The sequence below is a fragment of the Ischnura elegans genome, chromosome 5, assembly GCF_921293095.1.
Source record: "Ischnura elegans chromosome 5, ioIscEleg1.1, whole genome shotgun sequence".
Taxonomy (NCBI): domain Eukaryota; kingdom Metazoa; phylum Arthropoda; class Insecta; order Odonata; family Coenagrionidae; genus Ischnura; species Ischnura elegans.
In genome coordinates, this window is record NC_060250.1 from 86,708,838 (window position 1) to 87,851,640 (window position 1,142,803).

Below are 1,142,803 nucleotides of genomic sequence, written 5' to 3' on the forward strand. Positions count from 1 at the left end.
GTTAAAGAAAGTTAATACGGTCCATTTAATAATTCCTTGCGTTACCATATGACATGTGTTAAGTATGATATTTTCGGTGATCCGTGAGGGATAAATACCATCAAAAATGTGTTATGTGAGCCTAGTATTCAGAATTTTATATCTCAAAGAAATGCTCCGATGTGAAAGAATTGCATTGATGACATAGAAATTGGGACTTTTGTGCACGTGTGAAGGCATGTAAATAGTATATTTCTGGCCGAAATAAGTAACCACTCGTTTTTAAAACGTATTATTAGTAAACCCCTGCCAACATTTATCTGTTGGTATGTCAAAGTGAAACTTATATTTCCGATAAAATACTGAGATAAAAATTTCGTCATAAGACGCAGGCAAATTTCTAATAAGTGTAACCAGAAATTTTCAAGATAGTGTAAGTTCGTGATAAGTCGCTATAAATGACCTGTCGAGCGAGAGAGATGCGCCCGCCCTAGGTTTTGGATTCGAATCCCTCCTTGCCTGAACTTAAGCGTCATCAGAATTATTGCTTCCTTCTTGTTTTCTGAGCAAATAACCTAAATTTGAGTTCATTTTCCGATGTCCATTACACACGATACTTTACAAGGTCGAGGCTACTCCTCAGCAGAATAATCCTCCAGCCCTCCTGAACGGCAAGCCTCCCATGCCCTCCCCTAAGTGTCAGATAGATGCGACTATACGATGAATCTGTGCTCCATTCACCGGTTGAATGACTCGAGCGACCTTCTGGTAAAAACTCTGCAGGGTTGGCACACAATGCACAAGAAGTTAGGTCCTCACTAGAAGAGGCGTGCGTCGTCGGGAACCGATGAAGAATTCAAACAGCAGAAAAAGGCTCTAGATAGAGCTCAAGTTCTAAATAAAGGATGGGGAGGTTAGGAACATAGTATGTCTAAGCTCGCACCCATTAGAGTAAATCCTTCGGGCTCTCAGTCCTGACAATCTCACTCCCGCTTTAGATTCTAATTTAGTCCTAACATTCATCCGAGATGGCGATTTGACGCCTCGGAGAAATCCATGTCATTGCATGATTTTTTATATATTTTTATTATTTTATATGGTTTTATCCTCGTAATCTTGTATCCCCTATGAAATAATTGTATAAACCTGTATAAAATTTGTATACATTCTCATACAATTGTCTTGACAGTGTAAGAATTTATACAAATTTTATACAGGTTTATACAATTTTTTCATATGGGATGGCTTGAAACCTTCTTGTATGGCTGCTATAATTTTAATCTCTGTCATTAATCTGCTGCACCGGCTTCAGCCTTAGGTTCTGAGCAAACACAAATATCGTACTTGGGAATAATAAGAAAAACTCTCATGTCCAATGGTATCCAGCGTTTTACTCGTCAATATGAATTAACAGCTTCTTTCTAGTTCTTCCACCACACGACACAAATGCAAACAAGGCAGCATAGTTTATTTTTTCATTCCGGCAGTGGCGTAGCCAGTTCGTTCGGGGGGGGATCCAAAACAAGGAGGAACATTTTTGAAAAACCGAGCACTAAGTTAATGGGTTTTAAACTAATTCGAACACTTTTCATAATCGAAAAAACTTAATTTGTCAAAGAAACATTTTGTAAATTCCTAATTTTTCAATATTTTTTTTCTTTTATGAAGGACAATAATTGTGTTTTTATATTTCGGGGGGGGGGGGGGGGGGGGGAGGGGGTTCCGGACCCCCCTTGCTACGCCACTGCATTCCGGGGACTTAAGCATGCATTCGTGTTGGTGAAAGTTTATTCTGTGAAATCAAAATCGTATCATGCTCCATTGCCAAGCCAAAGCGATTTAAAATGATTTGATGGCATTATTTTTTAAAATATAAATTGAGATAAGATTACTGTGCTCTTTCTGTTCGTAACACCCTCTGTTCAGGTAGATAGCATAAAAATAACCTATCGCCATTTCAACCATTTCTTTTGCATTGTCATCCATTCATATTTCACAATGGAAGGTCTGCTCAATAACCTTGACGTGCCTTGTCTTTTGCATCAACGATTGTGTGGGTTAAATTTTAATCAGTACGATAATACCCATTTATAATATTTTTAGAACTAAATTCCAGAAAAGAACGGAACATTGGGTGAGATTTTTTCAGATTCAGATGGTTTTATTCAGTTTTCCCTTTTTATAAATTACCGTAGAATGAGGTGACTTTGTGACAAGTTTTGCACGTTTTCGCTCGTACGCTGATCAATTTTTAACATAAACTGAAATGGATGACATCATCCATATGATATGATAGTTTCAACCTTCCTTTTAAAGATAATGTCCTCAAAATATCTGTATCTTTAATATGAGCAAATATAAAAAGGGATCGGTGGGGTGACTTCGTGACAATTGTTTTGTTACAAAGTACGCTAAAAGAATAATAATGTCACAACTTCGACAAATAAAAAACTATATTTACTTAATTTACAAGTGTTTTATGCTTTGGCAAAGCTATAGAATTTTTGTAAGCGATGAACTGGGTGTTCCCGAATTGATATTTTTCACCTCAAAGGACCCTCGCTTCTTCTTCTCTTGGGGGCACAGGATCCTGTAACCTCTTCTCTATTTTTGTTTAGCTCTTCTATGAAGTTCTTACCAACCAATCCTGGTAATGACGACAGGCTCTCTTCCAAGACTGCCTTCGGAAAAATTCCATTTTTTTGAGCGGAATAATTCCAGTCTTCCTGCATCCTGACAGCAGATATTTTTACTGTTCTCCTGCAGCTTGTCCATAATATTCTTTAACAGACTACTACTCCCATATTGCGGAAGCTACGTTCAATTGAAGTACTTCGGGTTTGTTAGGACAAAGAAACGATGAAATCGTTGAAAATAAATCAATTCATAACCGTGGTAATTATTTAAATTAACGCGATGCAATGTTCATAAGAAATTATTAATAGCGACTAAAATGTGCTCTTCATGCGGTGTTCATTGAGTTTGACGAAACTGTACCCAGGAGGTGCCAAACTCAGCTCAGGGGTCAGTACTCAGTTCGTCGGACGTCGCGTTGAAGGGTTCCAATTGACACTGTAGGCTTTAGCAATATTAATCATGACACAAGAGGAACAACCAGTTCAAGTCTGTACCACTTAAATGTAAATATCTTCAGAGGCTATATCTTGACAGCAGGAGCAAAGACTTTGCCGAGGGTTGGGAGGGGATAGAGGGGAAGTCTCTAGTAATTGGTAACTGCCGTACCTCAGTGCGTGGTAGCGCACCAGAGGGTGGATCGCATTAGGACGGACGGTATCTCATAAACGCTTGGCGATAGGTCAAAACAAACAGAAAATCGGTCTTGAAGGTCATTACTTTTAAATTTTTCATTAATATAGAGCCTAGTGAGCCCCAAAAACTCAATTGAAGGTTCCCAGTACATAGGGTCCTTGGGATACTTATTTTAAAGTAACCAAATTTTAATACGTGAATATAAACCTCATTTGGATCATTTTGAGACAAGGAAAACATAACTTTTCTCAATAGGGTGGTTTCCTATTATTTTTTATTGCCTAAATCGAAAGATTATTACTCCTGGAGTGCACATTTCACGCTCTTAGATTCTCGAATGACGATATCTATTTTTTGCGATTAAACGAAAAGTGAAAAATTTCAAGCGCGCGAAAACGCGACGGCTGACTAGGAATGATGGGAAAAAGTCTGTGTGACCTATTTCTGGTTCCCGCTGCCGCCCTGTGAGGTGACCTTGAGGCGAGGCTTGAGCACTGATACGACGCAGGCTGCTAGCAGGTAGCTGAGTACCCTGCTAGCAGGCAGTCCTTGGCTTAAATATGGATTATTACTACCTTATCAAACGAAGGAACCGACCTTACCTTAGACAATTTTAATAACAAGTGATTATTAAGAGATGTTTCCCTGAGCTCTGTGCCTCATGCATGCATTGGTAATCTCAGACGATGTAAAACTCCTATCCTCTCGTGTAGAAACTAGGTCCCTGTGATGTCACGTGGAGTGGAATCGCATGGGCGCCAATCTGGCCTTTTTTAAATGAGGTTAAAATTGACCACTGCCATTCGTTTAAACTGGTACTTCTAAAAACAAATAATTTGCATATTATGAAAACCCTAATGGTGGGTAACGAATAGCAATCAATGCCTTTCCTTTTCTTTGATGAAGGAAACTACCCTATTCTGAAAAATAAGGGCCGGCCTAAGCAGGAGCACAGGTAGGAATTAAGGCATGGGGGGGTTTAGGTGCAACTAATACCGGGGTGTGTGGAGGTATGGAATACCCACCAGGATAAGCGGTAGGTGCGAGATTAATAAATTGTGGAATTTTAAGAAAATGGTTCAAAATGGTGAGTTTTATGGCTTACCGAGGGATATTTTATTCATCCATACACTATCCTATTAGATATATCAATCTAATTAAGTAAAATGGATTACACTTAAAAATTTCTCAGAGCTCTGGGGGGGGGGGGTTTATCCCCCAAAACCCCTCGCTGCGTTACTGGGCCTAAGGGCCAGTTAAATTTTTATAAATATTGTCTGATTGTTTCTAATCTATATAAATAAATTATTCAGTGACGATCCTTCTAATTTACGACTTGAACCTAAGGACTGGATAGTGGTGCAGAATGACCTAGCCGTAGACACACCCCAACGATCAATACTACTACTACCCTAAGGGCCAGTGCACCCACGACGGACCTTTCCTTCCCACTTAACTAAGCCTCTGCTCTAATGTGATATACAATCAGTGATGCGAAAGTAATTAGTGGAAAATCTATTTGGCGGCATTATAAAAATTATATCAATTATCTCATTTTACTATTGAGGTGGAGCTCAGAGGGCTGTTTCCGTTCCCTAGGGAGCACCAAGGCGAAAGATGTCCAAGATTAATGACCCCGAAAATATAATTAATTTAAAGACCAAGATTGATATTAATACTCTGCTCAAAATTGCGTTCTTACAAATTACTAAAAAATAATTCTCCGCTGCTTATAACTACAGAAAATGTAATATTTCAGTACGTAGACTTTAACACCACAGGGTAGGGAATTTTCTATCCAAAATCCAAGAAAAGTCATTCTTCAAAGCTTTAGCACTTTAAACTGTGTATCATCTATTTTTGACATGGAAAATTTACTTCCAGGAAGAATGATAAAACAAAAAGTCATTAAAAAATTGTTGCCCGAAGAACTAAGAAATCTTTAGTTATCACTTAATCACATGTCACATACTGACTATAGTCATAGTCCCCAGAAGTTCCTTTTCCCATATTTTTTCTGGACCCGCTACAGTGCCACAATGAGTGAAGAGGAGGGCATCCCAGATTAATAAAATTAGACTAATGCAATTTAAATTTAGTAATAGACTAATAAAATTTAATTAAAAAAGCGTAATTTGAGGTAATTTGTGTATTACCTTTCAATAAAATCAACAAATAACAATCGCAAGCTTCTTTATTCTCTTCCTTGGCAAAAATAAGATCCCTTTCATTACCAAATCACTTGTACACCCTTGACAGTATTATGTAGATTTACTAAGATGTCCATCCATGTTTAACAGGAAATAATTATGTACACCATTTGTGTATTTCGACCTCTTTTAATTTATAGAGTCAATACAAAATATTTGTACAGATGATGTGATCTCCGAGGAGCAATTTCATAAAATGAATACAAATTGGACAATAATACAGAGGTGGTTGATTCAATCACCTAACTGTATTTCACTGATATTTATTTTTCACAAGAATCACAGGTATTCATGCAAAAGTTGATTCATCTAGGATGAACCATGATAAACCATAGGGTATATGCAATACTCAACCAAAGTACGGCTCTTAAAGGACATTTAACCCTATGAAAAGCCACAGCACCAAGATTCCATTTGCATTTTTGAGTCTTAAGTAAACAAAAAAATATCTTACACAAGGCTTCAATGGGTACTTCTTATTCCTGAGCTTAGCTTGCTCATTCCCAAGACAGGCAATACCCCAGAAGAAGACCCAGTGGCCACCTGACTGCTTGCACTCCCAGCTAATCCGTAAGTCTGCCTGTTACTGGCACAGCCAGGACAGACATGCATTGTGTCATGAATGAACAAATCACACTCAAGGCAGAATGTTTGAAAGCATGTCTCACAGCGATATCCCTAAAACAAGGAAGGAAATTCAATAAGGATAGTTAACAAGTTGAACAATTACTTATTCAGGTTAGACCAATAATAAAGCTGAAATTAGCCATATTATTACAGGACATCAATACTTTTACTTAAAGAACTTACAACGTGTTTCTACAGTCTTACCAATGCATCTTAAAGATAACAAATATTGTTCCCTAAATACACTATTCTTTCAAAGGAGCGACCTGTACCAAATGAGATGAGGAGAATCAAAAACACAACATAAGTGGTTTCAAACGCAGCTTTCAGTGCACCATTTTGGAAGAAGGGGTGTATGATGTCATAACTACTCCTGGGTTCCGATTTTGTAACTGTTTGCTACTCATTATGAGAGGTACTGGAGGTTTAAGAGTTGACCGAAGTTCCTCCTGTGGATTTGCTTTTTAATTCATCACATTTTCCTTTATTTAGGTATTCACGAAGACTTTTAAGTACGAAAATAATGTTAGTTACTATTACAACAGACTGATTCATCCGCATGGACAAGGTATGAATTCATGTTGAGTTGAAATTCTGCCATAATTTGACCCTCGTGTGACGAAATGGAATACTTTATGAACAGTATAAAGTTAATATCGACCAAAAGAATACATTTAGTTGAATTTTGCTTAGATAATACATATAACTAAACAATGTAAATAGTAGTCATTGCAGTTGTTGACATATGATGTACACATGTTGGACATGTTGAGATATATATCCCAAATACTTGCAGCCCTCAGGGCCCATCCATCCGTCTATCTGTTTAAAATCAAAAGCAATTCTAGTTTGAAACTAATAACTCATTAACCAATGATGAAATGAGAACAAATGTATTCTTAACACAAATCTTGTTTTATTTATTTTATGTTGATTATGTCAATATTTTTAAAATCTTAGTTACTTTTACAGCATAAAGTTTGAAGGAAGAGTAACAATCGGTGACCCTACTACGGACGGTATAACTTTGTTGACATGAAGCTTCATTGTCATCACGTATCATAAAAAATTATTTAAAATAAATCAAACCTGAAGTACTTTAATACATTGACCAAATTTCTAATTCTATATTTGAATACTGAGTTATACCGGTGATTCTGTCTAAACAGAAATAATCAATTGGCAAGAGACGAGTTTTAGCATTTCTATGTTTAAATATTCATCTCAGAAGACATGGGATGATGATGAATAATAGATTTTTTTAAATAAAACCAATCTGCAGAGGCAGCCTCTGGCCTATGGTACAGGTGCTCTTGGCCCACTGCTCAGGCCTTTCTCTGTGTGCCAAGGGCTCTCTGCATGTCACATTTCTACCATTAGGATACTGGTATTAAAAATTCAGTAATGATAATCTTATGACTCATACATATAATCTGCAAATATTGTATCTGTTGACCACATTCATGGCTAAAGATTCTTGATGTGCTCATGACTTTTGTTTTTTCTCTTATTGCAATAGGCGATGAAGTCTGATGAAATGTCTCTGTAAACGATGTAAGGATAGGGACCTTATGTACAAAACCTCCATGTACAGAGAATTTGATGCTGATTACCAAGTATGGCCGTTTTCCAATCCACGTATGCACTCATTCCCTCGTTCCCTTTCTCCCTGCTCCCTTACATATGCTCTACTGGCGCCATAAGGTGTGAACGGAAATTATTCGAATTATTGGCAGTAACGAAACGTGAAGCGCAGGGTCGGATAAGGACATCTTGTGGTTGATTTAAGAATTAATTTCACCCTGCTACTCAGTTTTTTTACGTTTGTAATTTATACTGCTTGGTATTTTGACTTTTCTGGCATCGATTGGACGCTCTCTCTTCACATAGTAAACAAAAAATTACTTACAACTCCAGTTCAAGATTTCTGAGTTTTCCATTGCCGCCATTTTTACGTCCACTTCCTACGAGGGGAAGGTAGTGAGGAAGCATCAGCGCTTCCTTGCTCACTAACCCTTCGTTCCCTTGCGCCCTCGCCGATTGGATCCACCCTTGCTGTCGTCATATCCGTAAGTTGACGATCGAAAAGTGCACGGAGGGTGAATAATTGCAAATTGGAAAACGGCCTATGTATATGCTCATGCATATTTTGTGTGTTGTGACATTTGAATATAGTGATTACATATGTCTAGCTTTTTACCATTATTACCTTTTCACCAAGAAAACTTACCATTTTATCAAGTTGAGTGAAACGGTAGAGGCAGGAGTGGCAAGACACAATACCAGAATCTGGAGTCAATGGTAGCTCTGTGAAAGGGGCCACTGGAAATAAATGATGATAGGAACGTGCCAAGTGTGGAGCTGACACAAGTGCCAATCCACACGCTTTGCATTCTACAGGGAGTTCACAGTATTTACTGCAGCACTGAGGGCAAAAGTAACCACCACTTGAAGTCCTTGAAGCAGCAGCAGCATCATCTTCCTCTTTGGAGTCCAAATGACTGAATTGGAGAAGAAACAAAATTTTCTGAATAAATTTCCAACACCTCGGGCACTCCTGTTCATATCACCATTGAAAAAATATCCAGTGCCACATTTTGACAGAAATATCCAGAATTAAACTATCAAAACTATCTACTATGGAAATAACTACAGCCCATGAATTCAATACACTCTACAACAAAACAAGAAATATGTATATAAGCCCAAACATTTAACACTAAAATATTAATGTAACCATAAGATGAGAAAATTACTACAGTTAAATGTTTTCATAAATAAGCTTTCCCAAGGCCAAAAATGGTTTATAGGAAATTCAATACCCAATACTTATGCTACAAGGACCACATCCTCATACTCCCAAATACCTAGATGGTCCCTTTTAAATCAAATTCAATTAGTCCAAAGACCCTGAGGACCACATCCCCTTGCACTAAGCAAATCATGAGTGCATAAAACTTTTTTGTAATAATCATTTTCTCCCTTCGAGTTCCTCTGATTAGTTTTTCTGGTTGGGAATGTTAGAGGAGGCTAATTCACGGTCAGTTGATTGCCACCCATCCAACACTTTTAGTCCCTTCACTCAAACCTTCCATGACAATTTGCTCTGCCGCAGAGAAAGGACCTGATAATCTGTCAGCCTCCCGTATTATTTCAACTCTTCAGAATATTAAACATGGCATCATAGCTTTAATCATATAGTGATCACTCAGGATTTCTAGATCGATGTACTGATAACAGTAGGCTCTCGTTAATACAAACAATGTTATAACGAAGATCTCGTTTTTATGAAGCAAATCGTTGGTCCTGACTAAAAGGCCAACCCAATCTATAGTAAAAGAAATGCTATCACGAAATTACACACCTCAGTCCTGGTGGTTATAAAATGAACTTTGGTGAAGATCAATGGATAAGCAATGCCGTCGAGGTGGATATACACTATGTTACGTCATAATCATTGTGCTACTTTAAGTTCTCCTCACACACTGAGCCCAAGAGCGTCAAATATGGTTCTTTCTTCAGTAGGAGATACTTCAGTAACCTCACAACATCATATAATAAGCTTCATTCCTGTGAAATGAATGTGACTCACTCATTACCAATCATAATTTGGCCGTATGATAAGTCCTCCTCTGACAAGCATTCCACTTTCCGATATATGAACATTTGAAAAATTCAAACGTGCCTGAAATTTCAAATTTGGCACCTATGTAGTTGGCCAACACGACCTGGTGTGACGTAGAGGAACTCACACATTGGGCACAGTCTGAACTAAGTATCAATTTATCCGTAATGAAATCAGGAACTAATCAGCATTTTGCCTTTTCTTCCTTCCCGCAGAAAACAAATATCATTTCCGCTCTAGTGGCATCGCACATGTAGCTAGATCAGTTCGTCACAATAATTAGTTAATGCAAAAATGTGATGCAGTGTTGCATTCAGCAGGATAACTACACTTTTCGATGCCTTGCATAGGTTAATCAACATACAAAAATGGTGTCTGAACGCATCTTGTTAGTATGTTAAGGACTTACAACAATGTATAATTTAATCGCATATAGCATACACATGATAAGCTATTCGACTGCAGTGCGATTAAAAGTATGATAGATTAAAGAGACTAGGAATTTTGGCAAGGTACGATTTGTTGCGAGGATTTCTAAAAGAAATGCTCTAATGCAGTTCTTATTATGAACCTACGGTTTTCCGGTCCTGTGAACTTCATAATAACGAGAGTTTACTGTAATTTCAACATTGCAATTATTTTGAGAGCCGTATGAAACCATGGCAAGTGAATCACCAAAGGAAGGCAAGAAGGAATACAATAATATCCTCATGCTCTGAGCTAGTCCATCTTGAAAGCCCTGTGAAGGGTCATGTATTGCTCTTGCACAGCAGGTGGACTGGATGCACAGTAGTCACTTCCTCTCAGGCATACCTTTCAGGATAGTTTCCACCATTTTCCACATGAAGATAATTCATTTTTTTTGTCTGGGACAGTACTTCTATCGTGAGGCTATACGTATTTGGTTGAATATGTAAAACTCATTGCTTTTTTTCAGATAAGTTCTTTTTTATTTTAGCAAACTCCTTCAGCAATTATTTTATACGATTTTATATTTATTTTCTCTTCACTCCTTTTAAATTTTGTGTACAGTTAACATTACCACAACCAGATTTTTTTCTTGCTATCTTGGTATTACTGTATTTCTACGAATATAGTCCCCCTCTAAATGTAGTCCTCCCCCTAATTTTGAGGCTTGAGTTTCAGGAAAAAAATTTTAAAAATGGGTTTGAATACAGTCCCCCCTATGATTTTACCATGGGCATTTTTGGAAAAAAAGGGGGGATTATATTCAGACAAATACGGTAATTAAGCAGTTCTTAATTCAGATGCTTGTCAACATTTTGGATTCATTTCATTAGAACATTCATCGGTGTGGTCACATATTGGTTTCATTGGATCCTATTACAGCTAATAAGTTACTATAAAACACAAATTATCCCAAATAAAATAATCATTTTTTCAATATCAGAGGATTACAAATGGAATATAAAAACAATTTCACAGAGCTAACCCAATGATTGAATTGCTCTCTAGTTCTAGAGGAGCATATTGCACAACCCCGGATTTTAAAATCTTATCACCTCAGAATTTTTTTGAGTCCCAACTTTGAGCTGAACTGCTAACCTGCTGAACCTGAACTGAGGCCACTGCAGAGATCAAAAAACACTGACTGGGTGGGAGGCCCTTTTCTTCCATATTGTCAAAAAAGAGTTTGTAGCTAACAGAGTAGTCTAGGCCTCTGAACAAATGTGAATTTATTCATTGAACGCATGTAAATTTTACCTAAACAATTCAAATGTATTGAAATTCAACCCGTCCAATCCCTATCTATTAAACATAACACTACAGTTTCCCACCTCTCTCTCTATTCTGTAGTCACCCAACCAATATCTCATTCTTTGACACCACCTGTTCCCCTGAGACATCCACCGAGTAACCTGAGACAGGAGGCCTGGGTTCAACCAAGTTGAGCCAGAACCCCACATAATGACACGTCACAACATATTCAAGATTTCTACATCCATTTTCCAAACTCTTGGCAGATGGACGTCACTATGGGGGCAGACAAATTCCTATGAAATCAAATTGGTGGTTTCCAGAAGATGACGTTAAACATCAAAACCATGGTCATGATTTAATAAAAATTCTGAGGAAAAACAAAGTTCAATAAATTAAAAAAATATACTACAGAATCTTACAAAGTTACAAAACAAATGCCTAGAGATGATGATTAAAATATATTAACAAGTAAAAACTTTTCAACAGCAACTTAAATGATAAAATTTGTACATCTTTCATAAATCTTTGAAAGCAAAGTTCAGCTGCCAAGACTTAAGAAATTGATATAGAACAAGATAATGTCAATAACTGTATACGCACCACATACACATCGTAAGGGCCACTTGCTGAGGTGGCTGCTTGGTGACACCATCAGTAGATGGAAGACCAGAGACGTGGTGCTGAGGGAATCCCATTTTCACTAATGAAGCCTCTGCAGTTGGAGCAGGGGCTCCATTGGACGACGAGGAAGGATTTGCAGAAGGAGGGGGAAGAACATGTTGCAGCAGAAGTTCCCTGAAGTGGATATCATCGAGGGCGACACCGAAGTCTCCACCAGTGACTCTAGCCAGCAACTTGCATATGTGTACTTCGGCAGCCAGCCCAATCACTGAGCACCTGATTCCCACCTTCCTTAGTTGCTGCCATGTTTAAGCAGTTTTCAAAAACAGATTTGGAGTACTCTATTAGAAATAAATCATAAGCGGAACCAAAATCAATGATAAGCAACTTCAGAAGATGGAGACCACAAGATTCCACCATGGAGACCACAATTCTTTAATAATCGAACACTCATAGAGCAAAGTCAGATTTTTCAAAGATGAGTGCTGATCATGATGAGTTAGTGGATATTCCAGGTAAGTCAAATTGATAGGGTAAGATGCCAATCATTCTCCCAATTCTCCCACTTTAATTCAGTTGATCAGATAATAAAAATGTTTTCTAATTCACCAAGGCCCATAACACTTAAACATGTATTCACTGACATTTTTAAAAGCTGGATGAAATAACTGATAACTTAGATTGCAGATTCGATTAAACCCTGAACAACTATATGTCAACATCATATTCAAACATACACAAACTTGGAATCAGTGGTAAACATAAGTGGTCAGCTTAAGCAATCCAAAAATTCTATGAAATAATTTGATTCATAAACGATTGACATAAATTACAAATGTAATCAAAGACATAAAAATCTGAGGGCACCTTACTAATTGGGATAAAATTTGACAACTAATTTTAAATAAAATAGTCGCAATAGAAATAAATTGTCATCTAGGTGGAGAAGCAACCAAATTCATCCTTGCATGTAAAGAGAGAATCCGATATTTTAACTTCCTCCAACAAATAGAGGCAAAGATTTACGAAGAATAAAATCTTGAAATTTTGGCAAATAAATCTGTCATTTCAGTTGATAACTTCACAATATAAACTCAATTTCATCTTGAAAATACAAGTTTTCTCACATAAAAATGGCTTTAAATACAACTGGCATACCATTTCATGGTAGCAAAGGTTTTCAATGAGTCTTGAAGCATGCATAAAATGAAAAAGTTAGAAATTCACTGACACTTATAAAGTAATAAATCTTCATAGATTTAAATGAACAAATACTTATACCATAGCCATATTATAAACTTTGTAGAAAAATATATGAGCCTTCACGCAAATTAGGGGTTTCCACAATATTCATTTTTTCCTCGAATTCAAAATTTCCATCTAATTTTTTGGCATCTAAAATATTTTTCCCACATCATTCTACACCCACAGAAAACCCCAATGCCTCCAAAATTAGATACAAATTAATGAAAAAACTTCACAATGCATAAGAATAATAAATATAAAAAGAACCAAACTGAGAAATTAAGTTTTACCCTTGGTAGGCAAGGGGCAATTCATCAAGGGGCGAATCCTGTTCCTCTGCGTGCCACTTACTGTTATGGACATGACCACAGTAGCTGAGATGTACTTCTCCCCTTGAAGAACATTGAGACTTTTTCAGCACACACTCAAGACCCCTGGTGAGCCACACTGCGTAACCAAACCCCAACCCATGTGTGTGCTCTCGAGCACAACAGCCGGAACAGAACATGACACCCATTATTATTATTATTAGTATTCTACCGATTAAGGTAGGTTTTCATGGAGTATTCAAGAAGTGAGCTGGGAGCCTCCCTTTCCTTCCAGCACTACCTTCTTTAATTCACTGTAAGGCCTACTCTCTTTCAATCTATCTAAAAATACTATTCTTTTCCTTCCCCTCCCTCGTTTCCCTAACATTCTACCCTCTAACCCCATTTTCAACATCCCTTCACCGCTAAGCACTAACTCCATCGATACCTTCTGTCTCCTCCGTATCTCATCTAAAAGCTGCCTCTCCTTGCCAACCATATCCAGCACTTCGTCATTCCTTTTCCTCTCCGTCCATTTCACCCATAAAAACGGAAAATTATAAACTAGCTCTAAAAATGCCAGTACCACCAACACCTTATTTCACGCAATTACTGGAAAATCCTTTTTTTTTACAGATACTTCTATTTTAATTTTACTGTATTAACTTCATTAAACCAAGTTATCTGAGAGCAATAATGCAAGGATATCAGCAGATTAAAAGCGTCAAATACCATAGCAGTTGGTGAGACATATTTTAATGTATATAGGACGTCCCTTCAGTATCCGCCAGGGGCTTCCCCATAGGTATTTTTACTTTAGTTCTTATCACTTTTCACACTGAACTGATATGATCTCCGCCATGAGGCATTCCATAGCCAGTCATAAAAAATATGTAAATCACGGAAAAACATTATTTACATGAGTATCACAGAATCGTTCTTCTGTGTTTACTTTTGAATGTCAGACAATTGTACTTCTTACAAAACCAACTCAAAACATTCACTCTTAGGGCTTTTATCGGGGTCAGGGCAACGTTTTGAGCATAAATTCACTGTAACATGAATTTCTGCATAATTCCAGATTGTTTTCAGCAAATTTAATATGATTTTAATGCCTGATGATATGCAATATTCACAAATTTTGGGATCTGATGTATCCCATCCGACCATCACTTTAGGTATGTTAAACCAAAGTATCCATTGTCAAGAATTGGGATGGAGATGCCCACATGCAAGGATTCATACATTGGTGTGCAAAATCAAAGTTTTATACAAAGAAAAATTCTGTGACAATTACTCGATAAATTACAAAACTAACCAACAACATCCATCCACAGATTCGTAATATCTAATTTATGGTAATTATGAAGCCCATTAAAGCACACACTTAAGGACAAATGTTCCTTAGCATACCTCAATTGTTACATTAATATCCCCAGGATCACAGGTGGTAAGGCTTCCAAGAAGAATCAGAATTTCTCTACTGGCATGAGACGGCAGAAGCTTCAGAGAGGAGTGGGCCAGTTCTAAGGCATTTTGCAAGGAAGGTTCTCCACCTCCACTCCATGCTTGCGCAGCAAGCTGCTGAATCAACTGCTCAAATTAAAAACATAAATGGTCAAAATAAAGTCAACAATAGAGCACTAACATACCTTAAAAACTAATTTAATTCTACTTCATGAAGCATCTGAACAGAGTCCATAAAAACAGGATTCAAACATCACCTGAGCTTTAAATCAGATAAAAGAGCATAAAAGCTCATGTGGAGAAATGGTGCCAGTAGATTATTGTTTTGATAAATAACTAAAAATGGGCTCAACATCTTGGAAGTGTGCTTACGAAAAAAAGAATAATATTGTAGAGAGAGCCTAGCCTCTTGTCTCCTCAATTAAAATTGGCAATGAAATTCGACGCTAACACAATTCAAAATTTAACCTAGAAAAATTACGATAAGAATATTTGAAATTATGATGGCTGTGTCAGTCATTAATGATTTGTTCTTTCGCCAAATTAAAAACTTCAGCAGAAAATATTCAAATCCTGAATATCTAAATAAATCAAATATAAATAGTCAGTAGAATAACACCAAATAGGAGGGCTTGCTACAAAAAGAAGAATCTAATTACATCCTAAAATACAAGGATAGAAGTGAGGAAACGATTCATCAGATGCTAGATATGGACCATGTTTCTCTATGGCTTGGATGTTGACAGGTGAAGAGAAGTCAAAGCATTCAAAATGTTGTGCTACAAAAAAATTATTGTGGTGGAAAGAATGAAGAAGATAAAATGGATCAACAGAGTAAGTAACGAGGAAGTAATCCTTAGCAAGTGGGAGAAAAGGAAAGTCTTCTAAAAACCTTAAGGAGACAACAGGGCAACTTAGTCGGCCACATGATGAGGCATGATGAAAACAACTGTAGGACTGATGGACTGGAAGAAGGGCAAGAGATAGCATAAATTACATAGGACGGGTTATAAAGGATGTAGAAGAGAAGAAATACATTATCATGAAAAGGCTTGTGGATAGAAGAGCAGAATAATTGAAAGGCATTGAAATAAGTCAGGAAGAAAACTTATAATAGCCACTTCCAGGTAGCAGAAAGACATCAACGGAAAAAGCTAAAATGGCAACTGACTGCCATTTTTGCTTCATAAAAAAGAGCAAATGTGAAAAACTAACAATCAGAGAAGAAAGGAAGGAGAGATGAAAAAAGTAAACACATATTAGAGCCTGCTGGTCTTGGGGATTGAGTTTTGAAAGTGGTGGTACAACAGTACATATTTGCAATTACATCATTTTCCAAATCCCTACCTTCAAACACTTTTGCATAAAAAAATGAGAATATGTAGTACCTTATCTTGTTCAATACATTTGAGAACAGGGGGCTATGTACAATCTTAATCATCCAGGAATATGATTACATTTGAAAATAGCCCCCGATACATTTTGGGGCCAATAGTTCAGAGTAACCACATAGCTAAAGCTATGTATGTACATATTTGGATCTGCATCACAATAAAAGAATTTTAATGCCATACCTTAATGTGCTTCCTTGGGTTCCCAGCTAAGTCACATATCTTTTCAGCCCTCTTGTTACGGGTAATAATTATCCCCATTTGGCTTATTGGATTCTGATCAAAATACTCTTCAACAAATCCTTCTAGCAACTGTAAGATGAAAATGCATACGATGTATTTCCTAGTTTCAAATTCATAATTTATAAAAATAAATTTTTAACAGGATGCTGAGGTATTAACTCTAGTAACAAACACCAACAAAAAAGAATTAAACATTGCGTTTTAACAATAGAAAACATAAATTTTGTAAGTACTAACTACATAAGTGACCTATAATTGACAGCATTTGCAAAAATTAATGACCATTTTTTTATACTTCAATTCCCAATTATGTTCCATCGAAAACTGTCTGCAGCACAATTAACAATGTTTAGAAAAACATTAGCGTCACGTGCGACAAGTTACGGGAACAGAACGAGACGACCGCTCAGCGAGAGGAAGGGGTGGGTAGCACAAGCACGTGAAGGAGAGTTGGAGGGGAAGGAAAGCAATCCCTTCGTCTTTCACGCAATGTCACAATGAATGAGGGAGTCAAGGACGAACATGTTTGATCTTACTATTTTGTGACGTCGTTGCCTTCAAAGCGAAGCCGGGCGACCTTAGATGCGATCTATACAGTTGTCGTTTCTGGGCCAGATCTTCTTGTTTGACGGTACTGATACCACACCCGTTTCTTTGAAAATTGTGCTGCTTGAACAAAGTTGAATAATGGCATGGCCTCATCGTAACAAAAAAAACTTTGTTACAATTGATTTGAGCTTAAAAAAAAACAAAATATGCCAGAAATGCGACGCGCTTCGTTTAATTCTTTCTTGAATCTCGCGCACGTCATTCGATTGCCGAAAACTATCAAGACATATTCGGGTCCAGTTGGTGACTCCCCTAGCGTTTGTTCTCTAGAAACAGAGAATTGATGCAGGTAAGATGAAAAAAGTCAGTTGGTGAGATGGGGTATGCATGAAACACACTTCCTTGTTCTTTTGTAACTTGATATTTTCCTTATAAGATAATGATTTATGGATTGTGTGGTCTCAGAAAGGAAAAACAAATATGTATCAAAGGCTTTGGTGATGATTTGCCGCGGGTGTGACTGACTGCTCTTAACTTTCCTACTGCAATTTTAGGATGAATTAAATACTAAATGCATTTGCGGCAGCTGCAGATGTATTGTTTTTACTTTTTTGCTCTAGTTCTGATACGTATATCTTAATATGAAGGGATGATGGTTAAAAATAGCAGTTATATATATCAAAACCAAGCATGTGTACTAAAATTCATGAAAAAAACAAGCTGGTGGGTTGCATGCCATGGTTCAGTTGAAATGGGGAAACTATGCCATTTTTATTTAAAAAAACATTTTTTTCTGATGTCAGCTGTAACCAGTGCACATTAAATAGAGCAATGTTATAGAATTCATTGGAAGTTTTGATAAAAGACTATGCTTTTATCAACAAAACTGAAAAACTTCAGATTCGCTAAACATCACTTAGGATAATAATTTTTTTTTTTTTTTTAAACAGCCAAAACAACTTTCTTAACAAATGAGTAATATATTCCCGTAAAAAACAAGACTGTAGAAGACTGTCGGCACTCAGCAAACAAGCAAGCTTCACATGAAATTGCATGTCTATTTTATCAGTAAAATAATCTTACTGAGACATATTTAAGAGGATAAAGCCAATCAGTTTTAAACCAATCCCGGAATAGCAATACAATATAATGACATTTAAATACTTCACCATAAGGATGTTCTAACCTTCATTGTACACAAATATCGAGTTGGTTTAAGATCCTGATCAGACATGGCATCAGAAAAATCCACAACGACATACATATGCCGCATCATTCCCAGCCTCACACCACCCCATAATTCATGTTGCCTCTGAGCCAGTAGCCTGCGCTGTTTGGCTCGTTGTGCAGTTATCTCTTCAGCCACAGATGCCTCAAGCAAACCACCTTCATCCTCCTTAATGGCTTCCCTATGATTGTAAAAGCACTTGCATAAGAGAGAATTCATCCTTGATTTTTTTTATAATTTATATTCCGCTACTTAATTGTTTTCTACTTCATATTTACAAATATTTTCGTAGTAAATACATCAACAATTTATTACCATAAAAAAACAAAAGGGTAAAGAAGTGCAATCTTCCAATTTAATGATTAAATGTGTAAGTCCACACCCAACTCACAGCAAAACTCAACCTGAGTTACCAATCACCAAAAATACAGTCTTCGAGTACAAAATAATATCTTTTCTCGGTAAATTTAATTTTTAATTGCTGTTTTCCCTATTAGAATGTAGATCAATAAGTGGAAAAAACAGTATGCTATTGGATAAGAGCAGTAAGGACATAAGGAAGAGATATGCATTAGCAAATGAACAGGAAGGAGCTTATAAGAGGATAAGGTTAGTGAAGAGTCTGATCCGGAGTGTAGTGCTTTATAGGGACACTTTAGAAGGAGAACTAGAAAAGACTGGAGACGTTCAAGATGTGGGTGTGTGAGCTTATGAGAGGGTTGTTTTGTAAGTTTAAAGAAAAGACAAGTGAAGAGTTTGATCTGGAATGTGGCTCTTCACGAGGAATCAAGGAGACAAAGGAAGGATGATGAGAGAATACTGGAGGCATTTGAGATGTAGGCATGGCGAAGAATGGAGAAGGTGGAGTGGACGGAGAGGAAGAAGTGCTGGACATGGTGGGTGAGGAGAGGCAGCTTTAAGATAAGATATCGAGGAGACAGAATGTATAGATGGAGTGAGTACTTAGTGGGGATGTTATGTTGAAAACAGTGTCGGAGGGTAGAATGTTTGGTAAACGAGGGAGAGGAAATAAAATAGTGTAAAAGGATTTTCAGATAGGATAAAAGAGGGTAGGCCTTATTCTGAATTGAACAGGGAAGTCCATGAAGGGAGGGGTGACTGCCAGCATACTCCCTTAAATAATCCATGAAATCCAACCTTCACTGGTGGAATATTTTGATAATAATAATACACAATGTTGCTCATGAAAGGCCTCGCTAACACCATGAGCCAAATACTATCTCTACATTCAAGATTAAATTTCTGTGAATGCCTGGCAGAAATATACATGAAACAGGAATTTAATGTATAGGTTGGTGCAATCCGCATCAGAGCAAGTGTAAATTAACCTGTGGCCATTTACTCCATGAGGTGAATGCCATCCAGATATCTGACACCACGATGATTATTTCACACATCACTGCGAAGTTATCCAAAGAATTTCAGGCAGTAACAACAGAGCATCTCAGACTTAGGTTTTGCAACCGGTAAAATCCACATAAAAATGGGAAAATTAAACACCAAGCAATTTCACACAAGCACTGAGTAAAGCCGCACATGAAAAATAGATGTCAAAGAACAAAAAACCAAATTCATACCAAAGTAGAGAAGAATCAAATACGCATAGCTTTCTTGTAAAACGAATATCGCTATATCACATACACTGCCACAGACTAATTGATTCCCAGAAACGAAGATGATCTCAAGTCGCAGAAAATTTCGCAGTTGTACACTGTCTTCAGAACAACCGTCGGCCTTAATCCATAGTAGTTGTGTTACCTTGGCCCAAACTTTTTCCAACCCAAGGCATTTCCCCTGGTTCTAGGAACGATGAGCATAGAAGAGCTACGATTGATTACGACAGGTACGTGGGTAACATTTCACCACGAATATTTAACAAGGTTTTCAAGATAAAAAGGAAGCATGCACTTTTTCTTAGAGGGATTATACGAAATAACATAAGTAAACAGTACCAACCATGTTTTCTCATAACCTGTTTCCCAACGATATTCTTTTCCGTCTTCCTCATCGGCCATGATCACAGATTCCTAGAACTGTCGATACACTAAACAAAAATGCTCCCTTTACTCAGGACTAATGCCAATGATACTTTTCTTGTCGTGCTTTACTTATCCCAATCATATGTATAGACTTATCCGAAGACACAAGAAGGGCCAGCATCTGTCATCACAGCAGAACAACGCACACACCACACACCGAAGCACGCTCGCTCCTTGAAGTCGAAAAGGGAAACAAATGCTGACGAATTATTTTCGGCTTCGTGATACCAAAGTGACAATATTTATGCAAAAAGATTAAATTCAAAATTTAAAATTCCCAAGAGAAAAATATTCTGTGGAGAAAGATCCCCCTCCACTGAATGAATTCTAAAAGACTAAATATACTATAGAAAAATAGTATATTTATTTACGCAATGGGGAAAACTGGGTGATAAGAAGCAAATGCTTCAGTTCGATGCATTTAAATTAATAAATCAGCTGTACATAGAGTGTGCACTTTATGCGAATAGATGTTAAAAATGCAGTTTCGTATAAATATTGTCCATGAAAGGAAATAACCTGAAAATGGCATTGCTTAAAGGTCGTTTATTTTGATTTCTTGACTGTTGGTAACGTAACGACACATCCACTTGAAGTTCAAAAAACTGCCGCTATTGCATTCAGGAAGTTAATATCCCATTCTGACCTCATTGTTGACTTAATAAAACTCATATTTGTGGATTATTATTTCATTTCTATATCTTAAAACCTAAAAATGTTAACAATCGATAAAATCAGAAGCTTTGGTGGCACACCTCCACAATATTTTCTGTAAAATAATTGGCGTTGCTGTCGCACTGAAGCGTCGGAGAACAAGAAATGTTTTACGACGCATGGTGCTCGGCTTCGTTCATTATCAGAAGTGTAGGCAATAATTATCATGTAACACGAAGGTTTAGTCACAGTTAAAAACGTTTATGTGTTTAGAATCTCTATCCTACCTTCTCTATCGTAAGTAGAAATCTCAATATCGATGGACGCCATCTGTTTGCGGATTAATTTGAAAAGCATCATGAAGTAGAAGAGGGGTGCATTTGAAATTCTTAACTGTTTTGTGCTATGCAATGATGTTGACTGATGATCGTTGTGTTTATATTGTTAGCGTTCACTTTCATACCGTTAACACCACTTAATTCTTGTTATTTTTGTGTATTATTAGGTTCTAAATGGATTTAGGGATTGGTTTCCATGAATTTTAAAACGTAAACCAAAAATGGCGGGCAAAATATCGAGCCCAGCAAACATAAACAAGAATCCGAATATAATCATAGGTAGCCCTTACAATGATGGTTCTGTATTTTTATGATTTTGAATACTGATTATTTTAATTTCGAATGTGTTACTTTACTTTAGCGGCTCAAAAGGAAATGGCTTCTGTGGATGTTTTGGTGTGTGGCATTTGCCATGCAGTGTTCCATATCATTGAAGAGTTTATGGATCATAAGTCGAAGAAACAGTGTAACCAATCAACTAGAATACCTGCCAAAGTTGAATCTACTGCTACAGTGTGGGCTTATCTATTATGGAAAAGCAACTACCTGGAAGAAATGAAAGCTAAAGGTGGGTTATTTTTCCGTTGTTCTTGTTGAAAGTATTATTTTGATTGGGATTTACGATTGATGGACTTACTTCCAGGGACACCGTGTAAATTAACATCATGGGATATATACCAGATTTGGCATAATTCGCCTATTGAATCAAGAAATTCCTGGATCAAAGCTGGTAGAGCCATGCAAGCTAGTCAGGTTATTGGCAGAGGCATTCTTCAAGAGGTTCCCAAAAAGGATGGAGGTTCATCCAATCTAATTGGTGAGACTTAATAATGGTATTGTATGGAAACTTTTATTGGAGTTGCAGGTATTCCTGTCGGGAAAGAGCCCGTGTCATTGGGTTTCTGTGTGAGAAAATGTTATCAGGGATAGTTCCTATTATATTCTCATCACTTTGTTTGAGGCCATTATTTTGTTGATGGGTTCACTGAAACACCCATGAATGAATTTAAACGTTAAATTAATGGTGTTGGCGTATCATTTAACTTGCCAGAAATGTTTATTTTGCCAGGAAAAATGCTTAATCTAGGCATCATCAATGCTTATTTGTTATGAAAACTGCAAGCCGTTCTTATCCACTCTTTCAATTTATAATGCGATAAATTTCTCGCAAAACTTATATCATGCTAAGTAGTTGTAGTTAAGTCAGTGGTACTGCCCTTTCGATACTTCGAACACTTCAGCAATTTTGTTTTCTTTTATTTGATGTAAGAACTTCTTAATTTCTTCCACACATGTATTATTATTACCTTCATAGAATGTTTGAGTGTGTGCTTTAAATTTCAGGAAACAAGACGGACGATTCCAGTGTTCATGTTATTATCAATAGCCAGGGCAAGGCAGGTGAACAGCAAGGAAAGACAGTTCCTAAGAAACGTGACTTTAAAGATGCGGGGGTGAGTGGTGTGACAGATGGATCCTCAAAAACTGGTGCAGGGAAAAAATCCCTTACAGACACAAAAAGTGCCAGTGTAAGGAAAAGTCCAGTGGTTAAAGTTGGGGAGAGAGCAAGGAAAACGATTGTTAACAAGGACAGTGATAAAGGAAAATCTTCACCCTCCTTGGCTGTATCACGCAAGAGAAAGTTGTCTGAGAATGATGATGATGATGATTCATTTAGTGACAAGGGAACTATGGTAGAGAAGAGACAATTAATGATACCAGTGAGAAATGCTGGGAGGCCAAAGGGCGTGGAAATGGCCTCTCCTGAAGGAGAGGAGTATGCCGTCGAAAAAATTCTTGCAAAAAGGTTCAACCATAGGTGGAAGAGACACGAATACTGGATTAAATGGGAAGGCTATTCAATGTAAGTCCATTTCACTAATTATTTTTTTTAGAAACTAGTATTAAATGTTATATATATTGAGAGAAGTGATTATCGACCAACTCTTCAAACCACATTCCAAACAGGGTCATTCCATGTCAGTTCATCCAGGCATGACACCCACCGACTCGGATTTTGATGAAACTTGCCAATTTTCATCCTTCCATGCTGGAATGAAACAGTGTAAAATATTTCTTGGCTATCTCTAATAGTTTTATTTTCACGACCATTTGAAGTTTGGGTGAAACTGCAGTTTTTCAATGAATGCTGTCTCCAGAGGCACTTGCGCCTCCAGAGGGAAATAATTTGTCTCAGCCATAGTTTTCATCCGATTCTTATGAAAATTTGCAGGTTTACTATAGAAGTCATGAGGATTCCAAAATCTTATTGAAAAATATCCTAAGGAATATTGGAAATTCTCTAAACTCGTATGTTTCATAAGATTTTAGAATATTTTGCGTCAAAAACATGGTTCTATAAAACATCAAATTTTGACCTGAGGCAATATCTGAATCAAGCTAAATTATTTTTTCTAATATTCCTTAAGGTATGACCCACCACCTGTAAAAATAAAATTCATGGCTTTTTGCTTGCTTTGTTGTTAAAAAAAATTTTATGCAAAAAAAATCCCTTTTCACGACTCTGGTCGTCAGTGTTGGGTCCTCCTTCAAGTGTGATGAAATGCTTGTGTTAACTGTTTTCTATATCTAAGAAAATATTTACAACATATATCTAGTGCATAATACATCCAAAAATTAAAACATTTTTTTATGTGCAGGTTGTTTTTCTCCCGATAAGAAAAATATATTTTTGAAATAGAATATTTTAAGGAATTCATAGCTCTTACCCATCATTGCTGTGGATAACTTAATTGTTGCTTAATAAAACACATCAAAATACAGGATGCATGTCAATACAAGTCAACTTTCTCCATTTTGTATTGACAAAAAACTTCTCGAATGTGTTTTACTTCAATAATGTTGCACAACTTATGAATGAACAATCACAATATATAGTCACTTTTGTCTGTGCATCAGTTTGTAGTTAAATAGGATAGTATCCAAGGTCTTCACTGAGGCCTATCTCTGAGAAAGCTAATATTTCAGTTACACTAGAGTTACATTTTTTTCCCAGTGGTGGTAATTCCAAGTTTTCCTTTTAAATCCAAGAGCCGTCGGTTCACACGTTCAATGTCTTTCTCCGAGAAGTAATATATTTGTCCTGAGCCTCTTGTGGTAGAAGTTTCCACATAACAAATGACATTATTTACAGGAACATTGCAAATATCTTCTTTCTCTTTTGGCCACTAAAATGATAAAGAATTTCACTTTTATATCTAATGGATCAACATCCTTTGACATAAGTTGCCCAAAAAACCAGTGATTGTCATACAAGCAGGCCACAAAAGAATTAGTACAAGTTTTTGTCAAAATTTCTTCCCAACTTGGCTTTATCAAGAAATTGTGGACAGAACTGTACGTGGTATCAAAGCTAATTTTTTTTGTCGCAATAATGTATAGAAGAATGGTAGCTACGAGTACCTGGGATTGTTTTTACAAGGTACTAGTGAGTTTCTAATTGTTGCTGAATCATTGATAATTGTTCTTTTTTTAAAACGTAAAATGAAATTTTGTCCACCTTGTACTTGCAGAACTGAAACACCTTTTCAATGGAAGTCATTGTATTACCCAGATCCCGCTGAAGGCTTTCTCTTGTAAGAATGCACTTAACTGTTCCACCTATCCCATCACATGGAGATTTCCCATGACTAGTTGAAAAAAAGACCAAGAAGCATGCAAGTCAAAGTCCTGGTGATGATGGCACAGGTTTATAAAGTTTTTACAGTTCTTATATTGGCCAGCACAACCATCACTGAAATATTGCACTTCCTTTACTTCAAGGAACTTTTCCTTTAAAAACTGAGTGACTATTTTTTGCGTTTCAAATACGAAAGCTACATCATGTTCTAGATCGTCACAAAATACACACAAACTTGACACACAGAGATCTTACTTCAGCTGTCCACGAGTATAAATTACCGCTGGATGTAGGGAACAACCATCCTGATTCCAGTGATGACCCTGTACCTCATCTTGTATTACATAATGGTATTTTTCACTGAAATCCAGCAAAACAATGGCTTCATCTGGCTGTAGGTTATTTTTTAGTTCTTTTAGGTATCTCGCCTGGGATTTGTTTATGAAGGAATGTGGGAGAAGTTTTTCCAGATTGTTCACCAGACTATTGATGTATTCATCCAGAGTCACTGTTAACCTAATTTATTGGGTCCGATCTGTTGTCACCCATTGTATGTCACTTCATCTTCAGGGTCCCATTCCTCAAATTTACTTTTCAGATGCTCCTTCAGTCGTTTTTCAGACATACATTCTGAACAGTGCCGTAACATGCAATCCCTGTTATCTTTGGAACATACCAAGTAGTCAAATAGGTCGTTGTAGGTCTCCTCTATAGAGCATCCATGGAGAAGAAGTGATGCATTCTGATGGATAGCACAGATACACACAGAATGGGCTACAGTGAAGCCTGCCAACACGCACCATTTAAGTTGCAACATACAGAATTTTGAAAACCCTATTTTTACATGTGGGAATTCAAATTGAAAAGCTGCATACAGCTCATTTAGGTTAAATAAAAGTAACCACTTTTGCTTGTGGACATTTTTGGACACACTCACCTTATCATTCATTCCTGGCATAAGGCGTGAATACTCGTAATTTTGGTAGAATGACTGAACTAAGTCCACTGCAGTTTGTTCTATGTTTTTCCCCCTCCTTGGATCTGGTATGGCTATGATGCCTTTCATTCTTAGAATTCCCTAGCATGCTGAATTGTATATTCACTAACATTAGTTTCGGTGGCTACTTTTTTCCTACTCCACGAAGTCGGAGCTAGTGTTAGTAGCTGAATTATCTCTCGCTGACTGCCTGCTGTCACCAGTTTTTCTTTTAGTAACCCAACTAGCACATCCATATCACTCGCTTTATCAAGAACTTCTGAATCATGCTCTGGAAGGAAATCTTTATCCAGTACTTTGAAAACCTTTTTGTTCAAAGTAGAACAACATTAATGAGGTAAAAAACATTTGTGAAGTTTTTTGTCAATACAAAATGGAGAAAGGTGACATGCATTGACATGCATCCTGTATTTTGATGTGTTTTATTAAGCAACAATTAAGTTATCCACAGCAATGATGGGTAAGAGCTATGAATTCCTTAAAATATTCTATTTCAAAAATATATTTTTCTTATCGGGAGAAAAACAACCTGCACATAAAAAAATGTTTTAATTTTTGGATGTATTATGCACTAGATATATGTTGTAAATATTTTCTTAGATATAGAAAACAGTTAACACAAGCATTTCATCACACTTGAAGGAGGACCCAACACTGACGACCAGAGTCGTGAAAAGGGATTTTTTTTGCATAAAATTTTTTTTAACAACAAAGCAAGCAAAAAGCCATGAATTTTATTTTTACAGGTGGTGGGTCATACCTTAAGGAATATTAGAAAAAATAATTTAGCTTGATTCAGATATTGCCTCAGGTCAAAATTTGATGTTTTATAGAACCATGTTTTTGACGCAAAATATTCTAAAATCTTATGAAACATACGAGTTTAGAGAATTTCCAATATTCCTTAGGATATTTTTCAATAAGATTTTGGAATCCTCATGACTTCTATAATAAACCTGCAAATTTTCATAAGAATCGGATGAAAACTATGGCTGAGACAAATTATTTCCCTCTGGAGGCGCAAGTGCCTCTGGAGACAGCATTCATTGAAAAACTGCAGTTTCACCCAAACTTCAAATGGTCGTGAAAATAAAACTATTAGAGATAGCCAAGAAATATTTTACACTGTTTCATTCCAGCATGGAAGGATGAAAATTGGCAAGTTTCATCAAAATCCGAGTCGGTGGGTGTCATGCCTGGATGAACTGACATGGAATGACCCAACACTTAATCTCAGTGTGTCATCATGAAGGTAAATTCAATGAAAAGAAAGAACTCTTTTTAACTGCCCAATTGTACTTGCTCATTCAGGAGTTATCAATAGTGATGGCATAAATGACTTTTTTTGTGGAGCTGCCTCACCGCTCTCAACACACTCTAGAGAGCCGCTCGCACAGTGTGACTCAACAAAGTGTTTCTGGGTTGAGGGGAGTGGAAGAAAGGAGAAGAAGGAAAGGTGGTGAACTAACATTTAAAATGCATTATTTTCTAGGTCACAATTTGAAAAATTGATTTCAAATCAACCACGTATTGCATACTTAGTCACAATGTTTTACGGATGATATAACTGAGAAACCATTTCTGCCTATACGCCATATCTTTCATGGAAGATAGAAAATGTATTCAGTCTCCTGTGCTTAGAGATGGCGAGAATTTAAATACTCTGTGGTGACAAAATATTCTCTCTGATACCATATTCGATCATGGTAACAATTCATAATTAATTTCATCAATTAAACTTAGTTTTTTGTTTTAGAAGAAATTTTCATTTTTGTATTATTTTCATAAATTTGCCGTTGCCGAAAACTTATACATGATCATCTTCCAACATGTTTCTTTCATGATGGATGGAACATGCAGAAGAGAGAATTATGATAAGAGTCATATGTGATATTTTTAGAGTTATACCCAGAAAATGAATCAGGAGAATCTTTCAACCGGCGTGAAAAGGTGAGCAGTGGGCTATCCGTGAAAAATGCCGTATGACTTAACAGGCACAGTGTGTGCTGAGGGAGTCATGAGTGCCTGGAGTCTGACTTTGCCTTGCACAATTTCAGCGCACAGTAAGGGAAGGGAGTAGTGTATGGAGGGGAGTGAGTCGGGACTCACTAAATAAGACTTGTCTCACAGCTCTATCTGCTGAGTCACACATTTGAACTGACTCACTCGCACAGTGCTCATCACTAGTTATTTACACCCAGGAAATATGAAAGTGGTATTAACTTTCCTACTTTTATCAACCATGACTTACTGCAAAATTTGCCATCATTGTATTGCATAGAAATATTTCTCAATTGAATGAATTGCTGTTATACAATGGAAAACTTGATCACAGTAGCTTGCTCTTCTTAATAAATCTATGATTTAGGGTGTAAGCTCAAATTGAATACTACTTGATTTTTCTTTGGAAATGATGTGGCTGCATCTGAATTGTTGAATGTCAGAGTAAAAAATCATTGATATTGTTTCTTTGTTGTGAAGAGACGTATTTTATCTCACCATCATTTTCATCCTGAGGTTCTTCTCCCTTGCTCCATTCTATATTTGGAGAATGGGAAATTTCATGAATAACTTCAGGTTCCTTTTCATACTTTCTTGTGATTGCCTAGCCATGTTAACCATTGTTGTAGTGCTTTCCTATTAAATATTACGTATTGTAGTAAATAGATTGAAGTACAGATCCAGATAATAGTGATCCAACCTGTGTCACTTTCCACTCAGTAATCCCCATTGACTTGATTATTAGCCATCTTCCTGTGTCCTGTTCCTCTGATGTTGAAGGGCAGCATTTGTCTCAAACCAATTGGTACATTTACATTACACTCCCGATTATGTGGCTGTGGTTTATCCGGGTTGCGGATTATCCATGCATGATTTTCACTCTCGCTCAATTTTTCCGCAACCTTTATTTAAAAAAAAATCAGGTGCAAAATCATCGAAATTACTGCATTAATGCTAGGATACACTGGGCTTATTATTGCCGTTAGAATCTCCTTTGTAGCTGCATTCATGGGAGCACCGTGTTCCTGTTTTCCAAGCTTCGCAGTGCACGACCACACTCTGTGATCAAGGATGCATGTCGCGCAGCAGTTGCAACCTGGGCAACTTGTGCGAGACGCGACTACGTGGCGTGGTGCCAAACAGTGTAGTTTCCAACGTCAAGCAGTGGTTTTTTAGCATTCGAGCAGACCACTTTTCTGTATCCGTGATCACACAGCCACAGATTTGTGGTTTTCGAAACCAGGCCTTACATGGAGCATTAATAATACGAGTACAACCAAGTTATCGCAGCTAAAAAGATCGCAAACTGGCAAAGAAAGCTCTCAATGAGTTTGGGAAGTACTGTTAAATAGCAGAATATCTGCATAAATAATAATACTACAGTGGAACTTGGATAATTCGAATCTCAAGGGACCAGCTAAAAACTTCGAATTATCCAAAAATTCGAATTAAAGAAGTTCTTATAACCGGGGAAGTAAACAATAATAACACGTTTTAAATGAAAACTATTAACTTTATTGATACTATTTGATCATTAATTTATTGAATAATGCCTATTACAGTAATAGTATACAATAAAAATAACTTTCAATCGCTCAAACGGCAACGAAATTAAGTAAACAATCTTAACTAACCTTAAAATGTCCTCAGCAATAGCTGAACTGCACTGCATGACTGCAGTTTGCAAACTACGCACGATTACCAATAGTCCATAGCGAAATAAAAGCAAAAATCTATACAGAACTGAAATATAAAACATCGATCAAAGAGAACTAAAAGTCTGGACACTATATTAACTGAATAAACAATAAACATAAATTTATAGGCCCTAACCTATTGTTTTACAAAAAAAGAAGAGATTTTGGCCTGTTTCTTTGAATTTAATCTCTCGGCCGTTACAAATGATGCTAAAACATCTAATGATTTAAATTGCACATCACCAACATTATTTCTGCTCTCCACAAATCGCCGAATTTCTCTCAGGTAGTCCATAGCGTCGGCTGCACTCGGTACTGGCGTTTCTTCTTCATCGGCTCGTGACCCCTCTATCTCGTCCCCCGATCCTTCATTATTTTGTGTCTCGGTGTCTAGGACTTCTGCTACGATGTCGGCGTCAGTTAGTTCTCCGCACACAGCGACATTCTCGTCCACATTCAGAAAGTCCTCGTACAAGATGATTGGATTGGGTGCCACATCCTCCCAGCCGTCGATTGGTAGAATTTCATCCAATTCCGTTCTTTCGGCGCTTTCTTCGTCGGTTTTAACAAAACCTGCCTTTTTAAAACAGTTTTTTATTGTTTCCGGTTTCACTTTGTCCCACGCTTGTTTACACATTCGCGATGCTTCTAAAATATCCAGCTTTATTTTGAGAGCGTTTCCTTCCCCGGACAGGATATTCTCGACCAACAAACCCCTGTAAAAGTGTTTTAAATTTTTTATGATCCCTTGATCCATGGGCTGGACAACAGAGGTCATGTTGGCTGCGAAAAAAACCACTTTCACATTTTCCATTACAGGTATGGTGTTGTGTGCCGTGCAATTGTCGATGAAAAGGAGAACCTGTCGATTTTCTTTAACAAACCTTTTGTCCAACTTCATTAGCCACTTCGCAAAAAGGTCACTTGTCATCCAAGCCTTAGAACTGCTGACATATTCTACTGGTTTAGACTTGACATTTTTAAAGCAACGAGGATTGGCCGATTTTCCTATCATTAGCAAAGGCAGCTTTTCCGAACCATCCATATTAGCGCCAACCAATAGCGTGATTCTTTCTTTGCTTAATTTCCCTCCGTGGCACTTTTCGTCTTTAAATGCAAGTGTTTTGTCAGGAGTGCATTTAAAAAAAAGACCGGTTTCGTCAACGTTAAAAATATTTCTCGGGTCTCTGTCCTGGATCATCTCTTCCAGATCTCTCTTCCACTGGTTAGCTTCCTGTAGGTTCACGGCCCCACTTTCACCACAGACTGCCTTAAACAAAATTTTATTGCGCTCTTTAAAACCATCCAGCCACCCAGTGCTAGCTTTAAAATTTTGCTTTCCTAATTCTTTAGCAAACTGCTCAGCCTTGATCCTAATCAGAGGACCACTTACAGGAACTTTCTTGTCTCTTGTCTGCTTGAACCATTTCAGCACACAGTTGTCGACATCTGGATTTCCTGGCTCTCGCGATCGTTTCCTGTCTTTATCAAATTCCTCTGCACTGCTGAGAATTTTATATTTATTTTTTAAGTAAGTCGATAGGGTGTTGGGTGGAATTCCAAAGTCTTTCGCGATTTCAGATTTTTTCTTTACTCCTTTTTCCACTTCTTTAATCACACTGACTTTTTCAGCTAATGTCAAAGTTTTATAAGACCCTGGTTTTTTCGATGACGTTGATGCCATGATCACTACACAGTACACTCACTAAAAGTTAAGATTTGGAGAAACCGACCCTAAGACATCAGCAAACCTACGTTAGGTAACGGCCTTCACACGAAACGATATAAACCACGCACAATGCGACACATGCGACACACAATGTAGGGGGAGTGTCGGGTGTCAGGTACAATGACCTTGGAACGCGCTGCGCCGTCTCAGTTGCAAGCAGGGTTGAGTTATTTTTAGTGTGGCCTTCAACAGGCGGTGGCGGGAGGGGAGGTATGAGTCATCAGACTAAACGCAGGCGCGCGCGGTCCCGCGTTTGTTCTAACGCAAACATTTCGTCAAATGTGGCTTGGAATATGTTTTTTTACTTTTTTATTTATGGATATTTTGGATCGTAATTTAATGATTTGCTACTTAAAAATTCGAATTATCCACGATGTTTTAGCATCGTTTTAATACAAAATGCTAGGGACCACGGGAAAAATTCGAATTAAAGAAGATTTCGAATTAAAGAAGTTCGAATTATCCAGGTTCCACTGTATATTGTTTGTTTTACGTAAATTATGAACATTACAAGACATTCAAGTAAAAGTTTGGGTTATCCGTGTTTTTCGATTATTCGTGCTCTCTCTCCTAATCATTAGCCCGGATAATCAGGAGTGTACTGTAAAAATGCTAAATTTTCTCTTGCTCCTGAACTTCTCTCTTCTCTGATTTTCCATCAGAATGCTATTTGTATTTGGGTTAGAGATTAATACTCTGGTATTGCCAGGTTACTGTTTCACACAAGGAAACGTATTATCGCAACCGATTCTTTATTCAGCCATGACACTGAATATAGTACCACCTGGATTCCCTGCTGGATGACAATTGAGATTCATAGGGCAAACAAGCCAGCTAGATCATTCCCTCTGCAACGAAACTGAAAATATTAATTCTTACCCTAAAATATACATAGTGCCTTTATCTCATTACTTGCCTAAATTATTTTTAAATCTAAAAATTAAATAGGCTGTTTTATCATCTAGGTGTTTTATGTATTATTTTAAAATTGTTTATTTTTGCCTGATATAAGAAAAAACTAATGTGATGCAGGGATTGCTTATGGTATGGCTATGAAATATTTATCATTAAAAAAAAAAGGTATGGTTTACATGCTTCCTGAATCTCTCATGTCACCCGTAACAAAAATGAGAAAGTGAATTTCATTCCTGATTGTCACTTATATAATACTGTATACTAATAACATACCAAAGATAGGACTATCCATTAAGAGTGCTTGAAGAGCTATTGATGTCCATTGACTGCTTTGGAGGCCTTAAAATCACCTATCTCTGTATTTCAAACAAGTTGTGTATAGCTTAAAAAAGTACACGAATATAAGGGAATTATTGGGTGATGTTTCATTTTAAATCAAGGGAGTAAAAATATATAAGGTTCAGCATATGCACTTAACGATTAACAATTAAATCAAATTAATGTCACAAAAACGTAGTTACCTGATAATTTGTGGAAGATTCAAAACTAAATTGAAAATAGTCAAATAATTAGCTATCAATACCTCCTCACTTAATATCATGTTCTTTTCAGAACCGTGTAAAACCCAGTGGTGGTCCATTTACATCTTTGGAAAACCATGTGGATGACTTGTGGAATATTTAAACAAAAAAAACTAATTTTAAAGTAAACCTATGATTTTAAACTAAACTTATGTTGTTGATGGTTTGATCCAGAGATAGCCCTGCAGTGCTGATGTGGGTGGTCATTGTTTTTTGAGTTGCTGTGTCACTAAGGAGGCTACAGAAGGGACCTTAATAAAGCTGTTGAATATTAAAAGAGACATTGAATAATTAACAAAGAAGTTATAGTATCTCAGTTATATTAATACACAAGCATATCATCATCCTAGGACATGTTAGAACAGAGTTATTGGCTCTGTAGTTCCCAGGTGTCAAACCTCCTGTGCTCAGCTTTTAAGTTACTCCATTTGTACGTGGAAAACTGGATTTAATTTCATTATACATATATACTTTCTCTCTCGATAGTGCCTCTTCGTTGCTATGTACCTATGTTTTTTGTTGAATTTATGATAGATGACTGTCTCCCCATCCATAAAACTCTGTGCACTCAATCCAGAGTGATTTTGTTGAATTTAAGTAATTATTCCCATTAAACCAGATACCTTACCTTATTTGAAGTTAGTTTTATTAGAAATAAATATGTATTCTTGTCCAGAAATCATATTGATGAATGTCACATGCTAATGATTTTATGGAGTTGTGAATTCATGGTTTTGTTAACTTTTGACCTAGATATTTAGTCTGGCTATTCAATGCAAGAGTTTGTGAGATGAAATCAGACTTGGTGTGTATGTTTCCCTAATTTTTCAGGAATCAGAACACATGGGAACCAGCCAAGAACCTTGCCACATGCCAAGACTTGTTGGAAGAATTTGAGAGAAAAGAGCTGGAAAGGGAGAAAGCAGAAAGCATGGCACTTAATGCAGAAGGCATCCAAGTGGACATAAAAGTGGAGCCTAGTGATGAAATTGACTTGGATTTTTCTGATTCTGATGTGCCTGAAAAGGTGCAACCTGCTGTCACACGGTCTGAGAAATTTAAAACTATTACTCCTTCCTCCTCTGCTAAATCGACTCCTTCAAGTTCTGCAAGAAAAGAGCCTACACCTGGCCCTGACTCAAGTGATAATGATACTACGCCCATTAAGCCTACTCGTGGGCGGAAATTGGGAAGTAAGAACAAAGTCAAGGAGAAAGAAATTGATACACCTCTCAGTTCCAGTGGGTAGGTATTCCTGCATTCTATACTTAACTTGATAATTGCTGCAGAATCTTCTAATTCCTTAATTAAAACCCACAAATTCACTATTTTCTATAGATTTGATTGCTACCCGACTAGTTATGATGTCTTCATTAGCATTTATTGTCCTGTTGTGTTTTTGGCAGTGGGATTAAGTATAACTATTTGCTCTTTTGGGAGTTGAGAAAAAGAAGTTGTAACTATTTCCAAAAATGTGTGCCAGAACCTAGGAGTGGATTAATTTTAGCAAATAACCTTCAGTGAGCTATTTCATTAGCCTATTGGTAGCTGCAGTAATGTGGTCTACCTTATGTATATGTATTAGAAATAAGTGACTTCAAACTTTCCCCTTCATTGTAAAAATGCAGAATGAGGCACCTTTCTAATTAGAATTTCAGTTTTCAAAAACCTTAATTAACTTGTTTAGGCAGTTGTATAATTGAGATCCAGTTGGTCATTATTGTTTCTTGTATCTATTTTTCATAGACGTCCATCCAGGAACAGCAAGCAGAAAGCATTAAGCCAGGTTAAACTTTGGTGTGGTTTAAAGAAAAAAGTGGAGGCTGAAGAGGTTACCCCTGGAAGTGAGTGCATAAGCTGATTTTTTATGAAAAAGTGGCTAATTTGTATATGTAATGGGGAACTTGCATGGGTCATCGATTGCCATAAAAACCATTTTGAACAGGTAAAAAGGATACATAACTTGAAAAAATACCTGAAGTTTCTCCATTCATCACCAACAGAAATTTAAAAAATGGCTTTAAAGTCAAGTAAAATTTCTCTGAGTCGAGCACTGGGTGAAGACACGCGAGCTCTGCCGAAGCGAAGCGTGACATCATATATGCCTAAACTGCCATTGGTAGTCGGGAAATACATTGAGTGCATGCTGTAAACATTGTTTTGAGGGAGAATTTAGCCGCTCATTGTCATTTGTGTATTTGCTGTTATTATTGGGTAAGTTTTCCTATTGCTATTGTGCCACGACTATTACTTGGGATATTAAAAATGCGACATCAGGATGATGAAGTACAAGCATTTTATCTTGTGTGTTTCAGTTATCAGAAAAATGGGTGATAACATTGCTACTCGTTTGAATAGTACACCTGAACTTGATGCCACGCCCCTTATGGAATTAGGTATGACAAATTATTGCTATACGTCGTGTTGGCGGAAAATCAAGACGTAAAAGAAACTTGTAGTATTGTAGGATAACGATCGTAAGCTAACGGGGCGTGCTGTTGAATTTGGTAATGCCGTGTTTGCAGAGAAGGTAGTCCTATCCATCCTACGAGGGTTCAATTCTCTTCCTGTTGAAAATCCATTACGAATACTTAGCTGGAGAGCCTTAATCACAGATAAAAACACTTAACTCCTTTGAAAAACAAATATTCTGTTGCTCTGCATTCTTTCAAGTAAGTTGCAGGGTTTGGAAAGCTAATGCCAATTCAGAGAGCACAAGAAAAATACATTTGATGGATAAGAATTTTTACATCAGAAAGAAATCCATAACAGCAGTAAAAATGCTGAGTGGAATGCAAAAATGTTTTTAGTAAGGTGGCGTGTCCCTTAAAGAAAATTTGAAAGAGATATTAGTCGAATCAACAATATGACCTAAGTGTTTCGATAAAGTAATAATATTCCTGTAATCAGCTAAAATCTTGTTTGAATCCCTTAATGAATATCATAATTACGCACCAAATTCCAGCGTTTCCTGGGACCTAGCCAGACTTTCCTGCATTGGTCGTTTTTTTCATCCACCCCCCAGAAAAATGATAGATCAAGGTTCCACTGAACCTAGTTTACATTTTGGCCAAAATGTTTCTTAAGGTGAGCTCCCTGTTGATACCCCTCACCCAGGGGCCGAGAGAGGGTATGTAGCTGGTAGATTCAACAAAACCGCTCAGTACTGATTGCAGCTGTTGCTATTCGGACAAGAAAGGCAGTGAAAGAAGCACGAATAACGAAACACAATCCGAAACAAAGAGACTTGAACTCTGGGTGTGTCCGAATGATTTTTTTGCATTGAAGCTAACTGGAGCACAGAATATCCGATGATCCATCTGCTAATAAGTATCAACCCCTCTCCTCTTATTCTTCCCGTTCCTCCCCCCCTTCCCCCAACAGCTAGCGCTTCCATTCCCAGACAGCGGCCGTGTTAAAGTCTAAAAAATTGTTACATTTGGCCCACACTTATGGTTTTCCTGCAACAAGTTATCCTATAACGCTGTCAACTGCGTCTTGGTGAGTCACCGGAATTACTGCTCGGCATTGACGTCTGTTGGACGCTTGAGCTTATGCCGCTGTGAGACAGTATGCCTTTCTGGCGGCCACCGTTCATGCTATGACGCTGTGAAATCCAGAGATTTGTCTCATCTGAAAGCGGATTCAATGTAGCACTGTGCGTATTTAACACCAAAGACTGCGCTCCGCCACGGCGCGCCGGGCCGGATTGAGATGGCACCATGATGACCACGGCGACCTTAGACGGTATCATGCCGTCTATGGAGCGATTCGACTCATTTGAAGACATCCATAGGGACGCATAGTAATTTTAAACCACGGCGCTGTGCCGTTGAAACGTCTAAAAGCTTGTTTCTGCTCTTCTGCGGCCGTGTTAAATTTCTTTCAGCACTTAATTGATTCTGAATATCTAATTGTTCACGAGAGAGAGTGCGTCATTTTAGGTATTTCCAAGAATTTTAAGATTGACAAATGATTATCGAAGTCAGAGGCTGAAATTAATTTAACTGCAAATTCTGGTGGAGACATCACTACAGTGTGCGATATTACGCAAATTCAATATGTGCGAGACAAAACAAGCCAATCGATCTTTGAATATTAATGAGGTAGAGCGAATAAACAATGAGAAGTGTTAAATGATGAAGGCTTAGGCTTTAATATATTATGACACATTGCATGTGATATTTTTGCTAATTCATGTGAAATTCGCAGAAAACGCGAAATTTAATTTTATTGACAAATTTCGTGATATCACGTCTCGTGAATTTCACAGACTTCTACTTATAAAGCTTGCACAAGCAGTCCTAAATGACGAATTTTCTGGTGCCTACAAATAATTGGATGAAGTTACTGTATATAAAAGCATTTGGGAAATTAGGAAAGCATCAACATTGTTTTAATTACATACTTAGATGAACGAGATGCCGCCCATAACTTCAACTTACAATTAACGTATCTCCCTTCCAACAGCCGTGGCTCATACTCCTACAATGATGTTATTTATGTTATGATGGTATTATAAAATTTTTGGTTTAACTGCTCTAGTTTTATATTTTATGCCCTTACTCAGATATTAATATTATAAATAATACAAAATGTGAGGGCTTCTGAGCCTTTATAATTGGATATTTTGGTTTAAATTGGAAATTACCAGCATGCCTCACAAACGAAGCTCTCACAACTGCTGGCAACTATTACAGACAATCACAACAATGGCTTTGTGTGATGTCTCGGATGTCATCAATGCTTCTTCAGCAGTGGCTTGGGGGGTGAGGGAGTTTTTGGTGCGCTTTAAAATTAGTTATATTTATCATTGAATATCTCGCGAAGGAATACTCAGATTTAAATGCGATTTTCTTTGTTGAATTCAGAAAATAATTTGTTGTCTGTGAAATAAAAAAAATTCATGCAAGTTCCCCGTTGTTTGCTTCTTGTGATTTCTAGGTCCAGTAGAAGTCCCTTAAAATGAGGTGAAGATCCCTAGAATATCACTCCTTTTTACGAAAATCCGTTATAGTGAATGTTTATTGATCATTGATTTGTATTACACCACTAAAAGAAGGAAATTTGCATTATTTACATATTTATATTTATCCAGAAAGAGGTGAATCTATATTGCAACATTTAGTTTAAAAACAATTGTTTTAATTATAATTATAGCCTTTACTAAGCAAATATTGTCTCATTACTTTGTTGCAACGGTGTGAAAAGACAAAATTTGAGTTAGTTACACAGTGTTTTGCACCAGTCTATAAATAATTAGTGAATACATTGAAATTTGGATTTTTACTTAGAAAATCAAGAAGTTGCTACTATAGCCAATCTTTAAGTCAGTGGCATAAAATTAAAAGAAGAATGAGTCCAAGCATGACATATTCTGTTCATTATTTTTGTGTATTTCACTTGTGCTGGTAGTACAGTAGACTCTCATTATTACGAAGTTCACGGGACCGAAAAACCTAAGGTTTGTAATAACGAAGTTCGTATGAACATTTCCTATACAAATCGTTGAAAAAACAGCATATTAAGTACGCGATTAAACTAAGTGCAAATATATAAAAACAATAAAATTTGTTTCAGTTTCTCATTAGAAGAATGCGGCATGATGCAATCAAGGGTTGATAACTTCCCGATTGCAGTAAGTCCTCGATAAACGATCTAGTCTTGTCTAGAGAAAACACCTCTTTGTGTTCTATGTCCGGGCCTGCTCTCCGGCTGTGGCGCTGTGCGCACGATTTGGACTGCTTGTGGCATCATATGCTCAGCAGTCCAGCAACATCTTGTCCGGTAGTGTCCGAAAATATCCACAGGGAAGAATGACGCCTCAGTAGCTTAACTGACTAAAGCACTCGACCGGAAATCGGGGGATCTGGGTTCGAATCCCGGTCAAGGCGAATGATTTTTTCTCTGTGGATCTTTCGCACGATTGTGCATTGCGGGTGACTCCCGTAAAAGTAATCGCCGCGGCTAGTCCCAGTATACTTTAAACTAGATGCGTTCCGAGACCTCGTTCATAAGTTGATAAACCTACACTAGGGGAGAGGAAAAACACTCACCTCTCGTGAGCATATTTATTCCGTGAAAATATCCCCAAAGCCAGAATTAGCTGTAACCGCAATCACAGTTAAGAATAAACATACTGTACTATTGCGCATGAGACACCTGCAACCGCTGGCACTGTTCGTACAATTTGCCTTTTTATTATCGCACAAATTTTATGCCATATGATGTTATTGTGAAGCACAGATGATGATTAAAGAATGAAGGCATCAAAAATTTCATGATGTTATCGCGAAATGATGTTAAACAAGGTGATTAGAATGAGGACTCAATGCACATTTTTTGTGGAGTCTAATTACATCAGAACCAACTCCTGATTTCATCTAGCTGTGCAAGTGGTCTTCTTTTTAATCAAGTATACTTTTCTCATCCTAGCTATTTTATTTTAATTTATGTATGTCATTAGTCATTATTCTAATTGGTAATTTCCAACGTTAACAGGGAGAAAACGTGCAGGAAGTAGAACTGATGAAGATGAGAACTCGGATGCTGTTACATCATTGAAAAGGTCCAAGGTAGAATCTCAAGACAGTGACGATGAAAAAACTCCCAAGCAAGTGAACAGTTCTAAGAAAACTGTAAAAGATGAATTAAAGCTAATAAGCCAGTCAAAGATGAGCACTCCAAGTGCGGAGAAGTCAGGACAGGACAGTGCAAGGAAGGGTAAAGATTTGAAAGGAGAGGGGAAGAAAGTAGAAATGCCTCTGATCAAATTAGTGAAAAATGTTAGTACTCCAAAGAATGTGAAGACACCAAAACCAACTCCACCAAAAGTTGAGGAGAAAAATGACAGTGCTGCCAAGGCTGAGGAGGAGAGGAGGCGAAGGGAGAAGGAATTGATGTTGGGTAGTGCTGAGAAAGCCATTGCCCTAATGAGGGAACTCACGGCAGATCGGCCTGACTGGGATGATCTACTGGATGGAAAAGACGATGAAGGCTCGAAAAAGGGTGACGAAGAGGATGATGATGTGATTCATGAAAAGACTATTGAACTCTCCAGGACTGTCACACGTTTGGAGCCAAAAGTCAGAACTTCAGTCCCCAAAGCAAAGCCTGTTGCATCAATGCCCAGTGCATCTAAAGAGGACTTATTTGCACCAGTGGTGACCAAGGTTGAATCACGTGTCGCCATGGAAAGTGACCCTCCTCCTCAGCCAACAAGTCCAGTGAGAGATGTCAAAGAGAGAACTTTTACTCTCTTGCTTGGATCGGATTCTCCCTCCTCGGAATCAAAAGGTGGCTCTGATGACCCGAAATCTCCTAAACAGCTAGACTCATCTCCAAACGGAGGGAAAAAGAAGGATATATTCATTTTGCCCAAAATTAAGGAAGTCCTTAAGGATGTTAAGCCACCTGTTAAAGGTGAAGGGGGTAAAAACTTGGTTGTTGGAAAACAGAGAGGTTCATTGGCAAGGCTTATGATGACTATCAGTGATCCTCCGGTTGAGGCTCCAAGGAAAAAGCCTCCCAACATTCTATCTGCATCTCATTCAACAAAAGTTGTTGCTAAGCCACTGACTCATTTTATTGTTAAATCTCCTCAAACTCGATTACTACCTGTCCTTGTAAATGCTGAACCAACTGCAATGCCTTCAAAACCAGCTACCACAACTCCTGTGACGAAGACATTTATCACACGGAACCCCATACAAGTTACAGGAAAAGACCCTGGCATAAAATTAAATCCTGTGAAGATGGTGTCTACTCCAAAAGGAAAACTGCAAGTGGTTGGACCGATATCTACTGATGGAAGTCAGGTTTCAGTGCTGAGAACCGCACAGGGTGTCAAGGCTAGACCAAAAACTGTGGCTGCCAAGGCCAAGCCTGTGGTTGTTAAGAAATTGGATCCTATCCCTCTTCCCCCTCCAAATTCAACTGAGCCTAAGACACCATCCAAAAAAGGGTCCTCCACAACACCTGCTTCTAGAAAAAAGAGGCGTCCATCTGGTGCTGGGAGCTCTAGTAGTTCAGAGAGTGAGGCAGATCCTTTTGACAACTTGCCCCCAATAGAAGACATGAACACTGCTAAACGTGACAGTCCACCTCCTCCTATTACCCTATGCCCTTTGACAGGAATGCTTTTGGATGATGGTGGAAAGCCTATGTCTTCTCCCTTAGTGGAAAAACATGGGGAAGAGAAAGTTGAATCTGATGGAAAGGACTCATTGGAATGCTCTGTGTCTGATCTTTTGGTTTTAAAAAGCAGTGAGAAATCTGGCAATGTGAATGAGCCATCCCTGCCATCAGAAACTTCTTCAGTCGAAACAGATGGGTCTTCCGTCTTCATGAGAATTGTGAGTGAGTGCACCGGTGAGGGGGAGTTGAGTAGAGAAGGAAATACGATTAAAATTGATGCCAACCAGCTAAATAATGAAGAAAATGCAATCACAATTGATACCAACCAATTAAGCAGAGAAGAAAATACCATAACCATTGATACATGCCAATTAAATAGTGAAGAAAATGCCATCACAATCAACACAAACCAACTAAATACCGAAGGGAATGCTATCACAATCGACACAAGCCAATTGAATACTGAAGGAAATGCCATTACAATTGATACGAGCCAATTAAATGCTGAAGGAAATGCCATCACTATTGATACAAGCCAATTAAATAATGAAGGAAATGCCATCACAATTAATACAAGCCAATTAAGTGGAGAAGAATCTACTACTATCACAATTGATACAGCAGCCTCAGTAGAAGGGTCATCATCAGCTGATAATATTGTGAGCACGATAGAAATACCAGTTTCAGGGTTGGATATACCAGCAGCTTCCATACGGGTTCCTGTAACATCTATAGATATGCCATCAATTGATGTTTCGGAATCCTCTATGGATATGCCTGTGGCAACAATTCAGATGCCTGTGTCTTCAGAGGAGGAGTCTTCTTCAGCTAAGATTGACAGTTTGCTTAAGGAAACTAGTTTGGAAGATGAGCCGTCCATGAAGGTGGAAGTTAGTCGTAGTGTTGAGGGGAAACAAGAAACAAAGACAGAGGAAGTGTTGCAGTTAGGTGTAGCAGAAGGAGAAGTTAGTTTGAATCCCGAAGTTGAGTCCGTGTTACCTGTGGATTGTGAGGTCGGGAATGATGGGGGAGAAATTGTATCTACTGATGCGGAGAGTGCGAGTGAGTCAACTGCCACTGATTTGTTCATGAAAGAGGGGGAGAGTGTTGTGAGTGAAGCTACAATTGTAGGATCCGTTGAAGGTGCCAATGGTAAGTCATACTCTTGTCTTAATTATTCTGTGTTTATTTAGTCTGATATTATTATTCATCATTTATCAAATTATTATATTAGCTCGAAATTTTTAAATTATATAAACTTATAAATAATAATTAAACTATGATGATGCATCCTGGTTTTTCCTGATAACTTTAATGAATAGATCAGGTAGTAAACATATTGATTTCTGTTTCATAATTGGTTATTATTTTTGAAAAATCATGGTTCATATTTTCTTGTCTCATAGTAATTGTGGGGGCACTCATTTGGGTCAAGCAGATAGAGAAATAAAATCCTCAAAGGTGCCAATGCTTCTGTATTTTAACTAACTACAAATTTCTAACATGTCTGCATCTTTAGTTAAATGAAGGAAAATATTTTCTTTTGTGGTGATTTTTCTATTTATGCCTTAACACTTATCTTTAGGATTGCTTCTATTGGAATTTAAAATGGCGTACTCTACTAGAGCTTCAGCATTTCATTTTGTCTTAATTCTCTTGTTAGAGTACCTAAAATTAATTTATATGTATTGAATTTTTTGTGAATCTAGGTCTGAGCATTAATTGAAACATGATTTGTTGAAAATATCTCAATTGGGTAAATGTGTGCCATTTATTCTTTTAAGGATATTAAGGATGAATTACTGAATGTTTATGACCTGGGAAAGGGTTTGGATTACTCTTATTTGTAAATGAACTTAGAAATTCTACTAGATAATACTGGAATTTATTGCTTTCATGATTGGGTTTGTGATTGATTAAAAGCTCTCTTTCCCTTTCCTGTAATTAATTTATGACTGCTCAAGATTAATAATAACATGCTATTTTGTCATCGAGAATTTCATGTTAGATCTATTATATTATTTTTAAGAGTTTGATATATTCAGTGGAATTCTATTATCCTCTGCTCCATCCTCTTATCCTTCCTTCCTGAAGCTCGTAATTTCTGGATTTTGCGGTGGTTATAAGTCTTAATATATGTATGCTCTTAAGAATGCACTTATCACATAGAGAAAGGCATTCAACATGCTTTTGAGTAGTAATTTGGTCTCATCAGTCTTCACCTATGTTAATTGTTGCTTCAAACAATAAAAAAAACCACAGCTTTAACTGATTTCTTCCAAGGGCATTACACAACATTAGTTCCTGCTACTCTGTCACCCCTTGAACATGGAGTTCCAGAAGACTCTTGCCCATAACATAAACATCATTTGATATAAAATAAAGTGTATTGTGCCGGCTAAGTTTCTATGGAATATATATTGTTCCAGCTATTTTCCAATGGAATCTGATTCTCAATTTTTAGTAGTATGGTACATATTTTACTTAATATTCTAATGATTTGATGCAGGTTTTCTGCAGTCACGTAGTATCTCATAATTTATTTAATACCGTACCTATGCCGTAAAAATTCTGTACTCTGCCATTATACTTAACATTTACAGCATATTATTTTCTTCGTTCACTTAATTAAATCTAATAATTGTGTTTACTTGGAATGCAAGTATAACCAGATAATTTAAAAAAGTTAATTCCTTTCAGTTAGTTTTAAGTGCAAATTTTAATGATTCCAGTAATGCTGAATAAAATTTTGATGACCAAAGAAAGAATCTTTTCCGTAATGATTGGATATCAACTCCTAAATTTCAGTTGGAAATTCTCACTCATTTCTCAGTAAATAAAACTTGGATAATCTGAATTTTTAGAGAAAGATCGTAGCCTTATATGCTCTTGTCAACTTTCTCAATGACGTTAATGTCCCCCTTAAATCATTTTTGCCTCTCACTTCTATCTCCATATATTTTGTAAATTCTATTGAATTTGTATGAGAAATGATGCATTATTGTTGAAACTTGTAATATCTTCTTTGTTGTGACGAATATCAGGCCAAGATGTGACTAGGCTTTTTTTTACTTTATTAGTTATTTTTATAATTAAATCGATTGATTTACATTTTGAAACCCTAGTATACCTTCACAATAATCCATTTAAGTTTTATTTTGGTGGTAATGTATGTTTTCAATATTGTTGTTCATATACGCGTACAAAATCCCAATAAATACTGATTTAGGCTAGGGGGACCATTATAGGGAATGAGGATATTCATTGATGTACAAACATGAAGGGATTACATATAGGTGTTAGAAATGTTCTTTCCTAGGACTGAAGAGTTTTAGACCAATGTCACTTTGACTCTTAATTTCAATTTTGCATGTAAGCAGCTAATATGGTGGTTTATGTTAATCCTTGGATTGGCTGGCGGTTGTGTGTGGTTCTTCTATCTTCCTGGTGTGCCTTTTCACTGTTGCCCCCACATTACTTGGTTCAAAGTTATTTTCTAAAAACTACCTAGCACCTATGTTTAGGTATTTTTTTTTTCTTTAAGTAATTCTAGTTACTCTCGCTGAAGAATCATACTCAAGTTCCATAGTTTATTGCATGTTTAATGTTTATATGTATATTCTTTATATCATATTGAATTTTCTCCATTGATGTAATGATAATCTTTATCCTTATTACACGTGAAAAGAGTCTGGTTTTATTATTTTGTCCATCTCAATTTCAGAACAAAATACCATCTCTGTTAAAACTGTATAAAGTGAATGAAATTTGAGCTTTTTTGGCAAATGCACAGTCTTGTTTACTAAACTTCTCAAAAAGATACCTCAAGGTTGGTGTGTCACAGTTTATTATATTAGTGTATAGTTTCCATAAGTCAACAAGAAATAAGCAACAACTTCTTCTGCAGTTTAACTCAGTCTTTCCTGTAATTCACTATCAATGAGAACCCTTTCGTACATCATATATAAGGTACACAGTGTTATGAATCATTTGGCTGAAAGAGAATTTGTTTTGAGAAACCTGAGTGTTCATTTGCTGCTATGATATTTATCTATATTGTACATTTGTTATTTATTCCATAGTTTTTCGATTTTAATTCTATTAGTTTTATTTGTTTAGGAAGTGAAAATAGAAGAGTCGTCCTTCTTTTACCAGATGGACAAGTGGTGCTGACGGAAGTCAATGAGCAGCAGTATGCCTCCCTAGATTTTGGTAAATGAGGAGGCTCGCTTATTTATTTTAACCACCATTCTGCGACATTTTTAATAAGTGATGTCTGGGAGAATATGAGGAAAACTTCAGTGTTTTTTATCAATAATATTGCAGCATCTTTAAAACATCATGACACACTCCTAACCTTGCTGCAATAGGAAAATGTTGCTTGCAAGACTGCTGTAAGTGCTTATCAAATTACTTCAGGATTACGATTGGTGTATGAGGTATTGCAAAAAGAACTACTGTGCCAGGAGTTGATTTTAAATTTGGACTTGATTTCTGCAGATATTCAAATATGTTAAATGGCATAATGGAATTGTGCAATGAAGTGTACAAAGACATTGATGGTGGGAATGCAGTGTATATCATCATTTTAGTCAGATGGAAATGATTCAAAAGCATGAGATTTTAAAGAAAATTAAAGAGAAAAATATCACTCGTACAAAGATTTTTTTGTATAAAAATTCTTGAAAAATTGTAAAATAAACTGTTAAGTCTGTGTGCCAAATTTTCTTTTGAATCTCATGCTCAAATAATATTCCTGCACACACTCAATATATATATATAAAATCATGTTTTAATCATAGATTTTTAAGCTATCATTTGTATAAAGCTGTCAGTGGAACCTTAGGGAACATAATAATGTTGTAGATTAATATTCTTTGTAAGACTTCTACAAAAATTGTAAATTAATGTTTCGTATATGATTTATTCCTTGTGTGAATAAAGAGATATATTAAAGGAATTTCAATACATATTTGGTCATTGAAACAGTATTTGGGACATGAATCACCAATGGTCTTGCTGTGGCCAATAATGTTAATTTCCCAGATGGCCTCCATGATGATTAAATCAAAGAAATAGATGGCTCTTAAGGCCTGTTTACACGATACATTAACACGTACGAGTTAATGTACGTTTGCGTGAATGATTTTTGTGGACCGGAATGGAACATGTACGAATGCATGAACCAAATTAGAACAGGTTCTATTTTCTGTGCATGCATTCACACAAGTTGGGTGGTTACACGGTGCATTTTGGCGTTCATTCTCGCGTTCATACATTTATACATTAACCCGTACGTGTTAATGCACCGTGTAAACAGGCCTTTACATTGGAAGAGAACGTAACCCATTGCACTAAAATGTCGAGTCTAGCTCATAGTGAATTTCTGATACCAAATCTCGCCATGAGGAGTGTGGCTCGTCATCAGATTTTCATAATTAAAGCTCTATTTGGGGGAACAATATTAATTATTAGAAAGTTAAACAATGTTAAAATCCATAATGTACACGAAGAACTTTCATTTCATTAAAATTATGTTGCATTTGAATTAATAAAATGATTTCATATGAGGAGCAATGGCTGTGTTCTCAATGTATTTAACTAGATACTTAACAATATGAAATAATAATAATTTTTTTCTTCACTCTTCTATGTTGATTTCAAATTATAAAATATTTCATATATGTACACCATTCCATTTTAATACACAGAAAAAAAATAAATAGTGGATAGGATCATGATATTCAGGAAATAAATTTAAGTGAAAGGGGGTGAAGCATTAATTTTTAAAGCTTACAATCCCTTGCCTTTCCCTGGGGCTACAACCCTGTCGTGGTGGAAAGGCTTGCATGTTCCTATGACCCAAATCTGCACTGGTGGGATTGATTCTCAATTATTCCCAGTAGGGCCAGATAGGTTGAAGGGTAGGAGCCAGACGAAAGGTCCACATGATGGTGTCACATAAAAAACACTGTTGGAATGGAAATGGGAAACCCTACCAACTGTCTCTTCCCTGAAAACATGGAGTTTGATCGAACGAGCCTTGGATGGAATCGCGGGACCTTGCCCTTGAGGGTGGGTTTCGTAGGTGGGTAAGGTCCTCTGGGTTCTTGTCATGGGAAATTCTTAGTGAGACTTATCACCTTCATCAGCAGCATCAAAGGATGAGGATAAGATGACCAAGAGGATGGAGAAGAAGGCATCGATGAGGACAATGATGAGGGCAAGTAAACTAGAAAATATAAAAAGGGAAATGGAGAGAGGGAGGATAGATATCTTGGGTCTACCCAAAGTGAGGTGGAAAGACAGTGGGGACTACAGGAGTGATGATTACAGGGTTATATAAAGTGGTGGGGTGGAAAGTCAACAAGGGGTAACTTAAGTATTAAACAGGAATATGGGTAAGCATGAGGTTGGCATAGATCAGGTAAACGATAGAATTCTTGTGGTGGAAATTGAAGCATGACCCACCAAGCTTTTAGTGGTTCAAGTTTACATGCCCACTAGGAAGAAGTAGATGAGGTGTATGAATGGCTCGAGGAAATGATTATAGAAACCCCAGGTAAGAAAAATCTAGTAGTGATGGGGGACTGGAAGACTTCAGTCAGGGAAGAGATGGAGGGAAATGAAGTAGGAGAATTTGAATTCGGAATGACAGGGTAGAGAAAGCAGAATTTTGCAGGACAAACAAATTATTCATAACTAGCACTTGGACTATATCAATGTAAGACAGAGGTTTAGGAATAGTGCGAAAAACTCGCGCAGCTTCCCTGCAGTGATTGAGGATACAGGCCACAACCTAGTGCTCATGAAATGCAATTTAAGATTCAAAAGACTGCTGAAAGTTAGGAAGGCAAAGAAATGGAATTTTGAAGCTCTGGAGGGAACCATGAGGAGAGAATAACAGGAACTAGTGAAAAATAGTATACGGGAGATTGAAAATAATGACTGTACCATAAAGGACGGATGATATTAAAACTGGAATAGTCAAAGCAGCTGAGAAGTCAACTGGCTATATTGACAGTAGAAGGATGAGCCTTGGGTTGCGGCAGCAATGGTAAATGAAATGGAAGGAAGTGGAAGAACGTGGACACAGAGCAAAAGAATGTATAGGGAGCTAAATAATCCGTTACAACATGAAACTAAGAGATATTTTCTGAGATAGAGAATCCTGCCATATAATTAAGTTTACGTTGTGCGTAACCAACATTATTCGTGTAAAACATAGGCTACGCAAAGATACTTACCATATTTACAACCCGTCTGAAAAGAAATTATCTTCAAATAAATGTGAATCGCTTAGCGCAATCGCAATGTAGGCAAAGAGACGAGGCGGAAGAAATCATGACGAATAAGAAATGACAATTGGTAATGTGCCGTACATTTGTTTTACCTCATAAATTGTAATAATTATCATCATGGACGTTGAAGAAGTACAGTCTTTGCCTTTATCTGTGCCACTGTATTCATCATTTGCTGTAACGTGGTCGGAAGATGATTGTGTGTCTGTGTTGACACCGAAAGGAACCTACGTTTTGGTAAGTTGTTTTGTGTGGCCGTGGTTGAGTGAAGTTTAAAATCGGTGTAAGACTTCATTCCAAATTTTCGTTCCGAAATATTGATCGCGACGGCTTGCGTTACTGTAATTACGGCCAAAAGACGATTAGACGTTGATCACGATCTTTAAACTTACCAACTTACGTTGCTTTGAAAATTAATGTAGTGTCATTCGAGAAGATTTATGCATATACTATTTATTGGCAGGGTGGACCCTGTAGTCGGAGAAAATCTGGAGCTAAGAGAAACTCTTCGATGGAGAGATTAGCTTATGTTAAAATGTCCGGGGTCACAAGAAATGTTAAGCGACATCAACTTTTCCTTTCCGCACTGGTCATAATTTGTCTCAACATTGTGTGTTGTGATGCAAATGATATCACTAATTTGGTTTTTGGACGTATTGTCGATAGAATGCCTGCGGCATTTGGCGACTTTAATTCTGATAAGTTGACGGACATGTTCGTTATTCAGAAAGATTCTAAGGCAGTTGAAGTGTTCTTAGGTAGTAGTCAAGAGCCACTATTAAGGCCTTCAAATATTAGTTGTGAATTCAAGTCTTTACATTTAACGAGCGTTGTACCTGGTGATTTCGATGGTGATGGAAACATGGATGTGTTAATAACAAGTTTAAACCCTTCATCTCCTGAATTCACCCTCGTCCATATTTTGTGGGGAGGAATGAACCATATCAATTGCACCAAAGAAAAAGAGCCCATAATGAAAATGAAAGGACAACCCTTGGTGCTAGATTTTAACCAAGATATGATTGCTGACTTATTTGGTATGGATGTCAATGGGAATAGAAGCTTTTGGATTTTTAATACGAACAGAACTATGCCTAAAGCAATCAAAATGGAAAATGGAAGGGAGCAATTATCCAGCCTGCGATTTCCTCATTCCCATGCCTTCTTGGATTTAAATGGAGATTTCTCTTCAGATTTATTTGTCACCACTGTGGATAATTTTGAAATATGGCTTGGTAATGAGGATGGTAAACTTGAATTTAACACTACCATTACTTTTCCTCGAGGTGTTACTGGAAAACAAGTTGGGCAGTCACTATTTCTGGATGTTGAACTCAAAGGAAAAATGGACCATGTCTTGCCTGTATGTATCGGCTCTTATTGCAAGAATAGTTCAATCTTAGTTTATTCTGGAAACCAGTGGCATAAATTACCTGTTGACTTCCAAGACAAAGACAAGAATGTGTGGGGCTTCGTTGTTCAACAAGGGCAAAAGTATATTGACACTATAACTATACGAGGTGGAGATTTCAACTTAGATGGTTATCCTGATTTACTTGCAACCTTAATATCTGAAGATATGAATCCAAAAATGCCAAAAACTTTCCTTCTTGAAAATGTCCCATGTGATGGTTGTCCCTTTAGCCGTACCTTTTCAGTGAGGTGGAATGCTTTCCCCCCTTATAATCATAGTGTTTTGGGAACCTTCTTTGATTTTTATCAGAATGGAGTCCTTGATGTGATTATTGTACATCAGCCGTCAGACAGGGGAAATAAAGATCATTTAGAAATGGCTGCCTTTAAAAATGACCTTGATTATGATGCAAACTTTGTGAAGGTTACAGTTTTAGCGGGGGAGTGCCTAGCTGGTAACAAAGAATTCAGTTGTGTGGAAAGAGGTGGTAGTTGGGGTGAACATGGTCCCAAGTCCCGATACGGAGCAAATCTTCCTGGTCCCAGTGTGTCTTATCATACCACCACGCAGGAAGGAGAAGTTCAGGAATCAACTGCAGCACAACTTTCTCAGAGTGCTCACTTTGCTCTTCAACTTCCATACTGCATCTTTGGCCTGGGAAGGACTCCAAACTTTGTTGATGCCCTCACGGTCGGTGTATCCTGGCCACAGGTAGAAGGACGCAAGCGTACTTGGACACAAATAATTCCAAATTCACAAGTGGTGGTTGTTCCCTGGCCAAGAGGCCAACCATCAAAATGGAGAGCGCGCCTGTTTGTTACTCCATCACGCCTAGTACTTCTTACAGCTGCAGCATTGGTGGGAACATGTGCATTAATAGCGGCCCTTATTGCTGCTCTACATTGGAAGGAAAGGAGGGAAGATCGCAAAGAAAAATTACAAGAAGCTCACAGATTTCACTTTGATGCTATGTAGTGGTATTTCTTGTCTATGAACAGTATTTTATTTATTATTAAGCATTGTGTCGATTACCCAAAATCAAAGATTAATTCTGGACTTTCTAGAATGTGATACATGAACTCTGAAAAGCAGAACTTGATTTTAAAATGATTATATTTTGTTTATTATTAAACTGAAACACTAAGGAAATGTGTTTATTGCTTTGATAGTTATGTGGCATCATGCTGATTATTTTAGTCAGCTATTAGCATACTATGCTGTTTGTATGCTTTTATTAATTTATTTTACTCTGAAGGAAGCATATGTTATTTGAACAAACATCTGTGGCAATGCCAAAGCCTTTATAAATCTCAGTTTTTCCTCTATGGTCAACTTATTTAATAATGTTATTCATGTACATACTTAATCATTAAAAGGAAATTAGGCTAGAAATTTGAGTAACTCATTGAAACTATTTTTATCTGGACTTTAAAAAAATGTTTTGGAAATTGATATAAGAAGTGTCGTTGGAAAATCATTTTATTTAAGAGTTGAGTTAGTCATTTTTTATTTATTTACTAGCGCATTCATTCTTAACTCTTTCCTATCTATTCTTCACAAACGTTTGAGAGTACATATCCTCAATCCTTTACATGTTTATATAAATTGGCCCCTCTCCACAGTTGAAAGGTGCTAGGCACCCTCTGCAAAAAGAACCACAATCATAGACATCGGAATTAAAGCTGTCATCATATTACAGCACAAAATCAATATTTATACTTGTAATTGCAGCAGTAAGTACTACTTTCCACTCTTGGACTGCAGATTTTTGCATTGCTTAGTGGCCAAAAATGTCAATTGAATTCTACTCAATTGCTTTGAAATGGCAAGTTATGTGCAGATTGTATCATGTGGTTTTGTTAATCGATTCTTCTGCTCGCAGTTTTCATTGTGCTAGTTGCAATGAAGTGACTGAGTATGTCCATTAAGGATTAAAGCTCTACAGCCTTGAATAGGTATTGTAAGATGAAGTGCTCATTAGATGTACAACTGTTGGAGCACTTCATCTTACAGCTCCATGTCAATTGTTGTTTGAAGATGGAAAATATCCATAGACCTACTCAGAAGTCACAATTTAACAATGATTCATTAATCAAAGTAACATATACAAATATCACTATACATATGTATTAGAATGCAATCCCAAATTATGGTTACAACGTTGTGGTATGGTATGCTTTCATAAAATTTGAGTTATTCTTACTCATTATTCATAATGTCTCCTTGATATAAGTTAATGTGGGCAAAGTTGAATTGTTCAAAATAAATCCAACAGGAAGAAGAAAGTTGGTTCATAATTCTTTTTCAACTGATTAGTGTGATAAAAAATATTCTCATGTTATCCTCAAATGAACCACGTGGGCTTTCATGTAGAATCATGTAGTTTTCAGGTTCTCCTGTTGGCTGTAAGCAATTTTTTATATACTTGTTTCCTCAGTATATTTAAACGAGATGCCCCTTTTTTAACTAATTATTTAGATATTATTGTTTGATGCTGTCTAAATTACTCGTTAGTCGATCTAAGTGCATAATTGGGTTGTGAAAATTATATTAGGCCATGGACATGTAGATTTGATCAATTTTTTAATAAAATATTTAAAAAAAATTATATCCAGAAAAATAAGCTTCCAGGAGTGTTATGATATAATATATATTTTTTTTGTTAAACTTAAATAAATGCTAAGCTATTATATGACTAGGTGATTGTTGCTTATATTTTCAACTCGGCCATAAGTACAACCTTACTGAAGCCGCACAAGATATGGTCGCACAAGTAGAATCATCTTTGTATTGTTGTGAATTGCTGACTTTGTGAAAGTATGAATGCATTTCTATTGGAAATTGTTTATGATGAGGGAAAGTGTATAGTGATGCAATTCTACTCTTAATTATGTTTAGTGAACTTACACTCAGAAAAATTCGAGCTTTTCTTGCTTTTCTATCCATTGGTCCTCAACTGATAAGTTGGTTGCCGTCAACTTGCTGTGTTGTTTCCTCCCTTGCCATTCTTTGGAGGAGAGTCTTAGTAGAATGGTTGGCATCCTTCATGATGTGGTTTTTAAATTGCCAAAAATCCTAAGTATGTTTTCCCCTAGCCACTTTTTCCATAAGGTTAACACTAGAAGGACGGCAGGGGTCATTTGACCCATTTTCAGGATTCTAATTAATTTTTCTCTTATTAAAATATTTTTTTAAATTTTGAAAATTTTTCACTTTCTTCATTTTGGTCTATATTTTGATAAATTAGTGTAAATTCAACTATAATGTTTTGTTTTTAATTTTAATGACAGGTTACACCTAGAAGGACGGCTGGGGGTCATTTGACCCACAGCTTGTTTTCGCTCTATTTTCTACTTTTTTCTAGCCCGTGGGCTCTTTTGTGCTATGTATATTATGTAATCAGCAAGAGGCTAGTGCGGTAGATGATTTTCTTGATTTTGAACCCGTAAGTTCGTTCCCGGTTCAATGCCGGTTTCGTCCCATGGGCTCCCACCTGTACTTCAAAACCTAGGCATAGTGACATGTTGTACTCAATATTTCAATATTTTAGAGGCAGCAATGGGAAATAAAACGTTCTCAATCTTTGTTTTACTTGAAATTCATGCAATTATGATATTTTAATTTTGTATTTCGTTTATTATTTTTGATTGTTGTATTACCCACACCGGAAAATCACACGTATCCCATGAGTGTTGTATCTACATCAGCCAAGATTCAGAGCTCTAAGAGATATGATTTTTCATCAACGCAACATCAGGTTTACGAATAACTTTCATTTTTTTGGCCTGATGGCATTGTCACTCGGCCTTACCCCTTTGCTGGGTGTCCCGCCTAACCCCATCAGGGTTTGGGGCGGGTGGACTGCACGCTGCGTCCCAGGGCAAAATGCTGTCTCCTTTTGAGAGAGCAGAGGAATTGAGTGCAGTCAACTGGAGAAGATTATACCATATTGAGCTTTAGTTTGTAGATTTTTTTCGCATGCATGTCATTAGCGAGTTGAGGAAGAGAGTTAAAGTCGAGAAAGATATCGAGGGGAGAGAACCGTTGACATTCAAATAGCTGTTAGAGAATATCGTGCACAAGAGAGTGTTTTTGCTGTTTTACAGGAGATTGATGAAGAGGAGTCTGGAAGTGAATCGGAAACATTAGTTCAAGGACCATCTGACCATTCCATCATTATCTGCGTGTGATGGAAGCGACGATTCCAGTTCCTAAGTCCAAGATAGTGAATCTGATGGCGACTTTGGCATAACAGCAAATGCACAGCCCTATCCAATCATTTTATGCAGTATATTACACATAAACCAGACAAAGTCGGAATCAAGTACCTTCTGGGTTTTGACAGATGTGAAATGAAAATACAGCCTAAATGAATTTCTATATTGCGGCAAAGATGAAGATTGGCCATCAAATCAAGCTTTGGGGAAATAAATAGTTACTAAAGTGACCGTAACATAAGATAAATCAGGAATAAATGTAACTTGTAACAATTATTTTCCATCCATCTAACTAGCAGAAAATTAGAAAAAAATGGAAAATTTATCTTGTAGAGACAATCAGAAGAAACAGGCGTGACGCACGAATATTGTAATCCATTCCACGCGAGTGTTCAAAAATACCTTAGGCCATACTCTTGCGTAGCATCAGGCAAAATTGAACAAGAATGTACTTTTATTCAGCAACATGATCTCAGGCAACATCCGAAATGAGAATAAAAGAAAACCAGAGGCCATTCTATTTCATAATAAAAACAAAGCACGAGTAGACATGATGGAAAGGATGTATCAATTTATTTTCACATCTTGAAATCTTACAGCCACATCTCCACGGGCACAAAAAAGAAAAAGGTACCAAATATCACCGAATTGCACCAATTTCCTTTTGATTTTCCAAATTCCTTTATATGTGAAAATGACTGGTGTCCTAAGATCCCCTGCCGCACACCTTTTAGGTGTCTTTGCGAGGTAGTATGTAGATGTAGATGAATAAATTGTCCAATGTAGGCATTAAATGCAAAATAATATTTTGTGGAAAGAGCGCTGAAAAAATTACCGTCTGTCTGAGATTTACAACAAAGTAATAATTTTTTAAAATTTTTATTCAAATTTTGTGAACCCAGAGTGTCTATAGTTTAAATATTAAACACAAATTTTGTATTGAGTGCATGTATTTTCATGATTATTTTTGCAATCGACTACTAAATATGGTTTAATTCATGATTTTTTAAAATAATTGTTAATAACTTTTAACATTGGAAATAATATTTAATGATGTCCCCTATAAAAAAATTGTATAAACCTGTATAAAATTTGTATACATTCTTATACACTGTCATGGCAATTGTATAAGAATGTATACAAATTTTATACAGGTTTATACAATTTTTTCATTGGAGGTTAAACAGTGTTTTTGATGAACTAATTTAACAGTTTATATGATAGAAATGAATATTGGATGAAAATGAGGTGTTTTATTCCAAAATACATTTTAGGGGTCAAATAACCCATAGCCATCCTTCTAGGTAGCGCTGAACTCCCATCCTCCTAGTGTTGAGTGACTAGGCTTTTATGCCTGAGTAAAAGGTATGTCCAAACTGCTCTTCTTATTTTTAAAACTTTTAGCAGATCTTCTCATGCTGTCTACTTTTTTTCATTTTATTCCTGTCGACATGAGTTATGCTATGATTATTATCACCCAAATTTCAAACATCCTTTGTAAGTATCAAGATATCACTGCTGGTTATAAATACAGTTCAAATCAGATTTCTTATCGTCACATATAATCTTTGCCTCCATGATGTGGCTAACAGTATCAGCTTTTGCCTTTCAATCATTGGCAACTCTGCTATGAAATTTGTTAAAAGATTGCATCATCTTCAGCGTGGTGCTACTCAGCCTGCTGTCTTCAAACCATAATAATTTTTCTTTAGAAATTATTCGATTTCATATGGTAATACTTTCTGTAGGTGTCATTCACACATGACTCTGCAGTCTCCTTTTATTCCTCATTGTCTCCTTTCTCTCGCAATAATTCTATGAAGAATAGTATGTCAACTCTATCATTGCAAATTTTTACTCCTCCACCTCACCTAGCTTCTCTCTTACTTCAATGTTAGCTCCCTATGAAATACAAAGCAGCCCTGTCTGATCCCTTAAAAGCTTCTAGTTGATGTTTTCCTCATCTCACCATAGGTAATTCTACTTCATCATCATCATTATGCTGTCCATTATAACAACAATCCTATGCCTAAGTTATACTGAAATGTCCTCCAATACTCATGAAATTAAATGTGTTCTTCTCAGTCAAATCTGTTGGAAGCTTTTAACAAATTATCAAAGACAATGAAGGTGTCTATTCCTTTCTATTGTGTCCTACTGCAAGTCTCAAAATATGCACTCAAAAATTCTAATTTGGACCTCAAAGCCATAGTCAGAAAAAAATTTCCATGGGGTTTGCTAGTAAGTTACATAACTGCATTTTGGGTGGAGGTTCACGAGGAGGGTGTACCCAGGGGCGGATCCAGGATTTTTTCTGGGATGTCACAAGGGTCTAACAGGTCTTCTCGAAACCATGCAATGTATATTGCCAGTTCGGTGAATAAAAAATTATTATTATTATTATTATATTTGAGATTAAAAACAAAATACAACATCAGACTTATTGTTGATGAGTTGACTTTGTGGAAGTCCATAGATAGTAATAATTGAGACAACTGTTGTTGTTTAAACTTATATTTGGTGGTGCCCAGACCATAACTAAACACATAGGTTCAAGACAATTGGGAATAGAACAAGCATGTGGCAATAACACGAACGATCTATGGAAACTTCTCAAACCGCCATCTTTATTCGGCGTACCACTTGTACCACCTTAACCAAATTACATATTCATACATAACCAATGACACACCTCCCTCCGAAATCTTTCACACCTTTAGATTTCTTTTTCAACAGTACAATATAATTACAGGATGAACAATTATAGATTAATTCTTTGCACTGGTTTAACCATTCTTCCACTCCTAGTAAGTACAACATTCTTATTAGTTGCTCCACTCTCATGAGCCATACAGTTAACATTTTCATGCATTTTTCCACTAACATTTGGTACATTGACATGTTCAGGAATTATAAAATTTTCCTTTACAGTATCACTCCCCATATGGTTTAAGTTAGAAACATCTTCATACAATGGAAATAGACATCTCTCATCACTTGAGGTTTTTGACTTTTTCAATTGATAACTATTACGTCTAACCACTGATCCAGTTCTATCTACCTTAATCCAATATGATTTTGGTTCATCTGCCTTTTTTGTGATAGTTGCTTTTTCCCAACAATTGTCTTTTGAACTTCTAACCACTACCTTCTCCCCCTTAAAAAATTCCTCCTCCTTCCTATGAGCTTGCTTGTTATACCATCCTTCCATCTTACTTTGTCTTGCACACAGTTTTTCATACACATCCATTTGTATTTCGGGTTCTAACTGGCATAGAGATATTGGCAACCTAGACCTCATAATGCGACTATTTAGTACTTGAGATGGTGAGGCTCCTAAGCTAATGATTGGACTGTTATTATACTCCATTAGAGCTTCATGAAAATTAGAACCATCTTCAAAACACTTTTTTAACAACTTTTTGCCAACACTTACTCCTTGCTCAGCTCTACCATTACTTTGATAATAATGAGGGGTACTTGTTCTAAGAGTAATATCTCTTTCTTGGAAATAACTTTGACACAATTGTGACATGAAAGGTATATTGTCAGCTATAACAGTCTTTGGAAAACCTGTCCATTTGAATATTTGTTGCATAGCATTTATTACTGAATGTGCTGACTTATCTGGGATAATAGATACTTCTAACCATTGTGAAAAATAATCAACAATGACTAAAAAAGACTTGTTCCCAAATTGAAATAAATCTGCTCCTACCTTTTCAAATCTAAATTTAGGCACAGAGTGAGGGGTCAATTTCTCTTTGGTTTTAAATGGCCTAAACTTTTCACAGGGTCTGCATTTCTGAATATACTCAGCAATCTGACTTTACATGCCAGGCCACCAAAATAATTGGTTTGCTTTGGCAATACTTTTATTTACCCCTGTATGTCCCTTGTGTACAATATCCAATACATATTGCCTCATTGATTTAGGAACAATGATTTTATCACCAAGATAGAGCATTCCTGCTTCTACAAATATATCACATTGTTTGTTGTAATAAGGTTTACACTCATTACCAACCTTCTCATTTTTGGGCCAACCCTCCCGGCAATATTTAGAGATCAACATTAACGTTGGATCTTTGGACGTAGCTAGTCGAAATGAACGTTGACGTTCATCTGACATTGGAAGGTGTTTGCTAATTGAATGAACCATTTCAAACATTTCAGGGTCAATTTCAGGTTTGTCATGAGTAGCTCGTGATAACATATCTGCAAAGTGCAAATATTTACCCGGAACATAGGTTAATTCAAGATCATATTTCAGTAACTTCAGCCTGAGTCTTTGTAACCTTACTGAACCGATCTTACAAATTGGTTTTTTCATCACAGATAACAAAGGTTTATGATCTGTTTGAACCGTAACATGTAGACCATAAATGAATTCATGGAATTTCTTTACTCCATAATAAATACTAAGTAATTCCTTTTCACATTGACTGTAATTCACTTCACAGTCACTCATTGTTCTTGAAACACATGCTACTAATTTATTCTCATTTCCACATTTAATAAAGAGACAACATCCTAGTCCATCCTTAGATGCATCACATTGCATAATTATTGGCTTACATGGATCAAAGGGAACTAAGGATGATGCTTGTGAAATTTTATCTTTAAGATTGTCAAGGACCTTATCATGATTAGGCAACCATTTAAATTCAACATTCTCCTTCAATAAATGAAATAATGGTTTCATGACCTGATTCATATCTGGTACATACCGTCTTACATAATTAAATGAGCCTAAAAGTCTTTGCAACTCTTTCTTATTTTTTGGACTCTTAAGTGACTTTAGGGCATCTACTCTTTGAGGATCAATTTGCATCCCTTGTTCAGAAATTATTTGTCCCATAAATTTGACCTTAGATTTCTTAAATTGCATTTTGTCTCCATTAAATTTGGCATTAACCATTTTGGCAGTATTGATCACATTTTGTAGGGCTTGATCATGTTCCTCATCAGACCTTCCCATGATAAGCAAATCATCTCTACACACAATGACATTAGATATGCTACCAAAATATTTTAACACTTTCTCATCAAATAAATCACCTGAGTTACTTAACCCATAAGGTAACACTTTGTAACGATAAACACCAAACGGTGTAGCAAAACAACATAACCAAGATGATTCAACATCTAATAGTAATTGATGAAACCCTTCTGACAGATCAAGGGTTGTAAAAATTTTTTTCCCTCTACATTTCATGCAAATATCCTCCAATTTGTATGGAATCAAAGGTTTTCTAACAATAATTTTATTTAGATCTGACGGATCCAAACATAGTCTCAACTTCTTGTTTGATTTCTCAATCAAGACAATTCTATTAACACATGCATTATCACTCATGTTCTCAACTTTGCATATAGCACCTCTTTTTTCCAATCGATCCAATTCACACTTAAACTGATCCATGAGGGCATGCGGGACTCTGGATGGAGGATACAATATTTCTCCTACCTTGTCTCTGATACTTAGTGAACACTTGTCCGGAAATTGCCCATGACCTTGGAATACTTCTTTGTTCTCTGAAATAAATTTACTTTCAGCACTAAAATTTAACATATCTGGCACTTTTGCTTTCTGAGCTTTGATTTGGTGCACTTTTTCATTAGTTTGAGTAACCCTTTGAACAAGATTTAACGCACAACACCCTGGTAAACCCAATAAAACTTTACATTTCCACTCAACAATCATAAAATCAAGACATGACTGATTGTTAGTTGATTTGCAACATAAATTTACAACACCCAAAGGTTTTTTCTTACTACCATCAAAACCTTCTAACTGGACATTTGTTTTACGTAAGCTTACTGGTTTATCAAGTTTCTCCAAAATACACAAAGGCATTACATTTACTTCCGATCCTGGGTCTAGCTTCATCTTCACTTTCTTACCTTCCACATTTAGTATAGCAAACCACTCGGTAACATTTTGAGTAATACTTTCAACACTTTTCACACTTTGATCACCCTTTGTCACATTATAAACAACATTCACATTTTCACAAAATAATAGAGACGAATCAGATTCATTCTCATCGTCTTTTTCTACACTTTTCACAGCTTTTACCTTACACGAGACGGCAAAGTGATTTTTCAACCCACACTTTCGACATGTCTTCCCGTAAGCTGGACATTGACGAATACCATGTTTTGTTTGACATCGTGTACATTTAAATATTTTCTTCTGAAACACTTTACCTTGGGGTTTTGAATTGCTTTGCCTGTGTCTGGTTTTTACAGCATCCACTACTGTACCTGCTGTGTCGCCTATTTCTTCCATCTTGTTTGCCTGTTGTCTGCTCTGTTCCGTCGCTCGACAATAAGTTTCTGCCTTCCTCAACGTTAAGTTATCAACTCTTAACAGACCTTCACGGATAACTTTATCCCTAATACCATGCACTATTTTATCCCTCAAAATTTTCTCCTCAACGGTTTCTTCATCCGTTGTATCGTTATAATTGCAAGATTTAATTAACTTCCTGCATGCTGTCATAAACTGGCCAAAAGTCTCACCTTCATTTTGCTTCCGATCCATAAACAAGTATCGTTCGTAACACTCATTCGTCCGTGGATTCACATATTCACCAAGTCTTTTGGTCACATTTTCATAAGATTTGCGTTCCTCGCCAGTCATTGGGATCGTTGACAGAACACTGCGGGCTTCCTCCCCCATAATATTTCGCAACAGTGATAGTTTGACTTTATCATGCGATTCATCATGTCCGATGGCAATCAAGTAATCTTCAAATGCATCCAACCACGCAGGAAATTTAGTAGCAGCATTGGCACCCTGGAGGTCGAGATCTGGTGGAAGTTTCACCGACGATGCCAACAACGCGTCCATGATGATATATTTGACTATTACACCAGTTACTAATACTTATTTATTCCTCCCAACTTGTCTAACGACTGCGCCATGTTTAAACTTATATTTGGTGGTGCCCAGACCATAACTAAACACATAGGTTCAAGACAATTGGGAATAGAACAAGCATGTGGCAATAACACGAACGATCTATGGAAACTTCTCAAACCGCCATCTTTATTCGGCGTACCACTTGTACCACCTTAACCAAATTACATATTCATACATAACCAATGACACAGTTGTATTTTTCCACACTTTTTAATCTTACTCGACTGGTTTCTCTCCAAAGACAGCTCTTGAGAATGATGCTTAAACCGGTTGAGTAAGAATAAAAAGTGTGGAAAAATACTCGTTGTCTCAATTATTACCAAAATACGACAATTACAGTAGAGAATATTATCTTTATTTTGATATTAAAGTTATTAATATTAAATTAAATAATTGAGGCTCTGTAATACACAAAATAAAATGATGTGATGATAACCATCATAAAAATCTTGTATATTTTTCAAGCGTCTGGGGGGGGGAGGGCATATGCCCCCCCTAAATCCGCCTATGGGTGAATCCCAGTACAACCTTCCATTCATCTCGGCAGGGTTTGAACCTCTTGATTTCCCAATTGCGATGTAATTGGTGGACATTATATTATTATTGAACATTATAAAGTGTACCAAATTTTTACACCTGCTCTCTTTTATCCAATTTGTGTGTCAATGGTTATAAAATCATTCAGGATTCATCGTTATAGAATTCCTGTGTTTAGAACCATGTTTATTGTTGACAATTAACCTTCTTCACATTTGCAAAATGATGTATAAAACAGAGAGAAACAATTTATGGAATGAGTAATTTTTTAAAATAAATATTTCAGGTCTTGAGACCAACTGCATATGATTTTTTACCCATTTTTGATTACAAGAGATATTGGATTGCGTCACAACAAAAGATTCCAACTGAAAAATTAGGTATGAGTATATTTTAAAAAAATATTTTTCTCTGTTGCAAGACTCAAAAGTTTTTACATCTCATACATTAAATGTATCTTTGAAATTATTTTCTAAGGAATTGACCCCAACAAAATCATCAACAAATTGGAAAAGGATGATTTTTATAACCTTGCAGCTGATATTAACCTCTCCCCTAATCTTGAAGCAACTGATCCCATTACTCCATCTGTTTCACAAGTGGCATGGTCAAGCAGAGGAATGGTCAACTTTGGAAGGTAAACTAATAAGTTATATTTATTTCAATGTGATGCACAGTAACTATTATTTTGTTTTTCACCTACATTAGAACACTGTGAATTGAATGGGACAAGAAGATGAAGTTGGATAAACATGTTTACAGCCTTTTGTATTCCAGTGGTCCACGTGATCATATAAAGAGACTTAGCTATGAATACTTTGAAAAATTCACATTTGTTTTTCAAGCAGGTTTAAATTATTCATATAGATGTTCTTTTATGATGATGTTTTCAAGCCTTCAATTGGTAGCAATTAAGGTACTTTATTATTCTTTTTTGATTGCTGTTATGTCTCAATGAGGAAATAGGTGTGATGGATTATTAATATTGAATGAGCTTCACTGTATTAATTGGGTCTAAATTATCTATGAAAATTACACCTTTCCAGCTCTGCTGTTTTATTGAGTGCTGCTGTAACTGGATGCAGCAGAGGTTCATAAAGAAAAACAAAAGTACAATTAAAATATTAGATCTTGGGTGTGGTCCTTCGAACTCAACCATTACTCAGGAGCACCTTCACTCTAAAGGCTCTGGAGCATTTGGTTATGTTTGCTATTTGTGCAGCGATGTTTTTTAAAATTTTATTCTGGCTATGGGAGTGTTTGTGGGGAAGAGTCACTGCAGCTTGTTTACAGTGAGATGAACACAGTATTAAAAGGAAATAACAGGCATTAATTGATGTTTTCATAATCATATATAATATAATATTTTTTTTGGTTTCTGAAGACAAGTTTTATGCGAGGATGGAACAGGTGATTAAGTGTATTTACAGGTAGCATTAAGGGGGTTCCATGTAACATAGATACTTACAATATTTAACAGTAAAATTTTACAGAACACAAATCAGAAGATAAAATCATAGTTAACAAACATAGTACATATGCAGGGTCCGTTCAATAAGTATCAGGACTGGTTTTGAAAATCAAAAATTATTGCAGCTACTATAACAATTACTTAATAATCTTCTAAATTCATTCCTCCAACATTGATACACTTAGTTTGGCACGTCTGACACTCGTCAAAAGCCCTATGGAGGTTGGTTTCCGGAATACTGTTCAGAGCCTTTGTTGTTGCTGCATGAACCTTTATAATTGAACTGATATCCTTTGAGCTCCCTTTTTATTTGCAGAAATGAGGATAAGTCAGGTGGAGCTAGGTTGGGGCCAAAGGGGTGAGGCAACATTACAACACCGAATTTTGCTGCCGCTGCTGTAGGTGCCTCGCAGCAATCACACTGTGGCACTGTGCATTATTGTCCTCATGAAGTTTCCAATTCTTAGCAATGTCTGATCGCACCCACATTACATGATGTTGCTGGCATGTCAGTACTTGCACGAAAAATGCAGCATTTATGGTCATTCCAATAGGCAGAAAATAATTGTGAACAACGCCACCTCAGTCGAAAAAACAGATCAGCAATGTTTAGATTTTGGATTTTGGCATCTGAGCTTTATTTAGACATGGGGACCTCTACGTATGTCATTCTGAACTTGGACGTTTTGTTTCCGGGCTGTACTGGAACACCTACGTTTCATCGCTGGTAATGTGTGGAGAAAATCTTCATCTTCCTGGATGCTGTCCAAAATTTCTTGCAAAATTTCCATCTGCGACAGTGTTTGTTCCTCATTCAAGACTTTCGGCACCAGCTTTGCACTCACTTTCCTCATTGCAAATGCCTCAGTTATAATGGTGTGGACGGTTCCGACTGAAAGGCCGGTCTCCTCACTGATAAGGGCAATGGTTAAATGCCTGTCACAGTCCAAAACTTATTTCACTTTCCCCACCTGAGCGTTGATTCGAGCGGTCATTGGGCATCCAACGCGGTGCTCATCTTTGACGAGCTCCTGGCCATACTTAAACATTTTGTCTTAAGCTTTGTGGCTTAAGGCATCATCCCCATAAGCCTGTGTAATAGGGCGGATTGGAAAAATCGATTTTTTTCAAATCCATCTGGCCCAATGAAAAAAGTTGTGGGACCGATCAAAAATAAGGCCTGAAAATTTTGACACCTGTACACATGACCCTCACTCTCTACACCTCTTTCTCACCTCTACATATGCCCCTGACCCTTGCTCAAATGCAATTTAGGGGGCAAGGGTCAAAATTCCAAAAATATAAAATATTTTGTGGTCATTCCCTATAGATTTTACCGAGCTACTGTTCTTTTAGGGATTAAGTTTAGTGCATTTTGACGTACCTGTCACAGTTTAGCCACAAAATGCCTGATTTGAGTCCACGCCCGCGAAGAAAATATTCTAATGCTCATGCAGCGTCGCGGATACAAGAGCAGCAACCCGATCCTGTCCCCTCCCTGCTCGCTTCTCCCCCTTCAACACCTCAAATGCAGCAAAATTCATCCCGCGTGTGCTGCTAGGAAGGCGTTTATCTTTGATAATATAAATCGGAAGATGGTAGAAGGTAATAAAGGATGCGTAGTGAGACGACTTGTCCCTTATTTGGCACCTCGCTGGCGTTAAAACCAACTCTAAGCGAAGTGATGAAATATTTTTAGATCCGAGAATGCAGGAAAGGAGATATGAAGTGAAACACTTTGCACTTTCCACATAAAAATTTATTAAACCAGAGTCGACATGTTTCGCTGCACTGCAGCATTATCAAGACTAAACCAAGAAATTAACTATATCAATATGTATACACAAATTGCACATTTGCAAACATTTGAGAAATTAGGGGTGGAAGGTGGGGTGGAAAGGAGGGTTGGGAATTTTAAACTGACCGTTGGTATGGGGTGAGGTAGGGGAGGGAGGGATGGTGACTATTTTCAGGTGCTCGGAGGGTTTTTTTCCCCATTAGCTGAGGGAGGTCAAGGAGCAGAGAATGGAAGGGAAAAACATGGTCATTAGTAATAACATCTTTCCTACTAATGGGAGAAACGATGTACAACTGTTCCCAAATGTCCATTTTTTTCCCTTTATTAACCTGTTGCAGCATTTTTGGGATGAAGTCAGCCCGGTGTCCATCTTCTAAGAGGTGAGCCGTGAACTGGGATTTTCCTTCCCTCTTATGCTCTTCTGCTCTGACCTTCAGACTTCTCCCCGTCTGTCCAATGTATGACGCCATACAATCCCCACACTTTAGCCTATAAATTCCACTTTGGTCACTGATATCAACAGGGTCTTTTACACTGGGAAGCAAATATTTTAGGTTTTTTCTATTGTGGAAGGCTGGTTTGATGCCAAGATGATTCAGAAATTTACCTACTTTTAGGGAAGCACTCCCAATGTAATTTATTTTTCGCCAGCGTTGAGCTTTCTCAGGTTAGGAATTTTCAATTTTTGCATCAAATTCACCTGATTCTTGGGTAATATTTTCCATGAACTCCGTCATGGACACATGGGTACTAGAATCTCGCCCTAAGTGCTCTGTATGGATGATTTATTCCTAATTTTCTCTTAAAACTGTCCTTGACTCAAAAATTAAACTGTCGAGGCCTATTGGTGTAAGTTTTGGGTTAAAATGCAGAGAAATTGCACTCCATTAATAAATTTTAACGGTGTGAGCTAATGACATTTAATTTCTCTAGTGAAATGTGAAGTCACCAATTTATGCTGATTTCATTGAGATAGCTATATAGAGAAATTAACAAAACCTTATAAAAGTATTCTACGGATTTAGATAGGTTTAATGGAGTAATTAAAAAGTATTCAGACAATCTCAGTCTCCCCTTCCTTCTTAGACTTCCCTATTTAATTCACAATATCTATTCCCTTTCATTCGATCTATAAATCCTATTCCCTTCCTTCCTCTCCCTCGTTTACTCAACCATCTTCCCTAACATTGTTTTCAGCATCTCCTCCTTGCTCAGGAAACCTCATGTCTCCTTCCTATCTCATCTAGAAGCTGCCTCTCCTTACCCACCTTGTCCTGCTCTTCGTTAATCCGCCTACTCTCTGTCTATTTCACCTTCTCCTTACTCTCATCTCAAAGGCCTCCAGTTTTCTCTCATCCTTCCTTCTAAGTGTCTACGTTCTACATCTACCACTCTATTACCAAGCTTCCCATTTAATACCAAAACTATCTTACCCTTCATTGACTTTCCTCCTCATTACTATAACTAATTCAGTTACCATCACTCCATTAGTTCCCTCTTTCCTTCCACCTCACTTTGCATAGTTCCAAGACATCAATTCTCAATTTCCCTTTTGATATTTTCTGGCTTACCCTCCCTCATTTTTGTCCTAACATTTCATGTCCCTAGGTTTGTTTCTTTCTCCTTCTTCTCCATCATCTTATTCTTCTTTTTCTCTCTTTTGGATCCTCCTGCTGATGATAAGTCCATGCAAGGTTTTTACATGTTGATGACCTTGAGCATCTTGTCAGCCCCACTGCTGTGAGCGACACCCCCCATTGCGAATGGATTCTATTAGATAAGTTTCCCCTGTGAAAAAATTGTGTAAACCTGTTTCAAATTTTTATACATTCATATACATTACCAAGGTTTATACAATTTTTTCATAGGGGCTCTAATACTGATTTGATTTTACTACATGTTTTTCAAGGAAAGTTAGTTGGTAGGATTTCCCGCTTCCATTCCAACACTTTTTTACGTGACACCATGATATGGACTACCTTTCATCTGGCTCCTAGCCTTCGACTTATCTGGCATGGGTGCTACTTCGGAGAGTTATTGAAAATTATTCTCAACAGTGCAGGTCAAAGGGTTATAAGAATGTGCTTGCCTTTCCACCTCAACAAGGTTATAGCTCTGTGGGAAGGAACCAAACCTTACACAATTAAAAAAAAAATTAATTTTACAATTTCAAACTTTTTTGCTTGCTTCAAGGTGCATGATGGCTGTGCTGACGAATACTGGGTTAGTAACCTTTCATTATCTCAGGAATAGTAAGTGGAATATGTGCTCAGATTTCTCCAAGACATTACGTGCCCACTTTGAAAAATGTTGGGAACAAGATTCCAAAGATGTACGCTTATTGAATGCCTCAAAGCAACTCAATTTTCTCAAAAAAAGAGTAATTCAGATGAAGACAACTGGTAAGTAGACACAAGATACATTTATAATGAGTTATTTTTCTAATGAGTGCATAAAAGATTTAATGTTGTTTATAATTTAGTCGTAGGTTGGAGCCACATGTTCTTTGAAGCTAATTCGAGTGTTTCATATTTCATCACTGGACAAGCAAATGGTGAAATAATGATTTGGAAAATACCTGCTTTGTCTGGAGAGCAAAGCAAAATTGAACCAATCTTTGTTAATTGTTTTGAGTCAAAATTAATGAGAATGACGAGCTTATTATGGCTGTCAATTGAAGGAAGTAAAGGTAATGAAATTTTTATTGTAATTGGTATCAGTAATTTTAATTTGAACAGTAATGAGGTGAACACTATTTCAATGTTGTGGAAATGGTATTTTTATTAACAAATCATTAGTACTTTATTACTATGTTTTTTGTTAACAGTTAGCTTCCTAAGTCACTAATGATACAATCCTTTTTCCTTTCCATTATTGCCCTGCTTGTGGGCAGAACTTCAGAATGGAAAGGGGAGAGGAATAGGATGGCTTTCTATTTTTATTCTGAATGGAATCTATGATTAACTAAGCTTGATTGTTATGTTATCATGAGGTGTTAACACGTTGCGTACCGGGTTATTTAAATTCCTAGGAACGCCGATTCTGGGAAATATGTGCCTATTAGAGCATAATGCCTTTGGTTTAAACATAGTTAAAAAGCTAATGTTTAGAATATAACTTTACCCAATCAAACGTTATGATGCATCAATTCATTATGAACAACGAACAACAACTGAAAACATACAAACGAATACGTATTGTACGCTTTAAAATTGTTTAGGTTGATGCACCTAAATGACAAGAATCTTCGTCATCCATCCAGAACGTTCGGGAAAAAAATGACGAGAATTATCGCCATCCGTACGCAACGTGTTAAGAACAAAAAGGAACATGTGAATGGTGACTAATTTAAGGTGTGTTACAGGGCATAACTATTCAAGACTTAAATGCTGATAGCTTCTGTTCACTTACGGATTATTGGTTTATTTATTGGTTAATCTTGTGGGCCAAAGTAAAGGGAAGCAAAGGGAGTTTTCTGTGCTTAAACTCCCGCCGAAATCATGGTAAATCCAAGCGCCCTGGTAGCGCAACTAGTAGAGCACCTGGCCGGCAACCAGGAGGTTCTGGGTTCGAGTCCCAGTCAGGCCGCATTTTTACCCTCTGATTTCTGGCTTTTTTCCATCTACCACAGCACCGTTTTTCCATCTACCACAGCACTGTTGTCCATGTCCTTTTTTCATTATATGCTCCTATCCCTTTCTTTCCTTACCTGTCAATTTATTTGTATGTTTGCCCTTATATATATATATATTGTGTACCACCGAAAATTTAGTATTGTGAGTGTTTTTTTATCTTTTTGTGTCCTGTGCTTCTGCCCAACCTGGGATATTTTTATGTTATTTACCTCGTCGAGGAACATTTCGAAGTATATATTTATTTATTTATATTTATATATTTATGGATGAATTCTATTTATATAGGGTTTTTGATTGCTGGAGACATTAGTGGAATCATTAAGTTATTTCGCTTGCGGTTGAACCCTGACAATCCTAATGATGTGGAGCTGGTTGGTGATATGGATATTTGGCCAGAATATGATAATATACCTGTCAAAAATATAAAATTACTCTCTGGTGGAGCTAATTTAAGTGATGTACAGATTGTGGCTATAAAAGGAAATTTTGTTGTTGTTGTGTCTTTGGGTGATGATGGTGTCCCTGCCCATCGTGCTTCTCTTCTTGTGGGTAAATTTTGTATTTCAGGTAAGATGCTTAATCATAAAATTCTAATCAGCTAAGTAATTTTGGAAGGAATTTAATTTTTCCTCTTAAAATGTTGATTATTTCATGTGGCATGTAGAGAAGGAATACATGGAGATCACACTATGTATGTGGTAGCCTTATTGAATATAATTTCAAAATGTGAAAAGTTTAAGCTAGTTAAACTTCATCGGTTTCCTGCCCCTAGAGAAGTAGTTCTATGAAAAAGCTTTTTACTGCTTTTGGCATGCTGTTTTTAAAAACTTATTTCTGATAAGTTTTACACTCACTATTACTTTCACAATAATATCTTTTGATTATTTGTAATAATACATTGCTCCTACAATTTTTGGAGCATGGAGTTACATATTTTTCTCAGGCATGTAATTTATTTGCTTTTCATGTACTAGCTTAAATCATAGCAGTAACTGTATTAAATTATGATAACATTACATTTCATTCACTTTGAGTAATATACCAGGTGGAAAAATTGTATTATTTTTTTAAACTTTCTATTCAGCAAGTAAATATTGTTGAAGTCTTGAGCCATAAAAATTATTATAATATGTATGTATTGACCCAGAGTTCAGAAATACAATACTAGAATAGTATGTACAAAGATATAAGACACATAAATATGTACAACATTATTACATATTCATACAAGAATATATTAAGGCGTAGCATAATTCAGAAATTGAGATGAGGCAACATCATTCATGTGCCAGCGGCCATTGCTGTTGGGAAAGGTGGAGTAGATTCAAGATGAGGGTGTTGGCCTTGCCGGGGCAAGGGTATGGCTACTGTTTTGTTTATGACCCATAGATCATTGTTCTATCTGTCTCAACTTTGGGCAGTGGCCCTGACCCTACTTGTAAGGTAAGTAGGTCAGAGAAAGCAGAGAGAGAGAGAGTGTAGGAGGCTGCATGATAAGGGGGAGAGACAATTGAATGTGGAGGGAAGTTTTGGATTTGGTGCCCTGGTCACTACTTTCTTCCAATTTCATTGCATTTTCCCAAGTGCTTGTGGTGGTTTTATTGCGTTTTGGCTGATTTTTACCATTTATTGGATTGCATATGTAAATCTAAATTAACGTTTGTGAGTATGCCAGATAACCGTCTCCACCAAATGGGAAACCTCCTGAATTTCATTATTTACTTTATGCATTTGATTGTATTATCATTACTGTATGCATTTCATGCATAAAGTAAATAATGAAAACTAAATTGAGATTTTTATTAATTTATTATTCTTCAATTATTCATTAATAATTATTGTGTACAGATAACTTTTATGCAATGTTAAAGTAGATTCTATAGACAAAGTAAATTCAAACTATGCATTACCTTAGAAATAGTATGATATGTACTACAAAACAAGGTACTAAAAGGGAAGTTTCTTATGCACAATTGGTTGGAGCATTGTTGATTTAAATAATCTGAGTTTATTTGAAGATAACTCTTAAATGAATGGATGTTTTGTGTATCAAATGATGGAGAGATTTAAAATTGCTGTTTGAATCAACAGCACATAATGCAGCATCTACGGTAGAACCAAGTTTGCCTGTAATTACAAGAGGATAAGCGTAGACTCTGACTCTTAGCTTTTCAACTAGCTGTAGATCATTTTATTGATATTTTTAAAATTAAGTTTCAATTCACGTAACACCTTTTTTACTCACTAAGTCATTATTTAGGGATAGAAATTCCTTAAAATGTATGGTCAGTTTAAGTACCTGCTACGAGGTTCCTGGAAATTAAAATGACCATACATTTTATTGATATTTTTAAAATTAAGTTTCAATTCACGTAACACCTTTTTTACTCACTAAGTCATTATTTAGGGATAGAAATTCCTTAAAATGTATGGTCAGTTTAAGTACCTGCTACGAGGTTCCTGGAAATTAAAATGACTGGAATTATAGTGAGAGGAAAAAGGTTGAGTACATCTTGTAATGAGGGAAAGTAGAAAGGTACTGAATTTGGAAGAAAAGAGTGGGGAGAAAATCTTGTTCTCAGTATTCAAGGGAGGGTTTAATGATGGCCAGTAGCAAAAGAATCACCCATCCTTGTAATTATCATAGATAATTTCTTTGGTCCTGGTGTTGCCAGTTAGAATTTTGGATCATTAGTGAGTGAAATACCTTTCCTGTGGTCTATTATCTAAACTCCACAATTAGTTATGATTGTTTGATTTCTAGTGGATTCCTTGTAGTACTATTCCATACCCGCCATGGTGGCAGTGGGGTAAAGTCCTCGCCTACCAATCCGTAGGTTGCGGGTTCGAATCCGGCGTGGGTAGGTGGTCTCTATCCAGGGCATGGATGTTTATGATGAAATCATGTTTGTTAATGTTGAAACACCCGTTGTGAAGGCCATACTGAGCTGTTTACGGGGAAGTGGGAAATGAATAAAAATGAATATACACAGGAGTGACGCATTCGCTGAAGTAATTACCCCTAACTTAGATTTCATTTCCAAGTGTATGAATGTGAAAATAGTTAATTTTGTGTTCATGATTTGAACCTACAATATTGTTAGTGCTAAAACATGAGTGTAACACTGTTGTTTGCCCAGTATTTTGAAAGCTCAAGGAATTTCTGAAAACAGCTTGTGCTTTTTATAGAATAATGAATAACTTAACACTTCCGTTTCCAACTGGTGGCAGTACATGCTTATCATGCCCAGAATCAGCTGGGGATATCTGTCAGATTTCCTCTGCACAGGATTAAAAATCTATTTTGTATTAATTATTACTGTTATGACCCATGCATTTACCATATCTGCATTGGGGCTCAGCTTTAAATGAGGAGGCAATTCCCGTAAAAAGTTACACTCTCATTCAGCTCAATGTTTAATGTAAAGAAACCCTCATTATAATAATCACCTTCAAATCTAAAATGAGGTTTATGTGCAATCATTGCTTTATATCATAATTAGGAACCATTTTTTAAAGTTTTAATTGTAAAACAAATCCAATAAATATGTGAATTTAAAAAAATTAATTCGTTCTCAGTCATATTAGAACTCATCTGGCTTACCTCTTGGTAATTTCAGTGTACAAATTTATATCCTCATAAAGACTGGATTTATATTTGTCTATACTTTCCTTTAGGTTGTGAAATACTGGGCAATGCTTCTGTCATTCTTGCTTCACAAAGTGGAAGCATGACCAAAGTCAATATCACTAAAGCTGGAGATGGTGGAATAAATCTTGATGCCATAGAGCTGAAAAGCAATATAGACTTATCTGATAAACTCTGTCATGGATTTGGAGCTTCACGGAACAAAATGATTGGCATCATGCTAAATAGGTAAGTTCCCATTTGCTATCATGGAAGATTCCTTTGAAAATTGAATTGTGATTTTACAAAATATCATCAATGGATCAGTGTTTTCAGTAGTTAGTTTTTTTTTCAGCATATACAAACCATTTGATCATCTAGTACTAAGAGATCCTACCACAGCTGTACTTTTTACTATGGAATTTATGCCTAATCCTTTAACTCTCTTGTTAAAAAATCCATCTTTTTCCTTGACCAATCATTGGGACTGTGTTGAAACTTTGAGGTAAGATCTATAATGTGTGATGATGGTCTACTGCACATTGATGCAGCTCTTCTGATTTTTATAATGGTATTACTTCCACAGAGTGCAGGTGGCCAGGGGTAGATATTCGACGACTGTTGTGAACACTGAAAATCTGCTTTCACAAAGCCCCTATCAGCTGAGCTGCAGCCTTTGGATATATCAGATAATCACAAAATATCGTTCTCAAGGAAATGAACTGTCTGACGAAACGGTAATTCTTTCAACTTCATCTTGATAATTTTAATAATCTTAAGCTGGAAAATTTACCCTAGTGACAGCTGAGACATATACCTCTTTTGTTTTGAATTTAAATGTAAATGAATACAATGCAATACTGTATATGCATGCCTCTTTCAACTAAGGATGTGCAATAATGTGGAAAATGGATGCTTGTGTTTTTTTTCCCTTGCCAAGTTATGTGTTATTCTTTGGATCCAATTTTTTTTTACCATACATGTTTCAATGCATTACCCTATTTTTTGCTTTAAAATGTTGACCTTCCCCAGCACCTCTTTCATTCAAGAAGACAGCAGTGGTCTAATCTTAAAATGGGTTGGTCATTTGACCCATTTCTAGATTTCAAATTTATTTTTCTCTATTTAGTGTATTCTAAATTATTTTGAGACTTTTTTAATTCATTGATTTCCACATGAAAGTGTATCTATTAATTTGAAACCTTGTCAAATATTTTTTGCCCTCTTTTAAAAGCGGTATTTCCCAGAAAGACAGATTGGGATCATTTGATCCACTACTCATTTTTGCTCCTTGTCTTTATCAACATCCTACCCGTAAGCTCTTCATTTTTATGAAAGTCATGTAAGATAGCCGTTTATGGTCCTATGGATCTAGTCCTTAGCTGTAAGAGGGTCCCTGTTCAATTGCTGGTAATGCCTCTAGACACCCACATCATTACGTAATTATAGTGCAAACAGCAATTGGCAAGTTAACCACAAATGGGAAAGTAAAATATACCTCTCATCACGTAATGAGAGCTTCGTATGTAAAGGGTCTTGTACTTGGTATTTTTCTTTCTTTGCATTTCAAATTTTAGACTGAAAAATAGCATATACCCCCATTATTATGTGTATTGTGCAACCCTACCATGGCATTTCTCATTTGTGGCTGAAGGTGCAAAAGTTATGAAATATTTATGGATTTCCTCATAACATTCTGGGAATGGAAAGAAAAAAAATATCCCGCAGGATATGCATTCAAAGTTTATAAATTGTGGCTGTTATTGTATCAGTAAGAATTACAACTTTCATCTAAACCCCCGTCTAACGATTCATTATTAATACATTTCCATAAATTATCTAGGCTGTGGTAGGCATGGTTATCATTAATCCTTTGCAACAAAATTAATATAAAAATTTAATAAGCCATAAAAACTGAAGTTGGGAATCCTTCAACATTCATAATAATAATAATAACAACTTTATTTGCCCATGTGATACATTGTAGACTAACTCCAAGTATATAAGGCACGTCAAAAAAAAACATATCAATACTAGCAAGACATACACAATCATTGCTGATGCTTTAAGTAGTCATTTACATTATAAAAACAGTAAAGCCGATGTCCCACGGTCAAATTTGCGTCAAAATATTTTGATCAAAATTTGATGCAACTGACGCGCACCCTGTCCCACGGTCAAAATTTTGTCCAACTGGCTTTTGGTCCTATCGTTTGTACAAATCACCGATTTGTACAAATGGATAGGACAGGTTCTAAATTTTCATCCAATTGGATGAAACCAACCAATCACAGGGCCTGTGACAAAAAAGCATCGCCAAGCGCTGACACACAGGCCAAATATGTTAAACTTATTTATCGTCTGCATGAGTATTTTAATTAATATTTATGTATATTATGGACACAAAAATAAACTTTGTTGTATTCCACACAGTATGCATCAAAAACCCAACCGGTCTCCATCTTTTCAGGTCGTTATCTTAATCGTAAACCTCTAGATAAGGACCTGAAAAGATCGAAACCGGTTGAGTTTTTTCATTAGTATTGTATGGAATACTAAAAGGTTTAGTTTTAAATTTATAATATCACCATACCACGAAGTGAATTCACAAAACATTATTTCAAATATATATATACGTTCGTGATCGTCTATTTCATCGCCTGGTGTGGCCCTAAAGGTAAATATGAGCAAAAATTTGTCTTAGTGATAGGCGATGGAAGCTCTCAACTAGGAAATCCGTAATAATCAGTTGATCTTAAATAGAAAGGAAGCGATCTTTAGAATCGCAATACCAGGAGGGATGTTTTGGAAATAATAAAAGATTTACTTAAGGTATCGAGGCCGAATTTTACGCTTTATGGAAGGCATACAATGCGAGCGAGCAGCTGGAGAAATGACTAATATGAACTGACGATTGTACCTGTGAAACACTACAGCTGCCCGTTTCTATTACTATGATTATAGGATAAGGACCTTATTTTAGAAACTGCTAGATTAGGAGAGAAAAATATGATTTAAATGCACGCTTACAGCACTATTCATAACATCTCCTCAACCACAATGTCCATCATTTATTAATAACATTTTCCTCGCGGGAATAAACTGCCTCACGTTTGTATCCTGGCGTTTTATTCTGCCCTCAACCTTGCTGATAAGGGACATGAAAATATCCTGACTTGTCGTCAATTATTATCGATAATAAACGGGAACATCGGCGACCAACTCCTTCTCCAACATGTTTAGCATGCTTATTCCAACGCTTTCATACCCCTTTTCCAGCCAAGGCCAAGTTCAGCATTCCTTCTGTTTTCTTTTTTTCGCATATTTAATGTTCAAGAGGCCTGTTCAAACAATTTCGCCTGCTTAAAAAGAAAGAATCCTCCACCTCCACAAGTTTCCTAGTTGTTTACATAAATATCGTCTTTCGTTTGTTTTTGATCAAAATGAGATGCATCGTGGGACACCCCCAGTCCAGTTGTATCAAAATATTTGCATCAAAATTTTTGGACAAAAATTTTGATCAAAATATTTTGACGCAAATTTGACCGTGGGACATCGGCTTAACACAATAGATAATTATAGACTAAATTCTTGTATAGAGCCATTGTTTTTTCTTTTTTTATAAATTGTGGTAGGTGGTTGTACAATTTTACACACATATGACGAGGTCCTTTAGAATACATGGCAAGAGTAGATGACAGCACATGCATATCATTACACCTTTTTGTCTCATAGTTATGGAAGTTCTTATTTGAGATAAAATCAGCTTTATGCTTTCTTACATACAGTACAGAATAATAAATAAATAATGAAGGCAGAGTTAAAATTTTTGTGACTGAAAAAGAGAAGACACAATTTAATCTTGTATGTCAGCTTCTTGATACCTGAATTTGTAAGTCCCCGGGCTCTCTTGTCCTCGTCGTCCGTAGGAGTTCATATAAGGAAAGTGACTCGGAAAAAGGGAAAAGTCACATGTCGGAGAAGTCACACTTTATTCTTCCTTCATTTGAATACACACGTCAACTGCCCAGCGCACTATCATCTTCCTCTGGTCAACATTTCAGTTATTTGCTCAGGTGCATAGCAGGAACACGTTCTTAAGCAAGATGTCTTACCTTACGTGGCCATGCAAGCACTTCCTGTAGTCGAAGGGGTTGGGTGGTGGGGGATCGCGGGAACCGAAAGGAAAGGAGTTATCGCTGACTTTGGATGGGAAAGGAAATAAATCAAGGAAGACAGCAGCCGCCTCTTCCAAATGCACATTTTTGTATGAAGAGTACTTTCTCTTCTGAGTAAATTAAGTGTTACATTTAAAATTACCCAAAGTGAAGAAGCAGACTGGTTACCCAAGGGTTGTGCGAACAACGTGATCACAGGGCCCTGATAGGCAAAAAAGAGTGTGAAGCTGTGAAGCATGTGGTGTTGAAATGTGAAAACTAAAGCAAAAAGCGAGCAATTGGGGCCCCCATCCCTGATATATTTTGATAAATCCTGTGTTCAGAGCATTTACATGAGCAAGGAGAAAGATAGATGGATCGAAACCATTGCAGGGTTCTTGTGTGTGCTTTCATTTTAGTTGATGTACAGGCATCCCCCGAGTTACGTATGTCTCGACTTACGTAAATCCGTACTTACGTAAGCGATAACCGTATTTCAAATGATTACGTTAATTTTCGAATGCGAGCGCGAAGAAGTATATATTCGCTTGTACAACCTATGGTAGAAAAAATATCGAATAGTTATAGAGTTTTTTACGTGCTAAAAATAACAAAGTGACCCATTTTTGTCATTCCTCAAAGGAAATTTCATTAATTTCTGTAGAAAAATCGCTTATAAATCCCAAGTCAATAACCAACGTGAAAATTTGCAGTTCTAGCGATGGATGTGGTGGCGTATGTGGTTGCGCTCATTCCTGTACGATACAACTTGTTATACAGCAATCTCTGAAGCGCCAACGCAAAGGTTCGACTTACGTAAATTTCGACTTACGCATAGTCTGCCGGAACGCATCTCTTACGTAACTCGGGGGATGCCTGTACTTGCAGGATCCTGGGAAAATGGAAGGTGTTGAAAGAGCACAGAGCTTCCCAAGGCCGTCTGGGGCCTTCAGCTCTGAGGTCCTGCTGGACCCCAAACATTGATCTCATGATTATTGCGAATGGTTTTATATGTCATTTGATCAATTTCTAATTTTATGAGAAATTGGTACCCTGTGAACCAGGCACCCGCCACATGTGATGACTAAGCATGAACACCATACTTTGCCAATAGTAAAGGGAGACCTCACATCTGAGAGAGAATCAGAATCAACAGAGAGCCCAGTGTTTCCTTCATCACATTCACATTCCATCTTAAAGAGGCAGGCACACCTACGTTCAGATAACGAGCCTTAACATAGTGCATCCAGGGCCAGGCTACGAGGGCGACTGCCTGGGGTGACTTAGCTAGAGAGACACCTACGCCTGCATTAATTGGGTGGTATTCCATACCAAAACCCCCATTAAGAGGCTGAGGAATTAACAGTTGGCCCGGGGAAGTATTTTGCTTTGAGCCGGTCCTGAGTCCATTGCTTGAGGAAAGAACTAGCATCCTTACACAGGGAACAGGTGCAATATCTTCTTGTCACAGGGAAAAGAAAATAGGTGCAGTTAGGAATTTATTCCTGAAGAGTAATAAAACAAATTAGGGTATTTAATCTGTTTTATTATTCATTCCTTGTTAATTTATACAATTTAACTTATCAAGGATTTCAGTTATTCCCAAGTAAAATATTACTTTCCAGTTTATGAGTTTTTGAACACTTCTTATATTTCCCATCAAAAATCTTTAAAAAAATTGCTTCTTTTGATGCTTTTCATTATTCTAACTTCACTTCAGAGCAGCGGGAGATCTAGAGAGGGGCAAGGGGCGACTATTAGCACGGATCGGATTTTTTTTAAATCCATCTGGCCCAATGAAAAAAAAGTTGTGGGACCGATCAAAAATAAGGCTTGAAAAATTTGAGACCTCTAGGTGAACCACTGACCCTCGCTCAAATGCAATTTAGGGGGGGAGGGTCAAAATTCGAAAAATATAATATTTTATGGTCATTCTCAAAGATTTTGCTGAGTTACTGTTCTTTTAGGACAAGAATTTTGTGCATTTTGACGTATCTGCCACTGTTTAGCCACAAAATGCCTAATTTGACTCTGCGTCCACGAAGGAAATATTCCAACACCCACGCAGCGTTGTGGATACAAGAGCAGCAGGTCGCTCCCGTCCCCTCCCTGCTCGCTTCTACCCCTCCCACGCCTTGAATACAGCAAAATTCATCCCGCGTGTGCTGCTAGGAGGGCGTTCATCTTTGATCATATAAATCGGAAGATGGTGGAAGATAAAAAAGGATGCGTAGTGAGATGACTTGTATCTTATTTGGCACCTCATCGGCGTTAAAAAAATCAATGTTACCAACTTTTAGAAAAGTGATGAAATATTTTTGGATCCAAGAATGCAGGAAAGCAGCCTACAGTCTATGAAGAGGCCTCTCGAGTGGCTATAATGGTGTGCGAACTTTGAATATGCACTTCTATTCCGGCATTGTGCGACAGCTGTGACTAAATGGATTTTGGGTGAAGGCCGCCGGCATTCCCTCCCCGCTCCTCTATCGAATGCCCCAGATACACCAAAATTCACACCAAGCGCATCTTTCTTCGTTAGTCTAACTAATATTTGATGTTTCAGCATCGTCTGTGGAGGAACAATCATGAAAGAATTACTCAATTATCTGCTTCCCAGTCTGTATTTCTTATATCAGTGTCATTCCTCGTCTCTCTCTGCGGTCAACAAAGTTTTGGTGAATTCTTTCACGAATCTCTTGTCCGCGTGTTTAATAAAAAGAATATCTAACTTCAAATTTGAATGTTCATCAATAGATTTTTGAATTCCACAGCATATAACTGGAGGTACCGTGGTCTCCTCAAATATATCATCTGTGGGTAGTCAATTACGGCGACATTAAAATCCTGCAATTAAAAAAATCTCGGATTGGTCACCAAATGCATCCTTGAAACAATGCAAATTGGGTCCCTGTATTGCCCTCCCAATGTTTATGTCACAATGATAAAAAGAAGAACACAATGGTAATTTCCACACTTTTAATGTCACAACTTAGCAACCGACCATGGTTTCAACACGTGTCATTTTCAAGGTCAAAAATGACAAATGACACGTGTTGAAACCATGGTCGGTTGCTGAGTTGTGACATTAAAAGTATGGAAATTACCATTGTGTTCTTCTTTTTATCATGGATATAAAGAACTTCCACAAAATCGAGCCGGGTACGATTTTAGACGTTTATGTCACAAATCTAATTGTAAGTCAACTTAGTGCAATTAGCAAATGGATCACTGTGAAGATTGAAATATGATTTGATGCTTTCCCGGCGAATGATGTGGGTAAGCTCTTCTCAGGATTCAACAAAATTTATCCCTGATTATGAGCCCCGAGTCGGAGCTTGATTCATCGGTCATTATGGAAAAATTAACCCGGTGGGAATCCTGAGAAGAGTTTGCCGACACTGCAATGAAAGTTGAAATTATGCTTGTAGCAGAGGGATGATGCCTCCTTTTTGGGCGGTATTCACTTGGTACCATCATAATCAAATACTTTTTAATTTTGTGTATCTACATATCACTGAGAAAGGAATCGAGAATCGCAGATTTTATAACTTTAGCTAATCCTCCGACAGGGGAGGCAAATCCCCAAAAGTGGGACCCTGTTTCTTCCACTAACAACACACATTCCCCTCTAAACTGGGATTGACTAGTCCTCTTGCCTTTTTTCATCAGACAAAAGTATATTCTTTCAATCCATCAAAATGGATCCCTTTGATGACACTCTTTGGTACCTCTCTTTTCGTATTCACAGTAATTAGCATCTTTTTCTGTCGACGTAAGTAGGTAATTCTGGCACACTACCTTGGATGTATCTTAGGAAGTTATGATTTTTTCGTCAGCTTAAGTTGCGGGGACGATCATTGCTGTTGCTTGGTTCTTGCATATACCTCTATTTCAGTTGGCAGATGCATTTTCCCTGAAGAAGTTCCAGTTTGAGTTCAGTCCTTAATGTTTGTTTCATGAGGAACGTAGAGATACAAATTGGCAGATTTCTCGTCATTTTAATTTTCTTCGGATGAATTGATGAAGAATATTTTTGATACTATTTTCCCGTACAACAATTGAGGATTTTGACTCAATGCTCTCTGACGATTCCCATTCTTTTCCTCATTGGTCAAGTTTCTTTAGGATTCAATCCAGCAGCCATCATCTTTGCTTCGTCCACTTGTCTCTCAAAATACTTCTTCATTGGGGGGAACCTTATGCTTCTTCTTGCACTTACATGCAAAAATATCACGTAATTTCAAATGTTCATTTAAAAGTGTTTGGGTTTTGTACTTCAATAACCCTACTTTAGGCCTTTTCGTATTTTCTGCAAGTTTTAGTACTTCCTGTGGTACCGCTAAATCCATTTAGTCACTCACATAATGGAAGAGAAGCACATCACCTTAGTTCGCAAACCTTTATAGCCATTCGAGAGGCCTCTTCATAGACATTAGGCTCCTTTCCTACGTTCTTCAATATAAAAATATTTCATCACTTCCCTAAAAGTTATTAACATCGATTTGTTTAATTCGATCGCTCTTGTATCAGCGATGCCGCGTGGGTGTTGGAATATTTCCTTAGTGGACGCGGACTCAAATTAGGCATTTTATGGCTTAAAAGTCGCAGATACGTCAAAATGCACGAAATTTTTCACTTAAAGGAATGGAACTCAACAAAATCTTGGAAATGGCCATAAAATATTATATGTTTCAAATTTTGACCCTCCCCCCTAAATTGCATTTGAGCGAAGGTCAGGGGTTCACCTAGAGGTCTCAAATTTTTCATGACTTATTTTTGATTGGTCCCATAACTTTTTTTCAGTGGGCCAGATGGATAAGAAAATATCAATTTCCTGATCCGCCCTAGTGACTATCCCCTATTGAATACCCCCAGTGGGGTTTCCAATTTATACTTGATGAAATGGTAATTTTGTTCAGTTGTCAAATATATATTACAGGAGAGGTGAGGCCCCTATCCCTCCTTGTCCATATCCTGGATTCACCACTGCTTCAGAGAGTAACATTTTTGCAAGGACAGAGGTCAAATCAATGTAATTTGGTATTTAAATGTTATAATAATTTTATTATTACATAATTCCTAAGCCTGTTACAGTCCAAGTGAAACTGTAGTGGGCAGTAAAATGGTGGATTGAAATGATATTTTTTCTATTACAACAGTTTCTGCATGCCAATATATGTAATAATAAGCTATTAACATGTAATAATAAGCTATTTATTATCACATTGCATATACACCCATGTCTCGTATAGCGCAATTTCGATTAGCGCAATTTCGATATAGCGCAAAGTCGTTCCTCGGGGAAACATTGCAACGCAGTGTAGCCTAATCAAAAATCTTAAACGCTCTCGTGATAAAACGTGAACATGCGCTAAGTACACACGAAATTTCTATCATTTTACGCACATTAATATTATTGCTTGCCTCAAATCTTCTTTTTTGTTTATATATTAATCGAAATCCATTGCTGTGCAATGGCCAAAAGTATTACTCGTCATTGGGTCCAGATAGCCGGCCTACCGAAGTAATTTATCTCGTCTCCTTAACAGAATGAGTTAATTTAGATCATTAATTAAGCGTGGGGCTAGTGGAAATGAGTTTTTTTTAGCAATACTGGTTGAGACGTAATTTTTGCCGTCATAGGTTATCGGGCGATTGACTTCCAGGTAGAGGGTCAACGCTTAAGCCTTCAAGGTCATCGGTATTCACGGGGGAGAAATGGAGCGGTGGCCGAGTTGCGCATGAATAGCATCAACATATAAGAGGGTCCGCTGTAGAGTCTCAAACACAATAGCTTCGTTCCCCACCCCGCAGTCATAGGCCCTGTGCGTCTCAAGAATACAGTTCAGCAGTAGAAGGTGATGTCGATAGAGCCATGCAGAGTAAAAACCAAGATAAAATGGCAAAAAATAGGAATTCGGGTAGAAAAATCAAGAATTTATCAAGAAAAACCATAAACCCAGAAGAGAAATTGATATAGGTCAATTGCTTTGAAAATGGAGAACATCAAAGCGATATTGCGCGGAAGTTTAAACGCACGATGCCTTATTCTGAATAAAGACGAAGTTAAAACATCTGTGACCTCAGCCGCACCAACTTCAACCAAGCGGTCTACACATACGGAAAGTTCATAGTGAATCTGTGCAAAAAGACGAGAGTGGTAATCGCTCCGAGACATTTAGTGAAAGCTCCGGTTGGTTACAGAATTTAAACGGCAAGCAGGTATTTTCAGTGCGGCGATATCAGGTGAATCTGCAAGTGTTGATAGCGCAGTCACCCCAACATTTTCTGATGAACTCCAAGCTGTGATTGAAAGTGGCTCCTTTCCCCCTCAACTAGTTTTTAGTGTTGACGAGACGATATTCTTTGGGAAAAGAATGCATTCTCGTTCATTCATTTTCAGGGAAGGAAAACCTGGGTCAGGTTTCAAGGCATTTAAAGACTGTTTCACGTAGCTGCTAATGACTCGGAGGACTTCAAATGAAAATGATTTATCATTCTTAAACTCCGCTAGCTATGAAATGGCATTCAAAATAGCATTTGCCTGTCATTTCGATGAGCGACAAAAGGGCCTGGGTGACACAATAGATGTTTTTAGACTGGTTTGAAAAATCGTCAACTGCCGGCAATGCATTACGAACCCCTGAGATAGCAGATGTTAGCCCACCCGCACGACAGGAGGGAATTTCAAAAGCACGTAAGAATTTTTTTTAACGTGAATAAAAGTCTTCAAATGCGTGCATACTATCTTTAAAGATGTTTTAAACTATAAACATTTATATAATTAATGTTTTCTAAGGCTATTTATGGGAATATATATGTTTTAGAGGAAATTCAATACCCAGGACCTATGCTACCAGGAACGCATCCCTATCTTCTCAATGTTAAAACGCTCTCGTATAACGCAAATTCGTATAGCGCAAAGACCCCAAGGAACGCATCCCTTGCGCTATACGAGACATGGGTGTACATACTTCCATACAAGCACATACATATTTGCATTATCTATGATAGCTAAGATATTCTCAAATTTCGTAAACGATTATTTTGGAAAAGAATATCCTGTTTGCTAAAACCAAGAATATGAATTTGGAACATATTTATAAAAAAATATGTACCATCCTATGTACGTAATTCTCATAGCCAAGAGTACATAATTATTTCATATGAGTTGTCCTTCATATTTTCAGAGTAAGACTGTGAGAAGGTTGGAAGATGCAATATTTGCTCACCATGCAATCAAGATACTCCAAAATTTGCCCACAAGTGACATTAAATCCTTCTCTGACTCACAACTTCTTAGCTTCGGACTCTTTTACAAATGGATGAAAATTTATTTATCTCAAAGTGATGAAGATATGCAGCATATTAGATCCTTGCTGCATACCATTTCTGATCTAGAAGATTTTTCACTGCTGCCCATGGAGGAAAAGTGTGACTTATGTGGAGGAAATATCCTTTTAATTAAATAGTCTCTTAGCATTTTTTTGTCTTTTTAAAATCATTTTTTTGTTATTTAGCCATTGATCAATTTCAACTCATCTATTAGACTCAATTAATGATAATCTTACTGCATTGGAATTAGTCATATTTCTGTATTTAAGCCTATTGGACTTAATTTTGTGGAATTTAGCTTTTTTCCTTGTGAACAAGTATAAATGCTGGCAACTTTTCATCACAGAAGATATGTAATAACTTAACGACCATGGTTTCAGCTCCTATCTGCTGCTACTATAAATTTACTAAATGCGAATTTATGATATAGTAGCAGCAGGGTGTGAAATCATGGTCTGTTTGGTTTTAAATTATTTAATGGAAAATCTATTTCTGTTTTTACTTTTGGATTGCTTCATGATTGTAACTTTTGACCAAGCCTTTTATTGGACTAACGTTGCCCTACAAACTGAAACTAGCTACTTAAATGATAATATGTGAGAATATAAACATGGAAGGAAAATAATGGTAACAAGTAATATTCATACTTAGTAATTGTCTTCTTGCTCTCAATTTTGTCAGTATGAATTCACTTATGACAATTACAGAAACATTTACCATGGATATGATGACACAAAAATCACGATAAATAAATAGGAATTTCGTGAGCTGTAAGAAACAAAACGGAGTAATGAAAGTCATAAGATATCAATTAAAAATAAAAATCACAATGGTCAGCTCTGAAAACTTGAAAAAGTATTATTATACAAATATATGTAAGTTCAGCAGACACCCGATTATCCGGCTGTGGTTTATCCGGGTTGTGGATTATCCATGCGTGATTTTCACTCTCGCTTAATTTTTTATGCCGCCATAAAAAAAAATGAAATCGGATGCAAAATCATGGGAATTACTGCATTAATGCTAAGATACACCAGGCTTATTATTTTCATTAAAATCCCCTTCATAAAACAGAAAATATTGCGCGCTTGCTGAATTCAGGGGAGCACCATGTTCCACTTTTCCAAGCCTGCCAAGCATGAGAGCCCTCTGTGATCATGGATACACGTCCTGCAGCAGATGCAACCCGGGCAACTGGTGCGAGATGCGACTACGTGGCGTGGTGCCTGACAGTGTAGTTTCCAACGTCAAGCAGTGGTTTTGAAGCATTCGTGCAAACCACTTTTCTGTATCCGTGATCACACAGCCACCGATATTTGGTTTTCGAAACCAGGCCTTAATTGGAGCTTTAATAATACAAGTACAACCACATTATTGCCGCTCAAAAGATTGCGAACTGGCAAAGAAAGCTCTCATTGAACCCGGGAAGCACTCTAAAATAACAGAATAACTGCATAAATAGTAATATGTATATTGTTTTAGGTAAATTACGATCATTGCAAGACATTTAAGTGAAAGTTTGGGTTATCCGTGTTTTTCGATGATTCGTGCCATCTCTCCCCATCACTAGCCCAGATAATCGGGAATGTACCGTGTAGAAATTTTCTCCATTCTGTGTACCCTAATTTAGCTTTTTAAATTGAAAGGATGCAGTAAGATTTTTAATGTTTTCCAGCAGAAGTTTCCTTGACTACAAAATTGTTCCTTTCAGCACATGTTGAAATGAAGCACTGGAAAAATGCTCAATGTGATACAAATATTTCACGTGCAGATGCTGGTTGCCAAGGAACTGGTCACTGTATACCTCGTTGTTCAATGAGTCTTATACAGTGCTCCTCATTTCCGTACAGAATATGCAGGGTCTGCCACGCATTGGCAAATAAAAACTTGGGTGGGTGTTCTTTCTCATAAGTTTATATGTATTTTGGGGGTGTTTTATCTCGGTCTGCCAAATGTCCCAGTCAGCACAAAAGATAGATTACCCCCTTTTTTTTTATTATTTTGCAAGCCTAGAATTATAGTAAAAGCTGGAAGACCTATGTGTAAACAGGTAACCTATCTATAAATTAAAGCTGTAAAATTTGGGTATTTTGGTGGTAAAATTTGTCATTTTTCCAAGTTACCTCAGGATACAATATCAGAGCTATCTGTGGAGCTTGAATATAAACATGATGCCACCCCCTCTGTCGGTACTAATGTGACCTAAAAGTGCATTGAATTAATGTGTTTTAGGAATTATTATGCAATAATGAACGAAATAAATATTGAAGAATAACTGTTCATTGAATGGCGAAAAGTTACTAAATATACAAATATGACATCTGTATAAGGAAGGTGTTTTAAGAGGAATTGCCGCTTTGATTCCTTTTAATATAGAAGCAATTTTAGACTTTGAAGTAATTTTCTTCTGTTGAACACTCGGTGACAACATCTTCCTGACCAAACTGCTTTTGGCATGATTATGAGGAAACAAGTTCACCCACATGAGTATCCAATGAACAATTTTTCCAAATATTCTTCACCCCCACGGATGCAAATCAATGAACTGTAAATAAAGAATGCTATACTTGAGCAGAGGTTGAGGGAACCATATTACTGCTTTGAAGGTTATTAAAAATTATTGCCTCACCTTGCTGTCACAACAAAAAGTGTTGCAACTCTCTGATTTAATTTTCCACTGAATTAAATTTTACGATTTCCAACATTGTATTAGATAACTTAGTTTAGTTTACTTCATGTTCCAGTAATAATAGTTAGAAATTATAATTGCCAGGCATGTTACTCTGGCACTTGCAGTTGTGCTCATGTTCCTCCTTTTTTATTTATTTGTTCTCTCGTAGCCAGCATTATGGTCCACTATTTGCAAATCCCAATTGAGGATCCAATGTAGCCAACCATCAAGTTGTGTTCTATCTTTCAACTTTCTTATATGTAATTATTTTAGCAAATATAATTATCCAATTAAAATCAGTATGTATTCTTTTTTCATAATTAAGAAAATAATCAGGTAATTTTTAAGTACTGTATTACTATTCATGACCTCAGCCTTTCATCGATAATGTGTATACATTGTGAAATTTTGCGAAATGAAATCGAAAATAATTTGAAAAATACCACAACAGTGTCCCTGTGGATATATTGAACTTTATTTTTCTACTTTAAACTTTTCTCAAGCTCACGCAATTAAGTAAATGCCTAACTACATAATTTTTTAATACTTCACTGTTGGCAATTCTGCATGTGAGTAATTAATGGGTAAAGAAAGGGTAATGACAAAAAGGGTAAATTTTCCCCAAGTTAATCAAATAATTTCTATCTTAACTATCTTTTGTGCTGGCTGGGGTATTATGCATCTTTACCTGAGTGCATGAAGATATTTCGTTGTTGTGAATCATGTTGTAGTTTTGTATGTATCAAGTTTATTTTATCCGTTTAATAATAAGTAAATCTAATTGACTTATTGCTACTGTGATTTTCATGAAATTATATAGTTATCTTATGTAAATATGCTTATTTCATGCATATGCCCTTGTTATGCTAACTCAAGTTCCTTTATTCCCGTACAGTTCATACTGATGAACCAATATGCATTTTTTGCCATGGACTTCTTCAATTGGATGATCGTTTGTAGCAGGAGGAAAATGAAGCCATTGCATACATTATGTGGAAGTGAAGTAAATTCTGGTCCTTTGCTTTTGTTTGCATCAAACCTGAACTGAATTCATCACATTATTATGTACTTAGTATTAGTCTCCAATTTTGTTTTCAGGTGAATTTTGTTGTTTATTATTTTTTGCCTTTTCCCATGAAACAATCATTTATTTTCATTTTCATCACTTTGTTATTGAAATTTCATTAAATCTTCTTTCAAAAGATATTCATACATTTGGTAAATAATTAAGACTACTATCTTGAAAGACAGTTTTTAAGATTAAAGTTTTTGTGCATCAGATATGGACTTGTCAGGACTCATGTTAGGGTCCACAAGTGGTGGTATGATATGCTCTTATTTATTTATTGACAGCTTCTTTAAGGCTGTCCATTTGTCTTTTTTGTTGACTTGGGAGCATATACCTATATAGTTTCAAGGGTAAAAAATCAATGATCTAGGAAAATTGTCATTAATATTACAAAAAATAATAAGCGCGAGAAAGAAAGAGAACCTTCATTCTTCCATTCTTCATTCTTCCGGCTACCTGAATATTATCGAGCAACATATGTAAGCATTGTAAATAATTTCATCAAGTAAATTAAAAATCGTTCCATCTACACCTGATCCCTTTAAAATCAAGTGCATAAAGTGAACATTGAACGCAAAAACCATTGCATCCAATGCTTTCCCTTGCGATATTACTTTGAGTCTTCATCATGGAATGAAATTTACGCTTCAAATTCTAGCCATGCATTATTTATTCAATAAATTTGGCTTGATGAAAGAAGAAGATTTGTGAAGAGTATAAAAAGACAGGCTGACTATGTTTGAATTGAATTTATAACATGAAGGCCAGTTTCTATTTTTAGTGGATTGCTGACTTTTATAAATGTGCAGATTTTGTGATGTGGGGTGAAATAAATCAGGATACATTTGCATAAATAACTGCCCACCTTATCTACTCATTCCCTTTCTGTTGAAAATTAACGGTTCTTCCCACTAGTGTTGCCGAAAAGTCAAATGCTATAAGTCTGTTGTTTCTCCAGACTACTCTGCAATTTTGATCCTATCGAGCTAAAATTTAATGGGTCTTGACTTGAGTAAATAACAATGACAACGTTTTATTCACTACCTGGGGTCCTTAAAGGCCACGAATTTTATTCCCAAGTCAAAGACATGGCATTAAATGCATACTGTTTGGAATTATCTTCTCTTTTCAGAAATTAATTTTTCTTGAAAGGCTACATCAACGCATGTCATTGCTGGGCACAATATTTGAAGCATAAATGAGGACTCAAGACAAAGTCATAATGCTGACGATTTAATGCAAACAGGATATTCATGGTTTTTTAGGTTATTTTCATGTTACTGGCTGCAATATACAAAATTGCTAACACTGTAATGAAGCAAAAAAAACACTGGCATTTCGACATAAAATAACTGACAAAACCTCAAAAATTCATACTGCATAGGAAGATCGACCATTCAAATTTATTCCTTTTCCCCTCCCATTCACTCTTTGACACTTAAGAGAAGGCAGTTGATAACAGAGGGAAGGTCTTAAAATCATAACTTCAGCAGTATAAAACTTACACAGTTGCTCATTGCTTCAAATAACGTAGAAACGTAACCATATTGCCCCATGCAAAAAGATGTTTCATTCAGCTCTAAATTTGGGATGGCACACGCTATCAAAACTTCTATATTCAAAGTTAGCACTCGACTAACTCAGAGTATCTCCTCTGGTGACCGATCAATATTAACTCAATAACAACCTAGGGAGAGGAAAAATTGAGGTTAATTTTGATTTCTTTCTCTAAGTTTGTGTAAAACATTTTCTGTTTATAATTGTTACTCGAAAGCAACCAACTTTTCACTAATGATGATGTGCCAATTATTCTCTCTCTCCGACTGATTAATGTCTTTGAATAAAAAATTGCTCTTAACATACTAATTGCACGAATAGAGCAGAGACCTGATATCAAATTGATGCAAACCAAAAGTGAACTCAAGAGACCTGGAGTCAAAACCTAGCCTTTTGGCATTCAATACTGACAGAATCATGCGATTAGATATATTATAAGCGCTTATTCCTAATGTTTTTGGTACTTACCTAAATATCCCCAGCTAATAATTAGTTATTATGTTTTTCTTTTTACGCTCCGTTTTCCTAACACTCATCACTGCCACAATTTTTATCTTCAGATATTTCCGTGAAAACCACATTGAATTATCCATTCATTTATTTCTGTACTTAAAAAGAGATATTGACGTATTTAGTATTAAATAAATACTAATGTTAAATATGTAGTAATGCTAAACATGTAGTCACAAATTTCTGCTGCCAACCCGACAAATATCAGAGTTGGCAACAATCTATGGTAACCACCTATTTTAATTATTGACGGAATTCCTCATCATCATTTACCAAAACCAATAGGATGGAAAATTTTAGGACTATGGACTTATAAAAAATAAATACATATAAGAAATTATAAAAAAATGTATACATACATAAAAAAATAAAAAGAACAAATCCTTCATATCCTTGTTTAATGAATTACAGTCATAGTGCGTTTGTTGCTGGGTCAGAAAAGAAACAAATATTCGTTAATGATGCCTGAGCCTAAACTTTTGCTGTCTAACGGGAAAAAACAGGAAATTATGCTCATGAAGTGTTAACCGAAAATTTCCTTGTGAATTGGTGAAATGAAACAGATGAACGAAAAATGAATATGCCAAGCCGTTTGCACCATATTTTGGCAAGAAATTATAAGCAATCTCTGATTCGTTTTCCACTCCCTAACCAAAACAGCTAATGAAGATGAAAATCAAATGCCTCAAGACTCGTCGTCAAAGCCTGCATTTTGACTGGACTGTTCGTTAGCCGTAACATGATACAAAAAATGAAGGTGGGAAAAAAAACGACCTTCACTCGATAGAAGGAATTCTGGGGTGAGGGGAATGGCATGCCGCTAGAGCGCGTGTGGAGTGAGAGAGGGTGGGAGTCGGGAAGGGAAGGCTTCCTACGAGAGCAGCGCCAACAGGGAGAGAAGCTATAAAAATAACCACGCTTGAAATTGACGAAAATCTTGCTCCAGGATGAAGGCCTCAGCAAGGTTATTATACAACGTATGACTAAGAAGTTTGGTCTATTGTATAGAAGAAGAATGTAACTTTGAGGTGACTGAAACATTTCTTTTGTGTTTACTTTCTATGTCGTAGGGGTAGGAGGAGAAAATCAGATCATTTTTCGTCACCTCTACGCTAATTACTATTAATATTACGAAATTATCAAGGTACAAAGAAGGGAATTGTTCCACTTGCCTTGTTTATGCATTCTTTTAACGATATATGAAAAATGAGCACTATAAAGGTAATAGTAAATCCACAATTGGCCACGTCAACATAGCCTGCAAAAGCCCCTTTTTCGGGGTATAGTGGAGCCTTAACCTAGAGAATTTGGACTATGCACATGTCCGTAGCCAATAACAAGGTGCAGGATCACAAACAATTGTTACCGGAATAGTTAGTAAAAAACCCACCCAGCATGGATTTGATCTCAGGAACTCAAGGCTGGAACTTAATCTTGCTGTCTCCTCAGCTAGACATCACTAATAAGATGTATATTGTTCTCAGCCAATCTGAATAAAAATGAAATGTATCAACAAGATTATGTTCAAATGAGATGGGCAGCTGCTGACATTCAATCTGTCCTTGGGGTGTATTATAATGTCATGAGGTTAATGTTTTTGCAGCAGAATAATTTTGCTTTTAAATAATTGACTGCAGTTGACAATTTTTCCCTTCAATGTGCGGCTTAATGAATAAAAAATTAAATTCTGCAGCTCAGGTATACTTTAAGTAGCATTCACTTAGTTATGTGAGATTGCAATAGGGTAGTTTCCTTCATCAAAGAAAATGAAAGGCATTGATTGCGATTTGTTACTCACCTCTAGCATATTCATAATATACAAATTATTTGGTTTTCGAAATCCCTGTTTAGATGAATGTTAACCCTTTCACTGCTGTTCAATCTCCAAAAACCTTCTCCTCACATGCCTCGAAAAGGTTAAAATGCATTTCGTGGAGCCATGGAGCAGTTACTTCCAGGATGAGCATGGTACACCCTCTGAAGGGTTGCTAATCCAGGACCCTTTCCTCGACGATCTCACCCTCGCTGGCCTCTCTCTTGGACCTCGAGTGGGGGGCCTCCCTCCCTCTCCAAAAGTGACTGCATTTTGAAAATCTATCAACCAGTCCGATCATCAAAAAATGATTGTTTGCATCGCACTCCTGCCAATCAAGCAATCAAGAACATCTTTGAACCGTGTTCCTGCAATGAAAAATAATGATTTTGTTAACTTCGCTAAAATGGCCATTTTCCGGTGGTCTGCAGCCACGTTTTTAGCAAAGTTAACAAAACGTTATTTTTCATCTCAGAAACAGGGTTCAAAGACATGCTTGATTGGCAGGAGTGCGATGCAAACAGTCATTTTCTAATGATCGGATTGATTGATAGATTTTCAAATTTCAGTTAGAGCAGTCACTAGTCACTTTGGGGAGGGAGGCCCCCTGCTCAGAGGGCCCAAGAGAAAGAGAGGGGCCAGCAAGGGTGAGCTCGTCGAGGAAAAGGTCCTGGATTAGCGACCCTTCGGAGTGCTTCAGCGAAAGTGCTGAACACATAGCAGGGAGGAAGAAAAAGTATGTTCACGGCAGCCTGCCGTGTGAATGTATCAGGTACGTTCACAGCAGTGAAATTAACCATTGATTAAAATTGACCATTAACATTCGTCTAAAGTGGGATTTCTAAAACTAAATAATGTGTATATTATGAACACACTAATGGTGGGTAACGAATCGCAATCAATGTCTTTTGTTTTCTCTGATGAAGGAAACTAACCCTATTGACTGGTCAGTAATTGGTGAGGAGACTGCCTTACACTTATAGGATTCTATAGAGGTAATTTATCTACCAAGAACTAAACTTAAGTTACTACTAATTAGTAAATATTTTGCTCAGTGCTTTAACCATTTTAAGTAACCTACTTTGCTGTAGATTTTTTTGATTTCATAACTGAGATGTGATGTTGTATGTATGCTAAAGTATATGAATTCAAAGTTTTGCCCAATTAGGAAACCAAAGTAATGCAATGTGTAAACTTATTGCAGCCAAATATATACAAGTCTCTCTTTGCCTCTTGGGGTATATACTGCATGAGAAAAAATTTACATGACCCATTTTTGATCACCTCAAGGGTTTTTCCTTGATCAGGAATCTTGGTGGAGAGAATAAAATATATCTTTATGGTGTATTATATTCTATATCATTTTTTGACCATCAAAATGCTGTAGTTATGAGCTCTTTTTGAACAACCAGAAGAGGTTATGGCGGAGGGAAGGAAATAGGTAACATTGACCTGAGATTGAGAGGATTATTTAACCATCAAAATGACGTTTTTTTGACCTTTGTGTTCTCCCTATACTATACTATATTATAATGCACCGTAACGTAGGCAGGTATATATAGGAATGTTGCCTGGCTTCCATTATATACTGATTCATGAATGATAGGCAAGGGTGAATCCAGCATTTTTTTTTCTGGGGGGGGAGGGGAGCACCAGGGTCTTTCCCTACTTATGGGATTAAAAAACTACAATAGCAACAATTATCTACGAAATATACTCTTAATTAATAAATAATTAATTAATTTTAATATAAAATTAATTAATTATTAAAAAAGAAGTATGAAAAACCGCAACGATCAAAGAGGCTACATGAAATTTTCACTAGGAATCCTCATTTCGGCCATAAATATCGCTACCGTTCAATGAAACCATATTAGAGCAACGAAACTTCCGAAGAACAGCGTTCACATACCCACCGAGTGTATAATCATACCCACCAATCTGCACAGATTGGCGCTAACATTACCCCAGTCTCAAAAACGAGTTAATCCTAAATTCATTTTCCCAATTCCCAAAAGATTAATTTGGAATAAATAATAACGAAATTGCCTCCTGTAGCATAGGCACCCACATCTTACTGTCGCGTCTTCGATTCGTATTTCAATTGTTTCTAATTGCGACGATTTTCGAGGTTATTCAAAAGGAGAAAAGAAGATGAGACGAACTGAACATATCGTACCTTTTATCAACCTTATCGCAACCACTTCGTCGTAATCAAAATCCTTCTACGCACGCAAGTGCATTTAGGAAAATCAGAAATATATGGGGTAGGATTTTTTTTCGATTTCCTCGTTGGCTTCACCTGTCAACGCATGTTTGTGTAACCTGGCAACGCCACTTAATTACCAGCGCGACGACGCTCTGTATTTTTTTTCTTACGAAGGTAAGATATACAATAATCTGCTTGTAGATTAATTCGATTTTTGTGTAAGGTAGAATATTTTATTAGATAGTAATATCGCCGTCGTGAATCTGCTTCACGATTATAGTTTTTGCCAGAATAACACCACATTGATGGAAGAAACAATGAATGAACAAGAAGAAGTAGTGTATAAATTGATTCCACCAGAGAAAACGGAGCCTATTAAGTCTCCAAGGTCAGAGAAGGGAATCAAATGTTGGGAATGATTAGATTCTTACTTGGTAAATGATCATATAAATGTTTAAAAAAATATTGTCTTCCAGGTATAAGTCGAAATTGAAGTACCATGTGAGAGATTTCAAAAATAAGGGATCCCACAAAACTATGGGGTACGCTTCTGTTCCCCTTCATCGTCCTTCCTCGTTCTTGCAGAAGCACTCAAGAAAATTACCGCATCCTAAAGTAGGTTAGTGTCATTTTAAACAAGTAGCATCAGTGGCTGTGCTATAAGGATTCGCCCACCCCCCGGGGAAGATTTTTGTGGGGGCCCCGAATAAGCTATGTTTCTATAAATGGAAATGAATAAAAGACTTCCTACTCTATAGAAAAACCTAATTATGATGTTATGATTAAGTGTAGTTTACCACATCATAAAGTTGAACATGCATTCAATTCTATCACATTAATAAAATACTGCCTGTTATGGGGGCTTTGAATTTATTTTGAAAAATTACACAACTTATGTTATGAAAAATAAATGCAAGCAAACTCACCCATTTTCCAAACACCGCTACAGTTAACTGCAGAAGTGTCCTTGCAGTTGGCAGTTTGCTTCACTTTCACTATTTTTCAACACATACTTATAAATTTATTGTCAATAGGGTAGTTTCCTATTATTTTTACTGCCTAAATCGAAAGATTATTACTCCAAGAGTACATATTTCACGCTTTCACATTTGCAAATGATGATCTCTATTTTTCACGATTAAAAGAAAAGTGAAAAGCACGAAAACGCGACGCCTAAGTGTGAATGCTGGGAAAAGCCCGCATGACGTCAGTCTGGTTCCCGCTGTCGCTGTGTGAGGTGACCTTGGGGCAAGGATGAGTGCGCCACGGCAATGCAGGCTGCTGGCAGGTAGCATAGTACCCTGCTAGGAGGTAGCGCTTGGCTTAAATAAGTATTATTAATACCCTATCAAACGAAGGAAACTTCCCAGCCATAGGCAGTCTTAATAGGTGATTATCAAGAGATGTTTCCCTGAACTCTGTGCCTGATGAATGCATTGGTAATCTCAGACGATGTAAAACTCCTATCTACTCGTATAAAAAACTAGGTCCCTGTGACGTCATCTGGAGTGGCATCGCATGGGCGCCAATCTGGCCTTTTTCAAATGCAGTTCAAATTGATCATTGCCATTCGTCTAAACTGGGATTTCTAAAACCAAATAATTTGTGTATTATAAATACAGTAATGGTGAGTAATGAATCGCAATTAATGCCTTTCGTTTTCTTTGATGAAGGAAACTACACTGTTGGCGATGAGTTCGTAAAATATGTTACAAAGTTATCTTACATTACTTAACTTATATATTAAACAAAGTGTATTCTTTGAGTTTGCCTAAGCAAAATCTCATCTTTTTTCACAACTATGAACTTTTCAACCATGTTGTTGATATTGATTTTCATAGTTTCCTCATGTTCAATGCTTAATAAAGCAAAGTCACTCAACCGAGCTCGAGTCATGGTATTCCTCAACTATGACTTAATTAATTTAAGTTTAGAAAAGCTTCTCTCGGTCGTAAATGCTAACGTCACATAAATAGGCAATGGGTCTTGATTTACTGAAACTACATTTCATTTTTTCAATCATTGAGGTCCTCTGAAAAATAACAAACTTATAAACATGTTATTTGAACTGTCTATTATTTTTTCCCTACTCATAATGGGGCCCGCTTAGTCTGGGGCCCCTCACACAGTGGGATCTGCAGGGCCCTTATTGCTGCCACTGGGTAGCATCCAAATTTTTACATGCGATAAAATTTTGCTTTAATTTAACCTTTCTCATAGTGGACTTAAGAAATGTTCATTATGCAACTGTATATATGCACAGTACAAGCCGAGCTGATCCAATGGATCAGTGTCGGCAATAAGGGAAAATGAAGGAGGAGGAGAGGAGATAGGGCCATGCCACAGTCTAAACACATCTCACAGCCCATGTGGACATTCTACATTTAGAGTGGAAATGATTTAGTCCATTGCTCACATTTAAATATGCCAAGAACATTTTCCAAGTTCCTCTCTGCAGCCCCTAAAGGTCATACTTTTAGCAATGGAATTAGGTAACATGAAAATATTAATTCCTACTAATATAATGCCTTGGAGATTTATTAAGGTAATTTTTTAATCACTAACCTTTATATCTTAGTTTTTATGCATAACTTAAGCTAATTAAGTAAAATAATCATCTTGTGATAGCAAGGTCAGCTCAGCCAATCCCATAGTCAGACGGTGGATATTGCTAACATCCCAATAATGTGCACTTACCAATATGATAATTCTATTTACACAGAGGCTCAACATTGCCTATTAAAAGCCCGGAGACCAGATGTTCCTTCACATTATATAAAAGTGAAGAAGGAAAATTTGAATGAGGGGAGTGAGAGCGGAGAAGAAAATCATGATGGAAACAAAGACACAAAGCTAATGGACTTGAATGTAGCAAAGTCTTCCAATTATTTTCGACTTAAAAATATAATTAATGTGATACATGCAAAACCTCCACCAAGAGAATGCAGAATTATAGATACATGCCGAGGAGACAGACAGGTTCTCATGTACTCTGGTCTTGCTCCCCACTACTTGCATAAAAAGGTATGTTTTTTTAAATAACATACGTGCTTAAGTGGTATAAAATTTCATGTTTTTTAATTGTCAATTGTTAAATACTACAAGTTCAAGTAAACTAAAACTAACCTGGCATTTAACTTATACATATATATAATTAATACAATTCTCTTCACAGTGGTGCAACTATGGGAGGGGGGTGAGGGGACAGAACTCCTCCCCTCCAAAGCCTCAGAGAAATAAATAAATATTTAAAACTTTCGCCTAGTTTTGACTCATGATAACTGCTTGAAGTTAAATTTTATTTGCCAAAATGATGCAAAATGTATTTCATCGCATGTCATTTTTCAAAAATTTTCCCCGACCACATTACTTGGGAGGTTGCCCTCCAAAGTCGCCTCATCCCCCTCCAAAGTATATTCCTAGTTACATCACTGTCTCTTCATATAAGGGAGGGAAGGGTCCAGCAAAAATTAATACATAGTTAGTTTTTAGTCGTAACAACCAATCATTCAGAAAAAGGAAAGATAACTAGATCAAGGCCATAGTAAGCAGAGAGGGTCAAGGTGAAACTCCCCAAAATGTTTAAGAGATAGGTATGTCTGACTTTTAAATGTGCCCCCTCAAAATTACCCCCCTTGAAATGTATTCCTGCTTCAATCGTACGCTGCAAAAATTTCTCTGCTCTGGCCTTTTTTAGTTCTGTCCTGCAGTATCTTCACAAGAAATGGATTCCCTTCTAGCAGCTGATGCATGCCTCTGCATCATGAATATGGTTGTAAAAATTTCATCTTTACTTCCATCATGTAAAATATTTTCACTTGTTCCTAATGTCAAGGAAAAAAGACAGAAATATACAATCCGATTATTTCCTAGCAAATAATTTTTAAAAAATATTTTGGATTTCCCAACTGGTCAGGCTCTTCATATGTTCTTCCAATGTTTCAATGCTTGAGTCATACATGTATTGAAATGTTGAAGTGATATCAGAAGAAATCAAAGACATTTTTAATTTAGACAGCAATCTTCCCCATCTTCTGCAGGAAATAATCTATAGGTAGATAAGTAAAAGGTGAGTAATCTTTAGCTCACTACAAGGGAAATATCATACTTTCACTTATTACAGAGGTCTGCAAGCTGATAAATGCTTGCCTGTCATTGAACAATCATCAGTCATTCACATACATACTATCCAAAATCTTCCTACATCATTTCATCAAAGCCAATCTCCCACCATTTCTCCAGTGGCAGATTAAGGTGGAAAACCTGAAAAGATGGTAATATTTAAGGTCTCCAATGAAAGTATTTTTAGCCGGTCAACAAAGTTAAAAAATAATTGATGAATACCTAAAAACCACTTGCTTTTGCATCACAGATCATGGATCCATTATCATCAATAGGTATTTGCAAAGGCACAACGGAAGGGCAATATGAACTGCTCTACTACCATCCACCAAAAACAAAAAAAAACTAATCCACCCCGTCATTTCTTCAGCAGATTAAAAAAATAATCTCTATCTCCCAAAACTCTTCATACACACATCATAAAATTACCTCTCCATCATATATTTTAGTGTCTAATCATTTCTCTTATCTGCATGTATTACCTTAGCAGAGAGCCCTTAATGCCTCTTTTCCCCACGCTGTAACTTCTTCAGATCAATACTCAGCCAATTTCAATAGTCGCAAACAGTGGATCTTGGAAATCATATTTTGGTGTAGCTCAAACTTAAGATATTGTCTACACTTTAAGGGACTGCTAAGGGTTACTTAAGACTAAATATAGATATCCAAGAAGGCTTTAACAAGGTAGTATTTCATATATACTATTGTTACTGTGATTATCCAATTCTCATTGATGAGATATAATACATAAAAGCAGGATTAAAATGAAAGAACAAAGCCTTAGGAGTCATTCATGGGCCATTTTTACTCTAGCAACAGCATATTTTTTTGTTTATCAACAAAAGAATACCAGCTACCTTGATACGGAGACAACCTCAAGGTGGTACAAAAGATAATGTACACCAAATCAGGACATTTGAACTCCAAGGAGTAAAAGGGGAGGCCATAATTTTGAATGTTTCATTGATAAACCTTAACTACATGTCCAACTAAAAATACACTAAGGTTGCATCTTAGGGAAGAAGTAGCATGATACAATTGATTAGGGGAGAGCTCAAAAATAACTTATAATTTGCCGTAGTTGTACATAATCTATTGGCCTATTCATATTGCACTGATTAAAAGAAATTTGAACTAAAAACTTTTAGATTTCCACTGCGCTTATCCTTGAGAATAGCCCGTTTTTCCCACTTTGGGTTATCATCAGGTACTAAGAAATAATAGGTTCGGTTGTGACCATAACATTACATGCAATACACTATTGTATCTGCATTGAGCCATGCTCTATCATAATTTTTTTTAGATATAACTGTATCAGTAGCACTTAGGTATTTAATTATGAAATTACCCCATGTTAAGGCCTACACAGTTACATGGTACATTAACCCATAACAGTCAATGTATGTTTGTGTGAATTATTTTTGTAGATTGGAACGGAAGATGTACGAATGCATGAACCAAATTGGTACTTGTTCTATTTTTTGTTCATGCATTTGCACAAGTTTGGTGGTTGCACGATGAATTTTTGTGTTCATTCACGTGTTCATACATGTAGAAATTAACTTGTATGGTTTAATGCATCATGTAACCAGGCCTTTATGCAAAAAATTTATTCCAATTAAAAATGTAAACTAAGTTACTAAATTTTTTAGGATTATGGGAGACTGCCAAAATACCTTCTCAAAATACGACAGGAAGAAGAAAAGAAGATGGCCATTGAAAAGAAAACAGTGGAACGAAGACAGTCAGTTATGTGCATAGAAGGAGAAACCAGAAAGAAGCTATTAGAGGTAGCTATTTATTGGTTTTGTATCTTATGTATAACATGGAGTCATCAATCAGTAAAATCTTGCATTATTGTCGATCAGTCGGTTGAGAAAAACCTCTCAAAACCTGGTCAAACAAATACCCTATTGGAGGTATTGAATTGTGTTCAATTGAAAAGTGACATCCCAGGTAAAAATATTTGGTCTGTAACTAATCTGGATCTGGTCTGTAACTGGTCTGAAAGGCTAAATTTTGTTCTGTAACTGGTCTGTAACAGAACTGGACTGGTCTGGATTTCAGAGAGGCAAAGGAAAATGGTCTGCAACTAGTCTGGAATTCTGGTCTGTAACTGTACTGTAATTTTCAATGGTCTGCATCTAGTCTGGATCTATTCTGTAACTATGCTGAAATATTCTATGAGTTTCAACTGGTCTGGAACTATTCTGGAAAAATTCCAAGTGAGTCAACTGGTCTGGATTCTGATGTGACATGAGATCTGATATTTTATTTGGTCATCTGCAATTGCTCTTAAATTTATTTGTAACAGTGAAATTACTATAATGTATATCAGGCATTGATACTTAATGGAACTAGGAATCCTGGGCTATGGAGTGGTCAATTTCTAATGTCCATTAATTTTTTTTCAAGAAGGGTTACAGTTTTGCCCATCTGCCCATAATCATGGCTTGTGGAGAGTTGCGTTATTTGGATGGCATTAGAAAGGGCTGCACCATAATATTGAGACTAATATCAGAAGTACTTCTGATATTAGTCTCAATTTATGATACAAACTTTAAGCATTTAAGCAAACTTGGTAAGATAGTAAAAAATGAATATGCGAGGTAAAAATAAATATTACTTCTAAATGATTGCACAAGCAATGAAAGTTGAAATATCAAATAGGGTTTTTCAAAGTAGTTAGCAGTCAAAATAATTTGCAATGGTTCATTCTAATTCCAATGTATTTACCAATTTCAGGCAAAACTTTTTGCCCGCAACTTCCACCCATGGCACTACTTTTCCTTAGATCTCCTTCACTCACCAAACATCTACACTTACATGTTACATACTATCATACCTATATCTTTAAAAAAATTGAATTGCATTTCTGTAGGGAAGGGGTGCAGTTAATGAGCTGATTTTAAGAAAAATTTAATATCTTCCAGCTAGTAGCGCATACACACTTTATTTGGGCTATGGAAGCATAAAATAATATACTTAAGTGCAAAATCTCCCCCTCAAATGCAAATGGATCTCAATTCAGAACACCGTGTATAAAATGGTAATAAGGTGAACGTAATGCATCAATACAGTAACCCATTAAAATTAAAGCATTTGTTGAAGAGGAAAATATCTGGAAAGTCCCCCAGGTACCTCGTGAAGGTACACCTCGCACCTATAAGAAGCAGAGGGAGCTTCTCTTCTTAAATTTCTCTGGAGCAGGCGCACCTGCTCCAGAGAAATTTAGCTCTGTAAAAGAATGTAGTAACTGCGGTAAATACATATTTTGCGAATTAAAAATTTGAGTTACAATTTTTTCCCATTATATAACGTACTTATAACGTATTAAAAATCGTATTTTGAAACTTGCGCCAAAACAACTGGCGGCCATCTTCTACACCACGTGACCTAACAGCCATTGGCACTGGAATTATGTTTACACTCGTAGAATACAGTAGTTTCCGACTTTGTGGATTAATCTGTGCCTTAAAACAGTATTTTACAAGCAACTGTGTGTTTAAGAACGTGTGGATGAGGAAAATATAACGTTTTTCAAAGTGAAAACCTCCAAAAAGGAATCGAAAAAAGTACTGTTTCATGCCAATTGCATACTATCACAATGCAATCAACGCCAGATAAAGTTTTTATTCACCGGGTTTGCGGAAAAAGTGGCTCCTTGCAGCACGTAAAGATTTAAAGAAGATGCCTTGTCAGCATCAACCCATCTCTGCTGCGCTGACTATTTCAATGTAAGTACATGGAAATATATTTTTACAATCGATAGTAAATCAACGAACTTGAGTATCAACAATTTTTAGGACTTCTGCAATTAATGAACTACTGCTTTCAACCCAATAGTTATATAAGATTATTTATTACTACGTTCTCACTGTGATTACAATTTAGGTTGATATTTGGCTTAACTTGTGTATTTAAAATACAATTCATTCAGATCGATTAAGTTGAAATATTTCAAGTTAGTGTTCTCGCGTTAGAAACCACATTGTTAGCAGTTTTTCATGGCATAAAAGTATTAGTCTCACTATAAATTCATTCGTGCATGAAGTTTTTTTCTTGAAATTGAATAACCATATTAGAGAATATGTGGAACAATTTTAAGTTACTTTAAGTACTTATTACTTAGCTGGTTATTAAATGTTACAATTCTCATTTTCCAGGATTGATGGCGATGGACACTAGACGTTTTCTCTACTACAATACATGTTAACTGTGTTACTAATACTAGAGAATGTTTTGAGTACATCAATAAATGTTAAATTGCCTGTATGGATTTATTTTATTGCATGAAAATCATCCACCTCCATACGATTCGAAAATTTCCCGTTGCAGGGGATATGTTATTGATGGTTTGTCAAAAGTCATATGCTAACATGTTTTATCAACTTAGAACTTAGATGGGAGTTCACAGCTGAAATGCAGTTGCCATGTGTGAGTACAATGAATATCTTACGATCGGGTTGACATTTGTTAAATTCTGAATTCCATTTGCACTCATACTGGTATAATCTGGAGATACATCAACTCTGAGCTTTTGATTGTAGTAAGAATTACTTAACTTTCTTGCCCCTTACTGCTGAAGACATCCATAGAGATGTATCGTCGCTTTTCAAAATTTACAATGTATTAAATTGATTATGTAAGAATGCTATTGTAACAATTGAAGATTACTGCTATCCAGTATGCCTTTATCTCTGTCATATTTGGCTGGCTGAGAAATGCCTTCAGTATGCTTCTCAGATTTATTTGTTTAGGCTGTTCCCTTTTCCTTACTAGCTGAACTGAACCAGTCAGATCAATGAGATTGACTGATCTTTTAGTTATCCTGAGTCTCAGGTTAAGTAGTATAAACCAACTAGTCACTAGAACAGATTAGTTCCAGACCACAGTCCCCCATAGAACAGACCAGTTCCAGAGCAGTACAGACCAGTTACAGACCTGGGTCCAGACCAGTTTACCCACCCGTTGTCCAGACCAGTTGCAGACCAAACTGGTCTGGTGCAATGTTTCAATTTCTTCCCAGTTCCAGACCAGCTACAGACCTTTAGCTCCACCCGTGTTCCAGACCTGTTCCAGCTCAGTTACAGACCAAATATTTTTACCTGGGATATTTTAATTGAAAAGAAACAAAATTTCAATTGTATACATGGTAATTCAAAGAGAGAGACATACGGGTGTATGCCGCATGACATGGTGGAGATTGCCCCGACTTTTCATGACCGACTGCTGGTCACTTCTTCAAGGGAATGATGCTGGGATTTGGTTTTTGCTGCCTTTTCATTTCAGGCGGAAGGGGTGGGCGTAGGATCTGAGGAGTGAGGACTGGAGGGGGAAGATGATGAAATGTTGCGTATGACTGGGTTCCATGTACTGCTGATTCTCAATCTGATTGGGATATGTCACGCGGCATACACACGTATGCCTCTCTCTTAAAATCACCATGAGCCACGAAAGCTTCAATCAAGAAATATGGAAATTCAATTGAATAATGCCACATCTATTTGAAATTATCAATTGAGTCGGCAGAGTTTTATCAATAGGGTATACAGTTGTAATTAGCTATGTTGACTATTTATTCGACCAATAATAAAAGAAAAACGATTTTTTAGATTGATAAATACCTTAATACATTCCCTAAAATTATTTTAATTTAATTATAGGGCTTAAAGGAAGATTGGATCCAGCTTCAGACCAGTTTCCAGAAACTACCTATGATGATTGACACCATACCAAAGATTAAGAGAAAGCTGGCGCTAGAGAAAGAACTTACTCGATTAGAAAGGGACATAGCGGTTATCGAAAAGCACCCTGTCATTATATTGTGCGACCCTACGCCTTGAAAATTACTGGTGGTTCAACTGGAATCTACTTAAAAGCGTATCACATTTTTGTACAAGTTATTTTCATGAACTTTTACTTTAACATATTCAAAGGAAAAAAATAAAACCATGTGTCTCTTGTCATTCAATAAAACATACTGAAAATGTTACCTCTTTGGAATCTTGCAGCTTGATAAGCTGGTCTTCTTGATGAACTGTCAAAAACTAATCACTAAATCCCTAGAAAGTGTGTATAGTCAGCTGTGATGAAACTTAAACACAGAATGACTATTAAAGCCGAATGCTATGTGGATGTTTGTAAAGCAAGGAAAATATGCGAATAAATTCCTTTTCTTATCTTTCCGAAAGCCCGAAAGGGTTCAACACCACTTCCATTGCTTGATTGCTTTTCATTATTCAATTATTTTCTAAAATGGAGAGACAGCATCCGGGCTGTTCTTTCCCGTAAAGATGGAAGTAATGCTGAGCCACATGTGTTGATATTGTGTTATTTATTAAAATGAGTGCTAAATAAGGAGCAGGTACTCCTTCGTAACAGATGGCAGATAGAAAATTATGCTATTGAGCTTGTTCACTGGCGCTGTCTCAGATTTTACTGTGCTAATGCTACAGGAATGCGGACAGTTCCTGGACGGTAAGTTATATTTATATATTAATAGGAGAATGCAATGAGTATACCCATGTGTTCTTTCGTGTAGTTTGTTTGATCAAATTTATGCTGCTCATAATGAATTATATGTTCGTTAGGCTATGAGTTAGCATCGGCTTTTAGTCAACAACATTCAGCTGTAGTAGAATCAATTAGACATGTACCCACCCAATAAGTGTAAAATATTCATCAATCATTCCGGAAAGTATGTTTAATGTGTCATGCAGTCACATCCAATGACGATTATTTCTCAAAGGTGTCGTATACTTATATTATATTTTAAGAAGGATTTGGCAATTTAACGAAGTGATCTCTAACGTCAAATGTTTCGTAGGCATTGTGAAATACCTCCAGCAATTCTAAAAATCCTTAGAATATAATATTACGGTGCCGCAATTTAAATTCTTGATGCATTGGTACTAAGCGTGAAATTTATCTTTCTCTATCAAGGTTTTATGCTAGACGTGGGCATTAGTCGTCTCTTCAAACGTCGTCATGGACAGTCTTAGTAGTGTTGGAGGCAGACGCAGAGCAGTCACCAAGCATTACTCTGCTGAGGATCAAGCACTTGACCAAATTGCCAGGGAGGTGAGCCTATTAAATGTTATGAATTTAATTCTAAAATTGAAACTGTGGATTGTGGTTGCTCTACTGTGTGGTCAGTGGATTTGGGTAACGTTGGAAAATTCTATGAAAATACATATTTACCACCCTTTCTTTTCCAACTACTTTCTGCCTACGGTTGTAGTGAAATTTTTTGGCTAAAATTTCTGTAGGTTAACTGTTTTACTTGCCCAGCACTGTAGATCACCAAATCTTAAAAAAAATTCAGCTGCAAGGGCTATGAACCGAAACATGCATAGTTGTTACTATAATTATCAAAGCCATAACCTTTTTATGGTATTCCGCATTTAGCTCCTGCAATTATTGTAAATACATGTAATCATTGCTATGCATAGTGGCAACATAAATGAAGCTTCTTCGACACAGAATCATGCCACTTCAATCGTGGTGTTCTGTATCCTCTTAACACTCAACTTATGCTTTATCCACATCATCATTCTTATCACTCAAGTTATAGTATCCTATCTTCTGCAACTATCTCTAGAACTTCCTCATTCATTTCCTCAAGAAGCATGCCATCTTCACCATTTTCCTCTATGCCTACACCTCAAAAGCCTCCAGTGTAATTTAATCCTTGTCCTTGTGTGTCCATGTCTCTGCCCTGTGAAGTGGTGTGCTCCATATCAGACTTCTGGTAGCCTTTGCTCAGCACTCGTTCACAATGATCATGTCAGTAGCTCTTTTTACACTCATAAATGTCTCCTTTGATGATACTCTTCCATCCTTTATATCCTTACTGCTGCATCTGTATTCCATTGTTGTGCTACCTCTAATTGTTCAAGTTTGTGGCCATCCCCCTTTATGTTTAATTTCAAGTTCCTTGATGCTAAAGTAGTACAAAATACTTGATTTTGATCATTTTGGTGTTAATCTTCATGTGTCATTCCTCACTCACATTACTCAGTGCATTTACTATTTGTAGGCCTGCAAACCAACAGCTTAATCAGTGTATGATTATCTGCAAATGTGATCCCTTCACTCTTCCCACTTTCATTCTAAGGTCCAAATTTAAATGAATTTGAGGGTGGCAAAACCTCATTTTTATGGTTAAATTGATATGAAATAACTGTGTATGTAACTCTTCCCTTACCATTTCTTTGGCTAAGATGCTTAACAGTATGGGCAGCAGTGGACAGCCATATCTTGCACTGCACCTCCCTGATCCTCCGTCAGGTACCCTTCCCTATTGGAAAATTCTCATACGAAAATTTCTTATGAGAAATTGGGCGTTTTTCTTATAAGTGTCAATCACAAAATGTTATTTATAAGAAATTTTCTGATAGAAATATTTATTATAAATATCATATCATCATGCTTGAAGCACTTGGTCAAACTTCTATAAAAAGATACATGAGATTTACATCCCTACTGAGAGTACAAAGTTAGCATTATACCTAATTTAATCCAAATGTAGATGCCTATATCTGGTATACAGCAAACCTAATGATTTCCCATGTACCAAATCCATCATCATTGTGCATCAAGTGAGGACATTCAAGTTCTTTAAAGTCCACTTGACTGGCCAGACCAGGCGAGATACCATAGAGGTCTTTCAGGTCATGGGTTCTAGGTAGGGTTAACGTCCCCACATGCTAAAAGAAACTAAAGGCAATGAAACCAATGGTAGCCTAGATTGGTAATAGAATATGACTTTGGCAATCACTACGCAATGATAGATCAAGGAATTGCAGTATGGAATATAAGTCTACAATTTTTAGTGTGCTCTCAGGGATATACCAACATGTCTCATAGAAAGAAGCCTCTGCTTCTTGGAACCGTTTATTTCAAATACCATGCTGAAAGCGCCAGAAAATTAGCAGAACATTACTTAACAAAGAGTTAAACATAATTTCCAAAAAAATCTTATAAGAATTCCTTAACCCTCATATGGGTTCGCTGTGCCTTAGCGGCGCTCGTGGTTTTAAAAGTGGTGTAAAAATGTTCCTCTCCCATGGATCATTTTGAAATTTTTGTAGTCTATTTTTTCTTCTTTCTTCGTCTACATGTATAATTTTGTTTGCATAGTGTTGATAGTTTACTTTTTATTGGCCCTTAATGAAAAAAGTTACGTTGTTGGATTTACAGCACCGCTGCGGCACAGAGAATTTCCTCATCGCTACATCGGGGACTGCACTCTCAATGTTAATGTCAAAGCAGTTATGTTTCATATGAAATGCTATAATCTATTTACAATCATATTATTTAATTTTTTACACTTTACAAACAAAATGAAATTGTTTAACAAAAGACAAATATTACTATACCAATTTTGCTTTCTCTTTTAGGTAAGAATCATAATGTTTGCCTCATTATAATGTTCATTGACAAAATTTTATCTTTTAACAAGAATTATTCATCGAAACTCATGGCTAGCCAAAGTTATTTTTTCCATTGCCTTCAACTTAATTTTGCTTGGGCCGAGAATTTCCTCGTCTCTACTTCGGGGACTGCACTCTCAGTGCTAATGTCAAAGCAAATATGTTTCGTATGAAGTGCTACAATATATTTATAGTCATATTAATTAATTTTTTAAACCTTATAAACCCAATGAAATTGTTTAAAAAAAGGAACATATTACAATACCAATTTTGCTTTCTTTTTTAGCTAAGAATCGTTATGTTTGTGTCGTTATAACGTTCATTGACAAAACTTCATCTTTTTGCGAGAATTATTCATAGAAACTCATGGCTACCCAAGGTTGTTTTTTCCATGGTTTCTGTCTTAGGGCACCTCTGCTCTGCGTCCACGTACCTGCCAAGGTGATAGTCACATTTGGGTAAATCCCAGGGTTACTATGTTTAGAATTACACCAACCAGCAATTCTTAGAAAATTTTAACACAATGTCCTATCCAAATCCGTAGAATAATGCTTCCTCACCGTCGTGTGAATATTTCTTGTTGAATAAGTAACTGCAACTCGCCAGGAGATTCATAGGTTTCACCAACCACCGTGAAGAACATATCGCATAGTTACTGTTATGTGTCTTGTACCTCTCATTTGATAATTTTCTTTGCCGCTGCAATAGTCTACACAAAATTACTGGCGTTTATATAATTACCGATGATGTTACAGTTTACCATTGGGGTGAAATCAAGATAGCTACCTAACTAATTGTGTGATAGAATATAATTCTTTTTTCCTGACATTTAGTTCAGAATTTACATGGTATAAATCGTTTCATGATGAACAGGAGAATAGACAATTTACCGTGAAGTGAAAATTTGTAAATGTATTTCTTGTTACTTTGTGTACTCAAACACACAGAGATTCTATTCATCGCGGTTTTTACCAACATGAAGGGGTGAGTGAGGAGGAGAAAGGAGAAGGAATACCAGGTAGGGTGTTATGAGGTGAGGTTATTACATGGTAGAGTGTGGACTGCCAAGGATCAATGAATACTCAGATCATTAGGCCAGGAAAGGGGAGAAAACCCTTATCTTGAAAAAGGTTGGGAGTGCAAGGAGGCAATTAGATACAAAAGCCTGCCTCACGCAGTCCCTCACGCAGAGCTGGACAAAAGAAAATAGGTGCCTGTTCCTTCTGCCCTACCACCTATAACCCATACTTCTAAGAAGTTATTTTTTTGGATTTCCCACCAATCCAGGAGTAAAACCTCATCTGGTGCACTCCCATGCATCATATTTACCCGTCCATCTCTACGGAACGTCCTCAGTGAGGGAATGGGGCTCCGCGGTAGGAAAAAAATACCGGCTCTTCTAGCTCCACCTTCAAAGTGGCATTGGGTTCTTTGACACGTCGCTTATTATTCCATATTCATTATATTTCAAAACCCATAAGACTTGCTCATGCTCATTATATTAATCAAGCTGACTACAACATTTCCTTTTCTCCTTAACTTCACAAATCTAGTTAGTATAAATTGCAAACACTTCTTATAAAATCTTCCGGCGAAAACATTGGGGGCGACAATGTGCACACCTGTATGCCAACATTTTTGTTATAACACTCCCGTATTCTTTGTTTCACGTCTTCTACAAGAATTATCATCCATTTTTATTCAACTCCATTGTTTTACTCCCATCATCACAGGTAGATTGTTACATTATTCTATAAAACAATTTGTTCAAATCAAATAAGCAAGTCTGTACTTCCAAATTTTATTCTAAAGGGTTTAGCTATTGCTATCACATCTCAATTTGACTTTCCCTTTTTAAATCAAAACGGATTTCCACATGGCCAAAACGCTCGATTGCCTTTGCATTGCTAGTGACTTGTCAAATATTAGGGAACTTTTGTACCATGTGCATCATTGAACTGTCAGTCCTGTAGTATTTTCATTGTGGAGCTTTCTTCCATTTTAGTAGGTTAATTAAAACTTTGTTTACATAATCATCAGACCTATCACTTGTTTTCTTTCCAACACTCCTGTCTCATATATTTTATTCGGCATCAAGAATCCCCAGCCCTAGATTATCCTCATCCACTGCACTTTCCATTATGTTAAACTTCCCGGTCTATTACTGCTGTCACATAGATTCAGCATACACTCATCCAGCTTTATCTAAACCTCTTTCCATTCAGCTAACATCTTACCTTTTTTACCCTTAGATTTTTGCACTACACGTTCCTTCCTAACTCCAAAAAATGACAGTAATGAGGTTCACAGTACCCCTTCCTCCTTCATCTTTTCCGTTTTATTGCCTTGCCCTATTCTGTGTCATAGTGTATTAATAACTTCCCTGTACCTCATCCTGTTATTTTCATCCCTCTACATGTCTCACTTCTTTCTCTTCTCCATTATTAATATAAATATTCCTGAGGTTATTGGTTTCTTAATCCGAGGTCTCTCCGCATATCCGATAGGGAGATCAAGTAAATGGATTTTTTTGTTGGGGAAACCTGGGCAGTTTGAAAAAGGTTGTGGAACTAATACAGACCATCATGAAGTCAGCAAAAATTTATAAATAATAATAATAAATAAATTTTTTTATTTGTCCAAGGATCTTATGAATACAACATAGATATAAGACACGTCAAAGTAATCAACATAACACTTAAAAATGTAAAAATGGTCAGAGTTCATTTGTCATTTAAAAATTCATTTACACTGTAGTAGCACTTATTAATTAAAAATTTCTTTAAAGAAGATTTAAATTCCCTATTAGAATTAATCAAATTAATACTTTTGGGAAGGAAATTAAATATTTTTGATCCCATTGCAATGGGACTTTTTGCTGTTATACGTTTTTTATGGAGGGTAACATGGATGTGGCGATGAGACCTAGTTAGGTGCTCATGTACATCATTATTAATTGGTAAATCATTAATATTCTCTTTTATCAGTAAACATAGTTGGTATATATATATACAAGGCACTGTTAACAAATTCAGTTCTTTGAATAAGGGTTTACAAGAATAAGTATAAGGCTTACTCATTATACATCTTATAATCTTTTTTTGCATCTTGAAAATTGTATCTAATAGCGTTACAGTTGATCCCCAGAATACAATACCATAAGTCACTCTACTTATAAAGTTGCAATGGTAAACTGACATCATCGCCTTGTGAGGTAAGGATATAGAGGCTTTTGAGATGTAAATTCATAGGGCACAAGTTCCTTATTTTGGGGTCTTGGTTACTTTAAAATACAATATTGAAACTAACAGATGTGAGGGAGATAGATATTTTTATGTTAATGATCCTTGAGACCAAACCTCTCAAGTAGAGATATATATCCTGTCTCAGTTACTTTTAGAAGACTAGTGGTTCACCAAAGCACTGGTCCAGTTGAGAAAAAAGGTTATAAACTTCAGAAACTTATCTTTATTCCCTGGTTGTCCTGAAGTATCTTTAATGAAATTAATTTTATTGCAATAATAAACATATGAAACCCATTTTAAATTCTTAAGTAATCTTTGAAAAATGCCAGGCATGTATGATTGTTAAGCAATAATTTCCTTTAATAAAGTGGCATTTTACCAAGATTAAATTGTGAAGCTATTGATGAGGGATAGTGGGATGCCTAAGAAACTTGAAGAAAGAAGAAAAATCGCAGAACACTGTCAATGAAGAATGCTTAATTTTAACCACTCTCTCTGGTATTCTGATGATGCATCAAGGATTTTTTGTTGAAAAATCAGGGAAGTAAAAATATTAATGAATAAAGAAGACAACTGAAAGCTTCTCAGAGTGTACGGGGGATAAGGAAGTTTTGTTTTTCTATTATTCTTAAAGGAAATTGCAATATTATGGAGATATGGGTATTTTAATGGATACTCATGTATTTAATATCATTCTTATAGATTATTTTTTGCTAAGTATTTTAATCATTTCCTCCAATTTAATTACCTGATTTTTTAGAATATGACTATTTTTGCTAAAAAAATAGTTATTGTAATAATGAAAGTAGCTATTGCCACTTATGGCTCTTATCATTTTTGCAATTAAATTTCAACTAAGTTCTATTGAGGCTATTTGCTCTCTCTCGTTGGGGGGGCTCTGTCTCCCCAGACCCCCCCACAAAAGGCCTGCGTCCTGTAGTTTTCATTTTGCGAGGTCATACAATTTTTGTCTGTCACATTTTTACTGAAGGATCATTTTTTTCAATTGGCTAGATTAAATATAAGCATTATTTCTACTTTGATAGGAAAAAAGAGCATATATCACATAGGCCACGGTACAAAATTTAGTGTTTACAATGGTTTTTGTAAGGGACTAAAAAAAATGAAATTAATTTTCTATGAGCCTGACAGTCTCGATCAATTGCTTCATATACAACAAAAAACATTGAGGGCATGTTCCACAATAACACTAAATATCTTCTTAATAACATAACATGATGAATTTTTGAAATACAATGATCTATAATTGAATTTTAATTGATTTAGCATTACATAAACTGGGTATCAATGAAAAGAGTATGGTTTGAAATACCAATTTCTGATGAAATTTATTGCATTTTTGGGTTAATACATGATGGCCTGATGAAGACAATCGTCGAAGGACAGGTGGAAGGCAAGAATGGAAAAGGAAGACCTCGAACAAAATATATGGAACAAGTAAAGAGAGATGTGAAAGAGAAGAAATACGTAGGAGTGAAAAGATTAGCTGATAGGAGAACTGAGTGGAGAGCTGCGTCAAACCAATCCTAGGATTGTTGACCAGTGATGATGATGATGGATCATTAAATATTTCAGAAACTTTTACGGAGCAAGTTTGTTAAAAGTTGTTTGTGTCAGTATTGCACGCATCAGTTCGATAAAAACTACTATGATCAAATGCATAATAAACGTGTTGCAATGAGTGCAGATGAAAGATTTTCCACCCAGAAAAACATTGTTCTGATTGAATATCCTAAAATTGGGAGTTAAATGTAAGTTTCTGCAAAAGAAAAAAAAAGACGAGAAAAAATATGCTTTCAAGGGTAGTAACAGACTCCTATGCAGTAGCACAGACTCTGCTGACAAGGCTAGTCGGTTGCCATTGTAATTAATGTCAAAAACACGTTTATCAACATTAATTTTCTATGAACTCAAACAAATTCTTGAAATTTGAATAAGGTGTGATTGCAGTATCCTTTCGTAAGCTTAAGAGAGTATGATACACACAATAGCAATACATAGGTATTGAATATGACTATCTGGTGCAAATATGCTGGTACATGTTGGTGGAGACTTCCATGGGGTGGTGCAGCATGCGTAGCAAGGTTTGCGGGTTGACATGCGCATCGTTTCATCTTCATGACGACAGTTTTGCCGGCGTTGCAGCTAGCGTCTTCAGGTACGAAGTGTTTGATGCAGGTTTTTGCCTGTCTTTTATAGGCCTTGGTTTGGGCTAGGTGCGTTCTGATTGGTCCGTTTGGGTAAGAGTCTCTTCCAGGTGTTTGAGAGCAAATAGCTGTCCTCCCTGTTGAAAGTGGATGTTTTCGCTATTTCGATAGCCTCTCGTATGAGTCGGGGAAAGTAATGCTTTTCTCTAGCAATGATTTTTGCACTTTCAAAGTCCACATTGTGTGTTGGTCCTTCCCATACGTGCTCGCCGATGGCAGATAACGGAAACTGTCTATTTTTGGTGGCCCTTAGGTGTTCTTGCATTCTGAATTTCATGGCTCTTGATGTTTGGCCAATGTATGAGTCTCTGCAAGAGCTCTTAACATCGTATGTTCCGCTTTGGGTATTCATGGGCACGCGATCCTTGGCATTGTCTAGGAGGTTGGATGTCTTCGTGACACAGTTAAAACGTGTCACTATATTATGTTTCCCCAGAATTCTTGCTATTTTTTCCGATGTCCCGGCTACATAGGGAATTAAGGCATAATTGGAGATTTTCCTCTCTTCTATATCCCGCTCCGTTTTCACGACGGTCTTTCTCGGACGGTTCTTCTCTTCCTTCGCGACCATGTTGTCAATAGTGTTTACAGAGAAGTCATTTTTCTTGAAGGCATTGATGATGAGGCGTTTCTCGTTCTCAATGGAGTCTCCGTCGCAAATCGAAAAAGCACGTTGGTAAAGAGTGCTTAAGGTGGCTCTCTTCTGCTGAGGGTGGTGGTGGGAGTTGGCACTCAGGTACTGATCTGTGTGCGTTGGCTTATGGTACACTGAGTGGCCAAGCCTTCCGTTCTCTTTTTTGGGGACAAGTACATCCAGGAAGGGTAAAGGGTAGCGAAAACACGACGGTTAAGTAGGAATGATGGGAAAAGTCCGTGTGACGTATTTTTTGTTCTCACTGCCACCCTGTGAGGTGACCTTGAGGCGAGGCTTGGGCGCTGATACGACGCAGGCTGCTAGCAGGTAGCAGAGTACCCTGATAGCAGGTAGTGCTTGGCTTCAATATGGATTATTAATACCTTATCAAACGAAGGAAATTTTCTGACCTTAGACAATTTTAATAAGTGACTATTAAGAGATGTTACCATGAGCTCTGTGACTCATGCATGCATTGGTAATCTCAGACGATGTAAAACTCCTATCCTCTCGTGTAGAAACTAGCTCCCTGTGACGTCACATGGAGTGGAATCGCATGGGCCTTTTTCATCTGGCCTTTTTCAAATGAGGTTAAAATTGACCATTGCCATTGGTTTAAACTGGGGTTTCTAAAACCAAATAATTTGAATATTATGAATACACTAATGGTGGGTAACGAATCGCAATCAATGCCTTTCCTTTTCTTTGATGAAGGAAACTACCCTGTCCGGCAACAAGACCGGAACTATAGTTCACAACTCAAATTATCTTTTAAAAATAATATTAAGTTATGTGCATTAACCATGCAATTAATAACCACCGCACTTTTGATTTTGATAGCACCAAAATCTTATATATTGAATGCAATTAATCAAAAATAATATGTAATTTCCTACCTTATCTTTCTCATCTTTTCGTTTTAATTCTTTTGTCTTCTTTTTTGCCTTTCCGATTTAACCTCTGCTTCTTTTTTATTGCATAAACAAAATTGTTGTCATGATGTTTTGTTTGTAACTTCCATCCAATGATCGCTGGACTGCCAGGGAGATTTAGTGGCCATTTTTTAAACTAATCCCCACACTCAATTTATGAATAGATTGATAAGGAAAGGGAAGTTTAGTGTATTGATAATTTTTCCTGGAGTGTCGAACGATTTTAGAGGGGGTCGGTTATAAGACTTTTTCTCATATCTCATCTCGTTCACCCCAAACATTTGTATGACTGAGTGAGTGGTCAGAAGTGGGCTTTATAATATATGTATAGATAATGAGTTGAAACTCTTTTTCCAAAACCACTTGTCATTTTTGCAATTATCCTTTATTTATTTTTTCCTATATATCAGCTCATATCCTTGAATTTAAAAAAATTGTTGATTGTGGTAGTTTTAAAACTAAAGAGATGCATTTATTTCTGTTTCTCAATTCATTGTCTACTTATTGAGCAATTTTCAGTGATAAATTGTTGGCCATAACCCTTTCGCAGATTAGTTGATGACGCTACAAGCTCCAGCTGAGCATATCACCTCTTCTTCTTTGCACCTCAGCTTTACACATTGGTAGCATGTGGTTCATTGTTAGTTGCATTCTTGTAAGTGATTCCTTCCGTTAATGAGGGGTCTCCTTGAAAGATTTAATGTATATGAGCTCTTGTGATGATGCCAAGTTATGAAAACTGGGCAGTAACTTCCTCTATTATTCATTTTGAAGTTATGAGTGAATGGCTGAATGAGGAAGATAATTTTTCTTATCCTCCCCTTCCAAATATCTAACTACAGGTATAAATGCATTGCAATGCTGGGTCTGAGTGAACTACCCTATCAGCATTAACATCTCGCATTTTATGATCCCAGATGTATGTTGTAGGTTGTGGGAATGAAAAAAAAAATATTTGTTTCCTCATAGCTTGACTTACTGAGAGTGGCTAATTTCAGGTTTAAACAGAATTAAAATCTCAATTTTTACAAATGGAATTTTTTATGGTTGACTGAAGCAACCTTATACTAACACCTTCCCAGCGTAGCTGAATCTCCTTCCGTGGGTCCAGGGGATCATAATGTAGGAGACTATTCCCATCTCTCGCCCCTACACTCCTGTAAGTAGAGTAGAAGTGACGTCACATGCGAAGCTGTTCCCGATCATTGCAACTACGTTAGCATTTCATTTCAAACTTGGAATCAAATTTTTTCTAACCAACCCAAAGGGTTTATAGGTTTGGCAAGTTACCCTCGCTGATTTGCGATTACGCAAACGATTACCCTCGCTGTTTTGGTTAATATAGCTTTTAAATAAAATTAATTTTAAACCTGGCACACTGACAAAATCAGGTGCAGGCTTAGAATTGTTGATGATTTTGCTGCTGGGGATTGCAGCCAAAATTTCTTTCTCGTAAGTCCTATAAAAGTGATTATTTACATTGAGATTGTAGTTTTAAAGAAATTAGTTTATTTTCACCTGTGAAAGGTATTTATGACTATGTATTATTAAAATTTAAATGTCAAAGAGTTGAAATAAGTTTTGGCTGCTATCCTTTTCATGTAAGTTAGTATACTTCATGAGTTATTTGCGTTACTTTGGCTGGGTTTCTGGAGGAAAGTATGAGCTCCTCTACTCAAACATATTATGTTTTGGATGGGAATGTATAGAACTGAACATATGGCATAATTGAATAATTGCGGTAAATATGTAATTCTTATTCAGAAAGATGGCAATTTTCATGTTTCTTTTGTTGCAATTTACTAACAAAAGCTTAACATTCTGAGAAGTGTTTATTCAATAACTTCCGTATTTATGGAGATCAACGAAGAGGACCAATTTGAAGACTGAAAATAGATTTTGAATATCACCATTCACTTGAGACTTAGCTTTGTAAATTTTTAAATATTATGTAGTCTATACTTGGCACCTTTTTATCGTTGTGCATTAAATGTTGCTTCGATTCACTTGTATTTAGGCGAATAAAAAATATAATTTTTGGGTGTGCCATACTCCTACAGTGGGGTCCGGGGAATCAAATTGAAGGTGCGTTGCTGGATGAGAATTGTTGTTACTCATCAAATTGATTTTTACAATTTATTTAACGATTACAATTGTGTTAAGTAAATTCCGCTATATAACTAAGCAATAAAATCAACTGCGTACTATGCCGTTTCGTAAAAAAATCGTGTTGTCAACTGAGTATTCGTATGGTATCACTTAATTTTTTTTTTACATTAAAACTGTTTTTGGCATTATATCGTCACATTTCAATTCAGGGTCTTTATTCATTGTAATAATTATCTTTACCATACTTATTTTTTACAGATTCATAGTATGTTTTTAAGTGTTTGGGAAATGTATTCGAGGATTTTTATCAATTTCGGGCTGCATTAGTTAGTGGTGGTAGACTAATATCGAAAGATTTCCGTTGCCCGAGAGTTATATGTAGAGAAAAAATATGAATGAAATAAGATTTTTTGACTTCCCTAGCATTTATTAACTGTGCAGGCTATATGGGTCTATCGCTGGTTGATCAGATGCATTCCAGTCAAGTTTCGACTACTGGAAATATTGGAAATCATGTATAATGCAGCAATTAACCTGGTAGAAGAACGGCATAATCATAACCGAAAATTTGAATACATGCATTTAACACTAGGAGCAGGTGCCCACTCAAATCCTGAGGGGAGTGAAATGATGGCTTATAAGTGTGTGGCTGTGTGAAGAAATATATTTCACCAAAAATCCTTTCTTTCCATGAAAATACAGAGCATAGGCATTAAATGGTGAATTAAAGTGGGTGTGAATGGTCCTCCCCAATTATGTATCCACCTCCTACTTTTCTGTTGGTAGCAAAGCATGCCCTAAAGTTCCTTTCTCTTTCGTCTAAAGGGGCGTGGAATGTTGTTGTCGTCTTGCAGCTCCCTCCCTGCCAAAATGTGCTTTTCACAGTGTTGAACCCCTCCCTCAATTTCTACTGTTTCAGGTCACGATCTTTTTTGATGTCTTGAATATAAATTTGTGTGTGTGCCAACTTCCATGACATTTTTTAATTCCCCTCTGATATTTAATGGCGTCTGTGGCTTTTCGAGTGAATTATTACTATTCGTGATTTTTAGTTTATAATTATTGGGACTGTTGAGGTGAATGTCTTTTCGCCAAAAACATTTTTCCTATCCAAAAGCAGAAAGAATATAATAGTATATTTCCTTCAAAGTATAAGAGTGCATTGTCTCAGTAATTAGGAAAATATTTTGTTATTGAAAGTGTAATGTTCTCCTTAGTCAGCTGTATGGTGCATGGTGGTTGTTTTTCCAAAATTAACAAGGGACTATAATTAATCAGTTTTATTAGATTTCTAAATTTAGTTAAATTCATTTATAACTCTTAACTACTAGTCCGTATTTTCTGTTTGTGTTTTCCTAATGTGGAATTTAACATTCCACCAACCTGTCTGCCCTCTGTCACTGATCATGTTTTGATCATCTGTAGTATTCCATTGACAACTTTGTTTCCGGTGAAGCCTGCATGGTCCGAATATCCCAATTTATATAATGGTGTGTAAGAAAGGGGGAAGTGACGGGGAAGTAATGTGGGATAAGGTGCATTCTGTCTCACCTTTACTTGAACGAAAACTATTGGCCTTGTAGTTTCTTATATTCCGCGTCCCTTTCATTCAGTTCGGCATTAAATATTTCATGTTTGCCCATCGTAATAGGGTAGTTTCCTTCATCAAAGAAAACGAAAGGTATTGATTGCGATTCGTTACCCACTATTAGTGTATTCATAATATACTAATTATTTGGTTTTAGAAATCCCAGTTCAGACGAATGGCAATGGTCAATTTTAAACGCATTTGAAAAAGGCCAGATTGGCGCCCATGCGATGCCACTCCACGTGACGTCACAGGTGTTTGCCTGAAAGCGTGAAATACGTACTCCAGGATTAATAATTTTTCGATTTAGGCAATAAAAAATAATAGAAAACCACCCTATTCCTGATGCGGCTTGCGCCCCACAGGGATATTAGAAGCAGTGGCGGATACAGAAAAAACTCAAGGGGGGGGGGGGGCGCAACATATCTTGAGTTGTCTTTACTTTTATCGTAATAAAAGATGATCAAGTCACAGGCAAAGTATATGAAAATTTTATTTAAAGTGATTATAAACATGTAAAAGACAATGCCATCTTGTGATATAAAAAAGTTACAATTGTGGTTTTACAATGTTCGGCAATAAAAGCGGACCCGCAAGGGGGGGGGCGCGCGCCCCCTGCGCCCCCCATCTGTATCCGCCACTGATTAGAAGACATATGTGTAGGTGTATATCTCTTAAGATCTAGTTTCCTCTCTCTTACAGATTTTTTTTAGACTATACTAACAATAATAGAACTTTTATTGTTCCCTTTAAAAGTGGATGCATGACACAAACCCTCAGTGCTTGGAATCTTCACCTGTAACTATCGCTGCCTCTTTCATGCCGGACAATGAAATGCAGACGTATAGGAAGTCTATGGTTACTCTTTTTTCGGTCCTGGTAAATGTCATGATAGCATCGATCTTCGGGCAAACAATCATGTATATATATGCGATTTTGGTTAGCTTCATATGTTGCTCGAATGATTAATTCAAGATTTCATCTCATTGTCAGTTTCGAGCCGTTAAGCTACTAAAAAAAGTAGGATTTATACGCTTGTTGGAAATCAGTCATTCATAGTTTGGCTTCGTACATTTTTCAATGTTACGTACACATTTCGATAAAGAGCGTGTCAATTATGTTCCACGCTAGGCAGAGAGAGAGGGAGCGAGAGCATCGTTCATCTTCTAGGATGGTTATGTGGTGGTTTTTGGCAACCTTCCCCATCTCACTCAGTACTGCGACCGATTTCATGAATTTCACTCTCGCTGGAAGCTGTGGCAATTGTTATCGGTCCTATCATTCCTCGGGTTCTTCGCTATTCGTGCCCTCCGGTGAAACCGCTGCGTTTCATCGGTTGACTCGGGTATTTTCTACTTATCCCCCAAATTCCAGATTTTTTTCAAGTTTAATAATGCAGAATTTGGAGGTCTTGGATTGGGAGTTGAACGAGGGATCTTCAGTTTCAGTATTACAGCACAATATCGAAAAGTCCACTGCTACCCCTTGGTGTCCGTTATTAAAGATCATGAGGGCGGAGGATATGATAGGAATAGGGTAGTTTCCTTCATCAAAGAAAAGGAAAGGTATTGATTGCGATTTGAATATACAAATTATTTTGTTTTAGAAATACCGGTTTAGAGGAATGGCAATAGTCAATTTTAACCTCATTTGAAAAAGCCCCATGCGATTCCACTCCACGTGACGTCACAGGGACCTAGTTTCTACACGAGAGGATAGGAGTTTTACATCGTTTGAGATTACCAATGCATGCATGAGTCACAGAGCTCAGGAAACATCTCTTAATAATCACTTATTAAAATTGTCCAAGGTCGGAAAGCTTCCTTCGTTTGATAAGGTATTAATAATCCATATTTAAGTCTAGCGCTACCTGCTAGCAGGGTACTCTGCTACCTGCAAGCAGCCTGCGTCGTATCAGCGCCCAAGCCTCGCCTCAAGGTCACCTCACAGGGGGGCAGCGGGAACCAGAAATACGTCACACGGACTTTTCCCATCATTCCTACTTAGCCGTCGCGTTTTCGCGCGCTTGAAAATTTTCACTTTTCGTGTTATCGCGTAAAATAGATATCGTCATTCGAAAATCTAAGAGCGTGAAATGCGTACTCCAGGAGTAATAATCTTTCGATTTAGGCAGTAAAAAAATAATAGGAAACCACCCTGTTTAGAACGGATATGGGAAGTCTGGGCAAGCCAAGAAGAAGCTACCGAAGAAATCTATTGGTTATTCAAGGTCGTTATACCCAAGTTTTTGGTATACCCAATTAGCCAGGGGCGGATCCAGGATTTCTTTCTGGGAGGGGCACAAGCAAGGCCGTATCCAGGATTTTGTTCAGGGGGGGGCACAAGGATACCTCGTCATACAAAACGAACGAAATGATAATGGGACCGTATTAAAAATCTAGCATATTTTTACGAGTCTGGGGGGGGCACGTGCCCCCGTGCCCCCCCCCCTGGATCCGCCTATGCAATTAGCTGCGAAAGTTACGAGTGTTAGATGTCCTGTGAAGTTCGCCAGCCGTGGGAATATTCTTTTAAATAGATAACCGAATTGAGAAATATCATTTTGATATATCGTTGATAGGTACTGGCGCTTTCCGATTAGAATTTTGTGTACTATTAATTGTAATCACGGCGCGTTTTTGAATTTTTAAGTATGCCAAGCAATGCCAAAAGAAAATTTTGAGCGTAAAATTGATGAATCATTCGCTTGGAAGGTTTCATCTGTTCTCCCCTCCAGTCCTATTCAAGGATACCATGGGGAAATGATCTCATGGGGTATCGTCCTGTAAACATGCGAGTCACCTCCGGTATCGCTAAGTAAATAAATCTTTTAACTGCTGCGGGGATTTTTTTAATAGCCTAAGTTTCAAACATACTCACTCAAACTCTTGGAGGCTTAAGAATTAGGTTTAATTCTGAAATGACAATGTAAGATTCCCAAAATTATTTTATCGTCAAGAAAGTCCCTCAGTAATTCGAGAAGTGTATTTTATCGTTCCGCTCTTTTCTTGAGCTTCTTAATTTGTGGTTGTAGCACATTCCATGATTTATGAATAAGCTCAGTTCAGAGCATCGCGATTCATAGGGTACATTTCTACACGTAATGCCACCACGATCGACGAATTGGAGGTAGCGTCAATTTTTTAGCGATATCACTTCCTTATTGAAAGACTTATTTTTCGTTAAGGTCCGAGATGTGATATCAGCTTGGGCTTTTAACTTCCCCGAAGAAGAAGTAAAGAATACCTGAGTAGTTGAATGTGATATTTCTTTGTTAAATCTTTTCTTAATTGAAAGGGAGGGAAAATTAAAGTTATTGAAAATGATCCTTATGCTGATGGAATGAAATTTTATATCTGGTTAGAGGAATTTTTCCCGCCTCTATTTTTTATTCTTCAGGCTTATATAATAAGAAACAATTGATAGATGTTCTCTCTTTATGTTATTTATTTGAAATAACTGCCCTTTATGCGTGAAATTTGTGGGAGCCCCACCGCGGTTATATTGTTATTTATTTACGTATTTCCTATATAAATTTTTACCGAATTTCGCATTCGTAAGTGCGGCTACGATCGTGTTGCTATTAAGTGTAATCGCGCGTGTAAGTATTGGCTCATGTTGGAGTAGTCATAGTAAGATTGTCATTGCATGCGCGGTAGAATAGAGTGGTTTCCTATTATTTTTTTATACCTAAATCGAAAGATTATTAATCCTGGAGTACGTATTTCTCGCTTTAAGATTTTTAAAAGACGATATCTATTTTTCGTGATTAAATGAAAAGTGAAAATTTTCAAGCGCGCGAAAACGCGACGCTTAAGTATGAATGCCGGGAAGTCTCTCCGCGTGACGTTTTTCTAGTTTCCGTTGACGCCCTGCGAGGTGACCTTGAGGCGAGGCTTAGCGCTGATACGACGCAGGCTGCTAGCGGGTAGCCTAGTACCCTGCTGGCTGGTAGCGCTTGGCTTAAATAAGGATTATTAATAACTTATCAAACGAGGAAAACTTTCCGACCTTAGCCAGTTTTAATAAGTGATTGTTAAGACATGTTTCCCTGAGCTCTGCGCCTCATGCATGCATTGGTAACCTCAGACGAAATCTATCTTCTCCTATAGAAACTAGGTCCCTGTGACGTCACGTGGAGTGGCATCGCATGGGCGCCAATCTGGCCCTTTTCAAATGAGGATAAAAATGGACCATTGCCATTCGTCTTACCCGGTATTTCTAAAACAAAATAATTTGTATATTATGAATACACTAATGGTGGGTAACGAATCGCAATCAATGCCTTTCGTTTTCTTTGATGAAGGAAACCACCCTATTCGGTGTGGAGAAAATGTTCTGACTGTACATGCCGAATGAACCGATTTCGGTCAAGTTGCCGGTTTACTGAAGACTGCCTCATTTGCAGTTTATAATATTGTCATAGCGTCTGTTTTCCGATGTCGATTGGGGAAAAAATGAGCGAAAGGTGATTAATCGCAGACAGGGATAGTCAATTTTGCATCAAACCGTACTAAAATCGTCAGAGGGCTAAATCCTCATGATAAAATAATGCAAGATCGACCTCTTGTAAGGCTGACGGAGCTTCCTTACGCCTTTTTTAAAATTCCTCTTATCGCCTCAAGTTTACCACTGTAATTTTGCGGTGATAATTCTCTTTCCTCCGTCTTTACCCGAATATAAATTATTCTGGTTGAAGATTGTTACGATACACGAAAAGAAAGTCCAGTTAAACCCATCAATGTCTCATTATTTTCCATCTGCTTTTGTTCTTCCAATTATCTGTCCCCGGATTCCGAGTTGTTATTTCATGAATGAGTGCGAGAAGATAGATGCAATTGCTTGAGACCCCATTTTTACTACTGACGCTTATGTGGCATTTAAAGTATATGTATAGACAGTGGTAAATATTAATATTTTCCACCGTCTGAGGTATTGTGTATTTTATGTTGTGCAATGAGCATGATTGGATAACTTAAAATGGCGTTTGCGTACCCTTTCCCCGGAATCAGCATAACTTAGAAGCAATGAGATTTTAGATTGGGCAGCATTTTTGTTTATTTCCAAGTTGGTGGAGAAACGCGTAATGGCTCTTTTTTCGCCGAAATTAAGCTCGACTGTTTTTATATGCATTCGTGGATTAAACAGAGATGTCGGTGCTAAATAGTCGACCCTAATACCATTTTTGAAGGGCTAAGGGATTTCCAAACGCCATCCATATCTGTGCAAACCTTACAAACCCAAACTCGCCTTGTCGGGCGGAATAGTAGTTGTTTGGAGTTGACTGTCGGCCATTTTCCCTGGCCTGGTTGTGTGGATGCACAATAATATTTGACCTCAATTACTTAGTGCAGCAGAGCGACCGCGTTCGATCACCCCGTTTCTCTTTCTGCAATGTTGCTGGGTTAAAGGTTAGATCTAATCGTACGTCCGTAGTAATTATGAAAGAAGAATAAGCACCTGAGTTCTGTTTATGCTGTTTGATTGCTGAGCTTTTATGGCAGATAATCTGCCTGTCCTCTTGGAGTTAGGAAGTTTTAAGCGTTAGCTAAAATGAGAGACAAATAGTTATGGTCATATTGTTGGCCAGGTGCAAATAAATGTTGTAATTTAATTAATATTCCATTTAATGCTTGATCAAAGTGATATTGAAGAACTTTAAGTTAGTTGTTGCTTTATGTTTCGACTTATGATGCCTAAATCAGAGAAAATCAATAGTTATCAATATTTTTTACTATTAGTAAAATTCGCCTGTAAATTTTTCCCTTCGTTGCAGAATAATTAATTATTTTACCTTTTGGCGTATTTTGGAGCTATTTTTCCGCTCTTCTTCTTTGCAGCGGAGGAGGTATTTTTAGTAAATGATAGGAATTTTGCTTACCTTTATTGGCTCTCCTTTGAAATTAACAGCATCCAAATTCTTCGTTACTGGATTGATGTGGATCGTTGTTTTTTGTGTAGTCTATCAAATGAAGGTTGCATTTTTACGCCTAAGCCGTCAGTGTCAATATTGTAATTGATATCCCTAAATTTAATGAGATTGCGGTTTGTCATGGCAGTTAGGAAGTGTAACTCATAATCGAAATTTGGATTGACATCCTTATAGCTAGTTTGATCAGTGAAACTGTAAAATCGTTTCTCTATCATATCATTTGTACTATTTATCTTTTGTGGTGTGGTATTAGTACCGTGTGTAGGATCATGAAAAATGTGATTTTTTTTTAAATTTCAATTTTGGTTGGCATCATTCTTTTCATTTCATTCTTTTACATTGAATTGCATATGTTAGTGACTGCCACCGCACCAAATTTTCATAAGTATGTTGTGTACATAATTCTTCAAGGCTATTGAAGTGAATTATGGAACGCAAGATACGCAGGTGCTAAGTTTTGTAGTGCCCGGTGAAAAATCTTCCTAGAATGCTGAAACAATTCTCCCAATTATAGTCATGGCATTGACCGGACGATTTTCTGATACAATAAGCGTTATCACCGCAAAGGTTTTTACAGCTTCTAAGTAGGTAAATAGCTGCATTATCTTGCGTTTATCGTTATCTATACATCATAAAATGGGACTTCAAGGCGTTCTTGCTTGCAGCGCAAGTTCTTCTTGAAGAGTAAATTTCTTATTCTAAAGATTCTGATTGCAATAAAATAGGCGTTAAGTATCTTCACGCATTGTCGGTATCACTTAGTGTATTTTTGTTTCTTCTATTATTTTTAGGTACATTTCATTGTCCTGGGGTTTTACTCCAGCTGGAGCAGATGTAACTTCATATTTCTATTAATGAAATAATTATAAAAATACAGCATATTTATGTATTTACGTTGAATATTAGCTATGCTTTTTAAAGTTACGTATGCTCTCATATACAAAACCTTTGATTTAGTCAATCACGTAGCACATATGGACGCTATTTCATCTATGGTTAATATGTTCTGGATGTCTACAAGAGCAATGAACGCTTACGAGTGATACTGAATGCTTTCTTTTATAAATAGACTCAGAAGGTGGGTTACATAAGATTTAAAGATAATTGAATTGGAAAATTGTGAATCCGTGGTTATAAATAACGAAATTATACGACGTTTTTTTCGCCCTTGCACCTCTCCTCATTTTTCATTTTGGTGTTACGTGCAGGGGTGTGTGGTAACTAATGTTTTTGTCTGCATGGTTCTGACTAGGTGAGGTTTAATATTTGGAGGTTTCTATTGTAAGAATATTGGTAAATATTAGAAGGGATGGTGTTTTATTTTGCAATTCCTTGGGGGTAGTAAGTTTTTCATTGAAACTGAGGAGACGAGAAAAAAAAGGAATAATGTAGAATTAGAGTGGTTACATGAATTAATGATGAAAGAATGTTTTCTCTATTATAAAAACCTGAGTACATATAAGGAATGATGGCATTGTAAATAATATCGGCATAAAATGAATTAATGATCCGAAAGTTGAATAGGTATAGACTGCTTATCTGTGGACAGATAGTTACTGATGCCGATGGCGAAATGATAATAATAATAATGAAGTTAATGAAACGAGTTGAGCTATGCTGAACTCGCGTTTCCGGGTTCGTTTTTCTTTTTGAGAATTTTAACGTGACACTTTACGGTACAAACATCGCCTCTCTTTCTGGCGGCTCTTGACCCGCGTGGGAAATATTTGGTGAGATTCCTCAGGCCCGCAACAAAATGAAGTCTCTATAACGTATCGCTAGTCTCCATTCCCTTTTTCTTTAATAGCTGTGCTTGGCATTAACTTCCGCTGGCTAAGTCGCTCTTCCTGCTTGCCGAGACCCAACACTTCCGTGGCATTTTGAGGCTCTCATTCCAAACGACACGAGTTATCGCCCGCTTGATAAGACAAATTGTTCCCCTCCGTAAATAAAGCCCAACGGAAAAATGAGCGCACTCTGAAATGCGAAAGGGAGGTCCACTTGGCAATTAGTTAATTTGGGCGACCTAGTTAACCCTTCGATGTCCTTCGTCGTCTCCCTTACCTCCTGCTCTCGCTTATGTCTAATGTGTAAAAGGAGCTTCTCATAAGAAGCTAAAATGAAAAATCTATTATTTCTCTCAAGAATCGGAAACTTTCCCGTTATGATTTAGGTAGACATTGATAATGATAGGAGTACTGCGCCTGAAGTAGATCTTGCGTTTCGCTCGAGAGAAGAGTTTGGTTAACTTATTTTCGTGTTCTATTGAAGTAACGGAAATCTGTTTTAAAAAATTTTATTCGTAGTTCTTGTTCTGTTTCGAGTCATTGTATCTATAATATTTTTGTTGAAACGTATATTCCGCATAAACCGACCATTAATTGTTGCTGGGGTGCTGTCTCGAATAGAGACTATGAGGGTTCTAGGTGAACCCTCTTAAGGGTACAACGCACCGGGGCCGGAAACCAAGCCCGTGGCTTATACGTCCGATCACCCGGGGAGGGGCTGGAGAGGTAGGAAAAAGGATAGAGGCGCCGCCGCGATGGGAGCCCGCCGACGCCTCTGGGAAGGGATAGGAGCGGAAGGGAGGGGACGGGGAAAAACACCTCAACGCTATAGAAGCGAAAAGGGCCCACTAAATAGCGAAACCAAGCATACGCAATTAATTTTCTACCAATCCTAGTGGATTTTCCTATGAGGAAGAAAAATCCATCGATCGAATCGGTAGATAAAGATAGATAGATCGGCTGTCTCGGATAGTTCACTGACGGCTTATCAAGTGGCGAGGAATGATTTTGAATTTGAGGGGAGTTTTATAGCAGTTATTAATTAGCTCTGGAATCGGCCGAATATGTTTTATACTTTCGGGATGCTCAGAAACATATGATGTTGATTGTTGGTGTTAATTTAAAGAGGCAAATAGGACCGTTCGCCTCCTTCTTTAGCGAGTAGAGCGTTGTGGTGCCATCTCTGGCTTATTCCCGGTGAAGCCTGTGAACAAATCGGCTATAATTCTTCGCTATGCGGTTTTATTGACTGTCAGGTCGCTTTGAGGAAGGAACCGGCCCCCACCTTGAATGTGAGCACACTGTGCTTTCCCTGTTGTCCCATACCATTGGTCAGGTTCGGGTGCGAACTCTATACCTCCTGAAAATATTAAATGATTCGGCTTAATCACGTCCAATACAAATCAACGATGAATTTCACGATTCAATTATCAAAATTGAAGACGTGACTCCTCCTTTGAAAAATCTCCCGCATTGTCTTTTTCGATATACTTGTCAGTATTTGTCTTTTAATTTTTGGGTTGTTTTTAATTATAATTTAAGTCATATATTTGTAATAATAATTGTCGCATTGGTATTCATCGTTACTTTGATATTACCGTAGGTATTTATTCATACCGTATTCGTTCAGATTGTTGATTTTGCTTCCTTTCGGTAGCATTTCATCCATGAATATTAAAAATATTGTGTTAAAGAATGGCTCTAACTCTTCGGCATCAAGGATAATTAGACCGTGGTTCAGCTTTGGTGATTTATCTTTTATCCCAAGATGGACTGAAAATTCACATTTTTGAAACCTTTCGTCAAATCTTCGTGTCATAACGTTAAAAATCCTCATGTAAATTTAATATTTTTTTAATATATATAATATTTATCCTCGTATAATATAATATTTTATCCTCGTGTAAATTTAATGAAAGTGTTCTAATTTTTCTTACTGTACTTTATATGCTGTGAATTGAGTTTTCCTTCGATATATTTCTCAATTGTGAGGTTTAGCGATAAACCTATTTTTTGTCCGCCTCTGCTACCATTGATCAAGCTGTTGCCATTATTTTTTGTGTGCTCCCAACACTCATTAAACGCCTCCAGGAATTACTTTAATGACCATCTGTGGTCGGACCTTGCTAGTGATCTTAAGTCGTTCGTTTTATACAGCTTCCTTTTGAAGCTGCATTTGGTTTTCGTGGTGAGGGAGCCTTGCGAGAAACCTGATCCTGTGTGATGTAGTGAAAGTCGTTATGCTTATTTAGAACAATGATGGGTAATTTATGAAATTAATTTTCATCCGTAGGAATAGTTACATTCATGTATTGATTGGGATTGCGTCTCGAAGAATTTTATGTCGCAAGGAACGTTAAACCATGCGCCATGTATCGCTTGTATTTTAGGTTTAGTAATGGTGACTTATTTTTCCTCTTTCATTAACACTGCGGTGATATTGGCTGTTCTATCTCAGTGATTGGTCACCTTATACTGGTATTTACGTGACGATGCATGCAGTAAGCTGATTCTTGATAAGTCATTCTCTTATTGATATTTGGGATATCTAACCGTATAGCTATTTTCACGTTCTATTGATGATAGTTTGATAGATGATTATATAGTCTGCTCCAATTCACTATTTATGGGGTTAGAAGAGGTTCAAGCAGTTAGAGGTTTGCCCAGTTAAAAGTCTTTACAATATTCTGCTGTAGTAGCTCGTCTGCGTCTTTTAAAATGCTCCTCGGCATTTTGGATATTATGATAAGGCGATGTTTCTTTTGCAAGTGATTCTATTATATCATGTCATTCAATGATGTTATTTGTCTACCCTGGTGTTGATAGTTATTTTTATAATAGAGAAGATGAAGTAGTGAGCTCGAGCTATCAATTTTTAACTGACGATAGGAACTTAATCTCTAAATATGTAATCTTAGTCGATATTATACTCGGTCATTAATTCAGTTTGGTTTTAATAATGGTTGACAGAACTCAGCACTCAGTAATGAGCGATGAAAGCGTGAAGCTATAGAGAAAAATAGGAACTTTGAAGCGCTTGAATTGATGGGATTCGCGTTAACTGAATTTCACGGTGATTTTTCTTGCTCCCTCCGCTTTGTGCTACATTGTCAGGTTTATTGCTGGTAAGGATTTGGTTTTTTGATTTTTGTTTGGTTTTGGTTTTTGATTGCATGTATGCAGCATAAAGTTTTCTAAGAGCCTCACCATTTTATCTCCAGATGCGCTTCTTGCGGTGACAATAAGTTCCCATCTGCATGGACAAGCGCAGTCGTCGAAGCGCCGAGAACAACTGGCAAACTACGTAAAGCACGCTGTATCTAAATGCAATTCTTACCTCCCACATCCGTGCCTATGAAAAATACTCTCGTACATTATGGGAAGCGGTTGCAAGGCTTAAGCTTGCTTCACACGGTCCGCGAGATAGCAATCTTGTAGCTTTTACAATTGGGCGAGCAATAATTTTGGAATTGGAGTAGGGACTATTTTGCCACCTTGAGTTCATGCTTTTTCTCATGCGTTCATACAATTTAAGATTTACACTATGCCTTTGGAAATGCATGTTCGTACATGCTTTAGATTGTCCAGTTATGTGCGTCATATAAAATGGTCTTCAGATAATGGCCAAACTTGCATGCTGAGATCCCCTAATCGCACCGATAGCGTTAAGAAAAAGGTCTCATTTTTTGCCTCAAACGTCGACGCATTAAAGAGGCTTGCCCCTTTTGCGTGGGTTGATTCAGTAACACGAGACAGAATAAAGAAAATCAGTCTAAAAGAGGACATGTGAAGATGAATGTTCAATTTTCAGCTTTATCGTCTCGCTCTGTCCGTAGCAGTGGAATCAATCAATCCAGTGAAAAAACTTCGCTCGCTTATCCATACCCATTTCATGCGTGGGCTCTAATTCGAGAAAAACGGTGAAGTTCGTGACCGCTTTATATTCTCCGTCCTCGGCCTCGCGGTTCTTTGTGCTCTGCCCGCGCCGGCCTGCATTCGACCCCTACTCACTTGCACACTCACGAGTCCACCCGTTCCTCGGGATGAGGCGAGGGGGGCGTGGCGACTCAGATGGTGTGGGTGCCTCATGACCGCCTTCTCCCACTCCTCCTCCACCTTCTTTGCATCGCCCTGACCTTCAGGTGCGCCCGGGTTTGGCGTGGGGAGCGAAAGCTGGGGGAGAGCGAAGGGAAAGAAAGAGGGATAGGTCGAGGGGAGGAGTATTTTGTGGTTTCGCGAAGGGGAATCGCATGCAGAAAGTGACGTGGTCTCTTGGATGCGACGCGGGGGGAGGGGAGATCGGTGGGGGGTCTATAGAGGGGACATCTGTGAGATTCCTCGCGAGGTGGGTGTGGCGGAGGAGGGGAAGAGGAGGGGGGAGAGTGGGACGCGTGGACTACAGTGCGTCTTGGTGACGTACCACTTTTTCCGCTCCTCAAACCTCCCTCCCGCTTATTTTTCTGGCGCGCGAACCCTCCCCTCCTTCGGCATGAGTCGTGTAAGAGGAATGGGGATTTTATCTTCGTCTCGGAGATCCCACCTATCGGGCAAGGAAACTTGCCGACTGTTAGGAGTTAGTAAGGGGTGTTGGAATTCCTTGGGATTTTCGGTCGCAGACTCAAGTGCTTGTTAGTCATGTGTGGCTAGAGCGTTGAAATCTCCGACCTCTTGTTCGGCGAGAGTGTGTGTTTGAGAGAGAAGGGGTGTGGCCGTGCCGTCTATCCCCAGCCCGGGTGGGATGTCGCGTGAGGACCCAGAGTCGGAGGTTGCGTCTGCGGGCCAGCGCGGACGCCGGTCCGGGGAGAGGCTCTCGGGTTGCCCGGCTCCCGAGGAAGAAGAGGATGACGATTGTCTCGTTGGATACCTCGGCAAGGGCGTGGACGAAGTGAGTGGTGTGAATACGCCAACTGGTGGTCTGTCGTCGTTTTGCGTGAAAGTGTGATCATGATGATGGAAGGGAATGTGTTGTGCTCGTCAGAACTGGATTTTTCCGCCGTCGCTTCCACCGGTGACGTCGTAATATTGTCATTTCAAGTTGTTCAGCGTGCGGGTGCGACCTCTTTGGAAACGCGGAGACTTTCGCGAGTGCAGAGGATATGTTGGATTCGCTCGTGGTGTCAACGTTCCCGTCGGCTATCGCGGTGGCAGTGTTGTTTACTCGGGAGTATCCCGTGTCGACCGCGCCAACCACCATCCTTACCTATGCTACTGTGTCGCGATGGTAGTTGATGTCGACATTCGTGATACTTTCGTGGTTGGAAATTATGACACCGGGGAGGGGGCGGGGCGTGAATATGGAGATAAGGGAGGAAATCGTAGCGCGGTGATGTGACCATCCTAATCACTGACGACTGGGTATTTCGGATCATTTTTCCGTTTTGGAGGGAGGGTATTCTCTCGCTCAGAATTTCATGCCTGCTGTGTTTATAGTTGTGGCCTGCTTACGTTCAGTTTGCTTCCATATGTGCTGACGGTGGCTTGTATTGGCTCGTGCCCTAGTCATTCTTTGCTGAGCTGGTTGCATACAAAATTTACTTCTTTTGTTATATCTTGTAGTCATTTTTTGTGGCGGCTCATCGCGAAGAATGATGTAAATGAACCTAAGTTCTGCTCTATTTTTTATTGCGTCAAGATAATGCATTTACTTGAGTCCTTTTATTGAGTGGTTATCCCCCAAAAACCAATTTAGTTATGAAGTGGTATACATTCCAACTTAACTCAATTGTAACGAGGGAAATGTTTGAGGAGAGATTTGCTTTTATTCACATCATTTTTTTAAGGTGAGGATCAAACTATTTTTATGAAAAGTTGTAGAATTTTTCTTAGGAAATTTTGACTCAGTGTCTCAGTAACGGACATCAAAGATTCCAAAGTTAATGCAATAAATCGAAAAAAAATACCGAGACCAAATGCAATCAATCATTGCAATAATGACTTTCTGATGTTTTTGTTGTAATAAATTTGCCCATTTTGTTTCATTCAATGATCAAAAGTTGTAAGCTTTTCATGAATGCATCAATAAATACTTGTTATGTGAGATGCCCTTTTAAATTCGTGTGTAGAAATTATAAATTCAGGCAAATTCTTTTAAATTTTATGCTTTTGTGATGATAAAATGCCAAAAGATGAGGTTGGATCTTCTGAAATGGTACTCATTCATATTTTATCTATATTTTTTGGCATCACCTACCTGCATGACTCAAATGTTTTCTTTGGTTATTTCTCCTGCCTCGATTTTTAGCCATTTGTATCAACATAATTATTCATGGAAAAATTAATATATGACTATTATTCCTCATATATTTAAGTAATGTGCATTTTTATTAATATTTTCAATTTTAATCTAAAATATATTTTATCACTTGAATAACAGCTTACAAGAATGTAAGGGGTCCTATTAATTATTTTTTATGAATGCATTTCTCTGGAAAATTTTATTTTTAAGATGCCGTGATTGGGAAAATATTGCTTTAGAGAAGTTTGAATCGAAAATATTTTACATATTTTCAAGTCTTAGGGCAGAAATAAATTCCTTAGTTCAGATTTAAAAAAAATCATTAAAACTTGTACTTATTGCTATTCTACGGCAGCATTAACCATTGTTGATAGTTGGCACCAACTCCTGCAATGTTCTGGTTATTGCCCGAGTATATAACTAATTTATCCATCACCCCAGAAGTGGCCTACTCCCATCCAAAATGAGTTTCATTATTAACATAATCAGTTCAAAGATTTTTATCATTTTACAGAAAAGTGTCACAGGTTCCATATGTTATTGCCTCTGTCTTCTTGATAAATCTTCGTGTTTTAAGAATGATTTGGTGCTTTGATGGCTTATAAATTTGATGAAGTTTTTTATCTACAGTTGTTTTGTTGAAGAGAATTATTTTAACTGACATTTTAAGGTCTGACTCATTCCTGTTTGTCATGGTTTTAATTATCTATCTATACACTGCAAATCCCACTTCCAACCACTGACTCACTGACTGATTCACACAAATGTTTGGGGTGAAGGAGATGAGATGTCACGAAAAGACATAGGCATGGCCCCCTCTGAAATTGTCTGAAACCCCAGGAAAAACTGTCAAAAAACTAAATTTTCTATCAATTACTGTGTTGTCAACTGCCACTATGGTTCTTGGGGAGACATGGGGGTAAAAAAATCGACTTTTCAAAAATGTAATTTTTCGAATTTTGAACACTGGAAGCATTGTGAAACCAATTTTCAGACCGATCAGAGCACTTTTAATTTTGGCCAAATAATCAGTGCAATTTCATGATTTCCTAAAATTAATATCTCAACAACAGAGGGAGGAATGTTATTGGATCATAGGGTTCAACAAAAATTGTAAGAAGTGGCAGAATGAATAGAAAAGGCCTGTGGCCAATTCCGAAGGGATATAGGGGGGTAGAGACTCCATAGCGAGTGGAAGCAAGTATGTTTATATGAATGAGTGAAGGATACTGGAGTTTTATTTTATTCATTTAGTGTGTGTAGTATACCTAATTGCTAAGTTACTTATTGAGGTCAGCATTTTGGTAGCTTACTCCAGTCTTCAGGGGTGAGTCGTGGCAAAGATATGGGTATCATATGTATAGGTGTGCACTCCATTCATCTCTTAAGACTATAGTAACTTAACTAACATGGGTGTAAACCTCGAGACACCTATAACTCATAGTATCCATCAGATAACTCCTAAAATTTTCTGTTTTTTTTTTAAATTTATGAATGGGTTTTCTAGGTGTACAATCCATCTAGGTAGATGCCTGGTGGGGCCCATAGTTAAGAGCATAAGTTTTTTACCTTGAATTTTTTATCAAGTTCATCTCCTTAAAATGCTTGTCTTTTAAGTTTAAGAATGCTATCTAAGAGAATGCTAATCTTCAGGCACCTGTTCATATTGATTCAGAGTTCATTTGCGTTTTGGATACATAATACATTGATTAGTTTAAAACTCAATAATAAGAATTCAGTGTTTGCATGTACATCTTTATCTCATTTTTCATGTAGTAATCCTAAACATTTCCTCTCGTTGAGTTAAAAAGAAAATTTGTTGCACTATTCTTTGTGTTTGTGATTTTTGAGGATATGTTCAAATAATGAAAAACTAATTGAAAAATTCTATTTTCAGGCTGAAGCGAGACTTGCAGCCCGAAGGCAGGCTCGAGCCGAAGCTCGAGAGATTCGTATGCGGGAATTAGAACGTCAGCAAAAAGAGGCTGAAGAAAATGCTGACAGAGTATATGATATGTATTCTGGTAAATATATGATCATTCTTGTTTTCAATAAAATATCAGAGAGCTTGTCCCAGTGCCTAATGACTAAGTGCTTGTATACTGTTGTATTACTGGTGTAAACCTTCTGTTGTTACATGGGAAATGATAAAGCTAATATTTGGCCCTTATTATTTTGTGTGTTGGCCATTGCATAAATGTTTTGAGATGAGCACCCTCAAACTCTTTTGGCATCAATGGTTATTTTTTTAGCAATCTTACTAATATTTATTACTGAAGTGTCTCCAGTTTTTACCTTACATGTACCTCAATCAGTAATTAATTGTTGGATATTATTTACTCATAATTAAAATACTGTTTGACATGTTTTTTTGTAAAGTATGCTTTGTTTGGAGAAATTCAATAGACTGCTTGCAACAGTTTTTTTTTCCGGTAAATTGCCTTTTCTTTACATCTATTTTGACCATGTGACCTTCAGTTAATTTTAATTTCTTTTGCTGTAGACCCTGTGGGTCGCCCTGGACACCGGGTGTCAACTCCTAGTGGTAGGACCTCATCGGTAGGAATTGGTAACAGTTCTGTTGGTGTTACCAGTGTAACAGTTGCTTCGCCATCATATCTTTCAAGCCGAAGAAGTTCAGAAGATTCGGTTGACGAAGGTGGTAGTCTTGGAGCAAATACAAGTTTAAGGGATATGCGGGTAAGTTGGGTGGGAAAATTTCTTAATATGTTAGCTAATATATCTATTTTTGAATAATTATGTTTTGCGTTACTATTCCCTCAGAAATAATGAAAATTTTAAAGTTTTTATTTTATTTTTATCTTCATCCCTCTTAAAACAGTTTTTGTAAAACCTCTTGTAGTCTGTAATAGAGTCAACCTTTTATATAGCATACTGTTTGAAGTTCAAGTTTCTTCCATGTGTGCCTCTTATCGATGTCAATTTTTGCGATGATAGAAATTAAAATTCTAGAATATTGATGATTAATACATCTTCAGTCTACCTCACTATTAGAGGATTTTTGAGTGCTCACTCCATTTGGCCACCACTTTCCCTATTTCTGGTACATGTCTATATATATATATCAAATACATGTGAATGTAGTGCATTGCAAAGGTATGCGGTCTTCCTCGGATAGTCTTCTGGAAAAATTTATTTGTGTGGGTGAAGATTTGATGTGTTGTGGTTGGATGCCATTTTATTTTTTGGCTAAGTGGTATATAATTCAATTTGTCTTTTCAGCATGAACTGAAAGAATTGGAGGAGAAGTTTAGGAAGTCTATGATTCAGAATGCACAGTTAGATAATGAGAAGTCATCCTTAACCTACCAAGTAGAATTGTTAAAAGACCAAATTGAAGAAATAGAAGAAATGCATTGGCAACTGCAGGTGAGAATTGTTATTCATGTTCATTTGCCATAGTCATTGTTTTCTCTGAACTTATTGTTTGGTGTCACATCTGAAGATGAATTGCATATTGGTTGAGATCTTCTATATACATTTTATGATAGCCATTATATGTTTTTAAAATTTCTGGGAAAATGAATTTCATTTTATTTTTAAATCCCAGTTATTAGAATCCTCTCCTGGAATCTATTTTCAATGACTAGTTGGTTTATAGTTGGCAATTTATTTTTGAAATATTGCACTGTATAAAGTTGTTTTTGATAATTTTGGTTTGCATGAATTGTTCATGCTGCAACTAAATGCTAAAGCATCAATAAATTTAAGTGCAAGAATTGAAAAATTTAATTACTGTAAACATTTTCATTGAATCATACAAATTGGTGAATGTATATCAATGCAGTTTTATGATGTAATTCTATTTTTATCTATTTTAGAAAGAGCATAAGGATAAATGTAGGGAATTTGACCAATTGAAAAGGTCATCTGTTAAGCTTAAAGAAGATATGGACTTTTACAAAGCACAATTGGAGGAGAGAGATATGCTCATTCAGGTGAGTTATTTACGATTTTCACCGAAAGTACGAAGATTCTTAAAACTTTCTTATCTAAGCTTATGAACCTTACTCATAAACAAAATTTCTCTTTTCAATTTGTTCTGGCATTTTAAAAATTTGATATGGCTTTGCTTTTTCAATTTTTATTTGTGAGTGAATAAATTAGGTAAAATAGGTTTTGATTTTGACAGAATTTCTTTGAATTGGTAATGTAGGAAAAATTGCCAAATCTCTTTTGAATTTATCAGTAATTGGTCAGTTCATTTGTTTTGGGCTTCATGTGAAATCTCTTTATATTAATACATGGGCCATGTTACAATTCATTGGGTGCACCCTAAGCTCTTGTGCTCTAATCTGCTCTTATGCTTTTTCCTGCTCTGATTGCAAGTTGTGCCACCTCTGTCAAGTGGCAGATTTCGAAACTGAAAAAATGAATAACAAATTTTGAGGGTAATAGAACGGAGCAAATTTTTTGTTATTGTGGTGCAGTTAGTGTTGCAATATTTTATTGCACTAAATGAAATTGCAGAAATGATAACGAATAAGTGGTTGCAATTGTAGGCATTACATGTCACAATAAATTTATCAATTTTGGACTACTGATTTCATATAGTATAAATGTTCAGATAAATTGACGTGGTTTTTAAATCTGCAAACAATTTAGTTAAGATGTTAAAATGCAAAATAATGGTCACTGTGAATAGCTACCCATAGTAATATTTTAAATGCAGTAAATTTTTAGCGCATAAGGCGTCGTGTGAATGGATGAAGTAGTGTATCGGCCATAGTAGTGGCTTATTTCACTTGTGCTTAGCGTGCCCTGAAACTCATGTTCCTGTCTCTTTCCTGCTATCGTGTGGGTGTGTATCTTTCCTTTCATCCTTGTGTCCTCGTCCATTTCCTCTGTTGGTGAGTGGTGAGCTGCCCCAGTGCCATCTATTGGTTACTCTTGTGGGCCAAAGTAAAGGGAAGCAAAGGGAGTTTTCTGTGCTTAAACTCCCGCCGAAATCATGGTAAATCTAAGCATCCTGGTAGCACTACTGGTAAAGCACCCGGCTGGCAACCGAGAGGTTCTGGGTTCAAGTCCCAGTCAGGCAGCATTAAAAAATTAGCAGTGACTGCATTCAGAGAAATACAAATGGATAATTGAGAAATATTTTCCATGTTGTAAAAAAATAGGTTTCTTAGATATTTTATGCTGCTAGTGTTAGTCATATCGTTAAAAGATCACCTGAAAATTAATACGTTGATTGTTTTGGTAGAATCCTGAGCATCATAAGAGAAAGCCTTGTGGGGAACTTCACTGTTAAGGATTAATTTTCAGCTTAGTTTGGTTGTGTAATTCATCAAATCTTGCTTTGTAATCTGGAGGAGAAGTTTAGTTAAGTTTAGTCTATTCTTAATCTTCTGGTAGATAGAAATCTGTTTCACCATTTATATTCTCTTAGTTGTCCATCTCTGTATCATTCCAATTCTAGTGAAATCTTGCTTGAAAATGCATTGAATATTATGTAAAATATTACATTTTCTCATTTTTTACATAACTTTAAATTTGTGCAAATTTACTTGGTAGAAATTGAGTTTGCAAATAATAAATCATAAATAAACTTTTTTAATTAATATTATTTTGTGTTTATAAATTTAAATTTGTGCAAAAGTTTTGACTAGCTTCTACAATTTAAGTTACTTGGCTGTGCAAGAAGTTTTCTGTAATCTAATCCAGTTTAATTGTTATAGTGTGAAATAGCTGTATCATTACTTTTGGCTCATATTTAATTTTTTAACTCTCCATTGCAGCAACATGGTTTAGTCATAGTTGCCGATAATGATGTTGCCAGTGATGATGATGACGAGGATGACTTGGGGGAGAATGAGAACGGAAGGTGTAAAAAGAAGGAAAAGGGGAAACCAAGGAAAGTGTTAGTTTCTGTTGAGTCTGCTCAAATGTTGCAAGATGCTGGTGAAGGATCGCTCGGTGAGTTTTTTTTTGTTGGTGTCAAATCGGCTTCATGAGAAATTTTGATAACGAAATATAAGAAACTACAGATGGAGATAATCTTATGGGTGTGCATTATGTGACTCTACTGAAAATTTGTATCCTTACTCCCTGATTAATTCTGTTCTGATTAGTGCTTTTCTGTGTTCTGTTTATTTGTGAAACCTTGTCCAGTTTACCACACTTGGATTGGATTCCTCAAAGAATACTCATGATAATTCTGTGATGTTCAGGGTTTGCTGCACCCAAAGCATCATTTGTCTCCATGAGAACCATCAGGACTGCATTCTTTTAAAAGAGTTTTTGTCACTATCAATCACTGATTTAGAACTTTAATCATTGAATGTTGTAAATGATACTGGGTGTTAATGAAGAGAAAGATTCATTGCACTTTTGATGATGCTATTGATGATATTTGGTGATGCTTTCTTCAGTACTTGGAATTAATTCATAAATTAACATAGCTTCTAAGTTCTGTACCAATTCATCTTGAGTTATTTTGGAGTGCCCATTCTAAAATACTCGTTGTATATTATCTCTGAAAAATGAAGAGTTTGAGTGAATATTAGCTGCCTGAGGAAAAGAGCTAAATGACAACTTGCAGTCATTTTTTTTTTGTTTTAAATTGCTCCCAATCTTAGAATCCAGCCTGAGGATTTGATATAAAAAAAAATATTTTCTGCCAAGTTATGTCGTGCATCTCGCAAGCTTTCTAGTGTGATATTTGATTTGCAATAATGTATGGGTCATTTTACACTCACATGGGCTGGATTTTGCTTTAACCTATCAGAATTTAATGAAAACTGGTATGCATGTTTGCCTCAGCTAATAAAATATACTATTTGAATCATGTTACTAAGTTGAAATAACTGATTTTCACAATGCCAAATTTTTATTAGTATACAATTTTCAATGTCACATTCTTATGGTAAAGAGTCAGTTATATATAATATTGTTGAAGAATTATTTTTGTACAAAATTATTTTTTGGACGAGTATGATCTCAAGGAGTCGTTGGGATCCTTCAATCGGGGCCATTCAGACTTGAAATTGCAATTCATGAGAAGAATTTGGAGAAAGAAAGGAAAGATAATTTAATGACAAAAAATCTTCCTCATTCAGTCATTCTCTTATAAGTCAAATGTAGAATAAAAATTTGAAAGTTGCTTACCACTTTTGTAGTTTTTCTGGGAACACCACTTATTGAGGTAAGAAAGCGCTTGCAAGAGTGTAAACAACTTCATACAATACCAGAGAGATTTCAGAAGGATATGAGTAGCTAAGAAGCTTTAACCGACTTAGCATTGGAGTGCCCAATTTAAAATACTTATTGTATTTTAGTTTTAAGGTTTTCGCAGCGATTAGATGCACTACTATAATCCATTTTCGGGTGTACGTCTGCGTGCTTAATACTTATACTTATTGTATATTATCTCAGAAAAATGTATGAGTGAATATTAGCTTCTTGAGGAAGAGAGCTAAATTACAACGTGCAGTAATTTCTATTAATTTTCCATGGATTTGTCGCATCAATTTGTCTGTGAAAGGGTTAAGGCTATGATACATAAAATATACTTTTCATTATGAGCTATGAATTTTGAAATTGAATATGCCTATCAAATTATTTGGAAGTTATATTTTTTGACCTTTGAATTGTTATTTAGTGTGGATTGTTTCTTTTGTGAAGATGTTCGGCTCCGTCGGTTTGCAGAAGAAAGGAATGAGTTACAGGATCAGGTGCGGCATCTCAAGCTAGAAATTGAAGAAGTTCAAAGTCGGCATGGTAAAAAATCTGTTGGCAGTATATCAACGAGTGGGCAAGGTGGTGGTTCTGTACATCCAGTTATATCTTCCAGTGGCGCTACTCTCAATGGACCGGAATTAGATGTTCTTGATTTGCAGCGTAAGTCCTTCAATTGTGCAGAAATAAATTTAAGTTTTAAGTATATTTTTTAGATAATTAGGAGTATTTTTTTCGAAATTCTTTTCAAAGTTAATTAAAACCTTGATTGCTGATATTTTCAGATTTTACCATTTTCTGTTTTCATTTATCAAAAAAGGACTCATTCCCTAATTTGCAGCTGTACTGGTCTAGTTGAGGTGCTAAGTTTCATAGAATTCTCATATTTTGCCCAGGATACTATGAATGTGATACTTCGCTCACATTATATGATATTCTGTAATGTGCTCTGTCATCATATTTTTCTGTGTATTCAGTCATTGTTTTCAAGTAAGACAAATTTCAAAGATTCCTTTAAGGATGAAAGGATGACTTACAAGAGTCCCACTCAAAAGCTTATTTTAATTAAAAAATTCACAGAGATATTCAATTTTTTACCTTAAGAGATTCCCTTTATTTTAATTTTTTAAGATGCTATTCTATTTTATGTACTTGTTTATAATTAGATATGTATATTGTTTTCAGGTGAAGCAAATAAACAACTAGCAGATTACAAATTTAAGTTGCAAAAGGCTGAACAAGATGTGTCTACGCTTCAGGCAAATGTAAGTAAAGACCCTCATCAAAGTACATAATTGGAAAAAATTCCATTAATTTGGGGGGGAATTGCACTACTCCATAGATAAATTAAGCATTATAATTTTTTTTCTAATTTAATTGTAGAATTTATTATTTAAAGCTGTGTATGCAAAATAAAAATATCCTCTGTCTGTCTAAAATGTTTTGCTTGGATAGAAAATATAAGAATGTATTAAAAATGTTTACCTGATTGCAAAAAAGTTATATATATTTTTTATATAATATTTAATGCTTAATTTAGTAATACCTGATCAATGTGACGATTCAGACCCACTACTTTGTTTCACCTGCTCAGAACCACCTCTGCTTCAAACCAATTTTTAGTGTCAGAAAAAACTTAATAGCTTTTAGATATTCAGACTTGACCATTTCCTGTATTAATTTATCGAAAGAGGACTTACCTTGCACCAGTTTAGAACTAATACTTCTGTGAAATGGTTCTGCTAAAAACCAGAATGCTGAACCGAGGCCACCATTCATGAATGAAAAATATTAAACATTGTATTATGTATGTTCTAAAAGGACTTGGTTTAAATTGTCTAATTTGCATAAAAGTACTTAAGGCAGCCTATAGGGTATGAATGTTGGATAGAATTTAATAATAATAATTATATATATAAAAAGTCTGGAAAGGCTACATAATGTGATTTGTGATCAATTTCAGGTTGCACGCTTAGAAAGCCAGGTCATTAGGTATAAATCAGCGGCAGAAGCTGCAGAAAAGGTTGAAGGAGAGCTTAAATCAGAGAAACGGAAACTTCAAAGGGAGGTAAGTCAAATCTTTTAATATAGGTCCCTGAAAGAATCAGGGCTGTTACTGATAGACCTTATTTCCCTAAGCTATCTGGTTAGTTATTTTATTGTTTTTGACGCATTGCCCATAATCTTAGATAAAAAGATATTCAATGTCACGTTTATTAGGGAATAAAAGGAATATTGGGAACTCATGAAAGGTACACCGTTAGCTGAGTGAAGCCTTCGATTAAATTATTTGATAGACAAGAGCAACATGCTCTTATGTACCTTTGAGTGAAGCTTAAATCCATTTAGGAACCATTGAATATGTATGAGTTTAATTTTTGCTATTTAAATTAGGTTAATTGTTCACTTTTCTCTAGGAATGAAAGTGCGTGTGGTGTACGGGACAAAACTTAGAAAATAGCATGAAAATGAAAGCAGTGTGGACAAAAATAATTTAGTTAGAATTTGGCTTGTCAAATTAAAATAATGCCTGAAATGATATTATTGAACAATTTTTTTTATCCATATGTTTTTATTTGTACCTCATATTTCTAATGTCATTCTGAAAAATACACTTTTCATAATAATGGAGTAGAATAAATTTCAGGGAAGTATTTTCCTTATGAATTTATGTTAATTAATGTAATTTCTAAAGAACAACAATATTAGTTAGCTCTAATTTTTGTTTTGTAATTATTGTATAAGTTTTCTCTTTAGGCCTAAAATGTGTTCTTATGACAGGGAATGAAAATTTTTCCATCAATGATCCATCTGTTAACCATCATGCCACTGTAAAATTTCCTCTTTAACTATTTATGTATTTGCATCTCAATGCATATCATTATGAAACAGTCATTATCTTTGTATATGAATGCCAAAATACACCGGATTTAAATTTACACCAGATAAAATGAGTTGAGAATGACCTTGAAAAATATTGCACGGCAGTGGAAAAATTGAAAGTGTATTAAATTTGAATAATATTCTATCGAAAAAAAATAGCATATTTGATAAAATGTGATGAAAATGCTAAGAGCAAGAACTTGATGAGATATATTGTTGAATTTTATACATCATGATATTGCATGTAATGTAAAATATGGGAATAATATGTGTTTTAGCACTTCAACTACAGTGTAGTATAATGTTATTGATGACTAGGCTTCTTTGAGATATCCACCACAATATACAGGGAATATTTTTACTATTTTTAGGCAAAAGTATAGTGTTAATTGTACAAGATTCTTAAATAGTTATTAATTTGGAGAGTTATTATTATTACTTTTTAATTTTTATGATAGAATTTCATATCTCACTACTGAAGATGTTTGTTTAGTGACTCTAGTTGGAATGTATTATTTTTATTTTAGTTCTCTTTATCACTGCCGTAAGTTTCAAGTATCTTTATTTGAAGTTATAAGACTATTTTCTGACATAAAAAATTGTTACCACCGTTCTTACCACAAATATTTCTTTGCTGTCTTTGAGGACCTCCCTAAATTGTTTAAAAAAAGTGAATTAGTCAAACATTGAGGAATTTGATGAAGTTAATTATGTGACTAAAATAATATTACGAGATAAACAAGGGACAACTTGGATTGTAAATGACTATATGCATATTATTTATTGGTGGAAAGTGGTTTCATTATGGCCCGCGTGCTTACAAATGGGAGCTCAAATTCTCATTTTTCCTATGTAAAAGAATGAAGTGAGTATTTTATTCCTGATTTTGATTTTAATGGCAAATCAACAAAGGAACTCTAAAAAAAATTTAATACCTTAATATTGTGTTAAGGTTGTCTTTGAGAGTATTTTTTTCAGTTCATCACAAATTGCAAAATATTTTATGAGGTTTTTAATAAATCTTAGATTTAGATAAATTGTTAAAAACTGCTCTAAATTAAGTGACTATCGAGGCTAAGTACAGTTGTGTTAAGGCAAAGAATGGAGATTATAATTTTTTAGATTTTTGTTGGTAGTGTTTTCTTAGCTATTCCAATTAATTATTTCTCCCTTTTGTAGAGTGGTATGTAGTAATAATGTAATTAATAGCAGTTCAAGTATTCTCTATCCTCTGCAAGTAGGTATGTCTGTAGCACATTGGATATGGTATCTCTGTGATGTGGTAGATGAATGTGCCGTCTTAGTATTTGTTTCTGTCCATTGTTGGCATGTAAAGCCCCTTCAATTTTCTGTCTCTAAGATTTTTTCATTTCTACTTCATGTATGACTTTTATACAACTGTGTAAATCCAAAGGTTTATTCCAAATTATTTCATCAAAAGTCTGGCCAAGACATTTGGTGAATGATATGAACTTATACAACCTGTAGACCTAATTATTGGGCTTCCATGGGCCACAATCTTCAGGTGAGAGATATGCAACTGCGGCTGCAACTGGCTGAAGCGGGCACAGCTGCCCTACAGCGCCACTGTGAGCGCATCAGGCAGTCATCGCTGACAGCAAACTTTCTATTGGACTAACAGTTTGGTATGGGACATGAGTGACAGGGCAATCACAGCCTCCTCATTGTTCCATTCCACTGCTGTTAGGAAACACGTAGGGTTCGGTGGCACGAAGCTAGATCCTATTTCTTCTAGAAGTTTCTTTCTTTCTTTGCTTGTTGCTAATAAGCCCCCATTCCTTTACTTGGCTGCCTTTGTACACCCTATTTATCTTACCGTGTATTTCCATGCAACACGTATGTAACTATAGAGGCTGTTAGTCTCTAATGCAACTCATGGGGTTGCATTATTAGGTAATGACATTTTTGTTGAAGAGCTATTCATTATGCATATTATGAATTAATATTACCATTCCAAATTTCATTTGATGAATCTCGTAATGTAATGCAAGCGTTGAGGTATACCTGATGTCTCATCTGTAAACTTCAAGTAGTAGTTGACCTATGTCCATCTATTTGAGCAAACTGAGGAAAGAGTACACTCATGCCTCATACATCACATGTGTTCCTGGTAGCATAGAAGTGAGTGTCATTTCACAGGAACCATATTTATTATGTGTATTACTTGTTGCATGAACGGTGGTGTTGTACAATTACCTTGGGAATTCAGGAACCTGGATAGCATAGTGGTCCGTGCAGTGGCCAGGAAAGTCCAGAGTTGATACTTATGCGACAATGCAGCTCTGCCCCGCCCCCGTCCCTGGGCCATAAATGCTTGCAAGCCTACTACTTTACTAAGGCCCCTTGAAATTAAGGACCCAGGAGGGGCCATTTGGTCTTTCTCTCTAAGAAATTATTTCCAAGTTAGGGGACCGCATTTTTTAAGATCTGAAGCAAAATTAGGATGCAAATTTTGTCTTGCCACAAATGACTTGCAGATATCTCGCTTAAGATACCAGGGAAATAAAACATTTATCCAGGTCTGGGCCAATTTCTCTTTCCATTCAATGTGTATTCAATGGTTTTATATAACCAATGGCCTAAGTAATATGTATTGATGTCTTTGTGTAAAAATATCTTTTTGGAAGTACATATTTATATATCTGTTTCCTTGTATTATTTATTGTTAAAAGTTCCTGCTAAATTACAGCCAATTACTGCAACATATTCGGCATTGGCTGAAATTTATTTTGTCATCAATACTCAAAATCATAGCTAACCACTCTTATTTATCAAATTAATATGCCAGGAATATTATTTTCAATGCTTGAGGGTGTCATTAATGATGGTTGCTACTGTTATCAAAATAGAATACAGAAGTTTTTCAGAAGTGAGCTTTATGCTTTCGTGGCGGAACTCTATGAAGTCAATAGTTGAGAAAAACATGTGAACATTTAGGCAAATGGTGAATCATCTACATTTCTCATTGGCCAAAATATTGTGTTGTTTCCCTTCATTTTTTTAAAGAGAAAAATCTCCTGGATGCAGTGAAAAAGTTAATTTTTATAAATTGTTAATGGTCCAGTCAACACTTATGATAAATGCGATGGTGGTTGGCGTAACATGGTGAAACTCCTTCATGATGCACAAAGGTTAAGAAAAATACTTCGCTATTTCACAAAATAAAATATATTTGCGACCGGTTTCGATACAGTGTATCATCATCAAGTGCAACACTTATGGTGATAATATATTTAGTGATTTTGCTGAATGGCATTTGGATTGTTTCCTTGAGGAAAAAATTTACAACACAGTGAGTTTGCTATAGTTTAAATATACCTTAAATGAGGTGTGAGTGTATGAATACAAATATTGTACCGAGAAAAAGCTTTTTGGTTGCTCTTGGTTAAAAGCAACAGTAATTTTATTTCAGGATGCTATTTTGAAGGTCTTGATTCATTTTATTGTCATTCCATTGCATGGAAATATGCGGTAAAGCTAATAGTATGATTGTCTTAAAACAAGTGTCAAAATGTTTGATTTCCAATGATTTGTTTTCTAATGCCTTTGTAACTTTTAACTGGAAGTTTTTTTTTATAGACCTTTATCTTGCAGTTAATTATAATAACATTTCAAGCCATTAGTTGGTTCATGCATAGTGATGATTATTTGTTTTTATTTATTGAACATGCCTCTCCCTGCCACTCAATTTAAGTTTGCTCTATGAATACACTAGGCCCTCAGGAATTTTTATAGATCGAATATTTATTCAAATTGCAAGATTTTTTAAACATGGCCCACAAATATTCATCATGAAAGGTTTTTGCCTAATTTCAATATACCTTGTTATTCTTCTATAGTATATCCTTCAGTAATTCATAATCAAAGGTGTTAGGTGAGTAAGTGGGAGTTATATTTTAATGCTTGAAGACATATCGTGGATTATTAATTTTGCTGTCAACTTATCCAATGCAGATGTTATTCTATGCTGTACAAAAAATAGGAATCACAAGTTTGTCTATTTTTTAAGCGTCTAATGGGGGTCTTATATACATACCCATATCCCCCCCAAAAATCCTCTTATGTTTAGCACATTATGTGAATTACAACATTGTAAAAATCAAATTCTTCAAATGTGTCATCTTACTATTGAGCCATAAAATGAGTTGATTGGAAATAGGCTAGTAGTATTAGAATTAATGCTGTCTTTCTGACATGGTTGTGGCTACTATTGCTATTTCCCTTAAATACCATTTTTGGAAGCCTGTGGCTTTACCTATTAGATCCATAGTTTGTGGATTTGACTCCAAATTTACAGCGTTAAAAGGTGACTTCCTTGGAATGATTTCCTAGTGTGTATTCATCATATACTGAAAAAATCGTTGTGCATCCAACTGGGGTACCAAACCCCGATATCTGTCATATATAATGTCAGGAATGGATGATGTATATAATCACAGAGGCCAGTTTCTTAAAGATAGAATACAGAAGTTGTCATTTTGACTGCAGTTGATATATGATGGAAATAATTTGTTTTAATGCCTCTGAAACATTATTCAAGTGTATACTAATATTGTAGCTAAGCTTTAAGCTGATCTGTCTCAAATTTGGACCTGTAGCTTTCATTTGAGAAAAATACCCTAGTAAAAGGAATTAGACTTAAGGCAGAGAATATGGAATACGAATTTCTTTCAGTTTTTTTAGAGAGATACAGTGAAAGTCATCAGTCTGGAAGTCATAATTTGAGAGATTTTTGTTCACAATTTCTTTTTTAAAGACCAGGTTGACTTGAGCGTATACTTAGTGGTTTTTACTTGTAAGTGTATCTACTTGTATGTGTCACAGTTATTATAAGTGATAATTATCATATTTAGATTATTTTTATTTTACATTTTAGGTTTTTTACATGTAACATAGTTTTTATATAGAAAAATGTTTTGAGAACTATGTATTGCTTGCTAAGTGGGTGGAGGGTACTTTGGGTATGATATACTCCTAGAATTTTGGAGAAGGGTGTTCTTTAGGGCTTCCGCACACTGGCAACTTTAATCACTGGTAACAAAAAGTTTACTCACTGTAGAGTTGCTTGCCACCACGCATTGGTGATTAAATAGTTGGCTATCAGCTCAGTTTACTATGCATCTCGTGCAGCTACTTGTGTTGTTACGCTCATTTTTAAAAAGCTGATATAACCATTTACCTTTTTCATTATTTTTTTTAATCCCCTACACCCATCCAGTTTTCTAATAACTCCTTGCACACATCCAACCACAATGTTTTTTTTAAATCTCCATGTTCCTTGAGATGCGTATTGTATACCACTTGCCGCTTCTCAATAAGCTAAATAAACTTCTCAACGTCTATCACCATTGCTTAAAAAGCTATGAGACCTTTTCTAAATGCCAACAGCAAAATACTTCCCAAGATGCCCTCCGAACAAGAGCCGTCAAGCAACTGAATAGTTGACTGGGCGTGGGGTTGGGCAAAAACCCACGTTCTATTCCTGCTGGCAACATTTCACTCCCCCTGGCAATAGGTCCGGATGCAATTATTTAGTTTCAGCGACTAAAAAGTCTCCCATGCGTGGGGCAACAGTCTGTTCCGTGTGTTTCATTGGAACTCCTTCAAAGCAACTGCATAGTTGCTTTCCAAGAGTTGTCAGCGTGCGGGGGTCCTTATTTTTTTCCAGAATACTTGGTTGCCTATTGATAATCATTTTTGTTTTTCTTGAATCTGTAATTTTTATCATGAAATATATATTTATTGAATGGTGGCAAAGCATAAGACTGAAGTCATGTAATCGCATGAGTTTGATGAAAGGCAAATTGTTATATCTTTGCCAGAAAATTGCTCTTCAGGCATTGTACTGTTAAGTTTTAATTTTTTCTGCTCTTCTTGGTCAATAAATTTTTTTTAGTCATTAAAGAATCTAGAAATGATCTTATGCCTCACCACTGTTGGTTAGAACTCAAGGAATATGCTGCAAATATTGTTTTAATTTTTTTATATTTATATATAAATTTCCAATGGGCAAGTGCTTTTTATTAATAATTTTAGTGCCAGAGTTCTCAAAAAAATTTGTTTGCTGAAAATGCTATAAACTAGTACATGAAAAGCTATTTTTTTAATGTGATATCTTATTTAATTACCTAGTATTTTCTGGACTGATTACATACTATGTAACTAGTTTCTGTTAAGGTGTGAAGCAATATTCTTTTATCGGCCTCGGCATATTTTTTCAGCATCCTTTTTAATCAAGCTTTTAAATCCTATTCAAAATATCACTGACCTATACTCATTATTTTGAAATGGATTTATGGCATGTATTATATTTACAATTAGCTGGAAATGATTTACCTTACTGTAGTAATTTAGTAAATTTGCCTTACAATATGTGTTTAACCTTGAAATAAGTTCAATATTCATTTGAGAATTTAATTGATTGATTTATTTAGCCTTGACTGATTTATTATGATTTATTTAGCCTTGACTGATTTATTAGAGAGTGACATAATTGATTTCATTTTGATCATTTACTCCATTTGCTGTGGAAATGGAATTTTGCAATAGGAATTGCGTACCAGACACTTCCACTGGTAATCATATTCTGGATACCAAACCTGTGAACAATACAGAACCACATGTATGTAAGTTGCCTGTTTAAAAGAAATGTGTGCTTTCTTCAAAATTTGTTGATTCAATTAAATAAGCCAGGGTTCCAGTGTTTTGTTTTGTTATAACTTTGGCATTTGTTGATATAAAAGTGCATAACAGGTTTCCTAAGAGTTTCTGTTGTGGCTACTATTGTAATAGGACCTTCTGTGTTTTTATCTCTCCATCCTGCATGACTGGTGATTCTTGAATACGTACTCTCATACATTTTAGTTGATATAACCACTGGGTTTACCATTTGTTAAATTTGACATGTTTAATATTTTTCATCCCAAAGAATTAGCCCAGTTTCTGTGAATTAAGGATTCCAACTGTTCACGAAAAAACAATTTATTTGTTGATATCTGTTCGTTTTCTCTTTAATGGAAGTGTCTTTATCTTTATTTTCTCTTTATTTTTCATGTTGGAAATAGATATTGTTCGTACCTATTTGTTTATGTTTTATCCATTAATATCAAGGTTTTTATAATACTTTTTTGGTACTGAGTCTCATTTTGAGCTGCAGAAATTTCTCTGGACAAATTGTCATTGATTCAGGGAAACATACATGCATATTTAGTATAGTGGAGGCTTCCTTCGAATGAGATTTTGCTTTAAGAGATTATTTCAATTTTACCTTTGAGGCAGCAATTGAAAATAAATGCAACCGTCTCAAAAAAGATATGCTTGTACAGTGAGTCCTCGTTCTACGTCACCCCGTTTAACGTCATTTCGCGATAACGTCACGAAAATTTTGAGACCGTCACTCGTTTATCGCACCTACGCTTCGCGATAACGTCAAGTCTTTTAAATTTTGCACGAAAAAAAAGGCGAAGCGGCGGGCGTTGCAGGCTGTTCGTTTTGTGGGCGGTAATACAGTCAGTCTAAACGAAGTGTAAAACGGTGTGTTTATTATTAATTGCGATTATGGTTTTAGCAAAAATTTCTGCAAAATGAATTCTTGCGTAGGTGCGCAAGGTTTTACTTGACATAATGGTTTTCAGGAACGTAAAAAGTGATTTCGAGGCATTTTTCCGTGTAGAACTCGGAGTTTTTGTCGTCACTTTTTTCGCCGTGTTCACAATAATTTTGGTTCCTTTAACTGCGACGATGTTTCAGCGATGATGATGCCCAGGCGACGCTCGCCCGGGCGACAACCATAGTGAAGCTGAAAAGCAAATGCTGGAAGATACAAAAATGGAGAAGGATTTACGTCACTGCTGCTATTGTCGTCGATGAAGGCAGGAACACCTATTTATGCCATAGTTTGGCATTCCTATCGTAAAAAATGCCCCAGATATGATACGCTAACATTTTTTTTCGCGTTGAAATTGTGAGGTCTAGGAGCCGTTATTCACTTTTTACATTGTTTCTTATGGGATATTATGCTTCGATTAACGTCATTTCGTTTATCGTCACATTTTTCAGGAACGGTAAGTGACGTTAAACGAGGACTTACTGTACTAGAGGTAGTCACTGCCAAAACTAAGTCTTCTCTGAAATGAACTGCTTTCAAAATGAACAGTTCTCTAAAACTCCCTGTTCACTGTTTCACTGCACTGCACTCATGGTGTGTATTTGAGCCAGTAGGTATGTTCAGCAAGACATATTTTGAACTGCAGCTCAATCTAGCTTTCTCTAGCAAGTGTGTTGTGGTTACAACAAATGGCGGTCACGATACAGACCATCCAAGGCTGCTGAAGCCTCATCATAGACCACCAAGCTCCTCCCCTATGCCCTCCCCGTACTCCCCTATTTTGCCCTGAGTCAAAACAAACAGCAAATGCACAGATGAAAATGTCAGTTTTCATGTGGGCAGTCAACAGTTTTACTGCTGAATGATTCGTCTGAGCATTCATTTTCATCTGGTTGTTTGTTTCCTCTGATTTTTCTTTTCCTTTTGGTGTTCGTTCTTATCTGTCCGTTCATTTCCTCTCGGCATTCGTTTTCATCTGGGTGTTTGTGTTCATCTTGTAATTTGCACTCATCTTGCCGTTTGCGTGTGTTCATTTGGGCATCTGTTTGAAAAAATTTGGCCCCAGTATTTCTCAAATTACTTGTCAAGTCTGTTTCTGCTGTACCACATTATAGTTTTACAATGGAGAGGAAGATCTTCCAACTCTGCCGGAGAAAGTCGACAAAAGTATATATCCATCATTTTTGGAGTAATGAAAAAATAACTGTGTCAACCAACCCAATTTGATGACACATGTCATTTTACAACATTTTCATGAAATAAAATGGTGGTCACATAACTTAATTCACATAAATAATCCTCAATATTATTTTTCATATTTTACAGTTCAATCAATATGTTACAAGTTTTTCGGTTTCACATTAAATACAGGAAAATATTTTTAATGTTTCATTAAGATTTATTTAACTATAAAAATAATAAGTAGGTAAGGGACTGAAAAGTAGTAATCAATCACACAGAACGTCATTCTGGTGTAAGTTCCCATTATCAATTTGAGAAAAAGTTTGTTTTACTTCTTGGAGAGAATAAAATTAGGCTGAAATTGTTTCAATTAAATATTGGTCTAATGTGATATCAGTAATTACTATTTTACCATATCAAGGTATTTTAAAGGCTCTTTATTGCTAATGTTTAAAATATCTACCAACCTTCACAACACAATTTAAAGGAAATTATGTTGTGTGAGGAGGTACCGCATTTACTCGTGTAAGCCCCGCCCTCTCGTATCCTGTGCACCCCCAATGATGGGCTGGCTCGGAGGAACAAAATTATTTTACTAAAAAATCAATATTTAGCCCTTATTCCTGTATCATCATGTCATAACATGAATTTAAAATCTTTTAATCGAAACAATTCGCCTAAGTTTATCATTGATGTACGTTTTTCACATGAATGAATTGGGTAACATATAATCAATATTGGCACCCTAATATCCAACTAAAAAAATCTCCTGGACTATGTACGATTTCAACCCGTTATTAACGAATATTACAATGGAGGATCTTCTAGTCGGCCTCTAAATGTGTTGTCACCCACCGTGCTTTTAAATGGGTTTGCTGTAGTCACCACTACCATCGCTGACCGACAAATTGATCCGAGTTTAATGGGGAAATAAGGTATAATTAGGGGTGTCAACGGAAATTTACATTCATGATGATGTTATTTATCAAATTCAAAACTCTTCAATGCTATTCCTTGCAATTTTAAACTTTAACTTGAAAAATGTTGGAAAAAAGTAGATTGCGTTGCACTCAACACCGGACTGCGGACATTTTTGAAAGCCAATAAAAATGTGACCAAAGTGGCGACAGCAATCAACCTTCTATGGGATGGAATTGGGCGTCCTTTATGCAGTCCCCTTGCCGTTACTATTCAATACAGATGTCCTTTGGCAAAATAACAAATGAAAGTAGATTGCCGTGCTTACCTTAGAGATGCCTTATAGCTGTGGTTTCGTCTGCTTTCTGCACAGAAGGTGTGAGCTAGGATGATACTGGAATGTCTTAGGAGCACACGGAAAAACTGAACTCAATGTGATAGCATTTATTACACTATGAAAATAACTCGTGGAAATAGAATCTCTAATGAATATTTATATTTTAAGAGTTCTTCTTTTTAGTTTTCGTCACTACCACTAAGGTCGGAGTATATCATGTCCTCACTCATACTATCCCACACCTCACTATCTTCGTTGCCAACCAGTGCATTAGAAATGCAACATTTTTTAAAACTTTTTACCACTAAATACTCTGGAATTTTCTTCCATGATGCTAAAATCCATTCACAAATCTGCATCTGCTCTGGTTTTTTTATTATTCCCAAGGGAGTTTCTTCATGCATTGCACTTGACATCCCATCCCTGTACGGGATTTTAATGTTTGTTCTGAAAAGTCTATTTATGCAAACGTCTAAAGGCTGCAGCATTGAAGTCATGCCACCTGGAATTATCACCTGGTTTGTATTACCTTGTTGCAGCCTTTGTTTCACAGGTTCTGTCAGATGCCCACGAAAACTGTCGAGAACCAGCATGCTTAGCAGCCGTAGTAAGGCACCAGGATGGGATTCCCACACGCATTTAATCCAGTCCATGGCCATGCTATGGTCCATCCAACCATTTTCTTGCGCTCTTACTATTAAACTGACTGGAGTTCACTTTCTTGGGGAGAGTTTTCCACTTAAAAATAACATGGGTGGAAGTTTTTTACTGTCTGCCATCGTTGTCAACATCGCCATGCAATGTTTTTCATAACCACCGCTTCATACTTGAAAGACTTTTGGCCAATTTTATTTACAGTTGTTTCTGACGGCATCTCAAAGTACACTGGAGTTTGGTCAGCATAACCAATTTGTCCCATTAAGTAATCATGTTTTTTCCCAGCTAAAATATGTATCTCTGGAAGTCTTGCAGCTTATCTTTATAAGCATTAGATAAGCGCTGGAAAATCGTCGTTGTTCTCCTAATTGACAGCCTGGTTCTGGTAAAAAAAAATCGTTGCAACCATCCTCTGCTCGCCTTAAAGTGTTCTGAAGCAACACCTAATTCGCTAGCTATTTCTCTTGCTTTTACCTGGCACATTTCTGTTGACACTGCATACCCATACTGTCGTCGATCAAATATGTATGAAGCCAGTCGCCTTTCAAGTTCAGGATATTTTGCACTTTTACCTCTAAAAGCTCTCGTAAACTTTCTTGCGGATAGCAGTTTCTCTATCATCTTCCTCCAGTCTCTGATGCATGATTGAGATACACCATGTGTCCTTCCAGCTGCTCTATTTCCAATTTTTTCGGCATCTCTTATAATACATAGTTTTGTTCTAACATGATACGATCAGAATTTCACTTCAGAATTCATTTTTAGGATCGTAAGTGCACTTTTTGTATAAAATGTTAAATGAATCCAACTCTTTACCTCCTCTCAAGCATGGAGCAGATAGGGTGGAAAGAAAAGCATGTATAACCTCAGAGCATACAAGTCTTGCCACTGCAAAGCTAATACTCTGTCGTCTTTTCAATGTAGCTTGAATGTTTACGCTGGAGTGGCTACCTATTATGAGAGACATGTTTCCACAGATGCCGATGCAAACTGCAATTATGACTTTGAAAAGACTTTAGGTGTCACTCTCCCTTACGGCAGCTTACAGTATACAATGTACAGAGAGATTTGAATATATGTAAGTCCTACAAAATATCATATTTCGCATGATATACACACGGTAAGTGCTTGGTAGCGTGGTGTTTCTAATGTAGCCTTCTCTCAAGTGTCGTTGTACTCCCAGACTTAGGTAGAAGGACGGTTTTTCTTTCAAATATCTTCAAAATGCTTTACAAGTCCACTACTATGGCATACTTACCAATTCACATGTATATGTTCACCAACTCTATACTCTGGAGGAAAACCGATAGTTTTTGAGGAAAAATGGTGTGAGGCTTTCATGGAAATTTGGAGGATTCGTGTTAGCAGCACACCCCCTTTTTTCACTGGCATTTCTGGAAAAAAGGTGTATTGCTTCTACGAGTAAAAATAGTAATTAAAAACAATTTTCTTTCCAAAATTTATTTTTTGTTGAACTGTAATAAACAACATCATGGAATATGTGAGAGACACAGATTTGAACGTGTATTCTTTTTGCTTTCAAATGCACTCATTTATTGATGTCACCTTCCTGGGCTATTTTCACTATTGAAGTAAATCTCATCAAAAACATTCAAGGAAACTTTGATTTTGGGGAACAAATTCTCAAATGCTGCTTGATATCCATTACATTACATTTTAATGATTGATTTAATATCACGTAGGAAATTTATGTTATGTGTTACTGGTTAAGTTCAGAGGTAGCGTGGTGTGAATATAAATGTCTATGAGATGTTTAATATACCTTAAAAGGAAATGTATGGCAAAAGTAAGTAGCCATGCCACTCTGATAATGCTGTGTGTCTTTACTGCATAATTCTTGACAATGTCTAGTAGTTTTTCTACATTTCTGTAAGTTTTTATCTTACCTGATGGCTGTCCTCAATTTCATCTTCTTTACCATAATGTTTACCGCAGTCTTTAGTACTTCTGATCTCCATTTGTGACCTTTTTCTAGGTTGCATGGAGTCTCATCAAATGATTGTATTATTGCTAATGATGTGAGCGATACCTAGATTTTGAAAAATTATTTGCCATGTATGCTTGTAGATAGATTTAACAGATCTTTATTATAGCTGATGAAGAAATTATTTACATTTTCCCTATTTTTTATACTATGTGAAATTTATGAATTTTATAAATTTCACCTTTAAACGATTTTAAAATTTTTGTTATAATTCACTAATTACCTAATTAAGTCTCTTGAGGTATTTACTGTAATTTTGAATTGTTCTTATTTTTTAAATTGTCTTTTATCATTCATTCTTAATGATCTCTTATATATAATTCAAGCTATTACCAGTTATATAATTCAGTGAGAAGATGGTGTATAACTTTCATATGGATATTTTTATAGTTGACCAGTAAATTGTAAGAATTTTAGTTTGGGCTCATTGGATAGGATCCATTATAATTAGCAGAGGCTGAAACACAGGAATTTTGATGGGGGAGAGTCTAATGCTGGATTGATAGTGTAGAAAAGAAGCAATGGAAGAGTGGGCATCACCCAGAAATTCTCGTAAATGTGCATTACTTTGTCTAAGTGGTCAGATGGGAGGGTGGATGAAGGAGAATTTGGGGTGATGTGAAGTTGGAAATAGGATAAATCCATTTAAGGGGATAAGAACTTCATCGAGGTATAATGTAATAGGCCCTACATAATCTTAAACTGAGCCAGTTATTTTTGCAGGCTATAGAGATCTCTTCACTGTTTGTCATATTGTAATTTTTTATCTAAAATAGGTATACTATAATAAAATAATTAGTATTGAAAAATTGAACATAAATGTGTTTTCACTGTGCAAAGCTATGTCCTTATAATCAGAGCATGGATATTATCTCAGGTGCTAAAACCTTTATTCCTTCCTTGATTTTTATACTTTTGAAGGGATGCTTTTTTCAGGGAATCATTATAATTATTTAATGCTTAGTGTGCTGTGGAGGGTAATTGTACTCCTCCAGTCACTTGCCCAAGAATGCTGGGGGCATACTCACGCTCCATTTGTAGTGTCACTATTAGATTGTTGTAATTCAGTTTGCCAACAATGTCATGTAAGTGCAGATCTTTTAAGATGCCAAACTTTTGTATGTAGTTCCAGAATAAACTTCTGGCATTCATCTACACACCTATATTTTTGCATTATGTTGTGATTCATAATTTTTTGCTATAATACTGCAAAATCGGCAAAAATACTATGGAAATTTTTATATAGTTCATGGGAAAGTAGTTGGCACTTGAAGATTAAGTGATTAATTTGCTCCAATTTAATGCTTTTACTTGATTCGACCATTTTGGCATTTTTATTATGTTATTCGTTATCACAGTATCAGGTTATCATTGGATGAAGTCAGCCTGCTCATTATATTAATTCCTTGGGTGCATAGGCTAGTAAAACAGAGAAATTTTTCAAATATTTGTAAAGGAAACCTATTGAGAATACAAAAAAAATGCATATTTTAAGACATAATCTTGATGTAATAGGTGGCTGCTGTAATGAGAAAATGAGTCTGACGCAGTAATAACAAAAAAGTATCAATGCAAAAACTGATTGAGGAAAAGCATTTTAAGTTAGAGTCCACGGTAGCATTCCACTAAATGTGAACCATAGAAACATCTAAAATGAAAAAAGAAAGACTCCTTCCTTGGAGAGAGGTACTTGAAATGTTAATATAGATTCCATAATGAAATAATCCCTAATTTCTCATTGCTTCATTGTTGGGGGAGTTCGTGGTCATTTTCTGAAATTCATGTTAAATATTTCGAGCAAATCGAACCATTTCGAAATGGGGAATTCCGCTTGTAAGTCAAGCTCATGTACTGCAAGGCTACCACTTGATTTTATTTAGTGATTGTTGAAAGGGGAAATATTTGAGTTTAATGCTTCAGAGCCTTTTTTATGGGAACATATTAGTCATTTAATCCCATTTATGGGTTGATTCATGCACCACGTATGACAAACATGATGTCTGCAAAATTTTAATGAGACCTGTCATGGTTTACAGCAGAGAAGAGGAAATGATAGCCAGTTTTATAATTTATTTGGGGAACTTGAAACTATTGTGCTTAAGTTTGAACAATTTCCGAGACCAAGTTAAATGACACTCCCCATGTAAGAGCTTGTTGATGAAATCTTGCTTCATAACCTCTGCAATTGTAAAAATATGTGTTTATAATTTATGTATGTGATAAATGTTTAAACCACATCTTTCCCTTTTAACTTATTGTTTGCCTTACAATAATTGGTGTGCAATTTTTCAATCCCAGTGCATGGTGTTTTGACTTATTACTGGTGTTGGAGAATGTTAGAGGGGCTGATCAAATTGACTTTAAATATGGACTGATCATTTTTAATTTTTCATATAAAATGAAAACAGAGTTCATTTTCTTTAGTATACTTAAATGTCTATAGAAACAAGATGTGGATTATTCATGGGAAATTTTAATTTGATTTTAGTATTTTCATAATTTTTTGGAATGGGGTTAGAAACCATATATGTATTTAATTATTCATTTTGTGTTCATAATTGCAGTGAAAGTACCTACCTATTTACTGAAAGTTAAAGTATAAATTGTTATTTAATTAGAGAATGATTATGGCTTGGTACTATGTCACATACATGGAATGTCATTAACATAACTATTTTAATCTTCTTGATCTTATTATTGATTTTCAGTTAATTGAAAATAATTCCTTTTTTTCAGCTACGAGAAGCCCAGACAAGGTTAGAAGAGCTTGAAACATCTAATACCCATCTACAAAGAAGGCTGGATAAGCTTAAAAGTGCTAAGTCTGCACTTTTGAAAGACCTGTGATGTTCAGCTCATCTAATTTTTTTTTTGAAGAATACTATCGTTGATCACTAGTGTCCAGGACAAGAGTGGGAATTTTTCTATGCAGAATTGCCATGAAGAATATTGTAAATGCTTTCATGAACTTCTAATGTGTTTTTTACTGGTGAAGTTGAGACTGTCCCAAGTGACCATTTTGTTGCTCTAACACAGTTTGTGGCAGACAAAAATGCAATAAATACAGTGCGTGTTTTTATTTGCTACCATTTTACCAGTCTTTGCCCTCATTTTTGTGCATTAGCAGTTCACTATTTTATAAAATGTGAAACTGATGAGTTGAGGGCTCTTGTCTTCTTCACAATCTTGTCTGTTGTTATTAATTCTACTTTCCTCCTTGCCTTTAACTATTTCAAATGCATTAATTTTTTGTAATAACAAATCTTTTGATTTACTGTGTGGTTTGGTTGTGTGCTCAGTGTGCCTGCATTAAAAATATCGTACATTTTTGAGCCAAAATTGTTTTTAAACTGGTAGCAGGATTAAACTTCATGTCAATCATGTGTATTTGTGGTGAAGTAACTGAGCTTTTCTACAATGAAATCTTGGAATATTTTAGAACTTTTTCCACTTTGAACATAATACTGTGAATTCAGTTCATCTGTGGTTGTATGAAAAGGGAGTTGATAGCTCTTGGAAGTGCACAGTTTTATATATGCATTAATCACATTTATGCTTAGATTTATAATTTGGCATGTAGATGTCAAATCTATATCTATTGCAAAGTGCACGCATCTTGCAATAGAGTACCTAATTCAATAGACCATGACTTAACAATGGATTTTGGTTGGTATGGTTATCCTGAAATTATTTTTGTAATACTCCTTCATTAATGCCAATATGACTCCTCTTCAGAAGTGCCTGATCATGAAAACTGTTTCTACATAATTTGTAAAGGGTATCTTATAAGTGCTGCTGATTCATGGTAGTAGCATGTTTGTATTCATTGTCAGGTGGTACCTTAATGCTTCGTGTGGACTTTGAATGAAGCTGTGGTTTTGGTGGAAATTAATTATTGAGAACAGGAATCATGGAGAAGGAAGGAGATTTTAAAAGACTATGGAAACTAATGTGATCTAGTAATGTGTTTCTGAGTGTACAGATTGTTATATAGTTTAAAATGACAGCATCATGGATAATGCTTTTTCTTCAGCCCAATACCCCAGATTTAACCCATGGAAAATATTTATTATGCAGTGATTTCCTTGCATACATTGGAACTGTGAGATGTCATAAAAACTTGACAAAAACAAATTGTTTTTATTCTGTATCCTACCTTGTTTTAGCTTAAGGACATACTTGATTAGATAGTGATGAAGAGGAGTATTTGGAGGAGGCCTACACTTCATTCAATGGTTTGCCAAATGTAAGATTTCACTTTAAGAATTCACCGTTTGCCAAATGGATTAATCTTCATGAAATAGAATGACAGCTTGGTACTTGACTGATATTGTTGAACTCCATTACAATGAGAATAATTTTGGGAGCTCTGCTCAATGGTTGAAATGAAGCCTTCTTTTCTTTTGGTCCCATCCTTTAAGAGAAGGCCCCTCCTCCCCACTACTCTCAACCTACTTCACAACCCACGGGTGTTATTTGTGGCATCATCAAATTCCTTTTTGGCCTCATTTGGGATTAAGATTTTTAAACAAGAGAAAGGAGGTTTCATGTTAGTTGGACAGCTAAATAGCTGTAATGAGGCTGTCAGGTTAGGAGAAAGATGGCATTCGCAAAAACAGCCAGCGTTAACATTAAGTTGGTCAAAAAAATATCACTCGGAAAATAGGTCGCAGCAGGTCAAAAGCAACTACAGAAATAGAAGTATACCTGGATATCGGGTGATGGAGTAAGTATGTAGTGGGTTTCAAATTAAACAGGAAAGCTGAGAATGATAATTTCACAAAAGAAAAGTGTTGACTGATGTGATAAGTGATGTTACTTTAAAGTTGCGATTTAAAAATGACATTTGAAAGCAATACGGTAGTTTCCTTCATCAAAGAAAACGAAAGCCATTGATTGCGATTCATTACCCACCATTAGTCTATACATGATATACAAGTATTTGGTGTTAGAAATTCCAGTTCAGACAAATTTTAATGGTCAATTTTAACTTCATTTGAAAAACGCCAGATTGGCGGCTATGCGATGCCACTCCATGTGACATCTCGGGGACCCAGATGCTATATGAGTAGTCAGAAGTTTTACATGGTCTGAGATTACCAATGTATGCATGTGGTACAGAGCTCAGGGAAATATCTCTTAATAATCACTTATTAAAATTGTCTATGTTTGGAAAGTTTCCTTCGTTTGATAGGGTATAATCCTTATTTAGCTGACCGCTACCTGCTAGCAGGGTACTCTGCTACCTGCCTGCATCATAGTGGTGCACATAGCCTCGTACCAAGGTGGCCTCACCCAGCGGCAGCTGTCACAAGGGCTTTTCCCAGCATTCATACTTAGCTGTCGGGTTTTCACGCGCTTGAAAATTTTCACTTTTATTTAATTGCAAAAAATAGATATCGTTATTTAAAAATTGAAAAGAGTGAAATACATACTCCAGGAGTAATAATCTTTCGATTAAGACAATAAAAAAATAGGAAAACACCCTGTTGGGGAAACGCTTAACAGGGACTGACTGCCCTCAAGTAAGAGTTGGAAATCTGATGCTGTTGCAAGGAAGAAGACCATATTTAATCTTCCAAGCTTGTGGTATAGAATGGATGGCACTATAGTTTTTAACTGAAATTTTCATTCTGACCAAGAACTTCTCCGCACGCATTGTATTACTCTTCAGTTTGAGGGGAATTCTAAATACTTGATACGTGCAGTATGACGGATCAGTACAGAGAAATCACTCCCGTTGTATTCACTCCTATTTTCCAATTTTTAATGTGCTGCAACTCTTCTTCACCTAAGTACCAGCCGCCAATGTATAAATTTCCATTTTTTTCAGATTGTTGGAATATTTTCTGCTCACAGTGGTAAACAACAGGGATACTGAATGAAAATTGTACAAACTGATCCAAAAAAATTAGCATTTATGCATTAAAATTTATATCATTTTTGTGCCTAAACCCAATAGTTCACTTCCACATATAAGTCATTTTGTCCCAGTGTTGACCCGGCAGTTGGAGAACAGAGTTATAAATGTCACTGTTCTCCAATATCATTCTGCCTGATTTTTGTCGCTTCAATTCCTTAAAATGTTCCTTCTCAGCAAACCTGGCCCATCTCAAATAATTTATTTTCTATGCAACTTTTTGAAAATCTGAAAAGGATAAAAAAACTTAGATTATGACAAATATTTTAAATACTGTACGATGAAGTATAAGTTGTTTATTTTGTGCTCTGTTGCTTAAAATAATATTCCTCAATGGGAGATGAGGATGTGACAAATTTCACATTCCCTAATTTTTGTAACAGATATCATGCTTTTTCGCATATCCTTAAATTTTCCATATTTCATTATTTGCGGCTTAAAAGAGGAAGATAAGTTGGCCTTACTCGAATTACTATTTCCACCCCAATTAGTATGTCCTCTGAGTAAATAAAATAAAATGATGTTGTAATTAAGCAGTTGACCAAATGAAGTTCATCTTCAAGAATATGGATATTTTAAGACCCTATATACCCCATTGAATAGTTAAGCGTAGTTTAATCATGATGAGTCGAAGGATTTAAATTTTGAGCACCGAATGAATGATCCTCAGTGGTGAGGATTGCGACACATCTTATGCTTTTTCCTTTTTTAGAAAGTACTAATCCAGTATTTTTTCTATTTATTTACGACAATTTTGCACTTTAAAGGTATTTAATTACGAAAAACTTGTAGTTTCACATTGATATTTTTAAAAATTTCAGTTTATATAGATTGTTAGGACTGATGGAAGATTCAAATTGGCGGTATTTTTCGTCGCTTGCTGTGGCTCGCTTCTCTTCGCGGCCGAGCTGCCGACGTGGTGGTTATTAATTAGCTCACCAGATGGAGCTAGTTGAAAATTTGTCGTGGGGCGTCAAATGTCTAATGTGTATTCCTGAGGCTACGTAAATAATTAAGAAATTGTAGTTAAGTACAGTATGTTATTTTCTGCACGACTTAGTTTACAGATAGCTATTGAGGCCATATGCTGAAGATGTTTTCGAATTTTTTGTGTGAGGTAAGTTCATGCGATGATTACTGTCTGGATTAGAATGACTGCTGGTCGTTTAATATTTCCGATAAATTAAACTTTATTATGGCTTATTATCAGAGTATCATGTACAAGTTGGACTAGTAAAGGTAGCTATTCTACTCTCCATTCCACTTTTTCACTTTAGTTTGATATTTTGAACCTTAATATATGACCGGGATGTTTGAATTTGTTGTTAGTTGAATGTCAGATGAAATGGTCATCAATTCATGCATTTATTATTATTTAACTGTCACGTTTAGGCTAATTTCTTCTCCCTGAAGCTTAAAATTTTATCTGCGGTCATTGTTCGCTGTAAGGCATGCCAATTAAATTCGAGAACGCTAATACATCTACTGAGTCCCCATACATTCAAGTCAATCCAGTCCTCTGCGAATCATTGTACGTATGTATATGTGATGGCACGCAGAGAAAGAATTTAACGCTCATTTGAATTCTTGGATTTGTTGGAATTTTTCAAGTTATTCTTAAAAATTAGTATCTGTTATTTATTAGCCTAACGTCTCTGAGCGTGAGATCTTGAGTATTCTCGTTGATTAAAAAAAATGATTTTTAGACCAAAAAGATTCTTATGTTGCCTTTTGGTGCTGATACGACTGACTCATTGCAGTTATTCTTTGTCCGTACTGCATCTATTAGCATGAATAATGGAGTATGGTTATGGAAGAGCCCTTCAGTTGGCATAATGTAGCCGTCCCGATTTCTTGGAGAATAGAATAGATTTAAAACCCGCTCAGTGTATATCCTGATTACAGATTTTATTGTTATACATTCCTCATTTGTTGATCCTTTATGTGTAGTAATTATCAATTATCAGAAAAACATTTTTTAGATGAAAAAATAATCTCCAAATTTGTTTTTGAATGTGATCAGTATTGATATCCAGCATATTCTATTTATTTGATTTTTTATAGGATGCAACTGACCTTGGTTTCAAATTATCTTTTCAACTATCGCAGAAACATCTGAAATATATCTTTGGCATACAGGTCTGTATATAAGTGCTATTGATACACAAATTCATGCATTCAAAAGCTAAGTTAGTAACGTATGTTTTCATCCATCAGACTTCCACTTAGGATCATAGTCATCATTAGTCAAAAATCCTACGTTTGATTTGATACTGCTCTTCATTTCTCTCTCCTATCAGTTAGCGTTTTCATGATGATGTATTTCTTCCCTATTACTTCATTTATAATCTGTCCTATATAATTAATTTGGGGCTGTCCCCTACCCCTTCATCCCTTCCATTTATCATTCTACAATTGTTTTCTTCAGGCTATCATGCTTTATAATGTGCCCTGCTAAGTTACCCTGTCTTCTCTTTATGGCTTTTAGAAGAGTTCTCTTTTCTTCCACTCTTCTCAGCACTTCCATATTACTTGCTCGGTCAATCCATTTTATCTCTATCATTCTTCGGTAGCACCACATTTCAAATGCTTCCACTCTTGACTTCTCTGATGATGTCAACGTCCAAGCCTCGCTTCCATGGAGAAAAGTGCTTCATATGTAGCACCTGAGGAGTTGTTTCCTTACTTCTATGCTTGTATTATCAGGGTAAAGAAAATTCTTCTTTTTGTAGAAAGCCCTCTTTGCTTGCACTATTGTACTGACTATTTATTTCTTGCTTTGTCAATCCTTGGTATTTTGGCTTCCTAGATTAAAAAACCATTTCACCTCTTCAAGCTTTTGCTTTCCTAGGTTAATGTTTGTCCTAGCTTCCTGTCTTTTGCTGTTGTCTGATACGTTGATCTTTTTTTGTTGATTTTGTACTTATATCTGGCCATTGTCCGTGCCATATTTGTCAGTCTTCTTCAAATCTTTATCTGTCTCGGCTATGAGTACTATGGCGTCAGCAAATCGCAGCATACTAATTTTTTCTCTGTGGATATTGGCACCCAAAACTTTCTCTTTGATTTTATCAGTGGCTTTTTTGATGTAAGAATTAAAAATTACAGGAGACAATGCTAACCCTTGTCTCACTCCTTTTCCTATTCTTGCTTCTGCACAGTTAGGCCTACAGTTTATCTCGGCTACTTGGTTTTGATATGAACTGTGAACAATGGTACTATCATTGTAGAGCACTCTGATTTCCTGCAGAAGTCTTTGCATTGAATTCCATTCTACTGCATTGAATTCCATTCTACACTATCAAACGCATTCTCCTAGTCCAAAATTGCTATGATAGTCGGTTTGTTAAGAATAATGACAAAAAGGAGAAATCATCGAAGGTTTTTTCTGTTGTTTTTCAAAATTATAAATATTTACATCATTTATCTCATCAAAGTGAATTACACTAAAGTATGCAGTGAATTTCTTGGGTTCTGGTGTCTGCATGTCCCCATAAAATCAGGAAAAAACAAGTCTCCTTGTCCGTTGTTTACAGGAGTGTTTTTACTGCTTACTATTTGCTTGAATACCCTCTCGTAAATTTTTGAGTCACCTCATATCACTTGGCATCAGATTGTCATCATGGAAACCCTAAAGGTAAAAGTTGTGATCATCTCATATCCATATCCATCTCATATCATTTTGTGCAGATTTTGTGGGGTCTCTAAGCTTTTGACTTCAGAATATAGTCCATCTCATATCAATTGCCTCTAGCCTTGTCAAAATTCAAATGTCAATCTGACTGTAACCAGCTTGAAATACCAGCGCAAAAGGTCATTTTATCATGAAAATAATACCACTTGTTATTAATCAAATTTTACCATGTATCAGTTTATTTTCGTGGTTGTTTTCTGTAAAATAGAGCACTGTTTTGGTTAACTCTTTTGCGCTGAATGTTGGGTGGAGCCATTGGGCATTTTCATACACAGGAGACCTAATTTTGGGTATAGCTATAGTGGATTTTTCAATGCAAACAACTGGGCATCGGCTCTAGCCAATGCGAGAGGAAGGGAAGTGACCGCTGAGGTAGCAATGGTTGAATGCATTCAGGCCTGGCCTGGGACCCATCTTAGCAAGACCTTAGCCCCACTTCTCGGCAATTAAGCCTTCCCACTCATTTATGATCATCTTCACCACAGGAATCCACTGGGAAGTGGTTATATTGTCAATAGTTATTTCAATGATATATTTTGTTGCATGCTACAATTTTTTTATACTTTTAAATGAATTCATTTTGTTCTGTGGGCAAGCAATTGTCAATAGAAATTTTAGCTTTAAAAATTGTGGAATTGTGGACTTGTGGACTTACTTACTGTTTAAAATTCCACAATGCTTAAAAAATGTTAGTAATTCATTTAGAAGAGTAAATTATTGAAAATGAAATGCAATATTTGGTTGAAAATATACTGGTAACGCAATAAGTTGACTGGATTCTTGCTAAGATAGGGTTAGAGGGTCTAGTCCAGTGGCTGTGGTAAGGGACGGTTGAGTTGGGTTCCAAATACGAGGGATGGAAATTCCAGGGTTACTCCACCCCAAAAAACAACTTGACATGGAGAGATTATAAATATTCTTATGCTTCTCATTGCACAGAAAACGTTTTCTAAATGTAAGCGCTGGCAAGAAAGGGTCAATTTGGTGTCACACATAGTGCTGTCATTGCCATTTGGTTGCAGTTTGGGACCAGCTACCACATTTTGGCATCTTATTTCAAAATATTTTATACTTAAGTTATTGATACTTAATAATTAATCAGGGTTAGTAATTACTATATATGTAGTGCTATGTATATGAGCAAAAAAAATCCCTAGAAAATTCTCTCTTTTACTGTCATTGTGAATGTGTTAATGGAATTATATGGATGGAATGTAAATGGAGCAAATGCTAGACATAAACTGCTCACCTTTAATTTTGAATTAATTATTTCTCTAGTGATTCCCTACCTGCCTGCCAGTTCAACTTCATGTGTATTAATAGTCACAAGGCTATTACCAACACAACATTGACTCCCAACTTTCCCCTATTCTTTCATGACATAGGAGCTTAGTAGACAGTTACTAATCTGAAATTCTAACTGGTTATATTGGCTCAAATTCAACTCTGTGACAAGAGTAGGAATCTGAGAAACAGTAGCTTTAGGAGTTGTAATAATAGGGTGGTTTCCTATAATTTTTTTATTGCCTAAATCGAAAGATTATTACTCATGGAGTATGTATTTCACGCTTTTAGATTTTTAAATGATGACATCTATTTTTTGTGATTAAACGAAAAGTGAAAATTTTCAAGTGCGCGAAAACATGACGGCTAAGTATGAATGCCGGGAAAACTCCATGTGACGTCGTTCTGGTTCCCGCTGCCGCAAGTGAGGTGGCCTTGGGGCGAGGCTCTGAGCACTGATATGAAGCAGGATGCTAGCAGGTAGCAGAGTACCCTGCTAGCTGGTAGCGCTTGGCTTAAATAAGGATTATTAATACCTTATCAAACGAAGAAAACTTTCCGACCTTAGCCAGTTTTAATAGGTGATTATTAAGACATGTTTCCCTGAGCTCTGTGCCTCATGCATTCATTGGTAACCTCAGACGATGTAAAACTCCTATCTACTCGTATAGAAACTAGGTCCCTGTGACGTCACGTGGAGTGGCATCGCATGGGCGCCAATCTGGCCTTTTTCAAATGAGGTTAAAATTGACCCTTGCCATTCGTCTAAACCGGTATTTCTAAAACCAAATAATTTGTATATTATGAATACACTAATGGTAGGTTACGAATCGCAATCAAACCATTCGATGTCTTTGATGAAGGAAACTACCCTATTGTAGAAGATTCGTCTTGGGAGCAATAAATGGTCTTTTTCAACGTGATGGAATTATAAGAAATCAATTTTTATGAATTTTTTGTCGATTGGAAATGAGTGGAAGATTACCTCTTTTATTGATTTTCTTTAAAGATGTTTAGCAATCTTGTAATAATTTATCTAAGTAAAAGGCTAAAAATTACTCATGGAAGTCAACGTTTTACTAATGGAGCTTTTTTAACACATTCAGTGTGGCTTCGGTCATTATGACCGAAGCATGAGCCTTTCTTTTGGCTGCTCATAGCATTCCGTGGGTCACAGATACTTCGGTGCCGCTTATATGACGTGACCGACGAGGGGTGTGTAGTCGAATGCACAGGAAAACTCAAATGGAAAGGATCAAAGTAATAAACGAAAGAAAAAAAGAATACATTGGCACAATCGGTGAATTTGTCTAAAAGTCCACGGCAGGGAACGTGTGGTTCAGATTCCTTCTTCGTGCAACATATCCTCATCTACATATTGCACTGGGTACACTCACTCACTTGGTGTTTATGTTAGTGGCTGGGTAATCTTGGCTTGCTTTGGTAATTCATCGTCATAAGTCAACAATCCTAAGATTGGTAATCCTGTTGATAAAAAAATAATTCTGAAAGTACTGTATGAAAACTGCTATTCCCATAAAAATTTTGACATTTACATTAAATATTAATGGTTAGAGTAGTAAGTGGTTCTCCGTTGGTATGCCATATCTTTCTTTGTTACTCGAGTGAATTATGGAGCATATTTCTGTTGTCTTGTGTTGCCCTAGTAATTTTCATGAGAAGTTACGTCTGAAAAAATGTAAATATCAAAGTGTTGAAGCAATTGTTCATTAGCTCAGATGTTTATGCTACTGATTGGATGCTAAAAATCTAAAAAAATATAGCATGAAAAATGATTAAATTATATCCCTAAAACAAAGACCTTGGGGAAATAAAGTTTGGAGCAAATAACCTATGCAAGGTTTACGCACAGGAACAAGGAAAAATTGAAGGAAAGAAGAATTGTACGGTAAATATATTTTTATTTAAAAAAAGTGGGAAATTCAAGCTCAATGAAATCTCAAGAGTAATTCGTTAGGCTTGAAGATCTACCGCTATGCATTTCATTTACTTATTGAATGCATGTAATATTGTGTGACGTAAGATATTTCACTCACTTAGTACTCTCTTGCAGTGCAACTCTAGGCTAGTTGGTTGGGATTGGTGAGGGTAGTGCTTAATTTCTGTTAGAATCCACCGAAACAGCATTCCGGCACCTCTTGGGGAAAATAGGGTAGTGTCAAAAAATAAATCTTTTGTTGTATTTGGTGAAACATGATTCCTCATTGTAACTTTTAATACAAGGTTAAAAAAATCAGAAGTTTTAGGGGGGCTGGCTTATATTTAAAAATGGTGTGGATCAAATGTTTTGGTATGCATTCCGGTACCTAAAATTTTAGAAATGAAGCACTGGGTGAGGGTGGAGGTCACTCCATAATTAGCCAGAGATGTGTGAATTTCACTTGTTAACTGGAGAAATGTGGTGTGTGAGTGTATTTACGTATAATGTTGGAAGAGTAAGAGAAAAAAGAGCTCGATGAGGAAAGTGAGTTGACTGTCCTAAAAAAAAGTGTTGCACACATCTCTTTTGCATTCTTTTTTCATGATTTTTATTATTGAAGTATTTTGCCGGTAAAGGCAGGTTCACAATAGTTGTACATGAATGTTTTGTGAGTTAGCTGACCCAGCCCAGATTGATCCTCTCTCTTCAGTGAACAATGAGGCATGCACCCTTTCATTCTATCAATAAATCCAATCCTCTTCCCTCACTCCCCTAGCTTACCTAACATTCTTCCCTCTAACATGGATTTTAACCTTCCCTCCCCATTCAGTACTTACTCAAACCTCTTAAGTCCTCTATCTAATCTAGAAGTTTCCTCTTTCCATCCACCTTTTCTATAACTTTTTTGTTCTTTTTTATATCTTTCCAATTGACCTTTTCCATTTTCCTTCACATCCACATCCTGAAGGCTTCCGGTCTTTTCTAGTCCTCCTTCCACAGTGTCCATATTCCACACCGTAAAGCATTAAATGCCAGATCAGATTTTCACTAGCCTGTTTTTCTACTCTTCCTTAACGATCCTCTAATCAGCAGTTTACCATTAATGAATGCCTCGGTACCTATTCCAATTCTCTTCTTGAGGTCCATATATCTGTATCCGTTTTCCTCCAAAGTTCTGCCCAAATATGTCCACTGCTACACCTCATGTTTGTGACCACCTACTTTTTTCTTCAGCCTCATATTCCTAGTTCGAGGTTCTTTTAAAAAACTGCATAACTTTGTGCTCATTGCGATTATTCATCATTGCACTTCATTCACCTTGCACTCTTTTCCTAATGCGTCTATAATTCGTGGGACCCTTACACTGACCTGCTAATCAACGCCTGTATGTGGTTTTTACGTGCGCGAAATGGTTGCGGAATTGACTATCATTTGTCTTGCCCAAAGGTTTCTACTGAATTACTATAAATGCTAATAAGGAAATAATTCCTGGTTAACGTGATAAAGACTAATTGGAAATAGTTATTGACGTAAGCCGATAAGTCTTTTTTTTTCCAAGGACGGAGTTATGATTGGGGGCCTGGCAGCTGTGGGGCATCAATATTTTTTCCAAAATATACGCGCCGGGTCGTAACTCCAAAGTGAGCAATAACTTTCTCTGTAATGAGGACACGATTGCCATTCATGCAATAGATGGAGGCCTCATTTTGTGCTTTAAAAAAATATAATCATCACCTTGGTTAGGTAATGGTGGAGGTGACACTAGTGTGCGTTCACAATCAATAGTTTCGTGGAATTAATGGTGATGATAGGTGGCGGGCGTACGAAAGGATTTCCGCATGAGCGAAACAACCGCTTGTCTACATTTTGACAGTGTGCGTGAGGTATGTAAGAAATTGAGGCGCGCTTTGTAACTCGTACAAACTTTCGCATTGTCTTTCCCACTTTTTATTCTAAACCCTCTATATTTTTTGATGATACTTTTCTTTTTCGATATTTGCGATGTGCGAATATTCCGCTTTGCGTTGGACCGAAGTTAAGGTGAAATGTACGCGGAATATTCGTATAGATGATTATATTTAATTGATTGTAAGGAAATGCGCATTCAGAGTAAATTTTCCGAAAGTGCATTCTCCTCGCGTGGTACATTTATTTGCCCGAGGCTGAGTGAACATTTGCGATAAGGAAATTGTGCTGTGTTTAACGTAACATTATGTGAGTGGATAAGCGCATTTCTGAATGTAAAATATCTGCTTCAATCCCATTCAGTATTTCGGATTCATTCATAAATAATTTTGCATGTTAAATGCTCTTTTGGTGGCGTCGAGGAACCGTTTATTAATTCAGTGAATCTGATATTGTGTATTGAGCGATGTCGTGATTAAGGTTTCATTTCATCAGTGCTTCGTAAAAAAATCGCTGATGGCCCACTTTAAGAAACGGTTTCCCCTATTGTTTGTGTACACGACAATGGCTTGCTCCGGAGTTAGCTGGAGCCAAGTCAATTCATCGCTCAATCAAATTCCGCATTGGAAGTACTTTTCATTTGAACATTACTTCTTTAAATTTGCTTTCTTCATCCGTTCCTTCATTTTTTCGGTCCAACCGCATATCATTTGAGAACTGTTTCTCATGTATATATGTTACATTAATGGTCCAGTTAGTTTTATTGAGAAATTATCAATGAATGCTTAATTTTGTGTTAGACTTGAAGGGATTTTTCATTATTTGATCTCTTATTTTGTGTTTGATGTATTTAAAATTTATTAATTTAGTTCTCATGGGTCCCCTGATAATAATGCCCAGACAGCTGAACGCAAAAAAATAAAATTTGTGTTACGTAGAAGCTGCTTGTACTGTAACCATGACTTCAATGAACACTATAAGGCGAAGAAAAAGGGAAGAGCTTAAAATGAAGCGGCATAAAAAATATTCGACGAAGTTTCGGCATTTCTTTGTCTAAGTAGGCATCTTGTAGTACCTACTATGATTTTACCAGAATTTTACGCTATTTAAAATCATTTCGCTGCGCGCCAATCGTAATTGATTCAGCGTCCGGCTGCATTGGCCTCAGCAAGGCTGGATTACCCAGCTAATGACAAGAAACAAGTTCCGCTGCGGGCTTACGCAATTCAGCTGCGGAACAATTCTATTCGTCATTAATTGCCATGTTTAACCTATGTGCGTGAATCCCCTCAGCTTTCAGTCAGATAGCACCCTAATAAATTACCTTCTTTTGTAATTCATCGACACTAGCGGATATGCTATGCTACAATATGATGCCTGTCGAAAAAAAAACTTCGGTGAGCTAATAACGGGAATTCTTGCGCATTCAAATTACATATTGCGTCAATAGGCTGGGTATTATTATTTGAATGGCTATTGTAGCTGCTGGCACACTGAAAGCGGTGACGTTCTGGCTAAAAATGGGTCGCAATAGCGTGCTCTCAACCGTGATCATTAGTTATTGTATCCATGGTCTGTACAATAGGATGATAGAGGCAGTTGGTCTGCCTTTAAAAAATTCGGCGCTCAGTCATCATATATGTCTAATGATGGATATCAAGGATTGCATCGATATATCCTTTTGCATATCAAATCTTATTATATTAAATATAGTAGAGATTATATCTTCGGAGGGAAAGGGCAAGACCAATGTAGGGCAGCGGTTCCCAAAGGGTAGGATAGCGGGCTGTGTGGAAAGGGATCGCTGGATATGTACAAATAACATGGTGAACTATGTACTTAAACTTAGACAGCCGTCGGGATTTTTTAATGAAATAACTTTGTACATTTACAAAATATCATCACATTTTACAGATTTTGTCAAAACAAAACAGTATCATTTAATAATTTTGATATCTAACTGTTAATACATTTTAAAGGAAAAAGACTTCTTTATTGAGAAACATGGGCCTGCTTTTTGTCTACAACTGTTTTTAAAATTTGGCTTAGTTTTAAATACGCATACAATAAGATCGTCTTCTACGCCCAGTTGATTTATTTCATTGGTTTTAATGTTGACCAATGTAGAAAATCCGATTTCACAGAGCTAAGATGTTGCAGAAGGCATGATGATTCTCTGAGCCGCAGGTGTTAAGCTTGGATACGCAGCTCTTCTTTGTTGCCAGAAATTGTCAACACCTTGGGTGCTGAAGGGCAGTTGCAAAGCCTTGTCACAGGATCGCTCGATGAGTTTGTCATGAATCAGTGGGTTTAAGCCCGCCTTGTTCACAGCCTGCTCGTTGAAGGGGCTAAGTATCCAGTTCCAACCGGTGCACCGGTGTGTTGATCCTAGGAAATGTAGCTAAGGATCTGCTCTCGTAGACCTTGCAAGTGAGCAGTAACCAGTTTGGACAGGTTGTCAATGTCGGGATAATCTTCAACGCTTCGATCAAGGGATGTGATGAGCTCATTTGTCAGTTCAAAGTTTTCAAGTATATTCTTCTCAACCCTGGTTGACCAAGTGGCTAATGTCCTTAAAAACGAATTGACATTTTATTGTGCAGAAAGTATGGTTTTTGTCTCTTCCCTGCAGGGAAACCTTGAGATCGTTCAGATGTTGAAATTTGTCCGCTAAATAAGCAAGTTTTAACAGACATTCATTGTCACTAAAAAAACCGGTGAGGTCTTTGCTTGCAACTTGAAGAAATTTCCTAAGCTCAGAGCGTAAAGCGAACACTCGAGAAAACACCTTCCCTCGTGACACCCACCTTACCTCTGTGTGAAGCAAGAGGCATTTGTGCTGTACCTCCATTTCTTCGCATAACTTTGATAACAGTCGACGCTGTAATGGCCGGCTTTTTACAAAATTAACCACCTTAAAAGTTTTGTTCAACACTGTTTTTAGCTCAGTGGGCATGACCTTGATAGTTTCTGCCTGGCGATGCAGAAAACAATCAACTCAGGTGGCATTAGGCATAGCATTTTACATCCGACTCACGAAACCGCTGTATTTCCCAGTCATTGCTTTAGCACCCTCACTGCAGGTTGAAATACACTTTTTAAAGTCAATTTGAAGCGAATCGGTTGCAGACATGAAAATTTTAAACATTTCCTCACCTGTCGCGTGGTCAGGCAAAGGTTTGCAAAATAAAATGTTTTCTTCAACTCTACCGTCGCTCTCAAAGCGAACAAAGCACATAAACTGCGCCAAACTCGACACGTCCGTAGACTCGTCAACTGGAATGGAAAAGTACTCACTTTTCTTTAACTTTGTTTTCAACAGATCCTTTATGTCTTGAGCCATCTCGCTAATGCGCCTCCCCACCGAATTGTTCGACAGAGGGATGGTGGGAAGCTTCTCAGCTGTATCTGGGCTGATCATTTTTGAAACCATATCCTGAGCAGCAGGTAGAATGAGCTTTTCAGCAATATTTTGTTGTTTACCTTTCTTTGCTTTTCGTATAGCCACTTGATACGATGCTAGCAAAGCACTTACGATCATATTATTTCCACTTAACTGAAGTACTGAATTTTTCTGGTAATCTAAAGCAGTTAACTTACGTTAAAAAAATCAGTTGGCTTATCTTTGAAACTGGGATGTTTACTTTTTGAATGGCAAATCATCTTGGAAGGTTTCATGCTCTCAGTCGATAGCAACTCGCTGCAAATAACACACTGTGCGTTTTCTGAGCACTGTAAATCCACACTTAATATAACTGTCTCTATAATTTCTCACCTTTCCCCTCTTCTGTTCATGATCATCATGAGAAGTCGAAGGCCCTGCACCCCTAACGAACTTATCTATAGTTAAAACAATACGCAAGCGAACAAAACACAAGACACGTACGTTCTCGAGCCACTGCTCAACTCGAACTGAATGCTCCCCACCCCTACGCTTTTGTTTTGGACAACATTCTCATCGCACTCTGGCCATCCCCTATGTAATACATCTGTTGTGCAATTTCAAGTTTAATTTTTTTAAGTGGTGACAGTTAATAGTTGGCTTCTGATTTGGGATACGGAAGGATGAACTAGTAAATCCTGGGTTGGATGTTGCAAAACTAATAGAAATACTGACAGTATTTTTGAGATTTAATTATGATGCATAAAGTCCTGTGTTTTGAGGTGCATGGGATACAAATTTACCGTGATTTATAAATCAGTTTTCAAATCTATTTACGAAGTGCTAAATAGGGTGCTCTAAGTGATTATCCTTAATTTTTGGAATAGGGAAAATCTCCGGATTTTCGTAATCCTATAACCGCCTCGTGGTGAAATCGAGCCTCGTGAGGCTACTGTTGTGTAGTCAGCCAGAGAAGAGAATAGTACATGACATTTTTCTGAATGTTTATCCGGAAGCTTGGAACTTGTAATATAAAAAAAATAGATATTGATTTTCGACCGCGTAAAAATAGCTGGTTCGATGTCGCAAAATTAATAAACCAATATTTTATCTTTTTGGAAAACATCGGGTAGGTATTGGAGGACGGTGTACGTGAATTAATACGGTACGTTGAAAGTGAGCTGGTGCAAAGACGGTCAATGAGAGTGCTGAAGTTTGTGGCGGAGGAAAGGAAGTTGGGCGCCGAGTCTCGGTGAAGGCAGGAATAATGGATGGAGGAAGTAGTGAGGGGGGTTAACTTCTCGGAGAGAAGGGAAGAAAATTGAGAAAGCGCGGAGCAAGTATGGAGGAGGAACTGCGGGAGAGACTATGAATTTTATATAGCGTGGAAGGGAGCACTCCGTATGAGGATTAAAGAAAGAAACCTCTGTCAGAAAATATTAGAAATACATTTATTTGATTGGCACCTTGAACCAAAAAGTCACAAGTTTTTCTCATCGTCATCATTATTCAGAAATCCTAAGATTGGTTTGACGCAGCTCTCCATTGCTCTCCCCTACCCGCTAGCTTTTTCATAGTGACGTATTTATTATCTTTTACATCCCTTATAACCTGTCCTATGTTACTCATTCGGGGCTTTCCCTTGCCCTTCTTCCCCTCCACCTGTCCTTCTACGATTGTTTTATCAGGCCACCATGTCTCATTATGTGCCCAACTAAGTTGTCCCGTCTCAGCGTTTCCTCGTTACTGACACGATCGATTCATTTTATCTTTATCATTCTACGGCAGCACCACATTCGAATGCTTCTACTCTTGACTTCTCTGCTGCTATCAACGTCCAAGCCTCGCTTCCATAGAGAAAAGTGCTTCATATGTAGCACCTGATGAGTTGTTTCCTTACTTCTATGCTTGTATTATCAGGAGTAAGAAAATTCTTCTTTTTGTGGAAAGCTCTCTTTGCTTGCACTATTGTACTAACTATTTATTTCTTGCTTCGTCAATCCTTGGTATTTTGGCTTCCTAGATTAGAAAACCATTTCTCCTTTTCAAGCTTTTGATTTCCTTGGTTAATAATGACTACCAAGTTCCGGGTTCTCCAGCCGCCTCTGTCGTTTATAGTTGACTACAGTTTCGAAAGCCATCCTGCTTTCGGCTTCAGGTCGAAGGTGAGAAGTGTTGACTTTTCGCCGCCTTATATAGCACTCTCCGTCCTCCCCCTGTGCGCTGATTGGTCAGTACTTTCTTCCACACGTTACCGATTGGGTAGCCATTGTCCCTGTAAATATTTGGCGTTTTATTGATTTCTAATGCTTCCCTGATCTGCCTGGGGTAGTAGCGACTCTCTTTTGCCACTATCTTCACTCTATCAAAATCAATTTTATGGCCCGCCCCACTCCAAGCAAGCTCTGCAATGGCTGACAAGTGCAGTAGTTTTTGATTGGTGGCTCTTACATGCTCCTTCATCCTTGTCGCCATTCCTCGGCATATTTCTCCTACATATGATCTTCCACTGGAACTTGGCACTTTGTACACGCCTTCACTTAGTTCCTGCGGGATACGATCTTTTGGCCCAGGTACAATGTTTTGTATTTTGGTCACGCAATCGAACCTTGTGGCCACGTCATGCTTCCTTACTATCCTGGCAATACATTCTGATACTCCTGCGATGTATGGAATTGCAAGTCGTGCCGCAGGCTTAGTCAATTCCCCCTCCCCCATGGCCGAAGCAGAGCGGGAGACAAGAGCCATGATCAAGAGGTCCTCTATTCTGACTGAAGAACAGAGATGGCGAATAAAACACTGTGGAAAATTACTACTGCTGTTTGTATCTTGTTATAATGAATTTCCACAAAGAGAACTCGTCTACCATCGATCGTGCTCACCACGCCGAGGGCGACACATTCCCTAATTCTTCCCCAAAATTCCTGCCCTTTGGGAGTTGCGTGGTGAAAGAGCGAGATCCCAGCCTGAAGTAATGTTTGGCGGGTCTTAACCCTTGCTTGGGGTACATCATATAAAATCTTGAGAAAAGCGCACTACGCGATAACGTATGTATATGGCCGATCGAAGAGAACGAACAAAAATTGACAATTAAAAACACAGAAACACGTTAGAAAGAGACACAAAAACTAGCTGACGTTTCAACGGAATGACCCGCTATCTTCGGTGCCGAAGGTGAACATTGGTAAATAAAACGAAGGGTAACCTTTATATATATAAATGCTGGCGAGTAATATATGTGAATCTCATTTGTGTGAGTGTTAGTCTCGCTTCACTGGAGGATGGGGTACATTTTACAAGATTCATTCGCTGAGATTACACTTATAACTTCATATCCAAAACATTTCGGATTTTGGGGTTGGACCACATAGATGCCCCTCGCGTCGGCATTGTGAATAAGTTCTAAGTTCTGAAGGGTAACCTCGCGAAGTCAAAAGTGTCGATTGTTCTCAAATCCCATTTATTGTTGGTGGTAGGTTTAAATCTCATTTGTGTGTTAGTCTCGCTTCATCAACATTCTCTTTGTTCGCAGGGCGTCCGTGCTTTCGGGGCCTGCAGCTTGGCCCTTGGTCCGCGGCCCCGTGGAGGGCTCGCACATGACCCTCGACGCCTCCTGCTGCTCCGCTAACGGTTGTCCTCCTGTTTCAACCCGCTTGACCCCCACGCCCTTGGCTGGGGTGGACCCAGCAAACGTCCATCCGCCAGTTATCCCTCCCCCATCGTCTCCACGGGATGGGAAACCCCTACGATTCCGGTGAGTATAGCAATCGGATTCAATTGATGACGAGTTCAACGTGGTTACTCGTTCCATAATGTGTGGACGTAGATTCGGTAATTAAATGTGCATTCTTTTGTTAAATGGCGTTAATATTAAAATATTGTATATTAAATTTACTTTCAGCATAATTTTTTTATCCGGATCGAAACTTAAATTTTGTTTTGATCTTGAATTTTTGAATATCAGTCATATGTAGTGATTTATTAAATTCCATTTAATGTTGACTATGTAAATTGAATATTTACATACCCTTTAGGGGAATTAGGGTGATGCTTTTATAATTGCTCTGTTAAAGGTACCAACAACGGAATATTTTACTTGAAACCCATGATAAATGGCACTATTTCTAGCTCAAATCCGTGCTTGAACCAAGGATTAACTAAGTCCCATTCTTACTCATGCAAAGTCATGCTTCTACTTATTCAACAGAGAATTTTCGCTGTGTTGCTATCTTTCATCTCCATGACCAGGATTTCTTATTTTTTGAACTTCCTTATATCCTTCTATCGTTTTTGTTAGGATTTACATAATATTTTGTGTTTTTAGTTAAATAATCCTACGTTTAGTAGATGTATCTGGAATCCCCTGCCAAACACCTTAGAGGTGGCTCGCAGGGTATTATGTAGATGTATTAAAAATATACTACGATGATGTAGGTTATTAAAGCTTAAATTTTATGAGTGTACGCTGGTAGTGATGACGCTTTTGAACCACCTTATGTTTTTTAACATACGCTTTAATTGCTTTTACTTATCCTATGACGTAAGAGTTGACTTGGATAAAATTCCTCTCTTGTGAGCGAAGGAGAAGATAAAGGTATCAGTAAGCTTTTTACTCACGAATAGGTTTTCGGGTATTTGAGAAACTTGGGTCGTTACTGAGTTTGCATAATTTATCCATAATGCCTTTATTATTTTGGTCGTTTCAAAAAGTATTTCCCGTAGAAATTCACCCTATTCGTTTTATATTCCGGGAGTCGAGCAGAAATTCAGGAGAAGTTTGGTCGTTAATGAATTTTAAATTAACTGTTTTCGTAGCTCAGCGAAGGAAAGAACTTATTGTTATGATCATCCTCGTGACGAGTCGTGGTTCCTCCGAATGACATCGTAGATGCACCACAGAAATTGGCAGTCGTGACCCAGGGATATTCTATTTAGGCTTCGGAATTTATTAGGGGAGCTTTATAATTATTAGACACACGATTACTTACTTGTTAATAACGTGCCCTGTTCTTTCTTGCCTACCGGAGATCTCATCGATGAGACGTCGATTTTAGTCGTTCAAAGCTAAAACAAAATATTAAAGTATTTTCAATTCAAGTTTTAACTGGAAATAGAAATTTGCATGTACGTGGCATGGCTTCATATACCTGATCTTCGCCGAAAGAGTTCGCGCGTTTGTTATGTCTGTGACTATCTAACCGTAACTTAAATATTTAAAATAAAGAGAGATATACGGCTGAAAATGAGGAAAAATCACCGGTATTAAATCTCGGCTGCCTTAGCTTTTGGTCAACCTTATATTCCGTTTTGAAATTCTTATTTACCATGAATTATTACTACGTAGGTTAGCGCCGAAGAAAATCATGCTTCAGAACTAAATAATACATACATTCGTCGATCCACCATTACCAGGACTAGTAATATTTCTTTGCGTATATGTATGTCTTAACTTGACCCCTGTACTATATTCAGCGTACCTTCGTCCAGTATTCTCAATCGGGTTGTCCGAATTATAGAGGAACACTACCGCAGCGTTTGTCTTTGTGTTCCGAGTTCCACATAGTCCTTCCCTTTGCCGAGCCCTGCATCCCAATCGACTTGGACGGCGAGATGATTGAATGATTAGCTCTTCCCTACGCCCTCCCCGTTCGGTAGGGTTCATCGTGGTTGCGGCCGTGATCTTTGTTGTCAGTCTCCGGCCGTCAGCTGTTTCACTTGAAAATGCAGCCATTGGATTGCTATGCTTTCTCAATGTTCATAACATTGTACATAACAGCTCTCAGCCTTATATGATTTAAATCAGGCATCGAGCACCCGCAATCATCTATAATTATATTATAGCAATATATGTGACCCGGACAATTATCGGGTATTAATAATTGTGTTGTTTATGACTTGACCAAATGCTGATTTACATCTTTATGACTACTTTTGCAGGTTCGATTAATATTTTTTCTCAGTTCCTTTCATTATCTTTAAAATAAATTTTTGTCTCATCCCAAATTCTCTGGACTGCTCAACTTAATGTAATATCGAAAATGGTTGGAAGTGCTTTGCTGACATGAGGTAAGTTCCTTTCGAGAAATGCTGCGTTAGTAACATTTTCTAATCGACGTTTCACTCCTCCTACTGGGAGCGCTTTCAAAATGAATGAAACTAACTACTTAGGAAAAATAAACAGCGAAAATCTTAAGACAAAAATGTTTTGCTGGTAGTTTTAAATCGTTTCAAGTCATCCGTCTTCGAAGAGAAAGGACTTCCTGGGAGTACTGTGTTTCCCTATTTTTCAACGGTCGAGGTAATCTACTTCTTATTGCAAGCTGGTTTTCTACAGCGTTTCATCTCATGGGAAGTATGAGAATGACACCCCTAACAGATTGAGAAGCAGTGTATCGTTTGTGGTAGAGTGTCCAGATGTGGTGTTGGTTAATCTTATATTTCAATCGAATGATAGTCCTCTATACTAGCCATCTTAATTCTTGAGCTCCCTATTCAATTTTACTGTCTGGATCTCTTTAAAATTTAATTTCCCATCGCATGCATGCAAGATTTTCCGTGAATTTTCTCGAGAATGAAATGAAATGAAATGCGAAGAATGACTTATCCAACTGTGTTGGTAGTTGCGGTGCAACATTGAGTTTCTTGATCTCCTATTTGGTTTTTTTATTCCTATCTCAGCAATGGAAATAGCGTCGTGAATTTTTTCGAACCATAGTTGCTTCAGTGGAGAAAGCATGCTGGACTGAGTCACACATGGGATCATTGCCAGATGTTGAACATATGACGTGATTTGAGGAAGTAGTCTTGTTGTAGGTCAATGTTTCTTCTGATTTCGCTATCAGAGTCAGGCTATTTGGCTAAAATTTTCGTAAAAATTCTTTTTTTTTTTTTTTGCAAAATTTCGAAATCTTTGTTTGTAATTATGAGCTCTCGAATCGTTTATAATTTGTGTTTGTACCTAAGCTCGTTTATATTCAATTTTATTATTGTCATATATAAATCGCGATTTATTAGAAAAAATATTTGTCTATCAATTAGTGTTAAAGTATGTATGCGCTTCAAATTCAAGTGTGGCATAAAATATCATATTAGATCATATTATTCTTAGATCTTATTGTTAGTTTAGTTAGCCTGCCATAACTAGGAATTCCGCCCCAAATTTATTGCACTAATTATTGTATGCATTGCCCTTAATTTGAAAATTAATGACCTGACAGGTCATTTTTAGAGACGGATGTTCATCAAATAGCCTGCGATTAAGTACGTATTCATAGAAACTGTACTAATCCCACTTTAATCCTAACTATTTATTATTTTTTGGTCGAGGTGTAATACTTTGGAATATTCCATAGGATCATTTCCTAATGCAAAGGGGCTTTGATGGGTAAATGGGTTTTGCAAATACTGACAGCTTCCTGTTTCTTGAGGAGATATTGGGTATTTGAGTATTAACCCGGCGAAGTATATATAGGTAGGTAGGGATTACAGGAATTAAAGAGATAAGCAGAGAAAATAGCTTGTTCCACACATAAGACATCACGATTTTGATTCCTCAGGGTGGACTACGTACAATTATACAAGTACCCTTCGCAAAAAAGCAACATCTGGACCTGAATGTGAAACGATAGAAAAGATGATCAAGATGTACCGAAAAGTCTTTCTTAATTTCGACTACCGTTATTTATCATCTGCATTTCTGTTTTGCAAAACATTTAAAACTTGTTTCTGTCTATCGACGTGCGTATTTTAATATCCTTAGTTCTGTTTTGCTAGTTGCTTTGAGAGGAAAATTAGTCCGTCAGGTAGTCATTATGCTACATTAGATTATACTTCAGGCGGTGGAGCAATGGAATAAGTGTTATTTAGCAAAAAGGTGTTGACTGTGTTAGCATTAAGAGCAACTTTCTTAATGGCGTCATTCGTAGAACTCAAGAGTTTAACTTTTTAGGGAGGTAGTTTAATTCGGCTTAGGGGCACGATAAGAACTGTGACGTTTGTATTTTGTCAGACTGGTTTAATCTGGTTCCATTATATCTCGTGCTCTGTTCTCAAATAACATTGAGGGTAGAGGGAGCTTTCGTTGAAACTGACAAGTTAAAATTCGGCAATTTCTTTACCAGAATGTGAATTTATATTGTATGTATTTTATTTATTTATTTTCAACTTCCCCGTAAAGAGCAAATAGAGGCCTTTACAACGGAGGATTTAACAAAGCACGACAAACATCCATACCCTGGATTGGGACCACCTACCCAGGTGGGATTCGAACGCGCGACCTGTGGATTGGCAGGCGGGGACTTTACCCCCCCGCCACCGAGTGGATTTTCTCCAAAAAATATCGAAATTTTGAACCGAAGATGATAGTTCTAATGCTTTGTATTCACTCATTTTTTTGCGATGCATGTAATACAATAACTATCATATTTTCTTCATGTAGAAATTAATGTACCTACAGATGATATGGGGGATAATTAGAGGTATTTTGGTCCTCTAACCTTCTAGTCGCAACTCCTCTGTTACCAAATAATGACTAACTACACAAAGGTTTTGCCTTGATCATTTTGCGTCGATGGTCTATATCATGTCATGAAGTGGTGAAAGAAGCGTTTAATCGATATCAATTATGCTTGAAGTATGCATTGTTCATATTTACAGTGATGTCACTGAAACTTTTGCTAGCTTAATTCTGAAGTAACACCAGCATTTAAAGAAATTTCGACCCGTCATTGGATTCTTTGCGACAGAATTATTATTTTCTAATGTTAGTCATTTGTTTTGTAGTTCCATTGCTTTTTATACGAACTTGGGTTAACGTCGTCTCTCATTATTGATCATAATGCACTCCAGATCCTATCTACGACCAGCCTTTGACCACGTGTGCTCGGGTACGGCAGACGGAATCGTTAGTTTCTCGTGGTGCGTGCGCTGTCCTTGATCCTGTATTCAGCGATCTTCCCGTTCGTCCCATGCAGTTCTGTTCACAGGAACAGTAGTCGTAAATGCTTTCAAAGGGCATGCGGGGAATTGTGTCCTCTTGTTTCGGAAGTTGCTCGTCCGTCTCCTGGCTGCGGGTGTATCTTGTATTCATCCTAGAAATGCTTGTAGAGGAATCTAGCTATTCTCTCGGTAGCTGCCGAGACGCTCTCAGGATATCGTCATAAGCTACTGGTCTTTGTGGAGGAGTTTTATCTCCCGTCTCTTCCTTCCTGGACTTACCCCAAAAGAACTTATTCAGGGCTGCTTCCCTTCCGTATGAAATCCTTTGGTAGCGCTGCCGCTCGTGGCTGCTTTTCTGTTACGAGGTTTGTCTTGTCGGAAACGATGCCATTCTGGTGTATTTATCGACCGCACTAGTCGTGTGTGCTGAGTGATTATGGCGCCGAATATGTAAATACAGGTCTGTATTTGTTGTCCCTTTTGTGCTAGATTTCCATCCTTTTTTGTAGACTTTTATTTCAACTTGGTGGGGTGCATTTGATAAATACGTACCTTGATAGACGTGTACTATGCATTATTTCACTCTATTTCTGAGTCGTTTGTAATTTGGTCCGCCCCTCACCCTCTCCCCCGAAATGAGGAAAAGGAAGAAGAAAGTGTTACCGCTCTCCGGATTAGTTCAATGAATTATGCGCTAGAACATGGCCGCGACATGCAGTGATACTCCATCATACTTTTTTACTATTATTATTATTATTCTCATACATTTAACCATAAACAATGATGTTTACTTATTTAAAATGAGTTTTAGTTGTAATTATGTTGTCCCTATATCTTCTATTAATGTATATCGAGAGGGAAACCCGAAGAGCCGTAGTCGCATAAATGAATTTGACAAATATATTTGAAGTCACCTGTGAGATGCGAACGCTTCTCGTCTCTGAGATTGCACTCTGCTTTGGGGCCAAATCAATGTTTATTGTTGCTAATGGTGTGGATATATAAGAGGATCTAAATACGCAACCAGCTAGTGATAGGTTTCGATAATCTCGTGTTAATTATCAAAGTGCACCCTGCACACTCACTATCTTGTGCCAAAATCGGTCGTGTGCAGAATAATTTCGTGAGAAATTATTCTTAGTGAACTTCTTTCACGAGTATGTTCGATTTAACAATCACATGTATGAAAATTTATCGGGATTGCAACCGTGTAAGAAAACCAAAGGCGGCCTGAAAAAGCATAATCAAGAGGTAATTCTGCCTTTCGTCCACGAAAATGAGTGAAATGAATTGAAGGAATAATTCTCGGGTTTCCTACCGGGTGTGGTTTTGGGTAATTGGTCCCATCGTTTCGGCGGCTGAGTCTGTCATCGTCTTCAGGGGTAGAATGTGGAGCCAAATTCTTATCGGTATTAAAAAATTATATGGTTAAATAATTATTTATACCTGTGGTTAATCCTTGAGGATTTGCAATAGATACGGGAGGTGGTAGAGCTTATTTAATGAAAGGCAGCATTTAATTTTCTTACTCGTATGGGAGCCCGAGAAAAGTTCATTCGTCTTTCCAGAGCACTTCCAGCTTTATTAGCTACTGATGTGTTCCGGTAAATGTTATACTCAGGTATTGAGAATTAAAGGCTCGAGAAATATGTCCTTTCTCCCGATATTAAAAGCACATTCTTATTATTGGTTTTATTTCATGCGGGGAGGGCTTGTGGCTGAGAATATTAACGCTAGTTCTGTAATGGTAGTTTTTTCAGGGAAAGACGTTGAGTTGGGTAAAGGACGAAAAATAAGATAGGGCGGCATAATTATTGTTTTTCGGGTATGCTAAAAAATTTTATTAGTTTATTCCAATTTATTTCTTTTTTCCATTTTAGTTATTGTACTGCGATACTCACATTTATTATTCGTTATTTACATTTTTTTTCAACTTCCCAGTTTTGATCGGGTCGCCGGCTAATCTTCGAGAAGATTGCGCAATTGTTTGCTCTTTTGGTGTTTGATTGCGAGGAAAACCTTTCTTCTCCACTTGTATCTTGACACCGGTTTCTTGATTATTAAAGTTAATGAATTAACGTATCTATTATTAGTTCTATACATACGTAATGAGCTCTAATATTGTTCTAATAAGGTCAGTTGACATTATTTGCACCATGTAAGTTTGCTCATTGTTAATGAGACTGAGATTTTTAAGAAATACATTAATATTTAAAGATTTATATTTAGCCGAAAAATTTTTCTACACCTCATTTATTTATCATCTGCTCTACCCCTTCCCTTATCCTTTCCAAATTCTCTAAAGATTACTCACGGGTATAATTAATTATTTCCCTCAATGTTGTGGAAGAAAGGCTGCATTGCCCATTGATGATTTTTTTATGCCTAAATGTTTTAAGTTTTTTTTTTTAAAGTGGTGAAGCATGTTTTTTTTGCCAAATATTGCTGCTAGATAAGTTTTGCCGCATTAAGTGTATAAGGTGGTTTATCTTCTTTCATTTTACAGGCAAAGCAAATAAATTAGTTCTCCAGTTTTATCTGTTGATTGTGTATCACTTTGGGTGGGTAATAACTGTAGTAACTATCCATTCCCCAAGTATTAAGATATTTTAAGTGACGTCGCGGTTGGCGCGTTTTGATAGTGGTTGACTTGTGTAGTCGTGGCAATCGGCCTTTATCTCCTCGCTAATGAAACAACAAACTTTCTGTGCAGCGAAATTCGTTAGTCAATCGCTCTTCTTCGTTTCGTTCAGCTGGCCAATATCCGAAAGGAGAAAAAGTATTCCCTACATAGTGCAATTTGCTCTCATTTTCTTTCTCCTTTTACACCTTTTGCTATTAATGGGTGTGGGTGTGATAGATAGGTATTCAATGTATATACTTCGATTGGTAATCACGTACAAAATTCAGCATATACCATTCAGCCTTTTTTTCTCGATTCCGCGGTTCACAATGGCTACTTGATGATCAGGCGTGTTCCCATGTAATCTTATTCAAATATGTTTTAAAGGAGTGCATTAAAATTTTCCGTAAAATTTTCATCACTTCTGCCTGTTTTTGATACGGGAGTTGATTTGACATAGCAGAATGAAAGTTTCAGCTCACGTATGCGTGTGGATCATTTTTGTGAATTTTGAATCTATCCTTACGGTATGTAGTTCGTGATGTTCATCTCTTTCCGCGGCATTTGATGGCATTTTTTGCGTAGAGGTGTTTGTTGCGCCTAACGGGATTCATTTACCGTCCTAGTGAATGGCACTCGATGCTTAGCAACGGTAAGTGTAATGGTATCGGACGCATAGGGATGTAAGAACAAAAACAGTTTTATTTACGTGACACCGTGGGTGTTGGACCTCCAACTCGCAAATTAATAATAATCATCATCATTCATGTGGAAAATATATGGTACGTGTGTGCACCGATTGGCTATTTAAACGGGGCCAAACTATTCCTGATATAAAGCTGTACTGATTGGAACTCGTTGAAAGCTTCCTGTGGACTGCACTGTTTTCAAACCAAGGAAAATGCATTCATTGAATTCCAGTTCTACCCGTCAAGTCATCAAGCCATCAGTTTCCTGGAAGCGTAGAGGTAAAAAGAGCCGAAGTGTTGATCAGTCCTTTTTTGGTGGGAATACTTATTTGTGTGGATGTTGTTGCATAGATAATTTACTGTATAGATTGAAATCCTCCGTGTTGACAATTGGGTTGATCAATGTCACGTAGCGTTTGGACTGGTAACTAAAATATTACTTAACGCACGGATCCGGGGGTTCAACATTGTATATATATTTATTTGTGGTTTATTGTTCCTTTCGTATTTCATCTCAATACAAAACGTGTATCCACCTGCTATTGCTGTAAAACATGTATTGCATATACACTGAGCTTTTGCCGGCATTTTCTCGCGGCAGAGGTGCTTGCATTTTGGTAACAGATAATATCCTAGTTAGTGGACACAGGTTTCCTTACTTTATTCACACTGTTGGGGCGCCGTAAGTTGATATTATACGGATTAATACACTATGGTGGTGTTCAGCAGACATGCAAATTTTCTCCTGAACGCTTTGTGATTGCTCACCGACCAGTCAACATATTATAGTTTACACCGTAGGCGAAAGACCGGTAAGTTTAGGGGATGACTGGTCAGTGCGACTAGTCACTCAATCCTTGCACGGTCTAAACTGGTGGAGAGGCAAAACAAGGGACCTATTACGAACGGTTCACCGCATGCGCTGAGACTCCGCCTGCAGTGTCATACCGCCCGGAAGCGCGTTCACCGCCCCCGAGCGATTACGAGTGGCCACCGGTCGGTGTCACACCACGGCTTGGGGGTCGGTGTGATATCACGGCCAGCTACCCCGGCGGTGTGATACCGACCCATAATAGCGGACGTTTGTTATCTTTTTCGGGTCAAGCTGGAGTTTTAAAAACAAAATATCCGACGATAGAGACTCGGTAGCTCTCATATTTTGTGTTATTTATAATATTAATGTCTAAGTACGCGTATAAAATATAAAACTGGAGCAGTTCAACAAAATATTTATAATACCTAAATAATATTAGTATTTTTTTCAACGTAATGACTACCGTTAATCACAGTGCCAGTGGTTGTAATGCACAAAGTTTGACAAGGTTGACAAATATCTGCCAAGAGTTGTAATTATCAGTGTTCCATCGTGATTGGTTTGTAAACAGTGGTATTACGCTATCAAAAAGTGTCTGATAGTAATGTAAAAATTGTCAGTGGCGTTTTTACCTTCGTTATTCACCGTAGAGATTACATTCCACGATCAAGCTATCAAGTTCAAAGCTATGTGTGAAATTTGTTTATACAAGTATATCAATCGTGCCAACGAATTGTAGTGAGAAAAGTCACCTGTGCCACTTGCGTGGGATAATGTGAGGCTTAAAATCAGTGATTAAGTAGTAGTTTTCATCATAGCGAGCTCTTGATTGTAAGGTTTACGTGATGAATATAAGAATGTTAGTGACTTCCAGTTTTTGATGATCGTATTTGCCTATTCCCCATTATTTATAATGGTGTGAGCTTGTATCGATTGTGGATTTTACTCGAATTATTGAAATAAGTTGTAGCTTGTGTGTGTGTTGGCCGCGGAACCGATTCGCGATCTCACATGCTTATTGTGGGCAGACTGTTTTGCTGTGATTGTGTATCCGTGAATAAACCAAAGAAATGATGAAACTCTGTCACATTATCTTGAAATAAAATTCTCTTATAACCAGAAGTGCATATCTTGTGTTTCTTTAATTCTCTATTGCTTTTCATAGATAACAGCCAAAAAGTTATTTTTCATTATTTTAAAAAGTGCCTTTCTTGTTCTCTCTGAATTTGCATTAGGTTTCCAAACCCCGTTTCTTACACGAAAAGAATGCAGAGCAACAAATGTTTTGTCATTCCACAGATGTTGAGTGTTATATTGTCTGTGATTAAAGCTCTCCAGCTGTGTAATCGTGATGGATTTTCATATATTTTTTAAGAATGCGCATTTTAGTCAAAGCTCTGATGGAATTGGTGGTTTACCTTGCCCGTTGGCCCTAAAAATACTTCTATCGCAATTTTTCGATGGTCTGCCATGCAATTTGTTGCTACCTGCGTCTGCTCATACGTGATTTTTTTCTGCAAGTCATTGCTAATTATTGTTTTATTCAACTTTTTATCCTATAAGTACGAATAAAGGAGCAAAATTCGTTCATTTGTTAAATGTTTAAGGAGAATTGACATGCAACACATCCCTATTAATCCATAAATCTATTGTCTTTATCGACTGCCAACAACTGTTGCCGAAATATTCGTCTGCTAGAAATAGTTTCCGCGGAATTGGAACACCGCAAGCCCTTGCCATTGGGTACACCATTTTCGGGTCAAAGGAGCTCAGAATTTTTCATACAAACGTCACTTCCGCCGCATCGCTCCTCTCCGACCCCGAGAGAAGTTCTCTCCGCCTGGCGGTGACTCTCCGACCGTCTCATTCGTAATTCGCAATCTTATTACTTCTTTATTAGAATTATTTAAATGCAGCATGCAAGAGGACCGCCATATGCACACCGCACAGTATACGTTGAACGCAACCATTGTGTCAGAATCGTGACTGTGTTAGGAGAATCGATTGTCGTCCTCTGTGGTGAACTATCGTAAGCAGCAATACCTGTATTAATTACCGTTTATTTGGTAGATCATGACTTAATTTCATACTTTCAGTTATTTATTTTTATAAGCACACAAGTTTTAGAAACCTGCATTCCTTCCCTATTTCGAGTACATAACAACTTTTGATTTACTTGGCAAAGAGTTATTTCACTATAATTTGACTATATTGTGATCTGCAGATCACAATGATCAGATGGCATGCCATTGCTATTTTTGAGTTAATTAATTTAATCAACAGCTCCTTAAAAAAATTATATTTCTGTTATTCTTAATGAGAAATAAGTTTTCGACAACAGGAAGTATTTTCATATTTAATATGGGCTATTGAATACGGTGGTTTTGCAATCATTTGCGGAATTTTATCCATCGATTTCTAATACCTGTATAAGGCAGTGCAGTTCTAAACTTTCCAAGTATCCTTTTAAATGTTTTTCGCTGGTCGGTATCGCTGTATCGATGAAATCTTAAAATCTTGATTGAGTTCAATAAGAGATTCTCAAAAGAAATGCTGAAATTGTGGTCCTGAGGAAATCAGTGCTTAATGTAAAGCACAATGCCGCCGCAAAAACTCACGCGGGAACTCTTTTTCGTTTCGTAAGTGACAGGTACGAATAAGGCCGTAAATATACGTAGGAGAAGGCTAGAGCTGAAGGCTTCTGGTACCTTTTCGAATGGCAGTTCTCGGAACGCCAAGTGATAAGAAAGGGTGTTGAGTAATCGATGTTCTTATTACTTCTTTATTAGAATTATTTCATTGCACATTTCGTAAGCTTTCTGTGATATTCGTTACAGAAGTCACTGTTCAGTAAAAGTGAATCAGACTACTAAAGCGCTGTATCAAGTCGTTTAGAAATATAATGCTTGGAACGAACTTATGGTTGCAGACAGCGAAGTATCCCTTTGGCTTTCCATCCAAAGTTGCTCCCTTCTGAGATTGTGTGGATAGAATTAAATTTTAACTCTTGGTCTTATCCTGGGAGATACGATATGTGCTTACTCACTCATGTACGTGTCTTGTTAACGTCATTATGTTAGTAAGGGATCGGTAATTTCCCTTATAAAAACTATGTTATACAACAATCTCCGGTAAAAATCAATTTTAATACTTATATGGGGCCGATGTTTTTCATGAATATCTAATTAAAACATGAGATAGTTTTTCGTCGCAAATTGATTGATCTCATTTATTCGTTATATTTTTGACATTGCTACAACCGGCGCATTTGCACGAATTTATATAGCTGTGAAAGATATAACTAAGTAGTATTTGTCTATGGTATCACTTTTGTTAAGTGGGTTAATATTTGCTTAACCCGAAAAATCAGCTTAAAATTAAATATTTGAGACTGGATAATTATCTTATACGAGTGATTACTATTAAGTAATATATGTAGTAGTTTAGTTTACTTAACTTAGAAAAACTAAAATATTATAAATATTGTTGCTTTTTCCATGAGGAAAAGGTATCCCACTTATATTTTTCATAGTAAGTTTATGTACGAATTGTAATAATCGGAGTGTCATGTAAATAGTCTCGAACTTACCATCTCATTACCCTCGTGACCGCTGAGCTGTCATTGTTGAATCACTATCCGATGGCCGTGGGGGTAAGATATTGCGTAAATTATTGCAGTGATCCTCGTAATGTGCCTTACTTTTTGGTTGTGCATTTGATTTGTCTGTCGCTTGTATTTGTGCTGAGAAATTTTGGTTTATTGGTTTTTTACTATTTATATATATATATGTGCTATCTCTATAGACTACTCTCTTTTAGCAGGTAAAATTCGCCCGTTTTAATGAAGTTTTTCTTAATCAAGTATATTGATTTTATTTTTGAAACCCCCAATTATGTTTAAATTTCCGATTCTCCCAATTTTATTGGTGCAGTGTGCGTCGTCAACCTCCTCCTCCCGTGCGAACCCTTGCTTTGTGATAGATAAAATGTGACAAATGCGTCTCCAAGTTCACGGCTGATATTTTTGCCGATATCTCGTGCTGATGTGTGCAGGTGGTGGGGAGTAGTAGTCGGGAGTTTGGCTATCGTTAGTTGATTCGAAGACTTGGACGTCGTGAGGTTGATTCTACTTTAAGGGCATATTCCTTGCTGTTTAATCGTCGAGGGAGTTGATCGCAAGCCTCCAGTGAGTAGTTAGTGTGATCTATGCGTTAACGGCATGTGATTTCCCACCCGCCATGGCATTTATCTTGCCTATGAGGACGTTGAATTCATGCGCAGTTTTGCTGTTTTCGTTCCCCTCTACATATTTGTTTTTTGATACAACGGTATCTGTTTGCTCGTCATTCTATGTTTTCAGCAACATAATGTAGTTCTTTTGTCCTTGATCTGTTGTACAATGTGTAGTAGTTGTATGCAGCGCGTTGAACCATAATAGATAACCCCCGAATAATGTTTTTTCCTCGTCGATTTCACTTGAAATCAATGGGTTGTGAGGCTGCTTTGTGTAATCATGGCATGATAGATTAAAAAGTAAACTTTTCTGTATTCCGCAAGTATTTATTAAAACTTAAAAGGCTCGACCGGTTTCAACCTCCTAATGACCTGAAAAGGTTGAAACCGGAAAAGGTGAACACCTCCTGACAATGACATGAAAAGGTTGAAACCTATCGAGTATTTTAATAAATACTTTGTGGATTACTACAAAGTTTACTTTTTGATCTATCGATTTCAATTGTCAGAATATAGGAAGTCATGCCAGCATGAAAGAGACATGATAAAATGACGTAATGAACCCTCACATACATCTAATGTCATGTTGCTACCTGCCTTTGTTTGCTTGATGCCAGTTTTTACTGGGATATGTTGATACAGATTAATCACATTAGCTCGTCTGTGATGCAGATTTTACTGTGGTTCTTATATTCAGAAGATGCGGTGGGTGTGCATATATTTTTGTAGCTCTTCATGCCTTTGAATATAGTCTCTCGAATATGAAAACTGTGTCGGTGGTCGGATCCTTATCTCATGAAAGCCCAAGTTCCACGTGGTCATATTTCCTTTTCGGTGTAGGTGCTGCGCCATGTTGTGTTCACGGAGAATTTATTTCTACTGCGAAAGCATGTTAGAAGATCGTGATTCCAATAGACTGCATTCTGTGCGGAGATAAAATTTTGGCCATGTGGAATGAAGCTGATATTTATGACGGTAGAGTCCGTCATCTATGTCTCCTTATCGGACGTTGATGCGAGGTATCTAAACCGACTCTGATAAGAGAAACATGCAGTCGGGATACTGAATCTCATTTGGTCACGTTCTTCCACCATCGTTCGGAATGTAGATATTAGTGACCGCAGTCTCATATCGTTAGTTTCCAAGTCTTCGTACTACAAATAACTCTCTTGAAACATCATTGGTGGATTCTACGTATTTAATCCTAAAATGTGCCTCTTGTTTGGGAAGCAATTATGATAACATTGTGTGGTTCATGCGGGCCTAATGCGTTTATGACGCTGTTGGATGCTATTCAATTCATAATTCGTTGGATCGTGCACCGAATGCCATTCTTATTTCCGTGCGTTAAATCGCTGATGTGATTGTGGAAAAGTTTTCCCGAGAAAATTCAGTTATCAGCTATTATTTTAATTGCTTTTTGGTGTTTACGTTTTTCTGTAAGAGTTGAAACTTCAACTGCGATACAAATTATCTGGGCATAGTGTGCCTATTTGGGTGATTGTGCTAAGAGATAGTTATTGTTCTTGATAGTGGCGTAACAGCCGAAACCGGTTGTACTTTATAAATAAACTGTGGAAGTAACGAAGTGTCTTTCATAGTTAATATGGATCCCTTCCACCTCGTACAAGCTTCAAGTTTCGATTAAAATTCAAAGAGAAGTGGAAAAATGGGAGTGGTAAAATGGAAAATTCTTGTATCTACTCCGCAAAGTGTGTGTCTAAGAATATGTTATCATCTCTTTGCTGATAACATATTTACGAACGTTGTATTCTCAGTCATTTATGACGCGATATATGTGAACAGGATTCTTTTCAATCATTCGTATAGGTTGCTTGCGTTGATTGAGCGCAAGGATAATTGGTGAAATTGGCTTACTGAAAGTGCTACTACATATATTAATTAATATACCTTTCTCGCTCTGTAGTGTCACTCTGTCCAATTCCTCAGCTCCTGCTCTGTTGAGAATTTGCGATTCGATACCTTTAATGATTTTTTGTGGCGCCTGTTTGATCCAAATGCGTCATGGTGACATTGATCCAATTTCGATTCGATTCAAATTAAGGATTTCGGAGTCACGGAAGAGCATGCTCTGTTTGAATTTCGTGCTTCAAGCGTCAAAAATACTTAGGCGAGAGGTGCGTTCTCATGGGTGAAGGAATGAATTATTATCATAGTTATGTTTTAGAATTTTACCCTCCTTCGGTTGTAGTTGTATCGTATCTCCATTTAGTCTATCTTTGTAAAATAGTAAACAATTAGCTTAATTTATTGCTCACGGGTTTGAATGCCTAACGTTTGTTGTTTACATAAGCAAAATGTCTGTATGTATTCCACTGTTTATTTATCCAAGTATTTATCAGCGGTCAAAACTTTTTTATTTTCATATTAAGTTTGAACTAAAGTGTGAGTGATAAAGGAATTGGAGTTGCATTATTATTGAAATACCCTTTTGCCTAATTTTATCTAATCGTTGACAAATTTCATGTTTTTGTTTGTGTGACTAATTGTTGATATGGTAAAGTACTTAAGATTGGAAATGGGAAATTTTAATTTGTCTTAAAAATGACTATCATCCACTATAAGGTTTAAATAGCCAGTGAGGAGCTAACATGCCGTTCTTGAAATGATATTTTGAATGTTTTCAAAGAAGACATGTGGTTGGAATTAACTATTGATTGTGAGGTAAACTGTCACATACATCACTATTAAACTTTGAATTGACGCACCTGATAAAGCGGAAGTTACGAGTTTAGTGTATTTTCATTGTGTATCATGGAATTCTTGACTTTATAATTTTACTAATTTTTTCCATGTAGTTATTGCTTACGAATGAAGGAATCTGGTTTGATCGTTGGTCATTGTGTTAGTATATTTTTTTGTTGGATTCCAGTTTGAATGTTGGTGATGTAGAGATTTTGAAAGGAAATGCGGGCTAGCTATGGGGGGAATATTTATGGCTAGGGCTCGTTATGTGCTAACATTCAGCTAGTGAAACCGAGTTCGTTCTAGTTGGACTCCATCCCGGTTAACCCTAATTCGAGTTAAGTGTTTTAAACGATTTCAATGCGTAGGAATTTTGAACGGAAACGAATTTATTTATTACGGCTGTTGCCTAAATCATTCAATATGTGTTTCAATCCAAAGGTTGGTATGGGTAGGTAGGTAAGGGTAGAGTACAACCCAGACTAAGTCATCGCCATGTGGGATTCATAGATTCAGATTCACATTTCTTATCCCTTAGCCACCTCGCACATTGAGAATTTTTATGGCGAGTTTCCAAAATTTTTACCCGGGATTTGAACCCAGGACTACTCTACGGTCAAACGTTCTATCTACTGGACCACCACGATCCTTAATTGGTTTAATCGTTTGACACGAATTTGGGTGATCCTTGTTTGTCTCATAGTTAAGATATTATTTTCCTATAGGGCGATTCTTTGCTTGAAAACCTTCGGTATCGTTTACTATATTAGCGTCATTGCACTCAACGACGTACCGGGTATGCGCAATTATCGTCCCAGGCTTTTTTTCATTCCGCTTTTGCTTATTCCAATCGCCAGAATTTTTTGATTACTAGATCATCATCATCATCACTGGTCAAGTTATTATAATCATTAAAAATTGCCATCACTTTTATTTACTTTTCGGAAACTGTTAGCCTGAATTTATGAAAAAACTCAGACGTTATGAAATTTATGGGCACCTATACCTATGTGTAATTTGTAGCTGGATCCACCATGGCTATTTGCCAAAGGGCTACCGAATGAGTCGTTCGAATTTCAGGGTTGACAATGCAAGAGGAGGGCATCATTCTCTCCTCCGACCTTGGTACTCATATTTGTTGTTGCTCATAAAGCGCCTGGAAAGTGTGACAACGCCTACGGGAGATTGCTTTTAAGATTTAATGATGCTTATTGAGCTCTGTCGCTATCCTAAAGCCAAGGGTTTTACCTGGTGAGTTGTTTTCGCTATGACCACTATTTATTACAGTTCGTTGATGATGCAATCTCCGAACTATGAAGTGGTTGCAGAATTTATTTTTTCACTGCAACGTGAAGACTCTTCGTTGTCCAAATAGATGGAATGTACGTCTTCGTTTTGCTCTTCTAACTTACTTTTCCCCCGTTATATTGCTTAAGAGCAAGCTAAAGAATAACTCATTTTATTATTTTTTAATGGTTCCAAGTTTTTTAGGGTATCAAGCAGTAACTTAATTTTCAGTGGAAATTGAAGTTTTTATCAAATTGTGTCTAACACGCCTGGCCCACGATAGAAACTACGTTTAAAGGCGAGACAACGGTAGTTCAACGACCTTTGTGGCTAACACTGTTTTCATTGTCTCGAAAACTGTTTCGTATTTTGACCTGCAGGTCTTGAATTGCTATTGCTCTTTCGCATGAAGTAACGATGGAAATATGAGTGTATGAGCAAAACGAAGGTAATTGTCAAAGTATGGTGATTTTTAGCATAAAGTTGACTCATCTCTACCTTTTTGAATATTTACACCCAAAAATAATTTTTGCAGGTGAATAATAGTGCTAATTGTCATAAATTATTTGATGAAGAATCACAGATGATCGTAATATGGTGTATGAGTAAAAATATAAAGAATTAATTTTAACGGCAAGTGTAATTGTGGTATCCTCTTAGTTTGCTATGGGATAATTTTACCGACTTGCTATGGAGCCAAAAATTTATGTGGTTTTTCGCAAGATTTGCTGTTTCAATTTTATGCTGTATAATTTTTTTTTGCTTTTTTATGGTTGTTATTCCGTCATGAAAGCTACAAATTTTTCCTCTCATTGTCCGTGTGCCATAAGCCCACCATGAGTCCTAGATATTCTTCAACGGATTTACCTTTTTTTAAGATGCCCTTCTCCGAAAATTGCCATTCACGCTGGTCGTATTACGCTTCTCATTCTCATGTTTCAATGGAAATGCATTTCGCAATCCCTGTTGTTCGTCGTTATATCTCGCTGTCACAATGGAAGTTTTCATTGAGTCAGATTCTTGGATTTTTCTATATCAATATTTTCCCCTTAGAAATGCTTGATACTTATGCATTCATTGAGTTGAGAGTGGTCTTGTCTGAGGATACGTTCCTGCCTCAAGAAGAGTTAATCTCCAGTGCAGTCTCTTCTCCTAGTCTCCCCGAAAGCTGAAGCCTAAATAGGGTTGGTAAAGATGAAGGTGTGTAAATATATGTATTTCCATCTTGCCGCGATTACTTCTTTTAATATCCCGAATGACATTTGGGAAAACTTTTGTTATTATTTGAGGTAGTTATTGGCCTGATGCCTGCTATTCGCGATTCCAGCCCGGAAGACGCCAACTACCGGCGAAAAATGTGCGTGAATTGATCTGTAATATCTAACATGAATTTGAGCCTTGAAGTTCTTGTAATAGAGAACTCTTATTATTAATATGTTCAAGGGAATGTCTCAAATGACGTTCCATACGTACTGTTTTGTGTTTTATTCGCTTATACTTAAACTAATAGAAATTTTTTATCTGAAACTATTCTTATAAATTTCTTTAACATATTCAATAGAGTTGGGTATTTGTCTAACATCTATTTTTCATGAGGGTCTATTTCGATTGTCATTTTTAATGAGTTCTCAATACGGCGTGCTAAATGTTTTCGAGGAATAGATTTAAAATTATGGACAGACATCACCTTAATTGATATGGATTTTTCGCCTTTTCATTTTTCATAGCATAAGTTTCTTAAAACTCTTAAAAAAAAGGATCTCTTGTTGCTCTCCATGGATACATTTTGTCTCAGCATGTATACATTATTTATATTCAGGCGCGTAAATAAAAGAAATTGATAAGCAGATTGGCTTACAATATATCCTTATCATCAATCAATATCCCGAATACTCTTTAAGAAAGTTATGTTGTTATTTGAGCTAGTAATCCGATTGATGTCTGCTATACCTGCACCTAGGATAGTACTTCCGTAGGAGTTGTCCTGAGTATAGAACTTAGAAAGACTTATATTTTGATTTTCAAGAAAAATGTACTCGGGTATAGTTGCATTGTTGTAAAACACATTTGCGCAACCTTGTGTCAATCATTCGTTCAAATGGAATGTTTTGCCGCGTGTCATTGTGTCCCATTAACTATGATAATTTTTTCCCTTTGATAAATTACATTTATAAAACTTGAAGCTTACCGTTACTGTCGAATTTGCATTGCAGAATCGTCGGTGTCACTCGTTTATTTTCTCCTTCGGCTGAGAAATTAATTCCACGACTAAAAGCCTCTTGCTTGCCATTCCACGATTTCCAATATCTCCTGGGACTTGAAATTCGTTTGCGTAAACAACTTCAAACTCGTGCCCTAAATAATGTTCGTGCGTGTTGTGTTTTATTTAAAAGACCCTTTTAGTTTTTAAGGCAGCATCGTACTCCAGGGTTGTACATCGTACATGACTTGCGGTTTTGTTTGAAAGCTCTTTCCTCGTTTTTCATGAAATATTTGATCGCAGAAATCCAGGCATTCGCCGGTCGGGTCTGATCAGAGAAGCGGTGAAAGAAACCTCATTCAAGTTGCGTTGAGTTGCTTCATTTTTTAGGGATGGGGCGTCATAAAAGCAAGCGTGGTTGGAGTTAAGTTAATGGGATATTTTTTTTCGTTAGCATTATTTTTCAGCGAGTTTGAAGAGAATATTAATATTTACCCCCTTGGGAAGTACTTCCCTCTTTAAGTGAATGGGTTGAGAAAAGTTTCCGGAATTAATCTTAAGGCTTTTGATTTCAAGACTTTTGAAGAAATGAATCAAAAATTATAGATATTCTTTCAATTGTACACACGCTATTTATCTTGGAAAGTCAAATTGTATAAAATAAGGGACAATGTGATTTACTGTGGTATTGATTGTAATATCGGTTACGTAATTGTATGTCAATATGGACATTGCATAACGAAGGCAATCGTGCCATATTCTCGCATTTTTGTCTGCAATACAGAGCGTATAATATGACTCTGCATGAGGGTTCTCTTGGAGTTAGTACCTTCCCATTTCATTTCCTGGCGAGGGGCGATATATTTATTTTTACATCGTTCACTGTTTGCGTTCTATGATCTTGGCGCTGCAGAAAGTATTTTCAACATTTGGTGGTATATGATGGTTAGCGCTCGTAGAGTTGCAACTTCCCATCGTCTTGGGAAGGTGGACGCTGGTCGTAGAAACTGTTTCGTATGTATTTCCGTTTCTTTTTTTTCCGGTGGCTGCCATCTTTTTTTCTGCGTAAAAATGCAATTAAGTACCGTTCAATTCGTAGTCAAAATGGCATATATTACATTTATGGTCGAAATGTTATAAATTAAGGAAATTCCATTTTTCTAAATTTTTATTTCCGATGATATGTCACTTTGTATTTTACGAGCGTGCTACGCCCGCTCCCAGCGGGCTTCCCCCGCTCTTTGCAATGCAGGTCCACAGAGGAATAGGCGCGTTTCTAATTTTAAAATGTAGAAAAAAAGGCAGGGTCTTATGAACAAATTTAATTGGAATGTTCATGTACAAATTGAGGTCAGAGGACCTCTTTAAACTCAACATTGGAAGTAATCACACTATCCTCTGTTAAACGCACATGATGACTCATACTTACGTATCAACAGGAGACTTGATTGTGGAATCAGCCGCATTTTGATAAAAGTTATTTAAAGAATGCGAGCTATAGTTGCTAATGAACAAATGTATCAGTTTGTGCGCCGTTAACGTCAGGAATATTTACGGGTTTTTGTTTTTTTGTTTTTTTTTTAAATTATTTAAAAACCAATTTTAGGAAACAATAGCAAAATTTAGGAAGTAAGATATGCCGTCGCATGTTCTCTGATAAATTCTGTGCATTTTCGTACCTCATTTGTAGAGTTTGGTTGCGTATAAGTTGAGAAAAAGGTATCCATACAGTAGAAATAATATAGAAGATAGACGATATTGCTTACATGGTTCTGTTTTTTAGTGAAATTGGATGCCTTGTCTTTGATATGTTGAAGTAAAACGCGCACGGGTGTCACCTTTCATGAAGATTATTTGAAGCATCAAGAAGGGGTCAAGATGAATACTGCAAACAATAGTCGAGCCGCTGTCTTTCGAGATACCGTCGATGCGTCGCCAAGGAGTAAAATTTAGGTTTGAAAAGTTATTTGCATTCCCGACGATGTCAAAAGTTCCACGTTGGTGAGGTAATTATTCTCTCACTTCCATGCGGCACTTCTGTTCAGTGGAATTCTTCGAATTGCGCCATCAGACACTTTCATCGACCTAAATATTTTTTCGGTCGAGGAACCCTCAAGGGAACATATTTATGTCAGGGTAACAATTAAAGATGCTTTCAAAGTACAATTTCCCTTATGGTTTTCAGGTTCCATTTTTCACTTGTATAGGGGCATGATTTGTGCTTTGTTTACTTGATTTAGTTTCAATCGATGATAATTAGCGTTGGGCCGGAGCCTTTGTTGCATATGAAATCGAAGAGGAGCATTGATGTCTATAATTATCCATACGCATAGAATCTTAAAATAGTTTGTGTTTAAACGGTATGTACGTTGGTTTACTAGCAGATAATTACATGACATAAAAATGGCTGTCGTAGATTTCCACTTAATTATGCTAGCATTGCTAGTTTCAATGTTTTTTCTGAAGATGACCCAAAAGCGACGAAACCAGTTGTACTAGTAGGATAACCGAAAGTAGACATATGCTATAACCTTTTTCATTATTTCATATAATTATCTAGTGCAAATCACCAATTGTGGATCAATGCTCGTCGCCTTCTTACCAATTTCTTTTGTTGTTTACCTGTTATAATTTTTTTCTTTTGAGAATGTATTGAGTGTCTATTCAAATTATTATACCCAAAAGTAGCTTCAAATCAACAAGAGAAGTGACTGTGTATTAAAACTCAATCGCTACTCATTGATTAAAAAAATCAATGAAATAATTGAGCGGATGTTGGTAACCAAAGGAAAAACGATAAAGAAATTTATGCCCACATTGTTTCCTCGCGTAACTCGAGGTAGAACGCATAGAGTGAGAATACTTCACTTGAACGTTTGCATTGCTTTATTTACTCTATAACTCCACATTTGATAAAACCTCGTTCGATATTTGTTTCCAACTTCAGAGTTATTTGATCCTATAAGTCTTGAGTTAAAGGTAAGTACTTAATGATATCATATCAACTCTTTTCATTGTCAATTTATTGTTATCAACTTTCTTGATTATCAATAATTTATAATCGTTGGCGGGAATAGCTAAAAACACGGATTTTTTGGATAGCGTAACTCATCCTTTCTATATAATGCTGCGATTGCTTGATTTTGTTTTAAATTTTTAAGTGCGTTGAATTCTCAGTTGTGAGCATAAATCTGAACGATAATCAGGAAGAAATATTAATTTTGTCCGGATATGCAATGCTTTACGAAATCAGAGTGTACACTTTGATCCATGTTACTTATTATAAAGAATATTTCAAACAGCTTTTTAAGTGGCAGTTCTGAGGATGTAGTTTTACTATCTCCAAGACTTTTTGAATAGAATGCATCTTATGACCATTTGAGTTTGCGTCTTGTTCGATGATTTGCGTCGATTTTTTTGATTCGAAAAATTCCAGGATCATCAATTTTCACTGTACTTGGCACCAATTCTGAAAGCAGTAACTATCATTGTCTGAACATGGCGCACACTTGAAGTGCTACGGAATTGAGGGCAAACACGGACGGTAACTTGGAAAGGTGGCATTTCGTTCAAGTTCACCAAAGGCTGCATTTTTAAGGCTTTAAATATGTCACAGTGTTGACACAAATGAGCGTAACATTTCTACCAGTTTTTAACCATCATTTGATGAGCGTCCGTTCTAAAGGCAGTGGTACTTATTCTTTTAAAAATTCTTTTTTACACACACATGATTATTGATGCCATTAATATATCTTATATGGATTAATTATATTTCTGAACCATTTATTTTTAATGATGTCATATTCGAGCTAAACTTGTCGAGGAAATGATTCAGATGTTTGATCTTCTTGGCATAGAAATGGAATAATTTTCACTTTTGGAGGTAGAGAAGCAGTGTATAGAGGCTCAGAATGAGGGGGGATTTTTCCCAGCCGATCAATATCGTGTCAGGTGCTATCTAGTAGGTTACGATGGCGTTACCGCTTGTCGGTAATCCGCTTGGGGAATGCTTTGTTCAGTTTCTTTTTCGAGTAATGGTTTATCATTCATGTAAGAACTCGCTTTTTGATTTCATGGAAAACGTGAATGGAAAGCATTTTTATCGCGTAATGGAATCAAATACATGCTGATCTGTGGGCTGACTGAGGGGAGAAATATTTGCACCAACTTTTCCATTGTGTATATCTTGCTATCGTCTTGGAGTTGTTGATAGTAGTTATTTTGTGATACTCATGGTCACTCTGATAATGCTATAATGGATTTGGTATGCTCAAGCGTGTTTTTGCCAAATTATCTTCGAAAGACGAGGAGAAACTACGCAAATAATTGTTGTGATGAAAATAGCGCCGAGTAAAATTACTTTGATACCTGTGAGGATAGATATCACCCTATTGTTGGCTATTAAATATTTACGATACGGATGGAACTATATCACTGTGTTTCCTATTATTTTAAATAAGTAATGATGCATAGGTAATTATATTAATTTTAATAATTAATTATGTTATTAGGATAATTAATAATGAGTAATGGCTTTGATAACTAACTGCTGGGTTGTTCTTCAGATGTTCTCCGAAGGTTTAACTCGGATTTGAACATGGAACGCGCTAGTATTTATAATTTTCTCCAGATATTTTCCTAAAATTGGGGAGAAAGTACCTACTGTTCCCCCTCCTCCACCCTCATGGTGGAACATATTGGATACGTTGATAACAAGGACTGGATTCCTTATGTTCCCAATAGACACGTGCCACTTGCTTCTTTATAGTTTCACCTTCAAAAGAGAATTGTTTTGCAATTATTAATAAACTACTAACGTTGGACTCACTTACTTTTAGGGTATCATCAGTAGCCCAGTGTATAACCCACCTGCCGTACGCGTCCAACGTGCCACTTCGGTACGTATCGAAATGATGGTTCAATGGAAATATTTAGAGCATGCCGGTGGGATAATTGTATTTCTTGGCGTTGAAACCCCGAATAATTGATGTAATTAATTCTTTCTTAGCTTAATCTATGCTAGCGGCAGTTCGAACAGTAACAGCGTCGGTTTGGTGGTAAGAATGTGGGATTCCCATCCCAAGGAGCTGGGCTCAAAATTTGTCAGAAGAGGAGATTTTTCAGGGGAAACCTAAATTCTGTTCTGGAGGGCACTTCCGGTACAGTACAATGTCCGTTGAATGGGTCGTTTTGGTTCTATGGGTACCGTGCTTGACACGGAGAATTTTTTACGATAAAACTGGTTACTATTATAAAGATACCAGTAAATAATTCTGCTACAAATACCTTCTAATGAGTCCATTGTAAAAGCATAATTGACTCTCTGCCTCGGAAGTCAGCGTCGCGAAGCTGATTCGTCGGCTCTTGCGTAAGTTTTGCCACGGTAGAAACAGATCTTAAATATATTTTTACCTATTTTTCCGTTCATTAGGATTACAAAAAGGGAGAAGTATGCTTATTTTTACCTTTACTCTATATCTCAATTCTGCTTCTAGAAAGAGCCTGAGAAAGAATTTCAGGGTTGATACCAAGAGTGATTGTGACGCTGAAAATGGAAGTATTTTTTTCCATCGCCTTTCGAGTATTCGTAATCGTTTAAATATGCACTACCGGTTTTATGTGCTTATGATAAGAAAACTTTCCCCTAGTTTTCCAATACGTCAAAGGCAAAGTGATAGGAAACCTGATACGTCTGTTTTCTTTCCACATTTCATCCCACATATCTCCTCGGATTCTTGTCGCCTCCTCCAAATGCAAGGTGTGGTTCCTGCCTCCGTATCACCATGGTGTTCGGTCTTGTTTTGATTTAACTCAATAGCCAAGTTTTCCTTCAGCGCGTATATATTTCGCGAGAACTAAAGGCGTTTATATGCATAAAATAGAGGGGGTGATCTAGTAGGATGGAAGAGGGAGAATGAAGGAGAAAAAGGAGCAAAAGGCGGGAAGCATGGCATGCAGTTCCTAAGCGAAGAAAAAGATTTCCGAGCCTTATTGACATTTGAGTCGTATTTATGGTGGAGCATCGAGTATTTACCCTACCCTTCTCCGCCACGGTGCGCCATGGTTTGCCCCGTGGAGATCTAAGGTAACTCTAGTCGAGTGAAGGACAATTGAGGCGGTGAGAAGTCAAGGGATACTAGTGATTTTTTTCTTAGCAGAGTTTGGTACAGAAATTAGGTAAAGATATCAACTTTATAATAAGTACTGTTTTTATTTTCAACTTAATATCAGCACAGAACAGAGATTCATGGTATCCTTTGGACACCATGTTTTTGTATACTTCTGCTATCAATTTCTGCACCTAACTTTATTTAGAAAAAAATACTTTAAGCCCTTGGCTTCTCACCTCCTCAATTATCCTCCAAAACCCACTGCGGCGAGTATCTCGCGGCGTTCAGGGAGGCAAACGAAAAATTCAAACCCTGACACAATTGTTGTCTTTTGTCCCACGACAGCCGGCATTAAAAAAGGTAAGACTCTCCCCGCCCCAAAATCATCCTTCTTGCAGTGCCGTCAGCTTTCGCGAGGACTGTATATCTGCTCAGTGATCTCTCTCCTGTCTCTTCTCCGTGAGACGTTCCGAGAGGACGCGCGCGAGTAAACAAGCAGACGCGCGCGCGTTATTGCGGAATCTTTTTATCCCGTTGCGTGCGCGCGGTATCGTGTGAGTCGCACACGTCCTCTCCTGCTCTTGCACGAGTGATTTAACGTTCCTCTCCGCTATAGTAGACTTTATTTTTCTCCCATTGAAAAGGAAGTTGCTCACGTTAGGGTTGTGATCACATCACTCTCGCTCGACCGGACGTACTCTATCGTTTAGGAATTTCAATGCGCATAGAGCAGACTCGTGTCAGCATCCTGTTTCTGAAATTTGATAATTTAACTTTCCTATATTCTCAGATGTTAAATGTTTCTTTTAATTTACTAATTTCTGATCATTTGCTAATAACTCGCATAGTGATACGGTGGCCTACCTATTTTTTATTTTTGTCTTGATTCTAATGGTTTAAAAAACTAAAGGGGAGTTCTTATATGCCCCTCCGGTTTTTTTCGTGATTATACTCTTTTTAAACTTATACTGCCATCAAAAGGCATGGGCATTAAGTTTTCATTTCAAATTCAGCCCGTTTCTCAAATTTGAAAATGGTGCCCAAGTATCTTCTTAGATGATTACGTCATGTATTTGAAGTAAGGGCTTATGTTGAAAAAGGTGTAACCTGTGTACTTTCATTACTAAATTTCAAGATAATATCAATAGTTTCGAACGAGTAATGGGTCACGAAAAAAAGAGAAGAATACGACTAGTCCAGTCATGCGTCCTCTTAATATTGGTTTTTATCACAGAGGGCATTTTTATTCAAGTTAGAAGCAAAAAGTTTTCCCAAAATCACCGTGAGAGCCTATATAAATGTTGTGATTTTCAATTGTGATTTGTATATTGTACAGTATGGAAACACCAAATTTCAATTCGTCGGGGGGATCGGGTTGGTGTGGTGGCTAGAGTGTTGGCTTCCCACCCGGTAGGCCCAGGTTCAAATCAACAGTCAGCGGCAGAGAATTTTCAGAGACTGCCCGATCCCTGCTTGAATGTTGTGTGGAGGACATTTCAAGCGCAACACTCCGTCCGTCGGATGGGACGTTAAGCCGTGGTCCCCTTGGCGCCTTTCGTTAAGAGCAGGCTAATGCCGACGCCAGGTTTCTCTCCACCCTTCCTTGCCTACCCTTCCCTCATGGCGCAAATGACCTCAGCTGTCGGTCGCCTTCTCCAAATACCACACCATCAATTCGTCGGAGACGGCGAAGTACAACTGGAAGGGCTTATGTTGAAATCCTTACGTTATTTCCTCTGGAACCTCCCTTACGAGGACGCATCTCAACCTCTCTTCGGGTCGTATTTTTTGTATTTTACCGACGAATCGATCGCTTAAAACTTACTCTATCACCTTGAAATATTTAGGGAATATATATGGCAGAGCTTTTTCGACATTCACCTATATCTAAAATATTAAAATTTTACTTTAAGAAAATACTGAAGTAAAATCTTTTGGCAAATCTTTCAAATTTACGGTTCTGGAAAATGTTGGCAAGGGTACCCTATATGTACCCTAATAATTTCGAGAGGATGGCGCTGACTTAAAAAGAGTATTACGTGACCAAAAAATGGCCGTTCGAGCGGGAATGTTGCATCCTCTTTTAAATTTCCTCCCCGCGCCTCTTTATTTTATTTCTCTTCCTCGGTAGCGGAAGATGCACACGTAGTGGTTGTGGTCACGTCACCCTCTTAAGGATATGGTGAGGTGTTGCGGGTGGCAATGGAGGTGTTCGGGGAGGGGAAGTACGTGAAGCTGGGTTCTTGCGTCCGTCTGACGGGATTATTGTGGAGGAAAGTAAAAGCGGATTGCCTGGCCTTTTTTCCCCCCCTCGGTCGAGCCCGACTCGAGTGTTTAGTCATCGTCGTCGCCCGCATTCATCGGTCTTCTTCGCTCCCCCACAATGACGGATCTCTCTCTTCCCGCAAGTCTAGCGTCCGTCCTTGAGATAAGTTGGTCCATGAGCCGAGGGATCATCGGATGGATGACCTCACTAATTGATTTGAAAGGTGAGCGCTGTTTTTTTTGTGCTGCATTGTGATGAATCAGGCGCCTTCGATTACGGCTTTCGGTTTCCTTGGCTGGTCAATATGGGTCCTTTATTTCTCTATTAGAGAGGCTGGATTTACGTGTAGGCTGTGGTAGTACTATCACAGGTAAAAAGGTAATGAAACTTGCCCTACGGCGCTCCATAAATAAATCGTTTTCCGAGCGAGGAAATGCCTAAAAATATCTGTTAGGAATCGATGTGCTCTTTGATATATTGCAGTTTTCACGGGAAATATTTTAGTGCTGTATTGAGTTAAGTTGAGGGTCCAATCCTACAGGTTATGAGTGAAATCCCAGTTCTTGTTTTGATCGAGTGAGTGAGTGACTTGGGGTACGTTGAACAGTTCACCGAATTGGACGTTAAATGAGAATCCTTTTGCGTATGTCGTCGAGAATTTTCAAATACCAGGTTCCAGTGACCGGAAACCGTGAATATACACTAATCTACACTAATCGCTTACCAGTGTCGCTGTTCAAAATGAATTCGTTAATCTCTAAGCGGCCAATCTTATTTAATTTTTGGTTGGTATCAGGTTTTGTTTCAAGTGTGTATTTAAATTGATCTTAAACCTTCCTCCGTAGAAAGTCGTGAGAATGGTGCCCTTGGCCAATGATAGCCGTCATCCTATGGAAACCAAGAAGTGTGCAGTTATTTTTTCAATCATCGTCGACCTTAAGAATCCCTCGGTACGGCTCTTTGCCTCACATGTACTTGAGCTATCACTTCTTGCCTGTCATTGATTTCATTCCTTCCTTAAACGCCCTTAATAGAGAAGAGTATGAACACACTTCGGCATTGGGTGAGCGCTCATGGTGGCAGAAAGAATTAATGAATTAGGAGAAAACTGGAGTAAAGGGGAGCCTGCTTATACGATGTATAGTTAATAACTGATTGCTGTGGCTAAATGTATTCGTTTATGGTTTTGATGATTTGGGAATTTAATATTGTTGAAATAAGCCCAATATATTGCTCAATTGATCGTTTTAAATTTTTAGGGTGCGTTGGCTATCAGGGAAGTTTTGTTTGATAACGATTGTTTCTTCGTGAAAGAAGAAATAGAAATTAGGAATTTTAAATTATTATCATTACAAAAGTATCGTAATTTTAAGGAAAGACTGAAAAATAAACCTGTACATAATTAAGAAAAATACAAGAAATAAAGGCAGTTAAGGCCTGTAATTCCATTTTTTCAAAAAAAATGAGAAATTTGCATCATATGATGTCGTACGGGTTATTTACGTAGCTGTTAATATAACTTACTTGTCTCCATTTTATTATGATTATTTTCACACGGTTTCACAGGGTTTAGTCTGGGTTGAGTTCAAACCCTCATCTACCCAAACCAGCGCTCGACTTGAATCACGGAGTGAATGATGACTATTTCGTCTGTTGAAACTCTATTATTCTTGTTAATAGCTTGACATTGTTAGCAAAGTTATCGCTCACAACAGGTGAGTTGAAAAAGACTTTTCGTATCGGATGATCTGAAGAGGGGTGATATCAGTGAAGAGGTATCTCTTAAGATTTTAGCGACCTTTCTCTTATGTGCTAATGACTTTTATATGTAATTTAATCGGTTTTTATATTTTAACTTTTTATAAAATTTAAGATGGTGCATTGAATGTATCCGTCGCGTGATTTTAGTGCCTTTCATTTGAAGGGCACTGCAGCCTACATTAGCTAGCATAATTATTACTCATTACGTTATTTAACTTTATTTGGGGAAAACTGAGATTTTTTCTCTACTTTTTGATAAATGTCATTAGAATTGGTGAATAATTATGGTTCAGATTAAGATTTTCATCAATTTTACTCGAAGTTTAGGTTCATTATCTTATTTTGCGTTTTATTTGTTAAAATTTTTTAGTATTCAGTGTAGGTACTGTCATTGATGCGATCCTCTCCAATGTCAGATTATTGAATTGTCGTGCCTTAGATACCTTACCCTACGTTGGATTTTTTCACTGTCGCGGGCTCATTTTGCCATTGGTAGGATTGAGCGAAACTTAATATTCCAAATACGTTTGAACCCGATTCTGTCCATAAACAAGGAGAACTTGTGCGTGAAGAATAATGCCAGGGGCTTAGCGTTTGGACATCATTTCAGCCAAAATGCTCTTACTGAATATTCATGAGCTTTGTTTTTTCATTAAGTCCTCGAAATTCCTCGTTTTGTGGTTCCGCAGGTATTTCATCCCATTATAGCGACGTGCTTGTTTCTGAACTTCGGGTGAGTTGTGATGTAACGGTGTAGTTCGCATATATTGCTTCCATTAATAAGGATAAATGGTCATTTTAAATTGGGCGACAGCTAGTAGAACGTGCTCTGAAAAATATCACCATAGTAGCTAATGGATACTTCCATCCACTTCGCACCAACGTTTGTGAGACAAGAGTATTCCTAAAGTTTTGCTTGCGTGCCAGTGTATCCGAGGCCATATTTTCCCTCCAATCTCTGTAGATCGTTCCTCTGTAGATCGATGACTGTTGTAATTCTATTTATTTTTATTTATTTCAAAAGCCCACCTACAGACATTATTGCCAATTTACAGTGGCGCAATAAAAAGATGAAGTTCTATGAAAATTTGTTAAAATAGGCAAGCTTACTTCTAGTCAACCCGGCTAATTTAGGTGAGTATTCCTAAATTTCACTATGCACGTATGATTTAAGAACTAAATCGTATCCCATTCCTTCATTGATTCTGACTATATCTTTCATCATCTTACTGGAATGAGCATGTCCACGCTCAGCTATCCTCTGGTACTACTATGAGAACTGAAGAAGCACCCACGTGGGAAGATATTGAACCGGCGTCTTTCTAGTTAGCTGACGAGACGTGAAGGATTTATCTTCGTTTTCATGAATGAAAACTTCCATTCTTCGTCTTTTTTTTTGGATCTCATTAACTCACTGATTTATGTTTTTTCGTCTTCTTGCATAAATTTGAATTTACATTTTTAGAGGACTAGAGCTGCTTACCTTTCTGTCTGATTACATATTGTGATCTGAGTATGAATCCAAATAAGCTTATCTCTACTGTCTGGTTGTTTTCCCTTATCTCTCATTGTCAGCTCAGAACTCCTTTGTCAGAAATGCGGACGCCCTCGCTTTTGGTTTACAATGGGTTTGTGATGGCCTTAAGATCACGTGCTCGTACCTGTACTCTCGAGCCTGTACTTCGATGCCAATGGTTCCTCAAAAGAACATACACATCCCGGCGTAGAATATAAAATGGCTCTTCTACTTTTTTTAATGAAATCGTTCGTTTTTCCTATCAAGTGGCTCCACCGGCTTAGTGACCGTATTGGTGAGTATCATCTGCTACTGATTTTGCATTAAACTTTTTAAATCAATCACGCTCGTAGTGAATTCGTTCTTATATTCCGTATGTACTTTATTGAGCCCCTCCCCATTTACATTTCAGCCTGTTTGTTTCCTTGCAATTTAATTTTTTGTGCATCTTTTCGGCCATTTTATCTTGAGTGCTATGCAGAGAGTAATACTTGGGAAATACCAGCAGAAGGAAATAAAGTTAATTATAACGGGATAGTATAAATATTTGTATTAAATTCTATTCGTTGGATGTTTATATAAATATACTTATATTGATTTGACTTGTTAGGCAGGAGTTATCAATCTAAAGTATTTTTAGAGAACTCTTTTCAGCTGCTGGAGAAGGCACAGATAGAAAAGGACAGGTTATTTTTATCGTGAACACCGTGTTTCCATAGGTGACGTGATTGGATTTACTCCCTTCAATTAAATTTTTTGTTTGTTTATTTCGCAATTTATTCTTGCAAATAATTATCCAATAAAATCCAGAAATGGGAAAAATTTCTTTGAATGGTTGACCATTTCTATTTTCATGTCCCTTCATGCCCCGATGTTATTACATGGGTGTAGGTATACACTGCAATGAAGTTCGATGGACTTTGAAGATTAAATTATATATCAGAATATATTCTGTTTTGGATGCAATAAACTTTTATCATTACCTTTCTCTGACCTAGATTTCGCCTATTATATATAATCCGTATTTGCATTATTTTTTAGTTTGAAAAAATTAAAGTTGTTTTAATTTCTCTCTAACTTCTTATTTTCTTAATTTTCGAATGAACAGCGTTTTAAGATCAGTTGTCATTTTTTTTACTTTGTTTTTGTGGATTTTTTTTTGTTTTGGTCGCTTTTAATTCTGAAAGAATATTTCGGTTGTTAGTTTTATGTTAATCTCCCTGGTTCTTTGTTATTAAGTTACCTAAAAATTGTGAGAACCCAACTAAGGATTATGGCTTTGAATTTTCCCGTCCACGACATCTAACCTCTAGATCGAATCAGGCGTTGAAGTCTATCTGGATTTTGATCTACTCATCTCAGCAATGCCATTGACCTAAAAACATCTCACGATGTGCTTCCTCTCCTACAGTCTCGGAAGCCAAGTTTACACGAGTGAATTTTTCCATGGCTTGAAGATGATCTGAAATCATGATTGCTAGTGGCTCGCTCATCAACAGAATTTGTTCCCATCGTGATGCTCTCATATCTTTTTTGTGATGTGTATATATAACTTATTCGTCGTAAAAAAATAAATTCAAACAGATGTCGTGTAAAACTGGAATTAGTCGCTGTATATTTTAACTTCATTCCCTAATTCTATAAAAGCTAATAGTTTCCCGTACATTCCCGTACGTCCCGTAATTATATTTTTTCTATACTTAGTCTTTTATGATTTAATTATGTTTAAAATATTAAGTTCATTTGAAAGATTGACTCACGACCGTTAATGGAGAAAAATGTTTTGGCTTTTTGCCCACGATTTATTTCAAATAACTTTTGTAATGTTGATACTTTGAAAATTCATCATTTTGCTCCCTGCTTCATCCTCTCAGTATTTTGGTGCGATTTTATGGTACTTCGCTCCCCATATTTGTTCAAACTATATTAGTGCACGTTTAAATCGAGTTCGTTTGTTTCGCCTCACATTTCTCACGCTAGTATGTTGTTCACCTCAGTTTCTCTTTGTTAGTTTGTCGTCTTTGTCCATTTGATGGCCATCTTTCTTCTCGAGACTACACTAGAATTGGGTTACCTAATAAAGCAACGAAATGAGGATCTAAACTGTCTCGATCTTATTCCATTGCCAAAAGGGAAACTTCATTCTGAAGTTAACTAGCATTAAATTAGGGTTGAGGGGATCATGCATAATGCATTAAGAAGCGGTTGCTACTTGTTTAATTACCGCGAAAGTAGAAGGCTTAACGCAATAGCATTCCTCCACATTTCAGTCCCGGAAGTCAGTATCACTGTTTCGACTTCATTCCGGAAAGAGCTGACTCAAACTATTGCTAAGGATACTGGATGTTGCAAGCATCTTTCTAATCCTCATGATGTAGTCTCATGCTATTTAACAAAAAAATCCGAGTAGAATCGTAATTTGAATGTCTATGCTTATTTTTTTCGATGTCTTGCGTACGACTGCTAGTTATCTTCACCCATTTTGCTGGTTATATATATAAGTATTATATTTTCCATTATCCATAGTGTCATCATTGAAAATTTATGTTAAATAATATACATGGAAATTCTACTTGTAGTATTAATGTGCAATACTATAATAATTTTATGATGTGCAAATGGTATTTACGTTTGCTTATCTGGTATTCATTATGAAATAGAGGAAAATGTTTTTATATGGTACCTACATTTGAGTTCGGAACAAATACTGTCTCCTTGACTTTTTCGCTGCTAGGTATCCTTTACATTACTAATTGTAGTTTTCGTTATTAGTAGTGGATTCTCTCTTATTAATTTATAATGTCCTTCCAGCTTTCATTTCTCTTTATATTCTTCAAATGTCAGGTTGGCTGAGCTCTCATACTTATATTTTATGGACAGAGGACGACCTTTTCTTGCTTTTTCTCAATTATTGTATGCTCAATGTTCTGTAACTCAAATGAATTAGGCTGTTTAGAGGAGTGTTACCGTAGGCTCTCATAAATTAAGGCGAGCCCACGTATATTGTCCTCGAAAATAATCCGAACTCACGATCATCAAGTTGCTGATTAATCTTCCAACAAGGCTGCTCCGCGGGCTTAAACAAACTCAAGCTTTTGAAACGGCCTGCTACGTGATTTCGTGTTAATGTGCCAGGATAGGGATTAGAGCTTAGTTCCTCTATGAGTGTTTCCTTTTTTAAAGATGCAGTTATTGATTATATGCTGTTGTTAATATTTTATAGGACCCTATTGCTTAGAATTTTAGTGTTAGAGTTGTTACGTTAATGTTGGTTGTTTTTTATGTTAAGACCTCCATTACAATACCAAACGTATATTTTGTGGGATTAAAATTGATGAAATCCCTCTTTCCTTCATCATTAAATATCTTCCCAGTTCATTATGTTCCTATGGAAGATTATTTCTCGTTATTATTTTACAAAACCCTATCGGGAGGATTCTCTTTGAAGAATTTCTGGGTGATGATGGGTGTTGTTATGTGCCAAAACCTTCGTAACATTATCAAAAGCACATTTTGTGTTAGTGCAATTTTTGGAATCTCTCAGTTTTTCATGCATAGTGTCTTCTCAGTTCATTATTCTTCCATTTATATTCTTCAAATTCCAGTCCGATTGAGCGAAGGTATGACATGCAGAATAGGGAAGTGCACTAGTGTTTCAAATGCACCAAACACATTTTTTAAATTAGAGTTCAGAATAACATAATGTCGTAAAACCACAGTTTAAATCCTAATAGTGAATACTTGATACGAGATGACCGTCTGAAATATGGAAAAATTCAAAGGCCGCTAAAACGGGTGTCCATGTTGAATATTGGCCGTGACGTCACAAGGCAGTAGCAGAAGGCAGCTTCTACACCGTTTAGTTCTACCACTATTATTGCATAGAAAAATTACAGAATTTGAGGGTATCCGTTTTTTGCTGTCATAAAATATCTTCAGAATATATATGAGGCTGCTTCTCTTTAGAGTAAACGACTTCATCATTGCGTAATATATTAATATTCATTTACGTGTCAACTTCAAGTTTGGAAAGAGTAGTACGAATAGCACATTGAATCTTTAATAAATGCATGATGGCATTTATTTTTCGCTGGGTATATTTTGGCACAATGCCGTTTATCATGCCAAAACTTTTTTTGTAAGAACCGAGTCAAACTAATAAACCTATTTCAGACGTTTCCTGCAAGACTTATTCGTTGCGTATGTATTCACGCCGCGCCGGCCGGAACGTTCGCCCTTCGCTACTAGAATCATGGGATGTTAGCCTTATTTCCGAGCTGGCTGGTTGTTGCAATGGTTCGCTGTCCAGAATGGGTTCAAGAAAAGATAATCTTGGTTGGGAGAAGGAAAATTCCAACGATTTATAAATGGTATACCAAACTTTGATGTATTTATTGTAACTGAATTTTTGAATAAGGAGGACAGGGTCAACGCTCCATAGAAATGCGAGACGTTAAGGCTAACAAGGGGAGACCGCGTACCTTGCTGCATCTTTTTCAATTAGGGCGTTAGTTAGACTGTAATTAATTCATTTTCATGCGTTACGTTTTACAAGTTATATATATAAATCCAAAATATCCTAACACTCATAATGGAACGGTTGGGGTAGTGGTAGTGTGCACGATACAAGAAATTATCTCATCCGAAGGATCGTGGTTCAAGACTACGTCATGGCATTATTTTTTGTTGTCTTCATTGTGATCACACGGCATCAAGTTTATCATTAATTATAATTGCAGCAATCATTGACATGAGACAATTTTTTTATCATCATAATGGCGTTTAGGTATTTTAGCAGTGTCATTACAAACGCAGAGATACGATGACTACAAGGGTTGGTGTGCGCTAAAATGTTAATTTTTTCTTTGCTTATACTGACCAACTTCCACATTAAAAATGAAAACCACTCTTGCAAGAGCACATACGATTAAAGGCTCGCGGCAAGCAACAATATGTGTACAGGCATAATTAATAAGAACACAAAGCGAATATAAAATGCCATATATCTCGAACACTTGTCATTCACATTACTCCAAAGGGAGTTTACTTACTCAGTACATACCTCAGTACCTTGTACTCAGTACCTACCAGTTTACCTCAGTAACATTGCTAAAAGAACCATTCTGAAATATAATTTCAACTTACAAATAGGATGAAATAAAAGTTGATAACCCTGGATCGGGCGCGCTGGCGTATAAAATACGTCAATCTTTGAAAACCAAGGATTTCGACATTGTACGTACATTCTGGGCTACAATGGTCTCGTGTATTCTTACAATGTACTTTGACTGCCTATATTGCGAGTTTTCAAAGTTCGAGGTATTGTAGCGAATTTTTTAGATCAGCAAGATGAACCCGTCACCAGTGGAGTACAAATTACGCCGCGCGACCTGCCGTGTACCTTTATATCTGTATCACCTATAAATGTACTAATTTCAACAAATAAAGATTAACTATAACAAAAATAGTTTGTTATCATATATGCACATATCATGGGCAAAGTACGCATTTTGCCCGGTCGTGTAAAAAAACAGTCGCGCCATAATTCTTTGATCAAACTACTCTCAGTTTATAAATTACGTAGGTCTACGCGGAAGATGCTATATTTTGACTCAACACACTTTCTGATGTTACTGAGGTACCTATTAAGTAAATTATTATAATATAAATATCAATTTGATCTTACAATACCTTCAAATGATCTTCAAAACAGAATATCATCGATAGGTAAGAGTCAGGAGCAGCCTTGAACCATTTATTCCGTATAGCTTGTGCTTAAGGCACGGGAATGAATATCTTCTCCAGGCTTTTGTTTCGACGTCGAGATGAAATTTGGAACAAAAAATCATTTATAATTCTATTTTGAATTCATGTTTTCGGTACTAGACGACATTTTTAGGAAGCAAACTCCACCGATTCCCGGAAACTCTCGCCGCGCTAAAGAAGGCGACGGAATACAGCGATACTCCACTTGTGACTACTGCCTTGTGACGTCACATCTCAATCAAGATGGAGGCACTGTGTTTCAGCGCAACATGAAATTTTCCGACTTTCAAAACGTTTTAAAGTGCATACCCCAGATGCAGAAAATAAAAGTGACTATACTAATGTTTCTTTTTTAGGCTAAACTTTCATATTCAGCAATAAAAAAAAATTAGTGCACTTCCCTATTGGCATTGCGGCATTGATTTAGTGTCACTCTTTCGTCACTCGTGACCGCATCCTCGGGACTTGAAGGATATTTATTGCTCGGCCGTTAAGTCGAATGTGCCGCATAGCATCCCATCGGTACTTTGTAATCGCCATCTCTGTAATCGTCATTTGTTATGATCTTAAGAAGGCGGTGTCAAGGATTCCGTATTTTTTTTGTGTGTGAGAGGAGCTGAGCCAACTTTCTCCCGTTTTTGCCGCCGGAGTCTTCTTCCTCTACGTGTCCCGAGGAATTGCATGTTTAGGGAGGAGATTTACTCAAGCATCACTCCCTCCGTTCCCCGAGGGAGAAACTCTTGCTTGCCTCCTAATGGTAGTTCTTTTCGGAGGTGTGAGGACATATCTCCTTAAATCGGGCATGATAATTGAATTCTCGTCGTCTCAAATGACCGTGTCACGCGGTCGCTCGTGCTGGTGTGGTAAGCATTCTCCTATCCTTTCGTCGGTAAATATGTGTACATTGGTAGCCGGGAGATTTTTTTGCGTAAGCCCCATTCGTAATGGCTGTGCGCCGTATTCTTAAAAATAATTATCTTTGTTTTAGTTTGTGGTTACGAATGTATTGACCCTTCTATCTACTGTGGTGTATGCGATTGTTGTAGGCGGGTAGCGATCGCGAAGAAAAATTTGAAAAATCTGTAAATTTCAGTTTTTTTGTTCATATAAATTTAACTGGTTACATGTTTCCGCCAGAAGTAAAGTGGATCAAAAAGGTCCTTTCTTTAACGGTATACTGAGGATGAAAACTAGCGTGAAGGTGAGTAATATGATGACTCTTACTTCGTTGAGATTTTTTAAAGTTCTTACTAATCAGGGTAGGTTTATGAAATTGTAGGTTTTTATATTTTCACATCTATCTGTTTTTTAAATTTTATTAGGTTAAAATTAATGTTGTCAATAAAAGGTAACCTTTAGACGACTTGAAAATTCAAAAGTGTAGACGAGAAATTTAGAAATCTGTATCAGTGGCAACCATACATATCTTTTTGTTCGAAAACAGCTGGATATTATGAAATTTTGTTAAATTAAAACCAATAACGAGAAGATTCAAAGTTTTATTTCTCAATTCGCATTGAAATTTTTAAAATTAATGATTTTTTCTTTAAATATAGCTCTAATTTTATGTTATCATTTAGTACTGTATCGTATCTTCTATTTCTAGTATTCACCCACGGTCTTTAATTTTTTCTCAATCGTGTTATGTTTTAAGCTATTTTTTGTTTAGTATTGAATATCACTATTGGAGAATGTGGATCCATGTAAAATCTCGGGAAATATTTGAATAGGTTTGATGCATTGACAAATATTTGTTATAATTAGGAGATCATTGCTTTTCACTGATTTTACTTCATTGCAGCTGATATGATTGAAGTAGATGGATAAGAGATCAAGAGATCGCTAACGTGACAGCCAAAGTAAAATTTATAAGCTGTTTAACCCTTTTACTGCCAGCTCATTTCAGGTGGGATGTACGAAGATTGCCGGGGCTATTTTCCGGAATTAGCAACATTTCAGATTTAAAAATTTTTCAGCTACTTAATTTTATTTAATGCGTCTAGATTTTTTTTCCCAATTCTTAAGATGTAAATATACCTATCTTATAACCATAGGTAGATTATGGGGGTTTGCATAAATTACAGCCGTTGAAAAGGCCACAATCACGAAAAAAAAGTGTAATAATTGGGGCCGATAAATCGGCCCCTGTCAGTTTTCGCTCAACCAGTAAGGGCCGATATATCGGACCGGTGGCAGTAAACGGGTGGCATCGTTACACATTTAATCACGATAATAATTACAAATCACACCCACGTATTTCAGTTAACTTGAAAAAAGTCGAAGTAAAATAATATCTACTATTTTACGCAGTTAAATAAACTTGAAGACACAGAATCCTTGCCCTTCCCCCAAAATCTACCTCCTTACCTTAAATGTTCATATTTTGGAATTTTTCTCCCCTCTGAACCCTTAGAAGATATGTAAATGCTAAATCCTTTTAATGCCTCTAAATTATCTAAAAGTGATCTTAATAAGAGTGGGGCTCTCCCAAATTTCATTTTTTTGTGGGGAAAAACGCAGGTCATATTCGGGTTCAGGAGGTCATTTTACATAAGAATCATTAGGAATGATGTCAGGGTGGTGAAATCGATTTCCATGCTTCTCCAGTGTCACTGGAGCCGCCAAAGAATTTTATTTGGCGCGCCTAATAGCTTACAGCATTATGCATTCTCTTTTTCGGGTGGCTTACATTTTTATTCCTTGAATGCATGAGTAATGCTGGTGGAAAATTTTCTCTTTATATATGAATTGACATATTAGGGTCACCCTTGCAATATTTATTTGAAAATTTCTTGTAGATGTTTTTGCCGCCGATCATAATCCTCAGCTTTGTGCAATCTGAAACTCTGTTGCTGTTCTGGTCGTAGAAGATACACTTTTGTGAAGAAGGAAGCATGGTATCACCTGTCGTTGTGACTTGAAATGTGTGAACAGACTCGTCCGCCGGTCTTAAAATTCGGCGCGTCGTATTAAGAAAGGTTCCGCTCGCCTCAAGGCTTTGGAGGCTTGATAATCGTGCACTATCAACTTAGTATGAGTCAGTCACGTTCACGTAATTTCTTCCTGTCACGTATACCTTCCTCTTCGGTCTCCCATCTTTGAAAATCGAGTGGGATTCGTTTTGATATCAAATGCAGTAATCGAGATTTTGAACGCAGTCCTTTGAGAACTTTCCTCTCTCGCTCAACTGGTCTTATTTTGTTTCATGTATTACTCTTTTCAAACTTACATTTGGACTTTAACTACTTTTAAATGTGGAAAAACTGGGGTTCTTAATTTTAGACCTGGACAAACGTTGACAGAATCTTTCTCTGTAAACTCATAAAAAATTCTTGATGATAACGTAAGTTTTAAACAGGAAATGAGCCAGGTAAGAAGACGAAATACGACCGGCTAAGAGGGAATAATACGTCGTCGTAAAGACGTTCATTGTGATATTTTTAGTTAGGACAAGAATGGGACATGGCGCAATTATCAGTTTTCTTATCGTGGGGATTTTCGAATTCGTTTTAGAAAAAGGGAGAATATTATAAGAATATTGATCGATTAGTTCAAAATATTTCCCTTCCCGTCAATTACTTCGTAAAAATTTAAAGCCTATGATGAACCAATTGGGCTGATATGCCTTGTATTTAGTTTTGTGTTAATTCATTTTTGTATTATTGTGCGAGCCAGAGCGCTTAGTACTTCTCTCTTGCTCTATTTTATTTCACACTTTACGACTTAAGAAAACCTGATCGTTCTTAAGACAATAATTCTTTCTTCAGAGCTCTGAGACAATTTTCAGTATGAGATTAGGAATATTTTCTTTAACTTTGCTAGTTTCAAAACCTGAGCTCTCAATGGAATTGGATATTAATAACAAAATGGGAGCATCATGTGAAAGCATTTATATTTGTGGTATGTGATGCAAGAAAATCCCTCATGTAATGTCGAAATATCGCTTTTCTTTCGGTGTAGACGTCCTAGTGCAGGTCATTTTGTCTGGAACTAACTTGCGGTAAGTGCGAAGTGACCGTTGCTTTCAAAGTGCGTTTACGTACTACTTCTCTAATTTTTAGGAAGTCATTTTACTTCCGCGTTTTTAGCACGCCTGCTTTGTTGTCATTTCTGTATTAGCACTCTTTTACTGTCCTTGTATGATGTTTTACTCTTGACCGTGACTAATATTTCGTCATTTCTGCATGACCTTCACTACCACCAACTGTCCAGTCTGGCGCATACCTTATTTTTATTTCCAATCGCATGACGCGATTAAGTTTTTTGTATGTAGTTTTTATTTACCTACTATGCATATATAGTTTACTCACTCTTGCTGTCAATAATTTTACCGTCTGAGATTGTTTAGTTCGTCATCGTATTTTTGCGATTTCAATCTAGGATTATAATTTCGAACTGTATGTGGGTCCAAAGTTTTGGTTAAGGATAATATAAAGTTTTTTTTTTCTCGTCGAAATGATTTTTTATTTATTATTTTGACGCTTTCTTCTTTTGAAAAATTTTATGTAATGATGTTCGATTCTAAGTCACATGGGTGGGAAATAGGGTAGTTTCCTTCATCAAAGAAAACGAAAGGCATTGATTGCGATTCGTTACCCACCATTAGTGTATTCATAATACACAAATTATTTGGTTTTTGAAATACCGGTTTAGACGAATGGCAAGGGTCAAATTTTATCCTCATTTGAAAAAGGCCAGATTGGCGCCCATGCGATTCCACTCCACGTGACGTCACAGGGACCTAGTTTCTACACGAGAGGATAGGAGTTATACATCGTCTGAGATTACCAATGCATGCATGAGGCACAGAGCTCAGGGAAATATGTCTTAATAATCACCTATTAAAACTGGCTAAGGTCGGAAAGTTTTCTTCGTTTGATAAGGTATTAATAAACCTTTTTTAAGCCAAGCGCTACCAGCCAGCAAGGTACTCAGCTACCCTCTAGCATCCTGCGTCCTATCAGCGCCCAGAGCCTCGATCAAGGTCACCTCACAAGGCGGGAGGGGGAACCAGAAATGCGTCGCACGGACTTTTTCCCATCATTCCTACTTACGCGTCGCGTTTTCGCGCGCTTGAAATTTTTCACTTTTCATTTAATCGCGAAAAATAGATATCGTCATTTAAAAATCTAAAAGCGTTAAATACGTACTCCAGGAGTAATAATCTTTCGATTTAGGCAATTAAAAAATAATAGGAAACCACCCTATTCATTAAATACCATTATATTTGGCGCATTAGTGGAAACTTGATGACTCACGTTTTCGTGGAACAGTAAATCTTTGGTAACTGCAGCAATTAAATCTCACCTTAACTGGTCCCTTAAAGCCCCTTCAAAATTATTTATTTTCCACCCCGCGATGCAACCAAATTATAATTTACATTATTGACTGTTTCTCTGGGTGCACAATTTTCTACAAAGCTTGGATAAGGAGTATAATAACGAAAAAATGACTGGTCATTATTATAGTTGTTACTAATAGTTTGAAGTCTGCCTTAAAAACTTATGCAACCACTTATTAAAACGTTGGCTGTGAGAACAGCTCCAATACATGTAAAGCTATTTGTAATTTTAGCATAATTTAATGCGTAGCCGTTCTAATAATAAATTATCTCGGGCTGGTAATCATTTGCGTTAAATTCTTGAATTTTAGTTAATTAACATTTTGTATCTTCCTAAGACACCTTATCATCGCTTATTCCTTCATTTTGAAATAAATAAAAACTCCTTGAAGTAGCAGTGTTTGTCTAAAAAAATTGTAGTGTACCATTTATCGTTAGCCGCCATCGGTACATAGCTAGTGATGCCACCTCTAGCCACTTTTATGGTTTTACATGGTTAAATGTTGTAAATCGTTGATGTAAGTTGATTGGCTCTTTAATTGACCAGGTTTTGAAATATTTCAATTTATTCAATTATATAACTTCATATTGTTCAAGGTATTTCTAAAGAAAATTGGTCGTTTAAGTTATAATTTTAAGTAACCATTCTCATTAAAATGGAATTGTTTATGGTTGATTTCATTATTCTAAGGAATGGCATTTAATCATTTGTTGCCTGTATTTCGTGCAAATGTTTCGCTTTTAAAAGCTGTTCGCTAAAAAAATCATTAGTGGACATAAACTACGCCATGCCTAATTTAATTACTACCAATTCTTTTCATTAAGTCGTCCAGGCTTAAGGTCATCCTTGATTCAATATGAAGCCTGGCGAGTGTGGTCCATAACTAAGGTCGTTGTTAAGCATCGGAAACTCACGATGACAGTAAGAAAGCCGAGCAGCAGATATCTATCATGAAGTAATGTCTGGTATTCTCCAGGCGTACGGTACGAAAAAATAGAGTGAAAATTCTATGTTGAGATTCATAGTTTTGAGAGAGATTGACAAAGGATTTTATCGAGATCCAGAACCATGTCTAAGAACTTCAATCATGACGCGGTATACTCTTTCAGTATAGCATTGAAGCCAATCATGTGGGGGATCATATTTGCCAATAAGCGGGAGCCAACCGTCCAATCAGAAAGGATTTGAAGCACCGGACTTATTTGTATGCATGACATAACCTCTGCGTATGAAACTATTTTCGAAACTTCGGCAGCGTATACGAGCCCATGGTACGTATTGGCATATGTGGTTCCTTGCATGTGTTTGTCCGTGAATCGACAGCAGTGTCTCCGTAGGGTATTATCTTGAGCGTAAACACAACCTTTCATTTGTTAGCCTTTCAAAACACCGGTAGAGGATATTAGAGGTGAAATTTTGACAAATATGTGGTTATTCTGCAGAGGAGTCACTTTATTCTGGCTTTTACTTTCTATGTTTTACTTTTACATCGCGTCGTACTTCGTTGTCGATTTTTCATACGGTTTAATGATGGGTGGGGAGCTCTTTCGTTTGCTCTTATAAATAGATCTTAGTGTACATATAGAGCTTGCTGTTTATTATGATTTTTATTTCATGCCGTTTGGATTCCAGGAAACCGTTTAAACAGGATGAATACATTAAAAGTTTAAGTGTTGAAGTTTTATGATGTTGTGATGTCATACATCCGATTTTGTTCAAAATATTACGCGTTAATTTCACATATGCAGGGTAGGGACGACAGGTAATTTCCCTGAGCCATCTCACACCATGAGGATTTTTGTTTAGAATCATTCGTAAGCTTCTCTCTACTTAGGAACCCTGGGATCCTTCGGATCAACACTCTAACCACCGGTCCACTTAGCTCCATAATATAATTTATTTATGAAATATGTTGGGTAATTTCCAGGCCCTCGGCGTAATGTAAATACGTACACCTTTGGCTGCGTAGCCTTCACGGAATGATAAATTGTAAGCTCGCGGTACTCTGGCAGTTGAGTACTTCCCGGTATTTGTCAACCGCCACGAGGATGCGTCTAGTGGAAGCTGAGTTGTAGTTGTCGCACCGAGGTGGTGTCTTCTCTTCCGTGAAGGGTTACGAGTGAGTCGAGGCGAGAGGACATATTCTCCACCTTGCGGCGACTTCCTACCTCCTACTTACCATAACGGAAGGGGAACACTTCGGTGCCGAGGGTGTCTCAGTGTTAACGGATTTCTTACAAAAATTATTTGATTCGCCAAGAATGTTTTTGCCTCTTACGGGCTGTGGTGCGTCATCTTTTCCAATAGAAATAATCAACGTTTTACGTAGTTTTGGGTAGCCTTTGGGATTGAGGTAGTACCGAGGTGTAGTAATACCGATGCGTAGTAGTGCCGATGTGTAAGAGTCTAAGTAGGGAGTTATTGTCACAGTCTCCTTGCGAAACTAGGCCAACCCAAAATCTCGGGTTTCAGTGCCAGCCGATCATTATAAAAAAATCTCTGCCAACAATTCTTCAACTGATTAGGACCTCTTTTGTACTTTCATCATCGGTAGTGCGTACCGATTTCGGTAGGTTTTCATAGAGGTAGGAACAACATTTTCATCAGCATTTAATTTAAGCTTTTACCATTTCTTTCCTCGGCATACACATCCAACTTACATCCATCCCTTCCCCGTCGATAAATCATCTTTTTCTCTCCGTCAAACTGAAATTCTTTCCACTATTACTAAGCTCAGCTTCTCTCCTCCTCAATTCCTGCCTTAATTATTCCAACTGTTGCCCCGTCCAAGAATTTATCTCTTCGCATAACATGTCGACCACTTCCGAATTAGTTTTCGTATTCGTGTACATTATATATTTCGTATTAGTGTATATCCTTGTCATTCTATACCTCACCCACGTTGGAGTCTTTCAAGCGTATTCTCATTGGCAGCATGGACAAAAATTCACGGTTCCGCATCATCACTCCACTCTGTTATTGACTTTTAACAGATTTTCCCAAACGCTCTTTCGTAACGTATCTACCATTATCCCTCTACTACTTTTGAGAGCTCTTGCAAACGCATTCTTATTTATTGTCCTTGCCTCTATGTTCGTCTTACTTCAGTGTACGAGCTATTCGGATACTGTGAATTTCCACTATCTTATAGTTAAGCCTAATGGTCTGTTTAATGCAATACCGTGATTGATTCTCGGAATCGTTTTATTTGTACTTTTTAAGTAGTCGTTCTGAATTTTTCGCGATGCATATGAGTGTCCACTAATGTTGCTAGCCTTTAATACAGTACTTGTGCCTGTTCTTTGGCGAACAATTACATTTTCTTTTTCATCCTTGTACTCTCTTTGATTCCCAGATATTACTCTTCATTTATCTTTGTACGTATCCTATATGGTAAACACTGTCATCTCGGGCAGTCTTGTCTTACTCCACTACCAATAACAGTGCCTCCTCACGACAGTTTTTACGTCAGCCATCCTCATTACAGCAATTTGCTCTGGGTATACGTTACGAATGAGGCTCCTCATCGTCCAGGGTCAAATTTTCATACTTAATTTTTCATAATTTTCATTACTATCAGCCTTGATTTTCGCACAACTTCATACTATTTTCTTTGATACTGATTCACAGCCTGGTATCTCCTTTAAAAGCCACCTTTCATTTTCCGTATTGTATTGCCGAAGTCCAGGAACCCACCTTGGTTATATATCCAATTCTGTATCGGTTGTCTATATCCGACCCACGTTCCGACTATACCGAGTATTATTTTCAGTACGCTAACAAGGAACCCTTGGAAGCAATTAAGGAGGTAATGTGTGATCCCTACTCTGCATAAAGCTATTTTTCTGCGTCGTCGTAGTTATTTAAAGGGAAGTTTATGGGAACCTTATTAATTTCTTTCTTATTTTGATTGCCTCTTGATATAACCTTGCTCGCAATCCGAATATTGCATGGGTACGGCCCGTACAATGTTGCGGTAATGATTTTTTGCCAAATATGTCGTGAGCGGAGATTTTAATTAGTAGTGAAAGAGTAATTTAATAATTTAAGGGCATCGCACGTGTCCCTGGTCACGCAACAGTTTTCAAAGGTTTTCTCCTTGAATGATATTTATGTGGGAGAAGCTCATGTATTTGAAAATACATCTTTTGATGGCAGTTCATTCCTGTAGCTTCAGGGGGCAAAGCAAGGCCGTGTACGCTCAGTCTGATTTCGACTTTTTAATTCAGGTTTGAAAATATGATGATTGATCTTGATACAGCTCTATTGAAGCTGACTCTGCGGTGATGGTTGAGGACCTCATTTTTTGCGAGTTGGTATATTGAAGTTTCCAATTTCACCGACCATGACGATTGTTAGTAAACCAAAAGGCTCATTGGCGGGGTGTTCAAAATCATTATCTTGTATTGAGTAAAGCGCAATTCCCTGAATGAATGGTTCATTCACTTCTCAACCACAAGCTCATTCAACTAATGATAAATCTATGACGTTTTCATAATATATCCATTGAATGATTTATAGGGGCACAAAGGAAGAATTTTTACGAGAAGCCAGGTTTTTTTCAGCATGAACGAAGTACATTTAATATATATGAAAAAGGCCATCTGTTGCTAATAGTGTCATGAAATTTTCGTGATATATCTTGGGAACAAACACGAAATTTTCGATGTAATTTACGGGCTCATTAACGATTTTAATTAGGTTCAATACTCGAGACTTGTTTCATCCCATTAAAGTTATTAAGTACTGCCTCAGGAAAAGCATTAATTTTTGTGTTGGCGTTTCTTCCAATACTCAAGTATTCTGAATCCTATTTGGTGCATTGCTGCATTTTTTAGTTTTTATTTCTTTTGAAATTCAACGGGTCACGACTGCTAGTTAGGAATAAAACTGAGAAAGCATACAAACGTGCATCAAATGGCATTCGTGCCGTAATTAATAAAAAAACTAGGAGTTCAAAATTATGTTTACAAATAGGTGCATTACTTGTTGATCAAAGTCCAGCCTCGTAATTGCTCATCAAACACAGCCTGTATTTAGATTGCTAATTTTAACTGCTGATGTCGCGACAAACGGTTACACCAAGGTATGCCTTTAATATCTTATCCGCCAGCCAATCCAGCCGGCTTTGTGCATTCAAGCCACCGAAAGCAGTAATGATCCGCAGCCGTAGACGAATTTGGTGAATTTGTAATTCGAACAGTAGAAAGGATATACGTTTGACAGTCGAACCGTCATCAATTGAAATTGTCAAGTACTCTGCGAGGATATTTGTGTCAATTATGGAATCCAGATTTATATCTTCTTCCTCCATCTGTAAAGCTTAAAATGCTTTTGCTATTCCGAGTTGTACTTTTTGCATGATAAGGGAATTTTGTCGTTTTCAGAGTAAAATATTGGAACACTTGCCCGAATTTTTGGATGAAGGAATGAGAAATTAGCACGTGTTCTAATGCCATTCATAATAATATTGTATTTTGATGCACTACTTTTTATCGTATATATTACCGTGAAAAATACCCAATTACAGGAGAAAGGTGATTTTAGAAATTTTATGATGGATTAAAAAATAGCGAATCAGAATATTTATTTAGTTAGCGGGGACAACTAATCAAGCTCTTGACGTGCGCCCGCAGCTGCCTGTTTACAATACAAAATCCTCCCTCCACTCGGAACGCAAAATGCTTGATTCCTTCTTAACTACTTTTTTAATATTAGGTTGGTATATTCTATATCTGGTAACGTGCAATGATACAGATAGATTTGCTCCTCCATCGAGATAGATCCCCCCAGGACGTGATCTGTAATTACCACGGTGCTGAACAACCGATAAATTATGTTTTTAAAATTACGTGAACATAATAAATTTTCCTTCAAGTTAATCCCAATTTCATAATATACGTTCCACGGCTACATTTATATGATACCTCGCAAACCGCTTCAATGGGCGCGTATCGGGGGTGTCTGGACACCACCCGTGTGCAGTGGATTTTATGTTGGAGGGAGAACAGTTGTGATATTATGCTTCAAGAAGATGATTCTATCTTAAGAATGGCTTATATATGTTGGGAACCAATCAATCTTTTAAAACTCTTTTAAGTCTTTTATTGTCCGCGAGGAAAACTTATTCCTGTACCTTTCCGTTTGACCGTTCAAATATATTCCTATACCTATCCGTTCAAGTTATCATTGCAGTATTTTATCTTTGCCGTCAGACATGGAAATATGGAGTGGTTCTAAAATGATGGCCCCTGAGCCACTCTGAAAGAAGCCCGTTCTCTATTGTTCAAGCAAGTTACCAGCTGTCATGTCCGTGGACTGCAGAGTTCACGGGCATGATGTCCACGGACGTGACGTCCATGGAAATGATGATTTCCTCTAAATTAATTTATAGCTGGGCTTGACATTAGGTTAGGACACTGTCCTTACTACATCGAGCTTGTATCTTATAGCCGTAATTGTAATTGCAGAGTTACCTCTTTTTACTTGTCCACGGAAATGACTGACGATCTTGGCTCTTTCAACAAACTGAACTAAACTTTCTCTTCCTGCATTAAAACATTCGCTAAACCAAGTATAAACTAATACTACCCAATATAGCTGACAATCTCCTTCTCTACACGCTGGTTGTTCAGGGCTCTCTTGTCCCTAACAACATCCCCTAAATCCATCTCTGCCGAAGACTTGTAAATGGTGTGTATGAGGTTTTCTGTTCTCGCGCAGCAGTGTTTCCCGAATCGCGTCCCTTTTTTTTCGCGCCATGTTAACTGTGTTTCAGTAGAATGTACGTGAATGGAAAGTTCTTACTTCATGTCTCACTACCATTTTTTACTTCCGTTCCGGTGATCAGTATGTGTATTTTTTTTCTGTCGCGAGAGAATACTTTCCGTTTTCACTGCCGTATTTCTTGCGTGTGTTGGTAGTTGGGGATCCTATGGGGGCAGCGGAGGCAAACAGGTGACCTTCGGTAAACTATACCTACCCAGAAATAGTCGACTGAGATATGACGTCCTCGTGGCGTCGTCCGCTTTAAAGCGAATGCTCTCTTTAATGTCGCATGCTCATGTGTTAGAACTAGCGTGAAACTACCTTCACAGTGTCGTCATCTTTGCGAAGAAAGCTTTCCGCGTCCGCGTAGTATCCGCGGTTACTATGGAATTGGAAGTGAATAACTCAAGTCGAGAGGTGTTCGTTTTCTTATCTTCAGAAATGGTCTAATATATATGTAAAAGTTTTTTTCATAGTTGTGGGGAATAATACTTATTTCCTGGGATAATTAGAACATTATCTTAGGGTTACTTCGCCAGGATTCGAATTTGAAAGTGAAAATATTTTATTTTGTGATTACAGTAATTATGTTTCTTCAGTACCCGTTTTACGTGTGCATTTTAATGGTTTCAGAAAGTTGAAAAATATGTTTTTAATAATCATTAAGGGCTTTCCGTGAAGATGGAAGACGCATCAACTTTATTTTCGCAACGATGATCACTGCTGGATGTTAATTCAAATCAAGTTTTGCGACGCGAAATCACTGCCGCTCTATGACGTTAAGTTAATCATCTTTGAAAATTATTCTTTTAGCGTTAAAACGATGAGAGAAGTCTCAAGTTAATTGAATACGAGGTTTAATATATCTCTATGTCGCGACATGCTCTTCGTTTTAATTTGGGTGAGTTTTAATCAATTTATTTCGATAAATATTGCAATTATATGCCTTAAAGGTTGATTAGGATACTTGGTTTTGTGTTGGGGAACGCTGCGTTTTGATTAATGAGGAATAGCTTCCAAGTCACGTCGCACAAATTAATGAGATTAACGATGCCTGCTGTGCATAGAGCTGTAAAGACGGACGTCAGGGGTAATTACTATTTGAAATGAGGGAGTTAACAGTGTTCATATTCACTTGAGGGGGCAGGATGAAGGTCCTTTGAGTATGCTCAGCGATGCTGAGCAGAAGTGAGCCTTGTTGAATTTTTGAAAAAAATTGTCCTCTTGATGCTCCCGAACATAACCTTGTTGGAATAAATTGGTGGTAACAATGTGTTGCTTCTGCTTCCGATTCGCGAACAAAACTTTCGACGTTAATTGGCTTCATTATACACTAAAAAAATATTTGTTTTGGAAATTAGTATTTGTGTTATTTAAATTAGAATTGGTAATGACCGCGCGGTTGCATGGGTCATTTAATGCCGTGAATGCGTCGAATTAAGATGCTTTAACGAATAATACAGCGCTTAGAGAGGTCATTTGAAAGTCCATTGAAAGTCAGAAATGGAAGGCAATTAGGAACGAACAATAGCAAATAAAACAGTTGCAGTGCTATTCACTTTAGTGTTGGTATTATCAATTTCTCTTGCTAAAAATTGATGCCCGCCTGTAACTTATGTTATTCGTTTTACTTGGTTACTTAATGTATGTTTTTCGTTTGAAGCGCACTCGACCGATATGGAATGCTGAGGTACTTATTAAGGTGAAAGACATTGAGCTCTAAAGCAATTATTATATCAGTGAATGAATTTCTTAAAATCTCTGCGATTTCCTTTAACTATGTATCCTCGTTGCAATTGTACCCGTTCCGAGCGTATTTCAGGAAATAGTCGGAGTTTTTATAGTTTTTCGATCAGAACAGCCCTAAGAGCCTTGATTTATCGTCAGTGTACATAAGAAAAGCATGGAGTATCTGAAACCCCACAGTCAACAAATAACTCTTCAGAGTTGACATATATTCATACAGTTACAAAAGAAGTTCGCTTTTTAGCCTAAGAAATGGTGATACTTTAAACTTCAACATTGAATTTTCACGGTTGATTCTAGGATATAGTTGAATTTTCTTCAAATTTTTTATTTTTATAACTGTGCGTTGTTGAATTAAGCGTGTGGTATCTCGTTTGTTAAAAATCATTATTGGCCGGGCAAAATACGTTTGTACGTTAAATTCATTCATGCGTTTAGTGTAGCGGTATGAGAAATCTTTTTGATTTATTTTTTATGTTACAATGAAATCGGCTTATAAATATGTAGACCAGTCAGGTTCTTTACCGTTATCAATGGCATTCCAGCTGGCTGTAGAAGTTCTGTAGAAGGCTTCCTCTTAAAGTTACGGTCTTAATCGTATTACGCTGCACTTTTAATTTGATGTTATTTTTGTATATAATTTGTTAGTTGAGTCAAATGAAGGGCATATCGAAAGCAGAAATTCCTGGTTTTCGTGGTTGACGTTCTTCGGTATATATCAGTCTAGCGTGACGTGAGGCCTCGTGTGTCTTTCGAACGTGCCTATGCGAAGTTTCTGTGCCTTTCCTATCTTTGGTGTTCCTGCTACCAGGATTGGCTGTGGCAAACTACTAAATATTATCGCTGTCTTGGCACTTCTATTCTGTTTTTCATTTTCCATTACTCTTCTCATGACGTCCAATGAAGATGGAAGACACATCAGCTTTATTTTTGCAATGGTGATCACTGTTGGAAGTTAATTTTACTAAAGTTTTGCGACGCGAAATCAATACCTCACCGCGATGTTAGGTTAATCATCTTTAAAAATTATCCTTTAGCCCTAAATCGATAAGGGAAATCTAAAATAACCTCCTCAGGTGCCATTAGTCTGAAAGTGGTGTTCTATCCTGTATCACCTCTCCTCAGTTATCTGGAACACGTGGAATCACTTTTTGAAACATGGCAACTAAGGGTAAGTTATTTGGTATCATAATTAAATCGCACGTCGGAATTTCGCTGTGGGATGAATCATTTAGTTGCAATGGTGCTTCCCATGTTTGGCCAGACTGCCGAGAATCTAGGGGATCTTCTTGTTGAAGATTACTCACTCGGAAAAAAACTTCTCTCATTGGCCTCTCTAAGGGCTATATGCTCTGTAATATAATCATGATATGACCGCACATCCTTCTTACTTGATCGATGTTAATAATCTAATTGCGTCATTAAAAGAAATTAACTGTTAATACTTTTGAAATTATTGAATTCATTTTGTTCCCCATTTATTTTATAACAAAGGCCGTTGCAATTCATTTAATAGTGACTTTTTACCGTGTTAATTCAATTTTGAAGAAAAATACGAAATTTACCTTTTTTACTGTTTATAAGTAACAAAAGGTGTTTGCTTGTATTTAGTTTATCGGATGCATCTGTCGGATTTGAAAAAATCGGTCCAATAACTCGCGGCAAAAATTCTTTCATCCTTCTTTTTCCCTAGAGTGTATCGTATTAAGGTCGTAACGGCTATATTTTCACCATCAAACTTATATTTTACGTCATGAGTTGCATAAAAACGAACATTTGAGGAGTAATTTCTAGACATATGTTATACCTGCTGGTATTACACATGTCTAGCAGGCTCAATAACTGACTGTATGTCTATGCTTTTTATGTTCTTGGTTTTATTCAGAGTGAATTTCAATTTCGCTTGGCCGATAGGCCGCTTTGTCATCTTTTGTCCCATTTATCAATTTTTTATAATATCGTATGACCCAGTTTTATTATTTTGTACTTTTGTTAATACCTGGTATTTATGCTATGATTTTTGATTGTATTTTCTGCACCAGTTCCTGATTTAAATGATATTTTTTTCCATCGTTGCTCCAAACGGGTTATGGAAAAATCGTTTGGAAAGATTATGATCTCGTATTTTGTCTGGTTGGAATTGGTATTTTTATGGCTTTGTTAAACCGTTGTTTCCTATAATTAACGGCGCATTATGGCTCAGGTGACCAATGAATTTGCCCTTTTTGCGGCTTAAAAAATACGAATTGATTTCCAAGCTACTAATAGGGAGATACCTGGTCGCAGCAAACTCAATCGATTATTTTTTTTATTTGTTGCCTCGAAGCTCGTTATCTCATCTGGAAATTGCATCATGGTAAAGACTATTTTTGATATTCTCGCACTAAGAGAGATAACATTATGTTAAATGTGTTGATTTAGGGGTTAGATGGAAGATGGGACTCTCTAGTCCCAATCTCGCTCAATAAAGACGTTTATTATTATTATTATTATTATTATTTCTTCGACTTAGTGTAGCTTCCATGGCAAAATATCATTATGTGAATGCTATTGCGTATTTTGTATGAGAAATTGGTTTAGAACCATATTGACTCGGAAAAAGTTGCTATGCAGAGGGATGGAATGCATTATTTTTTATAATTTAAGTTTTTTTATTATACTACCTGCTGTGTGTTTTTATGGAATCTGACGGGGTATTTGCATTATTGAAATGAAGAGATGGGCAGAAAAAAAATGCATAGAAATTCGTCGATAAATGATGCGTGTTGCACGTAATAGTAATACAATAGTAAGTCACTTTCACTGAAAAAAATACTTAAAAAGAAACACACTCTCGGGAAAAATAGATAAAAATATGTGAGTTATGCTATACATTGTCATTAAGTGAAAAATAGTAGCTCTCAACTTATCTCATGATGATGACTTCCTTGTGTGAAATTTTATAATGAACGTCTTAACGTAAAGAATTCGTATACAGTAAACTCAAGTAAAAATTTCTTTCTGGAGTTATCCTATCACAATGTCGTTTACATTACAAGAAAAATATAAAAAAATAATTCCCAGGTCCTTAAGAATGTTAGAAAACCCCGTGCATGCATGGGTATATTCCGTCACGTGGTTGTAGTTATTTCAAAACTGCCTAAAAGAGTTGTAAAGTTGCGGGTTATTGTTATCTAATGATAGACCTTGAATTTGCTCCTGAGTTTATATGCTTTCACATATTTATACCGGCCAGGGAAATCAACATCGGACAGGAATTCAGGATAATGAGGAGATGTCAGGGAAAAATTACAGAGGCGCAACAAAAAAAATCGTGGTTGAATGCGCGGAGCATTGTTGCGTCAGAGTGGCGGAGTGGGTACTTTTTTGCCGTCCTGGCAGGGCAGCACGGGTTAGCGCCGACATGACGCTACTTGACTTTTTGTCCCTGAATAATTTTTCCTTTCGGTTCAGAATGAATCCGTGAACGTTATTCAATACACAGGAGACCCATGTGATTCGCCAAACACTGATGGGAGATAAGTCCGGGAGCCACTAGAAACTCGGAGGCTACGTGCTAGTCTATCATTTCTTGATCTCTTAAGAATAGATATTTTTCAGAATGGCAAAGAGACATCATATCAGAACGTCGTTATGCTTCTAAATCCGACTGAAACAATAAAATGAGAGAGATTTTTTGCCGAACGGATCGGTATGAGATTTGTTTTCCTCTTGGACAATAAATAACTTTTATAAATGTTAGGTGAGACTCTGTTGTCAAATTGCTCCAAAGCACAATTTCTTTTTTATTTTTTTGTATAGGGCTGACGTCCTAATATCCCCGTCACACGCCTAAGTAGTGAGGCGAATCCCTGGGCAATGTATCTTGCTGCATTTTTAAACGCTGTTTCTTACTTCGTCTGTTTGTCTTTTTCATCGATGGAATATTGTAATTGATTTTTAACCCCCTTCCCATTGTCGTATTGGCTTAAAATTTTGCATATATGTTTGTTTCTGATGACAATACAGTATTCAAAAGTCAGACATTTGAAATTTTGTTCCATTGTGCTTAACTAAATTTTCATATGCAAATATAGTTTACCATTTGTTCAATAGATATCAATAGTTATATTTTTTTGGCAAAGATTTCTTTATCAATTCTGGTTTAATCGATGACATGATTCATCAGTAGAAAGAAGAAAATAAAAATCAAGTAAAAAAGATTTACCGAACCCGCTGTTTACTAAAACAGTTTAAAACGCTCTAAAACGTAAAAAATAGGTTTTTCATCGCTCGGAGATCGAAGTGTGGGTGCTGATTAGGTTTACCTATTTATATATTGCGTGTCAATCCTAACTCACCCATCAGGCTCTTCTACACTCATTGCTAAAAATGTAATTATTGTCCACGCTTTATTCTCCGATGGATGAAAAACTTTTTTCCCCTCTTCAGTGCATTTTTACTATTTTTGAATAAAGCGTGTTTTTTAAATCTTCTTTATTGTATTTTTATTCCTTTTATCGTTATATGCGACTACCATTGGTATAAAGTAAATAAAAAAATGGATTGTAAATGGAGAAAACGTCAGGGAAACTGAAAATGGATATTGGGTATGAATCCTGATGTATTCCTTCATTTGATTAAGCAATACAAATTAATAAACTTGATTGTTTCTGGCTTTACTTTTTGAAAATCCATTCTTAATAATAAAACGTTATTGTACTTTTCCACACGATTTAATTAATACGACCGGTTTCGTCGCAGAGGCGACATCATCAGGTACAGAATCCGTTATAAAGGCCTGGTTACACGGTACATTAGAATGTACAAGAATCTGTACATTTTTCTGAATGGTTTTCTGAACAGATTCTTGTACATTCTCATGGACAAGATCCACGAGTAGGTGGTTACACGGTACATTTTTTCGGACATTTTTTCGTACATTTTTTAATGCGCAACAAATTATTTCAACTTCAAATATAAACCAATGGGGAGCATGCAAACTTTTTTAAAAGTACTAGAATAATAAAACACTTACCTCAAATGTACTTGCCGAAAATTTCGCGGATGAATAATGTTTTATAGCTGAGATATGAGTCTTTAAAAATAATCTTCATCGACTGTTTGAAAACACGTGACGGAGCGTGCGCGCGTTACATCACGGCCTGGAATCCACTGATGACAGACTGAGGAAGTGGATAGAAAAACTGTCTATTTAGGGACTCAAACGCAAATTTGGCGAATATGATTGCTGCTTTAACGTCAAACTTCGGATTGTGAATATATTGGGTTGCCAAGGCGTTGTTGAAATAAATAAAGGCGATTGTTTGGGGGGCTTTGGAAAGATTAAATTAAAATAAGTTGATTGCAGATTGTGATCTACGTTACACACCTACATCATTTGCTTAATGCAGTAAGTATATTGTAGCATGGACCTTCAATAGAAAAACGTGTGAAAACCATATAAATAGTGTATCCCATAAAACCATACAAAGTGCCCCGACGTCTAGTACCTCTATTTACTCGCCGGAGAAGTTTTTTGCTTGTGTTCGAAGGGACAAAAATAAGAGTAATGAGTGGTTGATGACCCACAGAATGGAGTCATATACATTATCTATATTGCCAACGGGTTATCCTCAACGTAAGTACACTATTAAATCAGGGTTACCGCAGGATTTTATCAAGTTACTTATTTCACTTTGTAAACAACTCTATAAATGTATCTATCATTCTACCCATTGTAGGATCAAATTATAAGGAAAGTGGCTGTTTACGAGAATAAATACTGATTACGATTAAACCACGGTGAAAAATAAGGAATGTAATGGGCGGCCGGCCTCTCGTCACAAGGAGCCCCTAACAAGGAATATTCTCAAAGTGTCTTTCGCCGATATCGTTAATATTTTGTTGGATAGTAGTGTTCCATAATAAAAGCACATTTTCAAAATTTCTCGTGCCCTTAAGCCTTGTGATATAATAAACAGGACATAATAAAGGCAGTTGAATTTTAGATTTGAAAGCGAGTGTGTCGTGATTTCTCTCCATCCTTCTCCTGTGAATCGGCGCACGCTACAGGAATATACGAGAAATATGAGGCTTTTGGCAAGGTAAATTCAATATTTATTACTGTGATGCCCATAACGTTCGCTGCATGTCAACGCAACACCTAAAATTTCGACTCGCTTTGCAGTCGGTCTCGATTCAAAAACAGGAACTTGAGTAAATAAAGCGTAAATAGTACTTGAATCTTATTTCTTTGCCTATCACATGATTTTTATGACCTTTTAACGATCATTTGGATCTCAATCTTGAACAATCCTCGCGGTTCATACATTCAGCGCCTTTTTCTGATCCTTCATTTTACCCATCCCCTTTTCTTGTGTTCCATTCTTTCGCTACCTATATCCAATCAGTGAGATATCCAAGTCAAGCAAGATCATATCAAATCGAAATAACTATCGGGGCCGTACGTAAACAAAGAAGTCGCCTATACAAGCCAGATGAAATGAATGTGTCGTTTTCGTATTCTGCCACCAGGTGACTCTGAGTTCAAATTGTATGATTGTCTGAATGAAATTAGAGCAGGCGTTCATAAATTCATACATTCTTACATTTTGCGTGGTTACACGGTGCATTTTCGCGTTCATTCTGAGATTCAGACATTCTCACATTTTCTTGTACATTCTCATGTACCGTGTAACCAGGCCTTTCTTGTTTATCTGGTTGCTATTACGTTGGTAGGGGAGGGTTGCGTTGGAACCCTCCCCTACCAACGTAATAGCAACCAGATAAATAAGAACAAAATAACTGTTATTATAACGGATTCTGTACCTGATGATGTCGCCTCTGCGACGAAACCGGTCGTATTAATTAAATCGTGTGGAAAAGTACAATAACGTTTTATTATTAATACAAATTAAGGTAAGATTTCATAATCGGAAGCTTCATTTTCCTTCCCATGACTGATACTGGAAGGTTCCCCAATACATATTTCTGTTTCGATTGAATCCTTTTGTTAAAGGTCCCAGGCTCTACTGATAATAAGTAAAGAATTTAACTTCTAATGGTTCATTTTTTTATTCCGGGTGCCGCTAGTACCATGACATTTTCGTGTCGAAACGATTATTACCATGAATAAATTGGAAATTTACCTAAACTCTTCGTTTTATTAAAAAAAATGGCATGATCTCCTCATGATACTTCATAAACCAAATTTACGCTTGATAAATGCCATATTTGTATATTTTGGAAAAAATCGTCCGTCATCCTAACATAATTAAAATCTTTAACGTTTGCAAAACTGGTGAATATCCACCCGTTTTCTGATTTCCCTCGAGGCGTTATTTTCTCACTAAAATGGTTGAATTCGATAAACACGAATGGATAAACGGCATGGAGAGAATTGGCAAAACTGCATGTTCGACAACGCCCTCAGTTTTGATCCCATGAGATATTTCAATTTTTGCCAAAAGTAGAACGGCGAGCAATTAGCTCATCTGGTGGTCGTGGAATATTGGATTCTCGATTTCGGAAATTTAACTCGAAAATTTTAATTATTTGCTCGCTCATGGATATAACCTCGAATCGTTCCCAGTGGGACGTAAATGAACTTTGCCGTGCTCAAATGGAATGTTAGCTTTTCATAATAAAGTGACTTCTATTTTGGATTTAGGAAGTCTTTGTTGTGATTAGATGAAATTTTCTCCGTATCACCTCAGGCATGCGGGGTCGAGTTTACCCTGGATCAGTGTTTGACTGTGAGGATTTTTGCCAAATTATGCAGTTTTTAGTACCTTAAAATTTTATCAGGCCATCTCCCGAAAGAGTGATTTTAATAATATTTGTTCAAACTTTCCATGGAATCTTAATTATTACTCTACAGACATCGCTCTCTACTCCATCCACCAAGATTCGGTATATTTCAGTGTAGCTTTATATATTTAGTTATAATGAAGCTGAATTTCATCAATTAATCCTATCCTTAGTGTAGTTATAATTTAATCATCATCGCGGGTCAATAATCCTAAGATAGGCTTGACGCAGCTCTCCATTTAAGATTCCTATCAGCTAATCTTTTCACACCTTCGTATTTCTCATATTTTACATTCTTCTTTACCTGTTCCATATATTTTGTTCGAGGTTATCAGTTTCGAGGTTAATCAGGGTAGATATAATTAAGATTAGGGATGTGCGAGTACTCGAAAATTCGAGTCGAGCCGAGTAGTTTCGGTTGCAGAGCTGTCGAGGCCAGTGAGTTCATAAATCTGCCGATAGGAGGCGCTTTCATGAAACCCATCTAATAATATCGTTGTTAAAGTCAATAAGTCCTTCTAATGCCCTGAAGTTTCAGCTTGCTGTATACGTAGCAGTCAGTAGTCGACGTCGCGTCGGTACCAAAAAACTTTCCGTCAGACGCGGCGGCCGACCGTCTTCCGACCCGGCGGCGTATTCGGAATAATCGGAGTGAACCTCTGCGTCAGTCATAATTTACTATGCGATACTTTTGTACCCTACCCCACTTTCTCTACTCAAACGCTGGGCGAATACGTAAAAATTGTTTAGATTTCTTGGAATAAACACGTAACTTTTTTAATTTTCGTTTATTACTTTGCTGCATTTTGTTTCCTTCTCGAACTAACAAAACAAGAGTTGTTAAGGTTGATTAAACAAAATGAGAACTTAAGAAAAAAAATGTTGGTCCATATGGCTAAAGCTAAGTTCTATAGTTCGTTCGCATCGTCCAATTAAATTCCATGAAGATTCAATATCCTTAAAAATCGGTGGCATAGTTTTTAGTAAAAATTTCTAGTTATCAAGTATAGAAACTTTGTCAAGAAAGTACTTTTCCAGCCACTCGGGTAGCGAAAGACAATTTCCTGCAGTTACTGTAATACTGTAACATGGAGACGTCAAAACCTGCTACCTAATCATGTAGAACATTTGACTTTTCTTATTGAGAATTGGAAAAGATCAGATATTACATGATTCACTTACGTATACAATCTTTATTACTGCGGAGCAAATGCTTTTTTAGGGCTATTTCTAGCAGTTTGGATACATTTATAAATAAAATTGACAACATATTACTAGAGGTTAGTTCATTTCAATTGTACTCACGGAATTGTTTAAGACACGTTAATTTTCATTATCTCCTGGTAATAACACAATCACCATCAAGAGTTCTCATTACCTTTTCCTTTTACATCAAGCTAAGCATTCAGAAGATAAAATTAATGAGGGAATTGGAAAAATGGGAAAAAGTGGATGCATACATCTTCATAAAATGCCAGATTCAGGAATCACCAGACTCGACTCGATACTCGCGAGTAGTTTTCAACTCGACTCGAGATTCGACTCGGGATCAAAAAGCACTTCTCGCACATCCCTAATTATGAGTTTTATTTTTCACCGAAATTTGTGGCAGATTTTTTAGGTAGGTCTTAATGGAATCGTATGCTTACAAAATAATTTTATTAATATAAATACGACTAAGGTACCAAAATGCCTTCAAGTTGAAAAGGGTGAAATATGTTTGCCTCCTCATAAATTTTGTTCATGTGTATTCACCCGTCCCGTTCGTTGACTTATGATTAATCAATGATTTTTGATGGTTGGCGTCACCGTTTATGAAAAATCGATTAGTGTAGAAAGGATTTTGGGCCAGGGGTGAGAAAAATACAAAGAAAGTTCTAAAGTGTTGGCATAAAAGGTATATTTCTGGAAGGGTGAGGAGATAAAGAGAGATGGTGTGATGGTGTGTGTGGAGAAATGGTGTGAGCCATTGTGTTTTTTTTTCAAAGGATGCTCTCGGCGCGGGCCGTGGCCCTTTTGATTGAATTTATGGCTGGCATAAGCGAGGAAGGGAGAGTCATTCAGATTCTTTCATCCCCCGAGAGAAGCCAACCATGAATAAGTTGAAAACCTCATGAAAGATGTTCGCGAGGCGTTACGTTATATCCTATTACGGCTGAAATAGCCCCCGGTGTCAGCTATTACAGGTAGTTTGGGAGTGCAACAGCAATGCAGTGAGCGATCCTTCTTTCCTTTCTTAAGGATGTTTTACAAGGGGAATGTAATTGAACAATCGGGTCCCCTTGTGCGAATGCATGAATGAAATTTGAAAATTAGATGACGGAAAATTAGATGAAAATTAGAAAACTTTTTTGCCATTTTGCCATCTCGATTTCATGCATGCATTCTAGCAGTTTACCGCTTTACACGACGCGATTTGAAATGCTCTCTAGCACGTACGATAGATAGTGTAAGTGCATACCCCGCGTAGATCAGGCTTTATTTTCATAAAGGATGGAGCTTCTCGATGGTCATATAAATTCTTCCTTTCGGTGTTTATGAGCATTCAAAATTTAGGTAGCAATTAGTTGTTTACAGCAAAAATAGGGTGGTTTCCTATTATTTTTTTATTGCCTAAATCGAAAGATTATTACTCTTCGAATACGCATTTCACGATTTTAGATATTTAAATTACTGTATCTATTTTTCGCGATTAAATGAAAAGTGAAAATTTTCAAGCGCGCGAAAACGCGACGGTTAAGTATGAATGCTGGGAAAAGCCCGTCATTCGGGTTACGGCTGCCGACGTGTGAGGCCACCTTGGTGCGAGGCTATGAGCGCCACTACGATGCAGGCTGCTAGCAAGTAGCAGAGTACCCTGCTAGCCGGTAGCGCTTGCTTTAAATAAGGATTATTGATACCTTATCAAACGAGGAAAACTTTCCGACCTTAGCCAGTTTTAATAGGTGATTATTAAGAGACGCTTCCCTGAACTCTGTGCCTCATGCATGCATTGGTAATCCCTAGGATAGGTGATAAGACAATCTAAAACTCCTAACTACTCGTATGGCATCTAGGTCCCTGTGACGTCACGTGGAGTGGCATCGCATGGGCGCCAATCTGACCTTTTTCAAATGCGGTTAAAATTGACCATTAACATTCGTCTAAACTGGGATTTCTAAAACCAAATAATTTGTATTTTATGAATACACTAATAGTGGATAACGAATCGCAATCAATGCATTTCGTTTTCTTTGATGAAGGAAACTAAACTACCCTATTGAAAGGTACGACAAATAAACTATCACCGTTGTGTTATTGGTCATTTCGTACTGTTATAAATTTTATCTTTTTTGGAGTTACTCCATTCAAAGCCAAAATTTCTCTAAGTTTGAGGTAATAGGTTAAAGGTATGAAAGTCGAGAAAAATAAATTATTGCTGTTTTTATGGGATACTTTCACGCTAAGGAATCATCAAGGATTTAAATTAAAAGGTAATGAACGTGTTGGGAAATATAACCGTTAACCCCTTTTCCTTATTTATTTTTCATCTTAATTTCCATACTTATTTTAATGTTCTCTGTTAGTTCTTACGGTGTCCATCATTGATCATGTTTAACGTTGTGATGTCTTTTATAACTTTGATCATGGTATTAATGTGAATTTAGGATAAAATAGCTTTAATTTTTTATTAGGCTCTAATTTTTTATTTATCTAAATTGAATTCCGGAAAGACGGGTTTAAAAATGTTGTACTTTTTAGCGGCGGTACGAAGGAGGTGATAGGTAATTAACGCGGATGTTTTTCATTTGAAATTTTACCCATTTCATCAAATCGTCCCGAAGCAACGCCTGAAATGACTCCCCGCTCGGCCTTCTGAGCTTCGAAGTACTTTTTGGGAAATTATTACATTTGCGTGACGGTTAAGGTTAGATAGACTATTCTCCAGGACTGGCATGCCACCTTCAAGACCCTGCGAGTCGTTCACTAGGGAAATTTAAGTTGAGCCTGGCATAGTATACCTTTTTTCTCACAATGGACACCTTTTTACAGTGTTGTTGTGTCTTATTTTATTTGACCCTCATTCTGAAGTAAGGGGTTTAATGTCAGAGCTACCCGGAGCGTGGATTTTATGGCTTAGTGGCGTCTCTCTTGACGTCACTAGAAGTCTAAATCCTTTCCCCAAGTCACGGAACGTCAGGGCGAATAAAATTCTCATTCATCGTCTGCAAAATATTACGTAATTATGGGGGTACCTTTCTAATGGGATTGTAGTCTTGAGAAATAAAATATTTTTGCTGCTGCTCACAGCGCGGAAAAATCGTTAGCTGGTTTCAAGAAGCTGTTGTTCATTATCTATTTATCTCTCGAATATGCGTGCATAATGTATTTTAATGCTCTCTTCCACAAGATTTCTTGATTTTCTTAATCTGTCCCCATTCACCGTGTAATTAGTTTTGATTTTTGTACACCAATCCCCTTTATATATGGATTTTTCTACTATGGTAGCGTAATTGTCTGTTTTTAGTGTTCGTGCTTTCAGTCGTCTAAAAACTTTTCTTTTCCGCGATTGAGGGTTAGGTTTCTGTTGACCGTCTACCAAACCCAACTTCCCTCAAAGTGCACACAGTATTGCAATTCATGTTAACACCAGCATGCGCTGGCATTCCATTTTTCTCTGCTTTGCTGTTAAATAACTCGTTTCTTCCCGATTAGGAGATGTATACTTTATTTTCGGAAGGTTGGAAAACGTATTTTTGACATTTTTTACCAATATGTTTTTCGTATTTAAATAAGCTAAGAAAGGTGTCGGTGCATTACTGGAAAGTTGACCGTTTTAGTAGGTATTAGATAAACCGAATGGCACTTTTTTTGCAATATGAAAGACTCGTGAAAATAGGGAAAAATAATTAATAAAATGTGGAAGAAATTCAATGATGGATTACATGAAGTGCTTTTTTTCTAGTTTTTACAGTCGGACTAAATGTAGATGAAAGGATTGTGTGAAAATTGAACCGAGCTAAGAGATGCTTTATACCTTGCCTTGACTTAGGGCCGATTACCGACATTGATTTTGGAAAATTGCCGTGCCTAATTTATTTCCTTTGACATTATTTTGTGAAATTTGGCGTAAATACTTCTTTACTAGCTAACTTGTCCTCTTTTTGTAAACGACCGGGAGTTAGTTTGGAAATTTTGCGACATTTTGGTCAAATGTGCGGAATAATCACGGTAGTGGTGAACTTATAGCACAGAAATGGAGATAATTGGGCCTCTTATGGGTTTGCTTTAACTCTCTCAGATACTCCCACTGTTATACCTTCCAGCTTTGTGTCGAGGTTCATGAGCATCGTCATAGATAAGATTGTGACTCATAGTCAGTGGTTGCTTTCTGCTCACATCAGTTACTTTCCGCGGAGAGCGATTTCTAACTAGACTCACAATCTCTAGCTGATGCTATTCCACTCACAGTGCATCGAAGTCGAAACAAAGGACGGTGCATCAGTCTCTCAGATGTCGTCGAGAGCAAAGTATAAACTGAAACGGTCAATTCCTTTAGCCTAGCCAGTTGGCGTCGATTCAGATGCTGCGGGTCCAAAGACATCTTGGTAGTGAACAGCCAAAACGTATTACTCAATGGCTTGCCAGCTGCAAGTGCCCGCATCCCTGAGGTTCCTATCGTGGTCGAAGGACATTGTGAAGTGTATTGGTGTTTGTTTTGGGTTGCTATCGTCTTGACTGGGCGTTTACTTAATGAACTCAATGAAAAGGCATCATGGCGTGATTTTCGGCGTGAGCTTAGCTTCGAGAAAATTGCAGATGCAGTGCATAAAGTAGTAGAATAAAATAGCTTTATTGTCTTAGAGCCGCAGGTCATTTGGAAAATAAAATGTCTAGAAAAATTCTAATGAATATAATAATACCATAATACATAAATAACATATACTATAATAATACATAATTATATAGCAGATGTATTGATAAATTAAAAATAGTACAATAATTCAGTAAATGTATCCCGTTACAAGAAAAGCCTCTATCACTATCAATGTGAATAATGCAATATTTGATTCTAACGGTCATTGTAAAATGACACGATATGAAACGAGATAGACCAATTATAATGAATATTAACGCATACAGTAACTGAATTGTTAGGTGTTACATATAATAACAGTAACTAAGTTGTCACGAAACTTTAATTCTTTGTATAAGTGTAATCATATGATTATTGTTATTTTAGGACTAGATTTTGAGTTTGAAAATTTATAAATTGACCATTTTTCTATGGTCCTGTTTCATCCCCTTTATCATGGCATAATTTCGGCTTACATGCTCAATAGGAGTATTTATGAACCATAAATACTCCCACTGAAGATGTATCTTACTCCGGCATTGTCCAATGTTTGTATCTTTTTGTTATTCCTAAGTTAACTGTATCGGCCTGTACAGGTGAACAATATTACATAAGAGGAATTAATAGGTAATCAGCGAGTTTTTTACGCAACGGTAATGGAACTTCCTTTATGTAAACTCTCAAGTGTATAACTATGTTCAGGAAATAAGTGTTGTAATCGAAACCCGTAGCTGGTGACGATAGATCTGGCAGCCGAAACGTCTTGGAAAACCAGCGCATCCTTACTACACCTTAAATGCGTTTTTTAAGACTCAAAACGCGAGGAAATGGAAAAATGGGCTGAACTTAACTACGACATATTTTTTATTCTTTGTATGATTCTATGAACTAAGACGTGCCCCTTAATTGGCCGTCTTATGGATATAAATTATCTATTTGTATTATGACGGTATGCATAGGTTCCTGTTATTAGAAATGCTGGAATTGAAATGAAAGCTGTCACTTTAAATTTTTCAAAGCATTTTTTATTCATTCTGATGCGCCTCTAGTTTCAACGTGACCTTTATTTCCATTGGTTGCGTTGATTCTATTGCTGACTGGGAATTGAATGTTAGTGATTCTTTTTAACAATATCCGTGTCTTTCGCTGTTGAAAATGAGTCTATAAACTTGTATATTTAGTTGAACTGAGTGGTTTTATCGCCGTCTGTAGGGTTAGATTTTCCCTGAGAGAGAGGAGCTTGGATCTTAAATCAATTTTTGGCTAATGATTTCGTTCGTTTGTCGGCGATGGCGGTGTTCTCTTTCTTCATTTATGGGCTTGCTCTCTGGGTCGCATGGAGAAGGAATGGCAATTGATTTGAATTATTTTTTGAACGTCATTATACCCGTAAATTCTCATTCTTTGTGAAGCAATTTTACATTATAACCATTTGACGAACTATGAATCAGAAAATAAAAAAAAATTAAATGGTTTTGGCTTGTATGATGTTTCTTCTACACTTCTGTACAAAGATCGTGTTCAGATTTAAGTTAAATATTGCTGTATGTTAAAATGTTAGCCTAAAATGGAGATGTTTTTTCATTTGAAAGTATTGTTAGTAGATATTATATCCTTAAAGATGAAATGAATTAATGGAAATAATTCTCACAAGCTTGACGCTCGTCTGTGTGAGACAAATGAGGTTAATTCTGTGAAAACGACTGAGTGATTCACTTCTCTCTGTACGGTGATTGAGTTGACCTCTTAAATGTAGCACACGCGGACTTTCAATGACATGAGGAAATTGGACGAATCATTTCGGAAAGTCAATTCACATAAAAGAAGATCCGGAAATTTTAAAGGTTCACTAATGTTGAAAGTTATAAGGCTTTGAGATTTTTGTTCACATTGTGTGGCTTAAGTTTGTCAAATATCTCTTTTTGGATCTTACGATAACCGCAGGTCTGCGTTCCTCCCGATAAATTCGAAGATTGAAAACGGCGGGGCTGTCGAGGATCAACTGACAGGCGAAGTTAGAAACTGAGAATTCGTAATCTAAGAAAATGGAAGAGAACTTTTCAGAGGAAAGAAAAAACGGAACGGATTTGATGCATGATGAGTTGTATTGAATTGACAGGGAGATGTTGAGGAAAGGTCTCTTCAGGAAGGTTTCGGGACGTATTGAATAAATCAAGGTGGAGTCAAGAGCTATTTTTGCTGAGAAAATCATGTTAGATGCTGGGATATGGCATGATGAAGCTAAAAGTTTTTTTCCTGTGCCTTGTGATTGAGAGATAGAACTTAGAAGATCCCGAGAATATACTTCTTTCATTCCAAGGCTCCTGGGAATTGAACTTGGAGCTCTAAAAAAAAATTCGTTAGTTTCAAAATGCCAGAGAAATGTGTTTCCTCATTACACGAGACGGCGCTAATACCGTTGCCCCATTGGTTTTTAGTTTCATCTCGTTATTGAGTTTTGTTAAAATTCTTCACCTCGCTCGAGGGTATTTTGGAATGGTAGATATATGGTTGGTTTACGAACAGCGATATGGCGTTTTGCGCAACTTTTATAACGAAAGTAGTTTCATTTTATGCGGCCATATTTAACTTAAACGTAAATTACAGGGTTTGCATTTATACGTACAAGAAGGAATGGAGTATTGAATGAAATCAGAAAAATGGCCGCCTCATAATTTTTATTTCTCCGTTGAAGTTTGCCTATTTTGAGTCCCATTGACGACTATTCTGAAAACTTCTTCGTTCGAAATCCCTTTCAGATTTACAAAAAGTCTAGAAAACTTTTCATTTGTTGCGGCTTTAATGGGGGTTTTCTCTGTACATTTGTAGGGATTTCGGATGTTCTCATCCGAAATTTTTTCGCAAGGATGGATTAAGTTAAAAAAAAAGTGGCCTGTTGATCTTTTAAGCTTCAGTTTTATTTATTTCCAATGCGAGAATTCTGAGTGCGAAGTCAACATTTTTCTCACGCTATCGCAGTGTATGGAGAGAGACGAGTATATGCTGCATAAATTTGTCAACATCGCCCTCCCATTTTTTCACAAGGAAAACTTCACCTAAAAAAGTCTAGAAATCTCTTGGCCATGGAATGGAGGCATCGGGCTGAGACCAGACTTGTTTACCTATTGGCTGGGACTTGTCCAATAATCCACATTCAGTTGGAATCCTCGTGGTTATTGGTTTTGTTACGTGGGTCTGTTTGGCCTTGCCACTCGGTGTGGGTCGGCCGTGTTTATGTCGCGGTTGCCAGAATTCCCTTTCAGGCTCGCGAAACGTGGAATAAGTGATTTGTTCGGTCAAGTGACGATGCATTCGCAGTAATCTCATGATGTTCTATAGTGCCATAGAATTGTGAATAACGTATCCCATGCGAACTATTGGAAATACTTCCCAAAGTGCTTGACTATGGATACTAGAAAATGAAGTGAAGCATAGCTGTCGGCATATGATTGAAGATGTATGAGAAAATGAAGTCACGGAACGTGGAAATTTTCATGTAGAGTGGAAAAAATAGCAGTACCGAGAATATGTGATAAAGATAGTGGTTTCAAATGGAATTTTGAGCTAACGCCGTTGGAAAAGAAAAATAATTTACCTAATTTAGCCATTGAATAGTAGGTCAAAATTTTTAGGAAGTTCGGAGAGCATATTATCGAATGAGTGACAATGAATCATTCTAGTATTGGAAGTGTATCTATTTATCAGTGGTATTAACTCTCTATGTACACCCATAATAATCCAAACTCCGTTCGAAAAGATAATTGGGTGTAATATATGTAAGTTTGAGCCGTAGATAGGCAAGTTCGTCTCTGGTCAGCCTTTAATTATCAGTTCTTGTTATTCTATCCTCGGTTCTTCGGTGCAAACACGTTTATTTTTTACTCCAACGACTTTCAATCGAAGAAATTATTCATTAATGTATGCAAGTTTAGCACTTATCAATGTAAAAGCTTTTTGTTGCTATTTAAAAGTGAGCGTGGATTCTACGTTGGATAGCGTCGAGGTTTTACTCTAAAGAGGTTTATTGTATGAGTCAAGTCCTGGAAACCTCAAATATACGAACTTATTTGGCCTAAGTTTTTTGCCCATATTAGGCAGCAACTTTTATATTAGGTTATTTGGTTACAAATACGTACAACGCACAATTCAAATTATAATGATCCATAACATCTGTCTGGAAACCTATCAATATTTTCCCTTTACAATTATATATATCGTACTATATATTACAATTTGAAACTTCATCAGAATGATATTTTCAATTAAAGTGCTTCGTTTCTCACTGAGGTTTTGAAAGTTGTTTGCTTTTTTTCGATGGAAATCGTTTACTTGACCGTAGCTGTTGGTTCACTGCCGTTAATTGGGGGAAAAGGAGAGGAAGCAAAGCTACCCGAACGTGAGGGTAGAATTGATGTTAAAAAATATTAAGTTTTTTATAACTCTGATGTGAAAAAATCTTATTGTATTTATCTGATATTAGTTACTATTGATTGAAAAACTGCAGACTGAAGGGGAAGTTAACTTAAAAATCTATTAAATTTTAGCTAAATTCGCCCGTGTTTATTGCAATTTTACTAAATTCCTATTAACTTTAATATTTAATTGCCATATATGACTTTAAAAAATATCTATTTAAGGATACCATCGAAGTCTGTATAATTGTGAGACTAGTCAAGGAAGTCTATTAAAGTCTTGGAATTTCAGGTTGGTATTTGTTTGGCTACCCTTAATAAACAAAAAAATCTTAGCTTTGATCCTTAAAAGCTTGACTTTGTTTGCTCAATTTTTTTACTTTGCGGATTCTACTCGATGGTAATTGCCGTTTTTGAACGGTTAGGCGGGAATGGGTTGTGTAAGAGGTTATTTCCATCTCAGCTACGTTTACCATGTTTATGTATTTTCCTCGGGTTTATCGGTGTGAAGAGCGAGTCGGGAGGAGTAATAGCGATAGAGATGAAACCTATGCGGTTCTTTTCATGGGTAGCTCCATTCTCTCTCCACGACGACGCGAGAGTTTTGTCACCGACCCGAAGTAGGGCATGTGGTGGGGAGAGCGATGCGCGATACCTGTGCGATGTAGAATCGACAGGGAATGTGAAACCTCTCACTTGGAATTGGTAGTGGCGTGAATTTAGGTAGTGTGGTGTTCCAAATCCAATATTGACCCACGACATGAGACGGCTGGGCGATTTGGATCACGGGTTAGTGCCCGTCGAAATGCTGTCCAGGACACTTTCATCGGCGCACTGCATACGCGATATCACCAAGCTGCATTGTTTGCTTTCCAGATCGATTTTTCGAAAAAAAAAGAACGTCAAATCGCGCAGTCCTAATGAAATTGATTTTTTCGAGGAAAACACTACGTCGCGCATTCACCCACTTCCTGATGGATTTGTGTTACCCATGTACACAATTGTCGTTTACTTTACGGAGTATATCGTTTCTGGGCACACCGTGACGATGAGAAAGGACGCACGTATAAATATAAGGTGTCGCTCTGAGGTGGCGCAGTGTTATAGCTCAGTTGATAAAGCGTGGAGACAATTTAATTTTAAGTTCCTTAAAATCCTTTCTCGAGATTCAGTTTACTGGTATGGTGATGGTTCCCCTACTTCATGAATATTTTCGGAGTTAGCGATTTACTTTTTATCAAAAATTTAGATGACAAGTGTATTCTGCTTGTCAAACAAATCCTATTCAGTAAAATATGCTCGAAATCGACGATTATGTTTTGAATGTACAGAATAGAGAAAGAAAATAAATAATTTCGGAAAAAAGGTGGTCATCATGAATCCGTAAAATCATTTGGTATTAGGAAGTGGACAAGAAACTAATTATTACGAAATTTAAATGGAATTCTGCAAGTTATGGAAGTATCTCCAGTTAAAGATGCATTAAACAATAGATTTCCTGGTTATAATAAAAAAGGTAAGACGATCGGCTAAGTTTCAAGGTTGACCCTGGAAAATACTCTTCCGATAAATCTTAGGGAAAATCTGAGTGGCGAATGCAAAATAATATTCAGTTTTGAAAAGCTGAGGTAGAAGATGAAATTTTGGTTTTATAGGTAATGTGATTGAAGCGTTAAGACATTCATTGATTTAATGAGTAGACGAAGTACATATTTTGGTGGAAAGTGATTATATTAGTCCGCTTACCGCTTGAATTGCTCAAGTGGGTAGTTGATTGAGACAGAGACATTGTTGAGTCAATTGATTTTGCGTATGGTGCCCATAAATAGCCAAAAAGTCATTAAAATATCGTTAATAGCCTAGAAAATATTCACGGAGTACGGTCATTTGCCGTTAACAATGATGTCTGTCAGCAACCACTTTGAGAATTAGTATAAACTTGTCGAAAATTCTTGTTGAATTGAATGATTTTCGGAATGCTGAGCGATAGATAAGAAATGACTGATTAAAATTAGATACTTCACCTATTTTCCCTCGATGGTTCATAGCCGAAGACTAGAGCTCCCTTGTTCCTGTATAAATAAGCAAAAGAATGCTGCCTGACACAGAAAATGTTTCGTTTTCTCTACAGGTTTACAATTTTCGGGTACTTACAGGTCCCCACTTAATTATTGTGAACTTTTCGCCAACTCATTTTGTTTTCAATAAAGACCCTCTGAAAATTTGAATCCTCCTCGGTATAGCCAAGTCCATTAATTATTGTTTCAAGAGGTTAGTCCGCGTTTATTGGCAGTGTTGAATATATCAAAATAATTATAAATTTGATGATTAACAATTAATTCACTTTAAAATAAGTATGTATCTTATTACCATTCTACTTCTCACAAACGTACACGTAACACTCACCTCGTTCCCTTTGTAGATGGCGCTGGTAAATATAAATTGATAACCACATTTGATCGAATATTCTGTTAATATCATTGATCAGCATCCTGTAGGTCGTGGTCGATAAAGCTTGGGAGGCAAAGCTCTACCTCCAGCTTTTACGCAAAGAGACTTAAGTAAATGGTAAAAGTACTCCTAGAAACCTGCTCGACATCAGCTCATCATTGTGTACTCGTATCGTGAGTTGCATCCATTAATCAGCACTCGTTTCTCTTCTAATCCAAGGATTCCCATTTTTCCTTCGCTTTTGAATTACAGTCTCACAGCTATCTATGTTCCTCTCAGGGAATTTGCTCTTCGGTCGTATGTCATCTTTTCGCTCGTGCTACGGAACAGCATCAAAACCGATTTGCAGATATTTTTTTTTTTAATTCTTCCGTATGAATGACCAAAGCCGTGCTTCTTGTGATCCATGGAGAAGTCGTTATATTTGTATCGTTATAATTTAATATACAGCAGTTATTTATGAAACAGAAAAACAGTGTATGCCTCCAAATTGTACATAAACCTTAATGCTAACCCTTCTTCTGGAAAATTCCATGCTTTGCGGTAAAAGCTAGAAAAGTGGAGGTCAAGTCAAGGTAATAAACGACCTTATATCTATAAATATAACGATATGCCTTAGATTTCTATTTGAACTATTTGTATTTTACTTGAATTGAATAAGTTTATGATGATCCTCTAATTATAAATCTTCATAAAATTGTAATTATTTTTAGCTTGATGGGGTTTAGCAGTCATGAAGACCATGTATCGGATAACCGCACCCAGAGTTGCGAAAGGCGATATATTGGTTTGGCGCACCAAAGAGGTTTGCCGTTATTGTTAAGGGGGCGCCCTAGCGTTTGAATATCCCAATTTAACGGCTCACGAAGGTCTCTAGCCGCAGCGCCGGGATATGCAGACGGAAGCCGAAGCGCCTCGAGGGAGAGAAAGGGGGGGGAAGGCAACTCCCCTCCAACTTCACCCGCGACGACTCCGAGGAGAAATTTGATACTCAGGATAAACTTGATACGGGTCATTTGAACAGGGTTCGCAGTCGGAGTTGATATGTGACACCTAAGTGGCGGCGAGCCAATTAAAAATATTAGAAGCCAACTTCTGGTTCCTCGGGTTCCTCTCTCATGCGCTGAAAAAATAGGCCTGTGAATGCGAAGGTCCTTTTGAGCTAACACCTTTTTCGAAATTGTTGGCGATGATATTACGTAAACAGGCATGTCGTCAACATAACACCGCCGACCTCGGTGTCGGCTGGGTTATGTCCTCGCCTGCCAAATAAGAAGTCGCCTGGGTAGGTTTCCCCTATCCAGGGCTTGGTTGTTCGTGTAAATAATTGTTAAACTTTTTGAATACTCGATACAAAATGGCTCAATTTGAGCTATATTCGGTGGTTTAGGAATAAAACAAAATTTAAAAAATTAAATTTCATCATTGAATTGTGGTTTATAATGTTATTTTAACGGAATGTAGAGTCATTTTACGTAATGAAGACATCATCGCACGCAGTTTTCGAAACGGAAGGGAAAAACGGGTGGCAAACGAAAAGTGGAGAGGTTTCTCATTTGATATATACTTACGTGAAATATATTCAACTAACATAATTAATTATTAATAAAATGTAGCAATATATGTCAGCTAGCTTGCTTGAAAATCACACTTGGATGCGAAAAGCAATGGTTACTTAAGTTAGAGCTAGAAATATTTTTTTATTAACACCGATGAAAAGAAGCAATAAAACAGAACATGATGAAAAAAACTCCGTGGGAGAGCCGAAACCTGCATTTCAAGACAAAAGTAGTACTTAATTAATAGTTGAACTTTGAGTCATCATTTTTTCTGATACAGCACTCATCAGAAATCACCTCGCAAACTTTTTATGTTTTGAAAATGCGAAATATAAAAAGTTTGCATATATTTGGAAAACATGAAATTATATATGAACCATTGTAAATTAACAAAAGTATTTAAATCATAAGAAAACATCAAGAATAAGTTCACCAGCTCCACAACTAGTTTTCATTTGCATTCAAGGGAAAAGTTTACCCCGTGATCATCACTGAATTTTGGCATTGATGCTATGATGCGCGAGGCTGTGTGGTTCAGAAGCCCTTGAAGGTCCACTTTAAATTTTTTTCTTCCACTGATGTCCCCCTCTGGGTATGAAGATTTTTTTCGTCGAGCCCTTTCATAACCACGATAAAGCTGATACCCCCGGATCTTGGCAGTCTTACGAATAATTTTGGATAAAAACTTTGTTAAATTGCCATCAGCAATCAGCGAAATAGCTTCTTCTGGCGTCAGTTCATTTTGAATTGTAGGTATTTTCCTCCATTTCTGTAATATCCGTTTCCCTCGGGTGGGGGTGGTCGTGGTCATTTCCGTGATTATCTTCGCTGCCGCATCATTCCCTTGCGAGCGCAGTGTCACAGATGTCGCTAGCGATAGCTCAGCTGCTGTTGCTTTCTCAAACCAGTCACTTTTCTGCTCTTATTGTTAGACCTATCACTAGACCTCTTCAAGTCTTTCTTAGGCCTATCTTTGCTGCTTTACCCAGAAAAACCAGGAATTAGATAGCAATAGTGACATAAAATCGCCTAGTAGGAAAGTAAAGCCAATACGAATACGTTAAAGAATAATAGGTTACAAACTGTGCAAGGAGTTTCAAGGAGATTATTATGCATGTCAGGTGGGTATACCCTTCTCTAACCAACATCGACGTTTTATTTCAAACCTGTCGCTGGTTCTCTTGCTTTCGTCCCATTTCTGGAAATACATATTGAAAAAGTATTTGTTCATGGCATTCTGCATTACTTCCTTCGTCTTTACTTCCTGCTCCCAGTTAAACTTATTGAGAAGATATTGAACGGCAAATTTACGTTTTGAGGACAACGCATTTCCACTTCCATTAACAATAACGTCATGTATTTCTTTTCGTGTTACTTTCATTCGCTCAATTTTTCTTATCCGAAATATCAACAATCTGAATCATCAAAGATGAAAATCAATATTAGAATATAATACCCTGCTTAATACAACACACGAAATCGGTGAGATATTTATCTTGGAAAACATAGGAACCTTTTTATCGTTGCGAGATATCCTCCAGTAGTGGTAGTTCGTCCTCAATGCTGAAATCTCACGCTCTAGGGAAAATAGACCTTGGCTCCTCGCTTCCGTAGCACAAGCACTGACACTTACTAGTAAAAGTTGACTAATTTGCTCGGTAAAATCGTGAAAGGAATGCTTTTCAATCAATTGGAAAGAAGCATTTGTGGAAAACTCCGTGCTAGCCACCTCGTAGAAATCAGCTGTATCGAAGATAAGCGATCCTCAAAATGGCAAAACCCCTTCATATAACGAGGCAATAAAGCAGTTAGCGGCATTTCTACAAACGGACAGCTATTCTTTTAGTAGAAAACTTTTTAAACGCTAGATAAAAATCGTAAGACTGAGGTAGGGTTTACGGTCACAATAGGGGTTACCGCGGTGGGCCCGCCGCCACCCTTGAGCCCTTTCCAATGTTTGAGCTGATGGGAGCTATGAAAGACCTAGGAGAATGTAGTTAGCAAAATGCGGGTGCATTGCGGTAAGATATGGGTTCTCCAAGAATAATAAACTATTTCCTTGCAGCCGCGCGCTTTCCGAGACAAGCTTCTGACTTGCCAGCGCAATCGTCGAGTCCGTAACATATATCTCATGAATAAAATCGTAATTTGTACATTAAAAAATCAAAAAATAACACATATGGAATTTATAATGTATGCAAGTGTAGAAAACTGTAATGTCGCCTCATCTTTAGCGAAATATCCTCAACTATAACTGGTGCTGAACTAATTTCGCATTTAATCATCGCGTCGGGTGGTTGGACACTCAGGCACATAACTTGATAGGAGAGGTGGGGTGGCAGGTTGGTGCAAGATTTCCCTTTTGAGAATCAAAATTGATAATTTTTTTGTTATGCGGTGTAAGATCTTATGCGTAGCAATGTGAATAAACATGAAGTTTTTCTCTCACCATGTTATCAAGACGTGAAAAATAAAACATCTTCATCGTTTCATAAAAATAATAGAAACTATCAATAGTAAAGAAATTTTCACTACTACGGAATGTAACCATATTCATTCTTGCTATGGCATCCTTAAAAATTACTCATTTTAAAACAAAATGCAACTGTTGACATATACTTCTGACAATTTTATCAAAAGATAAGAAAAATTATTGAGATCATTTTATGTTAATTTGACAGTCTCTGTTTGTTGCAAGTCTTCCTTCTCCAAGGCTTCCATTCTTTTCGACGGCGTCGTTTCCCTTGGGGCTTGGTAGACACTTCCATCGCACAACGAATAGAAATACGCAAAACGAAAGAACGACGATGCGACTCCAAAATCAAGCAGCATAAGAAAACGTATCACCGGCCGGCCGGTGTTGCTGTTGAGAGGAGGGCCTGCGCGCCTCGGAAGGGAGGGCCAGGAGGGGAGGCAAAGAAGTGAAGGATGACTCGCGGAAGGAGGAAAGGTGTTTAGGATGACTTGAAACGACTGCGCGTTATCGAGAAACTGGCTGCAAGGTCTCACAATTTCCCAAATTGTAGCTTTGATTTACGACGTGTGGCATACGTGCAGACTTTGCTTGTAGTTGAAGGATTATATTATGCTTTGGGTGGTTGGATTTCCTTTACGTGATTTTGCGCCGTGGTGATAGTCATTGAAAAAAATCGAAATTCGTGAAATTAAGCGTCAAGTATCTCCTGTAGGAAACCTGGTAAAAGACCCTTCTTTGTCTCAAGGCACAGATTTAAGCTTTAAAATATTCTGAGTCAAGAAACCGCTATGTACCTAAAATGAGCGAAGCACAAACTGGTTAATAGAAAGGGTCTGCATCGTCTTCCGCGACCGTGCTAGGGCGCCCCCTTAACGCTCTTCAATAGCTGTGATTATACCGCTAGCCTCATCTTCAATTTTATCATCGAAGATGGCTCGAAATTCACTAATGATTAATGCGGGTTTCGGAATGGTAAGACGTTGGTGTCACGCGAAACTAGCCCAACTAGGACAACTCTGTCCGTATCCTCTCAGTATCGCTTTTTGGCGTAATATTTCATCCATATTTGGATTGTAGGAGACAGAGTATTTCAGTATGATTTCTCAATTCCAGAGGTAAACTATTCTGACCCCTCCTCGTATATACCTATTTTTATTCCGTTGAGAATATGAATTTCGATAGTATATCAATTATAAATGATTTAATTGGCTTCTCGGGGGTTCGGAGACAAGGTCGATATCAAAATTTTAACGTCAGCCTGTGCAAATATTTTAGTTTTTTTTGTTGGAAATTTGAAACGTCAGTATATATTTTCAATTATTGCAGTGGAATTCATTTTTCCTTTTATTGTGGTTCGTATCAATGTCCAGTAATATTAATTATCGGTTAAAAACTACATTGAAATTATTACTATTTAATAAGTATTGTTATCCACTCGAAACCTTCAATGGCCTCCTCTCCTGGAGGTTCTTCCAAGTGGGAAAGTATTTATAATTTTCCATATACTTTCATTTCGCTCACGTTTTTCTCCATCGACCATTGTTCAACATTTGTGAAATTCTGTGTACCAAAGATTCCCATGTCAATCTTTTCCCGTACATACAAGAAATAAAAGTCACATTGTAATGTAGATGTGTTTCTTATAACTGATTAATATAAAGTGTGTCCTACTCCCTCAAGGAGCCCTAGCGTTTTAGCGTTAGCGAAGTTTAAACCCTCCGCGAAACTTTATGGAGATATGGTCGTGGGTCTACACCCTAGAAATAAAAAAAAACCGGAAATGTACCGCTTCGGCGAATGAACTATCCCCCAAAATTTTTTCCTGGCTACGTCAATGCCCTTGCTGTAAAATTATATTGTCTTATTTCAGCCGCCTATGGACATTTGATAGTCCTGTACACGTGGTAGATGTATTGTCTTCAATATTTTATTTAAATAACGCGAGTAGAAATTACTCTCGTTGCAAGATAGGCGAGACTTAGATGTTGGTAAATGGCCTGTGCACTTTACATGGTGGCAGTGTACTGTGTTGACTAATTACTGAGGGTAATGCTTGACGTTTGTAGGGGTTACTAATCATAAAAAAATAAATATCTCGTGTGTCACTTTGACTCAGTTTTGATCCCCGCTTGATGATACGTTGTACTAACAAAATTAACAGCTTGTCACAGACGTGACGAAAACTTACCTTAATGAATTCCGTTCTTTAATACTTCATTTATAATACAAAATCGACCGTAAAGCAAGACCTTTATTGTCATTGCTTAACGAACTACGTCGGAAGTAAAGATTAACGTGGGTATACATTGGGTTAATGTTTCGTCGTGTGTAATGTAGTGACATCGAAGCATTGAAGAAAAATGAGTGATTTTATGAGTGATGAGAAAAATGAGTGATCCCCACCGTACATTCGCCGTGGAAACCCGAGACCGTGCACATGACTGTAGCCTCTACTGCTCCGCGCCTCGTCTGCCGTTTTCAAACGAAGGGAGCGTGTCGCGAGAGGGGAGGACAGGAATGGAAGGGTAATGGAGGGAGGGTCTGGGCGGGAGAGGATGCGGAGGAGGGCCGCGTGCGTCGCGGAGGCCGAGTGAGTTCTTCTTCCGTCCCGGGGGATGGTGGAAGAAGGATGAACGTGGTGACTCCTCCCGGCGCGCCTCGCCTTCCACTCCCGCCCAAAGTGTCGCGGTCGCCGCGTCGCCACTGCCCCCCCGTGCGCTGCCCTCCGTGACATGGTCGCCGCTTCCCGCCGAGGCCCTTTATGAGAGAAGACTCGCCCTCCCGTGTCGGCGGGGTGCTCGGCGAATCCCTTCCTCAAAGGATGCAGAAGGTGGACCACGGTAGGTCGTGTTAATTTTGACTAATCCGTCGGATTGGAGTGCTGAAAGGCAAGGTCCTGCCCTGTCGACGAGAGTATGCAGGGGGACGGATGGACGCGGTGGCGAGGGTAGTGCTTTTCTCACGGTTCCCCATGTCGGCAGAGGCGGAAGTTGGCTTTCCATGCGAGCAGGACTTCAAAGTGTCGTATTGTGCCCCCAAAGATGAGTTTGTTTTATTTTTCCGCAACTTCGTGGCCAAGAATGAAAACTTCGTTATAGCAGATGTTTTAGTGATCACATTGTAATTAGTCTCAGCGTCTCGTTTTCGTTCCGAGGCAATGTCGCGGTGTTGCTCCTTGCTTTTGGAGACGATGTTCATACTTCGTCCGTTTGAATGTTCACTCAGTGGCGATTTCCGTTCTGGCTATGGTTACACTTTTTGCTATATCTTTTTAACTTTGCCCCGGCCTTCAATTGTCCCCCTTGTGCCAACCAGAATCCAGCATGTGCACCCTCTTCCATTCTCGCTGGCAGTGCTGTCCTCAGCTACCCCCCTGATGAGCCGTTCATTGGGAGGTGATAATGACTAGGATTTAACGCCTTCGTTGACTTTTCGTCACCTGTGTTGTTGGTTTTCATCTTCTGGACGAACGAGGATGGCTTGGAAGTGACGATGGTTGGCATTTCCCGCCTCCACTGATAAGTACGGCTAGTATCTTTGAGTAGAAGTCCTCCGGGAACATCCTTTTTATTTACTTTTCGCGCAGTTTTCCGTTCCGGGCGGTATTTTTAAGCTTTAAGCTAGCGCGAATGTGTGCGCTAATTAAGAGTCTGTAGTATACATGCCGCTCGAGGTAGCAGGAAAAGTTTTCTATCGTATCAGACGGAATTATTCCAGAAAAAGTCATTTTTTGCATTTGTTTTCTTTTCACCTTGATGTTGATCGATTGAAAATACATGGGGTATGCATCAGAGTTAATCATTATCTGCACCACTTTTGAATTTGAATGATAGGTTAAGCGACGAGATTGCGGCTCTGAGAAGCTTCTTGTGACCCTCCCTCAGTTGCTTTGTATGCAGTGTTTTGAGGATCACCATGCTGTTGATAGCGCGCGCATGTCATTGCAAAACGAATTTACGTCTATTTTTGTAAGAATTTGAATTATGAATGAAAAATGAAAATTGGATGAAAAAGGCTAGTGAAATGCAAGACATGATTTTCAAGGTGGCTGTGAGGAAAGAGGAGTTACCTTGATTATTGGCTCGTCTTCTTGTGTGGAGAGCGCGGGTTCTAATCCTGCTTTGGTGGGTCTTCCTCATGGGGCTTATCTAAATGTATTCGTTCTAACATTAGCTCCGAAAGAGCCTCGTGCCTGAGCAATGACACCCTTACATATACCGTTTCATTCTCAACAATAGGCTTGAAATTATTTGATAAAATTTGTAGCAAAACACTGTCTCACTTTTGTTTTCTTCACATTATTTTTGTATGGATTTTGCATGGAATCGTGTATAGTATTTCCTAATTTATAAATTGTTCCTCTAGTCTTTCTATGGTTTTTAATAGTGCGGAGTAATTAACCTAGTGTCGTTTCTAAGTACACAAACTATTGCCTTTGCAAGTTCATTACGGAATGGCCCTAAGACACCTCGATCAATTTTCAGATTTTTTTTAGACACTTTTCCGTATCTATCCATAAAAGATGTTAAAATTTGAGTGCAGGTTGAAATTCGTGCATGCATGCTATCTCAATTTCGCATCACATGTTTATTTCTTGTCAAGGATTTTCCCTTTTGTCCTGGAGGAAATTAATGCCATTCGCCAGCCGTCCTCTCTAATTATTCGAATATTCGTAAAAGCGAAAGGGTCAAGCAGTTTGAGGTTATATGGGCGAAATTTGTTGGTAATTCAGCCACGTTATGCGACCGCGTGGAATGAGCGGAATTAAAAATGCAACAAATCTGTGGTGAGATTTCGCTGTTTTTTTTCAGTTGAGCCAAACACTGTTAGTTTAAAGCACAAACAAAGATGAAATATTCGTCGTATATTTTTCTCGCGAACTTGGAAAATTGCCGGGTATTTCAAAATTCTGTGAAAGAAAAATTGAATAACAGGAACGTATGTTGATCGTGTATGTAGCCAGAGCATCTTGTTTTGAATTCAGTGTCTATTATGAAGTTTCTACATCTCTATCGGTCGATTTTGTCTAGATCAGTCCGCTGAAGTCCCATCAACTTCGGCTCAGCTCGAAATTCGGTGTTATATTGGAGAAATGATCTGCATAACAGCTTCTGCGGGAAGCCTCCTACTCCCAATTGCTCGCTATTAGTCAAATGACACTCAGTTAATCCGCGGTTGATCATTTGACCCTGTCCTTCCCGTAGTAACCTGACCTTCTGGTAGTAAGATCCTACGCAGTCTCTCAGTTCCTGCGGCGTTGGATCTTTATTTATTTCCCTTTGAAGCAGTGGCGTAACTATGGGGGGGATAAGGGGATAGATCCCCCCCTCAAAGAATCAGAGAAATTAAGAAGTTATTTAAAAATATTGCCTAGTTTTGAAATATAATAACTCCATCTGCTTAAATTTTCATTTTTAGTGCCAAAATGATGTAAAATGTACATCCAGGAACGTCATTTTTCAAAAATTTTCCCGCACCAGGCCATCCCATCCCCTCCCCCCAAAGCATATTCCTAGTTACACCACTGCTTTGAAGCTTGTATTCCCCTATTATCAACGCCAATTTATTAACTGAAAGACGTTGGGTTATAAAATAGAGACTTTTGACCTCCATTCATCATATAAATAGCGAGCTTTATTTCTTTCACATTCTTTGATCAATTTAAAATTATGATATAACCATATAAGCCAATACATATGCTTTTGTTTTCGTTCTTGGTTTAGAATAATTTTGTAATTTTTGGTACACATTTTCGGTTACACACAAAACTGACTTTTATTAAAAATTTCATAGCCGAAGTAATACTCGAAGTAATACTTCTCGTTTCTCAGTGAAAATTTTTGCGTTACAATAGCCGGATCCCGGAAGTTATGCAACCCAATGAACGTATGAGTGATAAATTGTCTTGCTTCCATCAAATGATATCTAAATTTTGAGATTGTATTTTATCTTTAGGATTGCATATTTTTGTGCCATGAATTTTTTTAAATGACCGATTTTCCCGTTAAAATATTAAATTCCAGAAAACTGATTAAATCCATCTGAAAATATTGTCTCTATATTCTGAGGGAATATTAGTTCTTAGTGTATTTATGTTACAAGCAAGAATGGTGTATAGATTTGGATTACTCTATTTCTCTCTATGTAATAGTTTCATTACAATAAATGCTATAAAGTTGTTTTCTTATTAGTAGAATTTATATTTGATGTGAAAATTTAATTCTTTTTTCTGATGTGGTATTGATTATTGTTTTTCTGATGCCTGAGGGTGAAAATTTACTAAATCGTACAAAAATAAATTGAGTGTGGTCTAAAAATAATGTGAGAGGCTTATTTTTACGAAATACTTTGTATATGATGATTTCTGTGCCCTCTTGTTTGGTGCAGCTAGCATTGTATTACGCCTTGCTTCATGTTCCCTTTTTTAGTTGATGATGTAACATGGTATTTCTCTTTTATTTTCAGTCGGCGGTGGGGGTCTGGGGTTTCTGGTGGGTCCCAGGTTTAGCATGGCTGGAGGTCGCACATTTATGCTTACTCTTGCTGTTGGTATTACATTTGGTTTCAGTTTTGCATATATTCTTCTCAATACCACTCAACGTTTCTACCTACTAAGTTCTCCAAACGGAGTTGTGGACCAGGGGTACCAAGCTCGACTGTCACGGGGAGGTGACAGCCATGGTGCAGCTCATAGGTTTTGGCCTAAAGGGTAAGTGTTTCCCTGAGATTGATCTCTCTCTTTCAAGTAAAATGGAGTCGATATTTATGAGTAATTTAAAGAAAATCTTGAATAATTACTATATAGTTTTCATTATACTGCATTGAAGTGGCTTGGTTTTTGGAAGATAAGCTTATGCGTTCAAGTAAATGTTCTATAAAGAATTTCTCAATGTTTCAGCATCTATCCATGAGAAAAAGAACATTCTCCTTTATTCTTAAGTGTTTACTGATGTCTTCGAAATTTCTTTACACAACAAAATGCAGATTTAATTTTAGAGTAATATGATCTTTTATCTTTAAAAATTTTTATATAGAAAGAAAATTAGAGATAAACAGAAAAGATTTTTCTTGCATATAAGTTTTCAGTTGTTTCAGTTATTTTTATTTTATTTAGAATTATTGTGTTTAAAATGACTCTATTTGGGAAGGGATATGATTTTTATTTGAATGTTTGATATCTGTTGTGATCTTATGTATTCCATTCAAATAAGCAATATAATGGTGCTGCACAAGGCATATTTTGTGTACCCTGACCAACTAAGGGTGCAAACCTGAGCTTTGTTTGTCAGCTTAATAGTTTGTTTGCAAAGATAGACGTATGCAGTGCATGTATTGACACCTCAATGCAAAAGCCAACATGAGGATTCAAACCTACCTCAAAACCTGCTTTATTGAGATCACATCCATGCGCTCTTAGTTGGAGTCTGCCTTATTGTCATGCATGAACAATTTTTTGCTGCTAAAGTTATTCCTTTTCTACAGTTTTTTTAGGAAATGTCATTTTTAGCTATTTGTTTGTAAAATATAAGCAATTCATTGTGAGATTTAGATTGCTCCAGATAAATAAAATAGAAGATTGCTGTACATTTCTCTGGAATTTAAGGACCTGGTTGTTAAAATGCTGGAAATATGAGAAATTTATTTTCCCCATGGCTTGCGTATTTGGTGTGGAGGGGGTAATTAACATTGCGTGCCGGATACAGTGACTGCAGTAGGGAATTACTATCACTGGCATCTTTGTTTTTCAAATGGGATAATAATGAATAAAATCAATCAATGGCTGATTCATTAAGTTGTAGTTCCGTGTTAAAATATTTTCACGAATTTTAGTGGAACTCCGTATTTCTTGGTTACCTACTATATGTCCTTAATTGCTGCATGTCAACATATCATCCGCAAGTGTCACAACTTCTTTTTGAATGAGCACTGTTTGATCTCAGAATTGTTTTGGACTTGATGTGGTAACCTCTTTTTACTTCTCAGATTCTTCCCCATTGGTTCCTATCTTGGTTGAGATTTCCATATTTTGAGTCTATTTAATGACTCTTTTAATTAAATCCCATAATATGTTTGGCTGTACATGAAAATGCACCCTCCATACATTTCCTGGTGTCACCTCTACATGGCTGATGTTAAAACATTACAATTTTTTCCCTAAAAATTTGCAATACTAGGCTTTTATTAACACCTTGACTACGCTTTTATTTATTGACCATAGAAAAAATAATGCAATTCTGAAACTACTTATTTCTCACCTGAATTTGGTGGAGTAGGTAAGAGACTGATGTTTTGTAGGTTTGTTATAGAAATTCCCAAATTTATGTTAACATCCCATTGATGATTCTAGGTAATAGGGTAGTTTCCTTCATCAAAGAAAACAAAAGGCAATAATTGCGATTCGTTACCCACCATTAGTGTATTCATAATATACAAATTATTTCGTTTTATAAATGCCGGTGTAGACGAATGGCAATGGTCCATTTTTATCCTCATTTGAAAAGGGCCAGATTGGCGCCCATGCGATGCCACTCCACGTGACGTCACAGGGACCTAGTTTCTATAGGAGAAGATAGGAGTTATACGTCGTCTGAGGTTACCAATGCATGCATGAGGCGCAGAGCTCAGGGAAACATGTCTTAATAATCACTTATTAAAACTGGCTAAGGTCGGAAAGTTTTCCTCGTTTGATAAGGTATTAATAATCCTTATTTAAGCCAAGCGCTACCAGGCGGCAGGGCACTAGGCTACCCGCTGGCAGCCTGCGACGTATCAGCGCTAAGCCTCGCCTCAAGGTCACCTCACCGGGCGGAGGGGGAACCAGAAATACGACGTACGGAGAGATTTCCCATCATTCCTACTAACGCGTCGCGTTTTCGCGCGCTTGAAAATTTTCACTTTTCATTTAATCGCGAAAAATAGATATTATCATTTAAAAATCTAAAAGCGTGAGATACGTACTCCAGGAGTAATAATCTTTCGATTAAGGCAATAAAAAAATAATAGGAAACCACCCTATTGGTTGAATGAGTAATGGAGAGGAATAGAGTTTTTCGAATGTCAGGCATTTTAGAGTGCAATACAGAATGTAATGTGTATAGTATGCATAAAATATATCATTTTTTTCTTTAGATTATCAAATTAAAAAGAGTAATGTGGTTTATTTTCAATCCTTTCATAAAAATAAATAAATTTTATATGGAAAAAATTTGTTGAGTTCAGTGATATCTTTAGTGTTGGTGTTGTTATTCCACGAGCAGTAACAATGCTATTTTTATTAAAGCTGTTGAAATTTATATTTCCAGAGGCCATGATGCCCATGAGCATGGAGATTTAGAGAATGCAGAAGGCCCTGCACAAGAAGTCTCATTTCATTCCCATGATGAAGAATTTCATCGAGGTATGTCTATGCTTCTAGTCAAATTTTAACACTTTGCGTGCCATGGACATAATATTACGTCCTGCTAATCCCTCTGAGGATTGCCATGGACGTAATATTACGTCTTTCCATTTAATTGGCTTTGTATGCGTGAAGCCGTAATATTTCGCCCATGGTACTTTTCCAGTTTACTGCTTAGGGGTTCTGGTTTTTCAAAAATCAACTGCTTGATGGAAAAAGAGTTCAATTGATGTCTTGAGGACGAAAAGTCCTCTGTAGCTACCGGCATCCTCATCTTAGGCCACTTAGTGTGAAAATTCTTTGGGCAAATGGACCGTTCGTTGAGGGTGCATTGACCCTTTTTGTCATCCAGGATTTATAATGCTTTGGTTGGAACAATCCTTTTTTATGATTTCCATGCTTTAAATAGTTCAAATTGAGCGTATTAAAAAAATTTAGTATGCATGGTATGGTGGTACATCATATGTTGCAACTTTTTTATTTTTCAAAAACAATTGGTTTTAATTGTTAAATTACATATTTAAAAATTAGCAGTAAATGTTATTCAACTCATTCATAAAGAAGAGCAAAGTTCATTTTTATTGAAAAGCACATCGATATAAATATATTTTTGATGCTTATGTTTTAAATAATGTACGAATATAGTAAAAATGGCTGGATTTTTCAGTAGAGCTTTAAATTTAGCAGCCGGCAATCAAAGTGTTAAAGGGGCCTGCCATGCTTTCATTCAGAAAGAATACTGTGAGGAAAATTCTGTAGTTAATATGATTTAGTTTTGCATTCCATTTGTGTTGGTTTTCATTCCTGAATGATGATTGGCAAAATGGATCTGGGTTCATTGTTCGCAGGGATCCATAAATCATTGTGTGATTTCAGACATCTTAATCTTAAACTCCTTGCCACCAGGCATGTCGCACACGTTTCCCATGAGGCAATCACTGAGTGAAGCAGTTCCATTATCATGCTGTCTGATCATACTTTTGCACCCTCCACAATGCTCATCACACTGTCATACTTTGCTCACCATTCAGCCATTGATGCATGGCTCTTGGAAATTGGGCAGTAGTCCACTATTTCTTGTCTCTTGATTACTTTAGGTGCCTGCATATTGTCCTTTGCTGTGTGCATGATTTACATATCAGCTATATCGGCTCTTTCTATGTGTACATTTTGAAAATGATAGTTTTATAAAAGTGTATTTCATTTGCCTAACATTTTTTCAAGGAAGCAAAAATGTATTGCACATTTACATATTAAAGTTAGAAATTCATGAAAAAAATTGGCTCTTGAAAAATTTAATGAGGAATCCTAGAAATACAGAAAATTAGGTGCAAACTTGCTGAGTTGGAAAATCACAAATGCTCTGAGAGTGATTGAGTTAACATCATCTCATATGAACTTGGTTGTTGACATCTTATGGGATGGCATATTTCTCTCTATACCTTCATATCAAAATAAATAATTTTATATTTATTTATTTAAGCATTTATTTACATATTTAAGTAATTTTTCACATACTACCATGATGCCAATTTACAGTGAAAAGTTTTAACAATAACATGAATTAGACACAATAAAGTAAAAATATTAAAACCAACAAAGAATTAACCAGTAAAGAAAGGAAGACATTAAATTGGCAGACAGATGGGACAAAGCTTGTGTGGTGAATTTCTTGCATGACAGACAAAAAGGATCGATGGAAGGAGGGAGCAAATTTAGAAGGGAAAAGAGGCGATGTAAAGGTTTGTACTTGGTCAGGAAGATTCTGGGAAGAGCCAGATGGAGTAGGGAGAGCGAGCAGGTGGAATGAGTCCGTATTCTAAAATTCAACAGAGAGAGGAGTTCAGTGCAGTCAGAAGTCGAGTTTAAGATATCATGTAGAAATTTTAAGTCTGAGATTCTGCAGATTAGACAAGGAAAGTATGACAATACAGCATCAGAGGGCATGCTGCGTAAATGAGGGACTCTATGTCTAACTATTTTGGCAAGAAGTGGGGGATGCAATCAAGGGGTTGTAGGTTAGTTGGGGCTGACATGGACCAAATTCGAGATCAGTATAAACCTATGGGAAGGAAAATTGTTGGGAAATAGGAGTGGAGTGCAATGGGACCTTTAATTTCCGTGAATCTGTAAAGAAGGCCTAACAGAGATGTGGCTTTCTTTTTTACTGCCTGAATGTAGTCGGAGAAATTAGTTTGGGGTCAGTTATACCACTCACGTATTTCATAGACATAATTCTGGTCAATGGAGATGAGTCATGACAGTCTTTTTTACCTCTGATGTATACTTACTTTACTTTGCTGACAATATTAACTCTGAAATGGATTTCCCCAAAAAAAATGCTTCAATATTGAATTAATATTTTTAATGTAATTTTTTTGTGTGTCTTTTATCTTCAGGTGAGGATGAGGTAGCTAAACTAATGGCAAAGAAAATTAGAGTTCTTTGCTGGGTAATGACTGCACCCAAAAACCACGAGAAGAAGGCTCGTCATGTGAAAGCTACATGGGGTAAACGCTGTAACATTCTACTATTCATGAGTACAGCTAATGGTAAGCACCAAATCATTATCAGTTAGCAATACAAACATTTTTTCAATCTTCTCTAAGTATGGGTTTTGTCTAATTAAATGCTGAGGGCAATGCGGGTAAATTGTTTCATTGCCCATTGTAAAAGAGCCTAAGGAGGGTTGTCAATGTTATGCCAACCTATAGTAATTCATCTTAATGCCAAGTGATACATTCCGATTTGGTTTACTGAAGTCATTGAGCCAAACGCATCGCAGATGAGGAGAGCCTGCTGCAAGGAATAAATCACTTGCAAACTACCTTACAACTGAACGGCTATGGGAAAAAAGAAATTATGATAGCCCTTAAGAGGACCTTCCAAGATCAATGTGTAACAGAAGAGTTTTTGGCTCCTGAAGATAAAGACAAAGCCAAGCCCATTGCCAAGGCTGCTCTTCCATATGTTTCCACCACCTCGGGTAAATTGTCTCGCATTCTCAGAAAATGCAACATTGAGACAATTCACAAGCCACCAGAAAAACTACGGAGCCAACTTGTGAAGATTAAAGACACAATGGAACTCAAGACCTCTGTCGTCTACCACATACCCTGTGAATGCGGAGATAGCTACATTGGGGAAACCGGAAGGACAATTGAAACCAGGATATCAGAGCACAAACGGTGCATTAGGCTTGGATACCCAGAGAAATCTGCTGTAGCCAACCTCTGTATTAAATACAATCATACCATCAAGTTCAATGAAACCAAAATCCTCTGCAGACAAAGGGATATTGGGACCGTCTTACAAAAAAAGCCATTGAAATAAGAATCGCAAATAATAAAATGAATAGAGACGCGGGTTTCAACCTCAGCAAATCATGGAATCCCATGATCAAAAGAATGAGTAAGCTAAGAGGAGGAAGGACACCTAAAACTGACTGATCATATACGACTTGACCGCCCCAAATGTGTATATGTATAAGCCCGGCACTAAACAGGTCCATCATTCGCCCTGAAGACGATGGCAGAGAAGGCCATTGAAACGTTGGCAGCAATGTCCATCCTGACCCAGTTGATTTCCCGAGAAGAATTTGTGGATGTATTTCACATCCATAATTCAATTATAAGCTATAGTCACTTGCCACAAAATATATTTTTCTCAGCCACCGTGGTAAAAAAATATATTTTTGTGGGAAGTAACTTTTGGTTATTACTTCTTTATGGAATGAAGTCGTGTCATGACCGAAAAGGAAGACGTACTCAACGTTGTAAGAAAGGAGATAAAACTTTCAGTGATTTCACAGTAGTGCATTTGTTGTATAAGGCATGTGTTTCATGTATATGTTTCTGCATGGAATTGACATAAAGGTGTCAGTTGAAGTAGAAATGCTAGATGTTACTATAACTTCAATCCTATCATGGAGGATTCATAAAAGAATAATTTTTGGCTGAGACATGTTGAAGCTTGATTCATTAGGCATATTATTGCAAGATTTTCAGATGAAAAAGTCATAAAGATTTGCTACTTCGTACTTGTCTGGTTACACCTCAAGTATGTAGCTGTATGAAAATAGGCCCCGTATCACACTCATTCAAAAAGTTAAAGCAATTGCAATTAATCAGATCATCAAATCATACTATAAACAGCATCTTCTAATGCAGAGGTTCCCAACCGGTGGTACGTGTATCCCTTGGGGGCACACGCCGAACCAGTCAGGGGTACACTGAAAATAATTGGTAATGGTGGATGCCAGGAACTATGTATGCATCTCATAACCAGGAAATACGTATAAATATTATAGTATAGGGTATTTAAAAAGTTTGTTTTTACAATTATTTATAACTAAGAGTATCACCTACCCATAGTGAAATTATGAAATAAAATGTGCATGTTACAGTTTTGGGGTATTTGTTATATACATGTAGAGGGGTATGGACAGAAAAAAAGGATGGGAACCACTGTTCTAATAGAATAGCAGTCAGTGTGTGACTTATCTTTCGATATACCTCATCTAATTCATTTGAAGGAGATTGCAGTATGATGATTGATAGTGAAGAGGTGCCCATTTCTCATGCTTATCATTTATCCATCTTTGCTCTCTTTTGTTGTACTGAGTAATTGACCTACCTCTTTTTCAAGGGGTTATGCAATTCATCAGGAATTAATGATGTTTCACTTCCCTTGGTATGAAATTTTAAAAAGAATTTACAAGTTGTGGTGTTGTTGAAAACTTATCCACTTCCTTTCCCTGAGGTCTACCCACTAGGCCACCACTATCTCCATTTTTACAATTGTGATTTTTAATTTCTTCTATTCACTTTGAATAGTTTATAATATCTTACGCATGTTTTTCTTTGGATTGCTTTAACTATTGAATCTTAATGGAAAAATTTTAATACAGTTTTACTTTGTTCTAGACTCTTCATTGCCTTCAATAAAACTTCCTGTGGAGGAGGGTCGAGATTATCTCTGGGCAAAAACAAGGGAAGCATTCAAGTACGTTTATGAACACCATTTAAATGACGCGGATTGGTTCATGAAAGCTGATGATGACACGTGAGTTTCCTTTAATTATTGAAATGATAACTTCCACATGACACTACATAGATATTTATATACATAATTGCATGTTGTACTGTATAAGTTGATTAACATATGAATTTTTCAAGCTATTAAGTGCTGGGAGATTATTTTATCTCCTGATTTGGTCTTGAGCACATGTATGTGTTTTAACAAATTGAAAAAGTAAGGAAAAATATTTAGTTAGAATGTAATTAGAATCTGCCTAATCACCATCATGCAGTCATGTTTGTGTCATTTAGGAAAATGGGCATAATATATTTTAAATTTTGTTGAAATGAGTACATAAGTTGCAGAATGATGAGCATGAAAAAATAAATGTCTGACAAAAGAAAGTCACCCATGTGATGAATGAGATATATATCCGCTATGCGTGAGAATAAATGCAATAGGCACGAATATGGGACTTTTTTGTTATGTTGCAGAAAGTCTGTCTTTTTGATGGTAAAATTCATAAATTTAGTGTCGGGCGCAGTTTAATTGCTCTCCCGATGGTTACCACTAATTGCACACTGGCTAGCTGCCTGCTTGTTGCGACTCAACAAAAGTGGGCTCTGCTGTGCTACAGTGCCTCCAGCAACCCATTTTTTCTCACTGCCACTGAGCTTAGAGAAGGCGTGAAATTGGTGGGTTCACCTGCCTGGGTGGTAGCTGTTGGAACACGGAAATGCTTCTCTCTCTTTCCATTTATTCCTGGGAACGACTTTTTTTTTTCAAATTATGACCTTTAATTTGGTTATTTGATCTTTTGCAATCTATGATAGAAGGGATTACACTACCAAATATTATGTTTGATTTAGAATGTAATGGGTGTAAGAAAGGCTCTCACCAAATTTTATCATTGAGCGCTGAATAATTTCACCCCTAGAGCAGTTTGAAGTTTCAACTTGAATTTCGCGCCAAAAACGTACATATTTCTCGGGCGACGCCATGTTGATGACGTGTGAACCTCATGATGTCTGCATTGCTTGCATAAGGAGTGCATTGTCGTATGTGTTATTTTGAGTATGAATAAATAGTATATAAAACAGAGAGTTTTAAATGAGTTGGAGTAAACCTTATGTATACTGTTGTGTGCCGAGATGTGAATTTACCTCTTGTTAAACACCAGAAAAGTAGTTTTTTGTTGTTCCAAACGACCAAGGCCGAAGAAATTGGTGGTACAACGGGCACGAAGAATGCATATTCCTTCAGAAATAGGCTGTTATTGAAATTGTGGGAGCCATTTTAATGCAAATCACTTCTGCTCCTCAAAGGGATTTAATTTCCAGCTCTCCTTTTGTTGTCTTTAGCCACACATCGAAAAAATTTGGTGTGTGCTTAAATATATATGCACTCAATGGGAAAATTTACTTTATAATTGCAAATATATCATTCTACATCAATTTATGTTGTAATTAATGATTATTTCATGTGCATTTACTGCATATTTTCCCTGGTTTTCACTCTTCATTTCTATCTTGCGCATTAAAAGCCAACCACTGCAACAGAAAGGGTCTTCGATACTAACCTAATGAAATGTCAAATAGTACAAAGTAAAGCATGTTAATCTCAAATTTTTACTCCGGGAAATACAACGGTATTGTATTATTCGCAAAAAGTAGAAATAAGCACAATTGACTCCAGGAGGTACTGCCAGGTTGACAAATAGAAGCACCAATAGTAAATAATAAACGCTGATAACTTTTCAAGTCTTACAACAAAACAGAGAAACAGGAGGCAAGTGCGCACTGAATGAATACTAGCAAATAGTTTGAACTATCATTAATGTAAACAGAATAAATGTCAAACAATCAAATGTAAAATGTGACTCCTTTCGCCTGACTTCAAACTGTATGTTAACGACCATGCCAGGATTTTATTCACCATTTTTTCCCTAATTTAAAAAAGCTGCATTACCATTAATAAAAGTATAATAGCAACGACAGCGAACTTGCAATTATAAAAAAGCCTTTAAATAAGTAATAAAACAAGCTGATAAAAAGTTATGAGAAACAGCCCCGAACTCTTTGGCCACTATACAAGGTGTCCCATTTATCTTGACCACCCGAAATAACTTTTTGTCCAGATGCAAATTCAAAAATGCGTCAAGTAAATGTTCTACTGTATGTAAACATTGTAGTTATGTTATGTACAACATGTTCTGAATGTGGAACACTTATTTTTTTTTATAACTGTTCTGTTGGTGCTTATAAAGCAGAGCAAAACTTTACAAAGAATGTGCAATGACACTGTGGCTGCAGCAATTATATTTGCTTAATGTAGTTTTCTCAGTTTCATGGTCATGTAAACTCCTCTTTATGGAATCACATACATATATGAATATGGATCAATATATAATGAATTATATATTTCTGAAGCCAAACCTCTGATTTTCAGGTATGTGGTAGTTGAGAACCTCAGGTACATGCTATCTCCTTACCAACCATCTGATCCAATCTACTTTGGGTGTAGATTCAAGCCATATGTGAAGCAGGGATACATGAGTGGAGGAGCAGGTAATTTCATATTTTGTACATATTTAAATTAACAGTTAGTTAATTATGTAAAGATTGAATTAAAAGTATAAGTTCAAGTATATAATTTTATAAAATTATAATGAAAATTTTACGTAAATTAATTAATCCATAATAATATCGTGTTTATCAGCGATAATAATTAATACTTATCGAATTGCACAGTGATTAGTGCCTCTTTGTGGGTGCTTATAGCAAAAATTATGTAGAGAGAAACTTCCCTGAATATAGTTTGCCAGAATGCAGATTCTAATTTATTTGTTTTCATAATTGATGCCATGCTTTTCTTTAGAACCTTAGGGAGCTCTAGTTTTCCTTGTTTCCTCTGGCAGACTATGGGAACTTGGGGTGAGGACCAGGTAGGAAAACATCCTATCTTGAATGTACTATTATTTGAAGCAAATCCCTTCGTATTAATAACCATGTGATGAATATTTAAACAAGTAGCAAAGTCTGTCTTTTTTAGACCAGCAGATGCTATAATGACCCATGAAATTATTTCTTTACCTATAAATATAATGTAAATATGTATTTATGTAGCTCTAGTCTGTAGATAAATGGGAAAGTCACACAATAAATTTTTATGTTGCCTTAGTGGTGGAGGGTACTACTATGAGACTTAAGGTGATGGGTATACCCTATGGGTAAAACTCACTAACTTCCATTATACTTATGCAGTAAACTCATGTTATAACAAAGTTCATGGGTCGGAAAAAGCGGAGGTTCATCGTAATGAACTTTGTAAGAGCGTTTCTTTTAGGAACCATCACAAAAGACAGTGGAACCTCGTTAAAGCGAGTACGGGGTATAGCGACACCCCCGCTATTACGAGAGATAGCCGATGCACCGTCAATTGACCCTATAATAAGCGTGTTAAAAAATTCGTTTTTACGAGACCCTTTCGGTGTTGGCTCTCACCATAGCGAGGGTTTCACCGCCGGAAGACTTTCATCAAGACTCCTTAACCTCTGTAATTGCTAGCGATCTGTTAGAAATGAAGTTAATGGAGTGCTCAGTCTCAAATTTATGTGGTATACTGTCGTTCGATAAATATAATGATTGACGAAACAATGCTTTGCATGATTTTTATTCAGTGCGGCGCTTATAAATTGTTTGAATAGTTAGTCGTTATTTGAGTAAGGAAATTTAGTGATGCAAAAAAACATTGCCTTTCGTCTGGATTTATGCTTACGTTTATCGGATAGATGTTTATCTGTCGCCGCACCACTCCTGTTCCTGTATATGTGTTCGCAACAGGTATATTGGCTATTATTTGCTCCACCTCCGGTAAAGCAACAATTCGCTATAGCGAGTGTTTGTTAGTGCACCGTGGGGTGTCGTTATATCGAGGTTTCACTGTAAGTACCTTGCCGAAATTCCATGTCTCTTCAATTTCACATATGTACTTACAGTCGTGCTGTGGAATACCTTCAGAGCCATGTGTATGATATATGCTATTAACCCGTTAACGCCTAGCGGTACCAAATGGTACCAGCTGGTAGTGCAGAGCTAAACGTAACTTTTTTGTCATTCATCTTAATTAATTATGGTTTTTGAGAGTTTCAAATTAATAATAATATTTTCAATAACATTTTTCCGAAAAGTTTGCTATTATAAAGCTGTAATTAACGTATTTAGAGCCGTTTGAAAATTGAGAATTATCAACAAGCCCAAAAAAAACGGAATTTTTGGAGCAAGCATTTCGACTTTCTTTACTTACGCCTTATGTACTGTTAATATAAAAGTTTTATTATGTAATTATGATTGTTATAATATTTTTACATCTTATAAAGTATGGTTATTTGATGTGAGCCTAATATTTGGGATGTTATGATGCAAAACATTTTGGTGGTACCATATGATACCGCTAGGCGTAACTATTACTGCTCAAAGAATAAATTTTCCACCTAATGACTCATAATTTCATTGGCATTTATATGCATGATTATCACAAAAATCGCTGAAACTTTTTAATTCAGGCGTTACCGGGTTAAATTGTGAACAATTACAGTAAGTCCTTGACATACTAACAAGATGCATTGTGAGACCTTATTCGTAAGATGATAAACCTATGCAAGGCAAAGTGTAGTTATCCTGATGAATGCAACACCGCATTACAATTTTGCTTTAACTCATGATGTTAGAATGTAGGTTTCTGCTGCGATGGACTGAACTCTGCCTTTCTTCAGGGTTTTCTTCTGCGTCAGCTTGTTTGTAGACAACAGTTTCGCTGGCTATCCTGCCAGCATCTTCAGGTCGAAGGTGTCTGCTGTTGGTTTCTGCGTCGCTTATGTACCGTACGCTGGATGGGAGCTGCTCAGTGATTGGCCGTCTGACTGGGCACTTCTCTCTGATCAGCTTCTCAAATTTCTTTATCTCAGTTTTCCGTGTCACCATGAGCGTGGCTCGGGACGAGTCATTTTAGTGTTTCTGAAAAATGTGCAAAGAAACAACTTTAAGTGTGTAAATTTTCTGCTCATGCAACACAATTTTCTGCTTATTATACCAATGTAGGATTTATAAATACTAGTGACTACATGGACCGCTCATAAATGTATTATTTGAGAAAAAAAATTTCCTCATATGAAATACATAAGTGACTAGCAGGATGCCCACTTGTGGGGGGCATTGCCAAGATTTGAACATGCGTTCAATATAATCAGGTATATAATTGTGAAAAGTAATCAAGTTAGTAAAAGTGATGTTTGGAGAAGGTTATTGTTCTCATTTTAATGTGTCATCAATTTATGTAGGCAAGTTGATCAGGGTCCAAATTTGTCATAGTTTTTTTCTTTCAGTTAGTGTTGTTAGGGGTACAGATGTAAGTTAGCACTAGAGGCACTCAGAGAATTGTTGGATTTCCATGAGTTATCTCCAGTGCTGTAATTAACGTGCAAAACATTTTTGCTATTTATCATGTATAGTATAATTTGAAAATTCTTTTTTTTTTCTAGGTTATGTTCTCAGTCGTGAAGCAGTGAAACTCTTTGTGGAAAAGGGCTACAATGACTCAAGCATATGTAGGTCAGACCATGGTGGTGCTGAAGATGTAGAAATAGGTTTGTATACAGATTTTTGGCTGTCAAAGTTTTAGGGTTGATAGAATTTAGAATTATTTATTTGCCTTTTCTAGCCCTCTTTTCCTCTTTCACAATTAATAAGTATTAAGTTTTGGTCAATGATTTATTTCTTTTTTTTTCTTAAGACAACATCTCAAAAGATTCATTTTCATTGTCAGGGCTATGAATATTAACTTAACACTCATGCTACTTTTGTATCAATCACCGTAATGGAAAAAATATGTGAACTTTGAGAAAGAAGAATTGAAGAGTAAATTCATTGTTTTAAAACATTAGAATGTTACATTTAGCTGCCTAATTTAAACTTTAATGTTAACTTTATGATTAACCCATGGCAAGTACACCTGTGTGATCACGGGATGTTTATTTTTATTACCTGCACAATAAATTAGACTCATGTGATAAAGTGTATTTAGTACCTGTGATTACATAAGCACTGATTCCTCATTGGGAGATGGCACTACATGTAAGCATGTAGTAAGTCTTCCTTTAACCGATCGGGCATGCACATTTCATTCTATTTTTCTCTCCATTACTTTCAATTATTAATCAAAAGCTTTCCCAGCTTTGAGGGTAATGTCTTCTATTCCCCAGATTTATTAAAATATCTCACCAGTGCGTAGTAACTGTGATAATATCATAGGAATTGGTGCAATTTCTCTAAAGATTGTAAACAAGGTATCGCATTCACTCCAAACACATCACGTAAATGCTGGGGCATTTGGAGCTATCAAACTTGGTAATGTATGCTCACTCCTGAGCCCCACATTCTGAGCTTCAAGGCCCTCGAAAGCATGAAACGGTGAGGTGCTTGAAGTGTGAAAAGGACCACGACCCTGGTCATAGAAAATCCATGGGCATGCAATTTTACATGAAATACATAAAATTAGTGTGCTGTTCAACCTCACTATCTGACGTTACTTCAGAATGGACTTTGATAGCTATAGTTGAAATTAATGGTAATGGCACCACCTAGGTGGGCGGTGCTCTCAGGTGGCTTTGTCTGACACTGACCTCAATCTAGGTAATCCTCAGGCTGAGAAAGCTCTGAAATTAGCAGTACCACTTGTGTTACAATGTTGAAGCACTGTACTGGGAGGGTCTCTCAATTTGTAGCCACTAGCATAGTCACTAGTTGCAGTGGGCCCCAACACTAGCTGCTCCATATTCCTCCACTTTCACTCCACCCTTTCCTATAAGTGAAAGGCCCCCTAATGTGATGCCAACTCTGGGCAGGGGTTCACTTAAACAGACATGCACGATTGCAGGTAATTAATCCATTCCGCTGATGTGGTCTTCTCTGACCCTCCCATCACGTCGACCAGCATAGGGCATAGTGTGAATGTGACGTCAGCCAGGGCAAGAAGGGTGCATAATATTGGATTCGGACATGGACGGAGAGAAGTTCAATTTAGTGGGGTGAAAGAGGCAGGCTGGGGTGATTAGTAAAATATGACCTGTAGATCTGCCCTTAAATGGTAGTTAACTTCAATAACAATAATGTTCAAGTGACCAAACATATTTTAATTAAACATTTTGGAATTTCAGGTAAATGCTTGGAGAAGCTGAATGTGAAGGCTGGTGATTCAAGGGATCCTTTGGGACGTGGGAGGTTTTTTCCATTTGTTCCAGAGCATCACTTGATTCCTGGACATGTAGACAAAGACTTCTGGTATTGGAAGTACATTTATTATCCCAGTGAAGAGGTATGTAACTAATTTCATAAATATGATTGCTGATTGGTTTTTCATGTTATTTTTGCTATCTCCCTATTTACATATTGAATATTAATATAAATAACTACACATAATTTTTGCTTTCATAACTATACTCTTACGGATATTTTAAAAATTAGCGAAAGTGAAATTGTTAGGTGAGAATCAAGTAAATACATCTTTTCCTACTGGGATGGGAATAATCCCCATCCATAATAACGCATCATCCTTAATGCGGATTGAATTAGTATGAATGTGAGTGAATTCCATGTTTCCATTGAAATGACGATGTGGCGTTCGAGGTAGGGTTTTCAAATGGTTGATGAGTGTCTGGACAAAACTTATTGAATGTCACTGTATGAGGAGGGCAGTGTATAACTTGTCCACAGGTACGACCTTAATCATTGAAACATTTATGCCAAAAAGTGGCCACAGATGAAATAATTTTTAGCTATGAAATATTTTTAATCATTCTCTCTTCTATTTATGGCCTGTTGGAGGTAAAAAAAAATGCCCTCTCAGTTATACATGTTATCTTCCATTGATTTTTTTAAAATTATGTTTTACCTAAATTCATTGCCCAAAAATAAGGTTACATCTTACACAAGGTTGTGTGGTACATGAGGAAATATATATCATGAAAAATTAATTAGCCCTCTCTTTTGTGTTTGACCTTTCCTGGTCGTGAAGAAAGATGGCCATAGCTCTGCTCTAATTGTAAAGTTGATAATTAATGAATTGACTGTATTACCTATTTAAACCACAGAGCATATTTTGCTGCTAGGCTGGGCTGGTACATTTTTATGGAAGGGTATAGGCAAAGGCAGATTTAGGGGGAGGGGGGGCGTGCTCCCTCCAGACGCTTACAAAATAGACATTTAACCCATTAATGGCCAAGGCTTATATTCGGTAGAAATTTTAAATTTATCATCATATTCAGTCTTAATAGGTACTAGAAAAGAAATTATGAAAAATTTGAGGCTCTAAAAAATTTATTTATTCCAGAAAAATAATGGTGCGTTTTCGAACCTTAGGCGGAATGTGGGTACATACTTCGGTTAACATAGCGTGAAAAACTAAAATCTTTTTCTTTTCCACTGTTTTATTTATAACCACATAGAAACATATAATCATTTACTTTAATGTTAATAACTTTCACATCAAAATAAAGAATATTTTCTACAGTAATTGTTAATTTCTTTTACATCTCAAATATGAGAAGACCTATAAAATTTGAAGAATCAAGCGAGATGGAGTGGAATTGATTCATTGAAACACTGACTTGCAATTTTCCACAAAAATAAAATTTAATTCGACTCGAGTTTCGATGTTACTACATCATTTTCAAGGTACAACTGAGAGAGGAGAAATGGGATGGAAGGTCCTCAAGGAGGTGGCTGGAATGGGTAGAAGTGCAAGGCGTGGGGGGGGGGGGGGGGGGGGGAGAGTGGAAAAACCAGAGGAGGTAAAAAGGTTGGAAATTGAAGGGTTTTTTCCAGGGTTAACAAACTTTGAACATAGAAATGAAAGCATTTGAATACACGTGGCGGTCTTCTTATCTTTGGGTGTTGTTTCCGAGGGCCATCGGTGAATGGTGTGGAAGGGGGGAGGGGGAAGACGTCTTCTGTGCCCGTAGGCTGCCGTGCGGATTAGTAGGGGGCCTCGAGGATGTGTTCTTCTGAGGGTGGGGAGCGGGGGTTCGGCGGTTAGGATTCACTGTATGGTTCTTGTGGGATCTCATTCACGTCGAGTGGGCGACAGGAGGGGGGGGAGGAGGGATTGTAACACTTCTGGGAAACGCACTATTGGAACTCAATGGAAAGCAAGGGTGATTTTGAAAGGTAGAGCTTGTCGTTGAGAAGGGAAACCTGGGAATGTTTACGTTGGTGGATCAATTAGATGGAGATGGAAATTGCAAGTCAGTGTTTCATTATGAGAAGACCTGTTAGACCCTTGTGCCCCCCCCCCCCCCCAGAAAAATATCCTGGATCTGCCCATAGGGTATAGGGGTCCATTTGGAGGAAGTGCACCTCTCACTTAAATCTCTCTCTCTCTTAAAAATTTTTGTATGAGGAGGTTACCACTTTAAATCCACTCCCTCAGTCCTCCCCAGTGATTATGACTGTAGTGCAAAATATCCACAGAAAAAATCATCCACTTTGACCAGGATTCGAACCCGGATCCCCTGATTTTTAGTCAAGTGCTTTAGCCAGTTAAGCTATCAAGGCACCATTCTTCCCTGTGGAAATTTGAGGACTATACTGGACAAAGTGGTATGGAGTGCTGAGCATATGATGCCACAAGCAGTCAAAATCATGTGCAAGTACCACAGCCAGAGAGCAAAGCCTGAACTTGGACCCCATACAGGCGGTCGCTCTTGACTACTTTAAGTATACCGGGACTAGTGCCACAGTGCTATTATCACAGGGAAGAATGATGCCTCAGTAGCTTAACTGGCTAAACCACTCGACTGGAAAGCTGGTTTGGGATCCTGGTCAAGGTGAACGATTTTTTCTCTGTGGATTTTTCATACAATTTATGCATTGCGGGTGACTCTGTAAAGATGTCACCGTGACTAGTCCCAGTATACTTAAACTATGGCTGTAGTTTGCAGAAACTTCATTTTGGGCGGCTATCCTTCAAAAGTTATTATTTTGATCCTTCAAACTAATACCACTACTGGCAAAAACTTAGGGGTTGCTTGGTGTTACATTCATCTGTACAATGAAAGAAGCAAAATCATTTAACCTTTAAGGTAACTCTTAATAATGATGTAAACATATCATTAACTAACTTGCCAATGTAATTTAAGTTGTTGTTGACTGTTGTTGCTCTTGTATCTTTTTTAATATGTATCGTCTTACCTATATGATTTTACATTAAATAATTTCTCTTTAACAGGGAATGGGATGTTGCTCAGACTCAGCTGTTTCATTCCATTATATGTCCCCAAATCAAATGTATGTGATGGAGTACCTTATATATCATCTGCGACCATATGGAATAACTCATCGCATAATGGACGAATATGGACATGGAGTGTCTTCAAGAACTCTTGAGTCTGTTACACTTTCCAGTCTTGACCACAACATTGATGATGAAAATCATACGACCATTAGATCACCGACTGTGCCATAAAAGATTGGTTGAGTGTGTTCCTGAGTTTAGTGTGTGAGCGTGTGGATGTGTGAAAGAATGTGTGTTGGAAGTGTTTTTTTGCATATCAGAAACTATGGGTTGAACTGCTATTTAATTAGCGGCCTGTGAAGACTCTGAAGAATTGAAATGCTCAAATGTAAATTACATTTAAATGTTCCTGTTAATCATTTAGAAGAGGTCGGAAGTGCCATTCTCCAGTGAACCTGTTTTATGCACTTTTGAGAAAGTGCTTTTCTGCTGCTGCTCTGCGTAGAATTCAAAGCAATAGATGTTAGAGTTCATTCATGTGGCAGCTGTGCACAATTTTCATTAACCTTTCCATAGGAAAGTTTGTATTGGTATTTAATTGCCGTACTGATTTTTATTAGTGAATAATTTTTTGTTCTCTTAGGGACCAGGAGTGCTTTCACCTGAAAGTTATTCCTATTTATTACCAAAGATATTACTATAAGTTTCAGTAATAATAATTTTTTATTTATATCACCTTTGAGCCTACAACATTTTGTACTCTGTGATCAAGCCATTATTTTATTTCATTATGTTGTATGGAATTAGTCCAGGTATTGTGAGACCATATCATTTTCTTGTTTTACATGCAAGTTAGCATGTAACACCTCGTGTGATATTTGCTGCCATACTAGATGTAGTAAAGTACATATTTTACCCTCAAGGAAGGTAACCAGTTTCCAGTGATACAATATGCACGAAGATATCTTTGCAATTTTATCTTAGAATAGGTACCATTAAGGATTATTCAAAATCTAAGGGTTCTTTTTTGTCAGCAGAAATTTGTATCACCTTCCAGGAAGTGCTAGAGTGAACAGGAATCAAGAAACTGGAAGGTCGTGCAGTCCATACTTTATTTTGTTCAGTTTAGACTATGGAAAGAAATGGAAAATTTGATTTTCAATGAATATAAACTACAAACAAAATTAGCAGTATCATTCTCTTTAGAGACTACATTAGTACAGTAAATTAGTACTTCTCATTTGAATGTTACACACCCATTTTCTTTTGGTCTAAGTGGGTGCAATCAAATAATATCTTTATAATTCTAGTATCTTGGACTAATTAAAGGGATTAACTTTTAAAATGCTACTGTTATGGCTCTTTTGAGGATTTGATATCAAAACTGTGCTTTGGACGATCCCACGTCAGCTAAGGCTGTTAGTTTTTTTTAAAACAAGTTTTCAAAGCTACATGTGATGAATAAAATATTTTTCTTCAGCTACTTCAATAGTCCTGCCAATTTGAGCCATTTTAATCATTATATTCCCTCAATGCTAGGCTGCTTTATTTGGCATTGTCCATGAAAAACATAATATACATCACCTGCATCCCTTGAGATATGTGCTAGTCAGTGAAATGCTTAAAGAAAATGGTAAAGACTTTTGTCATTGTTGAATAAGGAAATGGTTTTGTGGATCAAAACTATTTTGTTTTTATATTATGATGAATATTTATGAAGCTGTACTGAATATCAGTACCGATAAACTATGGAAAAATATTTCTAACAAACAATGCACTTCCATCTTCTTGTTGTTAAGTGATTTTTTTCCAAAAACTGACTAGTAATAATACTACTTCTACCGGTTTTGGAACGTAACAAGTTGCATATTTGTGAATTAACATTTGATACTGACATTGAAATAATGTAGATTGCCGTACATAATTGAATAGTTGTAACGATATTTTTTCAATTGTGTCTTTAAAAATAAGTTGGTAATTTGATGTCTGGTTTTATAAAATTCATTTCAGTTTTAATTCAGTAAATGATGATTTATTAGTCAGTAGTTCTTATGGGGACCCATTCATGAAGGCCTTTTTTATGAGTGAAAAAGAAGTTAGAATCAATAATTCAATGAGAAAAATCTAATGCCTTAAGTGGTGCCTGATTCTTCCTTCTCTCCCTGTATTAGAAATTTGCACTGTATATGAGTGGTATTTCTCATTTCAAAACTAGAAGTATTTGGTTTGATTTTTTAAATTCTAATAACATTGTACCCCAGTATTTTGGTATCCCCTGACATAATTTTGCTAATGTGCATATGTCTTTTCTATTTTTATTTAGTGCAAGCGTACTGCTTTTGGTTCCAAAAAAATGATAAATAATGATTGAAGTGCACAAAATTTACTGATTATTAAGGGTGTATAGATTTTTAAATACACGTCTGGTTCACGAGATAAAATATGATGAAGTATTTACTGAATGCAGCGAGTGGTAAATGTAAAGAATTTTGGTAGCTTTGCTTGGGAGCAATTTTATTCAAGTATTTGTACCTTTAGCATAGTATAGGAACATTTATTCCATTCATCAACATATTTAAAGCAGCAATAATTGTTTCTTGTCTATAAAATCCATGAGGATGCTACAAAATCTTTTCAGGAAAGTGAAATCTGGCAAGAACTAAATATGTGCGAAATCTTTCATCCCCTTATTTGAATTTTTGATATTGACAGCGATTCAGAGTAGTAATGATTTAAGGAGAGCATTAAGAATGTAGAAAATGAAAGGGGATGGTGTTCTACCTATTATTATGATGCTACCTATTATTATGGTAGCAGAAATGCATTGTGTGATACAATGCCTGACTTTAGGATACATGGCGAGTTACCTTCCTCTAGGGTACTTATGGTATAATTTGCATGGCATTTGACTATTGTTCATAAGCTCAACGAGTCATTTAATGCGATTCTCTTGTTTGGAACTTAAGGCAATTCTCAAATCATTCTTCATTCCAAATGTGTATTTCATTTTTGATGGCATTCATTCGTCATTTAGCTATTTAGTTTCCTTGAAAATGTTAGTCATTTTTATATTTGCTCATCTTTGAGTCTTAAGCTATATTTTGTGTGTGGCATCATTGAACTGATGGTGAAATTTAATTTTTTTCTTGATTGATATTGATAGTATTAATGGACATCACATAATGTGTTACATGCTTGATTTTGATGGAATACAAATAAATAGAAGCCAACATGAATTATGATATCATTGATATTTATATTCATTATGATGACAACTAATGTTTTAACTAAATAGTGTAATGGTTTTGTCATCACATCTGCATCTGGTGTATATTGAAGAGTTTGGGTGTGGTTATTAAATAGTATTCAAACTTTTAACCATCAAAATTTAAGGGATATCCACGTCATGAATTAGTGGAAGGATTTTTTCTTATCTGTTCACTTTAATTTGACTGAAACGACTTCCATTTTACCATTGCTTTTCTTGTTTGGATAGTATTTTTAAAATTATTGCAATTATTTTTTACTCCACCCTCATCTCCCACCCCTTACTCCTCATTCTTTTCATGCTGAAGTACTGAAGTGAGGAACAGCAGCAGGGCCAAGACACAGGACCATGTCTATAAGTTGCATTTTGTCAGTATTGTCTACTAGTTGTTACGTGGGTGACATTGTGCTCCACACTTTGGATGAGAAGCAAATGATTATCAGTTGAGATGGGACCATTGAAAAGGTATTAAAGGTGATATAAATGGGGTGAATTTCTAAATATTTAACAATACTGCTGATTCTCATTCTCTGACATAACAAAATTCTCATTTTCTGACATACCGTATATGTCTGAATGTAGTCCCCCCTTTTTTTTCCAAAAATGCCCATGGTAAAAGTAAAGGGGGGGACTATATTCAAACGCATTTTTTTTAACTTTTCCTGAAACTGAAGCCTCAAAATTAGGGGGGGGACTATATTCAGAGGGGAACAATATTCGGAGGAATACGGTATGTAGTTTATTGTGATTAATCTGACCTGTATATGATAACTGAATGACCACACTTTCACCATTAAGAAAGAAAATCTACGTATGATCATTGAGAACACATTAATTGGAAAACTTTCATCTCATCCATTACTAGGCCCTCTGATCTCTAGATATTATAATACCGATTTCCCCTTGTGTTTATTTTTATGCATAAGTAGTTTAGTTTGAAGTTAATACTGATCATTCGACAGTAGTTGAATAGTTGTGGAAAGACTAACAATGATATTTAGTGTGTTCTCCACTCGAAGAAGTTAATATTGAGGTACAGATTCTCTTTTTTCATGGGCATTGGTTCTGAGATTACATGTTTCAATATTTTACTTACAGAAGATGAAAGTCTTTCAGTTGTGTTCTAATTACGGGTTGATCAGTGTTGTTTTTAGCTTCTCAGGTGTTAGAAATGAGCTGGTTTTCGAGGTATTAGAACTGAAGAATAAGAAGAAGAAGAAAGAAAAAAAATAATTTGAAGAAAGCAAGTATGAAATCTATGCATTCTAGTTATGTTGATATTTATTGACATCACATGACACTTGCGCAACCTAGTATTTACGCATGTATTCTCAAGTTTAGAAATTCTCTTCATGGTAGATGAGGTCAACAAATATATTGCCTAATAAAATATATTATGCCATTATTTGATATTGAGGGGTGCACTTCAGTCCAAGTGTTTTACCTACTAACCATATGCAAGATATCGTAAAAAAGATCTTTGCAGTGAGGGAACAACACTATCTTCCTAGAAACAGTGTGATGAAAACATTTGTGATCACCAATCCTACATCAAATGCCATCAGTGTAGAGGAATTACGTGCATTTTAACGTGTTCCCTTTGGATATATGTTAAATTTCAAGCACCCTTTAAATATTTATTGCCGAAATTTTAGCATTGACTTTCACCAGGCCAATTTAACCTAATGCCAGCAATAACTTGACAAGCTAAATTCAAAAAAATGCTTTACCTCTTCAGCTATACATGCAAAATTCATTAAATTGTGGCCTATGTTGACATCATACATACATTAGTGGCGTAACTGTGGGGGAGGTATGGGGATGGATCCCCCCCAAAGCTTTAGATAAATAAAAAAGTTATCTAAAAATATTGTCTAGTTTTGAAATTCAATAACTGCATCTGCTTAAAGTTAAATTTTTCGTACCAAAATGATGTAAAATGTATCCAGGCATTTCAAATTCAAAAATTTTCCCAGACCCCCTACTGTGCCTGGTGGGGGGATCGCCACCCCTGGCCATCCCATCCCCCTCAAAGCATATTCCTAGTTGCGCCACTGGGGTGACCGTGAAAAGCAGCCTGTACCTCATCCGTAGCTCAAATCCGACTTAACAATCTGATTACTCAAATTTGCAACCACAAAATGATGTGTGTAACCCCTTTGCACCAGTCATAAGCAACACATTAACAGCGGCACAGGGTTTTTATCCACCCTTTACCACAGGGTTACTCTCTTATGCAAAACCCTAACCTAATTACCTGTGTTTGCAGTATATGTTAATCGGACTGTCGAAATGTAAATGCAGTCATGTGAAGGTGGCAGAAGTATGCAAAGTTGATGTCCTCTGCAGTTAAATGATTGTATCCACAAAATTTAATGAAATCTTACCGCATTCTCAATAAATCAATGGAAAGTTATCAATGTTGATCAAATCACCTGATGTCAACATTAGCTGTCATATTTGTTTTGTATAGGGTATTCAAATTTCGTTCTGGTATCCCCATAGAGCTCCGTAAGCTCTATGGGTATCTCACCCCACTTTATGCTACCCGTCTTTCAATGACTTTCCGGATTGGGAGACCTTTTTACAGCCAAATGATCTAACTGTATGGCAATACTATTGCCAAATTTGTGAGACGACATGAGGTACTCATATTGGTAGTTTGTGTATATGCCTAGTAAAAATAATTGCTTGCATGAAAAATTTAGCTATGAAAAAGAAACATTTGATTAAGAATTGGAACTAAGACTGAGAAGTGATGGAGCCAGGAGTCAGACTGAATGACTGAGGCCAGGAGCTGAGACTGAATCTGAACTGACAAAAAGTAAAACTGACCCATCCCTAGTTCTGATTCACTAGAATGGGGCAATTTTTTGATGAGACTGTGATTGGTTTGGACTTGCAAAATTTGCAAATATGATGATGCAAATTCAGGGGTTTTCCCTCGAATACTCGAATTTCAGAAATTTAATCGTGATTTTCATCATCTTTCATTTTTCTGTTCATGCTGTTGCCACAAAAGCAATTTCAATGAGAATATAAGTCATGTTGTTCTATAGATTTGATCATCTGGACAGTTTTGTTTACAGGCTTTAAATTATATGTGTTGAAAGAACAATAATTTACTGTAGGGCTCTACGGTTGCAGGAAATTCTTTGAGTTTCATTAGCAGTAGCGGATACAGAAAAAACTCAAGGGGGGGAGGGGGGGGGGCAAAATATATCTTGAGCTACCTATACTTTTATCGTAATGAAAAAATAGGCGCGTGCTAATTTTAATTAAGTTTTATTTAAAATGATTATACACTTATACAACACAATGCCATCTTATGATATAAAAAAGTTTAAAATGTGATTTTGCAGTTTTAGCCAATGTAGGCCGCCCTGAAAGGGGGGAGGGTGCCCCCTATATGTATCCGCTGCTGTTCGTCAGCGTCAGCGAGAATTCATTATGTGCTATCATTCCGAACGGCATACAATTATTGACGTGGTTCTAATTTCACGGTGCGTACCTTAAAAAAAACTGCAATTAATGAAAGATTATAACGAGAAAATAAATGGCTTATCTGCATAGAGAACTGGTTGTGTGAGGGTTATTAATGTGTTATTGAAAATTCACAACTCTTTTTAGCTGAATAATTATTAGTGAAGCAAAATTTCCGATTCGCGGTACTACATGTTGATGATGTCGATACCCTGTCTAAACTCGAGCGGATTAGGTCTACAATCGGAAGATGTCATTAATTCGTCAGAACGTTATCTTCAGGTTTACGAATTTTTCAGTATTAATCAATTTGTATCAAAAATATCTCTTCTCTCAAAGAGGTCTACACCGCGATGTCAAGGAAAACAGAAACGTGGATGACGAGTCAATACGGACTTTTCCGACGCGAATTTCAGGGTTATTATACATGAGTGCACGGTTAAAGGTGCTTACTTTACTTTCCAATTCTCCCCTGATTCCTTTTCTTATCGTATCCTCTAATCAAGTTTTGTATCCACCTAACGTTTTCGCATAATCCACTCGAAGAACCTCGACCGCCTCTGCAATTCCTCAGACGACACTATGGGGCCATCGTAATAAAGAAATAAAAGGAAATCGCTTTCCTGCCTCGACGCCTTTGCTTATCACGTCCCCCGACTACCCCGTCCCCACCTCCTACTTTCGACCACCCCTTTTCTCTTCCCCCCGCCCCCCTTTCTCCTCCCCTTCTCCACCGTATCTCTTGCGCGCAGGCGCCATGTTTCTCCCGCCCCGCCTTTCCCTAGTTCCCCATCCGCGGTGCGGGGATAGCGCAGCCGTAGTGGCGCTGGAGGGAAACACGGGCGGCCTCCGCTCATTCTCTCCTTGGTCCTCCTCTGAGCGGGAGAGAGCCCGAGATCTTTCTCCTTCAATTCCGGGCGAGACTTTTGGCAGACAACTACCAAGTCCTTTGCGAATAACCCGCTCTCCTGAGCTTTCCCGACGACCTGCACGAAAGCCCACGACCTCCCCGACGACACCCCTTATTTTGGTGTGCCAACCCGCTCTTCGGCCTATTAGAGGCAGGGCACCGCCCTCTTCCCACGGTTTTTAGGAAGACGGCAGTCTTCTCGACTAATTTTTCGGTACCTCCTCGGGGTGAGGGTTCACGGGAGTGCAAGGGTGGGAGTGGAGGTGAGCCGGGTGGGGAGTCCGGGGAAGGAAAACAAAAGGGGGAGGGTCGGTCGCTGGGAGGGGGAGGGGCGGATCTGGGTGTGGGGGGTGTGGGCGGCATCTCATCTTTCGTGCAGACGACGGGGACAGCACCCGAAGCCGGGAGTCCTCCGATGGCAGGGCCAGAGAACCGAGGGCCGTGCGGCGTGGAGTGAGCGAATTGGGGAATTAAAGAAAGAGGCCACGTAAGTCGGGCTCCTTTTCCCAATCCTCATCTCTATATGTCTCTCATTCTCTCTCTCTCTGTTATCTTTCGCTTTGACGCTTCCTCGCCCGAAACATTATGTTGTGCTTTCCTGCCTGTTGTTGTTCCGCAACGTTCCCTTATGTGTACCGCCCCTGGGCCGCACAACCGCGATGTGACCGCATGTATGTCACTGCACGGGTGTTTGTGAGAGAAGATAAGTGTTGTCTGGCCACCACGCGAATGTATACGCGTAGGAAAGTCGGGTTTGTGTTTCGGATGATGTGTCGGCTGCTTGTCACGGTCACACGAATCAAAATATGTCGTGTGATGATTCGTCCTCAACTCCAACCCCTGCAGCATGCCCTTGAGTGCGGCTCTGCGTCCGATACATGAGGATTTAACGTATTGGAATCTTCTCGGCATTCATCGAGAGTTGTTTGTTGCGACGAATGGTTCATCTCCATTCTTCTTCCATTCCCCGAGCAGCACTGCCAGTGTCAATATGTTATCCTGTTTTTCATTCCGTAAATTACCCTGGCTGTTGACAGTATCCTCTGACAATCCACCACCTTTCGCCGCTCTTTCCTTTTGCCCAACACTCCACGTTCTCCGCGGTCCCACAGAGTCGCCAAACGAGCGGAGGAGCGAACACACGATGCGGGCCAGCGCGATCGATAAGCGAGAAGGAAGGGGTTTGCCTTTTGTGAGTGGAGTTGTAGCGGGGAGGACTTTAAGTTTCTCTCTTGCGTGCGAGGAGGGTGGGGTTCTTCAGGAGGGCATGAGGGTGGTTGCTTGTTGTCCCTCTTCATCATCTTGCTCTCCTTAACCCGTCGATTGGTACTCGTCTTACTTGAAGGTAGGGAAGGGTGCAAAGAGGCCAGGGTAAGAACTGTAAAAAGGCCTATATCTTTTTCTGCTCGTTGAAAACCCACTGTCACGAATGACAAATATTTCAACCGGCCTCTGGAAGTTTTCACCTTGCGAGGGAAAAGCGAGCGATAGTTATTTCGACGCATTTTCACGGGTACCCGCTCCATCGAAAATAAAGCGTAGGGAAAGGTATGGGATCGGTCTCTACTTTCCACGCGAATTTATGTTTGCTTGGAACACCTGCAGTTCGTGCCAAGCGCTCCTCTAGTTTTCTTTTCTTCCTGTCAATCGTGCTCTCGGCTTTAGATGTTTATTTTAGCTCTTTGACTGTCGCGGAGGGTGCGTGACGAATCCACTTCAAGCGTATTTCTGTTTTCGTACTTCATCGATCGTTTATTTCGGTATCCGCCTGTTGACGGAATTTTTTCCGAATTTCCTGCACGCCAAAACATTTCGCATGCGATTGCGCTAGCCCGTGGGATGAATTGAATTTCCTCCGAGACAGCAAATGATGGCCGCAGTGCTCCTTTAATTTGCGCTTAGCGTTGAGCTTCAGGGTGAATCGAGGAGACGTGGAGGGAATCATCATGCCTCATGTGTATGTGTGTGTGTATGACGCGCTTTGCGCGAATAACTCCAACAGCTGTTGTTGCTTCTTCGCTTTGTCCCTCGTTTCATCCCATATATATTCAGACTCAATTCAAGTTTGCGCCTGGGTGATATCAGTAAGATATTTCGATGAGAAACATTCGCAACTCGGTCGCCATATGCATGCGTCCAAGCTTGTGAATGCTTACCGTATTGTCTTTTACTGTAGGATGTTAAAATGTGCCATAATCAAATACAGGTGCGTCAAAATTAATGGAGACGTTCATTATACCACATTGTGTGGATTTTTCCCGCTAAAAATTGGAAAGTTATGATGATTTAAGCGACCATATGGTTGCGTATTGAGCCACGCTCGTTGGTGATAATCATCCTATTTATCTTTTATTTCATAGCGTTTATGTCACTGTAAGTTACATTTCGAATTAGACTTTTCCATTAATTTCGTTGTATTCGTAATCCTAATCTTGGACGTTCAGGACATTTTCGTGGCTCTAAAGCGTTATTAAATCGGCAAACTGGCATTAGAAATATATTTGATTGAAACGACTTACGATGATGCTTCAGTTACTTACTTTTACGAGGCGCAAAGCTATATTTGATGAAACGCAGCGAATTATTTTTTTCATCTTTTTCTTCTCTGCCGCAGGACCTTGTGCGCTATTATTCTGAATTGAAGTTATCATAAACGTTTTATAGTGCTTACACTGTTTGGAAAAACTAGGGAGAATTTACATTTTTGTGCATCAAGAGAGTACATTAAAACATATTACTCTGTTTCTTCCGGGATACAGTGGCATTCCTTAGTTTGTCTTTATAAATGAATTATTTTATTTATTTTATACTCTTCAAAATTAAATATTTTCATTTTCTTAAACGCATATCTGTCATTGGGTGCTGCATAAATGCAATAAAAATTTTCCTCTAAAGAGTGGAAAAATTCTACCGCATTTACTATAACATTTCTATTCAACTACGTCTCTTTCTTTTAAATTTTTCGTGGCTTATCCGAAAAATTAAATCTAAGTAATTTAAAAATGTTCAAGTGAGATAAAAGCATGCGAATTGAACTCAAGGTGTTCAATTACTAACCAGACTTTTCGTAATGCATTGTTGAAGATTATGCTGTTAATGATGCGATGATAAATGAAGAGGTGTACTCTTGAATAATACAGTTCTTGGTGCTTAACTTGAATGGAGGTCGATGGTCTAGAAAATACTGCTATTGAACCAAGATTAGACATGAATTGCAGTTTTTGTATGATAAATGAAGTCGAGTATTAATTAGTTCTTGATGTTGGATGTTGCGTTCTCTAGTAATTTTGTAAAATAATTCGTGTATTTCTCGTTGAGAATTAGTATATTGGATATTGGAGTGATGAGGAGATTATAGTTTTCATCTTTCTCTCTGTTGTTGTACTACTCCTAAATATTCCTTAGGAATAAAATATGTAATCCTTGCTCCTAATAATCCAATGCTTGTTTCATTAGATAAAGATTCTTTATCCCATATATGTAGTGTTGACCAGAGCGGAACGTTATGCTCAATGGTTGTCGAAGAAAATTTTGATGGAGCCTAAAATATACTAACCCGTTGTGTCAGTGAACAAAAATGAATAAAAATATGCTGCATTTTGAAAACCTGTACTAATTCAGGAGTTTTCGGTTGTTTAGTTGAACAAAGTTTTGTGTTGGCATATGTTGTTCGAGATCTCGTGATCCTTCCATCCATTAATGTATTTTAGCAGTGCAGGTTGTAAGTACACCGTTTGATTAAAGGAATAATTTTTGACATCATTAAAAGCTCGTTGTAGCTTGAGTCTAAGTCCTGAATTGTGTTTTTAACTCAATCGGTCTCCAGTTTACTTTTCGAATGGGCCAATTCATCGTTAAACAATAGTAAACACGCCAAGAAAATTCTACACCACATGTACACTTAATGAAGTTTAATAAATAAATAAATAAAAGTCAGTCATACCAGGATAATAACTCTGGAAAATATAATTTTATTTAATAAACTTGTAATCCAACGTTAAATAAACTCAGGAATGAGGACTAAAGAGCCTGTACAGCTGTTTCATGAATGTGATTGGTATTTAAACTTAATTTTTCGCTCAATCAATGAGTTAAATTAATTTCTAAGGAACTTGATTCTTTTATTCATTTAGTAAATTCATCTGAAATTCGTAATTTCCTTATGCGGTACTACAATTCCCTCAGAATGCCATACAATTATCACTTTTTCTAGTTAAGGGGAGTAAAATGGAAATTTTCAAGTCTTCAGGATGTAATGGATAAAGTTACGAAATGCGTCGGGTCGAAGCTGAATGCTTTGTTTAGTAATGAGTTTCTTATATTCCGGTGGATGAGATGGAAAACATTTTATGAACACCCAAACTTTCCTTTGTCGGCGGGAAACCAATTATAGTTAGGTACAATATGCTTTTGATTGGACAAGGTACGGGATGGTGTGCTGCGCTGCGTACGGTGTTTCCCCATCTCCCTTTATGCTGCTGCTTGACGTTTCGCAAAAAAGCCTGTTATTGCGTAGAAAGGCCCCTGTCCACAATTGGGTAAAATTCATGTGCTTCGTCGGACAATGGCACCAATCCACGCGCAAGAAACGCCTCATGGCCCTCATCTACCGAAATGGACCATTTGAGCGACGATAGGTGTGTGGTAACGGGTCGAAATAGCGGTTATCGCGAAGTATGAAGAGGGGGGTAGGAGGAGAAGATTTCGCGTCGGGTCCTTCCGAAAGGACAGCCGATATGGCCAAGGTGATTAATAATCCTCGCGTTCCCTCCTCCTTGCTTTAGAAAAAAGGCGGGTGACGCGATATGAAAATGTATCCATGCTCGCCTTTTCTCCTCGTTGGAGGCAGAGGCTCTTTGCTCATTAGGGAGATTAACGGGGAGTGTGGGAGGTGTCCCGTTTTTTTTGCCTTGCCACCTCGCTCTCCTCCCTCACCCTCTCATCAAAGTCTAGAGAAAGGACGGGGGCGTCGAGGGGTCTTCCCTGCCCTCAACCCCGGAGGCCCCGCGCGCCTCCCCGCACCTCCCCCTCTAGGGGATTTGGGGGAGGGGGGAGTAGAAGGCGGTGGTCTCATCCAGCGTTGGTGCGACGCCACCCACACTTGCTCATCCCGGTCTCGACGCCGCAGGCCGGCGTGTTATGCGCGAGAAGCGCTGGAAGGGATTAGTCCATGTAGCGCATATCCAGAATTCTTCTGTCTCCGTCCGCTCGAAGGAGTTCGAATGTTGGTCATGTCCGCGCAGGTATGAATGGGCCCTCGTCATACGCGCCCGCGCTCATCTCCCATTCGCTCCCGCATTTCACCGAGCCGTTGCCCCATCCAACGTTCTCGCCCCCACGTCCAGGCCCGGGTTTGCTCGTCCCCTGATTTTTTTTTTTCATACTCTCGCCCCACCGAACACCCTTTTCTACCCACCCCTCAACCTGCCCCCCTCCCGACACCAGCGCCACCACTGATCGCGATGGAGCTGTTAGATAATTAGTTTTGGACGGCATGAGGGAATCCTACATCGACGAATAAAAAATATTCACGAGGGCGTCGGCCAACGCCACGTAATTGTGTTTGCGGAATATGGAGCCGTTTTAATGTGGGTTTGGCTTTGAAGTGGATATCATATGCGCTGCCCTAAGCAGGCGTTTTGTTTCCAAAATTTGCAAGCTTTGTTATCCTTGCCTATTCGCTCTACCGACCTTCATGATCCAATTGCTTCGTTCACAGATTTTATGTTGGAACTGAGTGGCGGTTCCTGTGGTTGGAGCTCTTTAAATAAAGGGTAGTCAAATCAGCCGTGTGTGTGGGAATGCTTTTTAGCTGTTGCTTTTTTCATTCCGCATTTTTGATAGGACCTAGCAAAAAATTATTCCTCCTCTAGATACGAATTTTGATCGGTTCAGAAGCCTACAACAACTAAGTTCAACAAAAAAGGTGCTCAATGAAAAATGGTATAGTTTTTCACGTATAATTCTGCCAGTGGCGCAGCGAGGGGGGGTTTTGGGGGATAAATTCCCCCCCAGAGATCAGAGAAATTTTTAAGTTTAATCCATTTTACTAAATTGGATTGATACTACTTGTAGAATAGTGTAAGGATTAATAAAATATCCCTCAGAAAGCCGTAAAACTCACCATTTTGAACCATTTATCTTCAAAGTTCGCAATTTTTTAATCTCGCTCATACCGCTTATTCTGGTGGGTATTCCATGCCCCCACACACACCAGGATTAGTTGCACCTAAACCCCCCCAGCCTTAATTCTAAGCTGCGCCCCTGAATTCTGCTATGGATATAAATATCGAACGTGAAAATAACACTGAAGATATATGCCATATACGAGTTAAGGAACACTTAAAAAAAATATAGTCAGCTTGTATAATGTGACGTGTCTGAGTAGGTTACCTATGGGCTTTGCCTTTCATATATTTATTGACTTCAATCTTTTTGTTTTTATTTGTACTTCAATTAGGGCTTACTCCCTAGTTTTCCCGTTGCTTCATCCAGTTTCTGTGGCCCTTCTCCAAAGCCACATTATTGCATCTTCACAATCATTATTTTTACTCTTTCCTGCTGTATGAATTTGATGCCCGTATGTTAGTATAGAATATTAACATATTTAAGAAATTTCTTCCTTGTCTCAATATCAATACTGTTATTTACCAAGAAGCCTTCATGTGGTTGAAAGGCTTTACTTTAAAGAAGTATATACTTTTTGTTGCGTGTAATCATTAGTTAAATAAGGCATTACAATATAACTATATATTAAACAATTAACTAATACTTAAACTTCTACCACATCGTATCATACATCATACAAGATCATAGAATCATCTTTTTATGAAGACTTCTTCAAATTTTATCTATTCGTTTTTAGCTTGTAAAAATGTTTATATGCGTTTAATAATTCATGAAAATACTTTGTTGGAGGCTTTTCTGGGAAACCAAAAATTAATAAATTTTTATGAAAATAGGATGGTTTCCTTCATCAAAGAAAACGAAAGGCATTGATTGCGATTCGATACCCACCATTAGTGTATTCATAATATGCAAATTATTTTGTTTTAGAAATACCGGGTTAGACGAATGGCAATGGTCCATTTTTATCCTCATTTGAAAAGGGCCAGATTGGCGCCCATGCGATGCCACTCCACGTGACGTCACGGGAACCTAGTTTCTATAGGAGAATATAGGAGTTATACATCGTCTGAGGTTACCAATGCATGCATGAGGCGCAGAGCTCAGGGAAACATGTCTTAACAATCACTTATTAAAACTGGCTAAGGTCGGAAAGTTTTCCTCGTTTGATAAGTTATTTATAATCCTTATTTAAGCCAAGCGCTACCAGCCAGCAGGGTACTAGGCTACCCGCTAGGAGCCTGTGTCGTATCAGCGCTAAGCCTCGCCTCAAAGTCACCTCGCAGGGCGGCAACGGGAACCAGAAATACGTCACGCGGAGAGATTTCCCGACATTCATACTTACGCGTCGCGTTTTCGCGCGATTGAAAATATTCACTTTTCATTTAATCGCGAAAAATAGATATCGTCATTTAAAAATCTAAATATGCGTGAAATACGTACTCCAGGAGTAATAATCTTTCGATTTAGGCAATAAAAAAATAATAGGAAACCACCCTATTATCTAAATTAGCGCTTCAAAGAATCCTGACATTTTAATATTAACATAGTGTAAATATTAGTATATTATAATGGCCAACGTGTGATTATTTAAAAGGAACAGGTAGCGAAGCCTCTCGATGATCATTTAAATCTCTATTTCTATTTTTTATATCCAGCGCCTTAGGAGCATAATCTGTTGATTATATTTAAAGCATACCTTCTTGTGTTAAATACTCTAATCCTGTCCAATTTTTTGAAAGTTTTCAATCAGTCACTATTTTATTGTGTCGAAAATTAATTACTTACTTGTAGATAATATAGGGTTTAGCTTTGTAGTGACATCTTTTCTTGAATTCCAATGTGTGTTTTTGTAAGTTATATAAACAGAATATTTTTCTCTCTCTCATTTATTGGACAATAAGTAGGTACAATATTACGGAATTATTTTCAATGTAGCTGTGGGAGTGGAAGTAGAAAGAATTTCTCAAACAGTTGGATATGTACATGGAACTCATGCTGACACCTGTCTTCGGAGTATCCCGAGTGGAGCATCGGAGCGGAGGAATCCCAATAAAAATGATTATAAAGATTATAGACAATGCTAAACAATTCATAAAGTCTGCGTAGGCCTTGCATTAGCATTATTAAAAATTGAAGGATGTTGAAAAGGGATCTGTTAGAGTAATTCAGTAATTATATTTTATGTTAACTTCATTCCCCCATTGGAGCGGATGTTGCAACTTGAGGCGGTAGAGAATGGAGTTGATAATTTTTAAAGATTATCAGATCTAATATTCTGGAAGGATTTCGAAAGGTAGTAGGATATGTAGCTCTGCCGGAAAATTATCTAGTTTTGGGTCACAGGACTTGGTAAATTGGATAATAGTTTTCAGACTTGGGATAATTATCTCTCCACCTCCCACGTAAAAGCGCTTTTATTTGCTTTTGCCATTTTATTTCTCATCCAAAAAGAAATTTTATGGGAGGTCCATATGCGGTTAACGTTTTACGCATTCATAATTTTGTGCATAAAGATAGAGATTAAAAAAGGTAGCCCTCGGTCTGTACAAGGAAGGCATTTTGCTAATTTCGCTCTCTTTCCTGTAGCTCCACCCGTTTGAACAATGTTGAAGTACCCCGTCTTAAATATTCTGCCCGACTTTATATTTCCGCTAATATTAAATGAGCTCTTTAGAGAATACCGTGGAAGTCCTTCCTTTACCTTCTTTACTTTTGCCTAATGGACTCCTATCCCTTATCTCTACCTAATACTCATTATCTCCATCTCGGACAAGCTATGGGTTTTTCAGTATTTTCTCTCTTTTAGATCAAACGGTTCAAATATTAAAAGGTCAGAAGTGGTGTAGCACTTGATTTTTATTGTTTTTTGTGTATATTCTTCATGGAGGTTTTTGTTTTAACTACATTTTTTTATAATATGTGAAACTGAGGAGAGTTTTAGCCAAAATATATCTTCTTTCAGATTCGTGTGAGAAAAATAATTATAACAATATTTAGCCTTACACTAACAGTCGCTTGACATGCTACCCATAAAAATTTTAGTTTCCCGTAATTTTCAAGGTGCCAATTTAAGGGAATAGGACCAGGAATTTTCTACTTGATTGTGTTAAAATCAGCTCTTACAATGCTATTTTCATGGCTTTAAAATATCATCCTGGATTGAAAAATACATCACCAATGCATTTTATTGCCGATTCGAAGATAGGCACGACGCTGATCACGAACTATGGTACCCCAATGCCTATGATATAAACTCCAATATGTTACATTTATAGGACATGTTTTGAGGATTATGATGAATCTATAATTTTCTCTCACGCTACGATAAGATTCATGGATGTATCGCCTTCTTTTTTTTTCGGTTCTACCGGAAAACGTCGGAGGCAAGAGACTTATAAATGTTGTCCTCTGAAGTGAGCCATGAGATAACCGCGGGAAAGTAACGACCGGTCGTCCGGGGTGCCAAAAATTCCAGATCTCATTTTCGGTGGCACTTTGAAGTTGGTTGGATTCCTCCCTTTAGTCTCCTCCTGATGTGGTCCACCATCTCACCGCCCCCTCTTGCCATGCTCCCTAATATGGAAGCAATTTCGCGCTGGAAGATGGATTTTACGCTTTCCCATCGGGACGGTGGACTGCCATCTCTTTGGCCTGCCCCCTAGTCCCTCCACTCACACCCACACTTGAACCGCCCATTGGTGCTCCCGAGCTCCGAATCTTTCTCGTGCACTTCCCAATTCATCTCCGCCCTCACGTCGTTCCCATGTAGGTACGTGTCCGCTTCACGGACCATGCGGGGTGCATTTTCCGTATCGAGGGACGGCATTTGTATTACCAGCGAAATTTGTGCGTAGCACTCTGTGTGAAACCGTTTATCGCATAGTTTCGCAAGGCGCGCAATTATGCGTGCAGAATTTTGTGGAATTTTATTGCAAAATATTGTTGTTCAAGATTCATTTATCTTTACCCCTTTTTTAAACGTAATAATTTCCTTGAAAAAATTAGCGTAGTGGGTTTTCTTATTATATCCTCATTTGCTCCGCTATTGCGTAAAGAGTGACTCAGAGTTTTATTTATCGTGTATATTTCCATCGTTTAGAAAACAGCTGTATGAAGCCTTTTACGACGTAGGGGGTACTTAGCGATGCTCAATTGTCGCAAACACCCATGCCTTGTTTTAGGGCAATTTACCCGGGCAGTGCTCGAAACCACGATAGGCGAGGTGAGCGAGGAGAGGACGGTATATCCTCACGGCCACTGAGACCAGCGAAGGAAGCGTATGGTTGGAAGAGCACATTATGTATTATGTCACATTATGGTGCATGTTAGTGCATTCAGGATTCATTGTTTTTGATTCTAACTATGCGCAGTTACGGAAGAGGTCAAAAATCGTCGGCCCAAATCGACACCCTGACACGATCCGAGAAAACATCTTGGAACATCGAGAAGTCACTGACAACTGGCAGTATTATGTAATCCATTTCTGCTGATGATCAAAATTATCAATTAATTCCTTTTTTTCGTATAATTAGTGGTCGAGTTCGATTATTCTATCATCAGAGCAAATTATATGAATGGAAGGGGCATCAAGGTAACCTACCACAAGAATGGAAGTTAATGCTTCTACAGAGTAACCCGCCAGAATAAGATTATCAAGGCAAAAAATTGTTCACCTTCATTGGGTCACGAACCCCAGTCTTCCAATTTTGCACCCCATAAAAATCCAAGTCACGGAAGGACTTTCAAGTTGCGTTGTTGGTTGTTACAATAAAATCGTAGAAACTTGGTCTAATTCCCTGCCCATGTGGGTGATTTGCCTTAATACTTTTCTGCAGTGGTTAAGTAAGTGTGAAAATTGGCACACTTATTTAGAAGTTCATTACTTACATACCTATTCCACAATACCTCTCTGCGTTGTTACCCTTTGTATTAATATATTAAGAAAATCGTTCACGATCTGTAGATTTCCACTTAACTTTGGCGGGAGAGGTGCGTAGTCCAACATATTTTACAGTTTATCGTGACAGAATTCCACGAGCGGAAAGGATAGACGCATGTATTCAAAGATAAATAGGTAAATAATGATGCATTTAAGTATTTGAGGTTTTCAGGGAAGGTGAGATTTTACGATGAGGTAACGGAGCCATCATGTATAGCTCCTTGGCTTAAATTCGTAGTGTAATCTAAATATGTATCGAGAAACTGAGTCGTTACACCAAATGTAGCTAACACTTCAAGATCTTTCCCTTCTCGATCTGAGGTGGTCAACCCCCACGCCCCCTCGCCCCCTCGCCTCATCTCCTCCTCGGACTCGCCTCCCCCCCCCCCAGCCCATCCCATCTACCCCATTTGAGACCCAATTCATCCTTCCTTGCGTCAACATTTTCCCCAAACCGCGAAGCCCCCGAGATGGCGTGGGATGGGGCGAAGGATCTTAGACTCCATGAGGAGGCGACGTCTAGGACTCGAGATTCGCTTCAAGTTGAAGGATGCCCGTCCATCCATTTATTTCATTCCCATCATCACACAGAGCTCGTCAAATGCACGGGGCCTGTATTTGTCAGCCAACGTTTTCTTGGAGCGGATCGGAGTCAGCTTTCTTTTTCTCGCCCTGGGTGTGATGAGTGCTGCTTCGAGATCAAGAGCTTGCTTTATGCGGGGTGATCCGCGTAGATTTTGCGGAGGCGGAGTAATTTTTTTCCGCGTGATCGGTGGAATAATTTGTCGAATACATTGGACTGTACATGGTCGCACTCGACTCGTATGTAATTAAAGAGATATTTTTAAAATGATATCAAGGTTGGTTCTGTTTGATTTATCGCTTCTTCATATGCGTAAACGCCAGGAATAATTTGGGTATAAAATATGAGCTATGTATTAAAAAATGATATTACCGAATATCCTGATTATTGCATTATCCTGATCCTACCCATCCAGTTATAAAAAAACGGGGCAATCATTACGCAATATACTATGATCTATGAACTAAGAGTATTTCCAGGAATTACTTAAACGAATTATTCGGGAAACTCAACAAACGTAATCGGAAATTCCCATGGAAAAATTATTCTTTGATAGAGCTGTTTTTTGCCGATTCGAATATGTTAAACTTTTGAAGTCTAAGGAATATAACGAAAACTTGTAGTCGTTATGCATGTGTCTAATGTTTCACCATTTAATTGTTAAAGGAGGAAAAGTCATTTTGTGTAAGTTTTTCTACGATTTGATTGATAAGAAAAACGAATTCTCGAGGAGAATTGAGGATAAGAGTTAATTTTACCACCAAATATGGTCTTTTTCACTTACTATGAAAAGTGGCGTTGGTTCTCATTCTGTCTTCAGACTTTATCCCTTATTCCAAAGGAATAAATACGGTATAGAATTAGTGATTATTCCAATTAAAACATTAAGAATTATTTTTCTAATGATTCGGGAGTGTTAAAATAGATGCTGATATTGCACATTGGACTTTAGTGAAATATCTCTATCGCTGAGTTATGTTAATTAATTGTAGAAAATATTTATCGCCACCCAATTTTTATGTATTTCCAGGAAATTTATTTTATTTTTTTAATATATGCCAGGAAATTTGTGAATACCAGTTGAAAATATTTTCGCATATGGATTGATGAGAACAATCAGAGATTTTGTTTACCATTCTGAAGCACGCACTTTTGGGCGAAAGATCTCGTAAATGGTGGAGAAAAATCTGCTGTACGTGGACGTAATATCGTGATCGTTGGCAAGCGTACAATCAGATTTAACCTCATCCGTCATACTTACCGTTCACTAAGGCTCGGCATGCTCTGCGAATGCATGTTGCATGTTAAAGGTTTTCTTATGTTTCGCAGATAAGATGGTGGCCATGACACGCATACGAAGCCGAGGCGCCGATGATAACTCAGTTATGAGAACTTGGGTGGCGTTACTGAGTGGATATCATGCTGAAATTGCGGGTGGGCTTTTAGTAAATTTCTTATTCAGATTGCCAGCGATGTCCGGCTGACAGAATAGATTTTTTCGAGCGATTTTCTTATTTTTTCTAATTATATGAGTGTGTATTCTTTATTTTTTCCATTGTTCTCTTTCTTCAGTTAGATTGTGCATAGCGTTTAGTATACCCAGCATGGAATCTAGAAGGTTTTCAGTTGAATTTGATTAATGATTGACAGAAAGTGGTAATTGGTCTTTTGTCCATGTCGTCAAATTCTTTCGTGCTTGGTGAGAAAAGTGAAACAATCGTCTGTTTATTTTAAAATAAGCTGAATAAGCCATTTCTTTAGAGCACGTTCTCAGTACCCCACGTTACCGGGTGAAAAATCAAATAATTTCGGAAATAAGTGTACATTTTTATGATGCATAGAAAATTTTATGTGACGTCGAAGAGAATGACAGATTTAAAAATACATAAGACGGAAAAATTTGTGAATTTTGATGTCCTTATATTTTAGTCGCTTAAAAGCACCCTAAAATCACAACTGTATGAAATGTATTGGCATAAAATTCGTGGATTATATTAACCAAACTCATCTTCCCATCGTATCTGCGGGAATTATTCATGCTACATGCAACATCCATTAGCCAATTTATGATGAAAGGGGTACATTTGAAGAAAATAGTCGGGTAGTGGCGTGGAAAAGTGATCGAAGCACCAGAATAATTTGCTGATGATTATGATTTATTTCATAACTGTGGCTCTCGATGACTTTTCAGAACCTGTTGTTACCTCTTTTGTGGAAGATATGAAATATGGTGTGTAATGTGTGTATGCATGGCTCAAGATTAAGCTCATTTCAAAATGGTGGGATAAACATTCAGTTGTGATCCAGGCCGCATATACATTTATATTCTTCGTGAAAGCCTCATCGGATCGCTGAATATATTGGTATGATGTTAAATGCCTGGGATAATGAGTTAATCGTAAATGGATCAATCGCAATGGTAAATAATCATTCCAAGTGGAAATGAATTTTGTGAAAATATTCCCAAAATTCACTAAAGTACTCCAATTTATGGGGAAACCTCGATTTCAAGGTTTTGACGGCTTACTCTTCATCTGGTATCAAAACATGACTGGCTCCAATGAAGGGCTCAAACCTCGGGATGACGATGACATTGACGTGACGGCGTTCCCTTGCGTTAAAATTTCTAATGATCTCGTGCTAGACTGATTTATCCCTGATCCGAGGCACATGCAAATGGATTGAATAGGGACCCACTCCGTTTGATGCGTTGCCTAGGGAAAAATTTTGAGATCGATTCCGAATGGGCTGGGACCAATCTGCTTTGAGGTTCTCCGTGACCATTGTCGAGAAGACCTGTTGCTGGCCGTAAAACCTCGGGGGCAATAAGGGGGGTCCCGCCGCGGGAATGGATGGCTGTCACAGGCAGAAGGGGAGAGCACGGAAAGTACACCACTTAGGTCTGTGTTGAACTACCACCCGGGCTATTAGAATACGACCGCATTACGTTGAGTGGCGTGGCAGGGCTGTGTTTTGCAGCAGTTGATGTGACGAAGGCTCGTAGCTAATCCTTTGCCTCCGCTTTATAGGTTTTACGTAAGCATTAATGGAGCATATTTGGGAATGGTTAATGGTGGTTAGGATTTAAGGCAAAAATATTTTGATATGTTGCATGAAAAAAATTAAAATTTGTTTTTCCATAGAATTAATGTTAAAACACTTCCATGGTTTCGACGATTAACGTCATAAGATGACCAAAAGATACCATCGAAACCATGACAGTTTTTAATACAAATTCTGTAGCAAAAACAGTTTAATTTTTTTCATTCAACCGATCAAAATATTTTGCCGCAAATCCTGCTAATTTGATTTAGAGAGAAAATACGCGAAAATAATTGGTACCTATAAATTACATTACAACTCACAATTACAACTGCTCACTGACCTAACAGTTTTATTTATTGGAAAAGTTGTCTGCATTTTTAGAGGTGATTGTAAACTACAGAGCCATCTTCAAGCTGTCAAAGGCATGTAAATGTGACAACATATTAAGAGAATATTTTCCTATATTTAACCTATAATATTTTCATCCGAAGTTTTCCGTTCGTGTTGACTGATGATTACACTGATTAAAGGTTTCCTGTTTTAGAAATGCTAGTTAGAGGAGTGGGCAGCGGTGATCAATCTCAAAGGTGGCGTTGCTCCCCCACCCTAGGTTAGCAATTTCACTCTGCGAAACTCGAGCTCTACGGAGTTGAGGAACACTGTAAGTGAGCCGTGAAATCAGGTAATTCTTCCTCCCGAGTTGCTCGCGTCTGGGGACGACCAGGGGACCTTGTTTCATTAGCTTGATGCTGCTCAGTAGGGAATATAGTCCGCTACTTAGTGTGCCCTTCTGATGAGACTGTTCAGTAAAAGCTTATTGAGGTGAGCAGGTCACAGGCTCATTTCCAATGACTCTAAAGGCAAGAAATCAAGTTTGTCACTCAAGAACGTCAATTCATATGTCGTGAGAACTTATGTTTTATTTCTAACTATATTCTTTTTCTTGAAGCGAAACCAAACTTTTTGATTTTTCTTAGGTAAATTTGTTGATTTTATTCACACGTTGATTGTCCCTCTTAATTAGTCTCGGTAATCTATTGAATACATAATAATACCTAAATCAATGGACTAAGTAATATTTTTTGCATTTAATTTAAAAGTTAAACGTATGACAAGTGACAGTTTTCTCAAAGGATAAAACGGCACTGTCATGGGAAATGTAATTTTTTACGCTATATATTTTCTTATTGGTAGCATACCTTACCTTACCTAAAAAACAGGAATCATGCGATAGAAAATATTTGTCATGAAACCTTTCTGTAACATTATATTTTTTATGTACTTAATTAATAGATAATTATAGCCACGAGTGAATTTGATAATACTTGTGCGTGCAGCCTAAAATTAAGATGAAAATGATCATTTAGTGCTTTAAATTCTTTGAATACTATTTTCGCCTTTTTTATCTGGAGCATTTCATCAAATCTTTGCCAGTCTAATGCCATGTAATATTCTTCTTTATATTCCTTATCTCTCGGTGAAAAAGCACAAATTGAGAAATGTGGAAAAGTGTTTATCAACCCTTCAACTCACTTTTAACTCTTTGTGAAGCTAAATTTTTAATAACAAGTACCTGCCACCAGAATTTTCCTAATACTCCGTTAGACTATTTTAAATTTGTTTCTTGGAAGGTGTTATTAGTTTAAAGAGCGTTGGAAACTACTTCTTTCATTATCCACGAGTATTACCAGCTGTTGGTATTTCTAAGTGTGTGTGTGAGACTGTGACGCAAAAAATGGCATTATTAAGGATATATTTCTCAAAAATTCGTGAAGTAACCTATCACCCCCTCATTTCCCCAAAGAATCGTATTATTTTTATGTTATTTCTCGTTCGGATCGCGAGTTGCCGAACCTGACCTACACTTTTAATTTCCTTAATCGAAAGCTCTCTTTTAAGTCTCCCATTAGCGGAAGTTTTTTTAAAATTATTTAGTGCTATTTTTTGTTATCCATCCACGGCCTCAGGAGAAGGGAAGAGTGCTGTGCTACGGAACACTTTTTCAACTTAAAGCTGATTAAGTAAAATGTATTGGAGAAATTGGACATAAAAAAATCAAAGTACGGCCGATGGAAAGGGAGTAATTCGTCCTCGGAATAAACATTGTACTCAAGATATAAACAGTTTGTTTAATGATATCATTACATTAAATAAGTGACGAGACATTGGACCCAAAAAAAGGTCGGAATACGATAGACGGAAGGGGAGTAATGCGAACTCAGAATAGATATTGTACTCAAGATCTAAAACATGTCTTTAATTATTTCATAACATTCATTACCTACCTGTTTGTTTCTTTCGGTACCCGCTTGAAACTATTGCCCAGGCCTCGGGTTTCCGATCCGAAGTCTGATACGTTTCACGGTTTCAATCGTATTCCCTGGAGCTGATCGGTGTTTTCTTTTCTTCCGTCTCCCTCTCTTCCTGCATGTCCGGGACTCGCTTGCTTGATTGCGATTGGTCGCGGTACAGCCCATCGCAGACCACCGACCACCGTCTCCGGATGGATCCGGGGGGCGGAGGAGGGGAGCCCGCGACTGGGGCCTCGAGGCAACTCCTCGCGGGGTCCGACAACAGGTGGCGCCGCGCCGCCTCATCCCCCGCCAAGTGGGCAGCTTACTTCCGACTCCTGCTCGCGGCCACCCTCATCGTGGGATGCTGCGCCACCGAGGGGAATGTCGGTGAGTGCCCCAAAGGAACTCTCTCTCTCTCATGCCATAAATTAAGCTGATTCAGGCATTACTTCTGCAGCGGAACGGCATGATTACGTAATATTAACCCTTTCAGTCATGGCGTCCATTAAAATGGACATGATCTTTAGAGGATTTTTGCTTCCTGAGCTGCACATTAGTCAACATGGACATAGATTACATAATTTACTGCGTGAAATGTATCCAAAATCTTTGGTAAAAGTGTTCGAAAGGTTATATAAGGTTAAATTCCGAAAGAAAACAATTTCTAACAACATAAAGAAAAAATGTGGTCATGATAGGGAATGTGTAATTACGTTACTGAAAAAAATGTCCGCTCTACGCTATAAAATTCAATCCACCGACTCGAGATTCTACTCCGTATACATTTCAGGGTGCAAAGCAAGCTTTTATTCCATCATAATGAAAGAGAATTAGCAATTTGTGCTGTTGATCCTTTGCTTGGCAAGATAACGTGACATTGGTTTCTCACCAAAGTCTACTTCTATAGTAACATAAAAGAAGCTGTGAAAAGGGAGAGTCGAAGAAATGAAAATATTCGGTCATTCTGTTACTGACCTTTTCCGCCTTATTATTTCAGTCCCTTATACGACCTTAATATTGGTGATATGTCATTTGTCACATACATTTTTCTATGAAAATTTCCATATCTCTTTCTCTTCTTCGGTATTCCGCTGCTATTAACGTAAACTCATTAATTCCGGATAAAGCATGATTTTAATCCAATTTTCGCCATTATTTAACGAATGAAAAGATATTCAGATGAATGCCCTGATACAATGAGTCTTTGAAATGATGATTTACCATCCCATGGCGTACGTAATACAAAAGTCTTCCTATTTATGTGTAAAGTGTTAGATTCGATCGACGGAGTAGAATATTCATAATTATATCTGGAATTTTGTATTTACGTATATTTAAACCCTTTATTTCAGTGTTCTTTGTTTACAACTCATGGGTACGAGCCATGTATTTTAAATGAAAGATACGGAAATGGGATAGTAATGGATTCATTTTATACATAAAAAATACGGCGACCCATTGTCGAAGGTAATCCTTCCCCATGGCTGCCTTAGAAGTAATTTAAGGATGTATTTGCTTCTCATTTGGGTCTCTTTCGCAGATTTAGGACGTTGGTAAAAGTAAGTTTTGGATTCTTCGCATGTAGCTTAGATCAAAAAGAATATCCCTGAGCTCACGTGACATCCTTGTCCCGCCTGAACTTTCCTCGGTATGAAAGACCTTTGATAGGTTGCTCCTGTCGATAAAATTGTTATTTTCTTCTGTTGTGACACTACGGTTTAGCTTTATTGATTTTTTAACGATGGCTGATCTTACAAATAATCTAGGTAATAATCTTAGAAATATAATCTTTGTAGCGAGACAAGAAGCAATTTTTGTCTTTCAGGTGATCACGTTAATTTTGTGACAATAAAATAAACTATATTCGATTATGGGCTTTATATCCTAGATTTTTAGGAACGAATATATAGCATTTAAATTTGTAGCTCATTGAGAAGGCTCTGAATAGATCCTTTTCATGCACTCTAATCTGTTATCTCGCCGTAAAATCGTTTTAATATCCATAGGAACTCGCCAGTTTTTTGTGAGTCAACCCATTGGCGGTATGAGCTGCTATCGGTGGAACGTGTCAGTTCTGATGAAATGGAATAAATAAAATTCGACAGTGTGGTATTTAATTTGGAACCTAAGGAAAAATCGTAATGCTGAGAATTTAGCTCGATAATGTTTGTTTTCCCTCGCTTGTTACGTTGCTGTTTTTGCTATCGCTTGTGCCTACACTTTTCTGTACACTACTTTTGTTCACCTTAAAATTAACCAAAATCAGATAACTGAATCGTGAGTCATGAACAAATTTAAACTATTATATATTGAGTTCAAATTTCCGCCCGTTTTAACTTGTGGTGTATTTTTATTTTTAGTCTTGTTACAACAGTTTCAATGTTCAATTCGAAATGTTCCGCAAATAGCGTGCGTAGTGCAAGGAAAAAGGTTAACGACTCGATCTATTGGAAACTGAATTATGTATCTCTTCATAAGCCGGGTAAGTTTAATTTTGAAAATTGGTTGTGCCTTTTCAACAGCGGAGTCACAGCAATTGATTCAACATAAGCCGACTCAATACGTCCGACCACCTTCACACCGACTCAAATGGCCATTATACATTCTGCTTTGAAGGCGGTTTATATCGATAGTTTGTGTCACAAACCTTTTCCGGCGTTATATATCAGTCCCTTTCGCTACACTTGAATACTGTTGTGCCACTCGTCCCAATTTTTCTCACAAACCTTGCCTCCATCGCTCTCTTTCGGAATTCCGCTCTTTAAGCATTTAAATCTTTAAGCATTGGTTCAGGAGTTGACGTTACTTTTGTCCAATAGTTGCCGCGCGTGAACGAGTGAAAAGATTTTCAGGTTAATGCACTATTACAATGAGTCTTAAAATTGCTAATTTACTATCATACGTGATGTAAAATTCTCCTTAATGTTGATTTGAGAGCAAAGAGGAAATATCAGTAATACTCTATTTTCATGCAAAATTGTTCATGCTTTTTTGTCTAAAACGCAATGCGAAATTTTGTCCGATCCGTTAAAGAGGTATCAAATTCACTGTTGATTTGGTTAGTAGAATATTTATCAATATTTATTAATATGGGCCTCCTGTTGCCATAAGTTATAAATAAAATTCACTTCAATGGGGTAGTAATGAATTCACTGTTTCATGTATTATCCTCCTTATATCACTTATCATGCATTTACCATAGCTTAGGGTGGTACTATTCGTCTTAATAGTGCTTTAAAAAGGGTTAGAATAGACGCATTAATTTTTGGTAGAAACTTCCACAAGGGAGTACTTTGACAGCGATGATAACAGCGATATGAAAAATTCTTGTTAACTGCTTGGATTAAAACCCTGAGTGAGAGTTGAGACTCCCAATATTTACGTAAAATTAGTCTGTTATTGTGCTTGTCTAGATTTTTATCTTAATTTATGCATAATAAAATGAGCGTTGAACAAAGTTCTGGAGTGGTATTCGGCAAAGCATGCTGTTAAAAGTAAAGCGCAATGGCCGGGTTTAACATCGTTTTCACCGGCGATGGTGAAAACAGGAAGCGGTTCCTCCTGCAAGGGACGCTATTTAATCTTACCCACCGACGGGGCCCGCCATTTTGACCATTCTCTGGATGGGGTCTACAAACACTCTAAAATTTCATTCCTCGAAACGCAAGTGAGGAAAAGTTCTCTCTGAGTGAAACTATCCCTTTGTATAAGCAGGCAGAACTTTGCGAGTGTTTTGCCCAAAATTAGCCTCCGGCGGACTCATACCAAGCGTTTTACTCTGGCATTCACTTTTGGGCACTCCCCGCAATGCGGCGAGTGAGATACGGCATGGCTACAAAACATCCAAATGAGCTAAATGTATATTTAATAAGGTGTGGCTGTAAATGTGTCCCTAGGTCTCCTTTTGTTCATCTTTGGCGAGCCGTCTTCATACGCTATGGCTGTGTCATTCCTCAGGCCGTGCCGTGAAATTCCTCGTGCCCGGGTGCTAACGGTTCTAAATACAATTGTTACGGGACTTTCCTATGCTAAGGGCGCCCACCATCCACGTTGTTCTATCTGCGGGTTATCACACACTGCTGTGATTACTGGTTAAATGTATGCCGGAAAGTCATCAGTGGTGGCTCGTTGGAAACCGTTATAACCAGTGATCACGGCAGGAAAAAATGTTGTCATTTTCTCATCGGAATTTCGACAACTGTTCCTTTGTAGTAAATTAGCGCGCCTTTCATTAGCACTCTATGTTTTTATTTTCATATAATACATTATGGCAAGCAATAACTCCGTTAAGGATAATTAATACGGGTTGGATGCAGTCGAGTTATTTTTCATTTTGCGTATTTGGTGTCACATTATAGGTAGGTAGGAAGAAATTAGGATTGAATTTTTGGGTTCATTTGGAGCGAGTAGAGATAAGACCCCACCTCGGAAATTTTTCGGGGTTTGAGCCCCTTCCAGAATTCGCTACGGCCCGAATGTCACTTAATTTAGTACGAACCAATACTCTTAGAGGACAGATCAATATGACGGTATTGTATTCGAAAAAGATGAATATGGGATCTGTATCGCTTCATTCATTTCATTCGCGGTGAAATTATGTTTTTTTTTTTAGATTCTCAAGTGTCTAAGAGCTCATCGATCTATTTAATTAGGCAAATTAATTGCCTGAATGGAATGAAAACCGAAGGAGCAGTATTTATCGCTTAGATTCAATTGAAATTAGGTTATACGTATGATCTATTCCGAAAAGGGGGAATGACTTTTTGTATCAGATTTTTTTTTTAATTTCCTAGTGGAAACGGAAAAAGATTAATTATGTTGCTGCTGTCCCTTTCGGACGGTCAAAATCCTCTGGTCAGCAGTTTGTGGTAATTTTTTCCATTATAAGGGCAGTTCCGGGAACTTTCGCTCGACCCTTCGTTATCCATTTGATCAAAAATTTTCAAGGCTTTCCCAAAAAAGGAACAAGGATCAATAATTGGGCGTTTTAGGGTTCGGGGAAGCTTAAAAGTGCCTATTCTCCGATAAAAATCACTGAGACTACTTCATTGGCCTATAGGCTATTTTTACTATCGGTCGTGTCATAGAACTGTGAAATATGAACGAGTGAATCTCGCCTCGAGGAGGAAAGAATTGAACACCGCTTTTGTCAACATCTGGTCAGAATATCATGCATTGAAAATATTTGGAATATACTTAGTTTTCGAATTTTGTGAAATACAGTTAAGGCAGTTTTGAAGAAAGTACAAACTTCTATATAAACCACAATCAAAAATATTATCGAAAATAAGTTTTGATTCGAAAATATTCTCTTTTTATAGATTTTCTGCTGAAGATATTTTTACCGGACCCAACGTGATACTTTTTTTGTTGCATGGAGTTTGTTTTTGTTTAGTTGCCACTTCATATAAACTGTATTACAATCTAAAATGATAATTGTTTATACTTCATTTTATTTTTTCACGGTAGTTGATATTTCATTATTTTATGGGCCTGTAAAAATGTTTTAAGAAACACTTTTGCACCAAACGTACGCAATAAATTTCTCGATCGCGTTTGGCCAAGGCAGTCGAGGCTACTCAGGGTCCCTCCTCTATTGGCTTGGATCGTGGTGCGAAGATAGTGTGTAGTACGTAAGCTTCGTAAACTTTCGAGGCTTTTGCGGTAAGGGAGACCACTCTCCGAATTGAAATGCCCAGAGACCTCTGGCCCCTTGGCTCACGGGCTGTGTGACGTTCGTCCCTAAGTTTTCCCCTGCCGTCACAAAAGGAGTGACCGCGGCCTTAAACCGATAAGCTCCTGTCACGCGTCGTCGAGTAAACTTTTGAGGGGACTGCGACTTAATCAGTCAATTGACACTTTCCTCTTAAGCCGGAAGCTCGTAAAAGTTCGGACTCGTTCTGGCGCAGTAGAGGAAGTCGAAATTATTTATCGCTACGAGATACTCCACAACCGCAATTAAAGCAATGTTAAAAATCCTACAGAGGTTAATGATTTTTTTCTTATATTTGTGGTTGTCATAATTTACCATCAATTTCCCTTTATTCATGAAAATATGTTTGGTTCGAAGAGATCTTGTAACTCCGACAAGAAAGAGCTACATAATAACTCGTCGTAGTGCCTCGATTTTTGCCAACTTTTGATAACTTCTATGTAATTATTGTAATGACATGGTTAGCATTCTGTCATCAGTATAATATAATAATATGCCCTAGTTTCAATTCGAAAACATTTTTTACTTTTCAAAATTATATTTTTCAATCGTGGCCGTTTTATTCATTTCTACTCGCGGTGATGAAATATCTAGTTTGGACGTAATTTCGCAATTTCACTAAAGAAATATATATCAAAGGCATTTTTAATTTCATCCGAATCTTTTTTCCAATTATGGATATTTCGTAAGCCTAAAATTATGGAACAATGCCTGAAACGCCCGGGTCGAATGAATAGCGCTGAATGTAAACCGAATATTGGCTACTCGTATAATGGGGCATTAGCGAACAAATCCGGAAATAGGGGAGTTCTTATAATATTTTATTATAGGTACTATATTTAGAGCTCTACGATCAACTGGTGACTAGCAAATGATGACAAATGATTTGGAAGGATCACGCGATCAAGTTAACCTTTGACAGTTGAATGTATAAAAGATTTTAATCCCACCATGTCTGTACGATAAATGATTTTAGGCCATCAAGAAATTTCTAACAGTCAAAAATTTCAAGGTTTGGCGCTGGCTTTCAGTATTGCAATAAACTAGATATTACCGTACACTAATTTTTGAATTCCTTGAATTAGTTTATCAGAAGAAATCTTGGAACTATTGGTGGTTTTTCAATGGTATTCTCAATCCCTGTTTGTGTGAATTTTGGTCAAAATCTTCCCTACTCTCTCAAATTCTGTGTATTTACTGTAAAGTCATGATAATCAAATTTCCGATGATTTTGAAACCTTAAAAGCCAACTAAATGACTACAGAAGAGACATAAGACTGAATAACAAAATAAGATCAGTGTAAGTTCACCAGATCTATATGCATTAGTTGTTAAAAAAAAGAAAACGGAAAGTATTGCAGGGTGAGAGGTAATTTGATGCACTGGAAAGGTACTAAAATATTGAGCATTTAGATAGATACGAAAAAATGTTGTAATTAACATTAATTGATAGCACGCTTGTTTGGGCAGCGTTACGCTGCGTCGGTCGTGACAGGTCTTAAGATGTGTTTAAAAAATTCTTTGAGAACGCCCTGAATTTTGCTTTAATCTTTATTTAAATGGCATTTTGAATTCATTATGGAATAAATTTAAATGAATATAAATTAATTGAATGAAAATTTGGTGTCTTATACCTTAACTTTGACCCACCGAGTTGCAGAGGGACCTTGTTACTAGCTTGACGTAGCACCTCCAATATTTTTTACCATAAAACTTTCCCATTATCCTGAGTTAACATTACTGGACCTGTATTAAGTGATTCTCCATGAAAAACACGTACTCCGCTGATAATAGAACTGAGAAAATAATAATGACTATACCTATTATTCCTGTTTTTTCTCATTCGTTTTTAATGTGCGATTAACATTTAAGACTTCTTTTTATTCAATAGGAGTAAATTATGTACTGTCAGGCAGAAAATCACGAGTTATTATAATACCGGGATAAAATTTAGGGAAGCAATGAAAAAGATGGTTTTCATATTATTTGAGAATAGTAAATACAAATTCGATTCCATAGTCACGTCAAAACAGCTTGTCATTGCAGATTTGGATAGATTGAATTGAAGCATTAAGATGCATTTAACATTGTTTTAGAATAATACATTTAATTGAGAGATAATGCCCAAAAATCTTTGCACAAAGCCCTATGGGATTTATATATTTTCGAGCCTTTTGTATCACTTTTTGTTCAGTATACCACTTTCCTCTTATATTACTAGGGAATTATAAGAGTACGATTCGGTTCCATGCAATCGTGCCTAAAAATCCTATGATAACAGTACTCGATGAAATGAAGTTAAATAATAAGATACATTTCATAATTTTATTGAGATTAATATATTATTTTGGGAGAGCAGAAGACCCACAATCGAGGCAGATAGTACCCCAATTGGAGTTATATATAGTCGAGCCTTTTGTGCCGCTTTTCCGTGTAGTAGTAACCCACTCCGCTCCCCTCCCGGACGAGGGCCTTCATCCGGCCCCGCTCCTAGGTCCTGTCTTCGCACCGTGGCGCAGCGGCGCGCCGGCCCTCTTCCCATCCGACAGCGGCGCAGTTGGCTCAGGAAGGACCTGCTTCGCTAGCGCCAACGAAGCTCCCTTTCCTTCCTCGAGTCGTTCCTCCCTCTCCTCCTCCCCCGCCACCCTCTTTACCTTGAGGCCACGTCCCTGTTATTCCTTAAAAAGATGACGAAGAGAAAAAAAATATAATCCGTTGGCCCTGCTTGCGTCAGACCCCTCCACTGTCATCTGCATGACTCTGCGAGTCCCCTCCGTGACGTTTTCAGATTGTCTCTCTTTCTTCGTCTCCTTTATTCCCAGAGGTTCCTGCTCTCTTCCTCTCTATCCCCTTCCGACTCTCTAGCATTCCGCATTTCGTTTGTTTCAAGGTACGGGTAGCGAAAACGTATTCACTCTTCTCCAAAGCAGGCTGACGACCCCATTATCATTTCCGCTTCTAGTTTCCGAAGTTGTCGTGGGGACGAATGTCGCACTCATCTGCAGAAGAGCGCCGACGATTTTGAGGGCACGCACACAGAGGGGAGAGGCGAACAGGAGCCAAAAGATTATCTTTTTTCGTTTCTCTTAAAGGTTCACATTTATTAAATATATTTAATAACATTAGCGTTATATATTTTAATCAGTGGTATTTTAAGACCCAGTCGTGTTTAACTGATGAAGATATCGTCAGCAGTACTTATTCACTTTGAAGTTAGTCATGAAGTGGAGGCGGATCGTGACATTAATTTTAAAGAGGAATTACCAAAGCGTTTATTCCGTTTTTTTCCCTTTGGGGTTAGCTAAATTTAGGGCTAGCTATAAGAAAATATATTAATGATCAATATAGCAACAATCGAAGCGAGAGTCGCTAATTACTTCGCTGGCATGAGTAATCTGCAATTAGTTTTGATCGATTGTTAATCGACCATATGGTAGCGTAGGAAATGTGTGTAATATAAGTGTATGCTAAATAAATTCCAGTTCTATAGTGTCAATTTTATGCTGAAGTAAAGGACAAAATAGCTTACTTAGGAAGAGGACTTGAGATAAAAATATCGGTCCCGCAATTCACGTCTTCTTTTGGATGGTATAAATGGAGGAGAGGTGTAAAACCTTCTGTTTGGTTGAAAAAGCATTAATGAACTGCCTCAGCCAGAAAATAGATTTATCCAGCCTGATAACATGAAAACGGCCTCTCGGAATGGTATTTTTATTAGGTTTTCGGTCCTATCACCAAAAAATGGTGGTCAACGAATAACCGAAATAGGAGCTATGCATGCAAGGCCACTGAAACCGATTTGTATTTTTACCATGATATAAAATGGCAATGACGGCATGCCGCGGCAGCGGTTGACTCCATTTCTTCATATTGGATTGCTTAAAGTAGCTGCGATTAAACATCAAAGTCCTCGGAAATTGCTAGAAGCGAAGAAAAAGTTTTTCCAAGTATCAGTTAAGATTGATAATTCCGTTGATAAGTGATGTTTTTGATGTTCTACGATAAATTTATTGAATACCCGCAATTCCCCATGGAACTCCTCAAGGAAAAGCCATATTGAAGCTCTTTGAATGCTTAAAATTAAAAACTTTTCAATGAATCACAATGTACTGTGAAGCAGTACTGTGAAGATTGAAATTACGTTTTTATGGTAAAACTACCTCAAAAATTTGCAATAACGTTCACGAAAGTAAAAAAATTGGCATTTGTTTTTGAATATTCATTAGAATTTAAAAAGCAAGTATAATATTCAACTTGTCGGAATTCGGTCCGGCAGTTCAGAAAGGCTCTTCTACCCCGATTGTATGATATTTACCTATTAATAGCGTATCTCGGGTGTGATATTATCCTAGCCCATAAAAACCTTCCAACCACTTGAAGAACTTAATTGGTGAAGAATAATCCATTTCTTCAGTGGTTTAACTATTTGAAACCTCGAATACATTGCTAAATAAATGGATGGTAACTGTAAATTTCAACCAACTTTTTAAAAGTTAAACACCGACCAGTTTCAGCACTCACGGATCACTTTCACGGAGTATCTGTATTTAGCTATGAAGTAGAATGGAGAGAAATCTCGAAAGTCTCGATAGAACAATTTTTGATCAAGTAAATTACTCTGCAGTACCTAATGGTCTCCTATCAGTCGTGTTAAATGAAATCCATATTCGATGCGATGATTGCTTTTCAAATATTTTAATGAGTGAGTTTTTTGTCATTATTATTATGCTTGAATCCGGTCAAATTTTCCTGTCATCAATGGACGCTGAGTCACTCGATGATTTTTTTCGCGGCTCACACTGCTTTTGGTAAAGCAGACTCATTCATTGAGTGCCACAACTAGATCCTAAAGAAACCACCAATCCGTTTTGATTTTCACTAAGGCATTTTGTGTCTCAAATATAGTCACTTAGACCATGTACTCTTCCAACAAAAAAGATGCTACCGTTGTGGCTTTCACATTGATATAAATTAGCAAAACGTGCCAAGTGGTCGAGGAAAGGAATTGTCCCCCCTGCCCTGAATGTGTGAAAATAAACCGCTAATGGCATGGTTTGGGGTGAGATTTTCTCTCAACTGTCAACTTAATCATGGAATTTAACGCTGTATATTTATTTAATGTCATCGAAAGAAAATGGTCACTTATAAAGCAACGAAATTTTTGTATACTTATGTTATTCCACCAGGTTGCGTTTGAAACCTCTCTTTATAGGGGTGATTCCTTCCTTCCACCATGCTGTCTTGAAACGGTTAGCGAATGGTGAACCCGCGAGTAGCGTTCCAGGTAAAACATGAACAAGTGGCTCCGTGTACTTCATAATGGAATTACGATTAGAATAGAAATAAATGCTATTATTAAGCCCTGGGGGCAGTGAAAGGAGATATCAGTGATTTTTTGTTGTCAAACTCAAACAAGTTTTACGAGTTAAAATCCGCATACTCGCTTTTCGTGAATAGCCGATCGTGGTTAGAATTCCAATAGAGAATGTAAGCGCTATCTGCTGTTTCCATTTTATTAACTGACGATAGTTTTGGGCAGTTTGGATAATAGTTACCTATAGGTTTTTTCTATCTCTATCCATGTATACTAGTTTGGAATCTGCGAGTAATTTCATTCAAAACTTTGTTTCATGACCGTAATAACAGGATTTTTGTTCATGAATTTAAAAAAATAAGTGGAATAGTATGAAAAGTAAAATTCATCAATTTAATGTAATTTTGACCACATATGTTTTGTTTTTCTCATCACGAAATAAAACTTGACATCTTGGTAGTATAAGTGTTTACATATTTTTTTCTGATTTACTCAAAGGACCGTGCAAATCTCGAGGTCCAGGATGTGCGGATAGCTGCGGAATTAGGAAATGTGGTTTAATATTTACGTATTTTTACGGTTTTTTTTTGGGGCGACCCTTCGCGAGTTGTGCGCATTGGGAAGAATTCACGAGAACTAAAGAGGGTGTGGTATCCTGCTTAGTAATCTCCTTCCCTTCCACTAGGGCTTTAGGGTACATTACCAGAACAAATTGGGAATTTTGAAAATGCGGCTTAATATTTAGGCTTTTTTTACTCTAGTGTTTGGGCCAACCTTCGCAAGCTTGTGCATTGGGAAGAAGTCACGAGAATCAGTGAGAGTGTGGTAACCTGCTTCGTAATCTCCTTCCCTTCCACTAGGGCTTAAGGGTACATTACCAAAACAAATTCAGCTGGCGCATGCCGCCTTCCCCAATTCCTTGCTCACCTTTTTACCTCCGCATCCACTGCCTCCATTCCGCCGCTGTTGCCACCGCGGCAGCAGCCCTTTGCTCTAGGAGACCTCCCACGCACCCCATGGGGTCACATGCCCCAGACACAAATCGATCTCGACTCACAGCGTAGGGGGCGACCACCGCGCGGGGCCTCTTTCACGTTCTCTGACCCTCCCAGTGGCTGATTCAGGGGCGGAAAAAGGAAATAGTCCCAATCCATGATAAAAAGTTTTTTTATGTAAATCACTTTATACTTAGAAACGGAGCGTCATATTTAGATACACGCCTTCTATACGAAACAAATATAAAGTTATTAAAAAATACAACATTCGTCTATCATATGAACTAAATCCTCAGTTGGCGCTATAATATGTACGGTATATTGACCCTTCTCCCGAGAAATTCTCCCCAAAATTAAAAAAAAACTTTTTAACAATGAATTATTTTACTTTTCGTACCATGGACTTGAGAGTACCGCCTGCTCGTTCTCTACAGCCAAAATCGGCTCAACTCGAATTGGCGTGGATAATTGTTGAGAAAGGCTAAAGTCTACCTCAATTCTTGCCAATAGTAAGGAAAGTAGCGGCGTCTATCTTAATCTTAAAACTATCGAAAGTACTAAAAAATCGACACTTTAAATGACTGATGTGCGATGACAGCTCTGCGTGGGGGTATAATTTAGTAATTGATCAGGGTCATGATGAGCCAAGTTACGCCACCATATGTTGTCGTGAACGAGGCTTAACCTTGTTCGCCTCTGGATCCTCTCTTGCCCCTTTCTCTTCTCTGTTTCCCCCACAGTATGCTGTCTCTCTCGAGAAAAAAAATAATGTGAGGGCCCCACTGCGATCAATGCCCCGTGGAAACCCGGACCTTTCTTTCCGCTTGAGGCCATGAGGGCAACAACATCCAGAGTCCGGGCCGCGTTGTTCTGGAATATCGCGAAGGGGGATATTAATCATCGATCCAGAGAATTGAAGATGTGAAATACAAAATTTGTCTGTCTCTGGGATGAGTCTCGTCGTGTATCGCGTTTGTTGATTCATTGGCTGCCAACATTTTATGTGTATAATGAAGTGTCCATTCGTATACTTCGAGCAACTCATAGCCAAAATTGCGTTAAACACGTTCACAACTCGTTGGCTTGGCTTAGCATAACGCATGTGATTTAAAAAATTATTCAACCAAGGTAATTCAAACAGCGTATCAATCGTGAAATCAGTTGTACATTCAGTATGTAGTATGAAGGACTGTATTCATGTGTTCCTATATTTCTTGCTGTTAAATAAAATTCAGAGAGAGTTGAGAATTGTTTAAATAATGACTACGCCAATGATTCTAGGTACGCCTTAGTAATTTATTGTCAACTAGCACATGATCTTATCAAATTCTTCATTCCTAAGCCGATGCATCAACTAATGTGAACGAGGTTTATGATTGAGATACTTTTGTTTTAATGTTAACATTATGTAATATTATCATTACATTAAATCAGAGGTATCATTTTAGTTTGGTGTCCATATGGCTCCTTATCTTTTTCATGCGCCTTAAGTTTTCTATGTTTCTCAGGACAATTTCTTATCTAGGGGTGTCCTGAACATAGCTCAGGGACGGGAAACTTAACAGAATGAAAGGCTGACATATATAACTGCGATGGAAAAAATTGAATGCTTTTATGAACCCATCATTGGATTAAAAAGTGTTCCTTATATATTAGAGTAGATCTGGAATAATTCTTTGCATTAGATCTTCTGGAGGTAGGGCAGGTTGCGATACTTTGGAAAACGTTTTATCTCGTTTAGTATTAGCACCAGGGAGGAAGGTAGAATATCGGTATGTTTAACAGGTGTGACGCCGTGCTTGGACTCTCAAATATTTGTGCTGAAAATTGAACCCACGGAGACTTTGGTTCGAGACCATGTTTCGCAATTAACTCAATTTTCTGTTCTCAATCAAACAGGATTTTATTGGCAGGACTACGGGATTTTTCCTTCCTCACTGAATTCAATAGAGGCACCAGTCATTGCAGCCGGCTTTAGGGTTTCCTCTTCCTAATTTAATACCATTCATGCTTAAAAGGAACTAGATGTTACGCTCCTCGAAACTTAGTTTACGGAGGGATTTTTTTTTCCTCAAGGGAATCTAATATATTTTCGCGCCACGTAGCAGAGTACGGTCGTCCCGACTCCGTATGGGGGTGGAGAGTTCATGCCGGGACTATCCGAGTACCTGCCATTATTTGCAGAGCATGTTAAGGGATGTACCGGGGAACGTGGATGCCTAAAATTCGTCTCTGAGTTACGGAGGTTTTCGTCTCTGACGACCATCATCGAGTCCAATGCAACATTCTGGGCACGCAGTCTTTAAGGAGGTGGAACGATTCGGAATCAGCCGAACTTATCCAAAAACGTCTCTCATGGGATAAAGTGTAAGTCTTCGTGTGTGACTCAAAAACCATCGAGCGTACGCTATACCTCCCTCTCGTAGCTCCTTCGTATGAACAAATAAAAGAAAATGCGCAGAGCCCCATTGTTTTGTCTCTTACGTGAGCCTGTAGAGGCGCCCTTGTCTCTACCCGCGCGACCTGCTCTCGCATTCCGTGGATATCTTGAGATTCTTGAGTCCCACCGCCAAACGCCATATGGATTTTCTTTCTCTTGGCCTTCTCCCTTCGCTCATTTCTTTTGTTTTAGTCTCTCGCTCTCTGTCTCCCTCTCCGTTCTGATATCACGGCGCGGCGGGAATGCGTGAGCACGTAGAATTCGCTTGAGTAAAGAGAAAGGCCTTACAGTATTGCTCTCAGGTCCGTCTCGACACAGAACCGTTGGAACAATCACGCGGCGGTCGCAATGCGGATGTCAACCCTCCTGCAGTAGCCGCATCTGACATATCTCCGATGCAGCGGGTTGCCTGCACCTTTTCTCTCCGACACTTTCTTATTCTTATTATAAGTCTTCGACTGTGTACCCATGGAATTGGTGCACGAACCATACTTAGTCCCATTTAAAAGTCTGTATTTTAATTTGCTACGATTTCTAAATCTTTTAACTTACTCAGTTGGTGAAGATAGCTATTATGTATTTAGGGCCTTACCATTGCCGTTTGAATAACCGAAAAGTAATTTTAGGACTGGATGAAAACTGTCTAGCTGTATTTTCAATTGCGTATTTATTAAATTGGTATTGTCAAGAAGGTATGACCCTAAAGTTTCAGCGTGCAGCTAAGAGCTTTGATAATTTACAACTTTAAACACTGGTCGTCTGCATTCATCATATCTTGTTGCTTCCATCCTCAAAATTATCACGACTATCTGTCTTTTTGGGCATATCTCCTTACTTGTTTTGCGGCTAAATTACCAAAATTAATGAATATTAAATAGTGTTCGTTATTTTTTTTTGCACGCGGTTCTTCTGGGGTTTTATTTTTCCGGTGGCTACACCACGCGGTTTCTTCCTATTGATTAAATATTATAATAATAATCAATAGGAATATAAAAATAATATTATATCATATCGATTAATGGGTTTTATGCTTCAATTCCATTTTGTTGGTTGATGAATATGCAATCTATTATTAAATTAGAAGAGAATTAGATTTATTCTCTTGAACTGAAAAATAAATAAAAAAAGGAATTAAAGATAAGACGGACATTTAAGCGTAGAAATAACTTTGTTGTTAAGTTAGGAAATATGCCGTTTTCAATATAAACATCCATATAAAAATTCCTATAGTCTAGATCAATGGAAACTGATGAATCGATATCTTTTAAAAATTGTTTGGTAACTGGTATTAAAGGCATTAGGATTTTTCACCATTTGTTATTCAATTACATAGTTTGCACTCATTCTAAGTCTTCTGTATGTCAAGAGCCGTTGCAGTGTAGTAAGTCCTGAAGTAAACTTCAATGTGGACGTTACCATTCAAATTACGACCTTTTAGCGAAATTATTCTCCCTGGAAGAAATTCATTTTTTGTATGCTGGGTGTCTTTTCTTTTAAATATTCTTAGTGTCCTCTAGATAGGTTCGCTCTTCTTATTTTACTCTGAAGAATTTTATTTTGTACCCGAGAAGTAGAATACAGCTAAAAGATAACTTTGACTTCGACGGAGTATTTAGCGAAGTACACGAGAAAAAAAACTTCTCTTTGCTGCCAAGGAGAGAAGAAAGATAATCTTAAAGGCAAATCCATGGATGAATATTCTAAATTATATTTACAGAGGATCACCAGTCCTTTTATTACAGGTCTTGGGAAAGTAATTCAATCATATTGAGTAATTCAAACACCCATTTTATCATGGTTAAATAAAGAAAGCAAAAAATTCCGCTTTTAACAAATCATTCTTACTTAAGTGTTCAAGAGTTAGGGTGTGGCGGGATCATTCAATTGAATCCTTAAAAAGCAAAAAGTTAACAGTCGTAATGGTTGATAACTCTAGAATAAAGTCATTGCAAATACAAAAGTTATTGATTAAAACAGTTTTTTTACAAATTAGATGACTGTGGTGAGTCAAGGTGAAGAATGTCAAAGAGAGGTATTAGAACTGTGATTCTATTTTTGAGTCCTTACTAGGCTCACACCTGCCGGAAAAACTCAGAGAAAAGTGAAAATTTACATTTTGATTTAAAGTATACTAGATGAGTTTTATTTTGAAATATTTATCTACCTCTATCTCTTCAAAAGTTCCTCATCTGGTAGAGAAATAGTTGAACATCTTAAAACGTTTATTAATTATGAGATTTTCGTTATATTATACCTATCAAAATTCAATCATTAGTATCCGTAAATACGAATTTTTGATTTTGATAGTAAAAGGAATACTTATAAATGTATGCGGGTGGCGTGGGCTCCCTCCAACCATACACTGCTCCTTGCAACGCAAGAGTATACACAGATACTCATGCGTAGGTAGCTAAAACTTGTTAACGGCTACCTACTTTAAATAATTCTTTGCATGCAAGGTTAGTATTAAAGAAAGGGTTAACCGCGAATTAATAAAGGTCAAAAAAATGCTCAAAATGGTAAGTTGAAAAAATTGCAGAGCAAATTTCAATAGAACAAAAATAGGGATAGAAAAACATGAAATCAGTCATCTTAGCGAAGCGGATGGTAGCCATCATATACTCTTTCAAAAGGACCGCTGAAATTCATCGTTAGCTTTCTCCCTATTCTCGTGCAAGGATTTTTGGTGGCGTGAGCAAATTACGCAAAGGACTGCGGCGCCTACTCTTTGATCATGTGATCTCACTCAGTCACATCACTTTTCTACCATATGCTGACGGAGCTATTGAGTGGCACTAAATGTATCCGGGTGTCCCGACCGTTTTACTATTGCAAAGATAATCGTCAGCACCAGAGTTCGTCGACTTATATGTTATGCCAGAGGCAGGAAACATGACACTTGATAAACGCCTCTATCTCATTTCCCATGGGTTGGGAGAAGGATAGGAATATTCAGTTGGTTGGAAAGCAAATGTATCAGAATTAGTTATGGGAGGAAAAGAAAAATAATTTGGGGGGAAATTATCTTCAAATGCAAAAACTTGTCTCGAAGAAGCTCTGTGTGGTTGCTGTATGACTTTTGTGATTCACGTTACATGGTTGTTAGGTATTCGTAACATAGTGTTTGTAAGGTGGTTTTTGCGTGACTTATTTCTTTAGCAATTGACTTATTGATGTTTTTGTAGCAATGGAAGCAATATTAACCTATCATGATTTTTGTATGGAAAGTGCTTATGGAATGAATGCTTATGATTTTGAAATAAATAATGAATTTGTTTTACGATGAGAATAGAGGTTAGCAGTTTTGATATGTGATTCGTCTCAACGAGAACGATTGATTCGCTTTCTTTTTTACTGATAATTAGGTGATTTTTTTCATCACTATGTTCTCTCAACAAAATACATCCCACATCACCTTATTAAGATGAAATTTACTCATAATTCCAAAGAAAGAGAGGTTATGAATGGCTAAAGTTGAAATGCAAATAGTTTTTACTGATCCAAGCCCATAAATAATTAAACTTCACACAGCGTAATGCATGCTTACTTCATGTCATTAGTTTGTGTAAAAAAAACTGATACCCAAAGTAAACAAAGTTCAACTCGATGTCAGAATCGTTACAACAGTTTTACTTCTTGAAGTAAACATTTCCCGTGGAAGCGTCACCCGGGACGAGTGTTTTCCTAGGTACTCACTTAGTTCTACGCACCCGTTTTGTATATCATGAGAATATTTCCGCTAACGACGGCCGAAAATAACTCCCATTTTTTGTGCCTTTATTCAAAATCTCCCACGCAAAAAACGGACCAGCTTTTTTCGGCAGACTCCCAATTCAAAAAGTAGCAAACTTTACCACCCCTCATCCCCCCCGAGTCAGACCGGCTGGGGTCCAAACCTCGTCCTTTCCATTGGTTGGCAGGCACACACAGCCGTGGCTTCATCGACCAATGCCGTTCATTCATGAGCGAGGCTGGCATTATGGGACGAAAAGGTCGCACGGGGAAGAGGAGGCGGTGGTCCCTGGGGAAGTTGCGTGGCGGGATGCAGAAGGTAGGGGTGGTTTAAGTAGCATAGACGGCGAAGGGGGATGAGGGTGGTAGTGTGCTGTAAGAGGGGAGGGCGCTAGAAACGTCGGTGAATGGATTTTCGCGTGAGGGGAGGGACCGGTCCAAGTGCAATCCAAAATTCCCCCTCCCCGCTTCCCTCCCCTCCTACGTCATAAGCACCTTTAAAATCTTATTTGCGCATTCGCCATCATGGCTATCATTATTTGCCAAATTTTCATCATTAGTCCACAATCCTAAGATTCATTTGACGCATCTCTCCATTCCTACTATCTCCTATCCGCTAGCCTTTTCATATTGACGTCGAGAAGATAGATATTATAGAGCAAATTATTTAAAAAATGGGTTCGTGTATTTGTGGTTAATTTGATGATTTAGTCGATAGAACAAGATGGCAAGAAAATGCATAATGAAGAACTATGTAACTCATTAGGGGCCGCCCCTTGCCCTCCTTCCTTCATTCCACCTTTCCTTTCACGATCGTTATCATCAGGCCATCATGTCTCATCATGTGGCCAGGTAAGTTTTCCCTTCTTCTCCTTGAGATTCTCAGAAGACTTCTCTTTTCTCCCACTCTTCTTAGCACTTCCTCATCACTTGCTGGGTCGATCCATTTTATCTTCATCATTCTTGGGTAGCATCATATTACTTATCATTCCACTCTTGAATTCAGCTATTTGTCACAGTTGCAAAAAATTATTGGTTCACATTTCGACATGTACGCGAAATTCCTCCTTGCCATTTCGACACCTCTCTAATCGATGAAAATGAAAACAAGGGAGGGGATTTTTTAAATTGCCAATTTGACGATTCTATCCTAGCTCGTTTTGCTCCTGGAATACCAGAGGACATTGTCTGTGTTTAAAGTTTCAAAAAACCGGACCAGCAGACTTAAGTACTGAGTGGTGATGACTCACACGGGTGGCACTCGAATCCAGGCATCCCGCGAAAGCAGGCAAGGACTTTACCCCTCCGTCACCGTGGACAATTTTTGATCAATTTAACTTTGATTAAAATTTAATTTTCAAATCCGTCAATTTTGATATTATTGTAATGAAGAAGCTATTTTCACGGTTGCGAAAATGACTGGGTTATTACTCATTTGGTTGCGTAATTTATATCCTCTTTGCCATTCATGAGATCCTACTTATAGACACTAATAATAAGCATAATTTTGGAGTGGCACTTAACTTTGTGTTATAGTTTTAAAAATCGTCAGCTTTGATTTTATTATGGTCATTAAACTCCAGCTACGGTTGCTAAATTAAATTGTGTAAATTCTCGACTTGTCTTCGTTTTGGTGGAGTGAATACTTTACAATGTCATTAAATCGTCTCACTCTTTTCTGTCTGTGTACGGTTTTCGCTTTAGAGGAAGGACTGTTTGTATTTGCTAAGTACAATCCATAATTCCTCCTCCACGATCTCTGCCTACGCCTCAATTACCGTTTGGATCTAATTTTTCACATTCATTATCATTGTTATCGTTATCTTACTTTTTTCTCGTTGCTGAAATGGCTGCTTTTTTTAACGACTTGTTGGCTAAACCCCTTTTTTCTGTGCAACTCATGAAAAAAGAGCGTTTTATTGCTTTGGTGTTATCCAGTAAAGGACTTCGGATCTTGGCATAAAATAATTAATCAAAGGGCCCTGTTAAAATATATCTGTATCTATTGCGATGGTTGATTTACTTTATAGTGGTATCTTCCGTATTCGTGGGTCCTCAATGCCTTGGCGTAATCCTATGAACCAGGTGTATTGGAGCGACCTCAATCGTTCATAGAATCGCTTCTGTTTTCCCTTCTGCTTGAAAATTTACCATTTCTTGTGCATTACCAACTCCTTGGAAATCACAAATGCGACGGCCAGAGTCAGTGTAAAATTCAATCTGCATACTCTACTTTTACGCTAGGCATTTGTGTAGACGTTTTACTGCTCCCCCGATATATTTTCTCACATTCCTGCTGTTATCAATCTATTATTTTTCAGGTAAACCTTCCCGAACAGGAAGGTATTTGGCAGAGCTCTTTTTATTCATGCGGAAGTTGACTGCACCGCTCAACCCATGATATACTTGGCATTTAATTCTCCACTCCTGATGCATAATTCACATGCATTTTCTTGCCATCCTCTTCCATCTACTAAAGAATCAAATCAACCACAAATAGACGAACCATTTTTTCGTACTTTGCTCTACAATATCTTTCTTATTTTCTCCTATCCAACTGTATGGAATATGTTCTCATCCCATTACAAATTAGAAAATCATGATATAATTAGCGATTCGATTTTCCCTCTTAACGTTATGATTTTCAAAATCATTTTTCATAGAAGAAATGGATAGTTACTCATTTTTCTTAACCTAGGAAAAGGGAGAAGAACAAATTATGCTTTTAATATAATCAATTGGTCCTGCATTTTTGGTATGTGAAATAAAAAATTAACCAAGATTTCACAGTTTGTAGGAAAACAATAACGGTGATTAATACCTAGGTGCCATAAAAGTTATAACAGACGTATACTTGAATTGCAATTACGCGTACCATAAAATTCTGTAATTTTGCGTGTTCAATAGTTTTAGCTTTAATCCTCATACTTTCATTTAGTTAACTATAATTTCTACTTCTTGCAATGCATTTATCTTATCCGCCTTATCCTTTATAGGGAGAGCTGAAGTGGAGAAAAAGATAAGAACAGGTAATAATATATCTCAATTGATAACCTTTATTCTCAATTGATGTTGGTCAAAATACGATATATACGATTTAATATCAACACGTGAATTTTTTCTCCCATAATTAAAATAATTTAAATACTCTAACCCCTAATGTCATCATCAAAATCACCAAATACATCGATTTTTAATTTTGTATTTATTAATGTCGCCATCTAGTTTCTTAAGCTTATTTTCTCTTTATTGGCCTTGAAACTATATTCAGTAGTTTTTCTCCAGACCATTTTCCTTCTTCCATCGGCAGAGAAGTAGATATACTTAGCCTGGATTTTGTGATGAATAGGGCAGAAAATAACGTATGGAAGTTTTAAAATTAAAACTCTTTGGAGTACTTATTTTTTAAAGTAAGAGGTAATGGATGTCCCCGTCTTAGTGAGGAGTGTTGAGTCGGTAGGAAACAATGAAGGCTTGATCGAGGTAATTGATGTTGTATCATATTTGATATTTGATGATATTGCCTTTTCTTTTCACGCTATCGCCTGAGAAGGCCTTTGATTTATAAATTGGAATACTCCACGAATGAAGTAAAATTGATGTTTTGTCTTCCTCCTCCTGCCACAGGTATGGATATCAGAGATGAACCCTGAAAAATCACTTACCTGTGAGATTTATTGACTATGATATGCTTCCATTTACCTTTTTTTTACCAAATCCCCCGAAACATACATTTACAGTTGAAGAGATCTGTTGCTTGTTCATGATTTCCAGTTCATCAAGCCTCACTGTATTTTTGGATTTTAATGTCATTAAATTGTTTTTCAGAAAAAAATTCGCTGTATTTGCCTATCCAATTTTGATGGTTTGGCGTTGTGAGATAATTACGTTAGGCACGTTCTCCCCTCTATTCGTTTCGTGTTTTTTTTCCAGTGAGACGATTCCATTTTCTCGTTTTGTGGGAGGGAGAATAAAGTCAGTGAACATGTGTGGCTCACTTTTCCCATAGTGAATAACCCCATGTTTTATATCCCCCGTACATGTTTTTTTTTCTAATCAATATCGAAGCGCTCGCGCTCTCAATCCGGTCGAACATGTCGGGAACAGGTTTTGTGTTTAGAAATAAACTGATTCAGAATTCTCTTTCCTTCTGGAGTTAATCATCCACATACCTAGGTGATATTTTCTATTTTTGGCATTTGTTTTATTGTTAGTATTCAATTTCCAACGAATGGTTTTGAAAATGCAATGATTTGCTTTCAATAGGTTTTCATTAATAATCTGATCAACACAATGAAAGTATAAAGTGTTATAAACATATTTTTCTTCACAAATTGCCATTTCAGGTAGTGTTGTTATGACGTTTCAATGTAAAATTATTTCATCATTTCTTAATGAATTTTTATTATTCAAGAATTTCCTTCATCTTCCTCGTTTCGTAATGATATTTTCATAATGTTTTCTTCTATCTTTAAAATTTTCCGTCAGATTTTCAGATGTAGTATCAATGCTGCTATCTTTATAGATATTTCGCGACATAGCTCTACATATTGACAAAAAAATAAAGTAGAAACGCATCGGTTATCGAAGCGTAGCCTAAGTGCTCACGGCGGTAAAATAACGAGAATAACGATGATAGATTCTGTGGCTAGTGAAACAATTTTAAGTTCTCGGAATTGTTTCTTAAGCATTTACGGCTTATGATATTATTACTATTACGTGGCGCTGCGATGTTTTCACTCTGAGGAGATTGTTGCTCACATATTTTTTTGGATCGCTGGGTCTTAGAGCATATATACTTGTGATTTTGTCTTAATGAGACTTCTATTTTCTGCACCATTTCTATCAACGCACACATGTTTTGGCTGGTGCTGGGTTACAGAGAAGTTTTATTTACGTTTATGACTTAAATTTTGTGAGTTTAGTTCCTTTGAAAGAAAAAAATTCAGTTTTTCACAGAGATAATTGTAATATTATTCTGTGTTTTTTGTTAATGCTTCAATTTCTTTTAGAGAATGCTACTTCGCACGTGATTTTCAATATATTTTTTCATAATATGTGGTTTTAATATTTTATCAAAGAATGCACAGATGAGATAGACTCTTAATCAAAGGTTTTGACTTGTGGTGCATAATCAATTACAGAGTCTATTAGGCTCTTACGTTTTCGCATAAATGGTATTTAATAATACCTAGTTATTTCTAAGTTAGTTAGGTAAGTTGATATTGATAGTGTGCATGAATGATGAATTGAAAGGCTGATTAGGATTTTTTTGCACTGAGATACTCAATGGCGCTGAGTAACATGAATTTTTTCTCTGCGTGACATGGCATAGTCTGATCTGTTTTTGTATAACTAAGAATATGGATTAAATATCTATCAGAGATTATGAAGAAATTATTTTTAAGGATGTTTGCTCGTAGATGCATGAGTGAATACTAAAATATGGAGAATTCATGGACTGTCAGGAAGAATTCCATTCGCTTTTTTGATTTTTTGCAAGTTACTTAATCTCTTTCTCGTATGGAAAAATACCGGAGAATCACTTGTTTTCTCCTTTATTTTTTTACCATATGAGGCATACTCTCTTAGAAATGCGCGTTTATTCCACTTAATGAAGGAATGGAATTTATTACAGAGGAGTCTGGCCGTCTCCTGCACCGATAATTCATCTCTCAGAGGTTCTCACGTGGTTGTTATATGGGAGACTTGGAACTTTTGTCTTTCCGGTTAGCCTTAGTCTTGAGGAAAGAATCTAGGATTTCCTGCCAAGAAAAGATAAGATCTAGGAATAATTTTCATCATTTTTAAAACGTATGGTTTGATCGCCAAGGAAGGTGTTCCATTTGTACGAATATATCTATAATCAATATAGATTTTATCACCAGCATCTTGATTTAATCTACGAATTGTGTGATTGAAAAAAGGTACCATATAATTTTCTTCAGTTCCTTTATGAGATCATGTCACGTCTAATCCTGACATCGGAACTTCGAAATAGTTATTCAATGTAAATATCGTGATAAGGAGCATATTTTACTATTCCTTAGTATTTTCTTGAATTCTTAAATATCCAGGTCTAAATTATCTTATTACAAACAGAATCATCATTTTTAATAATTTGTGCTAGGATTGATATTTTCCTTTTTCTTCTGAACTTTATTACGCATACGTAAGTAAATGCATTCATGCAGTAAATAGTAATTTTGAGATGTATCAATATTTGGGCTTTTTTGATTCATGCTCCCGAATGGTCGTCACTGAAAATCAAAACCCAATTTGTTAGTTTACTGGGAATAATTTGTGAAAATCTTTTCGCAGGTATTAACTTAAGAATAATAAGCTCTCCGTTTTAGCGCGAAAAAAATATGATTTGATCAAAAACAAAAAGCAAGCACTAGGTTAATTATGTGCTCTGGAAAGGATGCGTGTGAATGCCTATATGTAGAATAACTTTCTGGTACAAACTGCCCGAGGTTAGCAGTGAATTTCAACGGGAACAGCCGCAGGTCTGCGGTGTTTGGAAGGCATAGGGAAACCGCCACAGTGCTCTCCCGAGAAGATTCCTCGGAACGATTTTACCGTCATGATATGTGTATGATAGATGTATTCACATTTCGTAGGTTAAAAAGTTGCCCCTGTCCATCTATTGATGAGGACATCTAGAAAAAGAAAAACATCAATGCACAGAAATTGGATGGCATATGCCATAAATTACGTCACGGTTTGTAAGAATTTTTGATTATGCAGAATTATTTATATAAATGGGCCCCTCTGATTTTTTTTTCTGAATAAATTTGATCTTACAATAAACAAGTATTTGTAGTTATCTCAGTTTATAAAATTTTAGTGTTTTGGGTAATAGATGCCTAAATAATCGTCTGCTATTCATTTACTCTCTCTCTGAACTGTGTTCTTTGGTTTGGATCGCAGCGGAAATTGCGGGGAAAGGAGTAATACACTGGAAGTTGTGCTGTGATGATAGAAAGAGTATGCCAGATATTGATGTTAGGTCCAGAATGAGCTTGTTCAGAAAATTTTTGGAGAGGTTTTGAATCCCGGCCAATACATCTTATGTGATTCCGTGTTATTTTTACTTGCACGAACCGAACACTTTTGACGGAAAAATTCTCTCTCCCTGCTTTCTGGTTCTTCAAATCAATACAAACGTCAAGCATACTGAGTGCTATTGGTATTGGTAAACTCGGATTCCTTCAGGACGCAGCATACAGGTTTGTCATCCTCCCTGATCCATGTTTATCATTAATGTACGTGCGAAAATTCTTCTTTTGAAAATAAAGGACTATTTTATGGAGGTAATACTCTGTGGATATGAATACGCGATACATACTTCCTGAGTCACAACATTTAATGGTCATGAATTTAAACTTATTTCGGTAATTACGACGAAAAATAAGCCTGCTTGATCTTCTACACCCAAAAATCCAAACTTTCTTGAGGATTCCACACGGGAAGTGAAATGAGGGAAATTCCTAGTCAACTGATGTTCTTCCTTTTATATCACTCGTTAGTTATGGCAAGAAGAACGTTTCAGAATTTTTATGGAATGGTATTCGAATTGGCAATTTGGGAAAAAAGATTCTGTATGACTTGTGCATATATCTTTGGTTTCATGTTTACGTAGGATTTAAGGATTTTTCAAATACCTCACCACCTGATAACCTCTAATATATTTTTAATTTTAATTTTAAGCGATGAACGTGTCTATTTAGCCAATGTGGCGAATTTACAATTAATATTTATTGTTTCTCTGGTACATTGAATGCCTTAACGCAGTGATGCTACTACTTCCCTCTTCTGAAGAGGAAATATAATGAGACCGGCCGAAGATTTTGTAGTAATGGTCGATTCTCAAGTTATGCTCAGGAAGTATTTAACACATGAGGGTATAAAAAAAAGAACAGGAATCATAAAAATTCGAGAAGTATGAAAAAAACGCTTCTGTAAAGGATTCTATACTATGACGGTCACGTATTAACTTACATTACCGTATTTTCTTAATATAAAAAGGTTACAGATGATTGATTGCAGAATTTAAAAAATCTTCATATTGGTGCCGGTACAAGATGACATCCTACTGGCTTTAGGATTGCCTGTCTTTCAATCCTACTTGGGATTTTGACTTTGGATAAATATTTTACTAAATTTATATCTAAGTGACCGTTGGCCATGGTAATGCAAACAGGCGTCTCATTAGCAGTGTGAAGAGGTGATGTTACATACGCTGCAGTTTTCACGGAGTATTGATTACATATCTCGCATCGTCCCCTAAATATCGGATGTTGACACAGCGTCGACCCTGTCAGCGTTATCGGGCGACTCAGCTGCCGCCCTTGCGTAGCAGTTGTCGCACCGTCGCCAGCGACCGACCGAACGGCTGGGAAACACGCACAGGCCCACTCCGATGAGTGTCTACGTTATGTTGTTCATATTCAGTTATGAAGTGGATATCATGGCGACAGGGCTCGCGCCCTTGACCCAGAAGGCTCTATCAAAAATGACTTCAAGTCTGTATTTTTATTTGCATCGACACTGGCGTAGCCTCTACGGATCTCATACCCTCCATTGCATCTCGAGGAGCATGTAAAATTTCCAAGGCAGATCTGACGCTACTTCTTTCTTAGGGTAAGACCGTTTGGTTCGAGAAGTTTCGCATTGACATAGCAGCGATTCTACTAAAATACTTGGCGTAAAAATTTGTCAGGTGGAGCTTAGAAATATTTTTCCTCGACCTCCGTTGGTCGCGAAAGTTACTGGAAGATAATATTTCTAGACATGAGAATGTGATTTTGAATTTTAAAGTAGCCTAGTATAGTAAAGAACTTTGGAAGGGAAAGAGTTGACGCATTTTCTTGCAGTGTTTGTTGTAAGTTGCGTGTATAAACTAATTGGTACAGGCAATGCGTGGGTGATTTGTGGTTTGAGTCGGTCATTAGAAATAAAGTTCCTAAGCCGGTACAGATTGCTGACTGGATAAAAGTACCAAGGATATATAATCAGTCACTTTTATAGAATAATTCACCGACGCGACGTGTCCTACAGGTGAACTACCTTCCCGCCTCACTATTTGAAAAAAATGCTCTCGATATAATTAAAAATATTTTGAACGTGGAGAAAAGCGATTGGAAAATGTTCCGTATGATGCCATAGACTCAAGATACACAAGACAGGTGTTTCGGGTGGAGGTAGACTGGTGTCAGAAACTATGGGCGTGGGTAATGCGAGGATAAAAGGAAGTCTAGAAAAGTCAACTTATCTTGTGGAAATGTGATAAAGCCTTCATTAAAGTCACGCCTCTGTGGTTTGCTCTTATCTTGGTGATAGTTCCTGTGTTTCTGGTTTCCTCGCAAAGTTGGATTCGTCCCACAAATCTTACATTGGATTTCCTTCTACCTTCCTGACCTTTTCGTAGACATACGCTCACCTTTGACGAGGAAGAGTACTGGTGCGCAACCTCACCTAATTAGCTCACAACAGTTAGGTATGATTATTATTTTAGTTTTCAGTTACCTATGAAACCTTTTTGGCAATCCATTTGTCGTGCAATTTTCTATATATTATGATTACTTTATTAAAAATCGATTTCTACCGAGGTTGAAGGTTTTTATTAGATGGAAGGCAAGGAAAGAACATTTTGGTAAATCTTCCCTCAGTATAATGGGTAGCGTTTCACTTACACTATTAAAATATATTTCTATTCGTATTTAAATTAGTGCATATAAACCGTCGGGACGTTTTTTATGTTTTCCTATTACATTGTGGTGTATTTGAATCCAATTGACGAGGAATAATTTTCCAGTATTATTATATTTTGGCGCAGTAACAAGAAAAGGTAGTGGATATAATGCTAATGCTAATTATTTGTGAGATTTGATAGCTATTTTCCTGCTCCACCCTTCCTCTTGCATCCTGTTTTACCATTGTTGTCTGGTTATCAAGAACGGTTGATGTGTTTCCGGGTTGGTTAGGGGAGTTCCGCTGCTTTAATCTCGACGATTGAGGGCTTTTATGAGTAACATGTCCTTGAAAACAGGTAAAATGACGATAATATTAATACCTTTCTGCTAATTGCTCAAATAGAATCAATGATATGGTGATGTACGCAGCTTAACTTACCCGCAATTCCAGTTATGTTCAACGGAAGTGCATGAACTCTCACATACAGTGAAATAGAATGGAGAAAAATAATATTTTTTTATTTTCTCTGAAACTAAGTTATATGTATTAAGAACTAATATTTCTACCAAAGGATGCAAGTTTGACTTATATCTTTTGGTGGTTAGCCTTTTTTAGCGGAGATTTGCTCATTACTTGCTCAGAATAAGTTATTCTCCGGAGTTAATTCCAAATAGAAAACTATATTTTTGCTGGGGTAACTTTTATTGGGGTTCGCACCGGGTTAAATTTTCCATTTTAGCCAAAGTTTTGACCTCCGACTCGGGGCTCATTCTCAGGGCTATTTTTGCTGGTTACATATTTAAACCATGATTGGTTTTCTTCCTCTTACATGTATTTCATTTTACAAATATGAAGGATTTAAAGCCTTAACGTGAAGGAAATGGTTGTGGTTGAAGCAATGATTGCTCTTTCTTTTCAAACTAAACAAGCTTGAAGCAAAATCCATGTACCGGAGGCCAAGGTTTTAATAATTTTACTAGTATTGTGAGAGAGTATTATGCGCTATTTTCCGAGAAGGAAACAATTTTAATATCCCCGGAAAAGAATAAATGTTTAATTTGGCACTGTATTTCCAAGTATTTTTCTCACATTGAATTCACTTTTGGAATTCCCTATGATGCTCATGTTTTCAACTTGAATTCTCATGCATAAAAATTTCCTAGTGTTTTCTTTGTCATTTTAATCAGTCCAGCTGAGATTTTTTTCACTTAAGTAAAATATAAATTATAAGTGAATGAAATATTGAAATTAGACGATATTTGTGCATTTCGAGCGGTTTGAATAGATGAGTATACCGTACGTTAGGGGCCCTACACCACCAAACATTGTATTCATCTCCTCTCTCTCTCTCTCGATCGGGGCGAGAGAAAAAATAGCCGTGGAGCATTAGAAAATAAAAAAAAGATGAAGCATCGCATTTAAAATCATTTGCTTCATTGACCTCAAGCCTCGCCCTGAAGAGAGTAACGTTGAGGCCTCTGCACTTCCAATCCCCGCCTTTTGTGATGGAAACTATTGACCACGGAGGGAGGATTGTACCTCACCTGTCGAAGAAGATCCTTGCGCATTGTAATCTCTTACCGTCAATCAGCGTTGAATCCCTGGAGCGCGTGTTTTTCTTCGAGGAATATTAAATGAGGCGGCGCGTTCTTCTAAATCCACACGATGAAAATCTCATCAATAGGTGGTAAAAGACGTTTGCGAGAGAAAATAAGACCAATTGACCTGGCGTTCAAGTCATTTCAAGTGATAAATCAGTCAGGAAACAAACAAACGAATCTGTTTTGTAGATATTGAGGGGAACATTAAAATGTTATTGCTAAAATTATGATATAAATTCTGAAATGTAACTAATCGCTTTTCCCTTGATTCTGTGGTAACCTGTTGGCCAGATACTATATAAAATATACTAAAGCGTCTTGGCTTTTCATTGCATTCCCAACCCGTTGATTCTTGGAAGAACTTCCTTGCGTTTGAACTTTCAACTCTTGACCTTTGCCATAGAAGGAAGGGAACGCTATCCTGTGAGTAGAACACTAATAGAACCTGCCAATCAGCCTACCTACCATCTGACAAGGCCGCGAACATTAATGGATGACTTTGGAACCTAAGTTTAGGAAGATGTAGCCTCTTACGAAATACCATTTGGAAAGCTGGTCACGGATGTTTTTCATATGAAAAAGAAGGCATTTTTCATCTGTTCTCTTGCAATAGAGGTCCACTCCGGTGTGCTAACATAATGGTAGGCTCGACAAGCCACTGGATTTTAAGATATTCAAGTCGTGTTCATTATTCATATGGTTATTTAGCGAATCCAATGCTTAAAGGAATGAAAGCATAGCTGAATGAAAATGAAGCATAACACATCCCATCGAATCTTAAAATTAACGGCGCATTTCTTGTTAGTAGTTAGTATTGAAGACTCTGAATTGGAAATAATGCTGTATGATTCCTCTGATTCCGTAAGTATGCTTGCTTAAATTTACAAACTTTATAGTTCTTTTTAAGTACCGATGAAAATTTAAATGTGGTTAATGGATTAGGTACATCATTGGGTTCCAAAAAATTATTTTTCTTATTTTATAGAGACAGCATTTTATAGGAAACCTAGTGTTTAAAAAAATACAATTTGAAGCGAAAATATCATTCAAGACATGTCTCGTGGCCGTAGAATATAGAGTGGAATGAAATACTAGAGGAAAATTTTAATTTATAAATGAAAATCTTAATTAAAGCCATTTTAGTTCGATGCCTTCATTTTTATTTGCAACTTTCTACCATTTGTTCAATCCTTTCATCCTCAATTTCCATCCTTCATGCCAAACGCCTTTGAATACAGCGAAATAAAATGGAATTGCTACATACATATCATATATTCTGTTTCGCTCTCGGAATCCAAGAGGAGTTTATTTTGTTTTCAAGGAGATGGAGAAAGGAAGATGCCGAGGGCTAAGAGGAAAGGAGGTGGCAGACAGAGGAGAAAGGGCTTTGGCTAATCTAGCCTAACCCCGTGCCTTCTCCTTAAGAAGCGGACAGATTTGCCCACGCAGGTCAGGCACGGAAGAAATTAGGTATCCTCCGCCCGATATCGTGGCAAACCCTTCTTTGGTAGTATCCTCTCGATCTCGGCTCCTTCTCCCGCTCAGCAGTGAACCTTTTGATAGCAATTTACTATCTTATGGTTAGATAATATCCGATAAAATTCACCTATAAAATATGCCTCTAATAATGCTGAAAGACAGTGGCGGAATCCCCCCTTGGGTATTCAATTTACACTAGATAGAATGGTAATTTTTTCCGACCCCCACTACTGCTGGAAGTTTAACCCTCACTTAGCCCCCCTTGTCACTATCCTGGATCCGCCACTGCTGTTAAACAATATTTTCCACGCTAAAAATATACGAAGACCGAGTGGGCTGGACTTATTCCTAAAAAATGCTATGATAAATAGTGGCTATTGTTTACAGAGGCTTATATGGGACGAAATTAGAGTTCAATGATAGCACATATGTAGGTATGAATGTAAGATCATTTCCATCGTGGAAGTTATCTTGGCTCGGTATTCTATATCCTAAGTGGAAAAAACCGTTTGGACAGGTTAGGTCGACAGTTTTGTCTCTCGCAGCGTTATGATAAAAGCGTTGTACAAAAGATACTAAAGTCATGTCGATTTATCACATATTGGATGATTATTACATATTGTATCATGAAATTTTGGGCACCATATTTTAAAATCATATTGTCTTATTACATTAAAATAGGGAGGCAAAAACTGATAGAGGTGGATGAATTCTGTTATTTGGGAAGCAAGATAACTAGTGACGGGAGAAGCATGAAAGAAATTATCAGCAAAATAGCCCAGGCGAAGAGAGCATTCCACCAAAAGAGAGACCTGCTTACAGCGGGAAACTTAAATATGGAAGTAAAGAAACAATTTATAAGAACCTACATCTGGAGTATGCTCCTATATGGAAGTGAGGCATGGACAATGACCGCAGCGGAGAAAGCAAGGATAGAGGCCTTTGAAATGCGGTGCTACAGAAGAATGATGAAAATCAAATGCATCGACCGAGTTAGTAACGAGGAAGTCCTAAGGAGGGTAGGAGGGAAGAGAAGCCTCATGAAAACCTTAATAAGAAGACGGAACAACCTTATAGGCCACATCTTGAGACATGATGGCCTGATGAAGACAATCGTCGAAGGACAAGTGGAAGGCAAGAATGGAAAAGGAAGACCTCGAACAAAATATATGGAACAAGTAAAGAGAGATGTGAAAGAGAAGAAATACGTAGGTGTGAAAAGATTAGCTGATAGGAGAACTGAGTGGAGAGGTGCGTCAAACCAATCCTAGGATTGTTGACCAGTGATGATGAGTGTCTTATTGCGAGGAAACGTAAATTTACCCAAAGCAGCGCTTACGTACGCGTTTGGAGTCCTATAGAAGATCGTTCATGCATCCTAAAACAATTCTCTATCTTTTACTGTAAAATTTAATATGCATTTGAATGTCTATTTTCTCTAACAAAGAGAATAATTTACGTTGGCCTGTTTCACACAGTTGTTTCCCACTCAAACTATTTTGTTTCCCTTTTCGTAGGTAAGTTCTTTGGCAATTAAATCCCCAGCAGCTTGTTTCGAGTAGAATTTCGTCTGATCGTGTCGTCAGAAGCCTTGCGGTTTATTTACGCGTGTCATCACGAGAGCTCCGAGGGGCGGCGTCATTTTACGGGTTTGCGTCGTAGCTCTGCACGCATCTGAGGGCTATCCAAGGGAATGTTAGACATTTTGTTAGCATGCGCTGAAGGCCATACGGTCCATTCGTGGTCAGCGGCAACAAATTATGCAACGTCCCTTTATAAGCTGCCGTCCACTGCGAGACCCGAAATCGAGGCAATTCCCAGTGTTAAAATTCGATCCTGTGAGCTCCATTTGGTGGGCGCGAAAATTGGAGGCGAAATTAACGGCATAATTGCTCGCAATATTGTGGTCTCCGTTTCATACTTGGGAAATGCAAAGCACACTTTTACAACAAGGAAAACAAGGAAAATTGATGAAGCGCGTCTCTGCTGAAGGATGCTACTTGATACGGAATTAAAATTTATTTTTTGAGTGTTTCTGGCTGATTTTATTGTCCATTAGATATCATAAATACCAAGAAAATCAATGAAAATATGCATTAAAGGCGAAGAAGACAGCAAGAGGCCCGTTGGTCTAGGGATATAATTCTCGCTTTGGGTGCGGGAGGTCCTGGGTTCAAATGCCGGACAGGCCCTTTTTTGCCAGCCTCGGAGTAAATTCCTCGCCTGCCAAACCGAAGATCTCGGGTTCGAGTCCCGCCTGGATAGGTTGCCCATATACAAGGCACGGACGGACGTGTAAAACCGCGATGTAAAGGCCAAAAAGCGCTGTTTTCGGTGATGTGGCAATAAATGAGAGAAACCCTTTCTCCGGTTTGACAAGTAAGGCGATGTCAAACCAAGAGTTAGTTGGTATTGTTTGATTTACGCTAATAGCTTGGAAAGACTAGGAACAGAAAGGGGAATTAAAGCACTATAGTAGGACAAGAGAAATTACGCATTTTGGGTGGAAAACTGAGCAAAACACTATTAAAAGATTGCCAAAAATTGCACAGTAATTAATGAAAACAAATTAATACTTTGCCATGAAGTCAGAATAAAATGTAGCTTGGTTTAGGCGGAAAAGAAACTAAGAGGTATATATTATCCAAAAATATATAGTATTTACAGGCTTTCCATGCGTGATACGAGGTTTTATATTTCGTTTTACTATCATTTTCTTGTTCTCATACGGAAAGATGTTTTTTAATATTGTTATCGTGCTTTTCACAGATGAACAAGGTCTTGTGATTCAAATTTTTGTATCACAATCTTGTGCTCTGATTAAAGCCTCTGGATTTAACAATTTTTTTAAATTTAATTTTTAATTACTCATACGGATACTTAACGACAAAATTTTCGGATGAAAAATCTTTTTCTTTTTGTCCATGAAAAAATCATAGGAAGTTTGATCCGCCCGGTATTATTCCGAAAATTTTGTAATTGCAAAAGTATTCATGGCGTTTTCCTCTGAAATTTTTATAAAAAAATTGTGTTATTTTTTTCTAGCTATTCCTTAATTCTATCCTCATAAGATTAGTTGAGATGCGTTCATTGCTTGCTATTCAAAGTGCATTCTCTCAATGTTTACGTAGATGCATCACTATTTCCTATGAATTTTCTTTCGCTATTCTCAGAGGAAATCCAAAATAACAACGCTGCCTCTTTCGGAAGACCGTCTTTTGGAATTGAGCCTCCCAGAGTTACTCGCAATCGTTCCTTCATGTATTCTCTACAACGAAGAATCTTAATAAGGGAAGAATTGTGAATATTTAGGTTTCCTTTGACATTGACGAAATTTGTGGAGTGTCGTCGGCGCCATAGGACACCTGTTGTCTCCTACGCCTTATATTCATGGTTTCGTTTTCGTCTAGAACGAAATGCTTCCAATCTCTTGTTCACCCTTTCAATAGAAATGCTCCCTTTATTCTGTCATACAATGTTATCCTCCAAGCGGATCATGCAGATTAAAAAAAATAACATCTCATATATATTACGAATATTGTCGCATCCCTGTGGCGACCAAGACCCATGTCGGTCGCGATCCCGCTTTGAGGGTCTTGGTCGCCACAGGGATGCGACAATATTTTGCAGCCCGCGGAGAAAATGCAGTATTATCAGCGCTGGTCAAAATTTTATTCTAAGTTTCTTGACCAGGGAATATAGTTTTTCACCCATAAATTCATCTCGAATCTGAAAGGAAGAGTAGTACTATTTAGAAAAATATGATCTGAATAGTGCGATTTTATTGCAATTATCTTTGTACATGCTGATGGATGAAAATTTTGTAAAATCCTATATTTTCATTGTCAATGTCAATTTTGACGCACCCTGACATATTTTAAGGGGAAATATAATGAAGTTAGAGTACGTAAAAATCGATCGGTGGGGATTGAAATGTGTGTAATTGAATGTAATATCATGGGACTTTGAACCTACTATGTGCACTTACGGGTGTTACGGGATTTCTGTGAATGTGCATAGCTGGCTAGTCCGTGGTTTCTTAGTTTAATTAATAAGGAACGTAAAGGTGCCAACAAAAGTTGTTATTACAATCTCCGAATACAGTGTATTGGTTGACTTAGGGAAGAATTCACGGGGAACATGTGTTAATCTAACATGAACCATTTTATGAGGTTTAACCATATTCTCCTCCTCACATGTATTTGATTTAAAGGCTAGAAATCATATATGGAGACGAATTGCTTGAGGATGAATGACATTCAGATGTCCCTACCACGTATTCACGAGTCAGAGAACAGCGCTACTGACTGCAAACGTCAGGCTTTGTAACGAACGCGAACCTACCAACTTGCTATTCGCTAACTGGATTCCACTCCAAGTCAATCAACGCGGGGAGTGCACGAGTCCACGTCAACTCATTACTCCTTGCCGGATTCATCCAATCCCTCCCTTACCCAGCAGATGTTGCGTTAGTTGCAATTCCCCCCGTTTCCATGGTGACGCTTGCGTTAAGTGTTCTTTTCTCAGTTTCGTGAGGGGAATTCAGTAACCTCTAGCACGTGTGGCAATAAAATAGGAGTCAATTACACTCCGGATGTCCGCAGTTGCTTCCGCCTCACATAACTCGCTAAATTTTGAGGGTTTACTTCAGCCGGGTTGAATTTCCCTAGTTCGTTATTCTTGGTAATATACATTTTAATTTCCTTTCAAGTCTATTCCACGTGTCTGGATTTCTTTAGTTTGGAAATGCTGCTTCAAAATGAGGAGGGTCAAAAAGATTGCTACGAATGAAATGTTTTTATTGAGTGAACATTTTTTTGAACGCATTTTATATTTTGTGGGGAGTGTAAGGTGAAAATCCCTCTTAAAGTTTGGGTGCACTAAATAACATTTTGGCCGTGATTACACAAGAGATGTTGACAGGCTAATCTTCTTGATTTTTTGTCTAGATTTTATTGGCCTACGGTACTAGTGTGAGTTGTATGCGAGGATTGAAATGGAAGTTCCATAACTGTTGCTGGGTTGTACTCAATTACTTAATTTTATCTAATCTATCTTTTTATTTAATTATTTATCAATATTTTCTCCCGGTAGTACACATTCTCTCGAATATAAAGCATGTATGTCTTGTCACCATGGATTTCTATTTTGATGAAAACTCAGGTTATATATATTGTTCGCTGTTATTTTTTTCATAAATTATGTTTCATTTGTCTTGATGCAGTACCACGAAATATTTACGTATGACAAATATTTTCCTGGAAATGAATTGTCATTATTTTAAAGTACTTTTTGACCCAGCTTATCGGAAAATTAAATTTCATTTTATAGAGGTTTTTGTAACACATTCAACTAACAATACTGCGTGCATTTATTCACCTAGGAATTGACTACTTATATAAAATAATTTTTATGCTATTGCTGCTGGGCGTCACTCAAGCTTTGGAGCAATAAGGCCTGTAGCGCTGACTTTAGAAGGCCTCGCGGTCTCTATTGGGATTAATAGCATGCATATAGGGTCCCGTTTATTACAAGCCAACGGAGGGCATAATCAAACTCGTGTGTTAAGCGCTGGCTCCCCCATGCTTCAGCCTACTCGCTATTTGACCGGAACGGGCTGAAAGCTAATTACACATACATATTACGCACACTCTTGGCGGTATTTATTGTGCAATCATGGTGAAAAGTTCAATAATGGCACATAGTAAAGTTACGCGTGTAACTTTGAAAACTCTATTTCGCCTAGGCTTCTTTTATTTTACTTTAAATAATTTATATCATCTCAGCTAAGCCTCATAACATCGTCATACTAATAACTGTTTAAGTGTGTTTGATGTTCCATCAATGCTTATTTTGGTTACTCAAATGTTAATATGCAAACTAATTGCGCCAAAGGGCCAGTGATTTTCATTGAGCGATAGCAACAGTTCGTTTTTGTCAATTTATAAATGATGAAGATTCGCACATTATAAATAGTTTTAGAAATATTTTTTCCAGACCCCATGATTTTTGGAAGCATTGCGCGTCTGTATTTTACTAAGGGGGTCCTTTAGTTTCATTCCATTGTGTACCCAAAGTGTTTTTGCCCACAATCATATTATTGTAATGCCATATATTCTAACTCTGTGATTTTCGCTTCGCTTTTTAGGAAGAGAACTAGGCCAATAGTTCGTCTCGATTGATTTTGTATCTTTATGAAAGGATTCCCATTGAGATATAAGCTGCATGGGGATTTTCGGGGAATTAAATTTTTAAATGTGAACTCGTTATATATATCTTAGGTTCACTATTATCCTGAATAATTCCACTGAAAGGAATACCATATCAAAATATGTATGAGATATGAGTGGTTTGTTAAAAGAAGTACCGGACGAAATTCTATTGACCAGATAGCTATGTGAATGCGGTGAATGGATCCGTTAGAGATTTTCGTGGAATTTATCGAGTATCGCCTCTCGCACTTGGCTATGCAGCGCTCTCAAACTCGCAGAGTCACGTCAAAATATGAATACCTCGATTTTATTTCATCCTCTTTCGCTTATTGAAGTCTTAAACTGTGGACGTGAAATGTTTGGAGTGCGGAATTTCGAATTCCAACCAGAGATAAAAGGCCATGAATATTCTTTTTTTTCTTTTCATTTCCTTTAAACTTGAAGGTGCAGAGGTGAACTCCCAAGAGCCAGGCCACTGCGGAGCCCTCGTTTTGCATAATATGAACGCATCACCTCGTCAAAGATTGCCTGGCTACAGGGAATATCTGAACCGTGACGGATAATGAGATTTTCAGGAGAGGAGATGGGTCTGACGCTAGGTAATGGGGGTGTTTTTGGGTGGTGAGCGGTGGCTGGCGATAAGGTGATGTGTACAGTCCGATGTGCGTAAATTTGATAAGGATTTACTGGCAAGGGTGGCCCAATATGTTTCGTAGATGTGATAAAAACTAAGCGAGCCGTATTGAGGAAGAAACTATCACTTTGATTTCGTCTTTTCTGGTAAAAAGGTAATGCCCCGTGAAGTAGAGCGTGACTCATAAAATTTTTGAGGTACGCTGAGCAAGCTCATAAGATAGTTTTTGTTTCTAATATATCTATGCAAAATTGAATGGAATTGCTAATTGGCCAAAATAATATTTATAAGTATAGGCATATCCTTAATCCAATAAAAATTGGAGTTATGTCTCAGAACCGGATTTTCGGTTGGCATGGCAACCACTATTAGGGAGGAGAATGAATTCGAGGACGTGGTAAGGCACATTCTCCCCTCCGATGATGGTTGCCTAGCCAAATGAAAAACCGGTTTCCGAGACCAAAAATATCCTATTTTAATTTGCATTAGAAGATACTCTTCTAAATGAAGTACCTCTGATAGCTATGGATGAAATTATTTTGGCGTTATTTTCCTCATTCATATTAACAAATGAAATAATAAAAAAACAGACTCACGAAAGCAAAATTACTTTTAAAAACTTGGAATTACTTGAAATTTTGGGATCTTAAAAGACTCTTTTTAGTTGCTTAAAATTTGGTAATAAATACTTGAAAAAGATAGGACGTAGACTATCGGACTGTCGCTCTATTAGTTTTTATTCTTACAAGAAAGGCTATGCTGTGTGGCCCCCTGCAGCGCCCACACACGCTAAGGCTTTAACTGTCACATCCATGATGGTTACTTTAAATCATAGGACAAATTCGAGTTGGAAATTACCACTAGATTTACGAGATTATAGACCAATTGTGTATTGGTAAAACGCAGATTTACCTTATCTATTTTTCTATTCACAATCAGTCCCATTTCAATCAATTTTTTTGCGTTATTAGATGCTATAAGTTTGATCTAAAATAAAATAACGCTACGCGATTTTAAATAAAAAACATTGGACTTACGATTCCTTTATTTGAATTCACCCTTAGACTGAATATGAATTATAAAAGTCCTTTCAGTTTAAAACGCGCCACTTCTCCCACGCCATCTAGCATAATAGGCACTTAAAAGATATATAGACATTAATGAGAAGTTGGGGATATTATGTCGGATAAAATTTTCAATTTTAATTTTCATGTGCTGTCCAATGACAATATCTCAGAGAATGGAGATCAATATCCTGAAATCTTTTAAATGAAAAACCTACGAAGTCAAGACATTTTATACGAGAATTTCGTCGAAATTAACGTCAATGTCTTGGTTCTTTTTATTTATTTCTCATGTTCTGATAGTTGAAAATGTGCCTCAAACCCAATGAAATTCCCCCTACTCTCGGTAGAAGTCTGTACCGAATGAACCGCAAGAGTTTAAATGCTATTCGCTGTTATAAATTTTCACTTGTGTAATGTAACTTACACAAAATGAGTAATTTTTGCAAACTTTTCCGACCATCTTATTTTTTATCTCCTTCTCTTGTTGAGGCGATGTAAAAATATCGGCTCTTAAACACAAATGAGTCCTCTTCCATTCTTCTTATAGCCACTTAAATTATATTTTTAAATGAAAATACTGATCGTTCCATCAGTAATGAAGTTTAATGTATTCAGGCGATACTGTAAAATAATCGATGCTCTGAGAGGGGTTCAAACACTCCCGAAGTGATTGTAATATACAATTTTAAGTGTTCCCACTCCAATGACCGCCCCATCCCCATCCATTACCCTCTCTAAAACCCCAGGTAACATTTTTCTCGCAGCGGCATTGTAGGGAATGCAACAGAGTGGTGAAATCGGTTTGGTGCAAAATTCTTCTTAATGTTTAAGACACATCTTTTAAGTCAGTGATATTTCACTTGAATATTTTACTATCAACACTCCACCGTGTCACCGCCGCGGCGGTTTTCCACGCTTGCGCCTCCACCACGCTGTTGGCGGTCTCCTTCTGAGCTCAACTCGCCTCTGAATTTCATTACGGAACCGTAAAAATACTTCCCCGTCGGCAGATTTTCCCAAAAACCTCGACCCCGCGAGGGAGAAGCCAGCGGCTAGCCCGCAAGGAGCCACTCTCGCTCAACAGGCTAAGCTCATGTGGCTTCCGATGGCGTCCTTGTGTGAGGGTTTTCCAAAATGACGACGTCCTTTCAGCGTCCTTCTCCTCCCAAACCCCTTGTTTCTTCCCCTCGGGTGGTGGAATCGGGGGGAGGGTTCGCGTACGCAGAGTTAATATCGGAGAATTTCATTCCTCCGTTAACTTGACGTGTATAAAAAATTTTCATCGCTGATTATTTGTCGGAATGCCTGAAGGTACTGATTTCATATGGCGCGACCATACTTTTATAAATTGTTTTGTTGAAAATTTGTAACCCCTTGTGATGATCATACTCCAAATTTTTAAACGGCTAATGAGGTTAATATCATAAAAACCACCATTTGGAATCACCTTTCAGAAAAAATAGAATGGCGTCACAAATGTGTAAAAACATCGATAGAATCTAAAAGAATTGGTCAAAATTCATGTAGGTATACAACGTTGGGTAGTTATGTGGATATAAGTCAACAAGTATTTATACTTGAGATCGACGGTGTCAACGATTGAGTGCATACAACTAGTATATTATATATCGTTTTGGGAAAATATAACTTGTTTCGTTTTTTTCCGGGATTCAATTTTTCTTCCTCGGAGTTTATTTTTGTATTTACAAATTGCTAAAGTCCCAGCCAATTTTGATGTAGAAAGAAAGCCTGCAGTTTTAGGATGATGGAGTCTGGTAGCTTCAAAATATTCGTGTGAATAGAAAATACGCGTCTGCTATCGCCGCGTCGCAGTTGCCATGGATTTGCATTTGCTGTGACGAAACTTTTTTTTTGGTAAACCAAACAATATTCCTCGTAGTTCACGTCTTTCATGATATACAATCTGAAAATTTTCCTGACGTCATCTACCACAATGCCTACGAACGTATTGCTTGTAATTTGATATGAACAACTCATAGAGAATTATTTGTTCTTGTAATTTTTATAAGTTTATTTCAAGCAATTGTTCTCTCTCACTTGAAGCCTCAGAGATAATTTCATTTTTGAATATTTTTGTTGGTCAGTTTGGCTGTTATTCAGTGAGAAAAACCTCTGTATTCCGATAGAGATTCCCCACCAAGAATTTAAGGAAAAGTGTTCTGAGTTTATTTATTGCTGCATTTTGATATTACTCACCATGAAATGTGGGATTATAACGTACCGTTCAGTCCTATTAGCCCCTTTAAATGACGAGCCCAGCTCGTCATGAACTTCCGATTCCAAATCGCGCAAAGACGAGCCTAGCTCGTCATCAGATTTTCACAATTTTAGCTTAATTTTGGGGAAAATATATTTGGAAAAATTAACAATGTTTAAACATCTATATTGTACACATTGAACTCAAATTTCATGAAATATAATGCATTGGAAGGAATAAATTGATTTTATACGAGTAGCGATGGGTATGTTCTCGATGTCTTTAGAAGAAGAACGTTGGTTCGTGAGCAATATGAAATAATAATCACTTTTTATTTCACTGTTCTAAGTTAATTACAAACTATAAATTACATTTATCCCATACTATACCCCTACCATTCCATTAAAAAATGAATTGAGGATAGGAGCACGATATGCAGAAAATAAATGGAGGTGGAAGGGGTTAATTATCTTAACGCCACACTATCTTTTCTCAGTTTTGGGCTCGCTCCATTGTACCGGCAAATGTTGAAGAAAGTAAAGGAAAGAGTGATCTGGGTATAGAGCCGCGGACGGGAAGCTATGAGGGACAGGCCAATTGCTAGGATGTGTAGGACGGTAGGATTATGACGGAGGTCTTTGAACAGATTCGTGTGGGAGGTAGGCGGATGTGGTTGAACTCGATACTGCCCCGTATCCTTTCTCCCGTCACGTTCAGCAGGGGGATGGGAGATCAAAGAGATTGGTTGACTCAGGCTCGTCCGATAAAGCATCTGATGAATGCGTCCTCCCGTGGTATTGAACGTCCCTTTTCGCTGTATCCCCATATTGGTTGGGCGCGAGCTTCGGAGGCAACTCCGATCAAATTGGCGTGTTGTTATTGCGGGTCCTAAAAGAGAGGAGAGATGCTAGAAATTCCAGAATTGGGTCCAAGGCTCACAGCTTCATTTTCCAATTCTATAAAAGATAATTTTTATATTCATTATTCCGCATCAATTAAGATTCATCGTCTCTCTCTCCGTTTTCCTGCTTTTATCGTTACCTTATTGCAAACGCCTCAAGTTAAGGCGCCCATGGGTTAATATTGAGTTCAATTGTAAGAAAATTATTATTTTGTAACTATTGGAAAAATATTTCATGACTACGAACTCTGTTATCTTTTAATTTTAATTGTGAACATTTTATCTTTGGCACTTCAACATGCAATGAATTTTCACTCTCTTGAGATCTATGGCCATGCGGATACGCTTGGAGCTAATTGAATACTAATTGTGGCTCAACTTATTAACTACCTTCAATAAAAAATTACAATTAAACAAATGATCTTCGGCATGGAAGCTAACGAGAGGCCTTGTAGGTAGCCTGCGTCAACTCTAAGGTAATTACTGAGGTAACTAACGAAATAACTGAACGGCAATAGTTCCTGAAGTCTGGGATTAATTCTGTACAATGCTAATGAGAACGATGGATATTTTTTCTTCAAATGCTGAACTGTAGGAAGTTTTCAGGGATATTATTTGCAAATTGTTTTCCGGAAAATATTGAACGAGGTCATAAAATCGAAGCTCTAGCTTAAGTCATCTGTGTTAAAAGGATCTGCAATACTTGTAAGTTTTATCATTTCTTCGTATATTTTACTGATTTTAATTTTTGATCGATTGCTATATTTTCACTCACTTTTCATGCAACAGTTTCGATAAGTTTTTAAAAATGACTATTTCATGTACATTGTAAAATGGTATCAATTGGAGTGTGAAATAATGTTACAATACTTACAAGCGGTGCACGGGGTTCGTAAACAAAACCCCAGTTTTGCCCCCTTCGGGCAAGGAAGGTAATTTGCCTCTGGGTTATTAGGGGAGAAACATACAACGGGAACGCTCTGAAACACTCGTCTCGTACGGCAGGTTGCTTATAAAATAAAAATCATTTCTGACGATGCTGCACCCACATTTCTCGTAGAGTTAACAGTTTTCAGTGCAGACGGAAGCGCTCCAGGGTAACCGCGAGGGAGAGGTTGGATGATAGTCATCATTGTAGGGTACACAGTGAAAACGATTCAGTCTCACAACAAACGTATAAACTCCTCGGATATTAATCCAATGCCTATCTCTTCTTGTTTTCACCGCGTGTGTGAGGATTGACTCCGTATGTTATATATGATACAATACCGTATGGAGGGATAGTTTCCGCGATGAATTTCTTTATGGAGCCTAAATTCAAGTAGAAATTTTAATTTATTTCAGATATAAATTGCTGAAAAAATGCCCCCCCTTTTTCGATTAGGGATCATCCATCAGTTTGATTTGAATTGTTTTCGACCCCTTAAGGCAACTTCCATATTAATCAAAAGATAAATATTTGAACGCTTTCAATAATTTTGCTTAATTTCAATTGTTATATTCTAAATTTTCATCGATCGTGTTTCATTTAGTCTAGCATTACACATTTAGGTCAATTTGTTTCAGAGGAATAGATTTAGCGTGGTGGCTAGAGTGAAGGCTTCCCATTCCGAATGCTTTTGGTTCATCTGGTTTTATTATTATCGGTGGTTGAGATTTTTAGAGACACCTCTATCAACGGCTGGGTGCCGTGCGGACGGCACTTGGAGTATAACACTCCGCCCGTCACACAGGACGCAAAGCTATATCCTAATAGGTGCTAACTAGCTAACGCTGGTTTTCTTTGCTTTCCTGTTTTCCTCTTTACTTAATCAGTTCCATTTTGCTGTCGGCCGCCGCATTCGAAAACCAAAACCTCCAATTTGATGAGAGTAAAAAAATAAACTTTTAATATTCAACACTAATTTTATCTGTCCGGTGGGTTCCAGCCAACAATACACCATTATTACGGGGTAGGAGTTTCTTTCGAATCACGTCCAATTTCGTTAGTTTCTTTTCTTATAATATATTTTTATCAAATGCGTTTTATTTGAAAGTCTTTGAAATAAAAGTTTGTGTAGAATATTAAAAAGTTTCATTTTTACTATCATGGGGATATTGCATAAGGTAGAGAGCAAGAAACTATTGAATTACCTCCAATTTTTTTGGTTCCTTTAATTTATTTTCATTAAATGTTCGTTCGCAGATTTTCGCTGCGTTGAATGGATGAGAGCACCATTTTCGGGCTGCATCCGCACATGTTGTTGAATAGTCCACAACATTCCATCACATGCGTTTTTTTCGTAAGTCTCTGGAGCACTGATTGGTGCGTTTGGTGGACATTTTGGCTTCCCGTTTATTGGGAATAGCTTTGCGGGTAGCCAGTTGAATCCCATTCTGCACTTGAACCCTCTGTGGAGGGCCCTTGAGAAGAGGGAGGGGCAGCATTCCGTCGTACGGATAGGATGTTCAGCCATTGTCATAGTGGGGCCTTTCGTGAAGAGCAGGCTGCGCCGACAATGGATTTCCCTCCGCTCTTGCTCCATTCCAGACATACCTTACCTTATCAACCCAGCGACCTCTCTTAATTGTATCAGACAATCTCATCTGTCAGTTGTCTTCCCAGAGTAACTAGCGGCCAATTTGTGGGAATTTCTTCTTGAGTGCACTTTGGCGAATGAGTTAATAATATACCGAAAATCATTTTAATCCAACTCATATTCTTAGCATAAATTAGAACCACATGTTATACTGTCCTATAAGTGATTTCTTTAAGACTTCTGCTAATTTCAGTATTTTTATTACTTAGTCGATAGCACGAACACCTGTTGTTAATTTAAGCCAATATTTTTCCTCTATCATGAAATTTAGATGAGTTTATCACTTTATTCAGCGCCGTGATGTTCTGCTTTCTTTTATCCTTGAGATAATACCCTTTGCGCCCCTAACATTATGTAGTAATTTGATATGGTGCTCGCAATTCAAGTTCAGTTCCTTTGTAACTGATGAAATCAAGGGTGAAGAACATATGAGATCAAAATAAACATTCGTTGCAATGATACAAAGAATTATTTTTTCCGACCTCGGTATTACCATTTCATGTCATGGTTTCCAGTGCCTCGAATATAACGTGAAATATCGAAATATAGTTGGGTAAAAATAAATTTTTGCAGAGCATTAAGAAGTGAATTTATTTTCATCTCAAGATATTTTATTCACGTAGTGATTCTTCATATTCAAGTTCGTAAATACCATTTTTTCGAATCGTCGACGGAGATGGATCGTCCGGCGATTAACAAGCTCACATTTTTACGGGGGATAATCGCTTTGGGAGATAGTCTGGAGTTTAAAAAATTGTAATTTTTTCAGACAATCCCCTTAAGCAAAATGGCGTCCAGATAACAGAGTTAAATAGAATAGCAAACTTAATGTTTAAAAATATAGCAATAATATTTTTTGCAATTATCGGTTTCATCCCCAATATTATGAAAAAAATAAATGATGAACAAAACAGTATCTTTTTTTGTTTAGTTGGAGTACGTCAGCTGTTGATCGATTCATTGACCTTGGCCCTTCTCCAATTTCTCCCAAAAATCTAGACAATTATCCATGACGTTTCTCCAATTTAGTTGACGGATTAAAAATTCCCTGACATTCCCATGTTTCCTCCGAATTTCTTCGACTGGAGAAGACGCGGCGGATTCACGTGACCCGCGGCACTAACGAAGCTTTCCAGCCGCCGGGGCCGAAAGCTTTAAGTCAAACGCTTAACCATCCCACCGTGTCCCTCTCAACCACGGGTTCCCCCCACCACCCTCCATTCCCATCCACGTTGGCAACATCGAGAAAGCCACGTCCATTCCGCGGGAGATACGAACGCAATAGAAAAGTCCTCTTTAAGTGCCGTCCTTTGCCGAATATGGGCGCTGTTTCACTATCGATCTCCGAGTGTCGACCCTCCCCCCGCACTCTTCTCATCCCCCTTTTCACTCCCCCTCCGCCATCACCCCTTTCTCGCCCTCTTTTCCCCTCCCTCCCCTTACTCCCCCTCTCACCCTCACCTATATAACCTTTATAACCCCTTTTCCTACCCTCCATATTCAAGACCATTTTCATCCTCCTCCTCCCACCACTCATACTCCACCACACAAGCGACAGGCTCACTTAACGTTCATCTTTTTAAAGCGCAGCAACGAAATTCAGGACGTCGTATAAATATCCATTCATATCCTGTCCAATAACCCTCCTCAAGGTGCTCTTTTTATTATTTTTTAGTTGTTTTGAAGGATTGAGGGCCTCGGATTTTCTTACTGCTGGCTGTTTGTGCAGGACGAGATATCTTGTCGGTTGTGTGCTAGGGTAAACCATTTTTCACAGCAGCAAAACTCCACTTAACTTCACGTAACTATGGAGTTGGAAAATAGAAAAAACTTCTGTTGATTCACAACTAAGGATATTGCATAGGACGACTATGGATCGTCATTAGCAGATAAATTAAAATAAAATGAATTACCCGAGGCCGTACTCTATCAGAGGCATTGAGTATAAAAGGGGCTGGGCGTAAGGAAGTCAAAGAAGTAAATCAATGAACAAAGTTCAACGTGATTAAAATAACAAACAAAAGAAAAAACAAAATAGGCACTCGCTCACTCTCCTAGCAGATTTATTGGGTAGCATCAAGCTTAAATTTCTCTTGAAATTAATTAATAGAAAGAAATAACGTATCGCTTTAGGAAGGCATAAAGAGTCTAGTCTTATAAAATCGATTTTATCATTGATGCGCGGTATTTCCTTTGATTAAAGGAGTGCGCCATAAATTGGTCTGGTTCGTAATGATTAAAGTTACGCCAAGATAAGCTGTTGTGAACAGCACTCAAAGTTTTAGAATTATGGTGCATTATTATTCGTCGGCGAATGCTAAGGAAACTAGAGATCTTGTCTTCTTATTTTTTGTCTCTTTTTTCGTGCTTTTTGATGGTACGGTCGGCAGACGTTCCGTCGGATGAGATTCGCGTCGTGGGGTGGAGGAGTGCTCCATCCTGCGCGGGTGAATTCTTTATTTGTGTGGAAGGGATGTTGCCACCGTTCTTGATGCCGAGTTTGCCTCTCGACGCTCGTCTGAGTGGCGAGCATTTCCGCCGCCAAAGATCGCTTTGTTGTCGGGGAGAGAGCCCAGCACAAAACTTTCTTTCCATGCAATCCTTCAACTCATTTAAATCCTTTGATAGCAGTGTAAGTTATTACTGCCAAAGTAGCGGGGGTAATTACGTTTAAAGTCCTCGTTGGAGGCTTATTAAATTCCTTGTTTTGTGTATTTTGTCATGGAAAATAGTATTTACATGATGTGCTTTTTTTCGGCAGCATTGTAGGTGTAAATATAATAAAAAATGAATACTCATTTCTTGAGAAAACATAATTTGTTTTATCGATACATAGGTATTATGCACCATTGTTGCAAGTGCATGTGAATTTGCATATGCATATATTGTGTGTGAATGGTTTATAACTATTATTTATTCAAAATGTTATCATGAGTGTTATTTGGTGATCTCCTTCTTAAAATTGTCAAATTGATCTCAAGTAACTGTCAAATTGTGTCAAATCCCATGCTGTTGGTCAAACAAATTTTTCGGTGACAACATAATATTTAAATTTTCTTTTCAAGAACGATATGGATGATGTTTCTAGTCACGCAGTGTAACAAGGATATAGTATTGCAATTAAATTGATTCGTTTGTTTTTTATTCATGTGTTATGAGCGCCAATTTATGTCGTAAGTGTTACTCACTCTCTGTGTAACTTAACCTGCATGTTTGCTCTGATAGGTGAGGGTAGTCATCTCCGCAGATTAAGTTGGAGGCCATTCCCAGGGCCATCTCTCTCGTGGATATTATTTAAATCATACCAAAGTTATTTTATTATCACCCTGAACTCTCTTATTCGTTTTACTTATGTGGATGTAATATTGTCTGTCAAATGATCATTCTGCATGCCGCCGGTGTACTTAAATAATTTTAGGCCTTGATGATTTTTTTTAAATTAACAAACCTAATAATTTTGATGCTGTCAAACATGCACAATTATTAGAACAGCACATTGGTTACCCTTCGTTACCCCTTAGATCAAAGACTGAAGTGGGTGAGGGGTAACCGAATTCCATGCATATATTTAGAATAAAAAGAATGAAATATTACAGTGATATACATGGTGCAGATTTTTACAGCAGTAAACATACAGCAGACTTATTTTACAGATTTCCTTTACACATTCATATTGTCAAAAAATCTCATCTACATTTTTAAATAAATTCCGTGTATCATATATTGTAGCTATACTATTCGATGATGAAGCGCGGATAATTATTTTCATAAATATATGTGAGCGTTAATCTTGTACGACGAGTCTGATGAAAATATCATAGCTTTGCATATGAAACTGGACGAAGATTTTTTTTTTCCTTTTTAACCCCCAAGCCTCTCCGCTTCTACTCTTTCTCGCAGGACGGAAAACAAAGGCTGCGCGGCATGTTAATACTTTCGTGTGTGCTGGATATGACGGGAGCACGTGTCATATTCCCTTCCCCAGGCTGGTCTCGTCGGGTCGCCCTCGCGCGCGCTAACTACCAAGGGGAGGAAGCACGAGAGGGCCGTCGCAACACATGCCCCTGATGCCTATACATTCTCGTCCGACGCATTTACGCCTCAGTTCCCCGCTGAAATATTTCCTAAAAATAGGCTGTCATGCTGCGGATTTAGTTTCGTTCGACGCCGATCTTTTCTGCCAAATTCAGTCGATTGGTAACCCCCAGTTGAGAGTTTTCCTTCCATCTAGACAGGGACATGAAATTGGATACCACTACCAGCGTGAAATAAAACGATTTCGCGATTGGTTTTCTATCGAAAAAAAATAAAATAGGGCAAATCCAAGTCAGCACGACTAAGCAGTTGCCGTTGACCTCTCAAGTTTCGTCTACTTTTTCTGGGTGGGTTTCTTTTCACAACATCGTCGATCGTGCCAAACTGTTTTGACAAAAATTAGTCCGTTACCATCTTGTGTGTGTCTGATCGGCATGGAAAAGTGAGCCACTGATTGCTCTATATTTATTATGAATTTAATTGAGTTCCTTCTCGAATAACAATGCTTATCCTGACATGAGAAAGCGCCAAACTTTCCAGAACTTACAGTAATCATATTTCCTACCAACGCATTAATGTCCTTTTTAAAAATCTAAATGGTAATTTTCTAAAATCGATGCTTTCGAGTAAGCTACAAATTATATTTTGTTGCTATACCACCTGAATGTTTGAACTTCTGATACTTCATACCAGAAAAACATTTCCCTTAAACATTGTGTCGACATTATTCTCTTTCCTTCTCATCGATTCGTCGTTTTAACGTTGCAATTGATATTTTTTCACTCGAAATTGCTCTTCATCAAATAGTTGCTAGCACATTTCACCTCAAATATGGCGATGAGGTATAACCTCAGTCGGGCCAACTACTCCATTCAATTTTAATAAGGCCAGCAAAACAAGGCTATGTAGGATAACTTCTTCATTGCTTGCATATTTTTATTTCTTTTGTTGTTTGTAGACATAAGAATCTCCTGTAGTGTGGCAATATATGACACCTATAGTATTGAAATTGACGAGTAGCTTCGCTTAACAGAAAAAGAGAGTGAACTAAGGCTATTCCCTTAGAGGAATTAAACTAAAACTGTTTGAAGGGCGCAGAGAAAATTCTTGGCCAAAATCTTAGTTGTTGGTACTAAATTTGGATTGAAAAACATCATTTTACTTTCTGCTTTTTTAACCATTTTCATGTCAGTTTTTATCCTTATGCAGCACCGTATACGCGTAATTAAATCACTGCTCCCTATTTTACTTCCAGGATAAACCCATACATCATTATTCTCTTTAATTCAGATTCTTTATTTTCACTTTTCACCAAGAAAATCTTTCTGCTGTTTTCTGTCAAGTCTTAAGGCTTTCAGTTATCGTTTCTGCACCAATATCCTTTAGTCTAACAATAAAATATCTCGTGCGGCAGCATTGAGTTTCGGAATTCCTTTAAGGAAGCAAAGAAAAGAGTTTTTCTGGGAAGAAACGTACGGAATTGGTTGGCGACAAGGTCTCTATCCTTGCCTCACCCAGGAGGTCGACTGTTGATACAGGACGGATGATTTTTTAATCCCGCATAAATGAAAGGGTTAGTTCTGTGGCTCGGGCCGCTGGCGGACCCGCATATTAAATCCGTTTCGGGTGTGCATTCGCGAGCGAGGACGTGGCCGGGTAGATGAGGGTCGGTTGGATAACCGCCCTGATTTTCCGGCCGCGCGCTCGCAAGGGGTCCAGTGGTATAAGCTACCCGTTTTTGAGGGAAATTTTCGATTATTCGACTTCGTTGTAATGGTTTGAAGTTTGTGTAAAAATCAAACTTCAATATCATATCATTAAAAACCGAACTCTTTTCTACCTCCTGCCATCGTTTTATAGAAATTCAGGCATAGTGTTCAGCGGGTTGTGCTGTGTAATTCACAAGTTGTTGACTACTTATTCACTCTCAAATTACTATTAGTTCGAATGACTTTAATACCTCATGCGAATAATGGGAAGGGATTTATTTATATAATTTTCTTATATTGTCGTTTTTATAGTCAATATCCAATATTAGTTTTCATTATAGGTTTTCATAACATATCCAGGAGCAATAAAATTCAAAGAAAAAAGGCATTTCAGGGACTTTAAAACCCATCAGGTAAATATCGGAAACGTCAGGGATTGGAGAAGAACTGGAGAAGAGCCAATATCGATGAATCCATCACTAGCTGACGCGCACCAACTGACAAAAAAAAAATACGGTCTTGCTCATCATTAATTTGTTTCATAAGATTGTGAATGAAACTGATCATTAATAATAACATTGCTGTCTTTTAATTGATTTTGTTTGCTATTCAAATTTCATCTGTTATCCGAAATTCATTCTGCTTTAGAGGAATCACTTTCACTCAGTGATTCAAGCCGACGGTTGGTTTGGTTAGGTGAGGGTAGAGCCCACTCCGGACGAGGCGTTAGGCGTAGAATGTCTGAGAAAATAACAATTTTTGTCAGGGAAACGTCAATTATTTATTATTTTTTAATCTTGTAACTACAATGATGATTTAACAGCGTTTCCAAGCATGCATTATTTTCGACGCCTCTGTATGAGTAGTCGAGATCGGAGATCCCTGGCTTCTCCACTGAGATGGTGATGACCCGCCAGGGAGGGATCGAAGGACTGTGGGTCCTTCGAGAGCCACACGGGGCTACATCCACGAGGGTAGGGTCGGAGGGAGAGGGGTCATTGCGAGGGGAAGGCATTATAGCTTCCTTATATAGGGTTTGGCGGTGTGACCACTGGGGTTGGAGCAGAGACCTAGGCTGAGATGGAGATAAAGGTTTTTTTTATGCCTAGCGCATGCGCAGCCGTGTGTTTTTCTCTTTTCGGGAGGCGTGATGATTTCCCGGCCGTGTGGGAATGGTTAATAACGCAGGCGTGAGAAGACGCAAGGTTTTCAACTCTCCTGCCGCTCGATTTATTGCGCTCTGGAAGCATTGCGGATTGAGGACGCGCACGTCTTGACGGCCAATTACTCGCACTGCTCCCCCTCGCTCGTGCTTCCCGTGGCGTGACGCTTCCCTTTTGGAACTCACTAGACCGGAAAAATACCACGTCGACCCAGTCATGCTTTTATGGTCATAATTACATTATTGTCATTTTGTTTATACGACTAAAACCTCCGCAAATAAATTGGTTAGATTTGGATGATTGGTTTAAAAAAACTTGACTTTTAAATTGAAAGGGTTTTTTTATGTAACAATGTACTTGTAAACAAGTGATGCATAACATATACTTCATGACGTATGATTCAATTATCATTACCGTGTTTCCATGAACGTATACATGTAATGGTACGATAGTAAGTATGTAATTATAATAATTATTGCTAATGGAGTGTAAATTCCGATCTAAAGCCATCATTAACAATATTGAAATCAAAGGCTCACTAGAATAATGATTAATAAATCATTGAATATTAAATATGATGTTATATGAGTATCAACCGAATGCGATATCTTGAAAAAGGAGTTTAAGTTCGTTTGATTTGATACTTTCAAGATTGTGAAATAAAACTAATTGCAGTAAATATACTTGAATTGTGGGAGTAGGCAATTTTCCTTCCAATCTAAGGGAGAAAAAATGGTAGCATATATTGCTACTTATGGAACAAGTGGATGATTGTGTGTATCTCTGCATGAATTCAAAAGTGAAAAAATACTGCAAAAACGAGGACTTTGAATGTTGAAAGAGAAATCGAGGGTGACATCTGGAGAACGCCACTGAATTTGTTTTTTTTTACTTTAAGAGAAAACGCAGTGTGCCAAAAGTGAACTTCCCCTCGCGTTTTTATGCATCAATGAAACCTAGGTATATCAGAGTAAGGACTAGAGGAGACTAAGCTAGGTAAAAATGCAATACCTTAAAGTGTTTCCTTAATAGAATCACTGCCTCCTTTGAAATGCGGTTGTTTTACATGTAATAGTCAACATATCTGATTGAGATTGTAGGTTCGAAGACGAATACATCGGAGAGACTTTGCTAATCGATGAAAGTTCCAATGCAGGAGTATCAAAAATCTACGAAGAAAAAGCGGCACCAACTGTCGGCCATATCCGAGCAAGCGAACCTGGACATGACATACTCTTTGAAGACGCCAAAATTAGGACAAACGAGAGCAAATATCAGAGAAGCTATTGCGATAAGGGAATCGCGGGAAACTTCAACAGAGATCAAGGCTACCACCCATGCGATGCATGAAAAGGGGCTCTCCAACCACCGACCAATGAGAAATCAGCAATGAGATATTGACAATCACCGACCAATGAGAGAGCAGCACCTGGATGAAAAGGCCCATATGGTTTTCCATGTTTCATCACCTAGATGAAACACAGATGACCTTGATCTTTCCGAGATGGGTGGTTTATTACCAATTGTTCCATCTGTAATGGATATTGTTGTAGGTATCAGTAATGATACGATATATAGTCGGCCTCGGTGGCGGTGGGGTTAAGTCCTCGCCTGCCAAACCGTAGGTCTAGAATTCAAGAAAATCTTACAAATTTTTTGATTGGCATAAAATTTTATTAGTTTATTGTAAGTATTTCATCTTTTTGGTTACAACATGGTTGGTTTTCATTGCAAAACTATTGGCTTCATTTAGTTATTCGATATTCACAAGTCCGGTATTTGGCAATGATATGGCATAATCATTTGAAATGGCTATAAATCGTAATCATCCTTTTTTCACACATTCTGTCCTGACTGTCAGGATTGGTTTTCAGAGAATTTACGTAATCCGACCTCCGCTTCTAGGCGAGTTTCCGAGTCTTCAAAATTTCAGAACTAATCTGGAAAGTCCCAGTGAACACCGTAATTGGAAGTATCTAGTGATCTTAATTTCCGCTTCAAGCCTCCTTTTATTCAGCTTAGTGAGATCTTTTTTATTTACATCGCAGCTCAGTGAAAATCCCCTGCCTCTATTGCACCTCTTTTAACTCCTGAATGGCCCCAATTTAGAAGTGCGAGGTTGATTTGATTTGCCTTTGTGCGTTTAAGCATGATTTTCATTTCTAAAACTGAAATAATACTTTATTAATTTATCAGAAAAGGGAACCTCTTTTATATTCACGAATGGTGGTTTTTCAAAGGTGTTTGCTTGGATTTGATGAGGTATTATGGGTCGAACGAAATAAAGTATGTTTCCCTTTTAAATAAAACTATTGATTCAGACGCTGAGTTGTCTGAGAGATACAGACATGTTTTGTAAGGGATGAATGAAATTTATGATGAGTTTAGAGAAATGAACACGATTTTTCTCTGTTTTTAACATCTAACGCGATCAAAATTGCGTCTGGTTTGTCCATCTTTCCTTCTTGTACCACTATTTTCTTCCCTGTCGTTATTTTTTCTCCGTTCCTTTTCCTCTGTAATGGCTTAGTTATGTGTGAAATGTTTTGTAAACTTCAGCATGACATTTCATGTCTGCAGCACCTCTCAATTCAACGGTTAAATTGATTTTCCTCAGGGAGCCATCATTCAGAATTTCGAAGTTTCCAAACTCCTTTGTTCTCCGTTCTCTTTCATCTGAAAAAATTCTTTCTCTACTGCTTCATTCTTACTGCCGAGAACACCCTCAGGCCATTGAAATATTTCATTTCAATCCTTTTATCTCTCTTGTTTGTTCTGTCTTGTTTCGAGAGGCCACTCTTGGTGTGCCTCAACGCTTCATTGTGTTACTTTGCCTTTATACACTGCGTCAGATGTGTCAGCGACCATGTTACTTGATATGAAGAGCTACTAGATCTACACATAATGCCTTTTATGTGTCGTAAGTGCGCCTAGCCAAAGAGAGAATGTTTCCGCTGAGCCAGACGAGAGGAGTCAAGGAAACTGGAGAATGTGGTTGTTTCCTTGCGAAGTTAATGAGATCTAACTCAACGCATCTCTTTGCCTTGTTGAAAATTCAAATCACTGCTTTTTGGAAATAATGCCGATATGTTCATATGTGGCTGATGTTCTGAATAGCATAATTAAAATTTTGTGTGTGGAATTTTTCATTGGGTACCTACTTGCCTTGGTAATAAAGTAATTTTTGTTTGGAATATTTAAGAGGAAACAAACCAAATTTAATCATAATTCTCCAAAGTTATCAAAGTAAAATAATTTTTTAATGTATTGCTTCATCTGCGAGAATACAGACTCAGTTTTTATTTGAGTGTGGCATGCGTTTCTATGGTAGTTAAATAAATTAAGGGAAATCACACCCAATAATTTCTAAATACCTTTGGAAAAAGTTTGAGTATTTCGAGAAAAGATGTGTTCTATTTTAACAAATATCTAAGAAATTGTTGATGAATTCTTGCGCGTAGAGAAATTATTACTTTTTGACTATTTTGCCTTCAGCTTATTTACTTAATTTATCCAAACTATTTTTTCGAACCTTTGCCAAAGAGAGCAATGAATCGGTTTAGAACTTGGAACAAATTTGTTCTAGAAAGTTTTAAATGCTATCTAACTATGATGCCATCTAATTTTAATGTCATCCCAAGTGTTTTAAATATTTGTCCTCACTGAATTATCAACCCTAAAGAGGAAAAATATTGTAGTCCTCGCGTAATTTCGTGTTTGTTATTTTTTTCAAAGAGCATGGCGATAAATGAGGTCCCCTGAGAGAAATTTGAATATGTGAAGAACTGTGACCGCTGCTGGCGTGGCGGGCAATTGAATATGCAGATGGAATTGGCAGGTACATACACCATTCGCAGATTTTTCGGTACGAAAGCTTGCACTAAAAAAAATACCGTATCTGCATTTCAAATTCCTTCCCGGGAAACGTTCGCTCGGAAGAAGAAAAAAACGGTTGTACGACCCGCGAGTAAAAAAATAACAGCTTAGAGGAGTTGTAAACCATGTTGGTTGATGCAGTGGGTATGAGTTAGGAAAAAAGTATGAGGAAGTCGACCCGCGCGGAAAAAAGTTACGAAGCGTTTGCGCGGGGAACGACGAAACACAATGTACGAGGTGAACGACGAAAGGATTCAGCCCCGTTCGCAACAGCCTAAGCTAACTTAAGTTTGATGACGTCACCAAGACTTGTAAGGGAAATATACCTTCAATCAAATTTCAGGACGTGTATCAAATACGAATTCAATTTACTAGAGCTTTTGAAAGTTTAAATGAAAAACGATAGACATTACTAACTTCATTGCTACTGATCACTTTCAAGAGAAGCGCTTTTATCAATTATATCTATTTAAAAACCTGCTTTTCTTGTCGAAGTTGTGGCTATTGCAATAAGTAGCTCAAAGCGATTTATCGATACTATCACAATCATTGATCTACACAAATATGCCAATATTCTTCGCGATGACAGAGGATGAAAACCAAATAAATGACAGTGTTGTAGGAGAAACATTATCATCTCCTCTTCTTTGTGAGAAAGTTAAATTTTCGCTTACCATTTATCCCTCATTAGTAATAAAGAATAAAAAGTAAGCTGCAACTCAATTCCTTCCCTGCCTTGTTATATCAACGTTGCCGCTATGGACATATCCGTAATCGTAGTCTCCGAGATGTGCAGTCCGAAACATTCTAATTCCGATTGTCATCTATTTGAAATTAGGTAGACCTGTTGTTGCGTATATCCTAATGATGATACTATGTTTTTTTTTCAATTTAACGTCGGTAGTGTTTGGTTAATACCGTAAATTTCTATGTAATAGTTACCTTAAATATCAAGCAAACTCTATTAATGGCTCATGAAGCGTTTTTTTACCATTTTATCCAATGCATTAGCGCTTCGTTCAAATAAACATGTCGATCGGAATGTTTTTACTTACCATTTTTATGGTTATCTTTTTGGCTCGGGCGTAATAAGGCATCAACGGTTTATATAAAAGAAAATCGGCTATTAAAATAAGATAGTGTTTTAATTGCTTATTTCTCTTGAACTCTGCCATTTGAATACTGCTGGAAGCGACAAAACTTTTTATTGTTTTCTGGTGATAATTTCCAGGAATTCCTTTGTAAATTCTTCCTTTAGTGCATTTTTATTTGAAGTAAAAATTTAATTGCCACATGAAATGAGGCGTGCGACAATATATGGAATGTAAACTTTTTTGAACTCCGTCGTAAGAATACAATTGGATGCACATTTCCTGCACTAAGCTAAGGCCGCCCAAATGAGGTGAGGGAGGTAGTGTTCCGGCCGAAATATCTCGTTCATAACAATCCATTTTTACTGCATTCAAAGTTACACTGCTTCAACTTTGCCAATAGTGCAACTCAAGACGGACTAAGTCCTCAACCCATTCATAATCTCCACAAAGTTCTTCGTCGTCACTGTCCATACTTACGAGTCGTGCGTAGTGGTCGACTTATTTAGTATTCAAATTCGATGTGTAAAACAAGCGTACGTTAAGTTACACCGACTTCGTTGTTAAATCTAACGGCACTATTCTTTAAGTTTTCCTCTCAATTGTTACGCCAAGTGAAGTTGTTGTGAACGATGCTTTCCTAAATGTGGGATGGAAGATGACTGGTGAAGCGGTTTATAGCACTGGAGTCCCCTGCCTCATCCTGCTATCCCTCCTACCTTACGCTTTCTCTCCTTGACAGCTGATTGGAGCCGTGTAAAGGTCAAAGTGAGGAGGGTTGATGGAACGGATGGACGTGTGAAGAATCGGGAGGATGAGTTGAGGAGGGGACGAGTTGGAGAAAGAGGAGGAAGTGCTGAGGCAAGGGTTGACGCTGAAGATACAGGGGATGAGTAAAAGTCACACGCCCTTAATGTCCTCCCTGAAGTATGGCAGTGTGTGTGCGGGGCATATTAGAGGTCGCACTCGAAGCTGGAGGGATAGTTCAGTGGAAGAAAAAGGTGATGTTAATGAGCCTTCATTATGTGGGTTTTTGTGAATATGGATAGGAAATGAAACCGCACAGAAACTCTAAAACAAAAAGTCGACGCATGTACATCTCGTAGGTTTTGACGCAGAATATAATTATTGGGTGGTAAATATTTTGCAATAGTGTGGGCTGCACCTACACTTTATTGTGTATCTATGGAGGTTTTATGTACAACTACACAATAGAGGAGGGGTAATAGAACGGAATAAGGTCGAGAAAGAGGTGATGAAAGTTTTCGGTGACACCATAGATAGCCGAGCACACCTGTGGATGAACCAGAGCGCAAAAATTCTGCCGGGGCAAAATGGCATGCCTTGCCCTAAAATCGCTCGATGATTTTTCAGTGACCGGACTCAAGTATACATTGGATCGTAGATCGAACCAAGGTCAAGGAAATTTCGAAGTGAACAGACAAACTAAGTTCCAAAACAAAATCATAACAGTTTTAGTTAGCGAAATTCATAAATACACAATACTTAATGCAATATAGCTAACAAAAGTCTTAACAAACATTTTGAAAATTACTTGAATTATTTGTACATTCATTAATGGCCATAAAACTGAACTTGGTGACTCCCACAAATTTAATATTAACTACGACTGTTTCCGGCTGTTACTCCATATTATGAACTTCATGAGCAGCCCGAAGACTAGAAGAAGTCCAAACACCTGAATCGTATATAAACTTACTGTCGATGAAGTCACCAATTTTTGTTTCATTACCGATATTACCCCTTCCACCACGTTGAAGTCTCTTATTATAATTTATTTGCATTAATTAACATATCTGAACGCGGCGTACCTTAATTTTTGCGTTTATCATCGAACGATGCTCATCATCAAAACATATTAGTGTTTAAATTTGGATTCAGGCGTCCGTTTTTGTACTGCGTAGCAGTCGCTACGGGACCTCTTTGAAAGGTGAGGGAGAGAGAAAGAAGAGTTGTCAAATCAGGAAATTGGTCGCTGGGTAATGGTTGGTCGGGCATTTGGTTTCGTGGAGAGAGGTGAGTTCAGGTGGGGAGTTTGAGGTAGTGGGAGCGGACGCGAGAGGAGTGGGATGAGACGGAGTCCAGGGGAGGGGAAGCTGGAAGTTTTAGGGTGCTTGCGGTGGGGTGGGTATCCCTGTCGCGCGGGTGGGGTAAAGGACGATTCCGGACGGGAGGAAAGGGGAATATTGGATAAAGGAGCGGCGAAGTGGTGTGGGCGCGGGGAGGGAGGGTAGATGCTGCTACGGGGACGGCGGATTGCGAAGATGATCGATAGAATCGGCTTCACACGGGATTGTGACGGTGGCGCCCACGTGAATCAGAGCCACCTACCGGTTGAGCTGCGAGTGACAGTTTCCTGTGTGGTAAAGAGGGGAAGGAGGGAGGATAGAGGGGGATGGAGGAGGAGGAAAAAGTTTGAAGTCGTCCTTTGTTATTTTTTTTAAAGGGGGGATTTTATTTCCTCTCCGCGAGGTTTTTATTTATAGTTTTTGTTTCCTCCAAAACCTGATAAAGTCCCAGAATTTGTGACGGCACATTTATTCCGCTTCAAGAGATCGCAATGGCGTGTTTAGTCGGATACACGTGCGAGTCAAAGAGGATGGGGTGGTGATCGGCGAACATGGTGGCTGTTAATTTCGTGTCGCTGGAATATATATTTTCCATATTTCGTCTTTGAAACACATCTGGAGTTATATTTATTTTTAAATACTCCGTTCTATTTATAATACACTCTTTTCCTTCTCCTGGAAGGTCTTTGGCCAGACGTTTGCTTTCAGTGATTTATAGGCCTCTTTTGAGACTAATTTTCCATGTGAATTTACTTATAGTTTTTTTCCCTTACAGTTTTACCAAGCAACAGTCCCTTTCAATCACTAGGAAATCATTTCTCGGAAAAGGTTGCTTCATCGTTGTTTAACTCTATTACACTCTCCATTGGCCCAGAATATGCGACTGAAATAGCCATTCTTTGGTCGTATCATAGGCGGAATCAAGCGGAATGATACTTTTATTTTTATAGCGAAATATATATATATACTGCCAAAGCCTCTTAATTTTCATGACGCTGACATAAAAATCGATCTTTTACGATGCTTCATTTTTTGATAGAATTTTTTTTTGCCGGAAGGGTTACCGTAGCAACGTAATCGGGTCGGATCGAGCGCACGCGATTACGGTTTGCGTAAGACTCATGGTATCCGACATTTTGCGAAACGGAACATTTGGGTGCCCAATCGCTACTTCAACATAATTTATTTTTCTCTGTTTATCGACGAAACTAGTACCCGGTTATGACATCGGTTACAAAAGTTGAGGAACGAAGCGTGATGGAGTGGAATTTTTCCATATGGAAATAATTTTGCACGATTGCAATTGCAATTTTCCACGATTTTAAACTTTTATTCAGACCTACATAGGTTTCGATTTTACTACATCATGTTCAAGTCACAACATTTTTTTGTACCTTCAAGATGATTTACTGACATGGAAACCTAGGTCGGAATAAAAGTTTATAATCGTGGAAAATGTCAAGTTCTTATTTCAATAAGTTCTTTTATTCGTATTTTATGGTTATTTTTTTCTTTAAATACAATTAATACCGTAGAAATGTCATAGGTTGGTACTCTTCGAAGGCATCGCAACGTGGATCTTATGTTATGTTAATAAATCATTTAATAATGACGTTAACGGTTGCGTGTGTTGGGCTTGTAATTGCTCCTGACTGATTGAATTCGCCTATTGGAAGTCATTTCACTTAATGCTACTTTTTTTTTACCGAATGAAACATAATTCAGTTCATTTCCTGCAACCGGGGAAATTTAACTTGCTGAATGACTTCATTATTCGCCGATGTGCCTCGAAAAGGCCTCCACGAAGAATTTAAAATTGATTATTTTGCCTTTCTACCATTTTATCTTTCCAATCGACAGATGTTAAAATAAATTTTTAAATTAAAATATCCTTGATATTCTACGACATAACCTATTGACCATGCATAAAATGGTCTTTGATCATTTCTACTTACCATATGCATCATTTACCGAATCGCAATAATTAGGGATGTTAAGAGCATAAAAATAGTAAAGAAAGCTCTCGTACTGTACGCAATTTTTAAGGATAATCGTCTCTCTCTCGAACAGCTTGTAATAATTAAACTGTTCACGGGTTGAGGAAGAAGGACACTTTTTGTTGTAAATTTACCAGTGGTGAGAATTTTTTTACTTTTATTTACCTTAAAACGGAATTACATTTATAATTTTTATGACTTTCGCCGTTATCGTAGTGTTTTGAAGTAATTTTCAGGAACAAATTATATATTTTAATAATGCCAAGGAAATACCATTATATTTTTATTTTAGGCTCATATTGTTTCTGACTATTCACGCGAAATTGAAATTGTACTTCTATGCTTTCCAGACCTCATTGATGGTGGAGTGAAGTAATCCCCTGCTAAAAAAGTGGCGCATTTGCTTCCCATAGCGATGGTTTTCCGCCACTCATGACATAGCTCTGCGTATTTTCTCTTCAAGTTTGAAAATGGTTAGGTGCTTAAAATATCGATCATTTCAGCTTTCTGTATTACGTTATTATGATCATTGAAATCCGTTCTTGAGGATACCGTATTCTCAGCTTAAAATTACGCATCACCTAGCCTCGACCAGTCGTCTATTGTTATTATTGATACCATATTTCTCGTTAAAAACTAAATTTAACGCTTAAAAATGTATAATTTACGTATTAGGGTAGAACCTTGAACCCATCAATTGTTTGTATCTCAAACTTTAAAAATATTAAATTTGAGAAGTTCTTGAAATAAAATTTTCAAATTTGTGATACAGACAAATGTTAACAAAGTTCTAAATATTTTTCCTGAAAATTTCAAGACGACTGCCAAGCGTATGAAATTGTTTCGGGCTTGAAGTGGAGGAAATAAATTATATCCATGATTAAATATAAAAAAAAACAATGGTAAGCTCCACATTTTAATATACAATTCGACCACCGACCACGGTTTTGACATTCTACGTTATTTTAACTTTGAACATGACATGAAGTGTTGGAACCATATTGAGAAGTGGAGTCGTATATTAAAGTGAGGAAATTCCCATCTGTTGCTTATATTTCAACATGGATACGACTGACTAAGCTTTTAATAATGAATACGCAACAAAAATATGTCAGGAGTAACGCATATTCTCATTATGAATGTGTGGGATATGGGAATGGTTGATCACTCTTGTAATATCTTTGCGTTAAACATATGTTATTATAAATTCCATTGCTTTCTCATGGATTTTGATTCGTGCAGCCGCATTATTCGTGATCATCGGTCAGCGTCCAGCATCCGCCCGATGAGGGATTCTGCGAGGGTCGCATTCCGTGTCTATTTGCAGTGCGTCTCTGTCACGAAGGCCAAAATTTTCCCCTCACCCATCTCCCATTGCACCGAAGGGAATCTCTCTTCCACGGTCGTCAGTCCGACGTGGGTCCACTCGCTGACCTTTCCCTTCTTCAATCCCACGAGTGACACCAGGGATCTCATTTAGAATTTTCCGTCCGTCTCCAATTTAAGCCTGGGCCCCAGTAACTTAACTTGACATAACTTCATAGTTAAATGGCAAATGGTTTCAATTCAGACGTATGTATTACGGGCCGATCTGGTGTCAGCATAGCTGTACTGGTGTCGGAGAGCGTGGTGGTTTTATGAGTGGAGTTTGGCCGCCGACCTAGGGTCAAATCCCGGGTGAAGCCTTCGGCCTGTAACAAAACCCTCAACGGGTGAGGTGGACGAGGTAAAGGAACTGATCGTCCTACACTAATGAATAAAATCTACACAACTGTGGCTTAATCTGGTTTGAGCTCTGCCCTCAACCATCAAAACTAACCTTTTTGTTGGTTGAGTGAGTGATGGAGGTGCCTTGAGTAAACACCTAATTTAGTGTTCTAATGAAATCGAATACCTATCGAGGAGAGTTTTTATGCTGACTTAACTTAGCGTAAAAGTGAGTTGAAAACTGGAGAAGAGTAGCTGTCGGTTCATAGCAACTTTAAGTGATGTAACTGGAATAGCCTTTTCATAATGAAGTTTGAAACCTCGAATTTCTCTTATATATCGCCCTTAGCGAGTTATACAGGTATGGCGAGTTATACCCTGTATGGTATTGCTTTTTGGTAGCTAAAACTATCGAGGCATAACTTGAATAGGATCCGACGATACCTTGTAGAATAAATATAGCACCCTGAAATCATTAACAGTGAATTACCCTACGCTCTTTATTGGATAACTGACCGGCTTCGACATACTAGTGTCATTTACCGGGTACCATGATCTCTTGCCATTGTACCGTGAAAATGACACCTTAATATCATTTTGTCGTGTCGCGAGGTGACCGAGATAGACATTGCACTCAAAAAATGACACGGAAATTTGGAAACCGAGTTTCCTGTAAAGTGTGCGAAATATTGCATTGTTAATGATATCAATATGTGTTTCGAAATTTGATGTGCTTGAGGATTAAAGCCCCGTTCACAACGGATTAGCTGGACGTAACTGGACTCAGTATGAACCAGATCATTTAGTGATATGTTCCTTCAATCACAACCCAAACTGCGCATCAATCCCGTAGTTTCAGTCGATAGTTATCTTTTCTCTCGACAGGCAAAATTTTCTTCCCCGGCACTGCTTTATTTAAGAGAAAATTGAGCTTTTCTCGAATAATGACCACATTAAGTAAATTTACGCCATTCAGATTTATTGTGAAACGACAGACTTTCGTTTTGGGTTTCCGATTCTATTTTTGCGCCGAGTTACGCCACGCTGAGTCGATATGAAGGAGGCTTTATTCTGCCCCGAGGCATAGAGTTAGGCGGTCGCATTTTTCTTTCCCCGCCATGGCTCCACCCTCGAAAACCTTCACCGCATAATCCTCATCAAGCAGACCTCGGGAGGTGGTGAATCCTCCTACCCTACCCATACAACTCTCGTCTTTGCCATTTCCCTTGGGATCCAGCGGGAAATATTCCCTCCTTTTCTTTGTGAGATTGCCTACAGCCTTTCAGTTTCCCCAGCGCAGATATGTTCCCCTGATAAAAAAGTAATTCGTTCCGCCAAACCTTGTGTTTATTCTCTCTTCGTCGTGATCGTAGGGAAAGTTGGTCATAACTTTTGCGGTTCGCGTTTTGTGAATGAAATTACTTCGTCCAACAGTCGGTGTTTTTCCATATAATGCCAGAGGCATCTACCAGATTCTTGCGAGCAAACATCCGTGCTCATTCTGTGAATATACAGGGTGAATACATCCAAACTTTGATAAAACACAAGTCATTGGATAAAAAATGTGCGGAGCGGTCATTTTTTTGTGAAGGAGGAGAAAGATGTGTAGTAATAATTATTTATTAGATTTTCGGTTCACTTGAGGAGAAAGATTCTTCGTTTTTTTTATCCCTACTAATAATACCTACTTAAGAAAAAATTCGGTAAAATGCGGCATTTGATATAGACATAAAAAATAATTGCATAATATTTTTACAAAGGCAGTTTTGTTCTTACTTATGAGCTCACTTTCTTAGTAAAGTTATAACAAAATTTAGATGAAGCCTCGGGCCTAAAATTTAATTTTGAATGTTTACAACATTGATTTTTAATGACTCAAAGAAACCCAGGGAATTTCTGAGTAACTTAGTAAAACAGTCGAAAAAATGACGTGCTTTTAATAGTTATGACTGAAGGCGGCTAAGTTACTACTTCAGATATCGGCCTCATTGCTTAAATCTTGTTGTCCATTGACAATCATTGTTAGCTGGCTAGATTCTTTGGTTCGTATCCTAAACGAAGTATATATGTCGTATTTTTCTTTTGGTAAAGGATGAGATAGCATGGTGTACTATGAGGTGAGGCTTGGAACCAATCTAGTCCATTCTAGTAGGTCAATAGTTGCTTGGAACGTAATAATAATATTTTATGCTACTTTTTTTCAATTCTAATTCGCTCTCATTAAAATAAATATTTAGCAATATAGTTACAAAAACTAGGTTTTATTCACACATTGTGATTAATAATAATTAAGTTAATTCGCGAGATAAATTCGATCAGAAGCGTGTTGGTTGTGCTTTCAGTAAAATTTGGGTGTGTTTTCAATTGCGCTTTAAACAACTTTCCTCACGGGAAATGCCGACCGTACTATTTTATTCCTTTTCAAACAATTTCTTTTTCTTCTCAGTAGCATTTCGGGTCAGTTTTTTTTATTTCATACTCTCTGCAAGTGAGAAATATTCAGTATTAATTTACTTAATGCTAGTCAAAGTGTTTTTGATGCTAATTTTCATGAGAATTATAATAATTATCGTCAAGCTTAATCGTATTTGATCTTCTCTGTTTCAGTGGCCCATCTATTGCTCTAAATTTTGCCTGTTTCTAAGGGCCAATTCATATTTTTTCAAAGAATCAGTTTACCGCGACAAACTCACAAGAGCGGAGAAATATTGTAATACAAATATAGCATGTTTTGAATCCAAAACATTCGTGTTCGTGACTCAGTACAATTTTTCTCTCCTCCGAATATAAATGCAAATTAGCCGATACAAAAATCAAGGTATAAATTATAAACCGTGAAAACATTGTAGATAAGATTTATTTTAGTGTATTTATTGGAAATAGATCCTGATACAAAGCTTCATTTGTGTATTTTGTTAGAAACGAGTAATAGATACGTGGAAATAAAATGGCTGCCTAGTAATACCTAGGACGTAAATTTTCGATTTTATATTCAATCTGTCATCAGGAATCAATGCAATTACCTACTTGGAAGACTAGTAATTCTGAATTTAATTCGTTTATGTTACAGGAGGGAGATAATTTTAGTCATACCATACTGCCTAGTAATACCTAGGACGTAAATTTTCGATTTTATATTCAATCTGTCATCAGGAATCAATGCAATTACCTACTTGGAAGACTAGTAATTCTGAATTTAATTCGTTTTTGTTACAGGAGGGAGATAATTTTAGTCATACCAGATTAATTTTTAACTCCATATGAATTTATTCAATTTTATGCGATTTTTAAGTTTCATCTTTTGAGTTACGAGCGCCTTAAATGAATATATGGTCCTTATTTATGGGGTTCTTTCCTATCCCTACCTCCACCTCTTGAAATATCTATTTTGAGCATTCTTTTAATAATGTATGTACCAACGGCCTATAAATAATGCTAAGTTTGCTTAAAATAAAAAAATAACATTTGTCAGAAGAACTTGAAATATCCTCCATAAAAATTCTCCTCGCGGAGATATTTTCATGACCCTATTCACGTATGGGCCGCTTGGACGTGACCGGTCTTTTCTGTGAATTTTCTCGGGGCAGGGGGCGTGACTATTGAGTGAGGGTAAGGGATTAGCTTCAGGAAATGGTTTGATAAGTGGCTTCCAACCAAAAAGGTCAAAGGCAGGAAGATAAACTGGTTGAAACCATGCATGTGACATTGGCAGTGGCAGGAAATCGATATCCTGTGTGATCAAATTCGTTGTTTGTGTTTCTCTGCCTGTATTATTACTGTGTAGCTCATTGGACGGCGGTAGTAAAATCCATTTAATTTATCGCCATTGTTCATTAATAGTGAATAATAACGTTTTCCAAGCGATACTTATTGCTTATTATTCAAGAAAATTACCGCGAAATAACTACAATACCGCTAATAACCACAATTGCGCACCCCGGTGAAAGTTAATTTTTCCATTGAGGAATTTTCACACTTTATTTATAGATTGTGTTTTTTTTGTGTAACCACTATTTGTAAGAGTGCGATATCATGTCAACGATTCCTAGTCCTGAAATTTTCTCTTTTATGCCGAGAGCCTAACTGGAATATCATCATCTCTCGACATTGTTTAAATAATTCCCCAACAATAACCGATATCCTTCACACGCAGGAGTAGGGAATTGTATCGATTGGCTTAAAGCACTGAAATATAAAGATAGTCGATTACTGTGATTATTATAAAGAAACATTTTTGCTACCAACTGCAATTTTGACGATTGGTGACTGCGATATCTTGACGAAGTTTGAAATCCATCACAAGTTTGTTTTTCTCAATGAGTATCACTGCCTGATTAACGCTGTCCCATCGATTTTCTTTCATGGGTCTTAAATAGAACGCTGTTTATTACCAATGTGCGGTTAGCAATCTAGATTTGATTTCATGTTAATGATAATGATAGGGCTAAAGCGCAGCGAGCAGGATTGCACTGTCGCTATTTTGCACTCAATATTTATGGTAGTTAATTTATCTTTTTGTTTTCTCCACTAAAATTTGTTTCTTTTTGGAAAGAGGTACGTAATTATGGGAAAATTAATGCACTCTGCTTGTTATAAGACACGCAGTACAGAGCAGTCTTGGAGTATGGTAATAATGGCATCGTAATATGAAGTTCGCACGTTCGTTCATTTTATGAAGTTCGTGTTCGTTCACTCCCATTTTTGAGCTTCAAATTCATTTCATAATAAGACTTTGGAGAATAGTGAAATATAAGTTGGCTGGTGAATAATGAACTATTTGGGACCTAAAGATGGGCTGAGAGAATTAATGCGAAAGCATTATCGGTTCAAAACTTCTATCGTTTAGTTTCAAAATGTTTCAGTCCTATACAAAGGATGACCCTAACCACTAAATATGACTTTCACGTACTTCTAAGGCATGAAGAGCTGTTTTCTCTAAAAATACTTTTTAAATTCCGTAAAGTAAAAAGTTTATCTTTAAATTCCGTCACTTACAAAATTTTAAATTAGAATCTCAACTTTGCAAGCCAGAGCCGTGCATCATTTCGGTAAAAATGTATCTCGGCGGGGTTATTTCTATTTAAGAATAATTTTCCATTTGGCTGGAACCAATAATTGCTAATTATACGATAAGTAGCCTTAAAAGAGACGTTATACATGTGGCACTCCCTTTCATTTTCTTCATGATATATAGAGTAAATTTCGTGACGACTTCCTGAATCATGACGACTTCCTGAAAATCAATTTTCTTAATTTTTCCCCTTTTTAATTTCGCTCTTTTTTGTCCGAAATACATCAGCTCCCTCAATATTATCCTCCAAATTAGTTTTAAATCTTTCGTATTTTAAATCTCTCAATTCTGATTGCCTTCCATTTATCTCCTCACCATTTATTATATCATGATGGCTTGATATATTTCCGTATTTCAGAAACTTTTTAACACCGTATTCCCTTTTTTAAAGTTAACCCTTGAATTCAACATGGAAATCTTCGATGTTAATTTTCTTAACCTTGCACATTATCCTCTCAACTAATCCCATCAAGTATTATCGTTACCTTCCATGTAATTTCTTTCTGATTTGGTGTATGACTCTGTTTCACCTCCTCATGTGATTGGTGATTGATATTCACCTCTTAATTATTGTCTCCGAGCAACCAGGAGTTTGATGTTCTTATTGCAGCTTCATTTGAAATTTTCCAAAGAGTTCCTTAATGCAACGACTAAAACTCAAACCCTTCTCCAGGGAACTCCATATCTATATCCCATATCTATTTACCCCTTCTCGTTATCTTATCTCTTTCATCTCTCTAATTTTAACTAAGCTTTACAGAAAATGTCTCTTGGAAGTAAGAAATATGGCGCATTTCGGGCCAATAATTGCCTCCTTCATCTTAGGTTGCTTTTCCCGAAAAGGGGATAAGGAATCAAAGGAAGCGGGGAGTGACTTTCTCCCAGAAGGCATTAATTGGGTAGGTTTATAAATAGAAGAGACCGTGAAGGTGAGTAGGAGTTTGGTGGCCTTATTTTTTGTTACCTTTGCTTCGCATGGAAGGCAGTTAAGTCGACTCGACCAGCCCATGCAAAGAGCTCGTAACTTTCCGTTTTCTGTTTGCTTTGAGCATGATATCGCTCTTCCTCCCCCGCGGTCATTACTGCTCGGAAAGGTCAGGGAGACGATTTCTGTGATTGACAGATGAGAGGGTAAAGAAGACAGGAATGGTCAACGAGAATATATTTTTGACTAATTGCTAATTATACGATAAGTAGCCTTAAAAGAGACGTTATACATGTGGCACTCCCTTTCATTTTCTTCATGATATATAGAGTAAATTTCGTGACGACTTCCTGAATCATGACGACTTCCTGAAAATCAATTTTCTTAATTTTTCCCCTTTTTAATTTCGCTCTTTTTTGTCCGAAATTGTAACGAAAATACTAGGCAATGGCGTTGAGTCGCTTATTCTTTCAATTATGCTCACTTGTTTTCAGCCAATTTTATTTCTTTAATGTTTACCGGTTTTCAAATTTCATTAAATTCTAAATTGTGACATTATATAATTAGGATTATTTAAACGGTAAAAATGCCATGGTAAATCGGGAACCTGGATACCGTAGTGGTCTTCGCAGTGGTGCGGAAAGTCAACCGTTGTTCGAATTCCGGTGCAGAAATTCTCGTGGTAATTCATGTAAATTCTTTAAACGCTTGATCGCGTGAGGCCCATAATCTGGACAACATTAATGACTGTCATAACTGTAGTTTAACGTGCATAAGGGTCTTTGAGAAGGATTTTCATTTACCAGATATATTGATAAACCCTTCAGTAGTTTATTTCGATTGAAAATTCTATTTCAATTAAATTCTCTCGAAAAAGAGTAATAACCAGGATTTTGAGAAATAATTTTTATTACTAATTCTCTTGATAACGTTTTCCTTTCCGATTGTAATACTGACGTTGTCCTTGACTTTTGGTCACTACGCATCCACCTTAGACACTGTATGTATCTACTCTGAGAGCCTAACCAGCGTTAGGTGAGAGTATTGGTGATAAACGATGCTGTCCATATAGTTACATTCATTTCGCTCTGCATTATTTTATTTCTCTTTGCCGAAGAACATGTTATTTTACCACTGACACAAATATTGTAATGTTGGCTGTTAAACACTCACTCCACATGTAATTTAACGAGTGATGAATTGTTATAGCTCTTTAATTACTTGAATGACTGTATCACGGGACAGTTAATAGTCTAAGGCGTCTAAGTGTACACTATCGTGTCCATGTCAGAGAGGACCCCTCCAAATTTCCTCGAGGCCTAACGGTCCATTTCCCGTGCGAATTCTCCTTCTTTCCCTCGCACTCCACGTGCTTCGAGTCCTTCAATTCTCACTTTGCCTCCACTCAGACACACACACCCACAACCTTCTGAAGTGCCAACATTTTTAGCCCCTCTCGCCGAGTGGTATTCGTTTACTGTGAGCGTTGGGGTGCGTTCAGTCCTTGGAGAGTGCAGAAAAGCCATTCATGAAAAAAAATAATTATAACGGTCTGGAACGTCTGGGGAAGCCGACACCACAATCACGGAATCTGCCAGAAATTCCACAGGAGTGGATGTCGCCTTCCATTGCCCGTACACTCTTGTTTGTTCAGCTCTCCCCTGGTCTGAATCGGGTCTACCTCTGACGTCAAAGCTCGGCCTATGACGTCGCGTCCCCTTCATTCGGCCAAGGCGTCCGAAAAGGAGAGAAAAAAAGGAAACAAAAGCGTCCAGAAATTTTTGTGGTTTTCGCTTAAGGGAGATGTGAATGGTCTTCTGTTCCGCCGTCTTCTTAATAGACTCGGTTTTTCTAGACGCGAACGTTGGCGGGGTCGTGGAGAATGAACCTGACTAGATAAGGTCATGCTTGGGTGAATGGTTAAAATGGTCGCGGGTCGTGGAAGGGAAAAGGTGAGGTGCCTGAGGGTTTCGCGCCGTGGGTGGGTGATGAAGCGGTTGATACGGGGAGGAGTATCTTTTCAAGGGGTCGGAAAAAAAGAAGAAAATAAAATGTGGCTTGGTTCTTGGCGTCCCCGCTTCATGCTTTGACGTCGCCACCGTCGACCCAAGCGCACCAGAGCATTCAAACATGCCTAATAACGATTCTTTTTTTCTTTGCTCATCTAGGAGGACTACAAAGGGTTTTCGTGGAGTTTTGACGTAGACTCGCGTTTTTATTTTACTGAAGTCATTATCCCGTGGAATGGAGTTGGAACGGTCATCCCTTGCATCGCGTGTGTAAAAATAGACGAGCGGGCCTGGAATATTTAGTTTCAGTTGAATCAGGATCATGGTCAAGGGTCGCTTTTAAAAATAGATTATTGACTCAATAAATCCATAATCATCTTCGACCTCAGGCGCCGGTTTAGTGGAACCATGGCGTGCCGAATATTTTCGGTGACCGACATTATTTCCCTCCATCCACTAGCGACCTCATGTATGTCTCATCTCATGAATTTTTTGGAATTACTAGGCTTTATTTTCACTACCCGTTACTTTGGTTTTTCTTCGTGAATTATAAGTGCAGTGAGAGATTTTTATCTGGTTTCAAATTTTTTGTAGCCGATGTAATCTATTTGAAAAGTTTTATTTTGTACCACCGAATGGGAATACTAGAAGTCTCCAACAATAAATTGAAATAAATAAACTTCTTTCAATATTATTGATACAAATTATGCCATTAGATTACATGTTGAATTTAACTCAATGATATGAACTGAATGGAAAAGTGATTATGGGAGAGAAAACTCTGGAATTAGTTGCTTAAAATATGAGTTTTCGGAATGTGTTTGGTAACTTACGACGATATCTGACCTTATTTGACCATGTGCCACTGGATAAAAGAATCCCTGAAAAATCAAAAGGATTCTTAAATAGGGCTGAAATTTCAGAGAAAATTTTTTATGCTCGAGCACGAACGCTAATGGTAAAGAAAAGAATTATTATTTATTTGGTTCTCATGTGTATTTCAGGAATACAATTTTATTCTTTTCTTGAGCCTGAAATCCGCTATTAATTAAGTCGCTTCTCTTTGAAATGCCGACATTAAATTAGGTTTCATCATAAATTTATTTCAATGTTAATTCTTGGATCATAATAATCGAAATGAAAAGTTGAAGACTTTTCAAGGCTTTTTAAAGTCATATGTATTTGTAATGGCAAAGCTTCGTATCCCGATGAAATTCTTGAACGTTTATAGATTGCGCACATTAAGATGCATAAAAGTGAAATATTTTTCTCGGCGATTGACTAAGTAGCTGTAGCATAGTTCTGAGTACATTGACAGATAGCCGTTTCTCTTCAGACTTTCTATCCAACGGTCGCTCGTTTAATGGTTCCACTTCAGTTCTTGCATCTTCCCAGAGAAAATCGTACGTATAATGACTTCTTCGGTTAGATCAAAATATAAGCAAAATTTCTAACCTTGATATTTTCTCGACCCACATCCAATAGTTACTAGGTTTCTTCACTACATCACTCAAGTTATCAGTGTAAAAAGGAGTGTCGTATGCATGAGTTGAAATTTGCTATTAAGTGAAGAATGAATTTTCTGGTTGACATTTACTGTGAGGATTAATCACTTTCGTTGAAATGCTGAGTCAGACTTCCTAATAGCTCCACGGTTGTCAGTAATGGATCCTTTCGGTTATATTCAAGTTATGTTTGAAAGTGATGAGAGAAAATACAGAAAGCTTCTTATATTTACTGTTAAATTCACCATCGTTATATATTTTCATCGACGGTTAAAATAATCTAAAAAAAGTCGTTTTATTGTTCACTCGTTTCCTTATTTATTAGTCCTAAGTTTAGTGCCTTTGTTTTTTAATACACGAGAATTACTGCGATGGAATTAGAAGAAAGATCCTAAATAAATTTGGTTATTGTGTGTTATCTGTGTTTGCGTATTTTTTTTACAACACATATTACTTATCTTTAATAATCAAGGTTTAAAAAGTACATCGTGAGGAGAATGTAGATGACTAAATTTACCTTTTAGAAGGTTGATAAGATGCGTCACAAACAACGTGCGAAGAACCATTTGCCATTGCTTGGTACGTTTATTACACTTGCTTTCTCTGAAATATTACAAGGGCAAGGGATGAATAGGCTGTGCAGAAGGAACGAAGGGAGATGGAGCAAAGATGAATATAGAAATGAGAGATGTTGGAAGATATTTTTTGCTGGGAATGATATCGGAAGGCCGAAGGCAGAATTTTTCATTTCGCTGCATCAAAAGAACAGGATCATCATCACTGTGGCCCATAGTCTGGTTTAGGAGGCTTTACAATAAGGGAGCTAAAAGTCCCTGTGATGCCGATACCCGATCATATTAATTACTGCCCCTTCAATCGTACCAATTGTTTTGTCATTCATGATTTGGTTGTATAATGCTTATGTGATTACAACGGTACCACATAAATGTAATACGCTGGATGGGGCATCATTTTAGTTAATCATTAATTTAATGTAAATTTGAGGATCAAAAATTTTTAGAATTCCTTGGCAAGGCTCGTAGTTCAGAAATTATTGAAATGATGGATAATTTCTATTTCTGAATGTTGCTTAAAAACTAACGATTGAGAATTACTTTTATGAAATTAATCACTTAATATCTTAATTGATTACTGAGGGAGGTCATTGCGTATATTTTCTTCTCTGCAGTTACTTCAAATATACATATTTAAGTCACTTTGTATTTCTTTTTCCTTTGTGCACTTGGCTTGAGAGGGAATTATTCCAACTCCATAAAAGCACAAGAGATTTTATAGGACGCAATCCTCCAACTCCAACGGTCGTATTTTGTCTTTATTGCGTCCAATTACATTTACGAAGCATTATCCGAGGATTCTTACAGCGCATTACGATGCATTTGACGCATTACTTATTTAAAAAAATATCATATTGATGCTTCTCAACTATAAAAATTTGAAGTATAAGGTAGTAATGATATAACATTTTCAAGCTTGAGAAACAGTGAAATGCCAACAATTGTTTACTTCATATTTAGACTTAGTCTTTAAATGTTCAAGACGATGACTTAAATTATAACAAAGACGTTTCGTTTCGAAGAAAGACCTACCGATCAGGAGTGATCCGTCCTCTTAAATAGTATTCAGTTTAATCACTCACCATCGTGATATTTAATTCTAGCTTAGGCACATTCTAATTTCAGCTTATCATATATTGATATAATTTTTTATGTTCAAAGCGATTGTATAGCATTACAGGCATGTAGATGCGGAGGTGGGATTCCAACCCAACACCACCAACAAAGCCCAACCAACATCTGCTGGATGGGATTTTCCGAGAACTACCGTCAGCTTACACTTATGCGGAAAGAAGGGCCTCGTTAATTCACTCGGAGTCTTCACCCCGAAGATTCCTCCGCGCTTACTCAAGGTTTCGCATCCTTTTCAATGGAATATTCCTCGCTTTTATTATTTCCGTCCCCTTTTTTTCTCTCCCTCGCCCTTGAATTCCAACCTTCGCCGTCCCGGCAGTCATCATGAGTGACCTACATAGCAACCTGTTGTCCTCCATTCCCCCTCTCCCCCCCCCCCTCGTTCGACGTGTCCCTAAAGGGAATGGTGGGATGAGGTAAGGGTTTTGTGTGCTCTCGCGGCTAAAAGGCGCCCCACAACCCCCTCCACCCCTCCGAATGCTCTCCTGCCCCTCTTCAACCCTCCCCATTTTTCTCGCACCGCTCCACTTTGCAAGAAGGGAGGCCTGCGTGCGTCCCCTTCGTCGTCTTCCCTGGTGACACTAGACACACCTCCTCTTGTCTCCTCTTTTGCCCCGCTCAGCATTGGAGCGCCTTTCCCCTTAATACCTTCGCCCTCTGATGCTCCTTTCGCCCCGTGCCTTACGAGACATAGGATCCGCCACGTCAAGAGAACGCCGCCGCCCGCCTCCTAGCTCATGTGTACGTTGTTTATCGCAGGTCCTGCACCCGTGACAAGCACATGTTTGCGGAAGATATCCCGGGATGTTCCTCGCATTATGTCATTCGTAACATTGGTGCAATTCAAGTATTTTGCTTTATACTCGTAATTAATTAAACCTTTGGGCTGAAGGAAATTTGGTGAGGCCGCATTACAGGTGTGTTGGTTGCGTAGCCGGGGTCCTTCCAATAGTGACCCGACCATAATTAAAAGTTATATCTCGGAAGGGTCGGAAGATAAAGCTAGGAATGCCCACGCCCCTCGACTGACCCTCCACGATGCGTTTTCACCATACTCTATTCAAGTAAATATTGTTCATAGTTGATGTTCACCTTGAACTAGTTAGGTCTTGCCCGACTTCCTAAGCGGTCCATTCAAGGTTAATGGTATCCCTGTGGGGACTACTAACGCTGGGATACCAAGAAGGTGATAGGCGGTTGGCGGCCTTCCTCTTGCTTGTGAGAACCAACCCAAGACGCAGTAGGAGGAACCTCCTCCCCTGACCTTCTTGGCGGTTGAACTTCGGTAGACTGAAAATTATCTTCGTAATCATTCTTCCTCTAGGCCTTGTCTATGTTCCTAAGAAATAAAAGTATTGTAAATATCATTGCAGTCATCTTAACTACACCTTATAGGCGCTGTAACGTGGCCAGATTTTCTATAAGCCTCTGTTTACGCGGTAGGGCTGATGAGGTAACAATATTAATTTTGAGTTAATTTCTTATTTTTCGCATTATTTGTTTATTAAATTCTTTTAATAGCGTGATTGTAATTTGGCCACCAATAACACTAAAATCGTTCCCATTTCACATATGTGTCTTGAGAACTTCAAGCAATATTCATCTGTTTTCATTATGCCGATTACATAACAGTCCGCGTACATACATAATGAACAAAGATGGCCGGATATCTACGAGTGTACAACCATTCGGGGATATAAGACGCAAGTATATCATATGACGTCAATTGATTCGGTGGCCTACGAATAAACCTTGTTCGAAGTTGCACCACGATGCTCCGTCTTAATTTATATTAAAGTTTAAGTAGACACGGCTTAACTGAACGGATTGTTAGGTTTTCAATATCTACTCACCCGGCTGTAAAGCTAACGCAGCGAGTTCTAGATTTGAACGCCGCCACTTTATTGCCTCCCTGCAGTTTTTTATATTTTTTCACTGGTCGTCTATAGTTGAGAATCGGAAAGTACAATCCAATTAATCAAGGTCTCTGAACCGTATGGTAATGATGATGAAGATAACGGGCATGACTATAGAGCCATAGATTTCATGTAGATTTAGTTAGTACTGGCAGTGGCGCAGTGAGGGGGGTTTTGGGGCATAAAACCCCCCCAGAGCTCAGAGGAATTTTTAAGTTTAATCTATTTTACTTAATTGGATCACTATTACTCACACAATAGTGTTAGGATTTATCAAATATCCTTTAGAAAGCCGCAAAACCCGCCATTTTGAACCATTATTCTTCAATTTTTTTCTGGAGGAAGGCCCCCTCCACTCCTGCTTACCCTGGTGGGTATGGAATACTCCCACACTCGTAAATATTAGCTGCGCCTGAAACCCCCCTAGCCTTAATTCCTAGCTGCGCCCCTGAGTACTGGCATGCCACCCGGCGTTGCTCGGGAAGGATGGTATCCCGAGAAGTGGGAAACTTATAACTTGGATTTCATTTTAGATTTCATTTGGATCAGGGTTGGGCACGAATCACCTAATATTGATTCGAGTCGCGAATCACGAATCATGGAAGAAATTAGATTCGACGCACGAATCACGATTCACGCCTGGAAATTTGATTCAAATCTCGAATCATGAATCATGTGATTTTTCCTTAAAATATGATTCGTGCGGTTCACGAATCACGAATCATATTTTAAGGAAAATCATTGTGCCATTTCAGATTTACAATAACACTAAGTAATGGTCACATTATGAACATTGGTCCCATAATTGGGAACCTATACCAATTATTTCGCCTGTTAATTAAAACTTGTGCAGATGCAGTGTGAATCAACGGGATATCATAAATTACCAGAATTTCTGTACATAAACATCCTGCAAGCCAAAATAAAGGTGTGTGGTAGGGGGTGAATTCTCACCAAACATGCACTACATATCATGCATGAAAAAGAGTTGGCAATAATGTACTAGTCTAAACCGCACTATTAAAAAAATAAATCTAGCAAAGTAAGAATGCAAAAATATGCCGTTAGTTGGGTTACCTTCACGTCCTTAAACCAACATGGAGCTACCTATGATATACATTGATTCACTCGTATTGGACATATTAACCTCTATTAATATCCCTAATTGTAAGAGGAAAAAAGGAATTTAGAATCATAGGTTGGCGATCAATTAATCTATTTTTTTATTATTAAAAAAAATTACAAACGTTGCTATCAAGGCATTCAGCATACTGCCTCGGGATATGAAATTAAAAACTTCAAATAATTTTAAAAACATGGCCCGGAAATGGTTGTTTCCATTCTCTTCATAGAAACCATTAATTTAAAAAAATAATGGACAGAAGATGACAACAATGCCCCCCGGATTGAACAGCTATATAAGCGCAGAAGGGAAGGCCTGCAGTTCATTTCTGCTCAGAGGACGATGGAAGAGTGTTACATTAAGTAACGAGTACATTACGAAAAACATTAGCCACGAATTTTCTCACTCGGCTGGAAACCCAAGAAAAAACAATATCATATAAAAAAACTTATTAGAGACAGCAATATGGTTGATTGCCTTTCAGAAATATTAACTTCTCAAACACCTTGTCGGGCATTTTTGATCTTTCTGATTTCAAAATAAAGTTACCCCATGAAAATAGTCTCTCCACTGGACCAGAAGAACATATTGGGGTATTGTATTTAATAAAAAGTTTACGAATATTAGGATAGCCCTGAGTAAAACATTTGAAGGTTTTATCTGAATCAGCCATAAAAGAAGCAAACTCTAACTCACTTCGAGATGTCTTGCTTTTACTTGGTGAGGCTTAAACATAAAAATCTGAGTCCTCTTCACTATTACTGTGGATAGATGGTGTGCCATTATTCTTGACTTCTTCCAAACAATTTAGGCACAGGTTAGTAATTCGCTTACTATCAATATCACTCACATTATTTGGCAACCAAAGCATTTTGAACTGAGGGTGGAATGCTGCTGCCAGTATTGCATCATTCACTTCTGGAGATAGATTATAATATTTGCCAAAACGAGTGTTCAGAGCGGTCAACAACTCAGGAATTAAATATAAGGTATAGAGCAGTGGCTTCTCCAGCTGATCCGCAAGTTTCTTGCGTATTGAAAATAATGTGGGTAGAAGTTGTCCATAGAAACAGCTGTTCCCACTTTGAAGCACATCAATGGCTTGTGCAATTGGTCGCAAGCAAGCAATGAATTCTTCCATATAGTCAAATTCTGTATCAGAGAATAATTGCTTCATGTCCAGTTTCCGTAACACATCATTCATTTTTGGCCTCAATTTTACAATTTGAGAAACTGCATCAAACAGTGAATTCCACCGAGTAGGGCAAGGGTATACGAGACTACAATCAAGAATTTCAGTAATAATTTCTGAAGATTTAGGCTTACGTGATGCATTCCAGATATAACTACACTTTGCCATTACAGATTTGTGCAAGCGATTAACCAAAGATTGAGAGTTCTTGAGAATTTTTGTTAAATCTGTTGTTGCAATTAAGGATAATGTATGAGAAAAACACCGCAAATGTTTGGGTAAAAACCTGTCTTCTTCTAGATCTTCACATGCCATATTTATTGAGCCAAAATTCAGATCAATGCAAAGCTCTTCAATGTCGCTATCATCTTCATGCATGGGCAAATCTGCAAACAATACGAAAACTGATTCAGCAAAGACATTGAATTTTTATGCATAAATTGTACTGTAAGAAATTCGTCAATAATAGTATCATATTATTGTCTTAAGTTATTACCATCGCTGTCTATATTTATTATTTCACTGCAGCCAAACTCTTTGAATGCCTTTACGAAGTTAGACCCATTATCCGTAATCATTGTGGCAACTTTCTCATTGTTTAACCCAAAACTGATGAAAATATTGAGTAGAGTGTCTGCTATATTCTTGTAATCATGTGTACCTTTAAATCGAACACATGATAAAACAGCACTTTCACGAGTCAATGTTTCATCATTTATCTGGAAACATAAATCAGTTAGCATATTTGATCAATGGATAAATAACGCTAAGGCCACAAAAGGCTTTATATAATATTATTTTACAATTTACCCAATGAGCTGTGACACCAAGGAAGCTTCTATGTTTCGTGGACCAAATATCTGCAGTAGAAGTCATAAATTGAATTTCTGTAAATTTGCTTGCCAAATTTTGGTTTACATTTTCAAACATGAGGTTTAATTTTCGACCCATTGTTCTCCTTGACATGATCTGAACCGAAGGATCAATATCTATCAAAGGATAAAATACATCAGCACATAAAGTAAAAACAGAGTGTATTAGAAAAAAGTTGATGTAGGACGTCATTAGAAATGTGAGAAATACCATCACAGAGTTCATCGTATTATCAATAAATTCCCTTAACCACTTGCTGGCCTGAGAAAACTTACGTTGAAACATTCGCATAAAATTTTCATCTTCCACAGTGCGGACAGGCTTCATGCTATGAATAATGTAGTGCATTATATCTTTGTTCAGCATTTCATTATTGATTTTCACTCTCATGCATTTGGAAGAAACAAAGTTAGTAATTTTCTTCTGCTGAATTTCACCAGTCCGTTTGGCATTCTTCTGTGATTTATATTTGTTATAACTTTGTAATGCGTTGTGAACCAACTAAAAAGCAATGATGATGCATTATTTTAATAAATTTGGAATCAATCATACTGTTGTCAATAAAAAGTTGATCATTTTTTCGTACTTTAAGATGCCGAGTAAAATTTGAAGTGCTGCCTACCACTCCTTTAACCACTTTGTTTACAGGCAAGCAAAGCTGACATTGGGCAGAAATATATTTCTCAGATTGACTTACAATTTGGAAAAATTTTCCATCAAAAATTAAATTCGATGGGGCACGGTAATTGGTACCACCTTCAGCAACGTTATCACTAAGACCATGATTTACCTCACCTGAAATGACACGAATTCTATTATAAAAATCACTTTGTTGTGTTTACGAATTTGAATTAGTGAAATGATTAATAAAAGTAGAGTAAGAATTATAGGTAAGCATAAACTGCAATAACAACTTACTGGTACTGGCCATTTCTCCAGACTGCCTTCTTGACATTTTCTTTGACTTGTGTCTTGCTATTTTCAAATTTCATTTCTATCTTGTCATCTTGTTCAAAACAATTGAAAGTCACATTTGAACGAATTTACAGTGCAAAATATATTTTTGAATTATCCGAGTGGTTGCACTTCTGACTTGTACGTATACAGCAGTGAAATTAATTCGTGATTCGTCAGTGAATCGTGAGCTGCATCACAAATATTCGACTCACGAATCACCTCAACTAGTAAAAAAAGAGTCGACTCACGGTTCACGAATCACGAAAAAAAAATGATCCGAATCACGAATCACAAATCACAGTTTGTGATTCGCGAATCATGATTCGTGATTCATGAAGACGAATCATGCCCATCCCTGATTTGGATTATTACGTTTACCCTTTGAGCGAGTGAATAGATGTGCCCAACCGGTAGGATGTCCAACCGCAGAAGTTGAATGACGTGACATACCAATCAGTAATGAGAAAACGACGCAACGGAAAGTAGCACTACGGGGTTTGTGAGTACGAGATGCACCTATGAACTAACTTAGGTCGCAATCCGTGCAGCCTTAAGGAAACGCATAGTGGATAAACTAACAGACATTCTCTTTTATAAATATATAATTTAACGTTATATCGAATGGCGTATGAGATGGTGTTAAGCTTCACTCTACGACTCTCCCTCTCTTTCCTCCTTGTCGCACGCGTGGTCTCAAGTGGTGAAGGCGCGCGCCCTCGAGAACCCCTTTGAGCGCTCTCGCCCTCTGAATTTCCTCGTTCACCCCGCCAAGCGCCTTGGATAGGCGTTGCGACGGGCATCGCCGTCGGGCAACTCAAGTTTGATGACGCACATTCCATTGCCTCAAGTTTTATCGAGAGAAAGCAATTTCCTCGCCTTTTACGGTAATATCTTATAATATCGGGAAACGAATGTCAAAAGTGAAGTAAATCGGCAATGTTAGGAGAATTGTTCTTTTCCTTGGGCGGCCGTGGTTGAAATAAAAATGGCTAGTATTGATGTCGTACATTTTAGAACACTTATGGGCTTAAATTTGATCATTTTTAATTTATCAACTTATATGGAGTCCGGATTGCGGTAGTAGCATAATTAGATTATTCAATCATTTGATTAATTGGCATTACCCCGTTATTATTATGTTAAAAAGTGAAGTATAATAGAGTTTTTCACTAATGGTCTCATGTATTTACAAATTTTGATGAACAATACATGAAATTAAATAATCAAAGCATCATAATAAAAACATATGTCTGTATATGAGGCATATGAACCTACCCAGCAAAAATGTACACAGCCTAATCCTCTTAACGCTATAACTAAATAAAAATGCGTGTCCCACGGAAATAAACGAACCCCTCTATCTTAAATATTTGAATTTCAGGCTCTTGCTGCTTATTACAAGATGAGCTTTGCCTTGTTCTCTTGAATGCATCCACCGTGGTGAAAAATTAGTGGAGGAATAAAATAACTGACGTTACAATAAAACTGAGACCGTGTTAAACTTAGCTCATAAACTAAGAGAAGTATTTTGATGCTAGCTTAACATAGGGATTAGATGCCTCTTGTTTCATGAAACCAGGGCCGGTCTAAGGCATAAGCAAGGCACGCGGCCGCGTAGGGCGCCAAGCAAAAGGGAACGCCTATGCACTGGTTTTTAAGCTCTAAAATTATCACATTAAATATTTAATATCAAGCACGTTTTAAGTTCACGCTGATATTTAAGTTATTCCTTAAATATTTGTATTAAATTAAAAACGTATCCAGAGAGAATCCCTACTACCTCTCAGGCTATTTGGGGGGCGGAATATTGTTCGTTCACACGAGAAAAATATCTAGAACCGACCCTGCGTGAAACTGACGCGATCTGGACTGGCTTTGTTGACGCTGTGAGGTTTTCGGTCATTTTCCTCCGCTGCCGAAACTTTCCAATTATTCATGGAGAGCATCTCGTAGGACATCTCAGCTGAATTAATGTTTCATTGCTACTTTATGAACACTTTAACCAAGAAGCATAAAGGATGGAGTGGAAAACAAGATTTCTGGGAGGAGAATTAGTAGCAGCTCCCCTATCCTAAAGAAGAGTCTTGTTGTGTTCAAGAGAAGCGTTGCAAAATGGATTATTATCGTGTAAATTAGGATTTCCCGGGCGTTTTTTTATATTTGGAACTATTGATGTAATAACTTTTAATGGCGTTTTTTACGGTTTTATCTCCTGAATATTAATCGCACAGTTTTCTTTCTTCGTTTGCTTCTGGTACACGTGTTAACTGTCCATCCATTTTGGGTTTAAGGGGAATTATTAAATTTCCATCATTATCAAACCATAACTCTTGTGCATGCTATGATAATGCACCCAGTTAAAGTGCGTTCATAGTCTATTTAGCACAGCGGAATCCAGATTTTCAGAAGGAGCTGCGATTTTTTTCGATTTCGATCTCATCAATTTATAAATTTCTCATTGGGCGATAAAAAATTATAAACGCACTGGAATGCCACAAGGCAATGAAAAATGGTAGTGGTTACATAAAATAAAACTATTTTAATGATACCATGGAAAAATATGGTCCATGGCTAAAATTCACATCCTATCAGAGTTATTAATACATTTTAAGAAACGTCTCTTTTTAGCTGGGCGACCTGTAACCTTAAGCACTTTCTCAAAGTCTTTTGTTTACTGCCTAAAAAATAATTTTTTGCCCATTAATTGGACGATCATTTCCTTGAAGGAACAGTTGGAAAATTATCTTAAATTGCCTTACATCATCCATCGTCTACTCTATAATGGCGTACGTTTGCCGTCCGTCCGTTCTACCTGACCTTCTAATGATGCTTTTCATTAGAACCACGTGTCTCATGATGTGGCCGATGAAATTGTGCCATCTCCTGCCGAGGGTTTTCGCAAGAATTCTCCTATCTCCTACCCTTTTCAGCATTACTCACACGATCAATCCATTTGATCTTAATTATTCTTCCATAACACCTTATTTTGCAAACTTGATTACTCCGCTGATATCATCTTCCATGCCTTAATACCATATGGGAGCATGGTCCAAATAAATGTCTTCCTGACTTCAAAGCCAATAATTTCTGCAGTAAGAAGACTCCTCTTATTGATGAATTCCCTCTTCACTTGGGTGTAGAGAGTCGAGTTTAGAATACCGTGAGCAAAGTGGAGCAGAAGAGTGAGTGAGGTATGGAATTTTTCAAAATGAGCGAAGAACGGTTAGGTTGGTAACGTGAGACCCAAGGGTACGGATAGAAAAAATGGAATATGAAAAGCTGCAAAACTAGGGCGGAAATGATAGAAGTACCAAGAGAGTGTAGAGTTCAGGGGAGAGTTGCGGGAAATTGAAATAGAAAATAAATGGAATTGCTGAAACAGTTGTTTACATTTCATATTCGACACTGTTAAATATTGAAGTTAATTAGAAGTGAATATTCGTGGTTAAAAATGAGTATGATAATAATTATTGATACGCCAGAGAGTACCTCGTATTGTCTCTCCGTTCAATTTCAGATGGTTGAACGGGGTTTTATCTGTGGAAATAGTTGATTTCATTTTCATATGCATTCTGATTAATTGGCTTTTACTCAGTCAAATGGAGGAACTCTTGGAAAATATCATTCTATCGTTTATGAGTAATATTTTCTCTTTAAAGGCAGCTGATGTGATGGCCGCAATGTCTTCCATTTATTTTTGCGGGAATGAAGATATGAATGAACAAAGGATGCGGATGATTAACATTGATGATGATGTCTATTTCTAATATGTGGAGAGCTGTGCAAAGATTCACGATTTTTACTTACCTTGACCTATTTTACTGCATTTCCTGAAATACCATCAATTATAACTTCTTATACGACGTCGTTAATCTCAAAATATCATCTTTTTTCTAAAAATGAATGGAGCCAAGCTATTTGAGCGTGTTGCAAAGAAATCTATCAAAAGTCTCACGAGAAATTCCAAATTTTTGTCTCGCTTTTTGAGTACATCAATGATTTCTTAACCATTGGAAAGAATTTCTCAAATTGAAAGTGATAACAAACTGATTATCTCACCCCCCTAGTAATGGCTTCCAGGATATCAAGTAGATATAAGAAGTGGAAAAAATCATATTCGTTAGCAACTCATTGAAAAACCAAAGTCAACCATATTTTCTTTTCACTCTTTCTATTTCAAATTTTCATACCCAGACATTAAGGGGAAAAAATGAGTTTGTGCACTCTAGTGGTGCGGAATGATAATTTTGTATGTAAACTCGTGTACTCATTATTATCTGTGTTCCGAATCTGGGTCCAGCTTGCTTTTTGGCGCTGTGATATATTCATTAAATTTCCCAGTCCGAATCTCGATGTCATTCGTGGAAACAAAAAGTAGCGGCCGTCCTTTGTAATGACTCCTACATTTCAAGCCGTGCGCTTTTTGCTATGATGTATGTCCCCTCCGTATCCCCACTTCCATTGCCACCTGCTACCTCGCTTCGCCAACATTATTTCGCTCTTCGGGTTTTATTTTTCACCTCGTTCTGCGCACTCTAAGCTTTATCTCCTTCCCACTTCCCGTTTTCCGAGCCTTGCTCTCAGACAGGTAAACGTATTCGACTGCAAACAGAGGATGTCTCCTGCAAAATTCATAGCGCTCAAAATATGTGCGGCGGCTCGACCTTTACTTTCCCTCCCTAACGCAGCTTTTTTCTCGGCTCCTCACTTTGGAACACGAGGCGAGACGAAATCACCCGCTGCAAAATTCATGGATCCTCACCAGCAAGCTCTAAAACACACAATGAGTGGGAGGTCCGAAATGATCTAGTTAGGCTTATTTTCCCCGAGGCGAGAAAAAACCGGAGTTTCTCCGAAATGAAAACGCATCATTGCCGGTTGAGAGTCGGATCCGTGATAAAGTATCGAGGCTCGTTTGTTCTTAAATATCACGGGGAAATAGTGCTACCCTGTGGGTGGAAAATAAAAATTAGTCGCGACCGTAAGAGCCACAGTTGGTTTATTATTTTTGTTATTATTCCTTTTCCGGAAATGATTGCAAACACGTTAGAGAATATTATCGAGTGTTTCATAAATAACGGTTTGTTCTCCTAAAATTTTACGTGAAGGTAGTAAGAGAACACAAAAAAAAATAATTTTTCTTCATACGGACTCTGAATCTGTTCTAATTTTACGCCATTAGTTTCACTTTTATATTTCATGCTATTTGCCTGTACGTTTTAATAAGTTATACCAATAGGTACATTGGATATTCGAACTAAATCTTTTTATAAAGATTGGGGAATGAGTGCTCGAAGAAAAACCTCCGCATCATATCAAAAGAGAACTTTCAATGTCGTCCTTGATTTTTCACTTATATTTATTCAAATTTCATCGATAATGAAGAATGGTTCCGGGAAAATTGACACAATTAATGGATCTCTAAATATTTATAAAAGTGATAGAGCCTTTTCATTACTTTGGATTACTTTGTACTGTGCGCTATGCGCTCCTAACTCCTGCTCCTAGCCGAATGGATTTAGTAATGTAAATGGCGGACTAAGCCACGAAATAAATTGATTAGTAAAGCTTAAATTAGACTGAGTGATCCTTTTGAAGTACCTAGTAATTGCATTTCATGCTGTGCAAAAAAAACTAGTAGTCATGACTCAAATCTCTACCTCACAGGTCAGGGAGCTCTGATTCAGCTACTAGTACACACCTTGCTACTATTCCTGGGTAAGGTGCAATAAAAAATTGTCATGTGTGTAGGTTTATTTTTTTAATGTTTTTTAATGTATTTATTTGATATGTGTATAATTATGTTATTAAATGTATTTTGTAAGCCAAACGTATTTCTTATCGATAAACGTGTGTGTTACATGGGTAAGACATTCGTATCTTGACTTTTCGACATATATCCTATACTTATCGTTTTCGTTGAAAGGTTTGCAAGACGTCCGCGACTGCCGGAGCATTAAATACGACGCAACATATCTAGGCTATTCCGTAGTTCTGTCCCAACGATATCGGTTCGCCTTTCACGGATCAATGCATCAATCCCTTATCGAGACCGTGTTCCAGCTTACGAACTCCCCATTGACGAGAATTCACTTCCCGTGCGCACACACACATCGTGTTATCTCTCCGAGTAGTAGTATTCCCTCTCCGTCCCCGCGCTCAAATTAGTGTCGGTCACCGTTCATTCGTGACGACGCCATCCAGCCGTGTTGCTTTCGGTCGGCTTGACGGCCCAAATCGGACGGGGAGTGAGCGTGGGAGATGTATCAGGGCTTCCCTCGGAATAACGGTGGGACGTATCAGGGATTCCCTCGGTATATAACGGGTCCGATGCACGCGGCCACATCTATGCCCCCGTGGCTTGAGGAGGAATATGATCCGCTCCCACTCCCGTCCCTTGCCTTGCTATCCTTAGGCCCTTCCACTCCTGCTCCATCTCATTTCCGGAACGGCCCAATCGAGTGTCTGTATATCTCATTTCCCGAGACAAGTGAGCCGTTCTTTCCGAAAGGAACCTCCGGGCTATGCGGGTGGACTGGGGATCGGTCTTGGAAATCCCAATGCGAAGGGAATCGAATGCCTTGCAGGGGGAGCTGATATAGATCGACAGCAAGGCATAATTGGATGGGTTTAAGGTTCCAACCGAATGCTCTCGCCGTCCTTACTTTTTGATTTTCTAAGTGGAATACACTTTATAGTAAACGCGATTTAGACTCGCCTATCGATAGTGATTTAGATTTTGATACGCAATATTTATCCGCAAGAAGGTAGCATAAATCCATCAGGAGTCCTCGGAATAGATACAGTGTTCGCAGTGGCATTATAAATACTAGGCCCACTAGGCGATGTCATTCATTGTCCTCCGCGTTCCAGCTCGTTCATTACCTCTGGTTTATCTCGGGAACAATGGAATGGGATAAGGGAGAAAGAATTGAGAGAATGCTGTGACGGAAATTAGAGGATACTGAAAATCATTTCTTGCATCTATTCATGATAGGAGGAATGTGTACTTATGCCATATTAAGGAATATAGATGCTCATATACCTCAGAAAAGGATTTTAGGTATAAACATTAGAAGTGCAGTGAGGTCAGTCGTCGTAGTCGCTCTATGTATACAGCATATATACAATTTATTTAATGCGATAGATGTTTCTCGCGCATTTCTTTCAGATAAATTTTAAATGGACATTCTGAATCATAAATTGTGTGTAGAGGATATTTGGATTAATCTAACGAGGAGGAATGATAAACATTAGTATGGGCGTTTAGCGTTATGTAGCGTGTATTATGCAACGGAATGTTAGGCGACGGAAATAGTTTCCGGTGTATAAATGCAACCACAAATGAACGTCCATCAAGTTTTGCATCTGCAACACACATACCAAATACCTTCATAGCATGCGTTTTATGCTTACTTTTAATTATTCTCTGAGCCTATCTCAATAGATAGGATATCGCACATCCCAATTGCAATTTCTTTTCTGCTGTCGAGGAGTGTACACTGCAGTGTGATATGGAATAAAAAACGTTCGACTTCGACGATGCATCTCCGGGTCTCTCCGATGGAACTATTGGGAATACTTCCTCTCTGCAGAGGCGTGTCTGTTTTCTGTGAGTGTGTGAGTATTGACCCTTTCACATTGGCTGCACTCCTTCCTTCTCTCCCTCGAAGTCTCTCCCCGAGCCAACGCCCCAACATCCAATCCTCCAGACACTGAGACCTTTCCTTTCATCCCTGGCGGTGGAACGCGCGATCCCACTGGCCTCGGGTTTCGATTAACCTAACCTCTTCATCCGGCGAGCCCTGAGGGAAGGCACTCGGGTTAAAAGCAACTGCGTACACATTACAAGCGGTCTGAAAGGATCATCGTGAGGATCTATCAATTCGGAGATTGGTTTGTTGCAGCTCTCCTCCGCTCCTTTCGCCTCCCAACTCACCGCCTCCTTTTGACGTTATTTTTTTTTTTTGTTCCAAACCGTCTTAATTGCTTCGTACGTGTTATACCCCTATTCATCACAGTATTCAGTGTATCCGTTCCAAGATAGTACTCCTCTATTGATCTTTATTTTCAAAAAAGTCTCTATTCTTGCATTGCTGTAATGCGCAGATATTTCGTCTGGTTTGGTGAAAGCGTGTTGTTGTTTCCGTCGACTGTTGTCGTGTTCTGAAGATTTTGGTTATTATTTCAAATGCAATATTTTGTGTTCTAATCTTGTTAACTGCCCTCTCGGGTATGAGGGGGCAAACGGTGTTTATGAGATTTTAGCTGAAACAAGATCATATTTATCTTGTTGATGATGGCTTGAACATGGTTTTGCCAAGACAAATTAGGCATTAATATGACCCCAAGGTTTTTAACGGAGTTTGCATATGACATTTCAGCATCACCAACAATAATCTTCGGCAAAACATCGAAGTCAACATTTTTGAGTAGTTTTGAGGTACCGAGTAACATTGTCTTTGTTTTCTACGGTTAAGCACAAGGTTATTGCCTATAGCCCATGAATTGATGGCTTGAACGTCCTGATTTACTTTAGAAATTGCATCATTCAGCTCATGCAAATGGCAGTGAAGACAAATCTTTAGGTGTCAGCAAATAAAAAGTATTTACAGTTTATAATACACTTGGGCAGATCGAGGACATACAAGGGAAATAGCAGAGGACCAAGAAATGACCCTTGGGGGGCCCCGTAATGTATTCCCATTCGCGTCCTCGACTGCCTGTTGACGATCTTTCAGATAGGAGTAAAACTAGTTAAGAGTGGAACAGGGAAAGTTAAGGTTTTCCAACTTATGGAGAAGTTTGGCGAGATTAACAAGATCAAAAGCATTAGCGAAATCAAAAAGGACCAGGATTGTAACCATCCGTTTATCGATTCCTCGACGTACATAATCCATTAATATGAGTAGCGCAGTTTGCGTGGAGAAGTTTTTCCGAAATCCAGATTGATATGGATCATGCAAGTTGTTTTGGTTCAGATAATTCGTAACCTGCTGAAAAACAATCTTTTCTGAGCATTTAGAGAAAGAGCACAAAATAGAGATTGGCCGGTAATCACTGGGAGAAGATGGTTTTTTAACTTTTTGAATTGGTGTAATAAGTGATGATTTTTACATAATCGGAAATTGAGATGGCATTAAGGAAAAATTAAAGATATCAAGTATTAAAGGTAGAATGCCTTAATGAATTTTAATGAAATTCCTTCGACCCCTATTGAGTTGGATTTAGAAAGAGATAACGTTTTACGAAGGTTGTGTGGGGTTACGTATTGGAAGAAGAAATTACTATCGTTAAAGGGTACGAGTAAATCAAGGTATGAGAGACCGATTATGTCTGCTGCGCTGTTACCCTCAGAGGCAAGTGTTTGTGTAGATCATTGATAGAGAATTCATGCAAGGGCTGCACCGGACCGGATGTTATCCCTCTTGTGAAGGTGTCCAGATCCAATGCCAACAAACGAAGTCAGGACACTCCAATGTATAGAATATTGCTGAAAAATTACATTGAAATGAATTTACGTTCTCTCAATTTTTATTGAATATACCTACATCTTAAAGTTTCTTCATTGGAAATTCAGAGCGTCTTACACTGGGGTGCGTGGTACACGGAGTTACTTTACGGTATGTACCATTTCACCACCAATCGCAAAATTTTCACATTCGAATCGAACTTAAATGCTCATGGGAAACATAACTGAAATGTCGAAGGAGAAGTTTAGTCCTAAGTGTATTATTTTTAGTTAAATTTTTTAATTAAAAAATATTTTGGATTTCCTCTCGAACAATGGGTACAAAGTTCAATTGGTGACATGCCCAGGAAGATAGGATACCTGCTCACCCGGTACATTAGAAAACACGGGTTTATTGCACCGATTGTGTTAAATTAGAGTAGACGGCGATGAGTAACTACAAAGCAAAGTATTTCTTGGTACTTTATCCTGGTGCCATCTTTAGCTCCCAATAGCTTCAACTGCTTGAACAGAATTGAATTATTTTTTCAAATCTGGGTAGTTGGGTGCTCTTTAATGTAAAAGGTACAAGAAGAATTTAAATTCACCTATCCGGGGCTCTACAATTATGCATTAGGATCACCTCCTAGCTGTATTCAGGAAAGCGCTGTATGTTAGGGGTTGTACTAACCGTTCGTGAGATCATTGGGAGAAACCAGAACATAACCTATTACTATTTATAATTGTATGTCACTCTGAAATTTTTGGTATGCACTTTTTCATCTCAGTGTGAAAAATTTGTATTGAAGTATAAAAAGCTCTGTAGGTTATAAACACTCAATCGTGTCATAGTTGCGCTTGTTGCTATCTTCTCTTGCTACTGCACTAGTTTACACCAATCATAGGGAGAGCACTGACTCAGAGTATTGTGTTTCACATGTTTCAACCATTTCATATAGTTAAATTTCATCATATTTATCCCAATATACATGCATTTATTGGTTCATTTTCCGGTAATACAACGACCATTTGACGGAATAAAACACTCAATAACCTGAGTTGTGGTCTTTTCGCATATTGAGCCATAATTGAAATTTGAGACTCCGCCATTTTTACATTCTGGTGAGGCTATCATTTTAGTGTAATTCCTAAGAAAAGACAAATTATTCTCACCAGCTGAAAAATGAAATTATGAATTAAAGTGAATATCGAAAAGAGGTCACTTCTGAAAGCTTAGGGCAGTACCGTCGATGATTTTGAGTATATAGCACTAATTTCTGTAAATAAAGAAGCAAACACCCGAGTTTGAGGTGCTCTTTTGTTCAAAAGAAGCAAACAATTTCAATGCACAAAAAGAGGAACTTTTCATTTTTAAGTTGGACTGCGTATGAAATTGTTTCAGGCTTGGCATGGTGGAAGAACGGTATATCCATGATAAAATGTAAAACACCAATAGAAATTTCCACATTTTAATGCACAACTCCATAATGAATATGGTTTCGACACTTCCAGGTCATTCTCAAATAGAATATAAAACACAAATATAAATTTTCACGCGTTAAACTCCACTACCGACCATGGTTTCGACATTTATTGGTCAATTTCTTAGTCGAAACGTTGGTCGGTAGTGGAATTGTGCATTAACATGTGAAAAATACTATTGGGGTTTTAAATTTAATCATGGACTGCATTCTTTAAAAATACTACGCCCCCATAAGTATTTCTTGTGCTTAATTTTTCCCAAAAAAAAAATTCCTTCACTAGACGAGGGGAGTTACCGCCTCTCTAAGGTGCTGCTCACGTCCCTCGCGCCCGAAGGAGACAAGTTGAGGTGGATGAAGGTGGGAAAGAGCAGGAGAGAGAGGTGTTGGGGTGGATAGAAGGGAAGGAGATAGCCTTTTACGTCCCAGAGAGCGCCAGAGGGGTTTGATCTTCCCCGACGTCGGACGCTGAAAGTGGCGAAGGGACAAGCCCATCACTTCGAATAGCATTTCTCTCGCGCCGATGTCGTCGCAAAGGTCCAACGGGTGCCGACTTGGCCTTGGGCGCCACCCCGCCTCGCGCTCATCCTCACCCCTCGCATGTTCTCTGCAAAGTTGACGTAAATGCTTAAAGCCCTTTGCAAGAGGGCAAAGATTTTGCTACCCCACTCAAGATTACATCTAGTTCCCTTCCCTGCGAGCATGAGGCGAAGCTTTGAAGCATAATTTAGTATGAGTCCAATGGTTTGAATATCTAAACCGTATAACGAGAATACTTACATTTATTTTTTGGTTGACCGATTGAATATTTTGATCTGCTTTTCCTTACTTCCTGGATCAGCTGAGACTTTTAAATTCTTTTCGTTTCGTTAACATGGTTATCCTGGAACCGTCTAAAAGATAAAACTTCAATTAAGCAGGTTTTATTTGTCACCATCAAAAAACTTAACAAAGAAACGTTAGTATTGACAAAGAGAAAGCGCTTGTTCAATTTTTGCCCCCATTAAGTATTCATTTTTATTGATGAAATCTTCTCGGGAAATCAGCCGGGTAATGATGGCCATTGCTGCCAACGTTTCATTCATTCGCCCTGAAGACGATGGCAGAGAAGGCCATCGAAACGTTGGCAGCAATGGCCATCATCACCCGGCTGATTTCCCGAGAAGATTTCATCAACAGCATTCGCCGGGAAAGAACCAAATCCTTCTTTATTCATTTTTAGTATATTTTTTGTAGATCTCCCCATTAGAGTTGTGATTGATAACCGGCTCCGAAAGTATATCAGCATACGTAAAATTACTTTACTTTATAGTTAATTCTGAAATATATATCAGAATGCAGTGTTACATTGCATTAGAGAATGAGGATATATTTAAGTGTCGTAATAAAAAATGGTTCTATGAATGTCACCATTATACCTTCATACCTATCAGCAGCTGATAGATTTTGCAATAGATGCCAAATACTTTAGTAAATTAAATTGTTAAAACAGACTTGAATAAGTGTAAATATAAAATTGAATGCATTGAATTTTACCAATTCTTTGCACCCTAATTTTTCCTGACCGAAGAGCTTGTAATCCGTGAAGCAAATACATTTTAACGAATTTTTACGGAGGCCTCCGCGGAGATTTAGCTGATAATTTGTTTTCAGGTTAATACCGCGTCGACTCATTTTTGGTGTACGACAGTTTCGGGCGCATTCCAACTGAAAAAAATTAGTATTTAATATTTATTAGTATTTATTATTTTTTCAAAAATTTTTAACCCGAATTTGTTTTTTCTTTATTAAACTGTCGCCCGCCAAAAATGAGTCGACGAGGAAATAACCCTAAAAACATTGATCACGTTTTTACTAAGTATAAAATTATTAATTTTGAATTTTGCGGCCACAATGAAACCTACTTAAGATTATTTAGCTGCGTCTGTGTCTCCCTGCTCTCTAAAAAATAACTGTCCTTTTCAGCCTTGGACTGACTCCCACGTCAAATGTATTCGACAGAAACAGCCCCTGGAGTTGCCTCCTTTGGCACCCAACTACTTCCAGCCAGCTCTCCTCAATTGACGAAATTCGCTCGACTCCCCCCTCAACTCCTCCGTGCTCCCATTTCACCGTTCATTTATGTCGCTCTCAGCGCGCGAATTTCCGACCTAATGAGGGTGTCTCACCGTCTTCTATCTTCTTCTGCTCCTGATGCGTTCTCTCAGGGCATATTTCCTGGTCTTTCCGTGCGCGATCTTGCCTTCGTTAGCTATTTTTTTGTAGTCATTAGTAGATGTCTCATTCGTCTATTCATGGTGTCAAATTCTTTATCCCGTTTTCCTTTTAGGTTTTGCTCATTATAGGGTCCGTCCAAATTGACGGCTGAAATATTTTAGGTTTATTTTACAGTCAATACTTCCTCTAAAAAGATTTAACGACAAATTATTTCCTTGTCGTCTAGTTAGATAACTTTTTATGTTTTATCATGATCCATTACATTTCGAAGATTTTGCATTCCCGCTCGATATTGCATCTAGTTCTCTTCGCTGCAAGCATGCGGCGAAGCTTTGAAGCATGTTTTAAAGCGAATGATACTTTAAATTCCGTCTTATTGAATGTCATTGGGTTGAACCTGCATTTTCGGAATTGGAGAACAATCATAAAATTTAAACGGAGCACAAGCATGCTATCACATTCCAATCACGGATTCAACTCAAACTGAAATCTTCTTGGTATTTTAATGGATTATGGGATGTTATATCGGTTAAATTTGACAATTAGATATTATCATCTTTGCAATTTATAACACAAATCCATTTGACTATTCTACCTGAAAAAATTAAACATAACAAACACACAAATTAAAAATATATATTTGTCCTAGTTGACAGATGATATTTCTTAATATCAGACATCGCTGTATGCCATACGGAGATAAAACTTTATTCCTTATCATGGCAGTTCCCCTCTTCAATTTCCTTTTTCCTAATCTCTCTCTTCTTCTTTGGCGTTGTATACCAACCTTACCTAATGCTCTATCAGCAGCCTCTAAGGGAGAAAAAATCTTATAGGTAGCATTCCTCCATCCGACATCGGCAAGCATATTTTCATGCCTCGTCGTTCCGAAATGTACGGTCATACTTCAGCCTCTCATGATTGATCCTACCCGCTTCCACGCAGAATATCCTTCGAATTTTATTTCGCTATCTGCAATTTAACATTTCATCGCCGTTTTGATGGATGTTCCCGGGGCTCTTTCGGGTCATGACCTTCTCGCTCCTCTCCCTGTTAGGCATCTGCTGCATATCGGGGTCATTCTGACCTTCACGTTTAAAGATGTTCCACTTCAATCTGTCCCTCTTCCTTTTTCCCATCCATCTCTGGGTTATATTGGTCATTCCGACTGGTTCCGAAGTGCCGGTCGAGGCGGAGGAGAAATGGGGAGAGAAAGCACGTCGTGCCCCTTACGATTGGGAAATGATATCAAGGCCCCAAAATGTCTTTAACCTTCGCACACCATGAATCATGGGGGTCTACCCTTGTTTTATCTATCTGCTTCTTTAAAAATATGGTCGCGTACATCATTCAACGTTTGGGTCAGAGTTCGGAAACCTCGAATGACCAGGGTAGACAGTTCTTTTCAGGAAATTTGTTCATGTTGACGGCACCGATGGTTTGTAATTGCGATTTTTCTGATAGAAAAAGTTTGCTGCTCATTGCTTCAGTTATTTGTTCAATTTATCTTGCACTCACCTTGAACTAACGAACCAAGTAAACACATAAATACTAACATATTTAGGATGCATTAGTAGTATTTATATCTCAACAACTATATTGATCAACTTATTGCTGTGAAATAACGTTTAATTTTTTATCGAATGGTAATTTGGAAATGATGAGGTGCGTTTGATGAGGATTCCAAATTGGTGGTATCACTGGATATATTTCTATGGTCATTGACTCGCATAGTCCTCATATCTTTGTCAGTTCCTCAAAAAATATCATTAAGGTAAGCCGTCTTTATGGAATGGAACTATGGAATTTTGGATATTGGAACTAATGCATAAAGACGGCATGTAAATAGTTTTTTTACATGGAAACCGATCGTATTTTATGCTGAGTGAAATTATTAAAAGCTGAAGTGAAAATAGATTGTGATTATTAGTTCTTTGGAGTTAATTAATTCTCCTGCATGTCCTAACGGCTACTCTGCTTATTTGAATCAGTCAAAGTAACGAACTTATGGTACCACATTTATAATGGTGTGGGTCACTATTTCTTTCCAAATTATCAACGAAGTAATATTTCGTCAAAAATTCATCTGAGACGTAAACGTTTCGTGGTAAAGATGGTGCAAGGATTATCTGGTCACAAGTGTCACACTATTTTAATGAATATCATTACATGAGTTGTATTGTATCCTACCATCGCACTATCTTCGTATGTGTTCCCCTGTCATTCTCGTAACTCATCCTCTAGGGATTGGAAATACGACATTTCATCCTGAGAGAACACTTACAATAAGGGCTCCCTGGAAATTTCCACCAGTGCGTTCACTCTCACTTCTACATTTCGATAAAACAAATTTTGGATTCTAAACACGTGATTTTCCACGAATTAAAAATATTTTTCCCCCCAAAATCATTCGATTCCTAGCTTTTTTTCCTTTTTTGCTCAGCAGGAAGAACAGCTGCGCTCGGCTCACGCCAGGACGGGATTTATTTTGGTAAACACGGGCCAGAATAACGACCGTCATGATTGATATTTCCTCTTCCTTATACTCGTAGGCGGGCGCGAGGGGGCAAAAGGGTTGGGTGTGTTAACGCAGAGAAGTGAATTTTTCAGATACGAATCTTTCCCTCTTCCTCGCCGCTCACGCTGTCGAATCACCGGCCCAAGACACCTCTTAGCGAACCGTGGTCAAAGTGTGCATGTAAAATTCCTCACCCGTCATCCGAACATGAATGCGTCGTCGAGCTGGAGCTAACTGACAGTAGGTGATTCCAATGATGATTGCCGGTTTTTAAATGTACTTAAGGAAACTATATGTCTTGGTCACACGATACCATACGCGATTGTTTAAGTACGTTTATGATATAATAATAATCTCTGCAGTAAATCATCTAGTTAACAGACTAAGTAAACTGGGCGCTAATTTAGCCCAGAAAGCTTTTCTAAGTCTAACATTTCGTTCAACTCTACGGTCATGTGTCTAAGTGCGCCGGTCAAGCGTGTGAAAATGGAATTAGAGATTGTGTTGGTATATTAAGTTCACACTCCATTCTTCATTTTGATAAACCAAATTTGAAAATCTAAATTCGTGTTTTACTAGTATTAAAAATATATTTCCCCTCAAATCAATCGATTAATTGCTTATTTTTTTAAGTTTTTGATCAGCCGAATAAATAAAATTGCTGCGTTGGATGCATTTCAATCAATTGTATTTAATGCATCATCGTATATACACAGCAAAAATTCCTAAATTGGCCTCTTATATAAGGAGCACCTTTTCCTTATTCTTTTATGAATGCGAAGGCGTTTCGGCTGGAATAAATATTTCCCTTCGGGAAAATATAAGAGAAAATGGAATATGCATCGAAAACAAGTATGATATTTTAGGTGGCGGTCCCAATTTTTTATGCAATTAAATACTCGGAGTTAAAATGAATCATTTTGATGATGAAATATAAATGAAAATGGGTTATGCGCGGAAAACACGAAAGTGTTTTTGGATATTGGAGATAGTCCAAATTAAAATATCACTTCCGTCTTCTCTCTGTTCCAATAACTTCACCCTCTCACCTTCTCAGCTGAAAACTCCGACACCACATGCTGTAAACTCTTTCTTGCATGTGGCCGGAAGATCTAATTCCTACATATTTCTCCCCTTTTGGAGATTTAAAGCTTCTTCTTCCCAAGCCGCATTTCCATTCGAAGGCATAATGGTGAGCTCCATCATTTGAGGACCTTCGAAGAAACGGCCTTCCCCTCTCTCCACGCCACTACTCCCACTCCTAGCGTCTTCCGTCCAATTTCCCTCCGTTTAATTTTCTCGGCCAGGGGAGGAGGGGCTGATCTATTTAGACCCACCCACCCATCCACCTCCCTCTACCCTCACTACTACATCCGTCCAGCGTACCCCTTCCCCCCCTTCACTCTTCGGTAATGAATTTTAACCTGAACCCTCCCACAGTTAGAAATCTCCCTACTTGTCCCATGTACGCGAGAACTCCAATTTATTTCTTATTTTATTTCTCTTCTTACTTCTTTAATTCGCTGCGTCACCGGTTGAAGTACGCAGTGGCTGCGGGTTATATACCTCGGCGTAGTTTTTCTTAGTGCCGTATATTTATTAGTGGGGCTAGGCAATTATTCTCCTTCTCTGCCAGCTGGTTAGGTATTTTCTTTATCTGGTATTCATAAAGGCGCATACAATTAGCAAAAGAAATGCATGTTCTTATTTGAAGAAGATTGGGTTTGGTTTTTGAGCAGCAGAGATTTTTTATTATTTTAAATCTTGGTTGATGAAATAACGTCAAAAATCAAAGTCTTCACTGCCTTAATTAAAAATTGAAAGGATTCGTGAGGACGAGTATAGGTACTTTTTCTCCCCGTTTTCATAAGCCAGTTTATCGAAATATTTCTGCTGGAAATGAACGGCAGAAAACTTTTTAGATCGCACTGCGTGGCTTCTGTGCTTTGTTCAATGCAACTCCAGGAGAACTCATGTTCTCCCTCGCTATAACATTATCGCTATTTTTTCTTAATTCCCACCGGCATTGTCATAGATATGCTGCACGCGTTCAAGGTACTCAAAGCCTTCCTTTATACGTAATTTGATGGACACATATTTTTAAATTCCCTGAAATTAGCTTGAGTGAATTTGAGCCGTCATACCATGTATCTTGAAGTAGAATTGAAATATCTTTTTAAATAATAACTTGATTCCATATCTTAAAATAATTTATATACATTTTATTTTAAAGGTTATATTTCAGGTAATGCCCTTCATGCAACGGTATTTTAATAGAAATTAAATAGCAGTGTAATTTCAATAGATTAGGACCAAATTTTTGGAATATTTTTATGGCCTCGTCGGTCCAAATATTGGCAATTAACGGTTTTGCAATGATGATTTACGTAATATCTATATACTGCCAAAACCATGTCTCTCTAGTCTTCAAATGCATCTTAAAAACATGCTCCTTTTGAGTAAAGTAGAAGGAAATGCTCTGATTACCCGCGAAAGCACTCGTATGGAGCAGTGGGCTGTGGAATTAGATTAATGATATTTATAATTATCGAGTAAAATTGTTCATCTCAGCGGTGTGGCAATTCCCTCTCATTCAAGCCTCATTCTATAAAGTATGGAGTCATGGATAATTTCCCCTACTTTTTTGAATATTCATGGAAAATACTGTTTTAAATTCTGCGATTTGTACTAGTACATCTCATCTCTTTATACAGATTGTTTGATATCGTTAAAAAGTTCAGCATTCCTTTTGTATGTATTCCTTCCTCAAGTTATGGATTAAGTATTAATAGAAGTATCCGTTATTGGTCACATTATTGATGAGAAAGGGTATAAATATATTTATATGTGAATTAAAGCAAAATTTTCGCCATAACTTTCCGTATGCTATACTTCAGATGTTTCAGGGCATTCTACAGAAAAGACTTGAGAATTACCAAGAGAATTTGGAACCGTTGGAAACAAAATAAAGAGAATCACATTTAAAATAATAAAAGTGGTTTATTTTATACAGAGATTCTTCATAGAGAGCGTGACGGCGGTGAATTTTAGGCTTTTAAGTATACACATAAGACATATATCAGATCCTATGAGGTAAAGTCTTTAATTTGTTTAAGTGCATCATATCTTTATTGTAATAGTTTTATGGTCTTCAATCAATTCCCTCTTGAAGACTGGGATTTATTTAACAGCACATTTTATATTTGGGAATGGAAGATACAAGTCCCACCTCAGTCCTAAATGTGTCAGTCCTTTTGTACTATGAACACCGCACTCAATGGTTTCAAATTCTTCGACTCAACGCCATCTCTCGGTCCTGAGTGAGAAATAAGTTCGAAAGAAGGAAAAAAATCGATTATCGATTCTCATTAAAAGGTTATAATAACCCGGGGACGGCGGTACGGGTAACCGGTCGTTAACCGTCTCGCTTATTCTCGGGCTGCCACTCGTGATAAGTAGATAAATCTCATCTATTCGTCTCGGGAAACTTCGAATAAATAAAATTTCTCTAATTGCCTGCTTTAAACGCTAGTAATTGCCTTTTATTCTTAAGGCGTTGTTTGAAGTTCTTCATCAATTCTTCCTATTTGTTATCCCTTACAGACTCCTAGATACAGAAAAAGTCACTGTGAGGATTCTCTTCACTGCACCTTTTCATTATGCTGAAAAATGTAGAAAGAAACCTTTCGATATAATTTGCCTTTTCATCTCGTTTAACTGAATTTCCAGCATTTTTCTTCTACACTATACATAAATCTATAGTGTTTATTTAATGTTTTATTGAACGTACAAATAGGGATGGAAAATATTCATCAAAATTATACCCCTTGCAATAAATTAATGGAAGTTAAAAATGATTAAATGAAATGGAAATGAAAAATGATTAAAAAATGGAAGTTAGAGATATCAATGCCTATAATTATCGAATAAAATTGTTCATCTCAGCGGTGTGGCAATTCCCTCTCATTCAAGCCTCATTCTATAAAGTATGGAGTCATGGATAATTTCCCCTACTTTTTTGAATATTCATGGAAAATGCTGTAGGAATTTTTGTGATTCTTTATTTACCTTAGCATAATTGCAAAAACTTAAAAATGATTGTAGTGCATGATATATTAAACATGATTCGTGATTAAATCTTTCACAAAAATACAGAATTAAAATAATTCTCCAGAGGATTGATATATCATGTTTCGGATTCTCTAGAATTCTATATTTAAAACCATTAACTCATTCAATTGAGCATCTCATTCAAGGTCATAGGCCCAGCTATCGTCATAAGCTAAATTAAAATCTTTTAAATACGGATCGTAGGCGAGGAGTACAATATATGGAAACAATAGATATGAAAATATGGTATTTTGGGCTAACAACTGTATTCTTATGGGATTTTTAATGAGTTGTACACGGAACTTCGGTGGATAATCGGGGCAATAAGCGAAAAAAATCAAGCCACCGCCAATTTCGCGGGAGTAATCTCGCAATTCCCCAGTCACGCGCCGTAATATTTAGTCAAGGCCGCGGAGCGAAAGAAAATCTCGGGAATACTTGCGCCGTGTGACAAAGCCATTAAGTATAAGTCATTTCTCTCCCCCACCACTGCCCCGCGAGATGTCGCGCTGTCTGATTGAATGCGCGGGAGAAAAGGGAAAGGCGTTTGGGGGGGAAATATGGGTTTCTGCCTCAAGAGACTGGTAAGGGTGTTTGAAGGCGGGTGGAGAAGGGACATTTTTTTAGAATGCATAACCTACGTCACCTCTCACGTTCGCCGGGCAATCGACGCTGGAACTCCGCCCTCTTCGTCATCCCCCTCCCACCCTTCTGGTATAACCTTCCCGCTTCTTGTTATTTTAACCCCTTCGCCCTGGGAAACCGAATGGCATCTTTTCATTTCTCAGCCCACCCTCACCCCTTCTGCCTATTCAAACCCCATATTATCCCATCCCACCGCTCCAACTCCCACCTCACGTCCTCAACAACCTCGCGCGGCTACATCGCATTTCCATTCCGCAGGAGTTTTCTCAAGGGATGCCACAAAGACCTTCGCCTCCTCCCCTTCTTTCCCTCTCCCCGATTCCATTTCAACGCTTTCATCCATATTCCCTTCATCCAAATTCTTGTCTCTCGTCCTCCTCACGCTCGACGTTGTTATTGTGGAAACAAGAGCTCCTGCCTTTTGCTTAAGATCTGGGATATGATCCAGTCAGAGGCGGGGATTTATCCAATGTTCTCCTATCACCAATGTAATGTACTATGAAGGGCACTTTCAGAGAGGTACTCGGTCCGAAGCGGCGCGCCGTTTGGCATGTAGCTGTTGAAAGCTGAGAGTGTAGGAGTGGATTTTAAGGCCGAGGGAATGTGCAGTTTTTTTCTTAAATGAGGAACTGTGTTGGCGAATTTTATGTTGATTCTCCTGTGAAGAAGAAAGCTTACTGCATACAAGTCAATCTGAACTAATATTCTATTTTTTCAATAATCTGAGACCTTATGAATACCTCGGTGTTACTAGTAGTCAATTTTACAACGTAATGGAGTAGCGAACGCGAATAAGTTTTTATTAATGACCGTTGTTAATATTTTATTGAGATATATTTTTCATTTTAGCATTTACGTTGAACTATATTGATGGACCAAGGGAAGGTTCATTAATGGAAATTTAAGTTATATCTCATGGATAAATCTAACTATAACTCAAATTTGTCCGAAATGTTTTGCCTACTTTTGCCATGATTGTATATTCTCGTATGCATTTATTGAATTTGCTTGTTTCGAGGAAAATTATTCAGTGAGTTGCACCAGACTAGCATGCATACGAATAAAACTGCTCGAATAAAATAATGGAGATAATTATCAGTTCCACGAGCAACCTGAATAATAGCCTTTTAAGGTACTTTAATGATCATTATTATCACATGGGTAACTTCAAGCTTAAATTATATCATTCTCCTTGTAGAGGAAAACTTATCGGCAGTTTTTTAATTGTGCTTCTGTGATCCAATCACGTGTCTCTCTGTGTTGTTTTCGTCTAATCTCAACTGTGAATTGATTAAATTTCCGTTTCTAAAGCATTCTTATCTACACTAATTTTCGTGTCCATTTCCGAAGGTGGGTTGACAACCTTTTTGCCAATACCAACGTCATCTTTCCTCCTAAGTAGGTCGGCTCGAGGAAACGAAGCATATGTCATTTTCATGAATCATTCCGAGTATGCTCCACTAATGGTATCTCATCGCTACATTTTCTAGAAATTGCATTTGAAAATCTGCATTTTTCATAGGTCCTCTGGTGATAATTTTGTGATAGTTGGAAAAGTGTTGATCAGCGCTAGAATATGTCAATTTGTCAAAATCTGATATGATGTCTGTTACACCTTATAAATCACGATAAAGAATTAAATTTAGGCTCGTCACCGGATTAAGTTTTGAGTTATTGACAAATGAGTGCTGCAATTGAAGTCGCGCTTGTATGAATTGTAAGTATATTTGTGACATAAAATGGGGCCACTATCGCCTCAAAGAGCAGGAAAAATTAAGCATTTAAAACTATAATAACCGGATTCTCCGCATTCTCTGTAGCCTTATTGTGCTTTTTAACCTCATGGGTCTCATAAATGGTCGGATCTATTGTGGAAAAAAATTAAATAATGTAAGCCAAAAATATTTTTTTAATCGCGCATTCGTTAACTTGCCGTCTTTAAGAAGAGCTTATTATTAAGTCTTTCCCTCCCCAATGGACTCATGTTTTGGAATTCACTGAGGCGGAAGGCTTCGTGTGGTTTCCTCTCAGTATTTCCCTCGTTCCTTTACATTCTCCTCTTATATCTCTCCTCCCTTCCTTCCTGCACCCGTTCCTCTTTTGTTTCATTCCGTCTCCTAATCTCTCAGCCTTTTGTTGTTCGCCGTGAATTGGCCGGGGCTGGGAGTGAATAGCTCCCAGGCCTTTCTCAAGCGTCCTCCTCGCATTCTTGTGCGATAGTCCTTCCCCTAATTTCCTCGCCCTTGAAACGTCGTCCTTCACATACATATAATCCGTAGATAATTTGCGTTGCTTTGAAGGCGGGTTTCAGCCAAAGGAGGGAATTAATGCCGACCGCACACTCTGTGGAGCGACCCTAGGAGGAACCACGGCGGAGATCCTTATCCCACTAAGTTTTCGCTGGAGAAAAATGAAGAGATTTTAATTGAATTTCGCTTCTCATAAGGTCGATGCGGGTATCCGTTGCTTTCCTCCCTACGTTCTTTCCCTCTCAAGAGCAGCATTTTATTCTCAATCTCCTTCTTTGACTGGTAGAGGGCAAACCAAGAAGCTTCCTTAATTTGCGAATTTCCTTCAGATATTCGTCGGATAATGGCAAAAATGACATTTTCGTTAATAAATTGGGAGTTTCGACCCAATTTTTTATTGTCCTGTTCATTATTTCCTCTTGTTTTAAAAATCTACTATATTCAACATCAACCCGTTTTTTTACACTGGCGTCATTTTCAATATTTTTGTCACCCAGTGGATCGCGATTTGTCGGAATAAATGCTGAAATTCATTGCTTAATTAAATTTTATTCTTACACTGATTTTTTATTCTATCCCACCAATATTTTATTTCATGTTATTAGCTATGAAGTTTGATTATATTTAGGTAAGGCAAATGACGTAGAAAGGGCTGGACTTCTTTTAAACCATAGTTTACTCCATTTGGTTTATAGTTTTTCAAGTAGGTTAAAAAAAAATTAACCGTGATAAGCATAGCTCAAGTCTGAGCGTCTTTCCCAAGAATTATCATTATTTAACCTATTTCAGTATATGTACGGATGCCGCATTTAACCTATTAAGCATGCAAATTTCTTAGATATTTTTATTTATCTCTTCCTCTTATCCCTAGTACGTCATAAATGTAATTTTTGTTGACATTCTTAGGATAGGCAACTATAAGAAGCTTTTTCATGCTCTCATACTCTATCGTGCTATCATTTTGAGATGATTAAGCCTCTTGCGATTTACTGATATGCATCCTACCATATGGAGTGAATACTTAACGTATGTTACAAGGTGGTTACATGCATAAAATACAAATGGTGGTACATATATCTTCTCAATGTCCAAGTTCAAATGAATTCTTTTTTTTAATCAATTGATGATTAGAGTACCTAGTCCTGAAGTCATTTAAGTTCATTAGCAACATCTGAATGTTAAAAAGCTCAAACAAAATATTACCGCCATTTCTTTAACAGGAAAAATTTGTCTTATTTTTATAGATCTAGCAGAGGTATTTTACAAATTTTATTTATTCCTCATGCCTTTTTATGACCGTCTGTTGGAATTTATTTTACTAATTGCCCCAAATATAGGTTTTCAGAATCATTCTTTGGGGAAAATATCCAACAGACCCTGTTCAACCAAAATTGATGACTCGTATTCATTAAAGTTGGTTTTAAATCCGTCCCTCTTCAGAATTGCCGTAGGAAAATGGTTATAATTGATGAATGGAAACCCTGAGACGTAGTAGGCTTTTCGCTCACCAATTATCGATCTCAGGGCGTGGGGTTGGTGGAAGATAAAATGAATCTCCCCACGACGGAAAGAGCCGCGTGAAGCGGGTAGTTAGCATCCGCGGGAAGAATCCGCCGAGTGACGGCTCCTCCTCGCCCTGGGGCCACGAAAGTGATGCATTGCTCATCCAGAGGCTCCCATGCACGGGAGACGGAGGATGCGGAAACGGGCGGAGAGGATATGCCTCTCTCAGTCAGTGTCCGTGGTATCCCGTGATCGATCTGAAACCCGCCATCAGGCCGCCGAGTGAGAAAGACGTTAAAAGCTCGAGGGGGTAGAGCGACGGAGAGTGATATTAATCACGTAGCGAACCCGGTTATAATCGGCTGCGCGGTCTCCCACGCCTCAGCGCGGTCCCCTCTCCATGTGGGACGTATGGTGAGGATAGGGCGGTGTGTGGGAGAGCCCTACGACATACGTGCCCCTTCCCGCCCACACGCTTTCTCATGTGTCCCATCGCTCAGCCGCCCTCGGAGTCCGCGTCAAACGTCTTCGGCTCGAGATGTTCAAGCTCTTGAGAAAGCACACATCGATAATTCCGTCCCAACTTCGAGTCCAATAGATTTACCCCTAGACGTGTGGTGTTTGACGGCAGTAAAAATTCGATGGCGGTAGGGCCCGGGTATATTTTATGCGATATCGACGCCGTGGGTCTCTATAGCACAAATTGGTCCCTAACGATTATAATTGACTTACTAGGAGTTAGTATCTTGAATACATCGTAGTGCTGGGAATATTCTGGGAGATTGACGATCCCATTTCCGGCAGAATCGGCGTCGTGGAGTAGGAAAGATTTCGGTGTCGACTGCGATCTCATCTATCTAGCCTCTCCTACTCCATTAAAAATAAATATAATAACTTCAGCTTCATCATCATGAAAATTAATTTCCGATCTAAAAATAAAGTTGCCACAAATGTTTGCTAAAATCTTTCCTTACTCCGTGACCGATTTCTTCCAACATGGGACATTGGACATGGGACATCTCTCGAGAAATTGTGCGACCCAAGAGGGCTCGAATGTGAGGCGATGGTAAAAGGTTATTTTTAAATATTACGCCGCTGAAAACTTCGTCAAAATTTTGTACATAGTATCAACCTCTTGAGTAGGCTATTACGTGGGACCTACAAAATATGTTTGAATGTATTTTTTATGATGGTTTCTTTCCATCCGTAACTAATGGTTTTTTGATGTTCGATGATTTAGCATTTCAGCTGACCTTTTAATTACTAAAAGGTGCAAAAAATTCTTGATTTATGGTCCAAATATGTCGGTAACTATTCCAATAGGAGATAAAATCAAGTTTTTAACGATGTGATTTTCATTTTTTAATTAATGTTTTTATTTAATTTTCAATGATACTGAAGATTATAATCAGGAGATTAGGGAAATACATGGATCGTATTTGGACAAGAACTCCATCCTCGACATAATTTTAAAGCTGCATCAAAATCTCTACGAAACACAAATCCACCAAATCACCTCACAGTTGTCCCCCTTCTACTTTTCCTCAAATTCTTTTTTTATTTCATGCTCCCTCCTTTCTTTGTTGGTGGTGTCCCAACAACCCATGCCTTACGACCTAACGGTGTCCTGCCGCGCCATATGAAGATTTCGTTCCCGAAGTGCTCCTCCCCCTACAGCTTAAGGCCCCACTCTCCTCTTCCCTCACACCAACTCAACTTCCCCAGGTTTCCATTCCGCCTCAACTCCTCCAGATGTTTTATTTTGGGAATGAGAGAGATAGAGAGAGGGAGAGAAATTTAAGAGGAACTCTGGTGGTATCGATTGTTAGAATGCTACCACCTCTCTCTTTCCTTTTCTCTCTCTCTCTTTCCTTTTCTCTCTCTCTCTCTCTCTCTTCATTCTCTACCTTCCCATCCCACTCGCCTCACCTGCGACCCACACTCCTCCATCACGTCCCGACTCCCCTCCAGCGCCTTGTGCTACCCCCCTCCTCCTCCCGCCCTCCACCCCCACTCCATGGAAACACTCGCTTGAGTTTCACCTGGTGTTCGGCCCCACCAACACGCGTCACACGTATCGCGCTCTTTCTACACTCAGGCATGGAGCTCAATGGCTCGCCGCCCCCACTGCTCACGAAGTGTCCATCTATCCTTTTTCTATTTCTCTCTTCGTGTTCTGTGTCCGCACAGAGCTCTTTCCCGTTTTTCGGTTTCGATGGACTGTTTGTTTTGTCGTTGCCCTGACAGTAAATATATTGTGGAAGGGGCAATACTTTTCGAATGTTTCCAATGCTCACTCAAACTTCACTTAATTTTTAAATGGTTCGGGTCAGTTGTGGTGACCAAAATGTTGGGTTCCCACCCAGTGGGTTCGGGTTAAACTCCCGACCGTGTCTGAGAATATTCAGTGACCACTGAAATATTCGATCCCTACTTGAATGCTTTGTGGAGGCATTGAAGTACAGCACTCCGTCCGTTGGATGGGAAGTGAAGCCGTTGACCTCTTCAAATGCCTAACTACCGACATAAGTGGTCAACCCTACGGTTAGTTTCGATAAGGAAGAGTAGAGGTCACCCCAGACTAGGTCTCATGCGTTAACAAATCAATGTTACACATTCAGGGTAGTGATCAGCTCCTTCCGGTCATAAGTCAAGTGCTGTATCCACCTCGATGTTCTTTTCTTCATCAGAACATCATTTTCTTACAATTTTTCGGTGTTTCGCAATGTTTGTCTGCCGGTAGATTTATTAAATTCCGCAAAATTAATTAAATAGTTAAAAAATAAGACGGAATTCTTTTTATTTGTGTCCTGAAACCTCCTTCGCTTACATGCATTGAATAATATCTCGGTGGTATTCCCTCCCCTCCCGCTCGCGGGCAGTTGTCATTCAATCCTTTTTCTCCCTCTACCTTGTTTCATCAGCTCGAGTTTTCTTGCCCCTTTTCCTATTTTTCGGTTTCGGTGGAGTGTTATTTCGGTCATTCCCCAAACTTTCAGCGTATTGAGGATCGATAAATACATTTTCAAACTTTTCTAGGCAGTAAATTATCTTTTTTGCAACTTGTGTGATCTATTTATAAGTTTTTCGTGTTCTTAGGATACATATACTACTTGAAAATAGGCTATAATTTATTTTAGCCGAATTTTAATACCCTTATACCTTATTCTCGCACCTAGTTATCATGCTCGGTAACATTCCCCAACTTTTTTTTTTTTACTTTAATCTGCAATACCATACCATAGTGGCATTTTCACTCTCAGAGAATGACTATAAAGAGTTTTGTCCTTACTATGTCTGGTTAGAAAACATTTGAAGGATACCATCTACCCCCCTCGTGTGAGAAGTTCCTGTTTGATACAAATGAAAGGGGCATTAAAATATTCCGGCGTAGGTGATGCTACTTGGTGGGGGAGTTTTCGCCTGTAGACATCGGTCTTATTTAATAAGTTATTAATAAAAGTTCACTTTCCTATTTCTCTCTAGTAGCGTTTTCAGCTCTAACAGTGACCATTTATATTTCTCCGCGCATAGTGGCAACGATAAAGGTCCTCGTACCTCTGATTAAACAAATTACTATTTATATTTTAAAATTTTCGAATGGCATGAATATCCGTGATATTTTAAGATTTTGTAATGATCATATTCTTTTCGTATCCATTCATATCACAGCACATGGCCCACATGTATTACTGTCTCAGTTATATGGATTTATACATATATTATATTTCACTGCTCCCGTTTATATCGCTGCATCTATCACCATATGCCCGGGTAATTTTGAATAAACTATAAAGCACAGCACGTGTGTTAATTTAGAGCCAAATCCCATGAATACTTTCAGAACTTGGTACAACAGAAGGAAATGTTATTAAAACTGTTTCCCCTTTAGTGAAATTGTATTGCTGCGTTGAGAGCATATCATTTTCCGTAACATTATCCAGAAAATTATGCTTGCAAATATTGCTAATGAGTTTCCAGGAACTTCAAGGTTGACATAAATAACCAGGTAAACGTTTTTGCATTCATTAGCATTTTCACATGCAATACGAAACATTTCATATTTACTTTTCAGCCTCAAACATGGATCAGATTCCACACACATGAAGTATCTCTACTTAATGTTCACTTTAATCGTCTAACTAACCTAACTAACGTCTCCCATCATTGTAAGCCAATGAAAATAGGTCCATAACTATAGAAGCAAGAAATTCATATTACATTACGAGGACTGTCACCTCTGAACCTATGGTAAGGTTTCTATGAGCCGAATAGCCCCTGTGCTAATCTCAAACAAAATATACAAGATATCTATGATTAAATTAGCATTTTAAGTACATTTTATTCCTCTCATGGTTTTAGCTTCCTTAAGTTCTTATTTCTCTGGGAAATAGGTTAATATTTGGATGCAAATTATTATTTATTCTTTAAAATACCTTTGGATGGGCTGGAATTTTTAATCCTTAGATTTGAGTTTTTCCTTCTATTGAGTGCAACCAAGGCCACTTGAAGCAGGAGTGGAATTATTTAAGTCAATATTTTTAAGTCTACATAGATTCTATCTGTTTAAGATAAAAATGTCCAGCCCGATATAATTCTGGCATGAATTGAACTGATATCGAAATGATTTCTGAGATAGTGATTCACGCAAGCCATTAATATCAAAAGGCACAAAATGTAATTTTCTCTTTTAAATCAGTATTAGGACTGCCTATCTTCATTCTATATATTTCAAAAAATTAAATCTCTTTTCCGTAACAATATATCCATAACGTAAGTAAAAAGGCTAAAGAACTGAAAATTCCAAGAACATATTCCCCCTTAGCTTAATATAGCATAATTGACTATTTTTATTTATTTTTGTTATTTTTCTCTCCCTGCTATCTGATATTTAAATTTTGGGGAACTAAATGTGTGGCTGCTAATAATGGAATTTCATTGCATTCCTTAACCTCTCCCTCAATTTTTTTCTCGAGTAGCTAAATTTACTTTTTATGGTTTCAATTCAACTATTTGATCATATTTGCAATCGGTCTTATGTTTATCATATTTTTCCCCGAGGTTTTCTCTCCTCAAAATCTGTGATAAATCTGTGTTATAAATGAGAAAATGGTGTTTACATTTGAGTTCCTTGTCATTAGGGAGCAGCTAAACATTCTTATATTGCCGCTGATGGTCGGGGCCCTTCCATTAAAGCCTAATGGAGTTATGTACTGTTTTTGCATGGCTTTAATGCCTATTCTGCATCATCTTCAGTAATTTTGACAGAAGCTTTTAGCTCAACAACTCTTAAGACTCCATCCGTCGACGTTGTTACTCTATACGTCCGAGTAGAGGCGACTACTTCTCGTTAAAATAGTATTTTCCTTTGCAAATTTTTGACCAGTTGGAATCTCAGTCATTTTCATATTCTTTCATCTTTTCAGCGCTCAGCGAAAGCAAAATGAAGGTTAATAGCAATTGGGCTACTTAAGAGATAGTAAATTTTTGTCTATTTTAAGGTTGCTGACCTCAACCATTCATTGAACTAATTCTCTTTACTTTTGAAAAGAATAATTTTTCCTCTCTTAAGAGAACGCCAGAAAACAATGTGATTATATTTCTCTCTCATGGGCGAGGTTCTCGAATGATAAGAAGCTTACGAAAGACCCCTCTCTCTTCGGGTAGGATTACAATGGTCCTTTACGCAACCTAAACAGAGAAAAAGGGGGAAAATTTTTATCTCCCATGCTTCCTAATTATAAACCACTACATTCCACTTTCCCTTTGGTTTGATGAATTTTTTTTATTTTTTGTCCCGATCAACGTATCGCTATTAATAAACTTCACGTTTTTAGGAGATAAAATTAAATACCTCGCGAAAACCATCCTTAGTCATCAAAATTAAGCTATTTGGTACGAGTCGCTTATCGTATGTATTTATAAAATCTCATTGGCATTTTTTGTTGAGACTTTGACTGCGCGGCAAAGAAATTTTGTCAAATAACTTTTTATACTGAATATTTTCGGAGAAAATAATTTTAAATGTATATTTGAAATTCCCCGAAATTTTATATATAGGCCTCATTCATTATTTGCTGTAATCATTGCCTAACTGGGGGAGAAAACGTGCTGTTGCTTTTAGTCACTAGCTATGTGAATCCATCTACCTTTTTTCCAGTATTTTTAAGAGGCATACTCCGTCAGAAGGCACCTATCCTCAGTTCTTCGAGGAATTCTTTTTATATCACGCTATTTTACCGGTATTTAAGACATAAATGGCCTCATTTGCCCTGTGCCCGCCGTTGTTTTCTAACAGTTAACTGCAATCAATTACCGTGCAATTTTAAATACGATACATTTTTAACAGCCATAGATATACTCGCGCATGTATACCTTGTTTCTCCTAATCGTCTTATTGCTCCGAATGCTATCGTATGAATGAATTTGCATATAATTAACTGTATTTTTTATGCCGGGAAGCTTCTAGGCAGGATCAATTCAAGCATGTGTTGGAGCTAACGATAGGATTGCATCTTTGGAGTCGTTCTCCCTGATATTCCACCTCACGCGGTGCGCAGACGCGTGGTAGGTTGCCTAGCAACCACGGATAAATATGGCTGCATGAATTCAGCTCCTAATGGTCTCGCCTTAGGAAGTAACGCTCTCATCAAAACTGTTATCAGATTTTGGAGACATTTCGGTGCCTTTTTTCGGAATATTCGAGATAGGAAAAGGAACTATCAAGGAAAAATGCAAATTCATTTCTGTTTGTACGTTTGAATTTATAGCATTTTCGAGAGCATTTCGTTCTTTGAGACTGGGCCTGAGCGCAACCGCGTGTAGAGTGCTCCAATCACCACATTGAAATCAGTAAAATTCGTCACTATTTTATTTTTAAAAAGAAGAAAACTTAAATCCATTAATATTTATGCATTCCCCGCAAGAAATATATATGTTTCTTCTTTCTTGAAGATTGTACCAACATTGTCTAATCAAATTACTGTGCAGTAATTCATGTGGCTGTGGTAATTTAAAAAAATTTATTGTAGCAAAAATATTTGGTTCTTTGTTGTTAAAATACCGTCAAAGCCTGGAAATGAATCTTTATGGTTATAAAATCGATCTTAAACCCTAGATACAGTAATAATTAACATATGTTTGTTTAGTAAGTGCAGCGACTTTGAACTCTAAACCGGAAAATTTTCTAAAATAAAATATGAAGCATATTTTTGAAACATATTCTTATATTATACCAACTGAAATAAACTTTAGTTATTTTAATTTCACCTTTGATTGACGCATGATTTGGTGAATTTATGTGCACTTTGGCAAGCTATGTACTGGTAATGTTAACTCATGCACGCAGGCAGTTTTCGCATCATCTACAGGATCACTACGCATTATTTTCAATGATATCTTATATTATTTTACTTATCAATATTAATGATATATTTATGGAGATGTGTTTTAAATTGTATTTTAATGCCAATAGTTTGAGTTTTAGCCCAAGTGGCGTATAATACTTCGATATTTTTTTTAAGTTTTCCGTTATTGTATCATTTTGTATTTTCAAATTATGGGTTTTGAAATAAGAAACTGAACCATTCCCATTAACTATTTTAATTGAAAGAATTAATCCTATTTAACTTAATGTAAAGTACTTCAAAAACACATAGGCCGATATTTGCATATGATAGTTTTAGTATAAATCATCTGTTATTTCCGGGAAATTAAATTTCAAAAGGTAATTATTTTGCCTGCATTATTTGTCTGTATATTATCGCATTATTTCAGTGAGCAGTCGTTTATCCTTTGGATACGCTGTATTTGAGCTGGACAAAATTTTTCGACTAGAGCCGTTGTGAACAAGCACAGATGCCCCAAAAGGAGATAGCGATTTTTGTTATCTATCTCCGCCGTTGTTCGTGATCAACACATTTGAGTGACTGGTCGGGCATATGTTACGTGTGTTCAGGTTATCTGCACAAACAGCGTTCGGATGGATATTACTTTGCGTCATGGAAAAAGCACTGATGCTAACTTGGCTAAAAGCCAGTTTAGTGTCACAAAATTCGTTAATTAATTACCATTATTCTTAGAGTTTAAAATTACATATCAACTTCTTCTGCTTCTGCTTTTTATTATTATTATTACTACTATTAATTACTTCTTCTGCTTTATCATTATTATTATCTTCTGCTTTTTGCTAAATGCATAAGTTTCAGTGGGGCTTTATGTTTTCGAGTTTTACACTTCATTCATTCAGTGAAGTGAAATGAAAATGTTTTTCCGATTTATGGACAATTAAGGATATAAATAACTAACTCAGTTTTCAAACTAAATTTATTTTTCGATATGTTTACTCGTTTTTTCAATTTGAAGGTTAGTTTGGGTAGGTGAAGGTGCATATCACTCAAGAGTAACCCACAGATGAGTGAGTATCTCATATTCAAAATGGGAAAGCCAGTTTTTTTCTTAGATTACCTCGCAATTTCAGGGTTTTTGAGGATATCCGAAGACTTGGAATTTGAACTCAAAACCAACGCTACGCTCAGAAGCTAGTGTTTTTACTCCAAAGAATACCTCGCTACGTCTCATTTTTCTTTAATTATCAACCCGCCACTGTCTGTACTTGAAAATTTAGATTTTGTAATTTTTTTACCCTCTGAATATGGATGTACTGTTTCTATAATTACTCAAGCTCTTGCGAATATTATCATTGTTAGAGTACCACTATGGGTTGCTTACAAAACTTTAGGTAAAATGAATTCTGTAAAACTGTGCGTTACACGTGCATTATGGAGTTTCCTCAGAATGATGATGCTGATCTTATTTTTATAATTCACTTGATACACTCATTTCTAGTGCCTCAAACGGCACCCTTGCTTTCAATTTCACTATTTGCACTACATCTAAACCAGCGATCGACAAACTGCGTCCTCCCCCAAAATAAATTATTGCAGTCAGCAAAACTATTGATCATAATTATTTAACTTATTAGACAAGGGAAATGGTAATGAAAATACAATATTTCTTAAATTTTATGCGTTAAATATTCATTCGTAATGCGATATTTGAAATATTTATATTTGCGTCCTCGTATCCAAACCAATTTGATATTTTTGACCGGCGTCATATAAAGGTTTACGACCTCTCCTTTTTAAGTATACTTAACTTTGGATTTCACCAGAATTACTCCTAGTGCAGAAGTGAGTTATATCGGGGGTAATTTTCTCAGACTCTCCTTCAGACAATTGGATGGTATACTCCGTGACCTGCCCTTTTTCCGTTTCCTGAACACGAAAAAAAAACTGGAGATGTTGGTGACCTTTTGACAATCAGTGGCGCGGCCACGGTTTAATGTCCCTTCATTTCTTTCTTTGGTACGATTAGCCAAGAAAAAGGGAGGAACTCGGCGAATTAATTAGCCCCGAAGAAGATCTACCGTCGTGGGAAGGGAGGAGACGCAACTCAGTTTGCCTTTGCCCGAGTTATCCCCGCTGCACCTCGTGATCCCCGCTCACCTCCCACACCTCTTCGTGTGCTGAGGTATTGGTAACTTTTGTCGATTCTGACCCGGGAGGGGATGGAATGGGTGAGAGAGGAGGGATTTCTAAGGGCAAGACGTTGGTGCACTTACCACCGCTCCTTTCTGGAGCTCGAGTCCGAGATCGAAGCATTAATGGAAATGGTTTTTGTTGAATGGAGGCCATGTGGTGTGGAGGGAGACGGAGAAGGGGATTCAATAAAAAATTAAACGTATCGATCCAGTGAAAAGCGATGTAAACTTTATTTTATTCCAATTCAGTTTAACTATTGGCTATGCCAAAAAACTATTACCACGTTATTTTTTAGTACAGACGGAACTTGAATTTTATGGTGTATTGACCTATGATAACTCAATGTTGCTTCTAAGTAACATAAATATGTTCAACTCTATTCAGGAAAGATTTTTATTCCACGTTATTTTGTGCTGTAAAGTCTAATGGCGAAATATGTGGCTGCCATTTTAATTATGATTGAGTAGTAAATTTTTAATGTAAAAAAAATGAGAAGTCTTGAAATTTAATTTCTCCCAGAGGCAGCTCTGGGTTAGAAAGGGTTATTGAAAGATAAAGTCGAAAAAGAGGACAAGTAGTGCGATGTATCATGAAAAGTTCCATGAAGCAGGCATTTATATATCACATGGAAATAGGTGATATAAAAAATGCCAAACTCTATTCAAAATGTTCGGAACTAACTTGTGATTTACCTTTTCCACTGCTCCCAAATATGTTGCTGTGAGAGGAGTGTCTGTAAATTAGGCGTCATTGGAAATGTATATCCATCGGAAAATATACGTATTTTTTCTCTATTTGATTTTCCCATTATTCTAGCCATGAAAGCAGTAGTTTTAAATACCTCAATTTTGGCGGTGAATTCTTCTCGGGTTTCCATCCGAGTGAGCTCCATCTCCATCGCTGCCGACGTTTCGATAGAATCCTTTTCTATCGTCATCGGCCCTGATGACGATAGAAAAGGATTCTATCGAAACGTCGGCAGCGATGGAGATGGAGCTCACCCGGATGGAAACCCGAGAAGAATTCACCGCCATCATACGCCGGGAAAAAGTGAAATCTTACATACCTCAATTTTGATTTTCCGTCGATTCGTATCGCAGTGGAGTTTCTTTCGCATTGATTTTTATCAAAATCGAGTGGAAACTAAGTAAACGCGAAAGCCTTCTGCAATTACTTTTGTGATAGGATCGCTGGGGAGGTTAGTGGATCAGCGAGGACGGGCGCGAGTGCAGAGGTTTGACCTCCAGCAGAGTTCTTGAGAGGCGTTTGGGATGCGAGGGTGGGGGTCAAAATGGGTCGAGACGGAGAGGTTGTCTTTCAAGAAAGTGCAAGGGGTGGAAGCATTGTGCTGCCCAGAGAGCTCTACTCACATTTTCCGAGCATCTAGAAAATTGATGGAGTCGGATTCCATACGTTCATCCCTTGAGTTCTTCGTGGGCACATTTCCTTGATTGCTATTGGGTCTGATCTCACATTTGGTATTCTGACACATTTCGTGTGGAATGAAGTGATAAAATGCTCCCCCACGCCACCTTTTCGAGTTGTTTGTCGTACATTCATCGTTTTGAGTCACGTGATTTGGTTTATTATTTATTATATTCGAAGATTTGATGATTCCATATGTTAACTATTATCTCAGGGTGATAGTCCTACGCTAGCCAAGTTTTGTGTCAAATTTTTGGTGTGTCCGTCATAATTTTGTTAAAATGTTCGCATAATAAATGTCTCGTAGAGTTTGGTTTGGTTTGAGTAAATTTATCGGAGGTAACTCTGACTGCTAGTATTTATTCTAGCTTGGAAGTGAAGCTAGCAAATATTCGAGTTTTGCTCTCGTTAAAAAATTTTTATGCTCGTTTACAAATGAGGATATTATCTCATAACCACGAGTATCATTAATTTGAATTCAGCGTGTCCATATGTTTCACGTATTTTTAAATTATTTTTTCTCACCAAGAGTGATGACCAATGGAACAATTATTGGAAATATCAAATCTTTTCAGCATTATTATTTATATTCGCTGATTTTTAGTTTTGATTTTGGAATTTTGAGTGGAATCCAATTGTTTCAATTTTTTATGTCAAATTTGAAGCGGACCCGGGAAATTTCACACCCCAGAGGCAAAATTATTGTGAAGCCTGCGACAAATTACGAGGCTACATGATCATTATTCATTGCGCATCGAACGATAGGTGCTAATAATTTCACTTGTTATGGATTTGTTAAAATAACCAGCATTCTTTGTGTATCTGAGGCATACCCATATAAATATTGCTATCTTTCGACGACGTAAGGTGTTGAGAAAATCAATGCGCCAAAATTACCTTCCATTGTGACTGGATGAAATCGGTAAAAAATGAAGCACTAAATTTTTAACTTGTGCTCGATTTTCACCGTATGCATGTTGGCTGCTGCCAAAATTCATGCCAAGAATTGCCACTAGAAAGTTCGAAGCCATAAATGAAATTACATTTTTATCGCTTGGTGCGTATATTTTATGAATAGAATTATTTCCATCATTAAGCATCGACGATTGTAGAAAGATTTTAGCAATGATGTTTTCAAATCAATGGGATTTATCTCAATATTTAATATTTTCAGAATTATTCAGTGATTTATTTGTAACTGTAAGCATGATTTCGTCTCTTGGAAAACCCTCTCTGAATTCCAAGTTCCTGTGCACCTTTATCATGCATGCATCTGCACATCACGAGCAACATCTTGAGCACGAATAGCAAAAAGGGATATCGTGTGAGAAGTTCAAATTCTTGACCGTAAAAATCAGGTGGAAGGAAATAAGACTTGCGCCAGAAATTCTATTATTTCAAAATAATCTAGAAAGTAAAGTCGTATAATCCAATCGACTTCCAAGGCACTGAGAGTCAATTTACCGCTTGCCAACCTTGAGGTCGTGGACTCTATCTTCGTTTGGGTGGAATTCCTCCCCTATCATAGATATGTGTGTTCGTCCGAAAAGTCCGTCATGGTAGAGGACCCGTTGGCCCTAACTTCATCTGATGAAACGAAGACGGAAAGAACTGCAATGAATTTACGAAACTCGAAAACCCTAAGACTCCATCATTTTTTCTTCCGCTGAAAGGCTCCTCCTTGTGCAATTTTGACTTACACTGGATGATGTGAAACTTTTACACAAGCAATCGAGCAAAAATGTCTCGATACGCACCGTTGGTTCTGCAAAAAGGACCGGTTTTTACCAAATTACTGGGATGTCGACGTCGAGAGATTTAATGCTGAGGGAGTCCGTGGGTGGATGGAGCGAGCGAAGAGAGAGATTGGTGGTAGGTAGCGGGGGAGTGTCAGGCGCGGGGAGGCCTCTGCTTTTGGGTGCCGGGCGTGGGCGGGCGGACGGCGGGGTGGTGCGGCTGACGACGTGGGAACGCGTGGGTTGCTGCCCCGATGCCCATGCCCGGGCGACTCGAGGGAAGTTGCGTGGGCGACGCTGCCGGGACTAGCACCCCCTCATATCACGTGCATGAGGGAGGTGGGAGATATCAGCGAATAGGAACAGGGTTATGTACCTATATATACACGAATTAGCGTGCGCTTGCAATGCTCCGGCGTGGGAGTATTGGGTGAGATCCCCCCACCTCTTCTCTCTCCAGCACGGAGTGCTGTCTGAGGGCTTGTAGGAGGATGGATTTGCTTTTCTTTCCCATTAAAAATATTCGAACGTTTTCAAAGGTTATTGGAATCCATAAGGATTGGATTTTAGTGGAGTAGATGTTATTGGATTCTGTTATCCCTTTTCTGTTCTCTCTTCCCTGGTACGAGAGAAGGAATGCGTACCTGAGTGTTTGATATTTCGTGGTGTGAGTCATTAAGTTTCGGAATGGGATGGTCCCCTATTTTTTCAAAATTTTATCTCGTGCTATCAATCATTTCGTCCATTTGGGTCAGTTTTAGTTCCACAATTCTTATTTTTACTTCGCTTCTAATTGCTAATAAATTAACTCCGTACGAATACGCATATTCTTCTTTCTCATATTTTATTTTTCTCAGAATATCTCTGTGCGAAATGTTTATCCTCGATTGAATGAAATTGCCCGTATATTTATTATGTGGAGGATTGGAGATCGAATTCCTCCCTCAGAGGCAAACGGCTGAGGCTTAGAAAGGCAATTTCAGCCAAGAAAATTTAGACATATCGGCAATTTTGAATAAATAATCCGATTTCTTCCTTGGATGCAATAAAAGGGTTCATAAATAATATCCCGCCTGGAGCCGTTTCTTATATTTCTTTTGTCTCATTATGTACTATAAAATATATCTGTAATCTACGATTTTATTTTTGCGAGTACCAACTCAGAGCTAAACAAATTATTTACCTTTATTAAGTGATCTAGACTATCTAACAGATTTATTCAGAACGCACAGAAGGTGCGTATGATTTGGGGATAATTCTGTTTGGCGAAATCATTTGATCTTGAATTCTTTTAATTGCGCAGAAAATCTCAGCATTAGTTATTTATCTTTTTAGAACAAAGTAGGCAATTGAATCAAGCACTTTTAAAAGTTAGGTATCAGACTTCTATTTCTATTTCAAGCCATTAATTTAGTTTCACATAGATATATTATGCTCGGTGTTGTTAAAGAAAATATTGGAGATCGAGTTTCTACCTCAGAAGCAAACGGCTGAGGTTTACAAAGGCAATTTTAGATGCTGTTATGTCCAAGAAAACTGCAATAGAGAAATTTCAGTGTTAAAGCAGATAATCTATATTATTGCGCGTATTGCAATATTTCTTTTTCATTGGGGTAATCTAGGAAAAAATGCTGTATAGACTATTAAAAAATAGGATTGTATGTAGAAAGGACAGCGTCCTCTTCTGAAGATCATGTGAAAGTACTCAATTCAATAGTTGGAATAGCATGCTGGAATAAGGAAGTGACTTATGCCTATATGGACATTGTAGTTGCTTACAAGTCAAGGGCCTACGCAGGCGAAATCTTGTAATCGTCATACTGTTGTCCCTTTAAGCATTTCAAAGTTGGTGCACCACTTCAAATAATAATACCTCCTCAGGATATAAAGTTTTTCTTCAAATACCCAAAATAAGTGGAGTTCAATAAAAATCTACGCTATCCATTCTTCAGGGGATAATCCTAGGCATATCCTGATGTCATCTTCTCCATAATAATCCGTAATCCAAAAATTGATGCGAGTGGTATTAAGTTTTCGTAAATTCAAGTGTTAATACTTCCCAAGCAACGTGAACCATGAAGGTATACATAAATGTTGGCCTGAGTAATCGCCTCGGATGTACTACATTGAGCAAATTACCTATAACAATTCGCTTGCATCAAAGCTACTGACTTTCTTGTGGTAATCATCTCATTTACCCATCATATCTTACCAATCTCCCGATATTAACTTGGAAACTTACCTTGAAAAAGCACGGACGCGTCGTCACGAAGTTTCAATGTGTGAAGCTTGAAGCCATGTGTGTGATATCTCAGTTTCCTAGGTCTCTATGGCTTATCTCCATTTACCATATTGCATGTGAGCTGACTTATCTATTTTCTCAATCACCTTGTAATGATCGTTCCAATACTACTTTTAGTTCTTCGATTGATTTTTATTCAATTGTAATGGCAATGCATAATTTTTTTATGATGATTCGATCTTCTACTTCACGTATTGCGGCTGTCTTCGCTAAACTAATTTACTGAGACGAATTATGTGCTATCGGTTCTAAGATTTATAAAAGTACCTCTATGCAAATAGTTTCCTAAAGCGCGAGATTCTCTTTTCACCGGATGAAATATTAAAAATTGCATTCTTTATCAACCAAACTTTTCCGGTGAGTTTACATTTATGTGCTATGGTAATTGTTTCAATTGAAGACTAAATTTGATATCGTTAATATAATCCTTGAAAAGCACAATATGAGTCATTATTTTTGTCCTCGATACCCATGCAATGAAAATGTCAACCTTAAAATTTGAAAGTAATCACTTATAAAAAATATTGGAGCTTAACAGTCTCGTCAAATTATCTCGTCAAAGAAATACCTAGTTGTTAACTTATGGTTTTTTATGGAAATTTTGTCAAATCAGAAAATATCGATCATTTATATATATTACACTAAATTGAATATCCGTCTGGGAAAGATAATTTAAAAGTCGAAGGTTTAATTTTGAACCGCCATACAATTTCACTTCCTAGTTCGATTGGTTAAAACTTGCAAACGACGATATAAAAATTGTTAACTTTTATTTTAACTTTTCTATTTTTATCTTTTCAGGTAAGTGTAATCCATGAGTCCCCACTGGTGGTTGAGAATTTCCTCTGCTGGAATTTAGTAATTTTTGTGAGTAAAATCAATCATCCAGTTATTTTACTCGATTGACTCCAATCAACAACTTTTAGTGGTAAGCAGAGAATATCACGAATTGCACCGATATGGGAAATGTTTAAATTTTCTCTTATCTTAACACTTTTTGTGGAAAAGGGAGGGTGCATGAATTAAGAAATATTTCATAATGTGTAAATGAGTGATGCGATATCTTTGATATTTAGATTAAAGTTGTGTGTAGTGATAATAATTTGTACATCCAAAACTGGCATGATAATTCACCACAGATATAGTTCCATAAAAGACTAAAATTTGCATGGATTTCCTCGATAAAAGGTAATTATATGTTTTTATGATATAATTTGTCAAGGAATGCTTAAAATCATGCTGCTGGAGAACCCTAGTTTTGCTTTCTAGGTCGGAAATAAAACCATTTGTTTTTCATCGGCTTCCATGAAGTCTATTTCTTGCGCAGGTTCTATCTTTAGACAAGAAAGGCTTTGGGAGTTGAATAGGCCAGCTCAAAAAATTTTCCCAGAAATATATTCAGAGAATTTCCTTTCTTTTTCGCACATTTTTGTCCCAACGTTCCTACAGATAAGACTTCAAATTCGTATATTTCCTTGACAAGCTTGTATTGCAGATGGCTCCGTCATGCTTGCGCCACAACGAAGCTACCATGGTCTGATTAAACTTATCAGCCGCTAACATTCCTCCCCTCGGGTCTACTTCAAAAAACCATTGTCCATCCCTGTCCAACACCAATTCAGTAAGTGTTCTCTAGGAATAATTTTTTTTATCTCTTGAAACTCCATTATTACCATCACCTTCGAATTTTGCGTGAAATTGCCTATCTCTGTGGATGATGGAAACGGTTTTCACCATCCACGCAGCGCTGTCTCTTCAAAACAAATCGGAACGATGAGCGCCGAGTATTTGTCAACCTTATAATCGCGTGCTTCTATTCCGTGAAAATTTCCGCGGATCGCGGGCTCTCCCCATGTATCATCACCAGTGCCGGTGACGAAAGTAGGCATTGTTCCTTTCCCCTGGAACGAGCGAGTGGACGTTCGAAAATGATATCCGAATCGGTTCGTTCCTCGCTGCCGATTAATAGCTGTTTTAGATTCGCGAATTGTTCCATTAGCACCAGATCAATGGACGCCCCATAGCCCGGGGCATGTCATACTTTAGCTCCCATTATGACGGCCGACTCCGTTTGATCATTGCAATGGTCCTGTCGTGGCCATCCGCGATTGCTTGCGGGCGAAGTCCGCTTCATCCCACCGACCCATTCAACATCCGACGTCACTCCCGGGAGTCTCTGTATTTACGGCCTCGTGTGGAGACACGTATATCCCAATAAGTGAGGGTTAATTTATCGCACAAGTGTTGTCTGCTCGTTTCCTCGCATCAGTGCGGTCATTAGATGGCGGTGGATGGGATAAAGTAATTTCGACCGCCGATTTTTTTTCAGCGGTGACTCTCTTCTGAAATTTGGAAAATTTTCGTACCAATTTTATGCTGGTATTAAAAGATTAGCCGAGAGTAAAATTGAGCGAAGAGCTGGTCTAACCAATTTCAAGGATTGATAATTTTTCATTATAATAATGAAAATTTGCGAGTGTCTTTTGGTAATATTTTTAAACGCCCGTGATGAATCCTTTCTTTCCTATTGAATTTTCAACTTCAACCCATGGATAATAGGTAGAAGTCGTTATTATGCTCTGATAATTTTTCTACGTGTTAATTGCAATTATTTGTGAATATCGTGTTTCAGTTTGAATACCTAGCTAAAAGAAATAATTGTGATCTTCTACCAATAAAATGAGGAATTTGGTTTTCTTCGTGGATACATGATCACACTTTTGCGTGAGAAATTAATTCTATTGCTAAAATTTTGCAATATGTATAAAGTTTTTTGGTTATTGTCTTATTTGAAAATTTCATTGCCAATTTTTGCTTCTTTTTTTCGCAATTGATATATCATTTGAAGTTATCTCTCGCACTGGGTGCTGTGGGTTTCTTAAATTGTGATTGGATGCCACTTAAGCTTAGAGGATAATGAATTGTAGTATTACATTTTGTGTTAATTTTAGAAATTTCTTATTTAAATTGGTAATAGAATCCTTAGATCCCTGTTATTGCTTGCCGGTTTTATGTTCCAAAGGGATGAGGCCAATATAACAAGTCACTCTCACCCATTTCAGCACTTTCAAAACGCTATTAAAGACCCAAATAAACACCTCTGCGTCCATGATTTTTATTGCTTCACGTCTGAACATCCATAAATCTATACGCCGAAGCTTTCACGCGTAAAGTTAACGTCATACGCAGTAATCGTGGGACGTAAGTGGATCTCTTATTTGAAGTCGGTGGAGCCTTGAAGTGTCAATTCCAATGAGTGGATAATTCCTCATGAAATTGGTTTATCGATTTGCGGTTATTGTTTTGTATACTACGGCTAAACGAGGTATCTCAAATATTCTCCTTATATTTTGAAAAATATTATTGTAAGAGTACTGCTCTTCGTGGTTGATTTTCTCGTTTTATTGAGAACTTAATTATAATCATGCTCGTAATTTTCGTGGAATTAAAATTGATTGACAAAATGCACATTGTGAGTCACAACTATTTTAATGATCGCATTAATTTAAAGTTATTTCAAATACTTAGATTAAAAATTTTCCGGTCATTTGGACCTATTGATCTAAATTATTTTTCCACCAACAGCCTTGATTTCTGGCTGCTACATCCAGCATCATGTCTTAGTGGATGCTTTGAAGTTATCGTTTTCCGTCCGAAGACCTAATTCTCTTTGAGTGCTAAAATTTTTTCCAGCTCGTATTAAAGAGGAAATCACCTTTTTTGATACTCGCACAAAAAAAATTCACCACACCGAGGCATTATGTGACGGGAAAATTACTTTGACATCATCCTGAAACTGGCGTTATCCCTGTCTACGTCCCGTATAAAGCATTGAAATGATCACACTGTTTCCCCATGCACCAGCAGAGAGAGACAACAACATCGAACAACAACGAATCCTCCATCAACGTGTGCAACGAATCCTCTGTCTCGTTATTCCTCCCCTGCTAATTAGCACCCTCACGTAGCAAAAGGTGCCGGGTCACCCACATTTCGAATCGCGTTCCACAAACCCGTCCCGCCCACAAACAGTAAAGGCTCAAGTTCCACTGAAACATCCCCCGAAACACACACAGACAAGGAGCACATATTGATCAAGGAGTTATTTTTAGACGCCTATCCCCCCGCCCCCTCTTTGTACCATCTCCCCAACACTGGGAGTTCTCCTTGTCCCCTTTTTCCGCGAGAAATGGAAATAGCTTTCCGTCCCGGGGAATTTATCTCCTCTCTATATCTCTCTCAGGGCAATCGCAGTGATTGCCGGTGTCGATCGCATTTTTCTCTCTCTCTCTCTGTCTCTGTATCTCAAGTTTCAATTTTTATTCATACCAGGTTCGTCTACTTTATCTTTCTCTCTTTCTCTCTCTCTCTGTCGAGAGATTCGAGAAGCGTTCGTACAAAACATATGGATTCCACTAGATTGAAGAATGAATACATCTAAAAACGGGAAACAGTTTACACATAATATTTTCCGTCATCCCTGCTTAATAATAATTATTTAATTATTAATAATTATAATTATAACATCAATCTCTTAGTGATACAACGCGGAGGTTGATCCTCATATGTTAGGATGGAGCTAACCCCGCATAAACTACAGCCGTGTGAATTTCGCACGCTCAGAGCAAGGGCTTCTTTTTCTGAGCCACCTTGGCCTTTAAAGAACTTTACTTTGTGGTAACTGAGTGCTTCGCCCTTGATTTGAGCCAGGTGTCCTTCGATCAGTGGCTAGCGTTCTAACCACTAACCTAGCATAGAATGACTACATTCATTCATGATTACATAGGTCTGAATTGAACATAAAAATCAGGTGGACAGATGGATGCAAGACAAGGATATTAAATACATAATAGCAGACAAATACGATCTCGATGGTAAGGTGGAAGGTGGGGCAAAGTCGAAATCAGAATGTAGAAGTGACTTCACCGGGACGCAAACCCGGTAATTTCAACTTTCGACACTAATTCTTCTCAAGTTAATCTCCCTACTGGGCGCACGTTATTTCTGAGGGTATTCATTTGACCTTATACCCTTTCTTAGGTATCCCATCCGGGAAAGGTTCCAGGAACTCATCTACGCAGAATCATAGGCTGTCAAAGGTGGGGAAAGAGAGAATACCAGACATTTATTATGTAGTTGAATGGCGTTGCGATCAATTTTTCTATATTTTAAAATTTTGAATAATTTAGAATCTACTCTATAAACAAGAGAAATTACTATCTTTCCAAATAACATATATTTTATATTGTTGAAATTAGAAATTACAGTACTTTATACTAATATGTATTTATTATTCCCGCACGACGTGTATAATTGTGTTAAACACAACATTTTAAGGGCAACGAGTTACGTTCAATTACATCCAGTTCGCACAAGTCACTTCATAATACAATATAACGCGTTATACAGGGAAATGCTAAGTCGTAGATAGTCAATAAGTATCAGTGGAAATATTAGAATGCTACATTTGAACGGTGTTCAGCAATACCGCCTTATCGTGCCTGGAAAAATACTGTAGAGTAGAAAACCGTCACAAACAAATTTTTCTGAAGCTCTTTCGTATGAGATAATATAAAACCTTGCGGTTTGCTAAATTCTTCCCTTCCGTGCCACCAACCTCCGTAATCTCCTATATATTCGACTCCCCATCATCCCCAGAAGAGGAAAGTAAACAGATAAGAGGAGGCGGGACTACCGTTCCTCCCCCCCGTACAACACACAGTTTCGGTACGGGCCTGTTGCCTCTCGCCCATCGAAACGCCATCTCTCGGTCGTTGCGATGGTGCCATCAATCTCGGCCCGAGTTCTCCAATTCCACTTCTCCGCCTCGCCTCCTCGTTTAGCGGTCCGAGGACTTGACGCCCACGCTCCGTGTCCCGGTCTCCGTATCTCTCCTCTGCAACGGTTGCATTATTCGGAATTGAATAGACGATTCGTTGGGGGTGTTTGTGACGACATAGGCTTGAGATTTCTCGATTTTTCCCTCACGAAATCCAGATTTATTTTCTGCGGAAAATTGTCTGCAAAAATATTTTGAGATCTTTGCGTCGCGGTGGTGAAAGGTTTATACTCTTCTGCATCAGAAAAAAATTAAATAAATCAAACATTGTAACCAATGCCACCGAAGTATCGACTTAATCTTAACTAAGGGTATCGGGTTGTGTGTGGTGGCTAGAGAGCTGGCTACCCACTCAATGGATCCGGGTTCAAATTACGGCAGCGGCGAAATTTTTATAGACTACCTAATCCTTGCCTTACAGCTTCGTGGAGGGTACTTCAAGTACAGCACTCCGCCCGTCAGATGGGACGTAAAGCCATGGTACCCTTGACGCTTTTTGTTATAAGCAGCGTAATGCCAACTCTGGGTTTCTCTCCACCCTCCACGCATGGCGCAAATAACTTAGCTGTCGGTCGCCTCCTCCAAATGTCAAACCAAGTCTTTACGAGTTCCCCATCAGGTCAATGGGATGGTGGCTGCCGATTTATCGTCTCTAGGGCGTATCCAGCTAATCAGAGCTACAGAATTATTTTCAATATGTCGTTGGCACTCGCCATTAGGGGGGACCCGGAAACACTACCAGCATGTTCTAAATCAACAGATCCTTCAAATCCCAAATACCATTCACCCAAGGGTAACTCATGATAGATATATCTCCATTTTATCCTAACAATATATGAAAATAATTCCCATTAGGATACTCCATGTCCTCCAATTGGGTAGTTTCCTTCATCAAAGAAAACGAAAGTCATTGATTGCGATTCGTTACCCACCATTACTGTATTCATAATATACAAATTATTTCGTTTTAGAAATACTGGTTTAGACGAATGGCAATGGTCCATTTTTATCCTCATTTGAAAAGGGCCAGATTGGCGCCCATGCGATGCCACTCCACGTGACGTAACAGGGACCTAGTTTCTATACGAGAAGATAGGAGTTATACGTCGTCTGAGGTTACCAATGCATGCATGAGGCGCAGAGCTCAGGGAAACATGTCTTAATAATCACTAAGTATTAAAACTGGCTAAGGTCGGAAAGTTTTCTTCATTTGATAAGGTATTAATTATCCTTATTTAAGCCAAGCGCTACCAGCCAGTAGGGTACTCAGCTACCCGCTGGCAGCCTGCGTCGTATCAGCGCTCAACTCGCCTCAAGGTCACCTCACAAGGCGGCAGCGAGAACCAGAAATACGTCGCACGGAAAGATTTCCCGACATTCATACTTACGCGTCGCGTTTTCGCGCGCTTGAAAATTTTCACTTTTCATTTAATCGCGAAAAATAGATATCGTCATTAAAAAATCTAAAAGCGTGAAATGCGTACTCCAGGAGTAATAATCTTTCGATTTAGGCAATAAAAAAATATTAGGAAACCACCCTATTGTCCCTATTAAGTGCAATTGGAGCAAATATCCCGCCGCCCCCGGTTTTGGTCTTAGATTCGTTAGTGCTTCTACAGCAACCCTGATATTAGTTTTTCAAGTCTTCCTTGATGCCAATATTAGCCTCCAACGTCTAAACTCAGGGAAACTAAGCGTAACTGACTTAGCGTGGGAGTTCAGTTCGTGAAGTTTGGTGAGCAGCTCGAGGGCTTTCATCAAGGTTCGCATGCAATTTTCTATTTCGAGCAACAGGATGCAGAATATGGGCTTACTTCAAATTTTCTTGTCTAACGCTTTAGTAGCTTATCCGTGGACAGAGTGCATATAATAATTCAAAGAAGGAAAATAGGCACTGAATTTGAGATTATTCTCGCTCTAACCCTCGTTCAAAGGTGAGGTTCGTAAAAGTATTTAACACCATTGTGTTTATTCAGAGATTTTTCGATAGATAGGGAATGGATAGAATTAGATCGTGGATAGTTGAAAAATGCACACATGTATAGATGAGGAATGTTTAGTAAGTAATAACCAAGTAGCAGAAGTGACTGTTTCATTATAGTATCAATAAAATTGTATCTATTTATAAAAATATTCTTATTGTTAGTATCCAGATTTTATGCTTAAATTTTGATTGAATTCGTTAAAAACGAAAGTCAAATAATCGGTTGGTAGTTGCCATGCTGTAGCGATATTGGTGACTCACGTTCAATAATGATGATCAAGACAATAGATATTTAACTAAATGAGGATCAGTTGTAATGAAGTTTCTGTGGCTACAATGTATATTACGATTGCACTTCCATCTTCAGTAGTTTATAATTCTCGGTATAAGTATTTGAGATAGGCATAAGTGCAGATGCACTCAATTTATGTTAGCAGTTGCGGTTTTAGCTGAGTAAATGAGTGCCTGAGTAGTCTGAACCCGATCAATTTCACCCTTGTATTAAGATAGAAAAAACTACTCTTTTATCATTCCCTTGGGGCTAATGATGGCTACATTCTTGTTTCTTGTCAACTCGCAGCTATGGATTGGCTCCATTTCCCATTGTGACCGCCAAAACATTCACAATTTACCCGAGAAACGAGAGAGCAGTATTTTCCGCGACCCCAGCCAAGCTGCTATCCAGGAAATGACGTCGAACTGTCACGGAAGTATGAAGAGAATGAAAGAACGAAATCGTGGGCGTCAAGAGCTCTCGGTGGAGAAAAAATGAAATTTCTCGTCAGGGTAAAAAATATTTGGATGCATTTGAAAAAGTCATTCAATGTCTGGGAGAGAGAGAATAGGAGAAAAGAGTTGGTTTACGGTTCCAACGGGTAGTTTGGTGGGAGATTCAATGCAAACGTCGCACACTCTCTTCGAGTGGGAGGAAAGTTCCCACTGCCCATTTGTCCACTTGATGCAACATTTCGTCGCGCTGACCTTCTCCTTGTGTGTCTCTCAAGAAGAGGAAAAGAAACCCCTTTTTCTATTTACGTCTTACCTGGGGTGGCATATGAGCACTTAACGCTTGATTCAGAAAAAAAGCTTCTTTCACAATTGATTTGAGAATAACGAGCACTTGCCACTGCTACAAATTAAAAAAATGGCTAAACTATGAAGCAAACAAATAAATACCTAGACTGAAATTCTAAGAGACCTTAATGTAACACCTATGTTTTGATTAGTAAATTATTTAGATATTTATCAAATTGAATCGCTTGAAATCATGATATGTCAAATTTTTAATGTCCGGCTCAGGTAAGAGTTCCTACACGTTTTAGTGAATGCGAATGCGTGCCAAACGTTATAAAATTTATTATATATCTTTTACGATATAATTTAACTCAACTCTGAAACCGAAAGGGAAATAAAGTGGATTTGATTTTGGAGGTAAAACTTTCTTTCATCCGCCTACATGAGGAAGCTACTTATATAAATAAACACAAAAAAAGATAATTTTATCTGCTATTTTTTCTCATTTTATTATATCCTCTTCCCTTTCACTTATTACGTCTCCCTACTACCTTGGTAGAGTGTGTCTTATCACCCTGCTCCACTACGTCATGCCTTTGCACTCGGGGTAGCATACGTATGGTAATACCTAACCATCAATTCAACCCTTACCGTCCGCAGCCTTTGTATCCCGCTTACTCTTACCCTCCCAACTCTCCCCAATCCCCCTCGACCCTCATTTTACCCAAGTCCCATTCAAGTAGTTCCCGAACCCTCTTTCTCTCCCCCACGCCCCGTTACATACGCGTCACCCACCCCCCGGTCGTTCCAATTGATCCATGGAACGTCGGCCCGGAGACTTCATGGAGGGGTCGGCAGCTCTGACTGGAGGGGCGGTTAAAAGCCTCGCATTGGCGCGTGGGAAGTCCGAAGGGTTGATGACGTAGGAGCGCGGGATGAATGAAGTTCGGGGAGGGGAAGGTTTGAGTTTTGCGGGTGGGGGGGGGTATGGGGAGGTATAACGGCATGCAAAAGGGGGGGTGTGTGGAATGAGATGACAAGGACGGGGAGGATTTGGGTGGAAGGGAGCAGAATTCGACGTTTTCATTTTGTTGTCGCCGTCCTGGATACTCTCCCACGCGGCTCCCAGGCTGCGAACTGAAAGCCTGCCCGCCTCCTTTCTAATGGGAGAAATATACCGACGAATGCATGAATTCTCGGTAGCGATATGCTCTCGAAATGAAGTTTTGATTCAGCCATATTGTCGTGGAAAAATTGATTTAAACGTAGATGACTAAATTTATTTTTCGCATGATGGATTCCACGGCTTGTGGAAACATTTGTATCCGGTGTCTGCATTTGAATGTTAGAAATAATTATTTGATTTTGTGCGCGAAACGTTTGTCCCTCTATATGCACAAGGGACTACTGAAATGAATTGTAATTTATTAAGTAACTGATCTGATTTCAAGACATTAATAATATTATAAATAATACTTTAAGTTCAGTAATATTAAGATAGGGCGGAAAATATTGAAAAATATTATACTATATTGTTCTTGCCTTGAAAATAAAAGTAACTGATCAAAATTATACTTTCCTGATTTTTATCATTTCCTGCCATTTTAACTGCACGATCTCAAGGCAATTTTTTTGGCTCGTCGTCATCTATCTTGGTGTCCTTTTATTTGGCCCCGAAACTACTGACCCTTTGTACGTAATGGGAGAGTTACATCGACACATAATCCATATGCAAGGTCGTATATCTGAAAAGGCGACATTCTCACACTTTGACAAAAGCTTAACATTTACCTGTGCATGCTCGTTCATCTGGATGGATATCCAGGATGAGGAACATGAAAACATCATCCATGGGGACTCGACTAGGTATCAAATGTTACTTTTAGTGTCGTATCATATCCTTTCTCTCTGTGTGTCTCTGAAGAAAAGGAAAAGAAACTTTTTTTTTAATATTACGTATTACGTCTCATCTGAGGTGGCACTGTACTTTGGGCTTGAGAAAGAAAAATAATAATTCTCAATCGATTGAGAAAAACAAGCATTCAAAACTTCTGCAAGTTTTAAAACTGGATAAACTAAAGAGGCAAAGAAATAAATGTCGAAACTGAACAAAAGAGACCTAAAAGAAAAACCTTTTTTAAATTTATTTATATAATTAAAAAAAAACCCTTATATCACTACTTTATTTTTGTTTCGAATTCATCATTCTAAAACATGGTTAGAGTTATGAATTCGACACAAATCTGATATGCACCTTTCCTTCGAAATAAGATTCCTCAGGCTCTTCGATTCCGCTAATATTTTTCTTGATTTTCGTTCAGCAGTATACACCGAATTTGACCGATATTGAAAAGTAGTTCAGCTCTTCCCTTCTCTTAATCTTACCATGCCTTATGATTCTGAGGAGTGATGCCATTTGGAAGTTTCAGACCAGTCCCTGCAAAAATATTCCAAACATTTCCCTTCATTTATTGCAAGTAAATAAGGGGTATACGTACGTGCTACTTGTGAAAATTCGAAGGTGTCTTTCAGTTATTCCGAGGAAACTTATGCCGAGAGGAAGTGTGAATGATATGAGTGGCAGTGATTGTCCCTCGACCTCAACATGTGCGAATTTGTAAGAAGAGATAAATGTTTATCCTTCCTCCCCCAAGATAACGTTTTAGTGGTTTAGTGTTACGAACGCGTCACGGTAACCTCATTTTTCCTGCTTTCTGGTATCTATGCTACATGTTCCGTTTCCCTTTATCCCATCGACACACCTCATTTATCTACTGGGAAAATGAATGGGTTTTTCGCCTGAGAAGCTAAAAGAGACCAAATTTTGCACTGATTAAATTAATGCTAATATGTTGAAAGAATTTCAATGAAATTAGATACCTTTAAAATTGTAGATGCTGTTCACTTATTTTTTCACTCGTATGTGCTAAATATTTAGGAATTGTAAAATACTACTTAGTACTTTATGAATAATTTTCAAAGCTCAAAAATTATACTGAAATCGAATTTTATCAAAAAAATAATGTTTTCAGGATAACTACACGAGATAAATATATGAAATATAAAAAATTAAAATTCAATTTTATAAGATAGTAGGCTCTTAAGAAAATGGTCTTAAGTTCATGACAAGATCATTATTTATAATGATATTTCTTTTGGGCAATAAAAAATTCTTGTTGGACGAATAGTACCAAAATTGAACTAACAGGGAGAGGTTACAAAGTTTGGTAATACGTGAATAGGTTTTTAAAGAGATTTACAGGGAGAAGTGAGTCTGGTAGATGTTTTAGGCTAAGGTATCGTTAAAAAGAGAGAGATTAAAAACTAATGTTGACATACCTCTATCAAGTATTGAATATTGCATTGTATTTAGCATTTCAAACATATGGCATAAATGTTGAGTACTGCTCGTGTACTTATTTTTCCGGGTGATTGTTTACTAATCTTCGCTAACTCTGCACTCTGGCTTTGCAGAAAGTATTTGGATGTGCAAAAAAGCTTTAAGTATCCCTTTATATGTTAAGCTGCTTTTTCAGCAACCGCTAAAGCTACTTGGTAGCTTACGCAGCAGCACTTTGGTCTCACGATACTAAGCCGAGTAAACTGTACCTACTTTCACGAGAGATCCCAAAGCTTAGTTGGTCTCAGATTAGACTGAGAACAACGAGAGCCGGTGAATCCTTGCCTCTGCTTTGCAAAAAACCGCTCTCTCTCTCTCTCTCTCTCTCTCTCTCTCTCTCTGTTGCGGAGGCATTGTTTTGGAATAGCGACTGCATCGAATAATACTAGGATGTTCACTTGATGTGCATTTTGCTGCCCATACCTGGTCCTTCATTTCTGCAGCGAATATACGATTCACTGTGAATTCTGATATATTTATTTAGATGTTGTTTCTATAAAAGTCTTAAACTGTGGCCAATAGCGAGCTTTTGCGAGATTCATGAATAGCATTCTTCATTATACGTTCTTGGTGCTGCCATCAAAACAAATTCAAAGCCAAGCTGAATGGGGCCCTGGATTTTAATTTCCCTTTGATTATATTGCGCAATAGATTTCAATATCTTGGTAATAGTAATGTATTTTCATTTCCAATTAGTTTTCTGATCATGCGTTTTTAGTTTTCGTATTTTTAATTTCTTTGAGTTCGTAATTGTTTAACAGGCTTTAATTGAATCAATTCTTCCATGACATTCGGCGCTGCAAATAACGTGCAGGCGTCGAGAAAGAATTTTTTATCACATTGTGTTTTCAGCAGTATGTGAATTCTGTATTTGTAAACTTGATTTTATTCTATCGAGAATGACTTTTTCGTTAGGAAACATAGGTCGTAGCGATGTTACTTGATAAAATTAAGGCTCTTATATTTGGCTACCATTTTAATCTAACAGCTATGTTGTAATTTTTCCCTATGTAACTACCGCCAATGCGTAGTGAAAACGAAGCTCTATGGAGGTCATCCCTTCCTCCCTGAATCTACGATCCTTCCCGTTCCACGTGGCAGTTAGTAAATCTGAATAAGGCCATGCCAATCTTTTCCGCATCCTCCCCGCTCAGAAAAAGTCCTATAAATGCTCCTATTCGCGGCGAACCTGTGCGTGAGAGGCCATGGGGGTACCGCCGAGGGAGTGGATGGGTACCTGTTGAAGACGTCCGGCCTCGGACAGAGGTGATGCGCGTGGGCGAGGTCGAATGGGAGAGGGGCAGTCGATCGAAATGTGAATGGGGCCCTGGGAAAATGGGGCCGAGAGGCTCGGACGCGCGGCGTCGTTGCGACGAGGTGTTTGTCGATACGCGGCAGGTGTGTCGCAATGCTTAATATTAGTCCCATTATCGGATCAACGTACGTCATATTTTTTCCACATGCATGAATTTATGTAGATACCTCTACGATGAGCTAGGAAGTCGTTGTTATTTAAGGAGGATCGATGGCGATGAAATCGCAGTAAATCGAAAAGGCTTCGATTAGAAGCCAATTTTGAAAGTATAAGAAGCGCTGATTAAAGTAGTTGGTTCACGAGTTCATTGCGAAAGCCGTCTGTGACATCCATTTCGTTGTTATTCAATTTTATTAATGGATTCATAGCGTAGTAGATATGTCTCTATTATGGTTATTGAAAACTTTGAAATATTTAATACTCTTCGGTAGCATCATTGTTATTTATCATTTTTACATTTAGAATGCTCAAGAAACTCACCAATTCAGGCATGAAAACCTGTAATTAAATGAAAAGGGGATTATTTTTACGGACTATACAGTAATAGAGTAATATAACTCAAATTCTAAATTAAGAAAATTTATATTTTCAACTTGGTTTCTGCGGTTGATATTAACGCAACTGAAACTGGAAATTGATCAATGTAAATATGTCGCTTGTAAATGAAAATATAGTTTTAAATTAACTTTATATTTTTATCTAAATTAATAATGCAGTGGTTTCATTGAGGACTTATTTACTTTCTATCTCGCGCATAAAGCATATCACACTTATCTCATGACATATGTTGCGTCCTGTACTTCATCTCTTGATTGTGGTAGATCTGTATTAGAAATTAGTTTTTCTGCTTTTAATTTTTCTTGCGCTATTCTCCCATGAGATAAAGTTTTACGTAGTCAGAAAAATATTGATTGTATTTTGAACTTTTTATAATTGTTATGTGTGTTTATTCTTATTATTACCTATTATGTCTTAGGTTGAATAGAGGCTGATAAAGGTGTCTATCGACAGCATGTAACGGTAAGGGCTAATAAATATCCGCACACTGCAGTCGGCGCAAAGGATTTACTTACTTACAGGCATTATTAATTCAAATAAACTTTAAAATGTATTTTCGACACCATATTTACATTTAGCAAGCGATTTATTTAATCGATTTATTTCCATTTGTAATTGCGTTCACACCAACCGCTGAAACGTTAGTCGAAAATATAAATATTCATAATATTGACTTTGAGTTACATTGATCTATTACTATGTATTCAATATCAATCTTTAGTAAATATTAACGTTTTCATTAAAATACGGATAAGGTTACGCCGCTTCCCTGAGACATTGCCAAGCATTGATACAAAAATGAACTCCTTGATTGATAACCGTGGTATCGATGGTTCCAATCCTATCCGAATTAATTTATCCAGCGGTAGATCAGCACTGATGGCATGCACGTTCTTTTCTTGATGGATAACGGAAAAAATAGGATTTAATTATCCTTAAATAGTTTCTAAAATGGAGACCCTAAAATAAAATACTCAGGCGAACTTCATATTTAATGGCTTTAGCGCAGTGGTAGGAATAAATACAGATGGTTACCGAATTATCTTTGGTTAAAAAAAGATATGAAACCACCAGGTAATTACTAATTTCCCTCACATGAGAATATTCGGGAATACTCGAATTCTAGGGGAAATTCTATTGCGTGCGAAATGTTTTGTGAAATATAGCTGTTATACTTATTAATTGACTTCTATAATGAAAAATCAAATAAATACCCACATGGGTTGAGTTAAATTGCAATCTTAAAACTAAAGTTAAAAACAATTTAAGTCGCCCATGAAATAAATTCTGTAATGATTAAAATCTTAGACGTGTTGCCAAACAGAAAAAAAATATTCTTTATTCATATTTTCTAAAAATATCTACCTGCATCTAAAAAAAGGTTTAAGAAAGATTAGAGGATTCGGATAATAATTATCATACATATTTCTTTCATTTATCGTCATACTGATTGCTTCTTTAATTTTTTCTTAGTATAATATACCTACCTCAACTTTGAGCGAAAATGATTTCAGTCTTAACTGAACCGCATAGTCCATTCAGCCTTATCAGAGGATTGATTATGAATCTGTACTCCAGAATTTACCTTTCTTAAAAATGTAAGGGGTCTTCATTGTGTAAACCTCGATACTTGGATGCAGTCTATCTATATCTAGCCTTCATCTAAGTTCTAGTGCTACCAATAGATAGCTAACTCATTATCAGTCAATTACACACCAACCTAACTACCCAGAATCATATCGAGGTATATAGAGCTTCTGTTTAATCTTTAGAGCTCAATAATCCTTTAACAACAGCATTCAAATCGAGGGTATTACGAGGTCTTCTTATGAGGTATGCATTGTTTAGATAGTGATGTTTTTATTGTTGAATCTGGTAATCCTTGGGAATAAACCTACCCAGTGGCGATTCCAGAGAGGAGTATCCAATTTACTCTAGATAAAATGGTAATTTTGTTCAGTTGTCGAATTTATACAGGAGAGGAGAGTCCTCTAGTTCCCCCTTGTTCCTATCCTGGATCCGCCACTGATCCTATCTCTTTGTTTCTTCCATTCAATGTGAATTTTCGCACATTTAAATGGGCTCCCTTTATTAGCGAAATGATTACTAAATCCTGTTGTTCAAATTCATTGAATCTCTTTTTATGTGGTTATTTACCTATTGAAGGTCTACATTTCTTTTTCATAATGTTTTTAGCAAGGGTTCGAAACAACCCGTTCCCTTTCTTACTACGTTTTCAAAGTTAAGGTAACAGAAATTGGCTATAAATCCTTATTGTAATATTAAATTATAATAATGTTATTCATAATTGTTTCATTTTTAACTAAACCATATAATATGGTTTGATTCTTTGCTAAATTTTCAATCGAACCAGGAGTGTCGCTAATTATACGCTTTCTTGTCGTTCCTCGTCCCTACATCTTTAACCTCGAGAGGAGTGTTTTTTGTGATAGATTTTTTCTTTCTCATGAACTTCATCATTTTTTATACAAAAAGCCAAATCATACTTTGTTATCGTCTTCCACGAGTTCTTTCCCTTACCCTGAATCGCGTCTCCTAATAATACAATCCAACTAGTTTCACCCTAATTTTCCGGACTTTCGTAACCTCTTGCCACCTTTTCGCATTTTAGCCTAGGCATATTACGAAAGTTCCTTCATTTTTTCTGGTAGCCTTCAATTTCCGGGTTTTCTCCGATTATTCGCCTCTTTAAGCTCTGAAATACATTTTTAAACTGAATTGTAGTAAGTTCAGTGCTTAGAGCACTGGCTCTTTCTGTTTGGTGTTCAAGGTATGAACCCCACATTCATTTATAATTTTTATACTTTTACCCTCGGTATTCCTTTTACAGCTGCTTGTTTCCGGTAGCGTGCTCACTCTGCTGAATAGGAGAGAAATTTCTAATCACATAGTTATTGACCCTCAAATGGCATTTTGAAAATGTCAAGTATATTACATTGTCTATTGATCCTCTTCCTGCCAATCTGAAACTTAATCGAACCACATTCGTAGTCAATGAAAAGCATCTACAAATACCTGCTTTGATTATATTTTTGACGAAATAATTTCTGAATTGTAAATTAAATGCGTATTTATTAGTTCACTTCATTAATTTTTAGTGAAAATAAAAAAAAAACTCTAGAGTTCGACTGGACACGTTAAACACGGTACCTAAGTACCTTTTTTTCCTCACTAAGTACTTTTTTCGTATGTCTCTTATAAGTCCAGCAATATGTGGCACGACTTTGTGGGACATGGTAGATGATATTTTGGTAGAATAATAAAAATTTAATCGTAGATGTCCACATTATTTACTTTTTCCAGTATAAATAGTTCCAACATTCCTTGCCTTAAGAGTACGTGAGGATAAAACGTGCTGGTTGTACTAGTAAATTAAAGTAGACAATATATGTGGATAGCCGTATACCAATTTCATACATTTATCTAGTACTCATACCTTAATTTCAAAAACTTAACTTGCCGATCATGGACAGGACACAAATATACGGATAATATTAGTTGCATCAGTGTCGTCTATGAAAGTGGTCTATTTTTATCACTTCATATATCTCCTAGATAGTCTTAGTGCCAAAGGGTTTACCCGCGGACCGTTGAGTTTCAACCTCTTTGTATTTTCAAGTTTCTGATTTTCGAGTCTCAATCAAGGCTTCCTTTCGATGACTCGATGATTGCCGATTAGTGCTTCCCCATAGCTTGCGTTGCCAGCGCTCCTCCGCCCTTGATCTCTCTCGTGAAGCTTTTGCAAGGTTTCGTGGGAGGGTTGATAATTCACCTTTGCATATCCAAACTGCCGTGTAAACTTCAAAGGGCCAAATCGATGAAGATCCCTCGCTATACAGGAGACTATCTCATCCACCACGAGTTGAGGCTTTCCACCGCTCCCCTCGGCCCCAACTGGGTTAGGCGAGAGGAAGCGCTAAAAACGGCGAGAGAAGACCTTTCGGATGTGGGGATTTTAAGTGCAAGCGGCGAGCAGAAATGGATGTCGGGTCGGAGAGAGTATTTCACCTTGGGGGCAATGGAAATGGAGTCGAAGAGAAGTAAAGTTAAGTGGCTGAGCGGTCCACCGACGATAAATTCGCGTGGAGGCATAGCTTTCGTATTAGTCATTAGTCAAAAAATCAACAAAAAAAACGCGAAAAAATTTTAATAATGGATTTATTTTTTCTCGTTTAGCATTTGAGTTAGTAATCCCATCATTTGAGCTCTGTTTATCCATCTAATGGTGAATGAGATACAATTTTCCACTTTTATATTGTTGTTAGTGCATCCAAAAAAATATTTGCATTTCCATAGCTCAGAAACCAAGGAGTTGCGACCCAATTTTATGGATAAAAATGCTTAAAATTGTCCCCCCTACCACCTCCTGAAGTATTGAAGATTCCTCCAAAAACACCTTATTTATGTTTTGGGGCGGAAAAATAATCCAATACATAACTGCTTCTACAGACCCGAAGACGAGACAGTGTATTAGGACTGTTCGTCTCATTTAATTGTCCTATATAATGTGGAAATTGGTATCATTTCACCAATAAATGATGGGGTAGTTCCACCAATTCGAAGCAATCACGTATTTGGATAATAATGTACTTTAAATTTTAACGACTGGAAGGAAATGCTTTATTGCATATTCTCTGAGCTTTTCCTCATTCTTTCAACACATGTATTAAGACAATAATTAAAGTCCACATTATGATCATGATATCATATTCATTATCATCATGACATTATAATTATGATATGTCATGATCACAATATATACATTATGATCATGACATTATACTCATGATATTTGTTTCGGGGGGAATTTTTTTTCGTGTTTAATTTTCTGGAAATGAAATAAAAACGCTGAGACGCCTAAAAAAAAACTACTTGCGAGAATCTAAGTTTTAAGGACTACGAAGACGAATTTCTAGCGCTAAAAATTAAAGTAGGCAAAATCCAAAATAAAGTAATTACTTTTTTATCTTTAATTACAATTAACGATAACAAGTCTAGTGACTAGCTCCATCACTGAAATAACACGCATATGAAGACAAATTATTCTAATAATTATTTTAAAATACTAACTACAAACAATTATTTATAAACTAAAGTAAATTCATGAAAGGTTGAGGCTTGTGAACCACAGCCCACACCTCTGAAATGTACGTCCAACTTGCATTTTGTAAGTCGCTGCAGAAGCAGGGTCCGTCGAGGGGTCATTAGCGAAAGAAATAGTACGCCAACACAAGTTAAGTTAGTTACTCTCAGTTTATTCGTCCATAATGTACAGCATACCACCCAAGGCACTCCCTCAGTTCTCCCTCGAGCACGTTTCCCCCTGCTCGGCGTCACCACGTGACTTCCTCGATGTTCCACTGTTCAGTCGTCACCCCCTGGTCACCTCAAAGGAGACTAGAGTTAAGTTGCTGGCCATGCACTGACAATGTTGGGTGGGTAAGGAAAGGTAAGGATGAGCTGGTAGAGCGGGCAGACGAGGAATGTGGTAGGTGGAAGCGAGACGAAAGGTGCTCAATTCTAGGGTGCGCTTGAAAATTGCCAATAGTCTCTACGTGCCAGCTTGGCTAACGTGTGTTGCATGCAGAATTTATTAAAAAATCATAAAATATAAAAACAAAAATATTGCCCTTTTTCGTTTACATTTCCATAATTTTGACTATTCACGTTATATTTTAGCCGTTTTTGGTAAATTTTTAAAAATGGCTTTTTGATATATTACCTCTCTTGTTAATGAAAAACTTTCATTTTTTTCGTGCTTTGAAGTCCATTTTGATAAAAATAAGCTCTTTTTATTTTTTAACTCTTTCAATGTCGGTAAAAAAATGTCAAAGTTGATGCAATTTTGTAATTTTTAATAATTGTGAATTGTGATTTTTATTCCGATTCCCGTTCAACTTTAAACTTTTTCTCATATATTAGTGACAATTATAAACAATTACTCCAAAATAAAGTAACTTTCTACATTCTGGGCTCTTATTGTCCAGATTATAGACATTTGAAAATTGATTGTTTTCCCAGATCGCCAGAATGGCCATTTTTGGTGTTTTTTTAAATGGCTGTAACTGTATGAAAATAACTCAGAGAATTAAAAGTAGCTAACTTCATAATCATTCATGCAGGTCAAAAACATATGTCTTTTTGAAAAAATGTCCCTTGTATTAGGAGCCTGCATTAATTTGAATGGAATGGCCAAGTAATGTGAAACTCCTCTAATCACGTATTTTATCACGAGTGAAACGGAGTAGGACTAGAAATTTCTTCTTGCTTATACTTCGGATCGATATGAAGTACCCTGTCTTTTGTCTTTTATTTTAATATCAATTTTTGGTGATAAAAATCTTTCTACATATCATAGCAATCGCTCTCTGAAAAGATTTTTGTCCCTTTTGAAACGTGTACATTTCATTCCGTTGTTTCGGGTGAGAAAGGAACAGGCAGTGAGAAAAAAATTGGCACCAAGCTTGGTTAATGTGAAGTAGAGCCAGTAAAACCCTCGTACAAAGAGCCACGATCCATCAACCTTAAACCAACCTGTCCGCTGGAACACCGAAGACATGGTGTAGGTAATACAGGCTCACCGCACGCGAGTCAACGGCGTTAATCCGACTCCAAGGTGTCTCACTAAAGTACGCATCGTCACTGAAGCCTTGCAGCATCGTCGTATCATCACAACCAGTGAAACACACTACTCTTTTATAAAATATATGTCGAATACATTTGGGGCTGTGGAATGTAAGTTTTCCGCGCAACAGATTCTGCCCAATTAAAAAAAAGCCTCATGTTAGACTAAAAATTATTGTTATTGATTTGATGCTCTCGGAATAATATTATAAGTAGTCCATGCAAAAACATCACGAAAATTGACTGTGACTAATTTCCTATGTATTAAATACTATAGTTTATGCAGATTCGAGGGACGGTGAAATAGCCCATTATGGCTAAAAGGACTCAGTAATATTCATTATCGACGGGGGCTCTAATTTGGGATGAATTTTAGTTGCGAGACGACCAAGAGTATGGTCCTTATATGCCAATATTTCGATTTGATCTCACACTCATAAAAATAATCTTCGTGCTAAATGTGGAATACACGGATATTAATTCTGAATCTTCGTCGGGAAAGAGTGCTGCATGTGAGCAGGTAATATCTATCAATCCACCTCTGGCTCCTCATTTGGCACAAGCATTATCATTACCTTTGCCAGGTAAAGAAAGGTTTGAAAGAGAAGAAATACGTTGGTGTGAAAAGATTTGCTGAAAGGAGAATTGAATGGAGAGCTGCGTCAAACCAATCTTAGGATTGTTGACCAGTGATGATGTGCCTCTTTTAGACTTTTCCTAAGTTCTCCCAGTCGAACAAGGGTTTTTTGCCCTCAACGCTATTTCGTGAAACAAACTTCATTTGCATTGTAGATAGGAAAATATGAAGTATGAAGATATTAAGTTTATTAAAGTTAAAAAATGGTAAAGTTTTCAATCCAAAACTAAATCACCGTTTTCAAGTAAGCTTAAGTACCCACGGCCGACGTATTTATTTATTTTCTTGATTGTTGGTCAATTAAAATATGTTTTGGTGCGTAGACTTAGTGCTCAAGAAAGAAACTCATTTATGATAAGTTTTACGACCGTTTTGGCGGAATAGCATTCGCCTAGTTACAAATACAGTGAAAGGGAATTTTTGGGATCACCAGGCGTTGAAGACCCAATGTCCATACTCGTGGCTGATACAGGGACCATTGCTAATATAACGAAATTTCACCTTCCAACATTTACGACACCATGATGGCCCCGAGTTAGAGATAGAAAGGGTCTAGGCTAGTGAGGTAAAGAGTTAGATGCGTACGAAGTGAGTGAGGTGGAGGTTTTGATGAGAGGAAGGGAGCTGGAAGGCGAGGGGGCAGGGAGCAAAGTGAGATAAGTGTGAAGTTGTGTGGAGGGATGGGAGGAGGTCGGCGGGGAGGGAGAAAGGTGAGGATGGGGGGCCACAGGTGAAGGGAGTGAGGCGTGGGAGGGGAGGAAGAGGGAAAGGTTTCGGGGAGGGGAGCAGCAGCCCCCTTAACATCGATCCGCTCACCTGAGGACGACCTCTCCGGCACCCTGCCCCTTCCTCCTCCACTCTCCCCCCATCTCTCTCTCTCCTCTCCAGCTCCTCAACTCTTTCCTCTGCTCTCCGGGAATGCTTCACTCCTCCTCCCTCCTTCTCCGACCCATCCTTTAAAGATCCTAAGAATATAGAAACTGGATTTTCGACGGGTCCAGAGGGGGTGTTCCCAAAACATTCCGCTCGATCACCCACTGGGTAATGGACGCCCCGATCTGAACGCCACCAAGGTGATACTAACAGCTAAAGGCGGTCATTCAAATGAAATTCCGCTCGACCACCTGTAAGGTAACAATCATGTCAATAGTTACGCCATTGAGGTGGAATTGTTTCTATAGTAATAAAAATAAAATATCAACGTCTATAATTACGTGGGACCAAAAGTGAAATGGAAAAATCCGGCATCGCCTGATGTGCTTTATCGGCTAACTACGACTATATCTTTTATTTTATGTGGCTTATATCGATTGGGAATTTTATTTCCATTAAATTTATGCTATCGTATTAGGAGCAGAAATATAATTTTAATAAAATCCTTGTATAATTATTTCATTTAATGAATTTTTCCACTTCTTTTAGTGGCACTAAAGCTTCAGTTCAGTCCGGCCTCGGAGAAAATAACAATGCCCTCCTAAGGCTGCACTTAAGCGTTTAATATCAATCACATTTGTGCCGCTTAGTACCGCATACTTAATTAGCGTCCATAAAAAGATCCAAAATTAGTATTGAAAAAAATTGCAATATGTGTAGGGAGCGATAGTTTTCGATATTAGATCAAGTTTTCGGGAGTAAACCAATATGTACATGACAAGATGATGGAAAATTATTTCGTCGTCATCTCTCTGACTTATTTGTATAGCTAAGTATTTACTACTGCTGTATTCATACCGAAACGCTTTTTTTGATGGAAACTCCAAAGTTGATTGACATATGCAGAAGCCGAAAATCGCTCTAGCCATTCGATTATGATTCAACGACACATGTTGATTCGAGTTATTGTTTTTCATTCAATGTGTTTCCGTGGAGCTCAACAAGACACATTTCAACACACAGAGACTGGTTTGTTTCGTGTGTTACATAAAGCAACGAACGAGTCGCTCAATTCGAAATCACGCGTCATGGCTTTGCATTAATCACGGTTAGGCGGTGGAGCAGAATTTAATTTTTTGTAAATCTCTCTGTAATCCCAGTGAAAATCCAGTTTGTGTATTTGTGCCCACGCCCTGATGCAAATCTCTCGATAAAATAATACAATCTTTCTTCATTAGGTGTAGGTTGGTGAGGATAACGGCGCTGCCACCTTATTTCAAACTCCTATCCAACGGAGAATTTTTGTCTCCGAAGACAGGATCTTTAGGTATTAATCGCGAAAGTGGATGTATCACATTAAGCGGGTAATAACTATCTATGTAGAGCCCTGTGCCACGGGCCATACGGTCCCTGATTCATTTCTGGAAAAGTTTCTCTTCACATAGAGGAACATTTCGAACGGTACTATTCAGCGAAACCTATCTTTTAAGGACAACATTGGTTCAGGTGAATATTTCCCTAATTGAGGCCCGTCGCAAACTTAGGGATTCCAGAATAATACAAATTATTATACTGAGGAACTATGTTCTGTTGTTTTTTCAGATGTATTAAAATTTAGGTTTCACCGTATTTTTCATTTTCGGGCTATTCGGATAATCGCAAGCGGCCCGGAAAAGTATATAAATTCTAACCCTCTTGACTTTGAATGTGTGAATTTCATATGGAGTATGAAGCCTACAAATTTCGATGGGATGACCTCATTTTACGCGCATCTAAATCAACTTAACGCATAAGTAAGAGTAATACATCACGAAAATTAGTCGTCGTCATTCGGTAATCGATATATCTGTCATCATGAAGAATGATCAATTGATGCATTTCTAAGTATATCACAGATGCTATGTCCTGTCGCATCATATTTTTTTCATTTACCTCATCGCAGTATGTTCTCGTACAGCATAATAAAAGGAAATATATGTACATATATGGATTAATTTTGCGTGTAGCGTGTAAGTTAGCTATTCTGTATCTATTATGTTATTTTATCTCTCAAGTTTTCCCTTTAGAAATGAGATTTAGTGCGTTTAATGAGGATTCTCTGTATTCACATATTTTGTAGTAGTTGAGTTTTTATCTGTTGATGGAGCTAATCAGCCTCCTGCTGATGCTCGAGGAAAAGGTAGTTTTTTAAAATTAAAGCGTGAGTTTATCCTGTTATGTATACCGCGCGCTAAACAAATCAGCATATGCGCAGCCTTCATTGCAGGATAGGTGTAGTACTTACATGTAGTAGGACTCGCTAGGATTCAATGTGAATTAGGAACGAGCATGATGAATTTGGCGTAGAGACAAGTTATCTTTGAAAAGTGAAGTAAAGCGGCGAAACTCCTCAAATACTGTTACGGCCGAGATTTGGTGTATTTCATGTTAATTCTCTGTCTTATGTTTTGATTGTAGTTTTGAATTTTTTGCAGTTGATGAAGCCTATAAAAACATAATAAACGTGTTTTTTGCACTGGGAGATACAACATATTTATAAATATAAGGTACAGAAAACTAGTGCATAAATGTAGGATGTTAGTGTATGAAACACTTTGTCACACAGGAGAACAAAGGCCATTCGGGCTTCTGGAAAGAGATAACCCAGCTAGAATTCCTAATAACCTTTTTTAAGAATTTGATCAGTCACTCATAATGCTGTATGAAGGCATACTATATGCCATGCTATGGCAGAGATGAACAAATCATATATGAATTTTCTTACTTATTATATGCCAATCCCTTTTAATTTATACGTTTCGTATCAAAATAAATTTAAATTTTGGTAGTTCTTATTGTAAGTGAAAGCATCCTATGATGAGCGTAGTCTGAATTCGTCCATAACATTTATCATTTCTTGGCTTCGTAAGATTCTTGCTCCCTAAGATATACATCTCTCAGTTACGGACACTGATTCTCATTTCCAGTGACTTTTCCGCAAGCACAACGGTATGCCAAGCGCATAAATATTCAGGCATCGCTACGTAACAAATCGGAATCGCAATATTTTTATAGATTTCCCCATCTGAGTTTATTGCGCGCCCGTTAAGTGACTTGAATAAATTATCGCGGCTACTTTTTATGGTGCTGTTATTTAATCTCATCGCTTGAAACATATTTCCAAACACATTATTTCCACACACATTTTTATCCGCCAAGGATCGATAAATATAAACGACAATAGAATCAACCAGTTACCTGCATTGTTCTCACTAAACACTCAAAACAAAAAATTGCTTTTTATATTTTTAATATCCTTGATAATTTTCTAGTGTCCCTTTAAGCTTGTAAATAATGAGGAATATTTTTGATGGCGCAAGTAATTTTTATACTTGTGAAGCCAACTGGGTCGCTTGGATAATAAATACGTGCTTATTTCCAACAAACATCAGAATGGGAGAGCGAACTGCAAGCTTGTCACTCAAATATTCTTGTACTATTCTATTCCCTGCGTCTTGCGCAACTCCAATGTAAGTTTGCGTAAAATATACATATATATATATACTCCGAAAAAATCCAGGCGATGACGGCGCTCGTTTTATTAAGAATTTATCGGTAGAATGAGATGGTTAAGTTTTCAGCGCCCTCAATGAGGTCGTCTTTCTCGCAATTATGTGAAGCTATTTAGAATAGTTTACTATAAATCACACAAATGCTTTAAGCCAATTTTATGATGAATTACAATTTTCTGCTCCTCCTCTGCTTTCGCACCCATTTTAAATTTTGTGCGGTAAGTGTCGAAGTCAAGACATTGGGTGGTCTTAAAGATTTTTCGGGGCTTATTAAAGAGTTATAAAACTCCAAAAATAACCTTCTTACCCGTCAGACTTTTGAGATGTATGAGCATAAAGGTTTACTAAAAGGCCATAACTAAATCAATGTTGCTTCTCTTTTTGGAAGTATTAATATGGTGGTATAAGTATGGAACATGCCCGCACAGAGCAGCCCTAGAAGAAAAGGGGAACTACACAAAGGCTGAAAAAATTGTGTTTGCGTGGTATTTAAACCACCTGCTTGCAGTTTGTACTCTATAATCGATAAAATACCAGCTCAGGAAATAAATTGTCATTATTTCCAAATTTATATTTGATTATATGAGATTTTGTGTATACCTGAGAGCCCATGAAAAGATCATAAATTATATTATTAATACGTGGGTAACAAAATTTTGTGACATTTAAGTACTATAGAGACTACACTTATCTTATTTATATTTTATGTAAACCAATCGGTTATAAAATATTATCCTCTCATATTTTTACATGAGTGACATACATATACGAATATTCACTCTTTCGGCCATCTCGCGTAATTTTCATCTAAGGCAAATAATTCTTTATAAGGAAAATAATTTTAGGCGTGGTATAAAAATTTTTATGCACCTTCTTTTTTTTTACTAATATTAATTCATAGATGACATTGTTGCTTTTCCTGAAGTATTTTTGTTAATATGAAAAGATAGGTCATAGTTTCAACTAATTGGAACGTTCTACTTCGACGTAACCGTCATGGCATAGGAAGCATGATGGTGGAATATAATAAGTTTTTTTCAGAGTTGTTGAACTTTAGAATATTCCAACTTTATGCATTCTTATCAACCCATACCAGTAATAATTATAGTGTCTTTTATGCAGTTTTGGTCCATAAATAAGGTTTAATTTTCAATAAAAGCAAATATTTGCCATCATCAAGACTTTCTCTGCCCTGTTTATTATGAAATGATTCTCCCCAATCGATTTGATTATTATTTTCATACAACACAGTTCTTCAAAGAAATTCTGGTCGCAATCATTTTATTATTAAATCGTAAAAAGATTGAGGAAGCTTTGATGATTGCAAAAAAATTCGAAACGTTGCTTTTGTTCGTATGTCAAACATTATTCCTACGCTTATACTCCATAAGACGCACAATAATTATTTCAAATTTAAGTAGAAAAAGAAGTAGATAAAATTTCATACGAACGAAATAAAATAGAAGAATGAAGTTGAGGAAATGGAATTAGTCCAAGAGAAAACTTTGAGAGAAAGGCTAAGGGAAGGATTTCTCGTGATACGAAAAGAAATAGGCAGTGTTCGGAGCTTAATGATGAAATACTGCAATGGGATGTGCTTCACCTTGAATCACGGCATCGTGGAGATGTCTTCACGGGCCGAACAAACCCTACATCTTCGCCAGTAATAATCTTTGTGAAAGGCCCAAGAAATTGGAGCTCACTACCTTTGCTCGTTCGGTCTAATATAAAGCCTCTGAGTTGTGGAACCGTAATTGAATTCGATTTTGGTCCTGGAAGGTAATCTTCACGTTGTGGATGTTGGCCCACGGTTTACTCGAGCGATTCGGGATGGTAAAATATGCGTCTCGTTTGGGGCATCCCCATCAATGATTATGGCGGTATTAATGATGGCCATAATTTGGTGCGATTTCATTGAGTTATGAACCGTTTTCCACTTCGCTTGATATCCATGATTACCATTTGAAGGCCAGACTGCTTCAGGTCATAGTTGATAAGTATACAGTTAAGTTCAGTTTTACTGCTGGATACCAGAAGTTAAAACGAGGACACGCCATTTAAAAGAGAACTATTTATGATAATTTTCATAAAGTTTTGTAAAAATGTCAATTCCTACGTACTTTACGAACTTACTTTGCATCCAGTATTCGAACATTAATAATTGTTCATCAGTCTCCAATAATTTACTCCTAAAATTCAGAGATCAATTTTATTTTATTATTTCGGATGAAAAGATGTATTTTATTCATGCAGTCCTTTGTTCTGTTTTGTTATTTATTAATAGCAAAAAAATTATTTAGCTATTAATAACCAATTATTTAAGCCTGAAGCTAGATGGACCATTTGCAAGTGATTAGAATGTGTCTGTCCTTGGCATATCCATGCTCCTCATGGAATTTTTTTCTCTTTGAATGGTAGATACACCCTGATTCTTCTATTCTATTCTTGTTATTTTCTATTCTAATTTTCTTGAGTGATCTCTCGAATCATTTATAGATTTACTTGCATGACTTATACCGTATTGGCTGTTGACTGTATAGATTTACTTGCATGACTTGCTTTCTTATTGACCCAGCTTCATGGGCATCGATCAAATAATATTATGCGCTCTGTCACGATCGTGAATCCGCATAAAGCTCTGCTATGATTTCGGTATACATTTGCTCAACGCCGCCGTATCTGAAAACCCTTTTGCCCCTTTGTTTACTGTTGGAATTGATTGGGTTCCTCTTCTCTCCTTTTCAGGTTGCCTCTTCAGCCAGAGTCTGTGCGACGACCAACTCGAGTGGTGCTTCGATGGTGAGTTTTGGAATCCCCCGCCCACCCTAGTCAGATGGCGCCGTGAATCAATCCCCTCCATCCCTACACAATTCTCTCTCTCTCTCCTTTCCTTTACCATTACGAGGGCCATTTCCGCACAATCCCAAAGCTCCCTCTCTCTGCCTTGTCTCCCACTGCGCCTCCCTTAAAGGGCCCGGCAATAAATCCCGCGCGTAACACCTTCCGCACATCGGAATTCCTTGGTCAGGGACCGCGAAACTGCTCGGCGTCCTCTCCTCTTTGCGAAATTTTTGGTGTTTCCGCGATTTCCCTTTCCTCATTCCACATCTATGTGCGCTAAAGTGGACTTGCTATCCTCATGCTTCTGTTAACGTTCATTAAAAGGCCTCTAAATGAGTGTCCAAGTATGCGGTATTGCGGTTATTATCCTCCCCCAGCATCGTGGGGTATGGAATTCGGAACCCTATTATGAGGTTTGCACTCATTTCAGTTCGGATTTCATCCTGATTTTTTGTGCTACCTCTCCTATTTTGGCTTCGTTTACAGCCTTTTGATAAAACTTGAGTGGGTGAGAAGCCAAAGGGTACAAGTGATTTCTCTTTTCTAAAGAGTTAGGTACAGAAATTAGGTAAAAAACAAACGAGATCAATTAGATGTTTAGAGGTGCATTTGATTTTTCACTGGATGTCAGCACAGAACAGAGACTCACTCGAATCCCTTGGCAACCAAATTTTTGTGTATTTATTCTAACAATTAACTTTACCTAACTCTGTTGAGAAAAAAATCCCTTTTACCGCTTGGCTTCTCAACCCCTCAATTAATGTATTTCGAAGTTGTAAATTGGTCTTATTTTTTCACATATACTTTTAGTACTAAGATGTTTGGATGTAATCGTCTGCTTGAATGCTTCTGCCATTCATTGTCATCACACGATCTCAATGTTGTTATTATTTAATTTTCTTCATTACTTCCAATCGTAGTTTCCACGTTTGTGTCCCATTTCATACTCCTCATACGAAATCCACCACTTACAATTACTTCCTTTCAAGGAGCATAAGAGTAAAACGGAATACTGAATTCCATCACATCTTAGCCTCTTCTTAGATCAAATGTTCCCCAACTTTACAAATTGGAAATTAAGATATCAAAATTGGAATTATAATTTATTTATGAAAATAGAATTATCTTACTAAACTATCCTTATTATTCTTAACTTAATCTTACCCTTAGCTTATTATCCTTATCGGCTGTCCTAACTATCAAACTTTATGGTCATGTGTTCAAATTTTCCCTATCTAAACTTTCAACTGCCTTGCTTTCCTACGGTAGTTCCTATAACACAGCGCGATTTCGATTTTACATATATTAGTCATTCACATAAACTCTTTTTAATTAATATAATTCATTTAGTCACATTAAAGTTTTACCTTCCCTACATCTTTCGTTTCCGTATCGTGGAAAACTATTCTTCTCTCGGTCCAAGGGGAGTATATCCCGTCGCATTGCTACTGCTCTCACTGGTTTGAGCCTCGCTTTAAATGCTTTCAGGTGACGTCATACCTTTCTTCCTTTAATTATTCACGCTTACAAGTGCCTCGAGAACTTTGCAGTCAGGGGTAAATTTCTTTTCAGAGCTGCAGTACGGAAATATCCTCTAAAGATGAAGTACGTCGGAGCTATTCACCACGCGTTAAGTACACTCATACCATTTTTCGCCCTCTTTGTTAACGTTAATGGCAAGGGAATTATTTGCGCTGAGGTTTTAATGGTAATATTTTTCAATATACACTGGAGTTTTGAAGACTCAGCACTGCAGCGTTTATGTCGTAGTTCACCGCCAAAGCAGAGAGCGGAAAGTTGCCTCGTGGTTAAATCTGTATTGGGCGCGCAAGCGTGTCAACCTTTCGAGACTGCTACTGATTTTTTTTTCATACAAGCAACTCATACAGGTATTCAGCATGAAAAAGAATGCAATCATATTGGGTTTTGATATATTTTTTTCTGATTTAGGCATCTCACGTGAAATTCTGTGCTTGAAATTTGATGATGGGAACTAAGGAAAAAGACGCAACAAGAAGAAAGAGAAAGTTAGCTGAAAAAAAATCATTCGACTTGTCTCAAATATGAACCTAAATCTTAGGATTTTCGTTCAGTTGCGCTACCAGTTAAACCACCAACATATAATTCCTTTCAACGAAATTCCGATGGTCTAACAATATCATCGCAAGAAATTCTTCATTTTATGGGAATATATTTTCCTCCGCGCGAGTGTTTGCGTACAGTCTCTTGGTTGTTCACTGCTTTGAAAACTAATACTTTTTAATGCTTAGTTTAACGGGTTTCTTTATGTTGAAGAACAACAAAACGCATTGATTTTGATTATAACTGAGTGGAAAAGGAGGTATATACCCAGTGATTAGGTTTAGATTAACCTTAACACGTTGTAGCTTATTTTTAACCTTAACCGTTAACCGTTAACCCTTAACCTTAACCGTTAACATTAACCTTAACCGTTGTAACCTTATTTTTAATGCTAAAAATAATTAAGCTGCAATTAAGTAAATCTATACAGCTTTTTTCCTCAACCACCTCGCTTTTTAAATAATTAGGTAGTCACTCGTAGAACACTCTTTTCATAATCTGAATGCTCTGAAGGCGTCTGAATGGCTTTTTCGAGCGGCTTCAGAGTTTCATGAGACTCTGAGGCCTAAGCGCGCCTATAGTGGCACTTGACGTTGTGCTAATATGTTCATTTGACAGCCCATCAGACCAGTCAGATTTCATTAGTGTGCCGAGGTGAAGTTTTCAAAGAGGCACCCTGGCATTTATGACCCCAGGCTTCAAAACTTTCCGTAACACAATATTGTCCCCGCCTATCGAGTCGGTTTCCCCATGCTCTCGTAGCACCATCCTCCGCTAGCTATCTCGGCTTTTCAATCATGCAAACTAGATTAAGATATTGGCGTCGTGGACCTAAATATTTTTGCCTCCTGAGGTCTTATGCAATTAGTTCCCATCATGCGAATTGATACAATTTTCATTCCTCCAGTGGCAGCTTATCAATCTGTATCAATTTACTTCATTCGATTGTCAAACCATTCTAGTTAATTGCGGTGGTTTAATAGTGTTTCAAACTTGATTATGCCTACCAAAAACGTTGCGTGACTCACTGCGCTTCCTGCTTTGTTCGTCTCATGAATTCTCCATGCTTTCTAGCTACCTTTCCTATCTTCTGTTTCGAAATTCTCAACCTCTGTATCCTCCTTTTCGAAAGTAGCATCAATGAATTGTTTTCGTGCACTTTCTTTACTTCTCCGCAAGCATTAAACCTTGAGATTCTATTATTATTCAATTATATCATTCGTTCTTATTGGTAACATAGTTCTAAAAAATATTCATCACATCTCGTTTTTTTTATATTCTATGATTGGCGTACCTTTCTAATAGTACGCCGAAGTCCCTTGTGCTGCGTACTGAACTGGTAAATTCTCAGACCTAGGTAATTCTTTTCCCATGTCGGGTTCTTGGAGAATCACTGAATTAAACCTTGCGCGAGACTTTTTTACTCTTTTTTCCGCATGATATCGCCACTCATAAACTCTATTTTTATTTCGTACGACTCAATCTGGTGGAAATATTCTGCTCCTCGATCGCTCTGCCTCTCATATTCCATTGAGTACCTATGAGGAACATTAATTCGGCATCGTTTCTACTTAATATATGCTTTCTCAATTCATTGAACATGATATACTTATTCTGAAAATAAGCGTTTGTCTGTAAATGTGCTGGTGACTTAATTCTAGATGTAATCCATGAGAAAGAGTAAATGCGTCCTGATAGCGCAATTTGTAGAGCACCCGGCCGGCAACCGGGAGGTTCTGGGTTCGATTCCCAGTCAGAATATATATAAATCAACAGGTAAGGAAAGAAAGGGATAGGAATATGCAATAGAAAAGGACGAGGAAGACGGTGCTGTGGTAGATGGAAAAAGCCAGAAATCAGAGGGTAAAAATGCGGCTTGACAGGCACTCGAACTCAGAACCACCCGGTTGCCGACCGAGTGCTCTACCAATTGGCCTTACCCCTTGGAGCAAATTTAACTAAAGAAAATAAGGAACTCGGCTGAGCGAAAACAGCGTAAAACAAGATAACGAAAACGGTTTAATGCATATTAAAACATGAAAAGAGGCCAAACAAAGAAACAATGACGAAAAATATCGTTTTTTATGATTCTGACAATTTAATTTATTTAGTCATGTTTGATCTGCATTAAGTAAAGTCCTGAATTTTTCAATGTATTGTTGTAACTTCAATGCGTTAATTTTTTTGGCAGAAAAATTCCAAAATTTGGAGACAAAACTTAAAAATGGCTGGTCTGTGCACTAAAATGCCGCGAGAAGTTATCCTAACCATTGAATCAATCTCTGCCAACCGATTTGGCACAACTTATTGCTGTCCTCGCCAACTGTTTCACACTTCTTTGGCATCAAGACGTGCTATTCCTCTCTCCGTGTCCGCTTTGTGTTTAACATGACGATCAAAGGACGGCAACTTGTCGAAGTCGCACGCGAAATGCCCTCGATCCCTTCACGTCTCAGTTTATCTCGCCTCTTTATTGCGTCGTATGTCCCCCCTCCCCCCCGTCCTACCTCGCATGCCTCGCAATAATCAATCCTTAAAGTCCCACGTGCCGTTTTCCTGCTCCTCAACCGCTCCCTATCTCTCCCGGTAAGGGCCACTCAGCCCGTATTCCAACCGTCTCCTCCCCGTGTTCCACTCAGTGGACCGCATATTTTCATCTTTTCTTTTCGTACTTGGTCTCTTCCTCGTTCGAAATGAGGCTAGGAAAATTGAGAGGCACGGAGAGAAAACGGTCTAGGGAGAAATTTTTGCGATTCGGAGAAAATTGATCCGAATTCTTGCGCTGGTTCGTTCCCTGAAAGAGATGAAAGCTCGTAGCATATTCTGAGGGGATTCCCCGCCTTCCGCTATCTAAGGGTTTCCATTCGACTTGAGCCGAGGAGCGATCCAAAAGAATTTACTCAGAAAATACGCCTGGAAGGGACCAAAGGCCTTGCGTCCGCTATGCCGAGAAAATTGGAGGAAAAAGCTTAATTCCAGCTTATTACGATCATAGCCATGATTCCATCTGCGAAGGTGAATGTTCGAAAATTTTGCGGCGCCTAATCATCAAAAGATGTACCTTAAGAGGACGCGTCTTACCTGCTCCATCGGTTGTTTTCTTTATAGTATTTTTTGTACGTATTACTCTTTGAAAACTTTGTTCTTATAACCCTTAACCGGTGAGGTGCGGTCTGAGAGACCGCTGCGTTTCTAAAATTATGAATATTTTCAAAATTAAGATTTCAAAATATCTATAATTCTCGTTAGCTTCATATTTTTGCATAACAAGGACATCCCACTCTTAAAATTTAACGTTCCTTTTCTTATTATTTCGGTAAATTTGCAATTGAACTCGATTAGCGGTTTATGAGACTGCGCGTCACTTACTAACAAGAATGCATCAAGAAAAGGAATAAGCGGGGTAAATTTCATGGCTACTTACTACTTAGCCTTCCAACTTTAACATTTAAGGCCTTTTTTGAATCTGGCGAAATATTGATACATAAATATAATAATTATAACTCAAGTGTTTTTGGCATCAGTTTTTTGATCCTGCTTCAAATCACAATTTTATTATGACAAATTGGTTCGTAATGGGAGTGTAAAAAATTTAATATAAGTTTTAAAATAGTTAAGCATTCAAAGAAAAATTAAACAAAACAACAAAAATGGCGTAGCAATATTTTATGAATTTTTGATTTATTGCGGTCTCCCAGACCGCACGTCACTGGTAGTGTAACAAGAATTGCACGTCACTGGTTAAGGGTTAAATTAGTCATATTGAAATTTTTAAGTTCTTGAGTTTAGACCTCTCTTTCCACTCGCCGGTATCTCAGACATATTGAAATTACATCTGAGAGAATAATATGATATTTTTTTTCAAATTTTATGCATAGTAAAATTTTTTAAAGGGTCTACCATGTACTGTAAAAATTTCAATATGACTGCATAGGTTGTAAAAGAGTAATTCTTCTCGAGAAAATGCTGGTCAAGCGTGCGTGAGTGATGCGTCTTCTTAAAACTATTCGTCGGAATTGTGAATGTTTTACGGCTATTTCTGTTTGTTTCCAAAATCATTTAACGTGGCAGATCTGTTGGAGTCTTTTTTTGGAATAATTTGAAATAAAGAAATTTTAGCCGTAATTTGGAGCATTTTACATTATGTTGCAATGATTTATGGTTTCAAAAACAGGAACAGATTTTCTTGATTAAATAATGGTCGTATGTATCTAGACGTGTTCGTCATATTTGATTGATAAAGGAAAATTGAAACATTGAGAATCACTAAGGCGAATTTTTGTGACGAAAGTGTCAATCAATAGAAAATACAAATTCTATATATGCGTATAAATAAACCGATGAGTTATGCTTATCCCCTGTGCAGATGTGTGATCTCTTTGGCTTTAATTTATTAAAATAACAGCGTCCATTTATGCCTAATTATTCGATTCTCATCGGATATTTAAGCTAACTACAATGTCCGTTCGTTCAGAATTTATTTGTAAGAATATTACAGACTTCAATCAACTGTTTCTCACTCTCTATCATAGTTGATCCGATGACATTCACATTGACTCTCTCCGGGGTAAAATAAACTTTCATACCGTAGCTTGTCGTCAACACCCAAACATTTTTCTCACTTTAGAGTGGATTCTGATGCGAGGAAACTGAACAGCTGCAAACGACATGACGGATCCTATCACAAAGAATGTGTGTCGCAGCACGAGAATTATTTTCTTTGCTTTCACTTCATGATTGATTGTGGACAAGAAAACTACATAAATCAAATATCAAAAACTTTTTTTGACTCTTTTTAGATCGAAGTTCGATGTTTTAATCCTATCTGTTTTAATTACTCCTGTATTATCTCAGCTATATGATGGATTAATCTATCTTTAGCCACTAATTCAAGAACATTTTAGCTTTAATTTCATTTCACTTCGTTAAAAGAGATCACGATCATGCTAATTCCACTAGCGTGATAAATAGTTAATGGTTAATTGAGTTGGTAAATGGTATATTGCTCGTTGTAATTTATCGCAATATTTTTTGTTGTTTCAGTTACAAAAAAATTATTCGTTTCGAATTAACTGATTTGATAAGTATGTAAGCACAGTGTACTGTTTAGAGCGTATTAGCTAAAAATTAATTAGAGAGAAAAACGACCATTTGGGGGTCTGAATGGAGTATGGTGAATTTCGACGTCCAATTGAAGCTAGCTTCCGTGAACCCGGGCGAAAGTACATTCGCGCAAAATTTGCGTCTAGGTCTGCGAAACCGCTGGACCCTTCCCATGGCGCTCACTCTCTCTGCCTAAGTTTTTACCATTCCTCTGATGTGTCTGGCTTGGTGGGCGGAAGGCCCGTCAGTGATTTACCAGAGAGTATGATGATTGCAACCACTAAACTCTGTGGTTCCATTTTATTTTGCCACGTTTTGGACGATTTTGTCCGTAAGTATTGTGGCTCAACCTTTTACTCGTTTACGTGTATCGTATGGTCATTGGCGTGTGCTAGAACATACTTAATATATTTTTCTATCACATTTACCCAGCAAAGCATGAAATATATTAAACTTATCCAAATACTTTAATGTGTTATTTTGTACCGTGATTCAAAGTGTTCGTCTAATCCTCCATCTAAACTGGTTGCATTTTGTATGATGTTGCATAGCATTCAGTCCCAAATAATGCAGAGGAAGCACTCTATTAATGGATAAATGAATAATTTTACCGAAAAAGTTTTGCAATAAGTCTTACACCGCCGCCTCAATAATAATTTGTTTACTTAATTTTACCTTTGATTAACCTTTAACTAAACTTTTTCACCCGTAAAATGTAGGGTTAAAACAATTCCAGACAAATATTCCAATCCAGAACCTGGTAAAACTAAGTTCTTTCAGTTTATTACTGCAGTGCACATGTATTCTGACTCATAATTGTTTAGATAGATAGACACAATTTATCAAGCCTAAGTAAAAGTATCGGTGATTTTGTATGCATCGCAAGTGCAAGCATGAATACTGTCGCTCTTGAAATTGTGTCACATGAACACCCCAACTATTGCGACTTCGACCAGCATTTCCAAATACGGAACAATCTATGGTGGAAACACTACTTGAAAGCTCGTACCTGTCGTCTTTTAATTTCGAATACGAGTTCATTGTATCTTTTAACCTACCCCATCCTTTCCTGTCCTTTCCAACTGATGTACGTCAGTACATTCTGCTTTAATTATTGAGGAACTAAGCATTCATATCTTATGGTTTCTCTTTCCCGAAAAGAATAAAGAATGCGTAACTAAAGCCTCAATGTATATTATCCCCTAGGCTTCCATTCCTGCGTGCTAATTCAATTATGTTCCATTGCCAGCCTATCTCTCGCTGTGTTATTTGCCTTGAGATGGTAAAATGAAATGAAATTGAAAGGAGATGGAGAATAAGTGGCCCTTCAGAGCCTGCCCCTTACTATTTTTCGCTCTTTCCATTTCATGGAACATAGAAGCTTCTCTCTTCGCGTGCACTCAACCGTATTCCTTTACTTCTATCTAGCATTTCTCGCCAAAATTGTGCTTAGCGCTTATTTAATGCTCGTACCCTCCCGTTATTGCCTTGTATAAGTTGAGTCAGCATTAATGTTAGTAGGCATCCTTCATGACCAGATGATATTAATAATGAATAATGACATTGGTTTTTTCGTTCTATATTGTCAGATAAACTTAAAGTTCTTGAAATTATTATTTTTCAAAATTTTCCAAATTATTATTTGTATTTAAATTATTTTTCAAAAAATACGTCGGATTATTCGACCTAAAGACTTTTAAAGACTGTTGGAATTCGCTGTAAAAAGAATAAAATTTCGTGAAATATGTGAATAGTATCTTTTCATCCAATAAAATATTGTTTTGTAGCGAACTGTATACTTTAGAAATATACAAACTTTAACGGTCATATTTAGGTCTGAAAAAATCTCGTTCTATCCTCACTCATTTCTCATCCACATTTTCTCTACAACCATACCAAGAAGTCTGGCAGAAGTTCATCCAAAAACTGTACTTTTAATTATTTTTTAAAGAGTTTTTTCCGGACTAAGGACGTCAAGATTTGAGGGATCCAACATTGTACCTTGGATAAAGACAACTTCATGGCCAATATGCGAGGGTTGGCAGAGTAACGTATTTCCCGAGATCGTGCCGTTATGTGTTAACTACAGCGGTGTGCTTCCGGTGGTACCTCCGAGAATCGTAACCTTTGACCCTCGGTCTATCTCGACATGTCCTCGTCGCAAGCTCGAGCGCCACTTCGCTCGCAATTCCTCCCAGGCAACTCTTTTACACGATAGCAAAGCGAGTCTCTCTCTCTCTCTCTATCCGACGCCGACTTCCTCATTATCCAGCTCCTTGTGGGTAGATTGCGACGTAGGATCTGAAGGGAAGGATTGTTCACGCGCCCTTGAACTACGAAGCGAGCACTCAAGGCGTGCAAGGGATGGACTTGGACGAGCGGCAGAAGAAATAAAAATAGACGGTGGTATGAGCCTGTGAAAGAGGTAACCTCAAAGGAAAAAAGCGATCAAAGTGCTCAAATTATGATTTCGTCAAAATCGCAAAGTCCTGTGAGTTGAATAAACGCTCCATGATTTTTTCCTGTTCTGAAATAGCTAAATACACTACTTTGAAATTTATGTTTCTGAATGCTCGGAAATTCTCGGATTTGAAAAGGCTAATGTGGAAATATATAGGTTACTAAATCCCAGTTGCTCTTTTGATGAAGTAAATACTGGCGTAGGATTGTATACGTTCACGCTTTGTAATTTAATTCAGTCATTGAATATCCATTCCATATCTTCATAATCCAATTTCCATAGTCATTTATTATGTTCGTGAAACGACTGATCTCGTTGGTGGTTAAGTATTTATTTGTAAAATGTGTGAAATCATGCAGATATAAATAGGATATTACAATAAAGGTCAACCACGTGGAAGAGCTCGTATAAGTTGTCTTATAAACCTTGCTTTAAATCTATGGCATTTTCCACTTGTATATTATGAATTTTTTGTGTGATCCGTTTGAATATTTTTTTCTTATAACTGAATGATCAATAAAAGTTATTATAGGCAGCAAATTTGTTATTTGAATTTCTCATGGAACGGATTAGTTTGGATTGGCCGTGGGTGAGAGCGTCATTTGAAAAAATTGTTACCTCATGTTCATTTTTCATGCCAACAGTTAAAGTCATGAACAGCGTGTTATTCTCAACAACCATATGTCATCGGTAACCTTTGAGACCACAGGGGGGAGAGATACTGCGCCCAAGTTTAAAGCCATCGCCCGCAGCTTCGCGGGAAACAAAGCGGGAGCAAATAATTCACTACTTAAGCCAGCGTGCATTTCAACACTCCGTAAAATCTACTAAAAATTCAGATTTTGGCCTCAATTAAGATATCCTCTTTGTACCTTTTGAGAGTAGTTATTATTAGCTTGCTCACAGGAAGGAAAATTAACTATTCAGTTAGTTCCCATTCCTAACTATAAATTCAAACTCAGCGGCAATTGTAATTTTCCTTGTCCACGTAATTTTATTGTACTTTTTTATATCTTAAAAGGGTAAACAAACGCTCAGAAATTTATATTGCATATTTTAATTCCAGATTAGTCCCCTTAAATTGAGATTATGAGAACGTGGCATTGACTAGAAGTTCAGGCTTCGGTACCACACTGTTGGTGTTAAAATTTAATCGTGATTAGTGGCTGATTATTTACCTTCAATGTCCTAATCCAGCGTTTTACGGCGTTTATTAAAACTTTAGTGAACTCCAACCATTGGCAGTTGGCATGGTTTATTAAATGCCCTTTTGGCGTAATGGGATTCAAAAGTATTTTACTAAGCATTCTGTTTGAAAATGAGAAAGGAAGCAGCCTCATTTATTTCTATTCTTTTCCTGCGTCTCAACTTAAAGACGGTGGTACCTTGAAGCTGTCGAACTTCTAACACGAAGGTTTTTTGAGGTTGCCAAGCTTTCGAGGGCGCGAATGTGTTACACTAGTTGCGTAACAAACTTTCCGAGTGTGTGGAAACTTCTTAATTTTTTTTTAATTTACGAGTAATTTGATGAATTCTACATAAATTATTTTTGCAGAACATATCTCATCACTACCATCTATCGGATTCATGAATTGTACCCTATTTCAGTTCCATATAATCGCGGATGAAGTAGGAATTAACTTTTATATTCCGAGCTACTATTGGCTGCTTTCTAGTAGATTTAACGTTGGTTTTGCGAAATATGCTCTTCATTTTTAATAGTTTTTTTGTGTTTCAGACTGATCAATTTTTTTTAAGATACTGGTTAGCTTACTCGAAAGGACTTTTCTTTAATCTCAGTGACGTTTTCGCTCGAGTTTCGTGAGCTTCTAAAAAAAATTTGGAGTAAAAGACTCTTGGAGAACCAGGCAAAGTTGCTTCATCACGGTCATTATGCGCTTACTGTTCGTGAATATTTTTTTCAAAATGTCACAGTATTAACCCTTATTCTTCCAACTCATTAGTTTATGTTTAAATTCATTCCTTATGACTTTAAAAGCCTATAAGACTAAATTTTTGAAAGAAAAAATAGTTGTGATTTATTGTGCTTTTACAGTTAATTTAATAAGGTAGCGGATGAAAATTCCGCTAAGAGTATTATCTCCTTTTAAAATTTTAAAAACTATTCCGATGATTTCATTCGTTGAACAAGATATGAATGAGACAGAACTCAAAATCTGTGAATGGCATTGTTGATTAACAGAACGGAAGCTTTCTTTAACTTAGTTGCATTTTTCTTGTCTCCGCTCTTTATGCTTTTGCATCCCTCGTATCGAAATTAACTGTACTTATTAGGTAATTATTTCCTATTAAAAAGTTTTACTGCTATTTTTTTAATCTAAGTGTTTTATGTTTTTCCCTCTGACTCCTTTCCTCAGTGAAAATACATGCATGCGTGAATTATTTTCGCAGAAAAAATTGCTGCCAAGACGCTGCTTCTTCATTAATGCCCTTAGCTAAATTATTTATGTTTTAATATTCAATGAAGTGAGCATTTATCGTTTAAGAAATTATAAATGACACATAATTATCTGGAACTGAAGGGAAAAAGTGTCAAAAAATAAAATATTATTCATTATTCTTCTGTTGTATCGTTATATACTATTATTATGACTGCTAGGAACACGGAGAATGTTCAGAACGCTGCATTTTTTAATCATGTCACTACCAGAGTTAAATATTTAAAAGTAAATTTGAAGTCAATAAGTTGTTTTTTATGACAAGATTCGCAATCTGTGCTACTTTTTCACGAGGTACAGTGTCTGACCTATGCTTATTCTTATATGACTGCAAGAAATAGGTCAAGGTAGAAATATGTATTCTGTGTGAATTTTTCTGCTTCTTTCGAAGAGTAAAATCCGTTCTCATAAGACTCCTTAATTAATTGACCTAAATACATTACGAGGGAATTAATAAACTCTTAGCTTGGTACATGCTAATTTTCAATTTATGTCACCAATTTCTCACTAGGTCTTACCTTGATAAGCCATTTTTTCCAGTCCATACGAGAACCAGCAAATATCGAAACTAGTGGCAGAATTCAAAGTTTGGTAGCTCTTGCAGGGACCCCGCAATGCTCCCATCACGGATTCGTTTAAAATCCACGATTATATGCAACATTTGAATAACGCTTTTGTTTTACTGTGTACTTAGGGTGTTGAAAGTAGCAAAGGAAGCAACTCCCTCGCTACATGTTGCGGTGACTCCCTCCCCTTCATTGCGAGTGACACATGGGAACTCACTCTTTGTCTCAATGCTAAGTAAACTGAAATGCTTTCCCCTTTTATCTTAAAAATTTATTCACAAATATAAATGTTTTTACCGAAAATTTCAAGCATAAAATTACATAAGTAATTTATTCGTTTGTTTTGCATTCTTGAATTTTATTTTTCATATAATGTCTTCTCCTTCTCATGATACATTTTCGGTAGAGCTCATTAGCCCAATAAAACCTATTATAACCCAGGCAACACCTTTTTGAGTAACATCAAAAAAAATTTTCAGCTCTATTCAGGAAATATTTAAACTACTACGTGTTCTTTTGTGCTGTAAAATTTAAAGGCGAAATATGTGGCTGCCACGACAATTAAGATTGAGCAGAAATTTTTCAGATTTTTTAAAATGAGAAGTGTTAAGATTTAATTTCTCCTAGTGGCAGCCTAGGGGTAGAAAAGGTTAAACTTTTCTACTTAGTTTTTTTCTATATGCCATTGAGAAAATTGAAGACTAAGAATTTGATCTCGTTCTTTGATTTCGTATGCCGTTTTTACCCTTTTGCAATCACTTATGACACTTTTTGTCCCATCATCATTGCTGATAGATTCCTTCGCCTGTCGCTCCAGCAATATTCTCCCGGGACAGGCAGACCCCATTGTTCCCGCGCAGCGTATCCTCGAGAAATTCAAGTGTATCAATTTCCTTCTGGCTATAGCCGAGTGGGCACCTTTCCCTCCCTCACCAAAACCCCAATATACCCCGCTAGGAGGAGGCCTTTAGCGTCTCAATCACCCCTTCCCGCTAAACTCCCCATTAACCGCCATGACTCTCCATACGTCCTACTCCCGCGCGCCATTTGTCGCGGTTCAATTAATTGGAAAATCATTTCTCACGCCATCCTTTATGTCCATCCTCTCGTAGATTTTGCCTTTGGACGCTGCGTGGCGCTGTACGGCCCCGTGGAAGAGGAGAACTTCTACCGGTGAGTATGAGTAATGTCTTGCGGACTTATTACACCTCTCACATCCTTATACATACATAGCCGAATACCAAAATACTGTGTATCGTCTTCAAAATCTGCAATTATTTCTTTTAGTTAACTTTTAATTTAAATTAGCATATTTTCTGGCTGAAATTTATCTTTCATTAAGAAAGAAATTTTCTTAGAAATACGTTGTAACGAGACGATTTGATTCTTATTTCATCTTTCGCTTCCATCGCAAAAAGAATGGTAAAATCTGCCAATGTAATACTTTCACAAAAGTATTATCTCAGATAATTTTCTGGACAAAAATTCTACATAGCGCCAGAAACTGAACCGATTTAATCAGAGTACGTGTTTATTTATTTTTACAATCTTTTTAGTAAATTTCCTACTGCACTATTCTATTTGGATAATTCAATTCACGCCATAGATAACAGTAAATGTTAAATTATTTATCTATGTTTATGAGTAATTAATCTTATATTGCTGGAAATTGAATTTTGACGTGTTGCCAATGGATTGTGGACCTTTATTTAAGTCCCTCGCCCCTATGCATAAAGATTATATAAGATTTATTGTCTTAAATAATTTTTTGGATTTCCTCTTCGGTGAACTTTCGCTAGCCTTTAATGTAAGGTTAAATTGCTTAAATTTTTTTATTCACCCCTATCTTTAGATTGGTTTAACTATCATTTACATAAATATATGTCGCCTAAAATCGTTTGTGGGCCATTGGTGTCCATAGCCCCTCGGATTAGTTATATCCTGTTAATTTATTCATTTTATTCTACTTTTATACTTCGAAAAACCCCTCTTTCCTTCGTGAGCCATATTGCTTTCTCTAGTGGAGGATGTATCTGGAACATCTGATAAATTCTAAGTTTAATATTTATTTTTTCTGATATTATTATGTACAATTTTCGGGTAGACTTGCTTAGAATCATGCTACAATTAATTTTAATATTTTAATTGAAATCTTTGTGAGTGATACCATCACTTCGCTTTCAGTTTGTTATAAATTATCTATTGATTTCCTATTCGAAAATATGAAGTATATTCTCACAAATCCAATAAATCGCATGCCCAAAACAAATTCACATCAGGTTATTTTGATTGGAAATTTTGGATCTGATAATGAACATTTTGGAATTAAACACCGGAAGTAATGATACATTTTGGAATTGGGAAAAGGAAATTTGATATTATGCCGTGGTATCTATTTGCGATCATTGTCGTGACCAACCAGTTCACCTAATCTCTGTCATCGGTTCAACTTTGTCAGGCATGATCTCAATCGCAAGGCTCTTCACGGCCTGGAGCGTGAAATGAAGCGGCTCTTCTCCTTGGGATATCGATGGAGCCACGGTTACACCCAGTGCGTTCTCCAGGCCCTTCTACAATCGTACAGATTCACGTAAGTATCCTCTTTAAATAAGCTCATTTCACTGAAAACATCGATCCAAAAGCAAATGCGAATGCTATAATTCATCCTATTTCAACTACTTAGGGTTGAAATTATGCATAGCGCGTAGCATTAAGCAATGATTACATCATATCATCCACTTCCCTCATTATATGTTAGCTTTACTTAGAGAAAAAAAAGTTGATTCAATGAAAATTTTTGTATTTTAATGCGTCTGATGCAGAATTAAAACTTTTATTCCTATTTATTTACTGTCCCTCTAAATATTTTGTGATAGTTAATGGAATAACTTTTGTGGACTAAATTTTATTCCTTATATTTGAAATATTGTTAAATTTGAGTCTCCGGTTCGTTAATATACTCTAAATATAGTTTGAACGTTATAAAAAGATGAATATAAAAAGTACTTTTCACTTACCTTAAATGACCTCATATTTATGATAGGAGGATAAAAATGTTACTTCATAATTTTAACTCAATATTTTTTACCGAGAAATATTGTATAAATCAGAATTAATTCAATTATTGAAGATTAATTTATTCATATCAGCATAATATCTTATTGCAATAATAACTTACTTATCTCTATTTTTCAGCGAGGACTTTGACTCAAGCATGTGCAACTCACTTGCTGATCAAGATCTACAAGGAGCACTAAAAGCCATCGAAGGTGATGAACAGGTAATAGCTTACATTTTTTATTAATATTCTTCTTCGGAATGAACGATATTTCTATATTACTATATGGCTTACATTAAAAATAAGCGGTTGGAGGTGTCACTTGGCAATGCACATAGAACATTATTGTTTCCATGGCGATGATCAGTGTGATTTCACGTTGGCTATACTTCGGCCTATTCATTAAGTTCGCGGCAATTGATAACGTTATCATCAAATTTGTCACAGCAACTTGAGTGAAAATCGATCCAATGAACCAAAGCTCATTCAAGAAAATATTAAAGTAATTACAGTAAATATAGCTTATGAATAAATTGTAGTTGAATTCCTGATTCCATAATAATTCTTAATATTTTAAAATAATGAGCGTTAATACTTATTGCCCTTGTACATTCCAAGTGCATAATTTGACTCTACTTTCAATATCCCAATAAGGTATACCTACAGAGAATTAACAGCGCACATGGCGAAATGATTGAGATATTGAGCTTTCTGGAAATGTAATTTAGTTTGGATCGCTTAAAATCAGGGTACTTAGTTCAGAACACATACCTACAATGTATTATGCGCTATTTACAGCTAAATGAAAAGGAAAAAATCCAGTCGGGAACTATCTATTTTCGTCATCGGTAGGTATTTTTTCATGGTGAAGTTTTATTTTAAATTTACTATGAATACACAAATATTATTGTGGGAATTACGACAGAGATTTTATGTTGGTTTTGTTTTGTTTTTAAAACTTTTAATGGCTTGTTGGAGAGGAAATAAACTTTCGCTGGCGTAAGCGCAAGGAAAAAATTCACTAACTCATTCTTAACTGAGTGGTATTCCATTAAACGCAAGGCTTCAAAATATACATAAAAGTGGTTGCACACTATATCCCTGTTAAACGGAGTGAATATTTTACCCCTAAATTGTCAACCCTTGAGTTCCCATTTGAATTCGAATTTCCACAAAGAAGATAAATTTTCCCATTGTAATTTTGATCGCACGAGCGTAGTCAGGTCAGGCCGCAGGCCTATATTGTCGACATTGGACATCGTATTGTTTCAGCATCGCCAAGCACAACAATAACAAGATTAAAATTTTCATGAAAACAATAATTATTATTTATTGCTGGACGTACTTTTTGTCACCAGATTCTTATTAAGGAATGAAGCGGGTGATATAAACAAAACACTCGCATTAATTTAATTTTCCGATGAGATCGCGGATGGAAGAGAAATGTTTCAAACTGGAAACGATGGTGGACTTTTGTAGGGTTGTAAATGTTTAAAATTTTACTCTTCTTCTTCTTCCTTCCAGGATTAGGCTACTAAGCCTGTTCCGGCTCCACATCACCATCTTTTCCTTGGTCTTCCTATACTTCTCTTGCCAAATGGTTGATATTCCATTGCTTGCTTTGGAATTCTTTCATTTGGCATTCGAAGTAAATGTTCCTTCCATCTATGTTTGTAGTCTTTTAGTTTGTCAGAGACTGCTTGGACGCCCAGTTCATCATACTCATAAGCTTCACAGAAAATTTTACTCATTGAAATGAATATATTCCAACTGCTATTGATGAAGATTTACCTATTTGCATATAATGTGCGAGCATTTTTTAATTGAAGTTATTTATTGATTGATATTTACTGAATTGACATATATTTATTCTTCCTTCGTTGAAATCGTCTTCTCTCACTGTGATGCGTTTATATCCATTGACCATATTTTACCACCCCTTCCTTCTCTTTCATGTGCGAGCAGCGGGTTGACCCTCGGGACATCGCATACGTGCGCTTCACGCCGAGCGCCTCCGACCCTCGGACCGAGTTCGCGGACGAGGTGTACTTCCCGCCGATGCGCGAGGAGGAGGCGGCGGCCGCGGCTCTCGAGGCTATGCTCGAGGAGGAAGCGGCAGCAGCAGCCGTGAGGGCGGCTGCCTCACACGAGCCCCACGAGGGACGCATCGTCGAGGAGGACGACTCAGATGATGGTGGGTGCACATAATAAGACCAGAGGTTGCCTGTAGAACCTCAGATTAACAGTAGATTATACCATTTTTATCCCAATTGAATATTCCAAAAGTTTCAGATGCTGATGGAATTCTCATGTACGGGGGCCGTGTTTTTCGAGTAGGTGAATGATTTAAAAACTACAGTGATAATTCTGGTAGCTTTCTTCGATTTATTTGCTGAAACTTTTTAAACAGTGAATTAGCCATTAATGGAATAATGGAGTTAAAATGACGAAGTACCAGAAAGTATTCAAATTTTAGTAAAATGCAATCGTTATTAATTTTACAATTTCCCTTACTTCATGGACGTTTGTATGAAAACAGTTTGGTCGCACGGTACCTTCGTATTCCTAGTTAAACTACTTTCACGCCCTCTTTTTTTTGTGACCTCGGGCATTACTGAATCTGTTTAGTTTTGGACGCCATAGAGCTCCTCTTTCTCACGTAGAACGGAGATGACTTCGGTTGTTTGTTACGATCCACGTGCCCAGAAAATTTCACAATTATTTCGAGTCAGGTCGATTTCCCGTACATTGCCTTAGGCCATTCTATTACATTTATGTAATATTAGTATAATTATACCACAATCTGCTAAAAAACGAATTCAAAGATTTGTTACTTTGTTTTCGCCATTGTGTGGAACGTTCTCATACTAATTTTAGCATCTTGTCAAGAATTTTCCTTAAAGTTTCGAAATTAGAGGTTCTTCCTGACAATCGAGTGGGTTCCTAAGTGACGAGATAGGTCACAGTGGATATTGTACAGAAGGAGAGATGATTTTTTTTTCATTGTATTTCATTTGATTTTATTTTCTTGAGGTCATCATACTAGACATTTAGGTATTTTCCAGGGCTTTGAAAGTGAGCTTTTCAGTCACTCATCCGTTGGCAATTTTGAATATTGTGCAAAGTATAAATCTAAGAATAATTATTAATTTTGGCTTTCCTTGTTTTGAATTTGCACTATCGAAGTTAATTTTGTGCATACACCTCAAGAATCATTTTTTGATAGTTAATGATAATTACAATCAAAACTCTGTAACATTCGTCTGCTATTTCATTAAATTTAACCATTATTTTTGCTGATTAACGCCGTTAAGTCGGTAAAAATCCTTTCATAAATACATTAAATTTTAACATTAAACCTAAAAATGCAGTAGACAGTTGAAACTAGTTGTACTAGAAAGCCACTTGCATTACGGGAAAAGAGTGCCCATTAAGTTTTCTGTGTCAAAACTTTTTTCCAGCGTGGAGTAAGTCTACATTGAAACTTCCATTGCCTAAGGGCTCCTTTCTTTTAGGAACTTTTTTGTGTCGCATGTAAATCGCATGTTATGTACGCATTCCTCCTGGACGGCCCACCAATGAGAAGATGAAACGCACACCAAAGACCGTTTCGATCCTTTGAAAACGACCAGTGCTCCACAACTTCTTCGATCCCCTCGTCCATTTCGCTGCTGCGTCCTTCAATTGCCTTAATGTGTTGTCGTTGGAGCTGACGATAATGCCCGTGCGTGAGCAAACAAGTATGAAGTCTTGTATCCCTCAGTGTGAAAATTCCCAATCCATAGTGACGGGGCGCAAGTGGTTGGAATTTTCGTCCTCAGTAAAGGTACACCAAATGATATGCAGACAATCTTCCATCGATTTCTACAGACTTGGAATGAATAATTCCTTACCTACTTTATTTATCAGGTATTTCTAGAATTATCACATGTCGAATAAAACAATGCCTAGCAACAGTTAAATGATTGGGTTTGGATCGTATTAATGAACTTGGAAGCAGTTGTATTTGAGGTCTCATCTGTGTCTCTACTATGAATGCAGATGAAAAATGACTTTAAAATAGTATTCATCCTTCTTGTTTATTAAACGCACTCATCGTCTTCATTGATACTTACAACGATATAAATATTCTTCGGAATGCCGTTCATATTTAGGACCTAAAATAAAATTTTTCTACGTTTTAAGTGGTTAATACTCTCTCTCAGTCATTTCAATGACTTGTCATTCAATGACCGTGTCTCACTGTCATTGAACAGAGAGAGAGAGACACACACAGTCATTTCAAGGGACAATTGATGAATATCCATCCATTGTCCATAATATCTATTTTACGATGGATGGATTTAGTGACTTCTATGTTACCATTTCGGAGCGTTTGAATCATGGCAAAAAACTAAATAGCTCAACACAAATCAAAAGCATTAGGTTAACCAGCCATAATTAAGAGCGGAATCTACTTTTGAGTTTATATTTGTAATAAAATAGTTTTATACATTGACCTCACATGTGTAACTTGCTAAAATCGATATTATTTTATTTTATGACATTAATTCATAGTTTGTTCTCAACTCAACATTAATTGTTTCTTTTTAACCGATAATTTGAGGTTAGTTTGAAATATCATATGAAATTAATTATTATCAATTTGAAAACTTGTGTACTATTTCACTTTTTTGTTGAATGCAAACTAACGGAACTTTATATATTTTGTTAAATATTTTCTCCAGAAGCGGAATGATTCCAAATATAATTATTCTCTTTATCATGAAATTGTATTCATATTTTGTAGGGAGGTGAAGGACACTGGCTTAAAATAAGCATAAGATTTTATTCTATGGAAAGCGGGTGGTGTTTTTGAAGGATACAACAGATAATGCCCCTCATAATGCGACAACCCATCGGTTATTTCGATTCATTTGATACAGCATGTTTTTTTACGGCTCAGCGGCTTAGCAAAACTGTGATGAATAGGTAAATATATTTCTGTAGCATGATTTACTCTATGAATCACGTCTAGATAACTAAATTTCAACTTTAAAACTTGGCGATAACACAATAAATTGTTAACAGTACCTAAGTTCTAATGTGAACTCGAACATTTTCAGTGCTGTACTTTCACTTTAAACAGGGTTAGCCTATAATTACGCTCAATCCATAGCTATTGGAATAAATAGATATTTTTTAATTGTGAAAAAAAAACTAAAGTTGAACATCTCCATGGGGTTTTATGCACAAATAATGATGGAAAAGTTCATCTAGTCTGCAACAGCTACCCTGGATCGTTAATTTCACTCAAATCTATCCCGCATTATTTTCGGATTGTGGCCAGCTTTTTGGTTAGATCCATAAACGCCCAGATTTTTGTGAAATCATTATAGAAACCTAGCCTGCGGTTCCTCGGCTTAAAATTCTTTTCTCAGCAAAAATAGCATCTTTCACTTGTTTCGCTTCTCCAACCGCTGCCACAAGCTCAAGATTTACGTCTTCTCAGTTGGGAAAAAAAAACTCGTTCTGCGCCATCATTAGGAAATTCACGCCGCCAGCCTTCCTGACGCCCTCCATCCCACGTAATTGGAATGTCCCTTCTCTCCCCCCTTCTATCTTCAGGGTTTCCTTTTAACCCCTTAATGTTCCCTTCGAGTCCCACCCGCTCCTCTTCCACCCCATCCAAACTATTACCCCACACTACTTGTCGCGGAAACTGACGCACCTGTAGCGGGAAGTTGCTAAACCTCACGCCTCTCGTCTCCCTTCATGATCCTTGTAATTACTTCCGTAGCCTGGATGGAATCTCTTCCTCTGCCGCTAATTATTGCGCTAGCATTTCGTGGTGGAGATGCGCCACGTCATCAGCGGAGGACAAATTCGCACTCCCTTCATTTATTGCGAGATCTTACCGCGAAGATGGCAATGATCCTAGATAATCCTTCGAAAATAACGGAAATATTAAAGTATAAGTTTTCATTTTATTTTTGGGCACAAAAATTATCATAGAGATATTTTTGGAAGTTTAAAGTTGCATGAATAGCAAAATAAAACTTTGAATTTGACATTTTCCTCCAACCTTCTAATCGTTTTTCAAATGAGGTCGGAGAACATCTCGAGTGTTTCTAAGTGGAGGGAGAGGAGGCTAGGTCTTTGAGAAACTTAGGTCTTTTCCGCATGTAGCAATGCTTTACATTTTACTTCATATATCATTTTATGTTAGTAACAATCTTATGGCGGCGTATGCCGTCATTGATGACAGAATTATTTGTCGTTTGGTCATATATATTGTCAAATCGTTTTACTAAGCATTAGTGAAAAATATAGTCGCTGAAATTATTTTTAATTTACTCTTCGCAAATTACTAGGCGTATTGATTCTGTGAGTTTCAGGAAAGTATTGCTTTCATTAATATGTCTTCATTACGAGAGGCATAGAATTAAATAGCGATAAAAGAGAACCACATCAATCTAATTTAAAGCTAAAAGTATCAGTTCATACCCTGCTTTGGGTTACGTGAACCTTCATATTGAAATTTCCTTTAAATCACGTCTATCAGTGAAGAATCCTGCGGTACGAAAGTATGTTCTTCACATCTCTAGCCCTTTTCATCAATTTTTCTTACCTCTAACCTACCAACCTTCTTCTCTTGGTTCGGGCCGGGAATTTACTTTATTTTGAAGTTGATGTTTTCCTTCACCGAAAACTGAGCCAAATTACCGTATATTCAAAAGAATTACACTTTAATTTTATTTTGAAACATTTCATGATAGCAGTCAGGCAAAAACTCCCCAACGTTCGCTCCGAAGTTAACGACAAACTATAAAACCATTATTTCACTCACTATTTTACTGAAATGTTGCTATTTTTCAAGATAATCTGGCGAGTTAACATTTTCAACCTAATAAAAATAACCGAGATTCAACATATTTCCTATAAACTATGAGATTGTGATTACATGTATAAATGTTATTTATTTGAAACTTACTAATGATATTTCTCGTGGAAATACCACTACCATAAATAGCATTTTCCATCTGCAGCACGTTCGATCCTCATGTAAAAGAATATCCTTATTCCGGGGAATGGATACTGTTTCTGTGTCAGAGATGTCATTGGAGGTTTGCTGAAGAGGAAATTTCATGGCGTGTTTTTTTTCTGACCCGGTGACTTGTCCCTCTGTGCAGACATCCCGATGGAGGAGTACCTGATGGGCGCCTATGGTCGCCATGGCACCAGTAACCACATCCCCTCGTCGTCCGCGTCGGCCTCATCAATGTCCTCAGTCTCTTCCTCGGCCGCCTCCTCGGCCGCCTACTCGGGCGCCGCGCTGCAGAACCGCCGGCTCGGCCTCTCCAAGAAGGACAGCGTGCCGCCCACCGCCCTGCACGCCTTCCACACTGGGTACAATACGCCCGACTCGTTCCGCCGCGGAGAGGAGGAGAGGGACAAAATGGCCATGATGGGCGATGGTGACTTGCAGGAGGAGGTGAGTAAGCACAGGAGTAACTATGTACAACATTGCGCTGAATTATTGAGGCCTTTTAGAATTCCATTTTAAGCTAGGAAAAATAAGGCTTAGCTTCCCACGACTAAACTATCAATCGTCGACTAGTTTCGATACACGATCTTTCGATCTTCAAAGAATTTTTAAGACTAGTCTTGAAAATGATACAGTGTATCGAGACTAGTCGACGATTAAAAGTGAAATTGTAGAAAGCTGACTTTGTTATTTTTCCTAGCTTATGTACAATATCGCTCAAAGTGGCTCCGAGGCAATCAAAATCTGAGGCCAACTCTGGCCTCAGCAATTTCTAAGGAAAAACGGAAAAAGTAAAACAGTATCTTTGCATCCATGGATGCAAAGATACTGCAGTATATTCCTATAAATGTATTTTATTAGAATACTAATACTTCTCCTTTTCCTTGGGTGTCAAATTTATTGGAAGTAGAAGTAACAATCGAAATAAACGAACTGAAAACAAATTCTATCGTAGAAGTCAGCAATTCAGACTCCTCAGACACAGGGGTCTCACAGGCCTATCCCTGCCCAATGCTGACGGTGTATGTGCCATCCCATGGTCCCTACGGCACGGATTGGTTGGTCATTGACGACTGATAATTTGTTTTTAATATTTATGAGATGCATTATAAAGACTAAGTAATGAGTATTCATCCTTGACTGAATAAATTTCGGGATATTTACAATATTATTTTAAGCCCACCCGGCTTCCGCGTCTGTACTTAGACTAGTTGTCGACGTTGGCAGTCAACAGTTCTACTACAGATCGATTAAAATTCAGCATATACATGTAAAAGTGAGATTTTACAACCAAAATTCGTATTATTGATTTCTATTTACAGAAAAACACGGAAAATCATTTTTTTTACTTTTTGCCGAAATGTAACTTTACAGCTAAAATTCCGACAGGACAAATGAATTGATTTCGAAATAAAGCATATTCTAATATCAATTCAGGTTAGCTACTTTCTTCGGATATTTAAATTCGCTCCTAGATAAAAATGGCAAAACGATGAGCCATTTAATATAATCTCTTTGCCCTCAGGAGCTGATGATGGACGAAGAGGAGGGCGAGGGCTCTTTCGGTGGGCGGCTGGAGTCGTTCGAGGGCAAGGGCCAGGGCCCGATCCCATCCCGTCTGGGACCATATATCCACCGGATGGCCTCCATGATGGGGCAGGATGGGATGAGGGTCGCCGGCGAGGGAGAAGGGAAGGCGGAGGCGACGGCCGGTGGCAGCAGCGGTCGGGGAGGAGTCTACACCGAGGGCGGCGTCATCTACCTCCCAGACTCCACCAAAGGTATGCGACACCGAATCAGTTTTGCTAGTCATGCAGCTGTGAATTGCGCTTATGGATGGAATTCGCTATAGGAAAATCATTTGACTTGCTACGCTACCAGTACGCAAACAACCATTTCGTAGCGAATTTCCTTTGTGGGTCGAGCAAGCTTTTGTTTCGAATTTCTCCGTGCTCATTGTGCACCTGCACGCAAGACAGTAAACAAAGTCACTTGCTCATGTTGTGCTTTATAATTAGAAAATTTCGCTTGTTTGTCTTTCGCCTGTCGATTGTATGATGCCTTACACCATCACGGTGCTTCTAATTATGAAAGAATAGCGAGATATAACTATAGGTGTCCTCCTCCAAATGTACCCTCTCAAAATGAACCCCCGTGCATATCAACTCAACTACCCCCGCAAAAATTTTCCACCTGCAGCCTTGCGATGTAATGTTTTGGATTGCGTTCCCTTAGGCGCGGGCGTGGTGGTGTCGTCGCCAGGGGGCCGGCCGCTACCCATATCTCCTCCGTCGTCGGCCGCGAGGGAGCAATCGGCGTCGCCCGTGCTGGACGACGACACACTCGACGCCCTGTTGGCCGAATACGCGTGGGGAGGATTCCAGCGGCCAGAACGACTCGACGTCAAGAAGCCCGGCCCACCCTTCGCCATCAACGGGTTCGCCTTCCGGGACAACACTGACAACGAGGTCGAGCCGTCAATTAGGAAAGAGCAGGTACCTACGCACCTATGTAACGATTTCCGTTTCCTTCTTACCTCAACAGGACGCATTGCACCAGCTCAACGGGTCGTATTATGTCTTTTTCCGTGGCGTATCACTTGCTTAATGCTTACGCAATCGTCTTCATCGTCCCAGGTGTGCAGAATAGACCTAATTTTTAATCTTTGGCCGTATCGCAAAAGTATTAAAATTTGGATATGAGAAAATGCTAAAGTCAAGCTGTCAAATTTTAAATGCTGGCAAATTTTGGCACGTGTCTCCTCCATATGCCCTGAAAATTTCAATGTGAAAGCTTAATTTTAAAGGAGTAATCCGTTGCGAAAAAAATGATCGCGCGGCAATGATGAATTCTCTTAATGAGTGTTTTTCATTCGGGGATTCCAATGACCAAATTATCATGGCACATTCATCCCACAAAACTATGGTTCAGTGAAAATTTTTTAATTCATTTTTAAATTTTCCCTCAAAAATGCTCCCAAAATGTATCTCCGTGGCAGTATTTGGACGGCTCTGTTTTCTTGATTTTGGTTAACCATGCCATCATATTGAGGATCCATAAAAATACAGGTTTTCGAAGCATCTCACTTGAATTCCGAGAACTGCTCGCCATATTGGAGCCTAGAGTTTTGTGGGGGTGATCCACACAAGAACGTAATTGTATTTTCATCCATGGCTTTAGTGGAGACTAATCTTGGACAAACCTCTTGAGTCGTAGCAATGATGCATTTAATGACGTCCTATATCATCGGTGTGTGACGTCATTTAACTGGCAAGAAAATTTCTATTTGAAAAGTTCAACTATTAAACTTTGCGTTGACTTATTAGTTTTTCTACTCTATGTATATATAATGTATGTACTACTATGTATATATAATGTGAGACATTAATGCATATTGGATGGGAACATTTGTCATTATTTTTTAAATAAATTGCGGAAATAGTTTTCCGTGGTAATCCCCCATGTGTAGTGATATGCACCATAATTCTCTTGGTAAACTTTCCAGAACCGGATGTGATGAATGTTTTGTAACAGTCTCAATTAGATTCCTTGAGGGTCAGCTTCTTGCGGTAACATATTTTGTAATTATAATCTGCGAATATTTTCTCAACTTTGTCATTTCCACCTCTGGTGATGCTTCAGTCTTCATATTCATGGTGATGAGCAAGTCGTTGATCAAAACATTGCCTAGTGATTCCTTGCCCCGATAATTTCTCGAGAATATTTCATTCATGTATAAATTTATTTTATTAACACAAGGACTTTTTCATTAATATTCTCTTTTATATACTCTTCTATACTTATAGACTTTCTATACTCTTTCTCTTTCAGACTTATGTACTCTTCTATACTTATAGACTTTCCCAATTAGACCGGTATATTCTCTAGTTTCTCAGTGAATAGGTATTGGTCTCAATTTTATTTTTTTCTGTATCAATGCAACTCTCGTATTGTCGCAACGGTGATTTTTTTAAGGTTTATTCTGAGATGGATATTTAGTGCAGTTGGTGTTCTAAATATTTTTTGCCTTCACAGAAGGGAAAATCCTGGGCAGAAGAATCTCAGCAGGAACCATCAAAGAATGATATCCCTGAAGATACGAAGACCAGTTCCTCTGGTGAGTCACTTATTTTGACCTCATTTTGTTATTGCAAGCTTTTTTCCGTGCCAAAAATATTTTTACCTGAAAAACTCGAATATATAGCAATAATAATAAACTTTTGTATAAATCAATTCTATTTTTTCATTCTCCCAGAAGAGGAAATATGTCATTGCCTTGAAAGGGCGGATCCAGGATTTTTTTCTGGGGGGACACTAGGGTCTGACAGACAAACGGTCTTCTCGCATTTGGGATTAAACACAATATACAACAATTACTCTACGAAATATAGTCTTAAATTTAGCATAAAAGTTATTAGTAAGTATATGTTTGTAACTTTTACATTAAAATATAAAATTTAATAATATTTGTATTAAAAATCTCGTCCACCTTTCGAGCGTCTGCTGGGGGTGTGTGCTCCCGTCCCCTCCCCTAAATCCGCTTCTGTTGATTTTCGGATGAGGAAGTAAAAGAAAGGTGCTATCTCGCACTCGTCCGACCGCACCTTGAATATGCAGCGAGCGTATGGGATCCGGTGCAGAAAGACTTAATCCGCGAACTGAATAAAATACAAAGGAAGGCTGCGCGTTCCGTCACAAACTGCTACGGGCGTACAGACAGTGTTACCCAGATGTTCAGCGAATTAGGCTGGAAGCCGTTGGAGACTCGGAGGCTGCGCGCTAGGCTTAGATTGCTTGAACAATTGAGAATGGATATATTTAAGAGCGACACAGAGAACATAATATTAGAGCCACACTATATTTCCAGGTCCGATAGAAGTGATAAATTAAGAGAGATGTTTTTCCGAACGGATAGATATGGGAATTCGTTTTCCCCCGATCCATAAAGGACTTTAATAAACGCTAGTCTCAACCTCGTTAGAGCACTTCATTTTTTTTTGTAAGCGGCTGGTGTCCTAACACCCCCTGCCACACGCCTTTTAGGCGGCTCGCTGGGTATTATGTAGATGTAGATGTTACCTGGCATCTTCATATTCCTCTCGCCACTCGCTTTCATAATGACCAGTGAATGAAAATATAATACTTTTATTCTGGCGGTTAGTTTAATCATTTTTATTTCATTTGCTTATTATTTTTATGCTTTATTTATTTTGTATGTGCTATTTATTGAGGAATTGAAATTAATTTTACCGATTAAGTGTGAAATTTTCCATGCACTTTTAAGGAAGGAAAGGAAGCCCCGAGTTTAATATATTAATTACGGCAATATATTAATCACGTTCCAGAAAGACATCATTAAAAACCAAGAATAGGTTTATATTTTTCTCCTTTTTTCCATTCCTAGGAATTTTACTAATTAAGATCCTCAACATCTCGGTTTTATCCATCTGGTGGAGGTGTTTTTGCTGTCGCCCGCCCACAAAAAGAATAAAATATATCGCCGAAAAATGAGGTTCATTCATCTTACGAAAAATCAATTATGGTGCGATAAAAATTTATTTCCTACGCCATCGTTAAAAACTTATTAGGCTTTTTATCGATGGCAAGCGTTTCGTCTCAATAAATCTTCGTTGAGAGACAAGAGGCGACGAAGCGCTTGTATTTAGCCCTTGGGAAGTGTCCTCGCGTAGCGTAACAAGTGCTCTCGCCCGAAATGGATGTAATTAATGGAAGCTTTCAAGGAATATGTCTTCCGCCACAGTTTGCATCGATCAATTTTCAATGACGTTCGCATTAATGAAGTGATGAATGCAGCTGCGCTCGATATCAATTTCGCGAATATAATTCACTCACGGCCGTGAATGGACTTCCCGTTTTCGGCCATTGCCGTGGGAAGTCATTATAATTACTACTCAACTATAATAACTAGATACCTAACTGCTAAAACTAAATGGAAAGGACTTTGCCCTTGGATAATTTAACACAACGAATAGCGATTATCTCCGAGGCTATCGCGTTCTGAAACGTTTTGCCTTTTCATAACTTTGACTAAATGTCAAACGATTTGTGTAATGTTACCTAAGCACTCATTCTCATAACCACTACGATTTTCATATAAATTAGTTATCATGCGCATATGCGTCTAGCCAGGGGCGCAGTTAAGAATTAAGGCTAGGGTAAGTTTTAGGCGCGACTAATACTTAGTGTTGTGGGGTATTGTATACTCTCCAGGGTAAGCGGGAGTTGCGGGGGCCCTCCTCCAGAAAAAAATTAAGATTAATGGTTCAAAATGGTGAGTTTTACGGCTTTCGAAGGGATATTTCATTAATCCTAACACTATTCTATAAGTAATACTAATCCAATTAAGTAAAACGGATTAAACTTAAAAATTTCTCTGAGCTCTGGAGCTCTGGGTTCATCCTCCAAAACCCCCCCTCGCTGCGCCACTGCGTCTAGCTATAGCTTAATACGATCATAAAAGAGAGGCATGCTGACCGACGATTCTATTCCTCCTAAATTGATTCATCAATGCTTGCGTAGAGCTCTTAGGATGTATATATTATAATTTTACTTTCATAGTTCCAAAATGTTGGGAGTGACTTTTAGTCCATGAAGCAGCGTAGTGACCATGCGTTCACACATGTTAATTGCCAATCTTTTTAACTATATTTATCTTTTGCGTTTAAATTGTTGTCATTGGAATAGTTTGACTTCAATTAACATATATATGCGTAATTTGTGTTAGCATTACAATTAAAGACGCCGCGCCGTGTCGTTTATAATTGACTATTTTCCAATGGCAATGATGTTATGAAAATAATTCGTGCTCCAATTTTAATTTTAATTCTTTTAATATTCCTCATCATATAAGATAGCAATTACATATAATTGAACATGTGTTTCTAATTAGTTATCTTGAGTCTAATTAGTTCTGTTTGTATGCATGACATGCAGAGATATGTTATTTTCACCTGCCTCTCTTCTCTTTCTAGGGGGATCAGGAAGATTCAATACCGATGGGATTGTATCGACTGGAGAGAATATGAAAAATGATATCGAGTCCAAGAAGCCTACTTCTTCCCGCTTCAAGCAGCACAAAGGAGTAAGTCTGATTTTTTTTAGTTTTGAAAAAATGTGATCTTTACCCGCTAAAATTTATGAAATTCTAGTCAAAATATATTCTCACGTTTCTGTTACCGGAAAAACCGGAACCAGAAATCAAACCGCAAAGTTATATCAGTATAGCCTGCTGGTTAGTTTCAATAGTTTATAATCGGTGTATTGGATTTTCTCCGTCGAAATTCTGTTTATTTAGTCCTTGACGATTGAGATCATTTTTTGAGACGTATCAACTCTTTCCCATTTGACGATAAATGGATTTTCTATACCTGAAATCTCTTTAGCTTCGTCCGCAATAATTTTATGGTATCAGATGTAGACTTGTAGCTCATTTAACGTTACACAACTTACGAGCTCCTTTCTGAATGTAGCTACTTACTCAAAGTAACGCATGAAAGTTTAAATTCGGAGCCTTTTCTCTTCATAGAAAATTGAACTGTCAGTCGAATTCCTTATTTTTTCAATGAGTTTCAATATTTTTCCTTCTAAAATAAGAAGAATTGCGTATGCAAGCAATCATCGACATTATGGCTAAATCAGAAATATTTAATCAACCTGTGGGAACCGAAAGTGGTCGTTGGTTGATGACTTAAGCCTGAATTGCACGATCAATTTTTCCATTCCTTCCGAGTGACAACTCCACCGATCGCTCCAATTATGGCGGAGAAATGACCGTTTCACGCGATCGTTTTCCGCAATGGCTCGAGGGATGGAAATCCTATCCCTTTTTCCATAACTCGGCACGTCCCTTATTCCGTCCCTGAAACCATCTCTGGCACCGCCAATCAGCCAATCAGAACGCACGTGGGCTTACAGCGATTGTAACGCCGCGCTTGGCTTTGTAAATACGGAAAGTGACGGATAAAGCGATGGAAAAAGGGGCGATTGGGATGACCGTGTGATTCAGGAAATGATGGGTCGAACAATCACTCTTTTGGTCCCTGAAATCCTATCACTGCTGCTACCATTTTGAAGGACGGAAAAAATGATCGTGTGATTCAACCGTTACGTGGGGAAGTTATCTCTTTCTTGACGAAGTCAGTGGAGGGACGACGGGGAAGTATCGGCTACGTACTTGATTTCTTCGAGACCATGAGTCGAACTTTCTAATGAGGCTCGATTGTGCGATGATACGCTATTTTGGTAAACATGCAGCCAAGGAGGATGAGGGATTGGGAGCTCCAGTCATCGCCTAGTATCCGACCCCTGACAGCGACTGCCCGCGATACATCAGCTCAGGAGGACTCAAAGACCACGGGAACTTCTCGTCTGGCACTCCGTTTTTCTATACTGTAACAAATCATAATATCTGACACCAAATCGCTCCAAAAAACCTATTGATAATTCTAACATAAAACCTGGAAATATTTGTGAAAAATCTTTCGGATTTCGGGAAAAAAACGCGTAGGTATGGAGACCAAACCATAAAACGTCGTCGGTTTTCGTAAAAACAAACAGCGATGACTATAAACTTCAGAGCTGTGCAATCGAAATTGACCGCTTATTTTATAAAATTATGGTTTCAAGTGCGAGTGAATTGACATTAAATTGCCATTGTACGCAGCGCACATACCACGACATCAACCCCCCGGAGCAAATTTTTGGCTTCGTACCCGTATGTTGGCAATTCTGCCTGTCATGTGCTCACTTTCTCTTCCATTCCTTCCATTTACCCTTCAAATTATTTTTCGCGTATCTTAGGGCGTGAGCTTTCGCAAGGACTACAAGTCGGTTGGTTGAATCAGTCTGCCTGAATCTTCTTAATGCCTGCAAGTCCTCACCTCCCGAATGAGCAAGCAAATTGACCAACTCCCTCCATTGTACCGCTTTACAGGGTGCGGATATGACCTTAACCCGGGCGGCAGCTCAGAAAAAGGAAGTCCCGCGGGGCCCGACGCGGCTCGTAGAGGACGGCGAAGGCATGTTCGCCGGGTCATGGGACAGAGCCGGCGGCGGAGGAGGCGGCAGCGAACGAGCGCCCGAGCCGGTGGATCCCAGCTTTGTGTTTGTCACCTACAAGGATGGGTGAGTGCTTGCCCTCACTCGGCTGATTTCCTCCTACCTTCTGTAAATGTATGCAACGTTCACCAGGGCCGGATTTACCGTAAGGCGAAATAGTCGCGTGCCTAGGGGCGTCGCTGTCCACGGGGCGCCTTCTGTTAGGCAACCGGCAATGATCTGTACTGGAGGCGCCTCGATGGGCACCGCCGTCAACTGGCTTATTATGTGGGTTCCGTATGCTTGCAGGTGCACTCTTTGCTGGGGCTTCAAATGTGCTAAGATACATACTATTGCCAATACTTTCTTTCCTTTATTATATAATCAGAGGGATGAAGAAAGACTTTGTTCTCCTCTAGTGTATCTATACAGTTAGGTTCATGGGTTAATGATATCCAGCATTTCAGTATCTGACTCCGGCACCAAAGCCAAAGTGGTGGTCAAACAGAAAATATAGGTCCATTAACCTAGCTGGGCTAGCCCATCCCTAGGGAAATTTTTTGGGGGTTGTTTATGTAGAGGGTAATGACTTTTGGAGAGGTCAAGAGGGAGGGGGAATGTATTTTGGGGTGTTTATTTTGGGGGATACCTCTTACACTGTATCTCCAAAGTGCAACCGCAGGGTTTGAACCCCTTAGCCCTTCTTGCAACGGCCTTGCAACTGGATAGTTGGTAGTCTTTTGCCTCATAAGCTTGAGATGTATAATGTATATCCCTATCAATAAAATACAACCTGAAGGAACTGCTCGCTGAGTGCGTAAATAATTTTCACATTCCTTGAAGTAATTTGATATCATGTTTGTCTCTTCCAATTAATCCCAAAAACAAAGTTGAATATGTGAGGAAAGAAAACTTTGCCCTTCAAAAGACTTTTGCAATTTACCTTCATAGGGTCATTTTATTCATGATGTTTGATTGAAATTATAATTGGTTAAGGGAAAAATGATCTCTGATAAAACTACCTCCCGTGAGGGCACAAAATTATTTTATCTGCACTGACCTGTGCCTATGTTTCTCAAAACAATTCAATGTTTTGTTTAATGATTTGTATATATACCTATTTCAGAGTCCGTACCTGGAAAGAGGGAGCTGACATTGCAAATGCAGTTGCTGATTTCTTACATCTGAGACGGGCTGACCTATACAACATACGGTAAGTGAAATTCAGCAGCAAGATATTTAATTAGGGAATCGGGATGTGGTGGTGGTTAGAGTGTTAGCTTCATACCCTGTGGGCCCAGGTTCAAATCCTGGCAGTGGCAAAGAATTTTCAGAGCTAGGTAACCCAATCCCTATTTGGGTGTTATAAGGAGGGCACTTCAAGGACCACACCCCATCCATCAGATGGGACATTAAGCCATGGTTCGCTTGGTGCCTTTTTTTAAGACCATGTTAATGTCAATTCTGGGTTTTCCTCCTCCCTTTCTTCCTTACCCTTCCTTCACTGCCCAAATGACGTTAGCTTTCGGTTGCCTCCCCCAAATACCACACCATACGAATATATCATTTGAAACATATCAAGGCAAACTTAATTCCATGAACTGTGCAGCTGAGCATTAACAAAGCCAGTTTGGATGGAATTAAAAGTATGTAATAGGCACTGTACATTTCAGTGTGATAGAAATTTCTGGTAATTTTCCCTAATGTGGTTTTCTGCTTGTTAGAATTCAATGCTCTGTCCTTGAATAATCAGAGTAGATTTACCCTCAACAAATCAAACTGACACAGTTGAAAAACATTAGCAAGTGGATATGTAATAAAATGATTGAAGGTTACAGTATAATATCTGCGTGATAAGGATGATTTAAAAATGTGTCCATAAGTAGCTCATGAATAATTTAACTTTCTTTTTTTCATTGGTGGTCTCATAGTTGACAAATTATTTACACAGATGCATGAAGAGGAAAAATCTAAAAATTTTATGTATCTCAAACTAGATGACTCAGTAAACTTCGTATCGCCATTAAATTAATCGAAATACATGGCTTTATCATTGCTGATGGATGGCGTTCGATTCATTACTATTTTGAACATTCTGACAAAATCGTTGTTCTGATGAAGAAACGTTGGCAGTTCTTGGACAATAGTTTGCTTCAATGACTTCCACATCTGGATTGCCCATGAAATAACTTTGTAAGAATGATGATTTTCATATGGAAGTGTTAACAGCTCTCCTCAAGGGTGGATCCAGGATATTTTTGTGGGGGGGAACACGGGTCTGACAGGCAAACAGTCTTCTCATATTTGAGATTAAAAACAACATACATACAACAATTAGTGTGCGATATATTCTCTTTATTTTAACAGGATAGTTATATGTATGAATGTAAATGAATGAATTAGAATCATTTTCCATCCCAGAAACTAATGAGCATATTAGATCTGGTGGTGGCAACAGTTGTGCCAATTTTACTTTTCCACCAGCCCAGCATCTTCCAGTAGACTGACCGCTGTATTTCAACACCTTACAATATTGAAAAATCATTATCATTTACCCAATTTTTATTGATTTTTTTGGCACTGTAATCTACATCCAGATCGTTGTTGAATGCTGCTTGTTCCATGATCACAGGAGCTCTGCATCTGCGGACTCACTCAATTTCATTGAGTCGTGCTCATTGTTTTTGTGTTTAATGTGCACAGTCTCATTCATTTGACCCATCAGATTACATTCTAGAACCATCCGCTTCATTTTCGGTCATTTTAGAATGCAATTCGTCCATACCAATACGACTGTTACTATTTTCTCTCTCTCGCTGGTGATCAGTATGGATGGCACGTTATGTAGCTTGTCACTCATTTCATTGAATTCAACGACCTAAGTTAGGTTGTCATCTCTTTAGCATTGTAAATAACCAAAGAAAAGAAAGTTCTCATGCATATAGTGGTAAATATTGTCACTATGTTAAATTACATAAATGAATGACTGTCTTAACATAAACAATAAATGGTTAGTAACGAAATTAGACTAAAGTGAGTGAAGAATGTTTTTGCGCACTAAATTTGTGAATAATTAATGGCAAATGAACTTTTTAACAACTAAATCAAAGCTTTTATTTTGTGAGTAAAATTAGAAAGATACGTCAAACTACATTAACAATACTGACGGCGTCAAGGGGATAGTAAACCGAAAATGCTAAAATTTCAGCATGAGAACTTTATATGTATTTCTTATGGAAATGAGTCAGGGCCTATTCCAGGGCTTCATGGGCTCTGCAGAATAATATTTTAACCGTTTAAACCTTCCCTGAACTTTCAAAAATATTTTAAAACCAAAATTAGCCAAATCAGTCCAGTAGTTCTCGAGTTTTAGCAGGACTAATGCACAGCAATGCATTTTTATCATATAGATTTATAACCAATTTAACAAAATGCAATGAAACCTTTGATTTCATTTTCACTCAGTCCAGATTTTTATGATAAAAATTATTTTATGGGCGCCATTCAAAATTTCATCAATTACCTAAATTAGTCTGCTTTGGCAGGTTTTTTTCCTTCTCTTTTCAATGTACATACTTACCTCTATAATGTTCTTATATCAAAGTTTGATTTTCTTCGCCGAAAAAGTGTATCTCAAAGGAGTTGATGCGTAGTTTTCCGCGGCGTTGTCTAGATGATGTCTCCATGTTTCTGGGTTTCACCGCGTGGATTTTCTTTGTGACGACAGTTTCTCCGGTATTCCACATTTGACCTGAAGACGCCGGTTGGAATACCAGAGAAGCTGTCGTCACAAAGAAAATCCACGCGGTGAAACCCAGAAACATGGAGACATTATGTCAAAGGAGTTTAAAATTTTCTTTTCATCCTTGTTCCCCATGGAAACAGTGTGGATACGCATGAAGTGAAGTTCCAAGTGAAGGAGAACTCTCTTGGACTCAATGCCTCTGAGGTTGCCCGGAGAATAGGTGAGGTTATTGCTGGTATATAGTCATTTTAAAGATGTTTCAGAAATTTTTGCACCAAGTAAAACTTTCATAGTCTTTCAAAACTCCTATCACCTTGAAAATAAAGTCTATAGTCACTTTTTGAAAAATTTCCATATCATACAATTGCTTTTCTTGTAAAAATGAAGAATTGCATACATCCTTCAAATTAAGGAATGCTTTATTGCTCTTACTTAAAGTATTTAATTCTTTTATAAAAAGTGCAGAGCACTTAACAATTGACAGTGGTGATGGATTAAAGTAATTTTCATTCATTCCTAATAAAGAAATGATCATTGGTATCATGTTTCACATTTGCACAACATTTGAGATTATTTCTTTTAAAACTTGTCATCACATATCTGGTCTTCAAAGTATGATTTTGTTTTGTATGTATGGAAAGCCTCTATTTTGGTATTTACATTTCAGGGAGCATCAAAGGAGCTCTCAAGGAAGAGATTGGTGTTGAAGTAACATCAGCAGGGATTGGCAATAATGTGAGTGACTGTAAAACCTAAATAAAATTTTGCGGAGGTACTAACTGGGTGAAATAAGATTTCGAGGGGTTATTGTCCTAAAGCTGATTAAAATAGGAATTAAAATATCCTAAATTGGTTTTTCGATTGGCTGGACAACCATCATTGATGAAGAGAATGTGTCTTAATCTGCCCAAGGCTCATGTTTGTGTATCCACATTTCAGTAATTATTTTGACATCTGGCATGCAAAGTAAGCTATGTACATATGTGGATACTCAACAAGCAAATCAAAATTATGTCTTAAACTGCAAATGTTTTGATGGATAATTGATATTGCATTTCTATGAAAAATGCAACTGCTAAGAGAATGTAACATCATGAGTCACAAATTACTAATACATATCTTCAAGGCATGCTCAGGTTCATTTTCAGCTTTTCTCATTAGTATTTTTACCTCCTTGTATCAACAAATACTTTTGATGTTTATTTCGCTTTGCTCCATTCAGGACTTTCCTCCTTATGGGACAGATTACTTCCTTGATGTATAGGGGACTGATGTAACCCCCTAGGCATCTTGTTGAAAATTCCCTCTTAATTCTTCTTTTGGTCAAAAAATCATCGACTTTCTCTCAGAGGAGCCCCACATGTATTCCAAAGGGGTCCGCTGTCAGTTATGCACTTTTAATCGGAAGCATCAGTCATTGTCATCCTCACTGATTGTAACCCCCAATTCAGTTCCAATTTTGCAGATCCCCGTTGATATGTTTTCATTTTTTTTGGAAGAATAACCATGAGTTTCCACTGACAAGGAGTTAGAAACCATACACTGCTCAAGGTCATCAGATTGCTTGGTGGCTGGAGGAAGTTATTTCTCCAGATGAGGGTTTTCTCTTCCTAATGACTCGATTTTGGCAGAGCTCTCATCAACTTCTTGCTCTAGGACTTCAACACTGTGGATAGCTCACTAAATCGCTATGGTACAATTTTTCAATTAACTCAAATTAGCATCGATAGATTTTATATCCGCTTAAAATTATTATAAATAATTTATAAATTGTATCAGTCAATATAGCACTCAATGAGCTGATGGACTTGTTTCACCGCTCATGTTTGATCTTTGAATTACACAGAAACTTTACACTGGTTACACCACCAAACTTGTCCACCAGTAGAAATGCCTTCAATTTCCTGCTTAGTTAGATGGTTTTCAAAACAGCTCCCATGAAATTCACAACAACAGTACGTGCATTCCAACTGCACTGTGTTCCGAACAGATTTTTTTTAAATCTTACATGAATTCATGTTCGTACTCACTCACTTGTATTGCATAACTGTCGGTTAAGGAACAGAGCGAGCGACTAGACATTCTTACTCAATGAAAGCCAGAATGAAACTGGATAGATTTATTTATGAATCATTTGGAAACAATTTAAGTTCATCTAATGAATTGTTTTAAATTATGTATAGGATGGGATGAATTTACTGCCAAATGTTACAATGGGTTATATCTGATCGCTCTATTTTACAGAACAAGGTGGTCACCATTGGTGGTGATGGAGTGGTGGTGTCTGTTGTCCCAGCCACACCCCCCTTGCCTGGTCCCCGATCTGCTGCTGTAGAGCTTGCTGGGATGGCTGGGGGTCCCCTGGGGTGGGGTGCCGGGGGAGTTCCTGGGGGCGGCTCTGCTCTCATTGGACCTGGTGCCACAGCCATTGACAATGGTGCCTCAGAGAGGCAGCTACGCATCCTCGTGTTCCTTGCTTGTGGGGTACTGGCCGCAACCTTCATTGGTGTCTTCACCCTCTTCATTGTTAGGAGGCATGCAAAGTCTCGTCAGAAGCTGCGAGGATTGGGTGGGAAGGAAGATGCAGAGGCCAGCAAGGATTATCAGGTAAGTCAGGGTTAGTAATAGTAATAAATAAATATGATGGTATTATAATGGTATTGTTATATGGAGGATTAGAGAATTGCTCTGATCATTTCCTGTCCCCTCATGTATCTCCCTCTTCAGTTTTTTTTTTAAAGGCCCACTCTTTTTCATTCTGTCTATAAATCCTATTCTCTTCTTTCCCCTACTCTGCCTACGAAGCATTCTTCTCTCTAGTATGGTTTTTAATATACTCTCCCCTCATAGTATGCACTTGCTCCATCCAAAGCCTCCAAATCTCATCTATAAGCTTCCTCTCCTTGCCCACCATATCTAACACTTTGTCATTCCTCTTCCTCTCTATCCTCTTCACCATCTCCATCCTCCTTCTCACCCACATTTCCAATACTTCCAGTCTCTTCTTGTCCTCCATCCGAAACATCCACGTTTCCAAATGTTAAGAATCACATCCATAAAGCACTACACTCCAGATTAGATTCTTTTCCAGCCTTTTCTTTAAACTCTTACGTTATGATCCTCTCATCAGCTCTTTCCTGTTCATAAACCCCTCCTTCCCCATGCATTTCTTAGGCTTATGCCGTTACTAATGGGCTTCTCAAATAGCTGAACTCATGCACCTGCTCAAGTTTGTGAACACCTACTTTTTACCCAGTAACTTCATGGCAAAATTAGTGGTGCCAGAACGCACTTTCCTTAAATTTCTTTAGAAGTGAGATATTACTCCGTGTGTTTTTTATTACAAGTCATTTTTTGCATTTTCTAAGGAAACGAACATATAAATTAGAAATTTTGAGGCGGCAAAATTGAAAAATATGTTATTTGACTATTACGTCTTTTGTTAACCGATGCTGGAAAGGCACTGTTGCTGTTGACACAAGTGCTATTACCTTGATCCTCACATTCCTTGCTTATGATGCTTTACAAAACCGCACAACCTTGGACTTCTTAGTTACTATAGTTTTGTTAAAAACATGTCCAATACAGTTGAGAAAAACAGAAATTGTTAGATTTATTTGACTCTCAACCCATCTAGGACCTCTGCCGAGCAAGAATGGCGACCAAAGCAGCACCTTGTGCTCAATCAGCTCATCCATCGGCAGCTGGAGAGAAAACTGAGGGTGGAGGTCATGGTGGATCAAGGGTGGCCAGTTTGTCAAAAGAAGGAGATCCACCCAACAACAGTCCTTCTTCAAGGTCAAGCACATCTTCCTGGTGAGACAATGCATGCTCTACCCCCTCCAACAAGCATGAGCATGGAAATAGCACATTTGGAAATGCTGATGCTACACACTCATCTCAGTATTTCACTCCCACATCCTCTCAAGCGATAAACTAATATCAGCTCAAGATTGTCACCCATTCTTTCACAACATTGCACAAAAGTATTTGCTATTTTAGATAGTCCTCAGGCTGAGATAAGTTTAGATGGTATTACTTACTACCTACCTTTTTTATATTTTATGATGGTTTCTGGTTCTCACATTGTTGGATTTTAATTTCCCCTGATGGAAATTTATAGGTAAAGTCAATATGCTCATCAAATTGACATCTAGATCATCAGTTACGATCATATTTTAAGTAGGCTAATCACATAGGTAATTGTTTCATAGAAACCACTAATCCTCTAAGATCGCAAGGTTGTTGGTCTACTTTCATGACAACTTCCTCGATTTGTTTCTGTTCTACTATTTGGTCTGGATTATATTAGACTGAGGCATATTCATGTCAATCATACTGTATTTCTTTGTTCCATTTTGACAATAATCATGATAATCCTCTCAGAAAAATCTAAATTCTCAAAATATTTTGAGCTATTTCTTTTTCAAAATGCAACAAACCCTGCATTTCCCTCATTATCCCCTGATTACAATATCCTGTATTCCGCATTCCATAAGTCACCATTGTTGGGCCACCTAACTTCGTTTATCCCCGTGATGTCTATATTTTATATCTATTCATTTCTAGTTTCAGGTTTTCCAATTTCCCAATCTTCCTCTATGATTTAACATTCTATGTTGCATTTCTATGCAAAGCATTCTCTTTTGATTAGAGCCTCTTGTTGTCCCCTGATGGATCCCAGAGGCAGATCGCCTGGCAGAGATCCAAATGGCTGACTATTATTCCAGAATCTTTAACCCGAGATTGCTTCATTATTCTTCTAACTCCTGACACGTAGGAAAGGGATATCCAGAAGGATCTTTAATGGATTGATTTCCTGTTTCCTTTTCCATTCTATGCCATTTACCTTGTGGCTCATCTGTCCCTCGGGATGGTTTCCCATTCCAAGAGCAAGAGGGTTCCTTCCTTCTACTTGCTTTTTTGCCCTCCAAAGAGGCCATTGGCACCTGTTAGAAGGTGATCTCCTCATCGTGAGAGATACTCAGTCCTTGTATTCCTTAGCCATTAAACAAATGTGGCCCCTTGTCCATCAGTATGAGATGGAAAATAAGATTTTCCCCTCATTGGATCAAAGGACTTGAGACCACTTCCTTGAATCTCCAGGACTTTTGAGGAAGAAAAATTTGGAGCACCACTCCCAAATGAGCAATCGTAATAAATCTACAAAACACCACTTTATAACAAAAACCTTTGTTCCTACACTTTTTCAGCTACTTCATTTGCTACTTTAATGCTTTGAACCATTTTATCTACCTACTACCATCAGTATCACACCTGCCCATAGAGATAGATCCAGCCCTAATATTTAGTTCATTAATACATTTTTGGAAATAAATTTTTTGTATGTATTGGGATTTATATTATCCTGTAATCAGAAGGTATTTCTTTTAAAACTTAGAGAAGATTTCATTTTTCCTTAGGACTATTCAACTCTCCCTTTGCTCTATTGCTCTAACCCATGCCACGATTACACCAAAGCAGAAAGAGGAACAATTGATAGACAAGTCAATGAATATAAACAATTTGGTTTATTAAGCCCTCATGATTGGGATTTTGAGTAAGGTGAAGAATGTACAGCAAAAATTAACTTAAGCCAGTCAACATTTTGATTAATCTATATTTTTTTATAATCATCCTGATGGATTTCTTACGACTCGCCGCCACTTTATCCATTCATTATTATCCTAGAAAATCGCATGCTAAATTTTCATTTTAGCTCAGACCATTTTGGATAGCAATGGTATTAAAATATGTAATTGTGTATATTGAAAATTTTGCCCAACTTAAAACTATTTTCTATGAAATACAGTGACTCAAAAACCATTCATTCAATTAAGTATCAACCATCCATTAATTTATTACATCTGCAACCACCATTGCATTGATTTTTAGCATAGTGTACAGTTTAATTAATGGAAACCCTTAATGTGAAACCTTAATTTCTGAGAAAAGGTTTAAAAAGGCATTTTGGCTTCTAACTTTATTTTTCTTCCATGATTTGAAAAAAAATATGGGGTCTAATTCTATTCAACCATTTACCTCATTGTAAAATCAATTAAAAGTAATTAGATTGATGATGATTTTACTGCTTGTACTTCTTAGTTTCACAAAATGCACAAACCGGGTGATGATGAACCCTGAAAGAGACAACTCAGCCGCTAGATTTTCACTTTTTTATTTTTTATGTAATTCATAGTACCTAAATAACAAATTTCTGCCTGTTTTTTTACTCCTGCTTTATCACATTCACCAGGTACCATAAGTGCAACACTGCATCACACGTGAAGTATGTTTTGGTCAAATAGCTTTCCTAAAAACTAACCAATGAGATTTTCTTGTGATCTGATGTTAATATTTTTCCATTCTACTTACAGGAGTGAGGAACCAGCTCTCACCAATATGGATATCTCTACAGGCCATATGGTTTTGGTAAGCTAATGATGAGTGCTTAATATTCTCATTTATTACATTCACCCAACCACTCAGTTCAAGCTGATTTGCATCCAAAAGTATATCCTGGAAAAGATGCCCATTGCTTTAAAAGTGCATATTTGTATCAGCATGTGTGATTCAAGTTCATTATGATAATTCTCTCAATTACTTTGGAATTGAAATCATAAAATGCTATTTATCCTCAACTAAGCTTAATGAAGGATGAAAACAATTGTATGCAAAAGAACATTATCATGAGACACCAATTGAGGAAACTAGAAAATTTCTTATACAGAGAAAAAATAAATTATTCTTATTTTTGCCTTATTTTCCACAGTCTTACATGGAAGACCATCTAAAAAATAAAGACAGACTTGAGCAAGAATGGGTGGCCCTGTGTGCATATGAAGCAGAGCCTTGTGCAACAACTGTAGCCTTGTGTGTGAGTATTTAATGGAAATTTAATAATAATAAGAGTCCAAAAACTCGAGGGGGCACATAAGATATCTTGAGCTACATTTACTTTTATCGTAATGAAAAATAATCAGTGACATGCAAAGTTCAAGAAAGTTTTATTTAAAATGATTATACACATGTACAAGACAATGCCATCTTATTATATGAAAAAGCTATAATTATGGTTCTGCAATGGTCGGCAATGCGAGCAGCCCTGCAAGGGGGCCCTGCCATTAAGTGCAACACTGCATCACACGAGGAATAGGTTTTGGTCAGCTGGGGTCAACACTTCAGCATAGCCAAATAACAAAAAATTTGCTCCAGCAAGAATGAAAGGCAAATATTGCCCTGCAGTGAAAGCATTAACACTACTAGAATGATAGGTGGCAATCAATTGACTGTTTGCGACTTTCTTTTGTGTGCCACTTTGTAATGCTTTGATGCATGAAGCTGAGTTCTTTTTTAATTTTAATGTTGTGAAAATCAAGATTTTTTGGGGATGCTTCAGGTCATGAGCAATCCCAGCTTTTACCAATAATGACCTCAAGCGGTCAATCGACCACTCCTGTATTTTATACCATTACTTATGTCTCATGGTGTAAATTAGGTCAAATACTGTAGTGCGTGACTTACCACACATGCACACTGCTCTCTCTGTCATCAAAAAAATTTTTACATATGATTTTACCATTAATGTGAATGAGGAACACATTAGCAACACCGCAGTATATTGCAACTTATAGAAGGAATCACTGATAATTATTTTATGGGCAGTGCTGATAACTCCTTTTGCTAAAATGCACAGTTGTGTTTATGCATTGTTGCTGGCAGCAAAGCCAGATGCTGCCACACCCCCGCTAACCCTGACTGCTTGTAGGGTTGGCCGTGAGCACCCAGGAAATACATACCCTACCATATCAATGATGTGTTATAGCCATTGAGTTAACTTGAATGGAGCCAAACCCAGGGTAAAGCAGATGAACTCGTGGACACAGCAGAAGTGCACACGGTGACTGAACGGCATGCACCGAATCTTTGCCTCCTGCCAAAAAATGGAAAATGTTTTTTTAATTAAACGCAACATTAAACAAGCTAAATTACTGCTCAGCTATTTTTAACCTTGGTTTTTCGTTGTACAGCCATCAGGCGGCAAACTCAGATATCCATATTTTTTTTCAGATGTAGATTATGCAACCCAATTGAAGGCAAGAATTTTGCATTCTATAGTAAGACAAACTCTTTTTTCTGTTCCATTGTTCATGATGAAGTATTCACAAGAGTAAAGAAGTGCTTACATTGGGACCACATCTGTAGCATTTCATTTACATCTGTCATCATGTTTAAATCTAATAAAAATACAAAAATAATTAGTTTTGAAGTGATATGTACTTGTATTTTAAAACACATGATGTACTATTTTTCCCAATGTAAATGAGACACATTTTTATAATACAATTATGACATTGATCAGTGCAATTTATACTGTTTGCAATATGTAGCCATATATTAAGGTCATTGTTTTAAGGTTCATTAGATACTTTCTTCAGCCCCTTGACATTATGCAATATCTCTCTGCAATATTTGCAACTGAGATCTGACATACAAAGGAAAGTGGCTTTTAGGTACTCATTAATTATATTTAAACATTGCTTATTAAGCTATAGTAAAATAACAAATTTCATGAGAGAGCCATATTAAGCATTACAATCTTTTCAATTCCTTCTTTCAGCAATTATGGGAGGGTCACCCTTCTGACCTCCTCCCCCTTATCCACCATTGGCCTATCCATTGTAAAGATTTCTATGAAAAAATATGTAACTTCAAGTTTTAGCGGAAAATGTTGGTTTTTTCCATTCTGTGTTTTTTTGAAGTTTTTTGAATGCACAAGTAGTGCCATCTTTTATCAACTAATAAGGTTACTATGTGTACGTCCCTGGTTAAATGTTTGTTTAATTACTTTATTTGTTGAAGTTATTTTTACTAATGGTTGACTAAAACCGAAGTAAAATAGTGAAGTCCAATTTTATTTTTTCGAACTAAACAGCAGACGGTAGCTTCAAGGCTCTATCTACTTGAATCCTAGGGATTGCCGCCATAATAATTTTATCATCCATAGCATATCACTAGAACACTCCTACACTCATTATTAAATAATTTAGAAGGGAAATATATGAAAGACCACAAGAAAAGAGAGAACGGTAACTGACCACTGATAGTCATAGCAGATATTAAGCAGGTATTATTATAGCAGGTAGGCTAACGTCCTGGTCATTCTAGTGTTAGTGGAGTGGGCTTAGCTCTATTTTTCTTTTTTAGAGTTCTTTCTATTTCCATTGGGTATGTATTTATGCTTAATTTATCAATGATATGAATTGAGTAAAATTTTGCCCAAAATATAAATGACAGTGTCATTGGCAGAAGGTTATTGTGTGTTTCTCTAACTTAATTTCATTTTTTCTATGTACACAGCAAGAAAACCTGAAGAAGAATCGCTACCCTGATATTGTCCCTTACGACCACTCAAGAGTTGTTCTAAATGATCTGGCCAACGTATCTGGATGTGATTACATCAATGCATCTACAATAGTAAGTCAAAATTCAAAAATTTACTTAATTGGATTCGCAGTCACTTTCTCAAAAAATATTTCTGTTGCCTTAAAAAGCCACCTACTGTCCTGTAAAACTTCTAGCAGTGGCATAGCCAGGGAGTCTGGACCCTCCCTGGTAAAGTAAAACCCTCTACTTAGTATCCTGTTTTTCAAAAATTTTTCCCCTGGTTTTGGACCCTCCCCGCACGAAATTCCTGGCTACGCCATCCGACTTCTGACTTTTCATAGTAACTTAAAGTAAAGTTATTTCAATTAATCAAGCTTTAAAGTTTTTTAATGGGTGCAAAATGAAGAATTATTTTTATTTAGGCACCAAAACAAATTATCTTAACCCCCAGTTACTGATATATGTACGTACATATTAAGCAATTAGGAATTGAATATGGCTTGTTTCATATTCAAAGTTCAGCAAATTGCAACATAAAGCAATGCACATATAAGTAACAACAAAATAAGACAATAAAGTTTGAATTAATGAATAACAACTCGCATAGACTAGTTGTTGTTGGCCACCGCTCTACTGAAAAAGAAAAATTCTCATTATATTTTGAGGCCAGAGATCCATCTCTTCTTGAATATCTAAGATAATAATTTAGATTATTGGACTTCACTACAGTTGCCCGACTCATATTTTAATTTACAATTCTGATTTTTAGATTGACTGTTAAGTATTATAAATCCTTTTTCAATGAGATGGGCGATGGTGGTATGGTTTTCAATATGTTGCCATATCATATTCTGTTTACAAACTCTATTTATTAAATATTTGCACTCAATTGGTTGGTTTTCAAATTTTATCGCTAAATTGCCTATCCTAACTGTTCCATTGTTAGGTGCATGCTATTTCCCCTCCTAAAAAACACTAGAATCCAATGGAGAATTGGTCATAAAGATTCCATTGTGTAAACAATTTATTTGGTGATAAAATACTATGGGTTAACAGCTTGCCCCAAAATATCTTTTAAGGGCTCAAATTAAAGCAGAGAATTTTTTTATACCCTCGTAAATGTAATTGGGATGCTGTGTTTCAGTCTCATATTTGTGTCTACATGCTTGTGCCTTTCCAGGATGATATAACTTCATAGCACATTGGTAGATAACACAGCAAATGAAACATTTATAATAATCCCAATTTTTATCAAAATCATAATGGACCAGCCATTAATCATAAAAGTTTTGCTCTTATTTTGGAGGAAAATCCAATATTTTCAACCCTTTTAGTGCGGTGGGCCAATATCGGCTTTTGCCGCTCAGGCGAAAAGTGCGGCAGGCTTATATATCAGCTCTTATGTAGTCCATTATTCAGTTTGCCATAAGTTTTAACATTTAAATTAATATTTCAGTAAACGTAAAAATATATTGTCAATATTAACCAGTTTAACCTCATCAATTTAAAAAAAAACTGCATGCGGACATGTAATAAGACAGTAGCTTTGTATTGTTTTTTTTTTCCTAGTTGCTCCATTTTACTTAAATACCTCCGCATTTCTCGCCAGTATCCCAGGAAGAAGAATAGCCTTAAGATAAGGGTTATAAGAATGATTAATGACTTTTTTCTTCTTGGTCTCACCTTTTTTCAGTTTCCATAAACACTATTGAAAATATTTACATATACATAATTCTCCAGTAGTTCCCCTTCTTTCAGTCGGCTATATAATTTTCAATATTCATATGCTTCCAGACTGATCATGATCCCAGAAATCCAGCATATATCGCTACACAAGGGCCCCTCAGTCACACAGCATCTGACTTCTGGCAAATGGTGTGGGAGCAAGGAAGTGTGGTAATGGTTATGCTGACTCGATTGACAGAGGATGGAGTAGCTATGTCCCACCGTTATTGGCCTGAAGAAGGATCTGAGCTATACCACATCTATGAGGTAATACTCCTGTTGATTAACATTAAAACCATAGTTCCCAGCTGGCACATATCATGAAACCTCTCCATCGCATACGTATGTCCTCCAGATGTAGCAATTAGCCTGCCTCCTTTAACCCCTCAAGCTTGACTTTAAATGCCTGTGGTCCTTCTCTCAACGTGTACGACATAGCTTTTTCTTTGTCTGATTGCCATGCCTCAAGCGTGCGGGACACACCATAGGCGTCCAAATGTTTCATTGGGTATTTATCTCTTAAACTTCCATATATGTACTTTTAGTGCGTATATATGTGAGACACATCTGCCTGCTATCGCTCTGTGCCCCTCGGTGGTCTGTGTTTGCGTTCTCGTATTTTTTAGAATATTTGTTTCTAGCTGATGTCAGGAAAGAAATGCTTCCTCTAGGCTTAGCATCCGGATGCTAATGAAAGATATCCTTCCACTCAAGCTCTGGTTTATGTGCTTTCGTAGCGATTGAGTGAGACGTGTGGGCATACTGAATGCTTTCATCTCTGGTTCATTATCATCTGCTTCTCTGCCTCATCGTTTCCTTTCTCTTTCATCAAGGCAACGATAGTGAAGGCATGGACCGCATTGTCACTCAATGCCTCTCAGAGCCTCAAAGACTGGCCAGCATCCCCACACCTTGGTATCTTATTTACAACGTTTGTGGCTTAAGGTTGGGGTGTTTTCACCCCCGTGCTTGCTTTGGTAATTTTTTTTATTTTTTCGGCCTTGAGTCCACTCCATACCTGTACCCCTCTTTAGTTGACCATGGCTTCTAGCTCGCATGAATTGTGCGATGAGCAAGTGCTTGACGCTTTGGAAGAAGAGAGTGCAGAATGCTCAGATACTACTTCGGAAATTTCAAAATCCAGTTCCGAAGAGAGCAAAGGACCTTCTCATTTTCCTGTGAATTTTCAAGAAAACAATTGGCAAGAGATCGACAGTGCTGACCCTCCTCAAAATTTTGCATGTGAATTAGTGGGAAAACAAATATTTCCTCTTCCGTGTATACATGATCCCTTGGCATATGTTGAGTTATTTTTTGATGATGAAATAATTTCAATTATAGCGACTGAGACAAACCACTAAGCAGCACAGTTTCTTGCTCGTGAGAAAGAGAAAATTATGAAGCAAAAAAATCGTGCTTCCAAAAGTAGGTCCCCGCAACTCTGGGGGAAATAAGGGTGTACTTAGGTTTACTGATGTTGATGGGAATTATTCAGAAACCAAGCCGCAGAATGTATTTTAGCAGAAAGCATTTATTATAGACTCCATTTCTTCCCAGTGTAATGAGTGAGCAAGGATTTTCATTGCTCCGCAAATTTCTCCATTTTGTAGGTAAGACCGATGAGGAAGTGGTAAAAAAGGATCCAAAACTATATAAAATCTTATCAATTAGTGAATATTTGAAAAATAAGTTCCAAAAAGTGTATATACTGGGTACGTAAGGAAATCAGTGTAGATGAGTCTTTGTTATTGTGGAAAGGTAGACTGTCGTGGAAACAGTATATTCCCATGAAAGCTTCCCAGTTTGGGATAAAATTTTGACTTTGTGACTCTGCAGGGTATTTATGGGAAGCCCTGATCTTTTCCAGAGGTTAGTTCAGAGGACAACAGATGCTGTTTGAACCGTGAAAATCACACGTAAAGGTATACCAGTAAACCTCAAGAAGAAGCTAAAGAAAGGAGAAGTTGTTAGTGCAAAGTGTGGGAAATTGGTTGCTTTGAAGTGGAAGGATAAACGTGATGTTGCATTGCGGACTACAAAACATTCAGACCAAATGCAATCCGTAAGTCGAAAGGGTGGGCTAGAACGTGTAAATAAACCTATGTGTGTAAAAGAATGTAATAAATATAGAGTCGTGTAGATTTAAAAGATCAACTTTTAGAATCGTTCATTCTTACTGGAAAGATAAAGGACAAAAGTGTGATTCAAGAAATTATTCAACCACTTTGTTAATACAGCCGTGTTAAATGCATACATTTTATACTGTAAGGCTGGTAATAACAAAGATCACCTAGCATTCAGAATGAGCTTAGTGAACAAAATAATAGCCAAGTATCTTGGACAGAATTTAGAACAGCGCAAAGGACGGCCCTCAGATATGGATACGGAATGTATGCCATTGACCGGGCAACATTTTGTTCAACAAAACCCACAAGCTGAGAAATTTAAGGTTGGAAGAAGAAAGTGTGTTGTATGCACAAAATACGGAAAGAGAAAAGAGACGAGATATAGATGCAAAAACTGCCCAGTTCACAAGAACACTGAATGGGCTTGTGAATATGTTAATGCATACTTAAATATTCTATTCCACACAAGTCAACCCTTTTGTAAGAGTGACTCTGGCGTTTTGTGATCTCCTATGTTTTCCAACAAGCACATAAGTGTTGCTAATAGTATGACAGAACATATGTACTTCTGTACAGAAAATTTTTAATGATTCGCCATCATTTTCTGTTCACCTGCAGCTAGTTTACTACAGACAAGCCCCAGGTCAATTATTGTATTAATTTATGACTGTAATATTCAATGATTATTTTCTGTAAAGGAGCTCATGGGTGGATTATAGAATTTATTTCTTGCTACTATCACACATCGGTAATCATCCTCAAGCATGCTCTCTACATTTTATGAAATAGGTACTTAAAGCTACATCATAAAAGTTAAAGAGGACATTTGGGGAGAAGCATTTGCTTTACATGCATGCACAGTGTAAAAACAGGGTTATGTTGTGATGTTTACTCTCTATATCTCAATCAATGAATCTGAAATTTAACTAAATCCCATTTTTTAATTGATGAAACAATTTTAGTTGACAATCGGAATATAAATATCAAAGGAATGACTTTTTTAATGCCTCACTCTCCTCATCAGAATAAACATGTGTAAACTTGGGAAATGATTGATGATAAAATATTTCCTCCCTATTACATATATAGTATATCACAAGTGAAAAATTTTAGCCACCTCATTTCTTGCCAGCTCAATGAAAAGTAAACACTATGTTTTAGGTTGAAAGAGTCAAATGACAAATTTTGGAAAACTTATTATTTTCCGGGGTGCTCATCATGACGTATGAACTTGTTTTCCTTGAAATTAGTTTCTTTTAATGCATATGCGTATGGTGTGTTGCATATATGCAAGGCTCCGTTGTCCTAGTCCTATTCTAATAATAAGATAGAGATCAGTGCCTACTGTAAAACCCATGTTGCTGCAAGAAAATGGTTCCCAAAAGAGTTCCTCCAAAGAAAAAAATAGATTTGTATAAGAGGCAGGGGTATTATGGTGTATTTGCCCTCAAGGACGATGATTGGTATCCCCCAAAAACCTTGATTGTGCACCTCTTCCAAATATTCACTTTCACTTTCATTCCTGAAGAGGAGATCACGGAAGGAAGAAAATGATCTTCTCTCTAATACGTACACATTCTTTATTTCCCTTATACCATAATAATAATGTAATATCACAATAAATCTCAATAAGCTGATGAAAATTTCAATCCAACCTCATTCTTATAAACACAGACATTCTGATGGATTATAAGCTTTAAGTACATTTTCCATGTAAGAAATGGGAAGATAGTTCCTGCATATGCACTTAACAAATATTGTGCAAAGAAATAGCTGAGTATATGTTAGTGGCATTAGAATTTATATGCTCTTTCTTAGATATGTATCACCCAACAATCATATTTTCTCTTCTTGTTAGTTTTCCTTGCACCCATAATTAAGGATTGAACATCTATTGACATCAATTTTTCCTTCCAGGTTCATTTAGTAAGTGAACACATTTGGTGTGATGATTACTTGGTGCGGAGCTTCTACCTGAAGAACCTGAAGACTGGAGAGACTCGCACTGTTACGCAATTCCATTTCTTGTCTTGGCCTGAAGCTGGGATTCCACTCTCAACCAAAGCCCTGCTTGAATTCCGAAGGTAATTATATTTTAAATGTTTCAAATGAGGTATGTTCAAATGAAACGTCCACGAATTTTGGCTGCAGATGTTAAATGCAAACTTAATATCAGTGCCAACCAATTATTTCATGAGAAATTGATGTTGAATTCCGCATTGTAAGGTGATAAGCCACTCCATGAAAAGCAGTTTTAATTATGAAATTTCTACGGCCCAACAAAGCAATCATCAGTAGTTTTTGTCTTGTTCCATGAACCATAGCAGAATTATACATAAATATGTACTGCCATTTACTCAATACATCAAATTCTCGATCACACATGTCACAATAAGCGAATATCAGGGTTCCCACTCTACCTAAATAATGAAATTCACGGTTTTTTCAGGTTTTCACGGTCTCAATGTCGTCAAATTCACGGTCCGTTAGTAAGCCAACAATAAGACAATCACCGGCCGTATATGAACTAAAAATTAACATATGCAACAGATGCTGTGAATGTAAATGCAGCAATGAAAAGTGATATCTGCTATGACGTCACCTATCGTTTGCAAAATTCAGGGCCGACTAAAGGCCCAACCCAACCGCACTCTTGCCTGGATGCCGAATACCATGGCCTCCTTTAAAATGCGAATGCCCTTAGGACCTTCTTCCGTCTGGACACTGGAAGTCCTTTTTTAATTCCTTGCCGAGAGATTATTTTTTGTGCACGTTGTTATTACTGCACAGTAACCAAATTTCCCATTTCAAAACAATTTCATATAATTATAATGAACTTGGTTCGAAATATATAAAGACAAAATAAATACCTGCTGAAACACATCATTTTCACTTTATTATTCACATAAACTCAAACGAGGTGAGCGCAGTCTGTTGAGAGCTATTGCCATAAATTGAAAGCCTATTCGCCATAGAAATGTTTCCTTAACTGAAATTCCAATGGCAAACTCATATTTCGAAGGTTATGGCATGTGCCCTCATTTTTTGTGGTAACCGTACTTCGAGTTACAAACCAGATAATTTTCATAAATGGTTCATTCTGGGTCTATTAGAAATGCAAGTTATTCATTCCTCCTTTTCCGAATACAAGTTCATCCCAAGCTATCACTGAAATTGAAACGTTTAGACAAAATAACAGACTTCCGCCATTAAAATGGAAAATACTGGTCAATGTGTCGTCATATAGTACGGACCAATGACTACACTTTGAATATTCGTGTGCGGATAAATGCATAGACTAAGAGCCTGCACGTGCCTGACCTTGAAACACAATTAATATATCGAATTTGATCAGTCAATCGTTGTATTATTATCATCATTGAGATATTTTTTAGGTTTCATGGCGATATTCACGGCTTTTTCCAGGTTTTTTCACGGTAGACGAAATTCACGGCTTATTCACGGTTTCAAGGTTTTCACCGTTGAGTAAGAACCCCGGAATATACAAACATAAATACAAATAGAAGGTGAAACAAAGGGGTAGGAACAAAAATTATTATGGTAACACAGAGTGACATATAAGTGACATGGAGATGAAAAATTATATATACGTAAATTTTAAAAATATAAACTTTCATAAGTATAAAACTTTTTCTAGCCCTAAGGTGGGCACACAAAAACACATACACGCATAGTTAAATAGTAAAAATAAGCAAAAAATGAAAAGATGGAGCCTGCATGGAATAGTTTGCTCTAATTTTTGATGGGATGCGGCCCATCTTTCTCAGGAGAGAAGACGAACACCATTAACTGGGGAAACAAATGAGGAAAGAAGGAAGAGTGCAAGGATGAGAGTAAAGATGGAGGGAAGGAAAAGGGTTGTTGGGGATTGGTGACGCTTTAGTGGGCACGCTTGATCCCTGATGCAGAAAACACACGAAAAGGCTAAATGCATTCTTGCTCCAAGTCCTTCAGCTCTTGAGAGTTGCCAAAGGGGGAGGCAGGCCAATGTTCCGACTTTGTAACATTCGTCAAATAAACTCTCTTCCTTTCGCCATACATTCCTCCTCCCACAATTATTTGACGAATGTTACACAGTGGGAATATTGGCCTTCCTCCCTCCCCCCCTAACACTGAAGGACTTGGAACAGGCATGCACCTCTTTTCATTAACTTTCTGCACCAAGGACACAGTGGTGGCAGAAAGATGTCAATTGTCATCTTCCTGCCATCATTTAAAAAAATATATAATTATCAATATTATGCACTAATTACGGAAAAAATATTTAAAGGCTTTTCATTCAAGGAAATTTTGGTACTGTTAACTTTAAATATTTGAGAAGGAGATAATCTCCCAGCAGCAATTTACACTATTGTTTAGAGAAAACAACAATGATGAAACTAATGATTGATTGAATAGCTATCTTTCTAGGTATTTGAGCAATTTTAAGCTCTGACATTAATTATTAATGGCAAAATAGTGGTTTCTTAGCTTTCTCAGGCACATATATTTATATTGGTGATTGTTGGAATTTGAAATCAAATACATTCGCAGTAGGGTATTGTTAACCAATGACATTCTCTAATGCTTTCCAATTTCTTCCGACAGAAAAGTGAACAAATCTTATCGTGGGAGATCTTGTCCTATTGTGGTACACTGCAGGTGAGTTAAAATTATGCTAAGTCTTTTCAATGGGGTTAATCTTAGGCTAACATTGCATGTGTATCCCAACAAATCAACTTTTTTTTTGTATATATATATATATTTTTTATATATATATATTAATAGCATTATCTTCTGTTTACTCCATCCTGCCTTAAATAGCAAAATTCATCCTAACCAAACAATTCACAATGGGGTGTTTGCATAAAAATTTTTTCCGCTTAAATATTTCTTCATCGTATAGAGGAAAGGAAGAAGATGAAGAAAACATAGGTTTCAATGCAGTAAAATGGAGAAATATATTATTAAATGAATAATAAAATCGCTAAAATGCCAAGGAAATCAGCGGGAGAAGATACGGTTGGTGACGTCACTTGCCCGTAGTTACCGGTATGAGGCCTCATTGCGACTGGAAAAATTGTCGAAAACATGGTATTAGAGGTAAATTTTGATAAAGGAAATATAAATAATCTACCAAAAGTAGATGTATTTATGGTGGCGGAGTATTTGAAGGGCAATGACTGCTTCAGCATTCCGGAAGTTAGAGGAACGAAGGCACTTCGGTAAGTTACCTGATGATTTCATCTCCATAGTACATTGAAAGGTATGGGAAGCTGTCTTTTTATAGTCACCCTATAAGGCAATAGATCAGTTCCTTCAATGTTTGTGCCAGGATTGGCACAGTTCTGTTAAAAATTTTACATGCAAGGCCACATGAAATGCAAAATTGATCCGCGAGCCTTTCAAAAGAATCATTTACCTTGATTTTCATGAGAGTAAATACAATGTCTCTCTGGCCAAGTTTAGTGTATTTCATTATCAAAGACATTGCATGAGGAAACCACTCATCTGGCACGCCAATATACATTTTGGATTTCCTATTTACACAAGAGAGAATTGCATCAGGGTCCTGAAATTCATGAGCAGACTCATCACTCTCAGATGAGCATGGCTCATATTCACTCCCACTGCCATTTTCCACACCCTCAGTTGTTGTGACAGACTCCAATTCCTCTTCATCCACAGCCCCACCTATTCTCTTCAGTGGAGATGTCGACACATCCCTCTGTAACTTGATGGGTGATGTCGTAATGTTAAGTACTTCCTTTTTTGTCATATTGCAATTAATACCCTTACTCCTGTGAGAAACAGAAGTTAGGACACTAGCATCACTAAATGTCTTAGTAAGAGTCAATGGCTCATAGTTGGATGCAGCATTTCCACCCTCATGAGCTTCAGAGCAGTCTAGTTCTATGTCCACTGATTCCTCATCCAAATCACGACTGGTTATATGGGGAGGGATATGTTTATCAACCTAAAAGAAAAGCATATATTTTATGAGTTGTATACTTCAGGTAATAATTTGCAAGTAACTGACATACATTTAACGAGACCCTTATCTCTATAGTACCAAGTTGATTTTTTTTAAATTTGAGTACCTGAGCAGCACCAAACTCATCACTTCAAATTTTCAATAATCACTTGAGCTTATATGAAAGTATTCAAACTCCTACTGGGCATATAAGTATAGAATTAAATAAATGATTAACAACATTTTATTTCACTTTCAAGCTTATTATTTTGCCCATCTTATTTCAGATATGATGGGGTTAGAATCCAAGTATAGCCAATAGCTAGAAGCCAAGAGTATGGATGCCACATTTTAATATGAAATATTTTTCAGAAATATTAACTGTTCTGTTGTTATTAGGCTTCAATGTTGCACAGGGGCAGATCCAGGATTTTGTTCACGGGGGGGGGGGGGGGGGGGGGGGGGGCACAAGGATACCTCGTCATACAAAACGAACGAAATGATAATGGGACCGTATTAAAAATCTAGCACATTTTTAAGGGCCTGGGGGGGCACGTGCCCCCCTCCCCCCCCCTGGATCCGCCTATGATGTGGCAGCATATCATATATTAGTCAATCTATACCTGTAGAACACATTTATGTCTCTGTAACTGTTTCTATTTAGTGATTATCATTTATTTTATTCATTAATTAAAATATTAATTTATTTAAAGGGCAAATATAAACAATGCAGTGTACACTTAAAGTAGGTACCTATAAAGAGTTCCCATAATAAGACTGTAATATTCATCAATTCACATTGAGGCTACACATATCTTTAGAACCAGCCTAGGGAGGGCTGCATATGCATAACTTACACACAGTGCGTCTTCTATTAATCTCTGCTGACAATGAGTCCTCTTCATGGGTAATTTTCGGGTGGTTGACGCAAATGCTCTCTGCCGATCTTCCTGGCAGCCAAATACGTGTGGAAAAGCACATTTTTTCAATAGCTTATGCCCTCCTACCATTTTGCACCTCATGAAATTTCCCATGTCGTCCTCCATCTAAGAACAAAAGCATTAGGTATATATTTTTAACTGTACATACCAAAATCATAGCTCAGACTGTTTACTTCTGATCTACTAGATGCTTCTTCCAAGGATTTCTTCGTCAACAACATCCTTTGAATTGCAGTTTTTTGGAAGCATCTATTTTCCATTCCATTACGTTGGCTATTTTGTACGATTAATGGATTCATTCAGCAGATGTTAAAGGCTCTTCATCATGAATAATTTACGTGTCATATACATACATCAGCATCTATTCAATAAGCGTCAGTAATAAATATTAAAATACCTTAAAACGGTCCTCGCAGCAATAAAGGGTTGATTTCAGAGAGACATTGAAGTCCCTTCTTGCAGCTCTAAACCATTTCTTCCTCTTGTTTCTCTTCCTTCGGAACCGCGAAAAACACTTAGCTAGGGTTCCTGCTGCTTATATTTGTACACTCTGGTACAAAACACCATTTATATGCTGACATTGCGCACAGTTTATCTCTGACTTTCGTTCAAGAGAGCGCAAAACCATTAACTACAGCATACCCGTACGGCTAGTACTCGTAGTTACGGGCACGTGACGTCACAGGCGGCCATGTTCATTTTTCTTGTTTTCGCGGACGTTCAAACCGGGTAATTTTTAACGCAGCCAGAAATGGCCAAAATTACCCTAAATTTAAGTTTAAATAGCATTTCCGTAACTAGGATGAAGTGAAGTTTCCGCATATATCGCTAAAAAAATCCATGCAAACACCCCATTGAAATATGTAAAAAGAAAAATGTTTAATTGCAATTGTCACAGGGTTGACTTATGTGACATAGCACTAAACTTTATCATGCTATACTATAGTATCATCTAATACATTGTAAAAGGCTCATTTGTTAGTTATATGTAAATTTATGGCTTAATTAGAGTCGTAATTTGTTAACATATTCAAAATGATCATTTCATGAAGTAATATATACATAATATATATATGTATATTCTTATAATCTCCGCATTTTCTTTGTGTTCTTACTGCATCCGTTGCCTTTGGTTGACAACAGTTTCCCTGACATTACAGTCAGTGTCTTCAGGTCATGAAATGTGGAAATCTGCCACCTTAGTAAGGCTTTCTTATCCTGGTGTTTCTTTTAGTTGGTTGGGGGTGTACATCCCTCATTGCTAGCCTCTGGTCAGTGGTTGGAGAACTCTTTTTCCTTACACTATGGAGGTGGTAACCTTAATCTATGTTGAAGTTTGCCTGTGTTTTCACCATCTCCATAACTTCTCTGATCATGCGAGGGTAGTTTTTGTTCTTGTTTAGAACTATTCTTATTTCCGTATTTCATCACCTTCAATCTCAAGACAGTGACTTCAGTGTCAGCGATACTGTTGTCAACAAAAGCCAACGGACATGGTGAGAACCCAAAGAAAATGCAGGGATCATCTCATCAATGCTAATCTTCAAACCTACAAAATTCTTATGAGTACAAAATATACCTCATTCTTGCAGTGATGGAGTTGGCCGCACTGGAACATATTGCCTCATTGACATGGTCCTTAACCGCATGTCCAAGGGTGCCAAAGAGATTGACATTGCAGCTACACTTGAGCACATCCGAGACCAACGACCTTTCATGGTGAAGAGCAAGCAGCAATTTGAGTTTGTTTTGATGGCTGTAGCAGAAGAGGTGCATGCCATCTTGCGTGCTCTGCCTCAGTGATTGGCTCATTGATTGGAGGGGATGTAGGGTGCATAAGGTTAAGGTTGGAAGGAGGGTGTTGGTAGTAAAAAAATGATAATTTTTGGAAAAACATTCTTCTCCTTACTGGAACGGACGAACCATTTATAGAAAGCAGGGGTGCAGAGGTGTGAAGAATATGGAATGGTTATAATAGACGCTGAAAGAAGGATGCCCAATGCATGACTTTTCTACTGATTCCATACCTAGACTAGTAGGTCTCCTACAACTCAGTCTGACATGCAACGAGTCGGGGAGTTTGATGCAAAGAAAGTGATCCTCAGGTTTGCAGTTAGCAAGGGATATTTTATTTTTATCACAAAGATGATAATTGAAGGTCAAGAAGCAAGGAAATGGAATCAGTCAATTAAATAGTTAATAATGTATAAGAGACATTTGGGTTGAGAAAGGGGTTGAAGACAGTGGTTTTAAGTGACAAACAAAACTTTCAGATTGGCATAATCAAGGGGAGGACATAAAAACCAGGAGGAATGAGGGGAAGGATTGCTAAATGGGAATTTAGGCTCAAATTTGTTTCAGTCATGAGATTTTAACTAACATTAAGACTAGATAAAAAGTCATCTACATTAAAAGAACGGAATAATGTGAAATTGGGTATCATAAAAAAGCATGAGTATGAGAATTAAAAGAACTGCTCAAGAATTATATTCGATGGAGATGCAGGATTATATTTTGGGAAAAGATATTCTAGAAAATATTGGGTACATATAAAAGGAACAACATCGCATTATTAACGATTATGCTATGAAGGAGAGGAAATAGTTAAAGCAAAGAATGCAAAAGCAAATGGGTGCGAGTCTTATGGAGTAGAAACTGGAATCTTGCACCATTATAGAATTTATGAGATCTGGATAAGCATTAAAGAGGCATGAAAAGTATCTCACAGCTACTTGGAACCTGACTAGAGGCTAAGAATAACATTCTTTTGAGTAAGAAGATATTGAATACATTCCCCAATCTATGTCTCATTAAATAACCTCAATAAATGTAAATGCCTGTTTTCTGAAATAATTAAAATACCCATGATCCTAAAACATTCCTGTACCTACCCTCAATCCTTCCCCTCTTTGGTATGATGAAAGGGTGGGGTGTCACTATAGAGGAAGTTGTCTTATTTCATACCTACCTGTATAATTGAAAGTTCTATCAAAAAGTAAAAATCAATCAGCAAAGTAACCCTTCATGTCTCTGAGTTGTAGTTTATCCTTCCATCTGGATGAATATGATTTCATCTGCTTTGATCTCTATATTTTTGTTATTTATCAAAGGAAAGCCAAAGAAAAAATACTAAACCCTTTGTCCATTCTGAGCCTAAAAAATAAAAAAAAACATTGTGAATTAACCTCAAGAACACTTTCAATTATATTGAACCTGTAATTTGTAGTGTAATATTTATATTAATTGTTTTGAGATGTCACTGTGTTTGGCAAGAGAGAAAACGATAAAAAAATAAGATGAATATATATATATCTGTATATGTTATATATCTGTATATGTCCATTATCTTCCGTTACCCACCACGTAATGATGCACATATTCCAGATTAAAATATCTGGAATCATTTTACCTACATGTCTAGTGAACCGGACATTTTGTCCAACCTTTTCTGTGGGTCGAACGGGATATCAGAGCCTTCTTACATGGGTCAATGTGGAAAATCTCAATCAAATATACATATATGTTATTTATTGAGTCAATTCTTTAGGTCTAAGGTTATATATAAAGCAAAATATTTATACAAAATGAAAAATAAATTAGCCTAAATTATTTATTTTAATGGATAAGGAATTTCAATGAATAATTAGAGCATGATTAAGTGTCCACGGTGAAACCACACTTTGGTTCTAGCTCTAAAAGAAAATGATGGTGAAATACAGAAGTGTTTTATTACCTGCCTATTTTCATGTGTGTTTAAAAACTGATGCCATTGGTTCCACTGAAGTGGAATTTCCTCCAATGACAAATGTTACAAAGAGATAATGAAGATTTTTAATTTTCTTCAAAATATGTCGAAGTTCTACATTTTTATCAGATCCATTGGTTTTGAAGTTTACCACCACAGATATTAGATCTGAATGTCCCGTCGTACCATGGGCTGGCTAAATCAGAAAATATGATCATAAATGGCCTCCTTAATAAGCAAAGTATTTTTGGAATGTGTAAATGTCAAGGCAATTCCTATTTGTCAACCTAGAATGATTCTCCATAAAATGATGAAAAATATATGAAACCCTATCTCCATTTGTATATTTTTCCATTGGGAAACTTTCTTGGCTCCAGCCTCCCAAGGATGTTTCCCCATCCTTACTTCATCCATGCCATTTTTACTTTATCACATTATTCCTCATTATGTAATGATATTTGAAAAGTACACATCAATGGATAAGGAAAGTTATTCTCAATAGGGTGCACATGATACAAAATGGAATATTACCTCTACTGACAACGCAAGCTATAACATTCATGACAAACTTCGGCCAAAAGAAATATATGATGTAAAAAAATAACCATAGTATTCACAGAGCAGGTAAATCTTTTACAATCTCATATTCATACGTATTTGATTACATTTGTTCCATTTCCTGCATACTTTAAAAATTATCTCATAGCAGCTTCTTAAGTTCCTTATCATTCTGCAAACTAAGTCACACTGGAATTGGAAAACACTTTGCAACAGAAAATCACCACATTATCGCTTTTGATTTCTGTTACCTTTAGTTCCTTTTTATCAGATAATCTCACGTCAACTTTTCTTATCCATCTTAATAAAAATATCCATTTTTTTAAAGGCATGATCGATGAGCAAGATAAACATTCAGCCACCACAAGTTTGAAATGTTTATGAATAAAAATCTTGGGAGATGATTTTCCTTCAAATCTGTTACCTTGCTCTTCATGGAAACTGAACTTGCCAGTACGTCTATTTCATATTTGGATTGTATTTGTACATCAAGGATGCAGAAGATTGAAAAACATATAAATGAAAGATGAGCATGTTATCATTATTTATTAAATGAGCTTGGTCCCAGTTACATTTGTAGTTATTTAGGAGGAGAAAATGTGTAGCCAAGTTTGCATGGTATACCTTAACCCTATAAATCATCCTCAACTATGTTTACAGCAAGTATTAGAACATTTCTAATGCAAACTCTGTTTGCCAACAAGAGACTTGAATACTTACGAGAATTTATGAGTGATCACATTCAACTGCTGATGAGTGATCTGTGAGAGAACCTTTTTAAATAGTGATCTTATTTATCAGTTTCCATTGATATGTGTATTTCACACTTTTACACAATATACTGAAATGTAGGAATAATTTATGCTGTGTTTCTGTAGGAGAAACCAAGACTGACCAGCACCTTAGAAACTACTCTTTTAAAACTTCCTTGCAACCTAAGCCATTCAGTGTTTCAATTACTACTGCTTGGACTAGTATTACTTTCAGTCAAACCACATTTTTCAGCTCTAATGGGACGTAAATATGTGTTTTCCTGCACTAACTTAGATTTTTTACCATTCTGTGCAGAAATACAGTACCTATCAGATGTTGTGGTTAAATGTTTTAATATACATATATATATATACATTGTATATAATAACCTGTGAAGTATTTACATTGCTTGGAAATATATTTTTATGGATTGGAATTACGCAGCAAAAACTATGTAGCCGCAAAATCAAGTATTTCATGTGATGAAGTTAATAAAAACTGTGGTTTGGTGGAAGAACTTTCTTGGTGCCAATTTCCACATATTTATGTTGAAATTCATGATGGGATTCCACTTATCTACACTACGCTGACTTGAGTTAAGTACCCCATTTTATGACAATAACAGTAATATTTTTAAACATTTACCTGTATTAATCATGCACAATGCTATATAATTCCCAGACAACAATAAAGGATTTCAAGACATCTCTGGATTAAACATAGTGTACTCAGATGATACTATGTCGATGGGCATTGCAATTTTCTGCTAACAGTTACCACCTCAGCCCGCAGCATAGGAACTAGGATGTCTCCATAAATAAAATATATACATGTATATGGGGCTGGTCAGACACGATTGTATGTTCTCTTAGCAGCCCATTTCCTACTCCTTCATCTTTTAGGACAGTAAGTTTTTTCTTGGAGTTCCTGCAGAGCACTGAAAAAGTGGAGCCATGTTGAGCGATCTTATATTTTTCGGGATGAATTTGGGTTAAAGGTGCATAGCCTTTTATCTGAAAAAACTGGAAAAGAGTTCTGACAGCTGAATCGCCTCCTCAAATCACTATAACTTGGATCATTTTGGAAAGTGGAAGAGCAATCATCTTTAGTAAGCATAACATGACATGTGAGAAATGCTGCTTGGGTTTGCCATTAGGTCACATTCTTCTTGGGTGACGTTTTGATGACCATATTGTCCATTGTCTTATGGGTATGCCATGGTGCTTGCTTTAGCTGGCTAAAACATGTTCAACCAAGGGCCAGCTATCATTTAATTAGCTGGCAGTTCCACCTTTTTCAGCCCTGTCCTTATGTCCTTTTATGCTCCTTAGCATTGATTTTCAGGAATAGGGTAGTTTCCTTCATCAAAGAAAACAAAAGGCATTGATGGCGATTCGTTACCCACCATTAGTGTATTCATAATACACAAATTATTTGGTTTTTGAAATACCGGTTTAGACGAATGGCAAGGGTCAAATTTTATCCTCATTTGAAAAAGGCCAGATTGGCGCCCATGCGATTCCACTCCACGTGACGTCACAGGGACCTAGTTTCTACACGAGAGGATAGGAGTTATGCATTGTCAGAGGCTACCAATGCATGCATGAGTCACAGAGCTCAGGGAAACATGTCTTAATAATCACCTATTAAAACTGGCTAAGGTCGGAAAGTTTTCTTCGCTTGATAAGGTATTAATAAACCTTTTTTAAGCCATGCGCTACCATACAGGAAGGTACTCAGCTACCCGTTAGCATCCTGCGTCCTATCAGCGCTCAGAGCCTCGATCAAGGTCACCTACCAGGCGGGAGGGGGAACCAGAAATGCGTCGTACGGACTTTTTCCCTTCATTCCTACTTACGCGTTGCGTTTTCGCGCGCTTGAAATTTTTCACTTTTCATTTGATCGCGAAAAATAGACATCGTCATTTAAAAATCTAAAAGCGTGAAATACGTACTCCAGGAGTAATAATCTTTCGATTTAGGCAATAAAAAAATAATAGGAAACCACCCTATTAGCCTAGGGAATATCTAGCATCATATATTGATTGATGGTGTTGCCTTTCATCCATATTTACAATTCTTCTCAAGTCAATCATTCTCAGAGCTTCTCAATTTGGCAGAGAAATTGGGTGGTCCTAATCGATGCTATGTTCTGCCACAGCTGATTTTTCCAGTTGGCCCGGTTGGTGGTGCCTTTAGAGTTCCTGAACCCCCAAGGAAATAATTCCCCTGTCTCCAATGTGTATACTTGGCCCTTCTTGAAAGGAATCTGGCAGGAGTCATAAGGCCACAAGTACCCATCAGCGTCATGAGTTTTCTTATGTGCTTGGAGATAGGATGGAAATAAGTCTTACTAGTATTTCTCCTCAGGATTCTAGAGATTTTTTCTAGGTACCATGAAGGTATATGGGAGACTGATCCTGGTGAATGATCAGGGACACTCCCCTGCAATACCATTGTTTCATGAGGAAAAGGCCCTATTGAGGGCTGCAGAAATGTCCTTAGGTTATGATTGTTCTAAAAGAAAGTCATCCTCTAAAGTAATAACTCATTGGGAAGACTTTCTGTGAATAATATAGCCCCAGCTTAGTGAATGAGATATCAGGGTGAGGAGATCAGCCACCTTAATTACTTTTGACCAAAGTACACTAAGCTATAAGTTGCTACACGAGGTATTTTTTTTGGTAATTCCATGTGCTTGCTCATAACTTTAGACCAATTACCAGAAGAAAAAAAACCACAACTCTCAGCTCAATATGTGAATGACCGTACGATATAATTCATTGTTACATACTAGCTATTTACTCTATGGCACTAAAGATTCTTGAGCACAACACCAGCAATCGAGAGTTATCTTCGAACTAAAATCTTAGCAAGTATCTCATAATTAAAGTACTGAAAATAGAAACTTACCGATTTCCTCGCATAACAGCATTCAAATTTTCTTACTCTACCTATCTGGATCTGATCATGTCTGTTGAACAGCTGACATTAGTGGAATTGAAATACTAACACCGCTGTAGTTACTAAAATTAAAGAATGTAATTGTCACAATAAAAGATTATGGCAGCAGAAAGATATTTTAGTCTACTAAAAATCTCCACTATTAGATAATTATATGCACCCACTCACAGAAATGTTTTCATCCACACATCAACAGTTTCAGTGAAACGAAACGTATTCTTCAGTTTTGGAATCGAGTCATAAATTTTTCTCAAGAGTGTTAACCGTGTTAACACTCGGTGTTGACACGGTTTCGCGGGCAATAGGTGATTTTGACCTGGCCTAATTGCATTTGTTTCTCTCCAGTAACTTGGAAAAGTGCTTTATGAACTTTTTACTGATAAAGATGCCATATTCCGTAAAGAATTACTTCGATACATACCTAATTAACAGCGTGAACAATACACCGACGTAAACCCACGAATATAATCTGGATAGACTCTATTGTCATTCGATTCTGCCGTAGCCCACGTTATATACCTTTTCGTATATAAGGACCATAGTTATTTGAATAAAGAATTACGCAGGCTATGATTCACTATGAGCAGTAGGTGGTAAATTTGTACCAAAGTTCAAGTGAACCGCTTTCTACACGGCCGACACCATTCTCCACCAACCACCAACTAGTACCAACATAGCGGATGAAAACCATGAAAACACGAGGACCCAAAAGATGTGGAGGATGACTCGAAGACTGCCGAAGACCATGGATAGTTTTTACTATAGGAATGCTGTCTCTTTTTATTATGAGCGAAGTGGTCGCACTCTTTTTAAGTTTAAATTTTTTTCAGTGATGTGCAATGAGTTCTGCGTAACATTGTTTTTCTGTTTCTATGGAAATCGTAAGGCGGTGGCCGACACTTCACACAGAACAAACTTTTCGGGTTCCGAAGAGAGTATTTCTGGTAGCATCGCGTAATTTTGAGTGAAGGTTAAGCCTATCTGATGATAAAATGGAAAACGAATATAGTGACAAGAATTTCATGAGTGGGTCTACCGAGGGCGACGTTGAGTCCGAGAAGAAACGGAAGAAATCTCTGGCTGAAGGACTCGTAATAAAGCCGCCCTTGTCAAGGCTAAGGTATCAACTCGTGTTATAGTTTTCATCTACATGTTCTCTTGCGTCAAGAATATTAATGTGTCATAGCACATGCTTTTATGGGTTGTAAATCTTTCCTTCAGGTCAGCCACAGAAATACCTTTTCATGTACCGCATAAAAGATTGTATGACCATTCAAGGACTGATTATGAAGAGGAGCGCGTCGAACCTTTGGTATATATACATAGTGATTTTCATTCTATTTATTGACCATTCAGAGCCTAAACAACCCAGATTATTAGCCGCAAAGTTCTTGTCGAGGCAGTTGTTTGTGTTGCTCCGCATACTATGTAAATCGTCTATCAAATGGTTTGATATGTTAAATTTTTTTCATTTTGCTAATGGTTACACAATACTTAAGTTTATTTTGTCTTTTAGGCAGGATATTTGAAGAATCAAACCGCTCGGAGGAAAGGGAAGACTAAGACCATTATTATAGAACCAGAAGCCAGTCAGGTGCAAGAATTATGTTAGTAATGAAATATATAATGCTCGTGTGAGTCACTGATTGTGTATATATATATATATAAAGCTGGTAAAGTCTCATGAAGGTACTTAAAGTGGGATCATTAACCATTTAATTATCGCTGGTGGTAGAGTTTGAAAAGTTAAGAGATTGTATTTTTCCTTTTTTCCAACGGTCTCCTAATTTGCAAGCTATTTGTGGCAAAAAAGGAAAAGCCTTAACCCTTTCATCAATAAGTTGATGATGCCATGAGCTCATGTTAGGCATATATGTCTCTGCCTCTCGGCTACTTTGCCTCACTAATACATTTATTATAAATAATATACCCTTAAGGGTAAGGAGATTTTTTTTGTTTTTGTTAACAGTCATGTGAGCGATTCCTTCCCTCTAAACAAGGTTCTTTTGATTGAGTGAAGGAACCAAAATTGTAATTATTTCACCAGCTGATGAAAAGTAGGTAGCTACTTTTGCTTTTTCTAATTTCAAGCTCACCAGAGGAAAGCTGAAGGGGGAATTTTTTTTTGCCGTAATTTACTTACCTTTCCCTTCCATGTACTGATTTATTTTAATTAATTGCAACTTGGGGTATTAAGTGAACGAGCCCATTGAAATTATGTCAGCAATAGTATTTCATTAGTCTGAAATCCACCCTTATTTATTTCCCTACCCTATCTACTTATCATTTTCATTTTCCAAGACTGGGAAGGGTTCCAGAAACTAGTCTCTTGGCACTTAAAAATCCCATTGAGTGGAATATAGTGATCAGTGGCAGATGGGCAGTGGAGCCTATGCTATCCAGTCATTTGGGAGTCACTGACAGCCATTCCCAATAGAGTATTTGCATTTGCCGGGTATTTCCATAAAATTTATTGCAGTAGGTAGTGTATGTATGGTTTCAGGTCTCCTTGAAAATACCAAATCATTTTTAGCCTAGTCAATTGTTATTTTAAAGTTTAATTTGCATTGTTTTTGCATAACTTACATTGATGCCTGAATGCTCATCCATTAGTTCTTTACATCCTGTCATCAAATTGTGTGGAATGTAATTGAATGTGGTAATTGTTAGGGTATCCCCCCCAGAAATGCCTCCAAACACCCTCTGAACATCCTCCGAACTTATCCACAGAACTTCTCCCCTCCAGAACTTTCCGCTCGAAGGATTTTCGCATAAGGGACTTTCGCACGGTGGCATTTGACATAAGGGCTCGGACCCCCTGTCTCCGACACCCAGTCTCCTACACCCTGTCTCCGACATCATGTCTCCAACACCCGTCTCCGGCACATTGAACTCTGCCATCCGAATCTGCCATACCAGGAGTTCAATACTCAATAGTGGTCCTCCAGATGATTACCTGGATTTGGAAATCCAGGGGAAAGTTGGTGCTGAGGCATAGTCTACGGTTTGGAGTGACAAGTTGTCAACTTTTCACCTATCAAAACTGTCTCACCCTCCGAGACCTCATCCTACCATGTCTTTCCCCTCCTTGGCTACCAATTGCCTAAACTGAATGTCCATCACCCCACCTGGGAACTGACACAACCGAGAAGGAGATCTTCCCTGCTGAGTGTGCTGTTCCCCCAACCATGCTTGGATGACAAGCACTGTTCTGTAGTTTCCTGTTATAATGACAGGTGATTGAGAAATTGGACTGTTTGAGCTGACTGGAGTCTAGGGCTGGCTGTTACCTCACCCCCAAAGTTACCTCCCGTGTTGCTGGTGGATTTCCCTTCCTTCCATCGTGGCACATTTGTCTTGATATGTTCGGGACGTCTCTCTTGAATTGGCTATCATCGGAGTAATATCGCCAGACCTTTCATTCTCTACATAGTTTTCCGTGCTGACACACTTACCGTTGTACTTAATTTTTCATTTGGTTAAGGTTCATTTTTGAGAATATTAGTTGTTAACTGCTATTGATGAAATACTTATTACAACTGACAGATCCATTGAATTTCAAATATTTATGCCTCAGATACTAGTTAAATGAAGTTGACATGACTTATGATATAATTGCCCTCTTGTTCATTATTTTTCTTGTATTTGTTGAATTTTTCCCTCACCCGATCAGTGGCAGATGAAAGGAGTTCCTTGTGTCCGGACTAATGTTTACAATTGCCAAGATTTTGAAAACGTAACGCCACATGAAAATTTGAAATACCATGCTTATATTGAAGTGATCCTCACAGCAGCACAAATGTGATGATGAAAATGCTATCCTCTTCAAATCCTTTCTAGTGGCATTTATGTATCTGCTTACCTCTCAATTTGGGGTTGGCAAGAACTTTCACAAAAACCTTTCTCAGGGTATAAATACTGGTATTAGTATGCCGTGGAACAAAGGAGTGCTCAGTCTTCTTATGTGGAATTTCCTTTGATGAAGTACTATCTGCCTTCATAAAGAATTTTTCAAGCTCACTATGCCTTTGCTCGAAGGAGGTTCAATTGAATTGTCTTCATTAACAATTATTTGAGAATTCCACAGAGAACTGAGAATCACTGGTTGCCTAACATCAAATATAAACCGAAGATAAAGAAATGCCGAAGAGCATACTGTTTGTGATGTGTGCAAACTGACGTTGCATATCAAAATACATGAAGGTTGTGTATTTCAGCACAATTGCAATTTCATGCATTTAGATAATTGACTATAAATAAACATCTCCTTTGGGTGAAAGATTTTAAATTTAGCATTTTTGCTGGTACAATTTTTAAAAAATTCAATTTCCCTAGGTTAGCAAGTACTCTATTCTTCAAGCACTTCACCCTCTGCATGGAAAAGTTTATAAGTGGTTTTATTTTCTTTCTTGGGAGCATTGGATGGATCAATAATGTAATATACATCACAAATGTTATATTGACATAAATTTGGGTATTCTCAATCAAAAATATTTATTTCAAGAGAAAAGTCTTCATTAGCTGATTTACAGATTTTCACTTCAACTAACAGACTAACTAATGATGAAGCAACCATGGAATTTTCAGAATATATCCCCTGATTGATGTGTAGGTGTGGTAAGGATTTCTGTGAATGATAAATTTCAAGTATTTTTTTATACCTCCTATATTTCATATTTGTTCACTCTGTGGTGATTTGTATTTTTATGCCAGGTGAAATTCCAAGTTCTCTTTCAGTTTTACCTAATTGCTCTGTGTTGGCTTGATTAATTAATGTAGTGTTAACTGTACATCACTACTTTTAATAAGTAATTCCTAAATATTAAATTGGTATGAATATATCTTGCAAATGTATTTTATTAAATGCGATGGTGGTTGGCGTAACATGGTGAAACTCCTTCATGATGCACAAAGGTTAAGAAAACACTTAGCTGTTTCACAAAATAAAATATATTGCGACCGGTTTCGATACAGCGTATCATCATCTGGCCAGATGATGATACGCTGTATCGAAACCGGTCGCAATATATTTTATTTTGTGAAACAGCTAAGTGTTTTCTTAACCTTTGTGTATTTTATTAATTTTATTTCCTTTCCATATGAATATCACTACTCTTTAGACAAGAAAAAGAGCAGGATAATTCCTCCTGCTACAAAGGATAAAGGAATAAAAGATAATTTGGCTAAAAATGAAGTTGGCATAATTGATCATAAAACTCTGATAGAGCACATCAAGAAGAAAAAAGACCATAGTTTCTTGTATATAAAACATCCCTACCCAAAATGGTCTCCACTATTTAATTTTTATCAGTTCGAGTAAGTGTTGTTTTTGGTTCATCTTTCGTGATGTTTTTCTTATTATATATTTTTATTTGTACATTGCTTTGCTCGGTCTTGCTGCATCTCCATTACTGTGACTTTAGACACTGTCTTAGCTAAATGAAAATATGAAATAGCATTTCAAAAATCCACAAGTACATATGAGTCATTTTCTTAAGGTTCCTCTTTTACCAAATTTAGTATTCAATATCTCTTGAAGTTTCATCGTTAATTTTTTTTTCAGCAATATGGTACTCTGAAGCATTTGGCATGCTGAACAAACGCTGCATCATATATTTTGTATCTCCAAAAATAGTCCATCCCTCGTTTTTTTTGAGTTCTCAGTTATTAAAAAAATGAAGTTGTTTGTGCTGCATTTTAGTCGCCCCATTCTACTTAAAATTTCTGCGACAGATTTTCGGAAAGTGGGGAGGAAATATATTCTGAGCAAAATAGTAATTGGGGACTTAACATCAATGCATCACACTTGTATTATCAGCAAGAATCGTGTGCATCATTTTTTTTTTTTTTTGTTTTTCAGCTATGTATGATTTTCAATTTTCAGTGACTGAGCATGCATTAATTAGCTTGGGTAGTCAAAATTTGACTTTATCTTCTAGCAGTAGAGAATTTTCTTAGGATTTCAAAATCTGTACAATATTTATTTTTACCATCAAAATTTTCCTCATTGTGCTACTCCCATTTCCTTGAAATTATGACTTCTTATTATTTGCAGGGTTGTGCCATATTCTCGTGTCGATAAAACTCATTACTTCACCATAAGCAGCCATGGGGTTACTGAATTTTCTGGAAATAAAATGGAAATGACTCCAATCAATATTTGGGAGAGAGATTATGAATTATATAGCAAGTTTATAAAGGTTGTTTTAAGCATCTCTCACCTTCTATTGTTTAGCACAGAAAATTCCCTATAGTAGTTTTGCCTTCTTGGCTTCTTCATAATTTGTTTCTTAATTGCAGGTCAAAATGTTTGAAAAGTTTCATTTGATCACAACATTCTTCTGGTGGCAAAAAAATATGAGACTTACGAAGTTTTATCTGGCAAGAAAGGAGCTGAGCAAACTATTATTTCCTCTTAATTTGCATTTGAGGGAAGTTAGCCTTAAATATCAAAAAATTTGTCAGCCTTTGATGGCTCTTTCTCTTGTGAAATTTTCTGGAAATGTAACATCAACTCTTGAGAAGTTTCTGGCTATGCAGGTATGCTATGTGGTAGACAAAAATCTTAATGATAATGTCATTCTGATATTCTAAAATACTCTCAATAAAATTCCTGAATCTTCAGGGGATTGTTAAACCGGTTCACTGGCAATCTCTTTAGGTGTTTGCTTGGTTAAATACACTGTTGAGCGTTGCATTATACAATAGTAAATCAACCATTCTTCTAATTATCCATCAAACAGTTCAACAATAAGTCCTTCCACTTTCACCCATACTTTGTCTTCCATTCTTCCTTTCTCTATATTCTTATCTCCCTATCCTCCCTTCCCACTATCATCTCTATTTTATCTCATGGACAGCTGCTTTCAAGCCTACAAGTTTGCCACCATGAAAGTTATGGACTATAAGTTTTTCTTCTACTAGCAATTAGAGATGGCAAGTGAAACGAAATTAAAATGCTTCGTTGTGACCACGAGGGAAATGAAAATATGAGGCATAGGTTTGGTTTCATTACCACATGAAATTAAAATCAGCAAGGAGTTTAGTTTCAACCCGGGACAGAACTTTACTCCCAGGAACGAAATTGAATTAATTAAAACTCCGCTGCTCACAGTTGAGTTTCCATCCCAGAAGTTGAGTGGAGGGGGATAAGAGGAAATAGTTCTGACCCATTATGTTTGACATACATGAAGAGAGGTTAAAACATTGAGCTTAAAACCCGAATGCCTGTTTATTTATTTTAAGCGTAATAACTTACGTAGCAACAGTGCAAAACGAATAAATTACAAGTTAAAACCATAAGATAATAAAACCAAAATGATAAAAACCAGACCATATAAAAATGTAATTAGGACGCCACATATCTATATTTTACTATTTAAATCCACTCTTCTATTGTTGTGGCTAAATTGCACTACTGGTGTGGAAGCATTATTTTGGATGATTAATAGTGGTTTGACTGTAGTGCAATTGGTTCATTTTTGAGAATTATTCTTTGCCTATAAAAACACCAGTTATGATGTTTTTTTAAAGGAGGAAAATATCAAAGATATTGGAGAGACGCTACATTCCTTGCAAGATTATTTGTCAACCATCATCTTGGAAGCTTGCAAGAGTGCTTTATGGAGTAAAGGTTACACAATCAATGACAGCAATTTTGATTTAACTAAGACTGGTAAGATGCTGCAATTAATTTTTAACATTGGATTTATTATAGCTTAACTTTGGCTTTCCAGTTAATGCCTCTACTATCCTGTTACATTTGTAGGACTCTTTACTCAACTTTCCTATTCTGTTAAATTGAAAGAAAAACTTGGCTTAAAGCAGCAGCCAGGAATCTATTTGTCTCTTAAGAATGGCCCCTAAAACAATACGTTCACCTCTCTAGTTGATGACTTATAATTATAATTTTGAGTTGATTGAAATCCAAGCTGCACATTTTTGTGAGGTGTGAAGAAAATCATAGTATCCCTCCAAGAGCCCAGTGCTTATCTAAATTAAGACCGATACATAAGTTGTTGCCTTGATATGGTGTGTTCAGCTTAAACTTTCTGAAGTAATGCATACTTTAAGGACTAAGTTGGCTGGAAATTAAAGTAATCCTTCTCCTTAATCCCTTAGGCTACTTAAAACTTTACTACTATTGTGTGAGTGTGTATTTTTCTTTTATTCATGTGTCTTTGTCCATTTCTTCTGTTGGTGTGTGGTGAGCTGTCCCAATGCCGTCTATCGGTTACTCTTTTGGGCAAAAACAAAATTTTATATGTATAAACCCACGCTGAAATTATGGTAAATCTTAACATATTGGTTGAGCACTCGACCTGCAATCGTTTCTGTGCATGCCTCTGGTTCTGATTATTGTTCTAATTTGATCATAGGATATAGTCATCTAGGTGGTAAACCCATATTTGTGCCTTGAATACCTACAGGCTTCCTTATGTTTTTCCCTTTTCGGAGTTTCGGGTGATTCACTTTTTTCTCTTAATTTATGTTCCCATTTCTTCTCTCTTTTCCTCAATAATTTGGTTAATGTCATGCATTATGTACTACATATTTTACTTCCTTACGGAAAATAGTGAAAAATTCTATTGGTTCTTTACTTGAGTAATCTATCTCCAAAGTCTTACTAATGATGACCACAGGGGTGCACACATTCCACAGCTAGGAATTAAAAGGTGTTTAGGTGCAACTAATATCGGGGTGTGTGGGGGGTATAGTATACCCACCAGGATAAGCGGTAGGTGCGAAATTAATAAATTGCGTAATTTTAAAGATAAATGGTTCAAAATGATGAGTTTTACGACTATCTGAGGGATATTTTATTAAAAATTACACTATTCTATTAGTAATATCAATCCAATTAAGTAAAATGGATTAAACTTAAAAAAGTTTGAGCGTGAGGATCCCATTCCCAAGGGTCCTTTTTTCTTTGATGATGTGAGCTGAAGCCTTGCTCCGAAGCATTTGGATATTTCCTAATTTAGGCTTCTTTCTATTCCATGAGTAATATGTGGTTTAGTCTACTACCATATTAGTAGAGATCTGTGAAATTTGCAAGATGCGATATTGCAAAATAGTGCAAAGTCAGTAAATAAAAACACAATTTTGCATTTTTTGCGATTTTAGGTGAATTAGCAAAAAAAAATCACATCTAATGAGTGGCAATCTATTAAATTCTAAGCCTTCATTGTTTAATGCTCCTGATGTTCATTCGATCTATCTCATTATGATTCCAAGGTCAATTGGCTTGTTTTGTCTCGCACATATTGAATTCGCGTGGTATCGCACACTGTAGTGATGTCTCCGCCGGACTTTGCCATTAAATTAGTAACCCCCTCTTCGTCCTCTTCACATTTATCAATCCTGAAATGTCTAGTTTATCGTAAATGTGTAGAATGATGTGCTTTTTCTCCGGAAGAAATAGATATTCTGAATCAATAAAAACCTGAAAGAAGGCCCTGATCTACGAACTGCAAAACTGACTTGGGCACCCTTTAAAACCCATGGTTCCACACTTTGGCTGTCATGATGGCCCAACTAAAACCTCTATGACCTTTGACCCCTATTATGGCTTTCGGAGGCCAAAAAATTTGTTATACAGATCTGTGAACTGCCTAACTGACTTTGGCACCCTTCAAAACCTATGGTTCAACACGTTGGTTGTTATGATGGCCCGACGTTTAACTCTATGACCTTTGACCCCAATTGAGACCTCAGTGGTCAAGAAATCAACAATACGGATCTATGAACTGAAGAATCGACTTTGGCACCCTTCAAAACCTATGGTTCGACGCCTTGGTTGTCACGATGACCGGACGTTTACCTCTTTGACCTCCGTATTAACCTTGGAGGTCAATTAGTGAATAATACGGGTATTTGGACAATATCAATGACTTGGGCACCCTATTAAACCCATCGATGGACACCTTTGGTATGCTATTCTTTTTGCCATCCTTATGACCTTGACAGTGACCTTACTAAGTCAACGGTTGAATTTTCGTAAATAAAAGTGTTCTTTTCGGGTTTCTCGGGTCCGAAAACCTAAGAATTGACATCTTGGTCAATGAAATTCAGACTTTTTTCTATTTCGATTTTTTTAACATTGAAACCCCATAAGGCAAATTCAAATTTTGTGTTTGGACCCACATTGTGAGGTCAAAAGGTCAAAATTGTTAAATTTTACTTACACTCAACAAAACGTAGGACCTTTCCCCAAAGTTCAAGTGTGCCATTTTCATGAATATTACTGGATGCAAAGTTACTAAAATTACAAGTCAAAAATGACACACGACCCTTGGGACAGTCTGTATTTTGATGGCTGAGGAAAGTTGTTAAAACAATGTAACAAGTCAGAATAAATATATTTCGTGTGTGGTGGAAGTTTTCGGATAATTCTCTGAATACATCTTGCCGATAACATCAGTTTTGTCGAGTATTCGAATGTTTAACCAGTACATCAGTCAGTCGGGAAAATGGCCGAAAGGTTCACTGAAATATGGCATGATTCGGTGGTCGAAGATATTTCTCCCCTTTGGCATTGTAGTCAGCTTTCGTCTTTAACATCGCACCGTTTATGGGCAGTCCTGTAGACCTTTGTTGACAAAACCACTGGAATAGTGCAGATTCCATTTGAGGATGCTTCCCTTGCCGCAAATATTTTTGACTGCTGGGTGTTCCTAGTTCGGTCATTGCAGCATGCTGGAGGAATTTTATCTTTATTCTTTAATATTGTGTATAACGTAGAATGTTCATCGCCGGATAGCATGCAGGTAACACTGCTCCAGCTTCCAAGTGAAAAATCAATGTAAGGGTGCCAATCTCACTACATGAGGGGGTTTTACTGCAATATAAGTTCTTGCGCTTAATACATAGCCTATTAGTGACGAAGCCAGCCAAAGAGAATGGGGGAGGGGAACTAACTCCCTCTCCCACTGTCCTCTATTCCCCTCCCACATCTTCCTCTCATTCCCCTCCCACTGATAACTGGGCCTAACAAAAAAGAATGTAAAATGGGAGCACGCAGATAGTACTCCAGGCCGTAAATCACATAAATTCTTGGACAAAACTGGCTTTAGGTGTTGTAGATCTGACACACATCTAGTATTTTTAGTTTAATAAACAGATAATACAAAACATAATAGTTAATGCTTGCTCAGCGGTGCATCGCCCTCGAGAAATGTCGTAATACCGAGCTTACACTGTGGAAGGAACTTTTGGACCTTGCCATATCCGATTTATTTTACTAGTAAAACATAGGCTGTTTGGCAGTCCAAAGACTATCACTCACTAAAATGCGATTCTCGTAAAATGCTTTACTCGCTAAACCAGGCTTCCACTGTTTTCAGAAACTCCAAATTCTTTTCTGGTGGATGAAGAACTTCATTCAGAATTGTATGCAATACCTTATTAAATGATCTTGGGTTTTCTTTCTGTATTTTGAACTCCATTACCTAATCAGGGAATATTTGGTTTTCTATCAAATTTATGAGGAGCACTCACTATGGATTCTAATTTTAATGAAATACATATCTTCCTTAGGATTTAGGTGATAAAACAGTGGTATGACAAGGGAAGTGAATATTATCCATAAATATTAATTAGCAACGTTTATTTGTTGTTGTCACCTTATCTATTTTTCCAGTGATATCTGCATGAAAAAGGTCATAGGGACTTCTTACTTGATAGCTGTCAGTCACACAACAAGCTGATGTATACATCAAAACCAATAGTTAGACAACTCATGAAAGAGGCATTTCCATACCCATGCTTCCGTTAGTTAATTTGAGACCAAATGGTCACTGCCAACTATCAGGAGTCTAGCTCTTGCCTCTATTAGGCCCAGCTATCCTCCTACCAACTCATCCACCATATAACTTAAATCATTTTTTTTATCGAGGATAGGATCACGTGTGGGCTTCAAAAAATCGTTTTTATTTTTGTTATAGATTCTCCCTTAAAATACAAGCAGGCAAATAAGATGTCCTACATTCATCAAGCTAACAAGCGGTTATGCTGCTCTAGGCTGTCATGGTGAGTAAACAGTAGTGAATTGATGCACTTTTAATTAGCACCGATACAGGCAATTTACATGAAAATGCAGTTATTCAATCCAACCAAATCTTTGCTATCTACTTAATAAAAGAGGATAGGATAGTTTTTTTGCCCATCAATGAAATAATTGTAAAAATTTTAGTTATTGCTTTAATGCATGGGGATGAAATAGTTGTGACATTATTATTTTTTCTTATTATCTACTTCTTTAGAAAATAGAATGGTGGAATTGAATATTTTTGAGGAGTGGGAAAATAATCTTGCATTGCATTTCGGCAGGGTGTTTGGCCAGCTATTTCATCAATGCTTACAATGGAAGGAGAAGTATTCATTGATCATTATTGTGTGATAACAATTAAATGAAAATTTCAACTTAAAATTCAGTGGGTAGAAATAAAAAAAATTCAGTTGTCTTGTTTATGGTGAAAGTGGCCTGGGTAAACACAGGTGGAAAATAGGCAACCTCTGCTTAGAAGGGTTTGGTAGAGGTCAGAAGATACTATGGGATATCATACAATCAACAAGGCCAAATACATATGAGCTTGATAATGGGGAATGCATCTTTCTCTGCTCTCAATTGAAAGATTAGAGATCATTAGATGATTACAATCCAAAAGGTATCTTGTTTAGACTTCTGACAAGTAAAATGTTAAGTAAGACATGCGGTGAAGACAGCCTTCAGTCATTGCTGGAGCTTAAATATGTAAATTGTAAAACAATGAGGAACTTGCATGGGTCGTAGATTGCTCTAAAAACTATTTTGAATAAGTCAAATGGATACATTAGGTCGCAAAAATACCTTCAGTTTCTCCATTCAACATCTAAAGAAATAAAAAAATTGCATTTAAAATCGAGAAAAATTTCTCTGAGCCGACCACTGCGCGAAGACACCCGAGCGTTGCCGAGGCCAGGCGTGACGTCATAGGTGCCTAAACAACCGTAGGGAGTAAGGAAATACGCTGAGCGCATGGTGTAAAATTTGTTTTGAGGGAGTATTTAGCCGCTCATCGTCACTTTATTTTGTTCTGTTATTCTTGGGCAAGTTTTCCTATTGCTATTGTGCCTAGATTATTACTTGGGATATTAATAATGTGGCATCGGGATGATGAAGTACAAGCGTTTCACTTCGTGTGTTTTGGTTATCAGAAAAATGGATGATAACGTTGCCACTCGTTCGAATAGTACACCTGAAATTCATCTACGTCTACATAATACCCCGCAAGCCGCCTAAAAGGCGTGTGGCATGGGGTGTTAGGACACCAGCCTTTTTTTAGGACACCAAAAATTGATGCTACGACCCTCATGGAATTTGTTAAGACAAATTATTGCTATACGTCGGCGGCAAATCGAGTTGTAAAAGAAACTTGTAATACTGGAGGATAACGATCGTAAGCTGTGCTGTTGACATTAGAGTAAGCTGTGCTGTTGAATTTGGCAACGCCGGATTAACGGAGAAGGTAGTCCTATCCCAAGGTGGTAAAGGAGTCTATCTATCACCTTGGTCCTATCCGTCCTACAGTACGAATTCACAGCAAAACAGTCTGCACACAATCCACATGTGAGATCGCGAATCGGTTCCGCTGCCAACACACACACAAGCTACAACCTATTTCAATATAAATCCATAAACAATATACTAGCATATACCATTAAAATATAGTGGGAAATAGGCAAATACTCTTATCAAAAACTGGATGTCACTATCACATTCTTATATTCATCACGTACAACTTACAATAACAGAACTCGTTATGATGAATAGAACTATTTATTCACTGATTTAAACCCTTAAATTAGACCACACAAGTGACATTTCTCACTACTATTCGTTGAAATAATGGAATAACAAACTTCACACCCAGTTTTTATTTCAATAGCGTGATCGTGAAATGTCATATCTACGGTGAACAACGGAGATTAGCACGCCACTGACAATTTTTACACTACTTTTAGACATTTATCGATAGCGTAATAGCACTTTTTACAATTCAATCACAATGGAACACCGATAACTCTTGGCCGATATTTTTCAACCTTGTCAAACTTTGTGCATTACAACCACTGGCACTGTGATTATTAGCAGTAGCTTAACAGGAGATGTTACGTTAAAAATAACACTATTTTGGCACAAAAATGTTCCTAGATGTCTCCAATCAGCGAGCAAAAGTTGCATTGACTGGAATTCACCTCATAATACAAGCACAGACAGTCCTAAACGACGAATTCTCCGGTACCTACGAATAAACCGATGAAGTTATTGTATATAAAAGCTAAGCGGACATTAGTAAACATCAAAATCGTTCTAATTACATACTTAAATGAATGATATACCGTCGATAACATCAACTTACAATTGACGTATCCCCCTTTCAATGGCCGTGGCTCAGACTCCTACAACGATGTTATTTAGGTATTATCAAATTTTTGGTTTAACTGCTCCAGTTTTATATTTTATGCCCTTACTCAGATATTAATATTATAAATAATGCAAAATACGAGGGCTTCCAAGCCTCTATCGTCGGATATTTATCTTTAAATATAAAATAATCAACACGTCTAACAAACGAAGCTCTCACAACTGCTGGCAACTATTACAAACAATCACAACAATTGCTTCGTGTGATGTTTAGGCACCTTTGACGTCATCGAGGCTTCGTCGGCAGTGGCTTGGGGGGTGAGGGAGTTTTTCCCGCGCTTTAAAATTTGTTATATTTATCATTAAATATCTCGCGAAGGAAAACTCAGATTTACAAGCGGTTTTCTTTGTTGTATTCAGAAAATAATTTTCTGTCCGCCTATGAAATAAAAAAAATTCATGCAAGTTCCCTATTCTGTACAAACCATGTTGAGTATTCAAATTACTGTATATGTCTGAATATAGTCCCCCCTTTTTTTCCAAAAATGCCCATGGTAAAAGTAAAGGGGGGGAGACTATTCCAACGCATTTTTTTAACTTTTCCCAAAACTGAAGCCTCAAAATTAAGGGATTAGTCATTATGCAGGTATTCAGGGTCCCTGCTTCTCTTGTCTGAATGTATTTACCATCTTTGTTTAGGTGTGGACTTCTTCTCAGTAAGCAGAATGTTTACTATGTTTTACTGCTAAACTAAGTGGGAATTATTGCTTCTTGCACAGTGAAGCAAATATCCCTCGGAATCAAATTTGCTGATAGTAAAATTGATTTCTGACTTTTTCATTTTCCTCAGTGCCATTGCCGTTGTCCTTTTTCTGTGATGTGTTCCTAACCCTTCCTTTCCCCTTATCTAAATTTATATTAATGCATTCTTTTGCTTATGGCATTGTGTGAATTAATGAAGTAGTACATGGGCCACATTGGCTTGCTTCACTTGGGCTCAGCATGCGTGCTGCAAAATGCATGTTCCTATTTCTTTCCAACGCTCATGTGAGTTTATATCTTTACTTTCACTCTTGTGTCCTCATCAACTTCTTTTGTTGGTGATCCAGTGCCATCTATTGGTTATTCTTGTGGGCAAGCAAAATGGGTGTAAACTCATAAATTCTGTAACATAAACTCCTGACAAAATACCCCTTTTCTTGGTGGCAGTTTAGATTATATTAAGGAGTTTATGTCCCCGTTTTTATGCGTCTAATGCTCCCCAGATATTTATTTATTGTAAATTTTTTGCAGCATATTTGTTGTACATGCAAACGATGAGAATATTCTTTCAGTTACTGTTGATTTACTAGAGTTAGTTGAAAATATTATATTTAGCTCTGGTCGATGTCACAGATTAGGTATTTTATATTGAATTTTTCATTCAGAATAATGTTAAATTTACATAGTGAAGTTGAAAGTGTTCTATACTGTATTAAGTAAATTGTATCACCTCTCATATGTTTGTAAACAATACACCCAAATGATGAAGATGAATTCTTTTTCAGTTTTATCAATCTCACTGATTATTACATGATAAATCTGTTATTTAATATAATGAGAAATTCACTTAATGAAGTTGAAAATACTCTAAAAACACATTCAGAAGCTTTGATGGAAGGTCAGCATGAGGAATTTGATGATAACAGTGGACATCAACGTGGTAGGGATGAACAAGAGGAAGATGTTGAATTTCTTGAAGAGACTAAGAGAGAAAAGTCAAAGGATGCATCAGAGTTGGTACAGAATTATTTTTTCTTTTGTTTCCTTTGGTCTCCAAAAAATATTGTGTTCAACTAAAATTTATTTGTACCATGTGAAGTCTAAATTTATTCATTACTGTTATTGTTGATCCATCATAACATGTGTGTCAAAACAGTTTTGTGTTGCATGTCTTTTTGTTACGTAAGTGTATTTCACATATGTAGTATTCCTCGAGTGTTCACAGTGTGCAATAGTCACTAATATGTGCATAAGTTACAAATATGAGTGTATTCATGAAGATAAATGATGTTATACGTGATAACTTTTCAGGAACCTTTATTTGAAGTGGATGTGTTGTTGGATTCTACATCTGTTTACTTAGTACCATCGGAAGGGGAATTTATGACAAGGATAAATAAAATAATAGATGAGTGGGCTGAAGTGGTCACTGAAATTTCACCATTGTTAAATGAGTCTGTTTCTCAAACATACACACAGTAAGAATTCAATGTGAAAAGTATTACTGAACATAACTGATTCTAAACGATTGCAGTAGATCATTTTAATTAGCATCTTCAAATCTTATTGTGAGTTAACTTATAGTATTTCTTTTTTCAGGCCTATGATTAATGGAAAATTAGAAGAGAGATTGATTGGGCATGGTCCATGTCTGGCCAATATACTAAAAAATGATGCTGGTTTACGAGAATCAAGAATAAGAATTGACTCCCTGCTAAAATCAAATTTTGACCATGCTCATAAGTTGTTAGAAAAGTATGAATTGATTAGAGAATTTTTTGCTGAGAATGAGAAAACTCAATTTGAAGACATTAAACAGCAAAAAGGTATTTCATTGCACTATATATCCCCATTTTATTTATCTTACTTACCAAAGGTGATGAATCCTTCTTGAGCTTAACCATACTCTAACATGACAGTGAGCATATGCAACTGATACACAATTGCATGTAATTTTTTCAAACATTGAACCTTAACATCTAAGTAAGATGAGGAATGACACTTATTGTTTGTGCCATGGGATAAAGGGAAATATAAAAATTGCTGGTTATATTCAAGATGTGATATTCTACGTTCACCTTATCAATTAAAGCCATAATTTTATCATTTACAAATCCAGGACATCAATAGAAAATAGTGTGACCCTCTTTTCCATAGTAAGTGCGTGTTATTTCCACAGCAGAGTTGGAGGACCTCTGTTAAAGATTGTCTGGGGCACATCCTCTAAGAGGTGAAGACTCAGTGATTGCACGATGTTCCGGATGTATCTTTTTTCTTCAGGTGTCATCTCATGTAGTAGCTGCTGACCATTGATACTACCAAAGCTCTATCAATGTCACTTCACTATAGTCCACTTAACTAACTCCCTTTTCTGTCCTCGGGCAAACTTAATTATCTCCCTGCAGCAGCATTTTGTATTATCCCCGTTCGAGGGATTGGGTGCATTTGATCACTATCAATCAATAGGAGAGTAATGAGTGTTTAAATCTAAAATACTTTGGTTTTATTGGGTCATATCAAAATCTACTGTCATGGGTGTCACAGTGAGGGATCTGAAAATTTTTTCTCCCACTAGCAAATCATTGGTGCCCTTTCTTTCATATAAGGCTTCAAATTAAGGAAGTTGTCTGCACCCACAATTGTCTTGTCTTCCTCTCATCTGCCTTGGCACAGGCCCAATCCTTTGGTCAGTTGTTTGCTCTTCTGCGATGTCCACTATTAGGAATTCATTCCCCTTCATGCCTTCTTGCTCCTTGTGAGTTTGAGAATTCTAGCTCAGCCAGTCCAGAATATTGTCTTTTTCCTTGGCAGTACTTGATGTGAAAAACTAATTCCTGCAATATCAGTTCCCAACATTACTACCTCTGCTTTTGCATATGTGCCTTCATGAGGAATTTCAGTGCTTTATTATGCAATCGGATCGTAAATTTCTTCCTGAAGAGTATGGTGGATAATATAGTTACCCCAATGTGATTGCCAAGGTTTCCTTTTCATTTACGCTATTTACAGTAAAACCTCTTTACATCGTAGTGGAGGGGACCAAAATTTGGGCAATTTGATGTATGGAGGTTCACTATAGAGAGGTTTTAGTGGTAGGCACCATTTTTTCATATCCTCATACTCATTACTGCTTGTAATTAGGCCGTGCAGTAAGTCCATTTCTTTAAAAAATTTGATTTACGAACTTTTAGAGGCATGAATTTTTGAAAAATTAAGGGATGCCCAAAATTTCTAATTTGGCACCTTTGGAGTTGGCCAATGCGCGGCAGTGTAGCGTTAAGGAACTCGCACTTTGAGTACAGCCTGTATAAAGTATCATTTAATCCGTTATGAAGTCAGGAACTGTTCAGCATTTCACCTGTTCTTCCTTCCCATGGACAGCGAATTTATTTCGTCTCTAGCCGCATCACTTGCACAGGTAGTTCAGTTCGTCACAATCATGAGTTAACGCATTGCAATGCTGTGTTGGAATCGCCACTTTTCGATGCCTTGCATGGGTTTATCAACCTGCAAACAAGGTTTCGGAATGCATCTTGTTTGTATATCTAGGATTTATTGTATTTGTTCGTAATTTGTGTTTATCATAAACATGTCTCAGAATCTACTCAGCAGCACGACTAGGAGTATGGGAGATTGAAGAGATAAGGAGCACTGGCAACTTTTTTTGCAATGATTCTTGAAAGAAACACTCTTACGAAGTTCGTTATTACAAACCTCCGGTTTTTCAGCCCTGTGAACTTCATAATAACGAGAGTTTGCTGTATTAGCACCAATCCTTTCCATATGTCCTGAACCTCTCTAACATCAATTTCTCTGACGAAGAGCTGTCGCTCTTAAATCTTGGTCTCAACTTCAGTGTCATTCCCAGCAAAGCTTCCCTTAATAACTTAATCGCCAACATTGAATCATCAATCGAATATCTCGGTATGGAGACAGAGAACCACATCCAAAGAGGCTACCATCAAAGAATGAAAGCTAATGTCTCAAAACACAAACATGGGGCATCACAACCCAATAAATAACCTCCATTATTTAAATCTCTCAAATCCAAAGATTGCTTCTACTTGAAATCAGATCAAGGCAACAGCTGTGTGATACAAGAGCACATATCATCAGAAAATAACATCTCTGACATTATGACTGACGCTCGCCGTATCGAGCATTTTCATACACAGCTTAATGGTCAGTGCCCTTCCATAAATTTCATGTGTGAGGTTGAAAGGAAACGCTCTCCTCCCTTCTAGACATTGAAATCTTCCGAAGAAAAGACAACAAAATCTCGTTCAACATATACCGTAAACCCACTCACACCGATAACTATATCACAATTCATCCTGAATGAATTGACTGTGACATGAATTGTGACTGGTTAATGGTTTATATTTCCTCCTGTCAGTGCTCCTGATCCATGATTGTGCTATGGATAATATGGGCAGTGTCATTTGAGTGGATTGTAATTGTGAAATTAACACTTGACACCGAATTACCTAACTCTCCATATGAATCAAGTCCCTTGTTTTTTCCCTGAATAATTCCACATCAACTTTTGGGCATTTGTTCCTTCTTCTCTTCTCATCTCGTATCGTGGGTCTAGTAGTCGAGGTGGAGTCGTTGGCCTATCCAATCTCCCCCATTGTTAGTTTTCTGCAATCTGCTGTTGGTCCAATCGGGCCTCTGTCTTGTGCCACTAGCTATTCATGGGTGGGCACTAATGATGGCGTTAATTCAGTAATGGAGGAGTTAAGTCTTAGTATTTGAGTTTTTGTCTCCTGATTAAATATTCTCCATGCCTCATGAAATGTCATGGAATGCTTCAAATATCTAGTTCTCTGGAAGATAATATCCTGTTGCCAATTGCTTCTGCTGTTGTGTTTATGAAGTATTAATGCATTAAGTTTAAAATAAGTACTCTTTATTTGAATAAACCAAAACTCTTTATTTAAATACATTATAATGTATACTGTTTATGATGTGCATTGCAAAGTGGTATTTTTATTTAGAACTATATGAGTGTGCAAGAGTGTGAATGCTCACTGAAATTAAAATAAAATCCATTCTCTTGATTACCTTCAGAGCCTGAGTTCTTTAGGCAAATGCTTAGTAATATATATGAGCAACAATCGATTTTGAAGGCCGCCGAAGATTACCAGCATGTTGGCATGTTTCTTCTAAAGTTTGAAACCTTCAAGGAGATCACGGTGCCATCCCCACAGAGACTGTTGGAAGCAGTAAATATAGTTTTACAATGGTATAATGATGTATTATATACATTTTTATTTAATTTTTCTGTTCATGGTAGTGTATTCTACTATTATGGATTTGCATCGTGTCATCATCATTGTTTCAGTACCTATTAAACACGGAAATCTTGTTTCTTCCTTTTGCTTGAGAAGGGTCTCTTGATAAATTTACCGTTTAAATTTGGTATGGTGTGTTCTGACCATGGTCCTTATGTTCTGACAATGCCAGAGAAAACACTCATTATGATGGGCTCTTGTTTTTTTCCATTGTTGTTAATTGGCTTCCATTTTTTTTATTAAATTCATCCTCATTCAATTTCTTAGAATTCATAACTCTTGACAAATTAATAATGTATCATGCTGTTTACCATTCCTACTTATTAGCTATGTAAAAATGTACTGGTTTTCTAAAGCCTATTGTGCTTTAGTATGTCTAATGCAAATTTTCTCATTGTAAAATGGGTACCAGGATTGGCAAGAGTAAAATTGATTCTTTGACTTCTGAAGTTATGGATGCTATAGCTTACTTAGATGTTCCCCCCAAAACCACTGCTGATTATGTTGAGTATTTAGAATTTTTGGATAAGGAATCAACTAGGGTAGGTGTATTTTCATCTTTTGTATGAAAGCTTTTACTCCAAGGGACAGAAGGTACCATAGTAACATGCCTTTTTTACTGTAGGTTGATGACATGGAACATGAAATGGAGTATGCAAAAGAGATATATGATTTGATTGAAGATTTTGAGGTCCCCTGTTCTGCAGATGATATTTCTAATTACTCAGTAAGTTTGAATATTTTAAATGATAGACATTTCACAATTTGTATCATATTCTCTGGCGATATAGATTCTAATAATTTTAAAATTCCTAACTTTTTATTTTTACTGTATAAAGAACTAGTGAGTTTCAATTCTCTGATGGTCTAATTGAGTAGCATTGTAGTGTTGGGAAATTTAGGTATTTACTGTACAGGCATCCCCCGAGTTACGCATGTCTCGACTTACGTAAATCCGTACTTACGTAAGCGATAACCGTATTTCAAATGATTACATTAATTTTCGAATGCGACCGCGAAGATGTAGATATTCGCCCGTACAACCTATGGTAGAAAAAATATCGAATAACTATAGAGTTTTTTACGTGCTAAAAATAACAAAGTGACCCATTTTTGTCATTCCTCGAAGGAAATTTCATTAATTTCTGTAGAAAAATCGCTTATAAATCCCAAGTCAGCAATCAACGTGAAAATTTGCAGTTCTAGCGATGGATGTGGTGGCGTATGTGGTTGCGCTCATTCCTGTACGATACAACTTGTTATACAGCAATCTCTGAAGCGCCAACGCAATGGTTCGACTTACGTAAATTTCGACTTACGCATAGTCTGCCGGAACGCATCTCTTACGTAACTCGGGGGATGCCTGTATATTATTTTTTTTGTAAAAGTGAGGCAAACTTGCTTCTAAGATGGCCCCTCATATTTGAAGCTCTCTAAGGGGAAAATGTTATTTGGAGTACATGATATGCTTTGGAAAAAATTCCATACAATGTATGATAGTGAAAACAGTGAAAAAGAACTCAGCATTTCTCTTGGGTTTTCTTTAGTGTCAGTGGGCTTGTGGACAACAGTTTTGCTGGCTATCCTGCCAATGTCTGATACTTCTGGAGGTGCGAATTTCACCTGATGATGCTAGGGGGATAGCCAGCGAAACCGTTGTCCACAAGCCAACTGCCGCAGAAGAAAATCTGCAAAAAAATGAAGAGATCAAAGCATCACTGTGGAAACCTTCATTCTAACATTGAAGTAGACTTTTTAATCAGCTTATTGACATCTATTCTTGAGTTTCCAAAAGGTAAAAAAGGTTGTGAATGGAAATATTGTGAGGAATTCTAATGTTTATTTTAAGTGTTATTTAATGATTGCAAATAGTGTTTTTTGTGTAATGGGAAAAGTTTATTTCCACAGAGTTTTGGTGTGACGTTAGCCAGTTTTCGCAACATGGTTGATGCAAAAATCAGTGACAAAGGAAAAATAATTGTACAGTTCAATGACCAACTTAATAAAGACATTAATAATCTGCTAAGTGAAGTTGTTGATGTAAAAGAAGCGATCATGGTAAGGTAGAATGTCAATCGAAAACTTTTAAAATTATTTCTGAGAACTTTTTTATAATCTATTTCAATTTCATTTGTTAGCAACCAATGCTTATTGATATTAACTCTAATCCTGAAGAAGTGAAATTAATGTTGAATGAGCTGAATGAAAAACTAAAAGAATGCAAAAGGAAAGCAAACGAATATAAGGGCTACCAAAAAACAATAAAGGTAGTGTAGAAATTCCATTGGAGATGTATCCCTGTGACTTTTTTACCTGAAACCATTATGAGCATTTCAAAGAAACAACATTTGGTTGTGACATTTTTCTGTCTCTACAACATTATGTATACTTCTTGTCTTTTATAGGTTGAAGTAACAAAGTATGATGTCTTGGATGAAGCTCTCAATGATGTCTTTTTGCGTCAACTTTTATGGAGAAGTGTTGATGAATGGAATACACGAATGGAACAGTGGAGTTCTCAAAATTTTAATACTTTGGATCCAGAAGAAATGTCTAATATTACATTCAAACACTTGAAATATGTTCAGCAGTTTGAGAAAGGGCTACCAGAAAATTTAATTGTTCCAAAGCTAAAAGCTAATGTTGAACAAATGAAAGACAAGGCATGCAAAACATTTTTTTTAATGGTAAAGGGAGGTATTGAGAATCCTTTTTTTCTCATATCTTAATTTCTTGTAGCTTCCAGTTATATTCAACCTAAGAAATCCAGCTCTGAAGGCCCGTCATTGGATAAAAATTGAAAATGTTTTAGACCACAAGTTTAGACCTGAGGAAACACTTACTTTGCAATTACTTGAAGACCTTGATGCATTTAGCAAGAAATCTGAACTGGAAGAAATTTCTGGTCAAGCTAGTTCTGAGGCCAGTTTAGATGGAATATTGAAGAAGGTATTGAAGTATGAGATTGCTTAAGAAGTTATATTTTAAATCGATGTTGCGTTCTTATCTTTATCTCAGTGGTTATTTAAGTTCTTCAACATATTTTGGGAAATTGGAATATGTATTTCTTTTAAGTTCTTGTTTAGTTGTCTCTCAAAAATATGATTCTTTACTCTTTAATAATAGGTTGAAGATGCATGGAAATCGTTGGAGTTCATTGTTTTACCGTATAAAGATACCAAAGATGTCTATGTATTAGGAGGATTGGAAGACATTCAGACTGTTTTAGATGAAAGTCACATCAATATTAATACCATTGCTAGCTCAAAGCATGTTGGCCCTTTGAAATTCCGTGTGGATGAGTGGATCAATAAGTTGGACTTATTCTCTAAAACACTGGTTAGTTTATGCCATAAATGAATAATGTGTATCAAAATTAATTTCATGGAAATATTCTCTGTAAGCCATTCATTCATTGCAATTTTTTGCCATGCCATCTCAACTTCAACATAACAGGAGGAGTGGCAGACTTGCCAACAGAATTGGATATATCTTGAATCAATATTCTCTGCACCTGATATTCAGCGTCAGCTCCCTGCTGAATCAAAAATGTTCACAACTGTGGATAAATCATGGAAAGAAATCATGCGAAATGTGGCCAAGGTATTTTATTACAAACTATAAATTATAATTGACTTTATCAATGCATCAATCATTATTCAAAATCAGCCATATCTTATTGTAAAATTAGTTTCTTCTTACATGGAGTAAATGTGATATCATGACAGTTATACAGCAGTTGTACATGATATAACGAGTGTTCTTGATAAAAGATACAGTTTCTGGCATAATTTTGTGGACACAAAGCTTTATGGTTATAACAAGGCTTCTAATATTCAGCAAAGTCCAAGGAATACAATTGAGGATGAAACAAGCGTAGCATTAGTGCATTCAAACAAGACAGGTGGACTGGAAACTTCAGGCAACTCAAACTGCGTATAGCACATTGCTGTGCCTTAGCCCCTTCGCTTTGAAGGCAATGACATCACATGCAAGATTGGATGTGTTCTTCCCTTTTCTCCTACGCCCGTAGTCTCGTTGCGTGAAAGATGGAGGGAGCGCGCTCCTTCCCCTCTACCTTTCCTTCAGCGCTCTTCACTTATAACCCATACGGCACAGAACCCTCCGTATCTAATTCGTATGTAGATAGTATCCATTGACTACGGGGATACTGTGCCGCTCCGTCACTTTTTGTCAATGGATAATAACCATTCACGGCCTGTTGATGAAGCGCGCATGAAGCATGTCAATGTCCGCTACGAAGCGCATACGAAAGGGTACGAAGCGCGCAGGAACACAGCACTCAGGCTATTCTCAATCGATTAGGTCGAAAATTAGATATATCGTAACTGGCACGATCGAAAAATGTATCGAACGCAACACAATCGATAGCTACCGACCGTAGCGAGAACGTTATGAATTGTAAGTTCTCAAGAGGTAAATAATATTATATCATGAATTCTAATTACCATGATATAGTATTATTTACCTATTGAGAACTTACAAAACTTACTCGGCCACTTAAATAACTCTGCGAAAAATGAGATTCTCATGGCTAATTCACGCATCCCCAGCATGCAGCATTCATAAGTGGCTCGTACATACTTGGAAACCTTGAGATGTTAATAAGAGTAAATTCTTATTAATTTTGACACTAAATAAGACATCACATAGCCCACTAGCATTAAAAAGCTTACCCTAAAGCCTGACGAAATAAAATTTTTAAATAAAAATTGCCGATGAAACAGGATTGCTGACACATCTGCTATTAGTATGATCGAATTCATCAAAATGCAAGCAAAAATTAACGAATAGTTCAGTCTCAGCTACTAAAACGTACCCGTACCAGGCGCATAAGTATTTGAAAAATTATTTGGGATGAGTAAAAGTCTCTATGTCACTGCAGTAGATGTATCAACCTATTAAAAAATATGAAAGTCCTGCCAAATCACCACCATAAACACTTGTAAAATAAAACATGGTACATATCTCTTAGATCACACCTCCGATTTTACACTTACTTTGCATGAAGTCACCACCACAAGAAATTTTAAAGAGGCAGGAAAGAAAAAAACCACAGAAATACAATACAGATATTATGTATTTTCTATAGTCAACCACAATAATATTTCCAATTTTCTCTTCTAACCCACATCTACGTTGGCGAAACAATTACTCTTATTCTCTTTCGAATAGAAAATTATTTAAAAGAGGACTGGTCAATACATGATAACTATCTTCAATACTTTCTCCAATGAACGTCCACTATCACAGCATCCACTTGCACAAAACAAATCCACATACACTATAAATCTATATGTCACTTCTGCCACAATGTCGGTCTTCTTGACGACAGGTAACAGTGAAGCAATGGTACCTTCCTCCAATCTGGGCACCTTCAATTCAACAAGAATTTTCTCCCAGTCTTCTCGTTCAAGGCCACAGTTTATTTCCTGATATCACAATGGTGTGATGTGAAGCTTACGCACCTAAAATCAGTAAATAATAAAATACCATGTCACTTACTAGGTCACATCATTTCCAATTTTTGGTATTTTTGCATGAGAAATCAAATTACTAGGCTCGTAACTATAGTAAATAATTGTATGCCTGAATATTTTTTATTATAAACTATAGCATAAGATGATTTGAAATGATGAAATCCGACGTATAACACACCATAGGGCAAGCTAAGAAACAATATTCGATTCTATTAACTTGGCTGTTTATTCCTAGTTTCTACTTTAACCACACGTTTACCGAATGAATTAATACAACAAAGACAACTAAAATGCAATAATTTTCGAAAGACTTGCTGCTACAATATTTTGAATCACCATTTTCAGTACTGAATAGTAATGCATCAACACTCCGAAGCCACTTCTAACTTAAAATTAAATCCAAATAATTACAGCTAGAAAGAGTACATACGTTACAGTTTTTCGTAGGGGTGAAATGTTTTCTTTTTATCGCCCAAATGCACTTCTTCTTCAACTCAGGATCTTTTGGAAAGGTAAAAACTTGAACCATGTCCCGGAGTTTCCATAGCATTCCGACAATACACGCACGAAAGGCATTTTTAACAAAAATACCTCACAAACACGTTTCTGAAGCCCAGTGAATGAAATTAAAGAATAAGGGAAACTTCACTATTACCAGACACTCTATTTCTCACCAACTTAACCACTAAAATCCCTGAAAAGTGATGAGACGTAACGTAAACAACGCGATCTCCAAAGGCTTGTGCCAGCTTGTGCAGGCATGTGATCGGGCCTTCTTTCTAGGAGGATATGGCACGATGGCACCACCCGCGAAAGAAAATAGTCCCAGACCGAATACAGTTTTATCGATGAGATACAATTTTATCGATGCATATGAATTTGCCAGCCCTCTTGCATCTTTTTTCGTCATTAAAGGAAATAAAGAAACAAAACCTTTTTAGTAACATCCTAAGCGCGATTTTTGTATCTTGATGGTCTACCCTCGTATTCAGATACGAAAAATTCCTGTGCCGTCTGGGAAGCTTTTCCGATTTCTTTTATCTGCCATTTAGTCCAACAATGTACACACTTGTTTGAATTTTTTGAACACCTTTTGATGCCAAAATAATTTTCAATTGCAATAACCGTTATAATACCGTCTGATGATGATTTTTGAAAAATGAGGCCCATAGCGCAATGGAAATTACTCGGCATGACAGATGTTGATTATTAACCTGGTATTGTCCTTCAGCACTGCCCATTTCTCTTAGTTTGATATGGGATTACTATATGCAATATAAATGTTGCGGATTGCCAACTCATGGCAGTAAATTTAGCGCGCCCTCCGGAGCAAAAACCCCGCACGATCTCTTCCTGTTCACCTCTGAGGTGCCAATGCGATGGCGAGATGCTTATGAATAAGAAACGCAAATAGGAGCATTGCAATATACAGTACTTAGATTCAGTGATGCATATATACAGTACTTGGATCCTAGTTTTAGTGAAAAACATAAAACTATCTTGATAAAATAAAATCACTTTGTACTTTCCACAATAATTTAATATTTTTTGACCGGTTTTGATGTGTCCTATGTCATTTTCAAGCTAGACTGCCATCTCCAAACAAGCCAAAGCTCATTTTTATACTGCAAAGTATAAAAATGACCTTCCTCTTGCAGTAAAAAAAATGAACTTTGGCTTGTTTGGAGATGGCAGTCTAGCTTGAAAATGACATAGGACTCATCAAAACCGGTCGCAAAATATTAAAATTGCATGGAAAGTACAAAGTTATTTTATTTTATTTTATCATGTATAACTTCCACAATGTTAATTCACCAGCCATCAACTTCATTAATACTATCTCCTTTAACTATATTTTAACTCAGCCATTGTTGCAGACAGTGCTAATGAAGTTACTGAGGCAAGATGGCGGCGATGTTGCCTACAAGCTTTGCCACAAATTGCTCATTTCCAGGCCTTCCAGTGGAATAGAATTAAACTGAAAGATGTTGGTAGAATAGGACAGATGGAGAAAAATGTGACAGCAGTCTTGACATTTTTACAGAATATTTTATTCCTCAAATAAAGGAAATCTTTTCCCATGATTATGTTTTACGAAAGAAAAAGTATTAAGCATGAATACAGTGATAAAAAGGATTAAGCTAAAATTGGTAGACTAAAGCCAATTATTTTTACCCTAAACATTATTATCTATTTAACAGATTCCTCTTGCCATGCCTGCTTGTACTAAGCCTGGTCTTGTAGATGCTATTCAAGCAAACAATATGTTACTTGATCAGATAATGAAATGTCTTGAGGCATATTTAGAGTCCAAAAGAGTTGTCTTCCCAAGATTCTACTTTTTGTCTAATGAAGAACTTCTGGAAATTTTGGCTCAGGTGAGAGCTTGTAATTATTTACCATATTGATAGAAATAAGATTAGTTGCTCGCAGCTTGTCTGTTCCCTAAGTCACAAATTGGTTTACAGAATCATTAATCAAATGAAATATTTTGTTGAAGTGAGAGGTAATGCTTACTTCGATTGGTATTGCTGTAGTTCATTAAATTTTTTCCCAAAGAAATTAAAAATACAATTCCATGAAATTTCATGGTTTCTAATGGGCTAATTTAAATTTTATAGTGCTTTATGCTGATAAAAAAATGTGGTTTGCACGTTGCATTTGCTCAAAATTATGTGGCATTATGGGGCTACAAAGGCTGTATCCCCCTGTTTAGGTTTTCATATTGGGCGAATCAGATATAATGACTCCAAAAAATATGCTTATTACATTTTTAAGTATTATTTGAAATTGATTCCAAATCTCATAGGCCCTGACCATTATCATTGATTGCAGTAAACTTTGTGGGGACAGACTTCCGGGAGGTCTGGGGCTAGGGAGTACCTCCCACTGGAAGGGGCTCCGAGGGTCCACCTAATAGTACTTATTAACATAATTACACTAATTCATAATAACCTCATTAAATTCTCTGGAGGACATATCCTAAACATCAAATACATAATGGGGGGGATTGGTCCTCCGCAGGGTCAATGCCTATCCCTGCATTTGGTCCCCCCAGCTTCTGTTGATATGTTCCTAAAACCATCTTTCAATACATTAATTTAAATTCTCATTATTTTCACAAAATTGTACCATTTGCTAATTTTTGAGAGCCTGTATCAACATTAGTTTCCCTTATCTTTGAAACTTAATGTCCAGTATTTATAAAATTCAATGAATTTTATCCAGCGTATGTCAAACAGAATGCTTGTCCTCCTTCACGTAGGTTCAAACACTTGCATTCAAGAGGTTTGTTTCTCATCTCTCGTACCTGTTGCAGTATGTACTGTCAATCTCTATTGTAAAAACTTTCTTTGACTCATTTGATTAATTTATCATTTACAGACAAAGAATCCTCATGCTGTTCAGCCACACCTCAGGAAATGCTTTGATGCAATTGCTAAACTTGAATTTGGGACCCTCACTACTCCTGATGGTAAAGTGGCATTAACCACTGACATCGTGGCTATGATATCACCGGAAGGGGAGAGAGTTGCTCTTGGTTCGGTGCGTATTTTTGGTTATCAGACTTTTCTTTTGTTAAATTTCCTTTGTTAACCTTGGCCCCGATCAAATATGAAAGTATGCATGGGGCATATGGTTTTTTTTTTTATCAAAGAGTAGGATGTTCATATTTGTCTTGTGGTGAGAGTTCCTATTGTGTGGTAAGTCACGTCTTAAAATGAATAATGATTGAGGTTCAGGTTTCAAGTTATGTAATAATGGATGAAAAATACCATGAAATTATTTTTTATCAGCAATAGTTGGTAAATGTCCTTTACCATTCCATTTTCAACATGACCTACTCAAGATGGGTCTCATTTTGCCAATTTCCTCACTCATTAGATTTTATTCTAGATAAAAGAAAGAATACTAATTTTGTGGTCTTTCTTCACAATTTTATGCTAATATTTCTTAGGAGACTACTTTCTCAGTTATTGCTCCAATACTTATGGCCCACTCATGGAAGTAACAGGGCTTAATGTCCTGTTTTCAGAGTGGTGAAGATAAATAAATATGTATGTAATCGTAAACCTCTAAATTTTCAGGGGCTCAAAGCAAGAGGTAATGTGGAGGAGTGGCTACTCAAAGTTGAAGATTCAATGTTTTTAGCCTTGAAGAAAAGAATGAAATTGGCTATTATTGACTTTTCTGGCAAGAGATCTCGTGAAGAATGGATTCAAAGTCATCCATCTCAGGTACTATTACAGCATTTTCATGTGAATTCAGCAAACCAGTTAACCCAACTTTCTATTTTTTTTTAATTGGGTGAATTGAGTGTAGTTTATTTGGTGAGTAATGATGAGCTACCTATTTGTCCACTTATATAGTAATATTTATTTAGGAAGTACATGTGAGGAAAGGATAAATTTGGAAGTTGAGAGTTTCTATCTATTTATTTATTGGTTCTAATTTGGTTCTAAGATGTTCAATGCAACCTCGATAAAACGAGACCCCACCATGCTTAAATAAACACTCACTATAGCGAATTGTTGCTTTGCCAAAGGTGGAGCAAACAATAGCCAATAAATCTATTGTCAACCCTAATATAGGAACAGGATTGGTGTGGCGACGGGGATATTTCTTATCTGATCGACTTAAGCATAAATCCGGGCGAAAGGCAATGTTTTTTTTGCATCACTAAATTTCCTCACTTTTCCCTTGGGCTACAACCTTGTTGTGGTGGAAAGGCTTGCACGTTTCTATGACCCCTAGAGCTGCGTTGGCAGGATTAATTTGCAATTATTCCCGGTAGGGCCACCCATGCCAGATAGGTCAAAGGGTAGGAGCCAGACGAAAGGTAGTCCACGTGATGGTGTCATGTAAAAAACACTGTTGGAATGAAAGTGGGAAACCCTACCAACTATCTCTTCCCTGTAAACATGGAGTTTGATCGAACAAGCCTCAAATGGAATCGTGGGACCCAGCCCTCAAGGGTTTGGTGTCATAGGTGGCAGCTAGGTCAGCAAGGTCCTCGGGATCCTAATCATGCGAAATCCTTGCAGAGACATATCATCATCATCACCTTTTTCAGCATCAGCAGCAGCATCCAAGGAGGAGGATAAGAAGACCAAGAGGATGGAGAAGAAGAAGGGTTCGATGAATGCAGGGACGTGGAATGTTAGGACAATGACGAGGGCGGATAAACTAGAAAATATAAAAAGGGAGGATAGATGTATTGGGTCTATCCAAAGTTAGGTGGAAGGACAGTGGGGACTACTGGAGTGATGGGTACAGGGTTATATATAGTGGTGGGGAGGAAAGTCAGTGAGTGGTAGCTTTAGTATTAAATGAGAAGATGGGTAAGCGTGTGGCAGGCGATAAGTTAATCGATAGAATTCTTGTGGTAGAAATTGAGGCACAACCCACCAACCGTGTGGTGTTTCAAGTTTTCATGCCCACAAGCAATCATAGGGAAGAAGAATTAGATGAAGTGTATGAACAGCTTGAGGAAATAATTAGAGAAACTCCGGGTAAGAAAAATCTGGTAGTGACAGGGGACTGAAATGCTTCAGTCAGGGAAGGGAGGGGTAGAAACGAATTAGGAAAATTTGGATTAGGAACTCGGAACAACAGGGGTGAGAAAGCAGCAGAATTTTGCAGGAGAAACAAGTTATTCATAACAAACACTTGGTTTAATCATCACAAAGGGCGAAGGTACTCATGGAAAAGTCCAGGGGATGTTGGGAGATATAGGATGACTACATCATGGTAAGACAGAGGTTTAGGAATAGTGTGGAAAACTTGTGCAGTTTCCCTGCAGTGGATGCGGATTTAGACCACAACCTAGTACTTGTGAAATGTAATGTAAGAGTCAAAAGGCTTATGAAAGTTAGGAAGGCGAAGAAATGGAATGAAGAAGCTCTGAAGGGGAGTATGAGGAGAGAATATCAGGATCAGGAACTTGTTGAAAATAGCACCCGGGAGATTGATAGTACAAACACTGTTGAGGAAAGATGGGATAATATTAAAACGGGAATAGCCATTGGGGCTGAGAAGTCCATTGGCTACGTTGGCAGTAGAAGGATAAAGAAGCCGTGGATAATGGAGAACATGATAAGAGAAATGGAGGAGAGGAGGAAGTGGAAGAATATGGACACAGAACAGGGCAAAAGAATGTATAGACAAATTAGTAATCGATTACGGCGTGAAACTAAAAGAGCAAGTCTCTATTTTGAAATTTTAACAAAACGTATGTTGTCCCATTTTATATATTAAATAAAATTACAGAACCTACGGTCCATTGTGAGAAATACATAAGTGCACAAAGGTTCACTCCTGTCCCGGACACAAAAAGTTAGTTAGTCCAGAGTGGATGCCAAAGTGACTATGCAGCTGAGCCCTGCCCCCATCCCAGGCTCGCACACCTGCTGGCTAACCAAGGCCCTGCGCGAGAAAGAGCCCATTAGGGGCACAAAGATTTTTGCTTCAAAGGAATTATTTTCAAGTGAATGGAACAGCACTCTTCGAGTTTAGAGAAAGCAAAAATAGAATCACAAATTCTATTGGGTCGAGATTCACCTTCAAGAAATTCAAGAAATCTTACTTCAGATGCTGAGGAAATCTTTTCTAATTTTTATTCTTTTATTGTGTTTCCCCTGTCCCTTGTTGACCACTGTATGAAGTCGGGTGTCTCTTTCCCCAGGAGGGCTATCAATTACTGTGGCGTGGGGTGTACCATTTTGAAGTATAATCATCAATCATATACTAATTAGTTATTGGATCAGTATGCTCAGTTATCAAGTTCAGTAATATTAAAATTGCATTTAACATTGCATATAAAAATAAAGCCTTCCAACTGTAATTATTTATCTGAAAATCATTAGCTAACAACGTTTCAACTCACCCTGCCAAGTGGGGCGAATTTGAAGTTGTAACTGGACTATATTTACTGCTCTTTTTTCTATTAAATCACCGAGGCCCAAATAATTGGTTCAGAAGCTACAATTTTGAGGCATTCATATAGCTTTTCTGGTTGACACATGGCCTCTCTCCTTTTTACTGGAACACTTCTTTCTGTTGAGGTTTATTTTGCTGTGCATAGATTTTCAAACTTCCCTGCAATAGAGGAATAGTCATCACACAACAGGTTCTCATTAAAATTCATTCAAGATATTTGCCCCTCTTCTCACCATTTTTTTGCTTTTGGTGAATTACAGGTGGTGCTTACTGTATCTCAAGTTATGTGGTGCAAAAATGTTCATATGGTTTTGGAATCCAAAAATGCACAAAATGAATTGGTTGCATTTGAAGTTCTAAGTTTTGAGGTGAGGATTATATTGCTTACTTTGGAATTCGCCTTCAAATTATTTTGAGATTTTATTCTGTCAATTTAAAAGGATCCTTGTTCAATACTACACTAGCGTAATCCATTACCAATTTTAGGAGCTGAATGAATTGGCTGCTCTTGTGAGAGGAGATCTACCTAAACTTGCCCGTTCTGTACTGTGTGCCTTAATAACTATTGATGTCCACGCCAGAGACATAATTTCTGGAATGCTTCACAATGAAGTTTTATCTGTGTTAGCTTTTTTTTTCTATTTTCAAGAATTTTTAATATTTTCTTTAATTATTGGTTTTTGGCCTTTATTTTTAAACTTATTGATCTTTTTTTAGCACTAGCTTTGAATGGTTGAAACAGCTAAGATATTATTGGGACGAAGACCTTGAAATAGTCCAGGTCAAGATGTCTAGTTCAAGCATAGAATATGGCTATGAATACCTTGGCGCTTCTCCAAGATTGGTCATCACACCTCTAACTGATCGTTGTTACCTCTGTTTAATGGGAGCATTGCAGTTAGACTTGGGTGAATACATTTTTTCTCCTATTATTGTTTGTTTTTTTCACTGGTATTTAGCTTGCTGAAGATCTCATCCTTTGACCTTCAAAATAGCTCACTATTTTAAGTGATTGCTTCCAATCAAATATTTATTAAGGAGATTATATATATTTAAAAAAACTGAGAGTATGAACTTTTAGCTAAATAAAGTGAGATCAACTTTGTGGAAAGCTAAGATAATTTAGTTATTTATGTTATAAAGTCATTTATGATAAAATGTGGAATTTTTTAGTAGTAGTAATGGGCCACTAAGTCAATTGGCCCAGTTGGTCAATAGGCTTGGAATAGGCTTCTCTGGATGAATGAATATGATCATTATTTCAGGAGGAGCTCCAGCAGGCCCTGCAGGAACTGGGAAAACTGAAACTACTAAAGATTTAGCAAAAGCAATATCTATTTTATGTGTTGTATTCAACTGCTCAGAAGGCTTGGATTTCAGGGTAAGATAGTTACGTGATAAAATCATGATGAATGATAATGGCAAGAATGTGCCCTGCCCTGTTGATGTGTGATTTATCATCCCATATCTGATGTAGCTCTTTATTGCTTACATTAGCATACCTAATATTCCTTACTATCTTCCTTTGATTTGTTAACAGATGATGGGAAGATTTTTCTCAGGCCTTGCTCAATCTGGAGCCTGGTGCTGTTTTGATGAATTCAACAGGATTGACATTGAAGTCCTATCTGTCATTGCTCAGCAGCTCATAACAATTCGGCATGCCAAGGCTCAGAAATTGACCAGGTATAAATTAATATTATATGTATGAAAATGATTGAGTAAAGTTGCTGGTATGAGGCAAAGGATGCCTTTACAAATTGCTATTCAATCATACTCTGCTTTGAAATAGTTTTTTTTTCAGGTGAAATTGAGTGGTTAAGGTGTAACTAAAAATATTTATTGGAAAATGCGCTTACTTTTAGTTGTGTCCATTTTGTGAAGAAAGGTATCATATTGGAGGGGGCTCTTTTTATCCTGATGCCTGGGGAAAACAATTTTTGGTCTTTGTTACCGATCTCAGTAGTGGAGTGCTGCAAGGCCACAGCCAGCATATTATTTTTGTGAGAGTGGGAATTCGCTTACGACTTTGAGAATTTTGGGTCGGCATTTGGAATTCCTCGACCACCCTCCCCCCTCGCCAGCTTACCATAGCTATGCTCTGAGGAAGGATAGCATGATTAACTATCAGTATACATATGCATAACCTTTTTACTTGTTGTTTGCCAATTGTAGGTTTATGTTTGAAGGCCGAGAGATAAGCCTATCTCCTAAATGTGCTGCTTTCATCACAATGAATCCAGGATATGCTGGGCGGACAGAACTGCCAGACAACTTGAAAGCCCTTTTTCGACCTATATCCATGATGGTCCCTGATTATGGTAAATAGCACATTTCAGAATGCATTAGGGTAATTTTATCAGCATTAGTGATGCTAACATCATGTGCTTTCTATTCCAGCTCTGATTGCTGAAGTTATTTTGTATTCAGAAGGATTTGAATCATCAAAGGTGTTGGCCAAAAAAATGGTACAGATGTATAAATTGTGTAGTGAACAGCTGTCCCAGCAGGATCACTATGACTTTGGAATGAGGTATTTGATATAAAAAAAGGATGTTTACAGAATTATTCAGATTAGCAGAAGCTTTGATAAATGATGCCACGGTAAATTCTCATGCCCCACATGCCCTTGTATGACACTTACCCACCTTGTATTTGAACCAGGAATTCAGGGGAAAGAATACTGTATTTACTCGTGTAAGCCACACCCTTTTGTATCCCGCGTAACCCCATTTTTGGGCTGGCTCGTGAGGAAAAAATACTTCCTAGCACTTTTTGGGTGCGGTCTAATATAGGTACTCGTGATTCATTTCTAAATTGATAAATTAAGGTTACCGTGATTAATAAGGTTCAATAATGTTAGAAAAGTAATTCCTGTGAAGGTTTCCAAGTTCAATGCTAAACTCTGAAGAAATAAACAAAACCTAAAGATCAATGTTAAGAGGATACCTAAGATCATACAAACTTATCTCCTGTGGCTGCTCTGGCTTTCCAAAGGGTGGCCATAGTTGCATATGTGTTTTGTTAGCCAGACTATGGCTTGCCAGATGTCACCCACAGTAATAATATGGCAAGCTGTGGCTAGCCATAGCCATAGTTTCCACTGGTAAACCACAATTCAGCCACACTGTGGCCATAATTGTTGTATTGACTGGTTTAATTAAATTTAGGCTTGATAGGTAGAACACTCCATAAAATACAATTCAATTGATTTTTTTTATCTTTGTGAATTTTTACTTACATAGTATGTGAGGCCATCGATAAAAAAGCTTTCAATCCTGAAAATTACAGAAATTTACTCTGTCTGCAGCTCCCATTCTTCATCTGGAGCATGAATGATTTTTAAATTTCTAGTCTTTTATGCTGTCACAACTGTTGAAAAGGTAAAAGATATATATGATATTGATGCATGATATTTAAATGGGAAGGATATATGATATTTAGATTAAAAGATAAGGATTTAAGATTTTTGTGAATATAAGGTAGCTTTTGAAATTTTTTGGAAGCATTATTGTTCTCAAATGGAAATTTCTTTATTTTTCAGAGCTGTTAAGAGCGTTTTAGTCATGGCCGGCTCACTTAAACGAGAGAATCCTGATAAGAATGAAGATGTTGTTTTAATCAGAGCCTTGAGGGATAGCAACCTACCCAAGTTTTTAAAAGATGATGCAGCATTATTCCAGGTATAGTGAGAATCATACATGCTGGCAAGGGCTTCACCACACTGACACTCTGGTTTTCACACAGAAGTGGAGCCATATTGGGCACAGACTAAGTTTCGATGTGTGACCTATAGGCTAACCCTTATTTTTCAGCATTTGAGGACATTATGTTTTCCTAGCCTTGAAACAAGCTAAAAAAAGTTTATGTTGATGTGTTAAAATTTGGTCACCTTAAAAACCCTTGGCCCAAGAGCACTAACTACTGAGTTAATGAAGTTTTTTGGGTCTGAAAAAACTCCTATCATCATTGGAAATACGATAGGAAATCTCTTTTCAGCCAAAATTTTGTTTAATTTGACATAAGAATTTATAAGATATTCATCCAGAGATGACATCAGACTAATTGCTTAACTAGTCCCTGTAATCTGGGTGGAAGAGGATTAGTCATAATGCAATCAAACACAAACTTTTCACTGACAATGGCTAGGGACATGGAAAAGGTGGGGTTAAATTATTGTCAAAAGTGGTGATACATATTTTTTTACAAAATTGGTGTTATTTTGCCTGAAATGAGTGTTAATATAATTAAAAAATAATTGATTTTTCATTGAGTGTCATGCTTTTAGTGGACCCATCCACTTTTTTGATGCTATTGACTAGGGATAATTTAAGCAATGATAGACATTTAGTATTGACTGAATTCAAATACATTTTATTCTTCATATATTCAATTTACATAAAGAGACAAGTTACTGTTACTGTTTCATCATCTTCTAATGTTTGGATTGCCCACTTTCTCAAGCGGAATGTTGACTTTTATGAAGGCCTCTGTTGTCTTTTGCAAATTCATCAGAGGCATCTCTCTTCTTGGTCATTTTTAGCAATTTTGTAATCGATCCATATAGTTCTAGATATCCTCTGGACAAACAAGTCATCATTTTCCCTCAAATGTGTTACTTTGTGGAAGTCATTTGTTTCTTTGAGGTAACTGGGGAGGTACTTTTATTTTAACTGTGTAGTTCCCGAGAAGTTTTTCACCACATTTGAAAGAAAGGCATTTTTCAAAAACTCTTGCAGTTTATCTATTTTCATGATGAATATATCAGATGAGTAACTAGTTTTCTTTTTTTTATAAATTTTTCATCCTCTCCCGGAATATTTTTAATGCAATGAATAGGAGGCGGGTAAAAATTTTATTCAATTGGTGAGTACATTGCGCAGTAATTTCTCGCTCACGACTCACTAACGATTGTTACAGTGTAGTGTTATTCTACCATATATTTTTGAAAAGCAAATAAAGATATCCAAATCATCATAAACATATGCCGAGATAAAACTTTTCTGAGAGAAGCATGAGCAGAAGAAAAATAATGATAATTGCGTTTGAATTGGTGAAATTTGCGTATCCTTGGGATAATCCCAGAATTCACAGTATTGCATTTGAGACTTGTGCATCTCTGTTACAATGGCTTATCTCTGTGGTACAGTAGATTCCGGTTAATTGGGACACATCGGGACAGGCACACTTCGCCCTAATTAAGCGGCTGCCCCAATTAGGCGAACTATCCCCTCTATGGGCTTAAACACATTGCTGTAGTAGGGCCGGTACGGCGCACCCCCTAAAATCCAAACCCGTAATAAGCGTACCGGTTAAAATACCTTCGTGGCCAGATGTATAATACATGTTCAGCTGTTGGAATTTTTGGTAATTACCGATTACATTTTTTTTCCAACTACAGCACTGCTTAAACAAGTGTTGAAATGATAGAAAGAAGACTAAAGAATGTTTATAATCAAATAATGTTTATTAAACTATTAATTTGTTTAATAAACCAGCGAGTTTAGTTAATTTATTAACATTTTTAAGAATTATAGTAATCTTAGTTGAAAATATTTTTCACAGCCTCAGGCAATGCTGGATGAATGTCTTTTACTATATCCTATTGAAGAAAAAATCACAGTTAATTATTTAATTATTTGTGATTCCTAAATATTTCATTTAGTTATAAACATGTGAATTCTTTCTGTTCAAACCGTTTCTCCTCGTCCGAGGAATTTGTCTAATGGTCTCTGCTGCATTCTCGTCATCCTCTTTGCATGAACAAAGTCAGCACAGAAATCCAATGATGACATTGGGCTACCTTCATTGCCTTTTGTATGAAGAAGAGTCGTAACCCCTCAATGAACCTCCTTGTATCCAGAGATATCACTTAGCTACGTTCAGGTGCGATTTCATCTCCATCACTATCCTTACCTTCAGCTTCACCTTGTTGCCTTTGTTTCACAGTTTCCATTGGTCCAAATTGCAGTTGATATTATCAAACTCTTCAGGGATTGTTATTTGGCACAGTTTCGAGTTGAATACATTTTCAGATTCTGCTGTAATGTTGAACATTGCTCTGAAATGTTTGAAATCACAATGAAAAAAACAATTTTGAATTTTTTGACAGTTGATGTCTGGCCAGCTTTCAACCAAAAACAATATCGCTTCCTGAATGTTCACCTTTGATCTTACTTTATTGGCAGTGGATGACGCTGTCACAAAGGTTATCTAGAATATTATATACCAATTTCCCATGGTAAAGTGTTTTCAAATTTTCAATGATCCCCTTATCCATTGGTTGCTCCAAGGATGTTATGTTTGCATACAGAAATTCCAACTGATAATTTTTTAACTCACTTTAGCAATTAGAATGTGCCGCACAATTTTCAAGTACAACAAGAAGCTTTCTTGATTTCCATACTAATTCTATATCCCAACTGGTCAATTATTGCATAAAGAGGCTCACAGTCACCCCTACATTGCTATTGGCTTGTTACTCAAATGGTAAACTACTTATTCTTAACCCTCAAAAGCATTGCCTTTATTCTTAACCCTTTAAAGACTTATCACTTTCCTGAATTGCCAGAAGAGTTTTTTATCAACAATGGAAAACCATTGACTTAAAGCGTCCTCAATATTTGGATCCTTGCCTTTGTTCCTTACGTTTGTGTTTCAGAGACGGTGCTTGCTTTCCTTTGTGGCTCCATTCCTCTCTTAGTTTATCCTGTTGCTTCAATAACTGAGCTATTGTAAATTTCAGCACCTTGGTAATATCAGCCAAACGGCAGTGACTGGATTGGGGATAATCTTTATTTTTGTCGAGTATAGCAATTTTTCAGCGTGTAAAAGGTCTTAACATGGCATTATACTCAAGAAAGGGAGTGTCGTTGAACTCTCGGCATTAAAACAATATCACTTATTCAAGGTTCACTTAGATCATAGAGCACGAGATAAATCCCACCAAATATGCACACCACTGACACTGGTTTTAGACTACTGTTAGTTCACAAATGACTAGGTACGAGTGAAAAGAAAAATGACTTCTGTGCATGTGTAAACTACTGAGATGGGGATGGGAAAAAGAGAAAGGAACGAAGAAACATTGTTATTTTCCAATAGTGGCAGCTCAGTTGTACAATGGAAAAGGAATTAAGAGGATAGACCACATGAGTCAGTTGAATTTTGTTCAAGATGCTGCAAACAAAAAGCTCGTGGTAAGCAAAATTGTTCATCTCGAACAGTCTCCTCTGCTCAAAATCAGCCTGTAATTCCTAGAAATTGGCCCGTAATTGCTCATATACCCTTGTCATGGGTGTCGTCACCTCTTTCTCACTATCCCGGGCTCATTCTATCCCCCATGGCCCGCCATAGGAGTCCTCTCCTCTTTAACACATCACTACGTTGAATGACGTCTCATGGTCGGGAAATGGAATCCGATTCCTCAAACGGAGATTATAAGAACAAGAGCTTTAAGAATAAGGCAAGAATAGGTATACTTGAGAAAAATAAGACTAAATTAAAGAAGGAAAATATAAAAAACCGTATTCTGATGAAAAAAAAATTTAATTTCGTCACGAGTATAGAGTCAATGTCGCCGACTCATGGCTGAATAAAATGGCATACTATCCCAGTTTAGGGGAAAAAACTCTGGGATATTCTTCTATTGGATTCTGTTCTTTAAGATTTGCTCCAATTAAGCAGCTGCCCCAAGTAACCGGTGGACCCATTAACTGGAATCTACTGTATTATAAGATTTGTAATCTATGCAAAATTTTAAGTGGATAGAGTCCAAAAACGACGTATTTCTGACATATTCTGATACATTTCCATCTTATTTGCCTGTTTTGCTTTTCATTCCTTTATAGCATCTTGTATCCATGGGATTTCAGAAGTACCAGCATATGCAAGACTGAAAGGAGAATGAATCCAAATGAGAGTAGGAAGGGGCGAAAGTCTGCAGGGTTAATATGAGTGTGGACATTCATCCGTGCAATACTGCTACTAAGATAGTTGTGAAATTTCCCTCCAATTTTGGCAGGAGTTCAAATCTTGGTGCAAGGAGAATTGGAGTAGTTGCTAAATTATTCAAAAGCTCCACCATAAGCTCTCAAACGACTTTTCCCATCAGGGCCGTTTTAAGGTCATCGTAGGCCCCAGGCGCTTTCAAAGTCGTTGGCCCTCCCCGACTTCATTTTTAATATTTTTCATGAATGCACCTGCTCTTCTTTGCGATTTGAAATCTAAATAAACTTTCTGCATTGTTAATTATTCTATGCAGACTCTATGCAGTGATGATGTAGTAATTCTGGTGTTACATCATGCACTTTGCATTCGTTGTTTATCGTTAATTGTGTGCTTTTTTTTCTTAAAATTTTTTAAAAAGTAAAGAAAGTACTACTAAATAACCATGTCTGATGGATACAAGAGGAAACATGAGAGTGGATGTGAGAAGCAGAAGAAAAAGGAGGAGAAAGGAAAAGCATTGAAAAGAATCGGGGTTTGTTGCTGCAATTTATGAGCAGAGACGCTGATTGCATTACTGGTAAAACTAGTAATACTAATGATAATGACATTTCATTTACTTCTTCGGCCACAATGGACACCAACAATCCCGCAATACCAGAAATAATGTTGCCGGACTGTGCTGAAAAAAGTGAAACAACTGAAACAAATGTTAAAAAGGAAAATGTATTTGCAAATTCTATTATGGGTCATGCTGAAGCTGCTGTTTGATTTGCCTACCGACTCAGACTGTATATTAGGGTCAGTAGGAGATGCCGCATTTGAAGCATGAGCTGCATGACAAAGAATACTGCTATTCAAGTTATCCAGCTGATTGGGAGATAACTGCACATTTAAGAAGTTATTATGCTGAACATCTTCCTTCACAAAATTTGGAGTCAGATTTTACATTAAAGGGTAGATAATTTGGTGGCAAGATCAGATATGCACGCAAAAAATATTTTGCTAGAACGTTAACAAATGGTGACATTGTCACGCGAGACTGGCTTCTCTATTCTCCTTCAATGGGTTAAGTGTTTTGTTATGTGTGCAAGCTGTTTGACTACAACACCAGGTTTGCAAATCAGTTTATCGATGGTTTTGATGACTGGAAAATCTCCATCGCAAGGATTACATCACATGAGAAGTCGAAGGATCACGTTGCTGCTCCGTCAAGGATGTCAGAATATCAACAGACATCTAAAATTGACGAAAAACTGCAAAAGGAGAAGCAAAAATTGTGCAAATACTGGACTGATGTTCTCAAGAGAATAGTTGCTGTGATTATTGCTGAAAGAGGGTTAGCTTTTTGCGGTGACAGCCATTTACATAACTGTTACAATAAATAAACAACAATGGAAATTACCTTGGTTGCATTGACCTTTAAGCTGAATTTGATCCCTTTCTAAAGGAACGCATTGAGAGACATGGAAGAGCCAGTATATGTGATGAATTTATTGAGTTAATGGGATCCAAAGTATTGACCCAGATACTGTCTGAATTTAAGAATGTTAAATAGATGTTATGGAATCATTATCGATTCCACTCCTGACATCAGTCATGTGGATCAGCTGACAGTTGTTGTTCGCTATCTTCTCAAAAGTGGAACTGTTGTAGAGCGTTTTCTTCAGTTCATTCCAATTGAACAACACGATGGTAAATACCTTTTCGAGCTGTTGGTGAGTATGTACTCTCAGACGTCATGGTATAGATATCGGCAATTGCAGATCGCAATCCTATGACAATGCGAGCAATATGAGTGGGATTTACTCTGGAGTACAAGCTAGATTTAGAGAGATTAATAAATTAGCGGAGTGAGTGCCATGCGCTGCCCACAGCTTAAATTTGGTAGGCTCATCTGCTGTGGAGAGCTGTTCAGCTGCAGTCAACTATTTTACTATTGTTCAGTCAGTCTACGCATTTTTTTCACTTTCACCGCAGGGATGGTTAAAATTGACAGAGTTCCTGAATGAAAAAAACTTTATGTTGCAAGGGCTATCAGCAACAAGGAGGTTAGCACGAAGTGACGCTACCAGAGCTTTTTATGCCAATAATAAGGAAATTCGCCAAGAATTGTCTGATTCTGCTGCAAGCGAACGTCAACCACCAGCATCTGTTCATGAAGCCAAATCACTCGTAAAGAATTTGGACTATTTCGAGACAGCGTTAATGTGTGTGATTTGGAAACACTTGCTCCAAAAAATTTATTTTTGGATAAGTATGAAATGTGGCAATAAGCTAAATTTTCTCCTTTTTGTGCCACAAAAACTGAAAAAAAGGGATATTTTAAAATATACATCTGCTGTAATTAGTTCTCACTGTAACAAGTGATTTTCTTGGAATCTGCAGAACTCATAATAAAGGGCTAATACTGTATACAATATATTGCTATGCACTATATTCTTTTTTGCTGTTTTGTTAAGTTGAATCAATTTTATTTCAGGGGATTCTTAGTGATCTATTTCCAAAAGTTGTCATTCCACAACAGGACTATGGGAGTTTACAAACAGTGATTGAAACTATTATAAAAGAAAAAGGATTGAAGGTAGTGCCAGCTATGGTGAAAAAAATTATCCAGCTTTATGAAACAATGATTGTTCGTCATGGTGTTATGTTGGTTGGACCTACAGGAGGAGGAAAAACAACCATCTACAGGGTATTGTATTCTTTATAGATTTTTAAAAATTTTAACTTTAAGCCCCTGTTTATGGTCAATATAGGTTCCTGAAAATACCATAAATTAGGTTTGTATGTGACTTGGATTCTAATAAATTGTTTTCAAGGCCAAAAAAATGGATCATCCCAAGCAGTTAGAGAAAATATTTTCTGCATCAAAGTTTTGCATAGATCTTGTAGCAAATGGAAAGATTTTTTTTAGTAGTTTGAAGTTCTGGTGCTAATTATTGGAATTCTTAAGAATCTCAACTCATGAAGTCAAGCCTCTTCAACAACTTTTTCACTGGTAGACCCCGTGATTTTCTTTTTTAAATGTGTATCTACATGTGTTCCGTGATAATTATTAAATCTGTCATTCTCTCTTTAGAGTTACAGAATAGTAGGGTTTACTAAGGGACATTTGTTTAACTCACTAAAACCAGCTGCAAAGAAGATTCATCCTCACATTGACATTTGACCTTCAAAAGTAAAAAAAATATAAATAGTTCAAACTGATCAGGATCAAATTTTTTTTATTCTCAACTGTGTTATGTGTAAATTTCCCTGGGTGTTCCATCTTTCTGCACTGCACTTATTCAAATGTAGTGTGATACGAGGGTTGCCTTTAAAGTGTCGAGAATAGAACATTCCTTATCACCTAGCAACTATGAATGGTATTTATAAACAACTTTTTGCTTGGCCTGATAGTTTTAAAACAGTGGCTTGTCAAAGTTCCCAAGTCGCTGTACGAGATGGAATTAAATCATCAACAGTACCAGATTATAATTTTTTCTATAACTTTCGACAAAGCCTCATCCAGGAAGAATGCATTGCAGAACTTTTTGTTGTTTTTGGCAAAGAAGCACCATCAAAGACAACTGTTTATTGCTGGTATGCAGAGTTTCAGCGAGGACGCTCTAGCCTCAGTGACGAACCACGTGAAGGGCGACCAAAAACTGCCATCACTCAAGAAAACGTGGATGCTGTATGTTACATGATTATGGAAGATTGTCATGTTACATACCATGAGATTCAGGCATCATTGGACATCTCAGGGACCTCAGTTCGAAAGATCTTACATGAAGAGTTAGGTGTTAAAAAATTGGTTTCCCGCTGGATACCATACCTCCTCACAGAAGAGCAGAAAGCAGGTCGAGTCAATTGGTGTCGAAATACTCTACAACGATTCAATTCAAGAGCATCAAAGCACGTTCACGACATCATTATAGGTGAAGAATCATGGATCTATAGCTACGAGCCTGAATCAAAATGCCTATCTTCAGTATGGGTCTTCTAAAGTGAGCTCTAACCGACAAAAGTTGTTTGCTCTTCCAGCATTTCCAAGAAAATGGTCGCATCGTTCGTAGCCAAATTAGGGCATGTAGCGACGATTGCTCTTGAAAATCAAAGAACAGTTAATGCTCAATGGTATACGACCATTTGCTTGCCGGAAGTGGTCGCCGAGCTTTGGAAAGATAGCCCAAATCGACGCATTACGCTCCATCATGACAATGCAAGCTCAGACACCGCTCGAGTCACAAATTCGTTTCTGGAAAAGCAAAACGTCAAAATTCTTGATCATCCTCCATACAGCGCAGACTTAAGCCCCAATAATTTTTTTCACAATCCCCAGAATCAAGAATATTGTACGAGAAAAGCACTTACTTGAGGTGCAGTTGCTAACATGAGTATATGCACGTGCCGCCAGTGTTATATGATATCATGCAATAATTCCCACAAAAACTGCAGGGCACGCCAAAGAGTGGAGGTATTTTGATGTCACAAACCATATCTCAAAATGTGAAAGGTAAAGGTGAATGATAAGTACAATTTTTTATCCATTGCGATTCAAAAATAAAACAAGTGTATAATTTTAAACAGACTTGGAGAAAGTTCATCCATCCCATCACAGAAACCTCCCTGGACTAGGGTTGGACTACCAAAATGATCATGCAGGCTACTGTGGCAATTCATTGTAACTTCATTTGCCATGTAAAATATTTTGGCAGTTATTTAATTTTTTTTATAAATGAGTGCCCAGTTACCGCATTTATCTTAAAATAGTCCCCTCTTTTTTTTTCAAAAAGTGCCCATGGTAAAAGTACAGAGGGGACGATATTCAATTGCATTTTTTTTCCCAAAACTGAAGCCTCAAAATTAAGGGGGGACTGCATTCAGAGGGGGACTATATTTGGAGAAATATAGTAATTTATTTTTTAATTCATAGGTCTTCATTACTTAGGTCATAATATATGTAGTAAATATATTTTGTAAAAAGTGTTGTAAGATTTGCAGGCCGGAAAAATGTGCAAGGTATGTAAATGCAATTTTATGACAAAAAGAATCGCAGCAATAGAAGGATCAACAACAACAACATGGTCGGTGTTAATAAATTACTATGTGGAAACAGCAAAGTTGTTGATCCTTCTATTCATGCGATTATGGATTTCCACCAAGTTACGCCCGCTACGATTAATTATACAAAGAATCGCGTTGGTCTACTTGGGCATGGTTTAGCAGCAGCAGGTCTATATGCATCATTAATTTGCTTGTATAGAAAATTTTTCATTTTAATATATTGCACTTGGCAAAAGGGTTTAGGATGTTTGAACATTGTCATTTCAGCTGGGTAGCATTAACTCATTTTGCTCACCACATGTCACATTAAAGGTAAATTTTTCCTTTGTTGTCCAAGTTATCTCTTGCTAAAGTTGTTAATTTTATTATATTATTATACACAATCTAAGAAATAGTGAGTTTTCATTGCCACCACTAACGTAGATGTTTGTTGCCTTAGTAGGATGCATCCTCCCTATTCTGAAATAAATAAGTTTACCATTCCTGTTTCATGGCATTAATTTTGGTTCTACCAAAGGTGCTTCAAGATAGTCTTACCAAACTTTTTGATGAAAGAATCTATGGGCATTATTACAAGCCTGTGGAAACATATGTCTTGAATCCCAAGTCAGTCACTCTAGGCGAGCTTTATGGCGATGTCAACCCAGCTACATTAGAGTGGCATGATGGTTTATTGGGAATAGGAGTTCGGCTTGCCGCTCAGGTAAGATGTTTATTTTTAGTGTGCTACATATTTGCGAATTCATTATAATCATCGCTCTCTAGCACTTGATAATTTTCAAGGATATTGGTATGATTTTGTTTGGCTGGTATGTCACTTATGATAATAGGTCCAGGGAATCATCTAATGAAAATTCAAAATTAAGTTCCTTACGGAAAATTAGTGATGTGCCCATTATGCATACTGTTTCTAGCAAGATCAGATTCAATGGGTCATTTCAGTTTCAAAATAACTTGTTGTCTGAAAGTTTGAATTTCTTTCAAGCAATTGGTGGTTTACAAAAATCATTTTTGCTGTGAGTTATGATTTGGGATTGTTCTTTCATAGAAAATCTTTATATTTTAATTAGAATGATAAGCCCTGTATTTTTTGCTTGTTTTTTACCAACACTGATGTTATTTTTCTGCAAATGCTTGTTTTGGCTCTTCAATCTTGCTATTTGGCTGCTATGCATGGTGAATGATCATGCACGTGATCATGCTGAATGATCATACGAATGAAATCATTCACCATGTATAACGGAAAAATTCGTAAATGAACCGTCATGTGCATGATTATTCAGTGAAAATTAGAACATATTCTATTTTGCTCGCATGATCTTGTGAATGATCAGGTGATCATTCAGCATGATCATTCACTGTGTATAGGGGCCTTTAGAGTGGATGGTATGCAAATTAAAGTGGGGCTATTCAAATTACTTGGCACTAGCTTTGTTGCATTTTGATGCTTTCCTGCTTTACTTTGTTGATGGAATTAAATATTAGTCTAATGATTTTTTGATTTTGTGGGTGAAAGTAATAATAAATATTCACTCCACTTTTAATGTTGAGAACATATTCATCCTAAAATCACATTATTTGTCAATAGAAAATCAAACTATTAATTAACAAAGCACACATATATTTAATTTGATTTACTTTTGGGAGCAGTGCGCAGAAGATATTCACCAATGGATCATTTGTGATGGTCCTGTGGATGCAGTTTGGATTGAAAACATGAACACTGTTCTAGATGATAACAAAATGCTTTGCCTAGCTAATTCTGAGAGAATTAAATTGACGCCATGGGTCCACATGCTATTTGAGGTCCAGGATCTGGCTCAAGCATCACCTGCCACTGTCAGCCGGTTGGTATAAGTTTTTATATGTTCGTAGATTGTAATTATTTGAAAGAAACACGAATTTTAATGAATTAGATGAATGCTGTGTTAAATTTTCTGTTCTAAATCAAATGTTGAAATTGCTAGAAAGGTTTTAAATGTTGGAAATTGTTTCGGCCAAGTACCTTTCGAGGGCCTACACTAACTGTAGACGGGAACTCCTTCTCAGTTCTTTTTCTTATCCTCTGCACTGCAAGAAACTCCCCCATCTAGTATATTGTTCAGATGGCTGTAGGCAATTTTCTTTAGGAAAAGCTTACACTTAGGCCTATTTTTCAACCTCTCCATTTTTTTCGAAACACTTTTGAAGGTGGTGCTCCAGCTTTCGTATCTCTAAGTTGAAGAAGTCTCCCACCAACCCGTTGAGGAAGCATGTGACCTCTAATCGGACTTCATCATCGCTCTTGAAGCGTTTGCCACCTAAGTGTTTTATTTTGGGGGTGTAATGGAACACTCACGTTTCATCTCCCATGACGATAGACTCCAGCAACCTCTCCTTATTGTCTCCCCCCTCACATTGTTGAAGAAATTTGCGAACATGGTCAAGGCGTTGCTTCTTGTGTCCGTCAGTCAACATCCGAAGGACCCAGCAAGCACACATCTTGCGATAACCCAACGTTTCTGTTAAAGTTCTTTCAATTGTGCCGTTGGAAGCTTCAGGAATGCATTCGACGAGTTCACAGATAGTGACCCTCTGATCTTTGAGCAGCTCACTGTTGATCTTTTGGACAATCACATCCGAAACTGGCAATCTTCAACTCCGTTCTTCATTGTGAACTTCCGTGCGGCCCTCAGCAAAAGCTCTGCACCATTTGCGGATGTGCTGAATGGACATGCCCTCTTCTCCATAAACTTCAGTCAGTTGCCGATGAATCTCCATGGGCGGTAACCTTCTTGCGTGGAGAAATCAGATTACTGCTTGATCCACACACTCACGCAGGAATGGGGATCAACACTTTCATTGTTGACGGTTGCGAAGCCTGAGTGACACAGTGAATCGGGGACTGGCAGACTTCAGAGTAGGGGAACCACTGAACATGGCACAGTTGTGGGATTTAGCCAAGGACCTTCCCTCAACATTGCACCTCATTGGGAATGTTACTTTTGGTACAACCCACATATATATGCAGTAAATGGATAACCCTACCAGATTTGAATTTGAGAAATTTTGAGATTTTTCTCTTCAATGGTGAAATTTACACACACTATTTGCTTTTGTGTGTTGGAAATATGTACTCTTATCGCTTGATTTGAATTGGATTGTGGTATTCCATCTCATTTTAATTCTTTTTGTTTACAGTTGTGGAATGGTGTATGTGGATGCAGCAGAAATTAAGTGGATGCCATTCTTTGAAAGATGGTTGTCCAAATTACCTGAAAATTCTTTTGTCAGAGGATATCTTTATAATATTGTAAAAACTTATGTTGAAGATGGGTTGATTTTTGTTCACAACAACTGCATATGCTCCATAGAACAGGTATTTTTTTAAATTTCAGCATTCTTTTCCATATTTCACAGCCATTATTGAGAATATTAAATGAATAAATTCATACTTGTAAGATTTGTTGGCCATAGGGTCCATCAGATGGGTATGCTTTTTCATTTCTTTGTTGCCTATATTACCATGTGTGTTATGTTAGTCGCAGTTTCTCGCAGCTCGCTTTTGTTTCACTCAAGTGACACCAGCAAAATATCTGCAGTATATTTTTCATGAAATAATATAAACATACACCAACAGCAGCATTTGAGGCATTAAATAACCGCAATTCAGTTTTATTAGTAATTTTTTGAATTTTCAGTGGTAAATAGCAAAATATCAGAATGATCATGTAAATGAATGAAGTACATAGAAAATTGACTTCGTCGGTTGTGCATTGGGATAGTGATTGACAAAGCAATGCTTTGCATGATTTTTATTCAGTAAGGTGCTTATAAATAGAATGACTAGTTTGTTATTAAGGTAAGGAAATTTCATAATGAAAAAAAACGTCGCCTTTCGTCTGGATTTATGCTTAGGTTTATCAAATAGGTATGTCTCACAATCAGTCGCCAATCCTGCTTATATATAAGTGTTTACAATAGGTTTATTGGCTATTATTTGCTCCACCTCCGGTAAAACGACAAACGACAACACTATAGAGAGTGTTTATTTGAGCACCGTGTGGTCTCGTTTTATCAAGGTTTCACTGTAATAAGTAATGGTTTAGAAGTCCACTTGCACCATTGTTATTTTATTAACATTTAATGTACATAAAGCTGCTTTTTGACAAACCGCTGACCTAGTGATAAAAATTCACAGCCTAAACTGTGAGGGTACGGCTCTGAATTATTTTGTGGTCAAATAAAAAATAGTATATATTCACCGGGAGGAAAAATTACAAAATGCAGAAAAGTTCGTTGGACATATTCATAGTTGCATTTTGACTGACTCATTGATACAAATTCACCGCCCAAACTATAAAACTATGCTGTGCTTTTCGCAGGTGAATGTAAACAGAAATTCCTCAGGAGGAAAAATCTGAAAATTAGAAAAAGTTAATTAGTTTTCAAGATACATCGACTTAAGTAAATATGGGAGCCTTATGGTACTAAAGCATTTTCGTTAATATCAACAATTTTAAAATGACCAAGGAATGTAATATTCCACTGACAGAAACTAGATTCTCTGCTTGATTTTTTTGGGATACTTTTCAATAAATGGTATAAAAGGATTTTTTTATTATATTTGTAAAATATTCAATGCTTTTCTTATGGCTCCAACTTTGGAATTTTTATGACTAACTTGCGATAATCGTAAGATAAATTCCTTGAAATGCAAAACATATTTTTGGCATAATGTTTTGGCTGTTTGGAGTCTCGAATGTTTTTCTTAATTTCCAATAAGATTTAAGTTTCAGGTTTTCACTTTGGCTCCTCTGTTGTCATTATAGCCACAATAAATATGTATATGGTTGACATTTAATATCTATCTAACTTCATCGAATTTAATTTACAGAACAATAAGATAGAGCTTATCTCTAAATTGACAAATGATCTCAGCCAGGCTGCATTCTAACGCTCATTATAATGGAATGAAGCAGCTGCTAATCCTAGGACAAGGACTAAAACACTAACGTGTGCTTGTGTTCCACATGTTCATCAGTCATTTATTTTCTATTGTTCTGCATTAAGTAAATCATTCAATTGAAAAAGATATTTCAATGCTTTTATCGCCGTCTTTGAATTGGTTGCTAACTCAGCGGGAAAGTATTGCTAACGGCGAATAAGCATACTCCCCAACTAAGCATACTCCCCGTCTATTCCTGCTGTTTAAATAACATTGTGAGTGACTTTGTAAACCATATGGAAACAATGCTTAAATAAACATGCATGACACAAACTTGTCTCTTCACCAATTTCATACCTGCTTGAAGAATACAAGAATTAATTGACTTATTTTTAGTATGCAATGCTGTATTACATGTCAAATTCTATCATCTGGGTTATAAGTTAGCAGTTTTTTATAAGATCATTAATGTTGCATTCTGATAATGAATTTGTGTCTGAAAAACTGACTTTAGATTTCTTTATGAATAATTGTTAGTTTCCATCATTATCAAGTCACGAGCGTCTGGTAATGAAACCTCTGCCTATTTTGTGCACCTCTATTTTATGTTTTCCATGTATGTATTTTGCTTTAATTCTATTTGGTCCGAGCAACTTTTCCCTCAAATAAAAATATACTCTTATCTTTGGTCTTCAGGTTGAAATTGGGAAGATATCAATGATGTGCAGCCTATTAGATTGTTTTACTCATTTTTTGTTGGAAGTTGAAGCTGGTATAGATAAGCCAAGACTAAGCAATTTTGTTTGTCAGACCTTTGTGTTTGCATACTTGTGGTCTATTGGTGGTAATTTGAATGATATATATCAAGAGAAGTTTGAAGTATATGTGAGAGATCAGTTTGAAGAGCACCCTGATGCCAGGTATGTAAGACTAACTGGAGCTCATGGAGTCTATATTAAACCTTTAATGATTTGAAAACTTCCTGATATGTATTTCATGCAGGTTGCCATCAAGCAATGACCTGTGGAGTTATTTCATGAATGTAAGCAATAGACGTATGGAACTCTGGCAAAAAATCACACCAACTTTTGATTACAGCAAAAGTATTCCATATTTTGAAATTCTGGTCCCAACTATCGATACAACGAGATTTGCCTTTTTGTCAGAGAAGCTTCTTTCTGTCCAAAAGCCTGTCCTTTTTACTGGTCAAACAGGTATTTAATGATTTTTTTTAAATGCTTGATTGAAATTATTTCTTAAATGTTCTAAGAATTTTTTGTAGGCTGTAATCAAGTCATGGTAATTCATTAGCAATGGGGAACTTGCATGAATTTTTTTTTAAATTTCACAGGCGGACAGAAAATTATTTTCTGGATTCAACAAAGAAAACCAATTGTAAATCTGAGTTTCCCTTCACGAGATATTCAATGATAAATATAACAAATTTTAAAGCGAGCCAAAAACTCCCTCCCCCCAAGCCACTGCCGACGAAGCCTCCATGACGTCATAGGTGCATAAACATCACACAAGTTATTGTTGTGATTGTTTGTAGAAATTGCCACCTGTTGTGAGAGCTTCATTTGTGAGACGTGTTGATTATTTTCAATTTAAAGCAAAATATCCAACAATAGAGGCTCGGAAGCCCTCATATTTTGTATTATTTATAATATTAATATCTGAGTAAGGGCATTAAATATAAAACTGGAGCAGCTAAACCAAAATGTTTATAACACCCAAATAACATCGTTTTTGGAGTCTGAGCCACGGCCATTGGAAGGGGAATATGTTTATTGTGAGTTGATGTTATCGATGGCATATCATTCATTTAAGTATATAATTATAACAATTTTGATGTTTTCTATGTCTGCTACCCTTTTGTACAGGGTGTCCCATTTATCATGACCACCGGAAATAACTTTTTGTCCAGATGCAAATTCAAAAATTTGTCATGCACTGTACTGTACAGTACTGTAGTACAGGAGAGTCCACGTGACTTTTGTGTTATGTTTTGAGTTGGTTGTCATTTGTTTACTGCTAACTCCAGTAAGTGGACGCGGTTGTGGTCCAGGGCTCAAAGTGACTTTTGTGTTATGTTTTGACTTGGTTGTTATTTGTTCACAGCTAACTCCAGTAAGGGGACGAGTTTCTTATGTTTTCCTAACGTTTTGTTTATGGTAATGGTCCACTTTGCTACATTTTTGAACAAGTCTTTAGGAGAGGAAATGAATTGCCGAATAAAAATTACAGGGTGCCATTTAAAAATGACATAGCGCTGTTCATCTTTGTAAATAACATAGGTACAAGGAAGGCAATCATGCTGATTAATGTCCCCCTGACGGCTAATGAACGTTTACTTAACAAAATTTTGAATTTGCATCTGGACCAAAAGTTATTTCGGGTGGTTAAGATAAATGGGACACCCTGTATACAAAAACTTCATCCATTTATTCATAGGTAGCGGAACATTCATCGTTTAGGACTGCCTGTGTTTGTGTAATGAGGTGAATTCCAGTCAATGCAAATTTTCCTTGCTGATTGGAGATTTCTAGGAACATTTTTTGTGCTAAATTAGTGTTATTTTCAACGTGACAACTTCCTTTAAGCTACTGCTAATAATAATAGTGCCAGTGGTTGTAATGCACAAAGCTTGACAAGGTTGAAAAATATCGGCCAAGAGTTGTAATTATCAGTGTTCCATTGTGATTGAATTGTGAAAAGTGCTACATATTACGCTATCGATAAATGTCTAACAGTAGTGTAAAAATTGTCAGTGGCATGTTCACCTCCATTGTTCACCGTAGATATGACTTTTAACGATCAAGCTATTAAAATCAAAATTGTGTTTTAAGTTTGTTTTTCTATTATGTCAACAAATAGTAGTGAGAAAAGTCACTTGGGTAGATTAATTTAAGGCTTTAAGTCAATGAATAAATAGTTGTTTTCATCATAACGAGCTCTGTTATTGTAAGTTGTACGTGATGAATATGAGTATGGTAGTAACTTCCAGTTTTTGATAATTGTATTTGCCTATTTCCCACTATATTTAATGGTATTTGCCAGTGTAGTGTAGCTTAGTAGATAATGGCATCAATTTTGGTGCCTTAAAGAAAGGCTGATGCCCTAACCCATATGCCACATGCCTCTTAGGCGGCTTGCGGGGTATTATGTAGATGTAGATGAATTTCAAGGTGTACTACTCGAATGAGCGGTGACGTTATCATCCATTTTTCTGATAACTGAAACATACGAAGTGAAACGCTTGAACTTCATCATCCCAATGTCACATTTTTAGTATCCCAAGTGATAATCGTAACTATAGCAATAGGAAAACTTACCAAGAATAAAAGCACATACACAAGTGACGATGAGCAGCTAAATCCTCCCTCAAAACAATGTTTCCAGCATGCGTTCAGTGTATTTCCCAACTCCCGACGGCAGTTTTAGGCACCTATGACGTCAAGCTTTGCTTTGGCAGAGCTCGGGTGTCTTCGCACAGTGGTTGGCTCAGAAAATTTTTTCTCAATTTTAAAGTCAATTTTTTTATTTCTTTTGATGGTGAATGGAGAAACTTTACGTAGTTTTGCAAGCTAATGTATCCATTTTACCTGTTCAAAATAGTTTATATAGCGATCGATGACCCATTACAAGTTCCCCATTATAGTGATTCACTGTTTCAATGTCTTTTAATGTTAACAAGTTCATCATCATTATGCCATAAAATCAGCTTATTTTTACTGCCTCTATTTCTTAAGCCTACATTATGACTTTGAATGACTATGCTCCTGAATTAGTTGACTTCAATAAGGGTTGAGCAGAACTCAGACTGTCAAATCACTTACAGTGCACACCTAAGTTTTTTTATTCTTTTTTGAATTCTCTCACTAGTAACTGAACGGTGACAAACACCTCCCACCATACCCCTATGTTGTTTTCTGGGTAATACATAGATACTGAGGTAGCATCAGATTACCCCAGAAAGAAATTACATATGTGGTATGGTTTTTAAAATTTAGCTTAAGAACTTGCTGCAAGTGATTTATGTAAAAATACCAATTACCACAGCTTTTTACAGCAGCTTTTTTCATAAATAATGCAAATATTTTTCAGAAAAATGACTTGTTCCGGTCATTTATAATAAAATGTAACACTTCTGAACCAAAATGAAGAAAAATAAAAATTTGGATTCCATCAAGGTTAAAAAATTTTACCTTAGGGCTGGAGGTGTTAATGTGTTGCTGATCAAGGATTATTGGTTTCAGTGATAGTGAAAATGATAGCTGAAACTATTATTACGCCACTCACATGGCCATACATTATTTACATCATTTTCATAATTTTCTATGGTTATTTTTCCATTTTATGAGTAAAATTTTCATGAAATGCTCATTTTATGAATTTGGATTATTATCAATAAAAGACACTTTGTGACAAAGATTTTGAAGTTGTAATTGTATATGCATTTACATTTAGGGAGTTTTTCCCTCGCTCTAGATTCTTTTAAAAAAATATTGTCAAAAATCTATGAGTCATATTGTTTTCTTCTAGCGGGTGTCACTCAGAAACATCCAATGAACTCATTCAGTGATGCCATCAATCTATAATACATTAATTTGTTTGATGGCATCAGGGCTTTATTGAAAAATAGTTTAGATTAGTCTAGATGAATAGTCTACATTAATGTATTTATCCCTTCGTTGATTATTATTAATGCCCTGAATTTTAATTATAGGAGTAGGCAAATCTGTTATTGCCAAAACAGTCCTAAAAAATATGTATGAATCTGGTGATTATGTTACAATCACATTAAACTTCTCGGCACAAACAAGCAGCGGCAGAACTCAGGAAATGATTGAGCTGAAATTGGAAAAGAAGAGGAAAAATAGGCTCGGTGGTCCTCCTGGTAAACAAGTGGTTCTTTTCATTGATGATATAAATATGCCGAAGTTGGATACGTATGGAGCTCAGCCACCAATAGAATTATTAAGGTAGGTTAAATTTTATATGCTAATAGTAATGATGATTTTTTTATTGGTCTGGCAATCAAACACATGAAATAGGGCAAGTCAAAAAAATTACCATCACAATTTACACATTACAACCACAAAACACATTTTACATGGTTAAATCCTGTCATTAATGAAATCACAGGGTTCCCTCTCAACCGTGAAAACCTTAAAACGTGAATAAGCTGTGAATTTCGTCTACCGTGAAAAAACCTGAAAAAAGCCGTGAATTTCGCCATGAAACCTTAAAAATACCGTATATCTCCGAATATAGTCCCCCCTTTTTTTCCAAAAATGGCCGCGGAAAAGTAAGGGGGGGGACTATAATCGAGTGTAATCCAGTTTAGCATACTAAAGGTGACCATAAAGTAATAAATAACGGCATAATGGCTAATGTTCTCGTAGTCTTTCTATTTGAGTATATTTATGAGGATTATAATCGGAGATATTAGTAAATACTGCCACGTTTTACCGGAAATTAAGACAATTTTTACCACAAATGTTGTACAGATACGATTATTCCGATTCTAATAGCATATCGAATATGCGTTTTCACGGAATCCATCGGGGTAGCCGCTAATTTTTCTTGGAAAAGTATTGTTAGAATAATTCAATCGACACTGATCACTTAATGACGCAAAACAGTAAATAATTAAAATGAAAACTAAACACACACTATCATTACATTAATCGAACACTAGAATTGAATCAATGGTATATGTACCCGTCGCTCATTTAATAACTACACGATTTAAATAATTGCGAAAAATAAACAGATAAAGTTAACCTTTCGTGACGATTTAGCATTTCATTGCGTCCGTAGCTATTATACGTCCATGTGCCCGTGCGGTTCGTGTTTACAACCACTGCCTTTACCGCCTTCGCAGGACAAGAATGCGCAATAGGTGATGCATTTGTTTCTGAAAAGGCGCAATAATCGATGACTGTAAACCAGAAGCGCCGGCATTACTGCATTTGATCGAAATACAGCGACTCAGCATCGAAAGTGTAATCAATTTATTGAGGAATATCTTCAATTCGTCAGGGTAAATAGGATCGATAAATTACGTCGCATAACGTTTCGCAATTATTTCCGCGATATTTTCTTTATTAAAAATAATTTTACGTTCAACAGTGAGGTGATGGATCAAGTAGAAAGATGAGGATCAATCCTGCCGCAGATTAGAGGCCTTCAAAGACGGAGTTTCGATGCCAATTTAAAAATAGCCGTTGCAGAATACGCCGTAAATCATAGTATTTACAGCGCTTGCAAAGCGCTAATACATCGCGGAAGTCATTTCGGGGGTCTCGATGCGGCAGATTCAAAGAATTAGAGGAAAATATCATCGAATTTGTGCGCAAATGCAGAGCAGAAGCTCTTTGTGTAACTTATGCAATGATTCGCGACGAGGCATTGAAAATTGATATAATTTTTTTTTCAGTTTTAATGTTTGTTGGAAAAAGTTTATTTCTTAATTTTATTACTTTGATATTTGTAAATCCTGTAGTTTAATTGTTTTGGACCGTACCTCAGCGGCGCCGCGGTGCGGGGTAGCGCCCTAGAGGGTGGATTACATTACGACGCACAATATCTCGTAAACGATTAAAGATAGGTCAAAACGAACAGAAAATCGGCCCTAAAGGGCTTTACTTTTACGTTTTACATAGGAATAGCACTTTTTCGGCCCCAAAAAACTCAATTGAGGGTCCTTAGTACTTAGGGCCCTTGGGGCACGGGTTCCCGTTATTTTAAAGTAACCAAATTTTAACACACGAATATATACCTCATTTGGATCATTTTGAGACTAGGAAAACATAACTTTTCTTAATTCTGAAAAATAAGGGCCGGCCTACTGTCCAGTCTTCAGCTCTCTCTCACGATGACCGTGGTGGCAGGGTGAATATAATATTTTGCTGATTACTGACTTTCGTATCCTCTCCAAGCTCTAAGCTACATCTTGGTGGTAACAAGGTAGTAAGCATGACTTTCAGGTTATACATAGTAGGGTATTATCATTTCGCTGAGCACGTGAAGCAATCTTGCGTCACCATAGCGTCAAGCAATCTCGGCGACGCGATGGCGATGCATCACGGCAAGCAGTAATGTAATGGTGATGGACTCTAATGGTAGTGCTCGCAACTGTTGGAAACAAGCTGCGTTCCCCTATGTCTATCATTAATATTATTTCCTCAATATTTTGGTGCCAAGATAAATGAAGTAATATAAAAATTTACTATATTTATTGGAGTTGCAACCTCAAAACTCGCGTCGCGGATATTCAAAGCAAACATCAATCAGAAGATAAACAAAAGATAATGAGCATAAGAAACAATGATTACAGTAAACATATATATAAAAATGCAAATAGAATAAATGTATAAGCACCAGTACTCATTTTACAAATTATTTTTCAAAATAATTTTTTTCCCTAGTGGAGTTCCAAAAAGAGGGGGTGGTCTTAGAATCGTGTTCGTCTTAGATTCGTGCAAATACGGTACTCTCTATGTCTATAAAATTTCAGATAAGTGATTTTCATTTATTCCTTTTAGGCAATACTTGGACTTTGGAGGAATGTATGACAGAGAGAAACTTTTCTGGAAGGAGATAGAGGATGTAGTTCTCATGGCTGCTTGTGCTCCTCCTGGTGGTGGACGGAATCCTCTCACTCCACGTTTTGTACGCCACTTTGCCATGCTGAATCTTAAGTCACCTGATGAAGTATCATTGAAGCATATTTTCAAGGTAAGAAATGTTTGGTGAAGTTATCTTTTTATACACACCCATGCCTTGCATAGCGCATTTTTGATTAGCGCAATTTCGATACAGCACAAATATGTTCCTCGGGGAAACATCGTAACGCAGTGTAGCCTAATCAAAAAACTTAAATGGTCTCATGATAAAACATGAACTTGCGCTAAGTACACACTAAGTGCACATAAAATTGCTATCATTTTACGCATATTAATAGCATCACTTGCCTCAAATCTTCTTTTTGTTTATATATTAATCAACATTTATTGCTGTGCAATGGCCAAAAGCATTACTCGTCATGCGGTCCAGATAGCCGGCCTACCAAAGTAATTTATCTTGTCTCCTTAGCAGAATGACAATAGTTAAGTTTGGTCATTAATTAAGCGTGGAGCTTGTGGAAATGGGTTTTTTTTTAAGCAATACGGTTTGAGACGTAATTTTTGCCGTCATAGGTTATCGGGCGATTGACTTCCAGGGAGAGAGTCTACGCTAAAGCCTTCAAGGTCATTGGTATTCATGGGGGAGAAATGGAGTGGTGGCCGAGTTGCGTATGAATAGCATCAACACATAAAAGGGTCACAAAAAAATTAATTGTGATGCAGTGTTGCATTCTGCAGGATAACCATACTCCTTGATTCCTTGCATACCCGGCCGGCCGGCAAGAGTTGTCCGATGACAGCACAATAGGAGGGGCAGAAAACCCTGTGCCAGCACGGTTTGCAGCAAATCGCTGTCCCCCTAACACACCTCACACCATCGCCCAGTCATACAATGTTGTTAAATGCATATGGAGCACCAAAATAAGCCCGATCCACCAAAACAAGCCCTTTCTTCGAATCACCAAAACAAGTGATTCTTCCTTTGGGTCCTTCACGCTTGTCATCCATTCCAGCTCCTTTCATCACGGAACCATTTTGTTTACGAGTGAAGTAGGTGTTTCACTTTCTTACCTGTCAACCTTGCCCTCTACCCTGATCTAGACCATTCTGCCTGTCATTGGACAACCCTCGGCGGCGGGACTGTAGGTTTATCAACTTACGAACAAGGTTTGGAACGCATCTATCTAGTTCGTATACCGTGGACTTACTTTATTCACAAAGATATTAACCCTTGATTGCATTATGCTGCATTTTTCAATTGAGAAACTGAAACGAATTTTCCTGTTTATATGTATTTGCACGTATTTTAATCGTGTTTATTATATACTGTTATTCTTTCGACAATTCCTAAGAGAAACGTTTATACGAACTTCGTTATTACAAGCCTCCGGTTTTTCAGTTCCATGAACTTCATAATAACTAGAGTCTACTGTAACATCTCCACCTTGCCATTTTATTGGAAAGGTGAAACTAGGATATTTTTTTCAAAAAAGAAGGGGAAAAGGAAGGTAAGCTGTTCTTGAAAGTGAAAAGTACAAATCCTCAGGCATAGTTTGACATAGCTGGCCATTCTAAGACGTCATATGACAAAATATTTTGGGAAATGGAAATCTTCCATTTCCAGACCATTACAATCTTTTAGTAGTTGAACATGCATGAAATTTTTAGGAAAACAATGTCCAAAAATGTTTCAGAATGTTTCAAAGAATGCTGCGAAGTGATTATTTCCCCCAGAGCACTCAAGGATACAGTTCTTATCATCTTCCAGCATTAAGATGCCAATACATGAGCTCTAGCTAATTACAATCCAGGAACATGCAGATGTCATGGTCACAGGCACCATCAGACTGAAGATAGCCATGTTGTCACGTATATAATAACTAAGTATTTATTGCACACCATAAATAAACATTTTGTCACCATATGGGATGGATGATGAATTTCATCACATACTGTTACATATGCTAAATGGAAATAAAGCATCAAGAATGTCATGTTTATTCCTCAAAATATCATGCATTAATTTTTAAAATTTGTTGTTTCACATAAAATATTACAGTTACTATATCAATTGTTTGAATTTTGAGATCATTGAAATGGCAACTTTAAACTTATTGTGGCTTTAAGCATCAAAATGACAATTTTTCTACTTCATCTCATGCTCATTATTTTACTAACATAAATTATCTTAGCAATGGGATTTTATTTGGAGGTATCTTCATGTGAAAAAACTTCCCTTAAAATTTTTCTGGTTATTCTGTATTAATCTTTTTATATAGAGTATCCTTGTTGGGTTTTTTGAGGAGTTTACATCAGCAATACAGGACATGGCTGATTCAATAGTGAATGCTGCCGTTGATATTTATGCACGTGTGTGTGAAGATCTGCTGCCAACTCCTGCAAAGTCACACTATGTATACAACCTCAGGGATTTATCAAAATGCTTCCAAGGAGTTCTTCAAGCCAACTCTGGGTCTCTCAGAGAAAAAGATCAAATGCTGAGGTGGATACATTTTAAATGAGTTGAATTGATTAAGTCTGCAATGATATGTAATAAATATTTTTATTATCCTGCATGTCTTAGTAAAATTTTTCTATCCTACATAGGCTTGTACTTGGTATTACATGGCATACTACATTTATGTTTGAGTAGTTTTCTGGATAGATTTTTGATAATACTGTTTTTCCCATCTCTGATCTCAAATCCATCTGAGAGCACATAATTAGATCATGTAGTGCGTATTGTTTACCAACCTTGATTTATCATACTAATGTTTGTAACCACTCAATCAATATCAATATATTAAAGATATCGATCGATATCTTACATAAGCTTCATTGTGTGTTCACAGTAAATGTATTTTTCATTTTTGCAACATCATTCATATTTTCATGGGTGATTAAGGTCTGTGCAAAAGAGACAGAACCAAGATTTCAAAGAATGCTTTAACTCAACTCACATTAGATCTCCTACATAATAAAATAAGTTACCGAGAATTCAAGGATTGATGGATTCAATAAAATAATTGATACCTCATCCTTAGTACTCTCTTATTCCTGCTCCTCTGCTCCATTAAAATAATTGAGATATGAATCTTGTCCAAAACTTGGTAAAAACCTGCAGCCATTAAAGCATCCCTAGTATATTTTTATCTCAATATTTATACCTTATATTTTTGAATTAGTAAATGCATTTTGCTCTTATCAAAGTTCTAAGAAGTATTCAAGTTGCATCTCCTATTATCCTTTTACCCTGGTAAATGCATGAAAATGTAGACTAAGGGCAATGCATGAGATGACACAATGTATATGTGAAATTGAATAGAGGATAACATTGTTTCAATGTTCTCATTTAAATATTTTCTACCTTTAAGGTAAAGTAGCACATCCAATGTTTGAGCTTCTTCTGTACAAAGTGACTCAAATTTACAGACTACAGTGGAACCTCGATCTATCATTTTTCAGGGGGATGGACGAAAAAAACGATGAATGCGGGAATGTTTGGCGAGATTGCCTATGTCCCAAGAAACGCAGGATTTTGGCGCGTAATTATAATATTCATTAAAGGATTCAAACAAGATTTTAGCCAATTACAGGAATACTAGAACATTATCGAGACACTTAGATGATATTGTTGATTCGAATAATATCTCTTTCAAATATCCTAAAGGAACACGCCACCTCGCTAAAATATGTTTGCTCTCCACTCAGCATTTACCCTGCTATTATGGATTTCTCTTTGATGTAAAAATCCATGAAATGCTATTTCCAGTATGCGTTCTCACGAGAGCAATTTGCATGTTATGCCTAAAACAACCACTTTCGCCGGCCCAGGGATTTATTGTGAGCTGGATCATATAGGCCAAAAATAGTCAATTATTTGTAATGTTCCTGTCTAATAAATATATTTTTTTTGTAATTTAGGCAATGCGTAAAGCGTGAGCAATGTTGCGTTAATCATCAGTGGCACGCCCGCCTGAGCCGCGGCTTCATCCCACTTCTTGTTTTCACCAGGTAGCTCGCTCCACCCCACCCCTACCATCATGTGCTAATGGAAAACCCAAGCGTTCTGCAATGTTCACGCGCTTCTAGCCAGGATTATTTTCTTCATCTTCAATTATTTTCAGTCCATCTTTTAAAGTTCTCATTTGTTTCTTCAGAAGGGCCTTGGTCCGAAGACGGATAAAAATAAAACTAATAAAAATGAAACCTTACTTCATTAAACCCACATGGAAAACACTCGCTAGTTTGAAGTCAACCCACCCTGGAAAGTATGGAACCACTGGTGTTAGGTGAAGTTCGGAACTTATGCTATCCCATACGTCTTATGCAAAACATACTGCAGAGGGTGAAGCATAAACATGTGACTGCGCCATGAAATTTTTTGTCCTAAAGAGAAGGCAACTTACACATTCTTTTCTAATTAGCGGAGCACCAGATGAGTAGATGAATTCGGATTGTTAGTAGGGAGAAACAAAATATCCTGAGAAGATATCCCTTCCCCAGTAACTCTTACAAGTCAAACTTATAGTATAACTCGTAAATTGATAACTGATAATAACCTGATATCCTGTTTTCAGAAAAATGCCCCATTAACTGCCAAGAAGCTCAGCTACGAGGATATCACCAGAGTTCCACCAGAAATCACCATTGTATTTTTCCAACTTTTTCCTATATAACCTTATACTATATATTTTCGACCTTTTCCTTGCTTTAAATGCTTAAATAACATCAGAAATACATCGCGTTTGGTCTCATTCCTTAATGAATTACTTGAACATTACAAATATTTCAATCTAATAAAAAGTGTAAATTGCCGAAATTCATTGTAATTCACCTTTTGGGCTAATAGGTGATTCATGAGGCAGTTGACCTCCAGAAACTGGGACTTTGATACAGGTAGGCTGAAAAAGGTCAGTGGATGAGAAAAGGGGTGGGGGCGTGAAACAAGTTTTTATTGTTCTCCCCAAGTGAAAATTCCCCATAGGATTTTTTTTCCTATATTAATTTGACAATGGGAACTCAACCATTTTCCTATAGGAAAAATATTTTTACTAAGTACTGCCGAGGCAAATACAATGACAGGAAGATAAAGCACCGATATTTATAAATGCGAAATGGGGATTTAAGTGTCATCGAGAGCTAACTTTGGTCGATTGATTGGAGAGAAAATAAATATTTTATAATATATATTATGTAGCCATTTCAAGGATAAATTTAATAATTACTTATTGCATTTACTATATACACTTCTCTTATTTTGGTGATTAACTGAGGTTTTGCATTATTACATAGTACATACATCAAGATGCGACGCTAGGAATCGAAAGCCATCCGACTAGAAAGCTACCAGCAAATGCGAGTAGTTTTTACCGGAATACTGCCTCGCATGTACATATAATGAATTCCCTCTCCTCTAGATCTCATGTATATGATCCTCTCTGATCCCATTTCCTATAAACAATGGGCTGAGTCACATTTTCATATCACTTGGCCGTGTGTCCTATATTGCTTGAGTTGAAATGCCAGATGATTTCGCTCCCTATGAGATACATGCGGTGTGCCCATTTGACCTCGAGCGAATCATTTCTTCCGCTCTGGTACATTGTTCATTCGAGTTCTGAACATTGTTCCCACGTGGAAAATAGATATCTATATATTGTCTATTTTCATCTATGAATAGATATACATCTAATAGATACCTATTAGACATCTATTAAATATCTCTCTCTCTGTTAAGGCCGTTTTACACGGGGCACGGAATTGCACAGGTTAGAGCTGAATTAATTTCTAAAATGGTGTGGAATTGTGCAAATGCATGAACAAAATTAGAACCGGGGCTATTTTGCCGTCTCACATTTACGCATTCTCGCATGTGTTCTAGCAATTCACAGCTTTACACGACGCAATTTTGATTGCACCTTCGCACGTACGTCAGATTGCGCAATTCCGTGTATCGTGTAAAACGGCCTTTACACATCTATTAGATGCACAGTTGATGAGGGGCAGTTTTGGATGCATTTCCAAAAGCGTCTTTTAAAATGGGATTCACTAGCTATGGAAGCGATTTAACATTTGATTTAGGGACAATTTTTTTGGTTCCTTACTCGAGCGATGGGGACCTAAAAAATTATGCCATGGGTCGAACGATGCCAACTGCATGACTTCAGCAATCATCTGTTCCCTCTAGCTGCCGTTCCCCCTATTAGAATTAAGGTGATTAGTGCTAATAACCATAATTATTATAATTACATAAGATTGTTCCTCCCCTAACTGACAAGGGGAGACCACGTACCTTGCTCCGCCTTTTTAAATGCCGTATTTTTTTATGGCATTTGGAATGGCAAACGCATCTCTGAACTTATAGTGGTTCCATTGAATGGGCCTTAGTTTGGCTGTAATTAATTAATTTCCAAGCAGTATTTTTAACAAGAGTTATATAGTCTCAAAATAGCGCCATCTCTTCTACAGGATTAATTAGTCTAGTGGTGAGTGCGTCCGGCGATAAAATGGGGGGCCCAGGTTCAATACTACATATATCATGGCAGTACATTTTGTAGTTTTCATTTTGATCATATGGCGACAAGTTTTTCACTTATGTTAATTTTCACTTATGTTAATATGTTATCTATTGGATATCTAATAGATGTTTATTTTCTGTGTGGGTTCCTATAGGAACCATTGTGATTCCTAGTATTTCTTAAAACTCTATAGGAAATTGAATTTCCAATAGAAATCACAATGGTTCTTATGGGAACATTAAGGTTCCTATGGAACCAATATCGTTTCCTATAGGAAACTTAACTGTTCCTATAGGAACCATTGTGATTCCTATAGGAAACTCCATTTCCTATAGAGATTTACATAATTCCTATAGTATTTCTTAAAACCCTTTAGGAAATCAATGGGATATTTTCAATAGGGTCACGTAACTTGATATTTTTTTCGAGCTAAGGTCTTCATAATATGATCCCTGAGTGAGCTGGGACCTTTTTTTTTTATTTTGGAGAAGAGGAAAGCATCACAGTGGGGAAGGCGAATGCTGAATGGAGGGGGAAGGCGGATCATGGGAAATGCGCTAATGTTATTATCCCACGGCACTAAGTTTCTTCCTATGGTGGTTTCATCTCCTGGAGAAGATTCAAACTAAGTGCCTGTTGTTATTAGCCATAAATGATGCATGGTAAACACTTGGTCTCATTTTTGTAAAACAATAATAATAATAATAATAATAATATTTATTTGCCCAAAGGATACTATATGTCATGATACAATCATAAAACAAGTATATAGGGCACGTCAAAATTAACAAATTCACATAAGAAAATGTTACATTTCAGATTGAAGATATTCTTTTATACTATAAAAACACTTCTCTATTAAGTAAGCTAAGACACTCTTTTTAAAAACATCAATATTTTCTATACTTTTAATATATACAGGTAGGTTATTATACAATTTTGTACACATGAGCTCAGGCCCTCTAGATACCAGAGCTAGGTTCGATTGTTTGACATGAACGTCATTGCATCTCCTGGTTTCATAGGAATGTATCCTATTATTCATAGTAAAACAACCTTTATACCTTTTTACATATATGACACTCTGATATATATATACGCAAGGTACAGTGAGTAATTTAAGGCTTTTAAAAAAAGGGCGACAATGAGCTCGACACTTTAGTTTGCACATACTTCTCACAAATTTCTTTTGTATAACAAACACATCATGAAGTTGGGGCGAAGATCCCCATATTATAATTCCATATGAAATTCTTGAGTAGAATAATCCATAGTAGAGGGTTTTCAGAACATACTGGCTTACACTATGCTTTAATACAGATATAAGATAAAACACTGTATTCAGTTTTTTACATAGGTGCTCTATATGTGCATCCCACTTCATATTTCTATCCACATAAATTCCTAGAAACTTTACACATTCCATATCATTAAGATAATTATTTTTACATTGCAGTAGATCATTGTCCTTTGGGCTGTGCCCAGCAGAAAACAATATCACTTGGGTTTTATCATCATTTAGCCTTAGTTCATTGACATCACACCAGGTTTGCATGCATTTTATTATATATTGACTGGAATCAATTAACGCGGTCAGATTTTTTCTTTTTGATACAAAAAATTACATTTCCTTTAAGGAACTTTATTTGGGACCAGGAATGGCAAACGATAAATGCGGGAATGATAGATCGGGGTTCCACTGTAAATGGATGCTATTTACTATTCATGGCTAACTTTAATAAATTAGATTTTAATTGCAGGTTGTTTTACCATGAGTGCTTGCGGGTATTCCATGATCGCCTTATAAATGAAAGTGATCAAAGATACTTCTATGAAAAGATGAGAGAAGTATGCTCTCATAATTTTTTTGGAATAATTCAACCATTGATTGAAGATGAGAAGGGAAATTTCCAAAAACCATGGTTGATGTTTGGAGATTTTATGTTTCCAATGGTTGATCCCTCTGAAAGAGTATATGAAGAAATAACAGACATCACTAAGCTCAAAAGTATTCTCCAAGTAAGATGCATAATTTATTTTAAAATGTAAACCTTAGCTAGAACATGAAAGTGTGAAGTTTGTTGTTTCATCTCTCTATGAACAATCCTTCTTGATGCAGAGCAATATATAGCAAAGCTAAATTTTGATGTAAAACATTATAATTCACAGTAAGATTCTATTCTTACTCATTTTCCCGTAAAATCTGATGACAAATGCCTTTTTTAATTTTAATAACATCTATATCATACATTTAGAATACTTGATTGTATGGATTAATTGTCAACATCCTTGTCCCTTTGCTGACTGAGGATGATTGATTTTTATATTTATGAATCCTCTTGGGTTTGGAATTCATTTTTTTCTTCCTTTCATTTTTTAAAATTTGTTAACCTTCCTAAAATGCCTTTCCCATGCAATTCCTGTAAGATACAGCTGTAAATTGTGTCCAAGATGCATTTACATAGCAATAGCACCATATCCGTAAATATAGTTGAGCATTGTATATAATTGACCCAGATAATGCAAGCCTAACCCAGCCAGCACATTATAAGCCATCGAGATAAGTTGAAAGGAAAAAATAAGGAAGGAGCTTATAAGTAAGCAGGTTGGTGTTTTCTTTTGGGTTTCTTACGGCCAGGCCAACAAACATCCAGAGTAATCAAAAAATGGAGGCCTAACTTTCAGCACTTCCCTAGATGATGTTGTTATTCCATTGTTTTAGCATATTCATGAAGGCATGTATGTATAAGAATTATTTTTCCATTCTTGGCACTTCTATAGTATGAATGGAAATAACATCATTCGGCCATAATTTGAAAATCATTCACATTTATGAAATGATGGCGAAACCATAGTCATGGTCATAAGAAATAAACATATTTCCACATGAATATAGTGACGGAGGGTATAAAAATGCTGGATAGAAAACTTAAGTATCAATAATTTATTCATCATGTTAACTGAACTGAAATTAAAATTCATAAACGTCAAATTGTGTGGACCTAGAATGAATTCAGTTTGTTTCATGCACGTTGCTGCTAAGTTTTTCTATACAATCACATTTTAAATAGGTACCTATGCCACAGTTCTTCATCTGACTCTGTAGTTTAGTGATTAGCATGTGCGGCTGAAGAGTTGTAGGTTATAAGTCTGATTCTCCATGTACCTATTTATTTTTCTTTCTGCCGTGAGGAAAAAGTGTGTATATTATGCTTGGTATCTTCACCAGCTTGCTGTTGTTAAATTTTTTCTATTTACGGGAAAATCTGTTATCAGGTGTTCAACTCCTATAAAGACTTGCTGAATTTCACTGGTAGGCTTTAAATTTTATGTCAGGTAGAGCTCTTAGCAGCTTATCATGTGTAGTACGCTGTTCTGCCGCCTTTGGTGCTCGAACAGAAGTAACTTATGTTAATCCAAGGATATTTGATGGCATTCCTTACCTATTTTTCCCAGAAATTGTATCCATCTCTTACATAAATCTCTTATCTTACGATAAGCTGTTTATCATGTTTTTCCATAAGAAACCCATAAGAAACTGATAACGCTCCAACTTTGTGCTCTCTGGGAAGTCTACGATGCTGAATGGGATTGCGACCATGCCATTTGCTAAGATTGTACTAAAAGTTGTATTCTTGAGAACTGTTATGACTCAGTTGCAATGAGGTGTTCTGGACAGAGTAACCACAGGCTGAAATTCCTCAGAAAGTCTTAATTCTCTAGATTTTTAGCTATGGGGTCAAAATTTGCTATTCTATACAACTATTGGGCAATCCATTGCGACCAGCCAGGTCACAATTACTTGCCCAGTCTCAGAAATTGGCAATCTGTATTGCGACCGGTAAAAATGTGTTCATAGCGACAGTCAATTGTCTTTCAAAATTTGCATTGAATATCTGAAGTATTTGCAAAATTAAGTAATAAGATAAAAATGAAATTAAATCATTGTCATTATAATTATAGTCTTGTAGCAGATATACTGAATGCTTTTCAAGTAGGGCATTTGTTAAACAGCAAAAGATTTGTGCAATTCATTTCTATACTTATAATTTGCTAACTATGAATAATGTTCGAAATGATCATTTTTTTGATATCATGGGTATCACAACTGTGATCTATGGGACCTTATTTTTACAGCTCATCCTGGATGTTACAAATAGGATATCTATGTAACATTGTCACAATATCCATTGTGAAATAACTACGTGTTTTACATATATCAACCTTATATATAGATATCCAATGGATATCATCCACTGCTTGGGAAGCTAAAGCAAATAGTAATGGGCACTGTGCGAGTGAGTCAGTTCAAACGTGCAACTCGGCAGATAGTCTCGGTAGATGTGAGGCGAGAGAGTCTTATTTGGTGAGTCACGACTCCCTCTTCTCCGCAAACGACTCCCTCCGCACTCACTGTGTGTGTTGGAGTCGTGAGCGGTAGAAGTCTGATCCATGCGCACACGACTCCCTTCCTGCACAATGTGCGCTGGGATTGTGCGAGGCAAAGTCAAGACTCCCGGCGCTCACGACTCCCTCAGCGCACACTGTGCATGTTGGAGTAGTGAGCAATGGAAGTCGGACTCCATGTGTACACGACTCCCTCCACAAACATTTTCCGTGTGAGGCTCATGGCACGTTCGGCGGTCAAAGGGACATTTTCCATCATCCATGAAAGATATAACGTATCAGCAGAAATGGTTCTTCTGATTTATATAACCTGTTAAACATTGTGACTATGCAATACATTATTGATTTGAAATCAATTATTCAAATTGTGATCTAGGAAATGTTATATTTTTAATGTTTGTTCAGAAATCCCTCACAATCTTCCCCTTTCTTCCACTCCCCTCTTCCCCCTCCCCTCAACCCAGAAGCACTTTGCTGAGTCGCACTGTGTGAGCGAGCATCTTTCTGGAGTGTGCTGTGAGCGGTGAGGCAGCTCCACATAACGAATTGTTTATGCCATCACTAGTAAACAATGCTTGCCTTTGGCTGACATGGAATATGTGATTTGAGAGTATAGGTAGTCTATTAAATCTCATATATTGATTGTAATCATAGTATTTTAAAAGGTAAATGATGCTGTCCAACATTGGCGGAGAGGAATATTGCATCAAAAGATGAAAGGTCTGCAACAACCTATATCTAAGCTAACTTCTCATTGGCTGCAGGAACTGTTCCTAAAGTGTTTTCACACCAAAAAAGGCCTAACTTCCTAACAGCATGCTCCATTAATTATCTGCTTATTTTCTTCTGCTATTTATTATCCAGCTTCATCCAGAATACGAAACCGTGCAATAATGAGGGGTGGAATTATGCCCACTAAGATCAAGGCCTATTCATTCAAATAGCCTCCTAAATCTGAACAAATTGGAATCATATCTTTTGGTAGATGCCCGAGCAATTTTAAAAGTGTGATGTATACGGAGAATAGAGGAACAATTTATTGATGCTACTTCCTGATTTGTTAGAAATTAAGTGATTACAATTAATGTGAAATGGAAGGACATAAGGAAAGGAAAGCAATAATGCTTTAACTGTAGGCATCGTCATTTACACTTACACTAGACCGTATACTTTGCATACACGTTTCATTTGCAAATGAATTTAGTTTTATTTCCATCTCACTTTTTGATATCCTACTTTTACCTTTGTTATAAGTATGATAGTATTTTAAATAATTCAATTTTTTCTAGGAATACCTGGATGACTATAACGTGTCTTCTTCAGTTGAGATGCATTTAGTATTTTTCTCTGATGCAGTGGAGCACATTGCTAGAGTGGCACGCATACTTCGCTCTGAAAGGGGGAATGCATTGCTGATAGGAGTGGGAGGCATGGGAAAACAGAGTTTAACCAGACTTGGTGCCCAGCTGTGTGGATACAAGTAAATATTTCTCAACATTTTAAATTTTTTTGCATGTGTTCTCCTTTAAATTTCTCTTGGAAATTTCCCACAAACGGAGCTAACAGTGATGACTAACCAATGTGCTGTGAGCATTATACTCACAAGAGAAGTGATAATGGGAAACTTGATGCCAATGATTATTACTTGAATCTTCTTGGTTCTGTGTTGTGCATGAAGACATCTCTTTTGACCGCTATATAATGCTCTCCATTAAGGATGGTCGGATCGGATACCTTTTAAATTATAGCTTCAGTGAATGCAATGCCCAATAAGAGTGGATGGAGTTCCGATTCTCTCTTTGAATGTGCCGTCGGATTGCGATGCTTGTCCTACTGATGAAAAATTTTGTTTAATAGCTCTCGCTTGGGTTACGTAGCAGAATTTCAGGAAAATAAAAAAAGGCAAAATATGACTTACACATAGTGTGACTCTTCTCAAGAGATTGAACAAAAATCGGGGGAATCTCAGCATTATAGGATAATAACCACGTCAAAAGTAACTAAGTTGCAGATTTCAGAAACCACCCATGGCCCTCTATCAGCCTGTGCACCTAATGATTTTTTTTTTCGTTTTCGAGATCACACTGACCATCAATCGTTGTCTTCAAAGGAAAATATCAAGTTACACAAGAACACTAGAAGCATGTTTCATCCTTACCCTGTCTCACCAACTGACCTTTTTGTCCTGCCTGCTTCAATTCTCTGTTTCTGGAGGATAAGTGCTAGGTGAGTGACTTTCTGGGCCTGAAGATGTCTTGATAGCTTCGGCAATTGGATGACATGAACAAAATTTAAAAAAGAATAAGACCAAATGTGATGCATTTCTGATGATATTTTAGTTTTTTCAGCTCTAATTGATTGCCACTAAGTTTTATAGTTACAACTAGACCATACTAATATTCAACATTGTCCAAACAGCACAATTTTCAAAGAAACAAGCGTAGCATTAGCCCCTCAAACAATAAGAGACGGACTGGAAACGCCAACTGCTTCTATCACGTAGCTCGCCCGGCTACGCTTTGAAGGCAACGACGTCACAAAATCTGACATCTTCGTCCTTGACTCCCTCATTTGAGGTCTCGTTGCTTGAAAAACGGAGGATTGGTGATCCTTCCTCTCCACCTCTCCTTCATGCACTTTTGCCACCCACCCCTTCCTCTCGAGATGGCTGTGTGGTGGGCTCGTTCTGTTCCTGCTCCTTGTCGTACGTGTAGTAAATGTTGTTCTAAAGATTGTCAATTATGTCACAGATTGCGCAGTTGCAATTTAATTTAATGATATAATGGTAGAAATGTATTTCATTGAGTAGAAACATTTTTATTGAGATAAAGAGAGCTCAACGTATGCCATGTGTGTGCACTGTGGCATGAAACTAGTGTGAGGAAGTGCAAAATCCACCGTACCACAACTGAAGCATTTGCGGGTGAAAAACAAGTCAGCATGCGATGAGAAATTGACAAAATTCAGGGTGAACGTGTGTGAGGAAAATTTGAATACTGTCAAATAACTTGAAAGCTTAAAACAATTATTTTTAATGAGTTAAAATATTAAAATGTGTATGCAAATCTAAAAAGCATTCCTTTGACCTCATGTACTCAGAAGAAACTTGAATAATTACTTCGTTTTATAGTAGGCAATTAAAAATGCATTTGTATCCTAAAATATATCCGAAGATCTGTCTCCGAAAATCATGGATCCGATCCAGATCCAAAAAAAATCCTGTATCCGTCCATCCCTACTCACCATGTAATATTTTGTAAGTTTTCCTTTTCATGAGGCACAAAAATGACTTCCCAAGTCAAAAAATGCTTGTATTCACTTCAAGGGTCAAACTTCTGTCAGTTTTCTTTGTTATAATTTAAAAACTACTACATACTATGTCATTAGCAAAGCGATGAATGCATTTAATCTTTGTTTTTGTAGTTTTTCATTAGTTAGTGTCAGAAATGAGATTTAAATTGTCTGACTACTCTTTAACCATGCAGGTGCTTTATGATTGAACTCACCAGAGGCTATGACTATGCTGCATTTCATGAGGACCTCCGAAAGTTGTACATGAATGCTGGAGCCAAAAACGAAAACACGGTATTCCTATTTGTTGATACACAGATTGTTATCGAAGAATTTTTGGAAGATATCAATAACATTCTTAATTCCGGTAAATAATGGTGGAGAATTCATGATCATATATTCGTTAGATGCCTGTAAATGATCTTGCTGTTTTGGTCTACAGTTATGAAATTATTTGTTTTTGGAACAACCAGTGTCTCAAACCTGCCAATTAGCACACACAGTTAATCTGAGTCTTAGAGTTGAAAGTTGAATCTTAAAAAAAGACGCATGTCTTTTGCATTATAAGTTTTGGGAAAAAGTTGCTGTTGCTAATGTTTCCATTCTCTTAAAATGTTGATAGTCGTACATGACATGCTTCTCATGTAATTTTTTGGAAATTTTGGATAAGCAATCTCAAAAATATTTTAGGTACTAAATTAATTTTTTTCTTGTCACATTCAGTGACTAATTGAATCTCTAATGCATAGATTCAGTTGAATTTCAAAGCTATAGATTCATCAAATCTTTGATTATGTGCCCCATTTTCTCCCATCAATTGTAGTTTGAAATTGATGCTTATGTTCTCCATATGCTGTGAAAGCTAACATAAATAGTAGTTGTCTGTATTTTTGTCTATTTTTCCTGTACATTTTATTCTCAGGTGAAGTTCCTAACTTATTTGAAGCTGATGAATATGAAATGGCAATTCAAGGAGTTAGACCAGCCGCAAAGAAAGCTGGTATTGCAGAAGGAAATCGAGATGCTATCTTTGATTATTTTATTAAGAGAGTTCGTAATAACCTACATTTAGTGATATGCATGAGTCCTGTTGGAGATTCATTCAGGTATTCATCATAATATTATGTAGTCCTCTTTCTGTGTGTGTTATTTGAGAGAGTATCTTACATTGGTTCATAATTTATGCAATGGAGAAAGTAAATCCAGAATTAAAGAATTTATTAAAAAATAGTTTTAAAAGGGAAAATTAACTTTTCATTTTGTTTTGGAAAGAAAAAAAAGTGTTTTTATCAATACTTGAATTTTTTGTGTTCAATTCAGTTTGATGGCCATGCAAATTAGTTGTATAGAATCAGGTTTGGGTATTTTAGTATAATTGGTGAAAATTCCTATTTTTTTAACTGAATAAGAGTTGAGGCTGAGTGAAGCTAATGGTTGATGACATAAAAACTATAGAACACTTGGATTGGAATGCATCATGGTGGCTCAACGTAAAAGGTTTCCAGCTTAAAAATATTTTCGAATGAATAATTAATGTAACAGGTGTAAGAGTATTCTTTTTTGTAATGATAGTTAGAAGATACCTCTAGATTTTAACATTGAGGACATCATGAAAATGTACCATTAAAAATATTCCTATATCATGTAAGTGGCACCAGCAATGTTGTTTTATAGGTCGAGATGCAGAATGTTCCCTTCCCTGGTGAATTGCTGTACCATAGATTGGTTTTTTGAATGGCCTGAAGAGGCTCTTTTATCCGTTGCATTTTCCTCCCTCAACTTCATTGGAAAGGTAGAAATGCGAGAAAAAATAGCTGCATCATGTGTTTTAATGCACAAGGTCAGTAACATGTGTATTGCACAATTGCTGCAAGGAGCATTATTTTTGAAGTATTATTTTCAGTTGGATCCAATGTCACATTTATATATACTTGTCATATTTATTTTCTTTGCATTGCAGGGCGTTTCTGAAGCAACTACTCTTTTATTCAATGAATTGAAGAGGAAATATTATGTGACACCTGGAAGCTACCTTGAATTCATTCGGTTATATAAACTGATGACAGAAAATAAGACAAATGAAATAAATAGACGAAGGGATAGGGTGAGGAATGGCTTGATGGTAAGTTGTGTTTTGATTTTGATGCAATGCTTTATATTAGGGATAGTCGGATCGGATACAAATACACCCATGTCTCGTATAGCGCAAGGGATGCGTTCCTTGGGGTCTTTGCGCTATACGAATTTGCGTTATACGAGAGCGTTTTAACATAGGGAAGATAGGGATGCGTTCCTGGAAGCATATGTCTTGGGTATTGAATTTCCTCTAAAACATCTATATTCCCATAAAAAGCCTTAGAAAACATTTTTTCTTTAAATATTTATAGTTTAAAACATCTTTAAAGATAGTATTCACGCATTCAAAGACTTTTATTCACGTTAAAAAAAATTCTTACGTGCTTTCGAAATTCCGTCCTGTCGTGCGGGTGGGCTAACATCTGCTATCTCAGGAGATCGTAATGCGTTGCCGGCAGTTGATGATTTTTCAAACTAGTCTAAAAACAACTATTGTGTCACCCAGGCCCTTTTGTCGCTCATCGAAATGACAGGAAAATGCTACTTTAAATGCCATTTCATAGCTAGCGGAGTTTATGAATGATAAATCATTTTAATTTGAAGTCCTCCGAGTCATTAGCAGCTACGTGAAACAGTCTTTAAATGCCTTGAAACCTGACCCAGGTTTTCCTTCCCTGAAAATGAATGAACGAGAATGCATTCTTTTCCAAAAGAATATCGTCTCATCAACACTTAAAACTAGTTGAGGGGGAAAGGAGCCACTTTCAATAACAGCTTGGAGTTCATCAGAAAATGTTGTGGTGGCTGCGCTATCAACACTTGTAGATTCACCTGATATCGCCGCACTGAAAATACCTGCTTGCCGTTTAAATTCTGGAACCAACCGGAGCTTTCACTTAATGTCTCGGAGCGATTACCACTCTCGTCTTTTTGTACTGATTCACCATGAACTTTCCGTATGTGTAGACCGCTTGGTTGAAGTTGGTGCGGCTGAGGTCACTGATATTTTAGCTTCGTCTTTATTCAGAATAAGGCATCGTGAGTTTAAACTTCCGCGCAATATCGCTTTGACGCTCTCCATTTTCAAAGCAATTGACCTCTCTCAAGTCCTCTTCTAGGTTAATGGTTTTTCTTGATAAATTCTTGATTTTTCTACACGCATTCCTATTTTTTGCCATATTCTCTTGGTTTTTACCCTGTATGGCTCTATCTAAATCACCTTCTTCTGCTGAACTGTATTCCTGAGACGCAGAAGGGCTATGACTGCGGGGAGGGAACGAAGCCATTGTGTTTGAGACACTATAGCGGACCCTTTTATGTGTTGATGCTATTCATGCGCAACTCCGTCACCGCTCCATTTCTCCCCCGTGAATACCGATGACCTTGAAGGCTTTAGCGTAGACTCTCTACCTGGAAGGCAATCGCCCGGTAACCTACGACGGCAAAAATACGTCTCAAACCGTATTGCTGAAAAAAAACTCTTTCCCACTAGCCCCACGCTTAATTAACGATCTAAATTATTTATTATCATTCTGTTAAGGAGACGAGATAAATCTTCGGTAAGCCGGCTATCTAGACCCAATGACGAGGAATACTTTTGGCAATTGCGCAGCAATGAATTTCGATTAATATATAAACAAAAAAGAAGATTTGAGGCAAGAAATAATATTAATATGCGTAAATTGATAGAAATTTCGTAGCGCAAGTTCACGTTTTATCACGAGAGCGTTTAAGATTTTTGATTAGGCTACACTGCGTTGCAATGTTTCCCCGAGGAACGAATTTGCGCTATATCGAAATTGCGCTAATCGAAATTGCGCTATACGAGACATGGGTGTATCCAGATTGCCCTTCACCGGATACTTCGGATCCAAATTCGCTGAAGACATTGGATCTGGATCCAAAATTTTTTAATTAATGCTTCAGTGAATGCAGCATCCCATATAAGAGAGAGGAAAGAGTTCTGATCCACTCTTCTCATGTGCCATCGCGGTATGACACTTGTCCTTCTCATGAACCATTTTGTTTATAATCTCTCATAGGGGTTATGCAACAGAATTTCAACTGTGGGAAATTTTAGGGCAAAATACGATTGGGGCATAGTGTGACTCCTCCCAAGAGATTGAACAATAATCTCTGCATCGTAGAATAATAACCACTTCAAAAGTAACTACATCGCAGATCTCAGAAAACCACCCGTGGCCCTACATCAGCCCATGCCTCTGATGCTTTTTTTCATTTCTGAGATCACACAGACCATAAATCATTGCCTTCGAAGGAAAATATCAAATTACACGAGAACAATCGAAGCGTGTTTCATCCCTACCCTGTCTCACCAACTGACCTTTTTTGGCCTACCTGCTCCAGTTCTCCGTTACTGGAGGACCAATGCTAGTTGAGTGACTTTCTAGGCCCGAAGATTAAGGCGGATCGGAAAAATCGATTTTTTTTTCAAATCCATCAGGCCCAATGAAAAAAAGTTGTGGGACTGATCAAAAATAAGGCCTGAAAAATTTGAGGCCTCTGAGTGAACCCATGACCCTCGCTCAAATGCAATATAGGGGGGGAGGGTCGAAATTAAAAAGAATATAATATTTTATGGTCATTTCTTATAGATTTTACCGAGTTACTGTTCTTTTAGGACAAAAATTTCGTGAATTTTGATGTATCTACTACCGTTTAGCCATAAAATGCCTAATTTGAGTCTGCGTCTGCAAAGAAAATATTCCAACCCCCATGCAGTGTCGCGGATACAAGAGTGGCAGGCTGATCCCGTCCCCTCCCCACTCGCTTCTCCCCCTCCCACACCTACAATACAGCAAAATTCATCCCGGGTGTGCTGCTAGGAGGGCGTTTATCTTTCATAGTATAAATCGGAAGATGGTAGAAGGTAATAACGGAAGCGTAGTGAGACGACTTGTCCCTTATTAGGCGCCTCGTCATCGTTAAACAAATCGATGTTACCAACTTTTAGAGAAGTGATGAAATATGTTTAGATCTGAGAACGCAGGAAAGGAGTCTACAGTCTATGAAAAGGCCTCTCGAGTGGCTATAAAGGTGTGAGAACTATGGTGACACTTCCCTTCCATTATGTGAGTGACTAAATGGATTTAGCGGTACCACAGGAAGTACTAAAACTTACAGAAAATGCGAATAGGCCAAAAGTAGGGTTTTTGTTGAAGTACATAACTCAAGCACTTTTGAAGGAACATTTGAAATTATGCGATATTTTTGCATGTAAGTGCAAGAAGGAGCACAAGGTCCCCCTAATGAAGAATTATATTGAGAGACCAGCGGACGAAACTAAAGATGATGGCTGCTGAATTGATTCCTGAAGAAACTCAACAACCGAGGATAAAAAAAGGGAATCGGAGAGCGTTGAGTCGACATCTTCAATTCTTGTATGGGAAAATAGTATCAAAAATTTTCTTCATTAATTCATCCGAGGAAAGTTAAACTGACTAGAAATCATCCGATTTTTATCTCTACGTTCCTCATGAAATAAACATTCAAGACTAAACTCAAACTGGAACTTCTGCGGGGAAAATGCGTCTGCCAAATGTGATAGAGGTATATGCAAGAACCAAGAAACAGCAATGATCGTCCTCGCAACTTTAGCTGACGCAAAAATCATAACTTCGTAAGATACATCCACCTTAGTGTACCAGAATTACTTATGAAGACAGAAAAAGATGCTAATTGTTGTGAATATGAAAAGAGAAGTATCAAAGGTTGTCATCAAAGGACTACATTTTGATGGAGTGAAAGGCTATACTTTTGTCTGATTAAAAAAGGCAATTGAGGACTTATCAATCCAAGTTTAGAGGGGAATGTGTGGTATTAGTTGAAGAAACAGGGTCCCACTTTTGGGGATTTGCCTCCCCCGTCGGAGGAGGGACAAGTCGTCTCACTATGCTTCCTTTATTACCTTCTACCATCTTCCGATTTATGTATATTATGAAAGATAAATGCCATCCTAGCAGCACACGCGGGATGAATTTTGCTGTATTGGAGGCGTGGGAGGGGGAGAAGCGAGCGGGGAGGGGACGGGATCGGCCTGCCACTCTTGTATCCGCGACACTGCGTGGACATTGGAATATTTTCTTCCCGGACTCAAATCAGGCATTTTGTGGCTAAACAGTGGCAGATACATCAAAATGTGCGAAATTTTTGTCCTATAAGACCAGTAACTATTCAAAATCTTTAGGGAATGACCATAAAATATTATATTTTTAGAATTGTGACCCTCCGCCCCTAAATTGCATTTGAGCGAGGGTCAGGGGTTCACCTAGAGGTCTCAAATTTTTCAGGCCTTATTTTTGATCGGTCCCATAACTTTTTTTCATTGGGCTAGATGGATTTGTAGAAAATTGATTTTTCCGATCCGCCCTACGGATGATGTCTCGTTTCATCAATCAAACAGAGCTTCAGCAATTGGATGGCATGTACGAGGTTTAAAAAAAGAATGAGACCAAACACAATGCATTTGAAAATTAACAATACTTTAGTTTTTTCAGCTCTAATTGATTGCCACTAAGTTTTCTAGTTACAACTAAACCATACTTATACTCAACATTGTACAAACAGCACTATTTTCAAAGAAACAAGTGTAGCATTAGCCTCTCAAACAGAAAGAGACGGACTGGAAACGGCAACTGCTTATATCACGTAGTTAGTATGTGTGTGCACTGTGGCATGAAACTAATTTCACAGGGGGACAGAAAATTATTTTCTGAATTCAACAAAGAAAACCGCTTGTAAATCTGAGTTTTCCGTCACGAGATATTCAATGATAAATATAACAAATTTTAAAGCGCGGGCAAAACTCCCTCCCCCCAAGCCACTGCCAACGAAGCCTCGATGACGTCAAAGGTGCCTAAACATCACACAAAGCTATTGTTATGATTGTTTGTAATAGTTGCCAGCAGTTGTGAGAGCTTTGTTTGTGAGACGTGTTAATTGTTTTCTATTTAAAGCAAAGTATCCAACGATAGAGGCTCAGAAGCCCTCATATATTGTATTATTTACAATATTAATATCTGAGTAAGGGCATAAAATATAAAACTGGAGCAGTCAAACCAAAAATTATATAATACCTAAATAACATCGTTGCAGGAGTTTGAGCCACGGCCATTAGAAGGGGAATATGTTACTCGATGTCATATCATTCATTTAAGTATGTAATTAGAACAATTTTGATGTTTACTAACGTCCGCTATGCTTTTATATACAACAACTTCATCCATTCGTTTGTAGGTACCGGAGAATTCGTCGTTTAGGACTGCCTGTGCTTTTATTATTCGGTGATTTCCAGTCAATGCAACTTTTGCTCACTGATTGGAGACATCTAGGAACATTTTTTGTGCCAAAATAGTGTTATTTTCAACGTGACATCTCATGTTAAGCTACTGCCAATAATCACAGTGCTAGTGGTTGTAATGCACAAATTTTGACAAGGTTGAAAAATATCGGCCCTGAGTTATTAGTGTTCCATCCTGATTGAATTGTATAAAGTGCTATTAAGCTATCGATAAATGTCTAACAGTAGTGTAAAAATTGTCAGTGACGTGTTCACTTCCATTATTCACCGTAGATATGACATTTCACGATCAAGCTATCAAGATCAAAACTGTGTGTGAAGTTTGTTATTTTATTACTTCAACAAACAGTAGTGAGAAAAGTCGCCTGTGTTACTTGCATGGGCTAATTTAAGGTTTTAAATCAGTGAATAAATAGTTGTTTTCATCATAACGAGCTCTGTTATTGTAAGTTGCACGTGATGAATATAAGAATGGTAGTGACCTCCAGTTTATGATAATTGTATTTGCCTATTTCCCACTATATTTTTATGTCATATGGTAGTATATTGTTTATGGATTTAACTATATAATTGAAATAGGTTGAGGCTTGTGTGTGTGTTGGCAGCGGAACCGATTCACGATCTCATATGTGGATTGTGTGTAGACTGCTTAGCTGTGAATTCGTACCGTAGGACGGATAGGACTACCTTCCCCGCTAATATGGCAGTGCCATATTCAACAGCACAGCTCGTATGCTTACGATCGTTATCCTCCAGTATTACAAGTTTCTTTTACATCTCAATTCGCCGCCCATGTATAGCAATAATTTGTCATAACAAATTCTATGTGGGTCGTGGCATCAATTTTTTGTGTCCTAAAAAAAGGCTGGTGTCCTAACACCCCCTGCCACATGCCTCTTAGGCGGATTGCGGGGTATTATGTAGATGTAGATGAATTTCAGGTGTACTATTCGAACGAGCGGCAATGTTATCATCCATTTTTTCTGATAACCTAAACATACAAAGTGAAACGCTTGTCCTTCATCATCCCGATGTTGCATTATTAATATCCCAAATAATAATCGAGGCACAATAGCAATAGAAAAACTTGACCAAGAATAACAGAACAAAATAAAGTGACGATGAGCGGCTAAATACTCCCTCAAAACAAATTTTACAGCATGTGCTAAGTGTATTTCCCAACTCCCTATGGTTGTTTAGGCACTTATGATGTCACGCCTGGCCTCGGCAACACTCGGGTGTCTTCACGCAGTGGTCGGCTTAGAGAAATTTTTCTCGATTTTAAAGTCAATTTTTTTATTTCTTTTGATGATGAATGGAGAAACTTTAGGTATTTTTGCGAGCTAATGTATCCATTTTACTTATTCAAAATAGTTTTTAGAGCAATCGACAACCCATGCAAGTTCCCCATTAAAAATGCATTTAGATCTGAAAATATCTGAAGATCTAACACCTGTATCTTATCCGGATAAAAAAAAATCCTGGATCCGTCTATCCCTATCCTTCTCCTTTTTATATTATTGATGGATGGGAAGAGGAAGAATCCTCCAGACCCATTGCACTCTGCTAGAAGAAATTATCATTTGAATACTCTGACGGTGTCTTTCTTCTGTGTATATAGAGTGTAGGCAATGTGCCTTTTTCTCATATTGCTTGATGTCTAAGTACTTGCTGTAGGTTTGCTCTTATCTTGAAACTTTTGTGCCAATTTTGAGGAGGTTTTTAACACATTCAGCACGGAGCACGTCAATTGACGTCCCGTCCAAGCCAAGATATGGAGCATGTCAATTGACGTGCTCTGCCGGTCAGTCCAGGATCCCTTTCTCTGCCTCTGTACGTGATTAATATCCATTTCCGAGTCTTCTGATCGTGTGCATGGGCTTCGGCTACCTTCCCTCTTCTGATCTGTGTGCGCCATTTGTAAATAGCAGTATTTGAATGGAAGTTATAGTGCGATTCTCTCTATTTTTCTTACTTATTTAATCGGCCCATTCTGACCACTTTCGTGAAAATCGGGCCCACATTGAATGTGTTAATGGCCATAATCATAAGTGTAATTTTTGTCCCTGGGGACATAGTGACCTAAAGCTGTTTATTCAAGTACCTTATAGCAGATATTTGCAATTCCTTCTTCTGATTAATTTTTCATTTTAAAATTCATGAGTTGTCATCAATGCACCTTGGTTGAAAGTCTTGAGTGCAAGTTAGAATGTACTAATTCTTGTTCTAAAGTTGAATTGATTCAATTCAGCATATATGTACTTCTGTGTTTTTATAGAAACTTCAGGAAACTAATGAATTGGTGGCAAAAATGAAGAAAGAATTGATTGCTTTGGAACCTGAATTGAATAAGAAGAATGCTGATACAGCAGCATTAATGAAAAACCTAGCTGTGGAACAAGCAGAAGCAGATAAAGTTAGAAAAGTTGTAATGGCAGATGAAGCTGTCGTTAAAGTAAGCTTCTATTCGATTTTATGTAAAATTCACTCCAAAAATCTTCTGAGCCACTGCCTTTCAAGCTGATGATATTTTCTTAATAAGCAAATGTTAAATCATGATATAGGTAAAAGCTGATGAGACACAAGCCATTGCTGAAGATGCACAAAGGGATTTGGATGAGGCACTGCCAGCCTTGGAGGCTGCACAAAAGGCCTTGGGTGCTCTTGATAAAAACGATATAAATGAAATTAGAGTATTCCAGAAGCCACCATCATTAGTGAAGTTTGTCTTAGAAGCAGTTTGTTTGTTGCTTGGTGCTAAGTAAGTTGGTAAAATTAGGGGACTGTGGGACTGCAGTGACAATTCTTTGTTGAATTGAGGTGGAATTACCCACATTGATAATTTCCAAGAGTAGAATCTCAGCCATCATTAATTAATATTCAATGTACAAGGGAATAACTTGATTCCCATTCTCACTTTTTGATTGATCTTTATAAAATTCTAAACTATATTGGATATTTGATATGCTTACTGATATTTGAAGAAAATAATATTCCCCCACTCCTAATCCATCAAAACTGACCATTTACTTTGGAAGGTGGATTTGCAAATTACTGTTCTGCATTATCTGCTAAGTGTATTACCAATGTGCATATATTAAAGCAGGAGTGTTTTCTTAGTAATTTTATGTTAAACTGTGTTTTTAAAATTTTGGACATGCTTTCAGTTTTTATCATTGATTCTGTATTCTAAAAATATCCTTAGGACTGATTGGGCCTCTGCCAAAGTTGTCTTAGGAGATACCAATTTTCTAAAAAGGCTTCAAGAGTATGACAAGAATAAAATAAGTGAGGCACTACTCCGGAAATTAAAAGACTATGTAGACAGTCCAAATTTTGTGCCTGAATTGGTGGAAACCCATTCTAAAGCTTGTAAATCTCTGTGCATGTGGGTGCGAGCAATGGATGGATATGCAAAAATTTTCCGTGTTGTAGAACCAAAGCAAAAAAGGTATGTTTCTTCACACAGTCTCTTGAATGTCATTCTGATAAAGGTATTACTTTCAATATGATTTTAGGGTGTGGAATATTAATATAATGTAATGTTATGATGACATTTGGTGAAGAAGGCTGGATTCTTTGTCGTTGTGAGGATACTCCTCAGAGAAACCTACTTGTATAGATTTTTCCTCACTTTTTTGCTTAAAGATTGCATTGTAATATTTGTAGGGATGTGCAAGCTACTAAAAATTTGAATTGATTAAAAAAAACTCATTTTGGCTCAGGTGAAAAGTCGAGTTGAGTTGGGAGTCCTAGTTGATAAAAGAATTGCACATGGCCAGACAACAGGGATGAGAAATGTCAGTGAGAAAATATGGCTGATAATACTTATAAATTCAATAATTTGTTTTATATTATCCAATTAAATGCCCCCTTTTTGCCAAATTTCTAGAGTAAATGTAGTAGTGATAGCAATATTCAATTGTTGGTAACTTAAGCAAACATGGCCATGAGGATATAAATTATGGCGTGCTGGACTACAGGATGTATTAATTTTGCCTTTACATGACGTTTCAATTTTGATTGGAAATATGAGTTAATTTATATCATGTTCAGCCAGCGATCCATGGATGTCGATGAGATGATTGAATGAATCGGAAGTGTAAACTGATGCTTTTGTTTTTGTTAGAAAATGGTTTTTGCCTGTGATGGATACTTAAAAGCTTTTCCCCTGATTTTGAATCGAAATTATCCTGTCAGGTCCATGTGAATAGGTAAATGTCATTTCTTTTCTCTCCATGTTACGAGTTGTCATTTATGATGACAGTGCAAGCCTTTAATCTTTTGCTTTGGGGAAAATTATGGCACTTCATTCATTATCAATGACTTGCATTCGATCACAGATTGAGAATTTTTTAATTACATGAATGAATGTATGTATGCTCTATGAAATATAAGTCTATAACTATGACTCTCTTTTTGCATACAAAGGGAGTAACCATAATGTTACTTGTGGCAACTATTTGTCAGACCTTGAAAGCAAATTCCACGGCTCATTTGAAAGTGGCCATGCGGCTACGGAAATGTTACAATGTTGGCGAGAGCGACAAACTGACGAACCCTTAAATGTGCATGTTAGCTAGCAGCTATCAATAGAAAAAAACATGGACGCCATGCAATCGGAAAGTAATAAATGCATTTTTAAATCTTTTTTTTTCCACCTTTTGGCCTTGAATATGCTGCAGACCATTTCGGCTTTGGGTGCCAAATTCAAGTCCTCACGACTATTCGGAGTCTGATCCAAGCCTGTTCCAAAGCACTGACTTTACCTGATCAGTTCTCGGTTCAGGTTCCACCGGTCAAGAACTGGCAGAACCGAGAACCGGGTACCAGAACCGACCCATCCCTACTCATGTCTTTAGAATCTTAAATGTGCACTAGCAAAATTTGCAAGGTTTATGCTCCAACAAAAAATGATCTTTTGACCATCCCCTGGGCTCAATCTTCCCCAATGCTCAAACATCACTTCCCAAATGTGCTCTTACCCAAGTGTCATAAAAGCTGTCATTCATTGTATTATTTGTTTATGTCTCTCTCTCTTTTTATCTTCAGATTTGCACAAGCCGAAGAAGACCTTAATAAAATAAAAAATTTATTGAAAGAAAAGCAAAAAAATTTAGCTGAAGTTGAAGCACAAATAGCTGAGTTGGAGGCTGCGTATGATAAAAGTTTATCTGAGAAAATGGAACTTGAAAGGACCATTGACCTCACAGCAACTCGGCTGCAAAGAGCTGGAAGGCTAATAACTGCCCTGGGAGATGAAGAAGTGCGGTGGGAACAGTCTGTTAAAGTAGGTGTAAAATTAATATATTCCCATTAACCAATTTTATTTTTTAGCCTAGGTAGGATTACTTTTGTCAAAAGTGGCTGAAAATGTTCCATAAGTACAATTTTCCTAGCTGACTCCATGATGGAGCTATTGACCTAAAATCAGAGTCACTTCTTCAAGTCTAAACTAAACTTATACTTTACAACCCTGCATTCTACTTCTTCCTTGTGCTTCATCCATCTGGCAGCATGCTGCCACAACTCATCTCAAAAGGATCCAGGCCTCTGAAAATAAAATTTTATGAAAATTATTGAATCTCTTAAGTTGGTCAGCATCAGAAGTAGTAGAAAAGACTAAAGCGAAACTCCTGTCTGTAAGAATCTCAAATATGCACCAGCAAAATTTGCAAGACTGCAAGTTTGTTTTCTTTAACAAACAATTAACTTTTGATTAACCTCTGAGAATGCAGCATACTGGGCATGAAGGCCCTTGATATGTGTGAATGGCTGTTTGATGTCAAGGAAATATTATAATCAAATCATTGTCTTTATTAGAGATGGGTGGAATAGCAGATTTCTCAAACTCGAATATCGAATTCGAATATTAAATCATTGCTCGAATATTCGAATACCTCGAATACTAGAATTGCACAAAGCATATTATTTCTTTAAGCTTCTTATTTCTTACTAAGTTTCTATTTCCCTTGATGAATGTATAAATAAAAAGGTATACAGTGGAACCTCGATCTATCGTTTTTCAGGGGGGACGAAAAAAACGATAAATGCGGGAATGTTTGACTAGGTTGCCTATGCAGCAGGAAACCCAGGATTTTGGCGAGTAATTAAGATTTCCTTTAAAGGATTCAAACCGGAATTTAGCTGATTAATGGAATATTTTAATTTTATGGAAAGAATTTGGGCATATAGTTGATTCAACTAACATCTCTCAAATATCCTAAGGGAACACACCACCTCGTGAAAAAATGACTGCATGCCATCTTGGCTTTTACACTACTACGATGGATTTCTGTCTGATGTATGTATTCTTATCTACCAGACTTCATTTCTGCGGCACGCCTGACACTCGACACCTGACACTGACACTTCATTTCTGACACTCGGCTTCATCCAAGTTCTTATTTTCAACAGGTAGCTCGCTTTACCCCCACTCCTACTGTCAAGTGCTAGAGGACAATCCGAGGCGTTTTGCAAAATACAGGCGCTTCTCCACCGGATTTTTTTCAATTATTTTCAGTCCATCTTTGGAAGTTCTCACAAGATAAGCAGATGAATTCGAATTGCTAGCGGGGAGAAACCAAATATCCTGAGAAAATATCCCTTGGACTGTGACAATAGAGTTTTATAGCATAACTCATAAATTTTAACTTGATATATGTTTTAAAAAAAAAATACCGCATCAACTTCCGAGAAGCTCAGTTGCGAGGATATCGAGTTTCGCCAGAATGCTTAGTCTCCGTAGTATTTTGACATTTATTTCTTTTGTAAAATGCTTAAATAAACTCAGAAATACGTCGTGTTTAGTCTTATTCTTTTTGAAATTACGCGAACATTACTAATATTTCAATCCGATAAAGGTGTAGTATCAACTGACTAAAGTCACTGTTAGACACCTTGTGTGCTAATAGATGACTCATGCAGCGGTTGACCTCCACAGAATTGGGGAACTTCGTAGCTGGTAGGAAAAAAAAGGTCAGTGGGGGAGAAGAGGGAGGGCCGGAAACACGTTTCTTTTGTTGTGTAACTTGGTATTTTTTCAAAGCTAAGTTGGTAACTTGGTTTTTTTTTGTTATATGATCCCTGCGTGAGCTGTGACCTTTTTTTTATTTCGAAGAAGAGGAAAGCTTCAGAGGGGGGGCTAGTGCTGAATGGAGGGGAATACCGGATCTTGGGAAATGCGCTAATGTAAGTATCCCACGGTACTCATGCAGCAGTTGACCTCCAGAAATGGGGAACTTCGAAGCAGGTAGCCAGAAAAAGGTCAGTGGGTGAGAAAAGGGGGGAGAGCGAGAAACACGTTTTTATTATTCTCGTAACTGGATATTTTTTTCGAAGCTAAGGTCTTCGTAATACGAACACTGCGCGAGCGTCTGCGCGAGCAAAATTCTGCATCTGGGACCTTTTGCTTGATTTCTTAGAAGAGGAAAGTGTCAGAGTGGGTGAGGCGAGTGCTGAATGGAGGGGGATAGCGGATCGTGGGAAATGCCCTAAGGTTGCTATCTGACGGCACTGAGGTTCTCCTGGTGGGGGGAATCGGGGATTTCCAGATTTTTTCACCCGACCATTTTCGGTTCCCCTTGTCAAACTTTTCACCGCTCAAATACACGAATTTGATGTAATTCGTCAACTTGCGTAAAACAGCAGTGCTGCGAGCATCAAACGACTACAGTTCTCTACATTTTTCCGAGTCAACTACCAACGTGGTGCGTGCGACAGTGTATGACGCGAAATTCAAAGTATTCGAGGTATTCGAGACGGTATCTTTAGCATAACTATTCGAGACCTCGAATATCGAATACTTTCTAGTATTCGAGGTATTTAAGTATTCGCGGATACTCTTCGCACATCATATTTAGTCACTGAATCCATGCCGTCCCCTGACAAGGAACATTCCTGAAGTGTCCCCCTCCAATTTTTTTTTAATTTGGAACAGGAGTGCTCTATGACAAATGAACAAGTGCAACATTTCCATTCTCCTTTTGCCTTAGTTGATGAGTAATTAGCTTCCAAAATTCTGCATCTGTAACCTATTTTTTGTTTAGGGGCTCCTTGCTCACAGGCACGCAGTGAGGTGTCTTTGGCAGCAAGCCTTGGGAGCATTGTGGTTGAATCGATTACTACTATTATTGATATAAAAGTACATATTTCACATTATGGAAATTTTACTATCATCATTATTAATACCCCTGAAAACCTGTATGAAGTGCCCTGGTAACTATTTATTAATATATTTATACAATATTCCATAGTAATCAGTGCATATTGGTAAAAATTCAAGATTTATCAACCTAAAATTGGCTAATGTGCCTGAAAATAAGATTTTTCTGACGTCATGAGAATAATAATTATGTATATCTCTGTGAAAAGCTAGTGACTTCTCTCATCACAAATTTAATTTCTTTTTATGTATTTCCAAATTAAGTAACATATTTTCTAGTTATTTTCCCCATTTTTTATCTGTTTGGTGTTTGGAAGAAGGGATCAACAGCTTATGTCCTTTATGCCGAGAGGGAAGGTGGAGAGCAATATGGCATTAGCCTGCTCTTCATAAAAAGTGCTACGGGGACCAAGGCTATTTGAATGACATAGTGTTGTGCTTGAAGTTGCACCACACAGCTTTCAATTATGGATCAGGTAATCTTAGAGAAATGGCCAGGATTGGAACCCGAGCTCATGGAGTGTGATGCTGCCACACCAACCTGATCCACCATTTTTTTTATTCTTCATCGCAAGACCTTGTAAGACACCACCATGCACAATTGTTAATTCTTACTTCCCTGTTTGATTCTCTCATAAAGAATCAGAATTCGTTTTCTTGTTTTTCCAGCTGTCTGCAAGCTCCTTAACATGTACAAATTATTTTCTAGGTGATGACTTCAAAGCATTGATGGTAGCTGTCAATGTGCCTTGGTTCTATTCTGATTTTTAGTATTCTGCAGATATATTTTTTTTGCATCTCTTTTTCATGTGAAAATGAAATGAGAGGCATCTTCTCCATGCACATATTACTGCCTTCATTTTGTTCTATTTGTTGCCGCAAAATGCATTAAGGTCGCTAATCTCACAATATCAGGCAATGTATTTACATACACCTGTCCCCCCCCGGGAGATGCTGCCCCCTGAGGGAGTGACCGTGAACCAACAGAGGTGGCTCAAGGGGACGCGTTGGGACGCGTCGAGAAGCCGTAAGGACAGTGGAGTTGAGTGAAGTCAAGTGTGCGAAGGGACACGGAGATTGTCTGGGCTGGAGAGTCCTGTTTGTATAAGTGTGAAGAATAAAGTGTCATAGAGGTAGAAGTGAGCGAGAATCATTTCGAGAGCAACCAAAGGTGACACACACGCTCCCCTTTTAACAGAGCAGCGGTGGGATATTCTCCGAGAAGGCAAGTGATTCCAGTGCGGCGACAACCCAAGATTCCAGTGGTCAGGGCGGGCGTTTTTCCCGGTGAGAAATCCAGTGATAGGATTGTGACGGCGGGTTACACGCGTATTGTGACAAAAAGGGACGTGTGTGGAAGGCTGTGCTGTAAGCTAAGAAATGGCAAGTGGCGAGGCGGGAACTGTGAAGAAAGAGGTGGCGAGTGGCGGGTCCCTTTTTCATGTGACGCCACCATCAGCCATGTGCCCGTGGCGGGAAAGCGAGGGTAGCGGCGTGGGTCACACGGGCGGGGGTTGGGGTGAGGCTAGGACGCTAGGAGAGATGGATGAGGGTCAGCGCGAGACTAGAGCGCTAAGAGATATGACCGGGGGTCGGAGTGAGGCTATGCTAGGTGGAACGAGTGTGGTCTGGAACAAAGCGGCGATTGAAGTTACGCGCGAACGTGAGCTATTGAGAAGGGAACGGGACATTTTGGACCGGGAAAGGAGGCTGTTGGAACGGGAAAGGGAAATGTTGGCGGGAAGAGCTGCGTTAGCGGGGAACACTTCCATTGGGCAGCATGAGATGGCAGAGAGGCTACTACCAGAGTTCGATCCTTCCCTATCGATAGGATTTACGGCTGAGCAATGGATTAGGCGAGTTGAAAGTGTCGCACTCGCATACGCGTGGGAGGACTCGATGGTGTTAACGCAATCTGTGCACAAGTTACGAGGCGCCGCAGCGACGTGGTTGAATAGCGTTGCGGAAGAAGTGTATTCGTGGGAAGCTTTCAAGAGGAAGCTGCGGTATAGTTTCCCCTCATCGGACGATCAAGCGGAGGTGCATATGAGACTCAGTCGAAACAAGAAACAACGAACTGAAACCTACGAAACGTACGTTTACTCGATGAAGGCCTTAGCTAGTCGTGGAGATATTGACAATGCATCCCTGATAAGATATATTTTGAATGGGATTGGAGATCGGGAGTTGGTGAAGTTGTTGGCCCTAAGTGATTTCCAGGGGGTCTATTCTCTAACTCGAAGCTCCCGTTGTGGTAGCTTCGAACTAGCTACCAGAATTGGCTACCAACCCTATTCCCTAACTGGGAGTAGCTAATTCATACCGAGAATTTCTGGTAGCTTTCTCAGACCGGATATGGAGTATGAGAAATATTTCGTGCGAACTCAGTTTATACTTTTAGAACCAATGAAATCACTCGTTTCATTTCGTAACCTGCGGGAAAATCATAATGTAGTCGTTCTCGGCTGACTTTTTCTTCTAGTTGAAATTAATGTGCTTTGTAAATTACGAAATGCTGAGTGCCTTTAGCTTTTATAATAATAGAAATACGAATAATAATAGAAATACATAGAAATAATTATATTTGGCTAAGCGGCTTTTATATCAATTCAATAGTTTCGATCGATGCAGCAGTTTATGTCACGATTGATAATCATGTAGGCCATGTAAATATAATGAAGAGAAAATGTTAGTAAACTACCAACACATTAAACCAATGCTATCACATTGTCGTTCTAATTCCCGAGAACTTTACACTCATCGCTCCTTATGCTTTTGTATGTTTGATACAAAAATTTTGATGACCAACTGTTTCTTTGCAGAGATTGTTCCTTCTTGCACTGCGAGAGAATATCGCAATAACATGTGCATACGATAAGTGTATATTATTTCGGGAATATCTACAACAAAGTTAATGGGAAGGTGGAGAAAATTATGTTTGAAAGTTACGTCATTTCACTCAGATTGGCCTAAGCAATCATTTTAGGCTCACAATATGCTTCAAACGATATTTACACAAAACTCTACTGTCGTGCCGTTCTCACGACGGCTAAATTAATATTTAAATGGTTTTATGAATCAGTATTATATGCCAACCGCCAACCTTGCACTATTGCAAGCGAGGGCGATTCATTAGAACTTGACCATCATTATGAAAAAACAACCTATTAAACGGAGTTCCTTCTCTCAATATTAAAGTCATATTATATTATTGTTTTTGTGATGACTTCCTCCGTGGGCTTCTAGAATATCCATGGCTACATTTTCTCAAAATTCAAAACAAATACACCAACTTAACTACCGGCACTGAAATTAAACGCGTATATATGGCCAAAGACACAAATGAAAGCAGAATGATATCATGAACACATTTATTCATTGGAAGAGCAAAAAATTTATTAATAACTATCATGAAACACCTTACATTGCATTATAACACAATATCCACCTCTCTACGATCTGCATCTATGTAACACTAAACTCTCTTCACACAATCACTTCACAACAAAGATCGTTACTTATAATGCACGGTAAAGTTAATCATAAATGTATAAACACTTGCAAAAATAAGACATCCATCTCTGTGCAGTGGATACATTGGCATTGGTAATGATTTCAACGCATCAATTTGTACCGTCACTACAACAGTCTCTCGCAACATCAATAATAATCACTGTTTTCGGGTTTTTCTTCTCACTAGTAATGACTTCATGCAAAATACGATTTCACGTGAAATAAAATGATTGAAAGCAACATTTTTCTTCTCCAAATAATGAAATCAACTAGTTAACGTGATCGATAGTTCACTCCGAACATATATGTTTAGTCACGAAATTTGTCACTCATGCCCACTACTTAGTTAAGAATACAATAATTGAAGGCTTCAAATAATTTACGCAGCATTCCCGACCTCATTAAAGAAAATAATTACGCAAAACAACAAAAATAGTCAACACTTTCCTTGTTTACCACTCTATCGCTAGCCGTGCCAAGAAAGATAGTGATGGGATAGAACAAAAAATAAGCGACATGCGCTACTTGGTTTACGGCGGTTCGTATGAATTCCCTATGTATTTTGATGGTAGCTAGCTGAAGCGCGGGGTCCCGAGGGTGCGCTTCGCGAAGCTACCGTGGTAGCTAGTTTGAAGCTACGGAAGTAGCTTCACAGCCCATAGAGAATAAGGGTAGGAGCCTAATAAGCTACCGGTAGCTTCTGCAAGCTCCCTTCGCCGGAGCTTCAGCGTTAGAGAATACAAGTGGGAGCAAGTAGCTTAATTAAGCATCTTTCCACCAGAAAGCTACCGCGCTTCGAGTTAGAGAATAGACCCCCAGGATGTAGAGGGACTGTTGAGTAAAATCAAACGGTACGAATGTGTGGTAGAACGTACGTGAGTCGAAGAAAAGCCATTCATTCGGAGTTTAGATTCTACGTCGAGTGAGAAATTAGTAGATCGACCGTGGGAATCGAAAGGAGAAAGGAAGTCAGGGCAGATGAAATGTTTTAACTGTGCCGAGTTTGGTCATATGGCGAAAGATTGCCAAAAACCAGCTCACGTTAGACTTTGCTTCACCTGCAAGAAAAGTGGGCATGTATCAAGGGAGTGCCCTCAGGCAAATAAAAGAAATGGGCAGGCAGTTGAGAGGAGAGGAAACGTTAAGATTATTAGCTGGGCAAATGAGAAGGTGAAAGATGAATATCATAAATGGGTGGAGATTAATAATGACCGCATCCTTGGATTTGTCAATCTAGGAAGCAAGGTAGTGACAATGAGGCAAGGTGTGGCAGAGAAAATTGGATTGAAGTACGAGAAAAGCTTGAAACGTTTGTCCGGATTCGGATGTGGGGGTTGTAGGGTCATTGGTTCAAAACAAATGGCATTAAAAGTGGATGGCGTGGACTTTAACGTTGAGGTGTTAATTGTCCCGGACTATTCGCAGGATGATGCCATAATTATCGGACGAAGTGCACTCGACCAGAGGGACATCCGAGTTGAGAAGGAATACGGAGAGTTGCGAATTATTAAACTTGATCTGGAAAATGGTGAAGAGCCGGAACCAAAGGTTCGGACAGTGAAAGAAAAGGGACTGATCAGGAAGGATGATATTAAAATCAGCGACAATTTAACAGAAAGAGAAAAAGACTCAGTATGTGATCTAGTGAACGAATTCAGAGAATGCTTTGCTATGACTATGAGTGAACTGGGTACAGCAAAGGTGGAGAGTTTCGATATAGAGGTAAACGATGAGCAACCGGTAAATCTGCGTCCGTATCGTCTACCTTATGCACAACGAGCGGAGATGCAGAGGGAAGTCGACGAGTTGCTAAAGTTGGGCATTATAGAGGAATCAACGTCTGATTACTCAAGCCCAGCACTACTTGTTAAGAAAGCCAGCGGTGAGAACCGGCTCTGCATTGACTATAGGGAATTGAACCGGAAGACGAAGAAGGTCAAGTTTCCGATGCCCGCTATCGAGGAACAGCTAGATAGGCTTGCTGGGAACAAGTATTACACTACGCTTGATCTTGCATCAGGGTATTACCAGATCCCCGTGGCGACTAAGTCGAGACCACTGACCGCTTTCGTGACGACCCAGGGAGTGTATCAGTTTAGAAAGGTCCCCTTCGGTCTCGTCAATGCGCCGGCCGCTTTTAATCAGATGATGAACAAAGTGACTAGGATGACAAAACCTGGAGACGTTCTCGTGTATATGGACGACGTCTTGATCCCGAGTAAGACCGTTGAGGAAGGGCTGGAGAAGCTAACCAGGTTCCTCAAGGTGCTGAAGGAAGTGGGTCTGACTTTGAAGCCCTCAAAGTGTGAGTTCTTCAAGGACAAAGTAGACTATTTAGGCTTCAAGATAAGTAACGAAGGAATAAAGCCGGGCGAGAGAAAAATCAAGGCAGTCAACGATTTTCGTAGGCCCGTGAATGTCCACGAAGTTAGGCAATTTTTGGGATTGACCAGCTTCTTGAGAAGATTTATACCAGGTTTCGCGATTCTTAGCAGACCCCTGACGCGACTGACAAAGAAAGATGTAGCCTTTGGGTGGGGCCAACAGCAGCAGAGTGCATTCCAAGAATTAAAAAGGAAATTGGTGGAACGACCAACGTTGGCCTTATTCGACGCGCAGGCGGTGCACGAAGTACACACCGACGCCAGCAAGAGTGGCCTGGCTGGGATCCTGATACAGAGTCGAGAAGGTGAAACTCTAAGGCCCATTGCGTATTATAGTCGACAGACAACAGAGGCAGAAAAGATGTACCATAGCTATGAACTTGAGGCATTGGCAGTAGTAGAAGCGATAGATAAGTTCCGGATGTATCTACTTAACCGAGAATTCAAAGTGGTAACAGATTGTAACGCCTTGAAAGCCACAATGATGAAGAAGGAAATGCTTCCTCGAATCGCAAGATGGTGGTTGCGACTACAAGAGTATGATTTCACCGTAGAGTACAGGCCAGGGAGAAGCATGAGCCATGTTGATGCCCTTAGCCGGAATCCCGTCGAAGAAGCGGAGATACCCGAGACTGCTGATCTAAAGATATTCACTTTGAGGATTGATGAAGCAGATTGGCTTCTGACAATGCAGCTCCAAGACCCAGAGATTAAGAGGATACATGGAATATTGAAGAAACCTGCATGTAGCAATGACGAACGTCAAGTACACACTGACTACATCAAAAGGGACAACCGGGTTTGCCGCAAATCAGACGGAGGAGCCAAGTGGGTGGTTCCTAAAGATGCTATTTGGCGGATCATAAAAGGCAGCCATGACGATTTAGGGCACTACGCAGAGGAGAAAACTCTTGAACAGATCAAGAGGCATTTCTGGTTTCCGAAAATGAGGCGAAGAGTGAAGAAGTACATCGCGGCCTGCATTGAGTGTGCCTACCACAAGAGAACTGGAGGAATGAAGGAGGGGACATTACACACAATTGAGAGGGTAGCCACCCCATTTCATACAGTTCATGTGGACCATCTGGGACCATTTCCACGAAGTAAGAGAGGCCATGAGTACGTACTAGCTTATCAGGATAACTTCACCAAGTTCATAGTGCTGAGAGCAGTAAGGAACACAAAAACGAAGCCAGTTTGTGAAGCGCTGAAGGATATCGTTAGCCTATTTGGGTGCCTCGAGCGTCTGATATCAGACAGAGGGAACCGCCTTCACTGCAAAGGAGTTCGAAGAGTTTTGTGGCAAGAATCAGATCAAACACATAAAGAACGCGACAGCCACCCCAAGAGCAAACGGGCAGGTTGAAAGGTCAAACAGTGTAATTACTAGGGCTATTTCCACGAAATACACATCAGAGGATGGAAGTGACTGGGACGTTGGATTGCGTGAGATTCAGTTTGCGATGAACTCAATGGTGAACAAGACGACGGGGAAGAGCACCCACGAACTCTTGTTTGCGTACAGTCTGCGAAATGCCTTAGGTAATCGGGTAGTATTGTCGTTGCAGGATAGTGACAGTAAGGAGGAAAAGGGATCCGTAGAACAAGTTAGGGCAGAAGCTTTAGCTAGAATAGCAGTGGTCCAAGGGAGGCAAAAGCAAAGGTATGACGCGTGCCATAAAATACCCCGAAAATATCAGCAAGGAGATTTAGTGCTAGTGGAAAGGGAAGCCCAATCGACTGGGACTTCGAGGAAGATAGCACCAAAGTTTAAGGGTCCATATCAGGTAGTCGAAGTGTTGCCAAGGGACAGGTACCTCCTACGTGACATCCCCGGTGCAAAACGCACTCAAAGACCCTTCAACTCTGTGTTTAGCTCCGATCGCATGAGACCCTGGTGTTGCCCCCCCTTGAATGCAGAAGAAGAAGATGACGAACCCCCTTGAATGCAAAAGAAGAAGATGACGACCCCCCCTTGAATGCAGAAGAAGAAGATGACTCCTCCCCCTTGAACGCAGAAGAAGAAGATGACGGCAAGGTGGTCAACCCGAGCACCCTGACTGTCTGGCAGAGGACCGAGGGCGGTCCTGGGGTCAGGAAAGGCCGACTGTTACGCCGCCAGGCGGCGTGTCCCCCCCCCCCGGGAGATGCTGCCCCCTGAGGGAGTGACCGTGAACCAACAGAGGTGGCTCAAGGGGACGCGTTGGGACGCGTCGAGAAGCCGTAAGGACAGTGGAGTTGAGTGAAGTCAAGTGTGCGGAGGGACACGGAGAGTGTCTGGGCTGGAGAGTCCTGTTTGTATAAGTGTGAAGAATAAAGTGTCATAGAGGTAGAAGTGAGCGAGAATCATTTCGAGAGCAACCAAAGGTGACACACACGCTCCCCTTTTAACACACCCATGTATCCTTTGGGGGCCCGGACACCCCGAGCCCCCAAAATATAAAACATAATTATTTTCCTTCATAAAAGAAAACAAAATATTGAAAAATCATGAATTTGCAAAATATTTATTTAACAAATGAAGTTTTTCGATCATGAAAAGTGTTTAGAGTAGTTTAAAACCCATTACTTTTTACCCTGTTTTTAAAACATTTTCCCCCCTGGACCCCCCACCTCACGAACGAAATTCCTGGCTATGCCACTGTTAATGTTCCCTGCAAGTATTGTGTAAAATCTAATGCATATCTAATTTAATTGTTAGGACTTTGGTGTTGAACTGGAAAATGTGACTGGCAACATTCTTATATCATCTGCCTTTGTGGCTTACCTTGGTGCTTTCACTAGTAACTATCGTGTTGATCTCGTGAATGAGTGGACCAAAAGCTGCAGGAATTTGAAGATTCCAGTGTCAGATAACTTCAGGTAAATTTTTTCATACCTAACACGTAATGACTTTACTTCGAGATAAAATTTAGCTTAAAGAATATTCAGTGTTCAAAAATTCATCTTAATTCAATAATTACAGTGTGATTAATGTTCTTGCTGATCCTTTTGAAATCCGTCAATGGAATACATTTGGCTTGCCTCGGGATATGATGTCTGTTGAAAACGGTGTTCTGGTCACACAAACTCGTAAATGGCCACTGATGATAGACCCACAAGATCAGGTTAGTAGTAATGTATGTGCATAACCAATGTTTAAGTGAAAAAATCTATTTTTTTCCTTTCTTGTTCTTGAAAGTAATTGCTGAGAAGAGAGTAATAAAGTTTATACATTGGCTCCTATTTCTCCAATGAAGTCCTTTTATCAGATTGTGTGTTATATTATTGGGTAATCACCTTAATGGTCTTACTTGGCTGTATTGTTGTGGTGAATATTAAGTTCTCTGTCCTCAAAAAATTATTGCAAAGCACATTGTAGATATGCAAAATGGAGGGATTAAAGGAAATACTTGAATTTAGTGAGAGAATAAGCAACGAAAAAAGAGAGTACATTCTCTCATTGCATTAAAAGAATAAGCATGGCAGTCTTAATGCTGAAATGTCCATGGTTTTAATTATACAATTTAGATTGATAAATGTATAGGTTTTGTTGAGTGTAGAATTAGTTATTTACTCGTTTCCTTTAGGCTAATCTGTGGATACGCCAAATGGAGGCAGAAAACAATTTAAGAAGAATCAAAGTCACCACACCGAATTTTTTAAAGATATTAGAAGGATGTGTCAGCATTGGAAAACCTGTTCTTATGGAGCATGTGCATGAAACTTTGGAGCCATCATTAGATACTATACTTCAAAAGAATACATTCAAGCATGTATGAGCAGAGTTGAACTTGATGAGTTTCAAATAGAAATTTATGACTTATGTATAGAATGATCACATATGATGTATTTTTGCAGGGTGGCAGGTTACTCATTCGGTTTGGTGATACAGATATCGAGTATGATCCAAATTTTCGATTTTATATGTCCACAAAACTATCAAATCCTCACTTCTTGCCAGAAGTATGTGTAAAAACTACCGTCATCAACTTCACAGTCACTCAGTCTGGTCTTGATGACCAGCTATTGAGGTAAATTTGTGGATTTTTCAGTGTTTTTAAATTTGTAGTGCTCATAAGTTTATTCAACTATCCATATATATGCTATCGGGAAATAGATGGTTGATATTCTCTATATTTTTAGTTATAAATAATGAAAATTTATATGATTTTTACTTTTACCAAGTAAATAGGTATGTGCTAATGTAACCACCACTTTCTCTGTCCTAAATTTTTATCCTTTGCAACTTTAAGTGATGTGGTAAGGCTTGAACGCCCTGATTTAGAACAGCAAAGAAGTGATCTCATTATTAGAATTAATAGTGACAAGCAGCAACTAAAGGCAATAGAAGAAAAGATTCTTAAACTTTTATTTACAAGTGAAGGAAACATACTTGATGATGAGGAGTTAATAGATACGTTGAATGAAAGCAAGGTAATAATTTTTTACTGTGTCATATCTTGTCATGCTTCCTCTAGTATCATCTTGCTTTTCATCCCTAATAAAAATATTTCTAGGATTATATTTGTGCTCCATATATTTGCATTCTTATTTTAAAACAATTTGTTTTAGGAAACAGCTGCAATTATAGCTTCAAGATTAGAACAGAGTGAAGCAACAGAAAAGAAAATATCTATCGCAAGAGAAAAGTATCGCTCTGTTTCAGTTCGCGGAGCTGTTATGTATTTTGTTGTTGCCAGGCTTGCAGACATTGATCCAATGTATCAGTACTCCCTCAAATATTTTAATCAGGCAAGTATCTGTAGCAGTATTGGATCTTATATTTTTTTGATTGTCCAAAATCTGAATAAATTTAAAGTCAATGTCATGAAGTAGGATTGAGGGTATCTGAGTCAATTACACAATAGGTTGTTACTGAATACACACTCAATTTTACATTTTGATGAGCTATTTAATTCTTTGAATACAGTTTAATTCACAGTTAACCTTCAAAAATTTAATCTTGATGCTTATAATATAAATTTGTGATGGACTGAATACAGCTGTGTCAATACACTAATATCACTTCAATTTTTTATAGTTGTTCAATTTGGTTATAGAAACATCTGAGAAATCCTCAGATCTTGAAGAACGCCTCAATATTTTGCTGGATCAGACTACACTCTCAGTGTATACAAATGTGTCCAGAGGGCTATTTGAAAAACATAAGTTAGTTTTCAGTTTTATGCTGTGCTGTGACATATTAATGAATGCTGGAAAATTAAGTGTTGACTACTGGAACTTTCTGTTGAGAGGTCCTTTGTCCACGAATCCGGTAAGCACTTATCTCCCTTGCCTGTTGAAACTTTTTAATCAAATTTTTAGGGGATTGCAACCTATGAACAAAGTATTTAAATATCCTAGCCTTCCATTGTTGATTCTCAACTAATTCTAGACCCCATCTGCTTGGCATGTACAAGGTACATTTTGTAGTTGGGTAGAGAAAAGTTTTAATTATGGCCATAACATTGCGAGAAACTTTTAATGGGATAGTTATGTATTACTTTATTTTATACTCATTTAAATTTGGCTATTAAATGATTATCTTATGCTAGGTAAAGTTTGATTTATATTACTAACTGTTTTCATTTCTTGGTAATTGTAAAAAAATCATTTTTCCTTGAATGATCAGGATTTTGGTAGAAATTGGTTAACTTTCTGCGATGAAATGTAGCTAACGGTGAATTTTCCAGAATATTATCATTCTCAATATTTACAGGATGCTCCTAAAAAACCTGACATGGCCTTTTTAACTGATGGAATGTGGAATGCTGTCAATTTCCTTGAAGATAATTTTCCATCATTTACGGACCTCAGAAAAAATGTGGGAAGGGAAATAACTGTAACTCTGGGGAACTTTTTTCAGGTTTGTTTTTATTATTGGGAGTTGATCATCATTTGAAAGTATTGCAAATTCATAATTAAGAGAATTTTTTGTTTCAGGTGATACACATATCACAAAGCTTGAGTAAATCGGCTATTCCATGGGATAAAACATTAGGTAGTTTTGAGAAATTATTACTGATAAAGGCACTAAAAGAGGAAAAGGTGAGTTCAAGTAAATGAAACCTTATTTAAGAGAAGAGCCATTGAGCAAGTATCTTTATGCATAATTTTTGTAGTGTGTCACTCAGTCATCCTGTGTCTATATTGTCCTTTTCTCCATAAAGGTTTGAGGAATGTGTTTGAAGTTTCGTGCATTTAATATAAATTATAATTTCACGTTTTGGCTACAATTTTATAATTTTAGCCGTTAATGCAGCTGATGAAAACGCAAAAGATTAAATTTTTGAAATTGAACAAAAGACTATAAATTATACGGCATGGGTTTTTTATCCTTTAATATATACCGTACGCAAAACCTATTGGCTTATTTGCTGCCTACATTGCAGGATAGATATACTGCTCCCACTCCTCATTTAGCACTGCTCCAATTTTAAGTATAGTAGAACTTGTTTAGTACGTTTCTGAAGGGACCACAAAAAATGAACGTACTAACCAGGAAAACGTGCTAACGAGCAAAGTAAATGATAGCAGTCGGGGTAATTGCAATCCGTGGAAAAGTCGTCATAATTACATTTACTATCGGCAGTTCTCGTAGGATTGCCTTCCTGAACTCTTTTTTACATTTAAAATCAAGAAAATGAGCGCTACATTGAAAAACAATACCATGTGAATAAAAATCACAATGTTTCATAGATTTCCCAAGCACAATTATATGAAAACAGCATCCATCTCCCGTGATTTATCCTACATATATTTATAGAAAGAGGACAAGTGAAGCAAAGTCATTTCTTCTTACTCACCGCATACTCGGAGAATATAACGAAAACCCTGAGTCATGAGAAAAAATGTCAACTGGTTGTTTTTAAACACCATAAAAATTGTGCAAAATTTTATTGACCTTAAATTACGGCAACAGCCGTACACATTTGCTTCTGGAATTATACCATATCGATTGTTATATTGATCAATATATCGATTAATGACACGCAAAATTATTAGATTATGACATAAGAAGATTTTTATATTGTACAGTTGAAATTTACTAAAAAAATTTGTCTAATGTTGTCTGCTTTCGTGTAGAGATCAAGTATTTTTACGCTAAGTTTCGCTTGGAGATCCAGAGCATCATCTGCTCCCGCAACAGTAGTCAATGACACACGAACTCTATAGCCTCGACTGCTGTAGATGAAGTGGGAATTGGATAAGACTCATTTCCTTCCTCAGCATCATCTTCATCACTTGCATCTTCGTTTTCTTTCAACTCCTGTTCATGAATTTCATCGATTGATGTGGTTTGGCAAACTGAGATCATCATCACACTCGCAATACTCGTTGAAATTCATCTCTCGAGCAATTTGATGCCTCTCTTCTAGGGGAAAAGGAGTACTTTGTGTTTCTTATATAGTGCGATCCGCTATTTCACACTCTAGAGGAATAAATGGAACCATCGAACGGCACATTCGAACTTCGGGCTTGTTTGCACCATTTAAGAAGAATATCTTCCAATTCTGGAAATTTCCCATCACGAACGCGCTTTCGCTTTTTGTCACACTGACATAGGATTTTTTCGTGGTTTCTTAGAGTCGTGCTTAATGTGGATGCAGGAATGTTTAATCTTCACGCTAACTCCACTGGCTTTACGAGTGGATTTCGGTCCACTTCCTCGTGAATTTCAATCTTTTCTTAAGTTGTAATCTGCTCCACTAATAGTTTTCTCTCCATTTCAATTGTAATTTAACTGCCCTCGCTATTATAACTCGTGCAATAGCAACTACTGCCCACTCGCGAAATTTGTGCACAGTGCACTCCAAAGGCAACAGAAGGTGATGAGCTCGGGATGGGGAAAATTGGGGCTTCTCATTGGCTGCAGTTTTGCATAGTTAGACATTCCCGAAAAATGACCGCATTTTATTATTCATCATGTCACAAGAATTGAGAAATGCAATTGGATAAATCACGGTGGTAGAAAGAGAGATATGGAATGAATGTAAGAATGTCAATGGCTAATAAGAATAAATTAAATCATGAATTTGGAGGCTTACAACCCTTAAGAAGATACTGGAGGACAAATTGCGGGTTGCGTCACGGCAAGCAATTGAGCGTACTCACCAGGAAAGCGCAATTTTTCCAAATGTACTATCCAAATACTTAAACCTGTATTTTGTTCGGATGGTACCGGGGCCGAGAGAAATTGCCGTACTAAGGAGGAAAACTTACGAACGAGGAACGTACTAACCAAGTTCCACTGTATTTCGGGACTAGCCACGGTGATAACTTTTACGGGAGTCACCCGCAATGCAAAAATTGTGCGAAAAATCCACAGAGAAAAAATAATTTGCCTTGACCAAATGTTTTCAAATCAGGGTTGGTCAAGACTTTCTACACTACATAATAAACTTATTTACTGTTTAGTAAAACTTAGGACTAAGTTCTTTACCTTTTTACTGTATGTTATTTGTAGTGTTAAGGTTTTCTAAAAACCATGTATAAAGACCAAGTAGCTGTTGTAAAATGTGGGCCCAACTGTGCAGGAGCAAGATAAGAGAAAGGAGTGAGACAAGGGTGTGCTCTGTCCCTTGTAATTTTATATGTATGTTTACATTGAGAAAGCCATCCATGAAATAAAGGAGAAGGCTTTGAGTGTCAATATCCATGGAGAAAGAATTTGTATGCAGAACATTGCAGTCATTGTTGAGGTAGAGAATGATTTGAAGAAGACTTCAACAAATACAGAAAGGACAGTGGTCAGATATCAGCTGAAAATCAACAGAAAGAAGACTTAGGTATTAGTTAGCTGCAAAAGAGAGGAGGCTTGGCAAGCGTTAATCTAGGAAAGTAAAAGCTTGAAGAGATTAGTTTTCTTACCTAGGAAGCTGAATTACCAATGATGGACAAAGCAAGTAAGAAATAGACAGTAGAATAGTGCTGGCAAAAAGGGCTATCTACAAAAAGAAGAATCTTTCAATTGCCGATAATAATAATATTTTTATTTGCCCAGAAGATCAGATGTTACAGTGTGAACTAAAACATAGATAGAAGACATTCAAGGAAGTTAAGCAAGCAAAATATTTAATGCCAAGCAATGTATATTCTTAACATAATGAACAATTAGTACAACACCAAACAATGAACATAATGAGATAATGAAGAGGGACTTACATACATATTTATGCAAAGTTATGGGCGTAGCGCACTTGATATTTTTGTACCTGATGATGCTGAAAAGCGAAACCGGTAGTATTAATAAATGTAAAATTGTGGAAATTGCTCCTGCTTTTTCATTTTCATTAAGTTATGGGTTGTTGTAGTACTCTTGTAGGCTGTAAAAACATTTACCATTTTAAGGTTGGCTTTAAATCTTTTCACTGAGGTGATACACTTGAGTTTGTGGAGGAGTAGGTTATACCCTTTTGAGCCCATAGCTATGGAGGTCCGTTTCTTTTTGTGGAGGGCTATGTGCACATATGAATGTGACCTAGTTAGGTGATCATGGATATCCTGATTTGCTTTAATGTGAGTGGAGGTTCAGGTTAATTAAGACACACAATTTCAATGTGAAGAGGCATGTTACTGTGAGAAGTTCCAGCTCAACAAACAGTGAGCGACATGTATCTATCTCTTTTTGATTTGCCCATGATTGTCTTGAGTACATTCTTCAATAATACAAGTTTAGAAGTAAGGAAACAATTCATCGGTTGCTACATATAGAGCATGTCTCTCAATGGAAGCGAGGCTTAGATGTTGACAGGAGCAGAGAAGTCAAGAGTGGAAGCATTCAAAATGTAATGCTATCAAAGAATGAATAAGATTGTGGCGGCCAAAATTAGCTGTGCAATCGTTTCCTGAAGTTGCCATTCCAACCGCCAGGAGTCAGTGATGCCATGGCGCACCAGCCAGTCGCTTACGTTCACTTGAAGAAGAAGGTCGTTGAGCAAGCTAGCTGCCGTGTTGTTCGTCATATTGCCCTGCGCCCAGTGCAAGTTGTACTTTGTGATATTACTAATAGGCCTTCTTGTTATTTGCTACATATTCTTTGATTATAAGGAGCGTTCACACTAAAAGATAAAGTGGATCAACCATGTAAGGAATGAGAAAGTGCTAAGAAGAGTGGGAGAAAAGAGAGGTATTTTGAAAACCTTAAGCAGAAGACAGGACAACTTAGCTGGCCGCAATCTGAGGCATGCTGGCCTGATGAAAACAATATTAGAAGGAAAGATGGAAGAGAAGAAGGGTAGGCAAATCATGAACAAGTAATTAGCTTCTCCTTCTCTTGCAAGACACAAAATAAAAGATAACATGTTGCTCAAAGAAAAAGAGATTTTTACATTGTTAGGCTTATTGTTCATGAGTATCATATATGTATGCAATTCAAAAAAATTATCATTCTGCACAAATTACAACTAATATGCACTCAGATCTCCATCATTTAATTATTTAATTATTTTGAAAGCCTTTGAACCATTTTTACAGAGTATAAGATATTCACTTATGTAAGCAACATAAACAATTAATTTTTTTCCCGAATTAAATGTCAATTTATAGAAATCGTGCATGTTCAATAAGGTAGTTTTGCCATGCAATGCCACATAATGCACAATGTCACGTAATTGAAGTATCAGCTTGTTTTTTTAATTGTAAAAAAATTCACCTAGAATTCTCAAGAAAATACAATCTCACATTGTAAAGAGTTGATAATAATGTGTTTTAAATTAAATAATGTGTGTTAAATTTTTCAATCAAATTTCCAGCTGGTCTTCGCTATCACAGAATTCGTCAAGGAAAATCTTGGAAAACCTTTCATTGAAAGCCCTCCAATTATACTGCAATCTGTGTAAGTAGTTGTGTTGAGATTAACTGAATTTAGTCAAGGTAAATATGTATACATTTGGTTTAGTAAAGTATGTAAGTTTTGTAGAATCTGAGTTTTTCCTGGCGTATGCTCTGCAGGAATATTTCTCGGGTTTCCCACCGGGTGTCGTATCGGGTTGTAGTTCCCAACGTTTCCATGACTAAGTCCGTCATCGTCATCAGGGGTTGATGACGATGACGGACTTAGTCATGGAAACGTTGGGAACTACAACCCGATACGACACCCGGTGGGAAACCCGAGAAATATTCCTTCCTATGTAAGTTTTTATAGCTTTATTTACTGTCCTTACTCATCACCAAAATTTCTTCATCAATTTTGTTCTGTGAAATTTATTTTGGATGTTTTTGTGCATAGGTATCAAGACACATCAAATGTGACTCCATTGATATTTGTGCTAACAACAGGGTCTGATCCTTTTGGCTCATTTCAACGTTTTGCTCAGGAAATGGATTTCGAAGATAAAATTCATTCCATATCTCTAGGCCAAGGGCAAGGACCTGTTGCAGAAAAAATGATTAATTTGGGGGTTCAGAGAGGAGAATGGGTATTTTTGCAGGTTAGTATTTTGTTGCTTCTCATAAGTTCAAACTTATCTCTTTTCATGCAGGAATTTCTTATGTTCGTGCTATCATGAAAAGAGATTGGCACATGTTGATAATCTTGCACATCTGATTCTAAATTTTCCATGTTTGACATATGCTCTATTTGCCTACCAAATCCTTTGGATTACTTCATTCTTACCTATGTAGTGCACATTAATGCTATTTCAGCCTTGTAACACATGAGTGTATAAATATTTTTGTTATTTACCATTCGAATGTAAAATGTCTCTTTTTAGAATTGCCATTTAGCTACTTCGTGGATGAATTCTATGGAACAAATAATTCAAAAAATAACAGAAGAGCCAGAAAAAGTAAACACCAATTTTAGGCTTTATTTGAGCTCAATGCCATCGAAAGATTTTCCTGTTTTCGTTCTTCAGAATTCAGTAAAGGTCACAAATGAGCCTCCAAAAGGGTTGAGGGCAAATGTGAAAAGGGCACTTATGGATATGGACCCTGATTTCTTTGAAGACAATGGTAACTGTTATAACTGAAGTAGCTATAACTGAATGATAATTATCTTATCCAATTAATTTTTAGGTGTTATATTCAACTTTTTCAGTGCTGGGGATGGATTGGAGGAGGCTTGTTTTTGGTATATGTTTTTTTCATGCTATCGTTCAGGAGCGGAAAAAATTTGGTCCTCTGGCTTGGAATATTGTTTATGCATTTAGTGACAGTGACAGAGAATGTGCTCTCAATAACTTGAAAATGTTTTGTGCTGATGGAATTATTCCTTGGGATGCATTGGAATACATAACAGGTAACAAACATCTATGACAAGCTTACACATTTTAATTTTCACCATTCAATCCTTCAATACTGTATGAAGTTGGTTAGAAGCTTACTTTTTAATCGGCAGAGTTATGTGTAAGAAACCTCCAAGAAATTATATCTCTTATTAATGTGGCATAAGTTATGAAATCTATACATCTATTTAGAATCAAGTGATGAAAGTGCCTTTTTATTTCATTTCCCTTATTCCTTCTCAATTCTTGAATATCTACTGTAAAGTTTCCGAATAAAATTTCCACAGTAAAATTTGTGGCAGGGATTTGTTTACCTCCTTCAATTACAAATCATAGGTAATCACTAGAGATAGGTCGAATAGCAGATTTATCGAACAATATCGAATTCGAATATTAAATCATTGCTCGAATTTCGAACACCTCGAATACTAGAACTATGCAAAGCATATTAAAAGTACATTTTTTCTTCTATTTCACTTGATGAATGTATAAATAAAAAGGTATACATCAAATACATTTTAAAAATCAATTTTTTTATTTTGAATAAATTCCCCACATTGATTGTTGCTGCTTTACATCAGCTATTTTTGGTTGCACTTTTCCTGAGGTATCTGTTTTTGTTGGGTGACTTTGTTTATACAGACTTGTCATCTCCAAAGCCAATTGATTTTTCATCATCTTTACTTAATTTGAATCTTGGAAATCACTGGTTTTGAATTGTGGCAAAAAATAATAATTGTTCTTTTTCCAGAAATTCATACCAAGTTTTACTGGAAAACTCAAATCATTGATGAAACCTTGTAGATTACTATGTGAATTTCTTACTATTTCTTAGTTTCTAGGATATTAATAATGCTATTCACTAGGGTAACTTAAGAAACTGAGACTGCACTTCCACTAGCAAGAAATGTTGCTCCTTTGAAACATCAATCAATTGCTTGATAGCATCGCACTGTGGTGGAGTTATATCTACATTAAACTCAGGTTAGAGGCAGCTAATGTTATGGCTTGCCTCTGTTCCGGAAGACGCCTCATCATTTGAAAAAGGGAGTTCCATCTTGTGGGTTCATCCTGGATGAGCATAGAATGAGAAGTGGTGGAAATAATTTTTTTAATGTTGGTGTATTGATGCATTCATCCAGTGGCCTGCGCATATGGCATATTCTACTATTATTTTAATGAAAATTTCGATCCTTTATCAGCTTTGACGCATCATTGCACAGCCGTCATTCAGCCAAAAGTAACAAAACTGATGTAAGGGGAAGCCCGCATCCTTGCAGTATTCGAATTCGTGATGATCTTTCCGATGAGTGGAATGGTTCGGGAGCATTAGCTCAATATACGTATAACGGAAGGTCCCCCAAAAGTCGATATTTTTTTCCTGCCAATTTAATTTTTTTTAGGGTTTCATGAGGGAAACCAAGGATTTTCTGTTTTTTCCCCCCCTATCATTTTCAGTTCCTCATGTCGAACGATATCTTTTCACCACTCTAATCCGCGAATTTGATTTAGTTCGTCAACTTGCCTAAAACGGCACTGCATGCACCAAACGACTAGAGTCCACTACGTTTTTCCGAGTCAACTACCACGACGTGTGTGCGAACAGTGTATGGCACGAAATTCAAAGTATTTGAGGTATTCGAGATCGTACTTTGAGCATAATTATTTGAGATCTATCAAATACTTTCTAGTAGTTACATGGAGCATGTTATGTAATATATTGACCATAGTGGAAATATTTATTTAATGAGGGAGGTGAAATGATTGTGCTGCAATAGGATAGGAGTTTAAGGGGAAGTTTCAGAAACCTGAGTGTGTGTGTGATTGAGATCTACGCGGAAATTTGTTCCTCTGAGCAAATCCACGTGGTGCGTAAGTGTGTTTGTCCTAGTTTTATAGTTTTGTCTTTTTCTTTGGTCATCCTTCAAAATACCCCCCCCCCCCCCCACCTTTTTTCCCAGCAAAGAGGTGGGGGAATTTATTTTCTTTCAACTGTTAAACGGCCATAGATCATTCAATTACCTAGGTATATTTCTTGTTTTCTGTTCAGTAATGGAATGTAGGGAAGAATAAATTTCATTTTTATATTCAGCCCTCTTTACTTATCTTTTTATAGATAGTGAGCAACATATTTTTATTATTGTACTCCTTATATACACCAAATAACATTTTTCAAAAAGATGAATACATGAGTAAGTAAGTAATTAAGAATAAGTTCAACAGATTCAGGCTTCAATTGGTGGAAGTTAGACATATTTAAGTAAATGAAAGGTCGTAGCACTTTTCCACAAGAATTTTTAATGCGTACAACGCGAGTGAAAGTTAACTCCTTCTCAGCTAACCCAAAGGGACTCCTCACCCCGCCTTTTTTCCTGCGCCGCTACTTACTCCTCTCACTTTCAAAAGACACGCGGCCTCTTTTTACCCTAAGCCCCCCCCCCTTTTTTTCACTCTTCTCAACACCCCCTCCTCCTGTTTTGCTATGGTCTTCCGCACGTGTCGTCATTTTACAGTTATGACCAGAACCCTCCCTCCAACGTGGGTTCTCCACATCCCGTAGTTGTATCTTTCCCCATTGTCTATACTCTGTACACCCGATCCCACCCCCCCCCCCCCCCCATCCTCAAAGATGTCAAATCCTCTCCTTCTCCAATACTATCCTCTCTCAAGGGTATAAAAGGGATCTTCACATGTGTTCAAGCGTCTTGTACCAGATGATGGCTCAGTGAGCCGAAACGCGTTGTACGCATTAAAAATTCTTGTGGAAAAGTGCTACGACCTTTCATTTACTTAAAGTAATTAAGAGCCTGCTGAGACTTATAAGCTCGCTAACGGATTCCAAATTATTATGTATTCATAGTTTTTATTATATATTTCCAACATTCATTTGCCTTATTGGTTGGAAATGCAGGATCTATTAGGAGGGATGTGGGCAGGAGGATTTCATGAAAACAGTTCTAATTCCACTACCAAAAAGGAAGAAAGCTGTGGAATGCAGAGATCATAGGACTATTAGCCTAATATTACATGTGGCGAAAGTGGAACTCAGGATATTAAACAGACGAATAGAGGTGAGGGCAAACGAGTATTTGGGCAAAGATCAGTTAGGTTTTAGAAAAGGAAAGTCAACTTGAGATGCAATAGCAGTAATTAGATCCTTAGTGGAGAGGAATCTAGAATGTACCCAGGGCATGTATGCCTGCTTCATGGAAATTAAAACAGCATTTGATAGAATGGAGTGAGTAAATATAATGGATATTCTCATGAAAATTGGCATAGATTGGAGGGATTGGCGACTCATTTGTAATCTGCATATGGCCCAGACTGCATATATGTATATAGGTGGCAGACAGATTACCTGGGTGGGCAAGCATTGACCGAGGAGTGAGGTAGGGCCGTCTACTATAACTGTTACTTTTTAACATGTACGCTGAGGAGATGGTAAGAGAAACTTGGGATGAATCGGAAGCTGGAGTAAAAGTGGGAGGAATGATGTATAAATCAGTGAGGTTCGTGGATGGTCTAGCATTGATTGGCATGAGGATTATTCATAAGAAGACCAAGTTTATGAGGTTTTGTAAAGCTTTGCGAGCAAGGAATCCTAGACTCATGATAAAAGTACTCAAGAGTGCTGCTGAGCATGGAGGGGATACATATTGAAAACGAAGTTATAGGCAAGAATATAGAATGGTGGGGAAAAACTTGAGCAGATAGAGCAATTCAACTATTTGGGCACATTAAAGGAAAACAGATCAGTAAGGACAGTCTAAGGAAGTGAATTGCATTAGCAAAGGAGGCGTTCATGAACAGGAAGGAGTTTATGAGGGGATCGTTACGTAGGAGTTCGAAGGAAAGACTAGTGAAGAGCCTGATCTGGAGTTTAGTACTTTATGGTACAGATATGTGGACACTTTGAAAGGAGAACAAGAGACTGGAGACATTCAATATGTGGGTGTGAAGAAAAATGGAAAAGGTGAAGTGGACGGAAAGTAGGAGAAACGATGAAGTCCTGGACATGGTGGGTAAGGAGAGGCAGCTTCTAGATGAGATAAGGAGGAGACAGAAGGTATGGATGGAGTGAATACTGAGCAGGAAGGGGATGTTGAAAATGGTGTTAGAGGGTAGAATTTTAGGTAAACGAGGGAGAGGAAGGAAGTGAAAAGGATTGTTAGACAGAGTGAAAGGGAGTAAGCCATAATATTGATTTGCTCAAGCGGACTGTGTACCCAAATAGATCAAAGAAAGAAAGATCTTCCACCTTTTTTATGACATCTTCTCATTGGCTACAGAAACTGTTATGAAAGATTTCCATATCAGAAAATGGAGAGCTTCCAAATAGCACATGCTATTTATTGACTATCTTTGTTCTGAATAGCAGGCAGATATATTTAACTAGATAACATTTATTTTATTTGATTTATTTATCTCTTTTAGGCGAAATAACATATGGTGGCCGAGTCACAGACAATTGGGATCAACGGTGTTTGTCAACTGTGTTGAAAATATTCTTTTCTCCTGTAATCCTTGAAAAAGGTAAGTTAAGTTATTGTATGTGAAGCTTTCCAGGTTAATATCTAGTGTGGGTACGTGTAGCCAATTTGATAAGATGGTATTGGCTTCAATTAAAAACATTCAAATGCACCATGCTGTGACTATCCAGATGGAGTCCAAGTGTCTGTTAGTTTACACAGGCCTGAAATATTAGATCCAAAATCTACACCACATTGTGGAAGAAGGGAGCTGAATAAAGATCACAGTCATATGGTTGGAACTGAGTCCAGTAAGTTCCTGGGATTATGTTTCAGAGGATGCGAAACACACCAGCAGGAATGAGAGGCATGCCAAAAGTAATCTCTCATTGTTATTCAAATAACTGAATTACTACGTGGAAACTGGAATGATTATTGGAGATACTCACACGAGTACTTGAACGAATACAATAAATATCCAGTTGAATTCTTTAGCAACCAAATTCATCAGTGCATAATATTGATTAAGAACAATACCCACTATCCGTTACCTATGATTTAATTGGTGGGTATCCAAGTAAATGATTGATTTTAGGACCCGGATGATATTGTATTTCTTTGAGCATTTATGTTAATGATTTGATGAGCAATGATTTTTATCATGGGCAATGATTTTTATTCAGTCATAGTTTTTGGCAAATTTTCATTAGTTATCTTCAAATTAATCTAGGTATTATCAAATAGGGTGAAGAATTATATGAAGTTTGGTGATATTGGTGGCACTGGAAATTATCATTTAATCAGTTAATTTCATCATTATCAATTAATCAGTGAAGTTTTTGTGCTATTGATTTATGTACGTTATGCAATAGTGAAAAATTTTTAACTAGATATTATGTATATGGAATGGAAAATAATGATGCAGCATAGAAAAAAAACAGTTCTACACAATGTCACTCCAAGTCCACAATTCAAATTAATTGCCATGAGAAAAATTTCCATTCCACAGTTATAAAAATATTATTTATTCGTGGGTACAACAAACCCATTTTAGAATTTTACATAGCAATGTATACAATGCCAAAGCAATTTATATACAGTGTACCATAACGTATATTAGACATAAAATTTTTAGGATAAAATTAAAAATACATGAAGAATTTCGTCATAGAAATAGGATTCACTGTAATTATTAAGTTTTCACAAAAGTCACTTCAAACTCTAATGTGGAATAACAATATTAATTTCACTAATTAGCATCTGAATTGTGTTTTTGTATCTTATAACACCTTGTTCACAAATATGCTATGCCAGACCTTTCAGAAAACTGATATGCGTACTTGAAGATCTGAATATATCAGCATCACAGCATATAGAATTTGAGTCCCATTTGAGTGAGATAACCTGTGCGAAAATTTCACAACTTCACGCAATCAGGGAATAAGTATGTTTTAAGGAAACTGTGTGATTGGGTTTTACGTAGAGAAGAAGGTGTATCATACAGTACTTTCTTTATGCTTGTTTTCTTGCAAAAATATACAGAACATATGAAAACAATACATGCAAGAGAGTTTGGCACCAGTAGGAACAATCACGATGTCTGTTACTTAATAATATGTTGCTGTTTTTCGCATGCGTTATCTTTTAAGTTCCTTAGACATGATGTTTTTTAGTTCCTTTTAGAGAACGTTTAACATTGTTCATACTTAATAGATTTTATTTTTAATATTTTTGCCTGTTTAAGTTACCTTTCTTTGGTTTGGGGATTTGTAATGGGATTTTGCACTATCCTGTTTGCTCTTATGTCATTTCTAGCTTTATAATAGGCCAAGTGTGGTAGAGTGAAGCCATCCTATATATTTTTGAAATAATTTTTGGTGGTGAAATTTCATTTGTTTCCATGGTTTTCCATTTTTTTTGTTTGTTGCAAATGTTGTGACTAGTAAACAAAGTGGGGCGATGAAGCCGGGATGGGTATATATATGGTGCTGAAATTCAAAGGGTTAGTTTGGTTATAATTATTTATTTGTGGACATAAACTATTGTGATTCAATAGCTTTCTGTCAAAGGCTGTGCCAGGTGCATATTCAGTCATCTTGTTAGGGGGAAGAGAGGGAGGGTATAGTCACACTGCTTGTTGGCTTTCATATTTTTTGTGGAAGCATATCTTAAGGGTTATAGCAAGTATTATCTGCTGCCCATATTCCGAGTTCGTTAATAAAATGTGTACTTACTTCACAGTTCCAACTCATCCTTTTGAAACTGAGAATATCAATGTAAAAGGCTTAACATAAAATTCAATATCCAAAGGTCTGTGCCTGGCCTATGTTTGATATTTTTGCCTGAATTTGACCACAAGACAAATATTAATTACATGAAAGATGAAATTTGCCATGAAAAAATCATTCGATCAAATTGGGATTAATGAATTCTCAGGTTCTCAGCCAGGTTAATTCTGTCATATAAGCTAACAACCTGGCTGAGAACCCATGAAGAATTCATCAACAATATTCACCAGGAGAAATTAAAATCGTATGTTGGGATTGGATTTTGCTATTATGTCAACAAGTTTTTCTTTTCTTGTAGGTTACAAATATTCATCATCAGGAATTTATTACTGTCCAGAATATGAAACTTTGGAAGAATTCAGGAATTTTGTGGAGGATTTCCCAATTCTTGAAGAGCCAGAAATATTTTCTATGCACTCAAATGCCAACTTTATCTATGAAGTAAGAAAGTCTCCTGATTTTATTAGGTTGAAACACTTTATGTTAGTGCATTAACCATCTAAATGCGTAAATTTTAGTCTATATACTCAGAATGATATAAATTATATAAGTATTAAGGGCCCAGCCACAATGGGTTCCACTGCGAAAGGGTGTTGGCAAAAGGCGAGATTTGCAATTTGAGAAAGTGAAAAACAAGGTAGGAAACAGTCGTTTGTGCCAGTGGCGGTTGGTACATTTTTGAATGATCATGGCGTCCCCGAACGAAGACTCCGCGAGCCGTGTACCAAGTTTGAACTCAAATAATCACTTTGCTTGGGTGTTGTGAGTGAAAGCAGATTTTCCAACGTTTCGATGGAAGGAGAAATGGAGGACCTGACCCGGTGTGAAACCCGAGAAAACTTCACTGCAGATATTGAACAACATTTAGCCTTTCGAGCCCAGACTTCTAAACAGAAAGGAAAGACTTTTAACGAAGGCAGGATGGATGGAAGTAATCCGAGGGAAGATTATAAGGACAATTCAGGGAAATCAGCCAACAACCAACGACGATTTTGGTGCTTTGCCTGTGGAAAGGAATATTTCAAAGAATTGCCCTAGGAAGAAGGAACATGAAGGGGAAAGAATTGTAGTAGAGCAGAAGAAGGTGTCAACAGCCATCGTGTCCAGGGAATTCGTGTCGCCCTGCGTGAAGAGGAAAGTACCTGATGGCCAGGGAGTGTGGTTATTAGACTGTGGTGTGTCAGATCACATGTGCCCGCGAAGAGAACTATTTCACCACTTTGAACCAATGGGAGGAGAAGTAGAGGTTTGTGATGGTGCCCCTTTAAGAATTGCAGGCAAGGGAAGTGTGATGCTGAACATATCGGACGAATGCGGAGGTAAAGATGTGGAACTTAAGAAAGTTCTCTATATACCAGCACTACAAGAGAACCTGATTTTGCTAGGGCAAATCGAGGAGAAAAGTTGCAAGATAGAGACCTTCAACGGTGTAGCAAACATCTATCTTAGGGAGAAACTAATTCTCAGGGCAGTAAGAGTCGCTCGACTTTACTATGTGTCGACTGTGGGAGGCATCAGTGCACAGGAGATTAGTGAAGAATTTACAATATGGGGAAGAAGGCTTCCAGAGTTTCTTTTCAAACTTGGCACAGTTGTTTAGGGCACCTGAACGAGCAAAGTATGAAGAAGATTAGTATTCCGCAAGAGATTACAATGGGAGGCTGGAAGAAGGATGATTGCAGCAGTTGCACCATTGGGAAGATAAAACGGTATGCCTTCCCCAAGGGTGAGGGGAGGAAGGCTACCCAGCTGCTACAAAGGGTGCACTTTGATGTTATGAGTCCCATCTTTCCTGAATCACTAGGGAGATGTAAATTTGTTGCCACTTTTATTGACGAATATTCTAGGTTCATCACAGCAGTTCCTATCAAACACAAAGGTGATGTAACTCAAGAATTCATCAAGTATCACGCAAGAGTTGAACTACAGAAGGGAAAACAGATTAAGGAGATCCACAGTGACCAAGGCGGAGATTACACAGGAGCATCTCTTTAACGATTCCTATCCAGCCGGGGTATAGTTCACCGCAAGTCAGCCCCCAGAACACCTCAGCAGAATGGTTTGTCGGAACGATTTAATCAAACACTACAAAATATTGTCAGGTGCATGCTGGAGTACCAACCTCATTCTGGGGAGAGGCAGTTGCTGTAGCCTGCTACATCATTAACAGATGCCCGTCATCTTCATTGGAGTATAAGACCCCATTGGAAGTATGTGAGGGACGAGGATTAAAGAGACAGGATTTCGATCACTTGCACACTTTTGGATGTGAGGCATCGGCATGGACAGCAGAAGACCTAAGGAATGTGTGGTATTGTTTGTATACACGGTTGCGCATTCATTTGTTGTCTGAATAAACGAGCTTCGGCGGCCATGTTGCCTCAGTTGGACTCTGACTGTCGTGCGTATCACTTGTCCTTCAAGATACTACAGGATGGAAAAAACTGGTTGGAGAAAAACAAATGCTGTGCACGACCCAAGGCATCCGTGCAATAACTATGGGATTTCGGGAGTTCATGAGGGACTACTGGTTATGCTCATATCCCTCAGAGGCACCTCAAGCTCTCTGACACCAAAATATAAGTTCAGGTTGGATACCTTTCGGATGCACCTCATACATTGCACGTTGGTTGTAATTCACAGGGGAAGGGAAAATTAACCTCAAATCCTGGAGCAAAAATCTTTGTTGAGGCAAATAATTCAAAGCATTGGAACTGCTGCTATGAATTTTGAGGGCAATTACTCCAAGGTAGAAAATTCTTTCTTGTTGAATTAAAACAACATAATTTTTTTTTATTCTAAGATTGTCTTTCAAAGGATCTAAATGTGAAATTTAGCCCCTTAGTATGTGATTTCTATTGCTCATGCTTCCCATAAGTTCTCTCCCTTACCCCAATATGTCTGGATCTGCCGCTCCTGCTCATTATAGTATATGTATGATAGAAATGCATTACTTTAGTAGCACATGCATGATATTTGCATTAAATTGAAACAAAATGTATAAATTGTGGGATTTTCGTGGAAAATAATGTTCATGGAATGAATACTTAAGCTTACCTTGCATAAACTGTTTAAACTTCCTTGTGATTAATTACCTTCCTTCTTATCTTGCATGCTTCTAGTTCCATATTTGTTAAGTCCAGTAGATACACATTTAAACTACCCCATACATGACTTCAACCAATGCTCATCATCAAGAGTCTTCAATCCAAAGATTGGTTTGACGTTGCTCTCCATTCAGTTCTATCAGTTAATCTCTCTAAATCAGTATAATTCTTCTACTTTAGATTTTTCATCACTGGCTCTATGTATCTCATCTGATGCCTATATGTTTAGCATCAGGGTTTATCCCTTTAAAATTGAGAAGTGCTTCCCTCAAAAGCAAGTTTTAAGCAAATGAATCTATTGGATTTATGCATCATATAATATTAGGTACCAAAGTTTTGTATACTCTTTATATGATATTCTTGGGATGACTTTTCGTTGAACATACATGTTCAGTCGCATTTTTTCAACCTTAATGCATTAAGAAAGAGTCTGAAATAACAGACTAGCTCCGTAATGAAGAAAAGAAGTTTAGATGAATGTTGATCTTGGAGGCCTTAAATGAGCAATAACTGTATAATAAGGGTTAAATGAGTAAAAGGTATTTTAAGGCTATAACAAATAATGTCACCATAAATGAAAAAGTTATGGTATCATAAAATTGGGAGCCAGTAATAAGAAAAAAAGGAAATTTTAGGCAATGTCCTCAGCTTGGTTATTATGCGGAAGGGGGTTTACACAATAAGGGGAAATAGATATGGGTGGTTCCAAATATATAGTCCATCCATACTTCATGTTTCAAGATCATATCCTGTTGAGGAGGATCAACCTCCCAAATGTTCTGGTGGATACAGTCTTAACTAAGCTCATCCCAGTCTTCCTAATGAACCTTCCTCCTCCCCACCTAGAAAAACTTTCTGGCAATGATCATGTTGGGTTAATTAGAAATAATGTCATTCAGCATATAGGTACTTTGAATTGTATGTGATTTTGATTGGTGTGTATATTTGGTTGAAGGCATCATAGATCTCTTGATGAATCATTATCAACTAATGAATTACAGTTACACTCTATGCTTTACTTGTTGAACTTTTTTTTCATTTTATGATGGGAAAAAATATCCCAGTATAGAGGAGTTGGGTTATTATGGAAATAAATTTTTATTTCAAATAGCCCAAAATTACTCAATGGGGTGGTTTCCTATTATTTTTTTATTGCCTAAATCGAAAGATTATTACTCCTGGAGTACGTATTTCACGCTTTTAGATTTTTAAATGACAATAACTACTTTTCGCAATTAAATGAAAAGTGAAAATTTTCAAGTGCACGATAACGCGACGGCTAAGTATGAATTCTGGGAAAAGCCTGAGTGACGTCATTATGGTTCCAGCTGCCGCCGTGTGAGGCCACCTTGGTGCGAGGCTATTAGCGCCGGTACGATGCAGGCTGCTAGCAGGTCGCAGAGTACCCTACTAGCAGATAGTGCTTAGCTTAAATAAGGATTATTAATAATAATAATAATATTTTTATTGGTTCCCAGAGACGTGTCTAAGCCACGTATGGAACAAGTCACAAGAATAGTACATACATGAGGTATTAAAAAATAATATTTAAGGCGAGAAGGATAGGTACAGACATAAACATAAAAGTAATATTTTCAAAAGACAGGTTATAAAGACATAAATTCATCCACTGAATAACAGGGATTGTCACATAAATACACATAAATGAAATTGCAGAGGCTTTTAACAACTATTTTGTGGAAACTCCAGGAGAAATAATTTCAGCAATTAAAAAAAAGAATTACTCTAGCAGAGCTGATGTCACCCAAAGAGTTTTACACTCAATTTTCTTATACCCTGTAACTAATGATGAAATTATTGGCATAGCTCATACCTTAAAAAATAAGTATTCCTCAGGAGTCGATGATATACCGGACAAAATAATCAAATTTGCCATACCTTTTATGAGCAAACCTTTAATATATCTTTGTAACCTATCTTTAACTGATGGAATTTTTCCAAACTGCCTCAAACTAAGTAAAGTCATACCACTTCATAAAAAAGGAAAAGTAAATGATGTAGAAAACTTTAGGCCAATAAGTTTGCTACCAGGAATCTCAAAAGTATTTGAAAGGATAATGTTTAACCGTGTAGTGAAATACTTAGAAACAAACTCTATACTTTCCGAGCATCAACATGGTTTTAGAAGAGGTAGATCAACAACTAAAGCCCTTCACGAATTCGTCACCAAAACACTTACTGCAATTGATACAAACAATTTGCCAATAGGGGTATTCTTTGATCTCACAAAGGCTTTCGATATTGTCAACCATGAAGTCCTTCTGGAAAAACTAAATAAATATGGGATTTCGGGCATAGCTAATAAATGGTTTCATTCGTATCTACAGGAAAGATTTCAGCTGGTTGAAATTTCTCATTTTGATTCATCGGCAAACCTAAAGCTAAATTTTCAGTCTGCCAAAAGAGCAATGAAATCTGGCGTCCCCCAGGGCTCGATACTCGGGCCCCTACTTTTTTTGTTGTATATAAACGACTTACCAAGTTGTGTCCCAGAAGCTGAAACTGTTTTATTTGCAGACGACACTAGTGTATTAATTCAAGGGACTACTCCAGAGTCATTACAATACAAAATAAATTGTACCATGAAATCTTTTCAAAATTGGTTACATGATAATCTGTTGGCCATAAATGTCCAAAAATCTGTGTGCCTAAATTTTAGCAAAGAACAGTGTACATCAGTACAACTTAACGATGTTGACCTCTTATTTGCAGACAATGTAAAATTCCTTGGTGTTGTATTCGAGCCATCCTTAAAATGGTCCTCACACATCAATTCAATAATACCCAAGCTAAGTAAATCTCTGTATCAGCTTAGATATCTTCGCCTTAGCGTAAGCTTTAATATTCTGAAGATGATATATTTTTCTAACTTCCAATCCATACTGGCATATGGCCTCATTTTATGGGGCAGTTCCTGCCACAGTGCAAAAATTTTTAAATTGCAAAAGCAGGCCATAAGGACTCTCTTCAACCTATCTTATAGAGAGTCCTGTAGACCTTATTTTAGTAAGGCCAGTATAATGCCCCTACCCTCCTTGTATATTTTTGAACTCATTCTGTTTGTTAAAAATAACATGAATTTATATGAGTTAAACTGCAACATTCACCAGCATCATACCAGGTCAAACCTAGATATCCACATCAAAACTAGATCTACCACACTAAATACTGAGGGTCCATACCACAAAGGAGCAAAACTCCACAATTCACTCCCACAAAATATTAAAAAAATCAACAATTTTTTTAAATTCAAAACTGAGCTAAAAATTTTTTTAATACAAAAACCTTTATATTCTACTGATGAATTTTATGCTGTATGTAAAGAAAAACTTAAATGAGTTATGTTGTATGTAAGGAAAAACTTAAATGTAAATTAATGTATTAAATATTGTCCTGATGTATCTTTAATTGTCATTTGCATACACACTGTGTTCTATTGCCATTGTTTGTTTGTGTTTTATCCTTTATGTAATGTAACTTGACGAAGCTATGCAATTGTATTGCCTTCAGCGAATAAATTATTATTATTATTATTACTGATAAAGTTGACCTTTGAATTTGGAGAATGAATCTAGCTGTTTAATCTTTAGAGGTAAACATTTAAAATATTTTGACCCAGCATATATGGGGTTTTTGCTGAACATGGTTGATTTATGTACAGTAACTCTTAAATCACTACAACCCCTTGTGTTATAGTTGTGGATATCAGCATTGGTTTTGAGACTGTAAAACTGCTTATTTTGTTGAACAAAGGTAATTGCAGAAAAAATGTATAGGCAAGGTAGCGTAAGAATCCTTAAGGATTTGAAATAGGGCTTGCAGCTGCTTCGCCTAGGAATGTTTTTTATTATTCTAATGGCCCATTTCTGGAGCCTAAAAAGACGAGTAGAATGGTGGGAATGGCCCCATACTGCAATCCCATACATCAATCGACTATGGATATATGCATAATAGACTGAGAGTGCAGTAGCAGTATCAACCAGAGGGACAATTCTTCTAAGTAGGTAACAGCCACTGGACACCTTTGTAGACAGTTTATCAACATGAAATTCCCAAGATAGTGACTCATGAATATATAAACCTAAAAATTTAGTCACAGAAGAGGAAATAAGGGAGGATCCATTTAACCTTAGGACCCAATACCCAATCAATACGACCCTTAGGACCCAATACCCAATCAAACGAAGGAAACTTTCCGACCATAGGCAATTTTAATAAGTGATTATTAAGAGATGTTTCCCTGGGTTCTGTGCCTCATTCATGCATTAGTAATCTCAGACAATGTAAAACTCCTATCTACTCGTATAGAAACTAGGTCCCTGTGACGTCACGTGGAGTGGCATCGCATGGGCGCCAATCTGGCCTTTTTCAAATGAGGTTAAAATTGACCGTTGCCATTCGTCTAAACTGGGACTTGTAAAACCAAATAATTTGTATATTATGAATACACTAATAGTGGGTAAGGAATCGCAATCAATGCATTTCATTTCTTTGATGAAGGAAACTACCCTTTAAAAAACCCTGCATAAAAATGAGTGATTATAATGTAAGTTATGTAGATTATCTTGGAAATATCTATGCTAATCCTAAAATATTGAAAATTGAGAAATGGATATCTATGACATTTCTATTAATTCTTTCATTTACAATGCACAGTTTATTATTAATACAATCAATAATGGGTAAACAGATCATTCAGCTATCAATAGCAATGTGCTTATTCAGTTGCATGCAAAAAGATAAAGTTAATTTAATTATATGTACTATCAGTTTCAACTACAATGATGATGTTATAATTATTGATATGATTTTGAAGAGAGAAAGTGGAAAATGTAATAAAATAGATTAGTTAACCATTATTATTATAAGCACTGAGGAATTGTTGCCCCACTTTCATTTTATTCTATGATTGAAGTTGGCTCTAATTACTTTTACCTTTTAGATTCTGAGTATGATTTGTATTTTTTATTTTTTAGAGCAAGGAAACCGAGAGTATTGTAGGAGCTATTTTAGATATTCAGCCATGTGAAGTGAGCAGCAGTCTTGGTTTATCACCTGATGAGATAGTCTTTGACATGGCTGATGAGATTAGAAAACGATTGGTATTATCTATCAGCAAAGAGAAGGCCCATGAATCAATCATGTTGGTGAGTTTGAAAATTTGAAATTAGCATATGCATGAATGTGAAGTAGAGGATTGATCTTGATACTAATTGAACTTTATTGTCACAGCGTGATCATCGTGGACGCTTGCCATCTTTAACCACTGTGGTGTTGCAAGAAACTGATCGATTTAACAAACTGTTATTCACCATTCATGATTCCTTGGTAGGACTACAAAAAGCTATTAAAGGAATAGTAGTCATGTCTGAGGCATTGGAAGCAATTTATAAATCTTTTATAAATAACCAGGTTGGCAATACTTACAAACCTACTTCATCACCTGAGGTGCCAAAACCAATTTGAAAATTCTTCTACAAACTTTTTACAGGTACCTACATTGTGGAGCAGTGCTGGATATCCTTCAGTAAAAGGTTTAGCAGCGTGGACATCTGATTTGGAGCTGAGGATAAATTTCATCTCTGTAAGACCATTGCTTAAGTACCCAAAATATATTTTTTAAATAACTCTGAATTCTTGATCCATTTCTTTTCTCATTAATATTAGCACATGGCATTTTCTTTTCCAGTTCAATCTGATGTGTTTTCCCTAGCTTATTTTGTTTTTTGTTTATTTTCGACAGACATGGCTGCGGAAAGGTGTGCCAAATTCATTTTGGCTCCCTGGGTTTTTCTTTCCTCAAGGTTTCCTCACTGGGGCTCTACAAACCCATGCTCGTAAATATGACTTGCCTATAGACCAGTTAACCTTCACATTTACTGTGCTGAAGGTATTTTTGGAACAAGAAGAAATAGATCAACAGCTGAGAGAAGATGTACATCAAGTAAAAAATTATACTTTTCCATTTTTTTTATTCAGATCATTATGTAATTATTATACGTATTATATTTATTGTACTGGTTAAGTAAGGTTTGCATGGTACATTGTGACAATCACTCTAGCCTGTCCCCCATTACCTTCTTGAATTCCCTTGATAATGACTATAATGGCTGCATAATAAGACCTATTATTCTTCTCTTCCATGCATTTCTATTCACACCTTCCTCCTCCTCCTAATTTCCCTTGAGAAGTTTTCTTTCCTCCTCAACCGTACGACCAGCTTGCAGGGTCATCACAGAAAATCTGTTCATGTTGGATTTTCACTGCATGGAAGTGTCAATGTGCTGGGGATTTAAAATTGGTGTTTGAACTTTGGAAGCTTGGGTAAACAAATATGCTCAAGTAGCTCAAGTGGGAGTTATGATCACTGTTCAATTCATTTGCTAATTAGAGGAGCAGTCAAAATTTATAAATAGCCTGTAAATTTTATTAGGGATGATGGCTATCACCTGAGCAATGCGTGGTAAAGATACCTTTCCCAAAATATGGGTGTGGCCCTCAACACTTGGCACATTATCCGTTTTCTTTTTTATATTCGATTTAAAAAAATAGGTTTTATTATTTATTTATCCAGAGGTTTTATTATTTCTTTTACTTATCATGGTCAGTATTCCAACATTCTGTCTAGATAAAAATGAATAAATCTCATTCAGTCTTCTGATGATTTCCCAACATCAGGAACAAAACGTTGAGCATTAAAATTTCATTTAACACAGCAGTAATAATAATAATAATACTTTAATTACCAAAAGATCAGAAAGCAATGAGGACATTGATTCAGATAAATGGCACGTCAATAAAAAATATTAGAAGCATCACCAAAATTATGGTATGTTTACAATGGGTACCAATAGAAATGGTCATTTCCGTCATCAGCATTTGAGATGAGGTGAACACAGATGCACCCACAAATACAAATTAAAATCATTAATTTAAATGAAATATTTGGTACAATTTGATGCAACGTTTGGAAAATTCAAAAAGACTGCCAAAAATTTATAAGTTATCCTTGCATAGATATTCATTAATTGATTAATAAATTTCGAGAGGAGAAATGATTTCACTTTACCTTTGAAAATGTTGTCAGTTGTGAAATAATTTACTTGTAAGGGAAGTTTATTGTAAAGTTGGAGCACCACGTGTTTTGGTCCTATACCTGATTTTTGGTGCAAATGGTTGTCAAGATCATTTTGTTTTCTGGTTGAGTGCTGGTGAGCATCTGAATTGAGGTAATTATTATTCATGCAGTAAATTCGAAAATGGATTACACTAGTGAATCTAATCTCTGCAAACATCAAAAAACAATCTTAGGATGTTGACTAGCGATGACGAAAGATAACAAGATCCCATTGGGAAAACATTTTATGAAATACAAGAAAATCTACCTTTTAATTTTGCCAAAAATCCATACTTAAAAGCATATACATACATGTGTACCTATCTCATTTATAAGTGATCAAATATCATGAATAATTGACTAAATGGGATTAAAAATATTTATGGTTTTCATCCAGTGTAAAAAATGATTCAATTTCGTCTCCTTAAAATTAATTTTTTTTTTAATTTAATGCCAACAAAAAATTAAATAATATTTATTTAATCATGGATAGTCGTTTCCTCTCTATATCTTCTTAAAGCACTCATACTCAGTATTCAGTGTGTAAAAAAGGTTTTCATTTGTTTTGCTTGTTGCTCTTATTCATTATGATTTCTAAAGTTGTTCATATAAATACCACTAGTTGTTATAGTTAGCAGCAGTATGTGAGGGTTTTATATAGTTCAAGTCTCTTAGTTGTACACTGCAGCACTGTTGCTGCACAGAGTTAGTGCTTGACTCCATTTGGTGAACTGTTAAACTATTTGAGAGAAATACAGTTGTTTGTACCTCAAGTCATTTATTAAAAACTTTACATGTCCCTTCATCCCAAAAGCTTTTAATAACTCGAAAACTATAAACAGGTCATTGAGCAAAATTCTCCCATAGTCTGAGGCAATGTCTTTTGTGTTTAGCTTAAGCTCAACTCGAGTCCAAATATAGGTGAGATAAGATTGCACTTATCTTATCAGTGAAGTGACGAATAATAGCCGGAAGTATCATATCATTTCTTGGTGATGCAAGATACTACAAATATTTTCAGACAAATTTCTTTACTTAAAACTTATCTATGAAAAAATATGAGCAGTAAAATAAGTATTTTTGCAGTTTAAGAATTTTTCCTCTATATTTCCAAGAACAGTGAATTGGTAAAAAAAACTCATTCAAAAAGAGACCTGCATCATTATCTTCTAGATAATATCTGAAACATATGATTTATTAATACCAACACTGTAAATAGCTCTATTTAAAAATAAGTACATACTACAGGCTCTCTTTAACAACACTGATAGACACAGTCATTTTTCCTCTAGTATTTGATTGGGATACTTATTATCCCACTGTTATCTATTAGTTTCATCACATAAGAAATTAAAACTATTATTGTATGCTAATTTATTACATTTATATTGGCATGATATCTATTCCAGTCATAAATGACATTCATTTGCAATCAAATATTTAAAAAATACTTCAGCATATTTAATATACTTACAGTGGAACCTCGTTAAAGCGAGTACGGCTATAGCGACACTCCCGCTATTACGAGAGATAGCCGATGCACCGTCAATTGACCCTATAATAAGCGTGTTAAAAAATTCGTTTTTACGAGACCCTTTCGGTGTTGGCTCTCGCCATAGCGAGGGTTTCACCGCCGGAAGACTTTCATCAAGACTCCTTAACCTCTGTAATTGCTAGCGATCTGTTAGAAATGAAGTTAATGGAGTGCTCAGTCTCAAATTTATGTGGTAAACTGTCGTTCGATAAATATAATGATTGACGAAACAATGCTTTGCATGATTTTTATTCAGTGCGGCGCTTATAAATTGTTTGATAGTTAGTCGTTATTTGAGTAAGGAAATTTAGTGATGCAAAAAAACATCGCCTTTCGTCTGGATTTATGCTTACGTTTATCGGATAGATGTTTATCTGTCGCCGCACCACTCCTGTTCCTGTATATCTGTTCGCAAGAGGTATATTGGCTATTACTTGCTCCACCTCCGGTAAAGCGACAATTCGCTATAGCGAGTGTTTATTAGTGCACCGTGGGGTGTCGTTATATCGAGGTTGAACTGTATTTTAGCTATCCACGTTTCCCCACATCATCATTTTCATCAAAAGTTTGAATATCTAAATAGTCACCACTGTTTAGATATTCAAACTTTTACATTACTAAAGAAAATATGGTATATTTTACATTATTAAAGAAAATCTATCTGAAGCATTAATTTAATGACTAGTTTGCCTGTTAATTGTGAACTGTTATAAAGCACATTCAGTATATCTTTTTTGCCCATTTCATTGAGAGCTCCAACTACTGTCTGTAAAAAAAGAGCAAGACACCAGAGTTCGAGGAGCTCTATCATCTAAATGAAGAAAGCACTTCTTCAGCAACAAAAAGAACAAGAGAGACCACTTATTTTTACATTGGAAGATATGCTTTCAAAAATATCCTCTTCTCTGTTGTATTTCTTGTACTTGATTTTTTCTCGAAAAAGTACCTTGTGTGAACCCTATTGTCCAAATGCCTGTAATACCTGAAGGGGACTGGCAACCATGTAAAAATTGATGTTTTGTATCATACTATAGACCGCATTTTTATTGGAAACTCAGTAATGTGGATTAATTTTTATTTATTTCAGCCTAAAACCATCTATAAGCAGATTGTTCCACCAGAAGATGGAGTAAATATTCATGGCCTGTTCATAGATGCTGCCAGGTGGGACGTGAACAGTATGCTTCTCACTGACCCATTACCAGGTAAGAATCAGGAAAGAAAACTGGACATCAAGAGATATAGAGAATTTTAGAAAAACATGCAAGTGCATTAGCCTTAAATATTGAAAACCTATGCTTTGCATAACAAGCATATCGAACATAATATGTAAATCAAAGAGCAATATTATTGTTTCTTCACAGCTACTTGATTTTTACATAAATTGTGGACAGTTCTTCTATCATTGTAAAATACTAAAATTTCTTTCAGGATTGCATCGCAATCCACGTTGTCAAAAGCCTTTTCTAAGCCCACAAACATGATGAATTTAGGTGCAAAAAGTAATTTTGGTTTTTTTTTCTTTTTGATGACTGAAGTTTGGATTTACATATTTACTTGAGACTTCTTTTTTTCAGGTGAAATGAATCCTCCATTACCAGCAATGCTGCTTCTCCCTAAAGAGAGCAATAAAATAGTAGACACTCAAAAGCGGTATGTTGCTCCTCTATACAAAACTCCTTTGCGTGCAGGTGTGTTGTCAACTACTGGTCATAGCACTAATTTTATAATGCCAGTACTTCTGCCAACTAGTAATCCTTCAAGTTATTGGATACTTAGAGGTGCTGCTCTAATTACTCAAACTTTAGATGTGTGACATTTAACGTGTATTTGATTTTGTAACAGGAAGTAATAAATTTTAACATTAATCAGAACTGAAAAAGCTCTTCATTCAAGTGTTAATAAATACTATAATATATCACACTGATTATTTCATTACTGATGTGGTATGTATTATTTTTTGCCGTAGAGGAAATTGCTGCCCCTTTTGCTCCCACAAATCCACCACTGCAAAGATAAAAATAAACCATGGATAGAAAGGCTGCGAAAAATGTATCCATAATTTATCCATAAATCTTTTACAAGTGATGCAGGAAATAACATGTCAGGTATTTATCACTTCACAGAGTTGAAAATTTTTCGCTAAGAAAGCTGGCAGAGAATTATTACACCTCATAAATATAGCATGGACATAATCGTAGTGGGGTGGGAGACCAGCTTCTTCCCCCAGAATATGGCTTTTTTATGCATACATTATTACAAATCTTTTAAACAAAGCCAGAATATCATATTTGGTTAATAACCTGCCCATTGTATAGGGAGACCTATCATAAATACGTATGTATTGGCTATGCCCAAGCATAGCATACAACAACATTACATTTGTACAGAATCTATTACTGCATTCAATCAATGCCATACATGAAAACTCAATGGTTCTCTTCTGTAATCTTTCATGAAATCTGATACGGATGTCTTCACTTCTATGGAGACAAGCTTATAATCTGTGTGAGTAAGCTTTTTAATGAGGCAGCCATCCATGTATATAGCATAAATTAAAAATTTTCCCCTTTACAATTACAGGAATTTCTTTCGCATAAGTGTAATATGAGTACATTCAAGAATCACATTTCACCCCTAATTAGGGTCCTTTATTAAGGCAAAAAGTATTTTTTGCAAAAATTCTCCCTTTGTCCCCTTATTTTTTTTTATCATATATAAATTCAAGTATGAAATTTTATCTCAATAAGACCTCAATGACCCTTATCGAATCGAGCAACAAGTTTAAATGATATTTTAATGGAAAATTATGAGGGAATTTTTTTTGCTTGAACCAGGGTTAAAGATAGAAATCAATAATTATTAACATATTTTGAATTAGAATAGGATTAACAGGTGCTTTCATAGTAAATACTATGTATTCTGGATAACAGATACTTTTTTGATTGACTTTTCCTTGGTGCTGAAACATTACTTTTTCCATGACTCCAAGTACTTCCTGATACCAAGAGATCTGATTTTGTCCTTCATTCATAGCAATAAACGATTATTAAAATCCGTAAGTGAAAGCTGTAAGTTTTATGTCCATTCTACTTCACAATATTTCAGATATTGACAATTAGATTGAAAAGTTTTCTAGCTTGGACAAGAAACTACCTGATAGTCTTTCACATGTGGCTCTTGCCAGAGACCAAACCCCTTACAAAATGATCTATGAATAATTTGTTGTCAGGGGCATGACTTCATTGAATGGACTAAACAAAATATAAAGTAAGAAAATGTGGAATTACAAGGTGTTTTACCTTCCAAAATGATCTACATATTTGAATGCCCCATGTGGCAATTTGAAAAAGGGGCCTGAGAAGGGGAAGAGTGTGCTAACAATGAAATATGTACTGTAGTGGGTGCTTTCCATTCATCGATACAAGTCAACTTGCATCACGGTTTTCGTGTTCCATTCTATGTGTGTCGCCGACTGTTGTGACACAAGTCAACAAACGATTACGCGCAGGAATTGGAGAGTTATAAACAGTTACCGTGAGTTGACACTAGTCGACGCGTGAGTCGCATGAATGGAAAGCACCCAGTGGTGTTCTGAAAATTGTCACTCATAAAAACTAGTATCTTCCAAGAGTAAACCCAGGTATTCAATTTATTTCCAAAACATAAGTGGAATTAGATCTAAATTAGCCCTTCCAGAACTATCTTTTGGTGTTTGCAAGTGTGATATCCTTGTACCTACAACTTAGTTGAAACTAATCTTCCAATGGATACAGAGGATTCTGAGCTGGGCTTACAAAATTTTTGCCAGCACAGATTTGACTGGTATCTACAAAGCAGTCTTAAGCATAGTAGTGGCAGAGTCCTCATCGCCATTCATTCTTCAATCCAAAGTTTCCACTTAAAACCACCTTAACTGACTAAAAGTTGGTTTTTGTATTAATTCAGCATGTGATATCACCTATAATCATTAGTGTTGTATACATCCCGCAAATGTGCCTTGTAGTAAGTCTGAAAAGATTGTGTGACACAGCAATTGAGGTAGCTTCTTCAAATCCATCTGTGTCAGACTTCCTCCTTTTAGCTGTTTAACAATTGATGCTTATTAGGCAATTGTATGACAACTAATATAGGTAATTGGCCGGCTAGGAATAAAACGCACCAGTCCTTTCTTTACCTAAAAGGCACTGAACCGCTTTGATGCCATCATTCACTGATAAATAAAATAAATTCATCTGTTTGTATGCACTAGGATAGCTAAGTAACAGAAGGTAAGTAAATGTTAATTGTTGCAATTATTGCTTATCAGTCAAGCATAGAATTCATTTATTACTTCCTAACAAAGATGAATCTGACAATAATCCAGCAAAAGTAAATTATTTCCCATTAAGAGGGGCCTAGGACCATAAAGATTCGCCAGCAACTGTGAAGTGATGGTGGAAGAGGTCAAGTAAAGAGTACCTACCTAGTAAGTACACTATACCACGTACCTAAGTGAATACTGGTCCATCATAATTTAATTTTTGGGAATATATCAACGGTGGAGGTCCAAGCGTGGTCACAATGTGAGTAACAACAAGTATGCAGCTGGGATACTGTTTGGAAAATTTGTTAACAACAGAGATTTACTATGAAGATACCACGACTTACAATAACATAAATTAATAAATGACTCTAATTATCGCATCAATGAAGAATAATTCTTTTGACAATAAAAATTTTCGTTTGTTCTCGAGTCTCAAATCACAATTGCTTCGTTTGAAGGGGTGAATTATACAAGCATGAAATGCTATTGAACATACTCACCGTTAGTTCTTAACCTCCAGCTTCACATTGAATGCAAAACAGCTGATACATCCTCAGACGATCCATCAAACCAGAGCACATTTCCTTAATTGGGACATGCTCACGACTTCCTTAAGGCGTCCCTCACTTCATTTATCTGATACGTGCAAAATTTTTCTGGTCTAGGTTATTTATGTTGAATAAGGAGAAACACCGCAAATCTTATAATAAAGGATAAAATCAGTGAACTAAAACAAAAGTAAGGGGGGTTTCGAGAAACGGGTCAATGCATTTTCTCGAAGGTCATACACATTCCTAGACTTTACAGGCGAAGACCCAGTTTAATACCATCGCCATTAGAGTAGACTCTTAAAAATTTAAAGACTTTCTAAGTTATTATAGATAGCAAACAGACTCTGAGGGTAGCAAAGAGACTTTATGGCCATCGCGAAAAATTATCAACGGGCCCCCGGAGAACCAAACTAGAACTTTGGTAATATTAGTATTACAGCATGATTGCGAGTAAATAGCACTATTAACATTTGGGTATCTTCGGGATATAATTCCAGAGAATCTCAAACGACACGATGCTCGAATTAAGACGTTTCGTCATAAGGCAAGTATTAATTTGATAGGCTAGTCAACTTCTCGTATGAAGGAAATTAACTTGAAATTTTAAAAATCCATCGATTGGAGTTGAATATTCCCTAAATAAATGCAATTACACTAAAAAAACGTAATAAAATTATAACAAAAATTTGGCTGCCATGCCGGTAGCCAGCCTGTCATCATTGCCATGTAACGTGTTAATTTTAGCAATTATCATTCAGCTGACAATTAATTAGAAGATTAATTACAATTATCTCATTACAATGTAAGTACCTTATTCTTCATCGTTCAAGCACTTCAAGGATGTCAAACACTTCGTGCTTACAACAAATGCTGTAGTGCATTCGAAATTTTACTTGATTTGATGGCAAAGAATACCGCTAGATTGATGCCTAATGGAAAATTTTTACTCATAATCACCTGGAATATGAATTTATTCCTGAAAGCTATTGAAATAATGACTAAAATAACATTTTTGGTGGAATATAATTGGATCAATTATTTATGTGTTTTTATTTAAAACTTTTAAATATATTGTTAATGTTATTATTATGTTTCCGTAATGGTGCTAAAATATTAGTTAATATCTTATAAGGATATTTTATTAATCGGATATTCTAGTTATTTCGAATTCAGTAGTCCAGAAATATCTGGAAGATTTATATAGTAGCCAATCACAATTATGGAAAAAACCGCTCTCGTCTGTGATTGGCTGAGATGCCTGCCGAAGGTTCTGGAACTGTGGGGAACTTCGGAGAAAACGTGCTAGATGCATATATAGCAGCGCGCCGCAACTCCGGGGTCAATTTGGAATCTCCGAGGACGGCAAGCAGTTCGCTGAGGAAGACGACTCTCGCTGTGAGCAATTGTGATAAGAGTGCAGTATTATATTCGTCTGGTGAATCTTTCTGAGTATTAGGTGAGTGTTCCCACGTTGCATAGTTAATAATCAAGTTCTCTGTACTAGTCGGTCGGACATTCTTTCTGTAATGGCTACTTCATTGCATCTAAGTTGCTTCGTATTTGAAGTTAGCCTTTTTCGTGTGGCGAAACTGAATTTGTTCTAATTTATTGTAAACAGTAATTTGATAGAATGTAATAGTTATTTGCAATGTGTTCAGCGTCATAAGCGGCCATTTCGGATCCTGTTGTTGGAAGTGGAATGTTACATCTACTAACATGTCGTGTTCTTAAATCCACAGAGATGGCGAAAGCACCAGCAGTTGGTATCGATTTGGGGACTACCTACTCGTGTGTGGGCGTATTCCAGCACGGGAAGGTGGAAATCATTGCCAACGACCAAGGCAACCGCACCACACCCAGTTATGTCGCGTTCACGGACACAGAACGTCTTATTGGAGATGCGGCGAAGAACCAAGTGGCAATGAATCCCAACAACACTGTTTTCGGTAAGCACACATAAGGGGTCTGAATTCAGATCAGGCTATAGCCTCCACCGCCATTTTGATTTGGTTAATCACATCTTAAGGATGTGACGTAGTCATCGTGACGATGTGGCTGGTGAGATCATGGATGTAATTGGGTCACGGTCATTTCCTTAAATGGTCCTCCCTGATAGTTATGTATATACCTTCATTTCCGTCCTACAATGTAAAGAATCTGTAATTGGTACTCGGGGGGCCTACTATCATGAATGATTTTGGAATTGTTTAATTATTTCAGATGCAAAGCGGTTAATTGGTCGCCGATTCGAGGATGCATCGGTGCAGTCTGACATGAAGCATTGGCCATTCACTGTTGTAAGTGATGGCGGCAAGCCAAAGATTCAAATTCAGTACAAAGGAGAAACTAAGACTTTCTTCCCGGAGGAGATTTCGTCGATGGTTCTCACGAAGATGAAGGAAACCGCGGAAGCCTACCTTGGAAAGACTGTTTCTAATGCTGTTGTCACAGTACCTGCCTACTTCAACGATTCTCAGCGCCAGGCCACGAAGGATTCTGGAGCGATCGCTGGACTCAACGTGTTGCGAATTATCAACGAGCCCACAGCAGCCGCCATCGCCTATGGACTTGACAAGAAGGTTTGTACTGCTTCCGAGTAGTGGATGAATTTAACAGTAAAGTTTCCTATTAGTAGCTTACGTTCCTATACTTGAATTAAGTCATGTCAGCTCGTTGCTGCTCATGATTTTAAACATAACCTTATTTGGACTCTGTATTGAAAAGTTCGTTGGTTCATCTAACCAACTTGTCGAGTAGCACAACTTCCTATGTATCAATTGAGTGTAAAGATCCAGCTTAACGCACTGCAGTAATTTTCTTTATTAATTAACTTGGAGATCAAGTTCATCACTTTGAAATTGTTTCAGTGTGCTCGTCATTAGTGTCTTTTAGTATGCATACCATATTCCTTTCTGTTGTATTTACGGGTTGGATATTCTCTTTGTTTTCCAGGGGTCTGGTGAAAGGAATGTCCTTATCTTCGACTTGGGTGGCGGAACCTTCGATGTGTCCATTTTGACTATTGAAGATGGTATTTTTGAAGTGAAGTCTACCGCTGGAGATACGCATCTGGGAGGTGAAGACTTCGACAACAGGATGGTGAACCACTTCGTTCAGGAGTTCAAGAGGAAATACAAGAAAGATTTAACTCCGAACAAGAGGGCTGTTCGGCGACTGAGAACAGCCTGCGAGAGGGCGAAGAGAACTTTGTCATCTTCCACCCAGGCTAGCATTGAAATAGACTCGCTCTTCGAGGGAATTGATTTCTACACTTCCATCACGAGGGCTAGGTTCGAGGAACTCAATGCAGATCTTTTCCGCAGTACTTTGGAGCCGGTGGAGAAGTCTTTAAGGGATGCCAAGATGGATAAGTCGCAGATTCATGACATCGTTCTAGTGGGAGGCTCTACCCGTATTCCCAAGATTCAGAAACTTCTGCAAGATTTCTTCAACGGGAAGGAGTTGAACAAATCCATCAACCCCGACGAAGCTGTTGCCTACGGCGCTGCTGTGCAAGCAGCAATTTTGCATGGCGACAAATCTGAAGCCGTTCAGGACCTTTTGCTGTTGGACGTTACCCCACTATCACTTGGAATCGAGACGGCTGGAGGCGTGATGACCGCATTGATCAAGCGCAACACTACAATTCCCACTAAGCAGACCCAGACCTTCACAACCTATTCGGACAACCAACCGGGTGTGCTGATTCAAGTATACGAAGGAGAGAGGACCATGACGAAGGACAACAACCTCTTGGGTAAATTTGAGCTGACCGGTATTCCCCCTGCACCTCGAGGTGTGCCTCAAATTGAGGTAACCTTTGACATTGATGCTAACGGCATCCTGAATGTAACTGCAGTGGATAAGTCAACTGGGAAGGAGAATAAGATCACTATCACTAACGACAAGGGTCGTCTCAGCAAGGAGGAAATTGAGAGGATGGTCAACGATGCTGAAAGGTACAAGGCGGAAGATGAGAAGCAAAGGCAGCAGGTCCAGGCGAAGAACAGTTTGGAATCTTATTGCTTCAACATGAAGAGTACGGCGGAAGATGAAAAACTGAAAGATAAGTTATCAGAGGCAGACAAGAAGACCATTCTTGATAAGTGCGACGAAATTATTAAGTGGCTCGACGCGAATCAGTTGGCTGAAAAGGAAGAGTATGAGCACAAGCAGAAGGAAGTGGAGCAAGTGTGCAATCCCATTATTACGAAGCTGTATCAAGGTGGTGCCGGTGGAATGCCTGGAGGTATGCCAGGTGGTATGCCTGGTGGAATGCCTCCTGGTGCTGGTGGTGCCGCCCCTGGCTCTGGTCCAACAATCGAAGAGGTTGATTAAACAGCAATCATATTACTGGTATTTTCTCTCATGCATTTGATCATTTCTTAAATTCGTTGTTTTGCTTGCATTCATTCTAACTTAATTGCGTCCAAAGTTTTTAATGTTTATATTTACATAAACTAGTCAATTTTCACAATAAACAAATTAAAAATTATCAGCTTACTTCTCATTTATCCCTTGTCACTTCCTCGATCTGGTTGTTGTACTTAGTTTTTCACCATTCTAGCTTCAATGTCGACCTTTTGTGTTGAGTGTAATTGCTGCTGCAACTAAGGGCACTTTGTGAATAGCAGTTTGATGACCACTACGTCTCTTGGGTTAAGTGAATGAAACTGATACTAAGGCTTCAAACTTTCTTATTCCTGTATTATGTACATCCCTGTAAAGGGCTTGTACTTGGTAAACTATGTGACACTCTTCATCCATATAGGTGACCAATCCTGATATTAGTTATAGATGTGCACCCTTGTTAATTCTTCAGAGTAAATACGAAGTAAAACAGTAAATTATAATGTGCCATTCTTACCTCTGCTGTAACCTCGAGGAAGCTAGTACAACTGAATAGGTTCAACATCTGTTGCAAAGTTTCCTTAGAGGTAAACTTCTATGCCTATTTTGGTATATTGCAAGCTATTCTAAGTCTTATGTGCATATGCTTTTAGAGGAATAATTTGGGGAACTCATCGAAGTGAAAAATAAGGATTTTGATTCCTCATTTTCATTATTTTCGCGAATAGCCGAAGTGATCCCTAAAACGAATGTCTAATCTAGTGAATAAAATAAACCAAGCGTTTTCGAGTGTTCTTAAGCATTAAGGCAGTAGCAAATACTAAGTGCACTCAACATAGTTTCCTCTGTAAGGTTAGACCAAGGCAATATATTCCTTATGTGGCTGATACTGCTATCGCCTCTATGCGGAGTTCAGACTAAATCAACATTGCTCTATGTGATGCAGGTGGAGGGATATTGAGCTATATGGTAATAATACATAGGCATCATTTCTTAGGTTAATTCACGCCATCAAACATATGCCCTATTGCTACTACCAGTGGTGGATTCAGGATGGGCTAGGTAGTTCTCGGGGTAACCTCCCAGCAGGGTTATGTATACAACAAATTTATACATGACTTCGAGAAGGGTAACATTAAGATTGCCTCATTACTAATTCTCCAAAAAACTAAACATTTATGTACATTTTTGGTATTTTCTCTCCTGTACATATTTGTCACCTTGACAAATTACCATTATATATAGTGTAAAGGGTACCCTAGAAGGGATATTCAATAGCCCCTCTCTGAATGTCACCAGGCTGTTAGGCACTTTCAACCCTTTTTATCAATGGAGGATCTGTTGAGAATGGAATAAAATGTGCATTTTTTGTGGGTGCCACTTAGGCTGACAATGAGTGGAATTCCTGTTCCCACCTGCTTACCTTTGAGTTTCAACTCAGCCTCATCTAAATGACCTTACAATTCAGTCCTTACATAGTCAACGTGAGAAGTCTATGGTTCGGCTTATTACCAATAAAAGAGATTGTGGAAGGTGATGTGGAACCCATTGCCAATACCCTATCCTTAAACCTGAGGATACAACCATTTATGGTGTGATGTATTTGAATGACCATGGCAAAAATAGCCAAAGCTGCCTTGAATATGCTTCATTTGGGCATGCCTTAAGCTTTAGTGGAGTTATGATTTCATGACAGACAGGAAGTAAAAGTAAGGGGGTCAAGGGAAGTGGGGGAAGTTGATCACCATATGGGGGTCACAGCTTGACCTTAAGTGTTATCATATGTTGTTGTGGATTCTAATTGGAAAGGAGACTGGCACAAAACTACCATAAACTCCTATTCAGAACGCTCAAGTCCTCAGTATAATTTTCTGTAGATAGACTACCTATTAATAACTTAGTTTTCAATATACATAGTGCATCTGTGATTGCATGTCAGGAATATTTTAATTTATACATATATATGCGTTTGAGTTCGGTTTGCTCTTCCACTGCTTTAGTATAAACAATAGTAGCAGAGTGGCAATGAAAAGGAAGTACCTTGGATTAAAACAATGTAAAACCTAAGTGGTTCTGAACATTTTAAACAAATTAGTGAATGATGCAATATGAATATCAAGCCAGCACCCTTGACTACAAAGTAACAAAATATATTATACAAGTAACTGCATGATGAATTGCTCTAAAGGTTATAACGTTCATCAATAATGTAATTGGGAAATTATCAGTGCAGTAAAGCTATGGCTGATGCACAAGTGATTTCTGTTAACATTGATTATGGAAGCAGAATTGACTTGAACTTCACTTGTATCCCGCCCTAAAATGTCACTATTACTTCACCTGTTTACTTTTTCTTGGTTAATATCACCCATAACTTAATTTATGGGGTTAATATTATAAAAGATGATCTAATAATAGCAACTGTAATAGGTGAAATACATACCACATTAGACACCTTCTGCCTATCACTTAAATGTAATTATACTTCAATTTTTAAAATGTGCTACCATAAAGCCATTTAGCATAAAATTTGATAATTATTGTCTTAGAGGCAAGAGCCTAAATTTCTTGTACCCTGAGGAAAGAATGATAAAAGTTACTGTAGGGGCAAGATCAAAGCAAATGTTTCATGTCATAATCACACACACCATGTATTCAGATTCTTATTGGTCTGCTGCACTGATGTGTGACCCAAAAGAGGTTTTATTGGTTAGTAATGGCTGACCCTCACACAAATACCTTCATGCAAGTGTTGGTGTTTCAATGATAATGGTACTGTATTCACAGGTAATCCACTAAAAGTCTGCTAGAGATTTTTACCTCAAGTTGCAGTGGAAAACTATGATTGAAAAAAACAATATCTCACTTCAGCCCTCATTTTCTTGATGTAACAATGTTATACTGTTGCTTAATTTGGGACAATGCAACTTGATCACAAACTGCTGGCAAGTGTGGAAAGACATAGGTATTTCAATGGGGTATCAATAGAGGCAGTGGCGCCGACTCCATGGGGCCCGAGCCCCCTCAAAAATTTGTGATGGGGATGAGGGAAAAATGCATCAGGCTTGTCAATTTTCCCAGTGTCCAGTTAATCGAGTTTTAAGTTTCTAATATTGATCATATGACATGGGGGAGGGCAGCTGGCCCTTGCTGTGTACGCCCATGAGTTAGTATCAATCTCTCTCTTTGCTTATGTGATGCAGCAGAACTACATATATGGGTCATTATTGAAAGCAAGGCAATGGGCGCTTGAGCCATTAGGTATAAGATCATGGATACTCCCAATTTTCAGTCAAAACTTAACTTTTGAGGTTCATAATGAAATACCGTATTTCTGCTAATATATGTAGTCCCCCCCCCTAATTTTGAGGCTTCAGCTTCGGGAAAAGTTTAAAAAATGTGTTTGAATATAGTCCCCCCCCTTTACTTTTACCACGGGCAATTTTGAAAAAAAAAGGGGGGACTATATTCAGACATATACGGTAAGCTGTAATAATGCACACTTGAAGTAGTATCAACTGGTCCTGACCTGGAATCAAGGGACCGTGGTCTCATCAGCTGTGCCATTTTTGACCAAAAAAATGCATCTGATGAAGTGAAGACACAATGATGAAATAAGTTCTTAAAGAGAAACCAGAAGGTAAAAGATAGGTAGAGAAAGAGAATGCCCTGGAATGACGAAGTAAAGAATATGATGAAGATGGGAGCCCAGATGGAAATGGCAGGCGACCATAGAATGAAGTTTCGACTGGTGCTCCCTCTGAAGTGCATTCTTGTGTCTTTTGACGCTACCAACCTGTTTTCAAGTGTGCCCACCAAAAGAGCTGTTGAGTTAGCAGAAGAGATCAGTGGCGTCGACTCCATGGGGCCTGAGGGGGCCCGAGCCCCCTCAAAAATTCGTTATGGGTGTGAGGAAAAAATGTGTCAGGCTTGTCGATTTTCCCCGGAGTGTCCAGATATCAAGATTCGTGTTATCAGAGTTCTAATGTTGATCATATAACTCTTCTAAAATGCTTAAAAAACTTCAAACTCACTACTTATAAAATTTTCCAGGGCAAGATCCACAGTTTGGGCCCCCCCAATATTTTTTGTAAGTCGGCATCCCTGGAAGAGATCCTCTTAAAGAAATGTGTAGCCGCTCCAATTATACTAGATCTGTGCTCCGCTCTTAAAAAATGTTCATCACAGAACTATTTCAAATTCAAAGAAAAAGTATTTCTCCAACCTGAAGGGTTGGCTATGGGTTCACCCTTATCCCCATTACTTGCGGACATTTATTTGGACATTTTAGAAAAAGAACTTTTTTCATCTATGATCCCATTGTTAAAAAATGTGTGCTTGGTATCCTTATGTAGACGATATTTTGTGTGTATGGTCAGGTTCTGATAGACAACTCAACACTTTCTTTCACCTTTTTAACTCTTTGGACAAGTGTATAACATTTACAATGGAAAAAGAAATGAATGAAGCCATCAATTTCCTCAACCTAACTATTTTGAAAAATTCTGGAAAATTGAATTTGTCCATTTTCACAAAGGACTGCTACACGGACTTGGTAATCCAGGCATCATTACTCGTAGAAACTGTCAGCCTTCCATGCAATGCTCCACCGTCTACTGAAAATTCCTGTCGCCAGTAAATATACAAAAAGAACTCAACGTCATTATACATATAGCCATCAACAACGGTTATAAAACCGACATGATTGATAAGCTTTATTGGAAAAAATACAAAAAATCGCCATGAAATCCATTTACGGAACCCCTCCACTAAGTGACAGTGCAGATAAATGGAGTAAATTTCTATACTTGGAAAATTTGTCCCTACTAGCCACCAAGTCCCTCCCAAAAAATCACATCAGACCTGCCTTCTATTATAATTATAATCTAAGGAGTTTTTTCTCAAAATCCAAAGACGTCATCCCAAGTCTAGAAAAAAGTGGTGTATACAAACTTAAGTGCGAGTGTTCTGTAGTTTGTATTGGACAAACTGGCCGGAAATTCAGAGAAAGACTAAAGAAGCACGTAGCTTGTTTTAAACATAACAATGCCAAGTCCAACTTTGCTAAAAACCGGATAGACAAAAGCCACACCAGCAATTTTTCCTTGGAATTCTTGCATTGTGAAAGTAAAGGCCCCAGGCTAGATGTTCTGGAGCAAGTTGAAATTTTAATATGTGTAAGCTCCAATTGTGATATTGTTACTGACCTTCTGTATACTTCCTGCTCCTCAACATCTCCCTCATCCATCAACCCCATGCCTTCACACATTAGAGGTTTCCCTTTCCCCTTCTCTTTATCCTTCTAAGGTCACCCACCTCCGCTTATGCTCACAAACATGGAAAATTTTGTACTCCGTTAATGTCCCATGGTATTCTTCCCTCTCTCCCCTACCCTTCAATTAGTCAGCTTGAGTGCATCGACCCTACCTACCTCCCCATCCCCTTGGCTTTTACAACCAGGGGAAGACCCAACCTCTCCCCCTCTCAACCTCCCCCACCTCTTGATTTCCCCCCCAACTACTTCTGGTTTATAGGATGACACAGTGCGTCGAAACCATGGTCGTGATTCAATAAATATTTATGTGGAAAAACAAAGTTCAATTTTAATTCATTATGACCATAGAATGTGTAGGCACTTGGTTGGTGCTCACCTTGGAGGTGCTTGGTGTTGGACCTCAAGGTCAGAGACCTTATGGGTTTCCAATGGCCACAAGAGAGTATTGTAAAACACTACTGAGCGGCCAAAACCCAGGTCAGTTGATATTAAATTATGGGTGGAGTATTGTTACAGGTCAAACACATACTGTACTGCATTTTATCCCACCTATAAAATCATTCTCTTCAACGCCAAAGTCATGAAAAATCAATGCTAGATTATAAAATTATAATTCACCATTCCAGCTCCTCTCAACCTTGTGTTGAGTATAATTGCCGCCGCAAATAAGGGTTTATGAATATCAATTTGATGATTACTACATCTCTTGAGTTGAGTTAATAAAACAATGATAAATAGGCTTCAAACTTTATTCTTCCTATTTTATATACATCTCTGTAAAGGGCTTGAACCTGGTAAACTCTGTGACACTCTTCATCCATACTGGTGACCAGTCCTGATATTAGTTAAGGATTGAATCTAAATGATTCCCACCATCATTAATTCATCACAGAGTAATTATGAAGTAAAATAGTAAATTTTAATGTGCAACTCTACCTCCAAAATAATATCTTCTATTTCCAGTGACTTAATTGATGCTTCCAGCCAGTAGTGACACCATGTATTCAAGCAGGCTGTAAGTTTTAAAGAGGAAAAATAATATCCTCCCTAATAAAGGCTACTTGTCAAACCGTCAAGTGGGGGGTTCTGGACCTCCTCCCCCCTGCCGAAATATAAACACAATTATTTTTAAATATTTAAACATCGAATCATGAATTTACAAATTATTTCTTTAACAAATGAAATTTTTTCGATAATGCGAATCATTAAAATTATTTTAAAACCCATCGCTTAGTACCGTTTTTCAAAACTTTTTCCCCATGAACCCCCACCCCAGAACGAAATTCCTGCCATGCCACTGAAACTAATAGTTCTTTCCCAAAATTTTCCCACCAGACTACTAACATAACACAGCAAAACCTGTGATTCACTCCCAGTTAATTTCTGCTGCAAGATTTTTTTGGAGAATATAATAGTTTATTTTTTATAGATTCCAAGATGAAGATGTTTTCAATTTTATATCGCAATTGGGCAACTTTTAATATCTATAAACACATTTTCTACTTGTAAGACAGCTTGAAAATGTCATAAATATCCCTAATTACTCTAAAAACCAATTAAGTTTATTATTTTTCCTAATGTTCATCCTTGAAATCTTGGATGCTACCAAAGTTGAAATGAGGAATTAACTTTAATTTTAAAATTGCTGAATCTCATGTCGAGTTGAAATTTGAAGGGTGAGGTTGTACAAAGTCTTGGGCAAAGGCTAGCATCTACAGCTTATCTCGGTAAATCAAAGGTGATTAATTTATTCACAATTCTTCACCCGACTTTTCAATGTGTGCAGCAGTAGCAATTTCTAAACCTAGATAAACTTATCGTCAAGTGATAAAAAGGATACTGATAGTATGTAATTTCAATTCTTTCTTCCCTCTGAATTCCGAGATTACACCTTGTGCATGAATAGTGTCGCCCAATTTCAGATTAAAGGGACAGTTGTTTTTCCTTCTCAAATGCGTTATAACTGCCTTGCTTCCCTGATGGGTGATACATGATTTAGAAAGATATCGTCAGAAAAACACAAATTACATCATTTCATCGATAGCTTTAAGGAATCAATGCAATATGTATACAGAGAGAAAAATTAAGAAATCAATTTCTCACGAAGACAAGGTACTATACCTCATTTAATTTCGCTTCTGTTACATTAACTACCTCCTCTCCATGAATTCTTAGAATACAGTCGATAACGCCGGTGCCGTCGTCCACTGCAAAAATTAAATTTTAAAAATTTGCTGATCACCAAAACGCAGCGAAAATCAAACTTTCATGAAGATTCCCAAACCTTTGATCACAGTGAAGTTATTGGTCGGTAGCTGGCAGTAATTTCTGATTTCAGTAACGACGCCCAAAACATCCACAGATTTAATGGAATTTTCTTCTAGAACATAATAGCCACTCTGATTCATGCTCCTCACAGCATCATGTATGCTACTAATAAAAAGTTTATACGTCTTACCCATTGCCATATTCATAGAGTTTATATCACTGTGTAGCGTAGAGTATTTATGGCCATACTATTCATCCTTTGTATTGAAAGCGCCAAATGAGCCTACATCCCCAACATGATCAACGTTGCGTAAGACGACAGTCATATTTATGTTACCACATGCAAATTTTGAAATTCACCACTCCCCCCCAACTCTACAGACTCTCGTCTAAATTGGTATTATTTTACCTGTATCGGCTACCAATATATGCCTCCCTTACTAATATTACCAAATATTATTCTAGCATTTCTCCTGATTTCATTGTGAAATAAATATATGTTCTGGGTACGTACTGGCAGTATTGGCAGTACTGATTTGATAACAGTCGAATGCCGTTAAGTGTCATGTGTGTTTTTCTTTTTCATTGAAATCACCTGAACGTTAGTAAATAGATTAGCTGTCATGTAAACTACATTTAATCAGTGTTAATTTAGTGTATTAGCTGCAGATAATTCTGATGCCGTAATTAAGTGCCAATGAAATTATTTGTTTACTTGACGGTGTCTTGTTCCATTGCTTCATACAAAACCAGGAATATACAGCCTGCTAAGTTTTAATCAATTGCCTGTGTATAACATTTATAAAGTAAGTATTGCTCTCTCTTATTACCATTTAAAGCATGAATTTGATAAATTTGAGCTTTAAAATGGCTGTCAGTTCTCTCCCCCAGCCACAGAAATCATAGCACAAGTCATTTGTAGAAATTGGTGACCATTGCATTATGATTCAATCTTCAAGCGGTAGAAATTTCTATGCCATTGCTGCATAGAAAGGTATTTTTTAAAAATCACATATCTGAAGGTATACAAAATCTTAACTCTATCCTAAGATCAATAATTTTGAAATCTGGTTTCTGTCTTTCACGCTTCGTTTCACCTTCCCGTCATTTGTAGTAAACTCATTTTATGTCCGAAATCGCCGAACATTTTGGACAGGATTTATCGGAGTTTAAAGTTTAAATTGGTTAATACTTGTATGATGTCGGCAGTTGACCGTATATAATCGGATGCCCGAAAATTAACATTCGGAATGTATCTTTTAAACTTCCAGGTGTCTTCATGAGCGATAGAAGCGTCACAATCTGTATGATATTGTAATATTCTTGCTTAATCCTTTCTGAATAGCCCCTTGGTAAAACGGAATTGAAGTCAATTGTCCGTTGTTCTTTGGAGATTCATCATGTTATATTTAATGGTGCCTACCATAGATAACTACCGTCCTCGAGGTCTCACTTCGTTGGATGAATCACATATTGTTACCCTTCATTCCCAATTGTATTGTAATAGATTATCATTATTTATTTTTGATCGAACAAAAAACGAACTTTTAAAGAATGTGATGTCATATTTAATCCCACTGCTGCCCTCAGCTCCCAATGCAGTGGCTAACCCATTTATTTGTCCCTATCAATATCTTTTCTGTGCCTTTTTTATCCTAGCCTTAAAAATAGTTTTAAGCATTTGAAGATTTTATGACACTCCTTAATTCCGTTAAACCTAGCCTTTTTTAAAAGATTCTGTGAATGTTGCCATGTCCCTATAATGTCTTCAGCTTTTTTAGCTTCACCTTTAATTTTCTACCTTTATTAATGTAATTAATAATTCTCTCTGTGCAAAATTCTGAGGAGGAAGCTGAAAAATGTTTAATCAATTAAAAATTAATTGATGGAAAACCTCCTTCCTAAAACTATGGATCAAGCAAGGAGACAAAAATAATGAGAAAATGGGGCATATCCTGCAGGAAAGTTTTATTAATAAAATAAAAGCCTGTATGTAAGAGGATGTAAGCTGATTAAAGAACAGCATCTTTGTAGTTTCAAAAAGAACCAATTGGCAATTTGAGAAAAAGCGTGATGTGATATGGGGCAGATCCAGTCTGGTGGGTTAGGTGCCTGCAACCTCCCTCAGGTATTTTTTCATGGAGTCAGGTTCACACTGATGGGTACTCAAATTTTCTGACCCACTGAATTTTGTTCAAAAACTTCCAGTTCGCCCCCAGTTCGAAAGTCCTGCATCAATTTCAGTGAATGAGCCATTTTGGTATCTATATTAATGATAAAGAATAAGGCTAGTGGAAATGCGCTTTGTTAATGAATAATCGCAATAGCGATTTTTATTTGCCCAGTGAATTGAGTTACAAAGTTTGCACAAAATATCATGGCATGTTGGGAATTAACAGAAGCGCATAGGTAACTATGTAGAAAATGGGCAACACTACCAAAAAAGCTAACATTGCGCATCATAGTTGAGCTTTTCTCTCAGAAGAGCTTTCAGTTTCTTTAACTTCATTTCTAATCCACTGGATCAGTGGCAGAAGAAGAGTGGTTTTGGGGGGTTAAACCACCCCCTCCCCCTCCCCCCCAGAGCTTTGAGAAATTTTTAAGGTTAATCAATTTTACTTAATTGGATGGATAGTACTTATAGAGTAGTGTAAAGATTAATAAAATATCCCTCAGAAAGCCGTAAAACTCACTATTTTGAGCCATTTATCCTTTAAAAAATTCTGGGGGAGGTCCCCCATACCTGCTGCTTACCCTGTTGGGTATTCCATACCCCTCAGTATTAGTTTTGCCTTAAGCCCCCCTAACCTCAATTACTAGCTGTGCCCCTGCGCTGGATATTGAGATGCATGATGAGAGAAAATTCAGCATTATTGGACCCTATGTCAATGTGTTGGCCAAATGAAAAAGATGGGCTTAAAATAATTTAGCTGATCTGGAGAGATAGTAATGGACTATGATAGAAAATTTTAAGTATTGAGCTCATGTCATTCATATGATTCTAAATTTTTTTTATGAAGTTGGACTGTCACATGGGCATTTGGCATCTAATTTAATTTCTTGATTTGCCTACTCCAGCTCACAGCTTCGTACTTAAAGAGTTGAACTAACTTCTGTCCAAGACAATCACGTAGGATAAATATTCCTGTACATACTTGATTTTTACTTAATATTGGGAAGTTGAGAAATCTATTTATGAAAACATAGGCTTGGCATACAGTTGTTATTCCCAGTGCTACCAGTTACGCCTCAAACTTATGGATCATTCATAAAAATAACAAGTCCACTGCTTTTCAGTTTGGTACATATTATGCTGTGATATCGTGTGAATAGCATGCTATTCTTTGCTTTCCTTCATGTGTCCTCCTTGTCAAATATTTCTCCTGTTAATGAGTGGTGAGCTCCATAGTGCCATCTATTGGTCACTCTGGTGGGTTCACATGTAAGGGTTTTTCTGATCTACAAACCCCACCAAAATCATGGTAAATCTCAGCATCCTGGTAGAGCATCTGCATCCACCAAGGGAAAGGTTGTGGTTTTGAGTATCAGTCAGGCTGCATTATTAACCTCTGATTTCTAGCTTTTCCCATCCGCCACAGCACAACTGTCTTCTTCCATTTTTTTGTAGTGTTTTCCTACCCCTTTCATACACTTTCTGTGACTTTATATTGTATCTTTATGCTTATACCATTGCACAATAATGGATTAATGGGAGAGGACATTGAAACAGACTTCATGGTGGTAATAAAGGAGGTCGGAAGGGGAGAGAAAATAGGGCAGGATTTTTAATTGGGGTGCTGGCCAAGTGAGGGGGCGACTGGTATATGGCATGGATTTGAGGAGTGGGTGAGTTTTAAAGATGCTGCTTAAATTTGGAGGTATTCTGTCAGTAACTCACAGACATTTGGGGAAGGGGTGAGAAGTGGACTTGGGATTGGAAAGAATGATGAAAGGATCTTTGAGAATTCATAGAGGTTTAGAGCCTGGCTTTTGGTGGTCAATAGAGGGAGGATATGTATTTTTTGGTGCAGGTCTGTCAAAGAATGTGTGGTGGCATGATATGGAAGCAATTTTTGAGAGAGTTGGTATCATGCGAGAGAGAGACCTAGAAAAGATTAGTATAGGAAGGACAGAATCCACTTGCTCATTGCCCATTGCTCGGCTATTTTATTGTTGGTAGTGGGTGTCATTAAAAGAAAAGTGGGAGAGGTCATTTTAAAAATCAGAATAGGAATGAAAAGAAACTGATAGGTTCATTGAAAATATTTTAATTGGCACGACCAAGGTTTTGTAATATGGTTACATCTTCAGGTAAATGATAATGCATACATCTCTTTTTATTCCAAGTCAAGTGCAACAGTAAGGACATCTAACTGTTGGAAAAGAGTGAAATGAGTTGGGAGTTATGTGGTGAGGTGGAAAGGGATAGAGGGGAAGGAGTGGCCTTAGGTTGGGTGGATGGATTTTCCTGTGTTGATTGATCTTCGACCAGCAGGGAGGGGGAAGGGGTGAGGAAATGGGGGGCTAGGGAGGGTTGGAGTTCAGGAGGAGAAAGGAAGGATTTGCGGGAGCGCACCTAGTTTTTCAAGGCACAATAAAGATTGAAAGAAGAAACATTGTGCTTTCACATGGAATATTTATTCACATTTACACAATCATGGTTTCAACGTAGGACGTCATCATCTGATGAACTCTACGGAGGTCTATCACATCAATTTATATACCAGGCTTGGTGGGGGAGGGAGGAAGGTAATTAGGTGGAACAGATTGGTCAACAGAGATGAAGGAAGGGGATAGAACTTGGCCATATGGTAGAAAGAAGTAGGGGGAGGAGGCTCCCTTAGGGAGGGTATGTCAGGTGGAGGAGGGGTTTTGGGTGAGAGAGAGGCTGAAGAGTTCATCATGTCGTTAGTCCAGGAATTTAGGAGTGGGAGGTTTGAAAGAGGGGAGTAGGAGTCACAAAAAAAGTCGTTAACAATTCAATTTTATCACGGCACGATGGTCAATGGTAGTTCAGGGTTCTGCCATTAATGATCTGGCATGGGATAATGTTTTGTTGGAAATGTAATGGCACATAGATCACTGAGGTAATTCTTATGATTGGCAATGAGTGGTACAATTTCCAGGAATACAATAATAGCACACAGGTGGAAGATAACAGAAATATTTATGATTATCACTGTAGAAATTTGTGCATGGGGATGGAAAAGAGAGGAGTCAAGCACTTGCTCATTGGCCAGGGGGGTGTTGTTCTAGAAGGGTTGGATTATCTCCAACAAATCCAGGGTTTCGAGTCACCTCCTGTTTCCCTCTGAGTGAAAGATTTGCGACATAAAATTGCTGTGATGATTGATTTTCTATCAAGTGATTGGCAAAGTTTGCTCTTTTTATTTTTATTACAGTAAAGAAGCTCACTCACTCTAATGTTGACACCACTTTCCCTTCTGCCTATATACTTCATGTCACAATCTTTGCACTTAGTTCTTCATGGACTATGAATTCATGATTTGACTAGTTTAGATGGGGAACAGTCATTGCAATTGAGCAGCATTGTTTTGAGAGTTGAGAGGGTGTAATATGTTACCCTGTATTTTTCTCTAGGGAAGCAGGAGGTAACAGTGGGAAATCTTTCTTAGAAAAGGGATCTTGCACCACATTTTTGGAGAGTTGATAGGGGAGAGGGAAGATACCATTGACAAAGATTGTTTATTTTTCGGCTTTATTGAAAATATTTTCATTGACTTCTGGTTGATAGCCCTTGCAATATGCTGTATGGTTTTCCATTCCTTATCGTAATTGTGTTCACTGAGGGGGATTTTTATGAGTATTGATTAATGAGCTGTTGTCTTGTGTTTAAAGAGGTGGCAAAAGTTCATAGGGGAGATGTTATCATCGTCACAGATGTTACCTCCACACCTGTTCTTGAACCAGGCTCTTTAAAATCTGGCCTGTGTACCGTAAAACCACTGTAAGTCTTGGTAACTTAATTTGTTGAAGCTGTTAGCATGAATTATCATCCTTGTTGGTTTGAGTCCAGATCTCAGTGGGTATAGATTCTATGTTGGCTTAGGTTATTTCTAAAATCTAAAGATCCCCATTAACTTGAGCTCATGCCATGGAAGAATGAAAAGTTACTGGTGCGTGAATGAAATGATTGAGTGTTGAAATCCTTCACTTAGTGGAAATTTTTCTTATTTTCATCAGTCAGTCATGGAATAGTTTGGAGTGTGTAATAGGAGTGTTCCAATTTCATTTGTGTATCTTTCAAATTTTTCAGTTTGACAGTCATGCCTCAGCATAAACCAGTGAAATCTTTGAAAGCAGCTTGCCTGCGTAACATAGCTAAAAACATTGATAAAGTTTGGTGCAAGGATTATCAAGAGAATCTAATGGACCAAGGAAGGTTCATTTATGTTGATGGCCCTTTTGATTGCCTTCGTAAGTAATTTAGCTTAGGTAAAGTAATTATTTTCTTGAGCTGATGTCAGTAAACCATTACTTATAGCTATTGATATTAAACCTTAGTTCTATCAAGAAGACGGTTGAAGTGGATGAAGTTTTCATTGACTTCATACTGGATCATCTCACTTTAGACATGTAACATGTTGGCTCCTGGCTTCTGTAGAACCTCCCTTTTGGAAACCTGATAATACTATCATGTTAATACTCGGAAGGCTCTAAATAATTATAATACATATCTCTTGAATACCCTGTTGTGTGCCTCAGTAAACTTGTCCCAGCAAACTTATTAACAGCTTGTGAGCTACGTACAGGTCTTCGCCCTTTGGAGTGGCTTTTTCAAATTATACCAAATGGGTATAATTAGATGCAATTAATAAACCATCAAACCAGACTCCATTAATGTCATTTTCCTTAGACACAATTTTATACCAGATTTCACTCAGGGTGGTAGTTCTTCTGAGGAAGATGCTCTTTTAGAAGTCACCATCTGTAAGAAAATTCTAATACCAAGCACCCATAGGGGTTTGATAACTGCTGAGTCCGCATTTTAAAGCTGTTAATTAGATTCAGGGTTGAACTGCATTGCTCTTATGTCTAATCTCTATCTTTGATGTATATAAGGCATCTTATTGTGATTTCAACCTTCATTAGGCAAGTGATACCTCATGTGACAAGTTTGTAGTCACTAAGGGTCCAACACGGCAAGTACATGGGATATTTCAGTGGCAAAGTTATTTTGCACTTAAAATGTCTATTTCTTCTCTGCTTCACCTGCTTATTTCTTAATTGAACATTTTTTATCAATATAACTTTTGAACCAAGTTTTCATCATCAACTTCGGAAATAATTTTTTCATCTTTAATGAAATTAACCACACTCAATGAACCATGAATTTCAAATATGTTGTTTTTTGTTTTTATTTTTTTATTTTTTAAGTCCTGCAAATATCTCATGATTGATTAAGGCCTATCGATGATCAATTCTTCAAAAGTATTTTAGGATTACCAAAATTTAAACGTTTACCTCCTACGGTCAAAAGAATGAAGAAGAACATGTGCATAACTGTTTTCGGAGCCGGATCTTTGGATATTTTCGGATCCAAATGCATTCTCAAATTCCTGCTCTAAAACGAAGTAATTCTTCAAGTTTCTTCAGGGTACATACAATCAAAGGAATGCTTTTTAAATGTACATATGCAGTTAAATATTTTTACTGATTAAAATAATTTTTATAACCTTTCAAATTATTTTAAAAAAATGATAAAATCTTTACACACTTATGATCTAAACTTTTACGCTTGTGTTTGGAAATGAAAATAGGCTTCAATCTTCAGATAAACCATTGATTGAATTTTAATATTCCTCACCTAAGTTTCCTCCAAATTTTGTCACTTTCTCATCGCATACTGACTTGTGTTTTACAATGTTTCAGTTGCAGTGAAGGGGATTTTGCATTTGCTCGCAACAGTTTCATGTCACAGTGCACGCTCTGGTTCTCTTTACGTCAATAAAAGCGTTTCTACTCAATGAAAGGCATTTTTATCATTATATTATTAAATTAAATTGCATCTGCACAATCTGCAACACAGTTGACAATGTTTAGAACAACATTAGCACCACATACGATGAGTTGCGGGAACAATGGGACGACGCTCAGTGAGAGGAAGGAATGGGAAGCAGAAGCATGTAAAGGATAGGGGGGGGAATGCTCCCACCCTCTTTCAAGCAATGAGGCTACGAACGAGAAAGCAACATTGCAGTGCAACTGCGCATGCGGAGGTAGGATCGGAACTCTTTCCACTCCCTCGTATGAGACACTGCATTCACTGAAGCATAAATTTAAAATTTCGGATCCATGCCTTCAACGAATTTGGATCCTAAGTATCCGATGAAGGGCATTATCTGCAGATATTTGGATCTGAAGTATCCAATCCGACCATCCCTACTTATTAATTTCAAAATCCCTTTCCTGCATCCGGCATTCATCGTGGGCCTGTAACCTGTTAAAATCTAGCACTTAGCTATGTTTATCTTAATTAAGCTTATTTACCTTAGTTAATTTATTTATCATAATGCGGCATGGGTTGGATGAGGGAAGATTCGGCAGAGATAACTGAGCTGTTACAAATGTGAATGAGAACTATTGCCCAATTAATAACAATTCTACACAATTGCCAAAACCAAAAGACACATGAAATATCAATTTTGGCTCGACAAAAAAGAACATCAAAAAATAAAAACACATTCACCATTATTTATTTAAATGAATGCTTTCCCGTAACAGGCGTTTCATATGGGTGCTTCTCACGAAAGAACGCACATTAAACAATGCTACGTAATAACCTTTTTCTTGTAAACGTGTGTCCCATGGTGGAGAAAGCATGTCAGTCATCTCTTTAGGAACTCCTCCTTGTTACTCTCTCCTCTCCCTGTGCGGTTCTGAAACCCTGTCTGCTCCATCTTTAGTGTCCAGTTCAGTGCAATATTCATTTTTTTCAACCCTAATGATGGAGTGTTACTCTTTCTTTAAATTCTATTGTCATCGAGAAATGAGGTCTTGCTCGGTACTGCAGCAGCTCTCACTAACAGCATATGTGGGAAAATAGGGATTTCTTAAAGAAACAATCCCTATTTTAATAATATAAATCATCCCTTTTTTATTTTTTAGCTGTATCTTTGGTCAATGATATAATTGACTCTCTGAAGAAAGAAAGATTACTGCACCGTCCACATTTACATTTATTAATTACCTCAGGTATGGAGAGGTTGGACCTATCAAATGAGAGTGTTGATGCAACAATCTTAAATTTGATATCATTCCGATGTAAGGTAAGAATTAAAGACAAGCTTTTTATGGTTAATTTATATTTCAAGGCTTTTTCTTAGATTTACAGTGTTTTTTCTTAACATCATAGAGTTTTTAATTTAAGTCGGAGTGTAGTTGTTCTTTTTTCTTTGGTGCCCATTCAATTTGACCCCCGTACATGTGGGGATAGCAGTACAAATACATTTGAAAATTGGAATTATAAGTCATTGCCTATATCTGAATTATTTGGATTTGTTTCCAATTTGTTATATTTCATACATGACATACCCCACTCAATGTTTTCAATCTGGTGTCATTGTAAATCTCATTTGGTGTCATTGCTATGAGATGAGGAGAAGGCATGGTGCATTCAAATTTATTTGACTGTGTTGCATAAAAATCTGGTACTATGTAGTAGCAGATTCAAATGTTATACAGTAAAGTCTCGTTATTACGGAGTTCACGGGACCGATTAACCGGAGGTTTGCAATAAAAAACGTATTAAGAGTGTTACTTTCAGGAATCATTGCAAAAGAAAAATGCCTCGCCAAAATTCCTTATTCAATCTCCTGTACTTATACTAACACTCAGGAATAGCTTTCAGAGTATGGTACACGCGATTAAATTATGTCCAAATGCAGTAAGTCTTCAACATACGAACAAGATGCATTCCGATAGCTTGTTTGTAGGTTGATAAACATATGCAAGGCATCAAAAAGTGTGGATATCCTGCAGAAAGCAACATTGCATTACAATGTTGCGTTAAACCACAATTGTGACGAACTGATCTAGGTGGGCGTGTGACACTAGTCGAGCCAAATAAGAGTACTGTCCATGGGAAGGAAGAACAGGAAAAATGCTGAACAGTTACTAATTTCACAAAGGATTTGATAGACAGTGTTCTGTCTGTGCCCAAAGAGTGGGTTCCGTTAGTGTATAAATGCCGTTGCTTATCCACGGATCTTTGTAATACAGTTTGTTTTTTAATCCCCGGGACTCGAACTGGGGTTCTTAATTTCGTTATAGCAAAAATTTTGTAAAAACGTTTCTTATACTGTAGATTGGATTAGCCTTTTCGTCTGGGCCTACAATTTTCCTTGTAAAAATGAGAACTTTGTAATAACTTTGTTCGTATTAACGAGAGTCTACTGTAAATACTTTTTAGTTGTGTATTTGATACTGCTGAGCACCTGTTTAAAGCTCTTATAATACTCGCTAATCTGAAAATTTAATCACTGGTCATTAAGACGTGATAATATTTGTTATAGGTTAACTAACCCAGAGTAGTTAATTTCATGAGTTCACCAATGCATGTTTCTAATTTTTCATTTTTATTTCTCTGTTAAGTACTCTATGCTTTTTATTCTCGCTGAAAGATACTGCGTAAGGGATAGTACAGATACTCACCAACTAACAGAGATTTTTATTTGAATTGGGGTAATACAAATACAGTGGAAGCCCCTTTAAATGACAGCTCCTGGGGACAGAGAAATCTGTTGCTATAGTGAGTTTTCATTGTTACCGAAGGTAATTACATCACGACAAAAAAATCACTCAACAGGCATCACTACGGCTGTTTCTGCCGAGAGGGGAAAATTGCCACATGATAGCCGTTTAAATCATACTTTTGAAATTTAATTCACTAATGATCATATTCACTTGCAATCTATCATCAAATCATATGTAATTATGCAGGATGCTATAAAAAAACCGCCATGCTGTTTGTTTAAATAAATAAATTAAAATTAGCAATCGTAGTGAGGAGGCAATAATGGTAGTGAGGGACGCGGAAAGAAAAACTAACGTAATCGTGCATGGAGAGAACTAAGAGATAGATGTGTTCTAAAAAGATCGGCAGAAAGAAGAAAAGGACTCAAGTCAGTTCGTATAAATCTTTTGCCTTTTACCAAAGATTTCCGTGGCGGGAGTTCAGTTGTATGTATAGAAAATTTTTGATTGTGCACATTGGAACAGAAAGGGAAATTATGCAATATATTTGTATAATATCAGATTGTAAATTGGGCCCAATTAGTCTTCTTTACGACATTTTGAATATAATTTGTAAAAAGTGATTATGGTGCATGTTATTTCTTAATTAAGTGTATTTCTATACCCCAGGGTAACACAAAATAAGAAGTGGAAGGTGAGTTTCGTTACATTTTGGCGCCGCAATGTGTAGGGCACAACTTCTCGAGAGGATGGAGACCACAGGACACCTGAAAAACGAGTGGCGTCGTAGAAAGCTGGAATTTAAAATGGCGGGAGTGAAAAAATTTTACGAACTGAAAAAGGTGGATTTGTAAAGTTTGTTGAGGGAGCGGGGATCCACGACTCAAGGGGCGAAATTTGAGCTGCAGGAGCGTTTAAAACCGCCTTTAATAAAAGAAGGGATAGATATAGAAACCCATGACTTTGAGATTGAGACGGAGGAGCAAGGATATAGTGACCTATGGGTGCTACTAAGACAGCTGATGGAAAAACAGGAGAGGCAAGATAGTCAGTTGAAGGAAGAACAGGAGAGGCGAAATAGTCAGTTGAAGGCTGAACTGGAGAGGCGAGATAGCAAACAAGAAGAAAGAGACAAAAAGTTAGAGGAGACGATAAAGAATATCAACAAAGGGCTAACGGCGTTCCAGCAAGAAAATGGTGGGAGATTTACTGAGCAAGAGAAGAAAATGGAGGAAATAATCGCTGAAGTAGGGGCAAAGTTTGGCGAGACTGGAGAGAAATTTGAAGAGTTGGATTCAAGCCTAGCAAACCTGAAGGCTGGGATTGAAGAGATTAAGGAGAGGATAGAAGAAACAGAGAAGAGGATGGTGACGAAATTTAATCAGCAGTCCACCAGCAAAGTGATCGATCTGGACGAGGGCGTAATAATGGAAATTACATGGCGTGTTAAGGAGGATTGCACTCGGCTAACCCTAGCACCAACAGCCTTAGGTGTGGTGCAAATGAAGATCCCATCATTCGATGGAAGACACAATGCAAGACCCATGAGATACCTCCAGGAGCTGAAAGAGTGTTGGGAAATGTACCGCTTGACAGAAGATGACGAACTACGTGTAGTGAGACAAAGGATGATCAGGAAAGCTGGAGAATGGTTTGCCACGACGCAGCATTTATATGGAGACTTCGCAACATTCCGGACGATGTTCCAGGAGCAATACTGGGGGGAAGAGCAACAGATGGAAGTAAGGAGAGCCCTCAACATGCGAAAATACCCAGATGATGACAGGCAAACACGGGTCGAATACGCTACCTCTAAAATCAGTGCAGCAAAAGAGTTGAGGCCACCGATAGATGACGAAAGCTTAGTATACCTGCTTAGGCAACATTTTGGTGTGGAGGTGAGTGTAAGGATGGTGTCCCACAACGTAAGCTCGCTACAACAATTCTTAGCTTTGCTGGCGAGATACGACAGGATCCCGGGAGAAGATAGACATCCTGGACAGATGGGGCAAAGAAGATGGTTTGATCAGAACCAAAGAATGCTTTCCTCTTTCCATTTTTTCCCTCTGGCTTCAGCTTTATATATATCATCATTACATTTGTGTCGGTTTATGTTTTGTAATTTTTATGGTTAAAATTTGTTACATATCTCTTTTAAATGAATTTTTGGTTATAAATGTAATCAACATTCATTTCAATGTTTATTTGTTTTTTTTTATTTTCAGGAATCACTGAAGGAATTAAGTTTGGCTAATTGTTCCAAAATGCCGCGATTACCTTTAAAAAATGTATTTTCTGTTCTTAGCCATCTGGAAGTTTTGGACTTAAGTAGGACAGGCATCCATGATGATGAATTGGGAATTCTCGGATCGAATTGTCCCAGGCTGAGGTGAAAATGATTATATGCTTTGATGCTTTAGTCTGTGGAATATATTTCATCCTGAGTAATTAATTATAATTTGTTGATAGGGAGTTGAATGTTTCATTGTCACACTATGTGACAGATAAAGGAATTCAGTATCTCTTCGTTGAGGAATCTTCTGGGGAGAAGGAGCCAAACTTTGGAAGATGCAAAGGACTTACTCATTTGATAATACAGGATACAAGGGTAAGAATAAATTATGATGATATCAATCATTACTTGTAAAATTTTCATCATATGTGTATTTTCTGGTATCTAATTCTATGTACAGCAAACTCCCGATTATCCGGGCTAATGAAGGGGAGAGGTGGCACGAATAATCAGAAAACGTGGATAATACAAACTTTCACTTTAATTTCACGTAATTTTCACAATTTACTTAAATCAAATAATGTATTATTATGTACGCTCATTGTTCGTTATTTTAGATAGCTTTCTTTTCCCAACTGCAATCTTTTTAGTGGCGATAACGTGATTTTACTCTTATTCCTACTTCTCCACATAATACCTAGTGTCGGAAAACCATGCATCTGTGGCTACGAGATTACAGATTGTGAAAAGAGAATTGTACAGTGATTTTGCACTGGTGCTGCAAATCCAGTGCGAGACTTATTTAAGTATACCGGGACTGCGAGACATCAGGAACTACACTGTCATTGTGTAGACCTATGCACGGAGAATCCACAACACGAATAAACCACAGGCGGATAATTGGGAATCGGCTGTAGTAGTTAATGGAAAGAAAATGTGTTTTTTTTCTGCAATGCCTAAATTTCAAGAAGGCTAATGAGTTATTCTTTCATGACTCATCGACTCAATTAAATGATTTCTTCCATGGTTTCATTCACAGTTATATTTTCCTTGTGGAGAGTGGCAATTGGTTATATCCATATCAGACTCCTTTGTTATGTAGATGCAAAAATTAAAGAGGATGTAATTTATGGCCTGTACTCTCCAATGTATTTACGTAGGAATATGGAGAACTATGAATCAAAAATAGGTCTTTCGGATGAGATGTGGTGCAAGCATTCTATCATGAATGAAAACCCGTTGCAGATTCTACTGAGAAACTGTATTTAGCTGAACACGATGCAATTCAATGTTTCACACCATTTTAAAATATGCCCTTAGGTCCTCTGTTCTGTCCATATATTCCAGCAGTATGTGGAGGGGAAGGGGTTGTTTTTAGGTGGTGGTTTGCTGTGGGATGTTGCTCTAGGATTAGGGTGAGGGATAGGGAGTGGTTCAGAGTGGTGACAGCTGAATAATTGAGGAAGATTCCTTAGGTGTGTCAATGAAGTCTCTGTGTTTCCCTTGGTGTACTCAGTCCTCTGGATACAGTGGGGTGTGGTGTGAGGAAATTGGAATGGGTTGATGGATTATGGAGGTGTTGTCTTAATGAAATTGGTTGGAAGGAGAAACCTGCTCAATGATTACCGTATATCTCCGAATATAGTCCCCCCCCGAATATAGTCCCCCCCCCCCCAATTTTGAGACTTCAGTTTTGGGAAAAATTTTAAAATGTAAAGGAAGGCAATTTTTCTGTGGTTAGCAAGTTAAGATTCTAGATTCGATAAAAAACTATTATTTTCTGTGAAGATTAAGAACAAATCTGTTCACATATTTTCCATCACTACAAAATATCTATACCTAAAACATGTTGTGATCCATTGCATGTATCAGTAATTTATAGTTCCTTAACCAGATGTAATGAAGAAATGAGAAATTTTTTTAAGTATCCAAGGCTATTGTATTTTTTAAACCTTCACAAATTATTAATATTTTTGATTTCCAAATGACTACAGACAATGTCAATATATAAGCTTTAACTTAAAGCCCATAAACAGTATTGCATTTGGCCCTGAAACTTCCTTAGATCCAGTGTAACACACCCATCAAGTCATCACAAATCCAAGTGACCTGAAGAATTTAGGAAATCTAAATAAAATTGTGTTAAATAAATTATAAATATTATAAAAATATTGCTATCAAATGCCTGCTAAGCAAAACAATTAAACTACAGGACTTACAAATATCAAAGTAATAAAATTAAGAAATAAACTTTTTCCAACAAACATTAAAACTGAAAAAAAATTATATCAATTTTCAATGCCTCGTCGCGAATCATTGCATAAGTTACACAAAGAGCTTCTGCTCCTCATTTGCGCACAAATTCGACGATATTTTCCTCTAATTCTTTGAATCTGCCGCATCGAGACCCCCGAAATGACTTCCGCGATGTATTAGCGCTTTGCTAGCGCTGTAAATACTATGATTTACGGCGTATTCTGCAACGGCTATTTTTAAATTGGCATCGAAACTCCGTCTTTGAAGGCCTCTAATCTGCGGCAGGATTGATCCTCATCTTTCTACTTGATCCATCACCTCACTGTTGAACGTAAAATTATTTTTAATAAAGAAAATATCGCGGAAATAATTGCGAAACGTTATGCGACTAATTTATCGATCCTATTTACCCTGACGAATTGAAGATATTCCTCAATAAATTGATTACACTTTCGATGCTGAGTCGCTGTATTTCGATCAAATGCAGTAATGCCGGCGCTTTTGGTTTAAAGTCGTCGATTATTGCGCCTTTTCAGAAACAAATGCATCACCTATTGCGCATTCTTGTTCTGTGAAAGCGGTAAAGGCAGTGGTTGTAAACACGAACCGCACGGACGTATAGTAGCTACGGACGCAATGAAATGCTAAATCGTCACGAAAGGTTCACTTTATCTGTTTATTTTTCGCAATTATTTAAATCGTGTAGTTATTAAATGAGCGACGGGTACATATACTATTGATTCAATTCCAGTGTTCGATTGATGTAATGATAGTGTGTGTTTAGTTTTCATTTTAATTATTTACTGTTTTGCGTCATTAAGTGATCAGTGTCGATTGAATTATTCTAACAATACTTTTCCAAGAAAAATTAGCGGCTACCCGATGGATTCCGTGAAAACGCATATTCGATATGCTATTTGAATCGGAATAATCGTATTTGTACAACATTTGTGGTAAAAATTGTCTTAATTTCCGGTAAAACGTGGCAGTATTTACTAATATCTCCGATTATAATCCTCATAAATATACTCAAATTGAAAGACTACGAGAACATTAGCCATTATGCCGTTATTTATTACTTTATGGTCACCTTTAGTATGCTAAATTGGATTACACTCGATTATAGTCCCCCCCCCTTACTTTTCCGCTGCCATTTTTGGAAAAAAAGGGGGGACTATATTCGGAGATATACGGTATTTCATTAGATGAAAACAAAGGGGGGGGGGAAGCATAAAAGGTTACTATCCCTATTATGTGGACTCTTTGATTGCCAGTGTATTTTCCTCCCTCCCTCATCGTCCAATACTCGTCTCTCTCTCAATCTTTGGTGTAGTCAGCATGTGCCTTGTTGAGATGTCCTTTGCTGAGGTGGGGGCATTTTTGGGAAAATTTCTTCTCCCTTCATGAGATGTGGTGGGAGTTGGTGAAAGGGATTCACTCTTTTGAGGAACTTCTTCAAGTAGTATGATCCCAGGGGTGTCTGTTGAATTTTCAATTGGCTGGAAACAGAGTGGGTGGTGTGAAAGAAGGACAAGGGCACATCACAAATCACAATGTGGTGTGAACACTTAGAAGTCTGTCATTGTGGTATACTCTCCTTCCCTCAATAACACTGGACGGCAAAAAATAATTTTTTCTCGAGCCCTGGTACCATTCCTGCTGATTCTTATGTACAATGACCTCCTGAATCCGAATATGACATCTGTTTTCCTCCATCACCCACCATTTTCAGGGGGAAGCCCCCCCTCGAATTTTCATCACTTTTGCAATAATTTGGAGGAATGAAAAGGATTATATCAGCATTTATATTTCTTATTAGGTTTTTGAGAGATGAAAAGTTCTAAAACATGATAATTAATGAAGAAGGATATGGTTCTTTCCCGGCGAATGCTGTTGATGAAATCTTCTCGGGAAATCAGCCGGGTGATGATGGCCATTGCTGCCAACGTTTCGATGGCCTTCTCTGCCATCGTCTTCAGGGCGAATTCCCAGGGGTGTCTGTCCTTTCATTCGCCCTGAAGACGATGGCAGAGAAGGCCATCGAAACGTTGGCAGCAATGGCCATCATCACCCGGCTGATTTCCCGAGAAGATTTCATCAAATGATAATTAATGGTAAGGATGTAGATTTGGGGGGATTAGTTTCCGTCAATGATTAAAAAAACGTATTAAAAATTATCAACCTTCCTTTTTTTCGCAATTTTTTCACTTATTTTCTTCATTTTTCAGCTCCCATTTCATCTTTTCCTACCCAAAATATCCCAGAATGATGGAAAAATATATCTAAAGCTCATATTAGCAATAATAAAAACATTTAAGAACACGGCATAGAAAAAATAATGAAAATTTGTGCTTACAGTTCAGAAGGTACGCTACCAAGCTGGCGCCCCTCAATACCACACGTGCATCAGCAAAGAGAAAAATAACAAATGTGAAGAACGATGAATAACATAAGTAATTTGATATTTGATTTCCCTTTATACATGTGAAAGTTTTCATCTAGCGATTCGATCGATGGATTTTTCCTCCTAATAGGAAAATCCACTAGAATCGCTGGAACATTAATTGCTTATGCTTGGTTTCGCTAATAGTAGGGCCCCCTTCGCATCTATAGCGTTGGGGTGTTTTCCCCTCGTCCCGTCCTTTTCCCAGAGGTGTCGACGGGCTCCTATCGCATATCCGAAGTTAGCACACCTTTATAGCCACTCCAGAGGCCTTTTCATGGACCGTAGGCTCCTTTCCTGCGTTCTCGGATCTAAAACTATTTCATCACTTCTCTAAAAGTTGGTAACATCGATTTGTTTAACCCCGACGAGGCGCCTAATAAGGGAGAAGTCGTCTCACTAAGCTTCCTTTATTACCTTCTACCATCTTCCGATTTATATTATCAAAGATAAACGACCTCCTAGCAGCATACGCGGAATGAATTTTGCTGTATTGGAGGTGTGGGAAGGGTAGAGCCGAGCGGGGAGGGGATCGGCCTGCGGCTCTTGAATCCGCGACGCTGCGTGGGCGTTGGAATATTATCTTCGCGGACTCAAATTAGGCATTTTGTGGCTAAACGGTGGCAGATACGTCAAAATGCATGAAATTTTTGCCCTATAGGGCGGTAACTCGGCAAAATCCATAAGAAATGACCATAAAATACTAAATTTTTCAAATTTCGACCTTCCCCCCCTAAATTGCATTTGAGCGAGGGTCAGGGGTTCACCTAGAGGTCTCAAATTTTTCAGGCCTTATTTTTGATCGGTCCCACAACTTTTTTTCATTGGGCCAGATGGATTTGAAAAAAATCGATTTTTACGATCCGCCCTAATGTACATGTCAAGATTTCTCGTGCCATGACTTCCCCTGAGTAATTACTCCCTCTCAACTACCATGGTGGTCGAGTGGTCAGAGGCCCTCGTCCAGGGACTTTTGCCATGTGCATATGTATGTGCATCCCAGGTTAGAGTCCTGGCATATGCTAATTTTTTTCTCTCTCATAATTTTAGAAATTACTGTTAAATGTCATTCCCATTTGTTAAATTTAATTACTTGGCGATTTTTTTATTTTCATGTTAATTTATGGATTTTAAATGGCACTCCGAATGGTGCCTAACCATGCGAATTTGAGAACGTATGTGAATAGTTACTTATAAATTTAAAGGTAATGTGCTACTCCTCGTCCCAGTCATTACCTCTTCATATATTTATAGCGTCTACTCTTCTCACCAAATAAACACCATTGACTATCATCACATTCAGTTACTGACCCTTGCCAGTTTCCCCTCCTACCCTTTATAGCCTGTCAAGTGAAACGACCTTGCATTCCAGCAGCCTGTTCAAGCCGTTCTGAAGTCTTCTTTGTCTATCTTTCGCACCTGTTTTCATACAGTTGGGCCTCAGTGCCTTATTCAGGCATTAGCAAGAGCCAGCTGTGGAGGGAGAAAATAACATCGGCATCCCGAACATAACTCTCACTATGTCTCCTTGTTAGACAACAAGGTGTAGGTAGACCTTGAACGTCAATCATATGTTGAATTATCACAATCATTTTGTTATGTGTGTGGGCTTAATGTATGACAGCTTGGATGTCAAGTTCAAAGATGTAGCAGTAGGTTATTCTTTGATTCATTTTCATATCTTAATTAAGAGCTGAGTAGAATCAAGCAAGGAAGTGCCATTTTATTTTGCTGTTATTGCTATTTTTCCCTGAATGTGGTTACAAAATATAAAATTTCAAATTTAAAAACACTATAAACTATTATTCATTCCATCAAGTCCCAAATCATGGAATAGATGTTGGTAGATATCTTTATCTTTATCTTTATTCATCCACGGCGAGGATTGGCCCTCGCGGATGCTGTATACAACACATTTATGAAAACATTCAATACAACGAAACATACAAAACATGTACATTGGATTAAAACATTAGAAACAAATACATTACAAAGATTACATTTAAATTTACATTTAAAATAAAAGAGAAGAAAAGTCCAGCTCAAAATACTCATGAATTGAGTACAGTGGATAATTGCACAGCCACTTTTCCAGCACATTTTTCAGTCTAGTGATGCTCACTGATCTGGCTTTGCTGGGTAATTTATTAAATAATTTTACTCCCAAATTGTCAGACTGGTTGTTGGTCTTAAACAGCCTACAGTAATTAGTATTTAGGCTATTTTTAGCCCTAGTGTCATGAGAGTGGATGGTGGATCGAATGGGGTAGGTATCTAAGTTATCTTTAATGTGCATAATGCTGCGAAACACAAAGAGGCTGTAGATGGTGAGGATATGAAAGTTTTTAAAAATTGGCCTGCAGTGGTCACGGGGCCCAGCACCACTCAGAATCCTCAATGCTTTTTTTTGCAGTTTTAGAATTTCTTTGGTTTCTTTTGCATGTCCCCAGAGTCGAACACCATAGGCAAGAATACTATGAAAAAAAGCAAAATAGGCTAATCTCATGTACTTTACATTGATACAGGTTTTAAGTTTCCTCAATAAGTACAAAACCCTAGAGAGTTTTTTGCTGACTAGGAAAACATGTGAATTCCCTGTCAATTTAGCGTCAATATTGAAGCCTAGAAGCCTGACAGGATCATTGTTTAGCTCAGTACTTTTAAGACAGCATGTAAGATGTTGTGTCTTACCATTGTTCAGAAAGAGATTATTGGCTGTAAACCAGAGTTGAGATTCTTCTATTGCCTTTTTTGTAAGAAGTCTGACTTGGCTAGGAGTATTGCATTTCTGCACCAGAGTGGTGTCATCTGCATATATCATGCAGTCCATAGAAAGATTGTAAGGTAGGTCATTGATTAGAATAAGGAACAAGAGAGGACCAAGGACGGACCCCTGAGGAACTCCATGTTTCACTGGAAGAAAATCAGATTGGTTACAATTTACTTGTACCATCTGCTTTCGATCAGTGAGGTAAGAGGTCATGAATTTCAGCTCACTGTTATGAAAGCCGTAGTATTGGAGTTTTTGCAGGAGGGTAGCATGATTGACGCAGTCAAAGGCAGAGGTTAAATCACAAAGTGTGAGTGAGACACATTGCTTGTCTTCAAATGCCCTTGATAAATTTTTTACCACTGACTCAACTGCCAATTCAGTGGATTTCCCCGGGCGAAATCCAAACTGGGAAGGGGTGAAGAGATTGTGTTTCTCAAAGTGTACTAGAATTTGTGTATAGGCAATAGTTTCTATTATTTTAGCGATCACTGATATAATGGTGATGGGCCTATAGCTGTTGGGAAGAGTAGTGTCTCCTTTTTTGAAGACAGGTATGACCTTAGAATATTTTAAGGAGTCTGGGAAGTATCCAGTGGAAAAACAGGCATTAATAATAATAGATAGAGGATGAGCTATAATATGTATTATGGACTTAATCAGATCATTGGAAAGCCCATTGATGTCACGACTGGTGGAGTTTTTAAATTTTTTTACTACATTGAAAATATCCCTCGTACTAATCCATTGCCACTGAAATTTAGGAGGGGATATCAGGTGTTTATTGAGTAGTGCTAAGGCATCACACCTGTTATTTGTGATTTTTGATAATGTGGTGTCCACGGAATTGACAAAGTGATTGTTGAAGGTATCGGGATCAATTGTAATAGGAGATCTGTTTATAGAAGTGCCTTTTTCCCTATTGATCACATTCCAGGCAGCTTTGAATTTATTAGAGGCACTATTAATGAAATCCATGTTCGCATTTTGTTTCGCTTTTATTGCCGCGAAATGATACTCCTTATTCAATCTTTTATACACTTGTTTCAAATCCTCAGTGGGTAGTCGCTTGTACTCATGATAGGCATGTAGTACACTTTCCCTGCGTATTTGGACCTCGGGATTGTTTGAGTGGCCACGTGATTTAAAGAATTTTCGGACTGGGACAGCTTTTCTGGGAAAGGATTCATTAAAAAGGGAGATTAAGGTTTCAAAGAACAAAGAGAAATTTGAATGACTGTCGTTGTGTGAGAGTAAGCTAGTCCAATCCACACCACCAAGCAGGCCTTTAAAGACTTCAAGGCCGTGAATGGTGATTGGACTTATGTACCTAGTGCTGGATTCCCTAGGTGGACTATTGTTAATTGCAATCAACTGAAAGAGTATGGCCATATGGTCTGCAACAAGAGGATCGATGACAGTAAGGTTATATGCATGAACATTAAGAGTGGTTATCACATTATCAATACATGAATTGTTCCTCGTGGGTTCACTGTTTACACAATAGAGGTTGAAAGATCTCAGGAGATTAGACAGTTGCCTGCTACTCTTAGAGGAATATCTCATATCAATGTTTAAATCAGCACCAATTACAATGTTAGCATTAAACTGCATTAAATGACATAGTACCTTTTCAAGCTGTTCAAGAAACTTTTCAGGGTCGCCATTAGGTGACCGATATAGGGAGAGAACAATGAGATTGTATACACACAGAATAACAGCTGTGATTTCGAAGTGCAGTTCAATGCAGTACCTAGTAGTATCGATTACTTTAAATTGAAGGTTCTTTGATAAAAATATGCACACACCACCATGTATATGATGAGAGCGACAGAAAATTGAGGCAAGATTGAAACCGTCCACCTGATAAAGGCTACCTTCATCAACATGAAGCCAATGCTCACTGATACACAGAATATCACAATTTACTGAGTTGAGAAATAGTTCTAATTTAATTATTTTATTTCGGAGACATTGTACATTCAGGACAGCAAGATTAATGAGTTCCCTACCAGATGTTGGTTCAAGAGGAGCACTTCTTGTGATCACCAAGTTGGGATTCCCTAGTCACAAAACACACTTAATTATTTCTGAGCACAGATGATTTTTCCCTTTACTGTTCAAATGAAGACCATGACAAGTGTAGAATGAACGGTCAAGGCTATTTGTATCAATCATTGTTACATGATCGAAGTTGGTACTAAGTTTTAGCAGATCCTCATTTACCTTTTTAGTCTCAACATTGATACATGAGGTAGCAGGAAGGTCATGGCGATGAGGAATGTTGGCAATTATTACGTTGGTATTTGAAAGCTTTGACATCAGATTACTCATGGTGTGAACAACAACTTTACCCTTATTGAGGTACACATCGTTCGTGCCGGCCATGATGATTATGTGGTCATTTTTGGTGAGGTTATGTGAGATCTTTTCACAGGAGTTCGTGATCTCTTTGATCCCGGCGTTCGGCATCACTACACCACAAGTATTGTACACTTTACTAACCTCGGTTGCTGCAATTTTAGCCGAAATACCACGGCCATGGCTGTCCGAATACAGCAGAATAGATTTCAGCTTCACTTTTACGCGATGAAGACACTTGTTTACATTTTTGGGGGGTACAGGAACAGGATGGTCTTCACAATGTTGCACATCACTGTTTTCAGGGAGTTGATTTAACAATTCAAATTTGTTACGCAGCGGCAACAAGGGTGGAGAAGGAGCTGTTTTCCTCGTTGAGTTCACACGCCAGTTGCCCTGTTGAATCCACTCGTCGTCCATCTCCACGGGACTTTTGGCAATATATGATATAGGCAGACTTTTGATATAGGCAGGCCACTATAATGGTGAAAGAAATGGCTGCATTCATGCTATGATATGTTGTTAGTCATGTTAACCCATGTTCCAAGGATTACTTTAGTAAAAGATATTCAATGAATTGAATTTAATCCCCATACCTAATTGGAGCTTACTTTTTATACAATCCTCATAACAGCTTATATGTACTGTTTTACTCATATGGGAAGATTGTAAGTGTAATCATCATGGAGTGATTTTCTTCTGAAGTCTCTTATTTTTAAGACAAATAGAGTATGTAGTTAGGTACCAAAGATTCTGGCATGGTTGGTTTTTTTTAACCGTACTTTTTATTAAAATTTAAAAATATTAGGAGTAGAGTAATTTAATTACTGAAATGGTCCTGCCCACTTTATTGTATGCCTACCTAGTATGCACATTGAATGATGCTCAATTACGTAACCATGTGGAATATGTTCACTCAGATTTTTGAGGCATGATGCTTTCAAGTTAGACTGACCCATACACTTCACTGATATCAAGAGGATAGATCATTTCTCAAAATGGAACCCTGTAAAAGATATATAGCCAACTTTTTGATCTCTCATAAAGTATTATTTAGGGTAAGTTCTCTTGTAATGCTTAGATATGATCCATCTTTTTTATCTATATTTTTGGGCTTCCACCTCCATTATAATGGATTGTTAGCACTCAATTGCTATGAAAATGGTGTTACATATTATTCATATTTTCATTTTGCTAGGTGACTCCTCTGGGACTGGAATCAGCACTGCGCCACCTGCCATATCTTCAACATTTGAATCATCCAAAATTGGTCTCAGTACTGAACAACATGCATCGTAGTGATTGGAAAGCTGGGGCAACAATACCTCAGTATCACCTCCGATCTCTTGTGGCAGATTATCGCTCGGGAAGTAGCTCCCCATCAGGGACTTCAGTGGATGTCTCATTGTCAGTGGCTGCTGACACATGCCCTTGTGTTACAGAAGCTCATTTATTGTCATACAGGTAACTTAATTCCTTCACATGAAAGTACCATATGGTTATTTTATTCTTTACTGAGGTCTTCTTTGGTTTTGAGTGATTGATTCCTATTAAGTTACAATTTTCCATTTGATATATTACAATTTTTACTTGTCATCAGTAATAAGATTTCTGGTAACTAACATTGTGTGAATTACTAATTATGATTTTGGCATTGCTACATCAATGCCAAAATCATAATTAGTACTCATCAATACATTATCAACATTATTGTAAATGATTCATTATTATGAAGCTGAGTTATAGTCCTGACAAGAGGAGAGTCTATTGTATATAATTTCATGATTAAATTATTTACATTGTACAGTAGAAGCCCAGTTTAACGAGTGCTCATAATACCTCCGAAATGACTCACTAAACCAAGCGCTCCCTGTATCCGAAGGTGTTGAAATAACCCACCAAAGTCTCATAAATGTTTGAATTTACAGTTTTTCTTTTGTTTCCGTGGTATTTAACAAAGTTAAACAGGTTAAGAGTTATTATCAGGCGAAATCTAGTTGAGTATCAGCATATTTAAAGAAAGAAACTTTCAATTTCATAAAATACAGTGAACCATATTAAAGTGAGTAATGGGCTATTGTGAGACCCCCACTATTATGAGAGATAGCCAAAGCACCATCAATTGACCCTGTGATTAGCATGTAAAAAAAATTCATTTTCACGAGGCCCTTTTGGTGTTGGCACTCGCCATAGCGAGAGTTTCCATCGCCAGAAAACCTTCACCCTAATCTCTGTAATTGCTGGCAATCTGTTAGAAATGAAGTCAACATGGAGAGCTCAGTCTCAAATTCATTTGGTAATATGTTGTTTGATAAATAAGTAGTTCATTTTGGTGAAAATATTGTGACATTAACATTTGAGAATGCTTCATCTTCTTTTGTTCCTTGGACGGCAGAAAGCAGTCGACAGCATACCCGCAGGTCCGTGAGATGCGTGAATAGGTGCATTTGAACGTAGACACCCTGGCCAAAAAATGCAAAACACGTTTATGCGAAAAAATTAAAATAATGGAGCAATCCAAGAGTGGCATTATTTATTTATCTTCCTATTCGCTCTTCACAATTAAAAAAAAAAAACGCCCCAGGAATGCGGAACATGAAGAGTTAGAAGGATCTTTGTTCGGGTGGTTTTGTCCACTTCAATCTGTTGGAACTACTGAAAAAGGGGCTATGCTCAAGGCTAAAGCAAAATATTTCAGTGATAGATTAAGAATCGATAACTTCAAATGTTCAAAAGGTTGGTTATACTAATTTAAAGCACAAAAGCATTATCTTCCTTCATGTTTGCTAGTGATGCCTGCGATATAAACATGTTATTTGATATAACACAGATGAGGGGGAACTCTTTTGCAACCTACTCCCCGACAAAACCCTTGCAGTATGGGGTGTTTCTTGCAATGATGCTTCTAGAGGCAGATAATGCACTGTTAGCAATGACATATGTGGAAAGCTAGTGCTGCACTTCTCGTTTATTTAATTTAAAAAATTCTGCATTCTTTTTCATTTTTCGCCGTCATTATTGCAAATTTTTAATCAATAGGTTCATATTTGTAAGTTTTGTTGGCTTTTGGGTCCATCAGATACATTTAATTTCTTTGTTGCATTAATATTGTTAATATCATTATTTTTGTTTTTTACCCATGCATATAGTTAGTCGCAGTTTCTTGCAGATTGCTAAAAGTGACATCAGAGTAATATCTGCCTTATATTTTTCATGAAATAATATCAATTGAATATGTTTTCTTATATTACCAAATGCTTAGGAGACTGTTTAGTGTAGATAATGACGATATTACATTGGATGAAAGAATAGGTGTTCCGAGGCAGGATCGTTCCATCACCTTCCACCATTTTCGTCTGCAGAAACAAATGGACGTGTTATTTCACATAACTTTCGTGGAACATACAGGAACAATAAGCATGCACCAAAGGAAGCATTTGAGGCATTTAATAACCATGATACAGTTTTATCAGTAATTGTTTAAATTTCCAGTGGAAAATACAAAAATAATAGAATTATCATGTAAATGCACTTAATACATAGAAAAATGGCTTCATCGGTTGTGCATTGAGATAATGATCGAAAAAGCAATGCTTCGCATTATTTTTATTCCATACATTGCTTAAAAACTGAATGGCCTGTTAGTTATTAAGGTGAAGAAATTTAGTGGCTCATAAAACATCGCCTTTCGTCTGGATTTATGCTTAAGTTTATCTGATAGAAATGTCTCCGTCGCCACACCAATCCTGTTCTTATCTTTGTGTTGACAATAGGTTTATCAGCTATTATTTGCTCCACCTCAGGTACAGCGACAATTTGCAATAATGAGTTTTTATTTGAGCACGGTGAGGTCTCATATTATCGAGGTTGTTCTATATTGATTCCCCCAGTATCGGTAATTTTATTCCGTCTTATATTTTTTGATCGCCGAAGAAAGCTGTAAAAACAGTTTACCTATGTATTCAGAATCCACATGTTTGGTATGTGGGGGAAGTTTTTGGATAATTTTCCAAATACATCATGCCATCAATATTAGTTTTGTCGAGTTTTCGAATGTTTAACCAGTAAATCAGTTAGTTGAGAAAATTGATCGAAATGTTTGCTGAAATACAGAATGATTCAGTGGTCAAAGATATTTCTCCCCATTGGAGATGTAGTCAGCTTTCGTCTTTAATATTGCACCGTTTATGGGCAGTCCTGCAGACCTTTGTTGACAAAACCACTTGAATAGTGCAAATTCCATCTCTGGATGTTCCCCTTGCCACAAATATTTTTGGCTGCTAGGTGTTCCTAGTTTGGTCACTGCTGGACAAATTTTATCTTTGCTCTTTAATATTGTGAACAATGTAAATGGCAAGACACCAAACCGCCTCCCGATATCAGTGTTTGAAGTCCTGCTACTTCTGCATTCGTCTGTAATTTCAATTTTGATTTTAAGGTCCAAAGATTTACGTTTCCCCGGACATAATGCACTCGTGCAAACCACCTGACACCACTACACCCCTGAGACTGAGTAAACTCTGCCGCTCCAAGCGAGTTAACTCCACCCCTTACCCACACCCCAACCATTGCCGTGTGATTGGGCGCATTCAGTCCATGGGATGGTAGAAGTTTTTCGATTTCTCTCCTCTGCTGAATGCTGAGGCCCCGTCAGCCCTCTGCCTTTAATCGTGCTCAAAGAATCGGGTGAATTCAATTCACCTTTGTATAGTCTTAAATTTTTTTGGAGAGTGATTGCAATGATCTAAATATTTTACTTATGCTTATGGTGCTGAGTCGTCACTAGCTAACCTAAGCTTGATTGCTATTTTACTATCTTGGTAATAACTGTGATTTTCCTTCACGGCAATAGCTGATGATGTCTTGATCAAACCGCATTCCTTATCATAAATGAAATATCAAAATATAGATAGCTGGATTGCATACAGCAACAAGTAAAGTTGCTCTAACTTTTGGTCAGTCAAAAGTCAATGTAAGGGCGCTAATCTCACTATGACAGTGATGTGATTTCCACTTCCATACGTAACATGGGAAGAGATGGAGGGGGTTTCACTGCAATATAAGTTCCTGTGCTTAAGACGTAGTGTGTTAGCGACAAAGCCAGCCAAAGAGGATGGGGGAACTAACTCCCTCTCCCAATGTCACCATCCTCCCATTCCCCTCCCTCGGATAACTGTGCCTGACAAAAGAATATAAGCACGTAGAGCGCACTCAAGACCGTAAATTACATAAATGCTTGGACGTAACTGGCTTTAGGTGTTGTAGATCTGACACACATCTTGTATTTTTTTGTTTAATGATAATAGTTGATGGTTGCTCAGGGGTGCATCGCCCTCAAGAAATATCTGTCATAATACAAAGTGGACTCAGGGGAAGGAACTATTCTTGCTAAATCCGAATTATTAACTTGTAAAACATAGGCCGTTTGGTGGTACAAAGACTATCACTCACTAAAATGCAATTCTCGTAAAATGCCGTACTTGCTAAAACGGGCTTCCACTTAACGTGGATCAATCATCTCAATCTCCGAAGTGCCAATAAAGATTTTTGTTTCAATAGTGCTTGTTATGTATTTCAGATATAAAGATAATCCAGATGATCTTCTATCGTTTTCAAAACTCAAGAACTTGAGTGCACTCAATATGACTATAGATGATACAGGAGATGAAAATCACCCTGGAAAAATGGACTATTTCTCCCATGCAGTAGCTCCAGTGTTGCAAGCCTGTGGAAGATCACTAACTGTCATTACCTTTGGTGAATTTCCTCCTGGTGTTGATGTTGGAGTCATTGGCATCTGCTGTCCATCTCTGCGAGAGCTCAACCTAGCTTTTAATAGAGGATACAAAAATATGTCTTCCAGACTGTCTACATTCCATGGAACACCCTTCTCTTCTTTGAAAAAGCTCAACTTAGTATGCATGTGCTCTAACCTTACGACCTTACATGACTTGAGGTAAGTGTGCTAAGTATGTAATGTCATTGATTTCCATTTTACTATGGAATGTAATAGCATAAAAATTCTTTTCTCCTTCAAATCATCAAAAGTAATCTTAGCATAGTAATAACAATAACTTCTTTTGATTTGAGGTCTGAGTGAGCAGTATATAAGCATGATAAAGTGTGGAGTTCAGGAAGTTTAAGTTACTCATTTTTGAAAAAAAAAACTGATAATGGTAGTTATTTTTTGTTCTTCTCGGTTACTGCTCTGCTCTTTCTATGTAAATTTTATAGAGAGTTGATAAATATTTTTTCAGTTTTTGATTCAATAAGACAATAAAGGAAATATGACCCATCCAATAAACTTGTTGTGTCACTGGTAGACATAATATCTAGGGATGTGCGAATAGTATCCGCGAATACTTCGAATACTAGAAATTATTCGATATTTGAGATCTTGAATAATTATGGTAAAAGTACGATCTCGAATACTTCGAATTTCGCGCCATACACTGTCGAACGCACGTCGTTGGTAGTTGACTCGGAAACAACATAGAGGACTCTTATCGTTTAGTGCATGCAGTGCCGTTTTAGGCAAGTTGACGAACAATATCAAAATCGAGGAAAAGAGTGGTGAACAGATATTGTTCGATGTGGGGAACCGAAAATGATCGGGGGAAAATCCGAAAATTTTGGCAGCTCAAGTTGATTTTTAAAATGTATTTGGTTTAAACCTATTTATTTATATATATTATTTATTTGACATTTATCCCTTTTACTGCCAGCCCATTTCAGATGGGATGTACGAAGACTGCCAAGGTTATTTTCCGGAATTAGCCACATTTCAGATTTAAAAATTTTTCAACTACTTGATTTTATTTTATAAGTCTAGATTTTTTCCCAATTCTCAAGATATATATACATCTTATAACCATGGATAGATTATGGGGGTTTACATAAATTACAGCCGTTGAAAAGGCCACAATCACAAAAAAAAGTGAAATAATTCGGGCCGATAAATCAAATGGCAATTTTCACTCAATCAGCGAGGACCGATACATCGGCCTGGTGGCAGTAAAAGGGTTAATATGCTTTGTGCAAGTCTAGTATTCGAGGTATTCGAAAATTGAGATAATTGAGTATTCAAGCTATGATTTTCTATTCGAATTTGATATTAGAGTTCGAGAAATCTGCTATTCGACCCATCTCTAATAATATCCATTTAAATGAGCCAAGAAGCAGAATAAATAAGGCATTAATTGATGCAGCCACATGCTAGACACGAATCACCTGATTGTCAAGGAAATTTAGTTTCCCGTACTCTTTTTGCTGTCCTTGGTAAAGAAGTGTTAGTTGTTTTATCATTGCAAATTTGTCATTCTGTATCATTATGTTGGATTATATGATTTTTTCTTGTGCATTTACTGCGTACTTGTTCTATTTTTCTTTGTTGGTTTTGATGCTACGCTTTATAAGATTTGCATTGCAAGGAGCTATCCGTAAGGGAAAAGGGGAAATTATCTAGTAATTGCACAGAAAATAATCATTTAATGCGACATAAATTGAAATAATGACAAAGTTGTGATTGGATATCGGTATATTCAAGACAAACTATTTGCAGTGGGTAACCAATTACAACAAAATGAGTAGGAGAATCTAAATTTCCTAGAGAAGCAGAAGTGGTGCCATAAACTTTGCCTTAAAACCTTTAAAAGTGAAAGTACCTACATATGTATCTTTTTAAGTACCATTTACTGCATTACATGTTTACAATGTGTGTTGCGTATTTCCAAGGATGTACCCATGTCAATGGATACTTGGTTGTCAATTTTTTATTTGATTCCAATTGATTAACTCATTACATATTTAGTGAATTTAATGGCCGAAGTAGGGACTTTGAAATTTTGAAAATATGTTTTTTTGTGAATTTTATCATAAGACCATTAAAGTTGTTATATTGATACTTGAAGGCTAGATTAGTTTAAACTTGCAATTGATAATGTTGGAAAAATTTTATTAAGTTTTGCTAATAACTTTTTATTTGCAAAATTAAAGAGATTTTAGCTGTTACCACAATATTTTAGCAGAATTTAGAATAATAACTGAATGCAAGATGTAGTGAAGGAAAAACTTTTCACTATCTTCAGTCTGATAGTGCATGTGACCAGATATCTGGGTGTGTTCCTAGATGGTGTTTGTGGGGGGGGGGGGGGGTTGGGGTGTATTGGTCGCACTGGGAATTTGTCTTGCATTGTACAAATTTCATTCTTAGGCCTTCCACGTAATCTATGACTGATGGGTATTAATTGCTCCTTGTGTCTGCAAAAAGAGTTATTTTAGGATAAATTATCGAGTTCAATGACTGATTTCAAGCTGAAGTATTTACGTTGCTATGAGATGACTACAGAGTGATGGCAATTACACTGCAGCATGGTAATTTACACTAATGGCATAGGGATGGTTGGAGCATTGCTGACATTTCAATGAGGTAAAAAGTAATCGCTAATTCTTCATACTGCAGCACGCAATTTGTCCCGGATGAAATTTTGAAAAATAACTTGGGCCAGGCAACTTTGTCATTTCAAACAAGGCTTGGCATTTCCATCATGGTAGGAAGGTTTCTAGGAAAGAGAAGTCTCAGTAAGCAGTTGTTTACAATTGTTATTATTTTTGCATAAAACAGTGTCACCACCCATCTATAGTTCAATGATACGTACTGCTAATCAGAAAACTAGGTGTTAAGGTCCAGAAGAGTCAGTATATTTTATTGCTATAAAGTCATTGCAACTGTTAAATACATTTTTTCTTTTAACTCCTCTTTCATGAAATTTGAGCTCATTTAGAACATTAATCTGCATTTTTACAGCTTTTCCTCAACTACATATTTTTAACACTTTTCAGGGTTCCTACATCATTTTGCTTTGAATTCGCACTATCAAGGGGATATGCCATTGGCAAGCCACACATCTCCATACTTACTTCCTAGGTGGCTATATTTGTTCCACTTTTCAAGAGTCCTTACACATGACACTTCAGATACACAATACCAAGAGAATTTTCCATAGGCAACCCACATATCACCCTACCCACAGGCTGGGTGGCTATCCACTCACCTTTGTAATGGCCTAATTTTGTATATACGTATCTCTTAATATTTTGTTGATATTTATCAATATTGGATAGAATAAGAATTATAAATTACAGTGGAACCTCGTTAAAGCGAGTACGGGATATAGCGACACCCCCGCTATTACGAGAGATAGCCGATGCACCGTCAATTGACCCTATAATAAGCGTGTTAAAAAATTCGTTTTTACGAGACCCTTTCGGTGTTGGCTCTCGCCATAGCGAGAGTTTCACTGCCGGAAGACTTTCATGAAGATTCCTTAACCTCTGTAATTGCTGGCGATCTGTTAGAAATGAAGTTAAAGTAGTGCTCAGTCTAAAATTTATGTGGTAAACTGTCGTTCGATAAATATAATGATTGACGAAACAATGCTTTGCATGATTTTTATTCAGTGCGGCGCTTATAAATTGTTTGAATAGTTAGTCGTTATTTGAGTAAGGAAATTTAGTGATGCAAAAAAACATCGCCTTTCGTCTTGATTTATGCTTACTTGTATCGAATAGATGTTTATCTGTCGCCGCACCACTCCTGTTCCTGTATATCTGTTCGCAACAGGTATATTGGCTATTATTTGCTCCACCTCCGGTAAAGCGACAATTCGCTATAGCGAGTGTTTATTAGTGCACCGTGGGGTGTCGTTATATCGAGGTTTCACTGTATTTCATTACTCTAATATAATTCCTTATGTTTTAAAATTTAGAAATGCCAAAATATGTTTTTCATCCCCATAGCATGAAATTTGTGATTTTTGCTCTGCTTCTCCTCATTTTCATTTACATACCTTGTTTTCAGGGTACAGAAATATACTACATGCTTTAGGTAAATAATGATGAATTCAAACTTCATCCTTGAAAAAATCACAGCACTACGTAAAATCAAGAAAAAAATGTAAAATCGAAGTTTTACCATTGTAATTCCCTAAGTTTCCAGGTTGTACTTAAGTGTCGCTGTCTTAAATCGCATAATCAGTGACGTTGGCAATTTTTTATAAAATGCTGCCAAAATTTTCAAATGTGATAAGGTAGAGTGAAATATTATGCGAACAAGCTGAATTTTTCTGGGGTTCATTTCCAAATGACACTTAACCAAAAAATTCCTCTGTTTTTGCAACTTTGAAAAAAGAAATTTTTCGGACCACTCTAGTGATGCATCCTCAAAAGCAATGGTCTTCAACCCGTGACCTGCCGGCTAATTTCTTGTGGCCCTTTGAGACTAAAGAAAATTTTTGTATTGCACCACACAGCATAAAATATATATCGATGCACTTGTCATAAATAAGCAATGTCAAAAATCGCATTCATTGATTGAGCTTTTAACCAATAAATATTATTGCACTTTGAAATTATATGTTTTTATTTTATTGTGTTGATGTGGCTGTAAAGTGAAACTTAGCAGTGTGCCCCTCTGGACGATGTGAAATTGATTTTTGGCTCTTGCATTTAAAAAGGCGGAAAACCCCTGTTCTAAATCATCCAGCTTTCACATAAAATTACTGCTCTAAATCCATTATTTAACAATATGCTGGTAAGGAAATTCATCACAGCATTCTCAATGCAATGGATGTTCTTTCTCTCATGTTCACGTGAAGCTTCATGGATTGTATTACGTAGCGATTATCCACTATTTCTGATCACTTGGTATTCAAAAATCAATGGTATATTGTTAATCAGCTTAAATTTTGTACTAATACATATTACATAGTTTGTGACAAGTCAAACTTTTAACTTAAAATCTCCACTTACAGATATTCTGTGGGGCAGTCGATAATGTTGATAAACTTCACTGCGTTCCTAACCCTGCAATATCACCTCTTTTTACCTCTATTTATACCTAAGTTTTTATGACTTCTCATGTCGCTTTTCCTCTCTTTTTCCAGGGTAATTTCTTGAGGTTTGGTGATTCTTATTCTGTTTTAGTAGCCATCAGCATGGTATTAAAAATTCATATCTATAGCTATAGCTGTCCTGTTGTCCATTTGCAATGTATTTAAGAAGCATGCATATGAAAGATATATTCAAATATGTTTAAGGACAACATGTGAGGAGAATGAAATTTTGGATATGATTTGGTTAATTAGAATATGCATATATTTTACTGAGTCCTTTTTTTTTCAGCCGGGCAAATTGTGAGATGAACCCACAAGACTTGCCTGCACTGGACCTTCCTCCGGTGCACATGAAGAGTCTATTATCATCGCCAGTTCTAGAGTCTGTTTTTATTCGGGAGTCTTCTGTGCTAACTGATGAACTTTTGGAGGAAGTTTTGAGTGAAGGCCAAAGATTTTTGAATCTCCGAGATATGGAGTTGGAACAGTGCAATAACTTAACCGCTCAATTTTTTCACTCATTGCTCACTCTTCCTGGACCTTTGAGGTCTCTCAAAGTTTGGGAATGCAAGCAAGTTACTCGTTGTGATTTCAATTCCTTCAAATCTATTTCAAGAAGAAACAGGTGGGACTTGCGTATCGATTGGACTTGAAAATTGCAACCAAGTCAATAATTTAAGTACATTAGTACTGCATCCAGTATGACTTATTGTGATTGTCTTTCATTCCACCTGATATTTTGTATTATATTGTTAAATAGCATGGAAATATTATTTTTAAGATGTGGATACATGTATTAATCTAGTCTGGAAACTGTAAAAAATATTTCTTAATAATCTAAGAAAATTTAGCTTATGCTCATTTCATAAATGTGGCATTGTACTTATTTACGGAAATGCTAAAATCAGCTGGGAGATTGTTACTTTAGCCTCATTAAAAGGGAGTTAGATTGCCTTCAGCTCAGATACTGTGTAAGTGAGCTGTCATCTCCTCGAGGCCTATTATGAATATTCATAATTATTTAAAGATACCACATCATTAGCATTATTTTGTAACAATTCTCATAAATGCTGTATATGCTTAAAGGTATTGTGAACCAAAAAATGCTTAATTATTGCTATATCACCCCCAATATCATATTATAAATTGTTTTACATTAACATGAGTGAGAAAATATATTTTTCTATCCATTGACGCATTGATTTTATAATTTTATACCTTGATGTGGATTTAAACAGAGGTCAAAATTTAAAATGGATGAATTGTTTTAATATTTTGTATTTGGTTATCTAATGATATTTACTTAACTGCTTGTATCATTGTAAATGTATGATATTGCTGAAGTTACTTTAAAAAGAAAGGTAGACTAAGAGTAGAATTTTTATTTCAAATTATTCCACCTTTTGTTTCAGATATATTGAATGAAGTTGACTACTGCTTAGTGTACTATGATGAATATTTTTCACTAGGGTTAATGCAAAAAAATTCATTCAGATCATTGGTGTAACTAGGAATATGCATTGAGGTGAGGAGGGAATGGAGGAGTTTAAATTAAAATTTTCCGAGGCTTGGGAGGGGGATCTATACTCTCTTCCCCCACATTATAGTTATGCCACTGATTCAGATAAATATTACGTGGGTAGTACATCTTGCATGGACTTACAACAGTGAACTTGACTAAGTCTGGGAAACAGAATCTAATTTTATTTTGGACTGATTTGAATCAGTTTTTGTACATGCATTACCCATATCTATTCCCGGTATACTTAAATTCGTCATATCTATTGATTTTTGAATTTCATGTTTTGATTTATATCTGTATATACATTTATTACATTAGATGCTGTATAATTTTTGAGATTCATAATGATTCCAGTAGAACTGAGCACCTTCAGAAATTGTCATCGGCAGAGGCCTGGTGTGACGGGTAGAGTGTGCAGAATGTGTCATTACATTCCAATCTAGCTCAACTGGATAGACAATGATGCCCCACAAGAAGGTTATGGGTTATTCCTAGTCACACCATATTTTTACTGTTTGGAGATGTAGCCAGATTAATTGTTGCCCCAGAACTTGTATTAGTTTTTTTTCTTTTTCCCTGAGCCCATCTTCAGTATCTTACTGATATCTTAATCCATTCCTTTTTTTTTGAGTGAGAGGACATTTTTTTTTCTTTTGCTATTCCTTAGACCTATAAACCATGGCTTTAATTTCATTGAATGATGCATTTAGATAAATATCCTTTCTCAGAACAATTTCCACTTAGTATAGTTGTTATCTTAACAAAAGCAGCAATATTTTTTCTCTGTGGAATTGTTCTTATGATTCTGTTCTAAACTTGAAGAATAAGCTTGGTTTTCCACAGGTAAAAAGCTCTGGAGAAATACTGCCCTTTCCAGCGATCTTCCATAGCTTGGAATGGATGTGAAAAACTATACAGTAAACTGTTGGTGAAAACTCTTAATGCCTCAGATAGAAGGGGATTGGGTAAACTGTGGGAAAATAATGGTCAACCTTTGGTGTGAGGGATTCATCAGGGGTGTTGGAATTATTTCCAATAAATTCTTAATGTGAGGGTGCACACAGTAGCCAAGTAAAAATACCATGGGATATCATGAAATTTGGCCAAATATGGTAGTATAGGTTGTGAGTCTCTCTCGTCACTTTAGACAATCCAAGTGATTCTAATGTTAGCTTTGTTGCCTGCCTAGACTAAGTACTTGGTGTCTGAGGCAGGCAGCAAAGCTAAAGTAGCTGACTGAATAGTAAGCCCTGGAACTAGTATTGTGGTAGAGATTAAGAAGCACAATAAGATATCAATTTTAGGGATATTGAGGCTATATTTGTGATAATATTTCAGGGCAGAGGATTGTTCTGTCAAACATTAAGATTTCATATTCTAGCTATTTATCTTGAGCCTTGCTATAATAGTCCTTCTAGAAAGCATGCGTGATCTTTAGTGATCCTTACCTTGTACAAGGAAGCGTGGTGTGAGGATTGGCTCAAATAGATGGTCAATCACTTCCACTGTTAACAACAGTCAATGGATCATTACTCCATAGTTTGTTATTGGAGTGCTGGAACTTAAATATATCTACCTTGATAATATTTCTTTCTTGGACACTTTGCTTAATCCTTACAATATTTGGAACTTTATGATCAGTGAACAAGAACATGAGACAGAATAAGTGTAGTTCGAACTGAGAATGATCATGAGAACGGGAGAAACAGATGCGGCTGTCGTTAACTATCTGTACCACTTTGCCTATGTTTAGCTCCTTCACTTCAGCTGACTAAAATACAGGCTTCTAAATCAAAAGGCAGTAGATACTCCCTATGAAAAAATTGTATAAAACTGTTTCAAATTTTTATACATTGCCATGGCAATGTATAAGAATGTATAAAAATTTGGAACAGTTTTATACAATTTTTTCATAGGGGTAATCTGGCACCCTGGTGAAAATGAACTGTTCCCTTAACTGTTCGTAAGCTGTGCACGTACTGTGCAAACGGTTCACAAATTTTCTGGGCCGTTCATGAAGTGTTTGGGAATTGTTCGCACGCTCTAACCTGGTACCCACGAACGGCCCATGAACGGAAAGCCTTGTGCACGGCTCCTGCACAGTTGGACATGAACGCTTCCTGAACGCTTCATGAACACATATTTTAGTTCTGCACATCTCCTCCACAATTACTAAATGAAATAATTTATCCATGATTCACTATTTTACATAATTGATCATAAGGAAAACAACCATCATTGTGTTCATAATTTTCTATGCAAAATTAGGATCAGATATTGACTTAGAACTTGAAAAATTTCCTGGGCCGTTCATGAGGTGTTTGGGAATTGTTCGCATGCTCTAACCTGGTACCCACGAACGGCCCATGAATGGAACGCCTTGTGCACGGCTCCTGCACAGTTGGACATGAACGCTTCCTTATTTTAGTTCTGCACATCTCCTCCACAGTTACTAAATGAAATAATTTAGCCATGATTCACTATTTTACATAATTGATGATCATTAACATATCACCACGAATTAAGGAAAACGACCATCATTGTGTTCATAATTTTCTAAGCAAAATTAGGATCAGATATTGACTTAGAACTTGACAAATTTCCTAGGCCGTTTATGAAGTGTTTGGAAGTTCACACACTCTAACCTGGTACCCACAAACGGCCCATGAATGGAACGTCTTGTGCACGGCTTCAGCACAGTTGGCCAAGAACGCTTCCTGAACAGATTATTAAATTCAATAGCCCAACCCATTTCTTCCACAGTTACTAAATGTAACATTTAATTAATGCTATATTCATGATTCACTACTTTCCATAAATGATAAGCATGAATTAAAAGAAACATGAATGAGTGCATTATAAGGGAAGACATTTAAAATTAGGGCTAATATGTTCAAAAATTCAAAAGGGCTTTAACTGTGAGTGAATGTTTATGCTGAGTTATTGGTGAAATACGCAAAAATTGCCAAATTGGTATAATGAGGGTAATATATATTTACATTGACAGTTTTAATAAAAGTGTAAATATATAAGTACAAATGTTTTGAGGTTGCTATGCATTTACAACAATAATGTGAGCAAAGTAAATAAAGTGGTGAATGTGTGACTTTCAAATACAATCCTGAGCTTGAACAATAACTGAAAGTACTGCAAATAACCCCAGAAGCTTGAAAATCTTAATTCCCAAAGACTTGAGAGCTCTTCCTGAACAGTTTAGTTTCATTGGTATGCAACACTTCAGTTCAGCCTAGCTACAGTTTGTAAACATATCTACCACAGCTTCCTGATCAAGCACTGGTATTATTAAATGAATTTCTTTTTCTTGACCTCAATTATTTAATGATGATTAATGTCTTGGTGTATAGGTCTGAGAATGATGTACAATTGTTATGAATGATAAAGGTTGCATACCTGGTGAAAATAAATTGTTCAAGAACCATTCCAAAAGTGTGACACAAAATGTTCAGAAACTGTAGCAGAAGTGTTCATGAACTGTTGGGGAACTGTTCTTGGAGTGAATTTTGGCATTGCAAACTGTTCAAATAAGCTATTCATGGGGTATTTTCCTGCTGTTCATGAGGTGTTTTCAGATGTTCATGACGCATTCTTTTAACTTTACAGGAAGTATTTACAATTATACCAATGATGATTAATGTCTTGGATTGTAGGTCACAAAAAATACAGAAAGAATTCAATTGTACACAAATGTAAAAGAAGAGACAAGAATTTTGGCATATTATGTATGTAAAATTGAATTCTATTTACATATATTCTTTTATTGTAACAAAACATTGTAATAACCTTTCATTCCTTTATGCATAGGCTGATTTACGGGGGAGGGGCACATGCCCCCCCCCCCCCCCCAGACGCTTGAAAAATAGACAAGATTTTTAGTATTATTTTTGTTTAATTGGGAGTCTCAATCATTTCCGTAATTTTATATTAATAAGTATCTTGTTAAGATAAAGAAAATATATTGTACAGTAATTTTTCTATGCATATTGTTACCCTTTAAATCTCAAATATGAGAAGACTGTTTGCCTGTCACACCCACCCAGCCGGCACAGCAGAAATTCTTTACATAAATGGAAGAGAAAAAATGGAGAAAATATATCTGTAGAGAAATCACAGGGTAGGAATTTCCCTATCTTTTCTGTTCGCAGAGAGCCCACCAGATTATTTACGGCTCTAGCGCTAATAATGCAGTGAAATTGCTTGTAAATCAGATTCAAAGGGCTGACGCAGATGGAGAGCTAATTAATATTTTTGTTCCACCATTAAAGAAACAATTATAACATACTATTTAGCATTTTAAATTCTCGAAGTGGACCATTGTGCGCGAAAGGTTGTTATTGTGATGAGTGCAAAGGCTTCGATTTTAAGAATAACTTTATTCCCTTAGCCCTAACGATAAATTTTATTTCATGTTGACATTAGTACAACTTTATAATAATTAATCTGCACGTAATAGGCACGTTTTAGGGGACGAGATGTCCTCAATACCCAACTTTGAGATGTTTCTCGTCTGCTAACCGAAAGCCATAAAAGAAGACTATCGATTCATACAATCGATATGATTGAAATCGAAATGCTGCCATTAGTGATGAGCGGAACTGTGATTTTCGGATCACTTCGTTACCTGTGACTGTTACTCATCAGTAACGGTGATTCTTAACTGTGATTGCGATCACCGAGGTGAATCACTCTTTAAAGTCATCGGTGATTTGTGGCGCTGCTATTCCTGCTACTTTGTCCAATTCCAAGGAATGAGCTCTTCTCAATAGGAACAAATAAACTTATAGAAAGTTGTAAAATTAGACAAAATATTTTTTTGAGGCAATAGTTCTGATTCCGAGTATATATTACAACAATAAAGTAAATTTGATGTGGTAGAAGAATTGATAAGGGGCAATCATTTTTTGTACGTATTTATAATCAAACCATCATAATTCAAAGCTTCAGCTGTATATTTCGCACAGAATGTCTTATTTATCATTAAATATGAATAAGACGTCGTTATTTTACTGTTAGTAGCATCATGGTAGCTGCCGAAGCTAACTTCACCGTATTCACAGTCGCAGTGATTTCGAGTATTTGGTGATTTAGTCACCGGCAGTGATTTCAGGCATTCGGTGATTCAATCACCGGCAGTGACGGGCAGTGATTTCGAGCATTCGGTGATTTTGTCACCGGCAGTGATCGGCTACTTCTATTCAATCACAGGTGGCGATATATCGCATATCACTTGTTAGTAGCCAGCGCTATCATCATCGAATCCAGTGATTGAATCACCGATCACGGTGATTTCGAATATTGAATCACCGACAGTGACTGCTACTTTTCAGTAACGGTGATTCAATCACAGTTAGCGATATATCGCTCATCACTAGCTGCCATGCTGCTCGAGTAACAACATCAAAACGGTTAGAAACGGTTGCAATCACGAATGTTTTGAAAGTTGTCTCTATTATTCCTCGTGCTGTATGAGTGAAAGCGGTTGAAAATGAAGTATCTTTTACCAACGGAGTAACGCAGTAGTCTCTGCACTGTCTCACGCCCTGAAATTTACGCAGACGAGTATGTAAACAATTGGATCTGTATTTGAAGCATGGAAGAAGATGTTTGAAGTAAGTATCATTAATTTCTCTTATGTTCTCCATGCTGACTAGCATTTACTAATGGAATGTTGCTGGAATAACGTATTATATAACAGTATTTCTTTCCATGCTCGTTATTAATGTATGAATTGTGCAATTTCAAATTATTTTTTAGCGGAATAACTTGAGTGGAACTCGTTGGTGTTGTTATATCCTAATAGTCCGGCATTTCCATCGTCCTTTGTCGTCTATGATGTTATTGCAGTGCTAAATTTACCCATCTAACGTCAAGATAAGTACCGTATAAGTCATATTTTAATTGTTGTCACCTAGGTTTGATTTGAATGTGAAATAAGTAGTGTATCCTAAGTGTTGTGAGGATATGACGAAAATCATCATTTCGATATGAGTATACTGTTACCTATTCCTCGACATTGGAGGTGAGTTTCATTCTTTTCTCGTCATCACGTTTAACAGCCATACCATACTTCTTTGCAGATATGCTGAAAACAGGGGAACTGTGGGCCCTAAATGGAGCTTACTGTGGGAAAGGCCTTGGGCGAATGAACGGGCAGATGTCTAAAAATTATTTCTAAATTACGGTGTAGATGTGCCTAAATAAAGATAATTTTTTACAGACTTATGATTTTTTGTGTGTAAAAATTTGTGGAAACCTCATCCCGCTTAGAGTTAGCAATAAAGGTAGTAATAAGTGAGCATCGAGTGTTAGTCGCCGTTAGTTCGTTGCATGGCCTCTACGCGGCGCCCTACTCGCCGTTAGAGAAATGATTTCTCTTGTATTTAGGAAATCTTTCTCTTGGATTTCTCTAGTTTTTCTCTAACTTTTCTCCAAGATATACGTATATGATTTCTCTTAACGTATATGATTTCTCCGTTTTATACGGAAATTATACGTATATTTTGGTTCTATTTAAAACGTTGTGCCGGCTGGGCAATTGCCCCTCTCCGAATAATATCCTGGATTCGCCCTTGCCTTTTGCATATTATTCTCACAATTGTTATTTACACAATTATTATTGTCAGACCTACACTTCGAGATGTTAATCATCATTGGTATTATGGTAAACGCTTCCTGTACAGTTAAAAGAATGCTTCACGAACATCTGAAAACACCTCATGAACAACTGGGAAACGCCTGCTGAACAGCTTATTGGAACGGTTCGTCACGGTTCAATTGGGCCAAAATACAGTCCGTGAACGGTTCAATAATAGTACATGAACACTTAGGGAACACGTTCTCAACACTTTGTGCAACGCTTCCTGCACGGTTACAGAACACTCCATGAACAGCTGAACACCTCATGAACAGCTGGGAAACGCCTGCTGAACAGCTTATTGGAACGGTTCGTCACGGTTCAATGGGCCAAAATACAGTCCGTGAACGGTTCCCGAACAGTTCATGAACACTTAGTGAACAGGTTCCGAACACTTCGTTTAATGCTTCTTGAACGGTTCGTGAACAGTTCATTTTCACCAGGGCAATTTCTGCCCAAATGATTGTGAACCATTTCAATCACTTCTGCATGGTAGTACTTATGCTTTAAAAATCATTGCAAGATTGCCATAGTATAACAGGTTAGTGGTATTGACCTACACGAATTTAAGAGAATGGCATGAGTGAGCTCGTAAAAATATTTTGAATTGTGGTGTGATTGTGGTACATATTTTTCGCTATTCTTTTGTTTCCATTAAAGTTGTATGGCGGTACCGCGGTACGGCGTTTCCCGCGGTATCAGCTGTCATGAACTCGTTTATCGAAGATCTAAATATCAGATAATATATTTTTACTTGCATTTTATCTTCTGGAAGTGAATACTTTTTCACTCGCTATGGAGTCAACCTGCCCAAAACCTGTAGCTAAAGTGGAAAATGTGTCATTTTCCTGCAAACGACGGCAGTCTAAAAATGCCCAAGGAATCAGGAGAATTGATATATTAGGATTTTATTCCATGAATAAGGATTTCAATTACAGGAATGACCTATCACAGCTCCGTTACCTCGGATTCCCTCGTAATCCTGAGGTTCATTTCGATTTAAGAAGACGCTCGGACCAAATTATCAGGAAGAAATTACCCACCAATGAAATCAAATTAGATTCGGCTTTAGAATGGATCACTTCCCATCACCAGGAGTGCACGGATGAGAATAATAGGCAATTACTTTTACGAAAATCCCAAAGGCGATTTTATGGCCTTCTATTTACGGTAGTTTTTATTTTCAGGTTTTTAGGTGACTTCGTAACATATAGGGGAGTGTTGACGAGAATAATGTGCTCCCCTTATGAGAAATTTGAAGGTTGGATCATTTGTGCATCTAAATTCAAAGGTAATTTTACTAGCCCTTCAGTTATATTACTTATCCCATAGCATAAGAAAACTCATTGCGCTGGAGACAATCTGAAGACCTATATACTAGCAATAAATGTTATCATTAGATCACAAGATTGAAATGGTACATTAATGAAATTACCTAAATTCCTCTGCCAAACTTTTTCTTCACCAGTGGATGTGGCAGACTTGAATTTAAGAATTGATTTATCGAGCTTTACCGGGCAACCTTGAGAGCTTGACGTCTCATCTTCTGGTATACCGAAATCAGACAAAATATATTTTGTCTGATTTCGAGTGCAAAATTTGAGATAGTTCGTCTGGTACTCTATTTTAGTTATTTGAAGAACGTACATTTGAAATTTAAATGATTGTTTCAGTGGTACTTGTTTCTTGTGGAGTGAGTTCATCTGTGGTCATTAAAAGTTGGAATTAATTTTATCTTCTGTTTAGAACATAGTTGCAAATTCATCATTTTGAACACATTCATCATATTCAAAAGAAATTATACTGAACCGAATGTCAAACTGCAAGCCTGCGCTGTGTGCTAATGAAAAATAAAAGGTGACATTCATTTGACAAATTTACCTGTTCTGCCAGGCTGACAGCGATATTTCTGTTAGAACGTAGGTATCCGTGGTGATGGTTTGATCTCTGCATTTCTACAGGGTTTTCTTCTGCGTCAGCTTGTTTGTAGACAACAGTTTCGCTGGCTATCCTGCCAGCGTCTTCAGGTCGAAGGTGTCGGCTGTTGGTTTCTGCCTCGGTTATATACTGTAGGCTGGATGGGAGCTGCACTGTGATTAGCTGTCTGACTGGGCGCTTCTATCTGATTGGCTCTCTCTTTGATCACTCTTTTTCCAGGTGCTGTGAAGGAAGTATCCATCTTCTCTATTGAAATTCAATGGTGTTTTTTGAATTTCATTGCTTCCCTGATTTGTCTAGGGAAGTATCGGCTCTCCTTAACTAAAAGTTTCTTCTCCTCAAATTTGATGTCGTGGCCAGGTTCTGACCATGCATGTTCGGTGATGGCAGAGAGCTGAAACTGTTTGTTCTTGGTTGCCCTTTGATGTTCTTTAATCCTCACATGCATGGAGCGGCAAGTTTCCCCTATGTAGGATTTTCTGCAGGAGCAAGGCACCTTGTATACCCCCTCGTACAGTTCTTGAGGAATGATGTACTTGGGCCCAGGGAGGAAGTCTCTTATCTTGGTCACAGAGGTATCTGGTGACCACAGCATGCGTTTTTAATATTCTGGCGATCCTCTCAGACATTCCAGCAATGAAAGGGATGGTGACGTATAGCTTCCTTGACGATTCTGCCTCTCCTCCCCTCCTCCTGTGCGACACACATGTTGCTAGGTGGAGGGGATGTGGGGGTGGGAATAGGGTAGTTTCCTTCATCAAAGAAAACGAAAGGCATTGATTGCGATTCGTTACCCACCATTAGTATATTCATAATACACAAATTATTTGGTTTTTGAAATACCGGTTTAGACGAATGGCAAGGGTCAAATGTTATCCTCATTTGAAAAAGGCCAGATTGGCGCCCATGCAATTCCACTCCAGGTGACGTCACAGGGACCTAGTTTCTACACGAGAGGATAGGAGTTATACATCGTCTGAGGTTACCAATGCATGCATGAGGCACAGAGCTCAGGTAAACATGTCTTAATAATCACTTATTAAAACTGGCTAAGGACGGAAAGTTTTCTTCGTTTGATAAGGTATTAATAATCCTTATTTAAGACAAGCGCTACCAGCCAGCAGGGTACTCAGCTACCCGCTAGCAGCCTGCGTCGTATCAGCGCTAAGCCTCGCCTCAAGGTCACCTCACAGGGGGGCAGCGGGAACCAGAAATAAGTCTCACGGAGAGATTTCCCGGCATTCATGCTTACGCGTCGTGTTTTCACGCGCTTGAAAATTTTCACTTTTCATTTAATCGCGAAAAATAGATATCGTCATGTAAAAATCTAAAAGCGTGAAATACGTACTCCAGGTGTAATAATCTTTCGATTTAGGCAATAAAAAAATAATAGGAAACCACCCTATTCAAGTAAGGTGAAATGGGATAGGAAGAGAGCATCATTGAGTAAAATTCCTTTGTTATAATTTACAGTGTTAATGATTTCCATGGATTCTAGTGTGTCTGGTCCCTTCTCCACATTAAGGATCCCAGGTTCAAATATGTTATTTGATATGTGTTTTTAAATTTCCTCCTTTTTTCTGATATAAATCTTAATATTTATTTATGGGTTAACCCATTAATTACAATCTTTCATTAAAGTTCCACCGATATTAGAAAGAAGCAAATGCACAGAATGAACCCATGGAAATTATGTATACACTAGAAAGCACGATCGAGGAATAGGTACATACAATAAGGTAACATTTAAGATATGGACATGCTATCACAGTAGTTGAGCTTAACTTCATCACAAGTAGCTTTTAAATTTAAATTAAGACATAGAGAAATCAAAACTTGCACCTAGTTTATTAAAATTCTATACATTGTAGATAGTGGGAGGTTGAAGGCAAAATTTGTACCATGGTAATTAACAACAAATGGGTGAGGATATCTAGAAGTATGACGGGGTACATTAAAATTAACTGATGAAAGGAGATGGAAACAATCTATATAGGAAATAATAATCCTATAAGGGAATAGGGCAACGCTGGAAGATCATCTGATACATATGGGTGTTAGATTTACTAGAGATGAAAGTTAAAAGTGATGTAATCAGACTGTGAGATTCCTTATTTGTTATTAATAAATTTGAGAAATTTATTTTGGACACGTTCAAGTGGTAATTTGGAGAGTACCAGAGCTATATATATGCAGTACTTTAAGTATGAACATCATTTTTAACAGATTCTCTTGGTGAATCCCAGATTCTTTAAGGCTTCACAGATAGTTAGGTCTTTTCACACATGTCACACTGTTTGTAGACCCTACTCCTTTTCAGGGGGTCAAGACCATCCTTGGCATTGTTGATAAAGTGTTATAATAAGTACTTAAGTATATGTACAACTGTTTTAATATGCTGGTTTGAATTTATCCATTGGAAAGAATTTGGTAGTCTAATTAGAACTACTTCCCAAATACATATTGTAATCTATGCCAAATGGTGACCATTTCTTATGCAAGGAGGTATGGGAAAATATTTTTCATGGCTTTTTTTTTGCAGAGTTGGCTTTTGTGTAGGTTGTGAGTGGTGGGGTATTCATTGTTGCTCTTTGTTTTATTATGTCCAGTTTTGTATTCTGTTTTCTGACATGGGAATGTGTACACTAGAAGGATCTGACCCATCATTTTGGTAGGCAACATCTCCCGAATTTATCATATTGCCTAGAATTTTTTTTCTGTCATCTTAATTTTTTCAATTTTTTTATGGTATGTCTTCTGTTGAAATATAATTTGATTTTTTCTCATAGAAAGGAGTTGTATCTCGGTTTACCTAAAAACAGCAACGTACCCGTCAAAATGACTGGTTAAGCATTTCTATTTTATTTGTGATGCTGACAACGAAAAATGGTACAAGCGAGATTTTTTTGTGAACTTTATTTTTTTTGCAGATGAATTACTTCATGCAGTGATTATTTAATGATAATCGTGGGATCATTATGGACCACTTAGCTTTAGGAAAAAAATCATGGCTTTTCATCTCACAGGAATGGAGTTATGGATGAAAATATAAATCACCATGCGTTGCACGTTGCGGCACTTTAGGGGTCACGCCCAAATTTCAATTGCTCATATTTCATTAACAATTGACAATTGGTGGCTAAAATTTTACACAATATCTATTTATACCAGGATGTATGACCATGGCAAGTTTGATGAAAATCCGAGTCGGTGGGTGCCATTTGGTCAAAATATTGGTTGATTTGACATGGAATGACCTGACAATGATGTGTTTCATTTAAGAAATCACTATGCTATGTTACGTCTGAATATTTTGATGTTTTAGTTAGCACATTTTTGCATTTTACATTCTTAGTTACATTTTGAATGGAAATAATCTCGCATATCTGCCTTACTGAGTGGTGTGTTGTAGGCCAGGTCAGGGGGAGTACACACTAGGGTGCCCCATTTTGCCACTTTTTTTAAAGAGAAAATCATAATACCCGGCAAAAGTTGTGTACCCGAGTGGGTATTACAGATATTTTTTTTTTTCAAAATCGGTTAATATCTTCTGTTCGGCATTTTGTCTTGAAATTTCGAAATCTTTAATGAAAATTGTAAATAATTTAAATTTGGTTTTAGCAAGCACTCATTTTTTTCAAATGGTGTGTAACATTGGTGTTTCCTTGATATTTTAGACCAAATATGTCAGCTCTATTCCTTTTAATTATCTGGAAAATGACCTTTTATCGTGTCCCTGAAAGCAGTTTTGTGGGTAGGCAACCCGCAATACAAACACTTATTCTACTCTCTGCATGTGATAAATGACGCGAAATAGAGATGTTTTTCAGTCAAAATCGTGTAAATCATGTCTGAAGTTGTCAAGGGTAGTCACTAGGATGAGTGTATGCTCTTTTAAGCCATCGCTGACAATATTGACCATATTTTCATCTAAGAAGGTATCGAAGAAGTTTCTGTCTAGGTATTTGCTGTTTGGAAAAAAGCATCTATTTTAGTAGTTACGTAAACCAGAGTACTTCCACTCATCTCACGCTACATGATGAAAACAATATGGCAAATTAAATCCTATAGTAATAAAACGGTATTTCAGAAAACACAGGCTGACTTATTAAAGTCTTTTACCAAGGGGGCGACGAAAGTATTTGATATAGCCTTCTGCAAATGTGCCAACTTTCCCAATTGTGTCCGTCATAAGGAAAAAATGTTTCCATCCTAGAGTACCAGTTCCTTGTGGAACAGCGAGGTCCAAGAATAATCCGAATTGGAACTATTCACATACCTATGTCAAAAAATGCGAGAAAGGGCTGAACGTAATAAATAATAATAATATAAATGATAATAATAATATAAATGAGAGGCTTGAACTCAAATCAACTGAATCAACAGTTGTTGTTTTGGAATTATAGTGAATACTTTGAGGATACTCAAGTTGATGAGGAAACCCGCGACGAGTGGTGCGCTAATGTGGTATTCACCAAACCAAGAGAAAGAAAGTCCATTGTCAAATTAGATTTGACGAAGACTGCCATAATTCCCCAGAGATATAGCGTAAGTGGGGGGGCTGCAGCACACATTACATCCACTGTATCTACTTAACGCAGCTTTTAAAGCTGGAATTATAGTTCAAGAGCAATATAGTGACATGACGTTAAGCAATATAGGTCTTGGCTATGACAGGACGAACACTAGGGCGGATCGCAAAAATCGATTTTTTTCAAATCCATCTGGCCCAATGAAAAAAAGTTGTGGGACCGATCAAAAATAAGGCCTGAAAAATTTGAGACCTGTACGTGAACCCCTGACCCTCGCTCAAATGCAATTTAGGGGGGGAGGGTCAAAATTCGAAAAAGATAATATTTAATGGTCATTCCCTATAGATTTCGCCGAGTTACTGCCCTTCCAGGGCGAAAATTTCGTGAATTTTGACGTATCTGCCACCGTTTAGCCACAAAATGCCTAATTTGAGTCCGCGTCCGTGAAGAAAATATTCCAACGCCCACGCAGCGTCGCGGATACCAGAGCCGCAGGCCGATCCCTTCCCCTCCACGCTCGCTTCTCCCCCTCCCACGCCTCTAATACAGCAAAATTCATCCCGCCCATGCTGCTAGGAGGTCGTTTATCTTTGATAATATAAATCAGAAGATGGTAGAAGGTAAAAGACGATGCGTAGTGAGACGACTTGTCCCTTATTTGGCGCCTCGTCGGCGTTAAACAAATCGATGTTACCAACTTTTAGAGAAGTGATGAAATATTTTTAGATCTGCGCACGCAGGAAAGGAGACTACGGTCATTTTAAATTATGAGATATTTTTGCGTGTAAGTGCATGGAGGAGCATAAGGTTCCCCCGATGAAGAAGTATTTTGAGAGACAATCTGACGAAAAGAAAGAAGATGGCTGCTGGATTGAACCCTAAATAAACTCGACAACTGAGGAAAAAAGGGAATCGTAGGACAGCGTTGAGCCATCATCGTCAATTCTTGTACGGGAAGATAGTATCAAAAATTTTCTTCATCAATTCATCCGAAGAAAATTAAACTGGCGAGAAATTAGCCGATTTGTATCTCTACTTTCATCATGAAATAAACATTAAGGACTATAACCTCAAATTGGAACTTCTTCTGGGAAAATGCGTCTGCCAACTGTGATAGAGGTATATACAAGAACCAAGCAACAGCAATGATCGTTCCCGCAACTTTAGCTGACGCAAAAGTCATAACTTCGTAAGATACATCAGAGCTAGTGTACCAGAATCACTTACGTAGACAGAAAAATATGCTAATTACTGTGGATAAGAAAAGAGAGGTGTCATCAAAGGGCCTTATTTCATTGGAATGGAAGACTATACTCTTGTCTGATGAAAAAAGGGAAGAGGACTTATCAATACAAGTTTAGAGGGGAATGTGTGGTGTTAGTTGAAGAAACAGGGTCCCACTTTTGGAGGTTTTCCTCCCCCATCGGAGGATTAGCAAAAGTTATAAAATCTGCGATTATCGATTCCTTTCCGAGTGAAAATTGGATGCACAGTATTAAAAAGGATTTGAATGCGATGGTACCAAGCGAATACCGCCCAAAAAGGAGGCATCATTTTGCCTTTGCTAAAAGCGTAATTCCAACATCCCTTGCAGTGTGGGTAGACTCTTCTCGGGATTCCCACCGGGTTAATTTTTCCATAATGGCCAACATTTCAAGCTCCGACTGGGGGCTCATCCGAAGGGATAAATTTTGTTGAACCCAGAAAAGAGTTTACCCACATCATTCGCCGGGAAGCATCAAATCGTATTTCATCCCTTACAGTGGTCTGTTTGCAAATTGCACTATGTTGACTTGGATTTGCGACATAAACATTGGGAGGGTAATCTAGGGACCCAATTTGCGTTTCCTGCAAGGATGCGTTTGGCGACGAATCCGAGATTTTTTAAAATGCTGGATTTTAATATCGACTTAAAGGACTACCCGCTGATGATATATTGGAGAGAGACTCCAGTTCCTTCAGCTATATCTGAGCTTAGCGCTGTGGAATTTAAAAATCTATTGATGAAAGTTCAAATTTGAATTTCAATATTCCTTATATTATACATACGGATGAGAGATTCGCGAAAGAATTTACCAAAACTTTGTTGACAGCAGCAAAAGACGAGGAATTACACTAACATAAGAAATACAGTCTGGAAAGCAGGTAATTTAGTAATTCCTTCGTGATTGTTCCTCACTGGACGATGCTGATACATCAAATATTAGTAAACACTAACGAAGAAAGACGCACTTGGTGTGAATTTTGGTGCATCTGGGGCGTTCAAGAGGGGAGCGGGGAGGGTACGCCGGCGGCCTTCACCCTTATTCATCCATTTAGTCACAGCTGTCGGACAATACCGGAATAGAAGTGGATAACCTAAGTTCCCAAACCTTCATAGCCACTGGAGAGGCGTCTTCATAGACCGTAGTCTCCTTTCCTGCGTGCGCAGATCTAAAAATATTTCATCACTTCTCTAAAAGTTGGTAACATCGATTTGTTTAACGCCGACGAGGCGCCAAATAAGGGACAAGTCGTCTCACTACGCATCGTCTTTTACCTTCTACCATCTTCTGATTTATATTATCAAAGATAAACGACCTCCTAGCAGCATGGGCGGGATGAATTTTGCTGTATTAGAGGCGTGGGAGGGGGAGAAGCGAGCGTGGAGGGGAAGGGATCGGCCTGCGGCTCTGGTATCCGCGACGCTGCGTGGGCGTTGGAATATTTTCTTCGCGGACGCGGACTCAAATTAGGCATTTTGTGGCTAAACGGTGGCAGATACGTCAAAATTCACGAAATTTTCGTTCTGGAAGGGCAGTAACTCGGCGAAATCTATAGGGAATGACCATTAAATATTATCTTTTTCGAATTTTGACCCTCCCCCCCTAAATTGCATTTGAGCGAGGGTCAGGGGTTCACGTACAGGTCTCAAATTTTTCAGGCCTTATTTTTGATCGGTCTCACAACTTTTTTTCATTGGGCCAGATGGATTTGAAAAAAATCGATTTTTGCGATCCGCCCTAACGAACACCAATGTGGGTTGGATGGGTAGTTTCCTGCGAAAATTGGAAGGAATGGGCTATTTGCCATATGCATTTCATTGAGTTGCCGTATCAACCTCTCTCCGCCCACATTGACCGTGCTTTTTCCAGCCCGTATTAACACACAGATAAGATAGTTTCAAACTGCCTGAATGTGAAAAGCTCCCTGTGGTGTTATTTCATGGTATAAGTTGTGACTTGCCGAATGACAACCCAGAAGAAATCTGAAACCTTGATAAGGAACTGAAGTACTTAGTCAAGATACCCCAAGTCATTGCGTCTGAAATATGTCCTGAAGGGCTAGTCACTATGATTCCTGGGAGACTAAATAAAGCCTGTTGGTTGACCACAGCTAACGCAATTCTTAGGTTACACATTTAGACTAAGAAACCTACCAAGGAATTCATCGAAATAGTGATATTTATATTAAAATTCTATGTAGTGATGCATTGCAGGATCGTGACTCAATCTTCATTCGCCGATGATGATCGTCACGTCTGTGAGACCATTCATAGATGTAGATACTTGCCAAAGAAGCACCAAGGAGTAGTTTATTCATCCATCCAAACAGAAGTGTTTCCCACACTCCCAGAAAATATTCTTCTTGTAGTGATAAGTGATCGTCGACTGACTGTCCGACAGGAGGCACAAATTAAAATTCTTATAGCTATAGATCATGGAGCAGGTAATTTAAGTCATGGCATCAGATGCAAAATTGTTCCCCATTTGAATTTTAAAACCTTGGATAATAGAGAAATGATTCATTGGGAAAGAACCGATGTTTCTATTAAAGTGCTACCAGTTGTGAGTAATATATCAAATGAAGAAATCTTAGAAAAACTGTCGCTTCCTGATAATACTTCGCCAGAATATTCATTCACCGTATATCTTCACCACACAGTGGCAGTGGAACAGACAGTGAAGCTAGTCTCCAAAGCGGCTTCCTGCGCATGTGGCAATAAAGCCAAGGAAGGCATTATCACATCCACTTTGACTTCACGGCAAGTTCTGACAAAATTTCAATCGAAATATGAATTTTTCACAATATTTCCGGGCGGTGACAATTCAGAACAAATAAACTGGTCTGCATTACATTGGTTGGTTAGTTGGGTAGAGGAGGCAGAGGAGACCAAGGTGCAGCCACCTCCATGTGATGGGCTCTGGGTCACATGGCTAGCGCCTCTGGATAGGTGAGTGAGGAGCTCTACATGTGATAGATCATACTAAAATAAATCCCTTCTCTGACCGCAGGGGAGGTGAATTTGACCCTTGAGGGACATAAAACCGTCATGGTAAATCCCGAATGATAATTTCCATCTTCAGCGATATCTTCTTACACGAAAATGTGGTCAATATAGTCAGCGATGGCATAAAAGAGCATTCACTCATCCTAGTGTGACTACCCTTGACAACTTCAGACATGTGGTGGAGTTTGAAGGCTAGAGTTTCTCATGTTATCAGTGGTCGATTAAAGGGGGTGGCCACCCCTTGTCTCCCATAATTTATGGAAAAATTGAAAATATGATAATCTTTGATAGTGTATCTCAAGTTATTGACGAATATCTTAAACTATAATTTTCAACCTTAATGAGACCTCAGGTGTATTATCGCTAAGGGACATAGCATACCAAGGCATGCTAGAAAGCAATGAACCACCCATCCATATCCCATACAAAAAACATCTATTTCAGCCCCTGCCTGTTGTTGATGTTGAATTTCTCTTTAATGAGACAGTGTGTGATGTTGTGGGTGAGGAAGACTAAGTAGATAAATACGGAAGTTAGGTGAGAAAATAGCTATGGTTCATTGAGGCTGTATATATTTAAATATTTAGGCCTAGTGAAGATAGATTTTTTATTTGGTTCTTGGGAGGTGTATACAATTTTTTATAAAATAATTATTAGTTTTGCACTCAGGGGCATTATTGGATGATTGATCTGTCTTTTGACATTGTCTTTCATTAAAAACTTTTTTTTTGTTTCAAGGAACAATTTACTTATGCAAGTATGATACACCAGAAAAGGTTGCTGAGGAGCAATCCAAGCCAGAGAGGCAAAAGGAAATGGGAGATTGGGGCTACATTTTTGAGCAGCATTTACTTTCTGGTAAGGTCAGTCAATGATAAGCTTTGGGTATTGTTGTAGTATAAATTATGCTCTCTGGTCTATTTGGATTTGATAATTATTTAAATATTTATGTCATTTTAAATAGTTTGACCTAGCTTGTACAATTTTTCACCACCAAAAATTTTTTATCGCGAGAGCAACACTTATGTGGTCATGTCGACTGCAGTTGCTAAATCATAGAAATACAGATTCATTTTGTGTTCATTCAACTATATAAGTCATTCCACCTCAATTCAGCATACAGTTGTCCGACAGGGTCTCCGTTTTTGATGAAAATTTCTTTATGCGTCTATATCAATCTCAAACTAAATAGGTATGTACTCCAAGACTGTTTTGCATAATATTTTCGTGTGCTTTATGCTTATTTTATTTATTTATTTGAATTTTGACCAAAATAAATGTGCCTTGAATCATATAATTCCTTCCATTTCACCACCATATTTTCATTTAGTCATGATTTATGGATTATTTAAAAGTTAAGACTTTGCATAGGACATAACATATGTATAAAAAATTGTCTTAATTAATTAAATATTTTGACGTAATTATGAAATTTACCCATGCCATAATGATCAGGTAAGATATTTATTGTGTAGCTACTGTAGATAATCGAAACAAATTGTCTAAACATTTTCATTAGTGATCCCATTGTAAAAGATACTCGTTTTACCTCTAGATATGTTCCGAATTGTCTGTATGAGAATTTTAACATTTTACCAGCAATAGAAATCCTGCTTTTGTTAACTCTGATTGAGAACAGGCTTTATATCATTAACCATATAACATTGCTGGTTAAATATGCATATTAATACTCATTAACCCTTTCGATACTGTGGAGTTCTTGCCTTAGTATGGACTAGCCTAGCGGGGACTCTGCATTATCTCGTGTAGTTGGGCTCCATCCTTTCCGGGTTTATTACCCTACCAGCGGCATTGGTTCGCGGTCAATCATGCTATGTTTATATGAATTAGCTATATGGATAATTGTTCCTTGAATGTAAATTGCAGACTTCGAATTGAATTTCTCGTTTTATTCTGAATATTGTCAAATTTTGAACGAAGCTCTACCGTCAATATTAACACATTTAATGCAGCAACAATTTCCATGTTGATATTTATACTGAAATCGAGATATAAATTAATATTTATTGTAGAATTTTGTTTAAAAATTGCAAACGCTGCTCAAAAGACAAATTTTTAAAATCTTAGTTTATATTCCTATATGAACAATTGAATGACTGAGGTCCCTTACCGCTAAGAGGGGTATTATAAGACGAGGGGTGCACCTACCTGCACGAACACAGTCAATTGACCCTATGATTAGCATGAAAAAAAATCTGTTTTTACGAGGCCCTTATGGTGTTTGCACTTGCCATAGCGAGTTTTCATTGCCAAAAAACCTTCGCCACGAGTCCCTAATCTCTGTAATTGCTGGTGATCTGTTAGAAATGAAGTTAACAGAGAGAGCTCAGTCTCAAATTCATGAGGTAAACTGTCGTTTGATAAATAGGTACAGCAGACTCCCTATTATCCAGCTGTGGGTTTTATCCGGGTTGCGGATTATCCGTGCATGATTTGCACTCTCGCTAAATTTTTGCTGTGATCTTTATAAAAAAAATAAAATTGGACACAAAATCATGGGAATTACTGCATAAATGCTAGGGTACACCGGTAGCATTTATCATTTCCGTCAGAATTCCCTTCGTAAAATGGAAGCGATCGCGTGCTACCTGCATTCACGGGAGCATCGTGTTCGTGTTTTCCAAGCCTCGCAGTGCGCGTCCGCGCTTCGTGATCACGGGTACACGTCAGGCAGCAGTTGCAACCTGGGCAACTTGTGCGAGGTGCGACTGTGTGGCGTGGTGCCTGACAATATAGTTTCCGACGTCGAGCAGTGGTTTGGAAGCATTGGTGCAAACCACTTTTCTGTATCGATGATCACACAGCCAAGGATGTGTGGTTTTCAAAACTAGGCCTTACTTGGAGCATTAATAATATGAGTACAACCACGTTATCGCTGCTAAAAAGATCGCGAACTGAGGAGGAAAGCTCTCATTGAGTCTGGGAAGCACTCTAAAATAGCAGAATAACGGCAAAAATAATAATATCTTGTTTGTTTTACGTAAATTATGAACATTTCAAAACTTTGAGGTGAAAGTTTGAGTTATCCTTGTTTTGCGGATAACCTCATGGATATTGAAAGTCAGGAGATACGAAAAAAATCATGTTCGGCAGACGTTGTATTTCTCGAACCTTGAAGACGAACTTAAAGCTACACAGTATCGTTATAACCAATAATTACGATTAATCTAAGTGTGATAGGCATTATTTATGTTAATCTTTATTCTTAATCAATAATATTACAAACTGATCAACAATCGTTGCTCTCAACAATCAAATCAAATACCCTCTTGGAATACATAGATTAAAATGGTGCAAAGCAGTTATGTATACGTGTTTTTGACAGTGTTCCACCAATTTTAAAAATCTGAAAAAATTTTGGATTATACTTTGATGTAGGGGTAACAACATATATATTATTTCAGCGTGAAAAAAGAAATATGTTGAAAATTTCAAACTTATGTAAAAGTTTAGTTTTCGGTCAAAAACTTTTGAAAAAAATCATGGTGGTATAAACGTATGATCATATACATTTTAAAACCAAAAAAACGATTTTGCAAAAATAAAACTGGAGATATGGTTAAAAAACTAAAAATCATGCTTCAATTTTTTTTGGCGGTTAACTTCCATTGTTAAGGCCTGTAACTTTGGGGAAACACATAATTTTAGATGCACTTTAAGTGTATTCATTTTATTTTTCAAAAGCTCTGGGTGCACTTTTCACCATCTTAACCTTAGCAAACCCTTTGTTGAATTGAGGTGGAATTACCCATAATAGATGACAAATATTGTCAGGAAGGACTTGAAGTCTCAGGGATCAATTTTTTACAAATTTGGAGAATTAACTGTTATTGAAGAACCATTAAAAAATTAAAATTGCATCAAGATTATTGGAAGTTAATGCAACAAAGGATGACCATTGGATCCTGAGATTTTGGTAAAAAATTGTTGTGAAAAATCGTTGGATCACATGTTTGGAAGTAATTTGAAGAACTTTTATGATAGTGTCTTTGTCACAATCGCATATTTTTTTTCCAGAGCATCCAGGATGCCCTCCTAATATTCATGAACCTAATAACCAGAATGAAGAATTTTCATGTGTTTTTCGTGCAAAAATTGGAACTTACAGTTTGGTGTTTGCTGCGGAAATGGATGGGTTGGAAATCAGGTTCAATTTGATTTTTTAAATTACTGCAGTATCAGCTCCAGTCTTTAAATTACATTTTCCTTCTGTCCATCCTTGACCTGGTAAAGTATTTTATGTCTTAGGGCCGGGACACAATCAACGAGAACATGTGATGACAACTGTAGGCCACAAGTGACCTTTGATAGGATATTCCTTTCACCTTAGACCATATTTATAGTTTAAACCCTCCACAAACACAATTGAAATGGCGGCACACTTCCTGTAATAAGTGACTTGTTAAGTGCAACGTTGAATCCAAGCAACAGCATGTGTAAACAAAGTTTGACGAATGTATTCATAACTTGGAATCCTCTCACCTTGTATCTTTTATGGTCTCTGGAGGGTGTTTACCAATGCCTAAAGGGATCCTGATTGGTCCTCTTTGAATGGGAAACATGAAGAGATGGAAGTTGCCCATCTCTCAAATACCCTTACCGCATTTATATTGACGGTGGTTGTTTCCATATCCTATGCTCTCCCATAAGCCATCTCTTTTGATATTCCCGTTAATGTATCATATCACACATTCATGTTGATTGTATCACAGCCTTTAGTTTCCTTCCTATCCTTTGCAACCCCCTTCCATTCCAGGTCCTGGTTCCATGGATTTCCCTAGCATGCTTCTCCAAGTTGACCTTCCATCTTTTCCTGGGTTGGCTCGTACATCTCTTCTATTCCATTTTACCACAAACTATTTTCCCATCTATCTTGTTCTCATCCATCCTTTTCACATGCTTAAAACGTAGTATTCTCTTGATTGTTACATTTTTCGATTGGATCATTTCATTGAATATATAAATGGTACAGCTTTTTATTGTCTCTTCATCTACAGTGTCTATTCTCTTTAGCCATCTATAATGCGTAGGACCTTTCTTTCCAAATCCTGTTGTGTAATTTTAGGGCTCAACATCAATATCAGTTCTTACATTTTTTATGTAGCCAGTGTGTGGATTATTTCTTATAGCTTTGTTTTTGTTACATAATCTGTATGTCTCTAGATTTAGAAAGATTTTTGAAAGCCTGGAAAGATATTCCTTTTGTAAACAGGAATTTTTAACCAATGAGCTTCCTTTTAACAAACCCTTTGACGTGTTAAGAATATTTGATTGCTTCAATGTAGTGAAGTAGAAATCTACTTTCAATCATTTTCTTGTGTGGTTATTAGTATTTATACTGTTGATTTTTTAAATTATGCTCCAAGTTTGTCGTCATGGTGGCATCAGTCCTCGTTTATATGTATTTATTGGAGATGGGTCGAATAGCAGATTTCTCGAACTCCAATATCGAATTCGAATATTGAATCATTGCTCGAATATTCGAATTTTGAATACCTCGAATACTAGAATTGCATAAACCCTATGAAGACGTTGCAATACTTTTTGACTCCGGTAAATTTGTTTAGCTAATACATTGTAATCAATTTATTCACAAGTCTCATTCAATGAAACCTACGTTTCTTCTTCTATTTCACTTGATAAATGTATAAATAAAAAGGTACTCAGTGGAACCTAGATCTATCGTTTTTCAAAGGGATGGACGAAAAAAACGATGAATGCGGGAATGTTTGACAAGGTTGCCTATGCAGCAGGAAACCCAAGATTTTGGCGAGTAATTGTGATTTCCTTTAAAGGATGCAAACAGGAATTTAGCTGATTAATGGAATATTTTAATTTTATGGAAACAATTTGAGCATATAGTTGATTCAACTAACATCTCTTTCAAATATCCTAATGGGACACACCGCCTCGCAAAAAAATGATTGCATGCCATCTCGGCATTTACACTGCTACGATGGATTTCTGTCTGATTTATACATTATTACCTATCTAACACCATTTCAACGGCACGGCCATCTGATACTCAGCTTCATCCAACTCCTTATTTCAACAGGTAGCTCACATTACCCCCAATCCTACTGTCAAGTGCTAGCGGACAATCCGATGCATTTTGCAAAATACGGGCGCTTCTCCACCAGATTTTCTTCGTCTTCAATTATTTTCATTCCATCTTTGGAAGTTCTCATGAGATAGCAGATGAATTTGAATTGCTAGCAGGGAGAGACCAAATATCCTGAGAAAATATCCCTTCGTCTGTGACTGTCACAATAGAGATTTATAGCATAAGTCATAATTTGTAACTTGATATACATTTTCGGAAAAAGATACTGCATCAACTTCCGAGAAGCTCATCTGCAAGGATATCAAGTTTTGCCAGAATACTAAGTCCCCGTCGTATTTTGACATTTATTTCCTTGCGTAAAATGCTTAAATAAAGTCAGAAATACGTCGTCTTTGGTCTTTTTTTTGTTTCTTTTTTTAATTCCGCGCACATTACCTATATTTCAATCCAATAAAGGTATAATATCAATTGCCGAAAGTCATTGTTAGACACCTTTTGGACCAATACAGCAGCAGTTGACCTCCAGAAATGGGAAACTTCGAAGCAGGTAGGCAGTAAAGGTCAGTGGGGGAGAAAGAGGGAAGGGTGAAACACGATTCTATTATTCTCTTGTAACTTGATATTTTCTTATGAAGCTTTTGATTATAGTCTTCGTAATACGAACCCTGGGCGAGCTGTGGCCTTTTTTTTTATTTCGTAGAGGAGGAAAGCATCGGAGGAGGAGGGGCCGAGGGCTGATGGATGGAGGGGGTAGAAGATTTTGAGAATTATGCTATGTAGTTACTATCACACAGCACAGAGGTTCTCCCGATCATTTTCAGTTCCCCTCGTCGAACTCTTTTCACCGCTCTAATCTGCAAATTTGATGTAGTTCGTCAACTTGCCTAAAACGGCGCTGCATGCACTAAACGACTAGAGTTCTCTACATTTTTTCGAGTCAACTACCAACGACGTGTGTGCAACAGTGTATGGCGTGAAATACAAAGTATTCTAGAGCGTATCTTTAGCATAATTATTCAAGATCTCGAATAACGAATACTTTCTACAGGGTTCCCACTCAACCGTGAAAACCTTAAAACCGTGAGTAAGCCGTGAATTCCGTCTACCGTGAAAAAACCTGGAAAAAGCCGTGAATTTTATCGTAAAACCTTAAAATCCTCTCAAACTTGATTGTAGAACTACAATTGACCGTTCAAAAGATCTCTCAATCATGCTTCAAGGTCAGTAACTCTCAGACGCTGTCCACGCATTTATCTGCACACGTATACTGGAAGCGCAATTATAATTACGCATGGCACACGGACCAATAATTATTGGTCCGTGTGCCATGATGACACACAGACCTTAAGGCCGTGATTGGAATACCGTTAACCAAAGTGATCATTAACCCTGGCGAGAAATCAGACACCTCTTCACTTCCCCGTCACCCTCCATTTTCCTACTCACAACTTTTAGCCGGCCCTAAATTTGGCTAATGGTAGGCGATGTCATAAGAGCAGTTTCATTACTGCGTTTGTATTCCCGGCATTTATCGCGTTTGCTATATTTTTAGGTAACGTGCGGCCAATGATCGTTATGCGATCAATATTTCTTCCTAAAATGGTTTATCAACAGACCGTGAATTTGACGCAATTTAGGCTGTAAAAACCTGGAAAAAACCGTGAATTTTATAATTTAGATTGAGTGGGAACCCTGTTTCTAGTATTCGAGTTATTCGCTGATACTATTCGCACATCTCTTGTATTTATTGCTCATTGCAACGTTGAAAATACATCTGTGTAAGGGTTCAGTATATCGATACCATCAGGGAAGGCAGGATCAGTAAAATCAGATTTTTAAAATTCACACTCACACCTACTATACTGGAATCTCGTCATCGCACATTGTGACTCCATGATGTGAATATTTACTAGTTTTGTAGAATAAGGAGGCAAAAAAAGTGAGATTAATGTAAGTTGGCATGAATGATTTTGGTAGACCGGAATGCAACATGTACGAATGCATGAACCAAATTAGAACAAGTACTATTTTCTGTGCATGCTCACACAAGTTGGGTGTTTACGCAGTGCATTTTGGCATTCATTCTCGCATTACATTAACCCTTTACCGTTGACTCTTTAGACATTAACCTGTATGTGATAATGTATCATGTAACCAGGCCTTAAATGTACAAAACATATGTTGAATCAAATCACTGTCTAAAATGCAGGATTAGGATTTTGACTTGAAACAGGTTGACAGTCAATGCATGAAGGTAAAGAAATTAGCTTTCATTGAGTATGTAGTCAGTCTCAAAACTTTAGAACCACCTCTGAATTACGAGTCAAGCATTGTACCTGCAAGATCAAGGATTTGACTAGGAAAGTGCTCATTTGCTATTTATTGCTCACAAATAGAATGAGGAGGTGAGATTAATCACGATGATAACTAAATAAAATGAAATTTGATCCATTGACAATAATGTAGCAGTGTTGAGACTGATTGAGCTCTAATGAATTAAATCAGAGAAAAATTAGCGAGTAATTTATTTCTTCATGCACCTCAATTTCGAATAGGTAAAATCTTAATACAAATACCAGTGACCAAACATTGATCAATTTAATAAGACAGATCCTCATTGTCGTTTACAACTCTCTTGACTTGTTCTCGGTTGCTTTTGTCCTCGACCTCTTCTATTTTACCAAGGCAGAGTTCTTCATCTGAGTCAAATTCCATATCTGAAATGCTGTCTTCTGCCACAGGATTTACACCAACACACTCCGTAAGAATGCCTGTTTGTGAACAGGAACGTGCAAGTTATCACATAGCCAAGTAAGATCCTTGACTGTGTTCTGCGACAGTGAAATGCTTGAGTCATAGGCTACAGAGGGTACGTAAGTTTTAAGGTTGATTGGATGACCCTTTTTATTAGGGAACAATGTCACATATTGATCACTGTCAAAATCATACATACTTGATCTTTATAAGGTTACTGTCATTACCATTGTTGCTTTGCAAGCTTTGTTGATGTCAACATCCCAATTTTGTTTTGAGACAAGAGATTTTAAAATAAAGATGCAGTTCTTATCCATCTGTTTTACTCTGTACTTTGGAAATGCCTGTTTTGCCTCCTCAATAGCCTCAACCCAACCATTGAAGTCACATATTTCCAATTTTTGTTTCTTTTTCTATTCAAGCATATATAGAGTCAACTTCCATTTGCGTATGGCCAGGCTCCATATATCTGTGGGTAATTTTTATTGAGTATTTTGTAGCAATATACTCGTACATGGCAAATAAAAAACTTTTTAATTTGGCTTGCACAATTATCTGATCAAAGTCTGACATCTCTGTATCCTTTCTTTACTAGGTACTCCAAAAAATTAAGGAGAGAACTTGAAATTTCATTTGGACCCTTTTTGCCAATATCTTCATGCCATAAGTAGCAGTCACTAACTCTCTCAACCATGTTGAAGATGGTAAAATTGAAGATATTTAATATACTCCTGTAGTATATGGCTGAGTTTTCTGACTTAGGACAGGACATGTGCTTCTGTAGATCAAAAGAGCATTCAGCTATTGTTTTTTCTTTCAAACCATCTGCCTTATCTTTTTCTTTCAATTCTCGGGCTCTTCTCTTGTTGTTAGGATGAGTAATCCATTTTGCTCTTCTATCCTCTCCAGCTTGATCACTTATTTATATTCCTCATAATAGAGCCTAAACTGCATTTATCTTTCTTTGGCATGTAAAATCCAATATGTATTGAAATTTTTATTAACAGCATCACGATACTGCCTCTGGCTAGCAATAGATAATTTAGGCAACTCAATTTCTTATGCCCATTGAGCATAAGGTCTTGACAACTTAGTGATGCTTAGCTCCTTTTGAAGGCATTCTCGCTTGGTCCTCTTCCTGCAGTAATGGGGAGGGACCCGAAAAAATTTATTAACATGGTCTCTTACACTATCAATTTTTTCCAGTGTTAAGGTTACCATTCCACCTTTCTTTTGTCCCCCTCTTTTAACTAGAGATAAAGTAAAGCCTTTCTCAGGATTTATATGATTATAGGCCGAATCAATCCAGCTGTCACAAATTCTAGATGTACGCATGAACATTTGCTTGCACACTAAAACATTATTTCCGTTGACATTAAAAAAATAAGTGTGGCAAGCCTTTCTCACCACATTTACTTTGCCAGGCTGATGTTTTGTGGGGGTTCATAGTGAATTCCCACTGCTTAGTATGCACACCCAGCTGCCAAAAGATGTTGTGAATTTGGTTTCTTCCTTCTTCAGTTATTTTATGGACATAATCCATCCTACAAGCACAAGGATCTCGCATCTTAGCCCCCTTTACACTCTTTGCCTTTACATGATCTGTAAGGCTCTCCTAAGCTTTTAAAAGTCTTGTTTACATTTCTCTTCCACAATACTTCATTCCTTGAACGCTTCCTGACAGGACTGGTTGAGACCAAGACCTTTTTCCTGTGTTCCCCATCAGTAAATTGACTATCAATTAAGAGGCCAGGATTGGTCAGAGAATGAGAACCTTGTGGATGTGGTGCTGGCTCAGTGTACAGAATCACTCCTGAAAGAAATGAATATTAATTAATGCTTCAAATTTAATTTGATAGCTTAAGTCAGCATTTTCTTCCACCAGGTCAGGTGGAGCTAAATGAAAATTTTTACACACAGAGCTACTCTCTGTAAGTAAGAAACAAGAACAACATGGTCACCACTGATGTTCCAAATTAAATGCAAATGTAAAGAAAACGTTGTGAGATTAAACATATACCCACTCAACTAGACTTCTTCAAGATTCACTGACACCCTACATGAAAGTCATCAGGTCTCACCTTGCAGTCTTTTTGCAGAAGAGGTGAAAGGTGTTTGGTCGTCTTCATTAACTATACCTTCTGACACTACATGTATGACACTATATGCATATACACCAGGTACCACCACCTCAGCAGAGTCTTCTGGCAAAAGAAATTGTTTACTATCATATGAAGTTTGATTTTACTGAACAAAAATTGTTACATATTTAGTCAAACAGCCAGAACATCTTCTTATCTCCTAATTAAGTTTGATACTGCTACTGCCAGATCATATATTTAATACTTATGTATTATATTATACTTTTACGCATGTATTTTATACGTACAGGCTTGAGAAAGTAAATACAGTAAACAGAGCTCTCGATTCACATGAGAGACTTCATCTTCTGAAGAATCATATTTAGCTGATACAAGTGATGAGGGTATAGATAGGTCCAATGGAAGGGAAGCTGAAATTAAAGCTTATATGCTGAGTCCAAATAATTATGCATGTTGCCTTTAAAAAATGTTAGAAATATATTTATTGTTTGTACCTAGTGAAATTGGTGGCAAAAGATCAATTTCAGAGCCACTATGCTAGATTTCCTCAGCAAGAGGTTGGAAATAATTTTCCTGAAAGAGTTTATGCTTGCTTGGAGGTGGGTAAAGGCTATCAGATTCTTCATTTCCTGATTGTATTGTCCAATTTTTTCCTAAGGAAGGTAAATTCCATTAACATAATCATCATTTATTCATGTGTTGCAGAGTGCTTGGTATATTTGAATACATAAGGACTCCTTAACATAATTTGAAAATTGAGTTTGTTTGGATGAAGGTTTGCCATGTTCCGTGTCATTCGTAATGGGCAACATGGAATCTATGCTTCAGGCATAAGATATTTAACCTTTGCAATTTCTAAGACTTGGTTGCATAAAAACTCATGTAGGCCTTCAACCATATGACATTTTGTATAATTTCACTGAAATCTAAAAAAATAACTGGTAAGAGGAATAAAATAAAGTTGAATACATGACCAATTAAGAGCATATCAGAATGGGATACACGAGAAATCACTGTAATGTTGAAAACATGTGGCTGTATCTTATATTATATGCAATGGAAAGGTCTAAGTAGGCTACAAAGAACTCTTACCAGGGGAAATGTACCTCGCTCCGCCTTTTTCCGAATGCCATATTTTTTATGGCATTCGGAATGGCAAACACATCTCTGAACTGATAGTGATTCCATTCAATGGGCCTTAGTTTGGCTGTAATTAATTAATTTTTTAGCAGTATTTTTAACAAGCGCTATATATACCCAAAATAACGGGAATGGTAATAGTTGTACATACCTATATCCTGTTATACATGCATATTTTTAGTTAAAAAACATCAAAAGTAATGCTCATATTTATGAACAAGTTTGCTTGTATTCAATAATGGTTATCAACCTGAGCACCACGACTATAACTAGCCTTGTAAAGCAATTTACAGTGTATGATTCACAAATAACATGCAAAATATCAAAATTCCAGTAATTGTAATGTTGGAATGATGAAGCAATACATGTTTGATGTAAACAATTGTGACTGAAAGAGCAATGGGTACTTGACTCACTTCGGCTAGTTTACAATTTACAAAGCTCACATCCTAAAATTTACAATGGGTCCTTGATTTAAATTTCTATGGCTTATAATCTAGTGACCTACTGAGAGGTTCAGAAATAGAAAAGCTATATTGACGTAATGGAAGGGTGCTGTGGTCATTACTGGTAATGGCTCTTCTTTCTTCCTTAAAGTCACTTCATGAATTTCAGGGAAATAATTATTAATTTTTAAATGTTGTATTGTTCCTAGGGTTTTCATAAAAGGGTAAAACATTAAAAAAGATGAAAAAATTCAATGGAAGTATTGTTACAGCAATTATGTTAAGTGTTGTTATTTTTATGAAGAAATGGTAATGCTACAATCTGTCAGGGTTATGGCTGGGATCTATTAGATTTGTTTCAAATCTCTTAATATTTTTAGCACTAAATTTACTACTCATCATCAATTATTTGATACTCGTCAATTAATTGATTACATCAATTTATTTGATTCAGGAATCCAGTGAATTTTGAACCTATTGGAAATGATTCAGAAAGATTGAAAAAAATGCTTTATAGCAAGGAAGCAGATTTTGTGGAGTTAAAGACTTCAGCTAATCCTACTGACAATCAAAGGGAATGGCAAAAAATAAAAAGGTAACTTATATAATCATTGGCAAATATTTGGTGTAATTGTTACTGATAGTGTAACCAGCCTGATTATTTTTGTGTTAGAAAATCTTTTTTTATTATTACAGTAAAACCCCTAAAAAAAAAAGTATGTTGTGAACCTCTTTACATCATAAACCTCCGTACTTCATACCACCCCTACAGTCCCATCAGATTTACATGTAAATTTATAGGCAAACCTTTTTGTAGTGAACCTCTTTATGTCGTAAAACCTCCACTTATCATACCAAGGAGACACCCCCGAGATGGCCCAACTACCTCCACAAATCGTACCAAGACTACTAGAGACCATTAATGCAGCTGTGATTACGTACATGGAATGACATTTTCAGCGATAAATGTTACACCCTTTTTTTCTTACACACCTTTAATATGCTGTAATTTTCACATTTATCATTAGTTGTGGCCATTTTGTTCCATATGAGAGCATATCTTACAGTAAATAAGAAAAGGTATCCAACTATCTTAATCATTTTAAGTGACTGTTGAATTAAGAGAGATCACATCGTTTTCCCTTGAATCATGGTAAAAATCATGCGATAGTGCTCGCTTTCTGAAATTATTAAATAATAAATACATATTCTAATGCATGCATGTTTGTTTAAATACATAAATATAATGATTTAAAAGACAGTAGTTCCTTTCATTTCCGAAGGATATGAAAAAATGGTGCCTATTACTAAAACCTCTCTATAGTGAACCTCCATACATCAAATTGCCCAAATTTTGGTCCCCTCCATTAAAATGTAAAGAGGTTTTACTGTAGTATTCTTCAACTCATATTTTTCAGATTAATATATGTATTTTTAAAATTTTTAACTGTTTGCAAGTGACAAATAGATACGGTGGTCAGGTTACAGTAATCAGCTCTCTTAGCTTGATATGATAATATTCCAATCCCTAAAAGAATTTTGAGGAAATTTTTTGGGGTAGTTCTGATTTTTCTGTCTTATATGTATTTTGGACTGCTAAATAGGATTCTTAAGTTCGTTAACAAAATTTTGTGATGCCACATTGCAAAAAGGGACTAGAAAGACTAAATGTTGTTACTTCCCTAACTTTCTTTTTTATAAATCAACTAATAATCAACTTTTAAGGAATGATTTTTCTGTTAAAAATTTAAGTGCTTAAAATTTTGTAAAAGAAAAAAAAGTTTTTTTCTCTTACGAAACGTTCAGCCTCTAGCACCATTTGTTAATTTTATTCATTTTTTGCTCGCCTCTGCAAAAAATTAGTTTGCCTGACAAATTAATTTAACAAGCAGATAGATGATGATTCTATTTTTAGTGTAAAATAATTGATTAATATGTTATGTTTTACTGATGATCTGAATATATGTAACCTTCATTTGCTCTAAACGATTCAAATATGTATGCTGGAATTTTAAAATTTTTAAGTCAATGAACTATGCTACTTATTTAAGTGGTGAAAACATTTTCTTCAGATAATTTATTGGGATATTTCCTTAAAAATACACGTATCCATTTGCTTATTTACACATTTATTTAGTTTCAGTTATGCGAATGTTCCACCGAGAAAAAATGATTCGCCTTGACGGGGATTCGAATCCGGATCCCCGGATTTCCGGTCGAGTGCTTTAGCCAGTTAAGCTACTGAGGCGTCATTCTTCCCTGTGGATATCTTCGGACACTCGGGGGATCCGGGTTCGAATCCCGGTCAAGGCGAATGATTTTTTTCTCTGTGGAACTTTCGCACGATTGTGCATTGCGGGTGACTCCCGTAAAAGTTATCACCGCGGCTAGTCCCGGTATACTTTAAACTAGTTTCAGTTAATTTTGATAATGAATATTATGTCCTTGAAAAAACAGTCACCTTTTTCATTCACCCTTTATAATGAAGAATGTAGATTACTTACAACTTTTTTTTTTGTTTTGAAAGGACCAGACCAATTGGACCACTTGTGCTATGCTTTACACTGTTTCTTCCATCTCTCTGTTTCATGAATTGAATGGATGAGGCAGATACTTTGTGGAGATCCATTATGAGATGTAAAGTGAAACACTTTGCACTTCCCACATAAAAATTTATTAAACTTCAGTCAACATGTCGTGTAAAGTGTTTCACTTCGTATCTTTTCTGCTTCGTATCCATTTTCTTGTAACATCTAATAAGTCATCATCCTTAAGAGAACCCAGGTTTTTATGAAAAAAACGGTGTTGCTTCCGCCCGTGTGGGGGTTACGATCTGCTGCAACATTATTATTTTGAGTGAATCCACTAAGAAGGATGCTTATCCTAATTTGCATTTTTTTCTCCTTGGAACTGCATTAAAGTTAAGCATCATTACATGTTCGGTACATGTACATTACATGTAAAGTAGAACATGGTAGTGCAAAATACACAAATTGAAATATGCCTTTCGTGTAGCTGTGTTAGAGGAAGCATCGTAATCTTAATTTATATGAAGATAGCAACGCTTCCTCGAGCATGGCTAAAAGAAAGGCAGATTTCAATTTGCGTGTTTTGCACTACCATGCTCTACTTTGCCAAATATGGCATGATGCTTACTCTTAAGGCAGTTCAAAGGAGAATAAATGCAAAATGTCAGCAATAGGGCTACAATCATGACTTCCACTATCAACTGTGTTACTGTGGGATGTCATTAAAGTCAGTACGAGTTATTACAAGACCCCCGCCATTACCAGAGAGAGCCGAAGCACCGTCAATTGACCCTTTGATTAGCATGCAAAAAATTTGATTTTACGAGGCCTTTTTGGTGCTGGCACTTGCCATAGCAAGAGTTTCCGTTGCCAGAAAACCTTCAAAAAAATAATAATAATAATTTGGCTGGTATTTGCTCCACCTCCGGTAAAGCGACAATTTGCTGTAGCAAGTGTTTATTTGAGCACGGTGGGGTCTTGTTTCCTCAAAGTTGCACTGTATTTAAATGCAATAGTAAGCTTTTTTTGAATGTGATTCAAAATCTAGCTGTTTGTTCCTTACGTTGCACTGGTAACATTTAGCTTATTTGGAGTAATCTTTGACTGATATGGATGTACTTTTTTGCCAAAAATGTCACTTATAGCACTGATTGGCTTGAAACTTGCAAGAGTTAGCTCTACTTAACTGAAAGTCAACTTGCATTTAGTTGACCTGACTCAAGTGGAAAATTTGGTGTTTTCACAGCTCTATTAAACTTTTCTGTGACTTCAGTTACAGTCTATGATTAACTCCAGTGTTTGTATTTACTCATGGTCTCAAATTATTTTAAGGTTCAAATCTCTCAAGTGGTGGGCACAGTCCTATTTAGTCGGTGTGGATAAAATAATATGTGGCTACAGAGACAATCAAGGGATTGTGAGCCGCCTTGACAGGTATTCTGTTCGTGAATTACCCAATTTAGGGAAGGTAAGTACAGAATTCACATTTAAGTATTTAATTAGCATATATTTAATTTCAAACTGAATGGGCATCCACTAATTTATATTCCTGCTAACTTTATTTCAAGTCAAAAGGACTTATAGTTACCATTAATTTTTTTGGGAACTCACTCTCTTAAATATGTATGTACTGTGAAATAAAATTTCATATTTTTGGGTGAAAAAAATTTAAAGGGAAAGGTCTTGGACACCTTGTGGGCCATTTTGATTTATTTTGATGGATAAGATTTGACGCTTTCCCAGCAAATTTTAGGAGTAAACTTTTCTCAGGATTCCCACCAAGAACAAATAACTTCACAGTAAGAAGGCCAATTTCCTCAAATTGACATTCGGCAGCCCTAAGGACAAACTCCAAGTCGGAGCTCGAAACATAGGCAGAAATGGGGTTTTTAACCCGGTAGGCAAATATTCTGTTATTTTTGCGTCCTTTTTTATTTTTTATGAGGATCGCGGAAAACATGGAACGAGCGCAAACTCATGCACAGATAATCTGCAACACCGATAAGCCACAGTCGGATAATTGGGAGTCTGCTATAAAGTATGGAAGTTGCATGCAAGACCAGTTTGAAATTAGATTATCCACCACTGAGCCATTTAGGCAGTTGATGGTGTCCCCATAAGAAATTTATAATGCAGGGTTAAAGTCAAGTGAACCTTCCCAATATTTTCTCTTAAACAGTTATTCAGGTCCCCAATGTCTGAGCTTTTGTGGTAATGCATTCATTTTTTCAACCAATTTGGTCTTAAGGCATTTCTACACTGATGCCTGAAAATACAGAGGTTATGAAGGAGTAGGCGATACATACATTGGTTACCTGGGATTCTGAGTCACCAGACTTTGTGGCTACTTGCTGATTCTTTCATAGGAAAAACATTCAGTTGATGCCATTTTAATTGTATCTTCAGAGATGGGCAAAATATGAATTTAAAGTAACGAGATGTACTTGTAGTTCTTTTCAAACTTCTATACTTTAACAATTTTAAAAATGAACAAGTTCGTTACTTTTCGGAATACTTTTTATAAATTTTCCTTCAAGGTTGAATGACCTAAATCTGTTGTACCATACTTTTTAAGCTTCAATTTTGATGCATTATGGGTGTTTTTCATTAAAAAATAAGCAAGCCATTTTAATGATAATCCCTTTGTGAGTCAATTGCATAGTTATTACGGATAATCATTTTTGTTCTTATTATGTATTTTGCCGAGGTTTTAAATGTAGATCCTCTTGTATGTGGAAGATAACTTTTACTTTCAGATAGACACAAGCAAATTTTAAGGAATAGTTATGAAAATGTTGCAATTACTAGTAAAAACGGCCTGAAATGTAATCATTGCCATTTATCCAGTCCTCCTATCTGATGATCAAATGTTTGAGCATTTGCATTCATATTTGTATTTTAAATTGTTTCCTTTTTGTGTATTTAGGGCTCTTGGGATCCAGATGTTTGCCTGCAGTATTTGTCTGATTTTTTAAGTTTAGTCTTTAATAAAGTTTCTGCTGGATGTGATGAACTGTTGTGGAAATTCAGTTGGGATCCAAGAAAGGACCCTAATTGCATAGAAGTTGAACTTTGTGAAAACAGTTCGCCTTACTTCTTTTTACACAAGTGGGCCACTGAAAAACTTACCCCTACCAAAAGGAAACGAGATGAATCATCAGAAGATTCGGAAGCATGCAGCTTCAAGAAAAGTGATTGCGGACAATAGCCTTTTACTTATGTAGTGACCTTGTCACAATTTTTTATCAATTATATTTTTTTACACGTGTGATCAATTAAGGTTGCATTTCATAAAAAGCACTTTATTAAATGTACAGTTTTTCGTTTTAGCAAAAAAAATCTTTTGAGTCATATCTTTTCTTACACGCATGCTCCTAAGTCTTAAAGCAATAACTTATGACTTATTTTAAAAATTAGTCTTTGCTAGAGGTAATAGTTTTTGTACAAACTGATTGTATGTGACACATTGTATTTTTATTAAATGTTAATTTTTTTAAAATTGAGGAAGTTCATTGAATACTACCAGAGAGGAGTAGAGAGGGCAGTGACCTGCTCCACTGCCGGTGTTCTCAGGGACGGGCACCCTCCCTTCTTTTCCCTCTAAGAACTGTTTGATGGGGAGAGGGAAGACAATCTTTGCCTCCATCTGAGGGAAGACGAAAGTCTACTCGGACTGTGTGCGAGAGAGAGAGAGAATAGTCCTTCTCCTCCCAGCATGTAGTATTGGGAGAAAAGGGGGCCGCGCACTATAGGAGGGATTTCTTTCTGGCTTGGTGAGCTGCGTCTTCCATGAATCCTTCCCTCTTCCCTTTGGCTTTTCCCGTTATTACTGAAAACAGTTTTAGAATCTGCAGCTGTGAATAAGTGATGAAGAGTCTCACATACTTCAAAGAATGCAGTCCGAAAGCATGATAGAAGAGAGATATAATTTTCAGGGGGGTTCCAGGCCCCCCCAAAATTATGATTGTAAATGAAAAATGAAGTATCCTACTTCATTGTAAACTCAAAATTATGTAATCTAACCTTAAATTAATTATCGCTTCCACAAAAAAGTAATCCATCCGTCTGAAAGAACAGATTCTTAAATTCTGAATGCTTCACCATTCTTCACCATCCTATAGGGAATTTTGTTCTACACTCATACACTAAATAAATAGGCTATCAGTGAGATGGCTATTAGTCAGGGAAGTATCCACTCAACCTCCACAGATTTCGATGGAATTCTGAGAGAAGATATGCTTGAATATCGAATGGACTTTTTGACGGTTTTATATTCAGCAATGTAATGCTATGCGAGATGCAATGATTCCTATGACAAAGTCCTGCGGCCTTCCGCAGTAAAATACTGGTGCATAGGCAAATTTGAAAGATAATATTGCTGATAGTATTTTGCGAAAGAGAGGATACTGAGCCACTTTGTGAAACTTAATGGACTCCATTAAATGAGGCAATGAAATACTATCTGTGAATATTTCCACGCTGATAAATTGATGCAAAGGTGGAGACAAATTTATGAAGGCAGGAATTTTTTGTTCAGAGTTTCTTATTTCACGAGTGAAGAGCATATATAACATAAGTGTTTGCGCACAGCAACATGCAAAGAGAATTATACAAAATAATTCATCTTCTTAATTGAGTTGATTAACTCAAACATTCTCCTGCGAACAGGTGTTTTTGATTTACACTAGAGATGTGCGAATAGTATCCGCAATTACTCGAATACTAGAAAGTATTCGATATTTGAGATCTCAAATAATTATGCTAAAGGTACGCTCTCGAATACTTTGAATTTCGTGGCATATACTGTTGCACACAGGTCGTTGGTAGATGACTCGGAAAAATTTAGAGAACTCTAGTCGTTTAGTGCATGCAGCGCCATTTTAGGCAAGTTGATGAACTACATCTAATTTGCAGATTAGAGCAGTGAAAAGAGTTCGACGTGGGGAACCGAAAATGATCAGGTGAATAAATCTGAAAATCCCCGGTTTCCCCCACCAGGAGAACCTCAGTGCCATGGGAAAGTAACTACGTAGCACAATTCCCAAAATCTGTTACCCCCTCCATCCATCAGCCTTCGGACCCTCCTCTGAAGCTTTCCTCCTCTCCAAAATCAAACAAAAGGTCCCAGCTCTTGCAGGGATTGTATTACAAAGACCTTAGCTTTGAAAGAAAATATCAAGCTACAGGAGAATAATAGAATCGTGTTTCACCCTTCCCTCTTTCTCCCCCACTGACCTTTTTCTGCGTAAATGCTTCGAAGTTCCCCATTTCTGGAGGTCAACTTCTGCATAAGTCATCTATTAGCACAAAAGTTGTCCAACAATGACTTTCGACAATTGATAATACACCTTTATTGGATTGAAATATTAGTAATGTGCGCGTAATTTAAAAAGAATAAGACAAAACGCCACATATTTCTGACTTTATTTAAGCATTTTACGCAAGGAAATAAATGTCAAAATACAACGGAGACTTAGCATTCTGGCGAAACTTGATATCCTTGCAGATGAGCTTCTCGGAAGTTGATGCGGTATTTTTTTCCGAAAACGTATATCAAGTTGCTATTTATGACTTATGCTATAAATCTCTACTGTGACAGTCACAGACGAAGGGATATTTTCTCAGGATATTTGGTCTCTCCCTGCTAGCAATTCGAATTCATCTGCTATCTCATGAGAACTTCCAAAGATGGACTGAAAATAAGTGAAGATGAAGAAAATCCGGTGGAGAAGCGCCCGTATTTTGCAAAATGCCTCGGATTGTCCGCTAGCACTTGGCAGTAGGAGTGGGGGTAAAGTAAACTACCTGTTGTAAATAAGAAGTTGGATGAAGCCGAGTATCAGATGGGCGTGCTGCTGAAATGGCATTTGGTAGATAAGAATGTATACATCAGATAGAAATCCATCGTAGCAGTGTAAATGCCGAGGCGGCATGTAATCATTTTATTGCGAGGTGGTGTGTCCCCTTAGGATATTTGAGAGAGATGTTAGTTGAATCAACTACATGCCCAAATTGTTATCATAAAATTAAATATTCCATTAATCAGCTAAATTCCTGTTTGAATTCTTTTAAGGAAATCACAATTGCTCGTCAAAATGTTTGGTTTCCTGCTGCATAAGCAACCTAGTCAGACACTCCCGCATTCATCGTTTTTTTTTTTCTTCTTTTTGCGTCCATCCCCTTGAAAAACGATACATCGAGGTTCCACCATATGCCTTTTTATTTATACATTCATCAAGTGAAATAGATGAAGAATCATATGTTTAACATGCTATGCGCAATTCTAGTTTTCGAGCAATGATTTAGTATTCTAATTCAATATTCGAGTTCGAGAAATCTGCTATTCAACCCATCTCTAATTTACACCAAAAATTTAAATATTTTCAGGCCACTCCTAAAGTAAACGACCCAATAGACACTCCTACAAAATGTTTTTCCTTTGGTGGAAGTTGTTTTAACTTATCACTAGTTTTCAATCATCGGGAAATAAGTCCCTCATAAAGTGAGGGCTTTGCCTCCGAAAAATTATTGATAGATGACATTTCAGTTATTCAGAGGAAGTATCTCCGGAGAGTCTCATTAAGAGGTAGTTTGCAGTTAGAACTTTTGACTTTATGTTGCACACTTCAAACAAATCCTATACTAATGTTGAAAATTAATATTGTAATAAATAATTTATCATATAAGACAAAGAAACTAGTTTTGGCCTGTTACATTCTTTGCAAAAAGCAATAAATATTTAAGATATAACATCAAATATTTTGTGGCCATTAACGAATGGACTACTCAAAATCCTTCTGTGATGGCGTATTTTAACTCTTGGAAACTGAGCATCATCTATAGATGACAGCCGACTGCTCCCAGCAGTCGTTACCTTGAAATCTCCATTCTTTGCTTTCCCTTTGCTTAGCAATCTCGGATCTTCACTAACGTTGGCAGTAGGTTCTCAGGCATCTATAGTTGGCACCGGTTCTGGTTTCAAGCTTTCCTATGTCACCGATGCCCTCCAAAAGTTTGTGCACTTTTTTATGAGGTTATTTTCACTTAACGGTGTTGTAGATAATTTCTTTATTCTCCTTTAACTAGAGGTAAAGTAAGAGTACAAAGTAAAAATCTTGGAAAAAAGGTTGATCCAATATTCTAATAATATTTTTAATCAAGTATACGGGGTCAATGGAGACTGTGTAATGTGCTTAAAACGACGATTTTAAATAATTAAGTTCCAAGCAATGCGAAATATCCAACGATGTCACTGAGTCTCATATCCCCATATCGCAGAGGCAAGATGTGAAGCGCAAACGAAAAATTGCATTCACTTTTGCATCTGAAAATTTTTTCCAGAACTTTTACTTTGCACTCTTAAACTATTTCTAGTAAATATGTACTCTGATGAAAAAACGGGAGAGCTTATACATCTCCAACTAAAGATAATGTCTTATGATAATCTTATTTGGAAAATATCAAGTTACAAGAGAACAATAGAAGCATGTTTCATCCGTATCCCTTCTCACCGACTGACCTTTTTCAGGTCCCTGCTTCAATTCTCTGATTCTGGAGAACAAATGCCAGGTGAGTCACTTACTGGACCCGAATATGTCTCGACTGTTTTCAGAAATTGGATGATGTGCGCGAGATTCAAGAAAGAATGAGACCAAACGCGTTGCATTTCTGGCATATGTAGTTTTTTTTAAGCTCAAATCGATGATAACAGTTTTTTTTTGTAACAACGAGACCATTCCAATATTCAACGTCGTTCAAGCAGCACAATTTTCAAAGAAACAGGCATGCCATCAGTACCATCAAACAAGAAAATCTGGCCCTGAAACGACAACTGTATAGATCGCCCAGCTGGTCGTACTGGTCGCCTGGCTTCGCTTTGAAGGCAACGACGTCACAAAATAGCAAGATCTAACATGTTCGTCCTGGACTCCCTCATTCATTGTGACATTGCGTGAAAGACGAAGGGATTGCTCTCCTTCCCCTCCACCTCTCCTTCACACGCTTGTGCTCCCCACCCCTTTCTCTCGCTGAGCCGTAGTCTCGTTCTGTTCCCGCAACTTGTCGCACGTGACGCTAATGTTTTTTTAAACATTGTTAATTGTGCTGCAGATTGCGCAGTTGCAACTTGATTGAATGATATACCGATAAAAATGTCTTTCATTGTGTAGAAACATTTTTTTTTATATGAAGGGACATTGACATCATGTGCATGGACTGTGACGTGAAACTATCGTGAGGAAGTGGAAAAGCCACCTCACTGCAACTGAAGCATTCGTGGGTGAAACACTAGTTAGTATGTGATGAGAAAGTGATAAAATTCTGGGGAAACTTATGTGCGGAATATCAAAAATCAGTCAATGGTTTATCCTAAGATTGAAACCTATTTCCATTTACAAACGCAAGCGTAACAGTTTATATCTTGAGCGTGTAAAGATTTATCATTTTAAAAAATAATTTGAAAGCTTAAAATAATAAAAACGATTTTTGATAAGTAAAATATTTAGACGTGTATGTAAATCTAAATAGCACTCCTTTGATTGCATGTACCCTGAAGAAACTTGAGTAATTACAGAAAAACCTCTTCACATCGTAATGGACGGGACCAACATTTGGGCAATTTGACATATGGAGGTTCACTACAGAGAGGTTTTAGTGGTAGGCATAATTTTTTCATATCCTTGGGAAATGAAAGGTGCTACTGTCTTTTAAGCCATTATATTAATATATTTAAACATATAGGTATGCATAAGTGAACATACATTTACAATTTAATGATTACACAAAGGTAAAAGTAAATTGTTCAAGAGGCCTTTTTAGAAAATAAATTAGTTGATGGGTTTGCTTAAAATTTTTTTCAAACTCTTTCGAAATAATGTTTTCAATTCCACGAGCACTTCTTAATGTCATTTTCACTATAAATAAATCACTAGCTGTTTTCGTTAATGCCTTTTGACCTAAGAAATAATTCCCTGGTCTAAGGGTTGTAATTTACTAATAGTGTTCGGAGGAAAGAACAATAGTTTTATATTTGTAAACATAATTTCTTCATCCTTGTATTTAACTGCCTGAGTTTTTTTATTTATGCAGCCTAGATATGTAGTTTCTTCTGTTTTTCCTCGGCTGTTTAAATAGATGTGAGGGTGAATGATGATATTCCAAAGGTCACTGCCTTCTGCCTGTCCTCGTTGATGGCTAGGAAAATTGCTAATTATGTGGTAATGTCAAGCAGTCGCCTTCTTTTATTTCTCGAATCCATCATCAGCCTATGATTAATTGAGTAATTTTCATATTTTATGGCAAATAATTGAAAATACTCCATATTATATCTTTTAGAATTGATTTATCATTCTTATAACATGTGACTTGTTGAAGATTATAAAAAAATAAATAAACACGTGACTACTGCAAAAAATAGACAAAAAATTGAGCGTAATTTTGAAAATTTTGTTGAATTCCCTCTCTCCAAAATACAATGCACATAGCGTTCCAAAGAAAAACTCTGTCGAGGGCACACAGAAACGCTAGATCTGCGAAAGGACGTGATTTCCCGGTGAGAATGCTGGGCGAATGCAGAATGCGGCGGCGACGGTAAAAAATTTCATTGCCCTACCGCGTATCAGCTAATTAACTGTCTCCTTCACCTGACACTGTCGCGCATGGATTGATGTTCGTTCTGTATTGCTAGAAATTGACGTCCCGGACTCCCGATGGAAGAGTCAGATTTCGCGGCATAAATACGCAGGCAGAACATATGACTGTCGCTAAGCGCAATAAATTTTAAACTACGATCGCTCACGAAAGCATCGAAAAAAATACCAAGGCGGTAGTAAGGAAGTGCTACACCGGGAATAAAATATGGGAATAAAATAACTGCGAAACTGTATTTGATTTATTTCAAGTCGTGGAAAATTCATGAAATATTTTCATTTTAGAGGCGGAAGTAGCAATGTGGTCAAGTAATTCTGTCTCCATGGATGGGAGTGAAGTTAGTTGAAATATTTCCGTCAGCAAGTGATTATAGGCTGCGCTGGTCGCCTATTTTATTAACTGAACATAGTATGTAGGCACTTATAAGAAAATAAAGCCATCAGTAAAAGAAAGCGAGTGCTATCGCACGATTTTGACCATGATTCGAGAGAAAACGATGTGTTCTGTCTTCATTTACCATAACTTAATATGATTAGGATAGTTGGATGCCCTAACTAATGGTTAACGTGAAAATTATTAAAGGTGTATAAGAAAAAAATAAACGTGAAACATTTATCGCTGAAAATGTCATTCCATGTAGGTAATCGCGGCTGCATTAATGGTCTCTAGTTGTCTCGGTACGATTTGCGGAGGTGGTTAGGCCGTCTAGGGGCTGTCTTGTTGGTATGATATATGGAGGTTTTACGAGATAAAGAGGTTCACTATATAGAGGTTTGCCTATAAATTTACATGTAAATCTGATGGGACCAGAGGGTTGGTACGAAGTATGGAGGTTTACGATGTAAAGAGGTTCACTAGGTCGAGGTTTTACTGTACTTCGTTTTGTAGCAGACAATTGAAAATGCATTTGGATCCGAAAATATGCGAAGATCCGACTCCGAAAATCAAGGATCCCATTCGGATCCAGGTCCGAAAAAAATCCCGGATCCGTCCATCCCTAGTATTTAGGGAAAAAACTGAAGTAAATTCTCCTTTACACTAATTATGCTATTTTATTCTGTCCATTAAAAAACTCATACTTGATAGTATTACTCTTATTATACTCTCTGAAAATATGTCTTGAATGGTTATGAAATAGTATAGGAGTTTATCGGATTTATTTATACCACAATGGAAAGTAATATCCAATGAATATGTTAACAGCTTGAATGCTTTGAGACAAGTTAGAAGACAAATAACCTTAACATGGTAATTAATTACATTAAATAAATGCCATATTAATGTCATAAATAGTAAATCAAGGTTCTAAAATACTTCGAATCGATCATCAGCTGAAACAGTAACATAAACAGTTCACTTTCTAGGACATTAATCTTCGAATGTGGTAAAAATTCTCTGGCACAGAAAAAATTCAGAAAGTAAGAATTGAGTTCAACTTACTACGTGATAGACGAATAGATTTGGGTTTTGACTTGATATAGCTGTGTTGTAATATGCAAAACACTGCCATGGCTGAGAAAAAGATTTGAATGGTCACTCAGATGAATACCGGCTACAGCGTTCTGAAAATATTATGTACTATCAAAATATCTATGGACTGCCTTGAAACATTTCATGCCTACATTGCACGAAGGAATTCTTTAAAGAATATTTTAAATGAGCTGCATACAAGTGACAAGATACCTAATTCAATGCAATCAAGTAATTTTCATTTTGTTTTGAAAGGATGTAGAAACTAATCTAAAATGATGGGAAGTATAGCTGAGTGTATCTGAGGAGTTTTTAACAGTGAAAATAGAAACCTTGTACCAAAAATTATTTCTTCATTTATGAAATAATAATTTTTTATTTTAGTTGAAGTGAAATATTATTTGATTGCTTTTAAGAATCAAGGCCGAAAAATTACCATTTATTTTTGTTACTAAAAGCTTAGTAACTTTAAACATGCTTGTCTCAATTTTTGTCAGTCATGACTTCTGTTGCAAAAAATTTCAAAGTTCTGAAGGATGATTCTGGAATAAAATTTATTTATTCCTTGCCTTTAAATGCTGTGAAATGCCTTGGTATGATGAAATTGCATTACGAAAAGGCATCATTAATGCTCAAAGAGCTTGCAAATAGCAAAGTTGGGAAAATTTACAAAGCATGTCACACTGATGCTAATCAAGAATTAACAGGATTTAATTACCGCAAGGTGGATACCATATGCTCTTCTCTAGAGATGGGTCGAATAGCAGATTTCTCAAACTCGAATATCGAATTCGAATATTAAATCATAGGGAAGTGCACTAATTTTTTTTATTGCTGAATTTGAAAGTTTAGCTTAAAAAAGAAACATTAGTATAGTCACTTTTATTTTCTGCATCTGGGGTATGCACTTTAAAACGTTTTGAAAGTCGGAAAATTTCATGTTGCGCCGATACACGGTGCCTCCATCTTGATTGAGATGTGACGTCACAAGGCAGTAGTCACCAGTGGAGTATCGCTGTATTCCGTCGCCTTCTTTAGCGCGGCGAGAGTTTCCGGGAATCGGTGGAGTTTGCTTCCTAAAAATGTCGTCTAGTACCGAAAACATGAATTCAAAATAGAATTATAAATGATTTTTTGTTCCAAATTTCATCTCGACGTCGAAACAAAAGCCTGGAGAAGATATTCATTCCCGTGCCTTAAGCACAAGCTATACGGAATAAATGGTTCAAGGCTGCTCCTGACTCTTACCTATCGATGATATTCTGTTTTGAAGATCATTTGAAGGTATTGTAAGATCAAATTGATATTTATATTATAATAATTTACTTAATAGGTACCTCAGTCACATCAGAAAGTGTGTTGAGTCAAAATATAGCATCTTCCGCGTAGACCTACGTAATTTATAAACTGAAAGTAGTTTGGTTAAAGAATTATGCCGCGACTGTTATTTTACACGACCGGGCAAAATGCGTACTTTGCCCATGATATGTGCATATATGATAAAAAACGATTTTTGTTAAAGTTAATCTTTATTTGTTGAAATTAGTACATTTATAGGTGATACAGATATAAAGGTACACGGTAGGTCGCGCGGCGTAATTTGTACTCCACTGGTGACGGGTTCATCTTGCTGATCTAAAAAATTAGCTACAATGCCTCGAACTTTGAAAACTCGCAATATAGGCAGTCAAAGTAACATTGTAGGAATACACGAGACCATTCTAGCCCAGAATGTACGTACAATGTTGAAATCCTTGGTTTTCAAAGATTGACGTATTTTATACACCAGCGCGCCTGGTCCAGGATTATCAACTTTTATTTCATCCTATTTGTTAATTGAAATTATATTTCGGAATGGTTCTTTTAGCACTGCTACTGAGGTAAACTGGTAGGTACTGAGTACAAGGTACTGAGTAAGTAAACTCCCTTTGGAGTAATGTGAATTACAAGTGTTATATGGCATTTAAGTTCGAGATATATGGCATTTTATATTCGCTTTGTGTTCATATTAATTATGTCTGTACGCATATTGTTGCTTGCCGCGAGCCTTTAATGGTATGTGCTCTTGCAAGAGTGGTTTTCATTTTTAATGTGGCAGTTGGTCAGTATAAGCAAAGAAAAAATTGACATTTTAGTGCACACCAACCCTTGTAGTCATCGTATCTTTGCGTTTGTAATGACACTGCAAAAATACCTCAACGCCATTATGATGATAAAAAAATTATCTCATGTCAATGATTGCTGCAATTATAATTAATGATAAACTTGACGCCGTATGATCACAACGAAGACAACAAAAAATTATGCCATGACATAGTCTTGAACCCTGGTTCTTTTGGTGAGAATGCTTCCCTGACAACGTACACGCTACCACTACCCCAACCGAACCATTGAATGATAATGGATATTTTGCATTTATATATATAACTTGTGAAAAGTAACGCATGAAAATTAATTATTTACAGGCTAACTAAGACCCTAATTGAAAAAGATGGAGCAACGTACGAGGTCTCCCCTTGTTAGCCTTAACGTGTCGCATTTCTATGGAGCGTTGAACCTGTCCTCCTTTTTCAAAAATTCAGTGACCATAAATACATCAAAGTTTGGTATACCATTTATAAATCATTGGAATTTTCCTTCTCCCAACCAAGATTATCTTTTCTTGAACCCATCCTGGACAGCGAACCATTGCAACCACCAGCCAGCACGGAAATTAGGCTAACATCCCATGATTCTAGTTGCGAAGGGCGAACGTTCCGGCCAGCGTGAATACATACGCAACGAATAAGTCTTGCAGCAAACGTCTGAAATAGGTTTATTAGTTTGACTCGATTCTTACAAAAAAAGTTTAGTCATGATAAACGGCATTGTGCCAAAATATACCCAGCGAAAAATAAATACCATCATCTATTTATTAAAGATTCAATGTGCTATTCGTACTACTCTTTCCAAACTTGAAGTTGACACGTGAAATGAATATTAATATATTACTCAATGATGAAGTCATTTACTCAAAAGAGAAGCAGCCATATATATTTTGAAGATATTTTATGACAGCAAAAAATGGATACCCTCAAATTCTGTAATTTTTCTATGCAATAATAGTGGTAGAACTAAACGGCGTAGAAGCTGCCTTCTGGTACTGCCTTGTGACGTCACGGCCAATATTCAACATGGACACCCGTTTTTGCGGCCTTTGAATTTTTCCATATTTCGGACGGTCATCTCGAATCAAGTATTCACTATTAGGATTTAAACTGTGTTTTTACGACATTATGTTATTCTGAACTCTAATTAAAAAAATGTGTTTGGTGCATTTGAAACACTATAGTGTACTTCCCTATTGCTGGAATATTCGAATACCTCGAATTTTGAATACCTCGAATACTAGAATTGCACAAAGCATATTATTTCTTTAAGCTTCTTATTTCTTACTAAGTTTCTATTTCCCTTAATGAATGTATAAATACAAAGGTGTACAGTGGAACCTCGATCTATCGTTTTTCAGGGGGGACGAAGAAAACGATAAATGCGGGAATGTTAGACTAGGTTAGGCTATGCAGCAGGAAACCCAGGATTTTGGCGAGTAATTAAGATTTCCTTTAAAGGATTCAAACCGGAATTTAGCTGATTAATGGAATATTTTAATTTTACGGAAACAATTTGGGCTTATAGTTGATTCAACTAACATCTCTTTCAAATATCCTAAGGGGACACACCACCTAGCGAAAAAATGGTTGCATGCCCTCTCGGCTTTTACACTGCTACGATGGATTTCTGTCTGATGTATGTATTCTTATCTACCAAACTTCATTTCTGCGGCACGCTGATCTGATACTCGGCTTCATCCAACTTCTTATTTTCAACAGGTAGCTCGCTTTACCCTCACTCCTACTGTCAAGTGGTAGCGGACAATCCGAGGCGTTTTGCAAAATACAGGCGCTTCTCCACCGGATTTTCTTCATCTTCAATTATTTTCAGTCCATCTTTGGAAGTTCTCACAAGATAAGGAGATGAATTCGAATTTCTAGCGGGGAGAAACCAAATATCCTGAGAAAATATCCCTTCGACTGTGACAATAGAGATTTATAGCATAACTCATAAATTGTAACTTGATATATGTTTTCGAAAAAAAAAATACCGCATCAACTTCCGAGAAGCTCAGTTGCGAGGATATCGAGTTTCGCCAGAATGCTAAGTCTACGTCGTATTTTGACATTTATTTCCATGTGTAAAATGCTTAAATAAAGTCAGAAATACGTGGCGTTTGGTCTTATTCTTTTTTAAATTACCCGCACATTACTAATATTTCCATCCAATAAAGGTGTAGTATCAACTGATGAAAGTCATTGTTAGACACCTTTTGTGCTAAAAGATGACTCATGCAGCGGTTGACCTCCACAACAGAAATGGGGAACTTCGAAGCTGGTAGGAAAAAAAAGGTCAGTGGGGGAGAAAAGTGAGGGCCGGAAACACGTTTCTATTGTTCTCGTGAACGTGGTATTTTTTCGAAGCTAAGGTCTTCGTAATATGATCCCTGCGCGAGCTGTGACCTTTTTTTTATTTCGAAGAAGAGCTAGTGCTGAATGGAGGGGGATACCAGATCTTGGGAAATGCACTAATGTAAGTATCCCACGGTACTCATGCAGCAGTTGACCTCCAGAAATGGGGAACTTCGAAGCAGGTAGCCAGAAAAAGGTCAGTGGGTGAGAAAAGGGGGGAGGGCGTGAAACACGTTTTTATTGTTCTCGTAACTCGATATTTTTTTCGAAGCTAAGGTCTTCGTTATACGATCCCTGCACGAGCTGGGACCTTTTGTTTGATTTAAGAGAAGAGGAAAGCATCAGAGTGGGTGAGGCGAGTGCTAAATGGAGGGGGATACAGGATCGTGAGAAATGCCCTAAGGTTGCTATCCCACGGCACTGAGGTTCTCCTGGTGGGGGAAATCGGGGATTTTCGAATTTTTTCACCCGGATCAATTTAGGTCCCCCTTGTCGAACTCTTTTCATCGCTCGAATCCACGAATTTGATGTAATTCGTCAACTTGCGTAAAACAGCGCTGCGAGCACTAAACGACTACAGTTCTCTACATTTTTCCGAGTCAACTACCAACGACGTGCGTGCGACAGTGTATGACGCGAAATTCAAAGTATTCGAGACGGTATCTTTAGCATAACTATTCGAAACCTCGAATATCGAATACTTTCTAGTATTCGAGGTATTCGCGGATACTATTCGCACACCTCTACTCTTCTCCGTACATAGACAGAAATTCAAGATTCTTGATGCTGTCAATGCAGAAATAAAATGGTACATCATAAATAGAGCCAAGATTCTTGAGCACTGAAAATTGTGTTATAAATTAGGTATGATGCAGCATCTGATGTTTTCTGAGTACATATATACAGGAGCTGACAAGCCCTTCTATAGCAGACCAGGGATTGCTTTCTTCCTACAGCCAAAATTGGTTAACTTTCTCGAAATGAAAAATAAGCCTCAGCCATCCTGTTGAGAAACCCAATACTCATCCTCCAAAAACATTGTCTTAAGTCGGCATCACTCCCCAAACGAGGGCAAAGAAAATTTATGTTGGGTAGCAAGGCCCCAGAATTCAAAGCCACCTCATTATATGGTTTCCCCTATTTTCTCGCAGCCTATCATTCTGCAGCGTGCAGTGGTGTGGAGGGTAGTTGCCCCTACAAAGAGAGTCAAATAGCCCAATGCGATTGCAGCTGTGAGCCCCAGAGCCATCTGAGCCACAGCTCCAGAACTATGTCAAAAATGCATATGCTCTGATGGCATGGGCTCGGTCCTCATCTCCTCAATACTACTTCTCTAACTTTTCCAAAGCTTTTAATTTCCCGTAAATACTTATTCATCCACATTCCATTAATAAAATTCCATTGTTAATATTAAGTATTATCGAGAATATTATGCAATAATCTACACAGCAATATCTAAGTTTAGATTTTCTATTTGGCTTAATTTTAAGTTACCATGCCACATTTCCATTTTGTTCATGGCCCCTGGTGTAGGTGTGGTACAATATACATTTAAGGATACATCTTGCGAAACATATTCAGAGTAAGTGGCATTTATGGATCCTCATTTTAAGGGGCCCGTGTCCCAAGTGCCTCCTTTTGCTGTAAGCCTCTCTTGAGAGACCCAAGTTACACTATAAAAATCCTCTGGTGTGTGCTCTGCATAAATTATGCCAATCTTCCAGTCATAGTGCTACGTGCATTATTAAGTAAGTTGGATGCAATTTACATCTTAATGAGTCCCATCAGATGGAGAAGCAGTTAAGTCTTCAATATTAATGAAAATATGATTGTTTTATCATTTCAAATATATTGTCTAATATCATAATGCAAAGAATAACTTCACAAGTCGAAGTCTCAATGCATCCCAAACTTAACCAAGTGCACAGTTAGAGAGTGTATTTCCTGGAGTCTAGCAGGAGTGCCGCACTTTTTACTCCTCTGTACATATGTCTCCCTGGGTGCCAAGGCCAGACCCCCCTATCCCCCAGCCTTACAATGAATTGAACTTAACTTTCAACATTATATTTATTTCCACTTACCTCATGGTAACCCCTGGGCATGGAGAAGTTTACATCTCTTAGCCCTAGAGAAACCCATGGTGAGTATATTTGGTGTATTCAAGTTTTATGCACCAAACTTCATTGGTAGCAGGAACTGTGCCCAGAGCCATCTCTTGGCCAACACATTGGGCTACATCTGGGGGGAATTGGTCGCATAAACCACCTGCCAAAAACACAGGAGATAAGAACAAATTTTTATTTTCTTTCAAACAAATAAAATTTTTTGAACTTTCATTTTCACCCAATGGCACATTCATAATGATTTTCTGATATGCCCCCTGCACTAATGTCACTTGCTGGCTTAGGGTTGGTGGTTTGTAAGGGAGAATGTTTGCTGCCATCTTCATTCCGACATAAACGTGTGGCTCAGCTTACAATGTGTTATAGAGGGAACATTCTTAGATATTTTCATGCTATTATGTTCAATCAGAAATTTTTATTTACAGTAACCATTTATGCCCAATGTGTAAATATAAATTAAGTACAAAAATAATTACTTTTCGTAAAGAGAATTCATTTTTACAGAGCTCCTGATATACAAAACCTCCCACCAATTGTTGATATGTACTATGAAAACAAGATAGTAGTCAGAGTTGATTGGATATATTCTAATATATAAAAAAAAACTTTCTACATTAATTTAATAATGAAAGGGAATGTAGATGATAGAGGAGAGTATGTAAACGAGTGTGATAAGGCAGAGGAAGCAGAGGATCAAAATTAAAGCATGAAAAAAGTGTTTAAGACTCATAGGTTAAACCATACTTCAACATGACACCACCCCTTCAGTATGGCCTCCTACTTTGCTGTCTTGTGAACTGGTTATTGTAGGGCAAGTAGTGGTGATCAGTGCACACTCTTTCATACCGACCTTTCATATTGAGACCGATCCACAGGAAGTCTTTCACTTTCTCTCAAAAATACCCCTCCATCGTTCACCAGGCCCTGATGGCCTCAGTCCTATCTTAATACGTAACTGCGCCTCCTCCCTTGCGATTCCTATGAGTCTTCTGTTAAATCGCTGCTTCACGCTCGGTGTCTTTCCGCATCAGTGGAAAATGGCGAACATTATACCAATCCATAAAACTGGTCCTAAGTGTGAAGTCGCTAATTACCGCACAATTTCCTTACTTCCTATCCTATCCTCTGTCGCTGAGAGGATTATACTCAACAGATTACATTACTTTACATCCCCTAACCTATCGAACAATCACCATGGTTTCCTTCCTAATCATTCATGTCTTACTAACCTATATGTATTCCATCACCATGCTGTCAACTCAATAGCAAAAAATTCTCAACTTGACAACATATTCCTTGATTTCTCCAGAGCTTTCGATTCACTCGACCATACCCTCCTCTTTCACAAGCTTAGTCAATGATTCAACGTGTATGGAACCTTTCTTGATCTCGTCAATTCCTTTTTAGAATACAAAATAGCCTGTAGACATGTATATATATATATCCAGTCAGGCCGCATTTTTACCCTCTGATTTCTGGCTTTTTTCCACCTACCACAGCACCGTTGTCCTCGTCCTTTTTCTGTTCCATGTTCCTATCCCTTTCTTTCCTTACCTCTGAATTTATATGTATGTTTGCGCTTAAGGCGCCGTGTGAATGAATGAAGTAGTATATATATATATATATATGTGAGAATATTGATCCGTTTTTTCTGCCCTTAAACTCATTTGTCGAACTCGCCATGTCCCATTCCTCGGCTAATAAATAAACCTCCCTCTCCACCTCCCTTTCCTTGTGCCTTCTATTTTGTTCTTTACTATCTTATGCCTGTGCTCTTTGTTCAGATTTTTTATGTTAAAGTTTCATGTTTGTTATTGCATCACTATAAATTGGCAGAAATGCTGTATGTGAGCAACTCCTTAAATAAATACATAAACATGGTCTTACGTGAAAGATATTGATTCTTCCCTGCCACAAGACAAAACAGTCTTTCACACATTTTTTTTACATATTTTCAAGAGTATTTAAACCCATGAGCAAAAAACCTCCATGGAGCAGCACAATGCTTTTTAGTAAGATTTCTCATTTTCTTCACTATGACGAAGGATTTAAATTTAGTTAACCCACGAAAATAGATTTTATTGCATGGGTTAACTAATTTTGCATTCCACTGGTCTCAAGCAGAATGGACTTTCAACATATTGAATGAATGGTACTATAAATTCAAACCTTACGGAAATTTTTTCCCTTAATTATGTATTATCTTCACCAGTTAGCAGAAAAACATACATAGTACTTTTCATGTTTTCATATTTTTTAGTCTTCACAATGAGTAGTGGCCCATCAATTTCAAATGAATACTGGCAATCATAAACCATTGGCCATGAACAATCAGGAAGGTGACGAGATGCAAGGATTTTTCCAGACGAAGAATCCGTGTAAATAATCTGCAAGGAAAAAGAGGATTAGTCAGTCGCTATATATTTTAATCTTTTGAGACAAAAATTGCATATTGGTCATCCAGGTATGAGCATGACATAGTTTAGCAGAGGCATTGTAGTCAAATGTGTCATACTTAACCAGAATTCACAACAGATACCATAGATGCATTATTTTATGTAGTTTTTAAGAATTAAAATATTGATTAAAATTCTGAGCTGTCAACAAGTTCAACTGGTAATCGTGGAGTAAGATTACTCATAGGATTTTTTCAAAATTTTCTAAATGACCGTGAATGAATCCCTTATTTTTTGGTACATTGTTTACTTCATACATTGGTATAAAAAGTAAGCCAGAGAGAAGTGATTTTCCAATGGTAAAAAAAGAAAGAGATTGATGATTATCTTTCTATCGCAGCAGATTCCTGATTATCCAGGTGCTGTTTATCCGTGTTGGGGCTGATCCGTACAGGAGTTTTACACTTCTTTGATGTTTTCCGTGATCTTTAAAATAAAATAAAAATGATGCCAAAGCACCGGGATAATTTTATTTTACTGCAAGGGTACTCCGGACTTATAATTTCTATCAGAGTTCCTTTCGTAAAATGGAATTATTTTATGAACTTGCTGACAAGTAATGTTTCAAGTATACTTCAACATCTACTGTAACAGTGCTGAAGATTGGGGAAAAAAAACTCTTGATTAATCTTTGAAGATTCTTCAATGTTTAACCAATCGTAAATTATGAAAAATGTTATTTATGACCTTAGATTGAATAATTCATATCGCTAATTAGCAATTATTGCCGTGGCCTCGCATGCAGTTGAATACAGCCAATGGGAACCGGAGATTTCATAGCACTCGGGCATGTTTATGCCGCGACGAGTCAAGTAACTGGAGAGGAAGGGAATAGTAGAAGTGAAGGCAGTGAGGGAAGCGGAAGTAGCGATAGCATCAGTCATAGCAGGGCACTCGCCTGCGAAGACAATTTGCCGCAAGTCCTGGCTTCCTATAATTGCTGCTGCGCGATGACGTGAGTGCGCAACTGTTGTCTTCATGGGAGTTCCATGTTCCTGTTCCCCAAGCATCGCGGTGTGTGATCGTGTTCAGTGATCACGGATCCACATCCCGCAGCAATTACATCCCTGACAACTTGTGTGAGATGCCACCATGCGGCTTATTGCCTGACAGTGTATTTTCCGACGTCGCACAGTGTTTAGAAGCATTGGTGCAAACCCTTCTCTGAATCCGTGATCTCACAGCCACAGATGAGTGGTTTTTGGAAACAAGGTATTACGCAGAGCAGTAGGAATGCGACTACAATCATGATTACGCCGCTAAAAAGATCACGATCGGGAAAAGACAGCTCTTACTGATTCCGGAAAGCAATCTAAAATAACACACAATGTGCATTAACAACATTTAATTGTTTGTCTCAGTTGAATTATGAAAATTACATGAAATTAAAGTGAAAGTTTGGATTATTTGTGTTGTCCGATTATTCATGTCGCCTCCCCCTATCATTAGCTGTATTACCAGTTATTAAATAGGTAGCAGGGGACCAATTTAAGCTAAATTGGAATCAAAACTGCGAAATTTCAAAGAAAAGATTTCACCCATAACTATTGCGTTGGATGGAGCATTTTATGATTCCTCCATATCCTACTCTTTTTCATAATTCCACATTTCATAGTCAAGCATCAAAATACACACAGGCTCACAAACAGCAATTATGTTACTTCCCCAAGACCAAATATAGAATAAGGGAATAATGCTGACTTTATTTGTAGTTGTACGATGAAACTCAAAATACTCTCCGAGTAACAAAGACCTCTTGTTGCATACTGATACTATACAAAATTCACTCCCAAAGGCAAAATTAATATTTTGGAAAATCATAATTTTACTGCATATATGTATCAGCACACTGAAAACTTATGTTTTACGGCCATGACACATATTGAAGATACGTACACAGAAAGAGAAATAAAAACCATGAGTTTTGAACTTCACAACCACCATTCAATTAGTCCTAGAATAATACAGCAACAATGGAAAAAATTTGGGAACAGAATAGGGTGGTTTCCTATTATTTTTTTATTGCCTAAATCGAAAGATTATTACTCCTGGAGTACGTATTTCGCGCTTTTAGATTTTTAAATGACGATATCTATTTTTCGCGATTAAATGAAAAGTGAAAAATTTCAAACGCGCAAAAACGCGACGCGTAAGTAGGAAAGTCCGTGCGATGCATTTCTGGTTCCCCCTCTCTCTTTGTGAAGTGACCTTGATCGAGGCTCTGAGAGCTGATAGGACGCAGGATGCTAGCGGATAGCTGAGTACCTTGCTGAATGGTAGCACTTGGCTTAAAAAAGGTTTATTAATACCTTATCAAACGAAGAAAACTTTCCGACCTTAGCCAGTTTTAATAGGTGATTATTAAGACATGTTTCCCTGAGCTCTGTTCCTCATGCGTGCATTGGTAACCTCAGACGATGTATAACTCCTATCCTCTCGTGTAGAAGCTAGGACCCTGTGACGTCACGCGGAGTGGAATCGCATGGGCGCCAATCTGGCCTTTTTCAAATGAGGATAAAATTTGACCCTTGCCATTCGTCTAAACCGGTATTTCAAAAACAAATAATTTGTGTATTATGAATACACTAATGGTGGGTAACGAATCGCAATCAATGCCTATCGTTTTATTTGATGAAGGAAACTACCCTATTCAATCATGGCTAACCTGGCTAGCCTTATTTTCTTCCATGTAATAAAATTATTTAAGAAACACTTAATTTCCCATGATCTGGGGACAATGATTAAGGAGTGCTCAGCTAAATCATGTCTTGGTCATAAAGAATGTAACTCCTGACTTTGCAGGAAGTTCAAATACACTTTCTTTTACTGTATTTGTCAGGAAAAAAGTGTGAGTTAAATTTAAGTCTTCTGTATGAGAAAAGTCTGATTACAGAAAGAAGGGACTTAAAGGGAATTTTAATGGAAGTATAAAAACTTAAGATCAGTTGACCAATATTCATTACTTACATTATATTTCTGATAAGGTTTGAAAAAATTAAAGAGCGTTCAAATACTTTTTGGTCCATTACAGAGATTTAAATCTATACTGCGGAAAAAATACAATACGTGAGAACTTACAGCTCATTGTAGTCGTTAGAATGCACAATAGTACATCTTGGACACAAAATAAATACGTATGTACACAGTTATATGAGATGACTTACAGTAGCAAAAATCAGTCTTACAATGTTAAATGCACAGTGAAGAGCCATAGGGAGTCCGGAACTCTTCTTAGTTTTACTACAAGGTTAACCATTAAAATTTAAAGTAGAAATTTCAATTAAGTTTTCAATTTCCAATACATACATTATGGAATGTTGATTTCTTTACTAATGACGTGTTTAGTAAATCATTTCATGAAGTAAGTGACATTCGAAATTCGAAAAGGAGGCACTCGAATCCTGCGAAAAGAAGCCGAAGTTGTGGCTGAGATATGTGGACGACACGTTCGTCATCTGGCCGCATGGTGTACAGGAATTACAAGGGTTCCTTCAGCACCTGAACTCACAACATCATGGAATCCAATTTACTATGGATATGGAGAAGGAGCAGTCATTAAATTTTCTGGATGTCCTCGTGACCAAAAAAGACAACGGGAGACTCGGCCATGCTGTCTACAGAAAGCTTACGCACACCGACCGATACCTAAATGCAGCATCTCACCATCATCCCAGTCAGAAGGCCTCACTAGTGGCTACATTAATTAACAGAGCGTATAATATCTCCGATGATATCTCCCTCTCCACGGAGATAAAGCACCTCACTACGGCACTGCAGAGAAATGGCTATAGGAGGGAATTGGTCCTTAAAAGGACCACGAAGGAGGAGGAAAAGCGACGCAAGGCCACCATTGAAAACCAGAGTGATGACGTTGGAGAAGAAGAATCGTCAAGGAAGCTATACGTCACCATCCCTTTCATTGCTGGAACGTCAGAGAGGATCGCCAGAATATTAAAAAAGCACGACGTGGTCACCAGATATAACTGTGTGACCAAGATAAGAGACTTCCTCCCCGGGCCCAAGGATATCATTCCTCAAGAACTGCATGAGGGGGTATACAAGGTGCCCTGCTCCTGCGGAAAATCCTACATAGGGGAAACTTGCCGCTCCATGCATGTGAGGATTAAAGAACATCAGAGGGCGACCAAGAACAAGCAATTTCAACTCTCTGCCATCGCCGAACATGCATGGTCGGAACCCGGCCATGACATTAAATTTGACGAGAAGAAACTATTAGTTAAGGAGTGCCGATACTTCCCTAGACAAATCAGGGAAGCAATAGAAATTCAAAAAACACCTTTGAATTTCAATAGAGAAGATGGATACTTCCTTCACAGCGCCTGGAAAAGAGTGATCAAAGAGAGAGCCAACCAGAGAGAAGCACCCAGTCAGACAGCCAATCACAGTGCAGCTCCCATCCAGCCTACAGAATATAAGCGAGGCAGAAACCAACAGCCGACACCTTCGACCTGAAGACGCTGGCAGGATAGCCAGCGAAACTGTTGTCAACCAACAATCTGACGCGGAAGAAAACCCTGGAGAAATGCAGAGATCAAACCATCGCCGCGGAAACCTACGCTCTAACATTAAGTGACACAACTCAAACAGTCTATTTGACCTGTCATTCCAATAACATAATTTGGCCCCAAGGTTGAGGTGAAAGAAGAAGTTTTCCCAGCCCATTCTGCATTTCAAGGGGGCTATTGCCTTGCAATGCAATTTAGAATTGATGTTTACAACAACGATGATTTTTTCAAACTTAAATGCATTTCCCCCACCTTTCATGCACAAAAAATTCCCAGCTTTTCCATAGTGGCTATCTCATACTGTCATGAGTATTTAAAAAAAAATCTTTTGATACATTAAAAGCTGTCTTTTACTTATGTAAAAATTAAAATTATCATGAGCAAGGAAGTAATTTTACCTCTAGTTGGGGTCCTTGAAACAGAACTGGCTGCTTCACTCTCAAAATGGCAAAAATATCAAGCTCATCTTCATAATCGAATAACATCAAGGACATAACATCATTTAGGTAATTACTCTGTGAGAGTTTTCTTCCAAATGAACTTCTTTTGGGTCTTTGAGTGTCTTTTCTACTCCGCTGCTCAAACGCATCAAGAGAGAAGAATACTTCCAGTCTTGGATATAGCCCTTGAATAATTTTATATATCCTGGAAAAAATAAGTCTTGGAGCATTACACATAAAGATGTACATTATGGAGATCACCCAAATAGTGTCTTCAGTGTATCTTTAATCATTCAACATACACAATTTTTGATGATGTGGCATGAACTATTTTAAGCGATTCATCAGGGTGAAATACAACAACATCTGGCTCCACTTCATTAGATTCTTCTATTACTCCCTCAACAGCAATCTTTTTACTTAAACTGAATACCTATAAAAAAAAGGGGAAAAGCTGTGTGTAAAATGATATAAAAACATTTACTCAAAATAAATTAGATATTGGAAAATCCTTGATTGATGAAAAATTTTATGTATTCACCAGAAGACAGATGAATAATTGAGAACAAAAACAATGAGCCATTTAACTGGTATTAACTGACAACTAACATTTGATGGGATATTATGGTTTTAATTTGAAGTTTGGAGATAAGAATGCCAAAAAAATAATGAGCACAGTGCCACAGTGTTTCAAGGTTTCCAAATTCTCACAAATATTTCAAATTTATTGGAATATAGCAAAACTATACATGCTAGTAAAAAGTTTCCTAGCTAACCAAGCAATCATCAAAGAAATTGAACTATAAATGCCCTCAAGCTAGATGAATGAAAAGATTTAATACGTTTTCTTGGATTTTACATACCGTATTTGCACGAATCTAAGACGAGGTTTTTTTCCCTCGCAACTCCTGCGGAAAAGAGGGTTCGTCTTAGAATCGGATGCAAAGTTTTTGACGTCAAGCGGGTTGCATAATTTACGTCGGAAAAATCATGGACACCTGAGGTTGCCACCTGATAGCTATACAACGAAAAATCAACATCAAAAATAGCTTAACAGTAATTTAGCATATTTAATTTTGCGTTCAAGTAAAAAAAAATCCATTTTTGGGCAGCAGGCAAAGATTCGGCGCGTGCCGATCAGTCGCCGGGTGCACTTCTGCCGAGTCCGCGAGATTGCCTGCTTTACCCTGGGTTCGGCTCCATTCAAGTTAAAGCTCGATCAACTCACAAAATTTTCGTGTGATTGGTTACAATTTACCTAAATTGTAACGTTAAAGCCTGAATGCCGTAGTGGGATAAACTGCTACAAAGTCATCGCATTTTTCTCAGAGCAACGGTAAGATGGCAACATGATTTGCCTCTGATTAGAGAAATCGATTTAGTTGTGATTCCGTGCCTTTCAGAGTATTACAATGGCAGAGAAAAGAAAGTATTACACTGCCGCTTTCAAAAGAAAAGTTATTCAGTGGAACTCCGATCTATCGTACCCGTATTGATCATTTTTCCGCATTCATCGTTCGCCGTTTCTGGTCACAAATAAGGTTCCATATAGACGATGTAATTTTTTCCCGCATCTCAAAAGTATCATTTTTACCGCATTGATTGTTTGAAGATGGTGGTCCCGACGTATAATTTTCCCACATCAATCTTTTGACGAAAATGAGACGAAATAAATACAATGTGTCATTTATGGCTAATAACTATAGGCACATAGATTAAATATTCCCCACGAAATGAAATCACCATTGGGAGAAGCTAAAAGCCTTGGGGTAGTAGCATAAGCGCATTTCCCAAGATCCGCTATCCACCTCCATACATCTCTCGCCTCCCCCCTCTGACGCTTTCCTCTTCTCCAAAATCAAACAAATGGTCCCAGCTAGCGCAGGGATCGTATTACGAAGACCTTAGCTTCGAAAAAAATATCAAGTTACACGAGAACAATAGAAACGCGTTTCATGCCCCCCTTTTCTCACCCACTGACCTTTTTCAGCCTACTTGCTTAAAGTTCCCGGTTTCTGGAGGTCAACCGCTGCATCCAATCACCTATTAGCTCATAAGGTGTCTAACAATGAATTTCGGCAATTGGTATTATACTTTTATTAGGCTGGAATATGTGCAAAGTGCTCGTAATTCAAAAAAGAACGAGACCAAACACGACGTATTTCTAACGTTATTTAAGCATTTTTAAGCAAGGAACTAGTTGGAAAAATACGATGGTGATTTTTGGCAAAACTCGATATCCTCGTTGCTGAGCTTCTCAGCAGTTAGTGCGGCATTTTTTCCGAAAACAGGATATCAGGTTATTATCAGTTATCAATTTACGAGTTATACCATAAGTCTCACTTGTCAGAGTTACTGAGGAAGGGATATCTTCTCAGGATATTTTGTTCCTCCCTACTAACAATCCGAATTCATCCGCCCATCTGACGCTACGCTAATTAGAGAAGAATGGGTAAGTTGCCCTATCTTTGGGACAAAAAATTTCATGGCGCAGTCATATGGTCATGCTTCACCCCCTTCAGTATGCTCTGTGTACGCCGAACGCGATAGCATAGCTCGTACGAGTGGTTACATACTTTCCAGGGTGGCTTGCCTTCATACCACGGAGTGTTTTCCGTGTGGGTTTAATAAAGTCAGGTTTCATTTTCACTAGTTTAATTTTATTTGTCTTCGGACCATGGCCCCTCCGAAGAAACTATTAGTCGAATCAACAATAAGACCTAAGTGTCTCGATTAAGTACCACTATTCCTGTCATTACATGCCAAAAATCCTGCATTTCCTGGGACATAGGCAACATAGCCAAACATTCGCGCATTGATTGTTTTCCCCTAGAAAATTTTTTTCCCATGGTGGTGTTCCAAAAAAGGGGGGGTCGTAGCATAGCTCGTACGAGTGGTTACATACTTTCCAGGGTGGCTTGCCTTCATACCACGGAGTGTTTTCCGTGTGGGTTTAATAAAGTCAGGTTTCATTTTCACTAGTTTAATTTTATTTGTCTTCGGACCATGGCCCCTCCGAAGAAACTATTAGTCGAATCAACAATAAGACCTAAGTGTCTCGATTAAGTACCACTATTCCTGTCATTACGTGCCAAAAATCCTGCATTTCCTGGGACATAGGCAACATAGCCAAACATTCGCGCATTGATTGTTTTCCCCTAGAAAATTTTTTTCCCATGGTGGTGTTCCAAAAAAGGGGGGGTCTTAGAATCGTGTTCGTCTTAGATTCGTGCAAATACGGTAATTACTGATACCACTTATTTTTACAGAGTGCGACCTGGGTTTTGATGAATTATCATCATTTTCAGGCGCACATTATGATTTGTTTATCTTATTATTGTTACCTAGGCTGCTATTCTGGATAAGCGTTGCAAAAAATAGCATATGCTATTCCTCGGGTCATTATTGCAACGACCCCGAATTCTGAATGAAGCGTAGTAATAATTTTGTTCGGAATAGCAGCATGCCATTTCTTGCGCGAGCTATTTGGAAGCTCCGCCTCTTCCCATATGAAAAACTTTCTGAACAGTTTTCGCAACCAATGAGGGAGAAAATATTTTATAAAATTTTCTGTATTTTATGGAATATTGACTTGCAATAATAAACAATTGCTTTATTTACATTTAAAAATTATATTAAAATCTTGGATTTTTATAATACGCTTTGAAAATCTCATTTAGGAAATCAGCTGTTTGTTGTGGCTGTGATAGATTTCACAGTGGCTTCAGGCAGGTGGGTTAGATTATAATTTGATTATGATAATGATGATTTATCGGGCATAAATATTGAATCAATTACCTGTATCCGATCGGTTGTTTAACGTGAGATATTTGCTATGCGAGGTAATCATTGAAAGCTAAATATGTTTGATTTTCTTCGTAATTGTCTTAGGCTTCGAAGTCTGTTCGTTGCATGTCAAAATAAATATGTATCAACTTTTATTGCTATGCTCGTGACGATATAGCTTTACTGTATGAACTAGAAGCTTTCGTTTCTAATACTAGCTTTATATTATATGACTCCCTAATTTCAGTATTCATTCTCTGTTTAGGAAATTAAGTAGGTGGCAACGTCACCGCTGTGCTTTCATGTAATATGATGGAATAGTATCGATATTTCAGCTGCAGATTTGGAAGAAGCAAGAGGGAGGTGATGGTGAATTTGAGGATGGATGGAACAGCTGTGAAAAAGTGAATCTAGCAATAGTGAATCGTGTGGAAAGTGCTGTTGTGTCAGTTATTATTGTTTTCGTATCAGCTGATTTTAATGTGCTCACTGACATTTTTGATAGACCCTGAACTGTGCCGATATACTGAAACTTAATTGTGTGAATAACTTACTTGTCTATAGAGGAAACAATTTGTATTGAATTCCACATGATATATATTGCATTAATGATGTACATGGATATTCCATTAAACGTTTGTGGCGAATCATATTTGTTCGGAAACTTTATTGGTTTTCGGAGAAATCCTTTGTTTTCAAGCAAGTAATTCAAGTCGACTGCCCGTGTTATAAGTTTGTAAATTTTAAGTTTTAATTGTAGAAGGTAGCGAATAGTGGGGAAAATAATTTCGACTCGTTGCATGTATTTGTATATACTGTCCAATTGAGGAAATGAACGGCTGATCCAAGTATATGGTATTATTATGGTAATATATGGTTTTCATTGCAAGCTATAACTATTATTAGATTTGGCGAGTTAGTGTGTTAACACAAGCTTGAAATTTTTCAAGAATCGACCTGATAGCCTACATTGAGGATATTTTTAGTAGCAAGTCAAGTGATGAAATAAAATTATGAATAAAACATGTAAACTTTGGGCTAATCGTAGTAATTCTTTGCATTAATTGTTATTGTTTTCGTACTGTCGATGAAGCAAGCTTGTGCTTCATATATTAAGCGCGAATGTTAATTTCTACCCAATTCACTTAACAAGTTAAATATTCATCACTTATGCTACTATTATTTAATTAAAATAAAGCAGATATCATTTAATTTTTGGCTATTATTCCATTTTTCAATGCTTGATTAGGTTACTTTAACCTCAGAAAAACAATTCGACATCGCAATGCGCACGTTTTCTGGGCTGCAATACCGAATAGCTCGGCCTCAAAGACCGCGTAATATTATTACAACCCTACCGAATAGCAGAATACCATCCAGAATAGCAGCCCTAGTTACATCATGAATTTTATAATGGATGCCAGAATAGGGTAAAAGGATGGGTAAAGATATGTATTCATTTATAAGAGTATTTTCCTGACTTTCAATAATTTTTAAAATTTTTAATTGCTCTCTAGAGGCCAATTCACGGCTCGGCACGGTCATAGCCAAATTTTAAAATATTCATTTTAGTCGCTCCTACGGCAGTTGCATATTAAGTGTTTAGCAAAATTACTTTTTTCATCTTTGTTATTTTTGTAAGCACTTAACTATTCTTTCTTCTTGATCACAAAACTTCTTCTTGTCTGCCCCACGTATACACTATTGCAATCGCTGCATTTCAATGAATACTCTCCACATTTATCCAATTGGTCTATCTGATCCTTACAGTTAACAATCAGTGTGCTCAGAGTGGCATAAGGTTTAAAAGAATTTGTCCTTGGGTATATGATGAGCCATTTTCAGAGAAAGTGCATCGAGGTACGACACTGTGCTCCTCCTCTTCTTTTTATCATTGTCTGCCGAAAACATTTGGTCGATAGCCAATCTTCTCTGTCTTTTAAAAATCAGTTTGTCTATTAAATTTTGAGATTAACCGTTGGCTTAAGCAATTTGTTTAATGGTGATGATTTCTTTCTTAAAGTCTTCTTTTGATAGTGGTATGATTAACAGGCGATGAATCTTGGAATGAAAAGCCTTAAGTTTGAGTGAGTAATCGTGTCTTGAACTTGCTGGGATGACATGATCGGTACAACAGGGTTTCCGAAAAATGCAGAAGGAATGCTGGTATTTATCGAGTTTGATTGTAAGATCCAGATAATTTAAGCAATAGTTGGAGTCTCTTTCACAGGTAAAAGAAATTGTAGGATGGATATCATTGAAAAAAACTCAAGAACATATCCTGTTGCCGATCAGTTCCATTCCAAAGCACAATATGTAATATTGTCAACGTACTGGTACCAGTATACCACAGAATTTAGTACGCTGTGTCCTGAGCTAAAAATTTTTCCTTCCAAATAATAAAAAAAAAAACATCTGCCAACAATGGAGAAAGTGGTGAGCCCATAGCGAGGCTACTACTTTGTTTGTAAAATTTACCGTCGAACTTGAAATAATTTTGTGCCACACATATTTTGAGAAGGGTGGAAAATTCGTCCTCCGTTTTTTCTGCAATCTTGGCTGCCCCCAGGAGATAGATTGCTAGGCTGGTTGCTTCCTCTGGTGGCACACAAGTGAAAAGGTTGATGATATCAAAAGATACTAGTCTTGAGTTCTTTGGAGGTATGATGTCTTTAATTTTGTCCACAAGATCAAGTGAATTTTTGATACTGTGCATAGACTTGGATGCAGAGTGCTGCGAGATAAGTTGAGTCAAGGTTTGGGCTAATTTGTGCGCTGGAGCGCTTATACTCGACACCACTGGTTTAATTGGTGTGTCTGGCTTGTGAATTTTAATGAGGCGATAAAGCCTAGGAGAATAGGGTTTTTAGTTAACAAGAAATGCTTATCTTAGGGTTGGAAAAGTTCTTTTGAGCTTCGTATGACATCTCTGATAGCTTTTTTTAGTACTTCTTCATAGGGTCTTTCTCCAACAGTACAAATTTGATTTATGAATAAATTCATAGCACTTCTTAATATAATCCTCCCGCTTTAAAATCACTTTTTTCCTTTATCAGCTTTCTGAATCACCAAACCTTCAGTCAAGAGCTGTTTTGAATTGTTCGAACTGTTTTCAGCAGTTGCAATGCATTTCTATAAGGTTGTGAGTCACATATAGCTGGATAAATCTTGTGGGCAACAACATGTTTGAGGCTTGTATCCGTAAGGGCAACATTGAACTCAATCGCTAACATTTCCAGCTCACTACGGTTATAGGAATCACAGGGGCGTACTTTAGCCCTTTAGAAAGGACATCCATTTCTTCCACATCAAATTTGTGATGAGATAGATTTAATACTCTCTGGTAGAATTTATGACATTGTGGTGTTCCATTGATGTCGTCAATTGCAGCCGCCATCTGTCCCTTCAAACACAGTATTTTACGATTGAGTATCTCACGTTTCTTAAAAGCTGCAACACTGCAGAGTTGATGAACATAATCATCTATAGCTGACCATTCCACAGTGTGCAAGGAATGGGTAAGTTCAACATGCAAAACCAAATTCAAGATTTATTACCATGGAATACCTCTCTTGATAGCAAAATCTTAGAAGTAAACCAGCACTACACTGAAACTTATGAGAACATAAGTGAACCTGTCAATGGTGAGCTATTCACATGAATTAAAAAAGGTAATAATTTTTACTCAATCTCTTTTAATTGTGCATTATCATTTTTCTGAGCTGTCTTTATAAAATAGCAAATACAACCTGAAAATGACCACATTAAATGAAACCCTGGTGGATTGGCACAAATTTTATAGGGTGGATTATACATACTAAGCATATTCATTTCCCTAAATAGTTACTAGTAGGGATAGAATTAGAGAAACGAGTGGACTGAGAAAAATAATGACGTGATGTTGGTTTCTATTTGCAAACTATGATCATTTGCAACAGCTATAACCATAAGTTAGTACAGTGAGTCCTCGTTCTACGTCACCCCGTTTAACGTCATTTCGCGATAACGTCACGAAAATTTTGAGACCGTCATTCGTTTATCACACCTGCGCTTTGCGATAACGTCAAGTCTTTTAAATTTCGTGCGAAAAAAAGGCGAAGCGGCCGGCGTTGCAGGTTGTTCGTTTTGTGGGCGGTAATACAGTCAGTCTAAGCAAATTGTAAAACGGTGTGTTTATTCTTAATTGCGATTACGGTTTTAGCAAAAAATTTTGCCAAATGAATTCTTGCGTAGGTGCGCAAGGTTTTACTTGACATAATGGTTTTCAGGAACCTAAAAAGTGATTTCAAGGCATTTTTCCGTGTAGAACTCGGAGTTTTTGTAGTCACTTTTTTTTAGCCGAGTTCACAATAATTTTGGTTCCTGTAACTGCGACGATGTTTCAGCGATGATGATGCCCAGGCCACGCTCGCCCGGGCGACCACCATAGCAAAGCCGAAAAGCAAATGCTGGAATATACATAAATGGAGAAGGATTTACGTCACTGCTGCTATTGACGTCGATGAAGACAGGAACTCGTATTTATGCGATAGTTTGGCATTCACACCGTAAAAAATGCCCCAGATATGATACGCTAACATTTTTTTCGCGTAGGAATTGTGAGGTCTAGGAGCCGATATTCACTTTACATTGTTTACGATTACATTGTTTCTTATGGGATATTATGCTTCGATTAACGTCATTTTGTTTATCGTCACATTTTCCAGGAATGGTAAGTGACGTTAAACGAGGACTCACTGTACCCTAGTTCTACATTATCACATTGGAACATGTTCAAAGTACTCTTTAATGAAATATCTACTTCCACAATGCCAAACTTCAATTGCTGGATGTGGGTAGACTTGTAGCTCTATTTATTTTAATTTACCTGATACCGTCCAACAGTAGGGCAAATGATATAATGCCAAGGGTGACCTCCAACTTGAAGACTATGTCCAGCACTTTTCACATCAAATAGAACAGGTGGAGCATCGACTATCATCACATTCAAAGGTAAACCGAGGGGATGTTTGCCAACAACACTAGTTACATTGTTTTCAGTGAATGTTTCTCCCAATTTGTATTGGTGCTGTAGGAACTGCGATAAAAGGAAAAATTTATCACATTTAAATTAACAATCAAGATTTAAAAATGAGTAATTTAATGAATATCACTTTCAACATTCTAGTCTCCTTATTGTCCAAAAAATAGACATTTGAAAATAGACTTGAACCTGTCCTCACCAGAATGGCCATTTCTGTTTTTTTTTTCAATTGATGTAACTTCATGAAAAATTAACTAAGAAAATTAAAAGTTACCTATTTGTAAATCTATTACATAGGCCAAAAACATATTTTTTAAGAAATATCCGTGATGGTGACCCCACACTTTCATAAAAGGGCCCACATGAATTTGAATGTAATGGCTCTAAATACATATGTAAGTATACGCCACATGAAAATATACATGATGCATAATTAAGTTACTTACCTTGGACAATATTTCTTTCAGGCTGTATAATTTGATAGACTTGTTGGAGTGTAGCACTAAAAGGGTACCTTGACAAATTTCAGTTTTTAAGGCAGTTTTTCCAAAAACAGATTTCCTTACCTAAAACAAGAATGAGATACATAAAATAGTCTCACTTATCCAATAACAGTTCATATTCTACAAATGAATGCGAGATAAAGTTATGAAATCCTAGTTCTAAAATCATACAGTTTTATGACCAATGATAATACTTTTTTTCAGAGAAAAACTTCAGAATGTGCATAAAAGGGTGAACCAATACTATAAAAGCATTAAAAAAAACATTTCCACTCTACAAAATCAAGGAAACCATTTTATACAGTAGATCAGAGTCTTAGCTGACATTTTAATGCATACAATTAGGAGTATACCAGATAACTATATAGTACTGTCCTAGAGAGAGATTTTTCTAAGGCCTCATCATTGTGTAGCTCAACCTTAACCCCACACAGACAGTAATGCAGAAAGCAAGAAAACCTAAGGCTAAAATGAGGATCATTCCAACTACGTGCTGAACATGCAGGGAAAATCGACCCATTAAAAGACATTTTTGAAGGAGTAGATAAGGACTGGGGCTTATGCGCAAGAGAGCATGATATGCAGTGGCATAGCTTGAGGGTGTGCTGCACGGAGTAGCCCTTAAGTTTGGTGCCTTTGACCCCAAGAGTGCACCCAAGGCAGGCTTTCTCTAGGCCCAGCTATGCAACTGATAAGCTGGGTCCTTGCAGGGGTGGATAAAGGTCATTGTTTTGAGGGGATCATACTTTTTATCCAATTTTAATGGTGCCTTGGTGATATGCATTGCCTCTACATATACCTCACAGCAACAATGTTTCTCAAGTCTGATACACATAGGTAAGTAACTTTTATATATTTAACAATATATAATTTGTAAATATTGCTAGTTAAGCTGGTGAAATAAAAACTTCGATTGGAGAGCCTCATTACATATTACCATCTTTTATTTTTTTTCTAGAAATTATGGGGGGCCCTTCTCATACTCCCTTAATCTGGCAATGGTTCCTTAAGGCTCACTGATGGCTGAGACCAACTGTTCATGCAGACAGTTAGAAAATGTGGAGAGAAGATATGTACCATCAGTCTAAACGTCTTCATTATCATTCCTTTTTTGCAACTACATACACATTGTGGCTGAGGTAATGACTTGGATGAAAGCCTAATAATCTTGATTATATTTTTATCAGAACAAAATGGGCAAATCCACTTCCACTGACTGTCTCACTACATAGTTAGTCACAGGAATGGGAAAGAACCAATGCAATCATGCATAAGTAAAACATATTACTTGGAGCTTTAAGAGCAGTTACAATAAGTTTGAAGTTCGAATTTTTCTTGTGTCTGAAGTTTAAAGCATGATTACCTATATTTTAAAAACTAATCAGATGAAAAGATGGTCACCTGGCAGGAATGCAGGCAAAATATGACACAATATTTTATATAATTGGCATGACAATTCATAAACATAACAACTATGATAATCAGCAATGAATTCTTCAGGGATGGATGTTATTGCATTACTAACCTCCAGAAATGCAGAAAATTCCAAGTGAGGGAAAGAAAAGATTATAATTGCAGACAAAACATCTTCATGTGGTAGTTTTGAATAAATTTTTGACTTAAGATACAAATGTCCCACTTCTCTATCTTCTATTATTTCCATAAATTTGTACCTCGGGGGTAAGTAAATTTCCTCTAAAATGATTCCAGTTCTTAAATCCCTTCTTAACAAGATCCCAGCCTTTTGAAGCATAAACATTGATGCTCTATGACCTGTAAAAGGATTTAAAGGTTAAGTTTAATATTTTATGTCTATTACAAAGTATTCTAGCTGATATCACAAAGAATAGGTGTAATTTTATTTATGCAACTATTAAAAAAATTATTTCATTGCAAATTTCACATAAATTTTTTTTAACACCTTCCCTGCCACTGATTTTAAGACAAATTCACCCACTGTGCCAAAGTGTTTTTCTTTCGCTTTAATATTTAGATAGTTTTCATTTGGGGGAATGTAGAGAATTCCGTTCACCTAAAAATTATGTATTATAGAATAACTCAAGGTTTGCTCATCAAACACCACATTGGTCATTTTTTGGTCGTCATGCTGTGATGCCATGATGTTTTTGCCTAGGACAACTATCAAACTTTTGCAGCTTATTCAGCAATTTCAGGCCCTTCTAATCAGTGGAGTAGGGCTTGAGGTCAATGCGGCTGAATCAGGTGGACTTTTAATGTAAAATAAATGGCTGGATTTCATTACATTGTCTCCCCTATTGGAAAAAATCAGCCGATTCAATTGAAAATTCCAATTGAATCCAATTGAATTTCCTAATATTTAATAGAATATTCGTATTTTCAATTGTATATCCAAAAATTCAATTGAATTTTCAAATTTTTAATTGAAAATATGGATATTCTATTGAATATTAGGAAATTCAATTGAATTCAAAGAAAAGATACAATTGAATTTTCAAATATTCAATTGAATTCTCAAATATTCAATGGAATTCCCGAATATCCAATTGAATTCTCAAATATTCAATTGAATTCTCAAATATTCAATTGAATTCTCAAATATTAAATTGAATTCTCCAATATTCAATTGAATTCAAAAATACCGTTATTCATATGTTTACGTGCACATGGTTGACTGATTGTGGTCAATTGTGGTTAAGTTTTTGCTTGTGGAGAAAAGACTTTTAATATCGGTGTTATTTAACCTGTGCTTGATCCCCACAGCGTTGTGTTAGGTCATTCGCGTGTCTCTTCAGTGATATAGTGAAAGTCTTGATGTGATTGTTGTGCTTTAGTGTGTTCATTTAGTAATGTATCGTTTGCCTTCAGTTTTTTGACCGATTATACTAACGTTTGTGTTTAAAATGTAAGCATATTTATTTAACTTAATCATGCGTACGTGCGTTACGTCGCCGACAAAAAACTACTATAGCATTGTCGGAAAAGTGTGTATCACACAGGTTTGTTTGTGTGATGTGAAATTCCCGTGTTCTTGTATAAACATGAGTGACATGTTTATGTTGTGAAAAACAAGTTATGTTGGCTTAATGCAAAACCAGAAGCCTTTCTTAGATAAAGACGTGTGAAATATTTGTTGGTGAAGTTGTTGTCGCAAATGCAGAAAAACGTTTGCTTTTCGACAACTATTCAACGTTGTTAGAACTGGTAAAAGATGTGGCTCTCATGGTATAGTTGTTGTTCTGATAATCATGGCAAAACTATACAGCTTTTCGATAACTATTCATGTTTGTGAGAAGTGATGGAAGATGTGGAAAAGCCCAATTTAAGTTTTTATTACACTGCTTCTAAAAATATTTCAACTTTAATTTCTGTTCACATATTTTATTTATTCGGGATTCGTGAAATTTAGATGTTAAGTATATCCTACCTAATAATAAGTTTACCATATTGGATGTATTTGTGTACTTGTAATTTTTTTCAATTGAACCGTACAATTGAAAAGTAACAAATTTCAATTGAATATTTTTTAACTGATTTTTTTTCAATTGAAATTTGTCACTTTTCAATTGAACGGTTCAATTGAATATTTTTCACTGGAATATTTCCAATAGGGTCATGGCTAAGCTTTAAGCCACCAATGGTAATTAACCCCTAGATATAAGGGTTAACTGTGATTTAAGCAAGTATACTTGTCGAATAAGCAGTCATGGACAAAAAATGATGGCATTCCGAGGTGGTATGAGTGTATCGCTGAGTAAGATAGACCATCTCTCAATGACACCAATCATGAAGATGCTGTGACTTGACAACAAGAGGCTGCCAACTATTATGCCTTCCATCACCCAGGGGAGAGGGCAGCAGGAGACCACAGTGGCCAGTAGGACTCCCATTTCACTTCAGGCAGGGTAACAATTAATTAATTATTTATTTATTTAATCCAGTTCAAAAACAGCACGAGGCCAATTACAAAGGACTCAAAATAACAGGAAAAACAATTTAATAATATTAAGCAATGTAACCAACAAAAAATATTTAACAGTATTTACAAATAAATAACAAAGAATAGTAATTTTCATTGGGTAGTGTGAGAAATAGGGGGACAATTACGATAGTGATGGTGCAAGATGGATGAGGGATGAAAAAAAGGATCAAAATTTGGAACACACTTGGCATAGGAGTTAATAGAAGAAGGAAGTCTGAATAGAAAAGAACGTTTAGAGACAGAAAGGTGGTGGGTGAAACAATGAAATAGGTCACTCGACCTCGTCGTGCGCGAAGGAACACGAAGCAGAAAAAAAGAGAGAGGGTCAGATGATCTGTATTTGCCATTAATGATATATAGGAAGAGTCTCCGGTCATTGAGGATACGGCAATCAGCTTAAGTTGCAATGCCAAGAGAGGGGGTCTAATCTTATTGAGGGAGCAGTTACGAAAAGGCAAGTGGCGATAGCGGACAATGGAAAGGAAAAAATTCAACGGGCGTTCTAGGAGCTTTAATGAAGAAGGTAGGGCAGTAGACCAGCTTTGGCTGCAGTATTCCAGGACCGCAGAGACACAGGAAAGGAAGAAGGTGCGTACAGCAATTAAATCCAACACCTTACTGTAGCGATACACCATACCCACCATACATTTAACGTTTGTAGTACTGCAATGTGGAAGGCAAGAGGAAATCACCACATTACACTATCTGTTATCAGTACGACATGTTGGTCATGTCACATACGTGACACCGAAATGACCAACAGCATGCCATTAGAGGCCAAAAAAGTGACTCATTCTTCAATCACAATGACTGAAGCAGCATGAAGATGAAGTACTTGTTTAAGTCATTACGACCACAGCGGCAGTGAGGGTGTTAATATGACAGTGAAGCCTAACTACAGTGGAACCCCATTAAAGCGAGTACGGGCTATTGTGAGACCCCCGCCATTACGAGAGATAGCCAAGGCACCGTCAATTGATCCTATGATTAACATGTAAAAAATTCGTTTTTACAACGCCCTTTAGGTGTTGGCACTCGCTGTGTCGAGAGTTCTCATCGCCGGAAAACCTTCACCAAGAGTCCCTAACCTCTGTAATTGCTGGCGATATGTTAGAAATGAAGTTAACATGGAGTGCTCAGTCTCAAATTCATGTATGTAGTAAACTGTCGTTCGATAAATAAGTAGGTCATTTAGGCATTAACATTCACAAATGCTTGATCTTCTTTTGTTTCTCAGGCGGCAGAAAGCAGTCGGCAGCATACCCACACGTCCGTGAGTTGCGTGAATAGAAAGCATTTGATGGTGGGCACCATGGCCAAAAACATCAAACACATTGAAGCAAGAAAATAAAAATAATAAAGTAATATGAGAGTGGCATAGTTAATTTATCTTCCTATTTGCTCTTCAGAATTAAAAAAAACAAAAGCTCCCAAGGAATGCAGACCATGAGGAGTTAGAAGGAGCTTTGTTCGGGTGGTTTTGCCCACTTCAATCAGCGGGAACTACTGAGAAAGGCTTCGCTAATGGCTATGATTAAGGCTAAAGCAGGGTATTTCAGTGATAGATTGAGAATCGAGAACTTCGAGAGTTCGGAAGGTTGGTTATACTAATTCAAAGCATGAAAGCATTATCTCCCTCAATAATTGCTTGTGATGCCTGTGGTGTAAATCCGAAGTCGTGGAAGAAAGGACTCCGATACTAGCGGAATATCTTAAGAAGTATTCCCCGCATTATATCACGCGATTACAAAAGAGTAACATTTAGTACGTGCCCAGACGAAACGTTACGCTTTTGCGTCCTACTCCCGAACAAAACCCTTGCAGTACGAGGTATTTCTTGCAATGATGCTTTTAGAGGCAGGTAAGGCGCCTTAGCGATGGATTATGTGAAGAGCTGATCCTGTGCTTTCAGTTTATTTAATTTAAAAAAATTCTGCATTCCTTTTTCATGTTTTGCAGTCATTATTGAGATCAATAAGTTCATACTCGTAAGTTTTGTTGACCTTCAGGTCCATCAGATGCGTATTCCTTTTCGTTTCTATGTCGCATATATTACTCATGTGTGTTATTTTAGTCGCAGTTTCATTTGTTTTACTTAAGTGACATCAGCAAAATATCTGGATTATATTTTTCGTGAAATAATATCTCGTTAATATCTTTTCTAATATGAACAATTTTAATTCAAATCGTTTTTATTGCAGTGCCATGGATACATTCTGTGTATTGTTTCAATGAATTCATGGACGTAACACTCAAAATGTACCCCTTCTTCGAAACATCGGTAAATTTATTCACAACCAATATGTAAGCTTAGTAGATTTTTTAGTGTAGATAATGAGGATATTACATTGGATGATAGAAAAGGTCTTCCGAGGGACAGGATTGTTCTACAACCATCCACTGTTTTCGTCTGCAGAAACAAATGCGATATGTTATTTCACATAATTGCCGCGTAAACTACAGGAAGAATTACCAATTGAAGCATTTGAGGCATTAAATAACCACAGTAGAGTTTTATCATTAATTGTTTCAATTTTCAGCGGAAAATACTAAAATAATAGAATGATTATGCAAATGCACGAATTAAGTACAAAGAAAAATGGCTTTGTCGGTTATGCATTGACAAAGCAATATTTTGCATGATTTTTATTCAATACAGCACTTATAAATTGTTCAAATAGTTGTTGTTAATGTAAGGAAATTTAGTGATGCAAAAATACATCTCCTTTCGCCTGGATTTAAGCTTGCGTTTACCGGATACAAATTTCTCCGTCACCGCACCAATCCTGTTCCTGTATAAGTGTTCACAATAGGTATATTGGCTATTATTTGCTCCACCTCCGGTAAAGTAACAATTCGCTATAGCGAGTGTTTATTTGAGCACCGTGGAGTCTCGTTTTATGAAGGTTACACTGTACACTAGGCCGGCCCTTATTTTTCAGATTTGCGAAAAGTTATGTTTTCCTGGTCTCAAAATGATCCAAATGATGTTCATATTCACGTGTTTAAATTTGGTTACTTTAAAATAACGGCAACCCGTGCCCCAAGGGCCCTAAGTACTAAGGACCCTCAATTGAGTTTTTTGGGGCCGAAAAAGCACTATTTCTATGTAAAACGTAAAAGTAAAGCCCTTTAGGGCCGATTTTCTGTTTGTTTTAACCTATCTCTAAGCGTTTAGGAGATATCGCCCGTCGTAATGCAATCTCCCCCCTAGGGCGCCACCCCGCACCGCGGCACCGCTGAGGTATGTCCCGCACCACTTACTAGAGACTTCCCCTCAACCCCCTCCCCTCCCTCGGCAAAGACTTTGCTCCTGATGTCAAGATCTAGCCTCTGATGAAATGTGCTTACCTTAGAAAGAATTTAATTGCCATAACAATACTTCCAATCCAAGAGATCAATTTATTTTCACTCTGTCCATGAATTTCGGTACATTAACCAAAATAAAATAGATTTTCATTGTATTTCTAATTTTTCACTGACATCCTACATTTGGAAATGAAAGATCCTTTCCGCACGTAAGGATTGTATTGCGATGAAAAGTCACTCTTAGTAATAAGTTTTGAAAGCTCTCTTCCTTCAACGTGACTGCCCAAAAATCTTGAATTAGTTTCACTCCTCTCGCTGCACAATCATTTCCCACTTGATGACCCCGAATAATTTACAAATCGTTCTTGTATGTTCATCCCATTCTCGTATGTTCACATCAAAGAATGCAATGCATATTTACAATACATTAAATAGCTTTCTCGAATTAGTGGTGAAAAAATTTGGTATAGATACCTTAGTCATGTCTTTACGTTTATATAATGCCTTCTTCGGTGGATCATATTTTCCTACACAAGACCACATACGGCGTATCACGTTTTTTTCACACCTAGAAATGGATCCGTCAAAGAAGGACAGGCCTACCAACTCCTCACTCATGTACCACAAGTAGTTTGAAAACCTCTTTTGTGCTGCTTTCGCTATGTCTAGGTTAACACTTTCGTAATTAACAAGTCTTTGTAGGAACTACGGGTCTCTGATGGGAGCTAATGCAACAAAAGGAGCGGAGAACCACATCTTTTCATTTCTTCTTGAATATATTGAAATCTATTCCACCAATAACTGCATTTCGTTCTCCTCTTTATTTGCGTAAGAACTTTATTTCTTCAGCCCAAGCACATTTATCCGATAGATTAACTGCACTTTCCTCCTCGCGCGTCAAAAATTCAATGGTACCGCTCCTTGTAATGTCAAGCAAATCATCAAGTTTTGTTACGAAAGATTCTCTTCTCTTCATATCCACCGTAGTTCGCGTTCTCTTTATGCCGTTGCACGTTCATCCATTCTTTGCGTCATTTTTCTAACTTTTCGATCGCCTTATTTTCCGTAAAAACAGGAATTCTAGTTTTATACTATGGATGAGACGCATTTCTCACGGTTTTTCTCGCACTAAGTCTTACAAATTTCGAACCCATTAGGAGAAGAGAAAACACATAGTACTTCTCTCACTGTCGGTAAATTTGAGCCGAGTATTTCTTTATTTTCTGTTCCAACCAGTTCAATGCCTGGATTTAGTCTTGATTACATGCCTTTCCTTGTTGGTCTATTCTTAAAATGAACGTCACGTTCATGATAAAGTATTTATTTCACCACTTTTCTCCTTACATCCTAAAAAACTTAGCTCTTCCTATCCTTTGCACACTATACACAAGAGCTATCTCTATCTATCCACAGTGATCTACATCCGTGAACTTACTACCTCCTTTCTTCTCCTTGAATATTTCTATCTACTGTTGGAGCCCTGGAAGCCCTGCTCAATCCCTTCATTCCTTTATTATTCATAGACACATTTCTATCACATTCTTAAAATATTTTGTACATAAAAAGCACTTTGGAACAAAGCCTGCTGGAATGGTTTGCGGCTGTTTGGCGGCAAAAAATCAAGGTTTAAGGGGTCGGTACCCAATACATAGGACGGCGTTGAAGGGTTAAAATTGACATTATAGACTTTAATAACATTAATCATGACACAAGAGGAACATCCTATTCAATACTGTACCACTAGCATGTAAATCTTGTCATCAGGAGCAGTCTTTGCCGAGGGAGAGGAGGGGGTTGAGGGGAAGTCTCTAGTAAGTGGTGCGGGACATACCTCAGCGGTGCCGCGGTGCGGGGTGGCGCCCTAGGGGGGAGATTGCATTACGACGGGCGATATCTCCTAAACTCTTAGAGATAGGTTAAAACAAACAGAAAATCGGCCCTAAAGAGCTTTACTTTTACGTTTTACATAGAAATAGTGCTTTTTCGGCCCCAAAAAACTCAATTGAGGGTCCTTAGTACTTAGGGCCCTTGGGGCACGGGTTGCCGTTATTTTAAAGTAACTAAATTTAAACACGTGAATATGAACACCATTTGGATCATTTTGAGACCAGGAAAACATAACTTTTCGTAATTCTGAAAAATAAGGGCCGGCTTACTGTATACCCATTCTATGTCATTCAGGTTTATTGAACTTTTACTAATCTTTCAAAGTCTTTATCTAAATTCATAGTATTTTTAAGTAAAAGTTAAAAATGCTGGCAACTCATGCATGAGGTACAAATAAATATGTAAACATTCACAATTTGCTCCTGTGCAGTGCTTAGTTTTCTTTTTGCAGCTATTAAAATACTACATCCTCATCTACGTGTGTAACTGTCACTTCTGCTGGAGAAATCCACTGCAAATCTAAGAGTTAATGTGAATGACATTTAAGCAGAAAAGATGCAATCTCCCACATTATTGAGTGAGGGTCTGGGATTTTTATTGGCTGATTTTTTCCTACTAGCTCAAGTGTGGCAACTGCCCCAGGAGAAATTCATGAAGACCAAAATACAGTAAAACCTCTATGTAGTGAACCTCTTTACATCATAAACCTCCATACATCATACCATCCCTACGGTCCCGTCAGATTTACATGTAAATTTATAGGCAAACCTCTTAGTAGTGAACCTCTTTATATCGTAAACCTCCACTTATCATACCAAGGAGATACCCCCGAGACAGCCTAACTACCTCTTCAAATCAAACCGAGACAACTAGACACCATTAATGGAGCCGCGATTACGTACATGGAATGGCATTTTCAGTGATAAATTTTTCAGCCTTATTATTTTTTTCTTATATACCTTTAATATGCTGTAATTTTCACGTTAATCATTAGTTGTGGCCATTTTGTTCCATATGAGAGTGTACCTAACAGTAAATAAGAACAAAGGTATCCAACTATCGTAATCATTTTAAGTGACTGTTGAATTAAGAGAGATCTCATAATTTTCTCTCAAATCGTAGTAAAAATCATGTGATAACACACGCTTTCTGTAATTATTATGTACATAGGTAATAAATATATGTTCACAAATCCATGCATGTTTGTTTAAACATATACATATAATGGTTTTATAGACAGTAGTGCCTTTCATTTCTGAATGATATGAAAAAATGGTGCCTATCACTAAAACCTCTCTATAGTGAACCTCCATACATCATAATGCCCAAATTTTGGTCCCCACCGTTACGATATAAAGAGGTTTTACTGTATATGTATGAGAACTATGCAGAACTTTGTCCTTAAGGACAATCCATGAAATGAGTGCAGCGCATTTGAGCAGTTTTTCTTTAATTTAATCGTTTTAATGTTATTTTTATTTTACTGGTACAAGTGTCGACTCTGCTGTAAGCTGCTAAATTGACGCCTCGGTAGCTTAGCTGGCTAAAGCACTCGACCGGAAATCGGGGGATCCGGGTTCGAATCCCGGTCAAGGCGAATGATTTTTTCCCTGTGGATCTTTTGCACGATTGTGCATTGCGGGTGACTCCCGTAAAAGTTATCACCGCGGCTAGTCCCGGTATACTTTAAGAACTAGTCTAGAGCGAACACCTCTTCGTGTTCTATGTCCGGGCCTGCTCTCCGGCTGTGGCGCTGTGCGCACGATTTGGACTGCTTGTGGCATCATATGCTCAGCAGTCCAGTAACACCTTGTCCGGTAGTGTCCGAAAAATATCCACAGGGAAGAATGAGGCCTCGGTAGCTTAACTGGCTAAAGCACTCGACCGGAAATCGGGGGATCCGGGTTCGAATCTCGGTCAAGGCGAATGATTTTTTCCCTGTGGATCTTTCGCACGATTGGCATACACATACTTACAAAGACATATAAGGAGAATGCATGAGATTTGGCAACACTGCTCCACGAGCAGATTTACGATGTTCACTCAACGGAGGTCTGAGAGCAACTGACTGAGGCCACGCCTGCTATTTGTTGATTGGCAAAGGAAAAGTGACGTGTCGAGAAACTTTCCCTCCCCTCACCCCCACTTGCTTTAGCCACACCAGCTCCACAAAGATAAAATGAACAGAGAATTGTACATCACCTTCTTTCACATACACCTGGTGCGTGCTTTCTTGCCACACTTCAATATCATTGCATTCACTCAACGGAACAGAGTATGCTGATTTGGTATCTGCCCTCCAATCATAGGCATGGAAGCATTTCACTGAAAATAAACAATTTGACTGTTAAATATTACATTAAGGATAGGGACATTTGAGGTCGTTAATTACATTGACATTAATTAATAATCACATTGACAATTTTTCAATGTTTACAAAATCTTGAAATGAAATACACTTAAATACACTCAGTGAATTTTAAATGAGGTTATTAATCTTCCATCAACAGTTTATGCCATGAAGATGTCCGTACAACTATATAAGACAAAACTTATACGTTAACTAAAATACAAAACTGTTCTCTTTCAAATTTTTAAAAACATATGCGTATATTCAATTGCATAAGCAATGGCATAGGATACCATTGTTGATGCTAAATATTTTGTAATTAATTCTTGGTTTAAATTCCTCCTGGAGAAAAAGAGGAGAAAATCAATCTATCCGGGCACTTTGATATTTATGTGCATGCATATGTAAGTAAAAATGTGCAGGAAATAAATTAATAAAAATTAATCATAGTTAGTAAAAAGAAGGGAAAATCTTTCTCCTTTTCTTGACCAAATACATATAGTAAAACCAAAAATTACACAAAATATTAAGCTCCTAGAAAAGAGACCTAATGGTTTACCCACATAAAATATATCTGGATAAAATTTTCTCAGGATGCCAATCAGGCGAGATAGCTACTGTGGAAAATTTCATGTAGGTGAGCAGCTATGAAAATTTCATACATTAAGTGACTCAAGCTCATAGTCTCCGAGCAGCTATTAGTTTAAAATGAAAGTAATACCTATGAAATATTTATACGAGCAGGAGTATAAAAGATCAAGTGCAGAGTTTCACATGAAATTATTATCTTGTGGTTGACTATGACGAGCTAAGTCCATATACTGTTCCTTTATAGTTCACATGCTCATCACAAAAGTTAGATATTAACAGATAAAAATATCTTACAAAACTGTGTGAAGTTGCCATTACAGTTAATAACACAAACAAGTTTCTAAGTGCGTACATAGGCTTCATGTGAATGCCCTCGGAAACATTTTATGTCCTTCGTCCTAGTCACGTAATTTGCAATACCTTCCCAAAAAATTACAACTTAAATACCATTTTCACAAAGTACCAATAGACTTTAAAGTTCAATTTTTCAAGCATTTAGTTCGCGTATTGCTGTGACTTTAAAGGTACTACAAAAGGCAAATTGAACTAGCTCAGCTTGGCTTCAACCTCATACTATGGGGTATTTTATCATTTGATAAAACTCTAATTCACTAACTTTCAAAGAGGAAATGACTTCAAGCACACAAAACAAAAGGCTTAAGCTCCAAATTGTCTTGGTATGTTTGGAAACTAATAAAATTCAGAGAGCACCTTCCATGCATAATTTTCATTAGCTGTCTTAAACGAAATATATTTACTTAAGATCAAATACCAACGAATAATAGCTTTTATAATGGAAAAAACGCCAGAGAAAGGCATAAGAAATGGATCTAATTACTTGTCTTTTTCTTGGGAATAGAATTGAAAATTAGTCCTGTTCCAGCTTCATACAATAACCTTCCTTCTTTCTTGGAGAACGCATTAATTCTCCGATACCTTCTTTGAGGATTCAACAATAGCTTTTTAAGCATACTATGCTTATGCCTATAGACACTCCTCCTTCCGGGTCCGTTTTCCAGTTGATATCTCTCTTGAATAATCGAAAGAGTCTTCATTATGATTTCGAAGAACTTGCCCTCATCCAAAATTTAAATAAACTTGGAATAATGTCCCAGGAATGTAAAGAAGTAACTTGAAGCACGTCTTTGCTTCAAACAATCCACACCAATGGTGATTACTCCAAAATCATTCATTACTTATGAGCAATAAACACAAAATGTCAACAATAGTTATACGGCCGAAATTTATCAGACTGTTCGCTTTCATCCTGATAAATTTTATTCTAAGCTGCACTCAGTAAAAATGCAAAATACACCATGCATAGAGTCTGTTTGACAACAAAACTATGAAAACCTTCATTCCCTTCACTACCTCAGCAACAACCTTCGCGGGGTTTGTTTTCGCATTTTGTAGATAATTTAAGTGACGCCGATACCGATAGATGTCTCACTTTTATATAGAAAAGGTAGATTTGAATCGCGTAGGTCCGTTAAAGAGGTTGTACTAAAGGCTGTGTTTCGGGCAAGTAAACAAATTCTCTTCGTAATATTTAGTACTTTGGTATTTTTTCTTTAGCTTTATACATGTCTAAAACGTGCTCCCGTGTTGTCTTCATTTCTAACAGTGTCTAGTCTGTAACATGGACAGCGTGTATCTGGATTTCTTACACCTAAAGCTATGTGCTGCTGAATTCAATACAAGATAAAATGTAATTGAATTTTAGGTGATGAAGAAACGTTTTAATGGCATTTGTCATTTTAAGTTATTTATATCACCTGCTCATCTCAGCTATTGAAGCTGTTACCGAGCTGGTGCTATGGGTTTTCATGGTTAGCAGCCTCACCGGCTCATATCTTGTGCTCTATTTTAATACTATCCTGAGATGGTTTGTTGTAGGGATTGATTCTTTTATCACTCTCTCAAAAATTGTGTTTGAAGATTTTATGGTATTCCTCTATGATGTTGGATCAATTTTGGCATTAATTGGTGACATTTCATGTGGGATTCTGACTAATGTAATTGATAAGATTATTGAAATTATTGCTGCCGTGAAAGATGCTGTCCTCTGCGCCTTTACATTACCTTATATATTTTACCTTTCTGTAATTTCCTCCGTTGAAAGTTTTATTCAGTTTGTCGTGAACACAGCCTACTTAATTAAAAGAGCTATCACTCTAATCGGCAGTAGCATATGGATGGTGTTAACCTTTGTTCCAAGTTTATTTATTTGTCTTCTTCACACATTAGCCTTAAGTTTCCTTGAATTTGGGACTTCCGTGTACGGCTGTTTCGTTGGCATGATCGCTGACATCCCTTCGCGATTTTGTGATGTGTGTTTCAAAGTGTTTTATTTTTTTGTTGACATTCCTTATGAAGCTTGTGGTGGTTTAGCCCTTGCTGTGGTCCTGTCATGGCTCATTTACAAGGAACAACGTACTTTCAAAATGATTTTTGACCAAGTTTATCGGCTTCAATTGAAAGCTGCAATGGCAAGTATTCAGATGGTGAGGCAGTCTTGCCAGTTTGTAATTCGCCAGGTAAATATACACTGCCGTCAATTGTATTGGAGGAGAGAACGTACCTCTGTATTAAGGGACGAGATGTTTCCCACTCACAGAAATGATTCGGTAGCGTCGTCCTCGTATGTAAGTGATAATTCAAATTATATGCTGAACTTAAAAAGGAAACTGGAAGCAGAAATGGAGGAAAAGTTGTGTTCAGTGTGCCAAGAAAGGAGAAAGACTGTTATAGTTCTTCCGTGTAGACATTTGTGCTTGTGTGTAGAATGCGTAACGCCTGTTGAGAGAATGAGTAAAAAATGTCCCCTTTGTAGGCGGCATATCTCGAAAACAATGGGAGTGTATGTATGACAATGATTATCCTCTTAAGGAAACCGCGAAGACCTTTGTTCCAGTGTTTGAATGATTCTGAGTGTGGAGAATTTGTTATTGATGTAGGTATCGCAGTCGAGGTATTTCTGTGGTACTGTTTTTTTCTGAGAGACACTTAGGGTGCGATTCATAGACGGCACTTTAGGCTAAAGTATACTTTAGCCGGGCTAAAGTCTGCTTTTTCCGTTTCATAAACGCCACTTTAGAGGAAAAATGGCCGAATCGTCACTTTACCGTAAAGTGCCCAACCGGAGCTCACTTTAGGGCTAAAGTGTCCTTTACGGATAAATAAATATGGCGGCACCGGCTGTTATTGAAGTTGAAATATGAAGATATTTGGGTTACGGAAATTAATAGGAACTAATTTTTTTGTGAGAACACAGCAGCAGAATGGCTTGTTTTAAGAAATAACCAGACACGTAATATATTTCTTTTCCCTGAAAATATATCGAGTCGGTATTGATGGACATGACCCATTATTTATATTTTGAAGTTTAACTCTATCGGTCGTGTGATAATTACAACACAGTAAGTGGTTGGAAAGGTTGGCATAATTTATGTTGATTTTTTATACAAGCTAATTGTTCAGTTCTTAGGTTATTTATGCGTTTATGTTCCAGAATTTTCCGAAGATATTTGAATATGATAGCAAAATTCTGTTTACATTGGCGTCAATAGCCTTCGTACGCAAAGACTTGATTTTCATGTCGTTTGGCCAGCCAAATGCTAGCTTCTATACCTTGCATTGCATTTTAAGCGTTTTCATTCAATATTTGCCTAATGCACTCTTGCCGTATGCCTCCATATCGCGTTTAACACGTTTCTGTGATTTTGAAACTATAGAGTCGAGTTTCTGATTCGTTTTTCGTCTATGCATTTGAATGTTTATAATGATGATATAAGATTTCGTCATGAAAGGCAGCAATAAAAAGTAAAACACACTTTCCATCATAACCATATTATCTGCAGCAAAGCAATGTTTTCTCGAGGATGTAGGATTGTTATGAAATTTTATTACAGACTTCATTGAAATTTTTTACTACGAAATTCGTGAATGGATACTCGGGTTAGGTATTCACATGTCGAGGCATCATTTGAAGTAGACAAAGAGATATTTATTGATATAAATCCATTTTCACATTCAAAATGTTTCATTGCGTGGCCATTCATTCATTGGTTTTGATGATGTAGGTATTATTGAAAGTACATTTCTCTAAGGTATAATATAACCCCTAATATATATAACCCCTTAGGTTAACATTCCTAGAATTAAAATATTGGTAAGCTCAAAAGAATTCAACAAACACCCATACCTCATTCATAATATGCGTCCAACTGAGACAACCACTGATCGGTAAATCTTCAAATTAATTGGTACAGTTTCAAGTTAACGCGAGAGAATTTCACTATTTCACCCACCTTCAATGAACCTACACCATCAAACTTCGACTAACATATAGTCCAAACAACCTTTTGCAGTTAATCATAGAAAATGATCATAAAATGTGAAAATATCATCGTTTGAATATTTACTTCGCTGGAAACATCGAAGGGCATTACCAATGCACGAAGCTAATTAAAAGCGAGCTTTTATTCAGCCAACTCAGTCATTAACGTACAAAAAAGCTAGTGGAGAAAAGCTTTCAATGACGCAGTATTCATTTACATTTGCACATAATATGAGAAAACGAGAAAATGCAGCTTAATAAAACCTTAGCAAAATACAACACGAAAACCCAGTCGCTAGAAACATGTAAACAAGTACGCATTTAATATCGTGTGTCATCTTTTTCTTCACTTTTTCGCAGCGTTCATTGCCAACACTAAAAATTTTAATACATGATCGAGACTTTAGGAGCTAAAGTGCCACTTTATAAAGTGAGATCCTTGAAACGACTCTGCAACGAACTTTAGCTAAAGTCTCACTTTACCGTAAAGAGAGACTTTGTAAAGTGAGCAATTTCAGTGTCGTCTATGAATCGCACCCTTAATGAAGTTATTAGCGTTTTTACCTTTGCCATGGTACCATTGAAAAATGTTCCAGAACAACGGAGTTTTAATGCTTGAAATACCAGAAATGTCTTTGGGGTTTTTGTAATTTTATACTGTTATTGTAAATCAGTTGCGAAAATATTTGTAACATTTAATTTTATAAATAAATATCTGGAAATTTAAAATATTTTTTATCAAATTATTTTTTCAGCCTGGAGACTTCTGTATAAGTTCGGAGGTCGGTACTTTAAGCAGGTTGTTTGTTTGACATAATCCTTTTTTCGTGACTTGATTCACTTCATGCGTTTATTCATCAACTTTATTACAGTTTTATTTATTCTAGGCAAGCTGGATGTTCTAATTGCGATTTATTAGAATAAGTTCGTCGTAAGGACCAGAATTTAATTTTTAAAATATTGCTATAAACATAGGCGGATCTAGGGGGGGCAGGTCCCCCCCCCAGACCCTTAAAAAATATGCAAGATTTTTAATACGGTCCCAATATCATCGCGTTCATTTTGTATTACGAGGTATCCTTGTCCCCCCACCCCCCCAGAACAAAATCCTGGATCCGCCCCTGGCTATAAATACAACCAGATATTTTCATTCAACCGTTTAAGGGGTATTTCTATGCACATGTATAATATTGGATTCCATTCTGATTAAAAGATGTTGGTTTATGATAATTTTTTTCCGACATCGGAAATGTTTTCGATTGTAGTGGCGTGAATGTAAACGAATTTGAAACGAAGTTTGGCGCCCTAGAGTGTAAGGACGTTGCGCGCAACGGGTGTGATTAGCGTATAATTCAAATGAAATGCAGAAGTAGTTGCCATTAATTTGGTCTGTATTTTTTCGCAGTGCCCTTTATTATTCAGTTCTTACCCTTCTTTCTGTTTAAATTTATGTTTATTAGCTGTTCATATAGGCGTTTCGCCCAAGTTTAACCTCGTATCTTCGTACTAATTTGTAAGTATAATATATACCACGGGAATTGAGTATTTCTTGTATACTTAAATTATGTTCATATTCATTTATTACGAATTTAATGAATAGATCTACGATGAAATTTCAAGAATCTCCCGTTCGTGAAGTCGATAAGGTGGAATCACCTAGCAGTTTGCCGTCATCGGAATACAACAAGATGACAATTTTTGCTACCCTTCTTCCGGACGAAATTCTCCTGCGCTCTGGTACCCTTGGGAAAGAAAGACGGAGGATTGAATGCGTTCTTCTTATGGGTGACGTTTCAGGTTGTTATTAAAATAATTTCTTTCGTTTAGTGCTCCAGCAGCACCGTGATTTTAATTTGCCGAATGGAAACTTGCCTCTAATGTTTTACTAAGTAATTTTTCCGCCGACATTATGCGGCAAGCAGTGGCGCATTTGAAAGTTTTGAAATTTAATTAAAATTATTCTTCCATTTAAGCGCTGGAACAACCAATTTTATTGTTATTTGTTGGTAGTTAGAAGAGAGAACGACTTTTTCTACCACCAGAAGCACAAAATAATTCTATGTAAAATTACTGTAGTAGAAATTTCACTTTTAATTCACCACATAACCAGGATCCCTCGACTATATAATTCCCTTATTAGCAATATTGATATTTTTAGCGATAAACATTACATATTTAAGAAGAAGTGTATTTTATTATTGTCGAATACAGTCTGACCTCATGTTATTTGAGCTATTAAAATGATTTAATATAATTCATATTTTAGTGCTCCTTTTCTCAAGTAAAACTTTTTATTTTAAGAATATTTTATTAATTATTACGAGTTATATTGAAAGAATTGTACATATTCCATTTGAAATAGGGATATATGCCCGTATTAAACATTATTATGATTACATAGTGAATAAAGGAAGTATCATGATTAGTCGTCGAGAGAGGCAGTGAAGTCAATGAAGTTACTGTTCGTCGTACTCAATAAAATATGTTACATAGTTCTGATTGTCACGAATTGTGTGATTTATTATTGTCAGTTTCTTTCAATCATTCTTTTGTTTTAATTGGTGAAAGTTCTCAATGCTAAAATTAAGAATTACCCTCTACAATCTCACTTAAGGTTTTACCAGTCTCACTGAAAAATATTCATCTACGGGGAGGGGTGGCACGTATCGCATGACAAAAACACTCAATGCTTACATTGGAAAGATTTTAGAAGAGATAATGCATTATGGTGGTGATATCCTGAAATTCTCTGGTAGGTACCTATGTTATATGTTTCATATAAATTTACTCAGCCAATCTCGTTTTTGTTTCCTAAATAGTAATATTTTATAACCTATCTCCTCAGGGGATGCTTTCTTGTGCTGCTGGCATTGTATATCTGATGAGAGCATGGCAAATACTGTTAACAGAGTTGTAAGATGTGCCCTGTTCATCCAGCAAACAATTGGAGAGTATAATACCGATGTGCAAATATCCTTACGGGGTAAGAAGTGTCTGGACCACTTATCATAAATTTTTATTTTACAAATATTCTCTCTTGGAAAAGTAAGTCTGTCTATTTACTTAGAAATAATACTATTTTACTGAATAATAGTATTATAATGCTACTGGATAATGTGAGCACAAGCATGGAGGATAAAGTCAGGGTAGCTTACATACTGAACAAAGATGCATTGCAATATACAGGGTGGTATCCAAAAGTAGTGGGACTGATTTTTTTTTAATTTATGTATTGAACATTTTGATACATCGACTCAATACTCTTCAAAATAGGCCCCTTGGGCATCCACACACTTCTTGTAGCAAGTCTTCCAGGTCGTGAAGGCCTTCCGGAAGTCGTCCTCCGGGATGCTGTTCAGCACCTTCGTCGTCGCTGCTTGGACCGCTTCCACCTCATCAAAACGATGCCCCTTGAGGTGCCTCTTGATCCTGGGGAACAGGAAGAAGTCCTGTGGTGCCACATCAGGGATATAGGGGGTTGAGGCTACGTGGAAACGCCGAATTTGGCCAGGAGATCCCTCACAATCCACGCGACGTGGCACGGTGCATTGTCGTGGTGGAGCTTCCAATTCTCCACCAGGTCTGGTCGCACGCGCATGATCCGATTTCGCAGCCATGTGAGCACTTCCACGTAAAATCTTGCATTTACAGTATGTCCAGGAGGTACAAACTCCTTATGGACAACTCAACGACGGTCAAAAAATGCAATCAACATCGATTTCACTTTCGATTTCGAGATTGACGGATGCCCGGCACGTTGGTCGTCCTCGACGACCTCCTTACCCTCCCGAAACACTTGTGCCACGCAAATGTTGAGGAACGGCTCATGGTATCCTCCGTGTAGGCCTGCATAAGCATTTTCTTGGTTTCAGTTGCCGAGTTTGTAGCAAAACTTGATGACGTACCGCTGCTCTAAATTTTGCCCCATCGCAAGCAATGACGAGGCGTCAAAACAGGAGGTCACGAAAACAGTAGTCCACACTCAACTAATGCACACAGGCGAATGCCACAGATCAAAATCTGTTCCCAAGGCTCCCCTCCACAACATCCGGTCCTGCAGACCCCCCTCAATCTTTCTGCCCGTGCGGAAAAAAAGCAGTCCTACTACTTCTGGATACGACCCTGTATGTCTGCCGGAGGTTGTCACGTTCATATTTGGAGACTGTATTTTAAATCCTAAATAAGCTGTTCTCTTCATTTCAGGAGCACACATTCAACTAGATGTGTGTAGCAAATCACCAAATCATCAGTTCACCCTCTAACGTTAGGTACTTTTGCAAATTTATCAATCCATTCTCATATTCTATTATCCCTTTTTTGTTTTATGAATACCACTATTTCTTTCCTTAGGTTATCATTCATTTATGACCCTCTCATTCTTTATTTTTGCTTCCTACCATTCACTCCTATTTCATATTTTTTTAAATTAGTTACCTTTCAGTGGAATCTGTATGCTTGTTAACTACTGTAAAACTTGCATTGTCTCTTAATTTTATTATCCATATATTCCTCACACTACCATATCTTTTCCTGCCCTCATCAGTGAAATATATATGTGCATTTTACTCTAGGTAATCTGTTAATACTAATTCTTATGCTGGAGATGTTTTTTTTCAGTTTTTGATATGGGAGTATGTCAGTTTAAAAAGCAGTCATTCCATCTATTGGATATCTACTTATTCTTTGATATGATCGAACCATAACTTTCCTCTAAGAATCCTCATGAATTTACTTCTCATGTATTGAAGTATTTAGCCATAGCAAAGGAGACCTTGTGAGAATGACGGAGTATCAATGGCCTCTGGCCTGGTGGTGTTTATTCCCTAGCAGCAGAGAAAATTGTCAAAATGTTGTTGCATTATTACAATGAGGAACCCCAAATGTTGTCATAATGTTTCACAACTTTGCTGCAATGTTGCATAATGTAATATGCATGTTTGACAAGCTGATGAGCTGCAGCACAGTACCCTTAGGGTTTGAATTTCCCTCATGCCTGTGTCTGAGCCACGATGGTGTTTTCGACCTTGCTGTCAGGTGTCGCCTTGCTATTGAGTGACAAGTGTTAAACTCTCTATGTGACTCCGTGCTGTCAAGCGTAGATTCCCTATCCTACTGAGCTGCTGAGCATGACTGAGAGAAGTCAAATGAGCCAGGATTTGCTGGCCCCAGTGATGACTAGTGTACCCAAAAGCCGTAGCTGTCTTCAATGGAGTGGATTGGCAAGGGTAGGTGTGGGGACTGGAATTCTTGCCATAAGAGATTCTCCCAAAGCAGTAAATCAAAGGCTTGTTTTCAATCTTTACATGTAATTTCTTCTGCAACAAACATAGCAATATCCATTGTACCCTTAATTAAATTTTTTTTCTGACCTTTTCTTAAGTCTTCTTAATATTTTCTGTTTTGCTTTAGTCACTGTTAACTTTTTCCCTACTATACACATACATATATACGTGTGGACGTTCCCTGACCCGGGAGACAATGGCCGTATATTTTCGTGTGAGATTATCCTAGCCAGGAAACGAAAGCCGTACATATGCGTTTTCTAGCTCTCCTCCTTTTAGGACGGTCGCGGGTTTACGTCGTCTTTGTCCCGGGACCCAACCCTGCGGGGTTTAGGATTTACCCTCGGAATCCGGGAGCAGGTACCCGGACCCCTCCTCTTTTATAACCCCTCTTAGCGGTGAGGGACAGCAGTCATACAATGGTTTATACAGTCAGGTTTCAAAATAAATATTTGTTCATTTCTCAAGAAAAATAAACTAAGAATTGAATTATTTTTCTTTTGAGCAGCTTTTACAATTTTTAAACGAAATTCTACGATAAATATTAACTTATATCTTGAGTTATGTATAAAAATCAACATAGAAATTGTTGCTGCATTAATATTGGCCTTAGAACTTCGATTAAAATTTGACAATGCTCAGAAAAAAATGAGGAATTCAATTCAAAGTCTGTAATTTATGTGCAAGCAACAATTATCCATTTGCTAAATACATATAAGCAATACATAAGTTGACCGCGAACCAATTCTGCCGGTATGGTCGTAATCCCGGAAAGGAGGGAGCACAACTACTCTCGAAGTCCGAGATAATGCCAAGTCCCAGCATGGAGGGGTCGAAAAAGGTTCAGCGAGACCCTTCTTAACGAATGCCCTCCAAAAATGCTCCGTACCACGAGAAAGAAGAGCCTCTTGGGGCTCAGTACAGCAGTCATGCTAAGACGAAAACTCCGCTGTCTTGAAAGGGTTAAATCAAGATACATATGATCAGACACTTCACCATTGATTTAGCTGTAAATGCTATTTTGCTCCAGTATATGGTATAAGGATTGCTCACAATTGCTGATTGGGCACAATGCACAAGGAGACATTAAACAAAGTGCAAGGATTATGAAGTAGCATGGTGTATGTCCACTACTAAAAATGCCATCAGTGCATTATAAAACGCTGTTAGTCAGTGTGTAAACGCTTTTGCTTATCCGTGGAACTTCGTAATAAAGTATGGTATGGTATGGTATTTGGAGGAGGCGACCGACAGCTGAGGTCATTTGCGCCATGAGGGAAGGGTGTGGAAGGAAGGGTGGAGAGAAACCCGGCGTCGGCGTTAGCCTGCTCTTAACGAAAGGTGCCAAGGGGACCATGGCTTAACGTCCCATCCGACGGACGGAGTGTTGCGCTTGAAATATCCTCCACACAACATTCAAGCAGGGATCGGGCAGTCTCTGAAAATTCTCTGCCACTGCTGGGATTTGAACCCGAGCCCGCCAGGTGGGAAGCCAATAAAATTCACTAACTCTTGGTTAACTATGTGGTATTCCATTATTTCCTGGATATAAACAGTTACTTATACCACTTATTTTATAAGAGCGCGACCCGGGTTTCAATGAGTAATCATCATCATCAGGCGCTAATTAGCGCCTGATGATGATGATTACTCATTGAAACCCGGGTCGCGCTCTTATAAAATAAGTGGTATAAGTAACTGTTTATATCCAGGAAATAAGGGAAGCCAATACTCTAGCGACCACACCAACCCGATTCCCCTTCGTAAGAAAGTTCACTTTATAAACCGTTTAACTGTGGCTCATAATAACGAACATTTCGTAATATCATTTCTTTTACTATGGATTGGATTAGCCTTTTCGTCGGGGCCAACTATGTATTTGATTTGTAAAAACGAGAACTTGTTGTTCATATTAACAAGAGTCTCTTGTACCATCTAATCTCTTTTATTGTGTAAATTACTGCACTGTGGTACCTTTAAGTATTCAATGCAATATTTATATCATTAATACATTTTATTTCTGTCTTTTCAACAGTAAAGCTGGCTATATCTGCTGGCACATGTACCTTCGCTGTGATTGGAACTGAAACAAGCAGGCATTATATAATTGTTGGGGATCCAATTCCTGATATCAGAGTGACTGAAAAAATATGTGTTTCTGGGGATGTAGTCTTATCACCATCAGCGTGGAAGTTTTGTAACCCAGAACATTATATACATGCGAATAAGGGAGATCAGGGACACATAAAGGTTGTACATTCTAAGCTAGGAACTCACTATTTGCCTAGTTTTATGTTTTTTTTTGTTTGCAGGCCGTATATAGGCAGGGCTGGGCAAAGTACAGGCTGAGAAGTGTTTGAAATATAAAATACCACTCCAAATGTATTTGAAATGCAAACTACACAATACCTTTGATTTGGGTATATGAAAAACAAACTACAAATTAGTATTTTAAATACCTTTTAAAATACAAAATACATTGGAATGGAATCCAAGAGATCTTAAAAGCATATATCCTGCCATTAGTACATTAAGGATAGTTGCAAACATGAAGATATATCGAAAGGTTATATCGAAAACAAAGGAATCTCTGAAGCATAATGTTACAGTAGTTTTATCAGAGCTGCTTCCAAAGTATTTCACAAAGGAATTTTTTTATTTTAGAATTGGAAAATACCAAAAATCTCTATCTGAAATATGAGATACATTCAGGGCATGTATAAGAAAAAACAAATACAAATTGAAAATTTATTCCAAATACATATTTTAAGATGTACATATGAGCGTTTCTACGTAACTGTCATACTAGGGTTAAAAAATTCAATTTGAGGTAAATGGACTGTTCAAAGTCCTGACATGATGTAAATATTCCAAGTTTTAATAATCCGTACCTGTTTCTCCCCATACTCCAACCATTTTTTACGAAAATGCCGTGGAATTGAGCTCTCGTATCACATGAGCAAATGATTCCGTTTACGGAGCCATTATATTACTGAAGATTTCGCAACTAAGATAAGATTTTTCTATGAAAATTTAAAGTTAACCATTCTCCCCAATCATGACTGTGTCTTACCAATCCATTTCATCAATACTTGAAAGTCACATGGTCATGCAGAGGAATGTAACGCAACAGTGCGTCGTTTTGGTGTCAGTCAGTGACGATTGACATACATTTTTTTCCGCTGACCAAAATCGAGGGATGCGGGAGATAAATCGTTTCGTATCCAAATCAAGTCCATCCCAAGGATGAAAGATCAGAATAAAAAAATTCCCCAGCATTCACCATTTTTGTTCCTGAGGGCCGTCACTGACTGACATTTTAACCTGTGGTATTGCTCAAGTTTCAAATTTTGGTGCGTGCGCTTCATTGGCCCCGACTGGTACACTAAATTCGTGGCATAATATGTTCCTCGAGTAATAATGTTATATCAGTTTTATTTTTCTTGGTAAATTGTTTGTTTATGCAGCGGAATATTTTATTTTTTTGCCAATTGTTGACTTCGGCATGCCGCGTATCACCGTCACCTTCATTGTCGTCGCGTCGCTTCGGTACGTTTCTTGTGAAAGCGGGACATAGGAGCAGAATGATTGTTGAGATCTGAAATCCTTAATTGTAACATATGTCAGGATTTATTAAGATGGCAAAGACGGGAGCAGAGAGACAGCGCGAGTATCGTGAGAGGAAAAAGTAAAGAGGTGAACGCGAGGAATTAAACAGGAAGAATAGAGAGCGGCAATGAAGTCGTAACAGATCATGGAAAGGGTGGTGTTGATGTAGTTGGGGGCAGAGGCAGAAACATGACCTGGGAAGCTTTTAAGTCGGGTTCTCCTGTAATAAATGCAGTATGAGTGTGTAATTAAAACAACATGAAAATAAAATTTGCAGAGATCCCTGTACACGGCATTTCAGCCTCCAATGAAATGCTGGACTAACAGTGGCATGGCATTTCACCCATTCGGAACACACTCTTTGTTCACCATGTGGAGTTAGTTGCTATAAATATAATTAAGATGTCTCCTTACGCAATAGATCATAGTGCTAGGAGTACTCACCATTTTAAGCGAGAATATAGAAATCGAAGCAAAATTACTGGATAAAATACATACTATGTGCTTATGTTTCAGTGGGGTAGCCAGGAATTTCGTTCAGGGGGGGTCTAACACAGGGGGAAAATGTTTTAAAAACAGGGTACTAGGTAGAGGGTTCTAAACTAATTTTAACACTTTTTTCTGAAGGAAAATAATTGTGTTTTTCTTTTGTGAAAATAATTTCGGGGGGGGGAGGGGGGGGGGGGGGGGAATTCATTTTTGTCAGTCAGTGACGACGACTTTGAAGTTTAAAATCTCTGGTTCTACTGGGGTCACAGGGTGGTACCATAGCCAGTGTATGCTTTCACTAACTTGTTTTTGGTGTAATCCTCCAGAAAGTTCCTAAATTGATTTGTATTAAGTCAAAGGGGAAATACATGGACAAAAACAGGGTGTAACGGTCAGTCAGTGACGCGTAGAAACGCTCATATACAAATACATGTACAAATACATATTGCCCAGCCCGATGCATAGGTTATTCCACTTCACAGCAATAAATGTTTGACTTTCAGAGACACAGATTTTAACAGAAATGTCCAGGTTGGTCTCTATTCAACTCAAATTAAATATGTACTTCACACTGTTACCAAATTGTTGTAGAGCCATGACCAATGTGTTATTTTAAAGCTAAGTCTCTACAAATGACATTGCTATCTATCTCAGATATGTATGTATGTACATAGGTGGATCTAGGGGGGGGGGAGGGATGGGGGCACGTGCCCCCCCAGACCCTTAAAAAGTATGCAAGATTTTTAATACAGTGCCGTTATCATTGCGTTCGTTTTGTACTATGGGGTATCCTTGTGCCCCCTCCACAACAAAATCCTGGCTACGGCCTTGCTTGTGCCCCCCCAGAAAGAAATCCTGGATCCGCCCCTGTGTATGTATACTATGTCTATCAGCAGCAGATCCGGAATTGGGACTAGAGGGGCTAGGGGGCTCTCCTCTCCTGTATATATTTAACAAAATTACCATTTTATCTAGTTTTAATTGGATACCCAAAGGGGGGGGGGGGTCCAGAGATAGGCTAGGAATAGCCTTTGATATCTCTAGCCCACCTCTGGATCCTCCTCGGACTATACTCCTTTATTTCACTCATACAATGCCATAAGCGCAAAATTATAAGAATATAAATTCATAGAGAGGGAAGGAAAGTGATAGGAACACATCACAGAAAATGGACAAGGACAGTGGTGCTTCATTTTTATAATTTACTTTTCATTTTAATTTAGAATAATCTTTTAATCAGCTGAGTTTATATCGTTTCATTTATAACAGGTTATTTCTCTTTCGAAAAGTATGGTGGAATTTAATGAATTTACTGCAATCTGTGAACCTTTAAATCAAGGGGGTAAGCAATTTTTGGAATTAATTTTTGTCCATGGAATTATTGCATGTTGAAATCAGATTATGCCATCCAAAAACTAAATATCTGGTAATTGAGAAAATCCCCACCTACAAAGGAACAAATTTGTACACTAAAGCTTCAATTATAAATGCTAGTCTTACTAAGAGGATGTAATCAAAGCATCAAACATTTGAAGTTTAGTAACCCTTAAACTTTCAGATAACCAGGTGGCAATTAGGTAAAACAATAATTTATCAATTAAACACCCTTTGTGAATTAATTTGCTATATGTACTCCACATAATTTAATATTTAAAGTAAATTCATTAATGTGTGTTTATTTGTGTAAATTGATGTAGCATTAAGTATAACTAGCTAATATTTTTGCTGTCACTGAACTCATATGGTAAATATTTTCAGATTGGCAGGCCACTGTTTACAATGTGGCAAAAAATAAGAATATTTCATTCTTAAGGCCTTTTATCATTTCTCCTGTCCTAAAACAAGTAAGTGTTATATATTTTAAGTCATTGTCTTAAATTATTTGGCTTTTAAATGTGAGTTATCTTATGAAGAATGGGATTTTAAAATCTATAAATATAATTTTAAAGAGAATTGTAGCTCCTTCAATGGTTGGAAAAAAATGAATGATAATCTTCTCAGTTTAGTTAATTGGGTTGTTATTTATTTTTTATTTTACATCTATTTTACACCTATAGGTGGATCATGATCAGCCATTAAAATATCTTACAGAGATGAGGCAGATTGTGGCTGTCTTTGTAAATATTCTTTCCTCTCCTACCTCAGTTGACAATTATATCTCCTTCATTGATGATGCGTACTGCATGATCTGCGAGTAAGGATTTTTGCAGATTTTATTTGGTTTGCTTTTATATATGAATTTCAACAAAATGTTTTTTTAACTATTTAGTTTGTGCCCACATCTGTCTTCTATGAAGTGTCCCCAATCAAATTCCTTTGCATGTAAGTGAAAATGTGAATTTAGATTGCATTTGTGATGTAATGTTTTATGATCCTTAAGTTTAAAGATTTTAGTGGGCTGTGGAATTTTTTTTAACACTTTGACGTGTAATTCCATGTTTTAAGCATTGAGGATAAAAAACATACCATAAATGTTCCGTAAAAGAATGTGGGCCCTCTTGATTATGCATCAGTGGCAGGTAATGGGAATCACTTCATTCTTTTCGTAAAAATGGAGTAAGTAATTTCCAAAATGGAATGTAAACATGAGCCAAATGAAATTAGTGTAATATTTACTGAATTTCAGCCAAATCCTTTTTAATTGGAGTGCATGATGATACATACTCTTGTTGCAGAGATGTTTGGCACAACATTGCATGTGCATTATAATCGAAAAGCCTTAAGTGCATAAAATGAATGATGCATTGGTGCTCTCATGGTTGCATACACCAACACTGAATATGTATGTATGTGAAGTTCCCACAAAGGCAACATGTTACAATGTTATATTGTAACCTCCCAAAACATTTTGTTGTAGTCTTTTAAGATTACCTGCTGTTATATTTATAGTTATAGTTCCGATTTGTTCCATATTTTTTCACCAGGGTTGCTATCTGTGTTCCACATTAGAATAGATACCTACTCTGTGGGGGCAAGGGTAAGAATGTGTGGGGGAGGGTGAGTTACTTTGAGTTCTGATTCACTCCTTGTAAAAGATCTGTGAGCTACCTGTTTTTCCAAGAAAATAAAAACTCCGAAAATCTTCAACCACTCTCCCTCCAAGGGAATATAACTTATGATGCCCAACCGGGCAGCTCTTATTAGTCTCACAATCAGTGGGATGAAGTGAAGGAAAAATTTTGATTTTATGATGTTAGAGTTGGAGGTTGATGAAATGTTGCTGCAAAAAGCAAATTACATACTATGTAACCTAGTAAACATGCATGTAATTTTTGGCAAAAATTTCTGTGACTTGGGTAATAGGAACCACCAGATTTTCTGAGTGGCTATTTTTCAAGGTGATTTCTTCAAGGAGGTCATTACATAATTGTGTTTTTGGTCATAAATTTCACCTTTCATCATAAAAAAATGTGAAGATACTGCCAAAAATTAATACAACTAGCTGACCTGTTGCTTGCTTTGTCGACAGAGTCTCTCTGGTGTTATATCATGGTAAACTTTGTCTTATTTTTTTGCATCACTTATTGAGTGTGAGGAATGGGAAAGTTAGTGGATAAATTTTATGGCTGCATACGTTGTCTCCCAAAAATGAAAATATATTTTAAGAATGAAAAGGAAAGCAAGCTGGAATTTTCTTTATTTTTCCCTACAGACATAGACATCCACTTTCCCTTTTTGACCCATCCTTTGCATGAATCCTTTTCCTGATGCAAGAAGGTGTTAGGAGCTTCATGTTTTGGAATATGGTAAAATCTTGGACTAGTAGAAAAGTGCAAATGACAAAAATGGCCCTTTTCAGCTGTTTCCCAAAGTAATCAAAGGTACATCCAATAACAGACCTTGGTCAGCCAAACAGGAACCGGACTCCCTGCATACATACACATTATTGTAATCCTGAGATTGGTCTACTGCAGCCCTCCATTTCTCCCTATCCCCAACCATTTCTTTTACCTCTCTGAGGTTCTTATTCCCCATGTCCTTCTTGATCAGTCCTAATTTCTTGTCCCATGATCTTTCTCTGTGCACTTTGCCATCAATTTTTGCTTCAATTGTTTCCCACATAACTGCTGTGTCTTATTATGAGGCAAATCCAATTTGTTTCCCTTTGGCTAAAGCAATCCATCTCTTTAATCTATTCTTCTACATTCCTTTCTCACCCTAACCCTCCATTTGATATTCAGCATCCTCCTCCAGTGACATACCTCAAAAGCCTCCTTTATTTTCTGGTCTCTCTTTCCAATGATCCAAGTTTCTGAAGCATTGAGTTCTAATGCCCACTGGAATGTTTTCATGTTCTTTTTCTTGTTTCCCAATCTTATACTATTAGAGCCAAGTATTAGTCTCTTTGCTGTGACTGCTGCCTTATCTTGGGCTAATTGACGCTTGTTGTGTGTCGCACTTTTACTGCACTAGGTAATGGTGTTCCAAAGGTAGGTGAATGACTCTACTTACTCCAATCTTTCTCCTTTGAGGCAAATGTCTGCCACAGTTTTTTCTCTTCTACACATGAGAATCTTGGTTTTCTTTCTATTTATTTTTGTGTTGTATTCCTAATTGCCCGCAATGATTGTACATAATGTCATCAGCGAATCATAGCATGTTTATTTCTTCTCCATTCATTTTCTCCCCTTGACTCCATGTTCTTCAGTGTCTTCCATTGCTTCCTCCATGTACATATTAGAGCACTGGTGATAGTTTAAATTCTTGCCACGCCCCTCTGTTAATTTTTGCCTCTATATTTCCTTCTCCTTGTATGCATATATTGATTGGCCACCTGGTCCCCATACAGCTTGTAGATGATTCGTGTGTCATTGTAGTCTACTCCAAGTTTCTCTATCGTTTGCAACATCTTATTCCATTCAATGTTATCTGATGCCTTTTCCAAGTCCACGAAGGCTATGTACAATGGCTTGCTTACATGGATCATTTTCTCAACCTGCAGTTTTGGTCATAATATTGCTTCTCTTATCACTCAATTCTTCCTAAAACCAAATTTTTTTTTGGGAAGTTTTCAACGATTTTGCCTCCAATCTGTCTTCCTATTACCCGAAAGAGGATTTTGGAGGTGTGTGTGTGGAGCCTTAGTGTTTGGTGGTCCTGACATTTGTCATTCCGCGAATTTTTCACTATGTTCACCATTGTGCTCCTTTTAAAGAGCCTTCTGGCAGCTTCCCAAATTCATAGCAGTCCACACCGTGTGTGTTACAAATTTTCACCCAGTATTTTGATTATTTTACTTCTGATTTCATGGTCTTCTTCACCTTTTCCTTTCTGTAAGTCCCTAACAGCTCTCTCAAAGTCTCTTCTTATACTTCTGTACCATGGTTGTCTTTGTCCTCTGTGTCAGATGGGACTGCTGCTTTGAGGTCTTCTAGGCCTTGGTATAATTCTTCTGTGCACTGTTCCCGTCTATTGCTAATGTCTCTATCTTCCATTAGCATTTTCCCATTAGAACATCTAATGTTTTTGCATCTTGGTTACCTGTCCCCAAATAGTCATGTTTTCATTAATTTTCTTGCAGCATCTTGCATTGCATATCTCTTTGGTCTTTTCCAACTCTCACATGACTTGATTGCACAAGCTCTTGCATAGTCTTTCTTCATATCCATACTTTGTGCTCTTGTATTTCCTCCTATCCTTTATGAGGGCTATAATGTGCTCAGTTATCCATGGTTTCTTGATTTCAACCGCCTCTGTACTCCCAAGTCATTCCTTTGTTTCCCCTGTGATGGAATTCTTATGGTTATTCAATGTCTCTTCTTCACTTTGGTTTGTGTCCATTGCCATTTCCAGCTACATATTATTAACGGAAGCTGTGAATCTTCTGCTTTTGTCTTCTACCTGTTTCTTTAGATTCCATCTACATTTTCATTTCATCCTTCTCACCTTCTTGTATTTAGGCTGACTTTCCATATCCACTAGGTTGTGTTCACTGTTCATATCTGCTCCTGGGTAAGACTTGCATTGCTTCACTTAGTTCCTGCATCTTAGTTCCAGAATCTGGTGTATCTAGTATCTGGCTCTGTCTCCTGGCATCTTGCATATACATAAATTCTTCATTGATGTTGCCTGAAGAGGGTGTTTGCTACCTCCAATTGATTCTCCTTGCAGAACTCAATTAGCCTTTCTCCTCCAGGAATCATATGTTGCTTTTGAAATGATCTTCAACACACTTCTTTGGCAAGGGCTCAGAAAAATATGGTTCACATTGCATGTCTCTGCACTGGCAAGCTAGGATCAGGTTGATTTTGGCAAAACAAAAAAGAAAAACTCTTTCATACAATGTTTCTTTGGCAAACAACAATCAATGATGAAACAGCACAGACTGTGAAGTCATGCTTGGTGTTTTCTAACTAAATTGGACCTCTAATATACATACTGGATTAAACAATCTGACTTTTTTCTGCACTAGTTTGTCAGCAAGTGCCTCAAGACTAAAATATTTCCAGTAATACATGAATGCAATGAATAAGCTCAATTAACCATAATGATGAAAGAGACTGACTGTGTTAATCACTCGTCACTGGCAATTTAATGGCTATGCTTAGACCCTGTGCTGGATTATCCAGCAGACTTCACTCTTAAAACGGAATATCTACTGCCCAACACACAGGAGTGTGTGTGAGCATTGCATATATCCAAGGATAAACCATCAAATGTGAAGGAACCATGTTTATAGTATTTCTCTCTGTTCCATCAAGTGTTAAAATACCAAATATGCAGCCAAAACATGAAGTCAGAGAAAGCACACTAAGTGCATCAAACCTCATTTCCATAGCTTAACCTTTTCGCTATGAATGATGAAAATATGAGTTAGGAAGTTTCTTGACCAGGGAGACAAAAGCAAATTTTTGTCTCCCTGAAAAATCCCTGTCTCGTCTGCATAGAAAAATCTATGACAAAAATTTGTCGGAGATTCTTCTATGCAGACGAATGAATGCCGAAAATATACGTTTCCTTGCTCTCCCCCTTTAATGACGGTCACAGGTGTGCAATGTCTTTATTTCGGGACCCAACACTGCGGGACGTAGGCTTTATCCTCGAAATCCAGGAGCAGGTACCCGGGTTCCTCATGTTATATTACTCCTCTTAGCGGTGAAGAACCTCAGTCATCCAATTGTTCATTCAGTTAGCTTTGGAAATAAATATTTGTTCTTTTCTCAAGAAATATAAACTAAAAATTGAATATTTGTCTTTTGAGCAGCGTTTACAATTTGTAAACGAAATTCTACGGTAAAAATTACCGTATATCTCGATTTCAGTATAAGCATCAACATGGAAATTATTGCTGCATTAAATGCGTTAATATTGACAGTAGATTTTCATTCAAAATTTGAAAATTCTCAGAATAAAACAAGGAATTCAATTCGAAGTCTGCAATTTATGTTCAAGGAACAATTTTATCCGTATAGCTAATTCATATAAACAAAGCATGGTTGACCACGAACCAATGCCGCTGGTAGGGTAATAAACCCAGAAAGAATGGAGCCCAACTACCCAAGATAATGAAGAGTCCCCACTAGGAAGGGTCGAAAAGGGTTGGTGCTAAGAGTGTGTGATTATCCGCGACACCCTTCTTAACGAATGTCCTGCAAAAATGCTCCATACGGAGGGGACAGAAAAATCTCTTTGGGCTCAGTCCAGCAGTCATGCTTAGGAGAGAACTCCACTGTCTCGAAAGGGTTAAAACTTGAGTCTAAAAAAATGGATACATAATGACTGACTGACATGCTACATAGTTAATACAGTATTTAAATAGAGTGTGGCAATAGTTATGTAGCTTAAGGGTCTTCCTAATGTTTAACTTTACACTAGCTTAAATTGGTATAAGATTATCTGATTTTGACAAGATATTTTGCTGAATTTTAGAATTTATATGTATTTAGCTGAATATGGATACAAATTTCACAATAAAGGTGGCCATTTTATTCCATATGTTTTCTTACAGAGTCACCAGAGAGTCATTAGGATGTGTAAATGAAGTATCATTATTTGACAAGGATCTAATGTTTCTTATTTTATTTGGCTTGAGAGGCTTCATGCATGACATGGAGATAAAAAATGCCTTATCTTGTGCCGCAAATATTCAGAAATCTGTTGTTTCCCTAAAAGGAGTAGAATTAGTTTCAATTGGTATCACAACTGGTGAGTATAGAAAAGTATGTATATTTAGGTAAGTTATATTGATGAATTCCATAGTCTATGTTGAAGTCAATTTATAATAATTTCAATTTTCCCAATAGTCATTTTTGATGGTAACTATATTTACTTTAGCTTACTGACTTATTGTTTGTTCAAGGTGTGACAATTAATTTTTATTTCCATCTCTTACAACCATTGTTATCTGTGAGAGTTAACCATAGGAGCAATCGATTTAATTGTGAGTTTATATTACGAGGGTTGTACCAAAATTAAGGTTCCCATATTTTTACAAATAGAAAACTTAGTTTATTGCTATTAATTTTCACATCGTTGAAAAGCTTACACTTTCACCTATTTTTCAACGTTGACTCCATTTTTTAGAGACACTTTTGAAGACAGTGCTCGAGCTTTTCTATCTCTAAGTTGAAGAAGTTTCCTGCCAACCCTTTGAGGAAGCGTGTGACCTCTGTACGGACATCATTGTCGCCCTTGAAGCGTTTGCTGCCTAAGTGTTTTGTTTCGGGGTTGTAATGAAACTCCCACGTTTCATTTCCCGTGACGATAGAGTCCAAAAACTTCTCCTTGTTGTCTCCCCCCTCACATTTTTGAAGAAATTTGCGATCACAGTCAAGGTGTGGCTCCTTGTGCCCTTCAATCAGCATCAGGGGAACCCAGCGAGCACACACTTTGCGATAACGCAATGTTTCTGTTTAAGATCTTTCAATTGTGCCGTGGGAAGTTTCAGGAATGCATTCAACAAGTTCATGAATCCTCCGATCTTTGTGCAGCTCACTGTTGATCATCTGGACAATCGTATCCGAAATCTGCTGTCTTCCACTCCATTCTTCATCGTGAACTTCCGTGCGACCCTCAGCAGAAGTCCTGCACCATTTGCAGGCATGCTGAACGGACATGCACTCTTCATCATAAATTTCAGTCAGTTGCCGATGAATCTCCGCATGCTGTAACTTCCTTGCATAGAGACATCGAATTAATGCTCGAACCTCAGACTTGGCAGTAACGGGGATCAACACTTCCATTGTTGATGGTTGCGAAGCCAATGCTGAGCAACATAGTGAATCATGGACTGAAGGACTTGAGAGTCGGGGAGCCACTGCGAATGGCACAGTAGTGGGATTTAGTCTTGCACTTTCCCACAACATTGTAGCTCATTGGGAACCTTACTTTTGGTACAACCCTCTAACCTTCCTCCTTATTATAATTTTGTATTCTTGGTATGGATGAGCTGTTATTGATACCTACCAAAAGTATTGGCCAATACTTGGGGTGATGGTAGTAACGGTATTGTAGGATGCCAATGGTACCAAATCTGCTACAATCATATTTCATCTTTCATTCTAGAAATTTCACATTTCAATCTAGAAATTCCTATTGCCGCTTTGTCCAATTGAACTAGGCATTGAATTATTCTTCTAGTGATTAAAAAGTCTTATTCCTTAATTTTTGTAATTAGTTGTTTCAGTGATTTAGTCTTTAATTTGTTTGAGCCAGGTCTAATGGCAAAATAATTAGTTTATATTTTATGTAGATTATAGTAGTGCTGGTATCAGTGATTTTATCAGGTTTAGGGGAATAGATATTTGAATTTGTATTGAATCTTGTTTGGTTCTACCCCTAGTTGAGAAGAGCCCATATTGTTGTCATAAGCTCTTTCATTATCATTCCTTTTTTTGTGCTAAATCAAGCTACTTTGGATCTGAATCCTTATAAAATAATTCATACTTGCGTTGTTGACATAATTATTTGATTTTTATGTGTATCCTATGCTATATCTTCTAAAAAAATTAATTCTTGGATTCATCTCTACATTATTTCATTTTCTAATTAGCCTTTATGCTTCATATTGCTAAAGTTGAGATATTCCTTGATCAGGGGTGACTTACTCTGGTGTTGTTGGCCATGACTTGAGGAGAGAATACACAGTTATTGGTTCTTCAGTCAACAAAGCTGCACGCTTGATGGTTGCCTATCCAGGAAAAATTACATGTGATAGGAATACATTCCTCCATTCCAAACTGCCAGCCTCTTTATTTCGTCTGCAAGACTTTAAGTTGCTTAAAGGTCTCTCTGCTGTAGAACCTACTTATGAATACTTGGAGAGATACAAACGGTAAGGAATTTTTTAGTACTACTAATGTGTGGGATACTTATATTCATGGGATTTTTTTGTACTAGACTCATTGCAATATCTTCCATTTCCTTAGGGTAGCAGATGTGAACAGGTTTTTTTTCTTGATCAAATTATTCAGGTTTAGCATTAGTTGGTGGAAAAAATTGGGCAATTATTCCTGTGCTAGTTTACTAGAATATTTCACTGAGGCATGAACCAGGTGTACCCCTTCAATAGGAGAGTGAACTTTGAACTAGTCTATGAGTAGTATCTATCTGTATTCTTCAAGATTTAAGACAAAACAGTAGACCAACTTAATGGGTATTAGAGAGAAGAATGAGTCTAGATGGAAATTAGTTCAAATATCAATCAGTTTTTATCTGAAGCACTGAAAATATTTGAGCTTTTTGGTTATGACTTCCAGTAATTTCTTTTTCATCATGGTGTATGTTTAAATTTTTAAAGTGATGGACATCCACAAGGCTATTTACTGTTCGAAATTAATCATGCTCACCAAACATTACTATGATGTTTTTTCTTGCTCCTTTTGTGAATGGAGTTTGGTAATTTTAATAGTTATCTAGATTTTGTTCAAGTTTGGGGGAGTTAATCGAAAAACTGATAAGTGAATACCTTAATGGAATCACTTTCTTCATGAACAGTTTGGAAAATTTTCCCTCATGATGGAGGAAAGTCAAATATTTACTTTGCCTATCCTGGGTAAAAGGAAAATATTTTATGGATCAAATTTCTTAAAAATGCCTTGTAAAGTTTTAAAAACTGAGCCAACACAATAATTTTTTGCACTTCTAGTGAAAAAGAGACTTACAGTGGAACCAAGTATCCTATCTTAGGAAGGGAGAGAGCCATCCGTATTTTTCTTTCAAAACTGGCTGCCTTGCGGGGAGAACAATGGAGAATAGCCAATGCAAAGAAGACAGGAACATCTGAGCCCCAGAGAATCCATCATTCTGGAATAGCTTTCCATGGTGCGCCTAGGATTGGAAAGACACGTTTGCTGGAGGAATTGTGTGATCAATCTAGAGGCCGTGGGCTTCCAATTCAAGTTATACCCGTGATGTTTGAACATAACGACACTCCTTTTTTGAGTGTGGCTCGCCTATTCCAGCAGATAATTGGCTTTGATGAATATTCTGCTATTCAAGTTAAAGAAAATACCATCATGTCTCGTTTTGGTGCCTATCTGGCTTCCAGTGAGCTTTGCTACTTGAATGATATTTTTCAGGTTGTTTAAAATTGCTCTGTTACCTTAGTCGTATTCATGCATGATTTTTATGGTAGTGCTTTGTCATGATTCTTTTGATGTTCCCTCTTAAATTCCCAGGTAAGCTTTGGGATCACTGATGCCTATGCTAGTGAATCTTCAAGTAAAAGAATGGCCAAAAGGCAAGAAGTCATCAGTAGGGCTTTGATGGCAGTGAGTAGTTTTTGTATGTTACATAACTGATTTCTGATATTTCATCTTGTCAAGCAAGTATTTGTGTACTTTATATTTTACCTTTAACTAATTATGCTGGGAACTTAATTTTTCATAACAGTGCTAATCTTTGTAGTTTCCACATCATAACCTTGTCCTTATCAATATATACTTAAAAAATTCTATTCCCTGTGCTTCACAACAAATAGGATATGAAGTTAATGACCCTTCTGAGGCATGCCCATTTACAAGAATTGAGAAAATGCCTATAGGATAAAAATGAATGTACCGACTGAAATTTTTACCACTACCATTATATTGTTATAGGAGCCAAGTACGAACAAAGTGGGAGCAAAAATATTGATATTTTTTTCTTTACTCAGGATAATAACTATAATTGAGGCAATTGGCATGAGATAGAAAATGAAAATTATGTATTTTTAATGATACAGTGAAGGACACGTATCTTAAAGAGGAACCGTGCATTTTAGACTTCCTTTTAGGGCCCCCGCGCGTTGGCAACTTTTCAAAGCATCTACATATTTAGTTGCTTTTTGGAAGTTCAAATGAAACACACTGCATTGACTGCGGCCCCGTGCACTGGTGACTTTTTAGTTGCCGCAACTAAATAATTGCATCCGGACCTATTCTGAAATGAGTAAACTGTTGCTGGCAGGAATAGATCGTGTGGGTTTTTACCCAATCCCACGCACTGTCAACTTTTTGCTTGACGGCCCTTGTTTGGAGCGCATCTTGGAAAGTGTTTTGCTGGACGCGTTTTACAAAGTTCTCATAGTTATTAAGTTTTGGGGTTACTTACGGTAATTTTTATTGCTGAACATGCTTTGGAATGTATTTGGAAGCCATATATTTACAAATTCACTTACTTGTATGATGTAAATACAAAACAACCTCAGAATAATTTTACTTACATAGTTACACCTTCCCTCCATTCAACACCTCTCATTAAATTTTCTTCATCTTGATTTTCTTACCCCTTAGATTCTTCGAAATTCTTTTCTTCACTTTCCTATACTTCTTCTTTCTACTTGTCCAGCTGCTACTGTTTTACAGTACTTTACATGGTGGACCACGGATCTCTATTGTGGAGACTATATAATGTTGGGCCATGGAATTTCTCGCATTCTATCTATGTTTCTGATCTTGATTCATTTCTTTTTCTTCGTTCAAGTCGTCACCTTCAATTATTTCAATCATTTCTGTTGTTTAAAATAGGATTCCTATTTAAAAACACCACATTGTGTAGGTTGATGTGTCCTTCTGCTCCGGTATGTGCGTTACACCTGCCCTCGATGCCATCATTTCTTTTATTTTTTCCTCCCATTCTTTCTTCCTATTTCTCAATTTTACTGCAAATGTTGCTCTGGCCCCATTACCTTTTGGGATTATTTGTGGTACTTTAATTTATTGAACAAGCTGTGGATTGTATTTGGAAGCCATAAATTCACAACCAAGGGTCATACACCATTACGGAAAGATTCGGCAATCCATGTTAAAAGTCACATCGTAAGTTCGACTGAGGTGGTGCCAATCATTCCTGCAGCGAATTTGGAGCTAATCTGCACAGGTGTGGGTTACTCCACAAAACCAATTTTTTCGTAATTTTTCGTTTAAAATTTAATGCAGAAATATTATCCTAACGTTCTTCTTTATTTTCTGGTTCAGGCTCTTTTCAGGGTCTTATCAATTTCACATTTTTTTAAAATTAGTGAGCATTATAAAATAAAAGTTGTTTGAACGATGCAAATTACAATCAATAAAAGGTGGAAAGCATGTAAAATTCTTTCAAATTTATCATGGATGTAATAGAGGAATCATACTTACATGTCAAAGATAAGTTAGTGATTCTCAACAGACGATTACCAAAAGCAAGAAACCATTATGTATCCCCAAAGATTCAAGCACAGTATTGCACACATGATTTCAATCCACTGATTGCTGTACTGCAGCCAGTGGCGTAACTAGGAGTATGCTTTGGGGCATAGGCGGATCCAGGGGGGGGGGGCACGGGGGCACGTGCCCCCCCCCCCAGACCCTTAAAAATATGCTATATTTTTATTACGGTCCCATTATCATTTCGTTCGTTTTGTATGACGAGGTATCCTTGTGCCCCCCCTTGAACAAAATCCTGGATACGGCCTTGCTTGTGCCCCTCCCAGAAAGAAATCCTGGATCCGCCCCTGCTTTGGGGGGGGATGGGATGACCTGGGGTGGGAAAATTTTTGAAAAATGACATGCCTCGATATACATTTTACATCATTTTGGTGCCAAAAATTTTAATGTAAGCAGATGCAGTTATTATATTTCAATACTAGGAAATATTTTTAAATAAAGTTTTTATTTCTCCAATGGTTTGGGGGGATCTAGCCCCCCCCCCCCCACTTACACCACTGACTGCAGCGCAATCCTTCCTAGCTCGCGTCATATTTTATTTTCTTGAATTTCCTCCTCCTGTGTTTCTTGATCCAATCTAGTCTCTTTTCAATAGTTTAGTCTCCTTTCCATGTATAACTAGATGGATGTATCTCTACCCTGATATCTGGTCCCATATTAAATAGCCACTCCACCATTTTTACAGCTTCTCTGGTGCCCAATTTGCAATTAAAGCTATTAAAGATCATTCCTGGTACCTAAATAAACCAGATTCATTTAATTTGATTAAGATATCTATTATATCTAGGTGCTTGAATTTGTGATCATTTTTAAGTAACTTGATAATTAATTGGAATTAAAGGCAACAACATTTTAGATTAAACGAAAGTTCTGTGAACTTCTCCTACCAATTTTACATACAGTATAGTTCATGTAAATTACTCTAAAAAGGGGATAGCCCACAAGGACAAATACTGTACCAAAAACCTTCTGTTCCTTTGCTTATTTTTTTGCTGTCTTAGAATGAGCGCAATGGTACAATTCCCCATACATAGCTCCCCCCCACTTGTCCCTATCCTGGATCCGCTACTGGCTCAGAGTATTGGTCAGAAGAAGGCTTATACAATGAGGGCGAGAACACCGAACTAGGCATCTTTGTCTTTGAATTGAAAATACCATCACCGTGCTCACGAAACCAATAGAAACAACTTCATAGTCTGTGTCTCCAAAATAGCAATAATACAGGATGATACCCATAAAAATGTACATACGAATTTCTCCGAATATAGTCCCACTCTGAATATAGTCCCCCCCCCCTAATTTTGAGGGTTCAGTTTCGGGAAAAGTAAAAAAAAATGCATTTGAATATATTCCCCCCCTTTACTTTTATCACGGGCATTTTTGGAAAAAAAGGGGGAATTATATTCAGACATATACGGTAGTAATTGCCTCATTGTTTCATTTTTTCCTTTTGAATTTTGTCATTTTTGTCCAATTTTATTGTTACAGTTCTGTTCAGCAGCAGGTCCTATTTATGTGATTGCAGTTGATGATATGCACTTAATGGACCCTCAATCTGCTGTAATTTTCTCATCTTTCCTGGATTGTAGAGGAATAATGCTAATTGTAACTGTATCAGAAGAATTTACACCATCTGAATCTTCCGGCAAGAATGGAGTTGGTCTTGATAGCATCGACTTTTTGGGTGTTGGTGCTGCAGAAGCTGCCCTCAGATATTTTTACCAGCATCCTCGTCTTCTTCACTATCGCATATCTGAATTGCCTCTGGAATACATGGCTCCCCTAGCATGCCAGATCCTGAATGTTCGTGGGATACCGATGGACCTTGAGACGTAATGATGTATCTTATCTATATTTATTGTTAATATTATCATCATGCCTAGATTTGGATCTTAAAATATGACCAATTGTTTTCTTTGGTTAAATGATGTGTGTTAAATTTCACTAATGAAGTGTATTTATTTATTCAAGATATTCTTTGTATCTCCTGCAAATACATTACTTGTTCCTAACTTTAAAAGGTGTTGAAACCTTTTTATAATCAATGAAATTAATTGATGTCAAAATATAGTAAATAATAATGAAATATGTAGCAAGTTCAGTATTTTGTAACAAACTTTGTTCTTGTTTGGTAGGTGATAAGGCTTTAAATTATGTCCCAGATAGCACAAAGTTGGATAGTTATCCATTTCTTATGGTTTCATTACGGAAAAACATGATAAGCAGGTCATTGTAAGATAAGGGACTTATATAAGGCATGGATAAGATTTCAGAGAAGAATAGGTTAGGAATGCCGTCAAATATCCTCAGAAATTAAATCGAAACTTGAAGCATGTACGTGGTGGAAGGGCTCCATATTAATAATGAAAGACACTTTGTTTCTTCCACAATTTTATAAAAATTTATATTTTATTGCCGGTTTCGACTATTACACTATTATCAAATACAGAAAATATGTGGTTGGAGCAGGTTTATATATATGTACTATGGTTGGTTATGTGGGGGTGGGGGAGGAGGAGGTTTGGTTTCAAGCTGGGATAGGTAATAGGGTGGTTTCCTATTATTTTTTTATTGCCTAAATCGAAAGATTATTACACCTGGAGTACGTATTTCACGCTTTTAGATTTTTACATGACGATATCTATTTTTCGCGATTAAATGAAAAGTGAAAATTTTCAAGCACGCGAAAACACGACTCGTAAGTATGAATGCCAGGAAATCTCTCCGTGAGACTTATTTCTGGTTCCCGCTGCCCTCCTGTGAGGTGACCTTGAGGCGAGGCTTAGCGCTGATACGATGCAGGCTGCTAGCGGGTAGCTGAGTACCCTGCTGGCTGGTATAGTGCTTGTCTTAAATAAGGATTATTGATACCTTATCAAATGAAGAAAACTTTCCGACCTTAGCCAGTTTTAATAAGTGATTATTAAGACATGTTTCCCTGAGCTCTACACCTCATGCATGCATTGGTAACCTCAGACGATGTATAACTCCTATCTTCTCGTATAGAAACTAGGTCCCTGTGACGTCACGTGGAGTGGCATCGCATGGGCGCCAATCTGGCCCTTTTCAAATGAGGATAAAAATGGACCATTGCCATTCGTCTAAACCGGTATATCTAAAACGAAATAATTTGAATATTTTGAATACACTAATGGTGGGTAACGAATCGCAATCAATGCTTTTCGTTTTCTTTGATGAAGGAAACTACCCTATTACAGGAGAAGAACGGGGGGGGGGGGGACCAAGGTTAGTCATTCTGGTTGTGGGAGTGGGGGATTTGGGAGGGTGATGAGTAATAAGGGGAATGGGTTGGGAAAGGTCATGTCATCCACCAGGTTTCTTTTTGTAGATATCTCCCGAATTTCTAAGGCATCCATCCTCCTTCCTTTAATGGTAAAATGGAGTATTTCTGGATCGAAACTGCTTCAGTGCCCCAATTCCAAGAGGTGCCGGGCAAAAGCTGACATATCATCCTTGTTCTTCCAACACGCCCAGTGTTCCTTCATCCTTATCTCGAAGTCTCGTCCCGTTTGGCCAATATAGCATGAATCACAGTTATTACACTTTAATTTATGAATGCCAGATTTTAATATGGAGCACCAAAGGCAGCAGAACAACATGCTACACTGCTCATTTCAACATTAATTCAAAGCCTACCTGTGAAATTCAGTGAGTCTTTATGAGAGCTTAACTACTGATGACCGATTTTCCCGTAAATAGAAAAAAATTAACAACTGCAAGCGACTGGCTGGTGAAGATACATACACTTTAGCATAATACAAGCACTTTATCCTCGTGGCGGAAGGAAAAAAAAATAACACCTTGGAGAACCGAACTTGTGACCAATGCATCCCCAGCCCTATACGCTCACAATTTCACCACAGCAACTAATGGGTGTTAGCGGCTTAATTACCACTTTAAAATCCAATTATATAGAAAAACTTAGCTGGTGCATGCATGAAAAACTGAAATTATTCAAGGTCCACACTATCTAACATTTATGAATTTTAATCGATGGTCTGATAACCCAATGAATACACACACAAACATACATACATTAGAGATACCTTCCGGCATTTTTACATTCTACGTAGTTATTCTTGTGAAATTATTTTTTTTTCTTACGACCATCGTTTTGCCATCATTTCATACATATGAATGATTTTCAAAGTATGTTTCATATTTCTACTCATACTATAGAAGTGCCAAGAATGGAGACTTTATTCTTATACGTAAATCCCTAAATGAATGCTCTATAACGATGGAATAAAAATAACATCTACAGAAGTGCTGAAAGTTTGGCATCCATTTTGTCATTTTTCTGGATGTTTGTCGGCCTGGCCATAAGAAACCCATAACAAGCTTACTTTATAAGTGCCTTCCTTATTTCTTCCTTTCACCATATCTCAATGACGTATAATGTGCTACCTTGGGTGGTGGTGATAAAACTTAATGCAGCCATATATTTGCATTATTCAAGGGTAGAATAAACTAGCATTGGTGTGAACTTTATTTTTTGCTTAAAAATTAAATATACATGTTGGCTTTCTTCTCCCAACAAGATACATAATGACTAATGGTGTATATTATTGCATTTTATTGTATACTATTATTGCATTTACAAGAATATATGTATGTAGTTGATGTTTTTATTGTTGCATACTAATATTTGACTCTTTTTTCATCAGTGTTTTACAGAAGGAGAGCCAAGGAAACCCTGGATGGGTTGAAAGTTATCTTCTTAGCCTTGTTCAAAATAAAGCTTTGTTAATTACCAATTTTTCTGGAAGGGAGGCTGTCATTGAAAATCTTACGTTTCCAATGGAAAAACTAGTCACCCTTCAGGAGCCAGAAGATTTATCCTATTTAAATATTAATGACCTTGAGGTGGATGATCCCAAGCAGTTTTCTGATATTGAAGTTCAAATTGCTGCAAAAGAAATGAATAGTTTCTCATACAAGAACCAAATGCAATGGACCATTGTTCGTAGCTTGCTATTTTGTTGATATAAATTATCTTCTATTCCTATAATTTGTTTGAATTGATTATTTTAATTTAATATTTACCAACTTATACTGTGATGCATATGTCATTTTAAGTACCTATCTATTGCTTCTTTAACTTTTAAGCATATTATACATGAGTATTGTAACAAAATTTTTAGCAATATTGTTTTCCTTTTTTATAATTTCCAGGATGAAAAGGATTCAGAGAAGATTGCATCATATGCTAACCAGCGGGTGTGCATACCTGGCCCTAATTACAAAGTTGATGATACCAACATACCGAAGACAAAGTATGGTAGTACATTTCTCTAATTTTTTCCTCTGATACTAATATATGCCTTTCCCTTGGGCTGCAACCTTGTCGTGATGGAAAGGCTTGTGCATTTTTAGAGCTCTACTGGCAGAATTAATTCTAAATTATTCCCGGAAGGGCTACCATGCCTGATAAGTCAAAGGGTAGGAGCTAGGTAGTCCACATGATGATGTCACATTAAAAACCCTGTTGGAATGGAAGTGGGAAACTATACCAACTATCTCTTCCCTGAAAACATGGAGCACAACCAAATGAGCCTCAGACACTCATTGAACAGGACCCGTCGGCGAAGGAAGGGTGTCATTCATGGCAGCGAGGTTGGCAAGGTCCTTGTGGTTTTCCATATGTGAAATCCTTGCAGAAACAAATCATCATCAGCAGGAGCAGCAGAAGCAATCAAGAAAGAAGACAAAGAAGATGGAGAAGAAGGCAGCAATGTAGGGTAGGGATATGAAATGCCATTACAATGATGAGGAAGGGAATCTAGAAAATATCAAAAGGGAAATAGAGAAAAGGAAGAGAGTGAGGTGGAAGGATGGTGGGGACTACTGGAGTGATGGGTTTTGGGTTATATATTATGGTGGGGAGGAAAGTCTACGAGGGGTAGCTTTAGTGTAAAACAGGAGGATGGGTTAGGGTCTGATTGGTATAGATCAGGTTAGCGATAGGATTCTGCCGGTAGAAATAGAGATGCAACCGGACAACCTTGTGGTAGTTCAAGTTTATATGCCCACTAGCAATCTTAGGGAGGAAGAAGTAGATGAGGTGTATGAAGAGCTTGAGGAAGAAGACATGGTAATGGAGGAATAGGTGAAATAAATCGAATAGAGGAGAAAGCGGAGGAACGTGGATACAGAACAGGGTGAAAGGATGTATGTATATGAAATTAAATAATAGGCTCCATCATGAAACTAAGAAGGCAAGAGAGGCTTGGTGGGAAAGATAGTATGAGACAGTGGAAAAGTTTCAAAAGGAAGGAGAGGTGGGCGTGTTGTACGCCAAAGATAAGTTACAATCAGGCAGCAAAAGAGGACAAGCAATGTAAAAAATTAAGGCTAAGGATTGAAGGAAGCTAACTGAGCAAGAAGAGGTACAGAGTAGATGGAAGGAATATGGCGGGGATCTGTATGATGGGAGAACCAGACCAGAGATATTGAGTTAAAAGGAGGAAAATGTAGCGGAGGAGGATAATCTTGGGCTGGGTATAGTAGATGCGGAAATCGAGAGAGCCCTTAGGGATATTAAGATTAGGAAAGCAGTAGGTGTGGACATTATCCTGTGTGAGCTTCTGAAGAATCTAGGAAGGGATGGTAAGAGAAGGTTATTTGAACTAGTACGCAGGATCTACGAGGAGAGATGTTGGCCAGAGGATTTTGCGAAGATGGTTCTAATTCCAAGAAAGAGAAAGCTGTGGAATACAGAGATTATAGGGCCATAAGTGTTATGTTGCATGCAGCGAAAGTGATACTGAGGATATTTAAGAGACGAATGTAGACTAGGGCAAACGTATTTGGGCAAAGATCAGTTTGGTTTTTGAAAAGGAAAGTCAACTCATGATGCAATAGCGATATTGAGGCCTATGCTGGAGAGGAACCTAGAATATGACCAGGACATGTATGCCTACATCGTGGATTTTGAAAAAGCCTTTGATAGAGTGGACTGGGTAAATTTAATGGATATTATGTATTAAGAAAAATTTGAAGGATAGGTGATTTATTTGTAATCTGTATATGGCCCAGATTGCACAAGTGAGGGTAGCGGACGGAGAATCTGGGTGGGCAAGGCTGTCCTCTATCGCCGCTGCTTTTTAACATGCATGCTTAGGAGATGGTAAGAGAAGCGTGGAATGAAGTATAAGTTTGAGTTAAAGTGGGAAGAATGATGTTTAAATAACAGACGTATGCGGATGATCAGGTATTGATTAGCCAGTCAGCAAGGGGGCTTCAGACTCTAGTGGATGCATTAGAAAAGCTGTGAAGCTTTGTGAGTAGTGTGGAATGAGGATTAATTACAAAAAGACCAAGGTTATGCAGTTTTGGTAAAGCATTTCAAGCTAGGAATGTGAGACTCAAGCTAAAAGTAGGTGGGAAAAACTTGAGCATATAGACCAATTCAACTATTTGGGCAGCACATTATAGAAAAACAGATACAATTGTCAGGACATCAGAAAGAGAATTGTGTTAGTAAGGGAGGTGTTCATGAATAGGATGGAGCTTATGAGAGGATCACTATGTAAGACTTAAAAGAAAAGATTTGTGAGGAGTCTAATCTGGAGTGTGGCACTTCCACAGTGCGGAAATGTGGACACTAAGGAAGGTGGACGAGAAAATACTGGAAGTGTTCAAGATGTGGGTGTGGAGAAGAATGGAGAAGGTGAAGTAGACGAAGAGGAGGAGGAACGACAAAGTGCTGGGCATGGTGGGTGAGGAGAGGCAGCTTCTGATGCTTAATCAGCTAGATGAGATATGGAGGAGACAGAAAGTATGGATGGAGGGAGTACGTTGTGGGAAGGGGATTTTGAAAACAGTGCCACATGGTCGAATGTTAGGCAAATGAGGGACAGGAAGGAGGAGAATAGGATTTTTAGATAAAATGAAAGGGATAAGGCCTTACAGTGAACTGAAGAGGGAAGTACTTGAGGGAAGGGGAGGCTCCTAGAAGGCTTAAGAACTCCATGAAAACCTGCCTGAATCGGTAGAATACTTTAATTACAACAATACTAATATATGAGCAATGTACTATAAAACCAACATTTCTAGGCATAATATTACTGAAGTATTCTACCAATTAAGGTAGGTTTCCATAGAATATTTAACCCCTCAAGCGCGGCGGGCATTTAATTAAATCACATCCCAGCGGCCAGATGAGATTTAAATGACTTCGTCTTTTTTGGCATAGTATCATTCAATAATTTATATCTTTCATAATATACGATCAGTATCCTTGAAATTTTTTGTCAACTTGCGTAATATAATGCTCTGCTATATAATAATTTTTCGATCGATTTGAATAAGTATTTATTGTTTTTGTATCTCCTTCTATGAACTAATGATGATGTTATTTGGGGTTGAAAGTTTCATAACAGATTGGATACTTTCGATAGGATTACCCGTTTCGCCTACTTGAAAATTTAATTAATAATCCGAGAATTGTCCTTAGGAAATGTATTTCTGTGAGTCTTGGTAATAAATTGTGTAAGGGGTGACGGCCATATCCAAACAGTTCATATGATGTTGGATATTTCAAAAATATTACCTCGACCAATGGCAAAAGAAATGATAAGTAAAATTTTTATATGTGTTTTTCCTATTAACAACACATAAATTTAGGCCTGCCGCATTCAATAGTCTCCTAAATAACTTAATACACCACTTGTAATGGCATTTTCTTTCCATTAGCTACGATTGCAATAACAGGTCCTTGAAATTCACCCCACCAATAAATATATTATAATGTAACACACAAACAGACTTCCGAGTCTCTGTTTTGCCTTTCAATACTATGTATTCCTATTTCGTAGGATCCCCAATAATAGATAAAAATACCACAAACAGGAAGTACACCAGATGAGAATTTCAACACACTGCCTGAAAGAACACCACACAGCATGAATGACTCTAGTGGACTGAAGCTAGCGTGTGGTTTCAAAGGTCCATCAAGAGATGAGAAAATATCTCGAAGGGGTCCTGGTATACACTGACTGTTTAGAAGGAATCTTATCTTCGTTGATTACTGTCTATAAAAAAAAATAAAAAAATAAATGAAGAGCGAAGCACATGGCCCCTTCGCTTAGGATGCTTAGGACTAACGAGGCGGACCAAACACTCTTGGGGCTCAAGGTGACGACGTACAAGGAGAAGACGGAGAGAAGGCAGTGAGCTTAGACGATACCGTATCTCAAGCTAAAGTAGCTGACTCTTCTAGACGTCTCACAAGCAGAATAGGCGGCAGTTTTCAAGATTGTACAGTTGAAGGAAAGCCTTGAGTTTTTGGACCGAATACAACATCAGGCGGAGAAAAAATATTATATACTGTGACGAAAAGCATCGTCACGGCTTATTCCGCGTTCGTGCTCTGCCCTTTTCCCTGTTCAAGTTGGCGCGCGATCGTAGCAAGTAATGAGCGACCTCTTTTTCTCGTCTGGTATCATTTAGTATGTCTTTTGTTATGTTCAAATGGGTATATAAGGCCCGGTATTGGGTGGACTTGGGGGGATTCCGCAGAAAGCAGGAGACATTCTGCTAAAGAGTGGGAGAATAATCTCCAGCGGAAACGTTGGGCAGAGACTGACCAAGTGTGGGTCAGGTGACGGAGAGCAGAGGTGACACGGTGAACGTGCCGAGGGGGTGCAGAAAGAATGAGGCCGCTGCAGACGGGCATACGGCATCTGGGAGGTCGGGGAATGCGACAACAGAGAAGGCGTGTCAGAGAGGAGAGCGCAGAGTGCAGGCGAGGAAAGGGAAAGTGTCCTCGCCACGTCAAGACATCACGACAACGTCCGAGGATCCACGGGATGCAGTTCCCCGCAGTTGACGGATCATGATGTGGCGATCAGGATTCGGACCCGCCATTTGATACTTAAGTACTCTAAACCCTCTCCCAGGACAGGGAAATAATCCCGATTCTCCCCCGCTCCAGCCAGCCCATATGCCCTCGAAGAAAGTCCCCAGTGTGCATGTGTGTCGTCATAATAACCTAGTGGTCTCACAGATAAACTCACGTCATTCTTTCCTTTCATTCATCCGGTCCGAAGACCGTCTCCATTGTAACACGTTTCTCCCGTTCTCGTCATTCCATTAGGATCGACGTCAGATTCATTTTGATAAAACAGAACGTGGAGCTTGTAATATTTAAAGTAAAGCAACGAACTTTACATATTCACATGTAAAGATTTCACGCACCATGACTTCCCTTGAGTAATCATTCCCTCTCAACTATGGCTGTGGTGGTGCGGTCAAGGATGCTAGTCCTGTGATTGCTATTGTGTGCGTCCTGAGTTCGAGTCCCAGTGACGGCAATATTTTTTTCTCTCTTCTAATTTTTGAAATCACTGTTACAACTCATCCCCATTCGTTTTATTTAGTTACTTCGTGATATTTTTATTTTCATATTAACTTATGGATTTTAAATGGAATTCCAAAATGTTTTCTTCTCATCAAATAAACACCATTGTCTATCCTCACATTCAGTTATTGACCCTAGCCAGTTTCCCCTCCTACCATTCAAGGCCCTTCAAGTACAGTCACTTTCAAAAGTCGGTCCCCATACCTGGCGCAGCCGTCTCCCTTATTCTCCGAAGTCGACCTTCGCGTATTGCTTACACGTTCCTTGTCCACTGGGGATCGATTCGACTTGATCAGGTAGTACAAATGGTGCAACTTGACTACTTTAACCGTCGTCAAGAGCCCCACGCACGATTTCAGAGGTAGGAAGGCCGCGTGAACCTCCCCCCCCCCCCCCCCCCCCCCCCCACACACAGCCAAACAATTCCACCACCGAAGAAAGCGGAGAAGAATATATGGGTTTTGCCGGCAAGTAACCCATCGCACAAGGAAGAGAGGAGACATCTGTGTAGTTTGGTAAACTTATACAAAAAATATTGTGCAAATAAATTTTCGGAGCATTTCGAGCATATTACTCCAATATTTTTTCTTCACATCACCTGGTGAAAAATACGTAAATATATACGCCTATGTAAATATTGTCATTTGCGTCACGGTTACCATCCGTCATCGCGTTCATCCATGCCGGCGGTTAAAGATTTTCAGACATTTTTTCAATGTTTACAAGTTAAATAGCAGTCACTCCCCAAGTAGTAGGTTATTCAGACTACACGTAGTGTCTACATTTTGAATAACGCAACTTATTTCCATACTGTGAATAGAAAATCAGAAGAAGTTTTTAAATTTTTACCGGCCAAAACTACCGGTACGGCAATTTTTTATGGGAGAAGATAATTTAGCATTATTTTCTCGAATAAGCAATTGGATTGTCTTTAAATTTTATTGAATTGCTTTTAAGATAAACATAAATTTTCACTAAAAGAAGCAGCGAGATGTTTATTGGCATCAAGTGAAATGGCAGGCTGTTAGACCATAATGCGTCGTAGGAAGTGTTGTCCTTTTGTTTATGGGAAATACTCTTACATTAATATTGTTCATTTTTTTAAGAAAAACAGTACAAGCAACATGTGCGTGGAGTTATGATAGTGAGTCAATCAGTTATGGTGGTCATAGAAAAACATCATTTACCTGCCCTTCTGAATTGAAGATTTTACGAATCACCGTGCCTGCGCCCCTCCCAACTTGAACTTACCCCTTTTCCTCTGTCGCTGAGAGGATTATACTCAACAGATTACATTACTTTACATCCCCTAACCTCTCGAAAAATCAGCATGGTTTCCTTCCTAATCGTTCCTGTCTTACTAACTTATCTGTATTCCATCACCATGCCGTAAACTCAATAGCAAAAAATTCTCAACTCGACGCCATATTCCTTGATTTCTCCAGAGCCTTCGATTCACTTGACCATACCCTCCTCTTTCACAAGCTTAATCAATGATTCAACGTGCATGGAACCTTTCTCAATCTCGTCCAATCCTTCCTTACTAATAGATTCCAAAGAATTATATTTTCTGGCACCTCGTCCTACTGGTCCCCGGTAACATCAGGTGTTCCCCAAGGTAGTGTCCTGGGGCCATATTTATTTAGCCTTTTCATTGATGACCTAGCCACACTTTTGCCTCCATCCCAGACACATACTCTTTTTTACGCGGACGACTGTAAGCTGTTTAAACAAATTCAAACTCCCTCGGACTGCAAAGTCCTTCAAGATTCTTTAAACCTGACTGCAAAATGGTGCAATACTTGGAACCTAAATTTAAATTTCAGTAAATGCAACTCCCGTTCGATTTCTCTTAAAAAATCCCCTATTATTTTTCAATATTCAATTAATTCCGAGCCTCTTCAACGCGTTTTGGCTGTGAAGGATTTAGGCGTCATTACCGACACCAAACTTAACTTCTCGGAACACATTCATTCAATCAAGAGCAAAGCCATGTCACTTTTAGGTCTCCTCTACCGCTACACAGAAATAGCCGATCCCACAGCTTTAAAATCATATTTCTCGGCATTTATCCTTCCAGTCACCGGATATTGCTCTCCCATATGGTCCATCGCAGCCCCCTCTAACCTCACCTCTCTTGACAGTATAACAAGCTTCTTCGCCAGAATCGTAAGACGCAGAGTTCCCCACTTACGTGACATGTCCACCAGCTCACTCTTATCTTCCCTATTAATGACTGATCTCTCCCAACAAAGGATTAAAACAGACTTAAAACTTATTCACAATATTCTAAATTCACTCGTTGATTGTCCTGATTTGCTTTCATCCATTAATTTCAGAGTGCCTTGCCGACCCACTCGTACACATTCCTTGCTCCATACGCCTATCCCTAGACTATCCCTCGTTAAGTGATCCCTCCAACACCGCCTTTGCTCCTTGCTCAATTCATTACCAGACAATATTGACCCGTTTTTTCTGCCCTTAAACTCATTTATCAAACTCGCCATGTCCCATTCCTCAGCAAGTAAATAAACCTCCCTCTCCACCTCCCTTTCCTCGTGCCTTCTATTTTGTTCTTTACTATCTTAAGCCACTGCTCTCTGTTCAAATTTTTTATGTTAAAATTTTATGTTTGTTACTGCGTCACTATAAATTGGCAGAAATGCTGTATGTGAGCAACTCCTTAAATAAATAAATTATTAAAAGTGACGCCCATTCGCATTAGGCCCTTACTAACCATATCCTTACTTTCATCCTTCCCCTCCCCCCCGTACCAAAAATCTCTCGACCATGGATAGCACTTCTTCTTTTTTTCCTCTCCATCCTTTTCACCTTTTCCTTTCTTTTTTATACTCACATCTCGGATGCCTTCATTCTTTTCTTGTCCCTCTTTTGTCGTCGCCTAAGTTTCCACACCGTCAAACGCTACATCCCAACCAGTATATTTGGCAGCTCATAAGTTTAATTTGTATTAATAATGCAGAAATAGTCATTAGGTACCCAAAACGGTATATTTTTATCGGATGAATATTATGAGTGCGTAGTTTAGTGTCAGTAGGAATATGATCAGTATTTGTTTGCACGTAAGACTGACTAAAGGTATTCATTACATGAGTGTAAGTTCTATTTATGATGTAAAACCACTTATACATAATAATGTGTACGATATTGCCCTGCATGATATCAGAAGGTGCCAATTACGACTGGTTTTAGCAGAAAAAAAAGAAACGAAAAAGGGGGAAGACTTAGGTTAACCTCTCAATGAAGGGGCAAAGATAAAACATATAGTATTAATGTGCCTTTAAATGGTAAGAAATAGGCACACAAGTCATGTAATTAATGCCTCCGTTGGTATTTTCATTATAGAAAATATATTTATGGTAACTATTAAGACATTCGAACTTTCGATGAACATAAAGATGTCGGTTAATTACTTCCTGATACCTCGAATGTATAAAGCATTATTTAAATATTTGTTCATATGGGATATGTTAGTAACGAATGGAATAAATATGATACAGGATTAAACATTACAATTTAGCGCACATTAATATTTTTGATTTCTCGCGTGATGAGACACGTAGAAAAATGTAGTATAAACCATGGTAAACATATGTATCCTAAGAAAATGGTTAGGAATAATGAATGCGCCAAACAGTGTGTTTGAAATACTTAAACATAGAGCAATATATATTGATGGTGTTGGTAATAATGTGTTAAAGGTATAATCTAGAAGGCTATTTTGTAGGAAACTTTTTGAATACTCTATCAGACGTAAATTCCAATTTTCGTTTCTTCCTCATATGTGCGTTGCGACGCAGATACGTCTCGTTATTTTTTAGTGCAAGCCAGACAACTCGGAATATCCATCTCAGAATACTATCAGGGTGGGAATCCCATGACTGAGAACATATGCTTCGCCTTGTGTTGTGGCACTGGGAGTCGGGGAAGTCGCGAAGAATTTAGGAATAGTGAAGAATGCCTCGGGAAGACTTGCGCGGATGGTGAGAGTAAGTCAAACTGGCACGTTCAAGACACAGAAGGCATAGCCAATACCCGAAGTTCGACCTCCGAGAAAAACGTAGTTGCTCGCGCTGGCCGTGGGGACCTACTTTTGAAAGTGACTGTACATTAACCATGCTTTCCAGCACCCTACTCAAGCCGTTTTCGAGGTCTTCTTTGTTTAGCTTTCGCACCCATTTTCACACATTTGGGTCTCGGAGCCTCATTCAGGGATTATTGAGGGTCAGCTGTGGAGGGAGGGTTGTTGGGGTGGAACTCTTTGTGGGACGCTAAAAGGCAGGGCAGGCATAAGGGAGACATGTTTAGTGGAAGGATATTCTGTTGTAAGGATCGAGATTTGTTGGGAAGACAGTGGGTGGGCTGTGAAGAAAATTTAATGGAGGGAAACCCTCGTGGAAAGGATATTTTGAATAAAAGAAGTTGAAGTTGAAAAATACCGGTTTTTCAGAAATAGAAAAAAGACATTGAAATGGAGGCACACGCCTCAAAAAACTGCGAATGATTGATGAATGGATGTACGATCGGTTAACTGATGCGAGGCAGAGGTGTGAATCAGTGCCGATAAGGACTTCACAGGAGTGGGCACTCTTGGTGGTCAATCTGCATATCTCCCCGATTTTTTTGTTCACAGCGAGTTCTATGTGGGTAACCTCATTAAAAAGAAATTTTAAAATTAAATAAAAAATACAATGAATTAAAAAAGGGCGTTGCTCACTATGGAATGTATAAAAATCTGCGGAGATATTTCAATTGCAGAAGAAAAATTTAACGACGAAAGATAATAGCTATTTCATCATCATTGATTGAACTAGGTGCTCATATAGGGTAGACATGAAGAGAACGCTAGCCTCAAAAGGGAAAAATTATGTGCATATGGAAGTTGGGAGCATACAAAAACTCACCCACTCCTACACGGTGCGAGGAATTTCTGTAAAGGTTAAAATTTCTTCAAATTCTTTCCATTTCTTACTTATCTTCCCAATAACTAGTTCTTCTGCTGGAAGATTTCTCAAATTTTCCACTAGGAGGTAATTTTGCCCTTTCTGGCATATGATTCTACCTAGAAGATGTGATGGTGGTTGAGCCCTGGGAATATGGGTATCCTATGAAATAACCACCTGGTTGTAAGCATGAGAAATTTTACTGCAAACCATACACCGAGTGAAACCAAAATTCATTAACTAAAATTCTTTAACTGGGCCATCTTATTTATAGGTGTGGCCATGGCTGCATTTGACCATTTGGATCCTTTTGTGCAGCTTCTAGTGAAAATAGCTGCTGTCCTTGGGAGTACCTGTATGAGAGTAATGCTAGTTGCTGTTATGGACTATCCTGGCAGCAAGATGGTTGCAGAAGGTCAGAAAACATCTTTCTTTTATTTCATGATCCGTATTTCGTTCAAAGCACTTTGATTTTATACTTTTTCACCATGGAAATAATTAATTCATTGCAAGGCGTGTCAAGAAAATGATAATGGCCATGAGAGTGCCTTTGCCAAGTATTTAAGGATTGAAGTATTGTACCACAGGGCATGCTGTTTTCATATGCCCTTTTTGTTTCAAATTTATTTTAGTTTCATTTTCCTTGTATCTCAAGCTGGGAAAATATTTATTTACTGAAATATTTTTCTTCACATATAGCTGTTCGAGATGTCTTTGATGCCCAAATACTTTGTTGTGGAAATGCTCGTGGCAGGGATTCGTCTTATAAACTTATGAATAATACAACTGATTCTGAAATGACTTATAATGCCCCTGAGTGCTACTGTGATGAAGAATACCGGCTGAGTAAGTTCATTTTATCAGAATATTAGGTGAAGCTAAGCAAAATGTGAGTCAAATGCATATGTAATGTTTTGAAATGCGTGACATAATCAGGTAATTTTGGCCATTTGTATACGTATTTTTTCCAGTGTATTGAAAATTAAAGAGCAATACCTGAGTTTTTAATAATAATGATAATTAGAGATAGATGGATCCAGGATTTTTTTGATGTGCCAGTCATACTTTGCCTTTTGTATTTTCCACGGCTGAAATTCTGCTATGTAACCCCTGCGAGAGCTTTTAAACTAAATGGTTCATGAATAGGACAAGCATTGTGGAGCGATGGTGCATTCAAAGAGAGAGTAGGAACTCTTTGCATTCTATTGGTGCCTGCATTCCATGAAGCTATAATTTAAAATTTCGTATCCAGATATGATGTCTTCCGCGACTTTGGATCTGATGTATCCGATGAAAGGCAATATCCACGGATATTTGGATCAGAAGTATCCGATCCAACCATCCCTAATGATAATGATAATAATAATAATAATAAATTATGATTCATTTAATGATTACTGGACCAATTTGTTTAAACAAATTACTTGAGTACATATTTGATTTTTTTTCTTTTTGAATATTTTTTTTGTCCATTACTTTTTCCTTCTTGAGTATCTCATCTTGTGACCACTTTCGTATCAAAATGTTAAGTTTTATTAAAGTTTTCTAGTTTTTCTACTCCTGAATGGGTACTTGGGTTACTGTCAGTTTATCTAGGTGGGCTAATGTCAGAGTATGTATTAACATCTATGATTGGAGAGTAAACCTGTTGATTATTTTAATAACTGATAATGGTAACGTTAAGTGCAGTGCATGGTTTTGTGCTTTGAATTTCCTTTTTTATATCCTATAGATTTTTAAGTACCCTCCTAATTTCACTGTGATTAAATAAATGAAATCATTGAATTTATTAATGTATCAGAAAGGAAAGAGAGCCTTTGATTGCCCTAATTATTATAATTTCTCTTCGTCCACAATGGTAGTTTTGTGTCAAAGAATGATGCAATGATGACTGTTTCATTTATTAAATTTTTCGATAAAAATCTGTAATAAATTCAACAGATTCAGGCTTCAATTGGTGGAAGTTAGATATATTTAAATAAATAAAAGATCGTAGCACTTTTCCACAATTTTTGTTACTGCGTACAATGCATTTCGGCTCACTGAGCCATCATCTATGCAAATCTTGACGTAGCCATGCATTGTATTTTGCCAACGGCGATAAATAAATATCATTATTATTACTATCTGGTACAAGAGTCTTGTGCCAGATGATGGCTCAGTGAGCCGAAACGCGTTGTGCGCAGTAAAAAATTTTGTGGAAAAGTGCTACGATCTTTTATTTATTTAAGTAGATCAAAATCTCTTCGAAATTTGGGGTTATACAATAGAGTATCGATAATCCGGAATGCTTGGAACCAGACACATTCCGGATTATCAATATGTGCGGTGAATAGATCATTTACAGGCATCCCCCGAGTTACGTATGTCTCGACTTACGTAAATCCGTACTTACGTAAGCGATAACCGTATTTCAAATGATTACGTTAATTTTCGAATGCGAGCGCGAAGAAGTAGATATTCGCTCGTACAACCTATGGTAGAAAAAATATCGAATAGTTATAGAGTTTTTTACGTGCTAAAAATAACAAAGTGACCCCTTTTTGTCATTCCTCGAAGGAAATTTCATTAATTTCTGTAGAAAAATCGCTTATAAATCCCGAGTCAGCAATCAACGTGAAAATTTGCAGTTCTAGCGATGGATGTGGTGGCGTATGTGGTTGCGCTCATTCCTGTACGATACAACTTGTTATACAGCAATCTCTGAAGCGCCAACGCAAAGGTTCGACTTACGTAAATTTCGACTTACGCATAGTCTGCCGGAACGCATCTCTTACGTAACTCGGGGGATGCCTGTACTTGGATTTAGGCAACATTGCAACATGGAAAATATTTTCTTTGGAACATGTGTTGGTGTCAGCGGAAATGATCCATTGGTGAGTAAAGAGTCAAATAATGATATAAACCCAAAAATCAAATTAATAAAATTAATGACTAAAGACTTGATGAAGAAAAGATTCAAAATGCTTGAAAAAGCTATCTGACGTAGGTAGATAAGTTGTGAAAATAATCTTGATGATACCACCTGTAAATGGAAGGAAAATTCACCTCATTCTTACAATCCTACAAGGACATCAATATTTTGTCCCTCCATATATTTCAACTAGCACCTATTGCAAATTCTATGTCATTTTCACGGCTAATAACATAAAGTTATCGTTTATGCATTATTAAATCCTCCAATCGGAGGCAAACCCACTTCAAATACGTTACTGTAAATGATAACTAATTTTGAATTTTAACCATTAAATTTAATATTGGTAGTTGCAGATAATCAAGGTGGAGAACATGAGTATTTTGGAAAAACTATTTGGCATTAACTTCATAAACAATCTTTCACTCTGCATGACTCATATGGAGAGAGGCCTTTCAAGATGTGGTGTTTGTGGTGGGGGTCTCCTGCTTAATGACCAACTTGAGAATGTAATCCAGGGTGGCCTTTGGCTCCTCTCATGGAACTGCTTTTCCCAATCTCAGGTTTCAAAAACGCCAGGAAGAGATATATCTATTATAATAACTTTATGAAAACGTCTACGTGTGAAAAGGGATTGACCTATCAGACGTAAAAACTACTGGGAGGCTCATATGCTGAAAGCAACTAACCCAGTCAGCACAAAAGATAAATTACCCCATTATTGCCCTTAGTTTACACAGGTAAAATTGTGGTAAAAGATGGCTAACGTATGTGTTAACGGGTAAAATATCTATAAATTAAAGTGGTAAAATTTGGTGGTAAAACATGGGTAAAATTTGTACTTTTTTCGGATAAAACTTCCCGATGCGACATCAGAGCCATCTGTGAAGCTTTAAAAGAAGCATGACGCCACCTCCTCTTTGGTGCTATTGTGAACTAACAGTACATAGCTTTAATTCGTTACTGACATTCATATATAAACGATAAATGAACAAAATCGACATTGATATTGAAGAATAACTGTTTATTGAATGACGAAAAGGTAATAAATGTACAAATACGACATTTAAATGAGGAAATAACCACTTGGTGAAAGATAAATAGTAACAAAAATAAATCCTACATTCATGAGGACATGCGTACTTGATGAGAGAGAAATGACCGAAATAAATAACAGCTACGCGATTTGATTTCTTTTAAAATAGAAACAATGTTAAACTTGGAACTAATTTTCTTCTGTTGATCTCTCGGTGACAAGAGCTTCCACACACAACTCCTCAGGGTATGACTACGAGGAAACAAATTCACCCAAATGAGGATCCTAAAAACTGCTTTTCTAAACTTTTTTCACCTGAATTTTTCAATGAAATCACTGTTAATAAAGAGCACTATACTTTAGCAGAGGTTGAGGGAACCAAATTACAGTTATAAAGGTTATTATAAAGTACATATTGTCTCACCATGGCATCACAACAAAACTGATGCTACACTCTGGTTAAATTTTCCACTGAATTAAATTTGACTATTTTCAGCATTATATCAGGTAGGTAACTTAGTTTAGTTTACTTCATGCTCCAGTAATAGTTTGAAATTATAATAGCCAGGTATGTTATTTTGTCACTTGCAGTCGTGTTCATGTTCCTCCTTCATTGTTTATTTGTCCACTCGTAGCCAACGTTATGGTCCATAATTAGCGAATCGCAGTTGAGGATCCAATGTAGCCAACCATCAAGATGTGAATTCAATCTTTCATAAAATTATTTTAGCAAAAATAATTATCCGATGAAAATTAGTACTCTTCTCTATGTATTTACAAAAATAATCAGGAATTTTTATAAGCTTCTCTCACTCCTGGAAAAAAGACGTTGTTAGAATTCCTCTTCATGACAGTTGGAGCTCAAGAATGAAGAAGTAGGCATTGGTATTTCAAGGAGGAAAATAATTATCATTCATGTGCCACACATTTTTAATAAAACTGCGAATCTCCTTGGATAGATTTTAAGTAATTTTGGTCGTGTGGCGTACACAGTATAAACTTCAACCGACTTCCTTTTCTCTCCTAATTAAGTCCAGAAAGTTCAAAGAATAGACATCACATGTTGTTGTCGTGAATACTGATATGTGAAATCACCACATCTAGGTATCCCGAGTCAGGTAAGAAAATATTTTGCTAAAGAAAGTGGCAAATTTGTTGAATAAATATCATGGGGTTAGTGTGTGAAGACAGGCAGACTCTGAGATGGCAATTAACCCTTTTAGTGTCAGCCTCTTTTACCTGGTATACGCGAAGAATGCCATGGCTTTTTTGATGAATTTGCACGATTTTACTTAAAATGTTATAAAAATTCTAATATGAATGTGTTGAAGCCAATTTTTATTATTTAAACTTCTAATACTTACGTCATTGATTAAAAAGTTGACCTATGTGGTTATCTCTTCTGTACAACTTGGGAAAATATTTAATTTTTAAATTAATTTAAATACACCCGGCCGATAGATCGGCCCGTGGCATTCTTCGCACATACCCCTCGGGCCGACAGATCGGCCGGCTGGCACTAAGAGGGTTAAACCACTTAGATAGCCATATTATCAGTGATGCAACTTTAAAAGATAGAAATTTGAAAAACTCTGGAAAACCTTCTTCTGTTTAGATCATTCCATTATTTAGAATTCCGGATTATTGATCATCTTATGTACTTTCATTATATGATTAGAATCTCTCTTTTCTTATCACCAATGACCTTACCATCAATAGTACATGCTCTAATTCCACCTTATATGTGTCACTAGTCCTGTTTTTGTTTTATTTCTCCTGTCTTTTTAGACTTAGGAATCGACCTGCCAAAATATGCATTTTGCAGTTTTCTTAAGTTTCGAACTCCACTTCATAGAGACACTGCATATGGACTTTTGACTGATGATCAAAAGAGGGAATTTCATGAGCGAGCAGTCAAATATTTGAAAGGAGAAGCTCACAAATGCAATGTGTGTGGTGGAGGACCATTTTTTGAAATGCCTTCTTTAAGTGCACCTCTGGTTAGTTTCTAACTGCAAACTTTAAGATAGTTGTGGTAAACTTGTCCCTATCTTTTAGTACTCACATTTTTTTGAAAATATTCCCAGCAAATTTTCACATTCAGTTAATTGGTAGAAGTCATTAAATTTGGGAACAATATCCTTTCCAATGTGAATTTTTGGTCCACCCACTCACAATACATATGTATTTTATCAGTGTAATATGTTATTTTCAAATTTTTTATTTCCCTTTTATTAAAATTTGTGCATGTTTTGCACTGAAAAATTCTCTCTAGTTTATTTAAGGGATTTCCTCAAGTCAACCTTTTTTGTTATTGCATGAAAGGGATTGTCAGCCTCCAAAAGGAGTGAAAATACTTAAATTGTGTTGAACAGTTTTTTTTTCTCCTGCTGTATCAAGTTGAATTGTAAATCATGCTGAATGTTCCTTATATTTGCCAATTTTTGTGAAAGACATTGATCAGTCAATTATGCTACAGTGCATTCTGCAAGTAACACAGCAATATGAGGCATAAGAAATGACTGTGCATGATAGAAAACTTGTTGAACACCGATTCAGACTGATTTGATGACTGATGAAAATTCTGGTATAGCAGGTGCCATTTAGTGGCTATGGATGTTAATTGCCATTGATGCTAATACTCTTTTCACTTGGCCATTTCCAAGCTATGCCTCCACCTGGATCTTCCATTTTACGACAAAATTTTAAGAGGTAAAACCATTCAGAATCGGCAAGGAAAATAATGATGTACCGTATAAGCACGTGTAAGAGGAACACCTTTTTTCCCAGAAATTGCAGCCGAAAATGAGGGTGTGCCTCTTACACAAACTTCTTATTTTCCCCCCTCCCCTTTGCCGCGATTTGTTTTCAGCATGAGTCAGTCATCTGAAACCCTAGGTCAAAAACAAGCGGCAGGCAGGGGAGTTTCTCCCTTAGTGACGTATTTTTAAAATGCTCCTGTTTGCTTTTCTTGTAAGCATCGCACCGTCACATCGGTACCCCAGAAGTGAACATGAATAAGATCGCACAGGGTTTTTCGCTCCGGAGGGCACGCTAAATTTACTGCCAAGAGTGGGCATCCCGCGGATTTATACTGCATATAGTAATCACTTATCAAACGTAGAGAAACGCGTAGTTTTGAAGGACATAACTAGTTTATAGTCAACATCTGTCTTGCTGAGCAATTTCCATTACGCTGAGGACCTGATTTTTCAAAAATCATCTTCAGACGCTAATATGAGGATTATTGCAACTGAAAATTATATTGGTGTCAAAACCTGCGCTTTAAAAAAATTCGAACGAGTGTGTTCATTGTTGGACTAAATGGTGGATAGAAGAAATCAGAAATGCTTATAAGTGAAGAGCGCTGAAGGAGAGGTTGAGGGGAAGGAGCGTGCTCCCTCCCCTCCATATATCAAGCAACGAGGCTATGAGTGAAGGATCAAGGGAAGAACATTTCCGATCTTGCATGTGACGTCGTTGCCTTCACAGCAAAGGGGCGAAGGCGCAGCAATGTGATATACGCAGTTGGCGTTGCCTGAAGTTTCCTGTCGGTCTCGTCTTGTTTGAATGTGCTTATGCTACGCCTGTTTTTTCCGAAATTGTGCTGTTTGGACTATGTTGAATATTAATAGCCTTGTTTTAGCTATAAATGTTTTTGTCAATCGATTAGAGCCTGGAAAACTTAAATGCTGTTAGGTCTCATTCTTTTTCAAACCTCGTGCATGTCATACAATTGCGAAAAGGAGATAAGTATTTTCGAGCTCAGTAGGTGACTCACCTAGCATTTGGCCTCCAGAAACTGGGAGAATTGAACCTGGTAGACCGAAAAAGGTCAGTTGGTGGATGGGGCACGTTTCCATTGTTCCCGTGTAAGTTGATATTTTCCTATTTTCCTGTGGGTCTCGGAAAAAAAACGGCAGAGGTATTGGCTGATGGAGGGCCGAGTGTGGTTCCGTTAAATCTACGACGTGGTTATTATCCTACGTCGCTGAGATTGCCCCGATTGTTGTCCAATCTCTTGGGAAGGTTCATGCTATGTGCCTGTCGTGTTTTGCCTTAAAATTTTCCATGGCTGCAATTCTATTGCAATGCTCCTGCGAGAGCTTTTAAACAAAATTGTTCGTGAGTAGGACAAGCATCGTAGAGCAAGAGCGTATGCGAAGAGAGGATCGGAGCTCTTCTTACTCCCTCTTATGCCACTATTACCGCCGCAGTTATCAAAATTCCCTCTTTCAATTAGCATTGTTTACTAGTGTTGATATTGTTAATTAGTATTGAAAGAGGAAATTTCGGTAACTGTCGTAATTCCAGGCATACGTCTGCAAACCGCACGATAGGATAAAAAAATGCCGCAAATTTTTTTTTTCTTAATAGTTTCGATGTTCAAAATATGGGTGCACCTCTTACACCTGTGCGCCTCTTACACGCGCTTATACGGTAGTTACTTTTTTCTATGTCTCTTTCGATTGTGGAATATGCATTTGTTTCCAAACTAGAGAGCTCACAATTTCCGTGCCTTTCGGCTGAGAAAAAAGGTACTGGTGCCTGAATGTGTCAATACTTCCCCCGGTGGTGAATCCTGATATTCAAGATTAGTCATTGCATGGAGGGTGATCCGTTTCCTGGGTTTTCGTTTTTTCATGAAATTTAACCTGTGTGGATATAACAATTCTTAAAAACCATGAGGTCATTGCAAAGGCTGTGGTAACCTAAGGCTGAAGGTCCCGGGTGGCCTGGTGAAGCCCCAGGCTCTTTCAGCACCCTCCGTTTTCCTTTGACCCTGAAAGAATGTGAATTGTAAAAAGAAAGAACATCCAAGACCCCTGCAGTGCTTACAGCATGTATATCTTACCTCTCACACTTACCAATGCTCTCACATTGTAATTATCAAGATACATTAGGGATGTGGGCCCAATCTTTCTACCTTTTCAGTTATGTTTCCACATTTTAACTCTGCACTGTGTTTGCCACTTCATGCTCTTTTTATCCCTTTAGGGCCTTCTGATAATGTTGCTGCCAGGGCCTTTGACCAACTAGTTTGCTCTGGCACTTTGGGTACTTACAAATTTCACACTTGATTTTACAGAAACAAAAGTACTCATGCAAAAATATTCATTCAGTCATCAGGATACTGGTGTAAAAGATTAAATTGTGTTATAAATGGAGTATGATTCCCAACTTTGCCATTCACAAATTTTCAAATTAATTTTGTTGCAATGTTTGGGCCATATCTGCGGAATTGGTTGCCTAAAAACCCTGCCGATAGCACTGGTGATTAAAGTTATCTGGGTAGCTTGGTGGTTTGAGCATCTACCTGGAAAATAGAAGATCCATCATTTGATTCCAGGTTGAAGGTCAAATTTATTCCATGTTTTTTTATGGGCATTATTTATTTCCACGCTACTTCTGTGTTGATGATGTGTAGAGATAAGAAACACATGATGTTGACACAAAGGTTATATATAAACAATTTATTCATGGGAATACTTTGGTCATTTTTTTTGTTCTTGTAAATAAATTAAAATATTTCAACTGGAAGAATCATCCATTATTTTTTAATTTCAGTCGGAGTGGTTACTTTCCTATGAAAGTCACAACATGGTGCCTATGGATGAATTTTCAAGTCGAACTGAGAGACTGAAGTCAACATATGTGAGAAGGATTGTGTTAAAAGAGCATGGTGAAAGGCCTGCAATGGAATTCAATAAGTTTGTGAAACTTTCTGAAACTAAAGGAACATCTAAAGATATAATGGAAGAAATTTCCTATAAAACTCAGGCATATTTTGACATTGGAGATTCATTTATTGATTTCTGTGGGCGAGGGAATAAGACCAACGAAAGTGTTGGTCTGCGAAGGTGTGATTCTGATGTCTCCATGGGAGTTTGCCTCTCTAAAGTTGATTTGCGATACTGTGAATGTCACATTACCTTGTCATCAATATATGTCCAATTGATTTTTCATGCTAGAGCTGCTGGTAATTATTTCCCTTCCTGTAATTTATGCTGCTTGATTCACTGTAATTAATATTTCATCTTTGTTCGTCTAAGGTTTAATCAGTTTCTTTCCTATATTTATTCAGGACTGAAGAAAATACTGGTCCCCCTGTTGATTGAATTTGGAGCTGCTGCTGTTCCTCTTGGAATCAGCACTCAAGCCGCCAAGTACCTTAGTGAGGCTGATCAACTGCTTCAAGTAAATGCTTTCTTAAAATCTCTGTCCCTTGATTGATCATATACATAAAACTGTGTTTAAAATTTTTTATGTCGTACTGTTACTGTCGTGCTGTCGTACTTCCGATTTATATTATCAAAGATGAACCCTCTCCTAGCAGCACACGTGGGATGAATTTTGGTGTATTTGAGGCATGGGAGGGGGAGAAGCGAGCAGGGAGGTGACTGGAGCGGCCTGCCATTCTTGTATCCACGGCTCTGCGTGGGCGTTGGAATATTTTATTTGCAGACACGGACTCAAATTTGGCATTTTGTGGCTAAGCAGTGGCAGATACGTCAAAATGCACGAAATTTCTGTACTAAATGGCCAGTTACTCGGCAAAATCTATAAGGAAGGACCATAAAATATTAAATTTTTCGAATATTAACCCTCCCCCCTAAATTGCATTCAAGCGAGGCTCAGGGGCTCACCTAGAGGTCTCAAATTTTTCATTTCTTATTTTTGATCATTCCCACAGCTTTTTTTCATTGGGCCAGGTGGATTTGAAGAAAATCGATTTTTCTGATCTGCCCTATAGTATGCAGCCCGTGTGATTATGCTACATGTGGTGCTTTTGAGTCGTGCATGAATGCATAAAATCGAGGATAAAACACACACACAATAATAGGAATTTTAATTTCAGGATTCATTTTATCGCTACTTACAATTGGTCTGCAACATTTTCAATCGGAGGTTTTATACTCCCTCATTTTCATTTATTGTCCGTTAGAATTTACGAATCTTAATGCTTATTTTCCTATCATTGTTGCCAAGTTATCAGCAAATGAAGCTTGAATGGCATTTTATTCTTTTTCACTTTTTTTGTTACCTTTACCTTTAATTTTATCTAGGCACTTATTGCACAGTCATTCCTTTCAGGAGTTGAATGAAGAAGAGGGAATATTTGATTGTTATTGGTTTGCTCTTGGAAAAATTAGGGCTCTTCAGAGTCAAGCTCTATGTGACCTTGGCCAAAATCAAGAAGCTCTCAAACTCCTTTTGTCTGCTTTAAAATCCTATGGCAAACCACTTCCAACTCCTGGAATTAAGATGAAATTCATTTTTATGAAAGAATTGTTTAAGAGATGCCTATTTCACTATGCACCCCATTTGTTTCCTGAGATTTCACGTGGCTCCAAAGGATTGTCCACTGCATTAGCGGAATGCCTTTCTTTGATATTTCAAATCAGCAAGGTTAGTTTAAGCTCATATGGTTTCTGTGTAACAGTTTTTAATGATGTTTTCAGTAGCTTTCCTCATCTCACATCAGTATTACTGAAATCTCTCAAGTCTTGCCATTCAGAAATATTTACTGGTAATCTTTGGAATACCTTTGAAAGGTATTGCTGAAAGTTTGTTCATCATCTTGACAAAACTTTAATAAAAAACTTCTAAAAATCTATTAATATAGACAAATTGGATGTTAATTCTTGATAAGTATTATCAGCTTGGATGTAGTAAAAATTAGATGTTTTCTGTGCTAATATATACATACCTCTTTGTTTACGTCGAATCATAATATTATCTTTTAAGTGAATCATAATTTCCATTTCTTGAATGAATGGTAGACTCAGAATAATTGGCATCTTGCCAAGTTGGCTGCAGTGAAGGGTTTCAATGAAGCAGTGAAAACGAAACGAAATTTTTTAGCCCTTGGGAAAGCATATTGCAACTGCATTGAGTTGTCATTGCACTATTGTGATTTGAAGCAATGTAAATATATTGAGTCTTTGGCATTAAAGCTTTGTCGTCGCATAAGTGGCAAGGTTACATATGACAGAAGCCACCTTTATGTATTGGCTCAATTGTATTGCTCAGCATTTAATGCTAGGTAGGTGTTTCATTTTGGGTGTGCAAAATAACTGTCTTTCTTTTCTTGTAATCTTTAATTTTCGATGGCATTAAGTGATATGTTTCATATCTCTTAGATTGATTCGAGGAGAACTAGAGTCTGCAATAAGGATTGGGTTCCGAGCCATAAGAACCAGTAATAAAATGCACTATTCTGCATCTATAAGATTGCAAATCCTGCCTCTGCTAGTTCAGGGTCTTATCTTGCGTTGCCGGCTTACAGAGAGTATTGATTTACTTCATGAGCTGGCTCGCACTGCTGAAGAAGAATCAGATTCCTCAGGCATGACCTGGTATTATGCTCTATGTTTAGATCTGATGCTTAGCACTGGATGCACTGTTGAAAGATTCATAACATGCAAGGTAAATTAATTTTCATTTTTCTTTGATTTTTTTCAGTTGGTGGTATACATTAATTGCTGGTAGGAAGAATCTTGAATACATTGTGCAAATATTTTTTGTGACCAAATCCATCAATGGAAGGGAAAATGGGATGCTCATTTGTCAATTTTACTTTCAAAATCCATTAAATTAGCTTTTAAAATAGTTACTTGGCCATTTAATGTGCTGAAGATGTTCTACTTTAGCTATTTTCACATCTTACACATTCACTATCTTTCACATTCACAAGTTACATAGTACGTCAGCATATTGGGATCCACCCCATCTTATTGGAGAAAACTTTTCATTGTGCAGAAGAGAGGGGAGCATGATGACCTAGTGGCTTAAGTGTTGGGCTACTGATTGGTGGTCCCAGTCTCAAATCCCAGGTGAAGCCTAAAGACACCCCGAACAAAAATCCTCGAAGTATGAGGTGGCCAAAGGAAAGGAACTGTCCCCCTTATCCAGAATGTGTGGAATCCACATGTCTGTAGCCTATTCTGGAGTGAGCTCTACTCTTATTTATCCATACTAATCACGGGGTTAAATCACAAAGTGAGTAATTGATCATCATTGCTGGTCAAGAATCCTAATATTGGTTTGACGCAGCTCTCCACTCAATTCCCCTATCAGCTAATCTTTTCACATCTATGTATTTCTTTTCTTTCACATCTTTCTTTACCTGGTCTTTTTTTATTATATATGATATTGGGATATTCTGCTGATGATTTCTTTCTTACTTCTCCCATCACTAGTTATCCTGCTCTCCAAATAACAGAATTCATCCACCTCCGCCAGTGTTTGCTTCCCTTTTTAAATGTTAGTCTTTTCTTCTTCTCTTCTGCTGCATACTAATATCTTCGTTTTCTTTGTGTTTATTTTCAGTTAATATTTACCCATTACCCTACTCATATTAACCAGAATATTTTTCAAATCCTTCTCTGTTTCTGCTATGATGGCTATGTAACCAGCAATCTTAGCATGCTAATTTTTTCTCCATGGATATTCACTCCCGTTGCCTTTTCTTTGATTTCATTAATTGATACAAAAGATAAATACAAGAGGTTGATGAAGAAGAGGATTTAGAAATTTGAAATTCAAAGGTTCAGGTTGGAGTGATGCATTGTAAATCAGGTGACAGATAAGAATTCAATCGGAAGTGAAAATAATTCAATGAAAAAATAGTATTTAAAGTTATAAACATAGCTGGATGTTAGTGGCAGTTGTGAGAAGTTACAAACTGAGGGAAGGGAGGAAATGGTTCGGGGAAAGAAATGCAAGAAATTCTCTCCAGTGAGTGGTTGATGGTAGCTTGAATGTAGAGGTGTTTGCAGAATACAGGTTTAGAAGTCCAAGCTGTTTTACTTCATTATTTGCACTCCTTGAAGAACCCAAGAAAAAACAAGTTTGCTAGGGACCTTGGTAATAGTGTAGGATTTTTATTCCAGAATGTTTCAAACAAACCTTATTGCATGAAACAAGTCAGTTGTTTTGGCAGATCCTCGCCTTAGCACAACACAAAAATAGAGCTTGTCATAAAAGTTCATTAACAGCCATGGGGGTCATTTTTCCCCACTCAATCGGTGGATAGGCAAGCTCGGTTCCAGGTTGCAATTTCTTCTGAAAAGGGGAGGGACCAAAAGGCTTCAGGCATGAGAATGCCTTGAAACCCGTGGCTTGAATGGAATGTCTATGTATTGAGATTGATCTTGACAAGTCATCAATTCTTGAAAATGATTTGAAAAATCATCAATAGGCATCATTTTAAGAATACCATGACGAGCCATGGTAATAACTTTACACAGTCACCTGCAATGTGCAAATTGTGCAAAAAATCCACATAGAAAAAATAATTCGCCTTGATCGAGATCCGAACCCTGATCTCGTGATTTCCAGTCGAGTGCTAGTTAAGCTACTGAGGCTACTGTGGAAATTTGAGGACTGTACCAGACAAGGTGGTATGGACTGCTGAGCATATGATGCAACAACGAGTCCAAATCGTATGCTAATGTGAAATTACAACAATATATGAATTGATTCATCATCAATTCTTATTTAACAGAATTATTAGTTTAATTTAGCTAAAACTTTTATAATTTGAAAATAACTTATTAAAGTTTTTGGATTTAAACAGAATGATGGTACTCATTTTGGTTTTTTCAGTATTAAAATTCATATTTTAATTGTGCTTTGTATATTGTAAACTTTCTAATGGCCATAATGGTGGATAACTAGAGGTCCGTGAAAGTGATTTTATTTTTTTGCTAAAATTCATTTTAAAACCATGTGATTTTGGTGTTATAGAAAATCTTGGCCGTGTTATTATAATGCTACAATATTTCCATGTTTATAGGCGTTTTATTATTTTATAGTACACGTTTCATGAATACTTAAACTTTTATTAAGCATTTTACATAGCATTTAACATAATTTCGACTGCACAAAATTTCTGATAACACTAAATGAAGGAAATGGTTCAAGTTATATCGGTTCAAGGTATATGAATGGTTCAAGTATGTAGTCTTGGCGAATATGATCAGCAAACTGCAAATCCTCACTACCTTACATGTGTATACTTCGAGAGCCATTCCAGAATTTTTGGATTTTCAAGTTTTTCTGCACTAAATGAAGCCATTAAAAATGCTTCAGTAGTAGCAACAACAAGCTCCTCCTTCGTTTTCTTTGACTGAGTGAATGTGTGTTCAAATGATAGCTGTCATTCTGCGGGTCCTCTTTCTTTTGCACGTTTATGTGTATTGCTACTGATTTGCTTTAAAAAGGAGTCACATCTTTCAAATTCAAATCTTTTATCGCAAACTTTGCACAGTAATACTCTGTCTTTCACATAAAATCCTTCTGAGCTGAATTCACTTGTCCTGGTATGAGCGGTATCTATAGCTTTCAGCATATTAAAATTCCTTCCCTTCGTTCAATATTTAAAGCTGGAACCACGATAAAAAAAACAGTCCAACCGCAAAACACAACCATTCACGATGGTGCTTTCAAACTGAGTGCTGGTTAGCTACAGTATAACCATAATACCGTATTACGTGACACTTGTACAAATTGGCTGAAATGTTTCATGTTGTGGGTTCCCTTTCGATACCCCTCACCCAGGTATTGAGGGAAGGTAGGACAGACGCTAGATACAACAAAATCGCTTAGTTTTGATTACAGCTGTTGCCAATCGGTCAGGAAAGGCACTGAAAAAGGCACACGTAACTAAATAAAATCAGAGTTAAAGAAACTTAAAAAGTATTTCCAATTAATCAATCCTGAAGCTCCTAGAATGAGACGCTTTCTCACCTGAAGAATTAGATATTAGATTTGGCCATTGTCAAAATGATTTTTTAGCATTGACGCTCAGTGGAGAGCCGAATATCCGACGATCCGTCCGCTAATAAGGAGAACCTCCTCTCCTCCTACCCTTTCTGTTCCTTCCTTCCCTTCCCCAAACTGCCAGCACTTCATACTTTCAAATAACCATACGTGTCTATGGATGTCTTTAAACGAATCGAATCGCGCAGTTTACGGCACGGTGCCGTTGACGGCTGCCGTGGTCACTACGGCACCCATTTCAATCCGGCCCAGCGGTGCACCGTCTACGGCATGATATACAGGCAGTGCTACAATGTGGCCGCTTTCTGACTAAAGGACTTCTCGCCGGCCGCCGTTCACGTCACGGCGCTGTGAAATTCAGGCCGCTTTCAGATGAGACGACTCTCTGCCACGCTGTGGGCCGGCCACGAACGGCGGCCCGTTCCCAGCTAGCGGCCGTGTTTAAGTCAACAGAATTGTTACATTAGACCCACACTCAAGGTTTTCTGTAACAAGTTATCCAATAACGCTGTATAATGCATCGCAGTGAGTCACCAAAAAGACTGCTCGGCATTGATGCGTGCCAGGTGCATGAGCTTGTATTTCCGCTCTTCCGCGGCCGCGTTTAATTTCTTAATTCATTATATCTAATTCTTCAGGTGAGAAAGCGCCTCATTCTATATATTTCAGGATTGATACATGGGAATCGAAGAGAGAGGCTGTGATAAATTTAACGGCAAATTCTGGCGGAGAAATCACTACGTTGCACGATATTACGCGGATGCGTTATGAGTGAGACTAAACAAGCCAATTGGCCATGGAATCGTAATGAGATAGAGCAAATGAACGTCAGCAGCGTTAAACAATGAAGGCTTAGGCTTTAATAGATTATTACTCATTAGATGTGATTTTTTTCGCTAATTCACCTAAAATCGCAAGAAATGCAAAATTTCGTTTTTATTTACTGATTTCGCGTTATTTCGCGATATCGCATCTCCCGAATTTCACATTTTTATTTATGAATACAATACATATTATGCGTATTTTTACTTTGGAAATAAGAAAATCTAAGGTTATTCAAGTGTGTTTCATGGCATGGATAAATGGAATGCATAAAATAGTAATATTAAAATAATTGTCAGTATATTTGTGTTTCTAAAATTTAATTGTTCATTATTCTTCGTATTTATATCTAGGCATATGCAGATGAGAGAATAGGTACTATGAACTCTGCTGGTGTTAGAGACTCAGATGCTGACAGATACCTTTTTATATCCTTGTGGCTTTGGTGTGTGCGCTTTGAGCGTTGGGAAGAAGCTCATTCTTTGGAAGATGAAAGAGGTTACTCACATGGAAAGTACTCTGTCTCTGCTGTGGTCACATCTCTTGGTTTGCTTGAAGATTCAATCTGCAAAAATATTGTTTTGTCATCTTTCTCAAATATCTCTATTGCTGCAAAATATTTAGAAGGCCTGCAGCTTATTTTGGTGGATAAACTGGATATGAGGGCTTTCTCTGTGATTCCTGACATTCATCAATGCATAATGCGTGTTACTTCCATCCTTAAAAAAGTATCACGCAATGCACCTGTAATCAAGCCAAGGTAATGCTAACCCTTATATGGTGCTCCTTTACATGTATTGGAGAACATACTTTGAATAGATATTCCACTTAAAAAAAGAAAATTTATGTTTATCTGAAAAGAGCTTTAATAACGTAATTTTCAGGTGTGTGTCATCTTCTCATATCAATGAATATTTTATCATAGATTTTTCACCAAATTAGTTTCATCACAGTTCTCTGTCACTATGTGATTACTGGTTCTTTTTTGAGCCATGTTGTTTTCTTTCTTTATTTTTTTATTAATAGCTAGACTGGGAATTAGATTTTTCCAAAGGTGCATTAAATGTAATAGTCTCCTCCACTGGTGTCATCTTCTAATGTGCATCTTATTGCCTGTCTGGTGACCGCCATGAAGCTAATTCCTGATTGATATGATGAAAACGATATTGCACCTGAATTCTAGTCCATTGTAGTGCAGTTGCTTACCAAATCGCATGACGATTCTGCAGTGATCTTCTCTTCTTGTTCTTCCTTCCAGGATTAGGCTACTAAGCCTGTTCCGGCTCCACATCACCATCTTTTCCTTGGTCTTCCTATACTTCTCTTGCCAAATGGTTGATATTCCATTGCTTACTTTGGAATTCTTTCATTTGGCATTCAAAGTAAATGTTCCTTCCATCTATGTTTGCAGTCTTTTAGTTTGTCAGTGACTGCTTGGACACCCAGTTCATCGTCTTATTTGAGTGTTTCTTATTTTATCCAATATTGTGCAGCCTTTTACTGATCTTAAAAATTTCATTTCAGACGATTCTATCTGCCTTAATTCCTTCTTTTTTGGTTCCCAACATTCTGATCCGTAGAGTACAGTAGGGACTGCCATCACTTTGTAAAATTTTATTTGTGTTTCTTTTCTTGTTTTGTTCTTTAGAGTTCTTCTAATAGTGCCACATATTCTCTGGAAAGTGTTAACCTTATTTATAATATCTTTTCCTCGTCATATATTATGTCGCATCCTAAGTACTGGAAGTGCGACACTTGCTCCAGGACTTGATCCTCAATAACAATTTTTGTTCGTATCGGGTTGCTTCCAAAAAATGCCGTAGTCTTAACTATTTTTGTGCTTATTTAGCTTATCGAATATTTAATTTGAGTGTAGTAAATGAATAACTCTTTTATAGTGAATCTAAGCTATTTTTTTCAGAGTAACGATCATTTATGAATGAAATTTTGCTTTCTATTCTAAGGCTTACCCACTTGATCGCTCACTTTAATATAATTAGAGCAAAAACTGCTGATGCTCTGTGGGTTTTACATGAGGCAGCAATTCAAAGTGGAAAGCTGGGAAACCTATTGGAAGAAGCATGGACTGATCATAGCAGAAATGTGAGATTACATTTAATGTATCATTTTAAATTTTCCTCCCTGAAACATCTTATTATTCTAGCTTATAGTAATGGCTAATCCATACTTGTACTTAAATAAATCATTAGCTATCTATAGATTAGACTAGACTATAGTTATGGTTTACTCTAAGTAGTTATATATACTCTTTATAGTCTAACTCTAGTCTATTTGTTCATTGAATAATATGATAAAAGAAAGGCTTGTAAAATGCAATTTTTTCGAGTTTGTAGTTTACCATCTCCTATGTGATTTATTGCTGAAAGCCTAGGAAGGTGTTGCTTTGAGGCTCATCTCATAAAAATTATATATTATTTCATAAAATCTCATAAAAATATCATTTGTCTCAAAAATGATGTTAAATCCTGTGTCATTTTAATTGATATCACAAAAATTAACCAGTTTGTTGTTTATATTTTTCCTATTTCAAAATTCAATTTTAATGTTACATATTTTATAATGAAATTAGGGAAAATCTACACATTAATCAGTACCCTTGTAAGTTTATTTTAATTTTATATTTGCCCTGGAATTTCTTATACCTGACATCATCCTGAAATAATCCTGTTTTAACTTTAAGTCACATTTTAAAAAATGACTCGTGCTGCTAATGATTAGTGATGTGTAGACATTCAAGTTTGTAACAATTTTTGTTGATGACTCGAAATGAATGAAAAGGGAGTTTAGTCATAAAAAAGTGGCATTCGGTTGTACAAGTGGTCACTTCTGTTGTTTTGCCCTAAGTACTTATTAATTGTGTTGGCAGTTTGTGTGTACATAGTTTGATTTGTAAAGAAAGGTGTGGGTTGTCGCTCCCAATTTTTCTTCAATTTTTCTTCTCCCAATTTTTCTTCACCGATAAAAATACCACGATGTATCATTTCATAAAAAAATCTCCAGCCCGATTAAAATTTTCCTTCAGATAAAATATATCACGTTATATGATTCAATGGAAAAATACCTCCTATTTAATATCGCGATGTACCATACATTAGTAAGTTTTTAACGCTCCAATTTATGGTCTAGCATAAACGAAGGCCAACCCTATACATAGCTGTATTTTCCCAAACTAATTTCCCGATGCCAAAACATGATAATTTGTCACGTGCGATGATGCGATGGGGTGATAAATCACGATTTTTCATCGTGGCTGCGGCTTTTATGAGACGATAAATTGTGATATTTTATTCGAGCAGCAATTTTTATTGGATGATATTTCGTGATATTTTAACAGTGGTGATTTTTTATCGGATTATCAAGCATAGTATTTTATCAGATGGTGATTTTTATCAGGCCCAATATTTGTTATCGGATGATATATCTTTATATTTTATCGAAAGGATATTTCTACCTTGTTATAGTAGTTCCGTAATATTTTATCGGAAGACTATTTTTAACGATTCCGATATTTTTAATGGCTCAGTTAATTTATCGCACTCGATATTTTTATTGGACGATATATCGTGATATTTTATCGGTTTCGATATTCTATCGGTCCCGATACTTTTATCGGGCCATATTTATTGGACAATTATTTATCGATAATGTACTAAACTCAAATTCGTATTTCTGATATAATCAATTATCGCGATATTTCACGATATATATCGCCCAGGGCAAGTGGTGCAGTCATGTCTTGGGGTATCAACAGAGGAAGGGAAGGAGGGGAGAATTTTAAGGGGTGCCGCCTTTTAAATTTAGACCTAAAACCTGGCTATGCCACTGAGTCTCCGAGCACAACGTGCGACATGGTGCTCCAGTACATAAAGGAGCAAATACATGAGATAGACGAATCGGCTGTCGTGATCCAGCATTTAAAAGTGACTCGTGGTGATTATGCCTCCTTCCGTGTCTCAGTCAGCAAAGAACTCGGAGATCAGCTTATTAGTTCCGAATTTTGGCATGAAGATGTGTGTTTCGGGAACTATTTTTTTCCCAAGCTTTGCCAAAAAACGTCGCCGGGATAGTGCAGCATGACTCCAGTGCGAACTCTGGTTTAACGGTTATGCACCTAAATGCACAATGTGTACGAAATAAGATTCCTAAAATGGAAATCCTCCTAGACGAATACAATCCGGATGTGCTGATGTGCTTTGCATCTGTGAGCACTGGCTGTCTGCTGAGGAAGTGATCTTGTTTGGTATTTCTGGTTATTCAGTAACTGTATCCTTCTGCAGATCTGAATTTCAAAGGGGTGGCATCATGATATTACAGAGGGAACCCTTAATGGGAAATGCTCTCTCTATCGGTAAGAATATTTCCCAGGAACAGGAGTTTGAATACTGCATAGCAGAGTGGGATTTGTCTGAAGTTAATGTTGTAGTTGTTGCTATATATCGGTCTCCCATTGGTAGTTTTACTGCTTTTTTGGAATGTTAAGAGTTTCTTCTTGATTCCTTATACAAAATGAAGCCTAATTCAACTTTTATTGTATGTGGAGATTTTAATTGTGACTTGATGGCAGACGGCATTGATCAAAGAGCATTCAGGAATGTTCTTAAAATGTTCAATTTGACCCCTGGTATAAATGAACCAACTCGTATCACAAATACAACTGCTACTCTTCTAGATAATATCATGTCTAATACTGGTGTGGATCTGGTCGATTCTAGGGTAATTGTGTCACACTTTTCGGATCATTATCCAGTTTTATCTCAGTTTTCCCTGAAAGTGATGTGTTGCGGTGACAGAACTCGAACAACATGGTTTTTTTACTGAGGATAGCATTAGCACATTTTTAGGATTCTTGGCAGAGGAGACGTGGGATGATGTGTATTGCTATCAGAATGTGAATAATAGTTTTGAGGCATTCTATAGAAAATTTTTGCATTACTTTGATGAGGCATTCCCAGTCATCACGATAAGGACTGGGAGGAGAAAAATTAAAAACCCATGGATCAATGATGAAATTCCTATGCTTTCTGTCTATTTAAAAAACCTGAATAGGATCTGCAAAGAATCTTCCTCACCAAGGCTGATGCAGGGGTACAAAGCTGCAAAAAGAAATTACAGGCATCTAATCACAAAAGCAAAGAGCACATACAATGATCAGAAGATTTTGGAGGCAAAGTGCAAATCGAAAGTTATTTGGAACATAATAAATAGTCACCGCTCTAATTGTTGTAATTCCTATATTCCAGAACTGGTTGATTCATGTGGTAAGCCAGCAACCGATTACAACCTTGTGGCCAATGTGCTTAATGTTCATTTTTTGACAGATAATGCTTCTCAGCATTTGGTATCAGGGAATGTATTCTGTCATTCATTCTTTCTTCAACCTTACACGAAAATTGAGCTGATTCAGCTTCTCATGAATTTAGGCACCAAAGGTACAGCTGGGCCTGATGAGATACCTAGGTATCTGTTGAAACTTTCTTGCAGTTGGGTCGTTGATCCTTTATTACACCTTGTTAATTTATCATTTAGTCAGGGTGTTTTTCCATCAGCTCTTAAATCTTCTAGAGTAATATCTCTGTATAAGAATGAGGGTGATAAAGATAGTTTTAGCTCATACAGATCTATTGCCATTCAAAATCAGCTAGGCACAGTTTTTGAAAAGGCATTTTATAGTAGACTATTGTCCTACCTCCATAAATTTCAGCTCATTTCAAGGCAACAACATGGTTTTATCAAAGGAAAGTCAACTATGACTGCTTGTCTTCATGCCATTAATAAAATTCTCTGTTCTGAGGATTTAAAGAATGAATGGATTGGTATGTTTTTTGACTTTGCCAATGCATTCACTTCAGTTAACCATCAAGTTTTTTGTCATAAACTGGACAATTTTGGTATAAGGGGCAACCCAAAGAATTGGATATGCTCCTATATTGGACAGAGGTCACAATATGTGAGTATTATCAAAGATGGTGTTACATTTAAGTCTAACTGTAAGACAATCGACATGGGTGTTCCACAGGGTTCAGTCTTGGGGCCTATACTGTTCTTACTTTTTATAAATGATCTGCCAGAATTGTTTACTGTAATGCCTACTATGAAACCGTTAATTTATGCTGATGATACCAACTTCTTTATACATGCTCCAAAATGTGATGAATTATTACATTTAGGGGACCAAGTGATAAAAAACCTATATGAGTGGAGTGTAAAAAATGGTTTATGTGTAAATGTGGACAAATCACAGTTCATCTGTTTCTCAAAAATTAATGCACCGAAGAGCTTATATTTGACTTAAACGGCGAGAAGCTGAAACAAGTTGATACCTTCAGATTTCTAGGTCTCCAATTAGACAAACATCTTTCTTGGGAGCCGCAGGTGAATAATCTAGTTACATAGTAAGTTCAGTTCTCTTTGTTTTTTTGATAAGGACTATTAGAGCTACAGTGTCACTTGAGGTGCTGCTAGCATTGTATTATGGAGAGTTTGACTCCAGAGTGGTGCAGACAATTGCGTTCTGGGGATCATCAGGCCAGGCTCTAAAGATTTTTGTGATACGAAAGAGAATTGTGCGTCTAATTGGTAAAGAACACTATAGGGCTCACTGTCGCCCAATATTCAAAAGACTAATACTTCCTCTTCCATGTGTGTATGTATTAGCCTTAGTTACCTGTGTAAAATGCAATTATTTCACCTTTGTTAAAAACTCAAATATTCATAATCATGGCACTAGAGGCAAGGACAATTTCCATACACCACACGCTAGAACCAAAGGGGTTTCCTAGGGTCCGGAATATATGGGTATAAAATTGTACAACAGATTGCCCTCTGGATTGAAGGAAATTCAAACTATCGATGTTTTTAGAAGAAAAGTAAGGGATTTTCTACTTAAAAACCTATTTTATTCCGTAAATGAGTACATACTTGGGAGTCGAATGAGTGTATTATCTCATTGTATATATAATTAAGGTATTTTTATATTATGTAATCATTGGACATGTGCAATTTTCTTGACGTGCCTTATATCAATGCACATTGATGTAATTGATCTCTTGGTAAATAAAATGAATGAATGAATGAGTGGCCTATTGGATGTAGCCACTGGCTATTCGCAGATGGGTCCCAGGAGTTCAAACCTGGGGTGAAGCTTTGGGCTCCGCAAAATTAATAATTATCTGTAGAACTAGCCCAGAGAAAGGCTCTGGCCCCCCTCCTTAAGGTGTAATATTCGCATTCCCGGTTGTATGAAGTGTCAGGGGTGAGCTATACCCTCACCTTTCCAAACCAACCTTCAAGTTGGAATGTGGGGAGAGTGAGTATCGTAGACAATATTTGACAATTTTTTTTTACAGGTTCTCACTTTTAGTGAAAACTTGTACAAATGAATTCAAAGTCAAAATGACGTCATTTTGACATCAGAATGACCCGCAAAAAGTCACCTTCACAGTCATGACTGAATAGTGACTTTTCGTGGGTCATTTTAAGGTCAAAGTGATGTCATTTTGACTTTCCTTCATCCAATTGGGCTGTGTTTCATTGTGTACCTTTTCAGCATTATTCAAAGAAGTGATACTTTTAATACTCTAGTCATTGATATGTTTCAGGTTTGGCTGGGCCTTATTTCAGGGGATGCAAAAGATCTTTGGAGGGACCGTGGCTATGAAAAACCTTCAGATTTGTCTGAAGATAAACACACACAGTGGTCACATATTATGTTTTCACTGCCTATACCTCATAATTTCTTGTAATTGGTACTTATTAATGTTCAAATCAATAAACTGTAATTTTATTTTTAGTGAACTGTGAGGATGTTATTTTTCATCATTTACCAAATGAGACCTGCTTTCATCAAAATTTTCTGGCTAATTATCATAATAAACCCTTTCCCTGACATTTTAACACATTCAATGCAAGCCCGATTTTTATGAATGTCGTCAGAATTGGCCGATAAAATAAGAAAGAAAAATAGGGAGTGGTTTTCTTGCCATTACTTCCGTTCAAATACTGCTTTTTTCAAACGGCGTACACGGGTCGAAAGAGGGAAGCTTGTTGAAGGCCATGCACATGATCGGAAGACTCAGAAGTGGATATTAGTTACATACGGAGGCGGAGAAAGGCCCCCTGTCCGAATAGCAGAGCATGTCAATTGATGTGCTCCATATCTCTGCTTGGACAGGACCACGTCAATTGACGTGCTCCACGCTGAATGTGTTATCTTGGTATAAATGTAGAAATGTATGCTATGTTAACATGGCCAAGTACACTGAGCATGTATATTTGAGTATGCAACAAATATTTATTCATCTTATTCATTGCTACAAAAAATATTTGTCAAAGCACATACGCCGAGAATGAAGCTGTCAACGTGAGGATGGGTCGAAAGCCCCTTGTATGCATACAAGACCTTGAACACATTATCGCTGAGAGGCATTGTATTATACTGTTGCATACTACCAATGCTAGGTGATGAATCTATACTCTCTGTCCCCTTGAATGATTTTAATCTGCTCCTGAACATACGCATGTCACATTCATTGCTTTACTAACTGAGATCATCGGTATTTTCTCAGGACTGTCAGCATAGTAAGCTTATATGTAGACACTGCCACCCTATTGGAAATATTCAATTGAATTCAATTTAACATGTTGCATACCGGGGTATTTAAATTCCTAGGAATGCCAATTTGGAAATATGTGCCTATTAGGGCGTAATGCCTTTGGTTTAAACATGGTTAAAAAGCTAATGTTTAGAATATAACTTTACCCAATCAAGCGTTATGATGCATTAATTCATTATGAATAACTAACTACAACTGAAAACGTGCTAACGAATACATATTGTACACCTTAAAATTGTTTAGGTTGACGCCCCTAAATGACGAGAATTTTCGTCATCCGTCCGGAACGTTCGGGAAAAAAATGACGAGAATTCTCGCCATCCATACGCAACCTGTTAAAAATTTTCATCCAACATGGTAAATTTATAAGGTAGGATATGCTTAAAATCTAAATTTCACGAATCCCTAATTCTAAATAAATAAAATATGTAAATAGAAATTAAGTTGAAATCTTTTTTGAAGCAGTGTTGTAAAAAATATAACTGTGCTTTTCCACATCTTCCATCACTTCTAACAATCTTGAATAGTTATTGAAAAGCTATACAGTTTTACCATGATTATCAGAACAACTATAACATTTTTTATCAATTCTAACAGTCTTGAATTGTCATCTTAAAGCAAAATCTTTGCTGTATTAACAGAAGCACAACACTAGAACCACAACTTTCATCAGTTACAACAATCTTGAATAGTTATATTGATAAGCAAAATTTCTGCGGTGATTTGCGATAACAGCTACACCAACAAATATCTCGCACGTCTTTGAAAGACTTCTTTAAATTACTAATGAATTCAGGTTTTGCACAACCCTTTCACTGCGGTGAATGTACCTGGTATGTTTGCAGTTGCACGGCGGGCTGCTGTGAATGTATCTTTTCTCCTGCCTGCCCTTCGCTGAGTGCTTTCGCCACGTGTGACAGGTAGGTTTCTGTAGTGTGTGCTGCACTAAAAGGGTTAAGCCAGCATAAAATGTGTGTTTCACAGCATAAGCATGCCACTCATGTTTACACCAGAACATGGGGATATCGCTTCGCACAAACAAACCAGCATGATACACACTATAGTGTAAGGAGTATACTCTGACTACGCTTGTAGTTACTTGTTGGCAACGTAACACACGTATGCATATGCTTATGTATACTTAAATAATAATGAAACAAATATGCTTACATGTTAAATACAAATATTAGTAATAGTTTGAAAAGCTGAAGACAAACGACAAATTACTAAATGTACACACAAAAAAACCAATCTCATCAAGGATTTCACAATATCCCTGAAGACACATGAATGACCTAACTCAATGCTTCAGGGATTTAGAAGAGGTTAAATAATACTGATATTAATAAATGTTTTCTCCCAAAGCAAAAACTTAAACATAATGCACTTAAACATGAATAACAGTATTGGCATTTGTTGTCGTAAGCTATCATCCCCAGGCACTATGCCCATTATCTTTTTATAGGAGAAGTAAGGCTTTAACATACATGCATAAAAGTCGTGATATTAGTTTTAATTTGCGAGATCACTTCATTGGCCATAACAGGTGGTTTGTGATAATATAGTGGTAATAATTTCCACCAGAGACCTTGTAGGTGAATTCAATTGGATGTTGAAATTTTCAATTGAATATTTGAAAATACGATTAAATATTTTCTTCGAATTCAATTGTTTTTTTTCCAAATATCCAATTGAAAATACTAGTTTTCAATGGAATATTTTGTAATTTCATTGATTTTTTGGAAAATCAATTGAATTCAACTGGAATTTTCAATTGAATCGCCAGATATTTTCCAATACGGCAAAGGCGGATTTACGGGTGGGGGGGGGTACGAGGCCCCTCCCAAAAGCGCTTAAAAATAGACCAGATTTTTAATACAAATATTTGTATCATGAATAAATTCTATATTTTAATATAAAAGTTTTTATATATATACACATTAATGACTTTTATGATAAAATTAAGAGTATTTCTGTGGTATAAACATACTATGTTGTTGATCTTAATTTTAATAATTGTATTTGTCGTGGCAACACTTAAGTTGTTTACTTAAACTGTGTTATTCTTGCTGAATAAAACCTTGATTAGGTTTTTACTGAAACTGATATTTTACTACAATTTATTCAGCAAGAATTCTTTAGTAAGATGGAACAGCTTTTAAAGCCAGAAAGATTTGATACTGACCCTTCACATGTGGGTGCTGAATCGAAGTGGAAACACTGGAAAAGAACATTTGCTAATTTCCTGGGCCAAGTGAACAAGGTTTCAGAAGATGGTAAACTGCAATTACTCTGCAATTATGTATCTGCTAACGTCTTTCGGTATATTAGTGACTCAGAAAACTACTCAGATGCCATCAAAATACTAGATTCATTATATATCACAAAACGAAATGAAATATTTGCAAGACACTGCCTAGCATCTAGAACTCAGCAGACGGGTGAATCAGTCGATGAATATCTCCAGGTATTAAAACAAATGAGCAAAGATTGTGAATTTCAAGCAGTAACAGCTGATAAATATAAAGATGAGTACATAAGGGATTCTTTCATACGAGGCCTCAAGAGCTCTCGTATTCGAGAAAGATTACTGGAAAACACCAACGTCACATTAGAAAAGGCCCATGACCAGGCTAGGTCACTTGAGCTGGCTGAGCTACATTCAGCGTCTTATCTGAATACAGCAGATTCAACACCTGTTGCTGCTGCTGACCATAGAGAAGATAGCCCTGAAGATACTACAACAACATCAGCTGCCTTGGTACGATCTGAAAAATGTTTCTTTTGTGGTAACAAACGGCACCCAAGGGACTCTTGCCCAGCAAAGGATATTATCTGTAGAGGTTGCGGAAAAAAAGGACATTACCAAAAAGTATGTAAATCAAGATTTAAACATTCATCTACAAATTCAACAGCTTCTACGTCGTTTTTGGCTTCTGCAGTAACAGCACCTCTATGCCTTCAAAAATCCATGACTAAGGTATTGATCAATGGAGTGGAACTAAATGCACTTATCGATACTGGAAGTTCTCTTAGTTTCTTGAATGAACGTTTTGTGGAGAGATGCGGAATAGTCGTTAAGCCTTACTCCGGTAAGATAACCATGGCTAATTCTTCTTTGAGTTCTGATGTTACTGGATGTGGTACGCTGACCTTGAAGATTCAGACCTATACATATGCAAATATTAAGGTGTTAATCATGAAAAATCTGTGTGCTGACTTCCTGATTGGGCACGATCTTCTGAAGAGTCACTCATCTGTAGAAATAGAATTCCATGGAGAACAAACACCTCTTAAAATCTGTTCACTAGCTACTGCTCGAGTTCCAGCAGCATCGCTATTTGCCAATCTCACACCAGACTGCAAACCCGTCATAACTAAGTCAAGACGTCACACAGAATCCGACAAAATATTCATCGCTGCTGAAGTGGAAAAATTGCTCAAAGAAGGTGTAATAGAACCTAGTAACTCACCATGGCGTGCTCAAGTTTTTGTAGTTAAGGGAGAAAATCATAAACCTAGGATGGTAGTTGACTACTCACAAACTATTAATAAATTTACAATGCTTGATGCCTACCCTCTCCCAAGAATAGAGGAGTTGGTACGGAATGTATCACAATACAAGATATTCAGCACCATTGACCTCAAGAGTGCCTATCACCAAGTACCTATTCTAGAATCAGATAAGCCATATACTGCTTTTGAAGCTGCTGGAAAACTTTACCAGTTCCGCAGAATTCCTTTCGGGGTAACTAACGGTGTCCCAGCTTTCCAGAGAAACATTGACAGAATTATCAAGGAAGAAAAGCTCAAAGGTACTTTTCCTTATCTAGATGATGTAACAGTTTGCGGCCATGACCAACAGGAACATGACCAAAATTTGGAAAGATTTTTAGGTGCAGTAGAAAAGTATAATCTGACATTAAACCAAGATAAATGTAAATATTCAACTAAATCTGTGAAAATATTAGGATATCTGATCGAAGATAGAGTTATAAAGCCTGATCCGGATAGGCTTGCACCTTTGATGAACCTACCTGTCCCAAATGACATGCCAGCCCTTCAGAGAACCTTAGGTATGTTTGCTCACTATTGCCGATGGATTCCCAAATTTTCAGAGAAGATTCGCCCTTTTCTGGTAAAAGGACCATTCCCGCTGTCTGAAGAAGCTGTGACAACATTCAATTCACTCAAGAAAGATGTAGCAGAGGCATCACTCTCTGCAATAGAAGAAAATACACCTTTTCGAGTAGAAACTGACGCTTCAGAGTTTGCCATTGGGGCCACCCTGAGTCAAGCCGAACGTCCCATTGCCTTTTTCTCTAGGACACTTAATGCAGCTGAGCAAAGACATTCCTCTGTTGAGAAGGAAGCTTATGCTATTGTGGAATCACTGAGGAACTGGAGACACTACCTTATCGGAAGACATTTTGAGGTCATCACTGACCAGAGGTCTGTTGCCTTCATGTTTGATCAGTATCACTCAAGTAAAATAAAGAATGAGAAAATTATGAGATGGCGACTTGAATTAGCTAATTACAAATTCGATATCGTTTACCGACCAGGCAACCAAAACACAACTGCAGACACAATGTCGAGGATTACAGCAAGTACCTACTTAGAGGGAAGAATGAACCTCAAAGAACTACATGATGCTTTATGTCATCCGGGTGTAACAAGAATGCACCACTGGGTTAGAGCTAAAAACCTGCCCTACACACTAGAAGAAATTAAAGGAGTGATTAATTCTTGCACCTGCTGCAATGAATTAAAACCTCGATTCTGTAGAAATGAAGGGCAGCTTATAAAGGCAACTTCTCCATTTGAGAGATTAAGCTTAGACTTCAAAGGACCCTTACCTAGCTCATCCAAGAACCGAATTTTCTACTGACTATTGTTGATGAATATTCAAGGTTCCCTTTTGCATTTCCTTGTACAGATATTTCGGCATCTACTGTTGTGAGAGTATTGACTATGGTGTTTTCGCTCTTTGGTACACCAGCTTATATACATTCCGACAGAGGAGCTTCGTTCATGTCACATGAACTGAAATCATTTCTCACCTCCTTAGGCGTTGCTACAAGTAGAACTACTGCCTACAGCCCCCAAGGAAATGGTCAGGTCGAAAGATACAATGGAATAATATGGAAGACTGTACTTTTGACCTTAAAGTCAAAAGGGTTAAAGACAGAACAATGGGAAGAAGTGCTTCAGTCAGCACTTCACTCTATTAGATCACTGTTGTGCACCTCAACAAATGCTACCCCACATGAACGTATGTTCACTCATCCCAGGAGATCTTTCAATGGTCGCTCCTTGCCTACATGGTTAACTAAACCAGGTCAAGTTTTAATGAAAAACCATTTGCGGCACAGCAAGTATGACCCGATTGTTCAGGAAGTTGAATTAATAGAGGCAAATCCAGACTATGCATATGTAAAGCTTCCCAATGGGCAAGAATCAAGTGTTTCCATTAGACATTTGGCTCCAAGAGGGGACTTCCCAGTCAAGCTTGACGGACCTCCCTTGAGCCCATCTATTGACTCCGGAGAACTGACATCACAAAACTCCTCATGCGATGAAGAGACAGGGCAAGATAAGGGCATACCTAATTCGAGTAAGAGTGTCTCTGAACAACCCAAGAGTCCATCTCCACAGAAAGGTTCTCCACGTGGACGGCAGCGAAGGCTACCAGCTTATCTAAATGACTACATCAGATACTAATCGATTTTTAGTGGGGGTGAATGTGGTATAAACATACTATGTTGTTGATCTTAATTTTAATAATTGTATTTGTCGTGGCAACACTTAAGTTGTTTACTTAAACTGTGTTATTCTTGCTGAATAAAACCTTGATTAGGTTTTTACTGAAACTGATATTTTACTACAATTTCATTGAGTAATTGCTGCATGCAGTTTTTAATCCTAAATATGAGAAGACCTTTTGCCAGTCAGACCCGGTGTCCCCCCCAGAAAAAATCCTGGATTCTGCCTTGGACACTATGCCCAATATATATGTACCGAAATTAATCAAATGATCGCAAAATGAACTTTGCCGCAGTGATGTGATGTCTTTGAGATAAAGAAACATGTTTTATGAGTGATTATAATGTTGACGTCGAGGCGACCATGCGGTCTAGTTATCATTTAATTGACTGTTTGGTGATAGCTTAGAAGGCATTAAGCGTGTGGAATCGTGAGTTGCAGAATCAGATATAGCCATATTCTAGATGGTCATTTGGTTGATATCAAGTGAATTTTCTGTATAATTCATTAAATTTGAGTTAAAAAGTTAAATTTATTTATAATTATTCTTCTAAAATTGCGTCCATATTTATCGAAGTTTAAAATACGCGGAAATTATTTGCGGGCGGATGTCTTGTTTGCTTTTAGTTGCTAAATTCTTTCGATAGGCAGCGCGTCATTTGCCTTACGAATTTCAAGTTTTGAAAGCAGAAGAACCCATGTCCATGGGTCTTTTGAGATCAGAGTTGAGAAAGGTTAGCAGGTCAAGGAGGAGATGGAGATAGTAGGCTACCAGATAAGCTTTGTTAGCGGGAAACTTAATCTGGTGTCTCTAGTGAAACGTTGGTTTCAATTTTAGAGGTATTGTTTTCTTCTTCGTTCGCGAATGATGTCGAAAACTTCAGCATCACGGTATTTCGTGGGTGTTGATGTTGGTACAGGAAGTGTTCGTGCTGCTTTGGTTTCCAGCGATGGGAAAGTTGTATCAACCGCAACGAAAGATATAACTACATGGACTCCGAAACCAGGGTATTTCGAGCAGTCATCGGATGACATATGGAATGCATGCTGTCATACCATCAAGGTAATTATCCATCCCAGTATATTGGTGACTGAATTCTTGTTGTTTACTCGTCATATTTTGTTTATATTTATCAATCTATCGTGCCTACGCATTGGGTGCGCTTGTACACAGGCCGTGACGAAGTCGGTACCAGCAGACACTATCAAAGGCCTTGGTTTTGATGCAACTTGTTCTCTTGTGGTGTTAGACGGTAATGGACTTCCTGTGACGGTCAGTCCTACAGGTAATACCTACTTAAAATTCTTTATCGCTTCTTATAATGTCTGTTTCGAAGGATATTACCATTCCTTCTGTGCTGATGTGCCTACTCTGGTAAGAGTACCAGCTAGATGTTCATCCTCCAGCTGGAATACCATTATTCTGCCTGAATAATACCGTCAGGTTCATCTATTCTACCCAACTCTGGTGTTAGCTGGAGGTATCCTATTTCGATATACACTTTTAACCATGAAACCGAACCTGGCAGAAAGATCAATAGACATACTTGCTAGTCTTTAACACTCTTATATAATTAACAGCCTTATAAGAGGTACCTACAATGAGAGGTACCTTTTATCTATTAGTTAGACTGAATCAACTAGGTTAAAATTACTAGTATTACTCTAATTATTTACGTAAGTAATTGAGCTTACAGTTGTTTAAAGAAAAATATGTAATTGAGTTTTTTAACATTAAGCTGTATTAAACATTCTATACCAATTCTAAAAGTTATAGCCTCATGATGAAATGGGGTGCTCATGTGACAGTGTGAATTTCTTAGCTCTACACAGCACTGTACAGCTTTCACTCTTTGAGATGTTCTGTCTTTATTAATGCTGCAGTATGGGTACTTTTACGTAGTAACAGAAGCATATTGCATTGTGGGGTTCTTCCTTATCACTTTTGAATATAATCTCTGTTATTCAAAGTAGAGTTGTTATAACAATATTGAAGTTTGGTCCCTGAACATTAAGTAATAACACCTTTTAAAAGTTATATATGCTCACCATTTATTGTGCATTCATTTATATTACGATTGTTTTGAATATGGACAAAATTGTTGAAAATCATGAAATCCGTGGGTATTACATGAGAAACACTCAGCACATACCTGTTCAACATCACATGTGTTCACTTAGACTGTAGAGTTCTCAAGCAATGGACATTTGCCTTTTGGGATGGGAACATTTAGATACTGAAAATTTAATCACTAGGACAAGACTGAAAACTCACTACATAGTTGGATTCGACATGTTACAGCAGGGGTGGATGCAGGATTTTTTTCTGGAGGGGGGGGCACAAGGGTCTGACAGGTCTTCTCATATTTGAGATTAAAAACAAAATACAACAATTACTGTGGACAATTCCCTCTTTATTTTAATATGAAATTTATTAATATTAAATTAAACGATTGAGGCTCCATAATACACAAAATAAAACGAAGGGAATGATAATCGTATTAAAAATCTTGTCTATTTTTTAAGTGGCTGGGGGGCACATGCCCACGTGCCTCCCCCTAAATCCGCCTATGTGTTACAGTATGAACAGATTTTTGGAAAAATAATAACAAATTAACCTAAATGAATAATGATATGCCGAATATTATTATTATTATATTGCTTTTATTCTTGAGCTCATGTTTTAATTTTTATAAAAATGAAATTTTGAGTTTTCGGTCTTTTATGCAAAAAAAAAACGTGTGCAGACTTTTTCTGTTTTTCAGGCTTTTTACATGAAAATAAGATAATGAAAACACTGATCAAGTGTTAAATATTAATATTAAATGGAAAAATATTTAATAAAACATTTTAATAGATTTTAATTTTTAAAACAAGCCTAGAAAATTTGTGTGATTTGTTAGTTACAATACAAGACTTGTAGTAGGCGTCGGGGTTGTCTGCTAGCAATGAGAAGTCAATGTAGTAGTTTGGGACGATGTTTATTGATCCGTTCCGAATACAAGACTGACCTGCCGGCCGAAAGGCCGCAGTATTTATTCAGTTGGATCACTTCCAGAATATTCCATGTTACCGTTCTCGAACATGAAAGAAAATTCTACAAAAGAATCCTAGAAGGCAAGAAAAATCAATAAATAATTTCACTCTCCGGCACGGGGAATTGAACCCGGGCCGCCCACTTGGGAGGCGACCTCGCTACCGCTGGGCTAGCCGGCCTGTTGAGGGGAAGTGATGAGAGAGCACGCTTTATGTTGCCTCCGGGCAAGCGGTGTGGCGGCGAGGCAGGAGGTGCGGCCGCCACAGACTGTTATAGTATTGTGACTATAACTGTAATTACTATACTATATTTTTATTTATATTAATTTTGAATAATTCAATCATGTATAGTATATTTTGCTTAATCCATCTACTTCGGTTCTTTTATCACAAATTTGTGTGTGTTTACATCCATAAACCATTTATTCTTACAATGTTTTTGATATATCACATTCTGTATCTAAAATTTTAAAAATACTAAATTATTCTTTCAGCTTATCTTTTTATATTTACATAATTCATGTTCTTTACATCCTTAATCACTTGCTTTGTGTATCTCATTTTTGCCCTACCTCTGCCCTTCTTTCCTTACACCTGTCCTTCAACAATAATTTTCATTATTCCAGCCATTGATCCAGCCATTTAATTATCTCTTCTTCTTCCTATGGTTTTCAAAAGACTTCTCTTTTACCCTTCTCTTTTACTCCCACTTCTCACACAATCTATCCATCTCCATCATTCTTCTATAACGTCGCATTTTTAAAGCTTGCACCTTGATTTCTCCGCTGCTCTCTTCATCCATGCCTCACTCTCTCGAAAGAAAATACTCCAATTGTAAATCTTAATGAATTTCTTCTTAACTTCAATGCTTATACTTTCAGCTGTAAGAAAACTTCTTTTTTGTGAAATGTCCTTTATATTGGACTATTCTACTGACTTTTTATTTCTTCCATCATCAGTCCTTGGTCACTCTGCAGCTCAAGTAGCAGAGCTACCTCCTCAAGTTTGTTGTTTCCTAGTTTCAGTTGGTCTTTGCCTCTGTTCGTCTATTACACTCCAAAACTTAATTTTTCTTTGTGCTGATTTTCAGCTTGTATCTAGACATTATGTTTTCCATAGTTGATAGAATATTTTTCGGATCACTCTGTGTCTCTGCTATGTCATCGGCAAATCACAACATGGTAATTTTTTCACTGTGGATTTTCACTCTTACCCAGACCTTTCTCTTTTACTTAGTTGATAGTTTTCTGTATGAGCTCATTGAAAAGTACAGGGGATAGAGCACACCCTTGTCTTACTCCTCACCTTAATCTTACTTCACAGGTGGATCCAGATTTAATCGCAGCTACTTGGTTCTTGTATAAATTGTGGATAATTCTCTGGTCATTATAAAACACCCCGATATCTTCAAGGATTGCGAGCATTGCATTCCAATCCGCGTTATCAAAAGCCTTTTCTAAGTCCACAAGTGCAATGAATGAAGGTTTGTTCTTCCCCATCATATTCTCTATGAACAGCCGAAGAGCCTATATGGCATCCTTTTATCCTTGATTTTCCTAAATCCAAATTATTCTTCATCCAGTAACTCATCTGAATTCCATTCTATTCTTCTGTCAATTATTCTTGTTAATATATTTGTAAAAATGAGTCATTAGGCTGATAGTCCTAGTCTTCACATTTCTCCGCTCTCTTCTTTTTGGGAATAGGAATGATAATGTACCTCTCAAGTCCTTTGGGATGCTTTCTGTTTTGTATTTGTTGCAGATGGTTTTGTAGAACTGAGTCAATGTGTTTTCTCCAGCATTTTTAATTAGCACAGCAGGGATATCATCAATTGCGGATGCTGTATTCATCTGCATTTCTGTAGCTTTTCTTGCATTTCGACTTATTTTCTAAGTTATTTTTTGTGTGTAATCTTTCTTTATTGAGCTCTAAGACTTTATCCATGATCCATGAATTTTTCTTGGCAGCTTTTCTTCTCCCAAGAACTTCTTTTATATTCTCCTGTTTTAGTCCTCTTTAAATGTTTTTCCAGCTATCTCCAAATATTTCTGAGTAAAATCCTCTTTTATTTTACTATCCACTGCTTATTGAAATGCTAACTGATGTTGAGCCTCCTTCAGCTTTTTCTTCCTGCCATATGTTCTTCACAGTTCCTTAAGTTAATTTTTTTGTGTGATTTCATCATCACTAAATGATGGCCACTCTCAATTTCTGCCAGGCTGGGTAGATTTGACAATTTTCCAACTGGTTTCTAAATCTCTGCTTCACCAAGATATATTATATTTGAAATCTTCTCATGACTCCTTGAATTTTCTTTGTGTATCTGGAATGTTCCTTGCCCATATTCCTTGTAAACGTGTAATGATGTTGAAATAAATAGTTGGTAAACACAAGATTTATTTTTTTTGCAGAATTGCAGTAATCTTTCTCCTCATTCATTTCATTTATGTAATCTATATTCCCCAGTTAGGTATTCTTCTTTCCTGGCCTTCTCTGACCATGGCATGTTGATCACCTGGAATAATAAGGATCTATTCTCCTCTTAGCTGTTTGATTATGTTTGCAATATCCTCATATATGTCTTCTATCTCATCATCTTCATAGTCTGTAATTGGCATGTACACCTGTTCCACTGCAGTATCTACCATTTTGGTCTCGATCTAAACCATGGCTAGTCTTCCATTATACTGCAGACAGCTATTTACCCACATTCCAGCATTCCTTTTAACCATTATCCCCTACCCCAGCATTGCCATTTATCGATCTTATGTTTATCATTCTATTGTTTCCACTTCAAAAGTCTCCATCTTCAGGCCACTTTATTTCACTGTTTCCTAATACATCAAGGTTCATTCTCTCATTTCCACTGTCTAGTCAAGTCCTCAAGCCTACCGGAGGTTTGAAGCGATCTCATTTTGCTTGACCTAAAAAGCTGATTCTCCACATTTGGGGCTCAAGAACATTTTCAACATCTTTTGTGAGACATTTCACAAGTTATCATTCATTTATAAATCCTATGTGTTGTAAATGACTTTTTTTCACAGAAAATCAGATAGACGGGACTGAGTCAGAACAAAGCCAATTATTTGATGTAGATACACACTGGACTTTCCTGCAGATGTAAATGGCCTTAGAATTCAGTTACCGCTAGTGTGCAATCGAGAATGAATCACCTTTGTAGTTCTTGACCTTAAATTTCCAGTCATAACTTTCAGATGTGCCAAAATTAATTTCATGGGATACTAATGATTAGATTCCAGCAAATTCAAGTCTACTACATGGATCTCTTAATGTTTGACTGGCTCAAATACTATGTCATGAGGCAACCTTATGGTGGAGGTGACTGATATTGCAAGTAAATGAAGTCCCTTACTGAAGTAGCATTCTTGTATTCTCTCAATTGTATGCCCTATCCAAGGTGAGTGGGCAAGAGGGACGAGTGGCCTAATGCCCATCCCCCACACCGTGATGCTGCACTGCCCATCACCCCCACCCATGCTCTATATCAATTTATAGCTGAAAAAGATACGATAAATTGGACAAAATGCTTGTGTAAAAGGATTGTAACTTATTGTCAGCAAAATTTTTGGAAATGAATATTAAATTATGCGTTTGTAGATTTTCAAGCCCCAGCTCCTTAAAATGTGATGGTGCTAGTAACTAGGATTGTCCTAGAGGTCTAGGAGAGTCATTTCTGCAACTTTTTTTGCATGAGGTAGGTTCCTTGAAAAAAATGGATTTTTTCCAATCCATAGCATACAATTTTAAGCAAGAGATATGTATATCTATGCCTCAATTTATCTGTTTACAGTTCATTTTCAATGGGTCTATGAATGTAAGTATTCTGTTTTTTAATCCTATTATTCATTACTTTTTCTTTCTTAGGTAATAAAGAGCACAATGTGATTTTATGGCTGGACCACCGTGCTGAATTAGAAGCAAAGTTCATTAATAGTCTGAAGCATCCTGTTCTTCATTATGTTGGTGGTACTATTTCTCCGGAAATGGAAACTCCAAAGTTGCTGTGGCTGAAAAAGAATGCTAGAGAGTCATGCTGGAATCAAGCTCAGTATTTTTTTGACCTTCCAGATTTCTTGACTTGGAAAGCTACTGGTGTGCCTATCAGGTGATGTTTTTTTAGGGTTAAGCATATGTGTTTTCTTGGCAACATAGCTGGAATTCTTCTCAGATTGGGAAGATGAAAATTGTTATCAATTATTTGTCCATTTTTTTTCCAGAATGATACTCAGGAAAATTTTATTGATTATTAAAATAATTAATTAGTCTTAATATCAATTACTATCAATGGCAATGTTAAAATGGGCATTTAATTATGTTGAATCATAACTATTTTTCAAATACCTCTTTGATGTAGGTAAATACATAATTACTTGCAATTCATTCCATTAATTTGTTCTGACCATTAAACTTCCACTGTCTCACTTGCTTCAATTTTATGTCTTGCAGAATATTATAACTATTAACATGACTTTTTGTTGTGTAATATTTTTTCAACACATGCTCAAAACTACCACTAAATTTAAAAGAAATTTTCCGTGCTCTGCTGTCAATTAATCAATGTTAAGTCATAGTCAGCTAGGTGAGTACCAAACTAGTGTGACTTGCAATACCGCACAGCCCATTCTCTGTATATAATTACATCTTGCTTAACCTGGATCCGCCCAAAATATTTTTTTTGAGATTAATAATTCATATTCTAGGGGAATGGTAAGGGTCTCATTTTTACTACATTCTGAAAATATTTCGTTGATCGGTTGTGTAGTTTCCGAGATACAGGCTGTGACATAAATGTCACATTGGGCGGATCTGTTGTCTTTTGGTGCAAGGTAATATTTCCCCAGAAAAAGCAAATATTTTTCGCATTTGAGCTGCACTGTTCATTTAAATGATAAAAAACACTAGAAAAACATATTATTAATTACGTACACTATTTTCAAGCTTTTGTTTAAATTTAAAGTAAATTGTTTAAAAATTTAGCAATAATTTTCAGAGTTCCATTGCCCGCGATTCATAAATTTTTCGATGTAAATTGTGATTTTTTAAGATGTAGAAGTGTTTTGGATTTTTTCAATGCTATTTCACAAGTTTGGGGTATATTTAAATTTATAATGTTTATATTATAAACTTGTCAAATACACATCAAGAAAAATTATTTTAAATTTATGTATAAATTTAAGTTTTCGGCAGTAGTGTTATGAAATTACAGAACCTTGAATTGACACAATCAATGGATTTGTTGAAGGTACATTTAAATAATATTTTTACATGTCTAATAAGTAAAATAGTTGAAAATGCATTTCCCAATTTTGGAAAATATGTACATAGAATAAATATACATGTTTGAAAAATATTCTCACAACATATAAGGGCGTAATACCTTATAAAATTGAATTAAATTTGAATCAATTTGTTTCATATAAACTAAAGATTGCTTTAGAGTTCAATGCCGGTGTATACGTACCATTTTGAGTGGTAAGTAGTAAAGCAATATTTGTCCATATTTCATGCATCGCATGCAGTGCATTTGACGGAAGTGCAATGTTCTCCAGCACGGCGACGCAATCTTTTGAGACTAATTGATCATTAGCATCGTAACATATTTCACTGTCTGCCTCTGTTGAAAATGAAGTAGTAAGGCGGCTATACTTGCCTTTGCATCGATGTATGGTCAGTAATGTTTGCATTATTACACGCCTGATCTCTAATTGTGACATGCAATGACCAGATTTCGCTCGTGAACAGATTGTGAACAGCTACATCCAAAAGTCAAGGAAAATATTCCACCATTACCACCAAAACTGATTGTCCTCCGCCGAATGAATTACATGCAAGGATGGATACCAAAATACTCCACAATCATACTGCTGCCAAAAGAGTTTTTTCAGTGGGAAAAATCCCTCTGAAACGTTCTTTCAATTTAGTGATCTACGGCGAAGCTACCACAATTTGTCTATTATGTCGGGCATCGTATTGCCTGCACAGTGAAGGCATCTACTCATCACAAAGAACCTATTCCTTCGCTAGGCTACGGTAACCATTGAGTTGTGAGCACCCCCAGAATCTTCCCAGGAGCATCGCTTGGATGGAAACCAGTTACAACCTCATAACAGTAAAATCCCAATGAAAATTTTCATCTCCTCTTTAATGATGCTAGAAGATGAAAAAACAATAGAAGTAGCATATTTATCTAATTCTGCCATGAGAAAAAAGAATGTCATCCGAAAAAACTATTTAAAAAATTTCTACACCTAATTTTTCCCTCTATTCAGGAAGATCTGTTTCGGGGAATAACCTATTTCTTACAAAATGACCTTCTTGTCGCAAATTGGCAGATTCTCTTTTTACTTTTTTCTATTGGAGAAGTGATGTAAGCTTCATTGACTTCGAATCCTTTTCCTTACATCTAACTGGTACCGAAATACTTCAGGACTTCTCTTGAAATTCATTAGTATTATCATTATCAAGCTGCAAAACAAGCTCCACTCTTGCCCGAAGTTGTCTTCCCGTTAAATTTTCCACAAGTCCACCAGCCTGGTCATCTGCAATATCCTCATCAGTGACAATTGCTGCTTCTAGTAGCTCAAGGTATATTGTACTTCGTCAAAGTCTTCGTTTTCCGGAAGCTATTTGGCTTCACACAGTGTAATATCTCTGAGCTATCGATATCCCTATTATTAAAAAATTTAATTCAAAAGTAATTACCGGAATAAAAGTTAATAAATGCAAATTTATCGACTAATTGATAAATAAGTCTTTTGGCGGGAATACGAAGGATAAAACGTTGAAAATGGAATAAATTCTAACTAGAGCATAAAATTCGAAACTTTGAAAATTTGCATAGGGATCCGCCCAATGTGACATTTATGTCACAGTAACATTTATCAGAGTATATTACAGAAATGGAAAGCAATACCAAAAATATTAATGTATTATTAATAATTTTGTATCATTATGTTGATACATACCAAAAATTGTCGCTGTAGCGCATATAGTTAATGAAAAAATTAAATATTTACACAAAGCGAACGTCCATTTTTAGTGTCTAGGGAAGGCGCATAAGTACCAGGGTACTCAAAGGATAGGTCTTCACTCTCACTTGACAATTCTTACCTTGAATTAAAGCACTTAGCTTCTTCTTTCTTATAAGGTATAAAACACAAATATATACCGTGCCCGAACGATGCAAGAGCCATTACAGTGGAGCGATACAGGGTGTGACATTTATGTTACATTGGGCGGATCCAGGTTAAATGAACTTTTGTTGCACATTTCAAATGACCTAGCATATGAGTTTGCCAGTTATAGTTTTCAGTGATATCATTTGGTAATAGTTCCTTTCTCTGTGCTACAAGGATTTTAATATCAATCTTATATCATATACATGTGGTTTAGGCATGAAATGGTGGCATTTCTTAATATTGATATAATAGGACACTCAACTTCCTTCCCCTTACACTCTCAGCAGTGGTGTAGCCAGGAATTTTGTTCAGGGTGGTGGGGGTCCAAAACCAGGGGGAAAATTTTTTGAAAAACAGGGTACTGAGGGTTTTAAACTAATTTTAGCACTTTTCATAATCGAAAAAACTTCATTTGTTCAAGAAATATTTTGAAAATTCTTGATATTTCAATATTTTGTTTTCTTTTCGAAGAAAAATAATTGTGTTTTTATATTTTGGGGGGGTGTCTGGACCTCCCGAACTCTCCCCCTGGCTACGCCACTGACTCACAATTGGTAAAAGCAGTAAATTCTGGATGAACTTGGTGAAACTTTATGCTCTTCATAATGTTATGGTATACAATGAAACATGTCGTGTACCAATAAGTAAAGTACATAATTGTGTACTGTCTCATTTAATCAAAACGCAATAGTGATGTTCACAAAATCACATTTGTTGTGTAGGAGTTGATTTTTTGTGCATGTACATATATTGCATAAGTTTCCATTCATTCTTAACATGCAAATTAGTTGTGTAATTTTTTGTTTCAATTGATATTGATGATGAAAATTTTGTATGTAAAGTTATTTAGTAGCAGATGAAAAAGGCCTGATTTCAGCAATGTTATTCTATCTCAGGTCCCTATGTTCTGTTGTGTGCAAATGGACGTATCAGGCTGGCCCTGATGGAAATGAAGGATGGAGCGTAGATTACTTTCAGAAAATTGGTTTAGAAGATTTAGTGACCAGCAATTTTGAAAAAATTGGTAAGAATCCTATTTGAAATATGTAGTTTTACGTAATCTGATTTCTTCATTTCTAGTGGTTTGTGGTGACTCAAAGAAATATGGAAATTAAAAGTAGACCAAATAATGTTTGGAAAACTTTCATAATTTTTAATTCTTGAAATTAGATCTTCAAGGTTGAAAAGTTAACTTTTTTTTTATTGATTTACTAGTCAAATTCTGTCAATTCTCTCAAAAATTTCTATTGACCAATTGACATAGTGTAGAGGGAAGCATCTTTGAGAATTTCAGTTATGTTTTCTTTAATCTGTTTCTTGAGCAGAGAAAGGTTTTTTTTTGTGTAGTTGTCATAATATGATTTTCAGACACCCCATTAAATTTTTATGCAGATTGAAGTTCACCTCAGCAATGATGTTTCAACTTAAATTGATTTGATCTCCTCTCTGCTGCCATTGGCTACGCACCATAGGGACTTGGGCAATGCCAATTTTGGTATTTTCCAAATTTCAGGTGCTGTTGTGTTAACCAATGTAATTTGGAAATCTGCAATGTTTTTTAAATTGGGAATTTGATATGTTGTACCAAAATGAGATGAAATTGAAATTAAGTTTGCATAATTTTCGTATGATTTATAATGAATGATAAAGTAATTGTTTCTAAATTTACAAACATAGTCATAATTTTCCATTAGGTAGTACAGCATACTCCGTATTATCCGGGCTAATGATGGGGAAAGGTAGCTCGAATAATCAGAAAAGACAAACAATCAAAACTTTTAAATACTTTAATTTCTTGTAATTTTTTAAATTTACCCAAATCAAACAATCTATTATTATTATTTACGTTCATTGTCTGTTATTTTAGATTGCTTTCCGGAATCATAACGAGCTTTATTTTCCCGATCGTAACCTTTTCAGCGGCGATAATGCGATTGTACCTGTACTTCTACTGCTCCATGTTATACCTAGTTTCGAAAGACCATGCATCCGTGGCTGCGAGATCACGAATTTAGAAAAGTGGTTTGTATGAATGCTTCGAAACCACTCCGCGACATTGGAAACTAGACGTCAGGCACCACGCCACATAGTCGCATCTAGCACAAGTTGCCCGTGATGCAACTGCTGATATGTGATCACTGAGGTAATCGCGCACGACAATCGTTGAAAAAAAGGAGCACGTAACTCCCGTGAAGGTAATGGGCACGCGGTCATGCCATCGCACAGCAGCAATTATAGGAAACCAGGACTTATGACAAATTGTCTACGCTGGTGAGTGCCTGGCTATGACTCATGATATCTCTAATTCCACTTCCCTCGCTGCCTTCAATACTACTATTCCCTTTCTTTACAGTTTGACCTTGACTCATAGCGGCGTAAACATGCCCGAGTGCAACAAAATCTCCGGTTCCCTTGGGCCGTAGTCAACCGCATGCGAGGCCATGGCAATAATTGCGAATTGGCAGAATGAAATATGCAATTGAAGATAGTTAATAACATTTTTCCTAATTTACGATTGGTTAAACATTGAAGAATCTTTAAAAAATAAATAAGAGTTTTTTCCCACGGCTGATTGCCATCGGCAATGCTAGAGTAGTTCCTTGTTATCAAGTAAGTAAAATAATTCCATTTTAAGATGGGGATTCTAATAGAAATAATAACCCGGTGTCGCCTTACATTAAAATGCAAATATCTTGGTGCTTTTGCATCCAATTTTATTTTTTATATGAAGATAGCGGAAAACAACAAATGTGAACTTGTGCACGGATAAACCGCAGCTAGATAATTGGGAGTCTGCTGTATACTTATATCAAATTTGGATTTTTCATTACCATAATAAGTTATTTCTACGTAGCATAGGCACTGATTCACAGATATTTTAAATTTGTATAAGGAAGTATGAACGTCAACAATACAAATGTTGCTTGGATTCATAGCCATATCCATATTCTTTCTGTAACTTGTTCTGTGCAATTTGCTCTGGAAATTTTCAGTAGATCTTAGGTTTCTAGGGGGCACAAAAAAAGAAATCTGCTCCGGCAAGGATGGACCGTCAATTAGGTTATTCGTTAATTTATAAATGAAGATCATGTCAAAGCATTTTCACCTAAATGACAGTGAATTAGGGCCAGCAGATAAAAGGATTTCAAGGTAGTAAGTGGATGAGATGGGTATTCCCCTGTGGGATGAATAAAGTCTGAGGACACTGTGATGGATTTTTTCAATTAAAGAGTTAAGATGAGGAGATCAAATGGATGAACAGTGCTCCAGGAGAGGTCTCACAAGTGCAAATGGGGAATTCCACTGAAAATGGATGATTACAAGATAAAAAAGTATTCTTCATAAAGAAAATTGCAATAAAAGCAGTTCTTTTTTTACCTGCATATTATTCGTAAAATTCCACTTAGAAAATTGCATAATAATCTTGCGCTCCAAAAGACCCATCACCATGTTTGCTGAATATGACATCAGAGTCCAGTAAACAATTTATTTAGGCGGTTCCAGCCAATCTAATAGTAGAATATTATATATATATTTCTGCATGTTTTTGAGGATGGTAGCAAGAGTAATCTTCATATCTCAGTGTCTGTAATGACACTGCTTAAATACCTAATCGCCGTTCTGATGATAAAAAAATTTTGTCACGCCTATATTTGCTGCAATTAAAATAAGTCAAATATTTGTCGCCAAATGATCAAAATGAAGAAATATACTACCATGACGAAGCCTCAAACTCTGGCCCCCTGGATGAGAGCTGGAGATGCTGACCACTAGACCAACCGTCCTATCTGTAGAAAGCGGTGTTATTCTGGAATTATATAGAGCTTGTTAAAAATACCGCTCGAAAATTAAGTAATTACAGCCAAACTAAGGCCCATTCAATGGAACCTCTATCAGTTCATAGATGTGTTCACCATTCCGAATGCCATAAACAATACGGCATTGAAAAAGGTGGAGCAAGGTATGTGGCCCCCCCTTGTTAGTATAGTTTACTTCTTTTCAGAGCAATACATGTAAATTTCATCATCAGTCATGTGACAGATTTATATTGAATAATGGGCAGGGTTCAAGAATGTTTAAGAGAAAACGGGAAGATTCAGCACAGTGTGAAAAAATAGCACTTGTAACTTTTTCATCCTCCTCATCTATGATGATTTCTACTCTATAAGAGTTTGTTCTCACTTCATGCTCTAGTGTGACCTTAGCCCTAACAGTGCAAATGCTCAAATTTCTTTTCATTTGAACATATCCAACTGCTGAATCAGCATATGCTTCTCTTCCAGACCTAAGTAATGCTTAGTAAATCAGTGTCAAATATGTTCCATTGTATTTCTCCAAAGCATTAATTTCACATATACCAATGTTTTACCCAGTAATATTAAAAGCAATGAGTAAACGACAGAACTTAAATGAGATACAAACCAATCTCTAGATTACTAGCCTTTACGAAGTCACAGTCAGCCATTGTGCAGTGTGAACACCATAAAATATTTAAAATTATTTACAACTGTATTTGACACACCCTTCAAGTTCTGAGTCTGTATCACTGTTATTGTTTGTTATTGCCATGGAGCAAATCTGCTTACTTGCATTCTGACACCACGCGTCGTTTTTGCGGTGTGAAAGAATTTTGTCATTTTCGTGAACTTTGAAGCTCTGTACCAACAAGAATATTGAGAATTATAAAGTCATATTTTGCAAACCTTAATAAAGTTAACTTACCTATCAATATAAGTCAAAAAATTACTATTTTATATTTACGAAGCCCCATTTAATAATTTGCGAGAAAAGGGGTATTTAGCTTTGAACTATGTTGAGAAATAAAACCAAACATTCTGAGAGGTTTGCTGCAACTCCTGGAGACATTATAATGGAATGACAGAGCCTGAAAGAGGATGTCGACTCCTAGATAAAATAAAATTTCCCATGTGACCAAAATTTGTGAACAAATTGTAATTCTATTTAGCATGTATGTAGTTCTAAAAAACTTTGGATCATTTCTCCTTTTATAGCCCTGCACTTTCTATGAGTAATGATGTGTGAACATAATTGTGTTCCCCAGCATCCATAATATATGGCATTGAGAATTGTCTTAGGATATTATTTTTGTGATATCTCTCTATGAAGTACATTCTTGTATACTTGCAAATTGTTGGAAAATTATTAGCAATTTTTGCAGTCATTTTTTAATGTTAACACATAATCTTTCTTCCAGGATCAATAGTAGTCCCACCAGGCACACCAGTTGGATCAGGTCTTTCCCAAGATGTTGCAAAATTGTTGAATCTCATGCCAGGAACTGCTGTTGGCTCTTCCATGATAGATGCTCATGCTGGTGCTCTTGCAACGATGGCCTGCTCGCCTCCTCCTTCCATTCCATATGTTAAAATGGAGGATCGCCTAGGTGGTTATAAGTTACCTTTATTCTCAAAAATTAGTAGTTAAGTAGTTTTTTATTCCTCAAGTTTAACTCAATTTAACCCCTGGAATGCATTTCTTCCTGCAATATATGCAGTGAATCCAGAAATTTTGTGATACTCTTAAAATTTAAGTTCTTGGTGTCTAATTCTGTTTGCATTGAGTAAATAATTTTTCATATGAATTTTTGGTCCAAATATTAATAATTATGATAAGGTCATAAATTATATAATACAATAATGGCTCATTCTATTAAGTTGCTCCTAGTTTTCGTTATTGAACAATGTTCTCTCTCATCTACCATGTTGAGGACTATTAATGTCCTGCTTTCCTCTTACTTCCTTCTTAAGCACTTCATAAAGGCCACTGCACACCAAAAAAAGTTGTGTGAGCTGCCCAACCCTAATAAAGAATATCTGAACCAGTGACGTTATGGCAGTGATGTATAGCAGTGCCAGAACGCACTTACCTTAACTATATTTAGAAGTGAAATATCACTGTGTTTTTTTTACTATAAGTTATTATTTATGTTTTATAACATTTTTTTGTTTTGGCAACATATGTACATATTAGAAATTTTGAGGCAACAAAATTGATAAAAAGAGTTATTTGACAATAATGACTTTAGCTAATTAGTGCCGGAACAGCGTTCTGGAACCATGATAACACTGATCTGAACCCCAGAAACCATAAGGCCGAAGTGCAAAAATGAAATTTTCAAGATAACTTAAACTAAAACTCCAAGCCATGAACTTCTTTGCTCAGTTGCTGTAAGAGCACCTTGATAAATGTGAGAACCTATCTGGGTATGTCATTGGATCTCTTGGCCACTCAATAGAATGGTGCATTTTGTTGGAATCTACCAAGTTTCTCAGGCAACAATCACTTCAAAGAATATTAGCTATACGGAATTTACACTTTGGTAGTATGTCTCTCAGGGCTGCTGTTTGCTCTTCTCCATGGAACGGGATCTTGGCATGGCCATTTTGGCGCAGCCATCTTGGCACAATGCCATCTTGGCGTGGGCCACCTCAGTATGGGATATTGGGTGTCTTCCTTTTCACTCTTGCTTGCTTACCTTGCTTCATTATATTGTAATTTTGCTTCAAATATTATTTTGCTCATGAAAGTGAACAGAGGTAAAATATAAATGCCAGCACATTACGATGCCAAATGGCTGTAAATGCAATTTCACTCATCTGTATGTACTATATGGAGTCGAGGACACCATATGGTGTTTTAGGGTTGATTCCTCAAGTTTAACTTAATTTAACTAATCATGTATTTACTTTTTAGTTAATCATTTCAGAAGCATCTAAATGCAGGTAGAAGGCAAAGGGTAGAAAATTTGCCGTTTGCCGATCGTATTCACCAAGACTACATACTTGAACCATTCATGTACCTTGAACCAATATAACTTGAACCATTTCCTTCATTTAGTTTTATCAGAAAATTTGTACAATTGAAATTGTGTTAAATGTTATGTAAAATTCTTAATAAAAGTGTAAGTATTCATGACATGTGTACCATAAAGTAAATGCCTATAAACATGGAAAAATTGTAGCATTATAATAACACCGCCAAGATTTTCTATAACTCCGAAATGACATGGTTTTAAAACGAATTTTAGCGGAAAATAAAATAACTTTCACAGACCTTTACTAATAGGTGACTCATGCAGCAGTTGACCTCTAGAAACAGGGAACTTTGAAGCAGGTAAGTTGAAATAGGTCAGCGGGTGAGAAAGGGGGAAGCATGAAAAAAGGTTTCTTTTGTTCTCGTGTAACTTGATATTTTCTTTCGAAATTAAGGTCTTCGTAATATGATCCATGTGCAAGCTGGAATCTTTTGTTTAATTTTGGAGAAAAGGAAAGCTTAGAGGGGGGAGGCGAGTGCTGGATGGAGGGGAATAGCGGTTCTTGGGAAATGTGCTCATGTTACTATGCTACGGCATTGAGCTTCTCCCTATGGTAGTTTCATCTTGTGGGGAAGATCCAAACTATGTGACTGTCATTATTAGCCATAAATGACACATTGTATATATTTCGTCTCATTTTCGTCAAACGATGGATGCAGGAAAATCATATGTCGGGACCGCTATTATTCAACACTGATATTCGAGCTATGATTTACTATTCCAATTCGAGAAATCTGCTATTTGACCCATCTCTACTTTTTAATGATTCTTCGTTTTAATGATGTTATTTTTAATTACAGTTTTAACAATGTTATTGATGCAAATGATTTCATTAAAATTGAAATAAAAAGTTGATTCAAAAATGTATTTTGTATATACCTATTTATTTATGTATTCATCGAGTGAAATAGATGAATTGCATTTAATATGCTTTGCGCAATTCTATTTTTCAAGGTATTTGAAAATTGAGATATTCGAGTATTTGAGCTATGATTTACTATTCAATTTCAATATTCGAATTCGCGAAATCTGCTATTCGACCCATCTCTAGTTTAAATAAAAACAGATTGTTAGATTTATGTGAACTATGAATATTTAAAGATATTAAAGTGAAAGTTAGGATTATTCGTGTTTTCGGATTATTTTTGCCGCCTCTCCCCATCGTAAGCCCGAATAATTGGGAGTTGAATTCTGAATAATTAAATGAATTTTATTATTTTTATCCTAATTTTGTTTCCTAGAAAATCTTATTCTTTATTTTCATTCCTTTCAGGACTAATATGTGGGACATCAACGTGTCATATGGCTCTAAGTTATGGGGATCCATTGTTTGTGGATGGTGTTTGGGGACCATACTGGAGTGCCTTGTTACCAGGTGTTTGGCTGAATGAAGGGGGCCAAAGTGCTACAGGGAAGTTGATCGATCATTTGGTGTCATCGCATCCTGCCAGCAGCTCTATAATGGCCAAATTACCTCCTAACAAGTGTGTCCATATCTTTCTTACGATTTGAATGTTTTATAAAATGTTACCTGTGTGGAATAAAATTCAAGATTTGGTGTAATTTAAAAAAATCAATTTCATCATTATTTTTGGAATGTCTTAACTTTAAGGTTTGATTGAAGTCCTGAGAGGCGAATACTACAAGTTTTGATTTTTCATCTTACATAGACATGATAAATGTAAACTGAATTTTGTCTCTTATAATGTGTAGTGCAACGAGTAGTGTCTTAGACTTTATTTAGAAAGTAATACTATGATGTGAAGTAATTATTTTGCTTGGCAGTTCTGAAAAATTATATGTATCACAGTGTGAAATGAAATCTGTTAAGTGATTCCACATATCGTCATTTACAACCTTAGATTTTGTTTGTGATATGATTCATACAATGATAGGATGTTGATATCCATACAGCTATTCTGACCACTACATATTTTGCATTCTTGAATAAATTACATTGCATTTAACCCCTGCTCTATAAATTGACATCAGATGTGATATCTTCATACAAATTAGAAATTTAGTGGTCTCAACTGTTCAACTGAGTGTCATTTTGAAGTCAGGCTTAGTGAGGATGTTAGAGAGTGGTCCTGATGACAAGATTTGTTTTTAAGCATTGTTGCACTCCAAATAAATAAATTCTCTTTTCATGAAAGTCATCTATCCTAAAAGGAAGTTAATAGCAAGATAACTTAGAATTTCTGTCGGAGGAAGGATTTGTGTAAGCATAAGTAATAAAGAGATACCAGAGTAATAACTCCTTCTATATAACACAGACATCAATTGGTATTGCAATCGTATTTCCCAAAGATGAGAACTATTTCAATACTCTTAACTTTTAGAAACTAGATAATATGTCCCAGCTGGCAAACCCTGGAAGCCTTTATCTGACTTAAATTAACATTTCTTTTCCCAGGCATATTCAAGGGTATTTAAATGAACTTTTAGCCAGAATGGCTGCTGATAAAGGACTTCCCAGTGAAGCTGAGTTGACTAATGATTTTCATGTTTGGCCTGACTTTCACGGAAATCGTTCACCATTAGCTGACCCATCACTGCTGGGAATGGTAAGCTTCTTCAGGACTTAAATGAAATTTCTTATTGCCTCATTTTCTTTCATACCAGAGGCATTTATTTACCTTTTGTCATTTTTAGATATCAGGCTTGGGGTTGTCCAGTAATGAAGAGAGTTTGGCTTTATTGTATTTGGCAACTGTTCAAGCTCTGGTGGTGAGTACTTGTGATTTATACTGCATTTTTAGAAATAAGGAACAATTTACTCATCATGAATTTTAAGTGTGATATAAGAATGCAATCAGTGGGGTTTTCACTTATTAATGTATTTTTCTACTTTATTGATAATATTATTAAATTGGGTAATTAATATTTAGTTAAACTAGTACACAGTTAAATCATCTAGATCGTACAAAGTGTTTGAATTTAGATATACATATTGTGACGGAACATGAAACGCCACATATTTTATAGGGTGGTGAGGGCATCAATAGTCCCGAGTACGGAATGATCAAACCATTGTTGATTACTTTGAGACACAAAAAAAATATATTTTCCACTTGCATAACATACACACACATTTATCGAAATTAATTACCCTGATGAAGATGAGGTGAACGAAAAATGCACAATATGATATGATTCAATTACCCCCCTCCAAAAACAAAAAGAACAATTCGTGATTTATAGAATATGTGGGCTGAGTTTACAATATGCCCAAATCAAGTCTTTAGGCTGCTTTCGTGATCGCACTGAATCAGATTTCTGACAATGAGTCAACAGTTTGTTGATAGATACGGCGCACCGGGACAGAGAGAGAGAACCAATATTCTGGCTACACAATTTGGGAAGTAATTTGGGTCTGGGCGAACAAGCAGGAGGACGGGTCGCTAACTGCGACGTTCTTACGGTTTCGTCGGAGCCTGAGCAGTAGGAGCCGTCAATGATGCGACGAGTTGGACCCAAGTGTCCGCGGGATCGAGGGCTGTCTTCCTCCCGACCTCTGGGTGTTGGTCCCGTCTGTTGGTCGTCTGCAATCTCGCTCCGCTTCTGGCTATCTCCGTAGAACAATCTCGTCCTCCAACAGCACTCTCTGGTCACCCCCAGAATGACGACCATCAGGCATGTCACCACTATCGTTCTCTCCTCGTCGACCGGGCTAGGATATCTCGCCTTTAGGCTCTCTCTCTCCGCAGATTTATACTCATCTGGAGGGGAATGATGCACAAGGGATGGGGTTTTTTGAGGTAAGAGGGGTTTCACTTGTGCCTCTCCGTCGAGTGGGGCAACCATCGGTCCGTGCTGACCAACACAAAACACTCATGAATCACATATACCTCATGCCCGGGGCATGACAATCTATCCACACACACACAGTCATAAGCACGCTCACCCACACATATGCGATCATCCCCTGCTCGGGTTATTGCTCAGCAAAAGAAATACCGGAAATATGGTCGGTATGTCACAATATAATGAATACTTTCCCATGATGTGTCATTTTGGATAAAGATACAATGGTTAACTATGTAATTAATATACATATTTCTTCACCTCTCAGAAACTTGGGAAGTAAATTTTTAAGGCATTGTTCAGAAATCATTTTTTTTAAACTGACATTTATATATATTTATTTCAAAAGGTACCATTATATCTAGTGGTAAAGGGTAATGAGGTCCTCGTCTCCTACTTCTTGAATTTTGGGTTCAAGGCTAACTTTCTGGAGGGTTTCATTTTACCTGCCAATTTATGAATTTGCAACCATCTAGATATGCACGTAGTTATGAAATACTATATGAAAATACACTCTACATAAAGTATCTGCATGTTATTTATCCTAAGTTATGCAGATGCCCTTGAAAATGAAATTTAAAAATTGAATCAATGAGTGTATCAATTAATTTCTTATGTCTTAGCTAGGGTATTTTACGACTAATTTCTTGTCAATGGCAGGTTTAGGTGGGGGGTTACTACTGTAGTCACTGGAAAAATTGAGATGATATTAATCTTTAAGGTGGCCCTTCACTGAAAGTTTTTATTTTGCCAGCTCAACAAAAATGTTTAAGAATAATTAAGATGCATGTACCTAAAAGCGTTTTGCCTACGCATATAAAACCTCAGTTGCATTGTTGCGGACAGGTATGGCATTCCACCAAGGTACCGCAGAAAGTAAACCCTCCAAAACAATTACCATGATCTGCCCCTGTTAGCTCTGCGTGCATATTTCAATTTTAGACCGAAATTAGAAAGTAATTAGACAGAAATTAGTAAGCAAGAAATTAGAAAGACCAAGAGTAGTGGAAATCCCCTTTCTTTCTCTTTTTTCAGTATGGCACAAGGCATATCATAGAGAAGCTAGAAGAAGGTGGTCACAGTGGAATAAAGGCTTTAGCAATTTGTGGTGGGTTGGCTCAAAACAGTTTAGTTGTCAAAACACATGCTGATGCCCTTAATCTGCCAATAATTTGCCCAATAGAAACTGAGTCAGTTTTAGTAGGGGCAGCTATACTAGGAGCAAATGCTTATGGAGAAAATTCTTCCTTGAATCAAACTGCTCAGTCTATGGGTGGCATGGCCACAGCTGTTCTTCCACGTGGTGATGCATTGAAAAGGTAGGTTTTATACTTTTATCATTTTTTTTATTAATAACTTTTTGTCATGGTGAAGGCTTTGCTAGGATTTACTTCAGAATCATCTGAGAGGATGGAGTGAGCATTGGAAGAGGAGAAATCTCGGCAGCCCACCCTGATCAGCATATTCTGACTAATATGCATTAATTTTTGGGAGGTTAGGTGCCATCCATTAGCAATGCCCATAATTGGTATATTGGTATTCTTGGCCATTGCATATTTTTTCTTTTTATTCCAGAATGTATTAAACACTCTTTTCCCTCATTGTGCAATGTATAAATCTTGTCTCGTTCAGATGGTAGTTTCTCGAGATTATTGTTGTAATATTCTACTGATTAAGGTAGGTCTCCACGGAGTGCTTAAGAAGAATTCTGGGAGCATCCCCTTCCATCAAGCACTTCCCTCTTCAATTCACAATAAGGCCCACTCCCTTTTATTCTATCTAAAAACCCTACTCTTTTCCTTCCTCTCCCTTGTTTACCTAACATTCTACCCTCTAACTCTGTTTTCAACATACCATCCCCACTAAATACTCTCTCCATCCATACCTTCTCTCTCCTCCGTATCTCATCTAAAAGCTGTCTCTCCTCACCCACCATGTCCAGCACGTCCTCGTTCCTCCTCCTCTCCGTCCACTTCACCTTCTCCATTCTTCCCCACACCCACATCTGGAATGCCTCCTATCTTCTGTCGTCCTCCTTCCTAAGTGTCCACTTTTCTGCACCATGAAGCACTACACTCCAGATCAGACTCTTCACTAATCTTTTCTTTAAATTCTTACAGAGCGAACCTCTCATAAGCTCTTTCCTGTTCATTAATGCCTCCTTCACTAATGCAATTCTCTTCCTGTCGCCTTACTGCTGTACCGTTTTCCTCTAACATGCTGCATATACGAGGTCTGTTCAAAAAGTACCCGGAATTTTTAAATTTCGCGGGTCTAGAGAGTCCGATTGTCGAAATTTTTTTATATTGTGTTTGTACATGCCCCTAAAGTATGATAAAATTTTCAGCCATATTCACTGTTTACTTTGTCTGTGGTAGTCGCTAAGGTTCGATGTGTTTTTATGAGCTCGGCGATTTTTGCTTGTTTAAACAATGGAAGAATTGAAGAGTCAAAGAATTTGTATAAAATTTTGCGTAAAAAATTAAATAAAGTGTGACAAAGTGTGTGAAATGTTACAAAAAGCCTATGGTGAGTCTGCTATGAAGAAAACAAGTGTTTAAGAGTGGTATAAGCGTTTCCAACATGGCCGCAAAGACGTTGAAGATGACGAACGCTCCGGTCGATCCAGCACGTCAATAATCGATGAAAATGTGGAAAAAGTGGAAAAAATTGTTATAAATGATCGCCAAATAACAATTAGAGAAGTTGCTGATGAAGTTGGCGTATCAATTGGCTCAATTCATAACATTTTTTCAAAAGTTTTGAGCATGAAACGAGAGGCAGCAAAATTCATCCCAAAACTGCTGAATTTTGACCAAAAAAAACAATCACAGGAACATCGCTCAGGAGCTGTTAAATTACGTCAACGACGATCCAAGTTTGCTTGAATGGGTCATAACTGGTGATGAAACATGGGTGTACGGTTATGATGTCGAAACCAAAGCACAATCGTCCACCTGGAAGCATTCAACGTCACCAAGAGCGAAAAAAGCACGTCAAGTTCGATCAAATATCGAGGTTTTGCTAACTGTTTTCTTCGATTATAATGGCATAGTGCATCAAGAGTTCTTACCACAAGGTCGTACGGTTAATAAGGAGTATTACCTTGAAATTATACGACGCTTGCGTGAAGCAATCCGAAAAAAACGCCCCAATTTATGGAAAAAGAATTCATGACTTTTGCACCACGATAACGCACGTGCTCACTCGTCGTTGCTTGTTCGTAATTTTTTGGCCAAAAACAATACCGTAGTCATGCACCAACCTCCATATTCACCAGATATGGCTCCGTGTGACTTTTTCCTGTTCCCAAAGTTGAAGATACCCATGAAAGGACGGCGTTTTTCCTCAATAGGGTGGTTTCCTATTATTTTTTTATTGCCTTAATCGAAAGATTATTACTCCTGGAGTACGTATTTCACGCTTTTAGATTTTTAAATGATAATATCTATTTTTCGCGATTAAATGAAAAGTGAAAATTTTCAAGCGCGCGAAAACGCGACGCGTTAGTAGGAATGATGGGAAATCTCTCCGTACGTCGTATTTCTGGTTCCCCCTCCGCCCGGTGAGGTGACCTTGAGGCGAGGCTTAGCGCTGATACGTCGCAGGCTGCCAGCGGGTAGCCTAGTGCCCTGCCGCCTGGTAGCGCTTGGCTTAAATAAGGATTATTAATACCTTATCAAACGAGGAAAACTTTCCGACCTTAGCCAGTTTTAATAAGTGATTATTAAGACATGTTTCTCTGAGCTCTGCGCCTCATGCATGCATTGGTAACCTCAGACGACGTATAACTCCTATCTTCTCCTATAGAAACTAGGTCCCTGTGACGTCACGTGGAGTGGCATCGCATGGGCGCCAATCTGGCCCTTTTCAAATGAGGATAAAAATGGACCATTGCCATTCGTCTACACCGGCATTTATAGAACGAAATAATTTGTATATTATGAATACACTAATGGTGGGTAACGAATCGCAATTATTGCCTTTTGTTTTCTTTGATGAAGGAAACTACCCTATTGAAGAAATAAAGGCCGAATCGCTGAGAGTGCTAAAGGACATACCAAAAAGTGAATATCAAAAGTGCTTCGAAGATTGGAAAAATCGCTGGCATAAGTGTATTATATCTGGGAGGGACTACTTTGAAGGGGACCACATTGATGTAGACGAATAAATAAATATTTTTTTGAAGAAACGAAAATTCCGGGTACTTTTTGAACAGACCTCGTATAGTTAAACTGCTCAACTTGCTCAAGTTTTTCACCACCCACCTTTATTTTAAGTCTCACATTCCTCGCTCGTGATGTTTTACAAAACTTCATAAGCTTGGTCATTTTGTTATTAATCCTCATTCCCTTGCTCCAAGCAACACTCGTATAATGCATCCAGTAGAGCCTGATGCCCCCTTGCTGACTGGCTAGTGAACGCCTTATCATCTGCGAACCTCACTAATTTGAACAATAGTCCTTTCAATAGCTTTTCTTCCAAACATTAAATATGGAATTCTACAAAGTGAAGGCCTCAACAATTGAGTTCTTCAATAGTCCTTTCACTTTTACTCCAGCTTCCAACTCATCCCATGTTTCCATTACCACCTCCTCTGCATACATGTTAAAGAGCAGCGGTGATAGAGGACAGTCTTGCCTCACTCCTCGGTCCATGCTTGCCCACCCAGATTCTCCATCCGCTACCCTCACTTGTGCAGTCTGGACCATATATGTACAGATTACGAATCAGTCGCCTATCCCTCCAATCTACACCTATTTTCTTGAGAATGTACATTAACTTTACCCAGTTCATTCTATCAAATACTTTTTCAAAATCCTCAAAGCAGGCATACACGTCCTGGTCATATTCTAGGTTCCTCAGCACCAGGGACCTCATTATTGCTATTGCATCATGAGTAGGGGCATGCAAAAGGTGGGGTTATTTTATAGCCAAAAGTGGTGTTATTTTTTTACGAAGGCGACGTTATTTTACCCTGAAATTGGTGTTATTTTAATGGCAAAATAATTGATGATTATTGAGAGCCATCCTTCCAGTGGCCCACCCATTGCCCTAAATTTAGGATATTATTGACCTGTAATAATTTAAGCAATAATATACATGGAGTATTGACTGAATTCACCTAATTTACATATTTTATCCTTTGTGTATCATTATATCTAGCTTACATAGAGAGAAATTACTTTTAAATGTCTGTAATTTCAAATGAAGTATTGCTATTGTGTTCAAGTTGTCATCTTCTACATTTGCTCTCTTATCTGTTAGAACAGTGCTATAGCAGGAAAGAAATCTTTCTCAGTCCACGTTTGCAGAGGGGATCAAAATTGCTTGAAGGCGCTTAGATGCAAACGATGTCTCAGGCATTTGAGCTCCTGGATTGCTTTAATTATATCCACTGAACCCCGGGAATTTTGCTTTTGTAGTAATTTCTGTAATTCTCCCAACCCCAATGTCAACTTCTCTGTCTCCATTGATTCCAGGCCATGAATTTTTTGTCTTTAAGTCAGGGTTCATGTCTGTAGATGGAACTTCTTGGGGATCAAAAACTGAGATCTTTTCAAATACCTATTTTTCTGCTTAGGTCTTCTACCACAAGAGAAATAAGTTTGGTTGATGCCTTTTCAGCCATATGCATAGGTATTGACTTTACAGCAGCTGCCTTTAGAGGTTTTCATGTTTTGCCGATGTAATAAGTGGTTTTATCAAAAGAAGTACTCCTATGAACATTCTCAAGGCTCTTTTTTTACTTCCTTAACCCTTTCATAACCATGGAGTTCCCTCCTTAGCATTAATGCAGAACTGTGGCCCAAGAGACTCTTCGGTCTTCTCTGTATGGAGCATTTATGTTGGACATTTGTTAAGAAGGGTCTTGCAGATAATCACACACTCTCAACACCAACCTTTTTTTGATCCTTCCTTGTGGGTATTTTGCATTATCTTGGGCTCCGAGGGTAGTTGGTCTCCCTCCTTTAGCAGTTTATAACCCTACCAGCAGCATTGGTTTGCTGTAAACTCATGCTTTTTTATATGAATTAGCTATATGGATGATTGTTGCTTGCATGTAAATTGCAGGCTTCCAACTGAATTCCTCGTTTTATTCTGAGAATATTAAAATTTTGAATGAAGCTCTACTGTCAGCATTAACGACTTTAATTCATTAACAATTTCCATGTTGACTTTATACTGAAATTGAGATATAAGTTAATATTTATGGCAGGATTTCATTTTAAAATTGTAAACGCTGCTCAAAAGACAAAGAATTCAATTCTTAGTTTATATTTTTTGTTAAAGAAGCATATATTTAATTTGCAAACTAACTGAATGAACAATTGTATGACTGCGGCCCCTTTCCACAAAGAGGGGTAATATGAGATGAGGGTTTAGGTTCTTGCTCCCGGATTTTGGAAGTTACGGTCTGTGCTGAGTCTCGAAACTAAGACTTTGTGAACCCACGAATGTCATAAAAGGAGGAGAGCAAGGAAACGTGTATTTTGGGCATTCGTTCTCCTGCGTAGCAAATTCTCAGACGAAAATTTTCGCCTGGGTCAAGAAACGTCCTGCCGCATATTTTCGTCATTAGTAGCAAAAGGGTTAAATCTTTATAGAATGTGGGCATTTGGATAATTTGAACCCTCCATTAATTTTATTAATTCAACCATCAGATTCCCATGGCATTTTGGCTACTTTGTAGACATCGTGTGAATGCGGTTTAGACATCCTCCTGACAAACAAGTCGCCTTATTTCCTCGAATGTTTCTTTGTGGAAATCATGAATTTTCTCCAATTCATCGGAGATTTTCACGAACTCAGACCGGATTTTTATCATTTTTTTCCTTCTGCTCATGCTTCTCCCACGAAATTACTTTTCGAGACGTATATTTAAGCGGTAATTTTTTCACTGCATTGGCCGCTCACCGACGCGACGAATTTCTGCGGGTTGCGTTCACGGCACTGCGAAATCCAGAGAGTCGTCTTGTCGGAAAGTGGCCTGAATTTTACGGCGCTGTGCCGGAAACGGCAGCCGGCGATAATTCGTTTCGGCTTAACACTTTGACTGCGACTATTCAGGTGCCGTATGATCCAAAAATGCGGAAATTTTTTTTCTCGCCAACAGGTCTGAAATTGGATTTAATGAACAGCCAGTATCGCCAAACTAAAATTTTCAATTTTTTTTTCGGTAAAATTAGATAATTTATTTTCCACGTCGATCGACGTGGTCCGCCGTTGACGATGGTCCGTGGTTATGCAACCCGCATCACATGGTGTTGTGAATTCACTAATGCTTAAATGCATCTTATTTAGACGCTATATATGGATTATTTAAACAATTAGATAGTTAATTTGAATTGAATTACTAGCCTCGTACCATTTACTGAATATTTGAACTCGGAATCCCATCTGACGTTCTTTTTTATCGTACATTTTTTACACAAAACATTTTTGGACGTTCACCTTAGCTTGGGGGAATATACATTCTGATGTTGATCTTCTGCACATATTTTAGGTAAATACCGGTATTAGGTACTTTTTATGCCTAGTCTCATTATACTTACCTTGGAAACCAATCTTAGACCTTTAGATCTTTTATACTCCCCACTTGAATGGTTATTCACTCGACGGTTCTTGAAGAGTGGTGGAAAAGAGTAGAGGTATACTACTATTCATGCACTCCTCTATGTTGAAAATACAGTTATAAATTGGTAAAAGTTTAATTTCTAGGATAATATGTATTTATCTCGGATTAAGATTAACAATTTGCATTCTTAACAAATAAAGTAATAAAAATAGGACTATTACAAATCGTTTATCAGATTTTATGACCATTAAAAAAGAGATCGTCAGTAAATATACAGGAATATGATAAAAACACTCACATAAAAAAACAAATCTGAAACATATCCTCCAAGCATGATGCACGTAATTTAATCCATCTTTCCGTGAAACACTTTGAAGCACTTTTCTAGGCAAAGAGGAGGATTTTCTGCGCAATCAGGGCAGTGGTATGTAGTTTGCTGGCGTTTCCCTTTTTTTGTACGCACCCGGCAGTTTTTTGTTTCCTTCTATCCCCTTTAGTTGTCATGGGGTTGAACTTGGGAAAGTGCATCTCTAGTGGTTGGGTATTTATTTGGGAAACTATGACATTTTCCTGAGTCCGGCCAAAACTGACAAGTTTTCCTATAATACTGAGTCTATAACTCTGTAGACTCATTTTCTCTCCCTTTGAATAAATTTTGTACAGCTGAAAGCTGTTTAGTAACATTATTTGCACAATATGGAGAGCAACCTTTTTATACCAACGCAGTGTCTTTTTTGAGGTTATGTGGTAGGACAAGAGTTGATCTAACACCACCCATGAATTTATTATATTCCCTCACCGCTTCTGGAACCCACCTTTCAATTTTTCTTTTGCTGACACAATTCACCAACTTTCCCGAGTGCTGTGTACTAATCATTGCCACCTCCCTTTTGTCCTTCCATTTTAGCACACAAACCCCGTCGTCCGACCACATTTCCACCACTTCTCCATTGTTTATTTTTTTCCCAGTAACTTCTGCGGGATTACATTTCCGATTACTCCTCAACGTGCCAGTGCACAAAATTTTATATGCTGCTGAACTTGCAACAATGTCCACACTGGTGAAGTAGTTGTCCATAAATACAGTGTCCTACTCCTCCATATGCCTGCAAAAGTTTATGAACAACACAGCCCGCGTGCCCAAGTCCTCCCTCGGAGTTTTCCCCGGCTCCAGTGTAAACGAAAATTTTTGTGACTAGGCCAGTGGGTTCAGCCAGCATGTATAGCTTTACACCGAACTTATGTTTTTTTTCCTTTGATGTACTGCCTGAAAGACAGTCGCCCCCTCCATAAAATCATAGACTCGTCAATACTCAATTCTCGGGAAGGGTAATATATTTCATCCATTATGTCATCAAAATGATTTAACAGCGGCCTTATTTTCTGAAGGCGGTCACATAAACGTGGTTTTTGTGTCCCTTCGGCAGGTGCAAAATGTAATATTCTTAAAATTATTTGAAACCTGTCCCGAGACATGTGTGAAGGAAAGAAAGGGATGTTATAAAACTTGTCTTTCCGCCATTTATCCTGAATCTGGGATATTTGGATCAGTCCAATGTGCAGTGGTAGCCCCATAAACACGTAAAACTCATCCTTTGTGACAGGTTTCCAGCATCCTATGCGTACGCAAGGAGATAGCCTCTCTTTCAAGAAACGGTCCGCGTTATTATTTGTTTCTTGAATAATTTTTTCTACTATTTGGTCAGTAAAAAGCAGACGAAAAAAATCCCGTTGGGTGTCTCCATTTGGTTTCACTTTCAAATTTCTCTGTCCAGTGAAAGTCATTTCCGGCAATGCGGGTGTTTCCATAGACCAAGTGCGGTCAGTGCGGCGCGCGTGGATAGGCAAACCCGGAGTCACAGTTGAGCCATGGGTTAGGGAACTTGATGAGCTATCACACATACCTATGGATGAATCTTCGAAAGCGTCATCATCCTCTGGATACACGCAGTCTTCGGATTCGGTGCTACCATCCATAGGCGGATCCAGGGGGGGGGGCATGGGGGCACGTGCCCCCCCCCCAGACACTCAAAAATATGCGAGATTTTTAATACGGTCCCATTATGATTGCGTTCGTTTTGTATTACGAGGAATCGTTATGCCCCACCCAGAACAAAATCCTGGATCCGCCCCTGCTACCATCATCCTCCATATCGTCGCTACTCAGAAGAAAGCTGTCATCACTGTCCTCTGAAATATCATCTTCTAGGATCACTTCAATTTCTTTTTCTGGTAAATTTCTATCTGTGTATACCGAAATTGCAATGGTTGAAGGCATACCTACATTCGTTGACAGAATAAAATATATTATATAAATAAAAAATACACAGGAGGTGCAAATTTTAGCAGGCAGATACTTTGTCATCAATTTTTGAAAAATGTTTCATTTTCTTACCTAGTATTGATAAAGAGGCATTTGAAGGACCAGCTGGAGACTCTTTGTTTATAGAAACAGGATCCAACGACGGATCAGAGCCTAAAACGTTAATGCAAAGAGTGAAAGAACTAATCGTTTGCTAAGTGTTTCCGAGCGATCTCAAACTGACGAAGGAATAAAGCAATAATTACCTGGAGTTGATTGCACTTCAGGAGTGGATGACAATTTGTTTTTGGCAATCCTTATTTTTTTTAATTTTTGTTTCGATGATTCCTCTAAATAGAAAATTCGCTTTTGAGAATAAGCACTGTACACAAACTATTAAAATAGGAAAAAACTTAGCTAGACATTGAGGAGATATTTCTACTTGACGTCTTCTTTTCCCCATTGTGGATACCACTGACCTAATGTACTTGAGCTAAAATTGCACTCCCCGATATCAGAACGTCTCTCCTCCACGTTCACGTCTGTTCTGCGTTATCGAATGTTATATCTTCAGGATAATTTTCAACCGTGCCGTCACTTGGTAGTACATTGCTTCTGAGTTGTTGCTCACCGAGTAGTAGGTCAGAAGCACAGCTAATGTAGCAAAATGTTGAATCTGTCGTGTAGTTTTCTGATTACAACACAGAATGTGACACCATCAAATGTTTCCTTTATGACGTAATGGTATCCAGTTCCAGAAATATCAATTACAGCGTATTTATACCGACGTCCAGTCTCCATATACTCATCTTTCCGTTTCAGGTCTGAATATATTTTCGGCAACATTGCTTCTTCATCACGGTAGAATTATTTCTAACGAAGTTTCCACTGAGTATTCATTGTGTACCGATGGGTTCTTTAGCACTCATAACATAGCAGTCTCAACTACATCTGAGAAAAAACCTCCACTATATACTAATGATGGCAAAAAAAGATGTGCCGTTGTCTCTAAGAGCATCAATGTTTATTATTTATGTATCAGCATACCACACGGTATGAAATGTTCGTTAATATAAATAAAAATTGCATAATATTTCATTTATAAGGTTTATTACGGATTTTAGGGTAAAGAAAATATGCGAAGCGCCAAGTTCCTCGCAAAATGCTTATATTTAATCTGAAAAGAGACCATAGGAAAATGATAAAAGTAACTCTAGATAATGATAAACATAACTTTTAATCTAAGAAAGGCATCTTGAAACGGCTCCGAATATATGATGCCTGGACCATAAAAAAGAAGAAGAATAAAGGACATGTCGGTATATATAGAAATAATACAATTAGAAGCCATATCTTACGAAAATGACTGAGCACGTCGATCGACGTGTTCCGCCGCTGGCAGAAGATCACGACCACGTCGATAGACGTGCTCCGCAGTGAACGTGTTAAAGCTGCCTCAATGTAGCTCCGTGTGTATTTCACGGAATAGACGGCCCACAGCCGCTTTTTGCCGCTTTCAGGCTTTGCTCCGGCAGTCGTCAACGGCATGGCACCGTGCTTTCAAATAACCATTGGTCTCAATGCATGTCTTTAAACGAGTGGAATCGCGCAGTTGACGGCACGGCGTTGTTGACGGTGAGCAAGGCAAGGTTCAGTCCGGCCCGGCGGTGCGCCGTTTATGGCGTGAAATAAACACCGTGCTACCTTGAGGCTACTTTCAGACGCGTAGAATTTTCGCCGGCCGCCGTTCACGGCACGGTGCCGTGAAATTCATGCCTATTTCAAACGAGGCATCTCTATCACTGTCAAACGAGACATCTCACGGCGCTGTGCCGTGAACGGTGGCCCATGGAAATTCGTCGCGTCGGAAAGCGGCCAATGCAGTGAAAAAATTATGGCTTAAATGTACGTAAAAAAATTGTGAAAATCGCGTCTGAGTTGGTGAAAATCGCCCACGCATTGGAGAAAATCGCCCACGCATTGGAGAAAATCGCCCACGCATTGGAGAAAATCGCAATTAACACGAAATTCGCGTATTCGCGGGAAAACCCCGGAATTCGCGTTAAAATTCGCGTTATCTCATTGCAACTTTTGCATATCGCTAATCAGGAGTTGACTTCTCTTTTCTAAAACCAAACTTATCATTGCCCAAATACTCATCTGCCCTCACCTTCATTCGTCTGTCAATATCCTCAGTACCCCTTTCAACACATGCAATATTAGGATATTAGTCCTATAATCTCTGCATTCCACAGCTTTCTCTTTTTCGGAATCAGAACCGTCTTCACTAAATCCTCTGGCCAAAGGACCCTCCTCGTAGATCTTGCGTACTGGTTTGAAAGATCTTCTCTTGCCATCTCTTCCTAGATTCTGCAGAAGCTCACACAGGATAATTTCCACACCTACTTCTTTCCTAATCTTAATATCCCTAAGGGCTCTCTCAATTTCCGCATATACCATCCCCGGCCCAAGATTATCCTCCTCCACTACATTTTCCTCCTTTTACGTCAATATCTCTGGTCTGTTCCTGCCATCATACAGATCCTCGCTGTGTTCCTTCTATCTACTCTGTACCTCTTCTCCCATGGTTAGCTTCCTCCCATCCTTAGCCTTAATTATTGACATTGCTTGTCCTCTTTTGCCGCCTGAGAGTGACTTATCTTTGGCGTACAACAGGCCTACCTCTCCTTCCTTCTGAAACTTTTCGATTATCTCACACTATCTTTCCCACCTAGTCTCCCTTGCCATCTTAGTTTTATGTGGTAATGTATTATTTAATTTCGCATACATACATACATCCTTTTACCCTGTTCTTTATCCACATTCTTCTGAATCCACTTCCTCCTCTATTTGATTTCTTTTATCTATTCCTCAATTACCACATTATCCTTTCTTTATCCTTCTACAGTCAAGATAGCCATTAAGGTGGTTTCCTGTTATTTTTTTATTGCCTAAATCGAAAGATTATTACTCCTGGAGTATGCATTTCACGCTTTTAGATTTTTAATTGACGATATCTAGTTTTTGCAATTAATTGGAAAGTGAAATTTTTCAAGTGCACGGGAACACGACGGCTAAGTCTGAATGCTGGGAAAAGCCCGTGTGACGTCATTCTGGTTCCCACTGCTGCCGTGGGAGGTGACCTTGGGGCGAGGATAAGTGCGCCGCTGCGATGCAGGCTGCTAGCAGGTAGCAGAGTACCCTGCTAGCAGGTAGCGCTTGGCTTAAATAAGGATTATTAATACCCTATCAAACGAAGGAAACTTTCTGACCATAGGCAGTTTTAATAGGTGATTATTAATAGATGTTACCCTGAGCTCTGTGCCTCATGCATGCATTGGTAATGTCAGACGATGTAAAACTCCTATCTATTCATATAGGAACTAGGTCCCTATGACGTCACGTGGAGTGGCATCGCAAAGGCGCCAATCTGGCCGTTTTCAAATGCGGTTAAAATTGACAATAGCCATTCGTCTAAACTGGGATTTCTAAAACCAAATAATTTGTATATTATGAATACACTAATGGTGGGTAACAAATCGCAATCAATGTCTTTCGTTTTTTTTTGATGAAGGAAACTACTCTATTGATTTCTCAGCCGCTTTGACTATTCCAGTTTTAATATTATCCCACCTTTCCTCTACGGTCTGTGTATTTTCAATCTCCAGGGTACTATTTTCCACTAGTTCCTGATATTCTCTCCTCAGAGTCCCCTTCAGAGCTTCTATATTCCATTTTCTCGCCTTCCTTGCTTTCATAAGTCTTTTGAATCTTACATTTCATTTCATAAGTACAAGATTGTGGTTTGCATCCACATCCGCTGTAGGAGTTTTTCACACTATTCCTAAATCTCTGTCTTGCCATGATGCAGTCTATCTGATATCTCCCCATATCCCCTGAACTTTTCCATGTGTACCTTCACCCTTTGTGATGATTTACCAAAGTGTTCGTTATGAATAACTTGTTTCTCCAGCAAAATTCTGCTTCTTTCTCTCCCCTGTCATTCTGAATTCCTAATCCAAATTCTCCTACTTTGTTTCCAGGACTCCATCACTACCAGATTTTTCTTACAATCTCCTCGTTTCATGTGTATTCCCTGTTTCTCTAAAACCTCCTTGTTTCTTCAATTTTTTCCTCAAGCTGTTCGTACACCTCATGTTCTTCTTCTTCCCTATGATTGCTAGTGGGCATGTAAACTTGAACCACTACAATGTTGGTGGGTCGTGCCTCAATTTCTACTGCAATAATTCTATCACTTAACTGATCTATACCTACTACACACTTACCCATCTTCTCATTTTTTAACACTAAAGCTACCCCTCGTTGACTCTCCTCCCCACCACTATATATAACCCTGTACCCATCACTCCAGTGGTCCCCACCAACCTTCCACTTCACTTCTGATATGCCCAAAATATCTATTCTCCCTTTCTGCAGTTCCCTTTTTATATTTTATAGTTTACCTGCCATCATCATCTTCCTCACATTTGGCATCCCTACATTCACCGATGCCTTCTTCCTCTCCATCTGTTGGTCTTCTTATCCTCCTCCTTGTCATCATATGGCTTACAGAACCTTTCATGGACAAATTAAATGAATGATTTGTCCCACTTTTGGATTTTAAAGGTACAAAATGTCGAAGTTTGCTGTTATAAAACTTCAAATTTTGTATGCTTGAATGACTGATGGTTTGATGTGACACTGATTGGTATAGTTTCCTGGCCATCCACTTCCCTAACTCAGGAGTTTGATTTTCCAAATGGAATAACTAAATATAAAGATCCTTCCAAAAATTTAAGCTGGTCATTGTGAGCAAAATATGCTTTTTAAGTACTCTGTCTGCAAGAAAGAAATAGACTGTAATTAAGAGGCTCATAATTTTCTTGTAATAATGAATATTGAATAACATACAATGGTAGAAAAAGTTGACTTTCAAAATTTTTGTGAAACGTTTCTGGCCCATGACACATGCTCAAACTTACATAGTATTTACTGATCCATTCCTTTTATTCTATTCACCCTTTTATCAGTTATTGATTATTTTTGTAGACTACTTTGTGGAGTATAGGGTCTAGCCTTTTGGGTCTTCATTTTTCCATTATCAAGACTTTTATGCTAAGAGTTGTTTGTGATTACCATAAACAGCAGTGATGGCAAATAAATATTTCATTGAAAGTGTTGCCAATGGAAAATAAAGGTTCAAAATGTTTACGTCATATGTTATTTTAATTAATTATAAAGTATTAGATATTTATATTTCAAGAAATGTTATACGAAGAAAACTCATTTGGTGTTAGTTATGTTTTCTTGAAGTCCCTGAGGTTTATAATCTTCCATTAAAAATACCTTATTTTTCTCATTCCTCATAGCATTCTATTACTTTGGAGCTTTCTTTTCTCAAGTTGAGTTTTAGGTTGCTGTGAAATATTCCATGTTGGAAAATTTTAGGATTGATGTCTCCTATTTTTATTTCTCCAATTTTAGGATTCATTTCTCTGAATGCTATATGCCATGCCATTCCTAGAAAATTTCCTGGCTGGACAAATCATTTGCCTTGATTGAGATTTTAACCCAGGTCATAGTCAAGACATGCGATGTGTTCTTTGTAAAATTTTTGCTCATTATATGCGCTAGCAGGTGACTCTAAGAAAGTGTACCGCTGGCTATTGGCAGGGAATCCTCATAAAAGTCAGGGAGAATCTTGGGCAGGAAATTCTCCTTATTTTCCTGTCCATGTATTTATCAGTTAGTCTATCCCTCTCTTAAGAATACCAATTAAACTGATTTTCATTGCATATGACATGGAATATGCTGCATTTATTCCTGGAACATTCAATTGTTGTTAATATTACTTCGACCATAGGAATTACACATGTGGGCATTTAAACCTACGACTAACGAGAAGCCGCTAAGCACTCCATTACTGGGGAGGCATTACAGAATGCAGACCCATTGCAAAGTAGACCAAAGCACTGATTTCCCAGGAACAGCGATTATATGGAGAATGCACAGAAATTATGTACAAATTGTGATGGAGCATGATTGCAACCTGTTGCAACCATTTTGAAATAATACTTTTAATTTTGTAGTTTCAAATGAAAATTTTTTACTGGACGCTATTTTGTCTTTCTTTTTCTTTCTCCCCCCTAAGGATTTAAATTGATAACAATACTTGAAGCTCGATGCTGGTGACGTGATGAGGTCAGGTTAGTCGGTGAGGTTGCGCCAGGAAGTGCTATCGTGCTATTCGATATGTTCCAGTACACATCAGTCCATCAGAAATTGATACATATATTTAATTCGTGCCCCATATACATATCTGATGGTCTTGCCAGAAAATATTCCAAGTTCCGAGTCGATTGTCTTAAGTGGCCCTAAAAGATCTCTGATAACTGTTTATTCAGGAGGAGACCACTTACCCTGGGACATCCATTCTCTGACACTTGATTTTTCGATATACATATGTAGTTATATTTCATAATGACTGCAGATGACTGTAAATTTCCCCCCAACCAAATGTCGGGCTACATTCCTGAATTAAGACTGTGCTGTGAACTTAAGCCTATACCATATGAGCTCAATGCTCTAACTACTGCACCACCTCTCCCCTACCACTACCAGGCGGTCCATTATTTTGGATCAATACTTGGCATATTGAATTCAGTGAATGTATAATAATCAATTACAACCAAACTCTGCTCATTTAATGAAACAACCTCATGTTCTGAGCAGGATTCAGCGTTCTGAACTCCATAAAAATATGGCGCATCGAAAAAGTCATAGCAAGGTAACTCGTTACAAGGCCTCCCTTTGTCACTGATGGTTGCAACTGCATCCACTCGTGTTTCTAATTTAGTGCTCGTTGTTAGTATTAACTCCTCTGTTTGAAGTAATTTTCAGCAACAAGTGGTGCGATTTGGAATCACCACAGAGTGGGCTTGTGTGAAGGTACACCATGAGTATAGTAAACTGATAATTGTCACGCATCATCTATGAGCGACTCTCAGTTTGTTAGCAATAAATTTTTGTCCTCAGGAAAAAATATTCTCTTGGGTTTAGGGAAAATTTCCCCCTCCCTCCCCCACCTCCTCTGGATTTGCCAATGGTGTGCTGTATCCCTCTGGTGTACACTCATTCATACACCTTGTACGTTCATTATATCTTGCCCCATCCACTTCTGGAATCAATGTGTAACTCTCTCTTGTATTTTAATGGTTCAAACTCGATAGTGACTCATGACAAATGTTGAACCTTAGATAATATTAAAATTGTAGTGTTTAAATTCATTGATGTAATATTTTTACTTTTTTGCAGGTACCATGACAAGAAGTACAAAGTATTTTTGAGAATGGTTCAAAACCAGAGAGAGTATAGGTCCATAATGGCTTCTTGATACCACTGTATGCCAAAATATTGATATTGTAATACTATTCCACAAAAAATGTAGATCTGATTTTTTAATGTCTTTATTGGAGGTGAAGCTCATTCACCTGCTTGGGAGCTGTGTTTTGATAGCTTAGAAATAGTGCTAGGGAAATGGTTGTGTGTTGGCTAATTTTGTTAAGCATCATTTTTTATGACTTTTATTGTGAAGATCACATTTTAAAAATGTTATGGCCATTTGTTTTTAATAGAATATTATTTTTATATGGATGAATAAAGTTGTTGGTGATAAGGTTTAATTATGATGCTATTCTTTCTCTAAATTTAGTTGATTACAATTTTCAATCTAGACTTAAGTAATAATTGCTGTCCAAGTTCATAACATGGATAAAATACATAAGTGGTGAAGCCATAGGGGAGAGATTTCCTGGTTACAACCTCCTCAAAAGAGGACCCCTGGATCCCCCTTTGTCGTGGAGTGTTTTATGTACACCCTGGAAGGACACCAAAATCTTCGGTAAACCCCCCCCCATTTCAAAATCCTGGCTATGCTACTGAAATGCACAATGCACATTCCAAAATGGATAATGAAAATTCACAGCATTTTGATGCTTGGAAATTCTGGAATCATCTTTCATTGATGTATTCACTGATTTTGGAATGGATTTTGTAATAAGCTCCTCACACATACAGAAGGTAATTAGCTAGTTGTACATTATGGTGTCCGATGGCGTCTAATGGATAACAATATCCTGACCCACTGATTTCATGGGGTACAAAGTTTTCCATTCATCAAAAAGTTATAATTCACTAATGGAATTGCCTTAACACTTTTATACATCAATTGGAAATCAATTCACTTTCTTTTGAGATAGGTACCTACCTCATAAAATCAGTTATCAGACTAAAAGGCTTCATGACCTCAGGAATTAAACTCTCAAAGATCCATCGACAAGAGATTCCCAGCGTGTTCCCAGAATTGTTCCTTTTTGATTTTTCTTTTTTTGAATAGCTTCTTTTTAATGGTGTACCCTTTTCCATTGTCTGAGCAATCTAACACATGATGATTGTTTTTCCTATGATGATGAACCAAGCCTGGTTCTAATTTAGCAGCGCCAGGGTAAAAGCTAAAGGCCAACTTAATTAAAATTTCATTCACCTGCAATATGTGATGATTTAAGTACATTAAAAAAATTATTTGATACAAATAAAGTTCAAACCCCATTTTAAGCATTTACTGGCTAGCAAGCTCATTTTCCTGGTGCAGCTTTTAAGGATTTTAATTTATTTTGAATTACATAGAGCTATGTCATTAGGAAAATATAATATATATACATATATGCCAGGGAATAAAATATCTAAATCAAATGCTCTGAATTTTTAGCTGCATCATGCTTTTTCATGTTGAATATGGCGATTCATCAAAAATTCATCAAGACTTCAATTTATTTTACTAAAAAATAAGATTTGTAATTAATAGATCCTTTCTTCAGGGATGGGTAATGTGGAAGGGGAATGTAAATGAGGGATTTCTAGAGCTGAATGTTGTAAAATGTGGAATAGGAGGCCTAAGAGTAGTTATGTGGAAAGGGAAAGAGTGTATCAGGAAATTCGGCCAACACTGTTGGGGGACAGATTCTGTTTGTAGACCATTGTATTATGTATTTCTTACTACATATGTGAGGGCATCCAATTCTTTCATATTTTTCTCAAGATAATGGATTTTGAGATTGAGGCTGCATTTATTTTTTCTCTTTAGGATATGTTTTTCAACCACCAGTTGTTCATGGGAAACGAGTAAACTTCCTAGACAGTACTTCCAAGTACTTCCAACTAGTGCAGTACTTCCAACTAGTGCAGTACTTCCAACATCCAAGTAAACTTTCAGACATGACATGAGTGTATGATGGGTTTTCTGTTTTTCCATAAATATTTATTGCAGTTCATCAATTTTATTTTATTATCAATCTTGGTAGAGTTTGGAAAATAAAAACATTATATTTATCCTTTTTTTTAATACGCTGCATAGTTCTATTGCTGTTTGTAATGAAAAATTGACAGCCTCAACTCAAGGGCGTACCCAAGATCAAAACTAGGGGGAGGCAAGCCATGGTTGTTCAAGTTGTAGGTAAGATTTAAGCATGGAAAAGTGAATAAAATTAACATTTTAAGGAAACTGTAATAGCTCTTTATTAGTTTTCAAAATTATTTGCTTGAAAAAGTATTATTTTCCTTTGCGACATTTGCTATTTTTGCTTCTAGGGGGGGGGGGGGGGGGTGCAACTGCCACCTCCTGCCCCTCGCTGGGTGTTCCCATGCCTCAACTCTTTCGCAAATAAGTTGATGACATCACAGACTCCTTCCTTGTGGGCCACCACTTCTGAGCTACTCCTCCTTCCCTTACTTTGGTTTTGTGATCCATTGTTCTTTACAAGCTTCTGAGTTCTTTGAGCAAGCACTTCTACCTGAACATGGTAAAGAAAAAGACATGCGTTGATATCACCACATTCTTGAAATTTGATGGCAGTTTTAGCATTGTTTTAATTCTAAACTAATAAGAGAATAGTTGAGTGAGGGGGAGTTATTTTCCATCGTAACTTATCTTCCCCTTCAACGTTCCAACAGTGCTGCAGTTGGGCCGGTATGGCGTACCCCCTGACATCCAAACTCGTTATAGGCGTACTGGTTAAACTAGCTTTTTAAATCTGTACAAGATAGCCCTACTGTAAATTTCCCAATGGATTTCATAAAGAAAAATCAGAAATGATTATTTACTTGTTCAGAGATATCTTGTGGCACAACTTGGAACTAATATGTAAGAGTTGGAATTTGTCATTTCAATTGTGCTCGGGTGTATAATACATGTTCAGCTGTTGGCAAATTTTGGTGAGTACTGTCTAAATTTTTTCCCAATTACAGCACTGAGTTCCAAGGTATTTCAATGATTTTTTCGTTTTGGTTCTTACTTATATATTGACATCCAAAAGTAATAATGGAGTATTATATCCCTTAATATATTTTATGGTTGAGATTTTACATGAAAATTTCTGCGAGTAGGTACCTTTTGGAGAGACAGAGAGGGACACCATCTTTTTGGTATGTGGTAATTTTTTTATTGAACTGGAAGAAGCTTATTTTGGCACACTTAAGTGTGAGTGAAAATATTTTTCACAATTTTTATTGGCAGATCAGTGTTTATTCTAATTCTTCTTTGTAGTTCTGCAAATGCAAGGAGTGGAATGGAACAAAGTAGACTTAAGACATCAAAGAATATTAATGCTGATCCGACAGGAAGTAAGATGGATGATACTGCTTGCCAAATACGTTTTCAACAGTGCTGTAGTTGGGAAAAAAATTTAGGCGGTACTCACCAAAATTTGCCAACAGCTGAACATGTATTATACATTGAACATTAATTATACAAGCGATTGAAATGTCTAACTCCAACTCTTACATTAGTTCCAAGTTGTGCCATGAGATAACTCTGAACAAGTAAATAATCATTTCCGATTTTTCTTTATGAAATCCATTGGACAATGTATAGTCGGGCTCTTTTTTACATATTTAAAAAGGCAGTTTAACCGGTACGCTTATGACGAGTTTGGATTTTAGGGGGTACGCCATACCGGCCCAACTACAGCACTGATTTTCAATATAGAGGAAATTATATCCTGCCATAAAGTAGCATTGACAATAGTTGCTAAGAATGTATTTCAATTGATTGCTGGCTATCTTTAAATGTTCAAGTATTGGTATGGTCATAGATTTGGCCAAATTGCTTGCTGTATCAGTAAGTTATGATTCTGGAAAAGTACCTCATTCTCACATTTCCCGTTCATAGATAAGATTCATAATCCCCGATGCTAGCTGTTGTGATTTGCATGAAAATGTATTGAAACATATTGGTGATGCCAGAATAAGTTGGTGACAGCATTCCAAAAATGCAAGAGAAAGTGTTACAATTAAAGCAGATAGAGGAAGTAAGGAAGAGTGTTCCCTTTTGACCTATTAGTTTTTATTCTGGCGAGTTAATGCTTAAAATGGATTATGACAGGGTATAATTTTTTAAGTTGGGAGCAAGGCATGTCAAGATGAATCGGCGAATTTTCCAACTAAATTATTTTATCCATTATGGAATATAGTCGATATAGGTATTTGATTCTTCGGATCACCGAAGTAGATGATTTATTGAAAAAAAAGAACAATTTATCGTGATTCAGCGATACGGCTAACGAGAAGCAGAGATTTTCCGCTCAAACTTTGCGTAATGGGAGAATAGTGGGTTTGCGCTCTTTGTAATTGTTTTAAAACAGATCGGAATAGGCGCTTTACGAAAAGAGGAGGGGGTGAATACAGTTAATGCTATTTTTCTGGAAGTTAAAATTTCGAATATTGTTTTATTAGAGCTGAAGGCCAATGGAATGAAAACCAAATAAAAAATAGAGTTTCATTACGCCAATATATGCTTATTATACTCGCTAGTTTATCGAATCCTAGTTTTTTTCCTAAGATATTTCCCCCACTTCGCATCAAGTTCTCTTGTTAGTACAATATTTCCCCGCAGCGTAGCGTTGGAGCTTTGTCTGCTAACTGAGCGTGCTGCTCTTGCGCAGTTACTTGGAGGCAGACGATGCAAAATAAATCGAAGCAGTCTGCAGTCTGAGAGGGCCAGTGTTTGGACTTATATTTTAGTTCCCCGCGGGCTTGTGCTTGAAGGATTGTCGGAGATTCTTGCCTCAAATGCTGACGAAACTTCATACTATCAGCTGCATTCAAGAAACGCCCTTATGGTGGTGAGTAGTCGATTATTTTGCCCCTTTATTATGGCAAGCTTTGTATGTTTTGACAACGGAGAATCAGCCATCTTGGCTGTGTACATGTTATTTAATTATGAACTTAAATTAATTTGTCGTTAATGAATCGCGTATCAGTCCGAGGCATTTGTGCTTATGCAATATTCAAACATGTACTCACTGTCGCTTGATGCCAACTTTCGTTCATATTATCATTTAGTTTGAGGACTTCGACGCAGTGCACCTTACGCGATGAATTTCTTATTTTTGGTGTTTTACTCATTACGTTTACTGCTTTGTTATGTTTTGAATATCAGAAAACCAGATGCAGATGTCAAACAATCGTAGTTGTCGCGTGAAGCTGTATTTTGTGAACTGCGTTTGATAGTCAGTGTTCGCTACTCTCGGAATGGCTTTGTTTTCACTCGTCAGCTGTGGGGCTGGTGCTGCCATGTGTTACTTTAGAGTGTCGCACAACAAAGCTCCAAAGGGGTTCAGCGAGATTGCGCAAACCGTGACTGTTGTCAGCATACGATATCCAGCTGATCAGAGTTTAGGAATCTTTTTTGGGTCGTCAGAAGTAATTATCTCGTAGAACATAGTCATTATATTTACTTGGTTTGGACTGCCAGCTCACGTACGTGTTGACCTTCATGCCTGGATGTATTGATCCATCGTGTATTCATGGAATGGTTACTATTTGGGGTGTAACGTAGTATTTATTTGTTGACGTTGTGTATATAATATATTTGTGATGTTTATCTATTTGTCCTCCTCTTTCATTCGAGGCTGCAATGTTCTAGATAGTTGTTGCGACTTTATACTGCCAATATCCTTGAACCCGGGCCACTGTATTGGTGCATAGACATCCTTAAGCGTGCTGTGATAGATAAAAAAAAGTTTAAGCTTATTAATTCTGCTCCAGATTACGGTGTCCCCGTACTTAAGAGTCTGAATGGAGTAGTTCTTTGACTATTGAAACTAGTAAAATCGGTCGATCTCGAAGAAACATCTGGTATGGCAATCACGATTAGGCTGCTAGTTTTCACAATATTTATTCGCCCTCCCGTCGATTGTACATTATTTTTGTTGTTAAGTATGCAAGACAAATAAATATTTACTTCCTGCCAAATCCCCGGCGGAAACGTCCTCCCATATCATTCTCTGCTAAGGCTCGTCAGCTGTCGTCAACCTGGTTTCCTTCTTGGAAGCTTTTTTTATCCCCTTCTCATTCACATTGCGTGGTTGGTGCTTGCGTTCCTCATTTCCTTCACAATATTTTCGCGTTGGTGCTCTGCTCTCTTTGCCTCCTCGTTCCTTCATATTCCCCCTCCCCCACATTTACTCCTGTCAGAGCAAATGCACGCACTCAAGCACCACGCACTTCCTCGCGAAGCTATCCAGCATCGCACTTCTTCCACCTCTCCATTCCTCTCACAGTCTTCTCTCCCACTCCTCATTCTGTCTCTTTCTCTCACCCTTCCTCTCCCGCACTCACCTTCCTCCTGAGGTGGAAAACCGGATTCGGCGGCCCTCGGGTTTCTGCTGCTGCCGAGAGACTGTTAGCATTCGTAGTGGCCGCTGTCCTCTTCATCTTCTCGGCATTTTACTCGCTAAGTACCCGACCGAATGGAAGACGTGCATCATTGGGAGGATACTCTGTGTATTACTATCATCTGAACATCTTTCTTAACCTAAAATTCATACGTCTTCAATGCGCACAGTTCTTTGATTCTCTGAATTACTTTTACCGGGGAAATTCTGCATTGACATCTACAGGACGCCCTGCGAGGCACATGAGTTTGTGTTCCTGGGAAATGGACATCCTTGCCATAATCACCTCCCGATGGTCTTCAACTTAATGGTTCGCTGTTAGGTTCTTGTTTATGTCGAGGGGTAACTTTTTAAATTAGTATATACCTCTTGGTATTTGATTACTTCCTGTCGCGAAAAACCAGTTCTTTATTTAGTAAGATGTTTATTCCATGCTGTGTATAAAATTTAATTTGATACCACCATATGCATCCTGGGTATAGTTTTTACAAATTATTGGCTCGAAGTGTGAATGTGGCATCCATCCCGATAACCTTGTAATTTGACTTTTCAAAACGCTTATTTACTTACGCTATTATTAAAGATCCTGATCAATACATTTTTCCGAAGTTTTTGAGGTCATCCTCGGTAAGATCTCCGATGATATCAGCGAAAATTTATCTTGGAAATATGTGTATCACAAGATTGAAATTCTGAGTCAACCCTGCCAGTGCACAGCGTTAATATTGTATGCGCCCATCATGAATTCAGAGGAGCTGTTGTGGTTTGTGGGTGACAGTGTCGTCTATTTCTTTGTATTAGTCTTTTCGTTGGGGATAATATCGACGCATTAGACAAAAAATCTCTGCTTCCCCTCCTGCAGTATTGTACACTTATCGTTAGTCTCATATAGGTCATTCCAATCCAATGGAAACTGCGCTACGAGACGGATACTGTGGAGGTCTTTTTCTTCGTTCGAGTGTATTGCTTTACCTAGCAGTCCCCATCCACAATTCTCAATACTCAAGCATCGCAACTTACCAGACGTATGATGAGGCTTATTGTTAATAATTGTGAAAGTTGCTACTTTCTTATTATTACAGACCCCAGACTTGCGCGACCTTGCCCACGATATAGCAGCTGGAACAGCCTTTTCACTGTTCAAAGCCATACTGAAGCTCTTGAACTGTATTAAGGCTGTTTCTTAACGAGATTTTTATATAGATATTCTATTGCATACCCTTACTCGTGAAGTCCAGCGTGGTTGACAAATAGAGCAGGCCAATTATTCAGATCTCATTCATACATTAGGGTACATTCTTCTTAGCAGTTCGTGACTTCGCGATGTACAAGTTACTCTGCTCTGCATCATGTACGCCAATTTTTGCAGTTAAGTGCCTCGTATAAAACGGCCGTGTGCGTGTAAAAGGTGAGTTGCCGTGTTACTATCAACGAATTGAGATACTCCAGATACATCATTTGAGCAAGGTTTTGACAATATAAAGTGGGTGTCCGGGATTTGGAGTTAGTCAGCCTTCAATATATTATTATTGGCTTTGTACATTTGATAGGAAATTTGTTTATTGATCTAGCTACAGATACGGTCAAGTGCCTTTCTTTTAGCAGTTTAAAAATGCTATCCGAGAAAAGTAAAAGCTCTTACGGAGTGCAGTTTGAGATGAAAAGATGTTGTGGGTCTGCACTTAAACCTAGCGGCTGTGTGCTTATCTCTTCCTGCTCTTACCCCGCTTACCCCCTCCGATGTCCTCCTCACCCCCTTCCCTGGCGGTCGCTCAGCTGAGAGCTCTAGTCCACGGGCGTCTTCTTGCATCAACCGATCCATGGGAGATTGTTTACTTTTCGTAAATGTTATCGGAAGTGGAGTAGACGTCCTCGCATAGCAACAATCGACACCGCGGAGAAAAATGGATGTGTTTGACCACGCGGAAAGATACCGTATTTTTTTCGTTACGCAGTCTCGAGAAACTTTTTGGACGGTGTGGTGTGCATGTGGGAGTCCAAATGCATGCTGCATGCTGGTGATTGATCACCCCCTGCCAAACACCCTAGAGGTGGCTCGCAGGGTATTATGTAGATGTAGAAAGATGGATTTTTTTGTCTCTGCTCGCAATCGTTTCTTGAGTAGTGGTGTAGAATAATTTTCCAGATGTCGCGTATTTTACAAGAAATGGGTTCATATATTGGAAAATCTGTATTTGCTGTCTCGCTGGACGACTCATATTTTATGCGATTCGAGTTCTACTGAAAGAGCTCTACGATTATTCTGAGGAGATGGAGTGATCCATTCAATTATTTAATTTCATCTTAAGTAATGTCGGGAATTGGGGAGGTTTCCGCTGTTATTTGGGCTCTGCATACAAAGTAGTTTCCTTCATGTCTACGAATGTGCTTTTTTGTGATTACAGAATTAGGCCAGTTAAAAAGTTCTGCACCTTAAACCTACCATGTTAAAAAAATTGGGTATTGCGATGAAGTTGACGTCTTGCATTTTCCTACTTCCATGAAATGGTACTTCCCTCATTTGGAGTGGTTGAGAGTCATTGCGATACATATTTTGCCATCGCAATTGAAATTGGTATCAACATTGTGGATTCAATTAGTCTCAATAAGCGTTGGAAATGGAAGAAAATTTCGAAGTTACGCTGCGTGTTATTCTGATTAGTTTTCGCGTTGTGTTTTGTTGGATTTTTTCTATGTGCTGCTGTAGTATATACTGATCTTTTCAGAACGCAGAATTCCCTAAATTCACAATTTCCGGTGCTCGATTCCCATAATAGTCTGAAAGAAGACGGAACGATATTTGGTATAACTGCGCCATAACGCCGAGTAATTTTCGATTTGAACTTAGGAAATCGCAGTCCCGGTGAACTCCTAGACATTGTGTTAGTGAATTTCTGGTTACGATCGCAATTTGACTGGTTTGGTTCACATCCGTATGTACTAATCCGAGATTCAAGTGGGTGCAGTATAATTTTGCAATATATTGAATGAACTTATAAAATCTTGTTTCCGGTCAAAATAAATAGTAGTGGGTCTCTTGAATGTTGGCAGGGGGTGAGTATTTCTCCCCTACATGTAGTAATACTACATGATGGGGATACCTCAATTACACGTAAAACTTGAGTTCTCCGTGCTCATGTTTCACTTATTTCACTACAAATCTCATTTTGGCATTCATTCCTTTTTTGCGTCAGTTCGTTGTAGCCTTGCACGGGCACGTTTTTTCCTTGCAGCTTTCTTTCACCGTTCCCAATGACTCCCTCAGCCATCAGCTGCGAGACCATCTCTCCCTTAATCTCCCCCCTTCTCGCCCCACTCTCCCGTCTTCGCGTGTGGCCCCCAGACAGCGTTGTCATCCCAGCAGCCCGTGTTTTGTTTATCGCGTGCTGTTCTTAATTGCCCCGTTGTGGAAGGCAGCGCTGCATGCTCGAGCTCGTTGATTCCGCGATCGTAATGTGTAATCGGAATCCCGTTACCTCTGTCCTCAAACTGTTTTAGAACCCCTTGTTGCTGAGTATTTAAGGGCTGTTTTGCTGTATCACACCAGGTCTTTCAAATTGGAATAATCTCTTTTGTCGTCCTGCTGTGAAAGAATTACTGTAACGTTGACCTTTTCTAGAAGTGCCTACTATTTTGTCTTCATTAGCGTCTAGGCTGAACATTTCGTCAAAATCACATCGTGAGTGACGATTAAAGGACTTAAGTTGATATTGATGGCGTAATGTTCCGTCTATTTACGCTGTGAAGATGGCACTTTAGAAAGCTTTTGATAGGATTTAAGTCGTTTCGTGCCATTTCTACACCACTTGTCAGCCTATGTACTCTATTGGCCGGGGCCATTCTCATCAGCAAGCGCAAAATATGTTGTTGTAATACCACATTATTGGTCGAATATCATTTATTCACGTTGTGCGTATGACGATTTTAGTATTTCAGTTGGTGTGGTAACTGTCATGGATTAGTGAACTATCTAATTATTGAGGGTGTAGATAAAGAGAATCGTTAGACGCAAGAGTGGGCAGGCCTCACTGTCGATGTATGTGTTACTTGTTAGCTTCGCTGTGAGTACCTATGTAAGTGCATCATCCTCTGCTTTAAGATCTAGCGTGAAATTAGTGGAAGGTCGATTTATATGGTTGAGTCAGAATTCCTTTTTTACTCCTTTGATTTCACATTCAACTTTATCAGTGTACAGCAATTTTTTCAATATTCAATTCAATTTATTCAGTCACCATAAGCATACGAATTATGCATGGCTTTGTCAATATATTACACTAGCTGACCCGGCGAACTTCGTACCGCCTAACAATCAATGAACTTACAGTTTACTTACACCATTTATAAATCAAGAGCGGCTGTATCGTTTTTAATCATGTTTAATTTATTATAATAAAATAAGGATACAAATTATATAAAAATACGTAAATGAGTACCAAAATTGCTTGTCAGAAAGACATTTTCTTTATTGAATCTACATAGGGTGAATCGGAGCACGTTTACGCGGATTTTTTTCAACAAATTTTCTTACGTTTTAGCTTAAGAAATTTTGGGCATCGTGGTTTAATAAAGCAGCTCATGAAATAAAAATTATACGCATTCAGTTGTTGGCTATTTGCGTAATTAGCTGTAAAAAAATGTTTTTAGGTCCAAGTCTGTTGCATACACTTGGCCCATTCAGGGGGCAGGTTGACACGACCCCAGACCGACGCTTGACTGATGCTCAAAATCGTGCAAGAAAAGCCCCTATGAAGCAGCATTCGCATTAAATGACTTAAGGCGCGCCAGTTTTAGTATCTCTGTTTGGAAAAAATGTACTGCGTAAACGTACTGCATGCGTAAACGCACCACGGTGAGCCCTACACATTCGGGTTTAATGTCTTGCGTCAAGCACCTTCTGAGAAACAACAGTTTTTGTTCTGTTATCAGGCGCAAGATGAAGCGGATGAAGCTAAATAAATATAGCGAAGCAAAGCAGTGACGCAGCGAGGGGAGGTTTTGGGGGATAAACCCCCCCCCCCCCAAGAGCTTAGAGAATTTTTTTATGAAAGATTTTGTTATTAATATTAGGGGGACGGATGACTAACAAACAAAACATATTTAACTATTCACACAGCCACAAAACCCACTATTTTGAACCATTTATCTTAAAAATTGTCTGGGGGAAGTGCCCCAACACTTCCCGCTTACCTTAGCGAGTTTTCTATACCCTACAGACCCGTGGTATTAGCTGCGCCCAAAACCCCCTATCCTAGCTACGCACTTGAAGCGAATGAAGAAATACAGAGGATGGTTTATCGACTCGTGAACATAGCACGCTAAATTGACCATGAGAAAATCATGGGTTTTCATTAGCACATGAGCACAAACAACACAAAAACTGAAAGAATGACCATGCGATTCTTTAATCGTTATCACGAATGCAACACGAATTGTAAATTGAATACGTTTAAACTCAAAAGGGCATATGAGTTGAGATCATGGAATCTACGGAATGAGGACTTCCTAACCTTTGAATTTCCCTTTGAGTAAAGTTACGTGAATCACATTCATCACCAATTTTTTTAATGATCAAACACGTTCCGTTGGATAGTTATGGTTGGTTTAGGCTTCGAAAGATCATGAGCACAGAAACTACATTTCTCTGTAAATCGTGCCTTGGTAAGCCAGGTACGTCCAAGGACTTAAAATATTCAGATAGATAGTTGGTGATTTCGTCTTCGTTTGTTACACATTTAAAAGATTCGAATCCATGCAGAGTACGAACTATTTGAATTTACCTCGTTTTAGTCATCCACATCTTCGTTCTTACTCGCTAAATCAACCATCTTTGATTATTTTGGTGATCAATCATATTATGGAACTCTTTGTTGATGAGCTCACTGAAACTAATTTGCAATCATTCAAAGGAAATGAGTTAAAACTACTCGATTCCTCGACAGGAACACGGACATTACCGTTTGTCAACAATTGCTTGGAGATTTGTTTACAAACACGGTAGTGAAGCGTCAACTCGAGCTGGGCCACGGCTGAGCTTACAATCAGCTCGAATTGAATTTAAAAAATGTAATTTCAATTTAATTAATATTTTGAATATATTTAGTAATTAAAATGTTATATTGTTACTAAATTCAGTTATTAAAGTGGTAAAAACAAAACAAATTATTTAATTTGTAGTTTTGACCGACTTATCAATTGTTGTGTTACTATAACTCCTAAAAGCATGCCCATAGGAAAGAGATGAATTTTTTTTGTGAAATTATCCTTTTTTTAATGGCCTATATGTTAACCCCGCCTGAGACGAATCCAAAGAACCAAATCTCATTGAAATCGGTGCAGCCGTTCTCGAGTTATAAGTGTTCTAACTAACACCTTTTTCGATTTTCTTTTATATATATAGATGTTTTACACTTCATATAAAAAAACATTACGCACAATATCAAAACAGTATGAAAATTACAATACATACAATTTACATTTTTTTTTGGATTAACACATTTCAATTATACATTTAAATTAATTTGCATTAGAAAATCATTTACTGCGATATTTATTGCGATAAAAGGAATACTAAGGAAAGCAATCAGTGATAACTTATCTTATTAGTCATCATTTCCCTCTCTGCCTATACCTTATACATTGCCTTTCTGGTGCTAGTTTTACCGCCCCCTCCCTGTCTCAAGCAATTTTCGTTGATTTAAGCTTAGATAAGTGTAACTTAATATTCATTAAGGGTAGTTTAGTTTGGGGATATATGTTTGATTAATCGCACTATCGTGATATCGGGTGATATGCTTAAGTTTACAAATCCGGTATTCAACAATCAATTTTATACACCCAAAAGAACTTACTCCTCGTTGAAAAATCGTGTTTTTTGCAAGCGTGTCCTTCTTCCCATTTGAAAGCTGTGGAGAAACAATTTTGCGGTTTAGGAAGCTGGAAGTATGGATATTATAAAACTTGGGTAATGCCAATGAGGTCTCCAGTCTTCTGGGACAATGTTTCGCTTCCAAGTAATGAAATCTTGGGGCTCGGGTGCTGTATCATCCTTTCTTCCCACAATGCTTCCATCCCTTAATTAGCTCTTTCAAGGCCATCTTTACTGCCTTCGTAGGATTTTATTTATGCCCAGCTGTAAACTTATTTCTCAGCTTTGTGGAACTTGACAATAGGTCTCTGGACGAAATTTTAACACCCCTTCAAATATTAGCTAAAATCGTAAACTATAATAAAAGTGTCATTAATGCCTCTTAAACGCACTTATTTCACGTGTTTTCGTAGGAATTTACAAAAGAAATGACCGTGACAGTTCTACAAACACACCCACTTCAAATCGTAATTCCATTGGCCAGCCGGAAAGTGACGTCAGCTCATGCAATCGTGTGGGAAATATCAGTGGCGTTGCGCTTTGTCACCAAATTTATCGGTTTATTAAACGACTTTAAGTAAGGTTTTATTTCTTATAACTGGTATTTATTTCTGATGCATAACTGGAGTATATTCTTCGTGAAAAGAGGGAGGTGGATTCAGATCACCGTAAATGGTAATAATCCGTAATATTGCCGTGACAACAAGTTTAGCAAGATATCTACAAATTTTCGACTGCTCACTTTATCAGAACGTAAATCCTGTATCTTAGTGATGCATAACTGGAGTATATTCTTCGTGAAAAGAGGGAGGTGGATTCAAATCACCGTAAATGGTAATAATCCGTAATATTGCCGTGACAACAAGTTTAGCAAGATATCTACAAATTTTCGACTGCTCGCTTTATCAGAACGTAAATCCTGTATCTTAGTGATGCATGACTGGAGTAGATTCTTCGTGAAAAGAGGAAGGTGAATTCAGGTCACCGTAAATGGTAATAACCCGAAATATTGCCGTGACAACAAGTTTAGCAAGATATCTACAAATTTTCGAGTGCGCGCTTTATCAGAGCGTATGTCTTTTTATGTTTTCACAGCAGTCCGACTGTATCAACTTCGAGAGTGGAGTTTTGTAAACCTCGATTACTTAATTGATAAAATCCGCGTAAAAAACTATCTGTTATACCACGTCCGCGCACCAAGGTGCCACAAGTTTGCCCGTCCTCAACAATGCTCTCTTTTTGTCTTGGCCCACTTGACGCGGAATTAATGCGTTTTTTTATGTATCCTTTCTGAGTAAACGAGAAGGCAGTTCGAAATTCTTTCCTGCTGTGTTGTTTGTGATTTTTTTCCACTTCATTTTGTCGTTTGCGAATGACTGGAGGTTAGTTTTCTTTTTTTCAGGGATACCTTGAGACAGGCGAAAGCTGTGTCAATGTTGGTTGCGGGTTTAGCATGTGTCATTGGAATAGGTTTTTATGTTTTTTCCAAATCCAGGATCTTTTTCGACTCTCTTTAGATTAATTTTAGTTTTATTTAAATTAGTGTGTAATGTTTTTTTCTCGGTGTGTGGCATACGAATCTGATTGATACAGCGGGAAAAATAAAACGCAGCCTTGTTTGTGTTTTTAGTTTAGCTTGCTCTTCTTGAAATAATGTCAGCGAAAAGTAGAAGTTTTACAGATAGCTAAATCCTTACATGATTATAGGCGTGGAATATTTTTGGCATCACGATAATATATTTATTCAACTCCGTTTATGACATAATGCGGACTAATCTTTTATTCGTAAATATCTCATTTGTCTTCCCATTTATCTGATTCTACTGGCATAAGTCTAAATATATCTACAAAAGGCCGAGGGACGGTTGCTTCTGGATCGGATATCTTTCTAGATTTCAAACGATCATAATATTCTCATGGTAGTAATTGTGAAAAGGCTTCCAGTTGCTATCTGGTTAATGGTTGCGTATACCATGAAAACTCTTGGTCTTTGTTGCTATTGGCTGGATGAAGTTAACGTTATTGTACCTCTTGATACGGCAGAGGGGTATTTAATTTAGAGAAGGTGTGCTAAGGGCCGCTCACAAGAGAGATTATGGCGTTATATACGTCTTTGAGTAACTTTGGTATAGCATGAGATTGAACGTTCGACGCCTGTGCTGTTATTGAATAAGTGAATAATTTCAGATAGTATCTCGTTGTGTGGTAAGTTAAGGGTCTGGAATGAAAAGGCAAATTTGATGGTTTTAAGTGTATTTACTTCTTTGCCTTCCTTCTACGCATTTCCTTCCTTCACCCGCTGCATTAAATCTCCAAAATTCATTTTCTTTACCCCTTAATTGAATCATAGTTTTTGAATGTGATGCGCCATCATCGTTGAGGGGGATGTGCACCCCCGGCAGTAAATATTGGCAAAAACATTGGTTGTCTTCATGAAAAAACAGGTTAATACGATGACAGCTAATGTAAAGAGAAAAAGGTAAGATTCATTCCTTACTACACCAAAGTAATCGTTCTAGGACCTCGAGAGCCGCTCGTGTCATCGTTTTTTTACACAATGCGCCATCATCATTAAGAGGGATGAGAGCCTTTGGCAGTAAATATTAGCTAAACATTGAGTCTCTTTATCAAAAAACAGGTTCAACATTGACAGTTGCGGGGGAAGCAAAGATTAAAAAGAACCATTCCTTATTTCTCTAAATAAAACGCTCCAGGACTTCTAGATTCGCTCTCCCACTTCCACGATCCGATGCGTGTATGGGATTAGGTGCAATTCCGTTGCTCACACCCGACTGACGAACGCGGAAGAAAAACTCGCACGACTCGCAAGGCATTCAGCCAGCTTTTCCTAGCGGGGAACATTGCGCCACTCGGTCTGCAATTCTTTGTGGCGGTCCGCGTGTGTGCGGTTTTAGCCCGCGCGCTGAGCCGCGGATGGGTGCGAGCACACTAATGTTTATTGATTCGCTTCGCCCTTCGTTTTAAATCTTCACTCTGACTAACCTTCTCTTGCAACTCTAGTTTCATCAATCCCCCCACCTTGTACTAACAATTAAGATTCTTCATGCGGATGGGTCCTGGACGAAATACTCGAAGAGAGGAGAACATTCTTTCTCCTCAGGTCCTTCATCGAGTTATCGCCAATCAAATATGATCCGACTCATAAATATTTAATCGAAAGTAATTAGAATTCAAAGATAAATTCTTCAAAAATAGCTACGATCGAACAAGGAGCGTTACGCAGTTTAGGCACAGATTAAATTTCATCCTTTACAGAGGTGTTTCAGAGTGACCCAGAGGACATCATTTCAGAACAACACTATCTTTTTCGGATCCGAGAAGATAGACGAGAGATACTTTGCTTTATAAATTTAAGACGGATATTATTTCGGCTAACGTAGATTCACTCGGATCTCTCTGCGAATCACTCCTGGTCTGTTTCATATCTAAAACTGGCATTTCCCCTTCACGTGTTCCCCCCTTCATCATATTCATGAATTCTACAATCTTCCTCCTCTATCCTCGTTTACCTATAGTAATTTCCTCTAACGCGGTTTTTAGCATTCCTTCCCCCCTTAGCGCTCGCCCCATCCACACACTGTCATCTTTGCGTCCCCTGAAGAAGTTTCCTTCCCCAACCTACAGTGTTATTAAATTCCTCATACCTTTTTCTCTCCCTCCCCTGCACATACCTTCTTAATTCTTCCTTCTCTACACTCACAGATCGAAAACATTCAGTGTTTTCTCGTGCACTTACTTCAGCGCCCACGTTTTCGCGTAGTGCAAACAATCCACTGAAGATCAGACTCTCTTAACAGTTTTTCTTTTATCTCCTTCGCTACAATTCACTCATTAACTCCTTCCCGCTCATAATGGTATCCTTTGCTAACGCAAGGCTCTTAGGTCTTGGAATTCTTTTTCGCCAGGGAAGATGAAGGAATTAAATAAAAATTAGGCCATCATTACACTCAAAACCCAAGCCTTAATCATTCTTCCAGGTTTACGATTGCAGTAGAACACCCCCCGCTAAATCCTTAAGAGGAGGATTTTGGGGTGGCATTTAGATGTAGATGAATCCCGTTATTGATTTTCCGTCCCTTTCGGCAATCGCATGTCTCGCGCTGCAACGCCGAGGGGAAGGGAGCACCTTGACCCGCCGAAATGTTTCCTTCCTTCTCGTCGTCCTCTCTGTTTGTCCCTTCCCCCACTTATCCCTCCGCCCCCACGTGTATTCTATTTCTAGGTACACCGTCCCCCCTTATACTCCCCTTTCCCCTCCCGCGTCCTTGCGAGGGGAAATCCTTCCCTCCCTCACTCTCCAATCAGGATCACACGATATGCATATGATGCGTTTTCAATACTTGGTTATATTTCGGCCGTTATTTACAAGGTATTTTAATCTACCATAGGGTGTTATGTTTTGCATGGCGTGCTTTTCGAGACGTTCAGGTTCTCTGGTGAATACATGTGCCAACTAATATTTTCTGACCGTTTGAGACTTGCAGGTTGCGGGAGATCTTCTATAATCTTGAACGGAATCACACGTTTTATATGAGGCACTCGACTGATACATATGCATGCGTTTATTCGCGCATTGGAGCGTGCCTTAACTAAATTTGGACGGCTAATTTTAGCCCTGCCATCGTGCATTCATGCATCAGCTTTTCGAGTTTATCTCACCACAAAATGGAGCTTTCATTACGTCTCCGCTCATACATAGGAGGTGCCATAGTTATTGAAATATTTTGTGTTAAATGTTGCCGGTTTTTTTATTTTTCCTTGAAATATGTATCATGGTCTTGATCAGTAATTCGACGGTGGAACGCCGATAGTATTTAAACTTGCTTTGATTCTTTATAGAAGATTGTCTTGTCAATTTCCACTTTGTTGATGTTACGTGCAAGTGTCAACGCCTCCGCGTCTTCTGTGCTTTTGTTTTAATGGCTGTTTTTATTATGTCTGAAGGTGGCCCTAAGCCATTGAAATTTGCTTTACAGTATTAAATTTTATTCTCATATCCATCGGTAAATGCAACTATACGCGGATGATGCCTCACCAATTTTACTGAACACCTCCGTAGTGCTGGATGAGCGTTAATGTCTACATCTAGACGCAACCCCGCAAGCCGCCACGAGGTGCGACTAGAGGTGTTAGGTCACCCGTCGTTTGTACATGCTTTGATTCGTTTTAGAAGATTACCTTGTCAATATCCGCTTAGTTGATGTTGCGTTCTAGTTTCATCTGTAAGACAAAAAAAGGATAAAAAATTAGGTCGGAAATATAGTGGTACACGATCCTCTATGTATATTCTTGAATGCGTGCTTGGGGAAAGATTTTTTTTGCATGGAACACACAAGCCGTTGCAGGAAGACCAGAAATAATCAGGGCTGGAGCCGGAGGGTGATGCCGCAGCCACCGCCACATTCATCCGCGCATCTCAAGGTTTCCCGACTATCCAGCGCGCGTTCCCGCCGAAAACTCTGGAGCCGTCTCCCTCCACATCCCTCCCGTGATATCCGCCGCGGGACTTCGATCTACCAACCCAGATAGCTTCGCTCACTCCCCCGCTACTTGCCCCTCCCCTCTCCGCCTTTGACCTAGTAAGTGCATCTACCGACAGCGTTGGGAGTGGGGGTTGCAAGACTTCGGCAAGGTGGTGTAAAATTTTGCGTGCGCCGACGCTGTTTTTGAGAAGGGTAGTCCGCTCACCGAATGCTCCACATTCGGAGCACTTCGTTTTGACGACCCTTTTTTCGTTCGGGAAATGGGTCACGCCGATAGGGCAGGTAACCGTGTCAAGTTGGGGAGAGAGAAAGAAAGAGACGATGGCAGATGAACAAAAAGAAATCCGCGCGAAACTGTTCCGGTAAAATAATAGTGGGGAAAGAATTCTGCTTTGAAATCTCGTATCTTTCTTAATCCCTTATCCTTTTTCAAAAATATTATTTTAATAAAAATCAAAGAAAACGTAATCCTTTTTTGGATAATATATCCCTACGTATATTTCTTTTTTAAGGATTGCTAAGGGGAAACTCCTTGTATACAATTTGTATGACGAAACGCTCCCGATAACCTGAGAAGTAAGGCGTGCTTGCTTGAGAAAATCGTTTCCCAAGAACGAAAAAATATCCTACCCTCTCGGCTTAATGGATTGCGTTTTTTTTGCCTCGAAATATTAGGAGCACTTGTATATGAGTTCGTGAGAATTTTAAAAATGGCCGTGTTCTCATTCCAGAGAAGAGTATCTTAGGTGGTACTTTTCTTTATTTTCCAAAACGAAAAAAAAGAGTATACCTCTTCCCTTCAGCTTATTGGTTGCGACATAGTAAACCTTAAGTGTAGAAGTAGTATCAAAGTAAAAGCACTAGAAAAGATACCTATTTAAAAAAAAAATGGGGTCGAGTTTCATTCGTTTCGAATCGAGTATGCTTCCCCGTAATTTATGGCGCCATTTTAAATGAGACGCGGTAGGTTTTGAGCTCGGATGGATTAGCGGGAAAGGAGCACGGAGGAGAGACGCGTCTTCGCAAATAGGTCAGGATCACGGATACGAGAGTCGCGAAACAGGAGGCGTGGGCAAAATAGAACAGTCGCAAAAAGTCAATATTTGAAGGCAGTTCGCGGAAATGGGTTGAGGAGCTTGGAGGGAGTGGAGCCGTGAAATGGGATGCGACCTGTTTGGGTGGAGGGGATCTCGCATTGATGGGCCTGGTGCGCGCGCTACATTCGTCCTTGGCCTGGGAGTGTCACACTAGTTCCTAGACCACACAGGTGCCCTATTTAGGGCCGCGCTTGTATTGGATTCCTTGCGAAGTTCCCAGCCGCGCATTTCCTGTTGTTCCGTCTGTGTCCGTCTCCGGCCGTACTGATCTTTCCGCACTCGACCGCTGCTACAGGTGAGATGTCGCCGATGTCGCGACATGTGCTTTGAGTTTCGGGCCTGTTTCTTGCTTTTTGACATTTTATTAAATTTAGGCTACTAAGCGTCTGTAATGCAATTTGACAGATTATCTATCTATCCAAATACTTCAGTTGACATTTATTCTTAAGCCAAGGCCGTTACTGCTGATGTTGCTGTTCCAACATTTTCGTATCGATAAGTCCTTCTCCGTGAACCTTTTGCGTCCGATACTGCTCTTTCGGTTCGATTTTACAGATAGGTGTTTCATCTATCGCCAAAAATCGCGGTCATTTTATAATTACTTCGTTTCTAGCGTTTTTCCATACCCCCATCGCGATATATTGAGTGGGCTTCTCGTCTTCATCGTTATTTGGAGTGTGGCTATTATGTTACAGTTAGTTTATTTAGCCACTGCAAATAATTTACCTGTATCTACAATTGTTTCAATTGTACTGTTGGCATTTCTATGATCCACGGTTCGCGCTGTTATTGTCATTCCGAATATTCTGTCTGCGTCCCGTCATCGTCCACGCTGAGACTTTCGAATTCGGAGATGAGGTGTTCCTGCTCATTCGATAGATCGTCAAAAACTCGTGATTGTACCATTGCTTTCGTGTTTACATTTTTCTGCAGTTAACTTATTTTATAACTTATTTTTTACAACTTATTTTTGCGCCTCGAATGTTTTATCTGCTTTAGTCACTACTGTTTTTCCATTTATGTTTAAGTAACTATTACGTTCGCCTCTGTGAGAGAATTTCGTGTGGGAAAATGCCCCTTTGTAAATTTTGTGGACGCCTTAAGTCTCTGGCGCGATGTCTGTTCAATGTTTGTGGAAGACATTCGAATTCACTTTTTAAGTTTTATTGGTCGTATGCTGCGGGAAATTGTTTGTAGAGTACTTTAGCCAGTTAAGCTGCCGAGGCGTTATTCCTTTCTTTGGATATTAGTGGACATAACCGGACTCCTAGTCTAGGACTCGGTAGCTTAACTGGCTAAAGCACTTAACCAGAAATCGGGAGATCCGTGTTCAAATCCTGGTCAAGGCGAATGATTTTTCTCTGTGGATTTTTCGCACAATTTGTGCATTGCGGGTGATTCCCGTAAAAGTCATCACCGTGGCTAGTCCCGGTATACTTAAAATTTGGGAAATTAAGGTTTATTCCTCGTTACGTTTAATATGTATTACCGGCTAGAATCTCAGAGATGAATTCGATATAAATTTCTGCCGTCGGATCTAATTGCCAGTATCAAAACTGGCTGATTGGTAATGAAACTCCTAGTTGAGTATTTGGTATATTTTTCTGCAGCAATTATTTCGGGTTGCTGGGTCCTTGAAGTGATCGTGCCTTTAGCCGTAGAAGGTTGTGAAACCCCATTTTGTTCGCTTTTTTCCGTAGACATTCAAAATCCGAGCACGGTGAATCGGTATATTATCTAGATGGTTCTGGTAATGGATATAAGTGCGAAAAATTAAACTTAAAAATTGATTCAAACTTTTATCAGTTCCTGAGATGATAGATTCGAGCCGTATTTGCCATGTCAATCCGTTTTTGTCAAGTCAAAGAATTTTTTTTTTAGAGTGATTTGGGGTTATTTGAGAAAGTATTGACCCATAAATACTAAGAACAATTTCCTCGTGCTATTTTATTTGTCCACAACTAATGTTTATATTAATTATAATCATGTATCAGGGGAATCCCGTTGATTCGAGCATATTTGGATGTATTCCCTGATGTTATCAGTCTAGATTCGTTGAATCCGTGTTTCAGGAAAGAGAGCGGGGAAATTTTAACTCCCCAAAGAGTCATGTTGAAAGAATTGGATTTTGAATGGTGATTGGACATATCTTTTGCCGTTTGGTCCCAATCCGGCTGGCAATCGTGTGTTCATCCTGGCGGTGAAAATAATAGAATCTTCGGCCGACGGATAATTTTTCTCTGTTCTATATTAGTATATTTTTATTAATTGGATTATTAAAACAAATTAATTTTCTCCTGGAATGCGTTTCCATGAAAGTTACGATTTTTCATTGCAAATGAAAATAATACATGCGAATCAGCATTAGTTTCTTACACATCAACGATGGTCATTTGGATCCCCGCGGTTAAGCAGGTTAACCTTATGCTACGGATATTTTAAATATCTATATTTTCAATGGGTCGAAGCTATTTTTCAATTTATTTATCAATCTTCTTATCTGTAGACATGGAAGTCACACACCAGAAGGATCATGATCATGATTAAGATATATGTACCCGGAGCCGCAGCAGTCTCGTGAATGTTTGCCTCTCGTCAAAGCCATAAAATTTTATGTGTAATTTTCCCAGAACTATTTGAGTGAGGCGTGTCGCCAATCCATTGCAGCTTGCGTGATTGGAAGCGGTTTTGTGAATTGTTAATGGGCCACGCGTGCCATGACTTCGCCTTGCAGCGTGCTATGTTATCCGAATGTTTTGTCAACAAAAGGATTTTGGCCTCGCTTTTAATGAAGGGTTGCTGTCAAGGGAAAATATGACTATTTTGTTTACATTGGAATATCAGTGACACACGTGAATTATTCAACGCACCTCTAAAATAGTTGAGACTTTTTACTCCTCGCGATAATTAGGCTGTGCATAAAAATAGCCTTACTTTCCTGTAATGGTTTTGTATCTCATATAAAGTGTGACCGGTTATACATATTGCTTCCTCTTCTGTTCCACGGCTCTAGATATCTTGACCTTCAGTCGTTTCTTCTAGATATTGAGAACTTAGTTTGTCGATCAAATAGAGTGGGGTAGCTTTGATCGAAAATTCTTGTCCCGCGGTTAAAAACAAATTTTTGGCTCATGCTATTTTGTCCGGCTACTATTGACTATATAACTCGCCTATGTCACGTCGATGAAAATACATGAATTGGGAGTGTAATTTGTAAAGACTGTATTTCCATGGTTGAGAGCTGGGGGAAAAAATTGCAGTTGTCAGGGAAGAGGGGCGAGGTGTAAAAAAATCACCGAAAACGGTAGCCTTTTGCTCGGTATTTGTAATAGTTCTCTCGCCTTCAACTCTGCTGCCCTGTTCAGATGATTTATCCTTAGTCATTACATATTTTCCTTCCTTCCCGAGTACTTCCCCTTCATCACATGTACAAATGATCTATTGCGTCTTAGGAAATGTCCTAAAAATTTACATTCCATTTTTCAATGTGGTTAGGTAAGATTCTTATTTCACATTGATGGATGAAATGAGAATGTCTAAGAAAGCTCTTGCACACAGCCTACTTTTTCATCCTGTCCAGCTTATCTTCACCGTCCTCCGAATCCATGTTGGCGCTACTTCTGCTCTTTTTGCCGTTTCCAGAGGTCAGACTCACCCTTCCGTCGGGCAGCCTACGCCTTCCGAAATTTTTATTCCAAACATTTTTAGTCTCCATATTCATATCCTTATCCCCTTCGGTATACCAGCCATTAGCAGTCGGTAATTGGTTCCTCATCTCCACAGTCTACGCACACAATCTTTATTCAGGCATGCTCCAGAACAGCTGCTCGGAAACCGTGCGCCCAGCAGCAGGTTCTCGCTCGCCCGTGGCCTGCGAGGAAATAGCCGTGCGCCGCCCGTGACCTCGGCTCCGAGCGCCGGCCTCCCCTCTCTCTCTCTCCTCCTTCCCGAGTCTCCTCTCAGCTGTTGTTACCAAGGGGTGTGAGGCATGTGGTGGAGCGGGCGGGATCAATTTTTCGGCGACGTATCGCAGTCGTGGCGGTGCGTTCGCGCTCAGGCCGCCTCCCCTCGTTCCCTTTCGGGTTGCTCCTGGATTTCAACCGCGCAGCACACTTCGCGTCGAACGCCCACGCCCCCCACACGTTTTGTTTTGCTCCTCTCACGTGCGTGTTTGTTTTCAACAGCACTCTGGCCTGATCCCTACTGAGCTCCGGTCCCGACCACAAGTCTAGCCAGGCTAAGGGCCATAATATTCCGCTATGGCTATCGGATTCCCAGCGCTTTGGTGCAATGCACATGCTGCATAATCCTCGGCTCCCGCATAATGCATGATTATAGACCTCTGGTCACATAGTACAGTACCTAATTCTTCGAAAAAAATGACCAAAAATTTGCAATGGTAATATATACAGCTTCATTCGTTTTATATGTGTAGGCCTAAATCGAAATAGGATCGACAATCATGTTTTTAGTGCATTAAATTTTGTCATTTTCCCTTTTTTATACGGGTTGTTGTAGCGAACCCTTGGGATCATCATTGCGGCCTTAAGGGGTCAGTGGGCCAAAGAAAGAGAATTGTTGCAATCTTTTACGCTGAATAAAATATCACCGATATAGTCCAATGAAAATTGGATTAATCCAGTACCTAGAGCATTGATAAATGTCTGAGGTGACAGTCTTACGAGGTGTTTTCTATTTAAGTGATTAGTGGAATTAAAACATGTCAAGAAGTCCCTTATTCCGGGAACCACCTTTTGCAAATGGGTTGGGGAGAGATTAATTCTGCAAAATACGACTCGCCATTGGTTACTGCCTCTTCTCACCTTCTCGCGCTTCCTGTCATGGATGCTTTTATAACTCTCCCTGACGTAGCGGTGAATCAGTGATCGGTGTGGTTGTAAATATTTAAGCTGTTTATAGTTTGGAGAAGGAACGAGCCTGTGTGTACGGTGGTAAATTCAAGCCCGTGAATGATTTACGCTTTCGGAATCACGGTAAATCTAGTTTTTGCCGATTTTGGTACTAGGAAATCGCATCTCTGGACTAGAAAATGTAAATTAGTAAACAAACAGGGATTGATTTGTTGAGGATTTCAGTGAAAAATTTGGAAATTAGAGCGAAGAGAAGTAGAAGAACTGTGCTGGTCAGCGGTGAGTTTGTAATCTTTGGTTGGTCATATATGTAGGCTACGTAGAGTTTTCATCAATCCCGCAAAATATTGGTCCTGGGAAAGTGATCTTTGTGGAATTGAGAGAAGACGGAGAAAGTTCTCTGCTCTCCTTGAGCTGTTGTTTATGAAAGGGGACAGCTCAAAAGCTGAATCCTTGTTTTTATTTCTCGACTCTATCGAAACTGGACCCTGGAAAAAGAAAAGCTTTTTTCAACACGCCACCGAGGCAATCAATGCATTCTTATCATTAAAGCTTGGACGGCAGTCGGTGTGGGCTGCGGAGAGGATCAACATCGATGTAACACAAGGTGGAAGGTCTTGCTTCCATGGCTTGAAAGTGCAGTCCCCTAATAATTGGCTTGACCCGGTACCTAGAACGTTGCAATCTCGTGGGTTACCAAGTGCGTTCCTGTGGCACCAAATCTGATCCTGCGTTTGAACTGTGGTATGTTGCACTTCGATCGTAGCAGCAATTACCGATGCTTCGCATGCGTGCGTAGGAGGTTAGCGATCTCTCTTTATCAAATGTTCGATGCCCCCTGTGATGGTCAACCGGAGAGCGTCTGTAGGTATCCGTGCCACCGCCTCTGCTGCCGCTCGAGAAATAAGAGGTGAATTCTCCGAGTCAGCTGTGGTCCGCCAGATACCTGCGGAGGGACGGGGAAGTAGAGCTGGAGGGGAAGGGTATGTTAGGGAGGGAGGGCAAAGGTCGGTCGTGGAGGGGAAGTGAAAGAGGACGAGCATCTGAAGGAATGGGGAGGGGGGATTTCGGATTATTTTGGATACCTCACCTCTCCTCCCACTAATTTGATGTGCATTACGAACTCGGAAGCGAATTAAAATAAATTTCTGCCGCGAGTGGTATGTATAGTTGTCTTTTTATATTTAATTTATTTTTGAAGGCCCTCACAACCGCTGGAATATGCATTCCCCTTAACGCAGTTCTGAGAAGCACTGATCGATGTATGTTATGTGCGGGAGTTGGAGTTTTCTCTTAATGGTTAGTTATATTTTGGGCGTAAAAGCAACCGCGGAATTCTCTAGTAATAAAAGTCCGTTTACTGAAACTCTTTGGCAGCTGTATTCAATTCCATGTTGGTCATGTCTGGTCTATCCTTAGCGGATGCAGTATGCTTACTTTAATCTGTTTATTTTAACGAAATAATCTCAAGATAACATGAAAGTTGTAATCACATATTACTTAAAGTTTGACACAGCTGTTAGTTTAAATCCAGATTTTTCCAAGCGTATCTTCAGGGTATCCTTCCATAAGCATTCCAGTATATTAAAACACAGCCTTGGAGACTAAAAGTTGCCATTCCTGCGAGTAATCAGTTACGTTTGGCAACACTCAGAATTCATAATATTAAATCAATTTCAATTCTTTGCGCGGAGATCTTTTGGCTTTGCTTTATTCCTCGCCAATTTCTAATGACCGTTTTTTTATACTGCAGATTTCAACTAAATCGTGAAGCCACCTGAAACCACTGCCATTTTTCACGTTTTACTTTGCCGTCGTTAGCCTAAAGGAGCCTAGCATAGTAAAGTTTCATTTTCCAGTTTTTTTGCGACTAATATCGTATTTATCTTCGTGCGAATGCTGTCTAGCAGTTATTTTTTCATGTCCACATTTCTATTTAATATAGCTTTCTTTAGTGTTGTACCAGTAAAAGTACGTGAAATGTATATTTTATTCTTCGATTAGATGTAGCGGAGACGAGAGTGCATCTAATCACAAACTTCTCTCGGACCAAGACCAAGGAAAACATTTCTGAGTGGGTCTTGGCTTGGCTCAGCCAATGCGGCTGCGGTCCGTCTAGGTGCTAGGACGGAGAAAAACAAACCCCTCCGAAATGACTGGCTCTTGTGTCCGCATGACACAGTTGCTATCAGGGCCTCCCCTACTTACGACCCTCTCCCTCTCCGCCTGTCCCTTATCCCCCCTCCTTTCTCTCTCCACAGGGATAGCTCGGGTCGATAAATCCTGGGGTATGGGACGGGAGGGAGACGTCGGGAGGGTGGCGGCCGAGTGCGCACCCTGAGAGATCCTTCTCACACCCCCAATCGCATCTACTACCCCTACAGCACTCTCCCCCACACTCCCAGTATTTCCCCCACCACTTCGTACCCTTCTACCCCCTTCTCCAGCGGACTTCTATACAATGCATTCGCCGGACTTCGGCCTCGCTTGTGTGTGTGTGTGTGTGTGAGAGAGAGAGAGAGGCGGGGAGGCGCCGTATTGTTGACGAGCCTGTCGGAAGGAGGGGGGAGGGGTACGACCGCGGTGCGGAGGTGGTGGGCAGGGGGTGTAAATCGCGCAATGAGATAGGTGGATGTGAGTCGGCTGCTGTGTTGCCATAACAAATTAGTCGTGTCTTGGGGGATCACGCGTGAGGATGTTACGCGCTCGCGTGCTTTTTTCGGGGGCGGAAGTATTTCGGGGGAAGCCTGGTTTGGCATCGCGGCGCACGCTCGTCCTTCCTCTCGCGGTTGCCATGGCAACGCGCTAGAATGTTTTGGTGTGACTCGATTCGTGCCGCTGGTGGCGAGCAGGCGTGGAGGAACTCGTCTTCGTGTCGTGCAATAAGTGTAGTCGAGTAAGCAGCACTCGCGGGTTGGGCATCGGAAACAGGTACTGTTTTTTAATACTTCTTTTCTTGCCTCTATGGTGTATCAGAATTTTTATTTCGTGGCCGCATGATAGGTTTTTGGCAGAAGTTGGTATTTATTGTCATCCAAGAGTTGTTCATCCGTTTTTTATATGAAAATTTAATTTCTTGTAAAAACTCCTTCGCCTTGTGTTTTCGGAACTATAAAACACCCTAGTCGATTATGAATATGCTGCGACGGAAGGAAATCATTCGAAAAATATTCTCCGTCTTAGAACATATTTTCTTTTAATTCAATGTGGGAACGTGTTTAAGTTATTCAGTCCCGTGCAATCGGTAATTCTAATTTTGATCAGGTTTGAATTTTTTTCACTCGTGATGCAATTCCAAATGGTTTTTAAGCCTTGGTCGCCAGAGTCAGTGACGTTTTCGGGCCTGTGAGCCGCGTGCTCGTATTAACATTGCTGCTTGGAACACGCATATCTGAATTTTTTGTTTGATATTTTCATGAGTTATTAGTTCGTGCGCTTAAAATATGATATCCTGCGTTCCAATGATACTTCCGTTTAATTTTTTGAAATGATGAGTAGAGAAAAGTATTCTTGTGTCGTTAATTTTTTTTTCTGAGGTCGCATGTTGGCCGTAAATTTCCGACGATCTCTATTTCTTTACAATTTATTTTATTCAATGTGGTTGGGTGTTTCTTGATTTTCGGATACTGTACAAATATCATGATTTGTTTCATGACGTGAACGGAAACGGAGGATGTTCATTATACCGTTCCATCGTGTTTTTACTGGCGATAATATGCCACCTGATGCGCTTTCAATAAGTATTTTATCGTTTGATGTTGTTAAAGTTGTGATATATTTAATGCTTCGTGTGCTATGAACGAAATATGCGTTGGACCATCCGATGGTTCAGGCCAGTGCATGTTACAGTATTTTTAGAAATGACGTTTATTTCGCAAAATTTCTTTAGCATGTATTATTTCGATTCTGAAAACTGCACATTAACTCCGATAATGTATAGAAAGTCGCTGATTTTAACTATTGTCTCAATTCCCGTAACTCAGTACCGCTGAACTTATATTTAATTGCTTCGGGATATTCACTACCGCTTTAGCTGATTATGAGCTTTTTTTGAAATATAGTAGATGGGTTACATTTTCCTTGCCTCAAATGAAGTTTTTACTCTCCCAAAATTTTATTTTTTGTTGCTTAAATGTTAAATATTTTTGTTTGACACTTGGACGTGCGCGGATGACGTTTTGGTATGTAAATTTCGTAATGTTATTAATTTACAGTTGGCCCAAAGTCTAATGGGACGTTGGCGAGGCATTTTTTACACCTGTGGAGGACTCCACACGTTGAGCTCTGCGCTGGGTAGTATATTTATCGAGGACGAGTCGCGTAGGACTCCTCAGAAGCCTTGGCAGGTTATATTATAGCTTAAAGTTGCAGTAATTCCGTATTTCGTCTTTTTATCATTTAATTATTTTCATGGCAATATTTATGTCATTTAGAAGGGTAAGCATTGTCTTTAAATTCCAGTTGTATGAGGTTCAGAACACTTTTTCAGTAGCGTTTTCTTAGCCTTTAAATATTTTAAAAGCGGTATCATTTCTTATCTGCAGCTTTTTTTGTTCAAGCTTGTTCCTTCTCTTATTTACCTTCCCCCGATCCTCACCTATCGAGGTGCCAAGTACTCTTTCTAGGTCCCTTCACTGCGGGCATTTCTTTGGTCGCCTCCAGCTGCGAGGTCATTCTGTGGGAAAATCCTTAGTGTTTTTGTGTTTTCTTAAGACTCTACTTTGAGTGGACGTAAGCTCAATTCAAGCTTGACCTCGCCAGGAAGATCGATGCATTGTAAAATTTTCTGCTCTTTTCTTTTTCCAAAAAAAATTATTTTTCGCTCCAGTACGTTCGGAACCCTCATCAAATATTTTTTAAGGCTTATATTGCTCCTTTAAGGATTAATTCTGTCTTTTTTTGTTATAATATTATAAATAATTGTTACTATTTGCCTAATTTATCCAAATGCAGAGGAAATATTGTAATTTCCGTTGTGTAGTTATGTATTATGGTTTATACAAGATTAATACTCTTTTCAATTGGTGGGCTCAAATTATTGCGAACTTAATCTACCGTCGCATCAAAAGTTTTTCAGTAATTTAAAAAAAGTAGGTTTTGGAAATTTCTATTCTTTTCCCTGCGGTATTTCCCAATTTTTAAGGTATTTAGTTCTCTCTAATATTCTCCCCCCTAAGGTGTTGAAATAGGAGATACCTAACGGGTAATTTTTATTGATCAGGTGTTTTTTGGACTGTAAATGAAAATTTATTTATAGTTATCCCCAACCATATATTTCCTAAAACTTTGCGTCAGCTTAAGGGATGTAATTTTAAATTTTCTCGTTATAATTTAATCTTAAGTGATAATCAGCAAATTTTTATTAGTCGGGTCGTCACTCCATGACATTCTGTATTACTTCAGAGACAAATATTGGAAGAAAAAGGGATGGCGACTCACAGGTGCCCTGTCATAATATGTTCGTTTTTAAGGATAGTCAAAGGCTAGACCAACCGTTTGTTCATCTCTTATTGTTAGATATCGTGTGTTAATACCATTAGTGCTACTAGAATTGCCTTTTAGGAATGTCGCACTCATTCATTGACATTTTTTAAAAATCGTGACCTATGCTACAACTGGATCTTGTTTAAATTAACTTCAGTGTAAAGAGCCACTCATAGCGTTATGCAAAGGGGTATAACATTTTTTACTCTTAAAATGGTCAATCAAAACTTCCGATGACTGCTAGGACCAACTTATGGTCACTGTTGGGGCGTTTCTCCATCACACACTGCCCGTTCCATCGCGCAGAGAATTCCCATCTGATGGACCTGTCGTAATCGGCCCATGAAAAGCCCGACGAAGTCGAGCGGCACTGTTTCATCCTTAGCGACATATAGACGCCGGGAACCGAACGGAATCGCCACCTTGGCAACACTGTCAAGACAAGTGTGCGGAGTCTTAGGGAAAGGGGGGGGGGGGGGGCAGTAGAGGTTTCCCGTGGCTGTTGAGGGAGCGGGAAGAAGAGATTGGTGGGATAACAGTGGCTCTCCTCAATATCGCATCTTATTCCCTTCCCCCCTCGGGCCATACACTCCGGACCATGGCTTCCTCGAACTCTCTCCCAAAACAGACCTCTCTCTCTCTCTGTGCTCCTCTCCGCCCCTCTATTCCAGGATAGATGAGTCGATGGAGACTGAGAGGGAGGGGGGAGGGTTGTGTAGGGGTTTTGAGTAAGGTGGGAGGGGTAGAGAGTGAGGTTGGGTGGGGAAAGTAGGGGTGCATGGTAACACGGCAACAAAAGCGGTCGAAGATCGTTCCTCCCCTCTCTGCCCTCCTCCCGGCAGTCAGCAGCGGAACGGTACAACAGGTGCACCCTCTTCTATCACTACCACCGACCGTATTAATGCCTTCGATGACGAGTTTTTTTTTATGCCTGACCTATCATTTTCTTCATAATAGGGTTCCCGCTCGGTACTTAACCATCCTCCCCTGATCCTCCGTTTTTCTTTAAATATTTTCTTTCCTTTTATTCTTTATATTGAGAAGTGCATTTCCTTAGTCTGTAACCTGAGATTGACCATAGGGATAAGTAGTCGATGTGGTCTCGCCAAATTATTTTGAAATGGATAGGAGGGCGACGATTATTCTCAATAAATGGGAGGTTTATTTTCTCCGCAATTTCTATTCTCCGTAAAACTTCTCGCAATTGAGATTAAAATCGGTTATTTTAGTATTTCATTATTGCAGAAATATTGGTATTATTTCCGTTGATTGTAAAGTTCAATAATAATTATGGGGTGAACCAACCGTTATTCATTTAGCCTAAATCATCATCGTGAAAGCATTAAGTATTTTTATAACGATTGTGTTTTTCTCATTAAATCCGCATTCTGAAGTAAGTGCTAAATATTGGGATGAAGCATATGAATTAAATTAAAAGGAATGCTTTGTATTCCCTAGTTTTTTTTTATGTAGTTAGAAGTTTAGATTTAATATGATGGCAATAGCGTCTGAATTATTGTCGATAGAAATGAGGAAATGTGTGGAGTGCAGTTCTTGAGAGGAATAGCTTGAAAAGCTGATCATGCTTAGTTGATTTTATATTATTTTTGGAAATAAACTTGAAGAGAAAAATAATGGATTTATCATTTGTCCATAGAGGGTCATGGAATTTAAATGAGCAGGAATCATATTAAGTACTTATTGTTTGTGACAGGTTAAGAGTAGGTGGGTGTGAGCAACCCTATATGTGTGGAGCCAAGGGCTCAAGGCGTAGGAGAACCTGCTAATTATAGTGATGAAAAATGAGATACTGTTGTGTGGAAAGATCGTGAGAACAGGAGATAGAAATGACGCGAAAGATATATTAATCGTTGAAAGAATTGGAATTTTGAATTTCCATCTGGCAAAGTTAGCTTTTTATTTTGAATTTATCTATTACTTCTCAGATGATGAATTGGTTTTGTGCATCAATCGTGGACTGCAAAATTTAATCTACTTGCAATTTTCGTTTATTATTACATCAAGCGGTTTTGCGGACTCCACTGATCAGCGGTGTCTGAAGTCAGCCATCTGTAAATGTAGACGATTGAAGGCTTATCATTTCTAATGCTGCACTCCCCGTAGGGTTGAAATAATAGGCACGGCCGCCCTAGTTCCTATCATTAATTTCACGGAATATCCCGTATTATGACGACTCCACCTGCATTCCCTCCCCTACCTCTCCGCCATGAGCACCATTTTCCTCCTCTTGACCCCTTTTTTCCCTCCCCAATGTAATGTAACCTGTTCCATTTTCTGCATTCGCCGCCGCCGGGGTAAATGAGCGCCGGCGTTGGAAATAGGTTATAGGTGCGCGCGCCACCCACTATTCCCCTACTGACCCCTCCCTACTTACCCCGTCTGACTCGGCTAGAACCCACCCTCACCCTATTTCTCCCCCCCCCTTGACTATCATCCCCTCACACCGACCGAATCTTCCCTCGCGATTCGTTTACCTCCGCTCCTTTACCTTCGAATGGGAGAGAGAAAAAAAAGGTACGAGAGACGTTTGAAGACATTTGTCTTCCGAACAAAAGGATCTTTTTCTCTCCCTCTCTCTCTTCAGTTCTGGGGATGTGGATAGTTGAGAAGAGTATTCTTCTCCATTTTCACGAATGGGTGGTGAGGGATGAAATGGATGGAAACTTTTTTTTTCAATTCCCTTCCCAAGGAGTTTCATTCGTTAGAGCGCATATGCTCTGCTCTCTTGTCAGCTGGTCCGAAGGGGAGATGAATGGCAACTTGAGGTCGTTTTCACCTTTGAGGACGTCGGAGAAGTTCCTAGTCTAGTGGCGTATTATCGAGTTCTTGTATGAATTTCAATACGTATGGCTAACGAGATAGAATGTGACATCCATCAGTTAATGCATGCAGATATGTTCACGATATTAATGACAATGCTTCATTTATTTGGTGATAATGCAAATCATCATTCGGATTATGGTTATTGATATTCCTATTTTAATCACAATTTTTAGTGGGCGAGGGATGAAATACATGTAAGAGTTTTTGTATTTTTTCCTACAAGGGTTTCATCCATTTAGGTGTAAATTTTTCTGCTTGTCAGCTAATTTGAAGGGATGATAATTTTTTCTACTTCGAGGATATCGGGGTATTTCTGAGTGAGCTAGAGAATAATTTAAGCACGTTGGAAAGATTGGCTGGAATTTAAAAAGTATGGCACCATTATTTTACACTGTGTGGTTGAAAAGGTATATTAACCTAAAACTTACCATCGCATTAGTTGTGTGAATTTTATTGAAATCAGGATCCAGGGTGCATATTGACATTCTAATTGTACTGACAGTTCTTAAATAGCCGGTGTGCGGTAAGCGTTATTTTGTCATAATATTCATTTCCACTCTTTGGGCTATTTCTTTGGGGAACTCCAATAGTTTCCTTTTTAGGGAAGGCGCCTAAATTTTAAACCCTCTATCTCCCATCGCAAATAATGACAATGAGTCGTTTTGTTATTTAATCCCGTATTTTATATTTTGACCGATTTCTGTGATGTATGTGTCATCATCATCGGATTATAACCGAAAATCATAAAAATTTGTTAATTTAGCATTTTATAGAAAAAACGCGAAGGCTGTTAAGTTTCGGACATGTTTTTAGGGGGAATGAATAAATTTAATTACAGATAAGATCAGGGGTCTGGAGAGAAGGGTATGAACTGGGTAGTGTGTCTGAAAGAAAGAGGTTATTTGTTTGAAAGGGTATAGGCGGTTTGTCGGAAAGAAAAAAAATGGAATGTTGATGGAATGCAGGAAGTATATGATTAATACTTTAGTAGGGCCTTCACTAACCCAGATGCCCGGTTCATTAATTCATGCTTATTATAAGTCAGCTTATAATTGGATTCCAACCCCAATGTATTCGAAGATGATCGTGAAAGATACTACTTTAACGATTTTGCGGATCAACTCCGTAACCCCCCGTTCTCAGAGATAATAATTATCAGTGCTTCTGGCTGGAAGGGTAGATACATCTTAGGGTGAGGGTCGAGGTTTGGGGTGTGGCAGGACTTCCCTAATCCGTGGTCCTCGATAAAAAAATAACACAGTCCATAGGGACTGTGTTCTTTTTTTATCGAAGGGGTCGGCATGCCTCATCAATTCTCCTTTACTATCGGGACTCGAGCAGAGGACTTTGGCTTAAAGGGACATTCGCTTCAATCTGGTATCTGACGTTCCCTCATGCTTTTCTCTCAGATGCGCTGTTTAGTTTCTCTCTCTCTCTCTCTCTCCCCCCCCCCTATCCCTATTCCGCTGTCCCTTCCGTGAGCGGCGAAGTTATTGATTTTGGATCCGATGGACGGTGGTGAATGAAAACAAAAAACAAGCTGTGTCGATGTTTGTCAAGTCGCTTTTTCCCTCATCCTGTTCCTCCCTTTCCCTTCCACTCGCATTTTCGCATCTTCTCCCCCCCGGCCACTCCTCCACCCGCCAACCACTCGTCCATCGCGGATGGATGGTTGACAACTCCTCGCTGTTGGGCTTGGCACACCTTACGTCTAATGTTTGTACCACGTATTAAGTATGGACAAGTATTGTTCATACCCTTTCCTATGTTTTTTTTAGACGGAGAGCAATTTTTTATAACTGCCATCATATGAGGAGAGGGACATCTGATCCGGGTAAATCCGGGTAATCCTGTTAATAATTTTTCTTTCGCCCCGCGATCGATTCGAGAAATATTCGGATTATAAAGTGTTCATCTAAGTATGGACCTAAGCAGGGTATGGAAAGGAAATTTCACTTACGAATATATGGTAAATGTCCGCTAAAATATTTTTTATAAAATTACTTAAACCGAAATGGTCAGTTTTCCAACTGAATTACATTAATGAAATTAATATTCTTCTGTCCCCTGGCGACATCTTAGGGAACAGTCTTTTGCATGATTTTACGTCTCTTGTTTTTACGTTATTTAAGTTAATGATACCTCTTGCAGAGGCCCACCTATTCCTCTTATCATCTCTCCGAGAAGCTGCTTCAGGTTGCATTTTCATGCGTACCTACTTTGAGGGATGAGGAAATTTGCGCTCATTTTTTTTACTTTACAGCATCCAGGTAAGCATTCTATTTAGTTAATGAAGCATGTTAGGATGATCAGTGTCAAAGGTGGTTGGAAAGGTTAGAGACTTTGTATCCCCATGGGGAACTCGCATTGCTTAAATTTGTATGCTTTTATTTATCTAATCAGGTGTGACTTTATGCGAGTGATTAGCACCTTCCGGGTTCGGCGGATGCTTCAATACCGTTATATAATGAATAGTTTCTCCTTTTTGAAAATTATATTGTGCTTAGTGTTCCATCTCAACGAACATAATAAGTTTAGTGAACGGATCAAGTCATAACAATTTCGCTCATGAGCGAAGAATTGAGGAAATGATAGCACCGATCGGAAAATCGTAAAATAATACCATTCTTCGATCGTTATTATTGTTAAGGACTGCAGGAACAAGTGACGGTGTTGAAAGCCGGCGTATTTTTTTCGAGTCGACGTTATTTTCGTATTTGGAAGCTCATATAAATGAACATATGCTTCCAGAAGGATTCATTGTCAATCAAATTTCATTAAATTTTTTTCAGTTAACATATCGATCAAAAAGACGGAGGACCGTGCTTTCAAAGTCGTGAATAGATCCAGTCTTAATTGAGCAAATAGATGTTGTTTAAGTTACGTTTCCCTAAATAGTAGCAAAGATCATTTGTCATAATCGTTGTGTTAGCCATGAGTATGCATAGCGCATGACTCTTATATATTGTGAAATCTCTGTAAAATCAACCGTATTTACGCGAATATCTTTGAATTACTTGTGGATTAAAATTTTACGTAGGTTTAAAATCTTGATTTTTTTGTAAACCACGGAGTTATGCGTATTTTGATTAAAACTGTCACATTTTTTACCCTTACGCTCTCCAAGTACCACCATCACCGCTTCGAAAACGCAAGCAAGCGGCGGAACCTTATCAGGCTTGGTGATATCCATCACAAAGACACCCTGGAAGTATGGAATATTCCACCCTTTAGAGGCTCCTTCCATGCGGATGAAACTACGGACCCTTCTTGGGAAACGCCCGCGGAACACGGAAGGCGTCCGACCACCAAAAAGAACTCATTTTTTAGTCTTTCTCGCACGTGCTCCGACCCCTTTCCGAGTTTAAGGGTATTTGCTATGTATTTATTTTATTTTTTCAACTTGAGGCGACGCTTACGCGCTTGGTTGGTTCGCAAAATTCGTGCCGAGTGCTCATTATCGATTGCGTAGAGACGTAAATATGCTTAGAAACTGGGTTAAGCTCTGGCGCCCCTCTCTCCCTCTATACATATATCTCGCTCTTTGTCCCTGTGTCTCTCATCTGTTTCCCTGGGCTCCAGCGGAACGGTTCTCCGCGGCGCCGCCCGCCCACACACTCTCCCGATGGGGGGCAGTTTGCCCCGCGTCGCCGTGAATGCGGGCGGCGTGATGGCTCGTGTATGCTAATGTGTGGGCAGTGCTGCTCGTGTGAGTGTGTGGCTCGCGCTTGTGTTTTGGTTTAGACTTCGCGACCGCCTCACATCTTTCCTTTGAGCTATTATTTTTTTTTTCAAAATTTCTCTCCCTCACTTTTCATTCTTTTTATCAGCGTCGTGTCGATCGTGAAAGGATATGTTTTTTTTATTCGGTTCTCCAGTCTTCTCTTCGCCAACTTCCGCATTAGCGGCTTTCCCGAATGCGGCCGTGTATTAAGGGTTCACATAAAAAAACACCTCAGAGGAAGTGGGTAGCGTTATCAGTTTCTGAGATAAGTTAAGGGTTTTATAACAATGGAGTCGGGTTTTAAGACGGTCGGAGATTTTTGATGCGGGACGCTAGTTAATTTTCCTGTGATTTTAAAATATGTATCTCTCTGTCCTATGGTTGCGTGTTTTAAGGTATGTTATTTGGTGAGTGTAGGAAAAAGGAATTTTGGAAGTGGAGAGAAAAAGATTTTTATTTGCTTGCATTTTACGTATTGGCAGTAGTGCCCTCAAGGTGGAGATAGGGAATAGTGTTGAATTTGAAGGTAATTTCCCGTAGAATTCGAAATCATATCAACTCCAATACATACCTTCATACCGAGAGGTCATATTTGTTGAATATGGATGCGGTTTTTATCTCTGTCCTCCTTCAATTTCTTTATCACTATTTTTACAGACGCTGTTTTAAGTATTTCAATTGGATGTTAAATATCCTTCCATTCTCTTGCATAATTTAGCATCGCATTTTATTCTTATATTGGTTTGTTACCCACTGTTTGCCATCCTTAAGCATTCTGGTACCTTGGGTTTAGTCAGCCCTTGCTGTAGAGCCCCTGGTTGGCTACCTAGGTATTTCGTAGGGATCCGGATGCATATCCGTTTTTTGTCAAGCCCCCTCTGTATGCCTCCAAGACAGTAGTTTCTTTGTTGTTCGCGGCTTTCCCTGCCGACCACGCTTTCCTGAAAATTCTCCAACATCTTGTTTTTTAAATGCGTTATCGCTCTTGGGTAACTCTGGCATACTCCGTCTTTATATACATTAGAAAGCTTAAAAAAAGGGAAAAACACGACTTCTAATGATTCTGATTGGTGCTGAGGACAAGAATGTCTATATTACCACCTAATGCTGTAGAGTAGAAACATGGCGGAAGGATTTGTTACTCTCAACGTCACTGCTAAATAATTCGGAAATCTAACAAAATCCGATCTAACAAAACAGTATGAAAATAAACATTCTCAATTACAGCCGTACTAAATTTTCCCCTTTCCAACTGCATCTTTATAATGTTTTATTTAGTGTGTATGAAGAGCAATTAATTAGTGTCATGCTTCTACAGATCTTTTCGTACGTTGTTAATTAATAATATCAGTTCACCAACTTTCATGTTATGTTCAAAATTCTGAGAATATTGCATCCAAATTCCTATATCCTGAACTGCTACCAGAAAAGATTACAAAGTAAAAAAATGCCGTGGTTTATATGGACACGGATCACCTTGAGGGCCTATCAAGAAGTTGCACCAGGTTCTCCTTTACTCCTTAGCGTCGTTCTTACTGTCATACTGTCATACTGTGCCACTGATGGGCTCCTAGGGCGACGGAAATTCTGTGGAATCTTTGATACCTTTGTGACCTCTTGACCTCATTTTTTTACATATGTGGTGCGGATTTAATATTCGAGTACGTTTGACCACCAGTTTTTATTTAAATATCTTACGAAACAACTACGAAAAGTACGTAGATATTTTTGAAGAATGACCTCTTTATCGCCTTCTTTCTATGCCGTAACCTAATGACCGTAATGGACCAAACAGATAATGGATGTTGGTGTCGTTTGACGTCACATTATTATCTTTTCGTGATGGGCTAATGAATTATATTCTGGCTTTTATTACATTTCATTGTCATTATTCACATGGAGTGATTGCTACTATGATCACCACATGTTCTGTATGAGCTTTTATGCTGCTATTCTCTCTCCGGTGGTTAGAAAATTGTCTTATAACCCTGCTGTCGTTGATGATGTTATTCATATCGCTCTGGGTGGGCTGCTATTGTTCGTTGTTATTACGTACTCGGTAGATCATCATAGCCTTTTCTTCAATTTGAATTATCAACTAGGAAGTGTTTTCAGATTAAATAATAGCATACAATAATCCGTCATTCGGGTTTACGGTCGAAGAGTGGTCGAGTGTAAACTATCAAAGGGAGACGACGGAAGTTTACTCAGGGATTTTGAACGCCGTATTTTTTGGTGCTTTAGGCAAATAAAAGTTATTTAGTAGTTATTCGTTCCAAATTTTCCTCATTTCTTTTCAATTTATTATTTTAAATCTTAAACTCAACCTAACAATTGTCGTTTCCCCAGCTCCATTATCCAGGTGATCATACTTGTGGTTAGCGTTCTGAACCCCGAATGCAAAAGTTCGAGGTCCAGTGAATGAATGATTTGAGTACCAGGGAAGCTAAGTTTTTCATGAAATTTTCAAAATATATTTTAACTGTTATGCTTGTTATGTGTATTTGATTCATTTAAACTATCTCATACTGAAGATCTTTTAACTCTTATTATTCCGGTAGAGTTTTGGATAATAAATGACATCACCGTATAACGCGGTTTAACAAATAACAGTTTTATTAGGGTTTCTAAGTCAGCTGTTTGAGAAAAATACTTTAGATGTGTCAGAGGAAATAAAAAAAACATTATAGTTGAAAAATGTTTTGAAATATACGTGGTTAGTGCGAGAAAAAATATTAGTTTCAATTTTTATTCGCACGTTTGTATTCGTACTTGACTTTTTATTACACGCTAACCATTAGTCTGATCGTCTAGCAATGGCGCGGGGGCAATGATAATGAGTAGGCTGATTTTAATATTCTAAATTATCTATCAAAAAGAGAACGAGTGTTTTGTGTAACTACTGAATAACTATTTCTGTTCGCCTTTTGCACCGAAAAAAATAAGGTGTTCAAATCGCAGTGTCGATTTTAGCCTCCCTTTGTAAGTGCGAATATTCCACCTAGGAAAAATTGGATGTGTGTGGGTGTGGATTCTGGCAGAATCGAATTCCTGGGGGATCTGGGAGCGAATTCCGGGCTAGGGAAATGATTTTCCCCGTGTGGAATTTTCGCCGGGCACAGTGCACTTCCACTTTTGACGGTACACTTGCGATTAAAAGATGCGCCGCTAGCAATTCCGCGGTTATTTCTTGGATAACTCACTCATTCAGTGATTTAATCCGGAGTTTGGTTTGAATAGGAGAGAGTAGAGCTCGCCCCAGACTTAGCTCTTGATGTTGACGCTGTCAGGGCAAATGAGGCAGCTACTTTCGCTGGGCTACCTCGCACTTAGAGGATATTGGAATGGAATGTACACAGGCTTCACTCGGTATTTTGACTGCAACCCTTTGGCAAGCAGGAAAGTCCTCTACCCACCCATAACACGCTTCGCCTCGTAGGATTAGTAATGGCTAGTTAAATTAGAAAATTTTTCATCTTTCGGCAGCATTTCCGTTCTAGGCGTCTGCTCTCTCAGCCCATATATGCTCGCAAAAATTTACTGAGGCTGCTTTTTTTCGTCGAGCAGCGTGAGAATATGTGGTAGGTACTGAGCTAGGGGTTCAGGCCCCCACGAAATAAGAATGCATGGTCGAGGCGAGGTGCTGTTGGCGTATGCGCGAATACCTGTACTCCAAATAAGTTGGTTATGCTTACCTTGGTCTGATACCCCAACCCCCATGAAATGTTATGACCCATGTTAGTCACAGCCGCAGACTAAAATTGAAAGATATGCAATTCATCTGCCATGGAGAATAATAAAACAAATCGCTTGACGCAGTGTTCTATGGATCACAATAGCGAGAGGCGCATGCGCGGTAGATTTAGTTCTTAGTCGGTTGTTTTTATTGGTCTGATTCCCCTTCCCTCAAAATTTAATACATGTGTTCGTCATCACTGTTGATTGATATTCCAAAACATATATGAAGTCCGCCATAAGGTTAAAAAATTCGCGTGACACAGTATTTGCATTGAATCTCGGGCGTTCGCTCGCCGTCGTCCGATATCATGGCAGGGATTTGGTGAATCCGTTTTGACGGTTTTGGGAGAGGCAACGGATCGGTGGCTGTGTCTTTTGCAGGTGGAGTCCCTGGATGCCGTATGAACGTCCGTCCGAATATCGATCGCCCGCTTAACTAGGGTAGTCGGGTACGTGACCTGTGAAGTGACCCAATTTTTCACACAAGGGTGCGCATGTTTTAATTGTGTTGTCCGCGCTTAAACAGCCGCATGCTCCGCGCTTGCTCTGCATCTGCTCGTGGCGTTTTGTTTTCCCCGAGCATCGCCGAGTGAGTGATCTCTGTAGCGGAGCAATCACGGCTTGAAAAACGGCGACCTACTTTCTGCAGCGCATGCACTTTGCGTGCGCGCGCCTTAAAGCGTGGTGATCACACAAATTATTCCAGCCGAGAAGCAAATTGAAGTGCATTTGCAGCGTTTGGAGATGGCGGAAGGGTTTGCGTACCAGATGAGGTGTGACACTTTGCATTTGCATTTCGATTGATACCTATTGTATGATATTGAGGTTTGAACTCATCCCTCGCCTGTGTGCTGGTGGCTTCTCAAGGCTGCGAATTTATGCTTTCTGTGAATTTCTGAATGCAAATAAGAGAACGTCGTTTCAGGTATCCATCTTTCTTAATTATACCATTTATAACCAATGTCCAGTTGATAATCCATCCAAAGAAAGCGCCGGTTGAAGTCTTTGTGTAGTTGATAGCCTTACGGCGTGCTTCAGCTTGGATGTCATATGTTGGTTGGATTGGAAACCAAAGAGTCACGAACTACCCATTAGATGTGATGATGAATGCAATTCATTTTGTCGTTATTGCGCTCTGCATTGTCGTGATAAATGCGTCTCCATCCTCTCTTAAGCGTTCAAGTGCTTGCTGGCACGGGCTGATGGATGAAGCATCATGCGATATTCCTTCTGCCACCTCTTTGATTTGCCATTCCCGAGGAGAACGTTGAATCACCGTCGTGCCACCGAGGCGTTAGGTAAATCTCATTCGCGTGGGTCGTGGGTATCAGAAGCTCGATGGAGTGTGCTAGTAAAGACGCTCGTTTCAAAACGCTATGCAAATCCTGACTCATGGATATCTGCCTCGAGCGAGGCTATTCGTCGTTTTTGCCAGCTGTTCCAGTCGACATTCTCGCTCGGGATTGTTACACTCCCCGCGCCAAAGCTGCGCCTTTTGCGTCGGTTCATGGATACACGCACTCGCTGCGAGCATATCAACTTGACCTTTTGAGTTTGTTTACCAGCTGGGGAAGTGAGTTTCTGCCTTTCGCTCTCCCGCCCTCCTCATCTTCCATCGAAGATCTGAGGGGCGCCTCCAGTCTTGATGTTTAGCGTCGTGCTGCGTTTCGGTGGGTTAAGCCTCGAAATCAAGTTTCATAATTACTCCGCCTGTTTCAGCCCACCATCGTTAGCAGTTGTATAACCGATGATTGCTTCGCTGCTGCTCCCACGCATTTTTCCGCCGCTGCCTATCATGTGTGAATGTTACAGTACGTATGTTAATCAGTCACTTTACATCTTAATGTGACTTCATTGATGATGATGTATTATTGATGCGTGCTGAAAAAATATGTAATCGATGAGCGTGGGTATGTATGGTAATACGTTGTAAGCGATCATAAATTTTATGGTTGTTTTACTGTAAGTCACTATTTATTCCCTCTTTTATCCATTAAAATTCTTTGTTGTGTACAAATATTAGCTTACTCAAGTTATTTTCCGTGTTTTCATAAGTTCAAATCCCTACTCATTTATACTTTGAAGATACTTAGCATCGAAAATTTCTGAAAGAGCTACCTTTGATTGACACCCACTATTGTCGTTTCACATTTTTCTATTTCTTTTGCCTTTCCTTGTTTTGCACTCCTAGCGCCAGTTTCTGCCAATGGATTGTTACTTTGAAAGAATACTTTCCTATTTTGGGGCATGATGCTAGCGATGAATCCATCTCACCTTCTTAAATGAAGTATACCTCGCAATTATTGATGGCAGTCAATGTATAATACTAATTTTCAAGGTACTGCATTTTAAAAGCAATGTTTCACATAACTGATGACTTAATAAACTCGACGTTCGTGCTGAATATTTGATAGAAATTGTCGTTGTATTATGTGTGAACATTTGCTCAAAATGTGACTAAGGTTTTGTCGATTCCGAGTGAATCACAGAAAATGGAGTGTTAGACCATCAATTTTCACCATTTGTATTTGTTAGTCGAAAATACCACTACTTCAATTTTTTGTGGTACTTAAAGCATGCTTTATAACGAGTTGAAAGAGGAAGGCCGCCGGAGGCTGGATTAAAATGCCGATGGCTCATTCATCCCCAAAAGCAACAACTTCTCCCCCGCTGATTTATAGTTGGCGTTTTATGAATCCCCTCAAAATGTTTAATCCTCCTTCCCAATATGATGCAACTTGTGCCATACTTCCTCATATCATAATACTGGGAAACTAGCTATAATTAGCGATTTTACCCAAAATTGTTATGCATGATGATTTATGGAATTCATAAAAGCTCTACCTATGGTATTCCTAGGAATTACAAACATTTTACTGCAAAATATTGGAAAAACGTGGATTGCATTGCACTCATCGCAGCGCCGAGGGCATTTTTGAAAACCAATTAAAATGCAACCGAAATGGCAACAGAAACTTCCCTTCTATAAGATGGAATTGGGCCTCCTGTATGCAGTCCCCTTGCTTCTTATCATCTTCTGCTTGCCCTGAGTTCCTCCTCGTGACTTTCATCCTTTTCCTTCCCATCCACCCCCAGCACTTCCTCATTTGACTTTATTTCCGTCCATCTTATTCCCTCCAGTCCTATTCACACTCACATCTCGGAAAGCTTCCGTTCTATTTCCATCCTCCCTGCTTAAGGCTTAGGTTTGTGAGTTGAACTTCTCTCTCACTTCTTACCAAACTCTACTGTCTCCTCGCAGTTTCTTAGCTCTAAGACTTCTTGTGTGCATTCCCATATCTGGGTTCACTCTCTCAGGCAGTTTAACTTCCAAAAGATGTTTGCACTGTGTTTGTACTCCATCGGTAAAAGTTCGCGCATCAGAAATTGTTTTTACATCAGTGCTTGTCTATGCTTTTTTTATCGGCTCCCTTACTGCATTATGTAAATACTCGTAATACTACTATCAGTAAATAGATTGTGCCATACTTAGATAGATGTTGGATTCATATAGCGAAGGGACGTATACTGTAAGCGGGTATCTGCGAAATTCTTGTGCTCCTCGATTGTCTTTTAGAAATAAGTTTTAAGTTGAGTATATTATGTTTTCAGGAGTGCAGTATTCGACCGCTAAAAGCCACTATAATTCAGAAATAGTCGTACCTTGTAGATACGTAAAATTCCTTTTCAAGAATAAGTCATGATTCCACGGTGATTATTTCTAGATTACATTGAGCTTATCCTTTTTATCATCTAATGCAAGTAATATCCTACGCTTGGTTGGATAAGTGTAGTGGTGTAATTTTTATCTGTGGATTTTAATAGAGCGAGATAGTGCTTGAATTTGGCTGCCAGATAAGGGAAATATCTTTAAGTAGCCATGCTTTTAAGCCTTTTATATTTGTTTCTTAAGTTGATCCTCTGTTGTATAGTCCTATGAAGAGGACGGAGAAGACGGTTTATCTGCACCGTGTGGCGGGCCCTGAGGACATTAAAAGATGAGACTTCCAAATAAGATAGAGAAAGGACATATAAATGCTGCTTTTTTCATCACATATGTTTTATCCTGTTCCCATGGTTTCTATAGGTTATGTTTTTCCGTTTGACGTCAACAGTTGTCATCGCACGGCCAGTGGCGTAGCGAGGACGAGGGATTCGGGGGATCATCTTAAAAGAGAACAAAATATTGAAAAGTCATATATTTACGAAATATTTCTTTGAACGATTAAGTTTTTTCGATTATGAAAAGTGTTTAAATTATTTTAAATCCACCCCATAGTACCCTGTTAGTTTTAAAAACTCCTCCTGGTTGTGGATCCCCCGAACGAAATTCTTGGCTACGCCACTACGCACGGCACATGTTGATTTTGTTCCTTTACCACAGCGTCAGCAGATTAGCGCATAGCTCCTCTGTGTGTTCTTATTATGGGCTGATGGCATGTGCCAACGCCATTTACCCGTACGTGTTGTTATTACGTGCGTAGCAATTATCTTCCGTATGTGTACAGTGATTTGCTACCGGAAGGTCCTATCTCTTATCCACCCCAACGTTTTCCAACCGAGTCGATTCGATCTTTTAATTTACTCTGTCGTTTGTGACTTTTTGTTCCCTTTCATCAGCGGAACGGTGATTGAACGGCGTCCTCAGTGAGTGAGGGAGCGGGAGGGATAGCGCCTGGGTGGCGTGACGCACAACGTGACGCGGGGAAGGCTGGCAGAGCGCTGAAAATTTTCTTTCTCCTCCTTTATAAACTCCCTTCCCTAATGAATAACGCGAGGGCTGACCGCTGCCACGCGTGGGTTGCTCTCCTCAACTTAATTAACCTGCATTGGTTGGTTGTTTGGGCGGCGTGAGGGGGCAGACGACTGTTGCAGGCATTAGTTCTATACAGGCTAGGGCACCCCCTGTTTGCATCATAAGCCTTTGAATGTGGCAAAATAAAATTTTCCTGTATTATGACGCGATACCTTTTAAGAATAAATCATGTTTTTGACTTTCTAAATGTCATCAATATTTATACCGGCTAAAACATTTTCCTCTAAACGATACAGATTAGTTATCGATATTAAATCTGGTTTGTAAAGATTGATTAGAAAATTATTGGGGAGTACGTGGAATGAAATGTAGGGGTAATTTATTGAGGAATAAATAGTGATTTTTCTGATGTGTACACGTCAAAATGTCTTTCCCTGATGCTGGCGTTTGGTGCATGAAAACTCATTGTTCAATGTTTAATAAGAATAGGTTACCCCTGAAATACCTCACCTGAGTTAAAGAGCTTCTTGCTGTAGATCTCCGTGGCGCTTACCAATAGCCATTCTATTGCCTTCAGCGGCACCGCTCGTTTCTCAAGTTTTTTAAGTCGAGGTCACATCCATCCATCGCTTCCTATTTCTCTGACTTCTCGATTTTTTACCATGACGTGTCTTTTTTAGCAATGGGGAGCTTTCTTCACAGGGTGACAAAACTATCGCAGATTTCAGAAACATTTCAGCGCAATCGTCTGAGGTAAAAGGCGAGAGTTTGAAGTTTGGCTTGTGTTAGCATCAGTTAAGTTTTCGATGCATTACACTAGTTTCCTCATGATCACCATGCTTAGATGTTTTTCCTTCACAATATCTAATGCATGTGGAAATATCTAAAGGAAATTCTATCGCAAATATCTATGGAAATATCGAATGGAGATGTATAATGAAAATACTGCGTTAAATCGAGTAGATGCTTCTATTGTTTGTTTTTTCTTTCAAGGTTGAATATATTCTTGCTTGCCGGAAATGTTATCCTCTTTGTATCTGCTATCAATTAGATTCTATTTTTAGTTAAAAAGCCTTTAATATTAATTGTTCACTTTATTCCGATTTCTTTGATAGTTATTGGCGATAGTTCATGTTTTTGTACATTGCGTTCCTTACAGTTTTTTATAATAATTTATCACCCAATTTTAACGAAAAGCGTAGGGGTGGAATAGTTCCTCTGTAGAAATCTCCGATAGTATTTTCGGCGTAAGCAATAAACATTTTCCTAGTGTATGCGTGAAACTTGACCGGTCAATTGTGAATTCCACGAAGAACGCATTGATTCGAAAATTTAATTTTCACCGTTTCCATGGATCCCTTAGCTTATATAATGTCAACTCACTCTAATGGCATATTTAAAATAACCCTTGCATTATTTATGCATTCTAGATAACTATTTCTCTCCCCGTCTTGTTCTGATTTTTTAAAGGTTTCTTTTCTCAGTAACCAAGTCTAAAATATGTTTAACGAACATTATTTCTATCACATTCTTTGAAACGACCATGCAATGCAAGTATATGCATTGAACGTAGGTTTTCGAAGCGAGAGGCATCGTTGCTAACGGCTTCCGGGTGCAGCTGCGTGTTTGCGCTGCACCCGGAAGCCGTTAGCAACAAGTATATGCAATTTTGTGTACTTTGAATGTTTTGTACATCCTTAATTCCTCCGATTTGTCTATTGAACTTGTTTCCCAATGTTTTTGATCATTCATTTTGCATGAATGCATTTTCATTCAGGGTGAAAAATTCTAATTTCAATTCCTTTCGAACCAATATTACTTCTCTGCACTTCGTTACTTCCGTAAGATCTCTGTCCCAGCGCCTTCTGCTACCATCAATTGCCGCTACCTGTTGGGCATGTAGAGAGGTAGATAAAAACTATGAAGAGATCAAGTATCCTCGGTTCCGCGATAGATCGTGGCCTTCGTGCGGTTGATAGGCCATCAGAAATCCGATATCGTGCCTATTGAAATCGTTGCGATTCTTAGTTCGGTAACGGGAATTGCCCACAAGTCAGTTCTACTCCTAGCGACAGCTGTGGGCAACCGATTCTTCCGATTGATTGCCTGCGGCCAATATTCCATTGGTGCGGGGGCTTCTTGACGTATCAATCCTCTCTCTCGGTCTCTGTCCACGATCCAGTGTCAACGGTCACAGTTTGTGTGCGCGTTCCTTTTTGAGCGATGTCAACATCGTATCGTCCGCGCTCATCTCTTCTTGTCTTTTTCCGTCAGTGGCAGTAGTGCCGAGGTGGATGCGCGGCACAGTTCGACGGGCGGTTGACTATAGATGTACGAATTTACTTCATCAACGCCTCCCTGGCTGCAATCCGCATCTTAAATCTGCATTTTTTTCGTCCCATCCACCTGAAGTCATATTAGTCGGGAAACAGCTGAAGCCAGCTTCCGCGGATAAATATTGTCTTCGTGAATGCGAGAGTCGGGCGTTTCGTAATAACAATTTACCCGCGTGATTATTCAAGACGGAGTGGTACAATTTACGCTTTCATTTTTCTCATTTCTTTGGCAACACCTTTAACGTTTTGAATTTATTTCCCTGTTTCCTGTTACACTAATGAACTCATTCCCTCGTGTATAATTAATATAATTTGGAAGCACTTATATATTTCTGTCCCTGTTTTGGGTGAGTTGTGTCAATTGGTAGAGCGTTCTCATCTTGTGAGCCCATGAATGACGAATAACAGTGAAATTTAGTGGTCGATTTCGTTTCGAGTAAATGAAAAACGGCCCTCCAAGCAATTAATGCACGACTCTAGTCGTAAAGAAAAAATACAATTACAGAGAATTGTGAAAAATATAAAGAGCCGTTACCATATGATTTTCGGGCAACAATCCAACCACGATTTAAAAAAAATGGACTGTCACCCTTACTACGACGTTGAACTGGCTTCTGGGTGATCTCATTTCTCTCGCAGTGTATTCATCGGAGTGAAAGAGGGACGGAGGTCACGAGGCTGTTAACGAATGCAGTTCTTGTTGGCAGTCAACCCTTGATCGATTCCCAGGGACACCGAGGCGTTGTGTGAAGGGGTAAACCTCGGCAGATCCGCAGCGAAGGCCGAGTGGACGCTAGTTTTAGAATTCCGACCCAAACGGAGGAGATTGCGCTTGGCGCTTTTCAGCTGTCGCTATGTGACCGGTGGCGTGTTCCATTCCGACGCGCGAACGTTCGTCGCATCGCTGGAAGCTATGGGGCAATCCTCCCTCCGTGCGCTTGATGTCTTCTCCTTTTGGGCTGGTGGACACACCCACCCATGTCATTTGTGTGCAGGTGTTTCGCGAGTACGAGAAATGGACGCATGGATCCGAGATTTGCATCAGAAACACTGCTATGTACTCGGTTAGCGCAGGATTAGTGGCTTTCCCAGGGACGGACTGTGGTGATTTCTTATCGGTTTTCGCACCACCGGATTTGTGTGTTAGTGATGGACGATGTTTTGTGCGAATGCGCTTGCAAAATCCTCTGGGCTGATAATTTCCAAAATCATCAGCTCTGGGGATGTGTGGAAAACATTCGCACGAAACTTACGCCATCATTGAGACATAAACCAGTATTAAAGCTCGAGAAGGAATCTCGTCCGCTCCATCTATCTTCTCAGCGTTTGCATTATGCTCCATAATTAAGCCGATTTCTTTGGCCCAGTCAAAAAATATCGTAACATCTGACGGTTTGGAAACAGTCTCGTTCGTTGACATAAGGAAATAAGTGAGGAGTAATGTATGGAATTTTGAGTTGTGATGCATTATTCTGTTGTGATTAGAACCCATTACCTGGTATAAGAGCCTTAAGTACGTCAGTATATTTCAAATATTAATTACAATTCTCTATTATGAGTATATTCAGATACCTATGTGTAATCATTGTAATGAATATTATGCTCTCTTGCATGTTGTTCTGAAATAATCCCAGCTTCATCATCCCGTTAACTTTTTAATCGTGGTACATTTGGCATACCGTTCAACATATTTTTAAAAGTCTGAGGTGAGGAATGAATACCTTTATGTAGGCTTCTTATTGGAGTCCAGTCACTTCACCGTGTCCGTTTTCTATTCGGAATATTGTTTTTGTTGCTCTGTACTAATTTTTCTGTCGAGAATAAAATTGTGTTCCAAAAAGTTAGCTTACTGATTGATACGTACGTGAAATTTCGGTGTTGCAAAATTTATGATGAACGGAAAACGATTGATATATACTTGGTTGGCTAGGGAGCACGAGGGTGGTGGGAGAAGATTAAGAGACGGCAAGAGAAGTTCCTGAAGTAATTAATCAAATCTATAAGATATTGAAGACGGTTATTGTTGATAGATGTTTGGGAAACGGGGAAAAGCAAGGACATTTTTTCATTATAGAACATTTTTTTTCGGTTGGTTTTTGAGAAATTGAGATAATATAAGAATGAAGACTTGCTTGTGTGGGAAATGATGCGCATGTAGAAACTTAACCTTAGTATTAAACTTTTTTAATACCCTTTTTGACGTGAGAATGGCCCTGCTAATGTGTCCCCTTTGTTATGTTTTGTGCGAATTGTAACACCAGGCACTGAACCAACTGTCATTGCTTGTGCATCCTTAGTGTTGGCTTGGAATTCTAAATTTCAATTTATCAAATGCTGAGCATAAACTTATGCCATTATGGTGAATACAACTTGTTTTTGTCGCTTCATTCGTTGTGTGGGGGATAGTTCATATGTTTTCATAGCAATTTTGTGTTGAATTCCTAAGGTAAATCCCTTTGGTTTTCATCAATAAATTCTCGACCAGAAAATCAACAGTCCTATTGGAAAGTGCATACTTATTAAGGCATTTTGTATGGAATGCCAACTGCGCATCGTCGTGTCCAAAAAAAGTCTTTGATTGGTTTGACTTAGCTCTCCGCACTAAATTCTCCTGTGAACGAACCTCACATATTTACGAATTCCTCTCCTTTTGCATCCTTATACGTTTGTCCTACACACGTATTGCAAGCGAGGCTCCGCATTCTGCTTAAATTGGAAATAGCTTTCCGCCACTAGTCGTTCTGCTATTCGTCAAAAGTTTTTGAGAGCACAATTTGACGAAAAGGCGGGAACTGGCTGTATCTCGACCCACAGGCGAATGAAAAGAGACGTTTGATCTATTCTTTCCCTATCGGGCGCCCTCCTTTTAGGCGCCACTCGTCGGGGAGGGACTGGGTGAATGGTTTGTGTGATGGGAAACCGTGGATCTGGAAAGAGAGGAGGAACTCTTTCGAGTGAGAGGTTGTTGTTGTTGCACTTTCAAGGAAATCTGCCGCTCCTCCAATCCCCCTCCCATCCTCCGCTGCCTGCCTATCCGCCCTGCCGCCCCAACCCACTCATTTCCCAACCTCCTCCCGTCCAGCCCACTTCCCCACCCTCTCTCCTCTTATACGAACGGCTCGGAGCAAAGCACCAGGAAGTGAATCTCTCCTCTCTCGGGGCGGGCGGGCGCGCGCGCGTGTATTTTCTATGCATGTAGTCCGAGGGAGGAGGGGGTGCTTGCATGTCAGCGTAGGAGGGAGAGCTGAGGGGAGGTAGATTGCTAATGGAGGAGGAGGTGAGACTTGGTCGGCCAGATGGGATAGGAGTTGAGAAAAAAATGAGGGAGAGTCCCCGTTTTCTTCACCAACCATCGTGCGTGTGTTACGTAGAGTAGTTGAGAACGTGGCGGAATCGTACGATCGAACCATTGCGTCGCAATTTTTTATTCGTGGACCTTGGTGCTACCCTGTTTTTTTAAATTTTGCTGTAACGACACTTGGCAAAGATGAAAAATGGTTATCAAATATTTGTATCAATGAATTACTTTAATGTATTTACCCTGCTCGGAAATTAGATTTCAAAAATATAACTGCTTGTATTTATCATATTATTATGTGTCGAGGACGTTATTGAAAACAGTGTACAATTTATGAAAGTTTTCAATCTTCGGCCTCCGCTCATCACAGTTTTCATGGTATACTGTATTGTTGTCGTCACTGGAAGCGCTTGCAAGTATTAGAGCCTAGGAAATACAGAATTTGGGGGGGCTTGAGTTTTGTTTTTAACTACTATAAGTTATGTTTACTGCGCAGCCATTTTGAATGGCCTTATATGTATTATCTCTTGAGGTCTAGGTTACAATTCCTCGTGGTGTGAGGCCCGAATTTATTGTGGCGAGCCGAGAGAGAAGTATTGTGGGAGTGCACGTCGCGACGTTAATGCCCTACGTACACTCACTCAACGAAAGCGGAGGAAGACAACTAGTCGGCCCGTGGAGTGAGGGGGAAGCTGGCTGGAAAAATGCTCCTTCGCTTGTCCGTTTCGGGCGGCGGCAGGCCGAGATGCCCAAGGACGTTTTGCATCAGTCACCCTCAAGGTTGAAAGCCCTCAGTTCAGTTTTCTTTTCTTTTTCTCCTCCTCTCTTCTTTTCATGCTTTGTGGTGTATGTGACACGGTTTGATTTGTGGCCTCTTGAAGTTGAGCGATCCAACTACGAAGTCTTATCAGTCGGGTAACAGCTGAAGCCAGCTTCCGCGGATAAATATTGTCGTCGTCGATGCGCGAGTCGGCCGTTTCGTAATATGTAATAATAATTTACACTCGTGCTTCTTATGAGGGAGTATCTTGTTTTTTTCCCTTCCTGCACTGTCGTCAATCCATATACGATTATATTGCGTCGCAAGGATGTTTTCACGTGAGCGACAGATTTATTCGTTATAGAACAGCGCAAAAACTTAATGCGCGCCTTTTTTGTGAATTATTCCGTGTATGATCGTTCGTCGCAGTGGCGTGCGGATCAATATTAGTTTTAATGCGTCTGATGGAAATTCGTCTTTATGTTCTCATTCTGCTTGTTTTCTTTGCCTGTGTTTTGCTTGAATCTTAAATTATGAGCTTTAATACCGTACAAAGTTCATTCTCTAACAATGGCCGTAACAACCGAACTTTCGCCGTTGCGGCGTTTCTCTACTCGCCCCCCGCGGATTATTTAAGTGGTACCTTTTAACCATTGTCATCAGGTTAACAGTCATGAGATTCGTCTTGCTTAGCTTTTCTATCTGTTCTCCCAGTGGCTAGCCTTTGTATAATTAATGTATTTTTTACGTGAATAATGTCGTATTTTTTTATTAATCAATCAACTTTTTGTGATAATTGTACTAGTTTTCTCAATTTCCTAGAGTGACGATTGAGTTGTTTTATAAACCGTTAGGCGATTGAATGGTTGTTTGCGATCAAGGAAAATATGGGGTGCCTATTCCGTTGTCTCTTAACGGTTCTCTCCTCACGCAATGACTTCATTCTTCCTGTTGACGCTTGGTGAGCGTGATGCGGTGATTGTTGGATTAGCCACCCTCTACGGGGAACTGGATGCAACAAGACTCCGGGGGTCTATGGGGAGAGAAAAAAAATAACACTAGGTAATCACTCGGCTCCTCTTTCGCAACTTCTGAGAATCATCCAAGTGAACGAGGCCTTCCGCGACTGAAGGGGTTGATGCACTGTCCTCATCATTCGGTTCTACGCCCTTACACTCGATGAGCCAAGGACAGAGTGCTTGATGTCGTTTCATCGCCTAATTCTTAACTCCCAAGCCCTCCCATCTCACACATCCACATGTCCGTCCGTCCATTTGCGCTAATAACCTTAACCGTTCGCACGCTCCCCAGAAACAATGCAGTTCTTCCCTTCCCTATGCCCTGGATCTACGTTTCTCTTTTTTTCGCACTTCTTCAAGGAGAGAGAGAGAGTGTTGGGAAGGGAGAGGGAGATGGGCGAGTAACAGGATTCATCGGTTTTTACGCCGGAGGAGTGAGCGTATAGCGAGTGCGACGTTGGCTTTTGTGAGTTATTGAGCGCCAAGCACGCGTATATTACAAAGAGGTTTCTAAAGTCACCTGCTGCAAGTGTTGTCAACCACCGCGCATTAAAATGGATTTACTAAGTCGCCACTCGTAACGCTGAGGTTATAGCGATCCGCTCTTATTTATCGGGGAATTAGGGTGTATTTCGCACTGCAAACCGAATATTGTATTGTCCACAAATTTTATTGTAACAGTTTTTATAAAAAATATTTTCATTGATCATTATATTTCAATGGGGCTATTATCTGTCGAATTAATAACCTTTCAATGCTATTCCTCGTGAGTGAATAGCCTATATTGCAAATATGTATTAAGTAAAAATGAATCGCTATGTGTTCATCGTTGCGCTGCAGACATTTCTGAAAAACGGTTAAAATGTGCCCCAAATGGCAATATAAATCAAGCTACTACGGATCGGACTGGGGACTCCCATATGTAAGTCCTCTTTGATACAGCGACCGCGATGCTGGCTTTTGTGTGCTGTTGAGCGCCATATCAGTCAACTGTCTCGCGGGGCAATGTGGAACTGCAATCTCACCCATAAGGAAACGGCGAAGTTGCGTAGGAGAATGAATAAATAGGTCCCGGTGTGAGACGACGTCGGTTCCCAGCTGTTTGTAAACCTGCATCTCTCCGCATGGTTCTCGCTCGTTTTTGTATCGCCTCGGCGAGAATGGGATTCTCTTATCGCCCCATTTGTAGCATATTTGAAGCGTTATCTCCTTCTGAGAAGCGCACTGTGTCTTTTTACTACTAGGCACACTGTGGTGGGAGGAGGTCTAGACGGCTCCTCTAGCTCGAATGCTCACTTTGTGTGGTGGGCGATCGTGTTAGAAGGGGCCTTCATTTTTATTGGACTGCAAATCGTCTCATTTCGCGTCTTCTACTAGTTGGAATTGGTCTGAAAATTCAGCCATTGTCAACCTTTGAGGTTGTAACCCAGTGCGAATTGAAGGTGTTGTAATAGGCCAAGGAATATTTTAGTCTTAAGATGTCTGGCATTCAAGTTGTCTATCTTCTGCATAATCGCCTCCGGAAGCTAAGGCTCGTAAAAAAGCTTCCGATTGTCAGTCATGTTAATTATTAGCGTAAAGTCTCTCGCTTTACGGTGAGAAGTAGAGCAGGATTTCCGAAATAAATGGATGTTGAGTATAAAAGCCGTGTGTTAAAATCAGAATTTCCAGTTCTTTGGTGATGTCTTTTAGCAACGATATTTTTTATGCTCCAAACCCTGCGTTTCCTATTAGTTTTCCGTTTACACGCTCTTCCTAAGATAGCTATTGCTTCGAGTTCTCTTTTGGTATTCTCAATCTGCATACCCACGTCATATTAATGAGATAGTGCCATTACTCTGGTGGTAGGAATATTGTTCTTATTGGGTAACTTATAATCTATCGGTCGTGTTTCGTATCTCTGATGTATTCTAGCCAATCACAAATTTTTATAGTTCTCTGGTCTTCTTCGTTAACCGATCTTCCAAATTACTGGCACGAGAAATCGTGGTTGTGAGCTTATATTATTTACTCAAGAATTTGACAATTGTTTTGACGGAATTTAACTCTTCATTATTCTTTGAGTACACGGAATTGAAATGTGCTAGTGAGGATGGTATCCCCGTGAAATAAGTTATAACTATTTACATCTACATGGCACTCCGTTTGGCACATTGTGCTGACAGAAGTTCATTTGTTCTCGGATGCACAGCATTTTAAATTGTTTTAGGTATGCGGTTGACGTTAGCGATATTGATTTTGATTCAACATCGTTAAAACCTTAACCACTGCTTACATTTTGAAACCATGGATATGCAGTCATTTTGAGCGCATCGATGTGATAGTTCTTCTGACAGGCTGAATACCTACTAGCTTTCAAATCGTGACCGTATCCATTTATAGTCTTCTGACGTTCTTGAAAATTGGAGAAGTGAATATCAAAGTGGCAAACTGTTGGATCTCGACCTGAGAACCAGTCCCTACTGCCTGGACTTGAACCCACTCGTACCCACTAAATGGTATGTCATTAATCTAGCCACGAAACCAACCCGTTACCTGGGATATTCACAAGCTGGCCAGCGGGCGGCGGTCGGAATTGATAAGCGTTTCGTTCGCCGTCGAGTGTAGCGCGCATCGTGGAGAGCCGAGTCCATGGTCACGGCCTTGTCGCTTTGGCTTCTCTCGCACATCTCGTTGTTAGTCGCGAGGCGTCGTCTTTGGACGTGAGTGGATGGATTGGGTGGGGGTGCAAAGTATGATGGGAAGGGGGAATGGAGGAAAGAGTCGGGAAGAAGAGTTAGCAGCTCGGGCACCACCTCGCCCTGTCTCTCTGTGTGCATAGATATTTCCATTCTACTCTCCCCCCTTGTTTCACATTTATATGCCACAAATTACCTACATTGGAGGCTGTATGATGCACCAATTGCATGCGGGGAGGGAAAGATATTGTCCACCAGCCTGACCTCCCGATTTGGCAACAACTGAATCGCAAATGACAGTAATTGGCCTGCGCACCAATACATTGCATTTCTCATGAAGATCTGTAAAAGAGCCGTGGCCCCGGGGAAGAGGGGGCCGTATTGTTGCCTAGGTTGGGCCAGGTAAAATAAGATTCATAAGTCCAGAACGCGATTCTCTCGGGCGTCGTATCCGCGAGGGATGCTATGCCACGACGACTGTCGGATTGAGGCCATTTTCCGGTTTACAGAAAGCGTTTTTGTATTTCTATCTACATTTACATAATACCCTGCGAGCCTCCTTTGGGGTGTTTGGTGGAGGGTGATCAAAACCAGCATGCAAGAGGATTCCCACGTGCACACCAATCGGACATAAAAAAAGTTACCCATTCTAACAAATTATACTTTCACATTCATGCGAAGGTAAAACTTGCCAACTACTCATGAAGGTAATCTGCCAATAGAGCTAGAAAACACAAAACATTCTGTTAGAAATACTAAGAAAATTCACAAACATGTATTAAGGCATACATGAGTTAGTAGGCTAAACCACAAGTCTTTTCACCTATTTGTGAGTTATAACGCTGCCGTTGTAGCCTCTCATTGACCGCGGAAAAACGACATTATGAAGCTATCTGTTCTACAATCTATCTCTATTATTTTATTTATATGATCTGATCTGCCGTAGTGTTTTGGCGCTCGTAATATATGGCTAACTTCGTCGGAAAGTATACTGCTCTTGAATTATATAGATATTTACATGCTCCTACCCCTCTCTTGCCCGTTCCTGCAACATGCAGGGGCAAGAACGCGACGCGCTCGGTTATCGTGTCCGCAAGGGATGCTAGCCACGACGACTGTCGGATTGACGTCATTTTTCCGGTTTACGGAAAGCGTGTGTATATTTGTGGTGGTTGCGTTTTTTTCGCGAAGGACCGTGCCGGAGATCGTTGCGACGTCAGCAACGCGTAGTTTCGTCACTTTGTTTATATTGCGTCTGCATACGGAATTCCGCTAATGGACATCTTGTTTGAAGGAATCTGAGTAGGCAAAATCGTACATTTACCCAGAAATGAATTTTATGTTTATTTTTGTGTATCTTTTGGTGAGTTAGGAAAAATGTTCAGTGTACTGCGAAGGGCTTCACGAAATTGTGCGGCGTTCTAGTTCAAATTTTAAACCTTGGCAAGGATTCATTTGATGCCTGATTTTTGGAATTAAAATTTTTTAGTATCTGATTAGTTTTGGCTGTATAAAATAATGTATTTAATAGTTACGTGTCGAATTTAAGTATCTGTGATATTTTTAAGTATACCGGGACTAGCCACGGTGATAACTTTACAGGAGTCACCCGCATGATTTTTCGCACTATCTGTGATATGACTGGCTATTGACGTTTTGCATGATGCTCTTTTGTGTTGCAGGGATGGACTACGGATATTCCTTTTCAATGGTGCATTCACCGTAGCTTATTTTCTTGGATCGACCTTCGATCGATCCTGGTCGTAAACAAACACTCAACCTTTATGGGCTGTTGGTTTCCAAATTTCCGGGAACACTGACGGCGCACGTTTTATATTTTCTCAATAGGATAACATGACAAATATTTAGGATATTGTTTCGGATTGCGGATGCACGGCACGATTGATGAGACGTGTTACGCTAGTGGTCCAGATCAAGCTCCTAATGGCTCAGGATGCAAAAATTTTGATTTTGCGGTCAAAATGGGGTTATACTCATGGACCCAAAATTGCATTTTATCATGTGATCATTTATCATTGTATCATATTTGGTTGATGGATGGGTAGGAAATGTTACGACGAAAAGCAGCAACTTCGACATTCAGCCATTTTTCTCATGTGTTAAAATAAAAAAATGAATCACCAATGTTTCATCCAAATCTTCATGATTTGGTGACGTCATTATATTTCCAGTTCATAATCTCATTCAAGGAGAATCACTCGCAATGTAAATAACTAAGAACCACGTGTGGTCGATGAGAAATTGAGAAGCGTTGTCCCGCTTGGCTCGAGAGATCGACATCATCAACTTCTCTTCGAAAGGGCTAAGAACGTCATTTTTGAACAGCTCTGTAAGTCTCGGACCGTTAAACGGAAGGCGACGGATCGTAAAACGGTAAAATAGGAGTCTCTTAATGTTTCAGTCTATCCAAATCGACTGCTTTTTAAAAAATTGAGCGATATGTTGTAGCCACGCATCTATTATTTGCATGAACGAAGATATTCTAGAGAGAGGCAACCTCCGTCAAGTGAAAGAGGTTTGCAGCGTTGCAAGTCGTCTGGGGGCCACTCACTCCCCCGCTAGCGCCGTGGTGTCCCCAACGAAGACTCCCTTCTCTCCCGGTTATAGGGCGTACCACGCCCCTCGTTTGCTTCTGCTCTTCGGATATGGCGCGAGTGTTGTGGCATTGGGGCTAGGAAGAGAAAGGTGCAGTCTAGTGCGTAAATGCACTGCGGACTTATTCCTTCGCTCCACGGCGTTTCGCAACGTGGGTGGCGATAAAGGGCTTCTAACCGCTACGAAAGCGGTTTGATGCGTGAGATTTTTCACGCCATGTCGTCTTGGGTTGTGCTATCAAGGCTATGTAAAGTAGTAACGAGAAGCACGTTGCCTCTGTTGTTTCTTTAGAATTGAAAGCCATGTTGAGTGAGGAGACCCATTTCATGTGATAGAGTGAGGAGCTATCCAAATGGAAAATGTGAGTTTAAATTTAATCTAAACTATTTTCCAGTTGAGCTGAGAAAAGTTCAGGTATATCAGTGCATTTCTTCCACTTAATCCATCATAAATTTGTTAAAATCAAACTCGGGAAAATTTAATATTATGCCCACGAAAGTCCTGTCCGAGACATATTACCTGTCTGTTTGGGAAGGTTTTTGGGTGTTGGTTTCAGATAAGACCTAGCGGCAACACCCTCGTCGTCCGTTCCGCTTGGTTGATTATCAGGGAAGATTGATTGGTAGCTAAGGTAATTCTCGCCGTGAAGGAGTGGTGGGTAGAGTGGGGATTGTTGAAGAATATAGGTCGGAGAGAAACCTGGCGTTAGCGTTCGCCTTCTGTAAACAGAAAGAGCCGATGGCAACCCGGCTCCCCTCTGATGGACTGACTTAGTGTTCGAAATGATTATGTCCATGATTTCTCAATTCACTCGCTGCATTCAGAACGCCGTGCTTGTGGTAATTGAGCATGTTTGGGAAATATACACGCCGGTAAATGAAAATATAGGTGCCTATCCAGTTTTCATGACTGTATTGTGGACATGCATTGTGTACGGGATTTAGAGTGCAGTACAATTACAAATGGAGAGTGTGATAGCGGCTTTTTTGTGCAAAATGCTATTTGTTTATATCCGTTGTTCTGATGCGCACACAATTTGTCGTGAATTTAATGCATTGGTTTCGTATTTATAATTGGTACTTTTTTGCGGCAAACAAGAAATCCGTAAAAAATTTGATGCAAAAAGTTTTTCGGCTTTTCGAGATACATCGTTGTGATTCTAAGAAAACCTTCAACAACTACCGCGTGCGATGGCGAATAACTTCGGCTTGCTGGAATAATGCAATCTTTTTAATTTCCATACTTCTAATGTTTCTGGCTGGTGTCCATTCCTCAAACACATCAGTTGAAAATGACGAAGTTATGTTATACAAATGTATCAAGATTCAACAAGGTGGATCGTGTTCATGGAGTAGTCTACCCACCAAACCAACCTATTGTAGTCTCTTCTCCTCTCAATGGGACTGTCAAGCATACGCAGTGAATCCATAGCATAATATTTTTGGCGTTTCGGATGTGACTTTACGTTGGCGTTTCAGAGAGGACTTCTTTATCTTTTAATAAAAACAACATTTTTACTCTTTATTTTTCTCTTAGATCATTTTGATTAAAGTTTCCTGTTTCCTTATTTCATTTATCATTTTTCACTGTAAAGCCGCCAACGTTTTTACGCAGGGAACGCTACACAAGCCCTTCCGTTGTCGATGTAGGCCGCATTGTGACGTCAATTCAAAGAGCGAAACCAAACCAGAATCCTGAACCTGAAGGTCGGTTTGATCGGTGAATGTAGTGCACACACCCATAGGGACCAGTTGCCTTCTCTATTTTTGATTTTATGTAGCAACTAATACGGAATCGAATGAATTATAATAAAATATTGATTCAGTAAGCTACGTTGAAAGCATCTCGCGTGGCATTTTGTTACATATATCGCCTAAATTTATCTGTGCAAAAAATCCACACAGAAAAAAATCACTCGCCTCGACCAGGATTCGAACCCGGATATCCCGATATCGATTTTTTTCTCTGCGGATTTGTCGCACAATTTGTGCATTGCGGGTGACTCCCTAAAGATATCACCGTGGCTAGTCCCGGTATTCTTAAATTAAATTTATCTCCTTATTTCGCTCATTCATTTTCTTAAGTCATTGAATCGAATCACAGAATTTGACCAATTCTCGCAGTCTCTTCTTTCGAGGTAAAAAAATGTTTCTTATTAGGTTTTAACGAGCGGTAAAATGCGGTTCCTTTGGAGAGTATCCGTAGTATGTAGCATATTTTTTTTTATTTTGCAGCCGATGAATATGAATAGAGCATTCACATACATTGTTTTTTTGTTCTTTGGCATTGGTGATTTTCAGCTCTCATTTACAGTTTTTCTGGGTTATTGGAAAAGTATCCATTACCTGCATCCGTAATTCAAGTAAATACTTGCCTTGAGGCCCGGTCAATACAATATTTCAAGTAGTGTCCATAGAAATGAACTCCCTATGGCTGTGTTAATAATAAAGGTAATAGCAGTAGAGTGGATTTTAATGCCTCAAGGGTTGGCTGGAAACATCTAATCTTAATTCCGGGGGAGTAACTAACTTCGGTGAGTAAATCACGAGTATAGCCTAATGTGCTCAAGGCAAATGTATATCTGTGGGATCTAAGATTTTACAATTGAGTTTGAACTTATACAAAATCATAAGGACGTAAGGAAATGTCTATAAACGTACATAATCTTTTAGATGAATTTGTTTTAGTTACCGGAAACTTTGTAAATGCAAGCGAACCATTCACTAGTGTTGGAATAAAAATGCCTCTTCTAAGGTTATTATCGACGCCAAACTTGATGTTGAAGCTTGATAACTGTGAAACAAATTGTTTTACAATGCGAAATTCTCGTTGAAAAGAACTCATTGCTGTGCTGCAACATCTTCTCAGAATTGTACGTCTTATAGTAGCGTGTCCTGAACCCTAATTCACGAGCGTAAGTCTTGAGTTTAACTTCAAACCTGGTGATAGGACTACCGGGTTTTTCGGGTTTGGTTGGTAAGGGATCTGTTCGGGTGAATGGGAACGGAAGAGAGTAAGTAATGGGTTTTGCGGTCGGCGGAGAACGTGTGGAAGTGGTAAGAGGGGGAATGAGCTGGATTGATTGGTCGGCCGTGGACTTCATTAATGTGGGCGAAGACTCGAGGTCTTCTCCCTCTCATTTACCCACACCCTCTTTCTTTCCACCCTCGGATCGACTGTGCGGGTTCTTCCAGGGTAGGAGTGTATGGCGAGGCCGCGTGGGCGGACTGGTCCGAGGTGGTGGTGCTTACTAGGGTCCACAGGATCGGATTGGAACGGGGAGAAGGGTTTTGGGCGATGGATTGTGAGACAACAGACGGAATCCTCTCTCGGGGAGTGGTGCGTGCCGATCAACCCCGTCGTAGCCCACTCCTCGTATCGGGGATGATGTTATTCAGGGATCGAGTGTGGGATTTCTCTCGGAAGAGTTGCGTGAGCAAATTGGATTTTAACTGGCATGGGTTTTTCGTCGCAGTTTTACCGGGCGTGTTCCTTTTCTTGCTTTCCAGGCGGGTCGAGGGAAAAGATTTGTAGCCTCGCTGTTGAATTGTATGTAGGTGAATGCATTACCTTCATTTTCATTATCACTCAATTTAGGGGTGTTAACAAATGTACTGGAAAACAGGTATTAAAGTACCTAGAGTTAGATATAGGTACTTTTCGAGTACTTAAATTGATAATCGAGTACCGAGAAGAGTTAACGAGTGCCCGGACAGGTTCGCCAGTAATGGCAAACGCCTACTTTTACGTTATAAGCCGCGAGCCACTTCTAGTGAGTTTCACGGGGAGATTAATCTTCAGAATGCAATAGGTACGCCACATGTGTACTTGCATACCAAGAAATAAGATTCGTTGAGACCTTTATTCGTTTAGGTAATAGAGTACCGTGGCAACTCGAGAATAGTATTTGCGCTCAAATACTTGTAAGATAATGCATTTGGCACTCTTCTAATTCAAAGACGAGAATTATCAGCTTCGCAGAATGAAGCTGGGGCACTTGACATTTTTGAACATAAACATTTTTGCAGTTGCTCAAACGATCTTATCATAAGAATGAAATGTTAGGGTTCTGAATACGTGAATTTGAAATACTGGAATCTGTGTTTTAGACGTAATTATTGATACATTAACATGCGTTTTGACGTCTTCCGTGTAGTTTTTATGATATTAGAGGGAGACTTGAATTGCCTGAGCAAAACATTGCCATGGCTTAAAGCAGTCATTAACTTAATCAGTAGAACATTATTAATTTTTTGTCTTAATACAAGGATATCAATTAGCAATTCACTCATATTGCTTGCGGAAAGGAAGATAGATGCTGTTCTATGTTTTAGTTTAGGGCTTATTTTGCGTTGTCCATGAAAACAAAGATGATCTGGCTGTGTTTTTCATGTTCTACCGCGGTTTGTCTGGCGCAAGTTCAAGCGGGGATTTCGTGGAAGGGGGTTTTGAAGTGGGGCTTCGTTGCTTCGAGGATAAGCTCAATTTATTGAGTTGTTGTTCCGCACCTGGATCCGAGGTTCATGAATGGATGGACGATTTCGGTGAAAAGGAAAATCTAACAAATTAAACCCGAATGTTTGCGTTTTAATGCCAAATGCTCTTTGATGGTGTGAAAGATTACCTGTTATAATTATTTCTTATTTGTGAGGGTTTAGCTTTTCGTTATGCCGTAAAATGGTAGCGGGAATTGATTTCGACTGACAAGGGTTACGTTGTACTCATTGGATTAGCTCCAATCTCCCTCAGTATATCTAAAGCATGTCGTGTATATAGCTTTAATGTTATACTACCCTTTTCTCGTTTGTTATTGACCTCAAGGGAAATCCCTCAGGATTTAGATTGATTGAAACCCCGTGGGGAAATTCGTAATAGATTTCGATTAATCCTGTTCGTAAAGGAAGCCCACTATGCTCTCTCCTCATTGGGGTGAGTAAATCATGGGATGCAGAGACTGGGCGAGCTTAAAAGATACCTCATGGAGTTTTATATGATGAGTTTCACAGGCTTTTTTGCGGTTTTTCACCATTTTCATAATAATTTTAGTAATAAACGTTAAAACAAGTTTTACTTACCCATTTAAAAATGACATTCAGTTGCCCATATTTACAAAGTGTCACAAAACATGGTAATGCGTACTTTAAGGCAGATCATACTCGGTATAATACACACTTTACAAAATTAAATTACAGCCTTATCTATAATTTAATTTTTTGAATGGATTAAATCAACGTTTTTCTCCCAGGATTTTTTTTATTGATGCCTGCATTTAAATATAGTGAAATTTACCACGTTACATATGTGCATCGTGCTGTCCAGGGGGATATTCCTCTCGTTATTCGTTCTAAGTGTATTTTTGTATTTAAATTTTTTTTATACCTTTGTTTACATTTGGGTGTAAAAGAAATAATTTTAACAGCTTTCGCCTCGATGAAAAAGAATATAAGGGATGTCATAAGCAGATGCAAAATTACTCCCATGTAAAATTGGAGAATGTAAGTTGGTTATTTACCTATCAATTTATCAATAGATTGTATGTGACAATTCATCCATGTTCGTTAATTACCTTTTTAATTATTCTTTGTGAAGTAAAGTTTCTCATTTTGTAAAATCCATTTGTCCTCATTGTTATGTTTTTATTTATCGTGTTTGTGTCAGCTTTTCCCAGTTATGTATATCCCTCGCATATGAAGTGGATGGTATATTGTATTTATTTTCTCATATCAAAAGTTAGTTGTGGCCCTAATCTTCTAATGACCTTCATACACCGGTGATTGGTTAAAATTATAATCAGTTGTCTAAGGTTTACGATATTTCACATTTAATCTATAAACATAACCGACGACCATGTGATATTTAAAAAATTCAAATGTTGATGCAGGAGAGGAAATCGTGGACAGATCCATTCGTTGCGTAACGTACCTGATATCCGAGAAGGGATGAAACTAATTAGGTCGTTAAATTGTACCGTGATGATTTTGAGCCAATTACCCGGGTGGAATGCCAATTCGAGTTGATTATCACTGAAAATCAAGTCAGAATCTGGAATTGAGAGAGAATTTGGCTTGGCGCTGTTAAAAATCCCTCTGAATTTTCGCCCCTGGGCGTTGAAGGTGATATTTACGGAGAACGGTCGGGTGCGTCCGGCGAGTCTGCATCGCTCTATCGTCATCGTCGTTTCCCAGAAATCGTTTGCCCTCTGGGGAAAATTTTAAGCTAAGGATACCACCGGGGTCATATGCACCACTGAAATAGTATGTAAAGGGTTAAAGTAGTAGACTATAGGGGTTAAGATAAGAATAGATTAGTGCGTTTGTGAGTTGGTATTTATTTATCTCAGATTTAGCAGTTTTTATTCTTCCGCCAGTATACTTTCTAGAACTCGCAGTTTACATGCATCCATCAGAATATATTCCATATACACTCATTATACTTGGTACATTATTTTTTATGTTAATGTTCTGCGTATTCAATTAATTTCTATCATCCTTGTACTGTAGGATGGAGGTGATATCGTAATTTATATCGATAATCGATAGCTATATTTGTTTTAATGCATTTTTCACCACTGGTTGGTTAATTCCAAATGTGTCGTATTCGGAGTAATGTTGATTCGATCCGGGCACTAGCGTTCATGCCTCTTCGTCCGTCGCCGTCTTTCTGTGGTGTTATCCAATTTCCTATGACACAACTCCTGCTAGGCTTCATATAAGGTATTCGACCTGTTACTCTCCGCCGTCGTCTTTTCTCTTGTCGCTGCGGAGAGAGAGGTAGGGTAGTTCGTATTTATTACTTATATCGCCTTCAATTTACGCCAATACATTCGAATCTTCGCAGCTATCTTCTAGTGTATATTCATCGAAATGGAGGTGCTGGTTTGGCAGTGGAAGAGGTCTACGGAATACCTAGAAAGTTTATGATATTAGAAATCCCATTATTTTTTATTTAAAATTAATTGTGCTTAAAATTTTTCTACAAATATTTCTAAATATTCTTCCAAAGAACGATGGTATTGTTTTATTGCACTTAACATAGCGTCGTCATCAAATGGTGTAACGTCCGTCGTCCAGTCAGCTCACGTCTTTTCGTCTTTCTTTGCATCTTCTGGAATATTTTGTGCAGCCCCCTTTTTATATTTATTTGTGTTCTTTCACAAACTTGAAACTAATTTCTTTCCTTCGTGATAAGAAGGTATATATGTAGATAGTTGCTATATATGTTTGAATAGCCAACGTATAGGGTGGAATTATTGGTGTACGTATTTCCTTTAATTTTATTTATTATTTCGGTCCATTTATAATTGTTGGATATTTTATTTCTCATTATCTTATTTATGCCTAGTGATTTGTAGCCTTTGAAACAGACAAAGGTCTTCACTCTCGTAGCAATAAGTCATCTGATTCCCTTTTTCACCTTTTGTGATGGTTTAAGCATAATTCGTAATTAATTGTGATCGCATGCGAAACTCGAAATTTAGTTGTCCGCTATCCGTAGTCTTTACAAGTCTCTTATACCGTTCTCGGAAAATTTCCCTTGCCTTAAAACGCAATGCTTCGCCACGCTCTTGTTGATCGCGAAGTGTGGGGCTGTAAATCCTTTGGCCGTCGCATTTCCTTGCCTTCTCCGTTTTCCAACGTTCCCCCCTCGTTGCTGCCTCCTCTTCGGCTCTGTGAGAAAAACACGCTGAGGGAGTGGTGCTGGTGGGTTCGACTTTACACGCTCCGACGGACGGCAAAGCCTTCGAACGCGCCATCTTAGCAGAATAGGGAGTCCCAAGGACAGACACAGCATGAGTGCCTGCAGGAAAGTTTGAACTGGAGACATAATCCCGGTCTAGTGACGATTTTCCATAGCAAACTTCATTGATATTGCCCGATAAGTTTCAAAGATACCCATTTGTATTTCTTTGCCTACCGTGGCTTTTTCCCTTCCATGTTACTCATTGAAGTAGGTACTCTTTGAAGTCCATCCCTTGAATTATTTTGTTGCCTGATCTCTTGCTACTTCTTGAGATATTTTAATTATTCAGGAATTAAAAGTTTCATAATTGTGTGCCCATTATTTTAGAGCAACTGCCTATCTTTTTTCCTTGTCCTAATGTCTTTATCCATAGCTTTTTTCCTTGTAGTGATGCTCTATTAGGTTCGCTTTCTTTGTATTTAACCAAAAGGTTTCTTTGTATTTAACCAAAGGGTTTCTTTGTATGATACCGGAAGTAATTCTCTTTGAGTCATTGGATCGTTAAATACTCTTCTGAAGTTCCAGCTGCATTCAAGGTTATTCATTTGTCATGCATTTGTTGCTAGTCAACCATTATGAAACGTACTTATAGTGAATTGTGAAGTGGGAATAATGTGCATCAATGATGTTACACACTATCTTTGTTGCTACTCAGCCTTCTATTATGTATAAAAAAATACGCGGTGTTAAATTTATGCCAGAGCATGATTATTTCAATTGCATGTGATGACCATTTGGAAAAAAACCCGTAGTCTAAGAAAAGCTCGCTTATCCGCACGATATTTCTATTCGCATTACATCGAACGACTAAATTTACGTTTTTTTGTGATTTCTTTTTACTGTCACTTATTTTTCGAGTCAAAGCCTGAAAAAATATAATTAGACCTGTATCTTGAAGGTGTTTCTTTACCTCTTTACTCTATAGGATTTTTAAATGTACTTTGTTGATTACTCAATGGAAGAAAATTTAGTTTTTCCCTACGTTTCGACTCTTATGCTGTCATCCTCAAGGCAATTGCAACTAACCGTTGGAGTAACATTATCAAATCAGATTAAGGGGTCATAATTGTGTTAACGTATTTAAATTATTCATTTAACATTGTGCAGTTTACTTGTTGGTCCTCTTTGTTATTTCTCCTTTCTATGGTTCTCGGGCAGTCGTGGTTCATCGTTGCGCTGTTGATGAGCCTTCGTGTGTAGGCGGGGAGTGGAGGCGCTCGCTAGAGAGGTCTGCTGCCGCTTTTATGTAATATTCATTCGCCGAGCTTGTCCCCTCCACCGTCTGTATTTAATCGTTCCACGTGCGTCCCCGTGGCTGGTATCGATTGCCATTCGCGCGTTTCGCCGAGGAAGTGATAGTTGTTGATTAGCCAATCCATTTGAAGTCTTCATCTTATGGCGTCTCGACTATCCCCATCGGTGCGGTTTATCTTGTTGCTTGTAGAGTTACAACTAAGGTTATGTTAGGAGATACTCTCACAATTCATATTGTCTTTTCATGTTTGTTGACTGGCTCGTGAATTTTTGTGCTGAGGTTTCTCTCACAACAAAACCTGTCCAGTACTATTTTTTCTCCTGCCTGTTTTATATTGAACTATGCATTTAAAAAATGTTTGCGTGTAGATGTGCTATGTGTATTCGTGCATCTCCAATTACCGTATTAATTTCCTCGTAAATTTTACTAATTCACGATTTTTGTGTGAAAAAGTAATAGGTTATCCATTGTAACCTTAATGAAATGGGTATCGCTAGTCTTTTTCTCTTCCTTTTTTAGCCTATCCATCACGTCCTATGTGATTCCCATCTACATATTATTTTAGTATTTTTTGTGACCAATGAGAGTCATGGAACCAATTTACTTTGATTTTTATGATTTGGGAATTACTATCCAGTTGTTCATGCAGCTATTTATAAGTTAGTTACTTTCATTCTTTTCATCCTATGTAATGAGTTGTGTATTATATCTACTCCTGAATCATAATTAATGATTCGAACTCATATGATACGCTACCGAATCAATGTGCTATCAACGTATGCGAAGAAATTATTCAAATTCTTTTCACAGAATTGACTTCGTGTTGAGACTTTCTTTCCTATGATAGTTCCCTTCTAATACACATCAGATTATATGCTTTAACTCGAGAGGAAATTTGAAGGTCTTCTTTGTACTCAAACCCCTCCTTTTCTTAATCAACCCTTGCTCTAATTATGTGAAGCCGTTTATGCGATGATAGACACCTCTCTCTCTGGCATTTAATTATATTGGTTGGAATTTCCCTGTCTCTGACGAGGGGATTTCATCCAATGTCAGAGGATACCCCCTAGGATACTTCGTAGAAGCCCTGCTCTACATTCTTGTGGTGCGTGACCCATCGCACGAATACCGCAAACTTCCAGATTGGGATTTGGACGAGAGTGCACCGAGGGGATGTATTCGTCGGGTTGTCCTTCCCCCTCATTATTGGGATCCAACCGTTTATTTATTTTTTTAAACACTTTAGGGTTCAGATTCCGTGAACTTGTCGTTGATCACGACCGAGCTCATCGCCGGAGGGCCGGATGTTAGAAGGGGTGCGCGATCATGGCTAATGAGATGAAGATTTTATCCTGCCGTGCTTCAAAGCCTCCCCTTTCCCTTGCTCGAGGGGTTTTTGGAAACCCTTTCTCCCGCCCCCCTGGTGCTGGTTTTTGGGGAAGATATTGGGGAAGCGTGGGTGTTGTCACGGGGGGAACTTCGGCTAAGGATTGAGGGAACGTTCTATTTTTTTTAGGACGAAGGGTGACCCGAGGACGGAATCATAGGCATTTTCTTGATGGAAAGGCACGTATGAAAACTAAGCGTAATATGGAGCTGCAATGCCCACTTAGTTCCAGCTTAATTATTACGCAACTACTACAGTGAGGCTCCGCTTAGGGCTAGATAGTGATAACTATTTTTCTCTGAGTGATTATTGCTTTAATCGAGATTTTATTGGTTACCCGACTATTTTCAAACTTTTTAATTTGCGTCAGTTGTTAAATGAATATTCTTTGATGTGGTAGAATTCAAATTCTGCCTTTAGCTCTACAAAGATCATTACTTAAGTCTTTAAACCTGTGATTCGTAATATATTTAACTTAGTTGGTAAATTATTTCATTATAGTCTAATATTTAATTCCATCGTAAATAAACATTCCTATGTATTTGTATGCGAAGCTTTGATTTAGACAGTGATTTTAGATAGAAAGGCTCTTTTTATTCCGTTTTTTAAGTGTGGATGTATTCTTGCGATCTCGTATTAGGTGTTCAATGGAGATGAAATATTATTGTCTGCTTTCTAATTTATTCGAGCGCAAGATCACCAATTTATACTTGCGTTGAAAATCACGGGGAAATACGTTCCTGTTAGCATCCCTCAAGTGTGGCTGTTGACTGAGGAAAATATGAACTCGTGGTTGCTTGACATGTAGCATCTATTTGTTTTCCAGCCACACATTAGAAAATATTTTTTGTTTACTCGGCCACCGTTGTTGTTAATTAGCTGTTGTAATCCATGTCGTAAAAGAAATGCGGTAAATCGAGGTATGGCCTGGAATATTACCGGATTCTAATGGATTTTCCAAGTACAAGATATTGGTAAGTAATGTTCAAGAAATGATAGCGTTATCCCTCTGGATTTTTTTAGCCTCGGTGGCGGCGGTGTAAAGGCCTCGCCTATCATACTGAAGGTCGTGGGCTCGAGTCCCGCCTGTCCATTTCACCCCGTATCATGGGTGTTTGTGATCGTCAGTTGTTGTCAACCCCCGAAGATTTATAGGCCTCATTGTGATGTTTTCTGGATATTCAGTTTAAAAAATAAATGTGTTAAGTTAGCTGGGCCGATGTTTATTAAGTGAATTTGAACCGTGGAAAAATATATTTATTACAGAATCATTACCCATGTGATTATATTTATTTGCTTTTCTGACCTCGTTTTTGATATTTTTGTTATGCTGATGTATTTCTTCAGGAATAACCGTGTAAAAGTATGCAATCTTATTAATTGTGTTATCTTAGATCTTCTACTAATTTCTTATTTTTTTTCAGGTAAGTGTCTTCCATGTGGTTCATTTCCATTGGGAAGCCTGTTGGTGAGTTATTAAATATATCTTGAACCATAAAGAGCAATTCTATCATTGTCTCGAGTTGAAAGCACAGGGATATCCTTGCTCAGTGCTCATATGATTATAATACGAGCAATAATGACCAACTTCGGGATTTTTACCCTTATTTCGTCCATGACTTCGTATTTCTTTGTTACAGAAGGTAGCGGTAGTTAATCTTGAGAGGAAAAGGAGCAAGAGTTATGGATTGATTCAGATAAATCCTCTTGGAGGGTATTGCTACCAAATCACATGGTTGATTTTTGAAATGGCTAAAATATTTTACCAGGACTCGATTGTGTAGGACGTGAAATCCTTGTAATTCGTTGCACTAGGCCTAAAATGGGTAAATATTGTTAATTTGCCAATTTAAATCTTTAGCCATTTATGAGAAGCATGTAATTAACAAACCGTGGATTAATTTTACCTGTTTAGAATGTTATGACGCATTACAAAGTTGTATGTACGTTTGGAAAAATTATACCTATTTTGTTGTCAAATAAAGAATTATTCATACCAGCACTCAGCAAGAATAGGAAGCCTATGCATATATTAGAACTTTTATAGGTGTACTGATGGGATGTAAAGATGATTAAAGTACTTCAATTCTTACGGCCAGCTTAGAGTTTTCGTACGTGTTTGAAATATTATGTAATGGATATTTTTATTTTCGCTAGCAATGTGTCGCATTTTTATGAATTGCATTACAAGTGCTTATACTAGGAGCGGATAGAATTAAAAATGTTAATTTATGTCAATAAAAACGTCATTAATTTGTTTTAGGATCTACATATCAGCTACAGATTATTCAAAAAGCTATTTTATATCAATGCCTTCTTAGGAAGAAGGTTGTTGAGACTAATGTCTTCAATTTTCGTGCGTGTGGATTTAATGCATGATCATAGATTTGAGCACACCCGCATATATTCACAGTGGGTGATGGGGACGGTGTTCAAGAATGGCGTCGCGGTGCCCTGAACGTGGGTGGGGATTGGTGGGGGGGGGGGGGGAGGGGCGGGAGCAGGGCAGAGAGAAGGGGAATGTAGTCGTCGCGGCGGAGACTTGTGTAAGGTTTCCCCGCCAGACTTCATGTCGAGGCGTTTTGTTTTTGCGTTCCCATGCGCTTGAAGTTTGTTACGTATTCCACGGGAAGTCGATTCTTCTCTTTCCCCAACTACTGTAGCAATTCTTTTTTTTTTTTCATAATACCATGATAATTAGTATACCCTCTTGACTTTCGTAATTTCGGAGTTCTTTTTCCATGCGCCGCTTTTGTTATTTCATTGAAGTACTTTCGCGCAATATGCTTCTCATTTTTTTAAATCTCTTCCTCTCGGTTTTCTGTATCTCGTTTATTTACTCCCACGCATCGTAATTTCGTAACTACTCGCCCATCTCTGAATTTTGGCTTATTTTGCTTGTACTTGTTTTCTCAATATCAAAATTGATCGGTCCAAATGCTCTAAAATTTAATTAGCGTACTTAATTTTGGGCCATGAGTCATTTGGGGTCAATTTAGGAAATATCAACACAAAAAAAATTGCCGTATGTTTTGAAGAATTCGCAAAAATTCATTTTTAGCCGGTGAATTTATTATTATTTTCATTTGGGAAAGGATAGCCTTGTTTGTAAATTGTTACATAATACCAAAAGCAAATATTCACCGGTATTCTCTTCCCTGCGCTGTCACTTTGATGGATCTGATATGCAACTACGTGGTGGTATTCCATGCTGTTGGGATTCGATGGAATATTTATTATTCTTGTCTTATAGAAACTGTTTATTCACTGCGTTTGGAGTTTCCATTGGGAGTGGCAAGCGGTAGGTGTTCACACTCATCGATTTTCTGGCATGTTATAAAGATTTCACGATAGTCTAAAGAAGGAAAAATGTAGTTATCATTCGAATCGATCCGTTTAAATCATATTTGTTGAAGAGCAATCATTTTTTCTTGTACTTAGATTATCGATGGCTTCAATCAGGTTCGAGCTGAAGCAAATTGGTCTTTTCTCGGTCGTGTCATGAAAATATTTCGCTCTTTTCACGTTGGCTAGAACCTATAATGATTCCACGATTATTTACGATGCAAACCGTTCCAGGTTCGGCTTCTTTGGATACCGGGTTTTTATTTTAATGAAGGATGCGCCGCTGTAGTGAGTTTTCGGGGTAGAACTGGGGCAAAATGTGCAGGATTTGGGGTTGCAAGCCTCTCACCGTCAAGTTGTTCTTGCAAAATAGAAGTTCTTTTCGAAAGGATTTGTGTAAAATAATGCTATAAGCTTGTATTTAACCTTATATATTTATTACTTATTACTTTTAACATACTAGTTTTCATAAATAGGCTCCATTTTAAGTTCAATGTGGCAACGTGGTGACAATTGGAAACGTTTACATTAACATAATTGGACACTCTTTCGATAAATATTTGGGGGACCTATTGTGAGTATTCCCCCGGGGTTGGAGAAAACCTCTATGATAGCGAGGTAGTTCAGTCAGTGGGAAGGATAATCCATGGTAAATACGCAAATGGTAATTTCCATACTTAAATTAAAAACTCAACACCGACCATGGTTTCAACATATTATGTCATTTTCAAGGTCATTGTAGCTCTCTATGGTGCCGAAACATGGACACTGAGGAAAGAAGACGAGAGAAGATTGGAGGCATTCGAGATGTGGGTATGGAGAAGAATGGAGAGGGTAAAATGGACGGAGAGGAAAAGGAACGACGAAGTGCTGGATATGGTGGGTGAGGAGAGGCAGCTTTTGGGTGAGATACGGAGGAGACAGAAGGTATGGATGGAGGGAGTACTCAGCGGGGAGGGGATGTCGAAAAAGGTGTTAATAGGGTAGAATGTTAGGGAAACGAGGGAGGGGAAGGAAGGGAGTAAGATTTTTGGATAGATTGAAGGGGAGTAGGCCTTTTAGTGAATTGAAGAAGGCGGTAATGGAAGGTAAGGAAGGCTCCCAGATCACTTCTTTAGTACTCCATGCAAACCTACCTTAATCGGTAGAATACTCTAATAATAATAATAATAATATGTAGTATAATATGTTGAAACCATGGTGCGTTCTGATTTTTGAATCAAAGTGTGGAAATTACCATTTGTATATTACTCATGGATATATCGAACTTCCACCTTGTCAAGCCCGAAGCGATTTTATGAGTGGGAAGTATAATGTTGGAGAATGCAAAGGAATTCTGTCTTTTTTCCTCCTGGGTCTATGGTGTGTGGGGAATCGATCGTATTCAGCGGTCGTCCCGTGCGAGTCCGTCTCCCTTTGCCCTCTATCGTGGCGTATCGATCGACTCGTAAATAAAACGATCCCTATCTGATATCGAAAAGTCCGCTAATGGCGGCGAAATGAGGCTTTATCTTGGTCATAAAGACTTTCGATCCGACTTCTTTTGTTTCGCATTTTGTTGCGGTCTAATAATGCCGTCCCCGTGAAGTAACCGGCGCTTGTTAGCAGACACAACGCGCGTCTGTGGACTGCATTTTTATGTCCCGAGTTTCTGATGGGAGGTCGTGGAAAAAAAAGTTGCTCCTTCCTGTGCTGTTGTGTCTTCGCTTATGTCGGAAATGAATAAATCAGTCTGGTTTCCAACTGGTTTAAAAAGAGTGAGTTTAGTTTTGCCGTGAAGGATTGCTGCCCTTTCATTTGAAGGATTGAGTTCCTTTGATAGACGATAGTGTTTTATCTTTTTCGTGCCATGTTACCGAATCGTAATCCTCTATCTTGCTATACTTGAATTATTATGAAATCTCCTCCGCATTGTAAAGAAATGAATCAGTTCGTTAGATATCACTGATGATCGTTATCGTAGGCGTGCTACGAGTTTCTCGATTTTAATCTTTTTGCATGCAGCAAAACTGTATGAATTGCCTTAAAACATTATTTTTGTTCTTGGGAATTGCTCTTGTGCTTGCTAAATTTCTTATATTTTTCACTGATGTTACCTTCTTAGCTTCCTCCCCGACTCTAGCGGTGTATGTTTCCTCAAGAAACCATGTGCCTGGACTTTATTATGCCTGGGGTTTAGCCACTAAGGGAACGTGTGAAATCCAAAATGGTTTTATATCACTATCGTGTCTTCATTCCACCGAGTGAACTTGTCGGCTATTGATTTCACTAGCTTGGTGCTTAGGTAGTAATTTTTGTTTCGATCTACCAGAAATTCTTGTCATTTTATATTATATGCCCAGTATTAGTCTTGGACTAAGATGTAATAATATTCTTTGGCTTATGTGTAATAATATTCTTTTACTGAGATGTAATAAAATTCTTTGGCTTACATACAATAATTTTCCTTGACTTAGATGTAAAAATAACTTCTGATTTAATTAATTTTTTTTGGAATTTTTTGTCGAGGCGTCATTTATTTAAATTCGCTCGGTCATGCCCTAATGCATGGGACCTCAGCTGCCTCCCAAGCGTTCTACCGGACAAAATATGCGACTTTTCGCGCTTTTTGATCGTAACTTTCGGGCGGCCGAGAATTTCCAGATTCTTTCGAGGTACTTTTCGCCTTCCTGTAAGGACAAAGGATCCCTCTCTTTATGCTATCTCTCACCACTCCCTCTCCTATCCCCACCCACTCGTATCCGCTGCCTTATTACCTAAGTATCCTCACCCTCTTCATCTCGAATCAGCTATTCTTTTGATGCCACTGTTCATCTCTTGGATTGAACGTCGGTACTTCGTAACAACTTCCCCGTGAAAGTTCGTCTAAGAATTCGGTGCTCAAGTCGGTGCCTCTCCGATTGCCCGCTTTCCTCACTCTAAAATATAGCCAAGGTACGCAAAGGGTCGTCCACCAAGAAGTTTGTTTCAGTACTATTTTGAGACTGGATGAGTCCATATTTTAAGACCAAGACATTGGTTGAGTGTGGTTGGTGATTGTATCTAAAGTAGGGTAGATAGTCACTCTTGCAGCTAAATTCTTAGTCGTAATTTACTTATAACTATCAGTTTCTATTTGCTTCTACAGTTTCGCGTGACTGGTTACTAGATTTGCATGCCCCTCTTCTTCTTTATTCGTCGCTTTTAAGTCTCCTTCTCTTTGGATTTCCGTTAGTTGTTATGGTTTCCATTATGTGGAAGCGACTTAAAAACTCTCTCCGTCAGCATAAAATTTCGTAAATGAATTCATGATGCAAAGTACGTTAAAAATGTTTTTCCCTTTTCTATCATCTATGCGTTATTACAGCATTAAGATTAGAATTCTCTATCTAAGTATTTGATTTGATATAACTTATATTCGTGTTTATCAACGCTGCTGTTGAAAGGTAGACGACCTTCCACTTTCATTGGGTATGAAATCTTTTTAGCGCTGCGTCGTTGATTTTATCTGCCTAGTGTACAATCATTATCGATTGCACTTCAAAGTGTGGTAGATGTATACTTTAGGCCTCCGCAATCTCATATTTTATTATCTGATTTCTTCGGTGGAACGACGTAATATCGGTAAGTAAACGTTCGCGCTCAATTCTGTGGCTGCGTGATAGCGTTGATTATTTTTTGTGCCGAGTCTCGCTTTACTTTCTTTCCCTTCTCCCATGTACCCTCGGTGTAATTTTGCAAATCGAAGACTACCTTGTTTTCGTCTTAAAGGTCCCGTAGGCGTAAGGTGGGAGGGCGACGTTTATGGCCTCTTATGTGGACGTGTCGATCCATATTTGAGCGAAAAATCGCTAATTGGCCTCTCGGTTTCGGCTCCTCCGACCGCAATTAATGCGTGATTGCATCCTCTTTTTGTCGAGTGGACCGATAATTTAGTTTGCTGTCGAAAGCTGAAGATTTTCTTGGACCATATGATATGAGTCGCAATCGTGTGTGCATTGAGTTTTCAATTAGCTTCGAAAATGCTAGAATCTGTAGTCAGGGTTGAAACGATCTTGATATAGGATGGAGTATTTAGATATTTCTTTTTTCCTTCATTAGTTGCGCGAGCAATTCATTCTATTCCGTGAAAGCGGTCTGATGTTCTGTGTAAGGTATTTATGACCGATCGCAAGGGTTATATAAATGATATTGATCATCAGAAATAACGATCTATGAGAAAGTGTTTGATCATTGCAAAAATACTTTTTCACGATTCGAGAAAATATATTATATATTAGATATAGTATGGATATAAGGTGGTATAAGATATTTTGTGTTGCATAGTTGCTGAATAATTATGTAAAGCCTATCCTAATAGTGTAGAATTGAACACGTGTAAGCAGTGATGGATCCATAGGGGAGGTCTAAGGGGGCTACAGCCCCCCCCTTGGGTATCCAATTTACCTTAGATAGAATGATAATTTTTTTCCGAACCCCACTAACCCCCCCTTGTTCCTATCCTGGATCCGCCACTGCGTGTAAGAATCCTAGGAAGCTGCTTGGAGCGCATTACAGGCGTGTGATTCACAATCCTAAGTACTTTGTTGCATGGGAAATGCATTAATGTACATTTGAAATCCCTATAATTTACAATTAGGTATACTTTTTGGTTGGAACACCTTCAGTGAGAGCATCCGTGAGAGCTCACTCCGCCTGCCGGAGTGTGCTCAGGTGAAGGCATATTTTCCGATGATTAGAAAGACGTAAAATATTGCATGCTGCATGTTGGTGTATACTCATCCCCTGCCAAACACCAATGCGGAGGCTCTCAGGTTATTTTGCATATGCGGAAGTTGAGAGGGAGAGAGGGATATTTTTTAATCACGGGCGTTTATGAGCGTCTATTTTCGTGGCGAGATTCCTCTGGAGATTCCACACTGGAGGTAACGTATGTTTTTCGAGCGCGTGTTTTTTTTTCAATTCCACGCCACCCACACCTACACGTTCAAAAATATCGCGCGAGAGATTCTTTTGGGGTTCGGGCTGCGCGACTCGTTATTGCGACGCGCGAGCCTCGTGCTCTGGGTGTCGTCGACATCGAAAGTCATCAATAATGGCCTCGTTTCGTTGGGACTCCCACGTCGATTCTTTTGAATGGCGATCTAATCTCCCCTAAGTAAAAGTTCAACGAACTACATTTTTACGACATCTCCTCTTCCTCGTTTACCTCCAAAGGTCCTCTTCTGTTTTGTTTCCCGTTCACAATGACTTCCGCCGTTGTCCTTGGCTAGCCGCAGTGGATTGTTGTGATTGATGATTATGATATTGTTTTCCTTTCTCCATTTTTCCGTTTCTTGGTTATCGCCAAGATAGTAGATGCTTTCGTTGCTGTTGGGAAATGCTGTCTTCACAAATTCTTGTTGTATTCAATAGCCACGTATCTTTTCTATTGTTGCGTCGCGTCGGTCTTGGCGTAATTTTGATTTTCACGTCACTGTCTTCCATCGGGATTGAATCCGCTAGTGACCCAAAATGACCTATGTTCAGTGTTATTATTAGTATGCATTGTGAAATATCCCTAAGAAGTTTCCTGAAGGGGGATTTATTTTAACGTATTTCTCCTGATTATGTTTACGTGGGGGTGGCCTAAGTAGTCGGTTCCGTCTTCCTGTAAGTGTTTTATTAGACTTGGGCTGGCAAATTTTATTCTCCCGTCTCAAAGTTAAAATTTCGTTACCAGGAAGTGATGAGACTATCCGTCAATTCATTCCTTCCATCACCGTTGATGGTAGTCCACTCTTGGCTACCGTCTCTTTCCGTGAGTCTTGAGCCAAAACACTTGGAGAATTTATTAGAAAATCCGCAAAGAAGTATACAGTTGAATTTTTGTTTCTTCACAATTTCTTTAAGGGTTTGTGGCATTGCATTATCAATTTTTTTTTATGTACTAATGAAAGGCCACTATCTGCGGTGAACGATATTGTGCTCCTTCACCTATTTTATTTTTCGTATCGATAGCGTTTTAAAATTGAGAGATACATATTATTTAGATTTTCTTGTAGTTTTCGAGCTATTGGAGGGTATAACTTTGGAGTTTAATCCTCGAAGCAGTTAAGTTGACGTTACAGGCTCCTGCTGAGTGGTTCCGCGATACTCCACGGGCTCGCGTTCTTTGTTCCTGTTTACACTCTTGTGAGCGATTTTTTGGGTCAATGATTGGTTATCGCTGAACGAGTCATTGAGCCGAAACGTTTATGATGTCACCAACTCGTGAACAGTGAGCTACCACTTTCACATTTTTTTTTTAATTTTAATATTGTGACTGATGGAGTGGAAACGTAAGGATTTAGGCCCTTAGAGGAAGAGAACAGAAATCCAGCAAAAAATATTTTATGACATGGATTTAAATTACCTGTGTATTCTTACTTAAATAAATTCTCTAAACCTTTGCATAACACCAAATGTACATGTTTGACACATGTACCTACAAAATTGAATGTAGAGTAATTTATATCTTTGCTATCAGTTAATCGCGTTAATCGTTGGCGATTACATAAAGTCGATCAATAAAATCTGTTTTAACTAGCTTGCTTCTATCGTGGTTTCCTCTCGTCTCTCCAGCCGCTTAGTATCCATGAAGTCTGTATAAGGTCAGAGGGAAAGTGAAAGTTGAACGGTTTTCCTCGAGTTTGAGGAAATCGAGTATCGCTACTACTTGGTTTCTTGTTTTTTTTTCACTCAGTCTTGGGAAGAACATTGTGTTGCTAATTTATCCATGGATATCAGTTTTAACGTGTTTGTAGTCTCTGTCAGTTAGTTTTTAATGACGCCTTTTATGATAATATGCATGGCGTCTATCTATGGTCTTTGGGTAATTTTCTATGCGCAAAATCTTCTTTTGGACGTTTATGATTGACGTGATATGATGATGACGAATGAGCAATGAGAATTTCCTTAGATTATGAAAATATTATCTCTAAATACGAAATAATGAAAGAATTATATTTCGTGACTCTAATGATTTAGATCGTAAATTTATAGTGATGGCGTGCGATGAAATTTATCTTGGAAACATCTGTAAAATTCAAAAACTCAAATTTATCTCATTACCAAATCATTAAAAGGCGATGCTTGGAAGTTCAAAGGACCAAATGGCATTCGAATTAATGAAGGTCAAATGGAGAATTTTTACCGACCGACATTGGTGACACAGTAAACGATAATTTAAGGAGAATATCGAGGAAGCGTAAGGATTAGAGGAAGATTGCCCTTAGCATTAGAATTACAGATAGAATATTCTTGAAGGCCCGTCGGCGTTGATTAATTATACCTCGTTTTTTACTCGTTTATTTAATTATTCCTCATAATCACCAATATTGATCTCGTTTTCTCTCGGAATTGATATCCCTTTTTCGTCTAGTCAGTGTTCCAGCGTTGCCAACTTTCTCTCGTACCTCTCGTTTTCCCATCACGCACCCTCAAAGCGGCATGAAATTCTAAATTTGGCATTGAGGCTCTCTCAATGCGCTCCCGTGTCGTCGGAAGAAGAAGAGAGCCATGTCTTGTGATAAAAAAATCATGACGTCCCTCTCGACTAGTGGAGTCTTTCTTCCCTTCCCTTATGAAGCTCCGGGATTGGGTACAGCGCATAGCATTCGCCTTTCTTCTCCTTTTCTTCGCGAACCCTTCGCTTACCCATTCCTTCGACGTGTCCCTCGTTGTTGATCGTTCGGTCTTGCCCCGTGTGAGAGATGAGGAAGGGAATCTTCGCCTGCATTTGCGGTGAGCGGTATTTAAAACAAGTCTTTGTGCGTGGAGTCGTTCTCGTGAACACGTGCTTCTGATCCTTCCCCACTCCCTCTTTCCCCCCTCCATGACTTTTCCCTCGTAACCTCCTCATTCCCCTCTATTGCCTCCTCTCCCTCGTTTAATAGCATGACTCCCCCTACCGTCTCCCTCCAAACCACCTCTCACCTAATCAACCTTTGTGGTGGTTGCTGCTCTGCACGGAGGCTTACTCATGTGTGTCTGGAAATATAGCCTATTAAAGTATCCTAAGTATTTAATCTAAGATTGGCGCTTTAATAGTTGATTCCATGTTCCACGCGAACTAATGAAATAAAAATAACTTGCTGCTGAATTGAGGAACTTTGAATGAATTAGCTTTCTATCCAGCTGCTTCCGTTTTATTTCGCTGCATCCTCGACCAGGCAGAATGAGTATGAAAATTGCTAAGTTCGATTCGTGAACTAAATAATAGTTAAAGTTAGTTTTTTCTCAAATCAATCTTTTCTTGAGCTATAACATCTTAATAGTATCTTCTTTTTTGCTTTGAAAGATAAGACTTCAACTTTAGATACCTTACAAGCGTAATTGCTTTAGTTTATCACAATAGTAATATAACAAATGTAAAAGACAGTTCTCGATAATATATTATGCTTACGAAGCAAAGTTAGCTGCCTCCAGAGTGAAACATGTGCCATCAGCGAAAGGAGAGTGAAATAGTTTAAAAAATAATATTTGAATGTTTCCTTTTTTGCGCATCATGATTGTGTGAACTATCACACTAGGAAGCGGAAAGAAAATCGTAACCCGCAAATGTAGCTTACTGTAATAGCGTGGGATTGGAATCAATCTAGTTTGTTCAGTAATGCTCGGTAACCATTTCCTTGGAAGAACTCGAGGAAAGGAAGAAATGGTATTCCCCATGTAGTAGGAGGAGGCTGGTAATTCTCCTCACTCATGATTTCTTGGAGAAGATGGTACGGCTAAGTTTTCTCCCACTCACTAAGCACCATTTATATTCCACTCTTGCAGTTTGAACGGAGTTCAGTCGGGAGGCATTACTTCATTACGTACTTCTTTCTTATTCAGTTGTTGAACAGCGTCGCATAGATGAATGTGTCCATCGCTAAAAATGATTTGGAGGTTTAAAAATCATTATCAAGCTCTTCATTTGAGTTCATATTTTTTGTGAAGTCAGCAAAGCCCGTGACTCCTTTCCCCGCTCCTCATTTTCGTCAGCCGTCTTTTGCTTTTTCTGAACCATTACGTTTCAACTACTGTGGAAACTGTATTTTAAACCTCATAGAGCAGAATGTTACTCATGATCATAAGAATATAAATTTTTCGTTGATGTATTATTTCGACAAAATTTCAGGCCGCGCTGCCTTTACTTTCTAAAATGTACGACAAACGGAAGTGTTCGTTGAATTCTCCCACATAACTTGAGCGAAAATGCACTTTTTGACTTCATGTAAAAGGATGAATGAAAACAAAACATGAAATGTGTAGATATTATTTACTTTCAAGTAGCTACAATCAGTGTCAATATGTTGTAAGAGGAGAGAAAACCATATTAATAAGCAATAATTATATTCTGACTTAGAGTGATGTCGATGGTCCATCCTTGATTTACGTTCTTGTACCCATTGTACGAGCCGGCCTGACTTCCTCCGGTTCTTCCTCCTCTGCGACCGGTGGTGAGGTTAGCAGTGGGACGGGTGTTGGGGGTAAAAGTTTTTTATTTTTCTTTTTTTTTTGTTCTGTTGGAGGGGAGCAGAGGGGGGAAGGGAGTGAGATGGATGTCGGGCGTTGAGGTGAGTCGACGGGGCGAGGACCTCTTGTCCTCTCTCCTTCTTGCCCCCTCCCCTGTATCCTTGCCTGCATCTTTCCCCTCCGCCCCCCCATGTTCATTAAACCCGTTCCCCATCCGCCGAACCACGGCCTGTTGGTAGCGGTGGGGGCGGGTGTAGTGTTTCGGTGTATTCTATTCTGTTCTACTTCCACGCCGTCGCCTCATAGACCAATCGCTCCACTAGGTGTGCGGCATTGGGAGTGAGAAAGGATTTTTCATCATTCTACCACTACATTTAACTTAACAAGCCACTACAAGGGTGAATGGTGGGGGGTGAATTATAACCTACCATTTCAGAACGCTTTATGCGTACTTGTTGTTTATTGAAATGAAATCCGTTACACACATGAATGCTGGCTATTGCCAAGCATTCATAATAAGGAATACAGTGAAAGGACAATTTTTGATGAGTTAATATACTCTTTGAACATAAGGAGTAAAAGTAAAGTTTATTCATGCGAGGTTAGTATCAAACAAAAGGAATAATCCGGAGAAATATAGGAAAATCAATACTCGATAACTTGAAAGTAATAAAAATGCTTTAAGTCGTCCTGGTTAGAGGATCCATTATTTACATGAATTACGCAACTATTATCCGTCTTACTCCGATGAAAAAACGACGTATTGAATATCTCGACTCTGCTGTCGATTTCCTTCAACTTTCTCCCGTGTTCCTTTCTAGAGGGTATATCCCGTATATCCCTTCTTATTCTTGATTTTCTAATCCATGTGGCCAGCGGACTGTGTCGAATGATAGAAACTTTGACCGAGTAAGAAACAGAAAATACGTGAGCTGAGCTCCTTCCCTTGCTTCCAATTCTACGATTCCTCTTGCCCTTCCACTCATCTAGGAAGTATTTCAGGTTTGAAAAGGGAGTAGGATTTTACGTCCCAGATTAAGCTATTGCTTGGCATTTGCCTTTGAAAGAGTTTTCGTTCAAATTATTTTTCATTGCAATTTTTTTGAATGTTTTCCTTTGTCATGCACTAGAGGTTTCTCACAGTGTAGATGTAAATGGATATACTATGTGTACGGTAATAAGCCGGCCCAATGTTGATGAGTGTTAAAGTTTTGAAGGCGACAGATCCCAGGTTTCTTTGCGAATGGGTATTCGTCGTATATTGAATTTAATTTGCTAAAATATTTAACAATATATTTTTTCCCATCCATTTCCTTAGATTTTATTGCGTGTTCGATTACGATTTTTAAATGTGTGAAAAGCTGTTATACTGATCAACTTACAAATATGGTGAAATATTTTCATCTTCCGAGAAATCGTATTTTAACCCATATTTGCCTTGGCAATGTTTATTTGCGTTATCATTGCCGTAAATAATAAAATATTAGAACCACAAGTAGACCTGTCTCTCTATAGTAATTTGCTATTGCTCTATATTTGATCTTATGCATTTAGTCAGGAAAGTTATGGGTAATACCAGAATAAGGATTTTTGATTTTCTTTTCGAATAAAATTTTATTTCTCAATGTTTTACGATGATTAAATTGATGTTGTCATCATATCAGTTGAGTGCGTTCAACATTCATCCCTGGTATGGGATTTGAAGTCCATAATGGGAAAACAGGTATCCGTTCTGCCCTCCAAACAGTCGAAGCCGGTTTTGTTGGGAAAAAAATCCTGTAATCATATGGTATTGTAATACTCGGGGTCCTTGAATCGAGCAAGCGCGCCACGGCTTCTTTTTTTTGCGACATGTTCGTAAATGGTCTTTAAAGATTTTCTTTAATACGAATTCTTGCTTTTTTAGACCACGCTCCAGTTTTAGTTTGTCTTATTTTATTCGATCTGTTGAAAGTGCCCCTCATAAAGTTTGACTCACACCGTGACAGATAAAATTCAAGCGTTAACAATGATGCGATGTCAAGCATATTGCCGTTGATATCTTCAGTGTTAGTTTCGGCGAGACCGAGCGAGGCAAAAAGAAACAGCTCAGCATCTAATTGATGATAAAAAGAGGCGCTCATATATTCACTCTGGCTTTCCAACTTTTGATTTCGTGAAATACAGTTTCCACAGCTAAATGGGCTCTATTTCCTAAATAGTCTTGATCCGAAGACTGCGGTAGCTGTTTAATTTTGGCCTGCAATGAAGGAATCATGTGCAATACTGGAAAAGGATCCATCGCTGAAATTTTTCCCTTGTAGGTACGTAAAAAAGAAAGATTTTGTTGCGGTGCGAAGATGTACCAGAAAGTAAAATAACTTTTTACACGCATTAAAACTGACTCAAATGGCTCGCATCATACAGAAATCTGTCTGAATGAGAACCCAAATCGCGGCATCAGCATTTTTGGGACATATTTGGCTATTTCCCCCTCTTGGTGAAAAAAATCACTTTAGTATGTTACCTCATGCTCCACGTTGCGAGAAATTTAAATATGAAGATTGAGGATGGCTTGAGAAGAATGTTGCCGCTGTCTTGAAGTAAATTTATACTAAAAGGTTGAAAGTTACTTTGAAATGCGTAAGCCAACCGAAACGCCAAATTAAATAGTATAATATGAAATTGAATAAAGTTAGCGAATGAAACACTCCACAATAGGTACATTTTATAATATTCCTTATGCATCTCATTCTTCTTGATTCTTATATTTAATGGAGATAAATTTTAAAATCGAAATGCACTAGTGGAATCAGCCACATGAAGTTATATTGTATTTCTACGTTTGAATATTTGTCCTATGCACAGAAGTAGGAAATTTCTCTTGTACACGGGTGCCGACTTACAAAAAAATATTGGGGGGGCCCAAACCGGGGACCTTGCCCCGGTAAATTTTATAAGTAGTGAATTTTAAGTTTTAAAGCATTTTAGAAGAGTCACATTATCAACATTAGAACCCTGTTCACTCGAATCTCGATATCTGGACACTCCGGGGAAAATCGACAAGCCTTATACATTTTTTCCTCACATCTGTAACGAATTTTTGGGGGGGCTCGGGCCCCCTCAGGCCCCATGGAGTCGGCGCCACTGCTCTTGTATATGTTTATTCTGAATTCGCTATTGAAATCAATCCATAAACTTTGGTCATCCTCTCCGTTAACTTCATTCGAATCACGACCCGCCAATACCGGAACTAGGCTGAACCTTTTTCGAGTGTAGCTGGCGAATCCCTAGAGTGTCATTCTGTGTTGGTGACTGCGAGAATAACGACGCCCGCAGCTCGGGAGTGTTCCTCTTGTTTTCATAGTCCCTCACGGTGACCGATTTGTTGGGGGAGTTGGAGAAAACATAGTGCAAAGAGTCCATTTTTTTCAGGCCGATTTTCGCTTTTACGAGCGAAAGGGACACGCACTATGTACTTTATTGTGATAGACGCAGCTTCGTCCTCGGATTGCGACGTATTCACCCCCCCCCCCCCCGCGAGGGTGTGGAAAGGAAATCGTATCGCTTCGAACTGTCACATGGTGTCAGCGAGTTGGTGAAAAATTATCTGGTGGTGGTCGTTTTGCAATAGAGAACGCTCGTGTCCTTCGACGTTCCTGGCAATACATTAGAGCATTCCGTAATTACATTGCGTAAGTCCTTCATTTTAATACGCCATTATCATAAAGAGGTGTTAACGGATATGTCCGTTCAACTGGCATGGAAAACCAATTACCAATTTAATTAACGATTCTATTTTCTGTTGGTTCTTTTGGCGTGAGCTACCTCTCTCCAGTAAATTTTCGGCCATGATTTCTCAGACGTTCAAATAAGCTTCCTTTTGTCCCTCATTGACTGCTCTGTTTCGTGGGTACTTTTGTTATTTCTTTATATTCACTTTTCTAGTGTGCCTTTCTAGCAATGATTAAGTTATTATGGGAAATGGAAAACCCGACACTATTCCGATGATGGATTTTAAAATTTGACTTTGAGAATATGCACGTCTTGTAGTGCTTGCATTTATGAATTGCTCTTGCCTTTCTTGGGTAATTTTGAAGCATACCTTAATATGAGGCTTTCAATGAATATAACTCAAGAGAATTTAGGGCGTAAAAAATTGTCTAAGCCTCGCCTGTTTGATGCGATAGAGCGAAAGTGAATCTCAAAGATAAGTCTATCAAAGCCCTCACTTTCCCGTCGTCAGAGAAGTAGTGAGCTCTAGAGGAGTATTAAAATTTAAGACGACAAAGATGTAGGAGATGGAATTTATTTTTACAAATGTTATGACTCCCTTTATCTTGTGAGAATATTCATGCCATCCGTAGTTGCATTATTAATCTGGGCGTTGTTCTTCAGTTTTTCTCAAGGTTTTGCGTGATCTACTTTAGCTTATACTATCCAGCTGAAATTTAGGTAAAATAGAAGTTAAATTACGTTGTTTTCCCTTTACATGAAAGGCAATCGTCTCTGTCTGTCGTGAGGGCGTTGGTCTTTGATTTATTTTCATTTCTCCTCGCAGTCATGTTTATGACTGGAGAGGGATCAAATTCTCCTGTCCCTAATGACCCTTTTGTTTGTTGTTTGTCGAGTCGCGGATGGATAGGAGATCCTTAACAAGCGCGTAATCCGAATAGGCCCGCGTGAACTCCTCTGCCTCGGGTCCGTCCCGAGGAGGAAATCAAGCGAATCCTCTTCGCTCGCCCACACTTTACGTTTGGGGAGAGTTCGCTCGAATCCCGAGAATTTTGGTTCTTGTTTGTCGACTGAAATTGCCGCCTGAAGATTTACGGAGACCGGATGTCTTGTAAGAGGGGATGAGAGGAGAATTGGGTCGTAAAAACGGAAGACCTCTCAACTCCTCCTCCTCCTCCTTTTCCCCCTTCCTTCTCCGGTGTGGTGACCACCCTAATTGTCTCTCCCTCCCCCACCCACTAACCGTCGCCGCCAAAAACCGGGCTTTTTCCGTAATTCATCCCTAATTTTGCGAGTTCTCAAATTACTTCTCGGCAGTGGTATTTACCGTCAAGAAGAAGGGGAGTTAAAACGGCTCCTTTCTCTCTCTCATCTCCTGCCTCCCTCCCCCTTGTTTTTCTCCTTTTCCACCAGAGTTCTCCCGAAGTTGTTCGATCCTGGGGTTTGGTGGGTTTCCTAGACTACCTGAGTCATCCGTCTTCAACTTCTTAATAACTTGGGCTAATTGTTTCCTCCCCATCTTTTCATCCTTCCCCTCCTGCCTTCCCCTTCCACTCCCCTTCGTCTTTGCCTTTTTCCTTCTCCTCAGGAGGTTCTAACGAGAAAATAAGTGATTTTCAATTTCAGATAAATTAATCGTTTTTTTTTGTATTACATCAATTGTTGATTGACCCATTATAATCCAATGTTGCTTCTAAGCAACATCAAAAAAGTGTAAGTTTTTATCTATTCAGGAAATATCTAAAATAGGCATTATTTTGTGGTGTAAATTGTAATGATGGAATATTTATTTGCCACAATAATTATGATTGGTTCCAAAAATTTTCAATTTTTCAAAATGAAAAATCTTGAAATTTGATTTCTTCCAGAAACAGCTCTGGGTTAGAAAGGGTTAAAAAGCCATGATTTCCATGCTATATATGCATGACCGTGTGGTGTGCATGTTGGGATCCTCTTGCATGCTGGTGATTGTTCACTCTGTGCGAAACACCCTAGAGGTGACTCGCAGGGTGTTATGTAGATGTAGAATTGAGATTCCGTCGTAGTTGTATTTAAGTAGATATTCTTTAATATATATGGGCTCTTACGGTAATGCTTGGTGTTTTGAGGAAGAAAGATAGCTCGTAGAATACATGGGTCGTTTTCACAAAAAAAAACAACGATTTTAGTTACGTCAAAATATGAGAATGTGAAATAAATTAAACTTATGCACCTTATAATATTACTTTCTGAGCAAACATAATCTTGTAAATGAGTCTATATGATTAGTGGGATGATAATGGCGGCACAGGTCACTCATAGTCCTGAAAAATGGTTTTCCAAAAATATTTTTGTCATGAAATTTATTTATTTCCCATTCCCCCGTAAACAGCACATTTCAGCATTCTCAGCGGGTTTTTCAACATCAACAACTCATAACACAAACATCCATGCCCTAGTTAGGGATCACCTACCCAGGCGGGATTCCAATCCGCGACCTAAGGATTGGCAGGCGAGGACTTTACCCCACCGCCACCGTGGCCGGCAATGTTCTTTTTCTTTAATGTTAATTATTCGAATGCAATTTTAAATGAAAATTGCCTCTCTCATGTGGGTTTTTACTGTTTTCTAATGAAATAAGTGCTCTGCTTCCGCTATTTTCAGGTCGCGTAATGCTCTAGGACAGCCGAGACACTGTAAACGAAACGATCTCGTAATTAATTTTTCTATCCTTGAAGTTTCTTGCCATGACTGCATTTTGATCGTGCTTGAGAAGCGTGGATACTCAGCCGAGAAAGTTGGCGGTCGATGCACACCGTTGGATTGGTTGAAATTATTCTGTACCGTTCACTGTGGTAATGATTTTTTGTTGGAGACTTATCTCCAGGAAATTTTAAAAGGGGGTTCTAATTATGAACGGTCAATGACATCACCAATTGTTATTTTTAACATTAAGTCATAGATTATCCCAGCGTATCAAGTGCAGGAAGGATTTTCGGGTTTTCCACAGGTTAATTAACTCCATGTCTCCCGACGTTTCGAAGAATGACTCATCCTCAGGGGATGAAGAATCCGATCCGAATTCAGAGGATCCGCTGAGAAAGAAGAGCAAGTCATTTCTCGAAACGTCGGGAGATATGTAGTCAATTACCCGGTGGAAAACCCGAGAATCCTATGTAAGATGAGGTGCTCCAACAGCCGTGACGTTTTCTACTTGTCCAATTAACACCGACCTGGGTATTTCTGTATTGGTTTGCGGGGACAGACTAAAGACGGTAGGGACCAAACAATCTTTCAACCGGCAAGCCTTAACAATCACTCACTCACACACGGAGACACACTGGCTAAAAATGTCTGTAGAATATGCTCAATAAGAGCGGGTGAAGATGTATAATGAGAAAGGTGCGAATTTCTTGCTGTTTCGGCATCCAAAAGGCCCCAAAAAAAGAATGTGGAGGAGGAAGGGGGCAACTTATTGGTGGGTTATAAAGTTGGTGGCTTATGGGGGAAAAGGGGTGAGTGGGGATCCTTATATTCATCGAGAATTCTTCCTGCATTATCACATAGATTTCCTTTCTTACTCTCGTACCTTCCTCACCTCAATCTCTCTCTTCTTCCGCCTCACTTTCCTCCCACGTGCATTGGTCGGCCGTTCGTTCCTCGCTTGGGTGTATTACTTCCCGACTCAACTGCGTGGGCTCGACATTTTTTTCCTCCTCCTGGGAAGTCCGCGCCCGATTCTTCCCGAGCAGTGGCAGCGATTCCCATAACCCCTTATCTCCATCCCATGCGCGTTGCTATGTTCTCTTTTTTCCTCCTCCTACTCTCCCGTTTCCGATTCCCTCGTTTCTCTCTCTTGTTACCTTCGTTCTTGTCCTCTCCCTCTCTCTATTACCGCTCCAATAACAGACAAGGGGTCTTTTTTTTCGACGAGTTGAACGTCTGCGTCACTCACTCTACGGCTGATACACTTCTGCCGGTCGCAACTCTTCAAAGCAATCGTTTTTTCGTTCGGAGGAAGTGAAATTGGGGGAGGTAGGGAAAGGGGTGGTTCCCCCCCCCCCTCATCCCAATTTATCGAGAGATGTGCTGCTTCATTCGCTCCGCATCGAGTTTTTCTCTTCTTTTGAGTCGCGTTGATACGATGCGCAAAAGTTTCGCACAGCGTAGGTATTTAAGCTTAATGGTGCTGAAAAGAAAGAAGACGATTCGAGAGGAAATTCAAAGGATCGTCGGGAGAAGTGCGCGAGTTTTTCCGAGAACTCTCATAATTGGCTTTAGACCCGTGTTTGATTTCTGTGGGATGGGAAAGAATAACGATCGTGGAAGATGCAAGGACCAAATGTAATCGTAAATGAGAAAGAGTTCTCGTCGACGTCAAATTTTTCCGAAACGTTATTCGGGAATATCGAAAGGTGGCTCTTTTTTCCGTTGATTAACAGGGTACGCTGTGAAATAAAATCAATCCCTTCCTTTAATGGTGCTCAAATCGAGAAACCCCAGGCCGGTGACGAGTTTTCTCTCAATAAAACGATAGTAGTTGGGAATGTTACTTGGGGGCATCCATTAATTACGTGAGGTGATTTTGGTGATATTTTTACCCCTCCTCCCCCTTAAATGAGATTTCGTGAGGTTTTGGCTCGACTCCCCTCCCTCTAATCTCACGTGAGATTGTTCGTATGCGTATGCGAGAAATGCGAATTTTCGTTGTAAATATGTTAATCTAAGTTTCATCTACATCTACATAATACCCTGCGAGCCACCTCTAGGGTGTTTGGCTGGGAGTGATCAATCACCAGCATGCAGCATGCATTTGGACTCCCACATGCACACCACACCGTCCAAAAAACGTCCCGTATACTAGAATACTATACTACTATATGCTGTTAGAAATAATAATTGAATTAAGAAACATGCATTAATTTTTACATAGGTTAGTAGGCTACACTACAAGTCATGCAATATATTTACGAGTTCTATTGCTGCCGTTATAATCTCTTATTGATCGTGGAAAAAATGACATTCGGAAGCTGTCTGTTCTACAATCTATCTCTCTTATTTTATTTATATGATCTGATCTTCCGTAGTATGTTGGCGTCCGTAAGATATGGTTAACTTCGTCAGAAAAGACACTGCTCTTGAATTTATCTTAAAGGTTTCGTCTATTTTTCAATCTACGGTCCGGCAGAGATTCCCATCCGAGTTTATCTAAGAGGTCAGTTACACTAACAAGACTATCGTAACGACCTTTCAGATACCTGGCAGCTCTTCTTTGCACGCGTTCTAACGCTGTTATTAAGCCTTTTTCATGAGGGTCCCAAACACTTCATTGCGTTGCATTTATTAAAAAGAAAACAATTTGTGGAATCGTATTGTGTAGACTTTAGTCATAATTTAATAGAGAAACGCGTTTTTCTCGATTCAACTTAGCTTTCTCGCAATTTTAAACTGTTTCTTGCGGAGAAAAAATTACGTGATACTTGCCAGGATCCAACCCTCTCCCCCACGTGAGATTGGGCTAGAATCGACTTGACCCTCTCCCCCCCTAAACGCCTCAGGTAATTAATGGATAGTTCCTTAAGCCTCCTGAATAAAAAATGGGGAAGAGGGCTTCTCCATCCCAATTCATCGGATTTGCTGCTTCATTCGCCCCAAACTGAGTTTGTCCCTTATTTGAGGGGCGGCATTTTTTTACAAGTCTCCTAATCATAACATTATTGTGAGAGAAATACGTTTAAAGGTCGTTCGTATCACGTACCAATACGTACCAGGATCAACCGCGTGGAAGTCGAATTCTAGTTATGAAACAGTATCTTGGTTTTATTCCTCAGATTTTTTTCGTTGTGTGACAAGTTTCAAACGATCACAATACGTCGTTGACATCCCCAGGCACCTGACGATATGTTAGCTTAAGATGTCGCTATGCGACGTGTCGGAATATGTTGTACAAAGAAATTAAATGTGTTGAATAAATCTAAATTACTGTTTTATATTAGACACTCAAAGTTATTTGCCATCGTTTATCCTCCGAATTTTATTCTGAATTTCTTGTGACCATTGGTGATTATGTGACGTTTTCGTTATATTAATCCATGATATGAATGATGGATGTGTAATCGCATTAACAATGTGTGTCAGTATTTGTTATACTGAGAGTTATGCTAACCCGCAAACTTATTTTGGTCATTTGTTGTGAGTTATTTTCTGTTAGTCACAATATATACTAGTAATTTCCTCACCATTCATTCCAATTCATTGTCGCTGGCTCTTGAGTCTTCTACTTTGACACGAACAGTGGTGTTTTTTTTCCACCTCGGTGTCGGTTAGCCGCAGCAATTTTTCTTGCGAATCTGCTTCGTTTCATGCTCCTCGCTCGACCCTCATCCGCGCCGCCAGTAGTTTGCAGACAGTCATGGGCTCATTGTGTCTCGGAAACTCAGCTGGTTCCGTGATTTGTGGCCCATGCGGGACCTCGTGCCCCTGCTCCGCCCCCCCCCCCTCAGTAAGCTTCGGTTTACTTGTGGGTGGAGCGGTTTCCTCCCTTCGTCGCTTTGAAAGGCAGGCCAGCCAGAGAGCACAGCTGCAATTTCTCGCCCGTTAGGGAACTGTTCGTCTACCCCTGCCCTGCCAATGCTGGCAATCTTTCCATGTGCACTCCCCCCCCCCCCTTTATCTCGTCCACGAGTACGTCCCCGTTTCTTCAACCACAGTCTCGCGCTCACCTCATGCTTTGTTCCCCTGTACTCTCATTGAACCATCGTTGAATTTGCTCAAAAAACTAACCTGCGTTTCAACCAACTTCCTTCTAGCATCGCAACTCTCTCGTTTCTTGGCGTAGAAGTTTCTAACATTCAGTGTTTCCGGGAGGAAGGTGTCCGACGGACAAAAGTATGAATCATTTGCATTTTTGACCCGCTTATTCGTTCAAAGAAGGTGCGATTATTGCTGTTATAATTGATGAAGTGGGGGAGCAGAAAAGTTCAGTGAAACAAGAACACTTGAGTGTAGCAGAAAGTCTTTAGGCCATTTTACACGGTACACGGAATTGCGCAATCTGACGTACGTGCGAAGGCGCAATCAAAATTGCGTCGTGTAAAGCGGTGAATTGCCAGAACCCATGCGAGAATGCGTGGATGCGAGAAGGCAAAATAGCCCCTGTTCTAATTTCGTTCATGCATTCGCGCAATTCCACGCCATTTTAGAAATTAATGCAGCTCCAACCTGCGCAATTCCGTGCCCCGTGTAAAACGGCCTTTTAAGTTGTTGATATTATATCAATTATGAGCAACTTTGGTTTTCGGTGTCTACAGCTGAAATAGTATTTTTGTTGTTTCCTCGCCTTTATTTTTCTCTTATGTGTCTTAACTAGCGTAAATGTTGCTTAGTGCATGTTCGTGTAAGTAAATATTAATCCTCTGGTGCATGTTGGCTATGTGGTTAGCCTCTTGCCCCCTGTGTGTGGCTTGCAGGCTAATATGCAGATGTAAAGAAAAAACATTAAAAACTGGTTACCACATTTCTCGACTCATATTGTCCCATCACTCCAATCATACTCGAATTCAGCCGCGCATTAGCTCCCATCACGAAGGGCAACCATCGGTGGCGAGTAATACGGATACCTTTACCTGGGTAAAAATTACTTCCATAATTAGCGTTTTCTTGTGTTGCCTTGATTATATCTAACAAGTTTTTGCCTTTGATTACATCTAACAAGTTGGCAAGTTTTTGCCTTCGTATGAATGTGGAAGTATAATTTGTTTGTATGCGTAACATTTTATGACCGTGTGGTGTGCATCTACATCTACATCTACATACTACCCTGCGAGCCACCTCTAGGGTGTTTGGCAGGGGGTGATCAATCACCAGCATGCAGCATGCATTTGGACTCCCACATGCACACCACACCGTCCAAAAAACGTCCCGTATACTAGAATACTATACTACTATATGCTGTTAGAAATAATAATTGAATTAAGAAACATGCATTAAGTTTTACATAGGTTAGTAGGCTACACTACAAGTCATACAATCTATTTACGAGTTCTATTGCTGCCGTTATAATCTCTTATTGATCGTGGAAAAAATGACATTCGGAATCTGTCTGTTCTACAATCTATCTCTCTTATTTTATTTATATGATCTGATTTTCCGTAGTACGTTGGCGTCCGCAAGATATGGTTAAATTCGTCAGAAAAGACACTGCTCTTGAATTTATCTAAAAGGTTTAGTCTATTTTTCAATCTACGGTCCGACAGAGATTCCCATCCGAGTTTATCTAGGAGGTCAGTTACACTAACAAGACTATCGTAACGACCTTTCACATACCTGGCAGCTCTTCTTTGCACGCGTTCTAACTCTGTTATTAAGCCTTTTTCATGAGGGTCCCAAACACTGGCAGCGTATTCCAAATGTGGTCTAACGAGGGAAAAGTAGCTAATTTCTCTCACTTTGTCGTCGCACTTTCCTAATATTCTTTTAACAAAACCAATTTTACGATTAGCTTGACCGGTTATTTCTCGAATATGTTTATTCCACGATAGATCATTATTGAGTCTAACGCCTAGATATTTCACGGATTCAACTGCATTTAATTGGGTGCCTCGAATGATATAGTTACGCTGTAGGGAGTTATTCTTCTTCCAGAAATTCATTACGACGCATTTTTCCAAATTTAATTCCACCTGCCAAGCATCGCACCAAGCTTGGATAGCAGCAAGGTCATTCGTTAGTTCATCCATATCTTTGCTGGAACGGATTTCTCTGTAAACTACAGCGTCGTCTGCAAATAATCGTAACTTACTGTGTACTACTTCGCCAATGTCGTTTATATAAAGAAGGAATAGGAGTGGGCCAATGACACTACCCTGAGGAACGCCAGAAGTGACTCTAACCTCATTGGAGACTGCACCGTCTAATACTACTCTTTGGACGCGGTCGCTCAGAAATTCTCTAATCCAGGAAATGACATCTTCGTCTAGACCATAAGATTTCAGTTTTATTATTAACTTTCCGTGGGGTACTTTATCAAATGCCTTTTTGAAATCAAGAAAAATCGCGTCAACTGGAATGTTGTCTTCCCCGGAGACTAAAATATCGTGGGCGAAAAGCGCTAACTGAGTTTCGCACGATCTGCTTTTCCTGAATCCATGTTGAGTTCCCATTAATAAGTTTTGCGCGTCTAGGTGTTTCATTACCGAGCTGACTACGATGTGTTCAAGGACTTTGCAAGAGATGGACGTTAAAGATATCGGCCTGTAATTAGATGGCTGTTCCTTGTCTCCACTTTTAAATATAGGCGTTACATTAGCGATTTTCCAGTCATTAGGTACTTCGTGTTGCTTGATGGATTTACTGAATATTTACTGCAAGTAAGGGGCAATTTCTGAGGCTAGTTCTTTATATACGCGAGAAGGGATTTCGTCTGGACCAGGTGATTTATTTGGACTAAGCGATTTCAATATATTTTCTATTCCGAGCGTACTAATAAAATAATGCATGTGGGAATCCTCTTTCATGCTGGTGATTGGTCACAACCAACGAAGCACCCTAGAGGTGATTCGTAGGGTATTATGTAGATGTAGATGTTACCATCTCTGGAAGGGTAGTAAAGGAAATAAGGTGTTTATAAATGTTCGTCTCCCCATATCTCATCATTGCTGCAGTTCTTTGGTGTGTTCTCCTCGTCCGTTGTATTTATTATGCTTCAGTCTCGAATTTCTGACCCCTCTCCTCGCTTATCTTGTTGTGTAGCCTACTACCCTATGTAATACTTGCATGCATGTTTCTTAATTCAATTATTATTTCTAACAGCATATGGTAGTATAATTTGTTAGTATACGTGACGTTTTTTGGACCGTGTGGTGTGCATGTGGGACTCCAATTGCATGCTGCATGCTGGTGATTGATCACCCTCTGCCAAACACCCTAGAGGTTGCTCGCAGGGTATTATGTAGATGTAGATGTTATCTCAGCCCTGAGTCTACAGGCAATCGGCATCCTCTCGTTCTCTCTCCTTTCAGTCTCTTCCTTCAAGACTGCTTCACTCGGTGAACCATCTCTTCCTCCCTATTCTTCGCCCTCATACTCTCAGTGCACTCCCATCCCTCAACTATATATCCTTCGCACACTCCAGCGTTCTTCCCACATGATACACGATCCTCTCATTTCCCGGTTTTTTAAAACCCCACCATCTCACCGGAAAACTCAAGGGAGAGGCTTCCTGTTTTGGAGATAAACGCGTCTCTGGTGCTATGAAAGACTCATCAACGTTATCTGGCAGGTTTAATGATTAATTTTTACCTAAATTTGAAGCGGTATAAAACTTATACTGGATTTGCAGATTTGACCATACAGAATATTTTATTTGGGGGTATTTACTTTATAGCTTGAGTGTTTACGCTTTCATTGGTTTTTGTATTATTTGATCATACTTTATTTGGATCATCCGGTGTAACAGACGAGGTTGTAAGTCAACAATGCGAGACGGTTAAATATGTCTGTCAAGTATGTGATTGGACCTGCTATAGTTCCATGTATGAAAGTCTACGCCTTAATTTGGTAGGATTATGAATTGGTAGTAGGCGTTAACGGTTGCTGCGTATTTTTTATATTATAGCTTTTTTTGGGGAAAAATCCAATCATGAGGATCAATTTTATGGTCAACCTTCATTCCTGATGAGTGTCGTAGTTTTTTTGTTGTTTTTTTCACTTCATTTCGTCCATGAAGACTCCCGAGACTGGTACTATATCTGTTATATCAAAATCGCAAGTCGCGAATTATTAACTGTCCGTAATGACAATAGTCCCTGTGTCAATTACGGAATTTGTGTATTATTTCCTTGAAACCATCATCTACCGTTAGCCGACGAAATGTGAAGGAAAAAGCTTTTTTCGTCTTCCAGATTTTTATTGCCTGATATTTACGCGGAATATAGCGGTGCATTTATTTATTGCATTTTTTACTGTTACAGCACCTTCCGCGGTTTTATTTTGAATTATCGTCCTTAAAAACTTGGAGCTATCATTGGTTTTGTCCATTCTTGGCAGCGTAAAGAAGTGCCTTTTCTTCTCTTGGCCGTTGCGTTTGTGTCATGCCATTCATTTTGGAAAACGGAAACTATAGTAGTGAAAAATAAGAGCCTTTCGGGATACTGAACTGAGTAAGGAAAGAGAACGTTGAGTTGAGGACCTAGCAATAAGATGAGCGACTGAGCAAGCGTTTGGATTCGCCGCGATTGATATTATAATCGTAAGTAAATAATGTAATAGGTGTTAAGGTATTAGTATTACGATAACCTCCTAGTTAATTTTAAACCTTATTGATTGTACGTATATCCATATGTTACGTTGCCCCCTTACATAAGTGATGTGTGGAAACGGACGTTTTAATTGTCAATGGTAAGGTGAGAATATTTTTTCTCCGAAGCTGAGGTATGAATAAAGTGGAATCCCAAGTTACCATTGTTAGACCCCTTCAGGAAAAGGAATCGAATCGCTTCCCGAAGCATTCTCTGTTTGTGGGCGCGACGTTTTCCGGCCTCGAGTGCGGATTCTCCTTGGAATCACCTCCTCCGCCTCGTCATCGTCGATCTTCCTCACGCTTACCTCTCCCTCCCATTTCTTCCCCCCTCTCATTTGATCTTTCTCTGGGAGTTCCTGCGGCCGATCACGTGCGAGCCTTCTCCTCCACCCCCCCCCTTTCCACCTCCTCCCCATTCCACATTGAAATCGCTCACTGTCCATCCGGCCGCCACCATTTGTCACCTCCTCCCATCTCAAAGGACTGACCACATCGCCTAGCACACCTATATAGTAGTGCTAGGGTTTATTTACATAGCATACGGAGTGTGTTTCGCTGTTGTCACTCCTTCGTCGCTCCGTCTCGAAATGCGGCCGAATTATCTTTGACCCTGTACGCGGTGAATGATAACTAGTTGAAATGATGACAGCGTTATTAATACAGTATAGTGTCATTAAACTCGAGCTCTTCCGCATTGCACACAGTTTTCTCCGCCTGCTATGATTTCAAAGAAATCATTTGTAGCCAGTGGTTTGTCCACTTTTTTTTTGCCTGCACTGATAAAATAGCAACTTAATTCTGTGGTGCCTTAAAATTGCTCTTAATGTTTATTGCCATCGTTCGTGTGGAAAAAGTAGGAAATTCAGTTGTGATTTACGGAGTGATAATACGGAGTAATCGTAAACGATTTGCAATTCTTCCTGAAAAACTACGTGAATATAAAATCTAAGCAGCAAATATCTCGGTGTCCTGGCTATTTTATTCATGGAAGTCCTATTTTTCAGGCATCCAAAGCAGGAAATAATGAAAATTAGCGTCATTTTAATTTTTGATGAAACTCTCATTTAATTATAACCGAAGCAATACTTTTGCTCGTACTCACTCGTTGCATGAGTGGTTGCGTTTGTTTTGAGTGCTGTTCCTTGGGATCAAATGAATATTTTGCAATTTCAAGTTTTGAGCCCCCTTGTCCTACATGACACGACTCCGCACTTTACGGCAAGGGAAGTTAAGGGTCCCCATGTGCATGGGGGCCAGTGAGCACCTGCAGCGCACCGGCGGTAATATTTGTTCTACCAATCTTGTACTCACGTGCAGTTCGTTAACTCCAAATGCGTCATCTTGTGTGCAGACCAGAGTCTTAGAGTTTTAGAGCGAGAGTATAGAATATTTTAGAATACTGTAGAGAACACGGAAATTCTGTCGCTGTTGCTCTTGTAAGACTTCTTGCAATGGTAACTAATTACACTACCGAGGGAAAATGAGGGCAATATACCCTTCAGCCGATAGGATTTAATTAGCCCCTTTTACCATGACAAAGTCTGTGACCTCGACTTCGTTAGCGTTCTCTTCCCTTGGAATTAGCATGCGTCCTTATCTCACTGTCGTCCCCTTCCTCCCACATCTTAAATCCTCTCTTCAGCATCAACTTTCGTCAACCCCTTACGCCTCATTGCTGGCTCAGCCATCAACGCTGTTTCTCCTTATCGCCTCCCCAAGTCTCCCTCGGTCAAAACTCCATTAGCATTCAAATAGTCCAGATAAGAAATGACATATTGTGCATGAGTCATTCTTGTCATTCTCCTTATAATCTGTCCTCTTTTTCTCTCACAAGTTGCGCGGCAATCTAGTGAATGCACGTGGTTTGTGAGAGATCCTATCCATTTTCACGGCCTCTCTTTGTTATTGTTGCCATCAGCTGTGCTCGGCACTAGTAAGTGAACCTGTTAGCACTCTGAAACGGAGGGTAGATAAATTTTTCCTGAGCAATCAATCCGCCGGGATAATGTGCATTTTGATAACATCGTGCGTCGTTTCCTGCCCGAGTCGTTTTGAGTTCAAAGGTCAAGGAGATAGGCGCGATGCAGATGAGCAGTTTAATGAGATGCGTATCGGTTAAAGGTTGAGGCGTCCTCGCAGTTCACGTTTATCGAGTGGCCAGCCTCGCTCCCAAGTTTTTTTGTTATCGCTGTTCCAGTGGTTTCCCGTTATGATTGAGATTGGTCGCGTTATGCGTGTCGGAAAGAGAGTTCGTAGCGGATTTTTAAGCTAGACCATTGTCTCGCGGTAGCCAAGGCTGATCTGGGGTGAACTTTCGCGGCGGGAGTTGGTTGCCTCATCTTTCATGCATTCCTACCGCAATGAGCTGATTCACTTCGTTGACTGTTTCTTGCAGTTGTGTGAGGATAAAGTGTTTCAGGGTGCATCAACTACTGAGCTACTATTCTGGTTTGGTGTCAGGTGATGGTAATGAATATCTTTTCGTTGCGCGCATGCTTCGCTGGCAAAATTAAGGGGTTAAGTGGTGGTGAACATGAAATTGTTATTCTTAATACATATTGCGAAATTTCTTAATTTTACGCCTTTGCATAACCTTGATTAAACCCCTTATGTCATTGAGATTTGACTTGGACATGAATTTTACATTTGTTTAAGCTATTATTATATTTAACTTACTTTTTAGTAGTAGGTATATCTTAAACAAATATTAATTAAACATTTATCTTAGTGTTTGCCTCCAATCACTCCATTTCAGAGTATAATGCAAAATTTTCTACTGAGCGATAACTTATTTTTCTGCTATTTGTATGCTAAATTTTCATTTTCATTCATTATATTAATCAGGGTACTTTATTCTCTTACTGGTATGGAATGGTTTACAATGTTGACAATGTCCCAATGATTACCTTCATGTCTGGAACTTCCGCGCTCTTTATTGATTAGGGTTTGAGCTTAGCAGTAAACTAGATCGTATCGAAAGCAAAGTATCAATAATTTTGCTGTTAAGAGAAAATGCCAACTGCGGGAGTGATTTGAATGGACTGCAGGAGCTTCTGTGGTTTCCGCTTCGGAGGATATCGCGTGGGACGGTTCCTCTCCTCGAAAGATAACGTTCGCCCTTTCTTGTAGACCCCCCCCACCACTGACGTTTCCTTCCCCGATCGCATGTATGTATGTGTGTGAGACGCAGTTTCTGTTTCATTTCCGTTCGAGCTTGGCTCGATGGGGCGGCACGACTTTGACCTCTGCGCCTCCCTCCCCTTACAGACTATCAAAAACTTAAAGAGTGCAACAAGTCAATCCTATCTTTGTTTCTAAACCTGACCCGGCAACCAAACCACCTCCTCGTCTTTAACTTGAGGGGGCAAGTCCGGGGAGAGTCTGAGAGGTCCGCTTCATGGGCATAAAGGACACCTGTGAAAGCGTGTTTAGTTTAGGAGAAGCATGTTAGGGGTCTGCGGGATTGCTTAGGAAGAAATGTTTTGTGTTTTGCGGTGCAGGTTGGCGGAAAGGTTCCCCTGTCCTTTCTCTCTTTCGCTTCAAGTCCCGTTTTCAGAGATGGATGAACCAACCAATGTAAAATATTTGGGCTTTCATTAAATTATCAACTTCTGTATTTAGTCAAGAGTACCAATTATAATGTTGAGAAGGAGCAAATTAAAGTTACATGTGTTTCTCAGTTATTTTCCTTTAAAATGCTAAAAATGTTGTTACAGGTATTCCACTATTATATATTAGAATCTATTAAAGGCAATTTTTAAGCTACAAATTTTATTCACCATATTTAGAACTAACAAAAATGAAGACCCTTAACCTCAGAGACCCTGGCTAAATAAACATAGTTACCGCAGGTGTTGTAACCTCCCCAGGGCATTGTATGAGGCATAGTATTTTGGAGAAAGCAACGGTTGATTTCAGAAAAGAATTGGTAAATTATGAGCAATGTTATTTAAATACATAAAATAAAGAAACTCTAACGAGTAGATATTAATGAACCCATGGTAACCACTACTGGTAACTCGGACATTTAACTCCCTATCAGTCATTCCTCTTCCTCCCTTTTACTGCGTATCCTTCGGTCTCTCACTTCACCCCCTCTTTTCCTTCCGAGGGACGTGAATCCCCTCGAGTGATCCACCTCTTGGCCACCCTCCTTCCCTATGTTTGGTGGTGGTGTTTCTGGTTGGTGAAAAGGAGGCAGCCAGTACAGGGCAGACCGCTTCCAGTCTTCTTCCTCCGCGGGAAGGGAGGGGGTCGTTGTCCGCCGGAGGACCTTGACGTCTCCCCCACCCTCTTCCCACCTCTCTTTCCGCCTCCTGCCCTCCCATCCCACCCCGTTTGGTCCTCCCACTCTTTATCCCCTCTTCCCTCCCACATTTCCTCGCTCGACTGCGTGCAAGCCTGTTGCCTGCTGCTCCAGCGTCGCCTCGCGGCGTAGGTCCTCGGTCCTCCCGTTGGTATTGGTTTGCTTCCTCTTCAGGTTCTCTCTCTCTGGCACAAGGGGACTACATGCAATAGAGGAGGCCTAATTCCATGTCATAGATGGCTGATTTATGTTGCCAATTCGGTCGCATTTTAATCGGTGTTCAAAAATGTGCGCGGCGCGGTGATGAGTGCAATGCGATCTACCTTTTTCCAATATTTTGCAAGATAGTGTTTGTAATGACGAGGAATAGCATTGAAAAGTTATATATTTGATAGATCACATCATCATGTATATCAATTTCGGTTAAAACCGCTAATTATATCTTATTTCCCCGTGAAACTCTCATCACTTTGTCCGTCAGCGACGCAAGTGGACACTTTTGTTAATCCATAAAAATGCGCGGTCGTTGACAACACATTTAGAGACAGACTTGAGGATTCTCTTTTGTAATATTCGTGCTCTAATAAATGTCTCGCGAGTTATTTATTGTCCTGTCACATTTCCCATTGGTAATCAGTGTTCAATGTGCTGTTTCTAGGTGGGAAGAGTTAACTCGATTTCATTCAGTGGGGGCCTTGAATGCTTCGTATGTTTCCTTGTTTTTCCGCCTTTGGCAGGGGATGCGAATAACCATATGAGATGGAGGGTGAATTTGCTACGCAAGATGGGAAGGTGTAGGAGGATGATTTATTGGGAGTTGAAGGGGGAGGTTCAATTTGGGGATGAGGGACAGTTATGGCGATTCTCAATGTTCTCCTTGTAAACAAATTTACCTTAGCCAGTCGAATACCTTTGATAAGAATCTTGTCCTTCACCTCCATATCTCTTCCGTTTTGATTTTAAATCCCACTCCACGCGATACGTTAAATTATACAGGTATTATGCGGGTTCATGTGTATTTGCGTGAATGGTTTTGGCTGAACGAATCATGCAAGGATACTTCGACCATTAAATCATGTTCTACAATTTTATTTTCATTGATACGTACTAGTTTGGTGGTTATGCGGCGCATTTTCGCGTTGAATCTCGTATTCGTGTATTTACACATGAACTTGGACTTGTTAATATATGGCGTAACCAGGCATTAAGTGAAGTAATTGAGAAGTGTAATTTTCTTGTAAAAAAGGTCTGGGAAACTGTTATTTATCGTATAATCCATGGCCGTTAATATTATTGAGGATGTAAGCGATTGATAGGTGGAAGTAACGGGAAAATCGACCGAATATGTATATTTATTTCGAAGAAAAATGGCATTTGTTTAGCTCCTAGGGAGCATAATTGAAAGATGTCAATGCCTTGAAATGTAGCTTAATTTACTTTTATGTGGCCATAAAAAATTCGCGTACATTATTACGGTGTCTCATTTCTCTTTCTCAGTTCTTCGCCATATTTGGAGGGGGAAACTGCTCCTACCTCTCGCCCATTTCAGAGTCACCGTACATACGCGAGTGTCCAAAGCCGGCTAAGAATTTACGAATAAAACATTGAAAGGTACTCAAACATCTTTCGCTCATACGGTGTGTCCCCGCGGTGTCAGACTTCCTATATCCTATGGTAATTTTTATGCAAACTCGCACAATTGATCGGAAGCGAGGTCGTCAACTCATGCCGTATCGGCGATGGAATTACACATTGCTTTCCTCAACCACAAGCTCTGTTGCGGCTGTCTGAAAGCACGCACATCCAATATCTGCATGATCCTCGCGACCTAACGTGATCATATGTTACTTATCATGAGCATACCCAAAGGTGATACTAAATTCAAGGACATGAGTTGCATCCGCCCTTTTATTTATGCCGAGAAACCAGACAGTGCAGAATGTTTTGTTCCAGGCCCCGAGTAGAAATCGGTTTTTTCCTCGTATGTTATCTATACGAATTCAGATTGAAGATATACAGATTACGATTTAGAGTACCAGAATTTATTTATTTATTTAAGGAGTTGCTCACATACAGCATTTCTGCCAATTATGATTTAATGATTTATTATGATTTGCGTTAACATTTAGCACTCGTTTCCTATAAATCTTTGCATTTGTCTAGAGATACTTTATATAGTTTTGGTGCCTTCAATATTTGTTCACTAATTATTCGTTTCACTAATTGATGTAAAAACGATTATGAAGATAAATTTCCTTAAAATGAAGTGCGTGCACAATGAAATGCACAGTATGTTCACCTCAATATGTTTAAAATAGGAAATTATAAATACATTAATGTTCCTTACCTGGTTCCAGAGATCGATGGCTTACCAGTGTGCCCATTTCTTGTAATATTTTGTACGAATGTAGTTTTGTCGCCCTTTATTTATGTTGTTGTGTGAACTTATAGCAAATGAAAAGGCAAATTATAATGATTTTGGCTTCGTAAGTACCTTGCAGAGAGATCTCTTATTCAGTTTCTTTTCGTAAATTGTCTGATGTGCAGGTGGAGGGAGATTACTCGTTCAAGGTGTCCCGTACACCTGGTGGAACTAATCATGGAGGAAAAGAGATGGAAAACGTGTTATAGACGCCCCGGTGTGGCGATTTGCATCGGTCTTCCGAGAAGTCCTTGAAGGGAAGGCGACGCTTTTCACCCGGCCTTACATGGGGTGTCAGTCAGTTCTTGTGTCCCCCTCGCAATGCTTGGGGTTATCAGATCAATTTGCTAAGGGCCATACAAGTTTCCCTGGAAGTGTGTCTATTCCGTATGTTGGTTTTACATAGTAGCCTGGTGGTGTAACACAAATCCTCAACACCCAAAATATATATGTGCGTCAATTTCCGGTATTTTAGATGGTGATACTGAAAGAATGGTCGTTGCTGGTAAGTTGAAAATCATTGCCCGTTTTCGCGAGGTTGATCGTATTCTAGTGGAAGTAATTTTAGTTTCCATAAATTTCCATCTTTCTTGAATCACAATCGCATTCATTTGTCGTAAATGTTTCCATCCCTATGCCAATATTTTACCTCTTTATATGTCGCAAAGCATACGTATGGACGTACGCGGAGAAATGGGTTGCGTTTCCTCGGCCAATAATATTGTCTTAATTTAAATCTCTTAACATATTCTATTTGCTATTGACGATTTAAGATTTTCCGCGTTCAATGTTATTCCAAGACCCGATGAAACCTAACCTCTTGAAATAATCTTAGAAATCGTGAACACCTTCGGCTTTTTTATATTATGTGTTGGCCAACTCTGAAATTTTATTGTTTTAAACTAAGGTTTTACAATGAATTCATTATTCATACACCGCCTACCTTTTCTTTCCAGCCGCACAGATAATCCAACTTTAATCTGCTTGACTTAAGTCTTCATCTATGAAGCTGTTTGCTAAGCTGTGGGTACGAAACCCAAAAGCGACGCAGTCGGAGGATCTTGATTTAATTTTACGAACATTTTTATACATTTTTTTCCTCATTAGAAGACGCGGGTTATTCGCTGGAAAGGTTGAGCGTTTCTCGGAAACGGGAGTGGACTTCTCGCAAGTTCATCCATTAAGGTTGAAGTTACCCCATCCCCTCTTTCGTTTTTGGAAGGGGCTCAGCGTATCCACGGGTGGTTCTAGGAAACTGTCGAAGAGGGACTGAGGGTGTGAAGTGGGTATTTAAATTGAAATGGGTAGAAACGTTTCAATTAGAAGACCTTTTTCAAAGGTAGTGAATTCTAACGGGGTTCATGTTTAGAATGAAGGGTAAGAAGCCTAGGGTGAAGCTTGTAGCGAATCAAAGAAGAATCAATGTGTAAACGAAGGCAGGTTGAAATGAATACTTGCAATTTTCCATGAGTATAAAATGTATTACGATCTAGGTTTTAATGTTACTATATCATCTTCAAGGTATGGTTGTTTAGTAGCATTAAAACTTAGGTTGTAGTAAATTAACGTAAAATTGCAATTATTTATTTCCATATGGAAAAATTCTACTTCATCACGGTCGGATCTTCCAATTTTATTCGTAGGCAGGCTAAGGCGATGTGTATAACTTTCTATTTAAACCAAAAATAACCTGTAGAGTACTCGTGAATGTGTGCATAAGGCACTATAGAATGAGGCTCGCTATAGCTCCTTTCTCCCCCTCACTATTGCCCTCGGGTGTATCTTTCATCGGAATGGGGAGGCATTTCATCCGAATCCGAGAGTGCGAAACTGCCCTCTCCGCACCCGGCCTTCTGCTCCCGGAACGCGCGTAGGGTTCTTGGAAATGGGACGGGCGCGGCGCGGTGCGGCGGCCGGTGGCATCTTCCATTGTCGCATTCTCCCTCCCCTACCCCTCCTCCTCCCACTCCTCCTCCCCTCTCCCACGTTCCACCGTTCCGGCAGTTGTCCATTTCGATTTCCGCGAACTTTCATTCTCGTCGTGCACGCCGTGTTTTGATCGCACTCTCAAGGCTTCGATTCTTGGCGCTGTGTAACGCCGCGGATGACTGATCGTACGAATGTTTTTGCTCCGTTGTCTTTGTTTCGTTCATTTTGTTAGTGAAAGAGAATTCAGAATTTAATTGAAGTGCTCGTTTAGAAAGTGTGTTTTTAATTTTATTTAGACGTGAATTATTCTTTTACCTTTTGGTGATATGTTTCTGGTGTGCCCCTCTTACTTATTAGGTCTGTTGTTAGACTTTTCGTGGCCGTTACTGATCACTTTTTGAGGTAATAAGGATAGTTCTTCGTGAAGGATACTTATAAGGGTTCATGTGTTTATAAGGGTATATACCTTCTACAAAACTCCACTCCTTATTCCCCCAGAAAAAGTGACATGCAACATCCGCGAAACGTCCAACAACAATCTCAATAAGTACACAGGGCACACCAGAAAAACACCATCAACAGCAGTGATGACCTACGAAAGTTTCAACGAAAAAATATTCTTTTCGCATTTGTGTCTACGCTCATTGAAAATGCATCGTTTTTTATTTTGGGTGGGAAAATTACGACCACTTTGCTTATACCACAAGTAATTCCACGTTGTTTATAGAGATAATGTAAATCTTTTCGCATGCCCAGGTGTTATCGTATTAGAAGGGGATGGATCAGATAAACGAATCTTCACCGTAATTAGTATTAGGCCATGTGTAATTGCAGTCTCGTAGTGAAAGCGCTAAGTTGTGTTATCCTGTATTCTCGTGGAGATAGTTTGGGAAAAGTGACTCAATTACGCCGTTAAATATATGTTTATTATTTCTAGACGTCGTTTAGCCACTTTAATCAACTTATTTTTCATTAATTTTGGAGAAATGAGTGGTAGTTTCGTTCACCGCTACCTAATCTTTTTGTCACCGATATGAGTTAGTGTTTGAACGGGGGTCTTATGTGTGTCTTCTGGTCAGTAGGTGGTAATCATTATCAGAACCAGTCCTGGGAACAGCGAAGCATGATTATCAGGACACCTTGTATTTCTAATGCGTATTTAGTTTTGCTTGGTTAGACCATTAGGATTGTGTCTAATTGTAAGAGAAAACCAACCAAATGAAACTGAAAGTCGGTGGCCTCTGAAAACAACAACCCTGCAATACATGTGGCGGAATAGGAGGACGCCTCATATATTGGGAAAAAAATGTTGACAGTTCTTTTTTTGCAGTTTATGTTTGACCGTCCCCATGCATGTCGTCGCTCTCGCGTGGAAATTGAGATTTTGAAATCGTTGTTCAGTATGGAGTCAAGGATATTAAGAAATTCGCGCGGCGTTTTGACGAGGCGGGAGGGGAGGAGTTGCTGTTCTCATGTCGAGAAGTCACGTGAAATTGTGTAATTATGCAGCTTGAAAAGGAAAGTGTTATTTCCCTATGCCCAAATTCGCTCTCGAGTGGCGATGTTTTGGAGAAGCGGACGGTGGCTTTATTTAGGGAGGACAGGCTTTCGACCATCGGCAAGTGAATGAGACGCATTGCATTCGAATGCACGCATGTATGAATGAAGGCTGTATCAGTACGCGTGATACTCCTGCATGGGTGTTACGTAGCTCTACTTCTGTACATTCGTTACCTATTGGGCGTTCGTTTTATATCGCTCTTGTGGTGTTTGACCTGCGCTGGGAAAGTGTGGTGTAACAAATATATATTTGAACGTTATTCCGTATGTTGCCTAAGTACTGCATTTCACTGTTCTTTTATTCGATAATGGAGGTAAAACCTTGTCTACCCAGTATTTGGTGTAGTTTACACATATGTAAACAAAAATACTCAATATTTATGCGAAAAACTACCGTATAGTTGAAGCCAATATCCATATTTTAGGATAAGATGGTTGGGATTTTTAATTTCATCACTCTCTTGCTTCATGCCCTTGATTCCACTGCGGCTCAACATTTTTTTTTCATTGTTACAATAGCGATCAAAACCGATTTTTTTCTTTGTTATGGGGTCCGGGGAAAAATTTGGGATTTTTGATGCTGAAAACATGGTTTTTAGGACTCAAAAACTGTAATTTTGTACGAGTATTTATTAAAGTAAGTATAAAATATGTACAAAATAAAGTATTAATGGCTCAAGGGGGTAGAGGGCGGCTACTCCACTGTCTTAAAATATTCTAAACATGTAAATGTACCTTGTAACCTGGCCTTTATATCATTATTTTTTTGTTTTGGGTAATCGTGTTCCTTGTCAAGGGTAATTTCTTTTTACGTCCTACTCCGAGCTTTTTTTTGTAAGGGAAAGTCGTGCGCTTCTATGGTTCGTTCGCTCTTCTTTATAGTCGCGCGCGAGAGGTGACATTCCAGGTTGGAGTAATTTCGAGACATCGAGGCAGTTTGGTGTGACGGTCGATCCGCTCCTTTCCCGGCCAACCCTGACATTTATCGCCGCCGGGTGGAAATGGCACGGCTTAAGGGCGTAGGAGCAGTTTACGGGTGTGATCAAGTGCTCAGCCATCCTCCCAACCCTCCCCCGACCCCTCATCCGCACCCCCATCCCACCAAATATTTTTGGGAGAGTGGATATTCTCCTTTTTCCGAGACCCCGCCTCAAGACTGTGGCATCCAAGGGCTCTCCTTCCCTTCCGAAGGGCCCATATCTCCTCGCGGACGTGAACTCTCTCGTCCTTTAATTAAACTCCCTTCCATGTTCCCCTCCCCCTCCGCTGTTTGACGTGGGGATCAGCGTGAAATGAATTCGTAAAAGTGAGCAGGATGGGTCGTATCATGGGAGAATTATAAAACGTGCTTTCGTTCTCGTTTGACTGACTCAGGTGCTTTACTAGGGCAGTAGTGCGTGAACTCTGCTTTAAAGTTTGACCTTTTCTTCCTTTCCGGTGTATTTGTTCCATTCATGTCAATTATAGTGGGGATATTGCACGATCGGTCCTGTCCTCTAGGACGGCTACATTGATAATAATTTAATTTACATTGTCATGGCCGAATTTGAGTGGGGTATTCCTTTTCTATTCGGGCAGCATTTCGGAAGAAGATTTCTACGTATCCACAAAATTATATATTCATAATTATTTGCAACTTGCAGTTTTAATTAAGTTTTTTTGCCTTGCGTGGCGCGATGTATGCTAGTTGGGTGCTCACACCACGCAGTGGAATTTCGTGCATGTGTTTGTGTCGAATTTTCCTTGTTATAAAGAAAATTGTATCCTACGAGTGTAATACATGTAGGTGAACACACGCCCGGAAAATTTCTTAACTTAGTTTGAAGTCGGGTCAACTTCCTCTACGGATACGCAACCCCGCGAACCGCTACATGTGATTGTGGCTGTGAATGTAAAGACAGCAGGTATGCGAATGAAAAAATGAGATGAAAAGTTGGAGTAATTTTTCATAGTTTACCTCTGCTGTGGTCTTTTCCCTTTCTAAGCAAGGAATTGTAGCACTTTCATGTTCGGTTTTGTGGTATTATTAGGGGAATGGCGGTAACGATGACCTAAATACTGTTAGATTTATCAGAACTTCGTCTATGAAAGTGTGAGACGCCCAAGTGAATTTATTGACGCCCCTTTATCATTATGAAACTTTTGATTTGGAATTTCCTTAGTCAATGGTTAATCTAATTGATATCGGTATACTGGAGTTGTAATGTCTCCCCTGTACACTTCAACAGTCATATTTCATTTTAATTTTGTCCTGCCTATGTTTTATATTTTGGTATACATATATACGTCCAGAGTGTGGGGAGATCTCTGGACATTTATCATTCTGCAGCTGTCCAAATGCGTGGGTTGGAAGGAGCTTAGCGTTAAGTGACACGGACTTCCGCTTCACTATGTGCGGTTGCATATATGTTACGTATTCTAGCGTCACAGCGTCGTTATTGTGACCTCGCTCTATTACGTGTCTTGCGCCAACGATCATCGAAGTACGATTCCAGTCATAAATGGCGTTCTGTTTCCTTTCTGAAACGCTTAGGTTTCTCTCATTGGGTATTGAAGGATTTTATGTGGGGATGTCCTATAGTCGGTGGGTGAAGAACTTGGCTACGCCAAAAACATACGTCTCTTTGTGGACATTTTTTAAATCGTATATGGTAATCAATGCTTTATTCAAACCCTTCCGCACTTAATAGGTGCTTAACTCAGCGTAGCATCTGTGTTGTGGAAATAAATTGTAATTTTATGATCACGTCATAGCACTGGAATGGCGGTGCAATTGCTTTGTGCGTCGTATTCTCCCCGCATAACAGTTTTTAATGCAGTGGTACAAAAATTCACGCAAACTTGACTACTAACGAAGAAATATTCAGGACTCTGGACTAGGATTATTTAAGATTGCATGCTAGAGTATCAATTATTCAATGTCCTTTCAGAATTACTACACATACAGGAGCGAAAAATTGAGGGCGCCAAATTGAAACGGATATTTGGGAATTGACGGTTTCCCTTCGCAATTTGAATTCACTACACAAAAAAAGAGTAATATTTATTACTTATCAATTCCATAACTCTATCATATATTCTCAGTTGTCTCCAATTTCTCAGTTACACATTGCTTTCTCATTGAAGATTGGGTCAAATATAATCTTTCACTGCTTCCTTACCCTCATTGTCTTATGCCTTTGTGTTTGTTCCGTGGATGGTAGATTAGTGTAGAAATGAGTCAATATGCAGTCTACGTGTCCCTTATTCGTTTAACATTTTTCTAAATTTCCGTTCTGATGATAACATTTTTGCCATCGTCTCTCGGAGCTGTAGCCTTGAGCGGAAATGACTCAGTTCAATGCTCTTTGGTCTTTCTTATGCGGGCTCGAGGGTACTTTTCACCTGCCTCGATCATTTTCCCTTCCACTAGTGATGAGCGGAATTGAGTGGGAAAGAGTAGACGTGTACGTCTGCTCCTGGAAAGCATCGGGAAAGTTGATTGAAACGTCGTTTTTAAAAATTAAGATTGTGTATGATTGCGTCAGAATGATTTTGCAAACTTATATAACTTTTCTCTAGTATACCGACTACTAGCGATCGAATGCACTCATACCACTGCCAAATACCCAGAAAAATTAAAATGATCGAATCAGATGAATGTGTCAAAAATGGGATTCGTTTGATTAATGAGGTTGCGGTAAATATTATATTAAATTTATTTTTTTTATCGAACTTAAATTTCGGGTTAAAATGATAATTATACTTCATTTCCACGTGAAATTCGAATCGTTCTACCACCGTCGTCGCGAGTGGCGACTTTAGTAAATACATTAAAATGCGCGGTGGGTGACAGAACATTTGAAGCCGAGTGGAGGATGCTCTATTGTAATATTTGTGGTAATAACACGGCCTCTGCAATAACCCCACTTCGCCCATTGTCGCGCAAATTTTTCGGAGACGCCGCTGCGCAGATATCTCCCCTTTCAGCGAAGTCTTTGTGTCAGCCCCACCTCAAGGCCAGCCTTTGGCCACTGCTCCTTTCCTTCCTCCCTCCCTTCGCCGAACTTTGTAATGAGCGCCGGGGGAATTCCCAATGCACGTGTATCTGTGAGTGAGTGTGTGTGTGTGAGAGAGAGAGGCTTGTATTCATGGGATCCCGATCGGATCGTTTGCGTGCGCAGGGAAGTTGAAGGTTGAGCGATTTCCATGCCTTATCCAAGTGTGAAGTTTTTTTTCGGGGTGAAGCGGAGTCATTCAACCCCCGCAGGTGGCGATAAAACGACCGGGAAAATGTATTTGTGCCGTCCGGACACGAATCCACAGAAAACATTGGACCCGGCCGGCTGCGGCACAGGAAACGTATTATTAATATTTTTTTCTCGCCCGAGTAGGGCAATTCGTACGATGAGATTCGCTGTAAAACTGTTTATTCCATTTCCCGCCATCTCATGCTGTACAAGTATGTGTAGGTCTTGAAAATAAGTCTCATGAACCCTTAAAAATACGATTACGTTCGTGGTGAGAGTAGACTGTTATTCTAATATCAATGGAATTAACAAATGCGCTTCATCAGCGGAGTGATTTAAACGCAGTGCACCTTCAGTTCCAGTGATTTGGGCTCATGCTTGTCATAATGTTTGCGAGGAACCCAGAAGCCTTAAAATGGCACGTCTGTTCTGAGCTGTTAGATGCTTCAAGTTTGTTGCTTGTACTTATTTGTTATTTAAAAATTTGTTCTAAATAAAAGTCTTCGATTTGTTTTTTGAGTGGTACATTTTTCTTATGGCAGATGTTTTCCCACTGAAAATAGTGGGTGAGGTTTTGTGTTACTACGGCCTTCGGAGGGACTGTAGGATTTGTTATGACCTTAATTGAACTCTTTTGTTCTGTTGATCAGCTTAGTTTCACTATATTTGGTATACTTATCAATCCCAGCCTCAAATCCTGGAAAAATAGCTGTTTGAATTGCTCATTTGGTATTTCTTAAGTGGTATGTACCTTTGGTAGCAAACAGTCGCCTGCTTGGAAAACAGCAGGTTCTCCATATCAGGCGAATGGAGTAACGTTATGAATCACATTTAATCTCATTCCATCACGGTGATACACGTGGTGTTCCCCTAACGTGCAGGATATTTCCAATAATTTGGGGGTTATTTCAATCCGCTATCGTTTTACTGCAAGATATTGGGTCGTTCGAAGGCCACATGTAAGAGCACAGCATCCACTCCTGTTGATCAATTACATTTTTAAAATTAATGGCCTCCATTTGTCTTGATATCCTGGAGCTTCCTGTGCAAAATCACCTGCTCCGACTACTTCGCATGGTTATCGTAACCATGCGTTTTCATCGCAGTCCTTGTGGCTCGGTTATCATAATTAGCGCTGTCGTGTGTTTTGTTGGGAACTTGTTGTCGGCGGCTTAACGAGGACGAAGCAAATCATTTTTCATCTAACCTGAGTGTTCAGGCGTGCTGGTGTCTTTAGAACACCACGGGAACAGTAATTTCTGAAGTCGGGTACATCAAATGGAGGATGCCATTTTCATCGTACCTACTTGATTACGCCGATTGGGTCGGGAAAGAATCATTCTCCCCCAATTACTATCGTTTACCCCTTTGCGAGCGTCCTATTCAAGTTCATTGACTCTACCATAAGTTCATTCGTTCCTATACTCGCATGGTTTTCTGATCGTAGTCGCTGTTGCAATTATGCTAACGTTTTTGCAATTGCAAACGTTTTTTCCGGCACTCATTCCTGTTATAGTGACTGATATTTTAAAAAAAATTGGTATTCCCTTAATAGTAACAATTACTCAATATTGTCGTGGAAAGTTCGTTATTTTGGTTTGTTTTCTTCCTCTTTCCCCTGTTATTTACTTTTAGCAAAGTTTCAATCTAGCGTTTTCAAGCTCGTATGTTGTGGCCATCTCAATTTAAATAAATATGGGAACTTATTTGCCCTGTTCATCAAAACAATATTGTCGAGTTGAGAGCAGAAAATTATTTAATACTGGGATCGTCTGCAATAGTCAGAGTTGCACTGCTGCCCGTGCGTGTCAAGTATAGTAACTGTTACTGTAGCATGCGCAAGATATTTAATTGGCTGGTTAGGTACTCGTGATTTTGATTTCTCATGTATTACTTCCGATTGGGCTCTTCTAACTTCGGTAGAGTCATTTGAAAAATGAAGCGTTGACTTAATAAAATAATTCTTACATACAGAACTTTACTGCCTCGTATCTATCAAGTGCAGCTATTGAGAATCGCTCGGATTGCGTTTATGATTAGCTCACCGTTGGAAATAGATGTTTCGAGATTTAACAAAGTAAGTCCCACCAATTGGTTTATTTTAGTCATTAAAGCCCATTTGCCTTCTTTAGCTATCGAATTTGGTAAAATGTTTAATAGTTCAATGGTATTGCTATTTCGACGACGTATAGATTTTTTATCAAATGGCTCCCCTTAACTGTAGTTGTATATCTCCACCATGAAAAATTAGTGATATATATTGGAAATTTTCCATAGGAATATGAAAACCCGTTTGCTCACGGATAAAATTCTCATTGGGAAAATGCCAATTTTTTTCTCTAGTACATCGTAATGGGATATTTTCACCATATCAACCGCGAATTATCTCTTCTATACATCTATTGCTTCATCCTTTTCAGAGGCGCCATCCCATTACAATATTTTTTTCTCGGCTGGTGATTTCAGATGCAATGTGTAAATTAAGGGAATTCACACCGACAAGTCATTTGCCTGGAGTCAAAGGAAAACGTCCCCTAATTCCCTTTCGGGCGTGTCTCACACTACTTGACGGTAACTCAACAGCCTTGAATACCATTAGGGAGGTCCGGGATATCAAAACCGGCCTGGTGTATTTTTTAAACGCTTCAAATTCTCTCCCTTGGTAGTTTTATCCGTATACAGGTATGTGCTTCGGCGTACAAGGATATTGCTAGAACAGCTCATGTACGGAGCCGCGAAACTTGTGGAACAAATCCATTCCGACCGTCAGTGAATCCCGGCTGGGGGCCATTCTGTCTCTCCCATTATATCCTCCGCTAGTCCCCGCTGTATGGGCCGGCCCTCCCGCCGAGTTCACCCGGCATAAATCCGTCCCACGGCCTTGGCTCTCGGCAATATCTGTATTTGAAATTCCCGGAATCGATCGCGGCGTGTGTATATCACGTGCCGATGATCGTGTCGACGCGCTCCTGAAAGCGGAGGATTGTGCTCCTCCATTTTTTTTTCGTCAAACGCGCGCTGGTGACTGATAAGAGATCATTTCCGGCAAGCATATGTTTGATTTTTATGTCGGTGAACCCCTTCCGGTGCGTGAGTGAAATTTCAATGTAGATTTTACGTTATTCACACTGCATTCGACCAGTTTTTTTTTGAGAGGGTATGATTCCCACTCGTCAGATCGAATTTTGTCTTTTTTTTCGAGAGGAACTATTCATTGTAAACTTACCATCTTGAAATTTTCAGGGTCCCTTCAACAAGTCTTTGGTTTTAATTATCATGACATTAAACTTGAATTACATGATAGTGAAAGTGTTTGTGTTTCCACCTTTTATGTCCGTTATGAATTGTCCGATTATAATGAGTCCATAATCGAAGACAATATATCATTAATAACTCATTTAGCGTCCCGCTTGTGTCCAAGCTTGGCGTGTAAATTTACACTCTTACGGAACCATCTTTGCGTTTAAAAAATCCAATCAGTCTAAGAATTAAAACAAACTGTTATGTTGTAAGTGGGGTTAATGCGGTTAACAATTTTGACGAAAAATTCTCAGGAAAGTGTTTGAAGAACTTTGACATAAAAATAATTGTTACACAAAGCTTACAAAAAACACATAATTTACAAATAAAAGAGTGGCAAAAAATCCTTATGCACATATCATAGAGAGAAAAAAACATCTTGAACGTTGAGGCAATCATTCGAATATTGAGTTTATATAATCTTTTTTATAGAAATATAGACTTATATGGAAGCATAGCTTGATTTATCCCGTAGAGGGATGGGTTCAGAGGTGGGATGGGTGCTGAGTATAGTACATGATAAACATTCACCTGCCCGTAAATATCCCTTGCCAATACACCTGGTGGTGGGTTGGGCTACCTTTTTGTGTTCACCTCACGTGAGAGCCGACCGGCAAGGTGCGCCGTCTTCGCCGTGGACAGCATGCATCAGCCTTAGGAAAATTACCCCCTTGGGCACACCTAAGTAAAGGCTCTAGTCCATCTTATACTTTTTTTACCACTGCTCATTTTTAAAATTTAGATAAGGTGTTCGGTTTAATCATCAGCTGCGTCTTCGTTTGATCTTGTCGAAGAACTTTGATGGCAGCCGATTGCAATTTTTTTTCCTGTGGGATCTTCCAGCGAAGGAAACATTTTTATTTTTACAGGAGATGTTAATTTTTAATCTTTTCGCTGTTACAGCGGCGTGGATGAATTTTCTCACCGATTTTATCATCGTTATTTTATTTCATGTTTATCTTGAAATCTATCTTGAAATTGTTATATTGTCCCTTACGGAGACGGGAAGGAGAAAAAAAGTGGTTATAGCAAGTATTGGCTGATTTTAAGTTTTGTAGCCCCAATGGCTTTTATTTTACGTCATTGAGAATGAAATTTTCTATTTTATGGACTTAAATATTTCTCTTATATGAGCATTGATTTGATTTTGATTGATGCCATAAATTTGATTTGATTCGATCGTTAAATGAATACTTAATGCCTTTATCGATGGATGAAAGATATGGCAGAGTCTTTGAAGTATTCGAGTCATATTACCCTTGGTAGCTAAAAGCTAGCGAAATTATTATTATTATTATTTTAATTTTCCGGATTTCAGTCTTGATTCTTTCCTTCCCAATAGGTAGATATCTCGTAATCGCGATGACATTTCGCATTATCAGTGCCAGTTCGCCAAGTGCGTGACACTCGGTCTGGAGAGCCTGACTATTCGGCACGCGATAAACCTGTGCAGGAATGTATAGGCTAATTTCATTGGGGGTATTTTTGACGGATAATAGCGTAATTAACTTCGCATTTCACGTTTAACTTGAAGAGGAAATATGACGTGTTCAAGTAACTCATAAACCATGGAAAAATGTGAAGCCGAACAGTGAGGTGTTACTGTAAGAGCTCAATTTTGGGCTGTCATTATTTCAGTGGGTGTATAACTTCGCTTTTTTCGGTCGCCATAGAAGAGGGGGACGTTTAGGTGACGGGTCATTACATTTTGAATAAACTTTGTTGACATTTTGTTGGCCTACTTACAGGCGACTTAAAGCCTTTCATTAAAGAAGGCGGAAATGGCTGAGAAATGCTTTTTTGCTTGATTACATAAAAATGACCTTTACTTTAGGTGTTTGGCGCCGTGGACTTTATCCTAATTGCCACTGCTAATGGAACGGCCCTGGGGTGTGATCGGTGGGTTGATATTTGGGCGTGGTGAAGTATATAAGAGCGGTATGAATCCATTTACCTAGATCACATTTTCCTCTCGGTATGATGTGTAAAAACGTAGGCATATACCGTATTTATTACGGTATCGAATTTCGATGGAGCAGAACAACAATTCATCATAAAATTGATCGACCTTAATTATAATATTTATTTTTTAATCACGAGCATTGGTCTGTTTTTTTAATAAATTAATCCTTGATTCAAGACCTACGTTAAGAATGAACTCGTGTCTGTCTTCTAAGCTTCAAATTGTTATACTCTGTAATTGTTACGTTAATGTTGTATTGCTAATTTATCGTTAGGTCCATGATTGTATTTCATATGGCGTTGATATGTAATGGCTGTTTTTGAATTTATTCATGAAAGTTTTCATATTTGTTTAACATCAATTTTATGCTCCATGCCGTATAAACTTGCACCCGTTATAGCATAGGCGTATACGGGGGCACATGCTTCCCAGACGCTTAAAAAATGACAAGATTTTTTACACGATCCCGTTATCATTACTTTCGTTTTTGTTTTGTGTCACGGAGTGTTGAGATGAAGAGTTTATTTCGTACGGTTATTTTTATATGTTGTTCTTAATCCCTAATATGAGAAGACCGTTTGCCTTTCAGACTCATGCCCCCACCCCCACTCCCGCAGAAAAAAATCCCGGATCCGACCTTACATTTTAGTGAGTAGTTAAATGAAAATGTCACAATGCCAAGCTGTAAGACTGAAGCAAAAAATCAAGAGGTTTGACCTTAAAAATTAATAATGTAAAATCGGACTATAAGAACATTTGCGTCAAAGCAACGAGAGATAAGAATCAACCAGAATAATTACATCAGGCGGTGGCACTATTTAACCTTTGGCCACGCTGAGTTAGAAATGCGAGAAGAATAATGGGCCGGGGTCCGCGCCTTGTCCTTGGTTTTCGAGCAAGGGTTTTTGCATGTGACAAGTGAAATTTTCGCGCGCCGCCCCTGCCGCAGCGCTGCTGGCCTTGGCCGAAACCTCGTCAGCCAAACTTTCCCGGCCGGGCGGCCCCATTATCATCCTTGATGATTGCACGGTGGCGCACCTCCCCTCTTCCACCGCGGAGCGAGGACGATAGACCCGGCGAAGGTCATGGCGATATTCAGACCCCCACCATTTATGCGTCATAGTCATGACGGGTCGCGGGGAGGGGGGTAGGGGGAGGTGCGGACGGTTCGTGTTCCCACGTTATTCCCTCCCCTACGTACCCCTCTCTCTCTTTCTCCCTAGACAGGTATTCTAATGCACCCAACGTCGTTAGCGCGGTGGTGGGAGAACGAAATAATTGCCGTTTCCTTATCCTGGTAAATGAACCTACTTGCTCTGCAGGCGACGCGGTGCCGTGTAAAACTAGGAGAAAACAGTATTTAGCCGTAAAGTTTATGCATTGCTTACGCTGTTAAAGGAGTCACCCAATTATGGAGTATCATCAATCACCGATATCATTATTTTCGAGGAGTTATAAATGAAGCTCCGAGTTTAAAATTCATAAGAAATATGATGTAAAAGTATAAGGAAAGTGCAATTCACTGAGGCGAAAGTAATTTTCTTCTCTGGGTGTTTATAATTTACCCACCGTTTTAAGCGCGGCATCAGGAGATCAAAATAATTTCGGTTTCCATATCCTGGTAGATGACATCATATGAGATTAGGAGGTGCGTTAGATTTTTTAAAATCCACGAAAATATTTTTTCTCCATGTTTATATGTTGAATATTGCAGGTCTTGTGATTCCCGGCCAACTCAAATCAAATTTTCATCTTCGCAAAAGAAATGCAGGGTGATCGATATTATTAGTTTTCTTGTAACTATGCGTCGTATTCCTTATATTTACAGTTGGAGCTTACTGTGTATAACTCCTGGAAAATAATATTATTCGAGGTTGATGATACATTGATCATCATTTATCTACAATCCCAGTTGCTTACTATCTCTTATTAGTGGAATTACTGTGACTATTTATAAATAATTATGTAATTAGTATTATTGATATATAGATATTTTCTTAGAGAGTTCTCAAGAATATGAAGTTGGTAGTAGTAAGAATATCTTAAAGCTCATTACTTCCCTTATCAAATGTTAGTTCTGGTTAGTGGAATGGATTATGCATATTTTGAAAGTATTGTTCTTTTGAAATCGATTTCTCATATTGAAAACATATCTTCTCCATGTGCTAAGAGGCCACACCGTCGTTAACGCGAATCCGGGACATTTAAATAATTACAGAATCCGTAACATGGAATTTTTATCCTCTTAGTTATGCAGGCTGCACTGTGCTGAATTTAGTGGATGATGCATTTCTTGTTATTCCAGTGTGAGTAAAATCAATTTTCAAAGTTGAAAAATACATTCACTCCGATCTCCCGACTTTCATATGCACCCACCTTTGCGTCGTTAAAGCGGTGCCGGGAGATGGAAATAATAATATATCCCATCTCCGGGTAAATGATATCCTGCAAGCTCTGCTGGCGGCGCGGTGCTGATGAAAACTCTTTTGAGTACAACATATATCAGGGGTGGATCATGCATCTCTGAAATTAAAATCAATTATCAAAGTGAAGAAAATTGTTACCTCCGATCTCTCCTGGTATTCAATTGCACCCGGCGTCGTTAATACCATGTATACACTAGAGTCGCCGAATGGAATTGATTTCTACCTTGTCTGTCTTAACAATTTTCATCTAGTGCTGTGCGTGATAAAACTACTTAAAAGCCATAGTTATCTTGATTGATTTGATGGATGCCTCTAACTTTTTGTTGAAGGAAAACCATAAAAAATAATTTTATTTGCGGAAATATTGATCTATACATGAGGTATGAACACGGTGGTCCGGTTTTATTATCAGGAATAATATTGTAAAGACTGGAAACGGATCTGAATTTTTTCTCAATTATTCGATTTTGGTCGATTTCGGTAATTTAGAGGTTTAATATCATTGGCATAGTATGGTTTCCGCTCCTGAAATTCACTGTGAGATGGATATGTTTAGTTAAAAAATTATTTGGAAAGGACACGTGCTTAATGCTCATTTTTGGTTGATTATTTTTTTATTACCATACTAGAATTACTACTTTCCTTTTGGTGCTAATGCATCTTTCAAGCCTTCTGGCTGAGTGAGTTTAAACTTGTAAACTTAAATATCGAGCATCTTTTTTCTAATAGCAGTAATATTTTATCTGTATTTAAAATATTTCATGCGTTGATTATAGAAACTTTTAGATCAATGTGCTTTAAATTGTTTGTGCAAATATTACAATGACTATGGCAGCATATGACTTAAGTGAGAACTTGAGGTATATCTTTCATAGGTTAATTTTACCTAAAAAATTATTTCGTTAAGCTGCAGTTTTTATTTGCTTCTATCGAGAACTTGTTTTTTGATGCATTGGCAACAGCTGAGATAAAGAATATATTATTGGGCTCATGTATTGCGAAAGACAACTATGTTGTCTCGTAATTGATTCGCAATCTCCCCGTGAAAAGTTCCAGTTCTTCTAGTTTTCTTGAAATAGAACTTTCCTCTCGCTGTTATTTTCATTGCTTAATGGGAACGAAGAACTAAAAAATAACGATGGCCTTTTATGATCGGAATTAAATATGAAGTCTTCGAAGGGAACTAACTATTGTATAATTTTATTTAATGGAATAGTGTGTGCGTTCTCTTTTTTCTTGGCATGATAATTGCATAACCCGTATTGAAGTGCTAGTGCTTGACGGCCGGAATCGGCTCCGTATAGATGTCTGTGGTTACGTGGTTCTGTCTTTTGCATTAAATTAAAAACGTATTCGTCTTCAGACCCGCGGAGACGACGGCAACTAACGCGCAGTTTGTGTGCGGTTTTATACCGTGAATGTGTCGTGTAACTGTTTATTCAGAACATCTGCCATGTGAGAAGCAGGTGTTTTTTTTCTTGAGATAAGGGCATTAATGAGTTCCGCTTGGGCCTCCCTTCTAATATCAGCGGCTGGGATGAATGTTTGTTTTCCCGGAAGATGCTCCCTCAATAAAGGTTTAGGATCTTCGTTTTGATTGCCGTTTGTATGTATTAACGATTTCAGTGAGTAATATTTATTGGCTTTGACTGAGTAAGGTCGAACTTTTAAAGAGCTATACATAAAGATTCATCTTTTATCACAATTATGGAAACTGGAATGAAAGAGTTTTTATTTATTGATAGATCAGTTAACTAAAGACGGAAATGAACATTTTTTCTGTAAGGTTCGTTATTTTTCAATTTTTAAGGTAGTTGTGTGAGAGCGAAGACGATCTTATGCCCTCAGGCTTAACGTATTTTGCATTAATATCCCCGCTAATTTCACATGCCATTGCCTTTAGCGTTCATACGTGCAGTAAATATAGTAATTACTGTATGGCAGTAAATAATTCATTTGTGCATGTGTCTGGAATATATATAGTATCATGTCCACGGGTTTGCTTATGTATGGCTGGGCTATTCCTCACCGTTGTGTTTTTCACCTCACTGTTGTCGTTCACCATTTTCTGAGATCCTTGCAAATATTTTGTTCATTTATCATTGGCTAGGCATTGGTTTTTTGCTCACTCTTTCTCTCCTAACAAAGAAAATCACTGATATTCCGTCATTTAAGCACGATCATGCGTTTTACTATAGTTCAATTACATTTTGTTCTTGTAAATGATGATTTTTCGCACGTCAGGTTGAATAGCAAGCCCCTGGCCATATTCTAAGGTGGAATAGTTGGAATCCCATCCTTCCCCCGAGGACACAACCGTTGCCAATGTCCGTTTTTTTGCGGTCTAACCAACTTTGCGAGCTACATCTGTTTTGCGCTCCGCGAGCTGGGTATTTTTAATTCCACTCGAGAGTTATTTTGTCGCACCGCGACCACGTCGTAAGAGGTTTCTTTGTTCGCGCGAATGGTTGCGGGGGTATGAGATTGTTATTGTTTAACGTTTTCATGTTTTTAACCTTCGCCAGGATCAAGTGACGATAGAATTCAATGTTAGAGGCTTCAAGTAAGGATAAGAAAGAGCAATTGTTGTCTCTTTCGCATGCGACCAAGGTTGAAAAAGTGAAACCTCTGTACTCGTGTGATCACTTTCAATGACCAGGAGACTTACTCCGGTGAGCGAGGGCATTGTTGCTATTGAAACAGTGAGTGGAATAAGAATTCCTTCGCCTCTGGCACTGCACATATGCTAAAAAAAACTTCTTCGTGTTAAGTTCATAATAAAACTGACCATAATTAACACCGCAATTAATGTCGACCGACTCGGGTTTGGGAAATATAGCACGTTGGCTTTTTTGGTTTTATTTGCGATTTTTTCTGAATTAAATTTTGGGAGAAAAAAGCTTTGAATAACATTACAATTTTGGAAATCGCTATAGTTAAGTGCAAAGTAATCCTCTGGTGTGGGCATCTAACCACCAATATTTGGCTTTGTGGTTTTGTGGTTTGATTAAGGATCCTTTGTAGTCAAAATGATATACGCGTACTTTTCCACAAATATTGTACAACTTGTTTCACCGCCAAGGGGCAGATATTTCAGAATTCTATTTTTTTGTCACGTTATTGTGTAATCTTAGTAGCGTATGATGTTTTTAAAATAAATAGGGATAAAAATTGCGAATCGTGACGTTTTTAAATACGAACATCTATAGCGTCGCGGTGTGTGCTGTGGCCCGAAAAATCCATGGTTCGATTTCAGGTCCAGGGTAATTTTTTCTCGTTGAATTCTAATGTGAATTTTGCGGTCGCTCACGCGGTAAGTTCGAAACGCATACAACAAAATATTGTCTTTGGAAGCGGCGTGGTTTCTGTGTTGGCCTCAGCTTTTGGCTGCCGCGCAGTTGGGTTGAGCGCAATGTTCATGAGCACTCCGAGGCTGAGGGCGCGTGGGACCTTGGGAGGGGTCGCCGCGAAATCCCCCGAAACCTTGAGCGAACAAAAATGAGCAAATGGTTTTAGCCTATTAGCTCCCTCTCTCTTCGTGTAGCTCCCCTCTCTGCTCGCGACTGTCCTCTCCTCTTGTTCATCTCACACTCCCGCTGGCGTTTTTGGGACTTGGCTTTCGATCTCATTTCGTCGCTTAGGGTAGGTCAGTGCCCTTTCATTGCTGTCATAGTAGTTCTTTTTTCCCCTCGTCGTTTTTGTTTTCGTTAGAAGCAAAGCTGTCCCCCCCCCTCCTCCCGTCCCAGTCTGTTCCTCTTTTTCTACATCTACATCTACATCTACAAATTACCCTGCGAGCCACCTCTAGGGTGTTTGGCAGGGGGTGATCAATCACCAGCATGCAGCATGCATTTGGACTCCCACATGCACACCACACCGTCCAAGAAACGTCCCGTATAATAACAAACTATACTACTATATGCTGTTAGAAATAGAATATAGAATAGCAATTCAGAAACATGCAGTAAGTTTTACATAGGTTAGTAGGCTACACTACAAGTCATGCAATCTATTTACGCGTTCTATTGCTGCCGTTATAATCTCTTATTGATCGTGGAAAAAATGACATTCGGAATCTGTCTGTTCTGCAATCTATCTCTCTTATTTTATTTATATGATCTGATCTTCCGTAGTACGTTGGCGTCCGCAAGATATGGTTAACTTCGTCAGAAAAGACACTGCTCTTGAATTTATCTAAAAGGTTTAGTCTATTTTTCAATCTACGGTCCGACAGAGACTCCCATCCGAGTTTATGTAAGAGGTCAGTTACACTAACAAGACTATCGTAACGACCTTTCACATACCTGGCAGCTCTTCTTTGCACGCGTTCTAACTCTGTTATTAAGCCTTTTTCATGAGGGTCCCAAACACTGGCAGCGTATTCCAAATGTGGTCTAACGAGGGAAAAGTAGCTAATTTCTCTCACTTTGTCGTCGCACTTTCCTAATATTCTTTTAACGAAACCCATTTTACGATTAGCTTGACCGGTTATTTCTCGAATATGTTTATTCCACGATAGATCATTATTGAGTCTAACCCCTAGATATTTCACAGATTCAACTGCCTTTAACTGCGTGCCCCGAATGACATAGTTACGCTGTAGGGAGTTATTCTTCTTCCAGAAATTCATTGCGACGCATTTTTCCAAATTTAATTCTAACTGCCAAGCATCGCACCAAGCTTGGATAGCAGCAAGGTCATTCGTTAGTTCATCTATATCTTTGCTGGAACGAATTTCTCTGTAAACTACAGCGTCGTCTGCAAATAATCGTAACTTACTCTGCACTACTTCGCCAATGTCGTTTATATAAAGAAGGAATAGGAGTGGGCCAATGACACTACCCTGAGGAACGCCAGAAGTCACTCTAACCTCATTGGAGACTGCACCGTCTAATACTACTCTTTGGACGCGGTTGCTCAAAAATTCTCTTATCCAGGAAATGACATCTTCGTCTAGACCATAAGATTTCAGTTTTATTATTAACTTTCCGTGGGGTACTTTATCAAATGCCTTTTTGAAATCAAGAAAAATCGTGTCTACTGGAATGTTGTCTTCCCCGGAGACTAAAATATCGTGGGCGAAAAGCGCTAACTGAGTTTCGCACGATCTGCTTTTCCTGAATCCATGTTGATTTCCCATTAATAAGTTTTGCGCGTCTAGGTGTTTCATTACCGAGCTGACTACGATGTGTTCAAGGACTTTGCAAGAGATGGACGTTAAAGATATCGGCCTGTAATTAGATGGCTGTTCCTTGTCTCCACTTTTAAATATAGGCGTTACATTAGCGATTTTCCAGTCATTAGGTACTTCGTGTTGCTTGATGGATTTACTGAATATTAACTGCAAGTAGGGGGCAAGTTCTGAGGCTAGTTCTTTATATACGCGAGAAGGGATTTCGTCTGGACCAGGTGATTTATTTGGACTAAGCGATTTCAATATATTTTCTATTCCGAGCGTACTAATGTCAATAGCTGGCATCTTATGTAGACAGGGATTGTCATCGGTCTCGGGTGAGTTTTCGGAAGGCTCCGTGAACACGCTCTTAAAGTAGGAATTTAATAAATTGGCTTTATCGTAACTGCTTGTCAACACATCTCCATTGTCGTTTCTCAGCGAACATACGGTAGATCGTTTACCTTGAACTTCCCTAACATATGACCAAAATGCTTTTGGGTTATCCTGTAACTGCTCTACTAGTGTTTTTCTTTTAAAATTCGTGAACGCATTCCTGAACGCTTCCTTCGTGGCGGCTTTAGTCATCCTATATTTTTTAATTATTAGCTCGCGTTCATTAGCGGATAAATCCGTGCTGACTTTTTTCATTTTAGCATGACACGCTCTCTGTCGCCTCAATGATTTTCTCACTTCCGCGTCGTACCATCTCGGTTCGCTGCCTTCTTTTACTATTTTACTAGGGATGTAGCTATTTATTCCCGAAATTACGAGCGAAAGAAAAGCTTTCCAAGTATTCTCTACATTTAACTTTAATACTGATTCTTGAAACTCGGGGAAAGCATTTTTCATATGACTCTTAAACCCATCAAAATTAGCTCTTTTAAAAATGAAAACTTTACGCTCTTTTTTAAAGTTTACAGCGGTATTTAGAGAAAACTTTGCTGTTACTACCCTATGGTCACTTATTCCTTCGACAGTGCCAACGTTTATTACCTGATGTGGTATATTTGTCGCTAATAAATCAAGAATATTTTCTCCTCTGTTTGGTGCGGATGCTATTTGAAACAATGAATTAGATGTGAAAGTGTGTAATAAAGCCTCGCAGATCACTTTATCCCTCCCACCAGGAATGAAGCTATAAGTCTCCCAATCTATAGAAGGTACGTTGAAATCTCCACCCACAATCAAGTTTCTTTCAGGATACTTGGATGCTACGCTGTTTATTTGATTTTGAAAATCCAACATTGACGTTATATCTGAGTTTATTTTTTTAGAGACTAATTTTTAGAAGCATTCGCATAGGAAAACCCCCCTTCTCTTTCCTTCGCCCTTGGGATTCTTAGAACATCTGTTAACTGCGGATTCGTTCTACCCCACGAGGCGCCGCACGGGCCAGTGGCAAGGAGTCTCAAGGAAATAGGTTTCTGAGGTGAAAATGTGACAGTGGTGTAGTATATTCGTTCCGTAAAGATAAAGACTTCAAGCAATAAATTGATTTGAAATGGCATCAGGGGGTTCAGGTATGAATCCCAGTGAAGCTGAATGATTTTTCATCTGTGATGTGTTTAATTACGTATCCCTGCGTGTTTCGATATGCTAACAATAAGTAATATGTGAATGCAATATCTTTAGCTCCTTATCATTGTCACCCGCTAATTCCTCGAGCAAAAAAGAAATCCTTATAGTTGCCTACTTGGCAATGTATATTACATTACCCATTAGTATCTTGAATTGAGCTTGGAAGTATAATTCATCGTTCTGGAGTGTTATTCTTTGCAACGCATCGGGGCGTGTTTATATTCGCGAAACGTTTAAGAAGGTAGGTTTTCCATTTTTATGCCAATGCGTATATACTAACTAAACGTTGGGCCTTTTCCCGTTACATTTATAACCCAGTAAAATGGTTCAAATATCAGACTAATTTTAGAAAGGATTTATTTAAGAATTAGTTTCTTTAAATTCGCCTGATGGAAGTAAACTAATAGGAAAACATTTGAATTGTTTCATTTGTTTGTAGTGCTATTAGATTACTTGAAATAAAATTCGTTTAATTTATGATAGAAAAATTCGGAGACTTACAACCTTGACAGCAAGCTTCTCATTCCTGTGTTTTTATACCTACCTTGCAGACTTTTGTTATTGTCTGAAAGTCTCGATCCCACATTTTCGGTTATTTATGGAAGTATAACTCGCCTTGGCCGTTTAAAAAATAAATGATTGGGAAACGAGTATCCTTCCGGAGGTAATTGGCAAATCGTCGAGGGGATTCTCAAAGTAAAACAGTTATCGGCAAATAGCCTGTCTCGTTTATCACGTTTCATCGAAGGGCAGGATGTGCGTGGCTGTTCTTGCGCACTTAAAACCACCAAATGCCGCTAAGTTCCGCTCTGAGAGTTGGCACCGCTGTAACTTATATTAACGGCGCCATTTCCAGCGGATGTAGTGGAGATACATTATTCACATTGAACAATAACCGTTTCCTTTCTCGGGTGAGAAATTGAGGTCATCCCAAGCATAATGAGATCTAGGCGACCACAAGTTGTGCCCCAGTGTCAAGCCATCTTGAAAAAATGCGAGAATTTTTTGTGTAAAATTTTATCTCCTAAGTCACGAATTTTTAATATTCATGCATATTTAGCGCGCTATGTTGTTTATTTAGTATTTTTTATGTTCAATGCAATTTGCAATGTGTTATTCTTTCTGTACAACTTCCACCTGCGCTATGCTTCAAATGACTGTGTTTAAAATGAGGTCAGTTTCCTAAAATTCCGTTTTGCCTTGTTGCATTACAGTGATAATTATTCCGGATCTAGTCAGGGTTGTTGACAATTCAACTGCCGATGTCATCATTTTAACCAGATTTAACTCAGTCATTCCATTCCAAGGCCATTGGCCAGTTTTTAAATCTTACTTCTGACCTGATAACCCCTGTATTCGCCAAATCCATACCACATAGAATTCTCATCGGCATAAAAACGACGACTAAGTTTGAAAGTAAAACGAAAGTCGTTACGCTGTTATCGTCCCTTTTTTGTGTAGTACCCATCCGAAAGAGAAAAGGTGGAATTTGTTTTCTCCATTTCACCCGGGAATTGGTCCGGGGGTCGGGTGGAATGAATTTTTCATCTTTGATACGGATTAGAATATCGGAAAAAACGTCGGATGAGAGTGATAAGAAGTTGTAGTGTTAGATTTTTCATGTATTTCAGTTTATTTGTCGTTATATTAAATTGAATTTATGAATGAGTGTAAGAACTACTACAGCTTTAACTCCATACTAAATAGCATGAATCTGAGAATTTGAGTACCATCTCTAACTCTTTCATTTGTCTCCCCGGGGGCACTTATGACACAGCAAATACTCTTTATCATGCTGCTTGAAAAACTGGTTAAAAAAGAAAGTAAAACTCAGCTGCCGTCATGCTACTCAAATGTTTTTGAGAAGAGACCCTGAGACATTTTTTTGCTTGTACTCCCGTTCGTCCCTGTGTTGAGCATCGGCTTTCGGCGTCGCAAATGTGCTAGCCTTGCAACTTGAATGGGAGTAACGTGCCATATTTTATAGGCTGCTAGCCGTAAGCAGCTTAGGAACGTTTGGCGTCTTTTCATCTGGCGCGCATGGTCAGGGTCGCTCCGCAGGGCCTGAATAAACATTTGCTGGTGGAAAAGCGCCATCTTTTCAATACCTCTCAAAACTGAGCGATTCCCTTGTTGGTACCGTGACCGCGATTTAATTGTTTTGTTTGAGCCTGCAAGTTATATCGGGATCCACAGACTTTTCTCTGGGTCATGTCGTGCTTATGCATGAAGCTAAGCAGCTGTTTTTGACGTTGTTTTTTGACCGTGTTCTTCGGGAGGTGATAAAGATCAAGTGAATGCAGACTCTATAAAGAAGGGTAAGGAATCGCATGAAAAAGTGATTTGGTGATCGTGGATAATGTAGATCTCTTGGACGAGATTAGTAAAGTAGGTGATAAGAGGGGGCTGGAATTTGCCTTAGAGGCCGAAATGAAGAAAAAGATTCAAAAACTAATTTTTCAAAACGAGAACTTCTCATTAACCTAACAAATCTACCAAAATTCAGATAAAATTATGTTTAAATACGGGCTTACAAATGTATTCGCAATTTGAGTGGGTTTAATATTTTTATGGATTCACGTTTTTGTGCTTCGTATTTTACTTCCGATATGTAAATATTTAAGCTTAGTTACTGATATTTTATTAATATATATATACGTGGATTGGTGATACAAGTGTTGTATTAATTAAAAGAACTGAACGTAAAATAATATGTTCAGATAAATCATTATTACTTAATCGATATGTGTCCATAACTTCTAGTGAATCTTCTGAATGAGATTCTGTCGAGATAGGTATGCGCTAACATATGGGGTTTGTAGTTTTTATTGGGAATGATATTAGGTTCGCATGGTTGACGGCTGGGATTTTTTTATCGCTTTAATTAAATGAGATTTCCGAGAGGAAAGGACTAAAAAGGCGGGTTAATCCATCGCGTGTCTGAACTAACTCCCTCTTGTCAGTGCCATCTCCAAAAGCTGCCTCGTTTCTGCTGATTTATTCTCTCGCGCCCTGTGACATGTTTATCGTGCGTGTCCGCTGACGACTTGCGCTTTCGTTCACATTGGATGAGTGTGATTCGTCATAAACCTTGAATGAGCAGATGAAGCATGACGTCATGAAAGTGAAGGAGGGATGGGTCACGTGTTTTATGGCAGATCTTTACGATGCAGTGAACATTTTGAATAGTCGTTTTGCTTTGCTAAAATTTGAGTTACGCCACACAACTCGAGTTTTGCTGAACCATTTACCGACCATCTATCTGGTTACCTGTCCATAGTAAAGGGAGCACGGAGATTTCTAGATTTTGAGTATGTACTGTCACTTATTCATAGCGTGTGATATAGCATTTACTTCATCTGCCGCCTGCACTTGAGATTAGGAAAATGCCATGGAATGTCATGCGAATGAATCTACATATACCTTTCACCCTGCAATCCGTCTCATTGGTGTGTGGCGAAATGGGTTAGCGCAGCATCTCTTAACCTGTGCGAGAATGCAAAAACGATTTGGTGCTGATTGTGAGGGGTTAGACTGCGTGAGTACGGCCTATCATTTATTTAAGTCGAATGCCTTGCCACTAACAAATGAAATATGAACCAAATAACCCTATTTCGAACTTTCTTTAAAAAGTCACTATAACATCAAGCAATCGAGGAACACCTACTCTTAAAAAAATTTATATTTGTGGGGAAGATCTTTAAAATCTCTTCAGGCATCTTTTACTCCAAGCGTTATAAGCCTCGTGATAAGCTAGGGACCACACACCTTCGAATTTCATTATGAACTAGCAGGCCACCCGGCGTTGCTCGGGTGGGATAGTGCACAGAGAAGTGGGAACGTAGAATTCACGGTCGCCTAGCAAGATTTTTACACTTTCTCTTTGAACGTATCAAGAGGTGTGCCTATCCGGCAGGATGTTCCACCGCAGAAGTTGTATGACGTGACGTAACAAACGGTAGTGAGAAAACGACGCAAAGGACGCGTCGGACGCAACCGAAAGTTGCACTAGGGGATTTGTGAACATGATATGCACCTATGTACCAACCTTGGTCGCCATCCGTCCAGCCGTATGGAAACCCATAGCGGACAGACAAACAGACATCCTCTTTTATATGAATCATATCTCCCAATTAAGTTTTTCTTTTTGATCTATGATTTACATGGATTTTCGTAGCTGGGTCTTCTCAGGTGTCCTTGGTGCATCTCAACTCTCCCGCTTCCCTCTTCTCCTCCCCGGTATGGGGAAGAGAATTCATTCTGTATGGCTGTTTTCGAGTGCTTGCTCTCGAATCGCTTTCATTTCGCTCGGCAAGCACTTGAGCTCGAAGGAATTCGTGCCTTCTATCCCTTTTCCGTCGGCGATTTGTTTGTCGTAACCTGTGTGAGGATTTGCTTACGGCAGAATGAGAATGTGTTTGGAGAGTGAGTTTTCGATATTAGTGACTCCGTTTATGTGTTGATGGTGATGGCGATATGATCACTAGTCTTCAAAATTTCCCTACACTTTCAAATTTTTTTCAATAAGATTCATCGATCTCCTGGAGGCACAATAGTAGTATGCAAGTCGTGGTGGTATACTGGGTTCGAGTCCAAAAACTATGCTATGAGAGTGCATGATTTGATTGAGAAGGTATAGACTATTTTTGTTGCATCCGTAATCTCTACCTGACGGTATAGCAATTACCTTTACCACAGAATACTATCAGAGTGAGAACCTCGTGACTGCGAACTTATGCTTTGCCTTGTATTCTGGCACCGGGAGTAGGGGAGGTCGCGAAAAATTTAGGAGTAGCGAAGTAAGTCCAACTGGCCCTTTCAAGGCACAGAAGGAATAGGCAATGTCCCGAAGTTCGAGCCCAGCGAATATCGCAGTTCCTCGCGCTGGTCGTGGGGACCGACTTTTGAAAGTGACTGTACATAAGAATATTGTAATTGTATTCCTAGTCATCTTGTGGGGTGGTACCACTCAAGAAATGTTGGCACCTTGTTATATAGAGAATCTGAGAGATGATACATGTTTCCAAGCATTGCATATGATCGCTCCTCTTCCTCTCTTATATAATTTTTCGAATTATTGGATTACTTACAAGGGCGACTAAATTTTCTATAAACCCCAGAAATTTACGGAATCGTGTATTTTCCATTCCTAAAGTTTCACTCTACAAAGTATTTTTTGACAGTGAAATTGTTTGGTTTTTGGCCTTCGTTCTTGACCATTTTCAATTCTGTCACTGTGTTGATTACCGCCGTGAAGAAGGCAAATTGATTTATTTTAAGTATGTCTTTGATTTGAAGTGTGGCATGTATTTTGCCGTGTTTCTTTCCCTATCGTCATTTAAGCGTCATGAAAATGTGTTTTGCGATCTGGTGGTCCTGCCGGAGGGATTTACCGTCTTATTTAATGCCATTGGCCTGGTTTTCAGTTGTTCGTTTCTCGTTTACTTCAAGAAGTCCTTTGTTCTGTGTGTTCGAATGAAGACGATGAACAGGCTGGTCTCTAACCTGAATTTACATCGAACATTGCGTGGTTAGCATGTGTAAATTAATTAGGAATGTGGGACTTTATTGCTACGGACGATTAGTGAACGTGATTCTTCGCTTCGTTTGGAACAGGAATCGTAAACACGTGTTCTGTGCTCGAGGATCGCTAGCCGAGAGATAAAATCGCGCGTTTGACTCATCAGTTGTTTCCACAATTGTCGTCAAACAGGCTGACGCGACGGTTTCGTTTCGCATTGTTTGGGTCTGATAAACTTATCTTGCATGTAACTGATATTGAGTGACGCCTACATTCAGTCGCTCGAATTCTTGTGTGTCGCTTTTTCTGAGTTAGCAATTAGGAATCGGGAAACTATATCTTAATCCCAAATCCGTTATCTTTTTCTTTTTTGGCCAGTTGGTGATTTATTCACACGGAGAAGGTTGAGTGATTTGGAATGGCCCCACATTATATTATCTATATAGGGCTAAATGATTTTCCCTTTCGTTTCTGGAACTCATCGTCCTTGCTTTTTATGGAAATTAACCCTTGCCGATATGAAATTTTCTCAAGTGACCTAGTTTAAAAAATAAATAATGTATTCTAGCCTATGGTTAGAAAAAGCAGTTTCATCATTAAATTCCTAAAAAACGTATTTCATCTGCCGCTGCGGTTCGCTCCTTCTATCGTAACTTAAGAGGACTAATTTGAGTAATGATTCTAAGGAAAAAACCTTACACCGGCTGATGGTTTCAATTAACGATTCTTTGGTCGTAAGGTATTCGGGTTGAACGAATATAGAAACGATTTCCCATTTTTAAAATTATGTCCGTCGCTTGTATTAATGATTTTAAAACTCAATATTTCTTTCCGATCGCTAGTATGTACTTAAGTTTGCATGTGTTATGGATACCTGGCAAGGTATTCCGCTGACTGCGAACTACCTTTAGCGTATAAGCGGGATTTGAGTCATCTATTTAAACGCCTTTATTTTCACTTCATTTTGATCTGAATACACCTTGAATTCTATTTGTCTAATTTATCAGCGCCATCTAGCGTATACACTCATTATTGGAGTCCACTCATATATGGGAGTCCAAATGCATGCTGCATGCTGGTGATTGATCACCCCCTGCCAAACACCCTAGAGGTGGCTCGCAGGGTATTATGTAGATGTAGATTTATTGTGATAATCGTGAAATTCAGAAAATTATTCATGAACGAGATTTTTCGTCAATGATTGTATCTTAGAAAAAAGATGGAACTTTTTATTTTTATAGACGATGGACAAGGAACTATGCAGGTATTTGAAGGAATGTTGGTATCAAATGATAAATTTCTGTATCTATTCCAATATTAAGGGTAAGTTTTGACCAGGTAATTACAGATCGATCCGTTTGTATATTTTTTCGTTAAGAGTGCGATATTTAATTCTATGACACACTTTCTTTGATGGGTTAATATCTTCGTCTTTTAAACACTCATCCTGAATCCATTTTTCGTATTCACTGGTTCGTGTGTGTTGTCGCCCTCGTTTGCGTTACACTGCGAAAGTCTTCTTTCGATCGTTTCTTGCTGACACAAAGGCTTTTTTTTACCATACTTATGTCTTTCATCGAGGTCAGTACCACAGGTCAATCAGCTTCCCCAGAGGGTTAAAATGGGGTGAGAGTGCACGGCCGCATCATTTGGTTTTGAAGATGACCCTTGTCGACGAGGTCTTCAACCTCTTCAAAGAACCATTTGAAACTGAATGAAGAATAGCGCTAAAATTGAAAAAAAATAACGCCAGAAATGCCGGGTTCCTTCCACCCACGTCAGTGCTGAATATACATCTTCGCCACGCCCTTAGATATATTTATGACGCTGGACAACAACTCGGCGATATTTATAAACTCCTTCAGTATCTGCCCGTGGTCCGTTGACACAATAAATTATTTTGAATCATGAATGGCGAAGCTATATTTGTATAATCCCCCTTGACCTTCAAATTAGCGACGATGGTGGAGCACACTTGAGTCCCTATTAGCCGGCGTGCACTGCAGCTGGTCGCAAGCGATGGCTCGGGACGAGAAAAAGTGAATGGTGGGAGGCGCATTATCAATTCCGATTTGGGCAGTTCGCGAAGCGCCAATTAACCTTCGGGGACACGCCTCGACAGAAAGAAAGCCTTGAGCACCGATAAAATGCCTTGCTGCGCAGACGACCGTCATATTACCCATTCGTGAACATTCGTGAGGACGGCCATGGCGTTAGGAAAACTCGGACTGTCTCAATTTTTTACATATTTACTTTAAAACACACAGCACCTACTATATTTTCAACACCTAATGAGTCTACCAAGATATATTTATCTTATTTTTGTAATGTCTTATTTTGGATAATTCCATTTTATTTTGATGTATTTATTTATTGCTCTCATTTACTTTAATGGATTTACTTTCTTTGTGAAATTAATGATTTTTGTGCTGTGATACTTCTTACTTCCACTCTCCTAAACCCAGAAAACTGCTGGGTCAGTTGCCTATAAAAATTATTTATTTTAGATTAGAAATTAACTTACCAAGCATTCAAAGTCAAATTTAAGGTTCCATGTGGAATTTCGCCAAGAATTTTCTCTAACCTACTGTAGTGATTTTCCTATATCATCCACATTTCTATGGAAACCAACTTAGCGAGCAATGCTCGTTATTAATTTTTATGGATCCCACTTAGCATGTCTCCGAATCATATCTTGATTTAATGGTTTACTACATGAACACTGCAAATTAAACAAAACGTTACCTTACCTATCAATATACGAATAATATTATAATTAAAGAAGTATCACTACATGCCGCGGAAATAGCCTCGCGAATTATTCATTAAATTAGTTAAAGCTATGTTACAAATTTTTTTCTTTTATTGTATTCATTTCTGGGGGAAGCAAGCCCCCCTTGTATCGCCCCTTGTAATAATATGTCGATTACTTTCTAAGGTACTTGCGGTATTTTGATAACGTAAGACACTTGAACTCGATCCGAAAAGTTTTATGTGGTTCTTTATTGCGCACATTTTTGGATTATGAATGTAATTTATAAGTGCTTACCCAGTATTAAACGTAAGTGCATAATATCTCTTGGTTTGCGGGACTTATATTTTCCAACGATAGATTGTGCCGCGAATCGCCGTGAAGTAGAGACCCTCTATGAGGAGTGTATCAACGCAGTGCCTCTACCGAGAAGCACGGGCAAGAGTAATTTCATGGCACCGACACGTGAGCCTTAAAACCATTGCCCGGAGGCTTTTGGCTTCCGCTCGTCTGAAGGCCACAGCCGCGTTAGGGCAAGAACTCGGCCATTCGCTTCGATTCGCGCAAGAGCCTTTTTCCTCTTGCATGCCTCATGTTGGTGATTTGTCACCCCCTACCAAGCACCCTAGAGGTGGCTCGCAGGTTTAGATGAAGTGTCCTGTGGTGCTTATCCCATCCCTTCCTTCGGGTTACATGACTCCCTTTCGTGACGAAAAGTTCGGTCGGAATCCCTCAAAAAGCTAAGGCTCTATCCGTTCAAGACAGCCAGCTGATAAGTGGATCGAAATATGGAAATTTTCAAGGCCAAGGAAGCCGGGCTCTGGACGGTGCGAAGGGAGGGGGGAGGAGCGCTGATGTGAGGCTCGGCAAGCGGCGGCTACTCCGCGCTTCTAAATGCTCCCTTGTCGTACCTTCTTCCAATTCATTGTTGCCAAGCATTTCCTCCTAAATATACTTTCCTTAGGGGAGCGTGGCATCCTAGAGAGTACCAACACTGTGGAATGGCTTAACGTGCGTTCTTGGTTCTCGTGCCGTCATCATATTCTGTGTCCGAAAGGCATGTTCTCTCGACAATCACAGCATCGCCTTATAAATATTGATAGCACTCAAATGCAAATTTTAACTTTTGAATGATTTGCGCTTCGACATCGATCGAGGGGTCCCGGGTTCATATCCCGGTTGAAGCCATTGGATACCGAAGTGCGAGGTGGTCTAAAAAAAGGAACTTGCCCCCACCCTGATTGTGAGAAATACATATATTTTTGGCTTATTTTCGGGGTGAGCTTCACCCCTACCTATCCAAACCAACCTTCGGGTTGAATCGCTGAGTGAGTGGAGTGAGGAGATTAAGTTACTGCGGAATCCACCTGTTTTTTAATTTTACATTTACGCAATCTCGCTTGCCGAAAATTAAATCCCGTTAGGTTTTCCACGTTGGAAATTATGTAACCATTAAATTAAAGCTTCGGAAGTCCACTTTCGAAAAATAAAATAAAACAATCTATCGCATATTCCTCTCTTAATGTATCAATTGTTTATTACTTCCTCTGTGAACGGGATGATTTACGTGAAGCATGATTTTTTTTATTATTTTACTATACCCTTATTATTATTTATCCTTTCCAATGGGATCAAGCATTTATTATTGAATATTTTTATATTTAAGTGGATAATATCAATAATTGAATCTAAATATCCTTATGCTGGTCACTGTGATACGGAACTTAGAAAAATGCGGAGTGATTGTTCGTTTTAATTTCATCAAGCTATAATTAGCTGGCAATTTTCTATGTTTTTTTTTAATTAATTTAGTAGCCAAAGTTATGTCTCTTTGTTGGCAACCTAAGCAATATTATTGGAAGCAGTTGTTAGTTAATATTTTGTCGAATATCACTTTTCCTTTGAGAAATTGCATAGTTAGTGCCCTTTTTCTCATGGGATCGGTCGAAGGCCCCTCCCAATTGTTACCTCCTGTGACCTGTTTTCGGTAGCGATGGCGCAAAAGCGGAGGAATTAAGATTGATGACTTGCGCCTCATGCAAGGAGGAGATTGGAAGAGCCCCTCAATCTTTTTCTCCTTTTTTCCCGTTCCGCCCGGTGAAAAAAATCCTTAGATTGCCTTGGAAATGGGCTTTGTACTGGATGGGATCATCGATTTATGGCCTTACGGTCGGATGTGACGCTGAGCAGTAGGATGACCCCTTGCGATTCTCGCTGGGCACGGGCCGCCTGATGACGGCCTATAATCCCTCCGACTCCGCTGTACTTTACACCATCTGTGTATGCTAGGAATTCGCCTCGAATCGTGTTAATAGTGTAGCCATGTGTGATAGACCCATGGGCAAGTGCAGGTGTTGCAAAGGCGGAACCCATTTAGAGAAGTGGCGTGATTTCCTGCTCCGAAAATAGAAGCCAAGGAGATTTGGGTGTTAGAATTTGTAAGCGTCGTTAACGTAGTGTTATCACTTTGTTCTCCTTTCATCAGCGTTGAATACCACCGAGAGGGATGATGGTCTTCTCCTATAAAACTCGTTTTCGAGGAGCGTATATGTAAGGCATGAGGAATTGTACCCCTTGGCATTGTCGAACTATTTAATGCCGTGACGTTTCTAGCATTTTAATCAGTCTCATCACTTCTTTAGTATTGTCCATAAGTAGCTATTATTCCATCTCAGATTTCTGCCTAATAAGGGCATCAGCATTTTGGAGACTAACATATTATCAATTTGTTGAGTTTGAATGGAAATAAATAATATTTGCACTCATATAGTTACCTTGCGATAATTGCATGTTTGTAATTGTTTTTTGGCTAACGAGCATGAGCATTTAATTCTCGGAGTAAACTGAGCTGCTCTAGTGAGATGCACATTGGCAATCGTTAGGAAAAGAATAGCGTATCATTAAAAATATCTTGCTCATAAAAGGCTTGATGTATTAATTGGGTTTATTTTACTGTATGGCTCTGGGAGCAGCTTATCTTAAAGTCTTGCTAAGTCTTACCCATCCACAGTGCTGGTTAATGACCTCTGATTAAAAAAGAATGGAATCTCTTTTCCTTATACCATTACGTTGTATGATCGTTCGTCTTATTTATTGTTTATAACAAGTGCTGGCTATTAATATTGGGATAAAAAGTGTACTGTCTCATGTGGTAGTTAAAGATAAGATGTTACCAGTCAACCACGGCTGAATTTTTTATACTAATTTCTTCATTGCTAAGGAAACTGAAATTCTATGTCTATATGACCTATACTTCTCTGAAATCCCATAATTACGGATAATGATAGAAATTGTTAATAAATCATGATCCCGTGATACATTTGTGAAGAAGAAGATATGAAATGCCTTTCGTGAATGAATTTCCTTTAATGTCACTTGTTTTACCTGCTTCATTGTTCATACCATAGGGATTGTTTACGTTACTATTCGGGAAAATCAAACCTTCATAGAGTAGGATTGAAATGGCTTGTATTCAGTGTTGTAGGAAATACCTATCCCTAAATTTTGAAATGGCTGATTGTGAGTCGGTGGAGTTGGTGGTGGTTTTTTTTAACGTTACAGTTTACGACGGAATTACACCAGGAACTTGCGTAGCTTTAAGGCGTGTTCACGCCTCAAGGCCTAACGATTAGAACCACCACGTGTTGCGCCGGTATTCGCGCGTGAGCACGAAGGTCCTTGGAAACGAGCTGACTGAAGTTTCTAACTTCACCATTTGCATCATTTCGTTCTCTCCTGCATCAAATTTTCCGTGTGACCTGCTTCGTACCATTCTTAACTCTTCCCCGCGCGAAACGCATGCCTTATACCTCTTTGAGAAATCCCATATGATTCTCAAGGACATGGCGACTTGTGTTTCTCGACTGCAGTTATTGGAAAGAAGATGTTTCCGTGATTGTAAACCTTATCTGCTGTTCCCAATAACGAGGCTCAGAAGTATACGAGACTTAATAAAAGAGATTACGGTTTAGTTATTTTATGACCCGCCTTATCTTGGGTGTGTGCAATCCGCTTTTATTATTTGAACCCAATGTAATTTCGAGAGTGGGACGATTTCTACTTTAATCGATTTAGATATTGTTCCTTCCGCCCTATATTCGATATGGTTAATCTGTATTTTATTTTCTCTCCGTCAAATCTCTCTAGAGTGATTTTGAAAAGACAATATTCTGTTTTAATTGGTGTAGACGTTTTAGAAGTTCGATTTCTCGAGTCTCTCTCTCAGTCGATGAGCGAATTTTGATGTAAATTCAAGCTTTCATCGTTCAAAATTTGATCAGTGTATATAATTTCAATTAGCGTTGCTATGAATTATTTCTCTTAGTTCATGCTTAAAATATGCTGATGCTGAATGTAACGGCCTTCATTGTATTGTGTAAAAAATAGTTTGGTCGCTGATTTTTCATGGCAGGAAACGATGAGGAAAATCAGTATGAACGGCCTCAGTATATTGGAAACTATTAAAATTTAGAGGGTAGAATTAGGGTCTGATTATTGCATTATATTGTGAATGTATGTTTTCTATTCGTAATGGTCTCAGTGGGCAAACTTATGAGAGTATACCGTTTTCAGATATGTAGAATATTGTAAAAGAAGTTTGCATTTTGGAGAACTGTAAAAGAAGGCCGTACTATTGGAGCCTCGGAGATATCAGAACCTTCTATAAAGTAGCCACTTTCCTGAATATGTTTGCCCTTTTCCAATGAATTTCAATCTTTTTATACTTTCTGCATTTTTCTGTGCACAATTTTTGAAGTGTCGGATATTTTACGGTAATGAAATATAAGCTAATGGCAATAGGAGTAACTTGATGGAATCCCAGCTCAATTAAATTAATCAACTTACCTTATATCTGGTGGTGTCTGTGATTATCACTTTATAAATTGAAACGTAGGTGGGTAACATCCAAATTCTTTATCCTGAGTTGTAGGCATTATGTTGTATTTAAAGACGCCAAACATGTCTGTTGTTCTAGAAATGGCACGTACTGTAGACCTTAGGCGTTCTTGTTTACACCTCCAGAATTATTTCCATCCATTGTTTATGTTGGTGGCTTAGCTTTAGATAAAGAGAGAGAGAGAGGGAGGAGAGAGACTTTCGCAAGCCATTTATTTTAACCGTCTGCGGATAATCTCTGATCGCTCCGCCCATCGCCTCCTCCCCACGAGGTATTGACAGAAGCAAACTTATGGACGGGGAAATAGCGAGAAGAATTCGTAGGGGGTCCGTGTTGAAGTCAGGAAGAGCTTTCAAGAGATTGAGGGATGCATCCTCTGCCGCCCGAGAAGTGCGGCTGCCTGTTTGATAATGGAATCACGTAGTGAGCCTTTGCAGACCGCTGCTCTATCTGGCGTTGAGCTGCATAGTTAGGCATTTAGACTCTCGGGTGTGGGATTGGATGGAGGTTCGAGCGGCGTTCGTTTTTTGCGTATTATATCACCCCCTCCCTCCTCCTCTCTGTAGTATATGAGGTCTAATTTGGTGGAGCAGTATTTACGCAATTGATGTTACACGCTTGGATGACGTGGGCTGTACGGCCGCTTGAAGTGTTTTGAATTGGTTGACGTATCCACTATGGGAACCGTGACCCTTTTTCTTTCTCTTTTCTTATCGACAGTACTTTCGACGGACCGTACTATCCTCAAATCGTGGTTGCTTCGCCCCTTCCTAAATTTTAAAATATATTTTATTCCATTTTTCCTTAATTGTATTTTGCTCTTTGTGTCCAATTTGAAAATACTAAAGTAGTAATTTTTCCGAGCGCGAGACGTGCTTTCGAAATTTAACTAACTTTAGCATATTTATATAATGATTAGAAAACCTGTTTTTTCTAATATTTACTGAACATTTCATTGTGCACCAAACTTTTTCCCATTTTAAGTACATATTACTACATATATCATTGTAATTTCATGAATGTTGAATCTTCTCGGTTCATCGTGATTACAAGATAAATTTTTGTTTTTATTCGAAAGATGTTAAATGCCTTTCCTGAATGCATTTGCTTTTAATTTGACTTGTTTTACCTGCTCCATTGTTCATACCGTAGGCCTTATTTACGTTACTGTTCGGGAAAATCAAATGTTCGTCGAGTTGGATCGAAATGGCTTGTATTCATTGTTGTAGGAAATACCTATAACTAAATGTGGAAATGGCTGATTGTGAGTAGAGGAGGAGAGGCAAAGACCGTAACGATTCAGGCTCTTGCAATGCCCAGGTGTATTAGATCTGCATGTTGACACCTGCAGGTCGTCAAAGCGTCGAGACCTGCGTCATCTTCGACCACGGCTGAAGTGCGCACAATATTTCCCGAAATGAATCACGCGTCAAGGGAAATCGAGCGCGTCTAGGAAACATCCGTCCGTCCCGATAGCGTGGCAAAATGCCTTTACATTCATTCGTCATTTGTCATCTCTGCTCTCCATTGTCTCCCGATAATTCACATCAGGACTGCGACAAAAAAATAATACGGTCGAATGTGGCGATAAGCTCTGTCAACCGAAACGCGCGCCTCTCCATCCGTCCTCAAATCAGCCGTCAGCCGCTCGTGGGAGGAGTTACTTATCCCGAGAGAATTTCCCGCTATTGTGCAAAAACAGTTTGGCGAGCGGTCTCATCTCCTCTCTCCACAACCTTCTGTGTATACCCTCCCCAACATCTCGCAATACGTCTCCCTCTCCCTTTTCCTTGAGCGGTGTTTATGATTCCTTTGGGGGGGTTAATAGCCGACGCCCCGTGATTTGTGACCTCGGCGCTCTCTTGGTTCCGGGTTGGAACTAGGCTCCGCACTATCATTAAATGCGGTGCATATGCTCTACCTCATCGTTTCCCTCGTTCGTATTTGGCTGGGCTATATACGTTTGCAGACCTTGGGGGTGATATTTTTTTCTTAATGGGCCACTTGAACGTTTGAGTATTTTTGTCGTAATTAACTCAGAAGTCATTAAGACGAGAGCTCGATAGCTTACACAGTTGGTGATAGATAAGAAGGCAACTCGGTTCTTCCATTACATGTGCTTGAAATTAATCAGAAAATATGAAAATGATTCATTTTAAATGTTGAGGCGAAGGTAACTGTTTATCGACCAAGTTATCTAAGATTCTCATTGCCGAGAAAAAGGTACTTCACGTAGTTAACTGGTGAAAAAATAATAGTTCACTGCTTAAATTACTCCATATTACATTCATAAATTTATGACCTTAAGAGGCATTCAATATTCTTGTGATACCATTTCCTTTCTTATGTGGGTAACAGTGTGTATTAAAAGTAAAAGTTAGTAAAAATCAGCTAATTTTCGTTCCACCATTTTAATATTATATTTGTATATTTGTGTCATATAGAAGATAAACGTTGCATGCCAATTGCATATATATTACAGGTTTTCATTGTTTTCAGAGGGATGTTGTTGTTCTTTTACTCTTGAGCGTTTCTACGCGTCACTGACTGACCGTTACACCCAGTTTTTGTTCATATATTTCCCCTTTGACTCAATACAAATCAATGTAGGAACTTTCTTGAGGATTCCTCCAAAAATAAGTTAGTGAAAGCATACACTGGCTTTGGTACAACCCTGTGACCCCAGTAGAACCGGAGATTTTAAACTTCAAAGTCGTCGTCACTGACTGACAAAAATGAAACTCTGTTTTTTGACATCGTCACGTTTCTTATGATTGCTCTGAAATTATTCATGATAAAGAAAATCCACGAAATACGTAAATTAGTTCTAGGTGTTGTCCAAACGTATGCAAAATCGTGACTTTGTGTAAGTAATGGTTTCCTCTCTTTGGTCATAAAAATGGAGTGTCACTGACTGACGGGAATTGTCACTGACTGACAGATGTGATTTGACGCTTGTTAACTTTTCTTTTTCATGGAATGAGCATTGCAAAATATATATATTGAACCCAGAAATTCATATAAAAGAAACAAGAGTGGTATAGCCAGGAGGTATGCCCAGGGGGTACGTCCAGGGGGTCCGTACCCCCCCCCCCCCGAAATATAAAAAACACAATTATTTTCCTTGAGAAAAAGTGCTAACATTAGTTTAAAAACCCTACCATGTACCCTGTTTTTAAAACATTTTCCCCCTGTATCGGACATATTTTCCCCCCGAACGAAATTCTTGGCTACCTCATTGAAACGTAAGCACATAGTATGTATTATATCCAGTACTTTTGCTTCCATTTCTTTAGTCTCGCTTAAAATAGTGAGTACGCCTAGCACTGTGATCTATTATCTAAGGAGACATCTTAATTATATTTATAGCAACTAACTCCACATGATGAACAAAGAGTGTATGTTGTATGGGTTAAATGCCGTACCACTGTTATTCCAGCATTTCATTGGAGGGAGAAATGCCGTGTACAGGGATCTCTGCAAATTTTATTTTCTTGCTGTTTTAATTGCACACTTGCACTGCATTTATCACAGGAGAACCCGACTTAAAAGCTTCCCAGGTCATGTTTCTGCCTTTGCACCCAACTACATCAACACCACCCTTGCCATGATCTGTTACGATTTCATTGCCGCTCTCTATTCTTCCTTTTTAATTCATCGCATTCCCCGCTATGCTTTTTCCTCTCACGATGCTCGCGGTGTCTTTCAGCTCCCGTCTTTGCCATCTGAATCAATCCTGACAGATGGTACAATTAAGGATTTCAGATCTTAACAATCATTCCACTCCTATGTCCTGCTTTCACAACAAACGTACCGAAGCGACGCAACGACAATGAAGGTGACGGTGATACGCGGCATGCCGAAGGCAACAATGGGCAAAAAAATGAAATACTCCGCTGTGTAAACAAATAATTTACTGAGAACAATATAACGTATATGGCATTATTACTCGAGGAACATATTATGCCACAAATTTAGTGTACCAGTCGGGGCCAATGAAGCGCACGCACCAAAATTTGAAACCTGAGCACTACCAAAGTTTAAAATGTCAGTCAGTGACGGCGCTCAAGAGCAAAAACGGTGAATACTAGAGAATTTTTTTATTCTGATCTTTCATCCTTGTGATGGACTTGATTAGGATACGAAACGATTTATCTCCCGCATTCTTTATTTTCGGTCAGCGGAAAAAAATGGATGTCAATCGTCACTGACTGACACCAAAACGACGCACTGTTACATTACATTCCACTGCAGGAACATGTGACTTTCAAGTATTGATGAAATGGATTGGTAAGTAACAGTCATGATTGGGGAGAATGGTTAACTGGAAATTTTCATGGAAAAATGTATCTTCGTTGCGAAATCTTCAGTAATAGAATGGCTCTGTAAATGGAATCATTTGCTCATATGAAACAAGAGCTCAATTCCGCGGCGTTTTCGTAAAAAATGTTTGGAGTATGGGGATAAACAAGTACGGATTATTAAAATTTGAAATATTTACACCATTTCAGGACTTTGAACGGTCCATTTATCTCAAATTGAATTTTTGAACCCTGGTATGACAGTTACGTAGAAACGCTCTCTTATGAAGTGCTGGTAAATCACGATTTCTAGTATTTTAATCTTCATTATTGTGTACGTCTTCGCCCCCCGAGTGAAGTCTCCTGTTATGTAGTAACCGTATTGGCATTTTCTAAAGTTTTGTAACTTCCTTGTATTATTTTCCAAGGCTATGTGTAGGTGTGGGAAATTGAGAGAAATTAGCGTTTTCCGGAGCTAAATAACCCCGTTACCCGGTTTGCGTTATACGAAGCTCTCTTCGTCGCTTGAGCAATTTTCCGTCTGGAAAGCGGCTTCATTTTTCGTGGGAGGGAAATATTCGCCTGCGATCTTAATTGGTTTCTTTTTTCACCAGCTCGCGTGTCAGATCAATCCATGAGTTATCTTATTGGAAATGGCATATAATCTGGTGATGGAAGAAGAAGCACTTATGTCGTTGTTTTATTTTTTTTGGTAGATGACACAAGCAAACAAGGATCAGATATCGACAAAATTGGGTGAGCCGGAAAGTCGCTTCTTTCCAGTATCTGGGTTCATAAATACAAAGGATAAGCATCACGTTAACTTTTGTCGTGAGCGGATGTTCTAAATAATATTACTTGGGATATCTCTTTATATGACCGTAATTTCGAAGAGTTATAGTATCCTATAATCATCGATGCTCTCACCGCCGTAAATTTTACAAATTATTTTATTCTTTTCTATCTATTATTTATTCCTCAAGCAGAGCATTATATAATACTCTGTTCAAAACTCGTTTCGTTCTTTTGGTGTTAAATTACCTTGGCGTATTGAAATCAACAATAGGAAAATAAAAAATGTCTTTTTTGTTTGTTTTGTTGCGAATTATATTAATTCTTTATTATTATTCTAATTATTATATAAATTCTCGGATTGGTTGGTAATTTTTTTAAATATCAAGTAGTTACCCATTTACATGCAAATTCAGAGAGAAATCGTTTTCAGTCATTGCCTTTATATGAGGTGTAGTTCTTAAAATGTTTTAAATTTCTTGTAGGATGCGTCTACCAGGAAATCCATTTCTGTGTACTTTTATTGTGTCCCAATTGTCCATTTATATTCATCGGTGCAATTTCCTCGTTTTGTACTCTTGGTTATTACTCCTTTCTTTACGCTAGATGATCCGCTTTGTATACTAAAATATTGAGGAAAAATCTCTAACTTTTCATTTTTTCCTTCCATTGTAGGCCCTGTAGGCGGCTTCTCCTCAGCACAGAGAAACCTGAGCTTGACCCAGGGACGGCGTGACGGTGAAGGCAGAGTATGCTGTGCATTGGAATGATGAAATTTTAGCCTATTAAAATGAGGTAAATCATTACCTTTTCCTCATTTTATTCGCTAGAAATCGCGGTCTTGTTTTCGTGTAACATATCCATTAATTAGCATTCATGAATTGTTAAGTTCATATTAGCAAAATGTTAGAAACTACTTAAAATTAGTGGGTGATCTCTCAGTATTACGCTGGTAGTTCTAATGAAGTCATCAATTTTATATGATCAAATGTATCAATTACTATGCAGGCCTTTGCGCCATGTAGGTTTTCTTTGTAGATAGCTTGTGATCTTTCACTGTTGATCACTTTCCGCTAAGCCTCGAAGACCAATTACCCTGCTGAGCGGTACGGGAGTTTTAATGATACATAAGCTGCTTATGCTTCCTGAAATTCAAGATCATTTTGGTTCTGACAATTTCACCTAGTTTCTCTGCGCGTACTTTTTATTTGATATTTTCATGCGCAGTGATTTAAAAGGCTCGTTCCGAGGTGGGCGTAATTCGAGGAAATGGAATGTTGAGCGGGATGTTTAGGAAGGAGAAGCAGTTCTCAAGGGATTGGTACGTGCCTACGTATCGAGTTCGTCAATTTTGTTGTTAATTGACGTATAGGTGTCACATCATTAAAGAATGAGGAAGCAGTGTGCGTCTCCTCTTGAGTATGAAGTGGACTTATCGGAAACGCACCTCTACGATTTAGTTTTCCACGATTTACCATCTAGATAGGAGCATTCGTGCACTTCAACCCTCTGTAGATTACAGGTAGCTTTTTCCCTGAGGTTTAGATGTGATGGGAAAAATACGATTTTTTTCTGAAGAGTCCCACTTGCATTCCATTGATTAAGTTGTGGGTACACGAAATGCCATTTAATTTATTACGGTTTAATTTAATTGTGTCTGTTATACATTTTTTATCTCTGTTGTGTTCGGTAGGAGGAGGCTGTTTTAAAGGCATGAGTTTCTAGTTCTGCTTTAAAATGAAATTTTAATTTAAAATTTTGGCTGAGTAAAATCTAAACTGTGTTAAAATAAGGAGGGTATTTTCTGTCGCCATGAAAATTGGCTGGTGAAGGGTTGTGGGCTGAAATAATTCTGGCACTCGTGTTATGAGCGTCTTATGTTCCATGGGAAAATGGTTGTCTGTTAATCTGTTTAGTATTAGATCGAGTAATACATCTACATCTTAACCTGCGACCCACCTCTAGGGTGTTTGGCAAGGGGTGACCAATCACCAACATGCAGCATGCAAGAGCCACATGCAGCATGCCACATGCACACCGCACGGTTATAGAAATATTACGCACACTAGAAAAATATACATGCTTATTCATAAAAAAATTGCTAGTGGTTAGTAATTCCTTGCGCAAATACATGCAAGGTTAGTACTATGAAAAAGCATGCAATGAGTGATCCTAGCGAGCGACTCCATTAATCCTATCAATTGAGACAACGTTGCTATCCTTAATAGTACGAGGGAAGAATGACATTTTAAGTGTCTCTGTTTTGCAGTTCATTTCTTTTATTTTATTCTCATGATCGCGTCTACTATAGTGCGATGGTAAACGAAGGATATGATTCACGTCGTCTGAGAAAATATCTTCTTCGAATTTCCTAAGTAAGTCAAGCCTATACTTCGATCTACGCTCCTGTAAAGATTCCCATCCTAACTCATGTAACATACTGGAAACGCTGCACTTTTTGTCGTAACAACTCATCACAAATCTGGCTGCCCTGCGCTGTACTCGACTGATTTCAGCTGTTAGGCCTACCTCGTAAGGGTCCCACACGCTAGAGGCCTATTCCAAGTGAGGCGTCACTAGAGTCAGGTAGCTTATTTCTTCGTTTACGTCAATTGTAATTTTTCTGTTACAGAGCGGGTTAATTTTTAATTGATGTTTTGTTGGAATCTCAACATCAGCCTCATTATTCCCTCCCTCACGGTGGGTATGATAGGTGAGGTTACCCGGGACAAAATATCGGCGGTATTATAGGTAATTTAGGGTGGAGGATGGCTGCCCCACTATCTTTGGGAAACCTGTTAATATTATACAAATTATATAGGAAAGACGTGCAGAGATGAATTAATTCGGGGGGGATACGATATTTCCGGCGGATTTTATGGGAGCGTTCTTCAACCTGTCGCACCGCATCAACATAAGAGATGAAATTTGAGGAGTGTTTTTAACTACGGTTTGGCAGTTGTATTGTGGCGTCATTTACTAATCTAGCTTCGGGGTAGTGTCATTTCCTGCCAGTACTAAGGTCGTGGGTTCGACTCCGATCTAGGTAGGTTTTTCACTTTCAAGAAATGTATTTTAGTAATCTTCTGATGTAAATATATTGTTACTAATCGCTAACTAAGTGGAGATTGGATGAATAAGTAATGTTCTCTATGGTATTGAAGATTGAATTGGATAGTCGGTATCGGTGGGGTAAAGTTCTCGCCTGCCAAACTGAAGGTCAACAGTTCGAGTCATCGGATGGTAATTCCCATAGCAAATCCGTGCAAGATTAGAACAATGGATATAATAAAACATACCGTTTGTTGACGTAGCCGTTAATTCTAATAATCGAGGCACTGTTGCTGTCCTTAACAGTGCGTGACATCTACATGTACATAATACCCTTTTAGCCACCTCTAGGATATTTGGCAGGGGGTGATCAATCATCAGCATGTGGCATGCTAGAGGATTCCCACGTGCACACCTCACGGACATAAAAATCTATATCTACATAATACCCTGCGAGCCACCTCTTGGGTGTTTGGCTGGGGGTGATCAATCACCAGCATGCAGCATGCAATTGGACTCTCACATGCACCTCACACGGTCCAAAAAGCGTCACGTATACTAACAAATCATACTACCCTGTGCTAAAATGTTACGCACAAATGGGTGACATGCGTGTTTGGGTGACATGGGTGTTTGTGATCATTCATTGTTAATAGTTGAATATTATCGGTCGTAAAACGCATCATTTTTGCTGTCTTCGGGGCAAATGGATGGCATAAAAACAGAAGAAGCGAATCGAGCCGGGAAAGAATCACGGGACTCCAGGAGCCCTATTCAGTAACTAAGTCTCCTCGTTTCCGTGATTTCGGAATCGAGCTTTCCGTTTCCGTGTCCGATTCCGTTTCCGTCACTCGGAAGCGTTGTTATGCTATCCACTATGCTTCTCGGAATATATTCCGTGCCCTCCCCCCTTCTTGGGCAGAAGAGGCGGAGATTGCCGAAGTTACTGATGACGTATCCTCTCGGAGCCAATGGCTGATTATCGTCCGGCAATTGTTTATCATACCTTTGAAAATGGAACGCGGAGGAGGTAAGTGAAAATATGCTAATTTTTAATAAATATTTTTGTTTTAAGTCGTAGGCAACTATACTGGACAATTCTCACAGCATTGATTTTATTCGTAAGTAGCGAAATCGCCTAATTTTACGTTGGTATACCTAGTGTAATTCCACTTTTAAATACTGAAAGGTAAGCGTAAATATCAATGGTAAACATAAACAATATTCAAAGCTTAACTAAATGCCAGTTATTCTCACGGCGACATTGATACAGCGTATTTTCTGGTGATCCATTATTTCTTACGATTGTTAATTATTGTAACATTGTTCCTTAAAATGCAACATTACGTTGCTGCGAACTAATAAAACTTTCGCATAGGATACTGCACAAGACTACTTTCACAAATGGTTCTTTCCTTGATAGTTTTAATATTTCGATGGATATTTCCTGGTGATCTAAGCTAATTTAAATGCTGCATATTTGTAATATCATATTTTGTAAGATGGATATTTCCTGGTGATCTAAGCTAATTTAAATTCTGCATATTTGTAATATCATATTTTTTTCAATAACTGAAGTTATCAAAATTCACAATAGATACTGGCGTAAGCATTAGTGCTGTGCGGTTGACACCCAGGGTGTCACAGGAGCAGAAGGAGGAGCTCCTGAATTTCATGGTGGACCACCCGGGGTTAGCCACAAACAGAATAGTTGGCCCACAAGCTGCTGCCCAGAAGCAGCAGCTGTGGGCACAGCTAACTATTCGCCTCAACGCCTGCTCCAGTGGAGCAACAAAGACGGCGGAGAAGTGGGCTAAGGTAATATTGTGCTTACACTAATCCAATAGCATTGTCTCTAATTTGATTTTTTGACAGTATCAGAGGAATATTTATTGGCAGGTTTGGCAGGATTGGCGGTGCGACACCAAGCAGAAAGCTGCCAGGATTATGGGGCATGCCAGAGGGACAGGAGGAGGGCCATCCCTCAAAGTGACAGCCCTCACTCCTCTTGAGGAGACATTGCTTGGGTTGTTGGGCCAAGTGGCTGTGGAGGGCCATTTAGATGTACCCGACTCCATGCAGGTAGAACTATTTGCTGAATCGTAGAAACCTATAAAATGGAGTTTGAAGGCAATAATTTGAATTTATTGAGCAATTAAATTGAATAGAAACAGAATACGATTGCTAGCTAATGCTGACAGAATAATATAGATAGAGATAACAATTTTTAATCAATTTTCATAAATTATTTCATCCAAAACCAAACCATAGGAGTGCCAACACCCTATTTACACATAAGACTACATATTTCAATCTATTATGGTCAACATTAGGGGAATGGATAATATCTTTTCATGCTAATGAGAAGTTGAGTAGTGTACTATCAAAAAAAGAAACTTTATATGGCATTACTTGTCACATTACAGTGTTGGCTTCAGTAATAAAAAACAATAATAAACTATTAATAAGGAGAATATAAGTAACACTTTTAGTCACAAATGGCATGCAATATAGTATTGAATATGTCTGTGAGATAACTTAAAATCTCAATGAAGAGGAAAATTAACAGAAATCAATGAATAATTAGGTAATACTATCAGTTTATTAGTTCAAAAAGCTTGATACATTATAATAAATATATTTATAAATATCCCTTAAAGACAAGTTTGTTAACCAGTATGAACATATCACCATAACTACTCACAGAGAGCAAAATAGATAATATTGTGGTATTTTGATTAGACATAATTGATGATGGTAATGTGTTATTTTTATGTGGACATAGATATCCATTACCTTTTTATGATCACCTGATCAACATATGACAACATATTCCGACTGTTACATTTGTGTAATCAAATTTTTGTTTCAAACTGTTCATTTTTTGTCAATCATAATCACCCTTGAAATTAACATCATTTACATTGCCCAAGGTCACCCTAGGATGCTTTGAAAAAAAATCACATGCTAAGTAACGTAGAAGTTTTTATCTTCCATTGAGTATCATACATATTAACAGAATCAAACACATGAACCAATATTTAAAAATGCAGTTACATAATAGGGCAGGAATAGCACAAATAATATGCTGTGAAACAAAAAATACTAATTTAGCTCCTAATATGGCTGTTAATCTTCTAAAAAATTAACAGAGTGAATAATAATAAGGCTCTCTGCTAAAAAATTTTAACATTTCTCTTAAAACATGATGGTGTTGAAATAAACCTTACCTTGCAAGGAAGCATTAGAAACAGAAAATCTATATTACAATCTACACTAGTGAATGCACTTTTTTGGTCAGATTAGATACCTGTAACACTTTATGATTAATTCCAATGGCAGTACCATCAAAAATTGTAAAATAGCTGTTGTTGTAGATTTTCAAGTTCCAAAACTTTTTTGGCAGTTGTCTATCTGTCTAAAATGTCTAATGAGAAATGACTACACATATACAGCAATTATAGACTAGCTTCTTCAATATATTCCAAAAGACTGTTTGAACTGAAATTGGCCCATAAATTGTTGATTCTACAAATGTCCCATAATAGGATTTGGTCTCAACCTTGCTTGCTATAGGGTTGTAGGAAATCACCCAGAAATGAATGAATAATTTATAATATGACACGATGAAGAGATAACATTATTAAAAGCTTTAATAACCTTTGAGGGAATCTAATCTGGCCCAACAGAAGAGATATTTATAGAATTGATAGCCTTCCTCACCTCAGATGGAATAGTTGGGGACCAAAAATGTAATGACAATGACTGCTTGCTCGAAATAACTTAGACACAGCATTACATTGAGAGATAGAGAAGAAATATTAATTTAGTATGGTATATTCAAAGTTTATGCAATTTCTTGCTGATCAAACCATTTTCCCATCAAATAAAATATTTTGATTTGGTTTGTTAACTGAGGAAGAATTAATATGCCTTAATTAATTGGTATAGCATATTTTTAATTGACAATAGTAGATTTAAATATGTTGACTCATTGAATAAGAAACTCATTTTATCAATGTTGTTGCAATCACCCAAAGAAGACTGGTTTGAAGTGCCAGTTTGACTACAAAGAAATCAGCATTAGTGATATGAGAATACTTATTCATTTCCTAATTGAGAATGAGGTTGAGGTTTTCACACAAAGTTTTCACTGATGCGATTCAGCAAAAACTTTTGTATTCAAAAGGCTTTGATATTTTTTATAATGGACATCTCTAAGAAGAATGTCTAACAAGTCTTATGGTGGGAACTGGCCCAATAATGAGTATATTTTCATTTTCTCCAATGAAACTTATTGTCATATGAGGTGCATTGCAGAACGTACACTTTCTTATAGCCTGGCATTGGTGAAACCAAAATAATTCCTTATTAATGAGGAATTTGTAATGAGAAACGAATAATTCCGATTGTCTAAATGGAGGTAGGTGGATCTCATATTCAATATTGCTGGCTGTTCTAAATGAATACACTTATTATTGAAGGGCTGAAATTGCGAACTGGTGGATGGCGTGATGGGTGGAGTGGTGGGAAAAGTGTCATTTCCGGGGAAGTTTTTATCCTTCTTATTGGTGCTGTCAAATGCTGAACTGAATCAGTCAACCGGTATTTCAATACCTTTGAATATCCCAATATAGTAATAGGCCTAAGTATTGCGTAGAATCAACATGGAAAAGAATTCAATTCAAACAGTTTACCATAGTATCGAATTTACCATTGTAACCATCAAAGAAATCTGAGGCCTCATGTGTCATAAACTTTTCATTATTTCTCACAGGTTACGAGGCAATTAAGTGACGGCATTCCCAATTCCCACCCACCCATGCAACTTCCTACCCCAACTGAAATTGAAACAGTAACTTTTCCCACCACTCCACCCATCACACCATCCACCAGTTCCCAATTTCAGCCCTTCACTTTTATCCCTCAGCCCATCCTAGATGAAACAACACCGGCAGCATCTCCTCCACCTCCACAGACCAGCAGCCGTAAGAGGAAAAGGCCAGTTGCCCATCGTAAGTAAACCTGAAAATTAAAAGTTACATTAGAAATGCTGTTGTTGCTATTGTTAACTGGTAATAGTTCAGAATAACACATGAATTTTTTTCTTTTGGAGAGGGAAAAATTTAAGCTACTCCATAAAATGTTAAATCACTCTTAGATGCATTAATGAAGGAATATTTGCACTAGGATACTACTCTGAATTATGATTAGAATGAATAAGATGCCTAAATAGATCAACCAGCAACATCAACCTTTATGGTTAATTATTGATATCTATTATATATTATATTGTACCCATTATAACATAGGAAAGCTTACTCGAGGAGGGTTGAATAGTGGGAAAGTGAAATACCAGTGAGCATGTAGGTAATGCATATTGCCAATCTTTTGAATCATCTACTTTTACTCCAGCAAGTAATCAAAGACTTTCTTTTAATCAAATAATCTTTCAATTAGAAGGGGCATTTGCTAAACCTAATCTAAACCTGACCTAGATGAATATAATTCATGAGTTCAAACAATTTATGTAGTAGAAAAGAAATAAGTTCATTCATCAATATTTTCTGGTGCAATTTCCATTGCAGATACCCCACCAGACCAGTACGAGGAGAGACTGGTGAAAGCAGCGGAAGAGAGGGCTGCCGCTGCAACATCCATAGCGGAAACATTCAAGGAGACTGCCCAAGTTTTGTGTGAAACTTTGAGGGAGGTGAAGACAGAGTAAGTTAGTGGTAAAAACAAGCACATTATTTTGAAACACATACCCATAATTTATCTTCGCAAACGGAGAATAATGGACTCCCTCACATTCCTTGCTTCTCCCAATAATGCCCTAGGATGGGCAATAAAAGGCTCTGGTGGGTTGTTTGGCATTTGCCCATTATCCTCTTCCTCCTCCGGTATGGGCAAACCATGCCCCATACACATATTGTGGAGTATTGCGCATGCATTTATTATCCTTCCCACTTTGGCGGGAGCATACTCAAGTGTTCGGTGAAGGCATCTAAACCTTGACTTCAACACACCAAAGCACTGCTCCACAGCACTCCTAGCCCGCACATGAAGCTTAGTATAATTTTCCTCTGGTGAGCCTTCCACAGCATCCAGTATGGGTGTTTGCAACCACGGCTGGTGTGGATAGCCTGAGTCACCTGAACAAGCATATCATGTAATTAAACTGGAGCTGCCCAATAAGCAAAATTTGATAATATTAACTGCCCCCTTAGGGATGAGGTGTAAAAAATGGAATGTAATTAAATGCAGCAGTATTTTCCACAATATATCATTTCACACAATATTTTCAGGCATTCACACAGCTATCTTCAACAGTATGCTTTGTGAATTATGATGGGCCAAAATTTTGGCCCATCATTCAGCCTTAAGGCGGAATCTCATGTTGAAATATGCAATGCGGTGAACAGTACCATTTTTCCAGGTGTATTTTTCTCCATTTAAACACAAATTTCTATTTTAAATCACTGTTATAACATTATATTTTGCAACTTCAACTGCATTCCAATCTAAATTCTCCTTCCCAAATTCCTTTTTTTTTTACTTTTCCCGCTTGGTTTGAGTCATAAAACCATTTTTAACGTACTCTTCAGAGCATGCAATAGTTACAACTTACAATTAGCTATCAATCTTATCTTGCTCAGGCATTTTCTTCAATAGTTATTCAATTTATGGGTTTCTATTGGAATGAGATTTAATAATTTGACATGAATCATAACTACCTAGTAACCAGCACCTCTCGCCACTTTCCCACACTGTCCTCATTTCTCTGCACACCTCAGAATTCCTCCAAATAAACGAATCATGTGTGCTGCCAGGATACCTAGCCACACAGTTTAAAATTCTTAGCCTGCTATCACACACCTATAAAATGCAGTATAACACGGAAAAATGAATTGAATGTCCATATAAATAAATTATTTTCACCTATTCAACAATACTTACCATTTGAGCATTGAGGGAATGGTATGATTTTCTATTTTAACATACAAATTTTCCCTCTCTGATGGAGCTCTTATGGCCACGTGTGTGCCATCAACAAATCCCAGCACACCAGGAAATCCTGTTGCTTGGTAATTCCTGTTGTGAAGCAGAAATCTCTGGCATTAACATCAATATATTTTTCATTTCAGATTTATAACGTATTTGAGGAGGCAGACGTAATGGTGTCTAATTTTTTATATGTATTTTAAATAAAATACTTCTACCCCTGGAAGATGCTGTGTTATTTCTTTATATTTATAAAACCTTGAACTTGTGGATTTTGTTGAAAAGAACTGGGTAAGGTGGAATTTTCATCAGCAATTGCTAGGTGCAGAAGATGCCTAAAGAAAAGAGTGTAGCAGTAAAGACTGACACCAAGTCAAAGGTTCCCGTATCCAAAATTAATGAAAATTTATGTTGCTATTAAATCCATCAATAACTACTTAGAATGGAAATGTAAGGGACATTCAAGTTAAGGGCAAATGCATCTTTGTGTTTCAAAGTATTCTTTTATGTATGCTGTGAGAGAAATCGACAATGGCTTACTCCTGTATGGCCTGCCGTCTTTCATTGCGTGTCTGTGGAAAATGAACCCAACGTGTCAGCACTTGAGGAGAGTTCATCGCCTCAGTCACTTCTTCAATTGCACGGCTGACAGCAGCTTGGCTGAGGCCCAGGTGGCAGTCACTCCCAGCAGACTTTTGGTAGCTGCCTTGCCCAAAAAAATGTAGAGCACATAGGACCTAGGAGCATTTCAGAAAATATATCATTTTGTAATAACAAGAGGCTTGCTGTGCTCATTTATGTGTATTCTCACCTTTAATTTGGTAGGTATTGATGTGCTTCTCTCAGCCTGGTGCATATGCGGCTCCAGCTCTTCAACAAGCTCGGTTGTCAGAGCCTTATTTAGCCGGTAAAGCCCTTGATAAGCAGCATCAGGCATGAGGTATGGGTCGCTTAATTCACGGAGCCGGCGCAACCTTGTCCTGTTGACTTGCCTCAACTCCCTTCTTCTCCTCTCTCTGATTAACCTCAACGCCTGTATTTCGTTCATCTAAAAATGATTTACGTCATTTAATTGCATTATGTTTGTTAATAGAATTGAGATACTTGTGATTTCATTTAACGTTGTGAAGATCTGCAGACGACGTAAGAGAATATCAAAACCCACAAGCTTTTCAAATGTTGTCAAGGAAAGATCAGATGATGAGAGTACTGGAGCCAAATGTGACAAACAGTGACAGTCATACGCCAGGAATTCCCGCAGGAAACGAACTTTCTCAAACAATCAATCATAACTTGTCAAAGATTGCACTTACCTCGCAAGATGTTCCGAGTACGAGGTACTACTAAAACAAAAATCAAGGTCCAAACGGTGCGGGGTCAAAGCGTTAATCTAATCCAAAAATCGAGGTCCAAACGGTGCGAGGTCAAAGCGTTAAGCAAATACTTGCCTAAAAACGTCAGTAAGTAGCGATTCCGATAAAGAGTACGTCCAAGAGGTCAGTCAAAATAAGAAAGCAGTAATCCAAAATCTAGCAGGTCGAAATCCAAACACAACGTCAAATTCGTAACAACTGACTCCAAAACAAATTGATGAAGTAAATTTAATGCATTGTTGAAAAGCGTTAATGCCTTTATAAATGCATTTATTTATTTATTTCAACGGATAACACCATTTCCCAAATTGGAACTTATTAAGAAAGTTACTACAACTTGAACAATGATAGGCATTGACTTCTTCGGTTCAACTGCAACTTTATTTGATTCCAAACTTCGTACATAATCATCTATTTACCATTGTATTTAGTACACATACCGTGCCAGTATTGCAAATGATTTGAGATTTCTTACCAGCTTCCACAGCATCACTTCGGTATCGGTAAAAATATTCCATAACTTACCAGCTGGCATATCACTTTCCGTTTCCGAGAAACGGAAAGTCACTTAACGACACCCTCCGTCATTTCGGCCGCTCTCGGACGAGTTCCCGTGACGGAAAGTTCGGATACACCTTAGTGAATAGCTCATTCCGTAATGATGACGTCTTTCCGAGAACCAACCACGAACTATCCGAGAGATTGTCTTAGTGGATAGGGCCCCAGCTCTGGTATTCCCCGGAGCTGCCAGGAAATGCGAGTCACCTGATTGACGTCGCGAGGAGAGGGGGGAATTTGCGTGTTCCGACGTCGCACCTGAACTTGTGGAGGAAAATTTTTGTTCCTGCGTACTCTGGGATGATTAATTAATTGACCCGGGACCTTTCTCTGCTTGGCGCATTCCGGAACTCACTCCTCCTCGTTCTGGGCTCGGGAGGTTTTGCTCGCAGCCTCGCTCTCTTGCGTGTCGCCCGTTGAGTCACGCGAGAGGCAGAGGGGAGTGAGGAGGAGTCGAGGGGGGAAGGACCCAAAATGTGACTCATCATCCCGATGGGGTCGTCCGCTCACCTTCCTCTGATTACTCTTGTTGTGTTTGTTTTGGTTTGTGTTTCCCTTTTTGCCTTTTTATTTCTCTCTCTAGTTCGTTTTTGTAGAGCCGTGAGAGAAATTTAGAGATGAGCTTGGTGCCAAGGAAAAATAACTAGGGAATATATTGAAAGAAATACATGCAATTTTCCACGATTATAAACTTTTACTCCCGACCAAGGTTTGGATGTTACTACATTCTCTTTAAGATACAAAATAGTTCTAATAGTGGAAAATTTCTTGTGTTTCTTTCAATATGGAAAAATTCCACTCCATCACGCTTAGTTCTTGTGATTGTATATCAGGGAAGGTTCGCCCTCGCAATCGGTCGCAAGTACCAGTTACGGTTTTTGAAAGGACTAGCCATAGCGATAAGTGAGATAAGGACATCATAAAACCCTCTGAATGTTTTATAAGATGTTAATGCAAGAATATATGTCATGTTCTCTGCCTTCTCTTCGGGTTTTCACCGCGTCTGTTGTGTTTTGGCGACACCAGTGTCGCTGACATTGCAGTCAGCGTCTTCAGGTCGAAACTGTTGTCGCCAAAACACAACGGACGCGGTGAAAACCCGAAGAGGATGCAGAGATCATCCAATCAACGCCGCGAAAATCTTCGAACCTACATATATGTCATGTGGTGTTTTTTTAGCTAAAATGTTTATACGTTGTAATCAATAAATAAATTTTGCCATCAACTCCCTCACGTAGCAATGGCTATCTTTACACGCCCTGACTCTCTTTATCTTTGCTTACTGGGTCAGTGGTAGCGAAAGAAACTATTTCCATCAGGAAAAAGTGAGTTGATTTCCTTCTGTAGTAGTTACGCGTTTGATAATATAATGATTGCAATTGACTTGAAATAAATATCAGCGTAAGAAGAAGACAGAATAACCTAATCGGCTTGGTCGTGCGGCGTGATGATCCGATGTAGGTAACTGCCGAAGTGCGAGAGGTTAGGGAGAACGACATCGGAGTAGCTCGAATCAGCTGAATGGGGAAAGTTATATCAGAGATTCAATAGATAATACATCTACATAATACCCTGCGAGCCACCTCTAGGGTGTTTGGCAGGGAGTGATCAATCACCAGCACGTAGCATGCAATTGGATTCCCTAATACATGGGAAGGAAGAGCTAATGAGACTGAAGACCTCAATTCTAGGATTGTTCAAATGTGATTAGCATTAACGATCGCAAGTTTAAGGAACTTTAAATGTAAAATAATAAATAGTCACGGGTAGGTAAATCCTCATCGCGGATGGATCAACACTCAAACTTCGTCTGGCGCACCCCCGATGATGTGGATGGTGACACGCGGTGTTTGCCCCTGAGGCATGGGAGGAGGAACGGTCGCGCGCGTGCCGCATTTATTTTTTCGCAATTTTTTCTCCTATTCATACAGGCACGTTTCCCATTCGACTCATGCGTCCGACCCGTCTCTCTCTCTCCCTCACCCCTGTCCCATTTTTACCTGCCTCCCTACCCCACCTCTTCCCTCCTCGCCGTTGGAAACCGTCATTTCTTTCGATGACGGTCGCCACAGCCTTCGTGGCGTCGAACAGTGAAATGCAATCATTCCGTTCGGTCGGGTTGTGTTTTTGCGTCGATGGGAAAAAATCTGCCTCGTAGTTTGGAGTAGGGGGAAAAAGCTGCAATTTCGCTCTTCGCTCGGAACCGTGGGATTCTCTTCCTCTCTCTCTCTATTCTTTTTTATAATCTTTGATGACAGGTTGGAACGGGCGATGAACCGTGTCGGGAACCATAAATACCCGCAAATTTTCAGGTGGGAGCTCATCGTTTTGAATACGGTTGAATGTAGTGATCCAGACTCTCGAGACTGTTGGAAGGGAGTCATGGCAGTTTTCTGGCAATCGTTTCATAGGGTGAATTGACTTGTAAATTTCCATGGAAAATTAAATATTTATTGCAAAGCGAAATTAGTATTGCTGATACATTTTCACAAGCTCTCTACTGAATAATTAGTACGTTGGTTGCTGACGTTTCGACGACTTGGTCATCGTCGGAAGCCGCCTTCTCACTTAAACTGTAAACACGAGAAGAATTCACTAGCATCATACGCCAGGAAAACAAAGATTCTTTAAAAGTAACGTTTTCTGTATGAGTACAAAATTGGATCTGAGCTGAACTAATTGATTCAGAAATGTCATTTATAACTTAGATGGCGTCCATTAATTACGTGATGTTATTTTAGCGACTGCTTATTACCCTAAGAAGGTAAATAGAAGATAGTCTTGTGAAAGTACATGTATTCGTTTAGTTTTTTTTTAATTTTTTACTTTTGCAGTGGGATCACGGTTAAATTTAATGCTTTCCTTCGCATGATCATTATTTTTTTCACTTATCAGAATTAATGCCATCTGATCAAGTTTTATCGGTTATTGTCTGCCCCATTAAATCGCTATTCTCACATTGTAGGCTGTAGTAAAGATTGTCCATAATACAACCCTTATAATCTTTAACTAATGTGTTGTGCTGATAGTAAAAATTTATAGAGTGGGTGATGGCCTCGCTTCGGTCCCATCATACGTTTCCATGGCTTCTTGCGTGACTTCCATACTAATAGTGAATGGTAGACTAAACTATTGCCCAAAGAGCTATTCCAGCGAGCGATAAGAATGAATGGAAGTAATAGTCATTATGGAAATGGCGAAAAAGCAAGCCGTAATATTGACCCTGGTGCAATATATTTATGCGCGCTCAGTCACAGGCGCAATTATTTCTGAATAAAACATCGATTTGAAGGGTTTAAATAGGAGTTTTTTTCGGTTTGAGGAATGAATTACGTTAAAATGCATATTTACTCTCTGTTACGGTGAGGTAAGCATGCTGAGTCTTGTTTACTTAACGCTAAGCGTGGTGGAGTGATCTTTGAATGTTCTGGTACACTTGATCATATCTTAGTAAGAGGTGCCCCCCCATAGAAATGGAAATTTTAGGGATATCAGGCGGGTTATTATCCTTCTTCCCCGTGAAAAACAGCGGTAGGAAAATGTTACAGGTAACGATATGGCAAAAATAACCCTTCGCGCGGATTTATTGATTCGTGGACTGGATTGGTGATGGAATTGCCACATATCTGGAGGGCTCAATCGAAAGACGCAAGTGGGGCTAAAACCAGTCCATCGGTGCAGATCAATGGCTGGCGAGCGATGGACAGGCGTTAAAGTTGATTGGGCCGAAAGGAGCGAACCGTTGTTCTGAGTTGGAGCAGTGCTATACAGATTTCTCATGCGTTGCGCCGTCACGTATCTTCATTACCTTGTGTCTTTCTTCGCTTGGCATAATTATTGCTTTCCCTGATTCTTCTTTATTCGCACAATCCTGAAGGTTCTCCTAAGCTAATTGTTTTCATGATTTTTTTTCCTACAAAGCTTTGCTTCCTTTGGTGAAATCAGTTGATGTTGAAAACAAAATAGGGCACAGAGGATGTGGATAATACAACCCTTATATTTTAAACTACTGTATAATCCTTAGAGTACGGATTAGGAGCGGCCATGACGTCCCTGCTTTGGTCCCATCATACGTTTCCATGGTTACTTGATATTGAGTCGCGTGTCTTCCATACTATTAGTGAATGGTTGGCTAAAATATTGCTGTGCATTTGAGTACCAAGAAAAATCATTCAAGGGAATTTCAGTGACCTTTCATTGGTTAGTGAAGTTAAAAATATTTTAAGAGAAGAATTTTAATAGAATATTTTAATTTTAATTTCTTTTTGATATGCAACTAATTTTTCCTCACGGATTCATTGATGTTTAAATTTCCCAACTCACGTGTTGTGTTTACCGAAGAGTAAGGTAAAGACTCTCCTGAAGACCACATCTATGTAGTGGCCACACTCATGAGCGGCCGATTTTTTGCTGGAACCTAACGAATTTTCCGCATAACCAATGTAAATTCCACCTATTTTCAGCGGCCACCAGCCAACAGCCTGCACCCATATTTTTTTGGCAAACGGCCAATATTATACAACCAGTCTTCAACCCTAATTTCAACATAATACTTTTGAAAATCACTTGGGAATCTCTCTTATTTTCTAATCCGGAGGCCCATTTTTCAAGAGATCAAGCCCTTTGCTAGGATATGATGCGGCTTTTCCCCAGGGTGTGATTCATTAAACTAAATCAGACTATGGCACCTAATTATTTTCTTTACTTTCTCCATTTCGGGGTAGGTCCGGACCCCATCTTGCCCCCTTCATACTCGCCCCTGTCTCGAATCATGTCGCTGAGAAGAGTGTCTCCCATCTCAAACAACTTTTGTGTGCCTCTCCTTCTACTCTACCCCACTCTCGGATAACGGTGAAGACGCGAAGATTCTCGCATAGACGCCCTCTAATTAGTCGACTTAAGTTAATCTTATGGCTGAAAGCCCAAGTGACTGAGCCGAGTGTTGTGAGAGATGAACGGTAGGCTTTTCTGAATTGTTTTCTCTGCTTGCTGTGAACGCCGCAGTGCGCTGAAAGCGTGTCTCATGTTCTCAAGTTCTGCCGAATTCAACTGATCTTCTCAATTTCGGCAATGATGGATTTTATATATGAAACTTCCGTAAGTTATATCCTATTCTCACTGATTCCTTTTCATGAAATGTCATGAGATCTAGCCCTTGAGAGTATTCTTGTTGTAGGTAGTGGATATTTTAGCTTTATTTGTAAAGAATTCCCTTTTTGTGAGAGCTAGTTTCTGCGATATGGATACGGGTAAAAGCAGTTTATTCTCGCGGCCATTATGCCTCGCTCAAACGTCGTCACCCTCTTATTTTACCCCTGTTATATTGCATAAAGATTTTACGTATCAATTTCTCAGAGTGAAGGCATTGTTCATCTTTAATGAAGAACCTTAATTATTATTTGTGTTTCTAATGATGATTATCATATTCTCATCAACAACTTCTTGACTAATTTCTCCTGCGTTATTGTTGTTAGATTGCCCCAATTCAGGTCATGGATGTGTGTGATCATCTATTGTTTATTGTTGTATCCCTCGATTTAAAGGCTTCAATTGGCAGTTTTCGGGGGTAATTGATATAAATAAAATAAAGATATCGCTCAGCTTGTTATCATTGTATTTCATTCGTTTTAAAGAAAATGTTTTTCGTTGAATTTTGGAATGGTATGTTTTTAAAATACTGCAAAAAATTAAAGATATACTAAATTGTGTCAAATTTCTTTGCTTACATCCATTTCCTTCGTTCTGTGTTGACCTATATGGGCAAGGCCAATTGAAACAAAAGATAAATTACGTCACATCCTTTAACATATTTTTGATCCTCTCATACGTTCAACGTTGACCTGTATGCTGTATCCCGATTCCTTATATTTATGACTACCGCTTATGAGGAACCAGGAAATCTGCTAAATGGATATCTCTCTATCTTTGAGTGGCTTTCTCCCGAGTACGTGTGGCGAGACATCGCCGTCACCTCTGCTTCAAATTTCTCGCTGTCGCCATCAAACGCTGGACAGCGCATGGCTCACCCGAGTGATATGGGCGAATTCCATGTCCCGTAGCGATTAATCCCAACGCCCATCGCCGTCCTAGTCGTCAGCGGGCGGCAAAAGGTGGACAAAGGACGCTCAGGCGTGGATTGCTCCTTAGTGCCCACTCATCCGTATTCGGGCTCCTCTCACCCGCCTTCATTGCTCACACCCACTGATTATTTTGTTTTATCTCGTTTACGCTTCCATGCTCATGAATCCATTCTTTTGTGACGAGGCCCGTTAATTCTGGTCGGGAGTTGGGTGTTCTTGAAAGAGTGGATGCATCATTTAAGTTTGTCGGTTTTTTCTTTAATGCTTTTAAGGAGTATAAGTATATTATTTCATGGGCAGTCAATTGTTGGCATAGTTAGAGGAATTTGGAGTGCAGTGTAGATTGCCTTGTAGGTGTTTTATTTGACGCGTAGATTTTTATCATTCCACCTTTAAACTCTCTTTTTTATCCTTCCTTCTTCCAAAATTACGTTATTTTCTTCATTTTTTCCTTCAATTTAATGGTATGTGTGCCCCTATGTCGGAAGTCGCCAAATATCAATGCATCAGTGTACCTCCCTACAACAAGTTTCAATCAGTTTTTCGAGGTTCAAAGTAGGTAACCTTTGTATATCAGAATTAATTAATCTTCTGTCATTTTCAACATTTCTCGCATGTTCCCCTCTCTTTTTTTTTACACGTTTTCAAGCATATTTGTATGAAGTGAAAAACTTCTGTTTCCTTTCTTTCATCATTTCGCTAACCTAGCGTTATAATAATCAAATGGAGTTTTTACGTCAGCGAATAGTTTCGTTATGAAAGATCCTGTAATAAAATTAATTTTATTTCAATTATGTATTCAATAAATATAAAAATGATTTCGTTGGCAATATTTCAACAAATTATTGGATGTATTAAAAAAAATTGTGTTTTTTTTGCTTCCAAAAGGCTAATGTATGCCGAATAAATAAAGGAAGAACTTTATTTGTTCATCTGATATCATGTTTGAACTTTCCGAAAACAGAAAGTATAACGAAAGCTGTGTATTTTTTTGCTTTTTATTTTTTATCGAATCACCGGAAGTAATATGTAATGTACACATTTTTTTTGAGGTTAGGCATTTGTGAATTTTGCGTTCCATGGTTATACATGCGCAATAAAGATGTAAAAAGATCGTGCCATTTAATTTTTTATTCGATATAATTTTCTCTCTAGGAACTTACATTCTCTCAAAATTCATTTTGTCGCTTTCATCATACAATAAGTAAAAAAATTAAAAATGCTTAAGCCTTTTTTTTAATATTTAAAATATCGTGGAGCGTTAGATCAATCAAACATCAGAAATGGAAATCGGGGGTATGTAGGTGTTAAGTATCTTAAGTCGTCCTCTTGAGTATTATAGTCACCATTAATTTTGTTAGAGAGGAAATAATTCATTTTGGAAGAGATATTTTAAAAAATGTGTGTTATTTGTACGTTTACAATGCCTTATTTACATATTTTCCTCTTGCCCTCTGCAAATATCAATTCAAATGCTGTCATTTTCATCACATCGAGCAATACTGAAAGTGTATATATCCCAACTTTCCACCTCAATTTCTCCTACCCTGGGTAGCATTTTATTTTCCCTCCTCGTTGATTCACTACCTTGCCTGGAGTTGACAGTATGCCTATGGTGATCCATATTCTCGCTAGGAAATTGCATGACTCGAGAGACTCTGAGCCGTTCTCTGCTTGAGGTCTGAAGGTCGGGCTCTTAAGGTGGTGACACCAAGAATCCCGTTATTCGCTGTGACCGACACATTTTAATTCGATCTCGATCTTTTTGCGGATATCCTTCAAATGTTGCTAAGACAGCTTGCTATGTATGTATTTCATGTGCGTTGACTTCATGAATGCTTGGAGGCAACGCGACTTAGTATTCATATTATCTTACGGGCTGACATTTATTCGAAAGCCCTATATGTGGAAAGGTGCTATAGTTCGTTCTGTAAGCTTGAAATTTTGTTGTTTTCTTGTAAGTCTATTTTTGCGCCGACTTGCTGCGTGGGCTGAATTTGTAATGCCTAGGCGTATTACCCTCAAAGTAAATGTGAACACGAGCCAAAAGATAGTACCCAAAGCAGAGGCCAATATTGAGACACAAACATCAGATTATAATGGAAAATGGAAAAAGTTAGCTAATACAACGCTTAAAAATAGAATCCCTAAAATTTCTCGTACTCTTTCTTCGTGAATGTTGAATTAATTTAAATAAACTATGCAATAGAAACGAAAAGCATGAAAACTAACTCTATCGTCACAGTCGCCTCTATCAGACCCATAACATCACCTCGACTTTAGCCATTTAAATCTGGGTCGTATGCGCAAAAAAGCAAAAAAATCGTTCTGGATTGCGTTTACTCTTAGGTTTGGTATTTGGTCTTCTATATTTTTAAGGTAAGGGTAAATAAATGAAGGATTCTATAAAAAATTGTGGACGGTAAGTGTGATATCTTTAAAGGGATTGGTTATGAATTTGAGTTACCTCGGGTAAATCGGGATAAAATTACCTTTCGTACCTCGCGCGTCTTGGATTTCATTTTTTATGCTATTCAACCGACCATGCCGCCACTGAACCAAAAGATAAACAGGATACCGTAGGTGCCTGGTAGCCAAAATAAAAGCATGCCTGCTTCCTTATGCTCTTATCGTTGGCCATTATCCAAAGTATGGTTTCCTTCAGGAAGCGGATTGAGTCACGTATGGTCTTTCCTCTAGTCACTCGGATGAGGACTACCGGTTCTCATTCGATTTGGGCCTTTAGACAGCTCAAGGAGACCCGCAGTATTTTCTATTCCTACCTCACCCTCCTTGCACTTTCCTCACCGCCCTTCATCTAACTTGCTTCGCAGGAATTCACAGACGGAAATAGAATTTAGTGGGCCTCTATCCTTTCAATCAAGTATGTGGAAGCTCAAAAGGGTTACTTGTATGAAATCGGAAATATCAGTCCTTATAATGTGACATATTTGGCTGTCTTTAATGATTTTGAGAGGTGGATATTCGTATTCAGTTGAAACTAGAATCGTTATGAATGTAATGCATGTCTTCGATGTAACTTTTGTATACTTTTTAAATTGTAGTTTGGATGATTATCCGATAATTTCCGCTTACTATGGTGAGTCCTCTAGCGATTTTATACTTTTTGTGTTTTAGTAAAGATTAAGATTTTTGTCCATCACATGTAGGCTCTCAGTAATATGAAAAAGTGGTGAGTCAAGTTGAAAATTTAATAGAATCCTATTACCAAGTCCACATCCAATGATCCATTAAGGATCCAACGATCATTGAATTTCTGAATCCCTGAAGACGATGGGCGAGTTGCTTATCTACATCCACATAATACCCTGCGAGCCACCTCTAGGGTGTTTGGTAGGGTTTGTTATCGAAACGTTGGAATGAGATATGGAGGACCAGACCTGGTGCATAACCCGAGAAACCTTCACTACTTGCCCAGTATTCTTTGCCAACTAGCAAGGTAATGGGCGAAGTCTTGGGTGCCATGGTTTTTCACTGGTTAACTCTTGTCTCGTTTGTTGATCGAATTCACCGCTTTTGTTACCACCCTTTGCTTGTGACTGTTTTGGCCGGTGTGGCTCGTTCCCGCAATCGAGGGTTGGGAAAACGAGCGTGCCCGGAACGTTGCTCGTGGAGGAGAGGGACATCTGCATAATGCTTGCTCCATTAATCAAGATTGAGGCGTGTGGCAGTCCGCCCGTGATCATCAATCTAACTCTTCGCCTTCTACGGTTCGCGCTCCAAACTCTCGTCGACTAATACCCTTTTGTGTTCTCGTGTGTGTCCTTTTATCAGCAGCGGTGGGGAGGAGATAAGGACTTTTCTCTCAGGAACGATTGATTCCGTCATTAATTCCGTTAATCTCTTAGCTTAAGAACCGTGCGGACCCACATAATCAGTGGAGTTGCAAGCACCGCCCAGACTCTCATTACCTTGAGACCCCTTCGTTCTCAATTTACTTGAGAGCCAGCGACCATTTTTTTCTACCCTCGAGAGCCTTCTTAGACTTTCCGTGGACTCTTTAACTCTCTAGGCCTCATCTAGTCGGATTAGTGACCATTCGTGATTCATGGATGTTTAGATTGTGAGATTTTAGCACTTGAGCGATCGAGTATTTTATTTTTTTGAAGAAGGGATTTTGTTATCAAGAACGTTTGAGCTGTAGTTCAACCCTATTATATTTCTCCTCCCGAAATTAATCAAATGTTTTGCTTATGTGGTTGCGACACGAACATTTTTATTGGTGACTCAGGATTCGAAAAAAGTTTTTAAAAATAAAGTAGAGATGTACTACTACGTCTTAACCTTAATTGCCATTTTCTCCTCGTGTAGATAGAACGATTTTTTGCGTTTACGGAGGGTAATAAAACTTCACAGATGTTTCACATAAACCCGAGGAGAGTATGGAGGATTTCAGTGTCAAGTCATTTGTGGCTCTCTTTTCTTTTTATGTTCGGATTTTATGATCTTTGATCTGAAGTATCCGTGCGCGTGACTTGGTATCATTATTTTAATGTCATTTTCACATCAATTGAAACTCTTGATCACAATATATTCACAACGGCGAGCATTCTCGGATATCAGTTGAAATTTCTCTGTACTTTGAATTAGTGCATATGTTTAATATTGAATTGCTTGCGCTTTTTTCAAAGTTCTTGTATTTATAATATAGGAAATATAGGCAGTAACTTATTTGGCATAAATTAGATGTTCAATTATTATTAGCCCTGACGGCCAAGACTCTTTGTCATTGTGGAAAGTGCTTTTATAGGACTATTTTCACATATGTTTGATTTTTACCATTGATTGTTGACTTTCTCTTGAACTGAGTGTTCTAGCAAATGGGATTATAGTTGGAACTTGATACGTTAATAATGCGATGAGACATTGTTAGCTGGTAAAACTACTTCAATATCCTTTAAGTAGGTAGCCGAGAGAAACACTATTTTCGCTTATTATGTCTAGGATAGTTCCATAATTCTATCTGGACTGAGAAGAAAGTTTCATTCCAAAATTTACCAAATTATCATTAACGTCCTTTTACGTCGTGTTCCCTTTTTATGTATCTCGAGTTTTTGCAGCGTATCTCTGTGGATTTAAATTTTATCTTCATGTGGTTATATTGCTGCTTATCTCTTTGTCACTTCCGCAACCTCGTTTTATTTTTTCATCACCCTACGGATAATCATATCGCTTTTATCAGGTTTCGGTTTATATTTAATGAGCCAGTTTTATTGTAAAAACAAAACGAATTTCCACATTTATGCTATCGCATTGTCCAATCTTAATTTGAGCGTAGTTTTATATTTTTCCGAGTCGAATGGTGTGTGCGCCTCATGTGATATTGGAATTATTGCCACGACTGAATATCCTGAATGCATTTTGAAATATCTTTTTGTTTATTATGCCTCAAATTTTTCCTCTAACGTATATAGACTAAATCTTCAATCACTTTTCACATTTCTAGTGGTTGTGAATATTCTATACAAAAATTCATACATGCTACATACATACACTGAGAATGCCTTCAGATTTATTTCCGCAGTAATCCATTTCCTCCTATATTTATACTATTCTTCTATTTCGTGCCCAGTGGGACTGCCCACCCATCATTGCGCAGAAAAACGGCGGATATGTGTAGTGAATCGGCGTCCTTATAGTCGCAGACGTCTGCAGAGGTTACATTAGGTATTGCAACTTTTATACTTAGATCGCAGTGTTGGTGGAATATCGTGAATACGTGTATACTGTTCAGCAATGTCGGGAAGCAATTGCTGGAGCTTCTGTAAGGATGTACTTACCGCGTTTGTGCATTCGATTACTGATTTTATTGTTATACTTCTACCTGTGACTTAGAGGAATCTGTGAGTCCCTGCTGCATGTCAACAGATACACGAGTTGGGAGTTCCTTCGATGAATTAATGATCATTTAGCTGTGATTTCATTAGTCATATATTGCTATTTGAGGCAAAAAAAGGGCAAGATTTCTTAGTAACATTCAAAACGAGCTTTAGATCCTGATTCTTCAATTTGTGATTATGAATTTATTTTCTTCATTTGAAACCCGTTCTTCTCTCGATTCAGTAGCATTCTTGTCACAAATCAAGTCGGATTTCTGAAAATTGGAGTGGTAGTTACAGCTCGGTAAATAAGAATTGACGTTTGCATGCCCTGCGGTATGGATTCAATTCAGATCTCTCTCTCTCATATTGTGGTGATCCACCCCCTACTATAATCAAAAGAAGTTGGAGCTTGTAGAAAAAGGATTGAAGTAGAGAATTACCCTCCCTTACTCCTCTGATTTTATCAACTTGGTATAAAATTGCACGAAGAATACGAATTGAAATGGAACCGGGGAAAAAAATGAATAATTTTTCATTGCATTTAAATTCTATCGATGGATTGCTGATAAAAAGCCGAATATAAATAGCACTGCCATAAAACTTTACGACTGTAATAGTTTTTCCTTATTTTTCCGGTTTAGTATTATAAATAAGTATATGTAGCCCTAGTTTTCAACATTTTAGCCATAATCTCGCGGCCAACAGTGGCAACAAGGGAATGGATATCGATCTAGAAAAAAAGAGAAATAAGTACTTTTACTCAATACTCCCGAAGAATAAAGGTCAGCAGAGAGTATAACGAATGACTCGTTGCTAGACGTGTCGGCGGAGTTCAGGAAGTTGCTTCGGTGTTTGCGAGAAGCCATAAGAAGCGTAAGTTGGTCGTACGGAGATAAGAATTTCCAGGCTGTGAATGTGATGGAGGTGTGTAAAATAACGATTCATCATTGAGTGCAGCCCTTTATTTAATTTTTTACAGAGTCCCTTTGTAAATTATTTGTCGTTACACCAAAATCCTATCGGAGTTCAGGCAAGTTAAGGGAGGTCGTTTTGAAGGAATTGACAATGTTGAGGTTCATCTATAGGGATGTATATTATTAACTCTAAATGCCATATTTTACTAAATATTTAGGCGAACGGGAAAAGAGAAAAGACGGAGGGTGCTCCTCATCGTTGCGTCTGGAAAATCTCTGGTCGAACCATAATTGCTGACACATTAATTGAGTCAATTTTAATGCTCATTTCCTTATTCTGAAAATTAATGCTACAATGCGTAAAATTCGGAAATTACCCAACTTTTATTAATTATTCAATTTTAATGCATGTATTTTTAATGATTTATTTATTATCTAAGTTGTTTGCCGTGATTTTACATCATCATTGAAGTTCATATATTAATTACTCCAATTATTTATTTTATCAACCGTACAGTATTAGAACTATTTCGGATCGATTTTCATTAAGCTCTTTTCATGAAAGATATATTCTTAGTGTAGATAACAGTCTGTGTTATGTAGTTCCCTTTGAAAAATCCTCTGCTACTATTGGTTAAAAATTTCATTAAGTTGTTCGTAATTAAACTTGAACGTATTAAAAGTAGGTATTAGTATTGATGAGGATAATCCTAGCTTGTGGGAGTTTTTGTGAGGAACATAAGGTTGTGAAATGACTTAAGTTATTGCCAAGAGTCGTTTCAGATATAGAGCGTTAATATTGTTTGCACACGCAGTAAAGCCCACGTAATGAGCCCTAAAATGGATTCGTGCAGTGTTGCAAAGATCCTCTTGCTTAAAGAAATACCCAGGTACTTTTCTTGCATTTCGTGACTTGAAATAGAGTAGAACTCGTAAATGTTTATTTTTGGCGTAATTTACGTTCGCTAGAACCTTCCGTATCAGGTCTTACCCAAGATGGCGTAACACCTCATAATATTAGGCAATCGCGGTTGAAACGTCTTTGAAATTGAAGTAGCTTTATGCGTAGGATTACGTCAGAGATTATATTATATTTTTGGGTGGGATGCTGGTCATATTTTCAGTCAGTCATTAGGGTTATTAATTAGCGCCAATAGTGTTTCAAATTAAGATCGTCATGGCCTCTGTTTAAAAATGTTGTAAAATTAATTTTGTTTTCTTTTCCTGATTGAAGGCCTTGGTAGTTTGGTGCATCATCCTTAAATAATGATCAATTTATAATTGCTAAACAATTAATCTCAGCAAAAACATAATCATTTATATTTGGGGGCAAGCCATTTACCACTTGATTCGCCACTTTAGTACATTTTATATTTTGCCACTAAATTCTATCCGTCTCCAGTATTTTTGTATGATACCTGTCCTGATTCACGTAGGATGTTTGGAATGACGCTGGACGAAGTTGCCTCACGGAATCGAATCGAGAAGCTATTCGGAATCCTTGGATTCGTTTCCGCATGAACGACCAGCACGTCACTGTAGTATTGATTGACGGAAGTTCCCGGACGCCGCGGTTACGTATTCTCTACTCTGGTTCCTCAGATTCCCCCCTTTGCTACATTTTTAAAGTCCCGAGCATGTTTTCCCCATCCATTCAGCCTGTTTTTCAATTCTCTTGAGGACCGCCGTCGCTGTGAACGGGTATTCCCAGCTTAGAGGATGCCTCTCGTCGCCGGCGTTTGAGTGGCAGTTAAAACGCGATTATTCATGAGGGGGATCAGTAAGGTGAAATCTAAAATGAGCCTTGATACTGTGTGCGTTTGGTTTATCGTTTCTGGGAGGGAACCCTAAATTTCACATTTCTTGTGCCTGTTTTTACAAAATTTCATCGCGTTGATATCTCGTTACTTAGGTGGTTGATGGCACTACCTGCATTTTATGCTTTTTTATGTTTATAACGGTGGTGCTTTAGGCAGTATCTCCTATGTAGTCTTATAGTATTGTGTTCGTCGTCTTGGAAGTGTACCCAAGGTAAGCTTCTCTTGGTGAATATTCCCGTGGAAAGGAAACAGCTGACTGCTGAGTCTTCGCAGCTGTTTTAATGAAGGGCATTACTTAAGGAGCGGTATATTCTCTACTTAGGGCTCTTTCTTGAGTGAAATAGGTATCCGGAAGCTTTGAAGGCTGTATAATTTCTCTTATTTATCCACCGTAAATATTAAGTGGTGTCAAAAAACCTTATAAAATAATTCATCCATCCATAGTGCATAATATTCCATCATTTTTATTTTGTCTCGACGGGCTAATTCATTTTTAGGCTAACAATGTGAAGCAAAATGAATATTCTGCATTGGAAGGAGTAGTCGTCGCTATCAGTGAATCTTAGAATTACAGTTCGAGATAGTATCCGAAGGTAATTATGGTAAAGTCTAATTTGACGCAAATTGAAATTTACTTTTTATATAGACAATGAGCGATAAACATTTTGGACAAGTAATGTATTTTGTGGATTTTATGTCATGTTACACAATATTTCCTAGTAATTGTCGATGTGTATGACCTCTTATCTCCTTTCTCGCTGGAAAATTAATTTTAGCCACAATTGACGCGAGATATCCGATTGCAAACAGTAAATTTAGCACGTTTCTTTGCCTAACAGTTCCAATCTTCATGCCTTTATTGCCCACATTACTGGCTTAACATTCGCTTGACTTACCTTTAAAATGCCATTTCAACAGCTATCTGGGCCGGTTCAGTTTCAGCAAGTTCTCGTTGTAGAGTCTCTGTCGTATGCGCATGTACTTAGGCTTATTTTTCAGGCCATGGATTTCATGTGAACGAGGGAAATTCCGAAGAAATGGGAAAACATCATCTAAAGAAATAAAAACAAACATGGTTTTCTAGTACTATAATATATTTTAGCCACTTATCAATCATTAACGGTGATATCTGTGTATGTTTCTGCATAGTTAACACGATGGTTGATTTTCCTTGTGGATTATTTTTCTTTCTCATCTATCCTGTGATTTTTAGGGACAATGGTTGTATTTTGTGGATGAATCCTTGTAGTTTAGTCATAAAAACCACTTAACATTGGAATTTTCAAAGGATTCAACTCGTAATTTCCGTACAATTCGTGAAATATGTTGAAGAATCCAGAAAATATTTTAGTCTCACCTCATATTTTTGCAATTCGCTCTTGTACAACAATCGCCCAAGTTATATTTATAAATACATCGTATTTCTGTTATCTTTGAAGTGAATCTATTTATTAAATCGATCAAGTATCTTTAAGTTTTGGATTGGTGTGAAATAAAGGTATCAGTGTAGGGTACTCGTGTATGTGCCTTAAATTTTATACCAGCATAACTAATTACATCATATTATAATTTAAATATTCTTATCCCGTTATTATCCAGGTAAAACTACTTCAAGATTACTAAATTTCGACTGTTTTTAAATTTTATCCGTGGAATTACTTTAGCTTCGTAAGCTGTTGTGGTCCCTTTGGATGTAATAACCACCAGTTAACCTTCAGCGCATGGGTTTCATTTCTTCGTTGCGGAGATTCTTACATCGTGGTGTCCCATTTGAGCTGGTTTGAGGTTCATCCGGAAAATCTTCTATTTATACACCTCAACATCTCCTGCGGTGGTCACTTGCTCTCGGTTACCGGGCTATAACCTTGGCTCAATCTTGTTTTAAAATGAACGTGAAACCATATCTTTGGATAATAACAAACAATTTTGCTTTATAATGTTAATTTAGAACTTTGCTAACTTCGGGTGAAAAAAATAACTGCCGTCACAGACTTAGATTAAATAGATATTATGGAAGACATGAGAAGGGAGGATGACTGCATTTTAGAATGAGCAATGTATCTCAGACAAACAGTAAACTTTGACTTTATCATTTCAGTTATATTCTGGCAGTGCGTTGTATCTCCATTTTCATCATGCACTTGCACATTGAGCGCGCTATTCAAACAATCGGAGTGTCACCAACGAAAAGCTTTCCGATACCAGAAATCGAAAGTTTTGTCTGAGGTCCCATTAATGCTTACAGTTTAGGTAGCGTTGTTGCTGTAGTATAATGTACTAGCTTTTTCATAGTGCTCACAAATATATTTCAAGTTTTTGATAATTTTGACCTCTTCGAATCTCTGTCGATCACGATGTTTTAAAATCTCCTTTAGATGGTAGTCTGAAGAGACCGATACCGATAGAATTTGTATTTTTCTTAGAATCCAACGTACTTTACTTTGTTTTATCTAGTGTGCGTCACTCAAAGTATCCTTTATTGAATGTATTCGTCATGTGGAATTATTGTAACGATTCCGGAGGCGGTGCTTCTCGGAGCAATTAAGAAAACTTCTCGCGACTGGCAATTTGGCGGGAACTTTCTCGCCCTCTCACAATCGGTCAGAAGTAAGTGTGTTTCCTAACGTCCGTGAGGATATAACGATAGCTTCTACTCGAAGCCTTCTCGAAGGAAGTGTTGCCACTTGAGATAAAATCGAGACGACCACTCCCCTCCCGAGTCGTCCGTCGTCGTGTGATAATGGAAGTGGAAGCGCGTATGTTTGCGTTGTGTACATACGGTCTAAGGCGTTAATGAATGTCCTGAAATTCCTCGAGTGCGCTCCGATGTTTGCTCGACCTTGAGAAAGGATTGATTTCCGGAGAGTATCACCTCTTCTCCAGGAACCAGTTTAAAGCCCTCAACTGCTTCGTGGGCTCACGTGGGCGGTTTTCATTTTTTTAGGGCATGCTAACACCGTGTAAATGTAACGCGATAAAAATAGTTCAATGTGGCTCAAATGGTGTTACTTAATACCGTATCGTTACAGAGTTTTCGTGGAATGTATTTTACGGCCAGTAAATCTTTCTCCTGTGGTATTCGTCTATTTTATTTAGCTCAGTTTGTCTTCTCAGTGACACTTACGAAATTCCTTGAGGATTTTAACCCATTATAACCCAATGTTGCTTCTAAGTAACATCAAAAATCTGTACATTTCAGCCCTATTCAGGAAAGTTATAAACTACGTGTTATTTTGTATTGAAAGATTTAATGGCGAAATATGTAGCTTTCACGATAATTATGATTGAGTGGAACATTTCCTCATTTTTAAAATGATGAATCTTGAACATTGATTTCTTCCAGAAGCATCTCTGGATTAGAAAATGTTAAATAGAAGCGTTTCAGGTGATGCTGAAGTGAATTGGATAACTTGTAAATACCAATGTGTGCCCACTAGAAAGAAATCTTTTGCTCTGGGAATTGACCACCGTTCGCGCGTAGTATCTAAAATAAGCGCATACCAATATGTTGCTAGCATTGCTTATTTACAATTGTCTTTTCGTTTGAATTTAGATTATTTGGTTTTGACAGCAAATAATTTCTGCTTTTACCACTCTTCGAAGTTCAAGCTTGAAGCCGATATAATGGCTTCATAAAATTTAAGTTTTATTTCATATTTGTGTGCGCTACTTCCTCTTGTTTATGTCCATAAAATTTGAAGTTGTATGAGTTATTGATATGAATGCTCTTTTTAATTCGGGATTATAAGGGTTTCGAAATATTAGTGGATGAAGGCCAAGTCACTGCTATAGGAGTGAAATGTCGACGTCAAATTCATTGCTGTTGCCCAGTTTTCTTATTTACGGAATTTATTTTAATCACGGTTGGCGGATGGCGTGCATTTTCGTTGAATATAAAACTTGATGAAGAATATACTGTATTTGTACCGTTATCATGTGTCTTCAAAAATTCTCTCATCTTTTTGGTTTTAACTGTTACATTAAGTATTTTTGATTACTCAATCAGCGAAGGTATATTTTTTTACCTCAAACTCATTGGTGTATCACGAATGATTGTGCAGCCATATCTTGTGTCACATAGGGTCATCGTTTACTATGTCAGAAAAGGACTTCAAGTTGCCAATTTTATTTCGAGGGTGGAAGGATTTGGTTTTTGTTTTACTCTATTAATAACAATGGTATGTCTACCCTTCTTTTTGGCCGATGGTTGTAAACACTGTGATTCCAAAAATATATTTCGAACTGTCTCTAGATTTGGGAAAATACCTCGGAATGTTATGGCTGTAAGCAGAGCAGGGAGAAGTGGAGAAAGTGATCAGTTGTTATATTTCTCTGAGATTTATTTTTGCGTTTCACTTATATCATTAATTTTTTGAAAAATGTTTTTACTATACAACATGTGCACGTATTTATAAACATGCATTAGTTTGAAGAATTAACTCAAGGGGATGCGGTTGGTGTTTTGGCTCGACTAAAATGATTCCTTCACGGATACTTACGGATAATAAAACTGCATTGTCCCTGTTCCTAAGTGGAGAGCACTTCTATTCTTGTCATATCTAATGTCTAATTTCAAATAATATAAATCTGTGGTTTCCTTCTCTGGTTTAATGTGGGATAACTCTTGCACAGTTCTCTTTGTAGTATATTTATTTCCTTGCATCTCTTCCTCTCTAACCTTCCTGCTGGTCCTCAATAGCCCTAATGATTCAATATAATGTTCGCCTGTCCCATCCACCAACCAGTGGGATCAATGCGGAATTGGAGCACTATTTCCTTTGATATGCATGTGTATAAGATGCTTCACTGGCAGTAGGCTAACAAATTTTCATGAATAAAATCTTGTGAAGAGGTCATGGGCTCTATCCTCGTTCTGTTTGTATTGATTTTGATTTCCCTCCACTAGGCGTGGGATATGTAGGTCATGCATATGCACTTCCGAGTGTGATGACCGTCATTACTCATCGAGATAAACCGACCGTCTCGCGTCGTGAAGAGGACCATGTGTTGCGCGATGGTGAGTTATGACGTGCGCCAGACGCCACATTTTTTTTCTCTCGCTTTCTGGGGTTAGCTGCGGAGTAATTACGAAACCATTCCTCGTCCAACGTGCATCTCGTCTGCTTCGAAGCCCGTCTTCCCTCGGACCTTGGCTGTTATCCGCATCTCGTGACAAAACATCCGCCAAAGCCGAATCGTCTTCCTTCTAGTGTCTCCACGAATCTGGAACGGCATAGGTATGCCTGAGTGTGCACTAGTTTGGCTGTGAAGTCTCGTTTGGCACTTTTTGCCGTATCTCGTCCCAAAATACAGAGAAGCCTACAAATTGGCCTTCCAGCAGTGATCTAACCAAGTGAATTAATCTCTTTGACTTAATTGGACAATGTTTTGTCATGTATTCTACAGCATCGAATGGTGAAATGCTTTCATTGAGTCATTAGCTGTAGAAATCATTTCATTAATTCGCCTAATGAAAATCAAAAACATAAATATGTAAAATGTGTGCTTTCTGACTTGAAGAGGTTAATAATACCAATTATCTTCAGGACTTATTCGTCTTTACCAAAAATTAAGTCACTCTGAACTTTAGAAATCCATGACAAATATACTTATTGTTTTTGTCGTAATTCTGAAAATTTTAGGCGAATATTCGATGAGGTGATGTAAATAAATTGAGTAAAAACCTCGTATGCAATATGTACCATCGATTGGCAACACCACGAATACGAAAAGAGGATTCTCAAGTCGGCCTGTCGGCCTCTAAATGTGTTGTCACCCACCGCGCATTTAATCGGGTTTACAAAAGTCGCCGCTTTTCGCTGAATGACTAAGTGATCTGAGTTTAACGGGATATTAAGATATGAATAGGGGTGTTAAAGGAAATTTTTATGCATAATTATGTGATCTATCAAATCAAAATACAAGCTCAATGCTATTCCTCGCAATTACAAACATTACACTGCGAAATAATGGAAATAGTAGATCGCATTGCACTCATGACTGCGCCGCGGTCATTTTTGAGAACCGATTAAAATGCGATCGAAGTGGAAACAGAAATCAGCCTTCCAAGGAATGGAATTGGGCTTCCTCTTTGCAGTCCTCGAGGGCTACACCTACGGAGTAATGCGAATCTCTCCGAAGAAAAATAAGAAGTGGCGAAACGAGGCTTCCAAGTTAGCGCCGCGGGATTGATGCGCAGATTTTTTTAATTGTGAGATTCGTCCGAATTGTGTCTGGCTTTCCGAAAAACCGTGTGTTCCGCGAAGGGATAAACATTTGGGTGCTGCGTCGGCTGTGGCCGTGAGCATCCAAGCAACGGTCGTTAAAAGCCATCTTGATGGCGGTTGTGAACTCTGTTTTGCGAATAGCTCATTGAAAATGTATGGCCTCTTAAAAAAGCGGGTGGCTGATTTAGGGCTTGTTCCTGCTACCTGGAAATTTTTGATGCATTCCATTTCTCAGAGATTGGAACAACTAGATTTGGTTTTCCAAAGAAGCAAAGCTGAATATGTTATTATTCATGTAGTATTTCATGCGTAATACCGATTGAAGGAGAAATCGCGTATTCATCTTATTATATTATATCCTCCCTCATATCTATAATGGAATGAATTGACATGTAAATCGGTAGAGGGTTTTTGGTATCAGTTTTCCAGTCAGTTATTGTTACCTACCCAGGCGAAACGGAAGTGTTGAGGAAGTGTTGGGGAAGCGTCGGACGGAGTGTTCGGGAAGTGGCGGGCAAGTGTTGGGGTAGCGTTGAGGAGGTGTCGCGGAAGTGTTCGGGAAGCAGATTATGGCCCACTTGGAACGCTTCCGCGGAAGTGTTTCGGAAGCGTTCGGGGAGTGTCGACAACGGTCGCGGTCGAGTGTCGGGGAAACGTCCAGCGAGCGTCGAGGAAGTGTTTCCCACGCTTCGGAAGCGTTCCGGGAGTGTCGGGGAAACGTCCGGGAAGTGTTTCAACCACGAAGTGGCGAGGAAGTGTTCGGCAAGCGAAGGGTCGACAGTCAGGTAGTGTTGAGGAAGTGTTCGGGAAGCTGCCGGGAAGCGTTCACGTACCGTTAAACGCTTCCTGAACACTCCCGCAACACTACCCGGACACTTCCCCGAACGCTTCCTTTTCGACAGGGTAGTCTTGTGTAATATTAATTAATCATAATTAGTCCTGGAAAATGTAAAGTTTGTGGTTACCCCCTAATTGGCACAGCTATAGTGGTTCATCATGTGCTTGTGGTAAAAATAGGGTTTAATAAAGGAGGAAAAAACACCGAAATTAATGACAATGTGGAAGATAATAGTCGAAGAGGCACATGGTTCTTTTACAGATTTGAGAAAAAGTTTTTTAAATTAATTGTATTAATCGTTGGTTATAGTTTAAATATTACCACTACTAATACATTTTACAATTTCATAATAACTGTCGTAAATTAGTATCTAATTTAATTTGGTTTTGGACTAAATAGCCTAAAATTATCGTAAGATGTTAATTATACATGGTTTTCGACCTCAACCTATCTCCAACTGGGCAAATTAGAGGTGTTTATCACCAGCCTTGACATTCTTGTGAGCTGTTCATATCAATGGTTGAAAGCAATAGCTTGAATAGTTATCACCTCCTTTTCCATCGCCTCCGTATTTTGGCCGCTTTCGCGCGTGTCAGTTGTTTACCTTATTAACATAGTCCCTTCAGTTTTAAGACTAGGCCTTTATCGCTATCAAGTTTTCCTTTCTTTTCAAACAGGCCTACGGTAGCAGAAATATCTATCTTTATTGTGCATCCTTTTGGATTCTGCATACCAGGTGTTTAAAAAGTTTGCTCTTTATAAAGTTATACCATAAAAGTCTGCGATAGAAAGGAAAGAAGAACTTTGTTGTTATCGATGTAGTGCTTGAATGAATTCTGTGTGGTGTTTCAGAATATATAAGGAGCAATTCAAAGGGGATGTAAAAATTTTAGTGGAGATATATTCATCTATTCTGAGGGAATTTTATTTTATGTGTTCAATTTATGCAAAATAAAAGGAATTCGAAGTATAAAACACCAAATTTACGATTGTCTAGTTGAAAATTAAAAATGAAAACCTGTACAAGATTAACTTAGAATTGTTGAATTTGAGTTTTATGCGTTGGAAAATTTTGAGTGAAGCTATGGTCTATGATAATTCATTTGTCCGATGCATTTTTCGGAAGCCTGTCGAATTGAGGAGAGGGAACAAAGAAGTAGAAGCCAAGATATAATATTTCTGAACTATGTCAGCTGTCGATAAATTCATCACCTGTGGAAAGCAGTAGAAAATGCATTTCCTGCCGTATGCAAAGAGGTAGCTTCCTTTTTATACATCACTAGATTACCCACCTCAGTGAAATCGTTTCAAATGAAAACACCTAGTCGTTCTCACCATCATGGAATCCAAATCCACAAATGAAATCCCACTCCTTCCATGAAGGGGTAGGGGGCACGAAAGTGAAAGAGATAGGGATAATAGATAATGGTGATTATGTGGTTGCAAGTTTTCTCGTGCATAGGAAGTGGAATCTTCAAGTAAAATGAGTGGAAGAATAACAGAATAGTTTCAGTTGAATCAAAGCTGTCAGGTTTCCCTCTTTTGTATTTCCTCCTTGAATATTACAATAAGAGGATCGTCAAGTCGGCCACTAAATGTGTTGTCACCCATCGCGCTTGTCGCCGACGGACAAATTGAGTTGAGCTTCACGGGGAAATAGGGTATAATTACGGGTGTCGACGAAAATTTAAATTCGTGATGATGTTATTTATCAAATTCATAACTCGTCAATGCTATTCCTTGCTATTACAAACATTATACTGAAAAATAAAGGAAAAAAGTGGATCGCATTGCGCTCCTCACCGCACCGCGAACATTTTTGAAAGTCGGGTAAAATGCAACCAGAGTGGGAACAAAAATCAGTCTTCCATGGGATGGAATTGGGCCTCCTCTGTGCAGTCCCCTTGATTACCCCCTTTAAAGAATGTTTGGATTTCGTTAATGGTCGCGTAAAACAGATGGTGGTCGTGAAGCGCTGTGAGGGGAACAAGGAAGTAGCGAAAGGGGTTAGGTGCGAGATTTGTCCTGCCCCTTCCCTCCCCCCTCCCTATTCAATCCTCCATGCCATGGCCCATTTACTGCCTTATGTGCTCTTTATATAACCTTCCGACTGATGAACTTTGACCTCTGCTTCAACTCGCTTCGCCCCGCAATTTGTCATCTGGCTCAGTGGGTCGTGACTTGCTAGCGACGTAGGTATATATTCTTCGCGACTGTGATGTGAAAATAGGGATTGTATTCATGAAGTCGGGAGGGTTGACTCCATTTACGGGCGATGGGGTTGGTCTAGTCGAGACGCTTGAAAGGTTAAGCTGCATTCACTGTATGATTCTCGTCCATTATCCACCCTAAGCATCCTTAAATAACTCGTCCTCGGAGAAGTGTTCGACTTGGAAACGATTCGGTGGATTGAAATTTCATATGAGATCCATAACCTACTTACGAGGGAAAGGAGCACTGCTTCTGAATAGTACGAAGTTATTACTCCTCTATGTGCATTTTTAATTCTTTTTGTTCCCCGAAGTCTTGAAATTTCACGAAATAGGGAGGGAATTGCTTGCATTTGTCGAAAGAATCTTCGTCTAAATTCTCGCCTCTTTAGTCAGTTTCTCTTTTGTGCTCAATTTTAGTTTTCAGTTTTTCAACCAATCCTCTTTCTTCGTTCCAATGCCGTTACCTACTTCTTTAGTTGAGTCTCTTTTATATCTACATTTCTCCAGCATACACCAAGTTTTAATCCACTTCTAGCCTCCATATTCTGTATACTCGAAGCTCAACATGCATATATCATGCACACGAAATCACAGCTTGTTCGACTATTCAACGGTAAGCTCCGCATTTGCAACCGGGATTATCTGCTTATTGCCGCAATCCTTTTTTCTAGAGAGCTTCCGTTCTTGTTTGCAAAATATTCAACAGCCGTGGTAATGAGTTTTCCTGGACGTTCCGTATCGTAGTGTAGCATTTTCTTTAACCTTGACACTCATACTTCAATTATTGTGACGAGCATAAATTCGGCACATAATTATGCATGACTTATCGAACTATTATGACTGCGTGCTAAATATTTGCACGCTAAGATTTCAAAACACCATTTAATTTTTTTTTCGGATTTCTTAATTCAGTGTCCTGGTTGTACTTTCGTCTCCTTGAATGTTATCTGTCGGGCTATTTCCCAAGGCAAAGATATTGAACGAATTTCGGACGTTTACTACCTTAATGGGGACTGTAGGGCACCTGCCGATAAGGTAGCAGTAAACACTATCGCAAGGTCCAATCGGAATTGAAAAGTACCGGCATCCAGGACCTTAAACTTTTCCATTGTGGAAACTTTATTTTATCCACATTTGTGTCAACGTTTCTATGCAACATTTCTCAGCCGATTCCTTCGCTTGGAAATTCATTGGTATCATACGGTCGTACCCTTCATTCCTTTCTATAACGGGCAGACCTTTGTATTGAAGATGTTTTGTGGCCATTATCTCTTTAAAGACGCCTTGGACTTAAAACGAAGCATAAATGCGTCCGAAATTCAAAATACTGACATCACCATGTTCCTCATTTCTCCTTCTGGTACACTCTGCTGAGGATTTGCGGCGAGTGTGACGAACGGAACGTTACATAAACACTTAATGCTATTTACGAACTTCGCATGATGATACGTCGGTGAGGGCAGCAGCGAACGCCAATGAATATGCTGGTATCAATACCCAATGTTTACCGCAGACGCGGGAACTAGTTCTGGTCAACCAAAGGATTAAATATTGAGAGTTTCATGTGTATTATTTATCTTTACATTTCACTGTTACCGTGGAAATGCTTGGTACGTTAAATGTTTTTGTGCACCGCCTGCTCAAGCAATATTTCTGAAGATGCATTTCATTTCGGTTATGTTTGGAAAAATCAGAATACTAACAAAAGAGTGATTTAAAAAAGTAATTTATTGGCTGAGTATGAAGCATTCAGAATGGCATTGCGTAACTGTATTGCGCAGAAGTTCTCAGTCTTATATAACCAGTAGAGGAGCTCATCTTTCCGGAAGTCTCGTCTTTCTTTCTCTGTGATTACACCGAGACCCCCGAGTTCCAAAATAGTGTGCCGCTCCGGAGTTCTCCGTTTCGACACCAAAGTCAACGTGAACTCTCCTATCGACGGGCATTGTGAGCTCCCTCTTTCGACGATGATGACTCCAGCTGAATGTCCATCACGTGTCAGGACGATAAACCGGTGATGGTAAATTATGAACAATAGGGTGTTTGAGGCTGATAGTGTGTGGAGGGATAAATAGGCGCGGGGCAAAGTCCCCCCCAGGCCTCGGCCCGAAAAGAACCGTATTTATTGGCCGCGCGTGTCGCGCGTCGAGGTTTAAGTCTTGTGTGTACCAGTTCTCTTCTCCCGCAGTATCGGAAGTGAACAACAAAGTGTTGGTGGTGTGATTAGCGAGAGCACGCGTGATATACAAGGAGCTATTTTTTATGCAACCATATGCGGCTCTTGAGCGATCGTTTACTGATGATAAATGGGACGAACCGCTCGATCGGTCGTATTTTGTCTATTTTTGTGACGGATTTCTAGTTTCAATCTCACGCTGTCATCTGGAAGTTTTCAGTCTATATAGAGTTCACCTTTGTAAACATTTTTCTGTAATTGGAAAAATTCTTCTCTGTTTACCGTGAACATTGTCAAGGGGAGGGCATAATATTAAACTATTGGCAGACCGCGAAAAAATGCCCATTAACACAATTAACCCACAAACCTGCTCCATTAAAACAATTACTTTTTCATATGATATTAAAATTATTTTCCATTTAAAGTACCTACACCCATCGATGTGGAAAAGCAAATTAGAGCAAAATTAGAGTACATATAATGTGATTAATTGTTTTTTTATGCTAATGCTTTATCCAGCTATCTTAGCCGTTCGCATCACTATTTTTGTGCACTTTACTTTGTTTTACTTCAATAATCGAATGCATTTGTAATTTGTAGTAAAAAAATTATCGAGTTCAGAGTAATGAAAATCTTGCGGGTGGAGCCCGTAGTTACATTCCTGTGGAGTTATTTTTGGGTTTATCTTGTCAAAGATTGAAAATGGCGTATTAATCGGGTTGTATACATTTTATGAGGTGGTTTTTTTCTCCAGGTATGAATTTTATGATTGATAAATTATCATGAGTCCTGCGTAATGACAGACCCTATATGAGTTTAAGAAAACGGAGTGTATTGTTGCATTATTCGACATTTTTCGTTTGCCAAATTACTGAATGTTACAAATAATTAGAACTCATTCATACGCGAGGGTGCGAAGTTGTTTACACCAATGGTCAAACTCACCATGTAAACATTATTTGGCTAAGCCGGTGTAATTTCATCCTTCGGTGTGAATAATTTTCGTTTGCTTACATAGTGTTGCCATGAGATCATGTTCAAAAATTCGTATTCTTAAGTGTGATTTTTTTTAGAAATTTATGATGATTTTGATGTTTTCTTGGAAATGACATTTTTCTCGGTGCGACCTCCTTACAGGAACGTCTCAACCAATCCCAACTGGTCTTATTTTGTTTTTTTTTATTCGCGTCGTCATATATCCTTAAATCGCGAGTACACCATTACCTTCTTCTCCTCGCTTAGCGGAAGCGAGCATTGTCGAAGTGAGCGAGGTATGATTAGCGCGAGCGCGCGTGATAAACGAGTAGCCATTTTTAATGCATCCCCATCCCGTGTGCAGCTCTTCGAGGGAATTGTGCGTTTGTTTACCGATGATTAAGGGCGAAGAGAGAATGGGACTCGCTTCGTTACCAGATAAATTTCGGGCTCGTGGAAAAAGAGCCAAAAATATTCTCCCTCCCGCAAGTTTTCTCGTAATTTATTTATTTTATCGACTCAGACGAACATTTATTTTTCTTTAGCCGTCCATATTAAGCGTCCTTGGGAACCCTCGCCAGAACTGCGGTAATCTTCATCGGGAGATGTTGTGAACATGTGGGCTGGTTTGAAGAAAGAATAAAAAGGCCAAGAATGAAAGGAAGGCGATAGTAGGGAAGAATAGTCCTCCTGCCTTTATCAATTGGGGGAGAGTCGGGGCTAATGACGGCAACCCTGTGTATACAATTTAGGAAAAGGTTAGTTTGTTGTCTGATATGGGGCGTGGTTCTGAATGGCATTGGAAATTGAATGATGGGAAAATGTGGTGAGAGGATTCTGAAATAGGCCGAGAATATGCCATAAATTTTACCTCCAAATGTCATAAATAAGCATTGCAAACATAATGTTTTTGTATATAAAGTGTGGAACTTTTGGTATTTATTACTGTGGACAAAATTAAAACAATACCGTGAAAATATTTACCTCCTTTGTTCAGTCGTAATTTTGAATATTATTTTGTTTAGGCGTTAACGGACGTTGGAATCGAAGCAATTTTTGGTTTTCGTTATTGTCATAAATGTTTAATTGTAATGTTTTACCATTTTAGCTAAGGTGAATTAAGTTTGCATTCATCGTAATACCCAAAATAGGACCATGACCGTTAATCATTGTTTGTCGCATCAATACTATCGCGCAATCATTTACTAACCATTAGCAAGTTTTTTTTTATGAATATGCACGTATATTTTGCTAGTATGCGTAATATTTCTGTGACCGTGCGGTGTGCATGTGGCGGTCCTCTTGCATGGTGCATGTTGGTGATTGGTCATCCCGTGTCAAACATCCTAGCTCGCAAGGTATTATGTAGATGTAAATGTACAATATTTCGAAGATTATATTGTTCATTATGCCAAAAAGAGCGATTAAAAATAGCATATTTTACGTATTAAATTTTTCTGCTTCGAAACTTCATAATTTTAGGTCCTTATGTTTCGTACTCGATTTGAAACTGTCGCATATAGCTTTTTTCTTGCTTCACTCGTTGCGGAACTACATATATCATAAAAAGTAATTTTGGGCCTCACTAAGCGCGGAACTTTACCATAACGAGTAATTTTGCACCTTGTCGGGCCCGAAACAATACGTTTTGTTTCGTACCGGGTGACATCTCTGATTATATCCACGTCATCCCAGGTTTCTTACCTTTGCCTCTTCTGAAAACTTTGCCTTTTTAACCACTTACCCCAAGAGGCCAGAAAATTTACAATACCTAAGTTAAAACATGCTCTTCGCTTGTGGATATTTAAGCAAGCTTTCTATTCACTGAATGAATGTTTGGAGAGCAATACTCTGAATTGTACCTTTTATATTTAGCACATATTGACGAAGAGTATAGCACTGTATCGCGTTTAACTTTGAGTATAAGTATTATTATAATACCTCCTCTACTCCTACTTGTTATCAATATGTAGCCCATTTTATGGGAATGGTATCCTCCTCGTGGCGTGCACTTCTCAGCCCGAAAGTGGAGTAATAATCTCTTTCCCCAGTCTCTCTCTTATCCTCGTGACAAGGGCTTCTCGTGGGTGGACGACGAAGACCAGTAGGAGGTTGGTGGAGTGGGAATATGGGGGGGGAGGAAGGGTGAGGTATCGGAGGAGGAGGAGGAGACCGAAGCAAGTCCCCGTGGTGCATGTGGAGGAGTAGATTTTCGGATGGCGAGGAGGAGGTGGGAAGGGAGAATGCTGGGGGGACCTTTTTAACGGCGCGTGGTCGCGGCACTTAAAAAAAGCCCAAGGGTCGACAACCCGGTGGCTCCGAGGGCCTGACCTGGAGGGCAATTTTATCCCACTCCCCTCTTTTCCCCTTCCCAGCCGATGCTATTCTCCCTACCTCCCCAGTGATGCGAGGGGCCATACTGTCCAGCCGGAGAAGGAGGTGCACCAAATTTTCTGCTTCTGAAATTTCGAGCTGCGTGCGGAGTTTAAGCGGGAGTCGAGGAGCGCACTTGACAGCGGGTTCTTCGTGTCTTGTTTTTTTTTATTTCTTTCCCAACGTACTGGGTGATGGATGACGCAGCTCTCGCATATGTGAGCGAAGGAACCCGAAACGCTTGGAGAGGAGGCTTCGTACATTTGTTCTCGAGTTTGGCTTGGTATTTTTCATTCGTATTTCCGGATGACCGATTGCTAGATTTCGCAAGTGTAACGTGGAGAGGAGAAAGATTAATAAACAAGCTTGTATCTTCCGATGAACGTAAAATGTTATTAAACTGTAAGATACTCCCCATGCTCCGTGCATGGGTCCGTGCGGGTTCTTGGTAGCATTGAGGTGTTCGGTAAAGGGATCTTTTTGACGTCCCGCTGGCATCCGTGTAATTTAAAGTTGTTTTTAAATTTATTATGGAATCAAATAGTGATTTTTTTTAACTCGCCCAAACTCACTTTCGAGCTTCCAGTTCTGTCTTTAGTTGGCGCAACGTTGTATCCTACTCGACTGACGGCTTTGATCCCACATGCTCTTCTATAGGTACTTTTAGGTGGTCGATTAGGGGTAGGTTAACGTAAAAAAATCACAGTCATGAGAAAATTCTGCTTGGGTTCAAATGTTTTGCAAGTGTATGTATCGTGGATGGAAATGACGTTTTCATTCAAAATCTCTCGATTAGAAATGAACCAAATTTGTGGGAAATATATTGTTTCAAGGAAATGAAATGATTCTTGTGGTATTTAAACGTAAGAATATTGGGAACAAAACTCCTATTCTGTTATAGTTATATAATCTGTTATATTCTCTGAGCGCTAACGACATGGTTTGAGATATCAATCACCTCCGTGAGGTCTGCTTAAGCACGTGTGTGTTTGCAAAATTTGGTAAGGGAATACGACTCGTGATAAAATTGGTTTTTGTCGTTTAAAGGTTGTTTGTGTTCTGAGAGTATCTATTTGATTTTATTTTCTGCATTGGTTGTCGTAAATCTATCCATTGTACAGCAATTGCGTCTACTGCGTAATTCTTGGGCGTTTTCAATTTCTCTCGTTTGCGGATGTGCTTGCGAACAAATCAACGCTGCCGAAAAGCAGCCGACTTGTGTCGCTTTCCATACATTTGGTCGAAACTGTAAACTCTGCATTGTGACTTTTTCTCCTTCCCATTGGGTTCGACTTGGTCATTTTTCCGCTGAGGCCATTTCCGCTCCCGCGTGAAACAAAAGGCTCCTGATAGGATGATTGACCTCTGCGGCTGTAGACCGGCAATTGTTTCTCCCACGCCTGTGAATAAGCGTGCCCCTCTCTGAAAGAGCGTGTCAAGGGATTTTTTTGAAGGATTGAAGAATTGATGAGCTTGCTAGAAGGATATAAAGGAAGTAATGTAAATGTGAAAGTGTAATAAACGTGCTTGTATTCCCTGAAGAGAGTAGTGACGGGGAGAAATATTTTTAAGGGAAAGAAAGCCATTGAAGTACCTATTTTATGGCGCAGCAGTTTATTGTAGATAATTATATTCCGGTATATAAAGGGATTTAGTCGTATAGAAGATAAACGATGTAATATGTGAAACATATCTCTCGATAATATAAAAAGATGGAGGAAGAAATATGTATCATTCGAGTAAATGAGGTTAAAGTCTGCTGCAGCTCATAAATCTTAAATTGATCGTTTATTCTACGTATATTTCATTATTTTTGTGATGGGAGAGCCAACCTATAGTGAAATCACGAACTGATGACCTAAATAGAGCTATACTCGGCGCATGTTGTCACTGCTAAAGATGTCGCAACAAGACCCCGAGTAATCCGAAGTGCCCAATTGCATCCACTGCAGTTTTCTAGTATATTACGTTGAAAATTCGGTGGTGGCCGAAGTTTTACAATTCTTAGGCCTTTACAAAAATTTGTGAAAAATAGATCCTTATGCGTGTCTCCTTGGAATGAGCTGATTGCATCCATCGTCGGTCATTGTTGAGATTTGTTTAAAAAATGGACAGCTATCGAGCTAGGTCGCTAACCCAATTTTTTTACATTGATGTATTCGATTCCTTAGAATTTGTGTAATTGAGCTTATGTCAGAATTTTATATAAAAATCTAATTCTGTAATTTAGGATTTTTATATTACCATTATATTATTATGCTTTTCAATCAATGACGTTGTAATGAGGCAAAGCGTTAGGTATCACAATGCCGATCGGAGTCCAATGAAATATAACCTTGATATCTTTTTTCAATGTGAGTAAATGGAATAGATTGACGGAAGAGCCTTGCATTAATATCTTGCTGCACGTGCAAGATTTTATACCGCAAGAGCATCAATGTAGCCTCTTATTGGGTTTCTTCCAACGCAGTTCATTGTTTTCCTTGTTTGATTTTACTACGCATTTTTGATCTTATTTCCTTGGGGAAGTAGTTGTGAAGATGAATTGAGCCGATTTCTTCGATCTATGCTGTTTAATTAACTTGCTACTAGGTACACTATTGAGGGAGGCGAGGAAATATTGATTCGCAGAATATATTTTTCGGTGATATATCTGGCGTTCTCGGAAATCTGAACGCTATGTTACATTAGGTTGGAATAGGTCCAAAGTTTCAATTGGAATCACGGAATAGAGATAGGGAACATTAGTTTAGTTTCGACTTCGTTGATTAATAGTGCAACATATTAGCTTGTTTTTCACCACCACTGATAAGAAATTGTCAAAAATTTTCTCTAAGTCACACGAGGAGATTACCTTTGTGAGGCAAAGGTTCAGTGGGTTATTCATCGGAGATGTTGACTTAATTTGGAAGGACTACAGATATGTGTGATGAAAATAAGAAAATGTCCGCATTTCGACCCACGTTACCTCCTTATTTAAGAAAGAACTCGTTCAGGATTGGCATTTTTTCAGCCAGAAGTTCGATGAATGTCTTATTCTAGCCTTTATCACATCGAAGAGAAAAAAATTCTTTGGAACACAATTTTCGTCTCATACACTCTATAGCAGTGGCCCAAGGAGGAAAATACATTTAGGTTGATTGATTTTCTACGCTTTTCAAGGCAGTGCTTCTCTTTAATTTTCCTGGAACTTTTCCCGGAGTTTTTCTTGAAGGATGGGGTTCCTTCGTGGCGGCAATCCACGCTGCAGATGGTGGCCGAGCACGGAAAGGTCGAAACTTAGTTTTTTAGGGAGTCTATGGGAGGGAGGTGTTCCATTTTTGTCGCGCCACTCCATGGCTCCTGAATACTAATAAACTCCACGAGCCACCACGGGGGCATTCACCAGATGGTTTCAAATCTTTATCTGTGGTTGTGAATGTCAAGGAAATTATGGAAAACTTAATTTGGCGTGAAATTACTAAAAAGCTTCTCCGAACGCAGCGTCAGCAGCGCTTGCGTAACTGTGACTATTTCATTTATTCAGTTGGTAGACAAATGGAAAAGGAAACTAAGTTGGAGACGCCAGCAGAATTATGTGGTTAGTTAGAATAGTAAGTGAGAGGTGTAGAGGAAGCCAAAAGTTATATTGAGGGAACGCATTATTAGGAGATTTTGATGGGACAAAGCGTAAAGTGGAGTAAACGTACTTTATTGGGAAAGGGGTTTTGTTTTGAAAATGAGCTATGAAGAACGAACCTCCTTAAGCTTCTGAAGTGGGATTTACTGCTGCTCGGGAGTTCTGGGCTTATTTTATCGTTACAGGGTAAGATATAATTTATTTTCATCCAATATAAACAGGTTTGTGTAGTCTGCTCTTTAATCCTCCTAGGTTTTAGTTATTATATTTCTTCGTACAGAGTATACTTGGGACTTAAAATAAACGGTTGCTGCTAGAGGAAAACTAAATTAGTTTTTACTATTTTGTGTCGTAGAGAACTAATAAAATGAGAGCGATGGAAATGCGATCGAGTGCATCTTCAAAATTGTGTAATGGCTTTTAAAAATTCGTTTTACTTTTATAAAATAATCCATAATATTAGACGTGAAATCGAGAATTCATCTTCCCCTTCTTAGTGCCTAAAGTGTGTTTCAGGATGTTGGATTATCTCACTGCCTTCGCTTATCCAAACACAGATTAATATAAAATTTTGTTTAAAAAAATTATCATGAAATCCATTTACTACCCTCTTTGCTGGGACACCTAGCATGGAGCAGTATATCAACCCTCCTGAATTATTAGAAAGGAATACGGAATGAATATGAGCTTATATCAAAATTTCTCAGCCGTGATTTTTACTTGCAGTTACCATTGGTTATTTACAATACATAGTAATAAAATGTAATACATGGTTAAGGGTAATTTTTATAACAATGATTGCTTTGACACCGTCGTAGGTATCCCGAAATATTACTTCCGGGAAGTTGTGTGAACTAATTTTTTTTTAATCCTCCGTTTTATTCCCATGTGGTCGGAGAAGGGACCACTATCCAAATTATATTCAACTGCTTTCCTTGAAACATTATTTTCCTCGGAATGTGCTTCAAAGTTCTTCATTTAATTCTAATAGTTACTTTCATGAAAATTTTTCGGCGATGCGCGGTAAGGTAGCGAGGCCTAAAGTACATCGTCGCATTCGAGAGCAAAGGAGAGGCAGCACGTATCCTTTTCGCTTTCGTGACAAAATTCCCGAAACAAGCCACTCGGGAACTCCTTTGCAGAGAGAGAGAGGGAAGTTTCCACGCAGGTGGCTCACGAACACCAGCGCATCCGATAATGCCTCGGAGAGCAGGTAGGTAGGGCATTAAGCGTGCTAGTCCGTGGTGGTCTGGAGTTGAGTGTGATGCTCTCACGTTACCACTCACTCCTTTCAAGAACTTCCCATTCAAATCCTTCATGTATTTGTATAAAATCTCAACGGTATAGCCTTGTTATTTTTTAATTTAGTGTATCAAATCGAGTGCCCCACTGCGGTGGATGGACCCGTAAAAAATATTAGTCCCGAGGAAATTGGAGGTATCTTCATTTTATTTGTTGGCCAAAGACAAATTTTCGTTCATTTTTCGACTCTGGGGAACTGAAAGAAGTTCCATAAAGTGCGGTTTTTTTTGCTCTACTATTCGAAAAAGTGAGTTATCGTTTCTCCATCCCTGGTTATACCACCATCTCTGCCCCAATGTTCGACGTGGTGTGCATAATTAATTCATTTAAAGAATAAAATCTGGAGATCCAAGCGTGATAGAGTGGAATTTTTCCGTATTGAAATAAGCACTTGAAAATTTCCACGATTATAAAATTTATTCCGACCTATGTTTCGATGTGTCGATATTTGCTAAATCATCTTCAAGGTAAGACCTTGAATTTGATTTAGTTTGATCTGAGGTTTCCGCGGCGTTTCTTCATATATGAGTCTCGGCTTCCGGGCGTTCCTCCGCGTTGAGTTGTCCATAGGAGACGACAGGCTGATCCCCAAAGTACCTATATAAGACGGCCAAATGTATGCATAGCTACTTCTGACCTGAAGACGCCAGCAGGTGACTGGAGAAACTGTCGTCACCCAGGGACAGCTCAATGCGAAGGAACGCCCGGAAGCCGAGACTCATGTGACGTAGTAGTATTGTAACCTAGGTCGGAATTAATTTTTGATCGTGGAAAAATCCAAGTGTTTATTTCAGTATTTCAATTAAGTATTTGAACCATTGGTCTAGGGACGCTTCCGGTTTCATACCTTCATCTGACTATTTGTTTCAAATATAGACGAATCAAATTCATAAAACCTTCATTGAAGTTGTTTTTGTGGTGTCCGTTTTGCCGTCGCATAAAAATCCGTGATAAATTTACGAATACTTCAGCTGTCAGTGTTAATAGTGTTTTTAGTAACAGTAGAAGGACTCTCTCATTAGATTTATTTGTCAAAAATACGTTATACCTAGGAAACCCTGGAAACCTGAAATCAGTTTGTGAATTTTGTAAAGAAGATAATTACTTTTTAAGTCTTCATTTTTATTATTGAACTTCAATTTTGGCAGTAAAGCTTTAAAAGATTGTGCATAAATCGTGCACTCTGCTGTTTTTTTAATCGGAGTGTTAGTATAACTATGTTATTTATTGGGAGACTTATTTATATACTTATTATTTTCCAAGGTCAGGCGAGATTTCTCCCACTCTCCGCTCTCTTCTAAGGACTGGTGAGAACCTGTTGTCGTTACGAAAGAAGAGGTGAGCAATGTGAAAATTAATTGCGTCTATCAGAAAGGCATCATGTGCATCATAGCACGTTTCGCATGAAGCTAATTGAAACTGATGTTATCCAGGAACGAATGTGTTCTTTCAACAACTGGGATTCACATTACGATAGTGAGGGGTAATCAAGAAAAATAATAGGGGTGCGATACTAATAAAGAAAATAACTAGAGGAAATACTCTTTAATTTTTTATTCTATTCTTCGTTGTTAATATTTTTCTGTTTTCTTATCGCATTTTTATCAAAATTCCAACCCCGGAATTCTCATGTTATTGGCATTACGATCGTGTGCACAGAACTTTTCAAATTATTACACTGAAACGAACCGCGCATCTTTAAACATCATATGAAATAATACACGGTTAGTTTCTAAGACATCTATGTCAGTGTCATTTTCGCATATTTTATTTTATATTTCCATTTGTTTTTTTCCATTATTTTGAAATTGAAATGAAGTCTTAGATTTCGATATTGGCCAATCTCTTGGAATTGTACCAACTATTTTTTAACTTTGTTTAACGTTACCTCGTTATGCAAAAGTCACTTGAAAATTTCAATTTAAATCTCGCATCTCTTCGAGAACGTGTTTTTCTTTCGTAGAAAGCAGTGAATCAACGTGTGAATGGCCAAATTATGCTAAGTTTGCTGAACTATTTCACTGAGTCATGGGCATCTGAACGAAATCGGGTGGAAGGGTGCAGTGGATGCACGCACCTTTGTGTGTCTCCATGGAGGACTGATACATTACCTCCTCCGTCGCATTTAGAGGAGGTGGAAAGTGAGGGCTCATGTGGACCTCTAGTGGATCAAAAGAGGTCTGCGCAGTTTCTCTTCTCCAAACCATGTAGGCCGATGTTTGGTAGAATTTTTTTTTGCTAATGGTTCCGAAGTTTCATGTTGACAGTGGTGTACGCTAATTTCTCCCACAATGGAATCATCCATCCAATTCATGTGAAGTTCTTGTCTCGTCGGGTTTTCTCTCCCACTGCAATTAGTTGGTTGCGTTTTGGATATTGTGTTATCGCCCTGAGGGCTGGATTTCACTCTAAACCATCTTATACCAGCTTTTACATTGTTTGTGGAAGTGCGTTCACTAATTATTCCAAAGAGGCACAACCGATCAGGGCTATGACATGCAACCATGGCGTTTACGTGAAAACAGTTCCTGCGACAGTGTTTTTTGCAAGTTGAATTCGCTTAAAATATTTAAACACTAATTTTTACTATTGGTATTACCCACCATATCAAGTTGCTTACCGGGGTATTTAAATTCCGAGGAATTCTGGGTGGAGGTGTTGAGATTGGAAATATGTGCCTATTAGGGCGTAATGCCTTTGGTTTGAACATGTTTAAAAAGCTAATGTTTAGAATATAACTTTACTCAATCAAACGTTATGATGCATCAATTCATTATGAATAACGAACAACAACTGAAAACGTACTAACGAATAGGTATTGTACGCTTTAAAATTGTTTGGGTTGACGCGCCTAAATGACGAGATTCTTCGTCATCCGTCCGGAACGTTCGGGGAAAAAAATAACGAAAATTCTCGCCATCCGTACGCAACGTGATATGATATATGAGGCAACTCTGTGCTTGTAAGAATATTTGATGATAATTTTCTTCGCTCCCGGAGGAATATGTAAACTTAATATCATAATTATACTTCTCATTCAAATTCAAATGTTCATAAAGACAGATTTGCTGTGCCCTTTGCTAGATTTTAAATTATATAAGGGAAGAGGTGAAGTACGCACTGGGTTTTAGTGGTACTTGGGATTCCTCCTATTTTTCCAATTCTTTTATTCATAGATAGCGTGTCACTGTTGATAATGTACACCAGTAATACGGATATTTAGTTAGAAGACTCCTTCATTCATTTCTACTTTTAACTTCTTAAGAAACATGTCACGACTACAGTGTTCTCCAATTACTCATTGTAGCTGAACGCTGGCCTCGTCATTCTACTTCCTCATGGCTTTATGGCTTGTTCTTTTGTATCTCTGAAATACTCACGCTTGATGCCACTTAAATATGTGCTCTTCTCATTGATCATAATTTAGTCTTGTGTCACGTGGATATCATTCCTGTGAGATATGAGACACGATACCTCTGAATGTGTTCGCGGAGCCTCCTGGATGAAACTTCTTTCGTCAGAAGGGAAGAAATGTTTCAGGCAAAACCCGCTAATCGCTATTTTTAACTTCCTCGGTTTGGTACATAGAAGCTTTATTAGGCATTACAGTGGGGAAAAATCAAGCCTTCCGAGCTCCGGAGACCATTAGACCGACCCTTCGCTTTGTAAGCCGGGGGCCCGGCGTCCATGCCGTTGGTTTATATGACCCTGAATTGTATGTAACTTCTTAATGTAACTTATGTAACTTAACCTTTCTAATATAAAATATAATGTAATGGTAATGAGTACTGGTTCTGGATACATGCTTCCTCTGAACGTTTTGGGAGCTTCACAATCTTACTTTGATTGCATCATCGGTCAAGCACAGGGGGATCGGGTTGGTGTGGTGGCTAGAGTGTTGGCTTTCCACCCGGCGGACTCGGGTTCATATCCCGGCAGTGGCAGAGAATTTTCAGAGACTGCCCGATCCCTGCTTGAGTGTTGTGTGGAGGACATTTCAAGCGCAACACTCCGTCCGTCGGATGGGACGTTAAGCCGTGGTCTCCTTGGCGCCTTTTGTTAAGAGCAGGCTAATGCCGACGCCGGGTTTCTCTCCACCCTTCCTTCCATACACTTCCCTCATGGCGCAAATGACCTCAGCTGTCGGTCGCCTCCTCCAAATACCATACTCGGTCAAGCAGTACGGCGACGAGCAGATTTTCCGCCGGCATTCACTCTTTACGAAAAAAATCGAGTCTGTTTATATTACTTAAAATTATACATGCATTCCGCTTTTACTTTGTGGTACTCCATAGGTTGATTCAAGAAACAAGAATACTTAAACTGTATATCTATATTTTATTGTTATTAAAGCGATATGATGCCTTATAACTCCATAATTTTTGTGGGAATCAAGTTGATATATTACCTAAACCATAGTATCAACTGTTCATTTCACGAATACAATTATTTATAATTTTCCGCAGAAAAATAGCCAAAATATCCTTAAAAGTTCTCTTTTGATTATTTGTATACATAATTGTTTCCTGTTATTCGATGATAAAAATAAAAAGCATCATCATAATTTACTCTGTGTGAAAAAAATGTCGTAGTAGCTTAAATAAGCTGCTTTTTGTTGGCTCGTACGGGCTTCATTTTTTTCGACTCTTTTGAGTGTATTGCTGATGGTGCCGCGGCATGGACTCGTCAGCAAAGCATTGATCTATTGTCGACGCGGTAAATTTCGCGCCCTCGGGTAAACATGCTCCCCCATTCTGGTGCAAGCATAAGGGAGAAGGAGGGATGAAGAAGAGGGAGAAAACGAGGGGTGAGGACGAGAGTACAGCGCAGCACCCTCTCCACACGCTGCATCTTTTGGCAAACAGCGCGTATCAGGAAATCACGAGGGAAGAGCTCCTCCACTCCACCTGCCCTCCTTTCGTCCCCCACTACTTACGCTTTTTGTTTTTCTTTTTTTTTACACTCCCTCTTCATTCCCTCCCTCGCCCGCTGCGATCCTCTCCCCCCTCATTGAAACCCCCTCCATCCCCACCCTCTTCGCCGTGGCTTTCGCGTTGCTCTTCCCCTCAACCCTTATGGTGATGTCCCCCCTGGCGCTTAAGAGGAATCACTGCCCCGTCGAAAAGCATCGCTGGAGATCGTCACGATTTCCCATTCCGTTACTTAACCTTGGCCATGGTGAAGTTAAGTTTTTTTTGTACATTCGTTGCTCAGGATGAAGTTAGGCAGTCATTACGAAACATTGCTCGTATAAGTACAGTTGTTACTTTTCGAGTGTTTAGGCAGCTCCATAGAAAAAAATAGCTAGAAATTATCCGTTGGAAGTACGTAGCGTGAGATTGTAGTACCCATACGACTATGGCAGCATTAACAGAAAAGAATGAACGCGGTGAAACCAGCGCGAAAATTAATGTTCACGATTTAATTTTTCGCTAGTCATTTCTATGAACTGGCCAGGCTATTTTCCTCCGTCCGTATTGATATTGCGCCCCTTCGTAAGTGGTAAGTCCCCCAGTAAGTGCCATTCCCCCTTCCCGTCCCGAGTGTTCGCACGCACTCGTCGCCTGCGCGCCCAAGTGTCTATCTCTCCCGCCTGCCCGGCGCGGCGCTCACGTGGTCCTCCAAATGAAGGGTGGGGGATGCGGGGGAAGCAGAGATCTTGTGTCTCGCGAAGTGAGCGCGCTCCAACTCGTCGAGTTGCGTGCACCGCTCGCTCTGTGGACTGATGTCGTCGGCGGAAAACTCCATGCTTTTATGGTACGGTTCAGCTCCTTATCTCCAACTTGTAATGAAAACCACTTGAGTTTTCCACGCTTTTGGCCCACGTACCAAGTACGGCGTACCCAGCGAGGGGCAGGAGGGGGTAGCTTCCCCCCCTAGAAGCAAAAATCGCCAATGTCTTTAAGGTAAATAATATTTTTTCGAGCAAATAATTTTTAAAATTAATAAAGATCTGTTACAATTTCCTTAAAATGTTGCCTTCATTCACCTTTTCAATACTTAAATCTTACCTGTAACTTGAACAACCATGGCTTGCCCCCCCCCCCCCCCCAGTTTTGATCCTGGTACGCCCTTGGTACCAACCGTGGACTCTAAAGATGGCTTAACTTGGTGAAACTATGGCCGTTGGGTGAATTAAAAACGTAGGTGGTGCCGGTGATTTTTATTTCAATTTTTCGATAGCCATGATTACCAAAAATTTAGTGCCTCTACAGTTTCGTATGCCAGCCTGATCTTCAAGTATATGGAAGGAAGCAGGCAAAGGCCCTACTCTTACCCTTTACAAATTTCTTGCGGGGATAGGAGGATGATTAAAATGGGAAGATGATTTTTGAGTGTAGAGAATGAGTAAGTTAGTTGATCGACTCATGACTTCATCAGACTCGTCTAGAATACAGGAGTGATGATCTTCTGCGAACTGTTGTGGACTTTCTGGAAAAGCACCTGCAACCAAAATATTTCAACTCTCAGTGCTAAAATTTTTGAACAAGGGTTAACACATCTTGGAAAAAATGAGAATTCTTAACGAATAGAATTTTAATTTGAGTATTTGATTTACCATCAATTCCATTCACCAGGATTATAAAACAGTGGTAACGAACTGCTCAACATAATTGAAAATCTTCCCGAAGAAGGAGAAATATCGGGATTTTAATATGAGTAATTGATTTATCAACAATTCCTTTTCCCAGAATAATAAAAATAGTGGTCAGCATAATTAAAATCCCTTCGAAGAGGGAGAAATATCAAGATTTTAATATTAGTATTTGATGTATCAACAATTCCAATTCCCATAATTATAAAACAGTGGGTCAAGAACCGCTCAACATAATTAAAAGCCTCCTCGAAGTCGGAGAAATATCAGGATTTTAATATAATTATTTGATTCATCAACAATTCCATTTCCCAGAATAGTAATGAAGCTGTTTAAGCTGCTGGGTTTCGATGTTGTCCTCAACGTTTGACTTCCGTGAAGCCACCTTCAGCTCTCTTGATTTATCCTCTCTGAGCTTTCAGCTGATGGAATCGTGGAAGGAAGTTAATGGTGTTGGTGTGGCTCGAAGTGTGGCCTCTCAAAGAAAAGACGGGTGATGGAGGGAGGCAGAGAGGTGAGGAAGCGCACGCGTTGACCACGGGGATGCCGAGACGAACTGAAAGCGGGAAGTTTACTCGCTGTGAGAAGTGAGTTGCGGAGGCGGAAGGCCCCGCGGCGGTAGTGGCGCTGAGAGTCGCCCCCGATTTGTTTTCGGGCGGAATGGAGACCGCAGGCGCTCTGTTTACGTCGGGCCCGTGCGGTGCTCGACGGCGGAAGTACCGGAGGAGGAAGGGGCTTGCTTAAATCAGCGCCCGCGAACGGCGCCAAGTGTGGCCGGGAAGAGTTAAGGTATCCTCGTCCGCGTTTCCTAACGATGTGCGATAACACGTGCCCGATTGCCTCATTTGATTTCTCTCGTTGGGTGTTGAGACTGACTGGGTGAAATAGGGGCCTAATAGTGAGAGCAGAGCCTCCGACCGAGGAGTTTCAAATCTGGTTGGAAAATCTTGTTCATTCGGTGTCCGTACGGCGAGTGAGCGCGCGTAGATTCGGTCGTAAATGGATGTTTATTGTAAAATAAAGTTAGGGCACAGTATGACTACTAATACGAATTTTTTGTTTCAAAGCACTGCTCGAAACAAGAGACTTTGTACGCAGTCACGCGCACGGGTGCAAAGTTAAATACACCAAAGGATGAATTTCAACATGGAAAAATATTTGATGTAGCCCAGATTCGAACCCGTATCTCCCGACTGACGTTCGCTCTGAGAAAATGGGTTGGTGATGTAACTGGCTAACGCGCCTGACTGGCGATTTGGATATCCGGGTTCGAATTCCGGATAAGTCAAATATGTTTTCATGGCGAACTTCATCCTTATTTATATTTTTCATGGTGTATTTAATTTATAATTCATGTTCAGGAATTGAGTTATTCCTTGTCTTGTTGGAGGGATCTTTACGAGCGCACGTGTTGTGCAAACAAGGCCTTTTAACTAAACATCATGTTCAAATTTTCTCTCACCGTAAATCACAATGTTGAGAAAATATTATTTGCTAACTTCATGTTCTTATGGTTCAACGGCTATATTTACCTGGAGTTTTCGTCTTTGTCTCCACTTCCGTCTTGGTTTCAAATGTTATGTAGATTTCTGTCAACCTAAAATGGAAGAGACTAGGAATTCAAGCAGTGCTTTGGAAATATTTATTCCAAGCATAGCTAAATATTAATTTGGAATAACCTTTGAAACATTATACTCGAACCGGAGTAATGCCATGAATAGCTTGATAACTGAGGATCTATTTCATGAAATCCGTTTTACTGAGATATTTCTGATAGGGATTAGTCACTACTACTATCATTCTGATATGTGCTCTTGAAGTTGCACGATAAGAGTGATAATATCTATCAAATGGAATGATTCATTTCTCATGAATTTTGGAATTTTAATTAATTTTTATGGCTTTTCTGCTGGCACAATAGCGTGCTGAAAGATTTTTGCGAGCGAGATTTTTTTCTGCCAAGCGACCATGATTTCACTAAGTGCCACCAGCACAGGTTAAAACGGCTATTATTTCACTTTTACCCGCTATTTAGATCTACTGAGATTTTTTCACTGCATGTGCTCTGCAATATATGATAAATGGGTTCATCTACATCTACATCTACATAACACCCCGCAAGCCGCCTAAAAGGCGTGTGACGGGGGGTGTTAGGACACCATCCATTTACACGTAAAAATGAAGTTCTCAAACGAAGTTACGACTAGCATTAAATATTAAAGTCCTTTGTGGTTCAGGGGAAAACGAATTCCCATATCTATCCGTTCGGCAAAACATCTCTCTTAATTTATCGCTTCTATCGGATCTGGAAATGTAGTGCGACTCTAATATTATGTTCTCCGTGTCGCTCTTAAAGATATCCGTTCCCAATTTTTCAAGCAATCTTAGCCTAGCGCGCAGCCTCCGAGTCTCCAGCGGCTCCCAGCCTAATTCGTTTAACATATGGGTATGGACATCCGTAGCAGTTTTTGGCGAACCACGCAGCCTTCCTTTGTATTTTTATTCAGTTCGCGGATTTAGTCTTTCTGAACCGGATCCCATACGCTCGCTGCATATTCAAGGTGCGGGGGACGAGTGCGAAATAGCACCTTCCTTTACTTTCTCATCCAAAAATCTTCCCACTATACGCTTGACGAATCCTAATTTCTTCAGGGCTATGCTGCAAATATTCCTCATATGTGTTCTCCACGAGAGGTTCGAGGTTATCGTTACTCCCGGGTGCTTCACTTCGTCTGTTGCCTTAATGTTAATACCACCCGCAGCATAACCGTGGTTACAGTTGAACGAACTCCGCAAGAAAGGTACCGACATGCATTTTGCTCGGATGAAGTTCGGGTTGTTTTAATATGAGAATTTTTCAAATGTCCTTTTTTTGGTTATGGTTGGAATTAACCGGGAAAAGGGCGCGTTCTGAAGAAAAAGAATTAGGAATTGGTAATTAAATTAATTAAAGGATGTCATGCTGACAAATTTTATTTTAGAGATGTCCAAAAATCAGTGAGATAAAATTTCGTTCTAATTCGTAGCAAACCTCATTAGACGTATGAGTTTCATCGGTGATTTACATATTTTGGCGTAGTTATTGTCTGCTTCGATTGCGCAACGATTACTCAGCTTATGTTTGTTGAAGCCTGTACTCAGCTGTACGTACTTTCCAGCCAAAATTATATCATCCCCAACTTTTTTGGATTAAAATTTAGAATTATCATCGCAATTTATGGGATTGAGAAGGTGGTGGCCATTGCAAGTTGTTGCATGATTGACTATAAGTCAACTCGTCCGCATTCAAAATTACATTACGTGCGATTCTCAGTAGTAAAGATAATTTTATCCGTTAATATAACATCGGTTTAGTTATCACTCAGCGTCGTAAATAGAAAATTCAAATTTACTTGTGCACTTATTCAAATTAACGATCGTTAGCGCGTTTGTGTGAGCCTTGCCACGGCTGTCTCGGGTGATACCGTCGGTTTCAAAAAGCTCTTCGGCTTCGACAACATTTCCTTGCGTTGGCACGACTTTTTTCTGTAATTTACAAGATATATTCTAATTGACTCCGGACACTTATAAATTGAATTCTGCCATTTATCATTTAGCCATGAATTCAATTCTTTTTCTTTTGCGAATACGTAATCGAGAGTATCTTGCGTCACTTGTCATGTGTCTGTTCGTAGGATTGCTTGCTGCTTTTATCAGTCTCGTAATTACTGTGGTCTTCTAGCAAGCTCGGAAAATTTTCCTACTGCAGTTCCTACTTCATGATAGAGCTCGTATAAATTATCTATTACATTTATTGAGCTAAGATTTTATTCTGTATGGATTGGAGGTAGGTAATAGCCCAATGTTTTTCTGAATTATACAATTTTTATTGTATTTTATCGAAATAGTCGTTCCTTATTAATGTGCTAAAATACGGACTTTTCTAATTCTTTCTCCTCATTTCATAATATTTTTCTCTAGACAAAATCACCTTTAAGATTTATTTTCGTTATTTCGCAATTAGGTATGTTTCTGTTCGATTGAAGCATCTTTCATTACAAAAAAAAAACAATTGAAAAGAGGTTGCCAGCTCGGCCCGCCGGATTACCTCTAGTCCGGATTACGGAGATTGTGCGATTTTGGTGTCGGTGCGAATTTTAAGCCAAATATCTCACCAAGAGAATTGATTCTGAATTCTGCTGTTAACTTGAATTTATTCAGGTTTTCTTCGTAAATGGGTGAATAATCTGTCACGTTCTCCGTCTCTTAAAATTCTGTGTAGAAGACGCCAATTAGAGAAAGAAATTTTGCTATCCCAAGCGTTTTAAAGAGCAATTAATTGGCTTTTCATCCGAAAAGGTTAGAATAAAGGCCTTGGAAGAGGTGAAACGAGGATGTTGAGCGTCAAAATACCTCCTTGAATACCTAACATGTTTGTAAATATTCGGAGATTTACCAGCCAACCGATCGCAAAAGAAAAATATTCCGTCGATTTGTGAAGTGGGAAGGAGTTAAGTAGGATACTTACGGGAGGAAACTGGAAGGTTCTTCTGAAAATTTCCGTCTCCGATTATGACTGCACAAAACTGCGCTTACTTATTATCCATGGCGCAACAACAGTACCTCAGGTTGCTCTTTATTCTGCCATATTTTTATCACCGTCTACATAACACTCAGCGATCCACCTCGGGTTTTTGGCAGGTCTTAATTTTTAAGATGCGTGTTCCAGTGGTATGAAGATCATTAACCAATCACCAGATGTCATTATTGTTGTTTATTCCATTGGGTAGTCTATTTTTTAAGCGTGCGTTTCTCCGTTTTCTTCAGTGGTGGGCTTATTTTTTTGTTGATTCAATAAATGTGAAATATGGACTAAATGTGGACATCCACCAATTCGTTGCTTGTGTTACTGTGTGTTATCGTTTTTTGTACGAACATTACCCAAAATAAATTAATGAATGAATGTATGTTAAATGTATTCATTATTTAACAGCCATTATTCGACGTATGAACTGGATCCTTAGTAGTTACAAAATTAGTGATAAGGTGTAACTGAGGTGGAGGTATAATGATGGGTTTTATAGTTGGTAATTGTATTAGTTTACAGATAGATTTTACAGCGACCTTGTAGTCGGTTGATGAGGCAAAAGTTGGCCCTTAGCGTAATAAATCGGGAAGGAATTATAGGAGAAAACTAATCTGAGAGTGCTCAGTACTCAAGCCTGATGAGCCTTAATTAAAATGATCCGACCAATTGCATGTTTCTAGTTAATTTTCAACTTGCGCTGTCGATGTTTTTGTGGCATACCAATTCTCTTGAAGATGTGGTCTGAGTGTTACTTGGGACGACGCCTGAAATTTTTGGGGAGTATAAAATAAATCTCGATGTTGAGTGCAAGAATGAGTGGAGCAGTGGAGTTGTAGTTTCAGCGACTTTGCCGGCACGCAATATTTCGCTTGGCACGCACGTGAGTGAAGAATTGTTTCATTAGTGTGTGTTTCCTAGAAATAATTTTAGTAGGAATGAAGTGAAATGCTGTCGGAGGAGTCACTTAAGAAATGAAAACATTGGGCCGAGTAAAAAATGCGATTGAAGTGCTTTATTTTCGTGACATCAAATTTGCCTTCCACTGCATTGCGAGTGATAAACGCTTGGAACGTCAGCTCCAATTAACGTCAACACGCGAGGGAAATTTGGTTCGTGGCTGTCTGAGTAAGGATTTATTGTATTTTTTTCGTGGCCGTAGCTTTCATTTCAGAGCAGATACAATGGGGTAAGTTATAATTGTAGTCCATGCTTTCCTTACTGCGAGTCTCCTATAGAATTACTTTAAAATACTCATAAGTATATGGAATGCGTGGAATTCAGTTTTCCGTTCATGTTGAAAGATAACTTTTATGCCACAGATGGGGAATTTCATTTATTGAGTTCATATGGAATAAATGTGCGTGTAATGGCTCGTCACCTAGAGGCGAGTGATCATGACCGTTTTATCTTTTTAATGCGTAAAATGCGATGTTTCATCGACTCTTCAGTAAACCTTTGTATTTCAGCAGTTTTGAGGAGGAATGCAATGCAATGCTATTGATTATACCGGTTAATCTATTTGAAACAACTAAAACAAAAGTAATGTGCTCTTCAACGATTTTGTATCTGAATTACTATTGTTTGCTGCATCAAATTGCTCATAACTTGCATAACTTTTACCCAAATAATTTTGGTGTCGTTAATTATTCTGCCGGCCTCGGTGGCGGTGGGGTTAAGTCCTGCCAAACCTTACGTCGCGGGTTCGAATCCCGCCTGGTTAGATGATCCCTATCTAGGGCTTGGATATTTGTGTTATACTTTGTTAATATTGGAAACCCTCGTTGTAAAAGGCCGTTACGTGCTGTTTACGGGGAAGTTGATAATAAAAAAATATTATGATTAAATGCCTATTTTAATTGATTCATCTCGTTCGGGCATTACCATTCTATTCTATTTCATGCCGGATGCTTCTTATTGTATCTATTTCATAGGGAGCGAGATGAATTAATCATCCTTTCTGTGAGGAAACACGCTCATTTTGAATAATGCTGTTTGCGGTATTGCTATGCGATCTATTTTCACTGCTCGTTAGTATTTATGCCGATTCATGGCTCGGCCATAATCATTCTTAAGCCCCATGTGGATTGTGCTGGCCGCTATGAAATGGAACAATTATGTATGAGCATGTCTACGCTTGCGGAGCAACCGTCTCGCGCTGCATTAGCGTTTGGAAGGGGCGATCGAGGAGCGAACGCATATCCGCCGCCCGTGAGGTGGATGGGAGCCGGTGGGTCGGTCGGCGAACCGAGACGCCCCCATCCCGGGCATTACCAGGGCGTAGTAGGCATTCAACGGTGCAGCAGCGTTAGGGGAGAGATCTGCGTCCAGTAGATACTGGGGAGATCGTGGAAGCCACTGTCGCGGCACGGTAGGCTATAGTCAACATAGAATTCTCAACCAACATCGAAGGCCGTTGCATGAAAGAAAAAGTCCACGCCTACCAATGCAATATGCTAAAACTGTCACAAGCCACCATTAACAGTCACATAAAATACTTGGAATTTATTAAATAGTATTGAATTGAATCCATTGGGTAGTACAATTTAATACTCTCTAGTACGAGTGAAAGCATGTTTTTTTTCCTTTTTATAAATTGTTTTTCGCTTGTTTCTTTATTCTTCCAAGAGTTTCCATAATTTTATGCTTGCCTTACAATTGGTAGGCTAGATGAACCTAGCTATGGCCAACGCTATGCATATACACACTAAGAAAATAGTTTATTGACTAATTTTGTCAGTACTTGTATTCTTGGGTGGCTTTTATGTGCCTAGAATAAGGAAGAGGTCTCTAATCATTTCTTGCTCTGCACCACATGAGAGTTTAGGTTTCCATATCTTATTATGCGTGACGATTTACCAGGCAATTTGTTAATTACTTAATGGTACTAATTTTTTCGATGCCGCAGCAGTTTTATGACTTCAATAAATGTTTGTGAACCCTTTGAAAATCATTGTTTTCGTTTGCCTAACGTTAATGTTTTTTGATATTTTTTAAATTGCTAGCATCAATTCAGTTGTTTGTGTATATAGCTCACTCTTTCTGGTTAAAAAGGTATTTTTTTCGTTAAGTTACATAAAGTCAAACAATTTTTATTGATAATTAGCTATAGCCAGACATTTTCCGAAAAACGACCAAAATAGAGATACGAACTCCATTCTGGGCGTTTGACTCATATTGGAATGATTAATGGATTTTGCACGATTAGTTTGTCGTTCGGAGATGCACCGAGCCAAAAATCCTCGTTGAATTCAGAGAATCCCGCATAATAGCCGTCATACTGTTGAATAAATTCATAAATTACTGTAGACAAATCATTCGAGAACAGAAAATGAATGGATTATGTGATTAATGGAATTCCTCTGTAAATACGTTCGATAATTTTTTTAGTCTCCGTTTTATTCTTACTTTACCCCTAGGCTATTTTGATTCATTGCATATTATGCTGTTGGATGATTAATGTCTGGATGAACCATGTTTTTAGAGGAGATATTTTATTGAAATCTTTGATCGAGGAAAATATTTCGGTTGATGGGAACGGGAAGGATATGAATAAATGCTGTATGCCATGGAGAATATTAAATAAAATAAAAGGATTCAGTTACCAAGGTGCCCGTCTCCATTGTCGTTTCAATTTTATTGTGGGTATAATTTTGAATTATCCTTTAGAATGAATAATAGATAACACCTCTGGTACACGGTAAAGTCTCTCGACGGAAAGGAAGAAATGAAAATTATTTGGAAAGAAATGTTATGAATGGCTTCCTGATTCGTGTCTTCGTCAAACTAATGATTTTTTCCTTACTTAGTAGAGTTTTCTTAAGGAAGTGAGATGGTACTTAAATTTGTGAGTGTTTCTGTGAAGTTATTCCGTTGGATATTTTGCAGGCACTTTAACAATCAACTTCGCGATGGGTTCGCAGAATCGTTGCGGATGTGAATGAGATCTAGCCTTCGTTCTTTTCCTCGACGTTGGCTCGGACAAAGTTCCTTGAATGTACTTTACGGACCTTAGGGGCGCACCAATCTTATGTAGTACTAAAGTATTTTGACAGAATTTTGTCTTTATGAGAATTAAATACCTTAAAAAATATCTTCTGTCAATATTACCTTACAAGTTTGGAAAATACTTCTATTTTAAACCTTGTTGCTGGTGTATGAAGCCATGGTCACTTCGTTTCGCAAGTTTACAATTAAGCTGATGCTATGTTATTTGTGCTTCATAGCGAGATACCGCTCCTGTGTATTTCACCTCAGCTTTACTTGCCGTACGGAGGTTGAAAACCCTTTCCTGTTGAGTAATTCCCTACGCTCCCTGCATTCATGCTTAATCAAGAGTGAGATTCCATCTGTGAGACGAGATACAAGCTGAATATGAATTTCGGGGACTGAGAACCCGCCACTCTGATACGGCGAAGGAATGCATAAACTCGTGGGATATCCCCTTTATCCATTTTGTCCATCTTCCTTGTTCTTTTGGTGGAATATGTATATCTATTTGGTTAGTTATGTGAAAATATTCTGTGTACTTTGAATCTTGATGTGGGATTTTATTTTTTCTCTATCACCTCTCCCATCTTTTGAAAAATGGGATCTGAAGTCGGTCATTTTTTGACTCCCCCTTTGAATTACTAATCCCATGAGTAGTATTTTGAATTTATCCTTTGTTAGGCATCGTCATTTTAACAGAGACCAAATCAACGGGTAAAATATAACTTTAAAAGTGATCACTTTCATGAAATTTTTGTATATTACTTTTAAGAGAAAAATGTACGGCTTGACTAATTAATTACGCACGATAAACAATAATGCGAAATCGTTCCGATGCGTTATCATATTACTATGGTTGTATCTTTAGGATCTCTTTGTCCTACTAGGAGTAGGAAAGGTCAAAGTTGAGTGAAGACTTAATTCGAATTTGAGATGATCATGTTTCTGGACAACCAGCCAAATCAGCTGCCACGGGCAATATGTAATTTGAGCCGGAAGTGAAAGAACGTGATTTCCTTTTTTTTTAATTTACCACATCAACGAAAATAGCATTACATTGGCCTTTAGCATCGTTTTTCTGTCAACAAGTTAACGAATAAACGTACACGAACATCCATGCGCTGGACGGTAGCACTCTACCGAGGCGGGATTCGAACTCGCGACCTCTTGTTTGGCGGGTGAGGAGTTCACCCCGCCGCGCCGCCACCAAGGACCGCAAATATTATTTAAGGATGGGGATTTACCCGGTTTCTAAATGGGTGGCACATTTTTTCATGATATAGTATTTAATATTTGGCTGTAGTTATCATTTTAGTGAAGCTTTTTACTTGTCATTGCTGGGTGGAGGGTGCTATAAAGCGGAGTTACCGATCTTGTGTTCCCTCAGCTGCATAGAAGTAAATATTTTGAGATGACCGGCTTGAGCGTTTAAAAGGAATACAGCTCGATTCTGCGTCACTGTGCAAGGAGGGGGATTAGCCCAGTTCCTACCTCGCCGCGTACTTCCTTTTTTTCAGGATGCAGTTCGTGTGTTGGAAGCGGACGAGTATTTTAAATCTCGGGAGGGGTCGGAGAGTAAGAGAATGCCGGCGTGTGTACGTACGGTTGGGTTGAAGTGCGGAGTGTATGGGAAGGTTTTGTTGCTTTTGCTTTCGCGGGGAGCAGGAAAGAGAGGAAAAGGAAGGAGGAGAAAGGTAAAGGGGTTGGGGGGGAGCGTGGGAGGGTTGTATCCTACCGCCCCAGACGGCCGTTCACCTCCCCCCTACCACGGGCACATCCTCCTCCTCCTCCTCTCCCCATCCTGCCTTTGCATCCACCACATACACTGCCGAGAGTAGGAGTGACAAAGCGGAGGTTAGCGAAGGGGGAAGACGCGGGCTGGCACGACCGCCAAGCACCACCGCAGACACGCTGCTTCGACGACGCTGGCAAGGAGCATGCTGCGTCTGCAAGGGGGGGCCTGTGATGTTCCCGTGGGGCGACAGGTAGATGTAAGCAAGGATTGCGGGCATCTATGTTAGGTAAACATTGATTGTCTCTTGCGCTCGTTGGTTTCTGCACCTGCCTCTACGTAATATGCCCGATAATAGGCTCGGTACAGCTAAATCTCATATTATTAGTCAGCATTCCGAAGATTGGTTTGACGCAGTTCTCTTAGCACCTAATCTTTTGACACACATATAGTTATTTTCTTTTACATTCTTTACATAATCCTTCCTATGCCGTTGTTCTCTTCCTCTAGTCCTCAACTTCTCCTTGGGTAAACTTCTCTTGGGATTCCCATCGGGTTAGAAACTCTGCCGACGTTTCGAGCTCCGACTCTGGGCTAATTCTTAGGGCTGCTGAATCCTGAGTTAAGGATACCATTCCTAAAAAGAAACATGAACAGGTGTTATGAAAAAAGGCTAGCTAAAATTGTCGTTTTTTATTAATATCCCATATTTTTTGGATTATTGTCAAATTTAAAGAATTCGGACCTCGCCTATTAACAAATCCTCGGAATCAGATACCCTAATTCTTGCTATGTATGAATATGTATGTTAGAGAATGTTTCTTAAAACATTTCGAATAGACTTCTTTTAAATTTCTAGCAAATGTGCTCAAAAGTGGTACTTCTTAAAAGAATTTTCGCACTCGCCGCCCAGCGCTGATGTTTGTTTTGACTGGGTTTGTTTTCATCGCTGCCTGAATCGTAGTTCTGAAGGAAACGGGGAGCAGGTCGACGCGCATTAACATGTCGGTACTCGTTGTGGGTAGGAGGTTGTTCGCAAGGGGAATGGGGAGTTGTGGGGAAGGGTGCGGCATCAAAGTGTGCAGGGATTGCCTTGTGTTGTGGGGGAGCAGCATTTGTCAGGAGAGGGAGGGGAAGGATGGTGGTGGCTCTTGCGTCTCCGTGACTCAGTGCTCTCCGTCCCGAGCGTGGACCTGTTGGTTGGCCGTTCGCTCACTCCGTCTGCCTGCCCCCCCTAGATCCACCCTCCTCCAGCCGCCAGTGTTACCCACCTCACGCCTACTTGTCTCCCTCCTACTCCTCCCCCCCCCCCTCTTCGCTCCGTGACAGTCCGCTCGGCGCGAACTTTACAATTCGCCAGTGTTGCCAGAAACTCAGCCACGAAATCCCCGGTGGGTCTCCCGATGAGTCTCTTCTCCTGCTTGCCTGGCTGCATTGGCCGAGAGGCCGCTTTTGCTTCCATGTCCGTCTTCTTGTTGTCCTCAACACTCGTTCATTATCGTGACGGGGTATGGGTTGTTTATTTTCTTCTTTGATTCCGTGTTTGATTGATCGCAAACTTTAGAGAACTATGCGCGGGTGGTGCTATAGGTCCTATTGTTCTATTCGTGTCTCAACCGCATTTGATGCGTCTGGATGATATCTTGTGAGGCACCTGAAGGGTGTTTGATAGGGAAAGATTAATCCAAAAGATGTATTTTGGCATTCGCTTGATGTGCAATTAATGCTTTTCGGAAAAATCCGTATCACGCGCGCACGTAAGGCGGTGATTTGAGCTACTTTATCACAACGGTGATGTGTTCATATGGAAACCTAAAATTAGTTGATAGTAAGTAATTAAAATAAATGTATTCTTGAAAGGTTATTTATATACTTAAAGATGATTTCGAAAATGGATTAAAAACAAAAAATCGAAGCCAATAAGACATACAGAGAAAAACAATCATTCCTCTTTACGAGAATAGCCATTAATTTCATGAATTGTGATACTGTTACTTTCCCTAATAATAATTTCTTACTTGCGACTGTTACTTTCCCTAATAACAGCTAGGCGAAAAAAGGAGTCCTAAATATCTCTGTTTCGCAGTATCTTTACGGCATCCTCCTCTTTTCCTTTTTGTTTGGAGCACATACTCATTTTCGTAACGGCACTTTTTATTGCGTGTTTTTGATTGATCCCAAACTGAAGCGGCCCTCGGTCGACTGCATATTGCATGCGCGGGCAATTCTATGGCTCTTATTCCTCATTTTGTGCCCCATCCGAATGTGATAGGAGGTCATTTTGACCTGCGTGCAACAGAATGTGTAACGGAACGTTGTCTTCCTCTCTAACTGCTACCTACGATCTCTCTCTCCTCAAGTTTGGCAATAACGCCGTGGAACACGACGAGATTGTGGACGGGGAAATTGCATGTTTACGCGAAGAAAACACGAGTGACCTCGTGAGCCTGGGGCATAGACAAGTCTCTCATGAGGCAGCGTCGCTCCTCCTCTCGGTTGATGCACATTTAGCGTCTCCACTACCTTGTTCAAAGTAAATAGTGGCGTTATACCCAATGTAATTGGCGTTGCGAACGAGTGAATTGGAAAGAAAGGTGCTTACGCAACTTATGAACAAAGTAGGTGACGCGGATAATGCCCTCCCGAAAATTGTAATGAGAATCATCTATGCAGATATTTCTGTAGATTTTTTAAAATATGTTAAAAGCTATTTCATATTTTACCTCGTCCCTATCTACTGCTGGCATTTCAACTTCGTAGTCCTAGTGTTTGATTTCTTCATTACCTGAGTGGTAGTGACTGTCGAGGATAGGAATAGTATAATGCGCAACAGATAAGGCGAAGGAAATATAAGCTCGGATTGATTGTTGACGAGTTCAATTTGTGATGCAAGCAGCTGTAGCAATTTTCCACACGATTTAAATGGAGCGGAAAATTACTACATAAGTGTAAGTTTCCTACTAGTTATTCCCTGTCGAGCTGACAGTTTTATTTTTTTCTATTCTTGAGTTTATGGTGAAGTTTATTTCGGAATGGCTTACCAATGACTGGTTTTCACGCAGCAAAGATGATATTTTATATGCCGTATTAGCTGTAATTCATGTGTCTATAAATTTTTTCGACTCGGGTGTGGCGAAATAGTCCATGTGTGATAAATTTATCGTGAGGGTTGAATCGGCCGAATGGAAGGTTAGACAATATGTAATTCATGATTATCTATTGAGATCCATTTCCTCTGATGCGAACTTCGATACCGCTTTGAGCGAAAAGCATGCTAGATGTTACCTTGACTGCGTCGCTAGGTCGAATTTCATCAAACATAAATAGTCTCCCATTTCGTATCAATGAAAATTGACTTGCATATGTATTTCTCTACGAAATTAAAACATATTCACTATATTTTCCTTGATTCGTAAAAATAAGACGTCACATGTATGAAATAACTTCGAGTGTGAGCGAAGTATTTGTTTTTATATATTCATTAGCGGGCTTATTTTGCAACGGCTTATTTGGCAATAATCACTGCTTTTTTTACGCTGGATGGGTAAATTTTATTTACATATATTATAAATACTGTTTGAACACTGATCTAATCAACAAAATTCCATTGTTTCCCCAGGAAAGAAGAAAACTGACCCTTGTGGAGTCCCAAAAATCATCGGATGACTGTGTGGACTATATGAGTGAACCTTGTAGTCCCCTAAATGAATCCTTGGGACATAAAAGCCGTGCTGGAGGACGTGTGCTACTACAAACGGCTGCTCGCGAACTTCTTTTTTATCCCTTGACTTGTGACAGAGGTGCCCCACGGCACACGGAATTTCCGTGGCTTCGTTATTGAGTGCAACAAGTTGTCCCCACTTACCAGTTGGGCGTCGGACGCGCAGCGGCGGAGGTGAGGACCTATTGGTGCTTTTTTTGTAGCCCACGGCTATCACTGGGATCGAGGAGCCAGGGTACCCGTTCGGGAGTGTCTCCTTCGGAGTCCCCCTAGGCGGGGGGCGGGGCGGGGCTTGCCCACCCCCGCCGGCCGCGTCCCCGGCGGCGGCCGAGCCGCTGGCCGGACCAGTCGTGGAGGACCCACTGGAAGAGTCGGGAAGGTGGGAGGAGGTGGCGCCGGCCTTAGCCGGACTTCCATCCAGGGTCCCAATCCAGTCCGCGGCGACAGAGGTGGGCAAGGAGATAGCCCGCCCCGGATTGCGCGAGAGGCCTCCGAGCCTCGGCTATCGCCCGCACCCCCTGGCGACCACCGCTCCCACGAGTTCTCACGTGTCCACGGCGGGGGCCGAGGTGGAGGCAGAGAGGGAGGTGTTCCTCCTCCTGCTCCTCCTCTTCCTCCTCCACCTCCTTCCACCCACGGCTCTCTCGCTGTCGGCAGGGCTCGGGGTCCTCCTGAGGCCCCTGCATCGCTTAAGACTCTGCCTGCGGCGTCGCTTAGGGCCCTGCCTGCGTCGCCAAAGGCCGGAGTCGCCCGACGTAGACCATCCGCCCGGGCAAAGAGATCCACTAGACCCACCAGACACGGCTGAAATCGCCAGCCCAGCGGCCCCGTCGAGGCCCCACAACATGGTGAAGACCTTCCAGGCATACCTCCCAGCATGCCACCGCACGTACTCCTGCATACACTGTCGGGCACATTTGGCCAACCACGACGAACTCATCTCCAAGGTATGCTATGGAATATGTGCCTTTTGAAAGGCTATAGGATAATATTTTACTGCTCGCCCAGAGACAATAGGATGCCTTGAGCGATTTTGTCATACCCTCCTACCCTTCATTTCAAAGTATACATCCAGAAATATTTTGAGGATCTTCCTCTACACCTTTCGAGGATTTTCTATAATTTTTTCAAGTGTCTGTCAGAGATGGCTAGTATTATAAAAAAGGGTGTGATATATGTCACATATGAGATAGAACTCGGGAGGTTCATGACCCAACCAGCTTAACTTTCACATGGGACGTATGCTGTTTGATTATCCCTTTTTAATACATAACTACTTTAACCATGAGAAATTTGCATAAGCTGAGCTATTAGGTTCTCACCCACATTATTTGATCAAATGTGATGATATGTTTCATTGATAATTTAGATTCCTTCTTCAGGTTGAAGTGTTTGATTGAAGGTGAAGTTATGCATAAAATAACATGGGGATGAATACAAAAGACTATCTTTTGCCCTGCCAACCAATCTAACCCAAAAGTGAGATGTGAGTTATCTGATTGAGCCTTAGGAGTTTGCAAGAGATATGTTTGGCTTTCTCGTATGACTATCTATATATATTTACTATCAAAACTTAGTTATCTAATGAATTTATGTTTTTAATGCTGCAAATTTCTCTGTATATGCTGGTACCTACTTCTTCTGTATTTGCTTAATTTTTCCCAAAAGTTAGAATTTTGAACTTTTAATACATACTGTATATTTTTGTGCTGAGAAGATGAAATCCATTGTCTCAATACCTGGTTTATTGGCAAAATTTCAGAGAAACATGCATACAAAACTTGGTGGAAATCATGAGAAGCATAGGTAGTCCTTTTCTCATTATTAAATATTTAGTAGTATTTTGAGGGTACAATAAATTTATTTAGACGGAATTATTTAAAAAACTTTATTTAATCACTTATCTCCTCATATAATCTTCTTGTTGCAAGCTGAGGATAAAATTTCTCATTTCTATTTCCTAACCATTATTCCTTTAGAATGGAACAAGCACGTATTTCTATCTTACCATAGTAATTTTTTAGTAATGAATTAATTTTAATTCATTCTGGTTTCTAATCAGTAAAGACATGATCTCCTAAAATATGATGCAATGCTCTCCCAGCGGGTGTCATATGTCAAAAGGAATATCTTTTCACTGGGTCACATTACTTCATATTGCATTTATGCTAATGTTTCTATGTCTATGTCATCCATGATTGTCTGGCAACTCTGATGATAATAGGAAACTTGTACATCTAGCATCTTCAGAAAACAGTGGTGAAATTACAGAATGTGACCTGAAGGCTAGCCCTAGTAAAATACCACATTCATCACTAAAGTTTTCTTACACTACAAAAAGTGTTCAAACTTTTTGTTGATGAAATTTGCTTACCCACCTAAGGTAATGGTTTCTGGTATAACTTGGTTGAAGTTTTTTATGAAGAGGAAAAAAAGGTGCCTTCTGCTGTTCCACATCAATATTTCATGCATGGAATTGTATTTTCTTTCTTCATACTTCCATTGGTTTTATTCATTCCATCTGTGTTGGTACATATATGCATTCCTTTTAAGAAATTAACAGATTTTTCAGAGAATTTTATAATCATAAAAAAAAATATATTTTGATGCTATTGCTAATTTTCATTGTCATTTATGATTGAAGTTTTTAAAGTATAAATGAATGTCACTGTATGAATCCCTTTTTCAGTAATTTTATCTTTTTATATTATATTTGTCTTGTACCTTATACATATGTATCCATAATGCCCTATCGTGCTTTTATACTTTAATTATTGAACACATAATAAACTTTAATGATAACAGAAAATGCATGTGAAAAGTGGTAATTAATGTTGCATAATTGTATGGCCTGTGAAATTTTATTTTCAATTTTTTAAATTAGATATATTTCTATTTCAGTCATTCCAGGGGAGTCAAGGCAGGGCATATCTCTTTAATTCTGTGTAAGTAAAGTTGATGGCTATCTACTTTTGTAGTTACTTTGACATATGATGTTGGTGAGGCCAGATTTATGCTGTGTGTTATATTTTTATATAGTTTACCAAAATTTAGCTCTCTAATACGTTAAACTCTACCAGTGTGATATTTTCCTACTTTTGTTCTAAATTCAGTCAGCCATTATCATTTCAAATGGAAGTTAAGAGGCTCAAAATTTTAGTTTTTTATTTAATTTAATCGTTTACTATATTTGTATGTATTTATAGCGATTTCACAATGGATTTCTGCCTTAGAGGTTTTATAGGTTTTATTGAATGTGATGGGATACATGCAGTACCCTCCATTAAGTGGTATCATTATGTAGGCAGCAATGGTTCACCTACTTTGGTAGCCTGTGACCAGGCTGGTATGCTTTTCTTTTCTTATTGGTTTGGGGATCATTCAGTGCAATTGGAAAAAGATTGCTATCTACAAGATGAAACAGTGTAAGAATTTGAAAAATGCCAGATCGAATATAGACTGTAGCTTACATTTGCCTTATTCTGAACACTTGCAATTTTATTTTCACCTTAAAAATGTCATAACCTGTCATGTGATGCATGAAGAGATTGCATCAGTCAGATGGGTCCATAGTCACATTGAAATTAGCCTACTTGAGGTATGAGTGAGACCGTTTAGGAGGCCTTACATGCAGCATCCAACTCAAATTGACTTTTTCTTTATGACTTTTTCTTTTCATTTTGCCCAGTTTTCAGCCTTTTCATAGCATATTGTTCTTAAAAGGTACTGAAACATAGGTACTTTAGAAAATAACGTCTAAAGGGCTACAGTAATATATTTTGTCTTCACACAAGCAAAGAACTGAATTTAAAGAAAAATAAAAGTCTGTCTGGTCGGACATTTTCATTAATTTCCACTTCCCACTCTTATTCATAAGTTCACTGACACAACTCATGGTAGCTCATATTAAATTTGTAGTTGAAAATGCAAGTATATATGCATTTGTTGCAATATCTAATGCCACCAAATGACATTTCCTCTTATGCAGGAGGATTTGTGGGTTATAAGAAATAACTTTATTTAGAAGATAAATTTTATTTTGTATTATTCTTAAATGGCTCTTACTTTTTGCTAGAATGAATTGCTTTGCATAAAAAAATATATTCTGTTTATTTACCTCAACTGGCTGTATGGAAATCCTGATTGGCCCACCCTAATGAGGATGCCAATTTATCCCCCCCCCCCATGTTGTTACTATTTATAATTCTTCATGTCCTTTCTGCATGCCAAAGCAAAGGTATCTAAGTTGAATACATTAGAAATTAAAATGGTGGGTTGCTAGTTTTTATATGCCTTTTTTTACAAGGTATTTATATTTTTATACCTGCTGGTTCATTGGGAGCATGCAATATATGTACAGTGGGAAGTTGTCAATGTTTATATAGGGTATAGCCCCTACACATTTATCTTATTATTACTTGCACATCATGAAGGAACAATTAATTGTGGGGATTCAAAATATGAAACTTGTTCATGGTACTTGTGCTTATACTATTTTTTGATATTTTTCATGTACAGAGTAAATGTTGGGTGTGGACCCGCAGAAGAGCGAGTCCTCTTGACTGGCCTCCATGCTGTGGCTGACATATACTGTGAATGCTGCAAAACCACCTTAGGCTGGAAATATGTAAGTTGCTTGGCTCTTTAAGCAATTTTCTGGCATCAATTTCTCTGAAAATTCTTAAAACTACTTAATCTTTTCGAGGCAGCGGAGATTTCGTCTTAGAATGACTGCTGTACTGAGCCCCAAAAGACTCTTCTTTCTCGTGGTACGGAGCATTTTTGGAGGACATTCGTTAAGAAGGGTCTCGTGGATAGTCAAACTTTTTCAGCTCCAACCTTTTTCGACCCTTCCCAGCGAGGACTCTGCGCTATCTCCGACTCCAATGGTAGTTGTGCTCCCTCCTTTCAGGGTTTACGACCATACCTGTGGCATTGGTTCGCGGGTTGCTTATAAGTATTTGACACATGGATAATTGTTGCTTGCACGTAAATTGCAGACTTTGAATTGAATTCCTCATTTTTTTCTGAGCATTGTCACATTTTAAACGAAGTTCTTTGGTCAATATCAATGTATTTAATGCAGCAACAATTTCCATGTTGATGTTTATATAGAACTCGAGATATAAGTTGATATTTATCGTAGAATTTCGTTTAATAATTGTAAATGCTTCTCAAAAGACAAAGTATTAAATTCTTAGTTTAAATTTATTGAGAAAAGAATAATTTTTTTTTTTTAAACTGACTGGATAAACAATTGCATGACCGCAGTCCCTTACCACTAAGAGGGGTAATACAAGATGAGGGGTCAGGGTACCTGCTCCTGGATTCCGAGGGTAAAGCCTAAACACCGCAGTATTGGGTCCTGAAACAAAGACGTCGTACACCCATCACCATCATAAAAGGGGGATAACTAGGAAACGTATATATTCCGCATTCGTTCACTTGTGTAAGAAAATCTTGGACGAAGATATATGGCTTTTGTCTCCCGGGTCAAGAAACGTCCACACGTATAATAATGTCTTTAGTAGGGAAAAGATTAAAAACCTATTTCTTCTCACAGTATTGTGAATTCAAGTGGATATGAATTACTGATGCTGATCTAAATTTGGCTCCCATGATCACACACTCGCCTTTAATGAGCCTCTTGTAGCCTTTTACATGACCACAATGGTGATGGTCAATATGCAGTGGTTTTCTAAGTGGTCCTGCCCTTTCCTCACTTGAAAGGAAACTGATGGCTTAGTCAATGCTGTGTATACTTATTTGAGTCATCATGTCAAAAGTAAAGAGTAATATAATAAAATAAAATACCTCTCTGTTCTTTGGCTATCGGAGAACCACATACAGAACGTGGGAAATTGACAGTTCATTGTGATCGGTTAATGCATCTCAAGATATTACAGATTGTTCCCAGTGTTCATAAACATGGCATAAAATTATCTTTCTTAACAATAATAATGTTTTTGTGGTGGTTTGCTGTATGGAAAAATAGAAGTGAAAATATAGTATTATTTATTCTTGATTGAAAGTTTTCGTGGGAGTTCACTCATTTTAACCATGAGCTGAAGATATTATTTCTAAAAATATGAGAATATGAGCCATCTCGATGCAGGAGTTCTATGTTTGTTAGTTTACCATTCATTGATTGATAAGAAAGGCTTTGTATCTGTCCTCTGCTTTGTTCATCTTTGCGAGGAGAATAGAACATGAATTTTTTGAAGAAGAAGAAAAGGTTTCCTTACACATTAGGGATGAACTTGTTGCTGACAGTATTACATTTTCCAACTTTCAAACCTGAGGAAGCAAAGCGATCTTTCACCCATAAGGACAATACAATACAGTCTCTATAATGTGACATTTTAATTCACTGTAATTTTAGCAGTCTATAACCATCAGTGACTTTTTTATGGGTTCGTGTATCGTGAGAAAATATCAGTCATTGTTGTCAAAGCAATATTTTCTTTCTGCTGTTAGAAACAGTTGTTTTTAGTGTTTTGTGGATTCTTATTCTCATACTTAATGAGGATTTTGTGTTAGTATTTCTTTGCATCAAGAATACTGAGGCAATACTGAGGGACTAGGCCGATGATTATGTATCAGTGTTGGAAAACATGATTGCAAAACTCAGCGGTAACTGAGTATAACAAATGCAGGAATTGTTAATTCTGGTGTATAACCCAGATGGCACAGCACCTCCATATCTAATTCGTATCTAGATAGTAACCGTTGACCAAGGGGATACTATGCCACTCTGACGCTTTCCGTCAATGGATACGATCCACTTACAGTCTGTTGACAAAGCGCATATGAAGCATGTCAATGTGTGCTATGAAGCGCGTATAGAAGGGATATGTAGTGTGCAGGAATACAGTGCTCAGACTGGTCACAATCGATATAAATCAGGTCAAAATGTCAGATTTTATGTCAGGGACCCCTGGGGCAGGTCAGGTCTCTCTCTTCTTGGTCATTTCCTGCCAGATTTGGCATAAAGTGTGTAGAAGTGTTTATGGGGTAGGAACTGCCAACCATCTGATCCATCTTGGCTATGCTTAATGTGGGATGTATTGAGCTGTTAAAGAAATTGTCCTGGTGCCTCTATCCTATTTTATTTAGCCTGCTAGTTCAAGTTCAGAGTGATGAAACTGACTGCAACTATTTTCACAATTTCTGCTTATGAACTGCTTAATCGTATAAGTCATAATCTATGAGCCTGATATCTATATGAATAGATACCAGGCATGTTGCCAAAAATTTGTTTTTGGAGGGTTTCAAGGATCCCCTTAAAATTGACCACTTTATTTTGCAAAATTGTTGAAATATGCATTCATAAACAGAAAAAAGTTTTCTTATACATGTGATCATACGGTAACTAACTTTGTGTGTAGTTGTTCACTAAAAGTAAATGAGAGCTGAACCAATTTATGGGGGTGCTCTCCATGCCTGGTGGATATATGTTTTGTTTCCAGTATTCTGTCTTGAGGTTATACTTCGGTGTTTTGGGATTAAACTGTAGCCCTTATTACAAGACATGGACATTGCAACTTTAACCTGTAGGAGCTACTATTTCTATAATCCAAAGGTAATGGCAATGCTATTCTATTTGGCAAAATATTGTAAGTTTTACGTGAAATTAGCTTTGTTTTAAGTCTAATTAGAGCAACCAAAATGGGCTGTTTAATTTAAAACATCTTACATCCATATTAATGAGCATAGATTAGAACCTGAGAGTACATGCTTTCCTAAGAAAGGATTGAGAAATGATGTGACTTTTAATAGGATTTTACTTTTTTCTTGTAGTTTAACTTGCTTCATCCAAGGTATTTGGAAATCAATCTGACACGAGCTGTATATTTTTAAAGGACTGTTGCAGTTCAGTCTTCTATTTTATTTTTCTTTGAATATTTTAAGATCATCCTGTAAGGTTTTTAGACCTATTTAATTTCCAAATATTATGCCTGAATCCCTGATCAGTGGCAAATCAAGGGGGTGGGCAGCCCCCCTCACCTCTTTCTCGTACCCCCTCCACTGTAATTCTCAGAAATATTGGGAAGATGATAAGATCATTAAGTTGGCTGTGCAGTGAAAATTTTTATGCCTCCACCTTAACAAACAATCTTTTAAAATAATCGATGAAAATCTAAAAGCCAATTGACTATGTATCAGACCTCAGATGCATTATCACTGAGAAGTATTGCATACCATCTAGGCACCATGGACTGTAATGAATGTCTCATCCACCCAAAACATCAATCGTAATCCACCCTTCTCCCTGATTGAAAAATTGTGAGAAGTGTGGTTGCCTAATGTGTAGAGTAGTTGTTTACTGACCTAAGAGTCCCAGGTTCGAATCCAGGGTGAAGCCTTTGGATACCCTCAATAGAAATCCTCACTGTGTGAGTAGCCCAGGCAGAGGATTAAAATCAGCAAATTCTGCACACCTAAGTCTTAATTTGGGATTTACTCTATCTTCACCTATCTAAAACAACCATCTGGTTGATTCACTGAGTGAGTTATATCCATGAATAGGATCACAGCTATGCACTGTGTAAGAGCTAGGGTCTTACCACTTTAATACTTGGGTTCCCATAAGGACACAGAATTAAAACTATATTAAACCTAGGCTAAGGCAGGATGGATACTTTAAACGTGGAGCTCTTGTCTGCTGGGTAATCATTGGGTTTGCTTAGTGGACCAATCAGGCACTTAACGAAGGCCTCCTAATCATACAATAAATCAGTCATGCTTTCTCCAGCCAGCCTTCATGTATTAATGTAATTCTCTCAACTTTTTTTTTCAGGAACATGCTTTTGAGTCCAGTCAAAAGTATAAGGAAGGGAAGTACATCATCGAGCTGGCCCACATGATCAAGGAGAATGGCTGGGACTGATGGGAGTGGGGGTGGCGGTGGCGAGCGCCCCGCCCCCCCGACCCCCCACACACCTGATGTGCCACCACCACCACGACCGCCGCCCCATGCTGCCTCCTCTCTATCGCATGTGCAGATGCTGAATCACCTTCCTGCCTTTGCTCCTTGTCTCGTGACACTGCCACTGACCATCACCTGTCCCCAGGAATTGGGACTCTTTCGCTCGACTGGACTTGAACGAAATGGCCACTCTCAAGTGATGGAAACGTAACACCAGTATTGTTGACGACGCAAAACATCGCATTCTTCATGGCTTAAAAAGGGAGGCAGAGGGAGTAGTGAGGAACGAGGAGGAATGACCACAGGCTGATGTGGTATGCTCTTGTTTGTTTTTTGAAAGAATTCTTAAAACCCCTCAATCCTCACTGATGAATGTCCAATTCTATGATCCCTGTTAAATATCCCAGGTGTGTCACTGATTCCGTGCCTCAAAATATATGAAAAAAAATGCTGTTGTTGAAAAGTGCCGAACAGCTGCAGATGGATGGTGTTAGTGAAGTTTTGGAGGTCCTTAGGCTGCGAATTTTTATTATGAGTGCCACCAATGGGTTAGCCATTGATTGGCCTGAATGCTGGATTTCATTGGCCTGTGGCAGAGGGCAGGGATGCTGTGGGGATGGGCAGACATTTCGAGGGCTAGTGGTTTCCTCATGGGATCCCCCTCTCGTCCCAATCTCCTATGTTATCCTTGCCAGATGGAAAGTCAAAAAGAGTGCTCATTGGCTGTTTTGCCACAGGCCTGTATTACTTAAAGATACATCACCCTAATTATTTTTGTGCTCGGTATCCTGATTCCTCTTTGAAGATTTGGTGGTCTGGAGGAGGTTGCAGTGCCGTTAACTTTTAGCTGTATCTTTTCGCAGAGGAAGGACATGTCTCCACTGCCACTTTTAAAAACGAAGAGCCTTAAAAAAGAGAGAAAAAGGATTTTTTTCTCCACCAAACTGTAGTAGAAGAAAAAAAAACTAAATGAGGAGGAGAATTGAGTGGGCCGTGGATGCCATATACATACTAGAGGCTGGATGCCATCTTGGTGTGAGGTCTGCTTTCATTTTGCTCTGGGTGTGCTTTAGTGAACTGATCGTTGATGGATTGTGAGACCTTATTATGTGAGATTGGCTGTAATAGGAGAGGGAGATTTGGTGTTTGAAGAGGTGTACCCACCTCTTGCTTTCTTTGTTGCAATGGTTTGAGGGGCCAATCCAGTGTGGCTTATGGCCCTTCATCCAATTGTTAGCCAGAGGTTTGCGTTTGCAGGCAGAAAGCACTCACAAGAAGTAGAATAAATCCCCTGCATCGCTGCTTTTTGCCCTCTCCTAGTGTTTATTTATTTTGAGTAAGCTTTTCCTTGGGGTTTTAAATTCTTTGCTTGGCCTCCAGGCTAATGTATGGCATTTACTCTAGTTTTCTAATGTCCTCGGGGGTAGAACAGATGTGGGTTAGGGATTGTGATGAAAAAGGTGACAGTTTGGGCAGGAGTGTTCCTTGCCTCTGAAACTTGTATCGGTGAGGAGACGTATATGGTGAAATGTTGGTGTACATGCCAGTATGCTGGGACATTATATATTGAAACCCGTTCTAGTCTTTCAATCTGTGGATCATTTTTTTTACACTCAAACTGTCTCAGTTTAAAATGCTTCGTCTTTTTTGTTTTTATGAATGAACAATTAACTCTCTTGTTTTGAAACATTTTAACTTGAGTGTCCTTTTATAGCACTCGGAAAATAGTCTAGAAATTATTATTTCAAAAGCAATGGGTCATGTCTACCTCTGTGACAATCTTATGTTCTCCTGCATGCAATCATTTGTGTTTCTTGTGTTTTTCTTAAAGAAATTTGGACTGAGTTTTCATGCTGTTACCACTTTGGTTTCCATCTTTGATAATGCTGTTTTGTAGTTGGATCAGTTAGAAGGTTTTCTTTTTTTTTAATGAATTTATATGACAAATAAAATGGTAGATGACTTTAGCATATATGTTTACTTGTGATTGGACTGCTTAGAGAGCCTGCTTTAACATGAGAGAACTGAGGGGGAAAGAGTAATGTGTGTGTGGGATAAACGGCATTAGATGTTCAATTCCTCGCCATGAATTCACTGCCTTGAGACAATGAAAGGCCTAGAGAACCGATAAATCAGTGCAGATCTGGCCTCCCGTAAGCCATAAGCTGTTAGTTCTCCAACCAGCTCTGGTCGTGGAGAATAGGTAAGCCTGCAGCCTATTGATTGGTGTATCTTGGCACATCATGCTACACAAATTCATTTTTGATGAACACATACACAAAATACATGTAACTTAAGCTCATGACCACATGTTGTCCACCAACACAGCCACATTTAAACCTTACACACCATAAAAAAACTAGCCAAATACACTTGACACAAATTTACATGATCATATTTGAGGAGGGAGGCAATGGTCAAAAATACAGTAGCATTGCCTACTGGTGCCAAGGGAGGTGTAAATCAGTGCATTCCTCACATGGATTTTACTGCCTTGCCTTCCATACCTAATAATCTGCCTTATCACTTCTGTTCACCAATGCACCAGTTCATAATTATCATTATACCATCATCAACCACAAATATGTGATACTAAAAAACGTTAAATCTTAGAGCAATGAGGTTATTAGCCTCGCCCAGGTGGCTGCTTAGCTAGGCCCTCATGTTGCAACTTAAACTGCCCAAAGTCATCAACCGTTGAAGTTGCTGCTATATGAATCCATATCAAATAAATTCAGCGGGACAAGTAGATTCAATTTTGTTTTTTTTTCCCCCTCCAGAAAGTTGTGAACAATTTTTTTGCCTGGTGGTGATTATTAGGGTATCATAAACAGTCTAATATTTTGCCAATGAGCTTATCAACATTACCCTCATTATTTTAGTAAGGAGGCAATGCTATGGTTTTAAAGTGCATATGTAGACCCCTTTATGTATGACCCTAATTCCAAGCAAGCATATTTGTATTAAATTGTAACCTGGCTGCCTGCAGATTAAAGTTTTATTTTTTACATTAGAAAGCTGTTGCTCAAGTAAATGTATTAGAAAGATAAAAAAATATAAAATTTTATATTTCTGAAATAGACTTCACACAGAACCTTTAAATACAATCTCTCTCTTGTGATGATTTATATTGGATGTTTATTCCTCTATAATGCTAGATTGTCATCATTTTGTCAATTCAATGTAAATACTAAGATCATTGTAAAATTTCACAACAAAAATAGTTTTTTAGATTATGAGTGTCTTTGGTGTGTGAGAGAGAGTATGAATGATTGTGTGAGTGTGGGTGTATATTTGTGTATTTGTTTGTGTATATATAAGAATACACATCTATATAAAATGTTTGTGTATGCTGTAGATGCATACACGATAACAAAAATTATTTATTCTAATACATAAAAAATATTTGACATTAAAGCATTGAAAAATGGTTTGTACCATGCCACAGTATGTGTGTAATATTGTTTCAATTGAGTTATACAAGATTGGTGTTACTGTCTCTATTGCTGTGTCTTTACTTTGACTTGGTTTTATCACCTTGTAGCCAAGAGGATTGGTGTAGACCGTGTAAGCCCTTGTTAATACCTCCTCTTTTGAAATCTGTGGACTTCAAAGTTAGCCTGTGATAAATGATATGCTATACATATTGTGGTAGCTTGTGGACATATGAGCGTAGTGAATTTAAGTTAACGTACCAGGCCTCTAGGGAAGATAAATCTAGGTTAAGCTTCACTGCATTGGAGTAATTACAGAGAGTAGGATAAATTACTTTGAGGTGTTGTGAATTTGTTTGTGCCTAATTCTATGTAAGTCTCTCATTCAATTACTGGTTAACCAATTGGAATTAATGTAATAATTTATTACACGAATTTACTTTTAAGGATTAATGTGATTACTTTGAGTTCCTTCATTTTATTGAAATCATTAACAAGGGTTTACAATTATTCCTGTCAGTTAAATTATATCATTTCTGAGCAAACCTAAGTTCCAATTTTGAAATAATCAAATTCTATCCCAGTGGATGACAGTTTTGTTTGGAAAGTGATATTATTAATTCTTCTGTGAAAAATTGTAACCATTGCCTAAGGACTAATCAAAATTGGCTGCGAAATTAAAATTATGCAACATAAAATATATATTGCTGTTAATTGAGTTGTTGTGAGGTAACTTCAAAGGTAAATTCATAAACATCAAATTTGAGAAGACTGAGAAAACTTATCTGAAATAGATATGTCTAGATTTAACAGTTTTCAGTATGACAAGAACTATAATTTTTTATTGAATTGATTTACTCATCATGTTTGTCACATATGATTTTGTAGGTACACTTGCTAATCACATTGAATCACATATTGGACCAATCTCTGCAGGTAAAGTCATTATGTATGTGTTGGTATCTATAGCTCTCTTAAATTATTGATGTATGTGTGTATGTACTGAAATATGTGTATACATGCATGTGCAGAAATGCATAGATATTTGGGATGAAAAGATATGACTGTCTCTCATCCCTCACCTTAATTTAACTGAAGTGAGCCTTCGTCCAAAAGTTTGTGCTTCATAAAATGGATAAGTATGTACAGAAATTGTTAATGAAAATGATATTAAGAAGGATTATGAGAAAAGAATGTAGTATTTCTGTTTATATGAAATATATATGATTAATCATTACTTTGGCTGATGTGTGAGGAATTTGTTTCAGCATTAATTTTATTGTTAATTTCAGAATTTATTGACGGTAATTTTCTTTCTTAAGGGGATTATTTTCAGTGAAATTGCAATTCAGAACCATTTTTTTTTTCTAAATTTCTCCAAAGTGTAACTCGTCCAGCTGTAACTGGCGGAGTTGGAACCTTCTGTTTTTAGACTTTTCTATTATCATTACCTCACTATTGTCAATGTTCTTTATCATCTCAAGGATTTTTGGGGTTTAAATCCAATTGAATCAGTGAAATAATTAATATATAATAGCTCAATGACTTATTTGCTTTATTTCTTTAGGAAGCAAAGGAGGGATATCACCAAATTGTAAATAGTGGTTGATATATATCTTCCCTGTTTTGACCCTATTACAGAGGCAGAAAAATATTGAGGCTATATGTTCTAACATTTGCCTATTACATATATTTGATACTTAATTTAAATCCTGATTTGATCTAAGAAACTAGGTAATAGTATATGAGAGCTGTATTCAATGGAAGGGAACCAGACAATCTATCGGTTGAAACTGTCCAAATATATTCTTTTGTAATCATTTTTGTTTTTCCATTTTAATCTCACCAGAGAAAATGAGGGAGAGGAATCATTCAGTGCATTGTTCTGCCTGTGGTGAGATTTACACTACCCAATGCCACAGTTGAGCGCATGGACAGAAATTGACGTGAGGGGAGAAGGGAGTCATAGTTTTGTTGGATTCAGAGGCTTTGTAACTCTTGGGGGGAGGGTGAATCAGGCATTGAAGTGGGTAAACTTTTCTCGGGATTCCCACTGGGTTAATGTTTTTACATCGGCCAACGTTTCAAGTACCGTCTCGGCACTCATCTTCACTCATCTTGCTGAATTCTGATTTATTAAATTTTATAAATCAATATTCAGCCCTGAAGATGAGTGCCGAGACAGTACTTGAAACGTTGGCCGATATAAAAACATTAACCCAGTGGGAATCCCGAGAAAAGCTTACCCACATTATTCGCCGGGAAAGCATTAAATCATATTTCACAGGCATTGAAGTATTTTTAGTGTTATAAATCTATTTCTTAATTAGAGAACTCAGCATTGACTTGTCCCCAACTATATCTCATCTCACTAATTAAGTTCATTCATTCATGTCCACCTTGTTATGAAGTTGTAGACCTACCAGCTGCATGTCCCATAGTTTTTGCAGGTTAAGCAACCATATTCCATCTTCTATGGTCATATATCAATTGATTCCCACAAAATCAAGGTGTGTCTTTTATTCTGTTCTGCACAGTCCACAAAAAAGAAAATAGAAGGTGAGATCAATGAATTATATTGCTGAAGCTATGTGAGAGAAAGTAAAGTGGGCCTATGAGTCAACATTTTTATTTATTTTTTTGACAAAAGAGACCCAATTTTGAGCCTTTTCTCGTCACTAGTTTTTTTGTATCTACTTCTAATTCAACCCCTCCACCTCTTTTGAGTTGGTTGCACTTCCTTGCAAGGTGATATATAAATGTGCTCTTATTGCATGTCAGCACGTTAGTAAGAGTGGTTACAGAATCCATTGATTTGAAATTTTTAGGAGCCAATGTGAAAATATTTCTTCAATTAAAGGACTTGTGATCAGGTGGTAGTTCCTATGTCCATCTCTCATGACAACCGCTTTTCATTGCACAAAAACCTGTTGAAGAGAAAAGATTGATATTAAGGTCTATTTTAATGTCCCAGAATCCAGTGAATTATTCCCAGGGTTTATATATAAATATATATGTCTGGAGGAGACTGATAATTTCCTTCTGAAACTATATCATAGCCAATTTTAAATTCACTGTTGAGAGGAAATGAGATGCTAGGCAAAATTGATTGTTCTAGTATCATGCACCGAGGAGCAAGTGAAGGTGGTGAACCATAAGACGTAAAATGCAATGGAAATATGGATATCAATATCCTGAGCATGTGAGGGATGCTGTAATGTAGCTTTTACTCTTATTGATACAAAAGGTAGGTATTTTATATTCTCTGAGGGAAAATAACATTGTCTGAAAAAAATGATGTACATTCGCTAAGAACATAGAATTGAGATAACTAATTGTAAGCTGAACTAGTACTACCTTTCCATTACATGTGAGACATAGATTTTCCCATTCATCTGATTATAGTTTGGGATTCAGTATTACTACATAATTGGAACTATCACTTCATAGTGATTTCAATCAGCTCCTTTCCTTAGACAAGAATTGATACATCTAAAGGGTATTTTGGTTTATTTTGAGAGTCTATGCTTTAAGATGCCTAAAGGGATAAGGTTTATTTTGGAGTCTATGCTTTTTAGGATGCCTGTGGATAAGGGTGGATCTTGGATTTTTTCTGGGAGGTGGGGTGTGGGGAGGGGAGCACAAGGGTATGTCAGGCTAACAATCTTCTCATATTTGATTTTTAAAAAAACCATACAACAATTACTTCACGAAATTTTCTCCTTATTTTAATACAAAAGTTATTAATATGTAATTCAATGATTGAGGCTCCGTGATACACAATACAAAACGAAGGTGATGATAACCCTTTTAAAAATCTTGTCTATTTTTTTAACGAAGCGTCTGGGGGGGGGGGGGTCACGTGCCCCCGTGCCGATCCCCTTAATCTGCCTATGCCTGTTGAATAAGCTACAACTTTCCACAAAACAGAAGAACGGGAGGATCTTCTTTAGTGAATAGGGTAAGAAACTCTTGGCAATGTAGGAAATTGAACTGGTGAAGAATAAACTTGAATTAAGAACCATTCATTTCTATTTTAGAGGTGAATCCAAAGCACATTCTTCCTTCCACGCTTTCAGGTGCAATGCTTTTGCTTCCGACGTTGCGACGTCGAACGACGTTTCCCATAGCGTGGAACCTAAATTGTTACGTAGTTTATTCTTCTAGCTCGGTGTTTTTTAACTGAAAAATCCACTAAATAGATAATAGATCCATATTACATAAGTAAATGTTATAGACTGTGAAGTTTCGTAGTATATTCTCTTACAAATTTTTTAAAAAATTTATCTTGTTTTTAAGAGCCGGAATAGCATCAAAATCCATTTCCGGGCATGCAAATCCCTAAAATTTTCCGGTGGGTGCGGGGGGGAGGGGCGAATCTTCCGCTGAGAGGGGCACCATCATGAGCTGCGACCGAGGGCCCCCAATCACCCCAGACCTCCCCTGCAAGTAACATAATCTAAGACAACAAAATGGCTGTTCCCCAGTCTTTGTTGTTGTTGCGCATGTTTATTTTTTATATTTCCCGCACAATTGTATTAATATTGTTTCGATAGCCGGGAACTACATTCCGTGTTAGCGGAAGGATTAATTTACAGCGCTCTCAGTGATATCTGGTAATTAGATGCAAAGATATACGGTGAATAAAATCTGAAATTTAGTGCAGTAAATTTGTCGATTTCGGTGAATGGTTTCGTCATATAAGCTGTTTTTCCTCATGAAATAATAAAAAATTTCTCCTATAAAACTTGCTTTAAATATATTTGGTGCATAATTTCATGGTAAAAAATGTTTATCAACAAGTTTTAAAGCATATATGGTAGGAAAAATTAGTAAATTGAAGAAATTCGCTGTTAATTATATGCATAGTAAAAAATCTTCACAAGTTTGAATGAAAAAAATATGTAGGCCATAGTCGTATTAATGAACTTTTTATAAAAATACATGAATATTCATGGGAGTCAGGTGTTTTCAAAATTTCGTTTTTTACGTCCAATTGACATTTTTCATTCTCATTTGCTGACTTCATTTGCTCGCGTCATTTCACGATCACTGAAGAATTGAATGCCAACGAATTCCCAGACGAATGAAAAACTTCGCAATGCTCGAGGACAAAAGGAGAAATTAAGTTTCGCACACGGTAAGCAATGTCTTCGACAAATGGCGAACCCCGATCCCCCGCGAGCCACTCGCTTGTGCATAAGGGAGATCCTTATTTTCAAAGTTTACGAATTTATTTTGGGACGTCCCCCGCAGATTTGCTACATTTGTTTAGAAAATTAATCGTGGGATAAATTTTTGCGATCGGATTCTGGGAAAACGTGCCGCATCGCACTTTCAAGTTTTCAAATTTTGGTATTTTTGAGTGTTTTCTGGACATAAATGAACTGAATTCACTCTCGAATTTTTTCTATCACTTTTCTGTTTTTTTTTTTACAACGACTCGTTAGGTATTTAAAGTGTATCACCTCAGCTATCTTTCATTTCTGCCCTTTGTTTCATGGGATATCGCACCGAGAGCGAGCGCAAACTGTGAATACATGCATGACCGCGGTTGCTGTGGCGCACTTCTCACCAAAGAGGGCAACGGAACTCGTCCAGTGCCGACATTCAAGGATTCGTATGAAGCCGCGACGATTCACTGGACCCCAGCGTGGATTATGCGATGCTATTTGATAACTATAACATTGTTAGATATAGAAGAAATTATATCTTTTCCAAGACATTCCCGTTGCAAAAGGTCGTCTTGTCCCTGGCAACTATGCTTCACGCATCATTTACCACAATCTTTTTATTGTTATCAGCCTCCAAAATAATATGGTGGATTACATAATCCTGAATAGTTTCGTTGCATCTTCAAAATGTACAATTCACAAAAATTTTCATTAATTTAGCAGTACTTAAAGACTACAGCGATTTTGCTCAGCTTTTTTGGATTTTAGCCCGTTGGTGGTCGGTCGCACAACGGCGGGAAGCGAGAAAGCGAAGATCACAAATCAAAGTGTAACAACACGGCGCGCATAAAAAATGTGGAATCATCTAGCGGGCTGGAAATATGGGGAGGTTTGTCCTATTTGATCCCAAATCGCATACCCCAAGTACGGGAATAATCCCGGAGGGGGGACTTTTCAGCCTCTTATCCAGCTATGCCCTTGGCATTCAGAGATTCTACTTCGAACGCACCAAACCCATCCCTGTAGCACTTGGTACGACTGAGATGGACCCTAAATTGTGACTACGCAAAATGAAGGCAGACTGACACGCTACAAACTTAATGTATATTGACTCTTCTCCAGATGACGACAGCAATCTTCAATCGTTTCACAGTATCCAAATAGTTTTTAATTTGGTATTTTCAGAAATTGAAAGAATGCAAGAGAACTAGCGACAGGTTTGAAATCAGTGGCGCCGACTCCATGGGGCCTGAGGGGGCCCGAGCCCCCTCAAAAATTAGTTATGGGGAGTAGAAAAAATGTGTCAGGCTTGTCGATTTTCCTCGTAGTGTCCAGTTATCGATAGTCAAGTTTTCAGGGTTCTAGTATTGATCATATGACTTCTAAAATGCTTTAAAAACTTTAAAACTCACTATTTATAAACCTTCCCTGAGCAAGACCCCCATATGGGCCCCCCAATATTTTTTCTAAGTCGGCACCCCTGTTTGAAATAACATTTCGATGTTGGTTAGAGAAGAATATACAGTTCCCAGCAGACTTGCATAAATCTCTTCTCGAGACTCCTTGCTCAGGTTGGTACCTGTATTGTTTAACGTATTCGTATTGACCACACAACCACACGCGAAACATTTTGCGCTTAGCTAAAACGAGAGATCTTTTCCAAAGGCTCCTCGTTACTTCGGATCCTCTTATATCAATAGATACGTATGTGGAAATGTTAAAAGAAATGTTTCAAAGGATATACGAAACTTATTTTTACTGTAGGAGTCAACTTCTGATGAGGACAGTGACGGCTGGGAATCCGAAGAAAACTGACAGTGGGCCGGTGAATTTATTCTTCATGCTTTCTTATGTTTTATACATTTAAGTTAATTTTTTATGGTCCATAAATAATTTTAAGTGGTATTTTTGCGATTGCATTTCTTTAAATGTAAATTGTTTGCTAGGTGATTTCTAGCGTGTGTTTTCTCAGAAAAAATTGACACATTTCAACTGTTAATTGACAATAACATAAATAATGTTTAAAAATCATTTTATGCATTTAACACGAAATTTTTATTTTAATAATTAAATTAATTTTTAAACTACTAACATTTTTATTGCTATCCATTATTTTCAATGAAATATTATATCTCTACAGATGCGGTCCGAATGGTCGATTTTTGGATTTTTTTCAGTCTCCGCGAAATTGTTTAAAAAAACTCCCGCGGTCAATTTTTCGGCAAAATATCATTAGATTCATGTTATATAGCCTAAACAAAAATAGTTGAAAAGATTTCATCGGCCTACTTTTTAAAATATGGAAGATATGATTTTTGGCCAGCTTTTTTTCGATTTCAGCCCACTGTGTGACGGAGTCATGAAGGCAATCCGATATTTTATTCTCTTTTCCTTCGAAGGATATCAACCCTAGTGCATCATCAGTTTGACGCTCTCTTTCGTATTGATTGATTAACCTAAAAATGCTTGGTAAATGACATATATTCCGGCCATCTTAATTCTCCTCTAGTTTTGCAGCTTTCAAACGGATATCAGAATTATTCCTTACAGAATCCAAATCGCCTATTTGATGTTTTCCATACCAAAAAAGTCAAATTTATTTACATATAGGATTTTTTATGATACTATCCGCCAACTATTTTTGAAATACATCTGCACTATTTTCAATCTCCTTGTATTTCAACTGAGCCATACGTGTTGATTGTAACTAATTTTTCCATTGATCCAGCATTTCCGTACCCTGGGTTCAAAATTGTTCAGCATCTTATCAGGGTTTATTTTTGACGATGGTGGGATTATTTGGCTATTTGATACCATTCTAAAAATCTATAGTGGAATTGTAATTAAATCTCATCCACCGAAACTAATTTACTTTGGCTGTAATTTTCTCGACATCAACTTACAAATTCATTCTTAATGGGGAAATATTTTTCTATTCTCCTCGTTTTTCTTTTCTCTCATGAACTTAGCAATGCTTCGTATTCTCGTGTCCTTTTATCTTTGGAAACTACCCTACTCGTTTCTAAAGTTTAAATTTGCGAAAGATTTATATAGCGTTGAAAAATATATCTGAATTGGTTTTAGACATTGCCGCACAAAAAAGGCTACACTCCGTGGGGCGATCGTGGAATGTAGCTCTTAGCCGATTTTTCCACGCTTTTTCTTAACTGGCTTCGGCTGTTTCATCGATGGAATCTTGCAATTGACTTTTTAACCCACTTTCCATTTTCGGGTCGGCTTGAAAATTTGCACGTATGCTTGTTACTGATGACAACACAATAGTCAATAATCGGACATTTGAAAAATTTGGTTCGATTGTGCTTTAATTAATTGACTAAAGTTCCAAATGGAAATATATCGGCTTAAGGAGTAATAAACTCTTTTCCAAAAACACTATGAAATGCAAAACAAAGTAAAAAAAAGCTTTTCATCACCCAGAGAATAAAGTGCGTTTGTTCTGTTTCAGGATGAAGCTTTTTTTAAATCTGTTTTATTTTTATTACCGAACAATTTGCACAAGCTTATCGTCTTCAATTTCCGTCTCTAGACAACTGCCTATTTCCGTGGCATGTCGTGTTATTAATACCGCGGTAATTTTCCTCAGGTATAAAATACAAATTTTTATTCCCTAATCAAAAGTCAAGAAGAATGATACTAAAGAAAGCGTTGTTGTGGAAATTATTTTTTTAAGTGTCAAGAGAGTAGAAAACGGAATAATGCATGATAAAAATCATATGATATTGAAGAAAGAGATGGGAGATTCCGTGAAAATAGCTTTACATATATTTCAAGTTTTATAAAAGGCATCGAAATTTAGATAATATTTAACTGCCAGATTTGTTTTGGTAGCAAGTGAGTTTTTATGAATAAGTATCAACACAGAACTGAACTGCAGGGTTATTCCAATAATTGTATGGCCGAAATAGACCATACAATTGTAATAAGTCGAAATAGACCATAACTACGGCCTTGAAACATACGTGTGGCATCGAGCGATAGCGGAATCCTTCTCTTTTCAGTGAACGGCTACATGTCGGGCAGTTGCTAAGACCTAAAAGCCGTAATATTGTGGCCAGCTTAGAAGGCGGTCATAACACGGGCCATACGAAATAATATTACATGCCTACGGAGTTAAAAAAGAAATTTACGAAGTGCCATCGATTATTTAGCGTTGTTTGTTTCAAGAAATAAATGAATATTGCGCGGAAGCACATGCGAATTCAACGGGCATTGGCTAAATGCATAAAAGAAAGACGTCGATTTTATCTGGAAAGGAGAACTACAAGGGATACGTGTTATCCATTCGCATACGATGATGATATTTTCATGAAATATTTCCGCGCGTCAAAAGAAGTTATTACTTACTTTGTAAGTAGAGATTGTGGATGGACTTAGCGTTCGCTTATAGTTAAAAAGTTAGAAATACTTTTTAAATGGATGCTATGGAGGAAGGGGGTGAGAGCTACAAGGGTATCTCACGTTCTCACTCTGTTCATTGCCTGTAAAATTCACGAATATTATAATTACTGTACGGTACAAATCATGTACAAATTTCTTCTACACCTTCTCGTCCGCAATTTTCGCTCATCTCTTTTTTCGAAGCTCTCCAGTGTCTGCTGTCAGACCAGTGTTTCAAGAAAATCCTAATTTATCCATTAATAAGATTCCATTTCGGTTAAAGACCATGGAATTAATTTTATCCACGTTGGAACAAACTAACTCATCAAAAAATGACCACTGTTTAAAAAAAGTGAACCGAACTTATAGTACCAATTATAATTTTAAAATTCTCATGCAGAAAGGGCGTTAGAACTTTTGGGCCGGCCCATGATTTCTCTCGAGAGTGGAATCGGTATAGACCGTTATTTAGGGTCAGGCCATACGAAACTTACGGCTGGCCATAAGTATGGCTCCGTTTAGTAGAATAGCCCTACTGGAGTGAATAGGTTCTGAACGATTTCTTGGAATTTCCCGTTTCAGAAGAGAAAAGAAAATGATCAATGAGTGTTGTTTGTCTTATAGGTCATTAAGTGTCCGAAGAAGTCAACGGAAACACATTTAATTGGCTGCTTAAGAATTGGACTGTACATAGGAAAGATCTGGAAGAAAAATTGGAAGACTAATTTGTATCTTTTGCATTTGATGTGTGCAAGATATTCAGAGAATATAACAGTTACGAATCCGACGCTGGCATGCGGCTGTTAAATCAGAGGAGGAAAAATTCAGAGAATTTAAAATAAGTTATTAACATTTTATGGTATGCTTACCTCTTCTGCTCTGGTTATTCCTCTTTATCTTCTCATTCCTTTCTCTGTACGTATTGCTTTTCCCTGCTTCCATCGAGTATTTTCTCAACAGAAGATAAAGCAAGGCAGCATTCTGTTCTTCATCCCACTACAAAAGTTAGAATTACATTATGAGGAATTGATACTATTTCAAAGTGAATGTGAAGGTTATGTTTTTAAGGGACTGAATACATAGGCTAGAAAAGCCTTAAAAGCAGATGGCATTTCACCAAAAATGGTTAAGAGCTTCATAAAGGGAAATAAGTATGAATATTACGGCAAGTTGACCGTTTTAATTTAGTAGTTTGTACTTTCGCGGGAGAAAATGGGCATAGAATTTTTTCTTTTGCTATTTTATGGCATAAAGCCAAGGTCTTGAAGTGAAAAGATAAATGATCAATGAGTGTTGTTTGTCTTATAGGTCATTAGGTGCCCGAAGAAGTCAACGGAAACACATTTACTTAGTTGCTTAAGGCTTGGACTGTACATAGGAAAGATCTGGAAGAATAAAAGGAAGAAAAATTGGAAGACTCATTTGTATCTTTTGAATTTGATACGTGCTAGATATTCAGAGAATATAACAGTTACGAATCCGACGCGAAAGTATATTAGGTGAAGGAAAAATAATCCGAGATGTTATTTTACCTCCAATAACTCATATAAAAAACCATTCCTAATGGCTAATATACCCTTTAATATATTTAACATATAATATTGAATTATGTAATAAAGTAACTATAGCAAACATTAGAAATTAAAAATTTAAATTTACGATTTGGGTTTCGGTATTTTAACAGCATTTTCAGGATACAAGAGACGCTAAGGCGCCCGGACTATGGTCGTGAGTTTTCGCTTTAATTTCCGATTCCTGTGGTTTGTCAAATATACAATAATATTATCATCAAGGAAAGGAGGCGCTGTTGTGGAGATCTTACCGGATTTATGAGAGGTTGATATTCCTCTATTTCACCGGGAGGCGCTTGAATCACGTCATACATGGACTGAGGTTCTTGGACCGTCTCAAACGGCGTCGACAAAGGCAAGCATATTCCACCGGCTGCGAAGTAGGTCAGGATGAGAAGAAGCGAGGTGGAGGTCATCTTGGGGGTGAAAAACTTGCAGACTGCGACCAAAATCCTCCGAAAGGGTAAAAAATGGAATTTTACTCCATAGAAAACACTCCCACTTGGCGAAGATCGATGGACATCAATTTAACCTTTTATAACCCAGAACTGATTCTGGGAGAAATCAATTTTCAAGATTTTTCATTTTGAAAACTTAAAAGTTTTTACACTCAATGATAATTATCGTGGCAGCAAACTGTTCATCATAAAAATTTACACTAAAATTATGGGTAGTTTAGATATTTCCTGAATAGAGCTGAAAGTTTAAATGTTTTTGATGTTGCTTAGAAGAAACATTGGGTTATAAAGGGTTAAGAGTAATAGAGCCTACAGAGTTTCATATCGAAAAAGCACTTTTTTCCATTTTAAATACGTTTATCATAAAAGCCATAGTACTTTAAAAAATTTAGAAGAATTAAGCATGATGGAGCGGAATTTTTCCAAAGTGAAAGAACCACTTGCAGTTTTCCATGATTATAAACTTTTATTCCCGATCCAGTTTTCGAAGTTATTACATTATCTTCAAGGTACAAAATGGTTGGTACTCAACCATTCAAGGTAAAAAACCATTTTGTACCTTGAAAATAATGTTGTAATATCGAAAAGTTAGGAATAAAAGTTTATAGTCATGGAAAGTTGTAAGTGGTTCTTTAAATATCTCAAAAAATTGTTTTTTCTGTATTATACTGTATATAAAAATGGACCATCGGAGACCTAATACTGGAGGTAATTAAGGAATTGGAAACTTGCTATCCTTGGCGCTTACTGTGTAAATAACAGACAGAAATATTTAACGAAACGAAGAAGGCTGCGGGGATAAAGTAAAGTATGAAGTAAAGAAGTAAAATATGATAACAAGGATGTATAGTTTTCTCAAGAAGGTAAGATACAGATGAATCAATCTCATTTTTAAATTGGACGAACTTTGAGTGAGGTAGTGGAGGGAAAATTTAACGAGTTTTTTGCCCCATTTGCCGTTTATGTGGACTACTTACCTACTGAAGCGTTACTTGAATGGTCGTCAGAGTCTCCAAAATCCTAGGAGATACAATTCGTCCAAAGAGGAGCAACTAGTAGAGCCTCTGTAAAACCCTACTAATATTTTTTCTCTCTGAAGTGGTACAGGATAGTCGCAAGGAATGGTATTAACTGGTCAAACAAGCATCAGGCGGTATTATCACGTCAGATGAGTGTGATTTGCTGGGAGAGGTGCGAGCGCAGAGTCACTCTTGGACGGTCGAGTCTTCCCTTTATATGAACACGTGGTGTTGGCCATTTGGAGTTTCCCCTTCCCTCAACCCTATCCTCTCCCCCTCCTCCTCTCCGGCGCTAGCTCTCTGCGCCCTCCCACTTTCGCCCTTTACGCATGAACAATCCTGTCCTCCTGTCCCATCGTCAAACATCCTCGTCTAACTCTGTAAATCTACCCTCCTCCCCCACCCATTTCATCCCGAGTCTTTTCCATGTAAAGGCTCGGGGGATCATTAAGAGGCTTATCAACACGCAAAGATTATGGCGTTCTCCATCGGAGAGGTACATGAAATGGGATGGTCGTTCAAGGACCGGAATACTTCACCCTGCTGACTTTAACCCTTTCAAACCAAGAGCAGCTTCTGGGAGAAATTAAACTTCAAGACTTCTCATTTTAAAAATGTGAGAATTTTCTAATCAATCATAATCGTCATGGCAGCTACACATGTATTTCCATTAAACTCTACACCATAAAAGAACACGTAGTTTAAATCTTTCCCGAATAGTGCTGAAAATGCATACATTTTTGATATTCTTTGGAAGCAACTTTGGATGATGGACAGGACGCATTGACTCCCGCTCAACCGTCCGTATTTTTTTCTTTTTAATGAAGTATCATTTGCTTAAAATAAGGATGCGTCGAATCCATAATTTTCACGAATCCGAATCCAAAATCGAATATTTCTGAGGTATGAATCAACTCTCGAATGCATATTAATAAAATTTTGAAAATTTACTGTCAGCATAAATTTTTTCATTCTCTTCCAAGAAGAAATATTTCCTGAGAAATTAACTGGTAACAGAGCGATGCCATTCCTAGTTCCCAAATTTGGTCGAAGAAGCTCTATTTGCACAGACCACAAGAGATTTAATTTCAGAAAGCACCAATTATACCATTTCAAATCCCGAGAAAAGGGAATCCCGGTAAGCTCAAATTAAACAATAGTGACTTTGAAGTTGTATTATTTCCCATTTAGATTAAGCTATCTTAAATTGCGCTCCTAGATTTTAGTTAAATAATGAACAATCGGTAACATTAATTTACAAGCTATTCCCATTTTAACTGTAACAGAGATAGGGCTTTATTTAGAGCAATTCGTGTGCTGGTTCGAATCTCATCGAATCCATATTCGAATCCTCGAATCTTGCGGATTGAATGGTTTTGGGATGGTTGGCGGATTTGATGACCCACTCCTAGTTTAAAACTTATGCAATAATCTTGAATTTTCAGATATATAGAACGTACATTGTCAATGTATGACTTTAGCTGAAATATTTAATTTTTAGTTTTAAATAAATGCTGGAGTAAAATTAGTATACTGTCAATTTTTTCTAGGATTTACTCTATAATGGTGCCATCAAAATTTTAGGTTATCTTCCTTATTTTCAAACAATGGATACGTCGCGAAGAAAGACTATTCAGCGGTACTGATATATCTTCTGAAATAACTATTTTTGCGTCTGATGGTAATATTACATTAGCGTTAGTATCATGGTAACGATCTGAAATGTAAAATATCGTAAGGATTTATGAAATAATTTGCTCCCTTAGTCATGAGGTCGTTGCCAAGTTTTTCGGACGGGGTTACTGAAGGAGAAGGCTTTAATTTGTGGGGGAAATTCAGCTGGAGATGGTTAATTCTCTCATTTTACCGAAAATATTTGTTGCTCCATCTGTGTGAATCCTAATACCAGCTTACATAAATTGCTGCAGTCTTGGTTAGCAAAGTAAAGAAAAATTTAAATACCGTATTAAATTATCGTGTTGATGATATACTAAGTCATATTCGAACAAAAATAAAATAAGTATAACAAGAAGAACAATTCGGCTCTAAATAGAGCTGAAAATGTTTATCATTACTCCAGTCAGTGGCGTAGCCAGGGGGGGAGGGGAGCCCAGGGGGTCCGAACCCCCCCCCCTCCTCGAAATATAAAATCACAAATATTTTCCTTCATAAAGGAAAACAAAATATTGAAAAATCATGACTTTACAAAATATTTCTTTAACAAATGAAGTTTTTTCGATTATGAAAAGTGTTAAAATTAGTTTAAAACCCATTACTTAGTACTCTGTTTTTCAAAAAGTTTCCCCTTTTTTTGGACCCCTCCGAACGAAGTTCCTGGCTACGCTACTGACGCCAGCTTCCATCGAACCAGTCTAAACCTTATTGCTCGACGATCAATAAGAACTATTAGAAGGCTAGATTCGAAAGATAAGGGAAATCGAAACATAATATCTGGGTGTATTAGGTTTATGCTGCTTATCGAAATGGAAGAAAAAATAGAGAACAAGAATATGCGTCGAAAAATGTTAGGGGTAAACACACCATTGCATATTAACAAGAAAGTTAGATGCACGACGCAATGTTTGAATTTGAATAATATTGGCGCAATGGAGGTGATCCCAGCAAGACAAAATACTACAAGGACACAACCTAATTTTACCTCTTTGAAGTTTCCTCAGGTGACCACTCCCACGTAAACCTGCCTTAGTAAACAGGATCGAAAGCTTACCATGGAGGACAAACCGGCGCTAAATACTTGCCGAATTAGATTAATTTTTTTATTCATTCAAGTTTAAGTTTTATAAATTTAAAATTAACCGATGAACTACCAGATCTTTAACTAGTGCTTGAGTCAGATACCGTACTCATAAAAGCTTCCCGCAACACAACCTTAATTTTGGATGATATTTCTTTAAAATAATGTAAAATATGAAGCTTTAAAGTAATACAAGATCATGTTCCGTGACTTCACACACTGTTTATAGTTGTAGTGAATGCAAGAAGCATCTCTCGGAAATGGAAGATTAAAAATTTCCTCTCTCATCGATTTTCCCCTTTTATCGATTTTCCTCCTTTATCGATTTTCCTATGACTTACCGCGAAATCATTACGAGCGGAATAAATGCATTCTGAGTAATCCAGAAATTTTAATAGGTCTATGATATTTTAACACCATTCATGCATAATATCATTTTTATAAATCCTGTCTCTCCAATCAAAAATATTGTATAGCTTTAATCCGAACATTATTTATTTTGCTTGGCAGTTAGTCTTCTATCCGTATTTGATGTCAAGTAATTTCTTCAATGCATCTCATTTTTCGCTTTAACAAAGGTTATTATTTTGATGCTAAGGGCTGGTCGTGAATAGTTTTTTTTTCCAAAGTAGCAATCCAAGACGACTTGAATCATTCTTGAAACTACTACTCTCTCTATAGTGGTATTTTGGGAAACTTTGTGGTATTGATCCATTTTAAAGAGTTTTATGATATATATCCTTAATAACTGTAATTATATCTGTATAATTGAGTTGTATTTAATTTTAATTTAATTATGAGTACTTACTGGGATATTTCTATGTGATTCGATTGAAAATCGGGGATTACTTTTGAAGCTTTAGCCCAAAATGGGGGAAAGTAAATAGCTAGCTTCAAGTGATCGAATGCTGAAGTTGACAAAAGCACTTAATGGATCGGTAAAAATGACTTGTGAAGGTAAACAGTGCCCTTGAGAGCCTCCCCCTCTATACCTTTGCCGTGCAATGTGACATTTTCTATGTGCTCTAGTTTCCTGTCAATCAGTTCCATTTCTCTCTCTTACCACAAAATGCGTCGCATGTGACTGTCGCCTCATTTTGTTTTTCACCATTTCGTATTCAAAAAATACTGATTGTGAATTTCATCTTGGAATCATCATATTTTTATGTGATATCTACATTATAATTATTGAAGTATCAAACCGTTTGAGGTAGATTTGAATGGAGTTTTAAGGAAGTATTCTGGCAGCCTTTCCTCCCTTCATAGGCTTCCCTCTTCGGTATCCGCATTGATATTGAGAACATTAAACGGAAATTTTAAATAGGTATTTTATAACTTTCTTATTTTATGCAACCACTTCAGTGTTTGGTAAATATGTATAGCCTGTAGCGAGAGAGAACCCTCGTAATCATAAATACCTTTTCAAACTCGATTGGTCGCATGATGTCCTTTTTCGCGAGGAATTACCGATTTCAAACCTACGTCATCTTTTTGAAAATATTAAGGGTGTTTAGAATTTTAATTGTTATGCATTTTCCTATCTCTCAAATATTATAAGCATTAGAAAATTTTTCATCTATTCATAAATATGAGAAAGCAAAGAGACAAAATGTTCAGAATGCTGGCGAATAATTGAAATGAATAATTAGGTAAGGAAAAAGACTGGGGAAATAGGCGTGACGCGTCCGCTAATCTTGGTTTATAAACTGGTCTATCATCATAATAAAATCAGAAGACCTAAGCGTGATGGAGTGGATTTTTTCCATATTGAAAGAAACACATGCAATTATCCACAATGATAAACTTTTACTCCCGACCAAGGTTTCGATGTAACTCTATTATATTTAAGGAAAAAGTTGTAGTGTAGTAACTTTGAAACCTTGGTCGAGATAAAAAGTTTATTATCGTGGAAAATTGCATGTGTTTCTTTCAATATGGTCTACCCTCGTCACAGAGGAATCATTTTAGTGTGCAACTTCTGCGGAAGAGAAGAGTTTATGTCGAATGAAATCAAGTACTTAGAAATTATTGTGAATCTATTTTGTGAGACAAAAATTGAAATCAGTGACGTCCGTGCTCAAAAGAGATTGAATAGGCATTCAGGGAGTTGACAATTTCTAGGACCACGGGTAAAATGAAATGGAGTAATTTCCATTATCTCCAAAATCCACAAATTGTGCGCGCAAGCACGTTTCGCCATCAGGATACACACAAAAAGATTGAAGTCAAGAATCAACAAAATAAAAATCAAAGTCGCATACATGAAGTGCATACAATGAGTACAAAAAAGCTGATTTAACTTTATGGTGGGTAGCAGTTGAGTATCAGTGTTGACATTGTCTTAATTTTTATGTATTCATTTTATTTTATGGTTACCCAATAAATAAAAATAGTTACAGGGTAAATAAGGAAATAAAAATATATATAAGGTAATCATGACTAATTATTAAGAAAATAACTTTAGATCCAGTCTCTGGATAACAGCTATGCAGCCCATAAAATTTAATATTCATTGTAAATATACCAATTTACAGCTATAGTTTGCTAATTAATTCTTATAATTTCTTAAATTAACATGTATTCAACAGTTCTTTTTGCATAATAAAATATTCTAAAGTACCTATTTAAACACGGCAAAAAATGGCGCATTTAATAGTTCGAACAGTTCTGTTCGTAAAACATCCTGAGCGACTAAACAATCAAGTTAGGCATTTAATCGGAATTTTTAAATCTTTGCCAACTTATCGATATGAGAAAGTAGAGAATACAGTGCAATAAAGTGAGTCAACTTCACTTTCTTCAGCCTAATCCGTTACTGACTATCCGAACTTGCTTCATGAAACATCGAAATGCTTCAGTTCGTTCTCAATAATGACGAGATAGGAAATTCTGTTTACTTTCTTTCCTATCGAAGTTTTTTTCTCGGTAAGGAGTCATCTAAGTGCCACATCTGGAAATTTAATTCTTCATAAAAGCATTCCATAGTTTATTATAAATCTCCCTCGGAAACCTCTCGTGGATATACCCGAATTGTCGCTCTAAAAGTTATCTCTAGATATCATTGCCGTAGTGGCTCGTTCTGTTGACAAGATTAAGCTTTTAAACTTGTTATTATAGCATTTATTTCTTTCCCCGAGGGAATTTTCTGTCATGCAATTAGATAATTCCGTATTTGGACGTGAGTTTCAACAAAATTCACGAGCTATTGCGTAGAATTTTGATAAACAGGGTATATACGGAACCAGCATATCATATGTGTTTTGAATATTGCCTAACCAAAAGGATGAAACCACATTATTTGCAAACTATACTTGTTAGTGTGCATACTGTTCGATTTAATTCAGTTATGGTCTCGCGACGAAGCGCGGTAGCTTAGTGGGTTGAGCGCTAGGCTAGAGACCGAAGAGACTGGGGATCTCATCCCGGAAGAGTAATTTTACCCCTACCATGAGCGAATTCACACGTGCGAGGCTTCATCTCCTGGGAGCTCAGTTCCCACCAATTCAAAACGATCTTAGGGTGGAATCCCTGAGTAAATGATAGGCTATTTGGAGTGAACTTTCATTTTCCATTGAAATATGGATCGAATTATTCCCGAAAATGGAATATATGAATCATAAACTCTTTATAACGCAGAGCTGCTTCTGGGAGAAATTAAATTTCAAGACTTCTCATTTTAAAAATGCGAAAGTCTTTTACTCAATCGTAACTTTTGTGGCAGTTACATATTTCGCCTTTAAATTTTATAGCATAAAGAACACGTAGTTTAAATCTTTCCTGAATACAGCCGAAAATGTATACATTTTTGATGTTACTTTGCAACATGCGAAGCAACGTTGGATTATAGTGGGTTAAAATGAAAATGAACGCAAATCCTATTTATGCAAGAATTTTTGAGTTCATTTTGTATAAACTTCACATAATAAAGAACTTATAAATTATTTGGGACATATTTCGTAAATTATCGTAGTGTAGTAATCTACGATTATCTAATCCAGGGGTCTTAAATCTTATTTCATGCAAGGGCCAAAAGTAGATTTCACATTGTCCGGAGGGCCACAATTATCCATGCCATTTCACCACCACACCATGAAAATTAAAAAAAAACATTTTCAAAGTGCAACAATCTTTATTGGTGAAAAAGTTCAATTAATTAATGAATGAAATTTTTGGTATTGTTTATTAATGACGAGTGTGTAGATATTTGGTTCGTAATTCAATATTTTCTTTATCCTCTGGGGGCCGCAAGAAATTTGTAAGCACAGGCCAAATGACCCTTGATTTAATGAAAATAATTTTTTTGAGTAGCCGTATATTAGAGTTGTAAGCGGTTCAAGTCAATTAATTTTTCTCTCCATAGTTAAGAGAGAGTAGGTTTATTATTTGATGAATTTTAAACTTGACCGCGCCTAAAGTTGTAGACGTTTACAGTCCTGAATTAATTTACAGATTCACACGCATGGAAGATATTCTATTTAATATCTACTGTTATGAATTTGGATAAAAGTTGAATATGCGCTTATGGACCATGACCATGCGAGTGTTTCTCCTGATATTTTTAGCTTTGAATTTCCATGAAACGCCCTATCATGAAGCTAAAAATAAGGATACCGAAGAATGGGAAGACAGTATAAGTGCGGTTTTACCACATTAATCACAATGAACACTATGCTGAAAACAACTTTTGATTCGACGGTCATTGAGGCATTAGTGGAAAGCAGTGACCACTGAAAAAGCGGTTAGCACTAATAGTGTATGTACGCATTTTAAAATTTCCTCTCAGAATCTCTTCCAAAAAGTGGCAACTAGTCCGTTATGGTGTAAACCTCACGAATGTATTTTATGTTAAAGAATCAGTTGGCTTTGCAGTCTTTGCAACATGTTATAAAACGTGCCCAGTTGAAAGTGCATTCATCAAAAGACAAAGCCTTCTATTTCAAATTAAATAGATGATTAGAAATATCTTATCATTTATTTTTTGACAAAGTAATCCAACAGCTCTGAAAAGGAGTAGATTTTTTAATCTTACTTTTCTAGCTAGGATACCGCTTGCTCTACCGTTTATCTCTTCTATTTATCTGTCCCCAATCGCCCGTCGAGGATATTCTCGTCAGCCCAGCACTAATGGTCTTAAAATGCTGAAAGCCTTTTTGGTGCGTTCACTTTTTTCTACTCGTGGTAGATTTTAGTAGGGACGTCGAAACGAGCGACAGGAAATGACTCTTAGATATTTCTAGGTTCAGCTCATTTCCATCGAAGGTAAAGTAAAATGATCGTGAATTAGTCTTTGCCTTTTGATAAATATGGTTGCTTCATCAAAGATATACTTAGGTGTACACAATAGGGAACTTGCATATATTTCAGATATAATCAATAGCCCCAAAATTATATAAAAATATATGTTTGTATACCTCGGTGAAAGTTTTTTTATTATTTTATGACGTGGTTTGCGATATTTAATGCATCAAAGTTCACGAGAATTTTCAAATGCAAGTGAGAAGCGAAAACGCCCGATGATTGGCTGGTAGAAAAGTGACGTCATAGTTCAGTACGAGGAGAGACGGCGGCACGGCCATAGTAGAGGTTGCATCAGGTTGCATACTTGAATACATGCGACGGCGTGGTTATGATTCATTTATTGAAGTACAGACGTATCGGAGTCGTTCATTGTGACTTCAGGGCTATTATTTGATCTATTTCTCCTCCATTGAAAGCAATAGATTGCGTAAAGATGAAGGAATATGGTTATTTTAGGCTGATCCTAGCAAGCTTCCTGTTACTGATTCCATCATGATAACAGGGTATTTTAGTGAAACTATAGACTTCGTCGGCGCGGAAAGTCGATGCCGAGAAATGGAAAGGTAGATGATGTGCATCTGAAATGTTTTATAGTTCATAACAAAGTGAGACTTGCGTATAATATTGGCGAAAGCGTATACTCATGTACGAAATGTGTATTCTTTTGGCAGTCCGGTAGAGTCTTATGGTGAACTTATTTCCACCTCGAAGCTGTCGATGATACTTTCAACTTAAAAATACCTTGCCTGGAGGGCGACAGGAAGCTCTGAGGAAGCCAGACTTTTAATGTTTCAATTTATAGTAGCGATAATATAGACGAACTTCCAGCACAATCTACCTACCATCCTGTGACTCAAAAACCCCGAAGCCACTTCCTATTCTGAAGAAAGAATCAGTCCATCGCACTTCGATCAATATTAATGACACAACGTCTTCAGGTGTTAATAAGTTACTTTTGTGATGAAATCCTTCCTAAAGTAGCATTAAAATGTGAATGCTTTCCAAACAGAGTCTTTAATACATTTTGGGAGCTTTTCTCACGATATATCTGAAACCTACTCTAAAGGCGAGCTCATCGTCATTGCGATCGGTTGTCACTTAAACATTCCGTATCGGAAATCCTAGAGGGATGACCTTCGACGATGACCATGATCACCTGCACTATCACTGGAACCCGTGGTGAAAATATCATCCCAATCCATAGGCGGATCCAGGGGGGGGGCACGGGGGCACGTGCCCCTCCCCCAGACCCTCAAAAATATGCAAGATTTTTAATACGGTCCCCTTATCATTGCATTCGTTTTGTATTACGAGGTATCCTTGTGCCCCACCCAGAACAAAATTCTGGATACGGCCTTGCTTGTGCCCCTCCCAGAAAAAAATCCTGGATCCGCCCCTGTCCCAATCCAATTTCTATTAATTGTTTTTAACTGGGGAAAGAGCAACATAGAACTGCACATTCTTTGGGAAACTTTGGGTTTGACTTTCCCTCAAACACCCCATTTCCCCTGTGGTGCACATCAGTCCTATCTTTATACGATGGCCTGACAACCTTTAAATGGATCCTTGGGTTATCCTGACAACCAACTATAAATGGAAATTGCCGATCCACACGTCTTCCTCTATCTTCACAGTTTCCAAATCAAGGTCCGCGGAACATTCCTCTTGTGACTCAACTTTTTCTGAAAAGCAAGCAACGGCGTAGAATAAAATCAAAGAATGCTGCGATTCATTTTTTGTGACCACCTCTGGATTCCATTCTTTTTCCATCTACAACTTCCTTTATCTTTCAATTTTATAACAAAATATAAGTTCTAAAAATACCCAAAAGCCATTTTATTAATCCGCACTGATGAGTGTAAATTAATGTGGAGGATGAATGCTGTAGACGTAGCAGTTTTCCTTAGGTTGAGTTGCGAAGCTCATGAAGTTGACAAAACGGCTAATTTTTCGGTGCGCGGAGTCATTTATTGCACTGGCCGTGTCTACATTTTTCAATTTCTTTGTAATAAAATAAATCAGAATTTAGGATAAAATTTCCTTTAAAATGACGTATAGTTCATTATTATAAAATGCAGTGAAGCCAGGATATAAATTTGCAAAGTACAGCGGCACATCATTTTGACGCCGACGGTAGAAGAAAACGCTGTCTTCTTGGCTGGCACTCGAATGCATGAGGATCAACGTTGCTCTATATTTTCATATTTCCTCCCTTGATTTTAAACATCATGGAATTTTCTATGTCCTTCCGTAACTGAAATTGAACAAGTGCCATAAATAATTTGAGTCCATCGTAACCATCGAGAAACACCTATCTCGATTTTTGTTGAGAAGTTGAGTTTTTATTATACGGCGGCCGAATTATCGAAAAATCTCAGTTTCAAGTTATTCAGTCAATGAAATATGGAAATATTATTTATATTAAAGTTATCTTCGCTCACATAGCACACGGGTTTATCATTCCGTTTATTATACTCTTATTTTTCCGTAACGCTCATCCCGACAGACGGCATGCATCGAGGCTTTTCTTCTAATTTCCTCCGTGGGAATGCAGGCGAAATTTTTTCTGGGGTGGTATTGCACAGAGGAACAATGCACCACTTGTAATGTTTCCTTATTTCACCCATGTTCTCCTTTAAACGCAACGTAGCTCTTCCAAACCTGCAGTTACTGGGCTTGGATCTTGGACTCCTACTGAACTATGACGTCACGGCCAAAGATTAGTGGGGGCGGTATTTTTTAGCCCGCGAAACTCGGGAGACTTTTGGGAGTCATTTTCTAGTGCATAAACTGAATTTTAAGCGGAAAAAAGTATATTGCGGTACTAAGTGTTAACTGTAGTATATCAGCATACTGTTTATAAAAAGTATGCAGTTTCCCTATTGATAGCGTTGGCTGAAAAATCCGGAGGTCCCGAGTATTCAAGCAACAAGTAAAGGTCAAAAGTCGAAATTCTGAGTGGTAATGTGTGTAGGTTTTTCATTTGCGTCTCTTTTGATACTCATATTTCTGGTTGGTAAATATTAAGCTCTTTCCAAAGTTATCGATAACTTCTGTGTACCTTATGATGGATAGTGATGTATCTTTATTTCAATTGAAATAAATGACTGTGTCGTAGCGAGTGACAAGTATTAAAGTCCGTATTTTATTTTTTAGTTTCATTTTCAATTATTTTAAAGTTTCAATTGTTTTTAAGAACTTATACATGCGAATAGATTAATGGTTTAAATATAAGAGTTACATCGGTAAATTCGTCATTACGTTTAAATTTTATGGTGATGTTGTCTTTAAGTAGGTCTTAAACCTCTTTATTTCAGCATCGTTTTAAACTGATGGTGAGTATCGTAGGTCCTGTTCTTGGACCTTAAAATTTGTCAAATTCATCCGTCAATACTATATAAAAACTTATAAATGAAATAAAAACCATCTTATAGCGTATTTTACTTATTATTGAGTGCAGGTAATAAATAATTAATCACCTTCAAAGTATCGTTGGCGAATAAATTTCGTAAAACCTTCGTGAGCTGGGTAAAAACTAAAAAAAACGAAAAGCCTTACCCGTTGCTAAACTTGCAAAAAACTTAATGTTTGCATTGTATTTGAATGTGTGTCTCTTGGAAGGAGGTTAGTTGAAGTAGTGCTTTCTTCTGGGAAAGAACTTGATTCACGGTTTAAGTTGCGGTGAGTTTAATAAGCAGGTGATCATTAAAGTTAATGTGATGGAGGCAGAGGCAGACTCTATGGGGCAGACTTCCTAGACCTACGTGTGAAAATTTTTATTAACCCAGCTCTCTGGCAATATAATCAATGACGCCTTCTTTCGATCGATACTTGTTTATTCTGGTTTTGAATATGTGAATACGGCCATAAAAAGCCTTTCGGTTTCTCATAAAATGAAATGTGTATTCAACCACGCCCACCTGTTGACACTATCCGTTGCCTTAACCCCTTTTCCCCACCTTCTGTCCCACAAGACGTAAATGCTGCGAGGGTATATTTAACTTCTTCTTCTTCTTCTCCCGAGGTGAAGTGTATCTGAAGAAAAGGTAGAATTGCTCTTGTTGCTTGATGCTCACTCATCTACCAGCCAAATTTTGGTTCGTACTCATTGTCGCGAGGGTGAAGTATTGAACGCCGAGACTCCAGTTCCGTATGTTGATTGTGAATTTCATTCTACTTTCGTTGTTAGTTAAATATTAGCCGGTTTAAGCGTAAAGCAAAGTACGCGGCCGCGTTGGGCACCAAAAAAAGGGGTCGCCTAAGGGCTATAAAAATCTCTTTTTAATGTTCTAAATATAAACTTCTTAAGTTTGTTTTTATTTGCCGAGTAAATATATGCAGGAATAGAAGGATCAACAACTTTGCTATTTCCACATAGTAATTTATTGACACCGACCATGGTTTCGTTACAGAGTAACATTATCATGGTGATAATGTTACTCTGCTCTCCTTGATAATGTTACTCTGTAACGAAACCATGGTCGGTGTCAATAAATTACTACGTGGAAATAGCAAAGTTGTTTATCCTTCTATTCCTGCGATTATGGATTTCCACCAAGTTACGCCCGCTACGATTAATTATTGTAATTGTATTTATTTTAGAATGTATCGAGAGAGAATCCCTACTACCTCACAGGTTATTTTTGAGGGGGGGGGCTGAATTTTGTTCGCTTATCCAAGAAAAATGACTAGAACCGGCCCTGAATATTAGACAAAAATTATCAACTATTAATCCGCATCTAAGTAAGAGAATAATGAGATTAATGCAATCGACATATCCTTATCCCCCGCAGAATTTCAACAGCACACGGATTCATTAGAAACCACATTGTGCCGACGCGACGACGGAGCCAAAAATCTCGCTTGCGAGATTTTCCTAAAATCAGAACATGTAAAATTGGGGGTGATCCATATGGAGGAGCTTGATTCTCTGCCCCTAATGGTTGAAAGTTACGCACGTGTGATTTAATTAATTTCACCTATCCAAACCGGCCTTCTGAACTGGAATTCTTCCTTCTGATTGGTGGATAAATTATCTTTTTGATCGATTTTTTTGCGTAACTTGTGACCTTTCCAGGAAGAAACATTGGAGGAAGGAAATTCCGTGATTTTTACAGTTCTTCTTTAGCAATTCTTTATTATATCATGGGTATTGAATAAAAGGCGACCAAGATGATTTCAGCTGCCCCTTTTATCTTGAACGAGGCTATCTTGGTGATATACTTTGCGTAACGATGTAAGAAGAATGTCATCAAGAAAATAGACTGTAACTCTAAAAAAATTATTTTTTCTTGATGAGTCATACTTATCCTAGCTTTTATTCAGTTTCTATTTGCATCATTATTATTAAAGTACTCACCCAGATAGCACAAAGTGAGAGAGTTATCCGTTTCTTATGGTTTTCTTAGGGAAAAAATTAATAAGCTGCTTACCGTAAGCTAAGGGGCTTATATAAGGCGAGGGTAAGATTCTAGGGAAGAATAGGAAAGGATTGACGTCAAATATCCTCAGGCAACGTAAGTCGCTTCTGTTGGAGCGCCAAAGGCGGCTGAACAGCGTACTACACATGCTACACTGCCCATCCCAACATGAATTTAAAGCCTACCGGTGAAATTCAGCGAGTCTTTATGAGAGCTTAACAACTGATTACAGATTTTACCGTAAATAGAAAAAAATTAACAACTGCAAGCGACCGGCTGGTGAAGATAAAAAGCATAATACAAGTACTTTATCCTTCCGGCGGAAAGAAAAAAAATAACTACGGGAAGAACCGATCGTATGCATCCCCGCTCTATACGCTATCTATTACATCAAGGCAGCTGATGACTGTGTGAGGTGTAGTTACCAATCTAAAATCCAGTTATGTAGAAAAACTTGGCTGCAGGTGCATGAAAAACTGAAATTATTCAAGGTCCACGCAATAAACATTTATGAATTTTAATTTATGGTCTGATAACCCGATGAATACAATTTGTATGTAAGAGATTCCTTCCGTCAATTATATATTATTCTACGTTTCCAAGGTTTCCAAGTAGGCCTGGCTGATAAGTAGGCTGAAATCTTTGATATCATTAATCTACGTCCCTATTCTTGTGAAATTATGTGTTTTTCCTACGACCAACGTTTTCCATCAGTTCATAAATGTGAATGATTTTCAAATTATGGCCAGATGATGTTATTTTTACTCATATCATAGAAGTTCCAAGGACGGAAAAATTATTCTTATAAAAATCCATTAATGAATACTCTAAAACGATGGAATAAAAACAACATCTACGGAAGTGCTGAAAGTTTGGCATCCATTTAGTCATTACTCTGGATGTTTGTCGCCCTGGCCGTAAGAAAACCATAACAAGCTTACTTGATAAGCGCCTTCCTTATTTCTTCCTTTCACCTTATCTCAATGACTTATAATGTTCCCGATTAAGGTAGGTATCCGTGGAGTATTTAAGAAGTATTCTGGCTGTTTCCCCTCCTTTACGGACTCCCCTCTTAAATTCGCAAGAAATTTTCAACAATCTAGTCTCATTGCTGTCCAAAGTCCAAATCGCCAGAATAGCCATTATTGGTGTTTTTTCAAGTGACGGTAACTTCTCCCTGTAATATTCATAATAAATAAGACCTTATCCCTTTCATTCTATTTATAAATCCTATTCTCTTCCTTCCTCTCCCTCGTTCACCCAATATTCTTCCCACACACTGTTTTAACATCCCTTTCCCCTTCTCGCTCGTTTTAATCCCCTTCTCGCTTAGCACTTGTTCCATCCAAATATCCTGTATCTCATTCAGAAACTTTCTCTCCTCACCCACCATGTCCAGCACTTCGTCATTACTCTTCTTTGTCCACTTCACCTGCTCCTTTCTTCTCCATACCCACATCTCGGATTTCTCCAGTCTTCTCTGGTCCTCCTTCCTAAGATTCTTCCGCACCGCAAAGCGATTAGATTCATTTTTTATCTTGAATCTCACATCCTAGCTCACGTTGCTTTACAAAACCGCATAACATTGGTCTTCATGTGATTAATCCTGATGCCATGCTCCTCTCAACGCTTGTCAAACGCATCCATTAGAGCCTACAGCCTTCTTCACTAAATGGCTAATCAATCTTCTATATTATTTCTACTGTATACATACCTTTTTCTCAACTTATACGCAACCAAACTCTACAAATGAGGTACCAAAATGCACAGAATTTGTCAGAGAACATGCGACGGCATATCTTACTTCCTAAATATTGCTATTGTTTCCTACAATTGGTTTTTAAATAAAAAAAAAAAAAAAAGCCGGTAAATATTCCTGACGTTAACGGCGCACAAATTGATACTTTTGTTCATTTACAACAATATCTCGCATTCTTTAAATAACTTTTATCAAAATGCGGCTGATTCCACATTCAAGTCTCCTGTTGATACGTAAGTGTGAGTCATCATGTGCGTTTTACAGATGATAGTGTAATTACTTCCAAAGTTGTGTTTAAAGAGGTCCTCTGACCTCAATTTGCACATGAAAATTCCAATTAAATTTGTACATAAGACCCTGCCTTTTTTTCTACATTTTAAAATTAGAAATGCGCCTATCCCACTGTGGACCTGCATTGAAAAAAGCGGGGGAAGCCCGCTGGGAGCGGGCGCAGCACGCTCGTGCCTGTATATTTCGGCAAGTCACACTGATTTAAACATTGATGGTGTAATGATCAGTACCCCACTTTTTCTCGCGTGCCATTCCTTTCAAATTATGGCAGGACATTTGCATTTGCTACATTGGGAATATTTCTAATACAATGTGCTGTATTCATTTACGAATGATTTACGAATTGGCCATTTTTTATTTTCCATAGAATATATCTTATAAATCTCATAAGTTAAATTTTGATGAAGTAACAGCCACTTGAAAAAAACACCAAAAATGGCTACTTAGGCGAACTAGGGGAAAACAGTTAAATATTAGATGCCTATAATTGGTACAGCAATAAGACTAAAATGTTGGTAAATTCTTTATTTTTGGAGTGATCTCATATTTTCACTAATTATTAAGAAAAAAGTTTTAAGTAGAATGAGAAGCGTACTACAAATTTCAAAATTGCTTAAAAATCGAGCCAAGGGGTCTAGCAGGTTAAGATGGTGAAAAGTGCCCCTAGAGCTTTTGAAAAATAAAAAAATACAAAAATCGTGATGGTATAACGTACTATTATGTACATTTAAAAAAAAACGATTTTGCAAAAATAAAAACTGGAGATATGGAAAAAAACTAAAAATCGTTTTTCAATCTTTCTGGGTCAATTTCCATTGTTAAGGCTTTGAGGAAATCTTCCATTGTTAAGGAAACTTTGGGGCAACACATAATTTTTTATGCACATTAATTGTATGTTTTTTATTTTTCCAAAGCTCTGGAGGCACCATCTTAACCTGCTAAACCTTTTGACAATTTTTTACAGCCTTCCAAAGTGCTAAAATGATGCTTGATGCATTGTATAATTACGCATTTAAATAGTGGAATGTTTTTAATACCTCCAATATTGCTGCTCTTTTATAAAATATGACTCTAAAGTACGGAAAAATTACATTTTTTAAATACAAAAGAGGCAATACCTCAAAACTCCCATCTTTAAAATTTACAAGATTCAGCTAAAATGTAATGGAAGCAGTCGTAGTAAAGTATATTCAAACAAAGTGGGAAATATTTTTATTTTTTATATTTTATGATTTAATAAAAATTTGCATGCAACAAGCAATAGTCTGTCTGGCCCTTAGAGGCTGTTGACAATACTAGTTGGAATTATATTCCAGAGGTAAGGAATGTAATTCTGATTTTATACTAGAAGACTTCATGTATTGATAAATTTTCTATAGATCATAAAGAATTGTTAGTAATTATTAGTTTTCAATGATAGTGAAAAGAACCTGTCATTTATGTTTTCCTGGGGCATGTTTGTTTAAAGATGGAGCCACATTATCCTCTAATAATTATTGCTAATAGACTTAATTTTATGTATTCATATGTAACAGCACGGGATCAGCTTATACTACGCTCCACAACATTGATCATTATGCGTGTCCGTACGTGCATAGACCAAAATCTTCATGTGAACGCATACTCCAGGAAAAAGGTTTGCACCTAGAGGATTAATAGTTGAATGTAGAATCCTTTGAGTTACATTTACCCTTTGAGCGTGTCACGAGATGTGCCTAACTGGCAGGATGCCCAACCACAGAAGTTGTACTACATGACGTAACAAACTGTGAAGGGAAAACGACGCTAAGGACGCGTCGCACACAACCAGAAGTGGCACTATGGGCGTTGGGAGCATGAGATGGGAGCTTCTAAGTCTAATTTTTTTTGCAATCCGTGCAGCAGTATATGGATATGCGTTCCGGAAGGCAAAGTCATATATAGAGAGATAAAACAGTAATAATATGTTTATTTGCATATTTCATTATTTTGTGTGACTTGTATCCGTACAGTGGTGTTGTAAACGACGGTGGCTTAAGTGGTGACTTTGATATCCGGGACTAACATAGGAGTAAATTTTACTTTACCCAATAAACCACAATTTCCTCAATAAGTCTAAAATACATCGCTCTTGAAGAGTTTTAAAATAAAAGTTTAAGAATGTACGTAGCTCGTTTTCTTGAAAAAAGTAAGTGTGTTGATTATTTATTTTTTTACGACCAAAACCTTATGACATTATGATAAAATGTATTGATTATGGTATAATTTTTACCAAATCATAACCGAACCTCAAATTGAAGTGTAAGAGAACCAAAAACATTTCCAGTTTCACTGAATGTCATGTACCATTCATCTGTATTTTTAGCATGCCATCATACTTGTTGTAAATTAAAGTCGCAAATGGTGACGCTCCATTTATGAAATTAAATACTTAAAAATTTGAAATTGAAGCTTAGGACAAGAATTTTGAAATGAGTAGCCACTAAATAGTATGGATTGTAGCATCTTATTATTTGTATTGAAAATTATTACTATCTTCAGAAACATTGAAACTAGAAATCATCTCCATATTCATCAGTACTACAATCTAAATTCCACTGGTTTAATTTGATGACCGAGTCCATTATCTGAAAAGTGGGCCCAAAGCACGTTTACACTTTCTGCCTATTATCCCCAATTGCCATTATGAAGAATTTTGGGTGAGAGTAATGACATCTGCCTGGAAATTTAATTCTTCATAAAAGCATTCTATAGTTTATCTAAAATTTCCCATGGCAACCTCGAGTTGTCGCCTTAAAAAATATCTCTCGATATCAGCATTCAGCACCATATTGGCTCATTCTGCTGACAAGGTTAAGCTTTTAAACTGGTAATTATTGTATTCATTTTTTTCTCGAAGAGGATCGTCTGTCATGTGATTAGATAAATCCAGTCGGTCTATGGAGATGAGATTCAATGAAATTTACATATGGCAATGAAGTACAGAAACATTTAATTTTTTCATGTACAAAAGAGGCAATATCTCAAAACATCCCTATTTAAAATTGACCAAAATCAGCTTAAACGTAAAAGAAACGTAAAAAAAACGCAAATTCAAAAAAGAAATTAACAGGTTGATGCCAATTGATTCAGATTTCTTTCTCTTTTTTTCTAGTCAGTGTTTATTTCTATTTCTATTAGCCACTTATTAAATTTTGAAATAACTTTTTTTAAACCATACATATGGATTTTTGAAGGTTGAAAAATGTTTAATTGGCAAAAAACTTTTCTCCTGTGAAAATCAAGAATGAACCGTAAAACCTTTTCAATTCTCTTTATTCAAGCTGCATTGAGTTGTGCAATTTCGAGTGCTATTAGGGTGCGAAAATGTCGATGCTTTGCATAACCATAGTAAAAACGCTCGATTTGATTGATTTATTAAAAATGGGATCAACTCAATTAAATTACTTAATCCATTGTATTTCCTTGCAAATTCCTAGTTGATCATTGTTTTATGTTTCGTACGCATGTGGATATTTATTTGACGGTATTCCTGTGGTTAAGAAAACCGTCAAATCGCTGGTCATCCCGGATGTGAATGTTTTATACCGTGGGCGGAGTTTTGTTTTAAATATCTTTCTTTGCTATCCCGAGAACTCCAATTTCAAATTTTTACGTTACCATTCATTCATATTAACATGCATCATGTCAGAGAGTAAAGTACAAATATATCGAAACATTATTCTTACGGCATAAATTCTTTTTATTTTGTGAAACTAAATACCTTTATTATATTCAAAGCACAATAAATTGATTCCGACTCTTTACTACTTCAGTTTTTATCCCAAATAACATGGTAAATTTTAATGATTACGCAAGATATTCACAAAACTCACTCGTTCATAGCGCTATAACTATTCTTGTCCACCACAGCCGCAGTGGAATCAAACAAAATTTATTAGCATGATAAGTTTTTGTTCTTTAAGTTAAATCCTTTCTCTATGCGGGGGTAATTTTATCTTCTTTCTAAGAATGCGTCTATAGGATAAAAACGGGTAATTTCTCCTTAAATTTCTGACACACTCATCATCATTCATTTTTTTATCAGCATAGTATGAAAGCATTGTGAAACTCATTCAAAATTAAAATGGGATATAACCCACTAACATACAATGGAAGAGAGAAATAATCCACCCTCTTTAACCATTCAGTTACTAATGCAGAGCCATCTTCTCCGTTCTGTGTTTCTGGTAGTGGGAAAAGAATCTCAGTCTATAGCGCCTGCACCTCTTCGACGTTGCGGTACCAGTGAAAAATGTTTTCTCTAATAGTTCTTTAGATTTTTTAGTTTACTCTCACGTCATTCTTAAAAATATCAGCTATAAGTTTACGGAGTTATCATACTGAGGCTGACTTCCTTCGTGAAAATTCTAATTGAGCAAAATATAATTTTTGCTGCCACATAATTACAGTAGAATATCTATTTCAACAGCGTGTAAGTGTCTGAAATTTAAACTATATTCTTAGCTAAGGCAAACTCACGATTAAGTCTCATTAGCGAACTGAAATGAATAGGTTTACTTTTATCACATACCTACCTAAGTAGATATGTGCTCGGAATGAGGAGGCGGTGGCATGCAGGGTCGCAGCTAGGAATTAAGGCTGGGTGTAGTTTAGGTGCAACTAATACCGGAGTGCAGGGTATGGAATACCCTCCAGGATAAGCGGTATGTGCGAGATTAATAAATTGCGGAATCTTTAGATAAACGGTTCAAAATGGCGAGTTTTACGGCTTTCTGAGGGATACTTTATTAATCCTTACACTATTCTATTAGTGATACCAATGCCATTAAGGAAGATGGATTAAATTAAAAAATTTCGCTGAGTTCTGTGGGGGGTTTTATCCCCTCGCTGCGCCACTGGTGGCATGAAAGATGGCTTAATCGCGAGGACGGATTTCTTTTACTTTGAATGAAATCTGTAATAATCACGGATTTGGGAATTGAAATCCAATTGCGTGACAATCAGGCCCATTGCCTCCCATAATAATGCTGCCCCATACCAACTGGCAATGAAATCAATCACAATTTAAACATGCCAGAAAGGACCTTGTTAGCGAGAATAAGTAGGTCATAGTTTTCTCAAGCTCCTAAAACATTACAAATTCTATCTTTTTAACACCTTATACTCTGAAACGTAGTATTTTGGTGAATCATAGATCCCAATTCTTATGAATACATGCAATAACACTCCGATGAATGCACGAAATGAATTTTCTTTTATATAGTTTATAATATATATATATATTTCCCGATATGACAAAAATGACAGTCATGATCACGTTCCAGTCAAGGAATTTAATGAGAAAGAAGGTCGATAATCATTTCCGGAAGCTTTCTAAACAAGTCTTCGAAGAAAGAGATTATATAACCTCTGAAATTGCACACGTAGGTACTGAAATTGTGTAACACTTAAAAATAAATGAAATTTTCTGAAGATATATTTTCCCAAAGTAAATAATTGCAATAAAGTATGAGTTCCCTATAGTTAGCGAGTTGATCTGCTCTCATAGAAGCAATTGACATGGAGCAGTTAGACTGGTTTCCTATCTGGACCTATTTCTTCGCGCTCGGCTGCTAAACGTATCGACTCGTAGTCAAAATACTGTGTTCGGCTTGGGAATGGTTAATGCTGAAGTATATAACTGAATAAATGAGGAGATTGAGCGAGTTCTGTCAAGGTGCGAATTTATTTCAGTTTTCAAGGTCTTGACCAGTAAAGGTTTCTCGGGAATGGCTTGTTTCATTTGTAAGGGAGGTGCATGCTGGTTGGGGGTCGCCTTCATGACGGTCTGCTCAACATCATACCACCCCCCATTACCCCTCTTATCCATAAACGGCCCCGCAGCCCCGTACGAACAATCAGGGAAGTAACCGTGTAGAGAATTGTCCGCAAAATCTTGAAGGCTCGTAGCTACGAGTGATGGCGAAGATACCCTGAACGGAAATGACTGATGATTCTTGGTGGGCCTACTTGAAAGGGAAAAATTAGCCGCCCTACTTGTGAAAATTTACTAAAATCGGTTCACTTCTTCAGCCATTAAAATGCGAAATTTTGGAGCTCAGGTCTACAGGGCCCTAACATGACTTATGGTTCCACGAATCCATACAAATATATTTTAGGTGACAATTTATGGGAGAGAATTCTCTTCGAGGTTCTTTTATAGCGATTAAATTACCCACTGGAACGGCTCCAACACCCCCAAAGCTTGCTTACTATTTAGCTTTTACCATGATTTAGCCTATATGTGAACCGGATATGTCAAGCATCTTCCTAAAGTAAATGTTTTTCAGAACGTGTCAGTTTTATTTGAGTGATGTAGTCACAGATTTACACCACTTATTTCCCTCCAATAGTCAACAAAATGTGGTCCAAACTGAAGAAAAATACTAATGACGTTCGAAGCTCTAGGCCCTAGGTGGAGTAATTATCAAGGATCCTGACTGTGGAAAACATAACTGTCTCTTATTCATCATATCAATGAACAGGTAAACTTATGTAAAAAACGGTTTATGCATTTTTAATTATCATGAATCATTTATTGATACCTGAGACCACCATAGACTATTTGAGAATCGGTGTCTTGAAGCAAAGCATAAAAACGGTGAATGCTGAGAGTTAAAACCAAACCAAACCATGCAGTTTCAATACCCTAACCGCGTCGCGGCTAATCCAAATCCCGACGCGCGGAGACGAACCCTGCCGCGCGATCGAAAAAACGACTCAAGAAATCTTCGAAGAATGCTCTCATATAAGTTACTTCGCGTGACTTTGCCGAAAACCCGTTTAAAATTCCACCTAAATATAAAACTTTGCCGAAAAAAAGTATTCGCCATTTTTTAACTTCATCAGTGGCGCCGACTCCATAGGGCCTGACCTGAGGGCGCCAAAGCCCCCTCAAAAATTCGTTATGGGTGTGAGGAAAAATGAGTTAAGCTTGTCGATTTTCCCTGGAGTGTCCAGATATCGAGATTCGAGTTATCAGGGTTCTTATGTTGATCATATGACTCTTCTAAAATGCTTAAAAACTTAAAACTCACGAGGTACTCATAAAATTTCCAGGGGCAAGATCCCCGGTTTGGGGCCCCCAATAATTTTTGTAAATCCCTGAACTGCATGGTAAAGGCGTTTTACACGGTACACGGAATTGCGCAGGTTACAGCTGCATTAATTTCTAAAATGGCGTGGAATTGCGCGAATGCATGAAAGAAATTAGAACAGGGGCTATTTTGCCGTCTCGCATCCACGCATTCTCGCATGTGTTCTAGCAATTCACCGCTTTACACGACGCAATTTTGATTGCGCCTTCACACGTACGTCAGACTGCGCAATTCCGTGTACCGTGTAAAACGGCCTTAAGACTTTATCGATGATATTATTTAAGATTACGGTAAATTAAAGAAAAAACACCATATCCACAGATTTTGTGGTTTTTCATTCCGCAAGAATACACCTATAACTTCAGCATCGACTTACTTAGGAAGATTTTCAGAGAAAATTGAAGACGCGTTTTTATGGAAATTTGCTCACGTTTGAGCCTCTGTATTTCAGTAACGGGTGGGATAAATGTCAAATGAAGTACATATTCATAAATTTCAATCAGTTTTGAGTCTACCTGCGAAGTTTCAAGTTTATAACTCAAAAAAGCCAATTGGTCTGGCTTTTTCCGATTTCCGCCCACTGTGCGTCGGACCATCATGACAACCAACGTGTGGAACTATAGGTTTTAAAGGGTGCCAAAGTCGGTTTTGTAGTTCACCGATCCGTAGAGTTAAACGTCACCATGACATCCAACGTGTGGAACCGTAGGTTTTTAGGGGTGCCCATGTCCCTTTTGCAGTTCATGGATCCGTATCGTTAATTGTATGACCTCTGAAGGTCATAATCGGGGTCAAAAGTCATAAATTAAACCGTTGGGCCATCATGACTACCAACGTGTGGAACCATTGGTTTTTAAGTGTGCCCAAGTCAGTTTTGTAGTTCATAGAGCCATATTGTCGATTTTTATAATCTCCAGGGGTCATAATGGGGGTCAAAGGTCATAAAGGTATGGTTGAAATACCAAGGAAACTTATGGTCCCAACCAAAGGTTTTGAAGGCTGACCAAGTGAGTGACGTAGTACACATATCCACTGTCTTTTCCTAACAGCCTCCCTTGTTCTCTTAGTTTCACGCCATACTCCCGATAGACTCCCGATTATCCGGCTGCGGCTTATCCGGCTGCGGCTTATCCGGGTTGCGGATTATCCGTGCACGATTTTCACTCTCGCTCAATTTTTTCCGCGATCTTTGTTTTAAAAAATCGGACGCAAAATCATCGGAATTACGGCATTAATGCTAGGATGCTTATTATTTCCGTAATAATCCCCTTCGTAAAACGGAAGCGATCACGCGCTAGCTGCATTCACGGGAGCACCGTGTTCCTGTTTTGCAAGCCTCGCAGTGCGCGACCGCGGTCCTTGATCACGGATACACATCGCGCAGCAGTTGCGACTTGTGCGAGACGCGACTACGTGGTGTGGTGCCTGACAGCTTGTAGTTTCCGACGTCGAGCAGTGGTTTTGAAGCATTCGTGCGAACCATTTTTCTATATTTGTGATCACAAAGCTACGGATGAGTGGTTTTTGAAACTAGGCCTTACATGCGTAATACGAGTACAATCATGCTATCGCCGCTAAAAAGATCGCGAACTGGCGAGCAAAGCTCTCAATGAGTCCGGGAAGCTCTCTAAAATTCAGAATAACTGCATAAATATTAATATATTGTTGGTTTTACGTAAATTATGAGCAATAAAGACATTTAGGTGAAAGTTTGGATTGTCCGTGTTTTCCGATTATTCGTGCCGTCTCTCCCCATCATTAGCTCGGATAATCGGGAGTGTGCTGCAGTTGATTATTTATTTCCCTAAACATCTTTTTGGACGGCTCTGTGTCCACAATCTTCCACTGCCTTCTCTTTTCATAGAAGGTCGTGGTGGTTAATGGTTTTCAAGCAAATGGCAGGGCCCCATTATGCCGATTTTCATTTATTTGACCTCCATTGGTAACACTCAGTTTAAGGGTTATGATGTTTTTCCATGACAGTCCTTACAAAATGTTAACTAAAATATGTAACTAACCTCCCCACCTAAAGTTTTTAGAGGTGACCAAGTGAGTGGCATAGTGCACATATCCATTTTCTTAAATTTTTAACCTCCTCCCAGTGAGAAATGGGTGGTGGAATCCACGTGGAACCCACGTGGAGAATTAACGTGGATACCACGTGTTTTTGGTCGTGGAATCAACGTGGAACCCACGTGGAAATTTGGTGGAAAAATTAAAACAGCAGTTGGCGCTGTCCTAAAACCATTAAAACCTCAACCACTCTATATCTAAACCTTCTATATATGTGTCTACGATTTTTCATGTGCTCTCATGGCTGCCTTTCCACGAATTATATAAAAATAGAATGTGCGATACATTTTCACATAACTAGCGTGGTTTCAGGATGATAAATGACGCAATGTCACCAGAGAGTTAAGTTCCACAAATTAGAAATTCTGTTTAACATTTTATGATAATCACCACAAATCCACTTGAAATCAACGTGGATTCCACGTGGGTCCAACCACTCAATATCCACCACCACCAAATATCCACCACTCAACGTGGATTCCACGTGGGTTCCACGTGGATTCCACCACCCATTTCTCACTGGGCTAAGGCCATAGGGTGGTCAAAGTTTACAGAGGTGTGCGCAGAAAGATCTAATCAACCGGCCAACGGAAAGGTTTTTAGGGTTGCCCAAGACAGATCATTAAAGATATTCATCTAGTCAATTATTGACCTCCGAAGGACATATGCAACTTCCTTCCTCTCCTTCCTTCTGAAAATTTTCTATTTCCTCGCATTGTCTTTTCCGACAGGCCTCTCATGCCCTCTTGGGAGAGAGAGAGACGAGCAAAAGGATGTTCAGGGAAATTAATAATCAACTACAGCATGAACTGATAGGGCAAGGGAAGCTTGTCGGAAAAGAGAGTTGATATGTGTACTACGCCCCTCACTTGGTCTACCTTCAAAACCTTTGGTTGGGGAAATTAGTTTCCCTAATATTTCAAAACATACCTCTATGTCCTTTGACCCCCTGTATGACCCTCAAAGGTCAAACAATCGACAATATGGATATATGAACTCCAAAACTGACTTGGGCACCATTTAAAGCCTATGGTTCCACATGTTGGTTGTCATAATGGCCCGACGGTTAACTTTTTGACTCGGACATCAGGCGGTTAACAATGGACTTGGACATTATATTAAACAAGTGGAATTTAGATTGTAATATTGATGAATATGGAGATGGATTCTAGAGTTTCAATGTTTCTGAAGATAATAATAATTTTTAAGACTAAGAATAAGATGCTACAATCCATACTATTTAGTGGATACCCATTTCAAAATGGCTAAAGATGGAAGGATGCTAACCGAGAAAGACAAGGTACAGAGTCTATGGAAGGAATGCATGTAGCATCTGTATGACAGAAGGAACAGGGTGGAGAAAATGAATATAGAGGATGCAGTGGCGAGGAGGATAACCTAGCTTGGGCTGGGAATATTAGCCATAGAAATCAAGAGCGCCCTTTGTGATATGAAGGCTAGGAAAGCAGTTTCACTAGTGTAGCCCTCTGATGCTTCAGAAGACTGCACTAGCGAAACTGATTTCATTGTTCAGGATAAATGGTGGACCATCTTATGAGACCGAGATGGAAGATGACCTCCATGGAGGTCATCTTCCATCTTGGTCTTCCTGCAGGAAGACCAGGAAAAAAAAGGATGAGGTGCTGATTGATAGGGGGAAAATTGGAGTCAACGAGGCGGATGCAGAAGTTAGAAAGAATTGGAGGGAGAAGGTACCTTGGTACCTTCAACGTTGGCGAGGTTAAATACCATTTAGGGTATAAATGGCCATAGGATCCTGTGAGTGAGTGAATGAATGTGTCGAGTCGAGATGTCGAGTGAGTGAATGAGTGATAATTAACTTGGATTTTTGTCATTAGGAGAAAAAACCAAGCAAGGCTCGTGTGAAAATGGATACAAGATTGTAAAATCAGGGGAACCGATTCAAAAATAGGCAATCAAAAGCAACAAAATTCTGAAATAAGGGGAAAGCAAAGAGGAGGCTCTGTCTTTCCTGCTGAAGCTTGATTTTTGTAGCCGTTTGGGGTGCATATTAATCTGTCTTCAAAAAATTTGTTTTCATCTAATTGTTTGGATAGCTTAATTTTTCAGTCTGCCAAACAACCTCGAGTTGATTAGCAAGGTTCAGGGTATGTAGCTACATTCAAAGTATCCCATTGCCTCAATGAGTAACCATAGGTATACATATCAAAGGAATATTTGCTGTAAGTGGAATAAAGAAGTAGAAATGAATTCCTACACCTTGTAAACTATGAGTTGTAATGATATTAATTCTTGGCTACCACAATAATAATAACATTAATGATAAATGAATTTCGCGTTACCAAAACAAATTCAAGCATCATGATTATTCCAACATTATTTCCAAATTCCAATGATAAATATTGTCCCCACAATATCTTACAGCGGAGACCTTCTCATATTAGACCGTGATCAAGGCTGAGACGTCTTCACGCATTTAATGGATCTCAGCAAAGTTTTTTGAATGATTATAAATAAACTGTATGCTCCGCAGACCTCGCATAAATATGTTATACTCAATACGGTGCATTTGAATGATTTGAACCAATTTGAACGACCCCGCAGCTGAGTCCCAGTCCCACACCCACAAATATTCATGGCTACCAACTTTTGAAATAAGATGGTGACCGCCGCCAGAGACACGTCTGCAATTTATGAAATTCAACAGCTTTACTTAAAAAATTTAAATCTGAAGGGCTTTGTTTCAGCTGATTAATACAGCAAAATGAATAGGGTAAAAAAGAGAGGCAACTTCTTCATCATTGTACGTGTGGTAATCTGATTAGCATTTTGC

At 37.9% G+C, this 1,142,803-nt stretch overlaps 22 protein-coding genes, 4 long non-coding RNA genes and 1 pseudogene across 47 annotated transcripts in view; 19 read left to right on the forward strand and 8 right to left on the reverse strand.

Moving 5' to 3' along the window:
• Window positions 1-5,568: 5,568 nt before the first annotated feature.
• Window positions 5,569-20,739, reverse strand: LOC124159193 (general transcription factor IIH subunit 2). Of its 2 annotated transcripts, XM_046534832.1 has the most exons (7): window positions 20,463-20,739; window positions 18,444-18,666; window positions 16,649-16,777; window positions 15,021-15,200; window positions 12,034-12,353; window positions 8,317-8,587; window positions 5,569-6,137 (listed from the first exon to the last, which is right to left on the reverse strand). In XM_046534832.1, the coding sequence occupies exons 1-7, from the start codon at window positions 20,519-20,521 to the stop codon at window positions 5,922-5,924; spliced, it is 1,398 nt and encodes a 465-aa protein (XP_046390788.1). In that variant the 5' UTR covers window positions 20,522-20,739; the 3' UTR covers window positions 5,569-5,921. The 2 variants fall into 2 exon arrangements, with proteins under 2 accessions (XP_046390788.1, XP_046390789.1); XM_046534833.1 differs by lacking the exon at window positions 18,444-18,666 and having other exon boundaries at window positions 20,463-20,545.
• A 602-nt stretch (window positions 20,740-21,341) lies between these two features.
• On the forward strand, window positions 21,342-46,193 carry LOC124159192 (titin). Of its 4 annotated transcripts, none has more exons than XM_046534827.1 (9): window positions 21,342-21,573; window positions 21,705-21,816; window positions 21,899-22,105; window positions 22,181-22,354; window positions 22,882-23,401; window positions 33,929-34,342; window positions 34,844-34,941; window positions 39,599-42,385; window positions 45,353-46,193. In XM_046534827.1, the coding sequence occupies exons 2-9, from the start codon at window positions 21,759-21,761 to the stop codon at window positions 45,451-45,453; spliced, it is 4,359 nt and encodes a 1,452-aa protein (XP_046390783.1). In that variant the 5' UTR covers window positions 21,342-21,573; window positions 21,705-21,758; the 3' UTR covers window positions 45,454-46,193. The 4 variants fall into 4 exon arrangements, with proteins under 4 accessions (XP_046390783.1, XP_046390784.1, XP_046390787.1 ...); XM_046534828.1 differs by having other exon boundaries at window positions 21,342-21,496; XM_046534830.1 differs by having other exon boundaries at window positions 21,391-21,409.
• A 2,318-nt stretch (window positions 46,194-48,511) lies between these two features.
• Window positions 48,512-88,945, forward strand: LOC124159194 (T-cell immunomodulatory protein). 2 transcript variants are annotated; one of them, XM_046534834.1, is made up of 12 exons: window positions 48,512-48,771; window positions 61,920-62,013; window positions 62,111-62,270; window positions 67,096-67,304; window positions 67,385-67,591; window positions 68,823-69,104; window positions 72,216-72,414; window positions 72,521-72,670; window positions 72,752-72,902; window positions 83,513-83,774; window positions 85,372-85,548; window positions 87,224-88,945. In XM_046534834.1, the coding sequence occupies exons 1-12, from the start codon at window positions 48,652-48,654 to the stop codon at window positions 87,286-87,288; spliced, it is 2,076 nt and encodes a 691-aa protein (XP_046390790.1). In that variant the 5' UTR covers window positions 48,512-48,651; the 3' UTR covers window positions 87,289-88,945. The 2 variants fall into 2 exon arrangements, with proteins under 2 accessions (XP_046390790.1, XP_046390791.1); XM_046534835.1 differs by lacking the exons at window positions 61,920-62,013; window positions 62,111-62,270; window positions 67,096-67,304; ... (6 more) ...; window positions 85,372-85,548; window positions 87,224-88,945 and adding an exon at window positions 48,998-51,340 and having other exon boundaries at window positions 48,523-48,771.
• Window positions 88,946-96,537: 7,592 nt separating this feature from the next.
• Window positions 96,538-103,690, reverse strand: LOC124159197. The gene is made up of 2 exons (XR_006864919.1): window positions 103,605-103,690; window positions 96,538-97,749 (listed from the first exon to the last, which is right to left on the reverse strand). It is a non-coding gene; the product is annotated as an uncharacterized LOC124159197 (long non-coding RNA).
• Window positions 103,691-104,001: 311 nt separating this feature from the next.
• On the forward strand, window positions 104,002-158,671 carry LOC124159195 (leucine-rich repeat flightless-interacting protein 2). 6 transcript variants are annotated; one of them, XR_006864918.1, is made up of 12 exons: window positions 104,002-104,088; window positions 104,554-104,691; window positions 133,633-133,759; window positions 134,239-134,435; window positions 134,979-135,125; window positions 135,578-135,694; window positions 137,495-137,672; window positions 139,380-139,595; window positions 140,118-140,197; window positions 140,896-141,000; window positions 143,341-143,530; window positions 157,278-157,348. XR_006864918.1 is itself a non-coding variant. In XM_046534839.1 (11 exons), the coding sequence occupies exons 2-11, from the start codon at window positions 104,599-104,601 to the stop codon at window positions 157,386-157,388; spliced, it is 1,371 nt and encodes a 456-aa protein (XP_046390795.1). In that variant the 5' UTR covers window positions 104,002-104,088; window positions 104,554-104,598; the 3' UTR covers window positions 157,389-158,671. The 6 variants fall into 6 exon arrangements, 4 of the variants coding, with proteins under 4 accessions (XP_046390795.1, XP_046390793.1, XP_046390794.1 ...); XM_046534839.1 differs by lacking the exon at window positions 143,341-143,530 and having other exon boundaries at window positions 157,278-158,671; XR_006864917.1 differs by lacking the exons at window positions 104,002-104,088; window positions 104,554-104,691 and adding an exon at window positions 130,007-130,385 and having other exon boundaries at window positions 157,278-157,350.
• A 2,747-nt stretch (window positions 158,672-161,418) lies between these two features.
• Window positions 161,419-279,896, forward strand: LOC124159198 (glycoprotein-N-acetylgalactosamine 3-beta-galactosyltransferase 1-like). 5 transcript variants are annotated; one of them, XM_046534843.1, is made up of 11 exons: window positions 161,419-161,578; window positions 162,526-162,600; window positions 176,201-176,422; window positions 258,423-258,666; window positions 261,260-261,354; window positions 263,754-263,906; window positions 266,280-266,418; window positions 268,822-268,940; window positions 271,913-272,017; window positions 273,587-273,744; window positions 276,655-279,896. In XM_046534843.1, the coding sequence occupies exons 3-11, from the start codon at window positions 176,401-176,403 to the stop codon at window positions 276,889-276,891; spliced, it is 1,272 nt and encodes a 423-aa protein (XP_046390799.1). In that variant the 5' UTR covers window positions 161,419-161,578; window positions 162,526-162,600; window positions 176,201-176,400; the 3' UTR covers window positions 276,892-279,896. The 5 variants fall into 5 exon arrangements, with proteins under 5 accessions (XP_046390799.1, XP_046390798.1, XP_046390801.1 ...); XM_046534842.1 differs by lacking the exons at window positions 161,419-161,578; window positions 162,526-162,600; window positions 176,201-176,422 and adding an exon at window positions 185,004-185,196; XM_046534845.1 differs by lacking the exons at window positions 161,419-161,578; window positions 162,526-162,600; window positions 176,201-176,422 and adding an exon at window positions 189,831-189,917.
• A 4,585-nt stretch (window positions 279,897-284,481) lies between these two features.
• On the forward strand, window positions 284,482-509,264 carry LOC124159199. The gene is made up of 25 exons (XM_046534846.1): window positions 284,482-284,808; window positions 301,490-301,698; window positions 448,584-448,637; window positions 462,463-462,523; window positions 463,809-463,940; window positions 464,546-464,630; window positions 466,374-466,602; window positions 471,581-471,882; window positions 472,961-473,216; window positions 473,671-473,930; window positions 475,471-475,552; window positions 478,428-478,537; window positions 480,389-480,579; window positions 481,619-481,705; window positions 484,378-484,457; window positions 484,905-484,972; window positions 486,482-486,844; window positions 487,875-488,053; window positions 490,615-490,669; window positions 491,010-491,114; window positions 493,598-493,714; window positions 495,419-495,616; window positions 499,393-499,559; window positions 502,084-502,137; window positions 505,983-509,264. The coding sequence occupies exons 2-25, from the start codon at window positions 301,521-301,523 to the stop codon at window positions 506,191-506,193; spliced, it is 3,624 nt and encodes a 1,207-aa protein (XP_046390802.1). The 5' UTR covers window positions 284,482-284,808; window positions 301,490-301,520; the 3' UTR covers window positions 506,194-509,264.
• Window positions 378,338-381,185, reverse strand: LOC124159200. Of its 2 annotated transcripts, XM_046534848.1 has the most exons (6): window positions 380,805-381,185; window positions 380,473-380,681; window positions 380,162-380,387; window positions 379,824-380,002; window positions 379,510-379,732; window positions 378,338-379,399 (listed from the first exon to the last, which is right to left on the reverse strand). In XM_046534848.1, exons 1-6 carry the CDS (start codon window positions 380,839-380,841, stop codon window positions 378,549-378,551), a joined length of 1,725 nt encoding a protein of 574 aa, XP_046390804.1. In that variant the 5' UTR covers window positions 380,842-381,185; the 3' UTR covers window positions 378,338-378,548. The 2 variants fall into 2 exon arrangements, with proteins under 2 accessions (XP_046390804.1, XP_046390803.1); XM_046534847.1 differs by having other exon boundaries at window positions 379,824-380,387.
• A 3,314-nt stretch (window positions 509,265-512,578) lies between the features above and the next one.
• Window positions 512,579-639,170, forward strand: LOC124159738 (dynein axonemal heavy chain 6). Its single transcript, XM_046535648.1, has 71 exons — window positions 512,579-513,529; window positions 513,631-513,721; window positions 513,926-514,016; window positions 517,530-517,725; window positions 518,465-518,609; window positions 518,710-518,949; window positions 519,943-520,084; window positions 524,355-524,439; window positions 528,364-528,595; window positions 528,890-529,056; window positions 529,178-529,404; window positions 532,652-532,826; window positions 533,288-533,417; window positions 533,501-533,602; window positions 534,784-534,933; window positions 535,014-535,142; window positions 535,281-535,538; window positions 535,615-535,824; window positions 536,002-536,214; window positions 536,332-536,478; window positions 540,578-540,754; window positions 541,761-541,922; window positions 542,465-542,614; window positions 545,576-545,683; window positions 545,802-545,938; window positions 546,033-546,223; window positions 546,581-546,696; window positions 546,856-547,001; window positions 547,491-547,636; window positions 547,716-547,848; window positions 548,860-548,998; window positions 555,745-555,957; window positions 558,832-559,017; window positions 559,965-560,161; window positions 561,495-561,672; window positions 563,938-564,161; window positions 564,244-564,455; window positions 567,971-568,226; window positions 570,795-570,987; window positions 573,155-573,378; window positions 579,157-579,415; window positions 583,093-583,283; window positions 585,289-585,461; window positions 586,017-586,200; window positions 586,769-586,934; window positions 587,055-587,216; window positions 594,769-594,945; window positions 595,055-595,251; window positions 595,696-595,941; window positions 597,543-597,780; window positions 609,253-609,413; window positions 609,517-609,658; window positions 610,121-610,306; window positions 610,392-610,564; window positions 610,787-610,967; window positions 611,106-611,285; window positions 611,575-611,808; window positions 612,253-612,399; window positions 612,477-612,581; window positions 617,288-617,370; window positions 617,764-617,965; window positions 618,248-618,488; window positions 618,574-618,774; window positions 623,195-623,293; window positions 625,816-625,958; window positions 633,622-633,792; window positions 633,878-634,057; window positions 634,137-634,229; window positions 634,389-634,589; window positions 638,384-638,501; window positions 638,874-639,170. The coding sequence occupies exons 1-71, from the start codon at window positions 513,402-513,404 to the stop codon at window positions 639,110-639,112; spliced, it is 12,219 nt and encodes a 4,072-aa protein (XP_046391604.1). The 5' UTR covers window positions 512,579-513,401; the 3' UTR covers window positions 639,113-639,170.
• Window positions 639,171-639,268: 98 nt separating this feature from the next.
• Window positions 639,269-643,303, reverse strand: LOC124159202. Of its 2 annotated transcripts, XR_006864920.1 has the most exons (4): window positions 642,964-643,303; window positions 642,103-642,238; window positions 641,787-641,891; window positions 639,269-639,303 (listed from the first exon to the last, which is right to left on the reverse strand). It is a non-coding gene; the product is annotated as an uncharacterized LOC124159202 (long non-coding RNA). The 2 variants fall into 2 exon arrangements; XR_006864921.1 differs by lacking the exon at window positions 641,787-641,891 and having other exon boundaries at window positions 642,964-643,298.
• A 170-nt stretch (window positions 643,304-643,473) lies between these two features.
• On the forward strand, window positions 643,474-646,648 carry LOC124159201 (heat shock 70 kDa protein cognate 4). Its single transcript, XM_046534849.1, has 4 exons — window positions 643,474-643,609; window positions 643,893-644,099; window positions 644,374-644,732; window positions 645,106-646,648. Exons 2-4 carry the CDS (start codon window positions 643,895-643,897, stop codon window positions 646,489-646,491), a joined length of 1,950 nt encoding a protein of 649 aa, XP_046390805.1. The 5' UTR covers window positions 643,474-643,609; window positions 643,893-643,894; the 3' UTR covers window positions 646,492-646,648.
• A 5,831-nt stretch (window positions 646,649-652,479) lies between these two features.
• Window positions 652,480-654,365, reverse strand: LOC124159204. Of its 2 annotated transcripts, XM_046534853.1 has the most exons (5): window positions 654,237-654,365; window positions 654,063-654,158; window positions 653,900-653,985; window positions 653,619-653,754; window positions 652,480-652,613 (listed from the first exon to the last, which is right to left on the reverse strand). In XM_046534853.1, the coding sequence occupies exons 1-5, from the start codon at window positions 654,250-654,252 to the stop codon at window positions 652,495-652,497; spliced, it is 453 nt and encodes a 150-aa protein (XP_046390809.1). In that variant the 5' UTR covers window positions 654,253-654,365; the 3' UTR covers window positions 652,480-652,494. The 2 variants fall into 2 exon arrangements, with proteins under 2 accessions (XP_046390809.1, XP_046390808.1); XM_046534852.1 differs by having other exon boundaries at window positions 654,063-654,365.
• Window positions 654,366-654,590: 225 nt separating this feature from the next.
• On the forward strand, window positions 654,591-689,089 carry LOC124159203. The gene is made up of 8 exons (XM_046534851.1): window positions 654,591-654,852; window positions 660,324-660,484; window positions 663,176-663,336; window positions 666,988-667,151; window positions 667,232-667,370; window positions 678,024-678,289; window positions 682,404-682,781; window positions 688,007-689,089. The coding sequence occupies exons 2-8, from the start codon at window positions 660,334-660,336 to the stop codon at window positions 688,368-688,370; spliced, it is 1,623 nt and encodes a 540-aa protein (XP_046390807.1). The 5' UTR covers window positions 654,591-654,852; window positions 660,324-660,333; the 3' UTR covers window positions 688,371-689,089.
• LOC124159903 lies at window positions 665,176-665,288 on the forward strand (annotated as a pseudogene).
• A 5,546-nt stretch (window positions 689,090-694,635) lies between the features above and the next one.
• Window positions 694,636-695,475, forward strand: LOC124159208. The gene is made up of 2 exons (XR_006864922.1): window positions 694,636-694,866; window positions 695,012-695,475. It is a non-coding gene; the product is annotated as an uncharacterized LOC124159208 (long non-coding RNA).
• A 1,077-nt stretch (window positions 695,476-696,552) lies between these two features.
• Window positions 696,553-725,181, forward strand: LOC124159206 (decapping and exoribonuclease protein-like). Its single transcript, XM_046534856.1, has 7 exons — window positions 696,553-697,009; window positions 697,079-697,182; window positions 707,370-707,489; window positions 710,670-710,799; window positions 719,613-719,753; window positions 723,019-723,154; window positions 724,613-725,181. The coding sequence occupies exons 1-7, from the start codon at window positions 696,687-696,689 to the stop codon at window positions 724,892-724,894; spliced, it is 1,236 nt and encodes a 411-aa protein (XP_046390812.1). The 5' UTR covers window positions 696,553-696,686; the 3' UTR covers window positions 724,895-725,181.
• Window positions 715,226-769,776, reverse strand: LOC124159205 (DDB1- and CUL4-associated factor 17-like). Of its 2 annotated transcripts, XM_046534854.1 has the most exons (10): window positions 769,100-769,776; window positions 767,523-767,645; window positions 757,689-757,936; window positions 756,107-756,226; window positions 755,505-755,714; window positions 747,154-747,284; window positions 746,810-747,056; window positions 741,604-741,816; window positions 739,388-739,571; window positions 715,226-717,283 (listed from the first exon to the last, which is right to left on the reverse strand). In XM_046534854.1, exons 1-8 carry the CDS (start codon window positions 769,314-769,316, stop codon window positions 741,622-741,624), a joined length of 1,491 nt encoding a protein of 496 aa, XP_046390810.1. In that variant the 5' UTR covers window positions 769,317-769,776; the 3' UTR covers window positions 715,226-717,283; window positions 739,388-739,571; window positions 741,604-741,621. The 2 variants fall into 2 exon arrangements, with proteins under 2 accessions (XP_046390810.1, XP_046390811.1); XM_046534855.1 differs by lacking the exons at window positions 715,226-717,283; window positions 739,388-739,571 and having other exon boundaries at window positions 741,160-741,816; window positions 769,575-769,776.
• Window positions 769,777-769,790: 14 nt separating this feature from the next.
• Window positions 769,791-773,329, forward strand: LOC124159207. Its single transcript, XM_046534857.1, has 2 exons — window positions 769,791-771,266; window positions 773,139-773,329. The coding sequence occupies exon 1, from the start codon at window positions 770,004-770,006 to the stop codon at window positions 771,129-771,131; it is 1,128 nt and encodes a 375-aa protein (XP_046390813.1). The 5' UTR covers window positions 769,791-770,003; the 3' UTR covers window positions 771,132-771,266; window positions 773,139-773,329.
• Window positions 773,330-773,957: 628 nt separating this feature from the next.
• LOC124159209 (adenylate cyclase type 10-like) lies at window positions 773,958-835,327 on the forward strand. Its single transcript, XM_046534859.1, has 26 exons — window positions 773,958-774,113; window positions 774,201-774,397; window positions 775,215-775,352; window positions 775,446-775,583; window positions 779,918-780,132; window positions 783,250-783,322; window positions 783,739-783,824; window positions 784,038-784,174; window positions 789,929-790,125; window positions 792,016-792,253; window positions 793,067-793,499; window positions 793,599-793,691; window positions 797,094-797,437; window positions 800,294-800,588; window positions 800,802-800,907; window positions 811,228-811,368; window positions 811,653-811,799; window positions 816,692-816,903; window positions 820,472-820,883; window positions 820,989-821,101; window positions 821,999-822,313; window positions 822,688-822,950; window positions 823,048-823,333; window positions 827,866-828,272; window positions 829,477-829,615; window positions 835,132-835,327. Exons 2-26 carry the CDS (start codon window positions 774,208-774,210, stop codon window positions 835,273-835,275), a joined length of 5,262 nt encoding a protein of 1,753 aa, XP_046390815.1. The 5' UTR covers window positions 773,958-774,113; window positions 774,201-774,207; the 3' UTR covers window positions 835,276-835,327.
• Window positions 835,328-838,291: 2,964 nt separating this feature from the next.
• Window positions 838,292-839,090, forward strand: LOC124159739. Its single transcript, XM_046535649.1, has 2 exons — window positions 838,292-838,906; window positions 839,061-839,090. Exons 1-2 carry the CDS (start codon window positions 838,292-838,294, stop codon window positions 839,088-839,090), a joined length of 645 nt encoding a protein of 214 aa, XP_046391605.1.
• Window positions 839,091-842,570: 3,480 nt separating this feature from the next.
• LOC124159210 (FGGY carbohydrate kinase domain-containing protein) lies at window positions 842,571-880,354 on the forward strand. Its single transcript, XM_046534860.1, has 10 exons — window positions 842,571-842,974; window positions 843,086-843,197; window positions 848,836-849,076; window positions 853,046-853,173; window positions 857,365-857,553; window positions 860,258-860,468; window positions 861,401-861,551; window positions 861,640-861,714; window positions 863,827-864,110; window positions 879,987-880,354. The coding sequence occupies exons 1-10, from the start codon at window positions 842,777-842,779 to the stop codon at window positions 880,063-880,065; spliced, it is 1,668 nt and encodes a 555-aa protein (XP_046390816.1). The 5' UTR covers window positions 842,571-842,776; the 3' UTR covers window positions 880,066-880,354.
• A 4,282-nt stretch (window positions 880,355-884,636) lies between these two features.
• On the forward strand, window positions 884,637-1,054,984 carry LOC124159215. 2 transcript variants are annotated; one of them, XR_006864924.1, is made up of 3 exons: window positions 884,637-884,848; window positions 1,023,998-1,024,117; window positions 1,054,873-1,054,984. It is a non-coding gene; the product is annotated as an uncharacterized LOC124159215 (long non-coding RNA). The 2 variants fall into 2 exon arrangements; XR_006864925.1 differs by lacking the exon at window positions 1,054,873-1,054,984 and adding an exon at window positions 1,040,034-1,040,932.
• LOC124159211 lies at window positions 1,027,552-1,033,604 on the forward strand. 2 transcript variants are annotated; one of them, XM_046534861.1, is made up of 5 exons: window positions 1,027,552-1,028,191; window positions 1,028,273-1,028,455; window positions 1,031,151-1,031,388; window positions 1,031,962-1,032,097; window positions 1,033,522-1,033,604. In XM_046534861.1, the coding sequence occupies exons 1-5, from the start codon at window positions 1,028,048-1,028,050 to the stop codon at window positions 1,033,550-1,033,552; spliced, it is 732 nt and encodes a 243-aa protein (XP_046390817.1). In that variant the 5' UTR covers window positions 1,027,552-1,028,047; the 3' UTR covers window positions 1,033,553-1,033,604. The 2 variants fall into 2 exon arrangements, with proteins under 2 accessions (XP_046390817.1, XP_046390818.1); XM_046534862.1 differs by having other exon boundaries at window positions 1,028,282-1,028,455.
• Window positions 1,032,498-1,034,863, reverse strand: LOC124159212 (putative nuclease HARBI1). Of its 2 annotated transcripts, none has more exons than XM_046534863.1 (5): window positions 1,034,692-1,034,863; window positions 1,034,190-1,034,426; window positions 1,033,919-1,034,115; window positions 1,033,334-1,033,468; window positions 1,032,498-1,033,252 (listed from the first exon to the last, which is right to left on the reverse strand). In XM_046534863.1, the coding sequence occupies exons 2-5, from the start codon at window positions 1,034,424-1,034,426 to the stop codon at window positions 1,033,234-1,033,236; spliced, it is 588 nt and encodes a 195-aa protein (XP_046390819.1). In that variant the 5' UTR covers window positions 1,034,692-1,034,863; the 3' UTR covers window positions 1,032,498-1,033,233. The 2 variants fall into 2 exon arrangements, 1 of the variants encoding a protein (XP_046390819.1); XR_006864923.1 differs by having other exon boundaries at window positions 1,032,514-1,032,528; window positions 1,033,111-1,033,252; window positions 1,034,190-1,034,862.
• A 35,520-nt stretch (window positions 1,054,985-1,090,504) lies between the features above and the next one.
• Window positions 1,090,505-1,101,192, forward strand: LOC124159214 (protein yippee-like 2). Its single transcript, XM_046534864.1, has 4 exons — window positions 1,090,505-1,091,238; window positions 1,093,193-1,093,236; window positions 1,094,810-1,094,918; window positions 1,099,092-1,101,192. The coding sequence occupies exons 1-4, from the start codon at window positions 1,091,137-1,091,139 to the stop codon at window positions 1,099,179-1,099,181; spliced, it is 345 nt and encodes a 114-aa protein (XP_046390820.1). The 5' UTR covers window positions 1,090,505-1,091,136; the 3' UTR covers window positions 1,099,182-1,101,192.
• A 4,075-nt stretch (window positions 1,101,193-1,105,267) lies between these two features.
• On the reverse strand, window positions 1,105,268-1,115,463 carry LOC124159846. The gene is made up of 4 exons (XM_046535746.1): window positions 1,115,233-1,115,463; window positions 1,114,049-1,114,250; window positions 1,113,096-1,113,222; window positions 1,105,268-1,105,581 (listed from the first exon to the last, which is right to left on the reverse strand). Exons 2-4 carry the CDS (start codon window positions 1,114,211-1,114,213, stop codon window positions 1,105,538-1,105,540), a joined length of 336 nt encoding a protein of 111 aa, XP_046391702.1. The 5' UTR covers window positions 1,114,214-1,114,250; window positions 1,115,233-1,115,463; the 3' UTR covers window positions 1,105,268-1,105,537.
• Window positions 1,115,464-1,142,703: 27,240 nt separating this feature from the next.
• The window catches only part of LOC124159216 (anaphase-promoting complex subunit 2), an 18,807-nt gene continuing 18,707 nt past the window's right edge, over window positions 1,142,704-1,142,803 (forward strand). The window contains exon 1 of the mRNA XM_046534865.1: window positions 1,142,704-1,142,803. This exon is cut by the window's right edge and continues 170 nt beyond it. The gene's annotated coding sequence lies outside the window, so the exon portion shown is untranslated.

Bases quoted from the DNA above. Each gene is read 5' to 3' on its own strand.
- LOC124159209 (XM_046534859.1), top strand. From the start codon at position 774,208: ATGAAATTTCAAGAATCTCCCGTTCGTGAAGTCGATAAGGTGGAATCA. The intron at 793,692-797,093 runs GTGAGTAGTTTT...TTATTGTTACAG, and splicing joins TCAGTAGGGCTTTGATGGCA to TTCTGTTCAGCAGCAGGTCC. The intron at 821,102-821,998 runs GTAAATGCTTTC...CATTCCTTTCAG, and splicing joins AGGCTGATCAACTGCTTCAA to GAGTTGAATGAAGAAGAGGG.
- LOC124159210 (XM_046534860.1), top strand. From the start codon at position 842,777: ATGATGTCGAAAACTTCAGCATCACGGTATTTCGTGGGTGTTGATGTT. The intron at 853,174-857,364 runs GTAAGAATCCTA...TCTTTCTTCCAG, and splicing joins CAGCAATTTTGAAAAAATTG to GATCAATAGTAGTCCCACCA. The intron at 861,715-863,826 runs GTGAGTACTTGT...CTCTTTTTTCAG, and splicing joins CAACTGTTCAAGCTCTGGTG to TATGGCACAAGGCATATCAT.
- LOC124159214 (XM_046534864.1), top strand. From the start codon at position 1,091,137: ATGGTGAAGACCTTCCAGGCATACCTCCCAGCATGCCACCGCACGTAC. The intron at 1,093,237-1,094,809 runs GTAAGTAAAGTT...TTTCATGTACAG, and splicing joins GCATATCTCTTTAATTCTGT to AGTAAATGTTGGGTGTGGAC. The intron at 1,094,919-1,099,091 runs GTAAGTTGCTTG...TTTTTTTTTCAG, and splicing joins CCACCTTAGGCTGGAAATAT to GAACATGCTTTTGAGTCCAG.
- LOC124159192 (XM_046534827.1), top strand. From the start codon at position 21,759: ATGGCGGGCAAAATATCGAGCCCAGCAAACATAAACAAGAATCCGAAT. The intron at 34,942-39,598 runs GTGAGTGCATAA...CAACGTTAACAG, and splicing joins TGAAGAGGTTACCCCTGGAA to GGAGAAAACGTGCAGGAAGT. The intron at 42,386-45,352 runs GTAAGTCATACT...TTATTTGTTTAG, and splicing joins ATCCGTTGAAGGTGCCAATG to GAAGTGAAAATAGAAGAGTC.
- LOC124159203 (XM_046534851.1), top strand. From the start codon at position 660,334: ATGCCTCAGCATAAACCAGTGAAATCTTTGAAAGCAGCTTGCCTGCGT. The intron at 663,337-666,987 runs GTAAGAATTAAA...TTTTATTTTCAG, and splicing joins TGATATCATTCCGATGTAAG to GAATCACTGAAGGAATTAAG. The intron at 667,152-667,231 runs GTGAAAATGATT...ATTTGTTGATAG, and splicing joins TCGAATTGTCCCAGGCTGAG to GGAGTTGAATGTTTCATTGT.
- LOC124159211 (XM_046534861.1), top strand. From the start codon at position 1,028,048: ATGGTGGACCACCCGGGGTTAGCCACAAACAGAATAGTTGGCCCACAA. The intron at 1,028,192-1,028,272 runs GTAATATTGTGC...ATTTATTGGCAG, and splicing joins CGGCGGAGAAGTGGGCTAAG to GTTTGGCAGGATTGGCGGTG. The intron at 1,028,456-1,031,150 runs GTAGAACTATTT...TATTTCTCACAG, and splicing joins ATGTACCCGACTCCATGCAG to GTTACGAGGCAATTAAGTGA.
- LOC124159193 (XM_046534832.1), bottom strand. From the start codon at position 20,521: ATGGCCGATGAGGAAGACGGAAAAGAATATCGTTGGGAAACAGGTTAT. The intron at 15,201-16,648 runs GTATGGCATTAA...TAATTTGAGCAG, and splicing joins ACCCAAGGAAGCACATTAAG to TTGATTCAGCAGCTTGCTGC. The intron at 12,354-15,020 runs GTATGCTAAGGA...TAAACATGGCAG, and splicing joins ATATTAATGTAACAATTGAG to CAACTAAGGAAGGTGGGAAT.
- LOC124159206 (XM_046534856.1), top strand. From the start codon at position 696,687: ATGGAGTCAACCTGCCCAAAACCTGTAGCTAAAGTGGAAAATGTGTCA. The intron at 697,010-697,078 runs GCAATTACTTTT...TTTTATTTTCAG, and splicing joins TGCACGGATGAGAATAATAG to GTTTTTAGGTGACTTCGTAA. The intron at 719,754-723,018 runs GTAACTTATATA...AATTATTTTAAG, and splicing joins GAATGGCAAAAAATAAAAAG to GTTCAAATCTCTCAAGTGGT.
- LOC124159212 (XM_046534863.1), bottom strand. From the start codon at position 1,034,426: ATGAACGAAATACAGGCGTTGAGGTTAATCAGAGAGAGGAGAAGAAGG. The intron at 1,034,116-1,034,189 runs GTGAGAATACAC...AAATGCTCCTAG, and splicing joins CAATACCTACCAAATTAAAG to GTCCTATGTGCTCTACATTT. The intron at 1,033,469-1,033,918 runs GTAAGCCATTGT...GCTTCACAACAG, and splicing joins AGACGGCAGGCCATACAGGA to GAATTACCAAGCAACAGGAT.
- LOC124159207 (XM_046534857.1), top strand. From the start codon at position 770,004: ATGGCATTTGTCATTTTAAGTTATTTATATCACCTGCTCATCTCAGCT.
- LOC124159739 (XM_046535649.1), top strand. From the start codon at position 838,292: ATGGAACAGCTTTTAAAGCCAGAAAGATTTGATACTGACCCTTCACAT. The intron at 838,907-839,060 runs GTACGATCTGAA...CAAATTCAACAG, and splicing joins CAACAACATCAGCTGCCTTG to CTTCTACGTCGTTTTTGGCT.
- LOC124159204 (XM_046534852.1), bottom strand. From the start codon at position 654,252: ATGAATATGGCAATGGGTAAGACGTATAAACTTTTTATTAGTAGCATA. The intron at 653,755-653,899 runs GTATAGTACCTT...ATCACCCATCAG, and splicing joins CAGAAGCGAAATTAAATGAG to GGAAGCAAGGCAGTTATAAC. The intron at 652,614-653,618 runs GTATCCTTTTTA...AACTAATATCAG, and splicing joins ATTGAAATTACATACTATCA to GACTGGTCACCAGTATGGAT.
- LOC124159194 (XM_046534834.1), top strand. From the start codon at position 48,652: ATGGACGTTGAAGAAGTACAGTCTTTGCCTTTATCTGTGCCACTGTAT. The intron at 48,772-61,919 runs GTAAGTTGTTTT...TAAATATTTCAG, and splicing joins CGAAAGGAACCTACGTTTTG to GTCTTGAGACCAACTGCATA. The intron at 67,592-68,822 runs GTAATGAAATTT...CTATTTATATAG, and splicing joins GTCAATTGAAGGAAGTAAAG to GGTTTTTGATTGCTGGAGAC.
- LOC124159200 (XM_046534847.1), bottom strand. From the start codon at position 380,841: ATGTCAAGAAGGCAGTCTGGAGAAATGGCCAGTACCA. The intron at 380,682-380,804 runs GTAAGTTGTTAT...GTGTCATTTCAG, and splicing joins TGGAGAAATGGCCAGTACCA to GTGAGGTAAATCATGGTCTT. The intron at 379,733-379,823 runs GTAAATTGTAAA...TTATGTTTCCAG, and splicing joins TTGGTGTCACAGCTCATTGG to ATAAATGATGAAACATTGAC.
- LOC124159199 (XM_046534846.1), top strand. From the start codon at position 301,521: ATGGATCCGGGGGGCGGAGGAGGGGAGCCCGCGACTGGGGCCTCGAGG. The intron at 466,603-471,580 runs GTGGGTGCACAT...CCCTCTGTGCAG, and splicing joins GGAGGACGACTCAGATGATG to ACATCCCGATGGAGGAGTAC. The intron at 493,715-495,418 runs GTAAGTCAAAAT...ATATGCTTCCAG, and splicing joins ACATCAATGCATCTACAATA to ACTGATCATGATCCCAGAAA.
- LOC124159198 (XM_046534840.1), top strand. From the start codon at position 254,719: ATGAGAGAAGACTCGCCCTCCCGTGTCGGCGGGGTGCTCGGCGAATCC. The intron at 254,798-258,422 runs GTAGGTCGTGTT...TTTTATTTTCAG, and splicing joins GATGCAGAAGGTGGACCACG to TCGGCGGTGGGGGTCTGGGG. The intron at 266,419-268,821 runs GTGAGTTTCCTT...TCTGATTTTCAG, and splicing joins ATGAAAGCTGATGATGACAC to GTATGTGGTAGTTGAGAACC.
- LOC124159738 (XM_046535648.1), top strand. From the start codon at position 513,402: ATGGAAAACGAATATAGTGACAAGAATTTCATGAGTGGGTCTACCGAG. The intron at 514,017-517,529 runs GTTAGTAATGAA...ACTACTCTTTAG, and splicing joins CAGTCAGGTGCAAGAATTAT to ACAAGAAAAAGAGCAGGATA. The intron at 524,440-528,363 runs GTGAGTAAACAG...ATTCTTTTTCAG, and splicing joins TGCTGCTCTAGGCTGTCATG to TTTTATCAATCTCACTGATT.
- LOC124159201 (XM_046534849.1), top strand. From the start codon at position 643,895: ATGGCGAAAGCACCAGCAGTTGGTATCGATTTGGGGACTACCTACTCG. The intron at 644,100-644,373 runs GTAAGCACACAT...TAATTATTTCAG, and splicing joins TCCCAACAACACTGTTTTCG to ATGCAAAGCGGTTAATTGGT. The intron at 644,733-645,105 runs GTTTGTACTGCT...TTTGTTTTCCAG, and splicing joins CCTATGGACTTGACAAGAAG to GGGTCTGGTGAAAGGAATGT.
- LOC124159846 (XM_046535746.1), bottom strand. From the start codon at position 1,114,213: ATGACCTCCACCTCGCTTCTTCTCATCCTGACCTACTTCGCAGCCGGT. The intron at 1,113,223-1,114,048 runs GTAAGATCTCCA...TAACTTTTGTAG, and splicing joins ATCAACCTCTCATAAATCCG to TGGGATGAAGAACAGAATGC. The intron at 1,105,582-1,113,095 runs GTAAGCATACCA...TCTCTTCAACAG, and splicing joins GAATAACCAGAGCAGAAGAG to GTTTTTGTGCAATGAAAAGC.
- LOC124159195 (XM_046534836.1), top strand. From the start codon at position 130,239: ATGTCGCGTGAGGACCCAGAGTCGGAGGTTGCGTCTGCGGGCCAGCGC. The intron at 130,386-133,632 runs GTGAGTGGTGTG...TTCTATTTTCAG, and splicing joins TCGGCAAGGGCGTGGACGAA to GCTGAAGCGAGACTTGCAGC. The intron at 135,126-135,577 runs GTGAGAATTGTT...TATCTATTTTAG, and splicing joins AAATGCATTGGCAACTGCAG to AAAGAGCATAAGGATAAATG.
- LOC124159205 (XM_046534854.1), bottom strand. From the start codon at position 769,316: ATGAAGACTCTTTCGATTATTCAAGAGAGATATCAACTGGAAAACGGA. The intron at 755,715-756,106 runs GTAAGTAACTTA...CTTTTATCGCAG, and splicing joins TGAAAGAAATATTGTCCAAG to TTCCTACAGCACCAATACAA. The intron at 741,817-746,809 runs GTAAAATTACTT...TTTTCCTTGCAG, and splicing joins TTCAAGGACCCCAACTAGAG to ATTATTTACACGGATTCTTC.